A 1112851-nucleotide genomic window follows, 5' to 3' on the forward strand; every position below is an offset into this window, starting at 1 on the left:
ATTGTGCAGACACTGGATAATATTTTCACTCTGCTGCTTGCTGTGCTTACTGCCACTCAGGGACCACACTTCCCCTGGCTGCTCCTTCCACAGCAGCAGGCCAAGGTTAAGTTTTCTCCTTAGAACACTCTTCCCCCTCATCGCTGTCCATTGAACAGAGACGGGTGTGAGAATCCTTCTTAGTTTTTTTTTGGCTCAAAGCTTGCTTCCTGAGGTTTTTCTTGTGATAAGACTCTGAGTGACTTGTCAGGGAGGCAACTGATGGGTGCTAACTGTGTGACAATCGATATCGCTTTGGGAACATTTGCAAGCCCCTTCCCCCAGAGCTGCTTGCTCTGTAGAAGAGCGGAAGAGAGTGCTCAGCAGTGTTCACTGGCGGAAGATCTGGCTTGCGGCCAAACCGTTCCAGCTAAGTATGGAAGGTTGGGGGATGATACCATTGTATCTTGCGAAGGCAAGATGCAAGTTGGTGCCTCCCTGCTTCCTCTTATCTGCTGGCAAGGCCAGAAAGATAAGAACAAAGGAGGTTCCTGCTGAGATCCCAGAGCCAGAAGCTGCCACCGCAAGGAGAACTGACTCAACCACCTTGGGTTTGAGCTGTCACTCAAAGGAGAGCTGATTTGACCACTTTGGATTTGAGCTGTCACTCCAAAAAGAGCTGACTCAACCACTTTGAAGCATTGAAAAAGGGCCATCATCACCATGGTCGTCGTCGTCATTGGCAACAGGACAACTCTGCCTGATGACCCACCGCTACTGAGGATCAAAGACTGAACTACGAACCTCGCTGGATCCATGGTGGTGACTATCTCCCTCTTGCTGCCTATAGAGACTCCTTGCTTCTTCTTTTCTATCTTTTCTATCGCCCTCCTTCCCTTCCCCCATTACCCTAATCATAATAGAGTCCGTTCTCCCCTTCCCCATTCCCCCTGATTAAGATTTGTAATAAACTGGTTGGACCAACATTTGAACCGTTGCTTCTTAATCTCACGCCGGGTATATAAATAATAAAAGAACCTCCTCTCCCTCCTGTAAATTGGAGCGAGACAACGGGCTAATGCCCATCTCTGCCCTTTACAAGACCAGCAAAGTGCTGATTATTCAGAGGAGGGGACGTTTGTTATTCAGTCTCTGCTGACTGCCTCTGAACGGCAGGGATACAAAGCTGTGATGCAGCTGGTGCAGGCCCTCCCCTGCCAGCCGGAGAGCGGGTTCATTTGTAGACACTGCTGCAGTTCTTCATTTAGAACTTCTGCTCAAGAGGTAATTACAGCTGCTCTCTTTGTCATTTCCGCTTCAAACTGAGTCTGTCTCTGTTTCATCTGATGTTCAGCGTTTCTCTGATGCTTTCGGGAAATCTCCTCACCATGACAGGAACGTAACAGGATTATTTCCATTGCTGGTTAAAAACTGGCTAGTTGTTGTAAAACTCTTCCTGCAGAAACAAGAAAATCTACCACAGGAGAAATACGTTTAATCAATGCAGTAAGCTGTATTTCTGCTACAGAAGGCAATATCATCCCATTTAGTAAAATAATTCAGTTTCAGAAGGTATTGTCTTTCTAAATACATAATGAAATGAATGAAGACAACATAAATACACTCAACTCTAAACTGCGCATAGATAGACTCATAGAATGGCTTGGGTTGCAAAGACCTCAAGGATCACCAGGTTCCAACCCCCTGCCACAGGCAGTGCTGCTGCCACTCATCCAGTGCCCATCATCAGGCTGCCCAGCACCCCATCCAACCCCAGAACATACAGAGCTACAGTTAAAATGATTGAGATTGTCATCGTAGAAGTTAATGACCACCAATACCTGGCCCTTGTGAGGAATGAAGCAGCCTGGCACTTTGTTGGCTCAGTGCAACTGGCTGTAGTACAGAGCTCTCTCAGATACACAGCTGCCTCACAGGAAGAGGATGTTTAAGGGCAAAACCCATCAATTGTGTTAACGGTGTTTTAGCAATTAAAAACTTCATTCTTGGTATTCTACTTCAAAACCAAACCCAAAAACCACGCCAGAACTATAAGCTCAAAGAGGGTAGAAGCAAAAGTAAGAGTCCAGAAATTGTACTTTTCAGGAAAAAGACCTTTATTTATTTTTTTTAATTAACCTGAGAAAAGGTTTCACTGGAACAACATCCTTGATGATACTTCTGCAGCACTTGTGAGTATGATATAATTTATATTAAATGTGCAAAGAAGGTATCGGGGCATGTGAAAAGTTTTAATGCATCATCTTGAAAATGGGAGCTTTGTCACAATGAAATACAAAACAAAAGTACTGCCTGAAAGAAAACAAAAACCCTACTGGTCCACCAAATAGCCTTAGTTTTAGCCTCATGAATTCGTCTGTAAACAGCAATAGCTGGTATTTTAAGTAATCTGATTACAGACTCGGAGTTAAACATTTTAATTGTTAGATGCAGCCATTTGTTCCCTTAAAAGCTGTGCAAACCAGCAATCCTTCCGTGCACACAGAAAACAAAATTCTCTGTGCACTGAAACTTACTCGTTTGTCATTTAAAAACATACCCATTTAGTTAATAATTAATTATTTTGAGCCAAAGTGTTCCATGACAAGCTAATATATTATTCATTCATCTCTGTACAGCACCAAAAATATTTACATCTGTTTTGTACAGGCTGGGGGGGGCGAAGAAACAGATGGGCTGTGCAGTTTATTTGAAAAATGTTTATACTTGTAAGTTGTTTATAGCAAAGCTATCGTTAATGGATCTGTTTGTCTTGAAGGTGCTTCCTTACCACGAGAACATACAACCCACAAGGTGATAGAACAAGTGATGACTGAAAGCGTGCTTCCTTTGTACCACCAAGGTATTTCATGCCGTATATAAATGCAAAATAGATATTTCCATGTCTAAACAAAATCAGGATGACACAAACTCCATAACTGAACACAAAGACATGCATTAAATTCTAGACTAAAACTGTATACAACTAAAAAGAAAAAAAAAGAGCAGCAAGTTTTAAATACATGTATGCTGTCAAACTAAAACAGAATTCAGACAGTCCATGTAGAGACCCACTTCAACCCATGCGTGTTTGCAGAGTTGTACTGACATCTTACAACCAGTAACTCTAACCACACAACAAATAAACTTGAAGGTCTTAAAGTTCATACACCTTTTTAAGGCTGTCAAGTTCTTCCAAAGAGTATTGATGATTCTGGTTTTCTGTGAGCAAAGCAAACAGTCGCTGAACCTGTTCTTTTTCGTTTTTGCTGAGAAGAGCCAACACCACCTGAGAAAACAGATTAGGTTATAATCAGCACAAGCAACTGAAAATCACAGCATTTGACAGAAATACAGCAATCATTTCCTACTGAAATATGAAACTCCTAAATTTCTGTTTGGCTGAAGTACTCATTTAACCTAAGTTCTTACCTTAAATCTTTCTGCTTTGCTCAAATAGAAAAGATGCTGATATACAAGGCCAGGATCTTTTCCAAGGATGTAACGTTCCAATGACTGGATGAAAATCAAAAAGATTTCTCCTTCAAGCTTGTTACTTAACAGCATTGGCAGTTTTTTTGGATCAGTAACTGTTAGAAGATCTGCACAAGCAGACTGATCCTTATTGGTGTTCACTGCATTTACAATCTGACCAAAGTCATAGGCATTGGATGGTTCAGAAATCGTCAGTTTTTCACAGGTCTTTGATGGCACACTCTTCTGAACTGCTTCTTCAGAGCAGACATCGTCAGCCACAACGTCTTCTGATGTCACAAGCTGCCCCTCTTCCTGTTCATCAGTTACCTTCACAAAAGAAATGGCATCAAATCATTAATTCCATACATGGTATGTGTACATTCAACAATAACATCTCTAAATTAAAGCTGGCATTTCACTCTTCACAAAGGCTTCTCTTTATAGGCTTTACTCTTCATAAAGGCTCCTATGTTCCTCTGTGTCCTTCTTCCCCCCAGAATGGTACAACCCTTGTTTATCCTTAAAGGTTTCTTAGTCAAAAGTCTGTATTTTGCATTTCTTCTCACTGCCTGGCATTCCACTGTAGAAAGAGAAATGAAGCACACTGGAAGAGAGCTAGGGATAGGGATACATATTTTAAATGTGAAGTTGCAGAACTGAAGTTTAGTTTCCACATGCTTTTCATTTACAGCTTTATTTCATTGCTGTGACTTCAGAATAGCACATGCACACAGCAGTTGCATCAGGTTGCTGTTTGTAACTTGCCGTGGAAGTAGAAGGCTCATCATGGTCTAACTGCCTGCACTGCCACTTCTCCCCAGATTGTACAGATTGCACTGTGCAGAGCTTCATCAATCAGTTGCTAGAAAATTAGCCTTGAGTTCCACTATCATAGAATCCTTAGAATTGGAAGGGACCTTTAAAGGCCATCTAGTTAGCTTCCCTGTAATGAACAGGGACACCACACCTAGATCAGGTTGCCCTGATCCAGCCTCACCTTGAAAGTCTCCAGGGATGGGGCATCAACCACACCTCTGGACAACCTGTTGCAGTGCCAGCCACATTTACAACTACGTAACTACTTTTACTAAAGTCCGCTTCAAACTTTTAGGAGCCGTGGAGTCAGTACAAACCTACCACTGCACCTCACTGAACAGGGTCTCTCCAAAAACTTCATGTCAGGCCTTTGAAAATCTGAAGATGCAGCAGTACACATTACAGTGCTGTGCTGGGAGCAAGCTTAGTCATTTCCGCAGGCATTGGGCTTATAGAGCTTTTGCTTTATTTTTAAATAATCCTTAGTATCAAGGGAGATATCTAGCTGTCTTCTATAAAATTATAGCTTGATTAAAATGGAATAATAATGATAAATCTCTTTCTAATTAAATTTTCCTTCATTTTCTTTGCATACTGCTTTCATGGCATTCCCACGTAGGTTAGACAAGGAATGGTGTCTTAAAGTGGCAGCAGCAATTACAACAGCAAACATCAATGCTTCCTGCCCCAGCCCTGCAAGAATTACCTCTGCTGGTAATGCAGTCGTCTCCAAACACTGCATTCACTGCCCAGAGCTCCTCTGAACACTCTCAGTCCCTTTGTCACAACTCACAGCTTAACTAATGCTATTCCCAGCTTACACCATTACATCAAATCCCACAGACTTGTGATGCTGGGAAATATATCAATAAAACAAGTTGTTGCTGTGTTAGTAACCACCATTTCCATTACACCATCATTTTGAAATTGCACAATCCAAATTACAGTCTCAGTTTAATAGCATAGACTGGAAACTATGTATTTTAAACAGGGAAGAGTAAAAAAAACATTCTTAAAGGACTATTGAAATTACAATTGAAAGCATCAGGTGACTGAGAAAATCCCTTCACTACTTAATTCAAAAAACTGTGGAAAGCTATTATTTTGATCCAATAGATAATATTAAATCACACATTTCTTTTGCCAGACTCTGCAGATAGTCCACCTGTACCACTGCTTTTTAAGGAGGGATCCTTCATACCAGTAGCTTTACTACCAGCACAAGAACAGCTGGCATGTTGCTGACAACCTTTGCCAGAGGTTGCCAGAATAGCTCAGACTTCAAAAGCAAGGCTGCTCTTGGACAGCCATATCCTGTAGAATTACTATTTCAAAATCTCAACAGCCTTTGATTATAAGGAGCACATGCTGAAGTTTCTTGCTGTCTAAATGTACTTTTTTCATTTCTGCTGTGGTTCCGAATGCACTTCGAAGCAGGCAAAGCTTTACTGCAGAACAGAGTGGATGATGAACACAGTGTATGTGAGCATCCTCCAATATGTTAAAAATACAACTCTGCCTAAAGCAGGTGTAGAGCTAAGAATTACAACCCAAATGCTTTGGTATTATGTTTGCAAATGTATGGCTTCTGTACTGCCTGCTTGTAAAAATGAACAGATATACCTCTTGTATGGTTATTTTCTTCCTTTGCTTTTGTTGACAGTCAGTGACAGCAGCACTGCCGAGGCTGAGCAGCTGGGTTATCTCCTCTAGTTCATTTTTTGCTTCAAGAACATTTGGATCAATTAGAAGAACTTTCTTGAGATCATTGATGCTGGCTTGATAGTTCTGTAAGTAAAAGGGAAATTTTTTTTTTTTCATAAACACACCATGGGAAAAATAAATTACAATTATCATACTGTCTTTTACTGTTAAGAGAAATAGAAATGCTGAAATCTTGACATTAAGTAGACAAAAATAATCTAAATGCAGTGTTAATTTATAAAGGAAGAAAAAAAAGGAAGCCAAGAATGAGTTTGAATACTTTCTGTCTAAATACTTTCATATTAAATATATAGTATGAATTAATTTATGCTCTGAAAAACATTTCCCTGTGTTAGAAAACAGATTACTGGAGATTGCTGCTTTTAACTATAATTAACACTTTAATACCTTCTCAATGCCACTCCTTCAGCAGTTTGTGTACTTTGACAGTAGGCCTAATTAAACTTAAATTAAAACTATGCCTTAACTTCCTGGACACCATTTCAATAGCTCATCTCAAATGGGCTGGCACACAAAGAAATTCCTGGTAATACTTGGGAAGACAGATTACATGATGATGAATTCTAGGATAAACACTGAAGGACCAATACAAAGATAGAGTGACATTAGGACACAATTCTTCCAGAATCATTCTTGTCATTTATTTCATGCTTTCATTTCAAGATTTGACTTTCAGTATTATGCATTTGTATATTAAATTTTCCGGAGAGACAAAGTTCAGAGCAGCATCAGTTCTGAGGAAGGCTGAAAAACCGCATGGAATGAACCAAGTTATCCTGGGGGCTGAATATTGAAAATAAGGGTAAATGTAACAGCAGATAGCAAAAGACTGTGCACAGAAAAGTGAGGGAGTTACTATTTCCTCTGTTCTCAATCAGTGTCTCAAGGTTATTAAGGGTCATATTATCACAGAAAAGAAAACAAACCCTAAGAAAACAATCCTCTGTTGCATCATCAGTTGACATCTTTCCTCAGCTTCTCAACAGTTATGAAACCACCAGTGCAAAAGACAGACATTCTCTTTTCTATCCAGAATATTTTGTTCAATACCAATTAATTGCATTCAAGGTGCAGAGAAATTGCATGAAGTCTGCGAGTGAACCAAGGTTTGCTGTATCATGAAAGAAGAGTCAAAGAATCAGAATTGTGCAAATGAATGCAGCAAGGGGACAGCTTGCCTCCTTCAGCAAACAGCTGTATTTGAGCTGAAACACTTGAATATTCACAACTACAGAGAAATGAGGTTCCAGAACAGACTTCTGACAATGATCACATTGGCCAGCAAACAACCAGTTCTCCTAGGTTTTAAACTGCATCCTGGGCTATCGGGTGTAGGAGGTACAGTCCAGTCCCATATCCTGTGTTGCAGGCCTAATTCAGCAAACAAGTACCACCTTTATCCTGATCTTTCCTTAACTATATTTCAGTGAGTGTATAAAAATCATTAAATTCCACTGCAGCTTTTGTGATATAAATACTTGTTTATAAACAACACCTTCCAGCTAAGTTACATCTTGACAAAATAGATGCATCTGGCTCTTACTATCTTTTGTAACAAAGTCATTTGTCAGTCCTAGATCACCTCTGTTGCTTTCCCTAGCATTACCACTCCCTCATCCCTAGATCTGGCCATCTTGAGAGTCCCTAGGTGCTCAGTTCTGAAAGAATTCATGAGCGCCGTGCCTCATGTGATGACAACAACTTCAGTGTGCTGATGGAAAGGCAAAGGCTGAATCCCCACACTGCCCACAGAGTGAGAAAGGAAATCACTGACAAAGATTTCCAATGCATTTGGAGAAGGAAAGTAGAAGAGAATGAAGATAATTAGAGTCCTGGTTTAATACGACAAGCACTCAAATATGTGCAGGTGCCAAAAGACAGCTTGAGATTTTAGTTTGAACAGATGAAGGCAGATCTGAAGAGAATCTGTATGTAATCAGCTAAGATATAGTGAACACCTTGCCAAAAAAAAAATAGACTGGGACACACAGGGGTAAACTAGAACACTTATAACAGAGTTTAAACCTGCTTAACTGCCTTTCTTCAAAGCTTATTTATTCCAATATTCCTTCTTTTCTCAGATTATTGTAAATCAATGTGCAGATCTTTATGTTCAAAAAATATTTATATTCTATATATGCCTAATGCTTTACAAAGTAATACATCATCAGCACTGCATTCTTTGCTTATGTTCATTGACTTAATTACCTGATGATTGCCTTTGAAGAGGATAAGCAAGTTTAGAAGTACTTAAGGATATCTGCCATGTTCTTTTTCCTCACCTGTAATCCTTTGTATGCTAGTGCTCTTCTGTAAAAAGCTTTAATATTAGAATCTTCTATTTGAAGAACATGATCACAATCTTGCTTAGCCTCTTCATATTTATGCAGTTTCAAGTAACAGAGAGCTCTAACACAGAAAAACAGAATACACTGCAATATAAGTAAATTCTAGTGTACTATAATGCCCTCAGCATCTGACTCTCTGTAATGTTTATTACAGTATTTCACACAATATCAATATGCTGTTGTTGTTTTTCCCTTACAGTACATCTTTTCTTCCTTCAATACATCAAAACCAGTAAGTATTAATGACATCACTGGATGGACTTAGGACCAATTCCAGTTAAAATTCAGGTATGAATAATGCTTGAAGCTAAGCAGGTATACAAGTACTTTAAAAGCAGAGTCTATTTTACTTAATATGCTAGTATAGTAATGTATATAATACAGATTCTATGCAGACACTCTGAGTAAAAAAGCGCTCTAGATTAAATAAGCAATACCATTTTCTGTACTTAATTATTACTTGGAAGTCTTCTATTCAGGTTTGGGCCTAGTAAAATCCTTCTTAGTTTGAGGAAGCTGACAAGATTACAGCATAAAGAATTATGCCAAAGAATTAGGTCAACCTTTAAAATAATGCTGCTGTGTGACGATGCTTCTACTTCTATCTTTTCAGTACGCACATTTTCTCTACATTATTCTCTCTATTTGGTACACTGCAACTGCACCTTAGTTTGTAATTGATATCAAGTCAATATTCTCACAAAATTCTGCAAAATGCTGTGTTAATTATAACTTTTACTTCGGTTACTTTACAGACATCTTAACATCTTTATATAAACATCACTGACATTAATACTTGCTTTGCTTGGAAGACAACGTGGTTTAACCAAATATCAATGTTGTTACTAGAAATGCTCATCAAGTGGAAAAAAAAAAAAAAAGCCTTTCTTTACAAAAGGGGTTGAAGTGATGCAAAATCCTTATTTTCAGTGCGAAAATGTAAGCGTTATTATCCCACAAAGTGGGGTTAGATTTTAGATCTTTACCTGTTAGTGTAGATTGTGCAGTCCTTGGGATTTAACTTCAAGCATTCACTGTATTTATTGACAGCTTCATCATATTTACCCTTCTTCACAAAATCATTCCCTTCACTTTTTAATGTCCTGAACTTTTCCTCAGCTTTCTCACCTGCATAACGAAAGGATCACAGTGTTATGTAAGCAGGTCGGTTCATTACAGGTAACTGAATCATCTACCCAGACCAAGAATAACTGCCTGCCTTCTGGAGTATTTTTATCAGTTTGCACATTCCAATTTCTGTCCCACATCTTCCCAATGCTCTAAGAAAGGTATGAACCTACATACATGCATCTGACATAACACATAAGTTTTAATACACCAAGGTAACTATTTTTGCTGAAAATAATGTGAATGCAACAGACAACTCTGCTTTCATCTTCTCCTCCTCTCAACCTGCTCTTTGTGGCACAGGGGGATGAACCACTGAAATACTGGTTTTATTTACAGCAGTAGAAATGTAATCAGTAGCATTAAAAGCCTTCTAGATCTTCCCCATCACACCAAAAAGGCCGTTATGTTACCTAATATTCTTTCTGCAAGAAACCAATCCATCACAATGCCTATGATAAACTGACAGTGAAAATCACATCACTGGGGTTAGTGAGACATCAACAATATTCTGTTAATGACTCTTATGATAAAGATGTTTCAAGTAACTGGAAAACACCAAACTATACATATATATATAAATGCTTTCTTCTTTCATAATTATCTTTCCTTCCACATCATTTGTTGCACGTGCTTCTGAATTAGACCACAATTTTAATGCTTGCTATGGACAACCAAGCCTGATCGCACTTTCAAGTCTCTTGAAGTAGACTGAGGAGTGTTTTATGTCAAAATCCCACAGAAACACTCTGTGGAGACAGTGATGGCTAACAGTAAAGTCTCAGAACACATTAAACATGATCTAAGGAACTGCTATCTTTGTATCTTTATGATAATTTTCAAATTCTCTCTCTTCACAAAGTTATACAATGTTGTAGAGAGGTAAATTTAATCGTTCCTAGTTAATCTAGTTAAGTTAAAATGAAATTAAAAAAAAAACAACAAATTGCACTCCCTGATAACAGAAAAAGCCCAGAGTACAACCACTGCAGCATAAATATAAAAGCTTAGCTTGAAATTTTTCTTAATAGCAACACATTTGTGTCAAATATCAGTTTTCTACTTCATCTCAAAAATAAATGCTAAACTGTTCAATCCTTAAGTGATAAATCCTTAACAATATGCACAACTAACTGATATGCTCCAGTCATTGAACATTTTAAAAAGTAGGGTAAAACTTTTATGAATTTAATTGAGCTTGAAATATACATTGACATCCTTCATGTTCCTTAAACAAAAAACTAAGTTCCTGTAGCATTACCATTGTTCTATATGTGCTATTACTCTAATTATTCATAATCTACACCATTCAAGTTTTCCAGAACCACACTTAATTCTCAATAAAAAAGTCAAATTCTCATAAATGCACGCATGCATAAGCTGTCTGTTAATCTCCATCAAGCATAAATAAGTTTAAGGATGACCGTTCAGATAGCACTAAGGTCTTTAAATCCATAGTGCCCAAGAGTACAGATTATTTGAAGGTATGCATTAATGCAATAATTGATTGTGGAGAGACAACTCTATCACTGCTACATATTAGGCCAGCAACATAATTATGCGGTACGTTCTCCTCTCTGTTAAACAAGCATAGATATGGATGCCCCATCCCTGGAGGCATTCAAGGCCAGGCTGGATGTGGCTCTGGGCAGCCTGGTCTGGTGGTTGGTGACCCTGCACATAGCAGGGGGTTGAAACCAGATGATCACTGTGGTCCTTTTCAACTCAAGCCATTCTATGATTCTGTGATTTTCAGTGCTTATTTTCTTCACATAGTCATAAAACACATAAGGTAACCTTATTTAACCTTAATTAACAGTCAAGGAAGTTTCAAAAATGACACAGCTAAGGCCGCTGCAAGAGGATTTAATATCAATAAGAGCAGAATTGGAGAGGCTCCTTCACCTGATTTACTGGAGCAAGAAAAATAAAAACTCCAACAAAAGGAAAAAATCAGAGGGAAGAATGTGTCCTAACTGAAGGTAAGCACTCAGTGCATACATGAAAAGACTCTGAACCAACATTTCTTAAGAGTGCTTGCTGAATAGCCACTGTTGAAATTAAATTCTGTACTAAAAAAAAAATCAGAATTTTTCTTCTGTAGTCCATTTCACTACATGCTGGCCACACAGAAGCCTACTTGTTCTGTTCTGAACAGCTGAGTAATATTTCTTCAAGCTTCAAGCTACGGCAGGGGAGATTCAGGCTGGACATTAGGAAGCATTACTTTTCAGAAAGGGTGGTCAGGCACTGGAATGGACTGCCCAGGGAGGTGGTGGAGTCACTGAGCCTGGGGGTGTTCAAGGAAAGGCTGGATGTTGTGTTGAGGGACATGGTTTAGTGGGAGCTATTGGGAATAGGTGAACGGTTGGACTGGGTGATCTTTTAGGTCTTTTCCAACCTTGGTGATTCTATGATAAATTCTATTCTATGATTTTTATCAACTATTAAATGATGGCTACAGATTATGCAGCTGCTTATGATACTTAGGGTGGGTTTCTGTCTAGTTTATTTTTTGGGGGGGAGAGAACTGTTCTAGCTGCTGTATGATGAGGTCAGGCAAACCAGTGACACCTGTGATAGGACTCAACACAATGCTGATGAGCATTTCTGCTATATTTTATATCACCTTAGAAATGACCTGCTGCAAACTACACTGCATCATTTGGCCTCCAAAAAACATTTACCATAACTGTGGCTCTATAAAGTGCATCAAACCTAATCACATAAAAGATCATCTAATCTGACTTCTCACAAAGTTCTCCAATAAATATTTATCGAAAGTCATTTCTTTACTATATTTAATGGTATTCCATTTTTTGGTTAAAAGTATTTTCTAGTACATACTTATCTGCATTAGCTATACATACGATTCATCTGCAACTGTTCTTCTTTGTTGATATGTGTGGGACTGCTTGGCTTAGCCTCTGAAGTAAAGTTGCCTCCATCCCACCTGTGTAGCTGAGCAGCAACAGGAACAACTGGAATCGGTGGCAGTTTTTCCCTCCAACAAGAACCATCTTGATCAATTAAAGTCTTCGTTATTCTGAAAAGGAAAAGCCCCATCAACATGACTCTTTATACACTTAATTCATGCTTTAATAACTTACAAATTAAATAATGCAATGTTCCAATTAAAAAAAGAAAAAACAAACACAAAACTGAACAATTATCCTTAAGATTATTGAAAAAAAAAGCAACAACTGTCTTGGTAGTCAACACTACTGAATTTATTTATTTGATTCAGACTTTTTCCCTTTTTAAATCAGAGTGCTTATGCTGGTATGTAGGAGACAGGACACTGACATCAGCCACATCTATAAAAGCAAATGTCAGATTTTGCAACCAAGCTCTAAGTGCTGCCTCAAACATGCAGTAAAGAAAGGGGGAGGGGAAACAGACATCTACGCTGCTTAGTTTTCTCAGTAGCTCATTGGTGTTATCTGAAACAAGAGTAAAAAACAACGTCCTGAGACATAAGCATGCTATCTAAATTTGCCCATGTCAAACAAAATACAATTCTCTCTCACAAAAGTATTTTCTAAACAACCAGTACAGCTCACAAATTACTTACTAAATTACACTTCTTACAGCAGTCAGAAATTCTTCAATGGATTATTCTTCATCACCATTTAAAAATGCAAAGAAAAGTATATTCAAACTGTTCAGTCTCTCTTTAACCAACAGATTACAGATCATCTGTTTCTACACATGAGAGGTTCAATACAGAATACAGTTAACTGGAGTTTCCCATTTCTGTGATAGGTTTTGGAGAAAGACTTAAACAAGCATGAATAAAGAATTCATGGTTTTCTTGCAACTTTTATAGTGATTTAAAAAAGAAACATACAAGCAAAAAAAAAGCCCAATCAAGCTACTATTAACATATGATGAGAATGCTAGTAATACAAGTGATATAAAAGCCTAATAACAACATTAATTTAGGAGCCAAGAGGTAGCTACTCTGATGTCTACTTTAGCAAAGAAAAGCTTTCATAATTGTAAAGCAAGTCAAATTGATACTCTGTAAATCAATGAATTGAATTTGCATATTAGATGCATTTCTATCTAACGTAGTGCAAGAAAACACCCTATGCTAATTATCTGCCAAAAAATAAAATAAAATCTGGTAACCCTAAATGTGACTCAAATGAGACAAAATGAGCACTAATAACCCAGATAAAGTTTCCTTCCTTGTTTTTTCCTTTATAAACGTTTCAATAATAATGGCTATAAAGTAAAAAACTCCTCAGTGCAATACACCGGCTGGAGCTGAAGCAGCTGGCACCAAATTATTTTCCTATTAGGATCCAAAAGAAGAACCAATACAAGAAGCAGCACTTCTAATATTATTTCACAGAACCACAGTGTGGTTAAAGTTGGAAGGGATCTCTGGATCCATCTGGTCCAGTTTCCCTGCTCAAGCAGGGACAACTTGGGCAGCCCAGGCAGACACTGATCATAAATTAACACAGCATCTTAAAAAATAACACAGAATAAAAGCACTGTAGAGCTATACAGCACATGATTTTATGTGCTATGTTGCATGAAACGTGTGCTATATGCTGCATGAAACATACCATTTGGTATTGAAAATAAGTTCTTAACACTACAAAATGTGATATTCTGTGTATGATCTAGCTATTTAATCTGTTTTCCAAGTGAACAAGAACATTTTTCTTTGTATTAATTGCATATACCCTTCCAGGGCTTTCCTCTTTCTGGGTGATTAATAAGCAGTATTTTATAGGGTGACAGAGAAATTCTGTTTTGTTCTTATTCTACTAAAGCTTTAGGGTTTTTTTAAGCATCATTTGGATGCAAGTGTTAAGAAAAATGTGGCACACTGTCATAAGTTAGACAGCCCTAAGATTTACTCTGGTAATGTTATTAGAGAATAAAACTGTACACGTTTTATTAAAAAGTCAATTATTTATTTTTCTGGTTCTTCTCATAGAATAATTCTGTTCTACAGAATTCTAACAGAATAATTCTGTTCTATTCTTCTAACAGAATAATTCTGTTGAGAATTGGGAGAAGTGGAATGACATTTCAATTTAATTAATGGAAACGCTTGAACATACTGTCCAGCATGAAAGACACAACTGAAAATCATCTAACCATGATAAACACACAGTTCTTTATGCTTGTTTTCAGTTGACTTTTCAGAAAAATAAATACATTCTTTCTTATTTTACTTTGGTTGTAAAACAGCAGGTAAAGGCTCTATCTTAAAAATTCTACTCATTTTTAACATGAGAACAATCTCAATATCAGACTGAACAGCTGTTAGGTTTTAAGAGTTTTTGAAAGGCTGCTTAGCAGGTAAACACAGCAAGATTAGCCTTAACAAGATTTAGTGAGCCCACTTTCAGACAGATGTAGGAAGATGAGGTTTTCTGTCAGTTTCCTACACAATCGCCATCCAGTTTCCTCCAGAAACTCAAGAACAAATAAATCCTTCAGTAAAAGCAGGTTGTTAAGACCTGACATTTCTAAAAAATTCAAAGATCTATTTTGAGGTTGTCCCACAAAGTAAAAGGGCTGTACAGTACCTACAATTCTTTGTTATTGTCATTTTTCAAGGTGTATCACTTCAGAAATAAAAATTGATAGTTTGGTCATCGATTACAGTTTAACTTACAAGCAATAAAATACTCAAAAATAATTCATATTAAAAATTCAGTAATGCAGGAGGTCCACGCTCAAGAAAGTAAGAATTTGCAAGCAAAAATTAATTACCAGCAGAAGAGAAGACAAGAAGGAAGAAGCAGCTGAAATAAGGTGATGGGTTGCCAGGGAGGAAAGAATAATGAGCAGTGAAGCTAAAAACATAAGGAAGGCCTAGAGAGGAGAAAAGGAAGAATGTTAAGGGAAAAGAAGGAAATAAGCTTATTACTAAGCAAGTTACAAGTCATTGTCAGAAGAAACCAAAAAAAGAATATCTGCAGATAAATAAGCCAAGAATATTAAAAAAAAAAAAAAAAAAAAAAAAAGGTATAATAAGTCTGATAAGCTGTAGAGATACCAAGACAGGAAGTTACTTCAGCAAACCAAATGGTCTATTATCAATGCAGATCCAGGAGATCAGCAACAATTTGTTGTGTAATACGACTACAAAGAGGAGATAGTAAAGTTTCATGATCTCCTTTGGTCGTCTCTTCTTAAATAAGCAGAACTTAAAAATATTATTGCCTCTTCATTGAAGCATAAAGAAAAACATAGACACTCATTACCTAGCCTTAAGAAGGAAAGAACTAGATTCCATTGCAAAAAGTTGCAGAAACATGGGGTCCTGCTCGACAATTAATATCTGTTCTGCTTTCCTAAGTATTTTTTTGTCCAATAAAAAGAAAAAGGAAAGAAAATCAACATGAAAATCCTGTCATTTGTGTATTCACGTACTTTCAACATGTTAATGAGAATAAAATTGTAACAACACTATCATAATAATGAACGATTATATATAGTATCTTACAGTAAGATAGTGTAATGTATCTCCAAGCAATCTGTTATGTTCCTTTTTTTTTTTTTTTTTTTTAATGTCTCTAAGCTTTGTAGCCAATCACTGCAACAAGCTGCTCTAGTGCTCAACTGCAGCATACTGAAGAATTCACACCTAACATAAATCTTAGTTGCCACATAAAGAGTGCTAGTAAATTAAGGAAACAGAAACGGCAGAGAAAAGGTATGGACTTAAAATATTGCTCTACATGATATCAAATACAAGTTAGGAAAGAAGTTGGAGTGCCAGTCAAAAAAAAAACAAAAGTCTTTTAATATTATAATTTTAAAAGAAAAATGTGCTGCAGAGGGCAACTGTTAAGCTGTGGGAAAACAACAAAATTAAACAGCCAGTCCTCTAGTTCTAACATACTAGTTGTGATGACCTTGCTGTGGGATAAATGCAGAAAGGATGTACTCCCAGGCAAAACGGAACTACATTCCTCTATTTGGACTGATGTGTAGAAAATGTACAAAGTGCATTTACCTATTAACACTGTCATTTGCTGCTTGTACGCTGCTGTCTATTTGTAGAACTGTTTTGTAATCAACATATGCCTGTCGGTACCGCTCCATAGACTCGTACGCCATTGCTCGTCGTAGGAGAGGCTTGAGGGAAAATGGCTGAAGCTCCAGAGCTCTGGAAAAAACAAAAGAGATATGATGTTAAAGCAGAAAAAAGGCAAATAATAGTAGTAAATAATAGTAGTACAGCTATTTCATTATATATACAACTATGTGGAACAACTGTGTGATTTCAGATTTGACTTACAGTGATATAACCCAGGAAGACACTGTTGAGTGGTTTATTATTAATGCCCCAAATGAAATGCAGGTCAGAAACGGTTTTACTACAACTTACTCAACTCAAATCCGCATCTTCCACCTGCAGAACTATTCCTTTCCTGGTGATGAAAGTAACAAAATGACAGCTGTTGTTTTTCTCAAGTCATGCCTAGACCTACAAGAATTTCAAGTCTATTGTGCTTTTGCCTACACAATTTTTAGTTCTTCTTCCTTATGTGAAAATATTCACTTAAAAACGCATTTAATGAAAAACAAATACACCCTGTCTACTTTTGCCTTTTAGGTTTCTGCCTGTCTTGTTCTTCTGTGCCTCAATCCCTGATAGCGTGCAATCAGAACTTCTGAACATCAAGTGCTTTGCCAGTAACTTGATGAAGCCACAAAAGCTTTATCAATTAAATATTACTTTTTACTAATCACTGATCCTTGCTAATAAGACAAAAAGATAAACACCAAAATACTTAAATTAGTGTGAGTCTGGGCAATTAGATGTCATGGAATCCTAAGGTAATTCACACTCAGTAAGGTCTCTAGTCTGACCTGCTGCTAAATGTGGAGTCAGTTCTGACATCAGACAAAGGTTGCTCAGAGCTTTATCCAGTCAGGCTTTGAAAAGCTCCAGGGAAATTTCTGCACAAGCACCCTAGGCAGCCTGTCACAACATCCCACTGTCCCCCACTGGGAAATGTTTTTTTCTTCCAATGTGCAGCCAGAACTTCTTGGGTTTGTTTTTGCCAGCTGTCACTTATCCTCCTACAGTACACTCACCGCCAGAGCATGTTCCACTTTCTGGTTGATCTCCTCATAGGTCCTGGCTGCCTGCTGCTAGGAGCCCTCAAAGCCATTCTTCAAGCTGAACAAACCCAGCTCCCTCTGCTTCTCCAGTCAAGTGTTCCAAAAGCCCAAAGCCCCCTCAGTGACACTTCACTGAACTCATTCTAGTTGATCAATACCTTTCTTGTAGTAGGGAAACCAAAATCCAACACCATAACATAACATAGTTGCTGTCTAACAAGTGCTGAGTACAAGGGATAATCACTTCCCTTAATCCACTGGCTACGTTCCTCTCTGTACTGCCCAGGATGTTATTGGCCCTCCTGGCTGTTAAGTTAGCTTTTCACCATCACTCCTCCACAAAACTGGAGAAACAACAATCTCTGTCACGAAGATTTCCAATTTCTGTTTCACAAGCATACCAACATTCCAACTCTCCTTATCTTAATGAATGCATTTGAAAAATACAAAAACATGTGATGTCACAGCTCTTAAAAAACTTTGCAAAAATGCTCCCAATTCTGTAGCTTACACAAAAACTAACACAATATTCAGGCTCCTAGTATTTAGAATGACAGAAAAATCACAATTACTATTTAGAGTGGAAGACATTCCTTGAAAATGTGTGTTGCATTTGGTGGGAATGCAACACTCTCTTCCCAGGGCAGAAAGTAAAGATAATACATTCACAAAACAAGCCACACCATCATATTAAATTAGGGAAAATGAAGTTAGTGTAGGAGCCCTGCTTCACTCACAATAACAAGAAATATCCAAATGAGAGACTTGACACAAAGAGTGATCCAACAGATGGCTTTTCATAAATCTTTAAGCCTTATGCAGCTAAAACTTAGTAGATGTCCAATACATTTGTATACTTTTAATGTCACAAGCATAAGCACTACATTGAGTTTTACTAGATTAAATCAAGCAACTTATTTGGAAATCATCCCTTATATTGTGTTGCCTGGAGTAAATTTAACTGACACTGCCTACTTTCTGCAGGTTGGCTGTTCTGCCTCCCAGTTTCTACATTACTTCCATCTCTCTTATGCTTAGTAGGCATCACTTGTTCTTGAATATGCACAAGATTAAGAATGCCGTGATAAAATAATGAGAAAATGAGCTTTCACTCAGTAAGAATATAAAAACCAAAATCACTGTATTACTGACTTTGGCTGAATTCTTCTATAATAGAAAACTCCTGAGTTATCTGTTGGCTGTTAAGTATGCCATCTTGTTTTATTGTAGAATCATAGAATGGCCTGGGTTGAAAAGGACCACAAAGATCATTTGGTTTCAACCCCCTGCTATGTGCAGCGTTGCCAACCAGCAGACCAGGCTGCCCAGAGCCACATCCAGCCTGGCCTTGAATGCCTCCAGGGATGGGGCATCCACAACCTCCTTGGGCAACCTGTTCCAGTGTGTCACCACCCTCTGTGTGAATCTATTATCAGACAGCTGTCCATGTTCCTGCATCTCCTTTAACAAATGTGGTTAACCAGTTAGATATAAGGTGTATTTTTTAACAGTTGGTTTCTAGTATGCAAAAAAAACCCAAAACACTAAAAGATCTAAAGTATCCCAACCATCTTGAGAAACTCTTTGCCATTTAAGCTTTGTTTTTATCCTATTTAAGAAAATATAACAAAAGACATCTGGAAATACACTAATAATTTAGCTGAAGGCAGTGTTTGAAAGTTACTGAAGGCATGTCATCTTCTCTTATTCCCGTATCCTTTAAAGTCATAATAAGCAGGAAGGATTTTAGCTCAGTTTCTTAACTGTAATCATTGCTTGTAGCTAAGCTGAATATATATTTAAAAAATAAAAACAACACTGAAACAAAGCAGATATGTGAACCTCACAAATGCTTCAAAATAATTTCCTACATTATTATAAGCATTATGGATTAATAAAGATTGCACACAGAGGTTACTAGTGAGCATTACTGAAGCCTGCTGTTATAATAAAAAACGCAGATCTTCTACACATACTTGTGTATACAAGAAGCCTTGTAAGTCAGATAAATGTTATTCCTTCCCTAAGCTTCACGTGAATGTTTATGTAACAAATAAATGCATCTGTCAGATTATACAGGGATTCAAAGTACAATAATAAGATATCACATAAAACGTTTAATCATCATCAGGAATGTTGTTGCTCTGCTTAGAAGGTTGCAATTTACCTGTTACAATCTTGAATGCAGTCACTGCAGTTGCCTTCTTTGAAGTAACATGCCGCTCTGTTTGAGTACAAGATACTTAAATCATCCGGACTTCGTTCTCCTAAAAGAAGTTACAATTACAACCAAAGACCATTAATAAAATGACACTCAAGAATTAAAGCATTTGTATACAGTAAGTTGTACTGCAGCGATGCAGTCTGCTCTTGATGCAAAGCCGGAAGGAGCTTTCCTTTATTATATCACCTAGAATACTTAGTTATTCAAACACAAAGAAACGCAAACATCTCTGTCCCGAGAAGTTAAAAGAGTATTTCACTCATCTTCCTCATTTTGTATTACGTGAATTATCCTCTAGTGGCAATGACTAAGTATTCACTGCACAGTAACTTGTGCCAAAAATCCAGGGATAGGCTAGGTTAGTTCATCTGCAGTTCCTTCAAATCACATAAACAACAATTCTAAATTTAAGCGTAAGGTATCACACTTACCGACACTGATGACATATTCAATTGCTTCTGAGTATTTGGGCACAGCTTCTCCAAACTGCCCACTCCTAAACAACTCATTTCCTTCACTTTTCAGTTTTGCAGCAGCTGGAGGAAGCGAAGTTGAATGGGCAGAACCAGCTGGCAGGGACCCCGCGCCATGCGATCTGGAGGACTGGCCGGCTTCAGGGTTTTCACTTGTTTGGTTGCTGTTTAAATAACCGTTGGCTTCACCTTCATGGTCTGTTTTCTGTGATTTTTTCTCCGCTGCGTCTTTTTTTAATCTGCTCTCAGTTGATTCCTTCTGCTTCTCGGTCTCTCTGCCGTCCAACTTGGAGCCACCTCCTTTGCTGTGAAACTTTCTCAGCAGGTTCCCCATCTCAGCCTTCCCCAAAGCCGCCTCGCCTCTTACTGGCAGGACAATTTCTGCAAGGAAGTTAATCAGCTGAGTTAGAGCTTGCATCATCAGAAGAAACTACTGCCATGCCAAACGAGGGGTGCACTTCCAGAGAATACAGCGCAACAAAGCTGCATTTCACAAAGACTGATTTGCCTCAAAAAGCACAGGACAGTTCCTACTTAGCAGTGATCTGTAATGAATACCAAGAAAGCATTCCTGTGAAATCGCATTTCTCCCTGCTGAGCACCAGGGAACGCCCCTGTTCTGCAGTGTCAGAATGGAACAGAGCTCACCTTGGAATTAACTCTTTAAATACTGAATATTAAAATAGCAACACCGATTTTCCAAGACCAAATCAAAATCTTTGCAGGTTAAAACCAGAACACACGACCAATAAAACAGTGATGTTACACATTTTAGAATTCTCTCCTTCCTGTAGGAGGAATAAAATTTCATACAACATTCTCAAAAAGGCTTCATTTAAACTAAGTTCAACGAGCCTTTTGTAGACAGTTCAGATCGTTCAATTTTCACCATTACCATTAATTTAAAAAAAAAAAAATCACAGAGTAACAGTATTGGATATTAACATACATAAATCCCTTATTCACCTGAATTATTAGCAGATTACCAATCCAGCATTCAAATACATATTTCAGTGGAAAGCCTGACTATTGAAATTACCAGTTACATTAAGGGACTTCTGCAAACATTTTCTTTTAATTATCACTTGGCACAATTAATTAAAATGCTGGATTTTCCTTTTCCCTTAACTTGATGTGCTCGTCTGCCAAACAGTTTTTCATGTCCTCCTATATTAGAATAATTTCAAATGACTCAAACTAAACTTCTGAAGTTGATAGAATATGAAAGTACATTTTTTGATGCACAAAACGTAACAAATTAAACCAAACAGGATGGGAAAGCATAAGATTTTTGAAAACAATTCATGCCATATGCAGTAGAACTACTGGAGTCTTGTTGCCTATGTATGTCAGCTTTTAGATTCTCTGCTGTCTAATAGACAAAAGCTCTGAATTCATCTCAGCCTCTTTGATTTGAAATACGTTTATTTTTCGGTAAGCTGATACTCTGCAATGAGAACGACGGTACAAAAAATCTGTTCTACTTCCCCTTCCTCCATTTTTATGAAGCTTTATTATTTTTATTTGAGATTTCTGTCCAGCAAAAATGTGGCAATGCTAAATATGCCAAAAAAGAATTTTAATCCACGTTAGCACTAAAAGAACCAACTTAAAATGGAAAGTTATCGAATGCCCTGAAAGGAATATTTGACATTTGTTTACACAATGGATTACATCACTTAAAATGAGTTTTCAGCTACAGAAGGTATATCTCCTTCAGAGCATGGCACAAAATGAAATGGAATGCAGAACGAACAGCAAAATATCTAAGTACACTTCACAATGCATTCACCTCCTATGAAGCCAAGGAATAGTTTCAATCTTTTTTATCCATTCTGGACTAGCTATATATAAAGGCAACTGGAATCACCCTAATCTTGATAGATAAATCTTTAATAATTTTTTATATTTTATATACATATATATAATAATATTTTTGCTTTTGTACAACACTGTGTCAGTTAAACTATTCTGTATTATATGTTCTTGCTGGAGCTGAAACTGAAATGAAACTTGGATTGTTCTAAACCAGAACACATAATGAACAAACTTCTTAAATAATTCCAGTCTCTGATTGTTTAGAAGTAGTCATAAAGAATGGAAAACAACTTACTGGTCAACATTTACACTGACCTTGTAATTGAGGGGTTTTCTTGATTTCAGGAAGTTCACTACAAATTCAATTCTAGAGTTATTTTTCAACAGTGTGTATTTTAACGTGACCTAATTTCTCACAGAGTTTTCAATAGAGCCTAAAAACGACAGTATGATCAGTATAGTATATATCAGTACTAGGCATTACACAAAGTACTTCTAAGTGAGAGTTCCTTCTTCACAACATTCACAATTCTAAAAATAAAAAAATATAAAATGTAAAAGTACACTGAAAAGAGGATTAGGGAATGCAGAATGGCAATTATAATGGTTAACAAGGTGGACAAACATTCTCATAGAAGAGCTCATCAATAAGGCTTCTAACCATAGGGAGAATGGACACAGACACGGTCACTTACTCGAGGCCACAGTGGCAAATGAACTTTCTATTACAGTGAAAGCATGATCACAGACATATTATATCCACTTAATAAAATTTGTTTAGAAAATCAACAAGAGAAACTCAAAGAGTGTTATCAACTATTTGTTTTGGAAGGCTGTCAATCAGTCACTGTGAGGATACCTCCTTTTACTTAAGGGCATAAGTCATTACTTCAGAGGAACAACTCTACCTGGTCAAGATCAGCAGAACACAGTGTGTAATTCATCCACAGTACGTAATTCATCTGCAGAGACATTGTTTTCCCGATCAAATCCTAAACAACATCCCCCCATGAAGAACAATTTTGTTAAAGAAAACAAGGTCACAAGATAGAAGACTGATATATGAGGATGTTCTTCAATCTAAGAATGGTTCCAAATCATGTTAGAGACACCTGATTGGTACTGTCATAATGACAAGGACCTTAAGCTGGTACTAGCAAGTAAATTTAATATCACATAGAAAGTAAATCTAGACGATTAAAGATGCTTAATCTACTTACTGCTATTGACAGAAGATATCAAATTTATTCAGTAATTAAATTGACTTCATATTTGTTTCCAGATGTACTTTAAAACAAACTTAAAACTTTAAAACTACAAAGCTACACAGATGTTTAGGGGCCTGGAGCATCTCCTGCACAAAGAAAAGCTGAGAGCCCTGGGGCTGTTCAGCCTGCAGAAGGGGAGGCTGAGATGTGATCTCATCACTGTTTGTAAATATCTGAAGTGCAGGAGTGAAGTGGACAGGGCCAGACTTCTGTGGTGCCCAGCGACAGGACGACGGGCAATAGACACAAACTGGAACACAAGAAGTTCTGTACAAACACAAGGATGAAATTCATTACTGTGAGGGTGACAGAGCAGTGGAACAGACAGGTTCCCCAGAGGGGCTGTGGACTCTCCTTCTCTGGAGGTATTCAAAGCCCATTTGGATGCTGTCACTTGAGATCTACTGTAGGCATCCTGCTGTAGCAGGGGATTGGACTGGACGATGTCCAGAGGTCCCATCCAGCCCCGACAATTCCGTGTGATTCTCCGTTTCTGTGTGAAAGTACACAGTAATCTATGAAGATGCTTGCCACCTTAATCTCAAATAAACTTAAATATATAACATGAACACACATGACACTGATGTCAGTCGACAAACTTCCCTATGTTTAAAAGCCTAACCTTTCATCAGATGAGAGATGGTAGTCTTCCTGTGGAACTAAAAGACACTTAGTCATCTGAATAGTGCCAATGGAAAGCAACCCCCAATTAACTGATGTGTAGGGCTAGGGATATGATCCATCCTTTCTTCCAAGGTATTTGCTGAGAAGACTTAGTGGATAACAACTGATTTTGAGGATATATTTTCCCTAAACTCTTGTGCAAATAGTGCATTATTAAATCAGCCTTTACAGTCTGTAATTCGCATGTAAGTAGAAGAACATTTGGGTAACTGAAAAAACAACAGACTGAATTAATTTCAAGGTACAGAGTTACATAGGCTGTGGAAAACAGAAAAGCCACAGCTGTCTTGCCAAATTACCTTAAAGTACCAATAAAAAGTGTGGAAACCAACCCAAAGATGTTTTTCTGTGGCATGCTGGAGCCCAGACATGCAGCTGAACCCCAAACAACTTGACAGCACAAGTCTCAATGGCTGTTGTTGCCTTACTTTCTCCTGAAGCCAAGAGTTCCAACTATGCCAGCAGCCTCACCTCAGCAGTGCTGCAGTTAATCACACCCCAATACATTCAGGCCTACTCTGAGCAGTGAATGTAATTTTAATCTTTTTCTTCAGACTGAAATTAATAGGAAATGATATGACATTACTTCTATCTCTGCTGCTTCTTCCACATTCTTCTGCATTTTCCTCTCTTTCTTCATCACCTTCTGAATCCTCTATATCTTGAATAAGTATTCTTTTTCCTCTGCCTTCACTCTTAGATCCAGGCTTTAATTCTTTCAGTTTCTTTTCAATTTCTAGCAGATTTTTCTGCAATAGAAAAATTAAAAGTTACAGCAAAAGCCTTTATTTCTAGAAAATGCATTCTGTTAAGTAATATACAAAAGATCCTGAAGAATTATCCAGATAAATATTATCAATATAAAACCAGAGAAAATAAACGTGACTTTTCAGTCAGTATCAAAATCATGATTGACACTGAATTTCTGCCTCTTTGAAACTCAGAATAAAGCACCTAAGTAAATATGTATCTTTCTTTTCTTAAGCGTAACCAAATAGCTGAATAAACATATCATGCTATGATGATATCTGGCATGGTCTACTCAGAAAAGCCACACTGAAAATAGGCTTTGTAGAGACTCTGAAAAAGCCTAAAACCAGTTTATCAGTGCTTATGCTATGGAGAACTCTGTGTCTGATGGATATTTGATAGACTAATGTAACCAACAGAAATAGAATCACACAGAATCACAGAATTGTAGGGGTTGGAAGGGACCTCCAGAGATCATCGAGTCCAACCCCCCTGCCAAAGCAGGTTCCCTACAGTAGGTCGCACAGGTAGGCATCCAGGCGAGACTTGAACACTTGAAGGAGAACCACAAGTGGTAACAACTTCTTAGCAGTGTAGCAGGACACTGCTGAACAATGAAAAATTTTGTTTCTCTTGTAACATCTACAAATTAGACAGAAGGTTTCTCATTCCTTAAATATTTTTGGATTAGTGAAAAAAAAAATGCCCCAACAACACTTCACACTTTCAGAACAGAGTAAATACACCTAATATTAAGCACCTTCTGGTTTTGTATTCACTGCTGTACAAAGAAGTGCTGTTTCAGTACTCACTTCAACAAGAAAAAGATAAACAAGGATGGGAAAAAGCCAAGATTCATTGAAAAATTGCTGTTACTGACATGCAATGTACCTTTCTTTCAGTGACTCTGCATTTAAACATTCATGTTGTTTGTGTTCTACATACTGTTTAGCTCAAGAGGGTTTTGAGTATCCTTCTAGTAAAAAGGAACTGAAAAACACGTCCTGCCAAGCACTGTATCACCTCTAGGTGTCTCAGCCAAGGCAGAAGAGCTGGCACAGATAAGGACAAAGAACCGATACTGTTTCAGCAACGAGAAGCATTACTCAGCTGAGTTACCACTGCTTTTGGATCTCTGAAGAGCGTATTCACAATGAATACCATTATCAGAAGTCTCAGCACAGCCTTTGCACAAAGACTTCTGAGGAGTTTGTCAGTATAGACTGAGAAGTTCAGTGTTATAAAGGGTAAAACAAAAAGCAAAAGAGCTCTTTTAGCAGTCAAGACAAATGTGTTTGAAAAGATAAAGAAGCAGGTAAGTAGATTCCTTGGTTGATGCGAACTCTGGAGCTAGTCACACTACTAATGTGAACTGTTCTTGCTAGGAAGTTATCTGCAAGAACAGGCATGAATGCAAAGGTCGTTAATTTGACATATAGGCTTAGATCTCTCTGACTTTTCTGGTGGAAGCAATAGCAGTGGTCAAGTAACTCCACAGAAAGAAGAAGCAATCAGCAAGCTGCTAGCGTTTTAGAATGTGCCAGCAGTAAGAACCAAATAGAATTCACGTGATGAGACAATTCCCCAAAACTGAGGGGTAGCAGCATGATGGACAAGCCAATTGCAGCTTAGTATCAAAATTGCCCAGTACTGAAAACTCTCAGGGCAGGTGGTATCCATATTCAAAGCCGTAAATCACTCGTAAGAAAATACCAATGAAATGACAAGAACCAATCTTGTCCTAAGTAGCTGAAGTAGTAGTTGTACAAGGACCACATCCTGACACTGAGCTTCCAAATAAAGCATCCTGCTCTCCTAGGTGCCTATTCATAAAGTATGCAAGGTTGGTTTGTTTGTTTTTTACCGGCCTGCAGACGAGAAATGAGATTCATAACACTGAACACAATGAAGTAAAGACAGAACTTTGGTCTTCTCCTTTCAGGTTAGCTTTACCACCGCAACAATAAAATGTCTGGCATCTCTTTTGAATTCTTCTTGTGAATTACATATCAAAGTGTTCAAGTGTATTTATCCCAATGGATCTTTTCGACAGAAATTTTAGCCAATGCACTAACACTGTGAGCCTGTTCAGCAGCTATATGCCAGGCACCTGGATTACTTTAATACAAAAGACTTCAGCACCTACAGGTTCTCACAACTAAGTACGAGAAGATTTGGTCACATTCAGGTACCAACTTCCTACCACAAGCACCTAAGTGCTCTTGGGAAACTCATCACTGGCACAGTAGATAATTGTGTCCTCAAACTTAAGATTCAAATCAAATAATATAAATGATAAGCACTATTCTGCAACTGCCTACAACGTTTTTCAAGTAATATGCAAGTCACTTATCTTTACCTTAGCTACAGCATTTTCTGGTTCAATGCACAGTACTGTGTTCAGATCTCTCATAGCTGCCTGGTAATTCTTCAGCTGATTGTAAACAGTGGCACGGCGCAACAGAGCTACAAAGGAACAGCATGTATTACATAAATTTTTAAAGCATAAAGTGAAAAACTATTCATTATCTTTCTATAAATATGAAGTGTAGAACAATTTCTAAAATTTCTGCATTTGCTTCATAATGAGTGGCTTACTGATTCTCTTCACTGTTTTTAGCAATCTGATTCCATGACATCTTTTGAGATAGGAATCATGACTTGTGAATCATAGAATCACCAAGATTTGAAAAGACCTCAAATATCATCCAGTCCAACCATCCACCTACCACCAATATTTCCCACCAAGCCATGTCCCTCAGTGCAACATCTGCATGTTTCTTGTACACATCCAGAGATGGTGACCCCATCATCTCCCCAGGCAGCATATTCCAGTGTCTGACCACTCTTCTGGAGAAGAAATTTTTCCTGATATCCAACCTGAACCTCCCCTGGAGGAACTTGAGGCTGTTCCCTCTCGTCCCATCGCTAGTTATGCAGGAGAAGAGGCCGACCCCTGCCTCACCACAACCTCCTTTCAGACAGTTGTAGAGACCAATAAGATCTTCTCTGAGCCTCCTCTTCTCCAGACTGAACAATCCCAGCTCCTTCAGCTGCTCCTCACAGGACTTGTGTTCCAGACCCCTCACCAGCTTCACTGTGAAGTATCTTCTCATGTTTTTCCAATTTGTCCACTCCTCACGTGCAAATACAGTTAGCTGCACTCAAGCCTTTACTTTAAGAAAGGATTAAACCAGCAACTTTCATTGTTTTCATGTTGCTTTTAAGATAATTAATGCTTCAGTATAGGTACTATGTAAACAACTGCACAAATATAAGAGGGTATATACTTATGATATAAAAAACAGAAGTTAGCTCCACACTGTTGCATAGGAATAGCCATCACGGAACAACAGAGTAGACTGCTTAAAACTTCCCTGACTTCCAAAATACTGTCAAAATTACTTTGGGAAGCTAATTTCCTTCTTCTTCATACTTGGAACTCCACTCAGTGAAAGCAACTAACAACATGAATGGATACAAATAACAATTTTATTTGCTAGGAATAAAATAATACGTAGAATGACACATTTATATTTAACTCTACCTTTTACATTGCCAGGTTCCATATCTAGCACCTTCTCACAATCCTTCAAAGCACTGTCCCAGTCTTGAAGTTTGATTTCTGCTTGAGCTTTGTTATTGTATGCAGCTACAGTGGGCAGTACAGATATACTCCTGCAAAAGAGTATTGATCATGCTGGGCCCATCATTAGGAAGTCTGAATATAGAAGCAATGTACTATTGGAATCTGTAAACAGTATTGTTACAACATTAATGCTGATACTAATTCAATCAAAGTGGTTAGGGACTTCTTGCAACAACAGAGACGATAATCCACCAACTATGTTTACTATCTTCAGGGCTCCCACTGCTCATCCATATAGATTCAAGCCAAACTGTCAAATGATATCTTTAGAGTATCAAAAATCATAGAATCAATTAGGTTGTAAAAGACCTTCAAGATCACCAAATCCAGCCATCAACCTGACCTACCTAACAGTCTCATCATTAAACCAGTGGGGCAGCCTGTTCCAATGCTTGCTCACCCTCTCCATGAATAAATAACTCCTAGCACCCAATCTAAACCTTCCCTGGAGCAACTTGAGATCATTTCCTCTTGCCCTACCACGTGTCACCTGAGAAAAGAGACCAACACCCACTTCGCTGCAACCTTCCTTTCAGGTAGCTGCAGAGAATGAAGTCTCCCCCCACCCTCCTTTTCTCCAGATGAAACAGTGCCATTTCCTCAGTCATGAGGGAGTGTAAGTCCTGTTTTCTAGTCCATTTACCAGCTTTACTGCTGTTCTCTGCACATGCTGGAGCAACTCCGTGTACATCTTGTAATGATGGGCCCAAAACTGAACACAATATTCAAAATGCAGTTTCACCTGAGCTTCATACAAATGGACAATCACTTCTCTAGTCCTGCTACCCACACTATTTCTGTTACAGGCTAGGATGTTACTGGCCTTTTGGGTCACCTGGGCACCTTGGCTGCAGCAGCCATGACACGGTAGAGTTTAACATTCTCGAAGCAAGCAACAGTATCCTCATGGCCAAATAGGTAAAATGTGGACTACCTAAGTGGGCAATAAAGTAGAAAGAAAACTAACTGGACTGTTGAGCTCGAAGAAGTGTGACAAGACATATGAAGTCCAACTGGCGACCAGTTATTAGAGGCCTCCCTGCAGGACCAATACAACTTAACACCACCATCTCTAAGATGGAACAGAAGGCTCTCCCAGGAAGCTCCTCGCTGATACACAGTTGCAGGGGGAATAGTCCATAATACAGCAGAGACAAGTAAGGCTTTAACAAGCCAGAGAAACAAGCTCACAAACTTCACAGTAAGCTCAAAAAAAAACCCCAAGAAACAACAGCAAATGCAAAATCCTGGACTACAAATAGAATACAGCACTAATAAAGGCAAGATTCAGTTGGCACTTTTTTAATCCAGTGCCTACATAAGTTGTGGTTTAAGCTGAGCACCACACCGTTGTTCTCTCCCTCCCTTCTCTCCCAGCAGGATGGGGGAGAGGATCCAGAAAAACAAAGCAGAACTCATGGGCTGAGATAAAACTAATTACTAAGATAGAGAAACGGATAACAGTTATGACATATGCACACACATATATATAAATGTTTATAATAGGTGATGCACAAGCAATTGTTCACAATCTCCCAACCCATACCCAGTTAGCCTATGAGCAGCAGAAGAGAGCAAGATGAACTCCCATCCCTTCCAAAACACTTTCTGCTTGATGCCATATGGCATGGAATATCCCTTTGGCCTGTTAAAGCCAGCTGTCCTCATTCTGTTCCTTCCCAGCTCTGTGGGCCCTTTGATGAGAATGGCCTTGGCTCTGTACAAGACTGCTTAGCAGCAGCTATAAACACTGGTGAATTATCAGCATTGTTCTTCTCCTAGAACCAAAACACAGCATCCTGCCAGACAATTCTGTCCCAGCTGAAACTGAGATGATATGCTTTTCCTTGGACTGCTACTAATTACACAGTTATGCTTGTCACACACAATTATTTTTCTTTCTCCTAAGCACAGGTTATTAAGTCAGTTTTTAAAAATAAATCTATCTGATCTATCTCCTCAATAAATAAAAATTAGAATCAGGATGCAACAGTGCTATATGGATTCTTCTGCAAAATCCCTTCACCCTGTTGAAAATAATTGTCACCATAGCTAGCAAAACAATGCTCACAGGTAAATGTTATTAAAATAAAGGAACGAGCTGCTTACTCACCGAGTGTAATATGTCACTGCTTCCACATAATCCCCACTGGCAAAGGCTTCATTGCCCTTTTCTTTTTCCCGAGTAGCAATAAAGATCTTCTCTTTCTTTGTCATGCCTATAAGAAGGTATTTATACTTGTTACAACCACCAGTTTGCACAGATGCAACCAAAATACTGTCAGCTAAAATACTTTGAATGTTATATTCATTATTTTTAAAAGAATCTGAATTATAAAAAGACAGAATTGACTTATAATTTCTATAATAAAAACCTAGATCCCTCTGATGACACATTCTGAACACAAGATGAATTGGTTAACCTCTAGCAGTGGATCATAGCAGCAGAAGTGTGCTTTATATTTTAACTTAGCTCTCTCAACCTAAGCACGTTAAAATATTTTAAGCAATTATTAAGACAACGATATTATATTTTTAAACATGAACTTCTACGAAATTTTAGCAACTCTAGGTACTGAAAAATAAAGACATCTCTATAATACAATTTGATTTGCATTCACATTTGACAACAGAGCACTACAATCAATGAAAATTAAAAAATATGCTTCTAGGACATTACCAGTTGTGTTTATTTTCTTTTCAATTAGAGGTAGACTCGGTCTAATAGAGAATCTTGCTTTTGAGTTATTTTCTTCACTGCTTTCATCAATTTTAGAACACTCCTTTTCCACATCGAACCTTAAGTTAACACAAATAACAAATACAACAATGTTGCAGAAGAAAATTCCTCTATTTTCAGAACGGCGTGCAGTATTTCCATTATAAACCAAAGCTAAGCAGGCATAAAGGCAGCGATCCATTACTCATTACTTGTTAGGTAAAAGATGTCTAGTCTTACCTCCTTTCCTTGTGTTATTGTTCGTTTTTCCCATATCTATGTGCACATACATACATACAAACATACATACGTACATATATGTACACACAGGTGCACAAATGTGTGTAAACATACATACATTTAAACAATAAACAACAAATATTCCTTCATCCTCCCTTCTTGTTTAAAACAAACAAAACCAAGTAACTAAAAATCAGCAAAATATCTGCCTCCCCTCCTCACCACCTCCAAATAAAGGCAGGTGAAATTTATGAAAACTGCATCTTCAGGCTCAATTCCAGTCCTGTCAAATATCTGTATTAACCTTTATTGAAAACACTGAATACACAGCTTCAATGTGACTAACAGCATAAACTTGAGAGAGGTTTCCAAACAGTCTCAGATATTTCTAAGGTTACTCTGAGGTAGCTTCTGAAAAGTGCTTAGGAATTTATACTGAATAAAAATTGCTGCTGTAATCCTACAAAACAAATACATAATAACCAATTCCTATGCTACACCGCTTCTCTATTTCTGACTCAATGGAAAATAGCTTTGTTTTCACAATAATCTCAACAACCTGAATAATTTATTTCTGAAATGGGACATCATTCAGAAAAATTACTCAATTCAAAACCTCTTCAGGTAAGACTAACTGTGCTCCCTTTTAAATCTGATCTTTCACTACTTTCACTTTTTCATTATAAATTAATTACACTTCAAAACAATGATTTTTAAATAAGTAAAAACTTTCTTGGTCAGGGATAGTCTAAACAACTTCTGCTTCAGTGTACCCACATAATCTAAACTACTTCCTATATACAGGAAAATCCACTATTATCAGCATGTTAAAGGACAAAGGTTGAGCACATACATAAAATTGCAAGTAATATTAAAAAATGATTACTTCAAATGATACAGAGTAAAAAAGGATGAAAAATAAATTGTTGCAGAAATGATTTTGATAACCTGCTTATTTAACCACCTTTGAGCAAGAAGGCCACAGTTTTTGGAGTGCATATTCATGACAAGGGCTTGGAGAATGTGCCCTACAGGGAGCAATGAAGGAACTGGGGCTGTTTAGTCTGGGGAAAAGGAGGCTGAGGGGAGACCTTATTGCTCTCTCCCAGTACCTGAAAGGTGCTTACAGCAAAAGCAGGGTTGGTCTCTTCTCACTGGTGACAGGTGACAGGATGAGGGTAAATGGCCTCAAGTTGTGCCAGGGTAAGTTTAGGTTGGATATCAGGAAACACCTCTTTACAGAAGGGTTGTTAAGCACTGCAATAGGCTCCCCAGGGAGGTGGTTGAGTCACCATCCCTGGATGTGTTTAAAAATCATTTGGATGTGGTGCTCAGGGATGTGGTTTAACAGAATGTTGTTAGTTAGGGTAGTATGGTTAGGTCATGGTTAGACTTGATGATCTTCAAGGTCTTTTCCAACCTGAGCAACTCAATGATTCTGTGATCCTATGACAATATACTACATGCAAGTCTTAAGCAGACAGGATTTCTGTAGAGTTTTTTTGGTGGCAGAGTGAGATATTAAAAATTTTCATCAACAACCTCACTGTCTCTAGATTAAGCTCCCCACCAAGAGCACTGGAAATATCTTCAGTCTGATTCTACGACTCTGTGATCCTACAGCACCATTTAAAGAGCTGCAGGGAAGCTGTTACTGTCCATAACACAGAATTGTACCTCTTTCACATTCAATAATTTGGGGACATCAATCTGTGATGTGTCACCATTATTTTATTTTGAAAATGTGATAAATTAAGCTATCTTTAATAACCTAACCTGCTTTAGGTACCTCCATAGGCTTTATATTTTGAATGTTAAAAAAAAAAAAAGAAGAAATATTAAACAAAATCACATTTTATCTGTATTTTTCTGTTGACTTATTATATTTCACACCACTTGGATAGAAGAAATACCGACTAACTTCCTTTCAGTTGGTAGCACCACAGTGCATCATTTGCAATTTAACAGAACTGTTATGAAAAATCTAAGTTTCATTGAAGCAGTTTCCTGAAAAACTAACCTTAATGCTGTGTTTCTGGACAAATAAACCACTGTGTTTCATTATAAAGTAAGTAAGAGTTAATCAAAATTAAAATATAAAAATATAAAGGATTTGACATACTTATCCCATTCACTGTAATCCCGTGGTACATTTTTCTTATTTCTTTGTTTGTTTTGGAACTTTTCATTCTGAAAAAGAAACAGCCAGCCTATAAGATAATTTCCAAAAGAAAAAACACTTTTTTTTTCTGTAATAGATATCCCTACTAATTAACAGTCATAACTAATTTCAGCACAGTCTTGAATATTTAATTTGTGTAGCTTTAATGAACATCTTTATGCATTTGTAATCAGACTTTCTCTGCACTGCCCTGTTACACATCCTGTTATCCACGAGGCACTGGATAAATTTTTTCACACAGGACACTGCTCTTTCTAAAAAGTATACTGAATTGCCATCTTCCAAACTGTATTTTCAACACAGCAAGGAACTTTATTTACTCTTGGGAAACTCCGCCTCTGTAATGAGATGTCTAATGCTGAGATTGAATCACTAACCTCATTTTAGGCTTGCCATTCCCAAGAGAATGCAATGCACAGTTTCTCAGAGACTCTGGAGGCTTCCAAACAAGCATAAAATGGACATTTGCTTTGACTTTTAGATAGCATCTTTATACTTCTTTGACTCATTCCAACTGAGCTAATTTCCAAGATGATTTATGCTCATTCTTACTTTTAGACAAGGTCCACCACTGGTATTTGCTTCACCTAGAATTTATCCTTAGGATAATTTATCCTTCAACAATCCACCACAATAACTGACTCACCTGGCATATATTGCAACCCATCTCCTATCCCAGTGGAACATATTTCCATAGCTGTCACCTTTGGCATCTTTTCCCCCTTTGCCAGACCGTTTCTGATACGTCTCTCCCTGCTTGTTGACTCCAACATTCAACAAGGTGTGGTTCCAAACAGGATTCCATTGTGGAACATCCAGTTCAAAACATTCCCATGTATGCTTTGCTGTTTGTTCAACCCTCCTCTTACCTTTGCAATCCATCTCTCACCAAGTTAGACCAGTGTAATTGTTTGTAGGATTGCAGATTTACAATTATGTGGGTTCAAACAATTTGACAGAGATTAAAGTGCAACCCCTAAACATCTGTACCAGTGCAAGTGACACGCGATAAACTGAACCAAGGAAACCAGCAGCAGCAACCTCTTAAACTAGATTTACCGGTGGTGGCACTGTTACAAGGAAATACTTCCGCAGTTGAATATAAGCACCTCAATTTACATAATGCAAATGTGTGCCTTCCTATAAACACTTGCAGCTATCTATAATGCTAGGTTACATAAACTTTTGTAGTATGTGACTCCAGAATTACACATAATGTTCTCAGTTGTTCAAGAAGCTAGACAAAACGACAAACACGTTTAGTGATTAATGCATGTTTGGAGAAGGTAACCTAAATATGGCTTCCTAGAAAATGACATCATTATGTATGCATTCTGTACGTTACAAAGCTTTTTTCAAATGTAAGTACATTGCTTAAATGAGCATATAGTTAAACTCAGAAGAAAACTCATGATGTATTACACACAAATGCAACTTTAATACAGCAAGAGAACTACAATGTGTCCTTTAATGGAATACAGCAGAAGTGTTGATGCAAAATTTCAAAAATCCTTAACATGCTAGGTCTCAAATTCTTGAGGTCATTGTAACCAAACCATGGCTACAGCAGAGTCAGGAATTTCTCATTTTTTCTCATCCAAGAGCCTCTCAGGAAAAGGTTATGCTTGCATGCTGTGCTAACGTTTCTCTGGTACTTGGTATTATAGGCAGAAAACCAAAAAAATCCTCTGCCACTGTCATGTTTCTTGGTAGAACTCTCAACGCACGGATCCCACAGCGTCTGTAGCTCAGTGAATAATTTTTGGACCAAAAAATGGAGCTCAGACTGGATTTAGTTCAGATGCAAAAACTTGTCCTTGGATATCTGCTGGGTCCCTTGTGATAGAAGTTACTATTCTAAGCCAGCTAACCAGTACTCTTTTTCAATTTGGAATATCCAAAATAATACAAGGGCTGTATAGATAACATCACAGAAGAGTTTCCTAAAACAAAACTTGCAATGTGTGTTGCACGTCCTGCACTGTAATACTGTGTTTGGCAAAGAACCTACATCTGCTGAAATTTCATCCACACTGCTTAGTGGAAGTGAATACTTCTAAGCCCATACTTCTAGAATGTGGTTTAGTTCTGTCCTGGAGAAAGTGAGCAAAACTAATGATTAAGCAATGTGGACAATCAGAAACAGAAATAATCAAGCTGTCTTCCTGATCCTCTTTTATTTTGCAGTATACATGTAACCTCAAAATCCAAGGCAGTGTGAAAAAAAAACAGGATTATTAATACAGAAACTTCTGTAAGAGAGGGAAATTCTGTTATAAAGCTCACTCTTCATTCATTTGTAGAAAATATGTCCCATGACTCCACACTAGTAAAAAAAAAAAACGCCTGCAAAATAAACCTAGTATATACCGTTTAACACTACTGAAACATGAACTGTACATAGAAAAGGGTGTTTAAGATTTGCTTCAGAAATTAACTCTTTATCAAGATTAAAAGATAGTTACAAGATGCATGCCAGTATGTAAGAGGCAGCTTTGTTTAAGCATTGGTCTCTTACTAGACAGCTTAAAGGGTTTTATTTTCTGGTTAATAAAATAAATCTAGAGGTTCAAGGGATAGAAGTTCTTAAAATCTGAATTTACTGATCTTAGAAAGACATCATTAACATACTTATGTAAAAATACTGTTTTAGAAAATTGGAGATACCTGGAAAGCAGGAAGACAGCTGCTGGAACAACGAATAGGGGGCAAGTTATCTTGTCCTTCATGCAATGTGCCTGTTTTCAAAACCTGTGGCTTATCATCTTCATTCATTTCTGCCACCCAGCTCTGAAAATAAGTAAGAATCCATACCACAAAGCTGTACAACAGATACACATCGTAGTCTACAATGACCCTGCAACTATCCTTACAATACAAAGCTCTTAATAAGGAAAAGCAATTCAGAGGAAGATTAAAAATCAAGCTTAAAATCAAGCTTAAAAAGCTTAAACATAAGCTTAAGTTCCTTAAATTAAAAGGGTTATTTCTGTTCATAACTTTGCCAATTCAAGAAAACTTAATGATGAACAGAGTACAAGTACACCTTCCTTTATCATCTTTTAGAGTCCAAAAAGGGGAACCATTATAAGAGAAACATGCAAAAATAAAAGCAGAAGTGCTTCTTATCATTCAGAAGCACTTGGAGAATCATCCTTAAAAGACTGGAAACAAATAGTCTCAAAAAGAAATAGCATAATTTGATTAGAACATGCTATGAACAAAGTTGCCTGTAACCCTCCAGATTCAGAAAGCAACAAAAAGCATTCACCCGTCTTTTCATATAATGTATTTAAAAATAGTTTTGCCTAGTTTCTCATAAGATTAGTTTTGCTGCTTCACTTTCTCCTACATAATTCAAAGCATGTTTGTTTCTGGGCCATAAAAAGCATTACTTCACTACTTAAGGAGCATGGCCACCAGGTCAAGGGAGGTGATCCTCCCCCTCTACTCTGCCCTTGTCAGGCCTCACCTGGAGTACTCTGCCCAGGTCTGGGCTCCCCAGTACAAAAAAGACAGTGATCTCCTGGAGAGAGACCAGCAGAGGGCCACAAAGATGATAAAGGGCCTGAAGCATCTCTCCTTTGAGGAAAGGCGGGGTTATCTGGGTCTGTTCAGCCTTGAGAAAAGAAGCCTGAGAGGGAACCTTATTAATGTTTATAAATATCTTAAGTGTGGGACAATGCCTAAGCTCTTTTCAGTGGTCTGTGTTGACAGGGCAAGGGGAAATGGCCATAAACTGGAGCATAGGAAGTTCTGCACAGTGAGGGTGACAGCACAGTAACAGGATGCCCAGGGAGGTTGTGGTTTCTTCTGGAGATATTCAAATCCTGCCTGGATGCCTACGTGTGCAGCTTACTGTAAGGATTCTGTTTTGGCAAGGAGGCTGGACTCGATGATCTCTGGAGGTCCCTTCCAGCCCCTACAATTCTGTGATTCTGTAATGTACACATCTGGATTTTCTATCACAGGCAAGACAAGCTACTGAGGAATGACACTACAAGAGATTCTGTTTTTCAGATAAAATAATATAATCTAAAATGCTAATGCCCATCTAGACCTCTTCAATATTTTCAGTTGGAGAAAGAGATCTTCAGTTCCTACACTGAACAGTATAGAAAAGTCATCTGCTCTTTCATGAACAGATTGTGGAAAGTGCTTTTCCTATACGCAGTTTGCAATTGTTTTGAGCTTTTTCAAATGAATAACAAAAACAAATATGTTCTGTAGAGTTATAATGGGTATTAAAGATTCATTAGCATTATCTCAATAAATATTAAAAAAGAAAACCACAAAAGAACCTTTCTATCATTTCCTCACCTCAGTTAATCAAATAATCACTTTCTACTTAATCACAAGATGCGGTTGAACAACCACTCACGACTGATAAAACAAAGAGATTACATTACTGACCACTATAAATTAGAGTCATACTGTACCATCAGTTCATCATTAATTGTTTCCCATTCTTCAGCTGTAAAATCAGCTGCTGTAGCTGCAGGTTTATCTTTTCTGAGAACTCTGCTCCCTGGAGCTAAATGTTCAATACGCTTTTCACAAAACAATGTCAGGTCAGGATAACATCCCTCTTCACCAGACCTTTGAAATGAACACATGTGTAAGTTACACAAGAGAACTAAATTATGCTGCACTCCCCACAAACGTCCCTATTTTTCTGTATACAGTGACTATAGAGTGCTATTTTCCTGTTGCAACTGAAATCTATCACCCCTTGATTTTGATCAGAAAATTTCAGTTAAGCATTTTCCAGCAGAGATACAAACACAGTTCCAGGTACTCACAAAAAATGTCACTGTAATTTTCAGCAACAGTGGAACAGGCATAGCACTTGATATTGCCACAAATAGGAAAGATGTGCTTCTGTAAAAACGCAGTAGCAAAATTTGAGAAAAAGCTGGCATGATTTATCAAACCTCTTTCATGGGTTAAATGAGGACTTGAATTTCTAACTCTCCATTTAATCATCTGGACACTTTTAACACAATTACTTTCACAGCGCATTTTAACTTCAAGTTTTTAAAAGGGAAACTCACAAAGAGATCAAGAGAAATCGAATGGGAATACAATTAGTAATAAAGTTTAGAAAAGATAACATTTACCTTAGTACCTTGAGAATCTTTTCCAGGTGTTGAACGTCTGTACATTTTTCAATGAACTTGTAGTCGAGATGACCAATAGGTATTTGATATGTTTTAGTAGTTCCTTGATCCAGCGAATACATTACTGGCTCATCACCCGTAACTAAACATTAAAAGAAAAAAAATCTCCGGGCACTTAGATGTATTTTGAAGCGATGCTAATTTAAGGAATAGCCGTGTTCACGCCACAAAGTACCATCTGCGGTAGAATTATTGCTACAAAAGAAAAATTTCCGATTTCGAGACCTGATAACACAACTTGCTCTTCTCAGAGGTCTACAGAGAGAAGCAGCAATCGCAACATAGCAACCGTTGCTATGTACAACATGGCGGCCGGCGGCGCGGAGGTGATCGACAGAGAAGGCTCAGGAACCCACACAGCCACCTCCTTGCGAGGCGCCCGCAGAGCCCCTCCGGCTCTGTGCGGAGGTAACGGCGCTGCACGACGGCCCACGACACCCACCTGTCTGAGCGCCGAACAGCCCTGGCCTTCACCGTGGACGCTCGCCTGGCCTGCGCATGCGCAACGGAGCGATGGAGAAGGAGAGCTGCGCGGCGGTGTAGGGCGCGGACAGGAGGCGCCTCCCGCGCATAGGCTGAGGGGTGCGGCGAGCCCTGGCAGCGCACGGTCTCTGGACTTGCAGCGCTGCAGCGTTCTGGCTATTAGAAACGCGTCCCACTGTTTTAATTTATATTTTATTAAATATAATTTCCAGCATTGTACTGATAAATGAAAAGGTTCTTTGGTCTTAAAAATGATTTGACTTCAGGGTATTCTCTTCAGAAGTATGGCAGTTGGGTTTCTGGTTTCATAAAACATCACTGGTTTGCTTTCAGTGTATTTTATTCAGTCTAAATTGGTCCGATACTCTTCCAAGTGCCTTGAGCCTCACCACTGCTCATAACCTTACATTACCCTCACTAAAACCCATCCATGTGCTTTCTGCAGCAGGCTGCCCACTCCCCAGCAGCGGTATCATACTGTACTGACAGCAGTGAAACGACACTTTTGTCTTTCAACAGCGTCATCAGCACTAGCATCAAAATTTAGATCTGCAAGCATTTAATCAGGCTGAATTAGCATCAGACACAAAGCAGCAGTGTTTTCTAAGACACATCAGCACAATGGGTATTTTAGTATCACTTAGCAAATATTCTGAACAGGTAAAGGAACGCAAAAGGTTTGGGCTTATCAGTACAAAACAACAACCACTTCTTATTACGGACTCATGACAAAAGCAAAATGATGTTATTTCAGTTTTACCTCATCTTTATACTACAGACCTACTTATTTTGGTGACTACAAGCAAGGTCACAAAGCAGACTAAGAATTTGCATTTATGCATATAATTTTTATCCTGATTTAGGTCCTGTCGAGTTCAAATCCAAATTTCAGACCTGATTTTGTGTTGCCTTCAATATGTCTTCACTGGGATTTATTCAAACCAAGATTTTATGTAGTTCACAGGAGTCCAAAAAACATTGAAAAGAGTTAAAACACAGGTAAGGTTTAGGCAAGAGTTGTGAAAACAAGGTTAGCACTTAACTCAAAAATGAACACAATACTAATGAATTTAACAGATTAAAATTTAAGTAACAAATCCGCTTCTGAAAGTATTATAGATAGAATTGTGATGGTATGACAAGTAATACAGTAAAGTTTAATATTTAAATATCTTAAACCACAAAATTATGCATTTATACACCAATGGATTTACAGAGCAAAGTTGCCAGAAATACTGAAGTATAAAATTAATGCATCTTCAGGTCAAATCACCGGGCATCAAAAACCACCACTGGAATTGTGCAGTTAAAGAAAAATGTGTTGCAGTTCAAAAAAGATCCAGGAGAGGAAAGGGGTCAGGGAGAACGAGAAGAGAGAATGCATAAATCTGAAGTCACAAGTAACTGTATAAATAATTTCTGAAATGCTCTGATAATTAACCCTCTAACACTTTCCCTTTTTAAAAGGCTGTATAATAGCAAACATTCACAGTATTCACAAGATTATTAACTGTAGTTTTCTTAAAAAATGGAAAACTAAAAGTACCAAAAAACAAGGTCCTGAATTAAACTCCAGAGGTGTCCCTATGGTAGTTTGATGTGTTGATTTTTGGTCTTGAAGGATCCTTGCATCATTACTCTCATTTTCAGTTTTCTTACACACCTTGCCCCCACGGCTTCCCAAATGCATTCAATTCCCTTTGCAAAAGGATACATCTTTTTGTTCTTTTCTTGTACATTATTCTGTACCCACATTCTCGGCATCTGATTGGATCTCTTGCCTTTATTTCATTTTCAGTATGACATTCTGATATGATGGAGAAAGAGAATGGCAACGGATGAGCAAAAACAGTACTGCTAAAGCACAGATAACTTTCAGAAATACTAATGCTCAAATTCTTTTTACTGGCAAATAAAGCATAATAGAAAATAATTGCACTGAATTTTAATAAGTAACAGAATTATCTTAATATACTGTTAAGAGGAAAAAAAAAGGATTGGCAAACATATTGCTAAAAATTATCTAAACATTATTGTACAGAATACATTCCACAGTCAAAACTCCACTAATGAAACCTTCATCTCAGCCCCTCTCAGACACCAAGTTTATCTTCCTAAGCAAAAATTTTTCAGAGGTCTTTAAAGGGGCTATTCAAAAGCTCCAATTTTCACTTTGTTAACTTACGTATAGGTAAGAGAAAATGTGACTCCTGCACATTAATAAAAGTTGAGTGACAACACTGTATTTCCAAAAAACCTTGGGTCTAAGATGCAATAAATAAAAGTTCCACTATCATCCTCTAGAAACGCAGGACCTCCACAAAGCAACAGAAGTTCTAGTGAATGACTTCCATATCGATATCCACAGGTAGTCCACGTGCGTGGGAGCATCAGTGCATAATGCTAATGGATCATCAGCATCCACAACACAGTTATGTAGATCTCTATACTCCACAGCACTATTCCTCATTATTAGAGCATCAGATATCATTAACGTCTATTCTTTACCTCCACAAATGTAAATCATTGGCTGCTGCTTTGGAGGCTGAACGTCCTTCTGTGAATCCATGTTCTAAACAAAAACAACAAACAAAATACATGGTTTTTGTTGTTGGCTTACATAAATATTTCAATATTTCCACCTGAAGTTGACAGAAATTGAAAAACTTATTTTAAAATAAATATAAAAATATTCAAGCTGTGGTTGATACATGCTACGTAAGATGATTCACATTGGAAGAGACTTCAGAAATTCATCTAGTTCAACTTCCTCCTCAAAACAGTCAGCTCAGGTCTTTACAATCAGCTGTCAAAAAGCTCTGAAGATGGAGGCTGCACATTGTTTTATATTAAAGAGAATTTTAAACAGTAATGCTCACTTAATATATTTTTTTTTTTCCTTCCTTCTGCTGGTGGTAAGAGTTTTTACCTTGCTGGAAACAAAACTAACTCAATTTTTTCTCTGTCCTAGCACTAGATACCCCAATCTACCTTTACACTGTTTGATCTAATTAATTAGAAATCCTGGGAGCTGTCTGTAGGTAGAATAATAGCCATTAAATAGAAATGAATAAACGGAGGCAAGGGAGAAGAAATTCAATGAAAATTCTAAAAGAATTACCAATTGGTCAACTATTAGATAACCAGTAGTACTCTCCAAGCATCAGTTCACGTCTTATTGTAATAGTTTAGGTTGTTCAACCTTACTTGGACTCAAGTATTTCTTCACAGTATCAGACAACTACTCCATAAACATTTCATTTTTTAGCAACCCCAATCTAACATGGAAGCACTGCTGCAGACATACATTTTGAAGTTGTGACCATATAGAGAAAGAAAGCACTCTTTTTTTCCCCTCCCAGTGTAAATCTAGGCTAGAATACAAATATATTCATGTTTGGGTTTGTTTTTCTTTGAGGTTGCTGAGCCTGGTTATGGGGCACTTCTGCTTGATTTCCTAGTACATCTCCCCGACCTTCAGTTTGTCCCCATCTAAATGCACTATTGGCTTGAAAACTGGAGAATGACAGAAATACTTCATTCTTTGTTGGTGAGAGGCTGATCAGTAAATGGCAAATCCCCCTGCAAAACTCCCTATTATGCCACTTCCTTCAAGATAATTCGAGATAATCCATTAAACGCTGTAACTTTTAAATAAGGCTTTGCTTTATTGCTACCACAGTAGAACCTTAATATACATGCAATATAGTCACGTTGTACCAGTAGATTACAATTAGATTTTGGCAGTCATTCCTTGGCGTTTGAAAACAACGGCGCCAGGCAGCCCCCCCCCAGACCCGCCTCGGTTTAGCGCCAGGCACGCCTCCTCACCGCTGACACTCAGGGGTTTTAACGGGCTTAACGGGCTCGGGCGGACCTTTCCCCACTCACCTCTCACCACGAAGAGCACCACCGCAAGCCCGGCAGGGAAAAGCCGGAAGCGGCACCGGTCCGCACACGCCAAGCCGTCCTCTCGGCGCCGAATGATGACGTCACTGCGCAGCGCCGGGGGGTGGGGCCTGCGCCGCCGTCTCTACGCGCTGTGGAGGATTCACAGCGGTTAGCGGCTGGAGGAGCCTCGGCAGAGGGAGCGCGGGAAGCGCCTGAACCTGGCGCTGGTAGCCACGAAGCGGCGCTGAGAGAAGAGGGACCTATAAGAGGAGAATGCTCCCAGGCCACCATATAGGCGCTGGGAGGTATACACGAGAGGGCTGTGCGACCCGGGAGCGCCGACTTTTCCTATGAGAAAAATTCCTTTCTCTTTGTCCTACAGAGAAAGCAGACAGCTGCGTGTTTAGCTTAAATCCCGCCACAGGTCTCATCATACGAGTGAAGGGTTTTACTGCCGATGAGTTTTACTTCGCCATCCTTTTCATGCTTAGAAACTCTTTATCTATGACTGTCAACTAAGATATATGACTACCAACTAAATCTCGGTACCCTGTGGGCTGTGCCATGTATCCCCGCACTGAAACAAGCTGACAAGCCGCGGTACTGTATATTACTATTTGTAGGATCGTGCTCTGCAGGCGTCCTGGGGGAGTCTCATGTCCCCAAGTCCGTAGGAATTTTGCTTTATGCCTGGAAAGTGTTTAACAAATACTGTTCAATATTTACAAAACGAGTTCATCATTCAAGAATCCCCCGATGTAAGAAAATGGCTCTTTCCGAACGTCGAATAAGAATTGTTTCCTAGGGAGACAATAAGCTTTTATCAGTTATAATTTAATTCTCTCATAGCAGCAAATCACCTAGATGGATAAGCTGTAAGTCACATAAAATAAACTTGAGGAACAATAAATACTTGCAGTTTTCCTCATTTTGTATTTAAGCTAAAATTAATAACGTACTAACGATTTCTAGGCTGCTCACCAGCTTTGTCATGCTGCTGTGCGAAAATAAAGCTAAATCTAACTTCTGAGTGCCAGAATAAAACACTTCCAGGAAAATGGGACGTGCACGGCAGTGATGCTCGCTGCCCTCTGTCCTCCGCTGCGATCCTCGGAGGTGGGAGCTACTGCCGAGAGCAAAAAAAACCCGGAACGATACCTTCCTCTGCTGATGGACACTAAGTAATTAACACTCCAGAAGTAACCAGACATTTAAATTAGTGAATAAAGCCGATAGTATTTCCTCGCATTCGTTTTGTATTATAAAACAACGGGTTTGACAGAAGGATTAAAGCATCAAGATGATGCTTTAGAACCTACTTACTAATTATACGCCATGAAAAAGTCGATTGTCTCAAGGAAATCACGCAGTCTCTTAATTATATCCATCATTTAACCGTTCCCTCGGTGGGGGGGAGGAGGGATTCTTTAAACGTCCATTACTTTCTCCGTTTGTGCTTCACGCCGCCGCCCTCGGGGTATAGCCCCGTTCAGACAGGCTGATAAACGCCGGTCCTCAAAGGAGGTTTAGTATATGCGCTTAAACGCTCCTCGGCCTCGCAGAAGGGGCCATTTCCTCCATGAACACGTAAGATAAATTCTTCCGATTCGCGTGAAACTGCTACCGAAAGCACTTCGGGAAATCCTGGATTCCATTTCCGAACTCTTCAATTCTCATTCTAAAACGGAACGGGGAAACGTAGCAAAATCCCTAATCTTTTCACCCGTTACAGGTACCCTCCGGTCGCTTACCCGTACACGAAGGCGCCCCGTTCCCCGGCTGGGCAGGGAATGCTCTACAACGCGCGCTGCCCGCGGCCCACCTTACGGCGCCGCTGCTCAGCCCCGAGGCGCCAAGGGCTATGGAGCTCGCCCGCTCTGCGCAGCCTTCGTTACCACGGGAAGCCTCCGGCATTCTGCCCAGGGCGGCGGCGTTACTCTCAGAGCGACGCCCAACGATTTAAAGCCTCTTTCATCTTGCGCTGTTTCTGGTGGAGGAAGAAAGCCGTAAGCTTTCTAGGAAAGAAAAACATAAATTGTGTATGATTATCTAGCTCCTAAGCTGTCGGGTACGAGTAAGCTAATTGACGTGAATTAATTAGCGCCCTTATAACTCAGGCTTAAAGATCCTGATGCAGACGACGCTCTGTGAAGGCTCGGGCTCCCCACTGGAGGTGCCTCCCGCCCGCTCCACGGGAGCTGAGCGGCTCTGAGCAGCGGGAGCGCCTCAACCCGGCTCCTGAGAGGAGCAGTTGAACGGAACGGGCAGACAGGCAGCACCGGGGCGCTTTATGGAGGGCCAGGAGCGGCGGGAGCCGCAGAGTTGGAGTATAAAGTACGAAGAGAACGCAGAGCGCAGCTGTTGCCGTTCTTATTCCTAGAGGCAGCGCTCTTCGGGCCGCCCCCGCCCTGTCCTCACTTCAGAGCCGCGCCGCTCCCCTGGGGCGGCAGCGCGGAGCGGTTGGTAAAGGCGGGCAGTTCAAACCCAAGCGAGGGAAAGCGGCTGTGGCCGCACGCGAGGAGCCGGTGTGGGTGGAGAGAAGCGAAGCGGCTTCTCACTAAGGGCAACGGGCCCCGAAGCCGGGTGGCAAGCTGTGGAGGCGGCAGAATCCCCGCCTTCCCCAGCCCGCTGGCTGGCAGGGAGGGCAGCCTCGCCCTTCGTCTCAGGGAGCACCGCCGACCTCATCGGCTGCTCCCGGTGGTGGGGGTTCTGGGGTCGGTTTGCCGTGCCCAGCGGTGTGCGAGATAAGGAGGTGAAGCTGTGTGTTCGTGTCCAACAGCCCAGGTGACTGAGAGAACCCCCTCACCCCGATACTGCTCCCTAGGTAGCATCAGTTATCCTCATCGCTGGTAGGTGAATGTGGCAGTGAAAGACCGAGGGGAAACTTTCTTAGCTGTTATCCCACTTCTTGGTAACGTTTCTTTTGTACCTCTTTTTCACTCGTGCCCCGTCTCACTTTAGGTTGTCGGTAAGGGGTTAAATAGTACTTTGCGTTCAATACATTTGCTGTGGAGGATCTCCAGTTGCTTCACAAATTAGGGTAAGTTAACCCTGCGTGACAGAAAGGGTTGAACTAAAATATCGATGGCATTAGATCTGGGAGCTCAAAGAGCAGAGACTTCAGATAAAGTCAGTTTTATTGCAAAGTGTGTTTTCCATTGAAATATGTGATGCAATAGTCCTGTATCACCAAGGCTTTATCTGTTAGGTTAACAGGATGGACAGTGACAAAAAAAAAGTACAGAAAACATTTTGTTAGAGGCAGCTTTGTATAGTGTGCATTACCAAGGAATGTAAGTTAGAATCAAGATCAGGGTAACTCCATTCTAGAACTCATGTCTGTGATATAGGTGCCGTTTACATTGCCTTCCAGTAAACAACATTCTTTTCCTCTCCTTTTTTTAGGATAAGTCTAGATGTGTCAGATATTCTATTTCTAGCATCTGAATCCAGTCCTTACTTTAGTTTGGGTCTCTGAACATGAAATACTTTGTTCTGAAAAGTGTCAGAAAGTTTGCTGTTGACCTGTGGGCCAATTTGAAAACTACAGAATTGAAAAAAGATATTAAAGAAATTGAAAGGGAAGATATGCCTTTTATTCCTTCCTCTGTAACAGGCTTGATATGTCCTTGCTATGCGACCAGTCTGTTCTTCCTAGCTTGTCTGTTTCCTGATGCCTAAAAAGGAGCCTAACACTTTCAGCAATTACTTCAAGATCCTCAAGTAGGAAAGGCTTGGTTTTTTTTACATCAAAACTAGTAGGTCAAATGTTTCTCCTGATGAGAGTGCCTTATAAAACAGTAAACAAGTCTTAACGAGTTTTACTAGTTATCTTTTATGGGTATAAATACTGTGCCATTCTATAATGGTATATGTCCAGCAGATCAGAAATTCTCTCTTTTTGGTACTACAGATCTGAATAAAACAAGACCTAGTGTTTAATTAAACTTCAACTTTAAAAAGTGATAGTTGTTTATGGAAAAACTGAGGTGTAAACTTGGATCTGTTGTAAAGAATTTTAAGTTGATACTGTCTGCTCTGTCCATGCTATAGTGGTTTCCCTGTAATTTTTCAGAAAAAAAAAAAAAAAAAAAAAAAAAAAAAAAGATAAAATCAATATAGGAAGCTCAGAGGCTCCTCCTGCTGGACGTTGGCCCACCAACATTGTAGTTTTCACTTCTGCTTAAGGTTTCAACGCCGCTTTTTCTTTAACTCTGCTGTTCTGATCATCCCAACAACAGTAAAAACCTTTTTTTCCCTGCAATTTTATGCTACTCAAAAACATGCTACAACTTTATGTTGTAGTATTTCGAATTTCCTCCATTCTTATTTTCTTAAGTGAGTGCATAGCTTGTCTCTATCCAAGGAATGAGTAAAAAGCAATGAGGAAAAGCAAGTGCAAAGGTGAGATATGAGAGTAAGGTGAAAATATTGTACTTACATAGGTATATGGGAAAGGAACGAGGCCAAATTTGTCTGCATTTTCTAACATCTTTTCTGCAAAAATTCTTTTCAATTAGGTGCATTCTTTGTTTTAAATCTAATCTTGTTTCATACTGTCATTAGTCTGATTTCACAGACCTTTATGTCAGGTTCTCACAGTCTGTTCTCAAGTGTCGTGGTCCTCTGGACCGACATTGCAATCTGCTCACTGTAGGCAACAAAACAAAATGGCTGGAAGGCTGTGTGGAAGAAATGGACCTTAGGGTGTTAGTTGACACCAGTGGTGTGTGCCCAGGTAGCCAAGAAGACCAATGGCATCCTGGCTTATATAAGAAATTGTGTTGCCAGAAGGACCAGGAAGCTGTTTTTCTCTATATATTCAGCATTGGTGAGGCCATACCTTGAGTACTGTGCTCGGTTTTTTTTGCCCCTCACTACAAGAAGGACATTGAGGTCCTTAGAAGGTGCCCAGAGAAGGGCTACAAAGCTGTGAGGGGTCTGCAGCACAGCCCTTATGGGGTGCGGCTGAAGGATCTAGGATTGCTCAGCCTGAAGAAGAGGAAGCTCTGGGAGACCTCCCTGTTCTCTACAGCTGCCTGAAAGTTGACCTATTCTTTCTTGTTGCTAGCAATAGGACTAGAGGAAATGGCCTCAATTTGTGCCAGGGGAGGTTCACGTTGGATTTTTGGAAATTTTTTTTCTCTGAAAGAGTGATCAGGTGTTGAAACAGGCTGCCCAGGGTGGTAGTTGGGTTACCTTCCCTGGAGGTGTTCAAGAAATGTACAGATGTACTAAGGGACATTGTTTAGTGGGGGAAATACTGGTGATAGGTGGATGATTGGGCTGGATGATCTTAAAGATCTTTTCCAATCTTGGTGATTCTATGAAAGTATGTTTATATTGCAGTGATCCTACAGAGTGCCTTCATCATTTGAAAATTGACCCTAGGTCATCGCAGGATAATTTCTTCCCCCCTTCTTTCCCTAGGACTTTGGGCTTGCCTCAGCTGTACTTGGTGGCTTAATTCCTGACTAGGTCAGTGCTGTTAGTAGCAGTGGCTTAATGTTTGTTGTTTAAGCCACCTATAAAAATTCCAGTTTTGTCTGGTCTATAACTTCAGTGATAAATTCCAGATTTTTATTCCAAGATACCAGTTCTTGAGGCCAGCAGCAGCCCACTGAAATCTGCCATTTCAAACTTTGAGAGTCTTCTGATTTTTTTCTTCCTGCGATAACACCCCCCCATAACAGCGTTGTTCATAATATCTCCTTTAACACTATTATATCTTGTGCAACCTATTGCAATTTGGGGCAATGTAAAGAAACTCCACATTACTGGATAGCAAAAATCAGTCATTTTGCGTTCTTACAATTATTACTTAAATGCATGCATCAACTATTTATTATTTTTGGTTGGAGGAGAACATATAGTAGCTCTTGAGAACTTCAGTACTTGTTAAGTTTATGTTGAAGTTCCCACATACGTTGTGAGAGGTTGTATAGACAATCAGTAGACAATATCCAAAGTGTAAATCTTCAGAACACTTAGTTTATCCACAGAGCTGTGTGAAAAAAAACACACACCTTTACAAAATAACATTTAAGTATTAAGGCAGATGAGAATATGTTGTCTGCTTTGCACCCGGAGGTCAAATTTTATTCTGTCTGGCTACTGTGGAAGCTACAATAGGGAGAACTGTAGACTTGTCTCTTCACAGCTAATCTTCTCTTTTTCTAATGTAAAAGGTATTTTCTCATTAGTTAATCTATCTCTATCCTCTGCTAGCTCTTGAGGGCTACTGCTTGTGATTTCATGAATCAGTAACACTGCTGGTAAAAAATAATAACAAAAAAATTAATTCCTGTTGGGATAAGGGGGAAGTTGATCATTCTTACAACATGCTTGACTGTACAAAGTTAATCTTTGTACTCACGTATAAGCACTGTTTCTATTAAGACTAATGAAAATACTTTTTTTTTTTTTTACACGTATTGGTAGATTTACACAAGGCTTCTTTTTACTCTTCCAGGGTGATTATTTTCATTGTTTGTTTCAAAAATAACACTGCTGTCTTCATTTACAGAGTTAAAGTGCAAAGCAGAAGATGTCAGATAGTCATTCAGTAGCGTTCAATATTATTAAAAGAAATAGGTTAACGTCTCCCAGCAGCAGTTTTAAAGGCTCCAGTTTTAAAGACACTTGTTCCACTTCAGTAATTCTGGACAGCAGATGCAATGAGTCATTAAAAGATCCTGATGCAGAACATAAAGAAACACCGAGAGCAACAAGTTTATCTTTGCTACAAGAGCATTCTGACCATATTCGTCCAAATGACCTGTGTTCTGTGTCATCTATTGAAAATGAAATGAATTCTATCTCCTTATCAGACAGAGGAGAAGCAAACAGGAGCACATATTTTTTTGAAACCCCGAAAGCGGGTAGAAAAGGCTCCTCGTTACGCAGGAGGCTGCTTTTATTGAAGGCTGGTGCAGCTGTAGGGAGCTGTGAAAACCAAGTTGGTTCTTCAGGGAGCAGCAGGAAAAAACTATTCCCTTCCATTCTGAGCTCTGAAGAAAAACTGTCACAAACTGCTTCACACTCTTTGAAAGATGAAAGTTGCAACACCCTGAGAGGTAGCACTGTGGAGACTGAGGGCTCTAGTCCTGATTGCCCCAAACGGCGACTATCCTTTTCACAACAAAGGACTTCTACTCTAGATGAGTCCAAATGTAAGGATCCCTCATTGCTGGAAACAGAATTTTTTTCTCCAATTGAGGGTAAGGATGTTACTGCTAGTAACACTAATGAATTCAGTGAGAGTGTCCTTTTAAGTGTTAGTGAAGGGTTGCTTCAGACTCCTACTTGCAGTGTGTTACCTGAGGCCAGTGATAGCAAGATCCTGAATTCTATTGATAGTCTTGTAGAGAACTTCAACTTTGAGCTGTGCGATGGAAACAATCCCTCTGTTAAACTGGCAAGTTACCCAAATATTTCAACACCTGAGGATAGCGGATATAATTCACTCCAACTGGACAAATCAGGAGACTTGTTGTCTGATCATGAGGGTTCTTTTCAAGAGAGCTTTCGAAAACGCAAAGAAGGTTCCAAAATTCTGGATATTAAAAGAAAGGCAAGGAAAATTGAACGAGTGAGAAGGTTGTCAACTCTTCAGGAACAGGGCTCACAGTCGGAGACAGAAGACCATCATGGCAGTCCTAATTCAGCACGTATGTTAGTGGAAGAAAGAAGCTTTGTCACAGAAGACTGTGGATTAGTTTTAAAGGAACAGACGAGTAAAGACTCAGCTGTAAATTATGGAGATCTCTCAAGAACTCCAGCTCTGCAAGTAGTCCATGAAATTTGCTTGCAAAGACAAAGATCAGACAAAAATCAAATATCAAAGAATACTGTTGGAACACAAATAGTTGCATTAAAACATGTTCTTGCTGGACTTATTGGCAAGAAAATGGGCCTTGAAAAGTTAGATATTTTAACTGAATTAAAATACAGAAATTTAAAACATGTTCTTGCTATTGTTTTAGATGCTTTGACAGTGGAAAGTCTATGCAGGTAGGTACTACTGCTGTTCTGCCTTCTCTCTACCCCATGAAATTTTGAAAATGTTTCTGTGAATAAATTAGGGTAATTTCTGGAATAATGGGAATTGTCAATATATATATTTTTTTTGTGTGTGTAATTTAGGGAAAATTAAAAGGGGTTTTTCACAAGTAACTAAGTGGTTATTTCTACGTAGTTCTAATAATACTTTGTATACAGGAATTAGAGGGAAAAATAAAAGGGGAGATTTAATTTAAACTGTCACACTACTTGTAAGTTTTAAAACACTGACATTCTTTTTCAAATCTAGAAAGTCAGTTATTCTTATTTCAAGTTTCCAATCATTTTTCTTGCATATTTAATTTCCTCAGTTATTTCTAAGCACAAAGACAAAAGAGCTCAAAGAATATTGCTTAATGTTCTGGATTTATTTTCTGAAATCAGTAGAAGTTGTCACTTAATTCAAAGAAATCAAGAGTGTCACATGTGTTACAAAAGGAATAGGTAGAATTATCAAGACATAAATATTGTCAGAATACTTAATGCTTAGAAATATAAGTTGAGAAGCAAAATTAAGTGGCTTATGTGGGAAAAAATGTATTTAATTTGGCGAGCCAAAGATGTGCTATGCTGTTTATACTGCAGTTATTCACTAGATTCTTCTATGTGTACTGTGCAATGGTGCAGAATGTGTGAAGTTTGTTTTATGACAATGCAGTGGTATACTACAATTCTGTAATATATAGAAGTACTTTATAAAATCACAAGAAGTCTGTGAAAGTCTTAACAAGGTACATATACTGTTTTCTGTCATACCCTGAAAAATTGCGAGTGGATAATTTTTCATTCATTTGTTCCAGCATTTGGAAAGTAAGCAAAAACTGGCGTGAAATCATTGTACAAGATAAAAGAGCAGATAGGAGGAGGAAGTCATACATAAAACAGCTGAAAGAAGAAGCTGAGGTAAGGGTTGTCTTAAAGGTAATATTTCTGGTTGCTTTTTTTTTCCATGTGTTAAATTATTTGAGACAGAGGGTGCACTAAGCTTTTTAAAGGTAGCTAATAGCAACAGTTCTAGCATGTTAACATGAGAATGTCATTGCTTTGATTTTACTGCTTTTCATCTGCTCCTACTTTGAGTACTCCTGTTAAAACCATGTGATTTCCTTCCCCTACACCCTGAGCATATTTTCATCAAGTGATTCTAGCCTAGGGTCTTTAAAATAGCTTCTAACACCTATATCATGGTATTTCTCATTTCACTCTAGTCTACAGTCCATTAGAATTCTGTACTACTTCCCGATTATTTTTCAGAGCTGCCAGTATCTTATCTTCTTCATGGTATACTTGAATAGAGGGAAACACAGATGGTTCTTAAGAGCTTTCTAGAAATTAAATGTATTATTAATATAAATATGCATTTTCAGGAGATTCTCCATGTGTGCACACAGTGCTTTAGCTGTGACAAAACTTATGTTTGGTAGCTTTGTGATTGCTATTGAGATGCATTCAGTTTCAGAAACGTGAGGACCGATGTGAAAGTAATCAAGTGCTAAATACTGTTGGTTTGTTTACCCTGCTCATGGGACTTTATTTTTTGTGGTTCCTATCTTGTCTCCTTACTAAATACAAATGTTTAATGGAAATACATGCACTGTACATATTCTGTTGTGGTGTTGCAAGGAGAAAACTTAGGAAGCAAAAACATTCTGAAGTAAATAAAGCTCTGATTTGCTCCCTTCTTATCCCCCTTATAATTATCAACTTTTACAGGAACACTTATTGAAAACTGAAGATGCTGCCACAAGACTTAATGTCCTCAACAGATCTGCTCTAAGGCCAGTTCAAGCTCAAGCCAGAACTCCTGGACTGCAAACACCACCCTCTTACACTGAACTTACACCCAGGAGATGCAGTTCTGTTCCCCAGTCAACCAGTAGACAGGAAGAATACATAAAAGTAGGTAGCCAAGAAATTTGTCACTTTCAGTTCTAAGAAAATTCTCCCTTATGAGAACTAACTTATTTTTCTCTCCCTCCTTTTTGCTACAGGTTGCTAAAACTCTATTCACTGACGAAGCTCTAAAACCCTGTCCAAGATGTCAATATCCTGCTAAGTATCAGTTGGTAAAGAAATGGGGGCTATGTAGCAGAGAGGCCTGTGCCTTTGAGTTCTGCATTTTATGTCTGCATGCTTTCCATGGGTCTAAAGAATGTAACAGCTTATCAGCAAAGCAGAAGAACAAAAAAGATGCTCCTCCAGGAAGTGCCCAAAGCAAAAGAAATTTAAAAAGACTCTAAATCTGTAAGGCACGCAAGTCCTTACGTTTCATTCCTTTTCCCCTTCTTCCTAAGTACTGACATCTTGGAAGTCTAATCTGATGTAGTTTTGCTTATCAAGATAATTTCACGTGTACATATCTTAATTCAGCGCATTTTTCTTTTTGAAAAAAGTGAATATTTTAAAACGTTTTGTTTTACCTGTCATGTAGTAGCTAAGCACTTACTAACATCTTAATTATTCAATAAAGTATCTTAAATGTATTCTTCAATATCTAGCTTACAGCATCTCATAGGTGTTTAAAAATGCAATTCTTGTCTTAATGACAAATTAAAGAAAATGATTTTTAAAGAATGTTTTTGGAAATTTCTTTATTGTTCACTTATTTTTAAAATATTTACTTTAAAAGTTGTACCTGCAAGTACTTCTATCTATATAAATGGTGATACCACAAATAGAATGCATTAGTTGTCTGAATTTTATGCATTTTTCTGCATAATTAGAATAATAATTCTGTTGTTCTTAGACTCCATAGTGCAAGTCAGTAGAAGAGTAGTCTAAATCAAGGTGTTGCTCCAGTGATGATTGATTCTACTGTTTTTTATATTTTTTTCTTTGAAAACTGACTTGAAAACTGCAGGTGACACAGCATACATCACATATCTAAAGAAGGTGTTGTATCACTCTACTGTTACGGACTTAGGCTATGTGTTTAGTGAGGTATTACTTCAGCTTCCAGATACTGATCATCTTCATATTTTTGCTTGAATTAAAGGATAGAAATTATCCTTTCTCCTCTTTTAGACTTAATAAAGAGAATTCACTGATTTTGTACTTGAGCTAAACATATTGACCCTTTGCAGAAAAATAATTCAGTCTTCCTCCCAGTCATCAAATTTTGAGTAAATACTGACAACAGAAGACAACACTACTTACATGATGGAGATACAATCTCAGTTTACTTCCCCAGTTGATATTTTTCTACTTGGATACTTGATATTTACTATTCCATCTTCACAGAGATATTTTTTATCATAAGCCTCTTTTGGGGTGTTTGTAGTCAGCTGTTTCCTCTCTCCTTCCCTTCCTTCCTCTCTTTTATTTGTTTTTTGGACCATGTGTTGCTCGAGACTTTAACTTCACTGTGTGTATTTGCAGGTAAGCCTTAGGACTGGGCTGTATTTAAAAGATAGCTTGATAAAATGGGCTTTCAAGTAAGTTATAAGATGCATACTTTATTTTATCTTGCCTTGTAGTTGTCTCATACTTATTCCTATATCCTTTTATAGTTTAAAAATTATTCATTGCAATTTCAGACTTTTTTCCTTCCATTTTATCTGTTGAATTAGAGAAAAGCACCAATACAGCTCATTTTAGGATGTTCTAAAGATATAACTTCCTATTTCTCATTTCTAACTATTGTATTTTGGTTAGTACTTTCAGCATACTTGGATTCTGTAGCATGGTAGAGGGTGAAACAGCATGGTTGGTAAAATGCCAAAGTTTTACTACTAACCTTAATAATGAAGGATGATATCATTAAAGACGAGATCAACTCAATATATCTGCCAGAAAATAATGTTTAAGTCAATTATCAGTGCTCTAACTCTGTATTCATTTGCATTCTGTTAAACCTTTGTATTACTCTTGCCTATGGTTAGTCTGGTAGGTCTTGAACTGGAAGATTTTTATGTGTGTATATATATATAACAGCAGAGGAGAACACAGTTTCTTACTTTGTAAAATAAAATAGTTTCAGGGTGTTGAGGGATTGATGCCCATTATCTTTTTTCCTACTTGGCTGAATTAACTCTTGGAGTCCTTAACCTGATATTTGCTCAGTGCTGCTGCAGCTTTAATGACTAAGGTTTGTCACGTGCTAACATTCCTTTCCAGCATAGAGAAGAAGGATGCAAATGTGGTCCTTAGGTAGAAGCAATAGGATGCTAATGGTCAGGAGTTTCCTGAAATGTTTTGCCTATTCTCCAGCACCAGAATTCTTTCTTACTACAAGGTTTTGACAAAGAAATGAGTGAATTATCTTTCACTCTGAAAGACATGAATAATGAGGTTAAAATTAATGTGTAATGTAATTTATGTACTGCTGAAAAACTCATTTTTGCCATTCCCATTTCTCTTCAGAAAGGCATGTTCTGCTGTGGGAGGAGCAATATTGCCTACAAAGGATGTCCGTAGAAATGTGTTTAGATTTCTGAAGGTGATGATTTGAGCTGAAGCTGTGGGTTTAAATCCTAAAAAAGAATTCTTAGAAATGGCCATTTGCTGCTGACAGGTCTTGCTTCAGCAATCATACTTCATAAATCTTTCTGTTTCAGAGCAGCGACCATAAATTTCAACTAGTCTGTGAGAGGGAAATTGAGATGACTTAAGTCTCTGATCATTCATTCCTTGGAGACATGGAGCTTAGGTAAAATTGCTATAAATCTTTTGAGTTGTTTATGTAATAAAAAATGTTTTTAAGTTTTATCACTGTAACTCTATCTTCATTAAACTAAGGAGCTCAAAAACATCTGTCAGATTATTTTCCTTTTCCACATATTGGTTATTTGTTAGTATACTTTAGGCAGTCCAGGGTAATTTTAATGTAAGAAGTAATTCCTTTTCATTCTGTCTTCATAGGCACATGAAGAAACACAAACAACAGGTTAGGAAGGGACTCCTGCTTCCTGCAGTCCAGTGCCAAGCTCTTACATCAATTTATCAAGAGCTGTCTTAAAACTGGTTAGAACCTTGTCTGATTACCTTTACATTGAAGATCTATTCCAGATTGCTCTACTAGTCACTTAACCATTTGTCTTTTTTTCAGCATTGCTATTAGAATACCTATTGAATAAATCTATTCAATAACCTTTTCCCCACATGTTATGATTATATAGTACAAATATCCTCTCACACTTTACATTTTTGACAAAACAACCTGAAATTTATTTAGTATTTCAGATGCATCTTCTGTTCCTCCGATTGTCTTACTGACTCTTCACTATTTCCATTTGAATCTATTCTTTGAATCTATGCAGCTAGTATTCCAGGTAAAACCACCTCAAGATCTTGAATAATGTCAGTGCTTTCCTTTCTCGCCCCTAAATGCTTGGATGGACTCATACATGCTGAGTAGTATTTCTTATATATGGCTTCTGCACACTTGCAATTTACTCACTAGGTGTCCAGTGACTAGTCATGTATTCTAGAGTACATTCTTCTCAATTTTTGAAAATACCTCATTTTCTTCAGTCAATTTTTAGTGGATATTAAGATAATTGTAAGGGTTTGAGGGGACCACTGAATATCAGCCATCCTTACAGCACAGGTGGGTCTTGAATGTCTCCAGAGAAGGAGAGTCCACATCCTCTCTGGGCAGCTTGTTCCAGTGCTCTGTCACCCTCACAATAAAGCAGCTCCTTCTCCATGTCTGCATGGAACTTTCTGTTCCAGATTTTACCTGTTACCCCTTGTTCCTGCACAGCACTGAAAAGGCTTTGGCCCCATTCATTTGACTCCCAGTGGATGATGTTTAACCTGTTGTAACTTCATATTTCCTACTGCTAGGATTTTTCTTTCTCTACTTCAGTCTTGTAGTGATTTAGTGTTTTGTCTTCCTATTATCTATAAGTGCTAATTCTTTATAGTGAATCTTATAGAATTTTTGATGCAAAACATATGGCATGTTGTTATTACTCGTCAGATGCTTCAGCAAAATCTGTCTGCTGCTTTGTTTTTTACAGTTAAATGAAAAGAAACTTTTATTTTCTATCACTTCTTGAGCTCCAGTTAGTTAAACTGCTCATTGCAAAAAGGTTTAATACTTCTCTTTTAAAAAATAAAATGCTTTACTCTGAATTTTGACAAGTCTGTACATTAGTAGAATCTGCCCAAACTTGGAAATGTAAATGTTAGCAAGGATTTATTGAATTGAGTGCTGCTGGATACATAGTAAAGACACCAACTATTCAACTGAAAATATGAATGAGATGGAGTTCTGTATGAACTTAGACTTTGGTGTTGAACACTGGAAGCTTCATATGAAGAGACCTTTAACTTGGAGATTTGAGTTTATCTTTAAAAGTACTCCTACTTTTTTTCCCATGCGTTATAAAAGTAAGTCTGAAAACAATTGTGGGAGGGTTACTGAACTGTCTTAGTTTTGTAGATACTTTCAATTTCTGGTGAATGGGAAGCTGTGCTCTTCTTCAGTTCTGAATTACAGTGACAATCTAATCCCACAAACTGTTAAAGCTGAAGCGTTGGGACATGGCTGGGGCCAGCTGAAGTATTAGAAGAATTGTGATTTCTGGCAAAAGGTGGATAGTTAGCAAATGTTAATCTAGTCTCTACTCTTACTTCCCAGCTAAAATGTGTGTATTTATATATATGTATATATACGTCATATATATATATGTATATATACGTCATATATATATATATATATATATAAAATTATTTGGAGCTGCAAGGTTCTTGCATAATTAGAAAACAGTTCTATAGTGGTCTTTCCACTTCAGCAAAACTAATGTCATCCTAAATTGCTTCTGCTGAATGGAGGACTCCAATCTCATCTTCCCTGAGAAGACTTCAGGAACCTCTGTTTGTGTCTTCAAGTGTGTGTGGAAAAATTATCTGGGGCCTGAAAAACGTCTCTTAGAAATGCTTCATTGTGACAGTACTTGGCAGTTAAATAACCAATACATTGGTCACTGAGATTCAAAATTAGTATTTTTCTCTGGTTTGAATCCAGTACACTTTCCTGGTGTGTGGGCTAATAGATGCTCCACAGATTGTAGCCTTTTTCTGCTTTTAAACACGGCTTGATTGCACTGAGAACGTTCTTCTGTCTTCCAGGGGAAAAAAAAATTCTATCAGAAAAGCACTCCCACAAAACATCAGTATTTCAGGGTCAGTTTTTCATCCTTTCTATGTATTTTGTACAGTACAGAATGTGCCATTGGGATGCAGTTATTCTCTAGCCTTTCTGTCGAAGATCTTTCAAATCTTTGAATCCAAAATGGGCAAGCAACAAGCACAATTTATTTTCTGAAGGGCAAGGTATGGATACTGATTTGTGCTCTGAACAGGAATGCTTGCTAGTGCATTCGTTATTTTAATTCCTGTTCTGGATTTTTTCTTTATTTTAAATAATTGTAGTTGTCACAGAGCATGTCATGGAAAAAGGAATGGATAACAAGATGACAAACTAACTCTAGGAAATTATTTACACAATTAACTAATCGAGATGTGAATTCATCTTGAGGGTCAAACTGCTTTTCTCTCTGAAAATAGACCTCTATTTCAATACGTGCGTTCTGCTGATGGAAATATTTTATCACAAGGGGGCACCAAAGACTTTTGTTACAGAATAACTTCTTAATTCTTTGCTTTAACCCTTGCACATCAGCACAACGTCAGGAATACAAAATGTTTTGAATAGCTTGAAGTCGTGCTGGCTGTAATTCCTGCCCTCAGGAGATGCATACCAAAATCTTCTGCCAGGAGAAGAGTGGCATCCTAGAAAGAAATTCAGGTACTGCTTCTTCAGGGCCACTTCTGCAGGATGAAGCTGTGCTGAGTGCACAGCCAGGTCCTACAATAAGTGGGCAGATTGGCCTGAACAGCCTCAGTTCCTCTCTCAGCCATGGACTTCAGTCCTAATCCAGCAGTCTCTATGGCAACCTGGTGCTGTCTGCAAGATCTGTCCCATTAAGTGTCATGGTTGAAGGATTTGAAAACTGATAGTTTCAACTACTGGGCTTATCACAAACTATTTTTCAAATATAGACAATGTTTTTTGTAATAAAATCTAATACAGTTTCCCAAAATGAGTAATTTACAAGTGTATCCTCTAGCTATCTTATTCTAAAATGATAGAGGGAAAAATCTTATTGTATGCATTTTGTTCATATTTAATTGATTTGCTGATGGTTTCAGTGAACAAGAAAGGGAAAACATTAACTCTGTAAAGAATGAAACTGGAATGGGGCAAGTATTCCTATGTAAGACACTTCAACTGCTATCAGAAAGGCAACATTTTTTTCTTAGTTTAAGTCTTTCAGATGCAGTCTGGAGTGAGAATTTGGGAATATAATGCGTTCTGTGTTCTGAAGTCTAGGAGAAGGAAGAATAATTTTTTAACTATATATTTAAAAAGGCTATAACCCTTTGCTTTTCTGAAGGAGCTCCTCTTGGTTAATAATTATTGTGCCATACTTAATATCTATAGTGTTGACACTGGTCTGTTCTGGAAGCTGATGTATATGAAAGCTTTCTTCTTTCCTCCCAGTTTTTTCCTACCTGGATCAGTCTCCCAGTCTACTTCCTTACAGAGATGTACAAGATGTACAATCTGGAAAGGTATGGATCAGTCATCAGAGAGAGGTGCTGTTATGAACCCACAGGCTGGATGCATCAGCAATAATATCCCTTGTGGAGAATTCAGCTGTCAGCTGGGGATTCTGGCTATAGGGGCTATTTTTGATGTCTGTTTGCTTGTAAAAGCAAGACTCGACAGCATGCATTTATTGTGTCTTACTGGGTGTATGCTGCCTGTTGCCAGGCAATGATTTTATCAAAGGATAGTCATGGTATTATTGGCATATGTTGTCACTATCTAATGAAGCTGCTTCTTACGTCTTTCATATAAAACCTATAGGTGACGAGGCCACCTGCTGAGCTGAGATCAAGGAACTGATCCAACTTAAACCAAGCTACAGAAAACACTGAGGGAAATAATGTCAAGACGTTTATTTGTATAAGTGAGAAGTGGTGGTAAACTTACAAATCTTGAACTAGCACTGTGAAAGCCTAGTACAAACCACGACTCCAGTTTATCAACATGAAAAATAGAGAATAGACAAGAACAGTGCAATCCTTCATCCATGGTACATCCTGTTATGGTAAAACCACTGAGAGAAATAACTCCAATAGTTGTTTTTTCTTTTTTTTTCTTATGTTTCCTTTGAAAGCAATGGTATGTTAACTGTAGTAGAGTCGCTAGCAATAAACTCTTTCTGTAAATTTGTTCAGCATACAATTTTTATCATCTATCTGGTTTATTAGCTATGGGTCTAGCAGTTCTGTCCTGGTTTTCATATTGCCCTCACAGAATGACTCATTTCTATACTTGTCTTCCAATTTCATGAGTCTTATCAAATAGGTTTTTTCAATCATGCATTGGTTCTCCATCCAAAAATTAGAAGAGTTATTGCAATATTCTCCTAAAGTTCTAGCAGCTCCCTGAAGACATGAATGCAAATTTCTGAAATGATCAGATGATTGTAGATACAAAGTAGGTAGCCCTCAGGTACAAGATAACAAGGGTACAATGTATCACAAATTGCCAGGAGGTTCTACTAAATTTCAAATTAATTTCCAGGTATGCCTCTGTATTCTCTATCTTATTCTAAGGCCCATATTAAGAAGGGGAAATCACGCTTGAAATCAAGGCTTTAAACTTGGTAAGACATCTTATCCTGGCGGAATAACACTGTTACAGGAATCTGTGGATCACTGGTGACATGAACAAGTTAGGGACTATTCTCCAGGGAGTATCCTAACACAGACCTTTGTACAGGTGGATCTCTTTGGATTCACACTGCATTTGTCAGCCATATTCACTAGTAAAAGCTTTGTAATGTTGATAGATAAAAGGTTAGGTTGCATGTCTTCTGTTACTATTTAGCCCTTGCTACCTTAGTCTAGGTGAGAAAGAAAAATTTTATCTTTAGGATTGATTGACTTTTTTTTCTCTTCAGAATTCTGTCCATTCATCTTCCTAATAAGTATTTCTTCCTGTGTCTGCACTTTTTCTGTCAGAATTGCAATAAACTGTGGTATGAACTTCTGTTATCAGAGTCAGTGCAGAAAAGCCATGCTGCAACAGCTGGCTTCTGCCATTTTCTTAATAGAATCATTCAAGGCATTTAAAGGCCAGCTCTCTGACAATGAATTCATGCTTTCCCTTCAGGATTTAACTCCCATTTTGGCAGTCCTGCAGTCAATATTTAAACAAGTTTCCTAGCACCTGTTTTCCGAACATGAAGTCGCTGCTTTCACAGATATAAAACCTAAAATGTATGTGGCAATCATCCAAAGAAGAAGGAATAATAATTTTAAGTACGACTGGATTTTTGTAAAGGTGGTTAAATATTAACAATAATACATGTTGAATTGTCCATGTGCACCTGAAATGGGAAGTTTCCATTGAAGTCAATGAGAATTTGTTCATAGCTGCCAGTGGAGATGCATCTGCTGCATCATCTGCTTTTCTCTTAATGGTACTGCTAGTTTTGTATGCCTTTCATTGTGGAGATGTTCATGACTTCATTATGATCATTGGTAGGAATCAAGCACATGTTAGCATCAGAAAACTGAAGCAGACATTTGTTTCAGATAGAAAAAATGAGAGGAGAAGAGTAGAGAATGAAAAATGGGGGAGATAAGATGAAGATTTAAATCCAAATTTCACCACCTGATGAGCTTTTAACAGGTTAACTAGCAACAGAAAATGAAGAACGAAAGGTTCTCTTTCTCCAGACACACAGGTTGATTTAACTGTGTGTTGGTAACTAAGAGAATGAGTAAATGATAATGACTGCTGACAAGTTCTCCGTGAGAGAGTACAGTCTGTATTTCCTGATGAGCGTCATCCAAAATCAATTTCTGAAGTATACTGCAAGGAGAACAAAGACCTGAGGGTTTTATACTGAAATATACCAGATGACAAGAGAGAAAAAGAACTTTTGTTTATTACTGAATTGTTTCCAAACTTTATTTCTATCTAAGTTGACTTGTGGTTTCTACTTCTTATTAAAAAAAAAAAGCATTCTTCATGCATCTATTGTTGTTTGTTCTTGTAAATAGACAAGAAAATTTGTAAGTTAAGGAGAATATTAAGAACTAAAGCCTAAGCATACATCAGAAAGAAAAATGGGCAAGGGGAAAAGGAAACATCCACTGAACATTAACATTTTAAATCATACTGAATAGTTTAGTTATAAAACCATGCATTTTCATACGCACTGCAATTCTACTACCCGTTGGAAAGACTTCTCTTTGCTTTTTGTGTTGTCTTGTTACGTGTGTTAGGTGTACCAGTTTGAAATGTATAATCACAACAAAATATGCCCTGATACATGGCACTAAGAAATCATGTACCTAGATGTATTTCACTGAACATTAACCTGCTGTTTGTCACATCTTCCCGAATAGAAGCTACACAGAGAGAGCTTCACTTGAGTGATTAATATTTCATCAGAATAATGACTGCACTAATTAAATTGTCTGCAGCTCACTTAAATCTGGGAGACCAAAACTTTATATTTTGTTGGTTGCTTCTGTTCAGTATGTTTGCCAGACATAGCAAACTTTTAGCTAAAGTGCATATCTTGGCTGTGATATTATTTAGCATCTCTTAGGTCTTTGGAGGCATTATTCTTCCTTTACGTGAAAAGCAAAACATAACAATATATGCTAAAAGGTAAACCTGCCTTCTAACAACATTCCACTGGGACAATTAGAGATATTATTCTGGTATTTTCATTTGCTGTCTGTTTGTCTTTGACAGTTGTCCACTCCAGGACTGTAAGCTGTAGTCCCTACATGCATTTCTTTTGTTTTCACTTGATCGTGCCTTCCACCAACATCATGTAGCAATTAAAATAATCTTTTTTTTTTTTTCCCACACCTGCAGAGTATGTCTAGAGATACTGTAATTTCTACATATGTGAAAGCAGGCACAAGTGATAAGAGTTTGCTGTGAGTAGAAAGGTTGTGGTCCATTTTGGAGACTTCTTGAGCACAGATGATAGATTAAGCTTCTTAGAGAAGACCTTTATGTAACTCACACACATGCCGTAACTGATCCCAATGGCGTTCACAACAAGCTAGTGGAATCAGCACTGTTCTGGGCAGCAGAACCTCTGAGGGAACTTTTATGCAAAAAAAAACCCAACACAACAAGCCTGTAGGTGCCATAAGAGTTCAAGCAGTTCTTGGACCAGCTAGTCACTAAGTAGGAAGTCTTTAGCTCCCAGCTACAGAACACCTAAAATCCACTGAAATCCTTGTGTAGGAGCTTGAATTCCTTCCTCATGCACAATTTTATTCAAGCAAATTAGAAATACCGTTTTTTCTCTTCTACTCCTTGAGCTCACTAATAGGGAGTAGGCTCTTTTCTGCTTTTCAACATCTTAACTGAGCAAAAATGTAGCTGCCTTTGGGTTTCTGCTAAGGTGGGACCATGGGAGCAGTGGGGAAGGCTGTTTCCAAGGCTGCAGCTGAAGAACCCAGCACATCACAATGAGATGCATCTCAGGAACAACCCAGGTTTCACTTCAGCCTGAGGAATGCCAAGCTCCTCTCTTTTTTCTTATGTGGCTGAAGTGGGAGCTCTCTGCCACAGATGCAACTTCTTTTGTTACCTGTGATCAAGCCTCACAGTCTGCCTAAGGATATAGACTTGATGCATTTCGTCATTAGTTGTACAGTTTGAGATTTTCTTTAGAGGTAAATCACACCTGGCTGAAGGGTTCTGCTAATACACGAGAAGGCTGAATACCATTTTGAACTAAGAACTGCTTACGCTGCTTGAGAAAAGTGTTTAATCTCTTTCTTCAAATAGCCTCGAATTCCTTCATCACAGACACCTCTTTTGTGGTTGTACAAGTCAATATACCCGTTATGTGAGCCTGCTTCAGGGAGCTCCACATCAGCAGTAGCAGTTCATGCACCAGCTCAATTCATCACGTGTTGTTTGTAGTGTCATAGCAACCCAGGCCTGCTGAGAGAGACGCAGCAGAGACCAGGAGTCTGCAGCCAGGCCCAGGAGTTCTGCAGCCTCCATTTCTGGTCTGCAGGGAAGGATTTCACCTTTGTAAATGAGGTTGCCATTCTGCAGGGATGTATGACGGCCCTTTGGTGCGTAGCTCCAGCATGCAGTCAAAGAAGCTTACAACTGGTATGTAATGCTTTCTGAGCAGGGTAATGGGCTGGATCCATGTCCCACAGGGAGTCTGGCTCTCATGTGACTGCCTCAGGTGCAGAGGCACTGAAACAAAGGAGAAAGATTTTCGCTGTTAAGTTAAGCTTGACTAGTAAAACTCATCAGTCTAAAGAGACAGCTGGGATCCCTTAAGAGACATCAGAAAAGATTTTTGAGATATTTCAGTCTGAGAACACCCTAAATTCTTTTTTTTCCCATAATTTTGTCTTATGATTTACACTATTTGCTGTTCAAGACACCCAGAGCCTCATGCAAGTCTGTATTTCATTAAAATCAGCAAAATTCTACTAATCAATTTTGCAGAGAAAAGCAGACAGATAACAGATGTATGAGAAATAATTACATTAACTGATAACTTTCATTGTATTTTAATAATTCTTGCAATGCTTGATGGTTTTGTGCATCAGTCAACACTACTGTATTTTAGCATTTATTTTATTTCCTCAGGTTACATTATTTCACCTCAGAATATCTAGAAAGATTGTCTTGCCTCAGTACTTGCTTCTGTTCAGTGCAGTTAAACAACCTAGATAGTACTGTTTGTACAATACTCAATACCTCATTTTTGTTTTTCAGAGCCTCCATGTATAACAGAAGAAGTGTTTGTAAGTATGTTTTATAAGGCTTGATCATTCATTTTGTCACGCAACTGTAGAGCAAAAAAAAGAAGAAAAGTTTTTGGAAACTGCTTTCTGATTTCTCACTTCTTGTCTCTTCTTAGTATGGGGTGATATTTATAATTTTCCCAGACAAGGAAAAATCACAGAATACTTAGTTTGAAAATAATTAGGAAAAAAACACCAACAAGGAAAGGGAGAAACAAAAAAGTGTGGAGAATAAAGGTGAAAATAGAAAGAAAAATGAAATAGGATGAAACAAAGAAACAATTGATGGGAAGGTTCTACATCGCAGTTTAATCCATTTTCTCTTTCTTTTACATTTCCTGTCCTTTTCTCATAGTTCATTGTAGGATCTCCCTTGTGTTTGTCTTCCCATTTGAAAGGTAGATGCGCTTGACTTATAGTTCATGAGAAATGAAAACGTGTATCTCAAAGCTTAGTTGACATTTATCACTTCTTCACTGTGGATGCCTCTGTAACTGCCTAAGTGTATTTCAAAGTACCACTTCATTGCTATATGTTTTGGTAGACTCCAGATACTAATAAGATCAGAATCAATCTGAATTCATGCAGAGAAAAACTATACACATATGGAACAGATATTTAGCATATATAAATATGTACACGAGGGTGCATACATGTATATAAAAAACATTTCTTAACTGCATATTTACATCACATTAAACCTTGGTTCTGAAAGATACTTCACGTGACCATCCATATTAGACTCCAGGTAAACTTACACAAGGACACAAAGCTGCCAGAGTTCTATGCAGGACCAGGGCTTATATTGGCTTTAAATTTTGATATTTAAAGACACAGTTTATTATAAATATTTCAAGTGTGGAGAGGTATTTGTGATGCAGTGTGAAATACAAAATTATAAAAAGTTTTACCACTTTTACCCCTGTTCGGCTTCCCCTCTGTTTTCAACCAAAATCTCTGTGTTTCTGTGCTTTTTTCGTGATGGCAATAATAGAGAGGGCTAGTTAGGTTTGTTTCTATGAAATATCTAGGAAGTAGATGCACACCTTTGCAAAAATGGTTTTAAAATTCCTTTCAATGTTAGAAGACTGATGGAGAGCAGGCCCACGTTTGTGCACCAACTGCACAAACACAAAGTGGTCAACCATATCATCATAATTGCAGTCGTGGAACAGTATTTAACACACTTTGTCCTCCAGTTACAATCATAAAACAGTATCTTCTAGCGATAACTTTGGCGGTGCAGCAGGAAAGATGGAGTGGGTGGAAATTAAACAAAATGTTTCCTGACGCCAAAAGTCAAAGTTATAGCACTGTACATATGATCCTATAGCCTATAATATTCAAATATGAAAGTGCAATTATCTTTTTAGAGGAAAATAAGGCTGACCACCAAATATATGTATATATACCTGAGGAAAGCATATTGTGTTTGTAGATAGAGGCAGTTAAGTAGCAACACTTTCATTAGTAAGATCATAAACATTTTATTGATTAGTAATTCAATGTGTTTTTATTTCTTGCTGTTATATGGGACTACAGAGAATTATACTCCTGGCAAATAAAAAACATATGTTACCTGCATATTCTTTACCAGCTTGTACTGTTAATAAATGATTTGTTTTGAATGTTTTATTTTGAAGCCCTTTGAAACAGTGAGCTATTTACAAAGTGTATTATCGTATCTAGAAATTCTCAGGCTCATCTTTATCAGTTTGACATCTAGTTGTGCATTCCCAAACCAACGGCAGGCTGCAGGGTGTTTCTAATGATTTTCTTTGTTAGTTCATTGCTGAATTGAGATTTCTGGATCTGATTGACTGCCTAGTGGCATTTGTGGGAAAATTTTCTATTGACTTCGTATTGCGTTGGTTAGGTAGTTGGTAAAATCTCCAGTATAATTGTACCCTACCATATCTAGGCCATGGTCTACAACTGCACTGGACCATGGGCTTGTGATCCAAAATCAAGTTTTTCTGTAAGGCAGAAAGCCTTGCTTCCATTGTTGTCTTCTACCATTTAAATTCAAGAAAGGAAACAAAAACCTGCAGGTGCAGCCTCGATTTTGATGAAGTCAGTAGGAAGCTTCCCAGTTCTATCAGATGGCAATTACAGCAGATACTACTTGCTTGGTGAGCCAAATTATAGATCAGTAAACTCCTTCTTATTCCCTAAAGCATCTCTGAGCAGCAGTGTGGGAGTGGAAGCAGGTTCTGCTGAGCATTTGTACTCCCCTCATTCCCCAATGGGAGAGAGAAAGGTATAACGTGAAGCATTTTTAGACCATTAGCTTATACACATTTTTTCAAAAGTAAACATGCAGATGTCCAGCATTCAGGAGCTTCTGGGTTCATGAAGGCTTTATCTGTGAATTTCTTGGCAAGGCATTTCCTTCCACGTGTTTTTTAAATTGTTGAGGACCTCAGTGGTGTGCAATGCCTAGAATCTAATAATGATGCAATGATTGTATTCTCGAAAGTGAGAAATGACATTTTACAAAAGTTTACATGTCATGTCTTGTGGGAAAAAAAAACACTGTTTGAGGTAATTTGTGTATTCAAGACATGTTAGCACAGATTATTATAAGCCTTGTTTTCTGGTTTTGTGTCTCTGCAGGAAGACTACTTAGCCACAGATGCTATGCTTGTGGACTACTTTAATGAATTTTTGAGTCTCCCGGTAAGCACCTTACAAAAATCCCTTGCAAAATACAAGAAACATCTTACTAATAATAAGTTAATCCAGTTTATAACATTTTGTCACTGGAGAACTAAGTGGCTTTCACAATATGTCTATAGTCTAATAGTAGCAGTTCTTACTATTCAACTTTACTGTCAGTGTCAGGGAAAATCACACAGTATCTGGCCCTCTGGGGATGAATTTTCTCTTGCAAATATCTGTATTTAACTCACAGTGCACCAAAATATTATGGATATGAAATGAAAAAGACATGTAAATTCTCACGTAATAAATATGAAGAGTCCACTTTTATTACAGTATCATAACACCAATAAAATCAGTGTTCTTTTAAGTTCTTCCAGCAATGTACTCAGTGATTAATAAATATTTTAGCTCAAGAACCAACTCCATGTTTCTTCATGACTGTGAAAGTCTCAAAATTGGTGCTCTACTTTTCTCCTCACACCTGCAGCTAAAAGGACACAGCTTTATGTTCTATTCTTTGTGCAGATCCAGCTGCAGTTAGACCAGCCACCCAGTGCCCTACACATAACCAGTATACCTATATTTAACCCTATACTCTGCTCCTTTTCCCCATCAACTACCCTGTTTCCCCATGCTCTCGTATTAATCACATGTACTCCTCCCACAACATGGCAATTTCACTCAGTGTTGTCTTAGCACTCTTGGATCCCCATTCTCTGTTTCTGCGCGTTTTCTTACTCTGTTTCTGTTTTCTTACTCCTTTGTATGGAACAGCCCTTTTGCAGTTTCACTCATAGTTTCCCTGGATCCTCCCAGCCAACTTACCCCAGAACTGCCCCACAGCCAAATGTGCTGCACTACAAGGATATACTGATTTCTGCAACTTGCTTCATAGAAAATGCTACCAGCATTAGGATATTTCTTGGATGCCTCTGTCATTTTTTTTATATGAAAATAGAATCTGGAAGCATTAAATAACTCTATCAGAATGTGGGCTTTGTGCACAACGTCGGTACTGATTTCTCTCAGATCTCAGCCTTTATAACTTTCCACCTCATTGCAAGACTCTTGAAACCAAATTTTAAAAAGCGATAAAGACACAGGTAGAAGAAAATGTGTGGTGAGAGGGTTCATTTTTTTCTTCTTCTTTCGTTTTTTTTTTCTGCAGCTGCTATAGGGTAATTGCATACATCCAAGCCTAACTGCATAGCCTTTAAACTCCTTCCGTGTGCCAGGTTTTTCTTAGCACAGGAATACCATCCTCCATGCGTTTCACTGTTCATTTGGAAACTATGCTTCAGGTTTTCCCCAAATCACAGAAAATCTCAAGTGGGAAAGAAGTTCAGTCTGCTTTGTCTCTGGGTGTCCTTGGATATGTACAGGTTTCAGGACATCTATTAGAAGCCAACATTCTCTTTGGCCTCACAGGTCTCCTCAACCCAGAGTCCTGGCTCTGCTCAGCAGCTCTGAAATGTAGCAGTTGCCCCAGCCCTTCCAAATGCTCTGAAGCCCACAGCAAAGAGTTCACAGACGGTCCTGAGTAAACACTGCTTTATGCTGGTAATCTTGGTAGATTTCTGAAATGACACATGGTCTCTATTTATTTATTGACATATGTTCATGAAAACAGAGGATGTATTAGCTGTGTTTATTTGTAATGTTCTCATAATTGGTTTTATTTTCTCTTTGATCTTTTCTTGAGGATTTACCCTCCACAGGATTAAGTTTCAGTAATACCTTGGGTTCTGTGGTTCGAATATTTTGTACTCTGAATTTCCCTGCACTTCTCAGAACACTTTGACAAAAATTCCATTGCTTTATTCTTGTTGTGCTTATCCGTTGTTGCCTAGAAACAGTATTACCCAGGTGTGTTAGTTGTCAGGCAACAAGTTAAACTGGAAATGTTGTGTGACCTGATACAAGAAATCAGGGGTAGTATATGCTTATTTTAAGGGACTGTCTCTATATTGATTTGTAAAGCAACTCTGGTGTACGGAAAATTGTATCACTGGGAACTTGCTGTAGCAAGACTTTTGTTTATTCATTCATTCATTTATTTATTTATTGCTTTGCTTTACAAAATATCCTTTAAGAAATAATAAAGTTATGATAATATTTGGTACAATTTGGCATGAATGCTGGTGTACCCCAAAGATCTGCATGCTGTAAAGAAAGACAAATCGTGAGGAAAACAATTCAGAAAGATAAAACAAAAATCCCATGAGGGCTCTTGCTATCAGTACACGAGTGATATACAGCCACAGAAATCAGTCCTGTGACATACAAACAAGCTACACCTTTTGTAGTAAATAAACAGAAATGAAAAATTTATGAGAAGAGCTGGTATATGTGCATTTCCATTTGGAGCTGTCAGCAGACCCTAGAATTCAAACCTTTGATTTTTTTTAAAACATCAGAGAATACGCTTATCCAGGAATGAAAATACTTAAGTCAGAAGTCTCCATCCAACTCCATGTTGGAGGCCTCATTAATATCAACTTGCTTCTCCCAAGCCCAACAGGAGCTACCTGCTTAATGAAGGGAAAACAATTAAAGTATAAGGAATAAAGTACAGGCCTGTTGCTCTTTCTGAAAATTGGCCTGGAAAATCTGATACTGTCAAGAATAACATCAGGCTGGACCTATGAGTAGCTGATGACAGAAAGGGCAGAAGGAAATCCACACTACTGCACGTTTCAAGCCCTTCTCTGTTTTGAAGATGGCTGTGAATCGTTCTGTGAGGCTACAATGCATGCTCATCAATTTCCTGGTGTGTTTTTTCCATGTCTGTGGAGGGAGGCTGCTGGTGCTGTTAAAACCTCCCTTAAAAAGTTTTTAAATCGTTTAAGCCTCACATGCATGTTATGTTGAGTCTTATCCAGGACTAAACCATCTTTCACATTCAAGAAAGCAAAATAATCTAACTTCTTTTCCTACTGAAAGTGGCTTTACCCATAATTTTCCTTTCTTCTCCCTTAGATGATGCTGTGTGATTGTAACTTGCTTCATACTTATCAGCAGAAGGGAAACCCTGGGCTCACTCAAATCAGTGGGAGATGTAGCACTGACCATATGACCACATGCAATCTGAATTTTCCAGGCACTTCCTAGAGCTGCTCGAATTCTTTTCTGGTCTGGATTCTCACTGACTTTTATTTATGATACATATATAGCTGTCTTAAAGATGTTTTGGCAAATCTCCTGGATGAGATTTCAGTTCATTCCCACCATTTCAGGGCTTTAACCTAGGAGGAAGCCAAGCTGTGGTCATCCTGTTTCTCTTGGGATCAAACTACATTACTTGGGGTGGGATATGGTGAGCATATTTACACATTTGTTAGCTGTATCTGAAGTATATCTGAAAAGTGTAAAGGCAGAGAACAGCAAGATTTATATGTCTGATATCCTGGCAACACAGTGATGGATGCTGTTTTGGTTTTGTTTTGGGAGGACTGAAGGAAATTTCCCTTCCCTTCAGTTAAGTGTATAACTTTAGGTTTCAGAATCATATATTCTATTTATTCTTCAGCTGAAACCATGTTCAATGCACAAATGACAGCTAGGAAATTTCCATCAAAAACATACAGGCAATTGTTTATGTTTTTTAAGTATTGCTGTACCACAATGTGAAAACAGTTTTTGTTGTTCGCTTGAAGGTTTTTATTTGAAGCTGAAATAACTGCACTGAGTAATCTCAGTCATACTGGAGCCAAAGGGAAAATTGCCCATGGATTATAGTTAGTAAAGTCTGTAGACTTACTTGTCGGTATTCTCAAATCCTTGTTGATCCTATTTATTGTTCCAAATTGATAATGTATGAATCCCAAGTTTCAAGGCTCCTGCCAAAACTAATTTTTTTCTTTTCTTAAAACATCTTGCAGTATAATTTGGCTAGGGAGCTTTTCCTCTTTATCTTCAAAGGATCAAAAACTGGCCCAAATTGAAAAAAGACTGCAGGGAAGAATGCATTGATACTTCTTGTCTTTGGTTATTGTATTTTTCTTGTCTCTAAATTGCCAAATTTGGGGTAACTGCGGCATTTTTTAGTGTATTAGATTGGCACAAGTAACTTTTCCCCCCTTTCTTTCATAGTGTAGGCTACCATCCAGTCCTTAACACAACATAGTCATCTTCACAGAAGAGATTTCTTGTTATTGCAGTGACCTAGAGTACTGGTGATACCGTAAACTTTTCCCATTATTGTCCTGTGAAACACTGTATTTTATGGCACTTGGCTTCTGTGGGAAAGGTTTTAGGCTCGCTATTTTTTTTTCTCTCTCTCTGTGTATGTGTGTGTGTGGCTTGTAATGTGTGGGAATGGTTAAAGAGTGTGTTTTGTTCTAAAGCTTTTCACATATTGAGAGGATTGACTGATTCTCTCTGTCCGGTACTGTAACTGGGAAAATGTTTCCTACAAAATATCAGATTAATTTTTTTTTTTTGTAGTTGTTCCTGTTCGATTTTATGATAACATTATCATTTTTATTTTTCTTGTGGGGATGAATTAAGAAGGTCATGACTTACCTCTTCTTTCATTATGCCAATACAAGCTTTCTAGTTTATCATTCTAGTTTTCTCAAGTGAGCTGGTCCAATACTCTTCCTCAGAAAGGCTTTAAAAGTTCTAAAATGCTTTCATCTGATGCTTTGATGAGACGTTCTGTGTATCTGGAAGAATTTGGGAGTTGCACAGAATTGTAGATCTCTTCATGCTGGAAGAGGCCTCATGGAGGTCTGCAGCCTTGCCTCCTGCTCAAAGCAGGTTCATCACTTTAGCGCTCAGACCAGGTTGCACATCACTTTCTTCATTTGGATTTTGGAACCTCCAGTAATAGATTCCATAGTCTCTTTGGAAAGTCTGTTCCCACTAAAATTATCCTACTGATACATATATTTTTTTCCTATGTCCAGTAGAAACCTCCCCCTGTTTCAGTGTATAAGCACCAACTCTTGTCTTCTCACCATGAACCTCCATGAAAAGCCTGGCTGTGACAGTAATCTTGTAAATACTGTCAGACTGCTGTTAGGTCCCCACAGTGCTGTCTTTTCATCTAAACAAGCCATGTTCCCTCCCTCTCTCCTCACAAGGCTGGTGCTCCAGCTTGTCAGTCTTCTGCTGGGCTTACTGAAATTTATGAACGTTCCTCTTGTACCGGGGAACCAAAACTGGATACAGTATTTCAGATATGGTCATACTAGTGACAGGTAATGGGGAATAATTGCCCCTGGGGACAGCTAACTTATACCTTGGTCCAAACCTCAATGTTTTGGACCAGAACCACCTGTTTCAGTTAAGTACGTGATATATGAAGTCTTAATACTTTTAACCTGTCACTATGTGTTCTTTTGTTCCATTACTACGTGTCTTATAAATGATTTCTAGTTGGACACCCGAAACAGCAATACCCTTTACATTTTAAAACTTGTCACTGGCATCTGTTTCACTACATTAAAGTTCCATATGTTTTCCATTCAGTTAATTAAAATGTGTGCTGACAAACCTAGATCTATACAAAGTTACAAGAGATATAATAAAAGTAGATCTGTGTGATAAACTATGGCATCTTTGCTTCGTTTCCAATTTGAATAACATGTAACTAAAATAATCTGTTCCTATCTAGTCGCATAATCCTAGATTATGGAATTTGCATTTTGTTTTCTTTTTTCTTCTGCAAGAAAGTGCATTTCAGGTCCTGAGAGACTGAAGTACCTTGCCTCTTAGTGTATTTTCTTCTGATTCCTCCTTAAAAACATCTGAAAAAAAAAGTTATATTTGGAGGTTATTAAGGTAGAAGTTGAACCACTTAGAAGTTGATAGCTGTCCAAATTAGCTTTGCAACTAAGTGAAATGTACACACAGCAAATGAGGAGGACATCTGAATGGAGTGCAGAGAGCACGTAAAACAACACATAAAAGCCTCTTTTAAACGTTGTTCAGTACTTCTAGAGAAAAGCACTAAAACCTGCAGAGTACCCTGGAGAAAATTAATGCCAAAAGAGGCATGAGGTGTCAGAGAACAAAAACAAGCCTTGATTTCAACTGAAAGTAGGTAACTAAATGGACTAATGCAATTCAATGCATAACTCTGGCCAGTGACTCCCTGATGTCATAGGCCCTAATCGTACACTTAAAGCTCTCACATGCTACATGCTTTGCCAGGCTGAGCCTCGGCAGCGAGAAGTTATGGGATAAACAGGGAATGTTGTAAGCACATGTTGCAGCCACATGGTTTTATTTTGGACATTCCTCTATATGACATTGATCCACAAGGGAACTTCAAACAGAAGCAACAAAATAGCTGACACTGACGTGGTTATTTTGGACTTACATAGGTGTAAAGAAGAATGAAGTCGGTTTATATTTCCATATTATATGTAGCATGTATTCAATATATGCAATATGTATGTGAATTATGTCTGTGTGTGTAGATATATATGCTTCTGTATGCATACTGTGATATATAAAGTTCAAGGAAATGAGAAATACAGTACTTGAAATAATATAATAATCTTACTAAGTGCAGGGAAATGACAACTGCACAAAAACACCTGGTGGGAGCCTGTTTGGAATGGTGCCCAGAAGGGTTTTGGCACTGGATCTGTGGCCAGGATTACACACTCCTGTTTTCTTCAGTTCTTGACCACGACATGTCTTCTTGTCCTCCATCTCAGTACTGGGAGATGCTCATATGCTTTGGTTGTATAGATCCTCAGACTCATAAATGTCTTGGATATTCCACAAGATTTCTTTTGAATCAACCAATGTTGTTGTGCATGATTACTATCTACAGCCATAGATGTCGGTAGATATTTGACCTCCAAGTAATAACGTGAGGAAAAGCCTTTCCTACACATGACAGTCTTCAGATTCATCTTCCTCAAATGCTCTCATATTGTAGAAATCAGCTTCATCGTTGTTCTTTTCAAGCCTTGACTGTTTAAGGTTATGAATGTGAGAATGATATTGGAGATGTAATCTTGGAGGTAAGTAGTCTCCTGCCAGAAAAGTTATTGAAGTCACTGTAAACTATGTATTTTAGGAATTTGTGTAGTGGATCTATAATTTGCGCATGAAAAAGAATGGTTTATTGCCTAGAATGAGTCAAAATCAAGAGAAAGAAACCTCATAATATTGCATTCTGAAGGATGATTCTATTCTATAAAAAGTAACTTTTAAAAATTAGATATTTCCTTTATTGCAGTGTCATAAACTTTCCAAACTTCTTTTGTAGACTTTTGCCCAGCCAGTTAAGTTTAACTCAGACTTCGGGGTTTTTGAAGTAGTTAATGACATCCCACAACGCATGGAACATCAGCTGAAAAAAATTCTACACGATCAGAAACCTCCAAATCCCATTTATGATGTTATAAGAAAAGCAAAGAATGATGGGCAGCATTCCAAAAAGATCAGTGATTCTTCAGCGCTCAGTATTGATCCAAATTACAACACTATGGTAAGCATCTTATAGCCACTGGATTTATATTTAGATCTTACTGTAGAGACACTGGCAGTAGCTATTGTTGTTTTTGGCTTGGTAGCTTGGGAAAAATGTTAATTTATGTTAGGAAAACATAATGATGGGCCAAACTGTGCCCTGCAATGCACATGTGTCTTCCAGACAAATGAATGGAATTACACATATCCATCCTGTAGCACAGAATTTTGAAGATTCTGTAGGGCAGGATTCAGTTGTGTGGTCTGAATACTTTTTAATATTAAAAGAAAAAATATTATGATAACTGTTACTTTACTAGTGATCCCTGGAATGTGCAAATTGACTGAAACTAATGCACCTCAGTCTTTCCTTATTAATTAATTTCCTTGTGTGGCTATGAGCTCATCTGTGGTCTGGCAACACATAAGTCTCTCCTCCATCAATTCCCCAAAGATTTTGATGGTTAGCATCAATCGAAATGGCCAGAAAAAATAACCTTTAGCAATGAGAAATGTTGGATTTTAGAACAAATACGTTCAAGACTTTTTCAAACAACTATCAATTACCTGCTTGCTTTCAGGACTATCTTCAGCACCAGATTAGGCATGTTAAAATCAAAATCTTAAGAGCCATATGCACCTCAGAGAATGCAAGGCAGTATAAATAGTTGTGGGAGCTTACTTTTAAGCAATAGCTTTGGAAGAGAAAAAATATATATTTCTCTGGGTTATGTGGTTTATTCCTTTCTTGCTTACTTTGCATTGGTGTGACTGATGTGACTTCAGTTCACTTCATTCAAGGCCAGTGTAAGGTCTTGCTACATTTTTAGAGGCGGCTGCTCTAAATGATGTCATAGCTGGAAAGCTGAGAGAAAATCAGGGAGTTAAAGCAGACTGCTGCTTTGTTCAGTATAAGCTTGATGATTTTCAGAAAAGAAAACAGTGTTGAGAGAGGTCAAAAGGCAATGATGTTTAACAAAATGATAGTTAAGTGAGATTGCAATTATCTGCAATATAAACTGGACAAATGCTATGACAGGACAAGGCTCACAGACATTTCTACCATGTTAAACCATTATTTTCATGAATATGTTGCTTGCGAGCACAAAAGCAGAAGAACTATTCTTGATTTCTTATTTGGACTCAGGAATCGACTGAGGAAAAATTTTGTGCTTGTGCAAGAATGGCTAATGCTGTTCTCTGGGATAATCTCACACCTTTGCAACTTTGTTCAGCCTTTTTTGACAAGTTCAAAGCCATCACATTGTCTTCTCTATTACTTAAATCTCTCATGGATTGGAGCAACAATGCTCCTCTATTATTTAAAGATATCTTCCTTTTTTTGTGGAATTTTCCAAAGATGGGAAGCACAACTTCCTGAAGGGGTGAGGAGGGGTTTGGCGTCTTCTCTCAATGGCCACAAGTTGCGCCAGGGGAGATTCAGATTAGACATAAGGAAGAACTTTCTCTCAGTGTATGGTCGAGTGCTGGACTGGCCTGCCCAGGGAGGTGGTGAAGTTGCCATCTTTGGCAGTGTTCAAGAGGCATCTAGATGAGGAGCTACAAGATATGGTTTAGTGCTTGTGGTAGTAATGGTGATAGGAGGACAGTTGGACTAGATGATCTTGCAGGTCCTTCCTAACCTTGTGATTCTATGATTCTATGGCATTTTGAGGAATAATATTTTTTTGCACTTTCTTCACCTTTTTGATGATGTTTCTTCTTGTCTGTCACTTTCCTGTGGGTTAACAGGTAAGGAACTAAGCTCCACGCTACCATTTGCTCACTTTTCCCCAGCAGAATGGGGAACTCGAAAGGTGGAAGAGAGAAAACTCTTGGGTTGAGCTGAAGGCATATCAATAGGTAAAGCAAAATCTTCATGTGCAAAGAATTCACTACTTTGTAACAGTGGGGAGATATTCAGCCATTTGCAGGAAAGCTGGGCTCAACACAGTCACCACTGCTTGATGAGACAAACACCACCATTCTGAACATTCCCCCTCACCTCTCTTTTCTCCAGCTTTATTGCTGAGCATGATGTCATATGGAAAGGAACACTCTTTTGGTCTGGTGGGGTCAGCTGTCTTGGCTGGGTCCCCTCACAGCTTCTTGTGCACCTCCAGCATCCTTGCTGGCAGGGTGTGAAAAGGCCTTGGCACAGGCTAAGCCCTGTCTAGCAATAGCTCTCAACACTGTTCCGATCACAGATTGAAAATAGCATCATATGATATAATATGAACAAAATGAACTATCCCAGCCTAAAAATGTGCAACAGGCAACTTAAATCCCTCATCCTATTCAGTTTTGGCATCTCAAGATAGAGCCTGACCTGAGCAGCCAAAAATCAGTACTGCAACTACATAAGATGGAAGAAGTCAGCTTCATTTGTTGTACCACATTATGACTGAAGTATCTCAGTATCAGCATGAAGTATCAGCATCAGCATCAGATAGGATTTGATCCTTCAGACACAGAGCTATGCTCTTTCCTTCACTCTATATACTTATTTCTTCAGTTGCTTCACACTGTCTGAAGAGATTTACTGTTTCTAGATTTACTTTCTATGAAAAGTCAGCTTGAACAGCCATCACTGTCACAATATTGACAGAAATGAGCTGTGACTGGAAAAATTATGTAGACCTTTCAGGCATACTAAGTTCAAATACACCTAAACTAAGAAATACATCAGTGCTGTTTTTCTCTCCACCTCCATCTCACACTGTCACTAATTTACAGATAAGTAAAAGATCTTTCTGTATGTATGCCCTCATGCTTGGAAGATACTGATATGGAGCTAAGCATCTTATCAGTAATTGAAATCAACTGAATGTGAAACACATGAAGAAAAAACCCTGCAAATTGGGTAGACCCAGGCATCACTATGGAAAGAAACTGGCTGGCATCCCACATACCTTACTTCAGAGAAACCCCAGTTCAGCAAAGCACTTAAGTATGTGTTTAACTTTAATCAAATGAAGTTAAACACATGCTTAAACTTTAACACGTGCTAAAAGCTTTACTGGATTGGGTCCCAAACATGGCCTAAGGCTGACTGGGTAAGGAAGCTAACCAAGGTAACAACCCTATTAGATTAAATGTCACATCTGTCTTTGGGGAAAGGAAAAGAATAGAGATTCTTTCCTTCTGATAGTATATATTATTTTGTGTACCAGCCATGTACAGACAAGAACGTGTTATGAATCATTCAGATAAAAACCTGGGCTATGACTCAGTTAATACATAAATATTAAACACAGATTGATTGGCCAAAATAAAGAGACGATCTTCTGTATTTCCAAACGGCTTGTTAGTTACCAAAAGGAGGTATACTCTGTGTGGTTGGGAGTAATTAGTCTCCATCTCCACAAGTTAGATTGTGTGAGCCACTGCCAACATAAGCTTTCCATATTTTGAAATATTTTCTTCTCTCTAAATGAAACCACCCACTTTCTGAGTAATTTATATTTTTAATCCCCTACAGATATATATGAAGGAGAAATAAACCTAGTCCCAAATGAAATATTAGCTCATGGAAAGAAAATTTAAAATGTAATCTACACGAACTGATTAGTTGATCTAGCAAGTAGCAAAAAAATTGATACTTCCATCCTTGTCCAAAATTCACCTGTTTCTATGGACAAGGAGTTATTGCATTTTTCCTAATCACTGACTTCATGTTCACTAACGTGAAAAATGCATCTCAGTAAAATAAAACAGGTCACCTGCTAAGGGTGCATAAAGTACCCTTTGTGGAAAGAAGAGCAAAGAAGAGAAGGGGCGAGAAAGGAAAAAAGAAAAGAATAATAATAAAAAAAAGAATGTGAATAGTATAATCTCTAAGAGAAATGGTTCACTGTGGCCCACACTCAGAGGGCATACTCTCCATTTAAGACCCTTAGGCAAGTTTTTCAATCTGCTGGTTCTGTGTAACTCCTTGCTTAACACCTCTGCATCACTCTTTGGTGGCACTTAGTTGTCTGCATTCACCAGGCATTGAGACTTGGACCATCTGAGCTGAGATCTATTATGGGCCTGATTCTATTTGCACTTAGATATACATTTTAACTGTTCCTGCGTCTGGCTGAGTTAAGCAATGCTCCAACATAAAACATAGAAATGTGAAAGATGACAACTGATAGGCATTAAAAATGTTTGATTTTGTCTTTAATATCCAGAGTTCTCCCATTTTAGGATTATAATTTAAGCTAGGGCTTCCTTATTCCTCAAATTATTGAAGGGAAATATAATAGTCACTGCGTATAGATGGTGTTAAAGTCAGAGAAATAAGCAGTTTCCTACTTGTGGACCAGCTATGAGCATCTAATTTGCATTGGAATTATATCATAAAGGCATGATTCATACATATATAATTTTTGAAGAAATCATGGTTTGTTTATGAAGTTGTACTCTTACAGAAGAAAGAGATTTAGACATAATTACCTGTTAGCAACAAACTGAAGACACTCAGCAGTCCTAGAACTAAGTTTAAGCTGAATAGGAAAGGTGATGTTCATTGCATGTTAGTTTTCCTTAATGCTTTAGAAGGAATGGAGAGAAGATTGGAGAGAATCATTTATATGGAATGCAAAACAAGTAAGTCACTACTACTGCAAATTTGTGGTATTTCTTTTTTAATAGTGTCTTGATCGAGAACAAGCAGTACAGTGGATTAAGAAGGAAAGGCTTCCAGCATTTCTAGAGAGCGACTGCTATTTTGAGTACAGGTATTGTAGTCTTTTATGCTGTCTCTCAGCTTAAAATTTGTACATTTATCTTTTCTGTTTAACTAATCTTGATGATACATTTAATACGGGTCTGTTCCACCTTTTCTTTCTGTTTAATTTTTGCATTTTATTACCCTGAATAAATTAAAAACTGACTTTTTCTACTAGTCATTCTGTAATTTTCCTTGACCACAGATTACGTGCTATATTACTACAGAGGGAGTAGGAAGGGTCTTCACTGTTTTATCACAGTAGCAATATGTTTCTCCCTAATCAGTATATAGGACATGTGAATGAATGGTATGAATCCATGACATCTGTTTACAAAGGACAGCCGGTCCTTTTTATCTCAGTTATTCAGTTTCTATCTTGAAGCTCACTGTCAGACTTCCTTTTGCAAGGTTCTCTGTGGGATGCCATGGAACAGTGGAATGATTTCCTGTTATACATTTGCTATATTTTTCCAGATGTACTTTCAGCCTCTTTTCTGATTGTTCAGGAGGTTTGGTCTGCTTTTTGGAAGGATCTGCCTCTACCCTGTCCCTGACCGCCACCCGCCCCTCCCCTGACGCAGCTCCATGCCGTTCCCTCGGGCCCTGTCGCTGTCACACGGAGCAGAGCTCAGCGCTGCCCCTCCGCTCCCTGTGAGGAGCTGCAGCCGCCATCGGGCCTCCCCTCAGCTCCTCTGCTCCGGGCTGCACAAACACAGCGGCCTCAGCGCTCCTCATAACATTTTGACCTCCAGATCTCTCCCGTCTCTTGACATACATGTTCCTAATTTCTGTAAATACCAGTGCTTTAAATTGCTTTCCTGAATTAGGATCAAGATAAACTGTGATAAAAATGCACGTTTAAAGATGAAGATAACATGAATATATCCACGAGGTTCCTGTGGCAAGATTGGCCTCTGTGAGCAGAGTCCAGCACTGCCCCGTGTCAGATCAGACCCAGCTGCAGCTGCTCCAAAAGGGACCTACTGCTGCCAGGGCTGAGCCATGAGGGATGCTGGCTATGCCTCTGTGAGCGCAGGTTTAAGAAAGAAAATAGCTGCTGCACAACAGCAGCTGGGAGAGAGATGTGAGAGCTGTGAGAGAGCAGCCCTGCAGGCACCTGGGACAGTGCAGGAGGACGGCAGGAGGTGCTCCAGGTGCAGAGCAGAAGATTCCTCACTCGGGGTGGGAAGGCTGAAGAGTGTGGGTGGGGGAGAAGGTGATTTTAGTTTGCATTTAGTTTTCACTGTTCCAGTTTGTTATTGATAAATTATATTAATCTGAACCCGTTTTGCTAGTGATGATAAGTGGTGAGTGATCTCCCTGTGTTCATCTCAATGAGTCTTTGGTCATCCTATTTTTACCTCCTGTTCTTTTAAGGAAGGACAGTGAGAGAATGGTGTGGTGGAGCATATCTGCGCATCAGCGTGAAACCATCACAAAGTACGCCAACTCTAGAATGAAATTCTCTTGTCCTCGAGATGTAGAGACAAACAAAAATGAGCACTCAGCTCAGGGTTGTAAGCTTCTCTTCCCTTCTCATGCACCTTGGTTAATTTCATACTGCTGTCTAACTCGAATAAGCTCTGCCACAGTTGTTGATCCCAAAGCACCCTCTCTAGCCGCTAAAGATTGCCTTTTTCTGGACACAGCAAGGTTCTCACTGTCAGAAGGAGCACTGGAGTGCTCTTTCATACTGTGAAGTACTCTTATAGTAACTGACTGAAAAAAGACCTACTGTCTTGCTATCATCTGAAGGCTTAATTAGTACGACCACTATGGGCATTGCTGCTGGAAGATTACTTGGGTCTGTTACTGACATGGGGCTTCTGCAATCTGGGAAAATGGTTCTATTTTAGCAAACAATATGTTCGAGTGTTTCTTGGCAGGATTTGGACTGTACGGCTATATGCAAGATCATCCTGGAGGAAATCAATTTTACTGGTAAAGATTTATAATGTAAAACAGACCACCAACTAAAAAGCTGGTGGACTATGGAATGGTAGAGCTGGTGTTTACATATGTGACAGCAGGCACGGGGTGAAATAATAAAGTAGAACATGAAGTTCACAGTGGCAATTTGTTTTCAGAAAGATTGTGTTTGTTATTGTCTATTCTAGGGAAAAACATCAATTGTGTCTATTACTAAAAGCTAAGATTAACTATTTTCTTTTCTGAACATTTAATTTCAGGCTAGCTAAATTGATATCACAGGTAGAATGGAGCCAGACTGGCATTAATTTCATTATAGATAGCACCTACTACCCCTGGATAAAGAAGGAAGATGCAAGTACTCCCTTCCCTGAGGAGGATGGCACTTTATTCACTATGGAGAGGTTCTATGTATCGCTTGGCCAGGTAAAGTAAATGTTTAGTGAGTGTAACAATGAGCTAGATAGAATTGGAATAAACTGCTGTAACTGAAATCCCACCCTAAACAGACAACTGATTTTCTGTCTATCTCTTCTTTTTAAAGCTCTTTGTAGTATAGAAGGTTGATGTGCCGTAACGCAGCAGTGCTATGTCACGAGTGTACTCAGCTACTGTCATACAGCTATTTTCTCTGGGAACTATTGTTATAGAAATGTATATGGATAGACAACAAAAATGATTGCAGACAATAAGCCCTCTGGTCTCAGAAACAAGCAAAAATAATTGAATTATTCTATTAAATATCTTTTTGTAGGCTACAGTTTCTCAAACAATGGATTGGTTTACATTAGCAAAAGGAAGCGAATCCATGAAAACTACAGATTCATTTATGCGCCCTGCAGCTTCTGTTCAAATTCAAGATATTCAGCATTTGCCTGGTCTGCCTGAAAAAAAAGGTTCATTGAGTGAAAAAGCTAGCTACCTAGGTAAGTAACAGGGGCTCAGCAATAGTATTTATAACATAAACCTGACTAGATGGATATATAAGGCATTCTAATGAATTGCTGCAGCTTCCACTTACTACTTTCTAAATATCACATGATATCACAGGCTTCAGATGGGGAAAAACTGGATTTGTTTCTTTCTGTAGCCAAATAATTTTGTAATTTTTCTTACACTTTTATTTATTTATTCATTTGGAGATTATTTTAAAGCCCTTCTCTATCAGTCTGATGTGATACATGTACTCAGAGGTTTCAGTATCCTCCTCATTGACATTGTGACCGAATCTAACCATGTGTTTGCCTTAGTGACAGAATAGAATATGAAGGCCTAAATCTTAGCTTTAGGAAAAGAAAGAAGATAAAACTAATCCTGTAGTTTAAATTTTGGATATTTTAAGGCCACAGATGAATTATATCTTTTGGTCACTCTGATTCTGTCGATATTCAAAATATTTGTAGTTATTCTTCTCAGTTTTACAGATCTGACCTGCACAGTGATAGCGGCAGTAACCTAATTAAACAGTATGTATATTCAAGGTCACCTCTGCTAACGTACTACAGAAGTACTTGATTTGTTTAAAGATCTTCAGAATTTTTCAGAATTAGAAAATTACCTGAGCAAGTCAAAGCTGAAATGTCTTTTGTCTCAGCAGTCTGGAATGGCAGGGCATGATTAATAACAAGGGCACAAAGAGGAGTGAGGTTGTGTTGACAAAAACAAACGAACAGGGCTGGTCACTGTTCTGAACTTGCTGGTTATGAGACATCTCAAATAGAAAGAAGCCACGTCTGAGTGGCAGACTGGACTGCAGGTCTCTTAAATGTTTTCAAAGTCCTTGATATATTATGCTTTGTCATCCCCCTGTATGTATCAAGACTTTACCCAACGAGCCAAGGCCGGTTCAGGAGTCAATATAAGCAGACTATGAGTTCTAACTTATAGCTTCCTCATGCCTAAAGAGAAAAAAATCCTGCTACAGATGGTGACTTTTCTCATACCATAAGCAAATACTTAGAAAAGAAACCAGGTATTGTAGCACAACAAGGTGGTTTAATAAGTATTGAGGAGCATGGATATTCAGCTGAGTAACCAAGATAGCTGGCTCCGGAGGGAGCTTTTCTGGGCTCTGCTGTTCTGTTGAACTGAGAAATGAGTTTGTGAGTCGTGGGGTTGAGTTTCTAGCCAGACAGCAACAGCAGAAGCACTTCTGCTTGTTACCTGTACTGCAGCACAACAACAAAAATTTGTTGCTTTGGAAAATCTGCAAAAGGACAGTACTGTTCCAAGAGGGTGTTCAATAATATTTTCTGATTTAATGCAGAAACAGGTTCCCTATCTAAGGAATATGACCACTGCAGATTTCATTCCTCTTCAACGACATCACCTACAGAAGACAGCATTTTTAGGAAGAGATCAAGAGAATCGGAGGAGGGTTCTTTTATGGCCATTGCTGAACCTCCTTCCTACATGCAGCTAAGAGTTTATCCAGACCAGAATTTGGAGAGCACAGCAGAAGGACAGAAAAATGCAACTCTTCAGCAAGTGGAGGAATTAATATCATCATATACTCAATCTGTAACAAAGGAATCAATTTCAGAACTCACACAGCGGCCACTTGGTGAGACTGAGAGTGATGTGGATTTCCCTAAGCAGCCTAAGATGTTTATACATGAGTTATCAAATAATGAATTTGCCTGTGGTACTGAAGAGGCACTCTTATCCCAAAGTTCTTCTCCATTTGCTGTCGTGGACCCCATGGGAGATATGAGGGAACGAGATGCTGAAGAAGTGAGCTTAAGATCAAGCTCTGAAAGCAATGGGGCAGACAGTAGGGCTGCTTGGTGTATTAACCACAGAACTTATGACACTGGCAACAGAAATGAGTTTGAAAGATTCAAGAAATTCATTAAAGGAACACTTGGTGAGAAGTATTGGTGGCTCTGGATGGATATTGAAAGACTAAAGGTTCTTAAGGACACTACAAGGCAGCAAAGGTATTTCTCATTATTTAGCACTTGTTGTTTTTATACCTGTAACACTGATGAATCGAAGTTTTGAGATTTCAGAATGAATTATATCAGTGTTTGAATAGAATAAACACAATTAATCATGAGTATCCTGACAAGTGAGTCATGGATGATTCTTCTGAAGCTGATAAAGACAACATAAGTTGGAATCACCTTAGTGTGAAGGCTTTGTTAGATAGAAATTTGAAGAACAGTAAGCAATAAATAGAAAATAGAAAGAAAATAGAAGAAATTACCATCACAAATGGGGCATTCTACATGACAAACTACTTTAGTGAAAGACTCTACTAGATTCAGATTGTCTATTCTAAGGTACTCTACATTTTTTGTTATACACCTGTCTCTAATTTGTGAAAACATTGTTTTGGCTTCTGACTCTTGCAATTAGAGGCATTGCATTACAGCAGTTTAAACAGTTGAATGAGCTGTACTTAGTTCTGTATAGCATCTGATACATGCTTATGTGACTACTTTTGTTTACTCAAGGCAACTTGATAAAATGAAAAAACTCTATCTACTGAGCAGTGGAGACTATTTCCTCACTTCTGAAGTGTTACTCAGACTTGATTTACTGCATGGAGATAAGTGGAATACAAGGCATTTAAGACAGATTCAGCCTGAAGTAGTGAAACCTCTTCTTCTTTACTGGTATGGGAAAAAGGACATGAACTGAAATCCTACTTTTTAACAAGTTTTCTTTTCTAAGTCCAATGTTTTTATTTCATCTCGTTTCTCCTATTGCAATTATGAGAAGTAATGCCACATAAATAATAGCAGATGTGGTCTCTCAGTTTTAGTTGAGATTAAACTAAACTGCAGTCTGCCCAGAAAACAGGTAGGTCTGCTTTACTGAACCCTTGTTATATTACTGCCAGAGCATCTGAGCTACTTTTTGTGTAGCTACCTTGGATACCACTCTAATAGACTTTTGGCTGCAGGGTAGGGAAGTCTCCCCAGGCAGAGAAAGTTAATTCTGCCCTAACCTATTCCCCAAAATGACTTCCTCAAGTTTCTGAGGATGCTCTGTGTATACATCTGTATGGAATTTGACCTTGAGACTTCACTGTTTAATGTCTGTTATACAAAATGCCTTTACATACTGACAGCTTAAGCAAGGATACAAATTCTAGCCTGCTTTGAAAACATCAGCTAAACGTTTGAAGGTCTTCTCTCCTCCCCAAGAGGTACCAACAAATCACAGGCAGAAATGAATAACTGCAGTAGTGTACTTTGCTGTGGAGCCTCATGAGAGTTGTGCTCTCTGTCCTGTGACCTAAAATCCTCTTATTCCTTGCTGTAGGATGAATGTGGCATATCTTAATGTAGACTTACATAAAGATAACTTTGTAGTGGTGCAGTGTTTGCAAATTTATTTGGGTGTAACTTGTTTCTAATTTTGGAGGAATGCAGTGTCTAAACATATCTTTGTTTTTTAATTCAACATACTTTTGCTATGTCTTGATAAAGTCAACACCATTAAACCCAACATCTCAGTATTTCATTTATTCATATACTTCTTTTTTAAGGGGTCCCAGATTTTGTGTCACTCATTCAACAGCGATAGAAACTGCCAGTGCAAAGCTGAAGTACTGGCATACATGCCAAGAGAGACCAAGGGTGGACACTGATCCTTTTCCACAGATGGTATCACTGCTGCCTTTGACAACTAAGTCTTGTATGTCTAGGATACCAGTTTCCCTTCCTCAGGTGGGTAGTGTAATGACATTGAGATCAAAGCCTGGTCCCATCAAAAATACTTATAAAACTGCTTGAATTGAACATGATAAAAATTTCATACTTGCCTGTTAGGAAGTCAAGATTTAGCAAGCTTGTCTCCTGCAGATTATTATATTAAAAATTGCAGTATCATTTTATTGTATTTTATGCATCAGATCACTGTAAATTGAGCCATATTATCTTTTCAGTTATCCAGGCTATTTCATAAATCTTTTGAATACGTTTCATCTTGACATTCTCAGACTTGCAAGTTTAAGGATCTAGCAACCCAGATTCCATCCTTCAACCAGACTTATCTTAATTCAGAGTAACTCCTACAACAAATCAAACTTCACATGTGTAAAAAGAGCAGTTTTGCCCAGTTCCTATCACCACGGTCCTTCAATCAGTGGCCACACATACAGGTGGCCAGTTCAATTTTGACTCTTCTTTTTCTTGAAAGACTTAATCTGAGTGGTGATTGCATTGGCCCGCAGGTTTTCAGTAACACTGTGTTAAGTCTCAGGGCAGAAGATACTTGGAGAATGTGAATCTACACCGTGGCTCCACAAAGAACTAGATGGTCTATGACACAGATTTGCTTAAACAAACCTCTATTACTTTAAAGTGGATAGTTTTAGATTACAACTATAATGTGTGTTTTCAAAAGCTAATTCATGGAGGAAAAACAGCAGGACAAATTTCTTGTTCAGAAGTGGTTGGGCTCAGGACTAAGATCCTGTTGAGCACAACAGGAGTGGGCCAGAAGCAGCTGCTTCTTGCAGGGACAAATGTGCTAAAGGCTGAGGACTAGCAGTAGGTCATGGAGACAGGTTCCTAACTCTGTGGGTTTAATAGCCCCTGTCAGCACTTGAAGAAAACTGCGACGTGGAACCCACGGATCACAGAATCAGCTGATGAAACACTTCTTGCTGCTATTTTTTTTTTCTTTCTTTCTTTCTTTTTTTTTTTTTTTTTTTTTTGCTGTGGGAAATGTGGACTTCTGAATCTTCTATCTCTATTGTGCTTGTAAAAGCTTAGAAAGAGAAGTAACTGAAGGCTGAATTTCTGAGGGCACTCTGAATGCAACTGGCATCTCCAAAAAGTCATAGAATGATTTTGTTCATAATGAATTGGTGACAGTGTGGCAGGATGCCCTCTTTCTCTCTTGTTCTGAGATTGTATCTATGCTCACAGAGATTCACAAAGCGTACTTTTCTGTAATTCTGTAATCTCTCTGTAATTCCATGCAAAGTGCGTGTAACATATTTCTGCTTGCTAAAATTGTAATTTCTAAGCTAGAATGGACATAAAGCCATGCTGAAAAATCTTGGAAGATATTCAGCAAATTATTTTGCCATTTCCCGATTTACATAGTGTGACTGATAAGGAACAATGACACTGAAAAACCTTCAATGTTTTTAAGTAGTTAATGAGAACATGTTAAGAAAACTCCAGGATGAAAAAATAACTTGAATTGCTCTATTTTCTTCTATCTTACTTTCATAAAGGTAAGACTAGCACAACAATAGCTTTATTGAAATTAGACAACTGGATTTCTCTTTGAAGGGTTCATCAAGATTATCATCTGCCTTGTCATCAAGACAAAGCTCCCAAAGGAATGACTTTGTCAGCAGTAGAAATTGGTAAGCATAGAATCTTTGTATGTCTTTCTCGACACCAGTATACGCAAAATATTTATCAGAGGCTGTTAGATTCTACAATTGTCATGAAATATATTACAATCATCTGCTTAGTGATGCATAGTTATGATATAGATTGCTTGCATGGAGATTTTCTTCCTGACTGATCGTTCTTTTGTTTATTCCATGACATAAAAGGCTTTATTTTTCTAAATACAAGATTTTAATTCTCTCCTGTGTAAGCACTGATATTCTCTCTATGTATGTTTATATTCTTTTAACACACCTTGAGCACTTAATCTCAAAGATGCACTGTGTTAGTGATTTCCACAGGGTTACATAAAAAAGGTGTTCTTCTACATGCTGTATATTCATTATAAATTGGAACTCATGTACTTTTCCTCTGCTGTCTCGTATGTCATTCTACCTGTCTGACGACCCCTCTTAGTTGTTTAATTCACAGGAAATCCTAGTTATTTAGTAAATAAATACAGAATTTTTTATTTGTTTGTGGATTCAGGCCAGAGTCAGTGAGCAGGGACACGATCCATTGCTTGGCTTTGGATGAAACTGCAGAAACGAAACACTTGGCTCATAGAAGGTACACCTATGCTGAGTTGCTCCCCGTAAGTAGTACTTAAATTTTAGTTGTCTTGAATTATGGGTTAAAATATTGTATTCTGTAGTATTAAAGGAGATGTAGGCAATGGTGGGGGGAAATTAGTTTGATTATGTGAATGTCAACGCCTTTTGCAGAGGTGTAATTAGAATGTTAGTGTTTTGTGTGTGGCATCTGTCACATAGTTGATGGGAGACCAAGGCACATAGAGCAGTTTATTTTCACTAGAAAATGTTGATGTTTTCCATGGTGACCATGTGTTCAGTAGGCTACTATGGAAAACTCACTGGATAATTGCTTCAGTAGAATAATTGTCAAGAAAGTATACCAGACTTACAATGTAACTGAGAATTGAATCTGCCCAAGGAAGTTACTAACCTACTAAAATTCATCAGAGGAAAATATTTCAGTTGTAAAATTCATATTTATTGCTTGGGTATTTTATTCTCTTGTCTTTTGAATTATTGCCTGCTAAGCAAGCCCTCAATCCAATAAGCCTCATGAAGGACAGAATGCACAGAAGAACATTTTCTTAATCACTATTAAAATGGAGACAAATTGAGCATTTGTGATGTCCAGATTTAGCAATTTAAAACTTATCCAAAACTTAAATGTGAGCTGTTCTCAAAACAGCTTGCTTTTTCACACAGGTACTAATACCCACGGCCTCAAAACCAAAAAGAAGTCTGAAATCTGGGCCTGTTTAGAAATGCATGTAGTTTGTCAATCAGCTGGACACAATTATTTGTTTTTCACATCAAAATCATGCTTTGCTTGTTACCTCATTGCAATCTTTTTTATTTCACTGTTAATTGTGACAGAAGAAAAATCTTGTATTTGCAGTTAGGGACATTTACAGTTAGAAACTTATATTCAAGAAATGTTTGTTCACATGATGAACTATTAGATGTCATACACCTTTGTTACGCATGGTTTCTTTCTGGCTGAAGGAAGTGAAATATTAACAATTTGCACCCACAGGTCTAGGTCAGAACCTACAGTCAGGACCCCAAAATTTGTTATTACAAATACAGTGTAAAAAGGAATGTGGGGATCCATCATTTTAATTCCTGCTGGGGAGTAGGATCTTCCTGCTCTGCTTCTGAAGCTTTGCTTCCTCCCACCCTTCTCCATCCCTGTTAGTGCTTGGAAAGAAGCTGGTTGTCAATCACAACACTCATCTACTCCCACCTTTTCCATCAGAGTTGTCAGGCCAGCCAAAGTTTCTTTCATGAGCATCAGAATTTAACGTACTAGTTTGTAACCTCCTCTGGCTTCTCTGTGAGCCTTGGGAAAATTGATGCATTCCTCTTCATATGCTCTTGCAGCTACCTGCAGGAAAGGGCATGGATTTCCTGTCCCCTAAAATATAGATGGTTTTGTTCATGAAGTCTGTGGCCTAACTCCAACAGATGTATCTTTCATTCCATGGTAGGCTGGATCTGAAATATCACTTGTCAACTTCTACTAGTACAAAACACTATTGCCTGAACTGAGACAGCTTTTTACACCTAAGTGTTATGGCTTAGTATTACTGGAATTCTCTGAATTCAGTGCTAAATAGGTCACAACAGAATTATGGCCTCGTTTCTTTTCCTGTTTCAGAGAACTTTCTAAAGGATACTATAATCATTTGGTTACTCAGCACACCTTAAGTAATCAGATTTATTCCATGAGACATAAATATTTTTGGGTAAAAATCTATGGAGAGCTATGATATATTGCATGTGTAATAGAAACTGGAGTCTGATTTCTTGGATGAAGATACTAACTGAACACTCTGCTCAGCCCTCCATTGCAATGTACTGACACTTGAAATAATGGAAGTCTGTTATTTCTTGTTGTATAACTATATACTTTTTTGTCCAGGGAAAAAGTGCTGCTGGCAGTGTTATCTTAAGGGGATCAAGAATGGAAAACATGCTGCAGTCTCTTTATCTAGAGAACAGAGCAGGTTACTACTTCACACACTTCTGTGAGAAGTCAGGGAATAAGGTACGAGTATTTTCCTACCCTGTGATAATTTAGTCTGCAATTGACTGAATGCCAAGTTATAGAGGGTAGCCAGACTGAAAAAAAAAAAAGAGAGAACGAAAGATTGATGACTGGATGAATTATTACTTGTGAGACTACAATCCCTCAACAACAGTAAACTGTTCATGTGTATATTCAAACTAATGACAGGTCTTAACCAAGCTGTCAGATCCTAACTGTCTCAAGCCTAGTGGAAATCTGAATTGTACCATCAGGGATAAAAAAAGAAGACTAATCATTTTTAAAAACTAGCCTTTAACTTGGCAAAAAAAATGAGGTCTTAACCCACAAAAACATTTTTTATTAAGATGGAAAATCCACTGAACTATTAGTCATGATAATCTGCTTCCTTGCTTGTTGAGTTAGTAACGTCCAAAATCTTCAGTGTTTTAAAGACGTTCTTCTACTTCCATGAAGCTTCTTGAATTTCTGAGAAACACAGCACTATTTCTTGCCTACAGTCAGCAGTCATCATCCACTGCTGGTTGTAAATTGAGAATTAGTTAGAAGAATTGATTAGAACAATTTATCAATTTGAGTTGATGCTTAGTGGCTTTTGAAAAACACTGAATGTTTAGGGGTGTACAATCAATGAATATACAGATGATATAGTATATTTGAGAGCTTAGTTTACATAATTATTATACTAGAGCAGAAAAGGACACTCACCTTATCCTGTGCTCACATAGGAAACTGTAGTGGACTGGACCTCTAGAAGAAATCCTTCCTCCGGCAGTCAGCTCTTAAATGGGTCTAAGAGAGGTGGAGCCAGGCTCCACCCCTTCCTGCAGCACAGGTGAATTGCCTTCACCTGTGCTCCCATGGTTGACTTATTGCTTGCCTCAGGTGATCAATCAGAACTCAGTCAGAGTTTCAGGCTGTGACTCAACAACCCCATACAAGGGGTGACTTGAATACAGCTAAGATGGACATCTGTTTCATCGTTGTCATGACCCAGAATCCAGCAGCAGTAGCCAGAAATGCTTTTGGCTACCAGAAAGGAAGAGCCAATGTTTCCTCAGCTGTATACCTTAAACTAAAAACGTTGAAGGTGTACTTATTTTTCATGGGAGATAGTTGTATGGGAGATAGGCACCCACCCACATTCTCCGTAGCGTATGTAGGTGGCAGACTCATTTGAAAATTATTTCCTTAAAATCTACAATTGTGGAACCTATTTCATTCACATGCCAGGTTTGGTGGGCTACAGTCTATGGAGCAGTTCTCTGTCACAGGTTGATTATTGTTTGGTGATGGGATGGGGGTTTTAGGGTATTTTTCTGATTCAAACCCTGTAAGTGCATAATTAAAGGAGTGGACTTCTGGAAATATCTAGATTCCTTTTGCTGAAAGATAGCTTGACATTTGTTTGAATTTGTGAACTAGGGCCAAGATTCTGTGCCTCAGAAATTCATATAATTAAAATGCAGTGATTGTTGTAGTAACATATGTCAAGTACACAACATTTAATTGTTTTGGTTATTGCTACAAAACGCTATTTGGCCATGGCACGAATTTTGCATGTCCATTATCAGCATTTCTTCTTAAGTGCTGGCTTTATGCCACTGAAATGTGGTTACTCTTCAAATGTTAACTACAATGTTAACAATTTTAATGGCATAAATAAATGCATAAAGGATACAATAAAAGACATAGTATCATAGTGATGATGCTATTAAATATATTGTCCTTTTGCCAACAAGCAACAGAAGATTAAATCCATCTTAAATTGAGCTTGATTTATTATGAGTTAAATAATTAATTGCATTGGAAACTCAACCTTTTTTTATAAAGACCTGATATTCGAGTAGCAATAACTTACAGTTTTTTTCTTCCTTAGTTGTGGAAGAACAGTGCGTACTTTTGGTCTGACCTACAGGCTTATCATCAGCTTTTCTACCAAGAAACTCTTCATCCCTTTAAAATATGCAGGCAAGCTCAAGTAAGTTGTAAATAATGTGTTTTTCCTTCACAAATACACTTGTTCAGTGTAAAGATTGGAAAAGATAGAAAATAGAAATGTTTCCAAATCCTGACAACTCACTCCAAAGTATATCTGGGTTGTAGACAGTAAAAGAGGCTCTCTGGCTTACTTCCACATGATTACTTGATTTAAATGTTACACACGCATAGTTGGATTTCTAGGCTCTGTTGTCTGTTCCCAGTTTTATCTATTCTATTCAGTTTACCTAATCTTCCCTTTGCTACTCTGCGTCGTATTTGGAAACTGCCTGGTTAGTGTTAACATCTGTGATAACATTTTTTATGAATCATCTAATTGGGCTTTACCTTTCTTTCCATCTCCTGTGTGGGTTAGAATTGCAAGTCTCATAGATCAGACTTCATGTAATGACCTAAAGTCATGAAAATGGGCCTTCAAACTGTCACTCTTGTTTTACCTTTTCTGACTGTTAGGACATAATTATAGTCCTTACATAATTTTCTTCCACACCCACACACATATTTACTTTGCAGTGGGAATGACTATAAACAAGAATTTTTAATTGAATATGCACTATAAGTCATGAAATGAAGTAAAAATAAACCAGTTCACTGTGGGCCATAGGTGCTGATAGCTCTCGCTGACTGCAGAATAGTCTGATACTGCCAGAGGAGTCCTCAGCAGTGTGATATTTTTAGAAGGATTCTAAGCAAATTTTAACTTCATTTTGTGAAACTTCAATCTGTTTTTCCTCTGTAAACGTTGTGTAGGAGTACATTCTATCTGCATATTTGAGTATATGCTGTAATAGAGCAAAACTGCTTCAGATGTCATTGGAATAAATATCTGTAGGGAGCAGTGGAGAATAACTTCATTGTATGGCTTATGTTATTGAGCATCTTGAATTTGTCTTCTCTTTCTATTTCAAAGTTTCACTGGGGGAAATGACAGAAATTTGTATATTTGTCTGAATTTTCACTTGAATTAGTGTCAATAGGGAAAATCTAGGCTGAGGCTTGTACTCCCTCATTTCTGTAACAAACTTGACAACCTGAAGTGCTACCTTGTTTATTTTTTCCCACTCTCCTATGGCTTGAAACTAAATGCAACTAATGGTGTCCCTAAGGCAGACCATCCAGATGGCCCAAGCCTATGGCAAGGGACCCCATTCACAACAGGAATGTAAACTCTCTGCCTTTCCTAGAGTCATTCTCCAGAACTGTTACCAAAGCAGGACAAACACATTGAACAGCACAGTCATATTGTCCCTGTTTTTACGTCCTTTCAAAACTGAGTCTCTGCTTGCTGTATGCTTAACTAGATAAGGTTTACCTTTTGGGAAACCTGATAGGGAATGTTACTCTGGGAAATGTCAGGATGTGGGATATTGGATGAATTCCATTTCCCATTAGGAAAAGTTATACTGCCCCAAATTTACTTTTTAATTTACTGTGGAATTTGTAGGGACGGTTGGTTTTCTTAATCAGAGAGTTAGGCACATAGCAGTGTCGCTCTGCTAAAAGCATGAGAAATATCTTCCAGTTCTTCTTCCTCTTCTTTTTTTAAGCATATTTTTACCTGCTGTATCTAGACTGAATCTTGATTTTTTTCCTTTTTTTTTTTTTTTTTTTTTTTTTTTTTTTTTTTTTAGGAAAAATCTTAGGTTATGGCTTATAATGTTTTTTAATTCCATTTTTAATTAGTTTTAATTTTGCACTCGCTTCCACTCATTTTGCAAAGATTGCATGACTGAAAATTAAGGCCCAGGTCTTTTTCTTATCTTATTTCCAGTGCTGGCCTGGTGGTGACAGCAGAACATCGTGCAATCTGTGTTTCTAGGCAATTGCAGGGAACTACATGCACATAACCATTAAAGTAAATACATCAAAACGAAATATGCGAAACTGTTCCATTAGCATAAGTAACAGCTGAAATGTAACATAACAAATCAACACATGTGCTGCAACATTTGGTATCATTCTCAAGCTTGCCTTTTAAGGCTGCACAAAAATTATTCTTGTTTTCATTGGAACACCATTAAGAGTCAAGCTGCATCCAATCTACAGGGTCTGCTTATGGAAAAGATGCTTTCCCAAATTCTGTGCTCACCTTTGGCACAATAAGATAGTCATTCCAAATACTCCTAAGAGAATGTGAATCAAATTCTACGAACACATCATCATATATATTTTACTATTTATTACAGAGATAGACATGCCGAGTATTCTGTATGTGTTCTGCCTGCTTCCTGTTAGGAACAAGAGCAAACCTGTATTACTGTGTGTCTGCTACTCATTGTTACATTTGTTAGGTATTTTTATCTCAGCTTTATGATAGAGTAAGGAAACACATTCCAGGGTGCATATTCATTCATTCAGGGGGAAAAAAAAGCTACAGTGAGGATGAAATATAATGCATAAGATGAATGATGGGTACCAGTAATCATCTAGGAAAGTATGTGGTTATTCACTATAAAAAATGCACATAGGAGTGTAAAATAAATTGGGAAAGAAAAACAATAAAGGAACAGATGTTGTAGTTTTTGACAAAAAAAAAAAAAAGAAAGAAAGAAAAGAAAAGAAAAAAAAGCAACTTAGAGAAAGAAACTTCAATGTTGTTATGGGAAATACAATATTTTAGCACTAGAGTGAATTTAGGTAAAGGGAGTTTTCATTACTGTGAAGTTTTAGTGTCAGAAACAGGTTTATGTTGGTGGGAAGCGATGACGGGCGTTCAGGCAGTTTATCCATTCCATTTAAGACCAGTCAGTGCATTGTATATTTCCCTTCATGTGATTCTGTCAAACAGCTGCACAGGCCCCTCATTTAGATCAGAGAAATATCTACGGTTTCGGGCAGCAATATGAAGCACTTGGACTTTAAATCTTTTTTGTGTTTCTTGCTTTACTCCAGTCATTTTGAGATTGCCTACCAAAGCCTTCTCATCTGGAGTAAATTCACACCAAAACCCAAAGCCTGAACATTCCAGAATTTGGAAATGAATAAATGATGCCAAAATCTTAATCAGAATTTCCTAAGCATTTCATATCTTCGTATTTGTGCCATCATGAATAATGTCAAGATGCAAACTTGGATCGAATTTCCAGATCAGGGTTTTGGGTTACATCCATCGCTTCTTCTAAAACACTCGTAGGAAAATGTATAGCTGGCAGATAGGAAAATTCTGTTTGTTTTACAGAAGAAACAAAACATAGAGTAAATGCGTAGTGTGCGCTTGATTTCACATGTCTAAGATTTTTCTATTAAATTTATAATCTTTAAGTTCATATAATTTTTTTTTTCTGTTGATTCTTTTAGTACATTGGCCAAAAGTAGTTTCACTACTGCACAGTGGCTGAGAAAACAAACAAAAAAAATCCATAATGTAGGAATAAAAAAAGGCTATGAATATTAATTTTAAAAGGATACAGTGCTTTTTTTCCCCCCCTTTTGTCTTGTTAATGTCATTGTGTTGAAGGCTCTGAACACAATTTTTTTTTGTCTCTGAACAGAATTTTTTACTCTTTCTGACATATCTAAAACTCTTAGCAGCTGTTCTCCCTGTAGTCCTTGCATTGAAATCACTGCAGATCCACAGATGGGCTTGAAACATCAGCAATGGGCATAAGGTGAAAGGTTCTTCTTCTCATCTGCAAGTGCATGCAGTCACTTAGTCACTTTGTGATGCTATGTTTCCACTTGCTGGGTCAAATCTCATAGCAGTGGATTCCTACATGAAGACAATAGATGTAATCACACCAAATCATCAGACAATGTAAATCTGCATCTTTGAAAAGGGAAGAAGCTGTCCTGGCTACCTGGGGATCTGGGTCTTTGAGTTTAGAGAAGAGCTACAGCTGGATTAACCTCCTCTTAATTTCTGCTTTACCACCCTTAACAATTGTTTATGGAAAAAAAATCTCTCTCTTTTATGCTCTAGTTTTGCATATGAAATTAAGCAGGACTAGAGGGCCATTCTGCAGGTAGAGCAGGCAGCAAAAGCAGTCCCTAATATGGCAAAATATTACAACAGTGTTTATGTGAGCAGATTATCAATTCCTTTTGCTCAAAGCCTCTTTACAGAATCACAGAATTACAGAATGGTAGGAGTTGGAAAGGAGCTCTGGAGATCATCCAGTCCAACTTTGTTCTACAGCAGGTTCCCTAGAATAGGTTGTACGGGAAAGTGTCCAGATAGGTTTTGGATATCTCCAGAGATGGAGCCTCCACAGCCTCTTTGGACAGCCTGTCACTTTCAACATAAAGTTCTTTCTCACGTCTGTATGGAACTTGCTGTGTTTTTGCACATTTTATACATTTGATACACTGCCCCTTATCCTGTTGCTGGGCACCATCAAAAACAGTCTGGCCCCATCCACTTGACTCCGATGTTTTAGATATTTATAATCATAGCTGGGATCTTGTCTCAGCCTTCCTCTCTCTAGGCTGAACAGCCCCAGGGCATTCAGTCTTTCCTCATAAGGGAGGTACTCCAGGTCCCTTATCCTCTTTGTGGCATTGGAGAATTTCTTACCCTTTAGTCTGATTTTTTTTTTTGGGGGTCAGTTCTAAAGAATAATAGTAAATGGATTTAAGTTAAACCATTTCATACAAAATCATGTGGGAAATAAGAGCTCCATCCATTAAGCTGTTTTTTTGTTTGTTTGTTTGTTTGTTTCTTTTTTGTAATCTGTGATACTTTACTAGGAATGACTAACCATTTTAAGAATGAGGTTAAATGTGTGCTAACATGTTAAGGACCTATTTCATGTCCTTTCACCAATTTACAGGTCCCTTGTGTGGACCAATGAAGTCATGACAGATGGAGCAGTGAAGCCCCAATGACTTTCTTAAAAAAGTCTATTTCTAAAGATACCACATTCTTATATCATCGGATTGTTTCTTTTTAATTTGTCTGTTTTATGTGTTAAATGTTGTAAGAACAGGCTAGGACATGATGTAACTGAAACTTTTTAGTTTTAGGGTTTTTCAAAATGACTTCCAAGGTTTGAACTCACTATGAATCTAATTCATATTGCATCTGTTACATTTCAATTAACTTCGAGATTTGATGAGAAAGGCATAAGCTAGAATAGATGTGGTCTTATCGTTCAGCTAATACTGTACTGGGCAATGTCTTAATTCTTTGGCCTTACCTTACACCTGCAAGCCTTTTTTGCACCGATGAAGTGGTCCATAATAACTTGTTTTTAGTGCTTATATCTACACAGAAGGAGAGTGGAATCGTGCAGAGGCAATGAATATACAGTATACAAGTTCTAATTGGAGTATGTCAGCGGTTCTATCTCTGTATTCCTCAATGGCCTGGTGCCATGAAAGGTTAGAGGGTATGTTTCAAGTTGTTAAGGTACAAAATAATGGAGGTGTAGTTTGATGATACTGTTTTTGTTTGAATGAAGGAATCTAACAAATCAAAAGTTGATGTAAAAAGAAAAGTCATTATTTCATGTACTCAAATATCCAGTCACTGTGCTAAAAATCTGAACACAACAGTGCTTTATTTCTGCTGGAAAATGGAGTAGATGTACTATTTTCTCCTTTTTACTTTATACTGGTAGTTATAGTTGTATTTAGAAGCATAAGGAAACATAATTTCCTGGATTCTTCATTGTCAAAATTGCGTGATAATAAATACTGAGAACGGACTCCTCAGTGTAATTCTGGTTTTTGCTACTCATCTCATCCGCCAACCAGATGTTTAAAAATTCATTAGACTTTGACAAAGTGAAGAAGAGAAAAAAAAAAGCCTGTATGAATTTTATTATGGAAGTATCTCTTTCCACTTGGTCTCTTACCTGAAATCAGAGTCACGATGTTTTAGAAATGTATTATTTCAGGATACTACTGCAAGAAAATGTTTTTATCTGGCTTTCAAAGCAATTTATGAAACATTTAAAAGGAAAGAAGAATGTGATTTAGTTGCCTACTGAAAGAAGAAGCCTTGGGAGAAAAAAATGGCTCTGTGCTTCAAGGAGGTGTAGTTAGGGAAAAAGAAATGTTTTCCAGGTTTAGCTTTTTTGTGCTTTTACATATTGAATGGCAAATTCTGTGTTTCATAAAAATACCTGTTTTAAAAGCACCTGTTATAATCCTTACTTTGGTAACAATTTAGGCACCAGTTCAGCATTGGTATCTTCTGATACAGATCCTGTATCACAAAGGAGTCCCAGGAATGTCAAAGAAATGTGCAAGAGGAACTCAGCACATAATGAAATCTTATTACTTTTTTCATTAATTTAAACCCTAACATCACAATTTCCCATCTATTCCTAGTAAAAACAGAAGAAGAAATTCTCTTTCACAAAGTGGCCCAGCACATATTTTGCAAAATAACTCAGTGCACTCACGTATAGTATTGCAGTAAAAAAACCTTCCTACTTCATGAAAATATGCAGTTCCTGTAATTATTGTGGGTATCTGAATCTAGCTTAGAATTAGTCAAGTGTCTCCAAAATTACACTGAAAATTGTTTTGTGATCTAATCATTTAAACAGGTTTGAGTGAAAATGACTGGGAGGCCAGTTATGGCAATAACTGAATTTTGGACAAAATAATAGCACAGGTAAAATATAGTATAGGATGAGTATAATCAGGTGCACGTTCAGAACATACAGCAGGCCAGTTGGGGACATAGATGCATTAAGACCGTGGCCATTGGAATAGAAGTTGTCTAAGAAACAGATTTCTTCTGTTTCACTGTAGTTCCTTTATGCAACATACATTGCCCCATCTGCCAGTATGGACATCGGCCTTCATCAGAGTAAGAAAAACATGATTTATCAGAAAATGGACCCAGCTTTTGAGGATCTTTTTGACTCAGCAGAAGAACATATCCTCCTCCTTCTACTAGAACCATGGATGAAGATGGTGGAAGCAGACAAGTACACTTATGGAAAGGTAACTGACTTGTATGGCACTGTGAAAAATTCTTACATCATGGAAGAATGTTATGAGTTTTCATAAACAGCCCTTTCTTAATCCCACATACTAATCTGTTGCATTTACAGTCAGGAAGAGTGAAGCATCATGAGATGTTTCAATCACCCACTCCCTTCCACATGGAGTAGGCTGAGCTTCCTGTGAAGAGCAGACTGCCCTTCAAAAGGACTTTGCAGGCTTCATAGACTCCACACTCTTTGGAGTGGGAAAGAATGCATTTTGTGATAGCAAAATTTCTCTTTGCGCTCTGGAAGTGTTACATTTCTTTGATACTATTGTTGATAAAAAATAGTTTTATAGTAGAGTGTATTTATTTTTATAACTGTTGTCATTCTTGCATGTATGGACAAATAGTAGAACTGAGATAAATACCTAAATACAAATTTGAGAAAAGCCTTCTAGATCCACTTAGGTGGTGGCCAGTACTAATGTTTAAGAATAGCATGTAAGAACAAAAAAACCATACAGCAGTATGGCCAGCTTCAGCACTTAGCCATCTAGGAGGTACATAAAGCAGAAGTCTTGTCTACCTTTTTTGTGTTTAATGGTCTTTGATGAGTCTTTTGCCCCATGACTTCACATAAATGTGTCTTGGGTCCATAAATCTTCAGCCTCACTGTAGCAATTGGTTTAATCACGCAGTAGAAGAAAAAATGCTTATTTTGGTTTGTTTTCAGTCTTCCCTGCCTCCCACCCCCACCCCCCCAATAATTTCACCTGATTCCCTAGTTCTGTAAGTCCTAAGGAAAAGTGAACAACTGTTATCTTGTCATATTCTCAGTGCTGTTAATGCTTTTATGTCTCTGTCATATCCTACTACAATTATCCCTTGGTGAAACTCAGCAATCTGTGCTATTCAGCATCCTCCTTTACAGAAGTTGTTTCATACTTTTCTTATATATTCCACATATATCAGTTATTTTATATTCTTCTCATGAGATACCAGCAATGCTGAAGATCTTGATGCACTATTATCCAGTGGCAGAATGTGTTTTGCTCTTTGTTCCTTTCCTAATCATTTCTATCATTCTAATTGCCTTTTGACTCTTAGTGAACTCTGAGTGCTTGTGCAAAATGTAAGCTAATAGCCATCTGTAATGATTCCAAGATCTCCTTACTAAGTAACAGCAGCTAATGTAAGGACCTAATTTGGAGCTAATTTGAATGACTTAATGTTTATTGTCATTGAATTCAGCTTCTCTTTATCACTCAGATGCTAAATATCCTGAAATCCTGTAGCTCTTCACAGTCAATTTCATTTTCTGTTCTGTGGTATTATTTTGCAAATTTTATTGTCTTCTCACTCACCTCCTTTACAAGATACTTTTTGAATATATTTTTAAAAATAACCTCAGCACAGATCCCTATGAGACTGTATATGAAGCACACCCCAGTATGAAAGCTATATATTTCTTTATTTTCTATTTTCTACTTTCTAATTAATTCAGAAAAAGACCATTTTATCTCATCCTGTGACAACTTAATTCCTGTAAGAAACATAAAGTTGTTTGAATGTGTATTTCATATAAAATTGTTAATGACCTGCAGAATGCTATGTAATCAATTGGTGCTTTCATTAATCTGAAATTTTGTTTACTTTCCATCAGATTATTATTAAACTGTACATCTTTTATAAATGTATAGTATATGTATGTATTACCATTACTAGTGGTCTAGTATCTAGTGCCAATTCCTCACTGAGACAAGGCATTGGCTTAGCAGAGTAATTAGGATACACCACTTGGGGACAGAAAGGACTTTGCTATCGAGAACACTCTGAATACAGCATTTTCATTACTTCTAGTGATGGAAGAATTTCTCCAAAGTAGTAATTGAAAATAAACTCTTACTTTATGTTACTGTAATGCATATGTCAGGTGTTCTTGAGTTAACCAGGGGAGAATCTATTTCCCTTTTGATTTAGGTGATGTTCTGCTTTGCAAGTGTTCGGTTATGTGCAGACTTCTTAGCAAATACCCTCATAACGCAAACATCTTAAGCAGAACATGAAAAAACAGAACCAAATCCTTCTGAGTGCACAATATATGCATTTGTGAAGAGTTATTGTACACAGACATAAAACGACCTGTTCTAGGAGGCACTAGAGTCTCTTTGTACTAGGCGCAGGCTGATGCATTAGGCTCACTACCGAACACAAAGAAAAGGTCTGCTTTGTATTTTGTTCAGTCCCTGGCTCTACTCTCCTCCTTTGTTCTCCCATACGGCAGGATATATTTGGCCCATAATGAAACAAGATATCTTATCAAGAATTAGGTGAGTTCAAAATTGTTTATTTGGAACATGGTTAGTATGTATTTACGTTTTTATCTTAAAAAAAACAACAAACAGCAAACAAAAACAGGAAAAAAGGAGAGTTCTTTTTTTACTATTGACTCTCATGCTGCCTCTATCTGTTCTCTGCTTAAAGTTTGTGAAAAATGTTCTGAATTATTTTCCTATTTGCTTTCATACTACCTTTCTTTTAAGGAAAAGAATACCCCAAAGCTCTTTAGAACAATGGGATAGAATTACACTGAGCCTGAAGGTATTCAGGTAATACGGTGACTAGCGCGGTATTCACATTTAGATAAAAGTGTAATGAATCACAATCTAAAACCTCTTCTCTCTCTCACACATAAATTCTTGTACAATGAGACCACAATAAGTTTTTTAATCTTTGTGATGGGAATGCTAATCAATTTAACTCACTGTCTAAATTTTAGTAAGTATCCTAAAATTGCACTTGAGTGGTTTAGTCAGTGGAGAGGGTCACCAAACTGTTCTTTACACTCTTACTGGTTGTTTGCAAGTAATATGGAGAACTGCTGTAGTTACACATATAATGCTTCCAGTTAATTTGAAAAATGCCAACACTTAATGTGTTCCAATCATGCACAGTTTATTGTTTTAAGGCATTAGCCATTATCAAAATGAAGGGACTGAGACTCTGAAAGCTTTCACCTTAATTGTTTAGATATTATCATAAGATGTCATCTCTGTCTCTAATTTCCACTTCTGGAACCATGTGAGACTCTATCTTTTTGTCATTTACCACTGAGAGTGATTGTTTTAAAGTCTGTCTTTCTGCTTCTCAGTGACACTTTGAAATGCAGTTTGCTGGTAAAGGCAGTCAGGTAGGTCTGGCTTGCTTTACACAGTGCAATTCAGCATGTTTTTTAATTTGAAGTTCTTATCTTAAAGATACAATTGGGTTATTTTGTAGTGTTATGTAGAAATCTGCTTAGATCTGAAAATTTCGTTCCACCAGATCTTTTGTTTGTCACAAGGATGTGACTTTTAGGGTCTCCTAAACATTCGTCTCATTATTGGCAAACATTTTCTTTTCTATCCACTGTCACTGGCAAATTGCCTGTCCAGTTCTCCATCTTTCTATAATGTGTACTGTAGGGATGACATAAGATATTATTTTTATTAGGTGGAGTTGGTGGAAGAAACTCGACAGCTGGACTCTGTGTACTTTAGAAAACTCCAGGCTTTGCATCAAGAAAGTGCTTCCAAGAAGAATGAGGTAAGACAAGTACCTACTAACAAAAACAAACTCATTTTCTATCACAGAGGGTTAACACTTGAAGTATCAGCAATGAAAGATTGCCTACATGCCAGTTTGGAGAAACAAGTAGTCTGAATTTTGCCATCCATGTGCTGGGAAATGATTGATAACCACTGTGTTAATTACAAATTCAGTTCTTCTGCTAGGTACATCAGCATCACACTATCGTATGATTGGACTCAATGGGACAGTCTCCAATAGTGGAGTGTATTTTGGGCCCTTGAGCTTGAATGTGTTGATTTCAAGTAAATTACAGATATGTATTAGTTTATTTGATTATGGAACCTGCGCACATTAATATGTTTAAAGCAAACATAAAAATAAAGCTGCTTAAGAGCTGGAGCTTTAAATCAATTTATTTTCTTAGTGATCATACAGCTGTTAGAAGTTATCTAATACAGGATTATTAGACTGGGCAAAATATAGATCAAAAAGTAGTTATGTAAGTGAAATAATTTCTTTCCTCAGAGTACTGTTGCTGACACTGATCTGCCATCCTTCCCTGACATTCTCAAAGAAGCTCAGCACTTGCATCAAGCTTCCAAAAAACTGACAGGCTCCAATTTGTATGACCTGATCCACAACAAACCAAAGTTAGAACAGTTCTGGGTTTTTCTTAAAGAGCATTCTGCTGGGTATGTTTCTTCATTATGTGACTAATTTACTTGTTTTTAAGTTCAGAAGAAATCTTCATTGAGGATCTTGACTGTCTAAATATTCATGGATTTTAATCTTTTTTTTTTAAATGTTTGCATATTTATGAAATACTCATGCACATTGTCTGACAACTGAATTATCTTAACTTTTTTGAAGGTAAAAATCCTTCTATCATAGCACATCTGCAATCTGCTTTTACTTTCAGTTTATGCTCTGGCAAAATCCTGAGCACAGCAATTAACCAATAATGACTAAAAACTGATTGTTTTTTTACAGATTCAATTCGGTATATTTACAGAATAAGGCATAATGTTACAAATACATATATATATACAAGTAGAATGTGACCATGTTGTTCTTATAGTGTGAGAGCAACTGCAGTTTTCTGTTTGCACTGATCCGAACAGAATTAAGCACCAGCCGCTAGGAGATAGAGTTTGTAGAAAGCTTTAGAAAAATAGACCACTTATTTAAGAACGAGTCTCTGAACAGAAGTTCTATCAGAAGTATATGTGAGTCTGCTGCTTTCTTTCTTTTTGTTTGTTTGTTTTCCCCCAAGCCTCTTTAATTTCTACTCTGTTTTAGGAAAAGTCAAATGTACTCCCTAACTGCTAGCAAGTCCCTTAATTTTCACTTCCCATTAGCTGATGCCTTGCATATTGTTTATTACTTATAAATAAGTACTAGCATGATTTTAAATTGGATATTGGCCACCTTTTCAACAGTGTACAGAGATGTTCATCTAACACAGGATTCCTCCAGACAAGACACAGTCTCACCACTTTTGTGCACCATCATAGGTTCCTTCTTTAGTCGGAGAGAGAAATTCCTCTTTTTGGAGACAATTTTTCTAATTCGGAAGGGAACATCTAAAATTAATAACTCACAAATATAGTTATTTTTCTTCACTGTCTACAACAAGGTAACAAGCTCAGATAGAAATTTTCATAGCATAGGTGTCCATGTTTAGTTAGGCATGGTGTCACTCTTAGTTTCTAAGTTGTCTAGATCAGCAGCCTCCAGACATTTTTGATTGTGCACTGCTAGCAGTAAAAAAAAGTGGAGTATGCATACCCAATATATGCATATTTATCTTTTCATGCACTTACTACTGATGTTCTGATTTTTCATTTCTCCCTCCTAGTGGATCGGATTGTCTCATGTACCTCTGAGATGTGCAAACTCCATTTTGGAGACGATGAGCATAGACTTCCTCTCTACGTGGGGAGATGGCAGCAATCACTAGTGATTGCTACAGTGGAGTCCTTGATGTACATGCTGAATCACCTCTGGGAGTTCCTGTCTCTCTATTAATCATGGACAATTGTAAAATGATAGAGCCAGGAAGATATTTGGTTTATGTACAAATTGTCTTTTGTAAAAATTCCTAATGAAGAAAAATGTAAAAAAGTCTCAGAAAGCAGTGTTTTAGAGATAGCTCTATACCTTAAGTTGGTAAACTTAAGTCTGTTGTGGCTCAATTGTAAGTGAAGTTTTGGCAAGAACAGATTGGTTACTAAGTGCCTGAGCACTAATTCTGTTAAGAAACAAAATCAATTTCCTTTAATTAATATTCCGTTAAACATGCAGGAAACATTCATGCAACTGCAGGCTATTTGGCTTCATGGCTTATTATTTGGTAGTTTTACCAGAGCAACTGACTGTGCATATGCTCCTGATCTGTTGGAAGTATATAGTAGAGCATGCTTAGATAAGCCATCATTGTAAGCAGTTTAAGCTAATACATGTCAAGAGGATATATATATATATATATATATTTTTTTTTAATGAGATGGATATATTTGGTCAGTTGGCATGGATAGATGACAAGAAATAATTTCACAAACCATAGCAACTTGGATCACTTGCCTTTGGGTGAACTTATTTCCTTTTTGACAAACTAACAGATGAAAGAATATCAATCTCAATAGAACCTAGGCCTGGAATTCTGAAAAGGAGATATCTGTTCTTAAATTATTTGGATTCTTTTGAGAGTTTTACTCAAAAATTAATGCTTCAAAAAAGCCAGCTAATAAACAAAAGAAGTGAAACAGATTTGTCTGAATTTGTTTCACATTTCCTGCTGCAAATATAATGAATGTCCTCATTGAAATGCTCACAAAACTTTGGATAGAAGATACTGTCAGAAAGCAGTCACATGAACTAACCTGAAATTGTTGATATGTCAGTTATCCTGTCCTCTAGTTTAAAGAATAAAACCAATACATGTTCCCTTAAAACAAACTCAAATAGACAGTATACACTCAAATGATTATGAACAATGTAAAGACCAAGAATTGCATATGGAGGTTGTCACTTATAAATTATTAAATAAGGAGTAAAGTTAGTAATTTATGAAAAGGCAGCCCACAAAATGCCCTAGAACCAAAATTTACCAGAAATTGTTTTTGTCTGCTTGATTTATGGACTAACTCACAAGCTCCAGCACTCACATGGTTTAGGAAGGGAAATGATTCCTGGGTAGCCATTCCTAGCTGTCATCCCTGCTCCTCTGCAACAAAGTGCTATGGAAAGGCAGGATGGCAATGTTGACTCATCTCCTGGTGGCTCACAGCCTGCAGTATTGATTCAAATATTCATGTGTTTCTTTTTGCCTTCACTTCATGAGTTCTGCTCTGTGTTTCTGGTTCACAGTCCCTGCTGGATTTAGCAGCATCAAACTGAGGAGTTTGCTCCTTTCTGTGGTACTTCAGAAGGACCCTGAGTGAGATCCCCAAGATGTGTTTTGGTCTGTCTGTTCAGCATGTGCTATGGTCTCACCAGATGATACAACCAAAGAAAAGCTGACATAAAATTTCAGTCCAATGTAACCTGGTATTTAGGACTTAGCACTCTGGTGGTTTGTGGTTAAACTAATAACTCTCTAGAATGCTGATGAAATTAACTCTATATTGAAATAAACATTCTGTTTAAATTTGTTTGTAGAATGGATCTCATGTGCTGGTTAGATATTGAACAGTTCAGAAAGATGCTCCACAAGGATAAAGAAAAAAGGGAGGAAAAATCCAAGGAAATAAAAAACAAGTATCTGAACAAAAAATACTTCTTTGGACCCAACAGCCCAGCTACCAGAGAGCAACAAGAACAGGTAACAGTTACACAACCGTTCATTAAGAACACTTATTGGTGGGACTGAGAACAGAGGCTGTAATCAGCATTACTTTTGCTTTTCCCCAAGCTATCTCCTCAAATATTATCTTCATTTGTGGCTTGTACTTTGTATTTTTGGATCAGCGCTAGTCTGGTTCTATTCTGCTTATGGAGGTTCCTTGCTTCCTGTTCAGGTTTCTCCTCTCAGATCCCCATGGAACATCTCTCTTTAAACCCCCATTTGAGGCCACAGCCAGGGCACACACAGCACAGCTCAAAAGAAAGTGTTAAAATGGCTTTCAGACAGAGTGGCTTGTTCCAGCTTTCTATTTTGGTATGTCACTAAAGTCACAGATGGCAAGTCTGAGCTGTGGTAGTCTGAAATATCTTGATAGTTATGAAATTTACTTGGTCGAGCTGGGGTACTTTTTGCCAGAGTCTGTATTCTATTATAGGTAGGGACAAATATAATCTGCTCCCTTTTATGAAAAGTACATGTGAGCCTTGGGTAAGCATGCTTTGCTTACAGTTAAGCTCATGCTTTGCTAAATCAAGGACGTAGAGAGACAAAGGACTTTTGGTATACACAAAAGTTTATGTCATATGTTATTGTGTTTGGATTGCTTAGCTAATGCATTCAGGTGGAGGATGGGGACAAATCCTTCATGATCGGCTTCCTCCAGCGGTTCTGCTTGAAATTCAGCACTGGGTCCAGAAGAGATTAGAAGAGCAATGGCTGCCATTGTTCCTGGCAGATGAACAACAAGGGGCAGAAGGACAAACAAAGGTAATTTTTTAACAATAGCAACACATGCAGGCATTGTTTTATTGCTTGGCTCATAAGTTACTATTGGGATTAAAAGGTTCAGAGGAAAAGCAGCCTGTAATGCACATTCAGATCACATTGAAAAAAGCACCTAACATGTACAGGTTGAAGCATTCCAATTGCTAATTGTGAGGGGGATTCCTCTGAAGGCTTAGTCTGGTTCACAGCAGTTAGATCCTAAACCTGAAGAAGCTGGTGTTGGCTCTGCTGCCAGCTAGATTGCTGGGGGAGAATGCTCATCTTTGCTGCAGTGTTGCTCTCTCCATAAGGCATTCCACCCAAGCTTGCACATAGACAACTTGCACATAGAATAAATGCTGCTTTGTAAAGGATTTAACCAAGAGGAAAAGAACACAAACAAATGAGTGGGCTTCCCATGCTGTGTGCTCTCTCGTACACTGTCTGTATTTTCCCATCTGGAGTTCCAGTGCCTGTAGAAATTACTCCAGATTTTGCACAATGCTGCTGAGTCAAGGAGGTTAACTACCACAGGGCTTGCTTCCCATTGGTTACTTTAAAAAGTTGCCAGAAAACAACAAATGAGGAACCTTTCACTCCTACTGGCTCATTAGAAAGATTGGGGAGTGGCCAGAACTAACATCTGACTTTTATGTCTGGGATCTGTGCAGGAATATCATCCTGCAGGTGACAGTTGCAAAAAGACTTGTTTTCTCTGCACTGCCACAAAAGCTCTGACAAGTCAGGGCAGAAGGAAACTTGACGGTTCCACCACGTGGGCGCACATGCACACTGCATTGATTCATAAAACCCATGATCATCTTCAAGAGTTTTATTAGATGTTTGTCAGAATTGCATTCGATCCTTTTAATAGATCCAGAGCAATCAGAAAGTAGAGGTTCTCATAAGACAAACGGTACTTTTAATAATGGTTATATTAAAGCAAAATTTCCTAACTTCTGCCCTTTTCATTTGAATTCTGTTTCCCTGATAAGACCATGAGATAAAGCTAAGCTGCTTCTAGTTCTGGAAGCTCACTCATGCCTCTTCTTGCACCTGCTGCACTGTGCTGGCAGGGAGAGTAGCCCTCGCAGTTTGGAAAACACTGAATTATACTCTAATAAACAGTTTACAGAAAATACATAGTTTTAATCTGCTTTTAGTCTGTCCCTAACTCCATTTATGTCTAACTGCTCTTTTCTCTTTCTTACTGCAAATTCAGAGGATGAAAAGGTCCTTTGAAGAACATATTTTAGAAGAAATGAAACCAGATGACATTCTCCACTTGGCTTCATATTTCACAGTGACCAAACGCTGTGGGCATGCTATGTAGCCCTTATTCAGGAAATCTGCCCTTAATTTGAGGTGTACTTTTTGCTGCAAAGAAGCTGCAGGATCAAGTCTCTATTTTTGATATGTCTTCCCAAAAGAGCAAAAACATTTCATTTAAGAAACACCCTAATATTAGAACCCGAAATACAACATGGGTGGTTCCTCAGTGCTTTATGGCTAAGATAAACCAGTGGAAGAGCACAATTTAACTGCCGTTGCCTCTTGACTTCTTAGAGACTCAGTGAACGTGTGCTTATTTATAGCTTAACAGAGGATGGTGCTCTTGTTTTGGGTTCACAATAAGTTTCACGCATCAAGAACCAAATGAAGATGTTTCAACTATTCTTCCATTGCAGTCTCAATCATTAGAGGGCTGATCACCAAACAAGAAGATTTAAAAAATGAAATGGCAATCTTTTCTTCAACCATAGGTAAGGGACAAAACTGAAGATCTCCTAAGACAGAAACAGAAGACAACTAGGACGTGGAAGGCAAGTGAAGTTTATATGTCTCTTGTGTCTGCAGTTTCACTGTCTTTTCTTTTTGGACCTGGCACATGATTGTATTGGCTACAGTAGGGTTATTACTCACATTAGTGATGAATTTAGCTCCCTGCTGGATGTTCATGGTAAATTTCCTTACTGTCTGGAGAGGTCATACTTGAAAAAAAACGTCCCTTGTTCTGCACTGTAGATAACTCTTAACCCTCGTTAAACTGGTATTGTACCTTTAATTCACATTTATCTGTATTTTGCATGCAGTGGACTTATTGGGACAAGCTGTTCGTTCCAGCATCTGGTAGTTTATTTATTATTGCGAGTGGATTATGTGCAGACACAAAAGGGAATGTGAAGTATGCAGTGGAGTGGGCAGGTTTAATCATATCTCACAGTATCTGTTTCATTTAGAATTGTATTTTAATCTTACAGCACTGAGATAATATCAATTTTAAACATCTTAAACCTTTGTAATAATACATTTCATCAGATGTTCGCCAGTGTTTTCTCTTGAAGAGCAGAGAACTCTTGGTGATTGCCAACATACAAGTTGCGTACATTTATTCAGTTGAACTTTTATTGTGTGTTGAAATCAAACTGGAGACCCGGTCACCAATTATCCATGCAAACCCTTAGCTCAGAACAGATCCAAAGTGCATGTGGGTTCTGTTAACTAAGTTTTCTTTTTGTCTGTTTGTCAGGAAGATAGTTATTTTCTGTATTCTGCTTTAAGGTTGCTGACCCAAAAGCTAAGCAGTACTTGTACACTAGTGTAGAACTGGGAGCAGCATTATGTTCTTCCTTTTATGAACATGCCCCAAAAATGATTTTTCCCAAAAGCTGTCCGATCCTGGTCACATGTGTGGAGGACATCTGAGAAGATGCTGTCTTACAAACTGAGCTGACTTTATTTTAACCAAGGGACTCTTTGGGTAATCACCACACATTGTCCTGCAGGGGTAGGTGCCCATCCCTGGCACCTCTGCGGCAGAACATGGAGCATAACCCTTGATTTTAAGTAAAACTGTAGAATGACTTTCGGCTTAGAATCAGGTTAGATTTCCAGGACTGTTTGCAACTAAAAATGTTTCTGTCCCATCCAGACCATTGAACAGCACTCCATCTCTCCAGGACTTTGAGAGTTTTGTCCCACTGTTAGAAGATAACTTTCGTTCATCCATCTGATAACAGAGGGTGACTGTTTGGCTTGCTCCTCAGTGACAGCACTAGAACTGTTTGTTCAGGAAGGCAGGCCAGCCTGAACTTCATTTCAAACAAAATGTCCCTGTGTAAGCCATCTTTCTTTCTCCAACCTTTCCTGGCTGCCTACTTGCTCTCTGCTTTGCAGCAGCAGGATTTTCAAAATGTCTCGATGACTTTAAATTCTATTTTACTATTGGTAGCTTTATTCCACAGAGAGTAGACTCTCCAGCTTCTGTTGGTGATCATGGCAACACTTTTCAAAACTCATTTTGTTAGTGAGATCCCTGTCAGAAGCATTTAACAACTTCTAGCTATGTGGTTTGTCTGTTCCTTTTTCTTTGTTGTTTGTTTGCACAAAACTCAAACTGTTCTCTAGAAAAGTAGCCTGTTGCCATAATCAATAACAATAGCTGTTTCCATACTTTATAGTATGTAGTCATATGGTCTAAATCATTGTCAGTCATTTCCTCTTCCATCACGTTTTCCAAAAAATGTTGCCCAAACCAAACTGGAAAAAAGAAAAGAAACGAAAAGAAAGAAATGAAACCTTGCCAAATTCTATTGTATCCATGTCATAAACTCATAAACTACTGAAAGTTAGGGTCAGTGCAAAGATAAGAATCAGACAGTTTAAGCTAACTAATGCCTTTGTTATTGCTTTTTGAAACAAAGTTTATTTGGTGCATTTATTTCTTCTTTTGACAGCATGTGGACAACAAGAGGGTTTCTTCATCCAGTGAAATAATTGCTTTCCGCAAAGCGCTGTTGGATCCAGTGACAGCAAATCAGTTTCAACGCTTTGTGTCACTGAAAGGAGACCTACTGGAGAATGGAGTGCTCTTTTGGCAAGAGGTACAGAAGTATAAGGTACGGTAGTAAAGCGGCACAAGGGTACTACCATTCAGTTTGTAAGCAAATGTCATCTGTTACTGCAAATTAGGGGAAACTAATTTGGAAAACTGTAACAAGAATATCTCTACGTATTTTCTTGTTCATAGGAAAACCTCATTCACTGTTCAACTGGTTTTGTTCCTTCAGAGTAATTGCTTTTTAATGACTTGAATATATTTTGCCTGTATTTCTTTTACTTGTTCAAACTCTCACATTCTCTTGAACCCCTAAGGGATACTGTTAACCAGCTAGTGCCCTGATTTTGGTATACATCTTCTGAGAACCAGAAAATATGAAAGCATTAAAATGTTCACTCTTTCTTTACAGCTGAATATTGTTAAACAGAGAGACTATTGCTGAGTTTGGTAGTTCCTTAACAACCAGAGAGAAATTTTAAACGCAAGCAAATGTACAACTGTAAAGATAGTATCTACACCAAAAACTTGCATGTAAAATGCAAATGCCAGCTGCCTTGCACTCCACGCAGTGCAGTTGCATCTGACTGCAGCTGAGGAGGTGGCCAAAGTCAGCAGTGATTTCCTCTCTCCCATATATATACATGCCTCATTGTGCAATTGTGGCAGTGTGAGGCAACACACCATCAGAATCTTCTGGAGTGAAACTTTAAATCACAGCAGCCTCTCAGTAGCACTCTGGACTGAATTCAAGAGCACCGTGGATCTTTCCCTTGTTCCTCTTTTATTTTGCCTTTGGGATATTGCAGAGCCTCTCTTGGCTCCTGAACAGGGTGGTCTGGGAGCATGAGGTTAGCTAAAGTGCTCAGAAATTTGGAGGTAAACACAGGTGATGCTGCAGTAGCACTTGGGAATCCTGCTGCAGGCATAGGGCTGCATTTTTGCTGGTTAGTTCTGGCATTTGAATTTGGAGTCTCTTTTAGAAGCTACAGCTTCTCTGCTTCCAGAGGGCGATTATCCTGTCCTCACAGAGGCTCTGACCTCAGTATGAGGAACTGTAGGCTGAAATGCTCTCTGAAGGTGCTGCTATCTCTTGGTTACCAGGAGACCAGTTTAGACTAGGAGCTTGACATTAAGGCACCTGAAGGTAGATGGCATGAATTCTCAGAATATCTGATGTTTTTTTCAGATTTGTTGCTCTTCATTCTTGGACTATGGAGAAACTTGCGGCAAATGTGGAATGTAGTTTAAACTTTTTTTTTGTGGATCTGTTTTCTGAAGAAAGCCTTCATTGTTTTATATCCTCCCCCTTCTCCTTCTTTTTTGTTAATTTTATTTGTCTTCTTATCAAGAAAAAGTACAATCTAACCATATTTCTACATGCATGCGATTTGTCACAGTTGGCAGTTGATGCTCTTTATAGAAACAAAGGGCTGGAGTAGTAGGAGTGTTGTGGGTCAGGCTGAACTGGAGGAATATTGCCAAAGATGTGGGCAGTGCTCTGCATAGTGCATGCTTGTGTTGTCTGAGCCCTATCATGCCATCAGTTGAGATAGAACTCCCTTGGGGAGCCGCAGCCTGCATTGCTCCGTGTAACCCATGGACTGGCGGCACATCCTGGGACAAACAAAAAATACATTTTTTTTTGGAAAACAAATGTGATGAAATATAACTCTGTGGATCATTTCCATCTGTTCCTCTATGTTCGTGTCTCATTTCTCTTCATATCTTATGGCTTGTTTTTCTTCCCACTTACTACTGCGCTCTGCTTTTTCTGCTATGCTAGATGAGCAAAGAAAGCCATAATATATTCTTAGGATATACTCAATATGTTTTTGTATTGCTGTATTTTCTTTGTTGTAGCTGTTATCATTCTTTTTTCCTTCATAAAACTAAGAAGTATCCATAATAAAACAAACCAGCTCTTCCACATGCCACATTTCTGGTTAAAAGCCCTGTTTTTAATTTCTGCACAAAGTAAATAGCCAGCCTTCTCTACCAAAACGAAATGCATATTCTTCATTTAGAGATCTCTCTTCCTGAACATTCTCCAGAGTGCTCACTGTGCCATTACTAGATACATGAAATAATCTATTGTTATAGAAATATCTTGATGGAAAGTATGAGTTTCACAGGGTTTCAAGGAAGCTGAATGACTTTTCTCTCCTGTCAAAGTCCAGTGGTAGCATCATCAGAGTGTGAAAACACAGTTACATTTGCCTTTACCAAAATTATAGGACCATATTAAAATGGTAGAAAACCCCATTGCCCCTTTAAGATCTTACCTTTGTAAGTTCCGGTTTGTTTTGTATTCTGTCCATCCTGCCATGAATTATTTCAGACCTTGATGTTTTGGGAAACTAGAAAATCTTAAAGAATGGGGAAATGAGAAGATTTCAATGAATGGTAGGCTGTACTTGTAGCTGAAATTGTCCTCCCTTGTGCCAACATTCCTGGTTGTAATGTCCTGTACCCCTCTAAATAATTCCTCTGTGTTTTTGGAGTTTGTAGAGTGCTGGTGTGTCTTTTTTTTCTTCTTTTTTTTCCCGGTTACTATTGCAGTGCTATTCATAGCAAGCTCATTGTGAAAACCAGTGCATTTCACACCTGTAGGTGTGATTTTCTTTTCAGCAAAGTCTCCTATTTGCCTGTAATATACTCAGATTGAGAGCAGGATAAAAAATACACTGGCCATCAGAACGTGCAGTCAGAGACTATCACCTAAAATCAATGGCTGCTGTATATCTGCATTTGCAAACCAGAAGTCTCATTCATGTTTTAACTAAGGCTGTGACCATGCACATTTGCTATAAGAATTTCATCCTACACACTGAAGGAATCTGTCTGTGTAATTATTTTTGTATGACTGCTACTCTTTGATCAGTGGGCCCCTGCAAAGGGTCTTGCATCTCTCTCTATGTTGACTGAAAGTACTGCTTTTTGTCTTTCAGGATTTGTGCCATTCTCACTGTGACAATGCCACAGTCCAGAATAAGATCACAACTATTATTGATCGCTTTATCAATTCCACCGTACCCCCAGCTTTGCAGATTGACATCCCAACTGAACAAGCACAGAAGATTTTGGAGCACAGGAAAGAACTAGGACCTTACATTTTTAGAGAGGCGCAGGTAAGAAGCTGGGAGAATCTCTGTAACTGATATGGCTAGAGTTTGTGTGGCTGATTTAAAGGACAGTCTTCATTGCTTCTGTGACTGTTTTGACTCTGTATATAAGCCTGGACATGAAGTCGAGCACTACAGTCCTCATGTTCGGTGAAGACTGTCTGGTGAATATGACAGACAGGATTCAGTTATTTGCTGCTACACAAGCTGGACAATTTTTGTCAGCTAGCTGATCCTACAAAGGTGGTATCCAGGTCTGTGTAGGCACTCTGTCAGTATGAATGAACTTTGTTCATTTTTTGAGCCACTCGTTCTTTATCATTTAGTTAATACCAGAGAAGCAATTTAGAGTATTTGTTCATGGAAATATGAAAAAAATGCAGATGTGAGTAAAGCACAAAGCTTAACTTACTGAATATTTCCCTTTATTACTGAAAGTCTGCAGACAATTTTCTGTCTCAGATCTGTGCACTAATCAGACTGAGCAGCAATTTACGAACCCTTAGTGCAGACTCCTTATTTTCTTATTCCTTGCCACTAACTTCTATGACATATCTTCTAAAAACGAGAAAGCTAGCTCTTCCTATAACATTTCCAGCAACACATTTAAAACTCAAGTGTAAGTCCACAAAATATTTTGATCGAACTATGGTTTGTCAGAGAAAAGGGCAAGTAAAATCCTCAGAGAAATAAAACTCATTTCAGTCTGTGTAAAAAAAAAAAAAAAAAAAAAAAAAAAAAAAAAGAAAAAGAAAAAGAAAAAGAGCAAAAAGAAGGCATAAAACCAAGGGAAGAACTTGGCCAAAAAGTTGTGACTCAAATATGATGGCGACTCAAATGTCACTTTCAGGTACTTTGAGCTAGAAGCTGTGAAACGCTGCTCAACTCCTTAGAAGCCAGCTTTCTGAATGAGAATTAAAGATCTAAATAAAATGAAAACTGCGAGCCCCAGTACGCGCAGCAACAGAATTCGCTGAGCCCCTCTGTTTGCTCTGTAAAAATTGTTTTTCTTATTCTAGTTCAAAAAAGACCCTGTGAGAGATTATATCATTTAAAAATTATCCAAGATTTGCTCATAGATCTGTAATGTGGTTTAAGAGTCTTTCCAGAGGCAAAAAAAGTATTTCCTTTCTCTTAAGGAGGAAAAAACCTCTCTCCCTAATGAACTGAATATTTGAAATACTTGAGCAGTACAGTGGTGCAAAAGAAATTCTACTGGTGTATATTTTATCAAGAATACTTGTAAAAAAATGATAGATGTTTTCATTAATGTAAACAATTGTTTAGGGAAATATATTAAACAAAAAAAAAAAAAGAAAGTGCCTTTTAACTGTGTTTTAGGAAGATTTCTCACCAGTAATAAACACACTGATGAAAAGCATGTGCCGAGCAAAGCTGGGTTGAAATGTCAGGACATAGTACGTAGGAGGAACAAGGCTGTGTATTCAAAAAGAAATAGTTATTTCATTCTCATGGTAAACTACATTTTATTTTACAGGGAACTCTGACTTCCTAGCACAGTCGAGGCTGACTTTCTCTTTTTCTGCACAGATGACAATTTTTGCTCTGCTGTTCAAATTTTGGCCAAAATTTTGTGAGTTTCGAAGCCGTTTGCCTAGTGACAAAATTTTACGTGCCTTGGAGAGAAAAAAAGGAAAACGGATGCAGACAAAAGAAGGGAAAATATCAGAGGAAAGTCTCACGAAGTTTCAGGTGAGAGCTGAATAAAATCTGCTTCAAGACCAAATGGGTAGGAATACAAATATCTGTTTCTCAGCCTGAACCAAAGCTACCGAAACCTTTTTGTTAGAATTCAAGCTTTACATGCAATATAGTCTTAGGATGGTTAGTTCAAAATCCTGCCAATGCATGTATATACATATGTTTAACTTGAAGCAGATGAGTCAGTGGAATCCTACTTCCATTAAGTAGGGGAGAAAATGTATTTTAGTGATTTTTTTTGTGCCAAGAGAAGAGCAGAAAAGAGGGCTGACTTTAAAATACATGCACGAGTACGATGGATAACTGCAAACCTGCTTACACTTTCATGTGTACTGCCCTTTTCTGGAGCTTACAATCCTGCTGGGTCACTACTGAAAAAAAAAAAGCAGTTAAACAAAAAGATTTCACATTTATTGTTGAGAAAGAGCATTTTAAAAGGCTGCATGTTATTATTTAAAATACTTATGTGCTAGTTGCTTTGTGCACTCTTTGTCTTTTCTTATTTCTCAGCTTTGACAGTGAAATTGCAAGACTGTTCACAATGAGTTTCCAGGCAGTGTCAGTGCATTAACAGAACTGGGATCCCTACAGTAATAGCACTTGTTAATTTGTTTTTCTTTGAATTTTATTATTATTATTATTATTATTATTATGTATATTTTTTGCTACTGATTGTAGGCTTTACAAAAGCTTATTTTTTACAAAATTTAATTGGCCAGTGTGGAGGGGAGAACATTTCAGAGGCAGAGAAATTATTGAACTTGCAAACTTCATAAACACCATTAAAAGATATTTACATATTTTAAATACCTTGTAAATGTGTGTTGAGACATTACTCACGGTGATATCCACATACTTGGACAGATAGATGTATCTGCTGCCTGTAGGAACAGGTACACATTGTTATCTTCTTTTTAGGTATATGAACACTGAGAGCCAGGGAACTGCTACTCAAAGTGGCACTGCAATGTCAAGTAAAGTCTACAATTCAAGAATTCATGTTGCTTTCTCCAAAGCTCGCTGCCTTCATTCAGATATGTCTGGCAAGGCCATTGGCAATACTTACAGTGCAAGAATGCAATATTTCAATGTAATACACTTTTGTGTTTTCACAAACTTATTTTTTCCATCTGTTTGTTGCCTGTCTATAATATTTCTGATTAAGATCAAGGAAGTAAAGAGCAAATCTTGGCCAGGAGGGTAAAAATGTAGTTTTTATGGGGAACAAATGAGAAAGGTGAATTACTCTTCTGAGTTGGTAAGAAACTTTAGAAACAGACATGCAGCTCAGCAAACAGTTTACAGGCTTTTCATAGGAGAGGAGAGGAGAGGAGAGGAGAGGAGAGGAGAGGAGAGGAGAGGAGAGGAGAGGAGAGGAGAGGAGAGGAGAGGAGAGGAGAGGAGAGGAGAGGAGAGGAGAGGAGAGGAGAGGAGAGGAGAGAAAAAGACAACATAAGTTGAGTCTGCAACTCAGATGGTTGATCCCATATCCCTGGCAGAGCACTGCAGGAAGCTCCTAAAGCCACTTGGCCAAGTTCATGACAGAAACCTTTTCCACCTCCTGCAAAATCCAGTGCCTGCTCCTCCCCACCAAGCTCATGTTGAAGGAGAGGACACCTCTGGCGAGCATTAGAAATGATATTTTTTCTTATAGTATTTACTGTATTTTTCCACCTCAGATATAATTTGCCATTTTTGTTTTCTGCCAAACTGAACAAGTGTCATCCTGAGCTGGAATTTTACTTTTTCCTTTGTCAAAAATTCATCCCTGAGGTGGCTGATTTATTGTGGGTTTGTGTTGCTGTCTGAACTGACCAGATAAGACAGCTGGATCTTTATGCTGCATAAAGGAAAAATAGGCAGACAAGGCGGTTTTCACTGAATAATGATGCATGATTCAGTATTATTTGACTATCACAGTATTTTTTCTGGGTGCTGACTTGGTATGTATGAGCTAGGTGTTGCTTAAGGCCTCCTGGCTGTGGTGTCAGTGCAGGGCCGTGGCCGATAATTGGGGAAACCATGCTCTGTACAGCAGAGACCTCTTCCAGTTTGTCTGGAAGGCAGGAATGAGTAGATACGGTGCAAAGTAAGCTGTGATACTTGGCACAGTGTGTTTGCTTCAGTATAGAGCTGAAACAGTTGCTTTAAAAGACAGTGCCTTGGGAGTGTATGATTTACTTCTCCCTTTTCACATATTTGCACTTAATGTGTCACAGCTATATAGGCTCATCTCTGGCCCTTCTGTGGATTTGTTCCTCTGTTAACCTCACGTGCCACATACTTAAAAAAATGCAATTACTCACTTTTTGCAGACTGCCTTGGTGCCAGTTTTTGTAATTCATTGCATGCACAATTGCCCTTTACCTTCAAAACAGATTTTTTAGATTTTAGATGTCAAGCATACAAAACAGTATGAACTGACACTATAAGTTCTCTGCATTTAACAGAGAAAGGTTAAAAACATTCACATTTATTTCACTTCACCATACCTACTCCTATCTCTTTTAAAGTACTTCAGTAGTAAATTTATTTGTTAGTAAGGGGTGTAACATTACAGTCTTTTACACTGCCCTAACACTGATTTATTATGGAAGGCATTACTAAAGAAGTCATTTAATTCACCATTTACACTTAGAAACACAGCAAATATAAACGATATATATTAGTATGCACAGTATTCTATACTGGCTTTGGCCTCCCTGTTCTAACAACTGAGGGTCCCACAGGTGTCAGTGAGCCTGCAGAGAGAGAGAGAATATAAGCACCACACTGCCTGGGCACCGTAGACGACAGGGCTATTGGACAGTGGGGATGATGAGGAAGGAAGAGGCACGTTAGTAGCAAAGAAGAAGGATTCTGGTCCTTCTGTAGATCTTTTGGGGACATATGAAATGAAGGCAGTCTGCAGGAAGATGCTGGTCAGGAATCTTTGATTAGGGCAAAGAAAATTATTAACAAAATGGTATCCCTGATATTTTTCATTGTGCACAAGGTGATGAATTATAAAACTGAGCATTACAAAACTGTCCACAATATATTCATAGTAAAAAATTATACTGCTTTTTTTACTGCTTATAATATTGTCATATTTTGAATGACAAATTTTGCTTCCTCAGGTTTGCTTTTTACTTTAGTCCATTAGCTTTAGGTCTAATTGGGAGTTATTATTGTCAGGGTAAAGAAGTGGCAAGCAGTGCTCTGGAATATCAGGCTGATGTGGAGAGAAGAAGAACATCATTTTCAGATGGATATGGATATGAGTGGCAGGTGAATAATAAACATGTTGCTATAGATATAGTCACATGAGAGATTAAATGATCTTGGGAGAATGAGAAGGTAGATTTGGTTTAGAATATTATCACATAGTTCTTCAATAATTATTCTTCTACTCTTAAGTTTGCTACTATCCCTCCCTCCCTCCCTCCCTCCCTTCCTTCCTTCTTTCTTTCCCTCTTTCTTTCATTTTCTTCTTTTTTTTCTTTTTCTTTTTCTCTCCTCCTTCCTAGCTTTCTGACTTCCTGACTTAGTTTCTGAGTAGTAGTATTACATAGAACTTACTAAGATCTTTAGGTAAGGGGATTTTAAAGAATATCTATTAAAGGTAAGTTGAAGGAATGGAAGTTCAAGTCTGGAATAAGAAATTTTTCATTACTTGGCAAATCCATAGCTTGCAAAAACTTGGTTTAGATTTGAGTCCATTTCTACTCATGCATCAAAATATGAAGATGAACTAATTTTAAAAATCCAGGTATTTATACAGAAAACGAGACAAAAAATAGCCACATAGTACTTGTTGCAGAATGTATTTAATGATGCATCGAATCTGTAGTGAAAAGGTAGCAGTCATTTTATTGCAGAAAGGTGAAGAATATGCACTCCAACTTGGACATATGAACTAATCATTCATAGCTACAGTGACACTGACATAATATAATGGAGAATCTATGCTGTAAGTTTTTACTAAGACACAAAATGGCAGATGGCCCCCAAACTTTTCATGTTGTAAGGAAATAACAGTACAGTTCCCATTCTGATTTGGAAGAGTGACCTGAAGTTTGCATGGAACCCGAACTGTGTTTCTTTCATTGTAAAAAGCAACATTTGTTCAAAAGAGACAGGTCTGGACAATTCTTTTCTAGGGGTAACATCATTCTGCTGGGCAGGGCAGGGAGAAAGAATGGTGAGGCTAATGAGTTTTGAGATGTGATTTGAGAAATGGCAAATCAGAAGGATGTATCAAGGAGATGAAAAGAAGTCCTCAAAAGCACTAAATGCTGTAGCTTTGAAAGGAGAAGTCTGCTGTATTTAGTTTCTGAAGAAGAAAGTCAGAGTTGGTTAAATTGCATCTCATGCTGTTTTGAAATCTGCTCATTTGTAGTTATATTATTTTTCACATGATTCCAGTACTGTAATGATAAGAGTTCTCTTTTCAATAACTGAGATTATTCAACAAATGGGACATAACGTAAACAAGTTCTTTATCTCTTTGTTGAAATGGACCGTGAACTATCAGTGATTTGGTTAGGATGCTGATTTTTTTAATGATTCTTGCAGGCTTCCTGGTCCTATTCCAAGTACATAGAAGCTTTGGAGCAAGAGAGAGTACTGCTTAAAATGCAAGAAGATCTGGAGAAAAATTCATCATTATTTACAGGTTATAATGCAAAGGGAAATGGCCATAAACTGGAGCACATGAACTTCTGCTCCAATATGCAAAAGAACTTCATGGTGAGGGTGAGGGTGATGGAGCACTGGAACAGGCTGCCCAGAGAGGTTGTGGAGTCCCTTCCTCTGGAGATATTCAAGACCTGCCTGGATGCTTACCTGTGCAGCCTGCTGCAGTGAGCCTGCTCTGCAGGGAGGTTGGACTGGATGATCTCTGGATGTCCCTTCCAACCCCTACAGTTCTGTGATTCTGTAGTTCGAGGACGTGTTTAGCTGAAATTCTCTCAGTATATGGGCTTTGTTTGCTTTTCTTTGGTGTATCTGCCTCTCTTATATATTTGATTTCTGCAGCACATTGAGTGATAAGTTTTCTACAAAAGGGGAAAGTGAAAGTTGCATGGTACCAGCATTGTCTCTGGCCGTTCTGCCGAGGGGGATATTGGCCATTTCTTCATTCTGCACTGTGACACAGCAGTACTGTTTGAGTTACATAGGATTTTCACATTCCTAGCTTCTTGTACTTCAGTAACCTATATACAATAGATATTGAACTTTATATCACCAGTTTGTCAGTATAGTTTCAGGGCTTCTATGAGACATTACCTTGTGCTTCTGTGAGTTTCCACTCACTATCTTCCTCAAGGATATTATGACCTGTTTGTTCTTTAAATAGCTCCACTTAGCAGCAAGGCTAGAAACAGCACTGTGATATTGAAACATTCAATTTCATATCATTTTAATTTTCTTTTTATGTACAGGTACCTCGTCTATGTCCTTCCCAAAGCCTGAAAGCTCTGGAAATTCCACAGTTTCTCCAAAGAATAGTGTGACTTTGAAGAAACACTCAGATCTTCCCCAAAAAACAGAAAGTGAGTACCAGACAGTTAGAAAGTGTGCTTTAAAATTTGGATTCTTAAAAGCTAGCTTTCCTGCTCCGTGCTAACATTCATTAGTAGTAAGCTATTCCATTCCAAATCTTGTTTAACTGAAATCTGAAGCTGTACAGTCTCAATGTGAAGGCAATATTATTTTTACTGCAACCATATCAAGTGATGCTAATGTTGGCCAGATAGATTTTTTTTTTCCAAAATGGCAATCTCTGAAGTGTGGTTATCTTGGCTTTCCAGTTAAAATATTTTAAATAGATGCAAAAAGTGATGCAGGCTGGCAAAAGACTTGACGCAGAATTAGCAATAGATCATCTCTGCTGAAGCATATTAAACATTAGAATGGGAGAAAGTAATCGGATAGCAAAGAGATCTGTTAGAAAAAGATCAGAGAATTCCCTAGAGAGCTTTTTAAGCCTTTACTGAAATTAGATAGACTTAAAAAAAAAAATAGAACTTGATTCTGTTACTCCCCTTCCCTCTCTGTTCCTCCGTTGTCTATTTCTGTACTTCGCTTCAATTTTAAGCCAACTGGTGTCCAGCCTTTCCACATCCTCCTAAATTTTCCAATGCTGAATACAATTTTCCTTAGCAGCACTTTCTGCGTGTCACTTCAAGAAGAAAGCTACATCATTCATTTTCCTTTCTAATACTCTCTTTCTGCTCTCTCATCACCTCCTCTAGCTGCAGGTAAAACTCATCCAGTTGCACTGAGCCTTATGTACATTTGCAGGTATTACTATGTTTTATGCTTTGATGCATTTTTGTGCTATAGTTCTGCTTCATTTGAAGTTATACCAACGTGAGGAGTCCTTGTGCAGGGGCTTCAGTTTTGCTCTGTAGTTGAAACCTCCAGCTGGGCAAAAGTTTCAAAGGGGCCTAGGAGGTGACTGCAGTATTTTCTGCAGGCCTGCCAGCAATCCCTTGCCCACTTTGATTTTATAAACATGAGAAAGGCGCAGCTGACAGATATCAGGCTGTGGTACAGGCTAATGGAATGAGAAACTAGAGGTCGTGGGAGGTTTGGAAGGTCTCTCCCACTTGCTCCAATTACAATCTGCTCTCCAAGTCCACTAGAAATTTGCATGCCATACCTCTTCCCAATAGCTCAATAGCTTTTTAGTCATTTCCTCCTTTTCCATCATGACTCTCTGGTAGTTCTCACCCATGTATTGATCTGTTTGCTTTGCATGTGGGCCAAAATATCTACAAAAGACCACCATTGCTTTTGACAGCTCCTCTCCACTTAGTTACAGAAAAAGTCATGCCTTGTGCACTGTATATAAATGGCAAGGTTTGGTAGTGGGTTGGAGGGCTGGTCTCTGCTAAGACACCGGCTCTAGCTGGACACAACTGATTTTGACAGGCTCATTACTGAGCCCAACACAGGCCTGAGCCCACCAGGCTGGTGGCTCTGTGAGGCAAACTTTAAGAATGGGCAAACAAAGCCAAAAAGTGGAGGAGAGAATAAAAAGAGTGAAAAACAGCAAAAGGAGCATCAAGGTCAGTAGAGGATGGGGAGAAGGAAGAGGAGGAAGTGCTTTGTGACACAAAGGAACATGGTTTAGTGGGCAATATTGGTGGTAGGTGGACAGTTGGACTGGATGATCTTGGAGGTCTTTTCCAACCTGGGGGATTCTATGATTCTATAGTTCATGGAGGGGCGACCTGAGGAGAACACACAATGGAGCAGAGGAAAAGAGTGAGAATGGTGAAGAGGGCAGAGAAACTGCCATGTACACACTGCAGCTTCCCCCTTGCACTGCCGTTGCCTCACCAAAGAGTCTATGTTTTACCTGTAATGGTAACAAGCAGGGGAAGAGAGGGGCCGGGAGTACTTGAGCTTGGGAAAAAAGGAGAGAAAGTGCTTTCCCTAAATACAGAAATGTTTCTTTCTTCTTCTTCTTCTTCTTTTTTTAATTTTTTTAAACTTTTTTTAATTTCCCACTATCTAAATCACTAATTATTTGTTCTAAAAGGCAATAAATTAATTTTCCCACTTCAAGTCTAATTTGACTGCAACAGTAAATGATTAGTAGTCTCCTTGTCTTTATGTTGACCCATGACATTACTCTCTCTTGTTCTTTCTATTTTCTCCCCTTGTCATGCAGAGTAAGTGGGCAGCTGGGTGGGAGACTGCTAGCCAGGTCCAACCCACCACACCTTGTTTTTCAGATATTTTCTAACAATTTTTGATTGCATTTGTTGGATAATTGTTCTGCCTATTTCAACTGGATGCCATCCAGCAATCACACTCTTATACCTTTTGCAGACAGATTAAAATCCCGCTGAGGAAGAAAATGCAGAGATACTCACTGCAGGAGTGCAAAATGCAAAACTATACGTGTGCAAGGTTTGTACTTCTGGAGCAAAACCAGCAACTTGGATTATTATTAAGAACCATGAGGGTAGTCAGGGGCAGAAAAGAAGCATCTTCCACTCTATTCCTCTTCAACATAACTGTGGTACTGACTCTTGTGTCATTTATTTGCTTAACAGTACACCTTGAGGCTCAAATCAATAAGATTCCATGAAGTATGCGCAGTAAAAACAATGATGGTACTAAAGATCTTGAAAGCAAGCCAAGTTTTTCAGTGCCTAATCTAATGAAAAAATAAAACGCTGCATTAATTGACAGCTGTGAAGCAGTGTCTCAGCACGCTATTGTCTCAGTACTGTGATTCATACAACTTATGTTCATCAAAAATAATCCATCAGGCGTCTGAACCATCCTCAAATCAAACCCTATTGTAATTTGCTTGCAGTCCAGCCTGATTTCCCATCCAAAGTATACTTCAGCCTCATTTCAGACTCCTCATCCACATGAAAGTCTTAAAGCACATCAGGACACTGATCTGACTGGTAACTTTTATAAACTGTCATTCCTCCCATGGTGTTATACACTGGAAGATTTCAGGAAATCATAGCTCTTCACTAGTTCTCCCTTATTTTTCTTTTAAATCTTTAAGAGCTATAAAAACACTGGGGAAGAGTTTATGTTGGGGAGTTAGAGAAGGGGAGAGGCAAAATTCACCGCTAGGCAGGGACAGGACTGTTCAGACCATTTTAAACATCATTCAACAGTCACAAAGCCATTCGCTTTAGTCTTCTCTACATGCGTCTAATGCGTGTAAGAAAAAGATAGATCAGTGAGCTCCAGCTTGCTGAGTTGCCATCAACTTATCCTTTGGTTAGGGATGGGATTGTCTTCTGCTCCCATTCCCAGCCTCTTGGACAAGTAGAAGGAATCTCTATGAGTTGTCAGAAATCAAGGGCCTTCACTTGGAGCTCTTAGATCATCCTGCTAAGGGCAACTTATGAGTGCTTTCCTCTTCAGCGTGGAGTGACAGCTTAAGTCCACTGATAGTCTTTTTCATTCTTCAAGCACAATGGTCTGGTATTGTATGGGATTGTCATCAGAAGTTTCTTTAGAGAGGCTGGCAGGGAAGGACCATGTGCACTTTCATGGCTGTAGCTCCCCTGCCCACACAGCCTCGAAGAAGGAATAAGGGATGTCGTCAATTCAGTTCTTACTTCCCCACAGTTCAGAAACTGCTTGCTTCATGCTTATCCGTGTTCCTTCTGTGTTTGTGTTGTTTGCTCATGTGATATCACCTGAGAAAGATTCATTGGGTGGAAGCTACAAGAAGGGAGTAAAATGTAAAATTCCTATTCCTGCTTTTCAAATTATCCCAAATTTCACAGATGCACTGAACTTTAACGCTCAGTGCATCTGAGGAGAGTGGAATGCGGCATCTTGCAGTGAGCAGAGCACATGTGGTGCTGTGTGGGCTACCACTCATTAATGTGAAAGGCAAAGAATCATCATGAAATGCCACAAATGCAGTGATGTATGTCAGTCAGAAAAACATGTGAATGGCCACCTTCTGCTGCTGTGGTCAGTCGAGTGCATGCAATCAAATGCTGGAGCATGGCAGTCAGTTTCTGTTTTGTTCTAACCTTGCCTTCATGGCATTTTGACACATTAAATAACATGTAAAAAATGCTGGTAGATTTTACTTGAATCATGCTTATAAAATTAAAACTATCATCCAGATAATTGTTAATGAAAATTTACCAGACCCCCCTGCACAAACTGTTGTCTTAGTCAGTTACTATGCTTTGTTCCATGCACATCTATCACTTAAAAACAAACATAATCAAAAACACACTGTGTTTTTCATGTACTTCATGTACTTCAGTGAGTGAGCAGAATTTCAAAGTTCTGCAAGTAAATGATAGCCCTCAATCCAGTTTGCAGATGTCTCCATGTTAACTGAAATAAATATGCACACGTACATGTGCGTATACATTTATAGACCATGGATGATCACATCTGTTAGTAATGCTAGAAATGTGTGTCATATAATGATGCTCATTTATATTTAAAGAAAAAATAGAGTCACTGAGCAGGGAAATACTAGGAGGAGGACTCTTTCTTTTCTGCATTACTGAATCATAATCTCATGCAAATCTGATCTCATGCAAAGTTGGATACCCCATTATTGTTCTTAGTGATACATCTGAAACAGAATGGTGCTTTTAGTATCTTTGCTGGGAGTCAAACAATGAGTGCCACCACTTGCAGCAGAGAGCCTGGGAACTGCCCAGGTATAGGGACAAACTAAATGGCTTTGATCTAAAGAATCACTCCACGTTGCATCAGAAAGCTTGCTTATACAGCTATTGCCTTTTGGTCTCATTCTTGAGATACACTCCCTGTCAGGCTGCTGATCCACCAGCAAAGTGAGATCAGCAGTTTTAAAGGTCTAGAAAAGCTTCACTTGGTAAATCTAGCACCTCTCCCTCTAAAACATAAAAATGTATTCCTTACATTTAGTTTAACTATGTATACTACGGAATTTTAGAAATCTACAGCACTGTAGAGAACAGTTCTGCTCAGAACAGACAATAAAGCAGCTATATTTTTAGAAACCTGCAAATGTAGAAATTTTTCTGGATGATTTTGGTTTTATGCTTTAGTGGAGTTCAAAATACAGAACCTAATAAAATACAGAGTCTAATCAGACTTTTGTTGTTTACTCCCAAGAAATGCAGCATATTGGAACTATTTTGCAATTTTTTAGGCCATCATTTGGATTCATAAATATTTACATTTAGATGCTATTACTGTGTATTTCACTTCTCTCTCATCAAACCTGGCATGTTTATTAAAATATTTTACAGTCTTTGCATGCCAGACACAGCTTAGCATAAATGGTGCAGTCTTGAAACTGATCACTGAAATACTTCTGGTATCAGTGTAAGTTGTGACTACCCGCTTAAGGGCCTCGATACATTTTGCTTTGACTTCTGTCCTGCTACAGCATGGCACAAAGCATCAGACTGTGAGATGAATTCCTGAAGACAAACAGTGCTGGATGCTGTTATTGACATGCATACTTACCGTAGCTTTCCAGTGTGGTGGCAGTGGTGGTCACCAGAGCATTTAGAAAGGAGCAGAATGCTTTCTCATTTGTGTCTGTACTATGCTGCTGTGCCAGTGCCTCCATAGCCCTCATCATCTTTTCTTCTTCGTGACTGGTTCTTAGGGAACTGTCAATGGGACCAGTCTTAGACACTGAGCTCTGTTTGTGCCTTTGGTCTCATACAGTATTACAGACCTGGGGACATTTTTTATCTGTTTTCTATCACTTGTACACTGTGAGATGTCCAGCCTCAGCCTTCTACTACTCTAGTTAAACCTTGAGCTTTTTTTTATGTGTGTGTATATAAAAATGATTGAAAATAGATCAGGTGCATCAAAATTCTGTCTCAAATTTAGAAAATATAATCTTTGTTATTTATGTTTCTAATGTTAAATACTAGGCCCAGCTGATCACTGTGCACAGTGCTAACATAGCTGCAGCAGTCTGTCTTGAATTTGACCTCTTCAAACTGACCCATTACATTCAACTGATGATTTTTGCTTCTGCCTTTTTATAGAAATGCTTTTAGTCAGTCATTGTGAATCACACCTGAATACAGCTAAGGTGGGGCTGTATGTGTCTTTTCTAAGCTTATAGAACATTGTTGGTTTCAATACATTCAAGAGTAGTTCTAAAAATGTTAGGGAAGGACAGGTTTGAACAAAAGTTTGAACAAAAAATTTAGATCTGGATCTGTGCTCACAGTTCAAGCCTACCTTTAATGGTCTGATTTAGAACATTCCCAGGATTTCAGAGAGTTATAATTCACATCTGTGTTTCTAAGTCCTTCATGCATGATTGCTTGAATGTGTGCTTTTGGAACAGATCCATGTCTAATAGGCTAAATTGTAGTTCCCAATTCAGAAGCCACATGGTATTGCTATATAGTTTTTTTTTTATTATTATTTTTCCTTCTATTATGTGGCCTTCAAACAAGGTTCTGTCAGTCCTGCATGCTGGATTAAGAGAAAACACCGAAATCTACACTTTCTGTCTACCTTCTAATGAACCCATACATTTTATTTCTACTGGTGATTTAATAAAGCATTTACACAATGGCCACAATGGATACTTCTCCGCCAAGCAATGATTTCTCAGAGTGTAAGGGCAGATTGGAATTATGCAGGACCCATTAAGCTGTCATAATATGTTAAATGCAATCAAGGAAATTGATGAGATTCTCTCATTTTTAATATTCATTTAGCCAAGCTGACTTCTATCTCAAGCGCAGGCTGCATTTACTTGGATTTTCCTCTATTTCTCTAACTAAATTAATATATTTAAGTTTCATAGTAACATATGTGAAAGTGTTGACAACAACACTGCTTATTCCACATGTTAATTATTTGTATGTTAAGTATTTGTTCAGTATGCTGATGAACTATGTGTACTTCTCATGTTAGCTTTTCATTTCAAGTCAAAAGCAAATGTAGTAAGTGGATTTGTGCTTTTAATTTGAGATATTTCTTTTTCCTTTAAAATGATCTTGTACACGATTCCTCTGGACCATATGCGTTTGAAAAACTTCTGTTGGCAAGAAGTTTAAAAAGAAAGTAACGCTCTCTTCTCAGAAAAGGGATTTTAACAAAGCAAACCAATTGTGCCGCTAATGAGAAAGTTAAATGAAACAAATGACAAGGCAAGAAAAAAAACACAGCATCACACTCAAGGAATGTGCAGGCACACAATAGCTTGTGCAATATTCCTCATCTGTCAAAGCCAGCAAATATGGAGATGTCACTGGGAATGTTCATTAAAATAGTCTGTGGTGCCCGTGGCTCAGTAAATGCAACCAACCAGCTTTTAGCATACTTTGTATTTTTCACCTGTAGGCAAGCAATCCGATTTCACCCCAGCTGTAACCCAAGTGATCGGTGTTGGTTTTGTAAGCCCTTAGCCCTGACTGGTTTGAGCAGCACTCATCCCTGACAAAGCTATTTTGGGAATAATATCTGTCACATCTCTATAGTAATGTACACCTTAACCATTTTGGAAACGTGTTTATGTGTGTAGGTATGTATATGTATCTAAAAAAATCTCCACTGATTCATGTGTTTGTATGCATATATTTACACTAGATACATATGTGCATAAATTACCACACTTCAGTAAATTATTTTACTGTCATAATGACATGGGACTGAAGCTTGATGTACATCATTTTTTTCCTAATAAAGTTTTCCACTGTGTTGCTTCTGTATAATTTTTTGAAAATGAATGTCTTTTGTTTCATTAAAATGATTCATTTTGTATTCGCATTTCAGAGGATGGAGTCCTTATGCTTTCTTTGTTGAGACATGTGGCTCTTTGCAGAAGTCTGCACGGCTGCTGGGAAGAGAAAATAAGTGCATTTTTCGGGAGTTCTTTGGGCTCTAGAAAGCATATGAAAGAAAAAATTAACTTTTCCTGTTTTTTCTTCTTTCAAATGAGAAAGTCGTAATTAACAGCATATGTTGGGCCACTCGTTAAAGACTATGATAAATGATTAGTATTTTCAAGCTAATGAGCTGAATACTTGATCTAAAAACAGCGAGTTATGAGTTATGAGATATATGTGTTCATCTTCCAGCTATATCTTCCAGTTCAAAGATCATCCTAACTCCTGGCTGCTTGATCCTGAAATCTGCTTAATATCTTGAAAAATATACTCCTAATTTGTGTCTCCAGAGGTGCTCGGCACCTGGCACTAGCAGGCTTTCAGAACGCTCTCCAAGTGACAAAACCACATAAAACCTTTTTTTTCCCCCTGAAAAAAACCCAAGAAAACAGCTTTTTTTTTTTTTTTTTTTTTTTTTTTTTTTTTTTTTTGTCACTGCAGCTCCACATGAAAGTATGTTCTAAAACAACTTGAAACACGATAAAAACACAAAATACACAGGCTTGGTTGGGTTTGCCAAGACAGCGTAGTACTAATCACGGACTGTACGCTGAGACACCAGTTAAGCATTGGAACAAACTACCCAGAGAGCTCTTGGTATCCTTACTGTCATCAAAGGGGTACTAAAAACAGATAAGGTATGCACATCTGCCAGGAACAACTAAGTATTTTCAGACACACACTGGGGCAGAGGAATGAGTAGATGAACTCTTGAGGGACTTGTTTTCTCCAAATCCATACTCAGGTTGTTCTGAACACAAACTCTTAGCCTCTGCTAAGGAATCTTACGACAGTCAAGGGCCATGACACTTCATTTGCTCTGCACCCGAAACTCCCACTGAAGCCAATTATTCAGTCTAATTCAACAAAGACCACAGCTTCTCTGGCAGTGCAATTGTTGGTAACCATCAACAAACTGATTCATCTACAATTGGGCCAAATGTTACAAAATCTGTTTCTGAGTTCTTGTTTGTACCCCCTTCATAAGATTACACCAAAATTAAAGCATGCAGTACTTGAACTAACTTCAAAGGCTGAGCTTGCACTTCTAGCTAGTTCAGCCTTTTTATTGGTTCATGTTTTCCATTTGGCTTCAACATCCTGTTCTTTACTGATGCCCTTCTACAGTTTCATTTACAAATATTATATCCTTGGTTAGTGAGCCATGCTAATTAATACTGCAGTGGAGGCTATGGATTATAGTAATCTCATGCCTCCTGCTTGGAAAAATGCTGCAATTTTTCCACCCATTTACATGTAAAGCCGTATTGAATATGGCCAATTGGTCTTAGGAAAGTTCATCCTGAGCTTATTTAATCAGAATATATTTAACTAAACTCATTTATGCTGTTATCTGTTGTCAGTTTTGTTCATAATGAAGCTCAAAAATTTCAATGTAGTAGAAATGTGAGATCTACTACATCCTAATTAGGTTATGTTGAAACAAAAAAGTAAAGCCGAAACAGGCTGGTTTCAGCATGCATATTTTGTCTGTCAATAACAAGTTAGTTAAAAAAACACCAACAGATGATTCAACCTCTTTCTGGATACTGTACACTTCTGACTGAGCCTCACCTTTCAAACCTGGGATGACAACCTGATTTGGATTTTAGCTGCTCTAGGGATTCTGTAGCCAGAGACTTCCTGACAGCTGCATTTCTCGAGGATTGCCAAACTTATGACTGTAAAAAAGATCTGTTTTATTTACAGTGCCATCTGATATCACGTAAAAGCTATGGAACCTTTACACAATATAGCTATCGTAAGTTGACAGGTTCTTCCAACACCAGAATAGCAATGATATATTTTAGGAAGAGGTGGTATCTTTTATTAGACCAGGTGATGTAAGTGGAAACAACAGACAAACTCTCAGGCTCACAGTTTGTTCATCAGGTCATAAATAGGTCAACAGATACATCATCTCCGGGGTGCTTGTGATTTTATTTTTGTTCTCAATCGCGTTCACGAACTCTCTTTTCATAAATGGATGGTATTTCCTTGACATGACTGCAGCATGGTGATACAAGGCACACTATGAGGCGGACAACAGAGATGCCCAGATGCCAATGACCAGATGGTCATCGCAGAACCCAAAAGGAAAATCTGCCAATATCTTGTAACATTTACCATGTCGTTACCTTAACAAGAATTAAAACAGACTTTAAATGAGAAGTTTATAAACCTATGAGAAAAAGATTTAAGAACTTGATACAGGAAATGACAGCAGAAGCGGCACTTGAAGCCAGTCTTTTTTTGGCAGAACGAGCATGTTTTGCAGTGTCCCTTTCTCAGGGTGCAGTCACTAACCTGGGCCAGGCCTCCCTTTGAGAACTCACTCCTCTGCTGGCACACGGAGCAACGGCTGGCTGGGGTGAGTTCATGAATCTAAGGGAAGCAAAGGTAGTGCCTGGTGGAGAGCAGGTGTGGTCTGCTATATGATATGAAAGAGGCTTTTCCTCTTCACAGCTACTATGCCACACCCGTCAGTTAGTTGGTCTTAGTTGTCTGTCAGGATTAATTCCTCAAACAGAACAATAGCTTCTCAAACAGCAGTAATTGGCAACTTTCTGCTCTCCTAGAGGTCTGATGGTTGCTGTTCAGGATTAGGGAAAATAAAAGTTAACCAGTGGTCCAGTCAAACCCTATCAAGGTATGAAGAACACTGCTTGTTTCAGTAGCTTTGTGCTACTGAAAGTTATTTATGCATCTTCTGCTTGGACTTACTGCAAAACATCTATAATAAAGGAGGAGAATACTGGCACATGCACCACACGTGCTTGCATGTATGCCCTCACTGGGATTGCTAGGCAGGGCATGCAGGCAATGCCTCAGTACAATAATGTTTTCATAGCGTAGATGATGTTGTGAAACAAAACCATGTTACAGCACATCAATCAAACCGTGCTTTGGAAAGGAGCGTGACAAGCTAAGCTTGCCCTTTGTCCTTGTGTTGTGGTCCTCCCTTTCATTTCCAGCCAGGAAGAGGAACTCTGTTCCTGTACCGCTCTTCCCTGGGATGCTTTCTGGAGCTGAACCCAGGCTTGGGATGCTCATAGCCCCCACCTGAAGGGCTGCCATTTGCTGAGATGGGGCTGCAGAAGCTGCAACAATGACATGCCATGATTTCATACCTTCACTGGTTAAATGGAAGATTAGAAATTTGTCCGTTAAGGTGGTTTAACTCTACAGGTTCCTGCCTGGGAAAAGAAGGATAAGGAAAAAAGACACCTTAGAATAATATATCACTCAGCAAATACAGAGCGAAGAAACAGAATAAAAGCATTGGTTTTGATGACTTTTTTCCACTGTAGACAAGCTAAATAACATTTATAACCCCAAAGGAAAAAAACAACCCTTGCATCATTCAAAGGGTTTCGAGCAAGGAGCACGGATTGGAAGGAGCTGTCTCTGTGGGTGTGTGGGGTTTTTTTATTTTTCTTAAGAAAACAAATGATCATGTAGCATGTTTTTGGCAAGTTAGTTTGTCCAAGCTAAGCTTTTAGGTAAGAATGATACAAGAAAAAGAAAGAGGAAAACAGAAAGAATTAAAAAAAAAGAGAAAGGAAAAAAGAGAAGAACTACCACACAAATGTTAATGTCTGTGCTGTGGAGCGTGGTGTGTTTTCTCATCATCAGGTGTGAATGCAGATGTTAGCTGTGACTTGACATCAAGTTGGCAACTGGGAAACAGCAGTCTCTTTTTTAAAAATAGAACTCGTGATGGTACCAAATGCCCTTCACGTAATTGTCTCACTATATATCTATATAAAATTTCCAAAATCTGTCTCTTTATGGCTTGGACTAAGCTTAAGAAACTGCTTAGTTGAGATTTTTTTACTTCAGAAGCATGCATAAAATCAACAAAGGCTTATGAAATCCCTGTCTGCTCCATTTATTCTGATTTGAACTTTTTTCTCCTTTGTTTATAATGCCCTTTTGGAAGCCTGAAAATATTTTTTTCCCCTACTAATTTTGAATTTTTCCATTTAGGAATAATTGATTCACCCTTAATTTTTGAGCAGCTGCCATTCCAATTTTATTAAATATCTTCTTGTGCCACACTATCTCTGTTTGTTCCAGCACTGCTATTGACTGATGTCCACACTGCTGTAGCAAGAGAGTATTTAAAAAGTTAATTTCTGGCACAGGAATGGAAGGAGGAGCACAACTGTATGTATTTTCGTATGTGGCACATAGCTACTAACCAGCATTATTTAGGTTTTTTTCTTTCTTTTGGGATAGAGAGGTAGATATTATAATAAATTCTTCAAGAATGTGGTTGGCTGAGGGAACTGCTGATGTCTTATGTGATCTTATTCCAGCAGATTTTTGGTTCTAATTTGATCCAGATTATGAGTATCTAAAGACTCTGTGGCATATGCAGAATCACTTGACAGTCACAGTCCTGTTCCTAGTCGGCTCCAGGCCACACCACAGAAAGCACAATCTGAAGCATCACAGCTGGCACTCTTTGTGGAAAAGACAAGGATTCACTGCCTAAATTTTCTCTCAGTGGTAAACTTTCTTTAAAATTTCAATATGTCATAAGCAAGAAGTGATTTAGCAATAATGCCTGCTTTCCTCAGAAATGACCTTCAAGGACACCATGAGGAAGCACATGATGCTGCAGGTGCTACAGAAGTCTGGGGAGGAAAAAGGGCTGTAGACTCTGTTTCGCTAACTGCAGCACTTTCTAAACAGAGTCTTAATACTTAGGCACAAAAAACAACTGGAACAGGTGCCAGAAGCCCCAGTTCTGGGTGGACTGGGAAGGAGTTGGCTGCTGTCCTTTTGTGAGATGTGCACCTGAGTGTTTTCATAAGATTTATTTGCTCTGATGCAGTTGGATGCATGGAGTCAGCACAGGTCTGGAAAGGCACTCGGCCTTATAAAAGCCCAGAAAGCAGGAGTGAGTGGGAGCAACTCTTGCGTGCTGACTTAGTAGAGCTGTCCCTTGTCCATGGCTCTTCCTCCAATGTATCCTGTACCCGTATTTGCACAGTCCTGAGCTGCCCTTTACACAGAACAATAAGGAGTTGGCTCTATATTCCACAGTAATGACGTCAAAGAATAATAACAATTAGCACTTCATTTAGCATCTCAGCTATAACACAAAGATGTCTAGCCAGCACTATCTCAGGCACATGGGGAAACTGGTCACACAGAAAAGAATTTAATGACCTGGCCAGCCATGAAGTAAGCTATTGCAAAGAGTCATCAGATTTCCTTATATGCAGATATGCAGACCTAGGTCCATCTACCCAAACACTGCCTCACGAAGGCTGTCACTTAGAGGAAAATTCCTCATATGTAATTTATAATCATAACAGCCACAAAGCCTGCTATGCTTTTGTTCCAATTAAAGTTTTATCCTCTTTCTGCATTGTGTAATGGGGCGGGGGAAGGGTGGGGGGGAGACTAGCTGAGCAGAGCTCTGCAGAGTCCCCAGCCAGCTCTCCTGCTCACGCTGAATGACAGCACCTGCTTGCTCAGCAGCAGCAGTGCCCTGCTGGGCGCGGGTGTACAGGCAGAGATGCAGATATACAGATATATGCAGATCAGTTCGTGTCTCTATCTTGCCATTCTTTCTGCATGATGTCAGTAACATTTGGCTTTTTGAGAAAATCCTCGAAAGCCATTTTTCATGTCAGTGTCAATTCATTTCAGTCTCAATTATGGTAGCAAACTTTAATTCACTTTGAGAAATGATGCCACATTTTCTCAGTTCAGAAATGCTGTTGCAAAGGCTGCTCCCCTCGCTTATTGTGATTTCTCTATCAACCCACTCCTTTTTTTAATCTCAAACAAAACTCCCTTCTCTCCAGTTTTAAGGGCCCATATCCTCTGTCATTTGCAGTCAGGATCCCCTGGCTTTGGCAGAGGTGTGTAAGGCTTGAGCAAACGCCTCACTGCACAGGGGGCCTTCAGGCTTTTGTGGCATCTACTGCACTCGGTGTAAATTCCATGGAGGCTACCAGGAATAAAAGCAGTGACGCCACCACACACAGGTGGTGATGTGGAAACCCGAGGCAAAACACAAGATTGATAAGGTACAAAGAAAGGACGTACAGAAAGGATTATCAATGCTTATAAATATCTAAAGGGTGGCAGTCGAGTGAATGGGGCCGGGCTCTTTCCAGTAGTGCCCAATGACAGGACAAGAGGCAGTGGGCACAAAGCGGAACACAGGAAGTTCCAACTGAACACGAGAAAAAGCTTTCTTGCTGTGAAGGTGACAGAGCCCTGGAACGGGCTGCACACAGACGTTGTGGGTCTCCTTCTCTGGGATACTCAAAACATGCCTGGACACTTTCCTGTGTAATCTACTCTTGGGAACCTGCAGTAGCAGCAGGTTGGACCAGATGATCTTCAGAGCTCCCTTCCAACTCTTACAATTCTGCGATTACAAACAGCTCAATTTGTTTCTAAGTGTGCTGTTTGTTCTTAGCACACCCTGTAAATGTCATTTCACGTATTCTGGTAGCACAGCCATTTGTCCGAGGGAAAGAGGTGACGGAAGGGCCCTTTCAGCGCAGCAGCATCACTCCAAGCGTCCTTCAGAACCGCCGCACACAACCACGCACGTTCCCCCCGCACGCTGCCCAATCATCCCCCCGTCCCGCCTCGGGCAGCGCGCGCGCACGGCGGGCTGTGAGCCGAATCGCTCGCCGTAGCGAGGCGGCCCTACCCGCGCATGCGCAGTGGTGGAGCCGCAGAGGGTGCGTGGCCGGAGGGCGGAAGGACGTTGGTGGGCTCGCGTCGAGGTGAGGCCCCGCTCGTGCCCCCCGCTGCTCGCGCCGCCGGGCCTCCTCCCGCCCGGAGCTCCTCCCGCTCGCTCTCTCTGAGGGCCGCCAGCAGCCCCTCCGCCACCGCAGCCCGTGACCTCTGCGCGTCCCTCGGGCTGGCCGGGACGGGCCCTGCGCCGGCGGGCGCCTTCGGTGAGGGAGGCAGCACGGCGAGGCTGGTCTGAGCCCCTCCCCGGCGCTGCGGGCCCTCCGTCCCGTCACAGCGGTGTGCCTGAGCCTCGAGGGGTCGCGGGGCGGGGCCGGGTCGCCGTGGTTGCCCTTACGATGCGGTTTGCGGATGCCTTTCTCTCTATCTCCACGTATTTAGCATGGAGTGGTAGGTCCGGCAGGGAAGGGAGCAGGCAGCAGGCAGGGCCAGCCGTGCTGCCGTGAGAGCCGGCTGGAAAAAGTGTAAGGGCATTCGGGTTCGTCACCGTCACGTTGTCCTTGAATGCTGCCCCTTAGGTATTGAATAGGGTTTCTATGCTTATGTTGTGCCGATGATTGTTTCACGGCACAGACCTTTCTCAAGCAAAGTGACAGAAGGTTATTGAAGTAGAACTTGTCTCTTCTTTGTTTTGTTTTGTTTTGTTTTGTTTTGTTTTGTTTGCTCTTTTAGGAAATACGGTCAGCATGTCCTCCGCGCTGTTGCCTAAGCCGCAGATGCGCCGCCTTTTGGCCAGGCGGATGAAGTTTCACTTGTTAGGGGCATTTGTTGTGTCTGTCGGATGTGCGGCATTGTACAAGGTGAGATCAGTCTGTACAAGGTGAGATCACAAGTCGGGCACTGGAATGGGCTGCCCAGGGAGGTGGTGGAGTTACCAACACTGGAGGTGTTCAAGAAATGTTTGGGCGTTGTGTTGAGGGACATGGGTTAGTGAGAACTATTTGGTGATGGGTGGATGGTTGGACTGAGTGATCCTGTGGGTCTTTTCCAACCTTGGTGGTTCTATGATTCTGTGATCATGATTAATTCGGTTATAAACTAGCCTCACCAGAGCATAAAATTTACGATGCTGCTTCACCAGAAAGCTTTCACAGAATCGCAGAATGGCCAGGGTTGGAGCTTTAGTAATGTATTTCTGTAAGCATGCTCCCAGAATACAAATAAGTCTTTGTAATCTTCATGTGAAGAAGTGATCTGAATAACCTGATGCCTTACGCTGTGTTCAAAATCATGCAGTTGGTGACAGTTTAACCTGAAGTCTCCTTGTCCTAGGCTGCTTGTGATGATTTCACAGAAGCGATGCTCCTCACGTTAACTTTAGATCGCTTGTGATTTTGTCATGGTATCAGAGATACTTGGGAGTTCTTACTTTATCTTTAGATTGACTTTAGAAACCATACTCGTAAACAAACCGCAAAGGCTGCCCATTATGCTGAGCTGTGGGAGGACTACTGTGGCCTGTTTTCTTTTGAAGCAGCATGTAGAAATGGAACTTTGTGCATCCAGAATAATCTTTTGCTTGGTACTTTGCCTTCTGACAAAGGAAAAAAATACTTCTGGGATCTTGCATGTTACATTTGTATCATAGGGAATTAGGAAACATAAATTCCGTGAATTTCATGGAAGAACCGGATCTTGTTTCACCTACTGAACGTATGCATGCACTATTAGCAGCATTTATATACTCCAGAGAAGGCTCCAGGTAGACCACACTGTGGCCTTCCAATACTTGAAGGGAGCATATAAACAGGACAGGGTATGATTGTTATGGGGGTGGATAGTGATAGGACAAGGGGGAATGGTTTTAAACTGAGACAGGGGAGGTTTAGGTCAGATATTAGGGGGAAGTTTTTCACACAGAGGGTGGTGACGCACTGGAACAGGTTGCCCAAGGAGGCTGTGGATGCCCCATCCCTGGAGGCATTCAAGGCCAGGCTGGATGTGGCTCTGGGCAGCCTGGTCTGCTGGTTGGCGACCCTGCACACAGCAGGGGGTTGAAACTGAATGATTGTTGTGGTCCTTTTCAACCCAGGCCATTCTGTGATTCTGTGATCCAAAATTAACTTAATGTCAGCTTATCACAAAATCAACACTGTCAGACTCTGTGGAAACCAACAAACACCCGTTAGAAACCATAAGCTTGCACAGTTAATGCTCAGCATCCACTTAACACATCTGATGAGAGGTAGGCAGGCTTGTTTGTGATGAAATTTGCAATGTCCTTCAACAGTCTGTGGTTTTATACTCATGTGGCAGCCTTACATTAACACTTTAGGAAGGCAGTGGACCATGTTTAGAACAAGTAACTGATGTCAGTAGTAATTTACTGTTACTTGTTCACTGCTGTTAGACAAACCCGCTTTGACCTTCATACTTTTTTTTGGCTTTTTGAGCATATCTTTGTGCCTCAATTGAGTGAGTACCCAAGGAGCATGTTACTAGACTTCCATAGTTTATCCTGCAGTGTAGCTGAACTGTAGTCAATTATTTTGGGATGCCATTTGACTTGGAGCTACTGTTGTGCAGCTGTCCACTGTATATCTGAGGCATACTCAGAACTTGCCATAACAGTTTGTGTTATGGGTACAACTGTCAGAGGCTGGCTATCAGTATGGCTGTCTCTTTAAGGTTTCACTGTAGATGTTATTTTCCAGACCAGCAGTTAGGAAGTCTGAACTGTGGATTTGAATGGGAACAAGGCAACTTTTACTACCTTCTATCATTGAACTTGAGGCTGTTTAGACTGATACCCACTGCTAAAATCACAGCAGTGGTAGCAAGAAAGCAAAGCCAACCAAGCAAACCCAGTGCCACCTGTAAAGCTTTGCAAGCTTTAATTTTCTGTGTGTTACTTTCCAGTTTGGAGTTGCTGAACCCAGAAAAAGAGCTTATGCAGAGTTCTATAAAAACTATGATCCCATGAAGGACTTTGAAGCCATGAGAGCAGCTGGTGTGTTTGAGTCTGCACCACCCAAATGACCATAATCTGCATTTTCAGGTAATAAGCTACTCTGTATCAGAAGAGAAGTTTGGATTGTTTTAGTGAAACATTGTGCTCCCTTTTGCGCTTCTTCCTTTTCTGTTAGAAAAGTGCTCTCAGAGAAAAGAAGATACAGTTGTACTCCTCACACAGAGGAGCTGTGGGTAATAAAATCATAAAGAAGCATAGGAACTGAGACGAGGGAGTAACAGCAGAATGGGAATCTCCTGAATATCTTTTGGGTGATAAAATGTGTCAGCTACAGCAGACCTGCAGAGTGGTGCCAGGCCTTCCCCTCCTCATGCAACAGTGTTCCAAACAGTTCTGTCCTTGCATGGAGAGGAAGCAGAGCTTTCATGTAAGACTTTCCTGATATCACGATTATATTGATGTGGTCACATCTTGAATTGCTTAACTCTGGGCTATCAAAACGCGTTACTTGTGGTACTTGTGGTACAGAAGAAGAAAATGGAAAGGCTGTTTCTCCCTCACTGCACTGATCACTATGTGAGAAGTAGAGACAGCTTCCACACATCCTTTTGTCTTTTGGGGCTGGTTAGAGGGGAAAGATAACTATTTATGAGGGGAAGCATGCATACGTACATACATGCATGTGTTAAATATCTATATTTAAATACATGTGAATAGGTGCATTTTAAAAAAATCACTCTAGCATGCAGTGTCTGTGTACTGAGATTCAGATTTTTGCCTTGCTGCATTCAGCAATAGAGCTTTGTTCAGGGTTCTCTTCTCACAGTGCTTACTGTGCTGCCTTTTGTATGAGCACTGCCAAACTCTGTTCTCCTTCCTTCTTATTGTAACACTGGGAAAAAGTCTTGATTTCAACCTTGTTACAGTTATTAATAAGCACGCAGCCAACTGCGCAGGCTTGTGATGTGACAACGAAAAATTCCTCCCCCCTTTTTCATTGGGATTTCTGACCCTGAGTTCTCTGCTTCTCTTAAAATGACTCCAGACTAATCTGGGATGATAGCTTTTTCATTCTTTTGGAATGTTTTCATATTGTGATCATTACGTGATAATCTGTGGCTCTAATTATCCTGTCCAGCTGGATTTTCTCAGCCTGTTTGCTTGAAGCAGCAAGATTGAATAAAACATTTGTACTTAACACTGTTAGCAAGAAACTTTGTCGTGTGACAATCTAGACCTATCTGTGTAACAGAAGCAGAGCTCCAGCTATCTAAGTCATTGTACAGATCTTTTTTTCTTCCTTTCCCCTTGAGGAAAGAGTGCTTGTGCTCTAGAGGTAATGACTCCAGAAAAGGTAAATAACAAAATGACAAATTTACTTGGTTTTAATCTCAGTAATTCTGCCTCTCGTTCGGTCCTTGCTAACAAATAAGGACTTTCTAACTTTCCTAGACACTGGATTGCATTCTTTAGTCAGGTGGCCTTCATCAGAGTGTTCGGAAAGGCCATCTGGTGGTAAAACCATTTGAAACAAACACTGTCAACAGTGATCCATGTTAAATATTTAATTGGAATCATGAACAGGATTTTTCTGTGCGAGTAGAACTCCCCTCTACTTATGTTCCCATTTGGGGCTTAAAAAAAATCAAGTTACACATTGTGTGCACCTGTTAAAATTAAATGTTTCCTAAACATTTCTTCCATTCCTTAATTGCACCGTCTCAAAAGAAAATGTGAAAGATAAATCTTTACATGTCATTTTGTTTGTTTTAATTGCTGGTGCTTTTTATTCCTTCTCCCGCTTACGTAAGAATTTGTATTTTTCTACAGAATAGTAGGAGGAAGGAGCAAACAAAGCCACTGTTTCAAATAGTCTAAAAAGTCTGTGAGAAGGACAAGTACACAAAACAGATGGAAGACATTTTCATTTCCCTCAGAAATTTAAATGTTATTTATGGAAGTTGGAGGTTGAATTTGATGGGTTTTTTTGTACGGTTATCTAAAGGGTACAGTGGTCATGCATATTCTACAGCTGCTCTCATTTAATTGGAATATATTCTGTATGGGGCAGTAAATACAGTGCTTTAACTTCATTTAGTACTCACTCTGGAATCAGTGCTTACCCCTGAAACTGAGCAGACGGTACATGGGGAGGGGGATTTGTTAGTAAAGGTGCTTGTTTGGAATGCTGCACCAACTTTGTTCCTGCTGGGATGTGAAGGACGTAGTGTTTGTGCATGGATTTACAGTTTCAGCTACTGGCACAGACTGTGTGAAGGTGCTGATAAAGGAAACTAAGTATGGGTCTGGGGAGTGTCCTACCTCTAGAGTGTGCTCTGCAATATAATAAAGGGGCAAGCTAAGAATTTGGTGCTAACCACTTGCATGACTCTTGTCCTGGAACACAGCTGGTGTTGGATTGTGTTCAATATAATGTGGAGAAGCAATTTGAATTTGGTTTTCTTCCTTCCTTGGTAGGTTGCCTACACCACTTGTTTCCTCTCTGGCTTCTCTCTGAAATTTGCATTCCTTTCTCTTTCAGGCCCTTAGCAAGATTGATTCAGTTATCAGTGCTGCATGTATAGTGAATCTGACGTGCTGTGCAGGATTGTTCCAGCTCTTGATTTGTTCCATGTTTCACTTCTGTTTGCCACATGAAGGGTGTGTGAATCTTAAACTGTCAGGAAATAACAGAGGGAATTCCTCTAGACTAAACTACCACATAAACATTTCTCTCTATTGCTTTGCTTTCCTACCTACTGATGTCTTTACTGGGAGTATGAAGTTTGTCCAGCATAACTTAATTTCTTTTTATCTTGCAGATCCACAGATCCCCTTCAGCCTAAGGAGACTTAAGGACTGAACCTTACGTGTTCTCTGAATTACAAAGTGTAATGTACTTCAGCATATGATGTGCTCTAATATATCTCAATAAATAAAATACGTACGTCAGCGATGCTTAATTGTCTTCATTAATGGTCAGAATGCTTACGTACCGGAAAGAGTGGTAGAAAGTCTTCATAAATTGTTCTAGAGCCCCAAGGCTGATTTTCTGTCTGCTGGGAGTTATTTGTATCTGTACTTTGGCCAAATTGCAAATTTGATCAAGTACGTTCTTAAACAATGGTGGCTGGGTTGTCTTTGCTGCTGATGGGAATGTGCAAGGTGATAGTTGTTACGGCAAGGGAGAGCCTGGATTTCTGGGTGGGTCTCTGCCTTCAGAAGTGAACTAACATTGAGATGAAAAAATTGTTGGGGATTCTGGAAATGTATCTGGCAACTTTCATAGCTTTGCTGCCATTGCTTTGTCTTCCTTCCAAAGTGTTACATCAAGACTTAGAAAGTATGCAAATGACCACTTTTGTACATGGTATGTAACTGCAGTTGGGAAATTAAGCTGCAAGTGTATTCACATGTATTTGATGTAAGGGGCTACAGTCCAAGACCTGATGCACTTACCTTCTGCTTTGTTATTGTCACAGGGAACGTGCTGTGTGCGTTGCCTGTAGCTGAGGTTGAAAGTATATATCTATGTATATATGTATGTATGTGTATATATATATATGTGTGTGTGTGTGGCTGAAGGCTCTTGATTGCTGAATGTGGGTACTATGAAAGGAGTCGAAGCTGATCACGTGAAAGAAGGGAAGGCTTTGTATGAAGAAGCATGACAAATTAAGCCATCTGTGTTGTATTTGAAGGTCTTCAGTTCAAATCCTGTTTGGAGTAAGTCTTATTCTAAATGGATCATTAACTACTTAACTTAATAGGTAACTGTGAGCAGCATTTGGACTAATGAAAGCATGTAAATAATGTATTTGATCCAGAACACTTATATGGAGCAACATGGGATTTTCTTTAAACTTTCAGTACGTGCAGTGTTTCTTTTGACCAAAGAAAGAATTTGACATTAGTGGTGGAAGGGGAAACCATCTAGTAATCAAAATACCCCCGCTCCTATAAATGTAAACCGAAGTTTAACAATTGCAAATGATACCAATTTATCTTCCAAATGTACAGTATAAACATGGTATGCCATTATATACTGACTAACATTTTCTCAGCCGTAGTCTGCAGGTTTAAATAGCCAGGGGTCTTCAGTCATAATGACAGCTGCAGAGGCAAGGCAACTTGCTACTGCCAGGTGTGCGAGTGGAAAGAACCCAACTTCCCTCCCAGCCCCAGCCCATGCAGTCTTCCCAGTTGTCAGGAATGAATTTGCTTTGAAATTCTAAGTTGTTTATTCTAAACTGTTAACTGCCAGCTAGAATTGTGTGTTCATTCTGCTACTGGCATTGATTGATCCAAAGGAGAATTCTGTGACAGAAGAGCTTTTAGTCTTTTCAGCAGAACTCCTCAGAGCTGTTCCTGTCTGAATGTGTTCAACAAGAAGGAAAGGTGAGCTCTGCTCTGTTTGCAGGAGTCATCAGTGCATAAGTTAAGTGTGTGTTGCTTTCTTTATAATGCTATTATGTTTTCACAAAAATGAGTACTTCCTTTCAGCCTGCAATGCCAGCCAAGCTATTCCTTTCCTCTTGACTGGGACAGGAGGGCAAGGCTGGGGCTCACTATTATGAGGTAGGCAGAAGGGCTAACCTGCGCTGCTATCAGCACTACGCCGTCCGTTTTTCATGTGGTTCTTCTCTAAAGTTAAGTTGCATCTTTCTTAACAAACAGTTGGAACCTAGTGTGATACAATGAAGGCCTGTGTGAGCAAGACCCTACTCAGCTGTCTGTGATGGTCTGGCACAGTGTTCACAGGAGATGTACAGCTGCTCTGCCCTAAGGCCACCTCCAACTGTCTGTAAAGGGTGTTTTGTTTTTTTTTTTTAAATATATATTTTTAAGTGAAACAATATATAAAAAGGGATTGTTTGATCTAAACTACTTTGGGAAAGATCTTACCATCTATAAGTGACTATGCCTCTGAGTTTTTGGCTGGCTTGCTTTTTTCTTGAGTGTTTGAGGAATGATTGATTGTTCTGGAAGCAAACTAAAAAAGATAGATTTGAAGTTGTGAGCTCTCCAGGTCTAAAGAGCATTATGAAAGTAGGTATGCTTTAAGGGTACACATTGGAGTGCTTTAGCAGCTAAGTACAGGCAGCTGCTCTTTGGACAACTTTGTTTTCATAGTTCACACAGCTCATATGTAGGAGAGGCTGATTTATATGCCATCTCCGCACATGTTTCCATACATGCGGTCAGAAGGGGGAGAAGGAACCTGCCTAATGCAGTAAAGATGCTGACTTACTTCACTGAAGAAGAGCATAATTTAAGCAAGCGTTTATTCCAAGACAGTATAATTCTGGAGAAAACACAAATAGAGCGTAAACAAGGGCTGCAATCTACGAAGTTTTAGGAATTGAGCTGCTGCCATCCCTCATCCTTCACAGGTGTGGTTGTGTCCTCTCGGCCGGGTTCTGTGCCACATGTAAGATGAACAGATTGCTCTAATTCAAATGGGGACTGCAATGCTGTTTTGATTCAGCCAGTCACAAAACTGTAAAACATTTCAGCACATGTTTTGGCAAGGTAATGAGCAGCTCTTTACTTCCAAAGCATTGTCAGGATCTATTGTGTTTTTTTGGTGTATGACAAAGGCCAGGGACCAACAGGAATCTAATGGGGTCTACGTGAAGCTTGTGTTTCTTTATCATTATTGTTCTACACAGTGACTATTCTTTCACTTGTAACGGAATGGCCAAGTAACTCACAGAAACAACTATTATAGGAAGAGCTTTATTTATCTTTAAACAATCTCTATATTACAATTTATGCATCAATATGCAAAATTAGAAGTATTAAACTATCTCCACAAAATATTCAGGAATGAAGTGTGTGTATATACATTCATTTTTTAAATAATGATATTAAAACAAAGACAAAATTATTAAAGCACTGTATGAAATGTTGATAAGGAATGGGCTTATTTCACATTCAGAAAGGACAACTCAGGCTTCCGTCTTTCAGTACACGAGAGACACGGCTTTTAGAAATCACATTTAACAAGACCTCATGAGAAAAACACTGCCAGTACTCCATTCGTAGGTACTGTGCATTTGGTCATATCCGGTATGCATAGAAAGTATTAAATAACAAACATGTATCTATTTGCTCTAACTATTGATCAGATTTTATTCCAGTTCTTGCCTCTAATTCTGGCCACGTTCAGGAATCCTGAGACAAAATGAATGTCTGTGAGTATGTAGAGAAGAGGTGAGAAGTCACAAGCACATTTGAAAGCCAAGTAAGATCTTTTCTTTAGAAAAATAAAGCTGCTCTAGACAGATTTGGTTTATAAAATAATTAACTGTGCCCAGAATGATTCCTTCTCTACTACAACTGTAAAACTTCAGCACTTACTTAGAAAGCTCATTTGTTTTCATGTGTTTAAAAGTGTACTGCAATGGCATCGTTAACTATTAATTACTGTAATTGGAACCTGTGGGTCCTTACTTTCGGACCAAAATGAAAAAAAAATAATCTCATTTTCCTCAGTACAGATAATGTCTGAAAGGTTGTTATTTTTAAGTATCCCTATTTTTATCACTTCAAAGGTGATAAAATAGGGGTTAAGTAAACTGGTACTATGTGTAGTGGTGTCAGATCAGCAGTAAGGAAGATCCACCAAGGCTGCATTTAGCACCTGCACGTCTATGTTAGGAGCTCATAGATTCTTAGCTGATTTCAAGGAGGCTAAGCTCTGGTTCATAAATTTTTGAACTGCATGTTACTGGCTTCCAGCTAATGACCAGACAACGCACAGTGTCATATATACATTGAAAGTTCTGAAAATCTGATGGTGGATGAAATAAAGTTTCTGTATACAGACGGTTTTAAAAATAAATTCATGCTGTAGTTCATGTTTTGTTCTCCAAACCACACAAAGGCACTAGTTTACATTAAGGACTAATGTCCTGCAAAACTTCAGTCAAATAAAGGAAGCTATTCTAAGGTTAAAGTGGTGCTAAAACCCAGCTGTCACTAAGTAACTTAAAACAGCCACGCTGGGTTTTTCAGATTTAGTGGGGGAAAATGTTTTGCCTTAGGATGTGCGTGCTGGGGGCAGTGCATGTGTGGGGGGAAAGGCTCAGCCTCGAGCAAGTTTTTACAGCTGAGTTATAAACCTGGTTTACAACAGAAACTGGCAGACCCTAAAATATGATATAGTATGTATTGATACATATGTTTTGTGTGGCAAAAATGTCTCCATGCATGCAATTTTTCCTTAGTCCCCGATTTGTGGTTATTGAAAGAAAAAGGATTTTGATCGAACTATATAGTCGAGGGCTTTTCCCTTTCACTTTATTTATTTGCTAGAACACCTTCCTTCCAGCACCAGCATCTTGGCTACAGTGCAGGAATGCTGTCACAATTAGAAAAGCTTAACCTGGTTATTATCTCCTACTTGCTCAAAAATTATATGCATCTTTCCTTGACACATTACAGCATAGGAAGTGTTATGTCAAAATGGTAAGATATTACTAGTATTTATTAATAAAATCCTTTCCTCAGGGCTTTATTTTTTACCATTATGAACTTGCTAATGAATACTTGGGCAAAATGGGGATCAACCACGTAGTTATATGTTTTGGTTACAGTTGGAAGGTGCTCGGCAGCCACGGCTTGCGGCGCTGGCAGTGTGGCGGTGCCGGGGGTGAGGTGGTACGATGTCTTTGTGACGTACTCCACGAGGCGGTTGTACTGCTGTTCTGACAGTCTCTCTCTAACTCCGTCTGCCTGAAATAAGATAACATAAAGGCATTACTGAGTAATTGACAGTGACTGAACTTAGTATTGCAGACAGTAACTTCCACATCATTTTCTCTAGTTAAAAATCTTCCCTAGGGTCTCTCTTACAGTAGTTTCATGGATGTTTTAATCAGCAGATTCCTCCTGTCCCTGGATGACTGGTGGCCTACTCTTTGCTATTCTGAGTAGTTCTGCCTGAAAAGCTCTAGCTCCACCATAGAAAAGTCTAAGCAGAATCTTTGGAGATTTTCAGGGATGGACCCAACACACGTAGCTCAAGAGAAGATCTTTACAATGGACCAGCTCTTTGCAGACAGGAAAAAATACCTGAAGCCCTATTAGAAAAACACCAGTAGCTCCCAGGAGTGTTTATCAGATAGACAGCAGTTCTGATTAGCAAAACTTTCACACTTTCTCACAAAGTACAATGTTTGAAAACCCACAGTCATTTCTGGGAAACTGAGTAAGTTAAAGTCTTTCACTCACTCGATTCAGAGTAAGATCTAGAAGCTGCCTCCCAGGTATGACCAGATACATCCACCAGCCTCTGGTAACCAAAGAAGCATCCACAGAATTACAGAATTTTTTGGAAAAGATTTTCACTAAAGGTGGTTTGGGCATGTTGTTTATGGAGAACTCCTCATGCAAAGTGTCTTCTCCTAGGTGATCTGGAGAGACTACTCTGAAGAAATCCCTTTTTGTAGGCTGAAATATGTTGAGGTTCAAGGTTCTAGTAAGAAGGTCACAATGATGCACCTCTAGCTAAAGCCAAGGCTATGAACAGAAAGGTGGCATCTACCACGTGGTTTCAGTCAGATTAGGTATTAGATGAAAAGCCATGGGCAAATCTGGCCCTGGAAGAATCTGCTGTGTCCTTTTTTTTCTCTGAAGAGAAAGAAATTGAAGATGACTGTGACTAGACTGAGAAGGGAGAACATGCAAGCAGGCACCAGCTAGCTGACTTAGTTGAAAAAAAAAAAAAAAGCATTTCAGAAATATTACCATGGATGCTACAGTGTTGTCATTATCAAAGTAATTCAGAATAGAACTTATTTCCAAAAAGTGAAAATAACAGAAAGGCAGACACTATCCTAGGGATAGGTTTTGATGCTTCCTTAATTACAGTTGGAGAACTGCTGACCATTTTCATTTCTACAGGGTTTAAAACGTCTTTCTTTGTTGGATTTCATGCTGAGGATTCAAAGACTACTGCCTTCAGCCTGTCTTTCAGGAAGTTTTACACATGCCTCAATGGTATTTTCAAGCAGTGCCATTGGGTTCTGTTTAACAGCCAGGATCAATATCTTGTCACATCTTTGGACTGCAGGGCTCATTTAAAACAAACCATTGCTTACTTGAAAAAATAATTAATATGATTCATAGATAGTGACAGCTGTCACATTCAAATCAAAACAGTCCCTTGCCTTTTTTAAAAAACAAAAACAAAAACAAAAAACAAAACTATGCCTTTGGAGAAGAATTTACTGCTCATCAAGCAGAAACGCTCCTGTTTTCAATCATCACCACAAAAATGCTAAAGGAAGCAGGCTCTCAAACAAACTCAGAAGCTCAAAGTTGGAGCCTGTGCATAGAAACAATGGAAATGAAGAAATGGGCAGAGGAAAGTGTGGTTTCCTCTACACTCTCCTTAAAGGGAGAGGGAAAAAAATCGTAAGGCAGACTGCTGCTGCAGCAGATAGATACATGGCAAACAATGGAGAATGTCTGAATGATGTCTTCAGTCTGTCGTTACAGAAAAAGCACCTCAGCAGTCCATCTGTTTTACCAGTTGAAAGGAGAGACATATGCTGAAGCAGCACCTATGCAGACTATAGTTCTGACTCCACATTGACCAAAAGACAAAAGTTGTCAAAGCAGGTGGAAATAGTGTTGGCATTCAACTCACCTAATTGGGTGAACCCATTATTCATAGGACCCTCAATGAATGTCAAAGGGTGCCATTTTTTCTGCATGAAGGGATTCAATTCTACACCTTTGCTCCATAGGCACTTCCAAGTCAGGCACCATTTTGTCAGACCACCCCTCTGCTGCCATACCACCAATATCTGCCCTGATGTCATGGCTGAATATAATAAAATAGGAGGCATTACTTTTGGAGCAAACCTCACAAAAGAAGCTAGATTTTCAATGAGATGTAAGGAAGAAATTCTTTGCAATGAGGGTGGTGAGGTGCTGGCACAGGCTGCCCAGAGAAGCTGTGGATGCCTGTCCCTGGAGGTGTCCTAGGCTGGGTTGGACAGGGCCCTGGACAGCCTGGTCTGGTGAGATGTATTTCTGTGCCCATGGCTGGGAACTAGCTCCCTTCCAACCCAAACTGGTCTGTGATTCTTTGATTCATTCAGACCTAGGCCACATCCCACAAATATAGCATAATTATTCAGGAGGAAATATTAACTGTACTTGGCCAGAGTATCTGGGATCCTACCTGCTTCCAGATGATCTCATCTGTAACTGTCTGCTTGCCCAGCCAGTTACCATTTAGCTTATATTGTCAAGACAACAAGAAAAACTTGGAATTGCTGCTATTCAACTTTTTTTTTCTCCCCTAAATGGGATCCAGCACTGTCACTAAGTTCCTTAACCAACTGTTTTGAGAATCTGCAATGTTAATAACCAAACCATTCAACCAATCAAAACTTGAACAGGGGTTGCTTAGTGCACCTGCTAGATGAATCTTAAACACCACACGACCTTTAAGGTTAGATGGTCACATTTTCTGAGTTAAGAACTTTAATTTTTTTCCTAAAATTCCTCCAACTATGATTTATAAAGAATAATCCTACAGCAGTTCTAAATCTACAGTAGCTACAGCATATTTGTTGTAGTGGTCCAGATGTGTGTGTAACAACTACGGTCTGCTTTGTGCACGCAGAGTGAGTAAAAAGGTCTGTTATTTCAGGGTTTTTTTTTCTTCTCACAACTTCTTTAACAATCCACGGAGTGTTTTTCAGCTCCAAGTATGATACAGGTAGCATATGTGAAAACCCTGTTGCAGAACATCAGAAAGAAATCCTGGAATATCTGAAATTCCAGTGCCCTTCGATTTTTGCTGCCTGCAATGAACTGTATCAAGAGCAGTTGGAATTGGAGGCTCTTAGAGAGTTTGATGCCTGTCTGGAAGCACGCAGTGTCTCAATTACTTTGGAAGACAATGCAAGCACAATTAATGCTTCCCTTTCAATAACAATGTTGTCAGTGCCAAAGTTTTCAAGATTCCATCCAGGTTATTCCTAGCCAGATGGATTAAGTTATATCTGTGGAGGCGAACAAGCCATCAGGCACACCGACTGCTGAAAGAGGCAAAATATGCTCTATAACATCTCTGGTGATTACAGCTGTAGAATAACTCATGTTTTGTTTCCTAATAGTTCCAAGAAGCTGAGGAGAGGCAAAGGGAGAAACTGTTTTGGGCAGAGCTGAAACAAAACTTCTGGCAATTATTTTGGGTGGACAATAAGATACACACACAAACCATAATATTTTGGAAGACCTAACTGGGCATTTTTCAGCAAAAAAAGTTGGTCTTCACCAAGTCGTCACGTAGAGAAGTGCCTGCACTTCAGCTGCAGCAAGACAGCCTACCACTAATAGCTGGGAGTCACGTCTATTCAGATGTCGCTCTGCAGCTATGAAGCTGCTTACCTGCAAGCTGTAGCGTGCATCTCCTAAGTTTGCTTTTCCTTATCATATTCACAGAGCCTTTTTACACACTCTTGTTGAGCAGCTGAAGGGGAAGCCTTGGCTCCCATAAGCACCAGTGCTCTACAGAATTGACTTTGCTCCACTTCTGGGGCACACGCACTCTTCACTGCTTTTATCATGCCGTACATTTTCATTGCCCTTCACTGCACTCTCAGTCTGTGTCAGCAGAAGACACTGCGTACACAGAGGCTGGGTGGCTCATGGCTTACAGCTCCTGGCATTGCTATGCCACTGGAGTAGGAGGTCCCGTATTTTTATCCACAGCTAAAGAAAGAAACATGTACTTGGTCCAGTACCTCTCCGAGGCAGGTCACTCAATGGTGTGTAATAGCATGTGTACGTAGGAATGTTGGATTCTGTGCACGTCATGTAGAGCGGAGCATTTACATGAGCCTCTTGGCTTAGCAGTCCTACATAGTGCCAGCTGCAGCAGCTATGGGGACTAGAATTACTCCCAATCCTTTGCCTTTCCTCCTCCTAGGCAGGCATCACCATCTTGTAGCAATCTTTGGACAATCCCCCCAACAGAGCAGCAGCCTACTCCTCACCCCATGAATAACCAAATATAAAGACAAGAGCCGCCACGGCTACTACAACCCAATTAAAACAATACAGCCTGTTGCTAAAGTTAGGATTAGGTTAAATTGAGTGCATCAATAATCTGAGGGGGAACAAATCAACTTCCCTCCAGGACAGTAGTTCTGGACTGAGAAGGATGGTCTGGATTCAGTAGAATGGGTGCCTCCAGCAACCACACAGTGTTCAGGGACAGAAAAGTGGAGCTCTGGCCACTTGCATCAAATTTAAGTAATGCCTCAAGGAACACTGTGATGCAAAAGGGCAAGTTCAGTCAACAGCACTCTGTGAGACTGACATTACTGGAAAGACAATAAACATAAATAGAGAATTCAGCATTTCAAAAGCCTTTCATAAGAATTCCAAGTATTGTCATGACACAGATGAAGTCCTTGTTCTGCTGGAATCAATGGCAAAATTCTTTGTTGACCAGCAAAGTTTGGATTTCGCTGAGCACACTGAAGCCTCTCTTACTTTTGGCACACCTCATACTAACTGTTATTTTACGTATATTCTTTTTGCATCTTTGAAACAGAAATTCCTGGAATGGCAGTGTATTAACTACCTGACATACTTTTATAAAAAACAAGAATCAGGACATATATGTTTGCTTTTGAAATCATAGAATCATGTGATTCCACTTGAGAATTTAATACAATAAACATTGTTTCCCGAAAGTGTAAAAATATACCATTCTTCTACCATTAAAATATGATAATTCATCCAAAACCTCAGTATTCAAATGGCCTAGAGATCTTTCAATAGGAAGATGAAGAATTTATGCTCTTTCTGGCAAACACTTGGTGCCTCCAATCTCAGCAAGAGAACTGGTCTTTTTTAAAGATAGCATTCGCAGAAGAAGGAATATCTAAAGAACTGAACACAGCTAGCAGCCAAGAAAAAGCACTTTCCTGAAAGTGGGAAGATAAGAAACACACTGAAAGGAGGATGCATCAAGCATTACTGAACTGTTAAAACAGAATTCACAGAATGACGAAAGGAGCTGTTCTCGCTGTGACTTTGTAGGCACAACTAACTGGCAAACAAGCACCTCACATACCTGCAGCTAGGCATGAGAACTTCTTCAGAAACCAGGTGGTGCTTGCCAATAACCTACACTTCCTCTTATTTTTCCCTCAGGAAATCGCTGTCACAGATACTAAATCAGACAGAAGAGCCAAGTCCATTTTATCCAAAGGGCAACAGTCAGTGATGAGGTGTGTGAAAACAACGGGTGCCCTGGTTTGGCACTTAAACCTCTGGTCTCTCAACCCAAAGCTGAGTGTGCCCGCTGCCAAAAGCATCACCACCACTGTGACTTTATCTTTGACTGAAAACATCACTCAGCCTTTACCTCCAAATCGCACGGCACTCTCTGTTGTTTCAGCTGCACCTTCAGCAGGTCTTTTTGCTGATCGTCCTCCAGACAATCGATTTCGGTCACGGGGAAGGCCTGCTGCTGCGTGTCTTCGCTGATACTGACCACAAAGAGCACCTCGGAGGTGAGCAGCAAGCAGCCGTCATGCTGCTGGCCTGACCCACTCACAATCATGACATCTAAGGCCATATGGACCTCTGGTTTCCCTAGAGATTGCAGCATTTTCCTGTGTTATCAAAGAAAAAAAAAAGAAGTAGTCAGTGTTAGGCACTGGACCCTCAAGGACTTCTTTTGATCACTAACGCTCTTAAGCCTGTAGCTATCATCTACAAATAGAAAATAAGCCACGGAATACGTTCCAAATCTCCATTACTGAACAATGTAAGACTCAAGATTTAGTGGATAAATGTGAAAATGTTATTTATCAAAACTCCCTAATCATTCAATACAAAGTTGGCCTAATAACCATGCTAGGTCAGCCTATTTCCCATCCTAATAGAAAAATTACCCTGAGAAGCGGCTTACAAATTCAGCATAGAAAATAAAGCTATCTTCACTAACAGCTGTTTCTGGAGATGTGCAGTATTTTTCTTGGGCTCAGCGCAATGATAAATAAGAGCTCACTGAATGCCATTAAATAAAGATCAGCTCTGTAGTTCCAAAGCTGGAAGCAGATCAGCAGCCCATCATTTGCAGATTGGGTTTCTATGCACTACCTTTGTGTTTAATGTTCCTAAACAAACTGCCATAACTCAGCCTTTCCTAGGGAAGCAGCCTGTTGACTTGACCACAGGCCAGAGCCTATTAATAAACAACGTGGATGTAAAAATGAGAAAGTGTCTAAATAATTTTACCAGACATATTTGACGTGGCTATTTGGAGCCCGCTCAACTTGTTGATCATTTGGATGAGAGCGCTGCTTGGGAAGCTGAGAAAGTCCAGCTCCATGCAAAATACCTGTGGTAAGAGAATTTAAGGTTTTTAGTAGTTGTTTGCTACAGAACAGTTACATGTTGTAGTGATGTCATCTGTTAAAAGCAGTTCATAAAGCAGTGCAGATCCAAAGTGATGTCACATCTCTGGAAGATAATTCATTAAATACTACAATGCAAGAGTTGTGCACTTAACCCCAGTGATCTTGCATTAGCAAGATTCAAAGAAAAAACAACAAACCAAAACACCGCATGTTCTAAAAATTTGCCATACATTTGCAATTAAGAGAAACGTAATGCTCCTGAGAGCCACCATTCCAGAGAAGGATCTGACATACCTCTTATAGTTTATGTATAAAAAATAAAGACTGTTGTTAATTTTCTTCGTTAATATTAAAATACTTCCACGTACGTGCCACAATCGGTACAAATTTGAAGGAAAGCTTGCCTAGGTCCTGTATGTTCAGTCACTTAATCTTAGTCTGTTAAGCGTAGATCCATATACATTTATGAAATCTCCCAGTGCATCTGGTTTATTGTGAATGCTTTTTAATCTCACACAGAATGGAGACTAGAAGAAGCAGTTTAAGAGGGTTCTACATAGGCTATCCAAAGCTGAAGATGATACAGTATGTATGCTTTCAGAGGGCTTGTGGTCTTTTAAAAATGAGGTACAGCCACCAGAAAGAGAATTAGAGGGTTGCCAAACATTCACAAATTAACTAGTTCTAAAAATTTTAGTAAGAAAGACAGGAAGTAGGCTAAGCAGTAAGCAGTAGTCATAAGTTTTAAAGCAAAGTTACTCTTTGAGTAAACAAAGTTGGGGTTTTTTTGGGGGCTAATTAAGCATTCTATTGAAGCAAAAAGCATTTTTTGCATAAGGGTGTCAATAACTTAGAGATTCCTTTTTACACAATGGATAATAATTTAAACAAAACATCAGCACTGAGAAAACCCTTTAATTTTTAACACACATGTTGATGGTAATACTTAAAAGCAGCATCCCAGTTGTAACAGTTGGCTTACCGAGGTTCTCAGCATTATGTGAGTGAAAATGTTATTTACAGATGGAGAAAGAGAGAACATGTGTTTATTTCTGTGTGGTCCCCCACCCCTTGGTCCCCCCCAAGAGGCACGGTCCCACTTCCAATCCAGTTGTGGGTAAGAGTTACTTGAACTCTTGTGTTTTCCTCTCACGCACTGTCAGCTATTATTGATACAGTTTTGATGTTTTTTCCTGGCTAACTCCTTCTGTCACATGCTCATGGAAAACATGATGTGTTGTGTACCATATCTGCAATGAGAAGTGTCCTTCCACTGTTACAAGTTTCTTGATAAAGACTGTTCTGAATCTAGAAAGAATAATTCCACAGTCAACAAAAAGGACACAGTGTGAGATGATAACAGACACGAGTTTTGATTTTACTGATGTGGGCTTTACAGTTATTGGATGTGCATTTCAGGGCAATGGGTATTATTAATACTCCTACAAGGCAGATAAAGTTAAGGCAATTATTTTAAAGAATTACAGTAATTAGATATTGAATTATTCCTTTCAATAGATTAACTCAAGGAATGAGTTCTAAATGTAATAGCAAGTGTGGAAACAATGTCCTGAACTTGAGCTCTAGGAGAATTACATGCATTCTAAGTAACACATCACAAATAAAAATGTGGCTAGTGGCTAAAAGCTAAATCTTCAAGATTTATCCCATATAGTGAAGCAATATTAATGACACATTTCCTTGTATCAACAGATCTCCCTGCCTTTCTTCCCCAATTGCCCCCCACAATCCACCTCTTTTCAAACATCCAGACCAGCAGCTTTCATTTCATGATACCGGAAGCAAAGAACTCAGTGCGTTTTGGTGTTTTCTTCTTTGACAGTTCTTGGTGGTCCAGAAACATCTACCATTCAATGTGAGAGCATTCAACGTGACTGCTGCTAAGTCTTGCCTAACAGCCCACCTCTGGCAGTTAAAGGTTACCCGCGTGCCTAAAAACAGGGCTGTCTTCTCACAGTTCTCCAAAATAAAAGGGAAATTCTTCCAAGAACATAACTCTCTCTGTATAGAGATAACCCAACTCTTGCCTTGCTGTATCAAAGCAATCGCAAAATAAAGCTGTAATTGGACATAGTGTTGCTCGATTACATTTACGTAAATAACTCTTTTGTAAGCACATATGTTTCTGTAACTAATCCCAGTGTATTCCAACAATTACTTCATGCTTTCTGCATTCTGTGTTTCTGTGGCCTTACAGGACTGATCGGCAATACAAGAGAGAAGCACAACTTGATTTTTTAAGGAAATGAGTACAACTTTTGTAACTATACAGATGTGGCACTTCTAACTCCTTCTCTAAGCTTCCAAGCTGAGTAATTAGATGTAGCCAGTTGTATCTGAAGAGCATTTCAAAGATCTGTTCATGAAAATTGAAAGGGAGACGGTGGAAACAGAGAAACTCACCATATCCTGTTTGGGAGACAAGTTCAGCTGCACCTCCAATTGGCTTTGTAAAGACACCCATAATGCCTTTTCCCACACCAGAGATAACACCTTTGGCTTTATGCCCTGCTGATGCTTGGCTCTCAGACTCTCTCTGAAAATTCTGCATTGGCTGATCTACAATGCCAGCAATTGCACCTGAAAAAACAAGAGTCCCCAGAAGTTAGTGGAGATTAATATCCCAGAAGAAGCAATCGTGTCACTGCAACTGAACGCTGTTTGGATTTCAGATGGTACTCCACCCACCTTACACAGCTATTTAGCATGCAACCAATTAACTGAAAAATACTTCAGCTTCAGTTTAAGTTAAATATTCTCTTAATGTTTTGAGGTATTTTACTTTTTCAAACGTTCAGATCACTTAACTATCACTATCATCCCACTACTTTCTCTAAAGGTTTCCGCTGAGTTGGTACAATTTAGCTCATTCTGTGTAGCAATTCTGAAAATGCTGGGCTTGGAATAAAATCCACCCATTTTTTGAAGACTTTAGTTCTTATGGAAATGAGATTTTCACATAAGCCTGAGATAGACTTCATGAGAATAAAAACTGCCTGTATTCAATAGATCATTTTTATATCCTCTTCCACTGCCAGAAATGTTCATAAGCTAATGCAACTTGTGATATATTACTAAGATTAGCAGAATTAGACTTTGAGACTTTTTGTTACTTTTTTGTGAAAACGATCATATTTTACTTTAATGTGCATGGGTCAAACTTTTACAAGTGACACAGTGACCTTCCCAGCTTTTAGTATCAACAGAGAACTCCAACTTAAATCTTCCTAAATGTAAACAGGTATGCGAGGTGGTACATTTCTTTGATCTTTAGTTTACTTGAGCCACTTAACTACAGACATGTCTCTAGTTATTGTAATTTTGATAGATAAGCTATTTGGAAATCACTAAGAATACGATTGGACAAAGTGACATCAGTTGAATGATGGTTTGCCTGATCCAATGTTCTTTGCTCAGTGAAAAGCAAGTTTGTGGGCTCCTTGGGTAGCTCTTAGTATCAAACCAAATATCAAAGGACAGGACGGCATCTCACCTTGGGAACTGGGCATTACTACTGCGACAAAGCACCTCTGAAGATATTGCTTTGTATGTGGAAGCAAATGCAGACATGATTCCGCAGATTCTGACAAGCACAGCAGAGGTATTTGGCCCCATATGTTTACCAGCATGACACACGCTAGTCAGCTAGCCGCTAACCAGTGTTCAGATGGTTTCAGTTACTGTTACTGGATAAACGAAGAAGTTGCTGACTTTGAACAACATGAACTAATATCTGTACACTGGTGTTCTGCCCAAATAAAGATGAGGAGGAGAAGCAGCACACATTTTCCCAGATCCCTGCCCCTGGAATACTATCCATCGGCAATTCATGCAACTTGCATCCCCCGTAAAAGCTTCCCTTTCTTCTTAGAGGTATCACTTCCAATTTCTGTATGTGCATCATTTGCTGATCAATGTATACTATTTCCCCAGAAAACACCGCTCTACTTTTAATACAATATTCTGTTATTATTGAGATCACTTGCCGAAGCTCAGTGTTCAGCTGATTTACTCTTCTTCATTTACAAAGGTCATGAAAGCTCCTTAATTTTAAGTCATGGAAGTGATAACAATTTTCAATTCAATTCAGTTTCACTTACCAGCTGCTCCTGCTGTTTGCCTAAAATAATATCCAACACCGCATTGCACAATTGGGATTGTTTGTCCAGTCTTTTCTTTTGTATAAGTGGGTTGCATTGGAAGAGATGAAACAATACTTGGTGTTCTGCTAAGTTGCAGTATTACATTACCCTGTGACCTCCTTCACCCCATCTATCGAGGTCACCCACAGCAACAGAACAGAAGTTATTGCCTTATTAAACGTAATCCACCTAAGTCCTAGCACTAGTAAATTATTTACTGCAATACACTTGAGCAATGTTATAAGGTAATAATAAATAAGAGCCTACTCCAAAGGACCTGTGGTATGCTCCAGGCACTTCTCAGCTGGAATTAGGCCCAGAGGACAAGGAAACAGAATGGAAACTGCTGTGACTGTGTTATATAAGATTATTTATACAGTACCCGAAATAATATACAGCTTAATTAGCCTGTTGTTTAGTACTTCCACACCTTCTGCTATTCAGCCATTTACATACATTCTGAGCTCAAACCCTTTTGCAAGCTGTGTCTTCCTACCTGCAAGAAGTACAGCCAACAGTATTCTCCTCCTTCTCTGCTTACCCTTTGTAGTCTCTTACCTCAAACCACAACACACTGACAACTCATTCATGTGCTGTGGTCACTTCCACAAATCACGTAACAAACTACAACTGTGTTCCTTTAATATAAAGAGTGGCCAGTTCCACCATTTGTGTGTGGGGAAGTCAGGTCTGTGCAGCAACTTTCCTGCACACATCTTGTGTGAGAAAAGGAAAAAAAATATATAAATTGAAGGCTGAACAACCTCAAACCCCAACAGCAGTGAGACAGCAGTAATACACACATGAGGTTCAGTGCCTTTCCTTGCTCCAGAAATGGTGAAGCAGATGTCCTGTGGTATCCATGGGGCTTCTCCTTTTCTGATGTGAAGTCAGTGGAAGAAGCATTGTGCTGGACAGACTTAGATCAGACTGTCTCTCCCCATTTGCTGCTGTTGGGTGCGAGGGAGGCAGAGCATGAGGTACATGCCATGTTTCCTCCTTTCCCAGTCTCACCCTCACAGTCTGAAGGCAGTTCTAATGTCCTCCTGTTGTCCCTGCCCTTTCTCTGTAATGTTTCTCACTCATTCTTTCTTTTTTTCCAATTCTTATTTTTTATTTTTATTGTTATCTTTTATGAAACAGTTCCCCATTCTTCTTCCCTTCCTTACCCTAGGCATTCAATTTTATATGCATGTCCACATATGTACACACACATTATGCCTGTATAAAGAAAACCTCAATAAAATTAAACACCAAAGCAACAAAACAAAAACATATTCTTCCATTACTGGACCAAAGAAGTTCCAGCAGCACCGTAACATCTGCTAAGCATCAGCTGGGGTGCACTCTAGTTAATACATGTTGCTCAGTAAGCATAAAAGAGATACTTCGATAACTACAAAATTTCAGAGTATATCACTGCACTACTTCAAGACGAATTTGATTACTGACAGTAACTGGTTCCTGCCCAGATTGACAAACATTATTTGGTAAATGTAGCAAAAACATGGCTCACAGAATTCACAGAATTTAGCAAAGCTCAGTTTCCTTGCAACAAACTCAGACCAAGGAATAATTGGAAATATTCCCAGTCCCTCACCAGGAGAAACTGGCCGTGCCCTGCCACGAGGCTGGAAGCTACCAAAACTGAAAGTGTTTCTGCTTCTTTTCTTTTTTGCTATTGTCCTTCTGGGTTCCGCAAGTCTGTTATACTGAAAATAACATCACATGGAAATACAGCTAAAATAAAGTGCACCTCACGTTGGCTCACGTTCATGTATATGTACAACTGGTGTGTGGAATAGCAAGACTTGCAGGGTTAGTGGCTCTCACAATTCAGTTTGTAGGTAGGCAGATGTCAAGCAGCCTCGATTCGGTGATCGTGGCACTGTAAGAGCATCAACATCCCTTCATAACAGAAACCTGAATTTACTTCCCTAAAAAGTGAATAGCATTCAATAGCACTTTTGAAATTGTGAATAATGTTTTTCTTTTCTAATATTTATCACCTTTTCAGTTATTCAGAAATGACTGACTTTCTTATGGCGCCACTTCACCACGTTACTTTCACTAGGACCAGTAGCTGAAAATAAGGCCCATCGTTTCAACATTCTCTTTTACACTTGGCTTATTATTTTAAGCTTGACCCTGTCAAGCAAAATACAAAAGATAATTCCTTGGTGGGGAGTGCCTGTCATCTAAACATTTTATGTACGATTTCACTGTATTTTTGTCTGATCGTATAGTAGGAAAAAACCCAACACGTGTCAGGAGCTTTTGCTTCTTTTAATGTACGAATGTGACTAAAATGACCCAGCAGTCTCCCCCAAACTAGCGAAGAAGACAGCCAGCCAAAGATAACAATCAAATCAAACAACACCCTGACAGTGCTTGAGTCATTTAAAACGAGACAGGACAAAGCACTTAAGAATGTACCACTGGGAACAACTTGCACTGAGGAGGAGACAAGAGTACATAATTTTGGCCCCGATTCAGCAAAGCTCTTAAGCACATGCTTAAGAGCTTTGCAGAATTGGGGTCACCATGAGCCAGACTTTTGGAAAAATCAGAAAAGCAGCTCTTCGTTCTGTGTGGATACCACAATGTATCAGTGAGCCGAGTGCTCTTACATGTCAGTGCCTAGGCATGAAATTTGCATTTGCAGTTCTTTAAGCTGCTCGCATGAGTCAGATGGTTTTTGCAAACGCAACAGCACTCTGACTGTCTTATAAATCTTTTTTACACTTCTCCATGTTACAATTATAATGTCATAGAAATTACAGTTCAGGGGGTCTTGCTCTCTGCATTCCTGTACTGATCTGAACTCTTCATGCTTGCGAAGGAATATAACAGAGCAGCTCCAATTTGTTTCCTTATGCACGAAGAACCTGGTTGTCTTTTTGCAGTGAGCATTTTCATGTTTACTCGGAACATGGTGAAAGGAAGCAGCACAGCAGCAGCTCCCTTTGCCTACAACTGTTTTTGGAGGGAAGGCATAGCATTCATTAAACAAAATGGTCAGAAACAGCTTTCTAATGCATTCATAAAAACTGAAACGTAGGTCTAAGTATAACTGAGGTCTCGATGCCATTTAGAGGAGTGCTGCTGTGTACAGAGAGAATACAGTCTTTTAAAAAATCAAGTTTAAATTACAAATTCATTCAAATATTTCTGACTCCTCCCTCAGCGACAGGTCCCATAATTGCCATTCTGTAGTTATGCAGTAACCCTTGTTATTTTTTTGAATGCTTAGTTGCTTGCATTGCTAAAAGAAAACGTATTTAGCAGTGAGGACTTTCTAAATAGGAACAGTGGGAGTAGGAGCAGGGTCCTGGCTTAAAAAGGAGCTCTCTTAAAATGCTGACATGCAGTTCTAAGTTTCTAATAAGAAGTTTGATTTCTTAGGAAAATTAGGGACACTGGAATTGTAAATCTTGATTTCCTAAACTCAGATGTCCTCCTGCAAACAACCAAAGCCTTGTGCACAGGAACGCGTTATACCAGAATAGCACATTTGTGAATGTGTTTTCACAGCCTCCTGGCTTTCCTGAACAGCAGAAACTTTTACATTAATATAGCCAAACTTATAGGTTGTGCTCTGCAGTTTGGGCTTACACTTTTAGCTCTGAAGAGCTCTGGTGTGTTGGCGAAGGGGACAGCCACCACATTATCTTCCTGCCTTATTAATAACTGAGCCACGATCACCAAACCATTTCACCAGCTCACATACACCAGGCTGTCATGGTGCTTCTGAAAGTATAATCTTTCATCCACCTTCTCAACCTGACTGCCCTTAGCCCAATAAAACAAGAAGGAAAAATAAAATCTCCTCTGAACTGCCTTTGATTTGCAACACCAGTAACAGCTTACTATTGGGGAAGTAGCCACTAATATACAAAATTTCTCCTTCATGCACAGTTCTCCCAGGACACTCGCTTTCCAGTTTACAGGCATTATCAAATGACAGTGCTTCACATCATCTAACCTTATTGCTTAAAATAATTTCCAGTAACTTAACCCAAACTTGTAACATTTTTACCACTTCCTCTTTGGGGCTTTCAGGGTTGCGGTTGCAAATTTAGAAGTTGTGTACACTACTGAAGATTAGGAAAGAGGACAAATCCCTTCAAGCTTCAGCTCTTCTAACCTTTTGCACTGGACTGCTTTTGGTCACTTTGATCTCTAAGGGATTCATACTCCTTAAGACGCACTGAGGAAGTCTGCCAAACAATACAACACTGCATTCCTCTGCTGTGTGACAAATAGAAGGAACACAGAAAATCCAGCCCCGTACTGCAAAACCCCTGTCAGAGGCTTTTCTAATACGGGTTAGTCTTCAAATTTTTAGGCACTATTTTGAAAAGGCTGGGGCAATCTTCACTTCTAATCAAACCACTTGGCTGCTTGATCAACACAGTTACACTGAATCGGGATGATCTGGGTCTCTCCGTAAAAGCAGATTTCCTCACCAAAGCTTACTTCACATCTGTGCTCAGTTCAAGTCGTTTTCAAACAAGTCTGAGAATTCCCGATATCTACAGTGCATCAAAAACAATCAGCTTCGGAAGGCATTCCTATAACTCACTGAAAAGTAAACACCAGCGTGATGACGTCTTTGTGCTGACTTAGTTACAAGTCACCCTGCCCAAGGCAGAATATTATTTTTTTCTGAGATTTACATCAGGTTCTGATGCAAATATTTCACAAAGAAAGCGAGTCCAAATTTGTTTGGTATCTGCAATTATTTTATCAGCAAAAATCACACACCAAAGTCACTAAACCTTGATAAAAACAAATGATATCTCATACACACGCAGTGTGACTATTTCACAGAATAACAGCAGACGTTGCAATTATAACACACCCGTAGAAAAGGCTTATGAGCAAATCAGAAAACAGTATTATCACTCAACTTGATATTTAGTGGTACGTTACCTAGAAGGCTAATGCCTAAACGAGAGAGCCCTTGTCTCAGTCCTTCTCCCAGATTCTCTGGAAGCTGCCTTCTCCATTCTTCTTGTCTGTTGTAATGTTCCTCATCCAGCGACAGCCTATCCATATTCCGAGCAAGACTTGTTGCCAGATTGGTAATTGACGTCAGTGTACCTAAATACATGGAGATATACATTTGGGTCTGGATCAAAATGCTTTAATTTAAAACACGGAGTTGTTCACTGCCTCGCTGAAATACTGTGCTTACGAGCAGAACAGCAAAGTCAATTGAAAAGTTGCCCATGTGTAACATTCTTTACTATTTGTGAAGCATCACCACGCTGCTTCTACGGTCCACATCACGCCTTTTACATTAGCCTTCACCAGGTTTGCCCAGCCAGTGGGAAAAGCAACTCATCCGAACATCCCTCCCTAGGTCCCACACTTCTATAAGTCTAACCTAAATAGAGTGGGGGCGATGGGAAGGCAAACAAATACGTACAGAATGAGCCCGCAAGGACGTCTCCTGAGCGAGCCTGACTCACCAGCAAGCAGCTGCAGCCATCTCTGCCGGCTGCCCAAAGCCACGCGATGGCACTGTTTAGACAGACTTTGCAAAACAAAAGCTGCTTGTGTTTTAAATCCAGCTCTGCCCTTCTGTCAAAACCCATCCGCATACTTACACAGTTATGACAACTGTATCTACTTTTTTTTTTTTTTTCTTTCTTTCTTTTAAAGAAATAATAAATACGATGAGGCAACACAGTGTAGGATTTCTGATGGTTAGCAGAAGTGCAGAACACCTTCGATATTTCTGAAGTTATCACATGAAATACTGGCTGAGCCAAGCTGGGTTTCCCAGTGGGAGGTTTAAAATTCTGAAGTTTCTGAAACATTCTTACGCACCGTAGTTAAGCAGTGATCTGTTTAATACATAAGATGTTATATATGAGCTTTGCTACCCTCCCAGCATTTCGCTGCAGCCTAGCAAGCCAAATAAAGCTGCAAGCAATATTGTTTAAAATTTTAACACATTCTTTAACAGTGCATGACAACAAAGCAGCAGTAGGAGAGTCAGAGTAGAAGAATTACCTTTGGAAATGTGTTTTACAAATGATGTTGTTCCTCTGGAAACACCACTGACAAATGCTCCCGGGCCTCTGGTCAGCCCTTCGTATGGGAGCCTAAAGAAATCAGCTATGCCGTTCCCTATGCTTCTCACCAGACTAGCTGGGCTCCCAAGGATTTCCAGAGATCCAACAACCCAGCCTGTGTGGAGAAACAAGACAAATGTTATGCCTGCAGAAACTGCAGAAGCAGCAGTTGTGAAAAGGTTATTCCTTAATTCTCTTTTTCACACTAGAATTCATCGCATTATGAACTTCCTTTGAGCAAAACACGGGAAATAACTCATCCACTACGAATTCAAAAATGGCAATCTTTCATACTTCGTAAATCAAAGAAATCCTTTTGGCAAACTTGCAAATAGCTTTAGAATGACTTCCTTCCAGGAGCTTCCCGTATTTCTGCTAAAAGTGTGTTAGGGAGGTGGATGCTGGATTCTCACAGCTACAGAGGGACGGCACTGAAAGTTCAGATTGCTCGGTCAGTTCCATACGCTGTAAAGGCAGTGTCGTGATTTCACATCCTCATGTGATAGAATTGTGACAGCGAGTTTACACTGATTCAGTGTTCTGCGTTACAGGAGTGTGGAGGTCAATTGCTTGATGGAGTGTTAGGAAAGGGGATGCAGATTTTTGACAAGTGCTTAAGAAGTTATTTTAAATCCACCCCAACTTTTCTAAGCTGATCAGTTTCTTTCAAAGCATCGTGAAAGCCAGAGAAATGTCTTTTTCTCAGTACAGTTGTGTAAACAGCAATGACATCTACATGCTGATTAGGTTACTCATAGGGGAGTATTCCCTACACATATCCCATGAGAGGTATCTGCGGATCTGGTTTCCTATATAAATGCAAGGTTGCCAGCAGCTTGCTGAATGGCCAAGCATGCAGCAATCTGTGCGAGCCTTGCTGGAAAGCTGCTTGCAGGTCCTGTCTTTCTCAGGCTGGCTGGCAGCGAATTTGTTAGGGAAATAGTGCTACAAAACTTTTTTTTTGGTGGTCCAGAGAGAGTGATTCAAAGACGGCAATAAACATGAAACGGGAACTGCCCGCTCTTTGAGCCTCAGCATCAAGAATTTCAAGCTAGCACTGTCAGAGCCACATGAGGCACGATGGGGACAGACTGATGGACAGACAGAGTCGCCTCCTGCTCTCCCGCCGAGGGCCCTTGATCTGCACTGCCCTCCTCATTCCCATCCCGTCACCGCACACTCCTGCTATCCAGATGCTTTCCTTGTTTGCTAGTAACCCCTCCCAGTCACTCCTGTGGAAGGCTGAATCATGAAACTCAACAGAAGAGAAAATGTTACTCATATGAAATGAATTAATCTCATACTATCATTCTAAGCTCCCGGAAAATCTATTATTCTTGTTGAATCTGTCCCACATTTCAGCCCTGGCAGGTTGAGAGCTCCAGTACAAGCAGCATAAAAAGTGGGAATCGCATTGGACATAAGGGAGTGGGTGGGATGTGCTATGAAAACAAAAAACAAGAACTGCTGGCAGCCGGACGAGTGGAGTGGCCCCGAGCGCTCAGGCCCGCCGGCCCAGCAGCATCCCGTCCCACTGGCAGCCCACGCCGCTGGGGACGCAGAGGAAGCCAGCGCTGCAGGCCGGGCCTGCTACTCCCTCCGTGTCATATTTTTAACAAATTATGCTTGCCACTGTGTGAAGTGATGAAAAGCTGGAGGGGCGGGGAGGCATGTACGGATGGAAAAGATGCTCTTTCTGCTTTTTCTGATCAATAATGTTGCAATAATCCCTTACAGCCAGATGCATCTCATTATTTTTAAATGCTTTTGGCATTCCTGAAGCAGTTGCTTCATACTCCAAGGTGACACTGTTGCAGCTTGATCCCTCCGGCTGAGGCAGGCTTGACAGGACAGCAGTGCCTGCCTCCTCACCTGTCACTCAAAGCAGTGATGGGATGGTGCGAAGTGATGGGAGGGAGCTGCAGGACACAGTGAGGTAATGCCTGCAACAGCTGAGCAGCAGTCCCATGCCAGTTCCACACACCTGCTTGGCCAGCCAGAATTCCAGGAAAGCCATAATAAAACCAGGAGTGAAACTGCTTGATTGCAAAGCTGAGGGGCTGCCTGGTGTTGCGGGGATGGGTTGTTATACCTGGTCCCGGCCTGCGGGCTGTCAGTTTCGGGAAGCAGCGAAAGCAGTGCCCTGGGAGAGCAGTGTAGTTTGCAGTGGCCCTCCTTGGTCAGCAGTGAGAGCAAAAGTCATGGCTATCCATTGTAAGCATGCACAACACAACCCAGGGAAGAGGAGTGGAGTAAGTTGGGAACAAAAAATGATGAATTGGGACTAATTGCTCAATTCACAAGTTTTGTGTTGCTCTGCAAACATACAGTGTCATGTTAGGCTACCAATTCCCAACGTAATATCCACTAATATGGAAGGATTTATGACTGCATTAGGAAAAAGTCACTGCATTTCCTTTGTAGGCAATTATAGGGCTAGATGTGGTTGATAGCAGTAATATTTTCAAACAGATTTTTAATAACTTTTAAATATAAGCTAACTTAATTAGAATAGATGGGAGATTTCCATTGCAAATTGCACTAAATTAAGACAAGCAATGCTTGTCAGTGGGGCAGGTGGGTTGGAACTAGATGATCTTTGAGATCCCTTCCAACCTAAGCCATTCCATGATTCTGTGATTCTAATCAGCATGTTTGAGTAGAGCTCTTCAGTCCCTTTCATTGCCTACCAGACCCTGAACCTGACTGCTCCTTTGTAGCACACAGTGCGGCCTGATACATTCCCATTAAGAGACTGTGGGGCCAATCGTGCCCCACAGTGGCAATGGTCTTGCACACACATGGAGGTAAAACAGGACTGTATCTCATAGGGAGTAGAGGCACACATCTTTGTGAGAATGCTGTTTGTGCAGATGCTACAACAATTTATGCATGGGACAGTGGTAAGCAGAAGGGTGCCAAACATCCCCTCATCCCCTCATTTAAATGTAGCAGAGCAAGCCCTCTTCCACAAGAATCCAATCCAAGACCTGTAATTCACCTGAGAGCGAGGAAAGGATTCAGTCTGCAGACTATATAGTGCTTTCTACTGGAATTTTTCTTTCTTTTTAATTTTGTTGACACAGTCAGCCTTATGACAAGCTTGACAAACCCTTTGCAATAAAGCAGTTGCTTTGTCTCATCGAGCAGACACTTACACACAAAAGCCACCATTCTAATCATGGTAACTCCTTTCAAAATACACATTAGTTTTAATGCTGAGAGGGATTTAATTAATAACTAAATATAAGCTTACGTGCTTTCCTGAACAGGCATTACCCTGAAGCAAACCTTATTTCTTAGTATTTAAATCTCTTCGATTTCAGGCTGTCATGAGCCCAAAGCAAGGGGTGGCCTGTGCACTGCTGCACTCTGCAAGAGTTGTGCAGGAGGAAACACCAAGACCAGGCTCAGGAATCTGTAACTAGCACATGTGCCTCACCTGGGATGTTGCAGATGAAAAGCCAGTATAACCCCAATTTCCTGCTGCAGTCTATCACCACTGGTAGCACCACTCCCATCCACTTGTGGGCAGACATTCACACTGGGGACTACTACCGGCCACAGTTTCACTCCTAATTAGCAAGAAACTAGATCTCCCCTTTTGTACTACGGGATTTGACTGTAAAACAAATCCAAACAAGTAGCAAAAAGCAAAACCTGCAAATTTTGCAAGCAACTGTGTATGGAAATACTGAATCCACACATGACGTTATGGTGTGCAACTGTACAAGCAGTTGTCATAATCAGCTGTACAAATTGGGTACAAACAAAGTGAAATACCAGATCAGCAGTTCACTATTTCTGCTTATAGATGCTTGAAATGCATACATACATTTCTGGTAACTGTGCACAGAGATCAGGTCACAGCTATTCCTGCAAGTACAGATGTATACCTCAGATTTTCAGAAAATCAATACGCAGGGAAATAAACCCAGACTTTCAGTATGGAATATGTGACTTGTGTGTGATCATGGAGGTCATGAAGAGGTTCTTCATCTTTAAGGTACAAAATCTGCTGCACACCAGGAGAATTTACATACCAAATAACTTCATTTATAGATTTATATTTATAAACTAATATTTACAGGAAACAGAATGTACCTGCTAACCTCCCAGATTAATTGCTCACTATTGATCCTATCTGGGAAAAAGTTAGTAACAGCAAACTTCATAGTTCTTGGATCAAAGGACAGCAAACATCTGTGTGCCAGTTTAGCATGAAGGCTGTATGAAGAAAGACAGATTCCTAATCATAAACTGCAGCCAAAAGGAGTTTTAACAACAAAACAACATTCAGGGCTATAATTTACTCCTGAATGCAGAGCAACATGCTGAATAATTTGATTAAATGTAGTTTTGGGGAGTTTATGTGAGGAATGTGAGTCGATTCTGTCTAGCACTGTAACATAAAATGACAAAACCTAAGCCAGCTAGAATACATTTTTATGCTGTGTTCAGGGTTTAGTAAAGCCTTCAGGCGGCTGGCTAATGTTTAGCACAGCTTTACAAATCTTCACTGGTGTCTGCTCGGCCATTTTATTTCCCTTCTGTCACATGGTGGGATGTGAAATACGTCTCAAAATATTGTATCATTACCAAACAGTAATTGCATGGCTAACATTTAGATTACTCAGCCTGAGAGACAATTACAGAATCCTGGCACCTCATAAAAATATTACAGGTTATGAAAAAGTACTGACCTGCTCTGAAAAGTGCTCCAGCAGCATAATGCATGGCCAAGGCATGGACAAGCTGCCTGGCAGTGGTGAAGATGGGTCCTCGCTCAAACACGGAGAAGGAGAGAGGGGTGTGATCTGAAGCTATGTACAGTTTTAATGAAGCATGAATGCTGACAAGCAGATTAACAGGCTGTATTGTTAATTTTCTTAACTTCACTGGCTTGACTAAAGCTCTTGCATGCTCTCTCACTTGTTTGGGTAGTATCTGGGTAGTACCAGAAGTATTCACAGACTGTGAAGCGCCTCTGTTTTCTGGAAGGTATGTATCAAATAGAGTCTTAATGTAGTAAACAAAGGTGTCTTCCACATAGAGCCTAGCTGGTTTCAGTTCAAAGCTGAGGTCATTCACATGAAACATGAAATTCTCTTCTTCAGAAAAAGCAATGCAAAGCTTTATAAAGCAGTTTTCCTTATAGTTTTCCAAATCTTTGTTGGAAACACTGAGGTTGTTCGCTCTCGACCACTGCATGGTCTCATTTTTCTCTCCTTGGCACAGCAAGACTGCAAAATGGAAACTGGATTTGCTGTACAACTGATTGTCCACTTGCAAGTCCTCACAATACACTTGCAGACTATAAAATGGTGGGAGGCCTTCCCCGGTGTCCTGTTGGAACTCTTGCGACAGGGGCCTCAGGTAGCTGGTTGTTGGAGCCATGTGGAGGAAAACGTTGTCTGCTGTGAGCCGCAGGAGTTCAGATGACACTTTGTGATTTGTGATATCATCAAACACGGCAAGGCTTAGCTGACTGATAAACACTTTCAAAAACAGGCTCTGCTCCTGACTTCTGGATGTGAGAGAAAAAAAAGTTTGTTACTTTATACGTATATTGAGTTTAGCTAGCATCTTTCTTAAAAAAGCCATTAGGGAGACCTGCACTTAATAACACAGGAAACTCCTCATGCAAGTCCTATTAATGGGATCTGACAGCCTTGATCACCACCGTGGGTATCACCCAGATAGAAGGAGATAGAAAGATAGAAGGAGACCTCCTAAGAAGCAGAATATTACAGATCTACACGACTTTTCTCTCTTTCTTACCAATCAACAGGATAGATTGGACAGGAATTCCCTATATACAGAGTACTGCCCTATCAAATTTTCAATATAGCCGCATATTAAAGTAGACAAATAAAATTTTCTAATAATTCAAGTACAGCCTCAGCTGTTTCAGGATTTTCTTGGAGCCACCACTGAAGGCTACTATTATGGATAATCCATTTCACATTATCAAAGCAGAATGCACTCCAACTAAACCACCACGACATTTTTATAGTGATGGCATTGAGGGCTTCCCCCCCCTCCAGTGTTAAGCGCTCTTTGCCAAGTTTAACTAGCAAGTGAACTATTATGTACTGCTGATGACCAATTTCTGAGGGATTAATACTTAATTATAGCTCAAATAAAAACAGTACAAGACATTCCACTCCAATTGTAGCAGCACTGCCGGAGGCCAGGCGTGGTGCATGTTAGAAATAGGTAGTGTTGTAATCACACTGAGCTGAGCACCAGGCTGTGGTCTGTTATGAAAGTGAGGGAAGCATTCTAAGAAAAAGCATTATAATCAGGTGCAGTTAATTATCGGGTGTAAAAGTATTTCTACAGCCCTTTCATATCAAGCTTCCCATCAGTTTAGCAGGAGCTCATATGATTAAGGATAACAGGATCTGGTTAAATGCATTTTAAATCTATGAACGCACTCAAAATTAATTATGATTGGAAATGCTTTTTTTTTTTTTTTTTAAAATGAACAACTCAGGACTTCTTTTTTGTATCAGACATGTAATGTTTACCCTAAAGCAACTTGCCTTTTGATGTTAGATTGTCTTTTTTTAACCGTGATATACAAAACATAACATGTGGTCTAAACATACCCCGCGGAGAATGTAGCAATATTAAATAAAACAAACAGTAAAGCTGAAGTCCATAAGTCAGTTAACACTTAGAAAGCTGACTGTCTTTCTTGGGGCTATCTGGCTATGCTTCTACTATCTTTTATTTGCTTTGTGTACCTGTTGAGGTTGATCTCGATGGGTCCTGCTCTTCCCTCTGGGGCCAATGTTATAATGATTGTTCCACACTGATGGATGATGTCCACATAAACATAGCCAAAACCAGTCAAGAACACAACCTAGTGGAAGGAGTTAAAACACAGACTGAATGCTACTAAAATTCCTGTTTTTAATCTGTCACAATGTCAATAAATCCTATTAATGAATTCTAATTGAGATCTTTTACTCAACTCATAATACTGTTTAGGAAAAAAAAGAAACAGTTTTCAATAGTTCAGAAAATAACAGCTCTGAAACTAAGTATTTCGACTGTATAGCTAGACAAAATTTGCACATCATCCTTTCATCGAATACATTTAAATAGGAATATTCTTCTACAGGAATAAGCAAGACATGCTTGCAGGGAGGAAGTTATATTAATAAAGAATAAACAGAAAATTTTAATTTGAGATTTTGGACCTATGATGAAGCCGTATTTATGAAGCTCCACAAAATCCCACCTTCTCCTCCAGAAAACAAACGCTAAGTTAACATTATCTTGCAATGCTGTAGCTCAGAGCTGGTAATACAAGTAGATAACATGATGCAAAACGCATGACAGCAATGTTTTAAGAAATAAAACTGAAAAAGTAATGTGGATTCATGACAACTTGCTTAATAACTTGTTTTTAAGCCTGGTTTTGTGAGAACACCTTCACATGCAAAGTGCTGTCACCAAGAAATGGTAAAAGTCTACTGGAAAATGTTAAAGGTCTAAAAAGAAAGGAAAATGGGAACTTGACAGCAGGTGTGTGTCTTGTTTATGCATGTGCCAATTTTCATTCTGAACCTATTGTCCTTAGGAATGAATACTCTTCACAAGGGCAGATAACAGCAGGACAAAGGGAAAGGGCTTTAAGTTGAAGGAAGGAAGATTTAGGTTGGATGTCAGGAGTAAGTTCTTTACAGAGAGAGTGATGAGGCTGCCCAGAGAGGCTGTGGATGCCCTGTCCCTGGAGGTGTTCAAGGCTGGGTTGGATGGGGCCCTGGGCAGCCTGGTCTAGTATTAAATCTGGAGGTTAGCAGCCCTGTCTGCGGCTGGAGGGTTGGAGCTTGATGATCCTTGAGGTCCCTTCCAACCCAAGGCATTCTATAATTCTATGATTCTATGATACATAGTCTAGTTAAAAAAAAAAAAAAAAGACATTTTTTTGGAGCCTAATTATGCAGTATTTACATGCAAATTTTGTATTTTTCCAGAATATAAGGAAGTCCTTTCAAGTCTGGAAAACTTGCAGCAGTCCTTGTTAACACAAGCTTGCTTCTGATTTCTTCTAGTCCTACAATCAACACAATTATTTACAAGAATGTAATGACAGGAGCTATCATTTAAAGGAAAGCAAACTAAGGGAACAGCACAAAGATGATGGGCTAATACAAGTGAAATAAGCAGCTGCTTGTCTTGAACAGTCTTTACTGTTGTTAACAAGTCAACAAAACAAAAAGCTCTCAGAAGTTCATTAGGATCAGCACTTAAACTGATTCTAGCTTTGTTATTTATTGTACAGATTATTAAGTTTCATTCATCAAATTACATCCGATTCTTCTGAGAATTACATATAAAATAATTTATTTTATATATATCAAGCTTAATCCTTTGCTTATCTGGAAGTTATTCTCCATCCTGCATTGGTGGAAAAAAGGACATTTACTGACTTACTAGTACAACCTTGCTATTCTATAAATCCTCATGGATCTTAAAGTCTGGCCATTTTAATTCTGATTTCAGATAATTCTGATAATGGATAGCAGAGATATTTACCTTAAGTTTTAGTAAATTAATTATTTTTTCTTCCTGAGGGGATCAAGATTAACAAGTATCTATCTGAGACAGAAAGAGTACAAATTGCTTGAGATCCTCTAAAGTACCAGTTATTTCAGTCTTAACTAAGTTGTATGTGAAGTAAAATCTAAGGCTATTAGCAGATTCATTATCTATATATATTTACAGTTTCCTAAGGGAAAGACTGATTGAGAAATCCTGGGAGACTCCCTACACGTATACCCTAAAACTTCAATAACAGAAGGCTACAATTTTTATTTGGAGAGTTCTTCAAGTAGACAATGATCCCCAAATGTTGTCTTAGCATCTAATTCCTCCTAGGAGCCAGATACTTATAAAGAACCCTGGTCTGGCATAACATTAATGACTGAAATTTGAAACCTTGCATTGCTTGAGTGGCTTGCTGAATGAAACCGAACTACTTGCTATATAACATAACACTCAATAATCAAGAGCATTTTGCGATTGGTCCCCGGGGAAAACATCTGAAACTAGTATTTCTTTCAAAGAGCCAAGCAGTTTATGTTGATTCCATGTAAACTAATGACTTCAAAGATGGAAAAAATTCCCATCAAAAAGAATTACTTCAGTCAAGGAAGTTTTCGTTTACCTCAAAACAGGAGAAAAATAACAGAAGAAAAGAATTTTTTTGGTTTTTGTTTTATAAAGACATGGTTAGCTTCTGTGAAGACACCAAGGGAGAACAACAGCGATGACTCCTACACAATGTAATGAAGTTACCAAATGGAAGAATTTTCCTGGACCTTCTGGGATTCTTTGCTTCCAGGGGCCAGAAATTTTCAGGACTTATTTTTCCAGAGAATGCCGTGGACTTGCCAGGTTGATCAAAAATAAGTGAAAAAGTTCAGCACTACCAAGTTGGAATTTTTGATCTAACTATTTTTAAAATCAGTCACTGCCAAGTACGTATCTGTATTCTAAAAATTCCACAGGAAGAGGCTTAGGAAGGAGAGGTCTCGAGGGTTTAAAAAAAAAAAAAAAAAGCAAACAACAAAGCCAATAAAGGATACACCAATTTTAGAGGAACACTGTACAATGTAGGTCAAAAAGACAGAGATTTATGCTGTGAATTAGGAAATACTTTGTAGTGATTTACTTGTGTTCCTTGATTGTTGATGTCCACAAAATCACTCCATTCATTTACTAAATCATCAGATGACATCACTTTCAGAAGAATGCTGGGTAACAAATCTCTTGTTTTGCAGTCTGGGTAGCTGGAGACTTGATGGTAAAGTTCATGATGAATTGAACATTCAGCTGGAATCTTTCTAAAGTAAACTTCAAACTTTGGTGTATCTGAAATATTTATATATAAAATATATAAGATTAGGGCTTTCTAAAATCCACATTAAATGAAAACAAACCTATATATACACAAACTAAGAAGTTTCTAAAATACTCTGCCTGAAATATTACTAAGAAATGAAAACATCACTTTCCTATTTGTTGGAGTTGTCTGTGTGTTTCTTTTTTTCTCTTTTCTTTCTCTTATTAAGATTTATATAAGTGGTTTTTCCACTGATTGTTACATTCACATATTGTAGCTAGTGGGTTTTTTTTGTAGTTGCATTTGCCAATCTGAGGAAATTTAAGCGTTCCATGGGACTGAACTGATGTCAACAAAATTTCACTGTCTCCTAGCTTCCTACACCCAGTTCACTTCGGTAGCTGGAACCACAGAGGCCCAAAAGCCTGCAGCCTCATTACCTACTGGTTAATTTCATTAGCTTCCAGGTTTCAGTGTGCTCCAGAATCACTAGATTTGAGATTCACTTTCATGCAAGCATAAAGTTCTTGTTTTAACCAAAACACATACTGAATTCATCTTTGCACTGGAGATAAAGTGAAATCATTTATACTACAAAAGTACACTTTTTAATTCCTGCAAACAACATACCTTTGAAGTTTTCTTTTAGAAGCAATGAAATTGAGCACCTGTTGTGGATAATTATACGGGGACTTGGATCTTCTGTAAGTGTTAGGTATGTCACGCCAAGATGCTCTTGGTAAGTCAGTGTTATAGCTCTAAAACAGAAGAAAACACATTTTAATGTGTAAGCTTTGGATGAAACTTGTATGTGTTATTATCCTGGACATACAAATACATTCAAAATGACCATCTAGAATCTTCTCTGTGATCAAGTTATGCCTCCACCAATACTTACATATATAGGCTATTACCTGTCTTCACAAAGCATTACACTGAAACAGAAGAGCACGTGGAAATACCATGAAACACAACATCAGAGGAAAAAATCACCTCATGGAGACTACTTGTGAGTGAAACTGTACATGTGTGTTTGCAAGATGAGAGCCCTAGCCAGCACACATTTATATAAAATTAAAAACATGAGATTGTAAGCCCAAATTTTTAACATAAATCTTAAAAATTTTCCAGAGGAATTTGCATGCATACTTCTCTGACACACGTGAAAGATATTTTAAACAATTGCATAAATCTGTGACTGTTAGCTCCCCTGGAATGATCGACAGTGCTATTGGCCCTTCAAACGTTGATGTTATGGATCATCACTACATCAATTTTCAAAATGACAAATCAGTTACCTTGTTCTACTCTTAGCTACTTATACATAATATATTATATTATATTATATATATACATATATTAGCTACTTATACATAAAATATCTTTAAGCAAATTCTCTTTTGCATGTGTCATTTCAACTATTTCTAAAAAAAACAACTTCACCTTGTAGAGATTTTCAAAATTCAAATACCCTCAAAATTTGCTCCAGATCCTCTATGGCTGTCTCAGAATTATAAGGAATTCTTTCTATGTTCTTCACATTTTGGTGATTTTTTTTTTTTTAAGCTGAAGTCTGTGTGGGAACTTCAGTACTCATAATGATACCGAGTACTTTAGGCAAGAGAAAGATCATACAGCTAATAATTTATACTGATACAATCTTCTCTTTCAGCAGATTATTTCTTGTTTATATCAGCAAGAGAATGAATAGATTTATATATCAGGACTGAGAATTAAATCTGGGCTTCTGACAAGCCATTGGACTTTTATTTTTAGTTAACTGGATGCATTTGTTTGGAAGCAGAATGCACATTCGAATATTTCAAGCTTTCAAAACTTGGAAGTATTTTCTTGCTTATAGTCTTAAAATAGTTTCTCACTTGTATCACTTATCCTGTTTTTCTCTTACTGAAATATATTTTTACCTCCCATGCATTTTTGTATGGTATTACTTTACATTGTCCTTCAAAACTTGTCACAAAAAAATTAAAACAGACCATAACCACAAATGAAAGCTTTTCATTCTCTTCTTGTGTATGCATGTATAAATAGAAGCCCATACCTTATAAAAATCGTACAACTTGTACAAGATCATAACATTAAACCATTTACAATAAAACCATCAAAACCATCAAAAGATAACAATTTTTAAATTAAAGTAAGGCTTCCCTTTACATATGGGGGGCATGTGTTACTCTGACTTCCGCATTAATCTCTTGCGATTTGTTACTAGCTGAGGCTTTATAGCAACAAGGAACATTCATCACTCATGACCGTTCAGCATTTAGTACCTGGTATAAAATCCACTTTCCCTACTGGCCCCGATAGGCACTGCCACACTCTGTCTGGGAAACTCCTGTTTAATCACAGCTGGTAGGCTCCACAACTCAGTGCTGCCACCTGGACTGAAACTCAGCAGCACGCGCTTTTGAGTAGGAGGTGTCCCTGAAGTTATGGGGCCACTATCCGCCAGCAGGTCCCAGCATGGCACGGAAGTCAATGTTTCAGTGCTCTTCGTCCTGGCTGGCCCGACACTGAACACGGTGCTGTCTGCTGAGTGAAACTCCTGGAGAGAAAACAGAGGGACAAGCTGGCTCATAAGAGGATTTTATTCATGCTGATCTTGCATAGAACGGTTTTAAGTAGCCACTGGGCCACAGCTAACAGTTATATTGAGTCTCATGCTTTCAGAGCTACTTGGCCAAATTCTGTCTTCGGTTATAAGCAGTTTAACTGAGCACAGTTATCTATAGTCCATTCTCAGCTGCACAAAAGAACTCAGCCAAAAGCAACAGTTACATCGCTGTAAAACAAGTGTGAGAAGAAAATCCATTGATAGACTTAAAGCTAGTGGTGTAGTCCAGCCTTAGCATTCTTCCAGTTCCCCTTAAATTACCCGTAAGACTGTCACCAAATGCACAATGCATAAACATAGACACTAATGTAAAGAAAAATAAGGCAGAAATAAAACAGCACATAAATAGGGCACTTTAAAAATATGTTGATCTGCCAACTCCTTTACTGTTTGACTCTGAGAATTCTTTCCATATATTCTGTTATGAATATAATCTTCAGTAAATTTATATAAATTGTTGACCGTGCATATGTTTTGGTTCCTGTGAGCTAGTTCTTAAATCTACTGAGCAATTATTAGAAAGCTGATATTCACAATTTGATGCAGTTTGCTGAAATACATAAACCTTGGGCACGTCCCGAGGTCTGCAGCCCCGTTGGAATCTTCCCAAAACTTTTCAGCCTGCCAGGCCAATGTAACTCTTTTACATGCAAATTCAGTAAAAATTCATAGAGCAGTTTCAACAGCTACTACGGATTACGCTGCTTATTTCGCAGAAATGGCCATTAGTGCCTGAACAGATGGAGGACAGGCAGAACTAATTGTGTAATGTGCAAGAATCTCCTGCTTTGCACAAAGTTTGATCACAGTTAATTACTGTGGTTATATTTGCCCAGGATTCTCTATTTTAAACTGAAGTGATATACCATAATCTATAATTATTACATCTAATGACTTCTGTTCAAGTTATTCTGTACGCAGTTACGACTATACAAACCTAAAGACGCCTGTAAAATAGGTGACGAACAAAAATGGCACTTTACCTCTTCTCCTGAGTACGGTTTGGACGTACAAAGCTGTGGTCTGTAATAGATTTGATATGATGTATCATTGATTACTGTTGTCTTATCTTCAATTTGTAGAATTTGTATACCTTGTCGAACCATAGAAGAAATGCAGAACTGGCACAACTGTAAGATAATGATGATGATGATGTTGATGAAGTCATAAATAAGAGCAGGAAACACTGAAATATAGTGTCTGAACTGCCATTTTCTTAACTATGGAAATCCTTTCTACATTCACGTACTTTGTAAATGGAGCCATATCACATGCTTCTAAGTTGCATGTTCAAACAAGAATGATAATTAATTATTTCCAGATAGTCTTGTATCACCTTGATGAGCTGGGCAGATTATTTCTTACTAACGCTTTAAATTATACTTCTTACGTTATTTACATTCTCATTATGTTCTACATGTATTAACATAATTGGGGACAAGCTTTAGTGCTGCATACATTTGATGATTTTTTAAATTAAATGATAAAGCTATAAATCATTATAATTTTCTCCTAACCTTTTGATGACCTGGAAAAGCACCAAGTTTTATTTCAGCTTCAACAAAACCTTCTTCATCCAATGTTACCACTTCCCCATTCTCAGCATCCTTCCATTTTGGGGAGGTCACATCATGAACCAGTTTGATTGCCACTGATTTGTGCACGGTATTAGTGTTTGCCCAGTAGATTCCAACCTGGAAAGCTTCCTGTAAGTAAAAAAAGACCAGCTATCACTGGTTGGTAATTCCATGCATTTCTTCTGCACTTAAACATTGTTTTCAGTATGCAGTTCACTGTCATTCCCTGCCTTTTTCCAATTCTTTCTAAGCAGCAGAAGGATAATGAAACCACAATGTGGATATGAAACTGACCCACCCAGTGAAATTGAGACTGTAGGGTCCACTGAGATGTGTTAATCAGCAGACCTTTTGTTTCTTAACAGACATTCATGGGGAAAAAAAGAATGGCAAAATAAGCAGGAAGTATCAAATTGTCCTGCTGGAACTGACAAATTGATCTGTTGAATTATCTTAATTCTTTCAAAAATAAACAATATTAGGACTGTGGTAAAAAAGCAAATGCATGATGAAGCTAAGGTATATGAGAAGATCCATTAGATAAATCCCTAAATTCAAGAAGGAAGATGTTCTGAAGAACTGTCCTCATTTGTCATTCACCCTGTCTTGTTACCAAACCTCTCCTGGTACTACATGAGCTATGAAACACCTCAGCCTAAACCACTCAACGATGAAATATCCCTTAGAGGCTGTCAGCTGTGCTACCGTGGTCAACACATCCCCTAAGAGATAAGCTAATAATGCAGGATGCAGTTAGACCTGCAGAGCAGTGCCCGAAGTCTTTACTTGAGCTGTGGAGTAATTTATTTGGGCTGCTACATGGAGAACTACTATGTCTTCTGACTCAAATGGCAGTTACCTCGAAGTTGGGGGGAATCATTACTTTCCCAGTAGGCACTTGAAGCACTATCTTCTCTCCTTCAAAGAGCCAGAGGTCCCACTTGGACTGATTGATAAGCAAAGCCCAGGGCAGGAGTTCTATCAGCAGAGTTTTAACACATGGTTTCCACACTGACAGCTTTACTCGCATTGGACTGTCCCACTGGGAGAGCTGCTCACTGCTGTTTGGAAGCAAATAAACAAAATGATAAAGACAAAGAAACAAATAATGGCTTTAAAATATGCAATCATTTTCATTTCATTTTCAAGATCTTGCCTTTTTGAAATAAAGAAACAGTCTCCTCTTACCTAATCACTCTGGAACATAGAGTTATGCTGTCAGAGTGAGCCTCTTGTAGGCTATAAAGACATACTAATAACAGCATAAGCTCAAACTAAATTTTGTCAATTAAACGAATGCCCTAGAATTGCTGTTATTTTTTATAGCTAAACCTGTGACTTCTGCTGGCATAAAATCAAATTTATCTACTTATTTATTTTCCCTTCAACTCTTTTTTCTGCTGTTTCTGAGCTGAAACACAGATCCTGCATAAACAACCTCTATAGCTGCAGCAAAAAAAAAGGTTGCATTCACACACACACACACAAAAAGTTTCATTTATTTAGTCCTTGAACGGATGCAGTCTTTTCAATGTAATCAAGGGCAGCCCCCAGGCTAACTGAAAGTTCTTCCTGCCTGCAACTACTTCTGCAGCTTAAAAATAGGAATCTTGTAATTACTGAAAACATACTCAACATTGATCACATGCAGTCTTCTTGAAGTTGATTTCACAAGGCTGACTAAGCAAACAAGCACCATGCAAAGCTATTGATAACAAAGAAAATGTTATATGTAAATATATTTCTGGGGCTTTCTTTAGGTTGGGGTGCTACCACAAAACTTTTCAAAACTGATAAAATCTATAGTTAGTTCAGAAAATTCTGTTGCCTAAAAATGCATTTGGAATAATCTAATGAAGGATAAAACACAGTAAGTTTGAACTTTTAAGAAACTTATGCTACAGAGTGAAAAAACAAAGTGTACAAGCTTTCAATAACTGCAGTATGCAGCTAGACCACATAATACACATCAAATTTTGATCACTGAGATTATTTTTAATTAATGAGGAATCCAGGACAAGCTATGATATTTTCACAGCTGACCTAACTCTGAAAGGACACAGGTTGATCTATTAATGTGAGTAGAAAGTTCCTTAAGGGTCTTGGTGATCCTTATTTTGATTAAGTAGTTGAGCTCTACAGAGTTTATGCTTGGTCAAGACTCAAAACACTGACTGAGTTCCACTGTTAGGTTTAGTTGTTTTAAATTTCTTTAGCAAAGTTTTATGGTAAAAACAGATGAAAAGAATAACCTATTTAGATAAAGATCAAAGATCTTCCAGCCTAGTATTCTGACTCTTGTACTGGTTAGTAACAGACGTATACAAAACCCTGAGAAGACAGCTGGCAGATACCAATGCACTGCTAGTACATTTTCTCAGCCTCCAACAATCTGTGAATAAGGGAGATATTTAGCAGTAAGTGATACCTTTGTATTTAATGATGTGGATGGTAAAGTTTTAGTTAGCTTCCTAGACGCTTTATTTCAATTAACCATTTTATCTTGTAAAAGATCTCTTTATTTGAAAAGTCAATGCAATGACCATGAAGTACGTTTAGCAAAAAACTACCTGTCTGAATCCTTCTTGTTATATGGCCAAGCAGGCTGACGAGGATTAGCAGTGCCATAAAACTCGGACAGGATCTGGTTGACATTGCCACCTGGATGGGATTTAGTTGCTATCTGTTTAATAAGCGTACTTGAGATAGGGACTGCACACTCTGAAGGATCATCTTCCTCCCTGTCATTGAAAACAGATTTGGTCATTCACAGAACAAGATCAAGTATTAACAGCATTAACATTTTCTTTCATGAAGCTTTCCAAGTGGATTCTGCAGGAGGAACACTCTCAAAGTAATTGTGGATAAATTAAGCAACAATGTCCAACAAGTTGCTGAGCATACACAGATATGCATGAATTTGTTATTACACTTTAATAACATTTCTGTCTAAGACCCCAGGAATTGAAGAGTATTCTCAACAAATAGTCCAAGAGAATTTAGGATTTTTTTATTTCCCCAAAACACAAAAATGTGGATAGTTTAAGCAAACAAATGCCAGCACATACAGTACAGTGATATTAAATGTATTACTTCTTATTATATTACTCCAGGTCACACACACTTGTTCTCTTGTATCTCCTTTGCATACTCTGTACTCTTTAAAATACTGCACTAGAAGTTAAAGAGTAAATGGTTTCTTCTTTTCAATACAAATGAATCATTTTCAAGGAAAGTGCATATTTTACCTGGCTTGAAATGTCAGGTGATGTGTAAGATCAGGTTCTATATTTTGCAGTGCTTTCTCCTGTCCTTTCCCTGGAACCACTTGTATTTCATTCAATCCTAGACTCCTTTTCTCTAAATGTATGATAATTGGGTCTGGAAGATGGCTCCTTACAATGAAAAGAGGGCTGAAAACAATCTACAAAAAGGAAAAAAAAAACCCAATACTTTTATTCTTACCTTATTTCAGAATTACATCTGTTGAAACAAGCTATTAATAAGTCTTTCCAGTGGGTCATTCTGCCCTTAATTAATCATATGACGTGTAAGTTGTCAACACTGAGATTAAAGAGGCATTACTTACTATTCGCTGCTGCACTTGAGAGCTGGGCTCTAAAGTCAGAATTGTGCACCACACATACGTAATCAAACTCTTTGAGGATGGTACCTGCATGCAGATATATCAGCAGTATTTCATTAAAATTATTCTAAGCTGATCATTGCGAACATTTCATCAAAAGTCAAGTTTAAAGTTCTCAGTTCTCACAGACATTTTTAAAGTTTAATTAAGCATTTAATGCCAGACATACCTGAATGACGGTGCTGTGTTCTGTATGTTCAGAACTCAGACATACATCCTGGGACCAGTCTTCATCTCCTGTGGCCTTCACACTGAGTTCAGTGAGCTCATCATCTTCTAGGACATAGGAAGGCAGCTTCTGCTTGGCTGCAAGGCAGTTGATGTGCTCTTTAACAACCGCCTGTCCATCCTGACTAATGTAATGCTGAACCACCTTCAGTTCGATACTTTCTGAAAGGTAACTACAGACTGTCTGTCTTCCACAGATTAGGATCTAAAACACACAAAAATATTCAGCCCGTATATAAACAATTGGAAATAAGAAAGGTCAAGATTGAATTACAGATGGAAAACGTGTACAAAAACAATCTCTATTTTAGCATTTTCATTCTGTTACATTTTCCCAAGCACTATTGAAGACAGTGAATGGTAAATGTTATTTTTATTGGCCAAATATATGTGCAATTTCATAGAAATCAGGCATTAAGAATCTCAACTCAGCAGTACTGACCATGGCTGACATAATTCTGGCTTTGATTTTAAGGGCAGTGTGATGGTCTCTGAACTACATGCCTTCTAAATAGAACAGTGATATATATATATAGTTCAGACATAAGGTTTCCACTGACACAGGACAGTGGGACATGCAGAGATCCAGATCATTAATGGTTGCTGTCTCAAAGCTTATAATTGTTTCTGTCTATAACACATGAATTATTTCTCACAGAACATACACCTGTCTTTTTCTAAGCTGTACAAAGGAAAAGCAGTCCATGTGTACCTCTATTACAACCATCATTTGCTTTTCATTGACAAGGCCGTGCACCACAACTACAAACAAGCAAACTCTCAGCACAGCTCTTGACTGATCAGCTGTATTTCTGTTGCGCAACATGAGGCATTCTGCCATATTCATGTTGTGCCCCTCCCATGCTCTCTCTCCTGTCTCAATGCAGACAGAATGACTGCAGCCCTATTACAAATCTCTATATAAAGATATGATGTGAAAAGTTACTGTGCAGCAACTCATTTTCAAATTTAGTTCTTACTTCATTCTCTTTTAATAAAACGAAGGCCTGAATTACATTCTAGAATAAAAGAACAAGTTTCTTAACAAAGTGAATTACTTCAACTCAAGACCTTAACAAATCCAAGAAATTGTGGAAGTTACCAATGTCAGAATTTTCAAAAGGAAGTTTACTGAAATGTGAAATATGTGGTGCTAAGAGTTTTTATATGCCAACATCCATACGACAATGAGTTCTTACAGAAGAGTTGTAAAAATTCCTTAAGTGTACCCAGAATACTGTTATACTTGCTTTTTTGCAGGTCTCGTTAGGAAGGGAATAATAAGGTTTATTCATGAATAAACAATGGTTTAAGTTATTCAGATTATTTTTTTCCAAACAGGATCAAGTACTCACTTGTTTTTGTACTCCACTGAGCTGCTGAACCTTGATAATAAGTGAAGCTGTGCGGCCCTTGTACTGAATGGTACGGATAAAGGTCCCTGCATTGTCCACACTGAATGGCTCAGACCACCGCCAGTTTCCCCAGCCTTCAATACAGATGTGCAACAGCTGGAAAGAAAACAATTGGTACTTCAACACTAGCCAGCCTTGCAGTAAGATAGGAATTCCCATGACAGGGAAATATCCTTGTTTTTAAAACTCAGCCATACTAAGCACACCAGTTCACTGAATCGTTTGCACATTCTAGGACTTTAGATAGGAACAGAAGAATGGACAACACAGTAAGATGGTTCTGCATCATGCATTTCTGTATATTACCTGCTTTACCTCTGTGTTTGCAGATGGAAAACATCAAGCACACAACAGTTCAACATATATTAGGCAGACTACAGAGGATAAAACAGGAAATAAGAGAATTTCTTTACTGTATTTGAAATTATCCTAGAAATCCTATCTCCACATTAGCAGCAAGGCAATATGGAGCGCAGGTTCATTTTTTTTGGCCTTTTGGGCAAGAGAGAATATTGCAAGCACCGTTCACCTCAGTAGAAGAATACAAATCTTTTTGTATGTACACATGTAGAGCTCAGACCTACATATGTGTTAAACATATAAGAATGTAGCATATCACTGAGAGATGGGAAACATTTCATTTCTTATACAAATGTGGTGGCAAGTTCAAGCTTGACTGCATGAGAAGAAATTTTACTGCGTAATTATACTCCCTGTGTGATTTATTCCGGAAAAGGAGTGGCTTTTTTCCAGTTTAACTAAATCACTTCCAGAGCAATATAGTCTTTCATCATTTGAAGAGCCTTTCATCCACTTACCCACCATACGCACTTACCTCTATCCCATGGAGATTCTTTAAGCCAGAGTAGTGAAAATTGGTACTGTTCCATGTAGGTCAATGAAGTTACATAAATTTACGCCAGCTGAAGATCTGGCTATTTAGCTCTGCATAGATCTTTTGTGGCTGTGCAAACTTAAGAATGTGAGCTATATATAAGCGATCAAAGCAATAGGAATTCTGGGTAAAATTTAGTCTTTGTAGAGGGCCAGCATAGAGTCTAAGCATCACTTAAGTCCTTGGAAACGGTTACATAAAGGCCTTGTGGGAGTTCTTCCTTGAGGGTTGAATTTCAGACTGATTTTGGCCATCTGTCATTAATTAATTTAAGTAATTGGGAACAGGATCCGGCCCAGGTTTGATTATTTACACTAGCAAAAAATGAGACTTGTAAATATTATGTTCTCCCATGATTTGTTTCCAAAGACAGATAGCACTGTCCGTAGATCTGGCCAGTCGGACTTTGTAAATGTCTGGATGTTGTTCTTTTCATTGTTTTAAGAAACAACCACAGCAACAACTTTCAAAGATATTACAACTCAGTAGCCTGTTTGCAATTTGCGGTATCCCCTGCACAAGTTACATACAGAACAAAAACATCCATTCAGTGGGTGGCTTTTGAATTTGTTAGAGTGATGACTGTTGCATTTAGATTCAAATTAGCTTTATGCTGGAAGCACAAAAGCTTGTGTGTGCCAGTGTGTGTGCATGGGCACGTGCTTGGGTATGCTCCTGCGTGGGCACTTCCTTATATTCAAGAAGACCTTGAGGGAATTGTGCACTAGGACACTCCAAGTCGTAAACAAGCACATTGCTTTGATACTTAAGTATTAGTTACAGAAAAGGAAAAACAAAAACAAAGAAGTCCAACTGCAATGGCTGGAATCAGTTCAGTTTCTTACAGAGGCAGCTGGGAATAAATCTCATCACATCTGAACACTAAGAGAAACAAGGGAACTGTTTGCTTTGGAGAGACTGGTAGCGGGAAATGACAGCCAAGTAATGAGAAGAGGTACTAAGAAGGCACGCAAAATATAGAATGCTCCAAAGATAGATGTCACACGAATGCCATAATTGATGCTTAGTAATTGCATGTAGCTCTAACATTAGGACGTCTCCCACCCTGCATAAACAGCTTTGCTCATGAGCTGAACGTTCCCAAGAAACACCCTGTCAGCTTTCACTGAGTGCTCATTAGCTCACAGATGATGCCTTTACTCTTTTTCTTCGTAGCACAACGATTAGTGTGCATTTAACGTCATGGTTCAGAAGGAAAAATAAAAAAGAGGTATTACTTTATGTTGAGAATTCCATATTTTCTAAATATTGTGTACTAGTAAGTACTACACACAACAGGGAACAACCTCTGTAAGCTATTTAATGACATAATAATATAAGAATTGCGTAAGTTTCCTATCGAGCAAAGAAACTGCATTCCAGGAAAACACAAAGGAGATCTTCTGGTGCACCAGTTACTCAAATGAGAGATTTCTGGAAAGCATGGCTAGAAGTGATTAGCAAATGACACTAAGTGATAGAGAGATATATGGCAGGAAGCAAAAATCGAAGTAATTTTAGAAAATTAAGTAATCAAGTGCGAACATTATGTTAGCAGACGTCATATTAGATGGTATTAGATGGAGTTCTAATGTTATAAACCTGACCTAATATACAGATTGAAGGCAATTGCCATATAATCCCTTTCATTTATCAAGCTTTAAATGCTAAGTATTTCTTAGAAACTGTGCTTATAAAGAAGTTTAACAACTAAAACTAAGTATGGTATATACATTAGGAGAAAAGAGAACTCATTGCAAAAAGGTACAGAAAATATTCAGCAAACTTCAACAACATTCTAACAAACATAATCCAGTGACAAATAGCAATCTGAAGTTTAGAGAGAATTTAAAGCAGACTATTGTTTTTACTCATATTCATTTGCACCCCCATTTGCTGTTGGGAAACATACCTGCAGAGCTTTTTGTTTTGACTAGACTTTGCTGTTTTGGAAGATTTCTTTTAAAATCTGAGCCATTATGGATCTCTGTCTTGAAAGGGAAAGAAATTGCCTTCAGGGAGGTAGACTAAGATGAAGCTATTCCTACTGGAATGGTTTGAAAAGCTGCATTTTTTATCACAGTTCCTCAAAGAATGTTTCTATGTACCTCTCAAAATTTGCTTAGGTTTTCAGCTAGATGTGTGGGTGAAGGATACGATCTGAGTAAATAAAGCTAAGTGTCATATGACAGGGCATGGAGACTAAAATGGGGGTTAAAAATGAGACGAAGAATGGGCCCTGTCCAGAAAAGGCAGCATTTTCCAGCTGTATAGGTAATCCAAATCTCAAAATGCCTTCAAAATGCTTAGGTACAAATTTATTTCTATTTTGCTTGTAATTTGGGTTCGCTTCAGTTAAATGGTATTTTCTTTCCAGGTGAAACTAGTAAATGACTTCTGGAGAGAAAAAGAGACATTGATGTAAACTCTGAGGGGCTTGAAGGAATCAGGTGAGGACCTGGTTGGTGGCATGGAAGCAAGCGGTCATTTTAAGAGAAGTGAGACAGTAAAATGGGATGATGCAGGAGCAAGGAGGAAAACGGAGACCTAGAAATGGGAGCTGAATGGTAAGATTTGAAGCTAAAGTGATTTTTAATTGAAAAACTAAGACTGAAGGATGACTGGCATTTTTTACTTATTTTTAGGACACTCAGCACAATGTGGCACTTGACAAGAATTAGCAATAGTACTAACAAATAATATTTGGGAAAACAGCAAATGCAATGTTCATTCTGCATATTGTTAACTGCAGCAGTCACTAAATTTCATTTTGGCTTGATTTTCTCATGGAACATGGAAGATCTGACCTTCTCCACACCACCAGGCCTTGAAAGACAAAAGGACAAAACAGGAGATGGAGGAAAGCAATTTCCATCACCCCTGTCCGGGCCAGCAGATACAAGGTCACACTCAGCAGATAAACTCTGACCCTCAGGGTTTCCCAAAGAGACTGTGAATCTCAGCAACCTGCAAAGAAGTTCTGAACCCCACAGAAACCAACTGGCTCTAACCACTATGGAACTGTCTTTTGGTTAAGGAACAGTAACCAAATTATGAGGATTCATGGGTCTCATGGACAACATTAATCTCGATCTGCCCCAGATATCATCTAGAAAGTAGGTTATACATAATATAGTCTAACCACTGATTTCAAATGCAAAATCCCAAAGGAAAGTGACAACACATTTCTCACTCCTGAAATAGTGTAAAATAACATAAAACTTCTTTCTTTCTTTTCTTTTTTTTTTTTTTTTTTTTTTTGCCTGATGTTGTTCTGCAAATAACCTGGGGAGGATTATGTTAAGTACAAAAGGTTGTGCACAGCATCTGTAACATCCCTAAACAATAAAACAGGAAAAAATCCTCATAATAACCGATGTGTAAGTCACAGCTTCTAAGCTGAAACCACAGAGTACTGTATATCATCTTACACTTTACAGGATATAGCCCAATACCTGGAAAAATGGTCACTTGGAAATAAATAACGATGAATTATTATCTTGCTGGAGATGCAACAAATGAAAATTTGGCTTCATGGTTTTTTTTTTTTCATAGGAGAAAGAGGAGGAGGTTCTTAAAGCTATTTCCCAATCTACAACTGCCTTTAAGACTGCTCAGAACATTCCAGCAGAAGTCATGCTTTGCAGGCCAGCTATTTAAAACAAGGGAAGAAACATTTTAAATGGATTTTAGTGTTCCAGTGAAGGCATTACTGAAGTAACAACTCCTAATACCTTTTCAAGAGTTTCTAGGTGTACCTTCAGAAATTGCAAAGCAAATTACAGAGATCTATTCTCCTAAATTCTACCTTAGCAGCAATTAAAGTGGCACGGATTTCTTCCAGGAATACTTACCGAAGCTTGATAAGAAATAAATGTGTGTAGCTTATAATCAATAACGTGGTCACATTCTCACTGAAGCCACTGCTCACATCAAAATACGAAGTGACTTTTACCCGCAGCACCTGCTGCTTCAAATTAAGGACAGTGTAAAGGGAAAACAGGCTGTTGTTACAATGCTGCGAGTGAGAAAGTGAACAACAGAGCAAAATCAGCATTGCAGAGATTCTTGCTGTTTATTTGCAAGCAAACAACCTCTGCAGAATACATTTGGGGGACTCTCGTAAGAATGGTTGGTTTTTACATTTGCTGCGATCCCTGGTGGGACTCTGGGACTGCCTACTGTCTTGCAAGACAGAGTTCCTTAACCCTGAGTAAATTGCTAGGAAGATCTGATCTCTTCTAACTTCAGAGTTTCTCCCTATGTATCATGTGCTCCAGTTCTCCTAAAAAACACAGCTGTCTTGGAGACAAACATGACTTTTGACACAACTGGGGCCCATCCCACAAAGCAACTTGAAGATCAAGATAAGGAGCACAGACTGGATCCAATAATAACGGAGAGGCCAGCGGTGTCTGTGGAGCACAGGAGTGATGCAGTTTCTCTTCCTTTTTAATGATATCTCACAGACCTCTAACTTTCATTAAAATCTGCAACAGGAACTCACGAGGTCTGGCAACTTGTGCTGGAATTGCCTAAAGCTTCAAATATCATCAGTTTTGGACTTACCCCAGCTCTGAAAAGGACTATATACTGGGGGTGTCTTCTCCCCGAGGAGGGTCAAAAACTCATGAAATCTGAGGAAAACATGGGAGATGGAACAGAGCAAAAGAAAGAGCACAGGCCCTCAGACTTATTACTGAAATATTAGCCAAACTAGTGAGACTTGCAGGAATTGGAGTGAAAGTTAAAAGGGAAAGGTTAGGTTTGCTGAAATTCAGACAAACCGGGCTGGGAAAAACCAAATAAAAGAAGGAGCTTAAGCATAAGCCAGACAATTAGAGGGACAGCACCAATAACCGATCAAACAAAATCCTTGCTGTGCTATAATTGTTTTCTGAATGTCAGAAAATTGTAAAGTATAGCCTATTGTAACTTCACTAATATTGATTTCAAATACAAGTGAAGCACTATAAAATTATCAGCTACTACAAAAATAATGTATTGCAGGTAACACATCATTATGTTAAATAATTCAAGTGGGTAATTACTGCATCTCTCACTATGCTTAATTAGCAAAAGAAAAATTGAGAATTTTATTGATGTGAATGTAAAAGAAATACAATCCTTTTAAAACTATTTATTTTCATCTAACTAAACTGCCTTGCCATACTAAAAAAACATTTTGCAGAGGTTAAATAAAGTATTTCATGGCAACCGCTGCTTCTTAGTGCCTGTGTAACAAGAAACATGAGCCAGCCAAAGTTGTGCAAGTTGGTTTTCTTTCCCAGTAAGAGAATGTGGTATCTAAGACCTTGTCCTAACTCATTTTATCCCCAAGTGTAAGTCAAGTAAGTCAAGTATGAACTAATGCCTGGAGGGAAGTCCCTGACTCCAGAAGTATGGATTATTTCACATTTATCTTACAATCTGCTCTCAGAGTTCTTAAAATTCACTAACTTGGCAAGTTGGGAATTATCATGAGAAATGAAATAATTTCATAACTATGAAGTCATCTAGCATTCCACGAATATGACACTGGTAGGGTTTGTCCATGCTTGGGCATTATTCTGACCTTTGGGTAATAACACTGATAGATGGAAACAATTAGAAAAGTGCCACAGCATAATGGGTACAATCTGAAGTCTTAATTGAGGAGTTGTTTTCATTTCAAGGATTTGTATTAATCATTAAGAAATTTGCACATGACAACATTCGTAATAGTCTTTAAACAAACCTATTTTGTATGACCTAAAATGATTGTGCTGTTTAGGCTGTTTAGATGAACTGCCCCTTGGAAGCATGCTATATTTACAGCAATTCAGATTTAACATTAACCAAATGAACAAAGCTTACAGATGGACGCCAAGATTCTCTAACCTTTGTAAAGAAAACTTGCTTCTATCTCACAGCGTGTGGAAAGCATATGCTTCCATATATTTTCAGTGGGATTACCTCAGTGCTATTTTTTAGTCTCTAAATTTCCCAGCAAGTGATGGCCGTTGAAAAACGTTAAAAGAGCAGTAATACTCTTGAAACTATTCCAAGGGCTGGGACAAGCGGGGCAGAGCCCCCCTACTGGAAGAGAGTGCTGGCCAGCAACGTGGTTAAGTCAGGAGTAGGCTGTTAGCCTCACCATCTCCTGGGACATGAGAATCCAACATGACACTCATGATTGTTTATCAGCCCAGTTCTTCAGTGAATCTGAATCTGATCAGAGCAAAAGGGAACGGGAAAGCCCTTTGGCATCACTGCGTTTCAAAAGGAAGAGTGAATATTTGAAAAATGAGTCTTAGGTTCTTACTGTCACTTTATCCATGTCCTAGTGTGCAACTTGGTTTTCTTCTAGACATTTTCACCTTTCATTTTGTTTAATACGAAACTTACATAATAGTCGTGAAAAGTCGATGTTTCACACAGCTCAAGTCTGTGCCCCAAAGGATAAGCTGAACATCAGGGTTTTATTGGATGGCTAAAAAATATGCAGTGCTGTGGTCATTGGCAGCTGGGCTGCAAGTGACATAAAGCATTAATAGCATGCTACAGTTTTACTCTTCTACTTTTCACTTTCAGATAATCAACTTTTCCAGAATTCTCCAAGTTGCACTATTATAACAAACTACATCATTACTAGAATCCACTATCATCAGAAGCACACCACTAGCAGAATGAGAATGATGATCAAAATAAGATTCCCTCAGCCTGGACAATCTTAATTAGGAAACGGATAAGAAAAATTAAGTGGAAAGTCTTACTGAGTTCCATTTTTATTTATAATTGCTTTAAGCATTTTCTTCTCTTTCCACGTGCTTATTAAAAGTTTAACTTTTTTTTTGCTACAAGAGCAATTGATGATTGGTTATAAAAAACGGGTCACATTTTGCTGGCTTTCTAAGATGAGCCCTGTTGTTCCTTCTCCTCTGCATGACTGGAAGCAGCCCTGTCAGTTGTAACCCAAATGCCAGTGAGTACTATCACTGAGTACTGGTAAAGGGGGATCCTGCCTCTGCCTCTGACCCACGCCATAGCACAGTCACCTATTTGGGTTGACAAGAAATGAACAAGCTCCAGTTTCCCTACAAATCTCTGAAGGCACACTGAGTTAATAGGAAATCCCCTGTCAGTGGGGTTGAAATGGCCCATTATTAGCCTGCCTTCAATTCTATGTATGCCTTAAGTGTTAACTGCAACTGTTTACTCTGGCTGAGTTTCCTTTGCATGGATTACAGCATTCATGTAAAATTCAGTAGTTCTGCATATCCACTGACATATGAACGAAAACCACAGTAAGTTTGTCATCTCTGTTTCCCAATGAAACTTGAAACTCGTCGACAGTGGAAGTGGGCACAACTCCTGTTTAGAATTAACATCCAAACTGCACCTTCTTTTTGATGTGTTAGGGCTGCTACTTCCCTAGCTCTACTGGAGCTGGGAACCCAGAGCCACTACACTTCTCCTAGATTCTGTAGAAGGATCAGTAACTCTTCAGTGCAGCACTGCTGCTCAGCAGGAAGAAGAGGCACAGGTCTCTTGTCTGCCACTCAGCAGTACGTGGGTAAAGTAAAAAGAGAGAAGAAATGGTTTTGCTGCCCCATAAATATCTTCTTTCAGATTTAAATTCTTGCCCTAGCCTGAATAAAGAAGAAAGGTCCACTCTTCACCACCAATGAAGAAAACCAAGTCAGTTTCATCAAAATACTGATAATTTAAAATTATTTTGTTTCAGTTTCAGTGTTTATCCTAAAAAAACCACCAAAAAACAAAGCAGATACTGCTTTATTTAAACTACGTAAGTGGGACATTTCTGATGATTTCAAATCTTCTCTAATGCAAACACATGCTGAGCTGGGAGATCTGTCCAGTTTGACCCTGTTCTGCAAACAATTTCAGTGAACAGATGCTTCTGGTAAAAACAATTCATTAAAAAAATTCCCCAAATCTCTAATGTACATCACAGAAAACAGACACTGATCACTTTAGTTATAAAAACCTGGCAAGCAATCTTCTTTTGCTTTTTTTCAGAAGCTCCAGCTTCCACAAACGCTCAGTGCTGCAGAAGGCTGTTGTGCACATGCAGACCCATCCCTGAGTAACTTCTAAATACTTCTGGCTTTCCTCACTCTTTGTTTACCTTTTCCTTCTGATGCAGCCACAGTGTGTGGCTCCTGGAGGAACTGGAGCATTACGGATAGTTGAGACCATGCAGAAAACCAATGCCTAAAGCCAGCGGTCAGCTTTAGCTGCATTTGCAGGGCTGTTCGTGACATACCTGTGGGGACTTGTGAGAGCGCCAGCTGTACTGGTGACTGTGGAGACTAGCCAGCAAAATATTTTCATCGGTATCCACCTGGCCAAATCGCAGTGTCTCCTGTGTGTCATTACAGATCACAAAATGGCTGAAGACCAACTCCTCTGCCTCAGGGCATTGGTTCTGAAAGGAAAAGAATTTGAAAGCCAATAAGCATCAGGTATATAGCAAGACATTTGGCAGCTGTCTGCCCAGTGGTGACTGCTACAACACAGAAATACTTCACGATCTCTCGCCATTAGCTTTGGTCTCACAGTATTCTACCCTCAGCTAATCCAGCGCTCGGTTTGACAAAATATATGAAAGAACACGTTTAGCTTCATCTGTCTGTAATACAAACCTTTAACATTTAAAAGTAAAATTTCCAAACATGATCAAGATTTCTACGAAATAAATCTTGATGGGAAGTGGTGTGTCACAGAGGGCAGAGAGACACTAGAGGCTGATGTGGAGACTATAGATGGACTTTAAGAGGTTTCTCTATGTTTGGCAGTTCCTCTCTCAGACCAGGAGCTGCACTGCCTCTGCCCCAGCTGCCTTCTTTCCTTGAGATGTTGCTGTGGGTCATGAGAAGACTCTCCCTCCACAGATACTGCAGTGCTTCGAAAAATAAGCAGATAGCAGGATCTACGGGGAGAGTATTTTCACAGCTTCACAAAGTTAGTTTGAAGATACATTCATAGTCCAATGTATTTGATTGTCTAATGTGAAAAAGCAAAATGTATCCTAAAAATATCTTAGGTTTTACAACAATCTTTCTCCTATCTACTGCATCCTTCCATCCCTCTCTTTCCACTTCTCATCTGGATGCTCGTCAATCTGTTGAGACAATCCATGCGGTAGTCATAATGTGATCTCATTTGGAGATCATCTCTTGCGTACTTCTGACCTGGTCACTACTGTGCTGGCACCTTGCACTTACAAGCAACTATCTAACAACCTTAACAACTGCTGTAAGAAAGCAATTTTTGGACACTCTTCATGCAATCTAATGGATATAGCATAAAGAATTCATTTTCTTGTGCTTTTCATTACCTCTCCTTGACCCATCTCTCCTTGCACACTTTTGACAATGCTTTATTATTGGTTGGTTACCTTCTCCCCACAATACAGCCCAGCTGCTCTCTTCTCATCCTTTCTTCCTGTGACGTTTTCCCTAACTTACAGGATCTCTGCGGTCATTGAGAGCTGATTCTATTTCCCCCCCCTTGCTCTCTCAGCGGACCTTTTAAAAAGACGTAATGAAGCTAGCACCTCCTCTGTCTACGATCATGTGGGTCTCTGGTTCTTTGATAACAATGTGGCTGAAAGCCTGCAGAAATTCAGAGATCAAAATAGAAAGAGGAAAATATTTCCTGATAGATCCCCATGGATCCATAGTTATTCATGAAAAACAGTTTGATACGTTGCTCACAGCACACTGCTGGGTGATATACATTGAAGAGTTTTTCCAAAAAGTGAATGAGCAAAGTATGTTTTTACATACAATTTAACATCCTTGAATGCACACTCAGTGCTGTTACTAACGTCAGAAAAATCTAAGGTGTAGTGATTTCTTTTGTGACCAAATATCAAAACAGTCAGCTGTGAACATTTGTGCTGAAAAATATTCACTCTGGAGTATCTGAGCATTAGAGTATTTAGATTAAAGCTTTTCTCCTAACCTCGAGAATTCTGCATAAGATCAGCTATCTCCTGTGGAGAGAACAATTAGCAGAGCATATTCAAAATCCCACTTTTTCAAAGCAGTAAAACTCATTACAGAGCTTACGTCTGTATCATATGCAGTAGCAGAGTGAAGTATGCTAAAGGCTGACATTTACAGTGCCACTTCAGAATGCACAGTTTATTTTGGCATTTTCTAGTGGTGGATCTATGTCTTTTTACTGTCAAGCTGCCATACCCACATACCCATAAGTCTACCACAAATATATTTTCCTGTTACAGCTTTGCAAAATGTTCTTTTAAAAAGGGAGGATTTACTATCCATAGGGCTCAGCATGTTGTTATAGTCAAACCTAGATGCAACCCTAGGGAATTTAAGAAAATTGCTTTACTCTAATAGATTTTTCTCATTGATTATGCACAGAAAAAAAAATAAGATGACGAACTTTTCTTTTACCTGAATGTAACTGTGAAACCAAGTTAACACATACTGTAGGTTCTCGCAGTTTTTAAAGAGGGAATATATAGTAAGCTTAATTTTCTGTCTTGAGCTTTTGGCACGCATAGAACTCCTCACTTGTACTGGGGGAATACGGTCACACCAGGGATTATTAGTAGATTTGTGTACTTTTTGGTGCTGATGAATGACTTCATCATTAGCCTTAAATGTGATACTTGCCGCTAGAATCCATGGCTTTTAACAGCAACATGTCTCAGAATCAGTAACAGAGATATTTTAAGCTCCATTTTGTAACAGTCCCAGAGTTTTAAACAAGGAAACACCGAAGTCTGCAAAACAGGGAGTTGCTCTGTGGTGCAAGGCTTAAGAGGCAGCTGATGATGTTTCAAGTCTTGATGATAGACGGCTGACTAAAGGATTAGCAAGGAAACTTGGGGATCTCTTAGCTCAGTGCAACAGCAATGTGTTATGCAGGCTGGGCTCTAGGTAACTCTTGTTTTCCTTGCAGTAAGCAAGGCAGATTTTCCTCTGGCAAAGTACCACCCATGCTTTTCAGTCCCTGATGCATCTGTAATAGGAAACTGCATCCCGAAGTTGCTGCTGAAGTCTGGCTGTAGAAACTTCTAGGGTGGGCAGAAAAGAATAACAACAACAAAAAAAAATCATAAGAAGAATGGAGTGAAGGAATATTGACTGATAAAAGGGAATGTAAAGAAACCAGATGTAATAAAAATAAACAGAACGGAGTAATTTTTGTGGCAGTGATGATGAAAGGTGGAATGATGACTCCAGGAGCTGAAAACACCTAAGTCTGAATTAAGGAAAAAAAAAAGCCCTCCCTGAATTAAAACTGCAAATCAAAAGAATCAGCAGATCTACAGCTTGAATCAGATAGAGATTAGGGTCGCTTCCTAGGGGATAATTTCCTGCCCCTCTTTAGATCATTTTTCAGCTGTTCTTTTCTCTCTGAGAGGCCTGGAAAGTGTCTCTCATTTATTGGGCTTTCAAATATTTTGTGAATTCTACTTGGTGAGAGGAAAAACACCCCCCATAACACTAGTCACCAGGCTTTGCCTGTCTCGGGGCTTTCTGCTCACGTCTCAGCTCACAGCTATTTCAAAGCGTTTCTGTATCTGGAAACAAACCATAAAAGCGTAGGCCTCTTTATGTGCACGAAGTTATTTTCTCTGTGTGCTTCACAAGCTACCGAAGACTTGCACAAGCACACACGCTCTCTCTCTCCTGTACTTCCTACTGTTTTTTAAAGGACACAAGGCTTCCAGCAATTTCTTATTCCCAAGTTCCTCTGAGAGAAAAAAACATTTTTCTTCCTATTGTTTAAACTTCAGTGTAACTTCATTCTCAGCTGGAACTGCACACTGAAGCTACGTGCAAGTTTTCTCTACCGGTTTCCTTTGCTCTTTGTGCTTGTGGTGGAAAGACAGGGAAACTCCTGTGATCACAGGTGTCATTTTGATGGATCCCAGCTCGTTAAGAAAACTTATGCAACTGCTAACAGAAAGGTTAAGGACCACGCAGATCTCAAGGAAAAGAAGTCCTAGTGGTTGAAAGCAGCAGGTTTAAAACAGGAGCTTTTACAACTTCGGAGGGGTTTAGGAAAACATTTACACTGGGAGACCACAAAGGAATAGTTTTTCTCAGGAATACTCGCTTTGTGCCATACCTGGGGAGCTGTTTTCTCAGCTGACCCCGTGTCTCCAGATATCACGAAGCACTAATGCTGTAAAACCATTTGTGAAGGCTTGAAGTCCCAAACAAGGGGAGCGAATAAAAACAAACAAACAAACCCCACATTGTATGTTGATAGAGACATGCATTTTCTATTTCACTTGGCTATTAAAACAATAAAACCAATCAGTAACAACCTTTAACTTCTCCACCCAATTACTTGATTGATACAACTCTTACGTGGCTATTGCCTTCGGCATGCATTAGGTTGGTATGGCTCGTATTTAAACAGAGATTCAAGATTAGACAGTGAAATATGTCAAAAAGGGAAACGGTTTTTAAAAAGCACTAATCCTCTCAGATTTTCAGCATGTGACTTAGAAGTATAGGCGAGTTTTATGTCTGGTGTTTTTCAGGCTTAATCTACTTTCAAAATATTCATTACTTAAAGGAAAATTAGTCCATATCTAGGAAACAAAGACATTGACAGAGGCTTCTGTTAATCTCGAACTCTTGACCTTAAGGTGCAGGGCCAAATTGTTTCATGCTTCATCTGCCTGTCCACTGAGTACAGCATCACTTGTTTCTGATATTAATCCAGTAAAAAATATGTGGAGAATTCAAATAACCCTTCCTGCTGATTAAATTCCTGTTTCTAGTTGGCAGCATTTGTATCGTATTTTGTGTGAACAGCAGACATGAAACTATGCTTATCGTTGCAAAATTCATTCCTTCCCTGCGCAGAGCTCCCCAATGCACCGACCTGGAGGCAGAGCCACATACAAAATGTCTTGGTAACAATTAATTTAATAGCCATTTTGAACCCACTTGTGTGTTAACTGCTCCCTAATTTCAAAGCGGTGCGAGTTTTTAATCTCAAATACTCAGGGCTCGATACCCACCACATCAGAACATGGTGGCAAGTACCCTTGACGTGAGAGGAAACGAGAAAATTACAGCAACAATTACAGAAGTATATCCTCCTGTGGCTCATGTTAACATTGCCAAATCCGTGTATAAATCAGTACCAACTATTCATAGAATGTACCTGTCAGCAATATACTATGCGACATATGGCTTTACTTAATCAAATATACAATGCCATTTTTTTCAACTCCGAATATTCCTTCAAGGCACAGAGTAGTCAGTCGCTCATTCACACTGTGATGTGGTTTAAAACATTTATATATATAATATTTATGCGCCATATTTTATTTATATGTATAACTATGTCTGAGAGACCTTTTTTTCCCATCCAAAGAGGAAACTGACCTTTCTGAAGGCCATTTTGCAGTAGTTGCCACACATGTCTTAGATGAGGGACTGGTTCTAAGTCAGTTGTATTTTGGCTTTAAATAGCCTACCAAGGACCCTTTTCTACTTTCTATGTTTGTTTTTTATTAAAAGCATTGTTCAAAATATGACAAAAAGCAGAAATTGGAGCTACAAAGATTTTTGTTCACATTGATATTTGAGCCAGCTGTAAAGATTTAAATCACACTAGATCTTGTTTTATGAATGTCCTTTTGCAACAAGAAAACCATGGAATGCCCTTAAAAAAGAATTTTTTGATATAAAACAGATGTTTTATCCTTTTTTGGGGGCTTTGTTATTGTAGTGCCATGATAGGTAATTAATTCCCAGGCTCCACATAGGTCTTCAAGCAGGATGAAGAGAATGATTTGATTTCAAGGCTATAGTGGAATAAGGGAATTACAGGCCTTCGAGGGGTCATTGCAGAAGCAAGGTGCTTTATGCTGGGACTGGCTTCAGCCATTAATGCTGCTTGTGGAGAATGTAACGTGAAACTAGTGCTGAGCTTCAATACGGATAGAAGGAGTAGCTGGAAACAATATTCTCTACCACTTAAAAGTGAGCTGTGCTTGCTTGCACCACTCACCTTTTCATATATTAACAGAATGTTACACATTTCAAGACCAAGATTCTGATTAGTTAGATGCAAATCCATGTAATTTCACCAAAACTCAAGCTGTCTGGGCTATGTTTAGCAATCAATGCCTACTAATTTTCACTGCTACCATGAAACACTTTGAGTATAAATTAAGTACTTTATATCTTGGACTCCTTAAAATGAATTCAGTTGGTATCCTTCCTCATTTGCAATTAAATTAATCACATTAGCTAATATATATCTATATATATTTTTGCGCTACTGGATTTGCGTACCTGCTGCCAAGCTTGAATTGCTGTATTTAGAGAATGAACTGCATATTGGCCAAAAAGGATCAAAATGGGGTCCACCATTATTGTGCAGTCCAACAGTCTTCCTCCTGCGCCACCAGAAATGGCAATCTGCCCCCAGAATTTGAAGGGCTTCACAACACTCTGCATAGTCACATTTCGGCACTCCAGAAGTTTACAGTCAGCTTGTGTGGAAAACTGGAGCTCCTGGAACACTGACTCATCACTCCACTGACGTAGATAAACATGGGGCTCATCAAAGGAAATTATCATGTATTCTAGCTCAGATGGCATGTTCTTATCAGATAAAAATGGCTGAAGAAACTTTGGTGGTGCTGAAAGGCAAAAGAACAAACAAGACGTTAGTAGAACATCCCTACTGCCACATCATGTATGGTTTTGCAAATTACTTTTAATGGCATATAACGGTATACATGATGAAAACAAGAGTGCAGGCATTTCTGAAATCCGAAAAGAATCCCGTTCATACCATTTTTTAGACTTAAAATAGTGCTACAATTAATAATTGCTGTGAAAAAAAGGAATTGTAAATTAAAATTGTCTCATGCTAGAGATCCACCAGCCAAACTCTTTTATCTGCAAATCACACAATCCATCGAATTGTCACCTCTTTGGAGCAAAGACAATATTAGCTATGGCAGATGCACATGAAGTTCCATACATAGCTCATTATGAACACAATAAAAATCAGCAATATAACATTTGTTGCACTGTGATTGTGCAGGCTAACAGGTTCCACAATGAAAAATGTCTTTGCAGCAGCTATAGAGTAATTAAGAGCACAAACATACTGAGATGCAGCATATTATCCCATAATACTGAAAGTTAAACAAAACAGCATCCTGAGACTGAAGTATGAGAAATGTATCATTAAAAGGATTTCACTGTGTTCACTGCAGTCTCAATCTGGCGAATGACAGCGAAGTGCTGAGGGCTGTGGCAGCAGACACTGCAAAGCACGTACACTGCTTTGTAACATTAAGTATGCGAGTATTTCCATTGATGCTATTATTTATATTGCTAGAACAACTCATATGCTTAAAATTAGCATATGCTCAAATGCTCTACAGATTTGGAACCAAAACACTCATCACTTTCCAGGATCAAGCCCAATTATACTATAAAAGTGTAATGGATACAATAAGCGTTGTGCTCCCTTCGTGTATAACACAGCATAGCAGAGCCTCAAATCTCAAGGTCTTTAGGTGCTATAACAACAGCAACAGCAGCATCAGCATAAATTCAGTTGCTGCTGGGAAAAAAAAAAAAGAAAAAGAAAAAGAAACAGCTGGGTTTGATTTTAATCCGTTTTTTTTGCTTTTTCCAGCATATGCAATTTTAAAGAACGGACATCTGGAAACAGAGTGCAATAGCAAGGAAGATTATGTACTGATAGAGGTAGCCGATAGACAAGTAATTACTTGCTAGATGTTGAGTGTCAGGCTCAGTATGATTTGATAATAGTAGTTTCAAAAAAACCAAAAATGATTCCTAAACAAAGCTGGTCCTGTCAAAAGTATCTAAGATATTTGCTCATCTTCCATGGAAAGCATTCCTGGCATTTGAAAATCGGACAATAATCTAAAGATCTCTTGGAATGTATTTGCCATTAACGCAATGACAGAGTGCACTGAACAAAAACAGATGTAGCTCCAAAAGTGATCATAATTGAAATAACAGTTAAATCTGCAGTTCTCAGAGCTCTTCCAAGGAATTCTTACTAAGGGGGTTGCAAAGTCTTCAGTTATTTTAATAGTACTGTTAATATACTGGAAAATTTAGAAGATCAAATTCATCCAGTAAGATGGCTCAAAAATGAAGTGGCACCTGCTGCTACTAATCAGACTAAGAAAACTGGACTGCTTCTACAGTTACCCATTCCTGAGGGAGGAAGGGGGCTGATCAGCCAGCCGCGCAGCTTATGAAATGTATTTGCTCAATGCACAGAACAGAAATCATGAGTTTTACCCTGAAGTCTGGTAGCTCTTGGTGATAATTTATTTCAAAAATGGGAAATGCAGACTACAGAAAGCAAAGTGACGATTAACCACTGCATATGAACTATATGCTTTAATTATTCTGCATGAAGGAGTACATACCTGTGCCTAGTTGATCAAGATGATGGCAGAGGTGGACTTCCAAGAAAGAAAATTGCACCAACACACTAAGTGATGGCACAAACCACGGGGTAAAACAGGAGTCAACTCTGGTACAGGCTGCTAATGCTGTAGGAGTTACAAGCTGATCGCATGCACTTTGTGAGCCAGATTCACTTTCTGAGCTGTGGAAGGCAGATAACAAAGAGGTGGTTCAGCAGATGCAGGATTTTATCACTTTACAGTAGGACTTGAACATGTGCCATGCTGGTTTTCTGACATAGCCAATGTCATCATTCTGTTTCATAATTAACTGCTAATGTCAGTTTATGTATTTTTTTTCCCCAGCAGATTATGGTAGGCAGGACTGCAATCCAACAGTGCTTCTTGCATCACACAGTGAACTTCCAATTTACTGACTCAACATATGGCTCACTGAAATGAAGCATATTTACAGAAAATAAAAATGAAAGAAGTTTAACAAAGTATATAACCATTATTAGTGCTATGAAAATGATCTGAAAGTTAATCTGGCCAAGATAAGGTTTTTTTACATTTGATTTTAAGGAAACCTACTCACAGCCACATAACTATCTTTATGCTTAAGCCCTGCCCCTGTAAACTTTTTTTCCATTCCCCTTCTCATTCTACAGTCATCATTTAAAAAGAATCTCTGACTGTTACACGTTCATCCCAGAGCCTTTTACTAACACCTATTACTACATATTTACTATACATTTAAATGCCATCTCACTGATTTTTTTTTCCTTGTAGTGTTCCTGACCCCATGAATATTTCCAAGCATTATCTTTCATCCCCTTGAGAGAAACTAAAACTACATTACAATTCTATAGGTTGCTAAGACACCACCGAAGTACAAATAAACTTTCTAATTTAAGCCAAATCCATCCTTAATGTTTCTCATTCTCATTCCCTATGCAGTTTAGCACTACAGTTTTCATTTAAAAGCACAGACTTGATTTAAGACTTGAAAATAAAATAAACTGAACAAAGGATTAACTAAGGCCTGTTTATTATTTTTCCAGAAAATAATTAGCTTTTATAAAGCACCATGAATAGACTACCATTAACATTTTAAAGATATTTTAAATTCAGAGAGCTGTTTCCAAATCAACACGTGTTATGATTTTAGGACCAAATTCTTCATAATTCCTGTGTCTGCAACATTATACATAAATATGTAGGTACTCAAAATGCTCATCTGTAAATGGGTGGAAGCCCATGGGTACATTTATCAGTACTTATTTTGTGTTACAATAATTAGCTTGGATGGTTTTTAATATCATAAACGAGATTAAATACAGCATTAGATTTGTGTACGTAACATATGAAACAGTAAACTCAAATAAAGATAAGCTAGTTATCAAAGCATCATGACAGGACATAAAGAATGGACAAAATCACAGTATGCTTTGGGTTAGAAGGGACATAAAAGACCACCTCGATCCAAATCTCCTGCCCAAAGCCCCATCCAGCCTGGTCTAAAGATGGGGCACCCACAGCTTCTCTGGTGTGGATGTACTATAGTAGGAGCACTAATATCGTAGAGGTAAATCTGCTTGTGCAATCAAAATTTGTGCTTCAAATGATATAACAACAAAGAAAATCACACATTCTCATGGCTGTCCTAGAGTTATAAAATGCACTTTGGACAGCCCACCACTGTTCAGTTGGGGAACAAAGGAAATGTGTTGCATTTGACACAGCATAGTGTAGGAGGGGTGCAGCAAAAGTAGAGGAAATTCTAAATAAAACTGACCGGACTTTAATAACATCATTTTATTTTTATTATCTTTAAGTATCACAATTTTAAAAATGGAAAATAGCTCTGTTTGAAGTCATTAGATATTAAAAAGTATGATAATTTTACATCATGCAAAGCAGTTCAAAGTAACTATATGGCTACTGAGAACAATGACCTGCTATATTCCTGCTATTTTAAGAGTGGAATTTTAAAACCCAAACTGCCATTTGTGATGAAACCACAACATGGGAAAACATCCACTATGAAGAAGAAGAGGAGATTACACAAATGTATTAAACATTTTGTAGCATAATCCATTTAAACAGAGAACGATAAACTATTCTCAACCAAACTGGGAAGTGGCTTTAGTGTCTCATCAACCAAACAGAGCCCTAAATATAAGCCATTATGATTACAATTTGCTAGCTCTGCAAAATGGCAATACAATCTATAAAAACAATTCATTCCAGGATAATTTCCTTTTAATTCTCTATTTTAAGGATTTCCATGAATCATCATTTATGCCATAATCGATTCTTTCCATAGACACTATACTAAATCCCAAAGGGGATGGTAAATTATTTCACTTACGTTTTCAAACGTATTCATTCACTGAATAAACGTTCATGAATGTATATTTAACTCCATTCATTGAACAGTGAGTGGTCTACCATATTCTTAAAAATAAACATACACATATGTATTATGTCCTTAGTCACATAGCCCCTTGATTTTTATACTTCTAATTACTTCCTGATCAATCTCAGAAAGAGCTTGCATACCACAGTGTTTGCATCATGACATTGTTGCACATTCCCATATTCATTGTGGTGGATATTTCTTAGCCTGTCAGCTACTACTCAACTTTTCGGTTGGATTCACATCTTCTCACAAACCTTGTTTTCCTGTCACATGAGCCACATAAATTTCATATTTTATGACCGATGTTAGGAATCAGTAACGAAGTACTTAAAACACAAGGATCTGCTCTCTAGTATTAATAATTAGAATATCATAAAGATTAGAACAAAAAAGCCCTGCAGAATTTGAGGGAAAAATATTGTCATTGTGCAGCAGCTGTGTGCATATGGCAGCTGTTAGAGTCTGACCCAAAATTGAGGCTCAAACTAAAAAAATAAACTTCAGTGACGACTAAGCATTTTTATACTTCACCATTAATAGCAATTAAATTTGCTAATCAGTCATACCGCTATAGCACGTAATTAACATCAAATGTCCTTCTTTGCAAGTCTCTGATATCTATCACCATCTCCTAAACCATATTTCTCTTTACTGGACTTGGTCCTTTGAGGCTTAACTCTTCCATAAATTTATTCATTTGTTTAGATGTAACTTCATGTATTTCAGTGGTTGTGAATTCATGTCAGTGATGTGAAACTGGCATTATTGGCTCTACCTCCAAGAAAAAGATAGTGTGCCTCTAACACCACAGGTCAAAGTTTCATCTCTGAGAAACAACTGCTCTTTTCCTCACCCATAAAGTTACTCTGAGAAGGCTCACACAGACTTATCAAGATTACTTCTTACACATCAGTCCATCCTTAAGGAAGCTTGCAGCGCAGCCTTGTTTGAAGTTCATATATTGAGAGATTGAATTTCTGTCCGAAGCTGCTGCTGAAGCTGTGAATACAACCTTTTCATTTCTCTGACTGAAACTGAAGGCTTGCTTCACGCTTCCCTCAGGTTCCTGGCTTCCTAAAGCAGTTCATCCTGATCCATACGAATCCTTAGATTCCTAGTCAACTATTAGCATATATAGGTATTTATAATTATAATATGATTATAAATTCATCAGGCCACCAAAAGTACCCAAGCTAGTGACTCTGCTGTCTCTGTACATGTGCCTAAGGAGCTGGTAGTTCAAGGCACCTTCCCACAAGTTCTCTCTTCTGTTTATTGATGCCCAAATGCTTCAGTGGTACGCTGCATGCTTTTTGCTGCCTTCTTTCTTTCCTGCTTTCCCTATTCAGTGAGCTTCAGTGTTTGCTTCAGTTTAAATCCTGTTCTGTCAGATGTGGCTTCTGCTTTTGTTCTTTGTGTACACACGGAGTCTGGAGAACACAGAGCTTCTAGTGTCATTGCTGTGGACACAGAAATTGTCCTCCTGGGAGCCTTCTAGTACTTCAGGGTCATTCAGTATTTTTACCCCATTTTATCTCGAAACTCAAACAGCACTGAAGATATTCACTATCCTACAGTAGGCCTGCAGCCTCCCTGCTGAAAACTCCCCACTGAGTTTAGCCCTTATGGGCAGGTGAATTCATATTGTGCTCTAAAATGTTTCTGATGTTAATTACAGTCCAAACTGCTGTTGTAATTAAAAAAAAAATTAAAAAAATTGTATTTCATTTGAACCCAAGAACCTTTCTTAATAATTACTACTCATTAGCTTATCAGAGCTTCCTGAATGGAACATCACATAGGTGATAGCATGACGAACCCTATCTGAGCAGAAAACAATAAGCGTGATTACAGTGCCAAATGCCTTGGTGAAAAAAATCTTCTAAATTTCACTACTTAATTTTCAGTTCCCACTGAGTTCAAATTTCTGTGGTGTTAAGCTGACCAGGAAGGCAATTCTGCCAAGGTCCCACATTCAGAGGAATTAACCTTGTCTAAAACACTTAACTTCTCAATGATGAAAATGCATTCTTTCACAATTAACATCAAGAAATCATTTCCAACCTGATACTATTAATGGAAACCAGATGTTTTATTTTCTTCATCGATTCTGTTAGCCGTATTTGTATTTCTTGATTTCTCTGCATTCTGTAGCTTTACATACAGGTACATGAACACAACACATGCACTCAAGCACGTGTCCATACACAGACAACAGCAACTGGCAAATACAAATGATTCAGCAGGGTTTTCCACTCTAACTACCCACGTTAAGAAGGTCTTTGACAGCAATTCCACTGCCTTTTATGAAGGACCTTATACTCATTTCTTCTAAGTTTACTTATTAATCAAAACGGAATGAATGCAAACAGTGAATTTCTGTCACTGTATGTCTACAAAACCACCAGCTGTAAACATAATGAAATATTGATCCTCAAAGTTTTAGAACTCGGATTAAAATTTTTTTCTGTTGGCACAGCAAGCAAGCTGTGTAAATATAAATGTGCTACTCTTGAAGTACCATAATTTTGTTTCAAAAATATATTTAATAGAAACGTGACTTGTCTCAGTCATTGGTCTGCACTGAGGACATTAACATTTACATACTGTGGTGTGCATAAGATTTCTTCCCACATACGGTGGGAAGAAGAATGATCACTACTGTGTTACACAGTGGACTGTGGCTCAGTCTCCTTCTGTTAATTACCCAATTTAATGAACCTGTGCAGCTAAGGGGTTTCAGGACACAGCCTGTTTTTTTTTTCTTCCCTTTTCAGTAACAATGGCATTCAGAAAATTGTAGTACTTTCATACTGTTAATAAATCTAAGAGAGAGTTCTTTTAGCACATACTCCTCACCTTGTGTGAAGGCAAACTACGGTTTGAAACTCCTTTAAGACTCGCTCCTCTTACCATATATGAAAACAGTATCTTATTTCCTAAGCCTCTTTAAAAAGATCTCCTAAGAATGCAGCATTAGATTTCTGTTTTTCTTTTAAATTTGCCTCCTTTAAAATTACCTTTGGTCATCTGCCACGTTCTGATTGCTGTTCAGGACGATCCTCCAAAGATCGGAGGCTACGAGCTCCTTCTGGTCGTTCACAAGGCTGATGTTGGGCAGCTGCAGTTCACAGACTTTGCTTTCCGATAGACTGAATTCCCGGAATGCAACAAATGATTTCTGAAGCTCATCCCAGTACTCCAAGCTGCAGGGAATCTGTGATAAAAAGGAGATGTGGTAATTACTTTATACTTCATCGCAAATATAATAATGGGAGTTACAATTCACACCACAAATGGAAAGCTAACTAAAAAAAATAGGAATTCCACATGGGAAACCAGAATTGTAGCTGATACTCGGATTCTGTGCTGCATTGACTAAAAATGATTTTCAAATTTAATTGCAGTAAAACAGGTCAATCTTTCTCTTACACAAATAGCTATTTGCTCCATACTATCCAAGAACAACAAAGATAATGCAGTAAATCATTATTTGTATTAGGCAATCAAAAAATCAATCAGATATCACGACAGTGCACTACCCAAGCTCACTTTAATTATCATTAAAGATCACTTTTTGTTTTAATTACCTCTTTTGTTTTATTGCATTAAAAATACTAACTTGTTAATTACTCATTTAATCACTGATATATTAAAATGACTAACGAGGCAGAGGAAAAATAACGATGGGCAGTGTGATGCCATGTGGAAGGTCAGCACATGAATAAAAATCCTGTGACAAATCACAGTGTATTTGTAATCCCATCACCTTCTCTGTCATGGAATATGGAATTTAGCTGACTCTTGAAAAGTCAAGCCCAGCAAATACACAGCAGATTTAATTTAATCACATTCCTTATTTTAAGTCTGTAAATAACCCAGACTTGATTACTCCTGGATGCTTCACCGAACAGGAGGGAATGTCACTAGAGACATTTCTAAGCATAATAGGACAAAAAGATAATAAAAACACAGATTTTAAAGGTGTCTTACACATTTTTTTTCCTTCCCTTTGGTAATATAATGAAAATGAATAAGAACATGAGTTTAAAATAAGAGCGAACTCAGTGCAACAGGAAGACTTTACAATTAAGATACAAAAACCGAGTTACAACTAAGAAATAAGGGTCAAGTTGTCTGAAAACAAATAGTAAAAAAAAAAAAAAAGAAAAAGCATATGTATTCATATGTATATGCTCTAATGTTTTCTTTTAATATCTTTGTATGTGTTTATATAGATGCACAAAAGTAACCTGGAAAACAGTAGGAATGCGTCAGAGATTTCAGTAAATCTAAACACAGCCACAAAATAAGCCTCCATGAATTTTTTTTCTTGTTACTCAGTAAGGACTATAATGCATAAAGAGGTGACAGCAGGCTGATTAATTAATGGCAATGAAGGTTAAGGAGGAAAATTCAGGGAGCTCAGTGGTTCAAGCTGGAGAGGGCAAAGGAACATAAATAATCTCCTTCAAAGAGTCTTGCAAGAATTAACGTGTGGAACCACAAAGCTTGAAACATGGATTTTTACTGCATCTGTCAAGTCACAGCGATACCTGATGATGGAAAAAAGCAACCGCAGTCACTGGTGGTTTTTTTAGGTCAGGAATAAAAAAAATAAATCTGGTAACTGCTACAAAGCTCTGATGCCACTATGTAAATAGGGTACTGTAGCAATGTCCAATAGGAATGCTGACATGATTTCAAAGACCAGAGTCTGAGAAAAGGGGATTGATTATGCATATGACAGCAACATTTCCTTTATAAGCTGCACCTCCAGCTGAAAATCATGAATAGCAGGAAATAGTGTCAGTGGGAAATTATGAGGCAGCAGGACAATAAAGCAAATGCCACCCTGAGAAATATCAGGTGAGATATTTCCAAAAGAGTGGGACAAATGTCAATATGACACCTGTGGGGTCTCATCTGGACTAGGGAATGCATTCCAAACTATTCATGTTAAAAGTGTTAATACATTGGCACCTGTGCAGAATCAGCCATCAATTCAAATGGTGCAGTCACCATCCCCAGAGGTGTTAAAGAAATGTGTAGATGTGGCACTGAGAGGCATGTCTTAGTGGGCATAGGTTGATGGTTGGAATAGGTGATCTTAGTTGTTTTTTCCAACCTTAATGATTCTATGAAGGGAAATACCATTGCTCTCCAGACACTTCAGGAGCTAAACACTTCATAGAGGAACAAGTCTAGAGAAACTGGGGGTCAAAACAGTTGCCCTACCAATAAAGAATAAGACTAGGAATGGAGCAGAAGAGAAAAAAAAGAGGTCTGAGGACAGCCTTTTTGTTCATCACAGCTGCTTTTAAAGACTTGATTTCCTAATAAGACGGAAGCAGCGACCAGCACTATCTGCACTGGGACAGGACTGAGCTTGATGATCCAGAAAACATCTTTATTGGTTCTATGCTGCCAACTCTGCAATCATACTGTGCACAGTAAGTGTTATCAAACATTAAATTATTATGTTTGTAGCCATATTTCAAAGTCACGTTACATTTATTCTTCTTACACTTAAATTCTCTATAGAGTTTAATTGTTGTCTTAATTTAGCACATTTCAAAACTTCTGGGTGTTGAATGTTTTTTAGGCTTTAATGCCTGTGGACAAATGAAAAAACCTGCAACACCACAGTAATATTCCTATCCTTCAGTGAGGTCTTGGAATTGTATGATTATGAAAGGATCTGTATAATTTCTAACAAAAGGTTGGAGCCTTTCATGGTAGCACAGTGCTTCGGAAAATACAACATCGATTCAAGCAGCAGTATTTATTTCTGTTTAGTTTTAAATGTCCATCTTTAAAATGACCTTGCGTGGTCATTTGAATACTTGGTTTGGCCTTGTGCTTTCTGTTGCCTATCAACACCTAAGCTGTCTTGTCAAGGCTATTAAGTAACACGCGCAACAAAAGTCTTGAAAAGCCATCCTATTATTTACAATATTTCTTTCTTTCAGATCACATCTCACAACAAAGTATTTCTTCCAACGTGCAAGGAAAATAACCTCTCTCTAATGACAACCTCAGAAAACTGGAACAGGATGGCAAGTAGTAGGCATTTTAAAAGAGGCTAAGCAAGGCGATAAATTCTGCTCCCGCTACGATTAATGAGCTGGAAGAAGTTGTTAAAAAGCACAATAAAGGAATTTCACAAGTTGCACTACAGTATGAAAAACTGTTAGTAGGGTGAGAGGAAAGTAAAATAGAGATTGAAAATAAAGGCAGAATGGAAGCTGGAAAAAAGCCCAACCAAACAGATTTCGTATATGATGCTTTAAAAAAAAAAATGCTGTTACTCAGTAGGTGGTGGAAATAGAGAACCTTATCTTGAGGAAAAGATGGCAAAGTAAAATGATGAAAATAACTATTATGGCATAAAGAAGTAACAACTCATCTTCAGGCTCCAGTATAAGCTACCACAGTGCATTTGTTTTCAGGAACTTCATGGTAACCGCCTAAGTGAATTCTGAAGAATTTGGAATGGCACATTAATTACCATGGGACTCAGCTGTATGAGCAGCCAGATAGAACAATGTATCATCTACCAATTAAAGCAGGCTGGTAGGCATGCAGAAAAGATTATTCCTGTTTACTTTTGCTCAGGAAAATTTTCTTAACTGTTTCAACACGTCAAAAAAATCTAACAGACAAGATATAGTGCATTTCTAGATATCATCTATACAGTGGAAGTAAAAAGTCAAAGGACTCTTTAAGAGATTACCTATACAAAATACGGCTCATGCTTTGGTACTATCCAAACTGTAAATTTTCTAGTTTTAAGCTTTCAAAAGACTTTGTTGACTTAGAATCTTTGATTCCTACATATCTAGCTTTATTTGTGCTAGGGGTTCATTCCTAATGCCTGATCTGGATAAATTTAAGGAAAGATGGTAGCTCTGAGCAATCTTAGTTGCCAAAAATAATAGTTGTGAAAGCCTGGAAATGGGCTACAACTCCAAAACTGAGTCATAGGCAGTGGGAATAAATGAATTAGCTACAACAAAAAATTCCCATACGTAGAATTAAATACCGTACTTCTACCTTACAGTATTTGAATAAAACCCAAGCTATAATTTGGATAATTATTACCTCTCAGCAAATGAGACCACTTGTGCTACCTCTCCAAAATGAAACACTGAAGAAACACATCCAACAACAAAAACTTAGCAAAACAAGAAGCACTTCAAGAGACAGTACACCATAGCTTTTTGTATTCTTCCTTAGCTCTCAAAAAAATTTCATTACAATGGCTCCATTCACAGGTAAAATGCAAAAAGAGCAATTAATGAACAGCATATATCACATATATGCATATAGAACTATTTAACTCTGGTCTGGGGTTTAACCAGAAATCTTCAAGATGAGTTTTGAAAGAAAAGCAAATACTACTTCACACTCATTTAAAGGAGTGTGGAGGGTACAATATCAGTTAAATGCTTTTTTCAGTAGCATTAGTAACAGTGAACAGAAGCAGAAGTGAAAAAGGTACATGAATCAGCCTCAACTCTATAGTTGAGAGAAAGAGATTTAAAACAAAACACTTAGAAAATTTGAAGGTTTCTCCCTTTTCTTGTTACCTGTGGGCTACAGACAGGGGAGATTGTGGGACACTGTCTGGATTAAAAATGAAAATGGTTTATTAATAATTGTGATAGGAAGGAAAGCAGCTGTGTTTGAATGACAGTTCCAGTTCTGTCCCCTGCAAGGACAGAACACAAAGAAACAGTTTTGCTGAAATAGTTGCCTTGGAGCAGAAATCTTTAGGCTTAATGTCATTTCCTACTCTCTGTGAATCTCTCATTTCAATTTATTTTAAGAAAAAGTCTTCATTCTTATTACGCCAGCACAAACATTACTAATATCACCACTGTGAACATGTATGAGTTCTCTGCTTGATTTGAAGTTTTGATCACATACATTTTGCAAACAAACAAACAAACAAACAAAAAAAAAAACAATAGAAAAAGTAACCCAACCCCAATTCCCCCCTCTGAAAAAGAAAATCAAAAAACAAGAAAACACCATAAAATCAAGCAAGAAAAAGAAAAAGAAACTTGAAAACCCCTTTTAAAACCCGCATCATTCAACTCATTTCCTGAATGCCTGTTAATCTATCAGCAAGACATTATTGATAACCAACATAAATATTCCAACTTATGCACTACAATGTGACAGACCATGTTTTTTTTATTTCATCATGCATTATATCACACATTATGTGTTCCAGAATAATTTAATTCCTATCTCAAAAGTGAAGGTTGGAAACTGCTGCAGAATCTGTTAACACCATGTTACTTATTAATCTTTTCATCCATGTGTTGTACACCCCATTGACCACATGGGTATTCTGTATCTCTACATAAAATTTTGTGCAAAAAGAAGATAGAATGGAAAAGAAAGGATTGTTGATCCATATGTGCTTTTAAGAGGCTTTTATGATGACAACACAATTCTAGACCTCCCTGTGACCTGATGTTATCCTTCCAGTTTTAGACTGTGTAGCTAATTTGGACTTTAAAAGCTTTGGGTGAACACTACTTTCTACTGGATTATTTCTATAGCTGAACTCTGCAGCTGAGCAAAGGGCCACTGCCACACTTGTATAAGCTTCCAGGTTACCATAAATGACCACATCTATTACTCACCGTACATATTGCCCCGATACTGACAGATCTCAGAGACAAGCATCATTGCTGTTTAGGACAGAAGTAATTTAAATATCTAAATTGCTTAGCAAATCACATCTTTTTCACAAATTTTGTTTGTTTGTTTGTTTGTCTAGGAAAAACCTACAGCCTTCTGCATAGTTCTGTGAGGTTAATGAATTAAGAGGATATAAAAGTTTTGTTGTGTTATTACTTAAATACTAAACAATATAATCCTTTAAATCAGTATTAAAATACATCAGAAAAAACGAAATCAATATTAAATTTTTAAATATATACTTGCAGATCTCTAAAGAGAAAGGTATCAGTGGTTTGATTACAAGAGAATTTGCTCAAGGCAATTTTTGGTGATGTGTCCTTTTTGTTTTTGTTTTGTTTTAGTTTTTGCTAGAAAATAAGAGATCTGCAGAATAAATGCTTATTTCTTGACTTTCAGTCCCTCAGATGGTGGGTGTTTCCTCTAGGAAATGAAGTTATTCTTGTTCCAGAAACAACTACTGTACAAGAAAACTGAAGACAGGAAGCATGTGTGTGTTTTATCTTCTCAGAGTAGGGCCACCTAAGTGAACAAGAGGCAGAATACAATACAAACTTGTACTTTGTGTCAGACGCCAACCCATGCTGAGATTATAACTTGAGCTTCCTGAGTAGGAATAAACTGATTGCGCTGTAAAAAAGCTATCCTGTTTTTAGGATATTTTCCTGTTCCAAGGCAAACTGCCCTAAAAACACAGTTCAGCCTTCAGGTGAACAGAAGCAGCAGCAGTAGAAAATAAAAGGCTTTATCCAGAGTTTTACACAGGGAAAATTCTTGGTTATGACCACATAGAACTTAACTATTAAGTTTGATTTCAAATTACAAGTTACATAAATACAGAAAAAAAAAAAAACAAAAACAAAAACCAACACCTGCAGAAAAATATATAATGTATAAAACATGCTCAAAAGAGATTATACTAAATAGAAAAAAGTAACAATATTTATTTCTACAATATTAAACATTAAATGTTATTCTGCACGATATTAAATAGAACAACAGCTCCTTAATATGCCCATTTGCACTACACACCCAATCCAATCTGAGCACCTTGCTCTGCTGTGGGATCCTTCAACATTCACAAGGCCCTTTATCTTCTCCTGTGACTGACTGAGAAATCACACTCCCAGATGCAGAACACTTCTGTAGCCTTAGGGCTGTCACTGTCTCCTGTCAGTGTAGAAAACCTCTCCTGGCACAGCCAGAAACTACCACTTTTCCCTTCCCATGAAAACCCAAATTAAAAAAAACAATGTGGTTTACAGTGAGGTAACTGGTACTACTACTAGTTTTGGTACTAGCAGTAAACACATTTTAACAACACAAAATATTTTCTGTCCCCCCCGCCACAATCCCTTCCTTTTGGTTAGGATTTTCTACTACTTTAACATTGCTTTTTCCCTTTAAACACCCCCTATCTTTTGGGCTGCAACAGTTATTCCACCGTGGAACAATCTCAATTTTCAGCAGTCAGTAATAATCAGATTCCACAAATGACAACATTTAAAAACAAAACTAGCAATGTAACATTTCTTCACGGAGTTTGCTTTATTTCTTTTTGAGGTGTTGCAGCTTTAGGACTGATTTTGTTAAACTACACTCCATTTTAAATATTTGCTACAAAAAGGAATATCTGCCCAATTTCATTTTTTTTTCCTGTGCATGTCGAGGCTTTGGCAGAATAATGAAAATAACCACTTATTTTGTTTACTGAGTAATGACGTACACCTCAGCTCTTTCAGCTTCATTTAACAAATTTATCAATGGCACTATTTAATTTTAACGTACTTATTTAATTTTGCTTACATTTATATTTGTACTGCAGCTTATGAAGTAAATTAAATACTGAACTAGAATAAAGAGATGTGAAAGCAAAGTCATATCTTCCAAGAGAAATTGCTCTTTAGAAACACATAGCTGCCTTTTAGCTGACTTTGGAAAAAAAAGCTTCTATACATCTTCAACTAATAGAAGCTATAAAAAACCCTTTGTAATATTGGAACCAGTTGAGAAACCACAAGCATTCAAATGCAGGAAATCATGATTTTATAACATTTTAATGTGATCTACTCTTGGGAAACAAAGTTAACCAAGCCCTATTTCTGTACAGGAAATATTCCACTGTACAGTTGTAATACATTGTGGTGAGGGGTACAGCTGCAAATTTTTCACCTGTAATGCCCCACTGGTATTGTGGCTTACTGAATTGCATCAAGATTGCCTTCCTGTCCGGAAAGCCCTCTAAGTACAAACAAGACTCTAAGCCCAGGTTTTATTTTCCCTTGGTATCAGAATATGGTAATTTAAGAGCCCTGAGAAATGCTTTTTAACCTTTTAGAAGAAATATGTAGCATTCTTTTATTAGGAACTCTGTTCTTTGCCTTTTTAAAACAACATGTGACCAACTTATCTTATCAATTTATCAGGCTAGCAGGTTCAGAACGAATGCAGGTGTGTATAGTAATGTAATCTGTCACAGATACTGACTTTTTCATTACAGAAAAATTACTCTAAACACACTAACGGCTTTTGTTAAGAGAGTGGAGAGCAGTGCTACGCTATAATTGAGAAGAGTTTCACAGGATTTTTTTAAACAAGAAAATGTACGTACTCTTATAAGTTTCAAATCCCTTTTTTTCTAGTAGGTGTCATTCATCTCAACACTGAGTTCATACAAAGATCGCTCACTTTTCCAAAAGCAAAAGCAACAGCATTTCACTTAATCTCCTGAGACCTTGGTTATTTTCTTAATTTATTGTTGCAAATATTGATAAACAAGTTTATACTGATAGGAGATCTTACATCAAAGACTTAGCTACTTCTTGCACTGTTTTTTATTCTCTTTCCCTGACATAAGAACAATCCTTCACATTTTATTTAAGGCTTTCATTTTCTGGGTTTCAGTATTTGTTAACAATGTAAGCACTATACTGTTGAAATGCAGTCACTTCTGGGACTGAGGGTAGCAACCTATTAATACATGAAGCACTGTGTAATTTTAAGTAAATGGGATATTTTGACCACATATTCTCACCACAGTGAAGCCTGACTCCTACAAAAAGTGCCACAAAATCACCGTACAGCAGAAAGGACGTCGGTTTGCAAAATTTCATAAATCAGACTTACAAACTCTGAAAAGTACAAAACACAATGAGAGTGTAAATCTGTCATTAGGATAATCTGATGGTTTCGTCAGTCTTCTGGCACCCAACAGAATTTTCACTAGCTCAATAACCCCAAAGGGTAAATTTCAGTGTGATGCACAAGCAAATTATGCACAACTTCCATTAACATTCCCAACAAGTTACGCTTAACTCCCTGCAGACTGCGCCGAAACCACAGTCCAAGCAATACAGTCCCATCTTGATGCAGCGAACACTAAGATCACACAGCAAAATAATTAAGATTATACACACAGAATACAGTAACAAAATAGTAAAGTCTGAGCTAATCCTACTCCCAGGCAAGGAAATTCACAAATAATGTTTAAAGCTGGAATTCCTAAAGAGAACAGGCTCTGTTTCAACATCTGCTTAAGACTCAATGTACAACACTGCAACTTCTTTAGCCCCTACTTCCTCCCTGGAAAGAAAATGAAGACAATGTATATCATTAATAGCCAGAGTCTTATTGTTCAAAAACATCCAAAAATGTGCAGAATTTTGCCAGTATCACAATACTTACACGCAGATCGTCTGAAGGGCAATTGGTTCAGGCTAAAAGCCAGTCTTCAGCCCTCTTAAATAAAGTGGATGTTTACATAATGACCTGCATTCATTTTGGTACGCGTGTATGTGTATAAACATCGAGTTAAGTGATGGGAAAAGAATTTCCTACATTATAATGAAAGGCAAGTTCTACTTCATGGTCAGATATGCTCAATAATTCTACTGCATTATTTTGTTTGCTGCAATTCTTCACATAGTAGCGATATCAGAAAAACACTCTACGCTAATACAGTCATTTCAAATAATACCGAAATGCAGAATTAATGTGGAATGTTTTAAAAAGCAGAATCTCAGATGAAGTACTGCAGTGACTTCCAAGCAGCTCCCAACAGTCAGACAAACTATTTCACCACTCATTTTAAGAGTTGATTGTTTAAAGATGATACAACTGCATGACAGTAGATACAAAAATTTGCAACCATGTACATCGATAAGCACGGCTGAACTTTACAACTTCTGCAGTAACAGTGCGAACTTCAGTCACTAATCTGTCACACACAAATTATCTGGATTTCTAAAATAGACGCTGCTTTGGAAATGTAAGAAATGGATCAAAGATAAATAAAAGTTGTGGTTTTCCAAAAAGCTCCTTTCCCAGATACTCAAATGCCCAGCTGAATATTGTAGCCCCAACAGGGAATGTAATGCAAAAGGAAGCAGAGCCAGCCAAAAATGAGGTATTCTCTGTCAAAAGGGAAAATGAATGTCTTTGACGTTGATCATAATTCTTTTCCTGTTGACTGTCATGTCAAATCTTTCCTGGAATAATGACTTACAGTAGGTCTAATGTCAGTCATTCTTAAGCCCTTGCTTCCTTAAGCCACTGTTTAAACAACCACGAGGTGTTAGAAAATGACTGTTTATTGGCTGACAATGCTGAAAAAATCAGGCTCCAGACCATAGAGTTTGCAAATGTTTTACTTACATACCGTAAGTGTGTAATGCAGAGCAACAGGCAATTTTTTGAATCCTCACCATTCAAAGGTGGAAATATTTTATGTTCTCTTCACTATCCTAGCAAAAACTCCAAGTGAATTGTACCAGAGACGGTTTATTTATCTGGTCCTCCTTTATTAAATTTCAGTTAAGCCCTCTCAACAATACTCACTTCCCTACTTTCCTCCTGTAGGCCATTAGATCCCGTTAATGCAATCACCGTTTTACTAAATCAGGAGTAAATGCTCTGTTTATTAGGACACTATATAAAGAAGAAAGGCCAAATAAGGAACCTTTTTACCTGCTTTTATAAGGCTGATTATAGCACTGCATGCACTTGCATGCAACAGGAATCCTGGTAGGTACAAATATAAAAGCCTGGCATATTTATAGCTCGGTTGATATTTTGACTTCATGTGGAGAAAAGAACAAACACCATAGATTATCTTCCTTTTATTTTGTGATTCAGCAATTGAGGAAAAGCAATTCAGGAGAAAGAATTTTAAGTCAGTACTGGTGATGCAGCTTAAATAAATCAGAGAGCTCAGAATTCAGAATATTACACATGATGTGATCGCTTCCATGAGATGAATCTATTCTTCTCCACGTGGCCACTTGTGTAAATGCTACTGTCACAATACAGAGCTTTGTTTGAGCTATGGGACAGTGTCAGCAATATTGTTTACTGGGAAGATAACTCTACTACAACGAAATGAAAAATACTGAACATCTCTGTAAAACTTCACTAGCTAGAAGAGTCCCCCAGCTGTAGAGGAAATAATTTGTGTGTCTTGTTCACCTGCTTGCAAAGAAAAGCCAAATACTGCCTTGTTAGCAGACAAATTGCTTTCTTATCTTGGTGAACCCAACCAACTTCAATTTTTGCTCCCTCTCCTGTTAACGCAAACTTGTCAAGGGTGTTTCTGGTAGAGACAAATGATAGAAAAAAATTGCTTAGTGGAAATCAGAGTAGATTATTATTAATGTATTGTACAGTAAGAACTCCTCTTCAGCTTTCTGAGTAAACGTAACCTACTTGAAGGCAAAGACAAAACTAAATCTGAGATTCTCAGTAGGTAGATTCTCTGTGGGTAGATACTGGAAGACTTTGGAAAACCAGAAGCACAGTGGAAGCATATGAGCCTCAAAGAACAAACATCCATCACCACTTTCTTTGAGCATAAAGCCCTAACAGTAGCTAACTCCATATTCTATCTCTACAATTCAAAAATCACTACTGAAACACTAGCAGAATTTTGTCCCGGAACTCCCTCCTTCAAATAGTAAAAAAAAAAAACAAACCCTAAACGCAAAGAAATGAAGAAGGTAACTTTCCTCAGCTGTTGCAACCTAGTGGATTCAAGGAACTGTACAGGTGTGGTTGAATTTAGCACTAAATCACATCCCGGAAATGCACATTAGAATTCCTTGGTATGATGAAGAATACAGTCCTCTTTCATTATCCTTTATGTTCTGTGACTGTGGTATTACCTGCATGATAGGTATAACCCTAAACTATCCTCTGGAACTAGAAATGTTCATTTCTTCTGCACTTCAAATTTATTTCTAAAGGGTATTCTGCCTGGTAGCTATTACTGTGTCCAGTCTTCAGTGAAAAACATTTTATGGACTAGATGAGCAAGACTGAAAATAATCACCATCAGTAGATTCCAACTTTCAGTGCTACAGAAGAAAGTGACAGTGCAAATAAAAGAACTGCTGCCCTATAACAGTGAGCTGGTTGCCTTACAAATAATTCAAATATTTTGAATTAAAGTGGGAAACTGAAGTACACTGTAATTAAGCCTTCACATATGAATAACTTGCTGAGCCAGATGTATAAATATATGCATAATTCCAAAGAATATTTTACTAGAGAAATTCTACACAGGCTAATATCCTAAAAAATATCCACTTTTAAAGTGATTTATCTTCAATTGATTTATCTTCAATCATCAGACTTCCTCCAACCATCAATCTATTTGAAGGTTTTAAAAATCTCTTCTGTTACAACTGAGAATATCTCAGAGGTCATTCCTTTTGACATAGAATCATAGAATCATAGAATTGCTCAGATTGGAAAAGACCTTAAAGATCATCCAGTCCAACCAGGAACAATCTTCAATATTTTAAAGTACTGGTATTTCGACGACTTCCCTTCATTGTGCTTATTACCTTGTGAATTCATCCTGTGAAATTTTTCCAAATTGGTCTTTGCTGCTGATCTGTGAATATGATTCCCACATCAACACTATTGTATCCCTTGCCCTTTCTGATTTGTGCAATAAAGGATTACCCTGGCTCAAGTAACGTTAGATGGAGTCAGCATGAGGATTAACTTCACTCCTAACAAATTTGTGCTGTCCTAAGTGAAATTACCAGTGCAAAATGCTTTTTCTTCTCCATAGCTTTAAAAATATTCTTAGCAATGGTCAAGATCAAAATGGTATGCCTCTACCAATATCTAAGAGTCCTGCTGCTTGACAGCCTTTTCTGTAGATCTCCATTACACAAATAGTACATTAGTGGTGGTTTAGAGATAGTATGTATCACATTAATTGCATAAGACACAGCCTATTTGTTTTTTCTTCTTATGAGAACATGAAACTGCTTCTCTTGTGTATACTTCTTTGTCCCACATTGACCTTTACTTAGATGTTTAGCTATTTCTAGAGCTTTCTGAGCACAAATAAAAAAATTCTCAAATATTGGATAATGAGCAACTATCAGCAGAATTAAAACAGAAGCTGATGTAACAGTCAAGAGTTAATAGTTTTAATCAAAGAACTAGACAGACTAAAATAATAAAATAATATTTCTTTTTCAGAGAGAAAGAATACTCTGCATCCATCTTTCACACCTCTTTCTTGATACAGAGCTCAATATTAACTTCTTTCAGTTAGCTATACAAGCAACCAAACACTTGTAAGCCCAGCAGTAAACTGAATTTTGCTTCACTTCATTGATTTATTTTCTTCTTTAGTAAGAAGTTAGAAATTGATGCGTTGTTTAATCTGACTCTCATTTACTACCTAAGCATAGTCTTGAGAAGTTATATCCAGAAAATACCTTGGCAAAGGGAGTAGGAAGAAATACAATAAGGATACGTCAAATCAAACTTCTGCTCCTGCAAAGATTCCTCTAAAAACAGCATGTGACATTTCTTCATACTGATTTAGATACTTCTACCTTATTTATTATTTTTAATTACTACCCATTCAGTGATAGTTTTTGTCATAATGTTTTATAAGATACTAAACTGCAAAACTAGAATGGTTCTTGTATGCCTTCTCTGGTACAGACTATATCTTCAATCTGAAATCATCATAACTTAGTAATCACTTTATTTTGGTAGGATGCTTAAAGAGTTTCTTCTGTTTCTTCTTTTGGAATTGCGTTGACCCACTCTACCAAAGAATAACCAAGTACAAGAGAAACTCCTGCTCTCCAGATATAAAAGCATTAGAAGTGATGCCAGATAACGGTTGAACTATCTGAGAATTAGGCTAAAACCATTAAAAAAGGTTCAGCAGGGAAACTTAAAGGGCTTCATTAAATAGTAGCTATCTGAAAGAATGGTACATCACACAGAGCCAAAGAACATTTGTAGCACATGAAAACAGGACAGTGAGGGATTAGAAATTAAATGGAAAGGGGTTGCAATGTCTGGTAAACAGGAAGAAGTTCAAATCCTCTCAATCTCAGAAAATAAATACAATCCTGATGCAGTTTCTTGCAAGTGCATCTGGGATTCCTTCTCTCTGCCTTCACATGAAAAGATCCAACTATTTGAAATCTCTAAAGAGAATGCAACATGCTACTCTGTGGCAGAAACACACATTCTTTCTCTTCCTTCTACAAACAAAAGCAACAAAGTTGGGATTGTAAGCAATAATAGAAATTTGGTGAGTGAAACTGCTTACTCTTGCAACAACATGAGTAAAAGCATAAGAAAATAAGCTCACGGGGCAATCTAGAAGTTGCAGTAAGGTACAGTTTTATAGAAACAATATTGTTCGTTCCAACTCCTATAATCTGAAGCTGGTGGCTTATCCCTTTCTTCACAGCAGATGACATGCAGCTTCAACATTAAAAAAAATTCTCTTTATGATGAAGTTTTTTAAGTTCCAAGAATTGAAAGAATAGTTACAGAGACAGAGAGACTTCTAAAATCTATTCATGACTTAAAAGCCTTGCCAAAAGAAGTACAGCAAAGACAGAAAGCTAGAGACAACACGCCTACAAAAATGCACCTTTGCCAGGATTTATGTGAAGCAAAGGATTTAGGGAGACTGGAAACACACCTGGTGACATTATGGGTCCTTGCAGCATTTGAACATAAACACAATCTTGGGGAAGTTTTTAAAATATATTTTTAATATACTTTGATATCATTATTGTTTTTAAATTTAGTTTCTTTATCAAAAAAGCTGAAGTATTTGGTTTGCAGATGTTCCACTACTGTTTCATGTCAAGAGGTATATGAAAGCATATATTTTTCCTGTTTATATTTTGTGAATTTTCCACACACAATAAATATGCTGTATATATATATAAAAAAAGAGATATATTCATCCAGGGAAAAAAGAGCTGATGAAAAACCTCCTGATTCATTTAAATCATCACCATAAGTTTGAGATGTGTATTCAGTAGATGGAGTTTACTTACGGAATTCGAAAATTCATTCTATTACTTATTTCCCCATCTATTCTTTTTTAATAAAAAGTGTATCCTGTACATGTTTTAAGAGGCCGTTTATTGACCTTGTGCAGAGCTGTTCTATGTGTGTTTGCCATTTCTGAAAATGTGATAAATCACCAAGCAACAGTTACTGCCATCATTAATAGCCCACCACCAAAATGTAGGCATTGCTACACTCCATCTACGCAGGAGCACTGTTTTTGAGTAGACGTGTTAGTCAAGATCACAGACGTGACACTGTGCTGTAACTTGGCTGATACCTTTAATCGCTTTCCTTGTAATTGAAAACCCAAGGCGTTCAGACTCCATTATATTTAATTCATCATAAAATGGACAGATCTTAAGAATAGAGTCTGCCCAGTAAAAAGCACAATGGAGGGAAGCTACATAGGGATGCTTGACAAAAAACTTAAAATAGTGGTGGAAACAGTTCACTGTAGTTCATGTACAGGATTAAATGCAACGTTGAAAAATTATGTGAAGACCAGTAGAAGTTTATTCAATCCAAATTGGCAGCAGAGCACTGTGTGAGACAATTATAGAAGAAAGGACAGAAGACTGCAACTATGTTCTTTTCACTCAGCACAAAGAGGCTAAATGTGACTGCTACTCTTAAGTCTACTCATATGTATAGTGGAATCCCCATCGATGCCCATTTGAAGATCTGATACTTTCCTTGTACAGGGACACATTACAAATCACATACACTATGCTTATGATATCTGTAATCTATAACAGGAGCATAAAGCAATTACACCAAAAACTTGGTGTGCTACACTGAAAATACCATCCTGAAATAAGGTAAATTGCTGGCTTTCATAGCAATGTAATAGGGTCACCAAGAAAGCATACAATAACAATTTTGATCTTTGATTCAAACCTCATGCCAAGTAGAGCTGATCTTTACTTCCATTGAGTTTTAATTTCCATATAACTGAAAGGACATACGGCTGTCTAGAGGGCAAAGAAATTGGCAGGACACATACATGATCTCACTAGCACTGTGTGCACTGTAACAACATAATACCATTTATCTGAGGAAGATAATACTTCTTATCCATAACTCAAAGCATATTGGTGCATAATTCAATTTTAAATGCAATTTTGGAAGTCATAGCAACAATAAAATATAATTCAACATTTCTGAACAAATAGGAGGAATTGGGAGATACTGAATTTCCTCGACTCACAACACCATTCTGACCAACAAGCAGATTCAATTGAAAAAAATAAAAAAAAGATATCCAATTTGGAATACAAGACAACAGACAGTGTAATAACTATTTTGGAAAGCAAAAATTCTCAGAGCTAAGGATGAGGCCTATCTTTGAGTCACAGAATTGGCAGTTTGCAGTACTCATCTCTCCTTTGTAGGGTATTTCCATGATCTCACAAGTCAAATGGGTCTGCCCAATTCAACCCTCTCAAAGCAAAACATGAGTAATTAGATCCTTTCTCTGACTTTTGAGTATCTTCTTAGAAGAAGTACAGCCACCCACGATCAGAGAAAGAAGAGAATGGCAGTACTAGAGATCTTAGGTCAATGATTCCATGCATCTTGGCAATTTCAGACGAAGCCTGCCTTTGCATATGTTTCACTTTCAAATTAAACAAGGTCTTTAAATAAAGACTGACGGATGAAAGCATATGAAGCTACAATAAAAACTTGGTATTCTTGGCAAAACAGACTGATAAAGCTTGATAGGTCATGAAAATGCAGATTAGTGGTTAAAATGTTTGCATGAGTAGTTTTAAAAGTAAAGATGTGCACAAGCTGTAGAATTTACCTCCTATTGATTTTATAGAGCTTCTGACATTTGTTTTGTGCTCATTTTTAATAAACACAAGCTTGAAAACATTCACTTTACAGCAGTTATGTTTTCTGTTGTTAACAAAAGAAGAAAAGTTTCATTACCCACCTGAAGAACATCTCCAAGGTCAGCAGTGCTGATATCAGGGTCTTCGGTGGTATTAAAAGGAACAGGATTAATTCTTACGAGAGTGAGCACTCTGGGTTCTGGATATCTCCATAACATCATTCCTGGACTATCCTCAGTTTCATTGTAAAACACAACTTCATAGGCACCAGGCAGTTTTTGTGCTTCTGTCAAACGAAATAAAGGTATAATCTGTCATATAATTTCTAAAAAAAACCATGTTCTTTTATGAGACCAAAGCAGTTAAAAATAAACTCCTCAGGATCAAAAGGAGAGAATATAAAAATGCAATTTCCCTGACTTTTAAAAGATTACAGCTTAAATGGAAAGGAATTTAAAAAAACTGTTTTTTTTTTTTTTTTTTATTCTAGCAGATGGCTTTTCAACTGCTTAAAAAAAAAATAATTCATTGTAAGAGGCAAGTTTTCTTTAATAGGATACTAGTATATTTATTATATAATTAAAAAATGGAGAGTAACAATATTCTTCTTACCTGCATCTTGTATATACTGGAACAGGCCTGTTCTCAGATCATCTGAGGAATGCTCTGTTTTTGAGGCCTGATTTCTTTCCATAGGGAAAGAAGAGCGATACCTCCGTTCGGACATGAATGCCTCTGCACTGCCAGTTTTAGTAAGGTATTCCCAAACAAGCTCCTGGAGAAGAACTAAACAGTTCAAATGCTCCTGACCCCAGAAAACCTTTACAGAAAAACAAAAAACAAAGACAAAAAAAAAAAAAACAAAACCAGAAAATGATTACCTACAGTTGTTTCTGAAGGAAAAAAAGAAAAGAAAAAGAGAAAAGAGCATTATATTGCTTTCAGCCTACTCTAGTCTTAATTGCTTGCACATATCCTAAATGTGAAAGCAAAGAAGAGGAACGACAAGAAACCTGTACAAAATCACTGTGGCTGATTTCTTCTTCTCATCATTCTGAAAGAAGTGTTAATTCTTGACGCTTACAACTGAGACAGTTGCTGGAGAGGAGCACAGAGCTGCCGAGCGATACGCAAACACACAGCCGAGTGCAGTGCGGTACTGCGAGGACTACTCACCACTCTTCCAATTTAAAATAGGACCAAAAAAAGTTAAAGATTCAGAGTTTAAATTGTTCAAAGAGCTGATTGGAACTCTGGAACACATTAGAAACTGAAGAAGCGACACAGCAAAAAGACCAGAAAGACACACCCGAGATCATCTCAAGCAAACACTGACTACATGCAGAATGCGAATGGGATGTGCTGCAAGTTCTGACAGCACGGCCTGAAGTTTAATAAAACCCACAGAAATTAAACAAAAAATACATCTATGCAAAGCCAAAATTCAAAATGCAGAAGATTCATATACTGTGCAGCAAAAGGCAAGCAGACATTCCTTTCCCAGCACTGAAAAGCAGTGTTGCTTTTCTTAAATCCACCTCCAGTTTGAAAGGATCACGTTATGTCCTTTAGTCCTTGTGCAGAAGCAGGCCCAGGAGAAACAGAGAAACAGGGGAGCAACTTTAAATGGAAATTAATCAAGACATTTAGAACCAAAGTGGGACCACCAGACAGCAACTTAGAAGTTCATAGTAAGGACGGGAGGAGAGCAAACAAGTCAAGTCTGCACATAAAGAGCAGTGCAAATTTTGTCAGTGGGAAACAGCCATTTTCAAATACAAAAAAAAAACAAAACAAAACGAGAAGACTCTTTAAGTGACTGCAATACAGCTGTCAAGAAGGGCGCTTTTTCTTCCTCTGTGTTGGTGTGTAAGCCCATGGAACAAACCAAGGCCACCTGCAAACAGCTGCAGCCAAGGGAGAGCTGAACAGGCAGAGCCCCACGGATATCCCTGAGCCCAGTGCACCTCTGCTGCAATGTCCAGAGCTGCTCCGAGCTCAGCTCCTCCACCTCAGGGGAGCTTCATCACCCCCTGGGGGAGCCCAGAGGCCTCAGGTCTCTGCAGATGGAGAAGAGAGGAATGTTTTTTCCCATTCAGATTTATTCATGTTATTTTTAAGGGAGCTGGAAATCCAGAGCAGGAAACTCCTAATACAGGAATAATAATACCGATTACTAATACCCCTGATTCACTACTAAGGCATCAAATTCACATCAGTTCTCTTTGTTCTGTTGTAATACAAATTAACAGGAGCAGAATATATCTAGATTAGGTAAAATTCATTTGAAACAGAGCAGCTGATGCTTTTGTCAGCAATCTCCAATCTGTTCTGCTGCAGTAAATATTTTTTTTTCTAGAAAAGCTAATTACTACAGAACATAGTCTAATAATAAATGGCTTTTTCAGATTTATAGATATTTTTGAGGTGTTTGTAAAAAAAAAACAAAACCAAAAATAATTTATAAAAACAAAACAAAAACCCACAAACACCATAACATCCTTCTAGTAATAACACACAGAGGTGGTCAGCCAACCTGTGAATAACAAATCGAAAAGAAGCAGAAAAACAAACTCACTTTATTCATTATACTATATATACTAAATTTGTATTACTCAATTATCCCTATTCATGGGCTGTGGTTTTACAAATTTCTGATGTTGATTCTGGGAAAAACTCTAATTATACAACTAAATGTCAAGATTTCCTTTTTGTGTTTTATATGCTTGATTTATACATTTATTTTAAAACATTTGGTGTGTATAGATACTACAATAAAAATAATTAAAACAAGACACGTCTTAAAGCCCACTTGTTTAAGTCCCACAGAATCTATGTTTCCTTTCAAGAACTCCCATGCTTCTTGGACTGGTTTCAAGTTATGGGCACTTCCAAAAAAGAGAGGACAGCACGGAAAACTGAGTCTTAATTACTACAAACAACGGTTTATAATTGCTCCCCTGAGAAATTTGTGTAAGTTTAAAAAGAAAGGATATGCATTTCACAAGATTACCCTGAGGCATTACAGACACATAGCTCACGGATGGACAAACACATACATCAGAACAGGGTCCTTAATATTAAGTGTTAGTAATCTGATCCAGTACTTTAGAGGAACACACACATACAGCTACAATGCATAGCTTAAGCAGTATTGAAAACAAAGAAAAAAAAGTGAAAAACAAAACATTATACACAATTTTTCAATCCTCAGTTTTACATGAAAGAAGACTTACTTTAAAGGGTAAAAATAAAAAAATCAAAAACTCAAACTAGCCAACCAGAAACCCCCAGCCAAACGAGCTCTTGTTATATGCAAAGCTTTACGGGCTTCTGTGCAATTTATCTGTGAAATCTCTATCACTCAAAGCCAGTTAAAGTTTGATATCAGATCCATAAGCATCTCATACAGACCTGCAGCAGTCCTCCTCTCAAATCAATGTACATTTTTGGAATAGATTGCTCTGGGCCAGGATCACCGCTGTGCTTACACCACTTGGCTTCCACTGTAACCGAGCAGCAAAAAGGGCCGATCAAAGACCTGGTTCTTTCTTTGAGACTTGTTTTAAGCAGGAAATCTTTTATGTCCAGGACAAAACATGATCCATGGATTCCTGAAAAGAGAGACAGAGACTTTATCCTGCTGGTAGTCAGTCTCCCCAAATTTTTGTCATTGCTGTCTGGATTCGCTTTAGGTTGAGATTGTGAATGTGTACCAGTAAGAAGTTTCTCACATAAGCAGCCCCACAGCATCCATGGAATTATTTGTGTGGACAACTGCTCTCCAGTCCAAGGAAGAGATTCACAGTTGGACAAGAGAACGTGAGACTTTTTTTTCAGCTTGCTCTTACAGCATTACTGCATATACTTTATGCACTGTTGCAGTTATGGAGCAGGTATGTTTCAAGCACATTCCTTACAAAGAACTATTTGCCAAAACATTATGACTTTTTACATGTGTGAGTATTTTAAGGTTTATGAGAAGAGACATTTTTTTCATTAAACTGTGACATTTTTTCAAAAGAGTGTCCTAAGAACAAGAACAGCTGCTTCACTTGATTATATTTTAACCTGATAGGAAATACTTATTTTGAATGATTCTCTTTGCTTTAGTTCAGGTTACTTATAAAGTACTGCTTTGCTAGACTTCGGAGTGCTTAGCGGGAGAATAAAGGTAATGTTTGAATTCAAATAATTCAAAGCCATTACTGTAACTCAAAATATATAACATATGTTTACCTAAAAACAATCTAAACTTTTCACATTATAACCATCTGCAGTTCACAGAGCTTTATAAAACATAAAAAAGACAATGGCAGGTTAGATTTATGATAGACCTTATGTTCTCACATTAAAGAAAAAACATTTTCAGGAAAGAAACACCTAGAATTTTCACATCTCTTGTGAATTTAAATTACTGCAATCACAATTTAATAAAACAAACCACACTTACTGTCTTTTTAATACTTAAATATATTTGCATGAGAAGTACTATAACTGAGGCTGGGTTAATTTTTTTGTTCTGGTGCTTATAGATGAATATTGAATATGGCCATACTTCATAATGCCTGTGGGTTACTTCTCTAAAGAAACTCAGTACTTACTTACAGAAGATGAATGATTAAGAAACACATGAAGTTTACACACAGTTTCATTTAATATTTTCATACCTTTGCTGGTAGAAAAGACCCCCAAAATAATTCAAAACGCTGTTTTGAATACATACAATAAAACTTCTCCAATGAATCTTTGAGAATCCAGAGGAAAATATCTGCATCCTGGCAGATATGATTCCATAACACCAAGACATATTTCATACAATGGAAGGAAATATACTGTGTTTCTTTTTTTTCCTATTACTCCTGCATCCACTAAGAACGTGGTTCACATTCTCAATAGCTGCAATGGCACTGAATTGTACTTGAGTAGGAATCACAAATGAGAAGAATAAGTGTTGGGTTGTCTGAGGTTTAGTAAGGCTGACACGGCCTTGATTGAACACTTGCCTCATGCCAATCTAAGAAGGCTGTTGTCACGAACTGTAAAGGGGTGACAGCCCTGGGTTCTTCAGGCAGGCTTCTGAGTGCCTGTGCCTGGTCTTATCTGTAACGAGCTCACATGTCAGAAACTGTTCCGAGGATATTTTTTTTAACATCAATCTCCAGTGATAATCAAGAACACAAACATCAGCACTCCATGATGCCTCTCCTTTTGGTCTGAGTTTGGACTTTATTCGGCAAAACTGGTGAACATTATCAGCCTCACATACAGTCTTACGCCAGGAAAAAGGCGTTTTTCTGAAAATGCTATGCTCAGACTGGTTATTTTTAGAGGCATTACAGTATTTGGAAATTCATTTTTTTATAAAGTCTACATGAAACTTTTGTTTTAAAGAGGAGAAATTCTAAGCAACTATTGCACAATTCTGCAATATATAGAAATGTTCTATAGTTTTACTGGAGCATATGCCAAGTTGCAGAAATAACAAAAGGGAAAAAAGGAATGCCAGAATACAAGTGGTTTTATTTATGTTTTCTTTCACTGGGATTACACTTGGAAGGATTATGTTTTGCAGTCTTCTGCAGTCATCTCCACGAAGTACAAAGAAAACACAATATCCAACAGCTTAACTACAAAACTGAGCATTCAGCACATAATCCTGCTATTTGAAAATCAGCAGCACATTTCTCAAACACCGTGTAAACAACTGAGAAATGAAGACACAATTAAGACGAAGTCAGTAAATTCTAAACTAACACACAATACAAACACCTCCACAGCCTGAGTTCTACAAATTTCAGGTAAAGCTCACAGACCCAGTGAGAGATTTCTCACTGGGACAAGACTGTTCTTCATAGCAGTACTACCTATTTGTACTTTGGAGAACAAAGTGAATCTTAGTATAAAATTTTCCGCGCTCTTAATGGAAAAAAAATTAAAATAGAATCATAGAATCACCAAGGTTGAAACAGACCTCCAAGATCATCCAGGCCAACTGTCCAGCAACCACCAATATTTCCCCACTAAACTATGTCCCTTAGTACAACATCTAAATAGTTCTTGAGCACCTCCAGGGATGCTGACTCAAGCACCACCCTGGGCAGCCTGTTCCAGTGCTTGACCACTCTTTCAGAGAAGAACATTTATTTTCCTAATAAATAAAATAAATAAATGAGTGCAAAGAGCATTGAGATGAGTTTGCACAAACTGATGTGAATGCACAGCCCTTAAAAAGCAATAGGAAACAAAGAAATCTTTGGGTATAGGGAAAGCTTCAACGGGGTACCACAAACCAGGACAGAAATCCAAGAAGGATGACATGAGAAAAGAAATAATCTCACATCCTAGGGGAAGGGGGTGAAGAAATATCAGTATGTGCTGGAAAGGAGCTTATTTTAGCATTGTTAATGTCATCCTGAAATTCCAAGTATAGGCTCAGTGAGTGAAGTTGCTTTCCTAAGACTGAAAGGCATCTCAGAAAGGCAAAGATGCAAAATATTTCTCCTGCTTTTTCCCTCCAAAGCACTATTTGCAGTCAATCCTTCCATGTGTCTCTCACAAACTTCTATTGTAGAACTGTAACTTAAGTTTAAACAGATTAAATCAAAGTCTCCATCTGAAGTGAACTTGAGATGGCATCACACAGAAGTCATATATCTTCATAAACGATTGTTGTGATATGTAGAAGTTAACTTGTTCTGTTTGGATTATTGCTCATGAACACCAACATACTTTTCAGTACGTGCAATAATTTACTTCTAGAAACAAATGGTTTCATGACTCTTAATATACTCCTCCAAGAGACTAATAAATATGAAGCACTTGCTTTAGACACTGTTTAAAGAATGCTGCAAACCCTCCATTGTCAGACCCCACCCTGACCCACAGCAGCACCTCAAGATGCTGCCATTCTAACTGAGCAAATCACAGCATCTGTCAGGCTTCTTTCCGTCTCAGTACAGCTTTCCTTACAATGACATACACTCAAAAGGTATATCCAGATATTTTTATACAGCTGGGAATAATGTAGGAGGGTTTGAGAAACACCGGGGTTAGAAATCACCTTGCACAGAAATTACACATAGAGGTCAACAGAGGAGAATAATGAAGAAAATTTACTAAAAGACAACATTTGGTTTGCCATTATGACAGCCTTCTTTGTCAGTCAGTAAAGACTTAATTTATGCTAATATAAAGATGTTTCATAGAATTTGAGTGCTGCACATAAACACATTGGAGGTACCATCAGTAAGAGGCACCACGTTAAACTGCCCCCTGTGTAAATCTCTGCATGCGTGCACAGAAACCCAGAGCAGCCCGCTGAAAAGGATGCAGCGAACACACTGCTTACAGCAACAATCAGCACTGAGGCAAAAAAGGTGTTTAGAATGAACTCTGTTATTTTTCCTGGTTCACAAAGACAAAGGCAGAGATGATGTTTAGATATTAACTACGGGCATTTTATTTTACATTTTGAATTGCTGATATTTGAATTGACTCCAAATAAAACAAGTAGAAATGCAGCAGGAATTTTTTTTTCTTTTGTAATGCACCGCACTGCTCTTCCTTGGGTAGCTGTAAATCCTGTTTGGTTCTCTGCACTGCACCTAATACAACACAGAGCATTATTTTAATTGGAAATTTCTACATGGGAAAAGAGTTTTAAGAAAACAGAACCACGCGTAATAAATAGAACAAATTGCACTGGGCTATGGACAAGGTATATTTTGAAAAGCCTTTTGGAAAACAGTCACAGCTTTGCTACAAATCCTATCTCTGGGAAAAAAATTGCTTTTCCCAGTTTGAGTCAGCTCAGGAGCAACAGTGACCCAGAGTCCGAACCTGTGGTGTGGGCTCAGACCAGGAGAGATGCATGTGTGCCGTGGGGTCAGCACCACCACAGCACTCTGGTATACTCCATGGTTGGACAGCACAGACAGTATCTGGCTGCTGACGGGTAATGGGCAAGCAGCTCTCCCTTAGTACCTTCTACTTTAATGTCACACACTACAAGGGTAATGATCTATGATATTTGCTTTGGAACATTCATTCTTCACATTTGCATTTAGTATCTATTTTACAATTGCTGCAGATACTGCAGATATGCAGATAGGTATAATTATTCATGTGAATTATTTTCCTCTTTAGAAAACTTGAGATACCTCACCTATTGAAAGCAGCTGTGCTACAGTTGCAATGCTTTGCTGATAGGTATCCTCTTAGAAGTGGCTTCTGACAGAAAATGGGGCTACAAAGCTATGAAAATAATTACAAGGGGAATACTGTCGTTTATTTAAGAAACAGCCAATTTAGTTAATCCTGGAAACAGTAGTAGCAAACAAACAGTGAGATGTAGTGAAGGACAATTTTCCAGGAGAGATTTAGTTAATAATCCACTGACCGCACTGGATTTCTCATTAGTGTCGAGTTGAATCTTATGATAGTTCATTCTCCCCATGAGAACAGTATTTACACATTACCAATTAACTATTCTTTAGTGAAAAAGAGTTGTTCAGCATTACATATGGACACATGTGGGCTCTGTAAAAACACGAGATGTGTAACACACGGTAAACAGAAAGTAATGATCTTAAACAGGCCAAACCCTTGAATTCGTCACTAATAAATGTCCCCCTGCATTCAGCAGTCCTGGCTGCTGGGAGCCTGTTTTCTTCAAATACTTCAAACACTAAAATCCAGGAACATTTATTATTTTAATCCATTACAGGCAGTGCTTGATTTAACTTTATTGGTTGTGGTGGTGGTGGTGGTTATAGTGGGGGTAAAGCTATGTTCTTTTACACATCATTTCAAAAGGGCTTAATTATATTTTATAGCTCAAGCCAGGAATCCTGCTTGTTTTGTGTCTAACAAGGTTCAAATGGAGTTCAGGTCAGTGATGAATCAGAAGAGAAGTCAAAGATGGTTATCTATCTGAAATGAGCTCATCTCCCTTAAAGAATAACTGGGCAGGTACATCATGTTCATTACACTACTGAATACTAAATAGCTGAAAAATCTCAATTCACTTGTTGATCTGGTAGTTTTGGATTATGTGATATGTCTGGTCAGAAAGGATGTACTAATCTAAAGGGACTTTCAGTTTTGTTCCAGGCTGTTTTTGGTATACAATAATTTTAATATATGTGTAAGCCACTGTACTGTCCTACCCTATTTCAATTAAGTGGAGAAAAATGAAGAGTAGTGAACAACGAAAATGGTGCTCATTTCACCTTTGTCAAGCCAGCTTTCAGAACTGAGAGTTAACTTAGTTCTTGTCTCATAAATATTTTATCTTTAGATATAATTAGTTTTTAGAAAAGTGACTAAACATTCTTGCTACTGCTTTACAGGTGGGCATAGAGAGGTTCTTTAATTAAAAATGTGCTAGCACAGCCATTAAAATAACTTCCCCATTGTGTCAGATGAAGGTGATCTTGCTGGACACTCCTTTCCTGTTGCATCGGTTTTCAAACACATCAGTGCCTTGATACAACTCCTAACAGCTGCAGGAATAACAGAGCTAGCAAGAGGCCAAGTGTGGAAATGCACGGCCACAGTCACCTGGAGTTCCTATGGAATTGCTCCCTTTCTGTGGGTAAGAAGCTGGTGATCTCATTCCATTAAAAATACTCTTGTCACAGAAAAAGAAGAAACGTGCTGCCAGCATGCCTGCAATTTGAACAACCTTGTGAACTGGCCCCTAAGACCAAACAGTAACAACTGATTGTTGCTTTCTGTACCGCACACTGCAAAATATCCTAAAAAAGTCCTCTGGGTTGAGCTGAAGTAATGGCGCAAAGTATCAAAAGTAAAAATAAAAACCTTGGCATTCATGATCTATATTCTAATTCTTAGAGAATTCTGCAGAACCAAGTACTGTGAAAATAACATACAACTGCTACGTAAAGCACTGGGATCCACGTAACAGAAGAAATCCTGGTCTTAAAAATATGCAAACACTTTCACAATAAAAGCAGAAGAGAATACAGAATCAATCATATATGTTCCGAATTGAATTTCACTTGGAGTTTACCATTTGAAGATATTTCAACCGTAAATGCAGTTCCACAGCAGCAGCGCTTCAGTCAACGACCTACAACTAATTTTCTTTTTTTTTCCTTCTTCTTTTCCCCAAGTGAACATGCTGGCTCCTCAGTAGCAATTCTGAACCCTGTTACGAAGTACCAGTAGGGAATCTGACCAGGATTAATAGTGGTACTCAGTACTGGGATTAGGTGGTGTCTTGTTTCATGGATTTTAGGCCATCTGTTCTTCCCTCCTACATTATACTTCTGCAGAACTATAAACGCACCTCCACCTCAGGGACTATAGAAGGGAATTAGAATTCTTCTGCTTTTCATTATCACAAGATTCAGTAACTCATTTCATTGTCAAGATAATCCCCTTTTACTCTTTCTTTTGCGCTTGCAGGGTATGCCAAAATGACAAATAAAATCCCAGATGTTAGAGACCTGATGAGGTCTCCACCTTTTCTTGAGTGTTGGGTTTAAGCTACTTGGGACACGGTGTCAAATCTGACAGGACCCCGATGCCCACACCCAATATTCATTAAGGTTTGTTAGTGATTTGTATAGCTGTCTACAAGCTGCACTTCCACCTCAATCCTCAGTGGCCATTTAAATATTTAGTTTGTCCTCTGACTTTTACTGACAAAGAATTAATTTCCTATTGTTCAAGTGTTGGAAAGAGTTTATATTTCTTTCTAAAAGTAACAAAGGCCTTCTGGGTGTTGTAAATGGCTTGTTACTGCTGCATATTATTTTAGGTAGTCATATCTAATTTAATGTTTTATTTCCCCATGGGCTAACTTGCATATCTGCAGCATCCAAAGGCTATGACAACGCCTTAGCAGAGTTTTCTCAGGAGAGCCAGTTAACCCCAAAATGAAGTCTGGTCTTTGTTCTCCACCAATTAATAGCACCATTTATTTTTTAATATTTCAGAAAAATATCTTAAGTATGTAATTTCTTCTATGTTTAGTAAAAAGTACTTGTAATTATCATATGTACAACTAGCATTTACTTTTTCCCCTTCTTAATATGCTAAAGTAAATATATCCGCATATGGGACAAAGGGCTGGGGAACTCTATGATCTTTGGAGCACTTACTGTACACAGCTCCCTAACTTCAGGCAGTGCACAGCAAGGCTTCCCTCTGTGTCCAGCCAGAGGATATTTAGGCTCCTCTGATAGCTGCGGCTTTTTGCTGTCTGGGGAGAGCGCAGTTCTCCAGTTCTCTCATTTATCTGCTCTGCTGGCAAGTAGATAGTGCTAATTTCAACACCAAACATAAATTAACAGGAAGTCATATGTACAGAATCACATCGTTTCCTAGTATTTATTACTAGAAGTGATTTGGACTTAAACAGCATGCAACTTTCTATAGTGAGCTACAGATCACAAGCAATTGCAAAGCTGCAACCCTTGAGTGCTACAGCCACTTTGCAGAAGATGTCACATACCTCAGAGGACAAAAATCACTGAACCAGGTCTAACAACAGTTTTCAAACTTCAGGTTTTCATCAGCAGTACAAACAAGTTGTCAAAAGTGAACTAAATGTTTGTTACTTGCTTCTATGAAACGGGCACAAGTTTTAACTTGTAACTCTAAGCTACAAAACCTAAACTGACTACAAGTAATTATGTTATTTAACACCAATATGACTTAAGCTCTTGCCCTTAATGGTACCAGAAAAACTTATATCTTCAGGCTTTTCTAAAGCAAAATTAATAACATTTTGGGGGGAAAGGAATTTTTTTTTCCCCCAGTACACTGCATGACATTGTACAATAGTAATACTTTGCTAAAACCAAACTATTCAGGGTAAGTACAGAGGAGAGCTTAAGTGTTCTAGCAGAAATACTTACTGCATTGTTATAAGTAACTGCTGCACTGAAACATGAAATAGTCCAAAAAAATGAAGTCCCTTGAAACGCTAAAGGTTTGGGGTTGTAATAACAGTGCAGCAGGATAAGTAGAACTGAAGGTGTTTCAATTTGATCCAACTGTAACGTGAGGGTTCAATAATTACATTTGTTAGAAGTGAAAGAAATAATTCAACTAATTAGCCACTGCTTTTCAGAAAGTACAACTTTTTAACATTCATTAAAAAAAAGAATAATTAAAAGACAGAGGCTTTATCTTCTGTGAGTAAGCCATGAAAGTCTAGAGGGAAAACTGATAATTAAAAAAATCCCTATATAGCAGGCTTTTTTTTTTTTTAATTTCAGCTGAAGAATCAAAGCATTAAATGGGGTCACGCACTTTTGTTTTCCTCCTATAACGGAGGAGAAATGCCGACGATACAGTCATATGAGGTTGGTTTTTTTCCCCCTAAATAATTCCTAGCAAATAGGATTCCTTACAAAACAACTTCAACTCCTGCATTAAAGCTCATCTGGAAAAGGGGTCGTTCACACTGTTTATAAAACTCCGCCACATAAAACGTGTAAAAAAACATATTTCACTAAAAATAGCTTGCGTAAGTAAGGGATTAGAGTAGTTTCTACTGCTGTAATTGTTCCTTTGTAGTTTTTTCCATGATGTTTTTGAACAGTGTTTTTAACTATGTTTATTAAAGTCAGCACATCAAAAAGGATCAAAGAGAAAGCTAGTGAGAACCAAAGAAACCCCAAGCGTATTGTGTTGTCTCACTGGGGAGTTATGCAGATTCAAGTAAACAAGTGCAAATTGTTGAGGTTTTAATGAAAATTTTCTACAATTATTGTATCTGAAGTCATTCTATATAATAACATCTGTACAGCAGATGGCCATACTGTACAAAAGGCAAGCAACGCTCCTTTTTCTTTCTCTGTTTTAACAGTACATCTGAGATGACTACTTTTGTCATTGCGCTTAGTTTGGTTCAGCAAGTAATTCGTAAAACGCAGCTGCTGCAGATGGTCACAATAGTTATTTGACTGTAAAATCAAAGACACAGTGAAGTATTTGTGTATTAGTTTCATTCTGTAAAAAAGTCTGACATGAAGCCCATTCAGCTCAAAAGGTGCATCTATAAAATGTTCTGCAAGAGGAAAAGTAGTGAAGAACTGACATATTTAAATGCTCCTTGCTCCCAAGACACAGCTACCACACTTTTTTTTTTTTTTAAATTGAGTTAACTTGCATAATTTTTTTGCAATAATAAAGCAAATCCAGTTAGTAACTGCGGCATTCTCTAAAGCTATTCAACACAAGATCATAACAATGCTTCCCCCACGCAGGATAATTTAATTCGTTTCCTGAAATTACATTTTTCACTTCGGTTTCTATCAGAACGTTAGTTGCAAACTGACAATTTTATACAAATATCCAAACAATTTATTATTAAAAGGTTTTGGATGGTTTCGATCAGCTTTGCCAAAGTGTATCTTTCGTACTACTTGTAACAGAACTATTTCTAGCACAGCCACACCTGTATGCAAAATGTCATGCACATGCATTTATCTTTTCGTAAAGCACAGGTACGTCAACTTTAGTTGCATAAAATGTTAAGAGTCTTTTAAGGTCCATTTACTGTCTGGTTATAGATGTTTTTTACATAGAAAACCTAGTTTCCATTTTCATTCATTCAGTATCAGTACTGCTGTATTTAAGACTGCATGTTACACTACAAACATGCTGAGGACTGTGACATGAAAGATGAAGATTTATTTACTCAGGCTATCAGCAAAACTGAGGCAGAGAGCTTCGCAGCAGAGTGTTTCTGAGGCCTCAACACACACGGCAAGGTAAGTCCTCTTCTGGGAGGATGAAGAATTCCAGGGTAAGCGACATACTCTGCTGAGTCTGCTGAATTGCTTTACAGTGCAGTGACTGAACAGACTCGGCTTTGATACATCGAAGCTTGCTGTGGACACCATAATGTATGGGATGGATAATGTATAAATGAGGGGAAGTGATGGAAAGAAAGAGGATTATAACACACAAAGAAAACGATAACTATTTAAAGGATATTAAAAAGACCCCTTATTCTGTTGCTGTGCTTTCTATGCCAGGATTGCGATATGATTGGAAAAGCGTGGGAATGCAGTCACTGCTCCTGCCTGCACTGCTGTTTATTTATGGATAAATCAGGAGTTTCAGGCTCCAGCACTTTCACAGGCTTTCAAGTCCTCTGAACCTTAAATTTTTCATTTTTAACTTTTAAAACAATAAAGAAGCACTGAAACTTGCTGGCCCTAGGAGAAATATTTCTGATGAAAAAGAAATAAATCACCACCTAGCTTGGCCTAGAACTCACTGCTCTCAGCTATGGACCGTTTTATCGCTTGAGCAGCTCTGCCAAATACCAACACCTGGCTCACCTCCAGATCATGCAAATGTACCATCTTGTTAATTATTCTAAAAGACTAATAAAACAATTTATGCAGATATTCAAAATGTCTTCATTTTAAACGAGTATCTGGCATTCCCATTATTGGAACAATGAAAGCAGCCATTGGGACAGGCACCTTCATTTTCTCTGTAAGCCTCTCAGTTGCGCAGAGGAAATATGTAACAATATAAAACTTTATAAGCCTGGAACAGAATAATTGTAGGACCAAGTATTTACATAGTAGCATATGTCAGGACTCTGAACTATTGGGTCCTAACAAGAAAAAGTAGTTATTGAGTGAAAACTGTCAAAATGTTCTTTGAAGTGTGTGTTGCATTATTAGAATCCCAGAATCTTGCAACTGTTATTCCATCCAGAATTCTGTCAATAAATTAGTTATTACAATCGAGGGGGTACTGACTACAGAATTATGCACTCCTGGGTGCTACCTCACTGCAAGGAGAACTCTGGCAAACAGACCCTATTATGGGTTTGCTATTTTCTGCCATGGATTCACTAGGCTAGCTGTAGGAGTTCCACTAACAAATGGGTACTGGACCATCACTCGAGCAAATCAGCAACACTTCTAATTATCAGAAACTCTTACCTGCAGTTTTATGGCCACCTTTAATATTCAGGCTTCCACTGAGGTTTGACAAAGAAGCTAACAAACAAGGTTTACTTGGATGTGGGACGGTTTCCATAGAAATGACCATTTGGACAGTGTGAATGGAAATTTTCTGGAAGCACGAAAGAGCTTGCCACAGGTTTTCTTGTACTGAAACTTCCTGTGCAGCACTGGTGTTCGCTGCAGGTAACAAACCCTTTGCACTGGAGTGTTTGGCTCCTGAAGCAACAGCCTCATCTGGATGAGTACCAGTTGATGGAGCAGTTTCCTTCCCAGTCTTGTTGTCATTTGTGCTCATAATTTTCTTCAAAAACTCTTTTAGTTGATCAAGTTTGACAAAACTCAGATTTGCTTTCAAAGGTTTGGATATATCCACATTGATGTCAGCTGTAGGACAGAATTGGGGATAGAAACATCAGAAATTACAATGCAATTATTCAAGCAATGGAAAAAAGTAAGCATTTACTGGAGATATTCATAGAATCACAGAATTACTCAGGTTGGAAAAGACCTAAAAAATCATCAAGTCCAAACACGACCTAACCATACTAGCCTAACTAACAACCCTCCATTAAATCACGTCCCTGAGCACCACATCCACTTGGTTTTTAAACACATCCAGGGATGGTGACTCAACCACCTCCCTGAGGAGCCTATTCCACTGCTTAACAACTCTTTCTGTAAAGAGGTGTTTCCTGATATCCAACCTAAACTTACCCTGGCACAACTTGAGGCCATTTCCGCTTGCCCTGTCACCTGTCACCAGTGAGAGATTATTCCTATTATGGTTCATTAAAGGAACTAAATCACTGATAAAACATGAAGAGGCAATACTTTCATGAATAAATCTGAATTGAAATATGAGCAGAAGGACTACAAGCAATCTTCACTATTTACAGTTCTAAAGGAAGAATCATGTCTCAATCTAAATCTTACTTTCTTGTTTCTTTCCAGGGACCACCACAACTATCTGAAAGGCAAACACTTCATTTGAGTTTGTAGGAAGGTAAATATGTAGCCCTTTTGTGTCAAAACATAAATATACTCCACATTCTCTTGAGTTTTTCATACAGTAGAAATATTTGACTAAATTCCAAAGGCAACAGTGAACATTTTCAACACATTTAAATGACTGAAAAACATGTATATTCTTTCCTACATGGCTTATAAGTGGTCTTCTTCAATGTATTTCTATGCTGAATTGAAAAACTAAGCCAAATATAAAACTGAGTTATTTTTTGATTTGTTTTTCAGAGAAATTGAAATACATGATATTTCAAAAATATCATAAAGTCACAATTTTTCATCTCTTTAGTAAAGGATTTTGCTACCTCCCAGACTGCTATAATATGCACTGAAATTTTAGAAACCAATAACAACATGAACACCATTGATAACAGTTGTATTTCTCATAGTTGAGACGTTGCAGTTACCAAGATTATTTCACAGATGGAAAGCAGGATTTTACTAAGTTGAAATTTACTCCTGTGCTGCTGTCTGCCCCCTTATCAGTACATTATACTTTGTTACAGGAATCCAAGTTTTACTTAGTTTTTAAAATGTTTCATTTCAAATTAAACTTTCACTCGGTACTTTGGCAACCACCTGGTCAGTGGTAAAAGCATGCTTTCACCTTGCTGTTTCATTCCTGCCCCCCTTCCCTTCAAGAGCAAAAAAGGATTAAAATTCTCTTCAGATGCCTAAGCTATATTAAATGTTCAGAGAAAACAGTGCTACTTAGTTCCAAGTTATACTATCAACACATAATGGAAACCCTGTTTTTTGAAGGTTTTACACAGATTAAGGAACATTTAACCCAAATTAGGACTTATATTAAAAGTTGTCCAGGATCACATTCTACTCTTAGCGCAGATGCAAACTGATAAACTTGATTCTCCCTCTCTAGTAAATCAGAAACTTGTAGCACAAGGGTAAAGTGAGCAGGAGCAGAGATTTGGATCTGTTCTCAAGCTCATGCTCGTAACTAAGAGTCCCAGGCACATGGCAAAGCCATGCTCTGACTCCCCAGAATATCTGTATGTGCAGTTAGAGGATTTGGCATCTCAAGAGTTTGTGAATTTTAAACTGGCACTTTTTCTACAAAGATGTGATAAACTTGCCATGAAAGATTTGTTACATCTGAATGAAAGCACGAAAATAATCATCTTAGAAAAACATCAACAGTACTTCACAAACCAAAGCTAACTATAATCTAAGATTAAAAATCTATTTTAATTGTTCCTCTCAATTTTAATCATTAGTTTTCTGAAAATGCGTTCTTTTATGTCAAAATCTTCCACACTGAGCCAAAGCCCATAGTAAACACTAGCAAACACATGAGCCTAATAGAAGGGCAAGTATCAAAGCTAGGGAAACTGGACATTAGAAAAGGGAAAGATTTTTAGGCATCCAAAGCCATATACAATTAACTTGGAAGATTTTTCAGAATATTTATGTACCACTCTTTTTTAAAAATTAAAACCAAGGGAAGAGACGTTGTAACACTTGAAAATCCTTCTACCTTGGCACTAAAAATACCCTGCCTCTGCACAAAGCATTGGTCCTCTCTTCCCTTTGAATGGGGAAAGGAGTGCTATGAAAAAAAGCACAGACATGTGGCACATTATGATGTTCACTTATCTATGACACTCAGGTGGAAAGGAGAACAGCATTTTTAAAAATGACCCAAGTTTGAAATCTGACTCACACCAGGATTTGGGGCCCTGAGTTTCTTCAAAAAAAGCCTCTTGTGAACTTAATTTTCTTTGTTATATAAATAGTAGCAGGATACTGAAATAAAACAGAATTTTTGGCATTGCTACACAATTAAGTACATCAGATAGTACATAAAAGGAAAGCATCCTTCTGTCCTGGTGTGAGGGCTTTCACCCTGCACTTCTTTGTCAATGGTATGTTTTAGTGCTAACGTTTTCCTATGGTAGTGGAACCTGAAAGACAAAAAAAACCCCTAACTCTGAAAACTACTTAGACCTAAGTTGGGAGGACAGGTGTCAAACTAATGCTTGAGAATAAAATGACTGAAAAAGACTTGAAGAGGAGCTGAATTTGAGAGCTTCAGTTCCCTATGGGTTTTGTTAGGGCAGGGCAGAGAAGCCGTGGGGCTGATGGAGCTCTGTGCTGGGATGTACCTAGGTTTAATCAGAGCTGTTACTCATTTTTATAAACAAAGCACTCCTTCAAAAAAGCAGTAAAAAAATTGATACCAGAACACCAGAAATGCAAATGGCTTTCCTGCTTTCTGCTTGGAAACCACACATGTCACGCAGCAAAAATGCTGTCGTGACCGATAACTTGACAAGGGTTTGTATTAAGTTATTATTTTACAGTGAATCAGCCCCGACAGAAAGGGGTGGCAGCCAAGGAGCGTAACTGCAGAAAATGTAACTTTGGAACCTTCACTGCAAATATTTTAACTATCTCATAATGACATAGGTTATTTTTACAACTGGGGGAAGATTATGTAAGGAGATTCTTTGGCATTTTAAATAAAACATTAAAAAAATAGAACTCCAATTGTGTAATCTACATGTTTTTAGTCTTTGTCCTGTTCTACAATTTATACTTAGTACTTTAAAAGAAACTTTAACATTCCCTCTAAGAAAAACATATCTAAGTGATGGACAGCAACAGTGAAAACTGGTGAAATATGAAGAGTTATTTATAGCAGTTGATGAAGATGGATGTTCAGCAGTTTCTCCAGCCATCCAAAACGGGCTAAAAAGAGATGTTACAATGTAAAAGGTCACCTTCCATGCAGCTGGAAAAAAAATCCCAGGGTGTAAAACGCAGCGATAAGAGTATTTTTAGATGATGTTAAACACCTTGGGAAGCACGCCGCACATTCCATACCAGTAGGAAAACATGGGTTCTCATAATTCAAACAACACTTTGAATCGCCCCAAAATTATATCAGCATCTGAACAGAGCATGAAGTAACTGAAAGCCTCCTTTAACTCCTCAGTTACATTGCTACAGTTCTCTGCCTACCAGTGACTATCTACCACAATTACAGACTGATGCTTCAGATTTAAGGCATAGTAGTAAGATGGCTGTCACCTATTTCCAGCAAATAAAGAATAAGAGAATTACTGGATTTGTAAAGATGTGGTGTTCAAGTGAGTTATTTCTGACTACATTTTAACAACGCTGAGCTACATGATATTAAAGCAAAGTATTTACTAGAGTGCAGCATTTGAGGGTAGAATTTGAATTTTTCTTCCTTGCTTGCAATTTCTTCACTACATCTCTTTAGATTATTAAGTAAATCCATGTCTGTCAATTATTAGTTTCTAATTACCCTTCACAACTTTCTGAACAGCTACTAGGAAACAGAATGATGAAATAACTAGTGAGTTAAAAGGAGATTAGATAAATATAAATAAATTACACTTATTATATGCTCCCACCACACCAGGAGATGACTTAACAGCAAAAGGAAAAGAATCACATTGCAATAATGAAATCAGAGAGGGAATTGAGGTCCCAGAGGCGATTCTACGGAGTTTATGTTAATGTACACCTTGTGGGGGACCAAAAATCAACTGGAATAGTTTCCTGAAAACGGTTTCCAGCTATTTTCTCATTTAAAAAGTTCCAACTTCACTTGACCCATTAGTCATCATATTACTTACATTTATTATGTATTTTGAAATCTATTACAAAAAACCCAATGGATTCAATATGGCCAGTTTGAACAAAATCATAACATCTATAAAAGAAAACTTATAAGCAGTGCACAGAAATTCCTGTCTGAAACAATTTCTTTCTTTGTCATTTTATTACTTATAGCTTCAGATAAAAAAATATCTGGGTTATGAGTATTTTACCCTTGTTCTCTGTAACAATCAGATTTGTACTGTGAAGATAAAATTTTATTCTGTGAACTTGGGATAATGATATTACTCAAAAGGACTTTTCATTTGGTGAGCTAAAGATGAATAAGCAATACAAAAATAACAGAGCTCCCAGGTCAGTAACAGCTCTTATTGAACTCAGCAGGCTTATTCTAATATATACCACAACCTAATGTTCACCAGGCTAATATTTCTATGACTAATAAACTACTATAGGATTTTCTTAGTCTGAAAAATCAGAAAGTAAACTTCATGAAAATTATTTATAAGTTCTATTTATAACAGTAGTATCTATTCACAGACTATGAGAAATGTTGAACTATGAAAGAAAAATAAGGCATTTCTCAGGAATTTGTGACTTCTTGTACACCACATTCTGCAATGGATCTTTCATTTCCCATAGCTAATATGCAAAGGACCAGATCTTTCCCTCTCTGGATGGACACATTTCTCTCTGTCTTTTAACCCACGAAGGCTGTAAAACACAAAAGAATATAAAACATAGAAGAAACTATTTGCCCTAAACTCAGGACAATTGAATTCCTAGTTCCAAACAGGACAGGAGCAGACATCAGGCATGAAACATTTTACCATCCATAATATCCTTTTCTCTGGGAGGCACCAATCCTGATGTAAGAAGTCTAATAGAAGAAATCTGAGGAAGGTAAAGGTAGTCTTGAGTCCTGATTCTGATTTGGAGTCAGGGTGGCCCTTCAATAACAGGGAAATGGATGAATTGCAAGAATTAAATTTATTTAAAAGAAAAATGGAAAACGAGAGACTTGTAAAGAGAAGACTAGTTGTATTATTCTCAATTGTCCCTGGTTAGGCATCAAAAGAGAGACAAATTAAAAGAAATTGAAAAGCAAGAAGAATCCAAAAGAATTGTTTTTATCTTTTAATGCATTACTCCCAGTTTGGATCAAGGAAAATGAAAAAAGAAACTTGAGACAAGGCTTCAGAGGCCATCTGCAGTCCATCTTGTGTTCTGCTTCTGTGAGACAGATGCCAATTAGTCTGGAAGAATTGGTAGTCATTCCTTAGTACTCATATCTACCGTAGTTTTCATGCTGCAGCCCTGCAAAAGAAGCTCTCTAAGGCCAATACAGCAAACAGAAACCATCAGGGAGCTTAATAAACTCAATCCAAGTGTTTGCCTGTGGCAACAACTCCGGCTTCCATGAGGGCACCTCTGACATTATGCAAAGGTGACATTAACAGCTTTAACCATTGCCTGGGTTTGAGATCTCCGACAAGGCTCAGAATGCTATAATATTATTATTTTTAAAAACTGTCACAATTAAACCAAAATCAATTGTTGTAGGTCTTGAAGACCAAACACAACACTAACAAAGGGGGAAATGTACTATTTTTTACAGGACATTGACTGAAATGAAGTGACCATGCAACAACGAAATACATCACAGAAGCATGTCAGGGGTTGTGTGGTGAGGCCAACACATACAGTGGGCACTACCATGAAAAGAAAACCCTAGCTAAGAGAAACATTAACTTTCTCAGCAGAGAGTCAGAGAAGCTGAAGCACAGAAAGAAGAAATACGTTGTTCAAGGCCACGGACCACGTTTGCGAAAAATAACCCATAAATACTGAATATTATCTGATTTAGCTGCTGAACAATACATTTGTATTACGATCTATGTAAAGAAAAAACAAAAGGGCAAGTTTTAAAAGAGTGCCAGTATACTGTAAAAGCTACCAAGAAAATATTTTCAAACTTATCCATGTGGCTTTGGTGCGTAGTTTCCATTTCAGTACTTAGAAATTTAACAAACTAAACTTTATTGAAAATAAATGTTGCAGCCACTACTGTTAGAAGGTAATTTAACGCATTATTACACTGATATTACAGTCAATAGATGTGTTACAAACAAGGCGATACCTACAGGCCGGTACACCTGTTTGGAATATTTCTGCTTGCCCCCTTAATCAAATAAATATCATTTCATGGCTACAGTGTCAGTGCTTTAAAAACTTGTTTGTAAAAGAGAAAAGGCAAAAAAAAATCTACTAGAAACTCGAAAGTTTTGCAAATGACCCAGAGTTAATTAGAAAAGTCTGCACCCTGGCCAGTTCCCCTTCTCATGTGTCAGCTCTCATTAAATCAAAAAATTCTCATTTCAAAGTTAACAAACACCATGGTTAACAAAACTGTTAAACTGGGATCAAGTGGGCACATTCCTAGGTTTATATATGATGTCATGCTAAGCAGCCCACAGCTGAACTTGCAAGCAGTATGAATGATTTTTCAATATATTAAGTATCTGATCTAATGCTAATTTTCTCTCTATAGGCTAACTGTGCTGGGAACAGGTGGCCCTGCTTTCAATTACGGAGGGCTAACATGCCAGTGTGAGGCCTGGATTAGTTCACCTTCTCACAGGGAATTTGCCTCGGTTGGGAATGGATTTATTATGGCTTCACACATGGAACGGGGCTCATGTCAGCTGAGGGTAGTGATACATCATATGATTCAAATTAACCTGCTGTGGACTGCTCCGCAGGGCTGATATTGTGTATTAAAATGACGACATTTTTAAAACAGCTTGAAAGAAACCAGGATTGCTGAAGTGCAATGGTTCCAATTTGTTCCAACTAATCTATCACCTGCTGCAGATATTGTTCTAGCGGGTTTCTAGTAGCTGCTATTTTCCAGGTTTCTCCAAACCACTGACCTTGCTAATGGATACAACTGTTGCCTTTGGAAGGCAGGGAAAAGCTGGAGAGAGTGGGACACCCAGTTTGTTTGGTGCTGTCACACCTAAGGCAAGGCCTGGTGCTCGCCACAGCGCAGTGCTGGGAGACGGGCAGGGACAACCCCCACCCTGATCGTATTTTATCACTGAATAGGAAATTGCTTAATTTCACCAGACAGTTTGTTCTGTAGAAATGATTTCCAAAGGCAAAATATCAAGGATCTTTCTTATTTCACGTTTGCCTTAGCCTCATCCCAATAAAATACTGGGGGAAGAAGAGTATGCCATAAAACTTGCATTTTGCATGTGTTTTAAGGCACTTTATATGAAGCTGCACTTCACAAACTACTGAGATGCTTTCTATCCTTTACATGCAGGAAGAATACATCAAAAAGATGGCTTTTGCAGCTAAGAAAGCATAGTTCATTGAAAAAAAATCTACAGAAAGGATTAGCGGGTAAAGATAATAAATTTTAAAAAACTATTAAAACAAGATGGTTGTATGTGTTCCCCACCTAATGACTAATACCTAATGCTAAAGCAACAAATCGTTCATTTACATGTATTAGACAAGAATTAAATGTACAATCCGGTAACAGATTGAATACAAAAGAGAGAAGGTCATGTAAACCGATGTAGACGGAATTTTAAAAATTCTAAATAATTAGTTACTGTAGAAAGAGAAAGAATAGTCCTTTAATGCATCGTGGGGTTAGGGTTGAGGTCTGTTCCCACAGGTCTGATGATGAATGCTTATTTCTCCTAGGATCCTATTACCTTAGATCTGGAAGAAATATCATTTTTCTTTAGTTGCCAAAAATGTACAAAATAATCAACTCATGTGGCAAGAAGTGCATTAACGTATCCTGTTATTCTCATTTAATTAGTGGTTTCCAAGTTTAGCTACTTGTAGTTTTTTGATCTCCAACTTAATACAGGCTGACAACCTGGTTTCCTGTGTGGTGAAAGTATACAATTTTTCTGGGGAACACTATCTATTTATCTACTTCAGCTGACAAACTATTCACAAGAAGAACAATTTTTACCTAGGACAGCAAACAACTGGGAGCCAGTTGCCTTTTTTTTTCTTTTTCTTTTAACTGCTTGTGTGCTAGGTTCTTGCCATCATTAAACACTGCCGTGTTTTGCTGCTCTATCTTCAAATACAACTTCAGCATGCCAACAAAGTACTTCTTAAGAAATATGGCACTGCAATTGAGCAGCGGAACTCCGAACACATAAAAGCTATACCAAAAAGTGCCACATCTAGACTTCTGGCTGCATAGACACAGATATCAAGAACACGCTCAAAAGCATATCAGTGGTGCCTAACTGCTAGTCACTGCTAGCACATATTGCCTCCAGTGCATTTTAAAAATTTCCTTACTGGATTTATGAAATGCACATACGTAAACAAACATGAAAATACACAATCTGTCCTTAAAATATAAACTCATTAGTACCATTATCTGCCAAATGTTAAAAAAAAAAACAAAACAAACCAATTCCCCAAGCATTTTAGGCTTGAGAGTATTTGTGCACCTAAAAATTGGAGAAACAAGGAGGATAAAAGAAAATGAATCTGGCAGCAGTGACCAACATAAGCATACTTCAGTAGTGTATTAATTTAATCAATCTAGCTATTTGTGACATATAGGAGACATCATAACAGATCTGTTTTGCTGTGGCTCCTGTCCTTAACAAACAACTACAGGCTTAGTTAGGACTTGGTGATATAGACGCCTTCTCCAGATTCATGCTTTTGCTTGGTAGGCCAAGCTTTCTCATCCTAGAAGAAGTTGTGGTTAGAGTACTTGTTCCCACACCAGAATTCACAACTTGTCTTCCAGTAGTCTGCTGAGGAGCTGTCAAGCTTTCCCAACTACTTTTCACTTGCTACTCTGATGCAATCACATGAGGAAAGTGTCCTTCACTACTAATAATGGAACAGTTCTTGGTAAAGGTTACCTTATTTGAAGAGCTGTGGCAACAAGAGAGAAAGAAAAATCTGCAGATGAATGCAGAGCTGTTTTGCTACATTACACGGATAAAGCACTTTATTAAAATTCAGCGTAATTGCTGTTGAGTCACGCTTAATGATAGTTCCAATTAGTAGGAAACAGATGATAGAAACAGTGTCTTTTGGCTAAGAAGAGATCCTGGATAAAAGCTCTGAGGTTTTATTTGCTTTGCAAGAATAAATAGTCTGGATTTTATGATGCATTAATTTATGCTTTTTTTTTTTTTCTTTCACTTCCCTGCTTAGCCAAATACTATGGAAGGGAGAGATTTAATGCTGATTCAGGATCTGGCTGAATTATTGAGAATGGGGTATGAACTGAGACCACTCGTGAATGCATAATTTGCAAGCTGGTACCAACTTCCTGACTTTCCAACTTAGCTGTCCTACTGACAGAAGTGTGGCAGGGAAAAAACTTCAGGTGTATAATAAATTAAATATAAACTTGAGCCAAGCAGCTAAAATGAGAACCTAAAGAAAAAGTGTAGTGGAAAGACAAGGGATCTGGGAATATAGGAATTTGCTGGAGATGAGGAGAAAGACGAGTAGTACACACACACACAAAAAAACCAAAGGAATATCAAGGAGAATACAGGAAAACCCACCTGGCAACAGTGACCAAAAGATTGTAGTGTCAAGAGAGAATATATTTTCCTTTTGGCCTGCCAGTGGAGCTCAGAAAATCTGATTTCCAACATTCCTCTGATCTCAACAGAGTTCTATAAAGCTCCCTGACAGTAGGCATTTCTTCCCTTCTTATGCTGGTCATAAAACCTACTACTATTATCATTAGTCCCTTAGTTCATCTGGCAGAAAAACATTCAGCAGTCCTGAAGGTTCAAAATCCTATTAATGAACCACAAAACGGATTCACGTATCAACAGGTACTTTTAAAATGTAGTCTTAAAGGAATGCTTTAAAGACATTACAGAAAATGAGAGAAGTGGTAACGGTGAGGTTGTTCACAAACTTTACTCTTCCATTGAGACTTCTACCTGTATGCATACAAAAAATAGATTTTCACATTACTTAACAACAGTATTCATAATCACCTGGTAAATGTGAATCATCTCTCACTCTCTGGTTGCTCACTTTGATATCGTGGGGTCTGATATGCAGAAATGATTACTATTCCACCCAATGACAAAAGGAACTGTAGTTCCGAGACCTAAATTCCTGTATTTTTTAGGTACATTGGAAATACAAAATTCTCCATGTTAAACTGCTAACTTTAGTGTGCAATGAAAAAAGCTTGAATTTCACTGCACTTATGCAGTATTCTGCAGAATTTCTTCTTCTGCAGAATTTCACTGCACCTTCTGTAAAATGGTGAGGGCATATTGCTCCATCACTCATAGGAGAGATGTGCAGCTAAATGAACGTTTCGTTAGCGCTCAGATCCTAAAGCAGTAAGCAACAAAGAGGTAATCCTGATGCAGAGTTAAATTCAAATAGTGTAGATAATGTGGTAGACTGTATGAGCATAGTCCAAATGAAGAGAAAAACCCCTTGCTTATAGGTTGTTCACTAAATCACTCATAAAAGCTCATTGTGAGGGCTGAGTAAACTGAGCAGAGTTAGAAAAAAAGTTACACGATTCAGTAAATAATAGTAAGTATGCAAAAAAGAGGTTAATTATGATTGTACAGGTAAATGTAAGTATATTTTCTAACATTTAATATAATCTTAATTGTATTCTATGTAATAATGTAGTTATAAATATAATTCACGGAGTAGATAGTGCATAAAATACTTGAATTTGCAGGAATTTGTGATTCCTCAGGAGAGAGTCTACATGTTATGCTTTTTAAAGTAAATTCTAGTAAACTGTAATACTACACCAATTATATTCTGTATTAAATAAACATAATTTTTTTTTTCAACTTTACAGTGTTAACACTGTAGATGATATGAATTTGTAATGCCAGATATATATCCAGATTCCAAAGAACACCCAAGAGGAGGCGGATCTTAAAAATCTCCAGAAACAATTTAAAAGTCAGCTTTTATAAACACACTTCAAATAAATTTTAGAAACTCAGCTTTTCTAGGTTTAGAAGCAGGTTGCTTTCAATTAATTGGAAATATGCCAAACTCAGGCTTCTAGAGGAGTAAAATTTCTGCAGTTACCTTGGAAAGAAAATAATCAGGCCTTAAATCTACAACTGGCTCAGGACTGACTATTCCTCAACTTTAGCTTCAGGGTGATTGCTGACAGAAAATTCCATATTCATCAACAAGAAATACAACATTTATCCGATCTAATCTGTATCTACATGTGCATATCTATGGGGATATATAAGGGATTATATTAGAAAATAAAGATTAAAATGCAATGCTTACCTGGCCCATTAAGGAAGTCTTTAATTTGTACTGTGATAAGAGAAGGTGGAATACCACTTTTAGCATCAACCTCTCCTGCTACTGTCTGCAACCAGATCTTGCAATAATCCAGAGCTTCTGGTAGAGTCTTTCCAGGATCTACGGGTGATAATGATCATACTCATTAATGACACTCCAGGAATATGACACATAAGAAAATGCTACACACAAAATCAAGTAAAACTAAAAAGTTTAAAGTATATATACAGTAGATAAAATACCTAATACTACAACACAAAGTATTTGTGCCTATAGATAGCTAGCGCATGTATTTAACGTGTGCAAGAAAGCAAATTCAATATAACACAAAATATAGAAAATCTGAAAAAACAAAGAGTAAAAGATATCACTCATCCCAAGACATCTTTTAAAAATACTCAGTTATAGTTTTTGTTAGCAGTAGTACTTGGAAGAGAATTGATAATCAAAAATCGCTATTTCTGGATTGTATTACAGTTATCTCAAAGAGAATACAGTAACAGAAAGATAAATTATAAAGGTCAAAAGACCAGAAAGCTACTAGATGTCTAGGACAGAGCACAACAAAGCAGTTACACCATTCTCTTCCAAGATTCACTGACGCAGTAGGTCTAGCTTTTAAAATCAGCAGCTATTCCTGCATACCACCTTGAATGGAAGTCCTATGATCAGCTTATAATGTCACAAAAGTATGTGAAAATTAATTCCCTCCCAGTACTATTCCTTCACTTCCTGCATATAACATATGGCAAAAACAGTGCTGTAGGTAGCCTTTTTCATCTTCAGCAATTTGCGACCTTTGTTCGTATAGTCTCGAATTCTGACACTACATGTTCTAAATACTCAATTCCTCTTTAGTTTCAAGACTGCTACTTAAATTGTCAAATGTCTCTTCCACTCATAAAGATTTAAGAGGCATCTTGATGAAAATTCATCTCTCCGATTTTCAGACAATTAAAAACTGTTAGAATTGTTTTATTTAACTGAGTTTTACCTTTTAAGAACGGTGTTTACATACCCACTACTAGAGTCAACACATGGTATGGTGGTATCACAGTCATATGTGGACTGGGTATATAAAGTCAGCTTTGGAATTTGTATTTCTTGACCTTATCATGTGATTTATATAAAACTTGGCACATATCAACCCTTATGTGATTTCAAAGAACCTACTGAAACCAATTGATCATGACTTCAGATCTATATGGAAAAGATCAAAAGTTAGCACATTCTTCTGTTTTTATTTGATCAATTTTCAGGCAATGACTTCACAGCAGTATTTGTACTGCATGGCATATACATTACAGCCTTTCACTTCCCTCTATTCCCACTATACATTTATGAAGTCAGCTCTCAACAGTTATTTAAGAGCTGTCACTGCATACAACAGAATTGTATATTTTCCATGTGCATTTCTACATTTTTATGATTCTTAGTCCATTTCTTTAATTACACCAACCAAAATGGTAAGGCACACTACGTTTTCTATAGCAATTGCTTTAGGGAATATCTTTTTTCCTGTCTAGTGTTTGCCTAGAATACTGAAAATCGTAATAAAAGGAATCTTTACCACCGAAATAGACTTTTAAAATATTTTTCCTGAGATATGTTGTAAAGCATTGCAAAAATTACACTGTGAAATGCCCATCAATCACTAAATCATTTTAATTGTTCCTTCAGAAATATCTGTATAGACCTTTAGGTATACTAATACGGGGAAAATATTAAAATACACCATTTCTTTCTCTTATACTGTGCCATACTTCCTACAGCAACCTGGATCAACCACTGACTTTTAAGAAATTCCAGCAAATTTAGTCAAACATTGCTTTTACTGAATACGCTTATAGGTATTCCTATTATCCTAAGGCATGTTATAGAATAGCTAATAATCATTTCACAGTTCTAGCTGTTTAAAGACGAAAATATTTCTAATGAAAAAAACTTACATAGCAGAAAATCCTTGTATGACATAATACATTAGATATACAAACACAACCCTCAGGGTGCTGGGAATTGCATCAAGTAAGCATAGAATGAAAAATTAAAGGAGCCTTGGGTCTCTCCAAAGATTACTTTCCTCTGTCATGTCCCAAGGAGTGCAGCACTATTACCTCTTCAGTACCTGGGGTACTGCAGGCCCGGGGCATACAAATAGTCAAAATAGACCCACAGAACTTACACAGCACAAAGACACCTCAACATGCAAAATTAGTCTAAGTTCAATTTTGCTTAGTTCAAGTGGAACCATCTTATGCTGACATTGAGATAATTATGGAAGCAGGATAATTGAATGGTTGGACTAGGTGATCTTAGCAGTCTCTTCCAATCCTAATGATTCTACAGATTTATGGTTTGGCATCTGTGCCAAACTGATGATCCTGAGGGGCCAGTCAAAAAGCTGGTTTGAGTGTTTCCAAACACATGACATGGTTAATTTGGACCTTGGTCCAGACTTGACTACACATCCAGATATATCAGAAATGAATTAATAAATAAGTTCTTATAGCACGAGAAGAAAGCTAAATTCCAGAGGTTTCAAAACCAACTATGTAAGCGCTTATCTCAAAAACATGAAGGAAGTTATGCATATGAGCTCTCCAATGTATCTGGGCAGGAAAATCCATTTATGCTGGAGGCCAAAAGAATAAAACACATATACATTGATAAAAAAAGATCTAAGAAAACAGCATATAATTTTTCACAGGATTAAGAATCAAGAAAAGAATAAAACAATATAAATAAATAAATTCCCATGTCACAGGTGAGAGGAATTGCCAGAAGGACAATAGAATGAAAAAAAGGAGAAAATTAAGGCTGAAAAGTAAGGCATTCCTGTTCTGAGAGAAAAAGGACTCTTCTCCCTCAAGGAAATGATGGAAATGTTGAAAATGTTTAAAAATACACTTGACAGAACACTATGAAATATACAATAGGGAACAATTATGCATCAGCAGGGAACTGGTCTGAATAATGTATTACAATAGGTCATTTCCATTTCCATTTTCTATGATTCTCCCAAAAATCAACACTTAAATTTGCAGTTATTTGTACGAACAAAATGCTGGAGAAAACCCAAGGGATGCATATATAAGCAGAAGGAGAGTCTAGAATTACTCCACAGCAAGCCAAGGGAGAGAAAAGAAAGGCTTGAAATGTGAAGAGTGGTGAAGACGGCCAGAAATTCTATCCTCTAGGCAATGTGAAAAATTTGTCTATAGCAGCAAAAGAAAAATGGTGAGACAACAATCACAGATTGACAACCAAGTTTGTAATTTAAAATCTCTAAGACCGAGAAGCTGTGAGGCCTTGAATATTTCCACATTGTTATCTGTTTTTTTTAAAATTATTATTATTAGAAATAAAGAAAAATCTCTGTTTATTTTTTAATCCACCAAATATTCCAAGCCACTTTTAGTCCTGTTAAGTTCCAGGTCTCACCTCTGAAATTAACAGTTTATGAAGTACGTGAACTTGCTTTGAATTTACAACTTTTGATACTTCCTCCTCATGTTAATAGCAGACAACAAAACCCCAACTTCTGAAGAATCAAGGAGATCAAGGAGGAAAGAAGGGAGACAGGAGAAATGTCAGATCTTGAAGATTTTCATGTTACAAAATGTGGTTCTTGGCAGCTAGGACATCATGGGGGCAAAGCCTGGAGCAGACCTTAAAACTGGGCCTCAGGAATTCCCAGCAGGGGACTGGGCTACCGAGCCGTGCACCGAATGGCTACTTGGCCCCTCCAGCTGGAACCTCACCCAGGCCAAAGGAGGTCTGCAATGGGTTTTTATTTCAATGGATGAATCATAGTTTGGTCTGCAGTCAATTTTGCAAGCCAGTATGATGCTGCAATCTCCTCTGTATTTCCAACTCCAGACTGGGATGCTTGGTCTTATTTTTAAAATGGTTTCCATTGGAATTTAGAAAACATAATGGGAAAACATTTCTGTTAGCACACTCACAAATGCTGTGTCAGGGAGTTAAAAAATTAGCATTTACAGTATTACAAGGAACGTACGCTCCTAAGTCAGCTCATCTTTACTGCTAGGGCTGCACTCCCGTACAGCCATGGATGCAGATGTACTGGTCACTAAATATACTCGGGGGGGAACAGGTGACATTCCAGCAGAACTCCCTCAGTGCTGGGCTAGGGAACAGTCTTATATCCTTGTCTCCTCGTAGGAAGCACAAGCTGACAGAGAGGTGGTGAATCAGACTTCCTGCCAGATCCAACCCGCACTTCTCTCCATTCTGCCTAAGCTTCAGCTACTGCATCTGCTCTTCATGGACCCCCTGCCATCAAAGGCGTGGGTGCTAAAAAAAATAATAAAAAAAGAATATTTTTGGATGGCCTCACAATGGCTATTTCTTTGCAAATGCTTCACTGGAGGAAGTTGAAGAAATTCCATGCATAACACATCTATTTGGAAATTTCCCTCCTTTAAAATGAGTAAGAAGCACAATCTCCTCTTTGAAAATAAACAAACAAACAAATAGAAAAAAGATTTTTCAAGAATGCCCAGAGCACAATGCTCAGGAAATGAGGCAATTTTGTATCTGGATTACATTACCTGAAACAAAGCAAATAAAAGTTTAAGAAAATATTTGTAAAAGCAGCTTATGAGGTTACATTAAAAACAATTGCACCCATTTTTATTTAAGTAGAAATGGCCAACTCTCTGTAAGCAAAAACTAACAGTTAGCAGATGCCAGTTTTTAAACGTAGGATGAGCAATGAATAAAAAATGTTGTTTTATAGCATCTTTTAGGCTACTTCTATAGGATCTTAGAAGCCACCTCAGGGAACAACTGGTCATTTTAGTAACATTTATTAAGGGTTTAATATTTATCCCATTAGTTTACTTACTTTGATTTTTAGTTCCTATACTGGGCACTAAGCCGGTATATAATACTATATATACTATATAATTGCAATCAAGCTGTGCAAGTACAGAAATAATTTAAAACACAAATGAAGCAGCTTAGCACATCCATACTCAAATTGAACTAACATAATAACCTAATAAGTTTTCCCCTTCTACAAACTGCCTTGCAAGTGGACATGGTTTGAGGGAAATACTGAGGAAATTGAAAGCACAGCCACTAGTCTCTAGCTTCAAGGCAGGCAAACTCCCACAAATTCAGACACTGGCCTGCTGGAAATGTGTAACTGCTAATTGGCACTCTAACAGTACTTAACTTTTAAATATTCTATTTTCTCCTGCTTTCTTAATACATTCTTATTTCTTTCATCTTTCAGGACACGCAAAAAAAAAATCACCACAGCTAGCAAACAGAGGAGCCAAGCTCTTTGGATGCAGCTTGGTATTACAGCCACTGTGCAATACTCTCTCATACCTAACAGTGACAACAGTGTAAAAGTCCTCAAGTTCAAGCTTTATTAACTTGAATTCTTCCTAAAACATGAACAAAACCCTTATCCCAGGTAAAACTTATGAGGCCCTGTAACAGTATTAAAAACTTAATTTCTGCACATGTTCAAAGTAGTAAATTATCGCAAAATTCATTTTGTCGTTAGCCCAGGATTAATTATTATTCACCGCAGAATTCATGCTGGTGCAGTTTTACAGGATAATTTCCCTATTTTATTCAAAAAACTCATAAGATAGACTTTCATAAGAAATATATTCTCTGTTGACTTACAAGTGAACAATGAATTTTTAAACATACATTAATGTAAAGGATAAGAACCATAACAAGGTCTAAACTGTGATTAGCTTATCTTTAACCCAAAGTTACCTTCGGAGCCATCAAAAAGCAACACCTTCCCTATTTCACAACACTATCTTGTATGAGGATTGCTCTGAAAGTAATTTCTCCTATTTCGTTATTTGGCCCACGCTGTCAGAAGCGGATGTTGGTATGGCAGTAGAGGCTGAACTTCCCCAATATTATGTTACGTGTTGTGCCGTGGCAGCAGAGGGGCAGTCTGACAAAATGGCGTCTGATGTGGACGTGTGTATCGGAGCAAAGGTGCATCATTGAATTCCTCCATGCAGAAGAATGGCACCCATTGACATTCGCTGATGAATGTCTATGGAGACCAACAATGAATCTGAGCTCAGGGAGGTGGTGGGTGGTGCACTTCAGCAGCAGTGACAGCGAGTCACCTCTCTATGTGCAGAGTTTTACGAGCGTGGCATGCAGCCTCTTCAGTGCTAGCAAAAATGCACAGCTGGTGATGGTGACTATGTTGAAAAATCATGTTTTGTGGCTGAGAACTTGTTCTATCAAACAGTGTTGTTATGCTCTTTGTATCTGTTGTAGTTCCCATAAAAATAAATATTTTCAGAGCAACCTACATATTTGTTTCTGCCATGCAAGATTTGAGAGGATTGTTTTAGAAATGTAGATTTTTTTCCTAAAAAGCCTGAGAAATTACAGCACAGTATTTCCTCAGACCTGAATCCAGTGCAGATGAACTGAAATATTCTTATGCAGCATATATGGTGTTTACATATGCAGATAATATGATTTGAAATGTCACAGTTTTTATTAGCATATTTTGGATATAATCTACATAGGTCTACTACTGTTCAACTATGTAAGTTAAACTGCATTAGTATAAGTAATGAGAAACCACCCCCACTGAATTTCCAATAAAACTTCATAACAAACAACATATATTATACTTAAACCCCAGAGTCATCTTAATTTATAAAATATACTTCATCACAATGATACATCTCTTTCAGATACAACAGTCAGCAACAGTCACAACGCCATGAAAAATTTGAGTGATTGATGAAATTGACTACAGCAACTTCGAAAATGCAGTAAAAGGCTCCTGATGTTGCATTGTATGCTACGTAATATATATGGTACATCAATGTACATACATACACACACACATATAAAGATATAGCTAAGTGCCATTTTCCCTCTAATATGAACGCTAGAAAGTAAAAATAGAAAATTCCAAAAATTCATGTTACAACAATGCAACGACAACATTAAATGCTGAATGATGCAACCACAAACACAGCAGGTCTTCCTAAACCTGAGACAATAAAAATTTTATACTACCTGTTTAGTTGTGTTTAAGTGTGGATTAGTTTTATTCACTTATTAATAAATTTAGGATGGTGTTTTTAGGCACTGGAACTTTGGCATCCACCTTCTCAAACTCTTTTGAAAAAAACCATAATGCCTTGGCAGAAAGCACAGGATTCTATCTGGCACACGAGTAAGATATTTATTACTGCCCACAAAAGCAGCAGGATGAGAACAGAACTTCTGTCTCCACATAATGCCTGACTCCCACCTCCACACCATTTTACCTTTGCCTGACAGACAAAAAGCTAAAGAAAAGAGTAAAAACCATGCAGGGCTATTTCTTGGCTGCCCAGGAAAACCTCTTCAGATCTAACTGGTAAGTTGAGTGCTCTCAAGCTGCCGTCTTTACAACATGCTTCTGTCCTCTCTGACTCACTTTCAATTTCTAGGAAGGCATTATTTTAACTTGAGACCAGAGCCTATTTTTTTTTTAAATACATAAATGTTCCCCTACATACAAAGGTATTAAAAACAACACACTGAAAGCTAATTGTAGGAGCAGAATAGACAGAACTTTGGCCATTTTATTTGTAATAAGCCATATTTCTCTGGCTGCCTTCTCACATCAGGTCCCTGCATCCTCAAGAATAGTTTTTATTTACTTATTTATTTGACAACAGTCTGCAAAGTAACCATACATCTCATTAAATTCTTACTCTCTGTTCCAGCAGTCAGGCAAATGAACTGCAATGATTTCATTTCTCTCTTCAGGAATACGCACGAGAGTGAAAACAATTTTTATCAGGTACTTCTCTAATGCTTTTCTTTAAATGTTATCAGTATATTTATATGGGCAAATATTGGGATATTCAGCCATAAGAAATGCTTTTCATGAAATCTCCTTCGTTTACAACTCTTCTGTCATTAGAATAAAACAAGGAGTTAGAGTAATGTGACAATCCCTATGACAATCCGGTGCTGAGAAAGTAATACTGAGGGGCAGGAAGAGCTGGTTGCTAAAAGGTCAGATCTTAATTAATTTCACATGTTTCACACACTTAATGTGATTCAGCTACGCTACAGATTATACGCTGTACAATCCTTAAAACACAACTATGTACTGATTAATTTGTAAAGATGTCCTAGAAGTCTGTCAGTTGTTTTCCTTTGCGCCACTCCAGTAATGTGGAGTGCCACCTCTTTGACATTTATAGCCAGGAATGACTGTTCAATGACCTTACCTGTACACTTGTAGTCTGAAGCTACTCCCTTAAGCCCAGCATCAAACACCGACACTTCTATCTTCTGCTTTCGGTGGTGGCAGCTGAGGAGCATGGAGGGCTGTGATACAACCAGGTAAAGAAATGGCTGTAGCTCTATGTCACCCGTGCCCCTGCGACCAGGTTGCCGAACAATAGTTATACCAAGGGCTTGTCGAGCAGAGGACCTTGTGGAAGCATGCAGGGTTTCCAGTGACAAAAGACCTGTTTTTCTTCCAGAAGTCAGGGGAACATTGCTGTTCAAAAGGTCGTCTGCTGTGACGGATGAAATAGACGGCTGACTGGGCCTCTTTGCATCGTGGCTGCTACCTGAGCCTGCTTCTGGAAGGTTCAAGGAGCTTTTGCTTATTTTCTCACCATCTTTCTGATCTTGTGCCGATTTCGACTTAGGTAAAGCAGTGCATGAGTAAGTCATCAAGGAGATCCGACTTGCTGTAACAAAAATGTCGAAAGGGATGAAATTGAGGTTCTTCACAATGGACGACTGGCGGGAGGGCTGGGCAATGCGGTGCTGGCTGGTGCCACTATGCTGCTCAATCTGAACAATCCTGATCTTAACGCTGTCGCTGCCAATTCCACTGTCCTGTGCCCCACTGTACCGGGAAGAAGTCTCAACAGTTCCTCCATCTGATACATCCATTTTTTTTTGCTCTTGTTTGGAAACCTTCAAAAGAAAATATTATATTAGCTGATGATATTCGTATCCCAGCTGTTTCCATTTCAGTGGCAGCAAACAATCACTATATAAACACGATGTCAAAAAAGAGAATTATAAAAAATATCTGCCAAGTTAACTTAAACACAGTAATCACTCAAGAAAACACAGCAGGTGTCTGTTCCAGTGAGATGATGACTCTCAACAGATGAAGTGCCAAAACAATACGTGAAAGAAAAATAAAAGGAATAATGATTTCTAGGTTTAAACTTCATTCTTCAAAAAACTCATTTGTTATACTTGAAAGATTCTACAAGAAATTTATGGCTTAATCCATATCTCTGTAAAAGAATACATTGTAAATAAAAAGCTCCATCATAAGTATTTTCTAGTTTTGAGTAAAAACATTTTTCTGTGATTGTAAGAAACAGAATGCAATATAAATCTAATACAAAATCACAGAATGACAAAACGGAAATTGTAAGATGAAAAGAGTAAATATTATGTTGTAGAAAGAATATTTTTCTTAGAGAAATGGAAATGGCAGCTGCCTTATATAAAATTTCAAAGTTGAAGTGTCTATAGACTGCCTCTGTGACAGTGTGATTCTTAGCTTAGCAGGGCCCACCCAGTGTACATTATCTCATCTGTGACATCCACAGGGTTTCAGATAAGAAATCATTGCATATCGACATACTTCAAAAAGAAAACATACATCACTGAAGAGACAGTAAAAAAAACCTGTTGTAGGAAATACTACAGTGAAACAAAACAAATCTGCAGGGTTTACTATCCAGGGACAGAGTAGTATAGCAAGAAAGAGAGACGCAAGACAGGGAGGTGCTTCAAGTTACAAACATTTCACTCCAAATTCTGCTACTGAAACAAACAGAAATCCTACAAGAACTTGAAGAGAAGGTAGGAATTCTATACGCAAAACTATTTGGAAAAAAAAGACCGCATAAATTCAATAATAGTAATAACAACAATGATGTAAATCAACCCCTGTGATTCATTCGGAGTTTGCAGATGTGTATCACCCATCATAGCTTCCACAGCATAACCAGCACTTCCATCTGTGCTGCCCAGAAGAAACATTTCTGCTCTATATAGTACAAGTTAACATAAGAAATGCCCTAATCAATCAGATTCACAATTCATCCAAAGCAGTACAGTGTTTTTGACAGCAACAGGAGGACACAATACTGGGAGAGAATGTGGACCCTGGCACTTCCTGCAATTTGCTCCCTCTGTAGAAATAAGGTGGTTGGAGACATTAAAGAAATGCCGCTTTTTTAAAAGGTTTCTTTATATTGTTCTTTCTGAAAGAAAGGCAAAAAAAAACCCTCCCCCTTTTTCTTTAAAGGCATGACCATACTGGAGAAAAGTATTACAGAGGAAATCCTAAAACAGAACCCTTAACTAGCCGAGATTTTCTTTGAAAAGGTTTTTGCCAGCTCTGGTTACAATCTTTTCAGATTCACTCATGTACATATTTTTCAAATAACCAATAAACTTCCTTGCGGCTGATTTGTATGACAGACTTGTATCACTGACTTGTAAAAGTGATATCACTTTTAATGCAGCCTCTGTAAAAATATCTGGAGACCATTCTAACAAATTACTTGCATTATAAGCAAAGGAACCATGACTCCTCCTGATAAGCTAGCAAAGTTATACTATTTATGTCTCAGCCCCTCAGTCTGGTAAACTATAAAGCGTTTTGCCCATATCCTGTACTGATGGTACTTTCAAAATGACATAAATGGTTTCATTGCTCATGCATTCAGGGCCAGCAAAAGACAGAAGGGATGGAGCTATGGAACGATGTTCCTATGTCATTCCATGGAAAAATTGACCAAAAAGAAGTAGAAGGCATGTGCTGCTACGCCCAGCAATTAATTGATGCACAGCCTTTAGTTCAAAATTATAAAAAATCTTCTTAGAGCACAGAGTTCTGAGGAGAATTGCGTCCTGTTTTCTGAATGCATTTTCTCACTTCTTTAGGTCAAATGTATTTGACTAAAAACCTAGTTCCTTTTTTCTGTGTTGTTTTATAAGTCAATATGTATTAAATACACTCTTCTGTGTGAAGCACCTCAAGGAAGGTAGAAAAGCAGCTCTGCCTCCATCCCCATTCAGATCTTAGCATCTCTGCTAAGACTACTGCAAGGGTGTTAATTGGTCCCAACTGCTGCGTTTCCTGCTATGTGGACACTCAACTGAAAGAATTACTGAGGCCCCTGAGTCAATTCATGCAGGTCACTGAACAGCAGTCAGATGGCAACTTCTGCTAAGTATTAAGCGGCTTGAGACATGAACCACCGCCCAAAATGCAAAAAAGCATCACATACTACTGCAATTTTCCATGCCACCCAGTTCCACAATTAAACTTTGACTTATTTATTCTCTTACCATATGTATTACAAAGGTTGGAACAAGTGAGGAATGATTTGCAAGACAGCCTTTAATAACATTACTGTTTACACAATAAAGGTGCAGAAGTACCACTGGAACTTTTTGCATCTATTTCTGCTCAGTAAGCATCAAGTCCTCTTCCAAGTCACACAGTTAACCCAAAAATATGCCTAGTAATGAACCTGGGCATCATTTAGCTATTCCTCTAATGGGATAGCACATGAGAGGCAAGGACCCTCAGGATAACTCCTCCGAAAAGATTTTTGCTTTACTGTAGAATAAATAGGCCAATACTTTAAAGACGTCACGAACAGCGATATCAGCTTGTTGCTAGCAAATGCAATGGTAACATTTATCATTGGGCTGTATTATATCAATTCTCTTACTCTTTACATAACCCATTTAAAATGAACAATAAAAGTTTTCTTTAATTAGCTACTGGTGTGCATTAACATGATTATGATTAAACCATAAAAACCAACTGTACATTACTCTGGTCCCCTATCCCATGTGTTTTAAATTATTTTAGTTGAAAATGTACTTTGAGTCCCTTTTAAAAGTTCGACCTTCTGCTTTCAGAGAATTAAATGCATATTACTGTAGTGGAGAAGATAATGTTTCAGACCTCCAGGCATATATTAAACACACTGGCAGCACATTAGACAAAATGCTTTACTTATTAGATACTTCCTATTCTAAACAGTGTCATCAAAGGCTAAAAACAAAATCCATATAAAAGCTGCACAATGCTTCCACACAGAACCTGTGCCAAAATCCCTGTACTTTCCAACTAATGAGGAAAGGATGTGTACTCTTAACATATGAATGTAAGATTTTCCAAGCATTCACTTTAGGAAACAGGACTATTGATTCCACATGGCTTATGTTAAATGAAACTGTATTGGTAAAATAACCTTTAAGATATTTGGCATGATAACTGTAATTAAACAATATTCAAAGGAGTAAAACAAAAGGGAATTTGGTTCCACAATGGCTAATTAAAATAAAATGAAAAAACACAGCATGTCATCTATCAAGATAAATTGTTATTGTTTAAGAACTATTTAAATACTGTTAAAATATACTTTTAGATAAAATCTGAAAGGACTGGAAAAATATTTGTGGCTTAAAAATGGATAGTTTGGCGAAGAAAAAAGTATAGGATGCTGAAATTTTATGCTGAGATAATAGCTTTAAAGCTTTGAGCATAACCAGATGGTACTTAAATCAGAGGAATTCTACAGTTTCACTGTCAGAATGAGTTGCAATATGGAAAGGTTTTCAATAGCTAGAAAAAACATGTCAAGATGATAGTTTACTTAGATCACTTCAGTGCATTTTCTCATCTTTTCACAGTTATATATCCTATCAATACTAGACACCATAGGAAAGGTGTTGAAAGCTACACGAGTAGCTAGGGAACAACGGCTAATTCTTCCTTTTCATGTGTTGAGATAGGTAACTTTTCTAGCTTAACCCCTTGAGTTCAATAGGGCATATGACATATATATCCATCTAGTGAAAGGGCATGGAAATAGCATGTCCTGCACACTGAGTACACACTGAGAAGTACATCATAAAATCCAAGTAAATAAATAGATTTGCTTTACAGAATTGGCAAGTACTCCCACCTGAAGCCAGTGCAACCGTAGCCAGGTAACTCATTTATTTTCTATTTCTGATAAAAGCTTTCAGATGGTAGAGTCTTATCTTCAAAGTTTTCACATCATAAAGGGACGCAATAAAACTATCAAGGTAAACACACAAATAGACTTTAGACTATTAACATGTTTTCCAAATCAGAGAATGGTGTTGTACAACTGACAACAGTTTTCATTACATCTTCACTTTCTTAGTCTCTCAAGAGTTTTCAACAATAATAAATGTAAACATGTGTGAAATTCCACTATAAACCTTTCCATCAGTTTTGTTTTCTTATACTGGCACTTTACAGACTAATTATCTAATTAATAGATCCACGGTAAGCAATATAATCTTTGGAAGTGCAACTGCTCAAGATCAAAAACATCTACATCTGCATAATTTTTCCAGCTTCTCAGATTAATTATGGTTATATAATGGCTCTATTGAAGTAAAATTTCCAGCCTCCAGCACAGCCATTCCTTGACTCTGATCAAAAACCTTCAGCCAATCATGAGATCATTCTTCACATTACATAAATTATGGAAAGAGTCACAAGTGTGAAACCACAGAATCAAAGTGCCAATCACATCTGGTACATCACTGTGACATGTGACCTAGTTCTATTTCTTTTCCTAAAGCAGTAGTATTTTCATGGAAATAAAAACTGCTTACCACAGAAAGTGAGCTACAAAAAAGGAATGTCTTTCATTTTCTTCCCCATGTTGTGCTTAAACTGGAATCAAGAAGAAAACATCATGTATTTTCTTTCTGGATTTATTCTAGATACTTGATCTATTTCATCAAAGATTCTCTAACTGTCTTTGATGCACCACTGTTTTCCAAAGATTTATTTTTTTGTAAAGCTGTTTACTACATTGTTCTACAAAACAGTTTTATTTTGATTTGTACATAAGTTATATAAATGAATAAAATTCTGGTAATCATTTTTTACACTGGCTCATTAATCTGACATGGAAGATATAATGAAACACACACATAAACATTTCATGGTACTAAATTACTTCTTCCGGTCTAATACAATTACCCTTAAGTTTTAAATTAAAATTTCAGTCCTGCAGCTTACTATAGACAACTTGTTGGCATTTGTACTGATGTAACAATGCAGAAAGAGTTCTATATCCAAAGCTTCCTACAAAAAGGGAACTATTTTAAATTAAGTAAAACCAAGGAATATCAGAAATTTCTGAAACAGTTTATTTCATATAAAAGTCAAATGTATTTTTCCATTAACAGATTTTCTTTTTAATCAGAATTTGCTGTAAAACTACATGATTGTGGTGTATATAGTCTCACAGACCTCCAGGATTCAATTTGAGTTTTCACAGTACTGCAGGAATTATGTGAAAGATGGGATGGAGAGGAGCAGTACAAACTCAGCTTTTTTTCTGTAATGTTCTTCCAGCTCCTCAAATCTGGGTTAAGAGGCCACATTTTATTAAACATTGATCCAAATATGCATAAATCAAAGCCATGCTAAATGTCCCAATTGTAACATGGTTATATGCAAATGCTAAATCCTAACTCCAGCACAATTATTGTTGTTTAATCTTAATATAAGCAGTATTTTTGTTATGCTATACGACTAAAGGCCAGTAAGGCTCTACGTTCTTTTTTTTTTTAAATTATTATTATTTTTAAGGATGTATTTACAAGTTGAAAGAAAAACAGGTTAAAATCTGGCAGAATTCTTTGTCCAACAGCAATTATAACAGCAGAATTTTTTTTAAAATGTATTAGCTTTTTGCACTACTTTTTCAAATTTAATTTCAGATATTTTAAGTTTGCATCTTTTTTTACATTAAAAAAAAATCTGTATTAAAATAAATATATATTTTTACTTTAAACACGATGAGGATTTGTTCATTTTAGCACATTCTTTTTCAGGTTTGGGCCAAGAAACAATCATTTCCCATGAGAGACTTACTTGTATACTTCACTTGGACCTGCTGAAAAAATATTTCATCTTGATTTTGCATGATATTCTCTAGCATTTCAGCATTAAAATTTCAATATTAGGCTGCTGTTGTACTAGTCTCAGATTTAAATCCCATTTCCATGCAGAAAGATTACTCAACCAAACTGTGATCTAGCATTGATCTGATCTTACAGAAAGAACTTTGTCTCACCAAGTTAACTGAACGTATCATGAGGCTGAGTTAACTCAAATACACTGATGTGCTGAAAAAAAAACCACAACAAAACAAGCAACAACAATCATGTAAATACTTGCAAGTTTAAATACTTAAGGCTGTAGTTTCACAACAGAAAGACTGCACTCAAACAGTAGAGGAAGACCAATGGTCATATTTCAGAGCCCAGTATGGCAACATAAATAGGTTGGCCATTGAATAGCCTGCAGTGGGATTACTTGAAGGGGTATTGCCACTGACCAGCCCTAGGAAATCACAGTGCTACTGGGTGGCACTTCCTCCTCTACTGGGATTAGGTGCAAAAAAATCTGGGTGCAACACACTCTGTTTTCTTGACCTGGTGATCAATTATGGATCAGAAACTCTCTTAAGTGATGAGGATTTTTAAAGTGAGAACTCAACAATTTTTAGATCAGTTAAGAATAATAAATACAGAAATATCAGATGATTCAGTGTTATGACATACAGAAATGAGAAGTTTAACAAAGTTGTTTACTCCCATTGGAGTAAGTTGGAATATTCTGCCATTAACTAATATTCAATATTCTGTAAAATAACTGAAAAGGTGCAGAACCAGATGCCAAATACCATGGCGGTGATTCAAAGCCAGTTTCAGCAAAGCCTTGGAATGATAATTTAGACATTGTTTTCAAGGAAAGGATGAATGAATGTATGAACAACAAAATTAGTCATTATTCTAACACAGTAAATTGTTAGCTGACTATGAGAACGTAGAATCTACCTGCAGCCTCTTAATCAAACAAGTGTGGAGTGAAGTGAACCACGTACCAAATGAAATGCTCATTTTCCTTCAGATATATTAGAGCCTTGCATGTTTTCAGCATCTTAAAGACAATTAAAATAACTAAAACCACAATAGATAAGGAGATATTACACACAAACATTGCTCAAGTCAACAAACTTCCTTCTACACTATTTCCAGTAATGTCAGACTGAGTCAGACTACATGCCAGAAAAATCCACAGTGCAGCAATCTCCAGTGAGAAATATCCAACTGCTGGCATACAATTGCTCACTGAAATATATGCTGGGATGTTGAGTGCCTAAGGTTTTAAAGCTTCCAGATGTCTGGAAAATTATCTTCTCTGCCTTAATTTTTTTTTTTTTTAAGTTGTTACATTTCATGTGTATCAAGCCAGATACACTTCTACCTTGTTCAGTTTTTGACTAAATCATCTTTCAATTTCTGTAGAGCACCTTACAAAAAGACATCATGGGGAAATAAAGCACATGAAGCACCATAAGAACTAAAGACCTGTAAATTAAGAGTTTCAGAATACAGTTAGTTTGGTGTAGGCCATCACAAAATACTCACATTTCATCTACAGCAAAATAAGAGTTAAAGAAAAGTAAAAAATTAATGAATGGAGAAAAAAAGCCAACAGCATATAAGCGACCAATGTTCTGCTTGAATTACTACACAAATACTAACAAATTTTAAATGCTTACAGAGATAATCTTTACCATGTACTTATATTGATATCATGTATACAAAATGCATATCACAAAAACGTACATCTTTTATTTAAAAAACAGATTTCAATATCATTTTACATAATGGAAAATTCTCTATCAGTCTGCAGCACAGGCTGCAACACCCCTGAAACGCCTGCAATTGAGTTCAGGTTCTGCTTGCTTAGAAATACATGAACACTGGCTATTCACCCAGACTAACCTCCTGACATTTATTAATCTGGTAGCTGGGCACAACTGATCTTTGGCATAAATACACTTGCTAGGCTTCAAAGCAGACAAATCTGGACAAATACCCAGTGAAGCACCCAGCCTATTGAGAATGAACACCAAGGAGCTAACAAACACAGAAATCCCAGATGCTCATTATCTAATAAACACTTATCTGGAGAAAATGCCTTTTTGCCAGTTGGAATGAATTTTATGAAACAGCGGGAGATTTTAAAAAACACGTTGATTAGTTTGGTGTCCATCTCCTACTGAAAGACAATGACAGTTTCATGAAAAATTATTTGTGATTCTGAATCTTTGTTACTTTCTCCTCTCTGCATTTTGGGAGCGTAGGAATCACCACAAATGACTGATCATTATCAACCTAATTTTGGAGACCAGATTACACATCCCAGTAAGAAACCAAAGATGATGCATGCAAGATTACAGATGAACTAGTCCAAACACACACACCTAATTACTCCTGAAGTTATAAGAAGAAAAGATTTCCTGACTTCCCAAAATACTACCTTAATTCACTGTTCTTCAGATGACCTGAATGAAATTCGTGGGCGGGATCCCTATTCAGTAAAGTTAACAAATTTTACAACCAAAGAATCACCTATCACACAGAATCACAGAATCACCCGGGTTGGAAGGGACCCCAAGGATCATGTAGTTCCAACCCCCCTGCCTAGCAGGGCCACCAAACATACACATTCAGATTCAGACCTATGTTGGCAAAGACGTTCAACATCAACAAGTACAACCACCAACCTGACCTAACAAGTCTCATCACTAAACCAGGTCCCTCAGTACCATGTCCAAATGTCTCTTATATCTCCAGGGATGGTGCCACTCTTCCCTGGACAACTTGTTTCAAGGCTTGCTCACCCTCTCCATGAAGTAACTCCTCCTTACGTCCAATCTAACCTCCTCTGGAGCAACTTCACACTGTTTCCTCAAGTCCTATCACTTGTCACTTGAGAAAAGAGACCAATACCCTCCTTGCTGCAATCTTCTTTCAGGTAATTGGAGAGAGTGATGAGGTCTCCCCTCAACTTTCTCTTCTCCAGATTAAACAATCCCAGTTCCTCCAGTCACTCCCTGAAAGTCCTGTTTTCTAATCCTTTCACCAGTTTTGTTATTCTTTGCACATGCTCAAGCAACTCTATGTCATTATAGCAAAGGGTCCAAAACTGAACACAGTGTTTGAGTTGTGGTATCACCAGTGCTGAGAACAGAGGCACGGTCACTTCCCTAATCCTGCTGGCCACACTATGTCTGATAGTGGTCAGGATGCCATTTGCTTTCTTGGTCATCTGGACACACTGCTGGCACATGCTAAGCCAGCTGTCAGCCAGCACTCCTGGGCCCTTTTTGCTGCACAAGCTCAGTTTTATGCATTCTTGACTTTATCCGGCCTCCCAATAATATGAAATAGTTGCCAGTGTTCATTTCTGATAGTATTCTACCAAATTGCAAAGTATATTCCTCTATTTTGATGGAGAGAGCTAAAATTAGTGGAAATGTTAGGAGTAGTCCAGACTGAAGCTTTCAGTCCTGATTCATGCAGTGAGTCACAGGTAGTTTGTGCAGAAGGTACAGAGCTAATGAAATAAGTTGGAAACACCTAGAAACACATACTGAGGAAAAAAATTCTAACATGAAATGATACTAAGCAAAAGCATTGACTAGCATAGCAGAAACATCAGTCACATAGTACATGCAAAAATCTAATAGCTCTAGAATCTTGTCTCTGTATAGATACTGGTGGCCAGCTAACTACAGAAATTAGTTCAGGGTAATTTGAGATGGCTGGAAATCTGAGTTTGATTCAGTAGAAGTTATTAGCATGATGTGCATGACTCATATCAGCGTCTATCACAACCACAATCCATGATTTCACTGATACAGCAGCTGGTATCTCAATCAGAGTGAAGCTAGCTGTAAAAATGTACAAATGGAAATATTTGTAATATTAGAAATATGCTGCTTTTCAATTTTCTCCGTACTCACCAAAAACATTCTGCAGTGCATGTCAGTGGGACAACTATAACTGTATAGATAATAGACTATCTAAATAAGAATACAAATAGGACTGGATTTTATCATATTAATCAAAGCCACAGGGCCTACAGCAGTCCTTTGTGGGCCTTGTAACTGGAGGCAGAAAGGGGAAAGCCTAGTCCCTGTACTGAAGGTTAATTGCTCTCAATCTTAAAAAGTAGTTTACTGCAATTTTACAATATTGGCTTTTCTGGTAGATGGCAGAATACATCAATCACACACAAATAGCTAAACTGTTAATTATACTTCCAGTCTGAACTACATGTCTGTATCTGGGAAGGAACAATATTACATTCTCAGCCTTGTTCAACAAATACCTAGTACAACATTCAAATATTCAAGACTATTGGGAATTATTGCTGCTGAGATAAATTAAGTTTCCTGCAAGAGAGCATAGCACAAAAACAAATTGTTGGGTTTCAGATGAATTCAGAAACAGTAACAAAAAAAATCTTTGCTAGCATCAGAATTGCTCATTTTGCCAGAACTCCTCCTTTGAATCCTGTAAGACAGTTAACCAACACAACTGTCTTTTCCCACTGAGTTAAGTACGAAGGAAGAGGCAGCAAAAAATTTCATGAAAACTGAATTATCTCTTCTGCACCAAAGGAGTGCTATGACAGATGAATTTTAAAGTTATGAACTAAATAGATGCCTCGTTGACTATGGAAACAATATGTGTGCGTATATATGAAAAAAAAAAAAGGTGATGGTAATTGATTAGGATGTGTAGAAATTGTGGGACCTGTAAATGGTATGGAATAACGGGTGAATATTGTCTTAGTTTCAGCTGGAATTGACTTATCTTCAGTGTCTGGTATAATGCTGTTTTGCTTCTAGGAGGAAAACAGTGCTGATAACATACCACTGTTTACAGTTGCTGCTAAGCAATGTTGTACAGAGCCAAGGCCGTTCTCAGTGAAGGCTGCAAGGAGCTGGGAGGGAACAGAATGAGGAGAGGTGACTTAAACTGGCCAAAGGAATATTCCATGCCATATGAGATCAATTTTGGAGGGGATGGGAGTTCATGTCACTCGCTTCTGCTGCTTGTGGGCTAACTGGGCATGGGTTGGGGGATGGTGAGCAATTGCTTGTGCATCACCTGTTATACATTCATATATATATACAGTCATAACTATTATACTTTTCCTTTTCTCTATCTTAGTAAATAGTTTTATCTCAACCCATGGGTTCTACCTTTTTTTTCCAATTCTCTCCTCCATCCCACTGGGAAGTGGCGAGTGAACAAATGAGTGTATGGTGCACAGCCACCTGCTGGGCTACACCACAAAACCTTCGTCAATCGGCTTCATGGTTTTTTCTCTAAAGCTGGCACAGTAGATAAGCTACAATAAACAAATTTTCAGCTAGTTGGAATACATTTTAATTACGTAAAAAATTAAAATTAATAATTGAAATTAATAAAGTTAATTATAATTAATAAAGCTTATTCCAGAGATATGGAAGAGTAGCACATCCCAGATCTCTTTTGTTCTAAGAGTCTCAGAAACAAAAGTTAACAATTAGGGTAAGGATCAAACTATATTCTTCCATTTAAAATACCTACTTTGAATACAGTCATCTCAAAATTTCCATAGTGTGACTGTAAATGCAATTTGGACAGCATTGCAGGGGCACAAATGAAACTCTAGGGTAATTTCAAATATGTTGAAAAAAATCTGCTTAGATTTGAAGTATAAGCCTAAGTTATGCATGCTTGCACATTCCAGGCTAACATGCAACTCAAAACATTTGTTCATGAGACATTTTCAAATATTCACTGTGTATGTATGCATCTCCATATCCACAAGCATGCATACATTCTTCTGAGTCATCCTGATGTGCTTTGCAAAATGGACCCTTTCTCTTAAACCTTACTCTTTAGGATGAGTTCACTTTAGTTCCTCACCTTTTTATTTATCTTTTCAGAAAAGAAGCATTGAAGAGTCTTAGTAACAAAGTAAATTTACAGCCATGTTCCCAGTACATGAATTGCATCTAGGTTTCTACTGGAATAAAAGTGTCTGCTTATAGGAAGTATCAAAAAAGTACTGCATGGCCCTTCAAAAAGATCTTTTTGCTGTTTTTGGCAATAAAATCAAATGATGAGACAAAGCTTCCTATCAGTGGAAACAGGGTATGGTGATGACTCAAGATACTGGCAAGGATTTTATTTTGATAGTATCCTTGAACAAACCAAAGGCCACTTTATTTTCAGGAAAACATCCGACAAGTGGCTTTGTGGGATTCCAAGTACTGGTAGCGCTACCAGGAAAATGATGCAAGTATTATTCAGCTATTCCAACTAAGGGTTTTTATTGGCACTCTCAGGAAGTAACATTTTTAGTGCTCCCTCTGACACTGTCAAGTTGCAAGTTTACTTTTAAAGCTTTATGAACAGAACAGCCCACTGACAAAAAAAAAGATCAGAAGATGACTACCTGCCATATATCTTTCAAAACATTTAGCCATTCCAAATTTTTAAATGCTGCACTAAAAGAAAGACGGCATAAACAATACAACAACCATATATACAAATAATAATATATAATAAAATATAAATAAAATAAAAATAAAAAAATATACCATATATACAAAAAGTTTGTCTTCATCTGAACTCCTTACAAGTCATTCTACCAAAGAAGATAACTTTGTTCAACAGAAATTGTAAAGCAAGACTTAATGCAAAAACTTCCATTTGACTTTAACAAAGATGAGGAAATACTTTTTTAGTTTAAAACACTATAAAAATTCTTAGAGGAATACAACTAGCTAATCCTGCTCAGCGTAAAACTGTTGCAAATGGCACAAGGAGATTACTGCAGGTCAGACTCATGCAAATTCAATGAGAGGAACCTGTAAATATCACTTTATTCTGAAGAGTGAAATAATTTGGACCTGTTGAATATCTTTGCACCCACTACATCTTTTACAAACAAACGGCTATCCTCCTCCATGTTTAAACTCACCATTGCTAAAGAAGAAATTTTATTTATACAAGTATTTTTGTCACTCTTTAACTGATATGAAATTCTTTTGAACTCCTACTAGAACAGGTATATAAGTTTTTGAAAAAAATACCCACATTTGTTTTTCCTGCCAAAATCTCTGGCATGAGTTACAAAATGTCACATTCTGTTAGGCAGTTTCTGATGTTGCAGCATTAACTGAGTATGAAAGCCGACTACCACTGGCCACAAAAACTGAAGAAGTAGGAAGGCAGCTATTAGCAGCACTATATTCTGAAAGATTATGCCTACTTGAAGACATTCATAATCATGATAAAATATTCCTTAAGGAACAGGACAGTGCTGAAGTGAAATTCTGGACTTACGAAAAACCACATGAGATCAAGCAGCATATTTTAACCCAAATTAACCAACCAGATCACAAGTGGATAAACAGCGTCTCCTGCCAACTACTGAACAACGGCTTTCCCTCGGTGGTAATACCTGGTTTGGTTTCTCTCCATCCATTTCCTGATTTTCACAAGCAAGAAAAATTACCATCAAGACTTCCAGTCTGCTTTCAAATTTGGCTGGGAACACAAAGTAGTATATACTATTTGGGAAGACTGGCATACAGAGGGATCATATTAGCTTTATTTACCTCTGAAAGCTTGTTAAAATGAATGAAAAAGACTGTTTCTCATGAAGGAAAGTCAGAGGAAAGTGAGGATTCTTCTTGCAAAGAAAACACAGTATTTCAGAAGTTAAGATTGCTCACTATCTACTGACAATGACTTCAGTTATGTTTCACTGGCTTCCACTGTCCTTTCTGTTCTTATTCCTCAGCTTTCTCTTTAAGAAATAAAACAACATTTCACTTGCAAATCGAGGGAATTAGATCATCCATGTGTTCATTAGCGTCAAGAATAAAGTTTTTCGCAGTAACAAGCAGGTGATGTTCTATATAGCGAAGAAACTGTAACCATTGGTGTCTCAAGGTAAAGTTGCCTCAGAACCAAACTCTAACATGTGCCAGCATTAGATGACTCGAAGGAGAAGATTAGTAAGGATCAAAGAATGCAAAGCCCTCAATCATTCTTCGTGTGACCTACCACTCAAACTTTCGTCTCCTCATCAGATGATTAAGCAAATCATCACCATGACACATTCAATATCCATAGTGTGAGAAACTCCAAGCACATGCTCTCTCACACTTCTGCATATGACGGTTTTGAGCCTCTATGCTGTCCAGTCTTTTTAGAGATTCTGAAAATCAATTCCCTCAACCTATTATTTTTTTCAACTATATTCATGATTTAGGGAAAACTATCATGATTCTCATACAGTTTCTAGTTTTCCTTACTATTGTTATTATTTACAAAGTTAAACAATTTGAGATTTTTCTACATGTTCTGTGATTTAAGGAACCGTTTGAATTTTAGACCTATTTTATATGAATATTTTTATAATCCCTGTAAGAAAGAACTTCTTTTGATTATTATATTAAATGATCTGGAAATCCAAAGTTTTAAATCAACTTCACATACTGTTATTAGAAAACATCTTTATTTTAAAATATGATAACATTTAAGTTCCCGATAATGTAATAATATCCACAACTTACATTCAAAATATTGCCAGGCAGGGTATTTAATAAAGAGACTGGTCAAAATATTTCTCTCTTTTACTCTATCCCATTAAGGCTAGCGTCAGACAAAAGTAGTGTAATCCACATAGCAGACAAGGGTCTGGTTCACATAATCAAGTAACACAGACTAAGAAAATAAAAGGCACATGAAACCCAGTCAGCACAGGCCATGGTTGAAAGTCTCTCCCCATCTTTCTTTCAAGCCCCCTCCACGCACCAAAAGGCTGCAGTGTGGTCTCCCCACAGCCCTTTCTTCTTTGGGGTGAACAAGACCAGTTCTCTGAGCCTCTCTTCATAGGGGAGGTTCTCCAGCCCTCTGATCACCTTTGTGGCCATTTCTAGATCAACTCCAACAGCTCCACACCCTTCCCTTACAGGGGGTCCTAGGCCTGAATGCGATACTCCAGGTGGGGCCTCACGAGGGCATAGCAGAGGGGGACAATCACCTCTGTCACTCTGCTGTCTACCCCTCTTTTAATGCAGCCCAAGTACAGTTGGCTTTCCAGGATGCACATGCATGCTGTCAGCACATACTCAACTTTTCATCCATCAGTACCCCCAAGTCTCTTAAGGGCTCCTCTCAGTCAATTCACCACCCAGTCTGGCACTGGGGACTGTCTCAGCACATACTCAACTTTTCATCCATCAGTATCCCCAAGTCTCTTAAGGGCTCCTCTCAGTCAGTTCACCACCCAGTCTGGCACTGGGGACTGTCTCAGCACATCAGCAATATAGGAATATATGCTGCACTATCCCCCTTTCCCTGAAATGAAAATTCACAGCTTAAAAACTGAACCAAAATTGAGCAGATATGCAAGATCTGACAAAAAATGTGCACAGTGTGAAAGATAATTTTATGAGAAGTTTTTTACGGACTAATATGTCAATATCTATTGTTTCTGGGATGTTCTTGTTAAACATTCACCAAGTTTGCTCTGCTTCTAGTTACTGCAACAATTTTCAAATGTATAATGAAAAAAGTCTATAACCCCTCAGGAAGCTACCTTCATACTACATTACCTTTTTTATGTGCAAACACACTTCTGAACATCAAGACATACCTAAATTTGTGTGACCCATACAATATACAGAAACTGAGACTGTTTTGGCTCTCTAACACTGATTACCTTAAACTTCAGGAATCAAAAGGGAAAAGATAAACAGATTCTTCAAAAGAAACTTGTAAATGAGGATGCCAACTTCTCAAAGTTTCAGCATACTAAAAATACTTCCAATTACACAAGCTTTCCATACGGATACTAACCAGTCGACATAACATCTGTGCAACATGTGCCTCTGCCACTTCACACTTTGGCTGTCTGACTTCTTAAGTAGTATTATCTGGAACTTGTTTTACCAGTTTTCTGATTTTTATTATTTTTAAACAAAATACAAATGGAAAACAAAGTGGCGTTTGTCTTCAATTAAAAAAAAGAGATTTTTTTTATGTGATTTGATTTTTTGTCTCATTTTCCATAGTGGTAATAATTGATAAGCTCACATGAAGTTTCATTTAATTGCTCTTTGCTCAAGAGAGCCTGCTCTCTTAGTGTATCATTGATAAACAAGACTGCTATGAACTCCATTAGCTATCTCTCCTTCAAATTTTATGTGAGGTGCAATTGCAATGGCACTTTTGCACGTCTGCCAATGATCATGCTCTTTACCATACCATGAATCAACAACAGGCGATTGATGAGAGTACCATAAACTGAAATTATTTGCTAGAAGAGGACACATAAATGGCTGCACTGGTCAAACCAAGGGACCTTTCAGACTCCTGTTCTCTGATAGCAGACATATGCATAGGAAAAAGAAGTGTAAGTAAAAAAGCATAGAGGAGTACTCTTCCAAACTTCCAGAGCCAGTATTTTGCAGCATATCACAACTTATCAGAAATGTTTTCTTAATATGTAATGACAGAGAATGACATATCTTCTGCAGGTACTCCTGTATAGTCTCTAATATGATGAATCAGTAGAGATTGATTCAGCCGGCCTATAAAGAAATTGGCTGCTATATATTATAGCTGCCTGCCTTTCCCATCTTGGACATCTCAGTCAACAGCTAATTTGCTGCAGTTAGTGTGTTGCCTATCACTCGCTGAGGTGTTTGGTAGTACTGTTTGGGTTCTGAGCAGATAAGCGCTGTACCTCCCCCAGCCTTTCCTATTATTGTGAGGATTACAGGTAACATCCTGACTGCTAAAAAATGTACAATCTTTATATTAGCTAGACTCCAAAAATTTGCATCGTAAAAGAACGAAAACCGAAAGTTGAAAAAACTTTTGCTTTTTTTCCCCCATATTAATATCATTTATTCAGGAAGCTGGTGGGTTGTCTTTGCAATTTATCCGAGTGTGGGCTAAGCCTTATGGAACATGTCACATCTGCTGGTGGAGTTCACTCAAAGTGATTGGCCAAATGCCAGGTCTAGAAGCAAAACATCATCTGGCAGGCTGATGAACGCTGCTGAGGCCTGTGCTTGGAAAGCCTAGACACAGCCCTCAGAAGTCAAATGCCTAGAAGCAGATACTATAAAAGCAGAAAACATCAACAGGTCATGCCCTGAATTTCTGTAAGAAAACAAAGACCTTCTGACACCAGCTTTCCATTCTTTTTGCTCAACACTGCTCGCAGATGAATGACAATTTGTGTCCACTGGTATTGGCAATTAATGCAAATTATGCTTGAGATATATACCTGTTACAATTTAAAATTCCAGCCAGACATTTCAGTTCCAGATTACTCTGTGTGTGACCATTTCAACAGAAGGGTCTACCCTTCACCACCTCAACTTCAGGAGAAACTTTCTTTCTCTTTAAGTTGAACAGGAATACTTCACATTTGTGCAGGATCTGCTGTATTCTAATCACTAACAACACGTAAGTATGGTAACAGCAAGTAAGCTGAAGAATTCTGGAAGCTTTTTTCACTGTTCAGATGGCAGAAATAACAGAATGTCAGACAGATCTTAGAGGGATCCAAAACAGCTTCTAGTTCTACTGTGTGCAAATACTTCCATACTTGCAACAGTTGAACGTTGAATATTACATTCATCACTGCAGTTAAAAATTCCTGAATGTGAAAATAATGACGGATGGAAAAGATGACATGTATGGGTGTGATTGTTTCAAAAAACACATTATACTTGTTTTCATTACTGTGTTACTGTATCAGCTACCTGTGTGACATTCAAATTATGTAGAATAGGTACGAACTTAAAGCCTACTGAAGCAAGCAAGCAGAACATAAACAAGACTATATGACAAGTAGGGATGGAGGGGTTAGGAGGAAATACACTGCCAGAAGACAAAGAGTGAGTGAAAACTTCAGATGACATCTTCTGCAAAAGATTTCAGATCCTTAACTTCCATTTAATAACCAAGCATCTTGTACTCACTAGTGCAGCTGTTTTCTCACCTGAAGCCATAATCCTCATAAAAACATTGTGAAGACAAAGTAAGGATTTGAAAATATCTTTTAAGTTCTTCAGAGAAGATAGAAAATAACTGCATTTTCTGTATATAACTATATTAATCCTTACTTCTAAAGTAGATAGTAATTAAACAGGAACACTCTTTTGGTTGAGTTTAACCAAAATTAATAATTGTGTAGAAATAATATTTTTCAACAAGTCTAGCCTTACTTTGAGGCTTACAGAGAAGTAATTCATACAAAAAAACAAAAACAAAAACAAAAAACAACTAAACTAAAAACAGATTAATGATCTCAGTGACCATATTTACATTCAGGAGTAGAAGATATATTGGCTTGCAGTAAGATATGTTATCCATGCATGTTTATATTAAAAGGAGCAGACCACGAAAAGTGTTGTTTTGTATTTCATTTCTTTTCAAAGAGGACTTCTTATATTTTCCACTTCTAAATGCTTGTATGACAAGTAGATGCTCTCTTGCAAAAAATCTCCGGATATTCAGTGACGGACATCAGGAAATGGATTTGCCAGACTAAGCAACTCCTTGGGAACTCACCCGTTCTATCACTAATCAGCATTAAAACCAATAATCATTTATATTGAGAGAGTTCTACCAGTACATTAAATTTCCACGGCTATTTAAGAAACTTTTAGAGGAAGCTTTTTTCTTCAAGAAAATAGCCCTGTTATTAAAATTTCACCTATAATCTTAGGTGCATCACTGAAGAAATATACTATACTAAATACGCTTCACTCCCATATTTCTTTTCCTAGCACTTCTGTTTCTGCTCTCCATGTGCAAGTATTATATCTTCTTCTTGTAAGATTTTGGCATATATTAATTCCAAAATAGTGAATAATTATGAAAAGGCAGCAACATTCTTTATCCCTCAAGTAATTCATCATACACCACATATGCGCCCATACTTTAAAACTGCCAAGCAGATCAAAGCAATATTCTTTGCAACAATAGACCATACTCTATGAAGAAGTCAGTATAATAGGTATATTGTACATCAAAGATGAATTTATAAGAGAGTGTAAAATTAGGGCTTACTGTAAGTGAAAACACCACAGTGCAGACCTGGCATGAAATTCTTCACAGAATATTAAAGCACTTAAAAGAAAGATTTACACATAAATCATCACTTCTTTATTATTTTTGTCTACACTATTCCTTACACCGTTGGTGTATAAACCACCAAATGCAGTCCATTTGGAAATCACACTTTTAAAGATTAAGCCCAGAGTTCCAATTTGATAACTAAATATATATATGTCACCAAAATAGAGCAACACGGTGCATAGTATTTTTGAGGCAAGAGACAATTACTTAATCCTTCTATTTACCAAGAACTTCAAGTTAAATCAAGTTTCGTAACTAAGATTAATGATGTTTATATTTGCTCAACAATCCTCAGGATTTGATCTAGTAATATATTTGGGAAAATGTAAGGGTTTTCACAGCTTTAGTGCTGCTCCCCTCTCCCAAACACACACACAATTTTTTTTTCCCTATTTTTCTCCTTCAATACAGATGAGAAAATTTTTTCCAATGTTAATCAAAGCCAGTATGTATCCAGTGTATTTTCTCTTTATTCTCCCAACTTCCACAGTTAGCTACTTCAAATGTTGTTTCCAGTTACCACTTTTATCTTCATTCTGGAAATCTACAAGATTTCATTAAAGTTTGCTAAACCTCCTAATTTACTTAGGTTCATAAATCACTAAGAATTTCAGCTAGTTCTGCTTAAATAGTGACTAAAATGCAAAAAGTCCAGTATCAATGTCAATCCATCAAAGCACAGCTAATGCCTCCAACAAAACTGTATTGATAAACCATTAATAAAATCACATTTTTGGATTCTGAAATGAAATACTGAGAGGTGATGGTTAATACCTTTATTAAGCAAAATAGATATAGAGATTTGCCAGAGTGAGAGTTAATCACAGAAAAGTTACCCAAAGAGGTAATGCAACCTCTGACCTGGGAAATATAGAAAGAATTGCTGGAAGGTGCACTGGAAAGCCTGACTTTAGTAGTCGTGCTTCAAGCAAAAGAATGGTGTCCAGAGATGCCTTTCAACCTAAGCTATGTTTTGATTCTTGCAAAGAAATAATAAGCAGGTGTGAAGTATGAATAATTCTATTTGGGCTCCTTACTTGGTTCACTGAAATGAACAGCATACAGTGTATTATGTTTCACTCTGCTGACTAAAGGAACGATATGAAGATAATAAAATGGGGTGCCTTCAGATAGGCACATTTAATTGAAGGATGGTGAAGAGATGAGTAAACAAGCAGAACGTTGCATTTAAAATTATCAGCGCAGTGAGTCAAGGTACAGTTTTAAACTTATTAATGAGAAAGCAAGCAGCACCTTGAAACAGAAATATTCTGTTACTCATTACAAGGACCTAAAAAATGCAAGGAAGATAATAATAAAGAACAAATAAATATCTTGGGATGTAGTCAACCAAAAGCTTACAGGAATGGCTTAGTAAACTGCTTATAAATTTATATGGTCCACATCAGTTGCACAGCACTTCTGAACAGCGCCAACTCAAAATTAAAGTTCTTGGCACCTATACAAATGTAGGGTTAATCTGATTCTATCCATTCTGCTGACAATGGGAAAACATTGCTTCACAAATTATTAAAGATATTCCCATACATACTTATTTATAATGTTCATATCCAAAAGAGGCCCTGTGTCTGCAAAGTATCCAAGGAAGACAAAGACAGATTGCATTTCATTGCTATAACTTTCATATTTCAACAACTGTGAAAAAAACAACCTTTATTTACTCCATGATTTGGAAGGGATAAAGGAGAAGGAGTATGATGTGATACATAGATTAGCAGGCTACAAACAACTTCTGGGATTTGACAGGATGAGGAGAGTGAAATATAAGCAGTTTGGCTCCTCTAAATTATTTCCCACTTCCATCCAGACATACAGTGATGCAGAATCTGTGTGGGCAGGAAAAAGGAAAAGTTTCTTCAGCTTCTCATTAGCTAGATTTTTGGAAAGGAAGAGTTGTGTCTTGCCTTACAAATTCAGAAGATGCTGAACACTACGAGATTCCAGGAGAAATAAATAAATAAAAAGGAAATATTAATTATTCTGAAGATAAAGTATCCCTCGTGTACCATTATCTCACTCACTGAATAAGTACAAGAAGATTCAGAGAATGATTGAATTCTATGAACTGGAGAGAAAAAAAATATATATATAAGTAGTGGTTATGAGGCACAGGGAATATTTTATATTATGCTGGTTTTAATGAAGCATATAATTAGTATATACATATGTGAACACTTAGCTAATGAGAAAATGCCAAAGTTTCAGTAAAATGACACATTGTCAAAAACTTGCTTTAAAATTTCTTCTTCTATCATTTACATGAGATAACCATTCTTGCACAAAAGCTGTTGCAAATTAACCTAATATACTGAATGACATTCTTACTAGTGTAACACTCTATTGTTAGAACATTAGAATGTAATTTAAGACTGACCAAAAAAAACAGCAATAAAACATGTATTTCACTTACTGGCATGATTTTTGTCACTGGAGGTGATGTGAACATCTGCTGCAATATTGTAAAGAGAAATTACCTGCAACTAGGGAAGAACCTACCTCATTAATGGTACTGGAAGGTTCCAGTCCAATCATGTTGGCTTCCACCAGCTGCTGAAGAAGCTGTACTTGAGCCACATTGAGGAAGAAATCCAGATTTGTTGTCACATTGACCTCCAAAGAATGACCACATACCAAAATTTCCTATGGAGGAATGAAGGGAAAATATTAGATAACAGCTACAGAGCAAATAATTTTCAGCTTCTGTGTAACTGTATTATGCTCCACTGCTGTAGTCTATGTTTCAGCACTGATATAAAGTATTGATGTTTAGTAGATTGTGGTATTTCAGCATTCTAAACAAGGATGTGGAATATTCTTTGCTTTGCTTTCCACAGTGTATGTAACTATTATATTTTGCAAGGAAAGCATCTCGTGTGAGGTCTTGTTTCCATTTATTGGTAATATCAAATAGTGGGCTATCACATTTTGGTTTTTATTTCTTTGGCAATGGATACATGCAGAAACATCTTACTTTTGATGGGACATAAACTCTACTTGTTTTACAATGAAATCATGTAAATCAGGAACTGGAACTCAGTGATAACCAACCTGGTTTCTCTGTGACTGTAAACCAGACAAACCTTGGCAAAGTTAGCTGTATGGTCTCTATTCTATTGATGTTATCTAGCACAAGAAAACCTATTTCCTATTGCTGGCAAGAAAGAGAAGAAAAACAGGATCAGTCCAGAAGGGTTGTTTCCCATACTTCCTATTACTTCCCATGAGAAGTAAGTGCACAGTGTTCAAGCTCTGAGTAATCTAAAATAGACCTCTCCATCAGAGAATGTCATCCAGTGAACAGATAATAAGACAAATTTAAGTAGCAAACACATTGGAATTCATGAATATTAGGATTAGTAAAGCTTAGAGATTTTTTCTTTATTTTTGTTTTATATTTTTCATCTGCATTTGTGACAACCCTTTACATAAAACATTAAGTTGCGAATTTTTTCTTTCCATATGCATTATCTGTTTTCCAACTGTACACATCTACTAGTGTTGTAATGCAAACTTAATACCCTTTATATTTCTGCACTAGGTCTGTCTATTCTTTCCAGGAGCTAGCTATCATGAGAAATATTCCTTGTGAACAGACAAAAACTTACTGGCACGTCCCTTACATAAAATGTTTTAGATTTTTGAGCTCTAAACTATACCAAAAAGAGAGCCAATACTTTATTTGTGCAACATGCTTCACAGACTACTCATGAGCACGTTGACCCATAGACTGGTAAAAGTGATTGTTAAATCTGGAATAATTTGAAGTTCTCACACTAATGATTGGGGAGTAAATGATTTGTGGAAATCTGTGGGCTTGAAAGCCAGCTAAAAAGAACACAGATCAAATTGTGTCTTACAGACAGTACATAGATTGTATTTTCAGGTTTTTTTTATGAGAAGACTGCAAATACAATGTTTGATAATGCACCTCTTCTCAACATCTTTCCATCAAAACTCTTTTAAGGATACCCATTTTCTGTATTGCAAACAGGCTTATCTGGACAGGCTGTCTTTAATATCAAATTCCTTTCTCAAATTTTTTATCCAGCAGAGAAGAGACACCACAATTAATAATTATGACTTTTTTCCTTGCAGCTTGTGATATCTGTATTTGAAAACTTACCACACCTAGACGATTAAAATAGCAAAACAGTAAAATTTTAAGATTCTCCAAATTTTATACTAACCTCTGGGTGTAAATTCTCTGGAGCATCAATTTTTGTAAAAATAATTGCAGGAGCAGCAGTTATTCGAACTGTGAAATCTGTTAAAATTGGAGTTAAAATGGCTCTCCTTTCCTGATGCCGTCTTATGCTAAAAAGAGGGGGGAAATAAGATAAGATTAAATCATGTTATGAATTTTGAGAGGCAAAAACTTCCTGTATTTATCTTTACATCCAGCATGTAGTGCAAAACTGCTTCACCACTGGTCTGGTTTTTTTGATAGCTACCTCGGTGAGCATTAAATATCGTCATTATAAATCATTCGAAACACAAATCTGAATGCAGGCTTCCATTTCCTGAAAGAAGTATGTTTAAACACTAATACTCTTCAATCTATCTCCAGTTAGACAACTGATGCATTTGACGCTGATTTTTCTATTGCTTACCTGAATTTTAAAAAATTATTTGAACAAAAACATAAGCTTTATTAGCAGCATTTTTCAAACATTCCTGTTTCATTTTATGAAAAAACATCCTCAATCATATTTGAATTCATAAATTCTTTAACCAAAAAACTAAGCCTAGAAGCACAAGCCCATCATGTACAGACCACTAATAGCTTACGACAACACATGCCAAATGGCCAGAATCTTCTGGGTCAGGTCAAAATCTATTGCCATAACGTGCCAAGTGAGAGCCTCTGATCAAGAAAAAAAAAAAAAGATGTAATGAGATCAAGATGGTGCTCAGACCTTAAAAGAAGACACAGTTCAAACTGGCAGAATCCCTTCCATCAACATAGATTTTTAGTAATTTTTTCTAACTATCATAACTTATAGATAACTGCCAGATACCCCAAGGAGAACTCTAGAAATTATCAAGAAGCTACTGTTCAGTCTCAGCTATATGTTCTGGAAACGATTCTGTCGAAATGCATGCAATCTCAAATGCTGATTGTTTGTAGGCTTAGAGTTAAGCAAAAACAAAATAAAATAGCTATGACAGTGTGACTGAAAGTCAGGCTTAGATATATTTCCAGCAACATGACCATAGATGACAGTTTACTGCCTTTATTTTGATACTTCAAATTTCACTGACAGTTTACTTAAGTATCCTTATAAAATGCAGTAGGCTTTGAAATTTACTCAGGATAACAGTATATAGAAGTGAACTGGCAGATGCTACAGAGTGTGTAACAAACTTTTGCTTCAATGACTTTCCCTGTCAAGTTCCCCGCCTACTCCTTACGGCAATATGCTTAGAAGTCACCTGATTGTAACTGGGAAAATTACCATCCACCAGTAAAATCTTTAATGTTTTGGGTCACCTGTTACTCTGCCAGTCTGCAGAGATAGTTTCTGAAGCCAAACTGGTCTTAATTAGATCCTCAAATTAGAAAGCAGACCAGTTGTTGGTTAGTAAACATATTTAACTGAGAGACCGGTCTTAGATTTTGCCAGGGCAACAAATGCTTTTCTCCCTGCCATCACCTTCCTTCTAAATTTAAACCAGATGGCTTTCTTCCCAGTTCCTATTTCCCCTTCATAGAAAGATGAGAAAGAAATGCCTTTGTTTCTGAGAAAAATGAAAGAGCTAAGGAGTAGATCTATTCTATGAAAAACTTCCACGTGATGGCACAAAAAACTGCTACTACGTATGATTCATAAGTATGAAACACAGCTATAACAACATGTTATGTTTTTTACGCCCAAAGCTACAACTGGCTCTTTCCAGTCATTGTTCAAATTACTTTTCAAGCTTACAGATACACCCATTTCTTAATTTTCAAACATTACCCAAGCAATGCACTGCATCTTAAAGAACTCTTTTGGTAATACAGACTGACTGCTGATTTTTATATCATTATTTTAAATAACTCTTATGTGGTATTTCTGTCCTGCTCTACTTACTTGTTTCTACATTTCTAAATGGTGAATTTGAAGCTCAGGCAAGCATTAGCAAAATAATTGTAAGTACAAACAGAAGGCAAACTGAGCACACTAAATAACGAGGGGAAAGGATATGAGAAAGTGCACAAAAGGAACAAAGAAACAAATTCCACTTTGAATTATTAAGTCTTCCACACTGCACCTAAGTGCACCGTTAACTTAACACAGGTGTACGCCACATGAGCTTATGAAAAAACTTGATTGTGAAGAGTGTAATGATGGCTCTGTGTCTGCAGCACATTCATTCCGTGGTTCATTTGTGCATCTGTTATATATTTGTCTTGGAGAGGAGGGGGAAAAAAAAGGGAAAAGCTAGTACTTTTAGAGATGTTAAAGCAGTTGATCTTCTACACTTAGAAGTCCTGCACATTTCAAAGTCCATATGTTAACACAGAACAACAAGGCAGCAAAAAGATTTGGAGGTGCCTTATGTTTAGTTCTAAATTTAGGCTATATCAGAATAATTACATGGACACTGAATACCAACCACAGGTCCACACTGTGAAAACACAGGACAAAAATGTCCTCAAAGGCTTACAGTTCAGATTGGGAAGGAAAAAGGAACAGCTAACAGCACTGTACATAAAAGTACCAGCACAGTGGCAAACTAATCGCTATTTTATGATTTTTTCTATTATACTGTAATACAGCTGGTTTACTTGTTTTTTAAGCATGTGAAAGAAAACACTGCAGTACTTTTGTGAGTGTTTACAGGAAATTAAACCTGTAAGATAACCCAGGAATGAGCAAGGAAGTGCTCAAAAATTCAATGTGGTGGCCCTGGTAACTGGTGTGATGAGGTTTAATGAGCAGTGAGTGTAGATGAGTTAAAGCAAATGAAGGAAGATGTGAAAGGGGAAATTCGTAGACACAGAAATCTGGAAGTATCTTGAAAGCAAAGATATATCTAATGATTAATATGACAGAAAACATTGTGAAGATGAGAAAAAGAAATGTGAAGAACAGAATTTCATAATCAAAGCAAGAACATTAGACTACGTCAGATCCAGTCATCAGCATCTGATTACATCCACTCAGGAGCACTTTGAATTTATACAAGGAGGAAGGACTGCCAAAGAGATGACATGGCAGTAATCAAAGAGGTACAATGGTGCCATGGAAATGCACAGTAAGTAATATAACTTGGTCTTTTCATGTGGAAAAGAAATAATCCTAACAAGCAGCAAACACAAGCCAGTAAGAAATAAACATGGCCTAGATATGAAACTTGGAAATGCATGCCTTATCCTTAAATGTCTTTTATTTTTAATGATACTTCACTTAAACTAGAGTTTGAGTGCTTATATACTTAAAAAGCACATCACCTAGGAACTAACCAACAGAATCATTTAAGTTGGGAGGGATCTCTAAAAGTCATCTAGTCCAACTCCCCTGCAATGAACAGAGACATCTACAACAGATACACAAATTATATCAAAGACCTTTTTTATGCCATGTAACTGTCTACAGAAAGATGAATTCTCACACAGAGTTCCATAACTTGAAAACCAAAATTAACGTAGTAATGTGTAATATCCCACACAATCAGATAGCCTTCCTTAGCAGCATGAGGCATGCAAACTGAAAACGTCATAATTAGCATGCTAACTTAGAATTTTAGAAGAGTTTTCTCTTGTAGACTTCTATTACAGATGCATAAATCAGTTAATTCCTGATCCACAAATGCATTGGGATATCTAACAACTAATGAAATCTCTGAAAATGAGCAGCATCCTGCCTCCAAACTCCATCTCACAATAGGTACAACAATTCACATCCTTACATCTCTGTGATGTGTTGCAAAGACTCATCACAAGGCAGAGAAGTAGCATTACAACACTTTGAGGAATACCCACTGACCAAAATTAGACAGTGCACAAACAAGCATCCTCCAGCCGTTCAGAATAACTATTGTTAAATAATTATATCTCAGTAAAACTAATTTTCATCTCATTAAGTATGATGCGCAACATTTCTATGCTGTGGATTAATAAAGGAAATAATGTACTCTGTTACTGGCTTACACTTTGTACAGAACGAATACAAACATTACTTCAGATACAGTAAAAACAGCAACTGAGATACAAGCCTGAATGCAAACGTATTTTATTCCCAAAGAAATATTTTATTCACAGGGAAATATCCCTATTTCTCCACACATAGATCTACTGACGATCGCTTTCTTGGTCTTCTTTATTAGAATTTGGAAAGCTGCACTTCAACTTTCCAAAAAAGCATGAAAATGAGAACTATTCAAGGAAAAATCTGCAGGAAACATTTTGAGGATCCTTGCAAAGCAAGAGTGGTATTTTGTTCAGTTTCATACAACAGATCATTGGCTTCCTGACATACTCAATGAGAGCTGCAGAGAGCTGTTCCAGATGGTCAAATGCCAAGGACAGAACTGTAATGCAGTATATTGCCACACTCAATTCATTACCACACAGAGAAGTAATGCTTTTAAGCTCAATTAATTCTCCTTTTTTTTTTTTTTTTTCTAACAGAGTTTATTCAGGCTGCAGGAAGCAGAAGTTGCTGCTGGGAGCTGTGGAAGGATTGCACAGGGATGGGGGCGAGGCCTCAGGAGAGGATGTATTTCTTTATTTCCTTTAGGGCTGTTGTTTTTTCCATTGAGAGGAGGGAGAGGGAGGAGGAGATCTGCAAGCTGAAAAAGCAGTTTTCAATCAAGAAAACTTCTTTTGGTTAAGTATTCCCAGTTCCCCACATGCTGTTTGGTAAAGGGAATAAACGTGGACAGGTTTCATTTGTACATAACCTTATTAGAACTGTCTGACTGTTTCTAGTGTTCTTTTTATATATTGCACCATTAGGGAGCTTTTTATAACATCTACAGTGAAGGATAAACATGTCATAATGGGAAGAGTTACGGTTGCTGATCCTTCATACTGCATGGTATTTGGACAGGTTTTTCTGAGCAAAGACACCCCCCAACTCCTCTCCCCAGAGCTCCAGGTTCCCCCTTTACTTCTGCAGTGTCCTTCAGAGGCACCAGAGGCAGCACCTTAGCACTCCAGAATAGCTCTTCTTGAACACTCTACACTCATCTCCATGAACCATTTAACACCTAGTCTCAAAGCAACATTACTTTCTTTCCAGATTACATTATATAAGTTAAAAATTAATCATCATAATAATTCAAAAGCATGAGATATTACTAGAAATGTTCAACTCCAGAAGAAGTGGTGGGAAAATCTGAAGGATTTACTTTCTGTGTAAACATTGCTAAAGCATTTAAATGATAAATTATGTCAAAACCTTTCAAATATTTGTTTGTATTATGCGCATACATTTTATATTTTGAATAATTCAGTTTTCTTTTAACTTTTTAAAAATAAGATCAGATTTCAACCCAGAAAACTGAATTACAAAATAATATAATTTAGTTTTTTATATATATTTATTTTTTTAAACAAATATACAGTGGTACCTCTAGAAATGGGAATGCAAATAAAAGGCTATTGCCTATGCTGGAGCTTTCAGTGAAGTAATCAATTCCACGTCAAGTGCTTGGATACAGATTGGATTCTATACTGCACCACATATCATCTAAGCACTAACAAATTAGCTAAGTAAGAGAGAAACAGATCTCAAAAAATAATTTTAAACCCAGTTAAGCTAATGAATCATAATATTGGATCTAAATGATAAGTAAAAACAAGGAGTAGTACATTTAATGATATTATGAAACTAACACTAAAATAACTCAGTAAAAATCATTATGTTCCAGGTTAAACATGTTAATGAAAATAAAGAATTAAAATAAAGCAGTACTGCAAGTAGGTCAAAGAATAAAACTCCCATAATAATTACAGTAAATCTTGAGATAAATGTCACCCTGAAAACACTAAGCACCATGTAAAACACCACGCAGCCACCCTCTTGGTTCATGCTGGAAACATCTCAAAGGATGGCAAAGTTCAATATGGGTTCTTCCAGTTCTCAGCACAACATTTCCACAGATCATAAAATAGACCCAGATGCAGCAAAGCTGACTGCCAACTAAAAAGCAAAAATGTGAACATTCTGAAAAAGGACTGTAGTAAATGTGTAAAAAATTTAAGCCAAAAGGACAAGACAACACTCATACCAGCTTTTTCTTTAAATAAATTCAAGAATTAAAATACAGTACTGTATGCCAGAAAGAAAAAGCTAATGTATTTAATTACAACTGATTTACATTAAAAGAAGTAGAAAATTCATTTAAAAGCAATTTCAAAAACTTACTTACTTGTCAAATATATTGTAATAAAATTTTATTTAAGACGTCTGCTGAGAAAAAGAATATCCAAGCAGCTATACAAAAAAGGTGAACTCTGACTGTTTGTAACAGCTGCTTCCCATATTCTTATCTCTATAACTTTTTAGCAATCCCACTAAATTTCCTATCAAAATCCTATAACCATAAAGCTCAGACCAAAGACTTCTGGCAATGTGATTCCAGTCACCAATGGAAAGGGAAAGAACAGTCAGTACCAAGCTGGTTTACTAATGTTAGCTCAACTCAGATTGGACAGAAGGCTCTGGAAATTAATGCCATCTTTTGAAAGTGCCAGTAGCCCTACTTCGTCTAGTGAGAAGGAAACTTGATGGGCAACTTGCCAAACATCTAGGGATCATGCATACATTTTGAAAAATTTAAATGCAAAGTTGTCTATGCAATTGCTTTAGTAATAAATATAGAAATAAATCATTGGATGTCAGGAAAGAACCAGGTGATCATATAAACGAAGAGCCAATAATAGCACCGTGTTTAAATTGTTATCTGTATTCAGTCACTTCCTTGTGGTTTATATCGTTGCTTTCGTTAGATTTACTTGTACTGCCCCTGTATTTTAGTGATAAACTAGAATTTATTATTGGTCACATCCTCTTCCTGTGCATACTCCTCCAGAGGGGCCTTATGTGCTCTTTCAGTCTTTCATCAAGTCATCACTTAGAAACCTTAGGCTGCATGCCATCCTCATGGAGCTTCTTCTGCTACAGCTTGCCTCACTTTCAGGAAAACCTCTCAGATTCCTGTCATCTCCCCTTTTCTTGAAAATTAAACCAGCAATAACTCAATTTTTTTCCTTCCTAATGATTCCCCCCACTTTTCTACATTACTTTCAGGAACATACCCCCTAATTCACTGTATCTTGGGAGCCACAAAGTTGTGCATACATTTCATAAAGGGTGGGTTGTTTTTCAGGACAAAGGACTTCTAAATCAAGGGAAAAAAAGTGTATGCCAACAGACTTCTTCTGGCAGAACTCAAAATGACCTCTGAAAACTTGCTTTTTGCTATCAAACCTTATTCCTGTCTGTCTGAAAAGACAACTCTCTGACTGCTACATAACCTACAAACATTCAGTTTTAAATACATATGAACTTATAGAGTATAAAAAGCATATTAAAGCTAGAATCAAAAATTCAGAAAAGTTAGAAAAAATAAACTACCTTTTAACAATTTCAAATTTAAAAACTTAAAATACCAAGTAGGCTTTATATTTTATATATTTTTATATATTCACCAGTACAGGCTGGGGGATGAGCTGCTGGAGGGGAGCTCTGCGGAGAGGGACCTGGGTGTCCTGGTGGACAACAGGTCGGCCATGAGCCAGCAGTGTGCCCTTGTGACCAAGAGGGCCAATGGCTTACTGGGGTGCATTAAAAAGAGTGTGTACAACAGAGAGGGGGAGGATCACCTCCCTCCACACTCTGCCCTGGGAAGGCCTCATCTGGAGCACTGCGTCCAGTTCTGGGCTCCCCAGTACAAAAAAGACAGGGATCTCTTGGAAAGAGTCCAGCGGAGGGCCACGAAGATGGTGAAGGGCCTGGAGCATCTCCCCTATGAGGAAAGGCTGAGTGAACTGGGTCTGTTCAGCCTTGAGAAAAGGAGACTGAGAGGGGACCTGATCCAGGTCTATAAATATCTAAGGTGTGGGGGGCAGAATGGCGAGGCCGGACTCTTTTCAGTGGTGAGTGGAGACAGGACAAGGGGAAACGGCCGGAAACTGCAGCATAGGAAGTTCCGCACAAACATGCGCAAGAACTTCTTTACAGTGAGGGTGACGGAGCACTGGAACAGGCTGCCCAGGGAGGTGGTGGAGTCTCCTTCTCTGGAGATGTTCAAGACCTGCCTGGATGCCTACCTGTGCGACCTGCTGTAGGGAACCTGCTTTGGCAGGGGGTTGGACTCGATGATCTCTGGAGGTCCCTTCCAACCCCTACAATTCTGTGATTCTGTGATATTTCAGTCTTAGTTTAACTAGAGGGCAGCACTTCACTTGTGTATCGCACAAAATACAACAACAAAGATTCACTTGAAGTATCTCCTAAAAATTTGTCTGGTTTTAGTTACAGAAGTGCAAAAAAAAAAAAAGCCAGTTCAGAACCAATAGGAAATGTTCTACTTCATCCTCCTCTAACTTAAAAATGTCTAAGCTGGTTTTACTCAAGTTTTGTAAAAATACAAACAAAAGAAGTTAAAAAACAAAAACAAAACCTCCTGTTGCTTGTAGACCAAGATGCTGAATGCCAAGTCTCAGCCCTGGAGTTATTTTTATGGACATAACAGTAAGCCACTAAGAAATGAGCTTATAATAGAAAAAAAAAAAAGACACAATAACTAGACAGCAATTACAGCATAACAATAATGGCAATATTCACTTTAAATGCATAATCCAAAACTCCATGCAAATGTGCTTGCAGAGCAAAAGACAATATAGAATTAGCTGATTCAGACTGTAAATGGTATCTGCAACATTTGTGCTGTGTAACTGTAGTAGAGAGTAAGTTTTAAAAAAAAAAGTTCTCACCTACTGGCCATGTTCCATTCAAGTGCTGGATTTTGAGAATTCCTTTCACTCTCTGGCAAAATCCCTCCTTTTCCATTTTCTTTCTCTGGTTTCAGCTGATTCCAGTGAGCAGTACCGATGTTTATAGACTGAAGGTCTATCTGATATTGTCTGTCTTCAACCTCGGATCCAGGGTCTCGAAGTATTCCAAGAGTCAGTGCCCTCCTGCAATGCCAACACAAAAAAGTGGCACTTCAGAACAAGCTGCAACATATAGAGCAGTGAGGTTTTAAGGTCAAAATTGGATTAAAAAATGTTATGAACAAATTTTGCTTAAAAAGAAAATTAAGAAAAGACACAAAAATATGAAAAGTTAGGTGTCAGTTTTGGCACTCCCAGTTACATCTAAGCATTAGTTTAAGTCTTTAAAAGTATTCAGCTGCATTTACACAATGGATTTGAATGAGAGATATACAAATAAATACATTTCAAAGTTTAGCTAGGTCCACCAAAGTCAATATGTGAGATCAATCCATTAACTTCAGTGGACTTTCAATCAGGTCCATACAAACAGCCTTATGGGAAAGCAAGTACTTCTACTGAATAGATAAAGGATGTCTTATTCAAGTCTTCAAAAAGAATAGCTGCATAACAGTATAAAACAATTTTACTGAAAGATCAAACTTATCTGAAAGAATAAAAATTAAAAACATTTCAAGACAATGGAAAATACCCTCTTAACATAGAATTTCAGCAAAGTGTTGTGTCACAAAAATTCTTCTCAGAAGGAAAAAAAAAGCATTTTTGAGTGAACTACATTACCTGTAGATTATGCAAAACTCTACTCCATTAGATTTAACAGAATATTTTTATTTCCAGCCGAGCCTGGGGAACAGTCACACCAGTTTTCAGCAGAACACTCAAGACAGCTTTTGTTCTAACCAGTACTAGAAGAGAGATCTGGAATGGCCTACTATTTCAATTTGCCTTCTCCTAACACAAGTAAGCCTTCAGTAAATGATCATGCTTCTTCTTCATTGGCAACAAGAGAATTTTATCTACAATACTCACTTTATAACGTAATAAAAAAGCAAAACTGGACTTTTTTTTTTTTTTTTTTAAACAAGCTAGGACACAATGATACCTAATTATTTTTGTTTTGAATTCATGATCCAGTCACAGTGTAGTCTATTTTTAATGAGTTGAAGTTTCAGCTTTTAGCTTGCAAATGCCATCCAATGTACTATTCCATTCTCAGTCATTGTCTTATACCAGAATTGTCATTTTGTAAATAAATGCTGTCTCCACAGAGAACTTAATAGTTTTGCTATTCATATAACCATTGAGATTAACAATCTAAAAATAAATAAGGATTAAAGCAGCACATCACAAACTGTGATGCATACACTGATGCAAGCTATAGGTATTAGTATGCAATCCAGAGATGTGTGATCAAATTCAAAATTAAGTCCCATTGCTGTCCAAACCCAAACACAGTTGAAACTGCTGATAGAATATGGTAGCGATTAAGATAATTTATTATTTAATATGGTGGATATTAATAGAGGCATCCAAATTGCAGGAAAGCCAACAGTTCTGCCAAGTTGCTCTTTTCGAGGATGTGTGATCATACTGTTCTGTAACCCTAATCCTGTCTAAAATGCTCAGCTGAAATACACTGAAAACATTTTATGTCAGTAGTGGCAGTTCAAAATTAAATGTGTTTTCTCAAAACTTAGGAATGTGTTTGTCAGCTTTTCACACAGAGAGATCTAACCACAACAACAACTGCATATTTTATTATTCTTTCAAGGAATTATTCCATTAATTTGTATGTAGTTTTGTTTTGTAGATTATTGTATGGTACAGCATCTTTTTGCGTGCTTTCTTAATGCAAACAAATACGGGAACATATGTTTTGTGAAACATTACTGAAAGTAAAGCACCAAGTTGCATATTTTATTAAAAATGCATAAGTATACAAAATACAGAACATGATAATTTCATCTGCATAATGAATCATTCTCTCCTGTACTTAACAGTAAAGAGTATTTTCCATTCACTCTTTTATGAGGAGTTTGAGAACTTGCATTAAGCCGCACAGAGAACTGCATTCCTTAGCCTTGTTCAGCACAACCATGACCTGGTGTACTGAATTCCTAGAATGAAATTTGGCTGCATGCATCAATTTGAAACTCCACATTGTGACAACAGCTTTCTTCCCCTCATAAATTACTTATTTAAATATAAAAAACAATGAAATCACTCTTTGGCAAACAAACTTAGCTACAGCAAAATACATAGCGCTACCATTCAGACACAGGATACTGGTGCATTGCAAGGCTAGTATAAGGTATGTTTATTGGTTCTTTTCTTTTACTTCATCCAAATAGTGCTGTAAGATCTCAAGGACTGGATAACGCTGTCTGTAATGCTTTGGTATATCACAGCCTAACACCTTCATGCTCATATAAAAACTGCATTCTGCTCCTCTATTAACAACGTCTATATAATACAACCCTTTTCTTCTGCTCCTTTTGATGCACCTTTGAAATTTTCTACAGGTCACCCATTTAAAGATATACGTATGATACAAATATGGAATCAACAAGGAGTAGTTATCAATGCACTGACATTTTGATTAAAATCATTATTGCTCTCAGAAAGTACATGCTGCCAAATTCATACAAGATTCAAAATACTGCTTTCCCCCCCCCCCTAAATACACACAGAGACATCCACATGACCACACACTTGTGGCTTTCTTTACCAACTGTCTTTGTAAGTACACCCCCAGTTTAATTAAAGGTATTCCTTTTTAGAAGGATGAAAGTTAAAATAAAGCACAGTTGGCCTAATCACAGACACTGTGAATGAGCGCTGCAGTCTTTCTCATTCTGTAGCTTTCAAAATCCCTACAGCAAATAAATCAGAGAAAAGAGTAAACAGATTAATGACTTCTCTTCCTCTAGAATAAAAGCAATATTACCAGCTGAAATGTGCTGGAGGAGTTATGATTTTAATTGCTTCTCTCTTCTGAATACAATCTTACTATCCCATCTAAACCTTTCAGCAGGTGGTATAGAGCACAACAGTTGATCAATAATAGTAAGATCATAAGCAAAGAAGAACATAAGCATGCAACAGGAAAAGAAAAGAAATGCTTTTCTTTTTAAATTGATTAAGGCTGGGTTTGGCTTTTTGCATGTTTATAAAAGAAACAGCCCATGTTGAACCAGTTACTACACACTGCTGAACAGGCAAAATTCTGGGACTCACTGTAAAAAAGTTAAATCTCTTCACTTATAACTCATCTGAGATCTACAGAATAAGTAAATAAGCCAGGAAAATGGCATTTAAAGTCTGAGTATTATGTCACAATTAAGAAATATTCACAGAGTTCACACATAACAGGTAATTTCTGTCAGCATTCAATAGATCTCTGTGTGCTTATTTCCCTTTCCAGGTGAAGAGATGACAAACAAATCTACACAACCAAATGAAAGGTTCTGCCCTGATGGTAAAATATGTTTCCTACTCTAATAGCAAAGGAAACAGACAGTAAGCTTGGATCAAAAAATATCTTCAACTTTACTGGGGCAAAACCAGTGGCATCTTGTCCTGTGCTATGGTGACTGAACTGGTGGTGTTGAAATCACTGACATTGTGCTCCTTAACTGCCTTTTTCTCATCCCATTCAATACAATTTCTTAACATATTCTCCCCAACAAGGCCACTGAACATGTAACAATAGGGGAAATGTGAAACAACTGTTTTTTAGGGAAGCAATGGGATGCTCCATTTAAAGTGAGATGCCACGAGGCATGATCTTAAGGGCAGAGAGAAATACATAAACCCAGGGCATCTCAACACCAGGCATTCAAAGTGCTGAGCTTTCATCAGTAAAACCACTGACAGAAATCAGCTTTCTGATAAGCTGCAACATTTCTTTTATTTTTTTTTTCCCCTTCACTCTAAGAGCAAGTAGATGACATTGCCACAAAGAATCTAAAGCTTGAGCTGCTGGGAGAAAAACTGAACTTCCCCCAGAATCACTGAACAGGTGCTACATAGGCCAATTCTTAAAACATGAATAAAATAAACTCTGAACCATGGCAGTTCATGATAGACATCTTGGATTTGTCTGAGTTTGGAGAAATTAAAAATGTGTTTGTGAGAACGAGAAGGAAAATAAAAAAAGAGCACAGAACAAGGCAGTTCGGAGGAGGAAGATGCTATCAGGGCACTAAAACTGAAGAAAAGCTGTAGCTAATAAAACTTTTTTTATTGCAAGAAAGAAAAAGAATGTATCCTCAGGCCAGAAGGGAAGGTCCTGGTAAATTTCTAAAATTTTGTACATAATTCTGCTGCAGAGCCTGACTTCCATATCTTTCATAAAAGTAACTTTGGCTTTGCTTTCCCACCCTGCCATCTGTCCCTACAGAGACTCATCTGTAGCTTAACACAGTGTTTTATGATTTCTGGGATGATGGAAACAGTTTAATCTGGGTCAGCAGAACAGGCTCTCAAACACTCTTCTAACTGTCTCTGCTTTTTCCCCTCGGAACTATGCCACATGTGGCTGGCTAAGCTGCAGAAGAACTCCGTACACTTGCTGGCAGCATAACCTGGATTGGATGCCATCAATTTCTGTCTAGATAATTATTCTATCAAGTGAATCTGTCTTATATATAATTCTCATCTCAGCAATACCATGATCAAATGCAAATATAAGCTCAGTACATTATAACTCCTGTTTCATGCCTTGCTGATTAGCAAGTGATGCTATCTTGTTCACTTTTATTTTAATATTACAGTCAATCTTCAAAAGCATCTGTTTCATAAGAATGAAACTTATGTTCTCCCTTATTAATTTCCCTTATTAGCTCATTAATATCATGCTCTATACAGACAGATGCACCAGCCTTCCCTACAGAATTCCCTACATAGTGGGTGAATTCTGTAGGGAATTCTGTGGGTGTCCTCTAAGTTGAAGTGGTTAAAATATTTAGCTTCAGTTTTGGAGGACCCCTGTAAGTGAAAACATTAGTCCTAGTTCCATGAGCAAAGTAAAAATGACTGAACACTTCTAGACATCTACACAGTTGACAAATGCATCACATCATACTAAATTTAAGGAAGAAGCTGGAATTAATTGAATTCCAATGGAATACTTACTCTAATCACCAACAGCCATACTTAGAACTACAAAACATACATATGCTTACAACTTTCCTAACTAGACATAAATCACCTTAAGAAGTGGATTACTTGTGAAATAACCATGCTGAAAAAAAGAAGACAAGTAGTGACTGAAACATAAAGAAAAACTTCTTGTGATTGTGCTAGGCAGTTTCAAACAATTGATACAGTTAAGCAATGGTCAAAGGAACAATTTGGATAATTATCCTGTCTTAATCTAATGCTGGTTAAATGCCTGACTTGTGTCTCTTACGCACTTCGGTTTCTTTTGCTTTCTTTGTAACTACGGTTGAATATCTTTGCTAAGAGAGAAATGGTACAAGTGTTAAAATGCTAAAGATGTCTAGGTAACTTAAAAACAAGCAAAAATTGGAGAAACTATGGAACTGAGGGCTTTCAAATAAAAACAAATAAATAAATAAACAAAGAAAGATTCTACTATGTATTTATATGTACACTAAGACATAATTCAAAACATGAATGTCAGAGTGCCTGGGGAAAAACCGAAAGACAACAGAATCTGCCTGTCTACAGACAGTCCAGACCCACAACCATCCAGAACAGACAGTCCAATAGAAGAGCACCAAGGTTCAGATGAGTGCCATTGTGCGACATTCTCCCTAGAGTCCCAAACATATATTGACATGTCAGATATATGTTTAGAAAATAATGTTTTGAAAACAAGTTTGATTTACAGCTTTTTCAAGATACCTGACTTCAAGACATTTGAACCACAGTGCAGAATTCTACTAATACATCAACTCCCTGAAGACAGTCACACTAAGGGAAGGTAGTCATGCTACAGCTGTTTCTTGTAAATACCTCCAAGCCAGGTATTAAACAGTCACATATGAAACAAACAGGATCGGCAGAAACACGAACCGCCCAGTTGTTTATCAATAACTCTGTCTTCCAAAGAATGTAACAACAGTAAAAATAAACTATCTAATTTCGTTCAGAAATCTTATCAGAATATGCTATTTCCTTTTTACTAGAACTTTTCAGCACAGCTGTTTCTTGCCAAGCTGTAGCAGACACGTCTTCCCTTACAATTACTTTGTAAGCTGTTCAGGCTTTTTGTAAACACAGCAATACAGACAAAATCCCAGTTCTTAATGAAATTGCTCAGAGATGAAAACTGGAAAAATTTCAATTAATCACTTTTCTTTTGGCTATATATTTTGTGTCCTTAACTTGATCAGTTTCACTAGCTACTACTACTGAATTGCACAGATATTTATTTTCACCCTAAACCATTTTAAAGGACTGGTTTCCGTTGAGCTACAATAATATGGAAGAGAAAAGAGATTTTGCTTTGAACATACAGAAGAATAAATCTGGAAAAATGAATTTAATATTTTGCACAGGTGCCTGACATCCTGCCGCACAGCCCACCTCACCCCCTCCCCCTCCTCTCTCAAAAAAAAAAAAGAGGGAGGAAGCTGTGGGCCCATGAAAACCTAGTGAGGTTCAATAAGGCCAAGTACAGGGTGCTGCACTTGGGTCAGAGCAATCCCAGGTATTTATACAAGCTGGGGGAAGATCTCCTTGAGAGCAGCCCTGTGAAGGGACTTGGGGATTCTGGTAGATGAGAAGCTGGACATGAGCCAAGTGAGCACTTGCAGCCCAGAAGGCAAACTGTGTTCTGAGCTGCACTAAAAGAGGGGTGGCCAGCAGGGAGAGGGAGGTGATTGTCCCCCTCTACTCAGCTCTTGTGAGGCCCCATCTGGAATATTGCATCCAAGTGTGGAGCCACCAGTACAAAAAACGACAGGGAGCTGTTGGAGAGGGTCCAGAGGAGAGCCACTAAGATGATCAGAGGGCTGGAGCACCTCTCTGTGAGGAAAGGTTGAGGGAACTGGGATTGTTCAGCTTGTAGAAGAGAAGGCTCAATAGAGACCTCCTTGTGGCCTTCCAATACTTGAAGAGAGCATATGAACAGGAGGGAGAATGGCTGTTCACAATGGAGGATAGTGATAGGATACTTTTTAACAAGATTTATGTAACTACTTAAACATTCATATTTTGAAATCCAGTGGGTACATATTCAGTGTTCAAAATAACAGCATTCCTCCACATCCACTAAGCACTGTGGTGGTTCCAGGTGAGTTCTACTCTAATCCTCCTTCCTAACCATTTAGGGAGGTCAAATTTTAGTGAAATGGAACACTACAAGGTTAGGATTGGTAGCGGCGTATTCATCATAAGAAGCCACAGAACATCTAAGAGGAATTACAGTAGATCACACATCAAACGCTTTGGCCTGGTGCCTCCTTCCTCTAGTCCTATAGGCAAGAGATGTTCTACATCTACAGCGAGGCGACCAGATATTTAAAAGTAGCCCCATGCACCAAGGGCTCTGATACTGTTATTTCCTGCAAATAAATCAAAGAACTTGCGCAGTGCAGTTCTTTTCGAGCACTGTATGTGGAACAGAATGATCCTGTGATGATAAGGTATAGAATGATAAAGTAATTTTAACCTGTCAAAAAAAGCATAAAACGAAACAAAGCTGAAATTTGCAGCTGTGCATTTAGATGCCATCTGGTTTAATGACTTTTGTAACTTTATTGTTTAAATTCCACAGCAAAAATAACAGCCTGAGCAAGCCTAAACTTAAAAGATCAGTTTTTCATTTTTATACTGTTTAATGTTTAGACACTTTGAGGAATCTCATTATATTTTTTAAGCATTCACTCAAATTCAGGGAGCGTAGTATAAATATACAGTTGACAGACTGTATAAATGATAAGTATGCACAATTCCAAGGGAAGGTCTGCAGGATATTTTTGGATACCAAGTGTTTCTAGGAAAAACAAGTGGAAAAGAGTTTCTCTAAATAAGAGCCAGCAAGAACAGAGCTTGAAGAGTTTAACTGGGTGGGGTGGAAGTCTGAGTGGGGGTGGAGGGTTTAGCAAAAAGAAGTCAAAATACAACAGAACCCAAACACTTCTATGCTTTTTTGATTCATGGTAGACATAATTTTATCTCAAAACTTAAGGCTGTTTGGCTGTAAGAGCATCTTTAATTTTGAATTCTTAAATATTTCATGTGCGCTTGATTTACCACACAACTGAGTGAACAAGCTTGTGCTTTCACCATTGCTTTTATCCTGCACTGTACTGTGTTTTAGTTGGTTGTTCCACCTCGTTTAGTGATACAACAACTCACTATTTTCTGTTAGACTAGAAATTCACCTGGAAATACCAAGGTTGAGTTGCACTGAACACAGACTTTAATTTCTTTCTGCAATTTCTTTAAGTTATACAGGACTGGTACAAAGGTTAAATCTACAAGACATACCGACTGTAGTTTGACAAACAGACTTGAGGTGGGATATTTTTGGATTGTTGTGTCAGTATATCAAAATCATACCTAAAATTCAGTCAATTTCTGTAAGAAATATTATAGAACATTAGGAACAAATAAATACTGATTTCCTTTATATTAAACAGTACCTATTATGCATATTTTCAGCACGTGTATATTATAATAGATGTTTGCAGCACAAGGGGAAAGAACTCTAAATCATGAATGTTTAACTGTTTAGCTTTCCAAATCACGATTCATGTTAACTTTGGCATAGATCAACCTTGCAAGATGCCACTTGTATTTCTTTTTTTTTTTGCAGAACAAATGCATTAATAATGCTGATTTTAAAAAAATATTGAATTTGAAAATGTAAGATATGCCAATACTAGTGGCATACCAGTAACAGCTTAACGGGTTTTCAGCATAAAATTACTTAAACAATATGATGTACTTGTCATTCTTCAAAAATTATCACCTTTCCTTCTATTTTCCTCTAGTCCCTGCAGTGCTTTTATTTCTTATTTATAATATCATTGGGAAACTGTCTTGGTAGAAATTTATGAAACATATTACCTTTCACGTTCAAAAACACTATTTTGTCTTCCTTAAAACATCATTAAACTATTGTTAATAGCACTTTCAAATTCAGTGTGAACTCAGGATATATTGAAGGGGAGTTTAATCCTAAAAATGCTTTCAGAGGGGAAGAAAAAGACAGACGATATACATTTTCTTCATTCATTATCAGGGATTCTTAGAGTGTAAAAGACAGCACTAATTCATAAACTACTTTTGGACAACAAAAATACCTCAGTAAATATTTAGGTTCAACCAGACGTTCTCCAGTTCATAGGTTATGAAGCCGGAGCTGGCTGTTATTAAAACTAGATGTTTACATGGTTCTGAACTGCTCTTTTCCATTCTGAAATGCAATAAATATATATTATGATCCTAGTATTTAGATTTATATGGATTTACTAACATTGTAAGTAAGATTTGAGCTGCCTCAGGTGTGTACCAAGACTAAGGCAGGATGGAAAATGACCCATTTAACCATGAACATAAAGGCAAGCTCAGAGCCCTGACATGATCTTCTACAGAGTAATATGGGAAATTGAGAGATGTTGAGACAACTTTAGAGATGGAAGTAAAATCATCTACAAAGCAAAACAGGTAAGTTACTCATTGATAATCCAGTTGAAAAACTTAAAAATTTCCTATTGAAATCAGAATTAGCTTACTTGTGAAAATCACATTTGCTTGAACTCTGAATTTTTTTTACAGGAAAGGTTTGTTTGCTTGTTTATTTAAACAGCCATTTACTCTCTTCCTGCACATAATTTAGGCTGCAAATTGTCATGATATTGGTAAATATGTTAATGTCAATTCTCTTTGTGAACCCTGACAGTCCCTCATCAGACATGATGCATCTCTGTGTAAAAATTGCATCTACTGTATTGTTCTCATGCAAGGAATTTGGTGTACTCTTAACTCTTCCCAGTCCTTTCTCTTCCTCAAGGATATTACACCTTAAATTTACACCCTGAGTATTTCTACCCTTCTCCTTTGTCAATTAAATTCACCTTATTCAGTTATGCCCTATGTAATGAATAAATCTTGAGTTCAGAGAGGTAAATGCAAATTCATATGTGCTTGTAAAATACTAAGGTTCTAGCACTCTCAGTTCCCTGAGAAAATTACAACTTGGAGTTCACATGCCTGTGGGCAGAAATTTTTACAACACAGTCAGAAGTTGCAGGCAAGACCTTTACTTTAAAACAACTAATTCTTTCAATTCTGCATGTAGCTCCTTCTAGGGCAAATTTAGTATCAACCGATTGCTAATAAACACTCAGTTTGCTTAGTATAAATGGAAGCAGGATCATTATAATTCTTAAAGGAATTAAGAGTCTGAAAGGCAATTGTTTGAATGAGTGTTTCTTCTATCTTCTTTTCCTAAAATATTAGGACTTGAACAATCAAGACAGTGTTATCAAAACACAGGAAAAAACACAATCTACTAGATAAGTTTTCTCCATTCTTTGCTTAGAGAATTCTCCTTGAACATCAAGTAGAGTGCACTAGGACTCCCAACTTTTGTATAATAATATTGGGTATTTACTGGTTTCTTGTCAAATACTTGAACCTAGAAAACTAATTCCCAAAACATTTAGCTTTGCTAAAGCATTGAAGTGGGTACTTTTCTGTTAGGAAACAATTTCTCCACCAGCATTTTCCAGTTTTTTTTTCTGGTTTTGAGGGAGGGCTGAAACAGAGGAATGGTGTGCTCAACTACAGCATATTTTGGTTTTGGAAATTATGATATACCTCTTGAAGGTTTTACACCAGTTCTTTCAGGAACTTAAGGTAAAACTTTTAGGTACGTAACTACTTGAACCACTCCTAAAAATCAAGCATATTCTCCTTGACTAACTTAATCTAGATCACAGTTGTCAAGAATTTTGACAAGGAGTATAAAATTCTATAAGGAGATCTAAGGAGGCTTTCTAAAAAAAAAATTAAAAAAAAAAAAAAAAGAAAAGCATAAATGATGGTGATTATGAGAACATTTGGTGTTTTCAGTGTTTTACTTTCTGTCTGGAGCAAAAAAAAACCCAAAACATAATTAAAAGAAGTACAAATACCCAGGTTCACTACAGGGCCCATTTGGGAAACAGCAAATTATGTCATCTGTATTTAGGTTGAATCTAGTTTAGTAAATACTTCTTAGTTGCCTTTTTTATAAGCTGCAATGCAAGAAAAATGCAAGATTTGTTAAAATTATTTTTAGAAAGCAACTTTTACAACTGTCTCAGTTGCATAATACAGTGGGCTTTTTTCTCTAATTATGCCAAGAAAACCATTACAAGCTGTCTGAAGAATAAAGTGTACAGAGAGATGTTTTGAACCAATACATAGCAAACAATTGTTTTCCTCTCAATTTCTGTTGAATATGTATGTGCACATGCACATCCTGCCATACACTGGGAAACAGAGCTTTCAGATTTGCTTTGCAGCTAGACTGGCTAGTCTGCAAGTTTCTTCTTGTTCTTTGAAAAATGATCTCACAAAGATCAAATAGTACTATTCAATAACCTTTGATTATCAGGAAGAGTTCAAATATGTTCTGCTCCAATTCTGCAAAGAAAGGATATATCTCTATACATTCCTATGTTCTATTAATATCACCTCTAAACTGGTTTGTATTTTATTGCTGGGGAATACAGACTAAATGAAGTACTTGTGATTTATGTCAATCACTGACATTGTACTCAACAGAGATGGCTAATACTATCTCTGTATTTTATTACTTGCACTTGTGTTAGCCATTAACATACCAGTGTTAGCCATTGCCTTCTCACAGGAAAAAAACAACCAACCACCAAAAGCATCAGAGGGCATGAAAAATGTTTTGAGAGGCTAAAGAATGTTACATTTATCTTTGTGTCCCACAGCTAATAAACCCCATAAGAATGCATGAACCAGTCCTTAATAAATAAATAAAAGCTTCTGACACGCAACAAAAGCCCTGTATCTTACTGTTTATTCTACTGTACTCTACTGTTATATCTTACTGTATTCTACTGCACCATAATCAGGCTTAATAGCAATAGAGGTAAAGTATTAGTACTGCATAGAATAAGCTTAAGCATCGGAAGAGACATTAAGCATGACTTTTGTCTGCCCTTAACGCATATGAGCACTTAGCTCACTTGGAAAACCAGCAAGGGCTGGGAACTACGCTCACTTAAACAATACTGTTTGAGTTATTTAGGATAATTGCAGTTAGAATTTAATTTTGCCATGAGAGTTTGGAATTGTATCCCTCCAAGTAACATGTTCAAAGTTCCTTCCTAAACTGAAGTAATATGTCATTAGTCTGTATATTTCTGATAATCCTTTTTGGAAAGTAATACAAAACCTTACCAGGAAAACTTGAAAACATTAAATAGAAATTACTTTGGCAAACTGCTTTGAAAAAGAAAAAAATCTTCTATCCCAAAAGCAGTTCAAGAACTGTGGTATGAATTTGTCATAGATAAAACCCTGTGAGGGACATCAGAGAACCCACAAGTATCTATGGAATGAACCACAATCTGTATACAGAAGTTAACAAATGTCTCATTACAAATGGGATATGGTTTTCCCAGTACCAGAAGCACAGAACTTGCATTATATTTAACTTGAGATCCTGTTATAATTAAAAATACTACAAAGAATAAGAGTCTGCTTAATATATTACTGGAAAATACTTTTCAGCAAACAAAACATTTGTTGAACCAAATGTGATGGAAGTTATATTTACTCACAGACAGTTGGGAAGAAAACTGCAATAGAAAAACAAAATTTTTAAAGCTTTCTGGATTTATTTTAGAATAGATTATTTACCACAGCCAAGTCCTCTTAATGTTAATTTTCGCTGTAAAGAACAGAAAAGTGACCTAGAAATGGTTATTCAATACAGGATATATTTTTAAGAATCAGCAAAGGAAACCCAAGGAAGAAACTAAGGCGTTTGAGTAAAGTAAATGAACTTTACTGTATTTAAGTAAACTGCATACGAGGGCCACTCCATCTCTTAAAATGACATTAATTTCCAAGGACGGAGTTATTGTTTCTTCCTACACTAATAGAAAACCAGACACCTCCTTCTCTTCCTTCCCAGCATTTCGCAGTAACTGGCAAAATACTAAAGCTACTTGGTTAGAGAAAAAAATTAAAGGGAGGTAACTTGAAAGAGGGAAAGAAATGTGAAAACTGCAATAATGTTGCCTTCTAACACAAACCATACAGCCCAACTCACATAAATAACCCGTTTTCAGGTCTTTTTATTTTCTACTTTTACAGTTTATCTGCAAAAATTTTCATTGCATTCAAGTTGCTGAGTATCTAAAATGTGAAAGGTACCCTGGGATTTTTAAATGATATTTAATGTCGCTTTTCTTTGCCTCTGTGCCTTTTTTGTTTACCTCTTAAAATTGTTACAGAATGTTTAATAATGCCAATGCTGAATCTGAGAATTTTATTAAAATTTCTAGTTCAGTGTCAGAATCTGTGCTCTGTTTCAAAAGGCACGGTAGTGGATTAAGCTGCTGCAAGTCCAGGCTGCTGCAATCCTACTCTTTTACCAGGGCTAATCCTTGCGCAACTGTGATAAATAGGTTCAGAGCAATGACCTGACAGGAAAAAAACTGCCCGATGCTCCAAAACATTCTGAGCTCCTTTAGCTATCCCAGTCAGCTCACTACACACAAGTATAACCAGCAGCATCATGGATCTGTAAAGAGGAACATATCTTATAAGAGGAGCTTGAGTTCAGGTCTGCAGCCTCGGTGGGCTTAAAACTCATTGTCCAGAGTCTATGGATAAAGTAATGTTAAAAGTCAAACCTGCTCTGCATCTCTAAAGAAACTCAGACAATATCCAGTCTCCCCAGGAAAGCCCAGGGCTGTGTTTTCATTCCTTTTGCAACTTCACTTGGCAAAGCCAGCCTGTGTGCTGCTCTGTTGGGAAGGTGAGATCTCCCTAGTCAAAGAGCTATTCAAATATCAGCAGGCTTTTTCAAAGCATTTTCTTTCCACTGGGTTGAATCAAGAATTCATATGGGGGAAGAACTAAGAGTTTGAAAAATACTTTCAAATGGATGGAAAGGCCATTGGAGGGTGTTAAGAGAAGGAAATTATTATACAACCCGATCTCAACAAAGCAGGTGTCTTTCAGTGCATGTTAAGGAGAAACAGGCATGATACTTCCAAGGGGTTCATTAAAAATGTTTAAAAACATGAAAACGAAAAGAAATGTCTGGAAGAAAATAATAAGTGAGAGAAAAAGTTCTCAATAAAAAACAAAACAAAACAAAAAACTATCCATGACAATATTTATAATAGTCATTTAAAGATTATGAAGTATCAAGGTAAGCAGTTCAAATCAATGAGTAATTAGTTATGTGTAACAGTAACAGAGCATAATGATAAGTTTAAACAGATACAAATCAACTATAATTCAAACAACTGTTTGAATTTATTTTGATCGCTTTCACTATATTGGGCTTCATCGCAGCAGAATTTAAACTTTTGGAGCAGGAAATAGAAAAAAAAAACAACATTAAGCACACCTCAAACCTGTGCATGTGAAGGAAATTATAATCTATCCACCACTTAATCACCCTACATATATTACACATTTTTAAACTGAAGTTATATAAATTTCATGTGGCAACCTTCATATGTGCTGCACAGCAAATACTAAATTACTGTGTTAAAATAGTATTTGAGACAGCAAGAAACATCAGAACACAAAGGAAGCTTTTGCGTATCTTTAGTTTCAACTTTCCAGTAGTTACAATCACCCACAACTGAGACCCCTTGCTACAGAAGAAAGTGCTGTTCCCTGGCACAACAGAGAAAGCAATGTGCACTTGAAAGTCCTGCTGTACAGCTGCTATTTACTTCTGATCTTCAAATGTCAAGCAATAGCAACGTTAGTAGTCACAGAAATCGAATAAACTCTACAAAAGCCACACAAAATGTGATGCTGAACACTTTGCAGACTCCTGTATTTTGAAGAGATTCTTCTTCTGTGCCTGCCTCCCTGGATGATCTGGTAATTTCACAACACAAACTCGCAGGTCAGTTTAAAGGCAGTCTGAAACAGCTGTTAGTGAGAACGAGCTATACCTGAAGCAATCATAACCACACTGAAAATTCAAAAGCTTAACCAGAAAAACAAAATGCAATTGCCCTAAGCACTGAGATCTTCACTCTACTGCAACTTCTTCACCACAGTGAATAAACTGGTGTGAGGCAACCAGCCAAAACAAATCTGCATGGACTATGAGGTTATTATCATCTTATGAACTGGTTGATGAGGCCACTGCACTGCTGTGCACTGCCACGATTAATGGATGCCTAAATGGTGTAGTAACAGCCATGCTCTCTTACAGCAATGATTCTATAAAATGTGCTTCAATTTGACTTCCATGAAGAACCACACAAAGAAATTTAAAATCACTGTAAGAATCAGAGGAAAAACTCCAGTGCCACTCAAGTGAAAGAGGAAATAGAAAGTGAGCATCTCCCTTCAACACATGGTAATTAATCTGATGAATTTTAAGAGAAAAATAAAGTTATTGGAATGATTTTCTGATTCTGAAATTTATTTTATTTTGAGCATCACAGTATAAGGGAAAAAACGTATTTTAAAATATGTATGTTTTGCCAGATTAGGTATGTATTATTGCAGTTTCCAGTAAAACTCTAAACTGAGGAAATTTCAAGTAAAAATAAGATTGATAGTTCAAGCTGAACATTTTGAAATCTGAATTCCAAATATAAATTAAGCATTGAATAGCTCTTGGTATTAGATAATTAACAAGCTACATTTCTGAAATTAAATGGGCAGTTCCAGCTGTTATTTTACAATTAGTTTCCACTGAGGTTTTTAAATTAATAACTGCTGTAATAGCCTCAAACATGCCAATGTTAATTAGGAATGATGTTTCCATGTAATGCTATCCATATATGTGAATATTTTACTGGGGGAAAGGTCTAGGTAGAATTTTTTTCCCCCCTTCTACTAAAAATAGATGAAGAAAGAAATGTAAAGCAGGAAAAGACTTTACGCCCAAGCCCACTTCCACAAAAATGTTTGAGTTGTATTTGGAGAATAAGGAACACGTTTCCAAGCTCCTTAACGCTAAAGAGCCCTAAGGTTCAGCTACAATGGCAAAAGGCAACATTCAGAACCTGATATTTAAAGGGAACAATTTAATTTAAAAGCCAAGTCAATAATTAATCAAGCTACGATTATTAAAAAGAGAGAAGTAAAAAAACAAAAACAAAACAGAACAAAAAAAACTACTACTGTGTATCCAAATTAAATGTAGAGACAAACCTTGAAAAAATAAACAGAACCAAAACATGAGTACTTTGTTGAATAAAAACATCCTGGTCTGAATTTCAAAGAATTAAAAAAATAAATTACAGGCATAATTTTAGAACGTTAACTGTTACAATATTTTTTTTGCCTTAATACAGGACGAGAAGAACTGAAAATGACACCACCGTAACACTGTGTTAAAGTTGCTATGCAGTAAATGAAATACCTCTCCTTGAAACACTGAGAATCTTTTCCTGGAAGCTTTTAACATAACATTACCTCTGTAGTCTGAAGTATTTAGAAATAAAAGAAAAAGTGCAAAACAGAGTTCATGATGCTTTATAACTTCTACTTCTTGTAGGTGTACCATAATCCCTTATGGTACACATGCAAATTTTAATAAGCTGCTCGCATTTCCATCAAAATATGTGTGTGCAGACATTATTCTTTTAACTGATTGTCTCTGTTGTCTTCATGCAAAGAAAAATAAAGAAACTCAAGCCAGTATTAGCTACTGCCCTGTTTGCCTACTGCATAAGCTTCAATGCTGTACTAACAAAATATAAAAGTATAACGGAAAATAAGTTTTGTTAGAGTCTTTATTAAATAATTAACTGTTAAAAGGTAATGATTTCCTTCAGGCACATATTCTCAGAACCACCATTAGTTATCTGAATATGAAGTTTCTATGCAAAAATAGAAGATTTTTTAAAATTAAATTGGTTTGAAAAATAAAGCAAAGAATTGACTTTATTAGTCATACTACAGTTGTAGAAAATCCAAGCTTTATAAAAATAATAATTTAAAGGTACAGTTTCACAAATATAAATATGGCTCATGGTAATTTAATACTGAACAAAAAATGTTTCTGAAGAGAAGATGCTTATAGATGTGGGTGCTGCTGAAAAGTTTTGAAAAACATTTGATTTTCCAAACCACATTTGAAAGAAAAAACAGATTTCCACACAGATTGCGGGCTATGTATGCATTTCTTGCATAATCTCCTTCCATCATTCTTTCCTTCCTCCCACTCCAGCACCATTAGCACAAACACTCAAAATTGTTTATTAGTCCTATTCTCACTGAAGGACTTTTGTTAACCAACTGTGTGTATTACAACAATACTAGAGGTATGTTCTAGATACAGCTCTGTGAAATAAAGACAGATAGCAGATATAGGAGAAACAACTGCTACTTATTTGCAAACGTTTCAGACTTATAAAGCAGTGGAAGATGGTGAAGTACAAAAATGAAAAACAGTAGATGAGATATATTTACAACAGAAAAATACTTCCACTAATGAAAAGTTTCAAGAAAACAATTCTAAGTAATTTACAGCTGTATTTTCAAGATTATACTCTTCACATGTAATTTTACGGGTGGTGGGGCACTAAAGAATTTCCATTTTCCACTCACAAATTGAAAACAGTCTAAGTACAGCATTATGCTTTGATCTATGAAAGATCTACACATGAAAATGACCATGGAACATTCAAACCTGGACTATTCAGCTTTGATGTACGACATGAATGAAATCCTTGGATCTCTAAAATGATGAATCCGGAGAGTGGACAACAATTAGATTCTTCATTGCTCAAGCTGAGTAACAGCTGTAATTCTGTCAATCTCCCAAACTTGATAGGTAATACTTATTCAGCAACTTATAAGTGAGACTTTCAACATGTTCAGTCTGTATTATCTATACTCTGTTATCCATTTTTTTTTTTCCTTAAAAACCTCAATTAATAGAACTTTATGTAATACAGAGTGAAATTTATTTCAATCATTTTGTCTATTATTATCTAATATTATCATATTCTCTAAAACTCTATTATTTAATATTTCATGTCAGTTTGCAAAAGCCAATCATTCAGGGGATGACTGTACTAACCTATACTGAGCAGATAATTTGCACAGCAATAGTTTCAAAAGAGGCTTTTATTCTGACACAGAATTAGATGTTATCACAATTTCAGCTCCAAACTCCCTCATTTTTAAGCAAACTATGACTGTATTTCCTCTTCTTTTTAGTCAGAGTAACAAAATTACTGAGTCCTTCCTGTTAAGGAGTTTTTTTCATCCTTTCTCCTACTGTTTTGTAAATGACGTGGATTTGGGACTTAAAGGTGTAATTTAGCGAGTTTGTGGATGACACTAACTTGGGAGGAGCTGATGGCTCCCTCCAGGGCAGAGAGGCATTGCAGAGGGATCTTGAAAGATTAGAGGGCTGGGCAACCACCAATTGCATGCAATTTAAGAAGAGCAAGTTACTAATTCTGCACTTAGGACTGGACAACCTTGGATATATGTACAGACTGGGGGATAAGAGGCTGCAGGACAGGTTCTGCACCAGAGGGCGGCGGGCACGGAACGGGCTGCCTGGGGCAGTGGGCACGGCCCCAGTGCAGGAGTTCAGGGAGCGTTTGGGCAGATCTCAGATGCTGGGTTTTGATTTGGGGTGGTCCTGTGTGGAGCTGGGAGTTGGACTCAGTGGCCTCTGTGGGTCTCTTCCAACTCATGATATCCTGTAAGTCTATGACATTCCTATTTATACTGTCCAATCCTGCTGCTATTATAGCAGGAAGTGTTATTCCCTGTTAAAAATCCCAACATGTGTGAATTTTTAAAATATTCAGTCCTGTTTATGTTATTTTTCCACTGATTACACTAAGCCCTGCTTCTATATACAGAAAAATACTGTTGTAATCTAAAAAGGTGACAAAAGACAGAATGTGAGATAATTGAGCAGAAAACTAGCTAAGATGACTACAGACACATTTGATTAGTTCCCCTTCTTTAAAGCATTATAATTTATTCACGCTGATAGTGCACATTAGTCACTTTTATTAAAGGAGAAAGAACTGAGGAAATGACAAAGGGAAAACACACGAAGACACACAAAGACGGAAACGTGGCTCCTTGGAGCTACCCCAGGAGATGCTGCTTTGTTTTCTGCAACCATCTCCACACACAGAGAAGGGATCTTCTGACCCGAATTGCTTTGGATTCATCAAAAGCCTGTTATTTTCCTTTTTTTGGAGGGGGGGAAGGGGAGAGGACAGACAAGTGATTAGCAAACAGGTCTGCTAAGCATGTTATCTGGATAAAGGCGTGAGCTTCCCTTTCATTTTACTTCAGCAGACTCAGACACACAGCTCCTTTCATACCCTTCCTGCATAAATACGTAAATACATGAGTTTTAAAAGAAATCCTTACAGCTACTAAGAAACTTTCTCTGTTCTATCAAATCTCTTAAAAACTGGCCATTTCCCCCAGTTCCAAATTTAACATGGTCAGGTCTGGCCAGCTGAAACTGGCAAAAAATATGTTTGCCTCCTTCACTGGCTCAGAAGGAATTCCATTTACTCTGACTTCTCCACAGTTCCAATTCTGCTCTCTCTTTGGCCAGGCTAGGCAACTGCCTCATCTGCATGCTCATCCAAAATCTCCTTTACTCTGCTCCGCCATCCCTGTCCCAAGACCTCCTGATTCTGCTCCAGAAAACTGGCAAACTCTTGACAAGAATATTCAATTCCAGTCGTGATTGTTGAAGACAAACGCACCTTAGTTGGGGATTAAGAATCATAAATTCAGGATGAATCACTGAAAACCCACAAGCTTCCAGGATTTAGGAGGAAAAAAAAAAAAAAGATGAAAAAGAGCAATACAGTGTAGCTGTTTTTCCTTTGTGAGTCCTCTATCTACTGTTACGGTACATGTATCTTTGTTTACTATGTCTACTAGCAGGTCTAAAAAATTAGATAATTTTCTGATAGTGGAAATAGTTATTTTAAAACTAATTTTTACAGAGTGAAAGAAATCTGAATTTACTATGTTAATAAATTTCTAACTTGCAATAATCACCTGAAAAAATATTTGTGCCCAAACTTACAGGACACATGATTTTTCCAACATTCCATTTTCTATTTAGTTCCCTCTCCAAGTCAAGCAAGTGGGCTATTTTTTCTAAGACACAGATGGAGACATTCAGTTCACAAGACCTAGTTTCGTTTAATATGACTGTATTAGATTTACCTTTCATGCGCTGATACTCTGCTAACGCTGAATGAGTACTTTCAGTTTTTCATGTACGAATTTATGGGACAGCTTCAAAATATATTTGTAAGCTCTATCCAGTCTTTATCCATTAAGAAATTTCCTAGCCTTTCCTAAGAAAATAGTTCCTAAGTGAGACATAAAATTTCTTCTTTCTCATGAAACACTACTGAAGTGACATTAATTGCATGTGGTTGTAGTTCAGACCTAAACAGAAGACTGTTTAAACCAAAGGGACAATGCAAATTAAGTTTGTATCCCAACTCCAGAAACACTGTAAAGACAGTGGTTCAGAAAACAATTTATTTTCTTTTCTTCTTTTATAAGCAGCAGTAGTAAATTAGAGGAGAAAAGAGGTTGGAAAAAGAGAGAAGATGACATGTTGGGCTTATTAGACTGCTGTAGCAGCTAATTCTTGAGTAATCATCAGGCTGCTGTAAGGGGTTTTTAAGAGCCTCTCTAAAGCTGAGTACTGCACCTCTGTTGATATTTACTATGAAATATTTCACTAAAATTTAGGAGTTACACATTGTTTCGGTTTCTTTCTTTAACTATGTGATTTTTAAGTATCTATTTATACAACAAGTTTCCAGTTACGCATTTCTGCTGTCCAGTGTTATGTACTGTGAGCAGGTTGAAAACATAACATAGAAAATGTAGTATTTGGAGAACAGAATACTAACACATGGCTCATGTGATAAAAATATCCCACTTCTTTTTTTTCCCCCTCTCTTGGATATAGATTGTATGGCCTGCCCTAACAGCAGAAAAATCTTTGCATTACCTAGTACTCCAAAGAAAAAATGTCAAAGTGTTAAATGAACTCCACTCAACACCACCACTCAAGAAGCAGTGATTATCACAGAAGAAAATGAAAGGGCATCTTCAACAATGCTTCTGTAAATACCATGTGCTCTGGATCAAAGAATATGCAATTATAGAAACTTTTTTTCAACAATGAATTGGAATCTCATTATTTCATAATACAAAATATTCGCTGATATTGCTAAAAAGCCCTGAATCTCACTTAAATCAAAATATTAACCCTCTCCCCAAAACAAAAGACCACCCACTACCAACTTCAACACTGTCTCATAAAATCCTGCAAAGTAACTTGACACTCTTCACCAGTGTATACTAAAAACACCAAAGCTAGTATAATTGGATAATTAAAGGAACAAAGATAAGACTTAGTCATTTGACAGCTGCTCAGAACAGAGAAGAACACTCACTGAACAGCTACAGGAAATTTCTGAAACTGGTAGACATTTCTCAGAAAAAGACACAAGAAGCATGACAGGAGGTTGGTCATGAAGAAAACAGTAACCATTATATGAGGGATGTCTGTGGCCAAGTATTTCAGCTTTACCAATTCAGTTCTTTAGTTTCTGACTGCAACGCAATTGTAAAAGACTAAATATTGTAATTGTGTAAAACTATGAAAAGCAAATATACACTGCACAAATCTAATCCAGAACATTTATAGATATGTAAGACCCCAAGACCCAGAATGCAAAAGGGGAGCAGAACCTTTAAGCAGTTGTGAGGTTTCTAGTTTGATAAGCACAGAATGTCAGCACTTCAGGTAAAGCCAGAGCAGCAAAGGTATCAGAGTCAAAAACATTAACTGACAGACAACTCCATTGATGTTGATGTAAATGGCATCCCTCCTGTAGCTTTCTCATTGACTAGTAATACCTACACAGAAGGATCAGTAGCTTCCCTAGATGACAGAAATTACTTTAGTATAGATGGAGCTCGCAGATTCCACTTTATGACAAGAGATTTTGCCGGCAAATTTTTAGTTGTAATGAGAAGAGCGGAACCTACATTTAGTTTTGCAACTCTCAAAGCAGAAATCAGATGTGAGTATATTCACAGAGGAGCAGGGCAAAAGCAAGGAGAGCCTGCACAAATGTTAGGAAGATCTGATATCTATGGGCATACTGATGGTTGGATTTGGATCGGGCTTTACCACCCAGAACCCACTGTTGGTGCCATTCTCTAAGATTTTTTTCATGAAAATCATAGATATAAGGTTAATTAAAAAAAAAGAAAAAAAAAGTATGCTACTAAGCTACTATAAGTAAACATACAAGCAAATACAACATTTTAAACATTTCCAAATGGAAATATGAAGAAAATGACTACTTTACAACTTCTAAGGAATCTGAAAAGAAACTGGAAACACTTCATGGTCTCCTAAAAAATCCTGCTCTTGACAAAAGTAAAACTCGCTGTCATTTTCAAGGCAGTAAATGTTTTATTGCTGGGAAATAATTTTGATGTTTGTAATTTCCATTGAAGAGCACTATGAAGTAGTTAAAAATATTGCCACATCTGAAAAACAGACCAACGGGAAGTATAAGACACTTGTTCATCTGTATTTCTGTGACTTTTCTCACTTGGTATTATTTGCAACCATACTTTCATGTCTGGCAACAGTGCCAATTCTACTGAGGATCATATATTACTTTTATCATGTTGATTACATATGTTCACCAGTTTTGCTGCCTATATATGATTAGTGTGGTTTGCACATACTTAGTGACACAATCCAGAGCATGACATTTTCACAGAAAGTATGTTTACTGGGAAAGAGCTCCTTAGAAGTTTGCTTTCCTTTACAGCTTTGATCTACATGGCGTTAAGAATCTAACAGTTTGAATGTATGTTTACCATTTATATTATTAAGATCTATCTCCTTCAAACTCTACAGCTACTGAGATTTTTGGTAGTCACAAAAAGTCCTTTTCTCTTAGGTGAACTTGGTAGCTGATGAGAAGAAAGCCTCTGAAAATGTTCTCATCTGTGAGCATAAGCTTCGTAACGACTTGACATTTAAATTCTGTTATTCATCAGCACTTCACAGAAGAACTCGATTTGTCTAAATGGATTTGAAAGCCCACAAGTGAAGAAAATCAGAAAAACCTGGTTTTGAATATCAAAAGATTGTATGTGAAAAGTATTTTTACAAGCTGCACGTACCCTTTTTATTGATCAATTAACTTCTTTCAAAATGATTTTTTTTGAGACTATGAAAAACCAAACCCTTCCCCCAACACTTACTGATAAATGTCCTTTCTGAGCACAGCTCTACTGAGAGGGTTGTCAGCCTGGGGAGCCATAGACACAGATCCAATCTTGAGAACCAAAGTGTCTTCTTTAGTTGCTGAATTAGCTGTAGTAAGGAGAAGAGAAAATATGTGTTTGATTCAAAGTCAAGTGCACACAGCAAGGAAAAATTATTAAAAAACAATTATTAGAAAACACCTATACAGGAATGTATGCTAAAGATTCAGTTCTGCTTGAAAGCAATAACAAATGCAAAAAATAAATGAAAGACCAACAAAAAAAACCAAGCAAATAAACAACTGAAAACAACTCCACCCCCAGAAAACACCCACCTGTAAAATCAATAGTGTTGATGTGATACATAAACAACAGAAGTACTGTCATTTAAACAAAATGTTATCACACTAAATCCTGGTCTGTGATTTTCTTTTTTCTCTAATAGCTTTATTTTTTGTTTCTTTTTTAATATATTTTTTCCAAAATATAATTGATCCCAGAGACTTCCATGTGATCTGTTTCTCTTTAGATATCATAGAATCATAGAATCACAAGGTTGGAAACGACCTATAAGATCATCCAGTCCAACCGTCTCCTCATCACCACAGCTACCACAAGCACTAAACCATATCTCATAGCTCCTCATCCAGACGCCTTTTGAACACTGCCAGGGATGATGACTCCACCACCTCCCTGTGCAGCCATTCCAGTGCCTGAGCACTCTTTAGAGAGAAAAAATTCTTCCTTATGTCTAATCAAAACCTCCTCTGATACAACTTGTGGCCGTTTCCTCTGGTCCAGTTTGTTCCCTGGAAGAAGAGGCCAAACCCCTCTTCACCACAACCTCCCTTCAGGAAGCTGTAGAGTGCAATGAGGTCTCCCCTGAGCCTCCTCTTCTGCAGGCTGAACAATCCCAGCTCCCTCAGCCATCCCTCATAAGACTTGTGCTCCACACCCCTCTAATAATTACCTGCTGATTTAAAGTGCTTACCATGCACTTTAAATCATCCACCATTTTTTTAAATGGGCCTAGGTCCTTTACAGGTTAAAAAAAATCATCCTGCAGGATATTATAGTGTAATCATCCCAGTAGCATTTGGTATGAGTTGCAACACAGAAGCTCTGAAACAACAGAATCTGAAAAAGGCCACTAGATTTTAGAACACAACAGTAAATTCCATGTCCATAACCAATCTACTTCAAGAAGAAAGGTCTCTGCATTCCACTTCTTCATATTCAAATTTCAGCTATGTGTACAAATTGATCACTGGTAATATTATATAGAAATTAAATTTTCAACTGGTATTTAATGTGTGGTGATCTAAGCCATTGAATCATAAAATCACCAATGTTGGAAAAGACCTCTAAGATCATCCAGTCTGACCATCCACCTACCACCAATACTGCCCACTAAAACGTGTCCATCGGTACAACTTCTACATGTCTCATGAACACCTTTGGGGACTGTGACTCCACCACCTCCCTGGGAATGTGTTGAATCCATATCTCCATTCATTAATTCATGTGTTCTCCCATTAGATTTTCAAAACATGGGAATGATGTAGATTATTTCTGTACATATTTATGTATTTATTTATGTACATATTTTCTTTTCTCCTTAATACAGCTAATAATCTCAGTCATTATGAATATTTAAAACTTCGAGGGGAAAAAAGCCCACACTGCCCAGTAGAAATACAATCTAGGAAAACCTTACAGACCCAAGTATGTCTGTTACAATCTCACTTGGTTTTACACACTCATCCCAGTCTTATGTTGGCTAAGCTAAAATATGTTCTTTTAACCCCCCATTGTAGGGCTTCTTTCAATACTTGACTAATTGTTTCGGATCTTCTCAGCAACTTCTCCACTTCTACTAATACTCATTTTTATTACAGAAAGCAAATTGGATATATTCCATCATCTGCCACATGCGGAAATACAACCATCTCCCTTATTTTGTTTCAGTAAGTTCACTGTGCCCCTTTAACTGTGCAGCCACCACTTTTCAGGAGTTCCTATCTCGAAGATGCAGTCTGCATAACCTTTTACATAACTTACGTATTTGAAGATTTAGCATATTTTCTACAAATGCTGTAAGTTCAATTATCCAGATACATGGCCTATTGAGTCATTAGCATTATATCTCCAGGGAAATTCTTACAGCTATGACTTAATATTTACTTTCATATTAAATATATCTTTCACTTACTCATTCCAACTGATATTTTTATTAAGATCTTTAACTATTTTTAACGCATTTAATATTTCCACAGACGTTGTACGGGGATATAGAGAATACCATCAGACAATATTAAACTCCTTAGGAAAGTCTAAGCGTATCAAACCTTTGTGAACACTTTACCGACTAGAATAGTAACCATCATAAAATGGAAATCAGATGTGTTTAACAAGACTAATTTTCCATAAAACTGTATTTATTATCATGTAATAAATATAATCTAATTCTTTATTAACTGAACGTGTGATAGATTTTCCTTTATGTTCTCCAAGGAGAGCAATAAAACTACCTTATTTTTATTTGGACATCACACATCTCATTTTAATAGGTAACCTTTGGCTGTCTAAAACCTGCTATGCCAACGCATGTTAAAAATTAACCTCTGAAGACCAAGATCCTTGTGCACAAGTTATTCAGTCTGACCAATTTGAAACTATTTAATAGTAAGCAAGGAGGATGTTACACACCACATGTTATGACAGACTTCAAAGCAGACGGTCATGCTCATGTGACAAGGATATATCACTTCTACAAATGCATGACATACGTTTATTTGGTATGCCATCTTTTCTTTATCACTATCAACAAATTTATCACGTCCTTTCTAGTGATTTCTGATATTTTACTCCTAGTACATGTTGGAAAAAAGTTCTTATTCTCCCTAAACCAGCCAGATGCGGGCTTTCCCTGCCTTTACTGCTTCTCATCAGTTTTTTGCAGTTTACTTTTTTTTTTTATTTATAGCTGCTGCCATGCAGTATTTCTTATTTCTTATTGAAACACCACTTGCTGTATTAAATCAAGCTGATGGAAAGCAGCATTGCGTATTGCTGAGGACATACTGTTGCCCTCAAGTCTACCACAAAAAGAAGATAAGCTGGTGCTGCTGCAAAAAGCACAGATCTAAAGTGTTATAAAATTGTGTGGATGCAATCATGCATGTTTGTGTGTATACTGCTGAGGAAAAAAATAAATGTACAATTTTTATTTCATTTGGGGTCATTGTGCAAGGTGGGATTTGAACTACACAAATAAAGAAGTTTTCTATTCTCATACATAAATCACAATTATTTGTGTTTTTTTTTATTATCCTTTTTGAGGGGCAGGGGATAGTTTTCTTAACTATGGCTAACTAGGTATAAGGTATGAACAGCAGGGAAAGGAATTAAAAGACAAACTGAGGTCAGTGCTTCCCTACTTATAAATCAGCAATCACACTTTGGATTGGGCAACTTTTCTTGGATTAAAAAACTCTCTTAATCAATAGATGATGAACGAGATCTTACTGCAGCATATATCCATGGTGCGTAACACAGTCAAACCTTATGTCTCGTTATGGTTCCTAAAGACATACCTGTAGGATGTAGGCGATATTTTTAGAATTTGTTTTTAAAATCTCTAGAAGAATCGTTGCTAATGGAAGTTTACATCCCTCTAGCTGTTACTGAGTGTACTTTTAGCCTCAGCAACTGTTTATTCATACACAAAGTCTGTAACAGTAATGCAAATACATTTTATGTATGATGGGTAAATACTTTTTTTGAAAGAATAAATGTATTATTCATGGATCAAAAGATTAACTCATCTTTTGTTTGATTAACAACTAATTAATGTTGTTTAAAAGAACAGTTTACACAATTTTGTCCACAATTTTGTAAATAACTGAAAGCTTCTTACATACAGGAATCTCAGAACCTTCAACTCAAACTTCCTAGGCAAATGATAAACTGCATCACCTGTTGGTCAAAATCATGTAAATTCATTTTGGAGAAAATTAATAAAATGAAATAGAATATCAAACCTGCTTCACTATTTGATGTTTTTCAAGGTGCCAGCTTACATGAGACTTAAGGTTTTCTGCTTGAAATCTACTGGAACAAGAGATCTATAGAAGACTGCACTTGCACCAGAATAATAAAAACTGACAAAAGAATCACGGCAGCAGAACTGCATTTTCTCCTTCTCTTTTCACAACTTACTTTTTTTTCTCCTTAATAATCACATTTGAAATTCAAATGATCAAACTACGTACTACTGGGAAAGCAAAGGTCACATAAATACATAAATGCTTTTCAGCAGCTCAGCACAAAGCTAGGATGAATGACTATTTTCCTACCTCTACCCCTTAAGATTCTGAAGACCCAAGAAAGCACGCTAAATGTCAACATAGTAAGGTAGCAAGGTAACTAAGGTAATGTTTTTCCCTACAAGACTGAGAACAAAACTACCTAACACAAAATACTGTACCTTCTGCATTATGATGATCTTCCTCATTTTTGGGAAAGAAGACTCTTATAACACCAGTGTTGATATAGATCAGAGGCAAGTTGCGCGAAGTTAGAGTATGAGTCCTCATAGGCTGGCCTGGTGATTTTCTTTTCTCCTTTTGACTCCTTGGCAGCCTGGCTTGAAAAATGCTTGCAATTGCATTAAGCAAATGAAAACAGAGGACCACATCAAAAGCCTGAGCAGACAGAAGGATCTCGTGAAGAAAGTGAGGAGAACCATCAGTGTGACCTTCAGATAGCTTATGGAATGTTCTTCGTTCATTCCTTGAGATCAGTTTGTGCCGCACATTTTTTGTGACAGCTTTTGTATAAGTTAGAGAAAGAAATCCATGTTGTTGGTGTGAGCCATCTAAAAGTTTTGCAGTGGCCTGTTTCAAAGGAAAAAAATAAAATAAAATTCCAACCTGCTGCAAAAACAAACACAACATCAATTAATTCTCTGTTAGTTACAATGTTGAAGGTTCCATATTTTCTACTTTCCACTCTCTCTGAATCCCAAAAGAAAGTTCTTTTTTAAATGGATATTTCATCCCACAGTATGTCCATAGTTCACAACACTGTCAGCTAAAAGTATAAGTAATTATATTTTTATTTCCTGACAATTTATGTTGCGTGCAATTCAAATCCAGTCAGGCAAAAAAGCCCACAGTCGTTAGTCATGACAGTCTAAATTTATCAACCATTTTCTAATAATTATTCAGAATTATATTTTCTTTTTTCCTCTTTTTTTTTTTTTTTTTTTCCCACTTTAAACATTTTAGAAGCAAATCTTACTTCCTTTCATCATCCTTTCTAGATATGCCAACACCATAGGTGCTAAGGCAACCTTCTGATGTTGAGATAACTTCATCAACATAGAAGACATCCATAGTCAACTACTCTATAAATTCAGCTGGTTATTATTCAGCTTGTTATTATTTCTGAAAGTCTTTTGAATATCAATTATACATGTCTAGTGAGTGCAAAGTAAAATAACAATTAAAAATAAACTAGGAAAAGTATTACTTCAAGAACATAAAAAATACTTGATAGAACTCTTTGCAATTGTTCAAATCTCAGCCACAATCACATGAGCACAAATACAAGCAACTACATTTTGCAAGCAGTTGGTTTTTTCAGCATCTTCATATTTGATTAAAAATAATTTAATGTAATTTAAGCCTCATTAATAGAACACTTCTTTTAAATAAATAGAATCCATAGCTTAAATGCTGAAAAACTGATTTTTTTTATTAAGTCCATTAGAACAAATTATTAAGTTAGACTTCCTATAAGGTCTGAAACAAATAGACTAAGAAAATATTGCCAATCAGTATTTATGAAGAAAATAAATCAGACCACACAGAACTTCCACTAACATAAAAAAAAATTCCCAGCAGTCACTTATCTGTCAACTTAAATGGGCCAATTCCAATACATACCAAAGTCTTTCAAGGATGAACCAACAAGAAAAACAGATTTTTAATATCTCACACTGACATATTCATAACTGCCACAGTGTTTGAAATATTCAAAAGAAAGACACAAATATGCAACTGTTGATGCTGCATTATCATAATTATATACAGTAATTGTAAAAGGTTGCACAAAAGTATATAGCAGTAATACGAACTACTTAAAGACCAAAACATATATCAGAATTACATGAACAAAATGCAGTGTTCATTACTGGTTGTTAAGTATGAACACACAGTACTGCATGTGCTTACTTTTAATATCAAGGAATCCCACTGACTTCAGTGGACTGCAGTTACACACTGCATTGTGAACCATCAACCCTCATTTCCACATCTGACTCATTTCCAAAACTGACTAATAATTGTAACAAAATATGAAGGTTAAGAGGGAAATAATACAACTCATATAATCAGTACATTCAATAATTACAGTGAGTACAAAAACAATTTAGATTACACTGAGACTTTTATTTATCTTTAACCCAACTACCACTTATTAGTGGAAGTCCTGTAGAAAGAAAAAAAAAGATTCTTACAGAAGGAAAGAAGCCAGAGAAATTGCTGAAAGGGTCCTGCTTGCTGATGGGTCGAACCAACAAGGTACGTCTGTTCAGCTTGTCAGTACAGGAAAGGAATATACCTCCATATTGCCCCAGAGACCAGGAATCTTTCCCAAGGCTTAAGGAACGAGGCATGGAAGAGTGGAAGACAAAAATATATATATTTTTTAATTTGCTATAAGCAAAAAAAAGTTTATGTTATCCTTGCACAGTTGTATGTAACGGCAAGACAAAGTCTATTCCATACCTTTTCCTAAAATGCCCAAATTCAATCGGATGACAGAAAACTGATATGAAAAGAAACTTTGGAAAATGTTATGTGAAAAGACAAGATATTGCAGGATGCGAAGACACAGAAAATATAACAGAATCCTGCAAAAAAGAAAATGGACTGACCCATCCACATTCAATAGACAATCTGATTAGAATCGGTATAAGAATGATTACAAGAATCAAACTGTGTAAGAAAAACTCTATTCAAATACATTATAAATTCGCAGTATTGTTTAGAAAAAAATAATTACTAAGAATTAAAATGTTGCTTTGTACAATATTTCTTGTAATCACTCTTTTTGACACATAAAAGAATAAAGAAAACTATGTCGCTTCAGAAGAATTTTTCAGGTAAGCACCTTAGTCTACTAAAGAAATCTCACCAAAATCTTTTCTCTGCACTGTAGAAAGATCCCTTCAAAATCTGCTGATTGCCAGCCCTCCCCTGGCCTGGAAGACAGAACATTAACCTTATCTGTTCTCTGCTTTTGGCTTTAGTCCAAAGAAATTGAATGATGGGAAAGGGTATTCTGAAGAGATTATGAAATGTAACTGAAAACAGTAACAACTTTTGTAAAGCAAAAAACAAAACAAAAAACAAACAAACAAAAAAAAACAAACAGACAACAAAAAAAAAAAACCCTGCAAGATAACTTTAATGAACAAGGACACCACTAAGCTGAAATGTTTTCCTAGGGAGCATTAGGCAATGAAGTATCCTCTCCCAAGGCTATCCACAGAGCATGTGCAAAAAGCAGCTTGCTTAATTTTTCTCTCTCATAGCATAATCAATTAAGTTTTAAAATGGCAAACAATAAAACAGCTAAAGAAAGATTACATTGGTATCTCTTAGGTTGCATGCTCATAGTCATATGCACTACAAGGTGGAATGTGTAGTACCTCTGCCAAACTGCATTTGAATGCTCATTGAAAACACTTATATTGGTGCTGCAAAAAAGAAAACTTGCTGAGTGGCAAGACATTCAGAAGTTCTAGCTACCTAGCCTAGACATACATTCATGACGTATTCGTTAACGTTGGTGACATACAGACAACCAGCTTAGTTGCCTGCACTATAGTGTTGCTGAACCACAGTCAAAGTAGCTTCATTTGTATAAAATGCTTTTCAATATCCAAAAATGCAGCATCATAAAACACTCACCACTGGCAATTTGCTAAAACTAATGTGCCATCAACAGTATTTAAGGAATTCTGATTCAGAAGTTTAGTAAAATTAATATTTTTGTCATAAGAATCAATAGAGTAACAAATGTGTACACTAACACGTAACGATTTACAAGTACTTCTTTGGAACTGGCTGTAATTTTAAGAAAATGCATTTTAGATTTAAACATTTCACGCAATCAAAATCAATCTCATTTAAAAGAAATTCAACAATAACCTTAAATTCAAGTTAACAATCAAGAGGAAAAAACACAACTGCCTTCATCTTTCAGCCTGAATTCATAATCATACAACTACCAGAAATTACCTGTTTTTGTAATGGTCAACATTGAAGCTCTCTATTTTACATTTGATTTTGGTATATACATCCTGCATATCCACCGAAGCGCTGAGATCTTCTAACTCACTGACAACACAAACCTCTGCAATGGCCAAAGGAAATTAAAACCATCAATACTTAATAATTAATACCATCAATACAAGTTCATAAGCAAGGTATAAGCGTGGAACACCAAAGTTTATATATAGGATAATGCTCTCTCCACTCAGAGATTTGTCATAAAGAATGGTTTCATTCACTGCCATGCTGAGAAGAATCAGAAAAAAAAACTGTAATCAAAAACTTTCTTTTAAAAAATGTGTGGAGACTCATCTATAGAATTTTTTGTTCAGATTTCTGTAACTCTTGTAAAAAATACAAAGATATGTAACACTTGAGATTTCTTTCTCTCATGTAATTATTTTTTATCTAGTGTATATGCACATCTCTTTGAAAATTAACTTAATCACTAGTCTTCTCAATATCAATTTGAAAATATCCGTGTAAATCTACGTCTATAGATGGACACACACAAAATATACCACTAAACAACATAAAAATGGAGTATAATTACTACTGAGACAATAAATGCAGACTTCTATTAAGTAAAATAACTGAATCATTACCAATTTAATACTGTCTAGTATTACCAATAAATGTACTGAATATCTAATACCGTGTCGTGAAATACTGTACAAAATTTAAAATAATAAATAAGGGAAAAAATGTTGAATACCTGTGCCATTATTTCTAGGGTCAGGAGCAAACAATTTTATAGTAATTTTTGGCAACATCCACTGCATCCACAGGCTGACACGTCCACTTGAGACTCCAATGTTACTTGTTGTTTGTTCCAGTGTAATAGAGTCTGAGAAAGGAGAGTCATCACCACCCTGAAGAGAATCACCCTATAAAACAGAAGCAATGGCTGAGAAAAAAAAGTATTTGCTTTTCATCACTGCCTACTTTTCTTCCATCAAAATTGATATAGACTTGACAAACCATATAAATGTACACATAAATACAAGCAGACTCACTGATTGTGTATTGAAATTAAGCCATTTTTGAATGTCAGGGGAATTGTTGGAGTTGGAAACAGGAGGAGATAATGAATTTGGCCAAGATTATATAATAAAAATGTGACATTCCATGACTTTATTCCACTTGGTCTAGAAGAATTTCCTCATTAGTTTACACTAGTTACATACCAGAAACACTAATGACAATTAAGGTTGATAGGAATATTCTGAAATGCAACAGGAAAAGGAGATAAGCAGGCTTGTGCACATCTGGAGGACAAAAGATGAGGTTTTAGAGGTATCAAAAGAACAATATCTCAGAACGGCACTTGTATACTACATATGATTTTTTTCACCCTTTCTTCTACACGTTTTCTTGTAATTTCTTGGGAAAATGATCTTGCAAAACAATAGCCTCGTGTAAAAATTGGAAATGTTTTAATCACAACTTTTTAAATGTTTCTGTTGTTTAAAATTTTGATTGTCACTTGCAATATTCTTAAATAACAGATATCTTGACAAATGAGCTTGTAGAAGCTTCTGAGCCACCAATAATTTTTGCTCATTCCCTACAGTGCTAAAGGCTCAACAAACAAGAGCTTATATCTTCAGAAAAAGAGACATATGAAAGACATATGAGAGAAAGAGAGACATATGAAAGGTACACTGAAGAACTTGTTAGAAAGGCCTATCAGAGACCAGCACGTAACTTCTGATAATTCTTCATGGGACAATTGAAAAATTTACCAACAAGATGACTTCACCAGATCTTTCCTTTGACAGAAATTAATGCAACCAGAGAGAAAAAAAAAGATGCGAACATATAATTGCTCCTTAGTTCCTAGCATTTACAACTCTTCAGCTCAATGCAATGGGTGCATAGGTCACTAATGTCAACCAGAAGCCATTAAAAATCCATCTATGTCTGCTCTTCTAACCACACCAAGTGTTGCAAGTTTCCTTCATTATTCAAACACAAACGGGCAAGAGAAATGTATTGCCACCTTGATTCCTTGAGATCAAGTTGAAGTTGTTTCTAAGAACTACAGATCAATAAACACCCAAAATTTTAATGAAGGTTTTGAGGATTGTGAATTACAAAGAACTACATACTTGGGAATTTTGAGCTTTAACTAATGAATAACCGTGATGATTTATGTAGAAGACATCCTGCAATCAAGGCCTACACAGAAGGCACTGCACAGTTTGACAGAATCAACTTTAACCTGACAGGCAAAAAAAAAGCCAATAATGCGCTCACATCAGCACTTGAAAAAAAATCCCAACATATTTTTAGTAGCAAAATCTAAAATCTGACATTACTTGACTCATCCTGCAGTCTAAGACTGTGAGTATGGAAATTCTGTTAGCAATCTATTTTGTGGATGTATAGAACTCATCCCAAACCAAACAGCTCATACGGGAGCTTTTACATTGATGGATCCCATTTCCAAACAACTCAGGCCTACAGTTTAACTACAGGATTTCTATAATGTATATGTGTTTTCTTATCAAAATATTAACCATAAGACAGGACAAAAGCTAGGTCAAAATCCTAAAAACCATACAATATCCATTATGACTTTGGGCTGTTCGACAGACATCAAACATCCAAAAGTTTCCACACCTTTGTAACAAATCTTGAATAACATCCCTAAAAGATGATGAATCTGTTGTGGGAGTTTCACTGTGCCTGGAATCTGCAGTACTTTGGAATAGGTGATCCTATAAACAGGGCAGCTGTGGAGGCAGCAGCCAGTCAAAGAAAAGTTGCCGAGATTCTCAGATGGCTTTCACAGGGTGTCAAGCAATGAAGCACAATCAGAGGTCATAGAATGGTTGAAAAGAACCACAACGATCATCTAGTCTCAATCCTCCTGCTACACGCAGGGTCGCCAGCCACCAGACCAGGCTGCCCAGAGCCACATCCAGCCTGGCCTTGAATGCCTCCAGGGATGGGGCATCCACAGCCTCATTGGGCAACCTGTTCCAGTGTGTCACCATCCTCTGTGTGAAAAACTTCCTCCTAATATCTAACCTAAGCCTCCCCTGCCTCAGTTTAAAACCATTTCACTTTGTCCTGTCACTCTCCACCCTCGTAAACAGCCATTCCCCCTCCTGTTCATACGCACTCTTCAAGTATTGGAAGGCCACAAGGAGGTCTCCGTTGAGCCTTCTCTTCTTCAAGTTAAACAATTCCAGTTCCCTCAACCTTTCCTCACAGAGAGGTGCTCCAGCCCTCTGATCATCTTCATGGCCCTCCTCTGGACCCACTCCATGAGCTCCACGTCCTTCCTGTACTGGGGGCCCCAGGCCTGGACGCAGTACTGCAGATGGGGCCTCACAAGGGCCGAATAGAAGGGGACAATCACCTTCCCCTCCCTGCTGGCCACCCCTTTTTTGATGCAGCTAGGAACACAGTCGGCCTTCCAGGCAGCAAGTGCACATTGCTGCCTCGTGTCCAGCTTTCGTCTACCAGGACCCCCAAGTCTTTCTCCATAGTGCTGCTCTCAAGGAGATCTTCCCCCAGCTTGTATAAATACCTGGGATTGCTCTGACCCAAGTGCAGCACCCTGCACTTGGCCGTATTGAACCTCACTAGGTTTTCATGGGCCTGTTTCTCCAGCCTGTCCAGGTCCCTTGGGATGGCTTCCCTTCCTTCCCTTCCTTCCAACTCCTCAGCTTGGTGTCATCCGCAAACTTGCTCCAAGTGCATTCAATGCCATCGTCTGTGTCATTGATGAAAGGTCAAGGAAGGCAAGGAACAATACTATTTAAACCTTATTTAATATCTTTGTTTTCAGTCAAGTCAAAGATCAAGCCAGTGTTGCTTTGCTGTGTGTATTGCTGGCACACTTAATTCGCCACATTGTAACTTAGCAACTGTAATGGAGGGAGTAGGAGAGAGAGCTTCCTCTTCTCCCTGTACACACATTCTCTCACTGGACATGTTCCAAAAGGCTTGTTTTATGAAAATCAATTTAGCTCCCAAGATTTTGGCAGATCTGTACATTTCTGATAGTTAAAAAAGAAGAAAACAATAGTAAATTAAATTTAAAGTGGTGTGGTTAACAGCAAATACATACTGCTACCATGGAAAGTTTTACATTTTATAATTTTTTTCTTCTATTTGCACAATGTTATGTGCTAAGATGTTTCATGTATTTTGTTAACTTCTTTTTTTTTTCTCCACAAAGAGCTGTTTTTGTTTAGTGGTTTGACGATATAGATAACTGTTCTGTAGAAAACTGAAGCATTCATTTTCCCACACTTTCTTTAAGCTTCTTTTTCACTAGATATTAATCGATGTACTACAGTTCATGAAGTATCAGCCAGCTGATAATTTTGGCACAGTGTTACTTTTAACAGTATTTGTGGGATTCTTGAAGAACTGCATCTATATAGCATAAACCCAGACATGTATAAGAATCAAATTAACTCAGAAATGTTTAAAAGTAGCAAACACTGAGTTTTAGGGGACACGTTCCCTACTAACATCCAAATCCTTTACAACTGTGAAGTTTATTAAAAAAAAAAGCAACAAAAACAAAGCTACAGGCCCATCATTGAATACTGCTTCCTTCTTTTCTACATGCATAGTGATTTGGAACATGCCCTATATCTGACATCCTATCAACAAAAAATGCAGAGGTGAGGAGAAGAGACCAAGGTGTTTGCAGTTTCCATCAGTACTGCTGGAGCTGTGCTCATGCTGACATGAATCCAGTCATGTTTGTGCTTATGGCTGTCTGACTTGCAAATATTTCTGACATGAATTTCTGTAGCATGTGAGGCAGATGTATTAATAGTGATTCAAATGCTGCACATAGCTGTATAGATGTAGAACAAAATTTCCTCTACAAGCATGTATTTCTGAAACTGAACCTGAAAAAGTAAACCAGGTTTTCACGTCTAAGAGTAAAGTGGAGGCTGTTGTGGATGCCCTGTCCCTGCAGGTGTTAAAGGCCAGGCTGGGTGGGTCACTGGGCAGCCTGATCCAGCACTTGATGCAGCAGTTGGCAACCCTGCCACTGGCAGGGTGGTTGGAAACTAATGATCCTTGAGGTCCCTTCCAACCCAAGCCATTCTATGATTCTATAAAACACCAGCATGGAAAAAAATAAGCATCTTGATCTGCAAAGCAAGCATTGTCAGAAGTAAAATAACTGTGAACTTCTGGCCAGAATCAAAGCACCAGGGGACTGTTTTCACAGCAGAGCAAGTGGGAGGTCTGACACCTGGACTTTCAGTTGTTCGGTTTTACAGCTTGTTTGACCACAGGGCCTGCAGGTCCCAAACAGGGCCTCAATTCAATTGTACAGCTTTGTACCCCAATTCTGTACTTGGGTTACTGCATGCCCATCTGGCATTCCATGTCACTTGTGTGTTCTGTTGCTCGCACTAGCCAGCTTGATGACAGAGCTAAAACTGCATTAAGCTGAGGCCGGCAGAGATAACCTCTTCTGTTTGCAGCTGTGCCAGCTGAAGAGCTTATCGACAGACAGCCCCAGCTGCTCATCACCATGTCTCTGTCAAAGGTTACTGGCTCCTATCTCCTCCTTCAACAGTTCAATATCAATGTGTTATCCACATGTTTTTCTACCATTCAAACATACCAAGAGAGTTGAATTGGCCCATTCTCTCCGTCAGTAGCAAAAGCAATACAGATGGCTTCTCTGGAGGCAGAAGCTGCTACATGGTTATCCTTTGAGAAGTGGAAAAAGGATTCATTTCTTCTTAAATTTATGTTAATGGTACTGCATCCAAAACCATTGGGCAAAATCACAGGGAAAAAGCGACGAGCAGCACTAACTTGTTTTTGGTTTTTATTTATTTAATAAGCTCAAATTCTTAGAATTCTTTTTTGCACTGAAAACTAAAACAGAATTGAAAAAACAGTGATCTTGTTTCTCATGCAGTTTCAATTTTCTTTTTGGATTTTCAGCACCCAGCGTGGTATTGTTAAATATGTTTATGCATTAATTTTCTGCTCTGTTTCCAGATCTACAGAAAAATCAAGCCAGAGTCAGAAACACTGAGTTATTTTCCCACAACTTCTCATGCCAAGTCCTAAAATACACAATTTAATTCTTTCGCCAATTGTTGCAAATTGACCAATATACCAAGTTTATTTTCTTAGCAGAATTTATCTTTGTTCATCAGGAAGAACCAAACATGTGAGGCCTTCATCCTTGGCCTGCCTAAAGCTCAGGGATGATCACAGTTTGGCCACACTACTGCTATGCCTTATCAAAATAACTTCTGCGTTCTTGCTCAATCACCGAGTTTCCCCAAGGACTAAACACTTCTACCACTGTTTGTACTTAAGTAAACAGTAACAAGTGGCCTGTTGTAGTCTGTACTACCTTTGCTCTTGCTGTTCCAAAGGAGGGATGGTAAAAATGATTAACTGTTTCCATCCCTCCAGTACTTAAGCCTCGATGATGCGTCTCTTCCTACCACCACCCAGAGTAAAATTCAGTGAGTTACGTAGCTTTATCCATGTAGGAGCATGGTATTCACTATCAACCTGTCAGCATGGAAAAAATTACACACAGCTTGAGATATAAATCATCCGCAGACCATATAAACAAATTACTTCTTTTGCTGTTTAATACAAATAGTAGTGAGAGTTAATTTTCTTCTTATTCATCTATAGCAAATCTGTTGCAGTTGAAAGAAATTTAAAAAAAAAAGTGTTTCCCAAAGAACAAAGTAACATTAATCATAAAACCTCCAATGTTCAAAAAACATAACACTTATCGTAGCAAAGTGTTTTTGTTAGTCAGATACCAAGGTTTCAAAATAAAAAAGTGTAGGAGTATAAAAACAAAGTGCAAACTGATAAATAAAACATGAAAAAGATTTCCCCGACTCTTGGAGAATGTCCCTAAGTCAGACCTGTAAAATACATATTAATTATGCCATATGCTTCATCGCTGTTATGTGGCTATAAAGTAACGTAGCTGCAAGCTGCAGCTTTGAGTGATGTACTCCATTTTTATATTTTACTCCCTCCATTCTCTCTATGGAAAATATTTTTGTTACAGTAGTCTGAAAACAAGTTATAATTTACAAATACAGGGTTGTATCTATTAATTGAAACAACACAGACCTAACTTCCTTTCCACACTACTAATAAGTACAAGCCAAAATAAAGTGCCTTTAAATTTCTAACAACCAAAATACGCCTCTATCAGTAAGGAATACTGGAATTTTAAAGAATACAAAGAGAACAGATCATATTTTCCATACTGGTCTGCATAGTACTTGAAGTACTGAAGAGGACTACGTACTCTCTATGATGCATATGGCAGACTGTGTACATTTGAAAATAAATTCACATATAAGTCCATTCATATTATGACTAAGGCTTACAGCAAAACAAAGCATTCCAGAGTACAGCTGAAGACAGCAGAAGTGACCAGGCTGTCATCTTTTTATTCTACCCTCACTGAAGAAAGAACTCAGATTTCCTGATTACACTACATAAAAGAAAGTATGGTGATTATAAGTAAGCTTGCATAAGGAAAGAAGGAAACTAAGTGACTAACAAACAAGCAAAAACAACAAGGGAAAACATTAGCTAAGTTTCAAATACACATATTTTTCACTTCTCAACAATCCTTATCTCAAGGAACCAAACACGAGCAATGGCACTAATTAAAATCTTAACGGTACTTTTATACTAGGAAACACGTAATAGGTTCAGAAACAGCCATCAGCCACAGAAGAAAATGTATTGTAGAAATACTGCCAATTACACTACCCATTATTTAATTTATATTGTCTAAAGGAGTGAGAACAGAACAGTGAGAAGACAGTGTGGTTCCTTTCATTACTTCTTGCCAGTTGCCCAAGTATGTTTCTCCTTCCTCTTTCTGGACTGCCTTCCTGCCCCAGCCACAGACAAAGCACCTTGGGCTGAGGGCTCTGAATGGAGATGATGGACATGAGCTCTATTCCTATGTCAGTCTTTCAGCCATATGAACAGTGTGGATTCAAGCAAAGTTTTTCTCCTGTTTGTATCTTTTTTTCTGCCATGTGTTTTAATCAAGTTCCCATTCTAAGAAGATGGAGATCGTAATCACAGCTTCAGAGTAGAAAAGACTGAAAACAAATCTTAGTTTGTTAGCTAATTCACAAACTTAATTCATATCAGGAGAAGATCTATTTAGCTAGAATATAATATTTGTTGAGAAAAGGAAGAAAATGAAATATGTGATGAACAATATTTTGCAAGTAGAAGAAAATGAATGCTGAACTAAAACTCATACTGTCAAAACAATCTTGGTAACATATGGGTTAAAACAACTACTGAATCAGTATCAACGAATGCTCTAAGTACAGCATGTCCTCTAAATGCCTCTGTCTATATAGAGTCAAAACCAAATCATTATTTATAAAGCTGGTGGTTTCTGATTTTAATGAGGAAGGAATTTTGGTGGGTAAAAAAAAATACTATCTTTGCAGCCATATTTTTTTCCTACTACTGCTGCTTACCTTCAATTTTTTTTTTATATGTGACAAGACTTTTTCACTATAGAGATCATAGGAATACACCAAAACATAGGCAAGCCAAATAATTCAGAAATGAGTATTTTAGTGAAATGTCATTAGAACTGAAGCTCTAGCTTTAACACCTTTTAGTGAATTACTTGTATGTGTGTGCACATCATGCTTATGTTAAAGTAAGCACTAGAAATCACCATTTCATTCTCTCCAAAACCTGGAATTACTACAAGCCACTCACAGTGTTAAAGAAATCTTGGCCAAATGTTGTTGAACTATAATTGCAGAGAGCATTCAAATTGCCAGGCATCTGCCTGTGTCCTGGAACTACAAGGAATTCCCAAATCACTGTGTTTATTCCTAAGAACGAAACTAGTCTCAGAAATCTACCCGCCTTCAGAAGTTTCCCAGCAATTCAAGGTCAGGTTGGAGGGGCTCTGAGCAACCTGATCTAGCTGTAGGTGTTCCTGTTCACTGCAGGGAGTCAAACCAGATGACCTTTAGGGGTCCCTTCCAACTCAAACAATTCTGATTCTTAGAGCTTTATGTTAAGAATTAAGCATTGCATACATTTAATAAACTATTGACATATCTTCAACTCATCTCATGAATTTACAGGTCTATGCCAGAGCCATTTAAGACTGACAGAAGGCACTAAGAAAATCACATATATTTGGCCTGCTCACTTACACAGCCTCCTGGGACCGCCCATCCTAATGCATCATCTAGCTGATGAGCTCATGATAGTCATGGATTAAGTTTAACATTGTATTAGCCTTCTTTCCTCCTTATGTGAAAGAAGCACAACTCCTCATAACTCAAAATAACATTTTACAGTCTTAGGCACACACAGATTTAGATCAGGTACCAGTTTGCTCCAGGCAGTTACGCAGTACTGCAAATTAAGGAAGCAGAAAGACATAAAAACGAACGGCCAATCTTTCTTATATTTGAAGCTGAATACCAGAATCCTCCTATAACAGAGTTCCAAATACACCCCTGAGACAAGGGAAACAGCAGAGCTCCAGAAGCAGCTCACATGTAGAAGATATCAATGCCTGGGTGAATCTGGTGTGAGTGGACTACTGGGTAACAAGCACTGCCAGCCCTGGGAATCTTCACATCCCCAGTGCCTCTCCTGGCTTGCCAACAACAGCTCTGCATCATCTCATGCTTTATCTCAACTGGCTTCAACACAACAGGCTGATTGTTACTGAGAATGAGACATGAGCAGTACACGTACCAAAGGTACTTCAAAAACACCAGTTACTGTTCTAAAAATTCTGGACTTCAAAAACACCCTATGCTTCTTGCCTGAAAACACAAACTGTAACTTTCTTCTAAGAGTTAATATTCCTTTTTTGCCAAGAGAAACAATTTAGACAAATAAAAAACATAGGTGTCTTAGTTTCAATTGGGATGGAATTGTTTTCTTTATAGTGGTATGATGATGTGTTTTGGTTGATAGCAATGTTGATAACATATCAATGTTTACAGTTGCTGCTAAGCAGTATTGTACAGAACCAATGCCATTCTCAGTGAGTCGCCCAAAGAACTGGGAGGGAATGGAAAAAGGACAGGAGCTGTGTGGTGCTCAGTCACCTGCCAGGTTAAAATACAATAGGAGAAACACTGGAATCATTCTTCTTCCACCAAATTGAGTTCACAAAGTGATTAGGGTAAAGCTATTTTCCATAAGGACACCGCTGCTCTATCTTGATGCTTTCCACTTGTACCTACTTCACATTTTGTAAATCACTATTCATGTGATGCATCTTTTTAAGAAAAGTTACCTCTGTAGTGGTGCCAATGTCAACTGATGGGCTGTATGTGCTGGTATCGGGTGGAACAGTACCAACACTACTTTTAACTGGAGAGCTAGGAGGTGCAGGTCCTGTCATGGTTTCAGTGTAAACAGAAGACTGGCAGAGAATTCCTCTCCTCTGAATTTTATTCCAAACTTTGCTTGTGATCTCAGCGAGTTCATAAAGAAGCTGCACCTGAAAGAAAAAAATAAAGGAAGCATTTCTTAATGAGCTAAAGAAAAATGATAGAAATCAAAGCCCTCTAACTGAGACTTAAAATGTAGTGGAATTTAAATGCTCAGAACTGCTCTAATAAGCATGTACATTACATATAAAATAATTAGCAGCATTTACAATATAGTGATTTTGATTTAAAAAAAAAAAAATCAGCTCTTTGTCTAATATTCCAGTCTGTAGTCCATAAAAACATAACCAATCTGGTCTTGTAAAACCTTTAGTAACAAATTTTAACAATTAAATATAAGCAATTTCTGGCATATTTCTTATGTGCAAAAAAGTATTCATTGAACTGGTATTAAAATGATGGTCCCATGCATCACATGAAACTGTTCTTTGTTTTAGGAAGAACATCCGCTATTAAACTTAATAGTCTCTTGGCGTATGTCCTTCCAATATTCAGAAAACATACTGTTTAACTTGCATACTGTTTGACTCTGTTCTAAGATATTTGTACAAGTTTTTGTAAATAAGAATTAATCGTGGAATTTCTATGACAACATACTGCAATATACTGTATAAAACAAGCTCAGGGAAAACTGCAGACAACATACAAGCAGATCCACAGCTGGATACCATACTCAACTTGCCATTATAAAAAATGGAAATTGTCATATTTTTAAGAACTTTAAGCCTCAGGACACATCTACTCTATGAAGCTGGCTTCTTATGTGGGCAGAACAGATGCAGAAAAACACTGCTGTCAATCTATATTTGATATAAAACAGCACTTGATTTTGTGCGTGAGAGTGTGTGATGAAGTCTCAGAGAACACGCTACAGTCCTTTCCTAGGAGGTTAAGTGCTGGCATTTTATAAAATCCTTTTTAGTTCATCTTGGATTTTCTTTTGAAGTTTCAAGGCTTACACTGAGCAGGTCATATACTCTTTTGACAGAATTTTTTCCCTAAAGGAGATAAACTTCTCAGTACTTATTTTGGTCTTCACACACGGTGCAATCTACAGACAATGAAGCTGCTGTTTCACTTACAACAGAAACTTCATTTAGCTTTTCTTTAAAAGGTTTAATGTCTCTAATGTTCTGATATGGCAATGGTAGCCATTAAATTATTAATTCAAATTTTCCAAGTTTTCTTGAGAGTCTTTTGTGTACCTCAGGAAGATCAACTAATAATGTCCATTTGATTGATTCAGTAATATAACATAAACTGGTGTTGACACTTCACTGGCAAAACAATCTCGAGAAAATTAATAGGATACAGACACAAATACAAATCATACATGTTTGCAGCCTCCTCTCCCTCACAATATTTATTGGTCAAGAGACCAAAGGATAACTTAAGCTGTGCTTCTCCAGTAGAAGCAGGGCTTTGAGAAATTTAATTATGCTACTGTTGCTAAAGTCCCAAAATAAAACAAAGGAAGAAATAATGCAACTTCTGTGTTTACATGCATGCTTGTTTACAGTCTGAAGAGGTTTGTCATCAGTTAATCCAACACTGAATAGTTTAGACCTTACTGGCATTGCAACAGCTACAATCATTAAAGCTAACAATTACTTAGGTTGTCAAAGAGATTTTTTTTTCTAATTTTTGAAGCCAGGATCCTTGCAGCCGTTCTAAAACAGCAGCTGTTTCAGACCCTGCCAGCAACCAATAAGCCTATTAATTAATATGAACCTAATGAACTTTATCACCTGAAATCAGATACAAAGTGACCAGTTCACAAAGAAGAAAAGCATACTTTAACAAAAAGCGGTGACTTTGATAGAGATATGTTAAAAAGAAAGAACTACAAAAACACCTCACTTCAAAACCTCCTTAAAATTAAAAAAATATATGAAATTTTTATGTAAATAATATTCAAAATCTTCAGATAAAGAGCTGAAGCTGTGTCTTTGATTAATTTTAATACACTTAGTTTTATCCAAGTGGCTGTTACTCATTGAAATGTATTTCTGCTAATCTTGTTGGTTACATTTACTCAAGTGAATTTTGATGTTTTGAAAATCCATTCATCATTGTATGAGATCTAATGTAAGTGTGAGGACTCTCTTCTTTAGAAGTATTTTGGAGCACAGCATTAAGTATATAAGTATGTTTAGAAATCCCTGTTCAGGAGAGGAAAAATTGTATCACAGACTCACAGAATCACAGAATCACAGAATTGTAGGGGTTGGAAGGGACCTCCAGAGATCATCGAGTCCAACCCCCCTGCCAAAGCAGGTTCCCTACAGCAGGTCGCACAGGTAGGCATCCAGGCAGGTCTTGAACATCTCCAGAGAAGGAGACTCCACCACCTCCCTGGGCAGCCTGTTCCAGTGCTCCGTCACCTCACTGTAAAGAAGTTCTTGTGCACATTTGTGCAGAACTTCCTATGCTGCAGTTTCTGGCCGTTTCCCCTTATCCTGTCTCCACTCACCACTGAAAAGAGTCCGGCCTCGCCATTCTGCCCCCCACACCTTAGATATTTATAGACCTGGATCATGTCCCCTCTCAGTCTCCTTTTCTCAAGGCTGAACAGACCCACTTCACTCAGCCTTTCCTCATAGGGGAGATGCTCCAGGCCCTTCACCATCTTCGTGGCCCTCTGCTGGACTCTTTCCAAGAGATCCCTGTCTTTTTTGTACTGGGGAGCCCAGAACTGGACGCAGTGCTCCAGATGATAGTATGATAAAAATAGGAATAACTCCGTCAATATTTGTTAAGAAAAGTTTCCCTCTCTCACTGCTTCCAACCCCTTTGCAGCAAAACCACACATAACTCAATAAGACCCCACTGGCTACTTGGCAAAATCTGTGAACTTCAGTATGTTACAGCATTTCATTCTTAAAACATGTTACTATAAAATTGAGAGCAGTACAGCAAAAGGCAACATCTTGACAATTTTGCACACTGAAAATGTTGACTTTGCAGCAATGTGACCATCAGAACACGGTCTGTTCACATTAAATCATAGTAGTTGTACAGTAAAGTACTTCACCTTTGCTACTGCTTAACAAATTCACCAAGTATCACCTAATTTAAAGCTGTCGTTTGCAGAGAAAATACAGCTTGACATTCTAAAGAATCAAATTTCATAGTTACTCTAAGGTGAATTTATAAATATAAAATGCTGTTTATGTGAATGTATTTTCCATTTTCTGTTCTTGGTTATCTGCTTAAAAAAGATTGACTTTCCTTCTCCTGATGCATAAGTAAAACAAGGATAGAAGGACCGCTCAAAGACCTTCACTAAACTCAATTTGCCCACACCTTTTTGGTCATTATAAAACTTCAGTTAATGAATAACATTCTAGTGTACAAAAACATCATTTAAGACAACAATATTTGGTCTATTTGGTCTGATACTCCGGTGTACAGCATTTTAACACGTCACTAAATGCATGATCTTATGATTTACATGAAACTTACAATTTATGTTCTTAGAGCAAAAGTTTTCCTAGAGTTTACAATACAAATTATTTGATCACACTATAGAATACTTGAAAATGTGTTTTCCTTATTCTGTTTTCCTTCTAATGAGCGATTCAAATTCAGATAAGGCTTCAATTTAGAACAACGCCATTCAACTCATAAATTTAATACAAATAATGTAATCTGCATATTCACTACAAGTAAGAATTTTAGAGAATTAAAAGAAATCAGGGCTGATCAGACAATTTGCTGGAATTCCACTGAGAGCACACCAATCAAACGCAGAAAATCACTTTGCTTTACAAACATCTCAAAATATTTACAAATCTGTATAGTTGCAATATCCCAATGAAAACTGCATAGTTTGGATAGTATAGAATGAGACAGATTTTCACAGTATATGAAATTCCTGCATGTTAATTCATTAAACATTATGAAAATACTACAAAGTTACAAAGTAAAGCTTCAAGAAGTCTTGCAATATAAGAAGTATAATTGTCAGCAAAACCATAATTCTGTCCTTTATTTCCACATTTGTAACATAGTGACAACCTTTAATATGTGCAAACACACCTGTCAAACATATTTACAAGCTTGAGTAGACCTTGTTTAGGCTGTTCAGTTTCAAAATTTAATTTGTCATGTCCAGCGAGCAATCTCACTCTATCCAACCCTTTTACTAGTGAATATGAACTCATCTATTAGAGAAGACAGTGGCATATAGCAAGTGAGTCAGAAGTAAGTTGGATGAAAGTCAGTGAATGCAGTAGGGGACCACACATTGAGGATAAAATTAATGTGTACTTTAAAACACTTGCTTCATTCATAGAACACAGAACGAAGAAAAGGAAAAATAGCATGTGACTGGGGAGCATATTGTAATAAGTACACCCAAGAGACGACATTAAAAATACACCAGCGATCACACTTTCAGCACTCTCATACTTAGGCCATAGGCCCACAAATCTTTATAAACACAATGTTCTGTGTATCAGATAAAAAATGATACTTTGTGTTCTTCTCCCTTCTTTCTATTAAATAAACTTACCATATTGTCCACGATGTCCTCTGAAAAATCTAACGGGTAACATTAAATCTAATGGACAGACAGCATGTGAATGTGGAGCTCTACTCAGACCTAAACATACTTGCCATTTCCATGAACAACAGAATTATTTGCAACACCACTGTTGTTCAAACTTTGCAACTGTCACAAAAGCATTATTCAATTTGCTGTAAAGAACACCCAAAATTTAGCATAATTTATTATTTGATTACAGTAAACTTGATCCAACTCAGTAAAGTACAGGGTGCACTTTCTGAAAGTACAACAATCTCTTCTAATAAGCATATCAGGTCTAAACTTATTTTCACACGTTCATATTTTTTCCATACCAAAGGAAAAAACTGCTTCCCTAAGAACATTTTATGTTCAAAGAAGTGCTCTCTCCATGAGAATATGACGAAAAAAATTACATTAAACCATTTCAATATAAGAATCCACAGTGACAGCAAAAAAGCACTGTAGCATTTAATGGTACATCTGCAATTCATTTAATTCCATCAGCCAAAAGATGCATTTATACTGTAGCTATTACATTTTGGGAAGAGTTTGAATTAAAACAAAACTTGAGAGAGCTTCAAAGCAAATCTTAATCTAAGCACCTTGATTTGATGGCACAGTTTAAAAAAAAAAAAAAAAAAAAAAAAAAAAAGAGAGGGAATCTCTTCCTGAAAGCGCAGAAGAATTGTACTTAAATCAAGTTATTTTAAATTTCTCTTCATAAATCAATTAAATGTACCAACCTGGGGGTTTGAGCATTTTATTTCAAGGGACTCCAGGTCAACGTGAAGGCAGACGACAAATGAGTGCCTGGATTCTGGCCCCGAAGCAAGCAGTTTCTGTGATGTAACAGCTAAAGTAGAAGTACAGCCCATTGGTTCCACTAAATTAAGAGTCATCTGTTGTCCAAGAAGAGTATACATACTGAAATGATGCAGACTTATGGTCCACGGAAAAGCATCACCTAATGATGACAAAGAAGGGAAAACAGTTAAAATTGTCATCATAAATAATAGAAAACTTTTCTTAAAACTCGGTAAAGGCCTTATCCTTAACCTACTTAGAAGTCAGCAATTGCTGTCAAAGAACATCAAATTAGCCCTGAACCATCAAAAGCACAATTCAACCACTAATTCTATTCCACACCTTAAAGTCTAACAGGAGCTATATAACTGTTTGAAAATTAAATAGTGTGGGTTTTAACTGCAACCTGTGAACAAGAATGTTCAGCAGTCCTTAAAGAATGTACACTGTTTTATTTTTCCTTAAACTCAGGAGCTTTCTGAAACCACTCTTCACTTATTTCAGTATATGGGGAAGCAGAAGCAGTTCCTTACATTATTCTTCAGCTTATATATGCTTTTCTTCTGAAAATTCACAGCTCGCATCTCAACAGAGAGGTGCCATAGGGTTGTGCTAACCAAAGAATATCCCAGTGCACAGCTCAGCACATGAGACTTGGATCACATCTGTCCAGCACTGACTAGATTAACCCAGTATGGCTGGAAAACAAAGCAGCAACAGATGAACCTAGTTGTTATAATCACTGCTGCTTTCAGCTTTCAGTAATACCTTTGGGGTGACAATTTCTAATTTGCATTAGATGCAAAGGAAATCAGGAGGACAGTGTCTGCATAGGCTTTAGTAAAGCCTTTGATGCTGTATCTTCTACAGCATTTAGGGTTAGGTTAGGGGTTGGACTCGATGATCTCTGGAGGTCCCTTCCAACCCCTACAATTCTGTGTGTGTGTGTGTGTGAGACTACCTAGGCCACGAGGCAACAAAAGATGTGGTTAATTCTCATTTCACGTGAAACCACAGATACAGGCTTTTGCTATTTAGAAATACGAGCATAACAATTATTTTAGATCTTTTTTTTCCTCTACATAAACTTTCCAGTCATCAGACTTTCTGCTGAGGAATTTGGGCTCTTTTGACCCCACTTGAATGAGAGTTGATACCCAGCTTGTGAACCTTCAATAGGAAGTCAGTTTTGAAAATCAGAACAAGAGATTGTATATAAATGCACATTTACACTGGTTGTCATAGAATAATAAATAAATTGGAATATCTAAGCATCTCATCTGTGTATCTCATCCTAAGAAAACTGAAAACTTCAGTAGTTTATTTTGAAGCTATGACATACTGAAGAATTCAGTTTAGCCAAAGGAACTTGAAAACATTTTGGAAATGTTTCAGATTATAAATTTAAAAGTAGCTAGTAATCTGTATTTTTTCCAAATTCCGTCAGCCAAGAATTACAAAATATTAATTGTAATAGAAAAAAATTCAAATGCAAAGGCAACTCTAATGACATGTTTCTGACTATGACACATAACCTTTGTATTTCTTTGTGACCATTACAGTGGTCACATCACATTGGCTATATCTCACGGATTAAAAAGGATCTCCAAAGAGGGATGTTAACTATTTCACACAGTATACAGTGTCTACCTTAAAAGAAAAACACAAAGCAAATTTTATCAGATGTACATAAAACACATTATGATGAACAAACACTATAGCAAATACAACATATTTACACCTATAAAATCCCCCCTTATTTTCATCAATTATCTTTCTCAGTTCCATACGCAGTGTGACATTCTATAATACTAGAGCTGTTCCTCTGACAAAATACTTGTTTTGTGGTTCTACTTGAGTTTGTTTATCTGTTAAAAAGAAATGATAGTTACTTACATGGATTCATTTTGTAGGTTGCTTTTATGAAACTACTTTAGCAATTTAAAGTGTTAAACGTTAAGAGCAACACTGTTTAGAGGTTTTACTTCAAAGCTCATTTCTTAGTAGGAATGAAGAGCCAGTGCTGCACTTCGTAGATGTTTTCTCTGCCTGTCTAATCTTCCTTTCCATGTAAACTACTGTTTTGCCATCTAATTGCTGTGATTCATTTAGGCTGAAAAATTGTAGGTAAAACTTACATTACCTTCAGTGGAGCCAGAGCTCACCCAGTTCTTAACAGTAAGAACATATACATGAAAGACTCCCAGCATAGTTCAAGGTTCTGGTTAGTTCTTCATCTACAGCTTGAATACATCCTTATTCTTAATTTCTCCAAAGACGACAACTGATTTGAAAAACTTGAAAAGGTGTTCACTAACATACTTCAACTGTTTTGATAACATATCAAATTTATAAATACTACTTTAAGACTCCTGTTCTACTAAGAGAACTACTTTTGCAATATATGTGATATAAAGTTTTTGCTATGTGCAAGGATTTTCACTGGCAACTATTTAATGTACTTACTTAGCTAGGTGTAATGCTCATTATGTCTTGTGATATGCATGAGATACAATATTCATAAATGTATGTAGGTTACTCTGAAAGTAATGCCTCCTATTTATTTCTATGGAAACTAAAATAGATCCAAAGGGCATAATAACACTGTTTGATAGAAAAAAATCTCAGCTACAAAACACTGTTTCAACACATTCAGCAGCATTAGCTGATAAGCTGATGGAGATGTTCTTCATTTTGTCATGTGACAGTTGTGCATGGCCATCCAGAACACAGCTTGTCTCTCATGTCACTGTCACCGCTGCTGAAATGCACCACCCACTGCCAACCTGTGCTCACATCCACTGTTTGGTAAACATTCCATAACATTCAGGAAGTGTCAATGAATGTCAGTGGGTGCAACTTTTTTCTGCATGGAGGAATTCAGCGGCACACCTTTGCTTCACATACGCCTTCATGTCAGGTACCATTTCGTCAGATTGCCCCTCTGTTGCCATCTGTCACACAGCAACAACACGTAACAGAATATCTGTGGGAAGGTTCAACTCTACTGCCATTCCACCAACATCTGCCTCTGACACCGTGGGCTGACATAACAAAGTAGGAGACATTACTTTCAGAGCAACCCTTGTACTCAACTACTAACGATTTTATTATATGTTTTCCCTCACTTTTATATGACACTTCTCTTTATTTTAAAAACCATATTGCAGAAGTGGCAATTGTACACAACACAGTGTATATAATGTTGACAGCTGTACAAAAGATAAATTGCTTGTTTAAAGTTAATAATGGTAGTAGAGAGACCACAAAAGTAAATATGTTCTGGGTCTATTCACATACTCGCTAAAGGTATCCTTTGGAATCTTTAGAAAGTATCTTCATTCCTCTCTCTCCAGCTCTCTTTCTTTATCCGCAATGAAGTATTCACAGGGATTTCTAATACACTTACGTTTGCAAGCAACATGCAATGTTTGAATAACAAAAGGATATAGCAATCATCACTTTTTAGTTTAGTATTGTATTTACTCTTCTTACTCCCGGCCATGCAATAAGAGAGCAGATTTATATGACTGCATATATTAGTTGCACACAGTTGAAAGCACTGAGAGCTTTGACCAAGCTCAGAGCTAACTTCAGCAGATGAAACTTAGTTCCACAGACTTCAAACGAAAGCACAAACACACACGCTTCACCAGCTTAAGTCCAGCTATTTGAGATCTCACACATATGAAGACAGTATTAACAAGTTGTTTAAGTAGAGCTTCACTGCTATCCAGATACTGAAGAACTCCACTAAAATGTGAAAGCTAATTTTAGAAAGTTATTACCCATAAGAGATAACTTGTTTGTTTGTTTGAGATGTTGACATTGAGTATAAACTGAAATAGCATTATTTGAATGTCAAAAAGTTTACTATTAAAAACAGGCCAAATATCTTTATTATATATTAATCTTATAACTTGCAGAAATTATTTTTCAGTTTTTACACTGAAGAACAGCATTATTTTAACCTACTGCAAGACAAGTTTTCTCAGAACAGCCAACATACTACTATTAACATTTACTTGCTTTTTTATTCATGTTGAAATCTTTATGCTTCTATTTTAGTGCGGTAGTTTATGACCAATAAACATCATTAAAATTAATTCACACACTGCTATTAGAAGTTCTAATTTTCTACTATGCTAAAAGATGCCGACATTCCGAGCTTAAACATATGCTAAAAACATCTGTGAAGTTATATAATTTGTATTTCAGAAACAAAAGCCATCTCTCAGGGACTGCCCTCATATTTAAATATTTGAAATACAGGGATTTCAACAACCATCAGTATGCTGCTATCCATATGACAATGTTAATGCAACACCTAGGAATTGCAGGATCAATTTTCAGGTATTTTGAACATCTTTTTTCTATATTTTATTTTACTGTATCTTACCTAAATTCAACTTTTTTTTTTTTTTTTTTTTTTAATAACAAAGACTGATTCAATAGATTCTACCAATCTGAATCTTGAAGGGAACATTTTACATGTGCCAGTTAAGGATTACAAAATAATAGGCTTTTTTTTTTTTTTTTTTTTTTTAATGAAGCACCATCAAAAATGAAACAGGCTGAAAAAAACAACAAACACTAACTGGTTTAAAAATCATGAGTAGAAGTCAGGAAAATATTCCAAATTAAAATAATTAAAATGAAAATTTCTACATGTAGGAAGACTTCATAGATGCAAAAAACGTACTCGTTATTACTCTGAAACTCAGTGCCATCAGCAAAGCTAACTTGATATTCCCTTCATGTATTCAATATCTTTTCTATCAGAACATTTTAAATATGATAGCAAAAAAATTCAGAAGACCACTTAGAGGCAACCTACAAAATACATAGAACTGTAAGTAGATGAAGTTAGATGCACACCAACATCCACAGAATGTTACAGCCCACTTCAATCACTTTCCTAAACACTTCAGTCTTGCTCTTAAATCTAAGTTTCTAACTACTCGATTTCTCCTTTCTAACTATCTTAATTTCTTCAGTGATACTACCTCACAGACAATAATTGGAACAAAAATTTTCTCATCACATTGACTTGAACTATAAAGGTATTACTTAATGTAAATTAAAATTTGTTGAACTTATAAAGTAACATTTATTCAGCAAAAATGCCACAGAAAATCTCATTCTTTGCATAGCTATATCCATTTCTAATCATATGCTACTTCGTATGACTGAGCTAAGCTAGGTTTCCAAATCAAAGTACTGCTATAATGTTCGTCTATTAAGTATCTTTACAAACTACAATTACTTGAGGACTGAAAACAAATGGAAAGACCCGGTTGTGGAACTTTTTTAAAGCTATTTTTACAATATGTTGACATCTCGAGGTCAGTAAGTCTTTGTGAGTAGGCTGTCATATCCCCACGACAGCATGACTATGCTCCCTTTTCCTCTTCTTTTAGTTTTTCATGTGAAAAGAAAAATGAATGAGTGAGTGCACTGCTTCCTTACAATTAACAATGCATCCTTGCAAACAAGTCTTTCGTATCTACTTTACAGAGGAATGATTCAAAAGTATCATTCAGGAAAAGCAAGGTTGAATAAATACCATTTCAGAGAAGTAGCGTTATTGCTAAAACATGTTACCACATCCCTTAAGTCCTGTTCAAAGACAGAATAGAAATTAAAGACTTTCCCAACGGAAGTCCATAAAGATTATTTTGCTCTGCATTGCAAGAAACAAAGAAAGTGGCTTATGAGATTTTTCAAATCTTTGCAACAGTCTCTTTAAGGGGGAGTTCTGGCACAGGAGAAGTCAACAGATCCATTAGAGAATCAAAAATATCAAGATTGTGAGAACTTCTGTTTGGCATTATTCCCAGAGCAGAAAGCCACACACAAATAAATTCCTTACCATAAGCTTTATCCCAACCAGGGAGATTCTTTTCTCTCACTAGGATCTTTCCCTTAAATCTGAGTTTGACAAAATTCAAGTGACTTCTTACTTTCATAAATGTTTTAAATTACATCATCAGCTTGAAACAAACAAAAGACTTTGGTTAAATTTATTTTTATCTTTTATCTGCCACTATTATCAGCAAATTAGATCATTTCTACTGAAAGTAAGTGATTAGGAAGAAAGACATATTACCCTTCTCTTTCTCTTTTTTTCCCCCGCTAGCAGCATTTTGCACACCTCTGATATGAATTTTGGAATTACAAAAGCTGAAGTTTTGTTTCTGTTGCTGAGTTCAGATAAAACATAGGAGGGAGGAAAAAAGTCCAGTGTAAGTGGAAGAACAAAAGGAAGAGGAAAATATATCCAAACAAATTTCAGATGCAGAAGTGGAGTAAACCTTGCATACGCTTCTGACTCAACTTTTTACAGCATATCCTTTATAACAATTTCTGTTTCTGCAACATGCAAGCACAAAACAGTAATTTTTACCAGAAAATGCTGTCACAAAAATGTAACTGCTGCATCTCCCTCTCTTCATCTTTTAACAAATACACAAGAGCAACTACTCTTTCAGAAAAATATATTACATAAATACAGTAATGAATTAACTGTGCAATGATACGTTCATGACTTTTTAAAACTTGGTTCTAAGGCTAGATATCATGGATGACATTAAAATATACCCAAATACCAAGACTCAAGACTGTCATGGATATTTGTTTTACCTATTTCCAATATACATTTTTTTATATGAATATAAGGAGAACAAGATTCAGATTAGTGTTCCTTCAGAATACTACTGCAAATCCATATGCCTTTACATCAATCTAAGCACTCAATTTCTTATACAACCACACTAAACATAACCATCTTCTTGTCACTTCCTAAGTCCTTTAAAGCTCATCCCACATATTTCTCTATCAATTGCACAATATTAGAAGTTGATTCAACCCTCACATAGGCACACAATGCGAACCTCTATCAAATACTAATTTTGCAAAAAAAGCATTATCAAACTTATTCTCATCTTCACACTATGCACAAGAGCAACCATCCATAAATATTCAAATAACCTTCTCAATTTTTTTCTTAACTCTACAAAAACCTTGCTACAGTGCATACAAACACAACTCACTACATGACAAGTTTATCACGATGACCAATAAAGTCTCATCAATCTGATAGACTACTTTAAGTATGAATTTCTTTTCTTGTCTCAGTTTGAATATTAGACTCAAGACACTTTTTTTCCCCGCAATAAAAGTGGTAGGAGATATTTTTCCCAACCTTCCTCCATTCTGTCCTGGAATTCACAATGCACTGCTCCAACATGTGAAAAACCAAGTGCTTCTGACTATGCAATAACCTGAATGGCAAAACCAACATAGGTAAAAATCGCTTTTCTAATATTTTTCTTGCTTCACCAAACACACAAAGCATATCACAGAACAACTGTCAACTCACCAATGAATTTCACTTTTTTTTTTTTATTTTAATCTTCATGAGGTGAAGACTGTCATTAGTATTCCTAGCCATCGATAATATATAACATACTGCTAAAAATCCACAACATTACAAGTTTTGAAAATAAATGAAGATAAAATTAACAAGTTTTTTTTTTTTTTTTTTTTTAATTTATTGCACTACCTTCTTCAAGGATGGGTCTCAGCACAACGAATGGGATCTCCTGCAGTGGTTCCATATGCTTGTGGCCAGCACTCATAATCTTTATCTGGGGCAAGCAGACCACAAGTGTGCCAGGCATAGTGGCCTGCCCATGGTACCAGCTTCGGACGGTCCCAGGAATGTCACCTGATACAATGGTACTTGGAGAAGGCAGGCTGTCATTTGGAAGGAATACACAACACGACTGCACTTCAAGCTGAAAAAACAAAGTCAAGAAAGATTTCTCAGAAATAGATTATCATTCATTTTGGTACAATATCTCAACCTACTCATCTATCACAAATAATTTTAAACGCTCTTTATTCTAAGTAGAATTAAGAGGAAAGATGACACAAAAGGTTTAAAAATACTATGTATTTGTAATAATGTTAAAACTAGCAATTACTCATTGGTTTATGGAATAAGTGGAAAGAAAAGAGTCAGCCTGGCCTGTAATTTCATCAAAAATGTGTTGCCATGCAAACTAAATTTACCTATCTTTCTTTTGACAGGAAGCATGACTGAACTAGAAAGTCCCGTTCTTCTGGCAGTACATCATCTTTTGTTAGCAAGAGTGGGTAATTCTGTTTCTAATTTGCAGTCAAGAATAAGGAGTAAGTACAAAAAGTTTAATTAGGCAAACTAGAAAATACATTAATGTTAGCATAAAACTAAGTTTAAAATAAATAGGTGTATAAAGAAAAAGATAAACGAATAAAGTTCAGCTTCTAAGTGCAATCAGAAGTAGCACACTTGATTTCATAAGAACTTACTGTTCTTTATTTACAAACAATGCTGTTACTCTGAAAAATTTGTGACCATTCTGTTATCTCTTTTTGATCTTCCAGCAACTAAACGAGTACAAATGTAGAACTGAGCTCATCACGATTTGTTAATTCTGAGGAAGTATAAGCTGCAGAGTGTTACAGTCTTGGCTTGTAGAAGCAGTATTCTGCACCTGGATATCAAATAGCCCAACAGCCTGCACACTTGAATGCTTTGTTAACCAAGCACAAACTACGATTCCTTCACTTCTTCACAATAGTTTGGAAAAGTGTAGCGTACAAAATATTGGATAGAAGATGTTATTTGTAATTGTGATAAAAGAACATTTGTTTGTGGTAAACTTATGTAACACCTCTCCAATTTGACATCATAGCTTAAAACTGATAACCAAGGTTTGTACGTCATTCCACCTTTCCTTATGGCTATTAATCCTTTGAGACTGCAATACTGATTTGTAATAGAACTGAAATTTTCAGCACCGTTAAGTACTTTGCCAGCCTTGTGAGAACACAGATATTCATCTTTATTTCAGCATATTTGTGCCCTTTTGCTTACACAAACTGACAAGAATTCACTGCAGAAAAATACAAGTAGAATTTTGCAAAAATAAATATATTGCTACATGAAGGCTGTGTTTGTTTCTCATTTTAGAACTGTTTGAGTTGTAAAATGAAGTTAATTACATCTTTGATAAGTAGTTTATTGATCCAAGGTTACAGAGCATACTTTATTTATACCAGATGAAAAGCAACAGTGTATTCTTACAGATGTAATAGATTTGGATTTTTTTTTTAATGGTAAATTAGTCGAGTCAATTTGCAAAGATTTTTACAGTGACACATCAGATCACTTTCTGGTCTATTAGTAATTTGTTGCAGGTCAAACCATTGTGGGATAATGATAAATAGATGACTAAATAAGTTATGATCAGTATAATTTTTGTTTTATCAGTCCACTTACTGAGAAAACAGTTTATAGTAGATCACCCATATATATATATATATATATATTTTTTTTTTTTCATGGTGACCAACATCAAATGCTGACTGCCTAAACAAACCATGCGGTTACATTAATTCAAAAATTCCATCAGCTTGGAGGGAAACAATACTTTATCACACTACTGGCAGCAGGATCTACAGTAGATGTTTTACAGAGTACTCTTGAGATCTAAGTACTCAGAGTTCTTACACTTATTTGCAGTTCAGTACAGCTTGGTTGACAAGTTCTTCAGACCATTTCTGTTTTATCGTACTTCACTACATCAAGAATACTGAAGTGAAATCACAATAGTTCCACCTGAAATCACAATAGTTCCACCCCTTTCAGATGCTTGAGGAAAATTTGCATATACACAGATGGATATTTTGGTATTCATTTTCAGATGACTGCACGGGAGTTGTAAACTATACCAAAATTCATGGCCTATGATGGCATTAAGCGCCAATCTGTAATATTACAGATTTACTTACAGACACAGTTTGCATATTTATGCTTCATTTTATATGAATAAATGTAATTTGCAAAACATTACTGCAGCATTTCAGAAGCCAGCACAATGAATATACGACAAAATGCCATATTTTAGGGCAAGTCATGCAATTATTGTAACTATATAAGAAATTATCAACTTGAACGCTCAAGGGCCTATTACGTGCAAATCTGAGCATTTGAATTGCACCTGCTGAACTTCTCAAAGGCAGGTTCTGCCTATACATCACTACCAACATCAGTGGTTTTTCTTTTTTGTCTGACAGAGTCTGGACACCTGATTAATAACAAGTTCCACTGTAGGAATGGAAGAGTGCACCTGAAAGGGTAGAATAAAACATCGGACAAAAAAACAGAACGTGTGCTACAGCTTGCTTCACCAATCAGAAAGTGCTTTAAAATATACGTTGCTTAAATATCTTAAAAGTAAACGACATCAATAGCATATATTTAAGCTATCATATAAATCTTTTTACACTTTTTAAATAACTGTTAAACTGTGTGTCTAAAATTGTGAATTTAATGTAAAATGTGACTGATTTATGTAGCGGAATATAAATCTGCAACAGTAAATCTTGCATTAATGTAAGGATCTGACAATCCAAGGGAAAGAAAATGAAGTAATCTGCCAGTAAGAAGTCCTGAAGCTGGGGGTCAGATCCTGTTCATGGAAACCATCTGGTTGGGACCCTCCAAGCCACACCAAACACAAATGATCTTTTAAAAAAATATCCTATTCATTAATGCTTCGCAGCTGTGCTGAGTGTTACTTCATTTTTCCATGGCAACATCCTTTCTGTTTCAAGGATCTTATTTCAGTTTTGGTAGCAACGTGTTCTTTTGCCAATACTGAACACATTCATGTGTTAAAGAGAAGGAATTATTACAAATTCTTGAAACAGTATCACCCTCTATTTTCATTTCTATTATGTCAAGGCCTACACACGCTAAGTAACGTACGCTAATGATAAACCTATGAAGCAGGCAGTATTTTCTCTTCTACTTTCAAAATGTTAACCAAAGCATATTGCTCTAAGCTTTTACTAATACATAAACCTCAAAAAGCATAATGACTTAAAGATCTCGGTTATATAAAAAGGAAAGTATTTAGTTACTGGAATAAATTGACTATTTTAGTTCATATTTTAAAAGAAGAAAGCATTGCTCTATAGAGAGAACTATGAAATACATACCCTGCAAAAGAATTAGGCTTTCATAACTGTGAAGTAGATGGAAGAGAGCAACCCGAACAAGTGACAGTCCACAGTTATGCAAAAGCACAACAAAGAGGGAAAGCTTACGCAAGAACCTCTGCAGCCTTTCACGATGGCGACACAACGAGATTAATTTCCCCAACCCATGTTTTATAGCCATTTAAACCAATTAGAGGTGTTGAAGATAACCTACTAGGTGACACTCATAAAGCTGTCTCCTCAAAAATGGCCCCTCTCCACACTAATCATCATCCATCATATTCTCTTGTCAGAAAGGCTGATGTCTTTTTCAGGGAGCTTCATAATTACTTCCAAAACTGTGAAGATCTACTGCTACATATCTCAGGTAGGTGTTATGCTTAGCCCCCAACATACAAATTTGTCCAACCCAACTTGACCATTTGGAGCTGAATCAGATAGCACTGTCCACTAGAATTTAAAAAGGTCAGAATTTCATGTTTTCAAATACAACAAAAAACAAAAGATGCAAAAGTAAAGTTGAGCACATAACTGTGAGAACTGAATGAGCAGGCTGCCTGTACACAGAAATGAATATAACAAGGATCCGCTACATTTTCTTAGACCTCTTGAAACACCGTCTTAGCACTATGAAGTATTCCTGCTTTTTCCCTAAGCAAGGTTCATTTAAATAAGCCTTTATTTAGTAATGAAGAATTTTATTTTTTTGACAGTTCTTTGTAAGTAACCATGTTAAGAAATCAACTCATCTCCTAACTGCTTAATATGAATAAAACTGGTCATAGCTGCCATTGTTATAAGTCACAAAGTCTCTACTGGACGCAAGAATAAAAAGAATGCTGTTCAAAGAGCTCTACTAAATCTCATCCTTAGAGTTATTACAGTCAATGTTTCACTTTGACTGAAATTTGTATAAGTTATGTGCCTCAAAGAAAATATTATTTTCAATAATTTCAGGAAACAGACTCATTTTTTCAAATAATTTCAGGGATATTTAAAGGCATGTGGAATAGCTGGCTACGTTTTATATGCAATAATTACACTCTTACTTAGCTGGCATTCATTACAAGATTAGTCATTAATTCATTTGCTTTTAATACAGATCCTTCATTTTTCTCACTGGAATCCAGTATTTGCAACCAATTAAAAATAATTGTGTTTATACGGCTTCACAATTCTAGCAACTATTAGTTTGAAGAACACGTGAAAAGTGAGTATTAATCTCCTACACGGTGTAACTGCCAAGAAGACTTCAAGGCTGCATATAAAATCCTACAACAACTAAATAATAAAAGCAACTTTCTACAGTAAAGTACGAAAGTCTTTTCACTCAAATACTAATAGCTTACCACAACTCCAATGCACAAAATCGTCATGCAATATTCTATCATTAGCAAGCCAGAGCTAGGGCTAAGCAAGTACCAGCTTTGGATCCAAAATAAACTTTCCAGTTATTACGGTTCCAAGCACTTTTACTTGCTCAAACTTCCACTAAAAGAATAATCCTTTGATGATTTTAAGTTATGAAGTTCTGCTTTATCTGATGACAACTGTAGACTTCGCTGTTCTACAAACATGTTAATAGAAGATCCAGGAACATGAAAATAGCTTCAGAAAAAGGTGCTCAAGTATTTAAACTAAAAAAAAATATTACAGAAATTTGACTTTTTCCTATCCACAAAAAAACTAAACACGTATTTTATTAAAGGTATAAATGTATTATACTATACTTAAACTGAAAAACGGTCAACTCTGATCTTGTTATCCACACATCGCTTTTCACAGATTCAGCTTTCCCACTGTGGTTAATATTGAAAGAAAGAACTGTGCATATGTATTTATGTCTTGAAAAACGTATCCAAAGAAAATGACTAGACAGACTGCTAAGCACTAACAAGGACAGTAAGCACATGTACCAATCAATGGCATTTCACTAAGAAAGGCTACCACACATCTGTGTGGAAACATTCTTGGCGACTGCACAATGCCTTGGAGTTTGCAGCTACTTCTTCTGGTAACTGTCCTCTGCCAAGAGACTGGCATCTGCTTTACCAAGTATGGCTGAAGCACTGGGATGAAACATATCAAAAGTGTGTAAACCGCTGTGTGATTTCACAGGAATTTCATCAATGATAAAAATTAAAAATATGGCTGCATACACATAATGCTGAAAATTGAAAGCATCCAAATACCATACCAAAAAACCCACAGCAAAATAAAACTCACCTGTATAAGCTAAATAAATCTAGAAGTATAGTACCTAAACTAAATAAATAATAAATAATCAATAATATAGAAAATTAGTACCTAATAGGAAAAATACAAAAAACAAAAGAAAAGAAAAAAAATTATACCACCAATAGCTCTAGATCACTTGTGTTATGTAATAGTAAAGATATATTTACAAATTACTCTTTGAGAAAACACACACCTAGCACTTTTCATCCACCAATTTTCATCCCCACAGAAAAACCCTAGTTTGAACACAAACTTATTTTTTCTTAGTAATACAAACTTATTGACTGTTGAGTAAGTGACCCATTCTTCAAACCAAATTCACTTTGTTAGTGACTCATGCAACAAAGCTAGCAATGAAAAATATGAGCAGAAGAAACATACAGTATCTTTGTCCTGATTCATCTTTTGCCGTTTCGAAAGGATTCAGTTCTTCACCATCATCCTAATTATTATTTTTATGACTTACACCATAGGTATGGTTTACATAATGAGTTTCATTGCGTTAGGTATCACACAGACATTACAAAAACACTCTGTTTCCTTCAAACAACTTAGAAACGATCTCCCCCAACTCTTCTTATTTAGTCATTCTCATCTGCAGCACGATGACATTAAGAAAGAATGGAAAACAAACAAAATACTCATGAAACAATGATGAAATAGCTATCTGAAAGCAAAGTTAAGTTGTCTCCTTAAGTGTCTCCTCAGCTTCACTATGCAGTTAAGTCACAAATCTGATGGTTTTGCTCAGGATATATTAAATTTCCGATCTTTCATATATTTTGATCCTCAATTATCTTCGGCAAGTGAAAGCACCAAAAGAGAACATTCTGGGAGCAGAAGGCTGTATATAACTATTTTTCTTGGTAGGGAAGAGGGAAAAAAAGCATTCATTTCTGCCAATAAATTTTATTTTATTTTACTTTAATATGGAAATAGTTCTGCTACTACATGTCGGTGTTCTAAAGGATGAAACATCATAGGTGGACCATAAAATACTACTCTCATTGAACATACTGTTCAAAAGGCACTGTTCATAATAATTCTAAATTAGTGTAATTTCCAAGCACACACTTGACATATGTGTGGAAGAACAGAGTCGTAATGATAGCACTTCTAAATCATCTAGCTTTAGATATGTAATCAAAATGATGGATTTCTAACATTGCCTTTTTTGTGCATAGCATGCATATGTTTGGATACATGAAATCCCTGCTTTTACTGATCTCAGATCACAATCTAAAACAGTGTAGGATTAAATATTTTAATCTGACTGATCATCTGATTGTTCTCGATAAAAAGGCACATGCGTAAGCATCTGACCCATCACAGCTGTTTCGTATCACACAACCACTCAAAAATTATGCATCATACACTTTTTGTTCAATTATGTTTAGCAAGGTTGACATTCAGCAAATCAATAAAAAGGTAGCTACTTTTATAATAGAGAAGTATGCCAAGCATTTTTCCCTTGATGTAACTCTTAAAACGATCTACCCCTTAAATATAGAAAAGAATTTTGAAAACTAATAATTGAAAATGAAAGAATTCTTAGCTTAATTTACCAAAACTCTCTACTTTATTTTTCAGCCTCTAGGACTTTGAAACTACTGAAATAAAACAATAAAACCTTAGAGCTCCTTTAAACACCCTTCATAAAAAGCACTAGGATACATAAAAAATATCATAAAGTTTGGAAAGACATAGTTTTTCTCACTTCCTTTTCATCTTACCTGAAGTGTAAGGCGCTTAACTGCATTCCATACTATTCCAATAAATTCTTTCATTCTTTCTTCAGGACTTCTGCAGCCTTCAGATGAGTTCAGCATGGTTTTCACAGGAAGTGATAGAGGGCGAGATTCTAATGCAAACAACAAAATTCAGCTGTATCAATAATATATAACGTAACATAGGGGCAGCACAGAAAAAGATTACTTATTTTAAATTCTAGAAGAGACCTCATCTCACTTCAAAACTCACTATCTCACCATCTCTGAGATAACAGAGTGCATAGCAGAAGTTTCTACTGCTAGTTTCAAACTTGGCAGTACAACTGCATCGGTTAAGCCTGTTGAGAAATGCAATGTGTCAAAAGCACTTGGAGAAATTCTTAATTTCTTAACACAAATTGTTAAGTAAATATTATGAAGAAAGCATAACCTAAGCAAATTAAGTCAGTTTCCAAAGTGCGATAACCTATTTGGCGACGGAATAGCAGCAAATATATGTTTTCACATACATTGCTGCCAGGGTAATCTGGAAAAGGTTTTAGCTTTTCAAAGTTGTAAGAAATGAAGTCCATATTACATTACAGCCATTAAGTAGTTTTCTATTTAAACAAACAAATAAATAAATAAATAAATCGCTTAGCATAAACTGCAAGTATGCATTAAAAAAAAACCTGAAAATGGAACAATTTTGTGAAATTTAAGAGGTACAGAAGTAACTGAAATATTTCAGGAAATATTTCAGCTAAATTCAATGATTTCTAGTAAAGCGGTAAGCTTCCTTAAATCTGTAGGCTTTCAGTAACATGAATATAAAAAGATTTTAGATAGTACTAGCATTAAATTGAATGTAAGCATAATAGCGACACAAAAAAGGAATGGATCAAGTAGTAATTTCAGAATCATTAAAAATGCTTAAGGAGTACACAGTTCCTCCCGTGATCTCTTACAGGATATGTTCGCCTCCTTGTAGGTTTTGGGATATGCATCAAATTATTGCCAGCCTCCTCAATATTTCCAGTATCAGTGTACATCTCGTTGAGCTGACAAAACTGCAAAATTAAAATCTCCGCAAGTGTGACTATGTTTCCAAATTATACAGACAGGAGAAATCTGCAGCACAACTACAGAAAAACTCTCAAAATGGAATTATGCTATCAGTACAACTTAGGTGGGCAAAATTCTGTGTGCCTTTATATGTGTCACTGGTCTTCATTCAGTTTTGAACATGCAAGTAAACATCCAAAGAATTAAAAATGAAATAGCTGAAAGGTGAATTTCTGCTAACAGTGTGCAATGTTTGTGCCACTTAAGGAATCATTTTGATATTTTTTAATCAAGGCTAAAAATGATCAGAGTTGATTAATATTCTAGACACAATCCTTCAACAATTAATATTTGAATGATCTGAAAGGAAAGAGAAACATGATATTAAATCAAGGAAGATTCAAACGATTCTAAGATGGTAAAAGAGTGAGAATCTGAGCCAGATCTTTCTGGCTGCAAAAATGGATCTGTTACAATTATAGACAGTTAAAACTGGATCATTAGAATGCAGAAAGCATGACATTTCAGGATTGTTTGCTGTCAGTTGTGCTGGAAAGACAAAAAGTAAAGTTTCCATATGGAAAAGCACCATGGAGTAACTATAATCTTTTCTTTTTTTGACTTTTACGCCATGTAGTGAGCATTCAATCCATACTACAAACATATCATGTTAAAATTAAGACATTTAGTGAGGAACAGGCACTGCCTTTTAAAATTCTTGGTATGGCAGAGCTGAATTCACAACACATTCTTTGTGTAGGCAGGCCCTATGCTGCACATAATACAAGGTAAGAATCAGGAACAGCTTGAGTAAGAAGAAAGATTAAAACAACAGAGTGGAACAGAGAACTCAAAACAGGGGTGGGTAAAGGGGAGGACATTATGTAAAGTCACTCTGAGTCTTTGAAAATATCAGAGGGAGGAATTCCTCAGGTTAGGATGAGAAGACAAATACAATATAAAACTATTCCTCAGCACAGTCAGCAAGGAATATTAACACCTTATGCCACTTGACAAGCGCATTTCTCATGAATGGGATCTAAGGCTAGGTTTTGCTCCAGTTTGTCATGTCTTCTTAACTGGGAAACACATCACTAAATCTCTCTCATTAAAGGGAACCAGGGAACCAACCATCTAATGCCAGAAATCAACGCCTATGAACTAAAAATAAAATTAGATAGCTGAAACTTCACTTGTTTTTCTCTATGTATGCGCAACTTAAATCTGCAAAGCTGTTCTGTTTCTAATTCCAGGAGTACCTACGATAGACAACAGCTTCACTCTAATACCCCATACTCAACAAAAGATGGAAAAAAAGAAAGCCTCTGGAATGCAAACAACATAAAGTCTCATTCAATCAGAAATCCTGAAAAATAGAGAAGTAATAAGAGGTGTCTGATAATAAGATATGCTTTAGGGTGGAAACAAACTAATTCAGAAATAACTGTTGTAACTTCTGAAAAAGTGAAGAAAGAAGTAATCTGTTCCGTTGTTTCCCTTTTTTCTTGTTGTCTTTTTTTTTTTTTTAACGCTGTACTGATAAGAACAACAGCTTTGTCTAGAGGGATACTGAGGCAGAACAATGTCAGCCTTGCCTGATGGGAAATTGTATCAGGAGATGACAGTTGCTAAGAGTCTGTAGTCTGGTATGGCTATTCAGTGTGTTTGGCTACTCCTCTATAGTAGATACTTAGACTGGATCAGCTCCATCTGTCTCAGTATGAAGGTTAATCTACTAAAATAATTATGCTACTCAGCTACTACTGAACTGAAAAATCCAGGAACATTTCCTGGCACAGTAATCAGTCCTGTGCTGAAGCCAGGAGCCAGTCAGCAATAGCTGGATAGAAAATAGGATTTGTCTGAAACATTTACAAAACTGTTGAGAAAGGAAAAAGGAGAGGGGGGTTGCCTTGGGTTGTACAAAGCTGAATTTTAAAGAAAACCAATGTATTGATTCCTACTTTGTTCTCAAGTCCCATAACGCCTAAGTGCTATTTTAGTACAAACATACACCGCATCTTTTTCAAAGCAGTCACTCAGTGGCTGCCACGCTCCCCAAATTCAGAGGACACACCGTAATGTCTGTACTGAACAGACTTTGAAAAGGACTGATCAGCTTCAACCAGGATTGAGCTATCAAGAGCAATAATTTCCGCAACTCATTTCACCATTTATTGTTAGAGTTGCAGTCTTTCCAAATTAATTGTGTCTTCTCTTTGTAGATGACACTATGCAAGACTTACAGGGATAAGTTCTAGATATAGATTGTGCTTGTTTTTTTTATAAAGACATAGGTCTCTTCTTTTCTGGCTTACCAGGAACTGTTTGCTTTAGAAATCTGATCAACAAAACAGATGTTCTAAAAATAAAAATAACTTTGGGAAAATTAGTGCTATATTTAGTGACTTTAGAACTCAAAAGAGAAAATAAACTCTTTGAAGTGACATGATTTGGGGGCAAATGGACATTTCCTTTAATAAATAAAAGCAAAGACCACAGATCAGAGGTTTTCTACTACTGGGCTGAGGACCACCAGTCATCTGTACTCATCAGCGGCCTCATGCTTTTGGTTCTGCCTTCCTTACAACTGGAAATTGACCTCAAAGCAGGTAAATTACAATGCCAATATCTTATTCCTATTTTGTAGGTGGTGCAGTTCTATCATGTCTCATTCTTCCGACACAAGACTCCTTTCTCCTGGCCCACTGTGTGCCCGGGTAGTTTATAAATATACAAAGGAGAGCAGCTCCTTTCTGGTCAGAAAAGGCCATCTTGCTGCAGGCCAACCCATACTGTCAGCGTTGTCCAAAAGCTTAGAAATGAAAGTCAAGGTTCATACACAGATACCCATGCCACAGTCATCAGCAGGATAGTCTCTCCCCAGTGCATGACTCTACTCAAAATGTACATCATATGACCTCAGCATGCTGGGCAAGCTTTCCTTCCCACCTCACATCATCTGTCTTATACTTCTCACACGCTAGAAATGAGCTAAGCTGAGAAAAACGCTACTGCAAGTTAACCATAGATACTAAGAGGCCATGGCAGCAGCAAAACACACGAACAGTAAATGAAGTTGAGGGAAAGCTCTTTCTGGAAAGATTTATCTAATAAAATTACAAATTGTCTCTGTAGTGTCAAAGTACTCATTATGGTTTCTTAATAAATATATGTATTTTCATGCATTAGATACAGGTTTTTTTTATCAGAAATAGAAGAAAAAAAAAAGTGTTTGCTACTAATGCAAGCCATTAAGGAACTGATCAAGGAGTCTGAGGGATTAGAAATGAGATTGAAAAGCAGTGGAGTAGAAAATTCAAACTTCAAAGAACTCTGGAAAAAAAGATGAAAATCTAAATGGACTAGAGATTTTTATTATTTTTTTAATTTTTTGTTCCAGAAGATTAACTAGTTTCTTCATATGCTATAGAAAAAACACAGCACACCCACCACCTACTTAAAATTCCTTTTTTTTTTTTCTTTTCTGTTAACCAGCAGTTTTCAGCTTCCATGTATAATACGAGCTAAAGCAAAAATCACTAAAACTCTTATATAAAAGCCTGTTTGACTTTTGGTTGGCATTTCAGTTTTCTTCCTACGTTTATATATTTTTGTATTTGTAGAACAACACACATGCCTATATACAGAGATACATGAAAGTGTTACAAATGAATCACGCTTTTATATATTATTATGCCAAAGGAACAAATTTTGTTCTCAGTACAATTCATTTCCATGCAGTAATTTTGCTCCGCGATTTAATATTAAGTGTTTATATATATAAAAGTATGTATACATATACATAAAAGAAATTGCAGAAACAGAAGATTAACTTGCTGAGAATGTTTTCTTACTTTGTGTGTTAATATTTCCTACAATCCAATTTAAAAATGAAGAGTTCATCTAAGTAGCATACTCATTAGGTGATAGATGTGTGTATCAGTATTTTCTGAACTACCAGTACACATCAAAGTGTTTTACAAGAATTCACAACTTAATTTTTGTGGTGGTGTGTCAAAAACATTAAAATATGGAATCTTTGGACTTCTTAGCAAATGTCTTTTTGTAGAGCAAATGTATGCCAGTAACTCAAATTGAATGTGATGTGGATGTGGTTATGCAAGCAAAAAAGCTGTCTGTGTGAAAGTGAGAGTAAGCTACAGAATGGGTATGGTTAGCTTTTTCTCCCATCAAATCCAATTATTGCATGATTTTTAGGGAAAAAAATCTACTTACTACAGGGAAAATAAATAAAGAAGGACTAACACATCAATACAAATCAATAATAGTTTTTCACAGGCAATATTGAACTTCTATACTAGTCACAGTTAAAACATGCTGTGTGTGAATTCAAAACTAAAGCCATGCCTGAATTTGTTTTAACATTGCTTTCAATTCCAAATAAGTAAGAATGTCAGCCTTCAGGTTTGCAAGAACTTTCCTGGTAAACACAGGAAGAATTCTGCTTGCTCGTCTACCTTACCTTTTAAAAATACACTGATTGTTCCTTAGTTTTTTAAGTAATATAAAACAAAAAGCCACATCTTTTAATTTTTCCATACAGAAAACATATTTGATGTACTACATTGGATTTGTGTTCCTAATGTTCTTAAACTCCACACATGGAACTGAAAATATCATGCCATCACACAACTGAAGTAAAACATTTTACTACCTAAGAAAAACCATAATATTTCTTGGTATGGGTATATGACTGTCTTGCCATTTAGAAGTTACTCTAAGTTATCTGAGCCCAGAGACCTTCTATTTAAGTAATCTTTCCAAGAACTACAATCCAGTTATAAAAATATAACAGGTTTTGTACTTTCAGGCACCTTAGGTAGATGTGTGTCAGATTTAAATTCCTACATTTTACTTAGCCTACTTAGCATCTGTTTAATTTCATTCATCTTCCCAAATAAATCATCAGTAATACATTCCAAGGCAAGCATGAATAAACGATAATCATTCAGTTCATTGAGCAGAAATAGCAATGTACTAATTCAAATGCTTCATATAATCCATTGATTTTTCAGCAACTAGATTTCTCTGACATTTGCCAAAGTTTCTTTTGCATTCCAACTCAATTTAGCAGGAACCTCGTACAGCATTCTAGTTATAATACTTATACACTTATATATCACATCCATCTTGCAAAATGTCCCAAACAACCTACTTCAATTTGTGGCTGTGTGGCTCATGTTTGGGCAATATCCAGTGTGGGCATCAACGTGCCCCCAGCTGAGCAGCGTCCCACAGGCACTGCCACATCTACTCAGCAACCCGTATTACCTGCCTGCACAGGCACACTGCACACATACTATGAATTTAAACACACATATTAAATGTTCTGCCACTGCCCACTCATTAGGGCTAGACTACAAGTCTGGAAATCACTAAATCACTTTTCACTGAACTAACAGAGAACCCCTGAATTGCTGAAAATGGGAGAAGTGGTAGATGAAGAAAATCAGGCAAATCCTTTTTTTTTTTTTTTTTTTTTTTTTTTTTAATATTCTTTCTTTATTATCTTGCTTGTTTATGGCCACATCATACAAAATGTAAACCATGTATTCTGCTATCTTACTCTGTTTTTGAGGCCTCTGTGGTTAAGGAGATTTATAAATAACTTCCATTTGAGACTTAAGAACAGAAAACTTGGATTTTCACAGACATACCATATAAATAGAAGTTTTGCTCTTTTCCCATGCTTCACTTCTGGCAATGTCTCAGCAACCATTAGCTAATAAACTGAACTCAAGATCAATGTTTTAAATCATTTTACAGCTGTGATTACAAACTGCTTTCATTCAATACATAGGGTTGGTTTCTAAATATTCTCGAGGGAGTCACTGCTAAGATTATGCTAGACATGAAAAGCATAAATTCCAACTCATCACCTGAATAGCATGATCTTAAGATACAACCTCTTTCAATCTCTGAAGACTACATACATGTGCTTGCATCCACATTCTCAGGTTTCTGATTCCTTAAAGCATCTGTAGCTACAGCTTTGATTATTAAGACATATGGGGGTTACAAGGATTGTTGTACCTCTTACCTAAAAAGCTATTAAATCATAGGTACCTGGACATGTAATCAGCGTGCTTTTTATGCTTCTTTTCAAAAAGACAAAGGAAACACAGACAGAAAGTAGGTGAAAATTAAAAGAAAGGAAATCAAGTTAAAAATAGAAGGGATCAATAAAAGGGATCCATTAAAAAAAAATCAGAACTCTATTTTCAGCTTAGTAAGTAATTCAATCACCATATTTCAGCACATCATGCATCTGTAAAGAAATGATCTACTGAAATTTCTCTCAGAAGGAGATCTCATCTTTTATACCTGTATTCATTCTACCTTTTCTAATTATTTACACTGGGAGCTTCATAACGAGAGAAACAATGCAACATGTGTGCTAGTTTTTACTGTCCCCCGAATCTTCCAGTCCAATTCCAACTGTGACAAAGAGACTGAAAAGCTTCTAACATCACCTGAAATGCCATGAGGGAATATGGAGAACAAGTCTGCATGGTGCTGCAGTACGATATGGCTCTACTTCCTTTAACTAGGGGAAATTTGAATGTTCTTTTGAAGGGGACAGAGCATCCCTGTAAATTATTTCTTCAGTAGACAATACTTTTGCTCTTTGGCATTCATTTTATTTTTGAACTCCCCTTTTTTGCAGGTAAATCTCAAAAACTTCAGGTGCTTTACACCTGGCATTTTATCTCCAGAGTGTAGCAAACAGATACACATTTGAAAACACTGGCTTGTCTTCAAACAAGCAACTATGTCACGCGTGGCACATTCTAAAAGCTAATAAAAGGTAATGTCCACCTTATTTCCAACCACACGCTATTTCCTGTTATCCAAGAAATGAGAAAAAGTCACTACTCTTACCGGCTGATTCCTATGGAGGTAGTAGTAGAAAAAGTATGTAAAAAAACTCAAAGGAAAATATATGGGTAACTTGATTTTATCAACTCTAGTTTTCCATAACCTCTTTTTATAAACTTCACTTTGTCAGTCCTACCTCTAATAGAGTCTTTGACACTTATTTAGATGAGTTAAAGAGCAAACTTCAATATAATAAATGAAAGCACCTTATATGTTATTAGAATGCTTACGTAACTCCAAAACACATGCAAGTCCCTGCTTCTTCGAGTCAAAGAACAACTCTGGTAACTGAACTTTTCAAAGCTTTGCCACAATTAGGTTTTGTTCAGACAAAAAGGGATGCTGAATTCATCATTCTTTCAAACTATGTCAGACACTAAACAAAACAATTCAGATTTCCTGATGAGTTTCCTTCGTGGGTTAAGTACGTCACCGCAAATAAAGGTTTTACAAAGGACATTTTAAATCCCATTTCTTCACATCAAACCTAAAAATCCCATGAGTTTCTCTTGTGAGCTACAGCTTTGTACAACAGGAAATGTTTGGACACAACACAGATCACTTATGACACTGGTATAGCAGAACTATAGATGGTACAGATAGTAAAATAAAGAATATACTTAATACAGTTGTTCTGTTACAAACAAAAACAAAGGATATTCGTTAAAGAATGGTAAAATAAAAACACTGATGCTAAAAAATAAAAATATGTATAAATGAAATCAATTAAATTTCAAGAGTTTTCTATCATTCTACCAATAACATAGCAACTTTTGTAATATTCAGCAAACAGATTTCCTGGTTTTAGTACTACTTTTTAGTCTACCACTAATGGACAAGATCATAACCTCATTTTCAGCAGACAACATCTTGAAGTACTTCATGATTATCTGGGAATAAACATCAATGCAAAAGAAAAGAGAATTTGTTCATTATATTTCAGAAGGATTATCAAAAGTCTCTGCTGGATAGTCACTTTTGTTGGATGATGTCCTATTTTACAACTTGCAGACAGTACTGTATGATTAAATAGCTTACAAAATCCCAGAATGCCATATCATCTTGATTAGCAATAACAAAATGTAACTTTAGCACTCCCAATGTGCCAAGGAAAATTCCTGAATTGAATAATTTCTTGCACACTGGAAACAGAAGTGGCAACAAATATATTTTCTGTGGGACAGTAATTTTAAAAACTGTGAATTTTACTGTGTTTATGCACAAATCTTAGTTCTGCTGAGACTTGCACACATGCCAGGTTGGAAACAATGCGAACAGTTTGACTGAAAATAAAGATTAATGTGAACGCATAAAGTCTGACAAAATTATGGACAGAAGTACTAAATATAAAGCCATATAGCTCTCTTCTATTGAAAGTTCACATCCTTTATCTTGTCTTAGTAAATAACAATTAGTATCACGACCCCAGACATGGTATCTGAAGTAAAAATGAGATATATATTACGTGTGTATCACAAAACCCCAAGTTTGACAATTTTTTATTAAGGAAGTTGTAATTTTCTGGGACAAAATTTCTTTAAATCTTAAAGTTGTTCCACAGTACTCCCACAGTTGATACTGCCGAATCGTGCACGCAATTTATTGAGTGAATCTTGAAGAGCTACTGGATAGTTTCAATCAAGATGTGATCGTACCTGTTATCGTTTTTGTTTTGACAGGACTGCTGGCATACTCAGAAGCTTGATTCGATTGCTGCCTTGCCAAAGGCGCGCTTCCAACTGATGCTTCATCCTCTTTTTTCCTAGTTACTGACACTCCAAGTGGAACAGCTCCTACAGACTGCTGGAAAAAAGAAATGCCTTGAGAACCACTCAAAACCAAAAACCATTAATCACAAATCATGACATTATCACAAGAAGCATGTCTTAAACGGTGTACTCTGATACTTACAGAAGACAAGTTGAGATAATGATTGTAGAAAATATCCTATGAAAACAAATATTTAGTTTCACTGAACAGCTGAAACATTACATTCAGGCTTGCACTTGCAATTCATTATTTTAGTGCTACTCTTCTGAAGACAAACAGAAAAGAATTTATTAACCTTAAATGCCATGTTGAAGGATTAAAGAAAAATCGTTATTTAGTAGAAACTGAATTTAGCTGGATATGAAAAGCCTTAAAGTTTTGCAAATAAATGTATTGGCCCTCATTAATTCACCTTCTAATGAAATGACACACAATTTAAAAGAAAAAGAAACACGTAGCCTGACTAATAATTACCAATATTGAATTTTGTTTTGTTTCTTAAGTGAATCAATAACATTATGAACTGCTCAAAACATGAATCTGATGAACAAAATTGAAGGCACTCAAATCTAAGTTAAAAGACCACATTCTTTTTTAAAGATGAAAAGACAACGAAGTATCATAACCCATATTAAGTAAAACCAATACTTCTGAACTGGAGGTCCATGAATTAATACAACCTACTATGTATGCTGTCAATATTTTTCCTCATGAGATTTTTTTTAGATTAATATGAACAAGAGAAGCAAAAATCAGTTAAAAACTGAATTTTCCAATTTGCACACAGTTGGCTGTTAGCATTTTGCTGCTAGGTAAATTGTAAGCACATCCAAGTTGAGAGTTGCAGTGTTTCTACTGTTCGTTTTGCAGAGTGTTATCATTTAAAGATGGCAAAAGTTTTTTTTCTAAAGATCAGACATTAGGATTACATGCATCTTAATCAATTTTTGTGTAATTTAATTTTGTTGGTATTGGAGTGAAAATGTAATCCATATAGCTGGGTAATGAGAAACCTCACACGTTGCATTAGGAATCTCTGTGGGAAACAAATTCGTGTGAGGCGGGCAATGTGCTTGTAAATTTTCTCCAATGGAAAACAGATCACTGAATCAAGCAGTGTGCAACACGTGCACACATACAAAACCCCAAAACAAACAGAAAAATCATTTAATTGAAGGAGAATGTCTTCCAAACGCCTTTACCAGTTTCCACTATAAAAGTAAATTAAAATAAGACAGACAATCAACTATTTAATCCTATTCCAGCAAAAACAATCAACTTACATATACATTGGTATGCAAAGTTAATAAGAAAATACTAATGCCAATGACAAACAGAACTCTCATCCCTCCTCCTCCCTCTGAATTTATCATCAGCTTTGTCACCAAAAGCACTAAAAAGCCATTCCAGGAGACAGTAACATAGCACTTTGGCTTTTGTTGTTGTTATGGCTAGAGGACACCAATGTGCTTTGAAAAGACGAGTTTTACACCACAGAAATACTTCCCACATGTCTGTGCATCTGTAGAGAGTGAAAGAGAGAGTCTCAAGTTTTATACACTTTGGTCAGACATATTACATCACTTATTTTCAAAATTCAGCACTTTATCTGATACAGTCTTGCAAATGGTAAAGCCACTTGCAGCTCAGCCAAGACAGTCACCACTGAGCCATGCTTTGCCATTTCTGGATGTAATATCTTAAGATTCCTGACTTGCCAAAGTGAAGCAAGAGCTCTGAAGAACAAATGCAGATAATAGAAGACAGTACAAAAGACAATAGGATGGAAAATGTTGTCTGAAGAAGCAGTATCTGTTTCTGAACAACTGAAGAAATGGATCACCAACACACAATAATAAGTTACACCACTAGTCATACAAGGAAAAACATCAAGGCTATCACAGCCAGGCAAAGCTGGAAAAAATTAAGACCTAATATTAAGTGTTTGAGTGCTGATCTGGACAATGAAACAGCTGTTTCATCTTTGCTCACTGAAATCAAGCCTGATGTTGCTGTTGATGATGCCCAGTACAATCTTGTCAGATTTTTGGCAGAAGATTTCTGGTTAAAAGAATGAAGAAGATGAAAGATCAGCACTGAACTAGATGGAAAAAGATCATCAAGATCTGGGTTTTTGCCACAGACTGATGAGGAAATTGTGGCTTGGGAAATAGCAGATGACAAGAGCACCACAGCTGTATGAGAAGATGAATCTAATGAGAAAGGAGACATTGCAGTCAAGTGTTTTCATAAGCATTTCGTCACAACAATCCAAAAAGCTGGCAGTAAAGTAGCTTGAGTAAAGGTGCATCTACTTGGGATGTAAGCATTATGGTTATTAATTGATAGTGTATATAGAAGATAAAGAACACAATAAAGTTATGGAACTACAGAAATATTTATTTGAAGATGTTTTACACTGTGGAATACTGTAGATAGAGCACGACTCAAGATAATCAAAAAGATGCTTTTTACTTTTACAAGAAAAAAAAAATGAATTTCCACACGAGCTGCCAGCAAATGAATAACTATCAGCTCTATCACGAATAACTAATTGATAACTATTCCAATTTATATCCCCCAAAATACTAATATTCCAAATTATGCAAGTTTAAACTTCTGTTTAAATAGAAATCTATTTTCATATATTATGTAACATGATTTATATTATGCAAGATGATTGTTTGCACTTAAAAAGTAAATTCAATTTCATGACCCATACAGGCACTGATTTAGGGTTACTGTTTTAAACCATTTTGTTTTCAGATTTAAAATCAAAATCATATTCCAGTATCAGTATGATTGTCCAAGTGATGGTCAAAAAAACTAAAGGAGGTTTTTTTCCAAATTTAAAATTTATTAACACAAATAATCTAACAAATTACACACAATGTTATGTATGTATATTCAAAATAAATGCTATACACCCATACAAAAGGATCAGACACATTTTATATTTTACTCTATCAATGTGCAGTCAGTATGGCTGTGCAATAGATAAAGATCTTCTAAAATTAAAGAAAGGCACAGAAAAGAGCACAAAAATAATGTGGCAAAAATACCAAGGCCCAATTGCTTCCTGGTTTAGGTGGTGATATGCCAAATAAAGCTAAAATATTCTGTAAAAAGGGCTATTGGAAATTTGCCCCAGGTAGAATTAATTATATATATATATATTTACTTTGGCTTTTCTGTCATTAAATATTTTCTTTCTGAATTATAATTTCATGAATGTAAGGTTATGAAGAGCACGAAGGGTACATCAGGGAACATGGGAGTGTTTTCTAAAGGAAACCCAACAAACTGAGCATCCCTTTGAGGGATGTCCACATAGTCACATCCCTGGTAACAAATCACAGGCAAAAGAACATTCAAAGATAGGAGCTAAAACATCGTAAGAATGCCGAAAATGAAGCACGAGTCCCTGAAATGTTGGGCTCAATTCAGAAGCCTTACCCCCAGACACAATTTGCCACCTGTGAAACCAAACCCAGCTATCACAGTAGGGGCTGCCATGGCCACACAGAGTGATCTGGATAAGCAAAATTGCTTGCAAGCGGAAAATAAAATCAATGAAGTAATCTGTCTAAAGATGCCTTTTGCAATATTGCAAAACACTGCGTCTTAAAGAGCCAAACACCTCTGATAATGAATGACAATGAATGAATGCCACAATAGAAGGGTGAGTATCAGTGTCCAAACTTAACCAGGTTCTTTCCCTGCTGTGGCACAATTGGCTGAGACAGATTACACCTGAGGAGTTACTTGTTCTGTGTGTCTTCTGACCAAGTCATGATGATGAAACTATTTCTTAGGCAAGCATCCCAGAGAGACCTCTGGTGTGTCAACTGCACCTGTCAGCTTGGTGTGATCTACAAACCTGCTAAGGTACACTCAGTCCCACTGTCTATGTTACTGACAAAGATGTTGAAGAGCACTGGGTCCCAAGATGGACCCCTGGGGGACACTCCATGACCAGCCTCCACCTGGACACAGAGCTGTTCACAACAACTCCTCTGGCTACAATCATCCAACCAATTCTTTATTCACCCAACAGTCCAGTCATCAAATCCATATCTCTCCAATTTAGAAATAATGATATGAGGCAAGACTGTGTCAAAAGCCCTTCTTTGGACCACTGATGCCATCATTCCATCATTGAATGCCAAGAGATTGAACAGGCAAGGCATGATCTGCCCTTGGTGAGTCTACGCTGGCTTCACTGATAAAATGATTAATTTTAGTGAAGTGATTAACAAAAGAGAAATAGGGGCAAACAGTGGAGGCTTTACAGCAGTGTGCATTTGAGAAAAACATGATTACATTTATATTTTCACTGCAGTGAGTATCATATAACCAACACGAAAGTGTAATTAATGCTTTCTTTGCCAAGGAAAACAAACTAAATATTTATCAGCATAAAGCTAAGTTAGGGATTTAGAAGAGTGTAAATATATAATAGGAATGCCACTGTTTACCAAAATAAAGAATGCCTAATTTAAAGAAAATATTCAAATAATAGTCAGAATTAAATATTGTGCCACTAGAAGGAAAGGCTCAAAACACAGCTCTGTTCTGTTTTTGAATAGAAAGGCAATGATAACACGCAGCAAGCAACATATGTACAAGTAACTCTATACAACTGCATCTTCACTGAAATCTGTAAAAATTAACCTTTCATAAATCATGAAGATCATATCTATTCAACAGTGCTTTCAAACTGAAGAAACATGAAGGTTTTAGCTAAACATATCATTGAGTAAGAACTGCTAAAAAGCAGTAAGCAAGCATGTGGTGCACATCCTACACAAACACATTTGCTGCTGCTACACATAAGCTCAACTTTACCAAAACAATCTATGCAGACAAAAATATTATTAAAAAAAAAACAACAAAACCAACCCATTTTGGCTGACACATACAAGAACATTTCGAAGAAAAATCACCTTCTGAAATTTCTGTGCCAATTTAAACCCTGTTTAAAACGTAGCATAGGTTCAGCAATCACCAAGCAGGGTATGGAAGACAGCTTTTGAATTTACTACTCCAGCTTCATGGATTATTACCAGTTACTGAAAAAAAAAGTGGTGGTAACAAAAACATATTTCAGAAAAGACTAACAAATTCAGGGAACCAGAAATGTGATTATTTTTAACACTCAAATAATGTAAAATATGTGTTTTTTATACAGAACATATGGGTGAACTGCAGTGCAATCTGGAATATACTAATTTTCCTTTGAGCAGTCATGCAGACTGTATAAAAAGCAGAATAATTGCCTTTTTATCAGATTTCTTCTTAATTCATTACTTCTGACAATGTGGATCTTAAGAGCACATTACTGAGTGTATTTCCAAAGCCAGTGGCTTTTCTGGTTAAAGTTGATGTGAATCATGCAGTAAAAAGATCAGAGGCTTTGGCTTTTTTTTTTTTAAATTTACCAATGTGTCCTTACCAATGTGTCCAATATAATATTCTTTAGAAGTCCTGATATCTTTAAATCTTTCTAAGTCCTTCCATATCACACAAACTGTGAAGTATGATATAATACACCAGATTTACTATTATATAAAGTTTATCAATAAATAAGTTTCTACAGAACGTTCTTTACTTGTTCTTCAGGTTTTGAACTTAAGGAGAGTGAAATCAAAAAGGCTATTTTTAAAATTTGTTACAATATTAATTACTAAAAATTTTAAAACTTCAGAAGTTGAGAATCAATTCATTAAGCATTAGAACAGTTGCATAATGGACTGCTATCATGACAGTAAGACAAATCCATTCTGAAAGTTGTGCTTAATGTGGTTTTTTTTTACTTTTTTTGTTTGTTTTTCTCTCAGGTGCTTCTAGCTAACAAGTCCAAAATTCAGAGTTCTGAAAATCAATTTTGAACAGTACTTTAGTACAGTTTCAGTACTTTAATCTATGAACTTTATTTCTTGCTCTGCATCAAAATTCAAATTGTTAATTCAGTATTATGAGAAATACATTAAAATAATGTAACTAAATCAATTCCAATAGTTGCTGCCACTTTAATCTATATTGTGTCTCAGGCATCCCCAGGGTTCTTATATTTTAGCATATCAGCCTGAAAAGTCTTCTGGGGTTGATTACCACACACTGTACAAACAGTATACTGCTCCAAACACGAGAGGTAATCTATCAATAGTGTCTTTTTCTAGACAAAGCAGCAAGTAATGCTTGCTACATTGAGTATCTGAAAGACCATCAGCAGACGATGAGGTGAAAAGACTTCTCTTTACTTCATCCTATCTCAGTTACCAATTTGTTCTTTTTTTTTTTTCCTCTGTCTCAAAATGATTTTCTTGTTTTTATATTAATCAATGTAAAACAGTTTTGAAAAATGCATATAAATATTATGCAATCTTACTAATATTAAATTCCTTTGTTGAATCAAGTTAAGGAGAGGAGTAGGAAGCTGAAAGTCCTATAGTACACTAAAATATTTTCTTGTCCATTAGAATATACATTGATACCGTGTTAAAAAGCCTATGAGCAAAAAAGGCTGAATTATGGAAAGTATTCTTCAGCTCAGCCTTTACTAGCAATAGCAACTTTCAGGAATCTCAGTTCCCAGGGAGAAACATTGGTGCAAGAAAGATGTACCATCCTTGGTGAAAGATGATCAAGTCACAGAATACTTAATCAAATTGGACACATGCAAGTCCATGGGCCCTGATGGATGGGATGCATCCAGGTGTACTGAGGAAGGTGGCAGAAGTCATTACAAGGCCATTCACAATATTTTTTGAACGATTATGGTGATTGGGAGAGCCACTCAAGGACTGGAAAAAAGCAAATGTCACTCATATATTTAAGAAGGGCATGAAGAAAGGACCAAGGGATCAACCAGGCCAGCCAGTCTCAACTTCATACCTTGGAAGGCAATGAACAGGCAATCCAGGCACTTGAGAAGAAAGTAATGAGCAGTAGTCAGCACTGATTCTCCAAAGGGAAATTATGTTTAACTAACTTGATAAGCTGCAATGAAATTACCAGACTGATGGACAAAGTGTGAGAAGTGAATATTATCACTGTGGACAAAACTAAGGCTTTTGTCAACACTTCTCATCAGCTCCTCACAAAGAAGCTGATAAAGTATGGGCTGGATGAATAGACAGTGAGGCGGACTGAAAACTGAATGACCAGGACCAGAAATTGGTGCGTGGTGGCACAAAATCTAGTTGGAGACCAGTAACTACTGACATAACCCCAAGGTCAATACTGGGTCCAGTCCTATTCAATACCTTTGTTAATGTTTGGGATGATGGGTCAGAGTATAACCACAGCAAGCTTGGCAGGAGTGGATGATTCACCCAAGGGTCATACTGAGGTCCACAGAGGAACCTTGACAGGCTGGAGAAATGGGCTGACAGGAACCTCAGTAAGTTCAACAAGGAGAAGTGCAGAGTCCTGCACCTGGGGAGGAACAGCTACAGGCACCAGCCCATGCTGGGGACAGCCAGCTGGAAAGCAGATCTGAGGAAAAGGACTTGGGGTCCTGGTGGACACCAAGATTTATATTAGTGACCAATGTGATCCTGCCACTAATAAGCCTAATGATATTCTTGGCTGCATTTGGCAAAGCATCATCAGCAGGTCAAGAGAGGAGATTTTTCCACTCCACTAAGCATTGGTGATGCTGCACCTGGAGAACTGGCTCTAGTTCTGGGCTTCCCAGTACTAGAGAAATCTAGACACACCAGAGAGAGTCCAGAGGAGGGCAAGGTTTAAGGACGTGGAACATTAGTCCTGTGAGGAGGGGCTGAGAGAGCTGGCAGTGCTCAGCTGGAAGACAAGGGGATTCAAGGGAAATCTTAACATTGTAGATAAGTATCTGAAGGGAGATTTGAAGAGAATGAAGCCAGGCTCTTTTCATTGGTTCCCAGCATCACAACTCGCAGTGGGCACAAAGTGGAACACAGGAGCTTTCCTTTGAATGTAAGGACGTACTTCCACTTTTTCTTTTTTTTTAATTGGAAGGGTGAGGAAGAATTGGAATAGGCTCTGCATTACAACAGGATCTTTTTATCAAGTAAGATTTTGCACAGCTTCAAACAACTTGCACAACTTACTGTGTTGTTAAGACTTCACAGACTTCACACATTGGAATTTGCCTCAAGTTCAGTTAAAGGAGATGTTAATTCTATTCTTGATTAAAATAAACTTAAGAGGCATTGGCTTTGCTGTACCATCTTCTAAAGAAAACATGCTGCATGTTATACTAGGCAATGTACAAATAGAGAGCTGAATATATTTCTATAAACTGTTTAGGCAGATATTGCATTACTGACTTACAGAAAAAAATACAAAAATCTAAGCTTGCGACAAATATTGAGCACATCAAAAGCAGGGAACAACTGTTTTGGGCTTGTTTTTTTTTTTTTAACATACAAACATTTCATTTCTTTCAAATTGAGTCTTAAAAGAAGCATTATTATTTGAGAATAAAAATCCAGTTATGCTCCTCTGCATTGCATTATGTTAACCATTTTCAATATTCTCAATAAGATGTGATAATGGACAAGTCTGTAATACAGAAGAGAAGAAACTTAGTTTACACAAGGCTTTAACTGCAGTAAAGAAACACATGGTATTGTTCTTATACTACTAGTCACCATGGGAGAAATTCAAAAGCGTTTCATTCAAGCTCTAAGAGTCTCACAGATTTTTACACTGCAATGTTCTCATTGTTTTTGTTCCTAAAGAGGGACAATGGAAAACTTATAGATGCATTCGAAATTCAGAATGAATATATAAAAATAAGTTACATTTACATCCTTTTACCCTAGAGCATTGACCATATAGTCACAACAGTAACCACACGGATTACTATTCAAATGCGTAACAGCAGCCACATTTTGGCATGCATAGTCACTTTATAACAAAAAGGTAATACACTACAGTGCAATTCATTGAAAGCATCTGGCTCCAAATATTCCATTGTATCTCAAAAAATATGCAGCAGCTTTAAAAAAGACTAGTTCTTTTCCAAATTTTCTTTTTACCAACTAAGTTTTAAATAAATATAATAACGATCTATGCAAATTGCACACCGTATGGAGAACTAATTTATGTAGAAGTGATGTACATTTGTCCCGGTTTCAGCTGTGACACAGCTGATTTTATTCACAGTGTCTGGTATGATGCCATGTTTCGATCTTAAGAGAAAAGCAATGTTGACAACGCACCAATGTTTCAGCTGTTGCTGACCAGTGCTGTACAGAGCCAAGGCTGTTTCCATTTCTCAGCTTTTTGTACTGTTCTGCCAGCAAGAGGGCTGGGGGGAAGGGCACAAGGAGCTGGTAGGAGACAGAACCAGAACAGCTGATCTAAACTGGCCAAAAGGATGTTCCATACCATATGCGATGTTAAGAAAAACCTATAAAACTGCAGGGAGTGGGGGCTGCTGCTGCTTGGGCATCAGTCAGTGGGACATAAACAACTGCTTTGTGCAACACGTGTTTTAGTGTGTGTATATATGTAATTATTCTTGTTATTTCTCTCTTCCTTTTCGTTCTTACTAAATAGTTTTTATCTCAACCTACAAGTTCTTCCCCACCCCCTATCACATTGGAAGGCAGGGAACTGAGCAAAAGGCTGTGTGGTGTTTAGCTACTTACCAGGTTAAACCACACCATACATTAAATCAATTTCCAAATTCTAACTTCCTTATTTAAACACTAAATTCAGTTTTCTTGTGCTATATGATATGTATTGTTCCTAAATAAAGAAAATAAAGAATACTGGAGCAAGAAAATAGAACATATCCTCTAACAAGACGAAAAGAATCAGAGAACTTTATAGCTGTCTTAAGCAATGACTTAAAAAGGTATTACTTGTAGCTTAAATATATTAAGAATATTTTCACTAATTACAGAATTAGAGAAACACATCATTGTACAAATTAACTTTTCTTTTAGATAGCTTCTCTTCCCTTCTGGTGTTTACCCTTAGCCAGACTTTAAAGAATTTATTATTAATCACATTTTTTCAGACACCATCCAAGAGTGCATGAGGATATGTGACCTATTGTAATAAATATTACATAAACAAAACTAAAGAGTTCATTACCTATTTGTATAAAATAGACTGGGTAAAGGAGGGAGACAAAGCATAAAGAAATAAATCCTATAGCTAACTGAACAATATAATGGTCACAGCTGTCACACTGGTTCTTCAATTACTAACTTCTAGGTAAGCAAGGTGCAAACAAGTAGGTTGAGTAAGAATCTGTCAACAAATAAAATAAAAATAATAATAAATAAATAAAAATAAATAATAAATAATAAATAAAAAGGGGTAGTCCCCACTGGGCTGAGTTTTCCCCACACATCATTCTTTCATTGCTCTGTTGCAGCTGAATAAAAGCACAGTTAGGCCAATAACAATTACATTTCTTTGTGATTTTGTTACATTACTCTTCAAGAAAATATGGCATGGCTTTATGGAAAAATCATAGAAAATTTTTGACCTCTGTAAAATGTATTTACTGTTATACTTCTACCCTAACCTATATCAGCCTAAATAAGTTATGTAAGTTCTGATATTTCTAACTTTTCGTGTTTCCAGACAAAACTATATCAACAGTGTTAGGTTACATGCAGTGAGTTTTTCGGTGTGATGCAAAGCAAACACACTGCCAAACTGCCATTATAGACATCATAAACACTTTAAAACTTTCAGTCACACAAGGAACCTCTAAAATGATCTTTCCTTTTGCAACTGTATAAGCTTAACTGTTGGAACAGAAGAAGAACTTCATCGATCGATAAGATTTTGACAATAATGCTTGAAAGTATCATGCCTTTCGTTAAATGTTCAAAAATTATGATGACTATAGGGAGCATTTTTGTGATACAAATCAGATTACAGTAACGAAACCTGTTCCAAACTTTCCTTATATTGATAATATTTTAATACATGGAAAGATTCTTTTCAAATGAAATTTCTTCATGACTGCCACAGACATCATCTTTTCTTATTTACATATGCAGTCTGTTCTTATATTAGTGCTGGAACTAGTATCACGCTGACAGTTCTAATCATTTGACAGAGAAAGGCGATTGAAAGAGAACACATCAATTAACTGCAGGTTCTATAAATTAATGCTAATGAAGGACTTTTATATGAACATTTGGAATGATAAGCTCAATTAAATTTTGAAAAGACTAATAACAGTAATGCAAAAATACATGAATGGTTTAAAAAGTGCAACAGAAAACATCTCCCTGCTCCAGTTATGATGCGAGAATGAAGAAAAACTCAACACAGTTAAAGACAGTGTGAAGTATTATAACAATGATAAAATAATAAGCAATTCACACACTGAGCATTTTCAGTTGCTGTTGGTGCTGAATGAATTTAAGGGACTCGAATATTTGACAATTACTATGTTAACAAGGTCACTGACATACAAGAAACAGAAATGTTTGCAGTCCATGTTAATCCTCCCACTTCAAATCTTTTTAATGTGCTCAGTGTGTGTATATATGTATAAATACACACACACCACGAGATCAGTATGAAAGTTTCTTATATTGGTCACACAGTTGGCGACTTATAACCAAGACAGAACGCAGAACATTAAGCTACACAGTCCACTCAGTTGATCAGCTATAAGCAATTCAACACTTACAGTACACTGTTAATCTCCCAAACAACAGAAAAGAGAAAAACCAAAACCAAAAACATTCCATGCTCTTTCTGGATAAAAAGTCCATGGCTTGGAAGTTACAGCTGAGTTTATCTCAAAGAAAATGCTGTGCCCACAGCCTTACCTACCTGCATCTCCTCCAGGCACGTTGTATGCATATAAGTATCTAGACACTATTTACAGAATCTATTACAGCATTCACTTATATTAAGTTATGAACTGTATGGTTCATCTCCTACTAAACTGAGTTTTAATAAGAGAACTGATTTCTTAAAAACAATGTAACTATCTGATAACCCATTCTAAGTGACTAAAATGTGATTGATCCTAAAGAGAGACGTCAGAAAACATACCCTCTTTTAATTTAAAAATGTAAATAAAAACACTATGAAATGAAAACTTCCATATGCAAAATATGACATTTTAAATAAATCAAAATCAGACCAAAGCACTATGAGCAGCAAACTAAAACGACAAAAAAACGCATGGAACAAAAATGCCCTACTGGTATATATGCAACAGAAAGAACCTGCTCTCCTTATTCCTTCCCCTCCAAGAATACATACCTGTTGAATATGTCTACTAGCACGTTTCTGAGGCTGGTAGGTAAGCCAAGTATACAGCACTGGATCAACATTAATCGCTAATCCTTGTATGCTGGACAAAAGTACTGCACCTGTATGCATAGAAGACAAAATAGTTACTGTCCATTTATATTCATTTTTCTTGCACACAGATCTTTGATGCAGATTTTCATTTGGATTGTATTTAAATATATTTTTCTTACAATTCTTATTAACAGTAATAATTACCACCTAAATTTCATTATCCTATTGAAAATTAAAAACTTGCCAGCCCTGTCAGTCTTAGGACATACACACACATACACACAAAAGAGACACAGAGAACTGCATTTTGATTTTCCTTGTTGCATCTTTTTGCCAAGAGAAATGGTTGCTTTCACAGAATTGAGCATGTAACTGAATACACACACCTTTCCTCAGATTCTAAGCCAACAACAACATTATGCAAGTCAAACAAGTCAAATGATCCTTGACACAAAAGAACATACTGCAGGACTCCCTGCACCTCTAATAAAGAGAAGCCCGGTTTGGGCAGTGGATTCTTTTTCATTTCTTTTAACAAAGACAGCTTTCCACTCAAGACAAACATTTTCAATGTAGACGTGGTTCCAAGTACTCTTTAGCAAACTTTCTGAGTAAAATAAAAGGCAATTTTTTCAACTCCACTTGTGTTGTACTCTGTGCTTTTCTTAAATTTTATGATTTCTCTTATTTTGTTTAAATTACATTTTAGGAGTTGAAGGACTGCAAGACAAGGTTATTGTAACCTTATTTCCTAAGAGAAAATTCAAAGTTTTCATACATGTGAAGAAAAACCTATATGGGAAGCACAGACTCAAAATAGGAGAAAAGCTGTTCTCAGTATCTAGAAATTTTAACATACTTCAAAACCAGGTACTCTAAAACCCAATGTACGAGTCATTATTTCTTTTCTACCTGCATTAAACATCTGACCATGAATTTGGTGAGGCTACTTTTTAAGTAGTACACATCAATTGTTAGTCAATGTAGTTTTTTACAGCATGGAGTTGCAAGATTCAGAAGCAAATGGATTAACATAATATAAAGTTATTATATTGAAAAAGTAGTGCAAGCAGTAATAAGCAGCTGCCTTTTTGTGCAGATTTTTCATTTTACAATGAATAAATGAAATAAGGAAGTAAATAACAAAATACATTCAAGAAAGAAATTCCGGTTACTGGGAGGTCCAATATAAAATTCTAGACAATTACAGTAGTTTTGTAATTCAAAGAATCATGAGTTATTTCCTAAAGAAATACCTAGCAACATATTTGCTCTGTAGTATACAAATGCTGCAATCGGAATTTAATAATAAATTTAAATTAATTCAAAATCACAAAATTCAATATACTTCACCAAAAAAATAAGCAATCACATGCCTGAAAAGACATAATACATCACAAAACTGTGAAAATAAAACTAAAGAAGTTCTACTCTTATTATATATAACAATTTTAAAACCTGTTGAATTCCAAGTAGCAGAAATACCATCAGAACAGGGCTATGCAAGTAAAGGCTGATGAATACAATGGGAAAAAGGCAGTCAAGAAATACACAAAGATAAATCATCAGCTCAGCACAGGCTGGAGTTGGAACACACACTGTGAGGAACTCCTATACATAGACTTGTCTTTGTGATCTGATGGTTTTAAATGTCAGTAATAAACCTTAGAAATAAATCTGCAACTTAAGGCAAAGCTGATGTGGAGCATACAGTAAAAGGGTAATGTGCAAGTAAGTAAGAACAGCGGTGAGTGCGTCTTGCAGCAGGATCTGGAGGAAACTAACAAATGGAAGCAGAAGGTAACGGAAGATTGACAAAGTAGACACTACAATCGTTTGCTGCTATAATATATCTGGATTTCAGAAAGAGAATTCTGCATCTTTAAGAGATAATGCCCCTTGTCAGCAATGCTTAATTGAAAGGTTTAATGCATAGGTGGTATGACAAGTGGGAGTCAGAGACCTCCCAAAGAGAGGGGAATAAAATCGGCCTACAGGCAAAATCAACAAATAACTCACATTTACAACAGACCTTGAAAAGAAAAAAATTGTTACTGTAGCACATGCTGCTAGTTACGCTGTTTAGTTTTGTGTTTACTGCAAAAAAATCAGCTAAAAGATGTTCAAAACAATTAAGCTGTGCTTTGAACTGAAACTACCTTAAAACTTCAATGAAATCACTGTCACAACCCAATAAAACTTTAAAGTAAGGTAGAGCAGAGAGCAAAATAGTTTATTTTTCCAGTTGTCTCTTACATTGATAGCTTGTGTCTGAGCAGGAAAAAAAAAACAAAACCAAAACAGTCTAACATACAAGTAGTCAGATAAGCAATTGCACTACCTGACTTTCAGTTGGAACGCCAGGTAATTTTGGCCTCCTACCCACTTCCATCACTTTGAATTACTGAAATTTACTGCTCTATTTGCAACTCAGCTGCTATATTCGCTGGGCAACATTATCACCTATGTAAAGCTGGTTTTTGTGTAACAGCTCTCCTCAAAATAACTAAATAATCAAAGAAAATGCTCTCAGATGCATTGTTTGTCCTTTGCCATCCCAAAACACTTAAACTTGAGCACTCATGCTAAGAAATAAGAAGTACCTTGGCTTTCAAGACAGACCTCTGTGGGAGAGCCAAGCCATAAGCTGGCAGCAGGCCCCTTATGTGCTTAAGAAAAAAAATAAATTTGTTATTTCTCTCTGTCAAGATGCAACACTCGATTTTCCTGGATTTCATTAAGACTGCGGTGAACTTTCTTTTCTTCCCTCCCCCTTTTCTCTCTTAATTAAATTTACATTTCAGGATTAAAAAAAAAGCAGACCTTAGATCCATACTGTACTGGGTTTCATTTTCAGATCCCAGCTCCTGCCTGCGTTTCTTACATCTGTCCAGAAAATGATTTAAAAATAAGATCGAACCCAACACCACGCAATCTTTGAAAATTTGAGAAGAACTTCCTCAAAGCTGTGGCAATTACATGCAAAGTGCAGTTAGGCAAATAATTTCTTTCCTCCCCAGCGTTCGGCTGTCTCTGGAGGCACAAAGCAGGGAGCAGCAAGCCGGAGCAGGAGGTGGCTCAGTGCAGCTGCACTCTTGCCCTGCAGTCAGCCTTACTGATGAGCTTCCCTAAAGGACAACAGCTGTGGTGGGAGCACTCAGTCCCCTGAAGGCCTGGGGGCCAAGGAGGTTAATGCAGGGCCTGCTGCTGCCTGGCGGGCTCTGCCACCAGCTCTTCCTGCCTTACATCAAAGAAGAGAGGGGCAGTTGGTCGGGGTTCTAAGCTCTCTTCTTCACGAGGAGAAACTGAAGCATATAGGAAGTGGGATACAGAGTGTGGCACACTTCTTGTGAAGCATGTGGGGCAGAGGAGGACAGCTGGAGGATGTGGCTGTGTAGTCAAGGAGCAGAGTTGCTGGTGCTGAGGGGAGCTCAGCATCAATGGAAGAATGGAAAAGGGCTGTAAAGATCACAGAGCCAGAAGAGAAAAATGACTGCAGTGGGATGGTGCTTTGGGATTAAAAAGGAGGTGGCAATGCCTGGAGAAAATAGCTGCTTGTTCTGTGGTCTAGAACCTCAAGAAAGAGTAAACCTTGCATTACTGAGTCACTCCCACCATTCTGGTGAAAAAAAAATTTACTAGGAATAGTAAAGGACCACCCTGGCAAAATTCTTTGTAAATTCCACTCTGTGTATGCAGTGTCCAAACATATCTATACACCATGCAGAGTAAAAACTTCCAGTAAAACATTTCAGGTATTCCCCTACAAAATGAACCTAAAATCTTAGCAGGAAACTAAAGTTTAAGTTAATGCACAATTTATATTGGGGAGGGATCACAAATATGAACAAAGGGAATGATCTACAATAAAAACTAATTCTGACAAGTTTTGTTTATTTTTGGTAACTAAGTAACTGAAGAAAACATTACACCATCTTGCTATATAAACTACACCATGAATTACTCTATCATTGAGCTCGTCACTCCTGTGTCTCAGGACATATGAACGATAAGCAGGTAGTGATACAGGTTAAATTAGCAGAATAACGTAATAAATAATCTCTTCCAGTTATGTATGTTTCAAATATAAGTGCTTTCAAGGGCATTTTCACTAAAGCATACTGTAAAAATAGTTATGTATCACAAAGAAATGAAGATTTTTGATGGTTTTTGTTTGTTAATAAAACTATATAGGTAATTAGTTCTTTCTGCTCGTTGAAGCAGAACAGATGAACAGTAAATCACTAAATGTAGAAATATCTTTTTAATTTTAGCCTAGAAGTCAACTAAGGCAAAAAGAGCACACTTCACTACTATGCTCGCTGCCAGAACGGCTCACTTATCCACATTCCAAACAGGCTTTACCAATTAGCTATCCCATGGCACCACAGTCATTTTCAGTTACATGCCAAGCTGAAGAATGAGAGCTGAAGAGGGAGTTAGAAATTGCAGTTACACAGCATAAAAAAGTAACTTGCAAACTCTGTCAGCTTTGTAGTATCTATGACCAACCAATGTAATTGTCTTGCAAAAGCCAATCTAATATTAGGTAAGAGATGGAGAAATGCATTTCATTTTTACTAGCTGATTCAGACAAAGAAAACATACATCAAACTTCATTATTTTGAAAAATATTTTTACATCAGACTAGCTACAGAAACTTGACAAATTTTGTCTATCTGATAAGATACACACCCATGTGGGTCTGTGTTCAAGGCTGACTTGAGTGATTATATATTGCCTTTTATTAAAATGTAATCCAAATTTTATTTCAGAGAAAAAGATCTCCTAGTCAACTTTACTTTCACAGAGTTTCATGGTCACTAAATACTTAAAATAACCTGAGGATCATTTAATTTAGTTGCCTAGACCAATATTTGAATATTTCATTAAAAAAGCAGTATTAGTACTTTCCCATGAACAAAGCACTTTGTTCTGTAATGTCAAATAGTTTCTTCACAGAACTGTTATACTCTGTTCAATCGTGTACATACCACAATATATTAATACTACGTATTTTTAAATATTAAATAATAGCTTTTTGATCTTGGGAAACATTTAATGAGATCATACTTCTACCACCACCTTGTAACTCTCCTACTATGGTTTATAGTTGAAAAGCTCTACGTGCTGAAAGAAGTCAGCATCATTACTTCTGCTTAAAAAACAGAGAAAGTAAAGCATAGAGGTGAAGTTACTAATACACTGCAGAGCAGCAGGACACTGGGATAGAATTCAGATGTTAAAGTTGTGTGCCACAGCTAAGTATTTACTGAAACTAGTAAGAAAAATAGAAAAATAAATGAGATGGGGTTTTGACCTTGTTAAAAATAGGTCTAAATCACACTGGCCTAATTTCAGCTGACTGTTCTGATTAGACATTGTAAGGGTTAAAGAAATTAAGTATCCTATCTTTCTCAGAAAGCACCCAAATACCCACAAATTCTGAATTATGCAATTAAAACAGATGGAATTATAACCAAAACATGGCGTAATGAGGCAAAACAGAGAACTGCTCAGTGCATGGGTTAACATGAAGCTCTGTATGTCAAGCATCACTCTTCTGAAGAACAAGCAGCCACATTTCTGTAAATCAATCTGGAATGACACATACCAAGTCAAACTATGGAGAACCTCCCTTAGGTATTTCATACAATTTGCCCTTTGATGTTAAGAATAGAAATGAATCCATTTAGTATTTTGCCTTTCTTTTTTCAAAAAAATTACTACGATGTGCTGAGATGCAAGTTTTCACAAAAATGCTGTATGATGTGCATTTAGCGTGGTCACTGTATGTTTTTGAAGAGCATCTTGAAAGGCTGCTTGTTTTCCAGAATTCACTGGAGCAAGACTTTAATTTCCTTCAGAGAATATGATGATGTGGGTTAAGGGATGCAGCTTAACAGGCAATAACGAGCCGGAAAAACGGGAAACGTGTAGGCAGCTATAGCATACGGAAACGTCAGCTTTATTTGAGTGATTACTGAATTGCCTCCATTCACTTAAAAATATATTGTGAGTGAGTGAATAAAATGGCAGCAACAGCATTAAAGCAATTCCTTTTTGTCACTCTTACAAAAAGGGGGAGAAATATGATGATCCTACTTGTATTTCCTACAGAAATAAGTGTTTAATCCAAGGCTTCTAACGTAATTATGCTACCTGTTACGGACAGGAGAAGAATTTCAATAGTTAAATAATTTCAGATTGGATAAATTATTTAAGAGAAGAGAAACAGTGATAAGAAAGCATTGTAATTTTCTCTCCAGAAGAAGGCAGAGTCCTGCAGGGATCTGCACGGCCCAAGACACTGCAGGAGACAAAGGTGGTGGAACAGATCTGAGTGGCCCACAGCAATCAGCAGCAGGGCTCGCTGCAGAACCGATGAAGCCATCTGACCTGATTCTACACAGGTAAAATATTTTTCCTACTCATATCACTGTAATATAACTTTACATGTAAAGTGATGACTGAGCTGATTGTTCTGACACAGAAAACAAAATCTCTATTATTAAAATAGATCTAGAAAAGTGTTAGCTCAATGTGCAGCAGTAGGGAATGAACAGGCAATAAAACAGAATATCATCTATACCACTGTATAAATCCATTGTGTACACAGATATTAAAAACACTGCATGCAGCTCTGGTCAGTTGAAAGGTCACTAGGCCAGTTTTAAGCATTCAAACCTGGAAACTTCTGTTTCACAATACCATTCATTCAGTATTTACACTCCCTAACTCACACTATGCTCCATGCCAAAAGCATTATGCATCGTCCAAATCCCAGCGCAGAGAGCACAGAAATAAAAATGCATACACACGTCTTGAACTTCACTTACTGGTTAAGTAATTTTCTTTTCTTCATTTTTAAATGATTGCCTATTTACTATAAAGCAAATGGGTTTTGAGCTACTCTAGGTCCAAGCCACCTGGATGTGGACCTCAGAGCCTTAGGCAAACTACAACTGCAAAAGCTCTTTTCCAAATGCAGTAATATTTACAGATTTTTATGGTTGCATTGTTCTTGGAAAGTATGAATACAAATCTATAAGTAAAACTAGTAGCTACACTTCACATGGTGTCTGGATGTTATTTAATGAAGACACCGAAGCCTCCAAATATGTAGAAGCTGTTGCCTTAACAATCCTGCAGCAGTTAGATTAAGGAAAAAAAAAAAAAAGACAGAAAATACCCAGTCCAAATTCTATACAGAAACTGTTGCACAGTTCAAGCTGCAGCTGAAGGGACAAAGGGCCATAGAGAAAGCATATGGCAGTGGACAAAGACTTCTCGCAAGTGAGCAAGGAAAATAATATTTTGACAGAGTGACTGCTGAGTAAAATACTGGGAGCTGCCTACGCAAGAATTTCATCCAAAAAAATTCTATCTACACGAGTGATCTCAACCCTTTTTGAGGAAATGATGGCTATCAAGTAAACTTCTTGGAATGGGAAGGCTCAAACAGGCAATTTTATTATATTTTCTTCCTCGTGGAATGACAGGACTGCAAGAACCGTGAGAACTGACTAGCTCTGCATCAGCCATTTAATGGACTGATACTGAAGATACAGAATCCTGACAGAAAAAGGACTCATCTTCGAGGTCTAAAAGGCATCCTGAATGCTCCAGGCGGAAGCTTGAACAACAACAAGTTGAGGACTGTAGCTGACTTGAATAAACAATCTCTTCTGTGATCTTTACTGCTGTTAACAAGGTTGTTCTCAACATACTTTCAACCTTGTTGATCTATTGTTGATGAGCTACTGCAAGGCTGATTGAACCTCCACATGAAGAGTTTACAAAGAATCAAGAAAATACTGGAGAAGCTGGCAGCAGAAGTCCCAAAAAGCTCTTAAATCTAGAACTGTTTCCAAACCTGCAGAACACCAGTAAAGTGAGAGATACGTAAGGAGAACATCAGACAAGAAGTCCAAATTTAACTTCTTCTTTATGTCCTAACAAAGAGATCTACACAGTGTGATGGGACATTACTATTACATATACTGGGACATGGTTTAGTGATGGGACTCAGTTGGTCTCTGTGACCTTAAAGGTATTTTCCAACTGAAATGACATTGTGATTCTATGATATTCCAGTCCAAAAACTAAGCCAGGAAGATGAAGTTAGATATATCAATATTTAATTTCACTTAGAAAATTAGAAAATGGCCAAGGTTTGCTCCAAGACTCTGAGATCATGGGAAACAGAAGACTGTTGCTGGAACACTTGATTCCACATATGTCTCAGCAGGGTAGAGAGGACCACGTGTCAACATCTCTCTTAATGAAGACAGTATCAGTCACAAGCCAAACATGTTATTTCTAAGCATTCTGTTAGCTCACTCAATAAGCTTTCTCAACTTTTCTATTAAAAAAAACTATCAAGACTAAAGCCCCTACTATCTGAAAATGTATGTAAGCACACTGATAACAGGATTGCTTTCTCCCTTTCCTTATGACTGGTTTTGGAAGAATGCTACCATACCATTCATTTCACAAAACTCTACAAGAAGATCAAGAACTACCGATATAGTTAAAATGAACAATGCTCATCATATTTCTAAATGATTTCAACACATTCTTTACTCCATTACTTCTCTACTATGGGTCCCAAAATGACACTAGCAAATATTTTGAAAACTGCTTGGAAGTTTCTTAAATACATTTCAGTTTCTGTATTTACAAACACCTCAGTATCATCTGCCAAAATGATCTTTTGCAATTTCTTGCAGCAGTACTCCTCTGTGAATTGCAACAGGATTCTTCCCTTATGGCAACAGGGCATCAAGGGAACTATTTCATTCCTTTTTCGGCAGTTGAACATTTGTAGCACTGTGACCATGGATACCAATTGGTCTTGCATTTGAAGTTGTAAAACTGAAATCTTTTTAGCAGTAGATGTTTCACGTACCTTTTCTTAAAAGTAATCTGAATAACGTACAGCTGTGATTACTTTTTCCTTTACAAATTACAGCTCCTCAGAAGCAATAGAAAACGCACAGAAGAGTTTGTACACTTGCTTAGGTGCTCAGTTGAATTAATAAACTCTAAAACTCTAAGCTTCATAAATAAGAAAATAAATTTACGAAGGCATATGATCTTTGCAGTAGGAATTGCATAGAAGTTTATGCTTTTCTATAAAAGATGTGCAAGTAGAGAAAGAACAGAAAACTACAGATATACTTAACAGAAAATTCTACTTAATTCACATATTCTTTTATGTTACTCAAGATGCTTTCATGGTCTGCACCGATTCAAGATTGCAAGAAGTACTGTATAAATGTAGTGCCAAACAATGAGCCAGAATAAAAATAGCCACAGTGCATTACAGTATATCACAGTTGTGACACCACAAGGTAGGTAAAATGACACGAGTAGCTCAACCACAAACTTTTTTTCTTCTCTGCAACGTGGATTTGATACACAAAGGGTTTAAAACATATGCTTTCTCTTTTTTTAAAAAAAAACTTTGAAAAATATTAACTTTTTAGTGTTTGCTTATTGAATAAGGAAAAAAACATCAGATTTTACACCTTCAGATACTACAAATATAAAATGGGCAGGTTTTCTAATGCACAGACAATCCTGATCATTTTGGTAGCTGATGTTTGCTTAGGCAATAATTTCAAAAGGGGCTTGTATTTGTGAGTGCCAGTACATGCATGCTTTATTAAAAAAATCTTTTAATTGAATTTGTGGTCAGTTTGCTTACAAGAGGAACATTGCATTTTAGACGTAAACTTCATTTGAATTAATTTGATGTTATAATTAACTGCAAACTTTGAATGAAATTCTACAAGTCCACCAAAGATAATTGGATTTTGAGATTTTCATTATCATTCTGACAGATATTCATATGTAACATAGAACTAAAAAGCCTTTCTTAACTTATTATGAAATGTGCAAGTAAGATAGGAAGGAGAACCAAAAAACAAAGGTAGCAGTCCTCTAAATTCCACTTACACTGGTTGTACCAAGACACAAACAGGCATGGAATTCAAGTGAGATTTCAAATGCGGAAGCATCTCTGCTCACAGCCACAAGAGGTGAACCAGCTTCAGAAAGCTGAGAAGGTGCTGTAGTGTCAAGAGATTCCAGGAAGAAGAATGAAAATTATCCAGCGTATATCCAGCATATTTCTAATTGAAAAATGTCTGTACTGCACAAACAGAGAAAAAAAGTCCTGTTGCAGTACACTGTGAAATGGTCTAGGCATCTAATATTCTAATTTACACATCAGCACATCGAATGCACAGACTGTAATCTGGATTCCTTGTCTGCAGCTTTGTGTTTTACTGCCATTTCATCTGGGATGCTAGTAAACTCAGAGTCAATATCTGTCTTTGTATATTCTTTTTATAAATAAACATTAAACCTATAAACAAACAATTACTGCATTCGTCATGGACAGATTCAGTTGTATAAAGTTGCATCTTTACTGGTATGAGTCTCATCCCCTTCAGGAATAGCTTCATATGCACTAGTTACAAAGAATAATTGATCTGACCTGTTCCCTAATTACTTGGTAGCTTTCTAAACCAGCACTTAAAATGCTAGAAACGAGCAGTAAACCAACTCTGTAGGCAATGGTGATGGTCTCACAGTTTAGATGAAACAGTAAGCTTAGATAAGCAAGGGAAAGCCAATCACAACTCTTTTACTGAGGTGGAGCAATTAACAATTAAACTGCCTGAAAAAGATCCAAAACAAAGCACCAACTTAAAGAATACTGGGGGAGACTGCTGATCATGTTGCCTTCATTACTGATGGCAATTATGAATATTTAAAAATACTTGTTAAGTGGGATAATCTTTAAAAGTTCCCAGATAAATTTAAAAAAAATCTGGAATAATTGAAATAATTTTCATTAATGTTATCAATGTTATTCTGATCATCAAACAATGGACAGATAGCACAGCATTATATAATAAATAATAAAGTTCTATTAAGAAAAAAAAAAAAAAACCAACAATAAAAGACAGACTTCTATAAACATAAATCTATATATATCTATATATATATATAGATATCTATAGATATATCTATATATCTATATATATAGATATCTATATATATCTATAAATCTATAAACATACCCAGATTGCAAAATTAATTTACTGTAAAAGTTGTTTCATTCTTATGCCTGAAATACAAAGCTGTGGGCTTCTAATGCTGTAGGCAGAAAATTGTTATCATTTTCAGGTCAGAAATGTGGAAGTTCGTGTTTTTCAATTAAGGTTAGCTGTTAAACTGAAGGGTTCATATGATTCAAACAAGCCAGACATGATGCATCCAAAAATCTGAAATACTCCAAACAGAAAATCCCTTTTCTTTTAGACAGATGCATGTGCCCTTGAATGGCATTGAGACTGATGATCACTGTCTCCTCACTCATAGTAATCCATCCAGGAGGACATCAGGGGCAACTTACAAAACTTCATAACTAATATAGTATAAAATAACAGTTCTAAGTTCCAGGAAATCTTCAGTATAACGCTAAGCTTTAATATATATTAAAGTGCAATTATAGTAGTATGTAATCACACACTTTTTCGTACACGGGTTGTTGATCTTCTGGGGTTGGCTTTCTTTGTGGTTTGCTTTTTTAACTTCTTCCATTGCTGCTAAATACTTTTAAGGCAAGGTAAAAATGCATCTACTTTGTTTATTAAATTCAAAATATTGCTTAGATCAGTCCGTATTCTAAATCACTTCCTAGCTAGAATGACAGGAGGAATTTTACTTTCATCTTTGAGCTTGAGAGACTGTTTCTTTTCATTAAAAATATCAACAATATAATCCAGAGAGCTATTATTTACACTGACAAAAGAGCACAAGAACTTCTCCAGTTTGGGGGACTGCAAAATCACAGGTAAGTTCAACCATTAAACTCCATCTCTGAACTCGTAACGCGGTAAGCTACATTTGGACCACATTGGGAGCGCTTAAATACACTGCATTGAAAAACTGATTTTTAAGTGAAACCAGCTTTCACGTTTTTACAGTGTCTTCTGAGACAAATGTTACAAATAAACAGAAACGTGTAACCTTTAGTATTATTTTGGCATTAAGCTGAACACTGCAGCCTTATGATTTTACAAACCTCATTAAGTTTTTTAGCAGAGAAGTGTTAAGTAAATTGTATAAAACATCTGCAAGAGCTCTATTAGAACACTGAGTTTATTTACAAAGCAAACATTCCTGCAGATGGCTAACAATATATCACGATGTCTGCAGAATACTAACTTTTCTGGGCAGATCTTTTGGGGATGTGCTCCACAAGAGCGCTATGTGTTCTTGCGTCATATTTTACAGATCAGCAAAAAACTGTACGTGCTACAAACCACTTGGATGAGGTTCGCTTGCACTGTTAGTGCTCACTTCAGGCCGCTAAAATTACAGCAATGAAAAGAAAAGGAAACGCAATCATGTAAAATTACTATGAAAATCTGAGTGGAATGTAAGCACTAAAATGTCTAAAGGAATGTTTATTTCCAACCATCCTTTTGATACTCAACGGAATTTAAAGTTTTCTGCCTGACAACCCATGTTGTGGGTCCTACGATGTAACCATAGCACTGACTAAACAATTTGTTTGTTTTCTAATCCAGATACCTCAGCGCTGTATTTTATATGCTGGGACTGGAAAACTTCCAGTTTTGAAACCAAGAGGTGAACAGAGCAGTAAGGATGCTGTGTAATTTTTGTACCCATATGAGGAAAAAGCTGGAAGATTTTTCCTCATCTTCCTTTTCTTGATATTAAGGACAAGGATTCTGACTAGATGCTTCTTGCTCAGCTTGTTAACCTCATAGCCTTTATTATGGCTACAACACTGTGCATAGAAAACATATCTGGAATACAATGCAGATGTTTATGAAGCTGTTTTTAGCTTTATGTTTTACGATACTAAGGAGATATTTGGCTTATGTGTGTGGTTTCTTTTTTTGTTTTTCTTTGATTGATTTGTTTTTTTATTGATAAGAACATTTAAAAGCTGCTTAAAAAGTGATGGCTGTAAGACACTTTCAAGCATACAGTTGTCATTCTAACAAAACTCCATCTAGGACCACAGACTGTCATCTTAAAGTTTCACTGAATCACAAATTTAAGATAAAACTGGTTCATATGTATTGTTAGCAAAAGCATTGTACAGGCTGTGCTTCAGGTTCCCTCTCCTTATCACATCGTGAAATTATACATGGAATAAGTTTCATCTGCTCTGTTACTATACTTCCGTAGCTGATTCCTCCTTTTATGCAAATTTATTCCAAGTCCAAAGTGTATTAAAATCGTATATTTCCTGTTCAAATATCCATCTGTGTTCAGATATCACTGCACAAGAGTGACAAATTAGACATTAAACAATATTCAATTGAAAAATACGACACTTCATAATAACTGTTTACTTAGCTGTTTTCAGTCCGAGACAAAAGCAGATGAATAGTGAATGTGACGGCCTTAGAAATTAATTTCACATTCTTATTTTACAGATTCATGTAAAGAAAAGATTGTGTTCACTTTAAATCTAGATAATTTGCCAGAAAATAATTCATGAATTTGATAGCTAGGAGTATCTAAGTTGTTTTTGCACATTAACTGATTTGAGTACCTCCTAATTTATGGAAAATAACTTCCCATCAAATCAAAGTGGTTGTGTCTGTGGTGTGCTTTGGTGAACGAAACAGTGCAGCTAACAAGAGCAGTCTGCTATTGCTACAGTCACATGAACATTATTTATTAGAATCTGCTGTAAATCCTTGCACCCTTATTATAAAGAAAAATTCTGACTTTTTTTTTTAATAAAAATAATAATGTACACAAAGCAAGAAACTCTCGGCAGAAGACCTGACAGAACCCTAAATATTCAATTATTTGCAAACTTCCCCAGCATAATTCTATGTTGGATTTTAATAAAACCCCCAGCCGCTATGAAAAAGATATTTCATATTTGTAATAATTTTAATAATGACTAGAAAAAATGCTATGATATCTGTACTCCAATCACAGTAGCACCGTAAAAATGAGGAGAAAGTATGAAAGAATATTTAAACGTAAGTGAAACGCAGTGGTGGCCAATACGATCAGCAAATGTATCCAACAACAAAAGATACTTCAAAAATATGAAGTAAACCTTGCTTCAACTTTGACTTTGACACGTGTATTAGTTTTTATAGCATTTTCATACATTCAGGTCACATGCTTTTTAAATAAATCGCAATAATTCTACTATCAATAGCATGGTATCACGATAAACATCACTTGTCTTAAAGTACAGATTTTCTGCAAGACCATTACTAGCGAATAGTAATTGTGCTTAAAAACAAAGCAAGAAAAAAAAAAAGGGGATTCTTGGGCATGAAAAATGCACGTGTTTAATATCAAAGAACCTACTGCATACTTCTTCATTAGACATGACTTTTTTCACTAAAGTGGAATAAAGCAAATTAATGAACAGATAATCTGTGGATATAAACTGAATTTTTGTTGTTGTGCTCATATCTTCTATTCACCAGCTGTAAGGTCAAGTGAAGTAGTTAAGGACATTGAAAATACATGAGGCTTTAAAAATCGTAACTGATGCAAAACATTTGCATCAGTTGTGAAGGCAGTTGTGAAGTTGCACGAAGGCTTGTGAAGGGCTTGGAGAATATGCCCTATAAGGAGCAACTGAAGGAACTGGGGCTGTTCAGTCTGGGGAAAAAGAGGCTGAGGGGAGACTTTGTTGCTCCCTTCCAAAACCTGAAAGGTGCTTACAGAGAGAGCGGGGTTGGTCTCTTCTCACTGGTGACAGGGCAAGCAGAAATGGCCTCAAGTTGTGCCAGGGTAAGTTTTGGTTGGATATCAGGAAAAATTTCTGTACAGAAAGGGTTGTTAAGCACTGGAATAGGCTCCCAAGGAAGGTGGTTGAGTCACCATCCCTGGATGCGTTTAAAAACTTTTTGGTGCTCAGGGACATGATTTAGTGGTGCGTTGTTACAGTTAGGGTAGTATGGTCAGGTTGTGGCTGGACTTGATGATCTTTAAGGTCTTTTCCAACCTGAGCAATTCTATGATTCTATGATTTTATAACAGATTTTGGACCATAAAGAGAATATGATGGGGGTAATCTAAGCAATATCTATAATTAAAATAAACCTTTCACTAATTAAAAAAATTACAAATTCAGTCTTAAAAAAAGTAACTTATTCTAACTACAAGCTTCATGGTGCTCACTCTTGAGCATGGTGTAAGTCAAATAATAAGCTCAAATGCAATATAAACCATTATTACATAAACGTTTATTTTCCTGCAACTACTGCCATAATCAAAGGCAACCTATGGGTCTGAATATATTTTAAGTGTTTCCTATTAGTATAAAATGTTTATAATTCTTCTTGAAGCTGAAGACTTAAGTAAACAGGTCTTCTGCAAAGAATTTTTCTCATTATTCTTTTTCTATGAAGTGAATGTAAACTGTACAATAGTACATAGGGAATGCAATTTTCACACTGTCCAATGGAAGCACTGGGTTGCATATCATTGCATATGCGCACAAGTGCATATCTGCATTTATTAAGAGGAAATCGTGGATCTTTAATGTCAGCCCATGAATCACGCTGCAGATGCCTGAGTCAGGCTTTCACAGAAAGATGGAGTGGTTGAACAGGGGAAGAAATGCAACTCCTACCATCCTCTTTCCAGATCTCTTATTGGATCAAGAACAACAACAAAAAAAAGCATTACCAGAGAATAAGTTCTGAAAAAAAATAGAACTACTTAGTCATTGACTATCTCCTAGTCATAGATTAAAAATATGGCTCCCTAAAAAGACCCAGCAGTGCCCTCTGGTGACCCAGGCCAAATTTAGCGGTTTTTATGGGATGGAAAATGGACCAATACCCCTATGAAATATCCAGATCAAGAAGGATGCTGTTACCTTCACCAGGAAACATTCACGGCACATCTAATTTACATACATTCGTACAAGCCTGTGTCATTTCTACTACAAAATTTAATTGTCTGAAAAGAATCACACAATCACAGAATGGCCAGGGTTGGAAGGGACCTCAACGATCATGAATCTCCAACTACCCTGCCACATGCAAGGCCACCAACCTCCACGTTTAATGCTAGACCAGGCTGCCCAGGGCCCCATCCAACCTGGCCTTGAACACCTCCAGGGACGGGGCATCCACAACCTCTCTGGGCATCCTGTTCCAGCACCTCACCACTCTCTAGGTAAAGAATTTCCCCCTGATGTCCGACCTAAATCTCCCCTTCCTCAACTTAAAACCATTTCCCCTCGTTTTACACGTATCAACCTTTTCAAAGAGTTGATTCCCCTCCCCTCTGTAGGCTCCCTTTAGGCACTGAAAGGCTGCCATGAGGTCACCCCGCAGCCTTCTTTTCTCCAGGAAGAAGGAAAGAAAAATCACACCTACATTTGATGGCACATTCATTCCTTCTACTGCAAGTGGTCAAACATCTAGCAACACTGAAGACTGCCATGGCAGGTTTAGCAGTTTTAGAAGATGGAACAAGAAAAGAAGCATTTGTTTTCTTATTTGCTTGGGGATTTTTGCTATTGTTTGTTTTTGAATGTAAGAGATTCTGTTCAGGAATTTTGCTTTGTAGTAAAGCTCTTGTGAGAGTTTTATGTCTTATTCCTTCCTTCCTGCAAGAACATGGAAGGTTAATGAGATAAAAATCAAAGGAATGCAGCAAAACGGCGTTATCTTTTGGTCCTTCGACATTTTGCTGGGAAAATCTTACTGGTCTCAATGAAAATCCAGTAATCAAAGTTAACTCTATGACAAGATCTACCAGGCTGGATTCCCAAAAGAAAAGCGTGGAACAATTTAAATGATATAAGTAATCCAGGTTCTTAACATAAACATCATTAGTCATGTTTTGTACCTTAGTATCTTCAACTACAGTGACTTACATGTAGAGCTCTAATCTTCTGTCTGTTCTGAGAATCATCAGACAACTTCTTTCCACCTGTCATCTTCTTCTGTAATTATCACGTTCCATTGCTCTCAACATACCAAATATCTTTACTCTCATCCATCTCTTTCCTCATATTTTCAAATGTAGCCGCTCAGTTACATTAGCATTTTCAATTTCTATCCATCAGCTTATCCCTTACTGAAACACAGTGATATTGCCTGACATCTTCTCTTTTTGTTTTGTTTCTTTGCTGAATGTTCTGAATTTGAAGTATATTATTTAGTTCTACAGTGTGACAAATAATATACTGCAATCTGATGTGAAATTGAGTTTTGGTAACTAAAGTTTTATGGCAATCGTTACAAATAGGTCTCATAGAAAATCTCATCTGCAAGGCTTCTACTACACCTGTATTCTTTGTACTGGAAGTTAAAATAATCAAAAAGGTTGGTTTGCTGCCTTGCATAAAACTGAGATTGTAAGCTAAAACTGAAAACAATCTCTCAAATACATTCTTCACATAACAGGCTTAACTGAAACATAAACTAAAAGGAATACAAATTCAGAAATTAGAAAAGTCAGAATAGATATATTTTGTTTCCTTCTCCACCCCTAATATTTATAGTAATGGCACAAGAAGTTTCTATGTATTTTGAGGTCTCACTTGAGAGAGATTCACTAGATCTGGTGCTGAAGAAGGATCAGTTAACTTGGAGCATGTGGATCTCAGTTTTTCCTCCTCAGGAGAAAGAGGCACTAGACAAGTGGTGTGTCACCCAACTCTTCATCAGCTGTTCTTTAACTCATCCTACATCAGCTAATTTTTCTCTGAAATTATTTTACTTCTATCTCCTGTGCAACTGGCTTTTGTGTCTGCCAAAGAAAATGGCACAGAAGAGCAGCAGATTCATTACCACTCAGCATTACTTTAGTTCTTAGTTGGCTAAGAGTTAGGTTTACAAATAAGCGTTCTTCTGGCAGAATTTATTTCCCAAAATACCATTACATTACCCCTTCCAAACCATACAGTATCTCAACTCTTAATAGCTAAGCAGGGAAATGAATAATACATTGCAGAGCTACTGCTCCACTTGCCATAGCTCAAAAACTTGCTCAAATCCTTTTGCTCATGGCAGCAAAAAAGCATACGTTATTAGACACACCATTTGCTGATCTGTGCCACTGCACAAATTGCTTAGAAGGAAAACCTGCAGTGCAAAGCACTGCAACACAACAAACACTTCTGTGGTTAATAGATAATCATGAAAAGCTTTCCATCCCTAAAATAAAGGTACATTTGAAATTTTTTTTTTTTTTGTCTTTATGGGGTTCTTTTTGTTTTTAATTTCATTATGCATTTGAAAGCCTCAATCCTGAGATAAATCAGAAAAATATATTCGAGATAGTAAAATGGTAACTTACAGGTATTTAGAAAGATTTACTGTAGATGCTGTAAATGTCACCATGCCTTTCCCTATAGACAGTAAGCACTTCTGCCTATTTTCCAAAATAAATACACATTTTAGAGGCAAGATAATATGTTTTAATTGTAAGATGTATTTCATCAAAGTATACAGCAGATGAGCACAAAATAAAAGTTTTCGACAGAACTGGAGAATGAAAAATTTCCTTGATATCACAGAGAAAAAAAAAATGGTTGCATGTAGGAAAAACAAACTGCTTGGTAGCGTTGTAACAGTATTAAAATGTGGGGACACTGCCAGCAAAAAAAAGGTTTCTGAAGCTTTTTCATCTTGCCCAACTTATTGACTGCATTTAATAGCTAAATATCATTGTCATTCTAGACAGAAAAAAAAGAGTTGCAAGATGTAACAGCGTGTTTTAAACAAACTGGAGTTAAGCGAGCACATAGTGTAAGTATAACACTGACTTTGTACTTGTAAACATCCTTTCCACACAGAGCCCTTTGGGACGCTCAAAGAATTTACTGAATGAGCTACTTGGAATAAGTAAAGAACACTCAGCTTGGCCTGTAAGAACGTTCAACTTGGCCTGTAACACTTTAACTGATTTTTAGAAAGTTTTAACTGCTCCCCTAGTTGCCAGGAAATGGCCATTTAAAAAATGCTGCTGTGGCAATAATAAATCTTTATTAATTCCTCATTTTTGGATTTTGCTCCGTGAAGCCTGTTAAAAATAATCTTTCAATCCAACCAGCTCAGGACTTAAAATTAAGTACTATATAGAGCACCACACAAAGTACTGAAAAAATTGTTTGTTTCTTTTTGTTGTTGTTTATAAACTTCTTCACAGAAACCAGTTAACTCTGGCAGAAGGGTTAGCTGAAGCGACCACTGCTTATTCTCAATGAGAAGACGTGGCACTTCAGCCTCACTTTAAAGAAGTCTCCATTAATTCAGCTACATGCACCAGCTATAGGACTGTTCAAAAGACGTTAGAGACGACCTTTCAAGTTTTACTTAAAAACCTTGAATTATTTTCTTCCTTCTGACTGTACATATGCAACATTCATCTAGAAATAAAGTTTTTAGGTGACTGAATCTCTATTTGGTAGCCAGTTGCTTTTCAGAAAAACAACTGTTGGGCTACAGGTGCACTGGCAAATACTGCTATATTACTAGCACTTTACTTTAAATGCACATTTCTTTTTCAATTATCTGTTAGAGAACATCGGCACCCACCTTACCATATATTTATTTTGATTACCAAGCAAATAAAAGCAAGCTGAAAGCTAAGAGCTCAGATTTGACAAAAAACTGCTTTTTGTAATGACTGCATACACAAAATGCCTTCCCTCCAGGCACGGTATGTCCTGAGTATATCCATATGGGGGCAGTAACGTTAAAGAAAATAATAGCCAACAGCCATCACCTTGATTAGTTCATAGACACTGTTATTATACTCCAGGTTCTCGATACAGTACTCAAAAGGAATTTAAAATACACCAAAGCGGGAAGGCTACTGCTTGTCAGAACTCTGCTGAGAGTGCTACCACAGAATAAGCACTTGTCATCACTCAGAGCCCAGACCTACTTCTCAGTGTATTTAATTGTCCCGATGAAGAATTTGTTATTATTTTTGCATTGTACTTAATAAATCTACAGCAGTACCCACAATGCAGCCTCTGTCCTAACACAGGAAAGGCTGATGCAAAACAGCAGATGGGAAGGAACTGGTTTCTCCACAGTGCCCTCTGAAGTAACAAGGTGCTGAAACACAGTTGTTATGGATTGTCACCAAAGTAACACCTCCTCGATTAGAAGGATTTTATCTCAATTTACATGATTCTATCAGGTCTTCTGCTTTTTCTCCTCCATCCCTCCCTCCATGGAGTAGCTGGAATCCTGGTGGGACAGTCTCCACCTGGGCATTCAGAGCTGCTGCTTCTCCCTTCAGCTGAAGCTGCCCTGCACCAACAGACCTGTCAGACTCATTAAGGAATTTTTTTTTAAACCTTCACACTGCATCTCTCACACAGACTTTCTCAAATTAGCTGCAAAACCACCATCATATCCTCAGTTGCATCTCCATGGAAAAAACCACAGCTCTTCCACAACCTTCACCTAGAACTAGATCAAGTCACCACGTGCCATTCAGTGACTTCCTGAACGGAGCGGTTACATACAGGGAAGCAGACATTTCTTAGTAGGTGAAAGGCTGGAGGAACACAGCAACCAGTGCTACAATTTATCAGAAGAGGTAGACCAGGATTACGAGCTATGGAAACATAAATGCTAGCAACATTCCACAGAAAATCCCCCAACAAAAATCAAAGCCAGAAAGTACGCAAAACAGCGATCGTTAACTGATCTCTTCACTAAAATTCACTACTGCATTCTCCAAAACTGCCTTCCAAGTTTCCTAAAATGACAGTTTTTAATGGGTTGGTGGTGGTGGTTTTGTGTTTTTGTGTTTTTTTGTTTTGTTTTGTTTTTTTGGCAAAAGGGCTGGGGTCAGGGAGTGGCTGTGGGAAAACAGAACCCCTAACATGCAGTCTTCATAAAATTCAGCAGCTTGAAAAAATACTAGTTTAATATAAATTGCAAACTACTGCAATGCAATAAGCAAATGAATTTAAAACATTTTTGTGCTAAAGATTCAATTAAAACTACTTAATTTACGAAGGAAAACATCATTCTAGATAGAGCTGAAGTCCTGAGCACCATTGTAGTTGTGCTTCTTAGACAGAAATCATCTAATGAGGTAATCTAAATTGATAGTAAGATAAGCATGCTCTAAATACCATCAGTTTAGGTGGTAAAAGATCTTGAGTCTGTTCAGTATGAAACACATGATTACACTTAAGAATTCAAATATCCAAAAACCTACATCAGCTAATGTGTAAAGGGAACTGCACTTGCAAGCAATTTTGAAAAACAGAGTTGGAAACCTCCTTCCCTCCACCTGCATATAAACATTTTGGAAAGAAAAAACAGGAACTGCCATTATCCCTTAACGAAGGGTTAGCCTGTTTCTCCCTCACTCTGTATTTCCCAGCTCAACTCTTCACCTCATGGTGTCCTTCAGCTCCTTCTGCTGCACATCGTGCTGATATTCATAACATTCATAAACATCATGCAAGCGCTCCTTCAATTATTCACAGGTTTTTCTTTCTTTATCACAGAATTACAGAACCGAAGGAAACAGGAAAACAAGTGGAAATCAGACTACTTTGAACTGTGGAAAAAGTCAGACTTCTTGAACGATACTTTAAATAAAATCATAGCTACCTGTAAATACTTATTTCATCTCAGGACTCAAATCCCAAACACTTCTTAAGTGCCACTATGCTAGGAAATATGCAGATACATTCTACAAAGCAATATAGTAGTTGATACAAATCTGGAACAATTTCACAAAACCTTTTAATGTCAACAAGATGTGCTGAACTCCCAGACACTTTGAAAGAAAGAAAAAAAAACACAGCTACACAGGCTGAAGTTTAAGACTCGGATTTGAAAAATTCTAATAACGTCTCCAAAATGCAATGAAGTGCCACAATTTATTTATCAAATGTAATTCAGTCCCTATATAAAGTAAATTCGTGTTTGATGAGAATAGCTTGCATATCTTTACTTTTATTTTTTGCTAATAAGCTATCAGAGCAAGGAAAATGAATAGAGGAATTCCCAATTTCTTCACGTACTGCACAAATAACTATGACAAGCAAATGTTATTCAAAGACTGTGATGTATAACAGTTATGGGAGTTAGAACAAATGAAAATGGATTATAGGATGGGAAAAGACTTTGAACACATTTTAAATTAATGGGAACCATCTAATCTTTTTGAAGATGCAACAGCCTGATGTCACTTCTGAAGTAACTCATGGATCTCAAAGCCTGACTTGTAATTTTCAAAGGAGCAGTGGTGAGCTCTGTTACTTCTGAGGCAAGCAGGGAATGCATTATGACTAAACTGCAACCTTACTTAGAAGAGAATGACAAGTTTGAAGTAGATATCCGGGGCAAGGGAAGGAAAGCCTTATTATCTGTGTCTGATCATTAGCTCACAAACAGACACTTTCCTATACAAAGGGCAGAAAAGGGTCAAAGCCACAGAGCATGTCTAGCGATTATGTTGATAGCTATCATGCCAGCCGACAGCTGGGGGAATTGTGGGGTGCATTACACATGAAGTTGACTTTATGGCTGCAAAGATATCAGCTTTCTTCATAATTTGGAACTAACAGGGAGTTTCCTCTTAAGGCAGATGGATTTTCTCTGGCCATTTGAGAAGGATCTTGGTGGTTAATGCTAAGAACCTGTACAAAGAGAGAAAATGCTAACAACTGTCTTTATTGCACTTCTGACCAGAATACCCACAGAGATCTACACCAGGAGAGCTACTGTATCAGATAAAAGTCCTTCCCAAGACATTTGTTTGTCCTATTCAATCAGGATTTCCCAGATAAACACTTTGGATTTGGCACTAGCAGATTCTAACTTTGTGAAGGACGTGCTGAAAGACTGTAGATTGGAAAAGTAAACATGAAACATACCTGGTGCACAAGTTCATAGTGAATGAAAGAAATCTTGCTATACGTGAATCATGGTGCATTTACAGCATTCCTGCTAGAAAGTCAGAAGGGCACTAACATGCTCACCTTCAGAGCTCTAAATCTCAAGACACGACTGTTCTCCCTGAGTAACATAAAAATCTGACAACAGGTTCCACTTGAGTTCTGTAAGTTTGTTATTAACCATTGATTTAAAAAATAATTATAATAATAATATTTTAGCACATGTGCTTTTTAAGTCTTTGACTCCAGTTCCCTTATCACAAGGATCCAAAAATACAGCATCCAGTTTTACCTACTGAGTTGAAAAGCTTTCTGCTACCTAAAAGCATATTCACAATTTAAAAATTGTTACATGCACTGCAGTAAATAAACAAATCCTGAAAACCAGCAGCTGTGTAAGTCAGGCTTTTATAAAATCTACTGCCCAAATTGAATGGAATGTGCAGTGATTTTTTTTTCCTCTGATCTTTGTCAGACATTCCCATTTATTTCAGAAGACATGAAGGTTTTCCCTCTCTCAAAGTGATAGGATCAAAATATCAGGTATCCTTAATTTCAGTTCATTATCCAATGAGATCATATAAGCATTTAAGCCAACCTATGACTTTTCTGACACCAACAGTAGGACATAACCAACCTCCGTGCTCCTAACACAGCACCTGCAATATTTAAGGAGTAATTAATGCACCAGTCCTTACACTGGCAGCTAACAATTACAACAGCCCAACAACAAAACCATGGGTTAAGATACTAACCAACCTGCCTGTTCAGTTAGAATGAGATGTCCATTAAAGTTAGGGACAGAGACAAGAGTGAATGTGTAAACATACACGTATCTTTCTTTATACACACATGTGCATACACATAAGAGCACCCGGTAAAATGTTTTGTTTTCCCTAGTAAATATAGCATTATTAGAAACCATTTCCTCATCATTCCCCTTTCTATCAATCTAGTATCCACCTGGTTTTTATTACACAGCTCAATAATTACATACATTAAAAAAAAAACAGACATGAAAATACTTCTCTTGCATCAATCAATTACCAGTTCAGACTGTATTACCTTTGTCTGTAGTGCTGTGTCTTTAAAGGGTGATGAAATGATGAAATTCATGATTCTTGCAACTTAGTTGTGTACTGTGTCAGTTATATATTTCAAGCTTGCTTTTTTTCATTATTATTATTATTTTATTTTATTTTTTAATCTCAGGTCACATTTTTGCAATCAAAGTGGCTACCACTGTAAGTCTCAAGCAGCTTAAAGACATTCTCCCATGCTCTTCAGGATACCACGTATGAATGAGAAGCTTTCCCCTTTTACAAAAGGGGAAATTTGTAGGGGTCTTTAAACACTGTATATACGTGCATCTGCACTCTCCACATGCAAACACTTGATTCTTAGTGTCAGGGTTTCATTTCTTTAATTGCTCTTGGATTCAGTATTAAAAACCCAAGCTTTACCCATGTGCCTGGAATATACACTATGGTTACATGTACCAGGTTCATTAGTACTCAGCAGAAAACACAGATATCCAAAGGGAAGGCCAGAAGTTACACCAGTGCTTGAAAACACCTCAGAGGAAGCTCGAAAATATTCCTCCTCTTTGCTGACCTCCTCTCACTCCACAGAATCACAGAATCACCAATGTTGGAAAAGACTTCAAGATCACCCAGTCCAACCATCCACCCATCACCAACAGTTCTCACTAAAACATGTCCCTCAAAACAAAATCCTTGAACACCTCCAGTGTTGGTGACTCCCCCACCTCCCTGGGCAGCCCATTCCAGTGCCTGACCACTCTTTCAGAAAAGCAGTATTTCCTAACGACCAGCCTGAATCTCCCCTGGTGCAGCTTGAAGCCATTCCCTCTGGTCCTATCACCAGTTACACGAGAGAAGAGGCCGACCCCCAGCTCACTACAACCTCCCTTCAGGTAGTTACAGAGCAGTGAGGTCTCCCCTCAGCCTCCTGTGCTCCAGACTGAACATTCCCAGCTCCTTCAGCCGCTCCTCACAAGCCCTGTGCTCCAGACCCCTCACCAGCTTTGTCGCCCTTCTCTGAACCCACCCCAGGCCTCAATGTCTTTCTTGCAGTGAGGGGCCAAAACTGGACACAGCACTCGAAGTGCAGCCTCATCAGAGCTGAGTACAGGGGGACAATTGCTTCCCTGTTCCTGCTGGCAACACCATTCCTGATGCAAGCCAAGATGCCATTGGCCCTCTTGGCCACCCAAGAGCAAGGCTGGTAAGGTAACCTAAAATGTCTTTACTATCTTCTATGCTGAGAAGCTCACAGAAGTACAGTTTTCGAGGATGAATTTCAACACGGATGGGAAAGTGCAATGCACAAAGACATTGCAAGAAAAGTAAAGAAATGAGTGAAAACAAAAATACTTGAGATTCTGGCCAATTTTTACCACTTCAAAGTAAACTGACTCTTGTCATTTGAGCATCTCATCAGCAACCAACAAAACTCACTCACTTTCACCTTACGTATTTTCCAATTTTCCATACTACAAAAGAAATATTCACTGTTTGCAATCTCATAAAACATTTATTGACTGAAAGACACATATGAGTTTACAAATACATGCTAAATTAACAATAATTGAGATTTCTATCACAGTAAATTAACTTTCAGAACAATAAAATACAGCCAGGGGTCTATTCTACAAAATTATAGATGGCAAGAGAGAAATCACTTTACAGAGTTTAGTCGTGCTTTCAACCAATACTATTATAGTTAAGAATCTGTCATCATTGCTACTTAAGACGAAGCACCGTGTGGGTTTATACTTAGCCATAAAATCAAAGCTATTTTCCCAGAAGTACGCTGTGTTCAGCATCCCTGTTCTTTTCCAATAAAAACTGTGGTCAGCAGAAGTAGCCTATTGCAATCCTGTAGTCAGCTTTTGTATCTCTTCTTGTAATCAGGAGGATATAAACAATCGTGCTAGTACTGTTATTTCCTGGTATTGCAGGAACTTTAACTGTATACAGCAGGGCATGCTACTCAGTAGTACCGAGCAGCTTCACTACTGGATTCACAAGAAGATTTTTCAAAAATTTAAAATATTTCTCATTAGTACAGGAAAACTACTACAAAAGATCCTTCCTTGTTTTCAGACTACTCCCTTTTTCAAAGTGTCTCTCTCTTCTCCATTTGTGCTTAGGAATCTCTCCAGCAGAGTCCTTTAAGAGCACAAGCATTTTAAACAATTGCACAAATAAATACATTCAAAATTCCTAAGCAGACCTGTTAAGACAATAATGTTGAGTGTTCTGCTTGCAAGAGCACAACTGTTACCCATTTTTAGCCAGGTATGGAAAACGTCTCACTATCATGACAAAAGCACACTCATGTGACAGTAATTTAAAGCTCTAATCATCCTAATGCTATCACTACAGCTACTGGTTACACTTCTCAACACTGCAAAAGTCTATCACTTCCTCTTTGCAGACCTCACAAATAGAGGAAACCAAAAAATAGGCAGCAAAGGAAAAGAAAAATGGGCTAAAAAGGTGTTAACAGTGGAATCTGCTGTCACCAAAGAGTTGCTCTTCAGACAAATCTACAAATTAGCAGCATAATCCGATGAGACTACAGCGGCAGCTTCAATGTCCAAGTGCCTGCTCTTTATCAGGCGAAGACAGATCTGGGTCTTTGACGTTTTAATGAAGTAGAGTTATCACTAATTTAGGTTATCAAATGAATAAGCCAGAAAGAAGGAGACAACCAACAGTGAGCTGATCTTTTGAGTATCAGTCACTTACTATTAAGAGATAAAGGCTTTATAGAATCCAACTATTTCTACTTGAATTATGATATTATGGTAGGAAAGTGCTCTTTATCTTAAGAGACGCTTAGGCTCCTTCCAATAAATACAAGATAAAACAGAACATACAAATTGTTCCATGGTATAATTGAAATTTCATCAAACCTGAAATATCTTAGAAGTGTCCCTGAGTTCTGAAAACCTAAAACAAAAAAATTTTATAGTTCAGTTTCCTAAATCCTTCCTTTTGCAGTGAGTGAAAAAAAAGTAAAGCAAAGAAACAAAATAAATTTTATGGGCTCTCAGCTTCCACAAAAAGGATAAAATGTAGTTAACCGAGCAATTTTAATCCACATTCTAAGATTAAGTACTTATGGTAGAATTATAACTTTGCTCCTATAATGTAATGTGATTAAGCATCAAACGATCTCCAGAAATTCATGCTCCTAAATAAAACTCTGGACCAGAACTATGTAAACTACTCAGTTTTTTAAACGTCAATCAGAAGAAAAAACATTCGTCACAACCATTCTAACCTTCAAAGCCTAAGGAATCAAGTGATTGATTTCTAGTGCTTGCTTTTTGCATTTAAGAAGCAACACAACTTCAGAATTTCTGCAAGTTCCTTACTAGCTCCCAACTTCTTTTTTTAAGATTTCCTAATGCATTTATTTTCATTTTAAAAGGTATGTGATGCTCATGAGGTAAAAATATTGCAATCACTGAGCTGAAAGGAGCAGGAGGAGACAGAGTGGAGTGGTAGAAGAAAAGTACTGGAAATATACTTTTTATGAGGGTTTTTTTTTGCATTACATGCAGACTAATCCGGCTTTTGTTGGGCTAGCTTTCCAACCCCCACTATCATTAGGAGACTTCCTATAGTCTCTTCTGGCCTCAAATCTTACTAAGTTCATAACCTTTTCAGCAAACAAATATAAGCTTTACTAGTATTGGCATAAAACAAGCCTGTTGAAAAGTTAAAAAGGATTAAAGAAATGCTCTTGGTATGAACAGCTGAAGAATCATCTTTAGTTTCTCAGGAAATAACTCATTTCTAAGCCTTCAGAGTACGTATGTAGGGACCCTCTGCTTATTCCCCAAATTTGCTAGTGCTCAGAAGAGTGATGAGCTGTGAGACTTCCAAAATCTCCTCAAGGTTTTGGTGTGGGCCAAATACATTCAGAGATGCCAATGGGGATTATGAATTTAAGAACCCTACATTTGCTGGATGGAGCAGAGGCATTAAGAATTATGAATACTTTTTTTTTTTTCCAGTGCAACAGATGTACACAATGCTTTTTCACAAGTGATGCAATACTGGGGTATTCAGATCACCTATAAAATTCCATGTGTGGGAAAACTTTTCCATAAGTCATTGAAGATTTGCCAACAAAGTGTTTTTAATAGTTAATATCACACACTCTCAAGTGACTTAAATGTGGCTACTGATTGAGCATTTATCACTGACTTCTGTTTTCAGGCTTCTACCTAACAATAAGCTCCAGCTCTTAGTTTTAAACCAGATGACAAAAACACCAATCCTGGACAGTCTCTAAAAAGTCATATTAGCTGAAGCTTTATGTGTTTTACCAGAACAAAACAAAACTGCTTTCATTTTAGTGAAATGGCAGTAAAGCTGTTCATTTGCATCTTATCCACGTGGGATCTTACATCCTAAGCTTCTGTCTTGAAATAACAAGTTTATAAACCAAAATAATGCTTTTTTTTGTTAAAAAAAATAAAATTAACATATTCAACTTCAGTTTTATGTTTTCTGATCACCCAAGCAACAGACATACCTTTCTAAAATAAATTTGAAACAGCCCCTCTAACATTTTCAGATGTAATCATGATTATTTGCTTCTCCTGAAGAGTCAAACATAATAACTGTATCAAAATCTGACAAAACACATTGTTTAAAATTTTCCTAATGCATTCTTAGTTGTCATTTAAGAGCAACTAGCTACCATTTTACTCTTCAAAGCACATTAAAAGCAAGTTATACAAGCAAGTTGTGCTTTGACAATAAAAAGCAGGAAGATCTTGCAAATTAAGACTCTCAAAAAAACTTGACCAGAAGTTAAAGAGTACAGTGTACCAAATTTCATAATCATGACATACGACTGAATGCTTGATGAAAGATCCATTCCCAAGTTTAAATGTTGGAGAATTCATGCTTATATTTGCAATTTATTTACAAACATCAGTAGTAAACAAACAAAAAATCTGAAAATCTACAAAAAAAAGAACACTATGATTTTTACCTTATGAGCCTGTACCTAATTGTACAGCACTTGGAGCTGCCATCACACACACATCGGACTTTCTGTGCCTATACTGCTCTGTTAGATTACCAAGTGCCATCAGAAATTCCCGTTTAGCTCTTCAGCTTCTTTTGGAAAAGGAAAAGCAAGACTAACCAAATTAGACTTAATGAGAACCTAGTCAGTACACTTTTTGTGCTCTAAGAATTAACACTGGATTAATTTTCCAAAGAATAACATGACCTTTAAAAGGGTTCCTCCAGCTGCTTCTCTCAAACCACTGCCATCACCTCATCTTTATCTGGCTTTCAGACAGCTTGCTCTCATCCAGATTCTGTGTTTTCATTCAATACCAACAAAGGCACTATCCAAAACAGACCCATACAGCTGGGTGTCATCAGTGCTACGCGATACATGTTCCACTCTACAACATATGTAACAGTTTCTTAAAAAAGAAATACATAAGCTTGTATTTTAAGCCCAGCTTCTAAGTTTTTTGCTGTCAAATAGGAAAAAGAAAGGCAGTTTTTGAAGTAATCTGACAGAAACTAAGGACAAGAGGGTTGAGACACTGTTTTACTGAGGACACACTTTAATGCCTACAAGACAGTCACCTATTACATGTCTTCCTTGTATTAAATGTCAAACACCATGTCCAAGAACATTCTTAGCATTAAGTTGCGCATTACTTTCATTGAGCTTTTTCATCATGTATTTTTTATTTCTAAATTTTAAGAGGAAGAGCAAAAAGTGCATAATTCCACACTTTAATAGTTCTTAAAATAAGTTCCAGGAAAGAAGCAATGGCTCTACATTTATTAACTTACTAGACACTCCGTATTACAGAAATCTTATTACCATTTATAAAGTAAGAGATGGTGCTCAACCCAGATCCACTCATATTATCACTTACTTCCACTACAAAGGAGGCAATAGAACTTCCTTAAGGTAGTCCCAATTGAATTAGCCTCCAACCATACACACATGTACTTCAACGTATTTTCAGAAAAAGTCCACAACTGATTTTAACATTTATAGCAATAGAGAACATACCAACTGCCCTCCATAAACTCTTACCATTACTATCACTAAAAATACTAACCTCTGAGTTTAAACAGTTATAGAATCACAACTCAATTTTCTTAGCTTCTGAAAAGCTTCAAAATTCTGCGTCCTTATCAAAGTTTTCAGATTATTAAGCTATCTATTATCTACCTTAGCTAAGCTATCTATCTTAATTGAGACAACTTAGAATTTAACACAAGCAATTTCCATGAACCCATTTACCACGTAGTCACAGCACCCTTAGAATTGGAAGGGACCTCTGAAGGTGATCTAGTCTGACTCCTCTGCAATGAACAGGGACACCACAGCTAGATCAGGTTGCCCAGCCTTACCTATAAAGTCTCCAGGGATGGGGCATCAACCACATCTTCAGGCAACCTGTTCCAGAGCCTCCATCCTTGCTATAAAATATTTTTTTCTTTTATCTAACCTACATCTACCCTCTTTGAGCTTGAAGCCATTTCCCCTCCTTCTATCACCACAGACTCTGCTGAAGAGTCTGTCTCCTTCTTTCCTGAATCTCCCCTTTGGAGCTTGTCCAAGTCTGCTCCTTGCCTCCATTTGTTATCAGACAGCTAAGTTTATCTACTTTTTAATTATCTAATAGACAATATTCCAAAATTTTAGTCTATTACAGTCCCACTGTTCAATGCTACCTCTTTTTTTCTTTAATCTGAATTAGTAATTTTTCCAAAAATAAAATTTCTCTGTAGTGTTAGCACTTCTCATGGTATATAAGAAACCTTATTGTAATGCAATTGCTTAGCTGTGTTTCTGACAAACAAAATCACAATACTGATCCATTCTCACCATCTTGTATCAAATACTGCCACAAGAAGAGCACAAAGCTCTCCAAGCGAGCCACTGTTGTGCTGGAACAGCACTGAGCAGTGAGCAGATGAAGTCAGAGTCATTAAGGAGGGAATCTGACCAAAATCCTCCATCCCATAGTTACAGGTGTTTTTTATCCTAAGATAGGATGCATCCCATCCTTACAGTTCTTCTTCATGCCTAACTCAAGATCAGGTCATGCCAATTCACTGCTCACTTCCCTGGGAACCACAAAGGAAAGTATTGAATGTATTTTCCCACAAAAGCAGTTATGAATTTCAGGGGTTTGAATTAGTTTAGTTGAATGTTCCCCAAAGTAGTAGGAAAAAGGTAAAGGTATGGTGTAAGCAACCTTCTACATCTTAATAGAAGAAGTCACTTTAACGCATAACTATGCATCTAAAAAAGAACATCACCTATAAGAACACGTTGAGATAGGAACAGTTTTAAGATCTGTGTTAAAATTAGGGGAGAAAGAATGACTCTCAACTACTCTTTTCAATAAGATCAAATAAGAAGAAACGCATGTATGTAGTTTCATTTTTAATTACTTTTTACATTTGAACCATCACTAAACTTCAAAGCCCATTTTCCAGCAAAGAGATCCAGCCATTAATTTGAAAAAAAAAAATCCCACTGCTTTTATCTCTTAGCTACTGTCTGCAAGGATCTCCTGCAAAAGCCCCAAGTAAGGACTTCATGCATGCTCAAATCTTACATCCCATCCTGCATTCATTACTTCACCCCATTAACATTCCATGCAGAGAGCCCTTTGCTAGTTTTATGAGGCGAAACCACATAATGTCAGGTTAACAAAGCCCTATCGAGAAACTTCCCCTTAGTAAAACAGTTCGTCAGAAGTCTGTTTACATGGATTTGAAGTGAATTACTGGAATTATGGAACAGGAGGAAAATTATAAAGGTCGGTAATAAAATAAATACACAACATATCTTTATACCTACAAATAATGCTGACCAATTCCATCATTGACACTATCTATCATATCATTCCTTATACAAGAAGTTAATATAATTAGTACAGCTCTACTATCTCACATCAAGAACTTTTTTGAGGGTTTTTTTTAACCTAAGTTTTTAGGTAAAAAGGAAAGGCTTAATGCCATTTAGGACATTTGAACTGGCCGTTTTGTGAACATTTCTGAATTAAAATTATTTATTGCATTGGTAACTTCAAGGCATTTGATGATGCAGACAATTCAACCATGCATTTTTATATTCCACAAACATATACAATAAAACGAACAAACACAACAACAAAAAACAGTCTGTCTGCGTGATGCTGGGCTGTGCCTCACAAGTCCTGAACGTTAAATTGATGAAGTAGTATTGTAAAAATTATGTAGAATATTAATTCTAATTAAGTTAAACTAGTACTAATGTTCAGATCAAAATTAGTATATACACCTATACCCACAATATTCAGGCTTTTACACAGTTTCCCTTCACACCACCACCATCATCTGACCTGCTATGCCGGTATCATGTTGCTCCAGAAGCCCATCTGGTGCTTTTATGTCTTTTATGAAGTTCTCTCAACCCTTCCCTTTTACACTGAGAAGAAATTATTTGTATCCTTCAACAAGGAACGTAGGAATACTTGTAGACATTTCAGACTGAATGTAACACCATGTACTACACAACCACTTTCACTTCTCTAGAGATGACAAACTAATTAATTAGCCAGCGCATTATCCAGCATGCAAAATAAGAGAAAATATTAGATGCCACATTTCCTTTTCTTTTTAAAGGATTGCAAATAAAATCAGAAAATGAGATATTAAATAAAAGACGTAAGGGTAAAGAAAAAGCAATAGGATTTCATGATGTTTTACATAATATGCCATCGTTTATTTTTAAATATTTTCTCTAGCTAGCCTAAATAAAAGATTATAGAAATATAAGATTTAACTGGAACATGATGGAGAAATTCCAACACCCCCCCCCCCAAAATACCTAAAGATATTTTAAGTTTTAAATTTATGTTACTTCCATATCACAATTGCTACCAAAACACTGTAGGTGCCTTTCAAGGTATTAAATTGCATGTCTTACAGGCCATCTAACAAATAAAAAAAAGAACTAAATGGCAAAGCACTTCGGAATGACAGCTGCCAGAGGAAACACTTCAATTCAAGGCAATTTCCCAGCATTATCTATTTTTAATTATGGAAAATATTTTCATTCTTCATAGAATTTTGCTGTGACTTTAAGGACAATAGCTGTGACTTTCAATAATTTCCAAATAAAGAATTTTGTAACTTTTTTTGTTAACATTTTCCAAATACTAGTTAACTTTGGGGGCTCAGCAATTCTAGTGTTGAATTAGCTAGTTTCACATTGCACACTTCCTACAGCTAGAAGCACACGTAAGGCAGTTCAAGTAAGAATTATTTATGACAGCTTCCGATCTGATTTCTTACTGCAAATCCTAAAAGTGGCCTTGATCAAATATCTCCCATTCACACATGGCACTAGACAGACTCTGTAACACTTTAATATCTCTGCACAACAGCAGTTCATTGCTAATCTACTAATTTTACTTGTGACCTAAAAAAGAACCAACTGTAAGGCTAAGGTCATAAGGAAATTAGGAGAACCACTTCCGCAGGGACACTGCTAGTGCAGTGGGAACTTACAGTAAGGATCGCCTTCAGTAGGCAGCCAACTACTTTCAGGAATCATTACAGAATATTTCCAAGATGTGTGATACAACTTGTTTGACCTCTGGTGAAAGGCCACCTCTTCAGGCAACTGCTTGTTGTTGGTCCCTTGGGTGGTCTGGGACCTGGGTGGTCCAGTGATCGTAGCTTGGACAGTTTTCACCATATTTAACTCTCTTACATGACATTTCATTTTTCTGGAGAAACAATTCAAAGACTAAAACAAGAAATAGTTTTTTCTTTAAATCTCACTGCCTGAACACTATTGAGCCATATGAGAAAACTGTATCACAAAAACAAACAAAATCTATATCACGCTAAAAGGAGACAGCGGCAAAGACTCAAAACGATCATGAACATATAAGGCATCTGCACAATAGTTTGACACCATTAATTGTGAGGGTGCTATTAATATTCTCCTAGAAGATTTTCCAGAAGATCCACCTGACAGATCTGTTTTGAGCATTACTAGTTTTTTATTAATGTGGGATGCAAGAAGGAAGAGTCCATCAGTTTGAGGGAGGTTTCTACTCCCATAGATGGCTGCAGTGCTTCTGGCACCTGTTTTCTGCTTTGATTTCCAGCAAATACCCTTAACACACAATCTGCTGTGGAGTTGTTTAAACAATGATGACACGGGGAACTGCTCCTTGTAAAACCGATTTTAAGGATGCGTTACTAACCAACAAAACAGTGTCAGAAACAAATTACTGACTAAGAAATGAAGAGTGATAACACTGTGTATGGATGGAGGTCATCGCACCACGGCCTTTCAGTACCTGTTGAGAAATATTATCCAATACCTGTCCAATACCTGTTGCTGGGCCATATTGCAAATTCCAGTTTATCCTTTAAGTTTACATTCATACGGTGTTATAGTCGCTTGCTATGTCCTTGTTCATTAAATATATTGGGCATGAAAAACTAAAGATAATGAAATTGTCTTAGTTATATATATATGCATAAAACTCTGCAGCACACAGCTGTTGCCATGCAGTGAGGTAAAAGTTCATTTAATAGTCCAGGCAGATTAAAATGCAAAAAAAAATTCCAGTAAGATAAGTTTTACAGACACTGGAAAACACTACATGGTAATAGTAGAAGACAAAAAAAAAAACAAACCAAAAACAACAATAACAACAAAAACCACCCCACCAAAGAACAGATACTCAGAATAACAGATAAAGAATTCTGGTCAGATCAAATTGGAAAAAAACAATTCAAGATTTTGAAAAAAAAAAAAACCAAAACCATTCTACATCTTACTAAAAACAGAACTGTGTACTGATTTTTCTAATCTACTTCTCCCTTACATTTCTTCTGTAAACAGATGATCATACGAACAAGAGATTCCTCTCTCAATGGAGAAAATTTATTATTAACTAAGGTCACAGCATTTGGAGAAAAAAAAGCTTATAACTCTCTCTCTCTCTTTATATGTATATAAACATGTACTATCATTAGTAATGTTTAGTAATTAAATACATTTCTAATACTTCTTAAAATATTTTAAATTAATCAACTTATTAAGTAAAATTAGGATTCAATAAACTTTTGAATTCTTCCCTAACAGCAATAATGCTGGTAAATGAAAAAGTTAACACACCAGCAGCCAGGCATGGCCAGCCAGCATTCCCCACTCTTTGGAGGTTCATTTTCTTCCCTAGATCAGATATTCTTTGGCATATGGGGAGGGAAATAATCCTAGAAACAAGCCCGCATTTGCTTTGTTTAAATTCACATGACTAGGCAAAAACAACCTACATGCTGAAAAGCAAAGTAGCAGCAGACAGACAAAAATCCTTCTATGACTGAAGGACAAGCTCTAAATACCTCAGGTATGAGATCTTACTGTGGGAGAGAAGTAGTATATGAAACACCATGAAAAAATATCATCACGTATACCTATGCACTATGCAATAAACACTTTTAAATACTTGCACTCACAGGATTCTGCAACGTTATCAGTTTTCATATGGAAAGTGTGTGAGCAGCATATGTAAAACTGCTCAAATCACTTTGCTGTTAAGCAAACAAGCAAGTGCCTGGAGGGGTCAGAATAAAGTAACTGGTCTCATTATGATGAATAGCATTAACTTGTTCTGTCTTGCCAAGTCAGTAAGTGGTGTGAATTTAATGGCAATTAGCTGAGATCAAAGTTGAAATGTCATGAACAAAGTAGGTAAAACTGACCATATCAAAGAAGGAAAGCGTATCATGGGTGACTGAGAAAAAATTACTTAGATTTATTCAGAATGTTTTGAGTTGTTAATAGAAAAGGACAGATCCTTATACAATGTTTATTTTCAAAACAGTATTACTGATTAAGCAGATTTCTAGGAGACTGCTTTCACGGGTAAATTGACCAAAAAAACTGATATTGAAGTAAACTTTTCTGTAATAGCTCCCATTGTGGACACACGGTTCTGAATATTTTCCCAAGAAATTCAATTCTCAGTTAAAGTCATGCACTTTCCCTCCTACCTGGCAGACATGGGAATAGTAATTTAGCAGCCATTCAAAGCATCAGAAAAAGTCCACAGGCATCAGAAAACGGCAGAAGGGGAAAGAGTTCATGTGTAGACTTCAGGAATTGTAATAGGAAAAATATTCGTCTCACTAAATCTACATATCTTAATCAAGACTGACACAAAAATAACTAAGTTTAAATTATATGAGATTAATTTGGGAAAATGAGCTTTGGATTTTTTGTTGTTTTATTGTTATTGTTGTTGTTTCGGACTTTTTTAGTGCTTTAGAAGATCTCCTATTCCGTATAATATTAACAGCAATGAAATGCCTCTCTCTTAAAAAACCTACAGTATGCTCTGAATTTTTTTAGATATTCTCAACTACTATCAATATAAAATTCCATGCCTCATGCACTGATTTCCAAGTGAGAGTCTGAAAATAGTCTGTGATAATTTCTATTGCATTTTGCATGGATAGTAGTATATATTTTACTGACGAGCTGAAACACAGAGAAGTTAAATAATTAGACATGACCAGCAAGTGGAAGGAAGAATAAAAGAATTTTTTGGCTGTAATCCTTAGCTTAGACATTCAATGTAGGTAAAATAATAAACAATGAAAACAAGTTGCAATCCTGTTTGAATTAAAACCATTAAACCTGGACACAAGAAATTGTCCAGTATAATAAATGGCAGTATATTTTTGACCTTAACCTGAAGGGTAAAGACCCAGAAGTTCTTAGGCAATTAGTCAGCAAGGTCAATGAGAGATTTGCTTGAGCAAGAACTACGTTTCTCAGATCAAAGATAACCAGCATTACACTCTGCCCTAACCAGTCCCAGATTCACACTTTCCCTTACTTATTTACATTGATCTTATGACTATTTTTATAGATCCATCAGAATAAATGTGCTTTTACTCTTTTACTAATATTTGTTTAATTAAGTTAATTAATTACAGCTTAACTGAAATATCGTACAGAAGACCTCACGCAGCTTTCAAAGTGTAGGCTGAATGCTAATCCCCCTTTTTTTCCTCTTTTAACTAGCAGTAGGGATGAAGTCAATAAATTGTCAATAACATACTTGCTTTGATGGATCTTCAGTAATTTACTTTCATACCACTTCATAAATTTCTTAGGAAAACTTCTGGGATCACTGATACAGTACCTCTACCATGGGAAAATTTGGTTTAAATCTGCTCTGCTGCCAATAAACCAATAAGAGTAACTGGCTGATAATCCTCCCACACTACACTGTTTAGGTATATGCATTCAACCAGCGAAAGTTTAATTTGTTCCGCTAATGGCACAGAAAACTACTCAAACTTATTCACCATATAAATTTGAACTTCAGTCTGCTATTTTTTGTTATTCCTTTGGCAGAAAATTCAAGCCATTGAATGCTTTGTAATTCAAACTATTTTATCTTCTCTTTGATCTAAAGCATAACAATAACACTGGACACTATCAGTAACTAAATATTAAACTGCACTTTGCAGAGGAAGCACATTAAAAAGCCTTCAAAAAATCTGAACATTATTTGTATTGGCACACTGACATGCAAGGCACTTTCTACTGTTCTAGTGTGTGTAACATTACTCCTGAAGTAATGCACTAACACTAGTGATGTCAGCTACCTTCAACATAATTTAAGCTCCAGTGCTTTCCTTTAGGGTTTCTAGTGGGATGACACGTCTTAATTAGGAATGGCCTATTTGGTTGAAAGAGAATTTAATTTATAACGACACACCAAGAATGTAATATAGAAGCCACAGGAACTCAAAACAGTGGCATAGAAGCTCCTTTTAAAAGTGCTGCAGGAGTTGTAGGTTCGTAATGGTTTGAGGACAGATGGAGTTGAGTAAAAACTCTTGAAATCTATGAAGAAAATATCATGTTATAAAGCATTTTAGTACTATCCCATCTCAGGAAGAAAAATTACCAGAGAACATTAAAAAAAACCTCAATCAACTACTCTTCTAGATATGAGATTGCATTTAGGAAGGACTTTGTCTAAGCTTCCTTAAAGATGTCAATAACACTGCACAGTTACTGACAAACTAGCTAGAATTTCTAAACAAACAAAAAAACCTCCAAGTGTTCTGCTGGCACTCTTCCTGGGTGTGAAGGAACAAGTGGAGACTTGCTAAAGGAACAGGGTTTTCCTCATTTTCCACCACCAATCCTCTGGGAAGCAAAAGTACCTAGAGTTAAAAAGATTTGTATGTTCTCTCCATGTGTAACACTGATACATTGATACGAACAGATCAAACAACATGCTGTGGATTAGAACAATTTTTTTAGAGCTTTCAAATCTCAGAAGATTTGTTTTCAGAACATCCTATTCAGATATAACGAGAATAGTTATCTTCTCACCTTACACTAATACACATACATAGACACAGATACAGTAAAACACGAAAATATTTAGGAAAATTATGAGCTACTCTGTAATTTGGTAACCCTAGTTTTTTGAGCTCTCATTAAGAAATGAACTCTTGCCACTGTAAATTCTTAATTCAGTGTTTCATTTGAAGAACAGAACGGTAAAGTTGGAAGATTTTTCCACTCTTTTAGGAAAATATTCAAAAATTCTCAGGGGAAAAAAAAAAAAAAAAGAACAGTAGTGAAAGCTGGATTAGATTCACATTTTTATTCTTTAAACATAATATTTTATCTCGTTACACTAGTTTCCCTTCCTGCAGAATTTGAAGCAGGAAGGCTTCAGTGACGTAGGGAATCATGGCCCTGTGAGGTGTGAACCCCAGATGACTGCCCACAAAGAACAAGTTATGTTTGGCAGTCACGAGCCTGTAAGTTCTACATGCTGGGTGCTATACAGTAAGGCAGTGGCCACCCCTAGAAAAAGCTTTAAGGTAAGAGAACATAAGGAGAAATCTGTGTTAGACAGAAATGGCAGAACTTAACTCATCCCATACCCGAACGCATGGTGGGAATGCAGAAATTGCTCTATTTTCCCAAAGCCAGAACTTAAATGCTGCTGATTCCCATCCTTGACTTCAAGTGGTTCTCAGTATAACAGCATTCACTGGCAACTGTTTTGCTGTAGGACCTCACAGAAAATGATGGAAGAACATTTTGTTCCCTTAATATTACCTCATGCTATTTTTGTACTAATGTGCCTTAATTTGTAATTTCTCTGCTCTTAAAATGTTCTGGAGTCACTTGCTCAAGTCCACTCACACCTCAATTCACAGAAATCATGTCAGAGCAGCTGAGCTGCTGCAATTAGAGCAGAGGTGACCAACTGTTGCAGTTAAAAGCAGAGCCAAGCTGCAGGCAAGGCCATAAGACCCAGTAAATCCATTCTGCAAATACTCTCCCTCAGTGGGGAGGAGCAATGCAAAGTGTTTTACTATGCACAGCAGCAATGCTGCCTTCCTCAAATACCTCCAGTACCTTTAACTTTCTAATTCTTGTGGAGATTTTAACCACCATATTTCTACCTTGCAGGTGGATTGTTCTTGCCTTGTGGTTTCTGCATTAACAGGAAGGCACAGTCTTCAAATCTGGGGCCTAATCTGCTGCCATCACATAACAAGCACCCATTCATTCCACCATGATTTTGACAGAGAATTTTCCAGAGAAAAAAAATACAAGTTTTCTTGTTAGAGGCACCCTGTTCCAGGAAAAAAGACTGAAAAAAAAGCCATAAAGATACACATACTATTTGTAACAAAGATCATTTGACAATTTCTTGAATGGTCTTTAAATAAGCACTTCTACAATCTTACTGGCTGAGGTAAGTGGTCAGTATTATCTTAACGAGTATCCTGGGATAGATACAACATGGACATAACTGTCAGCCACACAAAGAAGGTTCACCCTGGCCTTACAAGCACACAACAAGCAGAAGTGGGCATTCCTGCTCTCACTCCTCCCATGCCACAGCAGCTCCTACAATTCCTGCAGTGAAAGAAATTCCTGGTTGCTTCTGTTTACTTGGGAAGTATGAGGATATTTGAGACACAACATCTGGCACTTCTGATCAAAAATCTCTCATTCAAGTGTAATGGGATGCATACTCTTTGGTACTGTGCAAGCATTTGAAGAAAAATTAAAGTTGAACAGTTAATTTCCTACACGTCTATTTTTTCAAAGGAAACATGGCATCAAGCTGTGAAGACAAGGAACCCGGCAATGGAAATTCAGTGTAGTCATCTGCAAAAGATTGTGCAAGCTGCGACATCACAACAGTGCAAGGAGACAGACTGACTTTTAATGCACATATTTTACCAGCTATTACACTCTGACTTCCTTAGTGAGCATGCAGGTAGCATTCTTTGAAATTGCTACTGATATACTTGCTTTATTTTGATATTTTACAAACCCATCCCCCATCACAAGCTTAACAGAAGCTAGAGCAAAGTCTTTACCAAATACCATAACGGAACAAATAAGATTGTAACACTGAGTTGGAAAATTTTGTGCCTTAAGTATGCGCAAAAAGAAAAATACTCTGAATCCTAGCTCCTAAACGTTCAAGCAGTTCAATAAAATGGAAAGACTTCAACTGAGAATGCAGTGAATAAAATACTGATTTTGACTAGCAATTAAATATGGAATCTCCCTTCAGACTAAAAGCAGAGACTACAGCTAGTAGCCGACGTCTCACTTCAACATTGTACAGCTGCTCCACAGCAAAGACTTCAGACATTTGAATGCATGCATGCATCTTATTTTCCCAGGATTTCAAAGTCCACATCCAGGCTGCTGCTCAGCCATTATAAATGAGTAATTCAAGTAGGGCATGACTGCTTCTTGTATTAACTTGATAAAGATGTTTCACTCAAAGTACCTCAACAGTTGTGTTAAGTCATCCCTTTCACAGGCTCATTCTGTGCTATGTTAAGAGTAAAAAACAAACAAACAAAACAAACAACACGGAACATAGTAATATTATGAAGATTACTGTGTTATTACCACACTTGTTCTCTAAACTGTGAAATACAAATATACCCAGTTTCCTGATTTTAAAATTAAAAAATTTAATCAAGTAATTGCACTCTGCACTGAAGTCTTATTTAATTTAAACATGCAATTACTTAAAAGACTGATACGCACATTTCCAACTACACAAATCTGTTTTTACTAAGTTCAGTTACAATGATGATCATTTCTCGTCTGACAAGTTTTCCAAAAGTTGGTTTCAAAACACTACTTTAATCCAATAGATTAATTTTAAGCTTATTTTTTATTAATGAGTCTATTATCAAATATATACTTAAATTAATTTGATATAATTTTAATGACTGAACAGGGCTTGGGCTAAAATACATTTTGAATAATGACATATTAAACATCTTACATTTTCTTCTATGAATTTTTAGTTCACAACCTTGAGAGAAGGTTTGCTCAGTAGAGGATTTCCTTTCTTCTTAACGCAAAGGGAACAAAATTATAAAGCTCAAAATATGAAGGAGAATTCATAGTCTCGTTTCATGAATTTATTCCCATTGAATGGACAACAATGGCAGGCTGGCCCCTCGCAAGGGTTTGGAACTGGATGATCTTTAAAGTCCCTTGCAATCCAAAACATCCTGTGATTCTATAATATCAAAAATACTGCATATATAATTATTGCAAATGCCAACGAGGACAAAAGGTCTAGTTTATTTAAAAGATTAAATAAATAACTAGATTCAAAAGATCTAGTTTATTTAAAAGATATGGCTGAACAGAATTACTCTCTACACCATGGGCAAACACAGAACAGAAAAATATCATCCAGAGGTGATCCAGAGGCAACACTTGCACTCCACTAATGCTAAGCCAGACACTTGAATGTTTCATCAGACTTCATATCTTCTCCATTCTTCCAGTGAAAGTGTTCTTATTTACTGAATCTTTATTGTTTTCCCAATTTGAAAAACAAAAACCACAAAAAAACAAAACAAAACAAAAAAAAAAACAGAACAAAAACTCTTCTATAAAAGCCAATTTTAGAGATTTACACTTTTCACTGTACTGAAGCTACGTCTCTTTACCATTTAAGAGCTTCATCTCATCAAAAAGAAACAAACAATCATAGGCACTGGTGAGGCACCAGGAGATGGCAAGAGCCAGTCAGCCTCTGATGCATTCTCTGATGATTATTAACCTAACACGAACATTCAGGATTACTCCTTATTTTCATCTGGGGTTGGAGTTATATCACTGGAACACTGTCACTTTTTCCCCTCCGGTGCAACAGTTCTCAGCGCTGACATTCAAAAAGCTGCAGCTCACACCGATCGGTGCCTTCCTGCCCACCCTCCCACATGCAGCAGGCTGCTATTCCAGCGCTCCTGGACATAAAGCAGCACAGTCCCAGCTACCTCTCCAGCTTGGCATCCGTCCCAGGCAAATGGCCCCAGAAGCTGTACAATGACAGATGATGTACAGAGGCTAAAAGTGGAAGAACTGACAGATGTAGGCAGACGCTTACAGCATTGACAAAGAGCTGACACATTTGTTCGGGACTTCCCGACCTTTCCATTCCCATTGATGGGGCACCCATTCCTCTGGCAATGCTTTGTGGTGCATAACCGTGCAATAATCTCATTCAGTTAAGATACTGCAACCCCAAAATGATTTCCTATTCTGTTTGTAGATAGATAGAAGCAATTTTCTAAATCTCTAGGGGAAAAATCACCTTTTCTTTTTTGAGATCTGTCACGTATTGAAAATACATCAGCAATTAAGAAAACACTTAGGAAAAGCAGGCTTTGCATTAATTTGCTGTGCTGTAAGTGGAGCTCGATACCAACAATTAGTAGCGGAAGGGTGAATAGGAACACAGAACTCAGCAAATTACTTTTCTCCAGCAAATGTTTTTGCCATAACCAAACCAGCTGCAAGATTAGGGCAACACCTAGGATTTTCTCATTCAGACATGGTTGCAGGAAAACAAATTGTTCTCCTTTTCACGATGTCTTTTCCTCTGCTGAAAAATGTGAGTCGGACAATAACTAATTTAAACATTTGCCTTCTAATTGAATTATATATCCAAAATAATGCTAGATTTCTCAAAAGGATGTAGTACAAAAGGACTTAAAACAAAAAAAAAAAAGTCAAGATAACCCAGAGGGAAATATTTTTTTATTAGATGTACTTGTAAATTTAGTAGTTAGATAAACAGCATTTGTACTACAGTTGCTGTACTTAGAAATCTGTTACATAGAGATCCATAGTTAAATGCTCTCATTACCCAGACAGAGGGTAAATTGAGGTCTTAAACAGAGATGAAAAGTTGCACAATGCGCTATTTTCCCTTTACACCAATTTTAAGTATTTCTGTCACCTTAGACGGCAAGAACATACACATACCTCATGCATATTAGTTTGATTTCAGTGCTTCCAGAGGTGATGGGAAAACGAAATCAGTTCACACAGCCCAAGTGATTAAATGGTATAAAGGTTAGAAGTAACTAATGGCTTCTGCAGCATTCATTTCTATATGGTCTGCAGGTTTTTGATAAAAATAGATGGTGATTTTCAGAAGCCTCATTGCACTTGAAGGAAACTAAGCCTATTTAGCATTTCTCAAATTGAATACCTTTAAGCTAATCTATTCAAAATCAATTGCAATTTGGTAAACTACAGGAAGATGTCTTAGTTGAGGGCTCATCACTGGGGTTACTCAGTTTAATTTAAAAACAGTCAATTTTACGCTGGTTCATCAGCTCCTAGGGATGCAAACTGCTTCTTTTTATGAGGGCTGGTCTGAAAGAAACGTCTCCTATTTTATTATGTCAGCTCATGACATCAGAGGTGAATGTTGGTGGTGTGACAGCAGAGCAAGAAACTTCCCACCAACATTCCTTCACATGTCATTGCTGTATGACAGATGGCAGCAGATGGGCAGGCTGACAAAATGGCACCCGATGTGGTAGAGTGTATGAAGGAAAGGCGTCGAACAGAATTCCCCCATGTGGAAAAATGCACCCATTTACAACATCTATTGAGCATTTTTGGAGGCAAAACAGTGGATGTGAGCACAGTGAGGTGGTGGGTGGTGCATTTCAGCAGTAGTGATAGTGGTCACCTCCAGTGGTGCAGATTGTTACAAGTGCGACTACTCTGAGACTGCAAATGTCTGTTTGTAGCATCACGGAAATGAATTTTTGCAGGACAACAATGTGTGGAAGAATATATGGCTGAATACTTCAGACTGTATCCCAAATCATGCAAGTGAGACTGCTAGTACATTTGTGTGTATTATAACTGGAATATCTGAATGTCTTGAGTGAGCGATCTGTAGCTTTGAGGTTTTTAGTTTTGTTTGTTTGCCTCATCTACTACACAGTTGAAAAACGCTGGCAGAAAAAAAAAATAATAATGGCCACACAGAAATCATAATCAGAGTTTAACGGTACCTAAAGAATCATCACAATTTCTGCAGTTTAAATAATGGGAATACTTAATGCTGTTTTTCATAAATGGTGCTAAGTTTCTTTTCAGTAATATGGTATTTAATGCACTGTTATTAAAATCTGAAAAACAGGAGTTGACCTGGTCAAAATGCATTTATACTTCATCTACTGCTTTTCAGTTATATCTATTTAGCATTTCATTACAAAAAATTGCCATGTTACATGAACCACTTACATCACAAAAGTGGTAGTGAGAGCAATATAATTCAATTATAAAAGCTGGAAACGGTTTAAACACCGTTTGAAAGTAAACAGTTACAGTCCCTTATGCCCATATCTGGGAAACATCCAAATGGAAGTTAAAGATCCCATGGCATTTTTTCAGAATGAGTAGGAGCTATCCTGATATGTTGGCCAACATATATTTTCTCAATTAAAAACAGATTTCAGTGTCCAAAGCTATGTGTCAGCAATTGCTGAGAGCATATGCCTGTCACATTTCCAGAAATCTCTGCACCATCAGTAAGTGTCTGGTCGCCTTGCTGAATAATGCTTTTCCAGATGCCACAAGTAGAAAATGTGAATGTATTTTCATAAATATATGAAGCTCAGGAACATTATCCTTTATTGTTCTGAAAATAGAATTTATCATTTGAACCCCCATTCTCGAGTGTTTTTTTCCATAAATGAAGCATTAGATATGACTGTGGTGGTCTATGAAACACTTTGACACCCTATGTAAATAGATTATGTCAAGACCGTGAAAAGAAATCCTATGAAACACACATACATAGAAACAAATAAAGGCTGCAGGAATAGCCTTGCATCTGCCATTCCTAACTTTTAGAAATGTAATGATTTACAAGGTTAAAATGCTTAACACTCAGTTTTTGTCTTAGTTTCACAGTACTTTCTACATTACTTTCTGTTTAAAGAGTAGGTAGAAAGATTTCCCTTATGCACTTCAAGTGTGCAGACCTCACACTGCACTCCCAGCTAAGGTGATTGAATCATCAGTTGCCAGTATTGAAGCATGAACTCCCATCCCAGGAGCTACAAGATGATCTATGTTATCTACAGGCAGAGACAAAACAAAAACTCAAGCAATGTATTCCTAAAGAAAAAGACCTAAGTATGGAAAAGAATCCCTTGCTCAACAGATTTCCTCACATGTCTCAAACTCCTGCTATTTGGAGTTGAGTACACACCTTCATTGTTCACATTTAATTTTTTTTAAATATTTTAATTTTTTGCCATATTGCAAAAAATATTTGGCTGGTGCTATTAAGAAAATTGGACAAAAGCACATCTTTGGCTCAAGATTTTACTCTGTTGACTGTCAGCATAACAAAATAGCACACTTGAAGTCAGTCACTCATGCTTGGAAATAAAATAGACATTTTCAAGGAACCAAACTAGGCAGATTTGCTTCCTAACAACGGACAGGACAGAGTGCAGTTTGTTTTTGTTGTTGTTGGATGTTTGTTTTTTAAAAAGGATCGTTTTTCCACTCTCGTTTTGCAGATTTCTGAATCTTATTCACTCACAATTTCAGAATTCTCGTGTGTCTGTATTGCTGAGGGATTTATGGTAGACATAGAAAGAGAGATGAAAACAGCACTTAGATCATGAGGAATTGCAGAATTCCTTGAAGGAAAGGTAAATGAGCTGCTTTACTTCTGCAGTGAACAACTACCTTTCTATAACCAAGATTTACTACCAGTTGCAAAAAGCAATGCAACCCACTGGAAATGATGTTAATCTAGTTAATAAGGAATAGTACGTCCTGCCCTGATACTACCTACTCTCATGGACATGACATTTTTAACCGAAGCCACAAGAGTGACAGACCGTGCTTCAGGACAAGTTTACTTCTCCCTTAGACATCGTAAGTAGTAAGCATTAGATTTTCATAAGACAGTAGTTACAGAGGGAATTTATGTCTAGAAAATATTTGATACTTAACCTGCACCGTAGTGCAAAACATACTGGGTTTCAAAGGAAAAGAATGAGGACAAAGCATAAACGAAGTGGCAAACGTATGAAAGCACATGAATTCTAAAAGATAATTTTACAGATGATAGGTTTTAACTCAAGTTTACATTTAACACTGCTATTGACTTGCTGTTCCCAACATGATCCTCCTATCCCGAACCACCACCTACTGCCCCCACTTGAACTTGTGACAAAATTAACGTTTGATCTGTAACAACTATGAGTTTCCATAGTAGAAACTTGAAGATCACAAGTAATTGTTGTCGTGCCTTCAGCAGAGCAGCTTGTGAAAGGAGAAACTGATTCACATGGGAGAAACCAGTTTCTCTTTTCATGAATACCCATCCCATTAAACAGAAAACTAACATGAACTACATCTTGGTTTGAGATGAGCATCTTCTTTAACCCCTCCTCTAAAAAAATTCTACTACCACCTTTAAATTGTATCGATCTCCAAAACAAAATCCATCCTTCCTAATTGAAAAGAACACAGAAAATCTTGCTCTTCATCAACAAACCATCGGACGTTTTGTTTTCTATGATCAGCTAATCTCAACATCTAGAGGGAGAAATTGCACTGCCACAAAATTTTTCTGCCCACAAGTTTTGCAACTCAGAAACATTCCAAATTTAGCCTCTCGCTTCAGACAGTTGAACACCTATTCTTAATTCAATTTGGAAAACTCCATGACATTAACAACCAAGTTCTTCTCAAAATGTACACTTACCTAAATTTAAATTCACCTTATTCCAACACGAGTAAGACACAAATAGCGCTTTCAGTATCATAAACTATTAGCATTTTTCCAATGCAAAGTATGAGAGCAAGCCAGATTTTTCAAGTAATTAAGAGGATATAAATGTTGTTTGCTGCAAGAGCGCTGTTCTCGAAAGAGCAGAGTCCTGGCAACTATCATAATCCTTTTGAAATTGCTCATATTAAGATTAAAGATCACTTTGTTCCTCTATTCCCACAACTACTTGGTATGGTAAAAACATCAGTCCCCTAGTTTTATATGTAACATCTTTAACATTTGCTCTCCTTTCTGTGCATGTGATTAAATGTAACATTTTGAAATCCCAAAGTTCTGAGAAAAACATAAATCCTTGTCCACAGCTGCTGTTTGACTCTGGAAACACATGCATTTTCTTTTCAAGCATCTACCATCAAAAAATCCCAAAGGATTTGAACTGGAGAACACCTGCATCTCTTCATTTAGTTCCAATAACAGAGTCTAAACTTCAAAATTACAAAAATAGATGCTATGTTCAGCTGCAGTTACATTCTGCCCCTAATTCCCGTGAACAAAAATGCTAAGAGCATGAAATCATTCAGGCAAGCTCTGTCATCGAGAGGATAAGATTTTTTGCACCAGAAGCCCAGTGGGAACTTGATAGAAAACTGGCAACAATTACAGATAAAGTACATAGTGAAATCCTCAGGGAGAGAAAAGGAAATGTAACAAGATAGATGGGTATAATTTTTACACATTTATGCCCAAACCACAAATGTGAATTGTCTTTAATTACTGCAATATATTCAGCATTTCTACTCATTCATTGTGTCAAATTGTTCCAAAATACTTCCAATTACTTTAGGAATTCTCTTTTACAAGTTTGCTTTATTTACAAGTTCAGGCATTCCTTTAAAGTAGAACTGAAAACTTTAAAATTCGAATAGCTCTAGCTTTAAAATCCAGACTTTGTGTTGTCCCCCATCTAAGATGTCAAAATTAATAAACAGAAAAATGCCACTATTAGTTTTGTTTTAAGTCTGAGAAATGGGAAGTTGGGGAGCATTCATAGTACTTTATGCAGAAAAAGAAATGCATATAGAATCTATTCCCTCCTTTCAGATACATTCAAACAGATCAGCAGGTTTTTGAGGGGAAAAGCATATAATATTCCCAGTACAACATTTACAACATTTTTTTAAATTTATGTTTGTATCTATGATATCTTTAAACATTTAATCGTATTTTCCCTTCATAAATCCATTTTTCCTTTGTTTAGAGGGGAGAGATCTTCTCTAAACTGAGAAAAATTTACAGTAGAGAAAAAAAATCCAAAAATGCTTGGAAACTTACTATATCACTTAAATGAGCAGTTATCAACTTCTCCAAGGTTCAGTATTCACTCTTCACTCTTTGTGCAGCATTCACACAAACCACACAGCAGATTCTTTAGACTCTTATTTTGATCAACAGGGTCTACCAATTTAGCATACGTGAGCATGACATTCATACAGGTATTTGTGTTCACTTGATAATTTCACTGCTGCGTTGCTGAGCATTTGAGTGGATCTCAAGGCACATTTGATTCTTTTAGTTTTAATTTTTATTTCCTCTCGATTTATACGTTATAGAATTCTCCATACACCGGCTATGCATGCACTCCCATTTATTCAATATGGCAAACCAAACAGAGCTTAATCAGCTCACCTCATCTATTCAACAGCTGCCCATAATTAAATACTAACACCCACATTCATTTTGAAATCTCCCTATTTCTCTCAAAAGCCAGGTGAAACAAACACAGTCTGCTGCTTGCTCCGAGCGTTAATAAATCCAGGGTTAGTTCAGAGAAGCCATTAAGACGCCCCCCAGCCTCTCTCTCCTATATTGTATATGCTGCAGTTTAAATAAAGACAGTTGTAAAAATCAGGGGATGTGCTGCCCTATGCACAGACATTCTTGAAGAATTTTTTATACAACTAAGGTACCCAAAATTAAAAGCGCCAGCATGCAGATGTATAATTAAGGATTAAACAAAATCCCTAAATACTTCTAGCATTGTGCTAACGATACAAAACAATAAAACACCATTCCTAAATTATCACCAGCACATGAACTTGTTACATGTGATTCTTACTTTGCTGCAGGTACTCCACACAGTGCACTTCAATGTTGCCCTTTTTGGAATAATGTTTCATAAAAATACTTTCCCTCTTTGCTGCTCAATGCAGCACGTCACTGCTAGAAGCAATCTTTTTCTCCTCCTCTCAGTAGCAAATAAGAAATAAAATACTTGTGCAAAATACTTTATATCATTCCAATTGTAAATACACAGTCAACCTTTGCAGGGCCACCTGCAGCTGAGCAACAAAAGGAAGCTGCACAGCAGCCTGGGTCACCATGGATCACAGGATTTCAGTGGCACAATGCAGCAGCTGACACAACAAGGGGAGAAAAGGGCTCCTACCTGTTCTCCAGCTGAACTCACCCGAATTATTCAAGAAATGCATGCCATTGGCACAAACTCCCCCCTGGCACTTCATACCCAAATAACTGCTTCCATTTTGGACCCAGTTGTTTTCCATTCGACCTCACAGATGCATAAGGAATTCATAAGCTACACCTCCTTCATGTTTATATAAGCAAAGTTTAAAAGAGACCACTCAGCCATTGTATTGTATTCCAAGATTCTTCCACAAACTCTTTTAGGATGTGGTCCCATTGTTTGTTAGAGTACCAGAAACTCTCCTCCAGAGAAGCAATTTCTCTGGGTTTTAACCACAAAATCACTCCCACCAAACTGGAACTGCAGTTCCCCTTAACTCTTTCAGAAACTACATCTATGTCTCAACAGCATCAGCTACATGGCTATTTTTACAAGGCTTGCTCTAGTCTTATTTCTAGCCATCTGATAGTACAGAACAACACTAGATATTTTTTTCTCATCCCTCATGGACAGATTGATTCTTTCAACAAGCAAGCTGCACTATTCCTTCTTCTTTCTTGCAGTATTAATTCCTATTGCAGACCATCACATCTAATATTATTAGGAGAAATGACTCCAATAGCACAACTTCAGTACTGCCAAATCATCTCTAGTAATAAAGCTTTAAACAGCACTTTTATTCCCCCGTGGCATAAGCTGAATTTGCTGTCAAATTATCCAGTAGAGCTTTAATTCCCAGAAGTGACTGCAACTGACAGCAAAAGCATTTTTATGCTTTCAAATCACTTCATGTAGTTTCCACATTCGTGATGAAAAGGCTAATCGTATCTCCTGTATTACACTGCCTCACTTCCTTCAGCACGTATTTGAACGTGAAGGCTTTAATTCCCTCATCGTTTGGATAGAAACTGAGATAGCTTAAACGCTGCTCCCTCACTTCATGTACAAAACAAAACTAACAAAAGAAAATCCACACTCTCATTTGTAGTACACTACTCTGCACGCTTAACGGGATCAAAGCTTCAACAAATCTGTCAGCTTTTCCCTCTGATTTCTGCCCTATCTGCCGCCCTACAGACAGACCTAGAGCTGTAGGACAGGGTGCACAGATCAGCAAACCATCACGGACCACATAAAATCAACACTGCTTTCCTGAGGAATGGGGCAGGTGGCCCAGGAAATTCCCAAGTCTGAACATTTTAAATGCATCTCCGTTCATCCACAAGACAGTTATCAAGGATACTTATCTGCTATGAATCAATTTTTTGCAATACTATTAATCAACCTCCAAGTCCCTGCATACCTCTGAACCACACTTCATTTGTTCATCTCTTAATTCTCTAAGGCATCATCTGTCACAAGCTACCAAATACAGATTGCTATCTACCTGGATTATCCATTTTACTTATGGGACAAACTATATGTGACTACTGTGACCAGTGACAACTACAATTACTCTGTAACATAGTTTTGGTTTTTGGCTTTTTCCTTTTTTTTTCTTTTTTTTTTTAATATTCTATGTATGCACAGCTCCCTTAAGGGTTAAAAAATATTCTGGGCCAAATCAGAAAGTTAAATTTCAAAAAAGGCAGAAAAAGCAATAATCAATAATAGTAATTAATATTGTTAGCATTATGAACATTTAAAGTCACTTAAGTAGTCACTTAAGTGAGACAGCAGGTCCAACAGTTTATGCCACTTCTTTCTTTTAAAAAGGGATCTGAATCATGAACTGGTATGAGGCAATGTTTTAGTGGCAGGAACTTGAGCTAACTGTTATAAAAACAGCATCAAACATTTCAGTATGATACTCTCCAAGAAACGTACAAGTACCAATGCTGAGATAATAATCTAAAAACTGATGGAGTGGCTACTGCTTACAAATAATCTGCTTTGCACAAAAGAGAAAAGATTTTGCTTATACACACATTTGCAAAGACAACAGTAAATTTGCCTCTGCTTAACAGATCAATGATATCTAACAACCATTAAAAATTCACTTGTCATTAAAAATGAAAAATGGATAAAACACTTTCAAACACTTCCTGTATTTGACAGCACTGTGGCCATTTTTTTGCTTTCTTTAATCTACTTTTTTTTTTTCCATTTTATCTCCTTACAGCATTCTTTGAATGGAGCAACTGTTTAATGTCACTTGTAAAATGCAACAACAGCAAAACCTAAATATCTGCATTTCTCAAACTGTATTCGTTTTAAGTCAGATTCAGTGATGCTTAAAACAGACCAATGTTATGTTTAAAGCCCAAAGAAATCGTATGAATGTTAGAGTATTAGTGTCCACAAGTCAATATCTTTAAATTTACCTGAGCAAATCTCTGAGAAATATTAACTTGTTTCTCATTTAAATCAATCACATCAATTCAAGAAAGACAAATGTATACTCTTCAAGAAAGAAAAATGCACACTCGAAGACAAATGTACACTCACGCACCTTAAAAATAATCTTTTTAATTATTAAGAATTTAGAAAATGTATTAATTGAATTACAAACTATCCTGCAAATTTATGTGAACCGCTTCAAACATAATATGTCAACTTCTGCATGAGAAGCTCAAGTTATTAGAGGAAAGAAAGAACAAAAGTAACATTTCCAATAAGAACCCTAGCAAAAAATAAAAATGTTTACCAAATATATTTTGTATAATTTATTTATAAGGCAACCAAAGTCAATGAAGCATTGCTTCCTGAAGAGGACATATTTCAAAATACCGCTTTGAGTTTTTGTGTGTCACAGTGAGCTGCAGCCATTACATGTGCAGCATGTGAAAAAGATACCTTGGCATTTGGCACATTTTATATCAAGCCCCTCTTTTGAAAATTACATTGGATAGGAAAATGTAACGCGATACCAGCTTAACAAGAGTTTTGCACTTACCAGAATTATGGCAGTAGTCCATACACTGTGGAATTTGGATTGTAAAGGCTACCAAATCTGGAGCTAAGAGAGATTCTGGCTTTCTGCTCTCATTGAGCCATTTACTGCTGTGTAAGTCTCTGGTGTCAGAAGGCCCTTGAATTAAAGGAATCAGCTTCTCTTTTCCACCATCACCTAAGATAAAGATTAGACTTCTTAGATCTCCTATTGTAACAAGATCATTTTTCAACTTATAAACATTCACTACTCCACCTATTAACACTGTAAGTACAGAATTAAAATAGGAAATAGAAAGAGCAACTACTTATAAACTATTAAGCCACTTCCTTAATACCATCTTGTAAATGTCTTGACCTCTAGGAAGATTTCAAATGAAGTAACTGAGTCTCTTTATAATTGTAATTTCCATCCTGAATTTATAAAATAATTTCTTAAAATATCACCCTGAACTCAATTTAGAGTTAAATACACTCAGTTTTAGTGTTCTTAACACTAGCTACCATGTAGCAATAAAAAGATGGTAGATAATCAGAATGTTACTGTAATCTCTTCCAAAAAAAAAGCACGTTAAACAAAATTTAAAATTATTTATCATCAAGTCCTCAAGTCCTTCTCAAGTGGGATGTGAAACACTTGCACCACTGATGGAAAATAAGACAGGAAAAAATAAACAGAATAAAATATAATACTACAAAAAGAGCAAAATGCAAATACGTTGTGTAATATTAAAATGTAGTTTATTCCAGTTTCCTTAGTGCTTTTAGCTCCATTTTTATCTCAGAAGACATAAACTAAATATTGTGTTCTTTTTCAGTGTCAAAATTGACTAAACTAGGGCCAGGTTGGATCATCCTGGCACACAATAACAACAAAACAAAAACAGAATACAAAAAAATCTTTTTTGATTCATAGGAACAATGAGTAAATTCTTGTTTCAGTAACTCTCCTTGTAAAAAGCAAGGCCAATTCTCCTACACAGGCAATAAAGTTTTACATGGTCCAGCTGCACATACCTGGGGCTTTGGCACAAATTTTTATTGATCCCACGGTCCCAGAGGCACATTTGACCAATGATGTGCTGCAGTACTTCAATTCAACATTCTGGATTGAGCCCTCAAGAGTTGGCAGGGGATTCTTAGATTTCACACCTAATAAAAGAAAACTGCAAATGTACTAGCCTGTTGAATTTAAATATTTTTATATTCCTTTACCAAGGCATTTAAACTTAATTATACTTTAATTATCTACCTTAGATGTTCTTATAGCATTTTTGTTGTGATTCACAGTTTTTAACGGGAAGTGGGAGCACATTCTGTAGACTTTGTAATACAGTTACACATAAATATAGGCAGAAATGAGAGAAAAATACACAAGGCCACTTAGATACTGCAATAATAAATATGTATATATACACACATACATACACTTTTGTTTTCAGTTTGTAAGTGCCACCCCAACTACTTTCTTTCATATTGTTATTGTGACCCTTTCATTTCAGGATATTAAAATGACTCAGTGTTCTGAGCCCACGCTTAGGCAACAGCACTTGCCTCAGTAGCAATGTAAAGGCACTAAACCCACGTGGCTGAAGAGCACAGAGGGCCAGCTCACTTGCTTTTGTTCAATGGAACCTAGAGTTCAAACCTTGCCTTAGGTCACGAGTAGAACCAAGTTCTGGTGGTCTTTTCTCAACCCTATTTGTGCACCCAGCAAAGCACGCAGTGCTCAGAACAACACGGGGCACTGGCACTCCTGAGCCACAGGCCTGAGCTCCACAGGCTGCACAGGGCAGAGCCAAGCAGCCCACAGAGCCTCACAGCATGGGCAGGGGCAGCCAGCCCTCCAGTGCTGTGCACAGCTACCTATTGGAGAACAAGCACATAAATTCAGTCACAAATGAGAAAGAAACCGTTTCAGCACCTGTAAGTAGCATGAAAGGAAAAACTAACAGAAGTTACCATTTTTAAAGTTTTTTCCCCCTTGACGCAACAGTGACTCTGAATTTGTCAGTAAGTTGGCAAGCACCTTCTTAATTATGCAAGCATTAGTATAATTATGGAACCATTTCCTTACATACGTAACGTAGAATTTGTTCCAAAATCTATAATTATGCAAGAAAAGTATTATGGAATAGCAGATATAAAAAATGAAAAAGCATTTTGATTTGTGCTTGAAGATAGTTACACATATTAAATTAACTTAATATATTCTCCAAAGAATTAATTTTTTGCACGATCTCTCAATGAGTCTCTAAAGAGTGATTCCAACCTTTCCTAGTGAGGAAAAATGGCTTGAGGAAAAATGGTTATTTCTAATTGATAGGAAAGAGAAATTTCACAACCTGGTAACTGGGCTTAGTTCACTGTGCCCATTTCAGTTCCTAAGCATTAACAAGCATTTGGTAATCCACACAAAATCATTTGGTAAGCAGACTTCTTGCTCTGGAAAGATACTACAATAGTTTTTGAATAAAAAGCACAGTAGGAAGAGAAGCAGCGCAGAAAGGGATACATAGCATGAAGCAAACCAGGAAATGGGTTCTACATTCTACACATACTGTCTTATCATATTTTAACCTGCCTGCTGGGGTTAAGGCAAATCCAGCCTTCCCCTGAGTCGGGATTCAGGAAGGCCTCAGGCTCAGGGAATGCTCACTCTGCAACCTGTCTGCATGTCTGGCACTACAAGACCTCCTTGGCTTCCAGTCTACAGGATCAGCTACTGGTGTTAGCCTCACCCTCATACACAACCTTGCCTGGGGCGAGACTCTTAAAGCTGAAAATCCCCTTTCACCTACGGTTTTATATCAGAAATGATGCATAAATTTGCCAAAAGCAGATAGGGTTTCTCTAGGCATTTCCTTATCTTGGCTCTATGTCTTATATTTCTACACTTCTGCAAACACAGTCCACTGTGTTGCAAAAATCAAGGATTTGTTTTCTGTTTTTTTACCCCTTTTCCAAAACAGACGATAAAGTAGTTAATAGCATCCAAAATTACACCTAAAGCATAACAATGTTGTTATATCCACCTCCCAGCAGCACTTTTATGGCTCAAAGCATACAAGCTGTAATGCCTCATACATTTCTCTCACTTCCCTATGGAAAATACAGTAACTAATTCACTAATACTTAGAAAACTAAGTATTTTCCATCATTAAGTCCATTTCTTGACCTAGGTGTTGAGGCATTTCTGTTTTAGTATCACATCTGATAACACAGAAACAAGTTGCATGTGATTGCAACTATTTGTCTCTGCTCTCTGACCTGTTCCCTCACCAAACAAATTCTGGACTCACTGAATTTTAGCAAGATAAAGCAGAGTAAGCATAGATATCTTCTGGGATCTTCATGAAAATCTGGGTATAGTTGCCCTGTAACTCAAACCATCAGCTTATGCACAACAGTCAGCAAAGCACAGCTCAAAGCAGCCAGAGCATTTACATCCAACCAGCAGGTGAGGACCAGAAGAAGGACATTAAGAAGCTGAATGACTTGGCCTTGAAGGAATACACAAACTCTCAATATGTACTCATAATTAATATTACATAATTAACAGCTGTATTCTAATGCATATGATGAAGAAGTTTCTTTTTGGAAGACCTATTAGTGGATGAATACTTCCACAGAGGATTATTTGAAAAGGACATCAGAAACTATTGGAAAAATGCAGTGCTGTCTTGCCTTTTATGCATTCTTTTGACACGAAATGGCATTATCATTCTGAATACCTGATAACCACAGCACAATACACTGCAGTAATCAAAGAAAAGTTGAAGCAAAAATCAATTTCACAGCTCTGGACTGAAGGATACTTGGAAAACCCACTTGCTGAACATTAAAACCCTGTGTAAAGCATACAGTAAGAGATACGGAACTTAGGATGGCTACCTAGAACTTTTATCATAAAGACAAAAATCCACATGACCCTAAGGTGACACCCCTTGTCAAGTTTCAAGTTTCTTTTTCAAAATAGAGATAAATTAGTTATTTCAGTGAACCATTTATAATGAATAAGTTTAATATGGGAAACACCACACTTTTCTCCACCTCCAAATTTTTTGGAAGGGATGAACCATGCCTCACCCAACTCATCAAATTGGCAAACTGTCCTCTAGAGAAGCAGCCCTGTTTACTATCTATGCCTCTGCCCATCTGTAGTTTTTAACCCTATATATTCCTGAATACCCTCCCTTTTCTCTTCCATAACAACATCATTTTAAAATCAAGGTCTCTATGGTCATACACACAGCTAAAATGTTCCTTAAATACCTATTTCAGAACATTTGTAAATTCTCCGGCAGCTCTGTCTTCTCAGACAATCATTTCAGCAGGAAAATATTAACACTCATAGATAAGAAATGCTCCATGTATCCAACTACAGGCTCAAATTTGGTATGTGAATAAACATTAAAGAAGATTTTTTTTTTCAGCAAAGACATGAAGCATGAACTCAAAATGGAACAAGGTGAACCAAATCTCCCATTGCAAGCAAGCAAGCAACACTTTCCAAATTTCAACTTCTGCAAAGTCACTGAAAATGAAGCATGAAAAAAGCTTATATTTGAGGTTTAAAAATAACCATGCAAGTGGAATTTGTGCTGTACTTATTCTTCTGGAATCATACTTTAGAAAGTATCACCATTATTTACTTGACTTTTCTACTCTATGTAGCCAAAAAACAGAGAACAGGTTCTTTCTCAGTACACCTCGCATTTTCCTTAGCTCATTTATTTTCATCAGGATCATGATAAACAAAATGAAGACAGAAAGATCTGTGTACCTGTCTCTATCAAATACAATCTAACTTTGCTTCCAAAGAACATCTTCCCCACTGTAAATCTACTTGAAATAAAAATCACGTCTCCTTCCCAATATGTAATAATATTGACACCCGTGATCAAACCAGCTTTAGACAAATTTGAATATTAAACACAGAATATAACACACAAAAGATTCTCCCCTTGGAAAATTGTTTTTTTGGTAATAGATTTGTTCCTCACTTCCCCAAATCGACATGTGCTAAGTCAATGATGTGTGCAAGTGGGAGTGAACAAAAGCACAGGTCACAGTTGCAACTCCTTTATAGATCAGCCCAGGATTTATGTTGACAAATTTATCAATGCTGAGCAATAACTTAAGGCCCATTAGAAAGAGTTTACAAATTAGTGATTTTATCAGTGGCCTATATGTCTTAGAATCATAGAACTGTTAGAGTTGGAAGGGACCTTCAAAGGTCATGTAGTCCAACTCCCCTGCAATGAGCAGGAACACCTACAGCTAGATCAAGCTGCTCAGAGCCCTTCCTGCCCAACCTTAAATGTCTCCAGGGATGGGACTTTGACCACCTCTCTGGACAACCTGTTCCAGAGCCTCACCACTCTTAGTGTATAAAATCCCTTCCTTACATCGAATTTAAATCTCCCCTCCTTTAGTTTGAAGCAATTTCCCCTTGTCCTATCACAGCAGACTCTGCTAAGAGCCTGCCCCTCCCTCTCTAAGAAGAGGCTACAAGTCCCCCTCCCTCTTTAAATACTGACAAGTCACTCTCAGGTCTCCCCGGAGCCTTCTTCAGGCTAAACAGGCGCAGTTCTCAGCCTGTCCTTGTGGTAGAGGTGTTCCATCCCCCGGGTCATTTTTGTGGCCCTCCTCTGCATGCACTCCACACCTCTTCTGTACCGAGGACTCCACATCTGGACACAGTACTCCAGATGAGGTCTCACAGTGCAGAATAAAGGAGCAGGATCACCTCCCCTGCCCTGCTGACCATAGTTCTTTTCATGCAGCCCAGGGTATTGTTGGCTTTGTGGGCTGCAAATTCTTTTACCAATCCATTTGTAATAAGAGGAATTTGCAATGATCAAAGGGAAACCAAGAGAAAAAATCTGAATTGATCAACAGAAAAGACAGGAAACCAGCAGAATAGGTGCATTATTGATTCTTAGGACAAAAGTCTTTATGCCAACAAATTCTTAATATACAATAATTCCTTAGAAAGGCAGTAAAGAACTAAAAAATATGAAATAGGAAATGAATAAGGCACAACTAAAACTTCTAGAAGCAGCTCCAAATGAATTCTCTCCTTATTTAAGTTATGACCTCAGAAGGAAAGAATTCAATATTTAAAGCATTAAGTATCAATAAACTATGGTTTGGCAATATGACAGTTAAACAGTGTCACTTACATGTCACAACGATTTCAAACTCAGCAAAAATAGAGCAATCTATGAATAAAAGCAAGAAATTATTAACCGAATTAAACTCAATTTTAGGCCTAGGGTCTTTCTGGAAACAAAAAAAAAATCCAATTGTTTTCACAGAATCATATACAGTTTTACATGACTATCACAAAAACGCTAGTAAATAACTAAAACATACAAGAAATCTCATTTCCTTAACAGAAGACATTCACTTGTCTTCAGTCTCTGCTTAAACCGTCCCCCTTTCTGAGGACTTTACAAATCTGCACTGATCTGAACTAGAAAGTGCTTTCAGCATCAAATTCCTCAGAGAAGTCATCTCGGTTCTACCAGGAACTCAACAGGCACCACAGAGATGAGCTCCAGTTGGTGTCAGTGCTGCTTGTCACGCTCAGGGCATTGTGGGACCATGGGCTTCCAGGGTCGTCAACGCAGCAAGACAGCAGCAGCACGGGATTTTAAACACTGTTTGTAACTATGCTTCCTCACGCAGAATACCAGAAAACACTGAGTGTGGAGTTTCTTCCGTTGTTTTTGTTTTCAATTGCAAAAGCAGAGATTTTCTAAAATGCAGAAGTCACGTTATTAATACTTTCTCATTATCTTCTGTAGCATAACGATAATTTGTGATGTAGTTTCCCAAACGGCAATACTCACAATTCTATTTTTTTAATTTGTCACCGTAATCTCCTCATTACGTTTTACAGCCCCAATGTAGACACTCATAAAACTATTTTCTCTCTTCAAAACACAGCAATTAAAGCCGTTCATTCTAAGGAAGTGCCAATGTGCAGATCTATTTTGCACTCATTCCACTTAGAATTATTAGCGCTATTATGATTCTGATTATCTTGATAATTTATATTCTCGTAATATTCACTACAACAGGTGTCAATTAGTTTTCAATATACATACCACTATTCTTAGACATTTCTCTTCTCTCCACTCTCTCCTTAGATCTAACAGGACAACAACAAAAGGAGTTGATAGACATGTCTCACTTCTTGTGTATGATGATCAGGACAGCTTTTCTACTGTGTGAACTGCTTGCCCCATAGTTCCACATCAGAAAGAAACAGAAACAGAGACCTTAGATATCTGCCACGTATTTTCCTTACCAGATAACCTAGACACAGGCCCAAGCAAGCAAGAGACCACATTCTTAAGCAAAATATTCATTAAGAAAAAAGTCTACTATTCTTTTCATACAAACATAAGCTGCACAGACCACATGCACGTGCACACAACATAAAAACCATCTACTCAGTGTTTTCACAAACAAGTTTCAGAGACAAGCCCACACTCACACAATGGTTCACAGCTTAGAGGCCAATATCAAAACCTGTGTAACTAACAATTTTCCTCAAGACATCTGTAAACTAATTAAAATTTCTCTATTTTCTAAACAGATTTATATAATTCAATTAATAATGGAGATCACTAAATTTAAATATATACTATGGGAAGCAACTCTAAAACCCCGCTGTGAAAAAATTTATTTTGGGCAAATATCCCCTTAACCTTCTTATTCCTAACATTCAGACAATTCAGGCATTGACAATTATAAGCATATCTAATTGAAACTAAGATTTTAAATTTGGCAACACAACACTGGGCAGGACACCGGATTAATGTGGTTTTAGTAGCACTGCTATTGTAAGAAGAGGTTCAAAAAGAAGAGGTTTTCCTTTCTGCAGGATTCAACAGCTGCACTTCAGATATCAACACATCATATGATACAAATAGTAGGAGCACAATTTAACCACATTAAAATAACATTTTTCTGCCAAGAAAACAGAAAAACTATTCAGAATCTGAATATCTAACCCTCAAAAAGCATGTTCTATCGACAAATTTACATAATTACATACATCAAATTTACATACAGTCAGTAAACAAATGCTGAAATCACACACACAGTCACAACGGTTGGAAGGGACCTCAAGAGATCATCCAGTCCAACCCTCTGCTAAGGCAGGTACTTTACAATAGGTTACACAGGAAGGCATCCAAATGGGTGATCAATATTTCCACAGAAGTAAACTCCAGAACCTCTCTAGGCAACTTGTTCCAATGACAAATAACACTGACTAAAATTCTGCCAGGATGCAATAAGAACTTGAGGAACTTTGATCACAAAGTACTTGAAGATCCCAAAGAGAACAAAGGCAGTTTGCTAGAGAACTCACAGATTCCATCCATGGCGACACATCCTTTGGTTGGAAGCATTCACCATCAATTGCTTCCATTTTGGTCGTATGTACCTTCTATTCCTTTCCAAGAGGATAGTTTTATTCTATCTTTGGTCAAGTCCAGCAGGTCATGCAAAACATCTAAACATGTTTGCATGAAATGCACATTGTCATTAATACATGTTCATTCGATCATACAAAACCTGAACTGCATTTTCTATTCTAATTTTGCATTAAGATCAGATGAGTATGAATGCAGTACCAGTTCAAATGCTGTATCTTCAAATACACTGAGTCTAAGCTGTCGTTTATCTTTGGCACTGGAACAAAGCCTGCATTTTATTCTCTAATTACAACAGACCTTTTGACTAAAAAAATTACATCTATGGTTTTCAAGGACAACATTTAGAGTAAAGAACAGTGTCTTAGAAGAACCACGGATCATGTTAGGTCTCTGCAACTTTCATTTTAACTGTAGAGCTCATTTCTGTAACACACATCTTTAAATAAGCTATTTGGCAACTACAAAACTCATAAAGCCTGGTTTCTTGTGAGTTTGTACTTTCTTGTCTTCTACAAGCCTCATTCACCAGAGCAGGTCTGACCCTCCAAGTGCTACGTAACATACCTAGTATGCAGGAGACAAGAAATGCTAAATCCCACCTCAACCTACACATAGCTGTGAGATTACCACTAATCAAACATGACATCTGGTCACCCGCTCTTCGTCAGACAGAATATTTAACGTCTGAAATCTGCCCCAAGCTCCATCTGAAATAATTGCACACTGCACAGAACAGTTATGAAGCAGCAGAAAGACAAAAAACATTTAGCACCCTGAGGATGAATACAGTAATTTTTCAAGAAAAGAAAGAACACAAGTTTCTAAAAATTCAAATGAATATAAGTATTCAGTGATGGTATCAAAATTTTTTTTATATCTGACATCTAACGTATAATCATTAACTGATTTCTTGGGTTGCTGGGGGTACAGGAAGAAATCAAAGGGATGTGTTTCAGTCAGATAAAAGTGGCTGAGGAGGAAAGCTGGCACTGACATGGTTAGAAGATGGGCAACATCTCCTGGGGACACTGACTGTACAAAGAGTAGAAAAGGTCAGGAACAAAGTAATTCAGACAGGATAAGAAAGTAGAACAAGATGAAGAATACATGCAAAAATACTGAAATTGTTACTAACTACAGCAGCATCCCCATTCTTCTTAGACAGAGCGTGCTACTTTAAAGAACAAAAAGACTGCCCCTTTACACGTAGTTTTCCGCTTTATTTAAAGTGGAGTTTTGTTCCTAAGTAGAACATCCCTCTTATTCAAGTTTCTGCATTTCGCTGCATTTCTTCATGATACCACTGCGGTCCTCCCAGCAATTTAAATACATATTATTTCTACAGGATAAAAACTCAAAAAGCACAATGTTCTACGTTTAGCAGAAGTGTTTATATTTTCTTTTAAATATTCTATACACTATTGAGGACTTAAAAAGAAACAGTACATTTAGTGTCTGGAATGGCAGTTTCTTACACTAGGAGGATATTAACCTTTAATCCTTGAAATCATTAAAGAAATGTTTGTAGAAATATTTTTAGCCTCTTTATCTGGTCAAAGTACTGGAAGTTAAGTCGTGTCTGTACAAACCAATCATTTCACCAGCAGTTTTATATTTCTTTAAAGCCTCATATAAAAAGCACCTGCTTAAAGTGAGTAATGGAGTTTTATATTCATTGCACTTAGGAACAGCGTATGTAACCTATTCCGTTTTCCTCCCTTGTGGAATATATTTCAGCTTATATTGCACAGCACATTACCGATGTGTATAAAGACTCTCTGATCAGCAATTTGGACTGCAGACAGCAACCTGCATGAGTACACTTTTTTCCCTTCCTTAAATACTGTATCCACTTGATTCAGCAACACAAATTAAAACCATCCTTTAAAGATGATCTCACCTTCACAGCAAATGCATGAAACACATGATGCTAACACTGCAACAACGTCAGGCTACAGTCTGTGGCATACACCCTGCACAGCCAACAATTGGCGTTCTGTCAGTATTACAGAAAGAACTCCATGCATGAACTTCCCTGTCCAAAGAACAGAAAATCTCCACTAGTGTTCTTAATTTATGAGAAGTTAAAAATCTTGCTGCCTATTCAGCCATATACTTTGAAAAACCCAAACTCAAGGAAAGTCTGTAATAGGATATATTTTAAGGATGCAATTTAATCTTGGAGTTACCTCTTAGTCAACATAAAGCATTAAGAGTCCATTTTCACAGTACAGAATATTCAAGCACATGCTGTGACATACTCTTTGTAGTTGAGAAATTTAAGGAATTCTTCACTGCAACCTCAGCTAAGTTGCACCTGAAGAATTGCTCAGTACCTCCTTTTGATAAAAGTGCAAGCTTGCAATAGACTACAAATGGTGTTCTTCAATTATGAGAATAATACTAGACTCAAGAAGGTAATATAGGCATGACCACGAAATAAAAAGGAGACAGTTTTTTTGGTGTTTTTTTTTTTGTTTGTTTTTTCCAATCAGCTTTTCTTTCATTTGAAAGACAACAGTGAACTCTGAGAGAATAATCTAAACAATTTATGTTTGAACACTCGGTGTAAGATTAACTGGAATCATACAATTGTACTCCTGAATTTACTGTAGTTAAGTATTGCTGTATTACATATAGAAAACACATTGATTTCAAGTCATTTCAAAGAGTGTGCTTAGGAGACCGATTTATTCTCTGTGCACAGAATCATATCTTCACAAAACCAGACGTTGGTTCAAAGCCGACAGTCACCCTTTGCATCTTCTGCCATCCACCTACCTCTATGGTGGTAAGTTTTAAACAACGTGGAAAATAAATTTGCCAGAACAACTTAAACCAAGCATAGAATTACCCGTCAATATTATGGCCCGTAAGTACTTACTCACTGATCTAAACAGGAAGAAGGACTATATTACATTAGGCTTGATTAGTACCTCATGGAACACTGCTGAAGAAGTTTTGGGGTCAAAGCAAGTTTACATAGCCCATGAGAAGTAGAAGGATTAGCTATTCTATATCCAAACATATGAAGAAGTAATATCTGTGATTTGGGACTTGCATGTTTTCTAACTTACTGTAATTAAGTTAGCACTACAGTTAGCTTATTTGTAAGACATTTTAATTCTGAAATACTTACTAGAATATAACTTGATACATCTACATTATAATATTGAGGGAAATAGAGGACATAAAATGAAATCCTGATAAATCTTCACAGTATCTTAGAATGAGATCCAAATCTAGTTTGAATTTTTTTACACAAGCAAAAACAAACAACTGAAAAAGCAAGCAACTGAGAAGCTTATGATTTTATCTTTTTTACCACTGGAAAAAAAAGTCAGCTTTTTAAAACAGAGGAATGTTACTCCAAACTTGCTTCCCCCACCCCCTGCTCACCCCCCCTTTTTTTTTAAACATCACTGTTGCCAATTAGTTGTCTTTAACATAATTTCAAATACATACTGAATGTCTATATGGGTATTATGGCTTTACTTAGTTTACAAAGATGAGTGAGGCCTCTAAGAATGCCAGTTGCATGCTTTTCAACAGAAGGATGTAAACTTATTTAGCAATCTCTTTTTCTCTTTCATCTTATCTCTAGTTTCTGTGTAGATTTATAATGCTCATTGTTTCCAATTTTAACAAATCACCTAATGGCAGAAAGGAAAATATGTTAACCTTGGAATTATTTGCAGTTGTAGAAATCCCTTTTGTCTGGCTCATGCAAGGCCTGCAATCTGTTTTAAACACAGATTGTCTGTCTTTTGTCTGACAGCCACCAAGCTGCACAAATTACTTTCTGCCTGTTCACCTGTTTGCAGCTGTGTCTGTAAGCTAAGGATTCTGTAGTTTGACTTGAGCAACCACTGAGGATTGATGACATGTGCTGCTGATAAAGTGAGCAATTTGAAGAAATTACTGGCTAAACTTATTGAAAGACATCTGTGCATGAGCTGAGAACTAGAAGCCTTCAATTGCGTGTTTGCAACCTGCAGTGGCGGCAGTCTGTTTGAAGTGATATCCTACAAGAGAGCTGGCTCTGACACAAAATAACTACACCATCTTTGCAACATATTTCCTCACGACCAACAGGATTGTGTTCTTTTGGTCTTAAATATACTTCCTAACTAGAGGATATAACAACAATTAAGAGTTCCTATACTCATCTAGCAGAAGTGACTTCTTTTAAAGCCTGCTTTTTGCTCAGGTTAGGCGCTCTGAACTATTTCTCAGCCCTCACTATGGTGTGGGTGAGTTCTCAGCAGTTACAATTTTGTGCTTATTTTCCCTTAGCTAACAAGACACACCCCGGCAATATTATGGGGTACATCTCAACTCTTCCTATATCTCAACTAACTGTAACACCTGAAACATCTGCTTCATATTAAGCAGTCCAGTCATTTTATTTCTGATCTTTGTCTGGATAACATTTGAACTTTGCGTATGTTTGCAGATATTAATTCTAAGCTCAGGGAGACAAAAAAAAAAAAAAAAACTTATCTTAGGGTGTGAGTGTGCATGTGCAAATGCATGAAGCTTTTGGTTTAAATATGTGATGCTTAGCCAATTCTGAGGTGTACATAGGAATTTCTTTTTGTGTAACTCTAAGTCCCTGGAGACACATTCTATAGTGATATGCTTCAACTTTGCTACCTTTATATTTGCCCTTAAGCATTTAGCATAAATATGTTTCAAGTACAGACTGTGGTAGAATGCGTCTAAGCAGAAAACTGCATCCACAAGTGTCTGAGGAGCCCAAAACTACAAATCCAAAAACAAACTAAAACAGTTCTAACAATCATGACATATATATGTGCCACATTTGGTTTTGCAAGTGAAATTAGTTCCGCTGTTTGCATTTCCTAAGTATTTGACGGAAAATACTACCTCAAAATTATACCTCACGAACAAAGTCAGCTAACAACAATAACAATTTTCAAAATCCTTGTTGTATTTGCTGAAAAATTGCCACTGTGTTATAAATTAAGCACATTTGAAAATAGGAAAGCAAAGCTTTCAAGTTAAGTAGCTATATAAATTGGGCTTTCACATTTCAGAACCCATAAACCAGATTCAATGCAGAGCTGAATTGACCTCCTGGAAAAAAAAAAAAAGGATATATAGTATGGTGTATAGGCATACAATAAATCAAGTCCTGATTATGTGCAGTTAATAACGATACATCACTAAAAATAAAACCCTTAAGATACTCTAGTACAGCAGATATCTAAATAAATACAGTACATTTTTATCTTTAACCTCTATGCATATTGCAAGTTCAAGCATTTCTAGTGTCAGCTTTTATTTTAAAAGACCTAAGTCGTGAGAACATTCTTACGTACCACTTCATAACTCTGACACCAAGTATGTATAAAAAGATTAGCCTTTATTTGGTATAAAATCAGTTGGCAGTTTTACATCTGTGCAATGCAACATAAATACCCCAGCTGGCATCTCAAGCTCACACACATATGGACTTCAAAACAGAAACTTCCTTATTTGCAGCACTGCCAGGGTAATTTTGTATACTCTGCATACTACAGCTATTTGTCAGGCCTCTGCAGGTGTGCAGCGCACATAAACACACAGCTGTAGCCTAGCAAGCCAAGTGTTCCATCAAACACATAAAGGGAGACCTCAGCAGCTGGATTAGTCATCCCTGCAACAGGTCCAGGGAGAACAATATGGGTTAGTATTTTTGGAAAAGCATGGATGGTAAATTTATGATTATGCTGGCCTTACCAAATAACTGCTGGATTGTGTCATTTTTATGCAATGACTACTTATTAAAGTTTTTGTTAGAATGGCTGGAACAGACTGAATATTTTTTAGTTTTTAATATAAACAATAAGGTAGTTTATGTATAAAATAGTTTATTAAGTGCAAAATGTTAAAAGGTTTTCATGCTAGTGGTTGGTTCTGACAGATGTTACAATTATTTGCATTGGCTTTAACAGACAAATCACTGGAATCAATTATAGTTAGTATATCATAAAACTTCTTACTAGTTATATATTATCCTTTGTCACATTTACTATAACTACAGAGCATTTTTCTTTGTATTTCACTCTAATTGCTCAATTCACAGATGAAAATGTAAAAACACTCGATAAAAGTGCAGAACAGTTTTCTGTAATTAGCTTGCTTGTTTGTTTAAATCACAATTTAATGGAAACAAGAAAACCTGATTTTTTCTCAGAAATGTCTGGAAGACACCAGCATTCATACAATTTCATGGTGGTCATAGATGTTAAAAACATTTTAATGAACCAGAAAGAACAGTAAGCCTAATATGAAGCAACTTTTGTTTAAGAAACTTTCCGTATGTCAAAAGCAAGAATAAAATGAATGAAATTAAGACAATTAATCCATAGCAACTGCCCCTTCTCATTACGGTAACTGCAAGATTTCCAGAAGGAAGAGCAGGAGGTCCCCAAAGGCCACTTTCCTAAACTTGACCTAATGACATTTCAAGACCATCCACCATCAATACGGCTGTTGTTGGCTCAGTAACATACATAAGGGTGACAGTAATGCTGTGGTATCAAAATCTATTTGCTAGAATCACTGATGGGTAATGAAAATCACGTAGTGATTTCTTCACGGGGCATAAAGGTAGCTGTTCTTTTAAGCTCAACAGGTTGCAGTAAATACTGAAAAGGTACCAGAGGTGGAAAGAGATGAATAATACTCAGACATATTCAGGCTGAGAATTATTTAAACATACGCTAAAAATGAAAAGGCGCTTCAAAACAAAAATAATCGTTTAGAAAACAGGAAAAACAGCAACGACAAAGTTAATCATTCCTTTTATGCAAACATATCTATCCCTCAGAATCAAAACAGAAAAACGATTTCAGAGATACAACATGCTTCTTGAATCTACAGTCTATAAAAAATAAAAACCACAGAAATGACTAATTGCTCCTTTCTGGTAAGCGAAAGGCAGAGTCCATATCATAGATAGAAGAAGCAATGGAATAAAGTAGAATTGAGTGATGGCTTGACAGCAAAGTTATCAAGATTTAATGGCATGTTATACTATTGATGAACCAGTCACAATTTAAAAAAAATGGATTATCTTATTAAAATATGACAAATCTTCCTTCAGAAGAAAAACTGAAATATGCCTCTTGAAAAAGCAAATTTAAATGATCATGAAATTATACGGCAAAATAATAAGATATCTGTAAATTTAACCTATGCTTTTCCAAACAATAGCTACCTTGGCAAAAATCTGAATTGTCTGCAAAACTTTAAAAAAGCATTTTAAAAGTTTAAGTGATAAAAGGTCATAAATGTTAATCACCACTTCATAATGGACCACAAAAATAGAAATCTGAGGGAGAAGACAAAATCAATGGGACTGCTTCATCCCCTGCATATCCCACACAACAAATTATACAAATCTACCAGTCAGGAACTTTATTCTGCTACATTTCTTGCTTTGATTTACTCCAGAGGGGAATGAAACACTCTTGGGCAGGATTGGATTAAGACATAGACACTACAAACAAGCTGGCTAAGGTGGGCAAATAGCTGAATTTGAGTTTTCATATAAAAGAAAGCAAATGTGTAGAATACTAGATAAGGAAGAAGAAAAAAAAAGAAAAAAACCCCAAAACCTGGTGCTGGTAGGTATTTCCTGTTTGAACTCAAGAAAAGCATCCAATTACATTGCATGAGCTTCTCTAGAGAAATCCACAGTCTTAAAGGGACATTGATTCATTAGGTAAGATAGGATTCCAGCTTTGTAATAACGTTGTTATTACACAAATTAATCGCTGTGAAAATTCATAGTACAACTGCCATGTTCATATTGCATAAAGAAATCCTGTACACAAATAAAATTCTTAACCTTGATGCCACAAAATTCTAGATTGAATGCATGTGCCAACGGTTGCCACGCTATGTACCAGACCTACTTTAGTCAAGTCACTCAAATTCAGACTTTCAAAAGTACAGTTTCCATATGCCCTGTCAACATGAAGTCTCAGTCACTCCTGGAAGTTCTGCACATTCTACTGAGAGCATTTTTATATAACAAATGCATAGCACTTAAGGGGAAGGGGTGTCCAAAAAAGACACAAAATACTAGGAAGGAAAGCCCTGAACACTGCTGTAATAGTACAGCCCCCCCCCCCCCCCCCCCCCCCCTAGGGAAAGTCCTAATGAAGAGACCAGAATATCAGCATGTACTTCCCAGACCTGTCTAAATACACAGCTTGGCTCATCCTTGTTGTAGGTGTAGATCTGAGTCTGGCCCAAGCTCTCTGAGACAACCCTTTGCAGTGTAATCACAATCTAGGTACATCATGACAACAGTTTCCCTTAGCTCCTTCCCATATCTTGTGGAACTGCATTCCAGCACAAATAAATCAAGATGACACAGGAACATCAATGAACAGGAGCAGTGCTAAATAGGAGTATTTCATGCCCCCAAATTTTTTTAATTATTCATTAAGGCCTAATACCTTCGGCATTCCTGCAAAACATAAAATCAGTATACCTTGATAACTTAGTGGAAAAAAAGAAATTATATCTATCTATCTATATAATCTTGCCTAATACAGGAACTGTAAGTTTTCTTGCTGAAAATGTAAAACAGGTTAAGTTAAACCACTGAGACAAAATACTGAAGAGAACCCATACAAGATTACTGGAAGCGTGCAGTGGTTTTCTAAGTTGATGCTGGAGTTTCAGCCAGCACCTTTACACTTCAAAACATACAACTGCTACTATATCCAACATTGTATAAGAACAAAATAAACTGCCCCTGCAGTTGAGCTTGCAAACTGAAAAAGTGACAAAAGCAAGATAGGATATCTATCTATGCACTCCTACACAATACAAATGCAGATATAGTAAGAATAAGATTTTGCAGTATACAGAGAAGGGCAGGGAAGAAATGTCAAGTATTCTTTGATTATGGGCTTTGTTTTACTTAAATCTTAATCTGGTAAACATTACAATTAAACCCCAACATCACAAAATGCTTCAGAAATGCATACTGACAGCATCTCCACAGTATTTTTAAAAGCTGATAAAACCTAAATTGATAAAGAACTCCTTATATTGAAATCCATACTGTTACCAAAGCAGCTGAAGCAATACTATCAAACAGTAACCTATTCCAGATCCCCTTGGGCATCACATAGACCATGCTTACTTCTCTCCATTCCTACCCCCCCTTTTTTCCCCATTTTTCTTAAAATACAAGCTATTTTATAGGGTGATTGTAATATGATACTATGATCATTGCTGATTGCAGTTAGAAACAGACCCTTCTAATCCAGCTGCTCTCCACTTCAACAAATGCCATTTAAAAGCTACTTCATAAAAACATTATTGCTTCATACTTAAAAGACATTAAGTCAAGATTTTGGAAATTCCATTCACTTGATTATATCAGCAAGTGCACTATACATTAGATTTATCATTAAAGCAAAATCCATGAGAACTGTTTTCCAGACTTTAGTTAATGCTCTTATGACACATTTGGCCAATGAAAAAGGATGAAAAACAGTAGTGCTTTGAAGCAATAGCCAGTAAATGCCATTGTGGTTTACCAAGAGTGGGATGCACAACATATTAGACCACAGTTAATGAAATTAAACCATTTCTTATGTTTCTGAAATGTGTCCTGTATTACTTGCTTGGAAACTACACAACTGATTCATCTTTGTGATTCTACTTCTTTCTGTAGTAAATTGTATCTCTTACATCTACTGGTAATTAAATCAGTAAGCGACAACCACGGTTATGTATTTTATAATACTATTTAAGGCAAAATAACTCAATAAATAAATGCACGTTCTTTTTTTTGTTTCCACATAAAAATGAAATTGTAAATTTACTCCCTTATTCAAAGATCTGGAGAAAAGATTACTGGGAGAAAAACAGAATAAAGCACATGCATACTACCTACTTGTGGAAGATGTGAACTGATAAGTAGTTTCCTTTCATAATATGCCCATGAAATGTGGATTTAATGTAATGCTTTCTTTACACTATATTATGGGGGGAAAAAAAAATCTTCTGGCAAATCTTCTAGTGATTTTAAAGCTTTACCTACTACCTCCATGCACAGTTTATCCAACAAAGCAATGAGGTGCATTATTTACCAAACTAAAATGCTGTTGTTCCTCTACTCTTCTTAAGCCTTGGAAAAGCAAACATAACTGATCTTCAAAATCTATTTATTTCTCTACTATTTTTAATTATTTACTTATTAATTATAAAACTGGAGTTACAGCTCAGCTAAATCAAATCCTTAAAAAGAAGACTTCATGTCTCCTCACTTACATCAAAGAAGCTATGAAAACATATTCTTACTTCAGAATTTAAAGCAGAAAGCTCAAAGGTTAAAATAAATTGCTTTCTGGCAGTCCAACCAGCTGCTGTCTCAGGCTAAGAACTCAATTCTCACAAGCCCTTCAAGCTTTCCAACTGAAGACCCTCACACACTGTATTTGAACAAGTTAATTTGTAACTAAGCAATGTTAACTAATAAACTTTTCCAATTATCTCAATTAGTTAACAGTAAAACTGAGGGATAGTCAACAGTTCAGGTCATTTCTATGCAGTGTCACTGTAAGAAGTCAGCAGGATTCCTCTCCAGGGATTATCAAGCCACAGTTTTACCACAGAGTCAGCAGCAGCAAGAAGGTGACGGACCAGTCATGCAAGAGCATCAAATACATGCAAAGAGAGAGAAGGTAAACAGCAATGGTCCTTTTACTGCCTAAACTAGAAGAGATGACAGTTTGTACTGGTTTTGCCAGCTACCTTCTAGTCTGCACCTTAAACACATCTTTCAAGTATATGGACAGCAATTCATAAGAACCAAAGCTCTTCTCCATTGATAAGGGGAATGAAGATATGGATCTTTCCAATTAAGAGAGCAAAATGCTTTCAAATGAATCATTTTTACAAGACAAACAAAAATGTAAAGGCAACAAAAATAATCAACAGTGGAGCTCTCAGTGCAACTTCCACTATTGAGAATGTAATTCCTGCATGTATTAAAACCAAAGTCTTCCTTAAGAAAAATGAGGCAATTATTGTGCTTAACAGCAAACTGACCTTATTAGCAGAAGTGATGAATAATATGGTCTTTAACACAAGTTAGACTGCACACCAAAGTGGCAGAGAAGCTCAGATCACATCACCTCATTTCCATAATCACTTTCACATGTGTACAATGCATTAAACACAGTACCATCTCAAAAATGAAAAGCAGACATTCCTTTGGAAATTAATCCAATATTTATCGTGTCGCATTCAAAAAAAAGAGACCTTTTATACTGTAAAAAAATTGGAATACAATAAATAACTACAGTATGCTTATTATTTCATTTGCCTTATTTTTGTCACATATACACAAGCATATTGTACAGTTGTGGGAAGATGACACATGTCTAGAACACTATATTCTAAAGATGTAAGCAATAAGTCTTTCTCTGAAAATAGATACATAAACAGAACCTAAAAAAATCAATATGGAACCTTCTTTACCATGCATTTCCACATACTTCACATTAACTACTCCTGCTGACAGACTTTGATCTCAACAGTCTCCATTCACTTCTCACAAAGAAACATACACACATCATAGAACATCACTTCCTACCAGATTCTTCCCCCACAAGCAAAAATTCCGGCCTACATTTAATATATACATGCATCTTGAATGCGAATATGGTAGAATTGCAGAGGTTGCAGCTAAACTTCCATGTGAGAATGCTACTTAGGAATCAGTGAACACTGCTTCTCTATACACTGATTTTTGAAGATAAGCAAATTCTTCACTAGCATCTGTACTTGGGTTATTCATATTCAAGCTAATTTTCGTGTTAAGGTCCACTCAGAGAACAGTATCTTATGGAACAAAACTGAAATCACTGCATCTGTACCAGTGGCACTGTCACTAGTAATTATTTCTACAGGCAAGCCCGTGATTCTCACCACAGCAAACTAAGCACAGCTATTAGACCTTTCACTGTGAAGAATGATTACCTCTTGTGGATACAGGGCATAAATTGTGAGAATTCACTGAAGAATCAGTAACATGTTAGTAGAAAGTAACATTCTTCCTGAAAATCACTCAATGAGGTATGCTACAGAAAGCTCTCATGACTTTTTACTGCACTACCAAAACAAATTCAGCACCTCTGTGTATGTGAATGGATTAATTAATTTTGAGAGAAGTAGTCATAACCAAGCAAATGCATTAAAGAACAATAATATAACTTTCCAAATTACATCTGCACTTTGAAGAACTTGTATGTAAACAGCAAAGTAAGCTTAATCCTTTAAGTTTGATTACAGGATATCATTAAATAAAAAAAAATCAATATACTCTAACGCCAAGCTTCTTCATTTACACCTCAATACATTAGCTACTTCTTGAGGTGGTTACACAGCATACTTACATGCAGCTCTCAAGTCTTCAGACAATACCATTAAATATAGGGAAAAAAAACATTTCAACACATCAACCAGATCGCTTAACTAACAATCGAGACATTTCAAATTAATTCATAGAGGAGATGGGAAACAAATATCCTTCTCATGGAGTATACGAAAGCGGTATTTTGAATAACTATAGGAAATAGCAGCGTATGTTTAAACTTATCAACTTTAAATAGGCTTCATCTGATCATGAGAAACCATACAGATGTCTACACATCCACAGGCAAAAAGGTCTGTGTTATTATCTTGCCAACCCAAGGGATACAATTGCAACAGGAGACAATAAACCAAAGACAGATCATAAATGAACTAATTAATGAGAAAAATCAAGGAAAGAAAACAGAATCATAGAATCACCAATCTAGAAAAGACCTCCAAGATCATCCAGTCCATCTGTCCACCTCTCACAAATATTTCCTCTCTAAACAATGTCCCTTAGTACAACCTCTAAACATTTCTTGAGTGCCTCCATGGACAGTGACTCAGCCATCTCCATGGGCAGTCTGTTCCAGTGCCAAGATGTTAATACAATTAAAAAAAAAAAAAAAAAAAAAGATTTTTAACGCTGGTGGTGGAGTTATAACAGACATACTACTTGAATAACATGATTCAAATGCCTTTTCAAAAAGAAAGTAAGTTCATAGTAGTATGGATATATATGCAATTTGTAAAATAAAGAAACAAGTCAGGGATATCTTTCTTTTTAAAGCAAGAAATGCGTTTTTTTCATTTCTTCTTCTAGTCGTCACTGTATGACAGGGCCAAAAGTTTTAATAGGACAGATGTTTTCATAAGAAGAACAAAGATAATCTTGTTGATTATCATATTTTTTCTTGAAGGCAGTTAAAAATGGACGCTGCTGCCAGTTTTAGAATTACCCCAACAACTTTCTCACAGATAATTAATTTGATATATATAAAAAAGGAACACAAAAGCTTTCCAGTTCATTAAGCTGCTTTTCAAATGCATAAAAGCCTCTCAGTTCTCAGTTATGTTCCCCAAAGATTCTCAATCTAAGTATCCTCAGTCTAAAGTATTTTGTTGCTATTAAACCAAGTAGTTTGAAGACAAAAAGTTATGACAAGTACCTTAGAAAAATGCCACCTACAGAAATGTCATTGGTGTTGCAGCTCTGATAACAATATAAAGAAAAGCACACCTATACAAACACATGACATTAAAGGAAAGTATAAAGTGGAGATTGAAAAAAAAGAAAAACACTTTTTCTTGGTTCTGCTGCACCCAAACATCACACCATAGTAGACCATTCAAATGCTAAAGCAATCTAAGGAAAGGTTAAACTTCCATAGGAAATGAAAGTCCCAAAGGAAATGAAAGTGGAAGTGAAACCAAGGGGAAAAGGTATTTGGCTCTACACCCGAAGAACTGCCTACAGCAGCATGCCACAGCCATCCCTGGGGACTGGCTGAGCTTCCCCGGGAGCAGCATTACCCGCTAAGTACTGGGTCATCAGTGGCACAGTTGGCTGATTAAGAGATGAGGTCACATATTTACTTATTTTAGCAAGAAACCACATAAAATACAGCCCGATATACAGAGTTTTTGTACAGATATCAAACATTCCAGAACACTGAAATCATTTATTTAATTAGAAGGAAATAGCAAACTGGGAGACTTCAAGGAGATTGTATCTCACCTATTTACATAGAGGACAGAGCAAAACAAACAATCCTCTCTCCCTGTCCAGAAAAACAAATGGCAAAATGAATACATTCATATTTAATACAACAGTACCACATGTGAAAGATTTCTTAATAGAGAACTATCTACAGACCAGGTGTGGTTGCTTCTGAAAAAAAACATTCTAATACTAACGTTTAGAACAGTTCTGGATACAAGTAGTTTTCTTTGCACAGTATATATACAGCTTGAATGAAATTTGCTTCACAACTCTTAACAACTGCAAGATCCCTCAACGAGTACAAGCTTCATGTGTGCCTTCCTATAATTTCTATTCTCTTGGCTCCTACACATAATTTTTCAGGGCAGTATACGTACAGAAAGCCCATCACAGGAGACTAGCAAGGAGTGACAATACCTGAAAGGACCACCCACTAGCAGTGGTATATAAAGGAAACAAAAGCTCTGTTTTACAGAAAGTTGCCTTCCTTTTTGAGGGACTACACACCAACTACAGAAATATTCTCCATAAATCTTCCATGGAGGGACGTTACTACAAGAAGTTTCAGCCGTTTTACTTCTCACAAGTAATGTACAAAGCATTTTTGCACCATGCTACAAATACCTTACAACACAGTAGAATGTAGAATTTAATCAATTCTGACATCCTTTAGACTGAGGTAGCAACAACTCCTACATTAGTGCAGAAGGCGCAGATAATCCTGTGCAATTTTCATTAATCCAGTGTAAGCAATCAGTATCTATGATTATTTTAAACACACAAACAGACAGTTTTAACCTGAAAGATCATGCATCTTTCAGAAAGTGAGAGACAAAAGAAGCCAATGCATTAAAATAAGAGCCTGAGATCCCTCCTGCAGTGTGGTACCAAGCCCACCAGCTGAACTCACTGCTCACATGTCTGCTTGATCACTAGGAGGTGCAGGAAAGCTGCTCTTAGGAGCAGAAGGTGGGACCACTCCTTCTCACAGCAGCATGATCCTAAATCAGCTGAAATGTGCAATGCGCAATGTGCACTTGCAGCCCAGAAGACCAACTGTGTTCTGGGTTGCATTAAAAAGATAATAGTGTTGTATATGTGCTTCAGGAAAGGATCCCAGAGTGGAAGTGAAGAACCATGCGTGTGAACCTAATGAGGTTCAACACAGCGAAGTGCAATGTTTTGCACTTGGGCCGGAGGAACCCCAGGCATCCATACAGACTGGAAGGAGCAATCCTTGAGAACAGCCCTGTGGAGAGGAACCTGGGGGTTTGGATAGATGAAAAACTTAACACGAGCCAGCAGTGTGCCCTTGCAGCTCAGAAGGCCAACGGTATCCTGGGCTCCATCAAAAGAGGGGTGGCCAGCAGGGACAGGGAGGTGATTGTCCCCTTCTACTCTGCTCTTGTGAGGCCCTATCTGCAGTACTGTGTCCAGGTCTGGAGTCTCCAGTATGAGAAAGACAGGGAGATGTTGGAGCAGGTCCAAAGGAGGGCCATGAAGATGATCAGAGGGCTGAAGCACCTCTGCTATGAGGAAAGGTTGAGGGAACTGGGATTGTTTAACTTGTAGAAGAGAAGGCTCAACGGAGACCTCCTTGTGGCCTTCCAATACTTGAAGGGAGCGTACGAACAGGAGGGGGAATGGTTGTTTACAAGGGTGGAGAGTGACAGGACAAAGTGAAATGGTTTTAAACTGAGACAGGGGAGGTTTAGGTTAGATATTAGGAGGAAGTTTTTCACTCAGAGGGTGGTGACACACTGGAACAGGTTGCCCAAGGAGGCTGTGGATGCCCCATCCCTGGAGGCATTCAAGGCCAGGCTGGATGTGGCTCTGGGCAGCCTGGTCTGGTGGTTGGTGATCCAGCACATAGCAGGGGGTTGAAACTAGATGATCTTTGTGGTCCTTTTCAACCCAGGCCATTCTATGATTCTGTGATTCTATGAAAATAAAAGGAAGCCACTTCACAAAAGGAAGACAATGCAACAGGTGCCAAAAGTTTCAAGAAGTGTCATGGAGTTGACTAGATCAATCTGTGTCTGTGATAGGGGGTCAACAGGCCTCTGCCCTTCCCCCCCACACCAGTCCCACAGAATGGGAAGGAAGGAAGGGAGGAAAAGAACAGTGGCAACAATCTATGGAGGAAAACTTATTTTACTATGATACCGGAATACAAGATAACACAATATAATACAATTTAATTGAAGTTAAGATTAATAAATCAGACGAGATGAGAGAGAGAGTTCCCAGGACCGATTCAAACCTGAAAAGCTTGGAACGGCTAGGAAAGCACCTCCAGCACCCACTGCAAGGCAGCAAGAGAGTGCCCCCCCACCCGGAAGGGTCAGATCTTGTGACTTCTGTAATGTACAGGGATAGGTACTTGGAATTGGGGCAGTGACACTTTAATGCCCCGTACACTACATGATGTTTTGATGTGGAATACTGAAACCCGAAAGAAAAAAAAAAAACATGAAACCATGACATTACACCCCTTATTCTACATCGCTACATCATGCTTAATATAAATATACATATATACAAACAAAAAAATGATTAAAATGCATTACACATGGCTATATACATATACATAGAATTAGTAACTGCAGTCCCCCAGCATCAAGTTTCATTGTGGTACACACTGAACATCCCATTTTTCTGCATTACCCACCAAGTGGATCCTGGTCCCTGGGCAAAAACAGTACCACGGAGCGGTTTGCCCTTTCCAGAGACTGGAAAAAGCCAAACTGCCTTTCCCAACATGCTCTTTACATGTACAGCAGGGACTTTATCTCCCTCTACGGTATGTAGGGAACTGGACTGGGTAGGACCATCACAATTGATAGCTCCTCTGGTATTGACTAACCAGGTGGCTTCTGCCAAATACTTCTCCCAGTGCTTAAATGTTCCGCCATCCAGTGCTTTCAGCATAGTTTTTAACGACGCATTGTATCATTCAATTTTACCAGAGGCTGGTGCATGATAGGGAATATGGTAAATCCACTCAATGCCATGATCTTTGGCCCAAGTATTTACAAGAGAATTTTTGAAATGAGTCCCACATTTACCTGACTCAATTCTCTCTGGGGTGCCATGTCGCCACTTGTTTCTCAAGACCTAATATGGTGTTTCAGGCAGTAGCATGGGGTACTGCATATGTTTCAAGCGACCCAGTTGTTGCCACCACCATAGTAAGCATATAACATTACCATTGAGAGATCGTGGCAAGGTGATATAATCAACCTGCCATGCTTCCCTATGTTTATACTTCTGCCATCACTGTAAAAAAAGAATGCTTAAAAGAACTAGATTCAAATTTTGTGTTTATTCCTTAAAGCCTTCCATTAGGAATACAGAGATAAGATTGAAACACTTGAAATAAAATCTGGCTCAAATACACTCTAGTCATGGGACTGAGGGGAAACAAGCAGAACTTTGAATCCATTATTATTAAGATTATTACAGAGAAAGAACATGAAACATTTCTTTGTTTCTGTCTAATGCGCTCAAGATCTCTCTTTGCAAAGATAAGCATTATTTGTTTTGAGCTACTTCCTACAGACCTCAAGCACCAGGGCCCATCATCGAGCTAGATGTAGCTTGAGTAGCTATGAATGCCACCACCACATCAATTTCCTAATTTTAAGTGTTAAAACTCATGACAGATTTGCCACCATAGTAATTTTTTTTTTTTTTTTGCTCTAAGCTACTATAAACATACTACTAAAGAACATCCTGTTTTCAAGCATTTGAGCCTAACTATGGATCTGGAATCATGAAAATAAGCAAACAGACATGCAAAGGACTGACAGACTCAGGATTTACTCTTCCCCCCTCAAATCCTTGCAAATAAATTCAGAAAAAAATCACCAGTCTGTGCAAAAAAAAGGCGGATACAGTTTGATACTGATTTTTTCTATAAAATGAATAACGTGCACTTCTTCCAAAACTTCATGGCAGATTACTTACAGATCACATACATTCAGATGCTTTGGATTCTTAATGGTAGCAACAAAGAAAAGAATGGGCTGTCAAACATTAACGAAGAGAAGGATAAGATGGAAGTTTAAGACAACCTAAAACAAGTCCCTGCAGGCTGAGTAAAGGCAGAAGACAACAGCGAAGATAAGGGAATTGCATACACACAAAGAAAAAAATGAGCTAATATCATCAGTAACAGAGCCTTCTGAAAAATTATACAAACAGTGTTTGAATATGCTCTTCATCTTCCCAGGACAAATCCAAAAATCTCAACCAGTGCTGGTAAAGTAAATCATTTCATTTATATATATATATAGCATGCGTGCAAGATAGGCAGCAAGAGATCACTTCTTCCTATAACATGATCCTGCAGAACTATCTGCAGCATCGAGTAACTCAGCCCAGTCACCTGCCCCAGTGGTGAGTTACATGAGACAACAAGAAGTGCAATACTTAACTACTGAAAATAACAACTTCCTGTGAAGAACCACTACAGTGCCCAAAGTTACTCCTAATTTTCTTAGAACTTTGTTAAGCTTTAGGAAGGAACCAAAATGCACATTAAGAAAGAAATGAGAGTTCTTTGTATAGAGTAACTTCAGTTTGCACTGAAGTGATTACACAACATATATTCATAAGAGTTCTTACTCAAAACACTGATTAAGAACTAGAATTTAAATGAAAATTCTACCTAAGCTAACATCCCACGTGGAGCCAATGCTGGGTCCTTAGGGAAAAGAACAACATGGGAAACCTGCATGACATTTCAGCGGGTACACTCCAAGCATCAAGAACAACTTCTGAACCAGAAAGGCTGTCTTTACTTTAAAAGATCATCTCCTATTTTATATTCTCCATATTTATTTTTCAAAAAAAGAACTTGCAGCAACCACAGTATCACGTAACAGGCAATTTTACATTGTGACTGCTTCCCGTGTAGAAATGTCTCCTTTGTGGAGTCCTTTGGAACCTGTTTATCTACTGAGTTGGTCTTCTAACACCTAACTCAAGAAATGACTGCTTCTTCCAGTATAAATCAGAAAATTTCAGAAGCTTTTACACTTCTAAAGATTGACTGACCCAAAAGTTAACATTCTTACTATTGGAAACATGTCCTTTATTTTAAATATATCCATTTCTGTAGGTTTATTTGGAGGCTTTTGTCAAAGAAAAAGGAAAATAAGATGAATCCTTTGCTACCAAATTAATATTCCTTCAAAGTACATAGATTTGGAAGATTATTCCAATTCAATAAAGAAAGAGATGCAATTTTTCCTGTCTCAGTAAAAAGTCTCTTTCTTCAATTCTCATATGAGCTTCACACACATTTTCTTTGTACTCCCTGGTAATCCATGTTCTTTTTAGGCTACAAAAACTGGACATTTACATCATCTTCAGCCTCATAAAGACAATATTTTAAATATAGGCTTATAAATTCATTTTTTTACTCACCATTGCATAATATCACGCACACACTCATCATTAGCACCTATTTATACAGCAACACATAGGAACTCCCTGCTGAGCTGTGGGTCTCTATGATCCCTGCACATTTTCAACATCCATCCATTTGAAGAGTGAGATACTCTTCATAAGCATTTGGCATAAATTTCTTCTTTAACTGTACTTAATCCCATATTTCATTTCAATGGACCTCAAAAACCATGTAAGTCAAATCATGCACAGCAACTGCCTTATTACTATCATTTGACGTTCCTCCTAAATCATAAATTGTATATTTTGCAATGCATAATGGTGAGGGTGAGGGTCTTTTTTTAAATGCTTCTGTACACATGAATATTTTATCTTTGAAAGACTGGAAGACTGGAATAACAAGATAGAAAAGTACATTTTATGCATTTTTTAAATAAAATCTCCATAACATTATACAAATGTCACTTAACTATACAAATGCATAGGGAACTCTGATTCAGGTAAATGACACATTAGCATGAACTATCACTAAAAGTGCTTAAGGAGTAAGAAATAAATTCTGTTTAATGAAAAAACATAGAAATGTTTCCATATGTTTTTATGAAGTATTCTTTACCCTTTAAATGAACACATTCAGATTTAGTCTCTGGCTTTGTTTCAGAGAAACCCCATCTGTACACTGCATCGCTTACAGGCACATCTCAGTCATGCTATAGCTATGTCACAGCTCATATATCAAATAAAAATCACATTCAAGGCCACACAACCTTATATACCCAAAGTCTTCCATTCTATTTAAAGTAATCCTAAGAGAGCTCTTATTGCACCTCACTGCTGACGTCACGTGACTTTTGTTGGGAAACAGAGTACTACAACTTAAATATCAAACAGTTCTTAACACAGATGAGAATGATCTAAAGGACAATTCTGTTGTACTTATGTACTCTGTAAAGTTTTTGTTGTTCTTTTTTTTTCTTTTTTTTCTTTTTTTTCTAAACAAAGAAACAGTCACAGAACTAAGTACAGTAGCACTGCAGTTTATGTTGCAGAGTGAAAAGCTGGATAAAATACAGGCAACTCATAGTAGGCTTGAGGAATTCATCTGATGAATTTAGATTCCAAGGCCAACAAAGTTAACTGCAAATCCTAAGGACAGGAAGTTAGAAAAATTATTTTATCTTTCTGAGAACAAACGGGTCAGTGACAGAAACTCAAGTTCAAACAGGACGACAAATATAACTGTATGAGTCAAAACGCTCCTATTACATGACAATTCACCAACACTTTAGCTTTCATAATGAGGAAACAATATGAAGTCATATCAGAAATCTTTGAAAACATACAAATCCAAGCTATCTCCTTTCCAGAACACCTCGTGCACACCTTGAGAGAACACTACTGAGACAATGTTCTATTCTTTACTTCCCCGATTATCAAGAAGTTTCCTCTGTTAATGAGACATCAAAGCAAAATCTATGTTAATCAGAGATATATATATACATATATATATATATATATATATATATATATATAAACACCTAGCAATAAACACCTAGATATAAACACCTAGCAATGAAAAATGGAAATCACCATTTTCAAAGGGAGGTTTATTATTACCAGTGTCTAAAATTAAAATCTGTTGCACTTTCAATACATACAGAGATGATTATTAGCTGTTTTTTGACAGTTTCCTAAAAACATAAAGAATGTTTTCAGTAGCATATGAAATAGCAGAGTAACTACAAAGCAGAGTGTTTGTTGCTTTCTTTTCTTTTTTTAAATAACTTGAAATAGACAGCTTAATAGAGTTTACCTGGACATAATTTAATAGTTTGTATTTAGAACAATTAGTAAAGAAGAAAGATGGTTCACCTTTTATAACATGTCACAGTCAACATGTTTTGTAAACTTCTCTTATGATTTGTTATTCCAGTCCCATACTCTTCTCATACAGATGAAACATCTCATTTTTCAATTAACACTGAGGAATAATTGATGAATAAACTAGCTAGGATAATATGCAACAGAAGCCTCATAATAAGGAAAAAATAAACATAGTAAGATGCAAATTACATATAAAAACAGTAAAACAGCAAAATATGCAACTTCAGCTAGCACGAGTCAACTGCATTAAACAGGCTCAGTCTGATCAAGAGAACACTTCAGAAATGAGCTAGCTCCAGTTAGAGATGCGGGTGAAATAGCATTTCAAACAAAATAATGCATGAAGTAACATGAAAACGAAAAGAGGGAAGCTCTGTGATCATTTAGCCCAAACTCTTATAAAATAAAGGCCACAGGATTACTCTTTTGTACTTAAACAGCAGCATGAGTTTATCAATCAATCAATCAAACCCTGCAGACTCGATAAATTGTTTCAGTCATTGACAACTGTAAACATAAGAAAGTGTTTTCTAACTGGAATTTGTTTTGGCTACTGGAACTTCTTACACCTTAATTTCCTAGACAAGAGAACTTCACTTCCAATACACAGTGCAGTTGCCCTGAATACCAGTAGATTTGCCTCATAGAAAATATCCCTTCCTTTCTTTAAAATAATTCCTATTAAGAGTTCCATCTTTCACTCCAAATTCCACATCAGCCTTAAGATCAGTGGCTTTCAGAATGTCAAAATAATTACCTGAATTGCACTTGCATGTCAAGTTGTTTTTCAAGGTTTCTGGGGTCACCAGACAATGTACAGAGCTAACCTGACATGGGATAATTTGTCAGTGGAGACTTTTCTTAGCATCACACTTATTGGTTTGTAAGCTTAAAATAGTGAAAGTAAAGACAAAAAAAGGCAAGGAATGGAAAGAACTCCTCACCTGAATGCAAGGATTTAGCCAAAAGGGTACATACATATTCAATGTTTTTAAAAGAAAAAGTGAATCATAGAAGTTAAAAGGTATTTTCATTAAATAACACTTAACATTCTCTATGAAAAGGAAAAAGTGCCCTGATGCTATGGCCAACAAGCTTTTGAGGATTACTCAGTAAGCTCTGTCCAGAGCAGTCTTTATGCATCCATAAGCTTAACATGGTTCTGAACTGTGATTTGCAATTGCGTTAAGAAGTCTTCTAATGAACTAGGGCAAAGAAAGCTCAGCACTGCTTCAGTGAAGTAGAATATGATTCTGAAGTGCAGAAGAAAACTGGAACGGGTTTTACAGAAACTGAGGGATGTATCTGTTTCATTTAGAGGAATTGCTGGAAAGACTGAGATTTACTACGATTAACAACATATTAATTAAAAAAGTTTCAAAGGAAGTACAATGCAAAATCAGAGCTTGTTAAAAAAAATACACAGTAGTTGAAGGCCATACTATTCTCAAATTTTCTCACCATCCTTTTAGGCAGCAATTTTAAATCACACTGCAGGAGAAAAAAGGAGATAAGCAAGCCTTAGAAAAGAGTTGCTTGAAGGATTACTTCCCAAAATTCAAAACGCTGGAAGAAAAAAAATGCAAATCTGACCTTTTTTGATACAACATACCAAATCACATTGTGAAGTCATCTGACAGTATCGCTCTTTCATTATAGCTTCAAAGAGGACTTCATCTTGGGAAAACCAGTCACCAGACACCCCAAATTCATTTCTTAGCTCGTTATCTCCTACAATAATCAAATTCAAGATTAATTGCTCTAAGAAGCATAGGAGCCTACCACAAATATAGTCCTGCTCACTGATACAGAGAACATTCATGTATCAGAGCATCCCTTGTTTTTCCTTCTCTGTATTTTATGCTAAAAACCATAACATGGTCTCCTCTCATCACTGGGGTCCTTTCAAAACCCTGCCACCAAGTTTTTTTGTTGTGCCTTTTTTTTTGTTTTGCCATTCTTTGTACAATTTTCAAACTGACTTCTGCAATATTTTTGTGCTGTCATAAAGCTAATGTTCTCAAAAATTACATGCAGACTCAAGTTCCAAAGAGACAGCATTCAGGATGTTATATTAAAGCTTCAGGTCACACAGATCTTTAGGGCAGAAGCTCCTATAAACACTTTAAATGCCCAAAAACCAAACACATTATCAGCTCTTTACTAACATAATAAGAAATTCCCTTGAAAGTTTATATTCAAACTCAGACAAATGATATTCAAATTGAATTGGCAAAGGAATTGGAAGGGCATGAGACGAGGAAAAAGTGAAAGCATCATTTCCTTTTCCAGCTATTTATTTTTCCTTCCTGTATTTAGGTAATATTTAGGAATTTTGGAGTTTCTGAAATCCTTGTTGAAATTTAAAGACAAAATTTATGAATTACAAAAAAGTAGTTTTCCTAACACTGAATAAGGTAGAGGTACTACCTTGGTGATAAGCACAAATCTGCTGGCAAGCTGTGCTTCATTGATAACATATGGGATACAGCAACATATGAATGGATTGCAGCATGAAAGCGATCCCACTGGGAAAGTAGCCTGGACAAGAAGTACACATCAAAGTAAGTTTTATAAAAAAACTCTCTTGAAAGACAGAAGATCAAGTGCTTAGCACTTTGCTGATCACAGTCACCTAATCTAAGTCCCCCGAACGGAATACAAAGTTACCTGGTGAAACCAGGAGCGACGAGAGCTGTACCAAGAAGCAATCATGAGCTTTCAACAAAAGTGCAAATGCTGCCACATCAGTGCCGCAAAGGTTTATTTTAAAGCTTAGTCAATCTAAAAAGAAAAGACAAATACCTGTAGATTCCTACTGTCTCTGAAGTGATCTGGGTTTGCTGGTGCACACACTGTATTTTTAGATGCAATTTCTTAAGACTATGTCTGGAATAGCACAGATCCCCCCTGCAAACTACACATTACGACAATTTCACAGTGTTTATAAAGCTGTTGAATATATGTAAAAGCTTGACTTCTTTAGAAGTGGGACTAAAAGAATTTTGAAAAAATATTGAGTACAATAGATACATAGCAGGTGTTTTACACTGTATTCCCTACAGTTCTAAACCTACCAGTCAAATGCTTACTGCCAACAATGCACTAATTATAAGCAAAATACAATTGGACATAACTACTTTCAATAGCAAATACTCACTGTCAAGCCCTCCCCAAAAGTTCCGGGAAGCATGAAAGAGCACAACTGGTCTAAGAAAAAAAAAAATCTCTATTCCTGATTGTTTGATTTGTAACAAATCATAACAAAGAACTTATTTTCCTTTGTTATACTCAGGTTGGAGGGAAATGAGAAGATTTTGCTCCGTCCTGGCGAGCAGGACTGCTATTCATCACCATTCAAGTGGACAAAAAAGGACTGAGATCAAATCACAGTAGGTTCATGTGATCTCCAAAGGTATCTGAGAAATATTTATTTTATTCCTAACTTCAGTCATCCTTTCAAAATCACTTTCCCACCAAGCAAAGAATATAATCAGGTTCTTTCAATTTAACTCCTCCTGTCATTGATGCCTGCTGCAGATGGATGGATGACCAGTGATTTTCTTACCAATAAGAAATCTAAGTATATAAAAAAAGAGCGCAATCCTGTATAACAAAATTTATCTGAGATATGTTGATGCACGTAACCCACTCTGAAAGTAATTCTATAGAAACTACAGCAGAGAAAACAGTAACACTATTTGATTGAGCAAATTCTCAGCTACAAAACACTAATTTTCAATACAGACACCACCATTAGCTATATATTTTCACCAGCAATGAGCAAAAGACTACATGCTGTACTCATAACAATCCGCACCAGTGGAGGTGACCCACTGCCACCGTTGTCAATGCTGAAACGCACCACACTTTGCCTAACTATATCCACCGTCTGGTCTCCATAAATGTTCAGCAAGCATCAGTGAATGTCAATGGGTGTAATGGCTATGAGTTGTGCCAGGATAGGTTCAAGTTGGATATTAGGAAAAATTTCTTCTCAGAAAGAATGGTGAGGTATTGGAACAGGCTGCTCAGGAAGGCTGTGCAGTCATCATCCCTGGAGGTTTTCAAGAAAGGCGTAGATAGTGCACTAAGTGACACTGCCTGGAGCAGTCACAGGCGTGGGTTGATGGCTGGACTAGATGATCTGAGTAATCTTCCCAATCTTAATAATTCTATGATTTTTTCCCCATATGGAGGAATTCAATTCCACTCCCTTTGCTTCATATATCCTTCTGTCAGATGCCATTTTGACAGACTACCCTCTTGCTGACATCTGTCACACAGCAACAGAATTGGAATATTTGTGGGAAGGTTCAACTTTTAACTGCCATACCACCACCATCCACCTCTCATGCCATGGGTCAACATAAAACACATAGAACAGGAGGCATTACTTTTGGAGTAGCCCTCATACATAAGGAGGGAATCAGAATTCATTATATTCTTTCTATAGACAAAATATCAGAGACTATAAATTCAGAAAGCTGAGTGATATGACAATCACCTTTATTTGGAGCACAATTTTTTGCCACAAACTGAAATCAAAAGACACCAGATAGCTTATGAGTAAAATCCACTGAGCTCAACCAAATTGGTTGAAACAGTACAAGGTATTTTTCAGGAAGCATTATCTTGAAGACGGATATGAAAAGTCCTCCGGAAGATGGATAGTACTGGAAACCTTAAGTATTCCTTGACTTCTCCCCCCACCCCCCCAAAAAAATCCTCAACTCAGCAGAGAAGTCAAAGTTGCTCTAGTATAAGAGCTGATGGTCATAACATCTGCTGTTTTTCAGGGTGGCACTTCCAGTTGGACTCCTCTCGCCACATACATTGCTACTGCTGGACAAACAACTACCTTACTTTTGACTTGGGATAAGACTTCATCACCTTAAACTAGATAATCATTGAAGGATTCTTCCAACTGAACTATTCTAAGATTTCTACATAAGCTATTTTCTGAGAGAAGAATTGGGAACAGAGGTGTGAAGAGTATAAGGTGCAGAAGAAAGAGGTATTAGTTTTATTTTTAATATACCAAATATAGCCAATGAGGATTCTTAGTTCCAGTTGTTCTATTGCTGCACATAGTTCTACACCATTTCTCCCCACCTTTCTACTTCTCAGACAGAACTGGAGGTTTTTAGAAGACCACTATTTGAAAACTGACTGTTATACAACATTGTCTTGAGGTTAATAAAAACATACTAACAATAAATTCAACTTTTCAGTCCAATCTGTATTGCTTTGAGATACATGACTATGCTTCTTAATTCAGTTCTTTCCCTCAGTAAATGGCAAATTAAATTTGCTACAAGAAATCAAGAAAGATCAAATGAACTGTAAACAAGTTTGCTGTTGTTAATCAGGAAAAGAGGCAACGCAAAAGAGAAAAGGAAGATGAGAACAAAAATGTCCCATAAAGAAGAAAAGGGTTGAATGGGATCAGACGTAAAAGAAGGAAAAGATAAAGAATGAGGTGCAGCAACAAATTTGGGTGTAAAAGATAGGAGAAACGAGTATAAGGAGGTGCAATATCTGGACTTGTTTAATATGTTACTCTCAAACCAAACAAAAATTGCCAGAAGATGATGGTGAAAAAGTTAAAAAAGAAAGTGAAAAATAAAACACATTTGTTTGATCTTTATCGATACCAGCCTTATGATGTAATCTCAACAGAAAGAAACTAAGCTCAGGATGGGGACCATGCTTATTTAGATGATCTCCAACTAAAACAAAGGTGTTTCTGGAAATAGCTCTGATTACTTTCTCTGAGTGAATGTCTGCCTTGGTTCCAAAGTATGCTTTGGAGGATGGTAAGCAGATGTAGGAGCTCTTACTTTGCATAAGTCAAAGCTCCAAAACCTCAGAAGCTGAAACTGTGGTCATTCACAGAATTCTGACACTTTCTCAGAATCTGTGCTTTTAATTATCATATCACATTCAGTATGATATGCATCTTTATTCATGAGAAAAAAAGTACAACAGTAAAAAAAAAAAAAAAAAAAAAAAAAAAAACAAGGAATGTTCTCCTGTGCTTCTATAATACTTCAAAGTGGGATCAAAGTAGTTACATCTGCTGTGCCATATTTAATTTTGCTATAATTCTTCACTCAGATTTTCACATTACAAACTAAGAAGGTGCTTTCACTGTATACTGTTCAATGGGACAGTAATAGAACATCCTCCTTTCTTTATTCCTCTCTAATTTCCCTCCAAATACAAATCAAAACCAATGTTTGATTAAATGTTCATCTTAAAATTCTTTTACTTGCAGTGGTTTCTTATGAACCTATGCTTCCCTAATTTTTTCTGCCTAATTTTATCTGTTTTTTTTATGCTACCAAGCATTTGCATTACTGGTAAACTACAGTGTGCTTTTGGTTTTTTGGGTTTTTTTTTTGTTTGTTTGTTTGTTTTGTTGGGTTTTTTTGGTTGTTCTTGTTGTCTTTTTGTTTTTGCACAACAGAAATAGAACTTTTACCGGAAGGAATCACCCACCTTTGCAGACATAACAGTATAACCTAAATAATTCACAGTCAAAGCACCGCTCTAATTGTAGATTGCTACCTTCCGTAAAAATGTGTTTTCTGTCCTCCATTAGAGAGCCAGAGAACATTCTAGTTCACATTGCTTGCAACCTTATTTCCTTTTCTTGACAGTCCTTAAAAATGGCTTATCACATTATGGCAACATTTGCTGAAAATTCCTCTCAGAGTAGGAACACTTCTAATAGCTAATAGACACTTCTAATAGCTCAGAAGAAAACTCCTGGGAACAGAAGACACTATTATAAATACCTGTGTTATTTAACTGCTTAATTTTCTTCATCGTTAACTAATTACACATACCTTGCAATTGATTTTATTCTATAAGTATGAAGTAGACTAGACATGCAGAAACAAATTCCTTATTGCAAGGGACACAATAACCACTTCATAGTCTGCAATTCAACTCTTTAACAATTCTCCTAAAAATAGCCTACTACAAAGAGTATCATCTTGAACATCTACACAACTAAAAAGCTAGGATTTGCTTCTTTAATCTCTAGGTTTAAAAACAATCACTAATCACACACGGCTTTTAAAAAAGCCTGATGTAATGCAATACATCATCTGAGGGTTCAGACCAACAACAAATACTGCAATATGTAATACTCTGGTATCTCATTATGGAGACAAGAGCACCACTTTCCTTGCCATCTCAGTTCATCAGAAACTAAGAAGAGAAAAAAAAAAACTAAGAAAGAAAAAAAAAAAAACATTCCCACAACGAGGTCACATAATATTGGAAATCATTTTCAATGTCAATTAACTAGAGCTCATTACATGAAAGTAATTCTACAGTACTCTTCTTTAGTTTCTTCAGTTCTGTACTTTCTGGTTTTTTTAAATTTTTCCCCCTTTCACATTCTGTAGTAATCCAGTCCACTCAAAATCATCTTTGCTGACAGTTGGGTTTGTTCAGGTTTTTGGGCCTGTTTAGCTTGGAGAAGAGAAGGCTCCAGGGAGTCTTCACTGCAGCCTTCAAGAGCTTGAAGGGAGCTTACAACCAGGAGGGGGACTGACTTTTTACATGGTCTGATAGTGATAGGACAAGGGGGAATGGCTTTCAACTGAGAGCGCGGTGATTCAGATCAAATGTCAGGAAGAGTTTTTACTCAGAGGGTGGTGAGGTGCTGGAACGGGTTGTCCAGAAAAATAGTAGATGCCCCATCTCTGGAGGTGTTTAAGGGCGGGTTGACGAGGCCCTGGGCAGTGTAATCTGTTGAGTAGTAATCCTGGCCACTGGGAGAAGGAGGGGGTTGGAACTAGATATCTTTAAGTTCCCCTCCAAACTAAGACATTCTCTGACTGTATGATATTTCTTCCATCAACAAGGTCAAAACCCCAATCAGTCATTACTGCCTAAACTGCAAAATTTCTCTATGATAATAAAGAAGATTATTACAAGATGTTCAAACTTCTTTTAATGCTATGTAAGAATCAAAGTATTTTTTATTAAATGTAGTGCTTTAACGGTAAAAAAAAAAATCTGTTCTTATGCAAACAACTTTATAATGTCCCTTATGACCTCAGTTTTCTGATGTACATTTGTCTTTTTTTTTTTTTTCCCCAGGGGAAAAGAAATTTCCTTTTGTTTTTCAGAAAAGCAGCGCTCATTATAGCAGCCATATATGAGTCAGGTCAACCTCTTTTTAAAAGGTGGGCACCAAAAAATACTACTGCACCATTCTCCTTCATTCAGTAACAGTCACTGATGGCTTCCTAGCTGACCCTAAATTTGGCACCAGCTTCTTTGGTCTTCCTTCAAAAAAAGAATCCTTCCTCCTGTTAACTCTGAAACTTTGGCACACATTTGCTCTGCGCTCAGCTCAGAAATCTTCCAGTTCCTATTATGCAGGAGATTCACAAACCATTATGCTGTCCTCATTCTTCTTCTAACAAGCTGTGTTGTGGGATCTTCCTCAGCATGTTAAATTGCTCTTATAAAAGAAACTACTTCACACTCCTTGTAGGGAGAGTTATTCACCTGACATACACAGCAGCTAGAGCAAGGCAAAAAAGCAGCCTTACTTCCCTGCTGTCCAAACACACCTTTCTTAATAAAACATGAAATAACAAAGTTAACAGCTGAGCAAACAAAACAGGTGCTCTCCATTACAGCTTCAATTACTATTTGTGCAAACAAACTACAGACTCTAGTGGAAGGGCACTATTTATAGCTCTAGACTTAGGTGTCTTGTTTTTGGTAGCCCACCAACACACCAAGCAAGAATTTGCTGCTAATTCCAAAAAAACACAATGCTCTACTGCAATTCAGAAACATAATTCAACTTAGAAAGTTTATATATGTTTACATGCACATAGATTTCATGCATGTATTCCTTTCACAACTTACTGATTTTTTTTCCTCGACTGTGCTATTGACATTCTGCATATGTTCACTTTAACTGTAACAGACATTTTAAACGTCTCAAGTAATTTTTATTGTTGGATTCTTTAGCATGACATTACAGATAAAAGTTAGGCACGAATGCCTTGATTATTCATATCAATATGCAATATCAAATCAGAACGCTGTGAATTTTTATCTTCGTAGCAAAGAAGTGCACACAAATTATATAAGAGAAACACAAGTAGTAATTATAATTCTACATTTTTGTGCTTGCTTCATGTGTTAGTTCTCAGGCCACACAGAACCTATTTCAAGCAGATTTTTAATAAGAAGAATAAGAAGAATTAAGAATTCTTATTAAGAAGATACTAATGCTAAAGACTACTGATTACAAACTGAAGTGATGCCATGTCCCATCTACCCCATTTTCAGGTTAAGTCAGTTCAAGACTTAAGAATATTACTGAAAATGTCTACTGTAAGAGGGAAGAAGAGTGTGTACAATTGTACCACCGCTCTATGTGTTAAAATAAAGAATTGTGCTTGGTTTGGTTATCGACACTGTATATATATCTGAAATCAGTGCTAATCTCCAGACTCTCATAGCAATATGTAAAATTGTATAAAAATATACATTTTATACACTTACACAACTTATACACCTACACAATTACATAAGTACTAACATACTGCAGGCATAAGACTACATGAAGGATAAGGACAGGCAAATACAGTCACCCATACAAGACAGCAAACAGTTTATACTGTGCAACTTTCATACACTTGTGTCCTGCCACATTCAAGCTATTACTTAAGAGAAGGCACTCTTTCATTTTAAACAGAAAGTTGAAGACATGCAGTTCACAAAATGAGTCCCCAAATGTGGAACAAACAAAGATTAAATGCCATTACGAGGAAGCAATTAGAGCTTAACAGCCTACATTAGGTTTTTATTCTAGGCTTTCGTTGGGTTTTGGGGTTTGGTGGTGAGGGAGGGGGGTAAGAGGAAAAATGCAGTTTTAAAATCAAGGGGTATTAGAAAAGCAAGTCACTTATTTGAGTCTTTTTCCTAAGTGGTTAAAAGAACTATGCAGCAGCTCCACAACCCCTTTTTATATGTACACCTGGGAAGAATACTGAATCCTGTTACTTTCCTCAGTGTTACCCTGATGTGGTTTAGACCAGATGTTTAAATGTTACAGTATGTACATTTTCTTCTCTTCTTCCAAGGCAAAAGCAAAATAAGAGGAATATTTGACTTCACTCCACAAGAGACCTATTTAATAGTTTGGCGGTTATGTAAGTAAAGGTAGCTTGGCTAAGTCAATGTTGACGACATACAGAACGACATGATCCTAATGAGTTGGAAAATATTGGCTCTCATGAGATTCAACCAGATGCTACTGCGCTGAGAAAGCTACTGTATTATTGAATTTCATTTTTATGAGGTAAAATTTATTATTCAACCATTAAGGTATCCCACATGAAATCTTGCATAAAATAGTTTTACAGTTACTTTCTGGAAAGTAGATTTTATTTTAACTTTAAGACATCATTTACATGAGGGATTCAAATGCCTATTTGATCACCTTCAATAGAGAAATGTAAGGTCTGCAAGCAATTTTCCCAAAAATACCAGATTAATAGAACCGAACTGTCAACAAAATAATGAACTACCTGAACAGGACAAGGAAAAAGTGGTAGCAAGTTCCAGTTTTCCAGAGTAAACTAAAGCCATGTGTGACTGTGTGTATGTTTTTTTGGCAGGCTGAAATGGTTAGAAACTGAGTGCTTCGGGTACACCAACTAACAAATGAGAAAATGCATGATGAAATTACTCCAAAGGATTAATTATGCTCAACTTCTAAAAGAGTGTGATAATATTTACCAAAGTTGTAGTATTTTGCATAATCATTCTTGAAAAATATAAAATAGTAAAAAAACTTATTAGCATCATTAATAAATCCACTTGTAGAAAACACAGAAAGCACAATGTATTTTGTATTTGTGTTTCTTTTTACATGCAGAGCAGACAAAATGGAAAATAGGGATGTTTCTCAAGCATGAGCAAGTATAATAAGTAACATACTATTTAACTACAACATCAACATTCTATTGTGCTTATATAGGGAAAGAATTATAAAAATAGCTTGGGTAAACAAAATAAACTAATCCTCAATGAGTTATGTCCAAATTGAAGACAAAAAAATTCATTGCTTTCAAAATTCCACTAAATAGCTAGGGATATCCATACATTCCAAGTCTGTTGTAATGATAAATCTGCCTAATGCAGAACTATATTGTTTCAAGGTAGGTATGGCACAACGCTTATGCACAACACTTATGCACAGGGTAGCATTACAACAATTACTAACATAAAAAACACACACCTTTCTTTAAGTACTCGCATTAATTTATGCTCCACACATTCTGACAGTCTACAGCCTGTGTCGTTTTAGTGGTAGCTTTAAGATAACAAGCCTTATTAATGTAAGAAACCAAAAAATACACACATTTGCTTTTAAGATTTCAAAACTCATTTTTTTCAGCCTCCTTTCTTTTTTACAAGTTAATCAAAAGAAACTGATGAACTCTAAATTCAAGAGTCTACCTGATGAAGGCATAGTATCTAACAACCAACAACTCCAAAATACTTGAAGAAAGTGATTTTCTCCTGACTGATGAAGGTTTCTGGAAAACAGAGCAAACAATTTTATCTTATTATATTCCTTGAATCTACTTGCATGAAGAACTACATACTGAAGTGTTGGAGAGTTTTTTCTGAATCGCATGACCTTCATCCTAAGCTAGTTTGGAGGAAGTTGTGAAGCCAAAAAATATTACTGAAGTAACCACATCACCAAACATCACATACCAGCTTTAACTTCTATCTTCTATGCTTCTGGGATACACAGTGCAGACGTACCTTTTGAAGTTGCATCCAGAGTATCTTTCAGCAGTTATCCCAGCAGACAGATTCCCACAGCATGCCTCCAAAGCATGCCTGAGACTCTCAGAAGCATGTCAAAAGGCCAACAGACACATGCTCTTCTTTGATATATTTGCCTCCTCCTACAATTCATGCATCTATACTTGTCTAATTTTTGAACTCTTTGACTTTTACTGGTTTTCTACTTTAACTGTTCATTCAACACAAGTAGTAAACACAGATATAGGCAGTTGCAAAAAAAAAAAAAGTAAAAAAATGGCAAGCATTTGAGACTAGCTATGTGACAGAAACAAAGAAAATATAAAAGAAAAAAAGATTAAATCTCATATCTTCAAAACTGGTAGATCAGATTGGAAGGATAAAACACACCTTGTCTTGGCACAGTCTGCTCATAAGGATAAAAAAAGCAAGGTGGTGTACTGCAAAATCAAAGAGTAAAATCTGGTTGCCCAAATGATAAGGCAGGCTTGCTGGCAGTCTCCTGATCATTCAAAATAAGACGACAAACTAAATACGTCCCTTCTTTTTCAGAGTAAAGTCATGTCTGGTTGCTTTTTATTTATTTTTAACAGGGGAATAAGAACCTCAAGATAGACAAAGCTGTTTGCCCTACTACTTATGACTGAAACTAACAGATGGCTTTCTGAAGTTGGAAAATGTAAAAGATAGCATATAATTTGGGCAACACTAATCATGAAACACAGATTATGATCCCCAAATAATCCACTGCCCAGCTACTCCTAGATCCACCACAGGAGCCATCAGTCCATTAAATGCCTATCTGCACAAGCCTAGAAGAGCCCATTGGTGCTGTCTACGAGTGTTCCAAGTGCCCATGATCTGTACAGGTAGCCATACACACATGCAAGTGTACTCTATCACCTGGCATTATCAATAATAATTTGTATACATCATCTTTGAAACTGTCCATCAAACATTTGCATGCAGCTGTGAAATTCTGCCTTAGCCTCCTCTCCAGTGCGCTATCCAAACTTTGCTCCTTCAACCACTTCCAATGGAAACACATGTAAAGACCCAGTAGGTCTCAACAGCCCTCCAAACCTCTCCATTTTCTTTATAGCCCCTCTAAAACAGGGAGCCACCAAACCAGGTGCTCACTGCAGGTTCAGCCTCACCACAAAAGGAAGTATCAGCAATCCTTGAGATGGATTTCTGATCACCAAAAATGAGGCAAAGCCTAAATCTTGCCTCTGAAAGGAAGACATAGAGAAATAAAAATCAGTCAGATATTTAACATCAATTTAAGACTACAATGCTGAGAAAAATAATAAATCACTATAAGGTTACAGATGTTAGGTATATAAAGATGAGGAGTAACTGTGATGAGTAACTGGATACTATGGAAACACTGAGTACCTAGTCAAAGGCTTTAACTACAGTACAAATAGGAAATAAGTTCAAAATTCACTCAACTGCAGTTTTGTGTTGGGGAAGCTAAGATGAATGTTAGTATATCAGTATCAGTGATTAATAGCTGTGCCTTTTTAAATATTTTTTTTAAATCCCAATAATATGTTCTTTCTTGCTATGCTACTTTCATAGTTATTAAAAAACTCAGCCAAAAAAAAAAATTCAAGTTCCCCACATAATTACAGACACCCACACATACATAGATGCTACCATTAAAGTATATGCAATCCATCTCTAAGTATAAGCACTATTTACAAAGCATGATCTTAATTTTTTTCCAAATGTATTCCAACATAATGTTGTAGACTTACAGAATGAAACAAGCTGAAGGTTACAGCAAATTGGCAGACAGAAATCATTTCACTGCTTTGAGTTCAAAACTCTTTTCATCTATTTAATGTGAATTAGAACTACAGGAACATATAATTTATTAGGACAAGCACTAAGCCACAATAAGAGAAGATCAAAACAAGTATGACAACAAGCATGCTGTTCGTTCACTTTAAGTACTTAAAATTTGTGCTCCAGATTTCTAATAAATGAATTTGCAGAATAGGGTAGTTGTATTACAGTTCTCCAGACTGGAGGACAGAAACCATACTAAATGATAGAACAAGTTACTTCAAAACTGCAAACCCTAAGGCCACCTAATTGATCATATGATGCATTTTCACATCCGTCTGGAGAGTAGATTTTAAACCTACTACCTTCAGAAGTAATGGTACTTGAAAGTAAAACCCCACAATCTCATCCTTTTGTGACTACACGTAAACAAGGAATGAAAAGAATCAATGAGACTTTTCAGAAATTAGAAAAAACTAAACATTTCTTAATAAAAGTCATTATTCACAATTATTCCAAGAGTTGTACAAAAATGTGGGCAATGTCATATCAGTAATGACATCTAAATACAAGAGCCTGTCCCAGTTTTCAAAGATGAAACTTAATCTCTTTATTAGCACCCTCCTGGCTCTGTTTTTAAATCCTTTACTTCTAGTACCAGCAGATAATCTTGGATAAAGTCTTAAAAAACAGTATTTAAATTAATACACCAACATTAATGAAATAGTTTTGTACACAGGACAAGAGAAAGAAGGACAGGAAAAGTAAATCTTTTGTTTTCCTAACTTTAGCCGTAACAAATAAATTCATTCAGGGAAACAAGCGAGAAGTATATGCCAATATTTAACACACTGAGAAAATACCAATACTACAGTGACCACAATTAGCAAAATACCAAATGCAGTCAATCTGAAGAAGCCCCAATTTATTTACGAGCTAGATAATGCAGACCTAGATTCATTAAAACTGTTACACACAGACAGTGAATGCAGGTGATAGTCTCGGCATTTTATCAGTAAGGACAATTTCTTCCTGAAATCCCTGGATATTTTCCAAAGGAATGACAGGTAGCAAATTTCATTATTTATCATCATCACCTCTGAGACTCATATGTCTTTAGCTGTTTCACAACAGAAACGTTTATTTGTGGAACTAAATGAAAAACATATGCAGATCTTTAAAAAAAATCAACTTCTATTCACCACTGATTAATAAAGCCTTTAATAATCCAGTATTTCTTATTTTATCCAACAGCTTCACCTCAAAATGATCTTAAGTTACAACATTATACCATATAAGGTAGAAAGGGTGGATGTTTTAGATGAGGGAATTATGGAAAAATTATCGTATATGGGAAAATTAAATGTATCCAGAATTTGGTGCCAAGGAGTGAAGCTCAGAGGCTTAGCTTACATCCTGGATTCCAAGCATTAGCTATAAATACTCACATACACACAAAAAACATTCTGTATGTTAACTACTTTATGTAAAAACCTGGATTTAAAGGATATAGTTGCATACACATTTGCTAACAGTTCTCCATACCATAATCAAGATATTAATCTGACATACTTGACCAAAAGCATCACATATTTACCTGAAGACTGGAAAACTTCATTCAGTAAAGCTTCATTGATGGCCACAGAACTGACATTTCCAGCAGGATGACACCAGCTCTGATAAATAGTTTGGAGGAGAAGGGTTTGAGCTCTAGTTGCTTGAATTGTCAAATTTGGAAGTTCAAATATGCATTCTGTTAGTGGGACATGAGCTCTCTTGGTCCTGTTTAAAATATTGAGAGAAAAAAAAATCCTTAGTTTGATGCAGAAGAATAACAATTCAAAAGCTGAATTATAAAATAGCAGACTATGAGCAATTAAATCTATAGAGACAATAATGTGACTATTAAAATTTCATCTCAAAAGAGCTTATTCTACTTATACTGAAATTCACTCAAGATAGGAGTTCTGTTAAATACTTTAACTTTACATCATCCTATAAAACATGAGATAAAATAACTATTTTTATTTAATTAACTCCTTGTTTTAAAATACTGAAATAAAAGCACATCAGCAAAATAAAAGGTACTCAAAATCATGCAAATTACTAAAAATATCTGTTCAAAGCTTTATAGGAAATAAGTTTATTTCAAAGCTTACTGTGAATCAGTAAACAAAATATTTCTAGTGATACAAAAACCTATATAGACAATAATCAACCTATATAGACAAAAATTATACAATTAAGTACAAAACAAAAATCCACGATTACCTCCATATTCCATAGTTAGCTGACATACAAGATTCACTAGAAGTTTCCATATAGGTTCTAATATTTTTCAATCCTTTTAAATTTATAACCTAGTAGGAAGCTTCAGGGCACTAGGAGAGCAGGTCAAGCTAAAGGACATTCTTTCTGGAAATAAATTCTTCTGTGACATCATAGCCCAGTACCAACAGGAGGGCTGGTACTTAATAACTACATAACTACATAGAAGTAACTTACATTTTCTTCCTCATACTTACATTATTACCCTTATTATTTATGCAATTATCCTACATTCGAAAACTACAAGGGTTCATAGAATCACAGAACGGCCAGGGTTGGAAGAGATCTCAAGATCATGCATTTCCAACCCCTGTCACATGCAGGGCCGCCAACTTCCACGTTTAATACTAAACCAGGTTGCCCAGGGCCCCATCCAATCTGGCCTTGAACACCTCCAGGGATGGGGCATCCACAACCTCTCCGGGCAGCCGGTTCCAGCACATCACCACTCATAGTAAAGAACTTCCCCCTGACATTCGACCTAAATCCTCCCTCCTTCAACTTAAAACCATTTCCCCTTATCCTGCTGTTATCTACCCTTTCAAAGAATTGATTCTTCTCCTGTTTACAGGCTCCCTTTAGGTATTGAAAGGCTGCAATGAGGTCACCCTGCAGCTTGCTTTCTTCCAGGCTGAACAAACGAAGCTCCCTCAGTCTGTCTTCATAGGGGAGACGCTCTAGTCCCCTGATCATCTTTGGACCCTCTCCAACATCTCCCTGTCTTTCTCATACTGGAGACTCCAGACCTGGACACAGTACTCCAGTTGAGGCCTCAGAAGAGCGAGTAGAAGGGGACAATCACCTCCCTGTCCCTGCTGGCCACCCCTCTTTTGATGGAGCCCAGGATACCATTGGCCTTCTGAGCTGCAAGGGCACACTGCTGGCTCGTGTTAAGTTTTTCATCTATCCAAACCCCCAGGTTCCTCTCCACAGGGCTGTTCTCAAGGACTGCTCCTTCCAGTCTGTATGGATGCCTGGGATTCCTCCGGCCCAAGTGCAAAACCTTGCACTTTGCTGTGTTGAACTTCATTAGGTTCACACACATGGTTCTTCACTTCCACTCTGGGATCCTTTCCTGAAGCACATTTACAACGCTATTATCTTTGTTCTAATAACCTCCTGCTCCAACACTGAGATCTACTCTTTCAATTTGAGCATTACTTTCTCTAGTGTCCCCAAAATATAATATACAACATACAGATGAGCTTATCTGTATTATAGGAGTCTCCTTTTAAATATTCTGGGTGTACTTTTTAGAGTTCTTCAAAGTATATTAGATACAACTTAAGGTACTGGAACATCTCATAAGAGAAAAGGCCAAGAGAGCTGGGCTAGCTCAGCATTGGAGAAGAGGGAGTTCAGGGAGACCTCATCAGTGTCCATAAACACCTGAAGGGAAATTCCAAGAGGGCATGCGAGGGCTCCTTCCAGTGGTGCCCAGTGCCAGGAAAAGGGGCAGTGTGCACCAACTGTAGCACAGGGACTCCCTCTGAGCACCAGGCAGCACTGCTGTGCTGTGCTGGCACAGGTTGCCCAGAGGCTGTGGGGTCTCTTCCTTGGAGATGTTCAGAAGCCACCTGGCCATGGGCCTGGGCCCCCTGCTCTGGGTGTCCCTGCTGGAGCAGGGGTGGGCCTGATGGCACAGAGGGCTCTGCCAGCCTCAGCCATCCTGGGGTTCTGTGTTTATCTCCACCATCAAGTAATTTAGACATTGAAAGCAGGAAAAACATGCCAGGAGAACAGTGATGACGCAATTGTGATCTGTTTGGTTTTGGTGTTTTTGTTCACATTAGTCTTAATATTCCTTATGAACTCACATTTGCCATCTACTCTTTCAGCCCTTCAAAAGAAGTTCTCAATGCATCAAATGCATAATTACACATTTTAAGCCCGTGCTAATCAGACAGACGATGCAACCCACAGACATCAATGTAAAACACTTTAAGAACTGGGAAATGTGTAAAATTGGGGTGTTTGGGTTTTTTTGTTTGTTTTGGTTTGGTTTTTTTTTTGGCAGATAAGACCCGCTTATAAGCAGATCAACCATAAGACCCAGAATTTGTCCAGGTCTCATACCTAACAAGATGGTTATTAATATCAGAATATATGGCTTTTTTTTGGCCTTTTTTTTTTTTTCCTTCGATGGCAAAGTTTGTTAAAACTGTTTGAAATGAACTATCAGTCTTTGAAATTCAGAACTCCCATATTTTGTATCTGCCTTTTAATTTGACAGCCATAAGGATTTTCCTAGAGAACCCAAGCAGATGACACACTGTCTGTGATTACTGCTCACAGTACATGAAAGGAGTACACAATATCCACAGCACACTAGTTAGAAAACAAGAACTACTCAACGAGACTTAATAGGAGACAAAAGCTGAAACGTAAAGTCAAGTAAGTATGTAAAGATGCTGCCCAGTTTAAAAAATAATTTTAAAAAAACTAAAAAGAATCACTTTGATCCAGACAACAGAAGGAAACTTACAACATAATGTACTCTGAAACACTGAGACTGCCCCAGTATAAATGCACTACAGCTTTTTAGTCGCTGAAAGAAAAACTCTGGGCAGCATGAAGAACACAGACAAGTATTACTAAACTCACGGGCTTCAGAGAGCTATGACAATAGCAGCATACAATGCAACAGCAGAACAGATTTCACTTTAAGAGTCTGACTATTAATTTCATAGCTACTGTACTGAGCTATATGAAATATAGAAGTTTCACATAAAATATTCCCTACGGATAACTAGAGTGTAGGAAATTTCTTTTAAACAATATGCAAAATTCTAAGCTTTTTGTACTTTAACAATCCCAGAGGAATGAAGTGCACTGTTCCTTTTCAGATAACTTGGGAGAAATAGGAAGCTGAAGAAAATAAATCCTTTTTTATAGAAAAAAATAAAGGCCATAAAGGTGTGGGGAGGGGAAATGTATTGTACCATGTGTGCAGCAAATGTTACTTAAAGGAAATTTTAACTAGACCTGGCTAGTGATGAAAGTACATGTATAATTCAGGATTTATTATGATAGTTTTGAAACACAAATAATGCATTTAAAAGAACTTAACATACAAGTCTGCTACCAGACTGCACCTGTTAATACAGAAAATCCATCATTAATAAGGTACTGAACTAAATTTAACCATAGTTTATGACTCAAGAGATATATTCAAGCAACGAGTGAAAATACAACTATATATTTTTTTCTCCAGTAAACTAAACCAGCATTTCAATACTCTATCATTAAATTTGTATTAAGCAACTGAGCACAATTTCTTATCAAAACTCGTTGCCATATTAAAACAGTTATGACACATAGTTGGATTCTAAAGCCACTACTTAAAGTGCAGGGTAAAATTGTAACAATAGAAATAACTATTTCTCAAATCTTTACACTCAAGAGTTAAGATGCAGTTCTGAACTTACGTTCATTTAACTGAACAGGTTAAAAAACTAGCAATTCTAACACCCTTCTCCAGGGGAAAATAAATCCTAATGTAACTAGCAGGATAGACTACTCATTAAAGCTAAACTTGGACAAAGTCCAGAATAAATTTAAGGAAATATGAACAAGCAAGTCTTGCTATATAGTGGCATGGAGTGAAAATGAATCTGTCCTAATTAAATGATTTTTAAATACACTTTGGTTGTACTCAGTTTGCTGACAAACTGTAATAAAGACTTGCTGAAATATCTGGATGAATCTGGAATACCATTAAAGAAAATAGTTTTCTTCACTGTTTTTGAACGAAACCATGAATTGGTCCTTATCTGCCATGCACAGACACCAATGTTACCAACGCATGTTAAGTTCACAGGTCTGCTATGAAATATTTTCAGTTTGTAGACTTCAGGAACAGCAACTCATTCCTTTAAAATCAACACCTCCAAATGACTGAAAGAATATAGCGGTGAACAGCTGGCTCCAAAGGTTTATATAAAGTCCCCAATTGCAGAGCTGGAACCTGCAAAATGTTTCCAAAAATTTAATTTTTCTTATTACTCATATCCTGTACGGTAAAAAACTATTAGTTCATTTTTTCCAAAATAACAAAGCCAGTAACCTGCTACTAGAACCCAGCAACTGGGCCTCAAAAGAGCTTGAATGTAATTTAAGCACCTTAAGAATTTCAGTCAGCATTTGTACACCTTTTCTCCTAGGCAAACAGAAAATGGATGTTAGCTTTATATTCAACAGAAACAAAGCTTCACCTACACACGTGTATTAAATCCATGTTTCTACCTATTCTGATCCTTCATATCAAGAAAATGACAATTTTGATCCTTTTACTTAACATCACTGAAGCAACTCCTATTGAAGAAAGCGAACACCACCAAAACTTTGAAGACAGCACTCAGGTAGAAGAAAGGGAAAGGAATTTAACCACTACTGTTTTGAACTACTTATTTTTTAAATGCAAAACTACTATCACTGTTACAAAAAAAAAAAAAAAGCACAAAAAACAGCAATATGATAAAACCACATACACTACCAATACTTTTAATCTTATATTAACCATATATAGTTAATTGTGCAAGAGAACCACATATAATCACCAAATAATTAAACCTACTTTTAAAGACAATTTCAAAAACATCTCCAGAATTCATTCCTTCTAAACTTCTCAGGCTCTACAGGCATCACTAAGGAAGTCAGACCTCTTAGGTCACCTCGTAAGCAGGTGAGACAGCTGCTGTTGCCTTTTGTATCTTATTTGTAGAAAGTACAGCTAGTAGTACAATTCATTACAAGGAAGAAAACAACTACATTGGAAATTTAACTTTTTTAAATGAATAAGCACATTTCTGCAAACTTCAAATACAGCAGTGGAAGGGAACAATACACTTCAAAGCTGACTGTTGTCTATATTTTCTTTGGGGGGGAGGGGCGCTTAGCATCACTTTTGGAATTGAAATTGACAGTGATAAAAAAAACTTTGCCAGTGTTAATTCATATATGAACTTCAGAAAGACAGAGATTTCCTTGAAACAATTATGAAAATAAAAAAAAGCAGGCCAAGTGCAAACTCTTTATCTTCGAAAGTGATCAGAGAATTTGCATTCTCAGTTCTCATTACAGCAAGAATATGAACAGAACAATAAAATTCAGCCCTGTACAGCAAAGCAAAAACAAATAGACTATTACAAGAACAACAACAAAAAAAAATATATTTATTTGATATCAGTAATCATAAGAAGGAAGAAATCTTGCAAAAAAAAAAAAATCATTTTGAAGCAAAGCAGCAAGAATCTGGACATGCATATTAGGAACTCGAAACTTTGGTTATTTTTACTCCATTTTTACATTTTTCTGTTACAGGTGGACATTAAAAGTGATAAGAATAATATTACTTGCTTGTGAAGCAATAAGGAATTGAGTAGCAGTGACCTCAGTGGGATGGTTATTTTGTGATCTGTGAGACACCAGGAGAAAACACTGAAGGCTGCAAGAAAGAACAAAGACCCCTAAAAAAGCTAGGACAGGGTACTTTTAATTTAGCTAGGCTCAAATACAGCTACGTTAAGCATCAGATGAATACTCAAACCTACTGGATTAAACGTTTAAGAGAGAAGGCAAGAAAGCAGTTTACCTCCACTACAAGTTCAGTCATTGGCTAACTACAGGCCTCAAAATGCACAAGATTTTATCTAACTTCATTGACACCACCAAGAAGGGGCTGGGTGTTCAGTCTTATCTATGGACTAAACATGAAGCTTCAACTTTGACAAAGAGCATTTTCTGAATTCCCTAGGATGTCTGAAGGAAAAACAGAAAACAAGGGATAAGAAACTCTCCTCACAGAAAGTGATCAATGACTATTAGGAATTTTTTTTTTTTTTTTTACATTTTATGTATCTATTCTTCCTTTACTTCTCCAAGAAGTCTGCCACTTCTCACTTGAATCAAGGAATTCTATAGTCATTTATGGAAATCAAAGGGATTTTAAAAAGGAGAGGGGATGGAATGAATATGGCATGGTTTAGCTACATTATGTCTAAAGAGATCCAAATATGAAAAATTTGGTACTCATAACTGAGACTGAAAAACCCACATGGAAAAAAAAATAAATGGAAAGACCACCACTTCCTATACGAAACAAGTGGCTTTATGAAGGTGGTACAGAGAGGGTTGTATTAGAGCAGGGCACTTTTACATCAACTACTTGAGCTACACCTGGCCTCTTCTCAGGAAAACTACTCGCCGGTAAAATATTGAAAATATGGACATGGAAATCTGCTAGAACTTAGAGATGCTTTAGCTGGAGATGCAAATAATCAAGACCACCAGATCCACCAAACGAAATCACATAAAGTTTAAAACTATTATCAATAAACCTCTGAACAACAAAGTTACCTAACTGCTAAGAGAAAGAACAAAGTGTTACTTTTTTTGCAGCTTCTGTAAAGCAAGCATCATTGCTTAGATCCTACAATGTAACCAAATCTCAGAACCCGCAGGGGTGGAACAGAGTTTTGGAAACTGCTTTCCCATAAAGTGGTGCACTGTCCAGACACACCACCTCTCCCCCTTCCTCTCCCCTCTTCCTCCCATTTCCCCCTCCACACGCTCCCAGAAACAGCAGCAACAGCCATTAAATCAATCCTCTAAATCTGCCACATAGAGCCATTTGGTTGTCATTAGCAGGTAAAACAGGGAGCCAGGAGGGCTCAGAAACACGTTGGGTGCTCAGTGAGGAAAGCTGCCACAACAGTCGCTTGCAGGACACGATGGCATAAACCAAGAGCTGGACACGAAAACTGCTGCCATATGACAAGGAGACATGCCTAAACTGCTGTTATCAGGAAAGCAAGAACCACAATGGGCAGCCCTGAGAACAGCAAAGACTTCCATCTTCCTTTCATGCTGCCAAAAGTAAAAGCAGTTACTCTCAAAAGAACTGCTCCAATCTGAGGGAAATTCACTCAACCACTCACCTAATAACATAGGCACTTACAGGTATTTTTGTAGTACTGAATTACCAGGAGCACAAATAAGAATATATATATATATTTTTTTTTTAATAGAGATTTCTATTCAATATGATCATTTAAAACTGCATTCATTTATTATTTTTTTTTCCTGAAGTTACTGTCATGTTATCCTCCCTGTTTGCAGGGAAGCTGCAAGAGAAGGGAGCTCAAATACAAATCAGTTATCCCTAATAAATTAATTTCATAATGTACAGGTATTTCATCTTAGTCCATTCCAGCCAGGTAACAATTTTCAAATTTCAACTCAAATCAGTATACAACTGTTGTCTTACTCTTTAGAAATTACAGTACATTTGAACATTACAGATATGTTATTTAATAGAAACAGTTCCAAATACTCCCCAGTTCATGGGCCCTATGTATGGTGAGGACCACCCTATCTGCCAGAGCACAGCTATTCAGAGACGACCCTACCCCACAGAATGAAAGCATCCAAAAAAAAGATTTGAGTCCAAAGCTCTATTTTATGAGGAAGAAGAGTTGCTGCCCCATAAATTTGATTCCTCTCCAAAGCATGCAGATGAGAAGATGTCTCAAAAATGCAGTCACGGAGAACAGAGGCTTTTTCTTTCCATCTGAATACATCTCCTTTGGTTAACCAGTCTTGTAAGCTAGGAACAGTGGCTTGTAAGAGATAACAGAGAAGGAGGAACATAAGGAGAAAGAAGGATTGAAAAGAAAATAGACTCCTTTTGCAGAGCCAGGAAGAGGAAAAACTTTGAGCAGGAGCAGATCTAAAGACTTCTCCGTCTCATGAAAAATTCTATGCAACTCAGCATTCTTGTAATCCTTTCATAAACACTAAGAGAAAATCCCAGAAGACCACAGAGTTATACAAGGAAAGACACAATGCCCATGGATTTATCTTCCCCTCCCACATATCACACTACAAAAGTTTCAGTACTTCACTATTCCTGTAAAAATCTTTTTTCCTTATATCCAGTCTGAATCTGCCCTCGTTTAGTTTGAAACTGTTTCCCCTCATCCCACCACAACAGACTCTACTAAAGAGTCTGTCCCCTTTCTTCTTACAGCCCCCCTTTTAGATACTGTGAAAAGCTGCTAGCAGGTCTCCCCAGGGCCTTCTCTTCTCAATGCAGCCCCAGCTGCCTCAACCTGTTCTTGCAGGGGAAGCCTGACTTCAGTTCTTCTTTGGTTCTTCCTTTTTTGCCCAAAATGCCCTCCAAAATTCTCAAAAAAAAAAAAAAAAAGCCTCAAAAATCAGAAGCTCATGATGCTTGTAATATCAAAAGCTAATGAAAATCAGAAAATGCGTACCAAACATACAGATCAAGTTGAGATACAAACATTAGCATGTGTTCAACACAGTACCTATTCCTCAGTATGTACAGAAAGATTACTTCAGCATACTTTCAAAGGTTTTACTGAACATGCACATAAATAAGCCTTATTGCTTTGACTGAAGATAAATACAGGTTTGTTTTTTTTTTTTAATAATATTTTCGAGTCCACAGTTACTTGGTCACCACTTGTGATGGTTATCAAATTCATTTGAGCTTGTCACATTAACATGCTTACAAAAATAGGTGTATAAAGACTAGAGAGTTTCTGGTACTTCACTCCAGGTGGAAATGAAGGCTATCAATCTGAGGCCAGATCTACAGAGGCAAAGGATATGCTGTGGTATACAATTCCATACTATTTCAACAACATAATTCTGTAGGGAACTATAAGCCTTAATGCTTGTAAAGTAAAACCTATTTTCTTGCAATTACAGAGTTGAACAGCTAAAAAATTTTACAACAATGCTTTTATTCCTATCAATTCCCATGACATTTTCATTTAAAAAGAAAGTTGTAAAGAAAGAAAATGGAAGGGAAAAGAGCAACTGTAACACTAAGGTGCACTTCTTCCAAAACTGATATAACAACCATGACAACAGCTGTGCTCTCTTAATTTCAGGATGCAAGTTTTGAGCAGGCTACATCTCTTTCTAGACAAGTAAACAAGGCCAAGTGCAAGCATCAGTAACAGACTGTGACTGTAAATACCAACTACACTTTCTCAAACAGTGTTTAAGCAATGCTGAAGAGACCAAGCACGCCAAAAGCTCACTTGCAGGATGCTGGTTACTGGCATGTTTTATTTAGTAGTGTAGATGCAATCTCAGGTAACATTTCTCTTCAAGATTCAATGATAGAATTAAAGGACAACAAAAACATAAGGCGCCAATTGCAGGCGAAATTCTGGATAAAGAAAAAATAAACACCGTGTGAAGAATTGCCACCAGTGAATCTCCAGAGGCCGGAGTTTGCACAGGTAAAGACTCAAAGTAAGAATCATTAAATCCTAACCAGTTTTCTACAGTTGGTGGTAATACTAAGAGAAACAGAAAATGCATCTAGCAAAAAAGTTGCATGTCTTTGGGATTCCAATTTTCTTTAGTATTAATTCAAAATGACAGCACTTCAGCATTACAACAAAGTTTTACTTATCTCTTGCCAGTCTCAACTAAAGCAAGAAACAGCTTTGAACATGAAAATCCTACACATTTTAAATGATGTTCCATTTAATTGTCCTTAGCAAATGTCTGCAAATACTGATGGCAGCTCAAACCAGAATAATGCATTCACCATGTGCAACCACTTTCCCTGAGCAGATACTAGTTAATAGGTTTAATTTATTTTCACTGAAGAGCCTTGACGATTAATTAACCTAAGTAATTACACTAGAAACAGTACAGATGACCACCCCTTGCAGTCAACTTTGCTGGTTTTCCTCCTCATGGAGAATACTGAAAAATACAACTGCTTCCAATTTACATTGATTAAAAAGTGAACTTTTAACAGATTCGCTGAATGCTGCCTGCCACATCTGCTGAGAAGCAGTAACATTAGATCTGGATTTAATTAAAAAACCATACTAGAAGTTTCCAACTGAAGTTAATTTGTAATCACAGCAATCAAGCTACAAGTCATGTACACAGAACGCAAAACCCCTCATGGGCAGAAGGTCCTTCCTGGTAACTGACAACTTTTCCTTCCAGAAGGCCACAGCTGAAAGAGCCACGAAACATTCTTGCTGAGCCTTGATATGCATTAATATCAACACAAATTGAAAATATTTTGCACAAGTTCCCTATGCACCTTCATTCTTATATGCAAGCATTGCCTACTTAATTTTTATTATAAAGATATGTTAAACTGTGCTTTCAATGAAAGATCATTCTCACCCTATAGTGGTGTTCACGATTTACTGTGATATACTGACATACCTGCTCCTCCAACAACGATGTACAGCCACAGTGAAAATCACAACCAAAGTAAAGTTTGATTTGGCATTTTGATTCGATGCATTTTCTAGGCAATAGTATAGAAGTAACAATACTGAAGTAACCCAGTATACTCCCTAGACTGATTGTTTACATCTGAGGCAATTATACCTCTTCAGGTACCGAGTCTGTTTTTGTCAGTTCCTGCACAGTCCATATCACTGACATATCTCAACAGTTCAAGTAGGTTTTTACACATGCTAACTCTAACTCCCATTACACTGATGTGGCTGAAACACTCTGCTGTCCCATACACTGATGGCATCTGTTCAAGCATGCAATCTCAGATACGCTCTGTTTCGAAGAATACTTGAATTTTCATCTGGCAGTTATATCCAATTACTGACATAACTAATAGTCACAAGTGAATGCTACAAAATGAGTTTCATGTGTTTTCAACCTGTTTCTGCTTCTGACTCAGGAACCAAGCGTACCCCTCAACTGCCCGTGTGAAACACAATCCACATTCAACTAGAACTGACATTAGTTTTGATTTACTGTGACTAGTCAATAAACCAGGTTGCCAAATTCAAGACTCAAGTGTCAATTTATTGGAGAACTTCCTTGATTTATAATCTAACACCCACACTCTTTGGCTATGTCTGTGTTTCTTGCCAGAGTCCACTTGTCCCACACCAGCGTACCATTGCACTTAACTGCATGACAGCTGCATTTCACAAGCTCACAAATCTACCACCATTTTTAGTTGTAAGCAGCACTACTTCACTGAACTACCCAACTATCCTGAAAACATGTTTCAGTTACAATGGTAACAGAGTTCACCCCGCTCCCCCATTACCTACTTTTAATCCCCACTCTTCAGCACGCAGCATATCCTAAGATGTCCCACTGTTGTGACAGTAGCACCTTGCTAGTAAGGGACACAATTTCCTTGCTAACCAACAACCTCTAATTGTTCAAAAAACTGGATCCTCAAGCACTGTATTGTTTGTGAATCAACATGAATTGGTCTTGTTCTGTGGTATCATCAAAAGCACACAGGATTATCAAGACGACCCAGATGAGCGGGTACACATCTAAACTTCTCCTGACTGGATAGGAGCATGAGTAAAATGATGAATTATGCCAAAGTGTGGCATATCACTACATGATGTTGATTAAGCTAGGAATGTTTAACTTATAAGGGATGATAGAGCAAAACAGAACTAACGCTGCAAAAGTATACAAATATTTTTACACTGTTACTTTTACAATAACTAAGGTTTTAGAGAAATCTTAAAAGTAGTAGTGCAAGATCTTCAGAACCTTCACCTATTTTCTAATGTTAATTTTAAAGTTATAAATGTTAAAAAAAAAAGTTATAAAGTTATAAAAGTTAAGATGTAATTATGTGTACAAATCCATCTGGCATTTACGTGGCCACAAAATTGAAACAAAAGCTAGAAAGTCAGGTAAGAAACCTGAATATGCCACAGGCTGCTGGCAATGCGTGCTTCTCAATATCATTGTATAATAGTTAGCCAAAAGGAGGTTGTGACCTAGCATGCCAATCTAACATACATGTAACAGATTGTAGAGACATGGTAAATATTTACCTTTACAGTTATTTCCCCACTGTAACATGCCCTTTAATGCAATATCTAAACATTCCTTGAACACTTCCAGATAGAATGACTCCACCTTTCCAGACAGCCCATTCCAGCACCTGACCATTCTTTCAGAGAAGAAATTGTTCTTAATATCCAACCTGAATCTCTCCTGGTGCAACTTGAGACTGTTCCCTCTAGTCCTATCAACAATTACACAGAAAAGGCCAACTCCCACCTCACCACAACCTCTTTTCAGGCAATTGTAAAGATCAATGAGGTCACCCCTCAGGCTTCTCTTCTCCAGACTAAACAATCCCACCTTGCTCAGCCACTCCTCATAGGACTTGTGCTCCAGACCTCTTACTAGTTTTGTTGCCCTTCTGTGGGGATGTTCCAGGGCCTCAACATCTCTCTTTTAATGAGGGTCCCAAAACCAAACACAGTACTCGAGATGCAGCCTCACCAGTGCTGAGTACAGAGGGATGATTATTACTTCCTTGCTCCTGCTGGCAACACTATTTCTGATACAAAGCTTTGGCCTTCTTGGCCACCTGGACACACTGCTAGCTCATGTTTGACTCAGCATCAACCAACACCCCAGGTCCACTTCTTCCAAACAGTCTTTCAGCCACTTTGCCCCAAACCTGTAGCATTGCCTGGGGTTGTTGTGGCCAAAGTGCAGGACCTGGCAGTCAGTCCTGTTGAACTTCATCCCACTGGCCTCAGCCCAGCAGCCCAGCCTGAGCAGATCTCCCTGTAGAATTTTCCTACCCCCAGGCAGAGTGACACTTTCTCCCAGCCCAGTGTCATCTGCAGGTTTACTGAGGGTGCATTCAATGCCCTCATCCAGGTCATCAATAAGGATACTAAACCAGACAGGCCCCAATACAGACCGCTGGGGAATACCACTATTTACCAGCTGGATTTAACTCCATTTACCACCACTTTTTGGGCCCAGCCATACAGCCAGTTCTTTACCCAGCGAAGAGTGTACCAGTCTAAGCCACAGACAGCCAGTTTCTCCAGAAGAAAGCTGTGGGGGACAGTGTCAAAGCCTTTGCTGACGCCTAGGTAGACTATGTCAACAGCCCTCATCCACCAGGTGGGTCACTCAGTCCAACCCGACTTTTGTGAACCCATGCTGGCTAGGCCTGATCCGCCTATTCTGTTATCCCACGCATTCCATGTGATCTCATTCAGCATCATCTCAATGATTCCTTTCAGGATGTTCTGGTATCAAGAACATTCAATAACTGCTCTGTATTCTGTGATCATTAAAGCACAGACCACGAAATCCCAGACACTAATTTACACAGCAGTAACTCAACTTGTTCATGAATAGTTCATTCACACTCAAATTTAACATTACCAGACATCACACAAGTCCATGGTGTTCTCTGTAGACAGCAAGCCAGCAGCTATCGCTCTGGTCTCAAAATAAGAAGAAACTCACTATCAAATCTTGAAAATGAACTATTGCACTAATTAACTGAATAGAAAGGATGCAGAGATAGATAACATCATGCTCAATTATGTCCTTATTCCACTAGGTTTCAGAAAAATCAAAAGCTGTGATTCTGTCACAGGTGGAGACAGCAAGCTTTCCCAAAAATTGACAATGGAAGACAACAGTCTAGAGTACATGTCAAAGGAAGGGAGTAAAGATGGGCAAGAAAAGGAAAAAAAAAAAAAAAAAAAAAAAAAATCAATAAAACAAACACACTAATTTCAGGCTCATAAAACATAGATGACAGTTCCAGAATTCCAGATATTGGAAAAAATTAAGATAAGACTTAATCTACACTCTTTAACTCTTCAATATTCTGCATAAGTACAATGAAGTGATATTTTATAAATAATGGAAGGTTCTTAAAACAGAACTGCCTACCCTGAGTTATCTCATCTGTTACCACAGCAATTGTAGCCAAAAGTAAAAAAATATATAACTCCTCTCACGATTTCTGTTTGGCCATAAACATTCTTGTCATCCATTCTGGGCTTTAAACCTTATTCTGCTAATTCTCAGTTGTTTTTAGACATCCTCCTGAAAGCTTTGAAAGCTGCTTTACAGTCTGGCATGCAACACTACATAAAGGAGCTGTAAAATATTGACATTAACATAGTATTTTGCATCTTGTTATACTTGACAGAAATAAAATACCAGATGCTTTTATTTAAACAGAAACATAAGTATACAACAATTTAAAAGATGTCAAAGACTTAGTTAACTAGTAAGTTTAAATCAACTTCATTTACCAGAAGAATGTGTATTAACTGAAATTAAAGAAGACATCAATCTAGTAAGTAAAATGAAACAGCACTTTTGCTACCTTAATGCTAATTTAAAGGAATTTATTGGAAATTTTGTTAAAATATGCTAGTGATGTTTATCAGTTGAAGGTTTCAAAATAAATATTACAACAATATTTAATATATAGTATACTTTGAAATTATTATATTGAAACTAGAAAATAAAGCTATTCTACTGATTTATGTCAGAAATAAAGTTGAGATTTTCACTGCTAACTCAAAACACACTACCTGAGGGATTCCATAACAGTTCATAAAATGTCTTTGTTTTTAAAAGTATGGTCTGTGGTATATATTTTCTACCAAGAAATAGAAGAACACATGTAGCATCAGATGTGTGTACTTTAAGAAACTCTGGAATGTGAAATCTAAAAATCCAAATAAAACAGGTGGCATAATTGGGGGGGGAGGGGAGGGGAGGAGAAAGGAAAATGAATTTAAGTTTAATGACATTACCAGGTTATCCTACCAGACTAATTCTCACTCACTGCATGACTTCAATGAAGCTCTCAGTCCTTGTGCTGATTTCGATTTAGTTCAAGTGCTATTTGATGTATTTCATCTGGAGTTTTATTCACTTCAAACTACACTTCATTTAACCTGGCTGCTGCTGTACTCATTTGTTTTTCTACTTTATTACCCGCAAATTGGTGTTGCTTAGTTTAAATAAATTGTTAGAATAAGTTACTGTTATATATTCTTTTTTTCATGCTGCTAATAAATAAATAACCTTTAGAAAGATATCATGTCCCACAAAATGAGAAAGTTACTATTAAAATTCTTTTAAAATACATCCCTTCTGGTCTCACAAAAATCTCAATAAAATTTGAGTTGCTATTTTTAAGGCAGCACCATTCCCCCCACCCTCAAAACTACTGCTTGTTTTTATTTTTCCATATTATTAGTCTACCAGTTATTAGTCTACCATACTCTATTTTCCAGCTGGGCACACATCATAATACAAGGGTGAGGGGGAGGCAGAGAAAGACAGACAAAGCACATGAAAGGGAATGTGATAACCAGCACGCAGCAGCACATGTGTGAGAGTGCAAGAAACCAACCACAAATGACCAAGAACAGCGACAGCAGGCAAATGCAAAAGAGCACAAATGCACTCATGAGAAAGCACTAAGATTCAAATACCACCAACTTGTAAGATTTTTCAACCATTTTTAAGCTCTAAAATAATCATGTTGCACAACTATCCGTGAGATCTTACAATATACTAAACAAATCCAAATTTGCTTTTAAACAGTAATGTATTTCCACCGTTACCTAAGTATCACAAACCTGAGCTTAATATTAAATATCAGGTCATGTAAGGAAAGGCTGTCAATTCTGCCAGAGTCCTAACATCCTCTAATTAGTAAGTGCTGATTACTGGTTATCCTGGTAGGTTTTTTTAAGCAGTGTGTCACAACAAAACAGCAGTTCATCTGAAACACTTAGTATTGTTTTGGGCTACTGATGGAAAATATGAGAAAGTCAATTAAGCTGCTACCACCTGGTGGTGTTCAGATTATGCTAAAAATGTCTTTTATTTAAGATGGTAACACAGCTTACAAGAGAAAACCTAAGCGTATTTTGTATGCAGAACTAAGAATGAATCCAGTACTCTATTTTTCCCCCCTTTCAAATAATCTAATGAACTTTCACAAACAAATCACAACAAATTAACTACAGAACACAATGTATGAAGTCTTGACACATTATCCTGTTTACCTGTTATTATATGCAGGATTTCTTAGAAGGATTTAGTCATTAAAAGAAAGTATTAGAGGCTGTTATTAAGAAAACTTTGTCATAGCCAAAATGTATTCATTAAACTATTTTCAAGAAAACACAATTATTAAAAATTATACATTGACATTTATGATCATAAGTTCATTTACTACAGAGTTCATCTACTGCACAGCATCTTCTTTCATCCATCTAAACAAGGATCTGAAATTCCGATTAACAGCTATCCTTACAAAGAGACCTATTAACAGTAACAGCCTTCACAGCAGAATATGATAAGAGACAAAGAGACAAAGTCTTTACAGAACTATATGTATATATGAAGCTTGGCATTTTTAAACTATTTATTATAAACATGAGTATGTTACTTAAATGCTCACCAATACTTGGGAAACTTGATCAGTTTGCCATAAAGAGCAGTACTGAAAGAGGGAATAACAGGAACAGGGAAGCTGTACAATCCTCTACTGTCCAAAGAGGTCAATGCTGCTTGAAAACCAAATACCTGAAAACAAATGCAGCTGGTCAAAGTGTATACCATTATGATTAGCTCATTTTCAGATTACTTCCATGTACATAATACATTGTATATTTTATATTATAATTGCATTTTTTAAAGATAATTTTACATATTTCCTTTTTGCCAAAGACCAAGAATTATTCAAAAACACTTAAAATACATTATTCTGTATCTTTTAAGTCTGCAAATTGCATGTTGTCTTCCATTCAAACAACATTTCTCCTTATTGTAACAGCATTAGCTAGAAAAGTGGTATTTAAGGAAATGAGATAATACACTTCTAAGTTTTTTTTCTTGATAAGACAACTTAGAAGTTTTATCTCCATTATTCTCTATGATTTTCTGCCGTTCAGTGTGAAAAAGAGACAGTGTAACTCAAAATTATACTCCACCTCTGGAAAAAGCTGATCAAACAGCTGCTAAAACTCTTGAACAAAAAAAGTCCTGCAACAAAAACCAAATAGGTGACTTGCATATTGCTGTCCCAATCACTTTACATATGACAGGAGTAAACACGTCAGTCAGAGAAACCTTGCCATGTAATTTGGGACAGTGTTTTTCGTGCAGGCAGTAAGAATTTCATTGTTTAAATTTTTATTTAAGATATCAGCACACAAGTGAATGGATAACTGAAAAATGTTAGCAATCAGTAGTAAATATTAACATTTTAGCAGCGTTCAGAAGTCTTTCAGACTGCCTGAGGGGAAAGCTCATCTGAAGAGGATGTGAGACTTACCAGAACAAGTTTTAAGATATTTCAGTTTTCAATTCTATTAAAATCTCAGCAGATGGCAACTGAATAATTTCACAGCTTTTTAGACTTCTCTCAGTCTAGCAATAACTTTTATAATGGATCTTTAACTGAGAACACTCAAACTGCTTTCCTCTTACAATAAAAACATCTGAAATTGTACGGCAGGAGTCTTTGCATACCTCATTGTAAAGGTTTCACTGTAACAACACAATGAAAAAGCAATGTTTCTTCCTAATAACATCACACAAGTTGCTACACGTAATTAATTGTAACTTACATATTTTGCAACTGTTATCTTTAAATTGGAGAAATGTTTCCTCCAATTATTTTAACTCAATACTGCCACAAGAACCTTGGAATTAGTTTGCAATATTATAATTCCAATGGAATTAGAAGCAATGTTGCTTCAGATGAAGTTCTGTGTTAGTGTTATAGAACATCTGGCTCCACTCAGAATTAGCGATCCCAAGTAATAATATTCTGCAAGATGCATTTACTTGGCACATCCTGAAAACGCTGTCTGGAAACTTAATGTTACCATTAAGGATTATCTACACTTGTTTTAACTTTTTCTCAGCATCCCACAATAAGAAACAGAACTCCAGACTTCTTTTACCTTCAGATAGCAGTGTGAATAACAGTAATGAAGAAGGTTATCAGATGGCTGGCTGAGGGCGCTGACTGTATTTACTAGTTGCTCAGCATACATTGGTACAGAGTGTTCCAGGTTAATTTTATCCACCAGAATCCTGACAGAAGGTAAAGGCCGTAAGGGCTGGAAGCTTGTAGCACTCAGCAATCCACTGAAGTTCTATAGAAGGTGAAAAAAACATGCAACTATTACACTTGAGTTGTATTTCTTGTACATTCTTAACGTCTCTTTCTCTCAAACTAGACACACACAAAAAAAAACAAATCCACATGTAATAAAATGTATTCCACAGCCTTATGATAAAATAATACACATTCTTAGGTAATTTCAAAGTAACTTCTTCTGTGGTAGGAGTTTAGAATTCACATATGCAGTAGAATTCTGAATGAAAACATATGAGTACCCAGGTGTTGGCAAGTAGGCAGCTGCAAAGGGGGCCTCTGTGAGGACAGGTCAGTTCTAGCCAACACCACAGCCCCATCACAGGGTGCAGCTGAATCCAGCAAACAAACTGGTGATGCTTCCGTGGAAACGTACTTAAGAAAGGACAAAAAGACCACACAAGCTGAGATGTAGGAGAAAATTAGTGAGAAACAACAGCATAAGCAGCAAGGTCAGCAAAGGAGAAGAGGGAGAAGGTGCTCAAGATGTCAGAATAGAAGTTCCACTACAGTACTTGGAAGAGACATGCCAGAGAAGGTATCATCCACAGAGAAGCCAACATCAAAGCAAATTTTTCTTCAAGGAGTGCAGCCCGTGGATTGGGCTCACAATGGAGCAGGGTGAAAGTGTGAGGAAGCAGGAGCAGCAGAAACGAACTGCTACAAATGAAGCACAACCCCCTTTCGTCAAGGAAGAGATAAGAGGCAGATAAATCAAGAATGAAGCAGTCAAATTGAGGCTGGGAGAAAGGGGGAATGGGAGCTGGTTTCTCACTATCCAGATCCATTTTAAATGGCAATAAACTGATTTTCCCAAAGTTGAGTCATATTGTCCTTGTAATGGCAATGGGTAAGCTACCTTCCCATCCTTATCTGTCCCTTCCTATAGAGGAGGAAGAGTAAGAGATCACTTGTGTGGGCAGCTGGCCAAGGCCAGCCCAACACAAGAATATACAAAGTCAAGATTTTACTCTATAAAATATCTACTTTTTATCACACCAAAGCACTATCATCACACTAAACTCATATTTATCTAACCCTTACACAATCATATATTACATATTTGCAATCATGCCAGATGTCTCAGCAAAAAAAGAAAATGCAATTCCCAAGAATAAGTGCTATTTCTTATATCCACCTATATTTTGTCATAGTATTGATTAAAACAGAGAAATACATCTAGTACAAAACAGACATGGAAAGAACAGAATGAGTTCTCAAAGGGCTACCAAAGACAAAAGGAGAGATAGAGCACATGAGCCCTCTTTTGGGAGAGACCATCATAAGTGGCGCGTTCAGCCTGGAGAAAAGGGAGATCTTGCTACTATATACAGCTATCTGCTGGGAGGGGACAGAAGATGGAGACAGACTTTTGTCTGAGGTGTACCGTGAGAGGAGACGTAACAATGGACACAATGTGAAACAGTTAATTCCAAAGAGGTATGTGCAAAAGCTTTTTGGGCAATCTCCATCCCTGGAGTACACTTGACTTGAGAAACTCTGGAGCAACCTGCTTTAATTGGACTTGTTTTAAGCAATACATTAAACACAGAGTTGCTCTCCAGAGACCTCTAGCAATCCAAAGTACTCTATCAATTCAACAGTTTTTACTGAACTTGTATCAAAATAGGACATTAATTTTATATGTAATCAGTTTCAATCTAAAATTTGAAATTACTGCTATTTTAAGCACACTAGGCTTCACTCGGTAAATGAAATTTGAAATTTCCAAGCAAAAAATAATCAAGAAGTTCACTTGAACTACACATACAATCTTAAATGTGTTGGAAATAAAGCACATTCCACAGGAAAACAAAGCACAAGTTAGTTTACCCATAATCAGCAGTATCTACTTACTTTACCAACATAATTTAGAACAATTGTACCTTCCATAATGTAACAGTGCTCAAATCATTCTCTGAAGAAAAAAGTAACAAACACTTGCAACAATATTCACCTTTTTCAAACATAAATACTTTATGAACACTCATACACAAAACTGTGTATTCTGCAGCTGTTATCTGCATTTCAGACAACAAATTACAAGTTAAAACAAAGGTTGATAGAGAAACAACTCTGTTCTTGAATTGAACTTGAATATCAATTACTGAATGTTTAGCATAGCAAAACTCTTCACAAATAGAAGTCCAACTCCCATTGCTGTAATTGGAACAAAAGATACTGAGAACTGCTGTAAAATACATCCCACTGGGAAAAAAAAAAAAAAGAAAAAAAAAAAATCAACGTTACCCTCAAGTACAAAGAATATGTAGTTAGGAGTCACTTGTGGAAAAAAGTCATTGGAAGTGTGTAGTATCAGACAAAAATTCCTAGAAATTGAACTCAATAAAGAATACAATTTCTTCTCTTCTAGTTATTTCTTATTCATAAAATACCTTCCCCATTTCTGCAGCAGGAGGTAAACATAACTAAATCTTCACTACAAAGCACTGCTTCGCTCCTATAATATGTTGTGCACAAGAGAAAAAAGTCCCATGGGAATAAAAATAGTATGGGATTTTTTTGTTGAAATTATACTACACATTTCCAAAAGATAACAACAAATTCCAGCTGTTAGTTAACAGCATTTCTGGCTCTTTCTGAGCCAAGTGCTGCACAAAAAACTTAACTGTGCTTTTTTTGTGAGAACGTTTTCTTGTTGTTGTTCTTAATACACTTATGTGATATAAAATAGTTCAGTTGGAAGGGACTTTCCAAGATCCAATTGTCTGTTTTAAAAGCACATTTCCATGTATTTGGTTCATTCTCAACATTTTCAAGTGCCACAGATCACTCTGATCAACGCTGCATGCAGATCAGTTCTCCTAAAATCTTGAACATTTAAGCAGAAGGAGGAATCATTAAGATTCAGAAGAAAAAAAACTGATTCACCACTAAGTAATCAGATCAAACAGTATGATCTACAGCAGTTAAATGTCCAAGAACAGCCAAAGCCTTCCTGATATCAGGGCTGGGACTAAAATAAACAGAGCTGCCTGCTAACATCTGTTAAGCCTCTACTGAATATGTGTGTTCAAAGATTTGCAGTTTGTCTGAGTATGAGAAGACCTGCATAGCAAAATGGCAACAAGTTTGCTTTTGATCCAAAGGTTTCTCTAAAAAACATCAAGTCATAGCTATTTCTTTTCATGTGTGTTTAATGACTAACATGAATCCAAACCATTTTATGATTTAAAAATCTTTTTCCTCCAAATGTTATTTTCATACCAGTACCTTCAGTTTTAACAAGTCTAGTTAGTTACTAGACATACTGCTGGCCTTAGTTATCTACAGGGAAAGTTCATGTGCACCAAACTCATTTGGAAATCAGTAATACATCTGGCACAAAGCATAACAGTCCAATGAGAAAATTCAGTTCCACCCCAGGGTAAGTATAGTTTCAATTTTTGGTATTTCCCATGATGAGATGAAAAGCAGAGGTGTAACCAGGCCTGTATTAAGGCAATGTGTTCAACGTGCTTCATGTATTTTAGCTTTAATCATTTCTAAGGAATAACATGCACTAATATGAAGAAGGTAAGCATTGGTGTGTACATACCTTCTCACCCATGATTACAGGCACCAAGTGGTCTAGTAAATTAAATTCTGCCACAGGGATTATAACTGTGCATTTCAGAATGGTGAATGTTGTAAGACGAGTAGGAATGTATTCCTCCAACGATGCTACTTCTTCTGAGCTTGGCAGAGTTCTATTTCCATCTGCAAGATCTAAAATAAATCAAGATTACATAAATTTGACTAAAACGTATAAAAGACCACAGTGGCTTTTTCAAAAACAGTTAGCAACTACCAAAACATAGAAAACAACTTTCTTTCCTCCTTCATATTTAATATACTTAACCTTTTCTTTTTTTGCAATTCACAGGTTCTAAGTAAGGCTAAAAGCAACAGTAACTGGATTTCAAAATAGAAAATCCAAGCCTTAGACGTGAGAAATCTGTCAAGCTCTTTTAGTTTTATACAAGAAAGTCATCTTGTTTTACTACAACTTTTTTCCATTCATTTTTTGTCCAGTTTATCTATTACTTGAAACAAGTAATTGTCAACAGGCATTCTTCCCTAAGAATCCTAAGAGAACTTCAAGTTGCCAGTGAAATATGCCCTTTACTCAACAAGAAACTAGTGATTGAATCAAATGGTTTCAGACTGTCTGAAGGTCAAAATGCCTGGAATTATCTGAAAAGGTACAGCCAGCACTGATGGGGATACATCAATGTTTCATTTTTATTTAAAATTTTTCTTTGGAAATTTCTTTGGAATGGTAATATTCCCTGGCAGATTTTAACTATTTGGAATTTGCAACTTCAAAATCACTGAAGTTCTGGTTTAATTCTGTATATTTCATGTATACAATAAGAGCAAACCTGGCTTAGTTCTGCTATATGGCTCATACTCATGTTCTAGAGCACAAACTATCATTTTCATTATCCGGTGCACTGCACTGCTGTCCAGTCGAAGATTGAGTGGACCCACAATGAGGCTTTTTGTAGACATCTCCTGAACATTTCCAAGCTCTTCATTCTTTACTGAAGAAGGGTCTTGCTGATTCCCAGAAACTACAAGAAATTTTACAAACAGCAACAAGTTACACCAAACAAATGGACATAAAATGTTAATGTTGTCAGTTACTTTTGTTTCAAATCCAGCGATCAAAGATTTACACAAGGAATACAGTGCAAGTTGTACAATTCAATATACTACAAGAGTTTTAATGTATTTAAACAGAAATAGCTCTTGTTTAAAGTTTCGTAAACAGGGCAAGATTCTGCCTCACCACCATGATCAGCCTAACCCATTCAGTGAGGGACTTTCTAATTATCTTTTAATTCTCAAGTTTTTGATTCTCTAATAACAGCCAAACTTCTGCAGAACCTTAAACCAGGATGCCAAAGACAGCTTTGCTTTTCAGCACCTTCTAAATCAGATTGACAACTGAAGATAAGCCCTCATTTCCAATCAGTGATGAGGTAAAGCAGGGGCAGCAAGAAAACTTCTTTAATCATTGTGTCTCAAACAACTTTTCAGGACAAGCACAGGAATAAAAGGGTTGTTGAGTCTCTGTATCTAAAAGATCAACACACTTGTGTTCAGAATGTATTGTATTAGTTGAAGTATAACTATCATTTTGTCACAATGAGGTACAGGCATTCAGTGTATACCAGTCACCTACAAGCTATAAAACAATATGCCTAAACTTCTCTAGATATACTTACAGAAAACTCTTCTGTTAAACAAATTTCAGACAGTTAATATGGCTTATAAAAAAAAAAAACTTCACATCACTAACACTTAGTTCAGAAAATTCCACTTTTCCCCCTCAGTAACTTCCTATTTTGACAATGTCTTCATTATTTTGGTGCAAGCACAGAACATCATATACCTCACAAACCATTGTGCAAATCAACAGCCTGACAAAATAACAATCATATCAAATGGATTCTCAAAGTATTTAACCTACAAAAAAAAGAAAAAATGTGATAAAATTGAAGATGACAGTTTAATTCATTCACTGAATCTGGATAGTGCTACTTTTGAGATAGCACAATACTTCATAACTTTATGGTCAGAACTGTGACAAATAGGAAATAAACAGGCAAGGAAGTCATTGCAGTTCGCTTCACCTTGGTGTTCACAGTTTCATGCACACACACCATTTGAAAGCTGTCCATTTGACATACTTTCCTTGTAGCCTTTCAATGAGGTCAAGCCAAAGAAACCAAAGGCTATGTACATAGTGCACCTACTTTTCCCATTATGCCTTTCATCATTAATATTTTTCAAATAATTTCCAAACTCTTAACTCTTTCTTCTCCAATCCAGATCTTGTACACCAACTCACTATGCAAGGCAGATCCCATCCCTACTGCTTTTCACCTGTCCACCTGGATGCAAATAAAATTTCTCACGCTTGTAGAGAACTATGACACAAAACCTGGAAAATCATTGTGTCTCCAAATTCTAGTTATGCAAACTTCCTCAACAAGATAACCTGCCTGTATTAACATAAGGGGCAAGAGAAGAACAGCTGGTCAGACTGGGCAGCAGGAACCGCAGCTGCTGAAGACAACCAGCCTACCATTTTGTCAAGAATGCACAGGACCTGTGCACTTCTACGCAGCCAAAGATTCACAGTAGAACAGCAGGGCACAGTGCACATTACAACTTCAAGGGAAATCTCATTGTTTTTTAAACAAAGGTTATCCGAGAGAAACTTAGTCTTCTGTCAGCTGTAGGAGACCAGTCTCAACTCTGGGTGAAGTGCACTCAGCAGAAGAGGAAGGGAGGTTGCTTTGAATGCTTTTTTTTCCCCTTGTGCTTAAATCATTCTCTACCAAAAGTGCACAGGCAAGAAAGGTTGCCTAGTAAACTGAGACTATGTCTAATATGCCACAGAGCTGGCCTAACAATCTGCACACATCCCCAGGCCTGACAACTGCAGGAATACTAGCTTTGTCCTAACAGCCTAATAGAAGCAGATAGTGAAAGCACCTAGTCCAGGAATGTCCAGCCCCTGGCCTGCAGGCTGCATGCTGCCCAGCCCAGCCTGCAGCCACCTCCTGCCCTGTGCCATCATGGTGGCAGCCCTGTCCCACTGAGCAGCCCAGCCTGAGGCACGCACCCACCACTCAGCAACAACCAAACATTGGTGTGCAATGGGCAGTCTGGACTGAGTGCATGGCACAAGAACAGTGCAGTGCTGTGCTGACTCCAGTTACAGCAAAGAATTTTATGTATTTTAATGCAATGGTTAAATACAGTAATGTGAACAGCGAAATATATGCAGCCCTGCTTTCCATCCTGATTAAGGAATTTGAGGACAGGTTTCAAGATCACCAAAACATTATCCTTTTTTATTTATTTGCAATTCTACTTTCAGTAGACATTAATAACTTTCAAATTTTCAAATTGAATGTACAGAGTTGCAATCAAATATTCAACTCAAATAGCAATCTGATTGTGTATTTTTGCCAGACGTAGGACTTACCTTAGCAGAGAAAAATATCCCTTGCTTCACAATCACAACTTATTCCTGTCTTCATATAGCAAAATAACTTTTGTTACTTGCTCTCTGAACATTGATTGAGGCCAAACAGTGGACGTGAGTGCAGTGGGGCATTGGGTGGTGTTTCATGTTTCAGCAGTGGTGACAGCAGTCATCTCTGCTGGTGTAGATTTGTTTTTGGTTTGTTTGTTTGTTTGCTTTTTAAAAAGTGCAACATAAAGGTTCTCGCTCACTGCTGGTGAAAAGCTAATGGTGGTGACTACAGCGAAAAACAGCAGTGTTACTGCTTATTGTTTCCACTGGAATAAATAGAAGGCATCATTTTTGGTGCAACATACATACATGTGGCCCAAGAAAACTCCTTTCCACTCAGTGCAGCCCAGGCAAGCCCCAAGGCTGGAGTTTGCATGACTTTGCCTCTGTATTTCTGATGGAGAATGTGAACAAAATGTTCCTACCATACAAAGACTATTCAAGATGGAAATACTACAGAATGCAAAATTCTAAATGGCAAACAAAACAAACCTTGAAACTAATACGTAAAACCTATTTAATAAACAAAACAAAAAGTCAACATACAGTCTGCTGTCAGGGTATGCTTTATGTAACAAGCAACTAACATTTTTGTCAGCGCTTCTGTGTTCAGTTCTGACAAACACTATAAGGAAGTGCAAAAAAACTTAATCTCACAAAAAATAACATGGCCAAAAGCCTCTAGAAGACTTAATAATGGCCTAATAATGGTCTGCTTTTTCACATGAAGAAAAACAAACTCACTTCAACATACTTCAGATTTAAAGATAGCTGAAGCGACAATATTTATACAAACCAGTTTGTGAAAAAATTAAGTGTAATTATGTATTTAATTTCTATAGAACTCAGTGCTTACAGGTTACTTTTTAAACTGTACAGATGCATAAAGGGAAACCAGGTTACTGATCACTGAGTATCCAGCCCTTCACAAAACCTCTGCCTAATTCTGCTTGACAAAAGCTTCACATCAGAGTGCTGCAAAGTAAACGTGTCATCAAAATAGATACACTTTATAAACAAAGCAACTTAAAACTACACTCCATCAGATCTGTTAGTCATGCAATCATTGATCAATACAACATACCTCAAAATGTTTCAAGGAATTTACTGTGTTGCATTACAATGAAAAGCAAAAAAACAAAACAGAAAAATAAAGAACAACTTCAAAACACTTTTGTGCATGACTCACTATCTTGTTTTTATTCAAAATACTGGAAGTGATTAATGCATTTCTGCAAGTGACAGACAAAACTCCTGAGGTTAATGTTATCCAGGAGGTACTCGTGGTTTAATCAGTAATCGTATGCTTCAGAAAAGGTTAAAGGGGCAAAGAAGGTGTCAAACCAAAATTGCCTCAATAGATAAAAATCTTACAATCACAGTAACTACCTCCTATAATTTAAACTCTGCTAGCTTTTTTTTTTTAAAGAGAAAGGTGGCGCGCACTGATTGTAATTAAAACATTGTTAGTGTCAAAACAAGGACATAAAATATATACAAAGATTAAATATCACATATTAAAAATGTAGCAAGATTTTAATAGTAATCAGAAAACTGAAATATTTATATGTTGTTTTAAATATATTTCACCCTTATTTGTTCATGTTCTATTAACTACATGCATGTCTTTCAACATAGAAAATTACCTAGAAAACAACACAAAGTGTCATATCTACTTTTCAAATAAATTAATGTATTTAAAAATATAAAGTTTGTTTTTCTAGAAGCAAGAATTTCAATAATGCATTTGAAATTAACTACTCTATTCTCTTATGTGTTAAGGTAGCTGAATTATAGGAATAATGCTAAACCAAAAGCACACTGAAAGGCTCAATAGGAAGTTGTTACATTTTGTGAGGTGTCTTCCTTGTGAATGACACAGAAAATACAAGTTAAGATCCTGATAAAGCAAACTGAAAAAAAATAGAAGAGAAACTGAAGAGGGGAAAATAGCAGGACCTTGAGCTAAAAAAAGAATATTTTTGAATGGAGCAATTTCTGAAAAGGGCTAGTCAACAATAGATACATTGACAACAGTCACACTGCAATTAATTATAATAAATGTATAATAAGAATCTTTAGAATGATTTTTGATACACTAACTACCTTGCATAGGTGTTTGTTTTTTTTTTTGACATTCAAAGTAGACCTACTTGACCAAATCTATTCTGTCTGAGAATTAGAAGAGAATTTATGGGAATCTGAAAAACTACTTAGAATTAGCAAATACCTTAGTGTGCATGCTTTAGATTAGCATTTGCTTACAAAATCATTGAGATGTATACTTTTAAAGATTAATTCTCCCCACCCTCTCCTCTGCAACCATGAAAGTCACCTTCGCTTACACTGTCAGTTGAATTATTCTGAAGGTACACTTCTTTCAACCTTGTATTCTCTTCAAAGGAGAAAATGAGTCCTTATCTTCTGCATCAAGTAGACTGTCAACATAGTTCCAGGATATCTCAAAACATTTGCTTTCCAAAGTCAATAACAATAGTAATTTTGAAAAAGGATATCATACTTAATGAACTTACTGCTGCTATAAGAAAATTATTTTCAGTCTAGCCACTGACTGAAAGTGGTATCATCTGAATAACTTAAGCAGAAAAATAAGAAAGAAAACCAACAATCAACAACAGAACAAACAGCCAAACACATCAGTGCAGATGAAACCCCTTTAAGTACGAGCATGATGGTAAACCTAAGGTAAGTTAGAGGACAACTGGTCAAGGACCAGTTTGGTCTGAAGTGTCTTTGTTTCAATTATTTAACATGGTAAACAAAGAAAAAAGGTACCTTTGCCACTGGTGCTTTCCATTGTGTACAAGTAATCCATGTAAAAAGCCCCAAACCTCTGCATTCCAGCTATCTCTGTGTAGGTCTCCTACCAACAAAGCAAAGCAAACAAAGAAAATGTTGTATAAGGAAATAATCTTGAGATTACCAACTGATAGGCCGGTATGAGAGAGATATATTCGTGTTTGGATTTGAGCATCAACACACTGAAAGGCTTATCAAAACAAAGGACAGAGGTTATCCCAAAGAATTCACCTTTCTGGTAGGTGATATAACTTCTGTTTGAGGCCACACAAAGGCACATCCATAATTCCAGTGGACATACTGACCAATTCATCAATAGCTTCTAGTTAATTAGTACCTTTAATGGAGTAAATATTCTTCACTTGACCCCTTGCATCCAACAGATCTGCCTAATTAAAACATTCAAAACTAAAGCTAATTTATATTATCTTTAAACAGTAATAGCTTAGCAAGACTTTATGCCACCGAGTATTTTTAATATATATATATATAAACATATATATAAAAACAAACAGGTCAAGGGAAGACTAAAACTTAAAACTATGAGAGGTGTTTGAATATGTATGTGATTTCACTAATTAATTTCACTTATTTTTAATGCAAGTCTTCATGTTAAACTTAATAAGTACTGGAGAATATAATAACAATAAAATAAAAAAAATTAATATATTCAAAATTGTAAGTGGCTTACCAGTACATTAACAACACAGGGCATCACACCTGGAAGTGACCATCTTGGTCACTGCATCCAGCCTTTAGTAGGTTGGGACAGTCAGATAATTTAGTTTTAATGTACAACAGACAAATAGTAACTGAAAATCTGTCTCTGCTAAGGTAGAATTAGCAAAACTTCCTCTAAGTAGAGGAATAGAGCGCACAGACAAAAGAATTAATGTCTCCCCAGATCAGATTTCCAAGAGAGTCTGTTTGAAGACTGTGAACAAGCTACTGCTTCAGTGTAAAAAAGTATAAACCGGACTTTCCTTCTTTCACACGTCTAATTTTCCCTGCAGTTGCTCTGTAGCTAGCACTGTTCAAAATCTCTAACAGTACACAGATCTAAAAACAACCATTCATTGGAAAGCATTAGAAAATGTTTTTTTATAAGACAAAAGTTTATTCTGACCTTATGATGAGCTGCATCCAATATAAATTCTGCACGAATACTATTATTTTCTGGACTTCTGTAATCAAACAGTGAATTAGTCAGATATGTCTTCCCTTTTGCACTCGTATTTTCTCCACAGCTAAAGAAGTAGGCCTCCTTGGTAAAGCAGTCAAGCATAATAGAGCAAGGGAAAAAAAAGAAAAATGGAGTTAATAGCAATTATGATTAACACACTAATACATGAACTTCAGTCACATACTTCATCATGAATGAAAACAAGACATCACTTTAAGTTTTTTTTTGTTTTTTGTTTTGTTTTTTGTTTTTTGTTTTTTTGTTTTTTGTTTTTTGTGGTTTTTTTTGTTCGTTTTTTTTTTTTTTTTTTTTTTTAAGTTCCTGTCCACTCCCTCACCCCATTTTCAAGTTAATAAAAACAGCTTAAGGTAATAAAGTACAAATAATAAAGCAGAACACATACTAGTTTTAAGAGAGAATAACAATGGTCAGAAGTTATTCTGAAATCTGTTCCATTGTCTTACCAATACACTATCTTGTCACTACCTACTCCACTTCTGACTGACCAGTATCTTTCAGATGCTTCATTTAACCTATCCAAAACCATTAGTTATCTCAGTGTATAACTTGCTTTAACATTCTTCTTACTTCATGGTGTTATACATTCTTTCTCCATATCTCAAATCCTCTTTCCTAAACTTAAACTTTACTACCAAGAGTCATTCCTTCAAAAAGGCAACCTATGTGAGACTGATTTTTGTCAGCTTTCCATTCTTAACTACACTCATCAAAGATAGAACCTGTATGAAAAGCAAGAAGTCCCAAGTGTAGCAGCACATAAAGAGAACAAGCAAAGCTGTGTCAACAACACTGCTCCCATAGAGTTTTTCTTAATTTAAACCTAGAGTGTAGCAGAAAACGGAAAAGGAGCAATGGCCAAAAGTCCTTTATCAACTAATCTTCAGGACAGTCATTCACTCACTCCATGCAATCCAAAATTCAAGTAATTAACCTTAAGCCAGATACTTCAGCTAGTGACTCAGTGGTTCAGCTATCTGGCCATACTAGCTCACACTCCCCCCTGTTTAACCAATATGAGAGGATAACAGGAAAAGCAGATAAGGGAGTCAGCTCAAGGAGCCATCAGATTGAATGAAAGAATGGCGAGAGAAAGGATCCCTGGCGCTGACAACAAGGGGAGGGCATGCACAGTGTGAGAGTGACTCCTGAAGAATACCACAAGCAAAGAGCTACCAGTTGGACTTGGTACCTCTGAATGCATCTTTTTGAGCACGGTGACCCAAACACCGTGGGACAAGCTGTATTAAAAGGCTTTGATAAAGTCAATGTATTCTGCATATCACTCAGTTTTTCCACAGTAGCACAGTCCACTAGCAGAAAATGGAGTTAATCTCCAGCAATTTTTTCCATTATGCAAAAATATGTTTCACTTCATATTTCAGTGCAGTCAGGAACTTTTGTTCATCTATATTGCACTTCAGCCATAATTATGTTTTTTGCACATCAGAACAAGTCTCTTGACCAGAAAGCTGTTTCTGAAGCTCAACCAGGTTTAAGGCTCTTATCCTGTTAAAACAGCATTCCACAGAATCCGGCCCAAATATGCTCTTCTGAAGCCAAGTGATACCATCCTACTATTTAACTTGCTCACTCTTCTCACAGTTTTAAACATCAGCCTCTTATTTCCTGCAGGCAAAGCTGCCATCCACTCTCAAATCCCCAACCAGTTCTTCCTCGCCTGTAACAAGGCCAGCAGAGCATCTTACTCCATTTCACTTGACAACTGAAAAATGAGGCAATATACTTCTTCACTATTTTTGTTATTATCTCTATTACTTAGTACACATAATTACACTGAACTTCTATTGAATTCTGTACTTTCAAAAAAAAATTTAACTGTGTTACAATTTGCTATACAAGATCTAACTAAGCAAAAATACATCATGAGTGGGGGGGGAAAAAAAAGGGGGAAGTGGGATTCTCAAAAAAAAAAAAAAATCTTTCATTCTGCAACTTTTCACTCCTAGATTCTAGTCTTTTCAACTGAAAGGAAAACACATTGAGCTCTGTTCGGTTATAGACACATCCAAAAAACTTAAATGACAATTGATAACACCAGCTTTTCCAATTCTTGCAATCAAATATTTTAATAAAGCATACCAGCACTGCTTTGCTCAGTAAGTCAACTAATACTTCAGTATACTCACTTCATCATTCCTATTCATGTTCTCTTCGAAGTCTTTAATCCCCATAATTCCTTTAAGGCACATAGCTTGGCAGCCAACAAAACCTATTTGGCAATCAAAGAAAAGTTCACCTTTCATAAGGACCTAGTGAGGGAAAAAGTGTGATATTTTGAAGAATTGCCGTCCATAACAAATAGAAAAAAACAAATGGAAATGTTTGACTTTCATATCTTTAGTGCTCTAATGAATAGTTGAGTTAAACAAATATGATATTTATAATTTCTCTAAAATTCTAGTGTTACGGTGATCGGATGCCAGGTTAATCCCTTACTCTTTTATATGTAATTATTACACAAACAGCAGCAGAATATGAAAATGAGTCAAGTAATTTCAAAAAATGTTATGTCTCAAACTATAGACTACAGTAAATAGTACAGTACAGTAATGAATAAAAAATTATTGGAATATTACCTCAATTGTGGTTCCTTCTTGTTCCCAGCACAAAACTTCTTTGGATTTTACTTTCTGAGGGCTATAATAACTACTTTCAGCTTGCATTTCAGTGAGCTATGAAACAATAGGATAAACACCATATATATTCAATATTAGCATTAAACAGACAATGTCATTAATACACAGAACTGATGAAGATGAATTCAACTATAGACAATTTATTAACAAGCAGGAAACAGGTGCAGTTCAACAGCTGTGCCACATTATCCATATCAGAACTTCTCATATTCAACTTCTGGTTGAAGTATGCCATAACAAGAAGTTTTACATCCACTAGATAAGCAAATTACAACTTCTGTAAAGAGAAACTATGTGAAAGATGAAACAGATACACTGCTAGATCACTGTGGTTTCAAATTAGTTTGTAAATTGCTGTAAAAATCCATAAGTATGAATTATTTATTCTTCCCACAAAAAAAAAATTAAACAGATTGATATTAAGGAAACACTTTGAACTGCAATCATTTATTTTGCTGTTTTTTTTTTTTTTTAAATGGCAATTCAGAAAAAATACACGTTCATATTTCTTGCATGATTTGATATAAACATTAAAAAAGCTAGTTCATATACACTCTGTTTAAAAAGCATATAATCTGGAGCTAAGACAAAAGAAGAAGAGATACAAAACATTCCAGAGTATTTTTGCACTTAAAGAAAATAAACTGTTTATGTTGAGCAGCTTAAATAGTTATAATTCTATTTTTTATACTAGAAATCCACAAGCTCTCACTATAATCATCAGGACTGCATACATGGTTGCTGTTTCAAAGTAAAATCTTGTAATCCAAATGTTCAAGAAAATTGGATTTTTAAAGTCACTAATCACCCTTCAGCTGTGTGCAATTACTGTAGAGGAAAAGCAATTAATTGATTACAAGAATTCAGACATTACAAGAATCATTTTCACTGTTATTAGAAAACGCAACATTTAATTTGGCATGATTTTTAGCTGAAATGATATCAACTGCTCAGAATGCTAATGCAGAAACCTGACCTTATTTTTTAACCAAAATATGAACCACAAATTAATTCCATACATTCTTTGGATGTAAGCAGAACAATGAATTCTGTTTTCCTCCTAAATGTCACCATATTAGCCTTAGACTTCACATTTAAAATTTATAGTTTAAGATGTTATATTCTAAGTAGTTTTTATCACTTCTTACTGCAAAACGCACAAGCTTGCCAAAGAAACACTAGGAAAGCTAATGGTTGGCAACCCTGCACATAGCAGGGGATGGAAACTAGATGATCATTACAGTCCTTTTCAACCCAGGCCATTCTGATTCTATGAAGGCCTTATCCAGCAAATTCTGTTCAAGAAAAGTTATTACTATTTTAACAAGCTTTCTCACATGAGGAAAGGGTGCACCAAATTAATAGTGTATGACAAAGCACAAAAGAAAGAACATGCTGAACCACAATAATGAGAACTCAAAGTTTTTTTTAGTGGTGTCCCAGAGATTTAATTAAAGGCAGAAGGAAAGTCTCCATAATTTATTTAGCTTTTTTTTTTTTTAAACGATGGCTGAAACAGATTCACAAAAGAACATGTTTGTTCATGCTTCATGCCCTTAAATTTTGCAATCAAGTTTGACAGGAAACCAAAGATACAAACATCCCCTACAAAATACCCACAGCTCTCAAAATCATTTGTCTCATTCTCTCTGCCCACTACCGAGATGCTAAATGCTCTGCTACAGCACCAAACAAAAACAAGGAGCCGCACAACCACTGAAACCACTGTCTCTGACACAAATGGCAAGCCAAACAGGCAAAGGGGAGGGAAGGTGCCATTGATACTAAGGGCATTAACATTAAACAAGTGTTACTGAAGTACTGCACTTCATCCAAACATCTCAAAAGTCATAGTAATGAACCTTAAATTCCTCTGCTGGTGGAAGCAGTATTATTTCCCATTCAGAAGAGTTCTGGTCTTCACTTAACACAGTTAACTGTTAAACCAAGAGCCACTTGCTACTACACTTGTACATCTAGAATAGCTTGCATATACTTCAGCATGCTGATTTTGCCAAATCAGAACCTTAATTTTTTTTTATTTCTATCAGTACATTTCAGCACCTTGTTCCAACTCTACTCCTTTCTGCAAATTCATGAAAGATCTATAGAGAAGCCCAAAAACTATTTTTTTTATTCAAGGGGAAAAAACAACATTATCAATTTAAATTTGTATTTGCACACAAACTCCCCTAACGCTCATTCTCATGCTCTATCAAGATAGAGCCCTTCCATAATAATACAAGCATTAGACGGGTAGAATACCACAATAAACTTTCACAGAAAGCCTTTTAAGATTTTCCCCACAAAGCATTCATCCAAGTGTATTAACAGGCTTCCTTTTCTTTTAGTGCTTGCACCTGAATTCTACTTCAAATAGCAAAACCACCTTTCACTGAAGTTAACGAAGTATTATGTGAAATTAACTTACAACACTCCCTTTTCGCCTGTTGTTATTCATCAATGTAATATCCCCAGTCTCAAATCAAACAGTAGATAAACAGTCACAAAAGCTTTACGCACCCTCTACAAACTCTTAAAATCCTCACCTTAAAAGTCACCGTTGCCTTTGAACAGTAAAATCCAATCGAAATAATAGGATCCTTGAGAGACTGAGATTTCTGCTGATGCAGTGGTGTTCCATCATCGATTCCACTAGATTCATTCTCCTCATCATCATAGCTCACAATGGCAGGAACAAAAGACCAGGCCCAAGAAACCCATCCTTGTTGCTGATCATCATCTTGATGCAGATAAGGATCTTGAGTAACATATTGTGCAGGATATTGCATTACTGAGCCTGCTTCATCTTCTGCACCTTTTAATACAAGAACTAAGTCAAATTTCAAATCACCCATGCTTAGTTGTTCATTTATTGTACTCAAAACTAGAGCATGCAAATTGTCTAGTACAAGACTCCATATATTATTCAGAAATATTTTGTGTACAGTCATAGAATATATGCTTAGTAATTAAAAATGTCTACTTAAGCTTCCAAATACTTGTTTGTTTCAGAAAGATTTTCCTCTTCAAAATATTAAGGGTTTTTGCAAAAATTTTATTGTGGTACATTTGCAACTACACCAGAAATTGTCTTGAAAGCATGTGGTACTGAAGACTTCTTTTAATAGGCACATTCTGAAGCTGCAAATTAAATCCTACTAAATACTGACATATTATTACCTTATAGCTTTCAATTTAAAAAATGAAAATTAAAAAATGAATTCATCTGCAAAAGCTATAGCAAGGAAGATGTAGACACATCACAGCACCAAAAATAAAGGTTGAAAACATCTTTTGTTTCAAGTATTGTAAGATACAGGTTTTTCTAAATTTTGCAAAAAGCACATATCATCCATAAACCAATAAGCCAAACACAATTTTCTGTGGAAAAGAATAACATACAGAACAGAGGTATTTTTGCAAAGATTCCTGATCCAAATGTGCACTGCACAATTAACTTAGCCTGGCTAGCTTCATCATTATTCTTATGAGACTCTAGAATGGTATTAACTCTTTCACAGTTCCATACACTGTGCATGATGCAGTGTAGTTCCCCTAGGGAAAAAGATACTGAGCACTCTATCAAACAGACACAAGCACATTCAATTTCTATTTACTTGTTTTCAAACTCAGAGGACCCATTCTAACGGCTAATTCTAAGAATAATAGCTTCAGCACTGTTAGTCTTCACACTAGAATGAACAGGTGTCCAAATTACATAGACACTGACAGTACAGGAGAAAACAAAAAAACACGCATCAGAATCCTCTGTAATGCTTGAATACATCTCATAAGGACAAAGCAAGCGCTTCCCTCCAACTCTCCTTAAAAAAAAAGAAAAAAAAAAAGAAAAAAAAAAAGAAAAAAAAAAAGAAAAAAAAAGAACCAGTATCAAGCATGGCTGAAGTAGTTTAGCCTAGACTGTTTGGCAAGCACAAAACAAATGGTGGAATGCGTGCCAAAAGAGAAAAAGTCTGGAAGCTGAGTATGTGGTTATGTTGGTCCATGTAGTCCACATCAACTCCATGCAGTCCTCTTAAGCCATGACTTGAAGTTCCTCTTGCTCTTCCTCTTACACAGCCAAACAGCTGACCCAAATTGACCAAAGGGATATCCTGTGCCAAATGATTTTGTGTAAAATCTACATTGAAGGAGGAGGAAGGAGTGGGAGACAGGAAGAGTGATGGCTTTTCTCTTCTCAAGAAGTACTTATATGCATGATGAGTCCTGCTTATCCAGAAGTGCCTTGAACATCTGCCTGCCAATGACAAGTTGCAAATGAATTCCTTGTTCTGCTCTGCTTGCACCAGTGAGCTGTCTTCATCTCAACTCACAAGTTCTCACACTTTCACCCTTCCCGTTTCTCTCCCCATTTTCTTAAAGGTTACTCTTTAAGAAAGTCTCCCTTACATTACATAAGTCAAACTTCAGCATGGTAGTCTTTCAACCTCTTTCCAGTATTTTACCCATTCTTCACGCGACCAAACTAATGACAGCAAACAGTATAATCACAACCAGCAAGTTTATACATTCCTTAAAGCAAAACAAGGTAGAAGAACTTCTGATATTGAAGCAAGACAAATTAAAAAAGGAAAACTTTCTCAAACTGTACCTAGCCTCAAATTCAAGAAATGACAAAATCTTGTACAAAAGAATTATTTTTTTACTGCAGCATGAAATTTACTCTAACGTGCTCTGAGCAATTCATATTACATTCTTAATGATTCTCTAAACATCTAAAATTCTTTTTACTAAAATTCTAAACACCTAAAATTCTATGATTCTATGATTCTATGGTTAAAATGCATGTGAATTCTCAAGGAGCATTATCAGTTGTCCCCTTCCTATTTGCCAACAGTATCAGGTAACGTTAAGCTAGTGAGGATGTTGCAGGAAAACAGACTACCGATTAACTCAGACAAACCATCACAACAGGTTTCATACAAACCTGAGGACAGCTGTGATAGAGAACTTTTGTGGAAACTGTTGAAATTCTGCTACATCTTTAAATAATCATCACACACTAACACTGAAGCAACATTATTTGTCTTTGCCTTGCAAACAACCCAAAATGTTTTGTTGTTTTTAACAAAAGCATTAAAAAAAAAAACCAACATTTGTTAAAAACGTTAAGAAATACAGCTATAAACTGTTTATCTCACTATTAAGAAATTTCTTTGTCTTAATGTATACAACGAGAGAATCAATACTCTTGCTATTATTCCGTTATCAAGAGAAGAATTGCAGGGACACCCCCACCACAACAGAGCCAGAGTCATGGTGGAACACTTACTTCACCATTACTAGCTACCCGTTAGGTGAGATCACATTTGAACAATTCTGCTTCACAGTTTTATATAAATGGACTGTACTGCACAACTGCATCCGTTTCCATGTTCAAATCAAATTTCATCTTCAGAAATTCACTATCCTTTCTTTTAAAGGGTTAATATACTTATGATACCTCTGACTAAGCCTGGAACTGAGTAGAAAGTCAGTCTCTTCGTATTCTTCGCCTACCTTATTCTTTTTCTGTATTAGTTTTCAGTCAGGTAAGGTCCCTGATTCCACTCTGTCTGTGGCTACATAAATACAAGTGGTGGAACTAAAAGGAGAGGGAAGGAGTACATCACCATCCCTTCTGGCAATACTATAAATTTTCATCTGGTTGAATCAACCAAGAAAATGCACAAATTAACTTAAGTAATTCAAGAACACAGCTGCAGACGTTCCTTGCATCATTAAATATTGTAGATATTAAAATTCATTTCCTCACCCACATTCTACCTGCTATAAGCTAAAGAAGTCACTCCAAACTCACAGCTATGATGACAATATCATTAATTATGAACGCAGCACTTATGGAATTAATAATGTAAGAAGAAAAAAAGAAGCTTGCAGGAAATGGAGTTATCTGGCTAATAACAACTGAATCACACAATCACAGAATGGCCAGGGATGGAAGGGACCTCAAGGATCATGAATCTCCAACCCCCTGCCACATGCAGGACCACCAACCTCCCCATTTAATGCTAGACCAGGCTGCTCAGGGCCCCATCCAACCTGGCCTTGAACACCTCCAGGGAAGGGGCATCCACAGCCTCTCTGGGCAGCCTGTTCCAGCACCTCACCACTGCCATAGTAAAGAGCTTCCCCTGACATCCAACCTAAATCTTCCCTCCCTCAACTTAAAACCATTTACCCTTGTCCTGTTGTTAACAGCTTCAGCGCTGACTTAGAGAATGCAACAACCTTTAAAAAAAAAAAAAAAAAAAAAAAAATCAATCCTGCTGTCCTTCCATCAGGAGCCATCACGAGGAATGTCAAATATAGTAACATACATGCTTTCAAGTAACAAACATTTTCCATGCAATTTTACTTCGTATAAGTTGCTATACAAATAGGTATAGAAACAACTAATGTGGTCCCCAACATGTTCAACAGCTATTCAGTGGTTGTGCTGTCAAGCTGAACTTTTTTCACAAGATATGCATTGTACTAAAGAAAGGCAGTAAAATGACTCCCACAAAATCCATTTGTAACACTTACTATGTTAATAGCTGAAAATGTTGACATTGAAATAGTTGCACTTGACAGTACATATTAAAAAAACTGTCTCATGATCTACTACACATATGTTACACTAACGAAGTATGAACAAAAACTTGCATGTAACTGGAAGAGGTATTAATATCTGCAGAAATTAAAATCCTATGCACCAAATTCTAGTCTGAAAGCTATCCCACACCTCCTTTTAAAAGTAAACTGTACCTAATCCCAACATCTTCTATTTGAAAATCTAATACCAGAGCTATACCATGGATATAGTACTAAAACAGTCATTCAAAGCACAGTACTTTTGTACTTTAAAGAGATATCACTTACTTTGCACAAGACAACCGTCTGCAGAGCTTCAAGTAACCAGAAGTACTGGGTGAGAATGGCAGAACAGTAAAATAAAGGTTGTCTCTTATTCCTGCACCCAGAACAACATCTTTCCTAAACTCAAATCTCTGGCTTCTACTAGGCCAGAATATGCTTAGAGACTACCATAAATCAAGGGGGGGAAAAGGAAAACAACAACACCAGTTTCCCTTTACTGCTGAGATGCTGGGTTCACTGGACACGAACTGCTACTGCAATATATGAAAGCTTCAAGTTCAACTTTAGAGAACATACTTGTTCAAGGCATTCATCTCCATCTACCAGACAAACTTCCCAAGCTTCTATTCTCTGTCCAGCTGTCTTGTCTAACAGTAAATTGAAACAATTCTAGTGGAAAACTAATGGGCAAGAGAATGTGGCAGGAGGGAGAGAAACAATCAACTTCTACATGTAAGAAAATTTCAGTTGAAGAACAATGCTACAACAATTTTCAAGAGCTGAAACAATTATTATAAAGAATAATTAGACTCGATCTCTGGAGAGAATAGTGGGAAAGAATAGTTTGACTCCATCTCTGGAGGTCCCTTCCAACCTCTACAGTTCTGCGATTCTGTGAACTAACAGAATTAATTATTCCAGTATGCTCTGATTACTTGGGGGTAATGCACAAGACAATTTGGGGTTACTAATCAATTATTTAGAAATACCAATCATTTAAATGCTATCTCTATTCCAATAAAATTACAAGCAGGTGCATGAGTTAGTTAAGGATGAGCTACAAACAGGCAGTCGTTACATTAAAGCACCAGAACCAGGGCAAGAGGTAAGAGATAGCTCTATTTTAATGACAAGGGAGAGCAAATAATTTGAAATATCACAGATGAAACAATACAGGAAAAAGGCAAGAGCCTCTGGGTTAAGTACAAATTGCAGAACAATTAAAGTGTTACATAAGTGAAGATATCCACAGAAAGATGAAGATGCTCATTGTCTGACAACAGTAAACTATGAAAGAAACATTTTCATTTTATTCAGCAGAAGACATTTGATATTTAAGCTACTATGCAAAAAGCAAAAACAAAAGGTCAATGTGTGACTCACGCCAATACATCTCAGAAATTTAATTAGATTTGTGGGTCTGCAGTCAAAAAGGAGTATTAATGTTTTTCAAGACAAAAAGGACAAGCCAACATAAATGATTTTTAAAATGCATTCACAGAAAACTAGTTCTCCACGGAAAAGGTTACCATTCTTAAAACAATAAAAAATATTTCAAATTAACAAAGTTGGTCTCCCTCATTTACACATTATAATTTTACATTATTTAATTTTCACTTCTCTTTGCTGCTCATTTTAACTTCTGCTCACACAACTGGTGTTGCAAGAAATTCTGTGTCCAAACACATATTCCAAATTAACAAAATCTCTCCATCTCTATAAAGCAAACTTGATACTCATCTGTGAATATGGCATATGGCTTCACAGGAACCAGTTACAATATATCATTGCCTACAGTGCAGTTATTCATCATCACACTATCCGTTAAAACAGCTGCACAATGAAACGATCCCCCAAGCCCTATTGCACAGGTGTTCATGTTGCATGTTGAAATATGAATTTCAAGTACACCTAGTTTCCTTGACAGAATACGAAAGGGTATCAGCAAGGAAGACATCCCAATAATGGGACTAGGCTAGGTTGAAGGACCAAAAGGACTGTGGGGTTCCCTGCACAGAATGCTCACTCAATACACACATGGAAAGATGAAGAGCTGCAATAGCACAGCGCATCCCCATATCTTGCAAAGATAATGAGCACTTTCATCTCTTTAATACCCAAGAGAAGAATCACAAAAACAGCAGATAAGTCTATAACAAAAATAACAGGTAAGTCTAAGCACACACAATCTTTTATTCCAACTGGGGGCAATTTTCTCCTATTACTGTTTGGTAATAACTATAGTGTACTCAAACTTCTCAATCAAGTATGGATAAATACATCTACTTCAGTACTACACATCCAAGGTGTTGGCTCTAGACAGCCTGGTCTAGTGGCTGATGACCTTGCCCACTGCAGGGGGGTTGAAATTAGGTCATCATTGTGGTCCTTCTCAACCCAGGCCATCCTGTGATTCTATGATTGTTCAGTTCTCCCATTTTTATCCTAGTACAGTACTGTAGGATCAACTCCCTCTCCAACAAATTATGCTCACCTACACAAGCTAAATCACCCAAGATCCACTCACAGAGGGACCTCCAAACACTAGAGAAATGGGCTGACAGAAGCCTCACAAACTCCAGCAATGAGAAGTCCTACAGCTGTGGAAGAACAAACCCAAGCAACAGCACATGCTAAGGGCACCCAGCTGTGCAGAAAAGGACATAGTGGACATCAAGCTGAACATCAGCAGTGTGCCCTTGACATGAAGGCCAATGGTACCCTGGGTTGCATTAGGAGAAGTATTACCAGAAGGAAGGGGGAGGTGACCCTTCTGTTCTACTCAGCACTGGTGAAGCTGCACCTGAGCTACTGGACCCTGTTATGGGCCCTCCAGTACAAGAAAGATCTGGATTTACAGGAGAGAGTTCAACACAGGGCCACCAAGATGATAAAGCGCCTGGAACACCTCTCTAAGTTGGAAGAGCTGGAACTGCTCAAATTGGAGAAAAGAAGGCTCAGAGAGACCTAATCAATGTCCATAAATACTCAAAGGAAAGATATACATAGGACAGAGACAGGTTCTTTTCAGTGGTGCCAGGACAAGAGACAATGAGCACAAACTGGAGCATAAGAGGCTCCCTCTTGAATTCTGTGCTGTGTTGGTCCAGAGCACTGGCACAGGTTGCTAAGAGGTGTCTTCTTTGAAATTTTCAGGTGCCTGGATGTGAACCCAGGCACACAGTTCTAGGTATCCCTGCTTGAGTAGTGGTTGGACCAGATGGCTCCAGAGGCCCTTGTCAACCACAGCTACTCTCCAACTTTATCATCCAACAAGAGCCACAGTTCTCTGCCTGAATTTTTTCTATTTTTCAAACCTCTAAGCTTCAAATTTTATTTAAAATATTACAGTATTTCAGCTTTAGATCATCAACCTCAGCAACTCCACACAACTAAATTTCAGTTTTCCTCTGCACCCAGCCTTCTTGTTCTTTTTCATACCATAATTGTTTTCATTTTCATTTACACTAACCCTTCTCTTTCCCTTACAAACCAAAAGCCTATTTTCAAGCCCCAGTCCCTCATAACGATCACTGATATATGTCACATTCAGATCCTTCTTTTGAATGGATCTGCAGTGAAATGTATCAGTTTCCTCCTTTCACTACCAGTACAACAACATTCAAGACCACAAGGCAGACAATCCTCAAATAGTCAGAAGAAAATGTCCTGAGTTGGAACATGGTTCAATATGCATGCAGCATTAACTGAATTTATCTACAGTATTAAAGCAAGTTTCCACATGCATTTCTGACTTATTATTGTCAATGTGTTTCAAATGTTTTCAGCACAACAGAATTTGAGCAGATTTTCCTTAGGAACAGCAAAACACACATCCATAACATAGGCTACCCCTGCTGGCAAATTTCAAAGTCCTATTCTAATGTTTGAGTATACAAGAACACTTCAAACGAATTGCTGCTGGAACACTCTTAAAAACGCATCATTGATCAATTCAGTTGATGGCAGCATCAGAAGTTCTATTCAAAAGACTAAGTTTCAGTGACAAGTGGGCCAGATAAATTCTGTAAATTGAAACAGAATTATTTCCTGATCAATACTGGGTTAAGCTACTTAATGAATCTTCAAAAGCCTTTCAAAAACTTACAGAAATATAGCTTATAGGTTAGGTCTGGACATTATTAAACTGTAAAGAATTTAGGCATAATTCCTGTGGAATTAGTCTTGAATTTCATTGAGCAGTGCTCTTGGAAAAAAATGTGGTTAATACAGCTCAGAAGATAATACATGTCATTTATTGTCTTGATTACATATTTTTTTCTCCTGAAAATAGTAACGTATTCAAAGTTTCCTCAGAAAAGTTCAAATCTGTGGTTGGAAATTTGGACAAGAAACGAAAATTCTAAGAAAGTATTTCCTTCCCAATCAGAGATAGAACACAAAGTCAGGAAAAAAAAAAAGGTACCTCACAAACAGATGGTATGAATAACCTGGTATTATCTATTTGGCAACTCTTGCTCACCTGCACTAAATGAGAGGGGAAAAAAATCATTAGATATCTAAAAATTTTGCTTGTATGTGTACACACACTAACATGTACATGTTTGTGCATGTATGCCTATGTAGGTATACTGAACATATACAGCAAATAAGCATAAATGGCATACAGGAAAACAGTTGGTAGTAGCTTCAGGGTATAGGCAGCAAAACAGTTTGCAGTGAAGACAGAATGGGATTTTTAAAATAGTTTCTTCAGTTCTGGCCTGGCTACTTACAACAATCACCATCTTTTTGTGTTCTGAAGTAGATAACCACATCAAAAATACATGATCACAATTAAACGCAGTGACAGTGTTTCCGCATGGCACATTTGAACAAACACTGCATAAGAAATTGCAGGTTTGCTCCTTGGTATTTTCTGCCATTGCAAACTTATTACAGTTTCTTACCATTCTGACTGCAACTGTGAACATCAGCGTGAAAACAGCATATTATGACTATTCCATGAAAAACTAAACACAAGTAAACACATTCACAGTTGTTCAAAAAATAAAGCCAAAGATCTACAGACAGCAATTGCAAGTTAACCTTCCTGAGGACATTCAATAGAAAAGATGACAAGAGACATTTTGACAAAGAGCTTACTCATATTTGTACCTAAGAATGTCAAGTTCCCATCCCAGATGCAGAAAAGATTATGTTTTCAGGCAGATGCCTTTTGAATTCATCTTAATCCTCCCCAAGCTATATTTCTGTTTCACCATCCCCTCATACCCTAAACAGAAAAAGAAATAAGGAAAGCTCTCCATCTCCCTCCTATTCACAAGCATTCTCTTCCATACATACCTGTTCATTTTAGTCTTCTCATTACTAAGCTATCCTCTGTCTCCAGTAACTGGATCTTTTCATCTGAAACCTGCTGCCTACCAGTCCCTGCTGTCCTCATACTTATTCACAGGACTTCTCACAGAATCACAAGGTTGGAAACGACCTGCAAGATCATCCAGTCCAACCACCCTCCCATTCCTATCAGTGCCACAAGCTACTAAACCATCTCTCGTAGCTCCTCATCCAGGCGCCTCTTGAACACTGCCAGGGACGGCGACTCCACCACCTCCCTGGGCAGCCATTCCAGTGCCTGACCACCCTCTGAGAGAAAAAGTTTCTCCTAATATCCAACCTAAACCTCCTCTGGTATAACTTCTTGCCATTTCCTCGGGTCCTACTATTTGCCTGGGAGAAGAGGCCAGACCCTTTTGCACCACAACCTCCCTTCATGAAGTTGTATTCAGTTCTCTGTATTCTCTTCCCTATACTCAAATGGTCCTACTCACATTCGTAGCTCCAGAAATCCAGATACAAAGTTGTAGCAACTCTAAACATTTTAAATAGCTATGGCATGAAAGGCCAGATTTTCTTGAACTTCAATAGGAATGAAGGAAAAAAATATCCAAAGTACAAAGAAAAAACTCTGTTGGAAAGCAAGAGCAATGCAACCCCAAAGCTGAAGAACTTTAGCCCTTCTCCTGCCAACATACAATTAAAACATTGGTTCTATATAAGGAGTTCTTACAGTTCGAGATTCTTTTAAAAACTACATGCTGTTTAAAGTTCCCGGAGAAAATTAAGTTAGTATTTTCAAAATATTAATAATTAAGCACTTCTAATCATATGGTGTAACAAACTCCATATTTCTTGTATGGCAAATAGTTCATAGTACAGAAAACTATTTGATCTTTCAAGAAAGTACAGGAGAACTATTTACAGACATCCTATTTATTTGCTCAGTTCCACACAGCAGCAGCCCAAGAGAGAACTATACATCTGGCATGAGAGCAACATGGTTATCCGTGCCAACCAACATTAAAGGCTACTTTTCAGGAAAAAAAAAAAAATCCACTGCTGTAGTCTTTCCAATAACGTATTATTTTTCTGAAGCCAGAGAAGGCAGTAATACAGAGGCAGTAATACAGAATTTAAAAAAAAAAAAAACACACATAAGTAAATTGAAATTACATATTTCTTAAAAAGAACAAAAAAAAAATCAATATTTTATACCGACAGTCTTGAACTGCTGTAACACTACAAAAACAAGCATAGCTTAATATTGCTGCATTACTTTCACATACAACTTCAAAAATTTTCTAAACGTAATCATGTAGTACTCTTGCATTTTACTTCCCCAGACAAATTCAACCTTGGATTGTTATGCTAATTGCCTCAAGAAACTAAAGAGAAAGGCGAAGAAAATTCACCTTTCAGTGTTATAACTTTTAGAAGATTAATCTCATTAAGGGACCATGAAATACCATGAAGAGGAAATAAATTTTAAATGAAAATAAAAAGAGACTAGACAACATAGAAGAATTCTTAAACTACTGAAAACATATTGCAAAGTAATACCTTGCTGTTTAGATCAAGTTAACATATCTGTTCTCAGTAACAAGTTTCAAAGAAACATGAAAAACAGCACTTTGAAACTGGCTGCAGCCCCACCTAAACTAAATAACAGATCAAACAACAAACAAACAAAATATAAGTTGCCTAAAAATAGGTATCTCACTGCACAAATACTGATAAATCAAATTACTTCACTGTGTCACAGCTCCTTAAGTGTCTTTATATAAGCTTAACCTCAGTTTTGCAAGGATCACCAGAACACTTTTCAGAACACGACATGAAAAAGATATTGATGCATTACACACACCTATAGCACAATGAACTGGCTGTATCAAATCACAGACTGCCAAAGCTCTTTGCTGTGGCTAGCCTTGGTCACTTATATTTGTAAAAAGCAAATAAATTAGTGCTTCAACACAAAAATTGCATTTACCTGTGACGTTCCCCAACATATCCTTTGTGTGGCAAATCAAATCTTCGCTTTCTCCATCTTTGATGTTCCCTATTTCCCCATAATAAAGAGCAATCCCAAGTTGCATTATGCGTATAAACATAGGAAGCTGCTGATCGGAAATTGAAAGTTTCAAACTTTCAACAAATGTATGAATCTACATCAAAGAAAACAAAAGAAATCAAAATCAAAGTACTGTCCTCATTGAAGTCTTTTTAAACTGTATGGTTCATACTAATTTTCAAAGTGCACTCTAATTTCTAAAAATAAAACCTGTAACAACACAAGGCAAAGGGCTGCAAACGATGACTGTCAGAAAGCTCTTTGGATTACTACACAATAAATTTTATGTTAAAAGTCAAATGCAAACTACTATGCTTGGTTGGGTTTTTTTTTTTGTTTTAGTTTGGAGTTTTTCTTTTGCTTGTTGGGGATTTTTTGTTTGGTTGGGTTTGGGGGTCTTATGTTTGTTTCTACAACTATTGCTAAAGACATTTCCAAACCACGTAAGTAGTTTTGATTAAATACCTCTATGAAGATTTCATAAAAATCTCTGCATTCTAAAGAAAATCTAGATATACTGGTCTTTACATTCAAGTTCTTTCACTTTGATCCTTTTCCTACTGTCAACACTATTTTGAGTGGACAGGTAATGACTGGGGAGTGGGAGAAGAATTCATTCCAAGTAAAATGTGAAAAAATAGTTTGTCAGCATATTCCAGTTCAAAACATGTCATTAAGTAAACCACTCTAAAAGAAAGCTCTGAGAAAACTGCAGTTACTAAGGTGAAATGTTACCCTTCCTTCAGCAATATTTTAGTTATTATTCAATATTTCAAAATAGTTTTGAGTGTTTTCTTGTTATAATGTAAAAACTTAGATTTGATCAGAAAGCTACTGTTCATTAACATAGGAGCTCTATGAAACAATTACAGAAATACAGAAATTTTCTTTAACATTAAATATATTTTTTAGTTCCAGGTACAATTTAGTTGTTATTGTTTTTGTTGTTTGTTTTGTGTTTTTTTTTTTTTTTTTAACATAAAAATAACAGAAATGAAAAGTAGCTGCACATCATCACTATCTTAATGCATTTCAACTCACGAAACATGAAAAATTACTTTATAAGCAGTACTGGATATCCACAGACAGGTAATATAATATAGTAATATCTACATAAACGTGTGCTAGTATACCAGTAAGGTAATTTGAATAAATCTACATTTAGTGCAATTATTACTCGGAGCTCTAGTTACACCGAATAAATGACAAGGTAGTATAACTCATTCTCTATAGACTTGCAAAATGATTTATCAGACTTCTGCTGTTATTTAAAATTCTCTGAAAGAAGAGAGCATTCAAAATCCTAAAATACATTTTGGAAATCAGAAACTAACTCTTCAATACCAGTTTCAACATCAGCTGATTTAAAGCACATCTGTAATCTTTTTCATAAGTGTACACAGCAAGTGTAAGGCAAACTGCTTTCAAAATTTGAAAGACAAAAGATTATTTTGTCAGAAGTCTTCTTAAAAGTTGCACCTAAGGCCTGTATCATAATGGAAGACAGGAACATTGAGTAGCACTGTAGATAAAAGACATAGTTTCTATTAAACTACTATATAACTGCTACATTCCTGTGTCTGTATGGTACTGCCTTCCCATCAGCTTGCTCTTACATTGCATCACCAGACAAAAGCACTTACTGCTTAGTGAGTTCATTCATCTCACTAAAATTTATAAAACCAGAAGAAAAATGACTCCAGTACTCTCTTCCTTAGAGGAGTCTCAGCTTAAACTCAGTAAGATTAATTCGGCCAAAACTTGGCAGCATTACGCAGATGGTAAAATCATTCTTGTCTCTACAGCAATAATAAAGGAGTTCATGCTATTAAGAACTTGCAAGCCTTGGAAACTTTCACTCAAGACTGAAAAACAGATACACTTTACTAAATAAACAACACAATAAAATTCATCACACAGATCTCCACAGATTGGGAGAAAAATAGAATCACAGAATCACAGAATTGTAGGGGTTGGAAGGGACCTCCAGAGATCATCGAGTCCAACCCCCTGCCAAAGCAGGTTCCCTACAGCAGGTCGCACAGGTAGGCATCCAGGCAGGTCTTGAACATCTCCAGAGAAGGAGACTCCACCACCTCCCTGGGCAGCCTGTTCCAGTGCTCCGTCACCTCACTGTAAAGAAGTTCTTGTGCACATTTGTGCAGAACTTCCTATGCTGCAGTTTCCGGCCGTTTCCCCTTGTCCTGTCTCCACTCACCACTGAAAACAGTCCGGCCTCGCCATTCTGCCCCCCACACCTTAGATATTTATAGACCTGGATCAGGTCCCCTCTCAGTCTCCTTTTCTCAAGGCTGAACAGACCCAGTTCACTCAGCCTTTCCTCATAGGGGAGATGCTCCAGGCCCAATAGAGGGTTACAGCAGCTTTTGTCTTCAGCTGGTAAAGAACACGAGCTGCTGATACTGCACCAGCATCACCTGTCATGCTGTAGCACAGAAGCTACAGTAATATCACGTGCAACAGAGACTTCATAAGCTTGTAAGTGCCCTGGAATTAATCCCATTAATGAAGTAGATATTTACTGGTACAGCTTCTTCTACTTAACTTTTGTAAGAAATACAGCTGTGTCCACTTAATACTTAAATATTTTAAAGGTAATGTTTTAAAATAAGTACATTCTGATGAACTGCAGTGCACAACTTCCATGCATACAACAAATTATTAAGTTATCAAATATGAAATGTGTTTGGGTAAATAGATTTGCAGAGCTAATTAGAGCATAAATAACACTGAAATACAGTGAAATACTTAAGTCAAAAAATCATTACCCTTGGACCAATATTCTTTGGAACATATGTTATTAATTCACCTCAATATTGATCTCTCATCATAAAACTATATATCCAGATTTAATTGAGCATATTTGAGAATAAATTATATATATAGTAATGTGTATAAATGTTTATATATTTTATATTTAAATATTCAAGAAAATAGGAAAGACAACCAAGGAAAAAGGTAAAATAGAAAAAAAGCTATGCACAACAAAACCAAAAATCAAAGTGTACAGACAAAAAGGCAGAAGATTTTAAAAAACCGAAATGTGCCTTTAAAAAAGCAGGAGCAATACATGACCAAAGATAACCAAAAATGTATGGAAGAGTTTAATACAAACTCAATCTAATTGCTACCACTCCAGTGCACACTAGTATGTTTATTTTGTCTGACATCCAGTAAAAAAAACTCGTATTTCGTAACAATCATCATTTTTATGACAACAATACCATTTTAAACCATGTAAGGATCTCATTCAGCATCAGACATTCATAAACTGCATTGCACTCTTGCCCGTTATGAATTGGGCTTGGCTTGCTGCTACTTTTCATGTGCCTCACTAAGTACTGTTAATTGTTACACATGAGAGCTAGGCCTAGATACCATTTTCTTCTCATTATAGAAACCATAAAACACACTACTTCCCCCACTTCTTCCCAAGAGATTTTCACAGACATAATTTTTCCTTAAAATTATGATTACATTTTCTTTTTTAAAACCATAGGAAAAGTACAAAAGATTAAACAGCATCACTTACATACATGCTGTAAAATATTAATTGCATCATATCAGTAGAAGATAAAAAATTCCCATCAGCAAAACAACAGCAGTGGTATTTTATCTTACTTTAAATTTCAAAGTATATTTTTCTAGATCCCAAAACTAACACAAAGACTTAGTAAAACAAAATATTTTTTGATACCTACTTTAATAATAGATGGCATTTTGGAGTTGAGGTTATCGTAAGTAAAATGCAGACGAGTCTTGAAGGAACATTTGTACAGCAGAGGTTCCTGATAAAATTCAATTTTACCACTAGCATTTCTCTTATCGAGACACACTGTGCAGTCAGAAAAATTGATCATCTTTCTCAGTACCAGATCAGTGGCTTTGAAAAGAAGTAGATATAAATGTTAAAAAAAAATATATACTGTGCAAGAAAAACAATCCAGGCATACATGATCTTATCAAAAGGGAACAATACAAGATGGCTGCACCGTCATTATTTTAGATCAACAAAGCATTTGCTTATATGATTGAAGTGAATAAACAAACATGCACACAAGGATTGCTCTTCAGATGAATACTTAAGTAGATATAATTAATATGTGTCCTCACTTCCTAAAATTTTCAAATTGCTACCCATTCCCAGTATGTTTTACTTATTACTACTCTCCTGGAAATAATCTTGTGTGCTTTCCCCCTTAGGAAACTAATACTGGAATTGTCCACTGCACCAGGGATATTCTGTGTGATCTTGAAATGCTCTGTGCCTGAATTCCACTTCTATCAAACGTCAGTAAGAACACTGAGAATTACAGAAGTACTGAGAATATTGGTAATTCAAAGACTGAGACATTTGGACACTGACAACGAAGATAAAAAAAAAAAAACATAAAATAAGTGAAAACTTTTCCTGAAAGCAAGAGGTATAACACTTTCCAATTAATATGCCAAACTCACTACAGTAAGGCAAGTTTTATATCTCTACTCAGCTTAGTTGCAGATTTTAATAAGATCACAAGCAATTGCAACAGAGCACCTTAACACATTACTGATCATTTACAGAAATAGAAACAGATTGCATAAGCACTCACCACCAGTAGCAAGTGCAAAATGAAATAAAATCACAGGACAGCAAGTATGAGCAGAGAAAGTTTTAGAATCTGTTGTATAATCATTTAAGTTTGCCTTAAGAATCATTAGAATTGACTCTGTAACATTAAGGATGAAATAAACTCATCACTACTGAAAGTAGGCAGAAAGTTATCTTATTTCTGACACAAAACGCCATTTTAGTTAGACTAAGAATTACTGTTTGAATTTGAGTTCCATCTTTAATACACTAAGCCAGAAGATATCTACTCACCAGAGATGTCCATAAATGCTCGATCCCAAAACTCATCCACCGTATAGCACTCTGCAGAAGTGATATTGACTGAGAGAACAATGTCATCCTCCACATACTTCAAAATGAGATTGTTGATCACAATATTGACATTGTTTACAACACGCCTAATTAGACTCTGAACATAGCCTATAAAATAAAAAATTCTTATATAAATAAGGAAGACACAATGCCAAATCCATCTGTAATTGAAGTGATTATTTCCAAATTACATTTCTTTTTTATCTCAGAACTAAAACATCAAATACCATCCTTTATACACCCAAAAATCAAAAGCCCTGAAGCTTTTTGTAAGGACAATTGGCTCAACTAAGTCAGACTTCTGTAAACACAGCAGTTAAGTTATGAAGGCAAAACTGTAAATACTAACAGCCAAATACAGTACAAGAGATTAGTTGCTTTTCCTGCCAGCAAGAACCAGGTTTCAAATTAAAGACAATGGAAGATTGAATAAAAGATAAAGACTGACAATATTTTCTTTTAATTGAAAATTATTTAGAAAAAGGATTAAGAAGATGGCACTCCAGAAGTTGCTGGAGTTCTTGAAGTATGTATATATTCTAATTCCACTCTTAACTCGTTTTAAAAAGTTAACTACTTTTTAATACGCCTAGCATTTTTTCATTGTAAAAGCTAATATCCACATCATGCTCAATAAGACTCCCGTGAGATATAACAAAATCAATTTCTGTCAACAACTAAAGAGTAAGCATCTGCACTGAAACCTGCTGGCATGAAATCCATTTAGATTTTTTCAGATATAATGTGATTGGAAAAATAATCTGTACTGTGAGCTCCCAGTATGCAGTAAACACTCTAATTTCTTTACCATACTGGTAAAACATAATACTACACATATTTGTGTATTCTCTGTATAATGAATGTAACTATGGAGATAAATATCTTGTGTTGGAAAAATACCATGACTTAAAACTGTTATGTTTTAAAAGGTTATTACATTACCCACATACTTTACCCAAAAATATATTTAATACATAGTTAAAAAGCAATTGTACACTTATAAATCCACAGGTTTGAAGAACAGTTTTATGAAATTTGCATTAAATAAAATTTATTTGACCAATTTTAATTCAAACAAATCTGAGATTTAACATCAAAACATAGCTTTATAAGTAGGAGCAGGCTAACGCTGCAACTTCTGCTCTACTTGTTCTAGCTACTCAGTTTCACATTCAAATACTGATATTCATCTTAGAGTATATTAAATACTTTACCACCGTGATTTTTCTTCTACTCGAGACCTGCAAATTTACACACTTGACATCCAAACCTTTTCTTACCCAGCATTCAAAGCCTCCAATCACCTCTTATTAAATGCAAGACATGCTTTCAGATGCCACCAGAGGCATATTGGGATTCTGACTGAGTTGTATGCTTGAAAAAGTATTTCACTGTTGAAATCTTAATTGTATGAAAAAGTATTGCCTTTCTTATCATAACTCACAGGGCCTTATTTTACGCTATTTTTGAGCATATGTTATTCCAAGTATGGTTAACAGAACAAAAATAACATTTTAACTTCTGTCATCTTAGTAGATTATAACTGTATTAAAACAAACAAAAAAATTGCAAAACATTTTAGTGCACTTTTCAGGGCAAAGGTCTACACACACAGGAAAAGCAGAAACACAGTAAAAGTCAAATCTCTGGCAGATGAAGTTACTTTTTTAACTGTATTAAATTGAATTAAACTTTTTTGTGTAAACGTTTTCAGTGTAAAAAGTTACAGAATATACACAGAATAACTTTGTTTTTAAGAGTTTTCTCACTCACATCTTAAAAATGTAAAGTATAATTCCAGATTGTATGAAATCAGAAGAGCAAGCGCATTATTTCAGCACTTAAAAATTAAAACCATGTCTCTTAAGTATGAGCAAAATGCACAAGAGACCTACTTTCACCACTGGCATGGTGTGAACTGGCCTGCCTATTAATAGAAGCTGGCACAAACAATTCAGTTGTTTGTTTTGGTGGTTTGTTGGTTTTTTTGTTTTTTGTTTGTTTGTTTTTTTTTTTTTTTTTTTAAGCACAGGGTAGAGATATACAGACTTTATAATTAGAATCAAAACATGATAATCAGTAACCTAATGACTATTTTCAAGCAAGCTATTAATTTCATTAAAGAAAATGAAGCTGCCCTTACACAAACCCAAAAGCTTTCTTTTGCATTAATGCATTTGATTTTTCTTAATATTTTTCTTCAAAGAATGTTTCAACATCAATTCCATTTGCAATTTCCTGATTCGAATGACAGAAACATCACAAATCTAGCAACACAACAGCAAAACCAACAAAGAGTGAGCTGTAAAGACAGTTTCCAACGTTATTCAGAGCAAATTACGGAGCAATAAGGACTAGTCTAAAAACAAAAACATGAGTTTTCATCTGCACATCTTCTAGCCCAAATGCATAAAAAGAGCAGAATTCTGTCTCCCAAATGAAACAGAGGTCAGGAATTTGAAGAAATACAAGAAGTTTTTAATCAACCCTCACATTTGGAGATGTTTTTAACTGCTATTTCTGTAATATTTAAGCATAACACTATGACGAACCTTGCCAGTAAAATTTTGGTGTATATATATATAGTAAAATACAGAAATATATAATAAATATAATGAAATGGTGGAAAACACCAGAAAGTCTGTAGGGGTAAATCCTCTTCTGAGGCTCAACACAGAAAACCCACACATATACCTCTTCCAAAGTATCCAGAACTCTATAGACTGCATTATGCAACAAAACTTTGAATGTAGGTTCAGCCCCATGACTAAAGACTATCACAGCACTGTATCTCAGAGTCAATAGAATTGACAGCATCAGACTTCCCCACTTTTACCAGTGTTCTTTTGTTACCAAAGCAATATTTTAGGTGAGTTCTGCCAAACCCCATAGAAGGACACAAGACTCTTTGTGATAACAGTAACAAGTTACAACAGTAATCTATATCCATATCTTCAAAAGATGAAAGCAAATACAATGCACATGACAACATCTTACTAAAATCCAAGATGTGCAAATTATAACTTTGCAAGGTTATATCCTATACCACAAAGAATAGAATCACCCCATAAGGAGGTATGTATCTCTAATCTAGGCCATATACTACAAAAGATTTCTGAACTATTTAATGTGTTACATATACATTCAGAGATAACAAAATAAACAATGGGAAAAGCACAACTGTATTTAGAGAAAACAGCTGCACAGAAAGTAACTTATAACCCATCCAATAAGGCAAGTTTTTCACTAATGCTCTCAGAATCATTAGGCTTTACTCTACACAGCTGATGGAGTGTGACAATGAAGAAGGTGACAGCACCCTACAGTTTCAAAGAAGCACAAAACATATCTACAGAAACTATCAAATAGTAATAAATGTCACAGGGTTCTGTAATCTGCTACAGTACTGCAATTAACTTGTATGGCATTTCTATGAACACATTACTGTGAATCACAGTATATATCTCATATATATATATAAAGAGAAAACATGCAAATCAGTTTTCAATGTTCATGTTGCATTTTGACATGTGAAAACATCTTTTGGAATGTTCAATTTGATCAGATGTCAATATTTCAATACACATGCCTCCAACATCTGTCTTTTTCTAGAGGACACACCTTCCTGGGAAATCCAGAGGTGAAACTTCCGGAAAATATCATGAAACAAATGCTAAAACCATCCTAGAAAGCAGTACAATCCTCCAACTCTTTTCCAAGCCTTATACTCCTGCTGTTCCCAGGTGAAACATCAAGAGCCTAACACCAACACGTCACCAGAGCCAAGGTGCTGTCCATGGTAGAATGTGCCTCAAGTCCTGCAGTTCCCAGTCATTGGAACTTACTGGATTTGGAGCTGTGAGAGCCTTCAGGTCTGGTTCCAAAAGTGCCCATTCCAAGCTGATACTACTCACTACTACATGATATTCCACATGCTGAATAATATCCTCTTTCAATTCAAGTTAAGGCAAGTAAAAACTTAGACTTTCTGTTAAAATAGAGACAAAAACTAACACAAAACTGTCATGCCTATAACCTACCTAAAATTATGCGCATGAGAAGGCAAACTGAAATTCATTCCAGTACTCTCAAGTTTCATATTTCTGTACATAGCTATGCCTCATACATTAAATTGCTGATCAGATAACACAGTTCTTCATTTTTATATCATACAAATATTTCCAAGTTCAACTGAGACAAATATGTCAGGAAAAACAAATTAGCATCTCTACTAGCAGACAGAACTAAATAAGAAAAATCCATCAGGACTACTACTCAAAGAGAAAACCCTATCTTCAAAACCATTTTAAGAATCTGAAAACTGAAGATCTGAAAACATATAGAAAAGGAATTTAATGTGAACCGCTGTGACACAACCAATTATTGAGCAATAGAAAATAGTGATCTGAAACAGAAGAACTAGATTAATGAAGTGTAAAAATCTAATACACTACTGAAGGATTCTCAAACTAACTCACCTAGCTCTACAAACAGGTTATGTACAGTTAAGGATGCAACAAAATTTAAGGAAAAGAGATAAGCATTAACCAAGTCTTACTGCATGCAAGTTCTATTTTGTAATATCTTGGTTTTCTATTCACTGTTGCATGATTTGTAAATGGACAGAACTTTTTAAATGTAAAACTAGTTGTCAAAGATATGAAAGTAACTTAGACATTTTGGTCACTAGAATAAAATTCAGTGGTTTTCTATTATCACTCAAGTACAATCCAGCTTCTGACATTATGGTCTACCTGGAGGTAAATCAGGGTCAGGAGAAGCAGACTGCTGAACTCTTCGTGGTTTTACTGCTGATTTCATACTTTCCGTGGTACTGCGGTTTGTTGAACTTGAACCACAACTTTCATGGTCTTCCTGCTAGAGGAAAAGGATGCAATTGAGTCAATCAAACAAATAAGGAAAATAAATGTGGGAAGAACAACTCAGTAAATATTTAGTACTTCTGGCACTTTTTCCTTCAGTACAATCTTTTATTTCCATCTAACTACAGAAATGATTACAGAGCTGGCTGGAAAACAAACATTACACAATTAATACTTGAATTACCTTAAAAGTATACTGTCATTTAACTATTAACATAAAATGAAAGAAGTAGATCTTTCTATTGAAACCTTTCATTCAAAGTTAGCCTCCTCCAGAAAAAGAGTGAAATGCTCTCAGGATGCTACTAAGATCACAGATAGAGTTCAGGAAAGAAACCAATCAAGGAACAAATGTAAAGCTCTTCAGCATTAAGCTATAATATTCTTAAGTCCTCTGTTCACTAAAAAGCACACTGCTTAAGCTATGTTCATTTTTGTTTTGTAGAGGACAAGTGATGCATTTCCTCACATGCTACCTGGTATTTTTAATAATCTCGAAGTAATACGAGCTTCACCTGAAGAAAAAAAAAAAAGAGATGACTGAACTTAGAGAAAACACAGAAAACAGAGCCACTCACACACGGGAATGGATAGAAATCATCCCTATAAGATAAGGATGAGTACCATTACATAATTTGAAGTTTTACAGTGTCTAATAAAGAATTAAAACAAGGTTACTTTTTGAAGAGAAGTTTTGTCACAGTCGGATCTTGGAAAACTTTTTTTTGTGATTTTCTCTTTTGTTTGTCTTACTTATCAATACTTGGCCACTTTAGCCTCTCACATTTTGATTCATGAAAAATAAAAGAGGTGCTTAGTCACACAGGAGTTTCCTATTCCGATGTATGGAAAAAAAAAACAAATGAAATGTTTACTATCATTCATTTATATCTAGAAGATGCCTCTTCACCAACGTAAATATTTTATAATCAGAAAAGCTCACCCATTCTTCACATCCCCAGCTTACTGAGAAAAACTAACTTGACTTTAACCTAGAATTTTTAAGTAACTTTAAACTCAAACCCTTTTTCTTGGAAACCCGTTCACATGTAGCACGAAAATATTTTGGATGAATCATCATGCTGCTACTTACTTGCAAAAAAGCAACTTCCTTACCAAGCAGCCCAATTAGTACATTCCCTTCTTTTCTGTATCAAGTGTGGTTACATTCTATCCACGTACTGCAACAAAGGTGTCCAGTGAACTATTTCCTAACTTCAAGCAAAATCTATGCAACACACTCAGCACGTATATTACTGGCACTTAAAGATGAAGATGGATTTAACCTTTTAGCACTTTCAGAGAGTTAGGAATACACAGGAATACACAACGGCATGCTGGCTGGGGGATGCCTTTATTTCTCTTTTTTAAAGAAATGGGGGAGAAGTCATGAGTTGCATCAACGTTAAAAGAAAGTCTCAAATCCTAGCATATAACTAAATTCAATTCATTTTTCTCCCACATCTTGGACAACACCTTACACTGCCTTGTATTACACAATTACCAAAATGGTCAAGAGTTGTATAAAGAGTTTTGAGGTTGGGAACACAGCAACTTCAAATAAGCTACCGATACTTTATAAAACAAATGTTGCATTGTTTTAATTATCCATAGGTCACAGTGGCTGCAACCTGCAGAACTACATTTCTATTTAAATTCAAAACCTTTCTGTACCTGTGCATTTCTGCAGACAGTTAACTTTAAGAGCATACTATTAATTTCTCAAACATGTGGCTGTCTCATAAGCCCAGAAGTAAAACATGTTCATTAAAGAAGTGTGGAAAAAGTTCCAAGTGAACTGCCAAAACTAGCATAATTATGAAAATATTTAACACTGGAAACAACTGAAATCACATACCGTATATAGATTACAGTGATGTCATCATAAACACACTGCCAAAATGTACTAAAACTACTGCACTCTAATAAATCTAGCTCACACCAGATGACAAACATTTTAAAATAAAAATTATATAGGGGATGGGAAGGGAATTTTATTCTGTAAGTGCTAATAACTTGAGTTATAGTACGATATTTGATAAAGTGTCCATCCATTTTAGCATTAACAAGAGCAATTCCAAATAGCAGTCACAAAACTACAGAAGAAAAAACACACATGTTTTTGCATATCAGCTAAATCAGCTAAATTGCTGATTTTGAAGAAAGTAATCAATTTACTACAATTTATTTTCCTATTGCTTATACCATAAGCAAAGCTGAGAAAATCTGAAAAAAATTAACAGAAGCTTCTGTTTATGTGTGGACGTTCCTGGACAAATGTACCTTGGTAACTTTTAACAAATCAGAATGAATGGAAGTTTGCACAGTCAGAAGTTTCCCCTTTTGGAAAACACCTCAGACGAGGTACTTTGACCAAGTGTTTTTATAGAGCATTATGGTTACATCTAAAACTATGCCAGTCACACATAACATGCCAATGACATCAAGGATAGGAAATTTACATGCAAGTTACTCTGACAATTCTCTACTGAATTATACTATACAAAGCAATTACCTCAAGGTTTAGAGTGAATTCAAATTGACAGCACCTGAAAACATACTAGATGAGGTTATGGTCTTTCCTAACAGACCGAAGTTACTATCTTCGTTCATCATTCTGTTTTCCATATTAAATTATGTCTTTTTTTTTTCTTTTAAAAAACATGCTCCCTCATTTTAAAATATTTAAAACTTAATGTGTAAGACCTCCAAACTGTCTCATAAGCATAGCTTATGGGAAGAGTGCATGTTCCCTTGGGGATCACTTAGCTATTTATGCAAATACAGTCTCTCTCCTTTCACAAAAGGAAGTAAAAACAGGTAAAGAAAAGCTCTTTTTAAAAGTAAACAGGAACATGTGTAAAAGTAATTACCATTATGAATTAAAGTTTTTTAGAAAAATCTTAAAAATCTTTTTAAAAAGTCAAACAAATTTTAAGTAAATACTACACAAACTTGCAGAGTTTTCCTGTCAATGCTTCATCTTCCTCTACAAGAATCTCATTTTTTCTGATCCCTTGCTGTTTCTAAAGCAATAAGCTTCACCAGCCAATAACACATATGTGCTTCATAAAAATAGGAATATATCTTAAAGTGCAGCATTCAAAAACTGCTGAGGAAGAACTCATTCCCTGCTAGTGGACCATCCTTACATGGCTGATATTGACTGGATAGGAAGCGATAAGTTGAGTGGAAATCACCCGGACAGGGCACAAAGTGTTGCAGCCAGAGGCACAAAGCCCAACCAGTGGCAGCATGTTTCTGCTGTCCTCCAGTCACCAGTACTAATAGGCCCATGGTGCTTAACAACCCTACTGAAGACCTGGAACACAGGGTAGTTATCACGCAAGGCTATGGCTGGTAACAGGCCAGGGAGAGGAGCTGATGCACCGGTGAGCACAACTGCTACTGATGGAGATCTTGAGCATCTGAGGAAATGGGCTGACAGGAACCCCGTGATGTCCCTGGGATGCAGCCACCTTATGCAACATTACAGCTAAGAGCCAAATGGCTACAGTGCAGCTTTGAAGAAAATGATCCAAGGGTCCTAGTGGACAGCAAGCTGGATGTGAGACAGTAGAGTGCCTCTATCACAAAGGAGGGCAACTGTGTGCTAACAAGGGTTAAAACCCAGCAAGGTGAGGGATGCAATTCTTCCTCTCTTCGGCCCTTGAGACCTCATGGGGAAAACTTTTGCCACATCAGAGGGGTCTGCGTATCACAAGAAGCCCAAAGAAGGACTACCAAAGTGGGAAGGGGACCTGAAGGATACAAGTTTTTCCTTGAGACCAACAGAGATAACAGGCAAGACAAATGAACCTGCTGGGAGGGTACAGAGAAGTTGGAGGCAGACTCTTAACAAATATGTAACCTCAGAGGAAAAGCAACAGACGAGCTGAAACACGCAATTCCAAGCACTGGAAAAGACCACCCAGGGAAGCCATGGAATCTCTACCCTCAAAGGTTTTCAGCATCAGACTGATCAAGACTGGAGCAAATGGGCTTGCTTTGAGCATGTGGTTGAGCTAGAACATCTCCAAACTTCACCCCAAATTGCTCTACGGCTGGTTTATGTGAAATAAGGAAACAAGTAGCAATTCCCATCTTCTAAAACATTATCTTAAAAAATATTTCACCAAAATGGAAGTACTGCCACAATCTTGCTTTCAAAAAGTTTCAATTGTTTCACTGCTTTAGAATTGTCAATAAACATATGTATATAACATATAAACTATTGAAACCACACTGCCATATAGCTTTACAGCTCTTCTGTTGGTTAGCACAGGTCAAGTATTATTTACAAATAAATCAGCAGATGTAATATAGCCTCAATGATTTTGTTGTAAAATTATCCTGCTAAAATATATCATTAAGAGTAATCAGAAACTACGTAGTTAAGTAGATAAAGAGGAAACTTATTTAATGTTTGTTCTAATGAGTAGTAAACTAGGAATGTAGCAACACTGAAACAAATCAGTGACATAAGCATGACAACAGTAAACCTTTTGGAAGTTGGAGGTTAACAGTCTAACACACATTAACATCAATCTGTATTTGTCAATTATACAAAGGACAAATATGCATACATTTTAAAATTATGAGGCTATAAATCAGCAAAAAAGAAGATTAAAATCAATCAGATAGGGATAGCATTTTGCAGAATGATTAAGGAGTCCGCTATTGCATACATAACAGAACATCTTATATACATATTTGCTGTACATATAAGTACCTTTCATTATTACAAAATGCAATTGTAAGTCTCTGCAAATAGGCAAATCACATACTGAAGAGGAAGCATTCAGATTAATCACTGTCATCCTTTAAGGCAGACAAGATAGTGAAAGGTCTGTATTTTTCTACTTTCCCCCTCTCTCCCCCCCCCCCCCAGAGTATCATTTCAAGTCTGTAGCCAGCTGATAAAGCATGCTGAAGAGAAAAAAAATAGGCAAGACTAACCTGCTTAGGAATAATGGACAGAAACGATCAAGAACTGATTTAACAACATTTGTATTTGCTCTCCTTGATGCATCTGGTCTCAGCTAATATTAAATTCAGACAATAAGCAGTGCACTAGCAAGTGACCAACAAGGCACACTGTGTAGCCTGCACTAGGTCAGCAGGTCACACTAATCTCTGTCTGTTACTAGAACCTATGTTAAGTTATTCTCCATTAAAAAGGTACAACATGCTCTGAAATACAGGTATGAGTTAAACTACATAAAAGCCAGCGATACGTTAACATGCTGCACTAGTAGCCCCAGCTGAAAGCCAAGAAGCTTGTATTAAGTCTGTTACACGGATACTGCAGAATCTGTCTATTGATTTCTGGGGAATAACATCTCCCTGTGATGTTGCTACTGTTTTGATTAGCTGATTATAAGACATATTAAAAGGAACATTCTTTGGTTTACAAGAAAGGGTGCTGTCAGACTGAAAGACTGTGGTGATAAGGCCATATAGGCAAAGATAAATAAAACAGACTGTTCTCACTAAGTGCTCCTCAGCCTGTTCAAAAATACACCCCAGTATCTCAACACCCAAGACAGAAAAACTAATAAAATGACTTTGCAAGCCTTTTTGAGGGAAACAAGTTGTACAAATATCTTCCTTCTGTTTATAGAAGAAAGTTATATTATAAGCTGTTAACGGATCATCTAGTAAAGTATTTATTTTGCTTTAAAAATATATTAGACCACCTACCATGATGTAAGTGCTTTTTAATAGAAACAAACATCTCAAAATGGCTATTCTGCCATTTCTCCTAGGATAGGCTTTTTAAAGATTTCACTCTTCCTCATATTACAGGAAGTTCGCCCAATGCTTTGGTTTGCAGAGTGGAGGTGAGAGACATCTTATTTCTGTAAGATTATTCTGCATTTAATACCTATAACAGTGGAATCCTGATCCTTGACTATAAAGAAGTTACAAAGAAGAAAACAAACAGTAGAAATATTACAGTAGTGGTAATTGGCAGCTACAGTCAGGATTTGGCAGTACTACAGTAGGACGTATGAAAAGAGAAAAAAAAAAAGGCAGTTCTAAAGTTTTTGTAGGACAAAGCTCACAGTACACAGAGCTCTGTAACTCAATACTTCTGAAACCAGGATGACCTGACAAGAGAGAATAACCAGACAGGTGTTAGGTGAGCTCTTTCAGCAAAACCTATGGATGTGTAGCACGCTTGGTGTAGGTTGGATACAGGGTAAAGTCAGCCTTCTGCCCCACTTGTATTCTCCACACCTGGGACCAAGAAGAAAGATTGGCCACAATAGCTTACCCTGAAGGACCAGGAAGATAGACTGACAGGAAGCATGCTCACAATTGCAAACTATTGCAGCTATTCGCATTACAGCACAGTTCCAACCACTGAGCTGTTCAGTACCTTAACGGACACATTTCCTCTTACAGTAGTGCATTTCTGTCCAAAAGTAACATTATTTAAGGTAGTTTACATTTTTTGTATGTTATTTTGGAAGCCTCTCTATCAAAGAATGGACAAACTCTTAGCCTTGCTACAAGTCCCTTAAAATACTAGTTAAGAATAGCTGAACACTGTATTTCTATAGCAGTCATCAAATATGTTCTCCTGAATGCTGCAGGAAGAAAGGAAAACCAATGTGAGCATGGTTTGATCATATTGCTGATTTATTAAACAACATCTGGAAACCATGAGCAAGATCTCAGCCCATTCAGCTTACTCTTCCTATTGTAATCTGTTCCACCTGCTAGAGGGCTAGCACCAGTCCCAAACCCTATTTAAACTGGCCCCAGACTCTCAGTCAAGATGTCACTTGCCTCTTGGAAGTCCATTAAGGGTGCTCATCTCCCCCCACTGCACTAGAGGATTGCAGTTCCAGCCCTGTTTCACACTTTCTTTAGTGGGAACTTTTCCCTAACATGCTTCCTATTTCAGATTATTAGATAGAAAGCCAGACCTCCTGTGCAAAAATTCCCCTCCACCAAAAGCACCTGCCAAGGATGTAGTAATTTTTATTACAACATAACCTTGCCACCCGTTTCCCTCAGAGGACAGAATAATACTGTCCAGACCAAGTTTTCTCTTAATTCCAAACAGTATTAAGCAGGATATCTAGGAGCAGACCCTCAGCAATAACACAGCCAGGTGAGTATTCCCCAGTTCTCAAGCTTTTAACATCACGATAAACCTCTGCCACATGATAGAGGAAGGCACAAAGCTTTACCTGGAGAATCCATGAGAGCTCTTCTCATTGCTGAGAATCATTTGGGTAGCATTTGGCTTTCAATAGTTACTGGGGGTGGAAAGGACAGAACAGGGACACAGCCTCCCCAGCTGATGCTGACTTTAACAAATTCATGAATTATTATCCTTTAAATTCTACTTCCCCATCAAAATTGTTTGAAATTAGTCAGTAAGCTCAAAATTGGAAGAAGAATGAATGGCTAAAAAACACAATCAAGAACTTCTAGCTTCCATCAGACACCAACCTTAAAACTAACACAACTCAAGTACACCGGCATCTTAGATTTCATCCTAGCAGTCCTTTCTTCCCAAGTTACTGCCTGAGATGGATCCGACCAAATTTGAGTTTGTGGCCATTCCCCACAGGACTTGGAATTTCTCCAGCTGGAAACGGCACTTCAGAGACGTGTCTGTCAGTGTAGAAGTAGGAATGAGGTAGGCACAAGTAGGAGTGAAATTTCTCAGCTATAGGCATAAAGTGAACTCCTTCACAGCTTTCACTGCTTTCTGCAAATTAACAAGTGTGGGGGATATCACTAAAGTAAGACCTCAGTGTACAATACAGTTTACAGAAATAAACTGGAACCTTTTAAATCAAAAGGGAAAGGACTCCTAATCATGGTAAGAATTAAAGACAATCTTCATAAAGAGAATACCAACGGATTTTTAGTGCTGTGTTAGGATAAAATATCTTTAATATTTCCCGACTTACCCCCATTATTTCCATACATTACTTTTTATGTATTCTATACACATAGGTGTAATAACATCTAGTGCTACATAGCAGTATTAGTTATATGTAGAAATGATGGTATAACTGCTTGAACAAAAAATCTGTAGGGTTAATGCAACTGCACAGTAAATTTCAGAGTTCTACATAACCTGGCAAAAATACTGTTTGTCCTAACTTTAGTAGTTCCTAAACTACTTTTCCAAGTAGTTTTCTAACCTTTCAGTTATTAGCATTCTAAACACAAAAGCCAAGTGGGAGGCTCCAGTTATCTTCTGTTACTTAGTTTTCTCAAAGCAAAATTTCCATTTTATTATTTTAATTCAAATATTTGCATTTAAACTACAAACTGACAGACAGCACTGTGAGATTTCTAACAATTCCATTTAAAATTTTATATTACATTTTTTACTCTGCAATTTTAAGTTAACTTCACATACATCCATGGGAAAGAACAGATGTTCAGCAAGTGTAATTTTATCTGTTACATCTTACCTAAAAAGCATCAGTTAACAAACTAATGGACTAAACTACAAAACTAAGTGAATTGCTGCACAAACTTCTTGGTTAATAAATGTAAAAGAGTACACATGGGTGCTACTTATTCAAAATGCACATTATGGAGTTTTTGTAATCAGTCATTTCTTTCGCAATTGTTAGCCTATGATGTGAGTACCATTTCAAGGAATTTACTGCTATTTATAACACTTCTTTTTAAATAAGAAAGCTTTTGAAATATTACCTTAAAACCTAAATAAACAGTAATTTATCTTCTAAAATAGTCAGCAATCTGTCACACAAAATCACCAGAATGCTATATGGCAAAAGAAGCACAGCTGTCAACAGTGCATTATAATTGTTGCAAAGTTTCACAAAAGACCTCTCTAATTATAACATCACAACACATAAATGTTTATCACAGTGGTTAGCTTGAAATACAGTGTGTATTCATAGCTGAAATGAAAGAGGAATGTGAGTGTCAACAAGAAAAGAAGCTGAGTGCCCAAGGGAACAAAGATAAAAACGTTCTGAAAGTAGCTGTGGCAGTGATATAGGACTTACTGTTAGTTGTTCAGCTGTGTATTCCAGACATATGCAGAAGTGAGAGATTAAGAACTGGACAATAGGATGGAGGAAAAAAAGATTTAAAAGAAATAAAGAGATCTGGGGAAAATAAACATCCTCTTAAACGCCCAATTCACCAGATTTTGATGTATCAACAAATCTTAGAAATTTGACAGACAATTCACAGGTAATACAATAAAGCTGTCAATTTGTTCAGGTTTCTGTAACATTCATCATTTTGCATGGTATTTATTTGTAGGGACAGCAGATATTTTGAGGTTCTTCAGATGCTAATCTGAAACGCAGCACCCTCGATACTACTGTGCATTTGTTTCAATACAGCTGCATTCAAACCAATGGAAAAGCAGTCTCCTTGGTATGTTATGGTGGTTTTACAGAATCACAGAATTGTAGGGGTTGGAAGGGACCTCCAGAAATCGAGTCCAACCCCCCTGCGAAAGCAGGTTCCCTACACCAGGTCACACAGGTAGGCATCCAGGTGGGTCTTGAACATCTCCAGAGGAGACTCCACAACCCTGCTGGGCAGCCTGTTCCAGTTACACTGACTGACAGCTAGACTCCACCACACTGCTCCCTCATTGCCCACACCCTTAAGAAACAGAGGGAGAAAATACAATAAAAATGGGATCAAGTAATGAGATAGGACAAGGAAGTCACCCACCAACTACTGTGACAGCCAAAACCAACTATATGGATGACTAATACTGAGCTTATTGACTATTACTAGTAGAGCAGTGACAATTATAATCAAGCTACAGATAGCTCTCTGAACAGTAGATAAACCAACTGCCACAAGAAAAAAAGTCCCATAGTCAGCTCACAGCAATATTTCAACTACAACTTAGGAAGCCGAACTACACACAAAGCAGTAAATAACAGCTCTAGTATTTCTAAATGGGAGAAAAGCAAAACAATTCTCCAGTCTGCAAAACAGTAAACGTTAATTTTTGTCTCTAAAAGTGCATCCATTAATAGATTCTGATTTTGTATCATCAGCTTACATACACAGATATTACTAGGTGTAAATTAAACACTACAATGTATTTAAAAAGTCACAGAAACAGGTTTCTCTCTCACTAATGTGCAGTTGTTTAGATGGCTACCTTTTAAGCTATCTACAGTGTACAGAAGCTAAGTGTTCAGATACATTCAGCTGTACTTGACAGGACAGGACATAAGGACAGGACCATAAGACAATACAGTTAAAAGTCAACAATATTGAGTTCAACCATGGATAAGTAATAAAGGTATGCTTATTAACTCCATATACCCAGGAAAGTTGGACTTTTTTCCCCCCTTGGGAGGAAAGAATTTAGGTTTTTAGCTAGAAAGTGCCTGAATTTCAGAATCACTTTGCCACAGTGCTTGCTACCTCGTTAAATCTTTACCTGGATTACTGTAGGTGGATTAGAAAATGCCACCGTGATTGTAAAAAAGAAGCTCATTTGGAGATATTCAGTAAAACATTTTATTAAATAAGAGTACAGTGAAACCAGCTGTAGCAAACCACACACTCCAGAGAATCATGAACCTACACACTACTCATATTTTGTGCCATTGCTAAGTTGGAAACTTTAAAGTAGCAAAATTAGCCTCTTTACAACCAAGCTATTAGTTCCTAATGAGCTCAATTAAAAAGCAGTACATATGGCAGCAACAAGACACACAGGGCACATGGAAATGGCACTACTGAAAAGCCAAAGCCCAGACAGAACTGAACTTGGCCACTAAAATAAAGAACAACAATAAATATTTCTGTAAATACATCAACAGCAAGAGGAAGGCTATGGAGAATCTCCATCCCTTGTTGTATACCACGGGCAACTTGGTGACCAAGGATCAGGATAAGGCTGAGGCGCTTAATGCCTTCTTTGCCTCAATCTTTAATATTAAGACTTGTTACTCCCTCAGAACACAGCCCCCTGAGCTGGTAGATAGGGATGGGGAACAGAAGAGGCCCTGCGTGATCCACGATGAGATGGACCTGCTTCAAAAGTTCACGGGGCCAGATGGATTGCACCCTCAAGTGCCGAGGGAGTTGGTGGATGTGGGTGCCAAGCCACTCTCCATCATTCTTCAGCAATCCTGACTAACTGGAGATGTCAAGGACTAGGGAAGTAATCCTGCCCTGTACTCAGCATTGGTGAGGCCTCACCTCAAGTACTCTGTTTAGTTTTGGGCAATTCAGTACAGAAAGGACATGGAGGTGCTGTAGCAGGTCCAAAGAAGGGCAACAAGGCTTGTGAAGGGGCTGGAGAATAAGCCCTACAAGGAGAGACTGAAGGAACTGACTGAAGGCTACTTAGTCTGGGGACAAAGAAGCTGAGGGGAGACTTCATTGCTCTCTTTCTGAAAGGTGCTCATCTGAAATATGCTTACAAGCAAGAGCAGGGCTGGTCTCTTCTCACTGGTGACAGGACGAGGGTAAATGGCCTCAAGTTGCACTAGGCTAAGTCTAGGTTGGATATCAGGTAGCACTTCTTTACAGGGTTGTTAAGCACTACAATAGGCTCCCCAGGGAGGAGGTTGAGTCACCATCCCTGAAAGTATTTAAAAATCATTTGGATGCGGTGCTCAGGGACATGATTTAGCAGAGGGTTGTTAGAGTTAGGGTAGTATGGTCAGGTTGTGGTTGGACTTGGTATCTTCAAGGTCTTTTCCAACTTGAGCAATTCTATGATTCTATGATTCTACTTCAGTGATAGGACTCGACAGGTCAGGTTGGTGGTGGGACTTGATATTGAAAGTCTTTCCCAATCAATATGATTCTATGAATTATCAAGGAATGCTGACAACTGAGGAACCTGCTGAGCCACCTATAAGGTAAAGAATAGTGGTAGATGGTCTCATGTGCATAATGAGTACGTCAGACTTCTCCAACAGTAATTCTGAAAGTTTTCAAGCCTAAAAAACACTTCAGTATGTCTTCACCTTTTGTCTGTAATGGATTATTATTACATTTAAGTATTTTGCACAGAACATGAAATACCAGCATCAGCAGACTATCAAACATTAAGAGCCGGTATTCATCTTTGCTAAACAATCAAAGCACATAGGACTTGCAACAAGTCCATCATCACTGATAACTGCTTAGGATCTCAGAATCACTAATTACAATCAAATCAGTTTAAAAGTGGATAAGTTTAATCATGGATAGAGACAAAATGTTAGCTTTAAATGAGCTGTGTTTTACCCTTAAGTAGAGTCAGAATCTTATAATTGCATCCCAAACTAAGAACTGAAATGCCAACATCATTCATCTCTAGCCAGTTGCAGCAGGGTCGGAGGGAAGATTGTCAGTAAACAAGGGTGCATCGTCTGTTCCTTCCGCTCATACACAAGCAAACTGATTTCAGGCAGGTTCCTGCAGTCCCCTTATCTCGATACTTGCTTACAGTAGTAGACCACAACAAAAACAAGTGGAAAAAAAATTCAGTTGGAAGCACCGAAAAAGTTTACTTCAGACACATGAGATTGCAATTTGGTATTTTCATTTCAAATGAAGTATACAAACATTCTCAAAAGCAACACAACTTCTATACAATTTTTTTTTTCCCATTTTTTTCTGTTTCCACAAACATACAAAAACAACCATCCACCTAAACTGACGTGCAGCCTGATGAGACGCTGACTCTGCCTGTGTACAGTAAGTGAATGATTCTCTCCTCTTAAAGAACATCCTCATTGTGGCATTCCTGAAGTCCATCCACACACAACAGAAAAGTAGTTTAGGTATAGCTCAATACTGAATAGTCCCAAATTCCTGTCCTTTAACAGGCAGGGAAATACTGCTCTGCCTTCTTCCAAATTCAGTATCTTGTTTCATTTTGTTCAAAAGAAAAAAGAATTCTAACAATAACCAAACAGGAATTTCACAACAAAGTAAGGATTATTTTGCAGGAGTTACGTTTTCACCCAAAATGCCAGAAGGAAAATGCCTGAGCAGCTGTATATTCTGTGAACTTCTTTTAAGTTAACATGGATTATACGTTCACTGACAGAAGGCAATATCAACTTTTCCAACAGCTACATGCACAGTACACTTCTTCTGTTTAAGTACTTCTGTCCTCAATAAAGCAACCAGTATATGATAACAAACTACAGTTTTATAAGTCACATTTGTGAGTGGAATACTCTTAGATATGTAATAAAGGAAGAAAAGATAAGAGCACCTCAACCTTTAAACGGAAGCCCTAAGAAAGGAAACTTCACTACAGAAGACTTAACACTACCAAAAACTGGAGTACTCCAGATGAAAATAATTGTTGTATACACTTAAGAAGATAAAAAAAGATGTCTGTTGTTAACACCATGAAACCCAATTTCTTCCAACTTCTATATAGATAAAACCATAGTTCATTTTTGAACAAGTTAAGCAAAGTAAAACATACTTAACAGAGCAGAAAATGAAGTTTTATTCACTGCACAAAATAAATCAACCAAACTATAATGTCTGTTGATGACAATGAAACCACCAGCATATGCACTTGGGACTCTGATCTATTCTGTCCACCAGATGCTCCCTTATGGAAGGCTGGTTAAAAGAATTATAGAGTTCATTGCGGCTTAAACAGATTTTTCTCATGCTGTTAAATATTTTTTTCTGAAGTTTTACTGCAAAATCCTAATGTTCATTATGATTGTAAGCAAATATCAAGAATGAACAACCTATAGCCCACAGGCCACATGCAGTGCAGCAGGACAATTCAGCTCACTTATTCCCTTTGGCCTCCTCTGCTATGAACCTCAGCTGCACACCAGATGACTGCAGTGGTGCAGGCAGCCTGCTCCCCAGGACCAATTTATGTCACAGGCTTGTAGCCTCTCTCCCATAGCATAATGAGCCCATATTTAAATGCATGCTGGGAAAAGCATCCTGAAGAGCTTCCAGGAAAGACGGCCACTTCCCACTGCCTGAACAATGCACTTATCCCACAACCCTGTCACCATCCGCATCTGAGGAGCACATGGAAAAGAGGATAGCCAGAACAGGCTGAATGAACATTTGGGATCAGCAGCACACTCTCACCTACCGTTATTCTCAGATCTCCACCAGACCCTGCTTGGGGAGAAACTCGGGGGCAGTAAGCTACACAGAAAGACAGAGGCTTCCAGAAAGCATCCGTCCTATAGTGCAATCCAGGTGACATTCACATGCATCAAGTGTCCCAGAGGTCATAAAATATGACACGCTTCTGCCAGAAGGAATAATTTAAAAAAAATAAGAAAAACAGAGCACCCCACCCATCCAAAGCACCTGAGAACTGCTGCTTTCCCCAGTACGCCATACAGCAGCACTGACTGCACTGCACCGATCATGAGACCGCTCTGCCCACAGAACTGGGTAGAAAACTACAGAGCTTCTTTGAAAAAGTAATTCCTAATCACCCCACAATTTTAAAATATCAACACTAACAAGCTTTGGGCCTAATGCTAAGTAATTACATATGACCACGACTGCAGCAGCTGTTAGCATATTTCAGGGAATCCTACACTAACCCAAAGCACTGAGTAACGCTGTCAGGCTAACAATAAGCAAATAAATAAATAACGCACACCAGGAGCCTGGCTATGTAACAAAACCAGAAACACAAAATAAATATTCAGCTTTAATTGAAAATATTTGGAAATGAAACAGCTCCAATCAATACATTTTTCCAAAAGAATGATTCACGCGTCTACAATAAAAAAAGCTAAAGCAATTTTGTGTTATTCAACTTCCAATAAGAGGCAATGAATCAGCAAGTATACTAATGAAGGACAGCGAGTTCAAGTACTAGTGTGGCTCTTCAGACCTCTGCTTCTGGACAGATAGCCTGTTAGATATCAATTAGTCCCCAGCAGATCAGTGCCTGAGCAATGGAGCAATCAAGTTTGTTCTGTGATCTCCTGGTGGAAAGTTTATTTGTTTAACAGATGCGTTCAAATTAAGATGACTGTGACAAGTGGATATTGCTAGCTGTGCAATACAATTTCCTTGTGGTTCTCCAGAACATAGGAAGACCTACATTGACTGTAGGGGATTTGCGTATATAAGCAAAAGGGCACAACCAAAACACAATATTTCCATGCTCTACTGGCAAAAAGGCAGTTTACTGGTCAAGTTCATCACTGACTACAAGCGCTCAAAATAAAACAATGTGCCATTTGTGCATCAAAACTATTTAGCAGGAACCATCGCCTAAGTGCAGGTATTTAAAGTAAGTCACAAGCCATAAATGAATAAGGTGAACTTTTTCTGCTTAAGTTCAATGACTGTATTTAATAAATTATAATTGAGTCGCACCCTTCCTGAGAAAACACCACTCCTTCCAAAGGGAACAAGCTATAATTTCAGTGTACACTATACTTCATAGAATTAAGAATATTTTTTGTCTTTCAGAATTTTAAGAAGCCTTCACCAAAGGTGGGTAACTTACAGGTTTTTTCCACTACAAAATCTGTAATCATGCCTCTTCTGAAATAGGCTTTGCTATAATGAGGAGCTAAAATACATTCCAACAAATTTAACTACGCTTTAATCTATCAACAAATGAGAAAAAACTACTTCCTCTCTAAGGAAATATTTTTTAAGCACATTACCTCACCTCATTCCCTGTTAAACCATACACCAATCCAAACTCTTCACCCAACTACATGAAACAAAGCTGGATTGTTGGATTCTAATTTTGATGGGGACAAATCTGGAAATACTGCAAAGTAAATCAACTGAAGTATTCCAGACCTATGGCAGGGAAGGTAGAATCAGAGTCCAACCCGGACTTCTGGGAATTATGCCAAACATGATACATAAATTCACCTTGCAACAAAGACACTGACTATTGGTATCGCATTTCCTTGCTGTTGTAGGTCATTGAAAAAAGCTAACTAAGATCAGTAAAGGCATGAGGATTATTCGTTCTACTTTGTATTCCTGTGTCTACATAGCGGAACATTTTTTATTTACAAAGACAAACACGTTAGTATTAACATTGCCTTAGTAAGCCTATTTTCTGGAATACAAATCAGTGAGGCTTTGGTATCAAAGTTTTAAATCTGCTATGTACTCATCCAATTGCAGAATTAACATAAATATTTAGAAAAACTTTCAGGAGCCAAGCTTATCAGATCAATATTCTGTTCTTTTTCTAACACTTGAAATACAAAAGTCTGCTCTGAAGTATGATTCCACAGCAATGGCACAACAGCAATTACTGCTCATCTCTATTCTTGGGCAAATGTGGTCCACATCAACATCCAATAACTTACGCTGTGACATCAATAATTACCAACTCTCCAAATTAACCACAGCAAAGAAGAAACCAGATAGCCTCTGCTAGCTCATAAATTGCCACGAAGACTAGACTTATCCTGCAACAACCTTGCTCTGAAAGCAGTTGGGAGTAAGTTTGAAAGCTGAGCTAAGTATCAATGAATGCAACTTGGCCTTCAACTTGCAGTTCAGCTGCATCATTCGTGTACCAGCCAGCTTCCCTTCTCAGAGCTCTCAGGACAGGGCAGAACACAGACATGACAGGGAGGAATCACACTGCCTGCTGGCTAATGTATGCCAACTGGAGCAGCTACCTGCCCGGGTCAGTCCTACAGAGCAGTTTCCCAAATATATGATGATTTGCATTATCATCTTAACTTTCTCAGTATATAGCGTCCCAACGCATAAAATTACAGGCATAGCATTTATATTCTGGTTCAAGTGTAGGCAGTCAAAATAGTTATACATTTCCAAAATCATCATTTATTAATGCAAAAATTTCCCTACCAATTTTGATGTAATATACTTGTAGTTCCATGACAGGCAGTACCACAGGGACATTAATAAGATCAGAAACCTGTTATTTGATTCCAAACAATCACTCAGAAGCAAATCTTAGGTTGCACAACTACTGATTTTCTTAAACTTACATAATATACATACACATATATATTACACACACATGCACACTCATTCCCCTTTGTACTAGGATATTCAACACAGATAATCTCACCTGAAATATACCAGCATATGCTAATCACTATTGTTAGTGAGAGGAATTTATAGTTCCCATCTGTTGACAGTTTTTGTTTTCAATTTTAGAAACAGTTTCTAAATACTAAGACAGTAAATAAATTCTGTGAATTTATTTAAAGTAATTTTTCCTGAGCTCCCACTTGTTCTAACTCAATGCCATGATCCACAGACTTTGAAGTTCTAATAAGCAAGATACAATAATCACCCCTGCATCAGTTCTGATGCAAAGCCTACTACACCATCCACTACCACACTAAGATTCTGGCTTGCTACACGCAGTTCCTTCAATTCCCTAGCAGCACAGCTATTTCAAAGAAAACAACACTGGATGTTATCCTAGTTACTACAGAATTATTATTTAAGTTTCAAAAAGTCACTTTCTAAATGATGCTATGTTGAGAGTTCAACCTGATATTGTAACTAAATACACAGCCTGGGTTCTGAAGTTTTCTAGTGATTATGGGACATAAAGATGGTCCATAGAACGATGTCAGAAAAAAACTGTTTTGGTTTGTTAGAAGGAAGGAAAGAAATACACTTTGACTACCAATCAGGTGGACACATGCCTTCCCACAAAACTGCCAGAAGTGTTTGTTTGTTTTTCCCCTGCTACCATTGCCTTATTAAAGTCTGGAATAATACAAATTTTCAACTTTGTGAAACAACTGTTTAACTCTGTACTACATGCTCTACTTTGTATTTCCTGCCCAATCTGTTCCTCCTACACACCAAGCAATAATGAAATACAAATTAGTCAGATGGGAGGCTGTCTGTAATATACATACACACATACACACAAACGCATGCATAAAAAACTCAGTCTCTGCACCAATGCAGTGCAACAGAGAAGCAGGTCTGCTATTTCCTTACTTCTCAAGTAACATGGTTCCTCAGCCAAGGGAATCCAAAGCAACCAGGAAGGAAAGATGGAACTACAGATGAGAAAAGAAGCAACGTTGGCTTCCTCTGAGACTGATACTACTCATCCCCTCCACATGAGCAATGTCATTCAACTGTCAACTAGTTAACTACTTCCCAGACAACATGGAAATAAGAATAAAAATGGGATATATATGGATGCTAGGAGTCAAAAAAAAAAAAACAAGTATGAAAAGCAGCACTAACATGGAACAGTAATGCAAAAGAGAACTTACATATGGAGATGAACACAGAAGCAAGGTTACACAAATAAAAGGGAAGAAAACAAATACAAAAGCCACTCAGCAAATAATGCCTCCGATTTTATTACATTGGCCCATGACATCAGAGCAGGCTGCTGGTGATATGCAGGCTTTTGTTAATCACTGGTGAAGATGCAGGGCTAATGGTAGTGACTATGCTGAAAAACAGTATTTTGTAGCTGAGAATTTGCACTGTCCAATAGTGTCATTGTGCTCTTTGTACCTGTTACAGTTTCCATGGAAATAAAGGGCACTGCTTTTAGAGCAACCCACGTAACACTGTTATTAACAACAGCATTTGACATAGGCTTACAAATTTTCATGCGCACGACTAATGAGAGATGCAGGTATTTGACATCAAGTGGTTTTACCAGCTATTGCTGTATGCTATTTTATTTTACACAGAACATGAGAAGCTACTGCCAAAGTTAGTCAAATGCTATGTCCAATTTTAGAGAATGTTATGGAAGCAAAAATAAAAGCTAGAAGTGAAGACAGAGAAATGGGGAAAATACAGTTTCTTGTGTCCTAACTGCAAACACCACAGTGTCAAACATAAGCAGATTCCCACAATTGAGAAATGGTTAAATATTTCTGTCAAGACATATTCCCAATATGGCTTGCAGATTACAACTCTAAACAGACTCTTGATCCAATGGAAGTTTCACAAATTACCTTCTATTTTCATATTAGCTCATGTACAAAATTTCCTGACATTTCAACTGCCAGCAAATGAACTTATTTTCCATCAACAGTGATACTGAATATGTATGAACACTACATGAATATACCTAATCATTCGCTGATCTAACTCAATTTTGATATTCTCAACTGCCAGTACACTATTTTCTCAATCAATCAACTCATTTTTGAAAATGGACCTCACAGTATCAATTAGCACAAAACTTCATACCTGTTATTAACCTTGAAATTACGATTCTGATAATACTACATGACAGTTTCCTTCTTGTAAGGCAGCTCTCAAACTCTTCATCTTATACTTTGTATACAACATATAAAGTCACTATCAGACTCACTGCTCTAAGAAGGTTGTTTTTTAGGAAATACTCCTTCTCCAAAAGAGTGGTGAAGCATTGGAGTAGGCTTCCCAGGAAGGTGGGAGTCACCATCCCTGCAGGTGTTAAGGAGCAGATGTGACACTCAGGGTATGGGTTATTGGGCATGGCAGCAATGGGTTGGCAGTTGGACTAGATAATCTTAGTGGTCTTTTCCAAACTTAAGGATCCTATGAAAAAGACATCACTATAAAAGTGCTAAATGAAAACACTTAAGAAACATAGACACTAGGCTTCTATAGTGCTAAAGTAGAAATCTGAACTACTAAAGATTGCGAGTTAGTCCTCCAATTTCAAGTTCAGTACTTCTGCTGTCACTGAACACCATACACATACACTCAAGGCAGAAAAAATATACCATCCATACAGCCATATTTGAGTTACTAAAGATGAGATGAGAAAGGGGAAAAAAACACTAAGGTCCTCGAGCTAGTTACACCACCTAGGCAAACATTATATAACTGTACCCTCATCATCAAATACAAGCCTTCTGTCTTCCCTTTCAAAGTCTTTCATAACCTTTTTGCACACCCTATCTACCATCTTGATCATTTCCTAGTCAAGATTAATTTCTGCTTTCAGCACTCTTTGATGACAGTCTCTACTGATTATCAGATAAGTATGTCTGCTATTCTGACAAGCATACTTATGAGCTGTTCTCCACTGTTTACAGACTTAAAATATTCCTTCAAAACCTTCTTTGTAATACCTCATAAAAGAAATAGTGGTTAGAAGTCTACATACTGATAAAAAAAAAATAAAAATAGAAGGTTTTCTTTTCTATAAAAATAAAAGGTGCTCGTGTAACTGTTTGTATTTAAAAGACTTCCCTGATTGAGAAATTTGTTACAGAATCATAGAAGACCCTCAGTTGGAAGGCATCAGAAGTCTCACTGAATCCAACTCCTGATTCCACACTAGACCTTGTTATAGAGACAATTTTCATTAAGTGCACTGGTTTCCCCTGATGCACTGTGTCCTGTGCCTTTAACACAAGAACTCAAAACTGAAGTACTAATACAGACAATGCTTTTCTCCTTGAATCTCTCCACTTGCATCATTTCCAAGACTAAAAACTGCAGAACTCAAGGTTGAGCATCCAGAAGATTAGTCTTGTGGTTAGCTATGATGCCAGTAAGGTGAAGGATACAGAGGCAGACTTGTCCTTCCCAATTAGCACAGAATTTAAAGCCTCCTGTTTGAGCAAAGAGATATTGTGACAGGAAAGGAGGAAGAGGAACGAGCAAATAACTTTAAACAGCTTTCAAATAAGAAAAAAAAAGACTGGGTAGAAAAGAAAAGATGCTGTTAAGGTCCAACAGGATAAAAAAGGTGACCAAAGCCCTGGGGTGGGAACTTGCCTCTGAACAAGGGGATTTCAAGTCCATGTACTGCTGGAAATTCAACTATCCCATGAAACTATACATAACATTCATGAAGAACAATACCAGAGTAATTTACCATAAGTAAACAAATAGAAGTCAGAAAGCAAGTTCAAAACCACACGTAAGTGCATAAGAACATATTTCCATCATACCTACCAGCATCTCATAGCTTTGATAACATAAGGGGTCATGCTGCAGAAGTCTACATTCAAAAGCAATAAGACAAGCACAACTGCACTAAGGAGACATATAAAAATAAAATGCAAAATGCTGCACACCAAATTACCAAGGTAATAGCATTAACCTAATTTATAACCAAGACTACATACATAGCATGTTCTATACAACACCACCTTAATCACTGCAAAGTTCTGTTCCTGATGCACTGAAGTTTTATTTTCTTACAAAGGAGCCACACATATTCAACAATTCCACCAATTGTTGAAGTGGTAGTATTAGCTGCAAAGAAGAGGAAAAGCAAGGAAAATAGAGGAAAAATTACCATCATCAACACTCAAACCTCCTAATGTGCTACCAAAACACCACTAATGGTTTGGTATTTGTGGTTTTTGTATATCACTGAGTGAACTCACCAGGTACACAGTATTTCTGCTTAGAATATTAGCATAAAACCAGAAATTGAGCCATTACAGCCACTTCAAACTTTTCTCTCAATCAAGGAGACAATGCAATTAGTTGACAACAAAAAAAATAAACCAATGACACAGCAAAACTATAGCACAGGCATACAGAAGAGGTTTCTTTGTCCACAACAACCTGTAGGGTCCACTAGCAAATAATTTCAAGTGAAACTGTGTACTTCAACTCCCACCCATAGCCAAAATAAATGTGTTTTGAAGTAGACTCTTTCCAAGGAAGAGATACATCACTCAATGAGGAGGTCAGGGAATGAATTTTTTGCTCAGATGAAACCACATATATGCTCATTAAGGATTTTGTCTGAGGAAGGAGATGCGAGATTATGGCAGCAAGCTTTTGAAAACTAAAAACTTTCTTGCTAATTATATAGTTCTTCATTTACAGAAAATCTGTGCAGAAGAGTTTTAGCTGGAGATAAATTCACCTGAAGATTATTTTACTACAATCTTCCACAAAGAAATTCTATTACTAGTTTTTTTTTTCATTCACTAATTACTAACTTTTATGATAACAGGTCTTTGCCATCTGCGCAGTCACACTAGAACACAAGAATTTGTTGAAATATTTTAGAAAATATTTTTTAATAGTAATTTAATAAAATCCAAACTGTCGACTTGTTATTAGTCAAAGATAATTCCTCTACAGCACAGATTCAAATTTTACTCTCCTGAGTGTACATAGTACTGAATAATTTGTCCAAAGGTCAGCTGTAATTTTCAGAAATCCTTTATTGCTCCTGAATCTGAAACATCTGTAACAAATACTTGTTTTGAGAATGCTTTACATTCATGACATTTGACCTTCTGCTGTATGCACCACAAAACTTGAGTTTCAAATACCATGCAAGCAGGAAATTCGATCATTCCAGCAGTAGCCCTCTGCATGGTTGAATATCAAATATTAGTTCTGGGTTGCACAAAGTCGTGGGGTACAAATCTTCTTCTGCAGCTTCAGTAATTAGTTGTAATTCACTGCTTCTAAAACACATTTCTCAAAGAACATCTGGCCTCACAATCCTACTTCCAGATTGGAAAAGTACTTAGTATTTGGCTGTTGGTGTGTGCTCTTATGTGTGTATGTACATGTACACATGCAACATAGATTTAGTAGAACTACAGAATACAAGTACATACTTTCTGGGTGGCATATCTAGGACTAGACATTTCTGTTCCAGCAACAAAAGCCTTTTTAGCCCTATAACTGTAGATGAAATTTACAAGAAAAATCAAACATAATTGAAAACATACTCTGACATCATTGCTGGCTGATAACTAATTATTGGCATGAAATGTTAACAGCTCATCGAGCTTCCTACCAAACACCTGAGAGCTTTGCACAAATTGGAAGTTTCTTTTGCAGGATTCCTAATACCAATGGTGGACTGTATATTGAAATTAAAATGAAAAGAAGGATTAAAAAGAAAGACAGCGAGCTTTCCTGGAGCTAAAGTATAAAACTGCTTAAGAAGACAAGCTCAACATTAACAAGCCTGAGCACTGTTTATAGACAAAATCAGAAATATAACAACATTGAGCCACTGCATATCTGACCTTCACTGTGCCTTATTCTTCAGATGGCTTTCAATAAAATGACCTATACAAGCTATCATTCTCACCTATCCCTCAATGCTAAGAAGACATCCATCGTATTTCTTACCTGAGCTCCATCCTTTAATTTCAAGATGCATTCCATTGTATTGATAGTGATGACAACTGGTTCTGATCCTAATTTCGTCCATGGCACATGAATCCGAAGCTCATGAATATGCCCACTTAAAAAAGTAAATGGTAGTTTCAGTTCCTAACAACAAAAGAAACAGTGATGAATTAACTGCTAAAATACATCAAAACAGAACACTTGTAACTTAAAATAATAAGGCTTTAGCACAGAAATAGATCAAAGGTTCTTCCCCCTCCCCAGATAATCAGTGTGCCACTGGGCTTAGCAACTAGCCCACTAATTGCTTGTACACGTACATTACAATTGCTCTGTTAGAAAGACCCATCTAGATTACCATGTCCTTGATAATAATAGGTTAAAAACCACCTCTCGCATGAAGGTACCAGAAAATCTCTTGCTATTACAGAGACAAATAAAAATGAACAGGATGAAAGCAAATAATTAAATTGATCCATGACCTACAGTAGAACAGGAATTTGGAATTAAACATCAAAAAATGCAGAGCGAGGCAATTTCTTCCAAAATATTTTAGTACTTTGACTTCTAAGAGTTTGATACTCTTAAGATTGGCAACAAACAAAAACAAAATCCATACAAAAGCTATGAGGCCCTTGGAGTCTTAGTGAGAAATAATGAAGGTACTGGTTTTTTGGGAGTTTTTTTTGTTTGGGTTTTTTTTTTTTTTTTTTTTTTTTTGCTGTCATTAAGTGTGTCTCACTGGGTCCTTTCATTTTTTATAAATACAATTTTTACTCTTATTTTTCCCTATTGCTAAAATAACAATAAAGATTAAGGAAATAAGCCAAACACATCAGTAGAAGTCAAAACAGAAACAATCAAACCAAAATCACTCCATAAAGCAAAGGAGTTACTTGGTACACTTCCTTTGGTTTACAAATGAGAATTTCTTCGTGTTATGAACAGTAAATCTGTTGAACACCACCAGGATGCAACACTTCTCATTTACCAAACTTGTACTAAGAATTTAAAACAAAAAAATGAGATTAAAATGGCACAGTTTCGTTTAAGAAAAAGAAGCCACCAAGCCAGACATTCTAAACTATATAAATATAGTACTTATATAGAAACTATAGAAATATAAGTAGTACAATTTCAACTGCTAATTTTATTAGGACTCTTGTGCTTGCATTTCATAACATCCTTGATAGTAACACAATGTTACTCTTTGGAACCCCCGAATAATGAGAGAAGCACTCATTAGAAAAGCAGTTATTTATTCTTTTTATTCACAGCATTCAAGGTGCTTCCCTCCCCACATTAAACTGCTCAGCAAATAAGTTACCACACTCTGCACTGGCAAAATCCAGATTCCTCCTCACCAAAACCTAACTTCGATTTTACACAGCCTTGAAAATTGGTGCTTAGCTCTACCAAGTCAGACTTCAACCCCTAAAAAAAGCCTGGTACTATCAGTCCATGCAGCAAGCACATCTCCGCAGGACAGCCCTAGTGAACTAAATGTCCCATACAACTTGTTAACAGGCTGCACAAGGCGCAGAGGTTTAGATACACTTTGTATCTCACAGAATCACCAAGATTGGAAAAGACTTCAAGATCACCCAGTCCAACCATCCACCCATCACCAACAGTTCTCACTAAAACATGTCCCTCAAAACAAGATTCAAACATTCCTTGAACACCTCCAGGGTCAGTGACTCCACCACCTCCCTGGGCAGCCCATTCCAGTGCCTGACCACTCTTTCAGAGAAGTAGTATTTCCTAACGCCCAGCCTAAATCTCCCCTGGCGCAGCTTGAAGCCATTCCCTCTGGTCCTATCACCAGTTACAGGAGAGAAGAGGCCGACCCCCAGCTCACTACAACCTCCCTTCAGGTAGTTACAGAGCAGTGAGGTCTCCCCTGAGCCTCCTGTGCTCCAGACTGAACAATCCCAGCTCCTTCAGCTGCTCCTCACAAGCCCTGTGCTCCAGACCCCTCACCATCTTTGTTGCCCTTCTCTGAACCCGCCCCAGGCCTCAATGTCTTTCTTGCAGTGAGGGGCCCAAAACTGGACACAGCACTCGAGGTGCAGCCTCATCAGAGCTGAGTACAGGGGGACAATCGCTTCCCCGTTCCTGCTGGCAATGCTGTTTTTGACACAAGGCAGGGTGCCATTGGCCTTCTTGGCCACCTGGGCACACTGTTGGCTCATGTTCATCTCAGGTACATAGCAGAGGGCAGCACACAGGATAGTTCCATGTACTTCAGATCCAAAATGCTGGAAAAAGTAGCCTCAGGGGCTCTCTGGGAAGCCTGAGCTTAACACTTACCAGGCAGAACAGCCACCTGCAGCTGGAGACTAGAAACCAGATTTAAAATAACAAAATTGTTTAGTGCAAAATGAACAGAATTCGATAGTGCATTAGAATTTTCAGACAGCATCTGCAAACTATTTTAATGGTGAAGGGACTAACAAAGATGACTTTTGAGGGAACTGGAGCTGTTCTGCCTGGAGATGAGGAGAGACCTCGTTACTCTGTACAATCTGAAAGGAGGGCAGCAGATTTTTTTCTGAGGTAAGAAATGACAGGACATGAATAAATATTCTTAAGGTGCACTGGGACAGGTTTAGATTGGACATGAAACAGAAGCTCTTCACAGCCAGGATGGTCAAGCATTGAAAGCAGCTGCACAGGGAGGCAGGTGGTGGAGTCCTCACCCCAGGAAGCATTTAAGAGATGTGAGACTGAGGAATGTGGTGGAGTGATGGGACTCTGGAGGTCAAGTCATCAGACTTGGTCATCTTGAAGGTCTTTCCCAACTTAAATGATTCTACGAGCTAAGAGTAAATGAAATATATTCACTGCTGACAATATCATCAGAGAAAACAAATACACCAAATTGTGACAACTGTTTTTTTTTGTTTGTTTGTTTGTTTGTTTTAAATAAACTACAGCATTCATTTTGTAAAAGAGTCTTTGGGCTCTAAAGTTAAAAAAAAAAAAAAAACAAACCCATCTCTCATATCAGAGACTCTTAGCTCCTTCCTCAGTCGCGCTCAGTCAAAACCACATCTAATTTCAAGCCTCCATTCCCAAAGAAGATAGTCACAGACCTTCTCATAAAAACAGATTGAAATGTGTTGTTTTCACAAAGTGTTTTTCCTTCATCTCATTCACAAATACACTGAAAATTTTAGCTAAAAGCCTCTCTCAAAAAACATCAGACTTAGGCAAACACCACCAAAATACAAACATTTTAAACCAGACAGTTTCATTTAGTTACCAAAAAGCAAGTGCTAAACTATCCTGCTATAGACATAACTGTACTGATAATACAGTAAATCAAAAAGTATTTTATTCTTCAGCTTTTCAAAAGAAATGATCAAAAAAACATGACCTAAAAAACACACAACTTAAGCTTTCACAAATCCACCAGCAAACTATTATTTACAATAACAAAAATGAATTATTTCCTAATGCTGTGCCTCTTTAGATCCTGACTTGCTTCCATATGTAGAAGCTGAGTTATTACTTCAAACACCATTCTACAATAGATTTTTTTTTTCAGCATTCACTGAGTAGAACATTTTTTTAATAGCTGTATGATAATGAAAAAAATGAACAGAAGTAGTTCAAGAAAATGAACAGTAGTGCCTCAAATTGAGGCAATGCAGACAAACATACGCTGACACAGAACTGCTACACATTTACAAAACATAGTTCCTTTGTTTTAAAGGAATTTTGATTCAAATAATGTCCGACATTATCCTAATTGCACAAGTTAAGTTTCCTTAGGGCGACGCAGAGAAACCTTTGTTACTTCAGTAGACACAAAACAAATATCTACCACATTTGGTAACTTGTTTATAATCCAGCATAACAAAGATCATTTTTATTTGTCCTCTCCCGTGCAATGTTTTCCCTCTCATTAAGTATGACATGAAATTCTGAACCCATTTTTGTACTTATGACAGATTAGACCTTACATTTTAGATTTTACATTTGCATTATATGAATTCTTGAGAAGTTATCACAGGGCTGAAAACAAACTCACGGGGTTGACACATAAATAGCTGGCTAACACCACACAAGACCGTAGACCAGATGATCTTAATCTCCCTTGCCCTAAAATTGAAGTCTCTCCCAAACTTCAGGGTGATAGAGAAAAAGAAACTGTTCCTCAATGTCAGTATTGACTGAAATACCATTTCTTCACATTCACTGCTGCATGTAACTCCCAAGTAACACAGCAGCAAATAAATATAACAGGTATTCTTATGCCCTCATTTCCTTAAATTAAGTACATTATCATTCCTTATATTTCTCTTCACAATTTCTGAATGCTTTATGATTAAAAGTTTCAGTTATCATAACATTGTGAAGTTACCTGGATTTGCTAGCGTGCATGCATTTAAACAAATACACTGTTACTGCTACGTGATTTCCACTTTAGGCGTTAATGCATGTGCAGTCTTAAGAGAAGCTATGTTGTGCAGTTTTCCTTATTAATCTATTTTCACAAGAGCAAGAGACAACATAATCAAGCAATACACTAGTTGCAGTAACTGTTAGTACTTTTCGGGTAGCCAAAGGTTTAAAGACACTACAGCCACAAACCGATTACATTCTTTAACTTTTGAAACTACTTTTACCAAGGCACCACAATCAGCCAGCCAACTAAAATACATTTGAAGAACCTTTGCATCACTATAGAAGCATCAAGCTTCTAAAACGTGGCAATAAATCTGCCTTGACTGCAGTAATTTGTGCATGCATCAGTAAGACCTGCACTATTCAAACTATGAGAGAGCCTGCATTCAGGAGTTAGCCTCCCTGCACCCTTCATTTCTGTGACTGCACTGCCCAGAAAACACAGACTAAAGGAACATTACAGCAGAGAGCCTTTCAAACACTCCAGTGAAACTCAGTAATCTTCAGATCAATTGTCCTTTGTCTTCTAATCAACGGTTGTTTCATTTTCTCCCTCTGAGTTTGTATTAAAAAAGCTAACTTAGTAAGCCATGTTGTTATAGAAATATATACAAACTGTAAGAAGAGCTCACCCTGCATCTTATCTCTTTGGTACCACAGTGTCAACAGAAACATCATACACAAACTAGCTACCAAGCTCACAGCTAGCTCTGTTATACTGATACCACAGAGACTTCACATAAAAGTTGCCAGAAGTGCTGAAAAGGCTCTTCTCTGAAACAATAATTAAAGTTTAATTATAAATTACTTTCTGTGATCTTTGGGATGACAAACAACCTTTTGCATCCCGTTCTCATCTATTCTTTGGGTTCTGTTTGGTAGCCTGTAAAAGCACACAATATGACACTGCAACTCTAACATCAGCTGACACACAAGAAGCGAGGGAAGAAAGCAACACATTTATTCCCAAAATTGTTTGTAAGGCGCAAGTAGTCTCACGCTTAAGATGCTAATCCCAAATCATTACCTAGAGTTTCACAGAAGCTGGAATACTCTAAAGATGTTCAAGGTTGCCAAATAAATTCACATACAATGGTAACTCCTAGAAACTAGAACTTTTTTTTTAAAGGGAGTTTCAAGTCAGCTGTAAAAGTTATTATTCACACATATACAAAAAGAGTTTTGTCAAGCAGGCACATAGCAGCATCTCTACGGGGGAAGGGGAGAAAGATATCCTAAATACACTCTACAGAATCAGGCAAGCTCTAGAGATAAGAGCCAAACTAAGATCTCCATTCTTCATATAAACACACAGCCAAATAACATTAAAGAAAAAAGACTAGTAAAGGCAAAAGTTGCTTCATATTTCTTTGCACAACAGCAAAGTCAGCAACAGACCACATTTAGTATTTATGGATCCTGCTGATACACAGGCAGGCAAAGTTGAAGCCAGTGATCACCTACAAGCAAGTACCCGAAAGGAATGATAGAAGCAGTGGGGGCAAAACCCTAGTAGTGTCGGGCAATACATACAGTTTGATACTGTCCCAAGACACCATTTGTTATGAGGAACAAGCCTCCCTATAGAAGTATCGCTCTTGGAGAAGAGAAGGCTCTAAGGAGAGCCTCCTTACAGTCTTTCAGTATCCAAAGAGAGCTTACAAAGAGGACAGAGACCAACTTTTTACATAGTCTGAAAGCAAAAAGACAAAGGGGAACAGTTTTAAACTAAGAGGAGATTTAGATTAAATGTTAGGAAGAAATACTTGATTCAGAGGGTGGTGAAGTGTTTCCACAGGCTGCACAGAGAAGCTGTGGAGCCATGCACATGAGGCAAGGTTGGATGAGGCCCGCATAACCTGATGGTGGGTGGCAGCCGAGCCCATAGCACAGAGACAGCTTTAAAATTCCTTCCAACCCAAATGACTCTGTGATTCTATAGCACTGAAGAGGAAGCTTTCACAACCAAGACTGGAGATTTCAAGACAAAGCGGACCTGGTATAATGCTGGCAGCAGTGCTCAGCAGGTGGCTGGACTGAGACCTCCAGAACTTCCTTTTGGTCAGCCTTTCTATGATTCCACAATATTCACTCTAAAGAAAGCTTTGAATATTCATTCACTGGAGTAACACATCCTACCAAATGCAGTCCAGTATTCACATTACCTGCATTTGCAAGCTGTAGCAAAAAACTGAGTAAATAAGAGACAATAGAGGTACTGAATACTGGAAAGAAGATAAATCAGAATCTTTACAGAAAGACAGAAAATTACACAGAATCTCTCAGAAGACTTGATCCTATTCTGGAGGTGGATCTAAGATACCATATTTTCCATAAATACTTGTTTCCTATTTCTACAGGTCCTCCCAATAAAGACCACACCATCTCCTGTCTACTCCAATATCTTAATCGGATAAAAATGAAGAAAAATTTCCTTAATGTCCAGTTTGAGTATCTTTCAGCACAATTTCTTTTTCACCCACAAGATTTGACCATAATTTTAGATAAACTGAGGCAAAGGCTAAGACACAATCCTTGTCTTTTTCATTTCTCCTCCATAGGCCATATTATCTAAATCATCTTTTTTTCTTTGCTGCAATACTCTCAGCTCCTTCTTCAGCTAAACACAGGGCCCTAAGCCAGACTTACTACACCACATACAGCAGCTTTATATCTGTCTGACACACTTAAAACTGTCAACAAAGATAAGCATAGAAGGAAGCAGTTTCTCAGCAAAGACCTACCCTGCTCATATTAACTACAGGCTCCAAATCTATGGAGTCTCAAATCTAATCCACACAAACTAGCTGAATAAACCCATTCCTCAATTACTCTTTAGCTTAGACATAACTGAAGCCATAAAACAATACAGAGAACACAAATCCATATGCAATTAGAAAAAGAGGTCCCACTTGGTGAAATTTTGAACTAGTTGCTATATGCAATTAGTAAGTATGACTGGAAAAGTAATATAGTTAAATGTACAGCAGTAATCACTGAAAGAATAAAGAACATACAAAAAGCCTCTCTTCACACTCTCTAACTTGTAGACTATTCAAATTATCATTAACCACTAAATAAATGGCATGTGTCAGAAGAAAAACAAGTAGTAAACAGTTATCTACACAGACCCACATAAACTATTAGGTCAAAGACACAGAACATACCTGCTCAAGCACATCCAGCTTTAACTCAAGTTTACTGAGAACAACATCTCCTCCCCAGAGCGACAACTGCAGGTCTGAAGGCTTCAAGTTCTTGATGTAACGATTCACATAACTCATCAAAATGGGAGTTACATAGGACTCCAGCATCTTGGGAGATTTCTAAATTGCCAGGCAAGGACTGGGAACAAACACAAGACAAGACGTTATTTACAAACTTGCCAGCACAATCACCAATAAAGCAGTAGTCTTGCTGTTAGGACATATGAACAAAGCATACTCGAAATTCTAAGCAGAGGTACGCTTTGAATCTAGCATATAGAGATGCGCATAAAGATGAAAAAGGCAGCAAGTTGAAGGTCCGGCTGCCTATATTTGTGAATCTGCAGTCTCCACACACAGCAGTAAGGGGTGTGTTCACTATTCAAAAGCAGAGGAGGTCAAGCTGCCCAACACACTTTCAAATATACATTAAAAGAGTAACTACAGCTCGATCTACACAACCCCGGCCGCTTTTCGTTGATTCACATTCGTATTCAAATGCCACCTGAGAAAGCACCTCGCTGATCTCCTCCCGAACTCCCTCAGCTCCCAGCAAACTGCCCTTCTTCAGCGCCCAGCTACATTACCGCCGGGCATCGCTCAACCCGGCTCCTCACCCCACCCCTTCCAGCACCCCCGCGCTCCCCTGAAGAGCTCCTCCCACTCAGCCCCTTACCGGCCCCTCCGAGCTCCGGGGAAGCTCCCTGCGCTCCCGGCCGGGACGCAGAATCCCGGCGCAGGCTGCCGCCCCCGCTCCTGCCCGCCGCACGGCCGCTTCCGGGTTCTCTGCTGCGTGTGTTCTCTTTAATCGCCCGGCTGGAACCGCGAGTCTTTTATAAGCGCGCCGGGGCTGCCGACCCCGCCGGAAGGATTTCGCGATGCACCAGAAAGACCGGAAGTTGGGCTTGAAGCCGGAGAAGCGCTGTGCCAGGAGAGGGGGAGCGGGCAGAATGCCGTGCGCATGCGTCTTGGCTGGGGGCGGAGCGGAGTAGGTGTGGCTGTTGAGGTGGTGGCCGACGGGCTGAGGAGGGGCTTTGGGAGGGAGCGGGGCTGTCTGACGGCGAAGCGCCCCCTCTAAGGAGCGGTAGGATTCCGTGCTGGAGGCTGCTTTGCTCTGGAGGGTGGGCCTGACCCAACGTGAATCCCTGCGATACGTTACTGTGTGACTGGGCGTCATCCTGCTCGAGCTCCGAGCTCTGATCGACATTGCGCTGCGTTGCGTTGCGTTGCGTTGCTGTCGCATCTGGGGCACATCGCAGCAGTAGCGAGCGTGCTGCTGGTTTGGAGGCTGTCAGATAAAGACGTGTGTTTTCCGTTTTGCTTTTTTAGTGTAGTTCTGCCTCAGTTCCTCATTTCGGTTTTGAACGTGAGGAGAAATACACTCGGAAACATCGTTATTTTTTGCGTGCCCAGAGCCTTGCTCTGCAGCAGAGCACCCTCTGACCGCCCCAAAGGTCTGATGGCTCTGCGGCCATTGCTGGGCCTGTGCCAAATTAATGTGACCGTCAGGGGTGACCTGGAAAAGAGCAGGGGCCCATTTCCTCAGAGTGAAGCACAGCAGGTGAGCCCTGCAGGCGTTGCTTTGCTTTGTGTAAGGCAGTTTTCCTGTCGCAAACTGTTGAAGCAGTTAGGGCTGCATTCATGGTGAAGGTCACCACATCCACCATTCATAGCGGAGCATAGTGTTTGGTCATTCTTCAGCATGTGCGGCACGTTAACCTGCTGGAGGTGGCAGCAGGTAGGTAAGGGACAGAAAAATCACTAAATAGAGTGACCTTTCTTTAAGGATATGCTTCCAGCTTGCAATTTCTCTAGTGCTAAATTTCTTGAACAGTTACTTTCCATAATGGCCATGCACTGCTGTCCCTGTGCTAGAGCTGTTGGGAGCAGTATGTTGAATTCCACTGATAAAACTTTTTGAGAGTCTGCACTGTGAGCCAACTCAGTAAACTAATCTGTTAACGGAAGCAACCTTGTTTATAGCACAGCCTCCCTGTAGAATTGCATTGACAAACCAGAGGGATATGCCAACAGATAAGCATAATGTTGAAGCACACCCTAAGCATATATCAAAAGCCTCCGTATTCAACAGAAAAAACATTCTTCTGTTTCTTTGTCTGTTATGTGATTGCTTTCGAATGATGCATCCAATCTACACTGGAAAGTTTTCTGAAAGTTTGGGATGGAAGAACAACGCCCTATTTTGGTGAAAGTCAGTAAACTAGAAGAGTAGGGGAGACACACAGCATTCCTGGCAGCTGCTTGGCAGACCTAGCAGCTCTGAAAAACTCTGTAATTTTCCTGGCAATTATTAGCATTTCATATAACTACCTCCATCTCAATTCCACTTCAAGTAGGCTGATGCCCTGAATAATTCCTACAGAGGAGAATAAATAAATAAATAAATAAATAAATAAATAAATAAATAAAAGGCACTGTGCAGGAATCAGTCTTTGATGCAAAGGAAATGGTTGATAGGAAAGTACTTGGAGAGAGTTACATGAGGTTCCTGAAGTACAGAGGATGAGAGCTCAGCATACAGAGAAATACAGAGAAATACTCTGCAGGTAACAGGCAGAGGAACAGAGCCACTGTAGCAACAAGGGCATGTTTACTGGGAATGTCAGCATCGGGTTGCTGCCTGAGCTAGCCTGATTTGTTCAGTATTTCAGCAATACAGTGAAACATATAGGACAGGTAGAACCAAAAAGTGCAGATCTAGTGATGCACACATCTCCATTCACGTAGTAGCTGATCTGAGTAATACTGAATCCATTAAAAGCTGGCAAAACTTTGTATATTTTAACCTGGGAAGAGAGAAATTATGCAAGTATTGTGTAACTTTTGGCCAGAAATGTGAAGGTGACAGGACTTAAAGGTTATGTCCTCTGGAAATATATCTGTCTGCATAGGGCTGCATGGATAAAAGAGTATGTAGGTGGGTTTCTGTCTTCAGTGTTGCTGGTAGTATGTGTGATTTGCCACTGCCTGCAACAAATGCAAAATCAATGGAACACGAACTGGAAAGGAAAACAGAGTTCATAAAAAATCGGGAGAGACAAGAAAAGATAGAATAAGTGGCTGTTCTGCTACCAGAGGCTGCAGTCAAGGGGAAAACTGAGGAAATTAGACATCTAATTAGATCTATACAAACATAACAAAAGCCTGTGCAGCAAATTAATAGAATCATAGAATGGCTTGGTTTAGAAGGGACCTCAAAGGTCATCTAGTTTCAACCCCCTGCCATGGGCAGGGTTATCAATGACAAAATCAGACACTAGAACAGGTTGCCCAGGGCCCCAATTATTTCACGTCTACCTCTTTTGTTCATAAACTTAAACTAACTTTTTCTTCTGAGCACTTTTTTGGAAAACCCCCTGCAATGACATTGAGTCTGACAGCTGTTACGCTTCTAATGTCAGATGTCGAGTCTCCTACCCCTTATATATCAGACAGCCTGGGGCAGTAGCATTAACAGAGGTTTTTGGATATAACTTGGCCCAGGCTGTCTGCAGGAATCTGAGGTTACAGACAAGGAGTGTTGGGATACAACCTATGGAGAGCTCTTTCATTTGGAAAAAATAAAAATCCCGTCCTCTAAATTTCTTTGCTGTGTCCCTTAACTGAATACTTTAACAGGATCGACTCAACTGGCAAACTGTTGTCCATATCTGTCTTATGGTCTGTATCTGATCCTCCTTATGGGAGGATCCTGCCCATCCTGCTCCAAAGCCTCCAAGTGCAGTAGCACAAATGCAAGCAGACGCCATCGGTCTACCTGTGTAGGGGAGGATACTATTTTGTGACTATGTGGCCTAATGAGATGCTGCAAAGACAACAAGAGATTAATGGCATAAAATAGTTTGGTGACCCTAAATAAGCAATACTAAGATATTTTAAAAACACCTGTAAAATAAATTTTTGTTAAAGAATGACTTGGGCTTCTTCTACCTTCTTCTACAGATGCTAAAACAAAGACTAGTTAATTTGTAGTGTTTCATGGCGATTGCTTGTTTTGTTTTTATTGCAATACTAATAAAATTTGCCCTCTGTGTTTCACTGGAAATTTCCTGAACTCATGGCTGTATGGCCTAAAATTATGCATCTCCTAATATTTTTCAGTCTTTAAAATAACATTAGCAAAAGCAAGCAAAATATATTAAACATGTTCCATTGTTAGAATTACACTGCTATTGTGATGTCGTGTCTAATTACTGAATCATACACAGCCATCGAGAAGTAGGAAACAAAAGATCACCAAGCTGTTGTTACTCTGGGGTTGTTTTCAAATTCAACTCACTGCACACAGATCTGAAATTCAAAGGAAAAAAAAAAAAAGTAAGTAATAAAGTTATTAATAAATTCTCACACTTTCATCATGATACAAGTGTTTGCTAGGTATATTCCAGACTTAAAGGTACAGACAGTTGCCTATCATAACCTTCATTTGTTTTTCTTTTCCCTAAATTTTGACTGAAAATCATACTGGAAAAGCTTTTGGATATAGTTTTGAGGTAGCAATTTTTTTAGTGTTTCTGAAAGTCAGCTGAGTTGTAGCACCTTTAAAGTGGAAAATCAGAGTTCAAAAAGAAAATTCCTATTTTTAAAATAAAAGCAGTATTTTTACCTATGATTATGAGCACAATTTCATTGAAGTGCTAAAGTCCAGACTAAGTAAAACTGGAAGGCATTAATTTAGTGAGCTAAATTCACAAGGCTCTGGAAACAAGCAGCCTTTGATATACAATCCCAGCCCATTGCTGCCTCATCTGGCTTTTTAGGAAATCTCTTTTCCCAACACGTTCTGATTTCTGGTGGATTTATATTCCTTTAACAGATGGACGGAGCGCTCAGTGTGCTGGGGAGTGAGACACATCCTTGGAGGGTGCTGAGCTGTCTCAGGGTTTTTGCAAGCTTCCCTGCTGTTTCCCCATCAGTGTGTTGAAGAGGAAATCTCCCTTACAAATCCCCCTTCGGAAGGGCATGTGAGGGACCAAAATCACCTTAACCAGAGCCAGCAGCGCAGGTATGGGAAGGGGCTGGTCCAAACAGCTGGGGCCATGCAGGTGTAAGGGTTAACTATGGTAATTGGTCCTATTAAAAGTAGACTACATGTGTAAGTTCTTTTACATACATTCAGATTACCTATGGAATTATTATCTCTCTGTATAGATGCTATATTTTTTCTCCAGGATACCTGTGGTAGTGACCCTTTATTCACATACCAGAATGAATGAAAGACGTGATAGGAAACCTGAGCTGAAGAGAGCAGGAACATATGAGCAGTGCAGTTTTGGTCTCCTGGGAGTATCATTTCTGGGCACATTCTGAGACGTGTGTTTGTGCATCCAGACCTGGAAAGTGAAAACTCCCAAGTCTTTTCAAAGGTTTTCCTGAACTGGTAACAACAGAGAACAGAAATTTCAGGAGTGAAATTTTAGGGTATGTAAAGCTATTTGACCTGTTCTGATATGCTTAAAGAGTTCACATATCCTTTGGGTATAAAGAGATATCTTTGACTTCTACACCTAATTATGTAAAATGTATTTGTAAAGAAACATGTAATTGATTACTGCCTCCAGGCATGAGGAGATTTATGCACTAAAAGTTTCACACAGGTTTTTGCTTGACTATTGCTGTACCATTCATGCAAAACGTATACCTGTAATGACAACTTCTAGTGTATGTTCTTCTAAAATAGCCCTGCTTTTCAAGGGTTAAATGGTTGCTGTTTTCTGATGTTAAAATCTTTACATTTACAAAATTACAGTAATTTAATTTTATATTGTATATTTACATTTATAAATAATTATAAATATAACATCTATAATAAATATTCATAAATATATGATTTATACAATAAATATAATAGGTACAAATGTATTATAAATATATTTAAGCTAATATTTATGAACAACACCCTGCTGCTGTATTTTTTCTTTCAAAAATGTTATATACTATAAAAAAATAAAATGTATGTGACAGCTTCATTTTATGTCACCAGATAGTTCTTAAGAGGATGAACATAGAAATGGCAATGGTTGGGAACAGTTTTTTTGCTTGAGTTGTGCTAGAATCTGGTTGCTTTCATTATTTCTTGGCAAAATGAGTTTCTCAGTGAAGCTGTGAATGTGTGCAGTGCTCTTTGTCCTGCAGCTGGAGCCAGGAGCATTTCTGCTGACATCTGCTCTGAAGTTCTTAATGTAAATGAAAGTGTACTTTGATTGGATTTGCATATTGTAGAGCTGATATTAATGGATATCAGACGTTGCACAGCTATAAGAACTGCAAAACCAAGAGAATGTGTCAGCTCCAAAAATCCACCCTTGGGATGTGATTGGCTGCCACAGCTCTGTGTGAATAAAATGTTTGTTATTTCAGCAGTGATCTCCTGGGTTTCCTGGACTTTGTTGGTAAGTATGGGTCCTAATACTGAAGTCTGACTACATAAATTGAAATCAGGCTGTAAAAAAACTCAAAGGACTAAAGAGAGAACACGGAAAGCATGTCATCAGAATATATGGAACTTTTATTTCAAGGAGGGTGTTTGTCGTTTCCAGAATATTTGGTAGTTTTTTAACTGCTTATGCAAGTTTATCCTATAACTTAAGGGTCTTTTTCTCTGCAAAAATTTACATAATCATAAAGTTAATTAGCTATTTTACTTCTCTCCAAAAATCAATGGATATAAAAGAGCTGCAAGGATCCCACTTTCGATGGGACGGCTCAGTACTCCCTCTACCCCTGAAAAGTATGATGTAGAGCCTGGGTAAAACAGCTGTTGTACACAGTAGGAGATTGATAGGAAGCGTATGACAGGCTGAAAGGATGGGCAATGGGTGACCAAACTCTAGAACTAGAAATGGAACTGCACTAACGCTTGAAGCAGGAAGGTTAATGATCTGAAGGAATTTTAAACTGAGGTGAAGATAGGACAGGTGAATGCAACAAAGATGTAGAGGAGACATGAAGAGGTGTCTTGGGAGTTACATACACCATCTGTTGATCATTTTGCAGTTCTGAGACACTTCCGTTTTCACAAGCAGTTTTGAGACACTGCTGATTTGTTATTGCTTTAAGCCAAGTGTTTCTCACTGTCTGAGTGGCTATTATCAATTATTTGCTTCCCTGACTTATTTCTTTTTATTCGTGTCATTTTCCGTTCAATTTTTCTGTAATTAATTTGGTATGAAAAAGAAGCTGGAGAAAGTGGAAACCTTTCCATTCCATTTCAAGCTCACTGAGTAAGCAGCACTGCACATAGTGTGTTTTATTCCAAGGACATACTTTTTTTTAGTCTGTATGTTTGCTTAACCTGCTATCTAGCAACTGGTATTGACTTCCAGTGTGCCATATCCAACATGCATTAATGTGATGCACAAGAAATTTGGAGTATGCTTTTCATATCATCCTGTCCCAATATATTGAACAGTTCTTTATGTACAAATAAATATGAATCATTAGTCCAAAGAATAATTATACCACACAATTGACACTTCTTTCAGTTTTGGTTCAAATCAATATTCTTGATTTTAAGAACATGCTATGCACCCAGTATGTTCTTTATGTAATCTAAAACCCCGAGGGATGGAAGGAAGGATGGAAAGACTCAGCCTTTTAATGGTGGCTAGAATCTGATATACTGTTTTATAGAGCATGCAAACCTTTATAATACAATTTAAGTGAGAGATGATCATAACGGTGTATGAGATACTGCAGAGCATCTTAGAAAATGTATTATCACTTTTTTCTAAATCTTGCTCCCTAATGGAAACTCTTAAGACCTGTGTAAGAAAATATGACTAACTGTAGCATTTGTGACACAGGCTGCTGAAATAACAGTTGTTGACATCTGAAGACTAGATTTCTGATAGCACGTAAAAGCTTTATGTAGATCATGCGTAAGGACAGAAGTGTGTGAGTCTATGAGGTGGGAAGAGCTGACAGAATCATAGAATTGTAGGGGATAGAAATCATTTCCAGAGATCTTCTAGTCCAACCCTCTGCTACAGCAAGTTCCTGAGAATAGGATGCGCAGGAAAGTGCCCAGGCTTGTTTTGAAAATCTCCACAGAAGAAGACTCCACAACCTCTGTGTGCAGCACGTTCCAGTGCTGTCACCCTCAAAGTAAAGTTCTTCCTCGTGTCCTTATGGAACTTTCCTATGTTCCAGTTTGTGCCCATGTTTGCCCAGATGTTCTCTGACCACATCTTACTTGACTAAGTCTTCTCCATACTCTCTCTCTTTTCATAATCTGCTTAGCTACTGCAACATCTTTCGCCGCAATTACAGGTCTACACCATTTTTCTTCTCTACTATCTAACAACTTCCTTCTTGTATCCAGCAAAGTTTTATGAGTTGTAAAATAAACAGAAAGGATTTTATTTTTTAGTGTTCTGCATTACTTTAAGAGATATTACCCTTTCCCTCCCTCTTTTACACTTTCAGTGGATCCCTATTCGCTTCTGCTCTCTCAGTGATGTAAATCACAATTCACTGACTATTTTTCATGTATTTTCTGTTTTCTCCTAAGCAATCTTTCATGCCTGGAGACAGCATGTTTAAAACGCCTATGTAGGCCCTTGCTCTACTTTGTCATCTCCCTCTGTCACCAGGATGTCTACCAAAATGACAACAGCTAGGAGCAAGTGAACTGATACACTCCCTTTCTGGTGGATCACTGTCTAATGATTATGGCCTTGGGCTCTCCATCCATCAGTCATATTCCCACGTTTTATCTTATTTTGGGATGTAATTAGCTGCAACATTTCTTCCTGTGGCAAAGCTGATTTAAAAAAAAAAAAAAAAACATGCCATTTGTTACACCTGAGAAAAACATAAAGCCAGATGACATTTTCATACTGTTTGTTTTTCAGGCAGAGACCATCTTTTTTGTTCTGGATTGGTGCAGCGTCTTGTGAAGTGTTACGTCAATTCATGACTACCACTGCTGGCTGCTACTGCAAAGCAGATAGCAGCAAAATCTCTTCAATTAGATTCAGTTCGTTGGATTTGAATAATGCAAACTGGGTTTGTACTTGGACAACCTTTAAAACTATTGGAGTTAAAAGCAATGGGCACTGGCTCATAAAGAATTATGCAGTTTCTAAAGCTGTGTATGAATCTTTTCCAGCTCAGAAGCTTCCCAGCAGTAGCAAATGTGAACTGGCAGGAGAACCAAAGGCCTTCCTGTGTGGCAGTTCTCAGAATTTTATGCTATATTGAAGGGGATGGTGACTGCAGAGAGATGCAGCCAGGGAAAGGCAGTGTGTAAATACGAGTGGAAAAGTAGAGGAAGACAAGGCTGAGTAGAACAGGAGTTGAAACCAAAACATCCTACAAACTTCAAGGACTTGGGAGCACCTCCAGTCGTTCTGTCTTTGTCCAGATGCAACAAGAAGTAAAGCACTTCTTTCCAGACAGTGAGACAAAAAAAAAAAAAAAAAAAAGAATGGACAGCAGATGTGTCTTTTTTCTCAGCTAAACAAACTTCTGATGGACTGTTTCACTCTGACTTTACAAAGAGAAAGGAACCAAACAGGATGCATTTAACTAGGTTGTAACAGACAGATTGACCCTGTCTGTCTTGCTCTCAGGGAGTGTGCTCGCTTTGTGCTCCTTCATAGATGGTTAGCACTAAAACCACTGAAACATTGCCATCTCCAGCTGGGTGAGAAACCGGGGCCATATCACAGTAGTACTTTGCTTCTGAATCAGTGAATCAGTGCTCAATCCATTACAAGAAGACAAAAATACAGAATAAATATTTTTATTAGACCACATATCCTGGTCGTATTGTTTCAGCCTGTTTGGCTGTGCAGCCTGTGAGACAGTGCACCAGTTAATATTCTAAAGGCTCCTTTCAGAACCTGGAAAGTTAGAACATATATTATTTTAATGAAAGCATAGATTGTGGAGGCTACAACAAAATCCACAGGAAGATCCTAAATCCTCCAACACTTTGGATTTTTCAACAGCCTGGATTTGGATTGACCCTAATAATGTGTATACTTAGCGCTTAGAATCACATGTATAAGGTCCATAGAAAATACAATTTACCAGCTGTGCAAGTATTTTTCTAATGACTCAGACTCTCTGCTTTTTTGTTATTGCATAAAAAATGTGATGCTTTAAAACTGAGCAGCATAAATTACATTGTTGCTTCTCTGCTGTAGTATAAGGTAACCTTTTCCCTTGGCTGTACCTTTTTAAAGAGTGGTACGGATTGTTCCGTGTACCCACTGCACCTCCTGGAGTCTGCTTATTCCCTATCCCCAGGCAGAGCAGCATTTAAGCACTTCTGACATCATCTTCTTCCTAATAATGGAAGATATAAAGTCTTCCTGTTGACTATTTCTGCTGTGGGAGGAGGGAGATACTCTGCATTTGGCCCTCTTGCTCTGGTTGAGAGAATTAAGTGCTTAATTGCTTGTGGCAACTTTGTGACTGTCACAAAACAGACTTTTTGCTGACTGATGCACATTTATGTAAGTAATAAGTAATTTATTTATGCCTCCCATGAGAGGAAACTTTGCAAAGCCCCCTGTGTCTAAGGAAGTTTCTTCACAGGTAAGAATGCAAGCGAATAAATACATTGCTTCTGAGTATGGAAGACAACAATTTTGTTTGTTTGGGACATATGCTTCGGGATCAGCATATGATGTAGCAATTCTGGACAAAACGAAGTCAAAAGTATTGCGTTATGAAATCATCAAGCTTTCTTGTTTTATTATTATTATTATTGTTGTTTTACTTCTTTTTCCTTTTCTTTTTCTTTTATTTATTATTATTATTGTTTTTGTTGTTAAGATTTGACATAAAGATTGCACCATGCCATAAATCATTTAAAAAGCATGTGCAAAATATAGCAAATGTCGCAAATAGGAAAAGGAAAAGATTCCTTGGCATGACATGTTCTTCCAAGGGACAAAGATGAGACAACAATACAATAAATCAAAACATGAATCTAGAAGCTGTGAGGCTTTGATTTCTGTGCAGGAGACACCTGACCCACGACGTACTTGAGTGTCCCATGGGATATGAAACGACGTCCTTTGCAGTGGGGCTTCCATGTGAGTGAATCAGTCTGCAGAAGGATGGTAGCATCTTGTTTTATGCTTGCCTGGATTTATGACTGAAGTATCACCAGCAGGTTTGACCCATGGCTTAACAGGTATCCGGGGCATGCAACACAATCCAAAGTAAGTGCTAATGACTGCCAAGCTGATGCACTGTGCATTCCAAGAGGAGATTTGATTTAAATTTTGGCTACAGTATACCACACTGTGTTGTCACAGCCCAACAGGTCTTCCTGTGTCATCTACATTTTCCTCAATTTCAGCTGTCCATTGTGTACATCTGTCCATGTTTCACAATAGAAGAAGCCATCAAAATAACTTCAAAAAGCTACAAAATAATTGCAATGATTTCAAATGAAACATAAAATAATGAATGTTGTTTCTTATATTAATGAAATAAACCTATGCTTAATTTTTCAAGAAAGTATAACAATAAAGATTGGTAGCTGAAAAAGTAAGTGTATAAACATAATTATGAAACCAGGAACAAAGATCATTTATGTCTTCTGTTTGTTTGCCAGTGAAAGATCTTCCATTATTTCAGATAACTGTATTTGTAAAATGTTCTTTCCCTAGATATAACGGTGCAAAACGATTTACATTCATTTAATTGCTTGCACTTTTATCTAACTTAAGTACCATATACATGCTCGGAAATCTAGCTTTCAATAGCAACAGAGTATGTACATAATTAGTAATGAGGCTTTCAATCATTCTCCCTCTCATGTTCCACTGTTTTCCCGTATTCCAGCACAGTTATGTGCCCTTTAAGCTATTTTTATCAAGTGTGACAACTTTGAACTTGTTCCAAGACCATATTGCCTTAGATGTGACCTTCTGGTGTGGAAGTTAAATGTTCTCTGAAAATCTTGCATATAACATGTACTTCTCTATATTTACTCTTAATGTAATATCTTCAAAGAATACCAAAAAGTCAGTGAAACATGAACTTTTTCTATAACAGCCTTGGAGCCCGATCCTTTATACATGACTTCAGTAGGATTTACACATGTGTAAGGGCTGTGGACCATGTGTGCAAATATGGACACATGTTGTATCATATTAAGGTTCAATAATAGGGCTGGCCAGGAAACAAGGATTCTGTTTCGTGAAAAATTCTGAGGTTTTGGCATTTGGTTTCGTTCTGATGAAGACTTTTCAGAATGTTTTGGAAACAAAACAATCCAAGAAACAGACACATCGACCACGGGTCTGGGCAGTTACCTGTCATGGTGCAGTCCTTCTTCAGGCATGGCTTCAGGCTTCACTGTGCCCTGGGCAAGGTGGGTTTCCTCACCCCACACAATTTGGTGTCCACAACCAAAAGAAGCGAACATCTTTCTTGTAACTGAAATTCCACTCTCATTTTGAAGTGGACAGCCCCTGTCCAGGACTGAGCAAGAATCAGTGTTGTGCTGTGCTACAGCTCACAGAGCATCACTTAGCACTGGAGGGGCTGCGCTTTGTCATAAGGTGGGTGACAGCCACAGCACTGTGCTCTGCTATGTGCCAGGGCACTATTCCCCAAGCTGCCACCAGCTGCTCACTGTGCTGTCATGCAGTAGTGTTTGGGGCAGTGATGTGGGGAAAAGGGCTGGGGGTGACAGCTTTGTATCTCAGGTGTTTACAATGCGCTGCAGGAATTCCTGTCACTTGAGGTGTTTGTGAGCTGTATCTGCTAAATGTTTCTCCAAGATACGTGCCTCCAAAGTGCCAGCTTTTCTCCAGATTCACAAGAAAGGGAGCAGATCTTCTGTTTGGTCAATGGTGTCTGGTTAGAAAATAAATGAGTATGAACCCCATTGGCTCCACTTGTTTCCCTCTTAAAATGAAAGTTAACATTATTTGATTTATTCCTTCAGAACAGTGTTGATTAAAAAAGATTTCCATAGATATGTGCATTTGAGAGAGAGAGACATTATCACGGCAATAGCAATATCAGTAAACTTTTAAATGTACCTTGATTAGTTTGTGCCTTGAAAATAACACCGTAACAATAATACTAGAGCAGTTCTTACAAAAGCCATACTTCCATTTGGATTATGTGTGTATACATATATATATATATATACACATATATATATATATATATAAACTTTTTGACTTTCTGAGGTTAGGTATAAGCACTAGCCAACATTGTATGATTTAATTTAATTTAATACATGTATTAATCTTTATTTAATGCAATAAAAATGCAAAAGGAATCTCTGCAACCTTGAGTGAAATTCTTACAGACAAATGGAATATGGCTTTGCCTGTGGGCTGGAAAAGACTTGGAGATATTAGTGGATGCCTATTTTGTTCAGCTGTTTTACTGTCTGCAACCACTGAACTGTGATAATGATAGGAAACAGTTAAAACGAGTAAAGAAAACTTTCAAGAAGGGAAAATAGCAATTGACTGATAATGCTTATTTTAAATTTGAACAGCTAGAAAATTAATGAGCAGGAACAAAATCCAAATTTTCTGAGTTTATTTCCAAGACAATTGTCTAAATTTAGCCTCTGTGTTTGAAAAAGTTCACAGACTATATTTAAAATAAAGAATGTTTGCTTTCTTCATCATTTGTTGCTAGCATGACCCAAGACAAGTTTCTGGAACATTTTACCTAAGGGCCAGAGTAATAATTTCAGCCTGAATGTAAAATGCTATCCAGCAATCTGCCATGGATCTTGACATAGGAATTGGCCAAGTAGACTTTTTTTCTGTTCTTTTTTTATTAAAACAGTATTTCAAAGGGTAGCTTTCCAAAAAAAAAGGCACAGAATTGGATCCGTTCTGCTCAAAGATGAGATGATGGTAAGTTTTAACATTTATGTGGTAGCACCAAAGAGGCATGACCTAGTCAAGCAGAGGCAGCTTAGCAGATGATATGAAGTGTAAATGCTGAAGATCTGTTTCGGTGTGCCTGGTGACTGTTATAAGTAAAAATTATTCCCACTTTTTAGATGTGGAAGCAAATCAGGAAGACCATGACTAGATTTAGACCAGGACAGGGCTGGAATTCCAGAGCCAGCTGCTCTTGGGCTGGGCTATGAGGTGCAGACACTTCTGTGGCTGCTGTCACATCTGAGCTGAGCGGCCCTGACACTCAGGTCTCTGGAGGCAGTGGTTTTCTACTCTGTCTGCTCACATCTCAGATCCTCACAAAGCCAGGAGAGCAGCAGTTCTGGTTAATGCTGGCAATGGCCTTGTGAGGGTAACTGTCAATGCAGGGAGGAAAATGGTAACACGAATGCATATTCTTATCAGTAAAACAACAGAAATACCATTTTATTAGGCAAAGCCATGAATGGGCTTCATGGACTGTGAAAGCTTTTGTCCAAAAGAGAGGGGTGTCAGCCTTTGCGTTCCGCTGACCCACTAAAGGTGGAACAAGTGACAGCAATATCAAAAATGCATACAATGCAATAAATAGAATGTTTTAAGACACTTTCTTTTAGAAACCTGGAGGAACCGAACCTCTTTGGCGTTATAGTGTAGAGGCAAATGCCAGCCAGGAGAGGGAGCACATGTCAACTGGAAGGCTGCTCCCAGCGCTCCCTGCCCAACTCATGGTTTTTCTGCCAAATACTGCCATGCTGACAGGATAAATAGAGGGGGTAAATCATGGCTTGTCTACTGCCGAAGGCCAAAGTCGTTCAGAATCAGGTACGTACATACCCCACTGAGCTGCCCTAGGAAAAGCCACATTTAAGAGCGGCTGGATTTAGGACAGAAACATCATTCTTATGCTTTCCTGAGCAACTTGCTGGTCATAAGAGAATGGTAAGTAGGTAGATTTTGTTGTGTTATCCTACTTAGAGCTCTCAGGAATCACATATACATAGCATGAGTCATTCCTTTCTCCAAACAGGCCATAACCATCAATTGCTATTCTCAATTCTTTCTCAACATTCTTCTATTTTTCCACTCTCTTTCTGTCACCCACTTCAGGGACAAGTTTTGCTTTGCCTCGCTTCTCCCATTGCCCCTTCCTCCTGCTTTCCATCCACCCTCACCTCATTAAGCACCAGCATCTAATGATGATGGAGGCTGCAGAGGTCACCCCAAGCCCAGGCTGGTAACCTGGTGCCTTGGGCTGCTGCTGGCTCTATGGCAGCTCTGCTCCAAGTGGCAGAGGTGGCATTTCTACACCTCACAGAACTTTCTGCTTTCTTTTTCCACTGGACAACAGCTCCAGATAGTTATCTTGGCATTGAGAGCATGCAACTATGACTGCAGAATGCCCTGGGGGTTTTTGTGTGTGTGATTGGGAAGCACTGATTCATCCAAGAGGGTCTTACCACTCTTGCTTCAGTTTAGCACTCATCTGTGTGTTTTTCCTTTCCTTCCTTGTTAGCCTTTTCACAATGTCCATAGTTCATTTATTTCCCTTTTATTCCCTCTCAGCTCCCTTTTTTTTATGCTCCTTCTCATTCCCCACCAGCCCACGCTTTTTGCTTTTCTCTGTTACATTCTCAACCTCCACTCTATCATACAGTTCCTGCCCACCTCTCCCATTCTCTTTACTTCACTTTCCTTTTCTTTCTTTTTGCCTCCATCTCTTTTGCTCCTGATCCCATCTCCCATGTGGAAATGCTACTTTTCTGAAAGAGTGGTCAGGCACTGGAATGGGCTGCCCAGGGAGGTGGTGGAGTCACCGACCCTGGAGGTGTTCAAGGAATGTTTGGATTTTGTGTTGAGGCACATGGGACACGTGAGAACTGTTGGTGATGGGTGGGTGGTTGGACGGGATGATCTTGTGGGTCTTTTCCAACCTTGGTGTTTCTGTGATTCTGTGATTGTGTGATCTCACACCTCCATCCTATCAGATAATAACCCTGCTTACAAAACTCATGATACTTGGTACACACACCTTTCCCTGTTTGGAAGCAACAGGTTCTGATCAGAGTTGCAAGCATCTGTTTTAAAAAAATATTTGGAATTAAGCAAGGACTTCAGGAATATTAGTTTGACAGATTATTTTCTCATGAATATATAATATCCTTAATTCTCCTCAAATAGTCATTGCAATATGTTACAGTATATTTCACTCCTAACATCAATCTGTGTACGTATAAACAACAAAACCAAAATGACTAAAATTCAATTGTTAACGAGCTGGAGATATTTTGAGAAGATGCAGTTTGGAGTACACAAAATTCAGATGCATTTGCAGATCTCATTTTCGTTTGCAATTTTTCTGATCACATATGTCTGTCATATATCTGCACACACGAATAAGAAGCAAGGTATAATCTTTATTTCTTATTTTTAGAAATCTGTCTTGTAATGTGACTTTTGAAATATGATTTTTCACACCCAACCAAAATGAAAAAATAAAAGTTCTTTTCTTTGCTGAAACACTAAGATCAACGGAAGAGATGTAAGTTACAGTTTTATTTACATGCTATAATGAGACAAGTGGTTGTTAGACTCAACACAGCATAGAGTCACCAACGTTGTTCTTCTCGATTTCTTTTTCCTTCTGAGACATTGAGACCTTGATCTTTTTAAACCGTGCTGGGTCAATTTGCCTATGCAAGGAGCAGTTTGCTAGAGAAAACAAGAAGCAGTGGTGTCTGACAGCCTTCAGATGCACTTTGTACCTTGTTGTCTCAGTGTCAGCTATTGACAGATCTCACTGGGGAAATTTCTGGTCCTCTTGGCAGCAACAATTCAATCCTATATGGCACTTTTCACATCAGAGCATGTTACAGACAACATCATCCCTCCACTGCTTGCACAAGACAGCTGAGAGTAGGGATATCTGATAGGTCATTGGTAAAGGAAAGCAAAAGACAAAACCAAAATTACATCTTTCAGTGATTCTTTTCTCAAAAACATGCCAAATGAAGAGCATTTCAAATCCCCCTGTAATTCACCAACCCTTGATCTGACTTCAGGAATAGTTGCAAAAAGATTGAAATGAGGGTGAATTCAATTACGTCATTTAGGATTGGTCCAGCCTTTGTTTTTTTGTTTTTTTTTTTCTCATTTCTTTTTTTCTTTCCTTTTTTTCTTTTCTCTTTTCTAAAGCACAAGTTTGGTCTCTGAGGAAACATACCCTCTTTACCACACAAGTGGTAAATAAAATCTACAAATAAATTCTACTATTTCCCCAAATGTATAGGATACAAAAAAATGTATTCATTAGTGTGAGATATAAAAATGTAGGCTCACACTTCTGAAATCCCGGACTGTTCATTTCACACTTGTGCCAAAGGCAAACAAACATAATTCTAACTGGCAGCTGGACGACATTCCAGGCAGCCACCACATTAATCCACTCACCTCCACCAGGCTCCGCTTGCAACCTGCACAGCTTGCTGCCAGGAAGCCTGGCCATAAATTCGAAGTCTAAATACCAAACAAGGTAGAAAATGCCATGCAGTGCATTACTCTGAAGGACAAAATGGGCTTGCTCGGTAGGAATACCAAAGAAGGGGCTTTTCTACTGGCTTTTGGTGTTTCTATTATTGCACCTGTGGAAGTTGAGAGCTGCTTACATAAAGCATGGCTTTGCCTTTGTGGTTGAAATCGTCATTTTTTTACTCAAAACTGGAGTCATTTTGTGAAATCTGCAGCTGGTTTGATTAAAGCTAGGAGGGATGTTGATAGTTTGATAGCACCTGGTGTGATTACAGGGGATCTACCTGCAATGTCTGTGCATTTGGCTGCTCTGGAGTCCACTGTTGGGAATCCGATCACAGCTCTGTACCTTGATCACTGCAGTGCTGCTTATTTCTTCTCCAATAAAATGTATGTGTGAACAGAAGGCAACTACCAAGTTATAACACCATCTACGTGTGTAGCTCATGATTATTTACTTGTATGTGTTCATACGCACACAGAATCGTTCCATTCTTCTGTCAGTCTTTAAGTTGTTTTTATTTAAAATTAAAGATGAAAAACAGGAATTAAAAAACAATGTTGTTCTTGGAGAAATCGTCATGCATTGCTCCTGCCTCACAGTGAGTGCTAAGGAAACATCTGCATCTCGGGAGGAGGAGAACTTCTCATCAAGTACACAACAGAGGCACCACAGCTCCACAGATGTGCAGTATTGGCTATTTTGTTGTTTTGTTCAGTGCACCTTTTGGGATGAAATTGTGTATTCTGAAACCAAATGTCTGCGATATGCTAATTTTGATTTCCCCACAATGGCTTTCAGGACTTCAGCCTGGAAGAACACCCAGCAATCCAAAAGGTTTCCAGCTTCTCAGGTTCCTGTGAGCCTGAAGACGTGGGCTGGAAGACCCCGGGGAACGGCTGTCAAAGAGGCTCTGACTGTTTTGGCTTTGTGCGCCCCGCACACAGGGAAGGCATCCACTCTGCATTCAGGCCCCAGCCAAAAGAGAGTGGAGCAAATGGGAGAGCAAAGGAATAAAATTGTTCTCAAGCTGCAGCAGTCACTTCAAGTCTCAGAAAAGTTTTATTCTGCATTTTGAGCAAAGTTGCTGACAATAATTTCATGCAAGCTGTTTCCACCCATGTTAGTTTTACTGGCTTTGGATTATTTCACTGCCTGCAGGTATGGCAAGAAAACCTCACTCTGTTTGGTTAGTCTTCTATCTCGACTTTATCTTTTTAGAGTTTTGCAAAGCTGATAAAAATACAGAAGTTCACACAGAACAATTTATTTGGATTTCGGCCAAGCCTTTGATAAATTTGTGTATCATGAGCTTCTGTATCAGCTAAGGTAGCTCATTTTTGAACAATAGGATAAGAAGTTCTTCAATATATTTTACACCTTGGAGAAATGCTCCACTAAGTTAAACCTTATACCCTGCAGTTCTATAAATTTCTCAGCCTTTCTTTGAACGAACACCTTCTCCACATTACACAATGACTTATTTTCAGTGCTTTTGATCCTACATATGATCTCCACTGTTCTTGTTTTGCTGAAGCTGTACTCAGATCCCCACCTGTAGGCTGTTTATTACACTGGCTGCGGTTTCTGTAATGTAAGAGCTAGAATGAACTTTCTAATATAAGTTGAATTGAATTCAAACCCTGTTTATTCCTCCTTCCAAATTCTAATTGCAGCACATTTCCTGTCGTTGGACTCTTGCCTTGGACAGAATTTTGTACTGCATGGTATGAACTATGAACTATGCAAATGCCTCTTTTTTTTTCCTTTTTTTTCTTTTTTTTTGACAGCATAGTTGAAAACTTTTCCTGCGTAAGTTTGAGTTACTACACTCTCCACAAGGACTGATGCTCTCCAGTCATGTGCTTTTCCTTCATTTTGGTTTTCTGAATCTCTGAAGAGTTTAAACTCCTCCACTGTCTTGTTGAAATATCAGGGTAGGCTGAGGAGACAGTAGGTCAGCAGGTCCTGCTGGAATGGCCACCTAACCAGAACTATGTGCTGCAGCCCCTTCACATTAAAAACTCCCATTAAAATCAAGGTACTGCCAGGAGATGGTCTAGATTTAACTGTCTTCACTTCAAAAAGGGCATTCACTGAGCAAAGAGAGCCAGAGACAAAACTGCTGCACTTGAGGAACAACCAGAACCGTACATCAGTTTGCATTTGCAAGTCTCTCCCTGAGTTTTTTTTCCTACCAGTTGCCAAGCATTAAATGGCTTTACTTGTAGCTAATTTTAAAGTTAATTTGTTTTTTACAAAAATTGTATTTTTGCTCTCCTTTCTTGGTAGAGATTTGCAATCTGAATACCCAAATAAAAGCTACATTCGGTATGGGGGGATGGAAAAGGTGTTCAGTTTTTAGAAGTCCCAAGATTTTATTTGAAGTTTCAATATTTGTTTCTTCCTCTGCTATTCTTAGACATGAATGAACTCATGATTGTTTAAAGCTTTTTTTTCTTTTTTTTTCCCTTTTTTTCTTTTTTTTTTTAAAGATTGTTTCTACCTTTCACTTTTGTAACATCTGAAAATACAGAATAGATAAATGGTTAGAAGTTTAAATATTTCAGCTATTTTTTTATTTCGGGAAAATAATATTTTCAAGCCAGTTTCATTATTTTGGAAACTTGTAGGACACCAGTCTTAGGGTTAGCAAAACTACATGCTTTGACATGGGTTTGAAACCAGGAGGCAGAAAAAGAAGAAGAAGAAGAAGAAGAAGAAAAAGAAGAAGAAGAAGAAAAAGAAGAAGAAGAAGAAGAAGAAGAAAAAGAAGAAGAAAAAGAAAAAGAAGAAGAAAAAGAAAAAGAAGAAGAAAAAGAAAAAGAAAAAGAAAAAGAAAAAGAAAAAGAAAAAGAAAAAGAAAAAGAAAAAGAAAAAGAAAAAGAAAAAGAAAAAGAAAAAGAAAAAGAAAAAGAAGGGGAAGGAGAAGAGGAAGGGGAGGGAGAAGAAGGAGAAGAAAAAGAGAAAAGGAAAAAAAAGAGAAGAAAAATGGTAGGGAAGGGAAGGGAAGGGAAGGGAAGGGAAGGGAAGGGAAGGGAAGGGAAGGGAAGGGAAGGGAAGGGAAGGGAAGGGAAGGGAAGGGAAGGGAAGGGAAGGGAAGGGAAGGGAAGGGAAGGGAAGGGAAGGGAAGGGAAGGGAAGGGAAGGGAAGGGAAGGGAAGGGAAGGGAAGGGAAGGGAAGGGAAGGGAAGGGAAGGGAAGGGAAGGGAAGGGAAGGGAAGGGAAGGGAAGGGAAGGGAAGGGAAGGGAAGGGAAGGGAGTTATTCTCTTTCTTACTGAGTTTATTTCCTTTCTTCTTGTCCCCAGGAAAGAATTTGCAGTCACCTCCTAAATGAACCTCACGCAGAACATTCTTCTCATCTCCTGGGTGTTTCAGGTGGTCGTGGCTCTTCCCTCTGCCCACAGGAGAGAAAGAGCATGGCACAAACCAGGGCTGTGAGTCTATGTGCGCACTGCACTGCCTGTTCCTTGGAAGAGCTGCTGTGTGCGTGAGCAGCTTGCAACCCCTCACAAGGTTAAAATCTTGCCTGCAGCGAGGATTAGATTAGTGAAAATGCATAAATAACATTGGTTTGTCTGCAATGATCCATTCTGGTGCCTGACTCAGTACTATTACCAAGAGTAATTAACTTGGCAACAGGGAAAACACACACGTATACGAATGAGGTACTGATATTTGTGAGATAAATTTCATTTATCATGAACAGTCTCACCTGCTTTCTGCTCTGAGGGCCTCTAGGACTGATGTGAAGAAGTCTGAAATACATTAGGAACAAATAACCAAAAATACAAATTGCCTGATAAAGCTTTCCTTTCCACTTCAGAGGACGAACAAGCGCAGGTCTTGGACAAAGAGATATAAACATCTACAGACACAGTGTTGCATCTGGGATAGATTCAATGGGGGGAACTGTGCAGGAGAGCTCCAGAGAGAGCAAGATGCCAAGTTGTGTCAGTATTAAATACAAAGCAGCTATTTTGGGGTCATTTTAGATTATTATTACACCGTAAAACATTCTCTTCTGGGTCGTCTGGTCGGACCCTCATAAACTCAGTAGCCTGATTTTAGAAGACAGATTTGAAAATATATTCAGAATAAAATCATACTTAACAACTTGATGTTAAGTAGAAGGGTCTTGAGAAAGACAAAGAATTTACAGGAGAAGGGATTTGCTGAGCTCAGCTTAGGATGGCTGTACTGCTGTGAGTACACCTCTGTGCTGCCTCAGGTAATGTGCTGCATCTCTTGCACAGGGGGCTTCTCCAGGGTGTTATCATTACCTCCAGCGTTTTGGAGCTAATTTTGTTGGCAAACCCAGTAAAAAATCATTGATGTTTCTCACTGAGAGAAATAAACTTTATACATTTTATTTCTTCCCACAAGAGTAGACAACCATATCATCCCTTCTGGACATTTGCTGAACCCTTCTGGATTATCAGATAGTTGATGCCCTGGGCTTGTGAACAGTTGTATTTCTGCTGTGAGCCTACAGTACCTTTCTATTTTTTTTCCACTGTGAACCTTACATGAGGAGTGATATGAGGAATGAAAGCTCTGTGGGCTTTATCTTCCCCTTCCAGGCAGGGTTACTGACACTGTGCTGGCTTGTAGTGTGGTGAAGCCATATGAAGTGACATTACTGGCCCCAAGAGAATGACTGGAGAGGTCACACGGATGTCTCTATTTTCATCCAGGGAAGCAAGGGCTTTGCTGAGATACTGATGGAAGGGAATAAAATCAGCCCTCGTGGACATGCACCTCCTGCTGCTGAGCCCTGAGTCAGGCAGCAGCTCCTTCAGTGTCCAATGACATCGTTGGGAATTCTGCTCTGGTAAGGCTGAGAAACTCGGCCCGTTAAAAATGATGAGATGATCCTTCAATTTTCAATCAGCTTTTCCAAGCCAAATTCTTCTTCTTGTTTACATTCATGTAAATCCATTGAGGAAGTAAGATGAAGTCATTAGTCCCTAGGTTACCCCATTGTAAAGATTTGTTTTCCTAAATTCCATGACTCAGCTTTGAGGGGCTTGGTTTGTTATCATTTCAGCAAACATTCTCAATCCCAGGAAAGTTCATCACCTGGCAAGCTTCTCTTTCTGAAGGGGTTTGACACTGAGAAGGAATCAAAAACCACTTAGGAGGTTTTACTTGGGAGTACAAATATTATGGAGGCACGAGCATTGCCAAGTGGTGAGCAGGAGGCCAAGTTCTGCAAATCCTAAAATCGCACGAGTATTGCTTTTTGCTCGAAAAAAACCTCGCAGTTCTAAGGAGTGCTCGTGTGACCAGGGAACTGTGGATGAGGCCTTTCTGGCAAGGGCAACATCATGGCTCTGCTGCATGCAGTTAACCTGCATTTGGTTTGAAGGTATCCCATCAGAAAAGTGGAAACAGATTTTTCTTAACTAAGTGCTTACAGTTAAATTTAAAAATGCTGCCCTTGTCAGAGGTTAAACTGTTCCCTGCCTTGCTCTTAGAAGCGTTTTAAGCTATCTGAATTAAATACTGTAAATAGGAAATAGAAGGAATGAGGGTACAGACTAAGCAAAGTAAAACAAAAGGGCGGTTTTGTTGTCCTTCTTAAAATGCATGAGAAGTCCAGCCAGCTGCTTGTGTTTAACCAATAAAAAGTACGGTTTCACACTAAAGGAACTATTTATTCTGTAAATTAAGGCATTTAGAAGGCCTTATTAGGAATGCTCAGCCCTTGCACACACAGGCAAAGTCAGGGGGCATATGCTTACTAGTTCTGAGTTTTAAGTGCTTACAAATACCAATAATGAAACTGGGGTCAAAAACATATGGAACAACTAGATGGTGTTCTGGTTAAACATGAACCCAAGCAGACCCCAAAGATCTGCATTGCTGCAGTAAAATAAATGAGAGCGTGTACACCTACAAGTGGGGTCCAAGAGACAGCCCAATTCCTGATTTCCATGGGATCTCCTTTGACTGTGATGCAGGATTGAAACTTCACTGCATTGGCCCATCTCTGTTGCTAGCTTTCTCTAGGGTGGGTAGCTTTCTCTAGCTTTACTGCAGTGTGAGTGTAGCTGGAAATGCTTCCCTACACCTCACTCAGCCCATTGTGCTCCTGTCCACTCCTCAGTGTCAGTACACCCTGCATAGCATGTTCAGTAATTAGCTACAGAGGGCTAACTGGTAATAAAAGGCCCTATCTTCCAACAGGAGTGCCTATCCAAACTTTTCTTTCAATTTCACAGGCTTTACATAAAAAAATACAGTGCATTTCTTCCCTAATAACACCTATAAATAAATAAACACTGGCTTCAGTGGATGGTTAGCTCCTTAAAAAGCTGTTCAGTGGCTTACTTTCTGTCTTGTCATGTTCTTATTTTTTATTGTTTCTACTTCCTTCTGTCTTGCTCTGTAGTTCCTCCCCACCATTCTAGATTTCCTGGGTAAATTCTTTTGTATTTACCTACCATTTTTCTCCCTTTAAATTCTATTTTACATCACTTTTAGTTTGCGTGTCACTTCATTTCCTCTGCCTTGCAAGCTTTTCCCCTTCTATACCCTGCTTTTCTTCATTTCCTGTTTGCAGCCCCTCTCCTGCTGCCCTCACTGTGTGTCATTCACCTTCACCCCCTTCCCAGCTCCACAGTCCCTTTCCAGCCAGCTCTACTGTTCCCCTCACCTGTGTTGGTTATAGCCCATCTGCTTGAAATCCTGACTGGGTGCAGAGGAAATCTCTGGAGAAACTTCTACATTTCTCATATTTTCCCAAAGTGGCCGTGAAGTAAATTAGCTGCACATGGAATGGCACGGAGTTTCCCTTCACATGGTAAAATTCCTAAAGGTGAAACTTTTCAAATGCAGAAGTCTTTTGGTAATTCAGTGGGCCAGTCTGAAGATGTACCAGCAGCAGCAATGATGCATAGCTAAGTACAGCTACAAAAATGCCTTTTGTCAGAAGGATTGTCCACACAAGCCATCTCCAACCCTTGAGGCATTCAAGGCCTGGCTGGATGGAGCCCTGAGCAGACTGGTCTGGTGGCAGCCCTGTCCACAGCTGGTGGTTGGAGCTGGTGGACTTTAATGTGCCTTCCAACTCAAACTATTCTGTGATTCTATGATTCTGTGACAATGAAAAAAGATGTCCAAATTACGATAAAATCGTGAGAGAGATAAGAAGCAACCCAAACTAGCTGTGAGCTTGTTTATGTTTCCATAGCACATTTTAAATTTCTTCTCTTTTTCTCTTTTGAGGTGCTTCCTCTTGCACCATGCAGGGTTGTTTCCCTGCTGTTCTTTGCTCTCACCGTTTCTCTCCAGATCTCTCCTACTGCTCCTCCTCTTCTCTATGTTCCTCAGTCTGACTCTTTGTGGGCTTTCTTTGTCTTCATCTTTTAACCCAGATGTTCCATCATACTTTCATCGCCATAGAAGTCTTCTATGTGAGCTCCTTCCCACGCCACAAATTATGCATTTATACTCTGCTGGCATGTTCACAGAACCAGCCTCTTTCCCTCTCTCCTCTTTCAGTTGCACGCACTCCAATTATTTCCTATGAGCATGCATTACACCAGCACTTCAAAACTAAAATGAATTTGTGGATACATGAAGATTTCCCCAATATGTGTTCATACATGCAGGCTCCACAAATCACGGCAAACCCCGCTCACAGGCTCTCTGCCAGAGCCAGTTTATGTGGGAATTGTAATGCAGCCTCCCACTGCAACACATGTTCAACCTTTCTTCAGCACACGCACCCCGCTTTCTTCTAGACCGTCTTTCCACATCTGCATGGAACGTTCTTCTCATGTGTTTTCTCCTTTCCTGGTTGTTTCACCCTCAGATTCTTTCAAGTGAAGAGATTCAGGTTTGGAGCGATGAGCTGTCAGCGGGGCTGAAAGCAGTTGGAGAGCATCGTAGGGGTGCGAGTTTGCTCCTCCAATTTGGAAAATCTTTCCTTTTTTTTTTTCAGGAGACAGGCTTACAGTCTTCTCTTTTGTTTATATGTTTGTATGTATGTTTGAAAAGAAAAGGGACAGTGGGTCTTGGGTGGCAGCTTGCTGAGCAACCAACACAAATCAGTATCCTTACTTGATCTTCGGAGAAAGCTGTGCCAACTTGTCAGAGGACTTTCAGATTTACAGCATGCTTTTGTCACCCTGGATTTTATGCTGTTGTGCCTGTCCTCAGGCATGTCCGAGAAGGAGCTAAAAACTCAAAGTATTGGAAAAATAATATTCTCAGAATAAGAGCGGTTTCGTGACAGAAGTGAGGTTCCCTAAAGCAGTGCAAGGAAGGACAAATGTAACTATTGACTTGTGCTTGACTTATTGTCTGCATGGTACAATGGTGCCAACCCCTCTCAGGGCTGACTGCATGGCACAAAAACACTCACAAATTCTTCAGTGAGTCTAGTTCTGTCAGGACTTGGGGAAACCTATTTTACAATATTTCTCCAGGTAATCTCTTCCTCTTGCACATGCAAAGGACAGCAAGGAGACATGGCTCCCAGCCATGTGCTGGGATAGACTTTACTAGCCCACCTACATAATGCATTGATGGTAGCACAGCCCTCATGGCAGAGCAGATTCATGAGTGCACTGCAGCTACATCTTTCCATCTGCACTGCTTGGGAGGGAGAGCACCCACAGGGAGCACTGTCAGCCCAGCCAGTTCCTCAGCCTACGTGGCCATGGGCCCGAGCCTCAGCACATGTCATAGACCAGCCACACGGCAAGGATGTGAGGGGAGTGTTTCATTGCACACCGTGCCAAGGGCCTGTCAGAGCTGAGGCTCTTGGCCTTTGTGATGTGCCTGCTGCCAACACCCTCTGAGCTCCCATGAGACTTTCCCTTGCTGATCATTTAAGCAAGGATCTGACTGAAGTCAGACAGAGCTGTGGCCCTGTGCTTTCTCCTTTCAGTGCCCCACCACACAGGTGGAAATACATCGGAAATTCAAAATGGTCCACCATTTTAGTGGTAACCTTGGCTCACCATGGCAGCCATGGAAGCAGCCAATGCCCATCAGCGAGCTTTGAAAGATTTGCACCTTCTTTGTGCCCCAGCATTCTCGTATCTTCTGTCTTACAAATAAAGCAAGACAGAAAGTGGGTAGACCTAGGCCTAGACTGGACCCAGTGTCTAACAGCCAGCTACAGCTGGTCATTGGCAGCAATTGGGTTGGACTAGACCATCAATTATCCGTGTCATTTCAGACAGAAATATCAGCCATAGTCTAAACATTTAGTTATTATTTGCATTGAATGATGCCACAACCTTTTTATAGTCAACTAATTTCTCCTATGGCAAACAGCTCCCAGGCTGCCTCACCTGTTTGCCAGGTATGCCTCAGGACAGACCCTTGCATCCCTGGAGGTGTTCAAGACTCTTAAAGATGTGGCACATGGCTCAGTGATATGATGGTGATGGGTTGGCAGTTGGACTCGATGATCTTAATGGTCTTTTACAACCTTAACAATTCTAGGATTCCATGATTCTCCAATGGTTTTCCTTGAGAGCTTGATACTGATGTTGTTCAAAATCTGCATAGTATCTGCTTATCCCTCTGTTATTTGTGTGAGAAGACACACGGTGTCCCTAAAGCCTGAATTCACAGAAAAGCATTGCTTAGTCTCAGGCACCAAAAAATGTCCAGGAGCCTAGGACATGCCCACATTGCAGATGAAGAAACTCCTGCCTGAGCCAGCGTGGGCTGACAAGCAGGAGACATGTGCCTGAACAGACGGGTTCTGCCTTGCGCCATCCTGCTGCCAGGCCCTGTCTGGCTCATTTGCACGGCCAGGAGCTGCAGCATGCCAACTGTCTGACGTGGTTCACTGCTGGTTGGGCATCACTTCTGCCCTCAGTGCTAGGACAGGGACAAGGAGCATCAGCCTCCCAGGGGGTGGTGGTGGGCATGGGGAAAAGATGAAGAAGAGGCAAGGAATTCTGACTGCTGCTGCTTTTCTTCACTAAATTCTCATTATCTACTCTGGTCAACTCATTTACTTATGGATTTATTACTTATGTTTGTGTTTTTCCAAAAAATTTCCCCTCCTTTCCTGTAGTAGATTATGATAAATGTCAGCTGACAATTCTTCCAAGACTTTTGGACATGTGGAAAACCCCTACGAGAAGATACTTTATCATAGAATCATAGAATGGTTGGAAGGGACCTTAAAGACCATCCAGTCCCAACCCCCTGACATGGGCAGGGTTGTCACCTACTAGCTCAGGCTGCCTGGGCTCCCATCCAATCTGGCCTTGAGAGCCTCCAGGGATGGGGCACCTACAGCTTCTCTGGGCAGATGTGCCAGTGCCTCACTGCCCTCTGAATAAAGGATTTCCTTCTAAAATTTATCCGTTAGGAGGTAAGCAACTTTGACATAATGCTGCCATTACACTTATCAGGGAACATATCTCTCAACTTCAAATGTAATGGCTCTAACCAGTATGCAAACATATAATATGCCACTGAAACAGGATTGAGGCATCACGTTGATGACAGAAACATCCTTTTGTGTCAAGGTTACCCTTACCAACTGGATACAAGCATGCACTGGAAAGAGTGTCTTGTGATGCAGTGTATACTTAAGGGCAGAAAGTCATAAACAACTTTCAGCCCAAACCTCTGACACTGCAAAATTAGGCTGTCTCTTCATACATAGAATTTTTAGCTAGAGCAGTACTGAAACATGAAAATACAGAAAATGGGAAGTGCTCTGACAGAAAGAAAATCCAACCATCCTTCATTTCTAACTAGAGGGTTAAAAAAAAGTACATGCATTTTACAAATGTATGTATGAAGTGCCTGTTTTTCTTTTATTCTTATACAGCTGGTTTCAAGGTAAGGATTTGGAAAATATCTGACAACAATTTTTGCAAGATAAAGATTTACAAGTGCTCAATCTTTCTGATTGAGTAGCCAGACATTAGGGAAAAACTGCTTGCCTCTCAAGGATGCTGGGGCAATGAAGATGAATTGGGCATAGAGGTTAGAGTATGTAAGGGCAGCTGGATGACCAAAAATAGAAATTCTCAAGTATAAAGCAGAGCCATGCTGGAATAGAAGCCTGTATTTGGAGAAGCAGAAGATTGGCCAAGCTACATCAAGGATATCCAGGAACCTGGTGAGCAGATGTGAGCATGTGGGGAAATGTGGTCCAAGCAGCAAGAGAGGCTGTGAAAGGCTGCGGCATCCCCAGCAGACCTTGGAGCACCGTAGGGATGCAGCTCTAGAGCAAATGCACCACAAGAAGTTACTATTTTCAGTTAGAATTGGCTTACAGAGTGTTATTCAGACATCTCTTGCACAAGCAAAGTTAAGGTGCTGTCACACAGTGTAAATGTAGCCTGAATGACTGCTCTTGTGCTCCATGTTGGGAGCCGAGACTCACAGCTGAGAGGCAGTGCCTTAACCAGAGAGCTGATAGCTGAGGTGGCTGCAGTCACCTACACACAGCATGGAACTGTGTGTCTGCAAAAAGCAGAGTTATTATCAGCCTGAATAAAGCACTGCATGTACCCAGACCCCGGGACTGCATCCCAAGGCTGCGCACTGTGCTGTCTGCATACTTCTGCATCTGCGGCCCCAGCTGTGTTGTAATCAGGTATCTCCCCGGGACAAACTGTGATCTTGAAAAATCTCTGGGCATAGAAGAAGTAAATTCTTGTTGATATAACACGGCAGTGGACAAGCATGTATTCCTGTGAGCCATTATTATTACAACACCAGGATATTTGCATCAGCACTGCATTGAGAAACTGCAGCCACCGGAAGGCCTGGGCGCGAGACAGCCTCTTGGCACTGTCAGCAGATAAACACTCATTAAACTCCTACGGGGAACATCCAGGACCCTGTGCTGCAGCATGGCGCAGAGCAAGAGCTCACCCAGCCCTGAGGAAAAGACCTGAGATCCCATGCACAGTTAAGGAAAGAAAAAGAGATAGATGTTGTTAAAAGTGTTAAAACTTGCAGTGCTACGAGGCTCTGAGGTGTGTAACAGCACGAGGCTCATGAAGTGGCCGTGCTATTGCACTTTAGTTTGCTATGTCAAACAAGTGCAGTAAAGAGGACATTAGTATATATATATTTGCTGTGAGGCTATTGTCAGGGAGTAATTTCCTGTAAAAAAAACTGTTGGCTGATGTCAGTGATATCTGTGAAGGCCCATCTATGCTGACACAGTAAATACAGTGACAGCATAAGGAGCGATACCTGTGTCAGCTTTAATCTAAATAGCTCCTGCAACAGCAGTAACTCTGCACAGGAGCAAGGTTCAGCACAAGCTTCACTGCTCTTCAAGGATGAGTGACTGCTCTACACAAGGGCCCATAGAAATCACAAATTATTGGTGATGCTGTCTGGAGTGATGTGAAGGTGCTTATTTGTACTCCAAAGTGACTGAGGAGGTTCTTGGTCAGAACAGACAGCACACAGTGCAGAAGGAACACTGTCAGGCTACTGAGTTTTCTTGACAACTCTCCCTGTGTCCTGCTTGAATTCTGAGTGAGATAGCCTCTTGCTGACACGTGGACTTGGAGAAACCACCTCCAGGCACCTCCCTGCCTCCTGCTGTGCTCCCTACAACCTCCTGGGGCCAATGGTGCTCAGTCTGGATGTAATCTAGCCCTACATAAAGGAGATAAACTCTTTTATAATATGTATTTCTTATTTTTATGTTAGTCTCAACGTTTAGACAATGATTTAATCTCTTAATGTTGCCTTTTTACTTTCATATGCAATGCTGAGAGAGAGCCTTCCATTTTCTTTTACCAGCACCATTCTGTTGGAAATAAAACTCATACACAGGCAGATGCAGATGACTCCATATGCTGGTTAAAGAAAAAAAATAGAAGAATAAAACAACAACAACAAAAGAGAAAAAAGAAAAACACACACAAACCAAACCTAACCAAACAAAACCTCTAGGAATATGGACTTTCTTTTTGTGTCAGAATTACATGGCCAAGAATTAAAATGTCGCTTATAAGATGGGGAGTTTGTGCTATTAAAAAAGTGAGTCCAAAAATGAATTTGGGAGTGAGGGTCAATAATTTGCTGATTACAACCTCTCAATGGACACTGCAGCTGAAAGGAATCCTGAGGGACCATCCAGGAACACTTATGAAGAGTGAGGAAGATGATGTGCCTTCTAGATTTAGCACTGCTAGGACTCATGATGGACTGAGTCCATTCCTGATGTTCACCATCCATAAAGGATGCTGATAGATTACTCAGACCATGGAGAAGAGCCAGGGGACTCATTACAGCTTCTGCAAATACATTTTATAGCAATAGGCTCAAGGAATTAAATCTGTTATTTTGAGAAAGAGGAGGCTAAGAGATGAGATGATCACAGTCCTTAAGGATCTATGGCAGGGATATGATTTTGACAAACGAGAGTTAGTCCAGCAAACAAAGGCATAACAAGATTTAATTGCTGGAAGCTGAATCGAGGCAAATTCAAAATAAAAATAAGGCACAAAAATGTAAGGGCAAGAATAGCTGTTCCTTGAAACAATTCACTAAGGGTTGCTGTGGGCTCTTCATCACTGGAAATATTTTAATTGAGATTGGCTTCTTCTCTAAACTTTGTGTTCCAGTTCAAACAGGAATTAATTCAGGGAAGTCCCATGGCTTGCATTGTACAAGAGGCCAAGCCAGATGATCACAGTGGTCCCTTCTGACCTTCTAATTTATGAGCTCTGCTATAATCAGACCCTAGCTAGCACAACATAGCCATAGGCAAAAACACTTCCTATTCATTACAGATTATTCTGAGAAATGTTAATATCTTCTCACTTTTTCATCAGGACAAATCAGACATTTCAGTTTACGGCTGTATTAAGCTGGTAAAACATAACTGTGTCTTTAACGAATTACCTTAAAAAACCTCAAAACATTTACCCAGCTCATCCTACCTATTCAGTGAAAAAGCATTTAAATATTGAGAACAATGAGTTCAGGCTCCAATACCGCTGAGTTGTCCTTAAGTAAGAACACACGAAATGTATCCTAATAAATGAGCAACCCTAAAGTAAACCCTACATCACTATCACCTGGATGTAACTACACCTCATGTCCCCTTGATCTTTGCACAGAACTCTCATTGCGTACACAGCGAGAGCAGTAAATGGCTCTAAGGAGGTAGATACTGTTTCACAGAGAGGTTTAAGACAAACACAGACAGCAGAGAAGTGCTGATTTAGTAACAGAATATTTTACAGCAGAGAAGGTCACAAATTGGCAGCATTAAAGGTTTTATTTTGGTTAGTTGACAAGTGCGAATAAATGCTGTACAGAACAGGTAGTCAAGTGCCAGCAATATTTTTCTTTTGAAAATGTTATCTTCACTCAGATCTTCTTCAGCAGAATTTCACCAGTCAATCATAAAGCTGGCTGCTCGAGACAAATTCTTTTACTATTACACAATCCTGTGTGAATACTGGGTTCACGCCGTGGAGACATAAGCCTGCAAACCCCGAAGAAGATAATGGTTTCTTATCCAAAAAGAAGTCATTTCCCCGTTATGGAGCAGGAAATGAATCTTTTCAGAAAGTGTCTTTTTAAAAAAATACTTACATTCCTATTGTGGATAGATCAGCTTAATTAAAATCAGTCATGCCTTTCATTATTAGGCAGAAAGGCAGACAAACAGCTTATCTCCAGCGCGTTCTCAATGCACCGTCAGGTCAGCACCTTGTGACCCACTCCACAGAACACATCAGACTCTGTAGCTAACGTACAGTTTTCAGAAAACAGATAACTAAAACAAGCAATGGACTTCACTACGACTTTAAGCAGAAAAGATCAAGACATTTGCCACAAGACACTGCAGCTTGCTGCATCGCAACTGCTGATTCACACCTGCTAACTGCACCTGAACTGTCCAGATCACATTACTGCTTTGGGGCTTTATTTTAAAGAAAAGTTCATGAGGTGTTATCACCTTTCTTTTTTCAGAAACTATACTTCTGTTTTCACTATCACCAGAAAGAAATTTCAGAAGAGCTGTGGAGTTTCATTAATCTCCCCACAGCTATGTTGTAGATTGAACGATGGTGTCACAGATTGCCCAAAACGTTTCCATGCTTATCATCAGCAATAAAAAAGCAAGTGGATTGACTTAATGAGCCGGCAGGCAGTAACTTGTGGATGGAGCCAAAGTATGCTACAGAATTACCAGCAGGACTCACAGTGGGTAATACACTTGGGTTTTGTTGTTTTCAAATAGTCCTGACTGCTTCTCTGCAGACATCCTCCAAATCTTAGCCTTCTTCTGGCTGCCTGTGACACTATCCCTCTGCTGATCCCTCTGAACTACTTTCTTCCATTCTCAATGTTGTCTCTTCTGTGTTATGAGTTTTTCCTTTTGCTGTAATTACTCCTCTCACTGGGCATTTTCTGACTTACGCTACTTGAATTCAGAACAAAAGTACTGAAAGCAAGGTCAGCGTTCTGTGCAATTCTTCACAACATGCGAATGTCACGTCTTGAGCTGCACCTCCTTGCTTTTATCTTCCTTGCTTCTGTTTAGAAAAGAATACGTTCAGTAAATATACAATAAATGTATTACTGATGGAAGTACCATAATAATATGAGCACATGAAAATTATATGAACTATTTTGATAAGAGCATTGCCTTTTGGTAAAGGAGTTGTCATTGTGATATTGCTTTGGAATGCCAGTGATGCATGGGTTGATCTATATACACCAACAACTAACAGCCACGCTGCCGTGTGCTATCAGGAGGAAAGAAGATACTGGCTGAGAAAGGAAAGGAAAACTGTTTATTTCAGTCCCCAGGAGGAAGCAGCAAAGCAACCTCAGTGAAAGCAAAAACCCTGCAAAGAGCATTGCATCTCTGAGAAGATGAAAGGGGGGTGTCAGTGATACCTTATGATTTATAGTAGCTTTGCAGTTGCAGGCTCTGATGTGTGAATGTAATGTGTTTTCCTAATAAGATGAATAAGTGCTCTGAGTTGATCCTTAAATAAATGTATAAAGTGCTGAAAAGCATGAGCACAGAGTATGGCTTAAGAAAGGTAAATACAGATATGAAATGACTGCTCTTGAGTGCGAGATGAGAATGAAAGAATGTAGTGTTCCTAAAGCGTGTACTGTTTGGTGAGAAGAAAATGAGCATACTGTCTTCAGTGCTACACTCCCCTTTTCTTTCTTCCTTTTATCATCTTGCCAAAATTGTTTGCTTTTGAAAAATAATGAAGTTTTTCTTAAATAACAACCCTACTTATAACTTAATACTTTGCTTCATTTCTTCAAAGTGCTCAGCAAACATTGCCAAGTCATCCTAACAATACGGTTCTAAAACACAACAATGAGACAGAGAAACTGAACCCTAAAGAAGAAGGGGTTCAGCTGGGGTCCCATGTTTAAAGCTTCAAAGTGGTACTGTTGGACAAAACGTGAGGATAAGAATAAACAAAGCTATTAAATAGCTGATAGTGGAATCAAGAGCTGAAGTGCCGGACTTCCTGCTTCCTCTGTTAATGTTGGAGACCACACAGCCTACCTGCAGGAATCTGTTTAATACATTCTTCTTCAGTATTTCTTACTTTGCTCTACGAGCTTCTTGCCAATGAGTAATCAATTCCTCAGCTATCAGTTTAATAAGTTACACATTATGCCTCACTTGCACATTTTATCAAATGGGATCTATGATCCATTCTAAACACCTTGTGGGTTTAGAACATGGTAGGAACCCAGTGTGACCTGGAGATATCCAAATATGCTGGATGCTCAATGGCTCCAGCAGATGATTGTTCGTCTCCACAACTTTCTGATTAGGAAGATGTCGTTGTCTCAGAAAAACTTGTTCCACAGTTGGCAAACCAATCTAAAAGAACAAAGGCTGCTTGTTCACTCTGATAGGACTTTTGCTAGTTCCTTCTGTGTAGAAACTGAAGCACACTTATAGGACAACGTGAATGTGTTTTGCTCTTAGTACCTATGCTTTACATTTCTTTAAGGAGAGCTTTCAACCAAAGAGCAACTTACAGAAAAATCACATTTACAACACACACTGACTAAATGTCTAAGATTCAGGCTTGACATCAGGTTTGATATGACAGTAGCATTAAAAAATATGAGTGTGTCAGAATAGGCCAAATGCTATGGAACGTACGTGGGATACAACAGAATACATAGAATTAGTCATCTTACAGTGTGGGTTTTAAAATTTGTTCTTCAGCTGTGTCATCCCTCAGCAGATAATCTCTTCATTTGCATTTTGAAGATTTCAGAGAGCTTTTTTTTTTTTTAATCAATTATTCACCAAAAATGTCTGAGAGGAATGGTTTTATATGTGGTAGTTTTTCACCTTTGATGAGTTTACCAAATAATGCTGGACATATACTGAATAGGAAGCAACGTCTTTCTACTTACTCACTGAAATAGGAAATCCAACATTCTGGATTTGGAACACTCCCTTGAGGACTTTGTGACCATAAACCAATAAATGGATTACATTCATTCACATGTGTTTTCCCCATCTGTGACAGATAATGTGGCATGCCACAACTAAGGTAAAAAGTGGAATGGGCAAAATGCAGCTTCTTTCATGTCTTGCAATTCATCAAGATGTATGATGAGGGTAGATGCCAAGACTTTCAAAAGACGCAGAGGCTGAGCTCCAGAGGTTTAAATAAGGATGTCAACATCACTATCACAGAGCAGCAATACTCACAGCCCAGCTGCAACTGGGTAAAAATTGCACTGAAAGCATCAACTTGGGAGTACGAGGCAAGAATTCCCACAGTTTTCTTTCCTCCTCCCCCAGCCTGCAATAAAAATCCCACAAAACAGAACAAGTTCTCTTTGGTTTGGATTTTAGATGTTAAAAAATAGGTATGTCACTTTTACACAGCGTCTGATGTATTAAGTATCAAATAACACAAGAATTCTTATATAACTCAGTAATCAGTGGACTCAATTGTTTAGAATATGCCAACAGTAAAGGCAGGAGGAATTTATAATCATATTTTCATGGGTAGTAAGCCAAAACCCCTTCTGCAAGTCAAACAAACTACTTCGCTTTTTTATTTTGGAGAGGTTTAAAACATAAAGAGGTATGACAACAGGTCAGATAAATTTTTCCTCTGGCATTTTCCCTGTAGAGGTGACGCAAAGAAAAGCAGGAAGATTAGGTTGTTATGTCCACTGTGTGTTATCATTACTGTACAGGTGGGTAGTTACAGTACTCCAATGACAAAAACTGCCCCCCCTAAAAAAATACAAAGAATTATTAGCATCCAATTTTTCTGTTCTTCACTTCAATCTCCTCCACTTTTTCCTCCTCTCAAAATGTTCTTTTCTTTCTCAGCATATCTTTCCAGTAGACTTCTTTTCTTTCTATCCTGACTCTTTTAGACTCCCTCAACAATGGAAATTAAGTGGAGTTGACTGAAATGGTTTAAACACAATAGAAATACAGTTCCAGTTACTGGAATTTAAAGGCAGATTTCCCCTCACTGATGTCTGCTAGTCATAGCTGTTATGATACAGTGTTTTAGAATTATTTTGTTATTAGAAATTTATTTCTCAGGTGTTCCTTTTTCAAATGAGCAGTCCCACTCGCAGCAGGGCAATACCTTTCTCATCTCCTCATGACTGGCCATCAGCTGCTTTTTCTCCTCAGCTTCCCTCCTCCCGCCTTTTTTCCCAGGTGCAGCACACTAGCTAAGGAAATGGAAAGGACTGAAGGGTGACCCATGCTCTTACACTATGATGGGCATCTTCAAGGGTCCTCTGCATGCTGTGGATACAGCTCTACCTCTGAGCCCTCAGCCCTTGTGCTTCTGCCTTTTTGGTTTTTTTTTTTGCCTTTGCTCACATTTTTTTTTCCATTTGCCCTTTCTCCTCCAGGGAGGTCCTAACAATCTGGTTAGCCCACCAGTGCCCCAGCCCAGTCCCAAGCTGAGGCAAACAAAAGCTTCACTGCTCCCCATTCATTTAAGCCCAGAAGGAAGGAAGAGAGGGCAGACACCCCGGAGAGGCGGGGTGGAAACAGCATCCATCCCAGGGCACAGCTGTGATTTCAGACTCCAAATGTGGACTGTACTAGAGAGAATTAAGAAGCACTTTCTCAAGCCCATGGGCTCATACTGCTCTCTTCACCTGGAAGTGTCTCAGACGTTCCTACTGACACTGATTTCACTCCCCAAGTCCAAACCCTACTTTGTTTTAACACTTCTGTTTACTATACTATAGCCTTAAAAGCCAGGATCAGAGCCCACAGTGGTGCAAAACTGCCATTTTTCCCCCCTTGTATTTAGAGTAAAGCCAGCCTTTCTATGCTTGGGCAAACATTCTTGTCTTTGGTGGTGAGGCTGAGATATGTGCTTGAAACATACTTGGTAATACAACTTCAAGATGCTTGGCAAGGCTGAACTCCTGTGAAAGAATCTGATGCAAGAAAACAGATGAAAGCTGCAGCATAGTTGAAGAGAATTGCAGAGATTTGATTGAGGACAGGATTTGGCCTCTAACGCCGAACATTCATGAGGCCAAACATGATATAGAAACTGTTTCAGTAAAATGTTCTCTTGCTGAATCTACATGCCAGGGAGCTGAGCAGCTTCATTTATCACTGCTCCACCGCCGGTGTTTGTCTTTATATGAGATTACAACTTTTTTCCATTGAACCTCATGTCTGACTAGCAGTCCCTATTGATTTCTAAGGATGAAAAAAGATGTTTATAACCAAATTGATGTTATTTTTAAGAAGAGCTACATGCTTCACATCCTTCTGCCCAAGTACAAGTTTTGATATTACTCTGAAGCCAATAACACTACATCAAAAATTAATTGCTACAGATAGGTGAGGCAAAGAGGAATATTAAATGCTAAAAGCACTGCCTTTGGGATAGGAGAGCATCTGTGGCAGAACCCAAGCTTTACAAATAAGGAGAGAACTATGGAAAAAATGAGGCTTTGTGATATCACTGAGCAAAATTAGTCAAGGGTGTAGCTGAATACCACTCTCCATCTGATTCATTTATTTTAGTGCTTGCATGGTGTGTCCTTAAAGCAGCACAAATGCCAATAGAAAGAGAAGCTTTCCACTGTATTTTCTCCCACAAATTTGTTGAAGGTTATTAAAAAAGATTTTACACAATTTTTGCTTATTTTCACATGGAAATTTTCAACTCATGAAATGAAGAGAATTGTTGGTATCATATCTGATGTTCATTCTAGCTTCACTTTTTTTTTCAAGAGATGATACTGATTTACACCACAAAACCAAGAGCACATTAGCATTGCAAGCAGTCATTTTCCATCCAGCTACGCTTTTTTTGGATTGTAGCTGCCAATTTTTCCTTTTTCAGACCCTGAAGGAAGTATCCACATTTATTCAAAATAAAGAATCCAAACTCTTGGACTCCTCAGAGCAAAATAAGCCAGAAGGTGGAGTTGCAACTGTAATTATGGTCTCTTTAGTGCCCGAGGACAATGTCTTTAGTTAACTAGATACATTCCACTGCTACTAATGCAGTCTGTTCATGTTTTAAAGTGTTTATTTTTCCCTATCTAGTCATAGTTTTCTATGCTATTGACAAACACAAGCAATGTGCACATCCAATAAACATGAAATGAATCACTGAAAACATCAGGTTCAAAGAATGGGTTTCATAAACTACTAGCTGTTCTGTTATTTGATGTAAATGTGATAAATAAGATGCTTGTTGCACCCCACTAATACTTTGTGAGTTGTTTTAGAGTAGTGTATATGTACCTAAAATTGAACCAGTCGATCTTTTTTCCATATAAAAACACTTAAATTAAAGACACTGGGGAATTATAGAGGTCAGAGGAAAAGCGAACCTTTGTGCACTTGAGGCTATCAGCAATTTGTCCTGAAAAGAAGCTATGGGAGCACCGTAGGGATGCAGCTCTGGGAGGACACCCTGCTGCCATCTGCTCTCCCATTTCTACACCATGGGTTTGATGTGGTTTACACCTGCAATTCACATTACTCTGATGTTCTTTGCCACAAGTAAGTATTACTTGAGGTAGAAAAGACTGTTAAGACGGTGAGCAGAAATACACGATGCAGAGCAACTGTGCTGCCCTTATTCTCCACTTTTTTGGCTTGAAATGCGGTGAGAAATTTTTTTCACTGGGAGAAGAATCTCTTTCTGACATGATATGCTGCACCTTTCTATCAAGATGTGATGAGCAGAGCCAGGGAAGGGCTGGCTCAATGCTGCAAAAATCTGCACTCATTTGAAATTTGAGAACATGGGCTTGTTGTAAGTGCTCACGAACAATTCTCAACTGTCAGGTTTATATGCCATTATTTATTTCTTTTTCCCTTGACAAAAGTTCCTGCCACAGATTTGAAATAAGTTGTGATGCTATAGAACTAGTGTGAAAGTTTGCCTGCATTAAAGGAACTGAGAACAGTTTGTTATTTAGACACCTCTGAGACCACGCAGAAGTTCTGCTGTGCCACAAGGAGCTCAGCTCTGCCATAGGCTCAGGGACTCTCATAGGTGCACAAGCGGTGGTAGGCTGTGTATATAGAATTTCCATTGCAGTGGGCTTTTTAATCTACAGCCATATGCTTCAGCAAAGATGGTGCTGGTATCTATCTTTAAAGCTTAAAGGAAAGAGCAGCTTAGTGCCTACATGCACAGGAGCCTGGAGACTTCAGAAGATGCCAGCCAAATCATAGTCAAGCCCAGGCTAAAGCATGCTGCACTGGAGCGGAGTCGTCTGGGGCACACAGAGGCTGGGAGGCAGCTAGCTGGGTGTTTCATGTGTCTGCCTGTCTGTCTGTCCTAAGGAACCATTGCTGGAGAAGCTGTCCTTCAAGGGGATGCATCCGAGCTGTGCAACTCCGCGGCAAACATGCTCTGCACCAGAAGTAGGCTCGGAAACTCTGAGTAAGAGAAGTGCCTGCTGTTTGTTTCTACTGCATTCAGAGAAACAAGATTCTGAGTACATGCTTTGTAAATAAATCAAAGACATTCCTGACTCCTATCATCAATTTCTCCTTCTAATGGAAATAATCCAGTGAGTTTCCACTCGGTAAACGGGGGCAACCATATAGCACAAACACAGGGATCGAGTCCAGTACCACCCATGCTCATACTGGTACAGCTGCACTCAGATCAGTGCAGGCTCATCCCTCAGTGTGTCAGGGCTGTGCTTTCTCTCACATTTGAATATTCAGAACCAAAACACAGAATGTAAAGGAACCAGCAGCTCTCACCCCTTTGGCTAGAATGAAAGTTGTGCTTCCAACAAAGTGAAAGCAAAATTGGATTTCTCTTATGGACCGACATTTCTCTAACCTTGGTTACACAGAATTAGCTTGGCCAAATCCCTTCCTTGTGAATTTTACCAAGTGCAAAACAATTCCCTTGTCACAGCAGCAACCTGTTGCATGAGGAACTGCAGGACCTCCTTTTTGGACACAATTCCTGTGAGACCCTTTGGATAACAGGTAGTGAGCACACTATGACCAAAAATACTTGTCCATAAGTGCAGGTCTTTGCAAAATACTGCAACAGGAAAAAAAGCCCTCAGAATAACTGTAATGCCACACATCCCTAAGCAATGAAGTTCATTTCCATATGAAATGCATCCATATTAGTGTTATATTGAAGGCAAACACTGGCAGCCTTGAAATTTTCTATCTGTCTTCTATTTAAAAATCCCTTTTGAATATTCACCTTTATTCCCATAAAAATATTCTTTGAAAACGTCTTACTTTCAGTCCTTGGATACCGCAATAAAAAAAGAGTGCATAACACAGAGGCAGGGAAGCACCATGTGCATTTCCTACAAACACTCGTGCCTCTTTATCACATGTAGGAAGACAGAGAACAGCTCATACAGAAGAGATCTGTGGCTGAAGTAGCTCCTCTATGACTTTCATTACCGTAACTCTTTCTCATGCAGCTGCAGTATTAATGCAAGTGTAGGGCTCCTGACCACCACCGTGGTGTAAATAAATAAAGTAATTAATGTAAAGATAACCAGACTGTGCACTGAAAGACAGTCCTACCAGTCTTATCACATTCTTTCCTCTCAACCAGATCTCTTGCTCAGAAAGCAGAAACAAATGTCACTGCTTTTTGGAAAGGAAAATAAATGACAGCTGTAAGGACAAAGGTGTTGCAAGATCTGTAGTTTTAGATGAGAGAGGAAAGAAATAAGCCTAAATTAAAAAAAAAAAAAAAATACAAAGTGAGAGAGAGAGATTATAGAAGAAATTGACTTAAAAGTCCAGAGAGAGAAACAACTGGACTAAAAGAGAAAGAGCGGCTGTCCTACTGGCCTTGGGAGCTCTGCATTCTCAGCTATGTGTTGACCCAGATTTAAGATATTGTCCTTTTTTGTTTGAAAATGATCATTGAAAGTAAATAGGTCTATGAGTTATTAGCATGTTAATGACTTCTACATTTCTATTTCTGGATGAGATGGTCCAGAGAAGCATAAGAAGATTTTTCAAAGGACATGTTATGGGAATGATTACAGAGTTGAGGGAGGCAGAGACAAGAAAATAAATGAGAGGACAAAATTGTGGGAGGAGGCTTTAATTGTGGAGAAGAGAGGGAGAAGACATGAAGCTGGAAGGATAGTCCAAGAGAAGTGAGACTAGCTAAGGAGACAGGGATGAGAGAGGGCTAGGAGCACTTCCAAGAAACAGACCTTGCTTACTCATGGGGAGTTTGTGCAACTGCCATTAAGTGAGAGTGCAGCTGCATCCCGAACTCAACACCTCCCAGCCAGCTGAAGGCTTGGCTGCCCCAAGATGAATAACCACTGAGCTGGACAACCCCTGAGCTGGATAAATGCTGAGCTGGACAACCCCCATTTGGACGACCGCTCATCCAGCGCTGTCAGCCCACTGCCTGCCGGCTGCCCTGCTCCCTCTTCCTCCCACCCAGCTCCCGTGCCCCAGTGCTGGTGCTTACCCAACCCCACGTTAAGCCAGAGCAGAACTAACCCAAGAAAGCAAATAGTTTTCCACCAGCTTAGTGTGCTATTAAGCAGTACTTTAAATAGCAAAGAAAATACATGGGATGACATACGGAGACACTTTCCCACAGAAGCATTAAAGGGAGTTTAGTGCAGCACTTAGTTTCAGGATGTATGATATCTTTGATGTCTGAAGCCCCACCTTTACTGTTGCTTTCACTCTTAGAACAGTGGACGGAGAGAAGGATGGATGAGGAGAGGCCAATGTTTACTCTGCACAACCAACAAAAAAGACTACAATATTTTAAAAATTAGATAATGTGTGTAGATGACACAGCGTATGACAGGATGTGGGAAGGTTGTTCCTTGCAGAAGCAGGTGTGGAAGAAGTATGCCAAGGAACTACCATGGAGTATCAATATTGTAACACAAAAGACATCACTAGAAGGTAACGACTTATTGCCATAGGGCTGCCTGGTGATCCCTGTGATGTTTAGCAGCTGCAGGATCTGTGTTAAACTTTGTACAATGTGTTGAATTAAAAAGAAGAAAAAAACTTATAAAATCTTAGAAAATGCCTCATCTAGATAGCAAATAATATTTTTGGTCATATATTGAAACTCTAACGTCCATTGTATTTATGATTAAATTTTATGGGAGTATAACTGCACAATAACATCACAAACAATCGTTTGTATTAACATTGCAATATAGCTATTCCCAGAAGAAAAATGAAAGGAATGTAATGATGAAAGTGTGTGTGTGGAGGCAGCACCACTGTGCCAGTACATTTACACACAGAGCACAGCCACGAGGTACTGGGACCCTGTTTTCAGAAAGTGTTTGTTGAGCGAGGACATGAAACGTGGACGATGGGATAAAAACCGAACGTTTCGCTATCTTGGCTCTGTTTCCTTGTTTGTCACAGAGCAACCACTGACTTCAGCCAAGTCCAACATTGCTCAGCCTCTTCTCAGTGCTCGCTGTCAGCATGTTCTGAGCCTTTGTGGTCATGTCTGTTCTTCACTAGCACAGTGGGATGGAGGCTTGAGCTCAGAAGGCCATGGTGCATGTACATTTAGAGGAACTTGCCATTTGTTCAGACAGCTGACACATGTCACTCCGTTTTCTGCTAAGCCACAGGCAGCAATAGCATAGCAATGCCCAGAACAGGAGGGAACAGTAGTGTGATGGCTCTGACCTTGTTCGTAGAGGTCTGAAGTGTTCTGGGGAGCAAGGAGGTGTCTGGAAGTTCAGGTCTATCAAGTTCATGCTCCAGTGGTTTGCGGGAGCCTCCTTCAGTGCAGAAATGGCACGGTGCACAGCAATGGGGAGAAAGGTCCAGAAAAATCTGTGAACCAGGAGAGAAAAGAGTTGGGATGAAGCTGGCAAAGTTTTTGTTGCCGAGCCCAGCTAGAAAACCAGAAAGTAGAGCTGCCTTGAAGCAGAAAATCTCTGGAAAGGCTGAGTAAAGAAGTTGCATGATGTTGTCGGTTCCTCCTCTGGTTTAGGAAAGCAGAGTCTCTGTTTATTCTTCATAAATAAATAGTGCTGCACCAGAGAATTATTTTCAATCTCGCATCCAAAGGAAACACCCAAAAGTCCTTAAGTACTGTCTCACCTTCCCCAGTTTCTGACATCCTGAGATGCTTGCTTGTTATGAGTACAAGTAGGCAGACCTGGGCACTGCCCCACTCTGCAGACGTGGGAAAGGAGCTGCTGTTGCCACAGCCACCTTGCTCTTCCCAAAGGTAACATGTATGGGGTAAAACCCATGGTGAAAGAGGCATCAGTGATCAGATAGTCTGAGGTAGGGAGTTTATGGCAGGCTGGGTTGAACCACCTGTCCTATGTGCAGAAATCATATAATATGCCTCTGATAGCCTTAATATCTCAATTAGATTGGCAGAACTGGAGCTGGAAAATCCAGGTTTGTTTTACAATTAGTCTCCTTTGAAAAGAGCTACCTGGGAGAGAGAGAGGCTGGCTCCTGGGTCTCATTCTGCAGGTGACGGCTGTGTGCCTCATCTGTGTCATCTCAAGTAACTTCTCTGGAACTTGGGTTTGGTCCTTTGACTAAGGCTAGCAGGGTTTTGCCAACAATAACCCAACCCTTTTGTGAAAGAAACAAGTTAATTAAGTTCATGTATCTCTGCCGACCTGGCTAGAGGTGTAGGGTATGAAATGTACCAAATGCAAAGCAATACTGGACAGCAGCTGAGGGCAGGAAAAGCAAAACTATGACTTCAGATCAAAACTTCAGCTGACGAGTGCATGGGCAGAATACAATCACCCATGCTAATCCACTTGAGATGGCATGCCGAACTCTTAGGAAAAATTATGTGGGGTCTTTGTCATGAATGACAACGGCTGATTTCACATCTTATCCCAAAAGACTCCACTAAAGATCTTTAGGAATTTCTTAAGTAACCACATATGTTGAACTGTTACTTATCTTAATGAGAAAAAGATAGTAACTTAACAAAAAGATATCCAGGGATGAGTTCACGCTGTGGATTATATATAATATGTACCCCCCTTCCTCCCCCAAAAAAGACAATTTTCATTTATGCAAGGCAATTTTTCCATCTGAAAATACTAAATGTAATTGTTCTCTGCCATTTGAAGGAAATCCTGGCTCCACTGACGCTAATGGCAAAACTCCCATTGACTTCAAATGCATCAGGATTTAAACCTTTGCAGTTAAGAACATGCCGACTGATTTTAAAATTTTCTTTGTAAAAAAAAAAAAACAAAAAATCAAAAGAAACATAAATGTGCTTGTATTTAAAAGTTCTGATTCCAAGTTTCATCCCAGGGTGAATTACTTCAGCCTTGATATAAATCTATCAGAAAAGGTTTAAAAAATGTAAAGATGAACACACCCTCAAAGAACAGCCCTGCTTTCCTCTTCTTCTCAGGTCCATATCAGAGAATTTTGCACGGAATATAATAGAAATTAAGATAAAAGATGAAATAACAAATCAAATACTGAGAAACATTACGGATACTCTGCAATTTAGAAATAGGCAACGCAATTTAGTCCTGAGTATGGAAAAGAAAAATACGTATTTTCCCAGCTTTGACTTTATTGAGACACCCAGAATTCAAGAGAATAAACGTAAGTAAATTTACATTAAGTACAAATGAATTAATTATGGATAGTTAATCTGAGTTTTAAGAAGAGACTATTTCCATTGAATTGAATGTCTTACACCATACAAGAAAGTTGACAGACCAAAGGTCAGTCTGTCACTGCGTGCTGTCTTTCTCTGGCAAATTTTCAGAGTGTGTGCTTAAGGACAAATTATAAAACCAGGTCAAGAAGAGAAGCATCAGGTCAGCATCTCCTGAAACATAGATGACCAAAAGCAAACTAAAAGATTTTATTCTTGCTAAAATTTTGTGTGAGGTTTTCCAAATCTGCTGTGTGTCTGACAGTGCTGTCCTGCAGAGATCAGTGAAATAACTCTGCAGTTTGCTGTTTGCACACTGCAGCGAGATCACACTGAGATTTCTGCTTGAGGAAAATACTTGCATGTGCTCCGTTGTAATCTTGATTCATTTCTAGTAATGCTAATCAAGAAAAATTTCTCCTGTACTTTCACATTTAAGTAGAAAAACAGCTGGTGTCTTTCGACTCCATCTGAAAATTAAGCAAGCTCCTAAACTCAAAATAGTACCCAAACCAAACAACTGATGCAGTTTTCCCAGATGCATTAGCATAGCTCATCGATCATTGCAATGAAAGTATGACACAACAGCAGTACGATTGTGCAGTACTAGTTACAGCGATAACAAAGAAAAGGAAAAAAAAGGAGGGAAAAAAAAAAGAATAGACGCTACATAATGTTGTAGAAACGATTTCCCTGCTCTCTGATTATGATTAAATCTTGGTGTGCTTTGAAATCCCTAATGTGTAATGCAAACCAGGATTTGGGGTGTTAGGAATGCATCCCCACCCTTCTTCCACAACGCTCTGCAAATTATCATCTGCAGACCCCAAATCCGTGAGCAGAGGGGGAAGGAAAGAGAGGGAGGCAGAGAGCAGAGGAGGGGGGAAGAGGAGAGATTAGAAGCACTTTTCACCTCTTGGTCCCGTCAGTGCGCTCAACGCCGAGAACCGTGCTTCAAATCCCGTGTTATCGTTAGGCCTGATTCAAAGGAAATCAAATAGCCTACTGAGAAAACAGTGGAAAAAGTAAGGTCCTAAAGAAGTAAGTGCTGCATGTTGAAACGTATGCATGTCACACCCCATTTGTCTTTCATATTGAAGAATAAAGCAGCCTGTCCCGCAGCAGTTATTATACACCATATTCTTTATTTTAAAAATGCAAGAAATTTGGCACAAAGAACAAAAAATCAACTGATGAAAAGCATTTATGTCATGGTTTAAATTAAGACCTTTGTAATGCAAGAATTACATCAGCAGTGGGCTTAGCTTAATGAAAATAAGACAGTGTTTTTAAAAACCATGAACGAACAAATCCTCTCTGCATTCTGAAAGAGAAAAGCAGAAAGAGATAAACAGATAACTTAATCTGAAATCAGAGCAAATCACACTCTGCTGCCTTCAGGATTTACTGAACTTTTTATTCCGGTGACAGTTCCGTGTCAAAGAAGGAAAGCAAGAGGCTCTCTGATAGTCACACGTCACACGTGGATTTTAAATATTTACAGGGAATATTGGGTAACATGAAGTTTCTTCAACATTCTCACTGCTTGAACTTCTGGTTAAGATTAATTGGATTTTTAGATTTTCCTTTCGCCTGATGTGTTTTTGTTTTCAGATTAACGTAAGGACTGAAAGTTCAAACAGACTGCTTGATCAGACTTTAGAAATGTTTATTGGTGTATTATTTTCATATAATGATAGTGAAAGATTTAGAACAAAAAATGTTTTGAATGAGAAGAAACAACGAATGTGAGCCTTCTGGGGCTGGCAGCAATGAAGTAGTAATGATTTGATTAACGTTAAATGTACGGGTGGAGGTAGCAAAAGGGAAGTGTGCTCTATTCTCTTTGATATCTGTTGTTTGATAAAGCATTTGTCATCTATTCCTCGTGCACATTTTTATCTTAATATGGCTCTGCTAATGCTTTATGAGAATGTAAGAAGCAGTTTTCTGAAGGAAAAGAGATGTGCTTAAGTGAGACAAAATAGCTTACATTTCTAGTGGAAAGGAGTATAGAGTTGGAAAGCTAGAACGAAAACTTTCGTCTGTAGTGTGGTAAGTACAAATATATACAGTGTTAATAACTCTTTACTGCATTTATGTGACAGAAAAGTGCACTGTGGTTGGATCGAGCCTGTGTTTTGTTATTGATAATGAAAGCAACTGTTTTAATCACTAAACAACGTATTTGGGAAGGACAGTCAATGTATATGTGTCCAAATACATATGTATTATTTAGTCTTTATAAAAATACATAGAAAGCAGAAGTTGATTTTAATGGTATCAGATTTCCAGGGGGGAAAAAATACAATACTTGATTTCTTTTAAAATATGAACTGATTATGAATAAATCTTCTACATGTGGCAAAATGAAGTTAAATATTTAAGGATGTAAATACGCGAGCTGGGCGTGAATATCATAGAATGGACACCAGTACTCACGTTTCTAAGTCCTTTGGTTTTGAACAATATGATCAAACCGCTGCCAAGATCTGAGACGATGATGTATGTTACATCTTGCTATTCTGAAGGTTCTCCAAATTAGTTATGTGGAAGATCTTATTTTTGATAGAGGTAAACCAAGCTATCCAAATCCTGGAAGATCATTAATCCAAACAAAAATTTACTGATTGAGATTTCAGGATGACAGCACATTCACCGTCACTGCTCCTTCTCACCATACGTGATAATGTGGAACTTGCCCTCTGTTTCCACACATTCCCAGCAATGAAAGGATGAGCAGCAGAGGTTTTCTAAAAAAAAATAAAACAAATAACGATGTCACTGCCTTAAAAAATAATTATTATCTTTCACTTTCAAGGGACTTCTGGCATCTGTTTCAGTTTTATTTTAAACAAGTGCAGAAAGCAATTGACTTTCATTTTTTCGCTTCCTTTGGGCTGTAAGGATGAAAGGGTGAAATGAAAGGTTTTGGAAAGATAGGGCCCGGTCCTGGGCCTGGTGCTGGTCAGCTGCTATGGCTGTGTCAGTGAGATCTGCTGCAAAGCGGTAGCTGTAGGACTGGGGGTGAAGCTGAAAAGCACTCTGGTGTGCATAAAGGAGAGAAGGGGGCTGGATGTGCTGCTCACTTTATTTGCACACTCGCAGAAAATGTTCCTTGTGAATAGAACACCACCATTCCTCGTAATTGGTGTCTTTTTGAGAGGGCTCTGGAGGTTTGTTCAGAGCATGCCCTGTCTTTGACAAGCAGCAGACAACACGCAGTGCTTACCAAGAAACTTTCCTCTCTCTCTGTTTTCAAGGAATTTAGGTGGGAGCTAAAAAGCCAACAATAACAAAAAAAAAAAAAAAACCAAAAAAAAAACAAAAAAAAAAAACAAAAACACACTATTTCAAACTGTCTAGATGAAGAATAATTATTTCTCTAAAAAAGAATTTCTTCAAAAAATTCTCTGCTTCCTTGATTTCTGTCCTGTCCTCTGAGATATGTCATGCCTCCACTGTACAAAACATCCACAGCCCTCAGAAAATGAAGGGTGGGCAGTACCTACCCTCCTATGGGCAAAGAGGGAAAAATGCACCAGACTTTCTTCAAATACAGTGCAAGAGAAACCCAGGGCACAGTCAGCACACCACCGGCTGCTAATTAACCCTGCCTTTACCAAGAGCTCATAGCAAACGTGGCACTGTGTGCCGAATGGCCACATTACGCTCTTTGTTGTGACAGTGTGCTGCTTAAAAGCACATTGAACAAGCGAGCAGCCTGTCTTTTTGGAATAACTGCTGCTTCTGTTTTGCCAGAGGATTTGACAGATGCCGCTAACAAAAAGATAATACTTCTTTCCACCCTGTCACTTGTACGTGGGTCAGAGAAGGAATCTGCTTTCCTGCCTGGCTGTGACTTCTGAGCTTAGAAAACACTTCCACTGAGAGAAAGGGCATCGACATGAAAATCTCTCGTGCCAAGGGGCTTTTTGTGTGGGCAAGGTTCTGACAGCTGAGACTGTGGGGTTGATCCGGAGTGAGGCGTTCCAGGCTGTCGTTTGCAAAGCAGGGATTCCTCTCCATGTGCTAGGACAAAGCAGCAAGCCTTCAGCACAGTCAGCCTGGCATGGTTTCTGGAGAGCTGACTGCTCACCTGGTACTAAATTTCTTCCTTCTGCTAACCACTAAATCGAGTTAGACGCAGACAAAAACCCATTAGAGATTTTCCGTACATTAATTTTCTTAATATTAATTTTCCATGTCGGCAAGAATTCTCATTACCGCAAGTATGTTTTGCAACTGTGGGCTGCACAGATAGCTCTGCATCGCAACTGCTATCTATTAAGGTATGAGCCACATCATGAAATTATTAGAGGATGTCTGTGTTAAAAAATGACTATCTCCTGTTTAAAGCAGATTTACATTAATAGGGATCCTGAGCCCAAAGTGTTTCGGGAAAACAATCCCTAAGAAGCTTGATGTGGAGCTCATGTTCGCAGGGCCTGATCTTTGCAAATGTGCGTGCTCATAAATAGTTTTATTTGTGACAGAAGCTTTGCAGAGTTTAACAGCTCGCTCCATCGGATGACACGCATACGTGTCTGCAAAATGGCCGCACAGGCAGCTGTACGAGCCTTAAAAGCCACGCTTTGGTATGAGACAGAGGAAGAATCTCACCAGCAGATGCCATTTGAAAACATTTACTTTTTTCTGCAATATGGTAGAAGGTGATGAAGTTTTAGACTTGAAAGTTTTGAAGATTACTTGCTGCTAATCCGTCTCTGTTACAAGCCAGAACAAGAGCTCTGCCCGTGTTATAAGAAAGCACCACAAGAACTGCCTTGACTCAAAGCCTGGCAGCTGCCCACCTTGGGAACGAAGGACTGGCATCTACCTCACCCAGCTGGGCGGTTAAATGGTAATAAACAATAATTAGCAAAACACATTTGTAATAGTTTTCCTGCTTGCTCAAGAAGGGAAAATCAGTTGTAAATATTATTCTTAATGATAACCTGAATTTTATTGCCTCAAAAATTTATAGTTAGATGTGTGATTTTAATTTATTTATTTTTTTTTAACCATAGGAAAAATAAAAGCCCAGCTTCGTCTTCCTCAGCATTTGCAGCTGAGCTCAATGCATGGATAAATATTTACACACAGATGGTTTTTTGCCCTTCCAGCTCCACTGATTTCAATCTTTTCATTTGTAATTGTCTTGACACATTCCTGCTTCCATTTATTTCAATCATCTCAGATTGCATCTCTTATTTGGAAAATGGAGTGTTTAGGCTAATTCAAAAGCTGTTTCTGAAAGAAATACTCTTTTATACAGTATCCCACAACACTGCTTTTGTAACATATTGCACGTTGGTAGTGTTGGGCCACTGTGAGGGAGTACTACCACTTGACTCAGTGAAATGTCTGCTTTATGCTACGAAAGAAAAACCATCGAATTAAGCCTCATGATCACCCTCATTACCCAAATACGTGTTAGATTCCTGGGCTGCTTTCAGGGATACTGAGACACAGATGGGTTAAATGAGTTGTTAAAAGTCACACAGTAGCCGCATTTTTATTATAAGGGTTAGCTGGAAGGGTAGCTTCACTGATTTAAAATACGAACAAAGGAAAGAGTATCCATATGAAAAACAAATGAAAAAACTTCACCCTCTGTGGACAAATTTCTGCTGAAAAGGATATGCACAGTGATCAAAGCAAAGTTTAAAGAATGAGCGTCTGGAGAAAAAAAAACTTTAAAAGATGTTTTAGTTATAATAACGCAGTTATCCAAATGTCAGTGAATTTGATCAAAGCTGATCTGCAGAGCTCAGGTTTAGCATTAGGTGAGTCATTTTCTTTTATTAGTGATGCTTTTTCATTCAAATGGGTAAAAAGGTGAGAGTTTGGATATGTTGAAGGTTTCATTGGCTTACAGTAGGGATAGACAAATGAGGCCCACCTAGTTTTACAATCTGGCCCACAGCTACTTTGTTTTTAATAAAATGCAGCATATTGAAAGGGCATGTCTCAACATGTCTTGACCCATCCAAACTGGATCAAGATGGAAAGCCCCATATTGGAACCAGTCCGCTCCCAGGACAAGGCTTGTTGTCCCTGGGGAGCAAGAAGGGTCAAAGCACACAAAGAGAGCCCTGCTCCTCCACCCCTCACCTGCGGGTTAGGTCAGCATCTCAGCCAGCCTTTGTTGATTGACAAAGGCTGTCTAGGCTGTGAAAACGGGAATACTGTCAAGTCTCCACAGAATCAAAGAGTGCTTTAGGTTGGAAGGAGCATGGGGAGGACCTCTGGTCCAACCCCAGGGTCGGGCCAGTAGAAAGCCCATCTAGTTTTGGGGTGGGGACATTCTCTCTACCTCTGCTCCAATCACACACCTATGAGAAGGAGCTCCTTCTCTGGGGCTCTCCAAAAGCATAATGCACTAGCCAAAAACCAATTTCTCCTCCTATAGCCATTGACTACATCTATCAGTGCCAGTGAGGAGCATTCCAGGGCACTTCAGCTGCTGCCTGGCAGAGAATGCTCCTGGGAAGCAGGTTTTAAAATAAATTTTTCTCACCCCCCCCTTTATTACAAGTTGCACTGCATCATGCTTGGGGACTTGCTAGGATGCTTGGCTGCAAACTGCGCTGAGGTAGGATGAGAGTTTTTGGAGAGTTGTTGGTAGGACGTCTACTACAACAAGGCCCTGATCCTCCATCGATCTTGATGCTATTAGAAAAATATAGTATTAACAGCAGTGTTAGGGTTGATAGCTTGGGGAGCTGCTACTTTTCACAGCTTGCGACTGAAACCGTATAACTGCACTTTACAGCGCTTTCTCTCATCTGCAATTTCCTGTTGCTGAAACCTGAAGAATTTCAGTCAGACCGGGTTGCTGTGCACAAGTGGCTGCGGGGCAAAGGCCGGGGAGCCAGGAAGCACCCGCTGCTCTCTCACCTGAATCGGGACGTCGCTGTGGGACTCTGGGGGAAGTTAACTGGTTGTGCCTCAGAGCATGGAGCAGCCAACAGCCTACTGCAGGGCAAGGTAGCATCTGTCCACGGTTGGGCTGCTCTTGGACCCTGAGTTCCCAAACACTTTCTCATACCTAGCAGGGCCTGCTAGAGAAAGCTAGGCATCTCATCCTTTGGGTGGGATAGGGGAAGCTAGTTTGTATTTATGAGGGGGTTAAAGAATACGTGAGAGAAGTTTCTTGGCAGTAGCTGAGCTGCTGAACTTTCACACTCCCAGTTTTCCCTGCAGTAACTTGTTTGTGTGCCCGTATCCTTGCTTCCCAGTTAGAAAACTCTCTTTAAGTAAAACAAACAAATGTTGCATCTCAAGAACCACACTTTGACAAACGCAGCAAGGTCTTCAGCTACAGCCCAAGCTTCTGTATCATAATTGCAACTCATTTGTCATTTATTGTTTGATTTCAGGGAAATGAGCCCATTGTGCCCCATGAAAGAACAGGAACATGCGACTGCAGTGCTATGCAATTTTCCATTTAAAATGTTGTGTGTCTGGAGTTTGTTTGTTTGTTTGCTTTTATTTAACTAGATGAATGAGGCTTGAAAACACTGGATTTGACCATAGCTGAGCCATTGAAGAGCTGTTCAGTTAGAAAGTTTTTCATTTTTAAAATGGCAGTTAAAAAACAAAAAGCGTGACAAAGACATGGTTGTAGCTTAGAAAGAGCATGACGTGATGGGATGAGCTGCCACATGCCTCTTTCCACAGCATTAATTTCAAGACCCACTTCTCTGTAAAAGAGAATTAGGGGATAATGGGTACACGGTGAAAGAATATGGAAAGGTTCTGACTCATCCACACGGATTCATTTTGCCATATTTGTCACTGAAATCTCCTTGGAAGCTTTCTGGCTTCCCTGGGGTTGCTGTGTGGCAGTCCATACCCTGGCTGTTCAGCACAGGACCAGATCTCTCAGCTGCCACCACTTTGACAGCGCAGTGGGAGCAGGAGGCCGCAGCCTGGAAGCAAGAGGCAGAGACACCAAGTGCTTGCACAGTGGCATGATTCAGCCCAGCAGAACCAGCTCCTGGCCTGGATCCAGTGCTGTTTACCTTGTACCCCAGCCAGGTGGTTTTGAAATCAAGCTGAAAACCAGGGGCAGCCTGCAGTTAAGCCGTCTCGCATTGCCCCATGGGCAGCCTGAGCAGGCCCCGAAGCCGAAGATCAGCCTCTGAATCCCATCTGCCATCACAGCCGAGCTTCAGGGCCTTCTAGAAATGCCCCTGAGACTTTGTCTTCCTGATGCCCTTCTCGCTGGCCTGGCATAGAGGCAGACAGGCCTGCACAGCACAGTGCCTCGGGGTTGTGCTGGGAGTGCTCATCGTCTCAGTCCCAGGCCTGGCTGCAGGGACAGGCAGCAGCAGCCTGTGGCTGAGGCGGTGCTGAGTGTGCAGGTGATGCAGCCCTGTCCCCGCTCACAGCTGGGCACTGGGCATTGCCACACACGCCAGCCCCCAGCAGGAGGGGTCCCGCTGCCCTGGGAGCACTTGCTCTGCTTGCTGGTTGCTGAACCTCCATCGAGTTCCACATTAACATAAGCCAGCTGTCTGTCTCTGTTTATCAAATCAAAGCATTTACAAGGGTTAAATAAAAAGCTCTGAACACACGTAACCTGTGCTGAGATTACCAAACCTGGAGCGACCGTGCTGGTTTTGCACAGAGATTCGAGCACGAGCTCTCCCCATGTGTGCAGCATGGCACGTGCCTGCTTTGAACACGGGTGAACTTGCATTAACACGATGGGAAGGAACAGCTACATTCTAGCACACCAGTGATCCATGCAAAATGGGTCACTGGGAGATTTAGAAACTGTACCTTTCAATCGCAGCCAAGGAGGTGCATCTAGGCACGCTGACATGAAGTGCGACTGACACACCTCGAGGCATCTTCACAGGTGGTGACGCCAAAGGATGTCAGCTGGCAGTGTCAGAGACAATGCCTCATAAATAACCTCGGAGGAAAAAGGGGGGGGGAAAAAGATCTTACTTCCTCTTGAGCTTGAAAAATAGACAATTGATCAATCAATCAATCAGCCTCCTTCTTCTGATGAAGGTCTCCAGAATGCCCTAACATGTAGGACAGCCCTCACAAGAGAGCTGTGGTGCAACAAAATGCCAAAGAGCAGGAGCTGGGGCACTATGGAGGGTGAGGCAGAGTGCAGAGCGCTGGATCCCTCTGCTCTGTGCAAGGTGACTTGGCTCCTTCTCAAAGCCACAAGGGCAGGGCACTTCTGTACAGAGGGGAAGCACAAGGAGTGGGGTTTGAAGCCTTCTCCCAGATCAGCCTGCAGCCCTGTGAGGCGATGGAGCCACTCTCTGGATCCAAGGAGAATTTCAGGGAAAAAGAAACCATCCTGTTGCCCAGTCGCACGCAGAGCGCGGCAGTGACAGATGGGCCACCAAGGCCTGGAAACTGGCTTGGATGCTCCTGCATGGCCAGGGCACTGCCCAGTGCCTTCCTTGCTATCTCAAGTCCATCTATACTCGGTTTCATCCCTGTGCTGACAAAAGGAGAAGCAGCATTCCACCGACAGCACTGTGCTTTCACCAGGACAGGCAGCTGTGCACGACCCCATTTAGCCACATGGGGATGGAGGTGTGAGGCCACTGTGCTGGGACCTTCAGGCCATGCTCTGCTCATCAGAAAATCCCACTTGCCCGCATTCTGCACCCTGCTAGTGGTGCTCAGCATCCTGGGAAGGAAGAAGGAAGCCTACACCTCTCATTTTTTTAATTCTCTTGGCATAAAGGTTTTTGAATGTCTTGTTCCACAGTCTTAAAGCTTTTCTGCAAAGTTTCATGAATAAACAGCTGCACTGGATTTTTTAAAATTGAGATTAAAATGCATGCTTTACGCAGTTGCCATCCCCTTATATATAAACAAATGTTTTTTGGTCTAAGTATTTAGTAACTTCAACAAAATAGCTGTTTGGCTTAATAGATACCTCTTGTTTGTCTTGATTATACTTTTATAAATAGGAAAGGAAGCTGTAAGAGCTCCTGTAAGCAGCGAGGAAAAGAGATGCTGTGAGAAGGCACTGTAAGCTGGAAACATAGCATGGTATTAATATAAAAGCTACATTAGCCTGAACATTGTGAAACATAGCTGGCAAACGAAGTCACCCTTCTACACATGAAAACGTGCATGTGGCTGTAAAACTATGAGCACAGAACTGCTGGGACTTCTGCCCCACCAGTGAAGCCTGGCTGCCTGACTCCAACCCGACACTGCAGGCTCGCACTCAGTGTTTCTTCTTCACCTCAAAGCCTCTCCCTTCTTGACCTGCAGGATCACGGGACCGTGCTGATGGCTTTGTGCCAGAGCTGGTATCACTGTAGTGGCCTGGGTTTGCCTGAGGGACCTGCACTCACGCACACTCACTCCACTGGGATGTGGCATCCACTGGGGAGAGCAGGAAAGAGGAAGACTGAGAGATGTGTGCAAGAGAAGGGAGGGGAACTTGTTGGAGCTTGGAGCTGAAGGAGGCAACAAGGCTGGAAAGGGTGGGTTCACAAATGGAAGGGGATGGGAGGGAGTTCGATGAATTGCAAATTGGGACGTGATCTTCTCACAGGAAATGAACTCATTCAAATAGTGCTGTGCATGTGGCACTACTAAGTTGTCCCCATTTAGATCTGGGCAGTGTTTGGTTGTGGGATCTCTTCCCTGGAGATATCCAAACATTGCCTGGATGTGGGCCTGGTTCCCCCGCTCCAGACTATCCAGATATCCCAGGTGGAGCAGGGGCTGGGCCAAGTGGACCCTGAGAGCCCTGCCAGCCTCAGCCGTTCTAGGGTACTGTGTGACTCTGTATTGCTGAGGTGGGACAGACACAGTAGATGTGCTGCCAGCAAAGGCTATGCTGCCATAGGAGAGGTGGTGTGGAGTCGTGTGGGCAATGGGTGCTGTGTGGGAGAAGCCCATGCAGAAAAGAATCTGCACACATTGCTGAATGGAGCCACTCTGCCGTCAGCTGCAACAGCACTCATCCCAGCATCTAATGTGCACAGAGCTCTTCTAGCAGATGTAACTCCAAGGACTATAATTTTTTTGTTTGATATTTCCTCCAAAATAGAGCTTATGGCCACAGTATCTTATTACCTGCTGTGTTCTCTCCCCTCCTGTTTGCTGCCCAGCACAGCTGCCTGCTGTCCATAACGTGGCCAAAGGGGCAGAGCAAGCAGTGCCAGAACAGGGGCAAAAAGAAGAGGAAGTAAAGGGACAATGAGAGGCAGAGAGACAGGTAGAGGAGAGGGGCAGGTGCTTGGGGAGAAGTGGCAGTGTGCTGGAACAGAGCTCCAGAACTACATTGCAGTAACAGGGCTGTTATTGCAGTTAGTGTTTGCATTGGGAAATGCAGGATGGCACTTTATGGCTGTAGGAAAACCAGCCCTGCCCCAGAGATAGCTGTACAGAACCTGTTTCTCTTCCCAACAGCTCTAAAAACAATGAACCATATATACATTGTAACTACCTTTTATAGCTGTCTTTGAAATTTCCCAACAAGAGATAATCTTTTAAAAGTGAATGAGGCATGTCAGTACCATAGGAAAATATATGGATGTTAAAGGAGAAACCCTAAATCATCCTCTGATGTTTTAAGATCATTGCTACTGGTTTCAGTGTAAAACACAGCCCAGGGACTGGCTGCTGGAGATCGCTGTCGCTGCCCCTGCTCAGCCCTTCGGTCTTTGTTCTGCCCGCTGAACTTCGTAATCCTGAGGAGATAAACGTACAGCCTGCATCTGCTCTGGGGAGAGACTGCTAGAAGAGAGACCCCAAACAATTAAATAGAACTTTAGATATATGCAATCATTTTAATGTAGTCCTTTGATATTGTTCAGCTGATTAAGTTCTTTCCAAACAAACTGCACACAGAGCCTGGCCTGGGAGCAGTGTGAGCCCACACGCACCCTGACAGTGTGCTTCTGCAAGCAGTGATCCCAGCCCCACTGTGTGCTCGGGGCTGAGAGCTGGGGATGCAAGAGGCCTGGGGACAGGAACTCAGAGAACAATGAGGGAACAGCAACTCGGAGGAAGTAACCTACTGGAGAGTGGGAATGCACTGGGAATAGAAAAATCAGTCCAATGGAAAGAGCTGTGCTACTGGGGAGATGCCTGCAGAGCAGGGGCAAGGGATGCCCACGGAGCTCTGGGAGGACTAAGGTGCTGGGAGGATGGGGAGCAAAGGCCGTCAGCATTGAGTGTTTCAGGGGTGCAATGGCCCAGCAATACCCCAAATCTGGGGTGTGAAGAGGAAGGGAGCAGATGGCCTTTAAATTCACTTTAACAAGGGCTGCTGTCCTCCAGCCAGCAAGGCAGTATTTCTGGCTTGCAGGGACTATTTTTTCCCTCCCCATCTTGTTGGACAGGAGCAGATGCAGAGCCAGCCAGTGCCCACCACAGGACATTCGGCTGAGCATAGAGCTGCATCTGGATGGGAGCTAACCTGACTGCCCCAGTTGGGGCAGAGTGGGTCTGAACATGGGGCGTGGGGCCATCTGTGGGGTGGCAGACAGAGACAACGCAACATTCACAGCCCCAGTGGCCCAATTGCAGCCCAAGTGCTGATGGGTTTGACTCCGTTCACAGGGTTCTCTGCTGCAGGACCTGGGAGGGATAGGGAGAAGGACACCCCAAGGTCATCCGTCTGCTTTGTGTCCAGGGCACCTGTCCCCAGCAGGGAGCCCGCTGTGGATCCCTGACACGGCGGAGCTTGGGAGTGGAGCCCTTGCAGGAGCGATATCCCGCCCTGGGTCACAGCTCACTGGGGACGGTTTCTCCTGGTTGTCCTCACCTGGATCAGAGTCTGGGCGAGGAGTAGGGCAGGACAGGTGTCCTCAGCCTGGGAAAGAACAGCGCCTGGAACTCTGAGCTCCGGCGGACACAGTAAGGTCACCGCCCCCGAGGGAAGGAGAGAGCGGGAGGTCACACCGCCGGCGCGGAGGGGGATGCAGCGGACGCTCCCGCAGGGTGCGAGGGTCCCCGGGAAGCTGCAGGCCCTGTGCCGGGCTCCGCGGGCCCTCAGTCCGCCGGGCCGTGCGGGCCGAGCCCCGGGCGGGGGCCGGCGTTCACGCCGCTCTGTTTGCTCGCGGGCGGCCCGCGGTGAATCGTCTTCTGCGGGATAAAGTCCCTGTCTGCGCGGGTGAATTGCCCGTGGCCAAAGTCTAATGGCAGGGGACCGTCTCCTGCAATCGCCACGACGGGATGACTTTTACAATAGTGGGCTGATCGCAAATAAGTTACTAATAAGCCGCTTTGGTGTAAGAACGGCTTTATGCGTTATTTCCTCAGATCTGTTTATTTGCGAAGATTTCTTTCTTTCTCTTCTTTTTTAGAAAAAAATAAAAGTATTTCGTCCGGGAAAATAATAAAAGTACAGAAGTTAATATTTAGACATTCGTAGTATTAAGTAATAGAGCTATAAACTCTGAAATCCGGCACTTTCATTTTACTTAACAATAGATAACACAAAAGCAACAGCGAAACAGCCAAACAAAAGCGATCACCAAAATTGTTGTGACAGTACAATGACCCGACAGGGAAATTTATTCAATATGCTTCGCCATTGCATCGACACAGCGGGGAAAAAAAAAGCCCAAATGCTCCGAGAATAATACAACCAGGCAGGAGGTATTTGGGGAAGAAATTTAAAAAAAATAAAATAAAATAAAAATAAAAGGAAAAAAAATAAAGGGAATGGGGGGGATTTATTTGGAAATACATTTTTAAAAGATACTTCACCTCCCAGATCCGTTATCAATGTGCATCGGACACGACGATACGAAACGAAACGAACAAACTAAAACCAGGTTCTGTACAGAGCTCTAAAATGAGCCGCGATATCTACAGGAGCAGGGCGGCCGAGAGGGGCCCGATCCTGCAGCCCCCCCAACCCCACGTCGGGGCGGCTCTGGCGGACGCGCGGTGCCAACGAGCCGCCCCGGGGCCCCGCGCACGGCCGCGGCTCCGCAACGCAGCGCTCAGCTGCGGCTCCGCGCCGCTCAGAAGTCCTGCCGCGGGGTGTGCGTCAGGCTGTGCCGCCGTAGATCACAGTTTCGCCTGAACACTTTGCCGCACCGCTCACAGTTGTAGGGCTTGATGTCTGTATGGGTAAGAAGGTGAGTTTTCAGGTTACTTCTCTGATTAAAGGTTCTTCCACATGTGGGGCATTTGTGTGGAGATTCCTGTTCAGATTTGAAGCAAGCAAAGGATTAATCCTTTACAAACTACCTGACTTCGCGCAGCACTGCGCTTCTCGCTATCCCACAACGCACGGCTGAAGCGTCGGGAATGGATCCCGGCCCCGCGCCGCGCCGCGCTCCCGACAACGAAACCCGCCCCGACGCCGCGGCGCGGAGAGCGCCCGAAGCGCGGCTTCGTCCCCCTCCCGCCCGGCTCTCGCAGAGCCCCTTCCCCGTCCCCGAGGCAGCGCCGGGCCGGAGACGCCGCGCGGAGCAGGGCGGGCGGCGCGGGGCTCACCTGCATGTGCAGCGTTTTGTGGACCGCCAGGGTCCTGGACTGGCAGAAGCCCTTCCCGCACTCCTGGCACTTGAAGGGTTTCTCTTTGGAATGGATGTACCTGCAAGGCAAGCGCGGGCTGAGCGCCGGGCCGTGCTCCCCGACGCTTCTCTCCCGCCCGACGTGCGGCACCCGCGGCACCCGCACGCCGCCCCGCTTCCCCACCCGGGGCCGCGCTGAGCCGCGAGGCCGGCGGCAGCCCGTCCTGCTGCCCGCGGGGCTCCCGCGCGATCCGCCTCGGGGCTCTGAGGAGGACCGGGGCTCCCGACCGACCCTCCCCGGGGCCGCGGGGCTCCGAGAAGAAGCGGGGTTCCCGCCCGCCCAGCTCTGAGCGGAGCGGAGGCTCCCGCCGCCCGCCCCGCGGGGGTCCGAGCGCAGCCGCCCCCTCCGCCCCCCGCCCGCCCGCCCGCCCACCCACCGGTGGTCCCGCAGGTGGTCCTGCCGCCGGAACGCTTTGTGGCAGATGTCGCAGGTGTAGGGCCGCTCGTCCGTGTGGGTCCGCTCGTGGATGAGCAGGTTGTAGGACTTGGTGAAGTGGCGGCCGCAGAACTTGCAGATGAACTCCTTTTTCGTCTTGGAGGGCAGGCGGCCCCGCGACGGCTTCCTGTCCGGGGACAGCTTGCTGAGCCCCGAGAGGGGCGACGGCAGTCCGGGGCCCAGCTTGCCCAGCTCCCCTGCCTTCGGGGGGTCCTCCTGCGTGGCGGCCGCCGCCAGGTTGGCGAAGTCGAAGCGGGGCCGCTCCTTGTGCAGCGCCGGGAGGACGTGGGCCGCGGCGCCCTGCTTGGGGTGGAAGAGGTGCGCGGCGAAGGGCAGAGCGGGGAAGGGGAAGCGCGAGTCCACCAGGCCCTGCGCGGCCGCCATCTCCGTGAGGGCGGAGCGGGCGATCTCGTGCACGCCGGGGTAGCCCAACGTCCAGTGGTTCATGTGCATGGTTTGCACGGCGCTCAGCCCGTACAGCCCCTGCAGCTGGTCCACGGCCGCGGGGAAGGTGTTGACGGCCTGGAGGAAGGAGTAGTTGGTGAGCTGCAGGGACGGGTGCAGCGGGATGGGCGCCGGCAGCGCCTTGCTGCCCATCGTGGCGGGGCTCCGCGGTGCCGTCGGCGCGGGGCGAGGTCCTGAGGGAGAGCAGAGAGCGGGACAGCGTCAGCGCGCGGGCAGCGCGAAACGAAAGCGGGAGGGAAAGAGAGAAAAACGAAAAGGTCGCCCCTAGAGACGCCCCCCCCCTCCCGACAAAATAAAAATACCCCCCCCCCCCCCTTTTTTTTTTTTTTTCCTTTTAAATCCTAAAATCTTCGGGCAAAACAATTTGAAAAGAAAGAAACCCTTCAGGTGCGTGCAGAAGTGCGCGCGGATCGCGCGACGCGCGGACGGGGCAGCTCCGCTCCCCGTGGCCGCAGCGCGCTGCCCCGCTCCGCGCAGCCCCGGCCCCGCCGCAGCCCCAGGGCCGACGACCCAGGCACGGGGCGGGGGGCGGCGGGCGCTGCTCCCCGCGCGGTGCTTATTTTTCTTCCCTCGGCACCGGATCATTTGTCAAGATAATCGAGGGGGAGAAAAACAGTTCCTGCCCCACACGCACGCACACCTCCCACCCCCGCCCTTCCCCCTCGCCCCCCCCCCCCACCTCCCGCCCGCGGGTCCTAAATAAATCCACTTTGCGCTCAGATCCCTTCCAGATGGCCGCGGCCGCCCCACACAGCCCGGCCCGAGGCCTCCCGGCAGCCCCGCGGCGGGCAGCGGGCTCAGCCCTCGGGCGGCCCCAGCGGGGTCCGGGGCCGTGCGTACGGAGGGGCTCCTGTCCGCGGCGGCAGCCCCGAGACGGGGAGCGGAAAGCAGCGACGGGGCCTGTGCGCGGAGGGGCCGAGGGCTCCTCCTGGGAGCCGGGCAGAGGGCAACGCGTGGCTTCCGAAAAGAAAACGTAAAAAATCGTTATAAAAATCATTATTAAAAAAATTATTAAAGTAATTATTTTCAAGTATTTACAAAAACAATTATAAAGAATAAAAGCAAAATTAAAAACCACAAAACCAGCCCTCAGACTCAGCAGCGCATACAGGAAGCGCTCCCAGCGCGCAGCCCGACCCCGCGCACGCACGGCCGGGAGAGCGATGTCTCTCAGTCGCCGCTCTGTCACTTCCCTGTCCTTTCTCTGTCCTGACTGCCCACGCCGGCCCCGCTCGGCCCCGAGCGCTCCGCTCCCCACTCCGTTTTCGTTCCCTTCGGGTCGCGGTTCGACGCTGCCGCCCGGCTCCCGTATCGCTCGCTCCCGTATTGGGATCGCGGGCTGTGGTATCGGCACGGCCGCTCTTTAGAGCCGCTCCGTTTTTCTTTTTCTTTTTTCTTTTTCTTTTTTTTTTTTTCTTTTCTTCTTCTTTTTTTTTTTTTTTTTTTTTTTTTTTTTTTTTTAAGAGTTTTTATAAACTGAACTCATTTTTAAAGATGTCTTTTTTAAGATGTCTTTTAGAGATATCGCAGCTTTGGCTCCTATTCTCTATCTGCCGCGCAACTCAACGCGGAGAGGGGAAAATCCCTCCCCAGTTGCGGCGGTCCCCAGGGCCGAAGCGAAGTCTCAGGGGCAGCGCTCCTGGGCCGGGACCCGGCTCGGGCACAGCGCTGCGGGGGGTCCGGCCCGGTGCCCCTCGGCCCCGCGCTTTGGGTGCCGAGGGTCGGAGCGCATCGCCCGTCCGCAACACTTCCAGCTCCATTCCCATTGTAACGCCCAAAGTTTTCGATCCGCACCCGTCGCCTGAGCCACGGTACACACGCCACTGTTCATCCTCGGAGGGACCTTTATTAAACCCGATCGAAACGGCCCGCAAACGGGATTTTGAGGTTACTTTCAACGAGGCGAGAGGGGAAAAGCCAACCCCAAACGGATGTTCCTTAAACCTTGGCACTTCCTTTTCCCTTTCCCGCACAGCGCGCACCGGCCGAGTCCCGCCGCCCCACGCCCGCTCCCCACCTGCCCGCACGGCCTTTCCGACCGGATCCCTTCAGGCCCGGATCCCGCTCCCCGCCTCCACGCCCAGATCGCGGCCCTCCACCGCCGGGCTCAGCGCGGAGCGGGGCCCCGTCCCGCCCCGTGGAAAACTCACGAGCAAATCCCTCCTCGGGCTCTCCGGGACCCGGGGACGGAAGGAGGGGACTCCGCGCTGAGCCGCGAACTGAAAGCGACCCCGCGCCGACGGGCAGCGCTCACGTACCGCAGCGGGCAGCTCCTGCCGGGCCTCCGGCACCTTCACGGGGACATTAGATCCACAGCGGGGCGGCTCGGCGGGCCCGGGGCATGGCGGGGAGGGCCGGGCAGGGCCGGGCCGGGCAGGGCAGGGCAGAACGGGGGGGGCTGTGGCCGCGGCGCTCCCGGGGCGCCGGGCGCTGACGGCCGCCTCCCGCCCGCAGCCCGCTGCTGCCTTCGAGCCCGGCGAGGCTCGGCGCGCTCTGAGCCGCCCCCTGCCCGGTCCATCACATTTACAGCGCTGAGTGGCGGGGAGAGCTGTCCCCGCCCGCCCGCCGCAGGCCCACCCCGCGGCGCGCCCCGACGGCCCGCCCCCGGCCCGCCCCGCCGCGCCGGCCTCGCTGTTTACTTGTGTTTGGGTAGCAACTGGGCTTTGAAGGGGCAGCTCTTCCCCCCCGCCCCCCGCGTTACCTGAGGTGACATTCCCCCCCCCCCCGCGGCCTCCGCAGCTCCCCGCCGCCCCGCTCCCCTCGCCGTGCCCCGTGGCGCGGACCCCCAACCCGCCCCCGCCGTGCCCCTCGCAGCCCGGAGCGGGCACCGCGGAGGAGGAGAAAAGCCCCCAAAGACCCGAGCGTGGATCCCCGGGAGCAGGCGCGCCCGCAGGTAACGCTCCCTCCCGAGGGCCCGCGGCCCGCACATCGGGGTCACCCACGGCCGCCCCTTCCAGTCCCTGCTTCGCTTTTTAACCGGCATTCAGCAGCCGAAAGACGCGTTCGGCGCGGAGGTACCGGGCCGCGCCGTGCCCCGCATCCAGCCCCCACCCGGGCGGGCGGAGGGCTGCGGGGGTCGGGGTCACTGCGGGGAATTCGCCGTTGAACGGGGCCTCCCCGCCGCCCCGCGCGTTCCGGGCCGAGGAGCGTCGCGTTCGTTGTCCCCGATAGCGGCGGTGCGCGGATTTCGGCCGAGTTTTTAGCAATAATGTTATCTTGGTCTGTGCGCTGCTTCGGTCCCCAACGTGGGGGATTCGTGATGTGTCGTGGGAGGAGAACGGAGAGAGACTCTGAGGGGTATGAAAAGCTGTACGGAGGAATGGTGTAGGCGAACAGCTCCGAGAACGTCTCCAGGTGCGGTGCGTGGCGATGAATTCAGCGCGCCGAAGTGAAGACACCCGCGACGGCCGCGCTGGGAACTTTTTCTTATTTCACGCAAAAACGAGAAACAGACGGGGGAACGAAGCCGGCGGCGGCGACTTTGGAAGAGTCCCCGCGGCGTGACGGCCGCTCGGGCCGGGATTCGTTCCCATTCCTACAGAACCACCGCGAAAACGCGCAGCTGCTGCCCCGCCGCCCCGTAGTGATAGCGCTTCGTGCTGTGGGCAGAGCGGCGACGCTCCGGGCCGGGGCTTGGGGAGAAGGGACCATCCCCGGCGCTTGCTATGCGGGGCAGTCGAACCGGAGCCTCTGTCACTGACACTGACACTGTCGCGGGGTCCGCAGTTCTCTTGGATCCCTTCCCGCGGCTCTTTAGGGCCGCTGCGGTGTGGGGACTTCGCGTTTTCAGCAATTTACAGAGTGTTTACAGCGAGTTAAAATGAGCCACGCTAGTTGGGAAAAAGCACAAAACACACAACGAACCTAAGCGAACCAAACCAACCAAACCGAACCTCCAAGAACGAAAAAGCCTCAAAACAAACGGAATAGCAGAGGAGAACGAGGCGGCTCAGAGAGACCTCCCGGGCCGCATCTCGTCGGGCCGCTGCCGGCCCTGGGCAAGCACCGAGTGCGGGGTCACACGCCGCCCCGAGAGTTCTCCGGCTCCGGACAGCCCCGGCCTGGGACGCGGCGGCCGCGGGCTGCAGGTGCGGGGCCGGGCACCTCCCAGCCACCGGAGCTCGAGGGGACCCGCGGCTCCCGGCAGTGGAGCGGCACCGTCGGGGCCGCTCCACCGGGGTCTGGTTGCGTCCGCAGGCGCCCAGGAGAGTCGAACGTCGAGGATGCCACCAACCTCCGCCTCGCCGCCCCGCGCCCACCCGGACGGCCCCTCCCGCCCCGCGCCTTCCCCCGTCCGAAGCTCGGGACCGGCCCCGACGGCAGCGCGGTTTGCGGGGGCCGCCCTGAGCTCCGCGCCCGGCGGCGGCCCGCGGTGCTGCAGCTCCCCCTGGAGGTACCGAGCAATACGGAACCCCAGCGCAAGGTTCCACGCAAGGCAGCACGGAGCGGCGCGGTGCTGTTCCCGCGGCGAGGAACGGATTAACCGTTGCCGTCGTTCAGACTAATATTCAATGATTCCTCTAGCAGCGTAACCACGGGGCAAAGCTTCACCGCTCCCTGCGCTCCGGGCGCTGCGGGCACCTTCGCCCCCGCCCCGGGAGCTGCCCTGCCGCTTCCTCGCCGCTTCCCGGCACCGTGCGGAGCCGCCGGGGGCTGCCCCAGGCTGCAGTGGAGCGGGCGGAGCGGTGCGGCGGGGCCGGGGCTGAGTTTCTTACAGGAGGTTCTACCCCGATAGTCCGGCCGGTGCCTGCAGGTTCTCGGGCTGCGCGCCGTGGGTTTGTTATTACTATCTTATTTTTTCTTTAAAATACTTATGTATTTTAAAGAAAAAGTGACCGTCCGTCGATCTGCCATCCGATTCCGCTGGTGCTTCTCGGTGTCTCACTGGTCCCCTGCTTCATTCCGATTGATATTTGTTGTTGTTTTTAACAGCCCGCTCAAGGCGAGAGGGTTTCACGACCGCCCGTAGAGGCAGGAGCTTAGGAGCTCCGCGGGCTTCCACAACACCCGCTCGGCATCACCCGTCCCAGCCCCGCATAACATCGCCGCGATTCATCGCGGAGGCAATCCCGCACACTGAGGGGACAGCGGGCTGCAGCCCGACGGGACCTCACGGATTGCAGAGCCCCGGGCGGGTCTGTGCCCTTCGCTGCTGGGAATGAGGGGCTGGGCACCGGTGAAATTCGGCAGCTGGCCGCGGCTGGGGGGCTCGTGAGGCTGGCAACCTCAGAGCCAAATGTTAGTGGGAGAAATCTGAAGGGAATACTGCACAGAAACCGTACATTGGCTTAAGAAATGCCGTTGTGCATTTGTTCTCCTGCCTTGTAACTCACTGAAGATGTAAGAACTCCAAGGCAAGCTGAGAATGGGGCCCGTGCATCTTGTTCTGTCGCTTACATCAAATAACTTTGCATCCTTCTGAGGACTTTTTGCAGCCCAGAGAGCAGCTCAGTTTGTACAGACGGGGTTAGTGCTGCGGGGTGAAGGTCAGCAAACAACAGCAAAGCCCAGAAGGGTATTTGCAGTTTTGAGTGAGCAGAATACATATGGTCACTGATACAGCTGTGGGCTGAGCACTGATTTGTTTATGCTAGCATGATGCTCTGAAACCAAGGCTGTTCTGTTCAACTCTTGTGTGCTGTAATCCCCTTTACCCACCCTGCACGTGTGTTTCCTGCTTTCAGCATACATTCTCCGTGTCTAAACTGCATCCAATTCTGTTATAAACCAGGGCAATACAGAGCACTTCGGGGGCTTTCAGAGTATTGCGACCACAGTGCAAGCATATGCAAATCATCACATACAGCTGTGTGCAACGCATGTATTAATCCCTGCATGCTCTCTCAATTGTTTGTGGCACCAGATTTGAAGAAGAACACAATAATGGATATTGTGAATAAGCACCAACTGTTCCTGGGCATACTCATCCCTGGGATGCCCAGACAGACCTTGCTGATGGAACACTGCACTTCTGAGCAAAGTTGGGGTCTTCTAAAGAAGGGACTGAAGGTTCTCAAACACAAGGAAATTGAGGGAAAATGCACCATACTGTGGCATTAAAAGCTCTGCAAAACGGCATGTATCTATGGGATATCATCCAGAGAAGTACTTCAATGTATGCTTGAGCTCATCACTACCCAAACAGGGTGCTGCCCAAGCAAGTGTCCCACCTTCTCTATATGGTGACGTCGCACACAGTGTGTGTTTTACCACTGTTTTTAAAGATCTCCTGAATCGAGGCCATTACTGTTAGAATGTCTCATGAACAGTAGTTTATTAAAAAAAACACAACACAAAAGCAAGAGCAGCCACTGCTCCAAGCAAGGTTGTCTTCAGCGCTGGTGTCCCTTGGCTGTCCCACTGCCACCTTTTAGCAGCCCAGCAGCAGCCGGGAGGACACTGCTCCAACCCAAGCTTGGGGATGTGATTGCAGTGTGCCTTGGGGGGCTTTCAGAGCAGTTAGGATCTACTGTGTAGAAAGGGTGATCTACACAGATCCATGATCTCCAACGGAATTCTGTCTGAACTCTCCATGGCCACTGTGGAGAAAGACAAGAGCATGACCTCACTTCAGAGGAGAAAGGTTGTATAGTCAGAGAAGGACTGAGAAGGCAATGGGGATGGAGGACAGAGCAGGCAGAGAGCAGGAGAATCCAGAGTGAATCTGAGCAGAGAGCGGGCAGTGGGCTTCTCTCTCCTCTACTCACAAACCTTGCATTCTCCTCCCGTGGTGGCTGATCCTTGGTTAGAGGACAGCATCCAGCTCACTCTCCTTAGTTTCCTTCACAAATCCCTCAAAAGTAACTGAAGGACCCACACGGGCTGGAAAACTGAGAGATGGAAGCTGGTGGAAAGGTGTTTCCCATTCCCTCTGTGCAAGGCAGCACGGTACGCCTAGTAAAGGCCACTGCTGATTGCTGCAGCTCTGCCCTGTTTGCGCTGCCTGCTCCATTCGTTTGACCTGCTCACCCTCCATAGGCTGGGGAAGCCTATTAGTGGGTAATATCGCTCGTCCAAACACCCCTCTGGGAGCGGTTTCCAAGAAAAATACAAAGCTCATTCATTTCAACAGCAGAACTCATTTTAGCCGCAAGAGAAGTGCTGAAAGCCCAGGCCGTTGCACTGCAGCAGAACCAGAAGTGCCTCCAGGCTGCTATTTTGAGCTTCACAGATGGATGGAGAAGGGAAAAAGATACCTCAGCCTCACTGCAGACTTCCAAGTGCAGTATGAATTCCCCTTTTCCACTTCATTTGTCCTGATGATTGCTGGTTGTTCAAATGCAACCAGGGCCGTCTGAACCTCCCCGCTGTGCTTGTCTGGAAGCTGCCCACATAGGTACAGCTGTGCCAGCTGTTGAGGAAGGCTGCATCTGCATGGAGGGAAGCAGTGGAGACCCTGGGACAAGGAATAATTTAGGGTGAGGGTCCCCAGCTGTGGGGGAAACTGGTGTTCAAGGACCCCGAGAGCTAATGACAGAAATCAAAGCTCACCATAATAAGTGAAAAAAGATTTTCTGAATCTCAGAAAGCCCCCACAGGAAGACTCTTGATGCCACCTGCCAGGATTGTTGGACAAAAGGAATCTCATGTAGAACCTGCAGTTGGAAAATTCTCCATGACTTTGGCCAGAGGGCTCTGCCCGACGCGGCACACACTGAGAACTTCGGCTGGGAAGAAGAGGCAAGCAAATACGGCGTGGTGTGTTACCATCAGTGGGAGATGTGGGGCCAAAGCAGCAGTGCCGGCACTGCCGGGATCTGCAGAGGAGACTGCCCAAAAGGTCACCAGCGGCTCAGCAGGGTAACCCTGACCTGTCTCCAGCCTCCAAGCAGACAGCTCTTGAGCAAATACAAACACAGTTATTAAAAAACATTTCAACAATGATAGTAACAAAATAGAGTGAAGCGAAGCCAAAACTGCAGGTCTGTTTTATTCAAAGCATAATATTTATAGATGACAGATACTGAAGGCAGTTGCAATTGGTTTCAGGACCATCCCTATACTTAGATAGTAGTAGCACGCTTGAATGTTTCTGCCTTCTGAAACACAGCGAGATAGGAATTCTAATCTCTCAGAAAGAGCTTTGTCATTCTTGGAGCAGTTACATGTGCCTGGTAAACAAGAATACTAAAAACAATTTACTGGTAGAATTACAGGTGGAGCCTGAAATGCTAAAAGGCTGTTCAAAGCATCACTTAGGTCTGATCAAGTTCAGCATTAGTCTCATGTTATCTTTCTCCCCCCACAACGGTTTCAAGAAGATATATAAAAGCAGAGCGGAGCAGATGTTTACTTTAGCAGCTAATGGTTCCTCAAATCTACCACAACTTCTAAAGAGCAGATAAAAGCAGCTGCAAGAGTGATCTAGAAGTAAACATCCAGAAGAAAACATAACTGCAATCAAAGTTCCAGCTGTTCTCTTCCCAATTCTTATCAGGATTCTTTTTAATCAGACATTTTGAAGTCATAGGCTTACTTCCAACAGCTTCTGCCCGTACACACACACATATATATGTAAGTCCCTTGAAATACTACAGAAGTTCTGTTTCACATCAAAATAGTGTACATTGTCACTGAAATTATTAATTTTCTTCTCTTCATCCCCCATGTTCTCTCTGGGCCCCTCTTTTGCATCTGGCATGTGTACTGATACTCGAGATGACAAATACTGATAACTGCGAAGCTGCAGTGCTGCATACTTCCACAGCACGCAGCTCAGCCAATGCTAGGCATTGATTTATGTGCTGTACTCTGTTCCACAGCACAAGTTTTTTTGTTTCTTTTTTTTCCCAATTCCATACCTTTAATCCTTGCCACCTTCAAACTAGCGTGTGTCAAATTTCCATCTTATTGTTGCAGCTGTGGTTTCTTAAAACTAAAGTACATTTCTCGAAGGCAGTGGCACATTCTTATGTTTAATCACAGACTTAAATGCTCAATTGCTCAAAGAATGCCTGGGCTCATTAAAATGTGATGGTAGTTAGAAGGTTTATTCTTTTTCCCCCTATTAAATGGTTTATAGCAGTTTTAAAAAACAAATTAGGGATGTTCGGATGACTCTTTATTCAATCCAAATCTGTAGAAAGTATAGTAACGTAGGGAGAGGTAGAGACCCTAAACTCAGGGTTTTCATCAGTAAAGAGGTTGTTTACACGGGACAGAAGAAAGCTCTCCTTCACATAAAAAGTCTTCCATGGGAGTATAGACAAATGGACACAAACTCTAGTTACCATGCCATCTAGGTACCTTCTAGGTACCATGGTACCATTGCATAGGGTGACTCCATGACCCCACAGAACAGGATCGCCTGAGAAGCTGGCATTGCCCAAGGATCTGAATGTTTAAAAGGAGCTGCAAAAGGGAGGGATTTCAGTTGTGATGTTCACCGCTTGAAGAGAATACCCAGATTTCCTGTGCTCTCCTATGGAAAAAGAAGCAGAAGCTGGATGCAATAAATATTCCTCCAAGAACTTGGAGTGAGCGTTCCATGCTACTGTTGCATCTGCTCAGGGCAGCTGCCTGTCCGTGCAACGGCTCTTCCTGCAGGTGAGCTGCTGGAGAAGTCCCTGTATGTCAGCCATTTCAGCCCAGAGTCTGGCACGGCAACTTAGGTCCACTTTTATCATCCTTAAAGGCAAAGACATCAGTGTTCTCCACCAGAGCAGCTGAGATACATCCTATTCCAGGAAAAGGCCAAGAAAATAGCCGAGAGCAGTAAGAACTTAAACTGCTGCAAAAAATTTGCCAGAGGACATCTGTCAAAGCCCAAGGAGTTCCAGTTATGTATGATTTCATTTGATCCCAGAGGCTAAATAATGTACAGGAAAGATTTAATAATGTTATGCAGATTATGTGTGGAAATGTAAAAGGAACCAGATACAATGCCAGTTTAAAAAATGTTAATGTGCTCATAGCACTGTTATTGCCACAAATTCAGAAAACACAGCTTGAGCAATAGACTATGATAATAAAATTAAAAATATTGGAATTGCTGGAATATTTACTCAGGTGAGACTATTTGATTGGGAAAAAAAAATAAAAAAGATGACTTAATATTTTCTCTCTGCCAGGAAATAGTCTGTGGAGAGAGCCCCATTACTGTTACCACATCAGTTCCATTTCCACGTGAAACCTTGACAGTGAAAACATGGTAACCAAAGATCACGGTACACCACTATTTCCAAAGAAGATGTCAGCTATTAAAAGAACAAAAAATGAATGGCCCTCAGCTGTATGTGCTTGCAAGCTCAAGTTATGGCGCGTGACTGAACTGCAGGTGCGGTCCCTTTTGCCACACCACTTCCAGAAGCAGGAATTTCTGACAGAGACAGGGGGGATGAATGCTAACTGCCACCACAAGGCTTGCCAAAGGGCATCTGTCACGTCCTCTACTGCCAAAATGCTCCTGCACCTCGTGACAGCATTTAAATACCAGCAAAGAAGGGATTATAAAACAGAACTCATAGCCAGGATGGCCACAGGCTTTATCATTATACAACCTGAAAGCAGAAGAAAATGGATCCTATCTGATGACACCGAAAATTTAATACAGCTTCTCACAAGGAAACAAGTGCAATGCTTCCTAGGTTTCCTGAGGCTGGCACTTGCGGTGGTCCTTCTTTGACTCGTGCTTTTATCTCCCTTGAGATAGTGGTTGTAGTTTTAGCAGATAAAAGCTTATACTTACCAGTTTTTCTTCGTGGAAGGATCTGAGACTTTTCCTTCCAAGGTTGGATCTTTATTTGAAGGGAATACCAGCAGGTCTTTTCAGTTTCTCATTTCCTCTTGCTATTTCTGCTCTCATCTGTTTTACAAATGGCCACCATAATATTAAGCTTATCTAATGGCCAGGCCTCCTGCTGGAAGACTGCCAGCTGCAGTCTGAAAATGAGTCATCTGAAAGCATTCAGAGGAGATGGCCATCACCTTCTCCCTGAACCTCAAACATAAAACTTCCCTGATAAGCACATACTCCGATGTCACGAAAAGCAAGAAGTTACTCTTAAATTCAGATGTCACTTCAAACAGCTTTCTTGCTGAACTGATTTCACTCTAAACAGCTCTGTTTTTCAGTGTCTGGAAAAGATGCCACTTGTACATACATAAAGAAAAGCGCAGATGTCCCAGTCACAGCTTCACTGTGAACCCAAGTTTAATTCTACAGTTTCTTCTCCTTATTTTCATGGAATTATAGAACAATTTGGGTTGGAAGGGACCTTAAAGCTCATCTAGTTTCACTACCCTGCTGTGGGCAGGGTTGCCAGCCACTAAATCAGGTTGCCCAGGCTTCCATCCAACCTGGACAATCCATCCTCCAATTTTGTTCGCTGTTTCTTTTCTCTGTTCACTGTGGCAAATTCCAGGTCACAGAATGGCTGAGTCTGGAAGGGATCTCTGGAGGGCACCTAGTCCACTCCCTGGTCCATCTTCTCCTGGCTTTCACATTAGGGCAAAGCAAATACAGGACGGGCAGTGGCTGTCATCTTCTACAGGCAGTGAGTCCTGAAGGCTTAGGAACAATTCCTGATGAGAAAGGTGGAAAGAGTGGGATGAATTGCTTTCCTTGGCAAGGGAAATTCTGTGAAAATATTCCTGCATTTCATGTGCATATACACAGAAGACAAAATCTCCTGAATTTTGCTATGGACCTTGAAGAGACTTGGATTGTATTCAAAAGGAGGAACTCGGTAGGAGTGCTAGGTCTCTAACTTAGAGACTTGAGAGGGAGCCTAAAAAAACTGCCCAAGGTCTATGTAAGACTCTAAGGACACAGTGTGTAGCAAGAAAAACTGATGCAAGAGCTAACCTGCTGAACCTTACAATAAAGAAAATCAGAGGTTTGCCATCATGTCTTTTATTTGGGTAACACCTGAGAGGAAGAGTCAAAAGCCACATCTTACAGAAGAACCAGTTCTGCAGGAATGAGGGACTGGGGGCTACGTGCACAAATCCCTCACTCAGGCTTCTGCTTCCCAAAGAGAAGGGATTTTGACCTCGTGGGAGAGAGAAAGAACAGGCCCTAAGCTGGAAACTGAAGCGTGAAGACACCTACGCAACAAGAGAGAACCCCCTGGAGCACCTTTATTTTGGAAAGAGGGCTGACAACAGGAAGAGAAAGATCTGCTGGTTGCTGTGACATTTGCCTCAAGGCTGGTTCTTGCAGCACAGACACAGAGAGCTCCACAGATCCTGTGCTGCCCAGCTCCCAGTCATCCTGCAGCCTTGGCTGAGGGTCTGCCCAGTACAGCCCTTAGCTGGCTCAACTAACCCCCTGAAGAACCCTGAGGCTACTTCAGCCTCTGGCTTGCTGACAAGGCCTTGTGCTGATCGCCTTGTTCTGCAACTGGGACAAACAAATGAAACAGAATTTCTGGAATCCATTGCTTTTCTTCAGGGTGTTATTTAAAAATTACACTGCAAGAGATTATTACTGCAGGCACAACTCTTTAGAGCAGACTTCCTAGAAGCACAGCAAGTTTGGGGAAAACCCTTCAAACAATCCCCCTTACTGTAAGACACCTGTTCTCCTTAAAACACTTTTGTTTTTAGTGGAAGTCACCCCAGCTGAATTAAATTTGTTTCCCTTGGGCTTGCATTTTCTTTAGCCAACGCAACAGCTGCACCATGTGGAGATGAGCCACAAGAAGTGTAACAACACATGTTTGTGATTGCTGTATCAGCTTTGGCAGATTTGAGTGCAGAGGTCTTTAGCTGCCTTCTATTAGAGAGCCAGCTTTACAATATATACAACATCTTGCAGAGTAGTAGCAATAATAGATGTAGTTTTATGTATTTCTTGTACATGCTGGTACAGTAAAACCAGAAAGGAACTGGCTATTACTTATGGCTATAAATATTGTCTTAAGCATAAACATTTTCTTTTTTCATGCAAAAGTAGGCACAGAACCTAGAGGATGGGTAAAGCAGTGATAAAATCCCCTGAAACCCCTCTGTGCTAGCTGTTACTCGTCCTGCAAGAGACGCTCAACCAGTCAGAATTTGTAGAAACCCTTTCATTTCAAAGCTGTGGTAAATTTAATCGCTCCAAGAAATTACTGAATTCCTGGAAAATAATGCATAATCTTAGTGTAGCGTGCTTATTTTTTTTCTTCTTATTTCAAGAACAGGTGTCAAAAAGTGGTTTTGTAGAGCCTAATTTCATGTATTTTGGAGCACAGCTTTGAAGTCTACTTTTGGAACATTTAATTAAGAGCTGCTGAGTATCATCCATCCATCCATCAAAATGAGGTGCATGTTTTTGAAAGATCATTCGGAAACTTCAAGTTAAATGCTAATAGTAGAATACTAAATCAATCATTTGTGTTTATAATGTGCTGTTCCTGTTACTTTATGTGCAACCAGTGCTATTCATTTTTGTGGGTAGCCTCTTTAATTCAGTTATGTGATTTTAATCTTCCTGTACACTTTCTTTCTTAGAAGTACTCTACCATATAAAGAGCCTCCCCAACATTGCATAAGTGCCCCTGTCACTCTAAACAGCAATTGTCTAAAATTTCAGATTCTTAGTATCTATTTCATGATACGAAGACTGCACTGTTTGTTTTATCTTCTTGAACTGCATCATTTCTAATTGGATGAACTTACGACATATTGTTTAGAGGTTATGTCTGATTTTGACCTTTCTTCCATCCTCCTGGGAGATGAATTGGGCTGAGGATGGAAACAGCAGGCAAGGAAAAGTTTGCATTTATACTCACACACCCATGAATGAATGAGACAGGGTTCTCCTTTGAGAACTGATCTCCAAAGCAGCATATTTGAAAGATTCTATTGATACTAATAGATTTTGGATCAGGTCCTAGAGATATTTTGCCTAGTCTGAGCTGTGTAAAGCAGGGATTTACTGTCTATAAATCTTACTGAAAGAAGACACAATGCATACCAATACATGAAGTTCTACTTTTTACTTCTGTTTGTTTTGGTTTTTTTTTCCCCATTGTATTGCCTAGTATTCAGATTAGCACATTCGTTTTAAAATTTGATTTAAGGAATTTAAAATGTGACTTGCTAATCTAGGAAGAGCAGCTTAATACCACCAGTGTAATGAATTAGATCATGGAACTAGAGAGGAGCTCAAGGATGAGGCAATAAAAGTGGCGTATCGTCCAGTTCAAGGTTACACAAAACATTAAATTCTCTCTTGTTTAGAAGACATTGAAATGTGATATATGAACACAAAAGAAGCAATGTCTTCAAATCTTAAAACGATTAGCAGCTTTGCTCTGTAGGGATTTAGGGGAGGAGATGGACTCCACCCTGAGGAAGATAAAAGGCCTCAGTTTTCTCAGCTGGAAGGAGTGATTCATTTTAGGTGGAAGCGGTATGCATCCGATATTCCTCATGTGGTAAATTAAATGTTTCCATTAGAAGGTTCCTAGCATATGGAATTGCTCTATTTTCTTCTTTGCAGGGAAAATTATGCCACGAGAGCAGTGCTTTTTTTTTGCTAATTCCAGCCTGCTTGAAAATAGGCAGTGCTGATGGCTGTTGACAAACTCTTTTTGGCTACTCAGTAATTCCGCCCATGTTTCATTGGTTCCCTGCTTTTTTAGAGAAGAAATAAGGGAAAAAGCTTAGGTCTGACACTTAAAGTGGATCGTGAGCATTCTAGATAGCAACTTGCTTTATGTTCTGCTGTGTTTTTATAGTTTGACCTATGTAAATTCAGTCGTTTCAAGTTTTGTCTTCAGCAGAAAGTACCTACCCTTGCTGTGTGACAATGGCATTTTAAACCCTTGTCTTTAGCGGCCTGGCTGTTGTAAACCCTCCTGATACAGACTGAGCCTAATTAGTGGAGGCTCAAATCAGTGTACTGCATAAAACATGTCCAACAAAACTGTATTATTTGTGGCTTTGCTGTTTTTTTTTTTGTATATGGGCTGCTATAGGGAAAGATTCCTGCTGTTTTTAAGAGCAGAATGGGAATGTAAGTGGAAATCCTAATCATTTTCTTGTACAAAATTTATTCTTGTATTTCCATGGTATCTTATCTTGTAATCAGACCCGTCACTTTGGAGTCAGTCATGAAATGGCTGTTATGCCACTGAGTGTTTTTTGTAGGGTGTTAGATTAGAAATGTATTTGGATATTTTTTTCAGTGTGACTGTACATGTTATACGAGTAGCTTATTTGGACTTGAATTATGATCTTCCGATGTGTTTTGATTGGGAAACGTTGGAAAAAAGTAGGAAACAGAAATTTGGTGGTTTCTTGATTGTGAAGCCGTAAGAATGAGTGATTCTTTCATATACAGAACACCTGCCTTGCTGTAGCCATGGAACAAAGCTGGAGATCAACTGCAGAAATAAACAAGTAGGGTTTTCCTTAAAAAACAATCAGAATAACAACTGAAAACCCTATATCTAGAATAAAACACGGGCATTTTGTAACTTATGTTTTATAGAGTTCAGTACTCACAGTGTGCTTCCCAGTAGTATTGGGTTCCCCTTTTTTGTTCCTTATTGCTATGTACTTGCACTTTTTATGCTTCAAGCACTTCTGTGAAAGGCCCGCAACTGTAAGGACGTTTCTCTTCTTTAAAGCTGAAAGAATGGGTCTTGTTAGCTTCTTGAATAATGTTCTCATCCAAAATAAAAAGTATCCTGATCTTCTCTGAACTTCTGGAGAAGGCTTTTGTTGTGTCTTCTCCAAACTCTCTGTGCAGGAGCTATACAGGAGGATGGGAGAAGCTGCAGCCTTCACAGTGAGGAAAGCCTTGAGTACAAAGCTGCTCACGGTGAGACAGCTGAAGCTTGTACTTGTTCCATCAAGTACTGATGATTTCATTAGTCTTTAGCTATTGATATCCGTTTCTGTCCTAATTCAGGCATCAAGCTATGCTAGTGAAGTGGCATTTATTCTGCAGGGTCCAAGCACGCGCCTCTGCAGATGATTGCCCCATAAAGAATCACAGAATCATAGATTCTACGAGGGGGGAAACATCTTCATGAAGGTAGGAAACCAGAGTATTTTGGAGTATTATTACAGCAGCAATAACTCTTTTACAAACCAAAAGGCATTTTCTTTTTCAAGTGGATGCTAATCCTTAGATCCCATGAGTACAATCAATGCAGCTGTAATACACCCTGGGATATCTTTTGTGGTTAACTGTAAATAGCGACTCTGTTTCCACGGTTTATTTTTAACATAGTGTACTATATTAAGAAAAATAGCAAATGTAAGTCTATACATAGCCTGTTACTAAGACTGTGAGCTGAATAGTCAGTCAACAGGAAAATACTAGCCGAATCAACAAGTGTCTGCAGGTCTAGTAAGGATATTATGGATACTAGTATGATACATTATAGGTAGTGGGAAGAACTGCAGCAGTACAACTAATATTTCATTATTACAGATCTTAGGAACTTTGTGAATCACACTGGTTTTGGCAGAGTGGATTTGGGTGCTGTAATCTGTACCTCTATGTCCTGGCTGTTTATCTTCTACCTTTCCTTTGCTGGACCAGCAAAAAAGTCAACTTCCTTTTATGCAGTATTAATTGGCTATTAAGTAGTGAGGAGTTCAGGAAAAGAGAACAAATACAGTTTTTTACTCTTAACCTTCAAAAAAAAACTTGTTTCAAAGAAAAAAAAAATTTAGTCCAAACTTGAGAATGTGCTGTTCTTTTATATTTTATTTTTAACTATTTTATGACTGACAGGGTTAGGGAAGTATAGGACAAATTCTTAGATAAGCCTTCAAGGTTACCTCTCATTATGCATGATAGGTGGGGGGAAAAAAAACAAACAGGCAGAAGTCAGTTTTTCTTATCATCTGTATAAACAAGCTGGTATTTCATTCAAGGCCTTTTCCTTAACTTTCAGCATACCAGATTACTATCAGGCAATCACCCTGAGAGACATGCAAACATGTTGTTGTTGACTGTTTGTCTACTGAATTTATGAACTTGTTTCCTAAGGAAACAAGGCTCCTGCATTCGTTCTATGTCTATGTGCCTGCCTGCCAAACTTTCCCTTTATTATTCCTTTACTTTTTTCCTTTATTATATAATATATAATTATATAATATTATAATAGTATTTATTATTGCACTAATTTGTGACTTAGGAATCATATTAATCACACTGAATGGAAAGCTGGAGGTCTGTAGTGAATTGAGTTCCCATCTGTATCAAACCCACAGGTGATGGACAAAGGAGGAAATGCCCCATTTGCAGAGCTGTTTGCCCCTCAGCAGGGGAAATATTGTGCTTGGCTGTAGGAATTGTCAGTGAGCTGTGGTGCAGCCTGCCAGCCTTTGGCTTCCAGCTGAAAACGAAGCTGTGATCCAGCCTCATAATTGTGTGGTAAAGCCACAGTGGGCTGCTGGAGATGTGGAGGGTTTGGAAAGAGCTTCAAGCTGGAGCATGCATCAGTGCCTACTAGGGCACTCCAGGTGCCATGATTTTCAGTGTGCAAAGGTGACTACAATCATTGCAGAATGACAGATGGGAGCACTGGGGGGTTCCTGTGGTGAAAGGGAAGAAAGCATGTGCAGAAGGAAGCTGGGCTGCGAATGGCACTGTGGATGCCAGGAAGGGCTAGTGGTATGTTGCCCAAAGAGTGTGAAGTGTTTATGACACAAATCAGCAGAAAAACGTGCACTATTAATCCTGTGATGTTTTTATTATTTTTTTTCCTAGCGGTACCTTTTATTAGCTAAAATACATACTGTTTAAATGAGCCTGATCTAATACCTTCTGAAATAAATGTTTCTTTTATTTGCAATCAAAGGAACTAGATAAGGTCGCTATTATAACATACAGAATTTATTTGCATTATATTTATGAATAAGACTTTGAAGTATATATTTGGAATTTGAATGTTACTATTAGTAATACCTGTCAGAGACTCAGACATGAGCTTTTCAGGTAACATTTTGTCCTTCTCTGACACACTGTGAATTCTGCACAACTGAGACAGGACTGACATCTTGCAGCTTGCTGGGTCATATACTTAGGGGCTTGGACACAGTCTTAGTTTGTGATTGTTACACAGACTTTATTCTTGTCAATGCCATCAGGATTTCTGATTCTATTGCAGTTTAAGTAATTATAATATAAATTATTTTATTTGTTTACAAAATTACATTTTAATGTAAAATAGTTTTAGTACTCAAAAACTAAGTATGGGCTCCATTCATCCTTTGGTCTACAGAATTGATGTTGATGTCAGTTCCATGGAGAATGCAAGCTGGCAGATTGTGGAAGTGGATGAAATGCTTCAGAAAAACCTCAGTTTTCTCCTGTATTTTTAAGACTGGGCTACATTAAGTATTTCCTTGCTCACCTACTCTCTTAGTAGTGTCATATGGTTCCACTCTTGGAAGAAATCATGGGAATACTCCCGTAGATTGCCTGTAACTTCCTCATCTCCATGTTGTCTAGACACCAGCAACCTCATCATATATTCATGCCTCCAGAACATCTAGACTTCCCTTTACTGGAAAGCCTGAATTAGGCAGTAGGAACAGAGGGAGTCTGTTTTCCCTTTCAAAATTCCTTCTTTGCTGGTGGCTAGGTATAATGTTGTAATGAATACCAAGTCAGTGTCATGTTTCACTGCAAGGTTCCCAAATGCATCTTGCAGCAAAGAGGTGCGATGATGTTATTTATCCTGGTCTTATAGGCATAAAAATACCACTTGAAAGGAGAAGAGATTAAGAAAGTGATCCTGAAGAACTCTATGGCATATACACTATCTTCCTATTGACCTTTTATTTTCAGCATAAATGTACTTAGAAAGCATTCTGGCATTTGAGTAAAGCACAACTGAAACTTCTGTGAGTGAAAAAGGCATGGAATTAGTCTGTATTTTTTGGCATTGCTCATCCCACTAGGATATAATGCCGGGTTACCTAACTTTTCCTGTTTCAGACATCTTGGGTTATTTTAGACTCCTCATTCTTCATTGGTAGAAGTGGAGGATTCTCCAGTACCCCTCTTCCTCAATTACCTAATGATATTTTGGGGGAGAGGGGTTTGTCCTCTAACTGAGGACTGCTAACATCTAAATTCTAGGTCTAGATTTCTTTAGCCTTGATCTCTCCAACTGTTTTAATGGGGGAGGAAGGAGTGGCAGATTAGGCTGTTTAGCCTAACTTCTTTCCAAAGAAAGTTAAATGTGTGAATGCAGAGATGGAACACTTTTTGGCTATTTGTTTTTCTTGGTGTTAGAGACATAATGTGGTACCCGTGTAGTTTTTTTTAAGACTGCTTTTCCTTGCTGGAATGCACAGCTTATCTGAGCTGTGGCTTGAAATGAGGAGCTGGGGGAAAAAAAAAAAAAAGCAAAAAAACCAAGCACCTGCCTCCTCTGAAATAAATACTGCCTCCTCTGGACAAAATGCTGTCTTCAAGAGCTGCGTTAAAAGATGTGGATGGACAGCCTTTGCCCTCCAGAAGTGTCACAGCCAAGTAGGGATTTCAGGCTGCCCTTTGCTCAGTGAAATCAGTGAAGTGTAAATAATAATAACTGGTCAGTGTGTCAGCCAAAATGAAGTTGGAAAATAGCCATATGGCATCTCCTACCTGCCTCTCCTCCCCATTCCTTGAACAGGCAGGTTGGGTGTATTGCAGGGTTCCCCTCCACCTCTATCTAAGGCACGGTGACTGAAGTGGCTGCTGGCTCCTTCTCGGGATGTGGTTTTTATTTGTATTTATTTATTTATTTATTTATTGCACCTCCTACCTACAGTTTTCTGTGGTATGGAGAAATCTGGCAGTACTGCTGGTGAACCACTCTGGCTTAAGGGATGATACTTGAAGAGCTCTGCATTGATCTGTTGTGCAAAGGAAGATGTCCTACTCCATTTTTCCATGATTCAGAAGAAGAAAGAAAACCAAAAGGTCATATGCTCGTGTGTGATTTGTTAAACAGGTTCATTCAATATTGCCATTGTGCATTTAGTCTGACCACAGTGAGTCAACTTGTCTGGAATTGACTCAGGCAAAGTAGACAACATCCACAAGAGTGGGACTTCATTCATTCAGAATTTCCTTGCTAATGCCCATCAGGGAAATCAAATTAGGTGTGGAGTGTGGATTTTTTTGTATGTTTTGAGTGCTGTTGTGAATCGAAATGCAGCTTAAAGTGGAACATGGGCATTTCTGGACTTTTATGGATCTTACCCAAGTGTTTTACTACCTCTAACTTCCATCAGTTAGGCAAATAGACCTGCTTTCAGGAAGGAATAGGTACGCTGGCTGTAGCATTTAACTGTTCTTGTGTTGAGTTGGTTGACTGCCTGGATGCTGTCAGTCAGCAACGTTCATTTTTATGCAAACAGCACAAAATGGGAAGTTGTAATGTGTAGAAATGGCAGATAACTGTCACACAGTACTCAGCAGCCTAAAAGCTGCTACTTGAGTAATTACGTGATGGCTTCCTCTGGCTTCGCAGGGTAACTTGTGTGCTTTGGCACTGCAAACAGCCTCCTGCCAACTGCGCTTTCACCTCGGAGCTACACGGCCTCGCCTGGCCAGCCGAGGGGAGCGCTGCCGGCCCGCAGCCGTGACTGACCGCCCGCGGGCCGCGCGGAGGAACTACTCTGCCTTTCCAAGCAGAGGTCGGCGCGCTGACCACGGCTCGCTCCCCGCTACTTTGAGGACGAGATGCGCGGGCCCGAGGGCGAGGCGAAGGGCCTGGGGAAAAGAGCCGCCGACATGCTCCGCCGCAGGGCTGCCCGTGCCCGCAGGCCCGGCTCCTCGAGACAGGGCGTGACGCGAGCGTGTGGGAGACGGACGGCCGTCCTTCGCCCGGCGGCACCTCGGCGCCCTACCCGGCGGGATGGGAAGCGCGGGTTGCTCGGCGGGACTACATCTCCCGGCGTGCCTTGGGGGGACGCGGCGGCGCGGGGCACACCGGAAGCTCAGCGCCTCCGCCGCTCGCACGGCCGCCTCCATCTTTTTCCTCCTTCCCTCCCTCCCGCCGGTGCGCCGCCGTCTGCTCCGCGACGCGTGGGCGGGGTCATCCCGAGCGACGTCTCCGCTGGCCAACCAGCGCTCGAGACGGCTCCGCTCGTATCCAATGAGAGCCGCGAGGGGGCGGCCCCAGGGTAGGCGGCGGTAGCGGTGGTTGCCTGAGAGGCCGGCGACGTCCGCGGCCGAGGGAGGGCGCGAGCCGCGCTTAAAGGGCCAGCTGCGCGCGCTGGAAAAGTTGCGAGGAGTTGGGCGGGCGCCGGCCCTGCGCTACCCAGACGGCGGCCGGGGGACGGCGGCGGCATGGAGCAGGCAGCGCCCAAGAGGTAACGATCCCTCGGAACCTTTCCGCGGCCCCTTCCCCTCCCGGAAGCTAGCGCGGGGGGGTGAGGCCTGGCGGGGCCGGTGGGGGTCGGGCTGCGGGCGGGCGGGCTGAGCGCCCCGTTCTCTGCCGGCCCCCCGCGCCTCCGGGGGTGCTGAGGTGGGCTCGGAGTGGCTTTCCTGAAGTACGTACGCCAATCTTCGTTTTAACCTTCGTTTTATTGTTTTGATTTTTAATATTTGCCTTTTGTGTGTGAAGTAGGACGTGAAACCGTCAGCTTTCACTGTAAATGTGCTGCTGTCATCTGAATGCATGGAATATCTAACAGTGTGGGTATGTTTAGGTGGAGCAGCCTTCTTGTGGTGCAGTTATGTGTTGTGCAGAGCAGAGCTGTGAGGCGTGCAGGCTGTACATAGTTTACATACGTACTGGCTGTGTTAGCTCCAACTGTTTCACTTCCTGTTAGCTTATATTATGTAGTTACTATTTTTTCTTCTGCCAGGAGATAATGAACTTTTTTTTTTTTTTCTCGTGTAAACACAGTTGTTTATGTTCAGAGCCTTTGAAATTTCTTACAGCAACTTTCCAGGGCTCCAGAAGAGTGCTGTTGTGGAGCTGTGTCCTTCTTTCTCCCATGATATGTCAAGAAACATGTCTGCTGCTGAAATCCTTAGTGAAGAGTCAACTAGCAGTTGTTCTGCTGAGTGCCTTCATCGTAGTCTCAGATCCCAGATTCTCAGATTCCAGGCTGGATGTGGCTCTGGGCAGCCTGGTCTAGTGGTTGGTGACCCTGCCTGTGGCAGGGGAGTTGAAACTGGGTGATCTTTGAGGTCCTTATCAACCCAGGCTATTTTATGATCCTAAACAAAAAGGTGTCTGGTTTCCATCGAATTTACATTGCAGTCAACATGAAGGTCAGTTTTGTCTTTCTCCTAATTGAACATGTGAGAAGAATCACTCTAGGCATTACTTTGGTCTGATGATAAGCTTTGTGATGTTTGACATTGTTTTGTGATGAAGCTCCTTGCCCAGAGCTGGATATCTTGGCCCCTGTGCATTTCTGTGATGCACAATAAAGGGACTTGCGGGCAGTTTTTCATGTAGAAGCAGCTTGGTGGGATTTTGTTGGCTGAATTCATTCCTACAACGGTGCTAACGTTGTTGACAGTGTTTCCCACAAGCATGTTTTCTGCATTATTTTTTTTTTTCTTACTTAAAAGACTTAGAAGAGAAGGCTTCAGCAGACGTTTTAAAGTTTGTCTGACACTTCAGGATATGCAGCGGAGGAAGGACAGGCCTGCAGTGTGATTTCAGATTGACAGTGCTCTGCACATTGAATGCACGGAATAGGAGAAGCACCAGTAAGAATTTAGGAGAAGAAATGGGAATACCTGAGAAGTAATCAATATTACAGGCACCAGTGCAAAGCTTGGGATCTGGTTATATCAAAGGAGCGAAAAAAAAAAACCTTGAAGTTAGCACAACCTGCAGCATTGTGTGCATTTCTTTATTTGGTTTTGTTTTGAAGAACTAGTTTTGCTCTAGCTTTATTACCTAGCTGTAAGCTTGTGGCTAGACTAATTGCTGTTGGTGAACTGTTTGAATCAGGAAGAGCTAGAAAGCCAATATGTGAGCTTTTTAACTCCTGCATGTTCTTATCATAGTTTTTGAAGTTTTACTTTTGGAAGATTAAACATGATGGGAACTTAGTGGGTTTGTTTCTTGAAGAGAAGGGAAAATCATATAATTGTAGGGGTTAGAAGGGACTTCAAGACATCATCGAGTCCAAGCACCTGCAAAAGCAGTTCCCTACAGCAGATCGCGCAGGTAGGTGTCCAGGCAGGTTCTGAGTATCTCCAGAAAAGGAGACTCCACAACCTCTCTGGGCAAACTGTTCCAGTGCTCTGTTACACTCCCTGTAAAGAAGTTCTCCAGTATCTTTGTATGGAACTTCCTATGTTCATACTTTAGGCTATTGTTCCCTGTCCTGTCATTACGCATCATTGAGAAGTACAGAAGTACTGGCCTCATCCATTCACCACCTACCCACCTCCTTTTAGAAGAATTGAATATTTTTTTCTCCATAAAATACTGCTTACAGCCTGCGTGCATATATCTTCTTCATCTGGTGTTTTTATCTTTTATTATTATAATGTTTTTTTTTACAGTTTTCTGATTGTTTGGTGTCCCCAAGCGTTCAGCTTAAGCCCCCCTTCTGCAAGTGCAGATGGAGTACAGATGACTTCTTGTGGGCTGCATGTTTTCGGTGCTTTCTTTGAATGCAGCAGTGACTTGGCATGGACACAGCACATTTTCTTGGAAAAGCAGATGGGATCACCAGGTGGCTTTGTGTCAGTGCCTGCTGTCCGCAGGAGCAGCTTCTGAGAGGGACCTGTTGGGTGATGTGTGCTGTGTGAGACATTTGTCTGAAGGCAGCAAGAATTTCACACACCTGTTTCAGAGCTTCTTAAAATGTCAGTTCTTTTGCAGGTGAAAGGCATTTATTCCCACTTTCCCTGTAAAGGAACACATGAAAATTCTGGGTAGATGTTTGCAAATCTCTAAAACAGGCTTTCAGAAGTTGCTGTGCTGGTGCCTCAGCGACAAATCAGGCCATTGTGGCTTTCAAATGGGGACGGTATCAAACTGGAAAGGTTTTCTTGCTTGATCAGTGTGATGCAGCAGTAACTGAAGACTTCTGAGGAGTGGTTTCAGAATAATGGTTACTTCTTTTGAAAGAATAACTTAGGGTGGGCATTCTGATTTTATAGTCAATAGTTGTCACAGTGTTTGATGCCAGGTGTTCCTTTGCATCTGAATCTCACGTCTGTATCAGATGTGTTCTGTAGCTCCTTATTAATTCTAAAGTGAATGCTCTTCCTATAGTCGGTTACAAGAAGTGACTGACAGTTGTTTTTAACTGCAGAGTCTGCCTTTGGGTTGTTTATAATTTGTCCCTGCTATTATCATTGCATTTTTCTGTTTATATTGACATGCTCATGTAACAGGAAATGGCTTGCTGGGAAAGGAGAGACTGAATTCTATCAAATACAAAGCTTTTAATCTTATTAGTCTCCTGCCCACCACTGCCAAGTAAAAGGCCTTGTAGCAGTCATGGAGAACGTTAATTAAGGCTTTCTAGTAATTTGTCTGAACTCAGTCTAAATTTCACTGAAATACACCCGTGTTTTGTGGGAAGGGAAAAGCTTGCTTTTAAAGTATGAGATGTGTGGAAAAATATGTTGTTATTAACATTCGTATGGAGGGACATTAAGTTCATATGGATGTCTTGAAAATGGTAAGACGTGCAAATTTGCTTGGGTTTTACTGATAGAAAATGAAAGGTAAGTACACAGTATAGCAAGGTAAACTCTCTTAGACTTACTTCTATTTGTGTGAACAATGTAAAGCAATGTTAATATCTCAAGACTTTCATGTGCCAGTGCTATTTCTGATGACTGCAGTGATTTCTCTTACTATCTTCCCTTGTGGTGCATCCGTACAGTTGATGCCAGCCATTCTTTTTGAATGTTTCATCGTGCTGATTCTTCTGCAAAATAAACCACATATTCATCTTTCTTGGAGTAGTTCTCCAGTTTTCCCTAACTCATGATGGTAATTGTTGGAGCTGTATCTTTAGTCTTGCTTTATTTTTCTGTTAGCGTTCAGTTTTTTACTTTTACTGTAATATCTACCTTCGTAACACATCACCAGTTTGTTCTGTAAAATCTGTATGCTGTGACCATAGGACACTAAAATCATAGTTCTTTTTCAGGTGTTGATGGGAGAAAATCTCGCACTCTTTGAGGTCCCAGTTGAGATTTTTCTGATGTTTATGCTGGGAATGGTAGTCATGGGTAACTCTGGCTCAATCTTTTTCTTCCATTTAGTTGTTTTGTTGGAGTACTTCAATGAAGTTTGAGATTCTAGTCATGTTAGTAAGTATGGATGTTGTCTCCCATCACTTGGATTTATGGAAGTAAAATTCTTAGAGTGCATTTTTCTTCTTCAAGAAGCCAGGCCTGAAGCAGGGAGTCAAACCTGCTTGGAGTGAAAAAACCCTTCTGACAGCTCTTGTCCTAGACCTGCAATTGAGTCTGTCCTGCTGCCTGCAGGAAGAGTTCTCCTTCTGGACATCCATTGAAATTTCCCATAATCACTACCTGATGCTTGTGGACTCCCTTCTGGGGTGATTTTCTCCCCGATGTTTATAGTTACCATCTTGTTTAGGCTTTCTCACAGTTTATACTGTGACACCTGTATCCTGTGGCCAGTGTTTCTGTGTGGCTGATGTTATACTTTAGCACTTGTAAAAGGAAAGGGTTTGGAAGGGAGAGAAACTGGAGCTTTTAATCTGATAGTTCTTGACCGGTTTGTCTGTGCCCCCACCATAGCAGGGAGGCATTTTGTTGAGTGCATAGCATTGACTTGTAGTGTAGAACGCCTTAATGCTTCAGAAAAAGCAGTGATACTTCTCAAGTGTTGGGCTCAGTGTCATGTTGTTTGCCTTGTGCACAGAGGTGAGGCTGTTAGGCTGGACAAATGGCAGGAATGGATGCACATGGGCTGATAATGAAGTCTCAGATGTTTCTCCAGCCATAGTTTTATTGCTTCTTTGTAAGACTGGCGATATTAACTATTAATTAATGTTAATATCTCTAGCCCTTTTCTTCTTGTATTCTATCTTGTGCTTTACAGCCATAGAATCATAGATTTGCAAGTTGGAAAGGACCTACAAGATCATCTAGTCCAACTGTCCTCCCACTACCGTTACTACCACAAGCTACTAAACCATATCTCATAGCTCCTCATCCAGATGCCTCTTGACATGACAACTTCCATCTTCCTCCATGCTTCTCCCTAAGTTTTCAGAAGCATTCTCTGTGGCAGCCCTTTCAGGCTATATCATGTACTCCTGTTTAATGTTTTCTATTTCTAGAAAGTCAATAGAACTCCCAGCTTTTAAGCAGTTTGAGCCATTAAGATCTTCCTGTGGTTCAAAGAGCTGCAGCGTTAATACAACTGCCTGCATACCGGTCTGAGTGTCTGTACTCCTGCAGTATCACTGTGAAGTACTTTGAGCAGTGTATTTATTGATAACATTCTGAGATTAACATGTCTTTCTACCCGTAAGTGGGTTTGGTGTGTTTAGCTGTGCTGGTGTCCAGTTCTCTTTGGTCTGAGAATGTTTGTCAGAGTTGAATAATGTGAAAATAAATTTAAAACTGCACTGGTTTTTTCAGTTTCCAAGGTGCCTTTGTTTTTGAGATATTGTTTTGTTCCATCATGGCCAGCTATAAGCTGTTTCTGTAGCTCTTGACAAGCAATGTACTGCCATTAACGGTGCTGCTGAAATCTCTTTGTCACTGAGCATATCACAGAATCATAGAATCCTTTGGGTTGGAAGGGACCCTAAAAGGCCATCTGGTCCAACTCCCCTGCAGTGAGCAGGGACACCTACAGCTAGAGCAGGGCGCTCAGAAGCCAGGCAGCCACATCTTGAGCGTGTCCAAAAGTTGAAGAGGTTTTCCAATAACCTCAAGTTCTCTTTCATGAAGCAGGATTGATAAAACAGATACATCTAGAAGTGGGACATTTTTAAGACCTCTTCAGAATGTGCTTCAGAAAGTATACCCCCCTGCCTTTTTCCTATTTAGGAGAGCACTGTTCTTTGGAGCAGGTGGAATTGTTTTCTTCTGCATTTTTAGGGAAGGTCACTGTGGTGTTCGGTTTTTTCCTTACTACTAAAAAACTGCAGTCCTTGCTCTGCTCTCTTGAGTATGTCTTTTGTTGTGCAGCTCTTTGGTCAGGTCACAGACTCAGCAAATGGTCTTGGTTCTCATTTTTTGAGGCTCTGTTGACAGTGTTTCCATTGGTGGCAGGCTAAGAATGATTCTAATAAACGTTCTTTTGTTAGCGCTGCCTTTAAGGATGCAGATAACCTGTACAGAGTTTGGGGATAAGGGGGAAAGAATTTGAAACAAAAGAATCAAATGAATTATTTCTTTAATATTTGCCTGCCAAGTCTTCTTCCCTTCTGCTTTATTTATTTGTTTTGTTACTGCCTATATGCTTTCCTGTAGGACTTGATTCCATCTTCCTGCTTTCTGGTCTCTTAACAAGCAGAGAGAATGGAAAAAGAAAGCATAGCACCGTGTTCCTGTGTTTGATTTGTAGGCTGCTTTTGCAGACATTCTTTAGCTGCTCCCATCTGATTTTTCAGCTGTTTTCTCTCTATTCCTGCGTTCTGCTCTACCTTCATAAGGGAGGTTTTTATTCTGCCTTCTGTCACACACTTTCCAGCTTCCTGCCTGTTCATTGTAGCTAACTGTGTGGGCTTTACTGCAGTTGAGCCACCTTGCTTTAGCAGTGATGGGTACTTTTGCACTCATATTGCTGCTCCATCTGTCGCAGAGTTGCTTGCTATATAAATCTGTGTGTAGCACGCGCACACAGTTTGCTTCCCTTGTTTAACACTGCGTTACTGTGCACTCATCCGTGTTCAATTTTTCCTCTTAGAGGATTAGCATTATGTGTCCCTTTTGACTTGGGAATTATTTTACCAACCATTTATTGAGTTATTCTTAGTTCTGTGAATCACAGAAATTTATCTTTTTATAAGAAGGAGTTGCTTTTGAATGCTGTTCTTATGTTATGCTTGCCAATCTGTTCTGTTTGTGTGCTCTTCCCTTTCCCTGTTTTGTATTCATTTCCAGTACATTGTCACAGAATAACATATTTTCCATGAGGTCTCAGTGATGTGCAGTGCTTCATAGCTTCTCTCCTCACCGTTTTCTCCTCCTGCATATTGAATTATTGGCTATATCTAGCACCACAGCACCAGCTATTCTCAGCTTGTCTCCTACTTTAATAGTACCCTTGGCTACTATATAGAGTTAACTTGTTACTCCAGTCTTGTAGAAGAATTCCCTGTAACTTTCAGGATGAGAGATTTACACATTGCAGCCATGCAGTCTCACTGCAATATCTGGGTGGTTATATTTGCCTGCAGTATGTTCAGTGTCAGCTTCATCAAAGGCTCGCAGCCAGGTGGTGTTCTTAGATCTGTGAGGCATCTGGGGGCTGGGGAAAGGCTGGGATAGGCTGTAAGGAACAAAGGATGAATGGTGGGAGTGGGTTGGTGGTGCAGAGGTGACAGTGCAATGCAGAGCGATTTGAAACTGTGAAAGAAGGCTGGAGGGGAAAAGAACTGCGCCAACAACTCTTCCAAGAGTTGGAAATGCAGTGTTTTGCTACCTATATGTAGCTGAGGTGCTACTGAGTGCTTCTAGAGTCATCCTGGCTTTGGGTTCTGTGTTTAGCTTGATGTAATCCACTGGTTTACAAATGGCATAATTTAAAAACTGGAAACTTCAGGTGGGTGAAGGGTTGGCTTATACTTTCATGGACACTGGTGTGGGATACTTCTCTCAGTAACGACTGTATGTTTGCTGGCTTTTTGATTAAAGGTGTGCTTTGGTGTGTTCTTGAGCTGTTTCTGCTTTAGCAAAGGAAACAGATTAGGCAGTAAATTTGTCCCACGCTGCTTTGAGTTGAGCAAACATCAGTGAGAAAGCAATAATGACAAAAATAGACAATGCAACAATACAGTACAGTTGTCCATGTTATAAGGCGGTTGATAGAATTCTGTTACTGTGTTCTAAGTCATTTTATTTTCATTGTGGTATATTTTTCCTTGTAATCCTTTTCTTACATCTGTTTACTTGTGTGAAAATTTCCTCTGAGTTCAGTGCTTCTCTTCCACGAAAAATAAGCGAGCTTTGTCTTTTTTCTAGCAAACTGAAAAAGCTCAGTGAAGACAGTTTAACTAAGCAGCCTGAGGAGGTCTTTGATGTTCTGGAGAAACTTGGTGAAGGGTAAGTGCAGCTATTTATGAGGGGATGGGATGAGAGGAAGGCAGTATATGAAGCATGTGTTAGAATATTAAGTAACAGAGAGAATGACTGTAAGTGTCCTAAGGAGTGCCTTCTCTAGGCAACTTTTGATAATAAGGCAAATCAGTGAGCTTCCATGCTTCTCCAAATCTACTTATGTGCTTTTACTGTCCCTCAATTATTAAGTCAAAGACATTTGTGATTGCATGAAAATGAGGTGTGCTACACCTTGTCAAAGATTTGGTATTTGAATGCACACCTTTGCTGAGATCCTGATAGAAATGAAATATTGGCAGTCTGAGAAAAACCTCAAACTTTTGCTGCATGAACACATGACTTCTGCATACTAGAAATGAGAGGCAACTTATCTTGTAAGAAAAATAACGTTTTGAATCCCTCTTCTAGGTCTTATGGTAGCGTGTTTAAAGCAATACACAAAGAGTCTGGACAAGTCGTAGCAATTAAGCAGGTCCCTGTGGAGTCTGACCTTCAAGAAATAATTAAAGAAATCTCTATAATGCAGCAATGTGACAGGTAGGTGTATCAGTGTATCAGTTCTCCTCCCATTGTAAGACTTAAGTGAAAATGTATTTATATTTGTAATGTTTTGTTAATACAGCTGAAATATAGGCAGCTGCCAGCTTTTTTATGTGGAAAATTAAAGCAGTTTGTGTTGAACAGTCTGTGTAAAGGAACTGCTTTGAAGACTGACTCCTATCCTTAGCTTGAACTGAAGGAAGTATACAGGTAGTGTACCTCATAGAGACTGTTAAATGAAAGAAGTACTTACATTTGCTTAGAATTCTCCATGCTTGCTTTGTTTTACTTGCATTGGCAAGCCCAGAGGCTAATATTTCCTGTATACCTGCTTAGGCCATGTGAATTCTGAATTACCTGTTTCTGAAGACCAGTAAGGACATTCTTAGAGCAAAATTAATAGCTGCCCATGAATTTCCAAACTGGTGTTCTGTCATCAGCTTTTTCACGCAGAAACACACCTTTGATAAGTTAGCAATTTTCTAATGGTTCTGAAAGTTGCTTCCCTTACTCTTGCTGAAAAACAGTGTGTCTTTAGTATTGTGTGAATGGAGGCCTCAGCATCAAGTGTTGGCAAGAATGTAGAAATTTATTTCTTTCCCCCCCCCCCCTCTTTAAAGTTACTGATAATTTTTGTCTTTTCTATTTTTGGGTTAATCTTAAGATGGTGGTTACAACTTTTCAGTCAGATTTGCTAGTGTGTTCATAGCTGATCAGCGTTATGAGAATACTGTTTGCAACTTGAAGTTTAATTCTCGTTGGGAGAAACTTTTTTCTTTAAAATATTGATTGCTCTTGTCACTAACTTAGTGAACTGTACTGCAGCAATAGGTCTGTTGTTTCTCAGTTGTTCTTGCTTTTGTGCTGTGGTGGTGTTGAAGTTGTCTTTAAACAGGAAAAGAGGAGAAAGCCCTTGTTTGGTGGTAGTACGTGAGGATGGGCTGTCTTTGTGTTTTCTAAGTCACTTGAAAGGAAAAGCCTAGCTCGTATAGCTAACTAGGACAAGGCTATAACTAAACATGAACAGTGTTTTGAGATTGAGTAGCTTTTGCTGTCTTGATTATCTTGTCCTGATCAGTATGAATACATTATTTTCATTAATAGCTAGCTGCTAACTTTCACAAGACAGTCACAAAAATCAGTGGGTTTTGTGAGAAGTAACAGTAACTTTCCTAACTCAAGGAATTGAAAAGGAGCAAGATCACCAGAAGCTTGTGATGTGTATGGCAATATCTTTGGCATTTCATTAATTGGTCAAATTTATTGTTCTAGCAAGGTATCAGTTAAACTAACTGCAGCTTTAAAATGTATTTGATCACAGTTGCATTTTGGCTCTTTGTCTTTTCCAAACTAATTTTTAACAGTATTTGTGCTGCTTTTTTTCCTTCTTTTTCCATTCAGAATTCATATGTTTAATTATTATCTTTTTTCCTTTCTGTCTAGCCCCTATGTTGTCAAGTACTATGGCAGCTATTTTAAGAACACTGATCTATGGATTGTTATGGAATATTGTGGAGCTGGATCTGTTTCAGACATAATTAGACTTCGTAATAAAACGGTGAGTTTCCTTCAAAAATGTGTAACATTTATTAACATGAAACTGTGAATTGCGATTAGAAGCTTGAGTAAAAGAGACGTGAGACAAGGTTTTGGCTGATGCCAAGAGATGTACTTTGGCCTTGATTGTGCAGTTGCTCTGGCTGTGTGTTTATTCATTTTTCCTGAATAACTGTATGTCTTCTTCCACCTGACAGCCTGTCAGCAGGCCATTTAGCATAAGCATGGCATGAAAGCTGGCTCAGTATTGACTTGCTCCTACTCAGTAATTAGGGAGCATGAAGAGTAATTGTTATTGTTCAGAGAATGAGAGTGGAAAGGCATACTAGTTAGGGAATGTGAGAGAGAACCAAAAGGCAGAGTTGTTAGGAGGAGTTGCTGTGGGCTTATAAGAGCTATAATGAAGAGGAGGATGCATACCTGTAAGGAACAGGTTTTGGTCTGTTTCCCCTTTCCTCCCCCCCGCTTCCTCCCCCCAACTGTTTATTTAAAGGTTCTGTTGTAGATGTCCAATAATCTTTAGTTGCTTTGAGGAACTCCATTGATGGCCTGTAATATGGGAGATTCATTTAACTGACATCTACTGTGAGATGACACTCTGATTTTTAGCTTTCTACATGTTGTCGGTATACTTGTTGTCAGTATACTTGTACCACACATGAGTGGGGGAAGAGAAAGAAGAAGAGAGTGTTTAGGCTTAGAGGGGGGGAAAAAAAGATTATAAGGGAAGATGGAATTGGATTTGTTAGGAAGTAATGTTCAGTATAGAGAGAGCCTTGGTGGAAAAGATAGAGCACATCAGGGCTGCTGTGTTGAACTGATGACTGTGGAAAAATGAAAAACAGGAGACTGCATGGATCAAATTCCTCCATCTTTTGTAACTCCTGTTCTTACAGTTTTTTGTTATACATGGGTTAGGAGAGTCCCAGAATGGTTGAGATTGGAAGGGACCTCCGGGTCCATCCTGCCCAAGCTCTGCTCCATCAGGGACACCCAGAGGAGGGAACCTGGGCCCATGTCCAGGCTGCATTTGAGGAGCTCCAAGGAGGAAACTTTGCAACCTGCCTGGGCAGCCTGTGCCAGTGCTTGGTCGATGTCTTGGTAAACAAGTGTTTCCTGATGTTCAGAGGCAACCTCCTGTGTTTCAGTTTGTGCACATTGCCTCTTGTCCTGGCACTGGGTACCACTGTACGGAGCTGGGCTCCATCTTCTTTGTGCTCTGTCTTCTCTGTACCCTGTTATCAGATATTTATGGACATTGGTGAGATCCTCCTGAACCTCTTTTTCTCCCAGCTCTCTCACTCTCTCACCACAAGAGAGGTGCTCCAGATCCTTCAGCATCTTGGTGATCCTGTGTTGGACTCTTTTCACTGAGCTCCCCAGTACATGAGAGACCTGGATGCAGAGTTAAACCTGGTAATCCAGGTGCAACCTCACCAATGCTGAGTAGAGAGAAAAGTTTACCTCTCTTGACCTGCTGGTAATACTTTGCCTAATGCAACTCAGGTTACCACTTGCCTTCTTTGTGGCCTGGGCATGTTGCTGACTCATGTTCAGTGTGGTGTCCCTGGGACCCCCCAGGCCTTTCTCTGCAGAGCTGCTTTCCAGTTGTGTGCTCCTAATGTGTGCTGGTGCCTGGGGCTGTTTCTCACCAGATGTGTGACTTTACACTTCTTGCTGAAGTAGGTGAGGTTCCTGTCAGCCCATTTCTCCAGCGTGCTGAGGCGGCAGCCTTTGGTGATTCAGCCATTCCTGTCAGTTTCAAGTATCTGCAGGGGTACGTGGAAGGGGGGATGTGGTAGAAAGTTTAGAAAACCACGAGTGGCACAAAGTGAATAAGACATGCTTATGTACTGTTTGGTTAAAGAAACAACAACAACAACAAAGGATCACTTGTTTAAACTGAAAGCAAACAATTTTTCTCTGCTTGTGGAAATTTTTTCTGTGTCCTCTGTGTAGATATAGAAGATCTTATAGGTTTTACCTTGGTTTTTCAAGAAGAGTTGAACCAGACCAAGGAAAAATGATTATTGTAGAATGAGTATTTAAATACCTAGAGCTGGAAATTCATATCTTTGCTTACAGAAAGGTGAAACAGATGGTTATCACTGTTTATATGTTTTTCCATCCTGTAGGCCACTCAAGAAGAAAGACTGCCAGGCTACATAGAACTTTTATTCTCCCTTAGAATACTGGGTGTTCTGGTACATAGAGTAAGAAAAAGTACAGATGGAATAGGCTTGCAGGATCTTTGGGCTTATTTGAATTCTATTGCTCTACTCTCACAGACGTTTCATTAATAATTTTAGCATCTCTATCTTACATGGAACAAATTCTGAAATTTGAATATCGGTGAGTACTTGTTCTGTAGATACTGGTGAGGGTTGCCATTCAGTCTTCTTTGTTGTATTGTTAAATACAGAAAGTATTCAGTATTCAGTGTTCTGCCTGCCGAAGGCAGTTCAGATGGACAGTTGCTGTTGTATCTGTGCACTGAATTTGAAACCCAAATCTTGCTTGAATTTGCATGTCTTAATGAATGTTTTGTATGGTGATCTTGTGGAAAATATTCTTGTCACAAGAACAAAGAACTTGAAGTGGCTCAGTTTCTCCTGGCAGGCATGTTGGTGGTCTGTATCAGTTGTTACATGAATCTATCAGCCTGTGCCCTTGTACTGCGAGAGCAAGAATTTAACTCTGCAATTTGTGTGTTCTTTAAAGTATTCATTCTTCTACAGGTTAAATTTTAACACGAGTCAGTTTCTTTCTGTTGTGCCTAGTTAGTGAGTCAGAAGTAGTTGCTTGAATTTGCTTAAATGCCTTATTTTAAAATTACTTTTCACTTTGCAATTCTTTTTGACCTCCTTGGTCACAGTCTCAGGCCAGTTCAGTAAACCACTGTACTACTTTTCTTATAAAATTAGCTTTAGTTGTTTATATTGTAATTAACAGTACCTGAAAAAGTTATCTTAGTAACTCTAAGCTGGGGCATGTTCCATTCTGTACGTTAACAAAAAGAATAAAATCACTTAAAAAAAAATAAAAAATAAAAAATAAAAATTGAGAAACAAACACATAATTTATACTCTTAGTTTTCTGAAAGGGTGATCAGATCACCCAGACTACTTTATAGATATATATATTTATTTTTAATTACATAAATGAGGCTTGAAGTCCTTCAGCTTTCTATTGCTCACCTTGATTTCTTTCTCTTTAACGAAAACAAGAAGTGGTTTTATTGTATTTTTGTTTTTGGAAGAAAAGAGAAGCACTGTTGCTTGGAGGAGGGAATTGGGGAGGGAATTGATTCTTGTTTTGTCAGAATGCATATTGAATAGCCTCAGGCACCTGGGGGCATGTGTTCTTTAATTTCCCTCAGCTGTCAAATGAAGACTATGGCTGAACCAAAGAGGAGTTTTTCCTATTTCTCCATGCTAAATTAAAAAGGAATCGAGAAAGAGAGACCTGAAGTACATAAGAACCCTTACTTTACAGCAGTAATTATTTAAAAATAAGAAAAATAAGTCATAGGAAAAAGTAGGAGTCTCCTCATATTTGGAGGGGAGACCTGATTAAGCATATGTTCTTCCGTCCAGATCTAGGAACTCACCAGATTTTCATTTTTCTGTAGCTGTGTTTCTTTTCTTAAAGTTTTCTTCTTTTACTAGAAAGTGAACAGTACTGTGCTTTGCTCTACTGGATAAGAAATGAGGAAAGCAGAACAAAAAGTAAGCTCTAACTGGTTGGTAACCTGAGTGGTACAGCTGATACACTAGAGGGAAGGGATGCCATCTAGAAGGACCTGGAGAGGCTTGGGAGGCAGGCCCTGTAAAGTTCAGCAAGGCCAAGTGCAAGGTCCTGCACCTGGGTTGGAGTAATCCCAAACAGATAGAGAATTGGTGGAGAATATCTTGAGAGCAGCCCTGAGAAAAAGGATTGGAGGTGTCAGTTGGTGAAAGACTTGACGTGAGCCGTCAGCATGTGCTCGCAGCCCAGAAGGCCAACCGTGTCCTGGGTTGCATCAAGAGAAGCGTGACCAGCAGCTCAACAGAGGTGATTCTGCTCCTGTGCTCTGCTCTTGTGAGACCCCGCCTGGAGTACTGCGTCCAGTTCTTGGGCCCCAACATGAGAAGGACATGGAGCTGTTGGAGCGAGTCCAGAGGAGTGCAATGAAGATGATCAGAGGGCTGCAGCACCTCCCTTATGGAGACAGGCTGAGAAAGCTGGGGCTCTTCAACCTGGAGAAGAGAAGGGTCCAGAGGGACCTTACAACAGCCTTCCAGTACCTGAGGGGAGTCTACAGGAAAGTTGAGGAGGGACTTTTTAGAAGGGCACGTGGTGATAGGACAGGGGGAAATTGTTTTAAACCGGAAGAGGGCAGATTTAGACTAGATAATAGGAAGAAATTCTTTACTGCGAGGGTGGTGAGACACTGGAACAGGTTGCCCAGCAAGGTGGTGAATGCCCCCACCTGAAAGCATTCAAGGCAAGGCTGGATGGGCTGCAAGCAACCTGTCCTAATGGGAGGTGTCCCTGCCTATAGCAGGGGATTGGAACTAGATGTTCGTATAATACCTTCAGAAGTTGAGAAGGTTTGGAATGAGGACTAGCCACATGGCATCCTGTGTTGTGTCTGCAGTGTGAAACATTGTCTTCCCTTGTTTTCAACAAGACTCAGTTTATAATATTAATCATGATCACTCAGTGAGGAATCATATACTCTAGTAAAATACTATATAACTCGTTATCTCGTGTATATTTGCCAAAATACTGAAGTTGCTCTGAAGACAGTTATTTTCACTCAGATTTCTGACCTTCGTCTTCCCATTAAAATAAATGCTGGTATTAACTAGTTGTGTGTATTGCTATGAATATATACAAATCGCGTTTAAAGAGATCTAGCTTCCTAGATGATTCTGTAGTTTCCACCTAGATTGCTTTAGGTAGCTGCCTGAGACCTTTGAGATCCATTTTGTGAGCAATCTTAACATCACTGGTAAGCGTATAATATTAAAATGCTTAGCATCAGGTAATTCATTGGTTTGCATATTTTTTAAAAATATGCTTCTTGGAAGAAAAATTACAGAATGCTATTTCAGTTCTAATGGCAGCATTTGCTGAACTCTGTACTAATATGTTCCAATAGTATATGTACTGTATAGTTCATACACCTGTGCTTCAGCCAGAGATAACCATTCAAATGAATTTTTAATCAGGACAGTTCTCTTTTGATACCCCATGTACACCTGACATCACAAAACAGGCGTATGTCTGTTGTACTAATGGAGAAGTAATCCTTATTCCCTCTTCACAGTGCGGTGAAGAGGTGCTTTAGTCCCCCAGAGCTTCACTGTTGTTTGCCTTGGCCAGAACTATGATAAATTACCTGTTTATTTCCAACTTGAGTCAATTTATCAGCATGTAAAATTAAAATTGAGCCAATAAAGTTTATCTCAATCTAGTGAACTAAGCCCAGAACTGTGAATCTTTCATGTGTGTATGTAAATGAAGCAAACTGAGTTTGTTGTTGGGATGTATTTAGTATTTTGTATTACTGCTGAGAGACATAGGTAGAAATACAGAGAAACTGCAGATAAAGGAAATGGTACTCTGTTGAAACTGAATCATAGAATTCCCAGAGTTGGAAGGGACCTCTGAAGGCCTCTAGTCCAACTCCCCTGTAATGAACAGACATGCACAGCTAGATCTGGTTGCCCAGGGCCTGGTCCAGCCTGGCCTTGAAAGTCCAGGGACGGGGCATCAGCCATCTCTCTGTTCCAGTGCCTCACCACCCTCTTTGTAAAAGATTTTTTTCCATGTATCTAACTTAAACCTACCCTCTTTGAGCTTGAAATCACTTCCCATTGTTCTGTCACTGCAGACCCTACTAAGGTGTTTATCCCATCCTTTCCTGTAGCTCCTCTTTAGATACTGAAAGGTGGCTATCAGGTTTCTTTGAGAGATACTGAAGGAGGTGAACAGTGTGGCGCTGTTTTGAAAATAGTGGTTTGGAAAGGACCTCTGAAAGTGGTCTAGTCTAATTTCTGGCTCCAAGGAAGGTAAACTTTGAAGCTCAGTTAAGTTGATAATGATATTGTCCAGCTGAATTTTGAAAAATCTGTGAAGGTGAAGACCCTGATGGAAGTTCAGCTCTCTCCCTCCCTCCATTCCTCTTTCTCTAAGCTGCCTTTCCATCCACTTTCACCATTGTTTTCTTCAATTTTTTTCATCAAATAAACTGGAATTTTCTTTGTGGCAACTTGTAACTGCTGTCTGTTCTGCTGTTTCCTCACAGTTTTTTGTGGTGTAATGTTCTGTTTTTATTTCTTTTTTTTTTTTTTTTTTAAACCACACTTCCTTTACTTGGAAACTGAATTGAACTATCCACCTCTTCTTCAGACCAGACAACTGAGTTCTGTTAACTTGTACTCAAGCCCCCAGAGAGCTCAATGGTCCACTGCTGGACTTTTACCAATTTGTCAGCATTTTTTTTAAGAGTAGCCTGCAACTGTGCTTACTGTTCCAGATTGGCTTTCCAAGTGCTGAATGAAAAGGAATATTTATTTGCCATAATTTGCCGACTGTGTTTTCCTATTGAAGCTTGCCACACCATGAGCCTGTGCTGCTGTGTGGGTGAATCACTGACTCGTGTCATGCTGGCCTTGTTGCCTATCCTGACCCTTTCCTGCAGTGATCCTACTGATCAGCCCCACTGATCAGTAGCCCTTACTATTGCATGGTATAAGGTTTGTGCGTCACAAGTACAGGACTTCGCCTTTGAACTTCACAAGTTTGCTGTCAGCTTCACTTCTTCAGTTTGTTGAGCTGCTGTTGAGTAGCAGCTCTGCCTTTTAGTGCAGTGGCAACTTCTTCTGTTTCTTGTCACCCACGGACATGATGAGGGTGTGTTCTAGCTCACTGTCTATGTTGTTAATGAGGATCGTATTTGTCCTAAAATCAACCCCTGAGAAATATCACTTGCTGGCTGTTACTTAAACTTTGCAGCACCACTGAGCCCTGTAGTTGTTTATCTTCACTTGCTCCATGAGTCCTCAGTTCAGCTGAAAAAAAGAGATGTGAGCGTCAACCACTTTCATGAGGTCAAAGTAAACTACATCCACAGTTGTCTTTTAGTCCTTCTAGAAAAGTGGCCATGTTAGCTTGGTATGACATCTCTTTAGTAAAATTGTGCTGTTTGTTTCTGGTCACCTTGTTACTTCCTTTCTGCCTAGAGTATAACTTATCTGAGGATTTTGTCCTGGAGAATGAGGATAAGTTGGTCAGCCTGCAATTTCTCAAATCTTCATTCTGTCCCTGTTTGAATATGGTTCATGAGGGATCTCCTCTACTTGCTTTAGTTTCTTAAAGATGATAGAAAGTGCCACTGTGTTGGTACTAGCCAGCTCCTCAGTACCTCCTATTCAAACAGAATGACAGAATAACCAAAGTTGGCACAGATCTCTGGAGCCATCAGGTCCAACCCTGCTGAAGCAGGTTTACCCGGAGCAAGGTGCACAGGCCCGTATCTCCAGATGGCTTCTGAAGTTCTTCGAGGAATGGACTCAACAGCCTGGGGGCAGCTTGTACCAGTGTTTTCTAACTTGTCCTAACTCATTCCAACTTGCTGCTAGGCAGAGAGAACTGAGATCCAGAGAAACCTTAATAAAGGTGGAGGCAGAAAAGATATCTAGAACCTTTCCTGCACCTCTTGTCAACAGAGTGTCCACCTTCTTTATTAATAGACCAACATTTTCCTTGACCTTTTTTCCTGCGTATAGACAAATAGAAGCTTTTTGTTTGCTGTCCTGTGTATTTCTGTACGTTTTCAAACCCAGCCTAAGCGTAGCCTTACTAATGTAGCTCCTTAGTACCCAGGCAGTGCTTTACTTGTGTTTTGTGATCTGTTTGTGCTTCTGTCTCTAATACTTCAATTTATGTACTTCAGCTCAATCAGAAGTTCACTGTTCCTTCAAGATAGCCTCCTGCTAGACTTGCTCAGTATCTTGTACATCTGGATGGATTGTTTTTCTGCTTTGAGGAGGTTGCCCTTGATGTTCAACCAGCTCTCCAAGGTTCCATTAACCTTCAGGGCAGCATGCCCTGGGATCCCATCTTAATTCCTTTAATAAACCTAGATTTTCTATCTGAAATCTGGTTCTGCTGCGTGCTTCTGTGACTTGCCTCTTTACCTTAACCTCTACCATCTAATAGTCACCACCAAAGCTGCTGCAGGCTGACATCCCTGCTCCCTTCCTTGCTCATGGTTAGCTGATCCCGTGGAATGCCTGCTGTAAGTGGTTGTAAAATGAGTAATGCTCTGGTGGTGTTATCAAGCATGCTAAAAGGTGGTGATCTGCAGATGCATCTGCTCAAGGCAGAAGCCTTCTTCTCTGTCAAGGTCAAGAAAATCACCACATTGCCCCTCATTCACACTGTGCACATGGCTCAATGTTTCTCCAGTGGTGGAGAGGCTCTGTACTGTTCTGCACTAGTTCCAGGATTGTCAGCATCTGGTTAGCCAGTTCAGTACTTCATAGATGTGTTTCAGCAAACTGGAACTTGGTAGTGAAGAGTAAGGCCTGAAGAGTTCAACTTACATATTCATATCAGTTCTTGATCTCTCTTTGCCTGCTAATTAGTGCCAGCTGATATTGATCACCTGACAGTAGGAGATGCATGAGGTTTCCTGAAATAGTTTTCTCTTATTATTCTCATAATTTTCTGTTGCTGCTGGGCTATATTAATATTCAAACTACAGCTGGAACTGTAGTTATATCCCCTGCAGTTCAAATTGCTGTTTTACTAGCACTGTGTTGAATTACTATTTTAAACATGTTAATTTGAGAAAACAAGATCTGTTGCCTAATATATTCAAGAAACATTACAGAGGTTTTGCTATTGGGACTGCATCGTCGGGAACTCAAATCTGAAGAGCACCCATTCACTTGAGCAGTGCGATTGTTGTAAATAGGCACCTTTACATCTATTATTGCATTTTCCTTGTGATTGTATGTGCAGAATGGCTTAGGCTTATTAGGAAGAATAGTCATTGCTGCATCTCATCCTTCACTGTATGATCCAGTGCCTTGAGGTCCCTTCCAATCCAAGCCATTCTGCGATTCTAAGTTCTTCTTCTGTAAAATTGACAGTTCTCCTATAGTAGCGAGTTCTTATTCCTTTCATTGCCATGATATTGTGGTATGCTCTTAGTTATGGTATAGGAAGAAGAAGGGATTATGTCCCTTAGTTTGAGCAGTTACTCCAAGACTTAGAGCAAACCATGTTTGCTTACAGAATTTAGATGTCTTATGTGGTATCTCACTCAAGATATAGGCTGGGAATTTTATTTGAAGAACGCTGTCTTCACACAGCATGCAGAACTACTTAGAAAAGAACTCAAAGGTAATTGCTCAGATAGTGATGGTCAGATAGTTACTGGCTTGAGTAAAGTATAACCCCATTGATGTTTGTAGCAGTCAGATTGGGAACCAGATTCAAATGCTAGATCCAGAGTAGAGCAGCAATGATAACAACTATTTTTTTGTCTCTGAAGCTATCTGCCTTATTTGAAGGTTAATTTGTGTTACAAGCAGGAAAGGTGTCTCAATAACTGTCCTCTTTTCTCCCTTTCTTATTTGCTTATGTCCCCCATCCAGCCTTAACTTCACAAAAATGGAGGAGAGGTATGTGATCAGGTGAGATTGGTGGTGTCTGATCTTACAGATTCTTCTGGGGGAAAGATTGGTTATCCATGCCTCCTTCATTTGCCATGGGAGTGGACCTACCCAGTGTGCTTGATCTAATCAGTCTGTTGAGATGCAGTGATCTGATACTTCCAGGCCTCACGTGCATGTATGACTTAGTGTAAAAAGAGCAGCTGGGAAAGGACGTAGGCAGTTAAAGCAATTGAGCTGAACCATTTCTATGGGGCCCTCAGGAAGAAGAGTGATTGACTGTGAGCAGAGAGACTGGTTAGATGAGTTGTCTCAACAGCTGCATGGATTAGGTAGTGTGTGATTGGCTGTTTAAATGCACCCTTAAGTCTCCCTTGTGTGTGGCATCCATGGCCAGTTAGACAGAAATATGTGCATAAGTTGTGATCTGATTTGCCCCATACTTTTTTTAAGGTTTTTAAAGATTGGCTTCATTATTTGTTCTTTTATGTAGGCTATCGAGTTGCTGACCTTTATTTTTCTCCTTCATTTTGATGTTTGACTTGCATGTGACTTTAATGATGAAGAAGATATCTGGGCATGTTCTCTTAAACCCACGTGGTCTTTACATCCAGTGGCTTTATGCCATTACATTAATGCCAGGCAGACATGTCAAGGTTCCAGGCCATCCTCTGAGCAGTGTGTCTCATGGCTCTGTATGAGTTATACTGTTCTTGATTGTGTGCTTGCTCGTTGTCTAGCAGCTGTTATTCTATTCTCATCAATGCTTGGATTTGAAGTTGCTTCATGGCTGACTCATGCTTAGAGGGCAGCGCCAACACACCAAAGGAACGTGGCCTACAGAATTAGAGCTAGCCGAAGATACCAAGGAGGTGGATGAAAATCTGGGCACAACTCGACATCAGAAGTGAAGCAGAAAGGTGATGACTGAAATTACATGAAGCTGCAAGTTACAGAGTATGCTATGCTGATGGAAGAATGGTGCTGTATAGAAGCTCAGAATTGAAGTAAATCAACTGTTTTAACAGGAAACATAATATCCTTATGGCCTGATCAAGGAACAGTGCATTATAGGAACTGTACCTCTGGACCAGGATAGCAACATTTACTTTGATGTATTCCTAGCATTAAGGTATTACATAGTTTCATTTTAATTGTACCATGTAGTATTTGCCAATGGCACCAATTGTGTATCAGCATTGAACTACTATTAGAACCAGAGAGTGCTTGGTATTAGTGGATAGCAGGTTGTTTGCTGTGACAAGGCATGCCGTGGGCTCATTCAGTCCTTTGCAGTTTCCTTTGCTTCCTTTGGAAGTCATTCATGGAAACACAGGCACTACATAATCTACAGCGTGCTTTCTTGTTTTGGTGAGGGTGACTCAAATGGCTGCACCTCGAATATTGTGTTCAGTTTTGGGCCCCTCACTACAAGAAAGACATTGAGGCCCTGGAGCATGTCCAGAGAAGGACAGCAAAACTGGTGAGGGGTCTGGAGCACAAGTCTTATGAGGAAGCTGGGATTGTTCAGTCCGGAGAAGAGGAGGCTCGGGGGAGACCTCACTGCACTCTACAGCTTCCTGAAGGGAGGTTTTGATGAGGAGGGGTTTGGCCTTTTCTCACAGGCAACGAGCAGGACACGGAGCAATGGCCACAAGTTGTACCAGAGGTTTAGATTAGACATAAAGAAGATCTTTTTCTCTCAGAGAGTGCTCAGGCACTGGAATGGCTGCCCAGGGAGGTGGTGGAGTCACCGTCCTTGGCAGTTCCAAGAGGCCTCTGGATGAGGAGCTGCGAGATATGGTTTAGTGCTTGTGGTAGCGGTTGTATTGGGAGGGTGGTTGGACTGGATGATCTTGCAGGTCCTTTCCAACCTTGTGATTCTTTTGTTCTATGACTCATTATATCCTTCTAAATGTTACAAGATAATAAAGCTTAGTATTTTGTCTTTGCGCTGTTGTGCATACACTTGGCCGTGTTTAGTCATAATACAGACAGAAAGGACTCCTTCCATAATTGTGTCACATTGTATAGATAATTGTTACCATGTCTGATGAAGCATGGATGGATCTAGGACATCTGGAGTTGGGACTGATGTGTGTCATGGGTCATTTTAAGACTGAATATGTCTATTTTCCCTTTTATCTCTCTGTGCTTCCCTCTTATTTCTGTTCCTGGTAAGTGTCACTCGTATTCTGCTACTTTTTTATAGGCTGCATTTGCTTCTGTGGGCTTTTCTGGCCACTGTGTATGTTTTGATGTTAAATACTTTTTAGTTGCATAACAACTTGCCATCGGCTTTCCTTTGTTAATGGACTGGATAGTGTAATGGGCTGAAGTATATGAGAACTCACCTTATTTGCTGGCTCCTTGATCCTTAACTTTTTTTGTCAGCCTTTTGATACAAGTATTCTGTTACTGTCTCCTTTTGAGAGCTGGATTTTACCAGGTGACTGTAAAAGCATTTTTCACCCAGAGGTCACCCTGATATCCTTGTGGTTTTACTGCTAATATTTCAAGAACTGAAACTAGGTATTTACTTCCATAAGAGCACATTGTACTGAAGATACTTCTCCTGCAGAGCCTTTTAATCACAATTTCTCATGATACTGCTTTCTAGAAGAAGGCAGGCAGAAAGCTGAATATATATATTCTATAGAATATATAGAATAGAATATATAGAATACTATATATTCAGCTTTCTGCCTGCCTTCTTCTAGAAAGCTGAATATATAGTGATATAGTAGTGTATATATAGTGGTTTTTTTCAGTGTGCACATTCATGACTAACAGCATGGGTTGTCTCTTTCTCCAGATACTCTTCTGCCCATAATTCAGTTTATTTCACAGCTGGCTTTAGAGTCCCTTCGTGCTTGGTTGCAGACCAGGTGGGCACTTTCACTCCTTCAGGGACAGAGCAATGCCAGGAGAGCCGTCTTGTTTGAGCCGTGCTTGGCTTTGGTTCTTGCAGCATGCATCCTTTGAAGCAGCGTAGTGGTCAGCATGAAAAAGTAGCACAAATAAAGGCTTTGAGCAACCACACAACAGAACCACTGTAAAAATCTTGAGGAAAAAGGGCAGACAGGGATGCATAATGTGCTGTGAAGGCAGTCACCCATCGCTGTGAAGTGTTGCATTAATGCTACCATCATGTTCGTCCTCTGCTTGTGGAGAGAAGGGAAAGCTTATATGAGTCAGTGAAAATCTTCAGGAGTAGTAACACAGGGACTTGTTCTGAAGTCTGTGCAAGTTTGAGCAGCTCGTGTCCCTGCTACATCCTTGTTGACTGTGCCATGAACTGAGTCAGGAAACTGTTTATTAGAAGAACGATTTGGCAGATGGGTTTATTGTGGTCAGTTAGAATTGTTTAGTAGAAGGAAGACAGTGGGAGTTAGTGCGGAGGCTTCGGTGAGATGGGAGACTGGAGCTTGATGCAGCTATCTGAGTTGGAAGCTTGGAAAGCAAATGTTGTCCTGGGCTCCATCAGAAGAGGGGTGGCCAGCAGGAACAGGGAGATGATTGTCCCCCTCTACTCTGCCCTTATGAGGCCCCATCTGGAGTGCTGTGTCCAGGTGTGGAGCCCCCAGTACAAGAAAGACAGGGAGAGGGTCCAGAGGAGAACCATGAAGATGATCAGGGGACTGAAGCACCTCTCCTACAATGACAAGCTGAGGGAGCTGGGCTTGTTCAGCCTGGAGAAAAGAAGGCTGTGGGGTGACCTCGTTGTAGCCTTTCAGTACCTGAAGGGAGCCTACAAACAGGAGTGGAATCAACTCTTCGAAAGGGTAGATAACAGCAGGACGAGGGGAAATGGTTTTAAGTTGAGGAAGGGAAGATTTAGGTTGGATGTCAGGGGGAAATTCTTTACTATGAGAGTGGTGAGGTACTGGAACAGGCTGCCCAGAGAGGTTGTGGATGCCCCGTCCCTGGAGGTGTTCAAGGCCAGGTTGGATGGGGCCCTGGGCAGCCTGGTCTAGCATTAAATGGGGAGGTTGGTGGCCCTGCCTGTGGCAGGGGGGTTGGAGATTCATGATCCTTGAGGTCCTTTCCAACCCTGGCCATTCTGTGATTCTGAGTCAGTGCACATATGACTGTGCCTTTTTGTGCTGGGTTTCATACCCAGTCTTTATGGGACTGGGTTGAAGCAGGAATAGGGAAATGGTTCTATTTACTAAAAGATTAAAACTAGTTATGAGTAACTCAGGAGCTGGTTGACAGAGTGATGGTGAGTGGTTTTGGTTCTTGTTTTTGTTTTGGAAGAGAGCTGCAAACATGTACCAACACTTTCAAAACTGAAACTAGAGGAAATTGCTGTGGCTTAATTTAATTTCTGCGTAGGATTGTGAAAAGAGAGGGAAAAGTACAACTGATGTTGCAAGCAAATTAGTATATTCATCTTAGGTTTTATACTTTCTTGCATTTCAAAACATGTGCCAAATTGTTTTGCATAGTTCTTGTATTAAAGCATCGATGTGCTTTAAATGATCAACATTGCAGTTGCATGAGCAGCTGGTTGGTTGGTTTTTTGTTGTTTTATTTCCCAAAGTTGTGTCGTGTGGGGTGAATTGTATTTGTGTTTTTGTCTTTTAATTTAAAATGTTGAGCACAATCTGAGAAGTGTTCTTAGGGGAGCTGGTACCTGCAAAAGGTTCACTCTGACTGTTCCTCTGGTAGCTTTTGTTCAGCAGCTTGTGTGGAGCAATTGTCCTTGTATGAAGATGAACAGTTGTGCAGCCGATGGCTTGTTTAGTTGTCTCTGTCATTTCTGAAGCAGATAAATGAAAATGAAAACCTCTCTTCTTTTTTTGTACTTGTGTACTTGCGTTGTCTTTTCTTTGGTAATGAAGTGCCACTTTGTTTTCGGGTTGATACTTTTTATTTCTGATGATCATGATATATAAGATATATCTGATCTGATCATTATTTCTGATGATTTATGAATTATATGTCATCATAATCTAGTAAATAAGAAGAGTATTTTCAACTGTCCAGTCCGTGCCACCTCTATTTATATTAGTAGTTTAACCATTGATTACTATAGTTTTAAATTATTATTATTTTTTAGCTTTAAAACTAAAGTTTGTTTGCTTGGTTCCCTTAAAAGAAATGAAGTCAAGCAACAGAGTTCTTCAGAGAAAGCTAAAATATTCAGTACAGCTATAGACAGTCGTGTTCTGAGCTGGTAAATGTTATGTAAGGGAATAAGCTTTTTGGAGACCAAAGGTTCAGTCTGTGAGCACTTTGAAAGTTGTGGCTGATGTATTGTATGATCTTCACATAGAAATACTTGTGCTCATTAAAATGTGGATCATTTAATGAAGAGTATCACGGGCCAGCTACGGCTATGTGGATTCCTCTCAGTTCAGGTATGCAGTTTTACAGTGCCATAGTAACATGCTATATTGCAATATAACTTTTGTGGATTATCTGTGTGAAGGAAACCTTTGCATAGACAGTAAAATAATTAACATACTTAGACATTCTAAAGATTCTGTATTTGCAGCTGAAATGAAGACCCACGTATTCAGTCTGATTATATTTTCCTGTGAGGTTGTGATCTAGCAATTGTTGAATAGTACAAATAATTGAAAAAGTACCCAGAAATTCAGGGAGCATTCATTTTCTGCATCAGTCGGCAACAAGAAAGAAGAATGATAGAAGAAAAAGCCCAAAGCATCTGGCTGGCATCCATTCCCAATCATTTCTGTAATTGTCTGTGGATCAAAAGAACAGGTGATAGTCGTTACTGGCACCTTCTAGCATCTGAGTGCCCTGACATCTCAGTTGTCCATTTTCGAGGCTGAGTAGGATTTTGACAAGCTTAAAAGGGCACATCTGTATGGGTGTAGTTCTTTGTGTCACTATGAAGCAAAGGCAGAGTGAACCAAATTATTTTCAAAAATTAGTGTTTACTTAAGTCCCATACAACATGATGGGACTAGTCTTAAAAATAACCCCTTTTTCAAGGACAGACTTTCACCTTTATTCCTTGCTTTTTGTTGTGTGTTTCTTTGTTCTTGTTTGGGTTCATTCTCTCTAATTTGTACGTTGTCAGCAGTGAGAAGCTGCAAGTGGTGCAGTTAGGAACTGTTGATGGATAAAAGCAGATTCTTGTTAGTGCTAACAGATTTAACAGTCACTTCACATGTGGGAATTTGGGAAACTAAGAATATGTGGCATTCCTTTCCTCCTTTTCCAAATGAAGCACTGTGGTGGTCTGTTGTACAAACTGTATGAGGAAGTTTGGGCAATGAATGCTCTTAGCAAGTCTGACCTTCTGCAGCAGACAAAGGGCTGGGAAGCAGGGAAGGATCCTGCTATGTGCCATCCATGTGGGGGTGAGCACCGTTTTGACTGAGGTAATACATAACTTGGCAAGGAATATTTATGACCTTAGCAATAAATGTTTTGTTATATATTATCTAAACCGTGACTGTTCATATGAAGGATGGCAACATCTAAAGAGTAATAATTTTTGACAGGCAAGAGAATAATCCATAATCTGAACTGTATCATTGGGCCCCTTTACTAATTTTGCAGTTTGCTTGCTAGAGTTGGATTTGAGAGGTGTAGGAGTCTGGCTATATGGATAAAGTCACTAGATAAGAGTTTTGAACTGTAAGTGCTATTCAGCATATTCCTGTCTATAAAATACTTAATGTACATTGTCTGCATTGTATATAATAAGCCTGAAATGATCATATTTTAAATAGACTATTTCTATGCATTTAACCTACGTGTATTCCTGAAAGTGTTATTGATTTTGTTTTCTTGTAGCTAACGGAAGACGAAATTGCAACTATTCTGAAATCTACTCTTAAAGGACTTGAATATTTGCACTTTATGAGAAAAATACATAGAGATATAAAGGCTGGAAACATTCTTCTTAACACTGAAGGACATGCAAAATTAGCTGATTTTGGTGTGGCTGGCCAGCTAACGGTAAGTACCTGTGGAAAGGTGATTTGAAAGTGCTTACTACTCCTCACTGTGTTTTACACAGTCTCTTCTGCCTTGAATTTTGAGTCCAAGGAGGAATTAACGGTGCTAACAATCTTTATCATGATGAATATTTAATGTACTGCAAGATTATTTAGTTTCTAGTGGTTTATTATTATAACCTACTGCACTTCAAGTGCTTGCTGATCTCACTTCAAACTTCTGTTCAAGGTTTATGATCGAGATTGAGGTGACAACTCTCTGACTTCTAAAACCTGGTGGCCTCAATCTGTTTAGTCTTAATTGGAAGTCATTACAGTTTGACCTTTGGGTGGCTAATTTAATTTCTAAATATAGAATAAATATCAAAGGAATCTGTGAAAATAAACATCTCTATTTTAATTGTATAAATAATATAATTACAGGATACAATGGCAAAACGTAATACTGTTATAGGAACTCCATTTTGGATGGCTCCAGAAGTAATACAAGAGATTGGCTATAACTGTGTGGCAGACATCTGGTCCCTTGGTATCACTTCAATAGAAATGGCTGAAGGAAAGCCTCCCTATGCTGATATTCATCCAATGAGGGTAAGCGTGTGTGGGGGCAATTTATTGTTGTTGTATCAGGGAAAAAAGAAAAAGAAAAAAATAATGATACGGGAATCATAAAACTGTGCATTCATGGACAAAATTTAGAAGATTTTCATTTGCTGTCTCGCTTCCTGTTTGCTGCAGTTTGTATTTTAATGTGTATTTGTAAGTTTTTCGAGTGAGAGAGATCGACAGCAGTAATTGCTTAATTGACTTAAGGCAATGTACAGAGCCTGTTTCGGACTGCAGCTGTACTTGCAGAGTTCCCAACCGAGAGGCCGTTCTCCTTTCTTAAGGGAATTTTGATTTGAAAGTTGTCTGGGAAAGAATTTAGGATTGTCCTAAGTGGGCGCTGTTAATGCTAGTAACCCTTGGCAGTTTATATTTATACTGGCTCTTACAGTATGTTACTGCATTAATACACTTCTTGCAAAATAAAATGTAAATACAATTAGTCACCGTATGAGAAGTAGCACTTAAAAGGAATTGCTCTGTGAAGTTCATGGGGAAAACTGTCTGGATGACTGCTGCTAGTGTTAGTCATACTTCTGTTTTCTTTTCTGAAATGAACTGTGGACTCACTACACCGACTGGGCATCAACAGATACTCCATTCCTGGATTGTTTATATCTAAAACTCTTTGGTAGTAAAAAGGCACTATGTGTTTTTAGAAGCAAATTTTTCATCTTTGTGCTTTGCTGCAAAAACAACATACATACCAGATTATTGCATGCAGTTTTACTTCTGTTCCATATCAGGATCTCGATCTAAGTAAGCCAGTACTCCTCAGAGAGAAGGTGCTGTTCATACATGATTACTGAAAGGTAGCACATATGCAAGTTCAAGGGTATTTAATTCTGTTGGATTCTTGGTTTTCGTTTGTGCTTTTTGGAGCCAAGATGTTTCCTGAAGCTTTTTCTGTGTGCAGTTCAATTAAAGCTAGTGAGTGTTCTGCAGCTTGGAGGCATTACATCATTTTGAAAATGAAACTTTGTATTTTTCTAGCTCCACTTTTTTTTTTCTGGGTAATTAGCTATTTTAAAATCAGTGTCTGAACTGAACATACTCAGAAGAAAGCTGAGAAGAACAAGATAAATATCTCTACCGCTTGTTTTTAATGGGTAATTTAATTCAATATGAGGTGACGTGAAAAAAACGTTTTGAAGAACTACTGATGAGAATTCAGTTGTATTTGGTCATGCTGTTTTTTCGCTTGTACTTGATTGAAGTAGTCTTCATTATGTCTGAATTCATTTTAACAAAATAGCCTGTAGTTGCACTGGCTGTTGAAAGGTGAGGACTGTGTTATCGGAAAGGATTTTATAAGCATGACAATAGCTGCTTATAAATCAAAGGTCACTGTTTGAGTTTGAAGGCTTGTGAATCTGTTTAATTCTTGTAATCAAATGAGTGCTATCAAAGGCCAAAGTAATTTAACACGACAATTCTGGATTACATTGAACATATGTTCTTGTTAATAAATTACGTTATGGTTTTAAGGGCTTTGTATGCTGTTAGTACTCTTTTGTGTATTTGATACTTAGAGTTTTTCTTAATTTTTATTAGTGAGTTGTTACAGTGGTTAACAAGAAATACACAGATTTAAGTTGCAATAGCTTTCCCAGCGTTATATGATACAGCTTCACAGGACATATGGACATATGTAGATGCTTTCCTACTTTGTTTTAGTTATGACACAGAATTGATACAGGCAAGCATGAAAGCTTGGGCAAATTTTCATTGCTTTTTCTAGATGTTGCTGGAGTTCTGCGGTATTTATGTAAGGCACAATTTTGTTGCTTGGGAATGCATGTTGAAATTATCATGTGCACTATTTTGCTGTAGGCTGGCTGGCACTGCCACAAAGGTAATGCGCTGCCAGTAGGCCATTTCCTTGTCAACTGCATTTACAGCTTAATAGAAATATTACATGACTTCTTTAAACAAGTGTTTTGGCAGAGAGGAAATAGCAGATTCCATGCAAACAAGCATAGCTTCCTCTGCTTAACCACACTCTGGCTACTCTGAAAAATTGTGCTGGTTTCAGCTGGGAAAGAATGAGAAGCGGGGGTTGCAAAATGGAATTTGATGTGGGAAAAAAAATCACTTTCTTTCTGTTCAAGTATTTTGCGTTAAGCTTAATTGTCTGCATACGTATCATAAGTGTTACTTCACTTGTTTCTGAGGCATCTGAGTTAAGTGTAACCTGAAGTTATCGTACGTGGTTTGCAGCTCAAAGATCAAGGCCATTGGTTAGCCCAGTGCTCTCATACTTCACTCACTTAAGAATTATGCCTTGCATGTTCGATGTCAGAACTCTTTTGTGCTTTTGGTGGCGCTGTAATCATGGTGTGCTTTGCTAAAGGTGAGGAGTGAAACTTCTGTGTTTTCTCTGACAAGTGTCCCACAAAGAGTAATCTCAAGTAGTTTGGAGCAGTTTTAAAGGGAAAAAACATACAGGCATGCTCATGGATAGTGACAAGACAAGGAGGAATGGTCTTAAACTGAGACAGGGGAGGTTTAGGTTAGATATTAGGAGAAAGTTTTCCACCCAGAGGGTGGCAACACACTGGAACAGGTTGCCCAAGGAGGTTGTGGATGCCCCATCCCTGGAGGCATTCAAGGCCAGGCTGGATGTGGCTCTGGGCAGCCTGGTCTGGTGGTTGGTGATCCAGCACATAGCAGGAGGTTGAAACCAAATGATCTTTGTGGTCCTTTTCAACCCGGGCCATTCTATGATTCTGTGAAAACATGGTGGTACAGCCATTAGAAGTAGTGAATTTGTTGTTAAGTATAAAAATGACTCAAAGCTAGATAAGTTTACCTGTTCAGCAGGATTAAAAGCTCATTGGCTGATTGCACAAGTCAGCTTAATGAGCACTGTTAATCAGACTAACAGTGTGTGCATCTACCTTTGATTGCCCTGCTGGGATGAGCGGGTCTGAAAATTATAGGGGAGTTAATTAAAGAGGGCTTCTGTGTGATTGTAGAGCAAGACTTGAGCTCCTGCTCTGGACTTTCACTGCTGATCTTCAACAGCTGTGCTCTTGTGTCACAAAAGGACTGAAGTATGTATGCAGATCTGTACAAAGGTACAAAGTTTTTTGTGGTGATGGTAGTGAGGCACTGGAGCAGGTTGCCCAGAGAGGTGGTGGAATCCCCGTCTGTGAAGACATTCAGGGTCAGGCTGGATCTAGCAACCTGATCTAGCTGTAGGTATCCCTGCTTATTGCAGGGTAGTTGGACTAGATGACCTCTAAATATCCCCTCCAGTGACTTCATGATATCTGTCCCTATTATCCGTTTGTTTCTGGAGGCCTTTTAAAATTTTTATTTATTTTATGTAAGGAAAACGCAGAGATTAACAGTTTTTCTAAAGGAGTTGTCATGCTTTTTGATGGAATTTCGTAAAGGGCTTTTGAAATGTCTTGTGTTTGCCTGTTAAGCTGTGGTCTCAAATCTGCCGTATAAGGGAGCTGGTTTTGGTGGAAGATCATCTAAGCTGTGAAGTTTTTAACTTGATCACAGTCTACCCACTGCTGATATTTGTCTGTGTTAACAAATAGATTAACAGCACTTTGCCATTAAACTAATTTTAAACATTAAGAATGGCAGCTTTTGAGATCCTTTCTCTAAGACCACCCATATCATATGTATTTTCTTTATATTCACTTACTCCTATGAGGCTGTGATTTTCATTATCAGTTTAAGGCAGTTAAGGCGTGGGCTGCTGCTTATAGGCACAGCCTAGCCCTTACCAGGAGCTCCTGCTGACCTTTCTGTGAGCAAACACTGGCATTTTTGAGGCCTCAACAAGGAGTTTGACAAAGTAAATGATCTAAAACATGAACCTGCTGGAACTGAGCAAGAGGAGATGGAGGAGCACACAGATGGACGGGGGAAGTGTTTGGAGTGGAGCTGGTGCTTTTGGCCACAGCTCTGTGCTGATCCATGTAGACCAACAATAAAACTGCAGCCTGCATTTTATAAAATTTGCTCTTCTTTGCAAGGTCAACACTTAGTGACAGGATAGAGCATTTCAGATGAATGCTGGTAGCTCACTTTAAAAAAAAAACAAAAAAACCTCTTTCATGCTTATCAGGCAGCTGCAATAATTCATGTTGCTACGGTATGGAAGAAGAGAAGAAGCTGGTGGTAGATGCATTTTTCAACACTTCACAGTATTGGCCTTTGTTATTTTATGATGAGGTTTGTTGGAAATGGACATGTGGGCATCACATGTTCTACAGTGAATTGGAGGAAGCCAATTTGAACTGCTTCCATTTGCTTTAAGTCCAATCATGATATTTATTTTTCCATGGCACTTACCCAGATTATCCATGCCTCCTGCTTAGCCTGTGTCATTTCCATCCTGGACTAATCTGTTTGTAATAACCTTTTATGCCTGATGTATCTTATAACAATCTACCATTTCCCCGTTTTTTATTCTCAGCATATTGCACTAAAAATGGAAATTGAAGTGAGAATTATTGCTGCATAAAGTTGAAGAACCAAGGAAGTTGTTCTGTTCAAGGAAGTTGTCCTGTTCAGTATTGCTGACTGATTTAGCCAAGTTTTTCATGCATTGAGGAAACAATTTCCTTTCCATCTTCTATGCCAGAAGTTGAGGTTGAGGAAAAAAAGCTCTGTTGGCATTGCCAGGTGTTTTTTCTGTGTAGTCAGTTCTAACAGAAGGAATGCTTACATTTATTTTTTTCTCTGACACATGGAATTGTCTCATTGGTGTCTATTGTTTTATTTCAGAGGTCATCGTTGGCATTACTGCCTTTAATTTAAAGCAGCCTACTTAAAATATATTACACTAGTTTCTTATTTTAGTGCTTTCGTTTATCTTTAGAAGAGAATTTTAGAGAATACTTCCAAAAGTCGTTCCCTTTTAAGAACTTTCTATGAGGTGATTTTTGTTAATTTGTAACTTGAGATCTTCCCTGCTGTTTCTAGATAGAGTAAGCTAATATTTAAAGAGATTTAAAATATGGATTTTTGATTGTATCTTACTGTTTATTACTTTACAGCCTCTTTAGAATCTTGTGGAATAAGGGCAGTGAGCTGTGGTAACACTCACTGGTGGGATTCCTCGGGAAGGTTGTAATTCTTTCCTATTTCTGTTGTTCCTTCTGTGCTGTGCTGGTCTGCCCACAAAGATATGTGCTGCAGTGTGTGATGTCTAACACAGTGCCACGTTGAAATGAAATTCTCTAAGAACAACTGGTGATACAGTGTATGAACATGTCTGTACAGTGGTGATCGAACTCTGTGACATGATGTGATTTAAGCATGCACCTGGAATTTGAGAAGGGTGCATCCTGCTGGTGTACGTCTTGCTGCAGGCTTCCCAGCAGCCTGCAAAGGGACCTTCACGTGTCTCTGGGCTGTACGTGGGTTGAAGTGTTTGCTGTAAATTCAAAGGGGTTTTCTTCCTGTTTCTGTATGTTTTTATCATCCATTTTTGTTGCAATAAACTTTTAGGCAGCTGTATGATGAACTCTTTCTGATAACTGATCCATCCAAAAATGAACCAAACAAGTGGTAGTTTATACTGATGCGGTTAACGTGGTGCTGGGACCAGGTTAGGGAAAAAATTCAGTGTCTGGAACTGGTGGGAGAATCATCCCTTTTTGGGGTTACCAATGTTGCAGCTGAGTTTGACTTAAATTAGCTGCAAAGCTGGAGTCTCAACTGTCCATTCAGAAATTTGCTCTGATTAAAATGCCAGAGTTAGTTAGGGAAATGCCTGTGTACATAAGTTTGCTGAAGATCATCATCTGTCCTGATGACCTCATGCTCTTGGGAGCTATAGCTGCAGGTGCTGTACTGCCATGATGCTTTTGGTGGTCTAATGTTTTTTACCTTTTGAATACAGGAGGGTCTCAGGGGAAGGAGAGATTGCTTCTTCTGCTGATGGACTAGGAAGTAGCAGCAGACCACAAAACTTCTCTTACTTTTGTGTAGCCCATCCTATCCGTTCTTTTTGGATTTTCTAGTTTGTATCAATAATATGAGACAGCTTTCTAGACTTTTTAAGGGTGGATGTCCTTGCTGCAAAGCCTCCCTCATTCCCCAGCCTCTGAACATTCTGCTCTTCCAGCTTGAAATATAGTTGCTATGGTGTGGCTGAACTTCATGGGGTGAGTTTGCAGTGGGCCTTGGTACCAGGCAAAGTTTGTGTAACAGAAAATAATGCTGTTTATGCTTTTTTTTTTCCTTCTTTTTTCCCTCTGGTGTCAAAGGAATTGATTCCTGTACAAGTCACCATGAGAAATACAACTCCAGATAGCAATAGGATATGTAACAGTTTTTTTTTGAGTAGTGTTCTGTGGCTCAAGCCTATACTAATACCAACACTGAGCAACGAAGTGCATTTTTGTACTCTGTGACCTCCAAACCTCAAGTTATGACTTAATGTGGCTTTAATTAAAACATGGTTGGTGTTCACTTAGGTGTGTAAGCTGTTCTAGAGAGGATTCAGGTACTTTCCTTCATAGCTCCTCTTCTTTGTGAAAATGCTAGGCACAGATACAGATGTGTTACCCTTTGGAAAATAATTTCTTTTGGAGTATCTGTTGCCTTCAGAACTTAGAGAGGAAGCAAATTTTGAAGGGATTTCATTTGCCTTGCTTGTGACCAGTTCTGCTCTGGGCTGCACGCGGAGGTGGTGGAGGAGGAGGCAACTGGGAACATTGTGATGAGTGAGGAGGTCAGCTCAGGTAATGAGTTGTGGAGTTGTGTTTTTGAGATATGGAAATAGAACTTCCCCCCATTTTTCAGCACATATAGCATGGAATTTTAATGAAATTCATAAATACTCAACATTGCTTACTTTTGGCAAACTACATACAGAGTAAAATAAAAGTATGTGAATTGTTCTCAGACATTGAAAACAAATATAGGTATGTCAGGTTGCAAAGTGTATGAATAAAGTCTGATCTTTTACTGACTTTCCTTAAGTTGCTATTGATAATTCATTGCTTAGCTTCACTGGGTTCAGCTACATGTACTGAATCTGCTCGGCAGTGATATGCTAGCATGGCAGCAGCTAGCTTGCAAGACTTGACAACTTGCTGTGCAAAAGGCATAGCATGCTTAACATCAGCACGTTTCATGTGGAGAGTTCTTGTAATATTTTTGTGAAAGCAAGATAGGAAAAATGTCATTTATCCTCTGGCAAAACTTAGAGATGAGAGAGATTTTTCTCCATAATACTCTAAAGAACTTTTTGAAGAGGTTTTGCCACGTTGCTTTATGCAGAGCCAGTATTCCTGTCTTCCCGCAGAAAAGATTGACAGATAGTTGCAGCTTATGGGACTAAGAGTGCAAACCACATAAAGGAGTGGACACATTTAGTAGTTCAGATCTGTTTCTGTAGGGAATCACGAAAGGGTGCTCAACTGGCGTGCTAATTTAGTTTCCTTCAGCCAAGATACTGCCTCATCAGCACGTGGCTCTTCACAGAAAGGAAAAATGACACAGAGCAGGATGTAAGGAAATGAGGAAAATGTAGGATGGAGATAATGGCAAACAGTATTGGGTTGAGCTCAACTTCAGAAATCCAGAAGCTACTATTGAGGTAAGGCAGGGGAGGCTATGTGAAATCTGGAAGAGCTCACTAATGAGAGGAAATCAGTTCATTATGAAGATTCACACTCATTCTTATTTGCTTTACTAACCAGCACAGAACGACAGAGTATTAGCATTGCTGCACTAATGCTGTGAAAGCATTAAATTGTGAGGTGTGTATGACTAAATCAGTGACAAAGAGCTGTTTCTACATTACAGCTTTTGAAATGTCTGTGAGTGAGCGTATGTAATTGCAGACCACAGTAGGCACTTCTCCTGTTATCTGCTCTTCTATTTTCTTACATCTGTCTAGCTTGTTCTTAAGTGAAGAAATGTTTTGAAAGTTCACATAATGAAACTATTGCGCTATAAATAAAGTGCGATTAAAAGTATGTGTGGTTGTAGAATTCAACATAAATGTTTCACCATGGTTTGGAAGATGCACCTTCACCCCTTCACATCAGTAAAATCATTTGGGCAGAATAAATAATATCTTTATTATTGTTAAAAGTATACATGCTTTTTTTTTTAATGGAATCAAGTCTGTTGGTTGCATGTGTGCACAAGAAGAAAAGGAAATGTTAATCTGTCATGTGTAATAAAGTAGCAGAAACAAAGAATATTTGAAATTTGGACTGGAACTGGAGTTTAATTTGAATTAAATGGAAAACATTTATTTCATGCTTCTAAATGAGGATTTAATTAAAATTAAATTGGTTCATCTTTTTAGACTTATCCCTGAATAGGAAATTTGAAACATACTTCAGTTGATGGCTGGTTTTCTCTGACTTTGATTAATCACTTTCAAAGTAAGTGGAGGATCAGTATAGTAATTTCATAATTACACACAAGTGAGTTAATTTGAAACTTTAACTAAAATAACTGTAAGAGAAGTTTGATGTTGGTTGGTTTCATGTAATGCTGTGTATCTTTTGTGTGTTATTGAAATTCTTGGAAGTGCTAATCTGAAAAAATGAGCATACTATGGTCCTACTATGTTATTTGCAAGGTACTTTAATAGGGAAATGTTTGGTGTGGGAATATTATTTTTCAAAGACATTAAAACAGTAAATGGAGGCAGAATGAAGCCATCAAGTTGGTTGAAGGATTCTTGATGACTTCAGATAGCATTTGATCCAGCGCTGCTTCAGTAAGAATTGTTGAAGATTGTTTAGTAGAACTGTTTTGTGGGTAAAGCCAGGAATACATTCAATGAACCTAGGACAGCACGGGTTAATGTTACCCTCTATACTGGGCTGGCTGCTTTCACCCTGGAGGAAAGTTAGAAATATACAAACAAAAGCAAAAGAACCTTCAACCTAAAAGTTCATTCAGAAGTTTTAAATCACACAGATCTGCTCGTTTGTGATGTTAGGAAAACTGTAAACATAGATCAAAGTGCAGAGCAAAACTATTTGGCGACTTGAAGATCTCAAGAAAATTTTATTTGAAATGGGCAACCAGTGGTAAATCATCCAAGCGCACTGAAAATAGAATCACAATTTGGATGTTACATGATGCTTTTATATTAATTAACTTTATGGACATTCTTGTTTGAAAAAGCCTTCTCATCATTTGTGCATGTAATTGTGTGCTGATTTTATTCACTTTATTTTTACCTTGCAGTATGGATTTGGAAAAATACTCAGTGAGGTGTTTATGCACAGACTTATGAGAATTCCTTTTACTAAAAATTCTACAACACCCTACAGGACTATTGTAAAATATAGAACAGATTTCAAAACTTTAAGGGAGTAGCTATACGTATATTTACTGCAGATGAATCAATTTCTTTTTATTTCCATCATCTTTCAAGTTCCACAATTAACACAAAATATACAAGGTGAACTTTTTATTTGCAGGTCTGGCAGCAAGCTTTATTGACGAAGAGAGAGTTTGTGTGTTGCCTTTAACTGAAGTTGGTCTACTTGGATTTTTGGTTGTGACGAGTGTCTTGTTAAGCCTCCAAAGGAACTAAGTAAATAATAAGTTTATTGGCATCTTGAATCAATGCTGCTTTATTGAAATGAATGATATGTTCATTCTTTTCCATAAGCTTTGGCACGTTTTCTGTCTGTGTAGCTAGTAGGCTTGAAGAAAGTTCTTTAAGGAGACTTGACCAGAATATTGTCAAAGTCTCAATGCATTATTACACATTTAAGAAGCAAAAGTGTGTTTACTTGGGTTTTGGCTGGAGGGACACTTATTTGAGTTTGAATCATGTGGGAGAAAACCACAATGAGATTATGAGGAGAATATTAAGCTTTTAATGCTACTCACCGTAAGGTTTTTTAAAGCATTTTAAGTTAAAAAAAAAAAAAAATTAGTCTAAAAATGACCTAGATTAAAAGGAGGGTAAAATTTCAAATTGATAAATCTTATTAAAATTGTATGTACCTTGTTTCTGTCTTGGTATTATATTGCCTTAAAGCAATAAAACTCAGTAACTTTTGAAGAGGATGGTGCATAATAAATGTAAGAAATTTATTTCAAAGGAAAGGTTGCCAATCAGACTAAATTTGTTTCAGTTAAAACTTGATGGTCTAAAGACAACTTATAATCCATTTCTTGTTAAAAGGCATTGTCAAAGTTGTAGTAGTATCAGTTAAAAAGTTTATGGAAACGTTGTTTTAGGGTGGTTTAAAACAGAACTAAATCTTTATTTGTATTGATGGCACCTGTTTTCATTTTGTTTCCCTGGCAACAGTGGTGGTATCAAAAATTGCCCATGGACCACCCTGGTTTCAGAGAAGAATGAAACCAGCCTGACATTTTGATTTCAGTCTTCTATCTTACTGTCTAAATAGAGCTCGAGCACACGGTCAGTAGTCTGTGAACTAACTCTAGGGATTAGGTATGCAGTTTTTTATTTTTGTAGTAAAATTTTTGGTACTATTTGCAGGTTTTTTAATGTTATTTTAAAAATTGACTAAGAGATTACATAGGAAGTACAGTGAATAATATCCCAGGGCAGAAACCTCTGTTGTCTACCTGCATAAAGTAGAGTAAAAGTTTGTATCTGTTAGCTAGTGTGGTCCGTTTCCAAAGCTGTCTGGATCCGAGTTCTTATTCCAGATGTAAGTTGTCATTACTGACAATTCTGCTACAAAGAAAGTAAGCTAACACAAATGTTGCCTCCAGATTCCTGCTTTCTTTTTGCCTCTTTGCCTCGTTTGAGAATTCACATTGATTATGAAGATTGGGGTGTTGGGAATGCCATGGATATCTTAATGCATTATGGGTTTTATGCATTAGTCCATGTTTTAGAAAGCAAAAATGAATTGTTACGTGCTTACCTAAAGAACTCTACTAACAGAAGCTTTTCTGCAAAGTATTCCTGAGCATCATGCTAGCCTGGTGATGATGAAAGCATTCCAGTGGAGCAAATAAGAAATAGCAAGACAACGTCTGATTTGTGAGCATTACGGAAATACAGCTGGGGAGTTTTGAGCATGTTGCATGTTTTATTCTCCCCCAGAAATTTAGAATAGTTTGCAAAGTGATCAAAGAGAATACTGTAGTGGGGTTGGATTCTGAAGAGATTCTAGGGAACATGATGGCCCTTGTGACAATTCCCAGTACCTGTGAAGTGCTGGAACCATAACTACAGAGCTGTCAATAGAGATGGAAATAAAAAACCACAGAATGACTTGGGTCTGAAGGGACTTTAAAGACAATTTACTTCCAGCTCTTTGCCCATGGGCAGGGTTGCCACCTGCTACATCAGGTTGCCCAGGCTGTTATTTTTTACTTCCTTTTTACTGTTTTTGTTTGTTGTCTTTTTTGTTGTTGGTGGTGATAGTTTCTTTTATTTCATGTTCAGTGAACAGTGAGCGTTATTGGAGCCCCAAGCAGTAGGAAGCCCAAGATTTCTTGGGAAGTTAATTTGCATGTGTTTTAATCGTCACCTGTTTCAACAGGAATGTTCCTTATGGGATGTAATAATGATGTTCTGTGTCCCAAGGTCATGGTTCATGTCTGCAGCACTCACACTGTCCTTTGAGTAGTTTTTTGAATTTTTTTTTCTGGTCAGTGAGGGTAGGATGTTAGGCTCTATCTTGCTTTTTGTTCATTTTTTTTTGTTCAGGGAAACAAATTTGTGCAATTTTTTTATGCTCAAAAGGAGTGAACAGTTTTTTGGGGTGAAAATGAGCATGCAATTTACTAATTTAAAAGAAGAGAAAAAGAAAAAAAGCTTTCATGAATGCTGTTCAACACTCAGGTGTAATGAAATCTTGCAGGAAAGTGAGTACAAATTTTCTTAAGACTTGATCCTTCTTCTATTTGTGTTAATTGTCAGACGTCCTTAGAGTTAAGTTAGAATAAAATGGTGGGACTGGAGCAACTGGATGTGATGCCAGCTTCTTAGTGGAGTACAAAGTAGCTAGGCGGTTCTTGCTCAACTGGAAATACTACAGTGAGCTGCTGGTGCTAGAGAAAGGTCTTTCTGCTGTATGTATCTGTCTCTGGCTGATTTCTAGGACAGGCTGAAAGCCAGCAGGCATGGCTGCCTGGCTGGGCATTGAAACATGGCCAGTAGCTCAGCTCCCTGTGCTCTCAGTGCTCTGCAGTGCCTGCCTCTGCTCCAACTCTGCAGCCGTGCCCTGCCCTGCCAAGTGTAACCAGAGTGGCATGGCTGGCCTCTGAGTTTATCTGCATTTACCTCTCTCCATGTAAATATAAAAAATACCTGCTGTTTCAGCTTGTAGCTCATGATTTTTAATACTGGACTTCTTCATACTGCCAGGGCTGGTTTGTTAACTTCATGTCAGTTGAGGGTAGATGAACATCTGGTTCAGCATGAAATTAGCTTATAAAAAGTTAATTCTACTACATTTCTGTTTCTAAATACGTTACCTGGGTGGGAGAGTGTATTCCGTTGCAGTACTTCTGATCTGGCACTAGGATTCCTGAGGTTGCTTTAGCGTTATCTGAAACAAACCTTGCTAAAAATCACATTGATTAACATGTTTTTAATATGGCTAAACGGTGCTAGAGGGACTCATATTGACAACACGTGTCAATTTACCTAGCATGTGCAGCAATAGTAATGATTAGGACAGAAATGGCAGTGAGGGAGGACTGGCCAATGGACCAGGACAAGCATATTTAATGAATTCAGAAACCTGATTTTACCATGACTTGATTCCACCTTTTCTGCCTACACTGAAGCAGCACAGTCACACCCTCTGCTGCTGCGCTTGCCACCCAGGATTCTCTGGAAAACTTTTAACAAAATGCAAGCTTGCATTTAACTTAAGACAAAAACTTTCAGAGTTTGACCTGTATAAAGAAAAAATTAAAATATTTACAAGGTTTTTATTGGAAAAAAAAAAAAAAAGCAAAAACAACAACAACAACAAAAGACAACTAAAACCATTCAAAATATGGATTGACAATCAGACTCTAAACACCTCCGCTACCCCTGTCTACCAACTTAAAAGTGTTAACATTTAATTACCTCAGTTTGCTGCCATGGAAGGGAAGAGCCCTAAGATACAGAAGGGATTTTGCACCCAGTCTTTTGTGATCTGTTGTGCTAGTCATACCTGAAGAGCTTGCCTGTTATTGTCAGTGCACTGATACAAATTTATGATCTGAGAGGTTTTTTTTAGTTTTTTCTTTTTTGGGATGGAGGGGCAGTTTTCTGATGGGGGGCTCAATTCTTCAATGCAGTTGGAGGTGTACTGGAGAAGTTGGAAGCACGTGATAGGAGGAGCTTCTTACCACTCCATCTTCAGTAGTAAGAAGCTGTTGTAGCAGCACAACTGTATCGCTTCAGCTGTGCTGACACAACTGTTTCTTGAATTGCATTGTAAATTGTTTCACTGAGGTTGAAAATGAAAGGGACGAAGAGATTTATAGTAGCATGCATGCACATAAAGTTGTTGGCGGTTGGTTGGTTGTGTTCCATGAAACAAGCCTGGCTTTGTCTTGAAATGTTTATAGATTTATAGATTTTTATCCTAAAATTTTGCTAGAGGTACCCAAATAACTCTGTATATTATGCTTGTTGTATCTGAGCTCTCACTGGTGCTGATTCCTGAAAGAAGGGAAAGGCTGCTTCTTCATATTTATGGTATTCAAAGAACTAGGTGGAAAAACCTAAAAAAACAATTGGGAAGAAACGCTTCTCTTTTAGGTGGCATCAGTCATTTTGATTAAAAGTCCCTGGTGTTTGTCCCAGCAAAGAAAATAGGAAGCTAACTGCATTCTTGTAATCTAAATTTAATCCCACCCTTTATTTCTGAATTATGCATAACATTTAAATGACAGCGTATTTTTCACTGTTCACAAAAGCTCTTCTCTCATCAGGTCTCCTTTTGCAGGTTTTCTTGAAGACTTTGAGTTATGCAAAAGAGGTCAAAGCAGGTTGTTTCCCTTTCACACTAGATTTGTGCTGCATTGTCTGTGATCTGAAAACATGCTGCAGTTACAAGCGTCCCATTCACATGAAAACTGCCTGCTTCTGCTTCATGTGCCTCTTGAAAATGCTGTGTATTTTTTGGTAGATGGAGTAACCCTTGTGGTCATTACTTCTGGTTGACAGGTGATTTAAAGAAGCATATTTGGCTTCTGTTAGGCTTGCTTTGTCTTCAGCAAATTATGTTGTACAAAGATCATATCGCTCCTGATATAATATCATTCCTGATGTTATATCTCCGATAAGCCTTATAAATACATACTTTATTATAGCACATTTTGGATTTTTGGGGCTACTTTTGCTCGTTGACTGTCTTTTTGTAGATTCATTCTTGAGCTTTATTATTTTATCCTTTTATTACGGATAAAACCAGTTGTGTCTAGTGTTCATTTTCACAAGTCGCTAACGAACTGTACGCGTCCTTCAGGTGCTATTGTATGCACTAGAAGCATTTGTTTACTGCTGCTGCTCAATAGTGCAATTAGTATGTTACTATGATTACTTACCTCAGTGCAGACAATAAAAACATGGTTGCGTCAGTTTTCTTTCAGACGTCAAGGAAATTTGTTTTCCATGAAGTTAATATTGTTGTTAATGGAGGGTCTACTGTAGTTGCCATAATTGTGTTTGTAACACAGTGAACTCATAACAGTTGTCAGAAGAGGCATAGTGACATGTTGTGGAATTTTTAAGTGGCCATCAAAGATAACTCCAGTGTTAAATATGTATGTTTTCAATTATGTTTTCTAATTTATCAGTGAGTAGGAGGGCTGCATATTTGTGGGTACATCTCAGAATACCTACTTGTATTTTCCCCTCCTCACGGCAGGAGTGCCAATCCCATTCTGTATTTTGGCAAATAAGAATTATAAATGGTTCTAGTTTTTGCTCTCCCAGTTCTGTCTTATTTTACAGTTTATTGGTTCTTGTTAGATTTGTTTGGAATTTGACTTCTATCTGGCTACCAGGGTTATCCTAGAACATTTTAAAATATTACCAGAATATTACAGGAATTTTCTTCTTTATTTTTATATGGTCTTACTGTTCCCTCCTCCTCCTCCTCCTTGCCTAATAGCAAATTACAGGAGTCCTTTTGTTTTTAGTTATGTATTTGTGCTTCTGTGTTTATTTTTAAACATTCAGGGATTTTTATATTAAGTTTGTTAGTACTCTGCTTGGCTTTTGACACTGAAATGTTTGCTATTGGTTGCTGTTCAGGATTTATTCACAAATAATGTTCATCTTCTGCAAGAGAAATTTGTTCTACAAAGTGATACATTATGTTTCTTATGCCTTTGCATTTCAGTGGTGATGGTTTAAATTATGACACCTAGTGCTTGGCCTTAGGGCTCGCGATTCTGTAATTTTTTTCAGATGCATCAACTAGGCATTGCCTAATTTGTTATGAAAGTAAAAGAAAAGTTCAATAATTCTGACTAAGTTGTGCTGCTAACATCTGTTTCCAATAAAATATTGGTAATATGATAAGAATTTGAAAGAATTGTGTGATTACTGGGTTCAAATAACCATTCAAATGATAGTCAACCGAAGATGGCTTTTCCTTCCTTTAGAGAGTCATTTATATGTATGAGGTGTTATTAAGTCCAAATGGCAGAGAAATCTAATGCTGAGTGGCTGCGAAGGCAATATGGTGTGTTTTTCAGATGCCGTTCTTCATGGAAACTCTGGCAAATGTCTAAGATGTTTGATGCTTGTAATCGCTTCTTGAGTTCATCATTAAGTATATTTATAATGTAATTACAGAAACAGGTTGAGCATTCATAGTGAAGGTGAGTTACTGTTACAAAAATTCTGAAGTGTATGCTTAGCTTCTGACTTGTAATCAATATTTTTAATGCATAGAACACTGGTGCTCAAATGAAGATTCTGTGTCCTTTGGCATGTCCTCTGAAACACTGTTTGAAACCAAAGTAATTCCTGGACTAAAACTTGGCTGGTCCTGCATTAGAATTTGGTAATCATTCTGTGTTGTTAAGGTCAGGCACGATCTGCTTAGAACTTCTGGCTGCCTCCCTGTTCTTACATAGGTTTTCCTCACATTAACCTCCTTTCTTCTCTTGTCCCCTGTTGATTTGGTTTTGCAAAGGGAAGCTTTCTGGCCAGCAGGAGAGAAAAGGTAAAGTCAGAGTACAGGATGCTTTGCAGAGTGTCCTTGTAGATCTGCTGTGCTGTTTCACACACATTTTTAATGTGTTTTAAAATAATTGTGCAAGTATATGTGTATTTGAATGCTATTCACTATTTAATCCAATGATATCCTTTGCTGCAAGAACGTCTGCTTTCAGATTTTGCAGTTGTATGTTTCTGCATTCTTTTGACACTGACACCAACTTCCTAATTAAAAAAAAAACCAAAACACCAATCCAACAGAACAGTTGCTAGAAGGTCAGAATGTGTGCATGAGTAGTTGACATGATGTAAATGATACACTGTAAGAACTCACTGTTTCTTAACTGCTGTACCTTGCGTGTACATACTTAAGGATTATGCTTCAGCTCAGATAAGAATAGTAGGGCAGTGTGTGTAAGTCTTATCTGGAGGCAGACTAGTGAATCTGAAAAGCTTACTCTGGTAGATAAGTAGATGGTCAGGAGCCTTAGGATTTTCAGACAAAAATGAAGATTATGTTCTCCATCATTTCTTTCCCAGGTTATAAGCTACTGCCAAACAAGTGGAATTCTGTCTCTGAGTGAAGTGGAAAAATACAGTGAATTTTTATGAAGCTAGTTCTTTCATGTAGATGTTTGTGAGGTGTATGTATGTATACACTTCTGCCTATATATATGTACACACATATACACATGTATAGAAAATATATGTGTATATATGGATTATATGTGTATATATATGCATATTATACACATAGTATTTTTTATGTTGGATTTATTTACAGTGACAAAGAGGTGCAGATTTTTTTAATTTTTTTTTTCTTTTTTTTAATCTCTGTGCTTACCAACACTCCAAAAGCATTATTTGTTCAACAGCTTGCATACTGTTTTGTAACTGACCACAAGTGTGCTTTTTGGATAGCTCTTAACAAATGTTTGTACTTAGCTATGATTAACTTAAATCTCCACCTAAACTGAGGCTGTGTAAGTTTTATTGCTGAGAATGGATGCCTCAGGAATGCTAAACTAGTGAGTAGAAAATGTTCGTTGTTTGCATGGTAGTTCTGCAATTGTAGCATTAGTTGTATGCCACATATTTCCTTTGGAGCAGATTTTACCAGAGCTCCTGGTACATCAGTCTATGTTTATCTGTATCACTAAACAAATTCACGTGGAAACTTTTTAACTTTGACTTCCACTCATTGGATATTGTCATATGAAAAAAATATGATTACAGGCATTAAACCTCTGTATGGATTTAGTCCTGTTCAGCTGTGCCGGTTACATGCAGGTAAAGCCTGTGCCATTGTTCTGAAAATCAACATTTTAGTTTAATTTGTGCTTGATCTTCAGTTCAAGTAACTGAAGTATCTGCCTGGCTTTTCTCTTTGCATGGTTACATTTAAATGATGACTGGTGCTTTTGTCAGTCTAACCTGGTGAGGCATTACCTAATACTCTGGAACAGGCAGGTTCTTTTTAGCTCTTTGCGTATAGAAGATGAGTAGGATAATCTCATATTTCCCTTTCCTCTTATATGTCAGTTGATTTAGGATTGTCTTCAGGGTTTGCTAATGCTTCAAGTAAAGGCTGGTGTAAGTGAAATTGCTTCTGCATCTTTGTTTTCAGTTAATGCTCTTTATTCTGGTTGGATAACTTGTTTAATCACCTTTATGGCATTCTTAGCTAAGTTTTTGCGTTCCATTCAACTTAAGAAGGCTTGTTCCCTTCTTCAGTGAGCACATCCATTTATGGACAAAGATAACTTGCCAAAACATGTGGTTCACTCAATGTGGCACAGACAAGCCAAAAGGTTGGACAGCCATGACTTAGAACATTGCCGCACACAGCACTGTGTGAGGAGCCAAGGAAAACTGAAGGAAGAATAATTGAGATATCACCCGCTGTGCTTTCTGGTCTTGCTGTCTGTTCTGGAGAAACTTGCTTTAGCATGTGTGCTCACTGTATTTAGCCTGAGTGCCATGTTTTCAGGTAGAGCACCCAGACTCTCACCATCTTAACTTTCAGCCGGTAGTCTGCAGAAGCTTTCCATCTATTGCTAGATTTTGATCCTGTTGTCCTTCTTTCTCTGGCTTGAAATGAATTTGTAAAAGTGCATTTTACAGCTAAATGTATAGGATTGCATTGCAGAGATATCAGCCTGTGAATCTCTAAATATGGTGGTAGAAGGAGGACTGTTCCAGAAAAGTTCAAGGACTAAAAAGGGTATAGAGATTTGTTATACATTTATGGCACTCCTCATGCAAAATTGCATGACGTCTCCTGGTATGTATAAATATGCACAGGCTGGATTGGTCTGCCCAGGACCCCATCCTGTGTGACCTTGAGAGTAGAGGAGGACAGTCCCCTCCACCGCCCTGCTGGCCACCCCTTGTTTGATGCAGAACAGGATACAGTTGGCTTTCTGGGCTGCAAGTATAGTAGGACTGTATACCTTGGAAATCCATAGAAAATAAGAATTCTCACTTATTCAGGCCTTGTCTAAAGATTTTCAGCACCTGTATTAATTTTCTCTCTATAGTTTCCTGTGAAGTAGTGTTTTAGTTCACTCGTGCTGTATTTGAGTGATAGGAGCCCAATTCAGCTAAGAAGTGTGCTGAAGCATACCTGAGGTATTCCCTCACCTCCTCAGTCTGCTCTTACTCTTTCAGAGCAGGAAGGTGGTCTCTGCCTTAAGTTCTGGATGTATTTGCTGGGGTTATAGATCAATAGTATCTTTCTGAAATGTGATTCATAGGGACAGTATATATGTGGTTCTATGTCAGATGCTTCTAAGGACACTGTAACAGTAATACTTTCAGCACCAAGGGGACCAGATGTTCTTTCTAGTTAAATACTTCTTTCTTCAATTCTAGGGAGTTGAAATAAGGGAAGTTTCTCACTTAATCTTTGTGATGTGGCAGGTGGATAACTTCAGCTTTACAAGCCCTTAGTTGCAGTTAGAGTACATTAAAGGTACAGTAAACTTTTTTTCCTTTTTTTTTTTTTTCCTTGTACTGAGAGATTTTCTTCTGTAGCAGCATCAAAGGCTGATGTTGAAAGTTCAGAGAGTCAGAGCAGGAAGAACCTCATGCTAAATATGGGTCAGTGGTGTGCCACTGCTGCTAAGAAAGTGAATGATTCTGCTCAGCACTGGAGAGGCCTCACCTGTAGTGCTGAGTACAGGAGATAAAAAGGACGTACTGCAAAAGGCCACAAAGATTGTGAAAGGACTGAAGCATCTGTCTTGTGGGTAGAGGTTGTGAGAGCTGAGACTGTTCAGCATGGAGAAGAGTAGGCTTAAGGAGGTTTTGTCCTTAAATATGTAAGGGAAGGGTGCAGAGAGCATGGAAGAGGACAAGAAGCAGTGAGCATAAATTGTAGCATAGGAGGTTCCCTCTGAACATCGGGAAACATTCTGTGGGGGTGCTGGAGCACTGGCACGGGTTGCCCAGAGAGGCAGGTGCATCTCCTCCTTAGAGATTTTCAAAAGCAGTCTGGATTTGGGCCTGGGCACGCTGCTCTGGAGTTGGACCGGTTGATTTCCTGAGGTCCTTTCCAACCTTGACCTGTGGCCTCATTCTGTGTCACCTCAGAAATCCATTTCAGTTTGTAGCCATTGACTTTCAGCTATAACATTTAATGGGATTCTCATTTCTCTTGATCATTATCTGCAAGAGAAACAGATCAGTTCACTCAGTTTTCTCATTACTGGTGCAGGCTCTTATTGGGATTAATTTATTGTTTTCTTATCTGGAAGGTTAGCCAGCTATTTTTTCAGAACTGCATGCATCCCATAGCTAACATTATATTTATCAGGCCCAGTTTATATTTTTATTTGGTTATAAAGATATTTTGCTTCTATTAATCTTGGAATAATCTGCTAAGAATTAAGAGTATGATGTGGCCCCTTTACATATCAGTGTTTCTGGTGACTTTTTCAACCATTGTTGTGTTGTTTGCATCCTTGAGTGATTGCTACACTGTATTGCTAAACTGAAATTTTTCTAGTAACGCAAATGGTGAATTTTTGTTCCATTAGCTTTTGTGATGAAGCGTGTACCTACAGTAATGGAGCTTATTTTCTATTTTTTTCCTCCCTAATGTCAGCCACTTATGGAAGCTCTGGTAAGCATCTTTGAGTCGAACACAATGCAAAACGTTAAACCAAACCTTAACAAATGTTTAGAGTATGTGATTAGTAAGTGGAGTGTTACAAAGCAGTACAATACTGACACCAGATCAGAACAAAAGCCAAGGAAATCTTTCAGTACTGAAATAAAATATTCAAGGTTAAATAATTGGGGAATTTTGCTAGGTACCTGCTGTTTTCTTTTTTCTTTTTTTTTCTTTTTTTTTTTTTCTTTTTGTATTCTCCCTTCAGATTCATTTGTAATTTGGTTTCAGCAAAGAAATTTAGATATAAGGTTAATTCACTCTCTTACAAACCTTTTATCTGAGTGTCTGTATCTACTTCTTTTTTCAAAATTTCACGTTTTATGCTATAAGCATTTTTTTTCAATGATGTTTATATATTTTTCTTCCTCAGTACTGTAGAGTGACATCATGTCCATGCAACTGAGGAGTTTATCTGCATGAATTCTGCGTAATTCCCCTAGGGTGTAGACTTCTATGAAGATAATGACCATGTTTGAAGATCAGTAATGGCATCTAATTTGTGTGTTTTGCACTGTGGTCCTGTTTTGTCTATTGGGTGAAGTTTGTTGAAAGCTGAGTCATTTGGGAAGGAAGGAGAGATGGGCAGAGACACCTTAAGGTGTTACAAATAATAACAACCACATCATTCAATGCATTATAGAATAAGCTTCTAATTGTGCTGCTGTTTTAACATGTATATTACATTTTATTCTAACAGTTGATAATTCTATTTCAGAAATATAAAACTTGTGGGGAAAAAAGCCATAACAAATCCAGACGTGTAGAAATAATATCATTGGCAGATCTATGCCAGTTACAATAGGCCTAATATGTTTTTTTATTTAGTAGTGTAGATTTTAATTATTTTAAAGCTAGTGATTTGGTCAGAAAAAAATTGCAGCCCTTGATGACAACTAAGACATTTACAAAGACATATTGTTTATTTGCTTCTTGGAGATAAACTTGAGGATTTTCCTACCCCTCTGGAACTAGTTTCTGTGCATTATCAGCAAAGGTTATTCTATGGCTAATTACATGGCAGTTCAGGTTGATTTAAGAATACAAATGTTATCGCAGAAATAGAAGAGGCTTAGACCATTATTATTTTTGGTGTTCAGTAGATCTTCAGTGCTGTGTTTTTCTTTTTTACTGTGCTAAGTTCAATTGAACAGACTTGAAAAGGTTAGTTAGCCACTTGGGATATTAAAAACAAAGTGGAAACTCCATTGTTTGTAGTTCTTAGAATATTAAAAATACAGTTTAAAAAACAAAAGAGTGGAGAGAGAGGAAACAACAAACTTCTGTTGAGTCTTTTCCTGCCTGTCACCTCAGGGTAAAAAGAGATGGCTTTTAAGTTAGTACATTCAAATGTGAGAAATCAAGAAGGTGTGCAGGAATAGCTTTTAGCTCTGATTCTGTATTTGATTTTAGTCAAGATGTAATTCAAGCAATTGTGTTCTGTAGCCACTGTATGACCTACCCAGCGGCAGTCAGCTCCCCCCCATACACTTTTTTTTAAGATAATTGGCCAATGTTTAGTTTACTAAATGTCATCTGGACTCAGTAAAAAGCAAGTGACCTGCATTGAATTAGTGTAATTGTAATACAAACAGAACATCTCATAGTTTTGGTCTCATACAGGAAAAGAGAAAGTTGGAAAGATTTTTCAGTTTGATAAATAAAACTGAAAATATGGGGAACAAACTTTGACTCAGAGTTCATTTTACCTTTTAGTGTTGTCTTTTAAAAATAGAAATTGGCATCCAATTTTGTGTGTGCATTCAAAGGGTGGACTAATAGGTGGATAAGGAATTGTTTGTGCGCTCGGAGCAAGAGGATTCTTGTTTGTTACTCTTTGTCCAGGTGGAGGCTGGTGATGAGTGGCATCTTCCAGGAGTCCGTCTTGGGTCCAGTACTCTTTAACATCTTTATCAATGACATAAATGATGGGATCGAGTGTGACTGACACCAAGCTGAGTGGTGCACCTGGTACAGCAGAAGGAAGGGGTGCCACCCAAAGGGAACTGACAAACTCAAAAGGTGGGCCCGCTTGGGTCAGGGCAATGCCGAATAAGCGTGCAGACAGAGAAGAACTCCTTGAGAGTAGCCCTGTCAAAAAGGACTTAGGTTCCCTGGTAGCTGATAAACTTAACATGAGACAGCAGTGTGTGTTTGCAGCCCAGAAGGCCAGTAGTATCCAATAGTATTCTTGGCTGTAGCAAAAGTGGGGTGGCCTGCAGGGAGGTGTGGGGGGGGGGGGGGGGGGGGGGGGGGGGGGGGTGTTGTCCCTTTTTTTTTCCCTTGTGAGATCCCTTCCAGGTCTGGTGCCCCCAACACGGGAAAGATGAAGAGTTTTTGGAGAAGATCCAGAGTAGGACCATGATGATCAGGGGGCCAGAGTACCTCTTACAAAGACACGCTGGGAGCCCTGCTTCTTCTGTCTGGGGAAGAGAATACTGCAGGGAGACCTCATTGAAGCCTTCCAGTATTTAAAGGAAAATCATAAAAAGAAAGGAAATAAACTTTTTACATGATCTGATAGTGATAGGACAAGGGGGAATGGTTTAAAAGTAAAAAAGAGGAGATTTAGATTAGATATCAGGGGAAAGTTTTTCACAGAGAGGGTGATTGGGCATTGGCACAGGCTGCCCAGATTGGCTGTGGATGCCTCATCCTTAGACGTGCTCAGGCTCAGGCAGGATGGGGATCTGGGCAGCCTGATCCAGTACTTGATCTAGTGGTTGGCAGTCCTGCCCACGGCAGGGAGTTTGGAAATACATGGTCCTTGAGGTCCCTGCCAAACCCAAGCCATTCTATGATTCTGTGATCTTATAAAGTGAGATAAATGTCATTGTGTAAAAATATTACGGCTTGGTTCTACTCTTCTTTTCTCTTGATGTTTCAAATAGCTAGATTTGACTTTATTATGCCTCCTACAGTTTCTATTTGTCTATGGAATAGAAGAAAGTTAAATTTGTGCTGGCAAGTGCATTCTCTTACAGGAAGGGATATTAACCTAGCAATGAAATAAAAGGGCTGCAGTGTAAATGATATTTTTGTCTAACTATTGGGGAGAACATTGGAAATTCTATCTGGATAAGGAGAGCAACACGGGAAGGCAGCTCTCTTATATTCTCTCAGAACCTTGTGTGGTAGTGGGACACAGACTGAAGATGATTTTCTTTTCTGAAGAAAGACAGAACTTTGAGACATGAGAAGTTAGTTCTCAGTTGCACTTCCATACTCTAGGAGAATGTTCCATAATGAATTTAACGCTTCCATTATTTCACTGTGATGTGGATACTTTCTTTTCTTGGTTCGAACACTGCAGATGAATGAGTAATTTCTCCTTGTGCTTGTGGTTGGTTTTAGCTGTATTACTTGTTTGTCTGTTGTCATTTGTGAAGGGTGAAGTTCGTGTTTCACATCTCTTGTGTTACATATGGTCATTCTGTTTCTGTACTTGGCCAACCTAACATTACAATCCTCTTGTTACCAGCATCACCTCCAGAAACCCCAGTGAGCAGCTTTTGCGTTCACACCATGCAGGTAGTTTTACTAGCAAGGTTATGTTTTTGTTGTGCCACTGTCAGTTTAAATTATTGCTTTCTTTTGTGTTACCTGTAACTTCTTGAAGTATTGTTCCTTAGATCTAAGTCCTAACATAATCCACATGAAGTTGAGGACAAAGGAGCTGTTTTAGCGGGAGAAAGTAATTTGAAGGACTGATTGTACAGAAATTCTATCATTAGATTATTTGTTTTAAGGTATTTCTTACTCTCTGAGTACATGTTTCACTTTCTCCTTAGTCCCCATCAACTCAATCTTTCCTTCTAGATCTTGTGCCTTAAGAGTCTGAGTACTGTAGCTGCTCCTTTTTTGGAGCACCTTCAGTTGCCACACATCTCACTGAAAGCATGATGCCTAAAACTGAACACAGTACTGCTGGAGGTCTACCACGGCTTAAACAAAGAAGAACTACTGCATATTTCTGAATCTCTTTTGTCATTACTACTGTGTGTGGTTATGGCAGACGTTTCACATTTGCTGGCCAGCCACTTTACTGCAGCTTTTTCTCACAAATATAAGTTACTCACTTTTTGACTCCTCTATTAGTAAATATAATTGCATGTGCAATTTTTCCACTTCATGTCTCAGTGAATGTTAATATATTTCTGGATGTAACCACTGTCTCATTTTCTGGGAAACTGTAGAAAATACTGTGGGAAGAAGAGAAAAGATTTTATTATTAAAGTAAGCTATATTGTTGTGGTTTTCTTGGATGGAAAGTAAGTTTCATAGTCTGGGTAATATAATTGCCTTGCAGTGCAGACAGTACACCACTGTATCTGTGAATTTAAAAATACTACTGGATTAGTTGTAAAAGTGAACTAGTAAAAGAAGAGCAAAAATAATTGACGGAGTATTCCCTGGGTTTAGTCATGTAACATGCACTTTCAGAGCAATATTTTTGTTTTGTAACTGATAAGAAGAAAAGTTGTAAAAGTTCAATGCTGAAAAAATTTATTTGTTCAAGTTCCGTGCTTCTTCCAAATGTCTCACATTCTGTGAAACTTGAGATTTAGGTCATAGCACAAACAACCTCAAGTTTTGCCAGTGGAAGTTCAGGTTGGATATCAGGAAAAATTTCTTCTCCAAAAGAGTGATCAACTGCTGGGCTGCTCAGGGAGGTGGTTCAGTCACTGTCCCTGGAGATGTTAAGGAAATGTTTAGATGCTGTACTAAAGGACATGGTATAGCAGGAAAATACTAGTGATGGGTGAACAGTTGAACTGGATGATCTTGGAGGTCTTTTCCAACCTTGGTGATTTTAAGATGTTTTTATTCAAGAGAAGTACCCAGAATTAATGACGTTTCTTTCTTGTTCTTTGTTTTCTTTGATACTGGTGTGGCTATGGAATATCTTTTAGGTGATGAGTGCCTTGGTCCTTGAGTAAGGTCTGTCATCATGGAGAACTTGGAATGAGAGGCATTTTTGTTCTGACTGATCTTGCTGGAGGGTTCTGTTGGGACGTTGTGTTGCATTGTTTTCTGGAGTGGAGGACTGGCTGAATCCATCTGACTTTTTTGTTTTGTTTTGTTTTATTGTGGTTTTGTTTTTTTGGTTGTTTTTTTGTTTTACAAAGAACAGCTGTTGCCTAAAAGGAAAATTTCTCCTTCACAACTGTGTTTAAGAATACCTTATTTTACAAATCCTTGTCAAGTAAAAATTGAGTCAGAACATTAAACCACTGCTAAGATGCTTCTTTCAATTTAGAGACAACTTGTTTAATGCCTATTTATTTTGTCCTGCTTTAAATAAAAAAAAACAAACAAACTCTTCTTACCTTGCAAAAATCTTAACAAGTTAATGTGCATGCATCCTTTCTCCTTCTACTCCTGCTTAAGTGTATTTTGCTCAGTCAGTGTTGAGATTGAGTGTACTTTTCAGTCTGATAATGAATGAGTTTGTGGCTCATTTGAGTTTTTCATCTGGTGAATTTGTTGGAGATACTGTCAGTCCTGTCATAGATGGTATCTCAGTGCTTCAGCTTCTTTCAGGTGATTGAAACTGTTGTGTGTTGGTAAGACATGGTGAATTTTGTTGTCCTGGCATACTGTAAAAATGTGTGGACTTGTGATTATTGGTGATGTGATCATTCAGTGCAACTTTTTAATAACATCTTCAGTAATTATATGGCTTTCTACTTATGTTGGGTTGTTTGCTAGCTACTTATTTCTCTGAAAATCCTTTGCGTGTGTGTATATATATTTTTAATGTAATTTTTATTTTTAGAATTATTGTACACTTCTAGCTGCCTGGAGTAGTTTAAATAGTAAGTCTTGAGTACCCTGGAATGATCCTTGTTTTCACTTTTCAGTGAATGTTTTCACTTTGAAAATTGTGCAGTTTTATTTAAAACAAAACAAAACAAAACAACTAAGTAAGAGAACAGGCAGAATCCTTCATTGGATTATGGATATTTTGATACTTTGTTTTTCATTAAACAGGCTTTAAAAGGACATTTATTATTCTACACAGACTTGCTATCTTAACTTTCAAAGAGGGGTGAACACTGCAAGATCGATTGCTCTTCCTTACAACTTCATTGACTTCAGTGAGTTTGTAATGTAGACAAAATGGGAATTTAATGTTATATCTCTAAAAAGAAAGGAAATGGAAGGACAAAGTTCAGTGAATAGGACATGTAAAGGGTATTTTCTGCTGAAGGGTTGGCTTCAGTAAATTGAGTCCTGTGGAATTGGATAGAGAGAAAATTGTAACTATGCCATTTTTAAAGATAATAGCTGAAAAACATACAGGCAAACATCACAAAGGATTCTCCGAATTGTGGTGATTATTTAACTGTATTGAGAGAAAGTCTGGAGAAAAGGAGATACATCTGCTGGACTTGGAGGGAGAGACAGAAGAATAAGCAAACAAAATAAGGCAAAGAAAAGTTGTATCTTTGCTACAACCTGATCAACTACTTTGAAGTGCTTCCAGATCTCTTTGAATAGTACAAGTGGTAACTTATTGAAAAAAAATCCATGATAAATTGATGAGCTAGTTGACAGTAGGACGGTACATAAGGGGGGTATTTCTGGTAAAGGGTTCATGCTGATAAAGATTCTTACTACTCAGCAGAAAAAAGAATTTGAATAACGAACACAGGTGTAGATGGCTCAGTCATTTTAGATGAGTTAACAGTGAGAACTGGCACTTTGTCTTGCTAATTGAATAAAGGCCAGAGCAATAAATTCTGCCTTTCAAGAATGCCAATGCAGGTTTGTCTCAGGATATGCTAGAACTTCAAAGTTATGACATGTCATAGTATTTAAAAAACAGTTGTATAAGTGAGCTTGTTTAAAGCAAAATGACACAGCAGTCTGGACAAACCCATGGTTGTAGAATGCTGACTGTGTCTGCTTGTTGTCACTGAACAAAATATCTGTAATGTCCTTTTGAACCTGTGAACCTTTTTTTTTTCTTTTTTAAATTAAATATCACCTTCAAGTAGAAAGAATAAACTTAAATGTGAATCTTGAGCTGCAGCTGTTGCGTGACGATGTTCACAAGGTGAAGGTTGAAGGTTGCTTCTCCTCAGTGGGTATACAATTGCACTTGCTATTGCAAAACGTTTGAGATAGGTATCTTTACATTCTTGGCCTATTGTAATGCTGTCAAAATGTTATGAACTCACTACCAATAATAAACGTTCAGGTCAATATATATGGCTTATCTTTCAGTAACCCATCTCTGCTGTTAATCATATCATTATTCTGTCCATTATCTGTCTTTCTGCTGTGTTTATTACTTTATTACTTTACATCTTAAGTGCACCAGTGCATCATACTTTGCTTGGAACAGCAAAGGTCATCTTTCCAGAGAAGCCATTCCAGTGAATGACTGTTAAACCACTGCTAACATCTGTGTTGTTTTTATTTATTTTCTTTCTTTTCTTCACATGTGCTCCCCTCTTCCCCCCAGGTTTTCATTTTTCATTTGTTGTTGGTAGTGCTGCTAATGTTAATATGTGAGATGTTTGTCTTTTTTTTCCTTAAAATTACTGGGATATCATTTTCCCTCTAGTGCTCACGTGATTTAATCACTGGCTGATGTTAAAGAACTATTGAACACAACAGATGAACGTTTTGAATGTTAAACACAGTGAAAAATTTGGTAGTGTTATTGTTGTTCAGAATGTGTTCGGACTAAATTTCCACTCATCTGTGGAATTCTACCCACACTTCTCTGGGACCTTGGGGAGGCAGGCAAGTGTGACAGCCCATCCTTCCAAGTCTCTTCTTCAGTTTGCCACTGGCAACTCTGAGAAGAAAGTGACTTTTTGACTGAGCACTGGTAGAAGTCTTTGCATTTTTGCTTAATGTTGGAATTCTAATCTTTTTTTTTTTTTCCCCCCAGATGTGTATGCTTTTTAATATTTGGCAATATCAGTTTTTCAAGTTTTGTGGAAAGGGGAAAACTGCTTCCACTTCTTTTACAGATCTAGCTCTTGGAAGAATATAACTGCTGCTTTTTTTTTTTTTCAGGTATAATTTCAAAACATTTTATTTTGATACTTCGCTATTAATATTAGCCATAAGATAATTTACTTTTACATACATAATTTACGTATGTAGCTGAATCTCTGAGATTTACTCCCATTTGGAGCTCCCAGCAGTTATCTTGTCTTCATGACTTTATGAAGTGTGTTCCCAGAGGGTCTGATAAGTCTGCTCCTAGCATTGCCACTGGGACAGGCTGCCCAGCATCTATTGCTCTTGTTTAAATAGCTACGTAGGACGGGGTCAATACATCAGTATTTGGATGTAAACGATAGCTTAACTCTTGAAAAAAACCTCTGTGTTTCTTGAAGGGGGAGAAGGAAGGAGCCTTGGCATCTTCAAGCTGAGTTCTTCATCATTCTTTTTTGCATTCCGTCAAAATGATGGTTAAAGTTTTCAGAAGAATTTAGGCACCCTGGATGAAGTTGTTTCTCTCTCACGTTTTTGATATCTGATATATTAGAGCCATCTAAATATCAGCTTTGTGAGGAAAGGCAAACAAATGGATGAATGCAGTGCTGATTTGTGAAATAACATCTTCTGACTATATGTACTACTTTGTCCTAATCAAAGATGGTCATGACCAATTCTCATTTTGATAGAGAACTTTTTTTTAACCGATACATCCAGAGCAACTTCAAAACAAAACAAAACAAAAACAAAAAAATCCCCTTAATATAAAATACATAAATGGAAAACAGCTTCTTCCACAACTTAGCTTAAAACAAGAATGCATTTTGTCTAAGATATTGGATAGGCAGTTGTCCATTGGTAGCTAGGTCCATCTGGAGCTTATTCACTTATTCACTGAATACCTTCAGAAAATGTCTTTTTATGATACAGTTTTGGGGAAGCATTAGTGATAAATTTAGAAGTGAAATTTACTTGACAGCTGCATCATTTCTCTGCTCTTTAATTCAGGGTAAATTGTTGCTCAGCTTTTCTTGGATAAAATTGAAATGAATATTGCATTTCAGTGTATTTCTTCAAGCAACCTCTGTAGAAGTTGGTAAGACAAGGAAAATAAAAATTATTTTGCATGGGCCACTGGTTGTACATTTTTTATTTGAATAGTTCTTGATCTCTGATTCGTGCTGCTCTGTTGTCACTGAGGTTAGTAAATAGTAACACTATTGCAAGAAGGGAAAAAACAACTTGGGCAAGAAGAAAAAAATAAATATAATCATATGAGAGAAATGGTTCATGACTGAAGAAAAAGTACAAACTGCTATGGGGTACTGTGGTGAAAATAGTCTTTCACACAGAAAGATAAATAATCTTTCTAAATGCTTTGAATCACACATTCAGATTCGAGTTAGGGATTTTATCGAAACTGGATGGTGAAAATCTCCTTTGATATCTGGATATATCTTGGATATAAGTGGCTGATAGAACCAGACTTATTTGTAATGCTCTGCAAAAGAGGGCTAGTGTCTGAGGTCTTCATGAAGTCCAGTTTGCAGACTGTAAAGGAAGATAGTAATTTTTAGGATACTTCTAACAAATAAATTTAATGCACACTGAAAGAGAGAACAGAAAGCAACTTCCTTATTGTCACACACTGAAGGAGTTGTTCAGTAACTTTGGTTTTACGTTACTGTGTTTTGCCAAAACAAACAGAAAGCTCAGCAAAGCGAAAAAAAAAAAAAAAAAACAAAAAACCAATACAAAAAAAAACCTCCCAAACCCAACCAAACAAAACAAAAATAAAGAAGAACCTGCAAGTACCATAGAATCATGAAAAAGACCTCTAAAATCATCTAGTCCGCTGTCCACCCACCACCATTATTGCCCTACCACTATTATTGCAGTAAACCCTAAGTACCATGTCTGCCCGTTCCTTAAACACCCCCAGGGATGGAGGCTCCACCACTTCCCTGGGCAGCCTGTTCCAATGCCTAACCACTCTATCTGAGAAGAAGTTCTTTGTAATGTCCAATCTGAACCTACCCTGGTTCAACTTGAGACCTTTCTCTCTTGTTCTATTGTGGTTACCTAAAGAAGAGGCTGACTCCCACCTCACTACAACCTCCTGTAAGGGAGTTGTAGAGAGCAGTAGGGTCTCCCCTAAGCCTCCTCTTCTACAATCCTAATTCCCTCAGCTGCTACCCATAAGATTTGTGCTCTAGAAACTTCATGGCTTCGTTGCCCTTCTCTGGACACACTCCAGGGCCTCAATGTCTTCCTTGTAAGGAAAGGCCCAAAACTGAACACGGCCCTCAAGGTGCAGCCTCACTGGTGCCAAGTACAGGGGGACAGTCACCTTGCTGCTCCTGCTGGCTGCACCATTTCTGATATAAGGCAGGATGCCACTGGCCTTTTTGGCCACCTGGGCAAACTGTTAACTCATATTCAGCTCAGTGTTGGCCAACACTCCCAGATCCTTTTCCTCCATGCAGCTTTTCGCTTTTCAACAACTCTGCCCCAAGCCTGAAGTGTAGTGCTGGTAGTTGTGACCAAAGTGCAGGACCAGGCACTTGGTCTTGTTGACCTTCCCCATGCTGTTGTTTTATTCCTAGGCAGTGAGAAATAAGTAAGTGATATTTCAATAGCTGTATTGAAGGCTCTGCAAGAGGGGAAGCAAGTTCTTTAACATAAATCAGAAGAAAATGATATGTTTTTTCTCAGTTGATTCATTGTTTCTAAAGCAATAACATGTTGCAGTGTTCAATACCTTACCCCATCCTGCGTCTTAAATAGTATTTTGTACTCATACTGCCGGATTTAAAAATATTTTTGAGTCTGTTTTCTGCAGAGTCTAGCTGTGCTACTTCACAGCACAGAAATGAAAAATCTTTGCTGTATCCTTCAGTTACATCCATGATACTGAACAAATGACAACTAATGGTTAAATAGCTGGAAATCAAAATACTTCATTACAGGTCACTTACTTAACCTAAGTGATGGAGCTTAAAAAAAAAAAAAAGAAAAAAGAGTAGAACCTCAACTGAGTTCCTGTAGATTACTTAATGTGTTCTTGGGCTGTGGTATTACCCTGACTGACAGGAGGGAATGAGCCTCAAGGATTTTCTGATTAGGAAATTCCAAATGCAGTATATGAGGATATCATTTTTCTTTTGGCATTTCCTAATTCATCTAATTGCATTTTCACACCAATAAAAATTGTCCATGAGAGATTCTTCATGGAAGAAATGATTGCAGCCTGGGCTTCATTATAGGGCCCAAAATTTTTTTCCCTTTAAGGATCATAAAAAGCAAATTCTGTGCTGAATTGCTGTTTTGCTCTAGTTTGAGACTTGGTCCTCTGTTCAACACTGGGCTTGACTACAGCAGCCTCTTATTGTGCTGATACATCCTGTCAGAGTAGATTGGTCAACAGTTATGGTAGAAATTGTTAGATTATATAGTGTTTTATATTTGTGGGTTTTTTTTGCTACTACAACAACTTCAATGCCACTCCCCATTCTTTATTTGTGTAGATAGCACATTTGCTGTAGCTTCTGATTTCACCCTGGGCTGTGGAAGTTGTCTAAGAATGCTGTGTGAAAGGCGAGGCAAAGCAGAGTTGGACTCAAGGCTCAGAGGTGGAAAGGCCAGTTCAGGACAAATTGGGCATGGTTTGTCTGTTAGGCAGGCAAAGATAAACACTCATTAAGTTGTCATGGTCACTCAGGCCTGAGTTTTGACATCTCACAGCTTAGGCATTTATTTATGAATAAAGGGATGATTAAATGGTTAAAATGGAAGATTGGGACTCATTCAATCTAATGTCTCAGCTGGTTGTGTGATGTGTTGCTTGAGTAAGATGTATACTAGTCTGTCTCAGATACACAGGGAAGTGTGGAAGGTGATGTTGAAGGTGGGAAAGAGAAGAATTAACACTGTCTCTTTTTTAATCAGTCAGAGCCTTGTCTGTGGAAGAAAATTCCCCTGAATGTTTCCTGTGATTGGCACTGCCAGCTTAGCCCATCCAGTTAGGTGGATGGTAGCATATATTAAGTGCTTGCTGATACTGTGTTTGTGGTGTGTGTTTTCTTTTTTTTTCTTTAATAAACAAACAGAAAAACAAAACAAAAGAATCAAACCCAAACCATCAACATTAGTAGGTGTGGGAAACACAGGATAAGATGAAAGAAGAATGTAAGTAACATCCTATCCTGGCAGCCATGAAAGACAGTAATTGAAATACCTTAGATTTATTTTAAAATGACTGAGTTCTGTTGAGATAGAAAAGATATATGGTAATAAATGGAAGAAAAAATGATGAATAAATTCCTGTTAGATAAGAATTTTGGTTTTATTCCTGGTGATCTGGAACTAAGTTTATAATTCTCTAGTGGTTGCTTTGCAAGTTTCTTGGAAGGAAACAGAAGAAGTTGGAAATTAAATCATGGACTTCCTTTGAAGGTGAAAGGGAGCTTAATATTTTGCATGGAAGCGTGCAAGCCAAAATTAGGAAGTGAAGGGGCAAGGTGGATTTGAATATAACCTCCAGCATTTCAGGCTAAGTAAGGAAAGGGAGCGATGAGAGATCTCAGAATGACAGAATTGTAGGAGCTGGAAGGAATTTCTGGAGATCATCCAGTCCAACTCCCCTGCTAAGCAGTTTCTCTACAGGAAGTTGCACAGGAAGGTATCCAGGTGGGTTTTGGATATCTCCAGAGGAGAATACTCCACAGCTTCTCTGGACAGCCTGCTCCAGGTGGAAAAGAAAGGTTCACACTAGGAAGTGTGTGGCATAATTAACAAGTTGGACTACACATTTGGAAAGAAGGAATTAGTTTCCAAATGAGTCCTTGCATTAAAAAAATGGCAATGTAATCCATGTTTTTATTTTCAGATAATCACAGCTCATGTCACATACCAAGATTTAAAAAAACCTGTAGTGTATGCATTAAATAGATGTATGTGTTTCTGAAATTGTCACTTTTGACAAATGTACAAAGTGTAAATGTGTTCTTAGGATCTTGACTCTAGCTCTTGGATATCTTCTTTTGTGATTTTTATTGCCTGCTGTAAAAGAATGATTCATGTTTTCTATCTTTCTTCTTGCTGTCCTTTGTAAATTATAAAGATGTCAGTTCTTTGCTATGATTTTCACTGCTGTGTAGTTGATCAAAACAGTTTGCAGAAGGAAATAATTTTTCCAGAACTTTGCAGCTCAGTAGAATTCCGGAGCTAAGCTTTGCTTATATGCTGAGACATAGGTCAATGCTCATTGTCAAATAGGAGGTATATGTTTTGATACCATGTAAACAGAAGTCACTGGTTTTCTGTGATAGCTGTGTGCTTTCAATAGCTACTGCAGAGCTAGCTGTTAAGAGTAGCTAAAGATAAGATTAAAATCAGTTCAGAGTTCAAATAGGTCATTACTTTCAAGGACAGGAGCAGCTGAATTTGTTAGCCACTCCTTTACCAGAAGCACTTCACCTGTACTGACAATTTTATATCACAAGTAAGTAATTAAGGACAATTACAAGGTAATAGAGCACTACTTTTCCAATCTGAGATCGTACATTAGTTTGGCAATGTTAGTTTGATTATTAAAAATTAGTTTGAAAAATAAAGCTGTTATAACATACATCTTAGTTTATTAAAAAAAAAAAATGCAGATCCTCTAGTTTTTGAATTAGACAGCATTATATAGTAAAATAAGCTCTGTAAATATTAGATTTGAAATGAAGTATCTGATACTAAAATATTTTTTATTTAAAAATGCAGTAAATAGTTCTTATGTTATTCAGCAATGTTTTTTGCTTTTCTTCAGCATATGGGAAAGAATTTAGAATGAGGATTTTGTACAAGTTAAACAGGCTTTGAAGGGCAGTCAAACTTCTCAAGAAGTTATGGGTAAAATCTTTGAAAGTTTTTTCTCCCTTTTGCTCTGTTCTTCAGGCACAGTCTGAAGCTTCCAGTACCACAACTGTGCTAAGTAACATGCATAGTGTGCATGTTTCACCTTCTTCCCCCTTTTCTGAGCATGTAAATCTGTCTGTGCTTGTAGAGAGAAACAAATGAAGGATTGCAAGCTTACATAATGTTCACTTCTTTTCAGTTCAGAGGTTGTAATTAAACTAGTTTTGGAGGGGGGGGGGGGGGGGGGAAGGAGGAGGAGTATATTTTCTGTCACTAGATCTGGGTCGTTTGAATAGTTTGTTGCTTCAGAAGTGAAGCTGTGTACATTTGGTATTACGTGTGGAAGTTCAAAATTACCAGTTCTTTTACAGTGCTCTCTCAGAATCACACTGCTTATCTTCTCTCTCTCTTCTTTTTTTTTTTTTTCCTTTCTTTCTTTGCTTCTTACCTCTTAAATCTGTAATTAGAAAGTCTGGTAAAAAGCGTAGAAGAAATAGCGCAATTTACAGAGCCTCAAGTAGGACTTTTTTTGAGTGTAGTGTGAATCTTTTTCATAGTGGAAGAAACTCTTTATAGTTCTCAACAGTCTGGAATTTTTTTTGCATATAGGTAAAATGCTTCCTTTCTAATTTTAAGTGAATTCTTTTTACTAATAGGCAAGATACTTGATTGGTTTTGTCATCTTTTAGCTTTTAGCTCTTTTATCATTTGTTTAAAAAAAAAATTAAGAAAAGCAAGTTTCAAAAATACAGCTGAATAAAGCATGCAGCAGCAAGTAACAGACTCACCAACTCTCCTGAGCAGCTCTCCTATAAGACTAAATGCAGCTAAGAGATGAAAAGGTGAACTTAGCTTCTCATAGAGCCTTTTCTGGGTCTGTTTGAAGAAGCAGTACCATTACCAAGAATTTCTGAAAGAAAAAATTATATCCTGAGACTGATGAACAGTAATAGATAATGTAGAGAGTGATGTGCTCAATGGGATACAGGTGAAATAGAGAAAATCTGATGGGAAGTAGCTACATTAGTAGCAGATGGATTTACTTCCTGAATCTCAGTCTGAGTGGAAATCCTACCCTATTTAAAATTTGTCTTCCAGATTCCTAACTTGATAAGAAAGGTGGATAAAGCTATTTATTTCCTTGAATTCAGTGCTGTGATGATGTGTTTTGTTTGAACTTTCTGTTGTTCTTGCTTTTTATCTAGGCTATTTTTATGATTCCTACAAATCCCCCTCCAACCTTTCGGAAGCCGGAGCTCTGGTCTGATGAATTCACAGATTTCGTGAAGAAGTGCTTAGTGAAAAATCCTGAACAAAGAGCTACAGCAACACAGCTGCTGCAGGTCAGTCAAGTTTCAGAGGAAATGGCTTTCTCACCCAGTCTCAAACCAGAATGGTTGTGAAAATTTAAGAGCACATCTCTTGCCTTATTTCTTTTCCATTTTGAGCTCTTTCCTCTATCACCATCTGTATCTCCAGCACTGTTTTGTTCCTTCTTTGTTATTTCTAAACAATTATTTCCTCTTTTGAAGGTTAGAGCTGGTTCTTAGTATTAAAAATGGGTTCTTATTTGGTAATTAGAGGCCTTCAGTAGCTCATAGTGTTTAGGCCAGTGTTATATAAAGGAACCCTTCGGTAGGGACCACCCGTGGAGTATACTTAATCTGCCCTTTTGGTCATGCCAAATTAAACAAGACAGGTTGTTCTGTGTCCTAGAAGGATCTGATATGAATGGACAGGATAAAGAGGCTGTTCTTGGGCTGTTACCCCAGCTGAGCACTTCTAAATTACAACCACGGTTGGCAGTGTGAACCGATGCACCAGGCTTTAGGTCCCTCAGTGAACTAACCTGTATGTTGCTTGGAAATTTAACATTTGGTACTAAGAACCATTTAATATTTTGGTACTTTAGATACAAATAAAGCAGAGAAATTTTGAAGAACTACAAAAACCAAACAGGAGGGACTGATCTGTCAAGGAAGGTGTAGTATTGTGAAACCAACAAAATTTTATGAGGGCTACATGTTTTGGTGCACAGTAAAAAGGGAAAACGTGAAGAAAGTATGCTCCTTCGTTTTGTTTGCTCCTTTAGTTTTGTTATCCATTTCAATACTGTCATAGTCAACCTTCAAATAACCAAAGGAAATCATGTTTACCTTTATGTTCTAGAAGAAAGGCAGTAAAAAAGAAAAAAAAAAAAAAAAAAAGAAAGAATATCTGTAGTAGGTTCCTTGATGATTGAAATGGAATCTAAAATTTCCCAGAAATAAGCATTCTTTGCTAACAAGAAGCAAAAATTTAAGTAAGCTTTTAGATAATTTGGTATTCTTGTATTCTTTTCACTGCTACTGGTAAATATTGCTCTTAATTTTCATTTCGTCAATCTACATAAGAATCTGATTTTCTGAAATTCTTGCTCTAAGACAATTGTGATACCTTTATTCTGTCTTAAGGTAGGAGCATGCTCATTGTAAATTTACAAAAAAACCAAAAGAATAACTTTCCAAATAGTTTTCAATAATGAATTACAAAATTAATATTCAATGGTATGAATTATTTTACTTCTCATGGAAAGTAAAATAGAAGGGAAGTAAAAGTTGAAATTCAGGGTTTTAATTTGATGACTGTATCATTAGAGACCTTCAAGATCAGAAATTTGTATGCTAACTAATAACTGCATCTGGTTAAAAGAGACTTGTATTAATGCATACAAGTAACAAAAAACCTTCAGTGTTACATGTTCCCTATGTGTGGCCAGAAGGCCGACTACTGCGTCCTTTAGTTGTATCTGTTGCCTTTTTGCCAGTTGGAACATGTGTAGTGGAGCAGGAGGTGCCATAGGTATGCTGGAGGAGTACAAGTGGGAATGAAAATACCACTTGTGAGGAACAGTTATGGAGGGGAAAGAAGGGTAATTGAATCCATATATCAAGGGACAGGATAGGTAATAGGCAGAGGAGAGCAGTAGGACTTATCAATTTTGTTCTTCATGGAACAGTATTTTAATCAGTAATAATGTTTCTGAAGTGCTGAGAGCTACATTTTTGACTCAGTTGTACTTTCATATGATAATGCAAGACAAGAATTTTTATAACAGTAGGGGGTTATTAGAGAGTAAAAGGAATGTAAATGGTATCATCCACAGGTTGTCTTCAAGGAGGAACTAATGCTTTAAATGGCTTTGAATTAAAATTATTCTTCCTGCTAAAAGTAATGTATTTTCTTTTTTTCGCTTGTTCCACATTTCACCCTCCTAGATGGAGAAATGTTTTATGACATGTTCAAGTACAGCTCTGTTGAAGTAAGCAACAGCCATACTTGCTCCGCTTATAGCCACTAATTTATGCTGTCAGCTTGTTAAGATTAATTAAATACTGTAACTGAATATCTGAAAAAGTTTGTTTTTCTATGTCAGACAATCACCACTCTATTTATTTACTACTTAATGCACATTTCCTTGGGACAATTATGTCCCTAACTATAAAGCACTTGTTTTGTAGTTACATTTCCCAAGCCTTGCTGCTTTATGTTTTGTTTCGTTTGTTTATTTTTTTTCTAATAAAAATCATAGTTATGTGGAATAAGCTGGAAAGGTCCCCTGAAGAATCGTTGAGTCCAACTTCTGGCTCCACACAGGATCACCCAAAATTCCAACCCCATGTCCAAGAGTGCTGTCCAGACCCTCTGTGAACTCCGGCATGGGGCCGTGCCCACTGCCCCGTGCAGCCCGTTCCGTGCCCGCCGCCCTCCGCTGCAGCCCCTGTCCCTGACCGCCACCCGCCCCTCCCCTGACGCAGCTCCATGCCGTTCCCTCGGGCCCTGTCGCTGTCACACGGAGCAGAGCTCAGCGCTGCCCCTCCGCTCCCTGTGAGGAGCTGCAGCCGCCATCGGGCCTCCCCTCAGCTCCTCTGCTCCGGGCTGCACAAACACAGCGGCCTCAGCGCTCCTCATACATCTCGCCTTCTAAATACTTCACCATTTTTGTAGCCCTTGTGTGGATGCTCCTAATATTTTCATGTCCTTATATTATAGGGCCATACCAGCATAGAGTGGGTAAATAGAAGTGAAATCTTAGTTATGAAGTAGTTGAAAATTACCATGTTTTAGATTTGAATTACTGTGTGATGTGAAGTACCATTTATCACTGAAGTCGTCGGTATTGAATAATGCTTGCAGTTATGTCTGAACCATATCTATTGTAATTGTCATTGAATATTTTTATTTTTCCCTAGCATACGTTTATTAAGAATGCCAAGCCAGTTTCAATTTTAAGGGACCTTATCACTGAAGCTATGGAGATAAAGGCAAAGAGACACGAGGAGCAGCAGAGAGAACTAGAAGAAGAGGAGGAAAATTCGGTCTGTATTTTTTTTTTCCTTAGAACTATTCATATTTTGTAGATTAGTTACTGTTCTTTTTCACAGCTTCCCGTCCTCACATCTTCAAATACTTTTCTTTTCCTACCACTTCTTTAGCTTGTGAGGTTCAAGTTGTTTGTCCCTTATTCATAATGAGTAATGCTTCTGTGAGTAATGCTGTATGAGCCAGCTTTGAGTACTGTTTCACGCAGTGCCGTAGTAAGTTTCAGGAGGTGGGTGAAGAAACCATGTAAAGTTCAGCTGTTTTGAGTAGCATTAAAAAAAGGTGAATATTGTTGGGGTCTCATTTTCACACATGGGCTTCTAGAAAAGTACTAAAATTTTCACAAGTTCAGATCGCTTAGCTTTTTTAGTAGAGTTATACACAAAGTAGTTACTTATGCAGCACAATTAGTGTTCAGTTGTGCATATATGAAGTAGAAATGATGACAGCTTTTAATTCCCTCATTTATGATATTAACACACATTTAGGGTGGGAAATAGATCATATGAGAAATTGTATTATAATTATTTGGCAATGGTAGAAATAAGTCACTGTTCCTAGCATTATTACTCTAATTGATTTATGAGGGCTGTTCTGAAGAAAGGTTCTTCTGAAGGAGGTAATGCCTCCTATTTAGCATTGGCCATGACATTAGCTGTTGTGTTTGCTGTGGCTTCAGATTTCACCCAGGGACATGGAAGCTGTGTGAGAGCACTGTGTAAAAGGCAGGGCAAAGCAGAGTTGGACTCAAGGTTCAATGGTGGAAGGCCAGTTCAGTGCAAATTGGGCATGGGATGTCTGTTAGGCAAGCAAAGATAAATGCTCGTTATTTTGCCATGGCCCTCACACCTGGTTTTTGACATCTGGCAGCTTAGGCATTTATTTACAAGGGCTGTTCCAAAAGTAATGCCCAAAAGTAACATGTTTTATTATGCTGGCCTGCAACATTGTTGGTGGGTGTTACCATCATGGCAGTTGAAGTTGAACCTTCCTACCAGTATTCCATTGCATTTTGTTGCCGTGTGACAGATGGCAGCACAGGGGCAGTCTGACAAACTGGTATCTGACATGGAGGTATGTGTGAACCTACGGAGTGTAACTGAATTCCTCCGTGTGGAAAAAATGGCACCCACTGATGTTCATCGATATTTGCTGAATGCTTATGGAACCCAAACAGTGGATATGAGCACAGTGAGGCATTGGGTAGTGCATTTCAGCAGTGGTGACATCAGCATGAATTACAAGCCACGTTCTGTATGGCCGTGCAGATATTTATGAGCGTATCATGCAGGCTCTTGTCAATTACTGGCCAAAATGCATAGCTAATGATGGTGACTGCATTGAAAAATAGTTTTTGTAGCTGAGATTTGCTCTATAGTGTTATTGTACTCTATATACCATTTGTAGTCTCCATTGGAATATAGAGGAGACATTAATTTTAGAATAACCTATATTTATTAGGGCAGTAATGTGCAGTGCAGCACAGCGTTCTTCAAAAGAACATATTGACACATGTGCAACGAGAGCCAGGTTTCTTCAGAAATAATATACAGAAAAGATGGAATACCAGTGGAAGTCTTAAGGATCTCAGCCAACAAAAGACAGCAGGGCAGGCTGCCCTATCCCAAATCCTATAAGCTTTGTGTATTATGGAGCATTAGGTGATAATCTTTAAGTAGGAATACTTACCAAGCAAATTCTGTGTTTTGGATGATGGCATACACTGTGGTCTTTATTTTTTCTGCTTTAGGGGTATGTTCTAAGAATATTGATAGCTTGTCTTTATTTATAAAGTTGCTTTATGCTGGATAGTATTTCCTTAACCAGTAGTACATCAGATGTGGAAGGTTGTGGATTTGTGGATTATTGTTTTACGTTAAGAAATGCTACCTATGTGATGTGTGACTTTACATGCAGAGTTGATGTTCATTACTTAATATATAGAATAGTTGGCATCTGAAGAGGCTGATCTGATATTACAGATGTTAAAACTTAATATATTTACTAGCAGCTTTTCTCCCTACTGTTGCCTTACAGATTGTAGAACTCAAACATTTAGGCATTGTTGATGCTTTTTAAATTTTTAAAAAAGATTTTGGTTTATATTCTTTTATGCCTTTGAGTTATGTACATTTTTATTTTCCTGCTTTCATACGCTTTTATATTTCTCAAAAATAACTATAAAGTTATGATTGGGATGTAATTTTATGTTTGTTAAAATTATTTATATATTTGATATTAGGTGTGATCTTTGCTATCACTAAATGTATTCCTCTATATCTTGGCAAGCCAGAAGTGAAAAAAAAGTTGGGAAATGCTTCCCTTCAATAGAGAAAAGTGGAGTTGTAAGTGATTGAAATGGAGAATACTGAGAGTGAAGTGATGAAAAGGGTTGAAAAGTATAGTTTGTCAGAAATCCATATTGTGCAGTGACCTGTGGATAGTACAGGGAAGACATAGACCTGTTGGAGCATGTTCAGAGGAGGGCCACAATAATATCCAAGTGATGGAATGTTTCTTCTGTGAGGACAGGCTGAGACCGCTGAGGCTGTTCAGCCTAGAGAAGACTCCAAGTTGACCTGATAGCAGCCTTTCAGTATCTAAAGGGGAGCTACAGGAAAGAAGGGGGAAGACTCTTTTAGCAGGCTCTATTTCAAGTTGGATGTTAGGAAAAACTTCTCTGAAAGAGCGTTCAGACACTGGCCAGAGGCTGCCCAGAGAGGTGGTGGAGTCACTGTCCCTGGAGGTGCTCAAGAAACATTTAAATGCTGTACTGAGGGAAAGGGGAGGGTGGTTAGTGGGAAATACTGGTGGTAGGTGGGTGGTTGAACTGAATGATCTTAGAGCTCTTTTCCAACCTCAATGATTCTATGATTTTATGTTGTGATAGAGCAAGGGGGAAATGGTTTTAAGCTCAAGGACAGTAGATTTAGGTTAGATATAAGGAAAAAGTCTTTTGCATTGAGGGTGGTGAGGCAGTGGACCAACTTGCCCAGAGAGGTGGTAGATGCCCCATCCCTGAAGACTTTCAAGGCAGGGCTGGATCTGATGAGTTAAAAGATGATTTCAATAATAATTCAGTTGTGACAGTGGTTTTTCATATCTTGCCACTGGCTTTCAGTGCAGTACTACACTGTAGGATATTCCACATTGGTTGAGAGATTACACCATCTTTTTCACTTGCAATTGCTCAGATTTCTAGTCAGCTAAAAGCACAAAACATGCAGAGCAGGACGAACTATTTACAATTTATATAATTTGAGAAGTTTTCTGTACTGTGTGTCTTGACTGCATGCTATTCACGTGTTCACAGTGCAGTGCATTGATCCTAGAAGACTGGAGCAACACATAGGTGTGACTGAGGCCAGAATTAAGTGAAATTCTGTGCAGTGCAGATTTCAGTTTGTAAATCGTCCTAGGCAGAGATTGGTGAATGGACCCAGAGGTTCTTAGAGCAAAGCAGAATAAACTGAAGGATAAAATGAAAGCATTAGCACTTTTGTGTTTGTTTAAGGAAAACAAACAAACAAAAACAAACAATGAAACAAAACCCTGAAATCTTCAATTTGAAATAATGCTTGATTTCCAGATTGTATATGGAATTGGAGTCACTGTTCGGTCAGAATATAACAGGTACACAGCATACAAATTCTGCAAAATGGTACCTTAAAAGTGAATTGGTCTCAGTGATGTTGCTGTGAAGCTCTAATCATAGAAGTGAAAGCAGTCTTGGGCCTGAGAAGTGTGTATTTAGTAACACCTAGCAGCAAGAGCAAGTATTGGTGTTAATGGTAAGCAGACAGTCCATCAATGTTAAAGGTCTCTCATGGGCAGTGATTTGAGTTCATATACTGTTGAAAAAGAATGGTTTGAGTTAACCTGTCTGGGGCTTGAATTTATTGCTCTAAAACCCCAAGAATTTCCTATGTAAAGCTGGAGCGGTCATGCTAATTACTCACTGTTACATGTGCTGGGAGCTGTCAGGAAAAAAGGTGTGAGTGTTCCAAGTGTAATGCTCTTTTTGTTAGGAAATAGGATTTGACCCTGACTGGCTGTATTTGAATATGTATATTTAATTCCCTCTTCGGGTCATGTCTGTATGGTAATGGACACTTGGGTTATAAGTGATGTACACAGTGGAAAGTGGAATGGAAAGTAGTGGGCGTTTTTGAAGAATTGAGTCAGATGCCAAGATTTCACTGCTATGTATTTAGTTTTCAGGATCAATTTTGGATCATTATCGTTCAGGTGAGGAAGAGTCCCATCTCTAAAACTGCCTCCTATTTTTTATTTTTACAATGTTCTGTGAATCTTTTGTAGCACAGGAAGTTGTCAATCGTAACATAAATAACTTCTGCCCTTCTAAACTTCATTATATGGCTGTAAATAAATGGCCACATTAAATACAGTCTTCATTTCTGTATCCTTCCAGCAGATATATAATATCATTACAGATAGTGCGCTCTGAATTGATTTTATGCCTATTACAAGAGCTGCTTGTGTGATGAGAATGCTTTCTGACAAACTGACATGTTTTGATAGGTGCTGAGGTAATTGTACAGATTTTTTTAATTAAGCAAAAATTGCAAGTGGTTTATTCTACAGAAGGTTAATCCCAATATCAAAGTTTAAATGTTAGCTTAGGCATTGCTAAACATGACCAATCTCTTCTCTTGTGCAGTTTTTGAAGTGTGATGTGAATTTGAGTCTGAGGTTGGGCAGCTGTATTAGGGGAATGCGAAGTGACTCGTTGCCTGGCAGCTCGCAGGAAACATGTCTAAATATTTATTTCTGTGTCTCTTTAAAGGAATGAGCTAAGAAGCAACTCGTCCTTTATGTTTTCTTCTACATTTTAATGCCTCTATTATGTAAGGAATGCTTAATTATTTTAGGGTACTGAAATGAGTAATTACTACTTCTGTATCCACTTCTGTTTTTTCTTAAACAACTATCAGCTGTCAACAATCAGCAGCTTGGACAATTGTCAGTTATCAATTATTCCTGTCTTCAGGCTTATTCATTCACTCAAAAGCTCTTTTGGTTAATTGTATATAGGAAGGTATCTTCTGTCTTTCAGGATATTAAGAAACAATTGCTATAAATGTTCCTTTATGTTAATAATATTTGCACTGTTTTAAAGGACCTGTTGAGTCATTCGAGTTATTCTGTCTTTTAAATCTGGTACACTAGTCTGTATTTTTGGAGGTTTTTATGTTTATTTTAATGTGCCTTTCATGTATGTGTGTATATATCTATTTATCTATGTAGTTCTGCATGATGAACAGCAATAAAACTTTCTGATCTCGTGGCATTTTTTCTTTTAAGTCAAAGGACATTTGTCATATGTACTAATGGATTTTGACTGCAGTCCTTTAAGTGTTGTGGAAGTAAGAAACATATAGATTGCTATGTTTTGTGAAATGTATCTACCTGAAGAGCATAAACATGTTGTTCAAATCCACAGCAATTTAGACCCAGAAGGTGTGAGCAAGTCATTGTTCGTAGGTGTAGCAATTAAGCATATGTAGAAAAAATTCTTAAATGTTGTGTAATGACTTAGTCTTCGTATATAGGACTCTTGGAATTGCTGGCATTTCAGTGCGTGCTGAAAATTATCTTGGTGTGTTTTGTTGATGCCTTTAAACTTCAACGCGTGCTCAGTACTGAGCATGTACCCAGGTTGTAGTTGGGCTTTGTAGGTGTTAGGAACTTTTAAAAATCCTTGTTCTTCACCAAAATGTATTATGTGTTTATGTAGCTACTACAGTGCTTTTATAAAAAGATAGCTGTGACTACAAGCACGTTTCTCAAGGGTGATGATGAAGTGTTAATAGTAAATGAAATTATTTTACGGGATGCTAAATTTTGCCAGCATGTAAATCTTCCTTTAATGTATTACAGACTAATCTCTGTCTTTGGTGCCATCTAGTGTTTTTTTAATTCACACAAACCACAGATAGAGATTTCAGGGGGAAGTTGCCATATTTTCTTGTCGTTTGTCTTTCTTTGCTAGTCTTCATCCACTTTTTCCCTATGAATCTTAAAAATACAACTGAAAAATTCCATAAATCTTTATCATCTCACTTCATTTGATTATATCCTAATGTATATTCATATATGACACACAAGCTCACCTCAGCTGAAAACTTTTCTTGTGTGTCAGTATGTTCTGTGTAACAAGCATTTTGTGAAGTCTTGCATTCTGTTACCAGGGAAGACTTGTTGATTTTCTTATTCTAGCAATTGAGTCTCCATGATTACATCTTCACGCTTTTAAGAATTTGCTTTGTTAGTCTTCTAACTTGCTTTGGTAGATGGAGGAGAATTAATCACATAGGGTGGCAAGGTGTTGGCAGTCTTCCACGTAAGGCGTTGGCAATCTTCTACATATTCTTAGGGAATCATAGAATTGTTGGAGTTGGACCAGATGCCCTTGAATGGTTCCTTTCAACTCCTCTGCAGTGAACAGTGACACCTACAGCCTGGTCAGGTTGCATCCAGCCTGTCCTTGCATGTCTCCAGGGATAGGGCATCCATCACCTCTCTGGGCAACCTGTTTCAGTACTTCAGTACCATTATAATAAAAAACTTCTTCCTTATATCCAATCTAAACCTCTCCTCTTTTAGTTTGAAACCAAGTTCTAACTGTGGGATATAATGTTGTTCAGAATTTCTGTGGCTGACTGAAATTTCCTTAGCCTTTAAGAGACGTTAGCTGTCTTGCCCATGTGTATCAGAAACCTCTAGCAAATACAAGTCTGATACTAGTTGTGCACATGAAAATGGCAGATAGTTTAAAGTCATAGTTAGCTGTTCTTATTTCTTGATTCTTGGATCTGTTTTCATAAACAGTATGAGAACATGTCACTTCAGCTTTAATACTTTATATTCTTTGGTAATTAAAATGAATATTATATTTGCTTTTATTTAATCAGGGAGTTTACCATTTTAATAACAAATCAGAAATTTGACATCAATATTTATGAACTGTAAAGAATGAATCATAATTTGTTCTAAGGAATCACTTTCATCTGTCATGTAAACATGCACTTACGTAACTTTATAAAAGTATCCTGTTACTTTTTCAGGTCCAGTATGATCTGCTGTAGTATTAGCTAAATTTCCTATTTGTGAGCAATACTGGAAGGACAATTCTGGAAGCAACCTGATTTAATCTACAACTTTGATTATTTTAAGATGTACACAGGCTCTGAAAAAGCTTATACTGCTCTCCTTCAGTAGCTCATTTCTAATTTAGAGAAAACAAGATCAGAATTTTTGCATGCATCCCTTTTGAGGACAGTTCTTTTGGTGTTGAGGTTGGCTTTTGTCATCCTCAGATTTCTAGGTACTGGGTGACAGCTGTTCTCTATGCTGAAAGATAGTAGTAAGGCAAAGTCTTCTGTCACTCTAGGTTAGAAAATGAAATGTTATTCCTTCAAAGAATCCAGATGCTTGATTTGGCTTGGGAACTTAAAAAATAAAAAAATAAAAAAAAAAATAGAATTTTTGATGAAGGAGAAGACATGAAAATGGTCACTTATGAATCCATTTTATACTTGCTCATATTGGTGGTCATCACTTCCTTTTTTTCTTTCTCCCCACTTCTAAAAAAAATAGAATTTAAGCTTCAGAAAAATGTCTTTCATTTCTGCTTTCAACTTTACTATTATTAATATATGGGTATTAATATTACTCAAGCAAACACATACATCAGATGTTAACTCTGTTTTAATCTCAGCTGTTCCTCTGTGTATTAGAGGTGCTTCGTTTAGTGTTTATTAAGATAAAAAGCAGTATATCCTGACTTGGTTTTCCATTGTGTAGCAATACTGAAAGAAGCACTTATCAATAAATGCTTTAGGCACTTCTCAAGTACAGTGCAAAAAGGGAGAGAGGGAATATTAGAAGAAAATACTTTGTCTTCCCAATGCCCTTTTGAGAAGGGAAACATATAGAAAGGAATGAGATGAGCATGAATGTTCAGGGTTTAAAAAAAAAATAAATAAAAAATCGAAGTTGCCACCAGGAGGAGCACTACTAAAATATTGCTATTTATTACAGGCAGTTATCTGGTGCTGTATCTGTAAACTGTCTTTCTGTAGGAGTTTCCTAAGTTTTTAAGGGTACGGCACTTCACAGAGTGTTTTAGCATGCAGCTTAGAAATGAAATTTAAGAGCTTCAACATTTTTACAAAGTATAACGTGGAAAACTACGATTCTTTTGACATTTGACAGTTTATTCAAATCTGCTCTGTATCCTGGTTTCAGCATACTGTGTTGTTGGCTAGATTCTGAATCAAAGTGAGATCTGTTTGTGTGCCTCTGGGCCAAGACATAGGAGAACTATTTGCGGGAGGTGATCTATTGGTACTCTTACTAAATGTGGTTCTCCATACCTACTTTGACCACGCATTTGTGAGACAGGCACTCACACAGTGTACCTGGTTCTTGCAATTAGATATGTGCTGCAGGCAAGTTGTCTGCCATGTCAGGGAATAACAAGAAAGGAAAACAGCTAGTTCAGTAAGAAATAAAAATGGCCAGAACTGGAGAGTTGAGTGACTGGAGTTCTTTCTTTTTGCACTCTTTACAGGTTTCTCCATAGTTAAAATATGAACTATATTAAAACAACACAGATTTGAGCAAAAGGAAAAATTAGTTTGTGGGTGAAATCTTGTTTTAATGTTCTGTGTAACAACAGGCACATTACTTGTAATTGGCACATAATGTTATATAATACTTTTGTGATGTGAGCTGTGTAGCTGGAAGATTTTCCTAACCAGAGATATTTTGTATCAGGATGCAGTTGAAGTTCTTCTACAGAAGAGAAAAAATATATATACATACTCATACATGACTGTTTTCAGTTGGACTTGGAAGTTTATAAAATTAGTGAAAGTAGCATCTGTATGTAAAATTTTAAAATTTGGCATACGGTGTCTTCACAATGGTGGGTATTATTTCTTGTTTAATCAGTGAGAGGAACATTAAAAATGTACTCATGTAGAAAATGCTTCTATACATTCATGAAGTGCTGTGCTATTGTGCATATCATTGAAATCAAACTGCAAAAATGAGTGGCATTTCCCAATAGTATTTTCGAATATTGATATTACATAGAAAGTTAATAATTAATTAACTGGATTGTCATTATTTCTCTGTTTTACATTTCTGGCACATTGATTCAAAATCATAGAATCATAGAATGGGCTGGAAGGGACATTTAAGATTATCTAGTTCCAATCCCCTGCTATAGGCAAGGACACCTCCCATTAGACCAGGTTGCTTGCAGCCCATCCAGCCTGGTCTTGAATTCTTTCAGGTGGGAGCATTCACCACCTTGCTGGGCAACCTGTTCCAGTGTCTCACCACCCTCACAGTAAAGAATTTCTTCCTATTATCTAGCCTAAATCTGCCCTCTTCCGGTTTAAAACAATTTCCCCCTGTCCTATCACCACGTGCCCTTCCAAAAAGTCCCTCCTCAACTTTCCTGTAGACTCCCCTCGGGTACTGGCAGGCTGTTGTAAGGTCCCTCTGGAGCCTTCTCTTTTCCAGGCTGAATAGCCCCAGCTCTCTCAACCTGTCCCTGCAGGGGAGATGCTTCAGCCCTCTGATCATCTTTGTGGCCCTCCTCTGCACCTGCTCCAACAGCTCCATGTCCTTCTCATGTTGGGGCCCAAGAACTGGACGCAGTACTTCAGGTGTGGTCTCATGAGAGCAGAGTAGAGGGGCAGAATCACCTCTGTTGAGCTGCTGGTCACACCTCTCTTGATACAACCCAGGATATGATTGGCTTTCTGGGCTGCGAGCACACACTGACAGCTCATGTTGAGTCTTCCATCAACCAGCACTCCCAGATCCATCTCCTTGGGATTGCTCTCAAGCCATTCTCCACCCAACCTGTATTTGTGCTTTGGATTGCCCCTCTTCATGATATTCTGTCCAAACAGTATTGTCAAGATACTAGACTCAAAATGTGTTATTTAGTTGAGGGTGATACCCTTGGTGATGATCTATTACAGACCAACCAAACAAAATGTGTTACTGATTTTCAGTCCCAGAGAAGCATGCGGAGTCCAGAAGATCAGTGAGATATTCAAAGCTGGGTGCAAAAGTGAGTGTGTGGGTCATATTTCTGGTAAATTGATGTTGCTGTACAGCTGGCAGATGGGATAAAGTTTTTTCTTCTACTTTTATAGAGTGCCTTTTTGTTTCATGTTTTTTAGTATTATTAAGCCTGCTAATCTAGCTGTATAGCTAGGTCGTGTGAAGACATAAAAAAACCCCAATGAATAAGTGTCTAAATTATCGCTTCTTAACTTGGTTTTCTGAAATGCTCTGCTGCATTCTGACCAGTGTTTCTTGATAGGATGAAGATGAGCTGGACTCGCACACCATGGTGAAGACCAATTCAGAGAGTGCTAGTACCATGCGGGCCACAAGCACGATGAGTGAAGGCGCTCAGACAATGATTGAACACAACAGTACCATGCTAGAGTCAGACCTGGGGACCATGGTAATAAATAGTGACGATGACGAAGAGGAAGATGGGACCATGAAAAGTATGGGTTTTTTTTTTATTACTTTCCTTTTCTGTTAATAATGCATTATCTCATCTTCTGTGAGAACATTCTATCATCAGTGTCCTTTAAGAATCAAGCTTAGTGGCTAAAAGTCAGGGAGAGGGCTGTTTGTTTCTGTGAATGCACTTTGTTGGAAAAGGGCAGCTATAGTGGGAGATTCAAAGCACTACAAGTAGCTTTGGTATTTTGCTGAGCCTTTCTGGAGGACTCAGAAATTAGCCTACTGTGAATTCCCTGTCACTTGCTTTTTGCCTCCTGTCCTGCATCCGTTTGGAGCAGCTCCAAGGAACTGTACTCAAGTGGTGCGATCGTGTGGGAAGGTGCTGCTTCAGTGTCAGTGTTCCTGGAAACTCATTGCAACTCTCCATGGATTCAGCAGTCAGTACTGCAGATCTTGCTGCAAAATTATTTTGTAAAGTCATTTGTTAAAATTTCATTTAGTAATGCTTAATTTAAGGGAATGGCCAAAACACATTGAAATAAATTAAAAAGTCAAAATCAACTTCAGTGGTGTGAAAGATTATATAACAAAGAGAGGAAAAGAGTGTTTTAAAAGAGGAAGTTGTCAGTTAGACTGAGACATGTATAATGTGTTTGTTATACAGTGAACATACATGTTTACTTTTGATCTGTTTGTTACTTGGCTGGAGACTTCCCACTGAATGTAAGTTTATCCATTCATTTTAAAGGGCAGCATGAATAGGTGATACTGTAGCTTTAGTGCTTGATTCTGTGAGACAAAACATAATGCTTAACTCCAGGCTATTGTTTAAATAAATTTGTGAATAATTTATATGCAACAAGATTGCATTTCTGTTTGTGTGCAAAAGCCTGTTGTAATTTGGTTGGAAAGATTATTTGGAAGTGTAAATCAGGTGCATTTAAACCTTGTGGTTGAATGTACAGCAAACTGGGAGGAGAGGATGATCTGCTCATTTCTGCTTTTTCTTCCCTGTTATTTTTTTTTTCTGTTGTTGTTGACCTTTTTTCTTCAGTGTTCTTAGCAATAAGGATATAAACCTGTTGATTAGTATTTAAATTGAGCAGGATGGTTCACTTCATGTAAACAGTGCATGCTTTAATTTGTTCTCATGCTGATACAGTATTTACCTGTTAAACTGTGAGGGTAAGGGGGGATTAGAACAAGTGATCTTAAACTAACACATTTCAACAAGTTAAGGAACAGAGTAGTGATAGTAAATACTTGATATTATATAATTTTATAAGATATTATAAGCAAATAAAATAATTCCTATGATGAGATTATTATGAAGCAGGGGACTTTGGCAGTTTCTATGCAGCCTTTCAAATCACATAAGTTTTAGTAACTATCCATGCCATTTTTCTATGTGCTGAGGGGGAATATCTGTTAGTATGCCAAACCAATTTAAAAAAAATGCCTTTCCATTTGCACTGCAATCTCTTATCCTTTTAGTTTCTTATGTTGCTGAAAGTTAAAAAAATAAATAAACGAAAGAATCAAATTGAATTGCTTTTGGTAGCAATTCCTGTTAAGAAAGGGAATTGCTTTTTTGTACCTTGAGGGTTAATTAGTGTAGTTATTAAGCTTGCTCTTACATCTCATGAAACAGAAGAATGTAATCTCTGAGACAGCAGGCTTTCTCCCCTTCCTTCCCTGTAGCTGACTCTCTTGGTACCTGTAACAGTAAGGAAGGAAAGTCTGGAAACAACATGATGGCAAGTGATGGTTTCCTCATCCATCTGATAGGGGCAGGTTTGGGTTCCTGCACTTGCACTCTGAACTGACTGTGTTTTGCATTAGATGTCCAATGCTTAAAAGTTAAAAGGAATTCAAGAATAGGGCACCCACATCTCTCAGCTGTAGATAAATATTAACCATGTCTAATTTAGCTGCTTTTCCTTTGCTTCTGTGATTCATATGGACTGGAGCAGGAGCAATAGCAGATCGCTAAAGCAGTGTCACTGGGAATGTGACAGTGTGCAAATCATTGCTCTCCCTGAGAGAGGACCCAGATCTGTGCCCTTTTGTGCTTGACAGTGATACAAGATTTCTGTGTTTGTTTGCTTTTTCCAGCGTACCCTCACAGGCAAAGTGGGCACAGTGGGCTTTTCCTAGTTGTTTGCATAACTCAATAGTAATACAGCACAACAGGTAGCTTGAAAGTGCTCTTCAATACTTTTGAATAACAAAACACTTGCAAGCAGTGTGGATAAATAAACTTAGTTAACTAGGGAGAGGGACTTGATTTCCTTCCTAGAGACGCAAAATACTTATGACAAATGTTTTTGTAATGCTTTTGTGTTTAGTTTCGCATTTGTTTCCCTCTGTCTTTTGTTCCTCTGCTCAAGAACAAAATAAGAAACAATAATAATTTTTTTATAAGTGCCCATGCTTAGAAGCCTCTGGGAGCCATGACAGAAAATAATTAAAAACATGCATATATTTTTTTCACAAATACTGGGTTGTGCCCAAATAAAACAGGGATTTGGAACAAAGAGGTCTGTTATCCTACCCTAACATACCACATACAGCCTAGCAATAAATAACATTTATGCTTTCCTATTTCGTGTGCCTGTGTGTGCTGTGAGCAGAGATGATGCAGTATGTACCTAACAGAAGGAAACACAATGCAGAGTACAGAGATGCAGGAGGACGGAGTTAAATTTGGGCAGTTTAACATGGAGTCAAAGAAAGATTGGGATTGATGGCAGGTAGCACTAGCAGTTACGTAGCCAGTGTAAGAATTTGAAAGTAAAATTCATGAGAGTTGATTTTATGAATTAATTTCTTAGTGATTAAAATCCATCCTGTTTAAGAGCTGTTAGTGCCATAGAAGTCAGTCTTTGTAACAGGAGCTGACCACTTGGTTAAGTGAAGTACATACTTATGAGTATGGTCCCACAGTTGCTTTTTAACTTAAAAGAAAAAGCTGTTTGTAAGTTTTTTTTGTTTCATCTTCAATAACAACCTCTGACCCAGCACTTCTTAACAGCCTCACCATGGGCTAGACTCGTGTACCTCCTGTACTCATCTACCTCTGTAGATGTGAACAAGTTTCCACGTAACAATTTCTTGGGCAGATGCATTTATTAGATAATGCAGAATAGTGTGTAGTCAGTGTTAAGAGAGGAATTCACAGTATAAACTAAAGTCTCAGAGGTAGTTCTTTTCAATCAAGCCTTCATTATAAGATGTTTCTGAATTGGGAAAGTTTTCTGTTATACACTTATTTCTCATAGTTAAGAAATAGCTCATTCTCATTTACAAGAATGAATGACTGTTGCATTTATGGTGAGGGCTCATAACATCTGTCTCATTCTCTACTGTGGAGTTTTAGCACTTTTGGAAAATCCTGTCAAGAGATGTCAGTATAATACCCCTCTGCATTCCTATAGTAACAGAAAAGAATAGCTGTGCTAATAGAAGTTAGTAAGGCGTGACTTTTTTCCTGTAGCACTGTTAGTTATTCCATGTTGATTTCTCAAATGTTCTCATAAATGGCTTTTAAAATTACTCAACAACCTAATTCAGACAATACCTCTCTAATTATCTCTTTAGTGCTTCACTTACTATCTCTGGAGAATTATCTCATCTGTAAAAGAGGCTCTTTGGATCTTTAAATATCTCTCTTGCATTTTAAAAACAATTCTTAAAAATTGTCTTCCTTTTTTTGACAATTAGGATGTCTTAGTTTGAATGGAGTAATTATGAATTTATAAGAACCCAGCAAAGAAGCTTAATTATGGGTTGATTTCAGCAGTACTTTAGCCTGGGCATTGGTATTTCATTGATGCAGTTTTGTTCAAGCGAGAGAAAAAGATGATAAATGTCTCTATGCTTGCTGGAGACCTCCTCTGTAATTGATAATTAAGTTGCTCGTTTATTCCATTAGTGGGAGTAGGTCTTACAAATGGGATCTTTCTGAAAGAAAAAACGATGTTGGCAATTCAGGATCTGTTGGATCTGTCAAGATCGTGTTGGATCAAGAACTGTTGCAAAATGTTGGCTTAACATGGATTTTCTTTGTTTTGCAGAAAGCAGAAATAAAGTTTCACTCAGCTGGAGCAGAGTAGTGAGTTTATAACAGGACTTTCATTTAATTTTTTTCCCCTTTCTCCAGAAGGTGGAAAAAATAGATCTGAAGTTATTAAAGTAATTTTACAAGTCCCATTCTCAGGTAGAAAAGAAATATTTTGTGCAGAAAACTTTTTCCATATAAAGCTTTTAAACTTGAGTTCATAGACTCTTCAAAAAATCTGAAGGCTTTCTCTGGTTGAAAAGTACCTGAGTTTTCCACTTAAATACCAGTTGCAATTACTGATTACAAAGTATAGTGTAAAGCAAATAAAAATCTTCTTTTAGATGATGGAATTCTAAATAGTTTAAGAAATGACAGTTTTATACTTTCATTTTTTCCCCTTAGCTGTCTGCCCTATATATTGAATGAGACTTGGCTTGGGTATGCAAGTCGCTGGCATGAAAACTGCAAAATCAGTAATGACTACTTTGTTAGGTATGTGTTTGCAGTCAGACATTCCCTAGATGCATTTCTTAGTTCTCTGGTAGACTCCCAGCTGCTCTGGTCTAAGCAAATGGTGGTCAAGTAGATGGAGATTGCCAGGATCGGGAAGGCTAAGAAATTTGTGGCTTTAGGCAAAAGCAGAAAGCTTTCCTCTGTAGATTTGCAAACAAAAGAAACAGGAAATTGTTGGAGACACTTCCCTAAGAGATGTAGGCCCCTGTCTGCTGGGAAGGAACTTGTTCTGCACCTGCAGATTGTGATGCAAACCACCTGGACAGGTGTAGGAGGTGGAAAAGGCCTTGAAACTACTTGAGGAAGTCTCTGGAGTACAGACCTTATTGGTTTGGTTTTGTTTTAATGTAGGAGTATTGGAGTCCAATAGACTCTGATCAGGTTCTTGTCTAATGTTTAATAGCAATTTTACTTATTTGAAGATATTTGATGTTATGTGGGACTTTTGATTTAGAATTGATACAAAATATGCTGAAATCATAATGCAAATGTGAGTTAAGTCATCCAAACATTGGAATAGCTGTGTGTAGTTCATTGAGAGCAACAACATGATCATCATTAGTGTGTTTCTGTTTTACACTCACTCTCTTGACACTAGATGTCCCCAGTTGCTGGGAAGGATTACATGGGTTACAGGCAGCTCAAGCTAGTGATGATGTCTTTGAAGTTAGTTTGTTAGTTGTTCAGTTTTAAAGTCAGTGGTGGCCTGAGATACGTACATAGCCAGAGCAGTATGGAAGGAGTATATAACTTGGGGAGGTATACAGTGTTTAATGAACTCAGGGATAAATATTTACATCACCAGCTGGCGTAACTGTTCACCTGAAACAAAAATTAGTCTTCTCTTTGTGTTGAAATGAAGTTAGGGTTTTTTTTTGCAACAAAAAATTGGTTTTATTTGCAACAAAAAACTGCGATTGTACCCTGTGCTACTCCCTGCAGCTTCAGAGTGTGACGAAACCCTACATTTTTCCCTTAACATCGTTTAACATTGCCCTTGCCCATCGTCTGAATTTTCTCCCACTGTAAGGGATTAGTGGTCAGTCACAGGGATTTACACCTTCCTAACATCAGCTGGAAGGGGCACCTCAGTGAAATGCAAGAAATTCGGGAGTCTCCTGGAGAGCATCAGAGATCATTTTGTGATACTCATACTGGATTAACTGAAGAGGGGTAATGCACAGCTGATTTACTATTCACAAGCAAGGTACAAATGGTTGGGATTAATAGTCAATGGCAACTTGGCTGTAGCGACCTTAAGATGGAGAAGTTGAAGAACTTGAGTGAGAAAAACAGCTAGGTATAGATCCTGAATTTCAGGGGAACAGATCTTCACTTACTGTATTATTCGTAGACAGTAATAATAGTTTACTGAAGGGATTCTAAAGGAATTTCCCTGTTGGAAATATATCACTGTGAAGACATTTTTCTTTATAGATGACATCAATTGAATTTGATCAGAAATTGCATTAGAGTGGAATGTGTATTCTTTCTTACTTTAAAATGCCTATTTAGAATTAGTTTCCCCTGTCAGAATTCTTTAAGTTTCAGCATGTTTTTAAGACCAACAGATTGGTCCAACAATGTGGTACTTCAGTGTTTCTAACAGAGACACTGTTAATCTTATTTACAAGTATGTTTTAAGGATGAAACTCACATACAGCCATCTCTGCATAAGAAAGAACTGAAACATGAAAAGTCCTCAGTGTGGTGTCCTACCTTTTTGATACAAATACTTTCATGCATTTGTAGCAGTATTTGGCAAGTAATAAATAAATAGAAATTCTAATAATAAATATTTTGTCAAGAATGTGCTTTGTATTCTGTTTTTATCCCCTTTACCTCCCCACAGATTATACTTTCTCTTGAATCTGTTTTCTGAATTTGTGCTTTACTGAAAAATGGATTCTTCCATTTTTGCCCATCAGTACTTATTTCTGTATTGTTTGGCATTCCTGCTGTTTCCTCCTTATCCTATCCACTGCTCCTTAGTCCAGTGATCCATAAACCTCATTCAGGCAATCTGGGCACGCCCGGGAGCTTCTGGAGAAAGATAACTGCTGTGCAGTCTGCTAAATTCAAGCTGGAGTTTAGTTCCCAGAGTATTTTTGTATAGGAAATTGCCATAAAGTAACATAAAATAGAAAATAGTGAGTAGAAAAAACTGAGATGTAGGATCAGAGAAGAATATGGTAGCAACTGAAAGAAAATGTGGTTAAAATGGGGGGGACTGGGGGGACAAATGGGATTTGTATGGAAATGTAGCAGACTGAATAGAAGAATCATCACGGGGTGGAAGAGTAGCAACTGGGCTCTGTGCAGTAAAGTCTAGGATAAAAGGCAAGGCAGAAAAAACACATTCAGAAACCCAGGAGAAATTGTACTGGCAGAAACAAAAGGATAAATCAACATGCCATGAAAAGGAGCAGCACTGAAATGGATTAATGAAAAAGGATTGCTATTCATCATGCAGCAATATTAGATTGAATATTAAAGCCCCATACAGAGGGAATGGGTTATCGCAGGAAAAGATGATGAGACAAGAGGTGAAAGTGGAGGAATAAACATCTGATGAATTAATGAAAACAAAAGTAAGGCCAAATGTGCAGATAAGCAAGTCCCAGTGCTTGTGCTAAAAACTAGCTCAAAAATAGTCTTCCAGTGTTATTCCTTTTCTCTTTTTAAAACAAGTAGTTCATATTAAAATTCCTAATTCTTTTATTATGCTTATAATTAAAGGGCATAGTCCTCCCTGCATTTTTTCAACTTGGTTATTTATATTTTCCTTCCTGTTTTGTATTTTACTTGTAAATACATATTTAATTTCACTCTATGTAGAGAGGATTATACTGTAAGTATGCATTTCATGAATCATAATGCTATGCAGAATATAGTCTCTGAGGAGTCAGCTATGTAGAACTACTAAAACATTTCTTATGTTTTATTTATTGTTCTGTTTATTAATGAACTTATTTTGAAATCCCACAAATGAAAACAAATCCAAATCATTTAGGGTTGTAGATAAATATATTTTTTTAGTTTATTTTCATGAAAAGGATAACAGACCGGGGGCTCACACTGCTCTTGATCTGCTTCATAAAGCTCTTGCAGCTGTGTAGCCGATGACAAAAATCCTGCAGTGTTTCCACACCATAAAGATGGGTGCTTTACAGCCGTCTGGAAAGTGTGATCCCATGATATGCTAAGAATGACAAACTGGCAATAAGTTTGATTAAGCAGCATTTAGACACCGTTTGTGTGGCTGTTTTTTGCAAGTTCTTCTAAATCGAAGTCCCACCTTTTGTGAAACTGCAGTACTCTGCACAGTATTCTGTTACTTTACTGCAAGTGCATGTGGACTAGGCCTTAAAGTTAAGGGCATTCAGCACCCAGAGGGATGCTTAGCACCTTGTGTTATTCAGTTTCTATAACAACAAATAGATATCACATGAAGTAACTTCTAATATTATCAGTGTGTGCAGCTCTGAAATGTCTTGAGCATTTCTCCACATTGCATCTTGCTACAAATATATCGCACTTCGGCTATGAGCTTTTATGCCAGAGATCCTCAGGGGACAAATGGAGGCATGCACCACATACAGATGACTGTATTAGACTCTGTAAACTCCAAGAAACTTAGTAAATTGAGTTAATTTTATACTACAGTAAACCTTACTTCTTTAAATTATTTCATCTTATTTTCTTTTTTTCTTTCAACCAAGGAAATGCTACTTCACCTCAAGTACAAAGACCTTCTTTCATGGACTACTTTGATAAACAAGATTCTAAGAATAAAAGCCCTGAAAACTGTAATCAGAATATGCATGAACCTTACCACATATCTAAAAATGTTTTCCCCGATAACTGGAAAGTCCCTCAAGATGGAGATTTTGATTTTGTAAGTACATTTTTATTGTTTGCTTTGGTACGTGCTGTTTATTTTATATGTGCCAAAATAGTTATTCTTGTTTTATAACTATGTTAATACAAGGAAAATAAGTAATCTTTCAAGAATACTATCCAATTATCTAATCTTCATATCTCATATTGGCTGTGCAATAAGTGTATTTGCAGAACTGGGGACCTTTCTAATACATGGTGCTATATGACACTATAAATAAACTTCTTTATAAGTACAGGTTTTTTAGTAAAAAGTATTTTTGATTCTACAACTTGTGTTATAAAAACTTTCAAATTTCTATTTAAATTTCTATTTCTAACAGTTCTATTTAAAAATATTGCTACAGGTGTGAAATATTGTCATGTTTTGTGAATATCTCAGTGAGACAATAAGCATTTGAACATAGGTGGAGACATCAAGTCCATCTGTTCTGAGGTGGTCAAGATTACTTACTATTTTGCATGAGCCAAGTTGTTGATGCTATTCCAATAACAAGTACCTCTCTTCATGGAATTTTTGTATTTAACACCAGAGTATCTATTTAAGGGCATTTTTTCCTTCCCGTCCAAAATATGGGTTTTTTTTTGTTTGATTTATGGTTCTTTGTTGGTTGCTTTTTTTTCCCCTATGTTACAAATTATAACACAAGCAAAAAAAGAAAAAGAAAAAAAAAAAAGCTATCTATAAGTACACCTTAATTTTAGGATACTCTCAAAATAGTGTATCTCCTGTTTAGAAAGTTGGAGATAATTACACCTGTTTTTTGACTTTTCTTACATTTTTTTTCTTATATTTTTTAGCGTTGTTAATGAAAGAATTTAGTTTATCTGCGGTAACTCATACATGTTCTTCACTGCAGTGCAGTAGCTAACTGTGATCACATGGCACCTTTTTGAAAGTACACTTGGGGTTTGGAGAAAAACATTGTGTTTAATTTTAGGTGACAGCTGTAGGTGTGGGATTTTTTTTCCAGTTTTCACTTACTGCATCTCTACATAAAGCTGACTCCTTAAATTTTAAGCTACTGGAGTAAAGCCAGTTAAACAGCACAGTACAAGCTGTTGCTGCCAGAGAGTTTTGATTGAGTTAGATTTTAGTTTGGGTGGGCTTTTTAGGCTTTTCTTTTCTTTAAACCCTAAAATGTAATATTCACCTTCTTGATAATTGAACAAAACAATTACTTTCTTTAGTCATTGGAAAGTGACTGTTCTCTAAGTGGCAATAAAATTGCCCTTAGAACAATTGAAAATTTATTCTGTCTTTTCAATCACTTACTGAGAAATGCAAGTGTAAATGATTTTTTTGTAGATGCTGATCCTGATTTTGTAAGTGCTTATCATGAATAATTTGCACATGAGTAATCTTCATGATAGCTCATTGGTATTGCTTATACATGCAAGTTTTCTTGTAATAAGTTTGTCCTAGAACCATGCCCCGAGGAGGTCTTATTTTCAGAAGTATGTGTGTAGTGTGTGATAGGCAGACATTGCTGGTAGTTTTAGTATGAGTGGCACATGAAGCACCTCAGAAGCTGTACAATGTGCGATTTGTCCTTGACTCTCTGAAGAGGCAGGCAGCGCTGAAAGGCTTGTCACTACAAAATTATTCTGATATTGGAACAAATAGTGTAATAACTGTTTGCAAGGGCAATGTATGTACTCAGTCTTGGAGGGATTTTGTTTTAAACATAACAAAAGCCAAATACTTCCATAGGTAAGTCAGCCTAAGAAAGAGTTCAGGAAGACTCATCAATAATGGATGTCCTGCTTCAGAGCAGACCACTAATGAATATGTTTCTCTGAAGCATGTGTTGCCAGGTGATGTCACACGGCACACTGGTTTTAACAGCCTGCTGGTTCGAACCATAGGCAAATATTATTTATTCATACATTCTAGAAGGACTTCTATTTATCTTTTAGACATTGAGTGGCATTATTGATAAGCGACCTACGAGAGACTTTCTGAAAGGCTAAATCAGTGGGCAGCATGCATAATATATTGTCCACTTTTTGTAAGATGAACATGAATGTTTGCCGTTGCTGGCATAAAGTCTCTAAATGATTCATTGAAAGGATAAATAATGGAAACTTTTCCTAGTAAATATTTCTATTTTGGTTGGAATTATCCTTAATGGGATCTAGGAAGGGATCCTGACATTAGATGCTTGCAGTCATCATTTTATTTAAAGAAGGGATTAATACATTAGGATGAAGGTCTAAATGAAAAAAATCAAGCTTAATGCTAATACAATTTCCTGCAATTCTGTCTTCCTATGAGGAAGGGGAGGTGAGCTCTATAAGCTGGAGATCATCAAACTTGTATGCTGAATGACACCATTACTCTAAGAAAGCTTTCTTAACCACGTGGTCATGCAAGCCACGCATAGCATGCCACTGCTGGCTTTACCTGCGAGCCCTGGCAGACTGGCAGTGCCATGCTGGGAACAGCTATTTGTGTGTATCACTTGGAAAGAATTCAAAGTTAATTAGCGGTCTCCTGTGGCATAAAATGGAGAAGGAAAACTACTGTTGAGAAACTGGTGGGAGACTCGAGGTAAAGGGAAGAAGGAATAATCCTTATAGTTCCCTGCAAATAATTGATTTACTCATCTGTGTGTGTAAGATGAGACCTGAGGAGATAATATTTCAGGCCAAAGGATATATTTGTGTTAGTTGTCAGTTCTATTTTATCCTATTACTGATGTATTTTACTGTTTGATGAAATAAGAAATGGTTATTTAATTTTGTTTAAATAGACATGTAATGCAGATATAATGGCCTTACATGCTTGCTAACATTTTTAGATTATGTAAATAAATTATGCAGGAAATTATAAGTTGGATAAATGAAAGTGTAAAATAATGCAAAATTAATTTAGCGCTAAGTCTGGTTTGAAAGTTTTTGTGTGGGCATAGTTTTCTGTCCTGATGTGAGTGTTTTAAAATCTACTTGCCAATTAAAATAGAAGATTTGTCCAAGAAAATAAGATGCTCTGGTCACCAATCTGAGTTTTAAAATAAGAAATGTCAGCAACGTTCTTTCACTCTGAAAGTATGTATTTGGGATTTGTTTTTTTACTATTGAAGTCCATCTGTTTCGAAAGTCAAAAATTGCTCATATTTCTTTTTCACAAATGCCATATGGGAAATCCATCTCTCTCCTGTCGACTGTTAGTCCTGCTGGCCTTCAGTCTCTTGATCAGTCTGTGCTGGTTATGGATGTCATGTTCCATGAATTTGTGAGGAACAAGTTTTCACTGCAGGTCTTCAAGTTTAGCATTGTATTGAATCAGATGTATTATAAATAACTTCTCATGAGATTTAATTTTGATACTGAATAGTGACCTCTCTATATATATGTGGGTGGAATATATATATTGGAATAGCATATATAGTATATCTGTAGATAGATAGTAGAATATTATGCTATTCCAAATTTGCCCTAATTGTGTGCTTCAAGGCTAAGATGCTGTTTTGCATGGATGAGATGTGGGTGTTTTTTTATTTCTTTCTTTTGTTGTTGTTTTCTATATTTTTTTCCAAGCTCTTTAAAAAAAATCTGTATTCTTCAATGCTTTATTTTTCTGTGCATAGGAATTTTTATAGGTTTTTTTTTTTTTTTTTTTTTTTTTTTAATTTTAGCTTTCATTTATTCTCTTACCTATTCATGTTGTATCATGGTAAATTCTGGAAACCTCAAAATATGGATCTTCTATATCAGCAACTCTCAGATAAATGTATTTCTGGTTTAATGTTTGTGAACATTTTGTTCAGTTTGGCATTTCAAAAAAGGAATGCTCAAGCTCTGGATCTAAATGTTACAAAAAGAAACCGGTGTTTGTTCAAACGTCAGCTTTTACTAAATTTCAGCCTATACTTCACACTCTCAAAGATCATTGTAGATTGTCTTTCTCAGTGATTACTTGTGAGTACAGGCAGTCATTTTATGTTTCCTTGTTTTTAAGGCATTCAGAAAATGATGAAATGAAATCAGTATTTCCAACTCTTAATTTACTCAGTTTTATTTGGGTTTAAGTGATGTTTTATTCCCAGCGAACCTGATGTCAACAAGAAACTGCTCATTGTGAAGAGAAGTGGAATCGTGTCATTGAATAAGTAGTGATGTTATTTATGGCAGTGTGAATGATATATAAGCAGCTTTTCGTAATGAAGCCTAACTGCTGAATGGGCCAACTTTTGGTCTTTCTGCCTTGCAGCTCAGGCAGCTGTTTGGAATGGAGTACCGAATTAGGCTGAATGATGTGGTGCTTGTTTTGGCCACCTGAATTACCAGTCCTTTTAAGAACAATTATTTTTTTAATAGATGGTAGGCATTGGCCTGTTCCTGGTATGGTAGCTTTTTTCTTTGGATGAGGTGGTTTTCCATCAGCTATGTTCATGCCGGAGAGAAGCATGTGTTAAATGAGGAGTATAACTAAAGGTGTCATTGAAGCAGATTGCTCAGATTTATCCTTTTGCTTTTTACAGTGTTTGTGGTGTGTTTTATATATAGCTTTTGTCTGAGTATTTTTTTTAAATGAGCATTATATAAGAATTTTCACAACAAATATGGTGAACTTTTTTTAAAAGGAAAACTTGTTTGAAACTTAATGTGGGGAAAAACCTTAACTTTCAAGAGTAGTGTGCTATGCTTACATATTGTGAATTAACCTCTTTCTTACATTTGTACTGTATTATGATATCATGACATTTGAGGTCTCATTAAGATACACCATAGCTTTGCAAAACCTCCTGCCCCTTTGTAAGGTGTGTTGTGTTAGCTTGGGACACAATGTTAACAGAGCACTTACATGAACTACAATGAAGTAATATCTAACTGATAATAACTTGAGTTGATGATGCTCAGGTGCTCAAGTTCACTTGCACTGATTCAATCTATTATTTCACTTTAAATTAAAAATAATAATAATACTTTTTGTTTTAAAATATTGATGATAAAATGTTAAAAGGCAAATTTATTTATTGTAGCAATGATAGGGTAATGATTTCTGTCTTTAGTAGAATTATTTCCAAACAAGAATGGTATCCAGATTGTTAAATATTAAACAAGTGAACATGTAGATCATGTTTTGCAGTATCTACAGCATCGTGTTTAAGTAGATGCATTTTGGGTGACTTAAAGATTCTGGAATAGCAACAAAAATTTTAAAAGCCATCTGTTACCCTAGGCAGAATATTTCCTTGGGTTTCAACCAGATCAAATACATTAGAATATAATCATGGTGAAATAATAATATTGCTCATACGGAGCACTTACCATTTGGAAATGTATAATGTGACGATTCACATAAATGAAATATCCTAATATGGCTGAAGACCATAAAGAATTTAATAAAAACTTCATTTATAAAGCTAGTTTGAGTTCACTTCATTGGAAATATCTCTTTGGCCAAAACCTTGGCTGCTTTAGTCTGATTTTATTTAAGCAGAAAATGAATTAATTTGATATAATCTTTCTAGTTTGTGGGTTGAATGTATTTCCACTAATTTCAACCCTTTCAAATCCTCCTCTGAGTTAAAAGAAAGTTTTAAATGAAGTATTAATGTACATTCATTTTGCTTTGTCCGTAATTAGTTGCATGAATATCATGTAGCATTTTCAGATGCTGACAGGAAGAACATCATAGAGCAGAGAGATGCATGCATTTTCTTAACTGAGGGAATCGGAAACTTAGGTGTCTGGGTTTATAGGTACTGTTTGTAGATGAGGTAAACAGAAAATCATTTGCCAGGTCACAGTTAATAAAGTATTATTGATGTTGGCAGTTAATCTCTGTGCGGAATTTCATTCATATCAGAGGCAGCTAACAGACAAGAGACTGTATACTGAATGTAATAGATGTAATGTACTTTATCTTTGTTGTTTCATGAAGAGAGTGTGAGCCTCAGCAGAGGAGATTTTCTGAGCCTCTTGTAACAGAAGGCCAGTACAGACGCTTCTGGCGTGTGAGTTGTCTTTTAGAAAATAAAAGATGTGGGGAATAATTCAGAGTGCTGTCAGTATTAGGAATCCGGTGTGAATAGTTTGTATGCTATCTGTGGTTGTATCATACAGCCCTGCAGGCATTCAGTATGGGAGGTTGCACTGGCCTGATGTGTAGACTAAAAATATATTATTGTTTTATTTTTTCCCATAGGCAAAGAGGACAGACCAACCTATTAAACTTGTGGGTTTTTTTTAAACTCTTCAAGTCAAATACTGGCTGATTTAGTTAAATCCTGCTTGAGTAGTCTAACCACAAAAGGAGAATTATTTCAACAACAGAATAAGGGAATTTACTATGTGAACAGTGTTTCTCCAACTGGTATTGAATTTAGGAGCCTTTCTCTTTGAGTATGTCCCTTCCCTCATTATTGTAGAATAATTGAGAACCAGGCCTAAGAATTTGGTGCTATACATAAATAAATTAGTTAGTTAGTAAACAGAATCCATCCTTTCTATTTGTCTTAAATGGTAGGATTATTTAAAAGTTGTCATTCTGATCACTAAATCACTAAATGTCACCATACATGGGCAGTTTTGGAAGGTGAATCTTACTACATGACAAAGCTCATAGGAATTTTCTACCCTAAAAGTGCATGGAAGACCCTCTCTAGGCCAAAAAGCTTTTTTCCGTTCTGATGTGAATAACAAAGTTATGTATTTTTACTCATCATTCATACATCCTCTGAGAACAAGAACTGAAAGTCTTAAATTGCACCAAAGTATTTGAAGTTGAATAGCAAGAACATCTCATGGGATAGCAAAGTACTGCAGCAGTTTGCTCAGAGGGTTGCAGAAGTTGCTGCTGATGTTGGTGTTCAAGATCTGATCAGGTAAACATGTCAGGAGCAATCTTGGTGAAGTCTGCTTGGAGCAGAGGACTGTTGTAGGTGACTTCATCCTGTAATGTCTCCAGCAACCGTAAATCCTGAGGGGTTTTAAGCTACTGCTGGTGGCTGAACTTCATAATCATAGAAGAGTTTGAGAGCACATAGGTCATTACAAACTCAAGTACTCAAAAATATTGACATGCCTAATTTGTTTATTAGAAGTCTCAGTATTTTGGAGGAGCTAGACCTTGGGTAACCTTGACAGTTTTCATAATTAAAAGTCAAATAGCATTCCCAAACATGAGTCTGCCTCTGAAAAATTTCAGCCAAGATTCAGTGAACCACGTTTTCTCTCCTGAAAATTTAAAGCATCAGTGCTGTCCTTGTGTTTGTATCATGTCTAATAGTTTCAATGTGCAATGTAATTCTTATTTTTTTTTTTTAGTTAGAAAACAGCTTCTACTGAGAAGACACTTCAAAATTTATTTTTCCACCAATTTTCTAATTCTTGGTGTAGAGTTAAGAATGAAACTACTTTACCCCAAAGAGTCTACATTTAAACACCCGAAAAGGTCAAAAAACTGTTTTGTTTTTTTTTTCTCATTAGCGCAAGGATAGTCTGCAGCATAATCCAAGTGTATAAATTAATTATGCAGTGTGCCTGCAATTCATGTGTAGTTTGAAGAGAACAAATGAAAGAAATGAGAGGAACTGAGAAGCTGGAGCAGCACTGCTGGTTTAATGTAACATCTTGTTACCTCAATAACTGGCTGTCTGTACTAATCCACCTCTTTGGGATCCTTAGGTGGCATAGAAAGGCTGAACAAGTTTTAGAGGATTTGTTTTTTGTGCATCAAAATAGTTCAGTTTCAGATCTTTGTATTCTGTTTTTTGGTGGCTTTAAGCAGGGAAGTATTTAATCCAAATTGTTTCCATGTTGCATAAATCACTGTTAATGACAGGGCAGTGTATCACATCTCTGTGTGTAATGTCTGACGCCCAGACGGAACGCTGACACAAAGAGGTGTGTGTACCACTTTGTGCACTTCCACAGAATTCTTCAGTGTCATTTCTATGGAAGCATCATGCGAATTTACCACTGAGAAACAAAATCTCCTTATCTTTGGTATGTTGATTAATTATCCCTTGTATGGCATCTACATAAAGATCTTTGTTTTATGCACATCTATATTTGTGTTGAGAGTAGGAGTTGTACAGGCATAACAAGAGTAGAAAGAAAATTTAATGACTTAATGAAAATGGGATGTACAAGGATAAAACTGTGTTCTAAGAAAGCTCTGAAGTCAGAATAACATAGTTTATAGCTTTTCCAAAAGAACTGCTTAACACTGAGAACCCTGACAGTTTTTAGTGTGCAATTGTGAGAACTAAAGCAAGCTAACTTAAACCATTTTAAAGAATTTAACGTATTTATTTATAAGGACAGCAACAAGCTTAGGCATGGACAAGATTAGGGTTTTACTAGCTGTGAAACAGGAACTTTGCATACTGTGCAGCCTTGACTGCATGCTATTGTATCAACCTCCTGTAGTGCTTGTAGATATGAATTCAGACTTTTTATAAACACATTTGATTTTTTTTTTCCCTCATGGTGTCACTACAGACCAATGTATTTAATTGTTTTTATATCTGGATGTTCTTCTTTCAAGTAAGGATGGGAGAAAAAATGTTCTTTGAAGACACCTTTAGACCAGACTTTCCCATCACATCAAAAAGGTCTCTTAGGTCCAAAACTCGCTACCAGTAAAAATAAGATAGCCGCCTCTTCTATTTGAGACTTCTTAAAGTAACTCCCTATGTCAAAAAGGACAATCTTCAAAGAGAATACAGCAAAAAGAGGAGAGTTGTTTGGAGCTATCTCGGAGCTCTGAGCATTAATCCCACTGGAACGCTTAGAAAGTGCTTATGCTGTTTTCAAAGCAGTTCTTCATATGCTTCTAAAGCAAACTTTTTTTTTTTCTCCAGTATGGAAAGGAAAATTCCTGGAAGTTAACAGTCAAAACAGGCACTGATAAAGGAAAGAAAATTATAGGACTGGGTTTATATTGAAATTATTTCCATTAATGTTGTTTGGGAGAAAGCAAAACAATGTCTACAGTCTCAACTGTGAAGATTGTTGTGCAGTAGGTATAGGCTCATTCTAAAGAAGTTATATTTTTTTAAATCAAAATGTGGTTTGTTGTATATAAAGTGCAAGGCTTCATGTTAGGAATGTAATGTTGGGCTGTCATCCCCCGAGTTGTTGCAGTGTCATTTGGGTTATTACAGTATTATTGTTTACTTTTAGTAGAAATAAATTGTTACTTAATACTTGCCATAGTTATATGTTCTTAATGCTATCCATACATGAGAAAAACATGACAAGTAGCCATCAAAAGATAAGAGGTATCCAGGTAGTGATGGATTAATAGTGATGGAACTGTGAGAGCTCTGTGGTGCTTATGATGTGAATGTGTAAGGTGAGATGGACTTTTTAGTTTACTTTTACTTTTTTACTTTTACATTAGAAATTTCTAAGGAGTTTCCATTAACTAATAAGAATATACCACTATGAGTCAAGATAAAGAGATGGTTGTAAGTAAGCCTGTAGTCAGACAGATTCAATTAAAGTAACAAAGATATTAGATTTTAAAAAATGAAGCTAACACTGCTCCTTTGGGATTTCATGTCACTAATTACCCACTGAAATGTGAGCACCTGTGTGCTACCCACCAGGAGTGCAACTGCAGGGAGAAAGGAGAAAGTGGTGGAAATGTGTTCATCACAACACAGAGTGAGCTGTATTTGTGTAATCTGGTGTGTGCTCTGCTGTTTTATTTGTTGTTTCTTGAGCCAACTAACTTCCTTCTCGTGGGTTTCAAGGAGCTCTGCTGTACTGAGATTGTTTTTTCCTGTGTCAAGTGCTGTGACGAAGTTTGGGTATCCATCCTCTTGGCACTCACACTTCAGATATTTGTAAGGGTTGATAAGATCCCCTTTCAGCCCCAGGTCTCTCAGCCTTTCCTCATAAGGGAGATGTGCCATGTCTGTTATGATCTTTGCACCTCTGCGCTAGACTCACTCTCAGAGTTTCTTATCTTGAACTGAAGTGTCCAGAACTGGATACAGTACTCCAGATAGACCTCACCAGGGTAGAGGGAAGGACAACCTCCCTTGACCTGCTGGCCACTCTCTTTTTAATGCACCCCAGGATACTGTTCACTGATTTACAAGACTAAACCTCCAAATTTTGAGCAGTGCCCTTTCATTTAATTTAAGAAAAAAACCAAACAATTTGCAGAGTAATAGATATTTGCAGAAAAAAAAAGGAGATGAAAACAGGAGAAATTTCTGATGTGGATTTCTGAAGTATTTTGAAAGAGTGGTGGCTGGGTCAGGCACCCTGTTGCTGGGCATCTCTGTGGCCTGGTAACTCTGAAGCTTGCATTTCTCCTCTCTGCTGGCTGGTGACATTGCCAACAGCCCGCTGGTTGACTTTGAGGTGGGCTAATTCAAAACAGCAATGTTGGAAAACAGACATAAGAAATAGAGGTTTGTTTGAAACTACCTGACCTGTTTTCTGTGTTTTAAAGAGCTGTTACTATAGCAACAGCAGCTAGCAGAGAATGAGAGCTTCTGAGCCTGAGGTTGGCTGTTGTGCCTTTGCAGGGGCTACCTTGCTCTGCAATGGGTGGGCTCTGCCTGAATCCTAATGGAGCAGTTACTAGCTTCATTTCAACACATTCTTCATTTGTTCATCATCTCCTTCTAATTGTCTGCTTCTCAAAATAGTGCACCTCCAAAAAACAGTAGTTAGCACATCCACGTGGCCCTCAAGCTGGCCTGTCACTAAACACCATGATCATTGTTCTGCAATTCTGTATTCCGTGTTGTGGAAGTCAGCAAACATAAGTTCTGTTTTACCACAGGTTAGGGAGAAATTAATTCCAGAGCTGAGATGCCTTCATTGAAAAATAGCCTGACAATTTTAATCAGTGAATTGCTATCTGAAATGCCTCTGCTGCTGGCAGTTGCTATTGTAACATATGGGTGAGAGAAGATTTTGCAGATGGCCAATACAAAAAACTGTTTAACAGCTTTAAGTTGGAAATCAGCGTGGTGAACTTCACCTGACATCTGGAGTGTACTCTGCTTATTGTGAAAACAGTCTCTGAGTAAGTGGACTACAATACAGCATGCTAACAGGAATGTTTGGTTAGTAGAGGTGTAATTCAATTTTCAGTTTATTGCAAATTTTTTGTATTATGAAGTGAGAAAAGCAACTGTAATGTGATCCATGTTTGAAAGGAAAAGACATTCTTGCCAAGCACAAATCTTAAGTGGAGACCTAGTTGTAACTCCAACTCAGTAGGGATCCAACAAAACACCTTAGTTGTAGTAATATTGGAGCCTCTGAATTGCTGAGTGGGACCTAAGAGAGGGAAGAACGCTTGCTACTCTTAGCCATCCCAGATGTCAGAAAAGAGATGCCACCATTAGGTTTTGATTGCCTTTCTCTGGATTTGACTATCATTAAAAGCAGCAGTGGGTTACGGTTTCAGTCAGGTCTGTCTGCACCGTACTGGGCAGATGAGTAAGTGACAGCCTGCCTGAAGCATATATCAACCTTTAGCTTTGTGCAGTATGTAGAAAAACATGCTGCAATACTGCTGGGCCTATTAGATCTTAGTACTATAGAGACAGAAAAGATATGGCTGATTCAGGGTCTTTCCTTTTCTTGCTGCAAGAGGAGCAAGTTTGCTTGTCTTGCTGCGTGGTCAAAGCTGGCAGGCCCTGAGATACACATTGCGTTGAGGTGTTGGACTTGTGAATCGTTGCTGCTGTACGTGCCAAAAAGGCCTCTTACGCTAAAACAGGAAATCTCAAGATCAGGGATAAAATTGAGTTTTCTTTCAGGCATATATAAATTTAACACATGCACAAATACAGAGATACAGGAATTATATAAACTAGTACAAGCCACAGGTAACCTAAAGCTGGGCTATGGCAACTATAAGCTAAGACTTACCTTGTGAAGTATGAAAATTCTTTGACGCAAATACAGCTGTTACAGTGATGGAGAAAATGATCTTAAAACATGAATAAAATTGTTTAGAACTTCTACAGCTTTTAGTTGGCTGTTTCTTGCTGTAATAATCTTCCTGCTTCTTGGTACGTGTATCCAGTGTTCTACAGGTGAGTGGAAACCAGCCGTAGCCTGATCTGAGCTGTGCTGCTGAGAGTCAGCATTCTAGTTTGCTCATGATACTGTCCTAGCAAGTCATATTTATCTGAGTGCACTGAAGAGTACAGTATGGTAAACAGGCATACCTTCTGTTTCCTCTTGTGGGCATCTGCCTAACCAGCTCTAATTGCCTCTATTTTCTATTTCTTCTGAGTTATTTGTTGGCTTTCAACGATTCTGCATTACCATGTGTGTTATATGCATTCCTAAAAGAGTGACCCTCTCCACCATTTGAATTTGTGTCTAGTTAAATTGTTCTTCTCACAGAGCAGCTCATCTGGGCTATGTCTAATGCAAGTGAGAATACGAACACATTAGATATTCAAGATATTGAAATACTTGGAGAACTTCAAAATATTCATTTATCCTCTGTTCCCATAATAATTCACTATTTAGTCATCTAGCAACATATAAATGAGTTTGAAATAGTTTTATTTAAAATATAGTTATCTTCCTATAATAAAATTATTTCAAACTCAGTTACGCAGATATTCACCTGTGTTTGTGAGGAAACAAATGTACATATTCCTTAAGCATATGTGTGTGTACTGGTATATGTCTCTGCCTTTTGGAAAGTGATGATATATTTTGTAAAACTCCATGTTGAACCTCAACTCACATGCTAGCTTTAACAGAACTCTGGATACACAGTGATGTGTAAAGTATCTGGCCTTATGGAAGTTTGGAAAACTTGCCTCGGAGAAGTGTTTCAGAGGCATGAAGTTTTCCAGTAACACTAAGCTGAGTGAAGTGCCTGCCACAGAAGTACTTGAGTCTGATTAAAAATGGCAGAATTTATTCTTTTTATATTTAGTACTTTCCCTTTGTCTTTAAGGATTGGCTTTTTTTTTTTTTTCACTCTGCATTTTTGTTTTGTACAGAAATACCATAAAGGGAGTTTATCCAAAATTGTGAGTCACTGTGTTCATATGTGAACTATCCTGGTTGCCCATTAAACCACATCATTTGGTATGTTTTGGTTGTGGTTAGGTATGGCTGTGGTGTTAAAAGTGCCAGTGTTGGTTAATCCCTAAAGTAATAGTAAATGTTTTTGTGAAAGTCAATATTTTATGTGATTTTAGTATGAACAAATGTTCAATTATGAAAGAACTTGCAAACCTGCAAAAGAACGCTAGACCAGTTTCTTCTGTATATCTAGATAACATGCTAAATTATTTGTTACAGTAAAAGTACGTTTGCTTTAAGAGAAGTGTGCAACTTCAAGTATCAAATTTTGCTGTTAAGAATGTGAGAATTTTCCATAGGAGCCCTTTGTCAAATGGTAGATTATCAAAGTGATGGTGAGAGCATTAGAACTGATGCTAACAACTTTTGTGGGAAGTTGAAGAGAGATTATATTGAAACAGCTGTTTTGTTTACTCACTGAAAGAGCTAATTTTTGAAATAATGAAAGATTTACTGCCAGCCTGATGAGCATAACAATACCTCTGTATCCATCTGCTTTAATTGGAGCGTTGCCATGAAATGGACTTTCTCATTCAACTAATGGTTTTCATGATTGATTCAGTTAGTTTCACCTTCAAGTAATGTGCTCCATAGATATGTTTGTACATGGTTGTATGAATTTTGAACACTTGCTTTGGAAACTTCCATGGTCCTGCCCTGTTGTACATCCCCTAGGAGAGGTCTGAGCTGAATAACACTGATCTCCTATTCCTAAGTTATTTCTAGTTTTTTAACTGCTCTTGGAAATATATTTCCTATTGAATTTACTTTTTTCTGGTCTTTTGGAGAGCCATACTGTTACTTTATTTCATATATTGATTTTATTTAACATTTTTGCTCAAACATTTTGGGCCTACAAATGCGTAATCTCTGTGAGTTCTAGCAGTGTCTCCTGTGTATAAAGTATATCGTGTTTGGAATACAGTGGTCATTCTTGGCAGTATTGTGATGAGGAAAAAAAAACCAACATACCTATGAAATATCTATTTATAAAGAAATTGACTCCTAAGGAAATATCAAGAATTGCTTCAGTTATATAATTCTAACAGGTTTTATTTTTTAGACTTCTGAATCAGGTTTATTCAATTTCTTGTTTCACATTTCAGGTTGGTTTATCTCAGGAGGAAGTTGAGGGGTTCTCTTGAATTATGATTTGATAAAAATATCTCAGAATAGGTGCTCTTGCAAGCCATTTAATTGCTGCTGCTTTCATCTTCCCTGCCTTCTCATAATACTGAAGTCTCTAAATGCCCAGAGGGTTGTTTGTGAGGTCATGCTGCAGCCAGCACAGCTTCCACATCATGCCATTCAGGTTTGTCTGCAACCGAAAAAACAGAAGTTAGTTGGCCCTTTCTTTTTTGAGATCCTGTACAAAGTTCTTAAAGGCACCAGTTATATGTAGATTTCAGAACTTTTCCTGGAACAAAGTGTGATGTCATTAACTTGAGTTTCCTCTTTATTCCACTTTGAGCAAAGTCTTGCCATATGAAATGAAAGGTGAAGCTCTGCCTAAGCTTTTAATTAATTCAGGATCTCTTTGTTTCCCAGTGCTGAGTGTCTGTGGCAAGGTTTTGGTAGCAGGAGGAAGAGGCAGGGTGCTTCCCTGTACCAGATACAGCTGGCCATACAGTGGCCCCCTGCAGGACAGAGTTGCATCCCACTGTGTGGTCCATACCACCTTTCTCTTTTCCTGATACAACACTTCCATCATGCTAGAGCTCAATACCTAGCACCATTGCAGATGCTTGCTTTGTGGGAAGAGCACCAAGTCTGGTTCCCCCTCAGTGATCTAAAGCACAAATACCATCTGTCCTCCAGTTAAGATCACTTCAGTGATTTTCTGTATAACTGCTCACACTTACCAGAGACAGTCAGTCTAGTAATTTCTAATAAAATCACTGTTTGTAATTTCCTTTTACAGAACTGACTTGAGATTGCTCCTTATCATGTGTATAGAATTCTACTTCCAAATTCCTCCTTACTAAGTCAGCAGCTTCCTCTGAGACTTCAGATAATGTCTTGCCTGCTTTTCAAGACCTTCCCGGTGGCCTGAATACATTTCGTGGCCTTTTTCTGTAGTGAATAGCGAGCTTCAAAATCATGATCAGAGCTCACTTAGAATTATCTTGATGTTTTACAGCATCTGGCTGATTGCAAGTAGCCACACTGGTGGGTGTTTAAGTCTTACAACTGGTAAAGTTTGTCAGGCAGGCCCATATTTTGTACAGATACAGGCAGTTACAGTTGAAAAAATGGATTTCCTCCCACTGCCCCATCCCACTGTGTGTGGCCACAGGGTAATAGGAACAATCTAAGTCTCCGTATGTCAAGAATGGCAAGAACATACCAGATTGATAATTTATATGAAATTAGGAAGCATGAGATTTTCTTGATCTACAGGAAAGATTATATTTGGAATTGGTCAATTTAATATCAGTTTCTTATCTTGACTGTCCGTTTCTTGATATCCCTAATAATACTGGGTAATGGAGGCTGGGGAGCTGTGTGAGTAGTTCTCAGTTTGATACGCAAGACATTTCTCTGGGACCTGGGTCGTATTTTGATGGACCTATCCAACTTTTATCTTCTGTGTTTTGAAGGGGAGGTCTCTGTCGCTTTGACAGGGAAAACAAGAATAGGTGTTGCTCTTTTTAGGCACTTGTTAGGGGTGCAGCTATCTCTTGGAAGTGTTCTCATGATTTTCTTGAATGAAATTTCTGAGAAGCTTAATTGGAATTTTCTGGCTGATTTAATGAACCAGGTTTTATTGAGATGTTAATGTTGTCTTTACATACCCTTGTGGATCTGTGAACTTAGGGCTATGTGTTCACTTCTTCACTATTCTAATACTTTTAATGAAAAGTCTTTTCTACTGATTACCATCTTGGAAAACTATGTCTCAAGTCATACTGGATTTCTTTATGTTGGAAAGGCCTGTACAAGGTTGTACTTAAAGTCATTCATGCAGAGTTTGACTCAAGCCAGAAAATGAACCTGTCTGCGTTCTTACCAAATTCACATACATCTAGGACTGAGACATCAGATTTAACTTTTTATTTTTTTTTACAAGAAAGTTTAGGTTTGAACTGTGCTCATTTTGCTTTTTCCTTGAAGAATCCTACATCTAAATGCATAGTTATTTGTTTTTTGTTTTTTTACATAACAACTACTCATTTAAGTTTGCGGATTGTGAACTTCACACACTCCAAAAAAACCAAAAGAATAATAAAACCATCGTCAGGCTGCAGGTCTTCTGGTAACATTAGAAAATATGTAATTCTTGTTCTTTTTCACTGCCAGGTTTATGTTTTTGATTTCCTGTCTGGGCACTTAAAAGAAGAGGGATTTATTTATTTATTTATTTATTTATTTATTTATTTATTTATTTGACTCCCAGAAGGCATTCTGGAAGAGAGGTGAAAGCAAAAACTTTAGCAGCAACAGAAATCAGAATAAAGCTTGGGCTCTGAGTGTTCTCCATGACAGTACAATCTAATTATAACCGTTGTAGAGTAGCAGGGTCTTTGGGGGTAAATAGCTGGTGTAATATATTGAGTTATATTTTTGTATGTTAATATAACTATAGAAAATATTCACATTCTTTTATTTCAGCAGTTACTGTTGTTTCAGTTGTTTCAGTTAAGGCTGAAACTCTTTGGATATCTGCATAGTATTGAAAATTTTAAAAATAAACAACCAAGAACAGAAAGCAGAAAGTGACTCTTGAAAATAGATGAAAGGGGTTTTTTTAAACTGCTGCCTCGATTCTGTTTTCAAAGGCATCTAATAACACAAGAGCAAGGCCATTAATGCTACTTAGCACTATAAATTTTATTCAGCTTGTAAAGGTAATCACTGATCTGAGTCAGTAGCTATTTTACATTTTCTAAGACTGTTGATAGAATCTGTAAGCTTTGTTTTAGATGCTTTTTCTATTTTTTTTCCCTAAACTGTAGCAAGTTACCTTTATACCAACATATTCACTCTGTTCTGTCTTATACTTTTTCTTTTCCATTTACTGTAACTGCTGAGTACTATGCTGTGATAGCAGTTAATCATAGAATCATAGAATCACAAGGTTGGAAAGGACCTTCAAGATCATCTAGTCCAACTGTCCTCTCATCGCCATTGCTACCACAAGCCCTAAACCATATCTTGTAGCTCCTAATCCCGACGCCTCTTGAACACTGCCAGGAATGGTGACTCCACCACCTCTCTGGGTAGGCCACTCCAGAGAAAAAGTTCTTCCTTATGTCTAATCTAAACCTCCTCTGATACAACTTGCAGCCATTTCCCCAGGTCCTGTTTGTTGCCTGGGAGAAGAGGCCAAACCCCTCCTCATCACAGCCTCCCTTCAGGAGGTTGTACAGTGCAGTGAGGTCTCCCCTGAGCCTCCTCTTCTCCAGACTGAACAATCCCAGCTCCCTCAGCTGCTCCTCATAAGACTTGTGCTCCAAACCCCTCACCAGTTTCGTTGCCCTTTTCTGGACACGTTCCAGGGCCTCAATGTCTTTCTTGTAGTAAGGGACGTAAAACAGGACACAATACTTGAGGTGCAGCCTCACCAGTGCTGAGCACAGAGGGATGATCACCTCCCTGCTCCTGCTGGCCACACTATTTCTAAAGCAGGCCAGGATGCCGTTGGCCCTCTTGGCCACCTGGGCACACTGTCGGCTCATGTTCAGCCAAGCATCAACCAACACCCTCAAGTCTCTTTCCTCTTCAAAGTCATATAGATGGCTAGATCAAAGAACTTGCAATCAATTAATCTCAGATACAGCATATCACAAGTTAAATAGGAAATGAAGTGTGAAGATGTGTAAACTTAATTCTGATTTAGTTACATTTTATAAGCAGTAATTGGTATTTGTCAACTACTTACACTTTCGTACTTCTGCAAGATATTTGTCTGTTTGCCTCTCTGAGAATTTGTACTCACCCTGTTTGACCCTCTCGTTCCTTTTCTGTTCCAATAGCAGATTTTACCTCTGATTCAGTATGATATTATCTTACCAGTGTTGTTTAAACTGTCGTTTCCAATTTGTTCTTATACCACCATTTGTTTAGTCTCTGTTGTATTTTAACCCAGCAGGTGGCTGAGCACCACACACTCCCACATCCCAGTGAGACAGGAGAGAGAATTGGGATAAAAAAAACAAAGTAGAACTTGTAGGTTGAGATGAAACCATTTACTAAGATAGAGAAAAGGAAAAGGATTACATTTATGACTGTATGTATATATGAATGTATATAACAAGTTATACATGAGCAATTGCTCACCACCTCCTGACTGATGCCCAGCTTGCCCCTTGAGCAGCAGAAGAGAACCAGATGAACTCCCACCCCCTTCAAAACTCCTTTCACGTGATGTCATATGGCATGGAATATCCCTTTGTCCAATTGAAGTCAGTTTTCCTCATTCTGTTTCTTCCCAGCTTGGGCCCTTTGCTGAGAATTGCCTTGGCTCTGTACGACATTGCTTGGCAGCATCTATAAACATCGGTGTATTATCAGCATTGTTCTTCTCCTAGAACCAAAACACAGCATCATACCAGACACTCTGAAGAAAAAATACCATCCCAGCTAAAACTGAGACAGTCTCAGAAGTCTACCTTCTGCATGTTTTCTGCAGAGTGCCTGGTAGTTTGGCAGATGCAATAAACAAAAAAAAAATCAAAGTAATTATGTGAGACAGTCTGGAGGGCCTCAGTAATAATTTGTTTCTACCACTAATGTGTCAGTAGGCAGAAGTTGTCTAGAGTACACCTTGTATTCAAGGAAAAGTGGTTTCTGCTATTAGTTTGTGGGTAGATAGGAGTTTCTCTGAAGGTACATTGTACCTGCATGTGATTCTGCTTGAGAATCACTCTTTTCTGGTCTTTGGTTTTTGAGGGTTTAAATAACCTGAATAACACTGGTTTTCTTAAGTTTTTGCAGAGAATTCTACACATTATTTTTCCCTGTCAAGTTAAAAGCAGGTAGGTCTAACATATTGCAAATACGTGGTTTTCTTGTAAAGGATGTAAGAGTAACTTTAGTAGACTGTCATGAATTTGTCTTGTCCTTTCTGAATTTTGCATTCAAATAAACTTGAGTTTCACTTTAACTGAACACCTAACTTGAAGAAATCATCGAGTTCCAAAACTACACAAATGCACTGGTAATATCTGTTGCAGCTCAGAATCATTGGAACAACAGTTTATTCTTCCAGTAGTTTCTGAACTTCTCATACTTAAGAAGTGTTGACATGGTAAGTCAAACATGAGTATGTGCAGAGGTCATCTTAAAGTAGATTAGCAGCTAATGATTCCAGCACTGTCTTACGCTGAATTATTTTCACTTAGTAAGGTAGTTCTTCTTCCAAACTACTATTATTAAAAAATGAGAGATTAAAATGACCTACTAAGTAATCTTTTCTGTATCTCTCCTGAGGTAGAATGTTCCTGTAATGCGCTACTGAATCCAGAGTGTTTCAACAAGTCTAAATTGAAGGTGCTTCTGTAATTTTCCTTGAGGGAGACAGTCTGTTTTATTAATCATACTACTAAGTGATTTTCTTTTTTTTTAATTTTCAGTTTTTAATTTAATCATGTAATGCCTAAATATTGCTTAACATGAGCCAGCAGTGCGCTCTGGCAGCTCAAAAGGCAAATGGGATCCTGGGCTCCATCAGGAGAGGGGTGGTCAGCAGGGACAGGGAGGTGATTGTCCCTCTCTACTCGGCTCTTGTGAGGCCCCATCTGGAGTACTGTGTCCAGGTGTGGAGCCCTCAGTACAAGAAAGACATTGAGATTTTGGAAAGGGTCCAGAGGAGGGCGACTAAGATGATCAGGGGCTGGAGCACCTCCTCTATGAGGACAGGCTGAGGGAGTTGGGCTTGTTCAGCCTGGAGAAGAGAAGGCTGCGGGGTGACCTCATTGCAGCCTATCAATACCTGAAGGGAACCTGCACCCAGGAGGGGAGTAAACTCTTCAAAAGGGCTGACAATAGCAGGACTAGGGGAAATGGTTTTAAGTTGAAGGAGGGAAGATTTAGGTTGGATGTTAGGGGGAAGTTCTTTACTAGGAGAGTGGTTAGGCCCTGGAACGGGCTGCCCAGGGAGGTTGTGGATGCCCCGTCCTTGGACGTGTTTAAGGCCAGGTTGGACGGGGTCCTGGGCAACCTGATCTGAATGTGTATGTTTGGTGGCCCTGCTAGGCAGGGGGGTTGGAACTACATGATCCTTGAGGTCCCTTCCAACCTGGGTGATTCTGTGATATTGCTCTTCAAACAATATTCAGCAGTTCTTATTTTTGCAATGAGAAATAACTTTCTCTATGTGGTTATTTAATCTTTCTTTACGTGTCTATTAGGGAGAATGCTGCACAAATAAAACAATACATACATTAGCGTGTAAATAGCCACCCCAGAAATTATTATGAAGATTTGGAGTTCACTTCTACTTTGAAGAGCCCTGGAGCACAGCCAAGCTGTCAGTAGCTGCCAAGAATACAATCAGTTCCCCATGTGTCAGTTCTGTACTTGCATCTTGAGCCTTCCACAGGTGGGAATAGCTTGTTCTTCAGGATTAGGGACATCTGTCAGTGGGCCACTGGTTTGAAGTTGTGACAGTCTGTCTTTGTAGCAGCACAGGAAAAAGTACAGTAACTACCTCACAGCCCCTTGGCAACAGCAAGACCGTGAAAGCTCATCAGTCTGTGTGCTTTCTCAGAGGAGCTGCTCACTCTGCCTGGGTACCAAACTGATTCTAGACAGACTCAGAGAAAAGGGTTTTGAGCTCAAAGTCTTTCTTTCTGGGCACTAAGACAACGCGCTGTCAAATTAAAAATAAATAAATAGATAAAGTACTCTGCTTCATGTGTGAATTGTTGTCAGATACCAAGTAAATAAATTATTGGCTTCATGGAAGGAAGAGGCTAGTAACTGGTAGACAGCAAGGAATTTATCCTCAGGGATACTGCCAGGGTTATTAAAATAGTTCTGTAGTGTACAAAGTGGAGATGCAGCCATTATCTTCAGTATTTCATTCATGTAATCCAGCAGTTTGTAGGAGTGAATGGACTACACTGTGATGTCTTATGGCTGGTATTAAGGGCTTGAAAGAAGGCAGTATCTTTTACTGTACAGTATATTAAGGAAGGTTAATTAAGTTAATTACTGGAAATATGAATGCCACAATAAGGAAACAGCCTTAAGACTTTTTGGATTGTGTCGTAGAATTATAGAGTCATAGAATGGGCTGGGTTGAAAAGGACCACAATGATCATGTAGTTTTAACCCCCCTGCTATGTGCCGGGTTACCAACCACCAAACCAGGCTGCCCAGAGCCGCATCCAGCCTGGCTCTGAATGCCTCCAAGGATGAGATGTCTTGACTCAGAAATGGAAAAAAAAATTCTGGGATGATACTTAGGATTGTGTTCTGATTTTTTACCATAGATTTGCCTTCTTGCAATATTTTGACAAGTTTATTTTGTTGTCATTCTAGCTATAGAAGTGATTAACCATGTACTTTGAACAATTCAAAGACTAAACACTGTCAGAGATTAAATACTGTCAGTTTATTTGGATCAGATTTAATTGAACACAAAGATTATATTAATTTGCCTTTACTGTGATTGTGGATAGGTGGTATTTTTAATTTGATGTATTTAGAATTTAGGAAAGCACTCTTCCTGTTTTTGATTAACATGTTGTCCTGCATGGTCTCAAGGCGTTTTCTCCAGATTATGTATTTAATGGCTAGTTCTGATTTTATTCCTCTGTGCTAAAGTGACACGCATTTTTTCTCCAGGCTGCATCACTAGCATTGTTTGACAGACTGCACTCGTTTTCTTTCCAAATTAACATAGCTGTGCCAGGTCTTATGGGAATGAAAGACTGAACTTCTGAAAAATGGTTTTCATGGTGTATAAATAGCACAGTTTGTGTAAAACAGACAATTGTAAGCTTCAAATATTGTGGCTTATGGGGAAACTTGTCTTTATTGAACAACATACTGCATAATGCATTCAGTTAGAAGTATACAGTTTCAGCATATAAAACGACAGAAAAAAATCTTAATTAAATAGAAATGCCTCAAGGTTGTCAACCTTTTGAATATTTGTTCTGCTGTCTAACTGGGTCACATCAGGGTGTTGGCTGAACAAAAGATAATTGGGAGCAATAGTTAAGCAGGGATGTAGGAAAGGGAAGGGTGCTAGATCCAGCCACTTGTGTGCTTCACTGGGTGCAGTATCTGTGTGCTTGACCTACCTTGTGTTGCAGCATCAGCATAGTTTTTGGTGTGTCTAAATCAGTGTAATTGCACTGGCAGGGACCATTTGGTTGAAGGACAGTGGAAAGGATTCAGGTCTAAGAATTTGTTCATGGGTTTGTTACCTTTTATAAAACAAAAATTAACATGTTCTGTTATCTTCAGCCTACAAAAACAGAAAGTGTTTCCAAGATGAGTCCACAGCAGAGCTACTGTAAGATGCAGGAGTTTTATTATCAGGTTTTATCTAAGGTGTGAATATTGCTCATTGCAGTGTATCTTATTTTCACTTTCAAAGGATCTCCTGCTTTGTGATAAACTTATCTTAGGCTGTGTCCCACTCTCTGCAGTTCAGAATGTGCTGTGTAATGCAGTCTTGGTTTAGTTGCTGTTGCAGTTCAGGTAAATAAAAAGTAATGTATTTCATTACTTAATCAACATCTATTGGATAAATGATGTATGTTATAAAATCTTTTCCTACTGTTTTCTCTTTGTATTAAATTCCATCTATTGGATGTTAAAAGCTTGGGGTTCTTTCCCTCTTCATACAATAACTATTCTCCTTGTTTAGTCAGCCTAATAAAATGATGGATGCTTGTTAATATTCATGATATCTTAGAATAGATGTGCTTATTTGTTTAGTATACTTTCATGTGAATTTGTATAACTGAAAAATGGATTAAAATGCTTTTTTTTCAACAAGCATCTACCCATTCAAATCTACTGCTTGTGCAAAACACTTTCTTTGTCACTTGTGTTCATAATGTTGTGTATCGAGTAGTAATGGTAGTTTGTTGTCATGCTGAAACAGTGTCAACACTGAACAGCAAGTTTCTGTACCCCCACTGATGTATTCTTTTTTAGAAGTATGCAGTGCTCAATGATACAGAACATAGGAATATTCTGAGATTATGTGTTTGTGAAGTCAGCTGTTTATGAATTTGCCACAGTTAGGTAGATCATTGATGAGTGTGCTTATGTTTTAATTCATCCTTTTCCTAATAAATAAATTTTCCTGATTAATATTGCTTACCTCAAATGCACTGTACTTTCAGTGCTCTGGCTCATTGATGTGGGAAGGATTAGGATTGCAGTGATGACCAAAGTCACAGGTATAAGGAAATTACTAGGATTCTTTTGAGGAGAATGTATACTGAAGTTATTCTTGTACTAAAGTGAATTTGTAATGTCAAAAAAAGCTGTAACATAAAGTGATATGTGATCTGCTTATGTTACAGAAATTGTATGCTTTATTTAATTTTGTGTAGGAATAATATTCTGTTTACTTGAAATCCCAGATGCTTTATTAAATATGCTGTGCCTAATTTTTTAGCATTACTTAGTCACAAATAGGAGTAAAAAACATGCATCAAGTATATAAAGACCGTTCACTGAATCGTTCTTATAAAAACAAGTTCTCACTAAAACTCAACGCAACTGAAGAGGAAATTTAAGCACATACTCAATTTCAGGCATGTAAGTAACTGCATTACAGCAGCACGATAACTAATGTGCTTAAAATAAACATGCCTTTTAAAATAGTTTCTTGTTTCAAAGCCCTTTGCCTCTTCTGCATTGTATTTTCATTGCTACAGCTTCATGTTCCGTTTGTTCGTGGTTGCAATACTCGTGCAAAGTCACTGGTTCCTGAAAAATGCAGCTTTAGCTCCATCAGGCTGCTGGTTGTCAAATCTAGATTTAGTACACTCTAACACATTAAAAATATCAGTAGTGTGAACTTAGTGTTTACCTATAGAACTGTTTATTGCACGATTGAAATCTAAGAGGGATTTGCATTAATAATGAAGAAAGCCATAAAGAGTACGTACAGATGTTTCCTAATGCAGTAGGTCTGTTGCTCTAAAGGCATATGATCGCGTTTGGAAAATTGCTATTGCATGTCTTGGCAGTTTGTTAAAAACTGAAAACTTGAAGTTAACTGGTATTTTGATAGACTGAGTTCAAGGTCACCTTTTGTTTAAATGATGTTTTGTTTTCTGTAATTAGACCATGCCAGGTGTATTAAGTGTATAATTAAAAACACAAGGTTTGGCTAATTCAGAGTAAATGAGAACAAAATACAAGGTCATTATTCGTCTCTCGTGAGCCTCCAGATGAACAGCGCACATGGAAGTATTTATAAAACATTTTGCATGGTTAAAAATTGCTTTAGGTTGCTGTCCATGGCTTTTAAATTAAACTACTCACAGATTTTTACAAAAGTACCTGTAGCACAGAAATATGTTCCCATGCCTAGTGCTGAATTTGGGTGGAGATAAAACGATAAAATTATATGATACATAATTCTGTGACATAGATTAAAGAATAAAAAAAGAAAGAAAGAAACGTATTAGGAGGAGAATCTATGAGACTCTGCAAAATGTTAGTAAGGTGCACTTCCACTGATAGCCACAGTACCAAGCAAGTGACTCAAAGTGGTAGAAATCATACTTGAGAGACATGGGCTACTTTTGTGTTGATGGGGTTGAATTTCTTGCTTGGTAATTGCTCTGTATAGTACAGTGGTGGAAACTTGCTTTTACCACACAGTAACCAAATGCTAATGGGGGCAGAATTTATTATCAGTGACGATCCTCATTGCTTCTATACTTCTGACCCAGCCAAACTTCTCCTGTGCGTTGTTTATTTTTGGAAAAGTAAAAGACATAGAAAGTAATATATGTTTGTTGGATTTCATACCTGCATGTAACGCCCCTTAAATTTGTCTTCATAATTGAAAGTAGTCCCAAGCTACAGAGGTACATAATTTTTAAGCTAGTATTTACCAAAGTAACAAGCAATTTTTTTTGAAAATTCCACTGGAGATGCTGGTGGGGGTTTCAGAAAATGAAGTCTGTTGACTGAAATCAGTCACTTGGAGGTACTGTACATTGGCCTCACCGAATTCTGATAAAACAAGAAAGGCCTGTACTTAGCTTTCGTGAATCTCTGTGTTTTGAATATCCTATGTGGTTGAAATCATAAAAACTAGATGATTTAAAGTTGCATGTTTTCTTTAGAACTCTAATGTACGTGGTTATAAACTCTCAACAGTTTGTATCAACAATTTCTCTGCTTAAAAGCAACCAGGGATTGGAGAGAGATGCCTTGGAAGGACCACCAGGAGTAGGGAAGTTGTTTGCTTCCTGCAGAAATGCAGTCAATGGGAAAAGTTGCTGAATCTTATGCTCAGGCAGTAATTTCTGAGAGAGAAATTTCAGAAAGCTCGACCAAAACAATTGGGATGTTCTTTTTGTCATTTGTCATTCTGTATAGATAGCACCAGAAATGTAACAAGCCCAGAAATTGTCAAGAGTGTGGGTCAGCATGAGAGAACAACTTGTAATCTTGTTTAATTTTGTTATTCGTTTTGGAGTCCAGGCCTATTCCCAGGTGAGGAGTGAGGATTGCCAAAGTATTCCAGGGCTGTTTCAGTTGCAGTTATGGGAATGTAATGATGTATGGGATTATTTTCATGTCAGATTAATGCCTATGTTTATAAATATATACTTATTTTTCTTCTTGTCTTCCTCTTGTTTACTGCCATATAACTAATTCTTTTTTCCTGATGCCCACTTTTTTTTTTTCATTAATCTTGTTTTCTACTCTAAGTGTTCATTTATTTTTTTTTTTCAGATTTTCCCAACAATTTTGAATTTGCAAAAGTATTCATTTCTTGAAACCTACAGCCAAACTTATTGCCCTGGTTTCTCATAAACCTGCTCTTGATTTACAAAACAAAGCAGCTGATATTGGCAAAGTCCCATTGCAAAAAGACACACAAAGATGATCAGGTGTACCTGGGTTGTGTGGCACTGGAGCAGGCTGCAGCATACACTGTAGCTACTGTAATTGATGGTCAACTATCAGCTGTCAGCACTCCTCTTTGGCCCCAAGGGTTGTATAGCACTGAACACTGGCACAGTCCTTCTGCGTGTCCATTTTGAAGTGTGTATATGTATTTATCAGGGGAGGTTTAGGTTAGATATTAGGAGGAAGTTTTTCACACAGAGGGTGTTGACACACTGGAACAGGTTGCCAAAGGAGGCTGTGGATGCCCCATCCCTGGAGGCATTCAAGGCCAGGCTGGATGTGGCTCTGGGCAGCCTGGTCTGGTGGTTGGTGACCCTGCACATAGCAGGGGGTTGAAACTGGATGATCACTGTGGACCTTTTCAACCCAGCCCATTCTGTGATTCTGTGATTCTGTGTGTTAACATGCCCAACCATCCTATTCTGTACTGGGATCCAACAAGACACTGGAGTGACTACATATAGAGTCTGTAACTGCATAGCTCCTGTATTCCCTTTCCGAGAACATGCACTCCCCTTTATAAAAGTGTTAGTGCCAGAGTTAGGCAAACGTAGCATCGCAGGGCTTGGAAAAGACCTCAGGAGATCATTGAGTCCAACCCCCCTGCTAAAGCAGACACCCCTGTCTGTTACCAGACCATGATTTATAGGGTATATAGTAAGTTTTTCAGCTAACAATTAAAATGAATGCCTGATGTATGATACTACTGACTCAGGAGGCTGGTGATCCTTCCAGCTGTCTTTGCAGGACTGACTACATTAAAAACATATTTTTTTTTTTTTTGAAAGAAAGAAAGAAAGAAAGAAAGAAAATGTAAGTAATTATCAATTTGGAATGCAGTGTCCCTGAGAATATACAAAAACATGGCATAAATCTTATTTTAAGTAAGATCTGGTTTTCCTCTTATTACCAACAATACAAATTTCTCTAACTGAACAAAGGTGAAAGATCAAAATAAGACACATTCCATTCCTGAAGTTAAATGAAAGCATGTTTGTACTTGATATGATGGGAAATAGCTTCAAAAATATTTTATTCTTTCAAAGGAAAAAACAGAAAGAAGGAAGTCATTTTAAAGCTGTGAAGGACTTTGTATGCAGGTGGTTATCAGTTGAGTAAGTGTCAGGTATTTTAGTGAAAGCTGGCTGGGTTGTCCATATGTTTTAATATTTTTATTTTTTAGCTGACTGTGCCAGGAAGCTTCATGCTTGGGTTGGATTGTACTCATCTAAATAAATGGTACTTGGTGCCAAGCAGTCTAGGATCACAACTAACCTTGGGTGAAATTGAACTGGAATTGCTGTGTTTGATACATTCATAGACATGGGATATACATTTTTATGTATGAGTAATGTCTTACATATTTCTCAGCAGATTATTCATTCTTGATGCATTCTCGAAGGGAGTGCTTGCTCCAATGGTTGTACAACAGAAAAAAAATGTTGATTTTATGGAAAACAATACAGAGTAAAAACGCTGCTTTGTGTTACTTCTGTGAACGCACATGTACTTGTGAAATAGGCAAGAGAGTTTTGCTGTAAATACAGCAGGACTTTAAATCAATTTTGGGGGATCTACAGAACACACCTCAGGAGGTTAGTGAATCATTTGTTAATTTGCAGATCACATTTAATGATGCTAACATGGTTTTAATTTTATAGAAATTCTTATGAAATATTTTGTTGCTTCTCTTGTTTTGTTCATAATTTCTTAGTGATGATACCTTGAGGTGTGTGATCATTTTAATAGATGTTGCAAGTTGGAAGTCTCATGCTGACACTGATGTGTTAAGAAGTTCATATCTAGATGTACAATCATATGAATCATTAACATCTTCCTGTCTTTACTTGCAAAGAATTCATTTCTATTTCTTTATTCTTGTATGGAAATATTAAGTGACTTCTTTTCTGAGTGTAGAAGGGCTTTCAGCTTTTATCTGTGTATGGATTATGTTAAGAAATGGTGTTTTCTTTCCAAGTCTATGTATGTAAAGGTCAAACTGAAACACGCTCAGCTAGGTCTTTGTCATTGACAGTAACCATCTCAGACTTGGTATGCTTTTGAAATTTTCAAAGCAGTCATCTGAAATAATGTGAATCCTTCAAATTAACGAGTGTGTCATGCTGATGTGATGCAGGAAATCTAAACACAATTTGATTGTGCTTCAGACTTGTTCTTTTAAAAGCCATCTACGTTATGGCTCAGCTATTGCTGGGGCTCATTTCATGGTCCTGGCCCACATGCTGCTCTGAATGGCCTTGAATAGACTCCTCATCTTCATTGCTGGTGTGGGTTTACCAGTTTAGGCTGTGAATAGCCCTAGCGTGGCATTTTAACGACACCTTTTGACCTCTGTGTGATGTGCTTCTTCATAGTGTGAAGTAACTGTATAAGTGTTTTAGTCATTACTTGTAAAAAGTGAAATTACTTCAGAATCAAGATACACTATTGGGAAAGTTTTAGTCGGCTATGCAGTAGCTTATTTTGTAGTACCTGCAGATTTTTATTTTTCTGTTTTTTCTCCAGTATTGAGTAGGTCCACAAATGCATTTTAATTAGTAGGACAGAGAACTGCTTAGCATTCACATTCTGGTGAAATGTTCCCTAATTAGACTGCGATTGTAATGTAAGCTTTTCTTCAAATTAGTTGTATTGTTTTAAGTAATCAAGCCAAATAAATTGCATAAAGTGAAATAGCAATATTCTGTCTGAAAGACTTTAATTAAAAGTTTTGTTGAAGTGTTAAGATTGACAGAACCGTCACAAATTTGAAAGCAGTGCATGAGCAGCAGAGTCCACAATTCTTGTGATAGCTCTGATGAAAATGCAAAAACAAAGTGGTGCTTTTGCACAGCAGTGAGGAGACGTGCCAAGTCCCTGAGCGCTTTTCTGAGGGCTTTTGAATGCTTCCAAATTAAGCGATGGGCTGCCTGAGCAGTTAAATCAAAGCAAGGCAGGACTTTGCGATAACACTGCAGCAACACAAAGGACGGGCTGTCAGTGGGCTGCCACTGACACCATAAGCTTTTTCTATAAAGACCATATTTCTGCTACTTCACAGGTGCAAAATTTTTTTAGAAATACATGTGATGAATTAGGATATGTTTTAAAATATATTGTTGGATGGCAACCGCAGGGCAACTGCGCTGCTTGAGTGGATCACCATTTACATCCACTGCTAAGGCATAATTTACATTTCTTTTTTGTAATATGAGAAGACTAAAATTATGTAGAGGATAAAACAAGCCTTTATTCCCTTTTCATTTTTTGTGATAGTTTTAGTTTTTATTATCAAGATACACAAAAACTTATGAAATTATTGCAATAGTTTTCTAAGACAATATTTTGAAATAGCGTTTCCAAAAGCATGCATTGTACAATCCACTGCTGCTGTCTAATAATCATACCACAGCTGTTTGCATCTAGTATTTAAATATGTATTTCTGAAGTAGACAAGTAGTTTACCCTGTAAGTAGTAGGTACAAAAGCTTTGCCTGTTTGTATTAGATTTTCACTTACAGCTTGATTGGTTCTGAGAATCCCTGCCATTGAATGCTAAAATGTGGTGAGAGTACACCATCTCTGTGTTTCTTCTGAAGGGATGTGAATGCCAGAAAGAGAAAAAAGCTTTGGTTCTGATTCTCACACCCCTCCTGCAGGTACCCCCAGCTTGCAGACTGAATTTGAGGAAACCACCAATTCACTTGACAGAACTTTGGGGAAAAAAAGTTATACGATTAATTTTTTAGTAGTCGTAATGTATAAAATCAATTTGATTCACTTTGTCATGAAAGCATGACCATCCTTCATAGGTATTTATGATTGCCCCCCAAACCTATACTTACCAAAATGCAATATTCAGTTTTACTGTGTGGTTCTGTTAACATTTAATCATGCTGGTGTTTCTAATTTTTAATTACCCTGCTCAGAGAAAAATCTTTTGCAATCTGGCTTTGTATTATTTCTGGTCTGTTTCCTGATGAAATGAGACTTAGATGACTGTGCTGTTTGTCTTGATAACTTTGGAGCCTTTTTTCCAAATTCAGCAAATGTGGAGATCTTGAAGTTGATTTGCTCCGAGTTTCCTACATAAAATAGTGTCCAAGAAGAGGTTTGCAGTCGTATGTCTATGCTGAGATGTGGGCTGTGGTCTGGGTTTTCTCTGACCTGCCAGTGGGTTGACCTTCTCCGCTACAGCTTGGAAGCATGGATCGATGTGGGGCACTGTATCCTCAGTCCTGTGGGAGATGTATTAGAGGGTGAGAGGGGTCTGGCAGAAAAGGGCACCATCTAGTTCTGTGACTTGACCCGAGCTGATCAGAGCAGTCGTATGCCCAGCAAGGTAAGCTGGTTGGGCTTGCGCAGCAAACATCAGCCTCCCCTTCCTGCATCCTGTCTCCTCTCCCTCCCCACTCACCCACAGCTGTGAGTTGGTGAATCCCATGTAAGGAGGCAGCAGCAGCCTGAGGGTTTCACACAGTAGGAATGACCCTTTTGGCTACCTCCTGTCATTAGGTCAAATTAAGTGTAAAACGAAGCTGCTTCCTTACTCTTTTTTTTTCTTCTGTTTGGTCCCCAATTCTACTACTGTTTTAATATCAGCAAATCATGACAGTCATTTCTGTTAAGATTCCTGTCTGTGGTTCAGTTACATCTCACCTGAACTAACTTTTTATGGAAGAATTCCCTTCTTTATGTAATGGTTTCCATGTGTCTGCTGAATCAAGTCTAAATTTATCACCTTTCGTTTGAGCTGCATTTTAATACCATCTGCTTCTTTGTCCTTTTTTGAAACAAGAGAGATGTGAAGAATAAGTGTTTTTGTCTTGATTATGTCTTAATACAAGTCAGTGGATAACATCCTAAGATTTACTGGACAGAAGTTCAATTTCGGCTTTGTAGATTGATTAAAGAAAGAGCTGTAAATGTATTATTTCTTCTGCTGGACCTAAAACTTTGATTTTTAATGGCCCTTGTATTGATACTAGCTTTGGTATAGAGATATCTATTTAACTTTTCTTTTTGCCTTCAGTGAAATTAATACATAAAAGATGTTCTGCTTGTAGGTAGGAATATCGTATTATCCAGCCTGTATGACTTCCATGCCAAACAAAATTCAGGCTCCGGGATGTTTTCTCTGAAAGGTCATTGGAAAGGTGAGGAGCAGAGATGAAATGATATCATTTCATGTTTACATTCATTATACAGTGCAGTAGTGGGTTGACCTACAGGAAAATAGATCTCCACATTTGAATTCCTTCGTAACTTCCTAAATCAATTGCTAGTTCCTTCTGCTGGAGGGAATTTTAGAAAACTATGTAGAACTGGCAGCAGTGTAGCTATTACTGTGTTCTGGTTTTGAGGCCTATTTATATAGCATGACACTGCAGCAGTATTATTATAAGCAAGAGGTTTGAAATATATATTCAAAATGAGTTTGTATCATTATCTCTGCTGGATGTTTTCTCAAAATTTCTCATTTAATGCGTTTTAGTTTTCACAGAGGTTTCATGTAATCTGCACATAATCCCTGTTGGAGAACATTGTTACCAATCCATATAACTACCTTCTTTATTTTGCCACCTTAACTGCCCTTTTCTGTTTCTCCAGCTTTTTATATTTCAAAAACAAAAACTTGTTTGTGTGTAAAATCTTCCTTCAGGCCAGTGTTGACACAACTTGTTCTATTCTTATCTGTTTCTATGGTGTTTCATCCTTTATTGCTTGGTATTTTCTTACACAATTTTCTGTGGTTGTTATAGCAACAATAAATAGCAAATATGTCAGTTTTCAAGTGACATTGCTACTTTTAAAATGTTGCATGGTATTAAATTGATAAGCAACTTGATAACAACCAGGTTAATAGGTGTTCAGTTCATAACTACGTTTCCCTGCGTGATACAAACCATCATATGTTATAAAGACAAGCTCCCAGGAGGGCTGATGTTTGGAGATATTAATGTCAAAAACGACAAGATTTTGTTTAAAGCAAGAGAAGATGCTTGGGTAGGAAAAAGGAAAGTGGTTTGAGATGGAAATGGTTGAGGACTGCAAGGAGCCAATATCTGTATAAAAAAGTATTTAAAGTTTGAAAATGCTATCATCAAATTACGTATTTAGGAAAAAAATGAACTGATGAACCAGATTCTCAGGTTTTTGTATACATTGTGCTGCATTGCTACTTTAAATTCTCTCTTGATCTATGTGAGATTTTTAAATATTTAGAAGTCGTTACTTCCATTCATTTTTTGCCTTCTAACAGGGCCTTTGGTGAATTAGGTATTCACCTGTAATAAACCAAATTTTTTTTGTAAATATAATCTGATATTGATTTTCTCCTTACAGTGTTGTGTATTATCTTAAAGTATATGGTATGTGTAATTTCAACTGTAATTTCTGCACACTAACACTTGTTTATAAACTGCTCAATATGGTGATATTTCCTACTCGTGAGGGATGTTAACATCTTTAAAATAGATGTTTTTTTTTTAATTGAATCATTCTGCAACATAAGTTGATTTTCATTAGCATCAATTCAGGAATATGTAGCGTGTATTCATATGTTTTTCTGAGAGCATGACTTTTTTCAGTGGTGCATCCTGACACATGCAGTAACTGTATCAAGAAGCAATCACTGTGTTGGTACATTCATGTGTAACTCAGAAGATTTGGAACTGATAGGCAGTCTGTTTGCCGCTAGCTCTGTGTTTCCTTGCATTTGTACTCATGCTTATGCATTAGATTCTGTTGGTGAAGGGGGTTTTTTCACACTCTCTTGTTCTGATGAACTCTAAACAAACACTTAATAGATGACCAAACCCATTCATTTGTGCCTTTTCTCTGTTCAGTTTTATATCTTTGGATGCACTACGCCATTCAAGCTGAGGAATAAATGTGCTGTGAGCAGAAAACTGGCTGATGAATTTTAAATAAATTGCAAAAGCATTTAATAGCGTCAACATTGGTAATTTGGTCTTTGCTTTGGAAAAGCACTACTCTGAAAATGGTCTTAACAATGGAATTGTATTTACAAGACACTGTAAATTGAAATTAAAATCTATTTGGCTTTTAATTATTTCTGAATGTGCAATTGTGAAACATAATTTCATTTAAAGATGGGCTACATAACAACCGACTGAACTGAGCCCAGATTTTTTCTGAGTACTGACACCTTGCATTGGAGGAATGCATTTGCCTGTCTCGCATTTTCCTGATGCTTTTTATGTGGCCTGGGAATGAGATAGGTTGTTTGGAGCAAGTTTGAGCTTGATAGGAACTCTTTGTTATTTCCTGCTCTTACAGTTGGAAATAATGTAGACAATGCCCTTAGTTTTACTTCTGTTTCCAGATTATGAATGCTACATCAATTATAAAACCTAAATTACTCCCAAAAGGGCTTTTCAGGATAAGGATTTAGATTTGAAGTTGCAGCCACCTCAAAATCAAGTGCAGTATGTGCAGCTTTTTTGTTGTTGATACATCATGCAATGATTAGAATTTTGTAATTATTTTTCTTTACTGCTAAACTACTGTACAGTGATTTTTTTCTTTTTCTTGACTAATTTAAGTCTAGAAAAGTGAAACGTCATCAGAATGCAAACAATCAGTAAGATGAGGTGAAAAGCCAGCAGGGGGTAGAGAGACCAGAAGGATTCTTACCAAAACTGGAGTCACATCGTTTGCGTACAGGGTTTACAGAGCTCAGACCATTCCCTAGCAGAGGGCTCTGTCGCTGATGTAAGTCACTCTAGAAATGTGAAGATGGAGTAGTGAATGCTAGAACTGCAACCGGTATTAAATGACAGTGTTGTCACAAAAGCTTCCATGGTATCTGTTTGCACTGAGGTTAGCTCTGTCTAATGCTTCTCCTTCATCATAATAAACTACAACTATATCTTTAAATTTATAATTAAAAAAAAAAAAAACAAAACTGAATAAACAAACTTATGCTCAAAGTATGTAGATCGAATGCTTTAGACCTTCCTAGGAGATAATACTGTGCAGGTAAGAAAGCTAGTTTTTGGCTTAATCACATGCCCGTTTGAGTCATAGGCAAAATATTTGATAACAAATATTTATCTGGCAAATTATTTTGGCAGTTCTGGACTCTGTAAGTGAATATGCCACTGAGTCATTGAATCTTGTTTACTAAATAAATGGGGTTTCTTCATGGAGTAAGCATCATCCTTTTTACAAGGTGATTTATTTTTGTAGAATAGTCTCCTTTAGAGAATAGAATCAGTGTAGGGATTGCCTGCTTTTCTTATTCATTAAGATGGTAGTGGCTTTTTTATTATTTACTGTTGCTGCTAGTTGTACTTTAGTACGTGGGCCTTTTAATTCATGTGTTTTAATTATTATCTTGTTCTTAATATTCTTATATTTCTTATAGGATATTTCTTAGTACATTACTTGTAGTGTGAGTAGCATGTTACCTGTCTTTGCAGGAAAAGATACTGTGTGTTATTTAAAAGCTGCAAGCTAAGTAGTATTATTTGATTGGCTATCACTTTCTGTATTCATTAACTTATTTTAGTTATCATTTAGTCAGATTAGGAGGAAAACAGAAGCTGTACTACATTTAGAGCTTTGCATTGTGTATTTCCCCAGGTTGGCTAAAGATTATGTGGTGATCAGTGGTTCTTTGATTGAATTTTAGTTAAATAATTCAATGCAGAGCTGGTGCATTTCATCGAAAGAACTGACCGTGTTGGTGAAGCTTCTGAAACCTCAGCGTCTGGCTGATTTGTAGATAAGACTTCAGTGAAACAGTGATGCTGTTAGGGAGAATTAAAGTATCCCTTAAATTCTGAAGAGATATTCCACAAATCTTCTCAGTTCATGAAGGTGGTAAGAAAGTTTCAGAGCTGTTTCAATCATATTCCCTAACGTGGGAGCTGTCATTACATGGCAGGGTGCTGGGGCTGAGCCTTGCCCCCCACTCGCCTCAAGTCCCTGTGCAGCAGCCATGGCGGTGCCCTTCACCTAGGCCCGGCTGTCCTCTTCTCCCTTGGCCTCATCCCCAGGCCTTAACCTCTGTGACTTTTGTGCAGCAGGAGTCTCATTTCTCCCTGCTGTGGCTAACAGCTCGGTTACATTTCTCTGCTTAGCTCTGGCTCTGTCTACTTGCTGCATTCAGCGTCTGCCCTTTCTGGTTTTTGGACTATAGATTTTTTTCCTGTTCATTTCGTACCAAAAGTGGTTGAAAGCTATACGCTGTTGGACGTGCTTGCTAGAATGCTTTCTGCTTGAAATGAAAACTAACAAGCAGTATGTCTATCATTCTCCCATTTATTGAAGATGTTATTTTCCTAGAATAGAATAAAATAAAATAGAATTTTCCTAGAATTCTGAATAGGCTATTTTAAACTAAGCTGTTTTTTCTTCCCTGTAAAGAATATAATTCAAGGTTCCTCAGCAAATAAAATAGGAATTTGTGTGTCTGTTATGGGCTGGGGAGATTCTGCCCCCCTTCCCCCCCCGACTTTTTCCTGTCTAGAAAATTTAGTTTTGCTGGCTTTGTTTTTGCTGTAGTTTGAGCTATGACCACTCTGCATTTCTAAGAAGATTCAGATTTGCATGTATTGTTTTTCACTTGGACACTGCGATTAAGGTTTAAAAACTCTCCGACCTCTTCGCGTTAAACTCTTCTCTGTGTCTGCAGTTAACTTCTGCGTGGATATATCTTGTATGCCAGAGATCCTGATTAGTCAAGGAACTTCAGTTTTTCTTTTAAATATAATATTGAATTGAACTATTATGTAAACTTGCTACACATTACTTATTATGTATTGCATTAATTTGTTTGCTTTGGTACTGTTTTCTTTTCAACTTCAAAACTTCTATTTCATATTATTTATGCTTTTAATTTTACTCCCAAATATAAATTTGCATCTACCAAAATGGCACACCTTTATTGTTTTATTATTTTATCTTTATTATACTTGGACATCTTATCTGGATTAATTTAGGTAAAGAAAAAGATCCCAAATCGCTCGTATGTCCATAGTTAATACAGCTTGTACTTGCATGTAGATCAGTAGAACTTTAAAAAGATGCAAAAATCTTATTTTCTGACCGTTTTGTAAGTGACTCTGTCATGGAAAAATGAAATGGCAAGGAGGCATTGCCTTACCTTGAAAAAAACATATGGAGTAATGTTTGCATTTATATAGGTGAATGGTAACTGCAGTTTGCTGAAATGGGGTATGTAGTTCTTACAACCTTAAGCGTGTTGTTTATGAGAGAACTAATTATGAAAGACAAACTACTTACCCTGGAGATCTACACGTTAATATGAATGAAATGCTTTCAGTTACTATGTAATTAGTACACTAAAAACTCCAGTTATGTAATTCATTTTTGATTTAAAGCTGTGTATCTATGTGGATAATGTTTGAAAAACTATTTTTTCATAGGTTTGTTTTTCTTGCTGTTAGTTAGTTTGTTTTTTGGTTTTTTGGTTTTTTTTCCCCTGTATAAGCAATAAGGGCAGAGGGGAGATGCTGTATATTTTTAGATCTGGTGTGGTAGCTCTCCTCACTGTGTGGATGTATTTGCAACTCAGTTTAAATAGCACAGTGGATACCTAGATGGAGGGCTTCTCCTAAGCTTTAGATTACCTATTCTGTTGGAAACTCCACTAAACATTCACTGTTTTTTTCATGGCTAACCGTAGCTTTACATGCCTGATAAAGAAAATCAGAGTACTTAAAAGAAAGGCAAAGTCTTCTCTGAGGCATTTTAAATGGCGAGTATTTGCCTGTGATACTTTTAAAAGTCATTTTGAAAATTGTCTGTGATAGATGGTGCAATTCTGAAGAGAGGACAATAGCAAATTACAGTGTCGTGCTTCAGTAGATTCAATTGTATAATTTTACAATACGATCTCTAAGTGACAGATGCAAAAAGAAGCAGAATAAAAGTTGTTTTTTTTTTTCCTTTTGTACACTTCTGAAGTGAAAATGATCTGAGAAAATGATCTCACATTTACTTATCAACGAACATTTTTGAGCTACCAGTTTTCTGGAGCACATGGCTTGCAGTTTATTTACCTCTGTTCAGTTGCTTTTTATATTTTACCCCTTTTAGTGAAAATTATTATAATCCAACCACATGAACATCATATTCTTTAGTAGTAAAAGCAATGTGAATTATGTTTCAGCTGCTTACGATATGATCAAGCATAAACACATGCTACTTAACTGGTGTTGTGAGGAGCTGTGGAAAATTGCAGTATGCAGGAGTTGTAATATCATTGATTTTTACACAACTCTTCATGATGATTTGTGCTTTTCTGTAGATTTCAATTCCTGTAGGCAGTATAACTCATAAAAGCTCCTAGATTGGTGTTTTTCTTTTCCCTGAACATTTTTAGTCTTTGCAGTTTCTAAGCAGAAACGTTTAAATTCTAGCTGCCTCCTCATGGCTCTGAAATAAAAAGAGAGGTAGCAAGACCTAAAACTGTCATTTTAGGAATCCAATTTTTTATGGTAGTTTAATAAAGATGAAGGACCCAGCTCATAATTTTTGAATTTTAGGGTTGGCAGTTCTTAATGTGCCAAGAGGAAAAGCCCTGGGTAGTATGCAAATTATAGTATGCTTTAATGCTATAGAAAACCCCCCCCTTTTTTTTTTCTCTCTCTTAGTGGTTTGCTATTCATATGCAATACTTTCTGAAGCTGAGGAAAGTCTTCAATGGCTGAAAAATGGAGATAGTAAGGGAGATTGAGATTTGTGTTTTGAAAACAATATACAGTTTCAATGTATGAACAGTGGAGGTTTGAGTAGTGAAGATAGGAATTAATAATGGAACATTTATATATAATATTTCATTCCTAAAAGGACTTCTTAAAATAAGTGAAGTTGTCCTGGTTTAATTTTCTCTTAATTCTGTGTGCTTATTTTACCCCTCCCAATGCATAAAGTAGTCCTGTGGAATGAGGTTTAGGTTTTAAAATTTTACGTTCCTAGTTCTTTTCTCCCAAAAGCAACGGTAGTAATTGAGATCTTTTTTATATTTGTATAGCCTCATATTTTGTATTTTGCAACAAGGAAACCTGCTCCCTAACATACAGTAAAATTGCTTTTGCTCTACTGTCTGTTATAGTTGGTTTGCTTGTGTGTGATTTGCCTCTTCCAGTGACAGCAGGAGTAGGGATGACAGCAGGTCAGAGCTCTGATGTGCAGCCTGACAAGTACAGCAAGGAGGGGAGAGCTGCTGCTGAGCACGTAACAGCAACTGTGGCATATTTCTTTGCATGCAAGGATAAGAAAACTACCACATAAGTGAGCTTTTGGGTTTTGGGTATGAACTTTTATAGACCAGAAAAATTCATCAGGAAGGTCTCAGGGATCCTGACTCAAGTCTAACTTGTTACATTAGTAAAAAGGATTTTGAAATCATCAGTGGGTCTCATTCAGTAAGAGAGAAGAAAACTGCTCAGCAAAAGTAGAGGAAAGGCTACAGTGGAGAGAAAGTTTCTTTTACCCGAGGCCACTAACAACACAGAGCAATCCAAGGCATGCACTGGTTAAATCTTAGAAAGTGCTATAGGCAACCCACTCTTGCAATTGCCATAGAAAATTGTTGTTGTTAGCCATTCTGTTGATAGTTCATATTGTAGGAATTACTAGCAGATGGGAAAATAGATGACTCAGAATACAGTATTAGCAATCCATATTTTTTTAATCAAAGGCCTCTAATAAGGCATGTTGCATCTGTAAGATTCATTTAAGCAGTTGCTAGGAAAAAATTGTTTTTTTCAAGTAAATACAACAAACTTGATACAGATTATTTTTTGATCAAATATCTATTTGCTTGTTTTCATTGCACCAGCTTAATGGCAGTATTCCATAATTTAGTTTGATAGAATGGAGGTTTGCAATGGTAATTCATGCATTATGGAATTACTAATGAAATCTAATTTTATCATATTGAAAACATCACAGGCCTAGAGCTTTTATTTACCTCTGTTAGCTGTCAAGGGCGGATTAAGACTGTAGTGTGCTACATCCACCCAAACTTTGGATTTCGCCCCCTGAAAAGTTTGGATGGCTACAGATGTGTGCTGGCCAAGACCAGCTAATGAGTTCCAGACTCTTTTCCAGACCCCTTCACTGTAATTCATGGACTGCAAGCACCGCCAAGTATCTCAGATACATTTCCTTCCTCCTGACTCCTGTGCTGGACACAGGCAGTTAGGATTCACATTGCGCTGCTTGTCTTGATGACCTTTGAAGGTCCACACATGATTGTGTGTTATCTCCTTCCTTCTCAGCTTATCAATATCTGGTCTGTAGACAGGAATGCCTGTATATTTATCAGTTGCATGTTCTGGCTCAAGTCTTTGTCAATATGATCTGATCAGGGTTGCAAACAAAATATATAAGGTACGGTGTGGGTCCTTCTGCAGGCAGGAGTATTGACTGCAAGTAATTCTTTGTCCTGCTGAGCATAACAATCCAAGTGTAGCTGACCTATCTGAGATACACTCACACTGAAATAGGTAAAAACTGTTGCCCTTCCCTTGCTGGGGTTTAGTTCTGAGAGATGACCGCATCAGCATGGGAGGAAGGTATTCCTTCTATGTCACTGTTTGAAGATGTAATAGAAAGCAAACAGCCTGAAGCCAGTGTTGACCAGAATAAGAATGTTTTCTGCATAGAAAATATTCTGATGAATCTTCTATCTTGCATTATAGCACTGGATTATTTTCTCCAGCTGCAGAGCTTATCACTGCTTCTTAAAAACCCAGGTAACTGTGATTGGCTGTGGTTCCTGCCAGCGTCACACCAGGGAATGTACCTGTCTCTGGACTCAGTAGCTCTCATCTGTGATTTGATCACAGCTTGTGGATGTACCTGGAACTTCCCCAGCCTCTTGATTGTTGCTGTATCCCAACTTCATTTCTCAATAATGAAGGTGATCAAATTAAAAGGAGGTTGCTAACAATTCTGAATCTGTTCTGCTGCTTTCTAACTTTTGCACTCAGCTTTTTTGGAGAAGTTGCTTACCCTATTATGAGTAGGTTGAAAAGTGAACCAGAAGGAGGCAAATGGTGGGTATTCCATTTCATAAGAGTTCGAGATGAGCTATATTAGATTTCCTTACTTTTGTTTCCTTAGAGGAGAGTGTGCAATGTATGGTTGTGTTGCCTTTTCCTAGAAAATAACAGTTCAGCTGCAGGATTAGATAGATATGCTTTGGTATCTGAAGGGTATCAGTGAAGACGAGTGTTCCCATACACCTTGCAGATGCTCCATTCACTGAAGCCTGCCTCTGCCTTGGGGCTGGACCATCTTGACACTAATTGCTATCTGATTGTGAGCATCTGAGCTCAGAACGGACGCGATTGATTCTCTTACTTGGAGTGGCAGAGATTAAACTGTCACTGTCAGACACATAATAGCTTGATTACAGGACTACTGTTTTTGCAGCTTGTAAAATGCTAGCAAAGTACCATTTAAAACCTTTTTGAATTCTGGTTGCTTGCAGAGAATTTCCTATTTGTGTTGGTAGTTGTTCTTTCAACAAGCCACGTGGGAAATTAGCTATGGCAGTTTAAATTGTGAACTCTTTACAAATGGAAGTGCATGAGAGTGCCAAGCTCTACAGCTTTAAGAAACTGAATCAAAATATTCATCATGCATGGGAATAAATTGCATAGGAACAATTACATTTCCTGTTTGAGTAGTTTCTGCGCATCTCATTTAATATATTTGCTGTTGCAATCAGTGCTTGGGTTTCTGCTGTCTTTAGGGTTCACGAAAAGGTATCCATGGCACAGAAAGAAGTCAAGAAGCAAACATTCTGAATGAGGAGTTATACGTGTGTGTGCGCAGAAACACTTCCTAGAGTGAGCTGCATCATTTCAACGTGATTAAGTGGTTTTCTATAGTACACAGAGCTCTCTGACCATTACTGTCTAATCTAGCATCTGATGTCAGATGGATGAGTTTCATAACTCTGTTTTCAGATTCTTAATTTCCCTTTTTTCTGTTATTTGCTTCCTCTGTGTGTCCCAAGCATCATCCGTTCATACAGATGAGCACTGCAGTTCCTCATGTCCCCTGGGTGACATGACTGAGATCATTCTGAAAGATTCTTATTCTCTGGATTTAAAAATTCATTCTCTTTGTATTTTAATTTCCAGCCCAGCTGTCTGTGATTCTTAAAGAATATTTAATTCCATTTGCTGGCTCTGTTTCTTGACTGAAATTTAAATAAAAACTCAGCCATCACATTATTCTCTGACAATTTTTTTTTATTATTATTATTTTTTTTTTGTGCAGAAAAGTTATGTGATCACATAAGGTTGAGTCTATTATGTGTAGTTTACACTTTATGTCTGCAGTGGTGATTCAGAGGGAATAAATGGTTGCCCAAGCTGGCCTTAAGCAGACACAAGACTTCATCAGTGACATTTTTCACAGAAAACTCACACAAGTGGTCATTGATGGTGCTTCTCTTGGTCCACTTGCTAGTCCATGGAGCCACAAACACATTTCTCAGATGTGCTGAAAACAATGGTTTTATTGCTTCTCTCATCTCTAATGCTAGGAACCAGTTAAAGAGAGGAATCAGTACTGTTGTATCTTCTGTGATAGTACTGCAAATTCACTCATCTAGAGAACATCTTCTCTGAAAAGTTTCCATAATATGCTAGTAATATTTACCAATGGACTGAAAGAGGTGGGTTTTTGGTGTTTTTTTTTTGTTTGTTTGTTTTTCATTTGTTTGTTTTTGAAGTCTTTTCATTCTCTGAAAATTGAAGGAAGTTTTTCTCTAAGAGTCTTGGTGACTGAGGAATGATGATTGCTTTCCCCCACCCTTTCTTACATTTATCAGGTGGGAGAAGTGCCATAAACTGGGCGGAGGCAACTTCTTCCTTCCTGAGATGCAAAAGGTGTCATTTGTGCTCAGCAGAGACAGATATTGGTTATGGGCTGCTGAGTGCATCTGGGGTTTCTGAAGCTGATGCTGCTCTGAGTGTCTCTGGTCCTGGGGATATTTTGACAGCTGACTTTTATTTCTGACCTTCGTGGAAATCTCACTGTTAAAACAGCATTGAATGAAAATAGGCGTCCTTTTGTATATGCTCTTCTATGCATTTCTGCTCTTCACTCCATCTTGGTTATGCATTTAAGTTATTTGTTGACTATGTATGGTGTAGTATATCAGTAGAAATCATAGTGCTAGGGTTTGGACTGCATGTAGCAATATGTGCTGCTAATTTATATGCCTCAGATGCGGATAAAAATAAAGATCAAAAGTAGTATTTCATTCCTCAGGGAAAGCAGATCGGACGGTGCTGATGGAAAACTGCCCTAGATTCATAAACTAAGCATTGACTCATTAGTAGGTTGATTCAGAAAATGTATTCTTTTTTTTTTCCTCCTGAGTTAGGTGATACGCTTGTTTGCAATGCCAGCATGTTTGCAAACACAGTATAGATTGTCCCTTTCCTAGGATGTTAGAAATCTGTTGATGTTTATCACACTGTGAAAAATGGACGCCCAGGCAGTTCCAGCAGGAGAGAGAAAAGAAGTAAGGCACTGGACTTTCCCCAGGAAAGAATTACATAGGGCAACCAATGGAGGGTGTTTCAATAGTGGATCCTCCCAGGAAGAGCAGGTGGAGCATTGACACCTGATGTGCCCCGGTGCCTACCGGGACCCTGGCCTTTGCTTGCATACTTCTCGTGTGAGCCATCGCTCTAAATGAATGAAATGTAATGAACTCTTTTAACACTGTGAGAAAACGTTTTTAGAAAGAAAAGAGGGCGGTAAAAGGTAATTCCCTCCCACGAATTCAGGAAATTATTTTGTGTTATTTAAGCACCTTGTTGGCAGATGCCTTGACTGGTTCTAGCAGCAGTCTGTTGAGGAGTACAGGTGTCTTGTCACTCTGATCAGAGGGTACCTCTAAATGTCTCTCAGATTGTTTCTTACAGCACTTGTCTGTTTCTTAAGGCTTCTGTGAGAGACTGAATTCAGTAAGAAATATTTGATTAGCCAGTAATTTATATGTGTGAATATAATCTTGTGTATAATGGTGTGCATTTATTTTCAGCCCAGGGAGTTTAATCCCAGGCCTATATTTATTCGCAGTCTAATTACAGGATATTCAAAGGGATTTTTTAAATTGTTATTGTTTTTATTAACTGTGCTGAATGTATGTGTGTGTTTTCATATGCTGTTACTGTGGAGCTTCTGTCTATAAATAGTGATATATATATATATATGTATACACACAGGGTATGTAAAAACACACTGCAACTGTAAACTAAAGGGTTATGAAAAGCCATGGTTTTCATATTGCTTATAAATAGTTTGTAATCTTTTTCTGTATTTTTTGTGTGCTTGTTTTGCCCTTTTTGCAGCTGAAGAATCTAAGTTTAGAAGAATTACAGATGAGATTAAAGGCTTTGGACCCTATGATGGAACGAGAAATTGAAGAGCTTCGTCAGAGGTACACTGCAAAGAGGCAACCTATCCTGGATGCCATGGATGCCAAGAAGAGGAGACAACAAAATTTCTGAGTTTGTTTTACTTTCAGAGATGATGCTACGAGTCAGTGTGGACACTGGTAACTGTGTAGGTCTGAAGGAGTTTTATTGTGAGAGTTTTAAAAAAAAAAACAACAATCTTTTCATTCTTCCTTCACAAGCAATGACAATTGGAGCAGTGAAAGAACACATGGTGTTCTGCAAAGGGAGTGAAACACATTACTACTTGTTAAATTTTCAAACGTTCAATGTAATAGAAGTTTGGTCTGTTACTTCCCAGTCTTTTTCAGGTGTATTGTGGTAACTTTGTGTTGTACATTTGGAGGTGAGTTATGGAGCACCTGGAACTATTTCTTGATTGTACAACACTACGGAGCCTTATGTTGCAATATACTTTTCCTCCCACTTAGTAGCATATTTATTGTGTAATCTTTGATTATCCTATTTATTTTATGCCTGTTTTTTTTTTTTTAATTAGGAAATATTTGATAATATTGTGGAGAGAAGAGCTAGACTAGATGAACTTAGTATTGTAGTAGAATGAAAAGCAACTCACCACTATATTATCTTTTAATACTCCAATTTCAGCAAGCATCCCAGTTCAGGACAGCACTTGAACATGTGTTCAGTCCATTCCTATCAGCAGAATTTTAAGCATAAAGGAAATAATAAGCACATATTTTTCTGCTCTCCTGAATGAAGGATTGTGGCTGCAGTTGAGCAATACAATTGTTACACTAGAGAGCATTCTTTTAGAGAATATTTCTGTCATTTTTACGCACACAGAATGGTCTCTCATTAAACAAGAAAACAAGTGCCTAATTGGTTTTGATTTTTCTATTATTCAGGAGAAGCAATGCTTGCAGTCACTCCTGCAGTGTAAATTTCCAATTGCTATTGCAATTCTGACCAGTATCACCTTCCTGTTTTGCACCATAGTTATATCCTAGTTTTATAATGAAGTAACAGCTACACTTTACACATACTGGATATGTTTTTTAGTTCATTTAATTTTTCAGCACTATTTTGAGGGAAGAGGGGAGTTATTAGTGGTTTGGGCTTGGTTTGGTTTCACATTATAGATATTAAGGGATAGTAATTTAAAAGCCAAAGAATATCAATTGATACTTATATATAATGTAAGTACTGAAATGAAGCAAGGTATTGCAGATCTCTGAGGGTTCTGTCCTGCAATCACTAAACATACAAAATTCCTGTAGTCTTCTGTGGTAGATTTTGGGAAATCAGAAATGCAGGACCAAGCTTTTAATATCTTTTTACAGCTTCTTCTGTCTGATTTATATTGTGTAATATCTAATAGGTAGAATTTACAAGATTGCAAAAGCTATTTCAGACTTAGCCAAAAATGTGATTCACTTTCTGAACAATCTACTGGGTTCTCTGTTGCAATCTTTACAATTGTTACCTTTTTATAATTAACTTTACTGTGATAGTCATACTTCTTTAAACAATACGACTGAAAAGGTCTTTACTTTCAACCTCCAGCTGTTAAGCTTTTAATGGTGACTACTGTATGGGCATCTTCTGTTGAATGTTTTCTGGAAATTAGTAATCATCTCATACCTCTTAACATTTACTGTCATCATTTGTGGACCATTTAGATGGAACAGTGCAGATTTTGGAAATGGAACATTATATCTTAAAATTGAAGGAAAAGGAAAACAAAAGATTTTACAATATCAGTGTATTATGGCCATGCTGGGACCAGAATTTGGTTTTGAGCTGCATTACAGCCATTGTTGTCAGTGTCATTCTGTGTGTGTTTGCGTGCATGCCACACTCTAATCTGTAAACCCCAGAGTCAAATAAATTTTAATTGTGATTGTTAGAACATCCTTACCCTCAATTCTTTTTATATTTCTTAAAATAACGACCATCCCTTCTGAAGAAGCAAGAACACAGAAGATCCATAAAAATTACTTTAGGTAAGATAAATGCACCTTGTAATCTTATGCCTCACATTTATACAATGAAATGATGTAAAGTATAAAAGTGTATAATCATATCACTGTACCATTAGATTATAATCATAATGCAGCAGAAAATAACTGCAGCAAACACCTCCCCCATTAGTTTGATTCTTAGTTAAAATTCATTCCTAATTCCTCAAATTTCTGGTCTGTGTGTGTCTATATGCACATGTGTGTGTGTATATATATGCATACCTGTAAGTAGAAATATAGAACAGGATTACTTAAACCATCAGGAGCGGAATGTAACTTGCCTTTTGTTGGTGTGCCTTTTAAGCAAAGTGTCCAGACATTCTTGCCTTCATCATTAGCAGCTTTCTTTTCCCTTACTCTCTGAAACTTTTCCCACCAAAAAAGGGCTTTGATTTTGAATGATGTCTTTGCAGTTTAATTTGCAGTGTAATGTAATGATCAGAATTTTCATCTCTCATGTATCCTGAAAGCTTTTAAATGCAGTGCACGAAATATGAATTAACTCTCCCGAGGACTCCAGTAAAAGGCCGTTTTAGACTAGAGGTGCTGCAGTAAGACATCTGAAAGGTATCAGAAGATAAAGGGCATCCTCTCTCCACTCCTGATCTGTGCGAATAGAAGCAATTTTTGTAAACTTAGTGCATGAGCATACACACATGCAGGAGGAAAATCTAAAAGTCACGGAATAAAAAATTAAATGAAGCAAGCCACTTAATAGAGGTGGAAAATGGCTTTTGAAACACTTTAAACTGGGTAGTATCAGGCAGTTTGTGACCAAAGAATTCTTCCACCAATGACTGTGAAGTTATTCATGTTGCCCTTCTGGGACAGTGTGAAACCTGTCTTTGGTTCCAGAAGCTAGCATTCCGGCCTCTAAATTAAGTGCAAGCATAATTTGTAGAAATAGGTTTTATATTAAGAGATGATTACAACTTATTTTTCCTTTCTTCTGTTTGTCCAAATGAATCAAACCATCCATGCTAACGGCTGCACATTTCTACTGCAGGATGAGCATCTCCATAAAGGAAAGCAGATAGTACAGTAACTACGGCATTTTAAAGGCGAGATTTGCAGAATATCTGATAGAACTACTGACAAGGTAACCTTCAGTAAGATTTTAACCAAATGGTTTCTTATTTGCATCTGATCTTGTCTGTTTAGGTTTAGGAAGAAAAAGAGAAATAGTTTTGAAAAATAATTGCCTTTTACTAAACGTTTGTAATAAAAGTGAATTTTTCATGTATGATGTTGTCTTGTTGTTCATTCTAACTAAAGCTAATATCTCTAGTAACCATTAATATTCATTTATATAGCTGTATCACCAGTAAATAACAGCTTGCCTGTATTTGCCCAGGTATTTTCAGAGGGGTGCAGTGGCTCAGTCTGCTTCTGTGTCCACCTGCACAGTGTTTTGAGCTTCTCAGTATAGAAGTGGTTGATGGTAAATGAATAATGAATCAGTGCACAAGTCCATGAGGTAACATTAGTCACCATTGACATGCATTGGTGCTTCTAAATGGAATGTATTCTGCACAAATTCTGTAAAGCACTTTGTGTGCATGTTGTTTTATCAACGTGATGTGATGAAGGTTACATTTTCTTTTTAATTGTATTCATGGGTATAAAGCTAATTAAAAAGACTTTGTAACATAAGCAAGCCTTTATTTCTTTGCATTTGTAAATATTAAGAGCTCCATCTTACTGTGGTGCTTCTTTCTGCCCTTTGAAGGCATAGGAGGATGTTCTCTAACATCATAGAGTGAGATGGAAAATTGGTTTAGGGAATTTTCTGTACCAGGCTGTGGTACAACAGTGTTATGTCCATTATTGTCAATGAAGGCCTTGCAGAAAAAAAGTCTTGTGCAGCAGGTGGTGCTTCCTGTCACTGTTTGGTGCCAGATGATGTAATACTGCACTGCTTTGGGGGAAAGGCAAAATTACATCCACAATAGTTCAATGTAAGGTCATTACGTTGTACCTGGGGACTTGCCCCATTAAGTTTAGAACAAGTTTCCTTCACAAAATGTTTGTTGTTTTGTTTTGTTTTTTCTTCTCTGTTTAATGTATTCACTATGGAAAGGGGCTGCTATTGATATGGTGTGATCTCATCCTTTGTTTTTTTTCTTTGTTAAGAGTATTTGAAGAATACTTATTCATTCCTCCTGGTTTGCTTCTCCCTGCTCAGAAAGATAAATGTGGGCACTGCTTTAAAGAAGTGTTTCCCTGAGCTAAGTGTCCTTGAGATGTTGTCCCACAGGTGCCAACAACAGCATTTATTCTTTCTGTCATTGATGAGAGATCATTGAAGCGAAGTCTCAGCTGCTCTGGACATGCTGCTTCTGAGACTGATGCTGGCTAACGGAAGCGCCTTTGTAGCTAACTGTTCTACATCAGTGTTTCACACCTGACCTGGTTCCATTAATGCTTACTGTCTTTTGTATCTATGCTTTATGTTATTCAGCTGCCACTTTTAGTGGTTTCAAAGAAATTATAATTGAAAACACCATAACAATGCCAAGTAATTAAACCTCAGGAAGAAGTCACTGAAAGGATATTTCTCTCTTCCTTTATTCTCCCACTCCTCCCTGGATCATGGAGGCCTTTACTGCAGATGATGGATATATGGATGTCTCGACATGGACAGACCGTCCATGCTGTATGGATGCAGATGCTTTTAGCAGGAGTCCTCTGCTGTAATGACATCAAGGCTCCCGAGAACTGTGAGGAAGCAGCATAAAGCAGTGTGTCACCTTGCTACCAAGAGATGTGGCACAGATCTGGAAACTGCTGGTGAGCATCAGGGTAGCACTATACCAAACCAGTGCCCGTGGTGAAGGAAGCCTGATGAGGGGCAGCTCATCATCAAATGGGCAAAGCCATGATGCAGTGGCAAATGGCTTTTGGTGCAGCATTGCTCTGTTGGCAGGACTTGACATATTGACAGCATGGCCTGACACAGGAATAAGAAATTTTTATGTGTTAGGGGCAAACAGTCAGAGTTCTCACTTGCTGCGCAACCACATGCTAATTGTCTGGATATATATTTCACTTTTACAAGTTAATTAAGGCATATGGTCTTTTTTTAAGAACTAGACGCTGCCCTATGCAGAAATTTCTTATAGAGAGGAAGATTTTATATTCCAGAATCTCTCCCTGCCTCACTCCCAGAGAGAAATACAGCTCTCCTAATCGTGTTTTTCCGCAATATTTGTACCTGACTGGTATAATTGGTATAATCCTTCTTTTTCTGTACACAGGTGTGTGCATGAGCACACAGACACACACCCTCAACTTTCTGTTCATTCCTCCATTCCCATCATGGGAAAGCATCTGTGGCCCTCAGATATTCACAGCACAATGCCTTTAAGATTTTTCTGCCACTTCACACCTTCCTGGACTTGCAAAGCCAGCGTGGTTACTGTTAAGGAAAAACACACGGCGACTACATCAAAGAGGGAGACCAAAAGCTTTTGGTTTGATTTATCTGACACTAAGCCTTTAGTGTGATGCATCAATTGATATTTCATTTTTATTACAGCACAATTGGGTATACAGACTAAACAGCGAGAGGTGTCCTTTTGATCTCTCCCAGCACATGAAAACAGGTGTCACAGTCCAGGGATTATGTAGGTCAGAGATTATTTGAAGAAGGATTAAGTAGAGCTACCAATTTTCTTAGCAACCATATCCAAAAGCATGAGAATCTATTTAAAATGCAGGCCTTCTTTCAGATAGGTCACTTATTTGTCATATACCAATTCCCTGCTGAAACTACAGAAGAAGGTTAGAATTTTTAAAGTTTTATTTATGATTTAAAAAAAAAGTGAAACAGACCAAACTATGTATTTACAGATACAATTAACAAAATAACTTCTGAGTCCCCTAAAATCCTGGTGAGTTTGTTGTTGTTGTTGATCTTTGCAGAGTAACGTTGTTGAGACCATCCAGAAAATAGTGGAATAATTCACCAATGTCAGCCATTTATATGCATATACAAGTAATTATAATCAAAGTCTGATTTACCTCTGCAAATTGAGTAGAGGTCTCTAACGCAGTGAGTACTGGTGCTGTATTTCACTAAATGCAGCTGCTCTTCTGAAACACTGCTCTTATTCATTGCAAGAACCTCTCCTCCTATCAGACATGGAAACACAACCAGAGTGAGTTGGTAGCCCACTGTGGGTCTGTGCTAGAAAAGGCTGAGGGACCATACACTCCTATTTTATTTTCAGTTACTGAGGAAGGCATATCCACTGCAGAGTTTCAGCTTTCACGCATGTTCATTTGCTTTTGGGGTTATTTATAGCCCACAATTAAAAGTGTCTGAGATCAGTGGCAATAATGTGCTAGATTCCATCAACACATTTCTCCTACTTAGTGTAGCTGTGTTCTGTTGACACGGATCCATGAGTAGCCCCCGAGTATGTTATTATTGGGATAAATAATCAAGAACTTCTGTGATCGTAGGACCAGCAATACAGCAGACCCACATCCCAATCATTAATGCAGATTTATTCCACAAGTGGGTATAAGTTTGAAGCCTTTTAAATGTGGTTAACACTGATTTATTCAGCCCATCAACCGACACAATTTTTATACATCTCACGGCACTTATCTTCAGTTACTGCCTCCACAAAAAGCACAATAGTTAGGTCCTATCTTGCAGCTGAAGTAGGAGGAAGTCTTATTAGCAAAGCGTTTGACTAATAATTTATTTTGTAGACAGATGCTGAACTGAAGTGTTTAGTTCAGCTCTTTGCTCTACTAGAAGGAACAATGATTAAGTTGTATTTAAGAAGAGATTACTCTTGTGCTTCTGAGCTGCCTTCCAGCTTCTGCAGTGATGTATAGAAACTGAGCTGCTCAGGACTGAATGTGCACAGCGCTGCAGCCCCAGCAGCTCTGGGGTTTGCGGTTGTGTGGCTTTGCTTTCCCAACGCTTGCTCTGCCTCAAATACTGAGGGGCCACTACTCTGCATTCAGAACTGTCTGTTGCTGCCAGGAGAGAGGGAAAGAAAACCTCCTGACACCCCAGCTTTCTTCATTCAGGAACCATTAACTCTGACAAAGTACACAGCTGCTCTCTTCTGTATTCCTGCCGTGTCTAGACTTACCTCTCTTTGTGCCTATATGGAAATCACAAGAAAGCCAAACACAGCAAAGTCCACCTGCTGCCCCCACCTCGCAGCATGACTCCTGTCTCCTGGATTGTTTCAGCACTGGGACAAGAAGATTCCATCTCAATTTGAGATACTGTGAGAAGCTGGCCATGCCAGTAGCACCGGACAGAGGGAGTCGCATTGGGAAATTGGTTGGGAACAGCCCACTCTTCCCATAGGGACTTGAAAGCATCAACAACCTCTTGTGGACCTCAGCTTTCTGAAGGGTATACTCCCACGATGATACTTCACTGGGAAAAGGCACATCCAGAGAGGGATGAAAATGTTCACAAGAGATGATGTTTGGGGTGTTCAGTGAGAAGCTAAATCCTACTGGTACCTTGAAACAAATAACAGTTTGAGGTGCTGATGTTTCTTCTAATGTTTCTCAGAAGGGTTGGATGCATTCCCCTGCCTGTCCAGCCAAATGCATACATTCACCAAACTGAGGACTTTCAGGTTTAGGGTTGTGCGTACTGGGGCAGGTGAATGTCTCGTGTGCAGTAGAAGCTCAGTGAGAGGCTGTGAGATGGTTCTTCTGCTGCTGCACTACAGGAGAAGTGAATGCCAGAGTGCCAGCAGCATGCAGGAGACACTTTCTAGACTGCTTGGAGGTTGCTTCTTCCAACTGAAGGCCCATATCTTTGTGTTTGAACACTGAAGGAATCAGCGAACCTTGATGGGACAAACAACTGCTTTGAGTGCCCATGCATTGTGGCTGACTAAATTATTCTCAGCTCAGCATAGGTTGGTGGTGGGTGTTTGTGTGGGTTTTTTTTAGGAAGAAGGCAGAATCTGTAAAAGATGCTTCAGGACTGGATGGGAATATTGCTCAACTCTGCCAGAATAGTGGGAAGCCTGAAAATATGCTACAGAAGACCCAGTTAATTTCTGGTGTAACTTATGAGGAAGTCAGGTGTATAAATTGGGAGAAAAGAAGAAAAAGAAGAACCTGATGAGAAAAAAATAGCTTGGGCTCAACACCTCACTAAGGGATATGAGTAGTGACTCTGGGTTGAATATTGTTTGAAAATACCATGAAAGGTAGATTAAAGTCAGGAGTGTTGTGAAAGGAAATGGATAACTGGGAAAGCAAGAACAGCTACTCCAGGGGCTTTCTGCTGCTCATGTGTGTGCAGCTGGGGCCCACCAGGAGAGGGGCTGTTTGGAAGAGATGAAAGGTCATGTCAAATTGATTTAGTACCTACAAGTGCCATTGGTGTGCTGCTTAGTCCCTAATCGGTGAGGTAGAGAATGAGAAGCTTGTGCTATTTGCTCAACTAAAAAATGTGTTTCATCTTCGCTACCCCCCCAGTTAAGAACGTCTTTAAAAATGGAAATTTAGCCTGATGTATACATTTAAAAGAAACATACCTTCACATACAGAGGTATGCTTCTCTTTTGTTATATATATATATATATATATATATATATATATTTTTTTTTCTCTGTATATACTCACAATACCCTGAAATCTAGATTTATTGTTAACCCCTGTATTAATGCACTTTTTTGGTGAATTTAATTTCCATAATGTGGCACAAAGCAGAGTTCTTGAATGAGCAGTACACTATGGGGACAAGAAATGCTGCAGGATGAACACCAGATACTCTGGTTTCCTGCAATCCCATGAAGTATTGTACCAAAAGGAAGAAATACTGGAGAATAAATTTGGAAAATTAAATGCAAAGTTCATTGTTCTGAGGTTTGCACTGTGAAGGAGATTGTGCTGCATTATGTGAAGAAAACATTGCTTTATAAGTGAGTACCATAGTCTGCAGAGAGAGAGAATTTGCAACTGATGAAAGTATGTGAATCATAAACCAGGCAATAATACAAACTCTGAATGTATATAAAAGCTTAATCACAACCTATATATAGATTTTACATCTCAAGAAAATATTGTAGCATCTCTTCTCAAAGATGTTTCTGAATCTCCATGATAGCCTAGATTTGTACTAGAAATCAAGATTCTATACTTGCTCATTCCTAAAGTAAGTTTCACTGAATCACAGAATCATAGAATTGGCCAGGGTTGGAAGGGATCTCAAGGATCACGAATCTCCAACCCCCTGCCACATGCAGGGCCACCAACCTCCCCATTTAATGCTAGACCAGGCTGCCCAGGGCCCCATCCAACCTGGCCTTGAACACCTCCAGGGACGGGGCATCCACAACCTCTCTGGGCAGCCTGTTCCAGCACCTCACCACTCTCTCTGTAAAGAATTTCCCCCTGCCATCCAACCTAAATCTTCTCTCCCTCAACTTAAAACCATTTCTCCTTGTCCTGCAGTTATCTACCCTTTCAAAGAGTTGATAATTTCCTAATTTGAAATATTACCATAATCCTCTTCATAAGCCACTTCAGAGCTTTCAGCCTGAAGAGAGAAGTTGCAGCATCTTCACTGGTTACAAAAAAGTGACCATCAAAAGGCAGAAGAACACATGCAATGTTTTTCAGTGTCCATAGAAAGCAGATCACTGACCACAATAATTTTCATGTTTCAGATACTGGAGAAAGTGGCCAATTAGTTCTCTAACTGAATTCTGACCTTTAGATGTATAGAAATGAAGATGAGCAGTGATTTTGTAAGTCTGGAGCAAGTATTGATTACTCAAAATGTAACCTCTTACAGTTGCAAAGTCTTCTGAGATACTGAAATTTTCCTTCAAACTATAAACATTTTTTCTGTTTAACGAGAGATGAGAATTCTTGGCACTTTGAGGAATATGGTCAGTGCGCATGGCGGTGATGGGCAGCTGGTTGGACGAGTGACCTTAGTGGTCTTTCCAGCTTCAGTAGTTCTATGAGCCTATGATTATGGGGCTGAGCCCTGGCATAGAGGTTGGTTACCCCATCAAAGGGCAGGAAGGATGCACCTCATTCTTCCTTACATGGGTATATTTGGTGAGTTAAGACAACATTACTTGGAATAATTACCATCTGCCTCAGTGAAAAATTCCAATAGCCTAAGCAAATATTAATGCTGCTGGACAAAGCAATCTCTTTCAGGATACAGTGGTGTGCAGTGCCAGCTCAAACAGATTAAATCTAAGCAGAAATAAAGCAGAAAATAAGGCTAGATCTCCTAGGATGATCAGAGCAACAGGGAGAACTAAAACAGTCCTGGTGGGTATCATCCCCTGAAAATAAGCCTGAAATGGCATTTGATTGCTGTCTGTGTATACACCGCGCGTGTAACCACTAGGAGGAAAAGGAATTATTTAAACTAAGGAGGAGTCCTGGCATCAGAAAAACCTCATATAAAGCAGCTGTTAGTAAAATTACGCTAAAAGTTAAACAAGTCTTGGAGAGCAGCGCGGTTCTGGAATGCAATTCCAGGGGAGTGGGAGCAAAGGCTGGCTACTTTTGACATGGAGCTAGTTAAGTTTATGAAGGGAATTCCTGTGTACTGCACAGAGTCATTGTCATGATAATAAGAACATATTAAATTTCAGTACTTTATTTATTTAGTGTCTTTGATCCAAAGCACTTATATAAAAAAGCAATAACGAAAATTCCTTTCAACCGGTACAATAAAAGTCATAATTCCTTGGGGTATTTCATTTTCTTTAGTAAAACGCAATTTGGACACATTCCATTCAATACTTGCAGAAATGACAGAGCATCAGCTCGATGAATAATAAATCTGGAACATAAGATAAGCTATAGGTTATTGAAATGATGTGTTGTAAAGTTTGGATCCAACCTTTGCAACGCTAAACTAATAACAGCTGAGGGAATTTGTGACTCTTTGGCAAGTTTACAGGTCCCTTCCAATAACTGCCCTGGAAGTCACTGGTTTTAAGCTCTGTGAATCTGCTGATTGTGGAACTGAGATAAAACCACGACTTGGGAGATTCTCTGCAGGCCCCAAAATAATGGGAGCTGGACTGGCCTTGGCACCAGTGGGAGATTCTGCCTCACCTGCAGTGTTTAGCTCAACTGGAGCATGTGAATGTGCTACACAAGCCCACTTCTTCTTTCACTCATGGTATTTCAATCCCCTGGGTAACTCAGAAGTGAAAAGTGTTTCGAGTTCAGATTCAGCGCCTAAGTCAGTCTTCAGGGCCATGTATATGGCTGTTTGGTGCTTGGAGATAGAGAGCATCATCTGACATCTGTGAATGCTGTGCTGAAATCTCTCAGAGTTTTGCTCTGATGAGGCTGGGAAGGACCTGTTTTCCTCAGGTTGTGGCCTAAATCAACTCTGAGGAAACAGCATTCAAAGGACATTTTGTGTGCGGGAAAGGTATTTCCTATTGAGTGCTCTTTGGTAGATCACTGGACTCTGATCCTGAGTGCTCAGCCTTCTGGTTTTAGGTTGAGCTGATACAGTATCACCATCAAAAGATTCAGATGGCAACCCTTGATAGTCTGAAAGAGGACATATCCTTACCATATTTGCTTCATTGTGCTACTGTGGCTGCTTTAGTTTAGGTACCACCCCTTGTTGCAGTACACAAACATGGGCTTCCAAACAAGGCAATTTTAGCTGCGGTATTTCAGTTTCAGTTGCAATGTGTTTGAATGTATTTTCTGGACCTCTCTAGTCTTCTCAAGTTAAAATGAGAAACAATCAGTTGCTACGCATGTGTATATTTACTACATATGTAGTAAATGGGGTGGAAAAGGCGATGGATTTGAAAAGAAATGCCGCTGTGCCCTCTGAGTGCCAGCAGGATATTACAGCACAGAGCAACAGAGGTGCTGGGAGAGGAAGGGGTTGGATCTGCCTGTTGGCTACAAGTGTTTGATCTCAGAACAGTTACATAAGGGAAAAGGCTGATCTCTCAATAAGTTTATGCAGATTCATGATTACTGTTGAGAACCCAGATGATTTGCTCTCTCTCTCTTTTTAAATAAAAGTACAGGCCAGCCCTTGAGAGGGTTTGCATCGGCTGCGTCACAGAACTGGTGGGAGGATCTGCCCACAGCGCATGCAGCACTAAGCTCTTTTTCTGTATGTGTTCTTTTCTTAGGCCCTTGCACTCTTTCTCAGCTGTAACTTGTGAGTTCCTTTCTGAGGGAAAATGTGACTTGCAAGGCTTTTTTTTTTTCATTAGAGTTTCCTTGGCAAAAAGTGTAATGGAATTGGCTGCCATCAACACCTGCTTTCAAGCTTTCCTGATAAAATTAGACTCTGTATCTCAGCATCACATATGGCATCTTTATAATTAGTCTTTTTGCAGTATATGAATGTCAGTTCCTAAAATGCTGCCTGCACTTTTCATGTGGGAATATTTCTCTTCATTAAACAAATTCAGATTTTCCACTGGAGCTTCTAATCGCTGAAAACCCACATCTTTGTGTGCCTAATCTCAGAACCATTTAGATGGACTGAAATACAGAGTATCTTCACTGGAACCACTCTGTGTGCACGTCCCCTCCAAAAGCAGGAACCTGAGACGCCTCCATGGCCTCCGTACCTCAAGTTGCTTGTGGCAGTGCAGCCTTGGAACACACAGCCACCAGAAATGAGGCTGGGCTTCTCTGGAGGGCTAGAAACTGACCTCGTCAAGGAAATAGAGGTAGGCCTATGCTGAGGAACTTCTAAAAAAATATTACTGGACATAACATTTCCAAACAAGAACACCCAGTTTTTAACATGTGCTTAAGAGTAACCCAGCTTCCATTGAAATATGAAGCTTGGAGGTGCTTTCAGACATGTGACGATTGAAATTACCAGTCAGAAAGATGGAGAAGAGTTGTCCCTTGTCAGTGATTCCCAGGTGATTTTTTTGAAAACAGTTGTGAAATGCACTGGAAGTCCTATGTCTGTCTTGAGATGGTCCTGAACTGCTACAAATACCGCTTTAGGTGGTGGGTGCTTTGTTCATCATTAGTTTCACAGCTGAGAATTTTTATTCCACTTGGGTATGTTCATTTCTTTGCTCAAATGAGGAAATGCACGAAGTAACAAATCATCACTATACTGCTAGCACTAATGTCAGGGGAATGGAAATATTCAGATGGAAAAGTCAGCATTCAGTGCCTATGCAACAGGATGAGAATGTGCAAACTGTCAACTCAGAATATAAATTTCTTTTGTTTCTCAAGTGCAAAGTTAGTGCAGTGTCAGCAACATTACCCTCTAGGAAAAAAAAAAGAAAAAAAAAAAGGATGACAAATAGGAAAACATTTATAAACACAGCTCTTGATAGCTCTCATGCAAACTGCTGTCAGACTTGTACACTAATGCAGTGAATCATTCAGGCTCAGCTCACTGGGAGTACTCCTGCTCATATTTGTAAGGCTAGCCATAAGGGATTTCACTTTATAGGCATAGTAGTCCCTTAAGTTGACCGATGGAACTTCTTTCATGCCATCACCAAAATCACAGCTCCTCATGGCACTCTCTAACTGCTTCTGGCGCCTATAAAAGTGGGAGAATTTATTGAAGATCAGTGTAATGGGAAGCACTACCACCAGGATGCCGGCTAGGATGCATGCAGATGCCGTCAGCTTGCCAGCAGTGCTCCCCGGCACAACGTCCCCGTAGCCCACTGTGGTCATGCTAACAGTGGCCCACCACCAGCAAGCAGGGATGGTGGCTAGCCCCTCGTTCTCTTCTTTTTCAATGGTGTAGGCCACTACTGAGAAAATGGAGATGCCAACAGAGAGGTAGAGTAAAAGGAGCCCTACCTCTCTGTAGCTGTACTTCAGGGTGGCTCCAAGGGACCTAAGACCCGTTGAGTGCCTGGCAAGCTTTAAGATGCGAAAGATCCTCATGAGCCTCAGGACTTGTGCAACCCTGCCTAAATTTGCCAAGGTCGGACTACTTTCCACCACCAAGTTGACAATTAAGGTAATATAAAATGGTAGGATAGACATTAGGTCAATCAAATTCAGGGCATGCTGGAAAAACTTTAAAAAGTCAGGAGCTACTGCAAATCTCGCCACCAGTTCAAAAGTGAACCATGCAATACCAAAGTGCTCCACGATTTCAAAGCGAGGGTCTTCCTCAGGGGTTCCGCTGCTGTCAATGATCTGGAAATCTGAGAGGCTGTTCAGGCACATGGTCACAATGGAGCCCAGCACCACCATGATGGAGAGCACACTGAAGATTCGGCTCAAGACTGAGTAGCCAGGGTTATCCAAAGCAAGCCAGAGCTGCCTTCTGATGTTTCCAAAGGGCTGTTTGTCAAATTTAGAGGCATCGTTGTAGAATGCCAAGATCTCATCAAAGGAAGATGTGGTACTTTCCTGGTCACTTTGTTCCTCCCATTTCTCTTGGTCTGGCTCCATTTTCCTCCCGTGGTAGCTGTAGCTGCAGCATGAGTCTATAAAGAACTCATTGATTCCCCAGTACTCAATCTCCTGGCTGAAAGAAAAAACGCAGAGCTCGCCCATCACATGGAGCTTGCCAGTGTTGTAAAAGTGGAGCACATAGGGGAAGAGCTCAGGGTTCCTGTCAAAATAAAACTCATTCTTGGTGTCATCATAGTCATCGCAGAGCTCCAGGATCGATTCCTTCGAGTGACAGCTCAGCAGTTTGCCCAGTCTGGTCTCTGGGAACCTCAATAATGTGTTGGACCTCATCTTTTTCTTAAAACCTCCAACGTTGATGCTGATCTCATTGTCTTCAAAATTCGCCTCAGATAAAGCATTCAGGCTCTGCCCTGTCATAGTGACCTCCTTCCAAAGGTGTGTAGGAAATAAAAGCCTAGAATGCAATTGCACAAAGCATCAGCACATCAGCAGAATGGGCAAATCCGAAGACTGTTCACCTACTGACATTCTCATTTTCTTTTTCTTTCTTTTCTTCCTTCTTTCTTTCTTCCTCCTTCCCTTCCTTCGTTGCTTCTCTTTGTCTCTCTCTTTCTCTTTTCCTTTCTCTCCTTTTCTATCATTCTTCCTTTCACTATTCCTCTCTCTTTTTTTTCTCTCTGCTCTTTCGCTCTCATTTCTCTCTCCATCTCTCTTTTTCCTTTTATTTTCTCCCCTTATCTCTCCCTCTGCCCTTTCCCTCCCTTTCTCCCTTTCCCCTCTTCTCTCTCCCCCTCCCTACCGCACACACCGCTGCTGCTCCTTTGTTCCAGCCGTACCTCTTCTCCCACCTCTCCCCGCCGGCTCCCCGCTCCCCTTCCCTCCATCCCACCCCCAGCCCTCCATCCTCCCGGCCCTCTCCCCCTTCCCCAGGACCCTTCCTCGGGCGGCGCTCCCCTACCTGCTCTCAACGCCCGGCCGGCCGCCGGCTCCGCGCCGCCATCCCCGCTGCCTGTGGCCGCGCCGCCGCCTCGCTCCGCTGCCTGCGGGCCGCGGTGCTGAAGGGACAGCGGCGGCTCAGCGGCGGCGGCGGCCGGCGGCACACGCGCTCGTCATGGCGACGACCCCCGCGGGGCCGCGCTCCCCTCCGAGCTCCGCCGCCTGCGGGGGGCGGCGCGGGGCAGCGGCGGGGGGGGTCTGGTGGAGCTGCTGCTCCCGCGCACCGGGAGGCGGCGGCTCCCCGCCCGCCTCGGGACGCCTCTCCCGCCGGGAGGGGAGATCCGCAGAGCCGGTCCGTCCGGAGACCCCACCCGCTGCCGACGGGCAGCGGGCTTCCGGGCTCCCCTACGCCGTCCCGGTGGCAGCGCACCTGCCCGGCCGCCCGGAGGGTCGCAGGGTCCGACCACGGGTGCGGGATGAGGGCTAACTGCGGGGCTGCCGACGGCAGCTCCTTCGCCCGCGCTGCGAGGCGATCTCCCTCCTCCCTCCGAGCCCGACACGAGGCCGAGGTTCCCGCGGGAGGTGCCGCGCCGGCGGCGCTCGGGGGCGGCGGCAGCGCACGGCACGGCACACCCAGGCCGGGAGCTCACCGCCCGCCTGCCAGCCCCGTCACTGCCCGCCCGACCTGCTCCCGGCCGCGGGAGGCTCCGCACCTTTCAGGGCTGCAGGGGTGATGCGGGGCGGTGGTGCTCCTCTCCTGCTTCCGCCAGCCCCCAGCCTCCGCAGCCCTGCGCATCACCCGCAGTTTGCTCCTCGGACCCTCGGGCGACCCTGCTCACGGCAGGGGGCTGGAATTAGATGACCTTTCATATCCCTTCCAGCCTGAGTCATTCCTTAACACAGCCCTGCAATAAATAAGCCCTGATGCCTGCCAGCGGCCGGGTCTTCAGGTGCTGCTCAGACATCCCAGCAAGGTGCTGTGAGCACCCCATCAGAATCACAGAATCACAGAATTGTAGGGGTTGGAAGGGACCTCCAGAGATCATCGAGTCCAACCCCCTGCCAAAGCAGGTTCCCTACACCAGGTCACACAAGTAGGCATCCAGGCAGGTCTTGAACATCTCCAGAGAAGGAGACTCCACCACCTCCCTGGGCAGCCTGTTCCAGTCACCTCACTGTAAAGAAGTTCTTGCGCACATTTGTGCAGAACTTCCTATGCTGCAGTTTCTGGCCGTTTCCCCTTGTCCTGTCTCCACTCACCACTGAAAAGAGTCCGGCCTCGCCATTCTGCCCCCAACATCTTAGACATTTATAGACCTGGATCAGGCACCTCTCAGTCTTCTGTTCTCAAGGCTCAGCTCCCACCAGTGCTGTTGTTGTGTGATTGGAGCCCCTGCACCTCCTGGGACACCTGTAGCGCTGCCCATGGGCCACAGCCCTGCAGCACCTGAGCGTGTTTCTTCCTCCAGGTGCTGCCCTTCTCTTAGAATCATAGAATCATAGAATCACCAAGGTTGAAAAAGACCTCTAAGATCATCCAGTTCAACTGTTAACCCATCAACAATATTCCCCACTAAGCCATGTCCAATACCTAAAAAAAAGCCATGTCCAATACCAAATGTACAATATCTAAATGTTTCTTGAATACTTCCAGGGACAGCGGCTCCACCACCTCCCTGAGCAGCCCATTCTAGCACCTGATCACTCTCTCGGAGAAGTATTTCCTAATATCCACCTGGGTGCAACTTGAGGCTGTTCCCTCTAGTCCTATCACTAATTACATGGGAGAAGAGACCGACCCCCACCTTGCCACAACCTCCTGTCAGGCATTTGTAGAGTGCGGTAAGGTCACCCCTGAGCCTCCTCTTCTCCAGACTGAACAATCCCCTTGAGGCTTGCTCTTGCTCAGCTTTCCTGCTGCAAGGGCATTGGAGGAAGGCTGTCCTACAGCCTCCCTTTGCCTTATGGACCCCCTGTGTTTTCCAACTCCAGAGCAGCTCCTGTGGCAGCCCGTTGCAGCCTCATTTTCTTGGGGCTGATGGACACAGTCCTGGAGATGCTCTTCCTGTTGCTTGGGGCAGGGATGGCAGGACAAAGGCTGTGGACACCCCTGCTGGGCTTTCTTCTGGAGATCCCCCCATAATCCTCAGGGCTTGGCTACGTCACAGAACATCTCTGCTTTGATTTCTCACTCAAAATGAGAACAAAACAAAATTAACTCATGTTTCTCGGTGTCATAGTGAGGAACGGTGAGCTGCAGCTGACAGTGCATCAGGCAGTGTGCTTTCACCAGCTCTGCACCATCCTGGGTACCCAAGCAGGGGCTTGGAACACTGCAAATTTGTGGAAGATGTATATTTCATTACTTTTCTTTCCTATTCTTAAATTAGATCTTTTCCCCCCCTAATGCTGCTTTGAAAGAAACGAAGTGGAGATACACTTAGAAGATTTTCCTTTCCTGTTAAACTGCTTGTCTAAGAAGAAATCATAGGCAGCCTCATATTCACTTTGGAAATTGGATTTATCCATTTCTGTTATCTTTACCCTGGAAGGGTCACTGGTCACTCTCTAACCTGGGATCTTTATGCATTTTCTCATCAAAGGACACTGGAATTTCTACAGAGATAACTCAAAGTGCAAAACATGTAGCTACGAGAATACAACTCCTCCAAGTCCAATATAACTGCTCCTGTAATTAGGGCTAATTGCTTCAGCCAGAGCATTGTCCTAATAAGGTTAAAATGCCTCTAGTGCCCAAGGTACTAATCCAAAACTCATCTGAATGTTTCTGCAAGGCATCATTCTGCTCCATGGACGCATGATCACAGACACAGCGCTTTTGCATTTTCTGATGGTGAGCACAGGGCACATTGCTGCAGACACCCCCACAGTGGTGGAATCCAGGGGAAATGAGCCGCTTTGGTGTGCCAGAGGGAATCAGACAGGGCATTTTTCTGCTGCTAGGGAATTGCCTGTTTGAGTGGGAGGTAGATGGGTGACTAATATCACTTTAGGGCAACATTACATGGGGTGTGCTGGGGTGTGCTTGTGACTCCGAGACCGTGTGAAAGATACAGAGTTAGTTCTGTTGGTTCACATGGCACCATGTTAATTAAGGAGCATGAGAAGGTGCCAGTGGTATCTAATGACCCGGACTACATGCAGCTGCCTGGCCTTGAAAGCATACCAGCTAGAGTGTGCTTCCCATGGCCATAGCCCTATGACCCAAGCTGCGAGAGGATGTGGGCACTGGCCCACATAACACTCACCCACACTGATGCAGATGCGGCACCGGTGTCTGCAGAGCCTCACCAGCTTTGGGAGAAGTGAATTTGCTTCTCCTGCTAGTGCTGCATCTGCAGCATTAATGAAATATTGAATAGGATCTAAATGAGGAGATTGGACCCAGCTCAGTGGTTTAATCAGCACTTCCACTGGTGGGTAGGCTCGCTTTGGAGTTGAGGCCACAAACCTCATTAGGCTGGAGGTGGAAAGTCTGCACGTAACGCTTACTGGAAGGTCCCCCTTTGGATGGAGCCAGCCTCAAACTCACATTCGTGCTGACCGCTTCCTTTTGCACCAGATGGGTTGGAAAATCCCAGAGTCTTAATGTGTTAGTTTAAGATCAATAGATACGATCTGTTTTTCTTTGCAAAGTCTCACAGGCAGCTGGGAGCAAAGCTTTCCTGACAACATTCTTACTACCACGACCGCTGACTGTGGCCAGCTGGTGCATGTGTTCAAAAGAACAAAAATATTTTTGCAGATAATGCTCATTTAAATACTGGAAAAGGTCTACTGCAGAATATTGCCAAGTCAAAAAGGAATGAATAAGTTGACAATGAATTTAAACAAATTCAGAAAGCCTACTTCCCTCTCTGGATGTTTATAGAAGGGATCTTAGCACTGCCAGAACTGGACAGAACCCTATTGGAGGTGCTACAGAGGGCTGGTGCCAAAGCGCCTCACCTTTACCTTCCCACCAAGCTCCCACGGCTCACAGCCGCCCATGGCCAGCTTTTGCCAACTGAGAAAGCCGAGGGGAATGGTTTTAAGTTGAGGGAGAGAAGATTTAGGTTGGATGGCAGGGGGAAATTCTTTACTATGAGAGTGGTAAGGTGCTGGAACAGGCTGCCCTGTCCCTGGAGGTGTTCAAGGCCAGGTTGGATGGGGCCCTGGGCAGCCTGGTCTAGTATTAAATGGGGAGGTTGATGGCCCTGCATGTGGCAGAGGGGTTGGAGATTCATGATCCTTGAGGTCCCTTCCAACCTGGGCCATTCTGTGATTCTGTGATTCTGAGGCCAGCCCAGATGTGGGACCTTCAAGCTCCGCTGGAAAGAAGGATGTCGTGCCTCCTTCAGCCCCAGGCAAACAGCAGTGCCATTTGCTTGTGAACCTGCTCTGTATATAAGTATTCTGCCTCACATGTCTGATTTCTTGGGAGGCAAAGGCTTTCTGTCAGTTGTGGCATTTGCAGCTTGAAACAGGGGAAGGAGTTTCACCAGACAGTGACTCCACAGAGTGGCACATCCCACTTACTGGCAGCGCACCAGTTGTGTGAGCAGTGCAGCTTTGCTGTGAGGACTGCTGTCTGTGCTGAGCTGACCTGCTCAGCCACCACTGCACCTGGTGCTCTGCTGCAAGGGACACAATGATGGTAATTACCTTTGCAAGCCCTGTGGGCAGCACTGTCTTCCTTGACTAAATCATCATATTGCAGAGTCATGGAGTGCAAGAAAGGATCATTCTGTGCTTGGCTCCCATGTAGTACAGACTGTAGAATTTCAGCCTTTTGTACCCTACTGAACACTGGTGTCTGAGATGGGTCAGATGAGCCAGCCCTACGGACTCCTCTGACTAATTTTGGAGAAGCTTGCAGTGGGTCTCCTTCATGAGCATTCCACTTGGGATGACCAACTCCAATACTGTGACTTGGTTTACATTGAGGCTGAGACCTGGATTCTTTCTAGGTAAAAACAGTGCACAAGCTGAGCTGCGAGAGCATATCTAATGCATACCAGCACAAATGGGCATTCAGTTCCCAGCCTACAGCCAGACAATATAACCTTTAAATCATCTACAGCATGCAACAGGTGATCCACCTTAACGAGCTGCTCTAAATTAGCCACACTGGTTGCTAGTGGATATACAACCAACACCTAGCTCGGGTGTAGGTGTCTGCACTGCAGGTGCTCTATGTTATAGGAGGTGCATGGCTGTGCTTTGGGGTTTTAGAGCAATGGGGAAGAAGGGTTTTCAGGAGTGCAATTTGGATTTAAGATGATGAGCTAATGCTGTCCAGCTGCTGCCTTCCCTGTGACACCTGTGCTGTCAGCAGTGGGCACAACTTCTTTGATACTGGGCTGAATGGAAGCGAGGAGAAAGAGAATCTTGTTTGGATGCAGGTTATGGCTGTTGGCTTTAAACTGACTGCAAAGCCTAGTTCTGTGCTGTCAGCCAGATAACCTGGAGTGTGTGAAGGCCATTTCACCTGCATTTGGAACCTACCCTCACATTTCATTTCTTACACTTCTCAGGCACATATATATATACAGAAGATAAAGACAGAGGAAATCCAGCAACAGCACAGGCCCCCTGTGCATGTCCCTATTTGTGGTATACTCTCAGATGATTTGCTCTCACTGAGAACATGCCTCAAGCTTACATACAGCAGCATGTTCTGCCTCCATTCTTTTTTTCTGTTCAGATTTGAAGAAGGTGGTGAAAATGTGACTTGTTCTAAGCCTGTGGGAAAAAGCACTTTAATACAGCAAGAATATTTGAGATCATTTCTTGTTTATGTATATATGTACATACTTGTGGTGTAGGAATCTCCATCTTGAAAAAAGAAAACAAGCTGAACAAAATCAGGGAGAGCAGTCCTTATTGCAAACAATTTACTCCAAAAGCACAACTATGAGAAAACCTCTCCAAAACGAAATCTGTTTCACTGTAGGTCGAAAACTGATGTTGATTATGAAAGCAGCATGTGGGGGGGCAGGAGAAACCTCTCCAGTGAAATGACCCAATCACACCAGCTCTCCCAGCACCCTGGAGCAGCCCAGGGCCATGCAGCTCCTCACACAGCTCTGTATATAGTTCAGTGAGCTTCAGGTCTGGCTTGTTTGGTGCTGGAATGGTGGGACATCTCCAGCATGGTTATCCTTGCCTGCCATAGGTATCAGGATTGTCTCCTTCTTTTCAATTCTTGACTCTTTTTCTGTGAGTGTGGAGTTATGGAAGCCTCATCCAATTGTTAATATTTCAAATATTAACAACACTGATATTAGAATTGTAGAATCAAAGAATCCTTAAAAGTGACCTTACAAGGCCATCTAGTCCAACTCCCCTGCAATGAACAGGGACATGCAGTTAGATCAGTTTGCCCAGGGCCTGATCCAGCCTCACCTGAATTCTCCCGGGACCCAGGACATCAACCACACCTCTGGGCAACCTGTTCCTATGCTTCACCACCCTCACTGTAAAAGACTTTTTCCTTACATCTAAACTAAATCTCCCCTCTTTGAGTTTGAAGCCATTTCCCATTATTCTATCACCACAGACCCTGCTAAAGAATCTGTACCCTTCTTTCCTGTAGCTCCCCTTTAGATACTGAAATCCCACTCTCAGGTCTCCACAAAGCCTTCTCCCAGCTGAACAGCCCCAGCTCTCTCAGCCTGTCCTCATAGGAGAGGCGTTCCATCCCTTGTGTCATTTCTGTGACCCTTCTCTGGATGCGCTCCAACAGCTCTATGTCTCTCCTGTACAGAGGACTCCACATCTCAGGGACATTATTTTCTCAGGGAGACGATTTAGTGGAGGGTTGTTAGAGTTAGGGTAGTATGGTTAGTTGTGGTTGGACTTGATGATCTTTAAGGTCTTTTCCAACCTGAGCAATTCTATGATTGTATGATTCTATGATCTGGATGCAGTACTCTGGCTGAGGTCTCACCAGCACAGAGCAGAGGGGCAGGATCACCTCCATCACCCTGCTGGCCACACTTCTTTTGATACAGCTCAGGATACAGTTGGCTTTCTGGGGTGTAAGGGCACTTTGCTGCCTCATGTCCAGCTTGCCATCCACAAGTACCCCCAGGAGCTTTTTGGATCATTTTTCTAACAGCCCCAAAGTTGCTTCTGCTGTTAGTAGCTCCTTCTCCCAGTCCTTTGGATCAATTTCTGACGAGTGCCCAATTCCTCCCAACAGCACAGTCACACTACATATCATACACCCTCCCATGAGACCTGCCCCATCTGAAGTAGAGATCATAGAGATCTGGGTTGAAGGATTTTTAGGAACTAACTAAGTCTTGAGTCCAGCTCTGATCACAGAAGACCATCAGGGACTCCACAGTACTTTTTGCCTCCCACATCAGAGGAGTGGCTGAGGGAACTGGGATCGTTCAGTTTGTAGAAGAGGATGCTCAAGGGAGAGTTTGTCACTCTTCAGAGACATGAAAGGAGGTTGTGGAGAGATGAAGCTCGGCCTCTTCTCCCCGCAACAGTGATAGGATGAGAGGTAACGGCCTTAAGTTGCACCAGGGCAGGTTCAGGTTGGTTATTAGGAAGAATTTCTTCTCAGAAAGAGTGGTGATACACTGGCATAGGCTGCCCAGGGAAGTGGTGGAGTCACTGTCCCTGCAGGTGTTCAAGAAACGTGTAGATGTGGCACTGAGTAGTGAGCATTTTGGGGGGTGGGTTGATGTTGGAGTACATGATCTTAGTGGTCTTTTCCAACCTTAATAATTCTCTGGTTTGTGCATCTCAGAGCAGAATCAAAAGTTATTTTTTCCTATATACTACACATGGCTCTCAGCTTCTGCATACAGTAACAGCACTGTCTGGTCTTTATGAAGCCACTTGACAATATAGCCTTTATCTTAATACTTCTTACAATGTATTTAGGTGGTACATCAGTCTTCAGAGTTCACAGTTCTTCAGTCTCCACTTCAGCTGCACCAGTTACTCCACTAGAAGAAGAGCAAAATTTGCCACTAGAGTCAGCCTGGTAGTGAGAAAGCTGAGGGTCCCTGTGTGGCTGAGGGAGTAGTTGCATGAAAGGAAGGATCTCAGCTCAGTTACATCCACACTGCCTGGTATTGCCCGAGGAAAGGAGTGAAAGGCTTATCATGGCAATCACAGTTTCCTGAAGTTCCCCAGGACAGGTGAGAACTCCCTCCCAGTTTGTGTCTCTTGGACCAAGTAACATTGCCTCATAGACCATCATGTGCAAAATTTGCCATCTGGCAATTTAGGACAGATCTTTCTCCTTGGGCTGCCTGTAGCACATAGTCTGGGAGGGCACTGATTAGGCTATAAGTAACCATTACACTCATCCAACAGGATATGTTTCTCTAATGGAGAATTGCCTTTAGCAGTTTCTCCTCTTTTAGAGATAAACTAAAAACACAAAGAGAAAAAATTTCTGCCTCACAGAGCCTTACTGTGATTTGTACAGATTTTTTTTGGAAAAAAAAAAAAAGAAAATTCTGCTCAGTGGAAAACAGATAATCAACTTTAAATTTCTATTCTGTAATAACTGCCCACACAGCAAATGGAATTTAAGAACTTTTCCATAGTGTGCTTAATGCTTATGTCACTATTTTGGGACAGCATCCTCCACCCCTTCAATAATGATAATGAGCTGTTTGCAGCAACAGCTCATCTCTGAGCAGCAATAGTGCCCTTCCTGAAAGGTATCTCCAATGCAGCCTGGGCTGTAATTTATCTCAGAGGTCTGACGTGACCGACTGAGGCTGTGATTGGGAGTTTGCACATTCTGACATCTTTCCAAACACATTCTGGTTGTTAAGGAATCTCTCACTGGTGGATGAAGGATCAAGAAGACATTTCCTTTGAATTCACTTTGGTATTTTTTGGATTGTATTTGAAATAGGAACAAGCCAACTCAAAAAGAAAAAGAAATCATCCCTCAAAACGCACCGAACCAGATCACTAAATAAGATTCTAATTGATGTTTCCCACTGTTATCATGGAACAAAAGGCTTTCAGTCTCTGAAAGATGTTAGGACATCTGTGCTCAGTTTCTACACACAACGTAGAAAGTCCAAAACATCACGGGAAACCTTATTCTGAAGGGATGCCAGTCCTGATCCATGCTCTGAAGAGTTTCATATGGTTCAGATCAGTTCATGAAAAAGACCGTGAACTGTTCTATCCTTAGCTAACAGGATTTTAAACTTCACATTTTTTAATCTAAATTCTGCAAAGCGTTTAACGACATGCTTAATTAGAACCAATTCTGGTCTTCAGAATCATGCCTTTCCTCAGTCTCCTGGGGTTTGTTCTTTCGTTAATAAAGACTGAGAGCTGAAATAATACAGTCATCTTTTTTCAAGAGCATACTACGGATCCATGAGAACATGGCAGCCATTTAAACCTCATCATTCCACTCTCTGACATTCATTGGGTATAAAGAGGAGTGCTGGCCAGCGTGTTGTGAGCACAGGGAACATGCATTCCATTTTGTTTGTTTTTCTTTTCAACCCACTGCTTTGTAGAACAATTCTGAACTTTGCTGCAGTCAGGATATTACACTAACCAGCTGCTGAACAAAGATTTCAGCGAATCTAGGTCAGGTCTAATTTGTGAAGCGAGTGGAGTTAGTCACTATGGCAGCTTTCTGAAAGGTACAGATGGAGAATCCATGAGTTGTGGGAACAGAGTTACGGGGCTTCTTCTCGCCATCAGTTTTAATGCAATTTGTTTTATTTCCTTTTCCAGGAGTTCTTTTTCTCAGAGTTCCTAGTAAGAGAGAGATTAAATGTGACAGCCACATCTGTTTTAGGAAATTCCCGTGGAGATATCAGATTGGTAGCTGGCTCAAGCGATGCTAAAAGTGAATGCTTCTGGTCTGAGCAGGTGGCCTATGAACGCTATGAAAAATCTGTAGCTTTTTATAGTGACTTTCATCCAAGGATCTCAAAGTGCTCTATAAATATCAGTTGATCAAGCCTTACAGCATCTCTGTGAGGTGATCACTTTGTAATTGAAGGGAGTGGGTTTTATGGCTCACAAGTTTGCTGCTGACTGTGAAATCCTATTTGTGACTCACACAATCTGCCACAAGTACAGCAGATGTATTGCTGCTGTGCCTGGAAATAAGAGCTGTCTGAGATGCAGCAGTCCTTGTTCCACCCTTACAAGGGTTCATCTTTCCTTGCAATTTGCTCCACTGTCCCTTGTTCTTCCACCCACTTTTCCCTATGTCCCCTGCCAAGTGCACGCAGTGGCCATGTTTGCTTTGGGACATCCCACCTTATGCCATATTTTCCAGACAGAATTTGACACAGATTCATGTTTGCAGATTGTTCCTCTGCAGTTCCTTGAACAAAATGTGTGTTGAGATTACCTCAGCCAGCCAAGGCATGGCAGCAGGGAGAGCAGCAGTGAGATTCTGCTCTCCATTCTCAGTATTGCTGGGGCTTGATTTAAAGGCTAACTGAGGGGCAAGTTTCCTTCAAGGAATATAACTTTTGTGTTTCACAAGAAACTCAGCTTATTTTAGAGTGGAGTCATGATGTAAGAAATAGCATTAGTGTGTATGCATCTATGTATGTGTGTGTGTATGTATGCACTGTTTATTGTACGCAGTATTTCTTAACCTTTTGGACAAGACTTTGGTTCAAACTTAATCTTTCCTGAATTTTTGTTTGTTTCTATAGCAGTAAAACTACTTATAATGAGTGCACTTTTTGACTCTTACTGAACATACTTAAAATTCAGCATGTTATATTCTAACTGTGTCCTCTTGGGACAGAGCTTTGGGCCCCTGTCACTTCATGGAACCATAGGATTATAGAATCATAGAATTGTTTGAGTTGGAAGGAACATTTAAAGGCCACCTGGTCTAACTTCCCTTGATGAACAGGGACACCTACAGCTACAGCAGGTTGCTCAGAGCCCCATGCAGCCTGGTGCTGAACATCTCCAGGGGTGGAGCATCACAACCTCTCTGGGCAATCTGTTCCAGTGCCACACCATCTAACAGTAAAAAACTTCCTTCTTACATCTAATCTAAATCTCCCCTCTTCTAGTTTAAAACCATTTATTCTTGTCCTATCACAACTCTCTGCTATTGAGAGTGTTCCCTTCTTTCTTATAGTTCCCCTTTAAATACTGAATAGATCATGTCCTTCAGCTAGATGTGGTATGGAGGAGGATCAGTATTTCCAGACAAATAGGCACACTGCTGCTTGAATAAAGACATGAGACTTTGTTGCCTATGTGATGACACTCAGGTTATAAATATCAGCTTCTGACAATGTCAACCCACAGCCCATAATGCTCACTGTAAATCCTAGTTGGTTCTTTTAAGCATTCTGTAAAATATGATTTCTATTCCAGGCTGAAAAGTGAGTCCTGTCCCCCACAGTGTTAGTCTGGTACTTGAACTGCATATTACGTTGCTTGGTATAATAAGACTGATAATAGTAACTCTATTCTCAGACAATATTTGTAGCACAATCAAAACCTTACATACAAAGATATTTGGGGTTTGTGTGCTATTACACTAAATGAGAACTTGACATCAGATTTGCAAATGATTATAATTTTTAATTTTTTTTTTTTTTTTTAAATTGCTTCAAATTTTATATTTGCCCCATCTCCATAGCAGTCAGCACATCTGGATTTCCAACTTGATTGCAACCTTTGGACATTGCCACAATATAAATGCTGAATGAAAGTAACTATTTATTAAAAAAAAAAAGGGCAAGTTACTTCTTGTCTTGATTTGTTATTTAAAAGATTTCCATGGACATATGTTGTTCCTATTATACGGCTACCAATAGAGATTAATAGTATGGCCAGTGTGTGAAGATTGTGTTACCAAATTTAAAAAGCTGAGGATTCTTTCCAACGACTGAACCCAAGTGACTGAGTTCAGCTTGCAGTCCATTTATGTTCTGGCTATTTCACAACATGTTACAGATGTGTCAGCAAACAGCTCTGAATAATCAGATGGAACCAAAAACTGCCTCTGAGAAACTGGGAATTTGTCTAGAGGAGAGGAAGAAAGCAGGAAGTCTACTACTGTAGAAGTTTATTCTGTACCCCAAAGAGGGGAGCAAGGAGAGTGGTTTCTTTGAGCTTAAAATACGTAAAAGCAAGCAAATCATTGTACACTGAGAGCATCCAGTTCTCAACACAGCAAACAGTAACCTAGAAACATATGTGGTGTGCAACAACACTCATAAATCTTTAGAGATTATGTGTTCCTAATGTGAGACTTCGGACTGATCTATTTTGTTAAGTGCCAAACTTCAACATGATTCAATCAAGTTTTACTTAATCTGAATTTATTTACTCTTGGTGATGATGATTCATTGAACATGCCCGTAGTCCATTCTGTTGAACTAATTTATCAGGCATTTTGATGGACTGGTGATTTGTCTTCTCTGAACATTTCATGGTTTATTTATTTATATCATCCGGTTTGTGTAGAACAAGTACAGCAGTTCTGCTAAGAATTAAACATTCCTCAACGATGCCTTTAGTAACAGGAAACGCTTTCTAGATAGGTATTCTTATTGCAGCGTAGCCAAATAACAAAGCCAGGAAAATTTCTCTTATCTACATATCCAATTCTTCTCACTAAATTCCTGTGTTAATCTGGGTAGATTTATATCAGAGACGCAACCTTGGAAAGATGGAGGGACAAGAGTGGTGAGGCTTCTCTGTGCAGGACACAGGATTTTCCTGGAGGTTGGCCCTGAAGCATAGGTCAGAAGAAGGAATAAGGCATGAAGGGCTTGCCTACATTGCCAAATGAACATGGGATTATCCAGCAGGAAGGCATTTTCACAATAGCTGGCTCTTTTGAATGATGAAAGCATAAGACCAGGCAAGACTTCAGTGTATGTTAATACACTGTGTATGTTGATAGCGTATATGCATTCCCAACTGTCCTGTAGTTGCCATTCTATAGTGAAATAAGTGTCTGTGACCCCTCTGCTGTGACCACTAACTTCAGATCAACTAGAAGTAGCTGGAAGGCCTACCTTCAATGCGGGTATGTTGCTTTGTTCTCCTCTTTTCCAAGGGAATATATGTCATCTGGTGATTTTCAGAAGGACATCCAAATCTCTACCTGTGAAAGAATTTATTAAAGAGTAAACAGGTGAACAAGGCTAACTGTTTCCCAAAGTGGAAAGTATTCATTCTGTGTATGAATGGATGCAGAATGAGAATATGGAATAGGATGGTGCAAAATAGAATAGCACAGCAATGTCTTCCAAGAGGAAACAGACAAGCAGAACTGGGCTCTGCGATACAAGAGACACGGGCATTACTGAAGCCAGTCCAGTGAAGGGCCATTGAGATGTTCAGTGGACTGCAGCATCTGACATGGGAACAGTGGTTGAGAGAGCGGGGGCTGCTCAGCCAGGGGGAGAGCAGGCTCAGGAGGATCTCAGCTATGTGCATAAATTGGGTGAAGACGGTTGAACCAGACATGGCAATGGGCAAAGTGAAATACAGGAAATTCCATTAAGAATGAAGAAAACAAAAAAAGAAATCATCTTTACAAAGAAAGATGGATTGATCACTGGCACAGGCTGCCTGGAGAGGCTCTGAGTATCCATCCTTGCAAATACTCAAAACTGGACCATGCTCCTGGGCGACCTGACCCTGCTTTGGGCAGAGGTGCCTGCCAGAGGTGCCTGCCAGCCTCAGCCAGTATGTGATTCTGTGAAATTCAATTATAAAATCTCAAGTACACATTGGTGCAGACGGTAGTGAGCTGATCATTTCAGCATATCAGGTAGATGTTAGCCCTCTTGACGCTTAGGCACGTTATGTTCTTTTGTTGAGCAAACAATGGATATAAATTACAGATCAAGCATCATTAGTGGAGCAACAAAACTGGAGTGTGTGTAGTTACAAACAGGTGCACACTGATATATAGCTTGGCTATCATATGAGGGCATAAGAGCAAGTAGGTGTGATTCAAGTACTAACTGGACGTGCTGGTCAAGTGTTGTTGTTCCTGCCATATCACTGAATCTTATTAAAGAGATCACATTTTAGCCTGCTTGCCTGCCATTGCTGTTTCATGGGATACATGAGTCCTCAATGTGGCTCAAAGATCTCCTTCAGAGTTGTGTCATTTGGGGATTTTGCCCAGTTATTAGAAAGAAAGAATGTGTAAAAACCTAATGTTCCTTATGCTGTAAATCACTGGGGTTGTAAGTAGCACTGATCATGGCAAAAATATGCTCTTTCTTTCTCTTATATGTTCTGGATTCCCAGTGTACTGCTTTGCTGTGCTTTTGTAACTGCTAGCTAGCCTAGATACGCACCAATGTGTGTGTATCAGTGGACAGTGAACTGTATGTAAGATATCCCAAACACATTTGGGATAACACATGTTTAAACACATGCTTTCATCTTGTCTTCTTTCACATGGCTTCTGAGTGTTATTAATAATAATATCATTTATTTTGGATGATTGATTCTGTGATTCTTGCTTCTACATCCTAAATGCGATACATCAAGCCTCAGCCTCTTTTCATCTGCAGAGAAACGCGTCAGGCTTGTTCAGTGGAAGACTCATTTGTATACAGGTCTGAATTTATTAAACAATCAGAGGTACTTCAAACCTAATTGTTTGATTAGTGCTCCTATGATAACTTTTATTGAGGCAAGAAACATTGCCAAGAAGAAATTAACCAAGCCTTCACGTGTAGATACAAGTATTAGATCATGCGTGATCTTTTAATACGAGAAACCGGCCATATTTAAATGATAAAATGCATTTATATAAACCTATTTTTACTTGCTAGTGTCCTCACTGGTGTTAGTTATCTGGAAACAACTATGCAGGACTCAGAGTAGTTGTATGTACATAAAACGTGTGGAAGATCAGAACTGAAATCTATGCTCTCGGTTTTACGTTAGGTCAGAAATCAGCACAGGAACTGATCAGAAAATCAGCACAGCTTCAGGAATAAATTTCCTATTCAGCATGGGTTATTTGTGCCAGGCATCAGCGCAGACAGATGTAGCCAGGTGATCCACTTTTAACAATGTGACTTTATGAGAACTAGGGGATAGTTAGCATGCTGTTATGCTATAAAAATAACAAAACCTGAGGGAAAGAAGCTGAAGTGGCAGAAGGAGTTAAAAGTCTGTTGGAGGAATACCTTTTTTCAAGAAACGAGGATGTACCGTTGTTTCCTTCTGCAATGTTTAAACCGCATCTGAAGATATGCAAATGTAAATGCCATCTGAAGACGGTATTTAATGTGTTGTTATTAGCAGCTCTGCCAGCAGATCTCCATAGATCTGCTGAAATGTGCAGAGGATGTAAGAGTTCCAATTCTGCTGTTTACCCAGCTGTGGATCAGCTGGTTCCATACAAGGAATTTATCTTTCCAGTTCGCTTTTGTAAAAACCTAAGGAATTATTTGAAACTGCAAAAAAATAAACCCATAACAAAAGAACACCTTAACTGTCAAGCCAAGACAGAGAAAGCCAGAACTAAAGCTGCCATAATTCAGGTCCACTGTGTGCACTGTCATGCAGTTTCTAATTGTATGACCACCACAGACTGTTTTTCTTTTGTGGTTTTTCTTCACTGCACAGGATGGACCTGCTGTGGGATGAATCATGGTTACCTCATTCAGAAACTGTGGAATTTGGAGGGTGATGGTGGAGGATTTCAAGATAGGAAAGGATTGTACTGTGGTTTGGGAAACTGAGTGTTGTCCTGGTATTGGATTTTGTTGCTATTATGGATTTTGTTGTTATTATCTTGAACATCATTCCTATGAAATGATGGGCTGCTCACTTAACTCAGAACTTTTCACAGATGGTAATTGCTCTTCTGGAAACCCTGACAGCTGGAACCTGGTGAATAGTCACTATTATGGGAAATGTGCTTTGAAGATACATTGTAGATCCTGAAAAAAAGCACAGTGATGAAACACCATTCTTAAGCATCTGAAATGAGAAACCGTGGTTATGGTTTCTTCCAATAATTTTGACTTCTATTTCTTTACACCTCAGCTGCCATGAGTAAACGTGGAAGTTCATATTCCCTCCCTTTCTTCAGGAGCCCTGCAAAGATAAATTATCGGTGTTTGCAGAACTCCAGGATCCTGCAGAGGAGAAGAGCATGACATGTCCTTTGGAAATCAGTAGCTGTCTTTCAGCGCTGTGTCAGATGATTAGGCGCCATTCTTAGAATAACAGGATTTTTTTTCAAATACTGATGCCACAATTTACATATAGTGAATTAGCTGAGAACCATCGCAAAAGCTTTGGAAGTTCATTTAATCCGCTCCCCTGCCTGACATCAGGATCTTCTAGGCCTAATATATTCCTCTCAGGCACTTGTTGAAGTGACAGGCTTTTCATAGTCTCCTTGCATAATTTTCCATTGCTTCACTTTCCTCACCATTAAGAAGTCTTTTCCAGTAGCTGTCTGAAAGCTCCTATCCTGCTTGCCAGGGGAGTGGGAGGTTTCTCTGCGGCACGTGGGACATATCTGGAGGGCTGTGTCCAGCTCTGGGCTCCAATACGTACTCCATGGAGGTAGCAGAACATGTCCAGTGAAGAACCTTGGAGGTGTTTAAAGAACTCAAGTATCTGATGTATGGGGATGCACTGAGAGAGATGGCACTGTTCAGCCTAGAAGAGGAAGCTCTTCAATGTGCATAGATATCTGAGAGAGGGCTGTAAAGATGGCAACAGCCTTTACTCAGTGATGCCCAGTGAAAGGACTAGAGGCACAGAGTACAAACTGGAAAATGGGAAATTCCACTGAGAAAAAGCTTCTTTGGTGCATACAAAGGTGGTTGAGTACTGGCACAAAGATGCTATGGAATCTCCATCCTTGGTGATATTTAAACCTACTGGGACGTGACACTGGGCAAGTGATCCTGCTTTGAGCATGGATTGACTAGATGACCCCCAGAAGTTGCCATTGCCCTGTTTGGTGACTCTAGCAGCAGTGTGCAGAGAGCACAAGCAAATCCTCCTGGGAAATGAAGGTACTGGGTAGCTATTTGTTCAATAAACTTGAAGGCAGCTGTTTTACTCATGTATAATAAGTACACTCAAAGTACAATTACTTGATGTTTGAACATCTTTCATGAGTGTGTACGGTGGGACTCCTCCCTTGCTCCAAGAATTGGGAGTTTAGGTCCCTTCCCAGCCCCCTGCAGCAAGGCATAATTGGTTATTTTTTTATATATTTACTTTCATCCTTGTGTAGTTTTTCAAAAACTTTATTTGTCTAAGTAAGGAAATACAGCTTGTTGCCAAGTCTAATGCTTCTGTCATCAGTGATATATTAAAATGCTCCTCGTTTTCACTTTTGTCCTTATCTTCTTCAGACAGCTGGAACTCCGTCCCCAGTGTCTCACAGCTGAAAACATGATTTTCAATGCATTTCTTCTTTCATTTTTCTCTTCTCCTTACCTTCACCCCAGTGCATGAGATCTCATTTTACAACGCATTATAGCTTCTTGTCTGAGGACAAGAAGAAGGACTTATCTAAATGAAGGGTAATTTTCCAGCGTATTCTGAACATTCTTGTGGTGTACATAAGAGGTTTACTGCCTTAAAACAATGATCCTGTCAGATATTAGTACCAGATTAACCTACCGCATAACCAAATTCAGAATTCCTTTGCCCTTTTCACTTCACCCTCAGACTGCCTAAATTCCTGAGCCATCTGCACGCCTGTCAGCCAAGTTCCTCCTAATCATCTGCTTCTGGTCCTGCTTCCAGAGCCATACAAATCTGTACTGTGCAGAGCAGCCAGCATGGAAGTTAATAGTCTGCTCTGCCACCCTATCTTTTTTTCTCTTGAAGTTTTATCATGTCTCCTCCCTTCTCCTGGAGAAAAGACTGCGTGAATGTCTTACTCTAACCCTACTTTAGAGCAATCACTTCTGAGGAATGATGAAGTGTGTTTTCTCAGGACTGCAAGCCAAACCTGTGGTCTACTTACTGCATGGTGAGAATATCATATTCATTCGTCATCATGCAACATAGTAAACCCTTGAGGTGATACAAGGAGTAGAAGCATCAACAGGATGGATGGCAACCACCACTCCTTCTGCTAGGCTGAATGCTTAGGACTCCCCTGAGGGCTGTGAGGTGTGGGTTCATATTCAGCACGGTGAAAAGGGGAATGAGCTCAGGTCTCTGATGTCCGCAGTGAATGCTCCAGCCCCTGAGCTGTGACATGTCAAGGTCCATGATACTTTTTCCTGAGTGGTACCTTCTGGCAGCTTCTTGGCCTCTCTCTCATCCTTGTGTTCTTAGTAGCAGTACCCTGGTTTTACAGCTTATGCCTCCCAGACAACTATGCTGCGTGGGCAGTTGAGGGGATGGAAAAGCTCACCTCTTCTTAGAATTTTACAACATATGAAATGTATTAGCAGACAAATCCGGACTACGGTCACCCTGACTGTCATTACCCTGTATACTCATTCAGTTCATCCTCTTAAAGACAAAAACCTGTTCTCTCTTGTGTCTTTCTGCAGTCTAGCTTTAAGGGATTCAGAAAGAAGAAATGTCAGACCCTTTCACAGGTAGCTGTTTCACAGGGTAACACGGCTCACCCTGTTGCTAAACCAGCCTATATTTCTTTTACCTTGTTTCTGACCCTCGTTCCTCCCCACACCATAAATCAGTCCTCCTCCTCCTTTGTGGTGTTTACACTGTCCAAGTAGATAGAAGTCCCCGGGGTGGTTCCTCACCTCCGGCAGATTGTCTCAGCATTAACGCCTCGGCACACTCTGATCTCTTTGCTCAGCTGTCATGCAGCCAAACTCATCTCATTGACTTAATTCCTCATAAATCAATAGGTCCAGATACTTACCCTCTGTCTTCCTTTGGGATGACTCTGTTCCACAAGCTCACAGCCAGTTTGCTGGACTCAGCCATTATTAGGACCTTCTGGCTCCCTTCTTTAAGCACATTTCTCCGCTTCATATCTGCAGTTTAGGCTGTGATTCCTCCTGCAGATTGTTGTCTTTTGCCCATCCACTTGGCTCTCACTTTGTTATTTCCAGCCTGTCTAGGTTTCTTTGTGTTTTGTGTCTGTCCCCATTGGTTTACACAACACCCCTCTAATTCATACGAGTCATTACATCAAATATAAATTGAATGAATGTGGTGTTTACTGCTTCCTTCCAGATCGTAGATAGACATTAAATAAAACCAGACTTAGAGCAGATTTCTAGCCCTCTCTCCCTCCCCTCCCCACAACCAATCCATGCCCCAGATACTTTCCCATCAGCTCTTTATATTTATCTTTCATCCCTCTTTGTTTATGGACACACAGCCTGCGTTCAATCTCTGTGACAGCACTCATTTCCCAGCCAACTTACATTCATTTTTCACGACATGTTTTGTAGCTGAGGCTTTACTCAGGATTGGCTGTAGGCTAGCTCTTTATTCCCTTCATCTTTTGGTTTTCTAAATCAATAAGAAAGGAGTGATTGCATTTTTGGGGGGCAAAAATTAATCTTAATTAACTTTTTGGGATGATTTTCATGCTGGTGTTAAGCAAATGCACCATCAATGGTAACATAACATAAGTTGTGCTCCACCAGCACGAAATTTCCCTTTGCTCCTCAGTGTTTACTGAATGCACTAATCCCATTGTATGAGTACTTACTAACTCAATCCCTTAAAACCGTAAAATATGGGTTGTGATGACCAGTTAGTGATTATTCTGTGTTGTCTCTAATTGCCTCCCACCAGCAAATACTCTGCCTGCTTAGGAAGGTCTTGAATTTGTAGCAAGAGGGATTAGATTGTCATTTACAAATTCTGAGAAAAAAACTGTGACTGATCAGAGACAGTGGAGGCAGGAAGGAGATTCAAGTGGTTGGAATGTCATCTCCAGCAGAGTCAGCATCCCTTCTGCATTGCAGTATAACGTACAGTATGACCACTGCAACCTGGCCTCTGAAGGCAGGATTAGGGAACAGGAGGTGTTGCAGCTCATCTCTTACCATTGGCACTCCCCGGCAGGATGCTGCCATGGCTCAGCCATACATGCTGGTGCACAGGAGGCAATTAGGGGACTCATCTTGTGGGAAAGACAGTCTCATGGGGATTAACATCATTGATCCATGATAAAATAACAAAGAGAAATGCTGTGTCAGGTTTCCATTCCACTGCTGGACACTTCGCTTCTCTGAATGCTATTGGTGCTGAGACATGCAAATTAAACACCTTAAACTTCCATGAAAAAGATATCTCAACATCTTGCCAATTCCTTCTTGCTCTTTATTTTTGGGGCAGAGTTCAATCCTTTCAGTACTCTCCTTTTCCTCTGCTATTTCATTATCTGCTTTCTTATTCTCCACTTTCTGAAGAGATGTGACCTCTCTCAGCTCCTGTACCCTTACACTGGACCTCAAGTTGGGAAAGCACCTGTGGGAAGAAATGCACAATTCTGCCTGGAAAATATCCCAAAGGATCATTTGGGAGTGTAAAAATGACTTGCCAACACTTCACTTTCAACATGAGGTTCCTGCCTTGCTGCTCTAGAGGCTTTGGTCTGTGATATCTTCAGACTGTTTTAAGAAGCTGGGGAGGACATTGTGTTGTTATGGTACGGTATCAGCTGCATACAGATGTTAGACATCTATTGGGAGAGCACAAAGAAGCATTAAAACAGTCTTGATCGGTCAACTCAATCAGCTTTAGTATCAGCCCGTGGCTTTGTTATGGAGACTGTGTAAGGATTATAGAAAAATGCTTGAACTTCCAGACCAGGAGAATCAAGACTCCATGGAGAGAGAAAAAACAGAGGGTATGTGCAAAGGGGTAGTTGAAGGCTATGTATGACGGGTGGGTGGCATGACCTAACACATGATCCAAAAGATAGCTGGGCAGGAAGCAATGGTCTGGGCAGGCTGATGTGAAAGATGGGAGAAGACACGGACTTTTCAGTGCAGGGAGATCATGCTCAGTGACCAAGTGAAGGGTACAGGACCCAATGAAGGGTTGTACCCTGAGAACTCGGTAAATTAAATGTGCTCAGGCTGAATCTCTGGCACTGAGATTAGCAGACACAGGATGGGCCTTATTTATTTATGCCTGTTAGTTCACTCAGCTTCCAAAAAAGGATGAGTGCACGCAAACCCTAACTTGATCTACATCCCACATTATGCCTTTGAACTGTTTAGGAGTGTTTGTTGGCATAGCCCCAAGGCCTGACAAGGACTGTTCTTACGACCTTACAGTTACTGTGATGCAGTTCAGTGCCTAGGAACGGTCACTAGTGCTTTATAATTTACTCACAGAGATGATGCTGTATACACAGAAAGGGACAAGACAGAGTGTAGATCAGGATTTGGAGAAAAGGTCAGCACCATGGAGTCCACACAGTATGGCAGGGTCTCAGGATGGGATCAGTCAATCCTGCAGCAAGAGCTAGCAAGGACACCATGCAGGGCAAGGTATGATTAGGAGCCGGGACCCAGAAACAACCCTTCAGGAGTCACTGAATGCAGCAAGCATATAGAGGCAAATCCACTGCAGCTTTGTGTTAGCAGGTTCTGCCACTTGCAGGACTGGTACATATTCTCAATAGGCAAACACACACACACGTACAACACATACAGACACAGACAGACACTCTACACAAGGATAACTGCATAGATGTACACAGACCAGTTATCAACAAAGGCCTTATCTGGATTCCCTCCATGGGTGATCAGGATAAAAGTCCTCTAGTAGCAAATGCACTCATATAGAATCATAGAATGGCCTGGGTTGAAAACGAACAAACTGTTCCTGCAGTCCCCCTCACAGACATGCATGCATCCAGTCCAGCCTCATGGCTACTCTGATCTCTGGCTTATGGCCTCTTGTAGTCAGCAGCTAGTCCAGCTTGATATTCGCTAGCAATCACGTGTTGAAATATGAGCTCACACTTTCTTCAGTTGCTGACTTCCCAGTGGGTCCTTACTGCTTGTGGTCCAAAACTAGCTGCTGGCAGTTAGGCCTCCATTCACTCTCGTGCATGTAGGAAAGAATCCATTCACACTGGAAAACAGAAATGGACGTTTATCAGAAGATGGAATAAACTGAACTTATCAGGTGCAAGCCATAGCCAAGTAAACATACTGATCAGCCACATGTCTACATGCAACAACCCCTTTTTATTTCTCTGTCCTTATCTTTTCCATGCTTGTTCCACCCAAACAATCTAGCTCACTCCTCTTCCCCACCTGTGTTCCTTCTAAACATCCCATACTGAGTCCCATACCTCTTCCTTAGTCCGTAAGGTGCATTGGAGAGCCTTTCCATTGGCTCACCTTGCTGTGTGCCATACCTGGCCCATGGGTGCAAGGAAGCCTAAGGGACAGTCCTAAGGAGGGCTGGGTTAGGGTCATTTTCTCTGATAACAATTCTTAACAGACAAAAGGAGCACTAGAAATCCCACATAAAAGTCACATTTTAGAAATAAAATACAGGAAGGATGTCTGGTAAATGTGAAGAAATATATGGATGGAAAAACTTCTTATAAAATTAAGTCAAAACCGTGGTTATTGGTTAGACTGGTAAGCAAAGCTGTGGCATTTGTGCTGATGTCTAACAGTTGGTGATGAAGAAGACAGCTCTGCATCCTTCCTATGAAGAGAGCAACTGAATGAGTGCTTCTGGATGAAAGGAAAGGTACCAGTTTAAACTCCAGCATAGCATGTTCCACTTCACCTACAATCAAAAATACATTTTCCTTATAGCTGGAGTATTGGAATCAGGATATACTTTTAAAAGTTAGTTAGATAGAAGCAAAGACAAAAGCATTGGCTGCCACTCTACAATGAGTGTCCCTGCTTGGTGTCTGGGCAGCCACGTCAGCAGCGATCAGATTGAGTACATTGGGTTTTACATCTCTTCTTATGAAGCTGTGTGAGAACATATAGTTGTTCCCTTGTGAAGCCCTTGGGAATGCTGTGAGAATGTGAACAGAATGTAAAACCTTTACACGTCCAGTGCATTACTGGGGCAAGTACCATGCGATGATACACATGCAGGGGGACCACTGAACAGAGCATTTATTTCCTCATTTCCTTCTCTTTTCTTGCACCTATGAGTGCATTAGTAGGACAGTTCTTGACACTTGAGTAAGACAGCAGAAATATCTGGGACCCCTTATTGATTTTTACATAGGTGTCACTGTGATGCTGGAGGTGTTTGTAAATAAGGATGCTTACTCTAGAGTCGCTTCTTGTAGGGAGGCTTCAAAAGGGTAAGGGGTGCAATATGAAGAAATTACTTTTGTGAATGAAGGTTATTAGTGTTTTCTCAGCCTCACATAAAACATGAGGAACAAAGACAGCAGTAGATGTGGATCCATATGTTGAAATGGGGAGATCAGGAATTTTTGCTCTTTGGCACAGTTACCATAAGTGGTGTGCACAGAGATCCTGGTTCTTGGAGAGCATGGGAATAACAGAGCAGAAAATCACATTTTCAATACTCTTAGAAGCCAGATTTTCAGTTTTATTTTTCATGTAAGCCTGTATTAGGAAAAAGTGTGTTATGGTAAAGGAATAGCTGGAGTGCTTTGTCTTGCAGTGATTCTTAATGCTAAAAGCATTAAATGGTACTAAATGCTGTTTGAAGAGAGAGTATACCAGAGGATTAGAAGCCACTAACCAGTCACTGCTCTTCAGTTTCACTAAACAGTCTCAGCTGGTTTGGAGGATCTGGACTTTCCTGCTCATGAGTGAAAAATGTTCTCAATGACTCAACTTGTAATGGCACAAAGCACCACTTGCACCAAGCCGTATACCTAAGTGCTGTGTGTAAAAGGGTAAAGCCACCCTTGGTTTGAATAAAGTTGAGCTGCAGAAGTCATTAAGATGTTCCTATTCAGACAGCATGGTGATTCCAGAGAGAGGGTCCCCAGCACAGAGGCACACAGCAGTGAGCTGCCAGTGCAATTCCCAGCCCCACACACTGTGCTGAAACCACATCTGCTGTAATGACACCAGACTTGGACGGCTTGGTATGGAAAATTATGGCAAGCTCAGGTCTCTGGAGAGAGGAAAAGGGAAGGGTTTAGAGTGACTTTGCACCTGCAAAAGAGTGTGCTGCTATTACAATGCCCTGCATCAGCCAGACTTTGCTCCAGGGAGGCCTGGAGTACTTTAGAAAGCTTTTTGCAACAGCTATGGTCGCTATAAACACAAACGGAGAAAGCAGCTATTAAAAGATCTTTGAAAGGCTCTCTGTTGGTTTCTGCTCTCTCTAGCTGCCTTTGGAAAGGTTAAGGATGCAGTGAATGCCAAATGATAAGCTTTACAGTCTCCAGCACTCCTGAGACCTGAAAGAAATCTGCTGGTAATTGTTTTAAACTAATGATTCCCTGCAGGTTGATTGGTGCTTATGCGCCTAGGGCTGAGAGGCTGTAGTTACAGAAATTATGAAAACAAATTTCCTCTGTGTTAAGGAATGCCAAGCTGCGTGTTCAGCTTAACCCACTTCCATATTTTTTATTATAAGGTCTGTTTTCAAACTCTGATTTGGGCCCTGCTGATTGAATGGCCTCCTGCAACTTTCTGAGGCAAATCCCGAACTGCAGTAGGGCACTGACAGCAAGATAGTCTCTCCTGGTTACATTACAGGGACTTCAGCGTGTTGTATTTAATGCAAATCACATTGATTATTGGGCTTTTGGGAGCTCCCTTCCTATGGAAAAATAACATAACCTGTAGTGCTATCAACAGGTGGGAGTTGTGTTTAGTCCCAGTCTGTGACTGTTAGTATCTCTCAAAGGTACTAACACGGGTTGGAACTGGAAAATCACCTGGTTTCCAGACAGGCCACCAAGGAGGCTTTGTTCTGGACCTGCATTCCCCTGAGGACTTGCATACATGGCTCCTGTGTACCAGAGCCCAAAGTATGGTTCCCAAACATTACTCATTACATTAAAAAGTTACTCGCTCAGTAACTGTTTAATTTTGGAAACACCTTAGGTCCCTGGGGGAAAGTTACGAAAAAGGCAAATGCCTGCTGGAAGTTAGCATCAGGTTCCCAAACCAGGTGCATGCAAGAGCAATGACCATGCCTGTCTGGACAGGCAGCCACAGGCAGGTTGGAGGCTGCCAGCTTTGAGCTGGCACATGAGGACAGGACTGCCCACAGCAGGAAGGACTGTTTTTCTCTATCGCTCCCTGCAGAGCTGAGAGAAACTGTTACTCTCAGAGCTCCCGTCCTTGCGCAGAGTGCAGATCAGAGTTGCAGACCCCCAGCAACTCTTGGATGCTCAGAGTGTCAGATCTGACAAAAAGCCCTCTGTGGCAGACTTGTCTGCATGTCAGCTGTGGGATGCAGCTGCAGGGACTGATGGGGTAAGTGTATATAATGGCCGTGGATTCAGGCATCCAGGTGCCTGTGCAACCCACACATTCAAAGGCAGGGCTGACCAAATGCTCTCCATCGGTTATGGAAAACTTCTGAGAATAGGTGTCTCTCCAGATATCTACACAACAGGTGATTTGGGCTTCAAACACACCATTAGGTCCAGACTTGGCAGGCAATAAAGCCATAATACCTACATTTTCAGCTCTCTTTTGAAATAGATTCATTTTGTCAGTCTTATTTTTGGAGGTCCATCAGTACCAGTGCTGTTCCCATTATTATTTCTAATACCCTTTTTTTTTCATAATCTCCAGGCCATGTATTAGCTCTGAAACGGTAGCACAAGCCCTGAATTTTTCCATCATGTGCAGGGATTGAAATAATTCCATGAATGCCTCAGCAAATAGGACACGAGCTTCTCTGGAACCTGTGCATTTTATGTAAGATGAGTGTGTGATCATTTTGAACTCAAGGGCTATTTTTGTGGTGTGGGGGAGAGAGAGGCAGTCAGAGCTGGGAGCCTGGATGATTTCAGAAGCCTGCTGAGTTTTACCAGGAGAGGTGAACTTCTCCCCTCTCCAGAGCTTGAGCCTTTCAATGCAATTACTGCTACATCTTCTGAAAATCTAAACAAAGTCAGTATTGGGAAAATATTTGTTATTATCCACGGAGAGAAGAGATAGGCATGAGATACCAACAAAAAGGAATGCCTTCTTTTCCTGAAGAATTTAAATTGATCACAAGCAGAATGGGAAGCTAGGTTCCTAGCACAGTATTATTATTCAATCTGTCTGCATGAAACCTGCTCTTTCAGAACCAGCAGGATCTTCACAAATCTTGTAATATGCAGCTGCTGCCTAAAGTAATGTAACACAGACCAACAAGCCCATTGAAGGCAAGAACAGTAGACTGACGGCACATTCATGGATTTCTTTGAAAGTCACGCATTGCCTACACCCCTTTCTGAGAAACATCCCTACCTATTGCAATACTCTGCTCAGCTACATTTAGCTGTGAGCTTCCAAGTCAAATAAGCTAGTGAGTGCATATGCATTTATGTTTCTCTTGGTAATCATGACCTTTCCATAGTATAATGCAGGCAAATGCTCTAGCTGTCAGTGATATACTACAGATGCAGGTTTCTCTGTCAAATAAAGCTGTGCACTAGACATGCAATCTCATTGCTATTGAAATAAAATCAACATGGAAATATTTTTATTTCTACAGTAACTTAAATTAGCAGAAAAACTGCAACTGACCATAATCCCCACGCAACTAAATGGTATGCATCTTGGAACTTGCCTCTCTAATAAATTGACTACTGCAATCAATATGGCCTGCATCATCTACATGAAAAAAGTACTGCCTTCCCATCTGTACAAGAAGGCACATAATCACCTCTGCAGGCCAAGAAATCCTTCGGCAAATGTACAAACAAATACAACAACAAACATCTGAACAATTTCTGTCAGTGATGTTTTTGATACTATCTGTCACCTCATTTTAGATTTCATTAAGTGATATGTATCACTGGCCAATCAAAACTGATGGTTAGCCATTCCAAGAACGTTTCTCTGCCTATTATACTTGTTATGAGATGAGGCAAATTTTCAGCAACACAGCTCATAGATTCGGGGGATTTTTAAGACCAGAAGGAACTGCCAGCTGAGTCCAACCTTCTGTATATCTCCAGCTATTCAGTAGAGTCCAACAACTAGGGCTTTTAAAACTGAAAGTTAGCCTGCAGAAAGGCATTCAGATTTGAGTAGGGAACATTAAGGAAAAATTATGGAAAATAAATCCCTTCCAACTTTTTTTCCCAGTGGTTAATTGTTCTCCCTGCTAAGAATCTGCACTGTATTTCCAATGTGAATTCATTTGGCTTTACTTCCCGTCCATGGTTCTCGTTATGCTTTTTCCCATGAAAATCAGGTATTTTCTTCTATTAATATGATTACAAATTAGCTCCTTATAATCTTTTTCTTTTTTTTCTTTTTTTTTTTTTTTACACCTGTTTAGCAGCCTGAGATCTGAGTCTCCCAAAATACGGCATTTTCTCCAGTGGTTCAATATTTTTACATCTTTTTGCATCAACTTCAGTTTCCCAGAAGCCTTCTAAAAAGCTCAAGAAAGAAATTGCTGGTGATATGCAGTACTGTGGTTTCGGTGCCCATATTCAGTGGCAGACTTTAGTTAGTTCTGCTCACTATCTCTTCCTCTGTGTATTGGGAGTTTCTGGTAAAGTATGTGTTTAATGGGAACCGTAGATGGGAAAATGGGAAAGTCCTATTCCAAGCCACCCTTAAAGGCAAACATCCCTCCTCTCTGAAAACATTTAGTTTCCATTTCTTGCTCAGTAGTGTACAATATAGAATTTAGAATCAGTACAGAGTCCCAGTCTAACATAACTGCCCAGCTTTCACAATTACTTAATTTCTGTGGCCAAATATATTTTCAGTGATGATTTTGTGCTTTTAGGTCACTGAAGAAGATAGTAACAGTGCCAGGCTTAGCATTTGCCCTGACGGAGCCTTAACAAAGCTAACCATTTGATAATGGCTGTCATTATAATACGTCAGTTTCTTGCCAGCTTGATGGTCACTTTATTGGTATTTTCTAATGCTGTCATCAAAGCAATGTGTAACACTAGATCTGGTGCCTTGCAGAGGTGGAAGTGCATTCTTTGTACAGATATGCCTTTATCAAAAAGAGATGTGTCGGAAAAACAGTGGGGTTGCTGGAATGAACTGATGTATTTAACTGTGTATATTTATAAAATTCCTGAATAAACAATGTTCTAGAAATGTAAACTCTAACACTCTTTCACTCTATAATAACTGCCCACCTTGGTGGATGCCGCAGTTCCTGATGCCTGGTGAAGGGTCTACTTCTCCCTCCACCATCCATCCAAGAGCAACAGCGCTTGTCTTCATGCTCATTCAGCTCATCCCACTCAGATCCAGCAGGCAGGAGAGATGATGTCACTGGGGAGGGGAATTTGTACCTCCATTCATTCCACGTTAAGAAGAGGAAGACAAATAGGGTGCTAGGCCAACCCAGTGCTGTCCAAAAGCTTCTTTAGCCTCAGAATGGTAATTTCTCACCTGTAATTAACTCTCCTGAAAATCCACTGTGACTTTTCTGCGTGAAATACCTCCCCAAATGTTAGGAAGCCTTAGATATGCTATGATAGCCCTACATGCATCCACTTGGTGACCTTCTCTATTCTTGTCTCAGGATCCTCAACTGGGAAGACCACTTCTGCCTAAACAGGGCAGCCTCACGCTAAGTTCAGAGTGCCAGAGCAGTTCAGCTCACTAGCGGAGCTGAGTTTGTTCTGTAGGACTTGGCTGGCAATTGCAACAAACCTGAATGGCCAAAAAAAGTTTGTCAGTTGCAAATTATGCGGGGACTTTTGCCTCCTGTTTGCAACTTCTCCCTCATTTTTGGTGATTTCTCCATGATGGCTGGGCTCTACTTTGCTCCTTTGTAACCAAAGAAGCACACTGTGAATTTGTGTGTTTCTGAAGAAGTGTCACCCCTGACTGCACATGTGCAGCAATGATATTAAAAATAAACCAGGCAGTTGTCATAGACCAGGAACATGCATATGAATTAGAAACAGACAGTAAGTAATATCAGGGAAAATTGAAATCATCAAAAACTTAGGGGGTTGTGGTCAAGCTCAGGTAGGCTGCAGGTAAAGCTTTTTGAAAATGGGATTGTTAAATGGGTTTGTATGAACTGTGAGTATCTTTTAGTGAAACAAATTTTAACTCAGACTTAACAATTTTCCTGTACGGTCCACAGCCCAAGGCCTGCCATGCTGAGTTACTGTGGGAAAGGCAGGAGAGGAAATTGAGCATAAACTGGCTATAAATAGAAACCACACTAACTCAGTTATTCCCAGTCTTGAGCCTGAATATAAAATGGATGCCATTAAAGTATGGATATTTTACACCATGGCTGATTGTCTCTCTCTTGGCAAAGACTTGAGAATTCAAAATATTCTCCAGTCATAGAAAGTTTGAAACTACTGGCAGTGGACATTCAATACTGAATGCTGTCCTTTGTACAGGATGACATACCTTCATGGCGACGATATGGGACACATAAAGGTGTAAATCAGTGTGGTATGTCTTCTGAGACCTCAGCTTTGTGCAGAAGCACTCTGGTAAGTACTAAGGGGTTTTTGTCTTCTGGGAGTGTGATGTGAAGGCTGTGGCACAGGCTCGGATAGTTTGCAACAGCATCTTACCTGATGCCAACGTGTCTTCATGACTTATCTGTTCAAATGATCTGTGCACCCATGGAGTGAAGATTTGGTTTCTTCATTCATACTACAAGCAGCTTGCCAAGGGGCTGTTGGATACCAGATTGTCATTCTGTGAGCCAACGGAGCATTGCTCCATGTTCTGGGTGAATGGCAAAGTTACGCTTTGCCATGGAAAAATTCAACATAAGAGACAGTACTGCCAACACTGATTCTAACACAAGTGTCATCATATTTCTGGATTTTCTTAGAGCTGCACAGAGAAGTTACTGAGAGAGAATCTTAAGCTTTATTTAAAGAAAGAAGGGCAGCAGAGGGAAAACTCAAAATGTGATACACACACATCCCAATCCCTCAAAGACAGGGAGAAAAAGTAGTGAAGGGACTGGCTGGTTTGTCAAACAGCTTCTACTTACACTGACTTCATGATTTATATTTTGTTGTTGTTTCTCTTGAATGTTTGACAGCCTTGGGCCATCCAGATGCTGTGGCAAGAAACTGGATGGATAGAAACAGGGAAAACTGAGTTAGCAAGCTGCATTGTCACGGACATTCCCATCAGCCCAGCTGAAAGAGCGGCTTGCAGCCCAGGTGAAAGAGTGGCTTGGCCTCACGTGCCTTCTGTTTTCAAACTAGCATCTGAGCTTACAGGTGGTCAGGAAGCAGCTCTGTGCCAGCTGAACAGAGACCAGGGTGTGGCTGCCTCTTCTGTGGACCTTGTTAAGCCAATATGTGGGGCATCTATGGTGTGCCAGGGGATTGTATCAGAGCTTGGGGCTGGGGAAGGGACAGTGGGAAAGGGCTGAGAGGACAGCCAGGGCTGAGAGAGCCTTTTGGAGCTTTCTGTGCACATAAAGTGCTGCTGGTGGTCTTGGGCATCTCTCTTATCTCTGGGTCCCTGACAGCCATCTCCAGGGTCCCTGGGCCTGTTGTAGAAAGAGAGGACCTGTGGCAAGGGGAAAGTGGAGCTGCTGGGTTAATATTCCTCAGACAGACAGCTATGGGGATGTCTTCAGTCTTGAGATGTGGCAAGGGAATGGGATGGCTACAAACAGGTCTGAGCCAGTCTGGGTAAGGAAATGAACTCATGGCCAATAATAATATCAAATGGACAGTAGAAAAATTGCAGCTGTGAGCCTGGAATACAACACAAATGTAAAATAAACCTTAAAAGACCCCAGAGAGAACTGCAGAGGTGCCTCCACCCTTTTAGGTTGTCAGCAAACTTCTCAATGGCAAAGAGAATGGAAGGCATCAAAATGCACTCAAAGCTCTGCATCCCTGCAGGCTCATAATGTGTGCACCTCGTAACTCATGAAACACAGGAAGACAACATTATTTAACTCTTTCTATATCATCTTCTTTTTTTTAAGAGGAGGGAAGAGGTGATTGAAGTAATGTGTTATTAGAGTTCATTAATTTGTGTCTTTAAATAGCAAGATGAGTCACAAACTCAGTTGTTTTCCAAGTCAAAGAATGGATTTAAAATTTTCCTTTTACAAACAAAATTCACGGGGCCAAAATTTGACGGTTGCCTCTTCCAATGAAAATAGGTGTCCTTCATATTCAGAAACCCTGTGCAGAGCCAGAGTCTGTACACAGAATGCATCGTGCTTCTAAAGAGTCTTTCTGAATTGCGGCCATGATCACAAAATCTGTAACATAAGGACAGTGTTCTGAATTACAGCACAGTGAATAATTGGCAGCGGCTGATTTGCCTAGCAAATGTTACTGGCCTTCCAAATAGGCTTGCCCCAATGTTCCTAAATGCATTCAATGTGAGCTGCTCATGCACAGATGTGTGTGCATCGCTCTGGCTCTGCTAGCTCGGTTGGAAGCAATTAATGATGTTAGTGTTTGATGCTCAAAATTCAGGCTGCAGAAGTCTCAGGAGTTCCTTTCCTTCCTTGGAGCACATGGTTTGTGTTGTTTCAGAGCACCAGTTAAAGGAAGCATTCAAGCATGTGCTGATCAATGAATGGGGCCAAAAGCAGGTTCCGAGGGTAGATGTGTGCAAAGTTGAGCTCTTTGCTTTTCCTTGTTGTATTTGCTGATGCTGCCCCTTTCTGGCTTGCAAACCTGTAAGTACACTCATCAGCCAAATTCAGAGCTCCAGGCAACTTCATTACCAATTTTGCCAAAGATCTGCATTCCAAAATCTCATCTTCCAGCTTCGAATAAAGGATGTTTATAGTCTTCATTCCCTTGGAATAATGTGAAAAATGTATAAAACATGTCAGTACTGTCTTTGAGCATTTGTTTTTGACAAGAAGAACTCATCTGAGACTCTAAATGCTCAGAAGGCGATGGACAAGAAACCTCCCTGCTCTAACAACTTCAAATCAAGATCTCTGTGCCTGGACTGCATTCTGCTGTTTCATATTGACAGTTTCAGGACCTCCATCAAGAGGGGCTGTGCCAACCCACTTAGCTCTTCTCTCCCTGGTGTGGCTGGGGGCACACAAACCCCAGAATATGTGGGTACATATCCACATAGAACCATGCGCTGACCCAGAAAAGGGAGATGTTATAGAAGGACTTGGAGCTGCACAGGATGCTGAGTCCATCATCCTGCAGGGACTTGTAGATGCAAAGTATGTACTTAAATACCAAAATCACTGGGAAGACAGATGAGGATTTGAGCCCACAGTCTATCAAGAGCATAGCGAAGCACTTAAGCAAAGCAGCAGTCCAGGAAAGCACTCAGCATGCACTTAACTTTAAGCCTGTGAGCAATTAATTTCTGAGTATTCATAACTATAAGGAATCAAAAAGATAGAAGATGGCCTATGGTACAATGGTGAGCAGATTCAAAATCTGCAGGACATTGTTCTGTGCATAGCCTCATATTTCCTTCCTTACTGGGTGCTATTAGACCTTCCTAAGTTTTTACAGTGTCCTTTTGGTAATTATTAGACTGATTAGTTGTTACTGAGAAGGAAAGTAAAGTGACGCTCATATGTTTTTCCCTCAAAATCTGCCAGGTAGACAGCCACTCTCACTCCCCAGTGCTCTTACCGAAGCCTCCTCAAAATGCTGCATACATCAAGTCTGTTAATATGTAATGCTAAGGAAACTCCAACAGTATGCAATGCACTATCTGTTCCTGTAAACCCAAGCTTCATAAATCACACTGTATTTAGAGACCTCCTTCCATGTAAGCATGACTTGTTTACAAGCATGCATAGGTTTTCAGATATTCACAGTAGCTGACTTAAGTACGTAATTTATCCAAAACTCTCATTTTGTTCTGGCCTATTTGCTAGTCATGTGAGCTTAGTTGTTTTTCTTTTTTTTTTTTTTTTTTTTTTTTTTTTTAATACAGCATGGAACTGTATATTCCAAGCAAAACTTTGTTTCTGCTCTATCAGAAGTGTTTTGTTTGCAAGAAACATTTTCTACTGACAAGCCTTCGACATTTAACATCAAGTATTTTAATGCAGAATGAACGTGGATTTCATCCTCGTGTTTCTTGCAGAATCCAGTGTCTCCATGTATTGTGAATATTTCAGAAGTTGAGGACATTCACACAAATAAAAGCTGCTGGGTTGTGCCTAACACAAAGCTAGTACAAAATATAACTTTTACAAGCCTCTAAAGATTAATTTAGACTTTATTATTGTCATTCTTTTGTTGAAAGTAATAACTGAAACCACAAACTACCATTGGAAGAACCACCCAAACAGTGGGTTGGTCACTGGCAGATCTTTTATATTAAGCCACTGGGGCCAAATTCCATCTGCATTTCTGTGCCTCGTGTTCCTATTGCCCATCTCCAGGCAGCTGCCTTCCTCCTGCCCCCTCTAGGTCCCATGGATCACTCTCTGAGGCTTCTCCACTGCCATAAGGAGATAGGTGACACTTAGATCACACATTTTTCTACACCCTCTTGAAGGCAAGGCAGGGTTCAGTTGCAGCTGTGTGCAAGTGTGGGTGTAAGTCCTCACAACTGCTCCCTGCTGGCACCTACCCCTGATTCCAGGTTCCCCATGATTGTGTAGCACCAGTGATGTTCTCTTGTATAACTACACCAAGTAAAGGCCTCCATGTTTGCCTTTCTCTCCTAAGCTGTATCAGACTGTGTAAAGCAATGAGCTAAATCAGGAATATGATAATTCCAGATGAATACAGAATAAAGGGAATTGTGTAATTTTGTGAAATATTTCAAGATACTTTGTTGAGCATGCTATATACAAACCAGATATCAGGTAAAGCTATCAGCTTTATCAGTACCTGGTAATTCAGTCCAAACAAAAAATGCTACAGCAGTAATACTGTAGAAAAGTTGATCTCTCACTTTCAAAGGCTCTGCAGTAGATCTACATTTGTAAGAGATGCCCCACAGATTTATGCTAACATCATGAAAAACGATAACAAAATGATGAACTGTCCCCAGCCATCTCTATATGCAGCAGCAGACAGGCTCCATGGTACAACTCAGGAACAGTTGCTGATTACCCACAGCAGGTATCTGGCAGCACATGATGGGTTCCACCTAGCCCCATTTCTTGGTGTCATTCTGAGGTGCAGCCACCATTACTAGGCAGGTCTTGCCCAAATACAGAGAGAAGACACAACTGGTTTGTCCACCCTGACTAAGATTCTCAAAAGCACACTCAAATCCAGGAGTTCACACATAATGTGCACCAAATTTTTTTACTTTAAAAAAAAAAAATCAACCCTGCTCTAGGATGCATGCTCACAACTTTCACTTTGGAGACAATTCCTATTTATCTGATAGCAGAATTTAAAAGAAGCACAAAATTGCCAAATGAGAAACCATAAAGAATCCATCTCCTGGGGCAGCAATCTCAAAATCCCATGAAATGGCTCTGTGAAAGTCTCCTGCAGCCAACTTTGCAAACAGTTCCCCTCAGTGGTTTCAGGAAAGTGAGAGCTGAGAAGTTCTCACCCCATTGAAGTAAATAGCAAATACCTCAGTGACTAAATGTGGCCAAGATCTCACCCAGGAATTTAAGTGTTACAGCATTATAGCTTCCTTTCCTGACAACTCAGAAAGTCAGACAACAGCTTGTTCGAGCATATTTTAAAACAAACAGTTGAAAGGGAGTATCAGAGTGCTGCTAAGACCCTTCAGGCATGTTCCTCATTTGTGCTATGAAGTCTGACATAGAAAAGCAGGAGGATTTGTTTCTGAAGGTTAATGCTCTTTCCTTCATATCCAGCAATAGCACAGTGCTCTGCTGCTTGGAGGAGCCACTCTGGAGAATATCTTAGTCATATTTTGTGAGGAGTAGGAAGGCTGATTTCACTGCTGCTGCTGGAATTGCTCCCACCTGCATGCTGTTGAATCATCTGTGCTGACGAGGACACGTTTTGGGGGGTGCATCCTCTTTTTGAAAAGGATCACCTGTGTCACATGGCAAGTATTTACAACTGGGAGTAAAGCTACCCTGGGCCTTCATCAAGGCTTTTCCTTGAAATGATGTATCTAGTTCATCCACTGTAAGACTTTGTATGGAGGACAAAACTGTTCCACAACTTCTTGCCCTGATATTTTTCAGAGAACCTCTGTAGAAGTTTCTCTCTCTTACTTGCACACAGATCATCTTTTTCACTCATGGTAGCTTCTCTTTCGGTTCTGAAGAAGTGCATTGTTTAGAGTGGGATGAAGGGAAATTCCCTGTCCTCATCAGCACATGTAGCCCTGGGAAGTGAGATTTCACCACAGGAATTACGGATGGATTTTCTGAGACTATGTTGTTCAACTTGAAGGCGTGTCAATGCCATGAACACCAACATGGCTAAAGGCCCTGGGGTGACCACAGCAAGAAGGCTGTCACATTCATGTGACACTGAACAGAGTAATCATGGGCAGGGTTACGGAGTCCTGGCTTAAATTATGTACTGCACTCAGTCCTGGGGCTATGCAAAGCCACATCTGGTTTCTCTAGAGAAATGTACCCAGGCCAAACCTCCTTAGACCCTGGCTGGATGAGAATGTTGTTGTATCTTGAATCTTGAATCTTGACCAAAACTTTGTAACTTCCTTTAAATCTTCTCCTCTGCCATGTGACTTTTCAAATAGATCCCCTTCCCAACAGGACACGTGAAGACTGGCAATTCCTGACAGCATGCATTTTTATTGCTGAGGAGAATTTAACACTAGAGCAACTTATTTAAGTATGTGTCAGGTTCTCTGTCAATCAAGTCTGGCTATGAATGTGTACAACAAGAAGGTTGAGACATGATGCAGAGATCAGGCCAGAGACATTCAGCTGTATGATTTTCAAGTATCCTTCCATCCCTAGATTCTACACCTACTTCTGCTTTGCCTCAGACAGAAAAAAAGATATATATGAAAAGGTTGGCATGTGCCCACTGTAAATCAAGTGAGTTGAGGTCTAAGAAAGAGAATCTTTTATACTTCTGTGTCTGACTTCATTTTTTAATATTTTTCTGTGTACGTTAAGTATTTCTTTTTTCCTCCACTTGAGCTCTAAGTGCTCACTTAAAAGTACATTTCTTTACTATCCTTGGTTTTGAGAACCTCTATAGAGATGTGACAATTTTGCAGTGGTTGGGTAAGATTTGGATCATTCTTGCAAACAGGCAGTTCTAGTCCAAATCTATTCATTTCCCTTCAGATAGCTGATCATACAGTTTGTGTGAGTAAGAATCAAGCACAGCCCATGATAAGGGTGTGCGTATGCCAGGGAGGAGATGGCCTTCTCTAGGTGGCTTCTTCAGCCTAGGCAGCGTTCCCCATTATTACTGCAAGTTATTTTAACATGTGAATTTGGTTGTGTTATTACAGATGGTCCAAAAGCAGAGTGTCTGAGCTCAGAAAAGTTTGTAAAATATTGGCTTGGGCCAAACTGGCCCCAAATGTTTCCTTCTGACTTTTCTGCTTAAATTCGGGAGCTTCAGCAGTCCCACCCTGCTCTCCTGCCCTGTCTTGGTCTCTGCAGCTGGGAAGTGGCAGCTCCACATGACGCTTTGCAAGATGCCAGCATAACTATTATGATGCAGCAAGACAAATTCAGAGACGGGGCTTGGAAGCTTCTTGCTTTTGGAGTGGCGGGGTGTCCAGATTTGGTGGAAGCTGGAATGAGCAAGAGATCTATCAAACAAAAGCACTGCTGGAGTAGGAAAAAAAGATTTTCTCATGTAGTGTTATTCTGTTGGGAAAACTTCATGCTGTGTTTTCTGTGACTACAGGTAGGACCTAGAGCTAGCAAGATGCTTCTTTTCAAAAAAATACATGCAGTCTGAGATAAGAAGTAATGAACCCTCCACACCAGTGTTTCCTATTAGCCACTACAGCAATCTGCATTACCTTTCTCACCTCCTGCAAGTTTCTGGAAGATAAACGAGTCCCATTGTGGGGGAGCCTGACTGGTTCAGGCCAGATGCCCTTAGAAAAAAGGAATCGTTCTTGGGATCCCTTCTGATCCTGTAATAGAAACCTTTTGTAATTGTGCCAATCTTCAAAGAAGCACGTGAAAATTCATGATGGAGAATACAAACCACGAGAGCTGATATTTTTTTTAAAAAGGATCACTTGCCAGGACTGCCAGCTGCTGGCCAGATACTGAATAAGCTGCCTTCCTCAAGCAGCCCTGTTCCCCCATCTGCTGAATAAATGCTCCTTTTGTGCACGTTTTCACAGCTGAGGCTTGAACCAAGAGCCTTGTGGTCTGCACACAGCGGCTTCATGAAGACAGCCAAAATGTTTCTTGCTCTGGACCAGACAGGCAGGAAGCTAAAGCCCTTTCTCAGCTGGAAGCATTCTTTGCCTATCTCACAACATCCCTTCCAATCATATAAAAATCTTTGAAGGAGAACATCTCCCTGCAATCCTTCACAGAGAAAATCCACTCAGGCAAGGCATGTTTTTGGGAAGGAGCCAGCTTTGCATGGTGGTCCTGGCTTTTGGCATCCGCCATGACTCAGTAGGGAAGAGAGAATAAATAAAGTACTATTAAGAGGTACAACAATGTTACCAAATGGGATTGTGCCTTTCCCAATTAAAGTTGTTTTTCCTATCTCCATATGTTGCATATTACTGAGCCCTTTTGTTGGTAAACATATCCATGGCTCCCTGCAGGGGTGCCAGGGCCACTCACCAGCAACTTCAAGATGGAAATTGTGCATGAAGCCCAACATGCCATGCAGAGATGGTCCAGCATTCATGCGTGTGCTGCAACAGCATGTGGACACTGAGCAGCTGGAAGTCACTGGAACAGCGACCTGTTCCTCCACAGGTACCCATTCCTGGGAAAAAGGAGGGAGGTGGGAAATAGGCTCAGCAGGTTTTGTTTCCCTATATGCTAGATCCGCAGTAATAACTGCAGTAACTCACTTTCACATCTAGGCTTCAAAATCACCTGACTCGTTGGCAGAATGGCCAATAAAATTCCTAAATCCTTGTGCTTTGAGCTCTGGCTGTCAGTTAATTTACTGCTGCAGCAAACCAGGCCCAGGCTTGTAACAAAGCTTGAGCACGTATCACAGCATACTGAAGTTACTCGCATAGGTACAGTATGAGCTTTGAAATAGGATCTGTTCCTGGCTGCAGCTGCTATTTTGTTGGCCTTTCCTGGCTAACCGAGGAAAAGCTGATGGATTCCGGAAAATTTCTTTGTCGCACATTTCTCCATTAATTGCTCCGAATGTGTGTGATTCAACAGTGATGTAAATCATCACTGCCACCTCACTCTATTTATCTGTTTCCTCAGCAGGCTCTCATGGTAACCAGCAACTACTGTATTTAAAGAATGCGCTGCACCACACCTACTCTGCACAGTGCTTTGCTATGGGAGGGGGAGAGAAAAGGAGAAAGACAAAGATGTAAAGGCAGACAAAGGGCGAAAGGGATAGAGCTAAAACATTATGAAGATAATACTCCGTGTCCTTTATCAGAAAAAATGAGTGATTAGATTTTTTCTTGCAGTAACTACGAATACCAGATCAGTTAACTGCAGTTTAGGAGGTCTTTCTATATGGTCTACCCAGCCCTAGTTATTTCAATTCTGCGTTGCCAGCTGGCCTCTGCAGAAATCTATTCAGGGTTCAATTCTAAACAGTAATGTTTGGGAAAAGTACAATCTAAAACAGACAGATCTGTATATGTTTAGGTTTTGCTTTCTTTCCACTTTTAAATATTAAAAATTGACTCCAGCTGTGGGGTAAAGTAACGCCCAACCTATAAAGACACTGACAAATAAATCACAATGCAATTTGCTGTGCATTTTCTGAGGTCTAAACACCAGCTCTTGAAAGGAATTTTCCATGATTACATCTTGGGAAGATATCTTCACTACCAACAATGCGTTTGACTTTCATACTTCTTAAAAGTCATCACATTCCAGTAGGGCTAGACCCTACCATTACTTCTCTGGCACATATCTGAGGAGCTAACTGAGCTATCTGATGCTCATCAGGACATCCACAAAACTTGCTGTCCCTTCCTAGGATGCTGTTAACCTTGTTTTTATCATTCACTTTTTGCAAGGGTAAATCACTGACTGATTATTCAGCCCTATCAGCTGATCAGTTCTGCTTGGGTCTCTTTGCTGTGTCAAGTTTAGGCAGCTTTGCCTAAAGTTAAAGCTTTTATTGTTATTTGTCTCAAAATCATCGACCAGCCAAAGGTTTTCCACTTTATCAGCGTGCAGCCCAGAGAAGTAAGGTTTAACTCCTGAAGCCTGCTCCAGCTCACCCTGCCTCATTTTGTGCCCCACAGCAATCACGCCTTCCTGTCCTATGTTTCCTCCTTGAAAACTGATAAATATTTAGTGTTTGAGAAAGGATGAAGATGGAAATTCTGTCCTACAGGCAACATGCTGCTTTTTTTCAGGGAATAGCCATTAATCTAGAGTCCCTTCATCTGCACAGCCTGGCTAATAATATAGAAATAGCTCTGATGTTGATATCATATTTTTAAAATTACAGAATAACTTACAATTGAAAAAAGCTGGCTTTGAACCAAAACCCCCTGAACTATCCTATTTCAATTATTTACAAAACATTACAAAAAGGAGGTTTCTGGCTATTGCCCTCTTCCTGCAACATAAACTTTCTTGTGGGGAAAAGTAATTAAAGCCAAAATTCCTGACCAGCTCTGCTCTGCATGGCATTTCACTGGAGCTCACTTCAGATCTGCAAGTTGGTCCCCCCTTTGGAGCTGGCCTGTCCTCACCAGGGAGCGGAGTTAAGAGGTTCCTGCTGTTCCTGGCCTCCTGCTATGCTACTGCTGCCTGTGACGATTTTGTGCGCTTTTGTTCTGAACTAGCGTGTTGAATGAGAAAGAGAAAAGACTTTGAGAAAGTATTCTTTTGTTTCCACTTGTATCCATTCTCTGATCCAGCCAAATCTTGCATTTTTCTAATGGTGAGACCGAGAAAAAAAAAACAGATATCCATGAGTCACAGAGTGGCTGAGGCTGGTAGGGACCTTGAGTCCATTTGGCCTGATCCCTGCTCCAGCAGGAACACCCAGAGCAGGGGGCCCAGATCCACGTCCAGGTGGCTTCCAAAGGTTTCCAATGAGGAGCCCCAGAGAGCAATTTCACTTCCAAAAGACATTACCAGGCCCACAAAATAAGTTTTTCTTGTTATTACAGCACCTTTGCCTTCCCAGTTCAAATGGCCACTCACCGGTTCACTCATGGGCAGCTTCAGATCACTCTTCAGAGCACCACTCTCTCCAGCTTCAATCTTTGCTCTGGGTTTACATTAACTTTCCGCCCTGAGGTTGGATGCCCTGCAGCAGCCTGTATGTGACTCAGAGTTCTTCAAGTGGTGAAGGTCTTAGCCAGGATGGGGCCAACATCTTGTTCACCCTTTATTAACTGCCTGCTAAGTGGAAACTCGAATTGTTCTTCCTCCCTTGCAAATGGGCAGTGAGCTCTAACAAGAACCCCAGGAAAGAACACAGAACAAACACTGCTCAAAGCACCATGGCAGTCTGACACACTATGCTCGAGAGCTCTTCTCTGCCTGGAAATACAAAGAAGAGAAGTGAAGGCTTTCTCCTAAGTTGGATAGAAACTGCAGGATAAGAACAAGGTAACCACAAAAAAGACTTACAGATGTCAAAACACCAGCAGCAAGAGAAGTAGGAAACCCCAAGCAAACACGAATGGGTTCAATGAATTGCAGCTGATTAGAAAGCAAGGAAATTCCATCAAAAAAGAACTGAAAATATGAAGCTTTAAACAGACGCATAATGTAATTATTAATAACAAGTGGATAGTGCCTTAGGAGGAGGAAGGTGAAATATATGAAATCTATTTTAATGAATTAGAGATCTCACACTGGAGGGCCTGATAAAACTTGGAGAGTCAAAGAATTACCAAAACAATCCCTGAACAAGAAGTAACTGGATTTGAATTGATGATATCACAGAGTTAAGGATGTAGATAAAGATACCAGCCTTTAAAAGGGGTGAGATGTAGGGAAAGGGCCTGAAATGTATTACTTAGACAGCTTTGTGATTATTTAAATTTATGCAAATCAATGTATTTGTTTAGAAGCACCTAGATGGAAAACTTGTAGTTAGGAACATGGAATTGTCAAGAATAGATTACATCAAAGCAATCTACTCTCTCTCTTTGAAAAGAAATGGACATACAGAAGAGGTGGGAATAGATGTGATCTGTCTTAGCTTTAGTAAGATTTTTGTCATTTTTGAATAAAATGTTCTTATGCAGAGATTCAGCAGCCTATTCTAGCTGAAACTGCCATAGGAAGGATGAGCAAATGGCTGGAAAACATAGTCAAAGAAGTAGTTCTCAAGAATTTGCTGACAAACTGGACAAGTGGCATGCATGGTATTTCATAGAAATCTGTCCTGGGATTGGTACTGTTCAGAATTGTCATGAATTACTTGAATGATGGAAGAAGAAACATGCTTGTGAAATCCACACAACACCATGCTGGCAGGCACTGTGGAGGACAGGAAAAGAATTTAGAATTGTCTTGATAAATTTAAGATATGGTCTGAAATCAATTAGATGAAATTCAATAAAGGCAAGTACAAAGTTCTAGATGTGAGAAGGGAAAAATCTATCATACTAAGATGAAATAGATTCAGGGATGTCTCTTTCTAAACATAAGGCAATTTTTTGAAGTAGAGAGAACTTATGATTGCAGTTCAATTTTCATGAATCCTGAGGGCAACAAAAGTGCTAGGTACTGCATGAGCACTCTTCTAAGACTTTCTCTTTAGCTTTCCACCTGAACAATGATCACAGAAAATTTCACATTTCCATTTCCTAAAAGCCACGGAAAGGGCAAAAGGCCAGCTTTGTTCTGCACAGCGCTGGAACCCTTCCTGGCTACTGCTATAAGTTAAGGTTCATTTGGAAACCCCTTGAACAAAGACTGATGGAAAATATGTACCTTTTGTTTTCTTCATAAATATCAATATATCAATATAATATCAAGAGCCTCTCTATTTTCCTGGCTGATAATATCCTGCCTGGCCACATGAAGTTAAATCAAAGCAGGCTTTTAGTGAGAGACTAACAGGAAATGAAATGATATAAAGGTAGAAGCATAAATGAATAAGTTCCTATCTTGTAAAATAGCAATAGTACCTGACAAAGCAATGGCAGTGATTAATGAGAAAACATCCCTTTCCATGTGCACACACGATTTTCTTCCTGTTGGGAAGGCACTGTTGCCACCAACAGAAACTTTTTTCAGTGACAGCTTTGTGAGGAGCTTTTCTGCTTGGATCCCAGCATGGGATCGTGTAGAAGCTTCTACTGCTTCCCAGGGACAGAAGGGGCTGAGCAAGGAGGCAGGGGCAGTTCTCAGAGCAAGGCTCTCTTGTGCTCCTCTGCTGCTCTGCAGCCCCATGAGAGACAAAGCTTTGTGCTAAATGTTGGTGCTGGCTTTGGAATCAACCCTCCCAGGCTGCTGGCACACAGCTTTGGGGCAGGCAGACTTCTGGGCACTGGACCAAGGTAGATGTCATCACTCTCCCCTGGAGATTAAGTTGGTTTTTGAGTAGTTGTTACTACTGAGGCTCCTTTGGAGCATGGGATAGCATGGAAGCCTTCCTCTGGAGCAGAAGGATGTGCTCCATGTAGGGTAACTTCCAGCTCCATGCTGTCGGTGGGGTAACCACTTCCGTTGTCATTTATGAGAAAAAGCTGTCAGGGGTATAAATGATGTAGGCGTTTCAGAGACATTGGGAGTTAAGTGGGTGTAGGAGAAACAGTGTAAGTCCTACACAAATCGGCTGAAGAATATGCCGACAGAGGAAGGGAGAGACGATGCAGCACTGGAAAAACTGAGAAAGTGACAAATTCTCTCCTTCTTAGTAAATGAGTAAGCAACAAAAAAAAGTAAATACAAATCCACTGTTTTAATTCAGAGCCAGCTCTCGACACCTTCAGCATGCATACTCTTCCCTGGACATCAGAATCATTCAGCATCATGTGAATTTAATGCTGCTTCTGTGGGTGCAGAGGCACATTCTGAGGAGATCAGTAGCTTTACATAGGACACCTATGTCACTACTGTTTTGTTTGCAAACTTGGAGAAATTGGTGACAATGTCACAAACAAGTTGAAATCACAATGCTGATGTGCTGCTCGCAGCCACCCAGCACCTGATGCCCTTATTTGAGGATGACAGCTGATCAGCAGAAAAGCTTCCACCGAAAGCCAAAATAACCTCAGCACTAATTCCAACAAATGGTCTTTTTTTTTCTCCTTGTCATTGTGATGTAGGGGCAAAACAATAGAGACAGTAGAGACAATATTTTACTTATTATTAATATATCTGTGTTTAGTTAATCTAAATTAGCAATATCACAAAGGTTTTCAGCTGACAGCCAGAGAGAATCAGGCTAATGACAGTATGACTGCCCAATATAAATGGATCGTGGTTGTGTGGTGGTAAGAGGCTGTGTTAAAATCATATTTGCTGTCTGAAGTGATGACTTTTTGCAGAGGAAACTCTTTCCTGTGTAGAATGTGATTCAAGCACTTAAGATTTCACAGATGGGTGATTTTCCTGCTGTGTATTTACCTTCCCTTCTGCTGACACCTGCTGAAGAAGGAAATCCCTGCTGTCAGCTCGGAAGCATCAATGCCTTTGGAGAGAGAAACATCACCTGCAGGTCCTGTGCTTGCTGCCTATGCTATGGAATGGAAATCAAGTTTTCTTGAATACTTCAGCTGAAATCATGGTTGTGTTCAAGCACAATGCTCTCCTGGATTTACTACATTTACAGCTATTGTGCCTCTGCCTGCCAACTTTAAAAGAAATAAGAAGGGTAAATTAACTCCTTGTCTAGCAAAGATCTTTTCAGTACTCCACCTGCCTTGGAAGAAGTCTATGAAAAGCCTATTTCTACAAAAGTGTATTGCTACGTTGCTATGACTTTCTTTCAACAGAAAATGCTGGCTTATCAATTAGCTAGGAAAAACTTCCTAAGCCATGCTCTTAACTCTAGATTCTCCTCTCTGTTTTAACAGAGCAAGGCAATCCAGCAACTTCTGCTTTTACTTATAAAGGTGGAAAGCAGCTGTACAGCTCCTTGTAAGAAAAAATGTGAGACCCAATGGATCACAAAATTCCTTGGTCTCCCTTCTGACAGAGTAAGGTTAGTGCTTGCTTTAGGCCTTGCAACATACCAACTGCAAAACGTTATTATTCTCATCATCATAATTGTTTTTAATTCCTACAAAGTGAATCCACATGGCAGCAAGATGCTGAGTGTATTGAAGCCATCTGAAATGCACTTTTCCTTCTGTGCTCTCCTGTCTCTCTCCATAGCATCCTGAAGGCAGTTTCTGTCCTGTGTAAATGTCAAAATGTATGTGAAGCTGAGACATGATTTTAAGGCACCCACTTGTGCCTGTAGGAAATTAAATACCACTGGTCAGCAAGAAGGCCAAGGGAATGTCAGCATCAGTTGGTGTATGCTTTATAAATCTTCAAGTAACTGAGAGCTATGAGACTGAGCACTCTCACTGTGCAGGTGAATGTTGCTGCTGCAGGAATGGTTTTAACGCTGGGCTACTTGGGCAGAAGGAGTGCTTACATTCCTCTACTCAGAGTAACTTGGAGTACTAACAGAGGTACTAGTACCTATGTGATAGCTACTCGGAGTGCTAACAGAGGTGAGGACAGCAGTCACAGCTGCACACAGAAAAGCAACCTGCAACCCTGGCATTGGAAAAGTCAGTCATAACACAGAATAGAATGGCTTGTATTGGAAAGGATCATAAAGACCACCCAGTCCCAGCCCCCTGCCACGGGCAGGGTTATCACTCACCAGATCAGGATTCCCAGGACCCATCCAACCTGGTCTCAAACACCTCCAGGGTTGGAGGATACATGTGTAGAACAGGTATGAAATCTCTCACCTGTGTTTTCTACCAATGCACCAGATTAGATTAGAAGCATGAAAGAAAAGAGCTTGTAGCTTCCTTGCACTGGCATTTTTGGACGCTTCTGCAATCCTAGCAACTGATCACAATGCTAACGCTATTTGTTGGCCTTGCAACTGGAAAGAGACACCAGTGGGATGGTTTACAATGAGAAATTACATCATGTTAGAACATGTTGCTTGGGACTCCTGGTGACTACCACAGCGTAATTTCCCGTCATAAACAAGGCCTGGGAGACAGCTGTTGGGAGACAGAGCATAGCAGAGTAGTAGGCTGGGCTGATCCTGCCCATCTATGTGTCTTGGGCAGCAGTGATTCAGCGCGCACCACTGGGTAGAGCTGAGCCCCAGCCCCAGCGTAGCTCAGGATTTTTTTAATGGTCTTCAAAGATAATGGCATTTTATCTTATTTTCTTTCCACTCTTGAAACAAGTAGAACCTTCTCCCAATATCTTTGGCAGGCTGCCACCAAGATCAGAATAGGGAAGTGTTGATAAGCAGGCTGTGTATGCTCTGTTCTGTGACTCTGTTCTGTGACTGGGTGTCAGTGCTTTTAGGCAAGGCTATATACAGCAAAACACGTGTTTTGAAGCAAGTCAAGCTGCTGCAAAAAACAAGGATTCATTGGCTCCTTGCCATTAGACAATAATGAAGAAATTAAAAAATAGCACCTTCAGGAATTTTTCAGTTAAACAACAGCTTGTGACATAATGACTCAGGAAAAGTGAAACACCAGAGGACAGTGGGTTGTATTTCAGGTCAGGTTCATTATTCCCAAATGGTGCTAAAGCACTCAGGCCCTGCTCACACATCTTCTGCTGTGTGCAGGCTCCACTGCGTTGTGCAAGCCCATCACTTTGTGTAGTCCCTATCGCTCTGCACAAGCTCCTTCACTCTGTGCAGGCCCTTGGTGAGATGTGGTGCCTGTGGTTCCTGAGAACCCTTCAGGTAGTAAGTTATTTTTGTGTACTGTAGTGTGTGCATAATTTACAGGGGGGATTGGGAGACTTCTACATCAAGATAAGCATAACTATAAGCAGAAAATCTATAAAAGTAACCCAGCAAAACCCAGTCAGATTGAGTCATGTCTGACAGTGGTTTCCAGTGGCAGTACCTGCTGGACTGCTTCAAGTTTTCTTAAAATCTCAGTACCTGCCACATCCTTTAGGATCAATTTTTGTCCAAGGACAAAATTTGGAGTTTTTGAAGAGATGAGCAGAATAAATCTGCGTTGTCTTTGGGGTGAAAAACCTTAAAACATTGAGAAGTGGACTCCTGAAGTGGCAGAAAGACCAGGTTGGACACAGAGTTCTCCTAGTGCAACATGGCACTTGGGCTTGCTTCATATACATGTCTGTCACTTAATCCTGCACTGCAGCACTGAAAGGTGCTGTGAGGAGCAGACGGTGCTTTCAGTCTTCCACATCTGAATGGAGAGCATGGATGCATTAGAAATCTTCAAGATGAAATGTACAAAGCTCCCACAAAGCCAGGTCCATAGGTAGCACTGCTGTTGCTCATTGCAGAGCAGTGGCACAGGTTGCCCAGAGGCTGTTGGGTCTCTTCCTCAGAGATGTTCAGAAGCTGCCTGGACATGGGCCTAGGACCCCTGCTCTGGGTGTCCCTGCTGGAGCAACAGGTGACTGAGATGGACCCAGAGGGCCCTGCCAACCTCAGCCAACCTGTGGAACTACCCAAAATGAAAGCCTATGAAACTTCTAGCCATGTGAAAGTCCTACCTTTATCCTCCTTTGATATGATCAATATGAAATTGTGGGTAAAACTTAAGCCTTGCAGGGACACTGTATTTAAGCTATTCCTAGAAGAGGTTTTTAAAAAAATTAATTAAAAAGCACCTTCCTTTCATTTCCTATTTGCTTTTCCCCGTGCAGTAGGTTTCACACACAATTCTATGGAGAAGCTCACAACAACTTCAAAGATAATGCTACATTTGCAAAGGAAGGAATATGTCTCTGACAGTACAGCAGCATCAGCATGTGCTGGAAAATAAGCATGCACTACTAGGTAATGTGCTACACATGGGGAATCATAAACAAACAAACTGGTTTCAGTGTGACCGCACGCAGAGATCTAACATGATTTCGAAGTAGCTGTTCTCAATACCTTGGAGCACTGAATCAAACTGCAAGGAGCAAATACGCAAAAATTGCTGTTTGCCTCCATGTGACAATCATTATTAGGGGAAAGCATTATTATTTTGTACAGTGGAGTTTTTGTGTGTGCCGAGGAAATGTAGGTGCAACCAGAATGCAAGTTATTAGCAGTGTCAGACACAAAATACATCCTTCCTTGTTGAAATTAGTGGGTGAGTGGAACAACATTTAACCTAGCCGCTGGGGTGAAAAGGAATAAGAAACTCTTTTATAAATACATTAACAGTAAGAGGAGGACAAAGGAGAATATCAGCTCTTTGCTGGATGAGGCTGGGAATGTGACCACTGAGGATAAGGAAAAGGCAGAGGTTCTGAATGCCTTCTTCACGTCTGTCTTTAGAAGTCAGACCAGTTATCCTCAGGATACTCCTCTCTCTGACCTGGTAATCTCAGCCGGGGAGCACACTAACCCCCTTTTAATTCTGGAAGAAACAGTCAGAGACCTACTGCTCCAACTGGACTGCCACAAGTCTATGGGGCCAGATGAGATCCACCCGAGAGTGCTGAGGGAACTGGCGGAGGTGACAGCCGAGCCACTTTCCATCATCTGTCAGTGCTCCTTGTTGACTGGTGAGGTCCCAGAAGACTGGAGGCTTGCCAATGTGACTCCCATTTACAACAAAGGTCATTAGGAGGATCCAGGGAACTACAGGCCTGTCAGCCTGACCTTGGTGCCAGGGAAGGTTATGGAGAAGATTGTCTTGAGGGAGATCATGAGGCATGTGCAAGATGAGCGGGGGATCAGGCCTAGCCAGCACAGGTTCGTGAAGGGCAGGTCCTGTTTGACCAACCTGATCTCCTTCTATGATCTAGTGACCCATCTGGTGGATGAAGGAAAGGCTGTTGATGTGGTCTACCTAGACTTCAGCAAAGTCTTTGACACTGTCTCCCACAGCATTCTCCTGCAGAAGCTGGCAGCCCAAGGCTTGGATGGGTACACTCTTGGCTGGGTAAGGAGCTGGCTGGAGGGCCGGGCACAGAGAGTGGTGGTGAATGGAGTCAAATCCAGCTGGCGACCAGTCGTGAGTGGTGTTCCGCAGGGGTCGGTGCTGGGGCCTGTCCTCTTCAATATCTTTATTGATGACCTGGATGAGGGCATCGAGTGCACCCTCAGTAAATTTGCAGATGACACCAAATTGGCTGGAAGTGTGGATCTGCCTGGGGGTAGCAAGGCCCTACAGAGGGATCTGGACAGGCTGGAGAGCTGGGCTGAAGCCAATGGGATGAGGTTCAACAAGGCCAAATGCCGGGTCCTACACTTCGGCCACAACAACCCCAGGCGATGCTACAGGCTTGGGGCGGTGTGGCTGGAGGACTGCGTAGAGGAAATGGACTTGGGGGTATTGATTGATGCTCGGCTGAACATGAGCCGACAGTGTACCCAGGTGGCCAAGAAGGCCAATGGCATCCTGGCTTGCATCAGAAATAGCGTTGCAAGCAGGAGCAGAGAGGTGATTGTTCCCCTATATTCAGCACTAGTGAGGCCGCACCTCGAGTACTGTGTCCAGTTTTGGGCCCCTCACTGCAAGAAAGATATTGAGGCCCTGGAGCGTGTTCAAAGGAGGGCAACAAAGCTGGTGAGGGGTCTGGAACACAGGCCATATGAGGAGAGGCTGAAGGAGCTGGGAATGTTCAGCCTGGAGAAGAGGAGGCTCAGGGGAGACCTCATTGCTCTCTATAACTTCCTGAAGGGAGGTTGTAGTGAGCTGGGGGTCGGCCTCTTCTCTCGTGTCATTAGTGATAGGACCAGAGGGAATGGCTTCAAGCTACGGCAGGGGAGATTCAGGCTGGACATTAGGAAGTATTACTTTTCAGAAAGGGTGGCCAGGCACTGGAATGGACTGCCCAGGGAGGTGGTGGAGTCACCGAGCCTGGGGGTGTTCAAGGAAAGGCTGGATGTTGTGTTGAGGGACATGGTTTAGTGGGAGCTACTGGGAATAGGTGAACAGTTGGACTGGATGATCTTTTAGGTCTTTTCCAACTTTGGTGATTCTATGATTCTATGATTCTATGTATTTATCTCCAGACAACATGAGGTTGAGCTAATGGTACAGAACTGAATTGGTGCTAAAGCTTGATGCTTGCAAAATTTCATTTAAAATTACTGACGTATCTACACAGGGAACACTTTCAAGCTGTACCTGAGGCTGATGGGTGATCTACAAATGTCGAAATGCCTGGCAAATATCTTTTCTATGGAAATTTTTCAAATGAAAATTTCATTTTTATTTATTCTTTTTTTTGTCTTCTTGGTGTCCAACTTGTCTTTTCAGGACTTCAAACGTTCATTAGGAAAACTGAGACTCAGATGTGCTTTATATTGAGTTTAAAAGCCATGGTATCCTTGCAAAAGAAAAAAATATCCATTTTCCAAGCAGCTCTCTCAAGGGATAATACTGGTAATGATAGGAAATTCACTTTCAGTTGTAGGTAAGGCAAAAATAGCAGAATGTTATTTTCGACCGCTTTGTCCTGAATGTCTGCGCTACACCACAACCAATGTCAAAGTAAAATCCAGCCCTGTCAGCACCATGCCACGCAGTGTGCCCCAAGGTCCTCTTTCTCCTGCCACCAGGGATGTGCATTTTTATTTGGGCTATCCACAGGGATTTCCCATCTCAGCAGCTAAACCTGCAAATCTTTTAGAAGTCAATTTCAAGATTTTTTCTTCGTCTTTTTAGTGGTCTTTGTCTACATTTTGATTTTCCAAAGTAACAAACTCGGAGCTTTGCAGGTTAAATAAACGTGATTTCAGAAGGCTACCACAGGCTTAATGCCATAACTCCTGCTTTGCCATTCCTATATCTGAGGAGAGAGGGAATGGGGAGGATGTACCCATATGAAATCTTTATCCTGAAGGAGAATACAAAAATGGAAAAGTCAGGGGGATGAGAAAAGTCCTTACAGAAGTTGAAAATGCAGTTTGCATTCAGTGTAAAAAGCTAGAGGAAACCTGGCTTAGCCTTCAAACTCCAAAATATCATTTCTCGCTAAGAATCTAAATCATCCTCAAAGAAATTGGGGGAAAAAAATCAAAATTCCTCAAAATGTCAGAGCCCTCTAATCCCCATGGCTTATAGTTTCTATGTATATCTCAGCTATTTGTAAAGCCAATCACCACAGTTTCTGCCATACATTTCAGTTACACGTGTCGTGAGCTAGCAAATTAGTGTATAAACTCTGATCTACAGAACCATGGTAATAAGCACATATCTCTGTGCGCAGGCTAAACTGTGCTTATTTAAACAACAGTAATTGCCACATTTGATTTATAAAGAGATGAGTGGGTTTCTGCATGAAGTTCCACCATGGGCTGGAAATGGGCTCTCCTCACCCACACATGCATCTGGAATTTGATCATCGACCTTTAGGAGAAAGCCACAAAACCTGTTCTGCTTTGGAGAGTATATTGCAGGGCAAAGGAAAACGTTGCAGACTCGAGATTTGGGTGGAATCCATTTATTCCACATGTGCAAAGACTGGATGAGGAATTGGAGGATCTGCAATGACCAAACTGAAACCTCTCCATGTGTTATACATATAAACCACTCTTGATTGAAATCCTGTAAATCTTTTCCTTATATAATATGTTTCCTTGTCTGGTACAGCTAGATTTGAATTTATGCTGCTCTTTTTTTCTTTCCATCATGTTCAAAACTATCATAAACAGTCTGTAAACTCTGTATCACAAATGGCTTTCTAATAATAAAAAAGGTATTTTCAGAAGGAAGATCAATTCCTCATGGCTAAGTTGAAAAAGGGACACTGTCACACATTCTAAAGCTAAAAAAAAAAGATCGATATGACTTAAAATTATTATAATATGGTAAAAATATAATAAGTACAGGGAGGAATGTTCTACAGACTCTAATAAGGACCTAAATTTCTGGCAAGAAAAGAAATACTTTCCCCTAAAGAAGATAAATCTCGTGCAGCATCCCTGATGGAGGTACTTTCTATGCTTTTGAGAACAAATATGTATTTTAACAAAACTGTTTAGGTTTACAGAAACCACAAATCACAGACCAAATACATATTTTCTCCACTAATGTAGTTACTTTTTTCTTCAGTGCAGTGCAGTACAATTCCATCAGTTGTCTGAAGAAAGTGTAGCCCCTCTGCACTAGACACCCCTGCAAAATCCAAGTCCTGTTTGCTTACACCTGGTGATAGTATTCCTCACCAAAATAAATGTCTACGCTTCAGGGAAGCAAATGCTTCTGGGATGCTCCTTCAGGAAACATCTGTGTCCATACACCTCAGTGAGGATGCGCTCTGAGAAAGAAATCTGTCACCATGCTCTTGATTTATTAGTATTTAATGTTGCGTTGTCCAATAACCCAACAAGTTTGTGCTCATCTCTGAAGATGTGTATAGGTTTTGTTTGCAATTTACACTGATTAAAGCAGCATTTCCAAAACACTCCAGTGAGTATTTCTGTAGCTAATGTAAAAAACACTGGACTTTGATCTGTGGTGTTTATAAAAGCTAGTTTATAATCAGGATATCCTATCTATTTTTATAAGGCAAAATAGTACATTTATGAAATCAGGACTTGTAAGGAAATAAATCTCGAATCTTAATTTGAAATGGAAAGGCATAAAGTCATTTTGTTCTTTGTAACGTGAAGAAAGTTTGTTTCCAATTCCCCAAATATTTTAACAAGCAATATTCTGTATATACAAGCTTTTCAATATACGTGCACTAGTTACTAAACATATTTGAGCTCCTCCCCTGCTCCCAGCACACTCATACACACACATACATATGTGATATTCATGTTAACAATAAATAAATTTTATTGAAGGGAAGAAACCAGTGCTTTCTTAGTCCATTTCTCCTGGAGGTTGCCTCAGGTTATTTTAGTTTTTATCTTAAATATTGAAGGGATTTTATGGATTTACCAAACTACTATAATTTTTATTTTTTAATCTTTCTTCTGATAGATCCAACCCAGATCAGATCTTATCATTCTCTGTTTCAGTTCACTGCCACCACATGTAAGTGTTGTCAAGGCTATAATACATGAAGTATCCGGCTCCAGGGTTGGTTTCACTGTGGTTTTGGAATAAAGAGTTTATGATATGCTGTATCCTTCCTCTGAAATCAGTCTATTCAGTGGATAAAGTTACCAAGGCACAGGTTGGATCTTCAAAGACACATAGGCATCCAAACTGTATCTAAGGATATTCTGCTGATTTGAAGCAAGGTATCTGTCTGATACCCTTCAAATGTGGAAGGGCTCTTCAGGACATAGACAGAGACTGTTTAAACAGCCATTTGATCAACCCCAGGCAATCTCATGGCTGCAAATCCCCTAGCCTTGAACCCACTATGTCTTATATAGGCAGAATGTGCACTCCTTCAGATGAGACTTAACTGAGGCAGAGGCGTCCCCAGATTTCTCTGGCTTAGGCTGTGAAACTGAGAGACCTGATGGATATTTTGCTTGAGAATCTGAGATGTAAACGCATGCACATGTGCACTGAGCTTGCTGTACAGATGGTCTGCAGACATGTGCCTCTGATAGGGACATCTGATGCTCCTGGGATGCACCAGACCAGCTGAGCAGGAACAAGGCAGCTGAGCAGCATGTAGGCAACAGTGCTGATAGCGTCCAGAAGCACCACAGTTTTTGTCTCTTTCCTATGAACGTATGGCCACTAAAGCTGCCCCAAAGCATCAGATCTGCCATGGTGCTGTGTGGTGACAAGAGTACGTGCCTGCAGCACAGTTTATTTGCTACAGCACAGTAGCCATGACTGAGAAGTCCAAAGGGATGCCAGTGTTTTTGCACTGGATCTTCAGCTAAATCTGCTGTACATCAGAAAGTCAGCCAAACACAGAGAAATCCTCAGAACTAACTTAGATCTCAAAGAAAGGGGAAAAAAAAAGAAAAAAGATAATGTCTGGGAAGCTCAGCTATAGGCTATTTCGACTCCCACATCCAGAGGAATATCACCTTGCCCTGCTCCCCTGGGGCTCTGACTATATTACTTGGGCTCATTCTTTCTCACAGAGTAATGCTCTTTAACCACTTGAGATGTTTGTTCTCAGTGGCAGATTGAGGGCAAAATCTGAGGTGGCAGAACAGTGTCTTCAGCTCTTCATTAAGAAAATGTATCAACATTTAAATTGTTGAGTTATGAGGATGTACACTGGGCACATTTGGCATATCAAAGAGGCAAGAAAAAGACAGGGTTGGCTGAAGGTTCCCAAAGATTTGCTATTAGTCTAAAGAGGTTTGTTACTGATTTCAGAACAGAGCATAGAGCCCTCATGTGCCTGAATGAATGTCTAAAGCTGCTATCACTCGATCTGCCCAGGATTAAACAGGATGATGCTTTGGTTTACTGGCATTTACCAGAGTGGGAAAGTGTCTGTCAGGAAAAAAATGACAACACCATTTTCCTGCTACTCGTTTTTTTCCCTAAGCCAGCTCTCGTACTTCTCTGTTCTCACCTCCTCAGTGGGTTCCTACTTTCCTACACAGCCAGAGTAGCCAGTGCTGCAGTATTTGGAGTCGTGTATCTTCACTATGTATATGCAAAAGTTATCTGGATCCACACCAAGTTCCTCCCATGCCCTGGATCTGAGGGAAATGCCATGGGGGACAGATCTGGTCCCCCATCTGCAGGCTTGTAGATGGAGAGAAGGTATTAGGGGGCAGCACTCTGCTTGGAAGGGTGAATGGACACCCCCAAGTAGAGAAGAACTGAGCAGATATTCAAGTAAAATCTTCCAGCCAACTTCTTCCAGCACATCCCAGGCATAATTTTCCCATCCAGCAAAGCTGAACTTGTACATCATTTCCATGAGATAGAAGGCTTAAGTTTTATCATCATTCATTTTTAAGAGGTCTTAGGTACTTGCTCACAATCATATAGCGTATGCTGACATCTGGTGGCATTCAGTAACCAAATCTTCATTAAACAAATAAGTTTCAGCTTGAAGGAGTTACTCTCATTTTCCTTCAGTTGGATCAGGAAACTGAGGGTTCCTCCCAGACAGTTTCAGGTTGAGGAGTTAGCCCGATGCCCACCTGTGGGACTGGAATTGTTCTAAATCCCTTGAGCGACATTTAAATGGATTTTGTCCACTAGGTAAGGAAGGGAGCATTAGCCACTACTTGCCTTCAAATTCAGTTATGCCAGTGCAAAATAGAACAAATGGAGTCTTGACTTTTCTCATTCTAAAGGTGGATGATCACTACACTAAGTGAGGCAAAACTACCAGGAGCATGAACAGGAACTGAAACACTGTAAATTCTTAAATGGCTGCACTTTTCATGTAATTTATTTTATCTTTATTTCAAATTGGAGAAATATAAGAAAAATAATGTGTGAAGAGTGAGTGAGATATATCAAAACCCCATTTCATGGCAAGTGAGAATAAATGGCATGGAGTCAACTGTCATGGTTTAAAAGATATCCGTGATGTAGCTGTTCCATTAAAATTTGGATTAAAATCATGTTTAAATCTCATTTCCTCTGGTCCCTATACTGCTTTTGATTAGTTTTAAGAGCAGTTGATGGTCTTGTGATTTGAAGATTTTGCATTTTAAATTTTGTGTACATGGTCTGGAATTTTATGTGAAATTATGGGTTTGATCTTTGACCTCTGTTTACTGCAGTCCTGATTTGCCACTAATTTGATAGCAAGCCATAAGAGCCTACTGTAAACAAGCTGCTCACTTTACATAGCTATGTTTGGCTCCTAAATGAACAAGTATGTATGGAGTATACTTTGGGTACCATAGCCTCCTAAAGAGATAATAAAAAACACATCACTGCTTAGCTCTCCAGGTAACGTTTACATTTGGAGAAAATCAGTTGCATACCTAATAGAGAGAGAAAATGCAATTCTTATCCATCTTAGGTTTGTTTGTTTAAAATTGTTCTTTAAAGTATTTTAGAGCTCAGGCTGTCTCTTTTGAAGTTAGTGGGAACTTTGCCATTTTTTTTGGAAAGGATCAGTATTAAGCCTAAATTGGTAGAGTCTAAAAGGCAAAAATGAAAATATCCAAAGTCTACAAATCTCTCACTGATCCACCATCCAGAAAGGAAAGACAAAAGACTTTTCCAAGGTCTGTAATGTACATCTTGATTCCAGGACTCCTGTTTCTCATACATTTCTAGGCTTTAAGATGGAAAGTAACTTCCAGAGATTGACAGCATATGGAGTAGGACACACTTGTACTGTGGACTTGTAAAAGTTCTGAGGGAAGGGAGATGAAAATTACTTGTAAGTATCAGTGCACTGTCTGCACAAATCTTACACAATTTGTTCTGTGCTAGTACTACACAATATACCCAACCTGTATCTCACACTGAGCAGATTCCCCAGCTCATGGGATCAGTCCTCCAGGTACCACCTTTACTTAACACAGTAAATGATCCAGCAAAAGCCTGCTGAAGGACCCTAACTTAGAAATATTTCTGCACAATTTTTGTACTTTTAGCACTAATATGACACTAGCAGCCATATCCTCAAAGCCACGGTCTTCACTTTCTCTTCTGTTGTCCAGTTGATACCATCCATCCCAGAAGTGAACTTTCCTTTACCAGGACTCTGAACAGTGGAGAGCAGACAGTGGTAGGAACACCAACATACCCTGAAGAAAGGGGTGCTTTCCCATTTGACTGAGAAAGTAACCATAACTTCAACCATTTATGGCTTAAGGAGTGTTCATAACTAACCAAAATCCATTAGACAAGGAACATGTACTTTCCTTATCTAAAAGGGTGATTCATCTACAGTGACAAGGTGTAAACTCTGAGAAGTGATGGGATATTGGCCAACAAAATTTAATTTCTACAGTGCAACCACAGTGCAGTTCCAGACTGTTCCAGCTGCTATCAAAATTACACCAGAAACAAAAAAGAGCCCAATGGGCACAAATGCAATTAAAAAGAAAGAACTTTTGATGATAAGAACTAAGGCATCTCTCGTATTTGATCCTCTGACTGGCAGTGAGGCAGATTCTTAGAAGCTTGCTCTTCTGCCATCCTATCTTATAATTTCAGAAGCTGTAGGTACCCACCAACCAAAATATAATCTTAGAAAGGGTGTAGGCTTTGGGCACCTCTCAAACAAGAAAGGCTTTAGACAACCAAGTGCATAGAGTGCCTGAAATGAAGAAATCCTAATCTCAGGTCAAACTATTCATGGAAGAAAGCAGGAGCTTAAGGCAGCTAGAGCTAAGAAACTGCATGCAAAGGACAGCACAAAGACTCTATTGGTTTATGTGGTCCCAGTAAAGAGTTCAGGGAGTGAAAAGGATGAAGCACCGTCCTAGATAAACAGGGCCTGAGGTCAACAAAGTGTCCGTTCAGTCTACAAAACTTTGTGACTCAACAAACATCATCTTCTGTTAACGGAGACCCATGCTTGGCCAAGGAATATATGATATAAATACAATATCCGAGTAAGGGAAACCATATAATTAAATCCCATAATAGTCTACTGTGTCTCCTTTGCTCAGAAGTAACACAAGCTGATAAGAACTTGATGAAAGCCACCCCTTCTTTCCTTTCAAAATGACTCTCAATAGGATGAGAAGTGTCGAAGATTCCCCTCTTATGCATGACTCAATTTAAACATCCTTGAGATTTTCTAGCAGCACTGCCAACTCAGGCAGCATCTACTCCATCTTCGGCTACACTGAAGACTGGAAACACTGCTCTCCATCAAAACATCCTACTGATCCCATTTTCCATTTTGCCCCCATGGAACATGTCCTCAGAATGTTCTGAGTCTCAAGGGATTTACTACCTTTACACCCATCACTTCAGTATCACTAGCAGCCTGAAATCCACAATGTGCATGTACAGAGACGTGCACATACTGAATTGGTTTAAATAATGCAGGGTGGTAACTGAGCAGAAATTGTTTCTAAAGTGCTGTTTACTTTCCTGTTAGGACTGGCTTAAAACCTAAAGAAAGGTTAAATTAATCTGAGTAACTTTGAGCTCTTACACATGTGAGACAATCTGAGATTTTAATAAATAAAGCATGCCACGGCGGCCCCTGGAGTGCTTAGACAGAGCAGGCATGTCTGGACCCAGTGCAGAACAGTGATCCATCACTGCTAGATCAATTTCCAAAGCAATTCAACAAGGGCTCCACGTAGACAGCATTACAGAAAACCTGTTCCAGTAGTGCTCCTATGCACGAGAAAACCACAGTCACACTGTGTTTTAGGCAGGGAACCAATGGGAATGAAGGAAAACAAGACTATCCTCAAGAGATATTCTGGGCTCTCCACTCCTTCCACTCCCCTTAGACTCTGTTTCAATCTCTTAGCAGTTTGTGAATTTTTGGCAACAGAGGACCATGTTGCATAGGTCACTGCCAGCCTGGTGGAAACTGCTGTGGATTCTGGCCACCAGAGTTAGTTTTGGGCCCCTGCCTGCTGAAATGCCAACCTCTTTTCTCCCCATTTTGAGCTAGAGCAGAGGCGACTACGGGTGATAGAAGAATGGGAGAGTCTTCCTCAGCCCAAGCAATTTTCGTCAACCGGTTAATGCTTTTCCTCCTTGCCCCAGGATCTGCCATCCAACAAGTGCAAATTGAGGATGACAAATAAGAACATTAGCCTGGCGTTTCTGCTAAAATGATCCCCCTTGAAGTAGCTGATGTTGACACTTAAATTGTCAGCAGACTTCCAGTTTAGCGCTCCAGTTAGAAGAATGAGTCCATTCACACTTCCCTCTGAGCTATTGTTCCAGCTCTCTCTGGACCAGGCAAATATCACTGCAGCAGTTTACACTCCAGTTCCACTTTAAAGTAGAAGGTTGTTAGGTTTTTTTGCAATCATAATACAAATTGCCTAGAAACTTTTTTCTAAATGTAAGCTTGGACTCCAGAGAATAATTACACAACACTGTAAAAATAGTCTGCAGCAATTTACATAGCCGTGAACTATTGGAGCTGTGTTTGCTATTTTTTCAGTGTACCTACCTACACACACTGCAACTAGCTGCAGTATTTACAGAGGACTCATGGAGCTGTAATCACAGAAACTGGTATTTCCAGTTAGACCAGACACACGAACAAAACATTTCATGTTATAAAGCAAGGTTTCTTATTGTGAGGTGTTATGTCATCATCTAAACTGAAGCACTGCTTTGCCAGTTCTGCCTCTCCCATATCCTAATTCACCTTTGGCTGACAGATCCCATTCCTGTGGGGAATGCAGGAATTATTGATGTAGTGAAGAAGGAAAGTATTGATTTAATTTGGTTTCCTTCCTGTAAGTGTGCTTTCCTTTCATTTTCAACCAGCTTAATCATACTGGGGGGCTGTATCTTCATTTGTTTCTCTACAGCCATCATTGCTGTTGTGATCCATTGGGTATGGCATCTCCTTGCCTTCTGGACCACACTCCCCAGCCTGCTCTCCTGCATGCTGGTTTTTCTCTCTAAAAACTTTCTGTTGATGCTGGGACCACCAGTCCCTCTGCTAAGGGGGAAGAATCAAGCCCATTTCTTCTGCAAAAGAGCAGGAGAAATCTCTTCTGCAGCAGGTGGTACAATCACTGCAGGCTGAGCCTCATCTGTTACAGAAATTGTCACTTAGGACATTTCCAAGCCCAGCTGACCAATATTCCAGTACTTCCCACCATAGAGCATCTTCTGAGCTCTCCAGGTAATAAACAGCTAACAAACAGCTAACATGCCTGGAGCCAGAAGATGCAGCAGCTTAATTTCTGCCTTCTGTACTGCTCTAGAAGGCCCTTTTTGTCCCTTTATGCAACTCTGCCAAGCTCCTACCTTGATAGCTGCTAGTCTACCTTTTAAGGAGCTTTTTCAGTTGTCTTCTCCAGGAGAGCTTAAGTGATTGTATTAGAAGTAACAGAATGAATGGATAAAGCCACAGGTTGGAAACAAACCCATTTCCTGAAATCTGTAAAGAATCTATTCAGGATACCTATTCACAGGTAAAGTATACATGACAGAAATAAGAATTTCTGCTAGTGAGTACATGAATATGGAAACAAAACCCATAACCTAGCAGTGAATATTCTGGCCATGAAATTTAGGCGTTGATTTGAAGGAGTTAAATTCCCAGGCTGCCTTTTCAGAGCAGGGTGGGGCACCAGGGAAGCCAGAGAGGGGGAAAAAAGGCACCTGAGAGCTCTGGGAAGGAGCAGCAACACTTGTAGACCAAGTTCCTTTCCACTCCTGTAGTCTTTGATGCAGATCTTCTCCAGCTGAGCATCTGTCAGAGCCCTTGGCTGTGCTGTGCTGCTTTGTGCACCCCTAGGTGTGGGGTGACTTACCCGCACAGCCCTGTCTGCACCAGGAAGCAAGTGCCACGTCCCCCACTCGCCTCGCCTCCAGCCGCCTATCCCTGCTGCTGTGTCTGCGCATGGCATGGCCAGGGGGACATGGGCATCCTCCCCGAATCAGAGTGGGCATCCTGGAGCACGTTCTTTGAGGGCACCTTCTCCAGCTCCTGGTACAGCAAACACAAGGTAAGTGCTAGCCCTGCGGCACTAGGAGAGGGGAGCAGGGAAATCATTTCAGCTTCTCCACGTTGTTCTCTGTAAAGCACCTTCCAGCACCTGTTTGCTGCCAGTACGTGCTCCTTCTGCACCCCCTAAGCAGTGGCAGTGCAGGAGGCTGTGCTGTCCTGGTCTGGAGCATCTCTGATGTTGGAGTTTCTGATGTTGTCAGTGATGGTCATTGTGGTGTTTGGGCGACTGGAAAACAGAGACTGAAGCGGCCCCCAAGATCTAGCAAGTTGAAGCATCTGCTAACAATAAAAATGAATTGGAGACTGATTAAATCCTTTACTTCTTCCTTTCTTTTTGCCTCATAAAGTAGGAGGCATGGCAGGGTACTCAACATTCTTGTTTTTCACTACGTAAGAAGCAAACCACTTTTTTATGATGCAAAGTATTAGTATAAATTGTGCATAAAATGGCTTGTTGGTAACTGCTCTCCTTTCTCTGTGAGCAGCCCAGTAGCAGGTTGTAACTCAGGGAAGGTCCCCAAAACGTTTCCCTCTGGATTCTGCATGTGCTGCTGGCTGGATATCCAGGTGGCAGGAGGTGTTTCTCAGTTTCAGAGGGAGGAAAACCCCTCTGCTGGGGTCCCTGAGCAGTAGTGCTCCTGCCTGATGCCCAGTGGCAATGCTTCTGGGAACCAGAGCTGGGACCCCCTAAGGAAAGAAGAGTGTGGAGCCAGGAGTTGGTGTGGGTTTGGGAATTAGGGCCCTAGGGCTTGGAGTGCTTGCAGATCTGCTGGGCTTGGAGTGCTTGCAGATCTGTTGGGGAATGCAGGAATGCCTGCACATCACAATGGAGTTCTAAATTTGCTTGCAAAGCATCTCAGCCCTGCTCCTGTGTTTCTTAGAGTAGTTGTATGAAAATGGCTGCTTTTTAGAGTTGGCTGTTTTCTTGCTCTGGTTTTCTGTGTTGGTATAGTTGAGGCTTTGGAGCAGACAATGGATAATTCTGGGTCATGAGCTGCCAACAACCTTCACTTTCCCAAGAGTTAGTTTCTTCTGGGCACCCTTGTTTCCACATTTTACATTTTTTGGAAGCATTGCAAACCTTTTCCTCCCTCCACTCCTGGCAAATGGATTGTTCTGGTTGTCTCTGTGGATCAATCATTTCAGGTCTGCAGGCAGAGGTTCTGTCCTTTCCCCTTGGGAACACAAGGCCATTTTGTCCTCTTCATTAGGTTTTGAAGAGGAGCTCTTTGTTTTCTGCCTCTGCCAGCTCTCATCTACCTGGAAACATTACAGGAAAGAGGAAGTGGATTGTTTTGGGAGGAGCATTTTTCAGCCCTGTGAGACATGAGGAGTTTAAAGATCCCCCAGACATGAGGGCCTCTCATGACTGGTGGCCACAGCTGCCTCATGCCATGTGACTATCAAGGACATCCACTGAGGCAAGAGGATCTAACATATACGATAGGGAAATGCATGGCAATCAAGTAAGTCCTGAATGATGTTTGTAAACACGAAGCTCTCTGGAAGAAGTTAAAGTGCCTGTGCCCTTACTGATCCTAGATATTGGCACAACGGTAGCTGGAGATTACGTGTTTGCAAAGGCTGGAAGTGGGACTTGCTGGCATCACCTGGATGCAGCTTGCTTGGTGCTGCTCTGGGCCATGCACTGACAGCCTTCCCTGTCACAGTCTTGTGTTGTGCATCGTGGGTCATGGACGTGTTTAATGATGTAGCAAAATCTGACGGAACACTCATTTACCTGATGTATTTCCTGACAAGCTACCACTTCTGTAATATTTTGAGTCTGTTGGAGTAATGAGCATAGGAAGCCACCACATGTGGAATTTGTCTGCTTAATTTAAAGTGTATGTAATTGCTTCAGTTTAATCCTTTTTTTCATTTCTCTTGGCAAATCTCAAAGGTTGTTTATTTATTTCCAGTGTTGTTGTTTATGGGCAAAACCATTTTGCAGCATTAGTTGAGGTTGTTAACTATCACATTAATCAAGGTTTAACTTTGTATCAGAGAAAGAGAAAAGAGCTTGGGTAGAAATATTCAATGAAAGCTCAGAAGAAATGCTTCCTCCATAACTCAGTATTTTATGTGACTGTTGTGTATAGTCGCTGTGTGTGGTTGTTCAAGTGTGGAAGCTGAGCCTGAGAGGGAAAGTCTTTTCATTTCTGTTTTTTTCCCTTCTTTGCCTGTCTTAATAAGCTTGGGGTTATTACAGGCTGCCCAGACACTCACATCAAGAGGTTGTTTTATTTCATGGGCTGTAATAAGTCATTTCAGCTCTAACCTTGAGGTTTGAAATGCTGACAGCTCCTTCAGACGGGCCCGTGGCCTCCTGTCCCATGGCAGTATATCAGCATCTGTCACAGGCTCACTATGCAGGTGGTGGCTGTGTGCAGCCAGAAACCCAATCTTCGTGTGCTCTGATCTGCTGGCAGCAGTGGCTGCCATCAGGTGTGGTGAGAAATCCCCAGGATTAAGCACATTGCTGTGAGGTCTTTTCTATGCCGCCTTCTATCATATACATGAAATGTAAAGTGCTACAATTAAGGCTTTAGCTCACTGTTTTGAAGGAGGAAGTCTTCAGCACTTCATCTCACCTCTCATTGCTATGAGCTCGATGCAGCCTCTTGATGTTCTAGCAAGGTGAAAGCATGGTTGGCCCTAGAGGGAGTTGCCAGAGAAAGGTTGTCTCCTCATATCCCTTGGCTGAGGAAGCACCCCAGAAACATGAGATCCTCTTCTGTGAGAGCTGGAGCTTGCACCAGAGAAAGCTGTTGTCACGTGCTGTTGTACAAGCTTCCACCAGAATGTTTAAAGCACTTAAAGAATGAATTTTCCCCTGGAAGGAGCAACCACCAGGTATTATCAGGCTGTTAATGGTGCAAACCCTCCTATTTTTGTTCCATTTTATGTGTTTTGTAGGGTATTGGTTTTTTTTTTTTTCTTCCCAGTCTCTAGTTTCCCTCATGCCACGCTCTGCTCCCTGATAGACTGCAGATGCTCACTGTTTTAGGCTGATCGGGAAGCCAGTCCCTGAGCACAAAGAGAGCAGAAACAAGCATGCCCTCGCCCTGCTTTCTGCTGCCATGCTCATCTGTGTAGGCTATGGTGGAAAGTTTTCCCCTACTCCAGCTCCCTCTTCTAAAACTATTGAAAGCCAACAAGGGTATCAGACTGACTCTACTTCCTCATATCATGCTCAACCTGTTAGGCTTCAGAGTTCAGAGGGTTTCCATTTCCTTCATTACACAGGTGAGTGTGCATGGGAGAAAATGTGTGCAGAATTCTCAGTGGAAATGCATGTTCTTCACAGCCCTTGAAGTTATAAAAAGGAGCTGCCTCTCTCTTTTAATCTGTCATGGGGAATCCAAAAGTCAAAACTTATAATTAAAAAAGCTCTGTGAGTACTTGCTGTCAGTGCTGTTACATGCTCTTTTGGTGTGTTGTTCTGTCGGGAATCCAGCAGCAGTTCCACTGCTCTGTTCGCATTTAATTAAGCTCTGCTAGAAAAGGACATGTTGCTTAGGATCGCAACTGCAGGGCTGTCAGCTGGGCCAGCTTTTGAGCACAAGCTTTCAGATTCTGCCAAAGCTCCAGCTCTGATCTACACTCTCCAGGTTAGAGAAAGAACAGCTGCTGCATGAGAATTTATTAATTACTCACAAGGAAATAACTACACAAGAGCCTTACCCTTGTCCTGTCCTCCTTGTGCTCATACCATAGAAAAATTTGTATTATTGCAGCTCTCAAATTCCTTTTTTCCTCTACTAATTGTAGGAAGAATGAGAGTAAGCCATGGGGCAGTTTATACCTTAATATAGGGAAGGCAGGGCAGCAGGTCTGGAGCAGATGCCATGGATGAGCAAGTAGTCTAAAGACTGGAGGCAGCTTATGGTTTTCTCAGCCAATCTAAGGAATGATCTGCTGATCTGGTTTTCACCAAGCACTGCTGTAGGTCCAGAACTATATGTATACAGGCCCAACTAGAGCTCTGCTGAGCGTGTTTCCTGATTCTCACTGAGTTATTTTTCCAACATCTTAGACTTCTTCCAGTGCTTCCCCTTCCACCCTTGATAGAGTAAAATGAGTTTTTCAGTTTTTCTGAGGATATTAAAGAGCATATGAATTTGATTTCTTTTTCTTTCTTTCTTTCATTTTTTTTTTAATTGTTCAGGAGATAGAGTTAAACTGAGGCTTCTTAATCATGCTAATCCGTTTTAATAGATTTGAGAGCATTAATTTGGAATTTTCTAGGCATTAATAACATCTTACCATCAGTTGGAAACGGGGAGCAGAAGACCAGTGCAAGAGAACTTTTCTCACCATTTTACATATCCTGCTTAGTGCATAAATTAGTTTTGGTTTGGACTGCTTCAAAATGGTATTTAACTGAAAGATTTTCGTTATAGTGCAGACTCTGTCAGATATCCAGCTCACGCTGATTGCAGAGCGTAAAACAGGCACTGTCCTTCAGGACAGTGATTCAGAGCAGTGGAATCAGATTTATTCTGGAGCAGAGCAGGGTGATTGCTTCCCCTTGTCATCACCAAGTAGGAAACACCAGGCACAGGACAAGCTTCAATCCCTACCCTGCTTTGTCCTGCCCACCCTGAAGCTCTGTAAATAGTGGGCTCTAAATTAAACTGGCCATGGCTATTATGTTGATTTTGGTGTCCCACAGTCTTGCCTCAGAGTTGCAAGGTGTGGTTGAAGGTCTGGCTGCTCATGCGATCACCAGTCTGCAGGTGAGATTTCATGAAGGTGCTGCATGCTTCTGAGGCATCACTGAAGATAATGAATATATCAAACCTGTGCTTCTGCTGCTTCACTTGCTGTAGTGCCTCATTTAGTGAGAGAGTTTGGATAAATGGGCGGCAGAATACTCATCTAATTTCTTAAATAGAAGTTGCCCTTCTCATAAAATCCCACCTATGATCACATGGGCAATTACGATTTTGTGATCCAAAGAAGACTTCGTTGTTCTTTGAAGCTAAGATACAATGTTCATCTTCTTATGTCCTGGAAGTCTGCTTTGGGCATAAAAAAATCGATGTCTCAATCTTACCTTTGCATCTCTCTAGCAGTATGTTGGGACTGATTAACTCCTGTTTGAAGGAATTAAAAAAATCCCAGTGACTTGTGTAGAAATTTGACCGAACTCGGGAAACAAGGCTTTAGAAATATGAGCAAACTCCAGAATGTGCACTTCAGCCATAAGGGGAGTGAGGACCTTTGGCTAACCTAATAACCAAGGCTGTGATCATTCCATTTGGAGTTTTGGTGATATGTATAAACTGTTACGTCCATGTTTATAATGTCACCACACGTCGTCCCAGAAGAATGGCATTTATTAATGTGAACAGTTGGGAGATATGCTTTCCATTCTGTGACTAATCTAGACTTAGAAACATACTGCCAGCAGCTTCAAAAGACAGCCAGTTTGTGTGCAAATCAACACCAGGCCTAGAACAGAGATCTTGAGAAATGTGGCAGTGATATTTGCAGAGTAAGCTCAAAAGTAAATAATATCAAACAAACAGATGTGTATTGCAAAAATTGGGGTTACACCAGTGTAACTTCACTGTTTTCTGTGATGCTCATGGCTAATTTACGTTATCTAAGCTGGAAGCTTTGGCCTCCTTTGGTGATATGAACTGTTTTGCCTGTAAGGTGAAAATGAAGAGATATTGTGGAAAAGTGGAGAGAAATCATGGGACTGCTGGACTTCAACACCTGAATGAGGCACCCAGTAACTGTCTAAGAGAAGGCCTGTATCATCCGTTGTATCCAGCAGTGTTTCTGCAGAAGCAATCCCGTGGTGCATGGGCATGTGGGATACTGGCCCACCATACTAAGTGCAAGATCTGGAGGAAGACGCTCCATGTGTGAAGGTCACGACTCACAGGAAAGCAAGCTGGCTGCTTGGACATTGCTGCTTCAGGATGGCTAAGACAAAGTAGTTAATAAGCCTAATTTGCTGACTTTAATTCCTTTAACTGAATCAGCTCAGAAGGAGCTAAAATCTACACCGGAGTCTTAGCTAGCATGTACAATGATTTAACCTTTATCTTGATCAAAATGCAGTCATTTTGCCAACTGATACGAATTGCACTTGAATCCTTTTTCATCAACAGCCAAAGATATCCACACTGGAAAGAGATTCCTGTAAAAACAATCAAAATATGAGCTTTGTGTACATAACAGACTTGTAACCAGAGAGTCAACTGACAATTAAAACCTGCTTTAAATTTTAGGGATTCCAACCTTGGAGTGAGTGAATTCTGATTCCGTTTACTTTGCTTTATGACTCTAACCTACTCTTTCCAGGCATTTTATTTACATATTTATGTTTTGGACTTGTCACAAAGTTCTTGCATTTATTGACTTCTAATGACATTAATCTTTTTGCTTTTTTTTCCTATTTCAGTGACAGTCTGTTGCTTCTTGCAGTGATTAAAGTACCATGAACATTCATTGTCTGTGTTATCATGCAGTAGTGACTTAGTCATCATGTCAAAATGATGGAGAACAAAGCTTGTAGTGTCTGCTAAACCTTGAGTCAAACAAAGACTAACAGCTTTTATCAGATCAAGGCTCTAGCATCTCTTGGCTATAGATCAAAAGCTTCTAGGACAAACTAGAAGCTTTTGATCATTATGTGTTTTACAAGAGAGAGCTGATAGCACCTAAAGAAAAGGGTGCTCAGTTCTCACTTTTTCTTTCAATTTCTAAAACAGAATGGATGGAATTTATCTGTATAGGTCTCATCTCTCTAGTGCTCCCTGTTGAGTGGAAACTGTTTTACTACATAGATTGCTCTGAAAGTAATGCCTCCTGTTTATTCCACAGAAACTACAACAGATAAAAAAAGCACAACAACACTGTTTGGTAGAGCAGTTCATCAGTTACAAAGCAATATTTTTAAGCCTAGTTACTGTTATTAGCTATGCATTTTTGCCAGTGATGAAGAAAAGCCTGCATGCAGCACTTGTAAAAATCTGCACTAGCACAGGTGACCTGCTTTCACCACTGCTGAAATGCACCACCATTTCACTGTGCTCACATCCACTGTTTGGCCTCCACATTCAGAAAGTATCAATGGATATCAGTGGGTGCCATTTTTTACAGACAGAGGAATGCAGTAACACACATTCACTTCATACACGTTTCTATGTCAGATGCCATTTTGTCAGACTGGCCTTCTGCTGCCATGTGTCACACAGCAACAAAACAGAACAGAATATTGGTGGGAAGTTTGAGCCTTTACTGCCATACTGCCCAGCTGCCTTTGTCATCATGGGCAAACTTAATAAAATAGGAGGCATTAGTCTTGGAGCAGCCCTCATACTGTATTCAATATTATATTAAAATACCAATAAGAAGCCAGCAAATTCTATAAGATAAACTTTCTGGAAGAATCCTCCAAATTAGGTGAAAATACTTTTTATCTCATTTAAGAGCAACAGAGAGCATAAAAAGTAGATAAAGGTACCTAGAAGGAATTGTCCATCTAAGCTGATTCCTGTTTTCTCCAGCAGGTCAAAAAATGTTTTGGTTTGTGGTAAACTAGACATTCCTTTGTATACCAGCCAGCACCCATCATGAACTACAGTTGGCTCACAATGCTTTAAATCAAGTTACAAATCAAAGGAAAAGATCAAAATGTACAACTGTAATGTGTCATAGGAAAACAGAAAGGGAAAATGAGGCCATTGTCTATATCCCAGGCCCCTGCAAGAAGTTGGCGTATGAGATCATTTCTCTAAGAAATGCATTCGTTATCCTAAACCCCAGATTTACATCTTAAAGTTTTTACCAGAAGCATCTGCGAATTAAAAGCATCCAGTTGTGTTTGTGTGTCTATGCACCCATATACATGTGTGTGAATATTTTAGTGAGTGCAAGACCTCTTGTTTCTAAATCATCACTGATAATCTAACAGTTGTTTATATTTAAATGAATGGTGTTGCTAACCAGAATGTTCTGCCTTCTGGAGTCCAGTCCTTTTTTTACATTACAAACTATCTGTAAATGATTAACGCTCTCTGTGGAATTGAACAAGGAGAGCCAAGTGCGTGAGGGGCAGGAAGAAAAGAAAGAAAATGTGCAGCACCCCTCCTCTGCAAGAACTGGAAAGGCCTTTGGGCTGTCCATTCCTCTACTATATAATCACATAATTCTTTTCGCAGATGGATCAAACTTCATTCTAAATGCAGTTGGGTCTTTTCTTTTTACCCCTCCTCTTGTTACTTCTCTTAGAAGCTGCTCCGAAATGCCACCAGCCTGTGAGTGTACTAATCATAGAATCACTCAGGTTGGAAAAGACCTTAAAGATCATCGAGTCCAACCACAACCTAACCATACTACCCTAACTCTAACAACCCTCTGCTAAATCATGTCCCTGAGTACCACATCCAAACGGATTTTAAACACATCCAGGGATGGTGACTCAACCACCTCCCTGGGGAGCCTATTGCAGTGCTTAACAACCCTTCTGTAAAGAGGTGTTTCCTGATATCCAACCTAAACTTACCCTGGCACAACTTGAGGCCATTTCCCCTCATCCTGTCACCTGTCACCAGTGAGAAGAAACCAAGCCCGCTCTCACTGTAAGCACCTTTCAGGTATTGGGAGAGAGCAGTAAGGTCTCCCCTCAGCCTCTTCTTCCCAAACTGAACATCCGCAGTTCCTTCAGTCTCTCCTCGTAGGGCATATTCTCCAAGCCCTTCACAAGTCTAATTTCCCATTCATGTTTACCCAGGCCCACAAGTTTGACAGTGAGGTCCAACAACTGAGCATGCTGAGAAGACTCTTCTGTGCACATTGAGGGAAGAGTTTGCTACAGCTAACAGATTCATTGAGAGGGGATGAGAGTAGTCTGCCTTTGTTGGAAAGCAATGCTGAGAGGTGCATGCTGGGAAAGGCATATCATTGCCCTGCTCCTCACAGCTGGTATAGGAGATTTTTACTGTTGCTGTCCGGGCTTTGTGTATCTCTGCATACCAGCAAGGCTTGTACTAAAATACCAGAAGGGAACAAGCTGAGTGTGTTTTGTTCCAAGGCATGATTGTGTGTACAGGCAGAGCGAGGCACTCTGTGCCTTCTCCTGCAACCTAACATTACACTTACAGCATGATTTATTCAGTCATTCAGGTAGCTCCCTACTGAGTTTGCAGTGTTTCTGAGTACGGACAGAGCTACTCCATCTTCTAGAGCATGAACTGTCCCCATGAATCTTGTGTGTGCTCCGTGCTTTGATCTGCCTCCTCCTCAGCTTTCTGGACTCTTAGGTGTCCAGAGAGACATGTCTAACAGGTGGAGCATCTCACTATGAGCCATGCTATCATTTCTGGGAATTAATATATCAAATGTTTTAGTGGTTGGGATTGTTCCTTGCCTTTTATACCAGAAACAAGGCAGGGCCAGACTGGAATACCTAGGAAGCCAGCTCAAGCACAGCAGCAGAGGGATATCCCTCAGCCAGTTGGCCTTTGTGTGGGAGAAGCTGGTCAGACATCCTTGTTTCTCCTGAGGGACCTGAAAACTGACAAAGTTAAGCAATCCTTTTCTTGCTTTTCTGGGTATGTAATTTCTGTAGTTGCCATGGAGATATTATGTGATGATCCTTGAGAAAATCCTTCTATTAAGATGTTATCAACTATGATTGAAATTTTTAGAGCCTCTATTGTGCACACACTGGAGAGGCTTTTATTTGCAATCTAACAGGTGATATTAAAACATGAAATGCTCTCTGATTATGCAGCACGGTGCCTCAGTCTCTTCATCTGAGGAACAGTGTAAAAATCCATTCTGTCCCTTCCCTGTTCTCTCATTTATTTCCTAATTCTGCTATTTGATTCTTGAGTATAGGAAATTGAAATTTAGGAGATGAGAGATTTTGCTGTAACTCCTCAAAAAGAAATTACTGTTCATAGTGCTTGTAATATTATAGTGGATGGATATGTCTGTATACATCTATAGTGAGCATGTTAAAAATTATTTTTTTTATTATCTTTTACCATTAAAATTCATCACCTCAGTTTGGAATACATTATGGACGTTAACTAATCGGACTGAGGAATATAAATAAGAATACATGAAAATGATTGAAGCGTGGAGCTGAGCAGAAGTGCCCCATTTCTGTGGTTGATGTATCCTCTCAAGCTCCTGCACCCTTTGATACCTTACCAAGATTTTTTTCTCAGCCTTTACAATTTGTATCTTTCATGAAAAAAAAAGATGCACTCTAAATTCAGAAGCTAATGGAAGACAAAACCTAGCAAAGGCAAGAGAACTGCAATAGTTGTGAGATAGGAACTATATCTACTGTGGTTTGGAATCCTGTGTAACGACTCATGTAAAACATGTGAAGTGTCTTGTCTTCAGTCAGATTTACTCTGGCTTAGTTCCCTAGCTCTCCTCTCTTCTTTTGCTCCTAAAAAAGACAGAGACAAATGTTTTAATTCTCTCCTTGTATGTCCTTTGTCTTCCATGTCACAGTGAACGATCCACCTGTATTTTCATTAAATGTTCCAATACTGTTAATTGCTCTTTTGCTATTGTTTCAGGTCTCCTTCAGTACTTTACGCGGGGCTGAATCATATGAATATACAAATTGTACTGTGAAAACCCCTGAAAACAAGGAACTTATTTTCTTTATACATCTGTAAAGCACTGAGTACAGCCAGAGCTTTATAAGTAATAATAACTAAATGATAAGCGTCTCCTAATTCCACATGGTAACTCTTTCAAAGCTATGTTTTTTGTTAAGGATTCTGAATTTGCCTTGCTTCAGAGTTAATTCAGAATTGTAATTTTAGGAGGCGTTTCTCCTATTTTTGTTACAGGATCCATTCATCTCTGTCTGGAGAAATCCTAATTACTGGAATTCAGATGTGGCATTTGAGGCCATGTAATTCATAACGTTTCTTGAGAACACCTTTAGATCACAAATAAATGCAGAAATAAAGACAAATAGTTTAACTGGCATTGTAAAGCTAGCAGAGAACATGCCTTCAAAATGATTTTTTTTTTCTTTTCATCAGTTTAATTTACCAGCGTTAAAAGTTTCCACAAATAATGCCCATATACCTTTTACTCAATACAAATTCAGTTAATCTTTCTAAGTATTCATTTCAGGGGCCTGGAAACTTCAGATTAATGTGCAATAGGAAAACACAGCTGTTGTATGGGTAACTTGCATCTCACTGTATAACTGAATCTCCAATGCAGATTTTACTGTGCTGGGAATAAATTTATTAGAATTATTGCCAAAAATTTAGATTTCAGCCTGGCTTTCATTTGTCATAAGTCCCTTGATTTACTTTAACAATAAAAAGAGACCTTGCATATAAAAGGCTCTTTTAAAACACTGCCAGAATGATGTGAAAAGGTGTTAGGGTAAATAAGCATCAGGCTCTGCATGAGTGCTCAGAGGAGGATCATATGCAGCAATATGTAATTCTGCCGCTCAATTATTTTGACTAGCAATACACTGCCACTCCAGTTAGCAAATAGATGCCTTCTGTCTGATCCTTCAGAGCCCCCTTCCCCACGCCTGAGCTTGCATGAGAGGCTTATGCATCTGGGATGTGGGATGCCACATACTGGTGAGAGTGCCTTACTTGAGACAAGTTTATCACTTCTTGAATCCCCTGGGCAGTCCCTCGTAAAGTCATGATCCTTTGGTCACTTTCATGGCTGGCAAACCACGCAGGGTCACCATTTTACAGCACTTGCTGTAGCTTTTGAATTTTAATCCACCTTCAGCGTTCAACATTGGCAGGTGGTTTATAAAGAACATGATGCTAATGGGGTATTTTTTGGGAGGGTTGTTTCAAACCTGGAACAGTGCCTTCGTAGACTTGCAAACAGTTGTTTTAACACAAATGAGGCAGTGAGGAGTGGAGGCCTACGAATGGGGATCGAAAGGCATTCCTTGAGCCAGTTTTGCCAGCAAGGGAAACACTGAATCATAAATTCATAGAATTGCTTGAGTTAGAAGAGATCCTTAAAGGTCGTCTGGTTTAATTCCCCTGTAATGAACAGGAATGTCTACAGCTAGATCTGCTTGCTCAGAGCCTCATCTAGCCTGACCAGTATGTCTCCAGGGATGGGGCATCCTCCACCTCTCTTGGCAGCAGGTTCCAGTGCCTCACCACCCTTACCATAAGAAACATCTTCCTTATATCCAATCTAAATCCTCCCTCTTTTAGTTTGAAACCACTTTCCCTTGTTCTGTCACCGCAGACCCTGCTAAAGAGTCTATCTCCTTACTTACAGCCCCCCTTCAGATACTGAAAGGCCACTATCAGGTCTCCCTTCAGCCTTCTCTTTTCCAAGCTGAACAGCCCCAGCTCTCTCATAGGAAGGGTGTTTCATCCCTTGGATCATTTTTGTGGCCCTCTCTGGACACACTCCAACAGATCCACATCTCTCCTGTACTGAGGATTCCACATCTGGATGCAGTACTCCAGATGAGGCCTTACCAGCACAGAGCAGAGGGGCAGGATCACCTCCCTCCACCTGCTGGCCATCCTTCTTTTGATGCAGTCAATGATACAGTTGGCTTTCTGGGCTGTGAGGGCACATTGCTGACTCATGGTCAGCTTGCCATTCACCAGTACTGCCAAGTCCTTTTTGGTACGGCTGTGTTCCTTCCTTATATCTCCCAGCTTGTACTGATAGCAATGGTTGCCACAACCCAAGTGCAAGGCCTTGCACTTCGATTTGTTGGAACTCATGAGGCTTGTGTGGACCCATTGCTTAAGCCTGTCTAGGTCTTTCTGGACAGCATCCCATCTCTCAGGCGTGTTGACCACACCACACAGTTTTGTGTAATTCAGAAAATAATGACTGCACTTCTTGGTGTCATTGATGAAGATGTTAAAGAGCATTGGTTCCAGTACTGACCCCTGAGGTACAACACTCATCTCTGATCTCCATCCAGACATTGAACCTTTGACCACCGCTCTTTGGGTACAGTTGTGCAACTAGAGATCTGACAAACATTGGTAAATCCTCTGTCTATTGTCCATGTGCTGCAAAGCCAGCAAGTGACTTTAACAGCTTGTTTCAAATCAAATTAAGGTAAATGAAATAAAATGTCTGTATTCTTTTACTTTTTGGAAAACTTACAGGAAGGATGTTTCTAGGACAAGTGTAATGTATTTGGAAGCATTGGAAGAATGCGTCAACAGTTTGAAATCTGGGGTACAACAAAGTGGCCTGTAGGTTCAGACAGATGTTTTGGAGATGAAGGGATTTGCATCTTATGCCAACAGTTTTGAGTATTTCAGTCTTTTTCCTGTAGAACTTCTTAGTCGAGTGAAGTAGCACCATGGCTCTGGAGTTGTGTCTGCAACTGAATTCCCTTGTGGAGATTTGTCTCAAGACTTTTGTGTGGGAAGTTCTGCAGTTGTATGGATGATATCACAACTGGATATCACAACTGGAAACTCTGTGTTCAGAGAATGTCATGTTTATTACTTAGAAAACTGGCTGCTATACCAGTCCTCTAACCTCTAAAGGACACTGAATTGTGGACACAGCACAAATGCTAAAGCCTTTTATATGACAAGATTAGAATACAAGGATTCTGGTGGCCTTCAGGGCAATACAACAACCGTTTAAGTTTGATAGTGTAATCTTTCTTCTGTTGCAAGTCATCGTCTTTCATTCATGCCTGGTTTTATTAGTCTGAGATGTTGTATCCTATTTTTTCTTTCTCGCTTTGAGCACTACTTTATATGATAGCTCTTGTGCATTAGGAAAAGTCTGTTAGCTTATGATGCTCTTTGATTTGGGAAGTTTACAATCTAATTTTCTCCTTTACTGAATTTTTGTTCCGTGTTGTTTTCTTTAACATTGGCATGTCTGAGTATGAACACACATAAGACAGTTTTGCCGTGCTATAGCTGTGTGGTGTGACTGTACTTTCATCTTGTCTCCCATGTGATATTTGACCTCCCTCATGCACTGCACTCTGCTTTTAATCTTTAGGGGTCTGTCCAGCCCTGGCTTTGGAAGTACGATGCTATCACACTATTAACCAGAGCTCATTAACACATGTCAGTTTAGAGCAGGCAGTGCAGTATATATGCCAACAGCAACATTCAGGTGAACCATGTGGTCATTACGATAAAATGATCTGAGCAGTGAGGGTAAGTTTAGAGCTCAGACTGCCACTATAGATTTGCCATGATCCTGTGCAAGCACTGTTTTCCCTGGCTCCTCAGCCCTGCCCATGGCCTAAGTCTCCACATTAGCCTTATGACTGTCAGAGTCTGCCCCAGCGAGGCCACAGAAAGGCCAGGCTCCAGCCTGAAATGGGCTTTTGCCAAGCCAAGCCTATGGCCCTGCCCATCCTCTGTCTCCATCCCCAGGGAGCTGCTTGGTGCCCCTGGCTGCCTGTTCCTGTCTTAGTATGGGAAGGCCTTACCCTTATGGTCTCCAAGAGGAATTGCTGGCACTATTGGCCCTGGGAGATGTCATACGGAATGTTGAGGGAAATTTTGGTCTCAGTACCAGGGAAGTACTGAAACTATGGTTGCATACATTGTCTCAGTAGTTCCCAGAAAATTAGAAGGCCAAATATTTGAGCTGCTCTCAGGAATTTCTGGAAACTGCAAAAAGAGCAATGACTTTTGAGAGATAATTCCAATTCAGAACTTGGGTGATCCTGGTGAGAAATCTGGAGCAGCCCACAAGGCTAGTTGAAGAAAGCTCACTCTAATCTAATGAAGCAAAGCTCTCATGTAATTGACAAACCAACCGCTGAGGTACAAAAGCATTTAGTGCTGGAGGGGGCACCAGCGATGCACAGCATGGGAAGACTTCCTACTGGAATCCCTATTCATGTGTTACATAGAGCCATAAAAGGGGCATTTGATTCAGAGTTCCTGGAGGTAGATACTCAGATCATCATTGGAAGCAGTGTAATTTTGCAGTTTTTGTTTATAATGACAAATTAAACAGTCTCATCCTCTGCCACCAGCTGCATGCAAGTTTTATCTTAAGAGAAAAGGAACGGTTCTGAGAAAAATTATAGGCCAAGACAGTCATTCTATATGATACCTTACACCTGGATTTTCAGCAACCCAGGATGGATGTAAGTGCACAGGTCTGCCCACTCATGCAGATTGAGCTTGGTGACCTTACTGTTTCCACCCATGTTCTTCGCTGACAGTGTTGCTCATCCCTTGCAGCCATGGCACGTACACCTCGTCTGAGGACTGCTGGCTGCCATCAGGAGTTAGGGCTCCTAGGGAATTTTACACCAAATGATGAAAGTGCTTTTGGCAGCTTAAAAGCTGGATTGAGAGCCCCCTTTGAGACCAGCACAGTTTCTCCCTGAGTCTGGTTGCCTCCTGCTTGGTTTCTGCAACCGTTGGCTGGGATTAAAGAGCTGTAAGGTGTTGCTCAGAGATACAGCTGTGAGGGCTGTATTGGCTGCTGATCTGGAAAAAGCTGCAGAGCCCATGCTCTGTGCTGCAACTAGCAGGGATGTATTACAATTACTTACGTGAAGGCAACAAAATGATGAGGTAAATGAACTGGCAGTTCCTGTTTTTTGTTCCCTGCTGCCGCCTTATTCTTAAACCCTTCATGATGAGGCTGACAAGGTCACCTCTCCACCCCCTCACAAAGGAAAATGTGTCATTTAGAAAGACCAAGTCTTAGGGAGCAAGAAAACAATTTTGATTTAACTACTATTTTATTGATAATGCTGTCTGTTTGCTGGATGAAGAAAGGAACACAGTAATCCACATATGAATAGTCAAACTTTGCACAAGATTTAATACCACCAACACCAAAGCTCTGGGGAGGAAAACTCACCCCCCTGTGCTTCTATGAGGCCCTGGGTGATGGCCATTTGATAGCAGTTTCCCAGTGTGGAAGGAGAATGCAAGACTCATCGTGTTCCCATAGTACTTGTCTTCGTGACATTTTGCAATCTGCAGAGCATTTCACCATGTATGATTCTGTTGTCTGCTTTTCCTCCTGAGCCTAAGCTGCTGCAGAAGTGAATGGGGCTGGAGATAGTTGGATTCAAATATGCCTCTTAAGATTATCATCCTTTGCTAGACCTTTTGTGGTAAGGCTGCTCTTTCTTCATGCTTTTGGAGATGTTCATTCATTGTGTTTGTAAAAGTCCACTGATACTACATTTGTCCTCTCTGCAAACTCATGTGTCTTCTCATGGCACCATACCAGTGGCCTTGGATGGGTGAGTATACTTACGGCAGCATACAAAGGTTGCAACATTTCAAACATAGATGGGAAGCTCTGCTGTGCATCTGTTCATTGAACTTGCTGAAATGACATCTTTGAATGGCTGTTTCCCAAAATAAGAGAGTCCTACTTGAATGCTTTTAATTTCTCAGCCTCACAGAAAGTTTGCAAAGTTTTTTAAAGAAAATTAGGCTGATTAGAAAAGGATTTGGTTAAATAACATGGTACATTAAAGAAACTGTCAGCAGACTTATGACCCATATGACTTATGACAGGCTGCTCTGTCAAATAGTGGATATGTTGAAACATAAAATCACTGTGTTCTAATATGAACAGTGTGATTGCTGTTGATTTTACTTCTGGGTTATGTAATAAAACACACACTTAAAAAAAAAGAAAGAAGAATCTGTGTGTGTAGTGTTCGTGTGAGACACATCTAATTTTTCCTTTTGCAAGATTAAAGGACATTTTCTTCTAAAGGGCTGCAAAACCACCTCCTGCATTGGGATGCCCTTCCAGTTCCCAGTTGTTTACTACTCAAGCCCTAGGCGCCATGCACAAGCTTTCTTATTACAGTCCACTGTACAGAGAGAATTTTTATTAGTATCTTAGTGCATCCTGAACTTAGTGACTAAAAAGTGCAATAATTTGTTTTTGATCCTGTTATGATGTACTATCAGAAAACCACTGCTATATTGTTCTTCTTCACCTAATAAGTATGTTTTGTATTTCTCTGTTTGGTGATCCTGCAGACTGAGCTCTTGGGAGTTTTACTTGCTGCTGCCTCAAATGTTCTGATTAGCATCTCTTTGAGTATACAGGTATGAAATCATTTCTCTTTATTCTGAGTTGTTTGTATTTAGAAAGCAACTTATTTTATGATTTGTTTTTATGGTGAAGTTCAAAATACAAATTTTCTTGCATTTAATAAACATTCCCTCTCTTTAACTCGCATTAACTCGCAGCAGTTCTTGGCTAGGTGGTATACCTGAGTTGGTTATTTGCTGTGATTCCCATATGAGAACAGAATCAAAATTCATAAGTCCTCCTGCACCTCCTTGTACTGTGCTGTAAGAATGATCAGATGTGACCTCCATCTGGTCCCAGTGCACATCACAGAAACCTGTCTCATTAGGTCCAATCTAAACTGGAAGTGACTGCATATTCTTAAGACTGCTTAGTGAAGTGATCAATGTGATTAAATATATGCAGGCATAAAGATGGTTTTTTTTTGTTTGTTTGTTTGTTTGTTTTTTGTTTATAGAGATGCAACATACAAAATAGTGTATATTACTGTGCATTGGTGGCCTGTGGCTTGGATAATTATGTTTTTCTTTATATTCCCTTTTCCTTCAAGGGCTAAGCTTCTTCCTAGGATTTAATCCCCTGAGCATTTTCCAAAGCATGAAGCTGCCATAATGTTCTGCTTTTTCTCACAAAGGGTTGTAACTGAGGCTATGGCATATCACAGACATCACTGTTTGACCCATATTCTGTAGCGAAACCTGCCGATTGAAATGGAAGCATGAGGAAAATGATTTAGAACTTCCTTGTGACTCTGCAGTGGCACTTCCAAAATCAAATATCAGATGGTGGTGTAAAGTGCATACTTTACAATAATTTATACTATGATAGCTATATCAGTTTGTTTCCATCTTTTTTTTTTTTTTGACTCATTTCCCCATGCAGAGAGGCTGATGGGGTATCTGAGAAAGGAAATGATATTCTGCAGTACCAATGTGGTAGACATGATGTTCTTCCCCATAATGACACCTTCCTTGTGGTGAATGCCTGGGCTCTGTTTCAGAACTCCAGCATGGTCAAAATCAAATTATCCTGTTATATACAGGTACTTTCTGTACAGTCAGAGGGAAAACAATGATGCTGTGTAAGTGATACCTGCTCTATGTGGCAAGTACTGATGAAATACTAACTTGAGTATGTATTTCTCTTGTTGATACTGTTAAAGCTGGTTTTTCTTTTGAAAATAATGCTTTAGCTGAGGTCTTTTTCTAAGGTCAGGTAGGAGATTGTAGCCAAATCCTAAATTCTCCCTAATGAATTAACAGTCCTCCCAACAGTAGAAGTAGTTAAGTGCTGCCTTTTCCATCTTGGAATTTTATTCCTAGCTAGAATACTTATCAGGAGCAGAAACAGCAGGTTGTTCAGTCCCCTTCTCCCAGTCTGTTGCCAGAGTTCTGATTCTGGCCCATTTCTTCTCCCTGCGTGTTGCTAAATTCACAGCACAACCTGCTCTTCTGTACTTTGAGACTAGCACAGAGGCTTGCAGGGATGGCTGAGAAGCACTAGCTAGCATTCACTTCATGCTTTTCAGGTTTGTTCAGAGGTCTAATTTTTCAGTCATTTCCACCATGGCTTAGGAAGTACACATCTGAGTTAACACAAAGCCATCTGTCTGCAATAGCAAGCTGAAAGGCATGCTTAAAGAGAAAACGTTGACGCACCTGGAATTCAGAGATGACAACCCCTTAATTACTCCACTTTTGCTATCCGTAAGAACACAATGGAAGTCTTTCTTTTCATGCCTGTTCCTAATAATTAATTTTCCAGAAATGCATTCATCTCCGACTGGCTCGCCAAGCAGAGCTGAAGCCCTTCTACAGGAGCAAGCTGTGGTGGTATGGAGCTGTCCTGCTGGGCCTTGGAGAGCTGGGCAATTTCACAGCCTATGGATTTGCCCCCATTGCCCTTGTTGCTCCACTAGGATGTGTATCTATCATAGGTGAGATGTTTCCCATGTTTTGCTTGGGTACCTGCTTTAATTGAATGCTTATTTGTGACTGGAGGAACCACAGGAACCGCAGCAGGAACATGAGGGGAAAATGCTAATGCTGTGGTTTGAAAAGAAATGACTCATATATAATTACGTGAGCTAACAATTTAACACAAACCCTGTACTTAACTCAGAGACTCTTCTAATATTTTTCTTTTTTTTTTTTTTTTTTTTTTTTTTGCTCTGGGGACTCTTGTCACTCTGTGCTGTGCTAATTCCTGCCATTTGGTCACCTGGTTCTGTACCACTGGTGCTGGCAACACAAGCTGTCAAGGCCAGGGGCTGATATCCTGCTGCCTGCAGAGCTATGGTCAGATCCTGAGTACCCAGTATGTTTTCTGTGCTACCATCACACCAAGTAGTTCCTGCTGCCTGCTCCTTGCCCATCCCCATGCTTAATGTTTGGGTTGGGCAAATTCACCTGTCTGTACTCACCTGGCACTGGCAGGTACCCTCACACTTGGGTGTACCTTGGGGTCTGAATGGTACCAGTTTGTCCTGACCCACACACTAGAGTCACTTCTGCAGAACAGTATGCTCTGTAAATGGGCAGCAATTTTTCTTTCATTTGATCATTACTTTCTTTTTCTCGCTGTGTTTTACGAACCCTTCTCTGACCAAAGAATACTTATGGCAGCAGGGAGCAGAAATTTCCTGGAATTCTTATCTTAGTTATGGATATTTCATAGAATCATAGAATATTCCAAGCTGGAAGAAATCCATAAGGATCATCAAGTCCAACTCCTGGCTTCACTGAAGACCACCCAAAAATCAGATGTGCAGATAGGACTTCAGTAGAATCATTTGTATTGTTAGGATGCAATTGATGCAATCTTTATTCTTCCCAGTTGTTTTTTGTTTTGGACTTTTTTTTTTGTAGTTAGGGTTTTTAGAGGGCTATCCCAGGTATGAGGTCTCTTGCTTCTTTGATAAAGAAACATACATTTTAAAAGACGTGGTTATGTTGTGCTAATGCAAAGCAGAGTGCACAGGGCAGTATCATAAAGAGTGTGGGAAAACAGAGATACAGAGTGCAGCATATCCCTTAATCATATTGTTCACATCCACAGCTGAAACACGCGGGGCTGAGATGTAACAACAGTTCTGTATACACTGAAGCTCATTTGTTTGCTATTGACAAGTGATAACATTTCATGGTCTTTGTCTAGCTACCAGTTTCAAGCTCAGAAGCAATGCTGCAGTGAGCAATTCTGCATGGGAAGGTCGAAAAATAAATTATCTTCCCTGTGGACTGTCTGTCTGTATTGGAAGGAGGCAGCCAAACATATGTGGGTGCAATTTAGCAAAGAAGTTGTGGGGGAAGGAAACTGCAGGCAATTTACTGTAACCTTTAATGTTAAACTATTGCAGAATTTTGGAGAAAGATAAAAAACCACTGTAGTTCACCACTGTAGGAAAGATTTCTCAAGGAAAGGAATGAGATATTACCTGAGATGAAAATGTAAATTAACAGGACAGATCCCAGTGTGATTTTGGTGGCTGCAGTTTTATCTTTAACAATTGTAGGCATTTCCAGATGTTTCTGAACATACAGGAACCTGATCTAATTTGTTGCCCATACTGAAGAAAATGCAAACATATACATCTAGAAAGAAGAAATGAAAAGCATTAGGAAGGGAAAAAATTACTTTGGTTATTAAGCTGCTGCAAAGAAAAGGTCATATTTAGGGTGATTTTTATCTGAAGAGATTTCTTCTTCCGTACCTTTGCAATATATGAAGAAGCACTGCATCTGTTTCCTTCATTTTCCATTTCCCTTACTTGTAACAAATACCAAGAAATCATTTTCCTTACTGCTATATTTTGTCAAAACACTTATCCATTTTTCTTTTTTTTTTTTTTAATTTTTAACTGACCCCAAAATGTTTATCCTGGAAGACCCCAGAAAGCACTTTAATAACTTGTATTCCATTCCCATATATCAGCTGGCAGTATCCCTTTCTTAGCCCAAACAATAGAGATATCTGAAGTTGTATTTAGTCTAGCTAACATTCCCTTCAGGAAGGGAAAGTAAAAATGATGTGGATGGCCAATTGCAACAATAACTTCCCAGTAACGCTTCCTACCACTAGATACTTCCCTGTCTTCTGAAATCAGAATCAGAGAAAGAGCAAGCCTCTTTTTAATTTTAGAATAGTTCAGAGTTTAGGGCAATGACAAACTGACCAAGATGCAGCACATCAGCTGCCAGTGGCTGTGCAGAGAATAGGTCTTCCATTTTTAGAGATCAAGAAATACTTTTTCATTATGATGTGATCTCGTTTAGGTGGAGACTGTGGACTTTGTGTCGTCTAGTTGGCTGCTCTTTTGAGGCACACTGTTGAATGTGCAACTTATAATTATAACTTATAACTTATTTTTTTAAATGAAGAAATTAATCACTTGTTAACAAACTGCAAATCTGTATTTGAACTTCTGAGAAGCACTTTTTTTCTGAATGTGTTTTCAACACACCTACAAGAATAGAGTTCTCTGTCACTGACTGGGTGCTCAGCACCTGTGGCCGTGCAGAGAAAAGCTGTGCTTCATGGTGCGCCCAGCTGTCCCTGAAGATCTCTGTGACTCGGGGTCCACATTTTTCTTTGCTTCAAAACCAGGATGTGGAAAGAGAATAAGGCATATTGGAGTCTGCCCAGTCCAGATTTGGGCTATTCCCATAATGTATCTCAAAACTTCTGAAATAGAAAGCATCTTAGGTCTTAAAATAGATGGAGCCAACAACTATTATATCCTGCAATCACGGTTAACCAAATCCAACTGAATTTTGCATTTAATTCAGTATCAATTAAATAGCAAAAAGTTTGTGCTTCATCCTATTGAGATGGGTGCTTCTGATGGATGCTTTAGAAAGAATTCATCACCACAGACCATGAGTTGGCACAACACCAGTAGATTTTTCTCTTTTCTTAGAATTAAGCTACAAAGACTATATATTCTTTTCTTGCACAGTGGAAGCATTTCTGTGTGTGGTTGCAATGATGCAAGCTCTGCATCTGTTCAGGGTTTTAAATAGTTTGAGAAGACAGCAGTTGTTTTCTTTCAGAGGAAAAATTGGTAAACTTTTAATTAAAAAAAAAAAAAAAGGAGGGGTAATACATGTTTGATGTGATCATTAAAAAGCTTTTTATACTTAAAAATTAAAAATCATTTTTTACAAGCAGCTTGGGTAATTTTAGACCCGTGTGGTTTTTTTGTTCATTCCCTCGCTTTTGCTTGCAGAAATAACTTAGGGGAGTTGTGTGAGGAGAGGCCAGTGGAATCAGAGATGGCTTCTTATGCAGTTTTCATCATTCTCTAGAGAGTTTTTTTTACACTTAACTCACTTAGGCTGACAGTGTTGAGATCCCTTTTCATTTTCGTATGCTCCTTCTAAATAGCCATGGGGAAAGACATTGCTTTAGGCTTTGGAAAATGATATCCCTGAAGGTGTTTTAGGGAAAAAACAATCTCAGATATTTGTGCAGAAAAGTATTTCTCCCACTCCATGTAACATAACACCTTTGTGGTCCAAGACCATGAGATTCTGAGTACTCTGTTACTAATGGGAACTGGGAAGCAGTCACCAGGCTGTTCTTTAAAGTGCTTTTCTGAAGATGCAACAAAATCATTTCCAGGGTTCTTCCTTCTCTCTTCAATGTGTATGTTCTATAACCCAGTTTCCAGAATTAAACTCACCATAATGGCCTTTCTTTTGAGCAGTTTCTTTGACATTTTGCTTGCTTGTTTATTGGGATATTGACACAGGGGAAAAGCAAATAATGTCTTGTCCACCACTTTTCCAGTAGTGATGTTTCGTCACATTAGAAATGTTGCATGTTCAGTTTGCAGAATATCTGTCATGAGGTCAGGCACCATCTGACTAAAATCTTTAATACCTTTTTTTGTATTTAGCACACCATTAATAGCTATAGTTTAAACTAACAGTAGTCTTAATGATTAGCTGTGATGAATTTGTTCCTAGATGTCCTGGGCAGAGCTGGCTCTCTGTTTAACTCTATCTATGCATGCAGATGTTCCTTCATGTTCTCCAAATCCATGTTAATGGGCAACAAAGGAGGCCTAGGTTCCACCAGGTCTAACAGTACCTCTCCACCTCACACCGGAAGCCTCTCCCTTGTCTTCCCAAAACGACCCACAGTAGGACCATAGCCTGGATTTTCTTGGGCTGCTGCCCTCCCTGTGAGCGAGATAGGAATGCAGAAGGATAAGATGGTAGAAGCTTCAAGCTGATATTCTCTGGGAGATTCTGTTGTGAATTATTTACTTGCAGACCCCACCATGGAGATGACATTACAGGTGCTTATTCTTTAGCTACGTCCCATTCTTGTGATGACCAGCAACCTAGCAACCTCAACTGTTCACTTTTTTCTTGTCCCACTCTTAGTGCTTGGCCTCCAGAACCCCTGTGGACATATTGGTACTTACCCAGGAAGAGCTGCTCCCCATCATCTGTCTCCTTAGCCTCCTACTCATTTGGGTTACAGTGATCAAATATACTACCTGCCTCATCTTCTCTCCGTATTTCCCTGCCTGTGTTGCAGCCTACATTAGATTGGATGGATTAGTGGTCTTTTTCAACCTGTAGGATTCTGTGATTTATGATCTTTCTCACATCTGTACCAGGATGGTCCTGAATCTCTTCAGCTCAGTAGATAGGCAGAGGTCTGAGGATCTCCTTGTACAGAGCACATTTTATGGTCACATTTTCAGATGTGACCTTCCTGAGCAGCAGCATCTTCATAGTCTGAGCATTCCTCAGCAGTTCTAGTGTGAAATCATCTGGGTGAGTTTAAACTGCTTCATAAGTTGTAGGCAGGCCCATAAAGTGGTGCAAATGCTTGCACATCAAGTGAAATGTTTTCCCTACTGCATAAACTGGGAGAGGTGCAAACATTAAACAAATCTTCACATCATGGCTAGTACTCCTCCTTTGGCATTTATCCATCTTGCCAGTGAAAAGCATAGAGAAGCATTCTGCAAAACAGGTGCCTTTAGGAGCTTTTTCCTAACTGGTGTGATCTCAGTTTTGCTACCAATCAGCTAAGCTTAAGAGAATGGCTATTTGAGACTAATGTTCAGTTTCTTTTTCTCTCTATCAAAAAGACAGAAACAGCAAAATTTATCTGTGCATTTCTGAAGATTGTACCAATTATTCTAAATAAAGCTAATCTAAGACTTAAAATGAGGAAAATTAAGGATATACTAGCATTTTGGATGGTCCTGTGTGGAGCCAGGAGTTGGAATCAGTGATCCTTGAAGGTCCCTTTCGGTCTGGGGTATTCTATGATTTATAGTTATGGACAGTTATAGAAATCACTGCTTGAGGTAGGGTCTGAAATTAAAAATAAAGGTAAAGAGCTGAGATTCATAGATGGTTTCAGTACCAGGAAAACAGTTTAATAAATGAAAAATAATCATTAAATTGTTTTGCGTAGAAAAAATGAATAGTGGACACTGTTTTTTATTTGAGTCTTTTAAGATTGGATTGGATTAAATGCAAAAAATGCACCCTAATGTTCAGTATGTATTCTCTGTTTTAACTTCTATTGCTCTATATTATTCCTTTCTTAAAAATAAGCAAGCAAACAAACAAGAAACAAGCTGAACTGCACATTTCTTGACTAAGAGGCAGAGGAGTTGTTTTCTCAGCTGGATTCTCACCCTTCAGTGTCTGCTGGTGGTAGAACCCACACATCATGCTATTCTTTATTTCTGTTTCTCCTGCAGAAAACCTACATATGGAGATAATCGCATGCTATCGCTCTCTGAGGAGAATCAGCATTGACTAATTTGTGTGTAGCACTATTACACCTCTCCCTTAAGGCCCTTAATTGTATACCATGCAGAAAATGGACATTTCCTATCATATTTTTCAATTTAAATAGAAATTCATATGCTGTAGTAACAGACAGTGAATGCAAAACAGACTGTTTTATGCCGGTGTGTAAAAAAGCGTGGTTGTTTCAACATAACAATTAAGCTTCTTAACAAACTCTTTTTTTTCCCTTTCCCATTTGATAGTTTATATTCATCACAATTTTGATGTAATAGCAAGCCATAATATTTTTCATTTGAAATAATAATTCCAGATTTCCAGATTGAAGAGCTTCAGGAGCTTTCAAAAAGGCTCTATTATAGAGATACAGACATTTTATTGATTTTATTTGATTTCATCTGATTTGCATCGTTCTCCTCTGCCCAGGCTTGATTATGTAATGTTCAGCCCTTAACAGATCATAGAATCATTGAGGTTGGAAAAGACCACTTACATCGTCTAGTCCAACCACCAGCCTGTCACCACCATGCCCACTGACCGATGTCTGTCAGTGCCACATCTACACTTTTCTTGAACCCTTCCAGTGATGATTTTCTGCCCTTCTTTTTGGTCTAGCAGGCCAGCTGTGTCTGCTTTCAGCTGGAGTAAGATCCATGCCTTGTTTTTAAAATTTTACCTCATTAGTTAATAAACTGAAAACGTTTTGATCCAGCTGAAAGTATACAAATTGTCTCAGACAAGTGGAGATGCAGTCTTCGCTTCAGTGACTACAGGCTGACAGTTCAGACTTAGAGCTGTGCGTGTGATTGAACCAGTGGTTCCAAAACAATTAGTGTGTAGAACTATGATAAATTGCTTGCTTTAGTGCCATGCTGTTGCCAGCTTATGCTCTGACAGTTTTTTTTGTTGTTTACTTTTCTTTGTTGCTGAATTCAATTGCTGACCAATTAAGAAAACAACCAGAGAATAGTCCTCGGTGACATGGATCTCAATCTCTATGACTGTCTACAGATTTTTATGATTATTATTTTAAAGAAAAGCAGGCTAATAAATGAAGAATTGGAAAGATGCATTAATACTTTTCAGCACAGCGATTGCCCAACTTCCTTAGTCTGTTCATTCATATGGTTGAACACAATGTTCAGTGATCTCCTTCCCACATTGGTATAACATCAGAGGATGCCCACAGCTCCTGTGGCAGAGCGGGGAACAAGAGGACCTTCCGTAGGAAAGGGGAGACTGGAGTGGGGTGATGGGAAGGGTTTTTACTCATATATTTGGTGTGCTTAGCTCTGGCCTTTGGCAGCCCATTTATTCTTTTGCCAGGGGTGACCACAGCCCTAGGATAACTCAGGCTGGAGGGGACCTTAGGAGGTCCCAGCCTCCTGCCCATAGCATGGCAGGTCACCGTGCACAGAGGAGATGGCAGGGACAATGTTTGTCAGCTAACACTGGCTTGAGAAGTGAACATTTTAAGGAGCGGAATGCACCTGAGGCTGTGAGGTTTTTGCTTTTCTGCTTCACCTGAATACATATTAAGTGTTGGTGGCTTATCCACAGGGACAGGTGCCTTTTCTGTTCAAAGTCTCCCCTGGGTTTCACTCTGCTCCTCTTCCATTGGCATCTTCCCTCCTACTTCAGATTTTACCAATTCCTCCCATCCTAGGTGGCCTAATATACATTCTCTGAACCTCTTCTTTTTTTAAATCCCTCTACATATTACACATCATAAAGAGCATTAATTATACATATATTCTGTTGAGCTTGTGATCTCCTGTGCATTACCAGCTATCTCTGGAGAAAGAGCTTGCCACATTTGCATTATTCAAGTGGATGACAGGCTGAGTGACTGGAATCCTTATCTGGATGCATTCCTGTGCCTACTGCCAGCCTCAGAGATTGTGGTGTACCCAGGTTGCTATTTATCATCTCCAGAGATCGAGGCAGTGGAAATGTGGGCTTAAATCATATCACTCCAAATTGGATGCCAATACCAGGATCGAACTCTGTGTTGTGTTTATTAGATCTCCATGGGGAGCCCAGACAAAGTAGTCAAGAAAAGAAATCACTGAGACATCAGTTCATTAAACAACAGGTCTGTACTGTTACAGTGGCTACATATGGGGTGGTCTGAGATGTGGTTTGGGAGAGCTCTGACAGCAGTAATTAATTCCTGCACTAACTCAGGTTGCTGCTGCTTCTCTCCTGCCTTTTATCCTCTCTCTTTTCAGAAACTAGTTAGCTCCAGTATTGCCAGTGTTGCCTGGATACCAGTGTCTTCTATAGCAGAGTTTTCATTTAAAAAGAAAACTGTGTCAGATAGTTTGCTTTCAGCATGGCATTTTCAGTTAGAGATTCCTTTACTGTTCTTATTCATTTGCATAGAGCTCCATTACTCTTCATGCAGTTTAAGTTTTGTCTCATTTTCTACTGACATGATGCTGAATTCTCATTCTAATTATCTCGTTATGAACCTATTTTGATATATCTAGAGTGTATCTAGTAGTTAACAAGTGATTAATTTTTCCATTGGAATGATAATGATGCAAAGATGGTCACAAAAAGATCTATTATTTCAAGAATAAACCAATAACCAATGTAGACAGGAACAGAGAACTTACAACAGCTTCCCACAACTTAGGTAAATGTGTCCTTTCACAGTCCCTACTGGGACAGTGAGGTTTCTAAATCTCATTCTTTGAAGTTTCTAAATCTAACATTACCAGTGCACCTCTCCCAAAGGCTTTTCTCCACCTCTTTTAGCTATTCAGCCTCTTTTGCCTCCCCTTAGATGTAGATACTCTAATACTGCATACTGGAAGAGAGCCATTTCTTACAGGTGTCTGACAATCTTAGTGGTACATCTTCTTTCCAAACCCCTTCTTCCTTCTCTAGCACACGTCCAGACTGAGCTGCTCACCAGAAATACTGTTGTGATGGCTGCTGCTGCTCACCCACTCCCTACTGCTGAGTTGGGCTGGAAGCTGCCACAGGCAATGTGGGAAACCTGGGCAAGGGGTGGAGCTGCTGAGGAAAGACGAGTTCATTTCCATTTTTGCTAACATTTCAAGTGCTCGCTTCCATTTTTCCCCTTTCTCATTACAAGTCATTCTAGAAGACTGTGAGTAGCCCTCCTATATGTACTAGTTCCTCCTCCCACTTGTTCATGACATTAGGCTTTTTCAGTGGTTTTCTTCCTTTCAGTTGTATTTCTGCTAGTTTACTTACAGGCTTCTAATACACTGAAGTTTGGAGAAGCAGAAATTTATCCTTCTATGCCTTGTCTGAATCCATGGAGATAGTTGTGGGAAAAATAGGGAGTGGAACAGCAGGATTGATCAGTGCCCAAGTTTCCTGATGCTTCCACATATGACTGAATCAGGGCAGTTCATGTAGTGTCTGTGTGGGAGCTCTTCAACTACGTAAGAGCATGCTGGTTATGTCTAAAATTATGCAAAATTAAGTATTGGTTGGTTGCTGGAATGAACTCCTGTCTGGTTATATCATGGTACAGTGCAACAGCTTTGAGATATATTTATACTTGGCTCAGAGTGGCTTTTTGCTATAGCACTTGATATTCTATCCAATATATATATAAAAAAAAAGACTTGATATTTCTGTTCTAGGTAGTGCATTTATTTCTGTCTTATTCCTAAAGAGGACCATGAGGGCTGCAGATATACTGGGTAAGTGTTTGCTAATATGGACGTGTGTGGCCATATGCTTAGCAAGCTGAAGCTCTCACGCAACCCCCCCACTTCACACTCCCACTTCCCGAGTGTTTTGAGGCAGTTACTTATAAAATTGGGAAGAAGTGACAAAAAGAGAGAGAATCTTCAGTGCATGTGAAACAGGCTGCGCTCCCAAATCCTCTGAGCTTATAGCCATAACTCATTCCTTATGTGTCCTTTGCCCAGATTTATTTTCATTGTCTGGTTTTACTTGTGAGGTTGTATTTAGCGTTATCTTTGTGAGTAAATTCTAATAAAATTAATGATATTATTGAGTTATTCATTCAAATATAAGGTTCTTTTTCTTACTGCATAGATATTGCACAAAAATTTGAGTTCAATTAAAAGTGGCAAATTCCCTTTTGGTATTAATTTTATCACTTCAAAGAGCAAGCAGTCATGTTGTCAAGAGTTCTGTTGGGAAATGTGGTCTTCATTACAAAAGTATGTCATGTTTGTGTGTGTGTGTCCAAGATTTTTTACGTATCAAAACTGCCCTGCTTGTAATAGTGAGAGACAAGCATATTTCAGAATTTGGATTTTGCACCAAGCATTCTCAATATAGAGAGCACACCTGACAGGTACCTGCCATGGGGCATCTGGTGTTACTGCAGAGCTTCCAGCATCTAGGCTTGATTGTCCATACTATAACAAGTTCATCCCAGCTGTTCTCATGAATGTTTTGGAGAGATCCATTCAGAATTGTTCCAGGAATACTATATAATATTTATTTAGGTTTGAGATCCAAATTTGCCAGCTCAGCTGCTACATTCAAAATTCCCCCTCTCCCCTCAACTGATCGTGTTTCCCTTATGGCCTTATAACTGTGGGCTGTTTTAACTAGTGCTCAGCACTGATTTATTTTATTTCTGTGAGTTAGACTATGCAAGAAGGATTTAACAATGTTGCTACATTCCATAGGAATGAGCTGTATGATGGGAAATATGGTGATGTTTTTGCGAGCACATAAATATAGAACAGTGCTGCTTTTCCAAAGAAATTGTGTGTGATAGCAGTGCCAGCAAAACCCTCCGGATGTGCTTTGTTTTGTATTCCTGAGCATTGTACTCCACACCGATCTGTAGGTTTGCCAAGAATTTTAAAGATTGCTTGAAAAAAAATTGATTAGCTAATATCTTCCCTAATCCAGTAGAGCTTATGAGCTCAGGATCAGCTCACTTCTATCTAGATAACTCAATGAACATCTGTGTTTGTCAGCTGGCTGTCCACAAGGCAGAACTTCCAGATTTTTATTAAAAGCACAACAATGCAAGTTTGACCTTGAAAAGGGGCCCCAGCAACCCAATGGCTGAGCAGTCTTTTGCAAATCAGACTTTCATAAAACAGTTCATAGGTCTGCAAGTGCAGCAAGGAGTGGCTGAAACACTGGCTTCCTGACAGCTTTGCATAAGCATCGGACTAGAACCTATCGTTGCACTTACTGTTTGCACAGCAGATCTCTGTGGACAGATCTCTGTGGACACAGTGACTTCAGGAGAGCAGTGCATTTATGCCGGTTGATGATCTGTCTTAGTAACATGTTCTCCCAGGTTAGGAGAAGTTTCTGTGACCTGCACTGTGCCTATGAAGAATACAAAAGATCAATTCTCCTTTGCAAAGCACTTGGTATTAGAATTGAGCATAAATGAAAATCTGCTGCTGCACTGTGATCCTAATCCATGAGGCTTTACTGACAGCTTTTTATTTTGTAATTCCAGAATTCTTTATGTCTTTAATAAAAATTGTACTTGATAGAACCACAGACAGTCCAAATACCTAATCCCAGATCTGATCAAGAAGACTTCAGTCTTCTTTTTGAAGCTGTTTCTAAGTAAGCTGGAGAGCAAGAATCACCACAGCTACAAGTCATTAACAAGTCAAGCTACAATTAACAAGTCATTATTTCCTTTTCTTTAAAGGAGGAACTCTGGCAGTAGTAGGGACATTCCTGTTGGTGACATTTGCTCCAAATGTACCCCAAGAGCTCACAGCAAGACGAGTACAGAATGACTTAGTGAGCTGGCCTTTCTTGGTATATGTGGTGAGTATTTGGTTCACATTTCTGCCTAAATCAGAGAAACTGGGGTTCTTCGGCTGTGGGCAGCCATATGAATTAGTGGCAGAAAAACTGCTGCTGCAGGTACAGACATTGTTCCCTGTGTGGCTTTCACAGGCAAGAGAGCTCCAGTCTCCAAGCTGAAAATGTGCTGAACCAAAATATGTGTTCATGCCACACTGTCTGCATATATATACATTAGTTACAGTGTTTTTCTGGAATGTAATGGAACTGCACTTTTGAAAATAGTCCTCTGTTCTTCTATATCGCCCCTTTTTATCTACATGTTGCTGAGTCTGCCCCAGAGGAGCTTTGTATGGAGCTGAAATGTAGATAGCCTGTCTCACTTCCATTCAGATTCATCTGAACTGCAGTTTGAATTAAATACAAAAATGCCATTTTGGTTAAACTATCCGCATACAAACTTCAAATCCCGCGCAGTTTCTTTGATGTATGTAATTAGCATCAGGAACAAGACAAGAGTGAACAGGAGGAATTTCTCTCTCTCTTCCTCTCTGGAATTTTGAAAAATTTTACCTCCTGCTGAATGTAAAAGATGCTTCAGAAGTGGTTACTTTTCTCTCACTTGGGTTAGATTATTAGTGCCCAGTTTTCTCTCCAGGAGGAAGCTGAGTTAGAAAACCACTGAGTAGGCGGACTGAGGGTCTTTATGCTTCATCCAGCATGCAAATTTAAAATATATATTAACCACTCATTGAGTATACTTGCTGAGCACAAAGTACACAATAACACAAAACAAAAGTTGATCCTCTTGCTCTATTATTTGTGCACTTTTAAAGCTTCTGAAATATGATAATCCAACCCAAGGAAAGAAATTAATGGTTACACTCCAAAGACATACGTAACATAGCATGCACTTCATATCATGTAGCAGATTGGCTTGTGAAGGCAATGCCTAGGAGTTCTGAGGTACTCACTTAGGCCATCCTCAGCTCTGACAAGAGCTTCAGCAAGTCTGTGTAATTAGCAGAGGGAGGGGGACCCTTTAAGGAGGTAATTCAGAACAAAAAATGCTTGAGCACCCTGTCTTTTTCCTACTGAATATTCTCTTCAACCATGTGCTTCCACCTATAGGTACCAAAACAGACTGTTGTTCTAGGTACAGACTTTAACTACTGCCTCACCCTTTTGTGTAAAGAATGTGGAAGGTGACAACCCTCCATCCACCCACCGTGACACCGCAAACTTCTGTGCCATATAATGTGCACGTTATTACAGGTTGTTGAAAAAGTGCTTTTCCCCAGGACTTCATTTCAGGAACATTTAATAAGAACACGGCTGAATACATAGGAAGATTTTATTCTGTTCTTCTTAGGAGAAAGTATAAGGAAGTTACAGGCAACCCCTCGACTTTCTTTCCCCTCTTCTCTTTTCCCTGCCTCAGCCAGCATCCAGTTCTCTAGCATGGATTGCAGGGGAGAATGGAGCAACTACATAGCAAGTGTTCTTGATTCAACAACAAATCAAGCTTGATTTGTTTCTTCTACTCCCTAGATTCATTTGGTTTGAGCTTTTTGTTTCAAAAGAAAAGGGAAGAATTAAAGTCTCCTCAAGAGGTACCAGCCTGATGTGCCTGGCATGCTGCTGGAAGTTCAAGCAGACCCTCCTGTAAATATTCTCTTTGGACAGGGAATTAGCTCGTCATATTTGTTTGTGAAATTTCTAGTGCAGGTTGGCTGATGATGATGTATAAAAAAGCACAGCTACAGCTACAGAAGTTGCTGAGTATCCAGTATAAATATATATAGAAAGGAGACAGTGCAGCAGTATAAAGCAGGCCAACGGTTTTTCTAAAAGTAGTCCTGAAGTATGGTCTGCTGAGGAATACAAAGCCCCAGTGGTACAAAATGTTCTGTGTGGGTGATAAACCATCCTCCTGTGGCTCACCACTGGCATCAGTGGAGTTCTGCAGAAATAGCCTGTGGCTCCCATGAGACAACTTCAAGCCACCTTCTGAGACTTTGCATTCATGTCTAAGTGGGAATGACTATCTTAGCTTTCTTTCTTTTTTGTATATGCACACTTTGAGTCACTGCAGAAGACATCAATTATGGATGAAGCTTTTAGACTTCCCTAAACAGAAGAATAGTGAGCACTGGGTTGCTAATTTTTAATATCTATACAATCGGTTTCAAAACATTTCTGTTTTTCCTTCAAAGTGTCTAGGAGACCATTCTGGTTCATTGGTCCCTGCATTGCTGTATGTCTCAGAAAAACAACAGAGGCAGACAATGCAGTATGTCATTCTAGGTTCTGATAATGCTTAGAAACATAGAAAACATCACAATTATAAAAATGGTGATAATGTGGACCTGAGAAGACTTCAGTGCACATCAGTTACATTTGTAAAAATTATTGTAAACGAGTCAAGTTCCTTCAGTTCTATAAACAGAATATATTAAGAAAGTTGTTAGATTCTACACACTTCCCATTCCTGGTTGCTGTACTTAACACAACTGCAGCTAACATCTATTGAAACTGAGCACCACTTGGTGTAATTCTCAAGACACATCCAAAGGCAGCAGCTAGAACACCCCCAGGAAGGACCCCATCTGCATGAGGTCTTGTTAGGAGCCATGCACTCCGCTTGCAGTGTGACTCAGTGCAGTGTCCTCCCCTTGTCTTCTGATTAAAGAGGACCTCTTGATGGTAAGAGCGGCTTGGCTGCTGGGCAACAGGAGGTAAGAACTAAGTTTTTGTATTTCATGCAAAATGCGCGAAAGGAGAGTTGTATAAACTTAAATAGCAGCCCTGAAAAGCAAGCATCTGCTTTCTTCCTAGGTTCAGCTGCATATAAAGGCACTTTTCTTTCATGGTGACTGGATCTCTTAAAGCTGTCTAGGGAGTATAGAATGAATGGATACCCGAGGTACAGCTGGCTGCTTACAGCAGGCTGTCTCATGCATTTATGCATGCTCTGCACAACTAGTCCAAGCAGCTGGGATAGGCAGTGGGTGCTCAGGTTTACACCAGGGCCTTGGGAGCAGGTCCTGCAGTGCCATGTCACATGATGCCACGTCCCCATCCCTGTCACAACTGTCTGCTTGCCCACCCTGAGCCAGTTGAGCCTTTCACCTCCTGAGCCAGCACATCATGGAGGAAGAGTTCTTGGACATCTCTGGAACTTCTTTCTAGCATGAGGACTTTTCCACATGGGAGATACTTATTTAGCACAGCTTTCTTCTATTCCATTAGCAATTGTTCTCTGATTAAAATAAAAACAAAACAAAAGGCAACTGAAGCAATTTGAAGGCTGTTGTAACTGCAGCTGGATAATGTGATATTTCCCTCAGGCCCTGAGATGTGTTTGCCAGTGGCACAAACAGTGAAGCTGCTACCTTTACTCTTCCTCTTGAGTTCCCTCAGAACCATTGCAGTTTTCCACAGGGAAACCAAGATGAACTCACAAGCCTGCAGTTGCTAACGTCTTCTGCTTTGTTTCCCAGCTGAGACATAACCAGTGTTACACTGCTAAATGAAGCTGGGTAGGCTGCAGAGGTTCCCTACTGGGAGGCTGAGGCAAAGGCCTCGTTCTACCATATGGTGTCCCAGCTTTCATCCCTGCAGGCACACAAGGGGCGTTGTTCTGGAGGGAGAGGAGAGCAGAATTCTGCAAGAGATTGCAAAGATGATAGAACAACTAGTCCGGAAATGTTTTTGTTTCTTTTAACCAGTAGCAAAATGCTTTCCTACATTGAAACATTTATCAAAAAATGTTTGTTAGTTTGTTTGTTTTACACTTGTAAGAAATGCTTGAATTTCTTTGAAGAATGGTGGTATAAAATTATAAAATCTAAATTTGTGTTTGCACTGTTTTGAGATGCAATGGTCTCTCAGTTGTCTTCAAGAGCCAGAGATCAGTGTGAAAGTAAATCAAAAGTGAATTAAAGCATACCACATTCTGTTCATATTTTTGCACACTAATAATCTGGGGGAAGGTTGAGCGTGGTAGAAAATGTTAGTTGCTGAATGCAGCTGACAGCTTCTTACTTGTGCACTCATTTTCCATGATGAGAAATTTGCAATCTTACATTATATAACTATTGTTGCTAATCGTTCAGTTCCTTCTTTGTAAATAGCAGCAGAGCAACACCCAGATCTTCTTTACTGGAGTGCTGTGTTAAGAGTGGAGGGGCTGTATAGAATATAAAATAACATGGTATTGATGGAGCCAAAGGAGTAGAGGCAAGGTTTTTCTTTGACTTGTTTCACTGGTAAAACAATGAAAATAATCAGATTCAATACTGATGACAATCTCATTTTCTGTCTTATTTCCTCCATTCAGTTACTTCCTCATGTGCACCAACCTCTCTTTCTCCATCCACTTGCTCAGGTCAGGGGGCTCTCAGTACCCCTCAGAATTGAGGTCCTTTCATTCTTGTTTTCAAGAGGCTTTCTGCACTTGCAATTTCTGTTGCCTTTAGCAAAGAGGGGCATTTGTGCAACTACATTATGCATGGTAAGAGAGGAATCCCCATCCTTTTGGGATGTTGTGGAAGCTCAGTCACTCCCTGAAGCCATTCAGCACCACTAAGCACAGAGGAAAGCCTGGTGGTGGCTTGGGCAGCTGGAACAGCAGGGAGCTTCTGCTGAGGTGGTGATGCAATGAGGCAAATTAACAGCAAGTCCATAAATTTAACCAGCTGTCAGATGTTATTGAGGGAGCAAGTCTGGACCATGGGCAGTGTGAGTAAAAGTGCTTCAGCAGCTGCAGCTGTCCTGCAGTGTGGTCTGCTGGTGTGTCACTGAGCTTTTCCAGGTGAGCTCCTGACAGGTACCCTGCCATCTGAGAAATGCCACAGCAAATAAATGTTTTCTCCTTGATGATGTATGGCAGAAAGTCAGAGCAGAAAGCCTGGGTTAGGTGGATTTTTCTGAGCAGGGCTTGAGAGAAGGGCAAAGAGGTCAACAAGCATTCTGCACATCACAAGGAGTGACACTAAGAATATCATATCCAGAAGGAGAAACTGCTGTTTCCCCAGGTAAGTGCCTTACTCTATAAGAATTAAAAACACAGAAGTTCTGAAAAAAATATTTTCAGTAATTATAGATATCTTTACTGTCACCTTGAAAGTCGTCCAGTGCTACCAATGAGAAAATATAGCTAGAAGTACAAAAACATGACATTTACAAGACTTTGAATGAAGCATTTATTACACAGTTTTACAGCTCTAACTTTCTTCCCTTTTATTTCCAGATTTTAGAAATTATAATATTCTGCATTCTCCTTTATTTTTACAAAAGAAAGGCTGTGAAGCACATTGTGGTTTTGTTAATGATGGTGGCAATGCTGGGTAAGAACGTATTACTCACTTTGATGTTCCTGTCAGTCACTTGATAATTCCTTGTCACCCAGACTCCCCAACCAGTTTAGATTAGGGTCACTTCAAAGGGAAGGAGAATCACTGAAACATTTCACATCATTTTACTGTGGTCTTTTTGAAGAGGGAAGCCAATTACGGAATGTAGTTTCTGTGCTCATTGCTGGGGCTAGTTCTCTTTAGAGAGCTCCTTATATGAATATGGTGTGTGCAACAATACTGTGAAGCTTTTTTAACCAATGCTTTGGATCTTGGGAAAGTGAACTGTTTGAAACTTTCTTTTGTGGAGCAGAGCAGGATAGCTGAGAAAATCAACTGTTTAAGCTAGAGCAATTTTAAGACTGTGTAAGCACTCTGTAAGCATATGCAGTGACACTCTGTGACTATATGGGTGCCTGTACTTCACCATCTTTCTAGAAACACGACAAGCATTCAGCAGGTCACTGAAGTTTGCCCCCTGATTACCACCGCCACCAGAAAAGAATCAATACCCAGAGAAACAAGAGAGAGCATTTAATCAGGTAGTTTTCACTGAAGTCAAACTGGAACCAGTTATGAAAAATACCAGGAGGCTGCCTTTAAAGCTCCACTGCAAGCAGGCATATATTAAGAATTTGTCACTGCTCCATCTCTTTTCTCATCTTTGTCTTGTCAACTTGTCTATGAAACCCTGATGGTACACCATCTCCATACGCACATCCACATCAATGTCATTCTGTCAGACTGTCCCTCTGCTGCCATCTGTCACACAGCAAAAACATGTAACAGAATACTGGTGGGAAGGTTCAAACCTCTACTGCCATACCACCAACATGAGCCTCTGATGTCATGGGCCAACATGATCAAAAAGGAGACATTACGGTTGGAGAAGCCCTTGTATTTTAACTGTGTTCACTGGATGGATGTGTCATCCTACAGAGACAGAGAGTTTCTCATGGAGCTGGTCAGAACTGTTTTGATAAAACTGAATTTGAATGAAGTTTGCCAGTGATACACTGTAAAACACATGCAGATTTATTGGCCACATTCCTCCAGACTCCTGCCTGGCTTCTCACCTAGCTGAAAAGCTCAGACTTCCTTTCATATCTACCTTTCTGGGGCTGTCCCCCTACTAAATTTCCCAGCACCTTGAACATTAGGATCAGCAGCTCTGCAGAAGCCTTGAAGGATTTCCTTCTCCTTGGAAGAAGCAGAGATCAAAGAGTCCCAAAAGCCATCAGTCTGTTTGACTGCTGTTTCTCTTTGGAAGAGAGGTTGTGAGTCCAGACAACTCCTAGCATGGAAGCCTGGCAGCTCTGGCAGAACTCACTGAGCTGCCCAGTGGTTTCCAACCCCTCAGTGCTCCTGGGCAATGAGAGCTTTGGCGTTATTGCCACACAGCTAAAGAACCCAGAATGGATTTCCATGCTCATCTTCCACAGTCTGGGGCAGACCCGGCAGAAAGTCATCTGGGCTAAGTCTAGGAGAGCTGGTCCATTAGGCTGTGAAGCCCTATGTGTTTGTTTTGCTGTGGAGCCTGCTAGTCCCAACACCAGCAGTGCCAAATGGACGTATGGGGATGCTGATGCAGGAAGCCCAGGAGGCACTCATTGCAGCTTGGTGGGAAGGCTGAAATCAAGCGTAAACAACAATTGCAGCTGGTGGCTGCTGAGGTTTTGGTGAGCATGTGCAGCTTTAGGACAAATGTGTCATTATTCCTGCTCTATTAAAAGAGGCACAAACAAACAAATCCTGGTTCATGGGAAATTTTGAAATTCAGACAGTTCCCTCAAGCAGGAAGTGCAGAACTCTGGCTGGCTCCAGCTCCTGAAGCTGTCCTGGTGCCTGGGAGTCCCTGCAGAGCTGCAGTGCTTCCTATCTGACATTTCTGCTGGGCACAGCCATGAGGATGTGAGGAAGGGCTCACAGCCATCCTGTGTGTTCCCTGCCCTTGGAGTGGCTGTAGGACAGGCAGATGAGGAATGGGGTCACCATGCCCAAAATTCTCAAGGACAGCTCTCGGGAAGGAGATTTCTGCCTTACCTAACATCTGCATAGATTCATTCTTGGTGGAGAGTTCACATGGATGTAAATGAAATGTAAAAAGAAAAGGCATCCTTCGTGTTCCATTGGATGGGAAAGCTACTTCCATTACAAAGAAAATGCAGAGGTGATCATGAAATCTGAAATTACTTACTGTAAATCTTCAAGTCCGTTCGGTGAGACTTATCTTACCTCATGCTTATACTGGGAGTTATCATAAATTTGGGGGGAAATATTTCAGATTAAAGTGGGATTTCTGAGTTTCCTGCTCTAACAGCTGGACAGTGGCATCATTTGTCACGCTAGCTTGGAAGGGGTCATTCTATCAGAAACAGAGAAACCATCTCCTAGGGGTTTGAAACCTATTCCAGGTCTATGTTAGCTAAAAGAGCATTCCATCTTTTCAAACAAAACAAAGTCAAAACAAAAATAACAGCATAAACCAAAAAATCCCTTCTGCTTATTTTTTCTGGTTTGTTAAAAATATAAGGGAAAGTAATTACGCTTTTATCAGAAACTAATTTTCAGCAATTTTTACTTAGTTGGACAATTCAAACTGCTGACTTTTACCTGGAATTGTTCTTTCCAAAATAATAACTCTCCCAGCTGCAACACAAATCTCAGTTATTATGCGGGCTGCTTGGTGGGGGCTTTGTGTATTTTTGGCTTTTTATCATAAGCCCTAGCGTGGGTCAGGATTTGACCCATCCTGCTCACTGTTACTGCTGTGTTTGGTGAGCTACTCCACCTATTTCAATTATAGAGCAGGAAGTAAAGCACTGGGTGCAAAGGTTGCTGTTAGAGGAGTGAATTCCATGGTAGTGAGCAGGATCATCACAAGTGTATACAACTCCAAAACTCCCTCTGAACTTTTGGACTTGTTGTAAGAAAAATGCTTGCAGTCAAAACCTCAGGCCCAAATCCATTTTTCTTCCCCTACCTTTCCTCCTAGCCCCTGTTTTGAACTCTTTGCACAATGCAGCTTGCCTTGCCAATCTGAATTTTGCAGTGACAGGAGGATGAATCAGACACAGAAATTCAACACTCCCAGCTCTGGAACAGGGTGGAACTGGATCTCAGCTGGGGAGCGGTGCTCCTGACAATGAATTACCTCTCTTTGAAGGTCACCGCTGCACCCTGATTCTTCTTACCATTATCAGTTTGTTTTGAGGTTGTTGTATTTTTTCTTGCTGTCACCACAACCTCATTAGTTTAGCTTCAACAAACCACAAGTGCACTCCAAAAAGAATCCTGAAGTAGCTCTTAGCTCAGCTCTCAGCCCCTTTCTCAAAGATGGGCATTGCAAGACTTCTCCAAATTGCTGACATATACCAAATCATCGTCTGCTGGGATTATTTTTTTGTGATGCACTGAAGATGAGTTAATGGATTGAAAACACACTATTCTCTGGTCTTAAGACTCACCCGTGACATGTAGTGCAGAGGCTGTGCTCACTGCTTGAACCCTGTACACAACCTGTGGGAAAGTTAGATGCTTGGTGATGCGATCCCACAGATCAGCTCCGACCAGCTCCTGTCTCAGCAGAGAAATCTTGAGGGTTAGCAGTAATTTCTGGTTGCCATGTCATGTGCAGGCTGCCAGTAGGTGTGCTGGCTTCTCTGAATGGAGAAGGATGCCTCTCATGCTTGCACACTGCACCGAGGACTCCAGATTAACAGCTGGGCTGAATAAAGGATGTCTGGCAGATGTGGAGGCTATTTGAGCACCTCTGCCCATTGCGGAGGGCATATACTCAACAGCAGAAAATTGATGGGGTCTTTCTTTGAACGCAGCTCAATTTCTGTCTCTTTCTCACACACTGTGTAAGATTTTATTAGTCTATTACCTCTGCCACACTGAAAGCAGAGAGACTTTGGACAGATGCAAGGTTGCAGACATCAGTTCTGGAAGACCTGCAAAACACATCAGTAAAGCACACACACAGTTAAGGCTGCTCTGAGCTGAGACATCAACTTAGCAAATGTTCATAAATCACACGTTTGGCTTTAGGTGCCCAAACTCCACCTCGGTGTCTCTCAAGGCATCAATTCCACGGCACATCTCTCGCTGATGCTCTGAGGTCATCACTGTGGGTCCTGCCCTGTTAATCCTTCCTTTTCCCTTTCAGCTTCGCTGACTGTCATTGCTGTGAAGGCTGTGGCCAGCATGATAACGCTCTCTGCCAAAGGGAAAATGCAGCTAACTTACCCTGTTTTCTATATCATGCTCATCTTAATGGCAACTTCTTGTGTTTTCCAGGTCAAGTAAGTGAGTTTCTCCTTATCTCCTCATCTTTGTATCAATTAATCTGTCAGTTCTCTGCAGCACTGACATGGGCCCTAGATGTAAGTTGCTCTTCAAGGCAGCAAATTCCTGGCAGAACCCTGAAAGATGCATGAATTGTCTACAACTGATAATACTGTTTATTTAGGCTTTATTTCTCAGTTTATAATTGATTAGTTAGACAGATGCTTTCTCTCACTATCACCTTAAACAAAGTTTGGCCAAATATAGATCTTGTTTCGGCACAAGTTTTGGACTCATTACATAAAATTTATATTCCTGATACTTTTTTTTTTAAATTACTTTCAGAAACCTTCAGTGCTGAATAATCAAATGGCCACATTTACCCTCACTTTGCATCTCTTGTCCCTAGCTCATGCCACTCATCATACTGAAGAAGAGTTAACATTAACCCCCACTTTCTCCCCGCTTCTGTTACATGTGCATGCTGCTCTCTGCTACCTTATATGTCTGTACTTTAGGAAGTAGTTTGCTTTTGGTGAATGGGGGACATCAGAGTTTTCCCTGCTGGCCTCTGGCCTGTTAAGTGATTGTTTTAGGCTGGCTTTGCAGGTTGCTGGGGGTGGCAGCCTGGTAAAATATGACTTGCAGCTGAACAGAGTCCCTTCCCTTTATGCTTCAGGTGGTGATAGCATCACTCAGTAATTTCATCTAGGCTGCTCCAGTGTTTACTTGCAGGATTATTTTCTGGTAGAAGAGCTAATCCAGCATTGCTGTGGCAGAACATACCATTTCCATGTGTAATCAGAAAGTCCATGCATTACTGTGCAGTGGCTCTCCATGGCTGACTCAGGAACTTCGTCATAACTGATAGTGGAGTGATTTACAACCAGCTTGTCTTCACCAGGACAACAGCTCAGGGCATTAAAAATAGGAAATAACAGTTTGGTAAACAGGGAGCTGCTGAATTAACCTCTCCTTGCCAATAGGAAGCTGCTGAATTAACCTGTCCTTGCCAACACTTTCATTATTTCTTTTTGCTGGGTCAAAATGAAAATGTGCCCATTTTGTTTCCTGGGCTCAGTGACTCTTCATCCTTGCTCTGTTTGGAAACATTTTCTAACTGACAGTGCTGTCAGTTTAGTTTTTTTCATTCTCACTGTTTCTTCTCTTATTTTACTTGACTGACCTGTCAGCTCACAATGACAGCCTGGGCTGCTGCATCCTCCTCGACTCAGTGCTGGGCTTAGTATCGCTGTTTTAGTCCCTGTGACCAAGTTTGTGGCAAGTGAGAGAAAATAATGAGGTGTTTTCAATGACTTCAAAATCCTGACTATCCTGTGGATATGTAGAATTTCTTTATTTTTAAAGCACCATGGAGACTGTTCAACAGTTGCTAAAATAACCATGCAATTACTTTAATGGCTAAAACAGATCCAAGCTTGGATTTTTACTGTTCACATATATTGTACCACCGAAACATTTAAGTGTGGTTCTTTTTATAGGTTTTGAATGCACACTTCAGTCTTCTGATTTTTCTCTTTCAGTTTGAAATGCACCGTTCCTGTAACAGACTATCGGTGCATCCAAGAGCTCATGCTCATGATTCATCACCTTGTGGGTAAATGTTGATGGCTTTGGTCTCCTTACAAGTGGGTTAGTGCTTGGCCTTCTTTGCTTGCTGATGCAGAATGTGTGGGCTGCTCCATGGCCGGTGCCTCAGTGCTGCATGTTTGTGTGCAGTGCACACTCACATGCTCCTGCAAATTCATGTTGATTATTTTGATGAGGGTTTGGGTTGCCTTTCTGAGGAGCACAGCAGAGAGTTTCCACACCAAGGAGCACAGGCCTGGAGCCACTTCCCTGGACTTTTCTAGTGGAACTGAGTGTGTTTGGGTGTGATTGCATGGGGTGATAAACATGCAAATACATGCTTTAGCCAAGTTGGACTGAGCAACAGTTCTGTGAGGAGTTGCATATGCATGTCCGTGCTGGAAATATATCCTTACCCAACCTGCTCAAATTAGAGCAACTTGTCCCTGGCAGCACTTCTTCCAAGAGCTGAGGCACACCATGGCCAGCAATATCCTAGCATTCCTCCCTTATCTGTGGCAAGCAATTTTTCCAGCAGTACTTCAAAGGTCTCTCTGGCAGTCTATGGCCAGAAGAATCCAATCCAACTTTCTTGCTTTGCTCTTTTTTTGTTGTTGTTGTTTCTACTCTGCAAAGTCAGAGCTAGTAAGTGAATTCAATACACATACCTATCTGTCAAGGACTATTTGCTGTAGTGGTAAGAAATCATAGAATCATAGAATCACAAGGTTGGAAATGACCTCTAAGATCATCTACTCCAACTGTCTTCTTATTACCACTGCTACCAAAAGCTACTAAAAAGATAGTCACACTGAACCGACAGAAGCCAGCTTAACTTTACTTAAAGTGTAATGAATCTTCTGTAGCCAAGTGGTGCAATAACACTTGTTTTCCAGGTTCTTAAATCAAGCAATGCATCTATATGAAGCAAGAGCAGTTGTGCCCATTAACTTTGTGTTCTGCACCACGACCGCCATCATATCAGGTTGGTTTCTGACCCTCAGTCTCTATAGAATGGTTTTCTAAACACTGAGTTTTCAGACATTACTGTCTTCAGACAGGACCACAAACGAATCACATTTGTCTCTACAAGAAGATTTTCCTAAGTGACAGGTGTTTATGCTCTGAAAAATGAGCCAGTTTGCAACTTTCAAAGCAAAATAAAAAATACTGAATTGTGGCATTACCAGAATTGATATGTACAGCTTGCTGTGCCTTACTGGCTCACTAGAATTACCTGCACTTATCTTAGCCGCATCTTGACATCAAGCAAATGCATTTCCCATGTGCACACCAACCTCCCCGTATCTGAGCTGGTAGAGTAATTTTAACAGCCTGGCAAACTGCTCAAATGACAACCAGCTGTGATTCATAGTAGTTAGTGTATATTCAGTTTCAGAAGGTGGAATTCTAGGTTAAGTGAAGGAAATAAAATGACTCCAAAGACCTTTTAAGCATTTAGCATTTTATTCTGGGTGAGAACTCTGAACTCGGTGCTGTTAAAGAGGAACTTCAGATCTTGGAAATGGTGCAGAGTGAAAGAACATGAGCAGGGAGGACAACTAAGACGCTGTATCAGCAATGAGCCAAAATGATCGTGTTGTTATAACATTTATGACTCATTTTAGCACACACTGGGGGCTTTCCTGTCATTGCTGCACAGGAGTTTCTCATGCAGTGCTGCCATTAATGAGAAGGGGAGTTAGCTTCATGCACAGATTGCCCTCAGCACCTGCATTAGGAGGCCTACAGTTTGTGACTGAGACTTTTTCCAAAAGGGGGTTGCATTCTTGCAGCCATATGGGGAAATTGGCCTTGTGCCTCAGTAAGAGATCAAGTACCTATTCAGGAACAGCTTAATGGCTTTGAGACTGGATACATATGCATTTGCATCAGGTTAGTTAAACCAGTGTAGAACTTAGAGAACAAGCTCTGCTGAATCTTGCTGGGATACTGGTGGAAAATATCTCTTCTCGTGATTTCCCCGTCCCAAGCTGCAGTCTTTGAATATGCAGACACACTTCAGTGGCTCTGGTTCACACTCTGGTGTTTCTAATCAAAACTATGCTCATCAGTGGTTTAAAACAAATACACTTGGCTGTGCATTAGGGCAGCTGAGATCCAGATACACATCTGGCTCTGTCATCTCCACTGCAGAGGTGCTAATTCCTGTTCGAGGGGTGACCAGAAAGAGTTAGTGATCCCTTCAGCCAGAAGGATTTGGCAAACTTGGCTGCTGGAGCCCTTAACTTGGTGCAAATACCAGGGACACAGCTAGTTATCAAAAAGCTGTTCCCAATTGGAGTTAATGTGTCCACACTGTTGGAGTGGCTTAATTAAATCCATGAGGAACCTGCTAGCTGTATGCCTGTGAGTTAGACTTTGAGTTTGACCTGCACAAAAACTGTTGCTGACAATGCAAAAAATAGCCTGCATCTGTGCAGTTACTAACATAGCACATGCTCCAGCCTGATAGACTAAATCTTCTCCAGTCTCTTGCAGTATCTTGAGAAAGCCTTGATAATGGCATACGGGTATATAATATGAACCCACCACAATGTGTATTAATACCATATTTGGCATTTCTTTGCTCCACTTGAGCATGACACCGCTCCTGACCCTCCCAGCTGTAATTCATATCACTTGGAATCCAGTCAAGATCTGCAATTCTTGTTTCTGTCACATTCCAGGGGTCATATTTTATCAGGAATTCCAAAGTGCAACTTTCCTGAGCGTGTTCATGTTTCTGTTCGGGTAAGTGTATCAGCCTACAATCTGCACAAACGCTTGTACTGCAACAGCATTGCCTTGGGGAACCCCTTCTTTTCTCAGTAAGAACCCATCTTGTTATTAAAGTATTATGGAATTGTAGGATGAAAAGACATTAAAGGAATGACTTAATATCTATGTTACGGGAGTTTGGAGGCCGGATTTTGAATCCAAATATGTAAAAATGTGAGATACTTGCGAACTACTACCACAGTGGTATGAAAACCTAGCAGCAAGTGTTCCTCCAATGCTCTCCACCAAAGATGATGTTGTAGGGGTGCTTGTACCTATGTGAGAAATCTCCCATGGCACGTTCCACCTGCATGTCCAGCTGCCCTTTGATGCCATTAGATGTGGGCACTTAGAGGAGTTGCTTGCCTACAAGGATCTTCCTGTGCCAAGGAAGCCTGCTAAGAAGCTGTTAAAACACATTTGAAGAAGACCCTGATTGTCGAGAGCCAGAAATCCGATGGCTGCCAGCACAGCAACAGCTCAGGGGAGGGGTGAATATTACTTAAGGATGGGATATAGATGGTTAATAGCACCTTCCAGAACTGCGGGACCATCTTGTCCCCTTGCTGTCAAACAGCTGGGCCAACAGCTGCAGACATCTTTGTCCCCTGCAGTCAGACTGCAGTAGATGCCCAGAACTGCAGTGTTGCATGACTATGGGAAAAGTAAAAGAAAATGGAGATGAGCAAATCCAACCATGGATTTGGCAGGCAGGAGTTAGTGATTGTGTGTCCAACACAGAGTGGATAGGAGATTTGTCCAAGCGTAGCAGTTTCTCATTGCTCCTGGCTTACAGCTTGCCCCTGAGACACACAGTCGAGTGAGAAAAACAACAGAGATGTTGATTGTCTGCAACAAGCCTGAGTTGTTGATGAAATCACAGATGCTGCAGTGCTAGCTGAGACGCTGTGTCAAGATTTGGTCAGGAACCCAAAGGTTGCGGTCTCATGCTCACAGGTATTTGATTAGGTATATGTTACTGAAAGCATCATTCTCCTACAAAGCCTTGGAAGCAATTGTAAAGCTTCAGGAGGCACAAACTAGTCTGACAGGAGCTCAAGATGAAGGTACAGAACAGCCAGGAGGAAACGGCTCTTTAAGAACAGAGCAGCTTGTGTTTGGAAATCCTTGAACAAGAAACATGGGTAAAAGTTCTCATCTCAGACGCAGTGAACTGCTCCTAATAATACGATGCCACTGTTATTTTGCAGGTGTCTCCTATCTTTCCTCAGTGTATTTGTAATTGCAGTAAATAAAAAAGAGGAGCATTTACAAGTTCCTTATATTGACTGTGGATGTATTCCTGGTAAGTAGGACTTTTTTTCCTGTTTAAAAATGAGATATCAGATAATGGAATGACCTAGGAGAGTTGAGTCAGAAATGTGCTGTAGTCGTATTTAATAAATATACTGTTCCCTTAATTTCTATTCCTGTTCCCAACAGATTTTTCAAATAATTTTTGAGAGTTTTTCCAAGCTATTGTTACAACCAGTCAAATGAAAACAATGATTACTGGAGCAAGGAATGTTCAAATGATGGATTGGTTGGGGGATTTGTTTTATTAAAATTCTTCACAGAGTTGTTGTTTTTCCCTTCTCTCACCCCATTTCCTTAGGACAAAAATTGACAGGCAAAATACAACCAGATTCTTACGGTTCATGCTATGGCACTTTGAATAATAAAGATGACTCGGGGAAAAATCAAAGCTGAAAGAAGAAGGCACCTTACGTTCCACTTAATGAGAGGAATGCCACTGGAACAAGAAGCCGCAGCACCTTTTCATTGGATGTACTCAAGTAGACATTGAATTCCTGCACGTTGATGAGTCATATGTTATTTAATCTTACTTAATTTATCCTCTGGCTGTCCCAAATGTGTTTTGAAGATAAAGAAAACCTTAAGAAAAACTTACTAACCATTAATGAAACAGAATGTTCTAGAAGTATAAATGCCTCTCAGTGACGAGTACGGATATTTTTTGACTTTTAATTGCCTAGAAATGCAAATAGGCACATGACAGGATTTTTAAAAGTTGTTTTTGAAAACCCCCAGATGTGCATAGATGCTTAAGGACAAATATGGGAAATAAAGAGGATTTTTGTGAGAGACTTCAAAATATTCTGCTGTATATCTACTGCCTTTAAAAATCTGATCCTGCTTGTTCAATAATCAAAATTGTAGGTATATATGCGGTATGAATAATCATGTACACACATTTTTACTATGTGCAGAGGGAAAATCCTGATCATCTTTTGCTATCAGACTAATTCTCTTATCTTCAAAGGACACACATGCACGTATTTGCAAGGAATCCAGCCAAGGTGGAGCTGAGCAATCAAGTGTGGCATTTTATATCCTTCCCATGTCTTGTGTACTGAGCTGGACTGGCCATATTTTAAATTAGTCTAGACTAGTCTGAGGATTAGCCACTGTTTTTAGGAAAAGAGGGTTTAATGAAGGAAGTGCAAAGAGAAAAAGAGGGATCCAGGCTTCCTCTCTTTATATGTATTTCAACACCCCAAGAAAGCTCTGTATGATAGATAGAGTGATAAAAATATTTATAAAATCTTGGGAACTATTAACCAGGGAGGAGAGGGTGGTGAAACCTTGGCACAGGCTGCCCAGAGGAGCTGTGGATGCCCCATCCCGTAGGCACTCAAGTCCTGGTTGGATGGGGCCCTGTGATGGCAGGTGGCAGCCCTACCCATGGCAGGGGCTTGGAATTGGGTGGGCCCTAATGTTCCTTCCAACCTCAGTTATTCTGTGATTCTATGGTATTGCAGAAATACTCCTGAAATAGAAATTAATGCAAATTTTGCACCCTTACTACAGCCATGGTAATCTTGCATGAGGAAAGCCTGTAAAACATAGGGTCACTAGAGTCACAATAACGGCACAAATTTTCCTTCATTAAATGGTAGTTTCTCTACACTTATTTGAAGAGCTGACATCAATGAGGGACCATAGCAGTTCTCAGATAACTAGCAGTGTTCCTCAGGGTCGGTGCTGGGTCCGGTCTTGTTCAACATCTTCATCAATGATCTTGATGGGGATAGTGGCCACCCTTAGAAAGTTTGCTGATGATACAAAGTTGGAAGGATTGGCTGACACGCCTGAAAGCCGTGCTGCCATTCAGAGAGACCTGGACAGGCTGGAGAGCTGGGTGGTAAGAAACCAGATGAGGTTTAACAGAAGCAAGTGTAGAGTCTTGCATCTGGGGAGGAATAATTGCATGCACCAGTACAGATTGGGGGATGACCTGCTGGAGGGGAGCTCTGCAGAGAGGGACCTGGGTGTCCTGGTGGATGACAGGTTGGCCATGAGCCAGCAGTGTGCCCTTGTGGCCAAAAAAGGCATTCTGGGGTGCATTAAAAAGAGTGTGGCCAGCAGATCGAGGGAGGTGGTCCTCCCCTTCTACTCTGTCCTGATAAGACCTCGTCTGGAGCACTGCGTCCAGTTCTGGGCTCCCAGTACAAAAAAGACAGGGATCTCTTGGAAAGAGTCCAGCGGAGGGCCACGAAGATGGTGAAGGGCCTGGAGCATCTCTCCTATGAAGAAAGGCTAATTTCTAAGGTCTGTTCAGCCTTGAGAAACGAAGACTGAGTGGGGACCTGATCCAGGTCTATAAATATCTAAGGTGTGGGGGGCAGAATGGCGAGGCCGGACTCTTTTCAGTGGTGAGTGGAGACAGGACAAGGGGAAATGGCCGGAAACTGCAGCATAGGAAGTTCTGCACAAATGTGCGCAAGAACTTCTTTACAGTGAGGGTGACGGAGCACTGGAACAGGCTGCCCAGGGAGGTGGTGGAGTCTCCTTCTCTGGAGATGTTCAAGACCCGCCTGGACACCTACTTCTGCAACCTGGCATAGGGAACCTGCTTTGGCAGGGGGGTTGGACTCGATGATCTCTGGAGGTTCCTTCCAACCCCTATGATTCTGTGATTCTGTGATTCAGTGATTCTGTGATTCAGGTCTGGGATGTTGTGGTGTCCCCAGGTCCTGGAAAGAGAACTGCTGTTGGGCATTAATGGTGTGCCCATCCACCCTGCTGGTAGATCTGGCCTGCCCCAGCTGATAACTGCGATGTTCACACACCTCCTCTGAGACAAAAAGTGCTCTTGAAAAGCATTCAATAATAGCCTTCACATCTTGGACAAGATACTTCTTTTGGGATTGGATTAATCTTCTGTAATGGATATGGGCCATAGGCTGAGCAGATTTTGTTTCATTGGGATACAATGAAATGAGATCTTCCTTTTTTTTCCCTCCCAAGTAATTGTTTATTTCATTCTAAAATAGGTAGAGCCAAAGATCCATGAGATGGTTTCACTTCAAACAAAGTGTGCACAGCTCTGTAGATTTTCCTATTCAAGTGATGTTCCAGCTGTGAAATTTGCAGAGCTGTTTTTTACTGTGGATCTTTTCCAGCTGGTACAGGACAGGGCTCAGTGTCTGCACCTTGCTTGTACCAGTTGCCTTCTTGCAGCCTTCCTTTACTCTCTCATAGTTTAAGTTCAATTTTCCCACAGTTCATGAAAGAAAAGATACCAGATTCTGTATGCTTTCTGCAGGGAATAAGGGCATACTTCTGTGCCTCCTATGCCCCTTGCCTCTTGTGTGTCAAATGTAAGTAACTTTCTGATTCTCAAGTGAGAACATGTGCTAAAGATGTAAATAGGAGGCCTATAGTTTTTCATTCTATGACCTGGGATGTGAAGCGGGACATGATTTATTTTTGCTTCCTGTTAAAATTACTGGCCTTGGGCATCTTTCTGAAATCTGCCTCCATGATTCATGAAGGCTGAAGGAGATATAGTATTTTCTCTTCAATGTACAAAATGAAATGTAAAAACCCATACCAAAAGTTATTATTGATTTTTAATTTTTGTATTCTCAAATAATATATCTTTCCTTCATATGGGTTTATGCAAAACTATAAGGGTTAAAAATGTTTTCCGTAAACTTGAATGTAATTAAAATGAATTTATAGAGGAAAATCTTGGCAGGAATTATGTGCAGTTAAAACTGGTGATTAGACATGATTTTGGAAGTGTGAGCATGTTCTGAAAAATTAACATATCACAGGGTCAGAGAAACGTGGTGGTGGTAATTTATTACTGCTCTGCAAAGAAAGGGACGCAATTTGTTTCAAGAATCAGTTTCTAATCAGTGTTATTTTCAGGGTGGCCAGGCTGCCCAGGAAGGTGGTGGAGTCACCATCCCTGGAGGTGTTAAGAGACATGTGGACGTCACACTGAGAGACGTGGTTAGTGAGCATGGTGAGAATGGGCTGATGGTTGCACTAGGTGACCTTAGTCTTTTTCAACCTGAATGATTCTGCGATTTTGTGATTTGCCTTGTGATGTTTAGGTGACAAGTAGCACAGACAAATGCGTACTGAAAAAAAGTTTTTTTCACTGGAACACAAAAAAAACTCCTGGAACCCTTCTCTTTACCAATGAGTTATTTTCTTGCAATGTTTTTCCTGACATCAAATACATGTGCCAGATACAAAATGTGAAACTTGCACCTGCAGACTGAACTTTCTTGAGCAGATGCACCACAGGATTTGAAATAAAACTGAAGGGAGTCATGGAGGACAGTCTGCATCTCAGATGGTCCCTGCTGGCTCCAGGCTGGGATTTCTGACAGATCAGAACCAGCAGGACTCACTCAGTGCTTGTTCCACTACTGGTCAGCTGCAGTAAAAGATGAAATATTAACTGGCCACAGGCCTGGAAATGGGAACTCTGGAGGAGAGCTAGGCAGTTTGTTTTTTGCCATAAGAAAATATCAGGATGCATTTCAGCTTGCAAATAATAATAATAATCTTGAACTGGATTCCTACATCTGCCAATGATAGAAGCCTGGCATTTGCCTGTGAGGGTTGATGCCAACTCCTCGCTAACCTGGCAGCTTCTGGTGGCATGTGAGGGCTCTGGAGTTCTGACTTCGTACCTTGAGCTTCTTTGCTTTGAAGCTATGGTGACAATGCAAAACCCTGGGCCAGACTCACTAGGCCATGGCTAGTGAGCACTGGGAAGCTCTTGTGGGGCTGAGGTAGGCAGCTCATGGCATGAGGAGAGCCCTGAAGGCAGTGAGGAGCAGGGACACGTGCACAGCTCGGCGTAAGGACTGACTTTTTCTATCCAATCACCATTTGCTATAAGGGGCATGAACAGTGCTGGAAGGATGGACAGGAACCAAATCTCCCTACTTCTGACCTTATAATGGTCTCCCATTGCAATCTCTCCTCCCAACCCACTTGCAGGATCTTTGATTGCTTGGAGAGAAAACTGGTAACAGTGGGGTGCAGATGATTAGACAGAGCTGTCTTTCAGTTTGGCCTTTTGCTTTTATCCTCAGAGACATGACCTTCTCTTCTTTTTTTTTCTTTTCTTTTTTTGTTTGTTTATTCCTCTTGGAGAAATCAGCTGGGCTGTGTTAGCAGCTGGCCCAAAGGAGATAAAGGCTAATTACCATAATTGTTATTGGAGGGCCAAGCTGGATGTTGTACAGCATTGGGCTTCTTGAGGAGAAAAAGGTAGGGAAAAGCTCAGCTCTCTGGTTTCACAGGAGTTTGAAAAATCCTGTGTTTGCAGTGTTTCTGGATTCCGGGACAGAATTAGAGACATCAGTGAATAAACAGTGATTCTATATATTATTGAATGTGTTTTTAATTTTTTTAACTGATTTGGAAGTGAAGGATGGCCGTTCTCTGCCTAGAGAAGCAAAGAGAAAATCAGCTGGAGATGTTGGCAGCTGGGAGTTGTTTCAACCTTTTGGAGCTGGAAGAAGCACAGAGGCTCCTTCCAACCGTTAAGTAACTGAGGGGCAGCACTGGCAAATGCACCACTACGTATTAAGCAGTTATGACTTTTAAGAAGGGATCCTTGTCCTGTTGTCATGTCTGAAGCTGTTCAGAGGGCATGTGGCTGATCTGGCTTCTTAGGCTGCACATAAACATATTTTTGACGCATACTGAGCCACACTGTGGACTCTGGCCCCTTGAGCATCCTACCGATACGTCTTTGGTGTGCACTCCATGCAGAGCTGTTGTGAAAATCCTGCTGTGCGGTGTGTGTGTACCACAGGCTTACTCTGTAAAGATACCAGTATTGCAGTACATTTCCTTTAACTTAAGAAGAGTTTCTGTCTATCAGGAAGTTATAAAAACCTACGCATTTGGATAATATTCTCTTTACTTCTTGACTGCCACCAGAATTAGCAAAGACAGTTCTTCATATCCACAGGAGCAGAACTATTGTCACCTCAGGAACTTCCAGACTCAACAGATGAGACCCCGAATAAAGAGTTAGGGGGCTACTCAGTAGGTTTCTTATTTAACCTACCTCCCAGTTTTGCTGTTAGGTCCCTACAGTTAACTCAAGCCTTTCAGGGGGAAAGCGCACTTAATAATATAAAATCTGCAGTAGATTTTGATTGCTGACAGACGTGGCCATTGGTGGTGGCAGCCAGCTTTGCATGGACACAGAGAAATGGGATCAGGTGACTGGTAAGCTACAGCGGCTCCTGGACAACTGGCCACAGTGCCAACAGGACAGTGCTGACAGTTCTGAGAACAGCACCGCTGTAAAAGAACAACTGGACAGGTGGCTTCAACACTGACTGCTTAACGTGAAGTTAATGTATCACTGCAGCTGGCGGCACTAATACCTTAAACATGAAAGTGGCCTGTGGCTGCTTGATGAACGAGCCAATTTCTGTATTTTGCTAGGTCACAACAGGGAAAATGGAAATGATTGATTTAAGCTTCCAGCACAAATACGCTCTTGCCAGCTCTCCAGTTTGGAGATTTCCACTCTTGGAATAGGCATTGCCTAGATGAAATCTTTGGAGCCTGCTGCCAGGTCTTTTGCCAGAATCATTAAATAGGTTGAAAGAGCAGCACCGTCATTCGTCTTCTGGTTGATAGCTAGTGGGCATACGTCCAGAGCTGCATTAACACAGGATCAGGACTTTTCTCCATGTTTAAAAAAATGACAGTGTTTTTCTTGAGTTTCAATAGCATGTGCACAGGCCTGGAGCCTCATGTTGTCAAACGCTCTCTTGTACACTCAGCCAGCAGTAAGGGAGAGAGCCTGCATGGCACAGAGGCAGCTCATTAGGTAGTCCTCACCTGTCACTGGAGATTACTGCCAGTAATAACTCACATGACAATGGACTGCAACACCAAAGTACTTCTATGTTGTTTTCCAAGAACAACTGTTCTGTGTTTTACAAGGGAAAGGAGATGAGAAATATTATTTAATATTACTAAACATCACAGTTACTCATGTGTTTATTTTTTCCAAACAATATCTAACATTTAATTAAAGAGCCTGTCCTGGAAACACTGTCTGGGTTCTGGGAGCATGGATGAAGCTGGGTTGCAGATAGGAGAAAGCAGCCTGCAGTCACCTTACCTGGCCTTCTGCCTCCTCCAGGCACTGCTGTGCAAGGCCTGTTGCCCACATACAAGAGAAGGTACTCTGTCCTCTCCTGCAAGTCAAATGAGAGGATGCACCACTGCCATTAGCAAGAGTACTAGCAGTGAGTCATTGCTTTTGAATTGTGCCTTATGTCTATTTTAAAGTGTCTGGATTTAGCTTGCAGCTATTTGTCTTTTACCATTGATTTAAAGCACTTGGTGAGTCCCTCTAGTAAAATAGAGTAAGATGACTTGGGCTTTTTGCCGAGCCAAACAGACAGACCGTTTAAGTCTCTCACCATCAGACATTTTTGTCAGCCTCAAATTGCCTTCTGTGGTTGTCTTCTGCTCTATCTCCATTTTTCCAGAGTCTAAAATTGGCTTAATGAGTGCCAAATATGGTGTAGAAATCAGACCCTAACACCACTGACGAAGTAGCACAGAGCTGGGCTGGAGCCAGAACACAGTGGTCAGGGTGCCTGACTTCCTCTCTTCCCCAGAGCTGAGCCCAGCCCAGCTGCCATCTCTCCCAAGAGGTGCCTGATTTTTTTTTCTCACTATAATTTAACAGTGGCTGTTTTGCACTCCCAGAGATGCAGCAGTCTAGATAAGTCTCAGCAATTTGACTTCTGAGTCATCCCTGAGATTGGTGGTAGTCCAAGACGTCTCCAGGAGGCTCAGCACAGCTGGAAACCCTGAAAATGAGTGGCGTAGGGACGGACAGGGGAGTGGTGGCACTGGGCAATAGAACTGTGGAATCACAGTAAAGTTTGGGTTGGAAGGGACTCTTGAATATTACCCGGTTCTGCCGGGTAAGGCTGTCTTAGGAAGGGCTGTCTTTTGCCGGATCAGGTTGTCCAACCATGAACACTCCCATGGATAGGGCAGCCACAGCTTCTCTGGGCAATCTGCTCCAGTGCTTCACCACTCTCACTGTAAACAGCAGCAGCAGGAAGCAACCTCACACAGCTGCCCTTTCTCCAGTGCCAGAGCAGCTTGAGCTCAGCCCAGATTTGAAAGCAGAGTGATTTTTTAGCAGCCATTTGAGATGCAGCAAGTAAACAGAATCATAGGATAACAGAATCACTTGAGTCGGAAGGAACCCTTAAAGGTCATCTAGTCCAAATCCCCTGCAATGAACAGTGACACCTACAGCTACATCAGGTTGCTCAGAGCCCCATCCAGCCTGACCTTGAATGTCTCCAGGGAGGGGCATCCAACATCTCTGGGCAACCTGTTCCAGTGCTTAACTACTCTTATTATAGGAAACTTTCTTTGAAACCATTTCCCCTTGTCCTATTACAACAGACCCTGTTAAAGAATCTGTCCCCTTCTTTCTTACAGCCCCCCTTCAGATACTGAAAGGCTGTTATCAGGTCTACCCAGACCATTCTTGAGGCTGTTCATTCCCTTGGATCATTTCTATGGCCCTCCCCTGGACATGCTCCAACAGGTTCACATCTCTCCTATACTGAGGACTCCACACCTGGATGCAGTACTCCAGCTGAGGTCTCACCAGTGCAGAATAGATGGGCAGGATCACCTCCCGCACCCTGCTGGCCACGCATCTTTGGATGCAGCCCAGGATATGGTTGGCTTTCCGGGCTGCAAGGAAGGCTCTCAGTGTGGGAAAAGCCTGCCCAAAAGATTGATCTTGTTTCAAGATTGATGACAGCTCACTAGGGAGAATGAGTGCTTTAATTTGTGATACGTAGCAAAAAAGTTCCTGCTCCCTCTGCCTCTCACTGCTCACAGTCTCAAAGGGAGGATGCATTTTGAAAGCAGCAGCTAAGTCATCTCTCCTCTGGGAGGATGTGATCACCTGTGATGACTCAAAATGGGGTATCAGATTTTGGTATGGCAAAGAATGCATTTGTATTTGAGATAATGTTGGGATATATTTACAAATCTTAGTCCAGTGATACAGCACAGAGAAGGCACAGCTCTTTTGCTCTATGAACAGCTTGAATTATGTGTTTTGAGTTGTTTGGGGTTTTGTTGAGCTTTTTTTTTAGTAATTTAAAATTAACAGATCAGTAAAGTCACATCAATCAACCCAAGGTAACCTGTGCTGGAATTCTTCATTTGAAAATAAATAATAATAAAAAAGCTGATTTTACAGTGAAGTCTTTGCAAATAAAAGGCCATGCTGGAGCACTTTGAATGTGATTATGGTGACTCATATTTTTAATGGCTTTTTTTTTTTTAATCTTGCAAATGGCTTCTTTCCAAACAAAGCCCTACAAGGCCTCATATAACAAACAAGGGTTACTGCTCTTTTCCACACATAACATGAAAAATATCCTTCAGCGGAGCGGAGCGAGCTGCAGCCCATCTGCTGTAGCTTGGCGTGGCGCGGCGCAGCTCCCTGGCCATTACACATGCCTCTCAGTAAAGCAAACCACCTGTTTCCTGCGCAAGATTCCGCCCCGAGCGTCCCAAAAGCTTCTTCCAGAGTGAAATCCATCCAAACCGCTGATGGGGGATGACAACCTTGGCATTCTCTTCTGCTGCATTTGTTGTTATGCTGGTTGTTTGCTGAAGGGCTCCGTGGACTTTAGTCTTCTTTTCCATCCAGACCAGACAAGGGCAGGCTGTGCCAGAGATAAATAGACTCTTATTTTCTTGTTGATCATGCTGCCTTGTTCTTCAGCTGTGGTCAGCAAAGGCTTCGCTTGGGAGCCCCAAAGGACACCTTTGGAAGAGAGGAAAGTGGAGAGAGACATTTTGGGGCGAGCTGGCCAAGGAGAGACCTGACCATAGGCCTGATCCTCGATTCAGGGCCTGATGCTGCAGACAGCTGGCCAAGCCTTACATGGATCTCATATGAAAGAAGTGGCCACGTGAATTCCAGGAGCATCCCATGTTCACCAGATGCTTCACCGAAGCTCTCACAGTGAGCCAAGCTGTAATTCTGCCAAGGATGTGCAGAGCACAAAATGGCATTTCCCCCAGCTGCTGGCCATCACACTGGCCAGGCTACAGCCAAAGCTGTTACACAGCAGCTCTGATCAGTCTAACATCAGCTTAACTACAGATGAAGGGATGCCTCTGCTAATCTCACTGCTGCTGCTCAGAGCAGATCAGGGACTGTTCTCATAGACCCATCCATGAGCTGCCCTCAGTCACAGGAATGGGTAGGGCTCCTGCACATGGGCAAGACTCCAAAGGATGCAGTGCTTTGTACAACATATCCCAAGTGAGGTTAGGGCATGCATGACACTAGAGAACCTCTTGTTGGTCAGAATACTGATAAGAACTAGACCTATGAGAAGGGGGCTGAGGACCCCTGCTAGGCTGCACCTTTGCTGTTGCAGTCCAGCAGGTGCCATGTAGAACTTTATAAAGCATGAGTCCTGTTTTGTGTCTGCCTTGGTCCTCTTACCTGAGACAGCAGCACTGGTACAACAGGCAAAATCTTCCCAGTCATAGTGGCAGTGTCCCAGACACATGAAGAGAAGCAGCCCAGCCATGGTGGGAGACTCCTCTAGAGACCAAGTGCTAACATGTCCCACTCTGGCCTGTGGTTTTGGAAAGGCTAATGGCTTCTCTGCATCAGACTGAGGATCCCCTGGCGGGATAACAACAACATGCATCCACAAGTATACAACGTGCTGTGCCACACCGTGCTTACAGTGTACCTTATAAAATTTTTTCTTAGAGCCCAAAGTTAGGCAACATGCAGTGAATATAATCAGGAGTAAGAAGAATACTCATTTGCTACACATAAGTAATCCAAATGTAAGATAAAATCACAGCTTTGAAACATGTCATCATTAACTGTTGGCCAAAACAAAATCATAACTAAAATATATATCAAGTCTGGCTGGCCAGAACTCAAGGCCATGCTAATTAATAAAGCTGAGTGGTAGCTCTAAGTAAGCCATGAGCAGGGCCAGGCTGCAGCTGAGTCTGGTTGAAGTCAGGTAACTCATGCAACAAACATTATTGTAGAGCTGTAAAGATGACCTAAGCAAAAACCTATAAGAAAGTGCTAAAATATGGTAGGAATAGTTTCTACTTTGCAAAATGCTCCTAATTCTGCTATGTTGGTAGAAACCTCCTTCTGGAGCAACAACTCTTGTTGGCTCTCCCACAGTCCCCCCTTTTGCTTTACACTTTGGTGCATTTTGGTGCTCCTGGTGATGACAGAGGTACCAGAGCTGTGAGATGCCAGGACACCAGTTTGACACCTCAGCAAACATTGATGTTGAGCATCTCTTATGTAGGGGTCTCCCCTTTATCTTTTCGTGTCACCCTGATTGCAGCATTCATTAAGCACTCAGTGGAAGTTGGTTAGGGCTTAGAGTGTGACCACAGAACAAATAATTCATCAAGATAAATGGCAGCATGAACACAAGAATAAATAGGCTGACATTTACCATAAAAATGTGTCTGGAAATACAGCTTCCAGCCATACTGCTGTGGAGGTCTCTCCCCATTTCATGCTCCATAATCTGATATAGCTGCAATGCAAACTCCTGTGCATAGCAGAAAGCATCTCATCTGTGCGTAGCGGAGCTGCGAGGAAGTGAAAAGTCTTGCCCTTGAGCCCAGACTGCACAGTAGCTGAGGTATTCCAGCAGCAGTGTTTACATTGGAAGAGCCAATCCAGCCTACTGCAACAGTGGTAACAAGGACTCCAGCAGCACTGGAGATGGTGTCCAGAAGTGGAGGAAAATCATATAAAGCTGCTGGGTTTTACTACAGCACTGTCACATCTAATACGCTTCTTGAGAATTATGTATCTGTTGGAAGATGGAAGCATGATGTACTCTAAAGAGTACAGGTGATGTATGAGGCAGATATATGGGTGTATGGGAACTGCTGAGTCACAGCCTGAACCTCTGATTGATCACCTGAGGTGAGCCATGAGTCAGCCAGAGGAGCACAGCTGAAGGCAATTCACCTGTGCTGCCGGATGGGGTGGAGCCAGGCTGCACCCTTCCTAGACCTATTTAAGGGCTGGCTACCAGAGGGGAAGGATGTCTTCTGGAGATCCCCTCTCTTGGTGTCTTCTGGTGAGCTCAGCCAAAGGGTAAGCTCTACTACTTATTCTCTTTTGTGATCGTTGTTTACTTTGCCTAATTCTCTTGATTATATTGAGATTATAACATCTTGATATCTATTGATTATACAATTATATTGTGATTATAATGTCTTGATTATACATATGGGGTCTTCCCAAGCGAATAAAACAGTGGACGAACTTCTACAAAATGGTGTTTCTCTATGCCTTTTAATCCAGTTTTTGGCAAACAAAACTGTAGACTGTAGAAGTAGTCTTAATGCAGTGGCCTTCATGAATAATCAACTAAAAATCAGACCACCCTTTGAATGTTGTGACAACCCGCGTGTGGGTTTAAGCATTTTTGGGGTGGGGGAGGTAGTGGGGAAGTTGCTTTGTTTTAGAGAGATCTCACAAACCATTTTCTGAAACCTTTCAGACCACAAATAGTCCCGAGAGTACAGGCTGACAAATACTGTCCCAAGGACACTTGGGCAAAATAAAATCTTAGAGCACAAATGCATTGTTCCCAAAAGCTGCCGAGTTCATGAGGGAATGCTGGTAGAGCAAGGGTGGTTAGATCTCTCCATTGTTATTCACAGCTCTAATTTACAGCTAAGTAGAAAACAGTGCTCTAATTGTTGTCAGAGTGAAGGGAATATTTAAATCCCAATGCAAATGTAATCCATGCTGTTCTTCTGCAAGCATTTGTGGAAGTCCAGAGATAGATCTCCTGGGTGTTCCCATGAATTAGAGTATAAAATCAGAGCTGATACATTCAGTGCCCTGTGTGGTCTAGATGACTTCAGTTCATCAGTGATCAAAGTGTGTAAGAACTGAGGAGTGCAGTTTTTGTGAAGCAGCCAATACTCAGCAGTGTAAAAGCATATCAAGAAAGGAAAGTAGTCGGGCAACAGAAGACACCTCTGAAAAGCACCAGGTTTTCTCACGGGTTTCTTTCATTTTCTGGGTTGAGCAGAGGCCTTCTGAGAGTCAAGAACATTTTCTTTATGAATGAGAGGTACCTCAGATAAAAGACATAAAAGGAGAGTCTTACTAGAATCAGTACTCCCCGCTACCCCAACAAATTTCCTCTTCATGAATAAAGAAAAAATGTAAATATTGAGGAGTCTCCTTTTGGCACTTACAATGGCCATGCTTTTCTGTTCTTTTTGAGGAGCACTTAAGAAAGGTAACTCTTCTCCTCTTGTCTGTAAGAAAACAAAAAAGAAATTACTGTCATCTGAAAATACAGGCATTAACTCTGAAAAGGAAAAATGCAAAAGTATGTCAAAGAAAAAAAAGAGGAAAATGAATTTTTTGTTATATTCAGCTACGTGATTAAGATGACTGAATTCTTCTAAGTGAATAGAGCATTTATCATCATGACTGTCAAAATTTCCACTGGTAACCTTAAGTCTCTTTAAAAGTCAACCATCAACACCCACACAGTTTAGGAGTTTGCAGAACAAAGCCAATAATAAAGCCAGTAGGTGTAATAATCCACTGTTCCCTCTCCTCATCACTTCCTCTTTATATGTGTGTGCATGTGTATGAAACAGATATAAATCCAGCAAAGAGTATGTCCCGCTTGTCTCTGCACGTATCATGCATTGATGACTCAAAACTATATCATTCTGAAGAGAATTCATCCTTCTCCCATACCAATACTGCTACCACCTCCCTTACTTTTCTCCACCCAAGCCATCACTTAAAGTATTTTAGAACTAAAACAGGTTTTAATTTATATTTGGAGAAAGCAATCTCCAGCAGGTTTGCCTGGTCAGCTGTGGAGAACATTTGGCTCCCTTGAAGTTATTTGCAATGGGAAAAAAAGGGATTTAACAAGCGATTTCATGTTTTGTCAAAGATTATTTTCTTGATAATGTTATACAGTAAACCCCTAATAGCTGGTTTATAGGCCAGCTCCACAAGACAAACAGACCAACTATACAAAAGAAACAGTGAGCAAATCAGCCTGGCCAAGGAAAGCTTTCCTAAGCTAATTAAAAACACCTCACGCCTGCCTTATGAGAATGAAGACAGCTTTCAAAATGTTTATCTTAGAGCTAAACTACAGGTCCCAGGTTTGCATTTGAAAAGCAGCTGAAAATTGTTGGCCACAGTGAGGAGCCAATGGCGCATAGCCAAAGTGTTGGGGAGAGGTAGATGGGCCACACAGTGATCCAGGCGCATGGGGCAGGCAGAGCAGCCAGGCTGCTCCTCAGAGAGGTGGGCAGGGGGCTGCTCATCTTCTGATGTGCTGTGTCATGTCCCAGAGGCATGCTCCCCTGGCCTCCGGCTCTGCCCAACCACCCCATAGCCCCTCCTCATGTGAGATGCCCCATGGGCTCACTCCATCGCCTTTAACCTCTCAGGTTGTTCTTTCCTCCATCTTCTCACCCCTTTGGATGACCATGTGGCTCGTTCTCCTTTCCTACACATGGTCACTGTGTCTTCCATGGACCATTTCATGCCTCCGAGGCCTCCAAATTTCTGCTGCATGGCAGAAGGCCTGCTGGAGCTCACCTCACACCTCGCAGGCAGTCCCCCATCTCTAACATGCACTTTTTCTCCCAACACGTCCTTCTCCTTGCATTGCTTCTCCTTATGTTGGCTTCGCATAAGTTATTTAGGCAATGTCTTCTGTGAAAAACCAAGGTGAGAACAGAGGTTGATGTGGTAAAATGGCTTTGATCGTAACCTCACTTTCAGTCCCAAACTTTATGGAACTACCACCTCTAGATTCCAGATTTCCAGGCATTGTGGCTACTTGCAGCTATGTGGTTTTGTTTATTTTGGCACCTTTTCTTAACAAGAAGAAAGGAAGCAAAGTTCAGCTGTTGCTGAGTGAGTGGGAAGTGAAAAAAAAAATCTTTTCCTCATTATAAAAATATACTCAGACCCTTTTCCCTGCCCTCCCCCATGCACCAAGCAACACTTCAAAGCAAAAGGCAGTCCTAAGCAGTGACGCTTGCTATGGAAACACATTCACAGAGTGCAGCACAAGGCTGGGTCCCAGAGGAAACTTTTGTTGTTGTCTTGACAGTTACAGGGATTTGGAAACCACGTAATGAGCATGTGCAGGAGAGTATTGTTGTCTCACGAACTCATTAAACCCACACCTGGAGCATTTATGTGCAGCAAACAGCCACGTGCAGAACTGCTGTCTTCAGCAACAGCCCAAGGAAGCCAAGGGTCTGCAAAGAACAAATCCCAAGAGTAAGGAGAACTCCTGCAGAGTTCAGATGGTACAGCAGCGCTCTCTTCTGTAAGCCACCCCATGGCACATCTGTCCATCTGATTGGAATTGATAGGGATATTGCTGAAGTGTGTGGGCCAACTCCTGCTCACCACCTAGGTGCTTCTGTAGTTATCTGCATGTTCTGCCAAGGTCCAGTAAATGCACGCTCCCAAGGAAAATGAAAGCAAGTTGGACTTCAAATTAGGAGATATAGTGGAACTACAGTTTTGTAAACCCATTTCACTGAGAACATAGAATAATAGGATCCAGTAGATACAAGGACAATAAATGCTGGCCACTTTAGCTCTTCAGAGATATTTACAAAAAGAGTGACATCTTCATATAGGGATGAAGATATGTCTCTTATTTTCCTCACTGCATACACGCCACAGAGTGGTTCTGTTGAGCCAGGAGATGGCAAGGCCTTTAAGACAGCACGGTGATACATCAGCTGCACCAAGAATAGCACACAGCATACAAGGGGAAAAGGTTAGAAGATCGTACTTGTGAAAAAGAAAATGTTAAGCAAAAGTTTCATACTCAGTGAGAAGTGTTTCAGAGGTGGAGAACCATCTGCTGGATATCCTCCAGCAGGGAAGAACCATCAAACTTAATAAAAGATGGGCAATATCAGCTATCATCAGTGATGTAACCAGGTCATTATTCCATCTCTGACCCCAATCAGGTAAAGGTCAGAGTAAAGGGCAGGAATGCCTATACTGAGTAAGTGGAGACACGTGAAAGTGTTGATGGTCTCCTTATCACAAGTCAAGGCTTCTAGGAACACATTCTTCTAGGAAGAGCAAAGTGTTGTCTCGTAAAAAGGCAGGGTGGAGAGCTGTGTCACAAGACTGTAAGGGTGAGCACCAGGGCAATGCCTCTACGTGCCTATGTGCTTACTACTGACCAGTTAATATTCCATAAAAACTGGATTTAAGCCTTGAAGATGCTTGCCACACGAACATCCTTGTACACTTCTGCAGTTAAGAGACAACCTTGCTTCTTGCATGATTAGCAGCTAGGATTTAGGCGGATTTGTTACAGTAGTTCTGCAGCACTTACCTGCACAAACCAAACAAAACACAAAGACAATTTCAGCAGTATGTTAAAGGTCAGTAAGGCAATACGGGAAAAGGCCAAAATGGATGATGGCAAACAGTGGGGAAAAGGTCATGAGAAAAAAGTTAGGGAAGTAAATTGTATTAGCAGAAAAACAGGGCATGACCCTACCATTTGGCACAGTTACAGAAATCTTAACCTTTGGAAATGCTATTAGTTCATTGCTGTTGGAAAGTTGGCCAGAAATGCAACATTCAGGACTGACTCCATTCTAGGGTTTCTGCTGTGCTAAGCACATGAGCACACCTCCCCTCTCAGAGGCACACTCGTAATGAACAGTCACTAAATACTGTGTTATTCCTAATATTTTGCAACCCTAGGCAACCAACTACTGACTCTGCTCTGCGTGACACAGCCTGGAAGAACCAGATAGACTAGAATCAATTTGCTACTCCAGTTGAGTTTGATTTTACGATCTTAACACTTGTCATTTTGGGAAGGAACAAAACATTCACGGTTCCCGGGGTATGCAATGCTACTGGGAAGCCATAAATTTTAATTCAGTACATTATTTCCCTCATGAAGACTTGCTGCTCATATGTGCTGTCACAGTTGGGGGTTGCTCATTTTTTCTTCTCTCGTTGCTTGTCCCTTCATTAAGCTGGTGAGTGCTCAGAAGCATGACAGCTTTTGTTTCTATCAGTGATTGATGTTATAGTGAGAGTTTTGGTCTGGTTCCCTTGAACAAGGAATTGTTTCACATGAGTTTTTCTGCGGGATGAGCTGGCACTCCTTGCTCCTGTCTCCCTCACCAAGCTCTGCCAATCACCATTTTTTGTCCTTCAACATCCGGCTTGAATTTAGAGTGGCAGGAAACAGAAATTTATGGTTTTACTTTTTAGAAGGAAACAGTCCAGAGTACATTCTTGTGCCCAAAAAAGATTTAGGAAAGAGAAGTGCCCAGCAAGTTTTCCAAGAGTATTTGAAGGCTTGGAAGTGGTATCCAGTTAGATTTAATGGAAACAGAAAACTTCATTCACAATACTTGCATTTTACATTAAAATTAATAAAGTATTTTAATTTTGTGAAACCATAACCCTGTTGAGCTTTCTATGTGATATATTGATTCATACTTGGGCAAAAATACCTACAGAGCCTAAAGAGTGAGAGAAAATGCCTACCTTTCATTTTTCCCCCTCATATTTTCTGCCTGAAACAATTTCACCCTGACAAAAACTGTGAAGGCACCTACAGAAGAAAACATCTAGTGAACTGAAGGGTGCCTACTGCAGCCTATCAGAGAAAGCAGGCAATACACTAAAGGAATGCATCCTTAATGATAGCAATTGAAGTCCAAAGGGGGTACTTTTAATGGTTTTCTATCATTCTCTGTTATGGGATAATCCTGTCTGTGAGGTCAGAAGCCATATTCAGCTCCTGGTTGAGGAGAGTCAAACTTCAGTCAGGAGATTGGCTGAGAATTTTAATGTGCTTCAGTACGCACTGGTCTTTACAGTTTGAGGACTGAAAAGACAAAAACAGATACTGTAACTTGTATGTTTTTTCTCCAAATCTAGGTCCCCACAGACTAATTCACATCTCTGAAAATATGTAAATTATCTTTATGAATGAATCTGGATGAGAATCAGTTTTTAATGGTCATCAATTTAATGACCTTGCAGATAGAAAAGATTGCCTCTCCCGCTTCTTAAAAAATTCTGAAATCCAGCTGACAGCGGGGCTCAGTGTCGATTGGCAAAGGGAAGTTATTATTTTTGATAGGGCTTTTTGTTCCTGCCCCTGAAGACCATAAGAAACCTGGCTACTGTCCTGGGACTTCTAGTTCAGTTACTGTCTTTGTAGTCCCTGGAGTTAACCTAATAGCCTGGGATCCTGCCTGCAGAAAACATTTGGAGAAAAAATGAATTTATGTTGTATTTCCTGCATATTTTTGATAGCTGCTTGGCCAGACTAACAGCATCCCTCTTTGTACTATGGGACAGTAATCTTTCAGCTTTTGATGGCCTTTTACAAAAGGAAGTCTGAATAAAAAGTACACAGTATTTCAAAATGAAGGCCAAGATTTACTCGGAGCAGAACCAAAGTGGAATTTACAGCACAAACGTGGCCTTTCCCTCCGCTGTGTTCTGTGCTACATTTGAAAACTGTCAAAAAGGAAACCATTCCATGGAAAACCAACTGCAGTCCCACGAGGGAAACTCAGCAGAGAACCTGGAGGATCTATCTGCAGACAACCAGGCCCAAAGCTCCCATAGGCTGAGGTGTGCTTGGTGGTGGTGGCAAGCCACATACTGGGAGCGGAAATGCTTTTAGAAAAAAATAGCATTTAAGTATAGAAAAGTACCTGTCTTTTGAGAGACATGCTGATGCTGTGGGCATATTACACCTAAATACTCATCTGATGTGTTTTAAAGTGCGCCTCCTATGGAAAATAATGTCAAGCCTTACAGCAATGCAACTTTAATTCAGGTGCTGTAGAATTATGAGAAATTCAGTAGAAAAAAAAAGAAAAGAGACCGCAAGTGGTTGACCACCACTGTTCCTGCAGAAAACTTCAAGCATCAGTTTTACTGCTTGCCCAGAGCAAGCAGCAAAAGGTTGTGTCACTGATGCATGTGTATATATGTATCCTTATGGCCCTATACAGGCCTTGGAAAGAATTCCAAGTGTGAATCCAGCCAGGATGCCTGAGGCACTGCAGGAAGGATACAGAACTTGGAGCATCTTTCTGCCTGTTATAAAAATGTAAAGTGAACTTCCCCAAACAAGACATCGCTATTTTAATGTTTTCATGCTCTATACTATCAGTAGGCCTTTCTCAGCACTCCCATTTTTTTATGTGATCTATATTAATTCATTTGCAACGTTATTTCAGCAGTGTACCCACAAGCTGCAGGGATGTCCTCCTTCCACAGGAATGGAACTTATGGCATTTTTACAAATTAAAACATAGCGTGCCTAAAAACATACCTTTCTAAACAAAGAGAAAACTCAAGTTTCAAACCACAGTGCTTTTAGCAAGAGAGATTAAAAACATCTCAGGCTTTGGAGGCTTTAATTTGAAAGCTGCATCAAGCCTCTTCTACGCCTCAGGCAATCAAAGAGAATTATTTGCATAGCCTACTCCAAGGGCAGCAGTGATTTAAATGTACTTTCATTAGGAAGCCTCTTACCGTGCATGGCACGCGTGGTTGCCCATGTGGAAGCATTTGCATGGTAACAACTTGCAGCAGCAGTGAGTTGTTGCTTCACACCAGCAAGCTGTAGAGCAGCAGCACAGATTTGAATGCATCTAATGTGAGAAACAAGCCCGCAGGCGGGGTCTTGCTGTTTTCTGGATATTTCTCGTTTTGCTTGCCAAGTTTAAAAGGAATTAAACTAGCCTTGTACACTTCTACTAATCTACAAAATAAAAAATAAAAAATAAAAAAGAATTTTTCTTTTGTTCTTTCTTCCTTTTTTTGGCAAATGAACACAGAATGCCTGAATCAGAAGCTCTGCTCTCTTTGCAAAACTCACCCTTCCTTTTCCAACATCAAAGGAGTCAGAAGCTTCACCATCAGCACAGGATGGGTGCGTTTCCATGGCTTTCAGCAGGGAGCTGCTCTTGCTTTGCTCCAGGAGAAACATCTGCAGGGGTTGCTCCATTCTGCTCCAGTGCCCATCTCAGCTGGGCTGGCAGCTGCATGCACACCAGGCAATGTCCAGGTTGGGCACTGCCTGAGAAACCTCCTCTGTCCCAGAGATGAAATGGGGTGGCACTTCAAGGGCTACAGAAATACACAGATTTGAAGTTGCTGCTTTAGAAGTCATCTCACTGTGTGCTTCCTAAAGACAAAAAATTAAATTCTTGAGGGGACTAATAGAAACAATGGCTAATTTCTTTTTAAAGAGTTCACTCTAATGCTTACAAATCATGAATGCCTCAAAGTAGAGTAGGTCAGAGAAGGTCTTAAAAGCACTAACAGAAACTAAAATTTATTTACTTTCAGCACTTTTCTCAGACTACTATTTTATTAATGCACTAATGGCTGTTTTCATCTGCTTCTTCTCAAAAATAAACTGATTACAGTTTTCAGCTAATTTGATGTAAATTTTTTGTGATATTATTTAGAACCCCCTTGATATATTTGTCAATGAATTTACAAGAATTACTGCATTGTAAAATATTCAGAAAACCCACATGTAATCAATTCCCATAAAACAAAGCGTTTTACAGAAAAATAAATTACCTGTAGTTAACCCTTTCATACCTACTGAACTGTACCAAGACCATTTCCACATATACCTTTAAAACAAACAAACAAACAACAATTATGAATCTGGAAAGTGTATTTTTAAATAAAATATCTACAGTTTGCTCCTCTGTGCATGTATTTTGGATTTTTCTAAGGAAAAGCAGCAAACTCTGATGCGTACCATTTCTCTTTCTCACCCAGCCCAATCAAAGCTTTTGAGCAACTGGCTTAGCATGTGGGTAACACTGCCATGGACAACACCTGTTACAGCTCAGGTAACATTTTTTAGGATGCTACAGGTATATTGTATATGTATATTGTATAGGTAATACAATAACCTATTTCTGTGGTGAGGATATGTATTTATCAGTGGTCACAACAGTAGACAAACAGGATACAGACACAGCTGTAGGGTTTCTCTCAAATGTGGTGGATGTGGTTTATTCTAAGATAGCTTTTAAACTCACCTTCCAAGTAAATAAGCTCAAGATAACTCAGGTTGTGCCTGCCCTACTTTGCTTTCCCTTCATGCTGTCATAGAGTAGCCTGGGTTGAAAAGGACCACAATGATCATCTGGTTTCAACCCCCTGCTACGTGCAGGGTCACCAACCACCAGACCAGGCTGCCCAGAGCCACATCCAGCCTGGCCTTGAATGCCTCCAGGGATGGGGCATCCACAGCCTCCTTGGGCAACCTGTTCCAGTGTGTCACCACCCTCTGTGTGAAAAACTTCCTCCTAATATCTAACCTAAACCTCCTCTGTCTTAGTATAAAACCATTCCCCCTTGTCCTATCACTGTCCACCCTCGTAAACAGCCATTCCCCCTCCTGTTTACATGCTCTATTCAAGTACTGGAAGGCCACAATCAGGTCTCCCTGGAGCCTTCTCTTCTCCAAGCTAAGCAAGCCCAGTTCCCTTAACCTTTTCTCATAGGAGAGGTGCTCCAGCCCTCTGATCACCTTTGCGGCCCTCCTCTAGACCCACTCCAAAGCGAATCTTTCTGGTACTACCTAGTGACAAAAGAACAAACCCAGAAATTAACAGAAGTGATGTGTGAATGAGTCCCAGTGAGCACACTGGCTTACAGATGCATGAGTTCTCCTACCCATCACAACTGTCATATTATTTCTAAAATAAAACGTTCTGTGGCCTAAGAAATAGGATGCTGAAAAAAGGACTGAATGGAAAGAAATGGTCTTTCCCATCACGGCTACTATTTGATCATCTTAACATCAAATGAAATACCAAATTACACCCTCCTTTGTAGAAATTACAGCAAATCCTCAGATATTTGGATCATGAAATTTGAGCTTCTGTCTTCCTTCAGACTGCCTTTTGATTCTCTGCAGAATTCTTGCTCTGCCCTGAACATCTTTTTGATTTCTGTTTGCTAAGAATCGGGTTTAGCTCTGCCTGGCTGTCACATTAGACATCAAAAATGGGTCATGAAAGCTGAATTTGGTACAAGTTTTGCAGGTTGTAGAGTGTCTAAAAAAAATTTGTTTTTCATCATTTTCTCTAGGCACTTTTCACGCTATGGAAGAAATTGCTTTTCTTTGAAATGAGACCCAATTTAATAAATGAAAGCCGTGTTTTGCCTATTCCATTCTTTTGTCACCCCACCTTTTTTTTGCAAGCTACACTGAACTCACTCTTATTTTGTCCAGGGATGAGTAGGCTCTGTCATTAACTGCTGCCACAATGGCTTCAGCACATCTGTCCTTTCTCAGATTTCCTCACTCACTTTACTTCCTCTCACAGGGATTTAATGAGACCAGTGCTCACATAGGAGAGCTTTTGGACAGCTGAGCTGTATTGGCAAGAGGTAAACTGTGGGCATTATTTAGATTGCTAACCTCTGGGAAAAGCATTTAGAAATATGGGACTTTTTTTTTTTTAAACACGTTGTATTTTTGGAAAATAAAATTGAACTCTTGCTTTTCTGCTCTTCTCAGTAATAGTGCTCCTTTGGTAGTTTATTTCCCCCGCAGCTCTGTTCCTGCTACCTACCCCACATGGACATGGAATGAATCAGGTTTGACATATCTGGCTCTTCCAGATTTAGAGCACTGAAAGAAAGCTGTCATGCTGCATTTGAATACCATCTATGTGTGTGTGCCACGATCCCCCAGGGCTTACACCTCCATCAAGTGCTCTGTCACCCTGCCAATTATTTTCCCAGATTTGTTTCAACAACCTGACAGCTTTTCCGTCAGGTAACTTCTCCATGCCTTACGCACTGCTAAACAAACTGACTGCCCTAGACCTGCTCTGAACTTCCTCAACAGACACACAACAGTCTGGCAGGGGTCCCACCTCACCTCATTCCACTCAGTAATCACCAGCTTCGTTTTCTGGATTTACAGTGGTAAATCATGTGCATTTCACAGCCGTGAAGCTCTCAGCATGGGTAGGTCTGTTAGTCACTGCAGCCTCTCTCAGTGTACCAGGAGACTACCTTCAAGTCATGGACCACGCTGGGGAGAAGACACTTCAGCCAGGTGAGTGGTTGAAGAACAACGTGTGTTTAGCTGCTCTGGAGGAGCTGTATGTAAAGCTACATGACCAGGCGGTAGCAGTTGAGCTCTTCAGTGCTTCAGATAATGCCAGATTGCCTTCTGTGCTTCGTATCAGTTTCCAAAAGCTCTTGCCAAACCAGGAATGAGAGCTAAGGGTTTCTGCTGGCATCCATTTTGAGAAAGTTATCTGGAGAACAGCATGGGAGCCAGATAGTTTATAGAAGCTTTTTTTTTTGCCCTGGGTTGGAGTTTCCTGGGTTCCTGAAAATGCTCAGGTATCAGGGCTCAGGGGAGCCAACCCAGATGCTCTGGGGTAGTTAACCAAAGGGTAGTAACTGCAATGAGATACAGCCTAACAGATGTGTGCCACAACCTACACCTGATCCAACATGATGAACACAGACATACTGTCCAGCTGACACAGAGATAGCACAGGCTTAATTATCCACAGCTTGATTATCCAGTGTTGACACAGTTTTTATGACTAAGTCACCCTTGAGACATTCAGAATCTGGAAATCCCAACCACAGATAAAAATTTCCTCACAGCTACATAAAATCGCAGTATTTTTCTGACAAACTTTGGCGGGGAGTTTTGAGCATTTTTAACTTATCAGGCTTGCAGTGCATTTTACAAGGAGAGTGAAGACTTAGGGCATAAATCATTGACTTAAAGGAAAACAACTGTGTAACAATATTACAAGATATACAGAACAGGATGCACTTGGATTCCAGTTTCTGTTCATTGGCTCACCAGAGAGAAGGATCATAAATCAGAAATAGAGAATGAAAATCAAAGAAAAGTAACAGGAAGTGTCAAAATGAAAACCTGGCAGAAATTACCAATAAGAGGAAAAGAAAAAAGACTCCAGATGTTTAAAAAGAAGAAAAAAAAAAGAAAAAAAGAAAAACAACAACCTGGGAGAGATCCAGTGAACAAAAGGACAGAAAAGAAAGAAAAGCAGAAAAGAAACAAAAATTATAGCTTGGGTGGGGGGCTTTTTATTTATTTATTTTTTCCTCCCTCACTTACAGTCGAGGCCGAGGGAGACAGGGCAAATAAGTATCTGAGAAGGTGGGGGAATTGGGGGGGGAACATCCATGTAAGCATCACCTCCCCTCCCCTCTTCCCATGAAGCACAGCTCTGGAAACTCTGATCCTAGAAATATTTCAATTGAGCTCACAATTCAAAAGGTTCATTAAATCCAGGATTATTACCACGAGAGAACTTGATCAGAGCAGCCAGACCGTAACGTTTAAGGGGTACTTTATTTCCACATACCTCCACGCTGCGGAGCTCTCGGTCACATGGCGAACATGTGAAGGCCGGCCCCGCTCAGCGCCAAGCCTTTTCCTCTGGGGCCATCTACCGGCCCGCAGGCGCCGTGCAAAGCAAAGCTAGGCCGGGCTGCTCCTGGTGCTTCCGTGACGATCCCTTCATCAGGCGCACTGATGCACTCAGTGATCACGCATAGCTCCTCACGGAGCTGTATCGCAAGCCGTGCTGGAGGCTGTGGTTTCTACCTCTATCCGCCTCACTCGATGCCATGACTCCGGTCAGTGCAGCTGGGAACACACGCACAACGCCCATCCGGCTTGCAAACCCAGCAAGTGGATTTATGGCTCTTGGTCAGGAAAAATTAACAGGAAAGTCCTCAACAAATGAGTTCAAAAGTAAATTGGGTCGATTCTCAAAATCTTCCCATATCTGCCTTGTTTCCCTCCCTTCCCCATGTACGTGTCGTATTCCACATAATCACAGAACTGTAAGGGCTGGAAGGACCTCTAGAGATCATCGAGTCCAACCTCCCTGCCAAAGCAGGCTGCATACACCAGGTTGCACAGGGAGGCATCCAGCCAGGTCTTGAATATCTCCATTTAATCCAACAATGGCCCTCAACATTAATAGTTATGAAGTTAAGTTACACTAAATTCTCCCTGCAGCAAAAGAACTCCACAGAACATTCATTTATTCCCCCAAGGATTTTTCAGACAAAACTGTGGCTGTGGGAATTAAGTTACAGACTGATACTTAGGAAGACAAAATCATCAACTGATTCATATTTAATTTATTACTTCAACAAATCAAGCCAAATCGTTAAGATTCCTGAATCAAGAATAGATTACATTTTTATTTGTCGTCTCATTTTAGGTTTATGTTACCAACTGGTAAATATTTGTACCATGCTCAGATTAAACTACAGTGCATTACTGTAAATTCATTTTTAAGCTGCTTACCTCAAGAATGGCTAGAAGTTTAGGGTTACCATTAACAAAAAGAAGCCCAACCAGCAACAAAACCAAGTAACCACCCTTCCCCAATCAAATTAAATACCTTTCTCCCCATTCTCATACATTTTATAGGTTATATGACTGCTTCAACCTTCATAAACCCTATAGCAAAATGAAGAAAGCCTTGGTCCCAGCACACTCCATACAAAAATAAAATGTTGCACAGAATGAAAATATTCCCACTTACAACAGAAAACGTATGCCGACCCACCAAGAGCAATTTACATTCAAAAAGCTTATTATCTTTCAAAAAGACAGTTTCCTCTCTCAGAATAGAGAGAAATTGATATGCTTTCCAATTTAAGAGCTTTAGTTGCTGTAATTTTAAAATTATGCAGCTGGACTATCATATATTTGCATTTCATTTAAACAGAGCTTTTCCACCAACACACCTTACCTGCTGGCTGTGCTAGAATTGTCTACTTACTTCTATTCCACTGTAGCCACACATTTTCTGACTCAAGGAATTGGTAAAAGCCACTTGGTACATATACAGCCCCAGAGGGCACATGCTTATATGTGAACAGTGATCTGGAAAGCTACAATTTATCAGCCACCTCATCAGAAGATTTCTAAAATGAAAATTTGTAATTTTGTTTCAGAACCCTTATAGCACTGAGGTGAAAAACAGGCTTCTCAGATATAGAATATGATGGTGATATGTATGTTACAGTCAGAAATCCTGCACAATGTGGACATCAGAAGTAATACCAGGTTTAAGTATCAGTTATTCCCATTAATAATGCTACAAAGCTTTCCAATCGTTTCATATTCCTCAAGGTTCAGAAATACTTCTTCAGTGGCCTAGCAGAAAGGCCATAGGAGACATAATACATACTTTGGTGTATTTTGCATTCTACTGAACTTCATTGATACCTAAACCTCAATACTAAGTCTTGCAAATCTGTACTGTAAAGACGCTGGAGTTCTCAGCAAAACAAGCCCTTTTTTATCTGCTGGCTGGCTGTATAACATACAAAGCAACCCTGTCAAGCTAACAAAACCCAGTGCTTCTCCACAGCCTGTAGCTAGTGAAAAATCCCCTCGAGTTACGTATCCCAAGAGAGTTCTGGAGCAATGGGAAGTAACATCCGGGAGAGTGCCGGACCAAAGACCTAGAATGAGGTCTTTACATTCCTCAGTTGTTTCTTTCCCTGGAACACTGGGAGGGTTGCTTTCTTGGGCCTTCAAATTATCTTCCTCTTTCTTCTTCTTCTTATTTTCTTTTAGCTTCTGTACCTTGTGCTTGAATATGTCACGATGCTTGGGTTCTTGAGGACCACAGAAGAGTCTGTCCTTGCTTAAGTGCAGTAAATCATCTTCTGTTGGGATGCAAATCATGGCATGTAATTCAGGGTTCCCCTTCCTCAGGAGAGACAAGTTGACCCATACCAGAGCCCTGGGATAGCTCATCAAGATTGGCAAAAGGACATCTTCAGTCATTTCCTTTCCTCCAAGCTGAGAAACAAGGCGAGGCCGCCGATCTTTTCCAGAAGTGGGGTAACACCAGGCTGATAACTGCATTAGTAATTTCTCACTCCTATTAACAAGTTTTAAAAAGAAACAAAAAAGATAGTTATTAATAAATAGTACAACAGAAATCCAGAAAGTCACTTATTTGATTAAAGAAGCCCTAGGGCTTCCTGTAACCTTTCAAGCTGATGTCTCTAACTCTCAGCGTAAGAAGAACACGGGCAGGTGAAATTCATGTGTTAGGAGGCTACTTGTTCTGAAGACATGAATATCACTCAGCTTGTTAAAGCTTGTTTTGATCACAAAAGCTGTATAACCTTCAGTGACACAATTCAGTTCTGAACTGCCAATATTTCTTCCCCTGATGACTACTTAAAAATGAAAAGATCTGCATTCAGGCACTTTCCAAACACCGTTGGCACCCACATATGTTACAGTGAAATACACGAGATTCTATCCTCTCTGCAGACCATCTGAGACAATGCATTAGAAAAGGAGAACATGTGCTGATATGCACTGCAAGTTTTAAATCACAAATATGGCCCTCTAAACTCTACACACGTAGAATCAGACAGAGAACATCAACTCCAAGAAGGTGCTAAATTCAAGCCTGTCATATTTAAGACAATTCCTTACTTCCTCTACTCATGATGTTTGTTTGAGGAAACTAGGACTTCTACTCAACAGTAAAATTACTTAATCTCCTCCTCAGTGTATCTGAACCAAATCTTTCTCTAAACAAGGCTGAGCCATTCCTTTTCCCAATTCAATTACTCCTAATAAATAATACATCACGTGCTTGTACCTTTTGACATACCTGAGAACAATAAAGTCACTTCTCATAGTTTCACCTCTCTCACCAAAATCTTGGGTGTCTGTATCACCCTCTGTCTTTATAGAATCTTCAGAGCTTATTTCCATGGTCTCCTCTACCTCACCAGTCTCAGGGGAAGCTTCTTTCACCACGTCTGGTTTGGGGTCACAAAAGCCATGTCCTTCAGTTGCACAGTGCTCAGCATGTGGGGAAGAACGATGCACAAATTCTTCTGAAGCTTTCATTCTTCCTTCCCAGCTCTTCACCAGTTGCCCCCAAGGACAGATGAAGGGGGACAGAGTGCCCAGTTTGACATAATTCGCCCTTTTTGCAGGTGGACGTCTAAGCAATAAATCAAGTACGAAAAAGATTTATATCCAGCATTCTTATTTCAAATTGGCACTTAGAAAGGCTAGCTGTCTACTTTGCCATGCCGTTCTAATAGTAAACAAGCATTTAAAACAGAAAGTTAGTTGTGCATTCAGTAACCTCACCAATAATTCTCAAGTTATACTTCTAGACAACACTGATATATGTTTGCCCTCTATATCCTTTCAGTGATGCTGAATACTACTGACACTACCATCATTTCCTCTGAAATTCTCCTACTTGTTGTAGCTGGAAGGGGAACTGATACCAGTTTGTTCAGAAGACACTTCCAGATGCCCCATAAGCATGGTATTGCATTGACTGCAAGGCAAACAAAGGCAAACTTCTACCTTCTCTCTAAGTAGCTGAGAAGCTTGCCTGAAATAACTTTATTTTTCACTCAGTCTTGTAACTGAGCTTCACTCTGGAAATAGAAGGTTTTAGTTCATTGATTGACCTGATTAGCAAAACTTTTCTTGAGTATATTTACTGACATAATACTTTAAAAACAATGTGAAAGACCTTCCTGAATTTAGTCCAAGTCTAAATGAATGCAACAACAGATAACAAAGGGACCATCTTAAGCACTGCAGTTTGTTTTTTTCTTCCATTCTTGTAATCAGAGTTAATGTTACCGTTTGAATTTGTCAAGAAGACTGCTTTCCAGTTCTTTGGCAAACTGCATTCCCGCCGGGCAATCAGGGAAATCATCTGGAGTGTGAGGTATTCTTTGATACTCAGAATGTTTTGAAGCTTCTTGCAAGCCACCAACTCGTACACCTCGATATATCTGTTATAAAAATCAACCCCCCCCCCCAAAAGCAATATTTGTATTGATTCCTGCTTCCCAACTGAAATAGAACATTAATACTGTTGAAGCCATTGCTGTAGAAAATGGAAAGTCTGTAATTTCAGCTTTCAAAAAAAAAAAAAAAAGTTAAGGTTTTCACAGTTCTAAATGATAACTTCAATAAAAACATTGCTTCTCTTTAAGCTTAAATTTTGTAAAATACTCAACTAAAATAAACAGAATTTCACAGCTTCTCATCTTGTATGTTCCAGAAACATGCTATTAACTCAACAGTCACTCTCCAACTAATCTGAGCTGCACAACAGGTAACACTGCAGTTATTTCCCCTCTACATTCAGCAATGTTAAGAGCAGAAAGGCACTACATCAGCTATCTAACATTCAAAGCAGGATACCTGTAAGAGTGCCCAAGGTACAGTCAGACTAGCTTAAATCATATTTCAAGCTCCCCTTCCAAATCAAAGGCAGCTAAACTGTTGACAGAATGGCAGAGATAGCCAAGCTGGAAGCAGACTAGCAACTGGCACCAAATCATTTACCATTACAGCCATACGCTCTTAGAAACACAAAATCAAACAGCTATCACATCAGCTTTCTCTTCTTACCCTCTTCTCTCATTTCCTGCTTCAAACTGCCATATGGGCACAGTTATACTCAAAAGAAGATACAGAAAGCTATTGTTTATTTATTTTTAAGATTTTAAGACCAAGACTGTCATCAACCAGTTCATAAATTCTCTTTACAGTGGGATTTTGATACTGTGATGGTTTGATTACACAATGTGAAGTATGCTTAAAATGGTGTTTCAGACCAAATGGTATCATTTGTTAGATTTACTTGCCATTTGTAATGAATGTTACTTACAAAAGGAATCCAGAAAGCCATGCCCCAGCCCTTTGGGAGACAGATATCCCAGCCACTCCCCCATCCTGGTCGATCTTCTCCAGCCATTTTTCCTGGCTGCTGCACCAACAGTATAGGAATTTTAGATTCACAAGGACCCAAATCAAGCTGAGATCCAGGTACCAGTAACTGGGCTCTCATTTTGTTTAATTCCTAAGAAGGAGAATTTTCCCATAAGTTAGTAAGCTTTTCCCCTTTTCCACATATCCTTCCAACAGTAACACTCTACACTTTTGAACTGACTTTCACTGAGGCATGAAAAAAAAAAAAACCTTTAGAAAAAGCACTTCAGAACCCTTCGCCTCCCACCCCTTTAAATTTCCATTGTCCTTGATGGAGGGAAGGTACTGGAACTCAAGTCCAAAGATGTACAGATGATGAAAAAAAGTAAGCATTCCAACTTGGTATTTATAGACCTGTGCACAAGACTGTACTGAGCACATGCTTTCACACAGTCTGTCAATACAAAGGGAAAACCCAAACTATATCCAGGGAGATGAAAAGAGTATTTTGTCATGAATCAATTTCACAGAAAGCATGCAGGTACCAAGGCTTTGTCAATCATCACTTGTTATATTTCATTGTACTGCATTACAAATACATGCATGGGGAAAAACAAAACAAAACAAAAAAAACCCCAGAACACCAGACTGCAACTGTAGATGTCTCTTCATGTCTCTTTTGCACCAGTTGTTCTGTAAGCTAAATTGTATATTTCACAAGAGGAAGAACGTATGAAGATTGTTATTCATTACTGTAATATTGAGGAAGTATTCTGCTTTTTTACATTATGACAGACAGTTTGAAAGAGCACAAAGCCAATTTGCATCAAGAGAGCATTTCAAGAAATGTTTCTGCCACACAAACATTTTCTCCTTGATTACAATGGTGTCAAAAGTTTATCACCTCTAGAGGCAAAATTACCTTTTTGCCAGTATATTTGTGGGTTGTCCCTCCATTGCCAATGTAAATGTCAAATTTTGAATCTGCAGAAGTGCACTTCAAACTGTCAACAAATCACAGATGTCTAGAATGACCACAACAGTGTACTGCAGTTCAGAACCAGAGGGATCTACTTTGTCTCATCTTTTTCTTGTCAGGAGAATTCACTTGGTTATGATTGAGAAGTAAATGGACAGGGCATCTCTGTGGCACTTCATCCCTTTTAAGTGCTACGTGAGTCAAAGTGATGCAGGAAAATCCAATTTCAAATCTCTCAGAAAAATAAAACCACAATTATTTAGTTCAGTGGACAATCCAGTAAAGCTTTCTTTTAACTGGATATTAATAACTGCTATACAAGAGTATCACATAAAGGCTACAGAACAGACACTTCAACTCAGTCGTGTGCTAATACTACATTAGGAGACTGCTGCTCTTGCATTTATACAAGTTTCAAGATTTTCGCTATATGGACCATTAGCCATTTTCTCCATGGCAATCCACCTCATCAGTTACCTGCTCTGAGATTTTATTTTCAGTGACGTTCTTACAGATGTCCTGGTCCCAGATAAAGCTGTGAGCACACTCAGCAGGTACACCCTCCAGGTACAGCTGCCTAACTTTATCATTATCTACAAAAGAAGAGAACCTTCAAACAAAACTCAAATTTTCAAAGCCCCTAATGAGCACAATGAGCAAACAGTTAAGAACACAGACTATTTAAAATGTGATCGTGGAATGTCTTACCTTAACATATGTTTTTCCAAATACAAAGCATGAGATAAACTACCAGTTACTTTTAGAAGGATTAACCTGGCATTCCCACACAGACAGACAGGTATTTCTTAGTACACATGACATCACCTTTGGCAATGCAAGTTTTAATGCCATTGTTAATATTCTGGACTTGGACCTGTCAGGAAAAGTATGAAGTTCACCAACTTTGGTAAAAATCATGAAGAACAACTTTTCAAAGTCTGGACTAAGTCTACCTAAGCAAACTTACAGGACAAATAATGCACAGACAAGAAACATTTCTATGGGTATGACTACCATGCAACACTTATTTAGCACTAGCTTCCCACTCTCTGGATTTTTTCAGGCTTTGCACTACAAGGAAGACATGTATTGTGTAATTTTGCACAGTCCAACAACTGTGTGCTTACTGAAGATGAGTAAGACTTTCAGCTTTAAAACTCATCAATAGAGCATTAAAACTAATTCTGCTTCAACTCCTCAGTTCAAACAAAATAAACATATACCTACCTTTTGTACTCTGTGGATTAAAAGCATTCAGCATTCAGTACCTAGCATGCAATATCAATGCATATCAATCCATGCTTTAAGTAAAATAAACTTCACAAATAAAAAACTACAACGAAGCTGTTAATATTTCTGTGGCTAAAACTTACAGAACTGCTTTGTCATTTAAGTGGTCTTGCATGTTAGAGGAACACAATATTTCTTGCTTGTTTTTAAATAACAAAGTTTTGAATGAACTCAGGTAATTTTTCTCAGTTAGCATGGAAAAAGTACAGAATACATGAATTATTAAGCTGTCCTAGCAATAGGATAGGTACTGCCAATAATTATGTTTGTAACCATTTGTATATGATTTAAAGTTGTCCACCCTACAAGTTGTAAAATCCTCAGAAACATTACATGTAGCAGCTTTCCTGAGTTTGACAGTGCTATTAAGATGACACTTGCTAAGCATTCTTGTTTAAAGAACATACTTTCCTTAGAATTCCTATACTGCAGAGCATGAGTATTTTTCTTCCACTTTAAAGGGCCCTTTAATGCCTGTCTGTTTCCATTCCCACAGCCCACCCAATGTTCTTCTCACCCTAAAATCTCTAACGTCGTATACTGTTTTTCTTTCATTCACATTCAACCTGGAGAATTTTACCTCTCTACAAAACATACTCCAATTCAAACTGCTGCCCTTTCATTTTCTTTAGTTCACCTTCAAAGAATGCTGGGGAAATAAACCTACTGATGAGTAAGCTGCTAATGATGCAGCAAATAAGATGCTACAGCTAGTACAGGAAACACTAAGCACACAAACTACTGTGCCTATTACTATGCACACAGAAGTCAGCAAGAACCATATTATTACCTACTTCTGTTGATGCCAATGGCTGGTGCTCAGGAAACACAGGGAAAGAAAAGAAGGTTTCATTCTGTTTCCAACAGTTGTTCTGAGATTACCTTAGCAGTGCTAAAAGACAGGCCTAAGATTAAGAGTGCATCTGTTTGAATTTTTTCCATCCCTCTTTGAGGAGCAGCAGTAGCAGAAGCAGAAACATCAACACCATTAGGGAGTAGTTTCAGAGCATGTATGCAGGTAGCACCAGAAGAGCCAATGTAAGAGGCCAGATATGCAAACTTCTGCATGAATATGTTTACTGGCAAAGACTGAGGCTCTGTGTTTGCAGAAGGAACTTTCACCTGTCTTTCATGATGCATTCTCCTCTGCATTTAATTCACTGACTGTTTAGAGGTTCCAACAGACCCCATGTTGAGCAGCAAAACGTGCTAAGATACGTAGCACGTAACAGTAGCAGCAAACCAAAACAACAAAAGAGGACTTTAAAAGGAGAGAAGACTAATGCTAATTTGCAATCATGTAAGCACTGACCACTCCAGAAGGCATAAGCTGCTAAAAAGGCAGTAAACAGCGATTTACTCATAAACTCTCTATCTTGCAGCCTAAAGAAATTAGGACAGCCCTGAGTTAAATTCCCATCAGCACGTGCCCTTTGTGCATATGCATTCGGGAGTATGCCTAAGTGGGAAAGACTGAAATGTCTTCTGATTTCATAACACATCATCCACAGAGGGAAAAAGCACACAAATGTATTTTACAATGTTCAGAAAAAAACAAGGAGGATGGAGGAAATAGATTTCATTTCATAGATCTCATGTATGACAACCCATGGGCTAAGAAGGCTGTAACTTACCTAAACCATTTGCACATTTGACAAATAATGCATCTTCAAAGTAAACACGTTAAGAAAAGCAATTAACTTCTACATAATATTAAAAAAATAAGAGAGATTAAAACAAATATGGGATCTGCTAAGATAAGCAGTACCATTTCAAACTTAACATTAATACCAATAGTATTTGAATAACCAAGAAACAAAAAAGGGAAAAACATTAAATACAGCAAGGATGAATGACTAGTCACATTACTCACACAAAGATCATCTTCCATATTACCACAACTGAGTAAGGTTACATTAAAACCAAGATTCAGAAAGTTTATGTAATTCTAGTGCTCACAAAATGATTTGCTCAAGGGGCAAATTAAAACCAACTCAGTGAAATTACAGACCTCATCTTCCATCAGGGGACCAATTATCTAGAAGAGAAACCTAACTTTCTTTGTGGGTGTTACTGTGGAAACATTGGTAGTACTGCTGCTGTACTAACATCTACAACTTGCCAATATTAAATTCCTTTTTTTCATTTTTTTTTGTTAAAACAAACTGCCCTTCATACATTTGAAGAATTCCTTTCCTGGTATCTACTGGGCAAAAGAACCAACGGAACCAGACAGAACTGGATGTAAAAAATGATGGTAAAACTGCTAAACTGAATTAGAATATCTCTGGTAATGCGTTGCTTTTGATGAAATTCTTGCTGGATATTCTAATAATCTGACATCAATAGAGTCAATAATAGAGTGCTATGGAAGAATGCAACACTAAGATCAGTGTGCAGTAGTGTCATTCCAGACATTCATCGGGAGCCTACAGAGGGGAGGGGAATCAACTCTTTGAAAGGGTTGATATGTGTAGGACGAGGGGAAATGGTTTTCAGTTGAGGGAGGGGAGATTTAGGTCGGACATCAGGGGGAAATTCTTTACCCAGAGAGTGGTGAGGTGCTGGAACAGGCTGCCCAGAGAGGTTGTGGATGCCCCGTCCCTGGAGGTGTTCAAGGCCAGGTTGGATGGGGCCCTGGGCAGCCTGGTCTAGCATTAAACGTGGAGGTTGATGGCCATGCATGTGGCAGGGTAGTTGGAGATTCGTGATCCTTGAGGTCCCTTCCAACCCTGACCATTCTGTGATTCATGGCTCACATTCTTCACCTAGAGGTGATCTTTTTGCACAGAATGACCTTCAACAGCTTCTCCTCCATTTAATGAATGGATTTTTGATTGCCTGCAAAACTGCCAGGCAATCAAGTAGGTTGACAGGGAAAAAAATAAATAAATACAGTTGATTTATAGAGGCAGGGAAAATTGCAATAAGATCATATGCCCTAACAAGATCACAAGCTGCACATACTTCCTTGTCCTGAAATAGAATACAGTGGGAAGAAATCGTAATGCTTGCATAGAGGGAACTGATCGGATTATATATCTATTCTGCCTTCTGTATGCATTTTGCACAGTAACTCATTACGCCTAGGCTTCCTATTATTAATACTGATGCATCTTTTCTTTAAAAAACAACAACAAAAAAACAGGAATCAAATGCAACTGAAAGCTTTCCCCAGCCTGGAAAATTACGTAAGGATGCAAATCCAATATGGATTGATTTTCTAGAAGTATTGGGAAAAAAGCCCAAAAAACAAACAAACAACTTCTCTCAACTACTTGAACAAATAAGCCTATTAAGGCGAGATATTGCACTGGTAGTAGCTGTCACACAGTCAATTACAAAATTAAGATAGGAACAACAGGCTTTGGAGAGTAGTAATAGCTTTTCTCTTCAACACTTAGGAATATCAATGAGGCACAGAGAAGAGTGGCAGTTACACCTCAGTTCTAAGGTTCCTAGATAAGAGAGATGAACTACCATGCCATAAGATTTCCCCACTATGTAATGTAATAGGTACATAGGAGATTCTGAATAATCCTCTGAGTCTTCCCACACAGTATTAAGAAGTCACTCAGGTGGGAAATTACCTCCTTACTGCTCCTTGTAGAAAGACCATTCTTTTCTACTCTCTTTTTATGTTACAAGATTTCTTGCAAGCTGAAGGATAACCACAAACAGAAAGACTTGGAGATGGCCATTTTTAGCAAGTCAAAATACAAAAGGTGTAAGTAACTTCTTTCCCTTGACTCCCTGTCATACATCATTACCTCTCTATCACAGCCCTACATCGTGGGGGAGGATCACCTCTGCCAGAGGGAGAAAAACTACTACATGGCATTTCCAACGCTCAGAAGACTTCAGCTCATCTCACCTTCTTGAACATATTTTCACAGACGTGACAAGCAAAATGAATGGTGACCAATTACTTGTGTTGGTTGCTAACTCCTTTAGCAGATCAAACTAGTCTCTGTAAACGAGTGCTATGTAGCTCACCTTACTCCTCAGCAGGAAGGAACCAAAGCAGAGGTCACATATGCAGCAACATTTCCAACATGAATATTAATGACGAGAAAGTAACTGAGCAGAAATGGTAATAAACAGGACAGAAGCTGTTTCACAAAGAAAGGTGGGAATAGGAAGACATAAGGAAGTCTGAATAGGAAGAGTTGGTAAGATGGCAACTAAAATCAGTGTTCAACTTGGTTTAAACAAAAGATAAGGGTGTATTATTCTACTATCTTGGAAATACGCAACCAAAGAAACTTCACTTGTCTTGTTTGCTACCTGGCTATTCTGTTTCTCATACTCCGTTAGGCAGCCTACGTCCAATCAACCTAAATGTAAATGCATACACTGCACTGTACAGAAATCCCATTTTATTTGTTCTTGCATATTTTTCAAGGAAGTTCAAATCCAACTGATCTTGTATTTTGCACTGAAATGAAAGTCTAAAGTCACTTATGCATCTCCTAGCAATCTAAAATGCTAATTTTGCATTTCCCTACAGCGAAATTGCAACATTCAAATACTATAAACCAAACTCTAGAACTGTTTTTGGAGAGAAGAATAGCACCTGGAAGACAACATACCAAACAGAAAGTCACTGAGCAGCTTTTAGCACCTGGTTGGCCTTGCCAGGATTCGAACCTGGATCATCTGTATGGTCAGACAGAGGCTTCCACTGAGCACAAGACCAGCTATGGTGCATGTCCCTCCCTCTCAATTGCTGTTCTAAAACACATGCAACCTGTGCAATTTTAAGCCTGTTTCTGCTATGACGAGGTATGGGGACAGAAGAAGGAAACTTCTGAAACCTAATGCTAGGGGAAAACAAGAAAAAAAAAAAAAAAGCAGTGGAAAAGGACAGTAAGTGAAAACAGAAGTGCAGAGAGAAACTAAATTTCATGCCTTTGGCAGTTCCATGCAAGCACAGTGTAAGCAAAGCTTTTTACCTTGGTATTTTTCCGGATCTGGAATGGCTTTTGTCTTTTTTTTTGGCAGATTTACTCGAGGATCTCCAACAGTGAGGCCCAGTACTGTACCTGGTGGCATTTCTGATGGTGAACTTATCCCTTTAAAAATACACAAATGAACATTGCCATGAAACCACGAATAAAACTGTGATTACTTTTTTCTGCACTGTTATTCTGTACGTTTTTGCCTGCAGTGATGTGACACCACTGTAAGCCAGAGTAGCAATTCAGAGTACCCGATTCAACATGTTTTGAAAACTCACCAGTGCTTGTTAAAGAAATTTAAAAAAAAAATTTTTTTAAGTTTTACCTCATCTCTGCTTAACAGCCTCATACTGGATAGCTTGAATATAGTTTGAGATTTACCAGTCAGCTCCTTACCTGTTTCAGTGCTAGAAATGAAATGTTTATAAAGACAAGAAACAAAACGGAATATATCTGTTAAGTTTGGCCTTCAAAAAGGACTAAAGCTCCATTAAAAAAATAAAAAGTAATGTTTCTCAAATCTTCGACATGCCACAGTAATTACTTAAGTATACGCTCAAGGGCATCACCCTCTTGATCAAACACAAACTATGCCTTACCAAACTGAAGCCAACTCAGTTGCATGCCAGTTCTGACCACTAGAACTTAAGTTTCCCCTTCCTCCCCTACTGCCCATGCCCAAATACCTTCTAAGAGCTCAAAGATAGCTGTTTGGCGATGATGAAGAGATACTTTTTCAGAGTCCTTGCAGTTTTCTACCCACCAGTTATTCAGTTTCGACTCTGAATCCACCATCTCCTGGAAAACAACATCATCTAATTAACTCAAGTAGTAATTCAGTAACTTCTAATCATATGAATTCAGTCTGTTCACCTTAATCACTATGGTTGCTTCCTTCAAGTTTCAAATCAAAACCATTTTTTCCTGATGAAGCTTATTCCTACATTTCACTTTACAGTACTCTCCAATAAGCATATTCAGTTTGTATCCCAAAAGTAAACAAAGCAATCCACAATTCTTCCTAACTCTGCAATCAATGACTTTATAGAAAACCAGAGACTTCATGGCCTCCTCAAGTTTGCTGCAAGAAATGCACAAAAAAACCCCCACACCCATTAAAACTACACTGATGGAATGTGCTAAGAGGTGGATAAAACACTAAATCCTGGAGAAAGTATGTATTTGATTTAATACACAAATGTTTTCTATACCTTTCATGTCTTGCCCTATAGGGTCCTCTAGCTCATCGAATGAAAAATATGGTTTCCAAAAAGTACAAATTATTTTTGACCTCTCAATACATCACTGTTGCAAAACCCTTAGAGCCTTAGTAGCATCATAGCTTCCATTTTATTTCTACCCATAGCAGAAATCCAGATACAAACTCTTCTTGAGGTCAGCATTAATCAAGAGGCTCAATATAGAGAAGCTAACAGAGTAGAAATATATAGGTTAACCCTTCATAATTAATGTGCTTAATGATTCTTTCTAGCAAGAAGTTTGCACGCTCTAGAACGCTGATATAAATTACAGTAATATCCATCAGGCCATTGCCCTTACTGTTTGGATAGAAGCAGCTTTCAGGGTCTCTGTAAGGACAGAGTGTGATAATGGGCCAATCAGTCGATATCTGAGAATCTCCATTGTTTGATCACTGCAAGAGAGAGAAGTTTCAGGTGAGTGTACAATTGTACAGCACACAGTTTTCTGTTATGCTATGATCCAGCTACGTTAACAGGTTAAGGGTCACAGTTCCTAACTCTACTATGAACAAACCTGATCACAATGCCAGTAGTTTGTGAGACCCAGGAGTAGGACTGGAATGGGTCTCTAGTGCCATCACCAATTATTTTCTTCACTGGCACAGCTTTATCTCCTTCTTTGTCCTCTTTCTTTCTTTTTTTGCCAAGACTCTGAACAAGATCCATTTGTTCTTCCTCTTGATTTAGTGTTGCAGTTGGCTCAGGAATACAGATCTCCTCAGGCTCTGAACACTGAAAAATTGCTTTCAACTCATTCAGTACATCCTAAAGAAAAGTGAAAAGTTTGAATTAAGAAAGTAAGCAGTTCAGTTAAATTCTAGTGGTTTTGTTTTTCATTTTGGATTATAGGGAATGATCTTCACTCTGTTTAAATCCATGGAGAGCACTGTCACATGCTGAAAGTAATACTGCTGCTAGGGACTTATTGTCACTCAAATTAATGGAAGAAAAAAAAGTGCGCTTGCAATTTAAGTTTAGATTATGACTACTTGTGATGACAGGGACCAAACAGCCTGTCACGGATGGCAGTGGGAAGGAAGCAAAACAGGCACCAACATATTGTGAACAAATCCTCCAAAAAGCAGCAGTAGAAAATTTTTAACAAGCTCACACAAAATACTTCAGTTGCATGCACATTCTGCACAATTTCAATAAGAACAAGACAGACAGAAATAGAGTGGAAACCTTTCAAGAAGGTATCTGCAGCATAAGAAACAGACAATGCATGAAGAAATTTGAGTTCAACTCTAAAAAGCAGGATACCTGCTTGAGAGCTGGATGCATCCAAATCCATAACTGTCTGTTTTCAGACCCACACCTCGGTTTCCAAATGAATGTAACAGGACCAAGCATGTCCTCAGGATAGCGATCTGCTCGGTAAAGATTCAAGGAACCTTCAAGTCTTCCAGACAGACAACTGGCTGCTCCAAATGTTAATCCTGAAGAAGAAGATGCTTATTGAAAAAACAAAATAACTTCTTGTTTAAAAAATAAAAAAAATTTAAAAGCCACTGCCATGATGGCACAGCACCACAGGGTGAGCACAGTCCTGGTTCACATGCAACTGGCAGGTTGAACATCTCTGCTTCAGACTATTCAAAAACTTAACCTTACTTCAAACTAGTTAAATCCTTACCTGCATCAACACTACATATTCGAGCAAGTTGTCTCAGAAGCTCATTCTCTTTACCAGTCAACTCCAGACAACAATAATATGATAAATCCTGAAACAAAAGGTCAGTGGAAAAGTGAGAACTCTTGAAAGTGAACCTGGCAAGGAAGAGTCAACACAGAGCTTCATAATTTACAATTAAATTTTAGTGAATGAAAAACAACTGCTTGAGTCAAAGAGAAAACATTATTATTGTTATTTTTTAATTAAAGTTTTTTGCTGTAGGACAGCTGTCAGGCATTTCTCATTTGGAGAACAACCTGCCCCTTCAATAAGTAGACCAGAGAGGTTACATAACAAAGTGTCTGCCTTTGGTAGCATCCTTCTCAGCAAGAAGATGCAGGAATTCACTGAATCTCTTAGCTCCTATGGCTGACGATGAAGTATTTCAGCTACAGATACCTTTTTAATACATAAAACTCTTCTTATTCTCTCTGATACTGTCCACCTCTCACAACACTCATGAAATTACTCATTTATCACAGAATCGTTTGAGTTGGAAGGGACCCTTAAAGGTCATCTGGTCCAAATCCCCTGCAGTGAGCAAGGACACCTACTCAGGTCTACCTAAAACCTACTCCAGGCTGAACAGCCCCAGCTCTCTCAGCCTGTCCTCATAGCAAAAGATATTCCACCCCTAGGACCACTTCTGTGGCCCTCCTCTGGATGCTCTCTAACAGGTCTATGTCTCTTCTGTACCGAAGTCTCCACATCTGGACAGTATACTCCAGATGAGGTCTCACCAGCACAGAGTAGAGAGGCAGGATCACCTTCCTCACCCTGTTTTCATAGCTAGCACTTATTAACAGCTGACACAACATCGCTTCAAAGAGACAGAAACATTCATTAGAATTGAAGAGCTGATTACTTCACCTTAGTAAAAGAACAAGGAAAATGCAAATGTGATACCTGGAGAAGGCAGTGATTTGTCATGGCTCGGTAACAAGCCCTGTAGCACTTCTCTGTAGGGCTGTTTCCTAAACAGTATCCCCATTTCTTTACCATATGAAATCTCTTTGCATGCCAAATATGTGTTTCCAGCCAAATATTTTTCCTTTGCCTGCGATTAAACTCTGCTACCAAATTTATGTGGCGTCTTCGGGCTTTGCGGCATTTAGTCTTGGACTGCTCTTTTTTCTGATGTACAGCTTTCTCAGCCTGTTTTCAAAAAAGAAAACACTGAAGTAAATCTCAAAAGGAAAGACTTCTTTTGAGGAAAAAGGTTAGCATATATAAGGATACAGGAAGTACTAGCATAATTTATGCTTTATTTTTATGTTAGCTCTCCATGGCTCTCTCTGGACTGAGGATAATAAACAGATGGAAAGAGTATATGCAAGTCCCATCCACACAACTCCACCAAAGGTTAACTTGAACCCATAAACCAGAGTTCTCAGACATTCAGAAAAGTACCAGTGAACTGTAAGAACTGCTGCTTTCGTGTATAAAGCTTTTGTTCAACATCAGCATATTCCTATGAACCAACGAACACGGCATCAGGAGAACCTGAAGATGTGAGCTCATACAGAAGCAGCACGGACTCTCAGACTGGCAGATGAGACTTAAGGATACTCACAGTATTTACAGTGTGTAGAAGCCAATATGGTGATGTCAGACAAACTCCCTGATAAAGACCTGATCAAGAATAGAATTACTAAGGGTGAATGGCTGAAGAGGAAGGCTTGTCTCTCAAGGTTTGACTTGTCTTTTTGAGGAAGGGCAGAAAACCCAACTTTTTAGGATGTCCTCTGGGGACTCACAAAGAAATGGTTGACAGTAGATCACTGGTTTTAAGAATTAGAGTAGAAGAATTAGAACTAGGAGTTAGAACTAGAATTAGAACTGGTTACAAGAATGAGAATGCTAGATCACTGCCAAGCAAAGTAAACATGGAAACAAACCACGATGTAAAGACAGATGTGCACAAAATAATTTCAAAAGTTCCAAGTCACAATCAGAATAATCATTCCACTATAGATCAGGCAATATAAGCCACCAGGTAAATGGTACATAAGTGTGAAGAAAGGCAATCAGAGAAAAAAGGGATGTGGTAACGTGGACAAAAAAAATGTATCTGTCTTCAAGCTTGTGAAGAAGTAAGAGACAGTCATGGTAAATTTCTGCATCAATATGGTCATATTCAAGGATCTAAGAAAAGGAAGAAAGCACAACAGAACCAGAACAGTCAACTTTGAAGAAACAGACTTCAAACACTGAAAACTAATGGGCTGAACCTATAAAAAAGGAAACAGCTCAGGAGACACAGGAGCTCTAAGAAAGCACGAAACAAAACATCCTACATAAAAACACAATCTTCAAAAAGAGAACCAAAGAGAGAGAACGTGGTTGAAGTAAAGCAGTTGCAGCAGGGACCGTTATAGCACCCCAAAAATCCAAGAACCATGCAAAAGTTAAAGCAAGGACTTATCAATGTGAGTACACACACAGAAGTTGGAAATACTATCATGGGAAAGTAGTTAAAAAAGCAGAACACAAATGGATCAAATACAAACATGAAAGAAATCTAAGTTATTTAACAAGGGCAGAGAGTAAACTATGCAAAATAGCCCATGCTGCCTTCCTCCTGAAGAAGGTGCTGTGGATCATCATGACTAACAAATCAAATAGAATGCCAATTGGAGCAATAAAAGCAGAGATGCAGGTTATGAAGATCCAATAAACCACACCCTTAGACACACATGCAGAAGTACTTGATGCAATTTCTGAATCTTCAGGAACTTGAGGAAAAAGGGGCAAGTTCTCAGAGAACTCAAAAAAGGTAAAGCAAGAGGGAAAAAGAATACAAGAAATATGTAAATGAATCAACCTTAATAAGCAGAAAACTTACCAAGCAAATTCATCTGATCACTTTAAGTGTCCAGAGAAAGCGATCAATGCCAAGCATCAGACAACCACCTCGTAAAGAAAAGCCACTGAACCTTTTTTTTTTTTTTTTTTAAACACATAGAAATGCCAGGGCATATAAGCAGTAAGTAAATACATAGAAGCATTCTGGCTAAATGATAAGATGCTACTCCAAAATGAGTTTCATGACCAACCAGGAATGGTCTTAAGCTGCATGCAACCTGTCAGCTACTCCACTGTGCTTACCCTGTCTGAGCTATACTCTGCCAGTTATGAACAAGTTGTGTTGGCTTGAGTCCTGCGAAGTCACAGCTCAAAGCAGTGGTGAGCTGCAATAGGCAGGTGTTCCTGAGGACTCCTACATCACCTGAGACCTTGATACACTAGCCAAACAAATGCTCCTGCAGTAGGGGATTTTATCATCATTAGTCCAGTAACTTTTCAAGACATGCAATAGTCATGAAGCGAAGAGATAACTGACAACTACTCTGAGATCTACTAAAATGCAGGTTTTGCATCCAAATGTCAGCCCAAGTTTGTGAGCCTCTGTATATAGGGAAGCTTTGCAGTCAAGCTCAGCTCTGAACGGTAATAAATGCACAGCTGAGCACTGCACAATATCTACATCCACTGTATAGCTCATCAAATGTCATAAAATGCACTTATACCTCTTTTCTGGCAACCTCTTGCAGCCGCCTGGGTAGGCGCTTAATATTGTGACTCATAGCTCGCCTTCGCATGTGCCTGGGCAGAGTCTGGAAGACTAGAGAGTTGGAAGATTTCTGTGCAACTGCTTTCAGCATGGCTTTGATCTCAGCAGCACGAGCTTGAGCAAAGGTAGACACTGGAATGAAAAGAACTCCATCAGAGCACGGCAAACAGCAAAGATTAAAAAAAAAAGGGACAGTGTACATAAATTAGTGAACTCCAGCAGAGTACCTCTAGTGCACCAGTCTAATGACTTCCTGAGATAAAACCAAGGTATCCTCTACTGTCTCTTATGGATGTAATTTCTGTTCTTCAGATATCCTGAAGCTTACCAATATGTTACGGCAAATACTGAAAGCTGAGGTATAACCAACAAGTTCTACTTGCGCAAAGTACTTCTTTACTATGGCAGCAATGTTTGCATGTATTATTGAGACAGATGGAAAAACTTAATCATGGACAAAACAGGAAGCAATGATGATACTACATACAGTTTTAAAATGATCAAACAAAGAAGTCAGAGGTTGATTTTGTTTAATACTTATGGAAGTGTACTCATTATCATAGCACTACCATAATTTGGAAAACTAATTTGCCTCTTTGCTTTCCTAAACAAACGTTCTGTTAGAAGTTCCTTTAACTCACAACATGAGCATAAACAGTTCCACTGACTACATTAAAAACAGATGGCTGTCAGTGTTCATTTTACTGGTAAACCAAAACCCAAATGCATACCCCTCATTATAAGGAGTGCAATTTTTCAACTCAGAAGTCTGAAAGGACTCACTGAACAATAGCTGGTAATTCATTTTAGAGCACACACTTTTCTTTATTTTGTAGAAAATCAGGAAAAACAAAAGACAACACACACGTTGACCAAAACACCCGTCTGATTTTTGCTATTGCACAAAATCTAAGACGGACAACAAGCAATTTCTAGCAAGTTGCCCTGGAAACTATGACCTTTTATTATACATACAAACCTGTTATGAATCTAGGCATTTCTTCAGAAGAACTCTGATGCTCTCCCTGCCATCCTCCCCTTCCTCTGCCTCTCGAGTCTCCTCTATTTTGGTCTTTCCTGTAGGGAGGCCCAGGTGACGGATGCAAAAATTTCTGCTGTTGATACTGCTGCTCAGAACGAACATCTCCTGAAGGATGTAGAAACAAACACAGATAGCAGAAATACAAAGTCATCTGGGTACTGGATTGTAAACATAGCTTTATTAAGATTGCATCGGACATTCTTCTGACTATTTAACATATATAACTGAAAAAAAGTTATTTTTCATTAAAATAATAAAAAACCTGCAGCAAGCCAGCAGCAGATCCGTGTGCTTTTGCACATTTTGAAAACGGTACCCAATCCATACCTCCCATACTCCATTAAGCCCAAAGGGAAAGACCTGACCAATATAAACATATTACAAAGCATATAAACGGGAGGGGGAATAGCTATTTACAAGGGTAGATAGTGATAGGACAAGGGGAAACATTTTTTAAACTGAGACAGGGGAGGTTTAGGTTAGATATTAGGAGGAAGTTTTTCTCACACAGGGTGGTGACACACTGAAACAGGTTGCCCAAGGAGGCTGTGGATGCCCCATCCCTGGACGCATTCAAGGCCAGGCTGGATGTGGCTCTGGGCAGCCTGGTCTGCTGGTTGGCGACCTGCACATAGCAGGGGGTTGAAACCAGATGATCATTGTGGTCCTTTTCAACCCAGGCCACTCTGATGATTCTGTGATCAAAATCAGCCTACATGACTGCCATCAGCAGCGACTCTTACTGTTGTCTAGTCAGAGCAAAACTTTCCCCTCTTTCTCTTATTTTTTCCCCCCGTAACTTTAGCTAGTTTTTGTCTTTCTGTCTTCAGTAAAGTCACACACATTTCTGTTGCAGTAATAAACAAAGTAAGCACGGACACGTATGTCAGTGCAGTTACAGTACGCATTCCTGGTACAGGCAGCTAAATCAGTATCAAAATTAAGCAACAGATACCTAATCACAGAATCACAGAATGGCCCGGGTTGGAAGGACCTCAAGGATCACGAATCTCCAACCCCCTGCCACAGGCAGGGCCACCAACCTCTACAGCAGGCTCCTGAGTTCCTGGGTTGCATTCAGAGAGCTGCGGCCAACGGCTCCGTATCCCGGAGGAGAGGCCGTACCTGGGGCCGAGCAGGCCCTGTTGCCGCCGCCGCCGCCGGGAAAGGACCCCGGCTCAGCAGGGAGCGTGACGCTGGCTGGCTGGTTTCTCATCTTCCTGGCCCGCTTCTTCTCCCTCGCCGCGGACATCTCGGCTGGGATACGGCGCTCAGGTGAACCGTCCCGCACTCCGTCCGACGGGCCTATAGAGCTGCATGCGATGCGCGGCGCCCCAACCTCGCGCTACACGCGGCCTCCCGAATCCCGGCGGCGCATGGGCGCCGCGCAGCCGCACCCAGCAGGCCTACATTGCCCAGAACGCACCGCGGCAGGCGGGCACCGCTGGAGGCGGGCGGGAAGGGGTGGTGTTTAGGAGCGCGGGAGGGGTGGGCAGTGGAGCGTGCAGTTGGAGCGTGAGGGTGGTTGTCGTCATGGCTTCTGTGGTGAGGAAAATCATCAGCACCGCTAAGGCTCCCATGCCGGTGGGTGCCTACAGGTACGGCCCGGGCGGGAGAGGTTTGTTGGAGGTTTATGGTCCGTCCCGATTGGTGGTGCAATGAGGTGTCCGTCGTGTGTGGTAACAGAGGAGTTTTGCGTTGCCGTGTCTTTGAGAAGCGTGGAAGGTTTCTGTGTAAGCACTGAGGGGTGGGCACCGGAGTGCTTTCTAGAGGCTTTTAATAGCGGGCTTAGGCTTCGTTTTCCTGTTACAAATGCAGCCTCCTCAGTTCTGACTTTTCCACCTGTGGCACTTTAGAGCCTTACAAAAGCGTTTTTGTTCTCATCACTTGGAAGTGAAACTTTCTGAACTTCAAACCTGCTGTTCTTTGTGTCTCTCTGTCTTTGTAATTCCAGTGAGGTGTAGGAGCAGAGAAAATCCCATCACTGTAAGGGCACCTTCTGTCAACAGCAGACTGCTGATGGGTTGCAGCCAGGGCTTGGTATTGCCTGTGGGTAGGGGAACGTCCAAGATGTGGAAAGTGAGGGTTCTTCAGCCACACATATGCACCAACTGGCTTAACCTTTAACATAGCCTTCTGCTATAGATTAACTCCCATGTCCTGTGCTTACTGGTAGTTCTTGATGAAATGCTGCTTACTGTGCAGCCTGTTGTTGAACTCGCAGAGCTAACATCAGTTAAGTTAGTGGTAAGCTTAGTGGTCACATTCCAGTATGCTTTTCAAAGTCCACTAAGCAAAAAAATTGCGTAAGAAATAAGTGCTACATCTCAGTTCTGAGCATGGGGCTCAGTGAGGGCTTAGTAAAGATGGGAGAAGTGCTGCATTCCTGGTTCTGCTACAACCCTTCCGTGTGCTATTCTACCCTATTTTACACTTTCTTTACTAAACTCTTCCAATTTCCAGAAATTTTATATGTGTGTGTATGCATCTGTGCACGCAACTTTTAAAAAGGTGTGACAGATGCTGTACTTGTGTTAATAACTCTTTGTGTAAAGAAAGTCTGATTAACTTTTCCCCCTTATTGTCACTGAAGAGCCTGTTTCTTGATGCCATCTGTCTGAAGGGGACGGTGTTGTTTTTGCCGAGGTCGTAACATCCATATAGCTTTGCACTCCAGTGTACTGAAGTGTGAACAATGTGTGACATGCACTTAACTACTCCTTATGATTCCAGCAGAGATGCACAATTGACCCTCGTTGTAGGGATACATCTGCAGCTAAAGTTTGATCCCAGCTTTTGTGCTTGGAGTCTCTGTGAACTTGGCTCATGCCTTCGACTGCAGCAGGAGTATATTCTTTAGTTAGTGAGTTGTTGAAAGTGACAGTGAATGGGGGATTCCATGGTAACCATACAAGGAGAAGGAAGTCGAGGAACAGAGAAGGCTCAAGATTGCTGAAAATGCTGATCTGGCACTGGAAGGCTTCATTGTGCTTCTCCCTCTGCCTTCCCCACAGTTACTCATGATTTGTTATTTTCCAAAACTTCATTAGGATAAGCACGTATGTTGTCATTTGCTTTATGATAAGCAGTATAAAACAATGTCATTTTTCCAGAGAGCTCAGAATGCTAACAACTTGTTGCAAGGCTCCCTATACGTTCAATAGAAACATGAGTTGTCATCTGATGGCTTATGCCTCAAAGTATGACATGCTAGAAAAGAAAACTGACTGAGCAATTAAGAGATTTAATGAAGTGTTTGTTAAAGAGTGGCTTTCTTTCAACAGTGATGCTGAAGTGGAGCTAAGATTCTAATTTAGATACATCAGGGAGGAATTTAACCCCAGTTTGTGCAATATCAGAGGCTTGTTCAACTGTTAGAGAAATGTATTTTCTTATTGGATGGCAAGAGATAAGAAAGGTTATGTTGACACACCACAAACACTTTGAAAAGAGCCTTTCTCTAATTCCTTTGCAAAATACTTCTACCATCTGATGAGATGTATGTTATGTCTCTTGCATAATGTTTACTAGGTGGTTAAAGTCTTTGTTTTAATCTTTTAATCTGTTTGTAGCAATTGTTGACATCTCTAAGTCTACTTTAGCAAAAGCACACTTGATGTACATGTAAAAAATAGCTTGGATTCTTCATCTGCTGAAGTAACTCAGGTCATCCAGGTTAGCTGGCAAGAGGAGAGGCACTGTTCTGGGAATGGAATCGTGCTAACTGGCCACATTCATACTAGTGGAGAAATATTGCCAGAGAATGTTTGTGAGGCTTCATAGTGCAGCCTCAACTCATTTATGGTGCCTGTATGAGAATAAAATGCTGACTGTAGTGATCAGCCCTCTTGATTTTTCTTTCTTTTATCTTACTGCACTGCAGCTGAGATGTAAGGTAGGCAAAGAACCACCTCTTAAGCTGGGATATTTATTTGGGTAGATGCGAAGCTGCTCTGTCTCCCTCCCGTGCAGTCTGCAGCATGGAAAGTGTGGAGCTGTGTTTAATGTTGTGTTGCTGTGCTCAGGTCTTGCACCTTCTGGGGAATCAGTACTTATTATCTCAAGAACAGAGCTATGCTCATGTAGTTGTGTGCTTTTACAATTGTGCCAGTCCCAGCTGAATCAAATATGTATGGATTGAATGCATGGCCCATGTATAAGCACTGTGGTTTAGTGATGAGACTCAGTTGGTCATGTTGATGTTTGGACTTGATATTAAAGATCTTTTCCAATTTAATTTATGATATAATATCTCAGAAAAACAGATATTCTAAGTGCATTTCATATTTTCTGCAGCCAGGAGAGTACTTTTGGATAGTTAAGTGGTTTGAGGAACCTTTCAATCTGAAATGTCATTTTTCTTTTCAGCCAAGCAGTGATTGTAGACCGGACCATGTACATTGCAGGACAGATAGGTATAGAACCTTCCAGCGGGCAGCTTGTCTCTGGAGGTGTAAGGGAAGAAGCTAAGCAGGTAAGATGTGCTCTAGCAGTAATCTTTTCTGCTATGTTAAATGTGGACTCATGAGAAATTGAGGAGACTTAGAGCATACTGCACGTCCTCCAAGGTGAGGTAAAAACAAGAAAAAATTCCTTCACTGTCATTTTTCATCCAAACAATCTGGAGGTCAGGGAAACATTTGCATGTCATACAAGAAGGAATTGATATTTTGAGTCACTGAATCTGTGCAAGACTTGTTCCCCCAGAAGAAGCTGTGTAGGGTAGTAGATAGGACGAAGTGAAGCTGTGTTGTTTTTGCATCTAATAAGTAAATGGTTTAGTATTAGTTTATTAAAAGTTACCTTTTACTAATACACTTCTTAATCTATTTTTGGTTTTGCTCTGACTGCTGAAGGCCTGCTGAGCTCAGTGTAAATGTAGCTAGGTTACAATTCATGTTTATTACTTGCCCATATACAGCCTAGATGGTACATACAGACTTCTGTCTCATTTCTCAACAGGTGTTTAAAAATTTGGGGGAAATCCTGAAAGCTGCAGGCTGTGACTTCAGCAACGGTAAGTGCTGACATGAAGGTAGCAAACAAGTCATTATTCTTCACTTGGATTTTTTTTTTATTAAATAAATAGGCTGTTTACAAACATGCAATTGTTATCAATAGAAAGAGGAAAAGAATGGATGTGCAAGTCTTTGTGTGATGGGTATCAGTGGGATGCTGCCTCTCTCCTGAAGCTTCTGTCCATATTAACACTTCAGTTCAAACTGAAGCAGCTTATGGATAGGTTCAAGCTACAACTGAAACTAAAAAGCTAGAGGCATTTTAAGCATCCTTTACTCCCGATAAAAATGGGTCTGTGTCCATGGCATTCACGTTACAGGCATGTGCAATATCTTTTTTTCTTTTGTGGCTGATTCTAATAATGGAGCCAAATTTGGAATTGGTATTGGCTTGGACAGTCGTGAGTTTAAAAATAAATAAATAATTCTTGCATAGACCGTATCCTCAGATGTTTAATGGACTATTTGGGCAGCAGATATCATATGATATACTTCTTTTTGCCAACAGTTGACATACTAAAGCTTGTTTTAATCAATCTTCTTCACCTTGGTCCCTTTTAAAAGAATTGGGCTTGTAATGAAATCTAAAATGGAAGAGCTGTTCTCAAAACAGGTCAAGAATATGCAAGTTTTATCTAGTAGATATTCAATTTTTCTTGGTGGTTCTGCAGGTGGCAGCTCTAATGGTCAATATCCGTTCATAAAACTTTTCAAAGTGTTTCAAATATTTGAGATGTTTGGAATAAAAGCAGAACTGCATTAAAGACTTTAAACTTTTGTACAAAAGAGGTACAAAATAACTGCGCTTAATTTCTAGTTGTGAAGACCACGGTTTTGATGGCAGACATAAAGGACTTCGGTGACATGAATGATATTTACGGTCAATGTAAGTAGACTTGCTGCTTTCTTACCAGTACAGCTTGCAGATTTGATGATATTCATTATAAGCAGTGTTCCAATGACTCGGCTAATGTGGTCCCAGGTTCTTTGAGACTTCAGTAGAAATGCAACATGAGAACAGAACATCTGTGTGCAAGCAGCATAACAAATAAGGCCAATTAGGTGTGGATTTGTCCTACCATTTCACTAACTTTTTTATATGCAGTTTGAGCTTCTACACCTTCTAGCCTTGAAGGATGCTATGTTGTCTCTAACACCATTCTGCTGTAGTCAGCCTTAAGATGCTTAATTTCGGACTGTGTATCTTCATTTCTTTAAAATCTGTTTGTATCTTTGACAAAGCTTAGTTTTTGTGTAAAGCTGAGCTACCCTGCTGCACTTGGAAATTAAATAGCAACGCGTGGTTAACCAAATTGCCTGTAAACTCAAGTTGGTGATTAGTGAGCTACAAGTCTATGCACATAAGTTCCTTATTTATGTAGATGTGGGTTTTGGTGACTTAGCAGCGTCTCGTGTTGAATGAAGTCTTTCTAGATGAACAATCTGTGTGTCAAAATGGAATTGAGTATGTTAAGTAAAGGGAAAACAGACAGGCTGGATACTTACTTGTTGCCACAGAGCCCTCCTGCCTGTTTCTAAAGAAAGCACTTGTTGCTGTTCTTTGGTGTGAGTTATCAGCCTGCCTTATCCCTGCAGGAGCCTGACTGTACCATTTCTGAAGTTGGTGTTAACTTTCACTAGTAGAAAAAACTAGGGGGAAACAAATGGGAGGCAGGAGGAGTTGAAGAGGAGAGAGTGTGGACTGAAGGTTATTTGTCTCATATTCTTGAACTTGATTGCGTTTTAGGCAAATGATTTTCTACTCTGTTGCTTATCAAGCAAACTTAAATGATTAGTGGATGTTTTTGTTTCAATTGCAGATTTCAAATCAAACTGCCCAGCCAGAGTATCCTTTCAGGTTGCTGCTTTGCCAAAAGTAAGTGTAACTTACAAAAATGAATTCTGAAAGTCTTTGCTTCTGAAACATTATAACAGATTTCTCATTCTGTGGCAGCTTTGTTTGTGATTATTTTATTGAATATTCTTAAGTATTTAATTTTTGCTTTTAAGTATTTCAATCTTATTCCTGCCTTGTAAGAGTTCTGAAAACATGGGAGAACCTGGCAGTATGGTGAAAGATGGCTACAACCCTAGAAATGAGGGTTTCCAATACTTCAGGAAGAACACAGTGAATCTTTAACATTGCTAAATTAGTAATGCAACTGCCAGGAGTATATAATTTCTAGATGTCACTCTTTTATTCACATCAGGTCATGTTATATACCCAAGGGCTTCATAAAATAGGTATTTGAAGTTCCTGATATGTTTCTTCATTGCTTTCTCACAGGGTGCCCAGATTGAGATTGAAGCTATTGCCATTCAAGGACCCATCCAGGATGTTTCAGCCTCTCTCTAAGTGAAGACTGAATGTCCTACACTGAGCTTACCTGGAAAGGTGCTTTCTTCTCAATTGCAGCCTTATAGTCTATGAAATGCAAGTATACAGTGACTTCTGCAGGCAAAGCCTGAAACCTATGAGTGCTGTTAAAGTCTGTTGGGTTTGATTATAGAACAGGAGCCTTATTTTGTGATGGTATTTGGGTATTAAAGTACACATTTTAGGTGCACGTATGACAGTTACACTGGGGTGATCAGGATGTACAAAAATCATTAATTGTAATAGTAGTTTTTTAGTAAAAATTTTAAATATTGGAGAAAAATGTCAGAAATGTGAAAACAGTAGAACACTTGTCTTGGTTAGCATTCATTTTCACTTCTGTGTTTTGGGAAATTCGTTTGTATTCATTTCTAAACTGTCTGAAATGCTTTCTTTGCAGAATGGTTTAGTGCTGAGACTCAATTACACTTTTCATGCTGAAGCAATCACTAATCAGGGTGGACATTCATTTCAGAAAGAAGAAAGTGATGCTTCTTCAAAATCACATCTTCGTAGTTACAAATCAGCTTCAAATGAATCTCTACCTGCAACATTTTCCATAGTCTTTTTCATAGCCATTCAACTTTGACTGTACTGTGATTGGGGGGAGAAAAAGACATTCCAATTATATGAGGGGGAAAAGCCTGTTTAATGAGAATAAATAATAATTGCATGTTTAGAAATGTGCTTGTCTCTTCTGGGAGCAAACTTTTCTTTTCCTGATTATACTTTGGTGTTCCATTAGGGGAAAAAAAAAAAAAACAAAACAACCAAAACCAGCAAAACCCAACATCCCTATCTTGCTTTTTCTTTAAGAAATGATTCAAACCAAAAGAGTAGGTTCATTATCTCTTGCCCAGTAGCTATGGGTGAAAACAATCCTTCAAGAGAGAAAGCTTTCAGCTACTATGGCAGTACAGTTCTTGGCGTTTCTCTCTGCCATTGAGAGAGAGAATGAACCTGCTTGGTGTGTTTAGGCAGTACTGAGAAGTCAGGCTGGTGTTAGCAAGCTATCCCATTCCTCTGCATTCATCTTCTATCTAAGCAAGCAGAAATGGAGGTTTTTACTTAATTGTTTTAAAGAACTAGTTTGAAAACTAGCTAACTCAGGATAGAGTTGATTCCCTGTCTTCTCCCTGTAACTGCTTACCTAACACAATATTGGCTGTGTCTTTTTCTTGGGGTTTTTTTTGTGTTTTTAGGATAAATGAACAATTTCTCCTTGCTTTCTGAACTTTGAAGCAGTGACCTTTGAAAAGTACCTGACTGCTACACACAAACTTTCTGCACATGAATGCTATTAGTCTTGGCTTCTCCTTGTTCTCTCTCTGGCTATACTGTCAACATCTTTTCTTTTCTACAGCTTTGATTTAAGAAGTGATCCCACCAAAACAGCATCGGACGTGTTAGGAATTAGTAGTGATGTGAATATAACTTTCTAGGAAACTTAGAGCAGAAGTTGCTTTGTTCTGTCAGTAAAGAATAACACAATGAAGTGGAATTAGATTATTTAAGCAGATTCCTAATTTATATTTTTGCATGTTTCTCTGCTACAGCTTTGCTCACATATAACTGCCCTGTTGGAACACAGTTAGCTGTTTTTGTAGCACAATTATAGTTCATCTTCAGCAGATCTCAGTAATGTTGAACACGAGCTAAATTCATCTTTGTACAAGAATACTGACAGTTATGCCTCACAACATTTTTCAGTGTAAGATGCCTGCCTTAATTGTTCTGTACTGCTGCTTTGCTGATCTTAACACCTAACACTAGATGGCAGTTTTGATTTTTATTTTCCTTTTTTTTTTCTCCTTCCTGCTGGTGATTTTCCATTTGTTCTCACAGAATCACCAAGGTTGGAAGAGATCTCTAAGATCATCCAGTCCAACTGCCCTCATATCACAGTATTTCCCCACTAAACCATGTCCCTCAGCACAACACACAGCAATACAGAACTCCTTTGGGTGTCTTCGTTGGTACACAGAATGTGAATATATCACTGCTTTCCTCAGAAAGGTTCAGACTGAGTCTGAAATATAACTGATGCCATTCTGTAGTAATGATTTAAAATCACTTTTAGCTCTAATATTATCTAGCTTTTAGCTGGAGTCCAGATGCCTAAATATATATTCTTCAGGTACACAAATAGAGCTTCTTTCAATTATTCAATAATTTACAGCTATAATGTAGCAGTTAACATAAACATCAGCCTTCCACAGACGTTTAAAACTTTATTTTTTTTTAAAGCAGTTGTTCTATTTCTTTATTCTGTTTTTTATTTCAAAAAGCAGAGCCATATAATTACCCAATATGAAACACAATTGTTGTGAGTACCTCCTTGGTCTTGGTTCAGCAACATATAAAATACTTAATAAATCCAGTTTTAAATGGACTTAAGGTAAGCGAAGCTTTTCTTTGTTTGCTAGACTGAGCTGCCAGCATGAAACAAAATGAGGTCTTCTAGTTCTGCAAAAGCAAAGCAGTTCCTAAATTTGCATATTCTCCCAGGGTTTTCTTTTAGCTTTTTTTATCCTAACAGTTATGTTCCCCACAGATTAAACAATGCAAAAATAAAGCTTGGTAGGCAATTTTAATAAAACTTTGTTCTCTGTTAAAACATGTAACAAAGCTTAACCTGCCTAATGTTCTGCTACAAGCACCTTGCTCTCAATATAGTATTCATCTGAAAGAAGTTATGCGTTGAGTAGAAGAGCCAGCCTTTCCAAGCCAGATTGCTGAGTACCTTCTGGGATCCTACCACTAGCATGTATATCTGCACAGATCCAGCAGGGTCCAAATTTAACTTCTAGAAGGCTGTGGTTTTCAGTAACTGAAACAAAATGTCTACCTTTCTAGTTAGAGTGGAGATCTATTCAATGAAGAGTCCTATTCCTCCTAAACAGGAGGGAGAATGACTAAAAAGGTGGATAGGACAAGGGGAATGGTTTTAATCTGAGACAGGGGAGGTTTAGGTTAGATACTAGGAGGAAGTTTTCCACCCAGAGGGTGGTGACACACTGGAACAGGTTGCCCAAGGAGGCTGTGGATGCCCCATCCCTGGAGGCATTCAAGGCCAGGCTGGATGTGGCTCTGGGCAGCCTGGTCTGGTGGTTGGTGACCCTGCACACAGCAGGGGGTTGAAACCAGATGATCATTGTGGTCCTTTTCAACCCAGGCCATTCTGTGATTCTATTCAACACTTAGTGTAGCACAGAACGGTAAGTGCTAGCTTGGATGAAGTTTGAGATTTAAGATTGTCCAGCTTTCGATACACATTTATGCCTTTTTATTTTGGTGATGTTTAAAATAAATGCTAAGGTACATTGTACTAGCTCTGCAGGTATATCTTGTAAACAGGTACCAGAGCATATCCTCTTCTGAGCATTCAAGCTGAGCAAGCTGTTTGATCCACAGACCAATTTCTGCCCTTGGCAATCTCTGTGATGTGCAGAGGTTTGCAGAAACAAATAACTGCATGCATTTTGGCCCTTTATGCATGGTACACATTGTAGTAGCTTAGAGACCATAAATACTAGGCCTCAGCGGGATCCTGTCTTATTTCTCAAAAGAGGGATGTTCAGCATAAGTCTAGCATCTGAATTCTGATTTTGTAATTAATACAATTAACATTTCATGTTTAGCACAGTGCCAAGCATTACAAGATACGTAAAGACTGACGATGACAGAGAAGGGCTGACCTGCTGAGTCACTGGTCGGGTAACCTTCCTCTTGTTTCCAATTAGCATTGCTTCTAATGATTGAAAAAGCTGAATAAGGAGGTAGGAGTGTATACTGTCACCTGTCTTCCTTGTAACAGTGGTGGCAGTGAGAGTGATTCTGAGGTGAACAGTTTATCTTGACTCTTGTATCTTCCTATTTTATTTCCAAACGCTGTCTCTGCTGGTGCTGTTAATGCTGCTGGTCTTTACGGAAATGCCATCAGTTCTGTTTTTAAATCTTTCAATATATGGAGTCAAACTGCATCTCTGGATCTAACATGTAACTTGCAAGCAGTCAGCACAGCAGACTCCCTACATTTGGGTGGTGCCAGCTCAGGTGCTGGTAGTGAAACCAAATCCCCAGCATGCAGGAGGAACACAGCCCAGTCTGAAAAGATTGCTGACTGGCAGAAAACCTTAAATGCAGTGCTACAGCTAAGGAACATCAGCTAAAGGAGAAAAAGCTGGTAGGCCAAGGATATCAATTAAAATATTTAATAAGGCCAAAGTCAGCTGAAGTCAGGCGTGCATATGCAGCACAAAATTTAGCTTAGAGGGGATTTTGATAATTTGCTGCTGACAGTAACATTGTTGAAGACCATTTGTACAGTAAAGCTAATGAAAATAGCAACATTTTCCCTTCTGAGATGCTTGACCTTTCCTCCGTGTTCTACTTCCTTACACCAGAGGGTCTTCCAAACAGTCTCCAATAAAAATGGACAGAGTCCCTTTGCATCACTCACCATCAGATCGAAGTTCTACTCTATCAGATCCATAAGACCAATTATATATGGGGCTTCTTTTCAACATACATTCTGTTTGAAGGTTTTGTCATTCAGCTTCAGCTCCGAAATACTTCCTTAGCATTCTGGAACATAACACCATTCCTGAATGCATGTTTCTCCTGGAGAAACGGGATGGAACAATGACCTCTCCTATGGGAACAGGCTTACATACATCACTGGTTAGGTATCTGTTTTAGCAGCCATGAGTGTATGTAAGGAGCTACATAGCTAAAGATGCCCTATTAATTACCATGCGTGCTAACAACTGTGGATTTGTATTTTAAGTATGCCAGACTTCAGAAGACTAAAACATTCTCCTCCTGGTTAAAAATGCCATTTTTTTTCCTCCTTTCAGTAAATATGTTTAAAAATGGAGTTAGCAGAAGGCACCTACTTGGTTACTGTACATTGCAACCTGTGTATCTTTCACTGCCTGAAAAACTAACCTTTGCATTCAGTTACACCCAGCAAATTGGCAGTTAGGGTGCCACTCCTCTGAGTGCAGCTCGCTGCAGCAGCTCCATAACCTGGTTGTGCAGGCAGTCGGAGGGGTTACCTGCACATGCAGGAGTTCTCAGAAGTAGGACTTCCCTTTCTGACTTTCTGCTTATGCTACCATTAAAATGAAACTAAAACCAGTCTACACTATATTCTTTATCCTATGTAACGCTGAAGGTTTCAGAGGTTTGAAGTTAGAACCTGGAAAGACTCCTAATTGAAAACTGGATGGTTATACATCTGTCAGAATCACCCCGCAGTGCTGGCGATGTACGGAAGGCACTCTGTGGCAGGGAGGTACCAGGTCAGGTATTTCAAACACTTGAAGTCTTGGCAGCTTGACTTCAAAAACATACATAAAACCTCCTTTGATGCTTCTTATTCTGGTTTGTGGCTCCATCCATAAAAAGCTCTATTTTCCCAACGCAGTGAAATTTAAAAAGTTTCATGTGGACAGAAGGGCCGGCCCAACAAGAGGATGTTCATACAGACGCAGCTTCTAGTCTTTGTTACCAGTTGTCTCTGAAACACATGGAAAAAAATAACAATTAATTTAGGGTAAAGCTTGATATTCAAAATGTCCTACAGGAATTCAAGGTGTCAGTTCCCTGAAGTATCACAGCACAAAGGGGCATCTGCTTTTCTCCACGATCTGTAAGGATGTTCTGTCTGGACGTGAAGCAGCCACACGCAGCTACCGGCTGAGCTTCCTCTTCTCCCACCCCAATCAGGCACAGCCTTCTTCTAGGCTTCATTCATGTGAAATCCAGAGAGCCACTCAAAACCCTTAGAGTGCATTCCCTCGTTCAGAGCTGAACCTCAACTACCTTTAAAGCACTGTTTATTTTGTCCTGCAATCAGCTCATATCTTTTCAGTCATATCCTCTCAGAGCCAAAGGCTTGGAATGCTTTGATCTCACAGTGTACGAATGTTTCCATCCCCTTCAGCAATCTTGCTTCCCTGCCCAGAACCTTTAGTTCTTCAATATCCTTTCAAGATGGAAGAACTGCTTCCTTACATAACAGCATCCCAGATGTAAATGGTCACTGTCCCATTCTTAGTGGTTTGTTTTTCATGCTCACAGCTGTTTGCTGAGCAGTCTGCACTCGCACACTCCTATCTGAGATGTACTACAGAGAAACAAGTGGGGCTGCTCTTCCTGCGTGCCTTGAAATACTGTTGAGAAAATACTACCAAAGTAAGCAAATGCAGGAAGTGTTTCAATCAAGCTGCAATCGTCACATGATAAAATCTCTTGGTCTTCATTAGAATGTCACTGGGTTGGTTTTTTTTTGAGAAATTATCTTTCTATACCGGCCCCAGAAGCTGGCTTGTTAAACCTCTTGCAAAACCTTTCAGATGGTCTTTCTAGTCCTGTCCAGCAACACATGCACCCTGCTAGAACACAGAAATTTGTTCTTCCCATTTACCTCCCATCAAACCAAACTCTGTGTCCTCCCAGCACATCAGGAAGGACAATGGGTGTAGAGACTCGCTGGCCTGTCACAGGGCTCTATGGTTCAAAGGCCAGAACAAACACGTAGCAGTGCTAGGAGAGCAAAGACTTACCAAGGTGTGAGGGGTTCGTTGGGAAGCCATGAAAGGCAGTGGTGTAAGGACCGCCCGAAGCTGAACCCTAGGAACACCCAATAACTCAGACACATTGGGAGAACGGTTACATGTACAAGTCATTAGGAGAGAGGGCCCATGCTGCCCCCCCAGCCTTTTCTGCATCCTGGCAATGCCACTGGGCAATGACTGCCTTCTGGGGCACATAGACATCCACACAACTGCTGCCTTATATGGTGAACTCCCAGTGAGTGTAGGATCCTCAGTGAGTGCTGAGGAAGAAGAAATACTTGCAGAAAGAATGTGATGACAGAAAAGTGAATATAATTCCTAAGTCTGCAGGAGGGACAGTCCTAGTCCTCTTCCCTCGCATAATTCCCTTAGCTGCTGTTATGATTCTCCAAAGGCAATTCATTTGCCCTGTCATTTCTACTTCTCCCCACATGACTGTGTTTGCTGTGCAACATGCCTTCATCCCAGTGCTACACTGCTGATTTCAGCTGATAACGAAGAAAAGTGGGTTGTTCATCACAGAATAGAATCACACAGCAGTGTTAAGGCATTAACCTGTAAAAGTGAGTGTGGCAAATACTAATGAGCAGTTATGGATTCTATTTTCACAGACTACACTCAGCACTCTCCTCAGACAAGGATAACTTATCATAGTATCACAGAGTGGTCTGGGTGGGAATGTATTCTGTAAAGATAGTTTATGAAAAAAAGCAGAATCACACTTAGCAAAAAGCAACAGTATTTCTTAACGTGAATTAAAATATTTATGACTGTCTTGTCATAAACTGCAAAAAGCAGAAGCTGTACCCAGGGACAGGGACAAGAAGATGTGCACACTAGGGACAGCACAGCTTCTGCCTCCTGAGCAATAACCCATGCAGTCCTTCTCTCCTCTGTCAACATACCTATCTCTGTCGCTGCTGCGCCATCCACTTCTCCTGTTTCCTCTTCTTTTGTTTCAGGCCCTCCACTTACTATCTGACTGAGCAGCTCAGTTTCCACCTGTTCTCCCGTCTCACCTGGGAACAGTAATGATGGAGATCAAATTAGGATCCTCTGTAACAGCACTGCGTGCCCAGCTCCTTCCTGATTTTGCTTTGGCAGCCCTCCAGCTCCCCTCACAGGGGCACTGCACAGAGGTACAGGGCTCAGTGGGTCAGCAAGGAGCAACCAAGATACTCCCCATTGCTTTCTGTCATCCAGTCACATGCCCATAAAATCCCCCCCATGCTTTCACCAATTCCCCATGGCACTCTCTTGATTAAACATAGTAAGTACCAGCTCTGCTCAAACCACTTTTTTCCAAGTTTTGGGTTTTATTTTAGCTATGCACAGTTTTATTTGCAATGGGAACCAAACAGTAATGTGCTGCCCAGCCTGCAGCAGGGAAGCTGCTACATAATTCATCTTTACTCACGCAGCTACTAAAGAAGAAAAGGAAACAAAACAAGTCCTAAGTATCTTATACACCAGGGTGTAAAAATGGAAAGGCAGTCACACACTTCATGGAGATAAAACACAAGTTAACATGCCATCATTCCACATTATTTCTAGTTTGATCAAATAAAAGCAAAACTCAATTTCTTGCCCTGCAAGCAGCATGAGTTGCTTGGTGGCCAAAGTCCTGTGACTGATGTCCAGGCAAACATTTAGCTCCAGGTGTCTGTGTTCAGGAGGTCCCACTGCATTGCTCAGGTGGTGCTGTGCTGCCTCCAGTGCTGCACCATGAGGCTTGGAAATGGTCATTAATGAAATTGGAGTTTTCAGCTGGGTGAAACTCCATTTTATACAAGTGGGCATCCCATCATTTACTTCTTACATAAAATGAGACCTTATTCCAAATGACAGATCTCCATTTTATGTAGAAGAAAACCTCAAAGCTCTTTTACAAAGAGACACAGTGGAAGACAAGTCAACGCTCATGCTCAGCTACTGGAATGCAGTCAAATTTATGCAGCCAGCTCGTGCACAGCAAAGCTCCACAGTTAAGAAGCAGGACATGCAATTGGGCTCCCCATAAATCAGTCCATCTGCATTTTGCGCTTCTTCAGGGTGGATGTGGAGTGAGGAAGTCTACAAATAACACATTTCTCTGCAGGGAAATACTTCTGGTGTGCTTCATCTGCTTATTCTCAGAAGAGCTGCTCCCAGAGGAAGTATCTAATTCCTTACTGGGCTGTTTTGTACCATTTAGGAGAAAGTTGATTTCTCCTGTGAAGTGTTCACCTTCTACAGACAGACATATGTTCTCAGGGCACCAACCCAAAGAGCACAGCCTGCAGCCTCTGGCCTACATCCCAAGCTGGCAAGCCCCAGGGATCTTTGGGGAGCCCACTCCTGGGGTTCTCCACCTCTGTCTCCATTATGATTATTTGGTCACCAGGCCTCCAAAATGGTACATGCCAGGGGCACATCTAAGAGCTGCTTCTTCCTCTACAGCCTAGTCATCTACCCTCCAACTTCATGTGATTAGGGACAGTTGCTTTATGATTAATAAAGGTAACCATGTATTAGAGCTTTTGGTCTCGGCAGATAGGAAGCATTGTGACTGAGATGCACAGAAACACAGCCTCTAAATGAGGGGTATGGTTCTCACCAAGAACACAAAGGGTATGAAATGAAATAGCAGAGCTAACGACTGATTTATTACAGCTTGCATTTGTGAGCCTGAGGCTTCCCCAGCCACATCCTTATGTTCTCTGCATTGGACAGACCCCGTGGCCAAAATTCTGGCTCCAGAACTTCTCTAGTGACTCTCATTAAACTCAAAAGGAGTTTAAAAGGACCCCCTGACAAGTCTCTGGAGACAGAATTTGGTCTCCTGAGTTTACAAAAGCACAAATATTACCCTCAATGAAGTGGTCCTCTTCAGCAATATGCACATTCTTGATGGTTTCCACCACAAAGCTGTCAGTGCTTTCCACCAGCGCACTGTCACCTGCCGGTCGTGGTGCTGGTGGCCCACCACCGTCCCTCAGTGCTGGCGGTGAAGTCCCGCTGCTTTCCTCTCGCCACACAGATGGCAGCTCTGAGCTCTGCTCCGGTGCTACACGCGGCGGCTCAGTACCCTCCGGCTCCTCTCTCTCAGGGACCAAGTCAATCTTTGGCTCCAAGGCGGGAGTCACGGCTGTGGCCTCTTCCCCTGGCAGGTGGTCGCCCAATTTCAGCTCCTCAGAGGCCAGGCTCACACCCTCCACTGCATCCAGCTGTGTTTGGTCAGCTACGGTCTGGTAATCATCAGCAATCGGGGAGTTCTCCCCCGATGATGCTATCAGTCGTGGCAAAGGAAAGAAAGAGAAAACAGATAATTCAGTGGGCATTTCAGTTAGGTGAGATGGGCCCAGCTGGGCCTGCACCACACAAGCACTGCCTGACACAGCTCACACCTGGCTACCAACAGTACTCACACACTCACACGTAACCCAGAGAGGCTGTGGACTCTCCTTCTCTGGAGATGCTCAAAACCCACCAGAACACCTACCTACAGTAGGGGTTGGACTAGGTGAGCACCAGAGGTTCCTTCTAACCCTTAGGACTCAGTGTTTCTGCGATACACAATACAATTTTACATGAAAAGAGTTGACATTTCACCTTAAGGATCTGAAGTGTGCAGCAGTTTCGCCAGATGATGGGCTGCTGTTCCAGGAAGCAACCTTTCATGCCCAAAGCAAGCACAAGGTCAACATGCTGAGCATTAATTGCTGCCCCATGAACATCTGCTGGCGCCTACAGGTGGGCTACACAGAAAACTCTGGAAATACCCTTCTCACTCAGAGCGAGACCACGGCTATTTCTTAAAACAAACATCAGTGTTGGTTTTTTCTTTAATTTCTTTTTTGTTCCGTTGTTAAATACTAAACTACCACTGACATGACTTTGTACAGCAAGCCATTCAATGACAGGAATACTCACCTAAATAAAACTTCCTCTTCTTTCACATCTCGTCAACTTAATTGAAGCAACAGGCCTTCCTGACAGGCAACACTTATGCACAAAGAAATGCCAAAATTGCCCTGACAGGTATTCAGTGATAAATGCCAAAGACTCAGAATGAGCTCTACCTACCTATCAGGTCAGTTTAATCACTTTCTAATTAAATTCAATTTGATGAGAACTTGAGCTTAACCTTCTCAAAAGGAATGTCAGGATTGAAAGACTGGGAGGTCATGCACAAAATTTGTTATGTAATAATCATGAGATCTGTCTGAATTGCATTTTCTGGGGAAATTATTACTATAGTCAAAGCTCGTGAGCAGAACTGCATGGCAATTTGTACACACACGGATCAGCAATGAAAATAAATGTAATACATCTCACTTTTGAACAGGCTGCTGCAATACTGCTGCTTTTTAGATAAACTCACAGCTCTTTTGAGGCACCCAATCAAAGCAGCTCCCCAGCAAGCACCACCAAGTCAGTGTGTGCAGGCACAGGGAAGGGCAGCTGAACAGGGAAGGGGGCAGGACCAGGAGATATGAGGTGTACAGAAAGCAACTTGGACTATGGGACATGTAAAATCTTGTTTGTCCTGGGAACCGTAAAACCACCTGAGGAGAGGCTAAGCCCCCACCAAAAAAACATGACAAGGAGCCAGGCCTCATGCTGAGCAGTGGCCAGCAGACATCTCAGCTGCTTTGCTCTCTCAGCTGCCTCCTGAGCTCAGCAGAGGACCAGAGGAGACCATGGGGACACCCAGAGGAGGACCTCTTCATCCCACTCAGCTCCTGTGGTGACAGTCAAAGCGGGGCAGGCACCGAGCTGCTCTGTGGTCCTAGTCCTCCTCACAGTGCCTCACTGGCACTGTAATTAATCTGTGTGCCAGCTGGATGTCAGCAAGGCTTAGAGCCACGTGGTGAAACCCCAGGTCTTCAATGCATCAGTTATAAGGTATTGCCACGAGCTGTATTATGGCTTGCTTATAACATTGCATTGGGATTATACATGTTACAGCATGAGCAGGCAATAGCTAAATCTGTCAGCTTAACTTCTCTGTGTGATATTTTCCACCTCATGATGCTTGAAAAACAAAATCTGACAATTTAAGAATTTGAGGCCGTGACTTAAAGAAGACAGCACACCGGGTTGTAGCACCCCTTAAAGGCCTGAGAAGCACACACACACAGTGAAAGGCCCCTTACACATAGATCTGCAGCTGTACAGAGGTGCAGTTACAGCACATCAGCCATGTGAGACAGCCCACACTGCACCCATGTCGCAACAGAACAAGGGGAAATGGTTTTAAGCTGGAAGAGATTTAGACTAGATACTAGGAAGAAATTCTTTACTGTGAGGGTGGTGAGATGCTGGAACAGGTTGCCCAGCGAGATGGTGAATGTCCCTTCTCAGGAGGCACTCAAGGCCGGGCTGAAGGGGGCTGAGAGCAACCTGGTCAAGAAGGAGGTGTCCCTGCCTGTAGCAGGGAGTTGGAACTAGGTAATCTTATAGGTTCCTTCCAACCCAAACTGTTCTATGACTCTATGACTGATCCAAGGGGATCTGTGACTGTGTGTGTGTCCATCCACTGCACAAATTTCAGCAGCTTCTAGGGTTGAGTAACATTTAGTGAAAGTTACACACCTCCAAGTCTCACTGCAGCCACAAAGCACACAGTGCGCTAATAGAACAGACTTGATTTTCTCATGCATTGTTTTTTATCCCTTTAGACACTTCTCATGCCTTCACCTTGCTTAGCATCAGGTGAATGGGGAGCACTGAACTAAAGGGCAGAAATAGTTGAGCATGAGCCACAAAAATGAGCATGTTATACAGAGCTTTGAATTGGTACTACCAGTAACAGCAACACAACTCTAAAAAATTAGTACTGGGATTCTGGATGAACACCAGGCCTCTAATTATATGAATTGGATTATAAAATCCTCTCATGCAACGAGACATTTGCACTGCTGAAAAGCCTTGAACCATTCCTCTGCTCTCAACTGAGATGCAAAGAATTCTCTAATATGGAAAAAACAAACCCTCCTGGTAATCTGTTCAATACCTTCATCCTCAAGAATGAAAATCACGTGGCAGCCAGCATTCCTACAATGCCTTATTGTTTCCTTTAGTTTATCGTCTATAATTTCTGATTTGGCCATCATTTACAATTTTTCTTTTCCCTGCCACAGACAATTTCAGCAAATCGCGCATTGAATTTAAGCAGACCATGGTTACAATGCTGTGACTTTTCTTTTTCCTTTTCAAAAGAGCCTCAAGACTCTGTGAGCTACACATCCATAGAAGGAAATGATATATTTTTTTTTTCTGTTAACAGCACACTTAGAGGCATCTATTTCAAATTCTCCTCTCCTATTCAACTCAGTTAGAAAACAACCAACACATCTGGCTGGTAAGAGCCTAACTGGCAGGTGACCACAACACAGGTAGGACACAAGGAGTATTCTGCCCATCTCTGCAGTGGGTCTGCTCCGTGCGCTGGCTTCATAGCAGCACATTCAGCCTCCCCTCACACAACCCACAGCACCTCAGCGATCACAACAAGCTGTAGCATTCCAGGACAAGAAATAAAGAATAAATTGCAGGTGGAAAACTTGGGTGCCACAGCCGGAATATGGCAGCAGGGAGGTATTTAGAACTGCAGGATAGAGGAAAGAAACGCAGTAAGTTGAAAAGCGAGGTTTTCCCACAGCATTGCTTCGGGATGCAGGTTTTGGAGAGCTCAAGGTTGTTACCTGCAAGTTGCTGTAATAACGGTTCCCAAACTTTGTTGGGGAAAAAATAAAAAGGGGAAACATTGCATTCGCAAGATATTATGGAATCTTTGCAAGACGTTACAGAAAACCTGAGAGGCTGCCGGCTCCCAGCAGTGTGCACTCCAAGGAGCCGAGAGCCCTTCAGGTTTTCCCCAGCCCCTACGGGGCACGGGGAGCACCCGGCACGGCCGCCCACCCACCCCCCGGCCCCGCTCACCCCTCGTCGGCGCCCCGCTGCTGCTGGGGGGCTCCTGGGGGCGGCTGCGGGCGCTGCTGGAGCAGCCCATGGCTCGGCAGCTCCGAGGGAAGGCAGCGGGCGGGGCCGGGGGCGGGAGGGCGAGGAGGGGCTGGGTTCCCGCTGTGCGATCTCTCGAGGGAGCGCGAGAGGTTCTAACACGGGGGTGTCCGCTCTTTAGTTCTTCTGAAGAAGTACAGGGAGGAGACCCCACAGCCCCGGGCAACCTGTGCCAGTGCTCCGGCACCGCACCGCACAGCAGTGCTGCCTGGTGCTCAGAAGGAGCCCCTGTGCCCACGGCCTCTTGTCCTGGCACTGGATCCCACAGAACTGAACCTGAGACTGCAGTTACAGGAGTGAGAATCACAGCACAGCCCACATAGGAAGGGACCTCGAAAGATCATCAGGTTCAGACTTCGTGGGAAAAAGGAGTCTGGATGAGATTACCTGGCACTCTGTTCAACTGTACCTTCAAATCCTCTTGTGATGGGCATCTGATCAAGTCCATGGGGTGGTTGTTCCAGTGATTCGTAGAATCATAGAATTATTAAAGTCGGAAAAGACCCCAAAGATCATCTAATCCAACCTCCAAACCATTCCCACCATGCCCACTCACCACGTCCCTCAGTGCCACCTCCACACAGTTCTTGGGCACCTTCAGGGACAGCAATTCCTCCATCTCACTGGGCAGCCTATGCCCATCCCTTACCATCTTTCTGAGAATAATTTTTTCCTAATAACCAACATGAATCACCCCTGGTGCAACTTCAAGCTACTACCTCTAGTCCTATCACTGTTACCTTGGAGAAGAGGCCAAGCCCCGTCTCGCCACAGCCTCCTTTCAAGCTGTTGTAGAGGACAATAAGGTCTCCCCTGAGCCTCCTCTTCTCCAGACTGACCAATCCCAGGTCCTCAGTTGCTCCCTCTAAGACTTGTGCTCCAGACCCCTCACAGCTTCTCTGTCTTTCTTTGGACATGCTTCAGGGCCTCCATGTCTTTCTCATAGCAAGAGGCCCAAAGCTGAACACAGCACTCAAGGTGCAGCCTCACCAGTGCCGAGGGACAATCACCTCCCTGCTCCTACTGGCTGCACTATTTCTGATTCATTGTCCTCACAGCAACCTGATCTAGCTGTAGGTGTCCCTGTTCACTGCAGAGGAGTTGCACTAGATGACCTTTAAAGGTTCCTTCCAACTCAAAGCAATTCTATGTTTCTATGATAAAAAATTCCTTTCGTAGTTACTGTTCACAAGAGCAGTTCAGCTCTGACTGCTGTCTGCACTTATGCTGTACACGGGCTCCAGTAGCAGTGCGTGGAGGTGCTGCTGAAGGCACAGATCTGCCTGTGTCCTCCATCTCCATGTGTCTGTGTGCACACATGGGGCAATGGCTCAGCCTGCCAACCCAAAGGCATTTTGTGGTGGCAGAGCCCTTTGGGGTCGGAAGCCACTTGTAACATCCTTGCCATCAGCCTTACGGGTAAAACAAAGCTAATAGGATTTTTATATTTGCATACAGGCAATTCAGCTGGAGTCCACAGGACTTAGTATTTTTGTAGAGAAAGGATGAAAAATGTCATATACTTGCTTGCATAAGCAAGTCCAGTGTAAAGCATCATTTCTTAGAGTAGGTGGCCAAGCCACCATAATAGACTCATTATGTATGGGCACTGAGAAAAAGAAAGATGGAAGTTACATTGTGCTCCTTTTCCTTCTTGAGAAGTTTTGTCCCTGCTTCTCTCCATTCCTCAACCAAAGGTAAGTGGTGTAGAACACACCTGCCATCCATCTTACTGAAACTGTGAAGAAATGAATTCCAGATTTACCTGGGCCAGAGAGAGAGGACACGTGTGGGTGTGCATCAGAGTGCTTGCTGAGAGGGACAGGGCTGCTTCCGCACTTTGTGTTCTCTGAACAGACCCTGGGTAGAGCACAGAAACAGTCCTGGGCTTAGGAATGGCTTGGACCACTTGGCAGCAGCTCCTGAAATCACTAAAGGACAAGCTGGTGCTCTTTCTCCCTTTGTCCCAAGTAACGGGAAAGTTCCACTTTTTCAGCAGGAAGATGGGATGTGAGGGCTGGGGGCGGAGGCAGGCAAGACAGGGTTGCAGCTCAGCATCTGGCTCCTCTGGGATGAGGCAAAAATGGTGAACCAGCTCTGGGATACATGGAGGCAGGAGCTCCAGTGACACAGCACTCGAGGGGATCTGTGCCACCGCCACTTACTGCCTCAGGCCTGGACAATATGTGCCCTCTGCAGATCAGCCAACATGAGCACATCTTGCTGCTCCATGCCATAGTTTGGCTGGATAAGACCCTGAGCAACCTGATCTAGCTGTGGAGGCCCCTGTTCTGTGCAGGGGAGTTGGAGCAGACGGCCTCCAGAAGTCCCTTCCAACTCCCAGGATTCCATGATTGTACGATGGCAGGTGTGCTGCTCATTTTTGACTGGCATTACTCAAGACATCACTGTGCAAACAAGAAGTGGTGCACACCCCCAAGCAAGTCCCACAGAGGCAAGACAGGGCTGGGGCTGGTGCCAGATAAGCTCAATCTTCTGATTTCTACTTTATATATGGCACACAGCTATATTAGCATGCTTATCTGTTGGTCTAAGTGGCAGGGATGCGTACCTGCTAGTGAAATTGAAAGGCGGAGAGCTTTGGAAGTAGGAGTCTCAGGAATAGAGAGACAGAAACATGGAACAGAAAAGAATACAAGGTACCTGGGTGTGGTGGGTGGTTGGAGAAGTTGAAGGCAGGAAGGGGAGATGGCATGGGAGCATGGGTTACTGCAGCAGCAGCAACAAGCTATGCTTGTACTTGTTCTGAGCCCCAAGTGACCCAGCAGCTGCAGCACTGTGCTGGCATATGGAAGTCCTTCACTACCTTCCCCCAGCCAGGGCAACTCCCCACAGCCTTCCTGCCACCTCCAACTCGAGCCGCCCTGCTTTGTCCCTAAATGAAGGCAGTACCCAAGTAGCTAAAAAAATAACCTTTGGCGATATGCAAACTAAACAATCACCTCGAATAACTTATTTTTACAAAGGAAAATAATGTGTTTTATTCAGAAATACATATCAGGGAATTAAAATAAAATGTAAGCCGTGAGTGTTCAGTGATAACTATAGCTCCAGAGGTAAAGCAACAAATACCTATATATTGTCTTACTCGAGTAGAAAGATGCTGCTAAAAGCAATCTTTGCAAAGATTGACAACAAGGTCCTGGCGATCTTTAACTTCTCCAGGCCAGTGCTTCATGATCAGACTTGTGTCACTCATTCTGGAGCTCACAGCTGTTCACAATTTTGAGTATTTTAGACAAGATTCCTACTGCAACTGTAAATCGATGTCTATCTGTTGATCCCTGAAACAACACAGACACATCCTGGGACTTAGTAAATTACTGTAGACTTTTCAAAACAATATATTAATAATGAGATTTCTTTTTTAAACTGACTCCTTTTCTCAACTCTTTGGCTATTCTTTCCCAGAAGAACAGTGCTGAGCAGGCAGTAAGATATTCTAGATAGTTACTGTGGCAGACAATTCAAGCCAGATTTTCCATGGCTAGAGATTTGTGTAGCTCCACTTGCATCTGCTCTGTGATGGTCACTTACACAGTGCAGAAAGCTGCCTCCTAAAACACAACTCTTTATTTTGCCTGGGAGGGCAATGGCTGAGAATCTAAAGATCTTCTTATCAGACTACTTTCTGTTTTTAGAAATCTGCATATTTGGATTTCTGCACAATTATGCCCTTAGAAATGTAAATACTTTGTTTTAGTGGCACCCTTTTTAAGATTGCTATATGCTTATCTATTTATGTATGCATGTGTTTATATATGTCTGCATATATACACTTATGCATACACTCCTTAGCATCCTTTCACAGACCAAAAGCATAACCAAGGTGTATAGCTATCCAGAAGTTCACGATAGTATTTAACCTCAAGATTTTCCCTGTAGTCTAATAGGTAACCTTTCATTGCTCAGCCCATTTTCCTCTACAGCTCCTTTCCTTCCTCCCGTCCATTCTCACAGTGAAGTCATTGGAAGGATGTCTGAGCAGAGATTTGAATACTGACTCCACAGACCTCTACATTACTTGGATTCCAAATTCCCAGCGGTCCGAAATGAAGATCTGTACGTATTTGGCTGACAATGAAGGGGATAGTTCAAGTGCATGACCCTGTGAAAATTGGATGAACATGTTTGAATTTGCTATAATATGTGATTATGATCAGACAACATAGTCTGTCACTTTTAATAGCCCTGACGAGTGTAAAAGAATGCAGGTGTTCACACAAAGTTGTTGTATAATTGTGCAGAGATTTTGATAGGGCTAAAAATGTAGGAGAGAACAGAACTATATTTCCAGACTATACCTTTGCATATTTTGCATTATTATTCAGTTGATGACACACTGCCTACAAGAGCATACAGAATTACTGCTCTGACCTTCACTTTACTGTCATAGGATTATATGTAACGTTCAGAAAAGCAGGGCAACTACTCGACTAGAAAGTTGATGGTATGATTATCACTGCACTGGAGGAGGCAGCGTCTCATGTTCTACAATATGGGGAACAAGTTGCTTTGGGATCTCTGTGCACAAACACATGTGCCTGTGCTGCACAGACAGGTCTGCCTCCGCACAGTGTATCCACTACTTACTGACTGCAGCTCAGCTGTCGCAAGAGACCTCATCCATGACCTCAGGCAGCTCCATCTGTGAAGGAAAACTTGTTAATTTGCCTGTTTCCTCAAGGATTTGTACACTTTGCTACCATTGCTTGCACTGCAGTGTTGTGATATGCCAGTGTCAGGGGCATACAACCTCAGTAGGTCCCTGCCTCACTCTTTTGCCTCCCTCCCCCCTGGTGCTCCTCCCACCCACAGCAGGGCATCCCATCACTGGTGTCAACACCATTGTGCGACAGCATTATGAAATGATTACTGGTTTCAGCCAACAACAACTCTGAGAAAAAGAAAGGAAGTTCAGGGTGGGACCTCCTTTTGCTGCCATCTCTACTGAAATTGATGCATCATGAAGTTATGACTCCAGGTAAAATACAGCAATGACTCACGACAGTAATTTGTGATCACAAGTCCAGAATCAAAGAAAATGACAGGTTGCCCAAGGAGGCTGTGGATGCCCCATCTCTGGAGGCATTCAAGGCCAGGCTGGATGTGGCTCTGGGCAGCCTGGTCTGGTGGTTGGTGACCCTGCCTGTGGCAGAGGGTTTGAAACCGGATGATCTTTGAGGTCCTTTTCAACTCAGGCTATTCTATGATTCTATGAAAATGAGGTTTTGTTATGATCATGCATAGTTTTCTTCTTTTAGATTACTCAGAATTGCATTTGTTGCATTTTCCTCCAGGAAATGATAAAGGCACTCTCCAGTTTTTTAGATAGGTCAATGTGACTGTCCTCCATCTTCCACACTGCTCATTTATGTCTCCAAATACCTTCACCTGGTGTATTCTTACACAGTCCCACTATATGTGAAGATGAAGTTGGTGAGACACCTTGAGGACCATTGCCATCAGAGTACTGTAAATGCCCATCTGCTCAAGCTGCTGACATTTAGTGAAAGAGTGAGCGTATAATAAAGAACTTTCAAGATGCCAAAGCCTTTCCTTACTTTTCATGTTGCCTTCACCTGACTTGAAACAGCCCTGTGGATTTATAAAGGACATTCTATGGACCACAGACTCTCAGGAGGTGCCTTTGCAACTACACAAGGGAGATTTGGGGTGTGAGGCACAATTGGAAGCACCTGTTTCTGCTCGTGTTTCCCCACACATACAGTTTTCTTCAAAGTCCCTTCCAACCTAAGCCGTTCTATGATTCTACATTTAAGGCCACAATTTGGGTCCCAATGACTGAAGTCTCTGACGGAAGGTTATTCCAGAAAGGCATTTTTTTGTTTGTTCACTTGCTTTCTTTCAAAATGTGACACAGTTTTACAAGTTCTTAAGTATTACATTTTCTCCTAATTTGATCTCAGGTTGCAAAGGGCACATTTGCAGACAGCTCCCTCTCCAGGAGATGGAGGGCTTCCACATTTAGATAACATAACAAGGGTGACAGCAAGATAACATAAGCCATGGGTGTCCGACCTTTTGGCTTGCCCAAGCAAGTCATTAATTTTCTATTTGCTAACCCTTTTACAACTGTAAAGGCAGGTTTAGATGAGAACATTTTGAAATTATTTCTGAGTATGAAATATACACATGTTTCAGATTGTATCCTAACACACTCAACTTATTATTTTCACATGAAAAGAAAACGCGGCAGCTAAATACACGATTCAGTGACTTTACAAATTCTGAAACAAAGTAAATGTAGGTTGTAGTGCGAGTCCTCTGGAAACCTGCCTTGAGCACGGTTGGATTAGCGCACTGATACGCGTTTGTTTGGGTGATTATTACTTGCATATCGCCCCCACGTGGTTCAGCTGGGCAGTGTGCCACTGAGAAGGCGGTTCTTGCAGAAATACTTGGTGAGATGTGTAGGCTTACACCAGAAAAAAATCAGTGCCGAGGTAGCTATGCCATTAGAAAGGTGCATCAACGTATTACTACAAATGATTTCAATTTGTTAATTAAGATAAGCTACATTAACAGTAACTCAATGCAGCATGTTTTCCCTTTGCTTTTTAGTTAGTTATTACATAATGCATGTTGGCAAAAGCATCAAACTTCTTGAACTCAACAAATACAATGCTCTCCCATGCTTATGCAAACTTAGGCAAACATAGAAAAGACTTCATGCTAGTTTTGTCATTTCATCCATCATAAAGTGTATATGTTGGGGTTCATATAATAGAATCATAGAATGGCTTGGGTTAGAAGGGACCTCAGAGATTATCTAGTTCCAACCCACTGGCAGGGCTGCCCCCCACAGCTCAGGCTGCCCAGGGCCCCATCCAGCCTGGCCTTGAGTGTCCCCAGGGATGGGACACCCACAACTCTCTGGGCTGCCTGTGTGAGGGCCTCACCACAGTGTTGCACACGTTCCAGTACATCTTATGAGTGTGAAGTTTCAACAGCAGAATCATAGAATGATAGAATTATTGGAGTTGGAAGGGACCTCTGAAGGCTGTCTAGTCCAACTCCCCTGCAATGAATGGGGATGCACACAATTAGATCAGGTTGCACAGGGCTTTATTCAACCTCACCTTGAAAGTCCCCAAGGACGGGGCATCAACATCTCTGGGCAACCTGTTTCAGTGCCTCACCACCCTCACTGTGAAATATCTTTTCCTTATATCTAACCTAAATCTACCTTCTTTGAGTTTGAAGCCATTTCCCCTCGTTCTATCACCACAGAACCTGGTAAAGAGTCTTTCCCCTTCTTCCCTTTAGATATTGGAAGGTCTCTATCAGGTCACTTTGCAGCCTTCCCCAGGCTGAACAGCCCCAGCTCTCTCAGTCTGTCCCCATAAGAGAGGTGTTCCACTTCCTGGATCATTTTTGTGGCCCTCCTCTAGACACACTCCAACAGGCCTCTCTCTCTCCTGTACTGAGGACTCCCCATCTGAACACAGTACTCCAGGTGAGCCCTCACCGGAGCAGAGGGGCAGGATCACTTCTTTTGTCCTGCTGGCCACGCGCCTTTGGATGCAGCCCAGGATATGGTTGGCTTTCTGGACTGTGTGGGCATATTGCCGCCTCATGTCCAGCTTGCAGGGACAGAGACAGCACTGTGCCCATCCAAGCAGCCCCATGGAGAAAGGAGGACTGGAGGAACCTTTGCCTCGAACAAGAAGCCAGCTTTACGAGACGTGCCCAAATCCAAACCCGCCCACACGAGCAGTCTCTGTCCCAGAGCTGCCCGCACGCAGTAGCACACGGCCAGGGGCTGCATTTCACCAGCCCCAACCTCACAAGGAAGGGAGGCACCTGGGGCTCGGCTCCGCAAGGGGCTTCCTGGATTGGTGCTTAAAAGTCTCCCGTCGGGCTACGAAGAGGCAAAATCGCCCTGTGAAACGCAGCGCACTGCAGGCAGGGGAGACAGGCACAGGCAGCGCCCAGCCTTCTGAGCCGCCTCGGCCACAACAGACAGCCGCACTCCCACAACCCCACCCTACTAACGGCGGCCGTGCGCAGCAGCAGGAAGGTGCGGGGAAGCTCTCGCGAGAGGCGGCGCGGAGACGTTCTCGCGAGAGGTGCAGCGGGGATAGGCGGCGCCCGCCGGGCGCTCGCTCCTTTCTGGCGGCCCGGCCATATTGGTGGCGCGTGTCCGGTGAGTGGGGCTCGGCCGGGCGGCCCTAGGAGCCGCTGTTGGGCGCTAACCCGACCCCTGCTGCTCCTGTCTTCCAGGTACCGCCCGACTTAACTGCAGGCAGCGACGATGGTGGCCGCAAAGAAGACGGTGAGTGGGAGCGGGCCGCGTGTGGCCTCACGTGGCGGCGGCACGGCCTCCGCCGACGGCGGGCGCTGCGCGCTGCGGTGCGGCCGTGGTGCCGGGGCGCTCCGCCGGGCCTGAGGTAGGGAGGAGCGGCCCCGCGCGCGGTCTGAGGCGGGGTGGCGGGGGGAGCTGCCGCAGCTTGAGGCGCCCGAAGTGGCCCTTGGGCCCGTAGCTCTGAGCGCAGCACCGCGGCTCCTCGTTGCCGGCTTCTCTATACTCGGTTCTTTCCTGTGCAGCATCCTGGTTGCTCCTGGGTTCCCTGCCCCAGCCGGAGGCAAGGGAGGCTGCAGCTGTGTTCATAGCGTGGTTAAAGGGCCGCAGCGTTCAGGTTTTGTGTTTCTTGATAACTTCTAGTTTTCAGTCTTAAAGCTGCTGCAGAAAGTGTGAGTTTCGCTTGAGATGGCGGTGTTCGTTATTCCTTATTGGCTGTCACGCACCTATTGGAGGGGCTGCACCCACTGCGTGTGGTTATTTGTTTCTGCCAACCAGAGGAACACCTATCAGTGCATGCCCTGCAAAGTGCCAAACTAGGAATGCGGTCAGGTTTGCGGGGTAGAGGTAGTTTATATTTGAACATGACTGGCTGAGTTTTGTAAAGGCAAAACAAGAACTCCATGATGTGACTGGGTAACATAGTTGGCAGTGGCAATGCTTTTAATTACAAAGTAGAATCATAGAATCGCAAGGTTGGAAAGGACCTACAAGACCATCTAGTGCAACCATCCACCCGCTACCAGGTGTAATGTAGTAATTACTACATTACCAAAGTAATGGATAAAAGGTATTTTGTAAAGTTGGCAAACAGTACCAGCATCTTGCTTACCTACAAGCTTTCGTATAACCATATGGCGTGCTGGCTTTTTTATTCTGCCTTGCAAATAACTGGGACAAGATTGTGTGTGATTGGAGTTTCTTCACCTTACATTCTCTGCCACTTTGTGAAAGGTAAAATAACATGTAATGAAACTCTTATTTTTGCAGAAAAAGTCCCTGGAGTCCATAAACTCCAGGCTTCAGCTGGTGATGAAAAGTGGTAAATATGTGCTAGGATACAAACAGACTCTGAAGATGATTCGTCAAGGCAAAGCCAAGTTGGTCATCCTAGCCAACAACTGTCCTGCTTTGAGGTAAGCAGGTGTACGAAAAAAAATTGTTAAAAACTAAGGCAGGTGCTTCGTAGAACTGCAGATGTGATTCATGCAAGCTGGTAATGCAGAGTAGTTTGTACACATACTCCATAGTGCTGTGAAATAAACATGATGAGTTGTTTGGTGTATACAGACTGTAGGTCTGGATGTGTTACAGTGCTTTCCAGCTGTTTTATAGCTTTCTCATACAAGAAGTTTGCCTTGCAGAAGATTCTGTAAGCTTTTTCACACTGTGAAATCAGCATTTCATACCTGGTCTGGTGGGAACTGTCCCTGCACACGGTGGGGTTGGAGCTAAATGATCTTCATGGTCCCTTCCAACCTAAACCATTGTGTGAAAGTGTAGTGAGACTCAATTCCTGATTTATCAAAGTTGGTACTGGAAAATAATTTTACAAGTAGGAAAAACTAGTAATTGATAGCAATTTAAAATGCTTGAAGCATAGAACTGCTTGTAGAAATGTTTGAAGCTGTTCTAGGAGAATGAAGTCTTCAGTAATCTTCATCTCCTGACACGGTCCTTACTGAACTTCTGGTCCCCTTCTGTCAGCAGTGAGTATCAACAGATTAAAGGAACTGCAGATACAGGAAAAAGAACTAACATAGATACTTGAGAAATGGGGAGATTGTTTTATTCTTGGCAGGAAATAAATGTGTTTTTCTAGGCAGAAAGATTCTGAATTGAAGTACAATTGGGAATTTAAGCTGCTTTTGTTGTACAGTCAATCAAATTGTTTGTCAGTACTTTAATACCCAGTTTTTGAATCTTAGAAAATCGGAGATTGAATACTACGCCATGCTTGCAAAGACTGGTGTCCATCATTACAGTGGCAACAACATTGAATTGGGCACAGCATGTGGAAAATACTACAGAGTGTGCACGCTGGCTATTATTGACCCAGGTACGTGTCTCCTGCCATGTAATGAACAAATTGGGTATGTAGCAGTGGTTCTTGCATTCACCTGTGAGTAGCAGTGCTTAGCAACTAAGGTGCAGATGTACGGTCATATTTTGTTGGTCTCCTTTGGCTTAAAGTAGTCCCAAGATCTGTTCTTACTTTGTTAGTCCAAGAATCGGTTTCTTACATTTGCATACAGCTCCTTTTCCTGTTCAGCTTTGTTAATGTAGGATCTTGGTAAAACAAACGGCTGGATTGTGAGCTGTCTTATATCTACAGAAGGAATAAGCTATATGCAGATGGATACTAATCCAGTGCCAGAGTTGAAAATCATATTAAATGTTAACATTTTAAATGTGTGCATAATTACTGTTGCTTGGTAGCACTCTTTGTTCCAGAGAATTGTTCAAGCTCATTCTGGAGAACTACTGAGTATGTGATTTCTTACCTTTCTTCCAATATTTTATGATGAGAATCAGATTTATCTTATGTTGTTCAATTTGACCAAAAGCATTCTAATTAAATGCATACGTGGATTTCTGTTTTAGCTACTCCCAGATGTTGTCCAAGTAACATCAGTTTAAATTCCCTGTTTCTTTAGAAACCTTTATTTAGCTTGTTGGTGTTCTGATAGTAGCTGTAAGCTTATGTGTAAGCTAAAGAAGTGGAGCTTAGGCTTCCTGCTGTGCAGTACCATGCGAATATTCTCGCTGTCCTGATGCTGTGGTGATCAGGGGAGGCTAGACATTCGCTATATTAAAACTGCATTGTGTCCTCCAGGACTGGACTGCTGCTCTAGTACTGGCTTTGGAAATGCTAGTGACATAATTATCATATTTTAGCATATTGTGCATGGATTAGCAAAAATGCAGTTACGATATTTTTTAAGTCATCAAAATTACTGTTTTTTTCCTAATTAACTATCTTTGCATTGCTTGAGTGCTTTGACTATAGAGTCACTTGAATTTATTTTGCCTATTTCTGGGAATGGATCTTCTTGCAATAATGTATTTTTGTTTTACAGGTGACTCTGACATCATTAGAAGCATGCCAGAACAAACCAGTGAGAAGTAAATGCTGTAAAGGTGGTCTTTCTACAATAAACTGGTTTCAGATCTGTTTTAAGAGAAATTTGTATTGTATTATACTTCTGCTGGTTTTAGAAAACAAACTATAAATGAAGATTCGTTATCACTGCTGTCTGTCTTGTTCTGTTAGAAGTAACCTTCACAGGACAAAACTTGCTTGTTGCCTCCTGTAGAAGTTGAGCTTCAGTAGTAAGACCTGATTGTGGTAAGTATCAAATCCCAACAGGCTGTGGCTTTCTTAAGTGTTTTGGTTTTTCTTTTGAGTGGAGTTTTCATAGGAAAACAAGTTGTAATGAGGCAGTGGCAAATTTGGAATGTTGGTGGGAGACTCCACAGGATTTACTTACACTTAATTTTTTAACACTTTTTTTTAAACTTAGTCACAAGCTCTTAATGCAAATTACTCTTCTTGTCTCTTCTTTCCAAGAGAATATGTATGTCAGGTGCAAACCAGCTAACTGCTAGACGTGATGTATGACATTACACTTTCAGTAAGATACCAAATTGAACATCTCCAAACTGGTCTGAAGTCAGTACCCTTTTTTTAAGAAAGCTTTCTGAATGCGCTGTGGTAGAGTGTGATTGAGGTGATGTTCTCAAGTCACTGTTGAGGAGGATGGTGCTATCTGCTGGATTTCTGCCTTTTTTTTTTTTTTTTTTTAACCACAATTTGAGGATATTTGTTAGTGCACACTACATGGCATATTGCATTTTGCTGACATGTGGTTAAAGGGATGCTTAATGACAATCATTTGAACCAGCAGCCCTGAAGAACTTGCATTCTGCTTTCTGAAGTGAATTAAAATACAAGGTGCTTCTTTGTACACATGCATGATCATCAGATCCATATTCACTTAAATCTAATTTTGCTGCAACTATGTTTCTGATATGGAATGGATGTGGTTGTACATTTCAAGTTGGAGACAGTAAAGAGGCAAACACACATGAAGCAAAGAGGGAATAGCTGGAGTATGCATCTACTGAGGTCTGAATTTGGATTAGTTCAGTACAGTTCAGGTACTGTTGTGGGCATGAAAAATAAAGCTATAAGAAGAGGGCTTTTGCTGTTACGAGGGCAGAAGTAAAACTTCAGTTGGCCTTAAGGCACTTCAGAATGGCTGGAAGCAATTTGCCGTTTCATTTTCATATTAGCATTTGATGAATAAATGTGCAGCTGGTTTTATTGCCCAAAGAATGTCTTCATATTAAAATGCCAGTTGTATTCTGGGGAGTTCAAGAATTGCTGAATGCTCACCAAGACCAAAGAGGGAAACATCATCGTGTCTGAATCTGGCAAGAGAAACAGTACTTGGAATTTCCAACTGTGATGCTCTGGTAACTCAACAGATTTCCCACTTCATTTACATTCATCACCATTCAACAAAGGTGTATAAATGTGTATTTCTACTTCCAACTGATTTCTGCAGTCTGCACGTGTTGAAAAGATTGTATGGAACCTAACTGCTGTGAATGCAGTTCTGTTTTAACATATATGTGTGTGTATACATACACACAGTCACACAGATAGAATGCTTGAAATAGCAACAGAGTGAGTGGAGGAGGAAAGTACAGAAAAGCAAGCCAAATAAATTCACAGCTTAAAAATACTTCAAAACGTGGAGTTTTCACATGAAAAAATAACAGCATTTTAATGTTTTGCATAGCTTCTTTTGGTTAAGTTCTACTTAATGAGGATTTCTGCTAGTTGCTAAATTGTTTTTATATATAAACTTTCAAAACTTATCTGCAGTCAATGCAAGACAGAACATGTATAGATATAGGGCTCCAAAATACTTTTTAACTTTAGACAAGGATTTGTTATTTTACTTTGAACTGGTGTAACAAAATAGCTCTCACAACATTGTATGTATAAATACACAGTGTAGTATAACCTTTACATTTTGATCAGTATTTTAGTCTGTTTTCCAAGTCTTCCATCCTCTTTGTCATTTCTTCCAGTATATAGAAGTTAAGGAAAGAGCTGATGATGGTGTGCAGTAATATTAAAAAATGCCAGGTGTCTGAGTCAGATATTGCTGAGCATGACATTTCTGCTAGGGCCCGGACATGTGCACTGACCTGAGATGTTAACTGTTACACTCAGCTTTACTATCAGTGTATATCAGCATATTCCCAGTCTGTGAACAGGTGAACAAACACTTGGACAATGTTGGGTATGGAGCACAAATCTTATGGGAGCTGCTGAGGAAACCTGCTGAGAAACTGTTCTGGAATCTAAGGGGAGATCTTACTCTCTCTACAACTGCCTGAAGGGAGGTTGTGGCAAGGTGGTGGTCGACTTCTTCTCCCATGTAACTAGCAGTATGAATAAAGAATGGACTCAAATTGCACTGAGGAGCTTCAGGTTGGACAGCAGGAAAAAGTACTCTAAAAGAGTGGTCAAGTGCTAGAGTGGGCTGCCCAGGAAGGTGTGGAGTCACCATCCCTGGAGGTGAAGAGCTATGCAGATGTACAGAGGGATGTGGTTTAGTGGGAAATACTGGTGATAGGAGGATGGTTAGACTTGAATTATCTTGGAGGTCTTTTCCAACCTTGGTAATTCTGTGTGTGATTCTAGTGCTTATGGCATCATTCTTAGACGTCTCCAAGATGAGCCATCTACGTGGAGGCCTTAAGGTACTAGTACTGCCAGCAAGACCCTGGAGGGCTCTGTTAGCCTGACTCTGGACAGACATGTTTAACTCCACAGTATTTCAGTCCAAAGCTGTTCTTGTCTAGGAAGCACACAAATAGCTGCTTATATATCACTGCACTTCTTGCAGAAAATAAGTGCTTACTGGTCATCTATACGACTCTTAGAAGACTTAAACAGAAGGTGTGATGCCTTCTTACTACTTAATTTGATTATGTAGAAGCAGGTTTTATGAAGAAAATCCAGGAGTTTGCTGTGTATGTAATGTTTGGTGCAGAATACAGGAGAAACTCACTGCCAGTTTTCTGCTATTTTCCAGTTTTCTGCTATTTTCCTGAGACCTGATGGATGTTTAAGATATCATAAAGGCTACTCTACTAACAGCTCCCTTGAAAAGAGAGCCTAGCTTGTGGAAGGAGGGCACTTAAGTCCTTTTTCTGTGTGTATTCTTACAAAATTAATCAGACTGCATGTCCTTTGATTCCTCTACATTGGGAATCTTATTTAAAATGCCTTAAAGTGCTTCACCTAGCAGTCAAGAAGGGAAATACCTCCTGATCCCTGTAGCTACTAAATGATCTTTTGTTATTATCTGAAGTAAACAAAGCAAAGAGTGTTAGGCTTGGTTTTTGACTAGTCCTTCCTTTGCTGATCCTGAAGATGCTTACTGTTAGAAATTATTAGAAGTTACGATCCTTATTAATATGTTTGGTCCCTTCTGTGAAGGAGACCTCAAGCCTGAAGAGCCCTGCTTCCTGGAGATTGACAATCTCTAAGTAGTTCAGCTTTTCATTACAGTAGATTGATTTGAGCCATGGAGGCAGCTTAGACTTGATGGCTATAATTTCTTTTAACTGCTCTTGATCTGTGCATAAGAAACATTCTGAAAGGATATATCGCTGCGTGAGTCGTCTTACTTCGTTGGTTGCGTAGTTCTGGAACGTCACAAGGTTTTCACATTTGCATTGGTCTTTTGAAGTTTTTGCTGGAAAACAGTCAAGCATAGACAAAATGCTGAATAAATCCAGAGGGCTGAGAGGGGGAAAGACAAAGACTTCTGAAAGCAGAGCAAGTTTAGTACAGCTTCCTGTTCTCAAAACAAGTCAACATCCACAGGAATGCCATGGGGCAGATTTTGTAAATACTGGAAAATATTACACAGCACTCCTTAAAAGATCAGGCAGAATTACCTAAGCAAAGAACCTAATTACCTGTTGTTCTTGTTGAGTGAGTGTGACTGTCTTCAAAAAGATACTTATGCTGTATTGCAAGACTGGGACAGGCAAGGACATCTGTGATTTCTACTGTGGTTGATTCAGGTCCTGCAGGAAACCCCCCAAAAGTCTAAAAATCATACCCACTTAATGGTACAGTATTTTTGCTACTCACATGCACAGAGTTTTCCCTTATCAGTGAGTAATCTCACTAATTGTAGTGAGAGGATCATTCATGGAGAGGACTAGCAATACAAAGATGTGAAGGAACCAAGCTGTTAGGCTGTATTTACTGTGTATGTGATTTAAGCTGCGGGTTGCAGAACTGAAAGGGAGTTGTGAAGGTTCCTGTGAGAAACAAGTGATTGAAAGCTGAACATGCTTCACAGAAATCGAGCACAGTATTGAAATACAAGCTTTCCCTTGAAGTAATTTATTTGGATGGTGTAAAAAGGGAGCATGCATCCGTGCATTTGTTACAGTGGATCTCAAATTTTCTGTACTAGGAGCAGATCTGAATTGCAGAAAAGAAAATTGCAGAAAAGAAGACTCCAGGGGAGATGGGTGGGGAAAGCAGTTCTCCTCTGAGTGAATTGTTAGGGCTCTGCAGAAGAAGCCATGCTGAGGCAGCTTCGCAATGGGGACACAGCGGGACACTGCGTTCAAACAGCCAACCTGATGACTGTGGATTAGTCCTATGGAGCCTTCCAGATGACAGATCTTGACGGTGACCTGAATTTCTCAAGGCTGGTAGAAAGAAATGGTTATTTAATTAAATGAGATCACAGAAAGGACAATAAAGATGTAATTCCCTAGAAAATCAAATCTTACTTGTCTTTCACCATACATGGAGATGGCCTCATACCTGGCTTCAAGAGGTCCAGTGTTGATGGACAACCCACGACTCACCTTTCAACTCACGTACTGGAGCTCTCCCAGAACTGAAAGTACTTCACAAGTAGATTAACAGTGCTGAAACAGTGTGAAATCACAGCAGCCTATGCTGTGTCCTTCTGGTGAAAATTCTTGCATGTTGCACTGTTACCCGTGAGTTTTTTGAGGGTGAACTGAATAAGAATAAAAACTGCTTACAGAAAGATGAAATATTATTTTCCCCATTGAAAGGAATTTGGAAGTGCTTGGTGAGAAGGGTGTGGTAGTTTCTTTGATGCACTATAATTACTAGAAAAAGTACAGGTTTCTAGCTCAAGGAAGCATAGACTGAAGTCTAATTTATTTATTAGTGTCTTGACAGAAATGGAAATGTCTTTGTCAAGGATCATTCTGTACACTGCCTGTTTCCTGCCACAAGAGGGTAATGTAGAGGCAGCTTTTGTTTCTTAGGAGTTCTTTTCCAGAAAACGAAACCCTAGAGCCCTTGGGTGCACAGATGAATTGGAAAGTGCACACTGAACCACTGCACACCTTCATCTACTGTGCCAGGGGAGTGCATGTGAATGTCTGGAACTCCCTTCCTCCTGATTCTGCAATATGTACCCAAATTTCCTTCCATCCTGAAAGTGGTTACATGAGGAGAAATAGTAGGAGTACAAATGCTGGTGTGCCATCAAGATGCAGCAGGCAGATGGAAGATTCTTCTGGACCTGACCTGTTTGTCACAGCTATTGGGAGCTCTATTTCTATCAGTCCCGTGAGTTTTGATGAATACATGATAATGCACAGATTTATTAAGTTGCACTGGGAAGCAGATGATGCATTTAGGGTGGAAGCTGGAATGGCTGAACACAAGGAACAGGGAATGAATGGAGATGGGGCGATGGAAAAGAGGTGAGTAACTGAATAAGACCAGCGTTTATTGGACAGAACTAGAGCATTTATATACATTTAAAAAGCAGGACTGGGACCTTGCTTGATGGAACAGTGAGATCTCAGAGAAAACAGTCCAGGATAGAAACATGTGGGATGAGATCATGAAGCAAGGAAGAACCAAACCAGGTGATGAGTTCAGTATAAGGATGAGCAACTAGGAATGAGAATGGTGAAATTCTACATGTAGGAGGGACAAAACAGGTAAGGTGAACCTTGAGTATTTGACACCAGGTAATGGATGGGCCTAGAAGCTGCTTAAGGGCAGTAGGCTAATAAGACTGTCTAAAGCAGAGGGACTGACATGGAAAGTCTGAGCTTTGGACGCTGAGGATTCGGATGTAAGATGGGGAAAAAACAAGACTGAGATACATTAGCAGAGGTGGGGCAGAATGTTTCTAGTCTGAGATCAGGCTTTTCAGAAACTCCTTTTCAGGTTTCAGAAAATACTTTGGACCCGAAGGATTCTGTTCTCATGCTTCTGGCAAAGCTGTAAACAATCAGACAAGTAGACAGGTTGCTAGCAGTAATGATGAAGTCAGTGCAGTGAACATACATACTCAGTTTTTTTGGGGGGCAGAACTCATGCTAAACTGAGGTGCTTGTTTCTAGTATTCTCTTTTGGAACGAAACTTAAGCCCATGAGAAAGTGTTTTCCAAAGCAGTGGCTGACTATTTGCAGCAGTTATAATGGTCTGCAATTTGAAAGAACAAAATGTTTAGCAGCAGGCTGCTGAATGCTGTCATCTGATCAGGGCTGGAGTCTTGTGATGAACATAAATCTAACCATGTAATTAAAGGCTCCCATAACACACGTGCTCTGAACAGGCGTCAAAAGGCAACCATGATGAGTGCCTATTGTATGTGACACTGCTGTAGCTTCGTCAGTGCTTCCAATCATATGAGTATTGAATGTTAAATGAGGCAATGAATAGGAATCTTCCAACTGAACTATCCTTATTAATAATTCCTCTTTGTAATAGAAGAGAAAAACACATTTTCATGACTAGTCATCAAGAATAATAGTAATCAGCAGCTATTCTACAGAGCTGATGTTTTCTTGCAGAGTAAAAGGAGAAAGCCTTACCCCAAAACAGATTTGGAGGGTTTCTGCTTTGCTTAGAAAAAGGCAGGGACTGGGGATGAGAGGATTTGTCAGTGGAGTCCATGTCTGGGCTGCAGACAAGTTCAGAGGGCCCTCAAAAGTTCACTGCCCTCATAAGCCTTAGATTAGTTCTTGCAAAGGAGGGAAAAAAATTAGGCCCAGAGGAAAAACTGAAAGGAAAAAATGAACTTCCAGCTTGTGGAACAGGTTTGGAGGCAGAATTTCTGGTGGAGTGAGTAGATGAGCAATATGTAGTTCTAGAGTGTCCAGGAAAATAACCAGCTGGGTAAGTCCAGAGTTATCCACTGGTGTGAGGCATTGCCTAGAGGTGAGCCAGGAGGAGGCAGGCAGAAGCTCTGAGGCAGCAGCTCTGCCCTGCTACTACAGGTGCAGTTTAAAAACTGCCACAAAGGGGCAGGATTTACTTATTTTTCATGTTGCAGGTACTGTATTAAAAAAAATCTAAAAATTACAGCTGCTGAATACTGTTGTGGGTACCTGAAGGATGCATTTCCATCACTGAGCTCTGGGTTTGCTAATGAGTGAGAATTATTTCACCAGTTGCCAGATAATTTTGTCTTTGGCGTCTCCCCAGGCTTTTAAGATGACTTGCTGTCATCAGTAGATTATCTGCCTAGTAAGAAAGTTAATAAACAGACTCGGTTTCATGTTATCATAGTACTTTGAATTTCAGAAAGACTGAGCTAGAAGATTCTTATTATTAAGAGAAGCCCAAAGAATATGCAAACTAGGAAATATTCTCACATTCTTTTTTTTTTTTCTTTTTTTTCAGATTCTTGGTGTCTGAATGAGGAAGAAATGTGTGCTGCTCCTTGCCAGCCAATTGTACACAGTAACACTAAGGAGTAAAGTAAAACATCTTTGCATTAAATTTCAAGAAAAAACAACCAAATAAAAGTAGTGAAAATTAAACCATCCTGTAGTAGTAGTGCTGCTCTCAATATTATTCACTGTGAAGTTACTGTGTTTTGTTTTGAGTACAAATTTGAATGTTCTAATAATATCCAGTGCTGGGAGCATGTGAGTAGAAGAGACACACAGTCCTCTCTGGCTGTACAGATTTAATCCCAGCTCACATTCCCTCTTTCCTTTGCAAAACATCAGGTGGGAATGTTTAGAGAGAGGCTGGTTGTGTGAGGAAGGGTACTTTCTGTAACAAACCTGTATTTGTGGAGCAAAACTTGGAGCTTATGTACAACTGCAATCCATTCTCTGTAGCTGAATATGTATATTCAGTGAACTATTTTAAATGTTTTATAAATATATACTACATAGCTTGATAATTCGTTCCATGTTTTTGGGTAGTTTTTTTTGTTTGTTTGTTTTGTTTTGCTTTTTGCTATTGAACTTAAGAGCAATTTTTTACTCTCATTAAAACTTTATGAACCCATTATTATTTTCCCACATTCCTAATGAAGTAGATCACACTGCTTTGGCAGGGTGGGGTTCAGTGCTCTGCTGACTTGAGCGTAGCAGAAAGAAAGGGGAGGAAGCAATTAATTCTTCTGAGCACAGGAGTGTACATTTTATACAAGTGTTAAGAAAACAAAGGAAAAGAAATCCTGCACCTTTACCTAGTGATAGATGGTGTGTATATATTCCTTACATATTAAAAGGCAGAAAAATCACCATGAGTGACTGGCACCTTGTAATGTGTCGTAGCAATGATCTCTGCTATGACAGAGGCCACTGTGAATAAAAGTACCTACTCCTTTAGCCTGCAAAAGAAATCTGTAAGCATGCATTCCTCTTCTATCAATTAAAGCAGAATACTGGTACCTTCACAGATCTGAACTTTCAGCTCTTCGCTTATGTCCTCCATTGCTGTGAAATCCTCAGCATAAAAGAGATGTTTATATGATGGCTCAGAAGCAATTTCCAACAGTTCTTCTTCAATTGCTTTTCCTATTCCAATGGCATAGATAATTATACCTAGAAGAAATTGCATATAATTATTACATCAGCAGTCCTAAACCCTTGATCCTCCATGAAAGGAAAATATGAGTATTAGTCATTTCAGGAAGAGAGCAGGAAAGCATGAAAAATGTACATATGCCATATATCTTCAAAATTGTGTACGAAGAGGGATATTAATGCTTCTGTTATTTAGAAGATGTTTAGAAACTCACTGCTTTACTGTAATTTGACAGATAGTTTTTATGACAGAGAGATGAGAGTTGCTTGGCCACTACTAGAGTAAATATACCCAGAAAGAGCACTGCAAAACATCCAAGAAAATCAGCTGCACAAATCTAGTCGGAGGTCAGTAACTAGCTGTGTACCCCAGGAGTCAATACTGCAGCATCTTCTAAAGTCTGGCTGTACTCTCTATGTTGCAGGCCATCAGCCTTTGTTCTTAATGCAATTTTTCAGAACACAGAAATTGCTTTGCTGTGCAGAGAAAAAAAGGGATCCTTCATTTTCTTGAAAAGCTTTGAAAATTTTCAGTAATGTCTGCTGAATAGCTGCAAAGCTTTTGATTTGTGGTGCGGGTGTCCTACATGACAGCCTTCTGTCCCAGACATATTTTGTCTTAAAAGCCAGCACCTTTGAGTTACTTTATGGCACGATCTGTCATGCTGGAAGACAGCACTGAAGCTATATGCATACGAAAGGAGAGCCCTTCTTCCTTCCAGAACAGCATCAGCGCTCAGACTTAGTTAAAAATACATAATATAAATAAATAAAGATATAACGTAATCAATTATTAAATTATTAAACAACGTAAACTTCCCAGTAGATTTCTGTATTTTGAAGAGACAGGGTTGTGTTCTTTTTTTTAATTAGTGTCTTCTTACTGTTAGAATCTTTGATGAATTTTCCAGTATCAAGTACCTCCCCCCAGGGAAATGCATGGCATGCCATGTGAGTCAACACACTACCTGTGGATGGCACAGAACCCCAGTAGTGAGGCACTCAGCCACAGAAGGAATGACAGAACTCAGTGGCAATGGCTCTGTGAAACCAAAGATCTGGCCTTCTTCTACAATGGTCACTCAACTAGCCAGACTGCTGTGGCAAACTGTCTTGATTAGCAGGTACTGTAACACATCCATACTTACCACATCTTATTTAGCACCATGTTTACCTTTCTGAAAGAATGAAAGACATCACCACTCACCACTTCTCTTTGCTCTAGCAGCCCAGTCAGAGACTTCATCTTGGGCTCGCCCGTCTGTAAACACAATGGAGATTCGAGGGATGTTTGCTGACAGTGGTCTGGCTCCTTCTGTTTCTGTGAAGCTTCTCTCAAACATTTGCCTCAGTGCCAGTCCTGTCATGGAGCCTCGCCCCATATATTTCATTTGTGATACAGCTTTCTTCATGTCTTTGGCTGTGCTAAACTGTCTTAATGTAAACTCTGTGCGAACTTCAGAGGAATACTGAAGCAAACCAACTCGAGCAGCTTTGGGTGAAATCTCAAGTGTATCTAATATTCCTGAGACGAATTGTTTTACAATTTCAAAATTATCCTCTCCGAGACTTTTTGATCCATCAATCACAAACACCAGATCAACTGGGCCTTCAGTGCATCCTGTGAAATAAGCAGAAGTGTTCAGATGATGAAAAAACTGCACAAAGCCGTAAATAGGACTGCATGAACACAGTGATAACCTTGGTACATTGTTCCTGGCTCAGCCAACCTTGCAGTGTGTCTAGAACTGTTTGTAGACAGTCTTTATCAAAAGCTAAGAGTGTGCCAAAAGCTTTTAACAATAATCTAATCACAATGTCTATCTATCAATACGTGTCACTTTGCAGAATAATACAACTCCAAAAAATACTGCTCTTTTTTTGTGAGTTTGCAGTAAATCAGATTTTTAAGAAAACCTTAAGAATGACTGTTAAGTGGAGAAAACTGTGTAACTGAAGATCTTTAGGATGTAGAAACAAAGTTTCCATCATTTTCTTCCAGGGATAGGATGCTAACATGCATAGGACAGTATGTTAACTTTACCTGAAAATGCAGATGACCTGAAATAACGAGAATTGCTGAAGCTGTGTTTGTACTGCAGAAGTAGCAAAAATGTAAAGATGACACAAGAAAAAAAAAAAATGAAAGAGTTGCTGAAGCCACACATACATAAAAGGAGAAAATCTAGAAGTCATGTTTAGAGCTGCAGGAAAGAACGAGACAGGAGCCAAAGAGCTCCGGGAAGGCTGAGAGGGAAGGGTTACACAGAATGCCCTACAGTTTAGGACTAGGTTCATGTCTGGAGACAGAGTATGGACAACACTCATGTTTTTATAGCACAAGCTTACATCTCTAGTGGCAGAAAAACAACTGAAAATTTAAAAGTGAGGCAGTAAATGCTAGAAGGCTTTCTAGCTGCTAATGTTGGATAAAAATGGTTTATATACTTGCTTGTAACTCACTGCTGAAATTAATCTTTTCTGTTTCACCCACTGAAGCTGGGAGACAATCTAGGAGAGCCTGACAACTTTGCAGTCTCATACTTGGTTAAGTGCAAATGCAAAATTCAAAGCGGGTTGTAAGCATTCTGATTTGACTGCAGAACATACTGAAGACATCTACTATTGAGTCAGTGTAGGAATAAGGAATTTTCACTAATGTTTGGACTTTTCTTCCTAGACAACAGCCTTTTTAGAACTACTGTCCAAGAATTCCTTGCTGCTGAAGAAACAGTGCATCATGTACTAAAGTAATGGTAATACAATGACTATCAGAACCACTTCAGTATCACTCCATATGTCAGGATGAAGCAACAGCTCAAGGTGAGCTGGGTTAATTACAGTTGAATTCAGTCACAAACATGTTTTAGTAATAATAATGTGCTCCCCAAGAAAGGCATACATTTTTGCAGAATATATGTTTTTACTGAGCTCCAGTAGAAGAGTTTCTCCTCCAGGAACTGAAAGGGTGATGCAATAAATGCATATAATGCTCTAAGCATGTCATTTTAAAAGCTAAGAATAAAGCACACATTTCCTTGATAACAATATTTCTTTTTTTTTTTTTTCTTGACATTTGGGAAAGATTATTATTGTACTTGATGCTATATGAAAACAACTGTTCCAAATTCTTAGTTTTTTGCTTACAAGAGCCTGAAGATAAATTGCTCAGTACATTTTCTATGACATTCATATATGCTTCGGGCTCAGTTATCAGTTATATCAGTTATATAAGTTTTGAACGGAGGCTTTTGAAGTGAGGACAACTAACTTAAACGCTCATAGAAACAATTTATATCCAAATATAATGTACTCACTTCTGCAGGTTTTCTGATCCTCTTTTAGTACATACCCCTCCTGACATTTGCAGACGTATGAATCATCATTATTAACACAAATATGGTCACAACCATGGGCAACTGATTTACAGACATCTTTGCCTATGAAACATTTTAAACATTTATAAATTCAGAGACTCCAAACACAACGTTTAAATAATTTAAATAACACATGTCAAAATAGAACATTTTATCTTTTTTTTTTCCTATAGCAATGCTGAAGAATGGCAGACAGACAAATTGTTACTTACTTCGACATGTTTTTCCATCTTGTCGCAGGACAAATCCCTCATGGCACTGACAGCTGTATGAATTGTTATTATTAATGCACACATGCTCACAGCCATGGTCAATGGACTTACACAGGTCTTTATCTGAGAATCATTAAGAGAATTTCCTTATTAGATCTATTCTTAAACGCAAAGCTGGCATGAGCCAGTTTTGAGAAAAATTAAGTCTGTAATCATTTTTGTGACTGAAAGGACATATTCCCCATAAAAGTTTTAGGTACTCACTCCTGCATGTTTTCCTGTCTCTCCTCAGTATAAATCCCTTGTGGCACTGACAAGTGTATGAATCACCAGCTGGAACACAGACGTGTTCACAACCATGGTTGACTGTTCTGCAGATATTTTTACCTTGGAGTAATGAAAATTATATTTAGCACAGTTAGCTACATAAATAACTTTCACAAAATATAAAAAAGCACAACGATAATCTTCCATGAAGGAGCTCATTTCCAAGAAACTGACTTCATTTTATTCTGTGAAGCTGATTATTAAAAACACAAAGAGCACACCATATAAATAATAAGTTTCATGAATAGATCAGAAACTACATAATGAAGACTAAGCAACTTACTTCTACAAGTTTTCCCATCGTCCCTCAGTATGAAGTCATCATGACACTTGCAAATATAGGAATCGTCAGTGTTAACACAAATATGCTCACAGCCATGGTTAACTGACTTGCAAACATCTTTATCTGAGGAGAGTGGACAGTTTGCTAGGTGAGGTTCTTTAGGGAGAGATAATATCTTTTATTTACTAGATTGTGTAGTTATGAATCACAGATACACATATTCATGCACAAACTCTCACAGCCACAACACTTAGAAGACGTAACACTTAAAGCCAAAAAAACCATTCTTATTGCTCAGGCTACTCACATTTACATGTCTTTCCATCTTCCTTCAGTATGAAATTTTCATGACACTTGCACATGTAGGATTCTTCTGAATTCACACAAACTTGTTCACAGCCATGGTTGACTGAACTGCAAATATCCTTGTCTGCCATCAAAAGAGTTGGTAGTTAACATATATCAGCAGAGGCCTTGATTATGTTGTTATGTGTCATTCATCAAATTAAGTTCTCATGCTACATACTTTTGCAGGTTTTCCCATCTTCTCTCAGTAGAAATCCATCATGGCATTTGCAAATATACGAATCATCAGTATTAACACAAACATGTTCACAGCCGTGGTTGACTGACCTGCAAAGATCTTTATCTGAGAACAGATGACAGCTCTTGCTAGTTAATACATTTCTACACAACCTTGAATTGCAGATAAAAAGCATGCTGATAAATATCAGACTACTTACTTCTGCATGTTTTTCCATCTTCTCTTAGCAGGAATCCCTCCCGACACTTACAAACAAATTCATCACCAGCATTAACACAGGCATGTTCACAGCCATGGTTGACTGATTTGCAAATGTCCTTGCCTGGAAATAGATAAAATTTAATGTGATTTGCTAGTTAAAATTTTTTCAGATTTTTCATAAAGACTGCAGAGGTAATCCCATCAGCAAAGAAATATGGAAGCATGCACACTGAAAGCTAGTTAAAGGATTGACAGCTTACCTCACATGAGGCATGAGTTCTTTACTGTCTAAGCAGAAAGAACTACGTGGTTTGGATGGTCTCCCAGTGATGCTGAATCATTTTAGGACCAATCTGACTAGATTAAGAAGGAGGACCTTACATGGGCAGCAGGAAGAGTAAAAGAAGGAATATTTAGTATAGTTATTTAGCAAAAATTCATGCTAGTGAAAACAAAACTGAACAAAAAACCACAGGACATGAAGCAAAGCGCTCCTTTAGGATTCTTACATCAATGCTAAGAATCTGCACAAGCAAAACTCAGGAGTGTAGGAACTACTGATTTAAGGGCATGAAGAAAATCACCAGTATTGGGAAAAACTGATGAGGGGATTTCTATGAGTGCAATGTTAAAGCCAACTGGCCATAACCTCTTCAAGAACAGAGAAAGAAAAAGTAGAAAAGGAAGTCATCCCATCTATCAGCATTCCCTGTTCCTTTCTCACTGCAACAAAAAAAGAAAATATTCTGAGTTGCTAATGCAACCTTTACACAGCGACTACAACACTGGATGTCACTAACAGCAGTGTTCAGATCTGTTAGAATTACAGAATTGTATCCCAAGTTGGAAAAGACCCGCAAGAGTCATCAAGCCCAGCTCCCAGCTCCACACAGGACACCCCAAATCCAAACCCAGTGTCTGAGCGCTGCCCAAACGCTCCCTGAACTCCGGCATGGGGCCGTGCCCACTGCCCCGTGCAGCCCGTTCCGTGCCCGCCGCCCTCCGCTGCAGCCCCTGTCCCTGACCGCCACCCGCCCCTCCCCTGACGCAGCTCCATGCCGTTCCCTCGGGCCCTGTCGCTGTCACACGGAGCAGAACTCAGCGCTGCCCCTCCGCTCCCTGTGAGGAGCTGCAGCCGCCATCGGGCCTCCCCTCAGCTCCTCTGCTCCGGGCTGCACAAACACAGGGACGTCATGTGGGACAAGCCCTTCCCTCACCTGCTGGCAGTGCTGGGCCTGCTGCACCCCAGGTACGGTTGCCCTTGTGGCTGCCAGGGCACACTGCTGACTCGTATTTAACTTGCCATCACCCAGAACCCCCAGATCCCTTTCTGGGGCTGCCCTCCTGTTCCCCATTCTGTACATATAAGCAGGGCTGCTCCATCCCTGGTGCAGAATTCAGCGCTTTCTGTTGTTAAAGTTAGCACTGGTAACTGGTTGATGATTGCCCAGCCTCCTAACTTGTCAACACCTCTCTTCAAGGTCTCTCTGCCCTCAGGGAAGTCAATAGCTCTTCCTAATTTAGTATCATATTTACTTAGTACGCATTCAAGTGCTGCGTTCAGATAATTTTCATAAACACTGATAAAAGCTGGCAATAAATTGGAGGTGGAGTGACTGGCCTGATGTAACTCCATTTATTATAACCTTTTGAGCCCAAACTGTCTGTCAAATGTTCACCATCTGCATTATGTTTTTGGCTAGCCAGACATTTTGTCCAAAAGGATAACATGAGAAAGCTTAATGAAAGCCTTGCTGAAATCCAGAAATATCAGATCAGCTGGATTCTCCTGATTCTTAGCAATTAGCAGAATAACCAATTAGGCTTAATGTGTAGAAAAAAAAATATTTTTTCACAAGAACTTCAGCCTAAGGTACATTACTTGAACAGTTCAGGCTGCCAATAAAAGAATTGCAAAAAATGCTAGAGTGGACAGTCTTCTAACTCAACAAGCATTACATTCAAGGCATAACAATCTCAACTAGATCCCATTCCAGCAGGTAAAGAAGAAATGATTATGGAGGTAAAAATTAGCATTAGTTAGCATCAGCTTATGCACAGCTGCGTGCAACATTCATTATTTTCAAATGGAATGAAATATAAATGAGCAACAAAGTTCTACTTAAAAAGAATAGATTTTATATAGCTGAAAGCAACTGTGAGCCAAAGTACTTTGTGACCAGAGGTGAAATAATTTAAACAAAAGTGAATGATGACTGTAGTATTAAATCTTGCTTTACTGAATTCCTCCAGAAAAAAACAGACATCATCTAAAAAGAATACCAGAATAGTTAAAAAAGGAAGAGAAACTGAAATAGAATACAGCTGTAAGATTTGAATAATGATTGAAAGGAAAATTCACATTATTTACTGAAATTGAAAATAAGTGGAATTTGAAACACTGAAATGAAAAGACACAGGCTAAGCTGCAATGCCAACAAAGTAAAGGACAGTATACGTTATTCGAGGGGTGTTTGGAACAAAAAACCATTCTAACAATATATTGTTATTTAGTAGGTAGAAATACTAGAATTTCCATCTTTATGCATAAAAGTAAAAATATTAAAAATACTCAGATCTGAATTTTTCGAAATACAGGCTACAGATGATACTGTAGAACGAAGAGTTTCATCAGTTGAGAAGCAGGTCACACAGCATCTACTGAAGAAACAGCAGTAACTCCAGAGCAGTTGCAGCCAAGAGATGTAAAAAGATCTGGCTGAATAACATTTTGGATGCTTAATATCATTTTTTGTTACCTCCTGGAACTCCATGGAAGTCCCAAAACACTAAAGTTTTCATCCCCAGAGCCTACACACACAGTGTTTGAAAAGTATAATGAGTTCACTGCAAGTCTGTCAGCTTGACGTTAATCTGCATTCAAACAACCAAATAAACAAATGTGGACTTTGATTTAGGAAAAATGAAAGAAAGAAAAATATTCAAGTTTATATTATGAAAAAATAGGTCCCAGATAAGTAAATAAGAATCTTTTTAATTGATTATGAAGCTGGTTCATAATGCTCAGGGAATTCAGTAGGGCATCAGTCTGGGTATTCAATGAACCTAAATGGATTAACATTGGCTAGAGAGGTCTTCAGGATAAACTGTAAATGGGAATCATCAAGTGGCTTTCTTTCTAAGAATGTGCCCTGCTCTCTACTGCTTAAAATTTTAATGAACAATATTAAAAATATATATAAAATAATCACTAATGAAGTTTGCAGGTTACTTTATTGTTGAGAGAATGATAAATAAAAATACAGCTCTGCCAATGTAAGGAAACACAAACCTTTTTGCAAGCTGAATAAAAACAAACTGTGAGCATTTTAAAATAACCAGAAGTAAACTTGTAATTTAGAAACAAAGAATGAAGGCTGTACTCATAAGATGTGGGACATTTATATGACTGAGAGTTTTAAAAGGCTTATGTTCATGGTATATAACTAGCTGAACATGAGCCTTAGGAGAATCGCATGGACTAACACTGTCTTTGGTCATAAAAGAAGGGAAGAATAAGAATTAGGTGGGTAACAGTTCCTGTATGCTGGACCCTGCTGTATGCTGTATTAGAGGACTCTGTACTATGTTCCACGTTGTGACATCACTGCAACAATACTGATAAATAGAAGCTACAGGAGAGTAAGAAGAGATTTATGAGAGCCTGAAGGAATTTCACCTGCTTACTGTTTACTAAAACCATGCTAAGAGGCTAAGCTGATCAGTTAAATTACGGTCTACGTGAGTATACACAGAACTCCAACTCCTCACAGTCAAATGAGGCAAAATCCTATGCTCAAGATTAAATCGTGACAGTCTAAAAATGAAGTTCACATTTAAAAATACACATTCTGACCTTAAAATTGATTGATTTTCTGAAATACATTTTAAATTCAAACAATAATTTATAGAAATCTTGCGACCTACAGAGGACAATATTCCACTCTGACCACCATGAATCAGTGAATAATTTCATAATAGAAGGGAAATTCTATTTCCTCTGTTATTGACAAGCAACTTACTTCGGCATGTTTTCCCATCTTGCCTCAGTACAAATCCATCATGGCATTGGCAAGTATATGAGTCATCAGTATTAACACAAAGATGTTCACAGCCATGATTGACTGATTTGCAGATATCCTTACCTAGGAATAATGTAGATTTTATTTACTACAGTTTAATAATTGAGAACATTTCAAAAAATGTAGAGACTAAAAGTATTAAGTTCCTAGTAAAATAAAGAATCTATCCTCCTTTTTATCGCATAAAATCACAAATCAGAAGACCTATTTGTAACACAACATGCTTCCTCAGTGACTCCAGAGTGAGAAAATTACAGTAACATCAATAATTTACTTACTTTTACATGTTTTCTCATCTTCCCTCAATACAAAACCCTCATAACACTGGCAAATGTATGAATTATCAGTGTTCACACAAACATGCTCACAGCCGTGGTCAACAGAATTGCAAACATCTTTATCTGGAAAAACATAAGAGTACCAGTATTTAAACCATGTCTACAAATGCCCAGATTATAAAAGGAATCTTCTGTTACAGGTACACTTACTTCTACATGTTTTTCCATCTTGTCTTAATGCAAATCCCTCGTAGCACTGGCAGACATACGACTCATCAGCATTAACACAAACATGTTCACAGCCATGGTCAACTGAACTGCAAATGTCTTTATCTGAGAACAGTTGATGGTTTTTGGTTAAAGCACATCTTCAATGTATATATTATGGAAGGAGAAGTAGTAGTTTTTATTAGGTTCACTGACATCATTCAAAGAAATGGACAAAAATTTAGGCAGAAAACACTTCTAGTTCTTGGTACCTGAAGAACGGTAGGTGTCGTTTTTTGTCTTCAGTCATATCAGTTTGGCTACTAAAGTATACTATTACTGTTCACTGAGTCTCTTACAAGCTTCTAGCAGGTATAACAACATTAATTCCACATTATGAGTAAGTTATGGAAGTGTTATTAGTTAAAATAATTCCACAAATCTACATACTATAGATAAAAGTCTACCAGAATACTTACTTCTGCATGTTTTCCCATCTTCTCTCAATAGGAAACCTTCATGACACTCACAAGCATAAGAGTCATCTTTGTTAACACAAATATGCTCACAGCCATGGCTGATTGATTTGCAGATGTCCTGTCCTGGGAATTAGTTAGATATAGATACAGTTTGGAATGATAACATGTTCAGAAGGATCAAAAGGATGTTTTCTAGTGAGAAGTGAAGAAGTGATAAATACCTTTCTTTCCTTGCCTAATGCACATGCAAAAATGTTCTAAATATATATGGGTTACTCACTTCTGCATGTTTTCCCATCATCTCTCAATATGAATCCTTCACGGCACTTGCAGATGTAAGAATTGTCAGTACTAACACAAACATGCTCACAGCCATGGCTGACTGATTTGCAGACATTTTTACCTGAGAATAAATCAACAGATAAAGAACTGTGCTAGTTAAAGGCAAGATGTTTTGTCTCACAGCTTCCAGGTACTGAATATTCTTGTTCTTGCTGGTATTCTGGACTCAATTCAGCAAATCATTTACAGCACTTACTGTAAGTTTTTATTGTAACAAAGAGTCAAATCTTTGTTCTACAATTTTTACAACCTTATTATTAAGGAAAAGTGCACTGCTGTGGTTCCAGAGTTTGTATAACTTAATGTGTCCCCATCATGCAGGTTTATGTCCTGCAGAGATTTCCAAAAGCATTTAAACTCCACATCCACATTTCAAGTAAACTTCCTGGTGAAAAACCAGGATCTTTCCATCACCGTAATTTTACCTCCAGTAATAAACTTGTGCCCAAACCTGGAATAGTTAAGCTTTCTTTCCTTGGAGTTCAGATGGTATTTGTCATTTTTCTGTACACAAAAATTACAAAAGCTCAGTGTATGTTGTGCTTAAATGTAATGAGGAACAAATTGTATGATCCTGCTGTAGATTTTTAGAAAATTGTCAGCTGTAACTGGTTGAGCAAATGTTTCGTGAACTTTTCTGACATGTGATTTAGTTACAAATTATATTTCAAAATAAAATAAAATTACATCTACTTATTAATACTGGATAAACTAAACTTTCACTTTCTTCCCCATATCCTTTGTTTTCACATAAGGGCTGCTGCATAGACACAAAATTTCACTTGCTTTTGCAATATCAAACTGTAACTTCTTTTTGAGACAAGCAAAACTTATCTCTGTTCACACGGACTAACAAAGTAGGGTGTTGATTTGATATATGTAATACAAAGCTGATAAATGCAATACAAAACTGATAATACAGAACTTTTCTTTGTCATGTCAGTGTCTGGATTACTTGATTTTTTTTTTATTCTTTTAAATGTTATTTAACAGAAGATGCTGATGGAAATCTTGGATATGATTGGCATTATAGAATACTTTATGCCTGTGTTTTCCAAAGACTTGTCCACAGTTCTTCTGATAACTTAGCATGCACTCCAATACCAGGGAAATTTTTTTATACTTCTGTTATTCATCATAACTACATAATGTAGCCAAATGTATAATACAATTACGATATCTATTTTGCAATCAACCTTATCTCACACTGGGCAAAGGAATGAATATTCCATTAGTACTGAAGGCTCCTTTTTGCTATGTAAGTCTTTGGAAATGTTACATATTTTTGTCTTGATTTGAGAAGAAAACTATAGTTGTCTGATATAAGAATGTAAGTTGGAATCCAATGATTTTGGATCCACACCAGACACAGTTAATTTTACACATTCCAGACATTTAGGGTGTGACTCAGCTGCCTGGAAGTTTGCACTCAGTGCCACTTCAGATGCCCTCAAGCATGGAAGACCTGAACATAATGCTGGCAAACGTGACACCAAAGGGAAAATTGTGAGCTTCTGGAATCCTAGAGCATGTAAAATGTCACTGGAAAGCAACATTTAAGCAATCAAATCCTTCTTACAGTCTTATTTTCTTTATATGTAATAAAAATTTAACATTGACTTGCTGAATAACTTACGTTTACATGTTTTCCCATCATTCCGAAGCCTGTATCCTTCGAAACACTGACAAGTGTAAGATTTGTCACCGTTTATACACAAATGTTCACAGCCATGATCACTCAGAGCACAATAGTCAACTCCTGCAGGAGCAATTGATGTTATTGAAATAATTAACAATTAAACCATCATTTCTAGTATTTGCAAGGCATATAAGCACCAATTCTGTCCTTTATCTGATAATATGCATATATATACCTTCAGTTAAATTTAAGAGGGCCCTGTGGTATACTTTGCATTAATTACTGTAAGTGGAGTTGAGAATGCGTAGCACAACTCAACAGAATCTGGGTCTCAGTGCTCACAGAGTGAATTACAAAAACCTGACACTTGAACAATGTTCTTATAAAAGACAGTGGCAATGACAGAGTAGGTGAACCTTCTTCAAAGATGGTCTCTAAATGATCTGATGTAAACATGGCAGGCAGAAAATCCCTGTGGGACCTCAGAGATGTTTGGTTTAGGCTAATCGAGATTTGCAAAGAATTGCAAACAAGACTTATGGTATGGTCCATTTTTTCTTCTCAAATTTCCTAAGGGTTTCTTATTTGAAGTACCAAGACATAATATTCCCACTCTGCAGGCAGACTAACTACTTTTTATAGGCTACAGACACAGTATCACACTTTTCTTCTTTTATTGTCAGAGTAGAAATCTGTTTACCACTCAGGTGTTCTCCCAGCTGTCTTAAGATACCTGCGCAACTGTGTATGACACCAGTGTTGTGATTCCCAGATGATTTCCTTTTAGGAGTGGTAAATGCTAAATGCCAATCCCTTCCACTCAGCTGCTCATTCAGGGTATCACAAAGTGCCAAAAAACCTTTCATGATAGTCTAAAAAAAAAGGTTTCAGCAACTCATCTGGAGCTCAGCAGTAAGACATCCTATATCTAAATAAATACAAGGAGAGGGATGCACGGGCAAGAATCATTCAAAAGGTCTCCAGTGTATTGCATGGAGGGATTCTAGAAGCCACAGCGTGGTTTTAATGCTGTTGATGGGTCTCCAATTACAGTCTGGAGGAAAATGACTGAATGGAAAAAAAAAAACAAAACACAAAAAAACAACCCACATCTATTTTTACTACAAAGGAAAAACAGATTTCCCATTCACAAGTTCTTAAAAATACAGTTTGTCTATTTCTGATTTTTCAGCATTTCTTTCAGATAGCATTTGAATTATTTCTAGTAGATCCTGTCCCGATGCAGGATCAGGACCTTGCACTTGACCTCACTGAACTTCAGAACGTTTGTGCAAGCCGACCTCCACATGGAGCCTGTCCATGTCCCTCTGGATGGCATCTCTTCCCTCACCCTGCAGGTGTGTCCTCTTCTCTTTGTGAGAACAGAAACCTTTCCCACGTGGGCTGAGATCTAACATGTTTTCAGATGACTTACGTGTGCAGGTTCGTAGGTCCTCATTGATGACAAATCCTTCAGAGCACTGACAGACATAGGAGTCATCAGTATTTAGGCACAGTTGCTCACAACCGTGATTGCTTTCTGCACAGTGGTCCACTCCTATTATTTGTGTTAATAATTGAAGAAAGCACATTTTTTTTTAAGATACATACATCACAAAACTGTAGCTCATGCACAATGCTCTTACAGAGCAAGGGAAAAAGATCAGTATATATTTCTTTATTTATGCAGTATCCCCATCTATGTTAGTAAACCGAATTAATCAACAACACCTAAGTGAAATGAATACAGCAACTCCACAAAGCAAACAACAAACTTGATAAAGCACACATTTCCCTTGCCAAACTAACACAGAGTAGAGTCTCAAGGCTCTGCCTGGTATTACCCACAGGATCACACTTTCCTTCTTTAAAAGGCAAGACTCTCTTTTGTTCACCATAAAATTATCTCCAAGAGAAAGGGAGTGTATTAACATCTACCATTTATTTGTTTTTCCTATTTTTATTCCGATTCTAACTAAGATAAATATTTTTTGAATCTTATATGAAACAGACAGCATAAGGTGTAGGCTGAGATACGTGCACTTGCAAATGTACCATGTAATCTGCTGACTCTGTAAGTAGAGCAAAAAGTACATTTGGGGAAAAAAAAACTTTACAGCGAACTTTCTCATAACATTTTATTCCTGACTTCTTAATGACTATTTTTAGTTGTATAGCTCAAATCACGTTAGCTTAACTTGATCAAATGTAGCAGAGTTCCTTCAGGCATGCACAGTCTCACATGTTTCTATTTGCAAATCATTCACAGATGTGACCAGACACGTCTGTAGCTGTCTACATAAAAAACAACAACAAAAAAGCAACAAACCTATACTTAATGTCAATTAACTTCATTTTAAATATTGACATCTATTTGTTTATTTAGCTAGGCAATGATGTTGCAGGACTGCAATGAGTCAGTCCCGATTCCCATTGTACATAAATAGAGATACATTGGCTTAAACAAGTGAAGCTGAGGTGAAAGTTTTTACTAGTTTAAGCAAGTTCCAGCTGGAACATTCTCCTTATTCCAAGGACTTACATCATCATGAAGAGGCTTGTGTAACTTCTTGGATCACATTAAAAATGTCCAAAAAAAAAGAGCCGTTTGGCGCCATCTTTTACAGTACAAACACCTACACTAATGTGAATTTTAACATTTAAATGCTTTGGTTTCTTATGCAGAATCTTTTAACACATGCTTTCAAGACAGCTGCCTATTTGCAGGTTTTAGAAAATAGTATAAATGCACATTTCTTCACCATGTATGTTGCATTACATTTTATTTCTTTTTTCAACAATTCTAAGAAGATGATAAGGGGAAGGGAGAGGGAAAGATCTATATGACTAATAAAAAAAGACAACCAGTGTCTTATGATACATTTATTTTTAGATATTCAACTTGTGATCGCCTAAAAACATAATTCTTAAAATGTTTTCAGCTCTTGCAACACATCCAAGTTTCCTTAAATATAGCCTTATCACAAATAGTTTATTTAAAAATAATACTCCCTGGCCTATAAACTATTTTTAACTTAATTGACAGCATTCCTTTGGCAATATATGTCAATAGTACATAAGACAAAAATGCTACCCGTATTTTAGCTGATATGCAAAATAGTTCTCTGAAAAAAAAAGTATTTTCTGAAAAGCAGGTGAGAGCAAGTGGGCAGTGGTGTTGGTGTTCTCTGGTGCAGCGCTGGTCCTTCAGTGACATTCTTGTTAATAGAGGGCATTTTATCAAACAGATTGATGAAAGTGTAAACATATGTAAGAAAGAAGTTTCTGTGCATCTCTATTCTATCTCTATTCTATGCATCTCTCTAACATATGTTAGTTTTGCGTGTGCTGCAGTTTAAACAGCATGGCTGAACAACTTTTCCCATTTATTAGGACTGGAGAAGATGACGCTTTAGTTCCGTGTTAAATCTGGGATCTTACTACAGCATTACTAGAGCTCGCTTGTGGCTGACTTTACAGAAACACAGGTTTGCAAACTCAGAAAGATCTCAGAAAGGACCCAGGGGCATTTTCTCATTCTATTCACACCTCACCCCACTGCAGTAACAGCTGCTGCAGTTCACGAGATGCTCACTTCTACATGTATTGTGATCACGTCGCAGGACGTATCCAAGATGACATTTGCACATAAATGACTCTCCTGAATTAACACATTCATGTTCACAGTCATGCTGACCTAACTCACAGATATTTACATACAGAGAGAGAAAAATGGTTAAGAATTCAAACCAGCCAGGAAGGTTTCTTAAGTACAACAGCTTGGAAAGGCTCACTTTCCTTAAATGGTACCAGATTCTATGATCTGCACAACTTCTAAAGCTGTGTACATCTGATAATGACTTGAGGATCTAAGAGCTGTCTCTGAATACTTGGCTAGGCAAGACTGAGCTTAGACTTTATGCTCTTGCTCCAGCAGTCATTAGAATCTATGCCCTCTGGTGGAGGAGGAATGTCTGATTATACATACATAATGGTTTTTTTTCCCTGATGTTATGAAGAGGGCAAAAGATTTACAGCCAAATTCAAAAAAACCTAAAGTAAAGTACCCCAGTTTGTCCTTAATTCTCAATTAAATCCTAGGCAATAAGAATTTGAGACGATACAGTCCTTTTGCTCCTATGCTCACCAAGACACATCCATTCTGTAAAAATCTGGATGTATTGAAACACCATATAAATATTAAAAGTGAGAACAGCATGGATTGCTGTACAAACAGCACTGTATCAACAATCATAGAATCACAGAGTGTCCTGGGTTGAAAACATCCTGCGGTTTAAAACCTACTGTTTAAAATCTGCTGTGTGCAGGGTTACCAACCACCAGACCAGGCTACCCAGAGCCACATCCAGGTTGGCCTTGAATGACTCCAGGGATGGGCATCCTTGGGCAACCTGTTCCAGTGTGTCACCACCCTCTGTGTGAAAATGCTTCTTAGAGATGCTGCTTAGAAAGCATCTCTAAGACTGAAAGAAAACAGTTTCAAAAATACATACAAGTTATAAGAGTCAAGAGACAATAGTTGTATTGCTCTAACCAAGCTTCCTATTCATAGAATATCAGCAGTAAAATCCCTCCCCTTCCCCACTCCCCCCAGGACTGTGTCACCAGATCAAGCTAGTTCTTTTATTGACAGCATTACACTGAAAACCTGTGTGACTCTGAATCCCTGCTTGGAAAGAGCTGTAACACAAAAAGTATTTGTGAAGTAAATAATATGTATAATTGGTTTATAATCCCAACATTACTGAGGCTGTTTGAAGGAAACTGTATGGAGTTTCATGTTTGATTTTAAGTTGCTTTTCATTACAATCTATTACTTACTCACAGCTAATGAGGTAAATTTGTTCTTGGCTAAAACAACACTGGAAAGCAAGATGAAATTAAAAATAAAACCAAAAACTAAAGAAGACTGTTTATGTAACTATAAGACAAAACAACAAAGTTTTAAAAAGAGTAATAAACTTCTTGGTCTTGAGCTGATATTGGTTCCTTTATTACTCCTCAAGTTTTACCCAATCTCTTAAAAAATGTTTAATACACAACCTACTCTACAAAGCAGCAAACTGGGTATCTTTCCGATATGAATGAATGGCTCAGGTAAAATTTGAGTTTATAAAGAAAGATTTGTTTCAAACTTTATTATAGAGAAAACTTTCACCCTTTCAGAAAGGAGAGCATTCACATAAGGTTTAAGAAATGAAAGCAGATGAACTTCACTATGTCCAAAAGATTACTCACTTTTGCATGTTTTCTTATCTGGATTAAGTCTAAACCCTTCTTGGCATCGACAGAAATAGGAATCATCTGTATTAACACATTCCTGTTCACAGCCATGGTCCTGAAGAGCACAGTAGTTTGGTCCTAAGTGGGAAGAACTCAGGTCATTGATAAATATAATTTCCCAGAAGTAGGCTAGGTAAAAACTACTTAGCTAATTTTTTTTTCCTTTAGGTACTTTTTTTTTTTCCATATGCACCATTTGTAACTTATTGTAACATATTGTTTCAAATTGTGAAAATAACATGTTCACCATCTAAAATGTCTGCTGAATTTGGGTATGCCAGATATACATACTTACATGAATTCTTGAAAAACACATGCACTACATGCAGTACAGAAATTAGAAAATCAAATATTTCTTAATATTTCGTGGCTCAGTCCTACACACTATCTCATCAGAACTGCCTTTTGATTTTACTCAGAGGAAGTTTGATATGATCTGTTACGTACTTGCAAATTATTATTCCCAGAGATAATTAGCTTCCTGGAGAAAGAACTGCTCTTTTCTTGTATGTGTGGTGATCTAACGCAATTGAGCCTTTACACGTGTTGAAAGCATTCACCAATAAACCAAGCAGTAGCAGTGCCAGAAATCCCCTTGTTAATTCAGTAGCTAGGAATTACCTCTGCCTTCCTCACCAACAGTCTGAGTTTACCGCTCTCTTCACACAGAGTAGTCTGCCAGTGTTGGCAGGAGTCCCCTAATGAGCTGTGCTCCTTTTATTTCATTCTGAAAAAACTGGAATAAACCTCAGAAAAAATTTGTAAGACACACATGACTGTGTGATAACATTTACATTTTCAAACTTCTCTTTGAAGCTATGAGCACTGAAGCTTACTTTCAATTTTTGAAAGAAAAAACATGATTCTAAGAAAATCACAAGCTCTTGGGAGCTGCAGCCATTGGCCCTGGCCTGTTTACTGATACTGTGATCTGGTCTACCAAGGGGGTGGTGGAAAAGACAACTGATCTGATTATCAGGTCAGTGTCTATCACGGATGAAAATTCAGAGACTAAGAGAGATCCCTGATTACAGTTTATGATGCTAGAATAAGACTTTCAAAAAGTTTGAAAAGCTTGGCTCAAAGGACACCACGATGGACCATTTGTTACATTTTTACTTACTAATGTTCGTTTGCTGTGGATTTTTTTCCCCCCAAACCAGCTTGTTATTTATTTTCAATGCTTCCAAGAGCTCATCTGCATTTCGCCCAACGCATTTGGAGCCCAAGATAATATTGGAAAGTGTTAGGATCCTTAAAGGAACAGCCTATCACAGTACACCATGTATCACAGTACACCTACACAGTACACAGTGGCACTGCTGGTGCCACTAGGACTATGACACTAGCTGAGTAGCACCTGTGATGGAAAGTCCCTTGGGATTTATGGTGAATGTGATCTTGAATTCAAGACAACAATGTAAATCACTGCAAATAAAGAAAACTTCACATTGGAACACACAAGTGAAGCACAGCAAGCAGAAATTACTATCACTCCTCCTCTCAGCACTGGTGAGGTCGCATTGATGTACATTGCTCTGGAACAGTACTTCCCCACACAGTTAAAGGCAATAAATGCAAGAGGGCTCAACAAAAGCCTACTAGCGTTGTCCAGGGCATTCGGCACATGACCTGTTCAGAGTACTTCAGGATTCTGGTCTTACCTAGCCTGGTGAAGTGGAAGACTATGTCACTACAAAGGTAGTGGATCTAAACCTTTCTTGGTAGCGTCAGATGATAAAACAAGGATCACTGACTTGGGTGATTCAGGTTTGGCATGGGAAAAAGTTCTTCACTGGAAAGACAGACCAGCAGTGAAACTGGCTGCACAGACAGGTTGTGGATTCTCTATTGGAGCTTTCTGAGATTCAATTAGACAAAACTATAGTTGACCTCATCTTGTGGCAGCTCCACTTTAAAGAAAAGGCTGAAATAGATGACTTCCAGAGATTCTGTCCAACCAACATTTGAAAGCTTTAATGCTTGTAACACAAAAACAGCAGCACATGATCAGACTGAAGATCTATATAGCCCAATGTCCCATCTCCACCAACAATTAAAGCAGAGGACAGAAATAGGACAAGTGGGAAATACTACTTTCACAGAACATTCTTTCAGCTTCCAGAGTCTATAGCTCATCAAGTTAAATAGGTTAAAACAATTCATAGGATCAGACAATAAGCTACAAACAACTCAAGACATAAAATATTATGTAAAAGATGCAGTTTGAAAGTCTTTGATCAATTCAAATTGGAAGAGAAAACACTGATTAAAATTCCTGATCTTAAATTGAAGGAATTTGCAAGAATTTTTGCCTGGGCAGCGGAATGCACTTACACTATACTAGATTTCCAAAACATATGGATATGGAAGTACAAGAGAATTCAGCCAGCTCTTAGCTGACAGATATTTGATAAATGGGCTTCTTCATACAAACTACAAGCAACATGAACTGATTTCAAGTATAATCTGTCCCTTGGGGATGAAGTAAATTCATCTCTCGGAATTCTCTGATTGTTTATCTAGAAATCAGGTGTCTGGTCTGGCAAAACATGCAGCTCCCTATACAGTCAAGGAAAATACAGTAGAGGTATGACACCTTCTGGAAGTACGTCTCTTTTTCAGGATCATGAGGTCAGATGTACAGTTTGAATTAGACATTTTCTTTCTAAATATTAAGTGAAACAGGTATCAAGCTTAATGCCCAGAGCAATCTTCTCTTAAGATAAAGATGCCCTCTGTAAAAACACAGAAATGCAGTGCTATATTTAGGATTTTTTTTTTTTTTTTGAGAAAAAATAGTTCTTCTCATTATTAGATAACAGGCTAAATTTATCACTGGTGTCAGCAATTCCACTCACCTAAAAACTAATGAGGTTTTTCTAGCTATAAATGCAAAGTAAGGTATAGTTACCATGGTCTGTCTTTACAAGAAAAAAAGTCAATTAGGACTGTATATCAAGGCTTTCCCTTCATACTTCCTGAAGTTCATTATTACATTAAACTCTATGGAGAACTAAGCAAAGCCTTGGCAAGAGTATTTTCTGGTCTGTATGTTTGCTTTCACTTTATATCTCTTCCAATACTGGTAACTTTAGAACTTGTTGGTCCAGTGCCAATTAAATTTGAGAAACGAGCAAACCTCTGAAGTTATTATAGCCTGGTAGAAACATGGAAGCTTTGTAGAATCATAGAATCATAAAATCACCAAGGTTGGAAAAGACTTTCAAGATCATCCAGTCCAACCGTTCACCTATTCCCAGTAGCTCCCACAGCTACTAGAGGCACAGCTAGTAGAGGCTGCTCATATTCTCAGAGATACCTCTGGCATAAGGTATCAAAGAATACAGTGTGGAAGAAAATCCATAGGAAAATAGGCTGCAATGTCTTTCTGATGTGGAACTATTCACTCTGTTTAATTTTAGCAGCCAAGATGATTACAAATCCTCTTGTACAGCTTTATTCACCTAGGTAGGGAGATGATACTCTAAATGAAAAATCTGGATAATCAAAGAGACTATGCAAGACAAGCTCAAACTATTGGAACAGGAGCCTGTTCATAGAAGGGGCCTCTACATCTACATCCTCTCCATAAAAACAAACTAATGCTCAAAACAGCTTTATTAACTTTTATGACATTTGGCTTCAAGGGCACTCTATCATTTTCTATACCCGACATACTATTCAGTGTTCCCAGGAACAATGAGAACTAGAAAGAAGGAGTACATACTGTTCATAATTAAACCTTATAATAACTTACTTCTGCAAGTTCTTTTGTCTGGATTTAAAATGAACCCTGGGTGGCATCTACAGTAATAAGAGTCCTCTGTGCTAACACATTCATGTTGGCAACCTTGATTATCCACAGCACAGTAGTCTACAACTGAAAAAGAACAAGAGTAACATGTATAATTAGAAATACAGAATCAGAACTATTATACATACAAATTATACACTAGTTACACACAGTAGCTACAAGAGAAGGAAAAGCTGACATAATTTTTGTCCAAAAGAGCCTTTCTGCAAAAAGCAGTGCACTTCAAATTAGATTTCATGAGTCCCACATTATTTCTCCTACTTTCTGAACATTTATCAACTCTGTCAGGAACTTTCTCACTGTGTTTTCTCAAATCTGGAAACCATGCCTCGCTCATTAGCTCTGTCCAGATCTTCATACTGTAGACCAGGAAGTTGCAGAATTTATTTTATTTAGTTTTGTCTTCTGTATGTCCAGATCCAGCCCTGGTATTGCTCTGGTTTTCTTTAATTCCTTCCTAGCTCTATTAGTTATCAAGACCTGTCCCAGCAGCCTGAATACATGAGAGACTGATAGCAATACCTTCCACTTTGCTACAGAATCATCCTGTAAAATTAGGCACAACTATGAAGCCTGAGAGCTTCAGCTGATTTTCACTGCTATTTTGCTTATACAATGCCATTTGTGGGAAAGAAATAAAACACTGTTATTCTAGTCACATATTTTTTAAGTCTGGTCATGTATTACACAAATGCGTATTTGCAAGATAGATTGCCAAAAGGGTATTAATGTAATACTTCAGAGTTTACTCAGACACACTCATATGAAAGCATTAAGGAAGTAAAATTAATTGTGTTTAATTTTGTTTTTTGCTTTATTTCTTTACAGGTTAAGCTGTTTCCTTACACTGAAGGCCCCAGAAGAAATCAAAGACAACTCACAAAGCAGATGTCCTGCCCCCAAAAGCTGCCAGGCCCACTGCAGGCAAGTTTATTCAACTCTTAATGTATCTAACACAGATGTTTATTGAGACAGTTTCCCCATCTTTGCCAACTGAGTAATATTTTTTATGACTCTATACTCTATGCTGCTGACCCTCCCAAACTACTTCTAAGAGTCAGTAGTTTGTTTTAATTAAATAATTTTTTTCTCTGTAATAGGCTTCTCTCTGCAAACAATGCACACTCAGGTATACTAAGATACTGAAGGTCATCTAGTCAGGAAAGTAAATAACCTAGTTAGTTACGTAGAAAGAGCTTCTTTTAAGCCTCTGGAATACTTGAGCTGAATTAAGCCAAATTAGATTACTTACTGGCTACCATGTGAAAACATTTTCCTGGCAAGTAGCTTCCTGTTTCCACACCAAATAGCATCATATAAAAACATATTTGCTGAGTATCTACTACAAGGATCTAAAGTGTTATATAATTAGTCAGATTTCCTCTTAAATTCTAACCAAATGCACATTTTCAAGTGTTTTAGAAGACACATTAGCAAATAAGTACACAAAAAAATACATAATCTTTTTTCTATACATCATCATCCCTAAGAAGCAGTCCATATAAATCACTTCCACTTTGCATTTAAACTTCAGTAAACATGCAGTTCTGCCAAAATACCTGTAACTGCCCAACTAATGATTAGGAAGTTGAGAGACAACTAAAATAGGTCAACTAGTCTTAGAATCCTTCATGAGCAACACTGTTTTGGAAATGCATATTTATCTTTCCACTCCCTCCCTGAGCCCTTATTCCACACAGGCTTGGCATTCCAGACTGGCATTATTAATCTGCCTACAATTTAATTTCACTTTCAGCTTCACATTTCATTTTGGTAGCCCTTGCTTAGAAGTGAAACTTGCCAACAGGCTGTCAATCAGCAAGTAAGCTGCCAGTGAACTTCCATCTTCCTTTAAAAAATTGGGAAGAATTATAAACTTACATATCATATACTGAAGCACTGTAATCTACTGTAAATATACAAAATCTATAAAAGACCAATGCAGAATGATATTCTCCTCATTTTTGTTAAGTCTTACTATTTTCTCATTTCTGTACTGTCAAGATATTGAAACCAGAATGTTAATGCTTAATGTTAACCATGACTGCTTCAATATAATCTTTTTCTTAAAAGAATGACAGTAGTATTTTGCACAAGCAAGCAATGAATCCAGTTGTCATCTCCCCTGATTTGCTCCACCATGTTTTTCTTGCTTAGAAGTAGTTACCAAGACTGTCAGAGCCGTCTTTCGCTTCCAGTTACCAGTTCTGCACTCTGGCTGCTCATGTTGTCCTCTCTGGTCTGCAGGCAGCACAGATCACCCTTCTCTGCTATTGCTGTATCACTACTAATGTCTACATAGGTTTTTAGTCTTAAGAGAATGAAATATGTTAGGAAAAAGGGTGGAATAAACCCTAGGAAGAAATGGTAACGTTAAGTTAGAAGAATGAAAAATAAAGTGAGGAAGGAGAAAAGGAGACTAATGGAAGACCAGTTAACGCCTAGAAATAAGCCAAAAAATGTGTCAGTGCCAGGACTGCAGACAGGTGCCAGCAGCCAAATCACTGCCAGGTGAAGAGAGCCCGAGCCCAACAGCTGCAGCAGCATTGCAGACAGTCCACTGGTGCCAGGAAAGACAGCAACACCAAGAAGATGGAGAGAGTGGGACTAATACTGAGAAGACTGCCTGCTCAGCAGCATAATGGAGAAAGTAGGGCTCATCTCCACCATACTAGAACTGACAGGATTTTGGTCATATAAAAGACAGCTAACTGAAAAGCTGCTTAAAAAGGCAGATGATGCTGCTCTACTAGCCACAATTACTGCTGAAAATACTGCTTAATCTACACATTTTTCACAGATTTGCTTGTCCATTCAGTGGCCGCTTTAAATGGATGCACTGTAATCTCCTGTTGTGAGATTTTATTTACTTATTGCCATCCAGGTAAATGTCTGACAGCTTTGTGGATAAAACAATTAACATGGCCTTTGGTCCTTAAATAGAAAAATTAGCCCCTCAGAGAACAGGAAAAGAACAGAATAGTAATAACAGCTCATGGCACTAAGTGTGAATATATCAGATGAAAATATATGGTAAAAAGAACCACGGATACAAGAACCTGCCAAGAGAAGTCATGAATTTTCATGTTATCTTTCATGTTATTCTAAGTAAAAAAAAAAAAATAAAACCTCCTTTTTGTGTCCCAAGTGAAATGCAAGTGGAATTTTCAATTTCATACATAAATTATATCTATTTTGCACCTCAAAATAGGATTATTCTGCAAGATAATCACTCTATGAAAGTAATAAAAGAGAGACTGTATTACATTAGAGTTCTTAAAAAAGCCAAACAAACAAGAAAGTGTGAATTGTTGGAAGCTGGTTTTCCTGGTAATTTGTGGTGGCCTATGGCAAAACTTGGGGCCAAGCATTCAACTTGGATTTACTTCCATGGAAACTCAGCATGTGCTTGAAATTAAGCACGAATTTAAGTGCTTGCCTGAAGAGAATACCTAACAAATTAAACATTTTTTCTTTAAAGACTCTCTAGGTTATTATGCATGAGTGTGTGCATGTGTGCATGAGTGTGAGTGCATGCATTTGATTCTAGAAGATAATATTTTCCTGAAATGTGTGGGATGTATGAGAAGGGTGACAGCCTAACTAGAACATTTGAAAAATATTTACTGTGTATTAATGAGGAAGAAGTAAGAAGTGAGATACATGTATGGTAATAATGTTTTCCTTGAAAAATTGTTATATTACATATCACATCAGTACAATGTTGGTCACCTGCATGGATATACAGTAAAACATTACGTACATAGTTCCAAGTCAATAGTGTTACTTGCTGTGTGAAATTATAGGCAAAGGCTTAAAAACATGCCAACATACATTCTTCTATCTTTATCACTCGTGAGAGAGGAGAGCTTCCCATCATTATCAGGTCTAAACTGGTCATTACTTTACATTCGACCTCTCTTTGGTTTGTTTCAAGAGATAAACACAAATGGCTAAACTCATACTCACCAACACAATTCTTTCCATCTGCATCAAGCTCATACCCTTCATAACACTGACAGACATAAGACCCAGGCGTGTTCACACAAATCTGCTCACAGTTATGCTTCTCCACAGCACAAAGGTCTTGAGCTACAAGGCAGAATGGCACAAATATGAAGTTCTTCGACCTTCTATATTGCACAGGTTGACTATAGATTGAAAATAAATTTCAGGAAGCTATGAAGAGCTCTTTAGAATTGAGCTCATTTTAGCACAGAACATGCCAATATTCTGTCAAAGAAAATGAAAATGAAAAGATTCATGAACATTCAATTTCTGAGTTTTATCATTTTTCTGTTTCATGCAAAATACAAGTTACCCCTCCCAACAACAAGTCTCATTAGCAAAATTACTACAGCAAACAAGGTCAGTTCAGTTCCTGGTGTAATGAAGCACAACTGTCTGCCTTTAACACAGACCAAAAAGAGTGGCTTTCTGAGAATCCCAAGTTTCCCCAGTGAAATCCCTGGAAGGCAGAGTACTTTGTGTTGCTCAGGATCAGGCCTGGAAACTGCTCAACACATAATTATAATTTACAGCTACAAAAAAAAAAAAACAAACCACATTCTGGAACATGTTTAAGGACATTAGCCAAACAAATACTAATTTTACTTTATAGCTCTCTGCTTCATATCATGTGGCATGATGAACAGCATAAACAGTAATTTAACTCTCTTGTTCCAATATAAACATCCAAAAATAAGTAATTTTTTTCAGTCATATATGCTCTTTTGTACTATTTTGTGTATTAACATAAGATTTGAGTATAACTACAGAAGAATGAAAGACATGAAACTAAACAAGCAGTGCAATGAGTATAGAACAGCCATTATCTGCCATAGCCACTTTTCTCTAGAAAAGTTAGATCAGATTTGGTGAAAGGAGCAAAAAAGAGGTTTTCATCCTTGCATGAATACAAAACCACCTCAATGATTTCCATCTTTTGCATGGATGCAAAACCATCTAAATAAAAAAAAAACCATCACAAATGCAAGAACATCTTATGTTGAACAAAGGAACATTTTTTTCTGGACTTTGTTCTGGAAGATAGGTGAGTTGAACTTTTTTTTTTTTCCTTTCATGTGGAATGCAACAAATCACAAATACAGCACTTTTTTTTCTTCCATAGAATCATGGAATCACAAGGTTGGGAAGGACCTACAAGACCATCTAGTGCAACTGTTCTCCCACTACCACTGCTACCACAAGCACTAAACCACATCTCGTAGCTCCTCATCCAGACGCCTCTTGAACACTGCCAGGGACGGCGACTCCACCACCTCCCTGGGCAGCCATTCCAGTGCCTGACCACTCTCTGAGAAAAAAAGAGAGAAAATGTTTTTCCTTATGTCTAACCTAAATCTCCTCTGGTACAACTTGTGGCCATTTCCTCGGGTCCTGTTTGTGGCCTAGGAAAAGAGGCCAAACCCCTCCTCATCACAACCTCCCTTCAGGAAGTTGTAGACGAGGTCTCTCCTGAGCCTCCTCTTCTCCAGACTGAACAATCCCAGCTCCCTCAGACACCCCTCGTAAGACTCCAGACCCCTCACCAGTTTCAAAGCACTTCTCTGGACACATTCCAGGGCCTCAATGTCCTTCTTGTAGTGAGGGACCCAAAACTGAACACAATACTCAATGTGTGGCCTCACTACTGCTGAATACAGGGGGAAGGACTTCCATGCAGAACTGAAATGCATTAAGTAACAAAACTACCATCCACTCAAAAGAGGAATGCCCTTCTTCAGCCTTGAGCAAAGCTGTTAATTCACTGCTGATTTAAGTCATTTGGCTAAGGGCTTGTAAGAACTGAACAGTAACATGCTGTACTCTCACAACATAAAAAAGAGTTCCAAAAGTTGAAAAGAATATATATTTATGTTCACACAGTTCATTTTTTATTCACTGTTTAATTTAGTAAGTATTAAAATATACATGTGAGGAAACTGTTCACGAACGAGCTAAGAAGTACACTCAAAACTTAGATAAATATATATGTTTTATGTTGATCATGTACTGCACTAAACATCAATATAATGCAGATTTATTTTACTTAGAGGTCAAGTGAAGAACATGTTGTCCCTGTGCACGGGTGAAAAATAACTTCTAAAGTAACATGGTCACAGACTTCGGGTTCTTCTATCACTACTGCTCAGCGTCATTCCAAAAACAAGCAGCCCAGTTTCTCCAGCTTTGGTCCCCTTTACTCATGAATTCTGTTATTTCTCTGAGCTTTTATACTGTTTTAATTAATATAAACTATTTATATGATTTATAGTCTAATCTTAGATTTTGAGTGCGATTGTCAAAACTAGTTTATAGTTTGGTAATGTAGAACAGTAGGCTACAAATACATGGAATGACTTGTGTCCCTTTCATATTCAGCAAACTTAGATCTACTACCATCTGGTTGATGATCAAAACAAGTACATAGTCGAGCATATCATGTGTGATAGATAAATAGGGAAAACTCTGTCATAACAAAATTTTTTTAAAATGAATAGTAAAGCAGTGAATTGTAAAAGTTGTATAAAAGCAACACATGCTACCATGCATAGGCCATCAGGAGGAAAACTCCATATCATTCCAAAACTGTCTTAAAAATTAATCTGTAATTCGCAGCAGTGCAGTGAGCATAAGCTGAACTACTGGCTAATGAAAACAATGAAAATATAACACAATACAACAGAAGACACAATAAACTATTTTTCATACTCGCAATTAAAATTTTTTCTATTTTGTACCCTTAGTTGAACCAAATTTATTTTCCAGTTTTAGCAGTATTATTCTCTGAATTCAATTGTCTAAACTGATGTTAGGGGTGAGGACGGAAAAAAATGTGTAAGAAGAAATTTTAAGAAAGGAGAGATTTTGTATTTTAAGTAAATTCCAGAACAATGATGAAAGAAATAGATACAAAACTCCTAAATGAGAAGAACTTAAAAAGGAGAAAAACGGGAAGAAGTAGTTAGGGAAGATTACTGAAATATGATTGAAGAGTTGGAGCCTTCATTTGGGATTCCAACCACTCATTTTGGAAGTACAAATACATGGCAGAATAGAGAACAGGCTGTCTAAAAACTGTTCTTGTCACTATTCTTGTTTGGCTCAGCTGCTAAACCAAGCAATAATTAGGAAATATTTCAGATTACATTTAATTTTTTTGCTTCTTCTTAAAGAAACAAAAGCCGGAATAAACATACAAATTTAATGTTGAATAAATTGTGGAAAACACGAAACATAATTCAGACAGCTGTGTATGACATATATCTACATTTTATAAGGGATGCTGGTGAGAAGGGCAAATAAAACAATGATTCCTCAAACTAGCTCATCCCCTGGCTCAACACTATAATAGGTGAACAATTCAAAAGCAATTTCCTCCTACAACCCAAAGAATCTGAACTTGTCTCCGTACACCAGCAAAATTCACCATACAATTTCAGCACTGGAATCTTCTGGACCCCGTATCTAGTTGCTGAGGCTCTGACTAAAACTGTGTCCCACTGCAGATGTAAAAGTCTAATAGTCAATCTGCGGAGTCCTCTCAGACACTGACATATTCCCATTGTTTCAGTCATCACAGAGGAGACAAAGAAACCCCTAATCCCAAACTACTTGATTAAGACGTTGAGATACAAGGGCAGGATCTGAGCTTGCATCCTTCCCCTCATCTCTAAATCACGTATTGTGAGGGGGACATCCTTTGCCCTCACCATGATGGCTTTCTCATCTCTTTCAAAAGACATTTCTCAAAATAATTCTTGCAACTAAAATCGGTTTGGCAAATTTGCTTTGAATCCATGGAGTTCTGTGGGGTAAGGAACTGCATTTTTAGCAAGTGTATTTTTCACAAGTGATAAAACTTATTACCTCACAATTAATTCAAAATAATTGTGGATAGAGAAATAAATTTGGCACGTCTTTCTCATGTAATCTGCTGTTAATTATGAGGATGCAAGACAAAATGGACAAAAGAAATACTACTTACAAAGATCACAATTAAACTGAAATATGTTACTATGAATTATACAGTTAAAGCCAATTGCTTAAAAGCAAACAATTTTTTATAGAACAAATGAGAGCACAAGGACTTTTGAAACTCTCTTCTGAAAGATTTTAAGGTTGTATTTCATGCAGAGTTTATAAAGTTTTCCAGAATGGCAAGTTACGTCCCAGTTTTGTAGTATGTGGTTTATTGTCCCTTACTGTGCCACTCAGGAAAAGCAACCAGTATGTAGACAGGTTACTAAATTAGTTGTGATCATTTAATACGAGATGATGGAACAGTTTCTTTGATCGTTGCTTCATTCTTGAACTTATTACATCAATAAACTCAAATGCAACTTTACGTAGCTACAGTGCACTACTGCTTGATACTTAACTTGAAGTATTTGACAAAGGTTTGCAAGAACTTCATTAAAAAAACCACACAAAATACTACTTCACATTTTTAGACTCTTTGTGATTACCTATAATTACACAATGAGTTCAGATCTTCTTTACGAACCCAACTCAAACCACTGACATTAAGTGCTTTTGAGTGGCACAAGAAAGAATAGTTTAGAAAGATAACATACTGCTGCAAGTCTTCTGGTCAGCGTTCAGGATGTAACCTTGTTTACATCTGCATACATAGGAGCCTGGGGTATTTATGCAGAAATGATCACAGCGATGCTCAGCTATACTGCACAAATGGGGCACTGAAAGAAAAAAGTAAGAAGTTATTAATGACTGGATTTGTTTATTTGTTGTTACAAATGGTTTAAAAATACTTTACTGAAGTCATTTAAAAAACCCGAGTTAAATTTCAACAGTCAAGACAAAAATGGAAGCTTAAGCCTACAGTTGAGTATAGAAAAAACCCTTACCAAACAGAATTATACTTTTATTTGTAATAAAAATAGGACTTTATATATAATCTGTCTGGTTGACAATGGTGACATCATTTTGGACATTACTTATGAAGAGCATTTGAAATTACTTATGGAAGAGAGATATAAACAACGAAAAATTACAATAGAGCATCTGGAAACACTAATTACTTATTGGTTCCATGAAAACAATGAAACAGGCACCACATTCAAATTTAGAAATAAGTGTAATTTAATTACAAATTGTTCTAGAGAACATTTAATTTCCTGAATGAAGTACCCTACAGCTCAACACTAAGAAAGAATGATTGATTGGAAAAAAAATACCTGATGAAGAATCTTGTTTGCCAGTTTATTAATTTTGAGGAATGTCTGGACAAGATATGACTACAGTGAAGTCAAGCATCTCTGAAACTCAATAAGAGGAAGCTGAGCTGAGCTACACTCTAGAGTATAACTGTTCCTGAGCCTATTTTTTTTTAATCTGCTCATATTTTATGTCTCTAATAGCAAATAGTAAAATGCAACAGACTGTGACAGGAAGAAAAAAAAAGCAGGTCTATTCTGCCAAATTCATTACCTAGCTATTATTTTTTCCCATATCAGATTTTCTGTGGGGAAGTAATGAATCTCATTGACTTTTTTCTTCCACTAGAGCACTGTTGGTATGTCACTCCTATAATATACAGGTGAATTGTTCTCAGAGAATAATGTGTGGAAAATAATCTGTTTTTTTCTCAAGGACAATTAGGGACCGATGTGCTCATTATACTGCTAGGCTGGCAAACATCAAATTTATGGAATAGATATTCAACAGTAATTTTCTAGCAGCCACCATAAAAGCCTAATAAATAACTTCACATGTAATAGGCATGGAACATCTGCGGAAAAAAAAAACAGTGTTTTTACAATACACACTATTTATTGAGTCTTTGGAACAGTTACCAAAGTTATGCATTTATTGCTAATACAGAAACCACAATTCCCAAATCTCTTAAACGGCTTATTTGAACTCACTGTCTGCCATAACAAAACAAGTGATTTTATCTTTGTGAATGCACACCTGCTGGTATTACTGGTCTGTTCATTCTTCTGTCTTTCTAAAAGTCAAGTTCATGATCTCTGATACTTTCTAAACATAAGTTTCATGCTGGCTATATTTCACTAGTTTGCAACATCAGGTACAGTTTGTTATGACCAAAGAGGCACTTAAAATATGACAAAAACATAAAAATGTCAACAGTTTACATATCAAAAAATCTCACCATATTTGTCCATAATATTCCTCCAAGAATAATCCTCCAAAAACATTCAGACCTCCACTATCAAATCTTATACAGTGGAGGAAAAAAAAAAAGCATCCCGAGCAACTGAGTTCATTCTGAGAATATATTGCTGCAACTTGTTACCAACTTCACATATCATTTATTTTTTTTTCTGTGCTGAAAGAGGCTGTTGTATGCTCAACTTCTGCCTGACTTCTTGTAGGAACTGTCTGGTGGACAAAACAAGAGACTGAAATAATAGAAAGAATTGTATGGTTTTGGAATTTGAATGTGAGCCTTCTGAATTAGGTTTTATCCCCACCTTTGCCACAGGTTCCCTATTTGACTTTAGACAAGTCAATAATATCAGTATCTTCAAGGACACATCAATGTTCACACACTGTGCTTTCAGCTAGAAGTACTTGCAACTAGATTTGCAAGAATGCAGGGCTCTCAGCTGCAAGTAATGGGTGTAGAGTTGTGGCTGATATACTCCATCATGCTAAAAGTGCTCCAGAAAATCAGACCATTGAGTGCACTTAAAGTTTTATAGTGGACGATGCTGACAGTTTTAGCCCTGATTCTGTGGTTTTGTTCCTCAAGCATAAAATAAGGATGACACCACACTCTATGTTAGGAGGATAAAAAAGACTACTTGCTTCTGACTGCTCCAGCCCAACTTCTTTGTCTTTCTCGCTCTTCTTCTACTTAATCTCCATCTGTTTTCCTGGATTCTATCTCTAATTCCATTTCCTTTCTAAGTTTTCATCTCATCTCACTTCTCTTGCTTCTGATTTCCCAAGACATTGCTTCTTCCTAATTTACCTTGCTGACTGGCAATAGAAAGAGGTCCATGGGATGCCCTGGCCTGAACTATTGTATCTGGCACCACTGAACCTTTAGAAGCCAGATGCAGAAACCACAGGGAAAGCCCGCACAGTTTAAATGGATTCTTCTGAGAATTTAATTGCTAAGGACTGGGAAATCCCTGATAGGGTAACTATGGCTAATTCATTTTACTTTTTACCTTGCCCACACAGCTTCATCATTTGGCAAAATTATTCTCTTCATAAGAACCATTAATACATAGACATAAGGACAGTCCAAACACAACTGAAGAGTCCAGTTCTTTTCCCAAGGCATGAAGCCTAGCAGATTGCGACCATAGGGGTGCCTTGAATTGATTCAGGAAAGAACCAAGGTGTCCAAGTTACAATTTTCTCTTAACAGCAAGTTGAATCTAGTCAGCAGCGTGCCCCAGCAGCCTAAAGGGCCAACTGTACTCTGCAGTGCAACAGCCAAGCACTGCCAACCGGGGAGGGGAGGACTTGTTCCACTCTGCTCTGTGCTGTGCAGCCTCATCTCGAGCACTGGGCGCGGATTTGAGCACCAAGATACAAAAAGGACATAAAACCAATAGAGAGCACCCAAAGGAGAGCAGTGAAGATAGGGAAGGCAAGGCATACAAGGAGTGGCTGAGGTCCCTTGGTTTGTGCAGCCCACAGCACCTTGAGGAGCTGAAGGGAGGCCTGATGGCAGCTGCAGCTCCTCACAGGGAGCGGAGGGGCAGTGACAGGGCCTGAGGGAACGGCATGGAGCTGCGTCAGGGGAGGGGCGGGTTAAATGGTGGGAAAAGATTCTTCACCAGAGGGAGGTGGACACTGAAACAAGCTTCCCAGGGCAGCAGGGCCAGTCCTGAGCCGCTGGAGTTCATGAAATGTCTGGACAACACTCTCCTTTTAGTCAAACGTTTGAACTCTGGGTGGAGCTGTGTGAAGCAAAGAGATGGACTTCACAGTCCTTGTGCGTTCCTTCCAACTTGGGGTATTCTATGATTCTATGAAATTCAGCAAGCTGAACGCTCTTCACAGCCCACACTCAACAAAACATTACAGATCCTATCTAACATGATGTAGTCCTTTAAGTTGAAATCCACAGAATGCTGGCACCTTAAGTTCTTTGTTGAACTTGGATTTGTAAGTGGTTGTTTTGTATCTCACCTTCAGCTCTTGAAACAGCAAATGTTGTGGAGGCATTCCCTTAGAAAGGGAGGCAGCAGCAATCCTTGTGACCTCCATACTCCTCCATCTGCAGGGTGAATGGTTTTATTGAGGATCATGTCTATTTGGATTAAAGGTGATCTACAAAACTTTAATACATTTACTGGGCACTGCTTAGTCAGGGAAAAAAAAAAGGAATAAATAGTACTTGCACTGGATTTGTTTCTAAAATGCTATTAAAAATCCAATAAAATTGAATTTTATATCATTTGCTATCTGTTCCATTTAAGCTCTCAATTCATGCTTAGTTTGCTTTCTTTGTTGTTTTTTCTAAATGTACATTATGCCAGAAAATAATATGGCAAGTTAAAAACAGGAAAAAAAATCAATGATGTGATGATTGTCTGTGATGGTGTCTTGTGCTGATGCCGTTCAGCTGGAGCTCTGTTGCTCTTTGAAACAATTCTGGAAAATACCACGTAATGAAAATTCTCCAGGCTATCTTGACAATAAGCCTCAGTTCTTTCCTGGCAAAAGCATCCCTAGAGATGATTGAGCATTCAATATCATCATGTATTCATTTTCTGGACTCTGCTGTAAATTCTTCACTTTCATGCCAAATCTCTATGAAGATCCTTCAAACTTATCTCAGGAAAAACTAAAATTATATTGAGTACCCAGACTGGAGTAAAATAAGTTATGCATGACACTGTATTTGTAAAGGTTTTTTTTTTATCTGGGAATTACAGATGGAAATGATTTCTCTATTGTAAATTAATATCCATTAAGATATTATTTACTTTATGGAATGAATGAAAATCATGGTAACAGCTTTTCCTAATTTCTTGTATTTAAAATGGATAGAATACAAATACTATAACATAATTGTATAGTTACGCCTCTTCCAGTCACAAGGCATTCTACAAGATAATTGTTTGTATTTAGTTAATACAGATTTGGGTGAGGAATACCACAGAATCTTTTTAATAGCCAACAACCAATAGTAACTTTTATCAGTCTGAAGTTTCACTACTAAAGGAAATCACTTTTAAAATCAGTAAATTAAACAGCTTATCTAAAACAGAAGTGAATAGGAAAATCATGTGTGTGTGTTTGCCTTGCTGCTTACGATCACTAGGAATAATATTTTACGGCACTGAGCAGTAGAATGAGCTTTTCCCCATATGTATAATTGTTGTTCTGAATACTGTTTAGCTAGTTTCCCTTTTTTTTCAATGTACATTTTCTAACAGATTAGGTTCCATATTAAAAAAAAAACTAATGACAATACATGACTTTTTTTTTCCCCAATGTTTTACTTTCATCTATGCATTCAAACCAATATATAAAAACCTTACCACAAAGTTTAGTCTGGAAGACGGAGGTCAGCGTTTCAATCTGACTGAAATTAGCAACTAGAAAGATGTGCTCTTCGTGTGGCTCACTCCCAATGGACTTGAGTGTGTTCATATCCACTCTTCCCACTCCAATGGCGAAAATCAGAATTCCAGAGTTGCGAGCTTTAGCAGCAATTTCTGCCACCGGATCCTGTGGTCTCCCATCTGTCACTATCATGATAATGCGAGGTACATTTTGGTTCAAAGGTCGAGCCCCTTCTGACTCTGAAAACGCAATGTTCACAGCATACTGGATAGCCAGTCCGGTCATGGTGCCAGTCGCCAGGTGCATCATTCTCCTCACTGCTCTCTCAATCTCCTGTTTCCTTCTGAACGTCTTCAGTGAGAACTCATGTTTGACAGTGCTGCCATACTGAATCAGGCCTACTCGAGTGGCATCAGGACTGATGTCCAGGAACTGCAAGATTGTTAAAATGAACTCTTTCACTTTTTCAAAGTCATACGGACGTACACTGCGAGAGCTATCAATGATGAAGACAAGGTCCAGACGTTTGTTGTTGCAAGTATTTTCTAGAAGACAAAATGAAACAAAAATACAAGAATTTTCAAATGCAGATCAGATTGCTTTGACCTGAAGTGTCAAAAATTGTCCCTCTCTACTCTGCCCTTATGAGGCTCCATCTGAAGTACTGAGTACAGGTTTGGAGGCCCTGGCACTGGAAAGATACTGAGTTTTTCAGGAGGGCCCAGAGAATCATAGAATCATAGAATCATAGAATCACTAAGGTTGGAAAAGACCTAAAAGATCACCCAGTCCAACTGTTCACCTATTCCCAATAGCTCCTACTAAACCATGTCCCTCAACGCAACATCCAGTCTTTCCTTGAACACCCCCAGGGTCGGTGATTCCACCACCTCCCTGGGCAGTCCATTCCAGTGCCTGAAGAGGCAGAGAAGAGGCTGAAGAGGAGGGCCAGAAAGATGATCATAGGGCTGGCACACCTCTCCTATGAAAACAGGCTGAGAGAGCTGGGCTCGTACACTGGAGAAAAAGCTACGAGGAGACCTCATGATGGCCCTCCAATATTTAAAGGGGCATTATAAACAAGAGGGAAATCAACTTTTTACATGGGTAGATAACAATAGGACAGGGGGAAAGGGTTTTAAACTACAGGAGGGAAGATTTATGTTAGATGTCAGGGGGAAGTATTTCACTGAGAGGGTGGTGAGGTGCTGAAATACACTGCCCAGAAATGTTGTGGATGCCCCATCCCTAGAGGTGTTCAAAGCCAGGTGGGGTCCTGGGCAACCCAATCAAGTATTTGACCTAGCAGTTGGCAACCTGCAGCCAGGGGGTTGGAACCTGATAATCCTTGAGGTCTCGTCCAACACAAGTCATTCTATGATTCTGGGAAAGATGCTAAGTAAATACCCTGCCAGGAGTTGGAAAGATACAGGAAAAAAAAAAAAACAGGAAATGCTATAACTAATTCTACTTGGGTAGTCCAAATGTGGTTTCTGGTTAATGACAGTATCTGCCTGTTACATGATCAGTAGATTAGTGTTTTGTGAGATTAATGCTCAGGATGGGCAATGTTGAGATTTTGAACGCATACCTCACACACGATGGAAATCCTCTCTGAATAACATATTTACTATTTTAGTGGGCTGCACCTTAATGCTTTTTGTTGTAGGGCCTGAGAATTCAGAAATCCTAATCAGATAACAGGTAGTACTAGTCTTCCTTTCAAACAAGGAAACAGCCACAGAGAAATACAGGTCAAAAGTATCTGCTAATTGGAGTGACTGAGATACAAAGGAACTGATTTTTCATGGAACTTGGCATTAAAGAGCACTTTGCATGTACAAAGTACAGCTCTCAGTGACGTCAACTGCAGCTGTGAGTGCTCAGCACTTCTGCAAATCATACCCCATGATTTCAAACACATAATTAATGGCCATCTGGGAAAAGTGTAGTCTACTGGACTAGCTCAGCGTCACACAGAAATTCTGGGGCTGCATCAGAGATAAAATCCACTTTTCTACAATGGCATTCATTTTGGAAAAAAAGACCGCCCATACACTTCCTGTCATTTTCTCTTTCAGTTGTCAACATTGCCTTTTTTTCTTTTTTCCAAGAGCCAGAAATACCACAGTGTATGGCTGTATCTGAAAACTGCATAGGCAGTCAGACCAAACTATCGCAGCTAACAACAATCATGGCTGCCTTCTGGGCATGCTACAAGCTTTCAAAAGCCCCGGGTACACTCACTGACTCCTGCTCAGATTCCAGTGCAGACACACGCACATGAGAACAGATAAGGATTAACCATTTGCTCATTTTGCCTATGCAGAAAGTCAGCACAGGTAGGCTTGAAGCAAGCAGGGGGATGTGAGCTCTGAACCTTGCTACAGAAGGCTGTGTATGGTAAAAGTTCAAAAGGAATCTGAAGGACTTAATAGCATGCTGGTGATGAGAAATCAACTGAAGTTTAATAGAACAATTAAAGGTAGCTAGAATCCTCATCAAACTACAGAAGAAATCTCCCCTCGCTTAGCTGAGATAACTCTAACCAGAAACCTCCCTTTCTGTGCAACTCAAGTTCCCAGAGCACTCTTATCCAACAGGGCATTGAATCAGGCAAATGCCCTGCGGAAAAAGTAGTTGTTTGATTGTATAATTAAAGGTCATGTCATACAGCACAAGTACAAGTGGGCCAATCAAAGACTCGACTGGAACAGCATCTGTCTTCAGACAAGCCTTCACTTGCTTGTGACTGCTGATGAATGCTAACCATGTATCCCTGCCAAGGAAAGGGGTGAGAAGGATGCCTATTTTCACTTGCTAACTCAGAAGCCTCTTTCATGGATTACCAAGAAAGTCTGTAGGCATAGAATAAAAATGCTCTTTGCTGACAATAAAAATGACCGCCTGGGTTTATTCATGTGCAGTCTACAGTATGGCTTTATTCATAAGCGTAGGAATATGCTCAATTTGCTTAGTCTTTCAAAATCAGAGGATGTTGAGTGCAAGCCAAACTGAGCAGAATAAAACTCCAGTTCTAATGGAATACAGATATCCTGACCGCTATCTTCCAACTCATGAGGTCAATTGTGTGTCTATACACAATTGTATTTGTAATTGTGTAACTATTAATTACTCTTACTAATATTCCAGAACAATTGTAATGTAAAGATAACACTGAAATAACAGTTAAGCGAGCAGGACAGGGTGAAAAAGTTAGTTACAGAAAGAAGTCTAAGTGTTTATGAAGGGAAAGACAGGGTAGGGAGAAGGGTAAAATCACTGCTATTTTACTTTCCATAAAAATGAGAGCCTTCCTGTTGAATGCTTTTGAATTTCAGGGAGGATTTTTTATTTGAATATATAGATTTGGATCCCAGCCTGAAGAAACTCAATTTCTTATTTTGAAGTAGCCTATGAAAAAGGGAGGGAAGAAATCTGGATAGCATTACTGGACAGTGCTACAAGAAATAAAGCCCATTTTGCTAAATTACTTATGCAGAAAAATATAGTAAGTGGGTTACTTTGAAAGTAATGCCTCCTATTTAGTTCCATGGAAACCACAACAGAAGCAAACAGCACAATAACACAGTCTAATAGAGCAAAGTCTCAGCTACAAAGCACTGTTTTTCATCACAGACATGACCACTAGCCTATCTGTGCAGATGAGCTGATCAAGACGAACTTCATTTAGTGGTATGACAGCTGTACATGGCCATCCAGAACATGGCTTGTCTTTCACACTGCTGTCACCACTGCTGAAACGCACTGCCCGCTGCCTCAGTGTGCCCACATCAACTTTTTGATCTCCTCAATAAATGTTCAGCAAATGGCAATAAATGTCAATGAGTGCAGTTTTTTTTTGCAAAGAGGAATTCAACCACACACCTTTACTTCACACACTCTTCCACGTCAGACACCATTCCACCAAACTGCCCCTCTGCTGCCATCTGTCACACAGCAACAACATGGAACGGAATACTGGGGGGAAGACGCAGCCTCTAATGCCATACCAACACCTGCCTCGGATATTGTGGGTAGGCAGTATTACTTTCAAAGCAGTCCTTGTATATTTCTGAATTACTTCTGCTAGAAAAAATCCCACCTATAGAAATGTCAAGCATTTCAAAATAAAAAAAATCTTTAAAGTCTCTGTCTTGTTTTGGATGTTCTTAATAACCTTATCATTATTAATGGCGATTCAGTCAACCCAGGTTCCATAAAACTCAGTGTAAATCTTTCACCAAGCAAAACTCCAGCTGGATGGCACTTTGAGGAGTGGCAATCAGTAATGGCTAACAGATGAACACTAACCCCCTCAGATAAACTTTCCATGCTACTTTTAAGAAGTTTCACAGATTTACACTTGCCCTGTAAACCATAATCTCTTCCTCCCACCAGTTCTAATGTTTAAACAAAAACTTTTTCACAACTTTGGCAAATGTCTTCAAATCCCAATGAAACGCCTTTCTACTCTCCTTATGAAAAGTGACACATTCATTGAAAAGAGCTACTCATCCAGAAACCAACACCAAAGTCAGCAAAGATTTTGAGTTGACCATAGAAAAGTTTTAAAAATAAATAAATAAATAAAGCAAAAGCCCTGAAAGTGTGAATTATATTATCCAAAACTTCAAGGCCAGGTCAAGAGTAAATGTGTTCTTCTCCACTCAATATCCAGTTTGTCTAGAAATGAGTTACTGTCATACCACCTCAGCAAAATGAACAATGGTTCTCACTTAATGAATCCAGCTGGGATCCAATCCAGTAGGAGGGAGTATTCCTGAGCATAGGAACTGAATCTTCTATGCTGCTGAAAGATTAGAATGGTTCCTGGTACTGTTTTGCCTGGGAGATTAACATTTTTTCAAATAATACTCAGGCACGATATGGGAATAAGCATGAGCCAGGGTCCCATCCTAACAGGCAATATGGACGCAAGCACTCTGCAAGCTTAGTATCCATCAGTCAATAGTATCAATGCAGGCTGTGTTATCTCACTGGTCTCAGTGCCAGAGAGCAGCCTATGATACACATTAAGCTGCACTCACAACATTAAATTCACTTTCCCACTACAGCACTACGCCTCCTGGGAATAAGCCCTGATCCCCCATAACCTCTGCACCACACATGGGAATTGTTTGGGGAGTGCCAATCAACATGTGCCAGAGTCTGCTCTAGCAATTAAACAATTGGATTCCCAACGCCCAGGAATGTCCCCAGTGCTATTTTATTCATCAAACATTTCCATTTTGGGATATTCAAGCTGAACATATTCAAAGAACCCAAGTTTTAGATTATGATTTTTTTTTAAAGTTTTTTGCAGGCCAAATCCCTCAAAAAGTTTGGTTAGAATGGAATTACTTATTTCCTATTGTTGTCCTGTATCTGCACGATGCTATAACGCATTTTGTAATATGGATAAAACCTATTTGATAATGTGGATCTTTATCCTAACAAAAAAGATAGATAACTGTTAAAGACAGTTTGCATGCAAAGCAAAAGGAGGTTAGCTCCATTTGTTAAGTACTACAGCAATTTTAAGGTATTTAGATAATAAAAAAAACTGAGTTATAACAAAATACTCGTCCCACAAAGACTTTTGTTATAAATTAAGACAACTTAAGCAAAAAGGAAAGATGAGATCAGTCAAGAAAAAAATGAGATCATAGAAAAGTTACTGCCTAAGTAGGCAATGCATTAATGACAATTTTAAGACTCAATGTATTGTATCTACATCACTGCAGAGTGAGCTAAGAAATACAAAACCTACACGGTGTGTGAGATTGCCAGCAATAACACCACAATTATTTTTAGACTTTTATCTTTGTCTGAATAACAGAACAAACTTAAATGAAAGAGGAGATAACTATGCACCCAGCCAGTATTTTATAAAACTTTTTTCTACATTTCTCTTCTTTGCCATTTTATTACTTTATTTTCTCCCAGCCTTGCTTGCCTTTTTCTTTACAACTTTATTCTTCATTAACTTTGGTATGATTCTTAGCAAGTTTGTTGTAACCATGAACTTGTTGGCATTCAGTATTCTTAGAATTCCAGAATTCTGGTTTTCCCTGGCTAAGCATCCAGCCAGAAGGACTGGGTTTGACAGGTACTCGGATATTTCCAAAAGATTTCTCAGTTCAACAAGAAGGTTTGACCTTCTTGCTGTACAATCATATAATGTTAGCAATACCCAAATTTGCAATTCTTTCATAAATCTATCAAGAGCAAAGCACTCTGATGGGAAGAAAGACATGTGTACATACTGCCTACATATACCTTCTGGGAAACTGCAGTAGCTTCATTTATAAGGTCCAGGCACAAAGTACACAGAAGTAAATACTGTGCCTGTTTGGAAAACACATTTTGTGGCTGTTGACAGGAAAAATGAAAAATTCCAATAATTCCAAACACTTCCTAACTCTAGTGAGATATCTTTTGCAAGTTACTTCAATCACTTTTCTCCATGGTGGGTTTCACATATGATCATAACTAACCGTATGATGTTGGTGTTAGGAACTGCTGAGGACCCCCTCATCTGGCACATGTATGTCTTGCACTTGGTTGTTCAGATGACTCCACTTCTTTCCAGAACAGACCCTGAGTCCAAAACCTGCCCTCATACTCCCTGACCCCATTCTTAATCTGAGCTGTTTCCCAAACTCACAGGCCTCTGGCCCTATCCCAAAGATTCATTACGAGTTTGGCAGTTCACCCACTCCTCTTTACAAATTTCTCCATCTGGGAGCACTCTCCAGATAAAACACAGCCTCAAGACATCTCGTTATTGACTCTGACAAAATCTTTTTTGAACTTCCAGAATTTCTGGGAGAACTGTACAGCAATAGGCTCTTATCCACAAATTTCCATTTCCCCTACATGCAAGTGCTCCATTACTCGTCACGTCATGAGGTGCCTTTGTTCACTATTTCTGTTATTTCCCCATCACCTATTCCAAAATAACAAGGTCATTACTGCTATAAGATTTCATCTAATCCCAGGGTCCCAAAGTGACTCCTAATACTTCTCCATTTCTTTACTGAGATTGGTGCCGTGTCTGGTGCAACACCCCAGTTGCTGGGATGCTGCCAACTTTCTCAGTTCTTCTCAGACATTTCATCTGCTCTGCGAGGGACACTGCTGGTTCTCTGCTTTCATAGTCAGGAGGACTGGGGATGGGGGTGTGGGGTTGCTTTCTCTTGTTGGCAGGGGAACACCAGGACAGAGAGAGCATTCTCTTTCTCCTTGAATAACTGAAACCTCTATCTTGTCTCAGACACTGTTTGAGGGACGCAGAAATTATTAGAGAAGGAACAGGTAGAAAAAGTAAACAACTGTTAGCAGGAGTGTAGAAAGCAGGAATGAAACAAAATGACCAAAGAGTTTGAACTCTTTTCCTTTCACAACATTAGCATAATGTTTTAAAAACTCCTATCTGTACTTTTTTTTAAAGCCACTCACGTCTTTGTTTATAGGGAAAGCTGTTAGCAACCTCAACATTACTCACTGATCAGCTGACTTGAAACCACATATTTCTATCCATTGGTAACAGTGTAAGTACTATACTCTTTCCCAGAATAGTTTCAGAAACAGCACCGTGGGGTACTGCCATATACCATCTCCCACTGCCCCCATAAACACATGGGACATCATACCCACTGGCAAACTGTAGTTCTATCAGTTCAGCAGTACTTAAGAAGGTAGAAAACCTTCAGATTTCAAAGCGATCTAAAGAGCACATCTGTTTACCTAATGCTGCCTGATTATCCACTCACCCTTATAAAGTGAGTTGTCCCTTAAGTTACAAAAATACCACTTCCAAGATTTTCCACGTAATCTTGCATTTTTGCTTTCTTAAATTGTTACAATGAAGCCAAAAACACCACACTTTTGAACATTCAGTGTTCGTATTCTTTTTTTCAGCCTAGTCTTCCTTAAAATAAAATACTCAAGAGGAGGCTTTGAGCCCTCTGAGAATGCACATATAAAATGGAGCTTGTCATTTTACTTAGCACGTGTTAAGACAAGTTAATTCTTTTTCACAGAAGCTGCATTTCTCAGTAACTGGTGGGGGTTCTTGCAAAGAACCCAGAGGTTCACAAACAGAACATCTTCAGTTTGGTACATAACTCAGTTATCTTTGTAGCAAGAGATATTCTTTCCTCCATGTGGAAAACTTGCAAGTCACTTTAAAAAAAAAAAAACAAAGGAAAAAAAGAGCATAAGAAAATGAAACAACAGAAAAGAAAAGGGAGAAAGAAGGAGAAAGAAGAAAAAAGAAAGAAGAGAGAGAAATACACAGGCTTTGTTACAGGTAATTAAGAGAGACCTCTCAGCTATCACTGCCTGAAAGCAAAGCAAGCAATTGCTAATTCTCCATTATAGCACAATGACTGCACCTAAACATCTCAGAGGGAAGAAACTGGTGATTTCAGACTATAAAACGCTTTGATCTCTCTTTTCTTTCTATATTATATATAGATATATCTATATCTATATAGATATGCCTATGTATATGAGGCAATTTTATGTTTCCATCAATGGAAGTCTAAACTGATAAGAACTTGATTACTTCACAACCTTATAAAAGTTTGGTTAACTCTTAATTAGAAAAGGATTTCAGTTACATTTTAGCTAAATATATGATAATTCAAAAGATGCCATTTGCAACTGTTTCCAGTCTTTATCTACTGCATGAAAAAGATTTAATCTCCTCAAATATAATACCAGCATCTCATGTCAAAAACACGTTGCAGTTGTCATGACATTATCCTGACTTCAACTGCAATGCAGGCTTCCCTTGCAATGACCACTTAACGTCCGTGAGGATAAAAAAAAACTTGGAAGAATTAGATCTATATGGAAAAATAACATGTACACACTTATGGTGAGGCTGTAAATAAGATTTCTACAGCAGTTATTGTGTGGTTCAGTAGCCCACATGAGCAGGATTTAGAGATCTCTGGACAGCCCTCAGCGTATAAATGTACAATGAACTCCACCAAAACTAAACAAAAGTCTTTTCTGCACTTCACAGAAGCATTACAGAGTGCACTCACTTTCATCATATATTTTCTGCTCTTAGTTGTGTCTAAAATTTAAACCTGTACAGTTAACCTGACAATGCTCTAGAGCCCTGAAGTTACATACACACCAGCTTAAGAGCTTGGTTGGATATAAGGATGTTTGAAATAATTTTAACAGACTGAAGCAGTGATTCATAAATTCAGAGAGCACTGTGTAATTCATAGCTTCCCTTTGTATCATTATTGAAACCACATACATACAACCAAGAGATAAATCATTATATATTTTGCTGCAAAATGTAATTCAACACAGACAAGACACTTGAGCTCAGCAGCAGTTTCTACTGAACAGCAGCCAAGTACATTTCCCTCCTGGCCTCCTTTCCCCTCCCTTTCTTTCAGTTTTTTGCAGTATCAGTAAATCTCTTGTAGCTTCTTTCTTCTGCTATCATGTAGGAATGCTTCCTGGATTAGCATTGTCGCTCACTTACGTAGTTATTTCCAAAAACAGGTAGATGTATGTTTTAGATGCAAATTCCTAAAGAGCAGATAGAATGTAACTGCTAGAATATTATTCCACAACTAATTAAATTTCCATGCATCCACCTCAGAGCTCTCCAAAGAAACATGCCCATGTGACATGAAACAAATGATCAGTTTTAAGTTTACAAGATCAGAGTTCACAAAAAAAACACAACACCCACAACTGTGAGTTCAGCACAGTTTTGAAGTTTTGCTTTGCCTTCTTTTACAATAAATGCCAAAAATGCGGTAGGAACATCGCGGTGCCTCCTGCCCCCACCCCCTCCATCCTTCCCTAATACACAATGTCGAGCATATCTTGCAAGGACTGGGCATTTGTCACTTCTGAACATGCAACCTGCTGAAAGATGCTGTGGACAGCTGCTGTGAGCCTGAAATCACAGTATGGTAACCACCACTCTGGACAACTGATACATACCTTGGTCAATCGGTCAATTTAAGTGCAGAGGTCCATCTCAGTCACACCTGAAGGAAATTAGCTAATGCAACAGACATTATTTTATACTGAAAAACACGTAGCCAACTTTATTTCCATTACTCTTTTCCTGAGTATCCAAAAGCAAAGCTCAGCTGGCAAACTGTGCTTTCACTGATCTGTATGTAATCTAACAAAGCAGCTGCACTCAGCAGGAACAAAGATTTCGTCAGACAGCTCAGTAAAAACTCTTCAGAGCTCTAATAAAATCCTTAGAAGATTTTGAAGCAAAAGATTAATTTCCTTTAAGATACCAGGATAAGCAAACACATTCAATACTTGGGATCAAACTACTGATGAGAGGAAAGAGAACACCAGTTTTAGTTACTGTATCATTTAAGAGGAGAGGGGACTGCCCTCTGCTCCAGGAAAGACAGATTCCATGGGCCACCCCTTCTCTTTCTGTTATTTCACAAGTACATGCAGAACCATGGAAATGATCCTTTATATTAATTTCACAGAATTGTAGGGGTTGGAAGGGACCTCCAGAGATCATCGAGTCCAACCCCCCTGCCAAAGCAGGTTCCCTACAGCAGGTCGCACAGGTCGGCATCCAGGCAGGTCTTGAACGTCTCCAGAGAAGGAGACTCCACCACCTCCCTGGGCAGCCTGTTCCAGTGCTCCGTCACCTCACTGTAAAGAAGTTCTTGCGCATGTTTGTGCAGAACTTCCTATGCTCCAGTTTCCGGCCATTTCCCCTTGTCCTGTCTCCACTCACCACTGAAAAGAGTCCGGCCTCGCCATTCTGCCCCCCACACCTTAGATATTTATAGACCTGGATCAGGTCCCCTCTCAGTCTCCTTTTCTCAAGGCTGAACAGACCCAGTTCACTCAGCCTTTCTTCATAGCAGAGATGCTCCAGGCCCTTCACCATCTTCGTGGCCCTGCGCTGGACTCTTTCCAAGAGATCCCTGTCTTTTTTGTACTGGGGAGCCCAGAACTGGACGCAGTACTCCAGATGAGGTCTTACCAGGGCAGAGTAGAGGGGGAGGATCACCTCCTTTGACCTGCTGGCCATGCTCTTTTTAATGCACCCCAGGATGCCATTGGCCTTTTTGGCCACAAGGGCACACTGCTGGCTCATGGCCAACCTGTCGTCCACCAGGACACCCAGGTCCCTTTCCACAGAGCTCCCCTCCAGCAGCTCATCCCCCAACCTGTACTGGTGCATGCAATTATTCCTCCCCAGATGCAAGACTCTACACTTGCTTTTGTTAAACCTCATCCGGTTTCTTTCTGCCCAGCTCTCCAGCCTATCCAGGTCTTGCTGAATGGCAGCACAGCCTTCAGGCGTGTCAGCCAATCCTCCCAACTTCGTATCATCGGCAAACTTGCTGAGGGTGGCCATTATCCCCTCAGAATTTCCAACAACTTAATGTAAATTCTGTGAATACAAGAAATACACACACATTTTCTATCTCTGAACCAATCACACTTATTCTAGAGCTAACACACTGCAAGGAAGATTTATGACAATACTAACAAAGTTAATTAAATCAGCACAGTTGACAAGTTTTAAATACCCAGGGATTTGCTTCAGGATTTAAAAAAAGCAAAGTGTGAAAAGTCAAACCTATCCAAAGTAGACTGTCTTTCAAAAGCCACACTGAGTTCCAAATGCTTTACTGACGTCCAATTGACGCCTACACAACAAGACATCAAATTTTAATGGAAATCACTAGCTACAGTAATAATTTTAAACAATGATAACCCATGCAAAGATCTAGAAAAATGAGAACAACACACACTGAGGCTTAGCAGAAAGACAGTAAGACAAACACAGAAATGACATAGCTCAATTCTTCTGAAAGTTCCCTTAAAACATAACCTATTAGCCCTAAGATAACTAAGGAATCTATGAAGCATACGGCTGCCAAAAGTCAGATCGATCCCAATTTAGCTTGATCCTGAAGTAACTGTACATGTATCTGAACAATCCCACAGGATTTTTAGTCTGTTCCATTTTGTTTATTCATATTGTCGGTCTCACACAGGATTTTTTACTTCTGTTCATAGCCACTGCCCGTACTCTACCAATAAATACCAATCATAGCTGCATATTCAGTTTTAAAAACTTAAAATGAAGAAGAATTAAATTATACTGATGCTACTTAATACTCAAATGGCATAATCCCACATTTTAGTCCTAAAAGCAGAGAGCTCCACCCAACAAAAAAAAAAATCCCAAACTCCTGAACTTTTATTGCTTTTCCATGCATCTCTTGGTTCGGTGCAGCTATATTGCTCACTTTTGCCTGCTAAGCAAGTCTTTCCACAACAGCAGCAATTGTCATTGCCACTATTTATTGTATACGTATTACACAGGATGGTACAGCTTTTAATCCCTGTTAAATTACTTTAAGTCTGCAGTGATTTTATTCAGTCAGTAGAACTGATGTCACCGAGATCATGGTTTGGCCCAGTTCTCTCTCATGTCATTTAAAGATCGCTGCAGCTTCTGAGCACAGTGGCACACATTTTACACATTCTGTTCTCTGCAGAGAGGCACGTTTTGACTATGCCACTGTTTATACGCAACTGCTGAATTTGAAGCAGGTGACCTAATTTACTGTAACAGAAAGCAATGCCCAAGAGTCTGATTCCAAACTGCCACGTACTTTTACGAGCTGGACCAGAGACTGTCCCCAGTCTCTTGCATCATTTAATGTCTAGAAACAGTTCTTTCAGTAAGATTTGCCAGAACTGTTTGCATCCTGCATATGCCAAACTGAATAGGGATCCAGACTTTTGTAGGGACCACAGAATTGCTTGACTTTTAAAAGAAGAAAGAATTTAATCTATGCATTTTGATTTGATAGCAAGTACTAGTTCTTTCCATTCTTTTCCACAGTTCAAAATATAAAAATGGGACTATAGGAGTAATTTTATAAAGTCACAGAAAAAAATAAAGCAAGGTGAGAAAGATTATACTTTTATTTTCTCTACACAGCACCTTACTATTGCATTCATTTTCTAGGGAAATAGGCAATTCATTTCTTAAAATAATAAGTTAATTCAGGATATTTGCTGAAGACTGAAAGTTTCAGGAAAGGCTGTCATTTAATCTCATTTTAGAGTTTAGGATCCTAGAAAGATTAAGAGTCTTGCTGAATAAGTTGTGAATGGAGGTGTTTCTCTTGCTGTTCCGCATCTGTGCCTTCTGAAGGGCTGTGTCTTCAGAGCTGTGCTTTTCAGCCCCCAGTGGCAGACCCCTAAGAGTCCCAAGACCACATGTATTAGTTCTGAGACAGTCAGAAACCTGCTGTCATCTGACTGAAATTTGTTCTACAGGAATTGAAAACCTCTGGTTTTTAAGCTAAGTCATGCCAAATTGTGAATGGTACTTCACGTATCTTTACCTGTTTAAAGGATCCCATTTTGTATGAAGAAGAGTTTAACTCTGATAAAACCTACTGCTCTCCTCCCTGTCACACATTCTCCCATCTTCTGCCTTCTTCCCTGGACATTTCACATTCCTCGTGTTTACCTGTGATTCTGTTACCTAGGTTAAGTGAAAGGCATAAGGAGGCAGACCACTTACCATCTCCTGACTAGAGGGAGATATTTAGTGACATCTACTACTAATGTGCATCATGAAACCATAAAGATAGGCCTTATCCAAAGTTAAGTCCATGCTATCTGTCTGTAATTTGAGTTTGTGATTTTCTCACTGAACTAAACAGTGAGCAAAGGAAAAGTAATTTAATAAGCCCCATTTCAACAGCTACTGATTTCAGTAACTTTTTTTTATCCAGTACAAGAACCTTGTAGCAAATACTTATTTCATGGCACCTACATAAAATAAATCTAATATCTTTCCAGAGCTGCTAAATCACCAAACTCTCATATTCCTGCTTGAAAATGACAATCTCCTTTTTTATTATAAACTAACTCAGCCAAGGTTTGGCCAACTGCTCGTGCTTTTTATCTTTATTATCCTTATACTTGAAATTGATTCAAGTGCTGGTGGTGACTTCTCTGTTGTTGCTTTTTGTGCTTTTTGTAACTTACCTAGTAAAGATTGAGAGTTAACATCCCTTTTTCGGGTAAAATATCCTCCAGGGAGATCTTTTGCCATGACAGCAACAGTGGAAAGCAGAACGTGCCCAAACAGCAGAAAGTGGCATGCAATCATTGTCTTCATTTTCAAGAAGTAGAGGGACGTTCAAGGATGCAAAACTGCAATAAGGACAGAAAGAGATGAGCTCTGTAATTTGACAGAAAGATACACTGTAACCTTTCCAACCACCCAGCTGAAATGCTTCTGTCTCATCATGCGCCATCACACAGATAAACCCACATACCCACACTTTCAAGAAATTAGAGGCAGATCTTGTGTAAGAAATATATTCCAGAAACAGCAGCAATAAATGTGAACTGGCAACCGCTCACACTTTTCTTTCAGAAGACTGTCCTTTGTTGCTGGCATGAAGACAAGCACGCAGGTGGAGCCTTGTTTACTCCAGAAGGCTTCTAAAACTGGCGATAGTTTGCCAGTTAAGAAGTTTTTTCATACAGAAGAATAAATTTTTTTGACAAAAAAAGGAGTTTGTTAAGGGCACCATCAAAAGCCATGGCTGACTCTGCACACGAGCAGAGAGCTAAGACTCACTTTCCAGCCACGTCTGCCGTACCTGACATCCTCAGATGCGCTGCCTTCCCTAAACCATGACTGTTTTGTGTTGTGAAAAGGCTATCCCACAGTAGCTAGGTTCACCCCGAAACGGTGATATGATGAGGTTTGGTCAGAAGTTTCTCTAGGTATGCAAAAAATTGTTAAAAACACTCACGTTCACAACCAAAAAAGGACAATTTCACATAAAACTGAGTGGCAACTTTAAAAACAGTGTATATTTTAATGACAATTCCTGGCCAAGTAACTAAGATGCTGAAAACAATTTTAATAGGGTCCTAAACATCATAAGGAGAATGACACAGAGCTGCCCATCTGCTACAGAAAGCCACTCAATGTCCTGTTAACCTGGGGCAAGAATTAGATTTTTTTTCACAAGGCACTCATTGGCAGAATACACAATTGTGTCAATATCTTCTAATAAAGAGATTTTTATGCATGATTCTTAGGCCTATCTCACATAACCATTACACACTGAGCTATTTTTCTGTGTATCAATCTATTTTTCCTTTTGTGCATCCTACTCAGCATTCCCAAATATGAATACAGTGGTGTGTATGCCATTTTGCCACAGAGCAAATTAAAGGGAGCCTCTGCCCTCAAAATGCTCAACCACGCTTAAAAAGTCAATAAAACTCAGTAACAGGAAACGTAAGAGCAGTCCCACCATAAAAGGTCCACATCTTGTAAAGAAAGCAAATGAACAATAAGCATCCTATTAACAAAGTTCCCCTACCCTCACAAGCACTTTTAAATTGTTTCAAAAGAAAGCAATGTTTTACAGAGTGCTTTCACAGAAACACAGAATTGCAGAGCTTGGAAGGGCCCTCAAGAGATCATGGAGTCCAACCCCCCTGCCAAAGCAGGTTCCCTACAACAGGTCACACAGAGAGGCATCCAGACTTGAACATCTCCATAGGAGACTCCACAACCTCCCTGGGCAACCTTTTCCAGTGCTCTCTCACCATTTACTTGCCACATCCAACAAGTGTGGATACACAAGGATAACCCAAAATAAAAATTCATGGGAAATTGCATCAATTTTCAAATTTAAAAAAATAAAAAATCCCAAACCCAAAAGCTGCGTATGTGATCGAAGGCACCACTGATCAAAGCCCATGTTCATCTTTCTCCACCCTTTAACCCAAACTGAAAACATCTATACTGCTTTGCAGAGGTGATGGCAGCTTTGACTCAGGAGCTTTGCACAAGTTCCAGGTACATACTCGTGTCTGCTGCTGCTTGCTTTTTTACATGACCAGTTTGCATTGCGGTTGCACAGCTCCTTTGCTCACAGCCCTCCCACGGTTCTGTTTATTTTCTGGGTTTTCTGAAAGTCTGCTGTCTTCACTTGAGAAGCTGGATGGTGTTTACTGCACCACACTTGGTATTTAACACCTCATCTTCCCAGCAGGCTAAGCCAAGCTGCTGGCAAGCCCTCTGCAGCATCACACTGCTGACTAACCCATGCTCTCCCAAGCTAAGAGCAAGCTCCTGAAGTTACAAACACCTACTATTAGTAACTACCTGGAAAACATGTTTCAAGCACTTCAATTCCAGCTGCTGCCTCAGCTGAAATAAATATTTATCAGGAGACAACTCAGCTTGGCTGACCCCAAACCGAGCTGCTGTATGACAAACATCCCCCACACCTCTAAAGCAAAAGACATCAAGAAGGATTCATTCTCCTTTGCAGGTTTCCCTTGCTCCCCAGCTGGCTCCTAGATAAGAGTTCAACACTCCAAGGTATTTTCTTATCAATTTTACCTGTGCTTACTCAGCCATATGGCCACGCCACAGAATGATTTTTGATACCCTCTAATGCATTTTCAAACATCATGAATTACAGTGCAAGAACGTTGAAAAATGAAATTGTGGCTCCATCTTTCAGAATCACATTTCCTTCAGTGGACAACACTCAAACGATACAAGCCTGTTTCTATCATTTTAAATACCCTTCTATGGAACTCAGTCTTCTCAGAAGCAAGTAATGCTGTGGTTTGAACAGAGATGCTACTAACTTTTCAGGGCCAGAACTGATGGATCAATGACCTTCTCCACTGCATGGTGCATGTTATAAATATCTGCTCTCTTTCCTTTGTTAACTCTTAAACAAGAGACAGCTTTCAAACAAGGAAAGAGATGCTCTGTGGTTCATGCCAGTGTTCTTCAGTCAGTCAGAGTTCTTCCATCTCTTACCCCACTTTAGGGAAACTTCTTTTGCACAGATAATTAGGAAACCCTTCCTCTGATCCTGAAAGCCACAAAGGCTACAACTTTTTTATTTGGGCACCTTTTTCATTTGTTTTCACTGGTCAGATCATACAGAAAAACAAACTAGGAAACCAGAGCAGTAAAATGTTTCAGCTCGTGCTTCTTGCTGCTCTGGGTGGTCTCAATCCTCACCCTGCAGTGCGAGTTCCTTCCCAAGGCTCAATCAGACACAGCAAGTCCACAGACCCTTGCCTCTCCACCTTCTCCAGCTGCTACCAGAACTAGCTCAATGCACAGAAGGAATAATTAATTCTCAGCATTAACCCAGGACCTTAACACCTTTACTAAGTGCAGAAAGCATCCCCTCTCTTGAACCTTATATAGCTTTTCATCATTGCTGGGAAGGAAAAGGAAGACAAAAAGGCACCACAGATAGCAATTACTGCTACAAAGATGACTTCAGCTTTCATTGTTTGATAGTTAAGATACACTAATTTTCATTAAGCTGCCAGGAGATATAACTTCAGTATTTTTAGAATCATACTATTATTGAGTTGGAAGGGACCTTCAAAAGTCATCTGGTCCAACTCCCCTGCAGTGAGCAGGGACACGTACAGCTATACCAGGTTGCTCAAAGCCCCATCCAGCCTGACCTTGAATGTCTCCAGGGACAGGGCACCCACCACTTCTCTGGGCAACCTGTTTTAGTATCTCATCACCCTTAATATAAAAAAACCTTATTCCTTACATCCAATCTAAATCTCCCCTCTTTTAGTTTGAAACCATTTCCCCTTATTCTATCACAACGTAACATGCTAAAGGGTCTGTCTCCGTCTTTCTTACAGCCCCCCCTTTACACACTGAGAGGATGCCCTCAGGTCTCCTGGAGACTTCTCCAGGCTGGAGTGTGTCCAGAGGTGTGTGTGAACAGCTCCAGCTCTCTCAGCTCATCCTCACAGGAGAGGTGTTCCATCCCTTGGATCATTTTTGTGGCCCTCCTCTGGATACACTCCAACAGGTCTATGTCTCTCCTGTACTGAGGACTCCACATCTGGACGCAGTCCTCCAGGCGAGGCTTCACCAGCACAGAGCAGAGGGGCAGGACCACCTCCCTTGCCCTACTGGCCACGCTCCTTTTGATTCAGTCCAGGATACAGCTGGCATTCTGGGCTGTGAGAGCACATTACCGACTCATGGTCAGCCTGCCATCCACCACTACTCCCAGGTCCTTCTCAGCAGGGCTATGCTCCATCCTTACATCCCCCAGCCTGTACTGATAGCAGGGGTTGCTGTGACCCCTGAAAGACGTTATACTTGGATTGATTGAACCTCATGAGGTTCACCTGGGCCCACTGCTTGAGCCTGTCTGGGTCAAGCTGGCTGACATACCATCCCTCAGCTGTGTCAACTGCACCACGCAGCTTGGTGTCAAAGTTGCTGAGGGTGCACTCAATCTCACTGCCGGTGTCACTGATGAAGTTATTTAAGAGCACTGGCTCCAGTACTGATCCCTAAGGGACACCCCTTGTCATCAATCTCCATCCAGTCATTTAGCCATTCACCACCACTCTCTGGGTACAATCTTGCAACCAGTTTCTTGTCCGTTGAACAGTCCACTCAGCAAATCCATACTTTCCAACTTCCATGTGCCTTAGCGTTTATTCCCAAGAATCTGCTCCGTGCTCTTCCCTGGTGCAGAAGTGAAGCTAACAGGTCAGCAGCTCCCTGGGTCATCCATTCTATCCATCTTCAAAGCAGATGCTCAATCACCTTTTTTCCAGTCATCAGGGGCTTCACCTGACCACCACGACTCTTCAAATATCATCGAGTGTGGCTTGGTGACTATGTCAGTGAACTCCCTCATGACTCTGCGATGCATCTCATTAGGACCCACAGACTCGTGGATGTTCAGGTTCCACAGGCAGTCACAAACCTGACCTTTGCTTACAGCAGGAGGAGCAGTGCTCCCCCCCCAGTTCCCACCTTCAGAACCATCCACCCGAGGGCTGTGTGTAGAGGAGTCAGTGGTAAAGACTGAGGTAAAAAAGTTGTCAAACACCTCAGCCTTCTCCTTGTTGTTATTAGCCCACCTGTATTGCTCACTAGGGAAGGTACGCACACCTGGACCTTCCTTTCCCAGTTGATGTACCTGTAGAAGCCTTTCTTATTCCTCTTTGTGCCCCCTGCAAAGTTCAGTTTCAGCTGGGCCCTGGCCTTTCTGACCCCACCCCTACACAGCCCAGCAGCATCCCTATACTCCTCCCCAGTTACCTGTTCCTGCTTCTATTTTAGTTGTAAAGTCCATAAATGCATAAAAAGGAAGTTCTCAAGTTCTTTCAGTGCTCATTATCCACCCCATTTTTAAGATAACAGCAAACTGTGATTAAAAAAAGAACTTTTACTGAAGTTAAAGAAACTGCAAGCAATCAATGCAAGCCAATAAAGTCAGAGTTTACGTTCTCCATCTAGAAAGCACAGTGAGCTGCTGGGAAAACCAATCAGCAAGCCAGAAGATATCTAACGCTCAATCCCCATTGCCTCAGATATTAAAAAAAAAACAAACAACAAAACCAGTCAGCAGACACTTTACAGCCCCGTTAACTATCAGTTAGAACTTGTTCCAAGGTATTTCACTACCACAAGCCAGCACATGCATTACCGGTCCATTACTCATTAAAATCACTGTGTGTGGCATGGATGTCGGGATACAGATTATTAATAATTTCCTCCCTCTTTCTGGACCGGACTGCTGACACAGGCATTTTCCAATCTGAAAAACAGTTACAGAATTCCTCAGAGCATTGGAAAATATCTGCCCTTGCCACGCAGGTGTTGTGTGGGGGCAGCTAGAAGATATTTATCATATCAGCAGAAGAACATTCACCCCTACAAAGGAGCACACTACTGTCATCCTGTTCCATTAAAGATAAACTGGACTTTCCATGACTCCTTATTGCACAAGCACATCTTTGCTAGACTCAGGAGAACAGCACAGGTAGAACTCCCCTAAAGCCACAGCTTTAAAACACAAATCACTGATGCAGTTAAAGTATTATGAGGGAACAAGGCTACAGGTGTTCCAAGTTTGCAAATTTCTCCCCAGTCCTCAAGGCAGGCACCACCATGCATACAGGAGTGCATGAATCTACCCAGGGTGACACCAAGCCTTGGAGAGCAGCACTCCCTCATTAATACATTCATTAGCTCCTTCCAGGTGGCTAACTTAGGCCATTTGTGCTGTCAGTACTATCAAAGAATCTGGGAAACCCATTAACTAAAAGTACATTAGTGAATGAGGTGTATTCTCAGAAAAAAAGAAAAAAACCCAAATGCAAGTAGCTTTCATAACAGCACTGCAAGCTACAATGACAAAACTAACTGCTGATTTGGCAACATCAAGTCCTTTACCAATGTGAGATAATGAGCATGGAGACAATAACAGTAAACAAAGCCTGCAGTGGGTTCAGGCCAAAAGTTGTGTCCCTAATTATTCTGTCTGCTGCTGCTACAATAAAACCATCATAATAAAGCCAAAATGGCACGGGGCTGTACATGACAGTATACAAAAAGTAAAGGGAAGATCCAAAACAGGGCAGTTTCTAGAAGGGATATGAATGACATCAGGTGGTCAGCCAAATCTTGCAACAAACCCAGCACTGTGCAGTTCCCATACGCAGCGTGGCTCAAGTGCTGCAGTAAGGGAGACCACATTCTGGAAGCTGTCAGAGGAGCGCTGTGGGTGGGAGAGAACAGTCTGCCTATTCAAGCACTGAGGCCAACCACATGCACACATCTTAGAGAGCGTGCACGCCAAAACAGAGAACATATCAGGAAAAGCAAAGATCAGCACACTGATTCTGCATTACATTTTATAGCGAGGTGTAATCATGATAGTGGGTCTTCTACACAATGGACTTCATTATCTTAGAGTATAGAGCTTAGAGTATGCGTGCTACATGCAGAAATTAATTTTCTACAACTAACAAAATAAGGAACACTAAGGAATCTATTATTATTATTTTTTTTTACCTCACTTACAGGCTTCCTGATATCACCAAGGTAAAAGTAGTAAGTACCAAATCACAGAATCAAAGAATAACTGAGGTAAGAAGGGAACACCGATGTCATCAGATCCGACCTCTGCTCAGAGCTGAAGATCATTTCAATAATTTCAGAAACTTGTCATACAAAAGTTACCAGTGATGCTGTAAAACAGTGCCCCCACAGTATAGCTCACACTGCATAGTTTCCAGTGGTCAGACAGAAAGCTTTAGCGCTGGGAATTTTCACTTTATGACAGCATCAATCTCCATGTTACAATTCCTTCAGCTGCCACTTGGACAACAGACCTTTTCATTATCATGTTCCTTAGGGGCAGACTTACTTGTACTTTCTGGTTCTGAATTGGATCTAGGCAGCAGTGTTTCCACTAGGTTTGCAGATGAGCTGTGTGGCAAAACTGAGAAATTTCACTTTTACAACTCTGAGTAGGTATTTATATAAAACCACATATTATATGACATACAATATGTATGTGAACTGCTGAGTTTTGTCTCTGTGAAGACCATAATGGACTGTGACTAACTGCAAACAGAAAGTTTGCAGAAAGACACTGTAGTTCTAAAACCTATTTGCAAACCCACACTGACCTCAGTACCAGCATAGTGCAAAATGGTACTTTGGGAATAGAACACACTCTGTTCCCAATACTCCTTACTCACAATGAAAACAACCTAACAATGAGTACACTATATAAAAAGAGCTTGTTAATGATGTCCAGGGTATAATTAAATAGCAAAGGATAGTGCTTTACCCTCCCATGGAGACAATTCATAAGTTATAGGAGAGTATTTAGATCTGATTAGCCTTTCCCTAGCTCACATGAACTGATTAAAACGTCTGTACTGTTACAGCTGGGTCCCAGCTCATAAGCCCTAAAGCGTGTGGGTTTGTTTGTGAGAAATTCCAGTGAAGTCAATGGAAAGATTCACGTAAAATAATTGTATAAATACTGCCTGCAGGGTGTAGGATCTCAGCGTTAAGTAATTAAGTGCTACCGTTCCTTAGGATATAAATTAAGTTTAATTCCAGTACTTGAAGGGAGCTTATAAGCACAAAGGTGATCGACTTTTTACACGGTGTAATAGTGATAGGACAAGGGGGAATAGCTTTAAACTAAAAGAGTAGAAATTTAGGTTAGATGTTAGTAAGAACATCTTTACCCAACTGACCCAGGTTGCACAGAGAAGTGGTGGATACCCCACCCCTGGAGGTTTGGAAGGCCAGGCTGGATGGGGCCCTGGGCAGTATGATCTAGTTGGCAGGCAACCCTGCTCATGGCAGAGGAGTTGGAACTCCTCTTCTTAAAAATCTGATGTTTAAAGCTGTCATATCTATGTGAACAATATATCAATCAAAATTATTTTGGATCAAGTTTCAGGACTTTGGTATAAAAACCAAATGTGTATTCTATTAAGTTCTTGATCTACAAATTTATTATGGGATCCTGTGTGACAATTTCTTCTGATGTTGTCAGCTGCCTAAGAGTAGCACAGCAAAAATGCAACATGCCACCTTTCCAGATCTCAGTCAGGTTCATTGACCCCATGAATGATGGCAGGAAAACAAAACCCAGGCATTTAGGAAAAGATACAGATTGGGCATTTATCACAGATACAGGTATTTATCACAGATACAGGTGATGCAACATAAGAAGGACATGGAGCTGTTGTGTGGGTCCAGAGAAGGGCCACAAAGAGAGGGCTGGAGCACATCCCCCACAAGGATAGGCTGAGAGCTGGGGCTCTTCAGTCTGGAGAAGAGAAGGCTCCAAGGAGACCTTATTGTGGCCTTCCAGTACCTGAAGGGGGCCTACAGGAAAGCTGGGGACGGGCTTTTTAGAAGGGCATGTAGCAACAGGCTGCCCAGTGAGGTTGTGGATGCCTCATCTCTGGAGGTGTTCAAGGCCAGATTGAATGGGGCCCTGGGCAGCCTGGTCTAGTATAAAATGGGGAGGTTGGTTGCCCTGCATGTGGCAGGGGGGACTGGAGTTTCAAGATCCTTGAGGTCCTTTCCAACCTTGGCCATTTTGTGATTCTGGGAACAGGACAAGGAGAAATGCTTTTAAGATGGAAAAGGGCAGATTTAGACTAGATATCAGGAAGAAATTCTTTACTGTGAGCAGGGTGAGGCACAGGAACAGGTTGCCCAGTGAGGTTATGAATGCCCCTTTCTTGGAAGCATTCCAGGCCAGGCTGGACAAGGCTGTGAGCAACCTGGTCTAGAGGGAGGTGTCCCTGCCTATAGCAGAGGGTTGGAACTAGGTGATCTTCAAGGTCTCTTCCAACCCAAACCATTCCATCGTTCTATGATTCTATGAAGCATTACATAGATCAGGAGGCTGAAATCTTCTCTCTGAGCCAGCACTATCAAGCATCATGGCACAGGTCAGTCTGACACTCCAAGTACTGTCTTCTGAAACAGCGATACGCACTTATTAAAGATGCCACAACCACCTCTGCAAGGCTGCAAAGCACCGCCCAGTCTGGGTCTCCAGGGCAGCTCCGTGGCACGCCGCGAGCCCCGCTGTCCCTCCCCTCCGGTCACACCGGCCGCGGGCAGCGCTCCCGGCCCTACCTGCGGGGCTACACAGCGCTGCTTGTGCTGCAGGCCGGCAAAGCACCTGCAGGCTGCGCGCTGCAAACCTTCCTAGGTAAAGTCAGCTCCATGTTTGCACCGCTAGTAAAATACGGTCAGTTTTTCCCCTTACAGCGCATGCTACACGAGCTAGAGAAACGCGCGCGGGAGAACACGGCACCCGGAGAACTTCCTCAGCACCGCGCACTCCGAAGGGAAACCCTCCAGCGAGGCTATCTGCAGGACCTGATCTCTGAGCCGCCCGCACCCCGCAAGGCCCCCCGCCTCCCCCGGCCCGCCGCCGCAGCCCCCGGCTCGGCCGCCCCTCACTCGGCGGGGCCCAGAGCAGGACGGTCCCTCCGCCACGCGGGGCCCCGGGCCGGGGGTAACAGCGGCCGTGCCGTTCCCCGGAGCGGCGGGGCAGGGCGGCGCGGAGCTTACCTGCGAGCTGAGGGGCCGCTCCGCTGGACGGCGGGCAGAGGCCGGCAGCGAGCGCGGGAGCCTCCTCCCCTCGGCGCGGCCCCGGACAGCGCTCCCCTTCCCGCCCCCCCGGGAGCGCCTCGGGCTGAGGGGAGCCGCCGCCTCCCGGGCGGCCGCGGGCGGAGGAAGCCCCAGGGGAGGGAGCAGCCTGGCTGGCGAGAGGTTGCCCCGGGAGCTGCCGGCGCCCTGAGGGACGCGGTCCCGCTCCTGCCCGCCCGCTCCGCCAGGCACGGGGCTGCGCTCCCGCCTGACGCGAGGGACGGAGCGGGGCAGGCAGCCCTCGCGTCGGCTCCGTCCTTCCCGCCGCTCCGCTGAGGGACGCAAGCTCCCGGCCGCGGTGTCCCCGTCTCACCCCCCTTCCAGCCCCTTTCCCGCAGCCGTCAGACCTGGCCCTGCCCCGGCCCAGGGGCTCTCCCTACAGCACGGGAACGTGGAGCCTCCGCCGGCGGCGTGTGGGCCCGTGCTGCCTTCCAGGGAAGCCTACCAAAGGACGCGTTGGGGAATGGAAATCCCATTCCCCGCACGATGGGCCTCCGGGGCCAAGGCAAACAGTCCCCGGTGAATCATGCGGTGTGTCCGCCCCTGCCCGAGCTTGGAGGAGTCCCCTCAGGGAAAATGCTGAGAAAGGCGGTGGAATAAGCGAGTCGGGTGCAGGAGGACACCGCTGCTGAGCTGTCCCCGCAGCTGCACCGTCCGGGTGGAGAAAGCAGAGTGCGGTGTTTCTATCAGTAGTTTTACAAGGTTTTGCCACTTATGAAGAAGCAAAAAATTCTGCTTTGTTGCACAGCATTGTGATTTTTGTTCGCAAGTTGAAAACAAACAAAAAACAGTGAGAAGGAATGCAAAAGGCAAAGATGAAGTGGTTTCATCATCGTTTACAGACCTAAAATCACTAAGCCCTGCAAATCCAAGAACCATGCTGTGTGGAGTGCCAGCCAAGGCAGATCCGGTTCCCTGTCTTTCTTGAACTGAGAAGCCTGGAATTGGACCCACAACTCCAAACTTGGCCTCGCCAAGGCAGAGGAGAATGGAAGGATTAACTCCCTCAACCTGCTGGCCACACTCTAATGCACCCCAGGATACTACTGGCACTCTTGGCCACAAGAGAACACTGCTGATTCATGGCAAACGTTGTACACTAGGACACCCAGGTCCTCTGCAAAGCTGCTTTCCAACAGTTCAACCCCAAACCTGTACTTAAGCATGGAATCGGGGAGAATAAACATACGCTTATTCCTCCCCAAATGCAAAACTCTACCTTTGTCTTTGTTGAACCTCATTAGGTTCCTCTCCACCCAAGTCTCCAGACTGTCCAGCTCTTGCTGAATGGCAGCACAGCCTTTTGGTCTGTCAGCCATTCCTCCCAGCTCTATATCAACAAACCTGCTGAGAGAACGCTCTATCCCCTCACCCAGATCATTTATGAAGATGTTGAACAAAACCAGTCTGAGTACTGACCCCTGGGGAACAATACTAATTAAGGCTTCCTGCTAGACTCTGTACCTGTTATCACAGTCATCTGAGCTCTGCCACTCGGCCAGTTCTCAATGCACTTCACTGTCCACTCATCTATCCCACCTCCTAAGCTTCCTTATGAGGATGTTATGGAAGACAGTATCTAAAGCTTTGCTGAAGTCAAGGTACATAACATCCACTGCTTTCCTTGTATCCTTGATATATACAGCTGCACTTGTTTTCTAGCGGATGAATCTAGCTAATCACAGAATCACAGAATTGTAGGGGTTGGAAGGGACCTCCAGAGATCATCGAGTCCAACCCCCCTGCCAAAGCAGGTTCCCTACACCAGGTCGCACAGGTAGGCATCCAGGCAGGTCTTGAACATCTCCAGAGAAGGAGACTCCACCACCTCCCTGGGCAGCCTGTTCCAGTGCTCCGTCACCTCACTGTAAAGAAGTTCTTGCGCATGTTTGTGTGGAACTTCCTATGCTGCAGTTTCCAGCCGTTTCCCCTTGTCCTGTCTCCACTCACCACTGAAAAGAGTCCGGCCTCGCCATTCTGCCCCCCACACCTTAGATATTTATAGACCTGGATCAGGTCCCCTCTCAGTCTTCTTTTTTCAAGGCTGAGAATACATGATCTTTTTTTAATACTATTACATTTAATCTCACTTTCAATTCTTTCCTTCTTCAAATAATTCAGTCCTTTCCAAGTAAGATCCTCCTTTTCCTTTCCACTTACAATACCAATTGACTTTTGTGTTTTGCCAGGAAACTTTCACTTTTGATTGCTAATTTAATGACTGAAAAAATTAAATGTTAATAAGATCCTCAAACTGATCTTTCAGAAATCACTATTAACTTTTCACTTTGAACACTCTCTCATCCCAGTTTCCTATTATTAGCTAAGTCCGTACTTACAGTCTTTCTCCGAGTTCCTATTTAAAGTAATAATTTCTCCTGTGGGAACGCTATGCTGAAGTTCAGGTAGATTAGATCGAATGCATTTCCTTTGCCTAAAACGAGCAGGTTAGATGAGGACAGCCTAGTGATGAGAAACCAGTCCTGTCTTTATCGCTTGTCCATGTTCTGCAGCATCTTTAATTATTGTTTGCTTTTTCTATTTTTTTTCCCTTAAACTAAGAATGCATTTGTACAAGTTAAGTGCCTCCTTTGTACAAATTAAGTGCCCCCTAGTTACTGTTTGCTATTCACTGGGCACGATTCTGATTCAGTAGAACTTTAAGAAAATTTGGCATTATACCTGTGCTGTCATTTGTATGGAAATTGTCAGCTCCCTATGATGTGAATGTGTTTTAAAGTTCATGTCTCCCTTACTTGCACTTGCTGTCATTCTTACTTATTCTACTGCCTTTGTGTTGACTATGATAAAGTATTTGCAGACAGCAAAGTTTTTAGCAAGTCATATTTCTGAAAGGCCTAGATCAATGTTTTGTTAGATTCTATCACAAAGAAGAAAATATTAGACTGTAGTAAAAAAAACCCCAAAAGGTTAAGATTAGTATATTAAAATGGTGTTAGTGCTATAAAGGCTACAGCTTTTGCCAGTGGAATAACTCCATTTTTTTTTTTCTATTCACATGCAAGGTCTGGAATGCTCATAAGTAAAATAATAAAGCTGCTGTACTATTAAGTATCCTTATTAATCTCTAGGGAAATGGTCTGTATTTTTAAGTCACTGAAAGCTTGTATCATGGCCCTATGATTGGAAATATGAAAATGTGTGTGTACTAGTAATTCAGTTGATAAGGCAGATTGCACTGCCATTATTCAAGCACAGCTTACAATATGTATGCAGATTGAAAGCCATCATTGGAAGCACCAGCCTTAATTAGATGAGATGCTCTTTCTTGGGTTCAATTCTCAATGAAATTAATTCACTGATTCTTGAAAGTGCTAGGTCTGCAGGTAATTAAAAAAGATGCAACATGAATTCCTTCTAGTTACAGAGAGATTTTCAAATGACTGCAATAGCTCAAAAGTGTACTGAATTTACCTGCAGAACCCACTCATCCACTTCAAGTAGCTGAAACATCATACTGGGATTGCCTCTCTATATTCATACAGTTTACTTTTGCCTGTAACTTTCAACATGTGTACAATACAATTACATTTGCAATGTTTCCCTACGTAATTTAAGCCATACCCTGAGTGCTCCTGACTTGAGTTTTACTCTGATTTCATCTTTAATGAAATCAATTGACAGTATTAATACTATTAAATTGAAGCAGGCTATATCGTAGCAGGTATAAAGATATAAATATACAAAGTGACTCAGGAGCAATATATTCTGTTGAAAGGCTCCTCTGGTAGAACTGTAGCTATTATGAACTAGTTTGATTAAATGTTGCAGACTGAAAGCATCTTTTCTTCCAGCTCCCATGCTGGTTCCCAGATAAGTCTTGCTTGTCACCCACCTTGAGAAGATCAAGGGATATGTTCAGGAGGCACCAAAGCCTACACTGAGCATAAATGGAAAGGAAATATGAGTTAAATATGTGTTCAGAAGTTTTGGTGCTTTCTTAAAAAATGTCATCCCCTTAAAACAGATTTGACTCCTGAAAGACTGGTCCTGCAGTACCTGGACTTGTGACAACAGTTCCTGGAGGACTTGGTGCCTTACAGAGAGCATGAGAAATGTAGGTGTTAGTTCCCTTGGTTGCCAGACCTGTTTCAAGGTAAGAGAAGAGAATAAGGCTGGTCCTTGCTGCCCAGGCTGTTCCTGTGCTTGCCAGGCTGTGCAGAGGACCCCAAATGCTTTTCAAGCATCCATAAGGATAGGCAGTGACTGAACGTGTCTAGATATCAGTTTTGGAATAAAATATCCAGATTCTTCTTTAAAGCTTCGACAAAAGAGGCAGAAATTTCCGACACTTGTTCACTCCTGAATACATTTATGAATTGCTTTGCAAGAGCATTCAGTTATTACTCAAAAAATTGGCAAACAAGAAAAAATAAGCCCTTAAAAAATGTTATCAAATGTGAAGGAGAGGAATGTAGGATAGAAGAAGTCAGCTTGTTTCTGGTCTGATCTTTCTAACTTCAGCTTTCTGCCACTGGGTTCTGTTAACTTTTGTTGGTTACACTGAAGACACCTGTTACTAAAGTTTTGTTCCCTACATACTTATACAGTGTCCTTAAGTCACCTCTTAAATCTGAGTTATTACAGGCATTGCATTTTCTGAATTTTTCACTTGATGGCATATTTTCCAACTCTCTAATGACTCTTTCAGGTTTTCACTAATCCACTCCAGTCTTTTCAAAACATTCTGTATGAATTACTTACAGCCCTAAGGTATAGGCAAGACATAACTTGACCTTTTTAAAATCTTTGTATTGATGATTTACGCTCTTTAAGGTAATGGATTAAGAATTTTAAGCACCATGTGGTCAAAAACTGATTCCTGCAGAATTTCTCTTGAAACACTTGCTGAGAGTTCTTTGCTTACATACAGCTGAGACTTATCAGCTCTTTTGCAATCTATTTCATGTGTGAAATGCAGTCCCTTCGTTATTCTAGTTCTCTAGTCAAAATATTATACTGTCTCAGATGAAGTGCCTAAGAAATGTCCAAGTGTGCAATGCTTCCACTCAAACCCATACTGATCCATTCCACAGCCCCATTAAGAAAGTTTGAAAAGATCTGCTTTCCCAAGCAGTCCTGTGTTCCGTTATCAGTTTTCTGAGTAATGCACCAAATCACACAATTACAGAAAAATTTAGAGAGGAGGTGACCTAAAAAATTCCCAGGAACAGTATTCAGCCTCTTTTGGTTACAACTTTGTATAATGGATATTCTATGATATGTGTAGTCTAAGCATTCAGAAACTCTCCAAAATATGCTTTTTGAATACCACTACTGACAATGGCATTTGCCAATATTTTGGCTTTGTACCAGGCCGCTGTGCTTATAAAGTCTGAAAAGAAAGATAACTTTGTTTTGGTGAAAGCATAGAATGAAAGATTTCTTGAAAGTACTACTGTCTGGTTGAAGCTATATAGTATCTTAAATAATGTCATGCCTTCCTAGTGATGTAAAAAAAATTCCTCAACTTCCCTGACCCCAAATATCTGGAAAATTCAAATATCCAAACGCAAGATTAGATTTCACAGTAAAGAAAAACTGTGCCAGGACAAAGATCCGTAGTAACATCTTCAATATAGCTTGTCGATGTGGTAAACGTATTTGGGCAATAAACTGAGTCCAACCCAAACACATTCCAACCAAAAGGAAAAGTCACAGACTCACAACAAAATGGATAAACTCTTTTTTGCTTCAAAAGTAAAGTAGAATCAACATCAAGATTTTGCATTCTTTGTAGTAAAAACTAAACTAAACTTAAAAATGTCCAGAAAAGACACTGTGCGTGGAATGTATGTAGTCATCACAAACACATGATCAAGGATTGTATCACAAAATTTTCCCAGCTTGTGATTCCACCTGGTGAAGGTGAAGCTGTACTTCCTCCACAATAACAACAAATTGCTGTACTTAATGGTTTTCTTCATTAAAAGCATTTTGAACTTTTTCTTACTTTTTTTTTTTTTTTAATGGAAAGCAAAGAAGCAGGATCACACAATAGCAGGAAACTTAGGCTGGTCTGTATAACTGATAAACTTAATTTCATCCTTGGCTCTGATACAGTAAAGGAAATGAAACAATTCCAATTTTATAACAATTTGATGAAGAGAAAAATTCATGAACTCACAAAAGATTAATATTTACAACTAAGGTCCAGCTCTCACCTTTGTTCCTGAACTTTTATTGCCCTTGCTGTCCTCAGTTGAGTGCATCTGAAGCTGCCAAGAATGACCTCATCAATATAATCAATATAAATCGAACCGATCTTCAGAATGCTCCACCAATTTGTTGTTTAACTAGCAGTCTTAGACTGGTGTATGGGTGATATGCAAAATATAACTATAAAAGTTACAAAATATAACTGAAAATCCGTAAGACACAGGATATCTGTGCAGCCCAAAAGATCTGCCATCCATAAGGCAGAATGCACCTGTCTTATTGGGATGGCACCTGTATTTGAGAGCACCTAGCCCACCCTGATACTGAATGTGCTCAGGGGACTTGATGCTAAGTCTGCCAGTGCTGCACCTCTGTCTCCAGTTGCATCCTTGCCCCCAGTGTCATGAATGAATCTGAAATGGAGCATTTTGGAGGGGGACGATCTCTGCAGAGTTCCTACCGATGAAGCAAAAGAAGACTCAAAACATCTTTCAACACCAAAACAAACAATTAAACAAACAAAAGATTGTTTTGTATATGCAGGCATAGTCTACATGAAAACAGACAGAGCTATAAGCAGGATGCATTTAGGTACTGGAATGATGCCCAGATTCTGGGCTAAAAAATGTGTGGCTCATCCCTGCTGCTCCTGGTCACACTGACCTGAAAGAGCAAGCGGAGCCCTCTGGAATAGCTGCAGCTCCCTGCCTTAGGGTAGCCTTGCAGCTCCTCTGCTGGCTAGCCCTGCCACATCCCTGACTCATCACCTCACTGCTCAGTCAGCCTTCCAAGGAACCCGCTTTTCTCATCTCCGGCCAATTACTTAAGTCCAGTTTTGGCTACTAAGGACAGAGACATTTCGTGACTTTTTCAGACCAGTCCTGATTGAAAGGTTTGAGTAAACTGAAAGAAAACAAAGTAAGATACACATCGCACATCATGTTATTTCTTCACTTAAACTACAGCTGTAGCTCACTGTCCAGGATTTTTATTTTTATTTTTGTAGAACAGCCTTTTTGCTTTGAAAATGTGCTGGCCGGGAGGCCACGGGGCTGCACTCCTGTTGCTCCGGTATCCCGTTCTGCTGGAGGTAGGCAGGCTGCAGGCAGAAGGTCACAGATATGCATTCCACACCCTGTTGAGCTATTCTGCTGAAATACTGGCCACGTCGCAGAACCATTTTGGGTCAAATCCATGGGTGTGGAGCCATCATTTACAAATACCAGAGTCCTTCCCTGAAAGGATTCTAATCCTGGTTTATCAGAGCCCAGCCTTCCTTTAGATAGCTGTGGCTGCTGTTTGGATTTCTCTGAGCTGTGAACTGAGACAGTGTGGGAACATCTCCCTAGCCACAGGAACCAACATCTTGCAAGAAATAGACCTCCTGTAGACCTATAAATGGGGAGGACATAACTTAGCTTCAGAGAAGCAGCCACTAAATAAATGCTTGGAGTCCTCTGTCAAACTGGACAGTTTGGTAGGAATTTAATCATTGCTTCCTTAGATTTAGAAAAAGACATCCAGAGATGTCTTCAAATGACATGTAAGACCAAGATATTATCCATTCCAGTGATGAAAATTTGCAACAGAGCTGGTGTAAAAGCCTACATAGAAGGATACAGGAGCAATTATATTTCTGACCATAGCATAGGAGAAGGCACATAAACCAACCAGGTTTGTAGCAGTGAATCTCTCAGTGCAACAACACTTTCCCTCTGGGCTGTTTAAAGGGCATGCATTTCTTTTCCCTCAGCTTCCTTGCCAAGCTTTTCTCTGGTTGTAAATGAGTCTGATACGGCCTTTGGTAAGATATCAGTTGTGGACTGGAGACCAAAAGTTTTCCCAAAGAAATACGGACAGGTTAACATCTAAAACAATGGTTGTTAATTCTGAGAAAATGTCATGTACTTACAAGTGTCATGTTTCGGGTCACCATATGAATGAATTCCTCTTTACTATCCCCAGGATGATGCACAGATGTGTGTTTGAGAAAGGGAAGCTATTCTGTTTCATTAGGAATAAGAATGTTAGGAACAGATGAAGGAAATGGAATTTATGTTTTATCATGTGTTGACTTCATGAAGCCTTAGAGTTTAAGATAAGCAAACAGGAAACACTTTGAGGAAGTGTGTGCTCCTAATATCTAGGAGATGAGGAAAAGTGCAAGGAATAGTGAGAAAAGCACTATTAGAAACAAGCAGTTCCCAAAGCTCCCAGCAACCCAACAAGCCAGGTTTTTAATGGGTTTGTGTGTCACAGATGACTGACTATTAAAAATGAGTACCAGAAAAGCTGTGGTGTGAATTCCCCAGGCTTAGATGCAGAAATGGAGAATTATTTCAACAACTGAGGATAAAAAACTGTTGGCTGGGGTTCACATCTCTTCCTATGACCCTGGGAATCCAGCTTTTCCTTGGGAGTGGGGGAACTCATCTCCCATGCATATCCCCTGATACAGCAGCAGAGCTGAACTTACGATGCATTATCTGCTCCCTCCTACCTAGCTGTCTGTCAACACGATGTGCTGAAATGTCATGGTTTTGACACCATAACCTGTGATCCCTTTATCTCAAATTGACCAAAATCTGAACTATATAAGGAGAACTGACAGGAGCACAAATGCAGTCACACTTATGCATGTATGGTGTGAATAAAGAGGTCTTGTTTTTTCAGTCTGACAAGCTAGCATCTACAGAAATTTCATATGAATTAGCACAACATTATCCCTGTAATGATGTGCAGAAAAAGAAACCACAGCTTTTAGTATAACTCAGTATAGCCCTGTTCTGTCCATGTCACTTCATCAGACTTGGGAAACTGCCTGCACTTCTGGACAACAAACCAAAAGCTTCAATTATCATTTGTTTTTATTGTACAATAAGTTACCTGATAAACTTCCTATTCTTTTCTCTGCTTACGTAGTACAGAGGGAAAGATGGTTGTTTAGTTCATTTACAGAGCAAATCCTACCACGTCAGATTGATTGGAGAGGAATTTGTGTAGGTTTGTTCTTGGAAGTTCAACAAAAATGATTTCCACACTCTTGAGGAAACGCCCCTTTATTGTAGAGAAGTTTGTATACACAGATGTGATGTATCTACAACCAGCTTTTCTCAAACAGATGGCTATTTAAAAACCTTCACAAATCTGTCAGGAATGAAAGAAAACGAAGCTCAGAAGCCCAACCAGCCAGCCCAACCCTCAAATTCAGATAAATTCCCAAAGATAACTACAGTGAGATAATTATAAATGGAGTTATTCTGATGGAAGCAATAGGGCTGTGACAGAAATCGATGGATGGACTTCAGGATGTGTTTGGTCAAAATCATTGTTTATTTTGATCCCAGATTGAATGAACCACAATGTAAAATGCCAAAAGGCAGATTGGAACCTGCATTTCCCAGAGGTGTGGTAGAAGAGTTTGATTCTTCCTTCTATGACCCATGCAAGGACGGGTCACAGTGAGAACCTCTGTGAAAAGAAGCAGTTGGTCCTGTCTTCCCCTGGAAAGCTCTTTTCCAGAAAAAGGCAAGAAAAGCTCCACTCTCCTTTGGGCTGCAGAATGGAGTCAATGCACTGAGTGTGAGAACGGATGTCCTCCTTGGAAAGGGCATGGGCTCCTGTGCCAGCACCTTGGGTCGCAGGGAGATGGCACCTTGGGTCCTTCTGGTGCTCTTCCAAACTGTGGTCCACCTCTGCACTGCCCTTTCCCTGTGCACAGTGGCATCAGCCTGTCAATCACCTTAGAAGGAGAGGAGGCACCACAGGGAGGAGTGGTGAGAGGTAGAGACACACATTCTATTTCCTTGCCCTGATGCTTTCCAATTAAAAGTAGAACCTTCATCAACAACAAAAAAGGTTATATGTGCAGGAGGCACTTCTCTGGGGAACAAAAAAATACCTCACACAAACATTCATGGATGGATGAGACCTGTGAGAAGGATTCTCAGCATTACCAGTTCAGTTACAAAAGGAATCTAAAATCCCCACGTTGGTGTACATGAGAAACACACTAAAAATATCTGCTAATGCTAGAGGAAGTTACATGCATAAGTTTCCCATCGGTTGGGAGCTTGTATCTTAGAATCTGTATAATTTACTTCACGCTCAACAGAACACTGCGATATTTACAGGCACATTCCAATGGGAAAACATTTGCATATTGACTGCGAAAGATGCAGCTTTGTCACCTAACCATGGGGCTTTAAAAACAGGGATCTCGTGACATCAAAGTACTATCTGAGAAGTTTCTAGAGAGGAAAAGGAGGCATAGGCAGGAAGAGAAAATCACCAGTTGCTAAGTTTTGCTCTGAACATTAGAATAGTTGCAGGCTGGGACAGAGTAAGTCCTGCTGGACCACTTGTTCTGGTTCTAACAAGACATCACAGAGTATTACTATGTGTACTCTGACTTCCTATTTTTATTTTTCCCCACTAGATTTGCTTTTTACTAGCCAGGTGAGAATAATATATAAAACTCCTTGCAATAATCATCTTTTTGTAGCACAATAATTTTTTGCAGAACGGGAATGAAACTGTCACTTTTTGGACTTGGTCTGTGTTCTGAAGGTCAAATTGGGCATCTGAGAAAAAAGGTAATGCTTTGGAATTTTTATAAATTAAGGGGGAAAAAAAGGAAATTACTCTGAACCTGTTTGACCTGTTTGATGATGCAAAGTCCTACACTCTCTATGACTGCAAGTGGTCAAAGCTATTCAGTGACTACTGTAACCTTATCACTACCCAGAATTGCTCTGAAACTAGTTCAGCACACAGCTGTAGTTGCAGCAAATTATGAAAACTATCTACAGAATTTTAATCATAAAATTTAGGTTTCAATATGTCAGCAGAACAGCAGTGTGTAACCCATAGATGTTGAAACATGGAAGTGAAATTATCAAACTATTGCTCCGATATCTGAAAAGTAAAGCTATCCTCCCTAGGTGTAGAGCTCCCTCTTATGCTGACACATAAGGTGGTGGAGGATCTTTAGCAGCTCCGTTTGCAGGATCATCATATGGTGGCAGCAGCACCTGCAGGAAAGCAGAAAAAGGTTATACTGTCAAAAAGGATTTTCTTCAGTGTGTCAGTGACAGTAGCTGCCTATTCTGCAGCTGCCCTCTGTCTGGAGAACTTGAACCACATCTCTTGGAAGAGTGCACAGGCTCCTAAGCCAGAGTGAATAAAGTCTCCCGAGCCTCTCCGAAAACTCACTGGAATAGCTAAGAATTACTTTGGAGTGGGGAGAAGGAAAGAAAATTGAAAACAAGTTACCCAATGTCTCAATAAATCTCCACTTTTGTGCTTCGGGGGCTCTCAGCTGTGAGAGGGAAGATATGCATTCCCAGAAGCCCCTCCAGTAAATAACATCTGATAGAAATTAAAGCAGCTTTAATCATATATCAGCCCATTTGCAGGAGGCCAGGCAGCTCCCTGCAACGTGGGAGATGCAAGTTTAAACCACACAGGGAAGACGAAGGATTTGAACCAAGGTTTCAGCTTCTTTAAGCCAGCATGCTAGCTATCGTGCAGCTTTAATGACATCTGCACTGACAGTAAGTAGTTTGCATGTAAAGAAGTGACAGAGCACTCGGCCTGTGAATCCCGGCAGGAACTGAGGGTAAAATAGATGTCTAAACAAAGATGTAGTTTGCATTCCCTGAAATATATCAATAGTGTATAAAAATAACAGTTGTGGTACATTGGCAGAGATACTTTACACAGCTCAATCAATTATTCGTGACGGAATTTCCGAAGTTATAAACATCCTTTCTTGGTCATTAAAGGGCACATGAAGCTGACTGTCTAAACATGCACAGGGAAAATCCTGACTGCACTGAAGTCAATGGAAACTTTGCTATGAGAGGATTTCTTTTTAAATAAATTGATAATCTGCTTTCTTCAAAGAAACGTTCATAGTCACTAAGCTTGGACCTCATCCACAGCATGTTAAAATCAGTGGGAATCTTCCTATTGATTTAAGTAGACACTGGATCTGTTATTTGTAGGATGGTTCCAAGCATGATTCATATAATACTTATGTGAGTTTACAAACGTGCACTGATGACTGTGTTCAAGTACACATGTTCAAGTGCACATGTTCACTGGATTACAAAACAGATACCTTGGCATCTGCTGCTCTCAATCAAAAAGTTTCACTATTTAGAAAAGGAAATTATCAGTCATTGCTCTTTATCAGTACCATATGTTTAAGTTTCTAAATGCAGTATATGATAGATACATCAACTACAACATCTAAAAAGCTCTGTATTAAAATGAATTTAATTATGTCAGGATGAAAGGGTGTAAGCAATTTATGGCAGACCACTTATCTAATTAAATTATAACAACATTTAGAACTTTGTAAAATACTGTGATAAAAATTGTAAGTATACATTACAATGTAACCTCAGTAAATCACCCTGCTAGAACATGTAAACTGTGAAGAACACTAAAACTGAGATCTCCCTGGTGCTGACCATTAATTTACTACTCTTAAAAGTCTCTGGTAAAAGCCTTCTGTTTCTAAAAAAAAAGGCACTATTTCTAAAATGTACTGGAACATATTCATTAGCATTGTGAAACAGTGTAATTTGTAATTCGATGTAATCCACAAATGATTCTAAAAGTGAATCAAGTTCACTTTGAGATGTTAGCTTTCTTTTTTGTATTTCTGTAATGCTCTGCCGCAAACTATTGTCTATTTCTTTCAAGTTCAGCATCCATTTCACTAGACATAATAAGAAATTACAGCAGATTCATTTCCAAAAGCTGTCAATTTCCTAAATCTACTAGTTAATTAATAGAGAACAACACCTCTCCCTGTGCTGCACTTCTCTCTCTTTTAGTTCAGTTATGGAACCATAGAATTACTAAGGTTGGAAAGACCACTAAGATCATCTAGTCAAACCATCAACCCATGCCTGCGAGTACTCTAGACCATGCCACTCAGTGCAACATTGACCCTCTTCTTGAACACCTCCCTGGGCAGGCTGTTCCAATACCTCATCACGCTTCCTGAGCTAATATCCAACCTGGACCTCCCCTAGTGCATCTTAAGGCATTACGTTTTGTTAGCTGGGAGAGGAGGTTGACCCCCACCTCACCACAATCTCCTTTCAGGCAATTGTAGAGAGTGGCAAGGTCCCCCATGAGCCTCCTTCAGATGGAATGATCTTAGTTCCCTCAGCTGCTCCCCCTCTCTAAGTCTTGTGCTCCAATCACCCCATTAACTTTGTTGCCCTTCTCTTGACATATTCCAGGGCCTCTATGTCTTTCTTGTAGCAAGGGGCCCAAAACAACACAGCACAGCCCCACAAGTGCCCAGTACAGAAGGATGATCACCTCCCTGCTCCTGTTGCCTGCACTATTTCTGATACAAGACAGGATGCCGTTGGCCTTCTTGGCCACCTGGTCACACTACTGGCTCATGTTCAGCCAGTGCCAACTAACATGCCCAAGTCCTTTTCCTCCATGCAGCTTTCCAGCCACTCTGCTCCAGGCTTCTAGCGATGCATGGGGTTGTGGCCAAAGCGTAGGACCAGGCACTTGGTCTTGTTAAAGCTAAAATAACTGTTGTTACATTAAAATCACTACTCTAGCATTGTGGTTACTGTCATTCCTGAAGAATTTGCTTTTTCACTCCCTTCACTCTTGTACAAAGTGAAATCCCCCAAGTAGGAGAAGAGCTTCTCAGCAAGTCTTTTTACCATGCTCTGAAGACATGAATGTTCTGTTAAGTTCTATGGACCTAAAAATCATACATACATCACTAACGCCAAGGAGCCTCATCAAATGCGTTCTCAACAGTTTTGTAAGAAGTGAGAGGAGATTGGAGCATCAACAGGAGTCACTTTGGAGAAGCCATTGGCCATTCCTAAGGCATCTGAACTTCTATTGCAATATTCAAGGCATATAGGTTATTATCTAGGGAGGCTATTAAAGAAGTCCAGAAGTTTTGCATTAAATTATCTACAGTGTAAGGCTACAGTGTTTGCAATTGTCTGTAAGGTGTATAGTCACTTTATTGCTGGTAAGGGTTGTTTATCTTAGCTGTTCCCTTAGTGATGAATTTTACAAGCTTATTCTCCAGAGATTTTCATGTTTAAATACCCCAATCTTGCATTTCTTTGACATGAACAGAATCGTGAGATAAAAAAAGGAAAAGTGTATAATAAGCAGAATTCAAAATTACTTCCTTTGCATTTGCATAGCAGTGTTTGAGTTATAAAAAAAAAAAAAAAGTATGGGATGCTTAATAAAGATTAATAGGAATGCACATGATGGACAAAACTTGGAGGAGAGCAGGCAGAGTTTATGGAATACACCACAGCACCATGTGGGACTCCAAGTATATCACATTGTTAGTACAGTAAAAGTCTTTTAATCTAATTTAACTGTTTTACTTTCAGTCAGTATGTTTTTGTTACTGTTACTTAATCATTTGTCAGCTGTAAGGCTAGTAATCATTCAGATTCCAAGATGATTTGAAAAGCTCTTCAAGCACTCTAATAAGATAATACATATAAAACAAAACAAAATAAAATATGTTTTGAAAATATATTTTATGAAAAACTTAACATGAGTCAACAGTGTGCTGTTGCAGCCTGGAAGGCCAATGGTATCCTGGGTTCCATCCAAAGAGGGGTGGTCAGCAGGGAGAAGGTCCCCTCTGTACTGCCCTCATGAGCTGGAGTACTGCATCCAGGTCTGAGGCCCCCAGCACAGAAAAGATGTGGAGCTTTTGGATGGGGTCCTTAGGAGGGCCATGAAGACAATCCAAGGGCTAGAGCATCTCTCCTATGAAGACAGCCTTGTTCAGCCTTGAAAAGAGGAGGCTGTGGGGAGACCTCATTCCAGCCTTCCAGTATTTAAAGGGACGTTATAAACAGGGAAATCAACCTTTTGCAAGGGTAGAGCGTGATAGGACAAGAGGAAATGGTTTTAAACTAAAGGAAGGGAGATTTAGGTTAGATGTTAGAGGGAAGCTTTTTACTGAGAGAGTGGTGAGGTGCTGGAACACATTGCCCAGAGAGCTTGTGGATGCTCCATCCCTAGAGGTGTTCAGGGCCAGGTTGGATGGGGCACTGGGCAGTCTGACCTAGCATTTGATCTAATGGCTGGCAACCCTGCCTGTGGAAGGGGGGTCAGAACTTGATGATACTTGAGATTCCTTCCAACCCAAGCCATTCTATGATATGATACTTATAAATCTTGCAGCTCTGTTTTTGACAGGAACAGTTTCAGGTCATTACTTCCCCTAATATTTTCTCTGCCTTTTCACAGTTAAGTCAATTTTGGCCAAATGGAGAAATATAAAAGCTGAATTATCTCATCTTTTAACTACTTACTCTTGAAATGGTTACAAAAATCTCAAGGAAGAGAGAATTCCATTTGAATTTTAATGGATTAATTTATACCAAACTAGATGAAATGATAATCACGACACTTCTCTCATGTCTTATCTTAATTTTAAATCTCAGTGTGATATAATGGAAGCAGATAAGTGCCTTGGTCATAAACTGCTTGGTTACTGCAACAAAATATGCTCTCCAAAGACCTAACATGGAAGAAGCCAGTAACTTAGTGAAAGGATAAATTCAAAAGCTGGAGAAGTATACAGAAACACTCCATTCAGTCTTATCTGAGAACCTAATTAGGATAGGTACAGCCTAAAATAATTAGTGAATGACAAAAGCATAAGCATACTTTAGGTCCATGGTATCCCCTAAGACAACTGAAGGATCTTGCTTCCTGAGCACTACATTTGAGCATTTCGTTGCCTGTTCATTGCTCCAGAACTAATGTTTACAGAGTATTTGAGACTGTCACTTGAAAATTATTACAGTGAGTAAATACAGAGGGCCCCCATTTTATGGAACTCACTGATTCCTGTGAAGCAAAACCCTGTATTTTTATGGCTAGACAAACTAGCACATTTGTAAGGTTAGGGTTCAGTTCCACTGGATGCCTAAAACCTAAAAGAAGAAAGGTTCTAACTTCTTTCACAACCCCTATAACTGTATTTAAGAATCTCATAGGGTTGTTATATCATCCTTTAATATGCAGCCAGAAAAGGAGGTGACATTACTCACTGTTTGTATAATGTGACAAAAACGTTGCCCAGAGACTGTGAGATCAGAGCTGTAGGGGCTCCCAAACCAACAGGATTCAAACCCACATCTCCCAATTCTCAGATAAATTTCTCAGACACAGGGATAGGCTGGAAGGGCTATTTCCCACCCTTCTGTTGTCAGAGCAAAGCCAAGTATGAAAGAAACTATGGGAAAGGAAGGTAATAAGACAAAGTGTGACTCTGTAACTCCATAGTTAGTACTTAGGTGAAACGGAGAGAGTGAGTCCTGAGTGCTGAGCTTTGCACCCAGTGCCATTTAAGCGTTTGGTAATAAGCAGTCTTGCTTTATAGCATGCAGGAGAAATCCAGAAGTAACTCATAAGAAATCCTGGTTCTTTGTTAGCTGCTGTCATCCCACTTATTTGGATAGCTGTATTACATAAGTGTCTCTCTATTACAAGGAACATGATCTTCACTGGGAGAAATAATTACCATATGAGTTTCCAATAGCTGTAACGCGTTCGGTTAATATGATCATATGTCATTTCTTATTTTTTACATTCTAGTTAATCTATTTTGGGAGAATAAGTTTTTAAAGTCATTACTTAGAAACATGTCTAAAAAGAAACAAAAGCAAATATTTGTAGATTCAAATGGTTTGGAATCAATCTTACCCCAAGGTCTCCTGGGAGGTAAGGAGGAATTGCATAATTTCAATAATCCTTCCATCTTTTTTGCAAATGTTTCCCCACTAACCTGAACCTTCACTAGAAAGTTTTTTTTTTTTTCTTCAGCATTTGTGCAAGTTCTCTCATATTGCTACATGTACTCCAGTTTTAACTCAAGATCTTGGATCTGTTTGGTGTCTAGTCCATCTGTAGAGGACAAAATGTGCTTAGTCCTGTGTGAGTAAACTTAAATATCTGAGTAATCAATTATTTCTGCATTCTTGAGAGCCTGACCCACAACTCACTGAATAGAAATCTTTGGATCACATTTTCCTGTGCAATGTGTATTTTTTCTCTGAGTGGAAGTGTACAATTAACACAAGCAGCTTCTGGTTTGAACTGCTGGCAACAATGTGAAACCTTTGTGAGTTCCCACAGAAGAACAGAAACAAACACTATTAGAGACAGCTCTACACTACTTTTTTCAGACACTTTCTAGAACAGATATATATGTGCTTGATAATGTCAAAAAAAGCTACAGATTAAAAATTTCTACTCTAAGTGCTGATGGTGGTAGTCAGCATTCAAGATGTTCTCTCAGACTTTCACTGCCAGACCCATCAGCCCTTCAATCTACTGTCTGTAAACCCAGGATTGTTATATAAAATATAGAATACATTTGGAAAACAATATTCTATACATCAATCAGGTTAGATAAGAAAATTGTAACAAATACAAATTCACTGTAAAATAATTTAAATTCTGATTTTTCAAATATGAAATGAAACGGAGCCAGCTGCTGCCCAGTGTTTGGAATTCTTCCTGTGGCATGAACAAGACCCATCCCCACGTATCAAAATGAGCGGTGTGTTCTGGGACCAGCCCTATGAATCCTCTGTACTTCAACAACTGCTCTGCAAAATGCAGAGTATCACTTCTTCATAAATCTGGAAGGAATACGTGCTTGGATTCTACTTCACAATCAAGTGATTATCTTCCAGTTCTCTGTCACCCAGAGGAGCACTTCCAAGGCACAGCAACTTCCAGATTTACTTCTAAAGAGCCCATGGGGCAATGTGAATACATTTCAGGGTCTGACAGCAAACAATAGCTATGAGCTATTCATTAAAAGCATTAAAATTAAAATTCATAAAAGGACTTCACACTACATCAAAACACAATACATAAACAGGGACATATGATCAACACACAATTGGAGTAGAATTAAAGTCACTGCTACGGCAATCCAGTCATGACCCTGTCTGGGACCTTTTGAGTTTTAACAAATAATTTGACTTTCTCATGGGAAGATTTCCCATTTGTAAAGCAGGAACACTGTTTGAAACATCTTGAAAGACAGATTTCATTGAATCATTGGGGAAGGGATTGGAGGGGCTGTTAAAGATCATCTAGTTCCAACCCTGCGATGGGCAGGGCTGCCACCCACCAGACCAGCCTGCCAAGGGCCCCACCCAGCCTGCTCTTAAATGCCTCCAGGGATGGGGTACCCACAACTCTCTGGGCAGCCTGTGCCAGCACATCACCACCCTCCAAATAAAAAATTTCTTCTTAACATCTAAACTAAATCTTCCTTGTTTCAGTTTAAATCCATTCCTCCTTGTCCTGTTGCTACCTACCTGCATAAAAAGTTGTTCCCCTCTTCTGCTTGTAAGCTCATTTTTAGTATTGGAAGATAGCACTGAGGTCTCACTGGAGCCATCTCTTCTTGAAGCTGAACAATCCCAGCTCCCTCAATTTTTCTTCATAAGAGAGTCCTATGATAATCTTCATGGCACTCCTCTGGACCTTCTTTAACAGCTCCACATCTTTCCTGTACTGGGGCTCCTAGGCCTGGACACAGTACTCCAGAAGGAGCCTCATAAGGGCAGTGCAGAGGGGACTATCCCCTCACTCTCCCTGCTGTCAACCCCCTTTTGATGCAGTCCAGGGCCTACTGTTGGCCTTCTGGGCTGCAGGAGCACAATGCTTTCTCATGTCCAGCTTTTCACTCATCAGGACCACTAAATCAATTTAAAACCCTCTTGGCTGAAACTTGCATATGGCTGTATGAGACAGGGAGTAAACTGTGGATACGCTTACAACCTAAGTATATATTTGCAGAGAATTTGACCTGTACCTGGAAATGTTTACCCCCAGTGCCTCATCACAGCCACAGTACATAGCAGTACATCTCATCCTCCTGCAGCAGTGACTTCTGCTTCCCAGACACCCAGGCCATTATCAGTAATCTCTATGACAGGCCCAGGCAGACATCATGATGATAAAGTCTTTACTGAGAGGGCAGTGAGACACTGGAACAGGTTGTCCAGTGAGATTGTGGATGCCCCCTCCCTAAAAGCACTCAAAGCCAGGCTGGATGGGGCTGTGAGCTACCTGGTCTAAAGGGATGTGTCCCTGCCTATAGCAGTGGGTTGGAACTAGATGATCTTAAAGGTCCCTTCCAACCCAAACCATTCTGTGATTCTATGAATCTACGATATCCAGGGAGGAGAGAGGGCAAAAGAAGCATTTTGTTTCAAGCAGCTGATGTAGAAAGTATCAGTAGGTACAGGCTTTCCTTCCTGTTTAATTAGGGAGAGAGAGTAACCACAAAGTGAATAGTGATAGACAGAGTATGGCAGAGCCAGAGCAAGAATCGTGAAGTGCTGTTGGGTAAAAGTGCTGAACCACAGGAATTTCCTCATTCAGGAACCTCTGTCCAACATGCAGCCCCAGCACAGTGATGGGAGGAGAGCTGGCACGGGCTGCAGGCTGACATAAAGCATTACTGCATGTCTTCTTGGCTGTGGCTGGTCTTTTAGCCTTTTCTTTCTGAATTCAGGATGAAGCTTCTCCTCAGTGTAACACAGAGCTGATGCATTGGATTCAGGGAAAACTTGATTGTGATCTGAAATTTCAAGCAGCACAAGCCCAATTGCACTTGTTCTCCACTCTGGGTTCATTTCAGTGATCCTATGAGATCAACTACCTAACTGTACCAGTCTAAGAATGTAAAAGTACAGGTTGATAAATGTACAGGTGTTCTGTGGTCTGAAGGAGTTTTCAGACCACAAAATATTGTCCAATTATATTTTCTAATTTCATGTTGACTTCTTTTCTTTCCTGTGATTCACCTCTTCAAGAGGAGAGGGATTTCCTTCCATAGCTGTGGTGCTGTGAGAAGCCATTAACTGCAGCCTAGACAACTTTCATCTGTGGGGAAGCAAGCAAGCAGTTTACAAACAGCACAAAGCCCTGAAGCTGAGGAGGAACAGCCCCCAGACAGCAGCACATGCAGGAGACTCTCAGCTGGGAGCAGCTCTGCAGAGAAGAGCCTAGTGGTCCTGGTAGACACCAAGTTGAACGTGAGCCAGCAATGTGCCCTTGCAAATAAGAAGGCCAATGGTATTCTGGGCTGCATTAGGCAAAGTTTTGCCAGCAGGTCACAAGAGGTGATCCTATCTACTCAGTACTGGTGGATAGCACACCTGGAGTACTTTGTCCAGTTCTGGGCCCATCCAGAGTGACCTGGACATTTTGGAAGATGTCCAGCACAGGTCCACCAAAATGCTGCAGGGCATGGAGCACCTCCCCTGTTAGGAGAGGCTGAGAGAGCTGGCACTGCCCAGGCTGGAGAAAAGGAGGCTCAGGGGAGATCTCATCAGTGTCTGTATCTGAAGGAAGGGTGCCAAGAGGATGCAGCCATGCTCCTTTCAGTAGTGCCCAGTGCCAGGACCAGAGACAATGGGCACAAACTGGAGCACGGGAGTTCACTCTGAGCACCAGGCAGTGCAGTGCCGGAGCACTTGCATGAGTTGCCCAGTAGCTGTGAGGTTTCTTCACTGGAAACCTTCAGAAGCTGCCTGGCCATGGGCCTGGGCCCCCTGCTCTGGGTGTCCCTGCTGTCCCAGCAGGACTGGCCAGATGGCCTAGAGGGCTCTGCCAGCCTCGGCCATCCTGAAGTTCTGTAATTTTGATGTTACATAAAAAAATACTTTTGTTGGCTTGCTATAAAATCTGTGACTTGATATTTTATTGAATTTCCCCTATTTCTTTTCCTAAGGCAGAGAGACATTTTTTCTTGTTTACCTTTTTTGCAACTTGTGATTTTAAAGATCTCTGTCACATTCTTTTCTTGTTCTGTCTCTCTTCCAACTGAGGATCCTCACGTCCCTGCAGAACAGTCTTCACTTAATTCTGTAATACTAAGTAACTTATTTGGCACTTTTGAGTCCAGAATAAAGCAGATTTCCAAGGCCAGGCACATTAGAGAAGCAGGAAAGGTGCTGGAGAGGGAGCTGGCCTCAATCTGAATGATGCTTCCTTCACACTCAGGAGACTGCCAGGCTTTTTCCTCTACATGACTTCTGCTCTTCCAGTTGAGATCAGTTATGCCACGGAAGCAATTCTTTTTCTTTGCTGCTTATAAATATCTGAATTGGCTGCTCTGGTCACATGAGTGCAGTCAAAGGAACCTCTTTTCAGGAGAGTAGAAAGTGATGTTTACAAAAATCTTCCCATCTGCCTATTTTTCCTTCCTCTGTCTTCAGATAAACAACCTCTGGATACAGAGCCAGAGTTTCATATTAGTGCCAGATAGCATTTAATATCAAATGAGAAATGTTTTACTTTGCTGTATTCACAGATGTGCTTCCTTGAAAAGTTTGCCCAAAACATTCTAGTTAATTGCTATTGGTTTAAGCGTTTCATGATTCTGTCAAAAGATTCATGAATCTGTCAAATCCCAGGAGACCTTCCTCTCAACATGGACAGGAAGTATTGTCATGTTTTTATGCTTGCATTTCCATTGGAAACCACACTAGAATGATTGCAGATGGAATAACTGGAAGCAGACTAGCTTGGAGACAACTTATAACTGAATGATTGAAAAAGTAGGCCTCAGTGCTGCAAAATCTTCTGTATAGAGTCAGGGTTTTCACAAAACTGCTCATTTATTTATTATTATTTAAGCCACCAGCTCTCCAAGACACTGTTTAAGAAACTTTACATGATTTACTTATGCATTTCTATAATGAAACAAAATGGTTTCATCACTGCAGATAGATGTATAAATGTATGTATTACTAGGGCACAGCAATATTTAGAAACAGATTGTGATTGCTCTTGCATGGGAAGAAAATTGGATTGAGGAAGCTATTGTCTATTTTTTCATCATGCACAACCTCATAAAAGTCATCCAGAATAATGATGTAATTATCCTCTCTGTTCAAAGCATGGAGAGATAGTGCACCTCAGGCCACAGAAGCCTTTCTGCATCTTGGCCAGCCCTCTGCTGCTGCGTCTCCCGTTGTGCATCATGATCTCGTGTGGACAGCCTCATCATTCATGCTTTCAAAACGCATTTAGTGGATGAGCATGTGATTCCTAAGGGAGCACTGGATTGCATGTCACCAGTACTGATGACTTGGAGAAGTACATTATGGCTCAGTGTAACAAATGGTTGATGTGCTGTCCTGAGTGCACACACTGTGAGAGCACACTAATCTTTCAACTGACATTTTTATTACTAACATCCACCTCCAACCTTGTCGCCTCTTATAATTACATTTGCTCCCACTCCAGAGTTTACAAGATGAAGTTAACCTATAGATAGCTCCCAAGGGGCAGCCAAATTGTTTAATAGTAGTGGTCATCTCCCAGGAGTGTTGTTATCAGGTGTGCCTGCACTACAGATAGAATCATAGGATGATTCTAGGTACTGTTGGAAAGACTTCCATCTTATGTTTATCTCACACCAGATGGACTGTTCTGCTCTCTCTGTCTAGGGATGTGGACAGTCATCTTTGCACACCACAGCAGAGATAGGCCAATTGTAAAATCTGGAGGCAGATTTTGATCTCATTATAACTTTGGGAGCAGTAAGATACGGGACTTTGAGATGTCCAGTTCTGTCTTCCATCAATATTTCTCACTAATTACTATTTTTATACAAGCACATTCTTTTTGTGTCACTAATATAAAATACAGTTTGTCTTGCACAATGCGCTTAGGCATTTCCTAGTGAAAACAGAAAGAAAATCCTTGTTTATAACAAAATTACTGTAACACTGCATTAAGACTACAAAGCACCAGTGTCAAGAAAGGTGATGAAATGGCAGCTTGCGATAAAAGCCTTACATTTATGTAGAAATCTCTTAATGTTTGTAAATCACATTTGTAAAGCACCTGTCAAACAGAAGCTCTCATGAATTTTTAATTTTTTTTTTAAATCTGGCACATGACTGACAGTTCAGCCATTCTGGAGTTAAGCAAAGTTTGCTATGGCATTCATTTAAATCAGATGTCACTTTCCTCACTGCTCGTAAGACAGAAGACTGAGACTGTGAGCGCTGTGCAGACCAGGACAGGCTGCAACGGAGGAAGGAAGCCTGATTTCTATAGTCTTGAGGGAGGCTTGGGAAGAAAGCAACTGCTCTACTGGAAGATCTCGCCTTTATGGAAAATGAATACAGACTGGACAAAGGGTCCAGAATTCACCAGAAGCTGCTCACTGCAGGAAGTCAGTCTTCTAGACAACTGTCACACCCTCAGCAAAACAATGGCAGCTGCACAGCCTCCCCAGTAGCCTTGCTAAGCTCTAAGCTTTGTTTCAGTGCAATCTCTAGGAGAACAATGCCACCTACTGAACCACCATCGACAGCATCTCCCTCCTACCCAACTTACAGCTGATGTTATTTCCGCCTCTGCGTAGCTCACAGGAGCCCAGGGCTAGAACAAGTGGGTCTTGTGGGGAGCTGCTCCTCCACTTGGCAATGGCCCAGCTTGCTCTGAGCAAGGTGATGTGATGCAAAGCTAGCAGGGTGAGCTCGCCTTTGAGCTGAAGGCAGCCTCACAGAAGGGCAGGGATTCTAGGGCCAACCCAATAGCCCCACTACTCTTCCTGGTTTGAACAATATTTGCTTGGGTGTATTCAGGCTTCCCCCATGCTTCTTTATGCTGTGTAACTACACAGGCTTGAGCTTGACCTGAAAAACCCATATATATCCTTGGCAATAAGGATTTAAGCTGTCACTGTTGGTTTTTTTTGCCACACTGATACATATCCTCAGAATTATACTGAAGACTTGGACTCATTTTCTGAAGCCTACAAAAAGGCAGCTGTCCGATGGCAGTGAATCAAGCCTGCTAGAAAACGGTCTGTGAAGAAACACTGTCAATTTATAAACACTTTTTTTTTTTTTCCTCCTGCACTGCAACACTCTGAATTATTGAATTTAAAAAAAAAAAATGGAAGAACTAAATTACACATCTCCTCTTTGTGTTTTTTCTTTAATTATGAACAATGAAAACAGATTTCTCTCTTTCTAATGCAAACCTCTTACTGTTGTTTTTTTGTTTGTTTGTTCATTTGGTTGTTTTTTTTTTAATGCATTATGGTAATTCCAGTATTTGAGCTGCAAATATCACTGGATATATTTCATTTGACTGAAATAAGATTATATTGAGGAAAACAGTTTTTGATCTCGTACTTTTACTTGCAAGTGAATGTAAATTTAGTGATTGTAAAGAGAAATGAAAATGTTTTGGAATTATTATTTTTCATCTTAGGACAGCATTTGCCCAATAGTGACACCATCAACAGCCATTTCCAAGCAGCACAGCTGGCTTTTGATAGCAGGCACCTGGTAATAGCTGAGACCTATAACAAGAAGTTCGATTGGCAAACAGCACTAAGCAACAGAGCAAACAGGCAGCATGAAGCAATTCAGCAGAGAACGCTGGATTTTAAGAAAATATCTGTACTTAAACACGGAAATATCAGAAGAAAGAGTTGAGTAGAGATAATAGGTAGGTGGAAATGTTGAAAAAAAAAAAAGGAAGAAGGAAGAAGCAACGCAACCTCTTCATTAAGACTCAAGGACAACTGACAAGGGATGACTTCACTGCAGTGGAAAGTGAAATGCTGGAGCAGCAGAGTAGCTGTTTGTGGGAAGAAACAGGCTGTTCATACTTTTCTGCAGTTGAGAATCAAACAGAAGAAGCAGAAGTGCTCACGTACATTAGAGAGATGTGAGTGCTGGCATCCACATGGGACATGAGCCCTCTGAAGATTCTCTGATTAAAGACGTTGCTGTGGGAATGTACAATTTGAAGTTCTAAGACCAATTCTGCAGAACAGATCCAGCCTTTGAAAACACTTTCAGGTCTCTAACACAGACCATTACATGTGGACATTAATTAATCACCCATTCAAGTGCTGGGCAGATCTGCCTGCATCCTTTTTATTTCCTTCTTCTTGCCTCTGTTGCTTCTTCTCTGCCTCCCTCTTTATCTGCTTTCCTCTTGCAGGTTTTATCAGACAGTTTCCACCAAGGAAGATGCAAACTCCTCTGCCTTGCACTCAGCTGAGGCTCTGAGAAGGGCTCAGAGGTTGAGTCATGCATTCAGCATTCATTTGTGGTGTGTGCTCACTTTCAAGTATGCTTGTGGTTGCTAATCAGTGGAAAAAACCTGCCTCTGATTTAGTGGCCTAGCCATAATGTTGCGTATACAGGCCACTGCATAAGACAAGCTACCTGGTGAGAGTTGCCATGTTTCTGGGATTTTTATAATGCACTATGGGGAAAAAAAAACCAAAAACCTTTAAAGAAGCAGTTTTCTCAGAGATGTCTTCCATTCAGGTGAGTACCTTCTTGAAACTGGCTCAGGATTTGGAAATCAGAAGTCCCAAAGATCCTCTCAGAAACAAACATTTTTGCACATGGTATGTCTGTTTCTGGGCTTCATCTCACAATTCTGTCTAATTGGCATGAGTCTAAGGAGCCTTCTCTCCTTCTGTACATAAACTAGTCACCTTCCACACATGCAGAATTACACAATAACATGAAGACTGGCTCTTCCAACCTCCTGCTCACAGGAATCATTTAGCAGGAATGAAAGACCTAACTGCACTGCTGAAATAGGTCTCCCATTGCTTTGGGAAAGTGAGAACAAACAAAGGAGTGTTGGCAGATTATTTACAAACTACTTGGTTGTCATGTCAACAGTACAAATATGTCTCTGCTAAAAAAATGCAAATGAACCATTGCAGATAAACGTGTGTCGGATAGGATTCATTGGAGTGATTTGGTGAAGTATGTAAGTAACCAAATCCCAGTTTGAGGAGAGAGATTTACAGCTTTACAGCTCACTGGCAGTATGACTGGAGATGAAACTTTCACTGATTAGCTACTGCGAGGGTTAAAAACAAACAAAATGAAATCCCCTGACTGTTCAAGAGCACAAAGAAGCTATTCATGCTGCAGAGAACAAATAACTTTGTGTAATCTTCTGCACTCATAAATTGGCAATATCTCCAAACTGGACCATCACTTCCATGGCACTGCTGTGACAGTTTAAATTAGTGTAGAAAACAAATCTTCATCCGTGGTGTGCTCAAAGCAGCTGGCAGGAAAAGCAATCCCAGACTGAGAAAGGAGAAAAATTGTCCTCAGGTTACTGTGGTTCATTGTGTGGGAGCTACCTTACTGCAATGCCAAAATCTCTTGCAGCATTGGAATAAAGCTTAGAGGAGGGAGATGATTACATGTTCCTGAGCAACATTGATGCTGTTGTGACTAAGTTACAGAACTGGATCTCCATTATTTCTACAGCTGGACCTGCCACTATCACCCTTTGGCTCATAACTTCATGATATCTTCCAATCAGCTGGGGTCCCCAGCCCAGCACCTGCTGGTCCCCAAACTGGCTGTCATGGAGCCAAGCTGGGTACATTCCTGTGGTGTCAAACTTAAATGAAGGGCCACAGGAAAAGGATATCTCACCTAATGGAGTTAACAGGAACGTCCCGTTCACAACCAGCAGTGGAGAGGACGTGCCTTTGTTCCAGATGGCAGGCTTGCAAAAAGCGTGGCTTAAGCCACTTACATTGTGTGACAAAAATCAGATTATCTGGTAGTCAATAGCTGCAGCAACTGAGTTACAGTTCACATCTATCAGCGTTATTATTAAGATCGGGGAAAACTAACTGGAAATTTCTGTGCCGGGAATTTCCCCCTAGAAACAGTCTACACTTTGCTTGTTCTCACGTTTTAAGTTACATGAGAATTAAGCCACAAAAAGAAGGAAGGGAAACAACCGAATATTAAATCCAATCCCATATTTAAGCTCAGATTTTCACTTCCGTTTGCACAGATTGATGCTGTTTCAGCTAATGCAGATGATAAGTGGACACATACATAAACAAAAACAAAAACCAAAAAATGATTCCTGAATACAATATGCCCTATGGATAAAATAGATAAAATCTACAGCTCTGTTGGAATTCATGTGGCAGGTTTGATTCCAAAAATTACAGATTTATTTTGAAGCAGAGGGCAAGATGGACCCACATTTTTTAAGAAACTTGTAGTTTATAATTTAAGGGCATGTTGGGGTGAGGGGCCATGCCAAAAGAACTTTCCCAGCATCAAAGAGAATGAAAACGTATTGTTTTATACATGAATGCACTTCAGTGTGGAAGGAATGTTATACAATTCAACAGACAAGAGTGACCTATCAGAACACTTCCAAATTTCTTGGTGTTTCTTCAAGATTCCTAAAATCTCCGAAGTCCCCAGCGCTCAATTTTCTAAGCCCCATTCTTCCACACTTCACTTTGATATTTCTTTTTTTCCAGCTGTTTTGAGGTCACTTTTAAAAATTATGTGAAAAGGGATTTTTGCTCATCTCTTTCACTCTATGCACAGGACAAAAAATCTTTTCCAGCCCACCACTTGGGGAATAGAGGAAGAGCATAATCTTCTTGAATCTTCTCATTCATAATGGAAAGTGATGAGGATTTAGCCCTACAAACTGTTATTCTCTGCTGAAGTTTAGCAATAAGCAGAAGTAAGAAAGGCTGCTCAGGAGCGCGTCACCTCTTCCATCACGTCCCTGAGAGCACTGCACTGGCAGGTGTCCATGCAGTTTGTCTGGGAAGGGTGTTCATAAGGTGGAGAGAGGCTGTGAAACTTTGAGGTGAAGGAACTGGAGAGAAGCAGTCAGGCATGGGTTTTACTGAATCTTGCTGCCATCCCTAAACCCAGACAAGTAGTGACTCTCTGTCCTTTTGCCCCTTTGGGCCTGTGGAACTCTTCCCCAGCAGCACAGCTCTTTAGCACTTCTGTACTCCTGAACTAGAATTTCGTGGTGAAAGTGACAGCTGAGAAATCCCAACCAGTACTTTCCATAGGACTTGATCTAAGGTCATTGCATTGAGCTTACTTACGAAGAATGAACAAAAATACATCATAGCTGAAAGCAAGAGATTCTGACCACAGTCACATGAATGAAATGTACAATGGTCAGGGCACTAGCCAAGGACGTGCAGCCTTTCCCAAAACCTACATCTGCCAGAGCTGTCTTGTAAGATCAAGGTAAACAAAGTTACATTAAAATCTCAGTGCAAGAATATGCCATCTGTATAGAAGTATATATAAGGGCTGTCTTTCCTCACAGAAACACTTACAAGGAATTAAAAAATGAGGAGGCAGCTCAGATCTCTTTGGTAGATATACGCATAATTACAGGCTAACTACAGAAGCACTGAGAGAAGTTTTGTAACCACATATCTCTGAAAAGCAGTCGTCTGCTTTGCAAAGGCAGCAGTGTAATATATGCTTTTAACGCAGGTTTTAAAAAGCGTTGGTAAGTCGAGGTTTTTAGATAGCTCAGCTGGCATTTTGCCACCAGTGAGCCTGCCAGCTCTGTGGCTTGTGAAGTCAGCAATGCTTGAAGATGAGTTACAGCCACCCACAAGCTGAACAAAGGAGCTATCAAAATCATTTCACATAAAACTCCTGGTTTTACTCAAAGTAGATTCCCCTAAAGAATGTAGTAATATTTCTTAGTTTTTAATAAACCCATATTTGTACACCTAAATGTCCTAGTTGCCAGCTCTGATAATAGCCTGTAACATTTCTTATGCTTTTCTTAAAGCTCCAGATACTGGAGACAAATGCAAGAGCTACTGCTTTGACATGCAAGCAGTTGAAGTTTCCTAGCCTTTGTGGCTGCACAGGAAATCACTCATTCTAATAACAGTCGACCTAATGTCTCAGTGCGTGGAGACCACACACGCTTTCAGAAAACCTGAGGAAGACAATCACAGAATCACAGAATCACCCGGGTTGGAAGGGACCCCAAGGATCATGTAGTTCCAACCCCCCTGCCTGGCAGGGCCACCAAACATACACATTCAGATCAGGTTGCCCAGGACCCCGTCCAACCTGGCCTTAAACACATCCAAGGACGGGGCATCCACAACCTCCCTGGGCAGCCCGTTCCAGGGCCTAACCACTCTTCTAGTAAAGAACTTCCCCCTAACATCCAACCTAAATCTTCCCTCCTTCAACTTGGATCCATTTCCCCTAGTCCTGCTATTGTCAGCCCTTTTGAAGAGTTTACTCCCCTCCTGGGTGTAGGTTCCCTTCAGGGTACTCCAAAGAACCAAACTCATGCTGCTATGATTCTGTTATACAAATTATGTAAACTAATTACATAAAGTAGTGGATTCACCCAGGGACTGATTTGGCACAGTGCCCTCCATGTGTGGCTTAGGTGGAACCATGTGGTAGCTCCACAGAGATCACTGCAAACACAACTGGCTCTTTCTGGGGACTCCTTCTTGCCTCTTTCCTTCAGTGCCTTCTACAACCAGCAAGAAATCACTTAGCAGTAGCACTGCACATAATCGATGAGCACTGAATTGCTACAAAGTGAACTGACATCTGCCATCCTTTGTGGTTAAAATTCATTGATTAACTTTTTTCATGTTGCTCTGTTTCATTCCGTTTCCTTGCTGTACAGAATAATGATGTAGTGAGAGATGGATCACCGAACTTGTGTCGCTTTTTAGACACTCTGTGATGGTGCTATGCCAAGTGCTGAGTGTCCTAAATCACAGTTTCTCTAACTACATCCACACCTCACAGCAGGTGTAGACAATGGCATCCCTGGTTCCTAATCATGCCCCACACTGTGTAGATAATAGCTTCAGCTGGGACATTCCATGGGATTGTCTTCCAGGCTGAACGGCCCAGTTGTGTCCCTCAGAGTGCAGGGGGGGCTCGTGCCATTTCATAGCTTAATAAGGGATTATCACACAGCTGGAGAACTCAGGGCTGGCAGCATTCCTGGGATGATGAAGTCAGCTGTAGTTGATGTTTAACACATATTCTTTGGACTATATACATAAAATAAAATTTTAGCAACAGGTGCCATTTCAACCACAGAGCACCAGGCTGTTAAATCTCAAGCCTAAACAAAACCAATGGATGACAACTCTCAAAAGAATTAAGATGGTTAACTAAGGAGTCAGAAATTAACAGACAACGAAGATATAAAATAGAATATTAGAGAAAGGTTTTCTCTGTGGTCTGGCATCCTTACCGCAGTGTCATTGGTGGTAATGTACACCAACACTTCTGAGTTGTTTCTGCCATTAATGTATCGATAACAGTTCCACACGCAGCTTATCAAGTAACCCTGTAAAGAGAAGTGTTATATCATTATGTACAGAAAATAAACCATATACATTTTCATGCCACAGATTTGTGCAAATTGGATCCTGGACTGAGCAAAAGCCCTGGCATGGCATTAAGAACAGAAGGAGAGCATGAAGACTGCAAGTTCAATGCAAACAAACACTGAGAAAAATGTAAACGTGATTCTCAAACTTTCTTTTAGTACTAAAAATTTAGCCTCGTGACTCTTTGTTCTTTGTCTTTATGAAAGGCCGTATTACAAAGGAAGCTTTCCATGATGCTCTTTAAGTTGTGTGCTTGCTTTAGTCTTGTGACTAGAAGGAACAGACACAGAAAGATCAGGCAGAGCAGTGTGGGGTGAGCTGGTCTCTTCAATGCTCCATATACAAAGCAGGGCAGTTAAACAGTAAAATACTAATACAAATATGAATATAAGCCTGCTTGCTGCAGTGTCTGTAAGCATATCTAGGAATTCAGCAAGTCATCTGACACCAGACCTCACAGTGGGCAGGAGTTTATGGAGACTTGGGTTGGACTGAGAAAGCTGCTTCATTTAGACAGTCCAGACCTATCTGAGTAGAATTTACTGTTTACAGATACTTAGTATTACAGCACACTTATTATGGACTAATTTTTTGAAAAGAAACATCAGTTTCTTTGGGCTTGAATGTAAGTAAAATAACATCACTTTGTGTATATAACCCCCATTTTACTGAAATGTGCACATCACATACACAGACTTTCTTTCCTATGCCTCCCTAAATACAGAGATACGTGAGTTCAGTCAGACATCTCAAAGCTATGCATGAAATGTTGCACACTACCAGGAGTAAGTTTTAAAATATAAAATGAATGTACACATGAGATAATGTGTAGCAGATACAGAATACCTCATGGATGATAGTAAAATGTAAATAGAAATCACTTCTGGGCTCCTCCATGGTAAGGCTGTTAAGCATCACTGCTGGGTGGTTAGTGGTACTAGAAGTTGAAGCAAACCCCAGTAAAATGAGTGCAAGCAGGCTGGAGACTGAAGCATCATCGAGCAAATTACAGGAATCCCTTCCTATTTTGCGAGTGCAAGCCTGGCAGGTGACTACGTAAAGATCTCATAAATCATGTGCATTTTTTCAATACTCCGTTTAATCTGAGATTAAATCAATGCATTACATATAACTGAAAGGGCCAGGGGTCTTCTTATTCTTGCCTGACCAGAGAAAATTGCCAGTGTAAAAGTATTTACTGACATCTGAAATCATTCCCCTCCTTTTAACCTTTATTATTATAATAGAATATAAAAATATTACATATTCCGTATGAAGAAAAAAAAAGTTATTGCAGCAATAATCCTACCACAGGATCATAAACTGCTGTTTTGCTGTTTTTGTTCTTGGAGCTCACTCAGCTTGGGATAAGGCTGCTGCCTGGCAAAGAACTAGGAGTCTCCAGCTCTTTTTAAAATGGTTAGGAAAAGTGTACACATCCAGCAACTCCTCTGCCAGCAGGACAAATTCCAGTCTGGCCAGCAGAGAGGAGCAAAGTGGCTGGATGAGAGAGGAGACAAGAACACATGTGGACCAGCTGGGCTCAGATCCTTAGCATGCCCAGAGCAAGGCTGATAGAGTGAGGCTACGCAGTTATCTCTGGAGTTTTCTGCTTCTCACACAGCCACACACAACAATGATGAAAACAATGTGTTTTGATAATGCCCATCTTAAATCTTTACTTAGCAGGCTCTGCATAGCAGTCCTTCCAGAAACCTAGTGTATGCAAAGTTAAACTGCTAGCACTGATTGGATTTGCCTGTGCATCTCTCTTGAGTGAGTCATATTTTGTGACTCACTTGCACTGATGACCTTCCAAAACCCTCGTATCCTCTTCAGCTGCCCTGCGCCTCCTTCCCCTCCAGAGCAGTCACATACGAGCTGTTTTTTAGGATGCCACATGACTCACAGATCACTCGACTGCACATCAGGAAGAGGGTGTTGGTTTTTTTTTTTCCACTTGGACCGAGCTGGCTAGAATCCAGTAAGCCTGCTTCCTCTTCTTTATGGCCCTGGATGACTTGGGAATGTTACTTTCTACCATCAAGTGAGGACAAGACACGTCAGTGCTGAGGAGGTCAGGCTGGCTCTGCACCCTGAGCTGTGGGCTCTGTGAGCCACGGCCTACTGCAACAAGCTGTGTAAATGAAGGACTGTGTCTCTTTCCAGAATTAAGTAGCGATGCCACTGTTGCTAATTACAAACAATACAAAGTCCCTCAGTGGCTTTCAGTGCTCAGAGTGCACTGAGAGAGGCATAACAGCGAGTACAGAGCAGAGTGCCGAATGCAGGACACTTCTGTGCAGACGTGGCACACCTTCACAAGAAACATGTGCACAGTAAAGCCACTTATTTGCAAACCAATCTCTACAATCCTTCTGTTCAAATCCAAACTGAGGGAAGCTCCATTTCAGACTCCTTGGGAAAAGTTATCGGGAGATTTATTTTTGAATTCTCTCATTCTGTTATATGTGGTGAACGTATCGTAGAATCACAGACTCATAGAATATCCCAGGTTGGAAGGAACCCACAAAGATCATCAAATCCAGCTGCTGCCTGCATACAGGATCACCCCAAATTCCAAACCCGTGTCTGAGCGCTGCCCAAACGCTCCCTGAACTCCGGCATGGGGCCGTGCCCACTGTCCTCCACTGCCCCGTGCAGCCCGTTCCGTGCCCGCCGCCCTCCGCTGCAGCCCCTGTCCCTGACCGCCACCCGCCCCTCCCCTGACGCAGCTCCATGCCGTTCCCTCGGGCCCTGTCGCTGTCACACGGAGCAGAGCTCAGCGCTGCCCCTCCGCTCCCTGTGAGGAGCTGCAGCCGTCATCGGGCCTCCCCTCAGCTCCTCTGCTCTGCACAAACCCAGGGACCTCAGCCACTCCTTGTATGTCTTACTCGTATTTTACTTCAATATATGCACATGCAACTGCTTCACCTTCCAGCTGCTGTTCTAGCCCTGCAGCCTAGATGCATGAGGATCTCAGAGGATGAGGTCCACTTTAGCTCTTGGAGTGAAGATGCACACCACAGAGCTGGCAACACACCAGTTTTCTCCTGGGAGTCTGATGTTCACATTTGGAAGTGGCCTTACATAAAGGTCACTGGATCTCTGCTGTTGAGCCCAAAATGTAGTGAGCAGTATCCTTTCCCACCTGCTGAGGTCCACCGGGGGTGGTCCATTTCCAGTCTCACCAGTCTGTACAGACAACTTATATGCATATCACAGAGACCAGGTTAACAGTTTGCTGACACTGTCTCACTGAACTGGAAAATCTCTAGGCTGCCTCTTCCTACCTACTTTGAGCAAAAGAAAGGCCAACAGGGAGAAGGAGAAAAGGCCATCTTCAGCAGCCACAGAGCGCTCAGAGAAGCCTGGGGGAGGAGTTTATTTTGGTTGTGCTTGTGCTTACCAGCTCAGGCTGATTTGGGCTTGGAGGCTTTGCCCTGGCTGGGAAGGGCAGATTGAAGTCCCAGGGTTTCTATTTCAACAGCTGAAGCTGTCAGGGGAAACCAAGGCCCCATTCACCAAAGCAGCTGCAGAGAGGGGTGCAGTCCAAAAGCTGCTGTGCTTTATATGCTTCAAATATGCTACTTGAAGTTCTGTGTACATACTTTTGTACTGCTGGATGTCCTTGCTCAGCCAGATAGGAAAGATCTGTGTTTCATGGAATGTAACTTCAATTCTGTTTCCAAACAAAGACAGTAAGTGGTATAACACATTTTGGTCTGCTCTGGAAAAGACTCTGCCTTGGCATGAAATATTCATCCATCCATCTGAAATATCCGTTAGCTACTTGGGATCCAAGTGAGAGCTGTAAAGACAAGTGCCTGTGTGTGGTTGGCTGCCTCTCATTCTTACTACCCTCTTTTGTCCCTCCTTCTTACAGTTTCATGCACAAAGCACAAAACCACTATCTAATATGTGTATATCTTGATTTCTGCTCATGAGTGTTTTCCTTTATGGGTAGCTACGCTCCAAATAAAAGTAGCTGCACCTAAAATAAAAGTGTCCTGATACCAAACATTTCTGATTCATCTTCTGATTATGTTTCATATTTCCCACCAGATTAATGCAACTTTTCCTAGTGCAGCTTTTCCTAGGTTACAGTGTTTTGATTTCTCTCTTTATTCCTAGTCCAGCTCCAGCAGCAGTGGGGGCTAAAGCATATTTTTATGCACAGCACCTTTCCAGTTTCAAAAACTTGGTACCACCTGTTAAGTCTATCAGCGATAAAGTGTGATACATGTGATAGTGTCCAGCTTTCTTTTCATGCAGCTGACTCCAAAAATCTACATAACAGCTTTTCTGGAAACACAAGAAATTCAAATTAAAATGCTAACTTGATTTTAGTGTGTGTTTCTGTGTGAGTCATATATTTGTGATTCATTTGCACAATAATATATTGCTAGAATGAACATTAAGAAAAGCAATAGTCTGTAATAATCCTGGCCATAAAGAGCTTCAATACAAAAATGGAATATTAACTAATATTTCAATCTAACAAGGCAATTTTCTCTTTGAAAAGGATACGCTAGCAACTTTAAAATAGAATAAATTTTTTCACTATTAATTTCTCAGTAATTCTTTTTTTGCGTAGTGGTTAGTTTTTGCTATTCCGATTTTATTTGTATTTCTTTTATAATCATAGAATCACAGAATCATAGAATGGCTTGGGTTGGAAGAGACTTTAAAGATCATCTAGTTCCAACCCCCTGCCGTGGGCAGGGTTGCCAACCACTAGATCAGACTACACAAGAACCCATCAAGCTTGGCCTTGAATGCCTCCAGGCATGGGGCTTTCAGAGCTTCTCTGGGCAGCCTGTACCAATGCCTCACTGCCCTCCAAGTGAAGAATTTCTTCCTAACATCTAAACTAAATCTTCCCTGTTTCAGTTTAAATCCATTCCCCCTTGTCTTATCACTATCTACCTGCGTAAAAAGTCAGTCCTCCTCCTACTTGTAAACGCCATTCAAACAGTTCACAATGAAGTCTCCCTGGAGCCTTCTCATCCCCAAGTTAAACAATCCCAATTTACTCAACCTTTCATTATAAGAGAGATATTACAGCCCTCTAATCATCCTCATGGCCATCCTCTGAATCCACTCCAACAGCTCCACATTCCTCCTGTACTAGGGGCCTCAGGCCTGGACACACTACTCCAGATGAGACCTCACAAAGGTGGAATAGAGGGGGAGAACACCGTTCCTTCCATGCTAGTCCCCCCTCTTTTGATGCAGCCCAGGATAGTATGGGCCTTCTGGGCTGCAAGTGCACACTGCTGTCTCATGTCCATCTTTCCATACACCAAAATCGCCAAGTCCTTTTTTGCAGGGCCGCTCTCCATGAGTTCTTCTCCCTGTCTCCCCCTAGGGGGCATCACTCATGACTGGCCTTCACCTGGATGTAAAGCCATAGACAACAATCCTCTGGCTATCACCATCCAGCCAAAAATTTATCCACTGAACAAATCCACGTCTCTCCAATTTAGAGATAAGGATACGTTGAAGGACCATGTCGAAGGCCTTGCACAAGTCCAGGCAGATGACATCAGTTGCTTTTCCTTGGTCTGCAGATGCCGTTACTCCATAGAAGGCTACCAGAATGGTCAGCCACAGTGTGCCCTGCACAGGTGAAGCTGCACTAGCTGTCTCAGATCACCTCCTCATATCACATGTATCTTAACATCTCTTCCAGGAGGATTTTCTCCATGATCTTCCAGACATGAGGCTTACCAGTCTGTAGTTGCCCAAGTCTTCTTTTCTCCCTTTCTTAAAAATGGGAGTGATGTTTCCCTTTTTCTAGTCACTGGGTACTTCACCTGACAGCCACTTTAAAATATGATGGAGGGCAGCCTGGCAACCACATCAGCCAGCTCCTTCAGGACCCTGGAATACCTATCATCTAGCCCCATAGATTTGTATACATTCAGCCTCAGGAGGCGGTCTTGGACTTGCTTCGCTTTTAAATTGAGAGGGATTTTGCTCTTCCAAACCTTGCTTGGAAGTTCAGGGACACTAGAGTCTTGGGAAGCCTGATAGTCAGTAAAGATCAAGGAGAAGAACTCATTAAGTACCTTAGCCTTCTCTACATCTGATGAGTTTTAGACATCCTTGTCATATTTATTTTACAACATATCCAACCCACCTGGGATAAAAGCACAATTACATTCATATCCAGGAGTTTTAAAGAGCGTATTCCTTTTGCAATCTGGAAGATCTACACATTCAGAAATGAAAAAAAAGACAACTCTACTGCTGTGAACATATACATGGGCAAAGCCAATTAAATTAAATTTCTAAATCACAAAATAAAACTGGATATAACTTCCAACATCATCTTAATCCACTACCTTAATCCACCTTCACCTTTTTTTTTTTCTTTTTTTTTCTTTCAATAACTTTCTCTATTCATGCTGTGTGGAAGAAACATCCCACCCCAGCTCTTCAGAATGTCTCTAACCTCATGAACCTCATGTGTAGCTGCTCTGCAGAGGAAGATCAAGAGCTAATCTGACACAAAACCAACAGCAATTACATCATTATTCCCTGTTCCCTTTTGCCATCCCAGGGACAACCATAGAATCATAGAATGGTTTGGGTTGGAAGAGACCTTGAAGATCATCTAGTTCCAACCCCCCTACTATAGGCATGGACACCTCCCTCTCCAGGTTGTTCAAAGTCCCATCCAGCCAGGAATTGAATGCTTCCAGCTATGGGGCATCCACAACCTCACTGGGCAACCTGTTTCAGTGTCTCACCACCCTCACAGTAAAGAATTTCTCCCTAATATCCAGTGTAAATATACCCTCTTCCAGCTTAAAAGCATTTTTCCTTGTCCTGTTGCTACATGCCCTTATAAAAAGTCCCTTCCAAACTTTCCTGGCCCCCTTGAGCCTCCTCTTTTCTAGGCTTAAGAGCCCCAACTCTCTCAGCCTCTCTGATGAGGTGCTCCAGCTCTCTGATTATCTTCATATCCCTCCTCTGGACCTGCTCCAACAGCTCCATGTCCTTCTTGTGTTGGGGGCCCCAGAACTGGATGCAGCACTCCATGTCGGTTCTCATGAGAGCAAAGTAGGGGGGCAGAATCACCTCTGTTGACCTGCTGGTCATACTTCTCTAGATGCAACCCAGGATATGGTTGGCCTTCTCAATGCTACTGTCTATGTCACCTACAAAGATGTTAAATAACATCAGTCCCAGTACCAATCCCTGAGGAACATCACTTGTCACCGGTCTCCACTTGCACACTGAGCTGTTGACTGCAAATCTCTGAATGCTACCATCCAGCCAATTCCTTATACAGCAAGTGGCCCATCCATCAAATCCATTTTTCTCCAATTGTACAACCAGGATGTCATGCAGGACAGCATCAAACGCTTCGCACAAGTCTAAATAGATGACATCAATTGCTTTTCCTTTATCTGCTGAGGCTGTACCTCCATCATAAAAGGCCACCAAGTTTGTCAGACATTACTTGCCTTTGGTGAAGTCATGTTGGTTATCACCAATCACCTAATCTTTATTTTCCATGTGCCTTAGTAGGGCCTTTAGGAGGATTTGCTCCATGATCTGGCCTGGTACAGAAGTGAGACTGACTGACCTGTAGTTAGCTGGATCTTCTTTTTTTTCCCTTCTTGAAAACAGGGGTTATGTTTCCCCTTTTCCAACAAATGAGAACTTCACCAGAGTGCCATGACCTTTAAAAAGATGATGGGTAGCGGCTTGGCAACTTCATCCACCAGTCCTCTATGCTGTCACTCCCAGAGGGAATGCTTGAATCTTTTTAACTGTACCTTTCTCAGCTGTTTTTTTTCCCTATTTTGAATGATATTAAAAAAATAAATGTCACTAGATCTTCATTCCCTTTACCAAACATTCTATGAATGTATTGAAGTATGTGTCTTCTGTTGTAAAGAACTAGTGATTTACCCTTTATTTCCTAGCTACATAATATAAGAGGATCTTTCCCTACATATCTGAGGGTGCTAATTTTTTTTTAATTTTATTTGTTTGTTTTTTAAAGCCTTTAGTGAGAGGCTCTGCCAAACACCTTTTGAAAAACCAAGAAGTCTGTTTTAACAGTCTCTCTTTTGTTCACTCCTTCAAGGGATTCATGTCTCATGAGCTCTCTCCCATGCTTCCCCATTGTGGCTTATATGTTTTTCAGTTTGTATGTGAGTTTTTCTGCTGGGTTTTTTTTCTCCATAATGTCTTATTTTGCTTTTGTAGTTGTCATACTGACTAGCCTGTAGTTCCTCATCTGTCTTTGAAGCAAGGACACTCAAAGAGGACAATTCATGCATGACCAGAAGTAAATGTATACAAATGGACTTACCTTAAAAGCTAAAATGATGCTTATGAAAAGGAGTATAATCACAACCAGGCACGTGGGGTTCACAGCCATGATCTCTTCCTTGTAAGGAAAGTTGCTGGGCTGCAGAAGCAAAAGTAAGCAAAACACTGTAAGTTAATCTTATGAATCACTTAAGAAACATCCAATTACTGCAGTCTATAATTAATAGCTTACAAAACTTGCTGTGATGTACTAAATTAGGACCTCTCTGAGCCAATAACCAGTTTCAGTAAGTCTGGTTGGGACAGGTGCTGCAAATGCTCAGCTTGCCAAATGTTCCCAAGAGTGCTGAGAGATTTGCTTTTTGCTTTATTCATGTTTTAGGTTTTCTTTCCCACAGTGGTTTTGTAACAGACGCAGATTAACGATGGACAACCCTCTGGGGGATTTGTAACAGGAAATCTCTTCTCTTGAGCAATGGTGGACAAGTTCTGCTCTTACAAAGAGCAGGCTATCTTATCCTGGCTGTGGTTGCCAAAGACCAGTTGCAGCTCTTCCCACAAATCAGAGGAAAAGTCTAGACAGCACAATCCTTCCACTTAAATATTTGATCAAAAGACACTGTCTGTATTCAACTCCATCTTCTTCTAGCTGAATTTGGACTAAATCCCCTAGGAGTGCTGCTGTTTGAGTGTATGCCCTGACACTTTCCCTGTAGCAATAGAGGCACGGGCCCTACAAGGGAGCAAACTCACAATTTTAAATCTGAATGTGCTCCAGCCTTCTGTTATCTTGTATATGAAAGGGAACCAACAACATCCATCCTTTCAGATGACTTACAATTGTGTAACACTTCAGGACCACTGGATGCAAAACCACCTCTAAAAATGTACTGCTGTATTTGCTATTGCTTAAAGAAAACATTCATTAACTTGAACATTCCAAATTGTTTTGAAATATGGCCACGCATGAGTTCCTGTTCCAGATGGAATAAACTATTGTTCACAGATTGACAGAGCCGCTCTTCACAAGACAGCTCCGCGGCAGCAGTGTACATGAGAACATGCATTAGCTCCTTCCTCACGCAACCCCCTTCTTCCTTACAGACCAAATTACTTAACCAGGCCAGCTCTGCATCCTTGTCAGGACAATTAACTAGACACCGAGTTACAACTGTACTCCTGGCAATGATGGTGAAAATCCAGTGTAACCCCTTAATGCCCCTTGTACCAGAACTCAGCCCAGAGCTTCAGGAAATTCTCTCTTTTTTTTTTTTTGGACAGCTGTTAGTAAGAATAGCTCTTTATTTAGCGCTTCCATGAACTGTTCAGAGTGATTAACATCAACAGCAGCTGTAACCATTTGCAGATAACTGTTATATAAGCACATTTTCTGCTCTTGACAGCAGTGTTTCTGTTAATGTACTGAATTCCATGGCTGGAGTTTTTATCATGTTATCTTCCTTGTTGAGGTACAGCTTTTGTAGGAAACTAGATTGCTATAATTCTATGAGTTTCTTTTCTTCTTTTTTTCTTTTTTTTTCCCCACGTTACCAAGTTTATTGCTATGTATAGTGGATATGGTACCCCACAAACCAAGAAAACAAGGGTATATGGTGGAAGAAACCATTGGGTGGCTTGAAACATATCCTGTCCCTCATGCCACTGCCTGTAACACTATATTAGGCCTCAAAAACAGGTCTTATGGCAACATGGTACCCCAAACAGAATTGACTCAGATAATGGGACTCATTTAAAAAACACTCTCATAAACACATGGGCCAAAAAGCATGGCACTGAATGGATATATCTTATCTCCTATCACTAGCTTCTGAGAAAACTGAGTGAGACAACAGTCTGTAAAAAACCATGCTGAAAGCAATGGGTGGTGGAACATGCAAGCACTGGAATAAACATCTAGCAGAAGCTACTTTGCTAGTCAATACTTGGGAGTCTGCCAGCCAAAATAGCCCTGCCCAATTCAGCGTTGTACTTACTGTAGAAGGGGGAAAGGTCCCTATAGTACATGCGAAGAACATACTGTGGAAAACTGTGGGTCATCCTGGCCTTAAGCAAGGGCAAGCCAATTCTTGGGATTGCTTTTGCTCAGGAACCTATATTTGCGTAGTGGATCAAGGCTGATCCATCCATCAAGGCTGGATGTGGCTTTGGGCAACCTGCTCTAGTAGTTGGCAATTCTGCCTTCAGCAGGGGGGCTGAAACTAGATGATCTTTGAGGTCTTTTCAACCTAGGCCGTTCTATGATTCCATGATAATGCAAGAAAATGAGAATATTCAATGTATACCTCAGAGTAACTTGATGCCGAACTGTGGGGGTGAATGGCCTTTCCAGTTTCTGGCAGCACAGCAAGCAGAATAGTTGAAACTTCCCTCTCTCCCATTTTACTTGTTTTATTAATTGTAACACTTTTTCTTCTTGTTATCTTTCATTCTTCTACCATTTGTAGTAAGTTTTTTCTCTCTCTTTATTTTAATTGGGTTGTTCTGTGTTCTTTCTTTTCCTTCTTCCTGAGAGGGGGATGAGAGGGTGAAAAGGGAAGGGAAACCCTCCCCTTTTCCTGTCACACTTGAAACTGTGACACCCAGAAACCAAGAAAGCAAGAATATATGACAAGAAAAGATGCACTGAAAAGCAATATCAAACCTTATATATGGAAAATTTAAGTACTGCAGCCACAGCCAACCCTATGCAGTTTGCAGGAGTGAAGCAATACACTAGGTTAGAAAGCCCAGTCAATCAGAGGCAGTCTCAGTAAAACTGCCTAAAAAAGGCTAATTTTAGTACTGACCTACTATTAAAAACTAGTTAGAAAAGTTTCTGAATGTAAAAGAACCCTCCTAGTGAGGCTTTCCTCCTTAGATGCTCTGGCTTTGCGAATCAGTCTCCAGTCTAAGACTGGACAACTGCATGCTGGGACTTCGTTCACAGTATGATGGGCTCTTTCCAGACATCACTGCAATTGAGATTAGCTATTGATAATTACCATTATCATTATTTCAACAGTCATTTAATACCTACTTGTTCTGCATATGAAAGCTGTAATGGCATCACCTTTTGATTTCCTTTCTTGACAAATTAAGCAGGAAGAGCTTGTTATTTGTCATCATACTGCAATTTATCCAGCTTTTAAATGGCTTACAGAGGAACCTTTCTGTATGTTAAAAATCGGAGACAAAAGAAATATTTATATGCATTCTATGACAATAGCTGAGCAGTTGGGAAAAAAAAAAAAAAAGAAGAAACTTGTCATTTAGTTCTGCAGTCTCCCAGCTGCAGTTGCTATAATATAAGCTCATCTGTATTCCTTCTATTACTTTTTAAAAAAATGTATTTAGATTTATCTGTGTAGCACAAATTGCTGGATGAATTCAGGCTCCAGTCAGTGTGGACCAAGCATTACCGGGTAATGCTTGTTCAAGCTGGATCAAGCATTACAGAAGCATTACTTGGTAATGCTTTTGTCCGTAGGGTCACTGCAGAGAAGGACCTGGGGCTCCTGATGGATGAAAAACTTAACATGAGCCAGTAGTGTGCCCTTGCAGCTTGGAAGGCCAATGGTATCCTGGTCTCCATCAGAAGAGGGGTAGCCAGCAGGGGAGGTGATTGTCCCCCTCTACTCTGCTCTTGTGAGGCCCCATCTGGAGTACTGTGTCCAGGTGTGGAGCCCCCCGTACAAGAAAGACAGGGAGCTGTCGGAGAGGGTCCAGAGGAGAGCCATGAAGATGATCAGGGGACTGGAGCACCTCCCCTATGAAGACAGGCTGAGGGAGCTGGGCTTGTTCAGCCTGGAGAAAAGAAGGCTGTGGGGTGACCTCACTGCAGCCTTTCAGTACCTAAAGGGAGCTTACAAACAGGATGGGAATCAACTCTTTGAAAAGGTAGATAACAACAGGACAAGGGGAAATGGTTTCAAGTTGAAGAAGGGAAGATTTAGGTTGGATGTCGAGGGAAGTTCTTTACTATGAGAGTGGTGAGGTGCTGGAACAGGCTGCCCAGAGAGGCTGTGGATGCCCCGTCCCTGGAGGTGTTCAAGGCCAGGTTGGATGGGGCCCTGGGCAGCCTGGTCTAGCATTAAATGGGGAGGTTGGTGGCCCTGCATGTGGCTTGGGGGTTGGAGATTCATGATCCTTGAGGTCCCTTCTAACCCGGGTGATTCTGTGATTCTGTGATGCTCTATCATACCATGAAGTCAAATGTCTTACAAAAGTCTATTAAGTCCCTGCCCACCTTTATTTACAATACATGCAATCTAGTCAGGGAAAGAAAACGAGTTTCCCTGTAGGATCGAAACACCATGAAACTGTGCTGGCAGACAATCATATTGCTCTGTCTTAATCCTTTATCAACTGACTCTCATCTCAGTATTGCTGTTAGTCTGCTTGGTAGCAATGTCAGGATAATCAGCCTGTAATTATCCTGGATATCCCCCTTGCCCTTTTGAGCACAGACGGTTTAGTGCTCATGAAACACAATCTCATTGCCCACCCAGAAAATGATTCACAATCACAAGACAAAGATCCATGCAAACAGATAGTTTAACACAGCAGAGTACAAATTAGCTGGTTTATTCATTTAAAAACTGCATGTTCAGATTGAAAACTCTCTTGACTGTCGGCAAATAAAAGTAGTTCAAAATCCCTGGCCATGTAAACATGTTGTATCGCTTGTTTCCAAGTGCAGAACAGAAATAACTAGTGAATACTTCTTCCTTTTTTGCATCAGTACTTTTATCACCTCTTCCCAACAAATAGCCTCTCCTTCACTAGAATTTTTTCTTTTTCATTTCTAAATACTTATAAGTAGTCTTTTGCCCTTTCTAGTTACAGATTGTGAGGTTGTTAGTTGTTTTTAACCTCTGGTAACTTTCAATAAAGGTTTCATTGATTTGAGTTATCCAGAAATAAAACATCTCAACAACAGAAAGACTCTTAAAAGGAGATTAAGTCTCCAGCTTTCTTTCAGTCACATGGTAGGACTCGGCTTCATGCCCCAGTGTACTCAGGAAAAGCGTTATGGAAGAAAACAAAAGTATATGTGCACAGCAGATGGTGGCTGCATCGAACTGAAGGGAAAAACATGTTTTTCCTGGAATAATTAGTAATGCTGTTAGAAATGTAGGCTGAAACAGCAAGGTGGATCACAAAATGATTTGCTGCACAGTTTCCAGTACCTTCAGGGCCTGCTCATTGTGTTTTGGCTATGGAAGGGCCCGAAAGCAGAGATGACAGTGATGACCTACTGATTTTGAAGGAATTGGCTGTCCTTTGCCTTCTTGGTGACCAGCTCCAGATGTGGCACCCAACAAGAAGAAAAGGGTCTCTTCAATGCATAGCTCCCTGCCTGCTCTTAAAGCTGCTGCTTTTTCCCTTTCATTCTCCCACAGGGGCCAATATTAAACAAAAACTGATTACAACCTGAGCCTTCTGGAATGGGGGCTGTGAGCTGCAGAGCTGCATCTGGTAGTGCAGCCACGTGGCCCCTCAGCTGCCAGAGGAGTGGGGCTGGCACTGGCCCAAGTGAAGGGCTGCAGGCAAAGGGTGAACAGGAAGGCTCCTGCTTTAATTTGCTCTTTTCCACTTTTATTTCTGAGAATCTTTTGAATTGTTGCTCTGCTTCTATTCCAGTGCAGCACTGGCTGTGAAGGCAGGTGGGTGTTAAGTAAGGTGAATCATAACAGGTTCCTGATGTATCCCAGCTCCTGCTGGCTTGTCACATTGCCTCTTCCCACAGATTTGTGTGGTCATTTATCTGCCAGCTGCTGCTCATTATCTGTTATTTATACTGCTCTAGCTGGTTTTCCATGCACATAACAAAATTCACAGCCAAACTAATCTGCATTCAAGTTCTCAAGGCTGATTTTCAAAGATGGCTGCAGGGTTAGGTTCTACAACTCTGCAACTCCATCTGAACCCAACGGGGCATGGCCCTGAAATAAAGGGTGCTCTTGTCCTCACTGTCGGGGACTGTAATCACATCCCATAGGCTCACGCAGTGCTGACTATGGATGTCTGGTCTAAGTAGAACATGGCAAGAAGGGTACCTCTAATTGTCCCTAAAACAGACTCTGACAGGATATTCTAGCAAAAACAAACCTGCCTTGTATCAAACTCCTGCTTCACAGAATCATAGAATCACAGAATCACCAAGGTTGGAAAAGACCTTCAAGATCACCCAGTCCAACCACCCACCCATCACCAATAGTTCTCACTAAACCATGTCCCTCAACACAACATCCAAATGTTCCTTGAACACCTCCAGTGTCGGTGACTCCACCACCTCCCTGGGCAGCCCATTCCAATGCTTGACCACTCTTTCAGAAAAGTAGCATTTCCTAATGTCCAGCCTAAATCTCCCCTGGTGCAGCTTGAAGCCATTCCCTCTGGTCCTATCACCAGTTACATGAGAGAAGAGGCCAACCCCCAGCTCACTACAACCTCCCTTCAGGTAGTTACAGAGAGCAATGAGGTCTCCCCTGAGCCTCGTGTTCTCCAGACTGAACAATCCCAGCTCCTTCAGCCACTCCTCATAAGCCCTGTGCTCCAGATCCTTCCCCAGCTTTGTCGCCCTTCTTTGAACACGCTCCAGGCCCTCAATGTCTTGCTTGCTTGCTTAATGAAATCTGTGTTAAAGCCACCGAATACATTCAAAGGAGCAAAAAACCATCCCTGATATAGCACCAAAAATAAGTCACTGGATATGAACATAGTAGCTTCAAATTCAAAAGCAATCACTTACTGTCTATCTCTTATAATGACTCTCATTGTAAATGAAATGGTGCTGAAAACTTCCACAGCACTCCAAGACTCCAGAACTCTGCACAGATAAGCTAGTATTATTATATTGTAACAAGATGGTAATGTAACTTGCAAGGATATTGAATACAGACAAGGAAGCTCAAACTGAGAAGACTGTTGAAGGGCTGCCTAGGAAGTCAGCAGTGAAATATTGGCTAGAAATACAGGACAAATTGTACACAGTTCTTTCCTAAGCCCCAAGAGACTTGTGAAAATTAGGTGGTTTACCAGCTGGCGAAGGTAGTCCTGAATTGTGCTGGGATAGACGAGTACACTGATGGCAACCAATGTGTTGAGAGCAAAGTCAAAGATCTGGTAACAGAAGAAAGGGATGATCCAAGCCGCATGTTGCTGGTAAGAAAATAAAATAAAAAGTCATCAATGACAAGCTAAAAGTGAGAGATATATATATATATTTCTGCACTAAAACCTAAGAAACATTTGACAGAATGCAGTGTTACATTTCACGAAGCTGTAAAAGAAAAATACACTGTAAAATCAGCTAAAGGAAATACAACATTCGGCCACAAGAGTTGGCCAGGCCAGCTTGGCTGCTGAACTGCTGCAGTATGGGTGGTGCCTGTCCCACAGCTTGTTATACTGGGACATTTAAAAACCACAGGAGAATTTCTTTTTTCCCCTAATAAATAGAATTAGTACTGGGAGAAACCACAGGCATGGGAGTTGAATGGGAAAAAAAATTCCATTAATTTTGGCAGGAACAAGATTCAGTTCTCTGAATGCACAGCTTTCCCAAAGATTACTCATGTTTGAAAGTGCAGACAGTAAACACAAGTGGGCAGCTGTCCTGCCTTCAGCACGGGGCTTTGTGATACCACTGATCGAGGCAACAAGCTCTGCCACCTCTTTGTTCTTTCTCTTAATTTTCAGTTAACAAGAAACTGTTAGAAAGAAGCATTTTAAATTTGCTTTCTATAGCTTGTATACTTTGCTTAATTCACATCTTTATGGTGTATGATGTTACCTTATATGCGCCATACGTAGCCATTGCACAAATCAGAATCATAAGTAGAGAAATTGCTGTGGCAATGCACATATCTGAAAGAGAAACATACGAGTGATTGCAGAACATTTGAGAGCTTGATTCAGTTATTTTGCCACTTGCTTGATGATGAGCATCCCAAAGGACAGGATGTGCATGTGGGTGGTGATGAGCCAGAGACATTGCCCAGCTACTGCTGGAGGAAACTCTAGCTCCTATGAGAAACCTCCAAAATATGAGAAACAAAGACACTGATTACTCTGCACAAGATTCCATAGCTTTGATAAGGCTGTGAATAGTTTCTTTTTTTTTTTTTTTTTGAAAGAATTTTCAAATATCTGGGGAATAATTGGCAAGAAGACTACTTTGCCTGTGATGATTACATCAGTCATCAAAAAGTGTCTGTACAGGACTTAAAATGTGACCACTGTGGATAAATCAGAGCTTGCCAGACACTGGAGATGAACAGAAGCCGGCTGCCTGGCGGTAACCAGGCCTCTGGCTATTTTTATACTCTGAACCCAACTCTGCCTGCTGTGAGACAGCTCTTGGCATCAGGACACACAGCTGAAGGCTGTCTGTTCCATGTGGATCAGCAGGAACCACTGTCATATCTTTGCCCATGGTTGCAGACATGCCTCTCAGTCTGGAAAAGACCACAGTCTGAGAGAAGAGGTCTGCATTGAGCTAAAAAACTAAGTTCAGATTAATCTTGGGGAAGTCAGGATGTTCATGTTATCATAGAGTCATGGAATGCCTTGTGTTGGAAGGGACCTTAACATCTACTCAGTTCCAACCCCCTGCCATGGCCACCAGATCTGGCTGCCTAGGGCCCCACCTGACCTGGCCTTGAATGCCTTCAGGAATGGGACATCAAAAGCTTTTCTGAACAGCCTGTGCCAGCAACTCACCTAACATCTAACCTAAAACGTAAGATCTCCCCTCTTTTAGTCTAAAATTATTCATTATTTATTATTGCTAGTTCTACACTGCAACTAACCTAAAGGATGACCAAGCTGCCATGGATCTGGAAAAACAAACACAAAAACAAACAAAACCAAAAACCACAACAAACACTAAAGAGAATGCACACTACAGCTTGTTTTTTGCAGTAATAGCTACCACATACAATTGATCATATCTCTCTAAATACTTCAGCAAAGCAAAAACATATTTTTAAAAGGAAGACTAGACAAGGCAGTTAAAGATATCTTACAAAAGACTTAATGCATTTGAAACTTTCATTTCAACCAGGAATATTTCAGAGATGCAGTTTATTAATGAAGATGTATAACTATCAGGAAAGGTGAAGTGGTGTAGGAAGCAAAATATTCTTTAAGGTTTTGACTGGAGTAATTACAGGAATCCTATATTTTTCCTCTATTGCTGCTCAGATTTCAATTAACTTTTCATTAGACTTAGGAAATTTCTAAGCCATGAAGTGCTGGAAGGAGATCCTGGGGGGGAAAAAATCACATATGTTTGATCTTTTCCTAAATACCTCCCATACATCATCAACAGCCTTTGTCAGAATGCCAGAAATGAGAAACTGAGTTTCTGAACCTGCCCTTACAGTAACTGTGAGTGAGTAACTGAACTTTGCAACTACACTTCAGAGGCTATGCCCAAAGAGGAGAGATGAAGTCATGCATTTAGAACATTATTTTTTGAGGTCCTAGAACTGAGAGTATCTGGCTGGGAGGGAGTATTGATCTGCCAGAGGGTAGAAAGGCACTACAGAGGAACCTAGATAGACTGGATCAATGGGCCATGCCAAGCCCTCTTCGGCCCAAGATGGTTCTTTCTTTCTTAAGACTTCACTGGGCTTTTTGAGATGCACTGGTTTCACTAAATGAGATGCTAAGCAGAGGGAGGTGGTGAATTCTTTCTCAGCCTTCTCCCTTGGCATTCATCGTTAGAAGAGTTTACTTGCTGTAGCTTTTTCTTTTCCTTTTGACATGGGGCTCATGCTACGTCAGTGATATTGATGATGAGGGGCAGGAAAGGCACATGCTTCCCTTTAGCCCCCTAGCCAAAGTTCAAGTGTGCTATCTATAGGTTTCTTCATAAAAATATTTCCATTTGAATTAAATCTTGTTGTGCTCTGGGTTGCATATCGTGTTCTGCAGGGAGAGGATCCAGACACTGCCTTCTGCTCTGTACAGAGACTACTGCTTGCCTCACCTGCACATCCTCAGGCAGAGATACCGGCTAATTTTGACAGAGTTCCCATGGGTATCTACAGGGCATAGGCACAGCTTATGAAGGATTGTACACAACTGTGATAGCATGAAGACAGTAAATGAAAACTAGCAATGCTCTTTTCTTGTTTGAGCTGTTAACATGCCAGGATCATAGCCTGCATATCTGCAGAAGCTCCGCAGGAGTCTTAGGTAAAACCTTCTCAGAAGACAGGCTGATTTACAAGGCTTTTTCATCTCCCACACAGGGATTATTAGGCTTCTACTAGCAAAAACATTGCATTAGCAGCTCCCACATTTTACATTTTTTCTAGTCCATCTTCAAGTACATAAACTCCCAGAGGCCCTAAAGAAATAATAATAAGAAAGACAAGACTCAATGGACTGAGCTAAACAACGACTAGGGGAGGAAGCCCAAAGCATTCCCTGGTTCCCAGGTCATAGAATCATTAAGATTGGAAAAGATTTCTAAGATCATCTAGTCCAATTGTAGACTGTGACCACTAAACCAGTAACATATCTACACTTCTCTTGAACATCTCCAGTGGCATTGAGTCTATCACCTCCCTGGGCAGCCTGTTGCAATGCCTTAACAATCTTTCTGCTAGGAAATTTTTCCCAACATCAACCTGAACCTCCCTAGCACAACTTAGGGTCATTCCCTCTTGTTTTATTGCTATTCCCAGGGAGAAGAGGTCAACCTCCACCTTTCAGCTATTTGTAGAGTGATAAGGTCTCTTCTAAGACTTTTCCAGACTAAACAGTCCCAGTTCCGTCAGCTGCTTTCCGTAAGACTTATGCTCCAGACCTTTCACCAGTTTTTTACTCTGAATGCTCTCCAGGCCCTCAGTGTAGTGAAGGGCCCAAAAATGTGCACAGGTGTGACTTCACAGATGCTGAGTACAACATCACTTCCCTGGTCCTGCTGACTGCACTATTTTTCATACAAGTCAGAATGTTGTTGGCCTTCTTGACCACCTAGGCACACTGTTGGCTCATGTTCAGCTGGCTGTTGACTAATCCTCCCAGATCCTTTTCCACTGTGCAGCTTTCTAGCTATTCTGCCCCAAGCCCAAATGCAGGACCAGGCACTTGGTCTTGGAAACCTCATGCAATTGATCTCAGCCTAGCAATCCAGACTGTCCAGATCCTTCTGTACAGCTTTCCTATCTTCAGGCAGATCAACACTTCCTCACAACTTGCTGTCATCTGCAGACTTACTGGGAGTGCACTCAATCCCCTCATCCAGATCATCAGTAAAGATACTAAACATGGCCAGCCCTGTTACTGACCCCTAGGGAACACCACCAGTGACCAGTCACCAGCTGGATTTAACTCCATTCACCACCACTCTAAAGCCAACCACCCAGCCAGTATTTCACTCAGTGAAGAATACTCTTCTCTGAGCCACCATCACCTGCCAGCTTCTCCAGGAGAATGCTGTAGGAAACAGAGTCTCTTTGCTAAAGTCTAGGTAGACTTCTTGGTGACAGCCAAACCACACACCCTGTCATCCAGCACATCATCTGCTGCATGGCAAGGCCTAACAGGTGTGTTTTTTTCCATTGCTTCCTTTTCTAGAATAAAAGGAAAAAGCTCTGCCCTACAGCATTTTTTCCAAGTGTTCAGGTAAGTATTTCTGCTTATTCGACCAGTTAGTTCAGAGCCCCTGGCAATGCCCTGGAAATCATGCACAGGCCTAAAACCTGAAGTTAAGGATGAGTGTTTGTTCAGTTACACGCTGACAGTTACTGTAAGGGCAGGTCCACATAAGAACTGGTGCTGTGTGGGCATTTTCAAATGTTTCACAGTTGACTGGCTCTGGTTTTGTGTGTGACAGACAGCTGTGACACTTATGTAACAGAAAACTGAAAACTGACCATAAACGACACATGAATGCAGTCCTAAAGAAACACAAATACAAATATTGGGTGGAATCCCAGTATCTTGGAAGTCAAGGGCAAATCTGTCATCAGTGTCATCCAGTATTATGATTCAGCTGTTAATTTTATTTCCAGCTAATATTGAGTCTATTTGAGGAGGGGTAATAAGGGAGTGATAATTTTGCATGCAAATTTTACATGTTTGTTTGTTTGTTTGCTATTGATAGGGGCAACAAAACTAGCAGTGGGAATAAAAGCTGCTAATAATCCCATCATTGTTATATTTGTCAGCACAAGAACATATAGATAACAACTTTGGGACCTTCATTAGCATTAAAAAAATGATGTTTCTTATTATATTTTGTACACATGGTTTCACATCAAAGGATTTCTGCACAAGCAGCTAATCTAGGAAATATTTACTCAAAATAGGCAATTAAAAGTGGGGCAAGAGAAAATTTGTCTGATGTTTTCTGTCAGAAGTAAAGGTTTCCTCAAACTTGAACAAATACAGTCATATTAAAAATAATAATAATAAAAACAAATTCTTTCTTGCCAGCAATTTCCAGTGGCATTAAACCAGAGGGAGTCAAAGAAGCAAAGGAGACCTTAATTCAAATGTTCGTTTGTAATTAAACTGCCTGGGAAACGTTCCCTTTAATGAATGGAAATGAGGTCACCTGGCCCACGAGCCATCCTTTTACAGTCTTTCAGAGTTCGCTTTAGAAGCCTCAATAAAAGATATAAAAAATGCCATTTTCAAGTGTAGATGGAAATCCCCAACGTACTTGATCTGACAGCTATTGCATTACAAAAGAGAATTACTATTTTAAAGCCTTGGGCACTGGCAGGCCTCAGATGTCGGCTATATAAAACTGCACTGGCAGACAGTCATTACCAAGGTTAATCTCTGAGAATTAGGACAAGGCAGTCAGTTTTAATATGTCAGAATCAGCTAGGAGCCCATCTGTATCTACCACAGTCCCTATTTTCTTAAATCCAGTTATATAAAAAGATTTTTAGTGTGAAGTTGTAGGCGCTTTGTCAGTGAAGACGCAGTATAGTAGCAATTGCTCCCTAATATTAAATGTAAGCCTTTAAGGTTTTGATCTGCACTGAAGAACTTGTGCAAATAAGTATCCCTTAACAAATAACCCAGCAGCTCTAACACACAATGGTTATAATTAGTTTCCTCATGCATGGAGTTATTCCTGCTGATATTTTTATTGACTGCAGCAGGAATGAGGAACGGAGTTGGAGCCTTTTGTTGTAGATGTGTGGTTGTGAGCAGCAAGGCTCCAGTGAAAGTCATGGGAGCCCTTATTTTAGATTGCAGTGGGAAGTATTGAATGTAGCTATCTTCTGAGCAGAAATGCAAATAAACAGATATTTGTATCAAAATAACATACAGGGGAAAAAATGCCAAATACTACTTAAACAGTTAAAACAAGCCAAGAGACCAAACATCACCAAATAATTAGCTGGGAAATGAAACTGTCCTGGAAGAAAGAAATATTTGCAAAGGATGGGAGGTTTTTTCAGCAGAAATAAATGGCCTCTTTCACACTGCCCTGAAACCATATTGAAGATTTGCTATGGCCTTTGGTGTGAGAAGGAGCAGCCCTGTTATCACCATACTTCTGTGACTGTGCAGTTAATATCTATCACCTGCATCTATCATGACAGGTTGGTGCAAGTCATGCCATGTGCACGTGGTGGGTGTTCAAAGATGTTCAACAGGAATCCAGATGGCACATCTGGGCAACACATCCAGATGGTTGCAGAAATAGCAGCACATGTTCTTATGCATCGGCAGGCTCTACAGGGCATGGGACTCAGAGGCCAGAGCTTCATGCATATTGCAAAATACCCCCAGGGCTCTCAGTACTGCACTGAGGGATAACATCTGCATGCCCAGAGCTGGCTCTCCCCTGCCCGGTCAGGAAACAGCACAGGTAGCTGTAAGGCTACTAACATGCAACCAGTTTGAACAGTGCCACAAATGCACCATTCACAATAAAACACAATAAATAAAAATTACTGAAGTGATAGGACAGCTACATAAATTCTGGTGCAATGAGCGTTCATGTTCTGACAGTCCGTACTTACTGGCATCATCCATAAATTCAAATTCACCCCCTAATTCAACGCTGGTGAGGTGGTATTGGTCAGGGTCGGTCAGGGCACTCAGCAGAATCAGCAGTACCACCGAGTTGATGATCTGTGGAGAGGAAGAGGGGAAAAGGGTCAAGCTGTGAAAATAATCCATGAAACAGCTCTGCACAGGATGTCTCCCACTGGCTCTGCTGGCTGAGGCACGGGCTGCTTTCCAGCCACAGAACTGTAATATTTCACTAACATCACAGTTATTTTCTCTGGATTTGTGTGAGTTACTCCTTCTCCCTTAGACTCTCTCCTACAGCAGACAAGTTACTGCTGCTCTTTCATTATAAAACATGCTAACATGGCCATTTCAGTTTGTTCTGTCAGAAAAATTAACATCAATTAAAAACAGTAGCTTTGAAATTATTACAAATGACTGCTGCAGTGAAACATTATTAGCAGGACAGAGCTAGAATTGGTGACATGCCCTGTTAAAGTGCTTGATGATCAGGGAGTGGATCATTTGCTGGAAGAGACTTAGTTTTAGAAGGGGCTGTGAATCATGAGCTGGTTCACATGAGCTGTTAGATCAGAAGGCCTTAGCAGGATGGGAGTAGGTGGCAGCATGAACCCAATGCCTGATGAACATCTTGAAGCACAAGGTATAGCAGGAAATTCATAGAATCATAAAATCATAGAATCACAGAATGGCCTGGGTTGAGAAGGACCACAATGATCATCTAGTTTCAACCCTCCTGCTATGTGCAGGGTCACCAACCACCAGACCAGGCTGCCCAGAGAAAATTCACACCCAGGAAGAATTGGTGTATGAAATACGATGAGTTAAATGCAAGAATATAGTATTGATCAAAAAATTCAGTAGAAACACATAGTCAGTAACTGGGTATGAGAGGAATGTAAAGGGAGGGAAGAGCTCTATTTTAAAGCTAATTTGAACAAAATGTTTATATCACTTTGAAATGATGCGGACTAATTGCAAAGAAGATTACTCAGTATGAAATAACACTGCCTGTCTAAAAAATTATTCTACAGAAGTAAAAAGATAACTGATGAACAGGAAAGAAAAGAAGGCTGATAATAGAGTGTGCTGGAAAAGATGGATTTTTATTGCATTGGTTTTCACTTTGAAGTCATCCCAATCTGATCACAGGTTCCTAACAGCAACAAAAAGGTGTAAGAACACAGGCTATAATAAGAAGACATGAACAGGCTAGAGAATTTCTTGGTAAAGATAAATGCTTTTTGATGGGCAAATTCTGTTGAGTTGAGCTGATATCAGAGTTGTTAGCAATGCTCTTTGAAAAATTATTAACAGAGTAGGGTCACAAGGTAGGAAAAAGGAAGCACAGTTTATACCTTCACAAAACAAAAAGGCCATAAAAAAAAATTCTGCCCAGAATGTGTGATTCGGGAATAAAATAAACCCCAAAACAGCCAGTGAAGTGGTGCTCTTGATGTTACTTAAAATTTGTATGGTCATAAACAGTATTCTTCATGGGTTTGTCAATTATAAGCTATATTAATTCATCCTATTTACCTTCTTTACAGCCAAATGGTTTTGTGAACAGGCGAAAAGCAGTAGATATCATCTCTCTGAATTTTAGCAGTCCTTCTGACATGATGAGATTCTCATTAGTGAGCTGGGAAAAGCTGGTCTAGCTGAAAAGTGCAGGAAGATGAGTGCATAGCCAGCAGGACGACTGTAATAAAAGCATAGCTCTCAAAGATTCACAAAAGATCTACTGAATAGGGTTCTCCAGTATTGTTGAAATACTTGGTATTTCAAGTAACTTGTGCACTCTATCTTTCTTCAGTTTGCAGTCAATGCCAGGCTGTAAGGACTTCGGCCAACTACAGCAGAAGTCAGACAAATAGAGAGCACAGTTCATTGGCAACAAGGATAGAGCTTCACTTTCACATTTGTGACCAACAACTGCTGAAGTACAAGAGGAGAGATAACTGAGTAGGTAGCAGTTCCCTGGAACAAAGTGCTGAGTGCAGCAATGAACAAACTGAACGTGATTCAGCACCATCCCATGAGCAGCATGACGGTGGGCAGCGCTGTAGGCATCAGATGTGCAAGTTATCCTCCTACTTGTCCTCTACTGGGACTCTGCAGGAAGGGCCTAGTTCAAAGTCCTTCAGAAACATACTGATAAAAACCCTGAGGGGGGTCCTGCAAGAGAGCAGAGGATGATTAGATGTCTAAAAGTTGTGACTAGCAGGGAGAAGCTGAGAATGGTTAGTTTAGTGAAGAGAGAAAGACAAGCGAAAGGAAGCAATAAACTTCTCCACATCTATTGGGAGATGGGTAAAGTAACAGATTTAAATTACAGCAAGAGGGAATGTAGGTTATGCAACCTGCTGAGCAATCAGGCAGTAGAAGAGATCATCTAGAGGGGTTTAGGAATCCTCCATGCTGCATTCTGTCACAGAACAGTTAAGACAGCTTTGTGTTGGGAATGCTGTTGCCATGGTCTTGTCTTGTCTTTCTATTCTTGGTTGGCTTCCAAGGCAGGTCAGATGACCATTAAGATTCAAATTAATCTACAGACCTTCTCAAATGTTAGCATTATATATAACTTTATATTGCAAAGCAATTATTGCTTTATACTCGTTTGTGGAAAACCAGAGGACAGATGATAGTAATATATAGATGTTACTTAAGGAGAGTACTCAAAATAAGCAAGCAATCAGAAACTATAAATGTATATCGTGTTGCTATTTTAAAGGCATGCCAATCTTTTGTGCAGACACAGACAGGAAGATCTGTGAAATACTGACCTAGGCACTCTGCTTTCTCCATGTGGATATGCCCAGATTCAGATTACGTGTTGGTCAGCATAGTCTTTAAGTCTGTGTAGAGACACAGGATGTGTATGTCTGAACTAAAGCCTAGTGCAGTCAGGGGAATCATTCCAATGCATCACTTTTCTGATCTATCAGGTTTTTATATTGTGGTCCTCATAATGATCTTTGAGCACCTTCCAACCATGTTGTCAGCAATGGAAGTGAAATACACCAAGTATTTATTTGCTCAACCTCTTTCTCAAGAAAAGAAAGGTGCATACAGCTGGGTGTGTTGCATTTGTTGGGGATTTTCTTTTGTTTTGAATGTGAAGCAACCATTGAATTTTGAATAATGCTTTAATGTGTATGTTTAATATGTCTAAAAACTTACTGATGTAGCATCTTCCAAGGACACATCATCAAAGCAAAGAGCATAAAGTGAATCCCTGTTGACATAGGTGGTTGGTATGAAAGTTGAAATCTGTTCTAGGAAAGCAAAGGAGCTTTTGCTGCTTTCTCAATAAGGCCAAGATTTCCTTCAAAAGGCTTTCCATTCTTTCAGCAACAAATAAAGTAACAACTAATGAACAGTATTTAGAAAGTATTTTAATTGTGCAATGTTTCAACAAGCAACTAAACCCTGTAATTCTTTGATGGGACATGTTGTTCTCGTTTTATGGACTGAGAAATAGAAACACACTCATGAACATGCAGCAAAGTGGGATTTGGTGGTAAGCACAAAATGCAAGATTTTCCACTGTCAGGTCAGAACTATGACCAACAGGTTATAGCCATAGCTCTACCAAGAGTGATGGGAGAGGAACCCCAGGGCCAGTAAGAAGCCTTGTTGGCCCTCACAGCTCCACCGCGACCTCTTCATCACTGGGAAGGAAGACAAATCCTCTGTTTTGTAGAGATTCCAGTATATGTAGCGAAAGGAGAATAACGGGGGTTATTCTGGAGGAGACAGCTAGTCCAAATATTGGAGCAATACATGGATTTTTCCTTCTGGTCTTACAAAACGATTTCAAATCTGAGTGGAAGACAAAATTAAATATCAACAACTGTGTGAGAGACTGCACGCAGGCAAGAGGGAGCAGGGCAGCAGGTGCTGAGAGTAGGATCACACTGCCAGCCACTGTTACTGCTCCCATCTGTACAGTGATAAAGAAACAGCAGCTTGTGTATGACATGAGGCAAGTCTGCTAGAGGGAACATGCAGTGTTTTAAGATGCAATGAAGCAACCTCATGTTTGCCACTGCCAGCATCCAGAGTTTGGAAACTACGTAACATGCTAAACTTAGAGACCTCTGCCACGAATGAGTTAGTTGTCTTCCCTTCCACATTGTTTGTTCCCAAGATGAGAAGTGATCCATGGAGATAAAATGCAGAGAAGAGAGAGGAGTATCATTGCATCAATACTGTATCAGCAGGTGATGAAGAAATGGCAACTGCTATAATTTCAGACCTCTCACAGAGCTGTGGGTTGCACGATATTTATCTCTGCTTATCTAAAATTAAAACAGTAGCTTCTAAAAGCATACTGTCCATACAGATCTTTTACCAATACCAAACTCAGGCAAATGGAGAAACATTCAAGCCAGTGAATGACACAGATGACTGTAACACTAAAAGAGTTGCCAGGAGTTGCAGTGAATTCATCCAGCTTACGGTTGCTCTGATAAAGGAATTCAGGAGGGAAAATATTAAGCTTATTTTAACACATTGCATTAAAAATATGCCAATATTTTTATTGAACCCCACAGGGTCAGCTCTACAAATATTCCACTAGACTTCTCCAAAGACTTCCCATGTAGTGAAAAGAATTCCTCATGTTGATAGGAAAAAGTAAGAAAACTAGCTTTATTTATACTGAGAATTCAATTTATAGCTGAAACCATGCATGTACACATCTTCACACAGTCCATGTGGTGAAAGAGGTACATGCGCTTTTAATTCTGAGTCTCTTTCCCCCTCTTCTCTGTGCTTCCACCCTGCAACTGGTGCGGCCTCACCTCAAGCACCGCGTGCTATTCTGGGCACCACAGTATAAGAAGGACATAAAACTATTAGAAAGCAAAACATGATAGTGCTCATTGTCTAGAGAGGGAAAAAAACAACAAAAAAGAAAACAAAACCCACATCTTTCTTGCATCTTGAATCTAAACCAAAACCAGGTCTGTAAACATTTTAAATACTTGGATATCTGAAGTCAGTTTTAGCATTAGAAGAGGAATGTATAGAAAATGTCTAGGTAGGCTACCTTGATAATCTTTAATTTTCTCCTTCTGCCTTTGCCTTCCCACAAATTAAGACTTCTGTGGATGTCTGACTACTGTAGGGAGCAGTCAAAGGATGCGAGAAGAAAAGAGGATTGGTATGTGAGCAGCTTCATTACGGATCTCATGGAAATGGTTCAATCATCTTCCCTCCCAGGGCACCAAGGAGCCAGAAGCTACATCTGAGCATTTGCCACACTGTGGCCTGAACTCCTGGGAAATGGCAGAGCAGGACAATTCTGACTAACAGAGCAGATACTTCTCCATCTTCTTTCCGATATGTAAGTTTTCTGTGTCACGCTAACTGAAGTATATCAACTCTTCAGTTCAAGGGGCAGAGAAAAGCTGCAGTTATGTTAGCGATGCACAAAGAAATTAATGGTTTAAGGAAGGAAACTCAGTCATACTTGTCTGGCTTTTCACCAAATGTAACAGCCTGAAGGGAAACAGAAACATGGCCAAATAAAGTTGGGTTGAAAGGAAATCCTTCACCCCTTTGAGTGAAATTTGTTAACAGACGTTATTATTGAAGATATTAGGAGGAATACAGAGAAATTGAGAGGCTTTTTCAGGAAATGTATGCTCTCAGACATATTCCAAGGCATCTTAAAAACAAAATATAAACTTCAGATTATTGCCTGAACCTAAAATAGTAGGAGAACGAAATAAAATGTCTTCCTTGTACAAGTCATTCTTACTTCCCTATGTGGTTTCTTAAAGTACATTTCTGACTGCTATCTGAAATGCTGCACTGACACCGGGAGAACATTAGTCAGACTAGAAATAGCAATGAAGTCTCCCTTTAATCGGGAAAAGTTAGGGTAGAGTCTGCAATTCCTGTTGCTTAGTTTCTTATTTTTTCATATTATTCATAAAAAGTCGAAGAATGATCCCAACAAGCTCAAATGAGTCTAGTACAGAGTGCATATTAAAGACATTGTACAATAGAAATCTGCATAAAAGTATTTTAATCAGACTTTATATACAATCTCAACTTCTATTATTATAATGACAATAAGCATTGCATTTCAAATTCTGTGTTGATTAAATTGATATAGGAAGTCCAGCATAATTTATCAGCACTCTTCTATAAAAGTGACTCAACTACTGCTGCCTGCCAGACCTCAAACCCAAACCACAAGAGGCCTGTCACTAATGAAATATGGTAATGACTAAATTTACAAAAGAAAAAATAGATGGATAGACAGTACATGATGCACACGAGAGATTTCTGTCTCCCTAAAGATAGAGTTTAATTTGTTATATACTTAATCTTAGTCCTTTTGTGGTTTAAAGGAATAAGGTATTTATATGTAAATTTATTGGTGGATTCTTTATTACTTTCACACTGTATTTAAAGAAAGTCGAAACTCTATCTGTTCAAGGTTCTGGAAATGACCACTGAAACCTTCTACCTACCACTGGGAAAGTACAATCATACAGAAACATACACAAGTCACATACACTCTAAGGCAGCAGTTTGGGTTCATAAGGAGGAAGAGGGCACACACCAAAGAATGGTACATCACATATAATTACAACAACATAATGACATTTATTCAATCTGCCTGGGCACTCCTGTTTGATGGCTGGAAAATGCACCTCCACAAGGCGAAAATCTCCTACAAACTTCTGTTTCTGCCAAAAACCTTTGTCCTGTCTGTATTAAGTAGATTAACGTATCTCCTGATGGAACAAGACCTTGCTCAGCACAAGTCAGGAATGAAGTGAAAAACAGCCACAGCACTTTGAAAGCCAGAGGACTAAGATCACAGGAGCAGGAGCTGACTGCAGACATATGAAAGAGAGAAGACCCAGAGGAGGTCCAGAACAGTGCAGTAGGCTCAAGTCCAAATTGCTTCCTCAGTGATGCCTTGCTGGCAGGTTCAGTGCCTCAGATGGACCAGGAGCACCTTCAGCAATGTCCATTGGTCTTTGCTTCCTACTCTGCTCTTCAGAGATTTGGGGCTTTGAACCTCAAGTTAAGCTGCAGAGCACCACAATAACTTGCGTGTGCATTTTCAGGCCCTGGCCACTTTGATCTTCCATAGTCAAATCACAAGAACATGATACAAGAAAAAGATAATAGAGGAAATTAATTCCTGGCTATTTTGCAACATCCGTTCCATGTCCAGGAATATATAAGACTAATTGCATTTTCACTGATGTCAGTCTAATCAACGGTCAGTTTACAAAGTGCAATGTGTACTCACTAGGAAATATTAACTTTCAACGGAACTTCTAAACACATTTTGCTTGATTAATGTAATACTTCCTCTCCTTTCTGTAACTACTTTCGTGATTTTTGTATTACATGCTTAAAAAACAAAAATAGCGTACTGTACTCTTAGCACGTCCTTCCCTTAATGAGCATTTATGTAAATTTAATTCCTCTTAAAACCATCTGTTTTCTTACAGGAGGAAGACAGCTGTTCACAAAACTTTTCATTTTCTGAAATTCTTAATTGGAAAAAACAGCTGTGTCATTATCCTGGACAACTGATGCAGATTATCAGCTCTGGTTGCAATAATTCATTCCCTCTGGGAAAAATCCTACTGTGGTATTTGGAGATATAAGAAAACCTGCACACGCAAGGTGATTAGAGCTTAAAGAAGTGCTCAGAAATCCTTCTGCTGTGCTACAGGCTAATAAACTGTTCAGTAAATGCACGGCCTGTCCAAAAGATGCTTACAGGGAATTTTAGCCCTCCAGTGCCTTAAAAAGTGTTAAAAACAGAAACAGTAATAAACACACTGATGTGTGACAAAGTCAAGGGAAGACTGACAAAATGCTGTTTCTGCTCCTTGTGCAACACAGCAAACACACAAAATTATTGGTTATTTTCACTCAGAACAGAAATATGGGTAATGCAGTATACCAAGTACCATGAATCCATCCTTTTTTCAGGTAAACTTTCTGGCCTGTTCATGGATTAATTTGGTCACCCATAGGTGAGCAATTAGGGTCTTTGCAAGTTGTTCTATTGTTTGTACAACATACATTTCTCACAGTTTGGACCTTCTTTTGTAATTTAACTGAAGAGATCCTGAATGGATTGGGATAAGGTTCTGCCTAGTAGAAAGCAGCCTGGAATTGTATATTGTGGGAAGGATTTATTTAAGGAGTTCTCCAGAGCATGTTCTTAAATCAGTTAGCAATTACATTATTCTAAACTGTCTCTTTATATAAGACACAACTGAAATATAAACAGTCCTCCAGAACAGACATGTCTTATTTGAACTGATGATCAGTGCTGGGCTTTATTCATATCTTAAATGCAGACATATGTTTTCAGTTTCCTAAGAAAATACTGTGCAAGTCATGAGTAGGTATTTAGGTACCAGATTGCTAATATGCTTCATACTCAACTTGAATAAGATAATGAAATTTATGTGATTCACTCTAAGAGTAAATACACTGATTTCAGTGTCAGTTGGATATTCAACATGTTTCTTTATTCATAAAGAATTCCATTTTTCCTCTCTACTGTCCTCAAGAACAGGCATGCACACAAAGTAGGAAGTTTTCATAAATTATTTGGGGAATATTACTGTTTGTTTTCCTTAAGATTTCAGTGTTTATTTTATGCAAGGAAGTAAAGGCAAGAAAAAAAGATATCAATGTTTTTATAGACAAGGAACTTGAAACATAAATATTCAGTCATTGAAGCCATTTCCACTACAAGAATTGAGCAGCTTGAGCCATTATAGATTACTTGATGCCCACTTCACCTGTCAGTGAAGAAAACTCTCACCTGCTGATGATACTGCATCTCCTGATAAGGGATGAGAATTATTCATGTCAATGGCATCACCCTGGGACAACAGCAGCTCTGCCCTGTGAATGTACTGCCTGGGTCTGGGCTACAGAACTGCAATCACCTGGTAAACCAGCGAGCTCCATTCTGCAAGACTGTGCCACCAGTACTGTTAGACTGTTAGAGGAGGTGGTAAAGGCAGCAGTGCCTGCAGGGTAACCTGACACAATATCCCAGCAATATCACACTGCCACTACATGAGAAGCGGCATTGGCTTGTATGAAGGAACAAGAGCATCAGTGTTATCATTAGCACACAGATAAAGTCGGAGATCTCGTATTGTTAATAGATTTAATTCCATATAAAAATAAACAAGTCTGAATTTCTAAGTAAAACTTAAGACATAAAACCTGTATTCATGCAAATTCCACAACCTGGCCCTAGGATAACAAAGTTCCCTACTACCTTGAATATCAGGCTTTCTAATGGTGCAATTTTTCCCCTTTCACACTTTCAATTCTTTTTTTTTTTTTTTTTTTCTTTTTCAAATACTTGGAAGTTTGAAAACAATAACTTATTAGTATTACATTTCATCTTCCTTGAAAGGGCATTTTCATCCTTTTCAAGTGACATGTACTTACAACTCCTTGCTGATGTGAGCAGTTCTAGACTGTTTAAAGATTGCAAATGTGGGGACAGACTAGCTTAGAGGACCTTGGTGTAGGTATATTTTGTTTACATTCACAGTCAATGCTGATCTCTGCTCCCTGCCAAGTGAGCCTAGATTTCAGTAATCTTCTAACTGGTATTTAAGCACATCACCATACACGCAGTTTTGCACAGGCCTTGGAAAGGAAAAGGGAATAAATGCAACCTAGTCACAAAATATATGCCTTGATTTTTAATTTTTTTTTTACATCAGATCAAGTGCACTCTAATAATCTCAGCAGAATGTTCTATCTGTAAACCCATTGCACAATGAGGGTATCGCAGTGCTTTTCTTTTGATTTGCAGAATAACAAGGCTACTATCGGTACATTATTTCATCCATTAGGATGCAATCCCTTTATTAGAAAACTAGAAACCATTAAACTGTGTGCTCAAAGAAAAAAGTCCAGCACTGAGACATTACGACTAGCAATCCATCCTGAGCCTTCCACAAATAGCAGCTCAAACGTCGAAGCCACCCTGGCTAAAAACCTAGGCTTGCTCTATTTATATTCTCCCCACATGTCCTTCAGAGGGTGCTTCAGCAATCTGAATAACTCGCAGTTATAAAAGGTTCTTGCTCTTCCATTAGATGTTATTTTTAGGCTCCCTCACAGGGCCCCGGAGGCGGTGCGGAGCAGCGGTTCAGCTCCTGCAGTGCTGGACAGCTCCCGAGGCAGCCCCAGGGCTCCGGGCCACCCCGACCTGCTGCACAGCACCAAAGGCAGCGCTCCTTCTTTCAAAGTTGTTTCTTTTCCTTTTCTTTTTATCCTTCTTCGATTTTTTTGTTCCTAAATGTTTCATCTTTCCCCTCCACAACTCAACTGAAGATAATTGCTGTTGTCCCAGATGGTGCCAGCGAAGACACCGGGTGTGCGCAAAGCACCATTGCTGTGCATCGAGCTAGCGGAAAATCCTTCCGCGACACTATCAGAACATCTGACACTGTTTCTTCTTTTTTATATGTTTTTTTCACATGTAAAGAAAGGAGTCTATACACTCAGGAAGACAACATGCTCTATGTATAAATGCTGTTGCCAAACGGGATAGTGTTCTGACTCACCAATACGCAATGGATCACTTGGAGCTAACCAAAATGACAGCTCTCCCTTGGACACCAGTGCCAGGGGAGTTCAGAAATAAAGCTGCCTCATTTCAGAGGCTTTGAACAGCATGCTGATACAAACATCTGGATCAGAACTTAGCTACTGGAAGTGACATTCTCATTTTCCTTCTTTCCCCTCAGTATGACACTTTTACAGCCTTTGTGCCCAAAAATCTTCTGCTTAATTACTTCTGTCTTTATGTTTGATAGGTTACTAAGAAGCCTAAAGTTTGTGTCAGTGGAATGAAAAACAAAGATAACAGTCATCTGAACTGAACTGGTTCCTCAGATTTTGAAATAGGTATTGCTCCCAGACATCTTTTATGAACATCTTATTTAAATTCAGTATTGCAGCACATCTGAAGTTCTTCTCCCCAGCACAGCACAGCATTTACTGAAGTGTAGGGCATCCTGCAGCCCTACAAGACATAGATCTCCTCTGGCTATCACTTGGCTGCTCCATCCTTTATGTTGTATGTTTTACATTGAAGTAACTCAGTGCTCTGTGATAGTACATATATGGCATGGTGCATGGTGTGTAGTGTACTACACTTAGTATCATGTAATGCTGTATTGTTTTAGTCTAGACATGATACCAAGAAGACTATGGCTATACTAAGAAGCTACTGAAACACAATAATCATAGAAACTTTGGCATTCAGAGATCCACTATGTTCTAATATAAAGCAAAGTTAAATATTTCTTTCCTATCTATTGATACGAGATCATTAATAGTGTTTGTGACTGCAGGATGCATGTGTTAAAAATGCACGCAGTACTCCTTCCCTCATCTGTGATAAGTGCTCTCACCAGACAGCCCTGATGATTCCATCTGCACTCAGCTCTCCTTGCCATCCTCTATTTGTAGGATCCCAATTAAAACCAAAGAGCCCAGACATCATCCCAGAGACATAGACTGTTTTCCTCCACATTTACTCAGACATGAAATTCTACCACCTGAAATTATCCTAACTCAAGATCTTCTCTGTGTGTGAAAACACTGTGTTAAAAATCCACCAAAACTTACAAGCTGCTGTTTTTTTCTTGTACTATTGAATCATTGTATTCATAGTCAGAGACTTAAAAAGAATTACACTCCATAGGTAGCAAGGTGTGAAAAAGCCACAAGAATTTTTTTTTCTTCTCTAGGAGGATTCCTTTCCTGAATTAATTTCTCAGACAGCACATTTCCACAAGCAGTTTCTCAGAGGCAAACAGCATAGAGAATACATATTGGTGTGGTGAGAAAAATCAAAGGGTTTTAATTTCTGACTTTATGCTCACAGCTCATTTGTGGTTTGGAGTAAAGCAACCAAAATGAATGCAGAGAAAAAAATACCACCAGACTGGCATTGATTTTTATGTATATGGTATCAAACTGCAGCTGATTTTCTGGAATAAAACAGTATTTTCTTGTATGGCTTTGTAAACCGGACTTTGACACCAGGGCAGCATTTACTTGGGGAATTACCCCTTATTCACCTCCTAACGTGGTAAAATAGCAAAAAGATTCAGTGCTTCTTCTCAACATACATCACAAATTCTGTTCACAGCACTCTACCTCAAATATAAAAACATTTGTGAAAGAGGAGAAGGGGCAGAAAGCAATGTGCACACTGGGATGTTATCAGTTAGTGTCAATTTGAAGTCATTCAGATGTGTGCTCTGAAAAAATTATAAAAGAAAAAGAAGCAAATCAGGAAGAGGTATAAACCAGGAAAGCACTGATTGTTACAGAAGAGTATTTTAAAACAGATTTTGCAGAAAAATGGCACTTGAAAGTGGGGTGCTGGCTTTTAAACATTAGTTCACAGTACTGAATGAAGTCTAAAGAGCTCTCAGGCATTTCTTTGTATCTAAGACCAATGGACTCACTTAATTCCCTCTTCCTCAAATATTTTTAGGCCCACTGAAAAGCAAAAAAGCAGTGTCCCTGTCATCACAGAACTGATGTGAGTAGGTTTCATTCAGCTGAAGGCAGAAAGTAATAATAAGCATCCTGCAAGAAACACTCAGAGGCTTTCAGGACATTGTCAAACTTATTGAAACAGTTGTGGCTGGGCAAAAAGGGCATCTTTTCAATACTGCAATTACTACAGATACCACAGCCTGTGGATATTTCATTTAGCCATTTATCAGGAGCAAGAAATAGCTCAGCTGATGTACCATTTTCTAAAACAGTGAAATATGCATTTTATAGGACATAGGGTATTTTATATGATTTCTGGGACATAAACGTCAACCCAGCCTTTCAATTAAGCTGATTGAATTTATTTAATGAGTTGTCCTACAATGGAGAACAGCCCTGTGCTCCTCACTTCCTTCTGAAGGGAATTTCAGCAGTTAGCAAACAAGCCTGGGTCTCAGCCGCTTCCGTCTGCAGCCACTTGAAAAATGACGCTTGGCAAACAGCTCTGGGTGGCCTTGGCATCTGATGGAGATGGATGTGTTGTACCAAGAAACAGGGAAGGAGAAAGAGGCTGAAGCGCATCTAAGTAACCTAGAGCGATGAACGGCTCTTTATTGCCATGGCACGTCTGCAAACGCCGCAACTACAGCAGGGCTGGCTCTGGGAAAGCGGCTTTCCGGTCATTGCTACCCAAGGGATTGAAAAAAGATTTTCAGTGGTGGGAGAGGAGCTGTGGGCTCAGCACGCCTTCTCCTGAGCCTGGCAGGACAGCCGTGTCCAGCTATTTCTTGGATGGATGGTGGTGACCCATCCATTAAAAGCTGTGCCTCAAGGGTCAATTCCTCACTCTCTTCCTATAGCTTTCCTGGCACCTGATGCCCGCAGCATTCAGCCCCAGGCAAACCAAGCTCCAACGACCAGCACTTCTCTGACACCGACTTCGACAGGAAGCAGCGGGGACAGAACCAGATTCTCAGAGCACACTTCGGGCAGGCTCCACAGCCGGCCCCAGCGTGCCCAGCTGAGCGGGGGCGGGAGCGGGAGAAGCCCCCACAGCGGAAGCCCCACCTGTCTCACCTTCACCCCCCAACTCGGGGTGAAGATACGAACTCAGCTCCTTGTCTGAGACCCCGGCGAACCTGCCGTGCTCTCTATCGACAGCCTTCCCCCCCCCCCCCCCCCCCCCCCCCCCCCCCCCCCCGGACCCTAAATACACACGGATTTTATTTCCCAGAGCAGAGGCTCGCCAGCAGCCTGCGCGCACGTTAAAGGGAGCGGCGAAGAAGCACCGAAGCTCACCCGACGCCACGGTGCCGGTAACGGGGAGAGGGCTTTCTCCCTCCACATGCAGCGGGTGAAGCGCAACCGTGCCGGCCCACGAGGCGGACGCGGGCACGGCGGGGCCACTTACCAGGTACCAGACGCCGAGGATGATGGTGCCGGTGCGGACATGGCAGCAGAGGCAGCAGCTGTTGGAATAGAAACGCGCCCAGGGCGAGTTCAGCATCTCCGCGGCTCTCGGGGCTCCGCGCTCCTCGCCTCTCGCCGCGCTGCTCCGCGGGGCGGTGCTGGGCCTGGCCGGGACCGCCCCTCCCGGCGGGCGGGACCCGCGGCTGCGGCTGCGGGAGGGGGCTGGGGCGGTCCCGGAGAGGTCATCGCAGCCCCTGGAGGCTCCTTGGAGGAACCGGCGTCGTTCCCTCCGTGAAATGCTGCAGAATGTTCTGCCGGGAGCTCTGCACGCCTAGCCGGACCGTAAACGTTATTTTCTGACATCTGTTTTGGCTGCCTACCAAATCGCGCAGTGTATTGTCAAAATACAACCCTGGAAAGTACTCTGATTCTGCCCTATATGTTTGCTTCGGGGCTCTTCTTCATTACAGACGGATATCTGCACCCAACAGTGACTCCCAGATAAAAGCTAACTTGGCACAGAGGAACATTTCTGACTGCGCCTCATCCCTACTCATAACACCACTGTAGTAAATTGGACTAAAATTCCTTTAAGTAAGAACTTTACATAACCTTCAATTTTAGAGGGTGGAGACTGAGAAGGAGGAAAGGAGGAAGAGACAGAAACAGGTGTGAAATGGTCTGATCATGTGCAGCACGATATGAGTAGCACACTGGTCTGGCCGAGCCCAGTGCCACCACAGCCTGCCCAATGTTGTCGTTACATCACACACCCAGCTCATAGGCGGAGCCTAGAGAAATAATGCAGTCCAGTCTGCTCCTTTCTACTTCTGTTTGTGTGGCATGATAGATGCTTTGCAGACAGAAGTTTTAGTCCTTGCCTTGAAGCACAGATAGTCCTTGGCTGGGACACCCAGTAAGTTTCAGCTGGTGTCTCAAAACTGATTATTTGACATGTTTGTCTGGCTGAGGCACTTGCTCAAGGTTGAAATTCTGCTTTAAGTTCTGCTTATCTGTGATAAACATACTGGGTGTTCCTCTTCAGGACTTCAAGACTTTAATAAATAAGAGCAACAAGAACAGACATCCTTGAGATAGGGGCACAAATCCAAGGCAGAAACCAATTAGAAAAGACTGTGTGTCTTTAGAAAGCCTGTGCTCAAATATGGATAAAGTAAGTGGGACACTCCATAACTGACCACCAAAGACCCCCAGACAAGTTCAGAAGATTCAGATGTATTTATGTAATCTTGTTCTTATGTGTTCTTATGAATATGTAATAGGTAGTGTGACTTATGTATTAGATAGGTGTTTTCTAAAAGCTTTTGACTTTAAGTAGAAGCCAGTATGAAGACTCAGCATGCCTGATTTGTGGGGTTTTCCCTATGCAGAATAAAGCAATGTCTCCTTTCTGGACCCTCGACTTTTGAATGAGTTTCAGGAGATTAGACAATTAGCACATGGACCCCACTAACCAGCCCTGCTCACAGCCCCTGCAGCAGCAAAGACACTGCTGCAAACTGAGTGAAAACAAAAAGATGCAAAGTGGTAGAAGTGGGGGTAACCACAACACAGGTTACAGTGTGAGGTTTACAGTGCTCTGATGCACAGCAAGACATTTTTCTCACAGGTAAATGGGTTTTGATAAGACAGTGTGACATCTACAAATTGAGCATAGAGCTCTCTCTGCAAAAACTTCATCCAGTGGAGAATTAGCTTTTCTGCCTTGGCTCTGGGTGAGTTCCCTGGAAGGAGGCCTGGCTGGCAGGATACCAACATCAAGCAGCAGTTTTTGGAGGACACAGCACTTGGCATCAGTTTGATGTCCTCGTTCCGGGACTGATAAAACAGCTCACAAAGCCCCTGTGCCACACACTGCTCTGCTAGCAGCGAGGCTGTGCAGCCATTGGGAAATCCTCCTGTGCTGCCACACACACCTTTAAAGGCCTTGAAATTACACAGTCATCTGTCTGTTAAGTGAGAAATTCATCAGAAATTGAGGGTTTTGCAAATATGCAAAGCTTGATCATAGAATCATGGAATGGTTTGGGTTGGAAGATACTCTTAAGGTCATGTAATTCCAACCCCCTGCTCTAGGCAGGGACGCTTCCTACTAGATGCTTTTACTGATTTGTTTCAGAGCCCATGCATTACCCCAGCAGTAGACTCATAACCACAGTCCTTGTACTTCTAGGGGTAGGAGAAGCAATCTGGAACTTTGCCTTCATTGCTCCTTTACTCAGAAAGTGATAAATGTACCCTCAATTAAATAAACAGTCCACATGTAGGCACTTATTTTAATTGTGCTGAGAAAATATATAACCTTTAAATTCCAGTGGGATCCATTATACAGTGTGAAAATCCTCCAAGTGAAGGTTTGATTCTGTATGTTAAACACCGCAGAGGGTAGAACTTTGTCCAGCATTGCTCGGCTTGTGTTGGCATGGGCTGCAGTGCATTTCCTGGAAGAGAAATGCAGACTCACTGTTCCTACCCACCCCTCCTTCCTGTGGGCTGTAAATCCCAACACTGGGTTCATGCAGGACCCTCAGAGTGCCCTGAGAGCCATGCCAGCCAGCTGGAGAAGGACCCAGCCCAACTGCTCCTTATTGCCAACGCTTCTCTAGATTGCAAGCTGTCAAAAAAAGGCATATTAATTCCTTCTTCTGTTGTTCATTCTCCTACATATCCCTGGTAATGTCCTCACTCCAGGGGACAAGTTCTCACTCCTGCAAGCAGATACTCCGACCTATCTAGTACTTTCTTGTGCAGTCCAGTGAACAATACTGCTTGCAAGCTGCACATCACTCCCACCTTCTGTCTGCACCCACAGTCTGTAGAGATGCTGGGGCATTGCTCAACTCGCCCTGAATAATTCCATTGTGCAGCCCAGCCTTGCCTGCAGCAAACACAGGAACAGCTGATGGAGCCCTCTCAAAGTGCCAGTGATTCACTGTGGGATCAGCCCTGTGCTCCAAAATGAGCAAAGAAGTTATTTTTTTCTGTATTTGGCTAGGCTAAGAGCAGATAAGAAAAAGGTTAAACATTGCACTCAAACCAAGGTCTAGGTTTTGCCTTTTGACCATAGGATTGGGAAATTGCCTGTGATTGTAGTAAAGAGTAATTTTAAAGATCGTGTTCTTGTTTGGCCCGGTCCAGAGCCTGTGTTTCAGGATGGCTGCAATGATTTTAGTATTTAGGGCTACAGAAATAGTTAATGCAATCAAATTGTAAAAAACATAAATAACAACTGAACAACCAAAGAAATACACTTTCTAAAAAAACCCAATGTCAGGAAATGTCACACTGACACAGTTTAGGTACAAACACATGGATGGACAAATTCCCTTCTTTCAGCACCAAACAATGAATAATAAACTATTACCTGTTCCTCCCTCCCTTCCCTTCCCTTCCCTTCCCTTCCCTTCCCTTCCCTTCCCTTCCCTTCCCTTCCCTTCCCTTCCCTTCCCTTCCCTTCCCTTCCCTTCCCTTCCCTTCCCTTCCCTTCCCTTCCCTTCCCTTCCCTTCCCTTCCCTTCCCTTCCCTTCCCTTCCCTTCCCTTCCCTTCCCTTCCCTTCCCTTCCCTTCCCTTCCCTTCCCTTCCCTTCCCTTCCCTTCCTTTTCTTCTTCTTCTTTCTCTTTTAACCTGTAGTAATTGTTAAGAGAAAGGCCTGGACTTCTTTCTCTCACTTCTGGGACACTTTGTTATGTTGGCCTTATAGGAGACAATGACTCAACTGATGCACTTAGCATACATTCATTAGTGATGGTGTTTAGTGTTTGCAAGATCACTTCCATTGGGTTATGGTTTTGAAATTCCGTTTTAAAGTCAGACACATTTAAACACATATAATTAAAGTATTTTGACATTTTGCATTTGTAAATCAAAAACATTCAGAGCCCAGATGTTCTCCAAGTAAAGCTCAATCTTACTGCTCCTTCCTTTTTACCTTTTCTGCCTCAGGAGCCTCTCAACTCTGCTGTGAAAAGGTAGGACTCAGAATCAGGCTGATGAGATCTGGAGTTTACCAAGATCTCACTCTTTCTCCCTCCTCCTTGCTTTTCCGTTCGTGCTAACCTCACAGATGAGCTTTTTGCATTTTGGATGAGCAACAAAACCTCCATGCTACATTCACTAGAAATGTCAAAAATAGGTTAAGAATTTATCTAGTTCTTTGCCTGGCAGTAGATTTCCAGTTTGGTAACACATACTGGAAGTGTTTCTTCAGTGTCAGAACTGCTATCCAGGGGCTGTAGTCTCCTTGGAGATGTACTTCATCCTGCATTTAGAACCTCTAAGTCCTATAACATGTAGGGTGGGAGCATGGATAATTTTTTGCTCTTCTCTAAACTTTTTTCAAGGCATATTATGGGATTCTCAACGTTATTCTTGGCTGTGCTGCTATCTCTGCATCATTCCTCCAGCACACTCCTCCGGTATAAAATACATAGATTGCACCTTGATCAATAGGATGCCACACTGGCAGGCGCTGCATAGACAATATGCTACCTTTGGGGTGCCCTCGAAGGGTAGAATTCCTGGTCAAGCCATGGTGTGGGTCTCTACACTTTGTGGGATGACTTACGTCCCAACGTGACAAGCTGAGGCCTGCTGGTCTCTCCCCCTCACAAATCTCCAGTGATAATGAAGAATCACACAAACAGAGATAAAGGGAGCAGAGAAATGTTTGAATGAACTCGTGACAAGGAGGTGCTAGACACCAGCTGAACTATGAGCTGAGCCCAAGCTCGTCGTGTTTAACTGGTTTGAAAGGAGTGGATGCAGGGCACAAGTAAAAGTATAAAGGATGTAATAAACAACTCCCCATGTGAACTCAGACTCACTATCAGCTGGCTTGTAGGGGACAAACTGCCCATTGGCAGGAACAGCCCTGCTGCTAACTGCCAGGGTAGAGGCTTTACAGCCCAGCATGGCTCAGGCTCTGAAAGCAGAACCAACAACTGCCCCATGTCAGGTCACAGCCAGCTCCAGCTGCTCCAGAAGGGGCCTGCTGCTGCCAGAACTGAGCCACGAACAATTCTGGGTTTGCCTCTGGGATAGCAGAGTTAAGAAATGGGACGAATTTGCTGCACAACAGGACCTGGGATAGAAGAGTGAGAAATGAGAGAAAAGCCCTGCAGGCACCCAGGTCAGTGCAGCAGGAGGGCAGGAGGTGCTCCAGGCACAGAGCAGCAGCTCCCTGCATCTCAGGAGAGGCACATGGAGGAGCAGGCCTTCCCCCTGCAGCCTGTGGACACTGCATGAAGCACATCTCCACCTGCAGCCATGGAAGAGCCCACAGTGTAGCAGTGGATGTGGTGTGAAGGAGCAGCAGCCCATGGATACCACTGCAGGAGCAGCCCTGGGCTGGAACTGGAGCCCATGAAGGGGAGCCTACAGTAAATTGGGGTGGCTGTGGGAGCTGCCATCCGTGGAACCCATGGGCCCCAGTGTATGGAACCCTGTGGAGAAGCGTTTGGAGATCTGCAGCATGTAGGAATCCTATGCAGCTGGGTGAGGACAGCTTCCCATGGGAGAGACCTGAAATGGAGCAGGGGCTGAGAGTAACCATGAACGAGCAGCAGAGATGAAGCAAAGGTGTGTAATTGAATTCCTCTGTGAGGAAAAAGTGCACCCACTTACATTCTTTGGCACTTGCTGAATGTTGGTGGAGACTGAACAGTGGATGTGAGCAAAGTGAGGCAGTGGGTGTTACATTTCAGCAGTGACAGTAGTGACATGAGAGATAAGCCATGTTCTGGATGGCCATGCACAGCTATCACACCATGAAATGAAGAGTGTTTCAATCAGCTCATCCATGCAAACCAGCCAATGGTGGTGAGCATGTTGAAAAATACTATTTTTTAACTGAGAAACATGAAATAGTGTTACTGTGCTCTTTGAGGCTGTTGTAGTTTCCATGGAAACAGGAGGCAGTACTTCTGGAATGAGCTATGAATTTCCCTACTTTGTTGAGAAGGGGAGTGAAAGAGCAGCATAGTGGGGTTTGTTACATGCTCGTCTTTCATGCCAAGCATATAAAGGTCTGAGAAGTGTATCTTAAGGCAGAGCACAATAATATATAAATGACACATTCACTCTTCGTAGAATGCTACGCTGCAGCATTTCTATGCCACCAGTCGGCACCTCAGAAATAATGAACACCAAATTCTCTCTCCTCTCACCTTGAGGAAGCCTGTGAATTGCTGTAATAATTTTAGTTCTCTACACAGAGCTATTGAACCTTACACCCCATCTTGTGCCCAGGAGCTTTGCTTTTCCCCTTTCTGGCCCAGCATAGTTGGCTGTCCAGCCCTGTGCAGTGGGTACCGCTGCAGCCGTGCTTCTCATAGACCGACTGCTCTCATTTGCAGAACACAGATCCTGAGGAAAGCACCAGGCAGTGTGCTCTGGCACTTCTTGCACTGATCTTCAAGTCTCACCTGTTTGCACTTGTATTGAATCCTGTACCTTGTATTGAATCCTGTACCTTGGACCAGCTAAAGACCTGCTTCCTGAGAAGGACTCATCCAAAGACTGAGAAGTGGAGGCACCAGCGCTGGTCTCGGCAGCCTGGTTCTGCCCATCACCAAGTCATTAGCACTATTAACTTCTGCTCTACAATGAATTCTGCTCCAGATCTTTTTGTCAGATTGAATTTCTACCAACCAAACCCCCTTCCAGTCCTTGAGGTACACTTTCTGCTTCTCTTAGATCTGCATCTAGGCAGTTTTGTAAGAGCCTCAAAAATCACAGGCGTCAGACATGACAGAATCCATTCAGTCAGTGGATGTGGTATTGGGATTGCTCTCCCACTTCTTTTCACCGCACAGATGCGAACATCCCAGGATTTATGCTTGACCTTTTGCCATGATGACACAGGGGAAGGTCCTGGTTGCAGCTTGCTTTGTCCTTTGGCCCCCATTATCTACAGTAGACATAGCATTAAACTGACTGATATGGACGGATACAATCTATCCATAGTCTGCAGCCAATTCTGAAGCACGAAATACAGCATATTAGGATGAGACTGTAGCTGTGGGATAAATAGGTTGTTACATTGGCAGCAGTGCCTTACTGCTTGCCAGATTGCTTAAACAAAGGAAATGTAAGTGACAGTTTTCAATACCGCGTTGGGTTTGCGGTCATAGGGGTCACAAAGCTTTTATCGATGGGCGAGGCAGACCTTCCAAGAAAAGCTAATGTACATCAAAGTATATTTACTTCCTCTTAGCTCCATTAGTTAGATTAGTTAATTTTTAATTTATGACTTCATTCGTGTATTGGCTCAATACTGGGAATTTGGCCAAATTTAATTCCTCTTTCTTTCTCTATGTGATTATGTGTTTCTACCCTTCTTGTAAAGGCCTACATCTTCATTTTTATTAATGCAGAATAATAGATGTTCCCCCCTCGTTTTACTTATCAGCCATGTTCTTACTGCATAGCTCTTAGGATTACTTTCCCTTGTATCTAGCAGAAGACATGACCATTGTGCCTTTCAGTATCAACCCTCATGCAGTGACAGAGCATCTTCCTCCACCCTACTGGAACCAACACTGTCTTCTAATACAGTCAGGAAGAACTAAAACACCACAGATTCCATAATTGCATCTCATTGCTGCTCGTAACTTACAAGCAAACACTTCCTAGTTTCATCTTTTCTGTTACTCAGGTTCCAAAGGTTATTGCTTGGAGCCTGCTCAGACTTTCCCTGGTGTGCTTTCTTAATTTGTACATTAAAATGTATGCACAGAGCTTTAAAAAGCCATCAGCAGCTTTAAAGCAACTAAATAACATCTCCATTGTTACTTCGGTATTTGCTGTTCTCTTGAGCAAATTCAAGGGCATGCCACACAATTTTCAGTAGCATTCATCACAGTGAGAGGTTTCAGTTAATGAATCTCTTGCTTGTATCAGGAAATGCATCTAGGAAAACCAGATTGAAAGCTACAGAAGATGAGCCACCAATATTGGCTACACATGTACATGGCTGAGATACTTGGGACTCTTCAGCCTGGAGAAGAGAAGGCTGATGATCTCATAACTGTTTGTACACATCTGAAGTGCAGGAGACAAGTTGATGGGTGGGTGAACTTTTTCAGTGATGTGCAGTAATAGGACAAGGGTCAGTGGGCACAAACTGGATGCTTCCCTGCTGTAGAGAACTGTTGTAGCAGGGATTTGGGCTGAGTGATTTCCAGAGGTCCCCTCCAATCCCTGCAGTTCCGTGACATGGGCAAGACTGAAGCTCTCCAGTACTGTGTGTTTTATGTTGTCTCTTATAAACAGAGACAGATGAAATTGCTAATGTTCTTTTAATTAGAGTAACCAAAGATACCCCTGGCTTGTCTTTATGATGCTCCTCCAAATGACTAAAATGCCCTCTTAGGATCCCTCAAGCCAGAACTAAGGTTGCAAAAATATGCCTGATATTTCATCTTCCACTCTGTATAGCAAAAGACATTGTAAATAACAATATAATTCTGCCAAAATATCTTTATTTGGCAACTCATCCCCAAGTGCACTATAATTTCAAAACGTCTCACATTCGCACAGCTTTATCTTTGCATTTTTGCAAGGATACTTTCATAGGTTATCAGTGTCTTTCTGCTAGAGCCCAGGTGATGCACACTGACTTGGGATGTTAGATGTTACGCTCAGCCTGAGCTTTACAGTGAGTAAAGCTCACATCATATTCCCAGTTTGTGAACAGGTGAATGAACATTTGGATGATATTAGGTGCGGAGCACATGCCTTATGGGAGCAGCTAAGGGAACTGGGATCGTCCAGTTTGGAGAAGAGGAGGCTCAGGGGAGAACTTATTTCTCTCTACAACTGCCTGAAAGGAGGTTGTGGCAAGGTGGGGGTCGGCCTCTTCTCACACCACATAACTAGCGACAGGACTAGAGGGAATGGCCTCAAGCTGCACTGGGGGAAGTTCAGGTTGGATAACAGGAAAAATTTCTTCTTTGAAAGAGTGGTCGGGTGCTGGAACGGGCTGCCCAGGGAGGTGGTGGAATCACTGTCCCTGGAGGTGTTCAAGATACATTCAGGTGTTGTACGAAGAGACGTGGCTAAGAGGGGAATATTGGTGGTAGGTGGTTTGTTGGACTGGATGATTTTGGAGATCTTTTCCAACCTTGGTGATTCAAAGTTTCTATGAATGATTAAATCAGTTCTGAAGTTGAAAGTGCTCTGAATTATGTCAATCTAGTTACTACACTTACCCACTGATTTGCTTCAACATATTGTTACATCCTGCATTTTTGCTGTTGCACGCACCTAATGTTGTTTTCTTCCTGTCTGAGGAGTTTAATGCCTCACACCATATCACATTTTCAGTGCAGCAGCAACAGACTGTGCCAGAGACAAGGTGTGATGCTCTCTGGAGTGGTTAGCAGTACACCAAGTCCTGTGTGGGAACACCTGCTCCAATAAGGTGTTATCAGCAGCACAGAATGATGAGTCCCAGCAGCCTACTAGCACAAAATCAAGATCGTTAGTGATAGAATTACTAACGTTAAGTTGATATTGTGCTGCTCGACCAATGTTTCAAGCTGGCAGTGAACAGATAAAAACTATTTTCTGGTGCGATGCACACTATTTCTGATGCACATCACTTCTAGTTTCCCATAGCTAGTATTCAGATGACGTTATTGTGAAAATCCAGAATAGCAACTACAGGACATGCAATCAACAGCGCCCACTGTCACAGATGCACTTGACTCTGGAAGCCTTCAGCCATTCATCTCTGCCACAGCCTAGAAAGTATTTTTATATTCAAGACAGGGCAATCTTCAGTGTTTTAAAACCCCTAAAAATCACTACATTTGCTATTCTGCACGCCTACTAAGAACTCTTAGCTAAAGAAGCACTCCTAAAATACTGTAAAGTTGTTACGTTAGCAGGCTGCACAACTGGAATGACTTTGAGCAGCACCTCTTCAATCTATGATCATAAAATAGAACGGTATTGATTTTCCAGCTCCATTCTACCAAGTGCAGAACATCCTGAGCCCACGCCAGAAGAGCACTTAAATACATTCTTATTCATGTTCAGCTGAAGCCAAGGTCTGAGATCCTTAGCCTTGTCCCTTTCATAGCACAGAAGATAAAGGTTGTGATGAGAGATGGATGTTAGACACCAGCATCAGTGTGGAGATCATTGCCATTCGGTCTGCTTCCAAAATATCCTATACAGGCAGTGGCATGGGGACACATTGCCAATGCTGGCTGACAGCCTGCTATTACTGACTTTTCCAGCTCACTTACCAGAGCAGCACAACTGCCCAACATCACTGCCTACATATTGCCCTTGTATACATGAATGGCAGCAATCTCTAGAATCACAGAATCATAGAATGGCCCGGGTTGAAAAGGACCACAATGATCAACCAGTTTCAACCCCCTGCTGTGTGCAGGGCCGCCAACCACCAGACCAGGCTGCCCAGAGCCACATCCAGCCTGGCCCTGAATGCCTCCAGGGATGGGGCATCCACAGCCTCCTTGGGCAACCTGTTCCAGTGCTTCACCAGCCTATGAGTGAAAAACTTCCTCCTAATATCTAACCTAAACGTCCCCTGTCTCAGTTTGAAACTGTTCCTCTTGTCCTATCACTGTCCACCCTCATAAACAGACTTACCCCTCCTGTTTATACACTCCTTTCAAGTACTGGAAGGCCACAATGAGGTCCCCTCAGAGCCTTCTCTTCTCCAAGCTGAACAATCCCAGTTTGCTCAAACTTCTATCATAGGAAAAAAAATATCTGAAAATTTTTCAAAGATCTTGAGATGCTCTAATTTTCCAGCCAGGCAAAACACCAGCATCGCTAAGGCAAAATCAGAGCAAAACAGTTTAACAGTCAAATGAAACACCATTGA

General features: G+C 39.3%; 16 protein-coding genes and 1 non-coding gene across 45 annotated transcripts; 8 read left to right on the forward strand and 9 right to left on the reverse strand.

Moving 5' to 3' along the window:
* Positions 1 to 2036: 2036 nt before the first annotated feature.
* Positions 2037 to 39321, reverse strand: SPAG1 (sperm associated antigen 1). Of its 3 annotated transcripts, XM_048940344.1 has the most exons (19): positions 39209 to 39321; positions 38707 to 38848; positions 38026 to 38185; positions 36254 to 36376; positions 33527 to 33594; positions 31126 to 31244; positions 30559 to 30664; positions 28344 to 28474; positions 27156 to 27262; positions 24633 to 24795; positions 20235 to 20657; positions 19747 to 19846; positions 16465 to 16617; positions 12344 to 12519; positions 9332 to 9473; positions 8280 to 8406; positions 5896 to 6060; positions 3412 to 3783; positions 2037 to 3268 (listed from the first exon to the last, which is right to left on the reverse strand). In XM_048940344.1, the coding sequence occupies exons 2-19, from the start codon at positions 38826 to 38828 to the stop codon at positions 3137 to 3139; spliced, it is 2889 nt and encodes a 962-aa protein (XP_048796301.1). In that variant the 5' UTR covers positions 38829 to 38848; positions 39209 to 39321; the 3' UTR covers positions 2037 to 3136. The 3 variants fall into 3 exon arrangements, with proteins under 3 accessions (XP_048796301.1, XP_048796299.1, XP_048796302.1); XM_048940342.1 differs by lacking the exon at positions 39209 to 39321 and having other exon boundaries at positions 38707 to 39140; XM_048940345.1 differs by lacking the exons at positions 38026 to 38185; positions 39209 to 39321 and having other exon boundaries at positions 2038 to 3268; positions 38715 to 39138.
* A 263-nt stretch (positions 39322 to 39584) lies between these two features.
* POLR2K (RNA polymerase II, I and III subunit K) lies at positions 39585 to 43261 on the reverse strand. The gene is made up of 4 exons (XM_048940357.1): positions 43141 to 43261; positions 41758 to 41821; positions 40964 to 41056; positions 39585 to 40541 (listed from the first exon to the last, which is right to left on the reverse strand). The coding sequence occupies exons 2-4, from the start codon at positions 41816 to 41818 to the stop codon at positions 40519 to 40521; spliced, it is 177 nt and encodes a 58-aa protein (XP_048796314.1). The 5' UTR covers positions 41819 to 41821; positions 43141 to 43261; the 3' UTR covers positions 39585 to 40518.
* Positions 43262 to 45265: 2004 nt separating this feature from the next.
* On the forward strand, positions 45266 to 53841 carry FBXO43 (F-box protein 43). 10 transcript variants are annotated; one of them, XM_048940355.1, is made up of 7 exons: positions 45266 to 45474; positions 46102 to 46180; positions 48490 to 48618; positions 49667 to 51153; positions 52002 to 52104; positions 52915 to 53100; positions 53193 to 53841. In XM_048940355.1, exons 4-7 carry the CDS (start codon positions 49688 to 49690, stop codon positions 53439 to 53441), a joined length of 2004 nt encoding a protein of 667 aa, XP_048796312.1. In that variant the 5' UTR covers positions 45266 to 45474; positions 46102 to 46180; positions 48490 to 48618; positions 49667 to 49687; the 3' UTR covers positions 53442 to 53841. The 10 variants fall into 10 exon arrangements, with proteins under 10 accessions (XP_048796312.1, XP_048796307.1, XP_048796306.1 ...); XM_048940352.1 differs by lacking the exon at positions 45266 to 45474 and adding an exon at positions 45489 to 45603; XM_048940351.1 differs by lacking the exon at positions 45266 to 45474 and adding an exon at positions 45489 to 45603 and having other exon boundaries at positions 48571 to 48618.
* Positions 53842 to 64293: 10452 nt separating this feature from the next.
* On the forward strand, positions 64294 to 129633 carry RGS22 (regulator of G protein signaling 22). Its single transcript, XM_048940358.1, is given in 28 exon segments — positions 64294 to 64387; positions 65009 to 65037; positions 67654 to 67716; positions 74933 to 75154; positions 79774 to 79859; positions 82042 to 82207; positions 82536 to 82707; positions 84048 to 84720; positions 85240 to 85401; positions 86280 to 86464; positions 87981 to 88016; positions 88019 to 88115; positions 88633 to 88738; positions 90601 to 90726; positions 92606 to 92707; positions 99430 to 99624; positions 103103 to 103195; positions 103706 to 103872; positions 106841 to 107003; positions 107634 to 107792; positions 109553 to 109612; positions 111527 to 111688; positions 114579 to 114758; positions 116304 to 116465; positions 119652 to 119744; positions 121032 to 121131; positions 121901 to 122011; positions 124302 to 129633. Coding segments are annotated over 28 exon segments (3948 nt in total). The 5' UTR covers positions 64294 to 64329; the 3' UTR covers positions 124322 to 129633.
* Positions 129634 to 136470: 6837 nt separating this feature from the next.
* On the forward strand, positions 136471 to 142434 carry LOC125691246 (cytochrome c oxidase subunit 6C-2). The gene is made up of 4 exons (XM_048940356.1): positions 136471 to 136599; positions 137240 to 137367; positions 139427 to 139565; positions 142301 to 142434. Exons 1-3 carry the CDS (start codon positions 136530 to 136532, stop codon positions 139544 to 139546), a joined length of 318 nt encoding a protein of 105 aa, XP_048796313.1. The 5' UTR covers positions 136471 to 136529; the 3' UTR covers positions 139547 to 139565; positions 142301 to 142434.
* A 126-nt stretch (positions 142435 to 142560) lies between these two features.
* Positions 142561 to 561183, reverse strand: VPS13B (vacuolar protein sorting 13 homolog B). 6 transcript variants are annotated; one of them, XM_048940337.1, is made up of 62 exons: positions 560938 to 561183; positions 560223 to 560400; positions 552640 to 552783; positions 529504 to 529624; positions 524690 to 524857; positions 523527 to 523708; positions 519724 to 519898; positions 508373 to 508641; positions 505764 to 505859; positions 505314 to 505436; positions 503089 to 503226; positions 501939 to 502026; positions 496471 to 496662; positions 495645 to 495814; positions 491889 to 492083; positions 490379 to 490503; positions 473381 to 473565; positions 429301 to 429435; positions 428288 to 428461; positions 375772 to 375881; positions 363414 to 363561; positions 353815 to 353942; positions 346356 to 346590; positions 338731 to 338951; positions 333300 to 333506; positions 323712 to 323883; positions 322964 to 323078; positions 321175 to 321316; positions 319141 to 319549; positions 314649 to 314760; positions 291153 to 291356; positions 282409 to 282535; positions 280718 to 280861; positions 258340 to 259042; positions 250061 to 250198; positions 238088 to 238495; positions 226554 to 226753; positions 223752 to 223959; positions 223241 to 223425; positions 206259 to 206455; positions 200835 to 201016; positions 198700 to 199049; positions 192660 to 192821; positions 183436 to 183591; positions 182022 to 182285; positions 181796 to 181879; positions 181455 to 181630; positions 180777 to 180947; positions 179066 to 179267; positions 178147 to 178335; positions 177613 to 177759; positions 176286 to 176560; positions 174625 to 174752; positions 173824 to 174023; positions 170885 to 171003; positions 168836 to 169659; positions 164071 to 164247; positions 162982 to 163152; positions 156308 to 156484; positions 153762 to 153864; positions 152884 to 153133; positions 142561 to 147218 (listed from the first exon to the last, which is right to left on the reverse strand). In XM_048940337.1, the coding sequence occupies exons 2-62, from the start codon at positions 560367 to 560369 to the stop codon at positions 146973 to 146975; spliced, it is 12093 nt and encodes a 4030-aa protein (XP_048796294.1). In that variant the 5' UTR covers positions 560370 to 560400; positions 560938 to 561183; the 3' UTR covers positions 142561 to 146972. The 6 variants fall into 6 exon arrangements, with proteins under 6 accessions (XP_048796294.1, XP_048796297.1, XP_048796295.1 ...); XM_048940340.1 differs by lacking the exon at positions 321175 to 321316 and adding an exon at positions 321855 to 321921; XM_048940338.1 differs by having other exon boundaries at positions 363414 to 363558; positions 529504 to 529627.
* A 56871-nt stretch (positions 561184 to 618054) lies between these two features.
* On the reverse strand, positions 618055 to 622740 carry OSR2 (odd-skipped related transciption factor 2). 3 transcript variants are annotated; one of them, XM_048940152.1, is made up of 4 exons: positions 622504 to 622740; positions 619722 to 620418; positions 619265 to 619364; positions 618055 to 618969 (listed from the first exon to the last, which is right to left on the reverse strand). In XM_048940152.1, the coding sequence occupies exons 2-4, from the start codon at positions 620375 to 620377 to the stop codon at positions 618787 to 618789; spliced, it is 939 nt and encodes a 312-aa protein (XP_048796109.1). In that variant the 5' UTR covers positions 620378 to 620418; positions 622504 to 622740; the 3' UTR covers positions 618055 to 618786. The 3 variants fall into 3 exon arrangements, with proteins under 3 accessions (XP_048796109.1, XP_048796111.1, XP_048796110.1); XM_048940154.1 differs by having other exon boundaries at positions 618055 to 618887; positions 622504 to 622739; XM_048940153.1 differs by lacking the exon at positions 622504 to 622740 and adding an exon at positions 622396 to 622486.
* An 18581-nt stretch (positions 622741 to 641321) lies between these two features.
* On the forward strand, positions 641322 to 771717 carry STK3 (serine/threonine kinase 3). Its single transcript, XM_048940006.1, has 11 exons — positions 641322 to 641509; positions 649302 to 649382; positions 649806 to 649934; positions 651381 to 651495; positions 667946 to 668110; positions 668533 to 668700; positions 704084 to 704221; positions 707111 to 707236; positions 717613 to 717805; positions 726066 to 726241; positions 769740 to 771717. Exons 1-11 carry the CDS (start codon positions 641487 to 641489, stop codon positions 769896 to 769898), a joined length of 1473 nt encoding a protein of 490 aa, XP_048795963.1. The 5' UTR covers positions 641322 to 641486; the 3' UTR covers positions 769899 to 771717.
* A 10696-nt stretch (positions 771718 to 782413) lies between these two features.
* KCNS2 (potassium voltage-gated channel modifier subfamily S member 2) lies at positions 782414 to 785963 on the reverse strand. 3 transcript variants are annotated; one of them, XM_048940003.1, is made up of 2 exons: positions 785851 to 785963; positions 782414 to 784655 (listed from the first exon to the last, which is right to left on the reverse strand). In XM_048940003.1, exons 1-2 carry the CDS (start codon positions 785931 to 785933, stop codon positions 783185 to 783187), a joined length of 1554 nt encoding a protein of 517 aa, XP_048795960.1. In that variant the 5' UTR covers positions 785934 to 785963; the 3' UTR covers positions 782414 to 783184. The 3 variants fall into 3 exon arrangements, with proteins under 3 accessions (XP_048795960.1, XP_048795961.1, XP_048795962.1); XM_048940004.1 differs by lacking the exon at positions 785851 to 785963 and adding an exon at positions 785160 to 785255; XM_048940005.1 differs by lacking the exon at positions 785851 to 785963 and adding an exon at positions 785010 to 785029.
* A 58472-nt stretch (positions 785964 to 844435) lies between these two features.
* Positions 844436 to 903904, forward strand: NIPAL2 (NIPA like domain containing 2). Its single transcript, XM_048940019.1, has 11 exons — positions 844436 to 844805; positions 861790 to 861858; positions 863609 to 863780; positions 873255 to 873314; positions 875279 to 875400; positions 880634 to 880730; positions 884908 to 885043; positions 887513 to 887601; positions 889307 to 889370; positions 890609 to 890703; positions 891013 to 903904. The coding sequence occupies exons 1-11, from the start codon at positions 844719 to 844721 to the stop codon at positions 891105 to 891107; spliced, it is 1086 nt and encodes a 361-aa protein (XP_048795976.1). The 5' UTR covers positions 844436 to 844718; the 3' UTR covers positions 891108 to 903904.
* Positions 903905 to 915680: 11776 nt separating this feature from the next.
* POP1 (POP1 homolog, ribonuclease P/MRP subunit) lies at positions 915681 to 936745 on the reverse strand. Its single transcript, XM_048939994.1, has 15 exons — positions 936490 to 936745; positions 935302 to 935469; positions 934279 to 934454; positions 931655 to 931903; positions 930710 to 930797; positions 930337 to 930512; positions 929588 to 929838; positions 929372 to 929465; positions 928498 to 928609; positions 927806 to 927925; positions 922038 to 922153; positions 920541 to 920732; positions 919502 to 919656; positions 918501 to 918839; positions 915681 to 917750 (listed from the first exon to the last, which is right to left on the reverse strand). The coding sequence occupies exons 1-15, from the start codon at positions 936614 to 936616 to the stop codon at positions 917087 to 917089; spliced, it is 3027 nt and encodes a 1008-aa protein (XP_048795951.1). The 5' UTR covers positions 936617 to 936745; the 3' UTR covers positions 915681 to 917086.
* Positions 936746 to 936829: 84 nt separating this feature from the next.
* RIDA (reactive intermediate imine deaminase A homolog) lies at positions 936830 to 943432 on the forward strand. The gene is made up of 7 exons (XM_048940034.1): positions 936830 to 936962; positions 939733 to 939838; positions 940327 to 940381; positions 941200 to 941268; positions 942203 to 942258; positions 942670 to 942777; positions 943160 to 943432. Exons 1-6 carry the CDS (start codon positions 936898 to 936900, stop codon positions 942736 to 942738), a joined length of 420 nt encoding a protein of 139 aa, XP_048795991.1. The 5' UTR covers positions 936830 to 936897; the 3' UTR covers positions 942739 to 942777; positions 943160 to 943432.
* A 106-nt stretch (positions 943433 to 943538) lies between these two features.
* On the reverse strand, positions 943539 to 956394 carry ERICH5 (glutamate rich 5). The gene is made up of 4 exons (XM_048940035.1): positions 956271 to 956394; positions 952192 to 952611; positions 950249 to 950362; positions 943539 to 948283 (listed from the first exon to the last, which is right to left on the reverse strand). Exons 1-4 carry the CDS (start codon positions 956338 to 956340, stop codon positions 948261 to 948263), a joined length of 627 nt encoding a protein of 208 aa, XP_048795992.1. The 5' UTR covers positions 956341 to 956394; the 3' UTR covers positions 943539 to 948260.
* Positions 956395 to 964450: 8056 nt separating this feature from the next.
* RPL30 (ribosomal protein L30) lies at positions 964451 to 967945 on the forward strand. Of its 2 annotated transcripts, XM_048940039.1 has the most exons (5): positions 964451 to 964539; positions 964617 to 964668; positions 965686 to 965831; positions 966624 to 966754; positions 967776 to 967945. In XM_048940039.1, the coding sequence occupies exons 2-5, from the start codon at positions 964648 to 964650 to the stop codon at positions 967823 to 967825; spliced, it is 348 nt and encodes a 115-aa protein (XP_048795996.1). In that variant the 5' UTR covers positions 964451 to 964539; positions 964617 to 964647; the 3' UTR covers positions 967826 to 967945. The 2 variants fall into 2 exon arrangements, with proteins under 2 accessions (XP_048795996.1, XP_048795997.1); XM_048940040.1 differs by lacking the exon at positions 964451 to 964539 and having other exon boundaries at positions 964546 to 964668.
* Positions 967447 to 967579, forward strand: LOC125691474 (small nucleolar RNA SNORA72). Its single transcript, XR_007376147.1, has one exon. It is a non-coding gene; the product is annotated as a small nucleolar RNA SNORA72 (small nucleolar RNA).
* A 111-nt stretch (positions 967946 to 968056) lies between the features above and the next one.
* Positions 968057 to 1035798, reverse strand: MATN2 (matrilin 2). Of its 8 annotated transcripts, none has more exons than XM_048939986.1 (27): positions 1035583 to 1035798; positions 1025245 to 1025412; positions 1011162 to 1011731; positions 1006245 to 1006367; positions 1001635 to 1001757; positions 997609 to 997731; positions 993804 to 993926; positions 989980 to 990102; positions 988542 to 988664; positions 986844 to 986966; positions 986564 to 986686; positions 986088 to 986210; positions 985878 to 986000; positions 985540 to 985662; positions 981516 to 981638; positions 981299 to 981421; positions 981080 to 981202; positions 980773 to 980895; positions 980427 to 980549; positions 980163 to 980285; positions 979891 to 980013; positions 977781 to 978194; positions 976439 to 976591; positions 972382 to 972453; positions 971704 to 971814; positions 971388 to 971477; positions 968057 to 969797 (listed from the first exon to the last, which is right to left on the reverse strand). In XM_048939986.1, the coding sequence occupies exons 2-27, from the start codon at positions 1025375 to 1025377 to the stop codon at positions 969745 to 969747; spliced, it is 3810 nt and encodes a 1269-aa protein (XP_048795943.1). In that variant the 5' UTR covers positions 1025378 to 1025412; positions 1035583 to 1035798; the 3' UTR covers positions 968057 to 969744. The 8 variants fall into 8 exon arrangements, with proteins under 8 accessions (XP_048795943.1, XP_048795942.1, XP_048795944.1 ...); XM_048939985.1 differs by lacking the exon at positions 1035583 to 1035798 and adding an exon at positions 1035158 to 1035544; XM_048939987.1 differs by lacking the exon at positions 1035583 to 1035798 and adding an exon at positions 1029268 to 1029345.
* An 8660-nt stretch (positions 1035799 to 1044458) lies between these two features.
* LAPTM4B (lysosomal protein transmembrane 4 beta) lies at positions 1044459 to 1102229 on the reverse strand. Its single transcript, XM_048940025.1, is given in 8 exon segments — positions 1044459 to 1046448; positions 1065551 to 1065646; positions 1074025 to 1074123; positions 1081026 to 1081148; positions 1081783 to 1081856; positions 1087994 to 1088105; positions 1101970 to 1102121; positions 1102124 to 1102229. Coding segments are annotated over 8 exon segments (822 nt in total). The 5' UTR covers positions 1102215 to 1102229; the 3' UTR covers positions 1044459 to 1046373.
* Positions 1102230 to 1112851: the final 10622 nt, after the last annotated feature.

Source organism: Lagopus muta, chromosome 3 (assembly GCF_023343835.1).
Source record: "Lagopus muta isolate bLagMut1 chromosome 3, bLagMut1 primary, whole genome shotgun sequence".
In the NCBI taxonomy this organism is placed as follows: domain Eukaryota; kingdom Metazoa; phylum Chordata; class Aves; order Galliformes; family Phasianidae; genus Lagopus; species Lagopus muta.

Excerpts from the sequence above, each read along its gene's own strand:
- ERICH5 (XM_048940035.1), bottom strand. The coding sequence starts at position 956,340 with ATGGGCTGCTCCAGCAGCGCCCGCAGCCGCCCCCAGGAGCCCCCCAGC. Across the intron at positions 950,363-952,191 it reads AGAGGACCACTTCATTGAGG|GTGAGACGGGAGAACAGGTG; the intron begins GTAATATTTGTG and ends TACTGTTCCCAG. Across the intron at positions 948,284-950,248 it reads CGCAGCAGCGACAGAGATAG|AGACAACTGGTAACAAAGAC; the intron begins GTATGTTGACAG and ends CATGTGTTTCAG.
- SPAG1 (XM_048940344.1), bottom strand. The coding sequence starts at position 38,828 with ATGTATTCGCTGGATCAAGGAACTACTAAAACATATCAAATACCTATT. Across the intron at positions 38,186-38,706 it reads AAGATTCTCAAGGTACTAAG|GTCTGGTGAAGAGGGATGTT; the intron begins GTAAATGTTATC and ends TTCATTTCAAAG. Across the intron at positions 16,618-19,746 it reads TGCATTCAAGATTGTAACAG|AGCTCTGGAGCTTCAGCCAT; the intron begins GTAAATTGCAAC and ends TGTTTTTTCCAG.
- POLR2K (XM_048940357.1), bottom strand. The coding sequence starts at position 41,818 with ATGGATTCACAGAAGGACGTTCAGCCTCCAAAGCAGCAGCCAATGATT. Across the intron at positions 41,057-41,757 it reads AATGATTTACATTTGTGGAG|AATGTCATACTGAAAATGAA; the intron begins GTAAAGAATAGA and ends CCATCATATCAG. Across the intron at positions 40,542-40,963 it reads CAAGAAAAGAACAAAAAGAT|TGGTGGTTTTTGATGCCCGG; the intron begins GTATCCTTTTGC and ends GCACAATTCCAG.
- VPS13B (XM_048940336.1), bottom strand. The coding sequence starts at position 560,369 with ATGCTGGAGTCCTATGTAACTCCCATTTTGATGAGTTATGTGAATCGT. Across the intron at positions 250,199-258,339 it reads TTCAGACTACAAGTGTACAG|ATCCTGGAAAGACTCTACCA; the intron begins GTAAGGTCATTG and ends TATCACCCGTAG. Across the intron at positions 174,024-174,624 it reads TCTAAAAGAAAACTTCAAAG|ATACACCAAAGTTTGAAGTT; the intron begins GTATGTTGTTTG and ends TAAATATTTCAG.
- OSR2 (XM_048940152.1), bottom strand. The coding sequence starts at position 620,377 with ATGGGCAGCAAGGCGCTGCCGGCGCCCATCCCGCTGCACCCGTCCCTG. Across the intron at positions 619,365-619,721 it reads GACCACCTGCGGGACCACCG|GTACATCCATTCCAAAGAGA; the intron begins GTGGGTGGGCGG and ends CTTGCCTTGCAG. Across the intron at positions 618,970-619,264 it reads ACAAAACGCTGCACATGCAG|GAATCTCCACACAAATGCCC; the intron begins GTGAGCCCCGCG and ends AAATCTGAACAG.
- LOC125691246 (XM_048940356.1), top strand. The coding sequence starts at position 136,530 with ATGCGCAGTGGTGGAGCCGCAGAGGGTGCGTGGCCGGAGGGCGGAAGG. Across the intron at positions 136,600-137,239 it reads GTTGGTGGGCTCGCGTCGAG|GAAATACGGTCAGCATGTCC; the intron begins GTGAGGCCCCGC and ends TTGCTCTTTTAG. Across the intron at positions 137,368-139,426 it reads GATGTGCGGCATTGTACAAG|TTTGGAGTTGCTGAACCCAG; the intron begins GTGAGATCAGTC and ends GTTACTTTCCAG.
- POP1 (XM_048939994.1), bottom strand. The coding sequence starts at position 936,616 with ATGTCCGCGGCGAGGGAGAAGAAGCGGGCCAGGAAGATGAGAAACCAG. Across the intron at positions 931,904-934,278 it reads AAGAGGTTGCCAGAAAAGAG|GCTGAGAAAGCTGTACATCA; the intron begins GTATAAGTGCAT and ends TTTTGAAAACAG. Across the intron at positions 930,798-931,654 it reads CAAATCACTGCCTTCTCCAG|GATTTATCATATTATTGTTG; the intron begins GTATCACATTTG and ends CTTTTGTTTCAG.
- FBXO43 (XM_048940355.1), top strand. The coding sequence starts at position 49,688 with ATGTCAGATAGTCATTCAGTAGCGTTCAATATTATTAAAAGAAATAGG. Across the intron at positions 52,105-52,914 it reads AGCTGAAAGAAGAAGCTGAG|GAACACTTATTGAAAACTGA; the intron begins GTAAGGGTTGTC and ends CAACTTTTACAG. Across the intron at positions 53,101-53,192 it reads GACAGGAAGAATACATAAAA|GTTGCTAAAACTCTATTCAC; the intron begins GTAGGTAGCCAA and ends TTTTTGCTACAG.
- NIPAL2 (XM_048940019.1), top strand. The coding sequence starts at position 844,719 with ATGGGCATCCTCCCCGAATCAGAGTGGGCATCCTGGAGCACGTTCTTT. Across the intron at positions 844,806-861,789 it reads CCTGGTACAGCAAACACAAG|ACTGAGCTCTTGGGAGTTTT; the intron begins GTAAGTGCTAGC and ends GTGATCCTGCAG. Across the intron at positions 861,859-863,608 it reads GCATCTCTTTGAGTATACAG|AAATGCATTCATCTCCGACT; the intron begins GTATGAAATCAT and ends TTAATTTTCCAG.
- RPL30 (XM_048940039.1), top strand. The coding sequence starts at position 964,648 with ATGGTGGCCGCAAAGAAGACG. Across the intron at positions 964,669-965,685 it reads TGGTGGCCGCAAAGAAGACG|AAAAAGTCCCTGGAGTCCAT; the intron begins GTGAGTGGGAGC and ends TTATTTTTGCAG. Across the intron at positions 966,755-967,775 it reads GCTGGCTATTATTGACCCAG|GTGACTCTGACATCATTAGA; the intron begins GTACGTGTCTCC and ends TTTGTTTTACAG.
- RIDA (XM_048940034.1), top strand. The coding sequence starts at position 936,898 with ATGGCTTCTGTGGTGAGGAAAATCATCAGCACCGCTAAGGCTCCCATG. Across the intron at positions 939,839-940,326 it reads TAAGGGAAGAAGCTAAGCAG|GTGTTTAAAAATTTGGGGGA; the intron begins GTAAGATGTGCT and ends ATTTCTCAACAG. Across the intron at positions 942,259-942,669 it reads AGGTTGCTGCTTTGCCAAAA|GGTGCCCAGATTGAGATTGA; the intron begins GTAAGTGTAACT and ends GCTTTCTCACAG.
- KCNS2 (XM_048940003.1), bottom strand. The coding sequence starts at position 785,933 with ATGCGCAGGGCTGCGGAGGCTGGGGGCTGGCGGAAGCAGGAGAGGAGC. Across the intron at positions 784,656-785,850 it reads CACCCCTGCAGCCCTGAAAG|GCTTTTATTTCCTACACACC; the intron begins GTGCGGAGCCTC and ends ATTGCATTCTAG.
- STK3 (XM_048940006.1), top strand. The coding sequence starts at position 641,487 with ATGGAGCAGGCAGCGCCCAAGAG. Across the intron at positions 651,496-667,945 it reads TTAGACTTCGTAATAAAACG|CTAACGGAAGACGAAATTGC; the intron begins GTGAGTTTCCTT and ends GTTTTCTTGTAG. Across the intron at positions 668,701-704,083 it reads CTGATATTCATCCAATGAGG|GCTATTTTTATGATTCCTAC; the intron begins GTAAGCGTGTGT and ends CTTTTTATCTAG.
- MATN2 (XM_048939986.1), bottom strand. The coding sequence starts at position 1,025,377 with ATGAAGACAATGATTGCATGCCACTTTCTGCTGTTTGGGCACGTTCTG. Across the intron at positions 986,967-988,541 it reads TGATGGGAAAACATGTAAAC|GTAAAAATGTCTGCAAATCA; the intron begins GTAAGTTATTCA and ends ATTTATTCTCAG. Across the intron at positions 972,454-976,438 it reads GAAAGTTCAGATCTGTGAAG|CCTTGAGAAATTCAGGTCAC; the intron begins GTACCAGTATTC and ends TCTTTCTACCAG.